The following is a 1,108,991-nucleotide window of genomic DNA, read 5'->3' on the forward strand; positions in this document are numbered from 1 at the left end:
CCTTTCCAAACTAGTACCTCCTTTTTCACAATATTTCCCCATATTCTTCTTAAATCTCTCTAATTATCTCTTTTGTTGTGCTTCTTTATTCTTTAAAAGTTGTCCTGGTTTTGATATTTGTGTTGACAAGAGGAGAAACATACAGAAACTTTATTAAGTGGTGAGATAGGAGTTAGATAATTGTAAAATTAGTTACAATGTTTCACACACTAAACATACACAATAATTGCCAGACTGTACATGGGCAATGACATTTTATTTCAATTGTTTAAAAAAATCTCAATATTTGGATTTTGTGCACAGAAATTACACAGCATAAAATGTCTGAGATTACAGATTATAAACACTGTGATGTTGGAGGATCTACAAAGTTTTGTTGTGAGGCAGTGTCTGCTCCACAACAACTGCAGAAGGCACCTAGTTTTTGTCAAAAAATTTGAATTTTGTGCATATGATACATTCCATGTGTCTGACACACACAGATTTATATTATTGAGTGCAATTTGTATCTTGCTAACGGTCTTGTAGTTACCCGAATGTCACAGCTACTGGCTAGAATCTGTCATTTGATCCATTTAAAACACTATCTTCCTTTCTAATGTTAGGAAAGGAATATTAAAACATTTTGGTTGTCTCCATAATTCAAAAATTGATTCAATCCAAGCCTCTCTTACACTGTAGACTGAAGAGATTAATAGATGTACCCAAATGCACCAAGAGGTTGAATAGAATTCATTGCACCGAACCAGATTCTGGACCCCTCAGGCCAGCTCCACCAGCTGATTGTGTGATACTCTCCTACCCCAGGTAAACAGGAATAATGAGATACACTAATGAATTTGTGCTGTTGCCAGGCATAGGAAAGAGACAGACATCACTAGGCAGCAGCATTGTTCGATGGCTAAAAGTTTAAATGAAGAAACCCAGATGAATGTCAGGGATGTCTCAGCAAGAGAAATAGCAGTGCGAATGAATAATCTGATGACACTAAATTTGAGTTTAAGAGCTTGTAGCTTCTGGAAGAAAGGAGGACAGACAGAAGTAAGGATCCCATCATTTGAATTATTGGTAAACAATAAGCTGAGTCCAAGCATGTACAGATAGGTTTACCGTCAACAATATTGCAGGACAGAAAAGAACAAATTCTGCTGGTCTGTATTTGTGTTGTTGTAGTACCACATACTCAATGGGATAGTACAGTCTCCAGATTTCACTGAATCAATTGCACAGAATACGTGCAAGTCATATAAAGCTTTCTCATACTCTTATCATAAAAATAATCCAATATGTAACATGCTGGGCTACAGAACAATGCAAGTCAAAATATGACACATTCATTATTTCAATGAACTCATTACTTCACTGAACTGACTGCTTATTTGTCCTTTCTAGTTCACTCAAGGTGCTGTCATTAACAAAACATTCTTCAGGTGTCCTTTGCCCATCCCTGGAACTGAATGTTCACCATAGTCCATCATGTTTACACAGATAATATAATGAGGCAAAGCAGAACATCTCCCTGCACCAATAAGTCCATCAAATGTCACTATTGGACAAAATCACTGTGGTCAGGATGGCTGTCAGGAGGTTAAATGCAGTTCGGGAAAATGTAATGTTTAGATACCAGAGGTCAGCCTCAGTCTTGCACACACCATGAGACAGGATCCTGCTTTCAGTCTTCAATTCTTCTCACCAATCCCTCACATTTGAAACAAGAAATGATCCCATGTTTGCGCCACTGAAATCAGTCCCTTCAGTATTCTTCTTTATTGGCCTCATCATCTGATACCCCAGCATCCTCTTCATTGGCTTCTTGGTGAATGCGTTCAGGATCTTCATGGTCATCCTCCATTTCCCCTCCATTGTCCTCCTATCCCAAGAAACAAAATAAGATGGAACAAATGCAATTGGAATAGTTTCAAGCCCAAGTCCATCCAATAGTAATGATGTGAATGTCAAAATCTGAATGAAATAAGGAACTCTTTTTGAACTGATCCTCTTCTCAAGGACTGCGTACTTTACACAAAAACACCTCTTATATTCAGATGCTTGCATTCTAGGTTTTACTCCAGTCCAGACTTTATAAATCAAAATGGATTTACCATGGAGGAGGTCATTTGTCCTGTCCCACCTGTGTTATTCATTACTAAAGCAATCAAATATTAATTCCAATATCCTCTGTACACCCCAGATACCTGTATCTTACTCTGCCTCAGCTCATCAGTTTTGCCAGAAAGAATGTCATGGTCTCTACCTTGAACACAGCACAGCAAAGCATTCCACACTTCTAACTGCTCTTTACAAAAATAACATTTCTCCTAGCTGTTTTCTGTGATAATTTTAAGTTGATGGTGGTTCGTCATTGATCTTTAATGACAGGAAGAAGTCTTTCTTTATTGAATTTACTAAAAATTTTTAACTTTATGAGCTGGATTGAACTTATTGTTAGCCTTCTATTCTCCAGTGAAAATAGATCCAATTATCTCACGTCTCCCTTTATAATTGTAAAATATCATCCCTGGCAGTGCCCAGTTCTTTACAGCTTTTAACCTACTTACACTTTGAGGGAATTATCTAGGCAAATTCCTATGCTTCACATTTTATCAATGTTCTTCAGGGTCTAAGTAAACTCCAAATCATAATTTTTCATCGTTCCATTTCTCTATCCTAAATTATTACTATTGTCTGGATTAGAGTGGAGCTGGAAAAGCACAGCAGTTCAGGCAGCATCCGAGGAGAAGGAAAATCAATGTTTCGGGCAAAAGCCCTTAATCAGGAATAGAGCATCCCTGATGAAGGGCTTTTGCCCGAAATGTCGATTTTCATACTCCTCGGATGCTGCCTGAACAGCTGTGCTTTTCCAGCACCACTCTAATCCAGAATCTGGTTTCCAGCATCTGCAGTCATTGTTTTTACCTAGTTGATTATTACCATTGTCAATTTTATCAACCTGTTTATTCTTAATTTTTTTAAACAATCTTTGTTGTTTGATAAATCCCTTTGTGTAACTTGTAAATTTTAATATTGTAGTCCTTGCATTGAAATCCAAACTAATGCATGCAGAGAGCAAAGCTGGACTCAAGCCAACACTGACTGCTGGTGTACACCACTTTCAATCCTTATTCATTCCAAGTCATTAGCAAAATAGAAATAGCAAGTGTTTAGAAAGAAAAATCAACAGGTCTGACAGCATCAGTGGAGAAAGAAACTGAGTTCACATTGAGTCTGCTATGACTCTTCTTTGAGTTTCAAAGAATACCTACTGAGTTTCTGCCGCTCTTGCTGTTTATACATCAGATACCCAGCATCTCCGGGATTTTATTTCTGACTCATTAAGAAAATCCAGGTTTCCTGTCAGTCAGCAACTCCATCCATGCATCTGCATTTCCTCATACCATGCATGACTCTTTATAATGCCTTATGCCAATCGATATATTTCTCATCTCAACTCCTGAGCTGATTCATGTTGCTGTCATTATTTCCCAAGTGTTCACGTATTCTGACACCTGTTACTGCTTGACTTCATTTTTCAGGACTAACTCAAGCACAAGGATCGAGGAAGTAGTTTTTAATGCATTCTAAACAGTGTCCACTATTTGGATCACCTTTATCACAGGCTATATTACTGTCCTATTTCTCGTCCATATCTCTCTGAAAGATCCATAGGTTCTCCACAAATCCCAAATCGCAACCATAGAGTCATATAGCACTGAAACAGACCCTTCGGTCCAACCAGTCCCTGTCAAACATAATCCCAAACTAAGGTAGTCTCACCTTCTGCTCCTGGCCCATAATACCTCCAAACCTTTCCTTTTCACATACTTACCCAAATGTCTTTTAAATGTTGTAATTGTACCCACATCTATCACTTTCTCAGGAAGTTCATTCCAGCTTCTGTGAAAAAAAATTGCCTCTCAAATCTTTTTTAAAATCGCTCTCTTCTCACCTTAAAAAAAAATTAACCCCTTAGTCTTGAAATTCCCCATCCTGGGAAAAGACAACTACCATTAACTGGATCTATACCCCTCATTATTTTATAAACTTTTCTAAGGTTGCCTTTCAACGTCCTACACTCCAGTGGAAAAAGTCCCAGTTTATCTTGTATTTCTTTATAACTCAAACCTTCCATACCCAGCAACATCCTGGTAAATCTCTTCTGAACCCTCTCCATCTTAATAATATCCTTCCTATAATTGAGTGACCAGAAATGGACAGAGTATTCCAGAAGAGGTATCACCAATGTCCTGTACAAACTCAACATGACTTCCCAACTCCTATACTCAAAGGACTGAGCAATGAAGGCAGCCTGTCTACATGTGACACAAACTTCAAAAAGCTATGTACCTGAACCCCTAGGTCACTCTGTTCTACACAAGGCCCTACCATTAATTATATCAGTCCTACCCTTGCCTTTTGTACCAAAATGTATCTCCAATTGTTGGAGAGTTTGTAATGCATACCAAGAACATACTGTTTTCCTGCTGAACCTTTTAAATCCCATGTTGTACTAATCCTAAATGTTCCATATTTTAATAATATTCCAATCCAATATCCCTGGCACAACTTTTATCTCCTGCATTATTCCTTTCTGTTTACCATGGGTCACTGGCTTATTAGCAACAATTGGTATTTTTCATTCCTGAAGTCTGTCCAGATTATCTAAATGCCTGTGTATGAATAACAGCACACATTTCTGGGACAAATCTTCTCATCAATCATCCATTTTAATCATTTCTTACTTCAGTTCAGCCAAACTCTTATTCACAGCATCACTTATCAATACCACGGTCCTCAGTCATTACAAATCATAATTGGTTTAAAATCACAACCAAACCATGTTGAGGGATTGGGAGTGACTGAGTTTCTTTTTCTCACTTATTTCAGAATTGGAATTTATTAATTGGATTTTAAACATTTCTGAACTCATCAATACAGAGGCAGTGTCCAGCAAATTAAAACAATAAAGAATTTCAGATACAAAATATCTCAAAGTGCTAAGCCATCTATTTATACCATACTAATTCACAAAATATGCTAATTGGATTTGAGCTGGACTGCATAAGGTTCAGGTGGGTGGATATTCAAATTAAAGGAATTTACTCCTAGATCTGCTAAAGATATACCCTTTTCCTGAGACTCATTTTGATCACAGTTGAAGCATTAGATTTAAGAAATGCAAAGAGCCAGATAAAAACAGTCCAACCACAATTAATTCTTTGTGAAGAATCCTTAATAAATATTATCTGTATTGGTTCGCCTGTTGAACGTGGAGTTCCAATGGCATGATCATGGGGTCTGACTATAGCCAAGGTCGTTCATGATTATTGCTGGTGCCTCCAGAGAAAGTCTACCTCAGCCAAACGAGCAAATCCCCTGTCAATTAATGTCACTAGCCTTTGACTGAAAAAAACCTCTAGGTATTGCTTACATTCTCTGTCTCCACATCTTCCTGATACTCGTCCACAGCCTCATCTCCTTCCTTACTTGCAACGTGAACCCCCTGGAGTTAGAAAAGGAAGATAAGAAATTTTAAAACATACTTCTCCACACTCACTAAACTGGAGCGATTTGTGATCTTCTGTATGCCAGGAGGAGCATTAACCTTTGCTTTTTCCACTGACTAGATCAACCACTGATATTAAAGTTGCAGAGAGAGGGTTGGCTTAATAGGCTTCATCGACAAAACGGTTTGGGGTGGGGGTGGTGTGAGAGTGTGAGAGTGTGAGAGTGTGAGAGTGTGAGAGTGTGAGAGTGTGAGAGTGTGAGAGTGTGAGAGTGTGAGAGTGTGAGAGTGTGAGAGTGTGAGAGTGTGAGAGTGTGTGAGTGTGTGAGTGTGTGAGTGTGTGAGTGTGTGAGTGTGTGTGTGAGTGTGTGAGTAGTATGGGATCTGGGAGAACTAGAGAGTGGCAACTGGCGAATACAAGCGAGGGAGGGAGTGAGGGTAGCAGCTAGAGAGAGTATATAGACAAGGAGCAGGGGGATGGGGGTTGGGGAGGTAGACAGGAAGACTCACAAACAAGCAAAGGGAAAAAGGATATGGCCACACGTTGATTACTCTTTTTTTCTCTCAACAATTTGTAGAAAATAAACCTCAGCATTGTGTATTTGTCACCATTTCCAGCACAGCTTTCTGAACAGATAATGAATCAATGGTGATGAACTGCTGCCTTGTCTCAGATCTAAGAAGATAAATGAATGAGACATTAGCATTCCATGCAGCTAGTGCCAGTCAAAGTGCACAGACCTGCTACGTGGGGCTCTGCATGCAGCTGTGTGCAATGTTTTCCACCTGCTCCCCTGCCTCCTGCATGCTGCAAAGGCTCCATCCTCACCAGATTACATTAGTGAAGACAGAAGCTCCCTCTGGGCAGGATCACACAGCTTCAGGCAAACCTAATCACTTCACCCAAACCTAAAGCAAACATGGCAGCGCCAGAGGCAGATATGACATGGAGGAAAAGGAGACATGCTGTACACAATTTCCTTTCGTGAGAAGTTAGGGATGGAGAATAAATTTAGGGTAGGCAACGTTCTAATAGTTTTATCGCCAGATTATTAAACTGATAGGCAAATCCCATCAGGTTCACTAATGTCCTTTAAGGAAGGGAAAACTGTCATCCTTTCTTAGTCCAGTCTAGATGTGACTCCAGACCCACAGCAATGTGGTTGATTCTTAACTGCCCTCTGGGCAATTCGGAACGGGCAATAAATGCAGGCCTGGTCAGTGACACCCACACCACATGAATGAATATAAATACAGACCTCCCCAATGATTCCCACAACCCCTGATGAATGAGTAAAAATACACAATGGTGAACATTGGCTTTGAAAATGTTTCTGCTCTAGGCTTTCACCTACCTTTGGAATGGATTTAATGAGGAGCTGCTGCTCCTTCAGTCCTGGCACCTTCCCTGCAAAATCTGGCCTCTCAAGTTCAGCTTCCTCAAACTCATCTTCTCCCTGGTTATTGGGATCCTGAGCTGGATCCTGATCGATATCTGGGATCTGAAGAGATGGCAGGTTAGAACTGCACTTAATGATCGAGAGCAGGAAAAGCAACGAGAGCTTTCTGGCAATATGTCTGTTGACAGCCCACTCTCCCAGAGATATTTGAAGAGGTTTCAGGAACATTGCTGCCTTGACACTAAAATCCAAGACATGTCTATTTTTCCTTATGGCTCTGTAAAATGAGATGCACCAATGCAAATGCTGTTGTTGCTGTGTGACAATCTTGAACTAGGTTGCAGAGGAATTGCAACCTGGTGAAAAGGCACAAAGATCTAAAAGGGTTAATAACGAGGTACACCTTATGTACTACCCACTATAATGCAAAAAAATACATCCTGTTTCATACACAAGCCTCTTATCTTTAGAATTCCAAGTGATATTTCTTGACCATCCAAATGCAAGCAGTCCCTTTAGATCCCTAACAGGATACAGGATAGTGGCAGTAAACCTACCAGATAGCTCACAGGACACGATGACAAGTGGTGAGGCTTCATCTCATAACAGGATGTTGTGGCTACTTTCAGTTGAAGGAATAAGAGAGGAGCTGGGTGTCTAAGTGGATCCCAGAGAAGATTCTCAGAGAGGAGAGAGAGGCATTAAAATTGGTGAGGGGCTGTACCACAGAGACACCACGTAACAATGGTCTGGACTTTCTTTGGTACAAAGTAAACTTCTCTCTGAGATTTGAGGTTACATCATGGTGTAAGTGAGTCTGTGACTGGTTCAGCAGATTCTCTGACTAACCAACCACAGAAGGCTCATTTCAAACATCTCATGTGATACCACCACAACAACATCAACCATTTACATAGCACTACCTTTGAGGCACTACAACATCTCCAGGTGTGGCAAACGACATGCTAGTGAGTCACGTTAGGAGATATGAGGAGGCTAGATGACCAAGACTTTCACAGGAGGCTTCAAAGAGGCGATTGAACTAATGGGCCAGAGGGGTTTAGAGGGGTAATTCCATTGCTTTAGGGCACTCGGAGATGAAGGCTTGGCCCTCAGAATGTGGACTGATATCAAAACAAAAATCAATGTGATCAGATTTAAACCAAAACTCAGCTACGGTAGACATAATAAGTAGCAGCAGAGAACTGCTTTTTAATATGAAAATACCTAATATTTTGGCAGTGAAATGGGTAGACAGTGCAGCATTTCAGATCCTTTCTGCCTTGTTCATTCTAGTTCCTGCAGTTTCTGTATTTCTGGCAACTTTAGCTCATTGTGGGTCTCAGGGGTGGCTTCTCGCCTAATTTACCTAAATGAGCTTCTGATGGGGAGTTCAGGAGAACAAACAGAGAACTGTTCCACAAATTGGTTTCGCTGCTGGATTCATCCTGTGTTTCACTTACACCTTCACAAAGATCTAAAGAACAGACCTTCTTTAAACTTAAAACAAACAAGAGAACTTTGTGAATAATGCATGAACAAGTGAATCTCTAACATATTTTCTGACAGTGATCTCTCCAAAATTCCTGCAGCTTTCCAATTCTGTTCACTTGCACAACCGCAACTTTAATCATGACCCATAGCCAGCCAAGTCCTACATTCTGGGAACTTCTCACGAAAACATTTCTCTCCTCCTTTCAGACTCTTCTGAACCTTCTTTGCAGGGGAGAGACAGGCCCAAAATAATTTAAGACGGTCCTGAGGAGAGATTTCTTCTTTCAGAGGGTCATTAATCTTTAGAATACTTTACCCTGAGAGTTGTACAGAGCGGGTCGTCGGATATATTTGGGGCTGAGTTAGATAGTTTTTATTTGATCTACAATGGGGTGGGGCAGCAGGCAGGAAAACGGAGCTTAGCAACAACTAGAGAAATCAAAGGAACGCAGCAAGCCGGTGGATAGTAGGCCATTTAGCCTTTTGAGCTTGCTCCGCCGTTCAACCAGGTCATGGATGATCTTCAACCTCAATGCAATTTCTCTGCACTGTCCCCTCTCCCCTAATATCCATGATCATATTGAAAGGAGAAGCAGGCTCGAGGGGCCAAATGGCTTACTCTTTCCCACTTCTGTTTCTCAAGTTCTTCAAAATCTTTTTCAACAAGTTTTCATTCACCTGTCCCGGTACCTTCTTATGTGGCTCGGTGTCAAATTTTGTTTGACAGTACTCTTAGTCCTTCATCCCGTAGTCCCAAAGCATGACGCCTTGGGACGCTTTACATTAAAGACACTAATTAAACACAAAGTTGCTGTTCCTGGTCTTTTATTACTGAAGTGTATTCCTGGTTCAAACTGACATAACTTCGCTGAAGTTCCATGGCAGCTGCTGCTGCCTCTGAGCTTGTGACCCCAAAATTTCAGCTCACCGTCCCACCCGAGGTCCCGACCCCCAATTTGGAAAGCCCTGGAACAGATTTTTAGCACAGTCAGGGTACTCACCAGTGGTTCCTGTGCAATCATCTTATTCCTAGAAGTCATGGTGTGCATTAAGAGCTTCTCAGCATCATTTTGATCTGCTGTATCCGACTCTTTGTCTAAAAATAAAGACCAAAACAGAAACAACCAGATTGCAAACCAACAAAAGCCCAGCAGGTGGCATTACAAGTGTATTCTAATGGAGCAGGCAAAGAGGGGAAGACAGAGGCCAGGATTAGGGATGAGAGATCTGGGCTTGTATAGGGGGAGGGGAACACATGGTGCTGGGTGTTTTAACCAGGAGTGGAAATTGAGACAGAGGCAGGGAAAAGAGCGAGGGAGACAGGAAGGGAAATGAGATGACAGAGTGGAGCAGAAAATAAGTGACTAGTTCAGAAAAAAAAGAGAGATGAGGGAGTGTTGAGTTTGTCATAAACATGAATTCAGTTTGAAGACATTCTTACTATTCCAATATGTTGGGAGAGACTGAAATGGCAAAGCTCTGTAGAAATTATGTACAGGCTGGACGGTTTACACCTGAACACAACTGGGACAGAGTTCCTATTTCCTCAGTTTCAATTCAAAGAGTAAGGTGCTAGAGCTGCTTCTTGGAATGAGGTGAACCAAATAGGCCAAGTGTCAATGGGGAGAACTTTTGGAGGGATAGTAATCACAATATCATAAGGCAATAGTGCACAACAATATCACAAATGGCACCAGCACAGATCCTGGATTTAGAAATCAGGCACTTTTTTTCTGTAAGAATGGATTATGAGCAGATAAAGGATTTTTTTAATATGGTGTTGCCCACTTCATGATTCCTGAAAGATAAAGATTGCAGTTGCTATATAGCATTCATAATAATACTTGGGGATAAATTTGATAAAAGAATCTAGTGAGAAGTTACCTTCAGTGGCCAATATTGATATACAAGACATTGTGAAACAGCATAGAATATGTCCAGCTATAGGAAAATTGCCACTAGAACTTTTGCGAATGTATAAATTACTAGCTAGAGTGTGGCAGAGGCATCAGATTGATTGCACAGAATTTGAAGGGCTGTTCATTGCGATTGATAGCCAAAGTGGTTGATGGATTTCTGATTAATAGAAAAGAACTTGCAAATTCCAGGTGTTTTGGACAGATTAATTACTGCTGAAGACTCCCAGATTACATTGTGTCCAACAGTGACCTCAAGTTTGTTTTAAAATCAAATTTCATGGAAATGCTACTAGGGTAGCAACATATCATTCAGCTTCAAATGAAGCAGTGGAGTGCAACGTGTAAATTGTTAAACTTGCATTTTGTTAAAACAATTGCTAGATACAAATTGAAACAATCTTCAGATGTCATTAAACAAAACATTTGCTCGTTTGAGATTAATTTATTGTAACACAACTTGCACCATGACTGGCTGAACGTCAGCAGAACTGTTTCTTAGAAGATAGCAGAGCACAATGTTTTTGTTCCTGAAGCCATATCTACAACAGTCAGTAGATGAAAAACAATCCCAACAGAAAGAATCATGACATGAAAGAAAGTATCTGAAGTTGAACTCAACTTAGTTAAATTGAAACATCAAATATGGGTGTAATGGCTACCAAGAAGAGTCATGAAAAAAATGTGATCCTCACACAATTTAGTCAAGATGCTTGGTAATGGAAAAAATTAGATTTGTACATTTTGATCAAAGTTTTATTTTGAAGAGGTTCATAAAGAAAAAGGCAATTGGGAAGAATCAAAGGAATATCATGGATAGTTGGGCTTTGAGAATCACCCTCATATGGTCACGTGTACACACCAGAATAAATTGTAGGGGTTTGAATTTCTATAGGCTGTACTTTGCCTTAGGTTTATTGTGCAAGGATATCATAGTGGCTGCCATTACTTAAGGGCATGCGATCAACAGAAAGGGGGTTCTTTTAAGTCAATTCAATAATTGATGGGGAAAAAAATAAGATGGGCAACTTCTCAAAGGAGATTAAAACTGAAAACTAGATATTCAGGGGTAAGTGACTTTTCAAAAGGACAGGCGGGAAAGAAAGGATGGTGGGGTAGCTCAGTTATTTTGGGATGGAGTAAGTACAATTATCTTGGATCTGAAGATGTAGAATTCTTACAGGTGGAGGAAAGAAGTAACAAAGGGAAGACAATATTAGTGGGAGTAGTCTCACACCGAACAGTAGCTATAGGATAGGCCAGAGAATAAATCAGGAGAGAACAAGGACATGTACAAAGGCAACACATTAATCACAGGTGACTTTTATCTTCACATAGACTGGGAAGGTCAGAAACACACATGCATATGATTCCAGAAACACTACATGATGTATCATTCAGATTTACACTGAAAGGAACTGCATGTGCACAGAAAAGAACATGACTGAAACAGTTCAGCAGGAGGTGGGTGGGTTGGTGTGAGTGAGGATGAAGAGGAAAGTGAGGATGGGGTCATAGTCAAAACCATATAGTCATACAGCACGGAAACAGACCCTTTGTCCCAACCAGTCCATGCTGAACATAATTCTAAACTGAACTATACCCATCTGCCTCCTCCTGGCCCATATCCTTCCAAACCTTTCCTATTCATACATCTGTCCAAATGTCTTTTGAATATTTTAATTGGACCCACAACCACCATTTCCTCAGGAAGTTCATTTCACATGTGAACCACCCTGTGCGTAAAACATTTGCCTCATAAGTCTTTTTAAAATTTCTCTCCTCTCACCTTAAAAATGTGCCGCCTTGTCTTGAAATCCCCCCATCCTAGGGAAAAGACAACTACCATTAATATCTCTCATTATTTTGTAAACGTTTATCAGGTAGCCTCTCAATCTCCTATGCTCCAGGGCAATGACTGGCGATGGGGCAGGCAAGCGATGGGCGATTATGTGGGAGAGAACTGTCCCCCCACCCACCTCCTTCCACAGTTCCCCTCCCCCAACAGCCACCCCCTGCCTCCCTCCTTTACTCCCTTTTACAGGCACTTCATTCCCTCATCCACAGCCCCAGCAAGCTTAAAGCTGAAGCACTTTAAGTGTGCGTGTTTGAATTTAAGCAGTGCATAGTGCACATGCGTGTGGTGGGCGTTTACTCCTTCTGTTTGTATAGAGTTTCAGATTTAAGTTTCTGATCTGGCATAAACAGCAGTCAAGATGTCCAGTCCTTAAACATTTTGAAGGTTTCACTGTGAGTTTTACATTCTAGATGATAAATTTTAAATGTCTAAGCAAGTCCCCTCTGGACAGTCTTTTCTGGAGATGGTAATCAATCTCAGTCATTGCTTATTCATTTGAGTGTTTCTGGCGGAAGGCGAACTCGAGGGATGGGACTGAAGGAGATTACAGAAGTAGAATTGAAGATTGCGACATGAAACGGACACTCTGGCTCCTATACATGGAATATAAGGATCCCATGGCACTAGTCAAAGAGGGCAAAGGAGTTTTCCTCAATGTCCTGGTCAACACCAAGGCTAATAATTTGGTCATTTGTCTCGATGCTGCACAAGGACTTTGTTTGTACACAAACTGAATTTCATGGCTTTACACAATGGTGACAACAGTATATCATTGTTTGGGAAATCCTTTGGGATCATTTTAGTTATATAATATATAATATAGAGTTTTACATTGAATTTCCAGCACTAAACAGGCCACTAGTCTGACTGGTTTCTTAAATCTTTTAACCTTCTGTGTATTCAGCTTCCCTTTAAATGGATCTATTCTATCTGCTGCAAATGTGGTAGATTGTTCCATAATTAAATCTCTCTCTCGGTAAAGACATTTCTCCTGAATTCTCTATTGGACTTTTAGTGATGATCTCTAGTTTAGTTTCCCCCCCCCCCCCCATTTACCTTAATGAATCCAATAAATAAATAATAAATAATAATAATAATAATAATAATAATAATAATAATAATAATAATAATAATAATAATAATAATGGACTCAATTATGTCATCCGTCGGTCCCCTATTTGCTTAGTAGTCAGTCACAGTGTCACGGTGATGTTTACATAAACAAACTCCATTATAAGAGTGGGAATCAATGGAGGTGGGAGAGGATGATGAATGATCAAAATGTTCCACGAAAGATAACACAGGAAGTCTAACATGAGATTCAAGATCTGCCAAGTATTAGAGGTAGATAGATGAGTCTGAAGCTACTGGTTATCACCACAGACAGCATTCAACTCAAAATGCACAAGCCATGAGGAAGTTGTGACTCATCTATACCAGATGTCAGTGAGTTGAATCTCCAACAAGTGTTCCCTTAAGCTGCACGGGTGAGCAGCCATGCAATCAGGAATATGCTGCACACAGGATACACAGGTTGCCCACAATAGTAACTCTTCATTTTAGATACTCATAAGTGTAGCTAAGCGTCGGCCTAAAAAGGGACCATGCAGTGCAGAGAACCAGCTACATACTGTAAACATCAGCTTCCATCCTGGGGAATAGATTGCCAAGTGGTTAGTTTCCAGGTTAGAACGTTGAAGGGACCAATATCAAACTGTTAGGACTCAGATGGGAAAAGGAAGAGTAGCTTTCTCTGAGGATGCACTAGCTACCTTGAAAGAGATGCAAGTGATGGCAGTCCCAATGTCAGAAGTATCCAGCTATGTGTGAAAGAGAGGGAGGTGGGGGAGAAAGAGAGAGAGAAAGAGAGGAGCAAGAGGAAACACAGAAAAAGGGACACACTGTCACCTTTTTTTTTGCCTGGGTTATTGTTAAACTTATCAGAGTGAATGCTGGCATGGATAGCAGCGGTCCCCTACCTGCCTCCTCCTCCTCCTCCTCCTCTTCCTCTTCCTCCTGCTCAGGCTCCTCTCCCACTTCACTCACACGGTCTGCATGCCGGTTGGTGTTTCCACGTCCTGGACTCCACTGCCTCCTGGTGACATGAGGTGAGACTGTTGGAGGTTCTCGATGATTCTGCACCGAGGGGATTCGGAATTGATCTGTCTGACCGCGCAGTTTAAAATCATTGCCCGTGTTCACATCATTAATAATCTCGTCCCACCTGCCAGTGAGATGGGAAGAAAGTGAATAAAATGGCAGTGACCCAGTTAAACAATGCATCAGGTCCTCAGAGATGCTGTACAGTACAGGTCACTTTTTTTCACGATCATGATGACAATATTGTGAAGGAAGAATTTGTTACCATTTCAACGTACCTATTTTTAAATTTGCCTCCAGCAATTCATTTTCTTATATCCTACTGCAAGGTACTGAATCATGCTGTGGACAAGTCCACCTTCTGGTACCACATCAAGGGGCTCATTATTCAAATGGGGGTCTCGACGGCAAATATCGAAAGGTGGCTTCACACTGGAATCCAAGCTTCTCCTGGAGTGCCACAAGGATTGGTGCTGGGTCCACTACTTTTCATCATTTATATAAATGATTTAGATGCGAGCCTAAAAGGTATAGTAAGTAAGTTTGCAGATGACACCAAAATTGGAGGTGTAGTGGACAGCAAAGAGGGTCACCTCAGATTACAACAGGATCTTGACCAGATGGGCCAATGGGCTGAGAAGTGGCAGATGGTGTTTAATTTCAGTAAGTGTGAGGTGCTGCATTTTGGAAAAGCAAATCTTAGCAGGTATACACTTAATGGTAAGGTCCTAGGGAGTGTTGGTGAACAAAGAGACCTTGGAGTGCAGGTCATAGCTTCTTGAAACCGAAAATGAATTGAAGGCAAATTTAAAAATAGGTACGTTGAAATGGTAACAAATTCTTCCTTCACAATATTGTCATCATGATCCTGGAAAAGAGTGACCGGTCATGTAGATAGGATAGTTAAGGCGGCATTTGGTATGCTTTCCTTTATTGGTCAGAGTATTGAGTACAGGAGTTGGGAGGTCATTTTGCGGCTGTACAGGATATTGGTTAAGCCACTGTTGGAATATTGCATGCAATTCTGGTCTCCTTCCTATCAGAAAGATGTTGTGAAACTTGAAAGGGTTCAGAAAATATTTACAAGGATTTACCAGGGTTGGAGGATTTGAACTTAAGGGAGAGGTTGAATTGGCTAGAGCTGTTTTCCCTGGAGCATCGGAGGCTGATGGGTGATCTTATAGAGGTTTATAAAATCACGAGGGGCATGAATAGGATAAAAGGACAAAGGATAAAGTCTTTTCCCTGGGGTCGGGGGGTCCAGAACTAGAGGGAATAGATTTAGGGTGAGAGGGGAAAGATATAAAAGAGACCGAAGGGGCAACATTTTCACACAGAGGGTGGTGCGTGTATGGAATGAGCTGCCACAGGAAGTGATGGAGGCTAGCACAATTACAACAATTAAAAGGCATTTGCATGAGTGTATAAATAGGAAGGGTTTGGAGGGATATGGGCAGGTGGGACTAGATTGGGTTGGGATATCTGGTCGGCATGGACGAGTCGGACCGAAGGATCTGTTTCCGTGCTGTATGACTCTATAACATCAACACATCCATGTGATCACAGTCTTTCTCTCTCCTTCTCCCAAATCAGAATCAGAGGATTCCAGCAATATTCCCCTTCTCCCAAAGCAAGTACCTTCCTGTCAGTGTAATATCAAGCATCGATCATTTATCACTGAGCCTGGGAGACAGGGATATTTATGGTTATTTATAGATTGTAAAAAAAACCCACACTCACATGGGCAAACACACATGGAAACAATGAGATCAGAACTATCAAAGCACAACATCATATCGAATGGAGATTTACTGTGTTTGAATAACTGCAGATTATAGTGTGTGCCAGTTAGGATAGAGTTGTGGCTCTATGTTTCAGAGGAGTTGCCAGTTAGTGATCAAGAATAGGTCCCTGTAGGGCCCCAGACATGGGCAGGGAGGGAGGGGGGGGGGGAAGAAATTAGAAGTCTTTCTGAAACAAAAACAGAAATTGCTGGAGAAGCTCAGCAAGTCTTTCTGAGGAAGAACTAGTTCCGAAATGGTTTCTCTCCACAGATGCTGCCAGAACTGCTGAGCTTTTCCAGCAATTCCTGTCTTTGTTTCTGATCTGCAGTTCTTTCGGTTTTTATTTAGAAGTCTTTGTGACTTGGGCTAAACTTCTGGCTGATCATCCCAGCCAGCTGCAATTGAAAACGTTATTGCCTGTTTAACGTACTCCCATATCAGGAACCACAGAACAGAGTCTTCAGGCAAATCAGGTCAGCCAAGGTTCTGAAAACATGACACTCTCAGCTTCCCGAACATGAACCCAGGAGCTTCCACTAAATCAAAACTACTTGTGAAAGGTGCTGCACCCAGCGAGAGCCCATGTTCATGAGACCCATTCCACAGGCAGGGTTAGTGTCAAAGGTGTTGTAATATCACTTTAAGAGAATATGCAAATAATCAAGGAACCTGGAATATAAAGTATCATGTGATCAGCAGCCAGTTTGTGGTGTGTTGGAGTACTATTGCTTGCTAAAACCCAACAGAATACCTGTTTGTTGAGGTCTTTGAGTAAATCAAACTTACTTATAGTTTACCAACCCTGCATGGGTGCATGATGAGTTTGGGTAAAGGAATCCAGCAAGGCAACAGATAGGACCTATATTCCAACAGGGGTCCGTGGAGGGGGCGGCTGTCTTTGGGGGAGGTACCTTTTCACCTTGGCCGGGCGGCTGATCAGATGATTCTCTGACTCTTGCTCATTGGTTGGAAGATGTTGTTGGTTTCCAGCAGCGGGCTCTCCCTCCAGAAATATGTGATCTTGTTCAACATGATGGGTTTGATCCACCCCATTGGCCGTTACCTTTGTATTCTGTGTCAACAAAGAGAAACACAAGATGCTCATAACCAGATCACTGGGAGTCTCCTGCTGCCCAGTATCTGGGAGTGAAGAAAACTATTGAGCACATTTCTGCAGATTACTGCACCTCAGTCAAAGGGTGGAATAGCCTCCCTCATGCAATCTCTCACCCAATTCTACTTCCCTCTCTCTCACAGTCTCTCACCTCTTGCGTCTTCTTGCTCACTCACACTGTCTGTCTCCTACCTTTTGCTCCTTCTCTCAAACTTTGGGACAACACAAATTGGAAAAAAACCTGCATGTGTTGAAAACCTGAGACAAAAAAAGTAAGTTGTTGAAACACCTTGGTGAATTGGTGGCAGAGAAGCAGTTAAACTAATCTTTGAGGTTAAGCGTCTACACCTTAAGCACAGATTCCTCTGATTTCCCTGACCTGCCCGAATTAACCAGTAATTCCCCAGACTGGCTCATTAAGAGGAAAATTAAATGTTTATTTAATTCCGATTAAAATGTTATTGTCCGTTCAGAAATTCATTGTAGGTAAATTGGTGGCTCATGAAAAGGTATATAAATGAATAAAAACATATATTAAAAAAAGTATGGCTCTGATTAAACAACGTAAGAAACTATAGTTCATTTTAAAATAAAGCATTTAGATTAATCAATGATGCAATGATATCTGTAAAAATTTGTTAAATTTCTGAAGATCCCTAGATTTGAAGCTGCCTAATCGTTACAGTTTAACATGCCTACACTATTCCAAAAAGGGAGTGCTGTGGACAGTAAAACAAGATTATGCTACAAAACTGATAATTTTCCAATCAAATCTCTCTATACCATCCACAGAGTCTCACACAGCATTTAACAACAGAAAGAATATTCAGACTGCATACACACTCACAAATAAGGTGCATGATCACCAGGAAGTCTCTTCTCTTTCAGCCGAACTGAGAGTATTATTTGCTCCAACAAGTGGCCTGACGTTCAAACAGCAGGGGTTCCAAAGACCCACACATACCCCAGTCACCAAGCACCCATTTCATCCCAAATCACCTTCACACCCTATATATCTTTCCAAAGAAAACAGATGGGATTGAATTAATTAGATCACGGGAGGCCTCCCCAGGTCAGCCAGAAGTGCCTGCTCCTCAGTTTCAGCAAACGATGACTTTCACTTGGCATTCTATCAGCTACACTGCGCTCACTCAAAGTTTGCAGTGACGTGCTTCCCTCAGAATTCCAACGGAGAGACTGGCATCACTTGGACTGGTGACCATTCAGAGAAGGTTCACCAGGTTGACTCCTGGGATAAGGGAGTTGACATATGAGGCAAAATGGAGTGGATCGGGTCTCTACATATTGAAATTTATGAGAATGTGTGGTGATCCTATTGAACTAAACTAGATTCTGAAGAGGTGCATGTTAATTTAATTTATTCTTTCATGGAATGTAAGCATCATGACCCAGCATTTTCACCCATCCTTGAATGGAGTTGCTTGCCAGGATGTTTAAAAGGCTGGTTACGAACCAACCACAGTGGGGTGGGAACCCGAGGGAGGAAATACAAGAGAGGGAAACAAAAATAAAGAAGTAGAAATCAGAAGTTGAAGCCAGGGGAGAAATAGGACAGCCCCAAAGACAGCCTTAGTACAGAAATGTGTAAAAATGCAAATCTAAAGTTACTGAGGTGCAAATACTCTGTTCTTTCGGATAAGCTAGATAAATTAACAATGCAGTAGTTATAAATGGGTACAACATGGTTGTAATTATGTAGTCATGGCTACAGAGTGACCAAAACATCTAACTGAACATCCAAAGGTTTTCTGAGATGTTGTTAGTGAAGATGAAATCAGTAAGAAAGGATTATGGTGCTGAAAATCTCGACGTGGAATCAGTCTGGGTGCTGTTAAGAAATGGAAAACAGGACAGATGACATAGGGAGGAGTTGTCCATAGGCCTCTAAACAGTAGTGGTAAAGTAGGGAATGGCATTAAACAGGAAATTGGAGGTGCATTCAACAAGGGTGGTACAATAATCATGGGTGACTTTAGTCTATGTGTAGACCATGCGAACCATACTAAAAGTAATACTGTGGCAGATGAAATCCTGGAATACGTAGTGGTTTTTGAGACCAGTAAATTGAGGAAACAATTAGGGAAAAGATTTGATATTGCACATTGAGAAAGGGCTAATTAAAGAATCTTGTTGTTCAGGGTTCTTTAGGGAAATGTGACTATAAAGACGATGGAATTTTTCATTGCGATAGAAAGTGGAGTAATCCAATCCAAAAGTAGGATTCTAAATCTAAACAGAGGAAACAACCAAGGCATTGAAACAACTCCACAGAGGCCAGTATCCCATCACCAAGTCACTCTTTATTTATATGTGGAGAGTTCCTGACGCTGATACAGCTCCCTCAGAGGTAGCTCTCAGAGTAAGTGTTGAGAGTGTGGTGCTGGAAAATTTGACGTTTCTGATTCCTGATGAAGGGCTTTTGCCCGAAATGTCGATTTTCCTGCTCCTCGGATGCTGCTTGACCTGCTGTGCTTTTCCAGCACCACACTCTCAACTCTAATCTCCAGCATCTGCAATGCTCACTTTCACCTCTCAGGGCAAGTGGTCCAACTATAGCTAATGAAATAAATTAAAGATAGCATTTGATCCAAAAAGGAGTCTTATAAGAAGCAAACCGGAGGATTGAGAGCAGTTTCCAATTCAGCGAAGAGATTGAGTAAGAGTGGTTACATTGCACAGGGACAAACTTGCAAGGTCCATTAGCTTCTCCGTGAATAAAGAAAAGAAGTGAAGAGGAATGTAGGTCCCTTACAGTCTGAAATGGGAGAGCTGATAAGGGAGAACAAATAGGTGACACAGCAATTCAACAAATATTTTACTTCTGTTAAGTATGTAAGTTAGCTCACTGAGCTGAAAGGTTTGTTTTCAGATGTCTCATCATCCTACTAGGTAACATCATCAGTGAATGTCTCCGGTGAAGTGCTGGTGGTACGTCCCACCTCTCTATTTACAGGTCTTCGTTTCTTGAGGTGGATAATGTCATTTCCGGTTCGTTTTTTCAAGGCGAGGTAGATAGGGTCTAAATTAATGTGTTTATTGGAGTTCTGGTTAGAAAGCCATGCCTCTAAGAACTCTTGTGCTTGTCTTTGTTTTGCCTGTCCAAGGATGTGTGTGTTGTCCCAGTCAAAGTGGTGTCCTTTTTTGTCTGTATGTATAGAAACTAGTGTTAGTGGGTTGTGTCTTCTGGTGGCCAGTTGGTGTTCATGTATCCTGGTGGCAAGTTTGTCCAAGATCATTTTTTTTTTTTTTACAGTTCTTGCGTGGTACCTTGTAAATGACATTAGTTTTGCTGGTGGTATCTAATAGATCCTTTAGGTTCATTAGTCGCTGTGTAAGTGTGTTAGTAGGTTTGTGAGCTACCATGATGCCATGGGGTCTGAGTAGTCTGGAAGTTATTTCTGATATGTCTTTGATGTAAGGGTAAGGTGGCTATAGTTGTGTCTGCTTGTTTGGGTTTGTTTCTGAGGAATCGGCGGATTGTGTTTATTGGGTATCCGTTTTTCTTGAAAACATTGTATAGATATTTTTCTTCTTTTTTTTGTAGTTCTTGGGTGCTGCAGTGTGATCTCAAAAATCATTAACATTTTACTTCTGTCTTCAGGGAAAAAGTCACAAATAACTTCTCAGAACTGTAAGGGAATCAAGCCTATAGTGAGAAGGAGTTATTGAAGGAAATTAATACTGGTTTTAAAAAGATACTGGATAAATTAAGCTGATAAATATCCATGATCTGATAATCTAATTTACAGGGTACAAAAGATGACATCCATGGAAATAGCAAATGCATTGTCAGCTCCCAAAATTCTGTGGATTGTAGGTTCTTGGAGGGTTGCAAATGTATTCCCACTGTTTCACAAAAGGAGAGAAGAAAAATATGAGTATTACAGTCCAGTTAGTCTAATATCAGGAATATGGAAAATGTTGGCTATATAAAGGATGTAATAATATCAACAGGATCAAAAGGCCAACATGAATTTAAGAAAGGGAAATCACATTTGCCAAATGCACTGTAGGCTTTTCTTTTGAGGATGTTATTAGTAGAACAGATAACAGAGAACCACCTGATGTGGTGTATTTAGATTTCCAGAAATTTATGGATAATGTTCCACTTAAGAGATTAGTGTGCAAGATAAAAGTACATGAAATTGGAAGGAATATACTGGCACAGGTTGAGAATTGGCTGCCAGATAGGATCTAATTCATAGTGGAAGGTGATGATGAGTGAGGTATTGCAGTGCTTGTGCTCCAGGTATTCACAAAACCTCAGCAATGAAGAAACAAAATATTTCCAATTCTGCACAGGACACAAAATCACTTGGAATTGTGAATGGTGCCTAGACTGTAATGAGGCTGCAGAGTGATTACACAAGCTGGGCAAGTAGGGATATACATGCCAGATGCAGTGTGACATGGATAATTGTAAAGTTATCCACTTCAGTAGAAAAACAGAATGCAGTAGCAGAGTATTATTTAAACGGTGAGAAATGTTGATGTTTAAAGAAAGTAGAATGTCCTTGTACACTTGTCACTGAAAGCATGCACGCACAGTAGGCAGTTAGGAAGGAAATGGCCTGTTGACCTTCATTGCAAGAGGGTTTGTGTATTGGAGCAAGGATGTCTTACTGCAGCTTAACAGAGCATTGGTGGGACAACATCTGGAATATTGTGTACAACTCTGGCCTCTTTGGCAAGATATACGTGCCATAAAGGGTGTTTTGTTTCATTCATTTATGGGGTGTGGACTAGGCTAGCATTTATTGCCATCTCTAATTGCCCAGAGGGCAGTTAAGTGTCAATCACATTCCTGAGAGTCTGGAATCACACATTGGCAGATTTCCTTCTCTAAAAGGGGATTAATGAACCAGACAGGTATTTCTGGCAATCAACAGTGGTTTCATGGTCACCATTAGACTCTTAATTCCAGATTTTTAAAAAGAATCGAATCCAAATTCCACCATCTGCCATGGCAGGATTTGAACCCTGATTCCCACCAGGTTTTCTGGATTAAATCAGCACCACAGTCTCAATCTCTCAATTTCTGGATTAGTAGTCTAGCAGTAATACCACTAGGCCATTACTTCCTCATAGTGCAGCAGAGGTTCATCAGACTGTTTCCTGGGTTGGCACATTTATTCATTGAGGAGAGATTGGGTTCACTGAGCCTGTATTCACTGGAGTTTAGGAGAATGAATGGGGAGATCATTGAAACATATAAAATTCTAACAGGATTGTACAGACTGTTTGCAGGAATGATGTCTCCTATGTCTAGGGACACTAGAATGGGGTCACGGTCTCAGGATGTGGGATAGGCCATTGAGGACTAAGATGCAAAGTAATTTCCTCACTCAAAGGATGGTAAACATGAGAACTTCCCGAACACAAAAGACAGCCAAGTCACTGAATATTTTTAAGTAGAAGATTTCTAGAGGCTAAAGGTATCAAAAGATTAGAGAGAAAAATATGGCATTACGAGGGATGGTCAGCTGTGATTACACTGATCGACACAGCTGGTTCGATGGACTGAATGCCCTATATTTCTTTGTTTTTAATATCGCTGTGGCTCTGGAGTTACATGTAGGCACGGCCAGGTAAAAATAGTAGATTTCCTTCCTTCGAGGATGTTAGTGAACCAGATTTATTTTTGAGACTATCAATGATAGTTTCATGATCACCATCACAGAGACAGATTTTAATTAAAAAGGGACAGACCCCTCCCCTCCCTGTCAGGTTTATCTTATTAGAAAGACCACTGTCTTCCCTCAAGATATGCTGTTCCCCACCCTATCATCCCTCTGTACAAAACTCCATTGCAAAATGACAACTTTAATCTTTCTGAAGGACCAGTTAGATCCACTCTCCCATTTATAAACTCGCTGCCACTCCACCCACTCAGTTCTTACATGCCCTTCACCCCTCCATTAACCACAGCTCTTGGACTAGTGACATTTACCCCAACTCGTTCCACTCCATCCAACTGCAGACTCTCCACTCCTGCTTGCATCAAGGTTTGAGCTCTCACCTGCCTGTCAGAGTGGAGACTATTCACTGTCCTGGTGAATCGCAGCACTCGATTGGCTCCCTCAATCTGCAGGCTGTTCGAATCCCAGGCTGGCACGTTCCCGAAGCCAGCATGACCCTGTGGCAGCTCTTTAAGCTGGTCCTTCACCACAGTTTCTTTTGCTTCTCGCCCACCATCATGCTGGGAGGTCAGCGTTTGTTCTCCCATGCTCACCAACCTGTCTCGCAACCACTGTTCCTATAACAGAGAAATTCAGCGAATGTTACAGTAAAATGGGAATAAATAGGAATTTCAATGTATATTATACACAGGCCTCCCAATTTTACTGGAGCATGGAATCTGATTCAACCTGAAGTCAGTTTACCTCAGTACAGCCTGTAGCTAAGAGATTAGGGGTTGAAGACCTGCTAAAGGATTTGGGTGTTCACTCAGACAGGGGACAGGGCTATCACAAGGAGTCGAGGTCCACATGCCAGCAGCATTTTCCCCAGACTTAAAGGCCAACGTGTAACCTTCTGCATGATGAACACCACTCACACCATCCCAGACAGCCAACACAGCAGGAGACTAGGACCCATGGACACAGCCTTAGAATTAGAGGGGGTCATTTCAGAACAGAAATGCGGAGACATTTCTTCAGCCAGAGAGTGGTGGGCCTGTGGAATTCATTGCCACGGAGTGCAGTGGAAGCCGGGACGCTAAATGTCTTCAAGGCCGAGATTGATAGATTCTTGTTGTCTAGAGGAATTAAGGGCTACGGGGAGAACGCTGGTAAGTGGAGCTGAAATGCGCATCAGCCATGATTGAATGGCGGAGTGGACTCGATGGGCCGAATGGCCTTACTTCCACTCCTATGTCTTATGGTCTTATGGTCTTATACACAGAAGTCTCAGTTTGAACCCTCTGCCAGTCAGAAAGTGGGAGCCAAGGAGAGGTGAACTAAAAGAGATGAACCAGTCAGTGAATAGGGAGTGGCATCACGGGAAAGTAATGGGATGAGCTGAACTTGGAACAAGCTGAAACAGCCATGTTTCCCACTTTTTGTCACCAATCATCCTGGAGTGAAAATCTTCCCAAGATCAAAAGAAGCAAATGATGGGACTGGGCATCCTCTGTCACCTTCAGATGTCAGTTTAATTCAGTTGTTAACTTATGGTCGATGGAGAGTTAAGCTAAGCTGACAATTCAGTGCAGTCCTGAGGACGTATTGTATTGTCAGATGTGTCACCCTTCAGATGGAATTAAGGCAAGTTGTGGTTCTGATGGATACTAGAGCACTGAAGGGGTCAGGGTTAGCAGATGTTACTCTGGGAGGAGAGATTGACAATGAGCCAAGGGCCCAACTATATCCAAACTGCCTGTGCAACCTGAAGACAGGACATCAGGAAGTAGAATCCCATTAAAAAAAATATACCCAGCTTCAGATGCCCCAGCATTTTACACCAAGTCACTGCAGAGCAAGGAGGCGAAAGGAAATGGAACAAGCAAACAGGGCAGAGAGTCAAATGTTCAGCCTTTGCCTAAAGGGTAGATTGATTCCTCATTGCAGAGGTCACTTGTACAATCGAGAGAAATATCCCAATTCTCTCAACACCAATAAAGGTGTGGAATAAGAAAGATGCCTAGCCTTGACTTCACTGCCTGGATCCGGGCCTGCAATCCTATTCCCTTCTTGTCGCTGACTCAGATACGTCTCCGGGGCGACACATCAAATCCAGGCCAATCCACCCCACATGGCAAACACCGAGCAAGACAAAGTTCTTGAAAATCAGAGAATTTATTTTGAAACAAAACAGCATTTGTCTGATTCTTCCTTCTGCTTGTTAACAATTTTACTAACATTACCGAAAAATATTTCATACAGTGCAGTTGCCAATTTTCAGGAACTTAGTCTTGACAATAGTAGGATTGCTCAGAGCTTTGATTTGTCATTAATATTTGTGTCACTCAGCAACCTTGAATTTTATGAAAGATTTTGTCTTAAGTTAGCTGTACCTTCTGTTCAGTGACCTGCGACTGGTTTCTGTCAGGACCTCGGGGATGTTCTTGTCGTGCCTGATTCTGTTTCTGCAGTGTGCCTGGATTCAGTCCAAGGTTTTTGAAGCTTGGCATTGCATGAAGAGCTTCCTTCAGCTGCCTGTACTCTTCCACCTGGCCCTGCAGGAGGAGTCAATCGCAAAAATACCTGACAAGGATCATTGAAAAAGGGGCTGAGGCAAAGGTTGGTACACAGCCGTGTTCAAGACCAGTATTCACCACTGGATAACAGCGGGGATCTGTGTGGAGTGAATCAGCTCAGGAACAGTCATGGTGGGATCTTCCCTTCAATGTAAGCCAGATTACCAGATCACCACAGACTGAACAAAACTAACAGAAAGGGACACCGGCTATTTCTTGACAACCAAACGGAGGCGCATGGCAGGCCTTTGCTGAACTGTTAGAAGTCAGCTCGTTAGCACATTTGTGCAAGTGGTAATAAGTTTTCAGATAGAAAATTGTCCTGTACACAAGGTTAATGACTGAAAGCCTTAATGTGTAGGTGTTGTTGGGATGTTGTTAAAGAGATGCTAAATTAAATACTTCTTGAGTGTCAACACTACAATGTAGATTTAAGAAGAAAAAAAAACACAGGAGTGAAACAGGATTGTAATTGGGACACATTTGCCTTCCATTATGTTCAGCATTATTAAGAAACAGAAGACAAACTGGGATAATGCTTGACTAGAAGAATGACCCAATGGCTGGATATCAGGTACAAGTTAAGACTGAGTCACTGTAAGGATGTCAGGAGCATACTTCTCATTGGTCAATTATAAATACTTCGGTAAAAAACGATTAGTTGTTGAGTGACAGGTGCACTCCCTGGGCCAAATGTTGGAGACACTTCCTGCAAAACTGAACAAAAAAGGACATCTGCCAGAGGTCTTTGCAATGGCCAAGGGGAGTTACTTGTCAAAAGGAATAGAACTTGTCAACAGCCACTAGCTAAGGGGCTCTCACCAGGACAAAGGCAAGGTATCAACAGTGGATCACCTACAAGGAACATTGCCAGTCAATCATTCATTGGCATTGGTTTGGGGGTTGCCATAAGAAATCTAGATCAGTCTAAGAATAGAGTGTTACAGCTAAAGACAATTGTCTTAAGAGAAAGTGAGCACATTTTATTTAAAAGTTGTTTTCAACAGAGAGCAATCAGCATCAGTTGTGAAGTTTACAGAGAGAGAGAGAGAGAGAGAGAGAGAGAGATAGAAGCACTTATCAAGTTCCTGAGAAATGTGCAGCTACAGTACTTAAGGAAGACTGGGAAATGAGAGTTGAAGCTACTAATTGATTTTATTTTTATGTTATAGTTAAGTTGATCAAGTTAAAATCTTGAAGGTGGTCTTGGGTCAAGAGAAGATCACAGAAGGCTCGAGATCCACAGAAGAAAGACAGACCAATCCATGTTGGATTTATGCATTAAACCATACCTCGATAGTAGAATGTTAAGTATTAAACTTTGTTGATGGGTAAATGTTGTTACTTACATTCTAAATTATTGATTGTCCTTTTTGCCAATAAAGTTGATCCTCCAATATTTCCTTACTCTGATGTTTTGTACAGAATCCAAATACCAACCCGTACTGCAACCCAGCACCAGAACCTCAGACCGAAACTGTGACAATGTTTCCTAACTGTAAGTCTGCATCCCAATACTGCACTGGAACTGCAACACTGAGCCAGAATTCTAGCCATGCAAGATTGCGTCGGGACCATAGCTCTGCATAAAAACACTGCACTGAATCCAAGCCATGCATCACAACAAGGAGCCAGAACTACAACATTGCATTGCAACACTGCGCCAGAACAATAGCCATGCATCACCTTCACCACACTGAAACCACAGCCATGCTTTGCAAAACTGCATCAGATTTAGAGTGATGCATTACAGCTCTGTACTGGAACCATAGGCATGCATTACAACAGCGAGCCACATCTACTGTCATGCATTGCAACACTGCATTGGAACCATAGCCATTGGAACACTGGAATGAAACTGCAATGACAAATCATAACATTTCACCAGAATAGTAAATCCTGTGCTGCAACACTGCTTCATACTGCAAACCTTTAATCACCAGAATGTATTGCACAAAGTTGTATTACAGACTCTAATCTGTAATATGATGGTGCTGTGGTGAGATGCGAGAGTCATGTAGAACTTAACCCTCCCCTTCCATTATCCTCTCTTCCATTGGTGTAAATTTAGGGCTGTTCAATTCATGGAACTGCAGCACAGGGGAACTACACAGAGCAGAGGAAAATTACCTATACCGTGTATTCAAAAAGAATGGGTACCCATCGAACACAGTCTGCCGATTTCTCAGCAACAAACCCAAACAAGCAGACAAAACACGTCCAGAAACCCTAAACACTCCCCTACATCAAAGACATCTCGGAAATGACTGCCAGACTACTGAGACCTTTTGGCATCATGGTAGCCCACAAACCCACCAACACACTAAAACAGCAGCTAATGAACTTGAAAGACCCTACACAGACAACAAGCAAAACTAATGTCATTTACAAAATACCTTGCAAGAACTGTAACAAACACTACATTGGACAAACAGGCAGAAAACTAGCCACCAGGATACATGAACATCAACTAGCCACAAAACGACATGACCCTCTCTCACAAGTATCCTTACACACAGATAAGGACGGACATCACTTTGACTGGGACAACACATCCACCCTAGGACGAGCCAAATAGAGACACACACAAGAATTCCTAGAAGCATGACATTCCAACTGGAATTCTATCAATAAACTCATCGAGTCAGACCCCATCTACCACCCCCTGAGAAAAAGAACATGAAATGACATCACCAACCCAAGAAACCCAAATATATAAATAGAAAGCAGGAATCATCAGTGCTTTACCCAGAGGCCCACTGAGGATGTTACCTAGTGGGGTAACAAAACATCTGGAAATGAACCTTCCAGCTCAGCGAGCAAACCTACACCTGAGCTACAAATCTTCTCAAATCTCGCTACAATCCTTTACCGTCAGAATGGTTTGAGGAGGCAGAGAGTCTGCAATACCAGATTGAATTATTGGAGGACATAGCCTTCAGGGTTGGCGGGGATGGGAGTAAGGGGTTAATGTTCAAAACTGGGAATTTTCAAAAAGCGGTGGGCAAGTGGCCAAGTGGAACACCATGAAAGAAATTCAATCTGGTAGGATAATGGAACAGGTATCAAGCTGGACGAGCAGCAGTTTCACAAGATTCAGCGTTGGGACAGCTGCCCGTGTTCATAAAACCATAAGACATAGAAGTGGAAGTAAGGCCATTTGGCCCATCGAGTCAACTCCGCCATTTAATCATGGCTGGTGGGCATTTCAACTCCACTTATCCGCACTCTCCCCGTAGCCCTTAACTCCTTGTGAGATCAAGAATTTATCAATCTCTGCCTTGAAGACATTTAACGTCTCGGCCTCCACTGTGCTCCATGGTAATGACTTCCAAAGTCCACCACTCTCTGGCTGAAGAAATTACTTTCATATTAGGCAGTCTGCCAATATTGGAGACAATCCTCCCAAGGAACTGAATGGGGGCATTGGAGGAATTTAGCACAGAGACCAAAACATGCTCAGGGTTAATAATTTAAATCAGTTCACAAGAGCGATGGTTAATTTAGCAAGGGGAGGGGCCAGATGTAGTTTCTGAGAAATTCTTCAAATCTGCTCCTGCTTTACCAAACTTGCAGCAAAGTAATGTGGGAGTGGATCCAAAGATGTTCCCAGCCAGGGAATCCTGAGAAATGAACAGGAGAAATTCACAAAAGGTCCTTAGGTGCATCTTCCGAGCCCATGGCCACTTCCACCTTGAAGGTGAAGATCCCCAGCAGGTTTCCCTCCAAGCCACTCACCATCCTGACTTGGAAATATACCATTGTTCCTATAGTGTCACTGGGGTCAAAATACTGGAAATCCCTCCCTAACAGCATTGTGGGTCTACCTACCAAACATGAACTGTGTGGTTCAAGAAGGCAGCTCACCACCCCCATCTTCAGGGAAATCACAAAGGGCCAATGAACGCTGGCCAGCCAGCGACGCCCACGTTGCATGGATGAATTTAAAAAGGTAGCAGAGTGGAACTGAGAAGACTGCTGACGTATTCTGGACTGCGGTAGCTATAATTGATCTGATGAGGGAGCAGCGCTCCAAAAGCTAGTGCTTCAAATAAAACTGCTGGACTATAACCTGTTGTGAGTTTTTTAACTTTACATCAAACTATAATTACATTGAATTATGCAACTGTGCTTATGAATCTACTTCCATGAGGTCCTTTCATAAAGTCAGAGTTGAGTTGTGGTGGGGGGTGGGGGGGGGGGGTGGAATGGACTTCTTCAGGGGAAATAATGTCACTTGTTCATCACCCCTTTACCTGTGCCTTGGCAAGCTGTTCATGCATGTCCTGATGGGCTCTCCGCAGTTGCTTGCTCTCATGTTTCAGCTTGTTGATGGCATCTGGGAGGTAAGGAAATAAAAGACTTGTCAATGAGGAAACAGTAGCAAGAAACCAAAAGACAGCAAAGAGAGAGAATGACCCAGGTAACAGTCAGAGTCTGATGACAGAAATTACAAGAGGCTGGTAGGCAGAGATGGAGGTGGCATGCGTTGGTATGAAAAAAAGAGAAAAATAAACAGAAAGCAAGTGAGCGAGAGAGGGAGAGAAACTCACATTCCCTCCTGCTGATTCACATTCTGGCTTTAAAAAAATGCCAATGACAAAAGTCACCCTCACATTCCAATAGCTCAAATACACTCTAGTTTCCTGCGCTGAGCTTTGCTGAACCAGTTCTGTTAAACACAACAAACAAATCATCTCCATTCAAGTTCAAACAGTGAAGCCAGTGCTCAATGCTTTTTTAGATTTTATTCTGAAATCAAAAACACAAAATCTTCATCAAACAATTTGTCCTCCTTTTGGAGCTTTTCTCCTGCTGCCTAGTTCCCAGAGGAAGATTCTAAAAATATACCATCGTCACAAGGTTCTGCCAAGTCCAGTCCCATGGAAGGTCACAGTCAGCATCACGTTCTCAGGTTTACAGCAGGTCACATGAAATTGCTTAAAAGGAGGACGTTTTCACAAATCAATTCACATTCTCTTCCAGCCGCTCCCACAGAAGGGTGCTTTAGTAAGTTTTTATACAAGTTATAAACCTGTTAATGATCAGTTTGCTGTATTAAAGATCCCCTACATGACTACAATCACAGAGAGAGGGAGAGAATTTGAAAGACAGCATGAAGAGGAATGAAAGAGAGAGAAGTCACACACTCAGACAGGCACATTATGTTGTAGTGCAATACGTTATTGGACAGATATACATACAGCTCCAAGGTCAGAGTGCCCCAAGAGCCGTGGTGAGTCAGACACTTTCCACACACCTTGTAAAGTGCCAATTTCTAGGTCTTTCTGCTGATGCAGCTGCAGGTAGCGCTGGTTGTGGGTCTCTGCTGCTTTCCTGTGTTCTAACCGAAGGCTGTTGTGCTGAAGCTGCAGATCCAGAAGCTGTTTTTTAATTTCATCGTGCTGGTTCTGTAAAAACAGCAGTCAGGGTCACATCCAGGATCAGTGTAAATATTTCACTCTAACAGCCTGAGCATCAACTGTAGCACCTCTGCCTTGATCTATCTGTCTTTCAGGGAAGGAAATCTGCTGTCCTCACCTGGTCAGGTAGGAGGCTGGAAGAACACGCAAGCCAGGCAGCATCAGGAGGTGGAGAAGTCAACGTTTCGGGTATAGCCCTTCTTCAGGACGGGGTGGTGGGTGTAAGGGGAGCTGCAAATAAAGGGGGTGGCGGGGCCAGGGTGGTAAAGCGGGAATAAGTGAAGACAGGCAGAGGGCACGACCTGGTTGGTCAATGGGAGGAATGAATCCAGTTGGTGGCAGGGAACAGTGGAAGGGATGGGGATAGGCTGGGAAGAGAGTCGGGGAAGGGAAGTTATTTGAAATTGGAGAATTCAATGTTGAGTCCTCCGGGCTCTAGGCTGCCCGGGCAGAAGATGAGTTGGTGTTCCTCCAGTTTGTGGTTTGGTTCGTTGTGGCAATGAAGGAGGCCAAGGTTGGAAAGGGAAATTAAAATAGGTGGTGACTGGGAGGTCCGGTCAGCCCCTGTAAGCCTCGCTGAGGTGCTCGGTGAACCAAGCCCCGACTTTTGGTCTTCCCGATGTACAGAAAACCACAGTGGGAGCACCTGATGCTGTAAACTGGGTTAGAAGAGAGGCATGTGAACCTGTCTCAGCTGGAAGGACTGTTTGGGGCCCTGGGTGGAGGTGAGGTGGGGTGGTTTACCAACAGGTTTTGCATCTTTTCCGGTTGCAGAAGAAGGTACCGGGGTGGTTTGGGGGAAAATGGGTCATTGGGGAGAGTGGCACAAACCAAGGATTGTCAGAGGGAATGGTCCTTGTGGAAGGCAGAGAGGGTTGAGGAGGGGAAGATGTTCTTGGTGGTGGGGTCTAGTGTGGAGTTGCTTGAAGTGTTTAAGGATGATGGTTGGATGCGGAGACTGGTGAGGTAGTACGTGAGGAGAAGGGGGATCTTTGTCTTTATTGTATTTGCAGGGGGGTTCAGAGCAGTGGAATGGGGAGTGGAGATGGTGTGGTGGAGGGGTGTCTGGATGACAGGGGGGAAAAGCACGTTGTTCAAAATAGATGGACAGTTGGAATGCTCACAAGTGGAATGTCTCCTCATCCGAACAGATGCAGTGGAGGTGGAGGAATTAGGAGAATGGGATGGAGTCCTTGCAGGATACTGGGTGGGAGAAGGTGTAGTCCAGGTAGTTATGGAGTCTGTAGATTTGTAGTGTCCAGATGGATGTTAACTGTCACCAGACATAGAAATGGAGACGTCAAGAAAGGGGAAGGAGGTGTCCTAGATGGACCAAGTGAATTTGAGGGAGGGGTGGAAGCTTTGGGCAAAGTCGAACGACTCCAGTTCAGCCTGGGTGCAGGACGCTGCACAGATGCAGTCATCGATGTAATGGCAGAAGAGTTGGGGCACAGTGCCGGTGATGGTAGGAAAGAAGGACTTTTCGATAAAGCCAAAGAGACATGCATAGTTGGGGCCTATCCGGGTGCCCATGGCCACTCACTTGATTTGGAGGAAATGGGAGGAGTTAAAGGAAAAGTTATTGAGGATGAGGATTAGTTTAGTGAGGAGTCGTTACCTAGTCTGGCCTATATGTGACTCCAGACCCACAGCAACGTGGCTGACTCTCAAATGCCCTGTGAAATGACCTAGCAAGCCACTCAGTTGTCTCAATCGCTACTAGGGATGGGCAATAAATGCTGGTCAGCCAGAGACATCCATACAAAAACCAACTTTACCACATCATAGCCCAGGTAACAGAACACTGAACCAGAAACTGGAATGAATGGACTGTGATGTGAGCAATCGCCAGCAGATATCTTGATCAGAACAGGAGGAAAGGGAAGATAATAATCAGAGAGAGATATTCAACTCCTGAAACAAGGTTCTAGTGACCTTTGCTGGACACTGAGGGCATGTGGGTGCTTGTGAGAAAAGGGCAAGGGTAATCCTGAATGGCCAAGCAGTCCAGAGCTTCACTATCTCATCTCATATACCATGAATGGACATTTGGATGAGGTTGTGTTGTAAGGAGTGAAGAGAAAGCTGTCCAAATAATGCTGGCTTTTGGATTATAATTTAAGATTTAGTTAATCTGGTATTCTTGGAGACTTTTAACAAAGCAAGTATTTTGTGAAGTTTAACAGTAGTAAGGGATCATTAATATCCATCTTTGAGAAGGTGCCATTTTATGATAACACTGCCAATCTGAAGCCATTTTATAACTCTTTACACACGGCTTATTATATAATTAGCAACCAGTCAGAAATGTATGGTTGATAAAGAAATGTAGCTCAATTAAACTTTAATTGAAGTGATATTAAAACATTTAAATTATTTTAAAAACTAAGGCTGGGTTACATTTTCAAATAGCTTTTAGATTAAAATGTGCTAATTTACTTCTGTAAGATTCTGCCATCTTGGAAGAACACCGAGTCAGATCAAACAAGCATAAAATAAGATATTCTAGTCTTAGTATCTCAATGATAAAACTGGACAATACTTGGTTGTGAAAATTCAGATGGCCAAAGGTGGAATGTAGACAATAAAAAGTCATCTAAAAGGACAATATATGTAAGCAGTCAGTCAATCTTCAACTAAAATGGTCAGGGGTCACAAGACATCAGGTTATAGTCCTATCAGTTTACCTGAAATCACAAGCTTTCAGAGCATTGCTCCTTCATCAGGTGAAATCTCCGAATGAAAGAGCAGTACTCCGAAAGCTTGTGATTTCAGATAAACTGATTGGACTATAATCTGGTGTTCTGTGACCTCTGACACCAGCACCTCCACATGGTTCATCTAAAATAAACTGATAATTACATCAACAAATTATAAAGTTTGCAGAAAAATGATCTGAGATGAAGTATTAATAATTTAAGGGATAAAAGTAAATGTTCCCCACAACATCCTTGCTAGCTGGTCACATGCTGGATGCTTCTAAAGGTAGAATCTGAGAGAATTGATGTCAATAAGGTAACTAGAGAAAACTACAATTTCATATCACCTGATCACATGACTAAAGCTGTACAAGACTGTTGATAAATTAACTTTTTATTTTAATAAAACTGAACAGCTTTGCTCCCCTTATCTGAGGGAAGATATCTGGCATTGAAGGCTGCCATTCAATGGCAGTGTCACTCGGCTGATACCAGGTACGAAAGGATCATCTTATGAGGGGAGGTTGAGTAGGCTGAATCTGTGCTCATTGGAGTTTAAGAATGAGAGGTGACCTTATTGAAACATACACAATTCCTGGGGGGGGGGCTTGACAGAGCAGATGCAGAAAGATGTTTCCCCTTGTGGGAGAGTTTAGGATGAGAGGGCAAAATCTCAGAATAAGGGGTCACACAATTAAAGCAGAAACTAGGAATTATTTCTCTCAGAAGAGTGTGAACCGGTGGAATTCTTTACCAGAGAGGGCTGTTGAGGCAGGGTCATTAAGATAGACAAGAGACAGCAACAACACAACAAGAAAAATGAGGAGCATGAAACAAAAAACCAAAACAGTCGAGTGAGATTCAGAACAGAAGGTTCTCAGATGGAAACAACAATCGGTGTTCAATTATCACTCTCAGCTACCTCCACGGGGTCATCCTGCTCCAGCTAACACTGACAGTGGGTAATGTGAAATAAATCAGTTGCAACTTGTATAATAAAAGGGCAGGTACTTTGAAAAGCACTGGCCCCAGGCAATTGCCACAGGACCCTCTGGAGTCCATGAAGGACCTTCTTTCTCAGCCACACACGATGTGTTGGGAATTAGGCTGGTATGATGCAGTTCCTAAATTCCACACGTTAATGCACTTTTCACAGAATCTGTAGTGTAGAAGCAGGCCATTCAGCCCATCAAGTCTACATTAACCCTCTGAAAAGCATCCCATCCAGACTCACCACTCTACCTTATCTCTGTAACCCTGCATTTCCCATGGTTAATCTACCAAGCCTGCACATCTTTAGACTGTGGGAGAAAACCAAATCACCTGGTAGAAACCCACACAGACACAGTCACCCAAGGCTGGAATCGAACCTGGGTCCCTAGCGCTGTGAGGTAGCAATGCTAACCACTGAGCCACCATGCTACCCATTTGAACCTTCAACAAACAGCCTCAGTACAACCAATCTTATTGACACAAGCTCATCCTCCAAAATCCCACAGGGTTTGCTGTTCGAGAAGAAATGCAGATTTGTCAATGGTTCCAGTAGTTAAGGTGTCACTCACCTTCAGTATCTTATGCTGGGAACTTAGCGCACCATACCGGTTCATGGCATCTTGCTGCAAGAGAATTGAACAACAACACCTTCAGAATCAGCAAATAATACAACACAGAAAGAGACCATTTGGTCTATCAAGTCTGTGGAAGGTTTCTGAAAAGCAATCTCGTTAGTTCCTGATGAAGGAACGGAACTCCGAAAGCTCACATTTTCAAATAAACCTGTTGGACTATATCCTGGCGACGTGCAATTTTTGACTTTGCCCAACCCAGTCCAACACCGGCACCTCCACAACATTTCATTGTCTTGATTTTCCTCCAACTATTTCCTCTTACGAGCTTCTTTGGAACCCCCGGCTTTCCCAGAGACAGCAGAAATAAGCACACGCCAAATGGTATACAGAGGCACGTCCTCCACAACCAATCTTTCAAATCTGGTCAATCTAGTCCTAAAATAAAACCAGTCATGATAATCATAGACTTGCCTGTGACAAATGGACTTTTGTCAGTTCGATTGCAGTGTGAATTGCATTTGTAGTTTGAATTGTGACCTTGGATTCTACCTTTTGTTGGTCTGCCACATGGATCTGGCTAGCATAAGATGAGTGTTTAATCTGCACTCTCGATGTTGCTCTATGATTTTTACACTAACTTTTCTCTGAGTCTGCTGCTTCTTTAACTCCACCTGATTCAACATTGACTAATGTCAAGATCTTAGAGGAGTTCCATCAAACTCCTATTTACATTCCACTGGAGAGAATACTGCAATTCTTCCATTGTTGTCTTCTCAGCGTCTCTGACCTCTGCCAAGGCCAGAGTTAAATCATTGTGTACTTTAATCATCATTAATATACGCATTTAATTTTCCTAACTAGTGGTATTGTATCAAACTTCTGAAAACTTATTTCTACAAAATCAACTTTGCTACTCAATCAAAATAATGATCAAATTCATCAAAAACAATCTGGACTTTAAATCATTATTGACTTTCATTTATTACTTTTTCAACAATTAGTTAATTTTCTTCAGAATTACTGCCTTCAACTGTTTTCTAAACATTTACATTAGGTTGAGTCTAATCCTCTTCCCCTTTCTCAGCAGCAGTGGTACACGGTTTACAATCCCATAGTCCTCTGGCACTAGCTCCATATCCAAGGAGGATTAGAGAATTGTGGCCAGAATCGCCACTATTTCTATCTGTACTGCCCTCAGACACCTTGAGTGCATCTGATCTGGACCACATGACTATTCTACTTGGACTACTGCCAATCTTCTAAGTAACTTCTCTTTTTTTTATATCCTTTCCAACATCATAAGTATCTTCTCTCTTGCTGCTACACCAGCAGCAGCCCTTTCAGATAGCTTGATGGATAGATAATTGGTTTATTAAAAAACCATCACGATGACAGGTGCAGAATTGTGAATACAATACGAATAAGTAAGTAGCAATTCAGGACAGTTACAATTATTAAAATAAATATAAAATAATAAAGGATAACACAATTATGATAATTTCAGTACATGAATAGTTACATTATGGCTTTCATTAATTTACAGGCTAGAAATGAACAGTTTATTTTGTAATAAAGTCCATTTATCATACATTGTCAGGTTGATTTCATTGAATCCTCAAATCATTTACAAACTGTTTACGAGCTTGACAGAGGAAATGTTTATTTATTTTGTGCTAATATACTATAAAAAGCTGCACTGAACATCATACAATGCCACCATGCACAGAGTCCTATGTATACAGTCACAGACAGTCACAGCCCCTGTTCCCCAGCCTTCCCTATGCACAGCTTCAGCTCAATCCAGATCTTCCTTGCAGCCTCACACTTTTTTTTGTGAACAAAGTACAGTTACACAGAAAGGGAAAGTGTCCTTGGTCAAAGGTATAAAGGTCACCAGTTCAGCTACTGTGTCATCACATGAACTCAACGGTTCCAAAATCTGCCCAAACAGAAGTTTATTTGAAGCCTCCCCATCTCCCTTGTCTGATCTCCAAACTGAATCCTTGAAGCTCGATCTATGGAAATCTGCAGTTAATTTTCAACTGGTAAAGACCGGAATATAATCTCAGATACAGTTGGTCACAATACCATTTGGGGTTTAAGTCCCATTCTGGAGTAATCATAAAGTCCAGATTGAGACAACAGTATAGGACTGATAGGTAGCATCTTCGAAAATGCATTCTTAGGAACAAGCATGGACTATTCTGTTCCATTGACCTGTTTTACTAGTCAGGGAACAGGAGATTCGACGTTTCGGGCACAGGCCCTTCTTCAGGAATGCCCGAAACGTCGAATCTCCTGTTCCTTGGATGCTGCCTGACCTGCTGTGCTGTTCCAGCAATAAAGTTTCAACTTTGATCTCCAGCATCTGCAGACCTCACTTTCTCCTGTTTTACTAGTCAACCAGATCACCACAAACAATCATTTCAACACAATCTACCCACTTTGATTCTTTATTTCTCAACAATAGTGCCAAAATAGTGATGAAATATGGACAATTAATTTCCAATTTTCATCATCTGCTTTTAATACCTGGGACTTTATAGACTGAAATGGTTTTGGAAATGTAAACCAATCACAGCTTGAGCCAAGCTCGAGGAAATCAATGGTGGAATAAACAATACAATATGAAGTGAAATTAACACTTATCAAAAATGACTGAAACAAGTCAGACAAGAAGAAACTCTCATCTCCTGTTTTCAATTGACACTTCTATGTTAAGGTTCATATGTTGGAGATGTAAGACTCACCTGCAATTGTCTTGATTGGATACAATGAATCTAGACATCAGAATATACTAATGAACTATTTCAAACAACTACTTTAGCAACACTTGGGAAATGGATATTTAACAGTAAAAGTGGAAGATGCTCTCTTTCTTTGCTCTTGGTCATGAGGACAAAGCACCACTGACACCACAATTTGGTTGAATATTCAAACATCAAGAACTCAAAGATTCACATCTGTTATATCATGCTAACCCACCATGGTCTCAGGTTAATGCCTCACATCTTCAGAACACCCTAACAACTTTCAACTGCATATTCTTTTATCTTCCCTTTCGAATTAGACACCAACCTCTTTTTAATTTTGTACTTATGTTTGTTTGTGCGTGTTTGATGTCAGTCTTTTTCCCCACGGTTAAAAAATAATAAATTTCCTTTCTCACTTGAGAAAAACCCTGTAATCAGCTCTTTAATATTTCTGGTGAACTACATTATTACCTTGAAAGTGGAGTCGCAGGTCGATAGGATAGTGAAGGCGGCATTTGGTATGCTTGCCTTTATTGGTCAGAACATCCAGTATAGGACTTGGGAGGTCATGTTGCGGCTGTACAGGACATCGGTTAGGCCACTTTTGGAATATTTTCTGCAATTGTGGTCTCCCTCGATTAGAAGGATATTGTGAAACTTGAAAGGGTTCAGAAAGGATTTATAAGGATGTTGCCAGGATGGTGGGATTTGAAATATAGGGAGAGACTGAAGAGGCTGGGGCTGTTTTCTCTGGAGCATTGGAGGCAGAGGGGTGACCTTATAGAGATTTATAAAATCATGAGGCGCATGGATAGGGTAAATAGACAAGGTCTTTTCCACAAGGTGGGCAAGTACAGAACTATAGGACATAGGTTTAAGGTGAGAGGGAAAAGACATAAAAGGGACCTAAGGGGCAGCTTTTTCACAGAGGGTTGTGCGTGTATGGAAGCAGCTGCCAGAGGAAGTGGTGGAGGCTAGTACAATTACAAAATTTAAAAGGCATCTGAATGGGTATATGAAAACGGTATGGTAATCCTAGAGAGCCAGGTTAGCCGCCTAGGGTCACAGGTTCAAATCCTGCTATGATTCAGGTGGAATGTACATTCAATTAATTAGTAACATCTGGAATTAAAAGCTAACCTCAGTCATGGTGGCCATGAAACTAGCTACAATTGTAGTAAAAATAAATCACCTGGGCTCACTCTTTGGAGAGGGAAACCTGGTCTCCTTACCTGGTCTGACTCAACACTTAACTGACCTCTGAAATAACTTAGACATTAAATTAAATAAAAACATTAGCTGATGAATAGCTCAAGCACCAATCAGAAAGTACTAATAGCAGCACAGGTGGGAGAATGTATGGGGCGGGGGGGGAGAGGGAAAGAGAGAGAGAGACACACACACACAGACAGGAAAAGAGAGAGAAAGGATGACTTGTATGATGATGGATGGAGACACAGAGAAAGAATGAAAAGAAGAGAAAAGCACATAGGCTGGATCCAAGAGGTTACTGGTTGTTGGTTCAATATCTCAGGTTACTGAGAGTCTCACAATGGAATCTATTTTAGGATAAAACAAATCCCAAACCCTTCTACCTAAACAGCACACCCAGAATTGGCAGTGAAACGGAGTAGAGACGTTGGCAGAGAAATGGAGAGAAACAGGGAGAGAAACAGGGAGAGCTAGAGGAACAGGCTACGGGAAGTGAGGGGTCAGTGCCATGCTCCAGAATCAGTCCTGTGCTCCCTTACATGTGGGAGACCTTGTGGCCAAAGGACTTGTCCTGACTTTCTCACAGGCTGCATTAAGCCCAGTATCAGTTCCTGATTGCTCTGGTTTGTGGTTACTCCTCAACCAACCACAAGATAATCTGTTAGAATCCCCAGGACATTTCCTCCCTTCGAAGGTCTGGATTTGATTCCTGTCACAGAGACTCTGTTGAACAGCTGTCAATTTTACAGTTTTGTTTCTGGGTGGACAGCCCAGGCAGCGCGTGTGTGCAGTCTCCCAAAAACCAGAATCTCCTTCAGTGTGAGGCAAAGGCCCAGTTCGCTAAAAAAAAAGAATGATTCAGGACCCCTTGAAGATTTATTCAGTTTGAGGGCATGCAGCTGCTCTGTGCACCACTAGGTGTCTGTTATGTAAATCTCTGGCTTAGCAGTGTGCTCATAGCCACTACTACACCATTGTTCAACGTTCAACCACACACACAGCCCCGTCAGAGAGAAATAATGATGGAATAAACTAAGCCTGAGCCAGAACAAGTTCAAAAGAAGCACAGCAATACCACAGATTTGAACTGCAGTTGAGCTGGACTTCAAATCACTGCTTAAATATACACCTCCCATTATACATTGCATCATTACAAAAGGAGCTGGGAATGAACAACAAACATTGGGCAGATGACAATACAGTGAAAGAATCCTCAGCTCACACACACCGGCATGAGCATTAGCTTAAAAAAAAATCAGCATTCACACTGTCTCGATGTGAATTCCAGAAGCAGTGCCAATCAAACTTGAAGGTTCTTTCATTTAATAACCAAAGCTCACTAAACCTACCAATGACCTATTTATAGTGAAGTCACATTACCTCAATGTCACTTCTGTGCCAGATATAAACCTCATGGGACATGTCTGAGTTTTTAAGGGCTTTTGAAGTGCAGTGATATGTCCCTGCCTCTGAACCAGGAGTTCAAGTCCTGTCTGCTCCAGAGGTGTGTCAATAACATCACTGAACAAATTGATGTGAAAATATCTACAACCAAACTGGAAAGGGTTTAGAAAAGATTTAGCAGAATGTTGCTGAGAATGGAGGGTTTGAATGATTAAAATAGGCTGGGACCTTTTCCACCGAAGCACAGAAAGTTGAGGATGGCCTTATAGGAGGTTTATAAAATCATGAGGAGCAGGGATAAGCTGAATAGCAAACATCCTTTTCCAAAGGCAGGCAAGTTCACAACTGGGGACAGATTTTTAAGATGAGGAGAAAGTTTTAAGGTGGACATGAAGGGCAATTTGTGGAATGAACTGCAAGAGGAAGTAATGAATGCAGGTACAGTTACAATATTTAAAAGACATTTGGTTAAGTATATGAATGGGAAAGGTCTGGAAGGATATGGGACACATGCAGGCAAGTGGGGCTAGTTTAGTTTGGGAATATGGTTGACGTGGACTCGTTGGACCGAAAGGTCTGTTTCCTTGCTACATGACTCTCTGACTCTATAACACAAGATACTGCTAAGAATAAAAACAGTAGGATAAAAGATCATGTGAATCAGATTATGGTGACTAGGCTTGTATTTTGAAAGCCCTTTAAATGGTAGAAATTTGAAGATAATCAAGATATCAGTTCTAGGATACTGTCATCACTGACCTTCTCCTTGTTCAATGACTCTTGAGCTTCCAACTTATAAACCAAAAAATCTGCAGAGAGGGAAGAGAAAATGAGGAAGAATTTACATTCAAACTGTCACAAGAAGATCATTTTAATATTCTAAATATTACACTGACAGTCACCAATATTCTGACACTAAATCATCATTCTGAAGAACTGGTGCAGAGGTTGAAATTAGATGGGAGTGGATAAACAGGAAGCTATTGCTCAAGCTGCTAACACTAAGCCTGCACCTCCCAGCACTCTCCCCACAATTCTATCACAATAACTTGTATTTATGTAGCATCTTTAACATAGTAAACCTGTGCAATTCTAACAAGACTAGGCAGGTGAGATGCAAGAAGCAAGAGTCCAGAACCAGGGGTCTTGATTAAGGATAAGGAGGGACATGAGGAGAAATGTCTTAACTCAGAGGGTAATGAGCCTGTGGAATTCATTGCCACAGAAAGTGCTTGAAGCCAGATAGTGTCTTTCTAAGAAGGAGGTAGATTTAGCTCTTGTTGTGGTTAAAGGGATATGGGGGTGGGTAGGATTTGGGTATTGAGCTCCATGATCAGCCATGATCATATCGAATGGCCAAGCAAACTTGAGGGATCGAATGGTGTACTCCTGCTCCTATCTTCTATGTCTTTATGTAAAGTGAACATGGAGCCTCACAGATGTACCTGTATTTTCAAACAGAAGTTGACATTGTGCGAAAGAGTGAAGTGTCAATACACGTAAACAAATTTTCATGTTCATCGAACTGATAGTCTACAGACAGAGAAGTGAAAATGAGGAGGAATTTAGATGGCCAGAGGCCGACTTTGAGGAGCAACTGAAAGGAGGAGACTGAAAGAGTGAGGTTTTGGGCAGGAATTCTGAAGGTTAGGGACCCAGGCAGCTGTTGGCACAGCCATTAATGGTGGGAAATCTCTTTAAAATGGAAGTCCTGATCTGATGAGGAGCCAACCAGCATTGTGTACAATAAACACCTTCATTCATCTGGGCTCATTAGCATTTTGGAGAGCTGGCACACAGCAGGGGTGGGGAGGTGCAAACTCACAAGGAAGGCAATTGCACAGAACAAGTGTAAGGCTGACACAAGAGACAGGCAACACAGTTCTCCGAGTGGTCAGTGTGAACGCAACAGTTCCCTAGAGATTAGCAGCCCCGAAACAGGCCAAGAAACCAAAAGAACCTACATCAGGGTTTATGTTAAACATTTACCTCCTCCCACCCTACATCACTGAATGTCATTAACATAACCTTCTGTCCTGTTCTCCCATATATTTATTGAGCATCCTCCCTCTTCCATACATCAACGGCCATTCCCTTCAATCGCTCCTTGTGGTTAAACAAAGTTACATATTCTTGTCACTCTCTGGGTAAAGAAGTATATTCTGACTTCCTTAGTGAATTCATTAGCAACTAACTTATATTTATAGCCTCAAATTAGAGGCGTTTACATTTCACTACAACGTGAAGCAGGGATCTCATAAGCATTGTAACCCATTTGCCTTTCAGATGGCACTGGGCTTTCTGTGAACCCCCCGAACATCCTGTAGCAAGAAGCAAAACTAACAGATCTTCCACCTGAACACTAAGAGACCTTCAAACTTGGCTTAACATGTTCAGAGAATTTCCTTTTCAAACTAATAAGGAAATGTGTACTTTATTAACAACACGTTGTGTCCTGTGCAATGTGGGACAACCAGGAAGGGCGGGCAATAATTTAACACACGTATTGGGACATAGAAAATAAATGGAAGGAAACATTGTGGAGTTTAAACTTTTATGTTTGCAGAACCTACCCTTCAAACACTAACATTGTACAGGAACTGCTGGCATGGGAAAGGAAAGGGTTATATTGCAACACTCACAACCTTTGGACATTGCAGAAAGCTCTTGAAAACTAATGAAGTAATGTTGTGGTGTGGTCACAGTCAGAAAACACCGCAGTCAGTTTAAACACAGCAAGAACCCTCAAGCAAGCAATCAGATAAAGGAGCAAATGGGTCTGTCTTTCAGTGACTTTGGTCGAAGGATAAACATCATTCAGAAAATCAAGAGAACTCCACTATTCTTCTTCAAATAGTGCCACGGGATGATTCTATATCCATCTGAGGGGGCAAATGGAGCTTCGATTCAAACTGTCAACCAGAAGATAGTACTTCCAATGTTACACCATTTCCACCATGACATGTCAACTTGGATACTGTGCTCAGGTATTCGGGGCGGGGTATGAACCCACAACCTTGTGGCTTGGAGGAAGCAGCTTTGCCAAGGAACCAAAACTGACCAGAGACCCATACAAAGATACTGTCACAGCCATGAGGATTCTCCACCCAAAAGGAGCTGTGTTGGACAAAGTCTGCTACTCATGGGAGATAAATTTAAGAGAGGAATTAAGACACAGAGAGATGAAACCAACTGAGATCGTGACGAGTAGTGTTCCTCATCTTTCCCAATAACTTGAACGAAGGAGTAAAGAATTTCAGATCCAAACTGGCAGACAACAGTAAAGTAGGAAATTACGGTAAATTGTGTTGTTAAGAATAGGATATGGATGAGAAAAAGAAACTGTCTCAAATGAAATTCAAGATAATTCAGTGAAAAATAATTCTAACAATTAAATTTGACAACAGCTCCTTGAAAGAGGTGTTAGGTTTTAAATTGATCTAATTTCTGAAGTTTCTTCATATCAAGCCTGCCAAAGAAACCGGAAATACAAAGGGCTACATTTAAAGTGTACCATAACCAGAGCTGGTGATGTGGCATAAATGTTTAAAAGCCGTTTAATTCTCTCTCACTGCAGAATGTCACACAAGATGATGTTTTTTTTAAAAAATTATACATTCAGAGAATGTGGCTGTTGCTGTATAAGCCAGCTTTTATTGCCCATTCCTAATTTCCTTTGAGAAGTGGGAAATGAGTTGCCACCTTGAGCTGCCGCAGTCCATGTGGTGGAGGAGGTATATCCAGGGGCTGGTTCCAATGCTTCCAGTAAGCTGCAAGGCTGCTCCACATATGCATGGCGATTGATGAACAGACACAGATCGCAGCAGTGACTCCTGGTTCCAGAGGTCATTATCTCACACAGATCAATTAGAGGTAATACTAGCTGGGACAGAAATCATGGGACTCTGTGCTGCTCCTAGTCTGGGGTCTGGACCCCCAAGCCAACCATCTCCACACAGCCTGGTCACTGGGCCCTGGTTACTGTTGGGAGGAAGTTCCAGGATTTTGTTGCAGTAGCAATATAAGAAAAACACAGTTTCAAGTCAAGATGTGTGGGGCTTGGAGGAACATTTACAGCTGAATAGTATCATGGGTGGCTCAGTGGTTAGCGCTGCTGCCTCACTGCACCAGGGATCCACGTTCAACTCAACCCTAGGGCAACCCTATCCAGGGATGTGCAGGGTAGGTGGTCTAGACATGGGAAATTCATGATTTCAGGGATAGGGTAGGCACTGAATGGTGGCAGGGTGGCTCAGCTGCTGCTTCACTGTGCTGGCAAACGTTGGTTCAATTCCAGCCTCAGCTGATTGTCTCTGTGGAGTTTGCATATTCTTCTTGTCTACGTGGGTTTCTCTGTGTGCTCCAGTTTCCTCCCACAGTTCAAAGATGTGTGGGTTAGGTGGATCGACAATGCTAAATTGCCCCACAGTGTCAAGGGATGTGCAGATTTGGGTCAGCCTTGGGAAATGCAGGGTTATAGGCATTGGGTTAGGGGGTGGATCTGGGTGGGATGCTTCTGGGAGGGTCAGTGTGGACTAGATGTGCCGAATGGCCTGCCTCACACTAAGGGTTCTATGATTCTCAGACATCTGCTGCCCCTGTCCTTCTGGTTGGAATATTTCCCAAAGTGAGGAGATACAGCCAATAAAAGTTTTGATTTGGAGATGCCAGTGTTGGACTGGGGTGTACAAAGTTAAAAATCACACAACACCGAGTTTATTTGGAAGCACTAGCTTTTGGAGCGCTGCTCCTTCATCAGGTAGTTGTGGAGTATAAGATCATAAGACACAGGTTTACAGTGTGATGTAACTGAAATTACGTATTGATAAAGATTTGGATTGTTTGTTAAGTTTCTCATCTTTTCGAATGAATATGTTGGTTTCAGTTCTTCCATATGTAAATTGCAGAACTTTTTTAAAGCTACGTTCTCAAGTGAACTTTAACAATTGGTGTCAAATAATGCATTGAAGATGTGGTGCCCTGTGTGAGACTGTCTGTGCCACAATGGTCAGACTGATTCTAATCTTACGTGGATTCATATAGTTTTTGAGCAAAATAAAATGTAATTCTGCAAGTGCAAATTCACCCCACAAACTTATATGTGCGTGTGCGTGAGTGTGAGAGTGTAAAGGGGTATACGTCTGAGAGGGTGCAGGAGACTGTGGGAGTACATGTATGAGCCTATAAGAGAGAGCTTGTGTATGAGAGAGGGTCTGCGTGAGTGCACGCGCGTATGTAGGACTGTGCGCACGTGTCTGTAGAAGTGTGCGCGTCTCTATGTGTGTAGTGCAGTGGGTCACCTGTAGTGTGACATGAACCCAAGGTCCTGGTTGAAACCATCCCCATTGGTACTGAACTTGGCTATCAGCCTCTGCTCGGCCACTTTGCGCTGTTGCCTGTCCCAAAGTCCGCTTTGGAGGATGGTCACACAAAGGTCCGAGGTCGAATGTCCTGGCAACGGATGAATGAACGCCGCACAACAATCAACAGACAGGAGTGTTCCCGCCCTGTCAGAGAACACATCAGCAGTCTGGGACATTCGAACTTGAACTTTTGGGTGACCGCCTTCCAAGACGGACTTTGGGACAAGCAACAAGCAAAGAGGCCGAGCAGAGGCTGATAGCCAAATTCAGTACCGATGGAGATGGCTTCAACCAGGACCTTGGGTTCATGTGACCCCAGATGACCCCACTGCACTACACACACAGATGCACACTCTCAGACAAACACAGACACTCTTACAGACCCAAACACTCACGCAGACCCTCTCTCATACACAAGCTCTCTCCCATACACTCTCACGCACCCTCTCACAGATTTATACCTCTTTACTCTCACAGACTCTCATAACACCACCCCCCAACACACACAAACACACACACAAATAAGTTGTGGGGTGAATTTGTACTTGCAGAATTACATTTTATTTTGCTCAAAAACTGCATGAATCCATGTAAGATTCTGTAAATCTGTTTTTTAGATTAGAATCAGTCTGAACACTGAGGCACAGACAGTCTCACAAAGGGCACCTCACACCTTAAATGCATTATCTGGGCCGACATGACACCGATTGTTAAAGTTCACTTGAGAATGTAACTTTAAAACGTTCTGCAATTTACGTATGAAAAATCTGAAACCAACACATTCATTCTAAAAGATGAGAGACTTAACAAACAATCCAGATCTTTTTCAATACATAATATCAGATACATCACACTATAAATCTTTGCTATAGATTCTGTGTCTTATGATCTTATATTTCCCAACCACCTGATGAAGGAGCAGCACTCAGAAAGCTAGTGCTTCCACATAAATCTGCTGGACTATAACCTGGCGTTGTGTGATTTTTAAATTAAAAAGATTTTGACGTCCTCTTGTTACAGTAATGTGTGTCCACCAGGTGGCTCCACTTTGCAGTGTCACACAATTCAATGGAATTGATCTGCAGCAGACCAAACAGCCAGAAGCCTGGGTGTTTACTTTGAACGCAGAAACCCAGGATCAGTCTTGCCTTTGTTCCCCATCCAAATATAGACATCACAAATGTCTCCAGTTCTGTATTATAATCCTATAATTAGCTGAATGTCAACAAAAATACATTCTGACTGCATCAAAAACCAAAACATGTCTCCTCTCATCCAGCAGACATGGATAATGGCAGCCTGGGTGATTTCTCTATCCTACAGCACTGACCAATTCCCAATAGGAAATACTTTACTGGGCCTCACCTTGGGGACTCTGTAGCCCAGGTAGAGATATTTCTGGGGAACCGGTGTTCCATTACAAAAAAGTGAGAGAGTCCAGTTTTAACAGCATTTCCCATTACCTCGAAACATTCCCAACAGGAGTTCAGGATAATAAATCAGGATAGTTTGCACCTTTGCTTCAGTTAACTGCGCATGGATCAGGAGTAGATCTGGAACCTTCTCTATGACTAAGCGCCACAGGGGCTAATGCAACTATCCCCATGCAGTCAGGCAGCCTACAGTTTTCTCAAAACATCTAAAAAATTGGAGCTTTCAGTGTGAGATGTTGAGCAGGCAACACACTCAGTTTTACTTCTTAAAGATAATAGAATCCCTATACAGTATGGATGTAGGCCATTTAGCCCAGAGTCCACATCAACCCTCCAACGAGCATCCTACCCAGACCCACTCCCCTTGCCTACCTCTGCAACCCGGTATTTCCCATTACTAACCCATCCCTGGACATTATGGGCAATTGAACATGGTCAATCCACCTAACCTGCACATCTCTGGACTGTGGAAGGGAACCAGAGCATATGCAGGAAACCCGCACAGATAATCGCCTGAGGGTGGAATCAAACCCAGGTCCCTAGTGCTGTGAAGCAGCAATGCTAACCACTGAGCCACTGTGGAGAATTGGTGAAGAGCTAATCTGATTGAACTGAGGAATGAGTGGGTTATTCCCAGGTGAGGAAGTCTAACCCAGGAAAGGAACACGATCCTGCAGGGAAATAAACAATAAACCCGATGGCGAGTCAAACCTTCTTTTGTCTTTTTGTGCTCCCCTCGTTCCTTCTGCAATGAACGCTCCAGCCTTGATCGGTGCTCGTACACCACTGCAAAAAGAAACAGATGTTACTGACCAATCACCACCATGTCAGCTCTCTAAACACCGCACTGTGCACTGAAGGCAACACCACCCCTCCAACTCCAATCACACAGAACCCTGCGCATTCAGTAACCCCACTGCTCGCAGCCTCTTCTCCTGAAAACTCAGGCTCATTCACTCCTGTGGAAGAGAGTGAAGACGATGGGCCGAATGGCCTCATCTCGACAATATGATTCCAGAAGGGAAGGAGCAGTGGGTGAGGGAGAGGGCAAAGAAAGACAGAGTCACTGGGAGGGACAAAGGTGTGGGTGGGGTGGAGATATGAGAAGGCAGGTAGGGAGAAGGGGAAAGGGGAAGGGATGGCGGGGAAAGGGGAAGAGGAAGGCAGACAGACATGGAGAGGAAAACAGGAAGAGGGTAAAGGGGAGGGCAGAGGGAGAGATGGGGTAGAAAGGACAGGAGGAAGCAAGAAGGTAGAGAGAATGAAGAAAGAGAGAAGGTTGAGAGAGGATGTGGAAAAGTTTGGAGACTGTATTGGTAGACAGCGAAGGAGCAAAAATGAAAAGAAGCAGCTTCCAGGGAGGGAAAGTGAATCAGAAGTAGAAGAAAAACAGGTGCATGAAAGGAGTGGAGGGAAAGTGGGAACAGCAGTATAGGTTGGTGTCGAGAGTAGAAAATTTGCATGGGGCTGAGTGGCTACCAATTCACTCAGCTCCCTGAGACAACACACGCTAATTTGTGACAGCAAAGTGCAAGACACCATTGTTTCAGAGTTTGAGCAATTTTCATTAATGCTGCAAGTTTTAGTTGAACTGAATCATTGAACAACATCACAAATCCTTGAACTGATTACATTTATATAGCACCTTCAAAACAGTGTAAGATGTTATTTAATGCCAGCCCCTACAAATGCCATTGTTTAACAAATAGATTCAATTAGAAGGCCCATGAGGTAAACAGGTTTGTGTTACACATCTGATAATAAATCCCAGCTGTAGGTTGACACACGAGGGTCAGACTTTGATCTAATTAAGGTTCGGCCCTAAATGTTGATGATTGCACTTGTTTTTGACCCCAATTCCTGGCACATTACAGTCTGGACCCAATTAAAACTAGGCTCAGAGTTATTACATGTCACAACTTGTTGCTTAATGGTTCAGAATGTGAACATTGCTGAAGAGAGTGACACATTCCCATGACAACATACATTCATACACAGCGACTGGTTCTGTGTAACCAATTGGAACATAGTCAAGCCTTGAACCTTCCTTGAATTACCTGGGAGTTTGGGAAAACTACAGCTCCCCATTGCTTTCCCAATGTCAACTGCTTGGCCATTCAGAGTGAATTTGCCAGTCAATCAGCACCTTTCTCTCCTGTGGCAGAAATGGTTGTGACCACTACTGATGTGGCATGCTTGCTTTCTTGGGCAACACAAGAAATGTTGACAACATTCTCCCTCCTGCTCACCGCATTGGTCCTCGTCTTCGAAGCAACTGTGAATTAAAGCATTGCAAATCACTGATCTGCCACTGCCAGGGAAGAACTGGTCCAGGAACAATTTAAATGGACCCAATATACACAATGCAGACACCAGAATGATTGACATCAGATTAAAGAGCAGCATAGAGCCAGGTGGAAAAGAGAATTTAAAAAGACAAAAGTGATGCCCAACATGAAATGTGAACAGTGATGGAGTTCCCCTTGTCCTCAATTCATACCCTTCTGCATTCAAAGGATCATCCTCAGCCATTCGTACCATCTCCAAACACACCTTTCCTCCACTCCACATTCCACAGGGAGTGTTCCCTCTCCAAACACACCCAGCTCATAGCACCTTGCGATGCAATTGCAGCAAATGTAACATTTGCCAATTCTCCTCACTGTCCAAAGTCCCAGACACACCTTCTGGGTGAAGCAGTGTTTTACTTTGAGCCATAGGGATTTACAGCACAGAAACAGACCCTTCGGTCCAATTTGTCCATGCCAACCAATATCCTAAATAAATCTAGTCCCATTTGCCCATAGCCCTCTAAACCCTTTCTATTCATATACCCATCCAGATGCCTTTTAAATATTATAATTGTACTAGCCTCCACCATTTCCTCTTGCAGCTCATTCCATACACACACCACCCTCTGCGTGAAAAAGTTGCCCCTTAGGTCCCTTTTATGTCTTTCCCCTCTCACTTTAAACCTATGCCCTCTAGTTTTGGACTGCCCCACCTGAGAGAAAAAACCTCATCAGTTTTTCCTATCCACACCCCTCATAATTGTATAAACCTCTATAAGGTCACTTCTCAGCCTCCAACGCTCCAGGGAAAACAGCCCCAGCCTGTTCAGCCTCTCCCTGTAGCTCAGATCCTCCAACCCTGGCAACATCCTTGTAAGTCTTTTCTGAACCCTTTCAAGTTTCACAGCATCTTTCCGATAGGAAGGAGACTAGAATTGCACTCAATATTCCAACAATGGCCTAACCAACGTCCTGTACAGCCACAGCATGACCTCCCAACTTCTATACTCATTGCACTAAACGATAAAGGAAAGCATACCAAATGCCTCCTTCACTATCCTATCTACCTGTAACTCCACTTTCAAGGAACTATGAACCTGCACTCAAAGGTCTCCTGATGAAAGGCTATTGCAGGAAACGCTGATTTTCCTGTTCCCCGGATGCTGCCTGATCTGCTGCGCTTTTCCAGCACCACTTTAATCTAGACTCTGATTTCCAGCATCTGCAGTCCTCACTTTTGCCTATACTTTTTTCAATCTAATCTACTTTGTCTGTGGCTTACAATGCAACGTCCTTTATATTTTTGACACCAAATGCAAACTGAGATCACTTTGCAGAACATTGTTTGGATAAATGGCCCCACCCCTTCCAGTTGTTTGCAATTTCAATAAACCATCTTGCTCACATGTCAGTGTTTAGCAACGTTCCAACAAAGCAGAACAAAACTTGAAGGAAGAGCACGCCAATTTCCAGCCAGGCACTTTACTACCTGTAAGACTCAACATTTCAGTTCAGCAACGTCACAGCAATTATCTCAGCCCTCCATTTTTGTTACAACATCCAATCTCCTTCCCCAATCAACCATGTCTTGTTGTCTTTGCTCTCAGCAGAGTAGACATTCCACACCTATCACTGACACATAATTTACATCACTGTCCTTTCCATCTCCTCTTCATTAGAACTCAGTGTCTTTTTCTCTGGGCACCCACACCATCCAATGCATGTTTTGAAAGTGCTCACATTTCCAAAGGACTTTCAAAGGGAAGCGAATCAGACTTCAGAACTAGAGTCTCAAGCATACTTTCTTTAACACCACACATACACAGGCTGGAAGTCAAGGCTTGGGTGCTGTTTGGCTGTGTTTTTTAAAATCATTCTGTGTTCTATCTAAGCCAAACGTGTCCAGTTTCCTCCCACAGTCCAAAAATGTGCAGGTCAAGTGGTTGTAGTCCAACAGGAGTTTTTGGACGCATTAGCTTTCAAAGGGCTGTTTCTTCACCAGGTAGTTGTGGAACAGAATCATACGATACAGAATTTATAGCAACAAGATTGCAGTGTCATTGGAATGCTCCACAACCACCTGATGAAGGAGCAGCACTCTGAAAGCTAGTGCCTCCAAATACACCTGTTGGACTATAACCTGGTGTTGTGTGATTTTTAATTTTGTACTCCCCAGTCCAACACTGGTACCTCCAAATCAGGTTGGTTGGATTGGCCATGCTAAGTTGCCCATAGTAACCATGTGCAGTCTAGGGCTATCAGCCATGAGAAATGCAAGTTATAGCATTAGAGTAAGGGAGTGGGTCTGGGTAGGATGTGCTTTGGAGGGTCAGTATCTCTTCAATGAGCTGAATAGCCTGCTCTCACACTGCAGCGATTCTATGATTCTAGGAAAAGAGTGGAAAGACAGCACCCACACTCCAGAAACCCTATCGGAATGCTCAAGTGTATTGTAAACAACAACAGAAATTGTTGGAAAGGCTCAGCAGGTCTGGCAGCATCTGTGGAGAGAAATTACAGTTAATGATTCAGGTCCAGTGACTCTTCCTCAGACCCGAAACATTAACTGATCTCTCTCCACTTTGCTGTCACATATCTGCTAAGATTTTCCATCAATTTCTATTTTTGTTTCTGATTTCCACCACCCGCAGTTCTTTCCGTTTTTAACCAAGTGCACTGTAAGGTAGTTTCATCTTCAATTCTTCTTCAATATAACCTGAGTGACACTAGCACTGGAACAGAATCTGTAGGACAGGAGAATGACAGACTTAAAGGATGAACACAGATACATGGACAATCCTGAGTTTACCAGCATATCAGCTACAGTATGGTCACAAACTTATTCTTACAGCTGTTTATCACATTCCCATTCTTAACTGACAAATCTGGATTCACATTTGTCCCAGCTTTCAGAGCAAGCCCTGGATATTAACTATCACAAACTCAAAACCATCAACTTCACGCACTTTATCTAAATCCAAAACTACCTTAATTCAGCTATAAATCATCCTTGAAGTATAAGTCAGAGAGGAACATTTGATCTTCACATGCTGGATGTTAATTGTGTTTAATTGTATACGGGTGGAGGGCATGAATTGGAGTTTCAATTAAGCAGATATAGAGACACTTACTGAAACTATGTAGGTGAGTTATGTGGTGCATGCATGTATTGTTTCACTGTAAATAAACATTAGACTGAGTAAAGATTGAGTCTGGTTTAATTTTTCACTGTTTAACTCTCTGGAATAAAACACTAATTTCCCTTCAGATTCTGTTAAGTGCCAGAAATGTGGTGTTGGAATGTTATTGTGCTGCTCCACACATCTCAAAACTGCAGTATGAGCTGAACAGCGTGAACGGAGATTGCTGCAGAGCATCTGGATCGCTGCATAAAACGCAGCACTTTTCCAACTGGGGCTGTCAGCCTGGAGTTTGGAACCCACTTCAAACAGAGCTCGTTCTTTCCCATTCCCGGCAAGGCAGTCAGCTGCTGGGAGGTTTTTCCAAGCTTTACGAAGGAGGAAAAATGAAATATCAAATTGAAAAAAAATATTTATTTGAATAATAACTATGGTGAGGAATCTTTAAAACGTAGATATAATCAAACACTTCAATAAACAGCATGAAGATTGTCTTATACTTCAGACAAACATCTGAAACATGTATTAGGTTTTATTTGTTTTATTAAGTGGACAAAGCTAATCTCAAGCAGAGTGAGTGAATGCAAACAGTTTGTTCGTAGAAGTGAATACAATCGACCTAGAGAACAGACCTAAAATAGTCATTTGGGATGTGAATGAATGCAAATTATACTAAAGTTAACATGTTCATGTCTTTGCCTATTCTACATTATTTTTGAGTTCAAAAATAACATGTTCATTCAAATATTTGCTACAGTATTTGGAAACAGTTTGTTTTAGCACTTCAGTTAAATATAACAAATTGTCACATGAATATGTTGGACACACAAGTGGCACAGTGGCTCAGTGATTAGCACTGCTGCCTCACAGTACCAGGGTCCCAGGTTCAATTCCAGCCTCGGGCAACTGTCTGTGTGGAGTTTGCACATTCTCCCCGTGTTTGCCTGGGTTTCTTCTGGGTGCTCTGGCTTCCTCCCACAGTCCAAAGATGTGCAGGTCAGGTGAATTGGCCATGCTAAATTGCTCGTAGCGTTAGGTGCATTAGTCAGAGGGAAGTGGGTCTGGTTGGACTGAAGGGCCTGTTTCCGCACTGTAGAGAATCGAATCTAAGTTTGTCAAATTATATTCAAAGCTCTAGTTTCAAAATGAATCGTTGCTGTGGTTCTGTTCGCCGAGCTGGAAGTTTTTGTTGCAAACGTTTCGTCCCCTGGCTAGGCGACATCATCAGGCGAATCATTGATAAGACATTAGCCAACCATAAAACAGTACAGGAACTACCAGTCAGTCTTATCACCTTTATTGACTTGACACTGTTTATTTGTTTCCTTATGGTTCAGATGTTATTCTGAGAATCTCAGAAGGGAGGAGGTGGTTTATTCAAGTTTACAGGTTGAAATACCAGTGGTTTGAGGGGAGGGACAATGCTACAGCATCTCTTTATAATTCTCCTAAAGCTTTATCATATCACAACTGTTCTTTTTTCATTCTTGCTCGTTTTTATACAATAAGCTCAATTTGAATTAATTCAAAACAAAAATGGAAACTTCTGGAAAAGCTCAGCAAGTCTGACAGCCCCTGTGGAAAGAAATCAGACTTAACATTTTGGGCCCAGTGTCTCTTCTGTGAGACCTACTGAGCTTTTCCAGCAATTTCTGTTTGTGCTTCTGATTTCCAACATCCACAGTTTTTCAGTTCTTATTCTGAGTTAATTAGATCTTAGTAACTTCTACTAAGTATAAAATGAAGGCTTTGCATTCTGTGGAGGAATGTGTAAAAGCTGAGATGATCCAAAAACATTAATCACATGGCAAGCTTGAACAAGACAATAAATGGGGAAAAATGAATTTATAAATCTGGAATCATTCAGCTCCTTGGCTGAGTTTGCCTACTCAGCTCAAGTTGAAACATTAGCTGCAGACGTAGGGTCAGCTTTGCTTAGAAGGTCGCACTCTCACCTCTAGAATGGGAAGGTCATGAGTTCACGACACAATCCAAAGACTGCAGCTAAAGAGTTAGACTCCAAGTATGGTGTGAAGGGAGTGCAAATCATGGGAGGTACTGTCGATCAAATGAGAGCTTAAACTGAGGCACCATCTTCCTGTCTGGTTATTGTAAAAACTCCAAATGGCACTATTTTGAAAACAGGGAAATATATGCTATTGACCTGGTCAGTTTTTATCCCTTTACAGATGTCATTCATGCTGTCTGTGCTATTTCTAAGACAGTGTGCAGAGAATAGCTGCTGAAGTCCCCTGCATTACAACAGTAACTAAATTCAGAAGTATATCATTAGCTGTTAAAAGAGATTGTAAAGGTGCTACATCACAGTCCTCCCCTTCTGCTCGTGTCAGTTATTCAAACAGTGATACAACTGCCCAAGCATAGAAGCTCAAAGACACCAGTTTCAAATTACTCTTTCAAACTAGTTACTCTAAACTAAGACTTCGCCAAATAAGGCTTCAGTAAGATGATTCTTTGCCCTCAATGAATAACTGAGAAAGGAGGAATACAAGGTAGTGCTGATAAACCTTAACTGCAGGACACCTCAATAAACGTCCCCTTTTCCAGGAATCACCCAACATTCCTGACTCATCACAAGGCACTGGCACCTCAACATACTCACCACCATGGACAGCACCAAACACCGAAACATCCTGTAAATATCAGCCCGATGTAAAATCACCTTCTTAGAAATTACTTCAGCCACTCCATTCACTCTGAAAAGATCAATCTTCAATCCTACATGCACTGAACAGTGGTCAGACTCCAAAGAACAAAGATCTAATCCATGATAAATGATAATGCAATTTGCTTCTCACTTGATTTTGTCAGTAAACAGTTGACTTTTTTTGTAACAAATGTGTACAATATTGTGGTCTTCTGCCAGAGGTGTGAAAGATACCCTGCCCGCTTAACATCCCCACTGCCGTTTTTTTTTCCCCACTGAAGATGCTTCATCTTTCTGATCTCTTGCTGCCTCCTTCAATCTTCTATCATGGGCCTGTTAAGCAGGTTTGTTCCTCTTGAAGACACTGACAGATCTGCTGTTTATTTCCAATTGTACTAATCTGCAAATTTCACCACAGCAATTTCTTCAGATTTGGTGCCATCCCTCCCTTATGTGACCCACAAGTCCTTTCTAATCCAGTGGATTTTGGTGCTTAATGGCAAGTTAAACAATACACAGAGACAAAGATAATAGCGAAGAACCCTTCATCCACATACCAGCTATTAGAATATAACATGTGCTGTCTCAAGAACCCTCCTCTCTTTGGTGGAAAGTAGGCTAAACAAACATACCATCCAAATTAAAAACAGACTGCAAGCAACAACCAATTAATTTATATAAAATATGAAAAAAAAATATAAAAGTAAAAAATTGTTTAATATCAATCATTGAGAGAAAACATTCCCTCAACATTCTGAAACCTTCACCATATTAACAGTTTTTTTACTACTGATTGGAAAATCTACACAAATCCGTGACTGGGAGAAATTCACTCCCGCTCCATTGAATCTGAGATGAATAGAATCCCTACAGTGTGGAAACAGGCCAACAAGTCCACAATGATGCTCTGAAGAGTAACCCACCCAGACCCATTTCCCTACCCTATTACCATATATTTACCCCGAACCTGAACACTATGGGCAATTTAGCATGGCCAATGCATCTAAACTGCATATCTTTGGACTGTGGGAGGAAACTGCAGCACCCAGAGGAAACTCACGCAAACACAGAGAGAATGTGCAAACTCTACACAGACAGTCACTCAAGGCAGGAATGGAACCCAGGTCCCTAGCATTGTGAGGCAGCAGTGCTAACCACTGTGCCATCAAGCAGAAAGCTATAATGACAGTATGCTTCAGTCAACCAATGGCCAGTTCCTATCTACAAAAAAAAGAGTCAAGGAAATTTGTAAGTGTCACAATTAAGTCTTCCATTTCACTTCAACATCAGATTAGATTAGATTCCCTACAGTGTGGAAGCAGGCCCTTCGGCCCAACCAGTCCACACCGACCCTCTGACGAGTAACCCACCCAGATCCACTACCCTCTGACTAATGCACCTATCACTATGGGCAATTTAGCGTGGCCAATTCACCTGACCTGCACATCTTTGGACTGCGGGAGGAAACCGGAGCACCCGGAGGAAACCCACGCAGACACGGGGAGAATGTGCAAACTCCACACAGAGTCGCCCGAGGCTCGAATTGAACCTGCAACCCTGGTGCTAATCACTGAGCCACCGTGCCGCCCTGTATCTGCCTGGTTAGGTCCTCTTCCCCTGCTGCACAAACTGCACTGCAATAACATCTTAGATCTCCAGGTGTAGCCATTGACCATTACTCACAATGGCACAAATTGCAAATAATAACTCTCCTTCCTATGACTGATCTTCCCTTTTGTTCTTTCAAACACTTTCCCTTCTTCTGTGCTTCTTTAAACCCCTTTCCATCTCTACCTTTCCATAGTTTTAAAATAAAATTAATTCTGTTCTCTTTCCACATGTTGGTAGGCATGCTGAATTTCTCCAGCACTTTCTGCATTTATTCCAAATTTCCAGCATCAGCCATCTTACTTTTGTATTGCTTTTCCAATTTTTTTTATGAAATATATTCCTTGACAGGAAATGCTACAAAATGATACACAGACCCCAAAACACAGGCTGCCATGATTTATAATGATGGTGTTCATGCTGGATTGACACTGAATGATAAACTGTTAAAAAGAAAAAGTCTTTTTGTTAACATTTTGTAAGGTTTGAAGTCAGGTCATTGTGTGCAAAATCAGCCAATGAGACATATTTTCAGAATGTGAAGGAAATTGTCTCATTAACTAAAAATGTCATTCATTATAGTTTGATTATACAAACTATAAATATTTCTAGTCTGTTTCTGGCAGGAATGAAAACACAACTCTGGAAATATGATCAAAGCTAATACTTTTACTCCAGACACAATCCCTCATGTGATTGAAACTGAGAGCAGAATTGACTAACATTGGAGTAATGCTGGCTGGTTTACATCCCCTCAGTACATACAGCACCCTACTCACATTGATTTAAACTTAAACATCCTTTCTTGAAAAGGGCAGAAAATGGATCTTAATCTTTACCCATATACAAAAGGTTCCCCCGACTGTCCAACTGCACAGAACCCCTCTCCTAGCTTTTCATGCATGTTTAAAACACAAATTAAATCAACCTATTCACATGCATTACGACACACCTTTGAAATAAGTGGGATTTGAACCCAGTACTTCTAGTTCAGAGATAGGAACGCTACTACTGCACCACACAAGCCGCCAATTTTTTTTGATACTTACAGAAAGGAGTCAAATACTTGTATTGAAGTCCAGTTTGACAGCACACTGAGGGTGGGTTTAGCCTGCACAAAAAGTACAAATCTGCCTTCTCTCCAGCTCATACCAAGGTCACATTCACACTTCTAGCGCCACTAAGTCTGCAGAGTCAACAGAACTGAGGAGGTAGGGGTTCAGAACCGCTCCGTGTACTCATCCACCAGTCAATGAGTCCAACAAAGAGCCAACGTTACCACCACCAAATGCTATTGATCAGGTCACTGACAAAGAACTTTTCTTCCCCAAAACTATCGCCGTTCCTTTCACCGAGGCTTTTGAATAACGAAAGTACTTAACCGGTTAGATTGGCAACTTTCAAAATTCTGAATAAGTCCACAAATTAGCTACAGCAAAAACTGCCTGGCCGCTGACTTTTGACTGGCGAAAGGATTAGGCCCACCCCAGGGTCTGAATCGAGCCGAGCACATTTGCCCACCACCCCCTCCTGAGGTGACAACTCACCGAGACCTGGGCTGGGGACTAAAACCAACTGAAACGTCTGTTGGTTGATCAAATAAATTCTCTAAAGCCACCCGCCACCTTCCAAACTAAAAGCATGAGGCTAATCTCAATCTCTAGAAAACAAATTAGAAGAGTTTTTCATCTTCTCAAACCACTCATGAAGATTCTGTATCGCTTTTCGGTTGGAGGTTTTGATGTAAATAGGGCAACTCTGAGGGTATAAGTCGATGTGAAATTTAACTTTACTGGAACTCAAAACTTCTCGCAATGAAAGAACAAGTAATGCGGCCCCCTTCCCCTTGTGTAAGAGACAAACTTTTCACCCTCATTCAATCAGATGCGAACAAAATACCTTCGCTCTTTCTGAATCAAAACAAAGTTACTCCGGTCCAAAATGTTACAATCACCGGATGCCTCTTAACCCCGCCCTCCATCATTCCGTTTATTCCGCTGTGGCCGCAATGTTACAAACTCCAGTGGAAAGCAGCTCTCCCAGCACACCCACCTTGTAACTGAGCTGAGACGGATTCGTGCTGTTGCTTGTATTTCTGGGCCAGCAGTTCGGCGCCCCTCACGTTCTCCTTCAGGTGGATGTAGGTGTAAAACCCGAACCCAAAACAAAGTGCAACTAGGACGCAGAATCCCGTCTGGAGCATTCCCTTCTGTCTCCTGGAACACATCCCATTGCCCATACTGGAAGAATTCAGCCCCTCTCAGATCCCTCTATGCAGCCACCATTAGTCTGGTGTGCTTCAGTAGCAGGGAGTTCCCCGTCCCCCTCTCTCTACAGATACTTGCCCCCCGCCCCGGCTGGACACTGAAATAGTGAGAAACAAACTCGCTGTAACCAAAGCGCCGAGACTCAGCTCCGATACATTGACTTGATACATTTAGGAAGTAGCGAGATTGACACAGAAACTAACCAATAGGCAACCCGCTGCTGACGTCGCGTACGCCCCAGCAACCAATCAGCTCGGGGCGTGGAGGCAAGCTTTCTCAAGAGAAGCGGGGCCTATTCGCCGTTTTCTTCAGTTCCGAGGATTTTGTCCTGTTTATGTTTCGTGCTGTTAACCAATGTTTTTAAAATTGCCATGCACTGTGCATCCCATCTGGCAGCCTCCAACAGTGTCGTGCTCACACTGAAACTTTGCACTTCAGTACAGTTAGTCATTTAAAACAGTGCAAGACCCGACATGCGTTCCCGACTCTTCGAATCCATGCGAGTAGCTTTATTTAGAAGCAGTTTCACCTGCTTCCCAAACCACTCGATGAATTGTGATAGTTTATATCAGAATGCGCGAAATGTTTGCAGTCATGCAGTCAGCAAATATTGGAAATGCACAGTTAGTAGGTCAGTAAGTGGTCACTGATCGTCAGGGTCAGATTGAGTAGTCAAGGCTGGACAAATGTTCGCTTTTCATCACTTCAATGTTACACTGAGAGAATTCTCCAAAAAAAGACTAGAATTAATGTAGTGCGTTTTGTGACCATAAGATGTTTCAAATAAGTACTTTTGGGGTGCTGCAGGAAACATGACAGCCAATTTGAATACCCCATAAACAGCCATGTGATAATGAACAGACAGTATGCTTTTTGATGTTGACCGACGGATCCACATCCAGGACATAACAAATGATTACCTTGCCCTTCATCAAAACTATGGGAGCCAGAAAACAAGGATGATAGGGGCTCAGTTCAACAGCTTTCCAAAAGGCAGTGCTTCCAACCCTGCAGTGCTCCCATTGTATGACACTGAATATTAGGCTTAATTATCTGAGCTCAAATCCTGGAATAGATAACCTGACAACATTTTACACTCAGAGACATGAGTAATACCATCTGAGTCATGTTTTCACACATATCAGAGTAAAGGTTAGGATTAGGATTTTATGTAAAACAGTTGGGAAAAGGTCATTCTCAAGGCCTGCACATTAAATAGAGACATTGTAAAGTGCATACATGGATTAGGCATTAGTTTAATGTAATTTGGTTAAGTTTTTTTGGGTATTTTTGTAATTTATAAATTTGTTCTGTGCTAGTACAATAGCTGTTTTGTTTGCAAAGATTGAGAGTGTGTGATTCATGCCTCTTGACATTTTGTAGACACATTGCAGTCTTTTGATAAAGAAATAGCAATGAGTTAAAGATTATTAGTTACAGGTGAGGCAGTCCATTTTATCTTGTCCCTTGGTAATATCCTCCAATTTCTCCAATTTTAGGATTTAGGAATCATTTATAGTGTAATATTTATGAAATATGTGTAAAGATGCCTTAATGAAGGTGCAAAGTCAATTTAACACTGATATCAGGAAATCTTTTACATAAAGTGTGATCACATGTAGAATGTGCTTCTTGATAGGGTAGTGAAGCTAAAGCTCAGGAATCAATGAAAAACAAATGGAACGTAATGAACCAAGTAGGAAGGCACATGACTAGAAGCTTATAAAATTTTCAGCTTTCCTCATCAAATTGTAGTTAGGATGAAATAATTTAATAGATCACATATCTACCCATAGCAAAAATGGGGTAATATTATTTATTTCTTTATACCATATATCTAATGCTGAGAGATATTGCATATTTTAAAGACTTGATTGAATACAATAAATAAAAGGTTTAACTGGCAAACTATATTTCATGCCTGAACAGACAGAGTCATCATTGGCTGTCCCTAAATTCAAGGATGATGTCTACTCAGAATTGTGTGTTTTTGCTATCAGCCTTCATGTGACTGAACAGGTGAGTTAGAGTCACAGAGTCAGAGACGTACAGCACGGAAACAGACCCTTCGGTCCAACTCGTTTATGCCAACCAGATATCCTAACCTAATCTAATCCCACTTGCCAGCACCTGGCCCATATCCCTCCAAACCTTTTCTATTCAAATAAGCATCCGGGTTCCTTTTAAATATTGCAATATTAACTGGAGTGAGTTTAGATGAATGAAGTGGATCCTGTAGAAACCGCGAAGATTCTAACAGGATTAAAAAGGGTAGATGCAGGAAGAATGTTCTTGATGACTGGAGAGTTCAGAACCAGGGATCACAGTCTAAAAGATAACAGACAAGTCTCTTAGGATAGAGGTAAGGAGGAATCTCTTCACCCAGAGTGGTGAACCTGTGAAATTGTGTCACAGTAAACCAATGAAGACGATCAAGAAAGATGTGGATATAACTCAGGACTAAAGACATCAAAAGGATACGGGGAGAAAGCAGAGTTGGAGGATCATTCATGATTTTAATGAATGATGGAGGAGGCTTGAGCAGCCAAATGACCTAAACCTAAGTTATGTTGGGGATAGCCTCCACTGCCTTGTGGGAAATCGCCATTGTACTGAAGGGATTAGGTTTTGAACAAATCTAGCAACACGTGACTAGGCACCCTGGGGTACTGTGGTTCATCAGCAGAATTATATTTAATTACAAATCTGCAATCCTGACTATCATTATCAAGCCAGGGTATCAACACTGGTTCAAAGCAGAGCTCAGGACAGATTGCTAGGAGCAACTGCAGGCATACCTAAAATTGAGGCATCAACCAGATTCTTGAAGATCTTTAGGAAAATGGGCAGGACATTCCTCAAGTGTGTTCCAGAATCCAGGATTTGCTTCCTTTCCTTTCCTCAGCTGCTGCTCTGCCTCAGAATTAGGGTGTTTGGACTCGAAGCATATTGCAGATTGCTGGACGTAATGTTGCCATTTTGAATGATTACAGCAAGCTGCTCCAGTCATTAAGTCAGTATTGCCAGGCTTCAAGTAGAGCTAATGTCCTTGTAGCATTTTTATTGTCTTCACCTGGAATGCTGACCTTTTGAGAGTTGAGGGAAAAAATGGACCTGGAGATGGATGTGATTTTTAGCCATTCCTTATTTTTAATTTGTCTATTTGCACCATTCAGTAACTGAATATTACCATTATTTCCAGTTTGCTTAACTTTTGGCAAGTAAATGGCCAATATCTGATGGTAAAGTCATGGCACTAAACAGAATGTTTAATTATTTCATATACACTGGTCAACTGGAGAGTAGTGGATTTCTCAACATCATGTGCTGATATCAGAATAAGGCAAGTTTATATTTATCAGCAATGGAGGTACCATCAAGAGTGTCAGAAATGCACATACAAAAACACAAAATGTTCTTGCAATTTCAAACATGGCTTAAGCAAATATTATACAGAATCTTTATTCATCTATTTACTTATTCACTCATGAATAACCAGTTTGGAGATATATTCATAAAATTCTTTATTATTATACAATTGCCACAAATTGATAGTTGAAAGTCTGCACAGAATCCTTAGAAATGTAAATGTCAGCAAATATAAAGAAATCAGTTTGTAAAAATGTGTCAGGATATAGCTCCGCAGTTTGATACCTCCCAGCTCGTCACTCTGTGTGCCATAGAAACATCTATGCTGCAACCTATTCAACATCTCTGCTTCCCAAATTGTCTCAACATTTCCTGTTGGTTTACAAATTTTATAAAAATGAAGTATGATCAGGATTGAATATATCACTTCAAAATAACAACTGAATAAAACTGTGCCTGTTCAAATTATTCCCTTAATCCCCAATTCGCTTGTAGGTTACATTTATTTATGATTCCTCATCTGCAATGCTATGAAAGGTTAATTGGAACTTAATAAATGAATTTTGCATTTCTAAACGAATTTAAGTTATTTCTGTATGTATGGTCTAAAATCCTTTCCCAAAAGTTAGGTCAGTAAGAGATTTTCCATTTTCTGGGTGAAATTTAATAGAAAAGTTCTCTAATGTTTAATGGATATACTTCCTATTGTCTCCATGAATATTCTTAGTACTTTGTTCCTTTGTACCTGCTGTCCAAATGCAACTTAAATATAAGAGGATTTCATGGCTGTGATAGAATCCTTTCAATATTCATCCTTCGGAGATGTCAAAAATCATTGAGTCTATAAAATTAAGTCATAAACTTAGCCTCAGCCATGTAATCTGGAGGAAACATTGGAGAACATCCATGGGCAACTCCATCAGGCCATTAAGTAGCATTAATGGGACTGTGAAGAGGTTGATTGTAAATCTGTGTCGGAGAGACAATATTGCACGATAGTACACAAACAGGTTGTGTACACGCAGTGTACGGTGTGAAACAGATGATCCCACGAGTTAATCAATCAGAAACTGGCAGCCATTTTCATTGCTCTGAGGTGTTCCATGGTTCCTATCAAAGTTAATCTCCAGAAGTTGTCAGGATAGCTTACTGTGCCACTGTTGCTTCCCATCCATGTTGTGATCCTGTCGATAATTCACCCGTAATAGATTGGTAATCAGTGACGTAATAGTTTTGTGAAAAGAAAATGTTAATATTTCTTCAATTAAAGAATTACATCTTTTTAAACTTTTAAAGTCCTTTAAATAAATTTGGTGAATTTCAAGTAAAGTTTGACAGTCATGCATGTAAAATTAGTGATTAATACTTGTAATTAGTTGTATTTAATAAAGCTGTGTATAACAACTGTAAATACAAGAAATGCTTTTCTTAACCCAAAAAAACTTGTATGTACTTTTCAACTAAACAGCTTATTTTTATGCGCTCAATGTCTTATGGCTTTGCTTAAACCACATCCACCACAATCTATACTCTCAATGTAAATTAAAAGCTTTCAGTATGTTACCTAGTTATCCTGTATGATGCAACTCAACAGTTTTGCTGCTTCCTAGTTGGGTAATGACATTGTGTAAAACAGGAAGGTCCCAGATTCAATCCCTTGTCTATGGAGAGTTAGCTAATATTAGCTGATGGGACACTAATATTAGCTTCAGTACTCCTGAGCTCAGAAAAAGACTTGCACTTATGTAATGATTTAGATGACCAGTGTTCTTAAGTGGTTTACAGCCAAATAAGTACTTTGGAAATATTGTCACTGCTGTACTATTTGGAAAATGACAATGTATTTTCACGTCCCACAAAGGGATAACACCGATCAAATGAACTTTACCGCTCTACTTCAAACATTGCCATAGGAACATTCACATTCACTTGAAGGGTTAGACAGGACCTCAGTTTAACATCTCAATCAAAAGACAACACCTCCAACTGTGCAGTATTTCCTGTGTTACACTGAAGTGTGAACCTCCATTTTGTACTCATGTCTCTGGAGTGGGGATTAAATGCACAAGTTTCTGATGTTCAATGTACTGAGTCACAGATGCCATTTGTGAAAAGGGAGTAAAATCAACCACATATTCGCCACTGCAGGTTTCCATCCAATAATTCAGAAACAGCATGTTTGCATGTGAATTGAGGCACCATCTGGATCCAAATGGTGCAGTCCCAGACTGGGTGTTGCATTTGTTCACCAGGGAGTTAGTTGCATCAGTTTGTGAGAAATAATTGAGCTCCAGAGAACAATGCAAACCAAATGGAAGTAATCCAGGCTACAAACAGTGTGTCTAATCAAGAGTTTATGTAAGTAAATATGAACCAAGTCAAATGGAAAAATCTTCTTTCGACAATAGTCCAATTCACTAGTCAGAGTTCTCATTAGAAATCAATCAACAAGCAATGTTTTGAATTGAACCAACTGTACAAAAGAGTTCCATTGCTGTTTACATACTGTGTTACAGAGAAGCTCTTCTAAAGAGGTCAATATGATATGCAGCAGCAAATGACTCGACACATGACTGGAAGCATCCATTCCTTCGAAATGGGAAAATTCAATTAGATTTTTCACAGTCACACCATCAATGTGCAAGTAGGACTTTCCTTTTAGTTTTTTGGCAGTAAAGAACTTGAGTACTGCCAAAATAAGACACATTTTGTCAAAGCTTTTGTTTTGTACTCATCAGGCCATAGGGACATAGGAACAGCCATTCAGCCCCTCAAACCTATTTTCCATTTAATGAGTTCATGGCTGATTTGCGGCCTAATTCCATATATCTGCTTTTGGCTCATATCACTTAATACCTTTGCTTTATCTATCTCAGATTTAAAATGAACAGCTGGTCCAGTATTGACTGCTGTTTGTGGAAGAGAGCTCCAAACCTCTACCATACCCGCCTGAATGGTCTGGGCCTAATTCTCAGACTATGCCCCCTAGTTTTGGATGTATATCTTTATCTACCCTGTCTTCTCTGGTTAATATGTTGGAAACTTTGATCACAACACCTTTAGCTTATGAAGTACTAGAGAAAGCAGGCCTGATTTGCATAATCTCGCCTCATAACTTAACGTTGAAGTCCAAGCACTGTTCTTGAAAACCTATGTTGCACCCCCTTCAAGGCCAATATATCCTTCCAAAGGTCTAGTGCCAACATCTGCTTAGAGTACTCCAAGGGCAATTGCAAGAATACCAATTTAAGAAGAAAACTAACATTTACATTACACGAGGGGAGAACGCTGATTGGTTGACACATAGACTCTAATTGGTAGAAGTGTTGCTAAGTCAATGATTTTCCCCTTTTCAGTTGCGGGCGAAGCAATGTTGCAAAAGTGACTCCTTCAATCAGCTTCTCTTCTATTCATTTCGTTTTAATAGTGACCATTCCCAGACTTTCCAATGTTGTCATCCTGGATTCCTTAAATTATTTGTTTACCTGGTAACACAAGCCATTATGCTGGCTTATTTTCATTTTTGGACCTATAATTTCATTGCTGCCCATTACAAAGATTAAAGTACTTCCCCCTACAGTAAATCTCTTGCTCTGAAAAAATGTTTCCCTTTGCCAAATTGTCCATTTATAGACATCTAACATGATTAGTGCAGCTTCTACTGTAATCTATAATGATCAAAGAAAGAAATTTATAACTTTAAAAATAGTAAACAATTTGTATCAATTTGGGCAGGAATCTATGTCCCCTGATCATTAAAATATTTACTCAAGTGGAGTGGCAGAAGGACCTGAAAGGAAAAATCTTGCATTTATCTAGCTACTTACAATTACATTCCAAAGCACTTTACAGCTAATTTTGAAGTGTGGTCATTGTTGTAATATAGGGACCAGAGCAGCCAAAGTGCACACGAGATCCCACAATCAACAGTATGAAATTAACTTGATCATTTTTCTTTGATGATGGTTAAGGTATTGGCATTCTCCAGGACCGAATACAAAGGAGACTTCAAATAGAGCCAGAAAATACTTCAAATAAAGCCATGAAACCTTTCATTCAAAATGCACCTCTTCCCACTAAACCGTTGGATATCAGCCTCAATTGCGTACTCAGTTCTCCAGAATGGGGCTTGACTTCATAACTATCTGACTCAGCGGCAGCAATTAATGAGCTATGTATGATATGGTTGAATTGTAGCATTTGTTATGTTCAATGTCTGGACAACATGATGGAGTTACAGAGCTAATAAGATCCTCAAATGTATAACCAGAACAATTAAAGTTTGCAAAATAATGCAGTCTCTCTAATGATGATTAAACACAATAAGTCATAACCGGTGCTGTTATGAGAGAGTTAGTAGTTTAATGAGAATAAGCATTTATTGGTAAGTTCAGATACCAGCAGAAAGGCCTTCAATATCAGAGTTGGATCATAGAGGGATTTGCTTTGATTGGACAGTTAGGGTACCAAAGGGATGAGCATCAGTAGAAATTAGAAGAAGGGTATGAAAGGAGAATAGGAGAACTAGAGGGACTAATGATGGCAGGAGGAATGAGTTTCAAAGAGAAACTTAGGAGGGAAATCCAGTTAAATTTGTAAAGAAATCGCCAACATCTATTAATTTTGTCAATGTGGACTTGCAGAAGACAATCGATAGAGTTCCACAAGAAAAGTCATGGTAAAACTTAGAGCTTATGGAACACGAGTTTTGACCTGCATTGAAAATTGTTCAGGAGATAAAAGATAGAGAGTGTGGACAAAACGCAGATACCCTGACAGGCAGCATGCAGCAAATGGTGCTTCCCTTGGATCTGCTTAGGTGGCTCAACTTGGAATAGATATTGTTGTATATCCAAGTTTGTAGATTAAACTAAGTTATGATGAACAGTAAATAGAGTTGTTGGGAGCACTAATTTTCAAAGGAACATAGATTGAGTGGGCAAGGCTTTGGCAAATGGAGTCAAGATGGGCATGTGTGCAATTACCACTTGGAAAATAAATTAGCATATGTTCTAAATGGTGAGAAAGTATGGGACTATAAGGGCCAAAGAGATTTGACAGTACAAAAGCTAATTGACAGACATAATAAAGAATCAAAAAGGCTCATGGAATATTGGCTTTTATTTTGAGGGAGTTGAAATACCAAGGGGATTATGTTTCATTTGTATTGAAGCTCAGTCAGACTGGGGATTCACGTGTCAGTAAAGATGTATTGGCCTTGGAAGGGGTGCAGTGCAAATTATATAGGAACATAAGAAATAAGAGCAGGAGTAGGCCATCTGGCCCATCAGGTCTGCTCCACCATTCAATAAGATCATGGCCTCAGCTCCACTTACTCACCCATTCACCATAAACCTTAATTCCTTTACTGTTAAAAAATGTCTTTGCCTTAAAAACATTCAACAAGGTAGCCTCAACTGCTTCACTGGGCAGGGAATTCCATTGATTCACAATCCCTGGGTGAAGGGGTTCCTCCCCAATTTAGTCCTAAATCTGCTCCCCCTTATTTTAAGGTTATGCCCTCTTGTTCTAGTTTCACCCGCCAGCAGAAACAACCTCCCTGTTAATATCATATCTATTCCCTTCATGATTCTACATGTTTTTATAAGATCACCGCCCCCCCCCCCCCATTTTTATACAATCAGTATAGTCCCAATCTACTCAATTTCTCCTCATAAGCCAACCCTCTCAATTCGAAAATCAACCTAGTGACCCTCCTCTGCACCCACTCCAGTGCCAGTACATCCTTTCTCAAGTAAGGAGACCAAAACTGTACACAGTACTCCAGGTGTGGCCTCACCAGCACCCTACAGCTGCAGCGTAACCTCACTGTTTTTAAATTCCATTCCTCCAACAATGAAAGACAATATTCCATTTGCCTTCTTAATTACCTGCTGTATCTACAAACCAACCTTTTGTGATTCATGCTTGAAACACCCAGGTCCCTCTACACTGCAGCATGCCGCAATTTTTCTCTATTTAAATAATGGTCCAATTTGCTATTAGTCCCACCAAAATGGATGACCCCATATTTACCAACATTGTACTCCATCTGCCGGATCCTTGCCCACTCACTTAACCTATTTATATCCCTCTGCATAATTATTCTGGATCTTAAAAGGATAAATTATGAGGACAAGTTGTAAAAGTCCACTCTGTGCAGTACAAAAGGTTGAGAGTTGATCTGATTAAACTGTTTCAAATATTGAAAGATTTGATTGGGTTTTTTGTTAAACCAAGGGAGATGGGTGTTGCTGGCTGGGCCAGCATTTATTATTAATGTTTCTGAGTTGCCTTTGTGAAGATGGAGGTGAGCTACCCTTTGGAATGTCTGCAGTACATTTCATGGAGGTAGACCGATAATGCCACTGAGTAGGGAATTCCAAGATTTTGATCCAATAACACTGAAGGAAGGGCAATATATTTCCAAGTCAGGATAGTGAGCGGCTTGGAAGGCAACTTGCAGGAAGTGGTGTTCCCATGGGTTCCCTCATCCTTTTAGATGGCAGTGGTTGTGGGTTTGGAAGGTAGTTTTTAAGGAGCATTTATTAGTGAATTTCTGCACTGCATCTGGTATATACTGATCATTGGTGATGGAGAGAATTCATGTTTGTAGGTGTCTGAGCTGCTTTGTCCTGGAAGGTGGAGACATTTCTTTGAAATCTGAGCTAGGCCATTCTGAGAGAAATCAACAAGTACTTTTTCAAAGGACAGTAAAGATCTGGAACTCTCTCCCAGGGATGCTGGAATAATTGAGGCTTTTGAGATAGATTTTTATTAGAGAAGGGGGTCAAGTGATATGAAGTATTGGTGAGAAAATAACATTGAGTTCAACCACGATCTAATTGAATAATGGAGCAGAAATGAGCTTGCACATGTTATCAATATTGCTACACTCCAAAAGAGATTTAATGAGAGTCGGTTAATAAAATAAGTTTTAAACTCCAGAATAATGCAATGGGAAAGGAGGTACTAGAACAATGAATTATAACAAAAGCATCAAGGTGGAGGAAGGGTGATGCTGATATACAGAAACCTGGACCATAGCTGCACACATTAGGTTGACTTGGCACCAGTCTGAAGAGCAACCCTCCACCATCTCTGTCTGTCTTCTATGTTTGAGCCAGTTCTGTATCCAAATGGCTAGTTCTCACTGTATTCTGTGTGATCTAACCTTGCTATACAGTCTACCATAAGGAACCTTGTCAAACACCTTACTGAAGTTCATATAAATCACGTTCATCGCTCTGCCCTCATCAATCCTCTTCATTACTTCTTCAAAAAACTCAATCAAGTTAGTGAGACATGTGCCAAGGAGTGGCAGATAGAGTTTAAATTAGGTAAATGTGAACTGCTGCATTTTGGAAAGACAAATCAGGGCAGGACTTATACACTTAATGTTCAGGTCCTGGGGAGCGTTACTGAACAATGAGACCTTGGAATACAGGTTCATAGTTCCTTGAAAGTGGAGTCTCAGGTAGCTAGGATAGTGTAGAAGCCATTTAGTATGTTTTCCTTTATTGGTCAGTGCATTGAGTGCAAAGTTGGGAGGTCATGTTGCCACTGTACGGGGCGTTTATTAGGCCACTTTTGGAATACTGCGTGTAATTCTGCTCTCCCTCCTATAGGAAGGATGTTGTGAAACTTGAAAGGGTTCAGAAAAAAAATTACAAGGATGTTACTAGGGTTGGAGGGTTTGACCTATAGGGAGAGGCTGAGTAGGCTGGGGCTATTTTCCCTGGAGTGTCAGAGGCTGAGGGATGATCTTATAGAGGTTTATAAAATCATGAGGGGCATTGATAGGGTAAATAGAAAATGTCTTTTCCCTGAGGTGGGGGAGCACAGAACGAGATGGCATAGGTTTAGGGTGAGAGGGGAAAGATTTAAAAGGGACCTAAGGGACAGTGTTTTCACACAAAGGGTGGTGCACACATGGAATGAGCTGCCAGAGGAAGTTGTGGAGGCTGGTACAATTACAACGTTTAAAAGGCATCTGGATGGGCATATGAATAGGAAGGATTAAGAGAGATATGGGCTAAGTGCTGGCAAATATGACTAGATTAATTTAGGATATCTGGTCAGCATGGGCGAGTTGGACCAAAGGGTCTGCTTTTACATCTTTATGACTGGTTCCAACACTAAAACAACAGCACTGGGAGGAATGAAATCTGACTGACAAGCATCCCCTTGGAAATCTCCCAAAGTCCGATTGCACCTGGAAAGGCATTTCAATGGGAGCTCATGGACAGTTATGGAAGTGTAAATCCATAATTTTGAATGCAGGCAGGGGAATACAGGGGAAATTTATAAAGCTATAACCACTTCATGTTGAATTTTGTAAAGTCTTGATATAAACTGGATGGACCACAACAATGAAACTATAAAACAAGATGTGTATTGTGCCAAGATATACATGAAAACAGACACTGAATGTCTGGAAAAAGTGTGCAGTTCCGCAACATTTGAATGTCTGTTTAATAGCTGGTTTGATTAATATACTGGTATTTGAGGTGTTTGCAATGTAGTGTCTCTGGCATTTTACATTCATCTCCCCAGTAGATCAATACCACACCTTGCCTGAAAGGAACTGGCAGCCAACTTCACAGTAGTGTGACATCTATGGGAAATTGTCTTTTGGAAGGAGCATTGCAATTTTTTCCAGTTTTCTGGGGTATGGCTAGGACATAAACCTGACAACACTCTCATTGTGCCAGAATAAGACATCTCACTATTGTGTAGTCCCCTCACCATTGTTTGAAGTCACAAGCGCAGCTATTAAAAGAATGCTCGATCCTTGGACCACTCGCCCCATTATTAAAGGATAAAATAAAAGCAGTGGTGAGAAAGGATCATTGCTGCTGACCTTATGAATTGGAATTGTCCAGATTGAGGTAAGAAGTAACAGAGCTATAAAACACTGGTACTGTTGTATTGTCTGCATTACAGTAATTGTGGTGTTGGACAGCATATAAATCAGCAAATAGAGAATAACAGAAGAGTAATGCAGTTATCTCAAGGGATGTGAATCTTTTACCATGCTGGATATACCAAACTGTTTGGGAAGCTCTATTCAAGAATGATCCGTAAGTTCTAGAAAGTAGTATGAGTAACTATTGTTAGGCTCGGAGAAAGAGACAAATGAGGGATCTGTGAGAACTGTCACACAGGGAAAATGCTAGACTCTGTTGTTAAAGACTTGACAAATCACAATATGATTATGCAGAGTCAACATGGTTTCATGAAAGGGAAATAAGGGTCAATGTTTCAAAATAACGTTCACCTGTTTGAGACAGAGATAAGCATTGTCTTTTCTCACAAAGGGTCATGAGCCCTTGACTGTGTTTAAGGCAGAGGTCAATGGTTTAAGTTATCAAGAGTAGGTAGGACTGGGGAATAATCAGATCAGCCATGATCTTATTAAATGGCAGAGCAGTGTCAAGGGGCCTGCTCCTACTTGGTATGTTTATACGTAAATAGAGTTTGACAGATCTGTTTGCGATTTTTCATGGTATATTTGTAGAGTGGAACAAGTATATTCAGACTTTTAGAAGGGAGTTGATAAAGTAATACACAATCGGTTTTAATACAGCATTAGAAATTCAGTTGATATTATAAATTGAGGATTGATTAATAGACAGAAGACAAAGAGTAAAACTAGAAAGGGTCATTTCCAGGATGGTACAGTATAACTGAACTGCTGAAAGGATCAGTGTTTGGGGTTCAGCCATTTACAATCTATATCAATGAATTAGTTAAGGGGTAACTGGGTGTGATATATCCAAATTATCTGCTAAAGATAAATAAGCTGTGAGGAGGATGTAAAACAGTTGCAAAGGAATATGGGACAGTTAATTCATTGGGTAAGCAAGTGAATAGCATATATAATATAGGGAGGTGTGAATTTTGTAGACATTTTTAACAGATTGCATTGAACCCAACTGTCTCTCGGCTGAGGAATGTTCAAAACCCATTTATATCAGACAATTAGTAGAAATGGCCTGTTCTATGGCAAACTGAATATGATGCTGTTCAAGGAGACATCTGCCAGCTGCAGTATTCTATCCTTTCAATCAAGGACAGTCTTAATGTGGAGCCTGGAGGCAGAGACAGCTAGATTCTATGGACAGAGAAATTCGACAAAATCTACAAAGTCACTTATGTGGCATTTGAACATCAATGATTATGCAATTTAACAAAATGTCCTTTTATTCAGCAACTTCTGAAAGAATTGGCAATTACAGCAGAGGCTGACTGAATGATTAATCTTTGGAATCAATGACACTAACATGTCTTTCTCTATTTATAGCATCTCTCTGACACATCTCTGTATTATCTGTAGCAGAGATAATTAGTATTTAGAGGATATACAGACTTTTGTAAAGTGAATCTTAGCACACATTCAGTGATGGTTAAGTCACTTTTCATCACAATGACTAGTGACAAACTGCTGATACTGTAGCTATTGATATGGTAACACATGCGGGTTGTATTGTAAAAGTGGATATTTCCAGGGTCTCTGCACTTCCTCCTTATCTTTTTATTTCCCCAAATTGTTTAAACTTAGGATATGCCTTGACATTAACACCTATTTTCTATTTCCTCTGGGTGTTTCCCAATGCACCAACTCAACTTCTGCAAAAGATCAGCAGAAACTCCGTTTGTGTGGCGCGTGTCCATTGAAATTATGGCTACCAACATTCAGAAACTAATATTATAGGCTCAGCATAGCACAGCATATGATAGTGGATTTGCTGAAATGTGCTGATGTTACAAAGACAATTGATTTCAGTGTATTAGTGGTATTCCTAGAGAATGTTGCAAGACATGCTGGGACAGTAATTGGGAAAGGGTTGGAATATCCGACATTGGAATCTGGTGAAGGGTTTCTAGCTACACTATTATTAATACCCTATTATTGCCATAGAACTGCTCAGCTCAGGTATTAAAGTTAGAACAAAAAGGTATGAGAAATATTTGTGAATCAGAAATGAAATATTCAGGAGAGGGGCAGTCAGGCTCAATTCTAACAGCTGCTTCTGAAGCAGCTATGTCAAACAAGTGCTTAATCTTATTTATACCACTTGGTACTCCAATGGGAAGGCCCTCCATCTAATTGGCAATGATGGGCAGAATCTTATAGGAGGGCTGAACAATGTAGGTTATGGTGAGATTTGGAAGAATCAGATGAGATTTTGGCAAGGCCCATCTGAGTGTCAAGATCATTTCATTCTATCTTTTATGTTTTTAGGAGAAGTTTGATGAGTTTCCTACGAGGGAGGGAGTGGTGAGTTGCCAACTGAGGGGAATTAATATTTGTTAAATGCCTTGTTGCTGACACAACTCACCTCATTAATATTCTACTTTTCAATCTTATCAAACAAGCTTGACATCAAGCTGAGTGACCAGAGTGGGTACCTGGCAGGGTCAGCTCACTGTTTGCTCTCATGGACCTCTGAATCAGACACCTGGTTCCAAAATCTCCAGGCATGCTCCATGGGCACCAGTCATGTACCCCGTGTCCACGGACATGGGTATTTAACATGTGCCAGCTTCTAAGAACCTTCATTGACACATTTACATGTCAATGCTGTACATCGGGCTGCAGAGGTAACTCTCATTATAATGCTGCAGTAAGGATATTGTATGCTTAGGAACACCCATCAGCTCTTGGTGTGGACTAGGCTGTATCGCCAACTTTTTACTCTCTGTCAGAGTGCTCAATTACTCTGATTCTGGATTAGTGGTGCTGGAAGAGCACAGCAGTTCAGGCAGCATCCAAGGAGCTTCAAAATCGACGTTTCGGGCAAAAGACCTTCATCAATTACTCTGAACCTAGCTGCATGTGTACAGCATTCCTGCCTTGCATTGCCTTGCAATTTGCACTTTGTCCCCTCAGCCAGAGATATGAGGCAAAGAAAGGAAGCTTGTTGTGGTTGTCAGCAGGTTTAATTCAAGTCAAGGGAGATAGCCTTTGCTCTGGGGTCCCAGCACAGTTAGGACCAAGGACAACCTCGCCGGGTACCACGCCGGGGCTCAGAAATGGACATGAAGCCAGACAGTTAGCCAGGGTTATCATCAGTCAGTGGGATGGACATGTTGCCGTGTGGTAATGTGCTATGTCAATCTCACACCTGCACCACATGCCAGCAGTGTAAACAGCAAGCACACTGTATGTGCATCAACCAAATGGTCAGGTGTGAAAGTCGAAGGGGAGCAGTCCTCAGTCCAAGTCTGGAGGCTGCTGTCAGTCAGGTGTCCCAGCTCAGTAAGTCAAAACCAGCATCCACTATTGATTCAGTACTTGAAGTGGTCAGTCAGCCACTTGGATCCATCAGGCTCAGGAGATCTGTATCCTGTGCAGACATTGGACGACAGTAATTTTGTAAGTCCAGTACAACTAGTCTGGGGATTCATGGTAAGTCAGGCACATCAGAGATATGATCAATCATCTGTTATGGATGTCTGTTGAAGTCAGTCAAGGAAGTGAATCATGGTCAATCCTGGAGTCTCTCCACTAAACCTCAAATGTAGGGGGAGGTGTTATCAGGAGTCATTGCTGTGGGAGGCAAGCTGGGAACTTAAATGTGGAGATTGAATGCTGGGATACAGAGGGCATAGCAATTGTGAATGGGGCAATTCAACATATAGAGATGGCAAATGATAAAACATAGGAGAGAAAGGGGTAATGCAGGAGGTGGGGTTTCAACAGTCAGCATTACTCTGGCTTCAATGGGAGACAATGCACTACAGTGTCTGGAGACATTATGTGATATGCCTGAAGTCCAGGGAGAAATGTGGGGAGATGAACAGTTAAATAAACAGACCATGTGGGAATGTTGGGAAGATCAAAGCAGATGGGGTTACACAGAGGGCAATAAAGAAGGGAAGTGAAGATTTAGTGGTAGGGGTATTGAGATGGGAAGGTTGATTCTATGATTCACTCCATGAAGCACAACCTATAGTTTCCTACCATCCTCATCCAAACTGCATTGGTGCTGAAAATGGCTGCCACCATACTCAGAGTAGGCGGAGATGGTGTTTCATTCTGAGAGGGAGGCGTGACATGAAGCCCTTTAAAATCTTCACATGGTGCAAGAGTTGCTCAGTTCACACCTTGGACCACAACACATCATATAGCAGTAACGAGCATTAAGATCTGTATTTCAATTTTGTTGTTGCAGCCAGGCAGTCATCCAATCATACAGCTGACAATGAAAAGTGAACATATATTTACAAATGTGAGAACCTGTCTATAATGAAATCCTATCTATGTGCCTTCTAAAGGTCTTCTTCTTTTTTGCACTTCTAGTATGTCTTGGTGCAGTCTCAGGCTCTACAGCTAATATAGAGATAACCTTCCTTAAAGTGCCTTGGAAGTTTTGGTTGTGTGACCCCAGGCATATTTGTGACTAGAAGGCCCAGACACACTGAGTGTATCTTGCCCAGAGGCAAGTTCACTTTCCCCACTTTAACTCTGAAGGGGTTGAGCATGGGAGGTAGGGTGGCAATGGAGGGCTGACCACCTTTGGAGTGTGATGAGAGGACCTTCTTATGGCACTGGTCCAAGTAGTAGCCTCAGATGAGGCTGGCAGGTTCTAGTGGCGTGATCTCCTCTCCTGGTCCTGAAGGAAGAGGATGAGCTTACTCTGCAACACTCCATCCACAAGGACCTCCTAAAGCCTGTTGGAAAATTAGGGTTCCAACTTGACTATTTTGGCCATATCTGGGGCAATTCTTCAGGAGGAGGAACTGTGCAAGGCAGCACAGGACTGACAACACTTGACTTGGTCTACTGCTGCATTCTAAAAATGTTGCTGTTGCTGAGATTCCAGGGAAGTCCCAACAGTGACGAGTATATCCACCTCTGGTGAGAGGGAAGATAGGAAAAACAGAATACCATAGATATGGGGTGGAATGATAGTAAGGCGATATTCAGAGAGAAATCTTATAAGGAGTCACGGAAGAAACTATCCACAAAGTTTACCAAAACTGGACACCTTGTCAATTTCTGGTAACATTCAACCTCATATCTTGCCTTAGATCGGCATTGATAAATTTCCAAGAGTAGGCCTCTTAGTCCGGAGCTGAAAACTGGAAAGTAACAGCGCTGAGCTAAACAAGACAGCAATAGTGGTCCTCCAGAGAGCTTTAGGAATGCTGACTCCTGGCATTGAGATGAGTGACTGGGCCAAATGAACTGTAAACAGGTTCTTTGGAAAGTTGGAAAGTGGTTAAAGAGTTGATGGACAGTTCAGGAGGCACTGAGAGAAAAACAGTAAAACTGTAATCTGCAAAACTCTTTCAAGCAGATAAGGTTGAAGGGGGACCTGACTGAGGTTATGAGGGGTATGAACAGGGTGGATAAGGATCCTCCTAGATGAAGTGTTAATACTGAGGGGCACAATTTTAAGGTGAAGGACAGAAAGATTAGAAGGGATTTGAGGAAATAACTTTCACCTCCAGGATGATGGGAATCTGGAATGCACTGCCTTGGGTAATAGAGACAGGAAACCTCATAATGTTTACAAATTACATGCATGAGCACATGTAATGTCATAAAATTCAAAACTATGGGCCAAATGAGAGAAAGTGGGACTAATGTAGATAGGTTGGCACAGATTCAATCGGCCAAAGGGACTCTGTGCTGTATGGCTCCATGACAAGCAAAAGTGATAAAGATTTGAAGAGATACATACACAAAGGTAACAAGAACATAGAGAAATAATAAAAATGTTGTAAATTCTTAAAGTTCACAGAACATTTTCTTTTGTGGGAAAAAGAACACCATACTTTATGCAAATTCCCCAGAAGACCTCTGTTCTGATTGATGATCTAAGTTAGAAACATCAGCTCACTTTCACTCCTTACTGGTTTTTGCATATCAGCTGTACACTGTCCACCATCTGACTTTCCAGCTGGAAATTCTTTTCCCTGACATTTGGTTCCCCACAGCATAGAGGAGATCACACCTCAGACAGAAAACATTAGATCGGAGGAAGTGTGTGTTAATTGCTCCCTCACATGGAAGGAATAGTGACTGAGGGAACGTTGCAACTCCTGTGGGAGAGAAACCAATGTCCAAGGAAGGCCAGTTGGAATTTGAAGTAGTGGAATATTGATAAAGTTTACTCAAGGGTGAAGAGTTGCTCCTGAGCTTGGAAGGTGAAGATGTGTTTGTCAATGGGATCATGTTGAATTTGTGGCAGAAAGAAGGGCAACTACTTAGGAAATGGGAAAGCTCCTGGAGCGAAAGGTGAAGACAAACACGTTTCAAAAGGAAGGAAAGCACGAGAGAGAAGTCATGAGGAATGGGCTAATCAAAAGCTGTGTTCCCCCACATGCAACATGAAATCTTTTGGGAGGAAAGGGAAAATTTTAGAAGAGCTTCTGTGAAAAGCATTCTCATCAAAGTAAACATGACCGTAGAGAAACAGGAAGAAATGGAGGCACAGCCCCTTTACAGGAAGCAACTGGGAAAAAGAGCAATTCAGACTGTCAAGAGCTTATAAAAGGGATCTGTGGAAAGCTTATCAGAAATAAATGGAGAAATGTCCAAATCAAGAATGGAAAAGTTGTAACTGAATTATGTAAAAGTGAGGAATGCATTGAAGTTGAAATGCATGTCTAGGGAATGACAGTATGGTCTTCAGAATTGGGGTTACAGTCATAGAGTCATAGAGATGTACAGCATGGAAACAGACCCTTTGGTCCAACCCATCCATGCCGACCAGATATCCCAACCCAAACTAGTCCCACCTACCAGCATCCAGCCCATATCCCCTCAAACCCTTTCTATTCATATACCCATCCAAATGCCTCTTAAATGTTGCAATTGTACCAGTCTCCACCTCATCCTCTGGCAGCTCATTCCATGTACGTACCACCCTCTGTGTGAAAAAGTTGCCCCTTAGGTCTCTTTTATATCTTTCCCCTCTCACCCTAAACCTATACCCCCTAGTTCTGGACTCTCCGACCCGAGGGAAAAGACTTTGTCTATTTATCCTATCCGTGCCCCTCATAGTTTCATAAACCTCTATAAAGTCACCCCTCAGCCTCCGACGCTTCAGGGAAAACAGTCCCAGCCTGTTCAGCCTCTCCCTGTAGCTCAGATCCTCCAACCCTGGCAACATCCTTGTAAATCTTTTCTGAACCCTTTCAAGTTTCACAACATCTTTCCGATAGGAAGAAGACCAGAATTGCACACAATATTCCAAAAGTGGCCTAACCAATGTCCTGTACAGTCGCAACATGACCTCCCAACTCCTGTACTCAATACTCTGACCAATAAAGGAAAGTATACCAAATGCCTTCTTCACTATCCTATCTACCTGCGACTCCACTTTCAAGGAGCTATGAACCTACACTCCAAGGTCTCTTTGTTCAGCAACACTCCCTAGTGTATAAGTCCTGCTAAGATTTGCTTTCCCAAAATGCGGCACCTCGCATTTATCTGAATTAAACTGCATCTGCCACTTCTCAGCCCATTGGCCCATCTGGTCCAGATCCTGTTGTAATCTGAGGTAACCTTCTTCACTGTCCACTACACCTCCAATTTTGGTGTCATCTGCAAACTTACTAACTGTACCTCTTACGCTCGCATCCAAATAATTTATGTAAATGACAAAAAGTAGAGGACCCAGCACCGATTCTTGTGGCACACGACTGGTTACAGGCCTCCAGTCTGAAAAACAACCCTCCACCACCACTCTCTGTCTTCTACCTTTGAGCCAGTTCTGTATCCAAATGGCTAGTTCTCCCTGTATTCCATAAGATCTAACCTTGCAAATAAGTCTCCCATGGGGAACCTTGTCAAAAGCCTTACTGAAGTCTATATAGATCACATCTACTGCTCTGCACTCATCAATCTTCTTTGTTACTTTTTCAAAAACTCAATCAAGTTTGTCAGACATGATTTCCCACGCACACAACCATGTTGACTATCCCTAATCAGTCCTTGCCTTTCCAAATACATGTACATCCTGTCCCTCAGGATTCCCTCCAACAACTTGCCCACCACTGAGGTCAGGCTCACCAGTCTATAGTTTCCGGGCTTGTCTTTACTGCCCTTCTTAAACAGTGGCACCACGTTTGCCAACCTCCAGTCTTCCGGCACCTCACCTGTGACAATCGATAATACAGATATCTCAGCAAGAGGTCCAGCAACCACTTCTCTAGCTTCCCACAGAGTTCTTGGGTACACCTGATCAGGTCCTGGGGATTTATCCACCTTTAACCGTTTCAAGGCATCCAGCACTTCCTCCTCTGTAATCTGGACATTTTTCAAGATGTCACCATCTATTTCCCTACAGTCTATATCTTCCATATCCTTTTCCACAGTAAATACTGATGTAAAATATTAATTTGATATCTCCCCCATTTTCTGTGGCTCCACACAAAAGCCACCTTGCTAATCTTTGAGGGGTCCTATTCTCTCCCTAGTTACCCTTTTGTCCTTAATATATTTGTAAAAACCCTTTGGATTCTCCTTAATTCTATTTGCCAAAGCTATCTCATGTCCTCTTAGTCCAAGAACTCCCCACCTACGTTCGGGACACCACCCATGCCCTCCACCTGCTCCATGATTTTTGCTTCCCCGGTCCCCAACGCCTTATTTTCACCATGGACATCCAGTCCCTGTACACCTCCATCCCCCATCACGAAGGACTCAAAGCCCTCCTCTTCTTTCTTTCCCGCCGTACCGACCAGTACCCTTCCACTGACACCCTCCTTCGACTGACTGAACTGGTCCTCACCCTGAACAACTTCTCTTTCCAATCCTCCCACTTCCTCCAAACGAAAGGAGTAGCCATGGGCACCCGCATGGGCCCCAGCTATGCCTGCCTCTTCGTAGGATATGTGGAACAATCCATCTTCCGCAACTACACTGGCCCCACCCCCCCCATCTTTTCCTCCGCTACATCGATGACTGTATCGGCGCCGCCTCGTGCTCCCACGAGAAGGTTGAACAGTTCATCCACTTCACCAACACCTTGCACCCCGACCTCAAATTAACCTGGACAGTCTCAGATTCCTCCCCCCCCCTTCCTCGACCTTTCTATTTCTATCTCAGGCGACCGAATCAACACGGACATCTTCTACAAACCGACCGACTCCCACAGCTACCTGGACTACACCTCCTCCCATCCTGCCCCCTGTAAAAATGCCATCCCATTCTCCCAATTCCTTCGACTCTGCCGCATCTGCTCCCAGGAGGACCAGTTCCAAAAACGCAAAACCCAGATGGCCTCCTTCTTCAAGGACCGCAATTTCCCCCCGACGTGGTCGACGATGCCCTCCACCGCATCTCTTCCACTTCCCGCTCCTCCGCCCTTGAACCCCGCCCCTCCAACCGCCACCAGGACAGAACCCCACTGGTCCTCACCTACCACCCCACCGATCTCCATGTACAGCGCATCATCCGCCGTCATTTCCGCTACCTCCAAACGGACCCCACCACCAAGGATATATTTCCCTCCCCTCCCCTATCAGCATTCTGTAAAGACCTCTCCCTCCATGACTCCCTCGTCAGATCCACAACCCCCACCAACCCAACCTCCACTCCCGGCACCTTCCCCTGCAACCGCAGGAGGTGCAAGACTTGCGCCCACACCTCCCCCCTCACCTCCCTCCAAGGCCCCAAAGGAAACTTCCATATCCGCCACAGATTCACCTGCACCTCCACACATATCATCTATTGCAACCTCTGCACCCGATGTGGCCTCGTCTATATTGGGGAGACAGGCCGGCTACTTGCGGAGCGTTTCAGAGAACACCTCTGGGACACCTGGACCAACCAACCCAACCACCCTGTGTCTCAACATTTCAATTCCCCCTCCCACTTCACCAAGGACATGCAGGTCTTTGGACTCCTCCATCGTCAGACCACAACAAAATGACGGTTGGAGGAAGAACGCCTCATCTTCTGGCTAGGAACCCTCCAACCACAAGGGATGAACTCGGATTTCACCAGTTTACTCATTTCCCCTCCCCCCACCCTGTCTCAGTCAAATCCATCAAATTCAGCACCGCCTTCCTAACCTGCAATCTTCTTCCCGACCTCTCCGCCCCCACCCCATTCTGACCTATCACCCTCACCTTGACCTCTTTCCACCTATCACATTTCCGACGCCCCTCCCCCAAGTCCCTCCTCCCTACCTTTTATCTTAACCTGCTGGACACACTTTCCTCATTCCTGAAGAAGGGCTTATGCCCGAAACGTCGATTCTCCTGTTCCCTGGATGCTGCCTGACCTGCTGCGCTTTTCTAGCAACACATTTCCATATCTCATGTCCCCGATTTGCCATCCTGATTTCCCACTTAAGTATATTCCTACTTTCTTTATTCTATTCTAAGGATTCACTCGATCTATCCTGTCCATACATGACATATGCTTCCTTTTTTTCTTAACCAAACCCTCAATTTCTTTAGTCATCCAGCATTCACTATACCTACCAGCCTTCCCTTTCACCCTGACAGGAATATACTTTCTCTGGATTCTTGTTATCTCATTTCTGAAGGCTTCTCATTTTCCAGCCATCCCTTTACCTGCAAACATCTGTCTCCAATCAGCTTTCAAAAAGTCTTGCCTAATAGCGTCAAAATTGGCCTTTCCCCAATTTAGAACTTCAACTATTTTAAAACGAATAGAATTATGGTCACTGGCTCCAAAGTGCTCCCCCACTGACACCTCAGTCACCTGCCTTGCCTTATTTCCCAAGAATAGGTCAAGTTTTGCACCTTCTCTAGTAGGTACATCCACATACAGAATCTGAAAATTGTCTTGTACACACTTAAGAAATTTCTCTCCATCTAAACCTTTAACACTATGGCAGTCCCAGTCGATGTTTGGAAAGTTAAAATCCTCTACCATAACTACCCTATTATTCTTACAGATAGCTGAGATCTCCTTACAAGTCTGAAAGGTTCAAACTTGAAATGTTTTTAAGATTTAGAGTTTTAGATTACTTACAGTGTGGAAACAGGCCCTTCGGCCCAACAAGTCCACACCGATCCACCGAAGAGCAATCCACCCAGACCCATTCCCTTACATTTACCCCTTCACCTAACACTACGGGCAACATAGCATGGCCAATTCACTTAACCAGCACATTTTTGGACTGTGGGAGGAAACCGGAGCACCCAGAGAAAACCCACGCAGGCACAGGGAGAATGTGCAAACTCCACACAGTCAGTTACCTGAGGCGGGAATTGAACCCGGGTCTGTAGCACTGTGAGGCAGCAGTGCTAACCACTGTGCCACCCACGTAACCTTGTCTTTTCGTAGGTGCTGAACAAACTGACGAACCTGGTTTGGACTTTCATCATTTACAGTTGTTCCTCTTTTTATGTGTTCATCACTATGATTTAAGGTCTGTACGATTATTTTGTTTTCAGCTAAAATCTTTTGGCTTCTCAGTGTTGAGGTTTAGGACAGTACCTTTACATTTAAGAAGTTATGTGACAAGTGCTGTCATCCAACTGTTAGTGAGCCTGAGTGGTTTAATTATTACAAATCAGAAGATGATTCAGATTGTTTTATTGAGAGGGAGATATAAGGTATGAACACCTGCAGACAGTGGCAGCTGGTTTTAGGTCTGTCACGAGTCTCGCTTGGTGCAGAAAGGTGTTATCATTGTAAAGCTGTAAATAATTGAGAGACTTTACTTCTAAGATTGTGATTAAAATAACTGATCTGCATTTCTACTCTACAAAGTTAAGGTGTTCCTCACTGCCAACAAGAGGATAAAATAAGCCATTTTGAGATCAAGTCACAAACGTCCTTATAAATCTTACTAATAACAAAGACAGAAAGACAGAAAAAGATCAAGAACTGTGGACGCTGTAAATCTGAAACAAAAACAAAATTTACTGGAGAAACTCAGCAGGTTTGTGAGTATCTATGGAGAGAAAGCAGAGTCAATGTTCCGGGTTCAATGACCCTTCATCAGAACTGGTTTTGAAGGAGGATTACTGGACCTGAAATGCTGACTCTACTTTCCACAGATTCTGCCAGATAGATCTTCAGCCTTTCTCCAGCAATTTCTGTTTTTCTTTCGGAAAGTTAGAATATTTTGTGTTGTCAACTGAGACGTAACAAGAAAAAGTTATTCAGGACTGCAGCTTAAGTAAATAAATTGCTGTATTTATTGTCCATTACATGAATGGGAGCCCACAGTAAATTGGAAGGCCAATTTAAAAAAGGCAAAAGATTTGACTCGCCTGAACCTAGAGGGAGAAACCTACAAACCTCATAGTGAGAGGCAACACTGAGTCTAGAAGTTACTCAGATGGGAAAGTAGAAACTAAAATAACCCCGTTAGGAGTTGCGAGTAACTGTGAACTCTTTAAAAAGTGTGATATGTGATAAGTAAAGTATTTTTGGATCCTAAAATATCAGTTGCCTAGACAAGAAAATGGCCTTTAGTCAATAGTGTTTGGTTTCAATCATTTTACACAGTGAAAGATTTTTTTCAAAATGTGAAATCTAAATATGTCATCCTTTCAGCTAATAAGTAGAAATTCAAATTTCTCTTTAAAAGTTATTGTCTCCACAGGCATTGCACCATCGCAGGTTTCTTTACTGCAGCGGATTAGCAGTGCATAAGAGTTTCTGTTGATTCAGTATTGTTGCTCTTGGTGGTGGTTTGTGGGTGACCACATCAAGCAGTCTCCATGGCTATATTTAATTTATTGGCTTAATAAAAAAAATAAAAAGAACCAGATGTGGTGTTCTATCTTCATCACACAGACAGTACTGGAATACTGTAGAACTGCATCATTTTGCAGGAATTTTGTCCTGAGTACGGTGTGGGGTAATATCAAAGAAGAACATTATTATTCAAGGTCAAGAAGGAATCTTTAAAACAATGTGGTTCTGCCAACCCATAACTTATATAATAAATTATAAGTTGTTTCCTTTTTCACAGCATAAGGATTTTAAATATTTTGGAACTGAAATAAAGACCACATATTTGTGAACTGAGCTATGACTGTGCTTTTAAATTGTTTTTCAGGATGAAGAATGTTAATGTTGGGAATATTATCATTTTTGGTACTTAGCCTCAACTGTTCTGAGATTACATCAACACAAACTGTATTCAAACTATCATTCCCACTATACTTTACTATAATTTTCCTAACACACCTGTACATGGTACTTAACAGTACTATACTAATTATGAATTGGAGACGTCGGTGTTGGACTGGGGTATACAAAGTTAAAAATCACACAACACCAGGTTATAGTCCAACAGGTTTATTCAGAAACACTTGCTTTCGGAGCGCTGCTCCTTCATCAGATGATTGATTACTAATTACACATGGAGAAAGTGAGGACTGCAGATGCTGGAGATCAGAGCTGAAAAATGTGTTGCTGGAAAAGCGCAGCAAGTCAGGCAGCATCCAAGGAGCAGGAGAATCGACGTTTCGGGCATGAGCCCTTCTTCAGGAATGAGGAAAGTGTGCCAAGCAGGCTAAGATAAAAGGTAGGGAGGAGGGACTTGGGGGAGGGGCTTTGGAAGTGCAATAGGTGGAAGGAGGTTAAGGTGAGGGTGATAAGATGAGGGTGATAGGCCGGAGTGGGGGTGGGGTGGAGAGATCAGGAAGAAGATTGCAGGTTAGGAAGGTGGTGCTGAGTTCAAGGGTTGGGACTGAGACAAGGTGGGGGGAGGGGAAATGAGGAAACTGGAGAAATCTGAGTTCATCCCTTGTGGTTGGAGGGTTCCTAGGCCTCTGGGACACCCGGACCAACCAACCCAACCACCCCGTGACTCAACACTTCAACTCCCCTCCCACTCCACCAAGGACATGCAGGTCCTTGGACTCCTCCATTGCCAGACCATAGCAACACGACGGCTGGAGGAAGAGCGCCTCATCTTGCGCCTAGGAACCCGCCAACCACAAGGGATGAACTCAGATTTCTCCAGTTTCCTCAATTCCCCTCCCCCCACCTTGTCTCAGTCCCAACCCTCGAACACAGCACCACCTTCCTAACCTGCAATCTTCTTCCTGACCTCTTCGCCCCCCACCCCCACTCCAGTCTATCACCCTCACCTTAACCTCCTTCCACCTATCGCATTTCCAATGCCCCTCCCCCAGGTCCCTCCTCCCTACCTTTTATCTTAGCCTGCTGGAGACACTTTCCTCATTCCTGAAGAAGGGCTCATGCCCGAAACATCGATTCTCCTGCTCCTTAGATGCTGCCTGACTTGCTGCGCTTTTCCAGCAACACATTTTTCAGTACTAATTACACATGTATAGCAAAGAAACAGGAAAATGTATTCTACATACTGTTGGTTTATGGTGGGATTGACGGGCACTTCACATTCTTTTTCTTCCTTTTTCCACTCTTCCCATTTTACCTGGATTTGCCACAATGCTCAATGTTCACCCCTCCTCCAACTCCTCCTGTAAGTCACCCATTGCATTTGTCTCTTGTGATGCAATCTTTCCATCTGAATTTCAATTTCCTGTTTCTCCTTTTCCCTGGCTGTCCTACTGACATTATCTGCCTGTCCACTTTTCCACGCTCTCTGGAACAGATGATTTCAATCTCTTCCAGCTACTTCAATGATACACCCAGAAGCTTCACTGACCCTCCTTGTTGTACTGGTTCTTAATTTTGTCCTTTCATTCAGCCTGGTATTTGCATCTCATCAGTATCCACTTGTCGCCCAAATTTCTGCACAATATAATAAGATCTATTTCACGACTGTCTTGTTTATTCTCTTCTGTTTCAGCAATGTTGTTCTCTCACATAACACTGAGCTGCACTTATTCTAATTAGTCCAACCAGGTCTAATCTATTTAATTTCCATAACTCCATCTTCTTTCTCTACTGACCCCAGGTACTTCAAATTACTCATTTTCTTCTCAGTCTTCACCCATAATCTTCACACTTGCACTCTAATCCTCCACTCTGGGCTCAAACTGACAGTCCATACTTGGGCTTTTGCTCTATTGATCTTCACACCAATCTCTTCCAGTGGTTTTCTCCAGTTCTCTACAAATCAATCATGTTTTCATCATCTCCATCACATAGCTCCATGTCATATCCAAACATCATTGACCATGGCCCTTCCTGTCTCAGTTGTTCAGTAAGAACTTCCATGACTATCAGGAAGAGGAAGAGGTCCCAATCCTTGGGGCAATTCAACTTTGGCTTCAAAACTATCACTCTCCCCAGCACTGTTTCTTACTGTTGTAGAATCATAGAATTCTACTATGTTAAAGAAACCCATCAAATTGGCCCAGTTGGCCCATCAATTCTGAATTGACCCTCCGAAGAGCATTCCATCCAGACCCAGATCCCTAGCCTATCGCTGTAACCCCACATTTTTACCATGGCTAATCCACCCAACCTGCACATTCCTAGACACGACTAACAATTTAGCATGGCCAATGCACCTGATCTGCACATTTTTAGACTTGTCCAATAATCCTTGCTCATTTCCTGTAATATCACACATACTTTAAAGGAACTCCATGAATTCTAACATATCCTCAGAAGACACTTATCATTTTTCCCATTCTTAAGCTTTCTCTAAAGCAATTAATGCAAACTTCGTGTTGTATTGACTTGCCCTATATCTCTCCATTAGTTGTCTCAAAACAACAGGGGCGGCACGGTGGCACAGTGGTTAGCACTGTTGCCTCACAGCGCCAGAGACCCGGGTTCAATTCCCACCTCAGGCAACTCTCTGTGTGGAGTTTGCACATTCTCCCTGTGTCTGCGTGGGTTTCCTCCCACAATCCAAAAAAATGTGCAGGTTAGGTGAATTGGCCATGCTAAATCCGTAGTGTTAGGTGGAGGGGTAAATGTAGGGGAATGGGTCTGGGTGGGTTGCACTTCAGCAGGTCGGTGTGGACTTGTTGGGCCGAAGGGCATGTTTCCATGCTGTAGGTAATCTAATCTAACAACAGGCATGAATCTGAACTGTTCTTAATTGTTTCCACTGATTTTCTCAGTCTCTGGTCCATGACTCTCTCCCATAACTGTAATCTATGTTCTTGGTGATTAAGTCCTTAGGAGGTTTTGTCAGCTTGGATGTCTCCCTTTCCTTTGAATCTCGATATCAAAATGTTTTGTCTCCGTGCCCTTTGGGATTTTTTCTCTTAAAATAGTACAATCGCAAAGCTTGTTCAGTACCAAATAGAGCATTTCATTGCTCTCTGAATTTGATTAGCTTTTTTCCAACTGAAAAGAGTTGAATAGTTTCAGTAATGGGGAGTGAATACATGTTGCTGAGTTACTAAAGGCGTGAACATTTTATACAACCTGTTCCTGTTATTGCCTAACAATAACAGAGCATGGGGAGGGGTGAGGGAATAGTTGGTGGCTGGGGATGGTTGATGGAATCTTTAAAAGCAGGAAATGTGATGGGTTAGGTAACATAATTAGGCAGCAATTTCGCTTTTCCAATGGCAGGTTCAAATTTAGAGAATAACTAAGAAATATCTTAATGGTGAGCTAAATCTCATACGTCCTCTGGTGACTTCCTACTAATACATTTGCATACCATGAATACAAATTGTATTAAAACCTTTTTATAATTATATCCTATCTTCATGATAAAGTCAGTGGCATGCAAAGACCTCATGGTACCTGATTCACATTTGTTTGAAGGCAGCATGCAAGGATTTCAGTGAGTCCCTCTCTCACTGCACCCCCCAGGTCATCTTAGCCTGCTTGGCACACCCTCCTCATTCCTGAAGAAGGGCTTATGCCCAAAACATCGATTCTCCTGCTCCTTGGATGCTGCCTGACCTGCTGCGCTTTTCCAGCAACACATTTTTCAGCTCTGATCTCCAGCATCTGCAGTCCTCACTTTCTCCTAGTCGATTTTAACCGCATGCAATAGTCAGCTTCGTGCTGTTATCTCTGACGTCAGCAGTTTTCCTTGTTTAACTCAAAGAAGGAAGCAGAAGGAATAGCAGCAAGAGCTCACCAGTGTTGACCAGAGTGAGTATGGGAGTGTGGAGTGGGCTCAGGGAAATGGAGGAATGAATTGGAAAGAGTCTCACATCCTGGGTGCAGTGAGTGGGTGATAGAAAGAGCCTGTCAAATAAGAGAATTAAAGCCTAAAGGGCAGTATGCTGTCCCCATGTCGGTCCATCTCATGATTTTGGCTGGTGGAGTCCTTACTGGACTTCAAGTTCACATACAATATTCTCAAGCACTGAGAATGATTTCTTACTGAACAACTGAGAATGATTTCTTACTGAACAACTGAGACAGGAAGGGCCATGGTCAATGATGTTTGGATATGACATGGAGCTATGTGATGGAAATGATGAAAACATGATTGATTTGTAGAGAACTGGAGAAAAGCACTGAGAATGATTTCAGGCAATGTCTTTTAAGATTAGATTAGATTAGGTTAGATTTATTGTCATGTGTACTGGATTATAGTGAAAAGTTCAAAGATTCACCACTCTCTTACACCATTTTAGATCTCTACATAAAAAGCAAGAAATTAAAACAAAAGATTTTGAATTTGTCCAGTTCTCTCCATCTAATGACTTTCTGTCTAAGGTGGTCTAAAAAAAGTGATGAAGATGCTTACATAAACAACATGAAACCAATGTAATGTGAAATATTTACAAGTGAAATTTAGATCTGAAAACCACTCGTGCCTTCGATTCTGCACTCAAGAAGTCTGAGGTTAATGGCATTGGAGTTAAGCAGGAAAGTTACAGCCATAATGAAGAGCCTCCCTGTTTCACCAAGGGCTCAGCTCCAACTTGCCTACTTGGCCGCATTCTCCCTGGGTCTCTATCCCAATGCTGAAAATCAGCCAGACCCTGAAATCTCCACAGCTGCAGCTTTGATCCCGTTGGCCATGTCTGAGATGAGTCCTGCACTGGGCCTGGCGGGGTCTTGAATCCGGGAACCTCACCCGTCACCGATGACACCTGCCTCCACTGCCACTCCTTCGAAACAGTTTCATTGTCTCCAATTTTAAAATCTCTGGCTGGAACCTGCATCTTGAAAAATATCAGAAACACCGGAGGCAGAGAAAAATCTCTGTCTTCAAATCTTCTAATTCCCTGTCTCACAATCTCCCTCCGCTGGCCACAATGCCCACTTCTCCTCAATCTATCTCCATCTCCGACACTGGTGCTTTGAAGGAAAGTTCAGCTGAGACTGCAAGTTCGGTTATGTCCTACAGAGTGGTGGATACAACACTGGATACGAAGATAAATATTCAATAAAGTATGAACATAAAAACACAACACTGCTTCTCACATAATGAAGACATAGAGTCATAGAGTCACAGAGATGTACAGCACGGAAACACACCCTTAGGTCCAACCCGTCCATGCCGACCAGATATCCCAACCCAATCTAGTCCCACCTGCCAGCAGCCGGCCCATATCCCTCTAAATGCCTTTTAAATGTTGCAATTGTACCAGCCTCCACCACTTACTCTGGCAGTTCATTCCATACATGTACCACTCTCTGCGTGAAAAAGTTGCCCCTTAGGTCTCTTTTATATCTTTCCCCTCTCTCATGTCCTTAATCCTTCTGTAACACGCATGTATGCCAATCATATACATAAAATAAAATATTTAGCTTTCTGTCTAAGCTAACCTAAACAAATAATGAAGATGCTTACATAAATAAAGTGAAACCAATGTAATGTGAAATATTTACAAGTGAAATTTAGATCTGAAAACTACTCATGCCTTCCATTCTGCACTCAATAAGTCTGTGGTTAATTGGAATGGAGTTAAGCAGGAAAGTTGCAGCCATAATGAAGAGCCTCCCTGTTTCATATAGGGTTTTTTTATAGCTCTTCCACAGCAGCCACACTGTCAACTGGCAGTGAGTTTCATCACTGAAAAGCTATCCCATTGCACAATCCCCATATGTCTCCCATTCACGCCATTGGTTGTTTATAATTTAATTGGAATCATGTGGAAGCCAGCAAAAAGCAAGAAAATGGATGTGGTACCCATCCCTGGTTGTGTATTGCAAATGGTGTACCACGGTTAAAATTCGACTCTTTGTATGTAGCTCCAATTCAGTTCTGAAGGGAGATGAACTGTCAAGTATTAAACATTAGCTGCTTAAAGATTCCATGGCACAGTTTTAAAGAAGAGCAAAGCATTTTCTTAGCTTCTATTAATCTCTCAGATTTTACAGTGCCTCAGTCATGAACACTTTGGTGGTCCTTACTGTGACCAAAATGCCACATGCATTTCTTACATCATAACAGTAACTTCAACATACTTAATTAGGTGTGAAGTGCTATTGGATGTCCTCAAGTCTCAAAAGGAGCTATGTGAGTGCAAGACTGTCTTTATTCTGATCTCTTAAATAAATATTCCTGACTGCGCATGTCATTGCATCAATCTTTTCATCGTTCTGTGATTTGCTTAAGGTATTACAAGGACATTGATGAAGAGTTCCCAATCGTTCAAGGGAGTTGGGTACCATGGAAAGAAGCCAAAAAGATTCTGCATCACATTGTAAACAATCAATAGATTCTGTGGAAGCAATCACTGCAAATCAATAAATCCAAAAGGGCAGTGTCTTAGGAGGAAAAGTATTACTTTTCACAAGTTGGGAAATGCGATGTTACTGAAGGTTTTTGCCATTTTTCCAGAGGATTTGGATAAGTATCATACTTAAATTCCATGTTTTAAAAGTAAGGAGTATTCACACAACTTAAAATAAATAAAAAGATGAAGGTAGATAAATGTCTAAGAAGCAAAGCTCCAAAAATGTTCGCCAAAAGGGCCAAAAACAATAAGTACTAAATAGCTTAGTTCACTCATTGATTAACACCTAACACTTACTGCATTGGGAAGGCTCTGGTCCCAAGGACATGGTAGGGACTGTGTGACATAAACATTCCCCTCTGATTGTGAAAAAAGGAGGCAGAATCAATAAGGACAAGTACACTCATGGTCGGGTTTTAAACAGAAAGCTGGTAGGAAAGGCTTTTGCTAGACTCAGTTGGTTAGAATGCTAAAAGGTTGTGTTATTCTGAAAAAACCTTAAGTTATCTTGGGGCAGTGACTTGAAAGAAATTCTGAGATTTTTAGGTACATATTAATTAATTGAAACCTGCACCTCCATTCTAACTGATTAAAGACTTAATAGCCACCTAGATTTGTTCAATATATTTGCATAAATGATCTTTTACTTATCAATTCTGTGTCCGAAGTATTCTCTCTCACTACTGCCTGGGGAAGGAGTTGGGGCTCAGAAAGCTTGTGGTTTCAAATAAACCTGTTGGACTATAATCCAGTGTCATGTGATTTTTGACTTTGTCCACCCCAGTCCAACACTGGCACCTCCATTTTGTAGCTTATTTTAAGTAAAGCAACGTGACGCACTAAAGCGGGACAACATAGAGTGCTCATCATTTTGTATTGGTATGCAAAGACACATAGTACTGACTGGATGAATTAAATCTGATTGTGATTGTTACACTATCTGGTTAATTTCTATCAGTTTAATAATTTATATATGAGCTAAGAGGAAATATCTGACAGTTCCAAGGCATTTAGCAACTTCCTGGAGTGTAAGGCCTGAATAACTGACAATTCTGTAAGGATCTTCAGTCTGATATTCTCCACTTGGATCATATTCTCTCACTTGATAATATTTCACACTACTAATTTAATGCTTGCACCCAAATTTGACTGTAAGCATGAAATAGTTTGATTTAAACTGTGATGCCGACCATCATACTATGCTAACACACAAAACCAGCTGAGCAGTTTTGATGAATATGTTTGCTCAAAAGTTCAGAGTACTGGGCCAGTAAACCTATTTGTTGTGTGTGGTTTGCTGTGTCAGTAATACTGACACATTAATTAATTGGTCTGACACGTATGCATTAATGCAATATAGAAGGGAGTCCCTCATGACCATTAATCTATTTGTACATAATTCTGAAATGTGTATCCTGATATTGCTCTCAACCTCCATCACAGAAGCACCGATCTCAGATTTCTGTACTTTCAACTACAACTATATTGTAAAGAGAAAAAGCACAGGTGAGAGTCATGTAGAGATAATAGAATGGCTTTAAATGCAACAAGTATATCTGATAGGATTGCACCATTAGTTATTCATGAACAAATGCGCATGACGTGCTTTTGGTTTTCTGACAATCTATCTTGAAAGTGGAAACAAACTGCTCGGTAAGGCAACAATATTGGCTTAAAACTCTGCGCAGAAAAACTTGTGAAATGACAGCTTGAAATTACTGTTGATGATATTACTGGATAAACATCTTTTACAGAATGTTCTTTTGATCTTTTACAAAGACTTATTTTAAAGAGATTTTAATGACTGTGAAATTGGCATAAAAAGAAACACAGACAAGCATGTTGAACATTTTTCCAGAAATTCACCAGTGGTGATTTCTGCTCTTAGAAAATCTACTGACGAGTGATGAAGTAAAAGCTTGACCAGAGGCAAAAGGTCTGATTTATTGATTCCCACTTTGACTTGGTGTCTTTTGCTGAGTAATTTCACCCATTAAATTCTGAAATCTGGAATCCTGTCAAACACCTCTGTTGCTTTCAGGTGTGCAATTTTGGAATGAAGGAATCTGGTGGGGAATTTTTTAAAAAGTCAAAGTTTTGACATTGGCAGCATATTTGGTAACTAAGTTTAGGCACAATATTTATTTTAGGCAGCACTGCTCTCTGCTGTAGTGAACTTGTGTGCAGTTGAGGAAATCCATTCAGAATGTCACATGAGATGGGCACTTTTTAAAAACTCATCCTCAGGACCTGGTGTCATTGGCAAGGCCAACATTTATTACCCATCCCTCATTGCTCTTGAGAAGATATTGGTGAGCCCCCATCTTTAGTATTATTGGCTTGGAATGCCACTCCAGAGGGCAGCTAAGAGTCAACTACATTTCTAGGGGTCTGGAATCACATACAGATCAGACCAGGGAAGGAAGACAGATAGGCAAAAGTGAGGCCTGCAGATGCTGGAAACCAGAGTTTAGATCAGAGTGGTGCTGGAAAAGCACAGCAGGTCAGGCAGCATCCAAGGTGCAGGAAAATCGATGTTTCGGGCAAAAGCCCTTCATCAGGAATGGAGGCAGAGAGCCTCCAGGGTGGAGAGATAATGGGGGGGGGGGGTCTTTCTTGGAAGGTCACCAGTAACCCAGATGAGTTTTCATAATCAATAACAATCAGTAGCTCCATAATCACCACTGCCTTTTAGTCCTGGTTTGTTTATTAATTGAAATTTAATTCCCCTCTGCCCATGATTAGATTTAAATCTCTGTTTCTGGATCACCATGGACACTTTGGTAATATGACAATTGTGCTATCATGCCCCTTGCAAATGATTGCAGGAGGGATCTACAATATAATGAAATCACAATAATTTGATATGAGGATATGAACCAGGGAATACATTCGCAAGAATATAGATTATTCTCAAGGGAAACAAATGGGAGAAAGAGATATTGTGGATCTTACAGATGCCCTTCAACTCTGAATGGTGTACAGTGCAGGATCAGGTTCAAAATGCATGGAATCCATTGATTCAGGAAAATAAAATGAAAACACTTGTTTTACTTTAGAAATTTGTTATGAGAATCTGTTCTGGAGAATCCATTATGTGAGTCTGTAAAATAACACGTTAGAGGGATTGTGTTCAATGAATCTGTTAACATTGTAGTACTCTATCTCCCAGTGTACACCAATCTGTCTTTCTGTACTCCTTCCTTATCCTTTCAATACCAGTCTTCCTGAAATTAACATCTTTTTATTTCTATCACAACTCTTACTTCAAACTTTACTTGATGTGTTCACTGTTAGCGAGTGGTTTTTCTGACAATGAATGAATCCATAATTTACAAGCCATTCATAAACGCAAGCCCTTTATTCTTTGTTTGCAGCAACTATAATTATTCTGAGTTATAAAAAATGCCTATAATTATTTCCATAAAAAAGTGATTCAATAGGGAACAAATGATGCAGAGTGAGAATCAGAGTTGCAATCAAACCATGTTATTGACTCCCTGCAGTCACAGACCCCTTGATGAGAACACTGAATCACAGAATTACAACCCACATAGCAATTTCCTTTACTTATTCTTAATAAAATCATCCTGCTTGTGTGGCAGTCCTTACATTAACAGCTTGCTAAGACTCACTGTGTTGGTTACTGTGAGTGGTTACTCAGGTGGGATACCAGGAGTGTCTTTGGAACTGGGGCCATCATCTATAGAATAGCAAGAAAGGAGAATATTAATGACATTGAACAGTGTTTTTCAAATAATGAAATCAATAAAATTCAAAGACTAATCAGGGAAAGTCAGAATGGAATATTTAGTGGCAATTTTGGAGGAAAAGGTTTTTGGTAAACATTACCACAGGGTAATGTGAAAGGAACTTAGACAGCTGTAGGAACACTATTTCCAACTCCTGTTCCCTGTCCAATTACCTGGCAATGAGATCATAATTCCCCTTTTCAACATACAGTTTCTCCTGACTTCTGTGCAGAATGGAAGAATCCAAAGACCATATCTAGAAGTAAAACACACTCATTGGCATGTACAGCTCTTCGTGTTCTTTCATTAGGAGAGTCCTTAAGAATTATTAGTCATCAAGACCATAATTATCTCATTTGTGGACTCACAATTTTGGGAAATGAGACAGCTGCAGCCTTAATAGAAATTAGGGACATGCTTTCAGAATTGTGCCTATTTGCCTAACAAAACCGATTACATACTTGCGAAGGAAGGTGGATTTTGCACTATAGTTAAAGGAAAATGCATTATGGGGGTCACTGATCTTATCGAAAACATTACTAGACATATTGGTAATATTCACACTTTTGTCAACCAAATGAATGAAGGTGCGGGATGGGGAGATTGGGGTTTTGGCTCATGGTACGACTGGCTAATTAATATGGCTATGAATGGTGCTATTGTTTTAATTTTTTTGTTGGCATTGGTATGATTAAGTGTATTATTGCTAAAATATTAACTTATATTGATAATATTGGTTCCACCCAGAAAATGCTTCTTCTCCACTTAAACGAAGACGAGGAAACCCCGTTGTCTGCCCTTGGTTCCCCTTCGGAGGAAGAGGTAGTATGGCAGTCTTTTGCTGCCATTGAATTGGAATAATTTGATCTGTGCCTTTATGGTGTGGTCACAGAATGACCAAAGGGGGGAATAAGGATCTAAAATTTGAATTTAGGCAACAAAAATATATAGATTTTTATTATAACAAAATGGTTTCTTAATTTAAAAGAATACTGTAAAATGGCCTGTGAACCATACTGCTGAACATATTGCTGATTTGCAGAATTAAGTTGCAGTTCAAAGATAAGAGGACAATAGAGTTTTCATAAGATGGATACTAACACATTAATTGACCATTTGAACTAACCTTGAACTGATACATGGCATGACAATTTACATAAATAAGATATCCTTCTTAAAAAAATACCATTGGATTAGCCTGTCTTCAATCATATCACCATATTACAGTTGATTGGACTTTTTTGTAATTAAGAACCTTTTCCCAGGAAGTATCATTGGATTAACTGTAAATCATATCACCTTATTAGGTGATTGGTCTTTCTTGTGATTAAGGTTGTACTATTACTAAAAAAACATATAAATAATGTGTAATTTTCAAATGTAGTTGCGCAACTTCACCACGGAACACAGAAGCTTCAATCTCTGTGATGCTGGATAGAATTGCGTCAAGGTACCTTAATTCAATAAACTAATGACCCTTGCTTTTTAAATAGACCGCATTTGTCGATTCTTTTGACCGATCTCGAACCAAGAGGCCCCTCTTGAGGGGTTTAGATTTTCAAATTCAGCATATGATAAATGTTGTATAAGGTAATGGCTTTGAAAGGGTTAATGCCAAAAGCTGCATCCAGATGTACTCAACATAATGTCATAAGAACTTAGGTGAGGAAAGCTAAAATAGCCTTTGGATCTTAAGGAAGACCATTATCTCAATCTCCTCTTGGTCTTCATAATAATGTCTATTTTATGAATGTAATGTGCATCTGATTGCTAACATGCAATATGCTACAACTTTTAAAGACAAGAGCCTTTACCCAGCAGTTTTGCTTTAACACACTTGTGCCCCTGTAGACTCAGGCAGAATAGGGGAATGATGGTTACAATCTACCCAACCACATCTTGGCAGTGGTTGGCACAGCATGCTAATATAACATGATAGGCAATGGTGTGGTCTGGAATTCAATTTAACTGTACAAATTACTGCAACCCAGAAAACATTTCAAATTTGCAGCTTTAGGAGCGACTTGGGCAGTCAGCAACACAGGAATTTGAACAATCAAGTAGCCTGCAGCACACAAACTTGTAGCAAGATTTTACAAGGCATAATTTGCAATCAAGGCTGAAAGAATTTCAAAAACTTTCAGGTAGGAGATGGCAACAGCTATTGTGAATTAGAAGCTCTCTGCAGCTGGTGCAGTAGCCACTCCAAGGTTGTTACAGATTGCATTGGATGGTGGTAGTCTGTGGGAGTGGTCCCAAGTTGGAGTTCAGTCAGTCATCAAACAGATTGGAGACTCTGTGAGTAAAGCTAAAATTTCTGGTGGGTAAGGGGAAACCTTTTAAAAAAATAAACGTTGCAGTTACAGACTGAAGACTGAGCATTGCCAACATACTGGGTCAACACCAAAAGGCACAGCTGCAGTAAGAGAAATCAAGGATCAAAGATGTAATTTAAATTAAGGCCCCAGCACTGACAACATTGCAAAGCCCCATTAAAATGATAAAAGAACAGCCCAGAAGCATAAGAAGGCAGAGTCTAACAGGGGAAGCAAGTAAGGAGATGATTGAGTCTGTAAAAAGAGTGAGACCCATAATTTGAGCAATGGTTAAGGCAGGAAGAATTTAGTAGGCCACAGAAACTGGGATTCAGAGAAGACGTTAAAGTGAAACTTTATTAAAATGATAAAGAAACAAGCATTACTGGAAGCACCGCAGACAATGTGAATCATCCAGAGAAAGCCAATAAGAAAATGGAATTCGTCTTTAAGGCTGCAGATAACAGGATTTATTCAGCAAAGTTGTAGAAAAGGAGGGGAATTGTTTATTTGTCACTGTGTAAATGCAGGAAACACCCACTCTGGCCACAGAAAGCAGGAAATCTCTAGTTAGCTACAGAAGTGTGGGAAAGCATTACAGGAACACAGCATTGCTATACTTCACAGTTATAAGCCTTTAAGACAAGGAAAAGAAAATAGCTTTGCTGTACAGCAAGACTAAACATCTTTCAAGCATATGAAACAAAACAGCATTCATGTACCGGAGGATTAAAAGTCTTCAAAGTAATGAAAATAAAACAGCACTAAGACACTGATGAATTAAAAAAGCTTTAACATAAGAAAAAATATTAGGAAGAAATGGCAGGAGAAATAGTATTGCAAGGAAGATTTCATTTCTAAGATGGGCTGAATGGAAAATAGAATTGTACATCTTTGGGCAAACAGTTCTTAAGGTATAGAATTCTGGAAGAGTGATTAACCTTCTAGACTGTCTTGGAGAGAAATGGGTAGTGGTAATGTAATTATATGCATGAATATATAAATATTAACTATGGTTAAAAGTCTTGTTGAGTGACATTGTTTAAGTATTGGGTTCTGAAAGTGTTGATGCTGAAGAATGCATTAATTTCCACCCAAAAAATAGCATAAGGACTTGGGTAGGGAAAGCAGAACAGCTGTAGATCTTGAGGAACACAACCAGCCATCTGATTGCTACAATGCAATGAACTACATATTGTGAGACTATTCATTGGTTTTCTTCTACCACACCCAGACCAAGTAGGTCATGCAAATGCAGTCAGAAAAATGGATGGTGGCAGCAAAAATCTACACAACCATGTTGGCAGTGGTTGGCATCTCATGCTTATACAACAGCAAGGGGAAAACATCAGCTTGAATCAAATTTAGTGAGCATCATTTCATACAAGTTCACTGAGAAGATAATAGTTAAGAGGTTAGTCATGAAGAAATCCTCAAAAACTGAGTGTGATGAAGGTTAAGAGAAAACCTATTAAAAGTTTTCCAAATTATATAAAGATTTTAAAAATGGTACAAAGGATGACAAATGATTTTCATAATTGTAAGAATCAGTAAGAAAGGGATATAAACTCAGAGTTATCATTAAAAGGGAAAAGTTAAAATATTTTGTTTTTGTTTTGATTTTGTTTCACGTCCATGATTTCCATGTAGGCCCCTCCCATTTATCTCTCCACCCCCTGGGCTCACAGCCTCATACCTGATGAAGGGCTTTTGCCTGCAACATCGATTCTCCTGCTCCCCCAATGCTGCCTGACTTGCTGTACTTTTCCAGCACCAACTCTTGACTCATGATTTCCATGTGCTGGATTTTGCTATTTTCCAGGATATTTGTTGAGGTGAGGTGATGTGATTGTTGATTTAATAGGGTGGATTAGTGAATAAGGTGAAGGTCTCCTCAATAAGAACACGATGAACAACTGAAAAATGTGGTTTAGCAATTTAATCTTCAGCTGCTTCAGTTCTTTACATTGCTTTCCTTCCCTGGGTGCTTCAAGATGATGTTATGATATCCTGCGAAAATGTAGCAAGTAGTTTCACATTAACTTGACTAGAGTATGTACCACTGTTACTTACCCCAGTCACATTTATGGTTTTACACTCCAATTGAACATATTTATAGGGTGTAGATGAAAATGAGAGCCAAGCATCACTGCCAATATTTCAAATCATCCCACACTGTTTTCAGATAAGAAGTGTTGGGGAATTGGGATCAAACTGTAAACTTTTTTGTTAGCTTTTAAAGGCAGATAGAGGAGGAGAGCGGTCATAGAGTCATACAGCATGGAAACAGACCCTTCGGTCCAACTAGTCCATGCCGACCATGTTTCCAAACTAACTAGTCCTGCTTGCCTGCATTTGGTCTTTCCTATTCATGTACTTATTCAAATGTTTTATAAATGTTGCACCTGTACTTGCATCCACCATGTCCTCGAGCAGTTCACTCCACATATGAACCACACTCTGTGGTTTAAGTTCTTTTATGTTCTTCCCCTTTATGTTCATTTGAAAATGTTCTCCTCTCACCTTAAAAATACACATCCTAGGCAAAAGACCCTTGCCATTCACCTTATCTATGCCCCTCATGATTTTATAAACCTCCATAAGGTCACCCAGAAGGGAGGGTGCAAGGGCTTATGATTGCTCAACACAATGGCATCAAAATGAACTGGAAGGAGTGTAGAGCAAGGCTAGAAGAAGTAATGATGTGAGTAGAGACATGAGAATGTGCAGGGATTTGCAAACAAGCTCATAGGTTTGAAAACCAATGGACTGGGGACAGGCAGCCAGTGCAATTTCATGATGACAAGCACAATCCTCAAGTGAACAGGTCTTCATGTAGGACATGAAATAGGAATCAGGCTTTACTCAGAATTTACTATTCAGAGAACAATAATAAAGAATAGTCAAAATAATCCTCAAATTGATTTGAGACTAAATCAGTTTTTTTAAGTGTTTGAATTTTAAAGATTTAATAGAATTACTTCCTTTCTGAGACTAATATATTTATTTTGTACAATGTCTGTTTTCTTTCAGTGATCTCCTTTAAATGCAGTTTTGATGTGACATGGCTGAACATCCTGTACAGGTTTTTGTATATGGTTTGCTTGTATCCTGTGGGATTTTTGGAAATGCTCTGGTTATCTGGATTGCTGCTGACTCCACTCGGGAAAACCGTTACCTCAACTCCTCTGACCTCATCCTGATGAACATTGCAGCTGCAAACCTGATGCTTTCTCTGACCAGGAACACGTTGCTTCTGACATTCGACGCTGGACAGTCTGTTTTTTTCTCTGACCCGGGCTGCAGATTGATGATGTTTATCTGGACCTGGCTGAGGTCAGCAAGTATCTGGGTCACCCTCAGTCTGAGCCTGTTCCACTTTATTACAATCAGAACAAGCCGGAGCATGTTGGAAAGGTTGCAAGAGAGGAGGAAGGTTGTGAATGCCCTGGTGATAGAGTGGGCTTTGAGCTTGCTCTACTCAAGTTTCGCCCTGCCATACTCATCCAACTCCAAGAACAACACTACCAATAACTTAATGGTGATCAGTAGCACAATCAGACCTTTACTTGGCTGTGTGTGGACATTTCCAAATGAAACTAGTGGTCTTGCATACGCAATGGTCTCTGTTGTAATACACGAAATAATCCCCATTGGTCTAATGATATTTGCCAACACTGCCACCTTGTTATTTCTCTACAAGCACTACAGGAAAACTCAGGATGTCCAATTCCCTAGTAGCCACATCAATTCTGAATGGAAAGCCGCTAAGACCATCCTATATCTCATTTTACTGTTCATTTTCTCTTGGGGAACCCATGTATTTTCAATAAATTATTATAATTTTAGGGGTAGCCCTTCGACACGCTACATGCTAGTTATCGCCAGGTTCTCAGCCTCGGGATTTGTGGGGTTCTACCCACTGGTGGTGGCAACTGGACACACCAAATTAAGGAAGAAAATAGGATTTATTCTGAAGTGTGGATGGCTGACTCCGACACAACATAAGTGAATTCCTTTTTCAGAAATAATCAAAATGCAAAGAAATACCTACTTAAAGTATATGAATTTCCAGAACCTTTTCCAAATGTTATGATTTTGGTGGCTATTGCTTTGGAATTGTGAGATAGTTTTGCTGACAGCCTATATCTTACATATAATGTCTACAATCAATATATGCTGAAAATGTGTTGCTGGAAAAGCGCAGCAGGTCAGGCAGCATCCAAGGAACAGGAGAATCGACATTTCGGGCATAAGCCCTTCTTCAGGAATGAGGAAAGTGTGTCCAGCAGGCTAAGATAAAAGGTAGGGAGGAGGGACTTGGGGGAGGGGCGTTGGAAATGCGATAGGTGGAAGGAGGTCAAGGTGAGGGTGATAGGCCGGAGTGGGGTGGGGGCGGAGAGGTCAGGAAGAAGATTGCAGGTTAGGAAGGCGGTGCTGAGTTCGAGGGATTTGACTGAGACAAGGTGGGGGGAGGGGAAATGAGGAAACTGGAGAAATCTGAGTTCATCCCTTGTGGTTGGAGGGTTCCTAGGCGGAAGATGAGGCGCTCTTCCCCCAACCGTCATGTTGCTATAGTCTGGCGATGGAGGAGTCCAAGGACCTGCATGTCCTTGGTGGAGTGGGAGGGGGAATTGAAGTGTTGAGCCATGGGGGGGTTGGGTTGGTTGGTCTGGGTGTCCCAGAGGTGTTGTCTGAAACATTCCGCAAGTAGGCGGCCTGTCTCCCCAATATAGAGGAGGCCACATCGGGTGCAGCGGATGCAATAGATGATGTGTGTGGAGGTGCAGGTGTGAATTTGTGGCGGATATGGAAGTATCCCTTGGGGCCTTGGAGGGAAGTAAGGGGGGAGGTGTGGGCGCAAGTTTTGCATTTCTTGCGGTTGCAGGGGAAGGTGCCGGGAGTGGAGGTTGGGTTGGTGGGGGGTGTGGACCTGACAAGGGAGTCACGGAGGGAGTGGTCTTTTCGGAGTCCCTCTGAAACATTGAAACATTCATTGTTTCTCCTGTTCCTCCATTCTCCTGTTCCTTGGATGCTGCCTGACCTGCTGCGCTTTTCCAGCAACACATTTTCAGCTCTGATCTCCAGCATCTGCAGTCCTCACTTTCTCCTACAATCAACATATGCCCTTGGATGTTTCTAAAAAGTATGGTCTGGATCACTAGGCCCCATCCTATAACTCTGTAAGGCGTTAAGAACCTAGCAATAAGAAGAAATCTTTCAGCCTCTTGAACTTGTGCTGTCATTCAATAATGGCTGATCTGTAGTTCAACCTCATCGCTCTATATCCCTTCCAACCCCAACATAACAAAAATGAACCAATCTCACTTCTGAAAGTTTTGACCAACCCAGCATCTCGATTTTTAAGAACTTCTCTGTATAACCAATTTCTACTCAGTGATAACCTTGAATTACATTAAACACCTCCATCAGATTTCCATTCAATACAAGCCAGGCTATTGCAACCCATCTTTTTTAGCTTTGCAATCATTTTGGTGAATATGTACTACAAGGCCTCCATAGCAATTGTATTCTTCGTGTAATGCAGCACTCAAAACTAAATGCTCTAGATAGGTTCTAACCAGGACTTTATACCACTATCGTAAAACCTCCTCGCCTTTGTATTCCAGCCACCTTGAGGAAAAAGACCAATATGCCACTAGTCCTCTGCATTGGTTTCAGTGACTATGTCCTAACCTTAAGTGGTGTGTGGATATGAATATACAGGTTTCTTATCTTCCCCAAATTTCTCAGGAAATACTTAATTTATCTATCTTTAGTCCACAGTGGACAAGCTCACACATATCCTGAATTTCATTTGCCATAATCCCATTCACTCATTTATCTATGTCCATTTATAATTTCCAATTCTCACCTACACTATTTATTCTACACTGCAACATAGTGTCATCTGCAAACTCTAATGTACACCTATTTCCTCATTCATATTGTTTATAACTATAGTGAAAAGCTGTAGCCCAATTGACAGCCAAGTCAAGATGGTGTGGCTTAGGGGAGGTCAGCATGAAAAAGGTAGTGGTTCCCAAGTGTTTTGTACTCTTGTTCTTGTGGATGGTACAGGTCAAGATTTGTACAGACTACTGCCACTGAGCATCAGTGGTGGAGGGGATAAATGTTTCAGGTGGTGTATAGGATGCTGGTCAACCAGAATCCTGATGGTGTTGAGTTCATTGTGTTGATGGACCTGCACACATTCAGGCAAGCACATAGCATTTCATCCCATTCCCGACTTGAACTTTGTAGATGATAGTCGAGCTTTGAGAAGTCAGGGGTGAGTTAGTTGCCACAGAATATATAATTTCTGAGTTGCTCTTGTAGCCATTGTAGCCATGGATGGTTCGATTTCTGGTCAATAGTAATCCCAGGTAGTTGATGGTACAATATTTTGCAATGGTAATGCCAACATCAAGGAGAGATGGTTTTCTTTTACCCCAGATGAGGCACGTAGTCCAAACCTGTTCACTCCATATTCCAATTTTTTTCAAGTAGCCATCTAACTGCCTTTTAAAAGTATTTCTGGATTCACCAGAAGAGTCTGTGCTCGACCTTTCTGTAAAGAAGGTTTTCATGCTAAGCTCCCTTTGAATGATGTTTGTGATAATTTGAAATATGTGTTCTTTCATGATAATCTCACAGACAGTCTCCCACTCTCTCATAACTCCTCATTACTATGCAGAGCTCTATCAAGTCCTCTATTAAGTTGTCTATTGGTGTGTTGATAGGGAACAATACAGTAAGTTAGAACAGAAATGGAGTTCTTCCCCAATCTCTGTTTTCATGAGCAAGTGGAGGGATGGATATTCTATGAGGGCAGTGTGAGACTAGGTTGTGCTGCCCATAGTGGAGTGGACAAACGCACATTAAGGGTATTTGGGCAAGGTATCAATGAGTAGATAGAGCCTAGGAAACATTTTCTCGTAAAGCCAATACTGTGAATGAAGCAAATCAAAAGGGAGGCTGGATAAAGAGAAATAGGTAAATAGAGGAACCAATTCTTTCAGTGGAACGTGGATATCACCGTAAACAGTTTCTTGTGTTAATCACTGAGTACAGTAGTTTGTGTGAATAGCTGTCTATATCTGATGTTTTAAAATCAGAAAACTTACCTATAAAATGATGTTGAATAACACAAGGATCTGAACCCTTCCACTATGCATTTGACATTTCTCTGTAGAGTGGAAAAGTACAATGTCATTCAAGCATATTAATTAATGATGTATCAATCTCTCCCTGAGACAGTTCTGTTGGACTACTTCATGACAAATCAAAAACAATGAATGTTTCAAAGCATTAGTAAAATAGTGAACGTGACCATGTGCTGAACACTTACAACTTGTCCCTATGCTTGATATGGGTGAGGCACCTCCTCTGTTTAGATATGTGCATGCTGTGGAACAGCTGTGATCTATAGCTGATTGTCTGTCGGTCTACGTCTCTCTGTGATAAATAGAATAAAGAACATCGTAGTCATTTGAAATCATATGTTATTTTGTGCTTTGTACATAGAGTCATAGAGATGTACAGCACGGAAACAGTCCCTTTGGTCTAACTCGTCCATGCCAACCAGATATCCCAACCCAATCTAGTCCCACCTGCCAGCACCCGGCCCATATCCCTCCAAACCCTTCCTATTCATATACCCATCCAAATGCCTTTTAAAGGTTGCAACTGTACCAGTCTCCACCACATCCTCTGGCGGCCCATTGCACACACACACCACCCTCTGCGTAAAAACATTGCCCCTTCGGTCTCTTTTATATCTTTCCCCTCTCACCCTAAACCTATGCCCTCTAGTCCCCTGCCCCAGGGAAAAGACCTTGTCTATTTTCCCTATCCATGCCCCTCATGATTTTATAAACCCCTAAAAGTCACTCCTCAGCCTCCGACACTCCAGGGAAAACAGCCCCAGCCTATTCAACCTCTCCCTATAGCTCAAATCCTCCAACCCTGGCAACATCCTTGTAAATCTTTTCTGAACCCTTTCAAGTTTCACAACATCTTTCCAATAGGAAGGAGACCAGAATTGCACGCAATATTTCATCAGTGGCCCAACCAATATCCTGTACAGCCGCAACATGACCTCCCACCTCCTGTACTCAATACTCTGACCAATAAAGGAAAGCATACCAAATGCCTCCTTCATTATTCTATCCATCTGTGACTCTACTTTCAAGGAGCTATGAACTTGCACTCCAAGGTCTCTTTGTTCAGCAACACTCCCTAGGATCTTACACATTAAGTGTATACGTCCTGCTAAGATTTACTTTCTCAAAATGCAGCACCTCGCATTTATCTAAATTAAAATCCATCTTACATGGTTGACATTTATTGAAATTGTGAGTTTCAATTTGGAGAAATATTAAATGTGTGTTCCTCAGAGACTTACTCCTTGACTTACCTTTGGTCAACAAACTGAAATTATGGGCAAATTGTAATAGCATTTGGGTTCAGGAAACATGATGAAATTATTGAAAAAATTGTGCTGTCATTGAGCATGCTATAAAAATATCATCAAACCAATAACTTATCATTAGTGCATGAAGAATTTAGGAAGTTAGAACCGTGAAAAGTAAGACAATGCCATTTCATTGGGCTGGATCTCATGGTCAGTAGAAAATCAACAGTACGCTTCACTGATCTTGAAGAATGTTGCCAAAAAGATCAAGTACATTCCCAACATCAGTTTGAGTCTGGCACCAATTCAAAGGAATTTCCTGGTGTCTGGCAGCAATGATGCACCATACAGAGTGAGAAGCCAATCACATCAAGGAATTCTCACTGATTAGAAATCAGGAAGTACAAAAGTCCTGTGAAAGTTCTGCCCGAAATGTCTATTCTCCTGCTCTTCTGATGCTGCTTGGCCTGCTGTACTTTTTCCAGCTCCACATTTTATTCGTACTGGCTTTTCAGCAGCTGCAGTCCTCAATTGCCAAGTACAAATTACTGAACCCGTTCATTTTAAACTTTTACAGTTGGTAAAATAAACAACTGGGACATACACACTACATTAAGAAAGGTTCTAAAATTCCAAAAGCAAAGTTTTGAGAGCGTGATTATTTTTAAATGATGTAAAAGCATTATGTACTTCTACTGGTTCCCTGGCCAAGTAGTCAGCATGTATATTTCTCCCTCCATAAACTTAAATTACATCCTTTCAGATTTCTGAGATTGAGCCAATATCTCATGGTTTTTGGAGTTTATTGTATTCCTGAACTGTTAGAATTGCTTAAGGATTTTAAATCTTGAATTATATTTTCACAGAGAAAATAATCACAACATTCAACTTCTCACAATTTAGATGCTTTGAGTTAGGTATCAGCTCAATTGCTGTCTCCAGTGTCTGGATATCTTGACTGGAGAAAGGTGTAGAGTGCTCCAAGTTGTCTGTGTTGGAGATGCAGATCTGTTTAAGATTAAGTGAGAATAACTCTACAGTTCACTTTGAGCAGATGATGCTTACATGGCACAGTGGTAGAGTCCCTATCTCTGGGATGGAAGACCTGGGGTCAAGTCCTACCCGTTCCTATTGTGCCATAACATACTCGAACAGGTTGATTAAAAAGATCTAAAGTTTCAAAGGGCTTATCTTGTACAGTTGTATTGCCCCTATCTCTGGACTATGAGGCCTGGGTTTAAGTCCCACCTGCTCTAGAGGAGTGTGGTGGCATTGCTGAACAGGTTGATTAGAAAGTTTGGAAAAAAAACAAGGATCTTGTGTAGAGGGCTCTTGTGGTACGATGGTAATGTCTTTTAACTCTGAAGCAAGAGATTGAGGTTTAAATTGAATCTGCTCCAGTTATGACCTTCCTGAGCAGGTTTATTTAAAATACTTGGGTGGTCCCCTTCCAACTCCATTTTAATTTAGCCCCCCTCCACCCTTCCTACTTCTCCCTCACCTTTGGTGGTCTGCATTGCCCTTAATAGGCTTTGCATATATATTAATCAATTGGAAAACACAGGGGATTTACTGGTGGTGGTTAACAGATGAAAATTACCATGGGTGATTTGGTGATGGGGAAAATACTATTCAGTTGTTTGTAAGAGTACTTCTGAATATAAAGCAAAGTTTAATAAAAAAAAACTCTGGTGGCGCCCAGAAATAGATCAACTGGGGGAGCAGTTGAACGAAGATTTAATGCTGGATTTTGGCAAAACAGAATACAGAAATCAGGAGAGGAATTTGTCAGGCAACCTAGTTGATATCATCCACACTTAACAATTGTCAAAAGTCAACACTGTTCCCCACCACCCCACCCCCCACTCCCCTTCCCCTTCCCCCCTCCCCATGGAGGTTACAACATTCCTACTCAATTTGTAGGGTTTTTTAAAAAAGAAACAAAAATTGAGTGCTTCCATACGTATTGTTCATGCCCCAGGTCTCCTTAGAGAGGGAGATACTCTTGATGTCTTTAGAGAGAGGTGGGTATTGTGGGAGGTGCAATACATTATTTCCTCCTCCAGCTCCATTTTGATTTAGTTCCCTCCCTCTCTCCACATCTTTCCCTCACTTTTTGGTGTCATTGCACTGCCCCTGACAGACTTTGCATGTAAATTGGTAATTTAACAGGAAAACTACAGTGATGGAAGATGAAGAGAAAAAGGGACATGGATGATTAAGTGTTAGGAAAGAGAACTGCTCCGTGTTGCAAGAAAGCACTTTGAGATTAAAAAAAAAGAAAAAAAAAAGTTAGATGCTTTGGAGGTGGGACTAAAAGTTCACTACATAAAAACGCATGAGGCAAAGAAGTTCAGTGGTAAGTTACGGCATCTCTGGATACAAATAAAAAAAGCTTTGTTGCCATTTAGAGAGAGGTGGGTACCAGGGGGATGGGGTGCATTATTTCTCATCTAATTCCATTTTGATTTAACTCCTCTGTCTTTCCCTACCTTTCTCTTTTGGTATTGTTGTACTGCCCCAAGTGGACATTGGTGCAATTTATTAATTATTTCAATTGTCAAATGAGTGATTGGGTGGTGGGCATCCAACAACAAAAGATCGAGGTGGCTTCAGGTTTTGTGATGAATTGTAGTGTCCTTACCTCTGAACCAGAAGATCTAGGTTCAAGTCCCAACTGCCCTGAGGTATGTCACAGTATGTCCAAACAAGTTGTTTTGAAAAAAAAGAGAGCTTAATTGTTCCTTCATGACAGGGGTTGGCTTCTGGACAGGGATAGGATCCTGAAGGGAAAGATGGAAACAATGTTTGTGCTAAATTACAGCTTTACAATAAAATCATTGAAATCTCTGCAGGGCTTCTGCTGTCTCATCAGTAAATGGATATTGGTCTGTTGCGGACATTGTAACTTGTACTGAACATATCATCTCTCAGGGTTCATGCCAACTGATAGTACAATATCAAGTTCGGTTTTCTTGTTGTTACCACACATTGCACTACTGGTTTGAAATGTGTCTCGCCCACTCACAGTTGTCATTAGAAACTGGTAGCAAACTGCCTTTTTCAAGCAATTGTTTTGGGGGCTTATTAGACATGGGCGGCACGGTGGCACAGTAGTTAGCACTGCTGCCTCACAGCGTCAGAGACCCAGGTTCAATTCCTGCCTCAGGCAACTGTTTGTGTGGAATTTGCACATTCTCCTCGTGTCTGCGTGGATTTCCTCCCCCAGTGCAGGTTAGGTGAATTGGCCATGCTAAATTGCTCGTAGTGTTAGGTGAAGGGGTAAATGTAGCGGAATGGGTCTGGGTGGGTTGCTCTTTGGAGGGTCAGTGTGGACTTGTTGGGTCGAAGGGCCTGTTTCCACACTGTAGGTAATCTAAAAAATCTAATCATTTCAGGGATGGAGAGTCAGTTCTGTCACGGAGGACTGAAATCCTGCGTAGACCAGATCCTGTGAGAATTTCAGATTTCCTTCCCAGAATCAGTTGTGCAAAGGGTTAACAATTCAGGTCAAAGACCTTGTTCTAAAGGAAGATCCTTGACTGAATCCTTGAAATGTTCACTGCGTTTTTCTCCACACACCTGCTGAGAGGCCTAGCGATTTTGGTTTTAATTTCAAATTTCTGGCATCTGTGTGATTTTGCTTTGGCTTTGGTGTTTTTATTACAGTTTGGTAATTTATCAGGCATTCTATGGTGTTAGCCACAATTTACTGGGTCCACTGACTTTTAATTCCAACTTGAAAATGCTGGAACATACACTTCTGGAAACTGATTTTAATTCCCTCCCCCCACCCACCAAGCAGAAACATTCAAGGGAGGAGTAAAATTGTTAATTATCATCCAGAGGCTGGCAGCATTCTTTTATCTTCAACTCTGAAGATGACCAAGTAGGTGAGGATCTCTTTTAAATGTAAACGTTCTGGTCTGGTGACGGGGATAATCCTTGCTGAGAATTGATTTTAATACAGAAGCAGGAAGCTCGTACTCAATGTGTCAGGAAGCCAAAGAATGGTCACTGGGTGCCATGGTGGCTCAGTGGTTGGCACTGCTGCCTCACAGTACCAGGGACCCAGGTTCGATTCCAGCCTCGGGAAATTATCTGTGTGGAGTTTTCACATTCTCCCTGTGACTGTGTGGGTTTCCTCCCACAGTCCAAACATGTGCAGGTTAAGTGGATTGGCCATGCTAAATTGTATTATACTGTCTAGGGATGTGCAGGCTAGGTGGTATAACCATGGAAAATGCAGGGTTATAGGGATTGGGTGGTGGGTCTGGATGTGATGTCTTCAGATGGTAGGTGTGTTCTCCAAATGACTTGCTTCCATACTATAGCGATTCTATGATTCAGATGAACTGCAATAGATTTCCCTTTGTTCTGCCATGAATTGCTTGGTCTCTCCGCAATTGGTCATTAACCTTGCTTCTCTCCACAGGCGCTGTTTGAGTATTCCCATCATCTTAATTTCACATTAACTTGTCCATTACTTTTCCAGCTGCAACTTCATCTGCAGTATATTTCTGTTGTTTTCTATTTACCCATCTGTCTTTGATTGTGTGTCAGTAATTGCATGCCTTGGTGTGTGAGACTAAGTGAATTCCAAAGAGTCATTATGACACAGAGGGATGTAGAGTAATGGGAGTAAGATCAGAAAAGTACATAATGATGACGTTAGAGTCTCATAATTAAGGAAAGAAGTTCTAAGTGCAAAGAATGTGTATATAGATCAAGCTGTAAATTTAGAGCAGGAAATTCTGTGGCCTGAAGCAACATAGAAAGTAAACAGTTAGATCCCAAACAAGGAAACAAAACAAGGAAAGGCTATTTTGGCACAATTGTAGTATTCCTATCTCTGAGACAGGAGACATGTGTTCAAGTCCTGCCTGCTCCAGAAGCTGTAATGATATTTCTGAACAGGTTGATTAGAAAGTATCTATAACACAGCAGGCCATTTGACATATTGAGTCTATGCCAGAATATGTCTGCAAGAACACACAGCTGCAGAGAAAATAAAAATATGTAGGATCGCCATGGGCTGAACAAAATTCCCGACATGGTAACAATTGATTGAACCAAATTTCATTGCATTCTTTTCATTAATAGTAATGCACACGTACAGAATGCCACAGATTTGTTGGCTGATAACTCATTATAAATGGTTTAGGATGAAATGATAAACTTGAAGTATTCAGACTATGAGTGACAGTAATTCATCCACCAATAGGTTTGCTAATTAGATCAGAGTGCAGTTTTGCTTCAGAATCATGTCAATCACTCAGGGAAATCAAACTTCATAGATCTTTATATTTGGTTGAAAAATCGATTCACATCCCATTGGATGATCTGAACCACATAGCCGAAGAATGAGATAATTTGCAGCAATTCAAGGGGATTTTTTTTGTTGTTGAGAAAAAGGAAGATTTTATTTTGGTTGATGTGAGGACTGTATACTAAAATATCAGGATAACTACTGACAATAACTGCAATATTTATCTACTGAACCAGACTGGGGATGACTTTATTTATTTTGGCGTTCTGTTGTTGGAGGCCCATATCAAATGAGAAGATGGAAGCTTTTTCCAGCTTAACAAATGTTGTTTGTGATTCTTCACAAGCAGCTTGCATTTACACAACTTTTATATGTAAAAGAAAATCCAGATACACTTCACAGAAGGACACTTTCTATCATATTTTTTCTTCCGATATTACATGGGTGACCACAATGTTGATTCATCACTCCTCCATACCAACCTCCATTTTTGGATTTAGTAGGTAGTTTTACAAACAGATGCCTCTCCTGCCACTAACCTTCTCCATTTATCTTGGCTGCGGACCAACATATACTGGGCAAAAGTGAGGACTGCAGATGCTGGAGATTAAAGTCGAGAGTGTGGTGTTAGAAAAGCACAGCAGGTCAGGCAGCATCCAAAGAGCAGGAAAATGGATGTTTCAGATATCTTGTTTCCTCATGAAGGGCTTATGCCCAAAACCTCGATTCTCCTGCTCCTTGGATGCTGCCTGACTTGCTGTGCTTTTTCAGCAACACACTCTCGACACTAACACAGGAACACTGAATGGGACTGAACCTTCTAACTGCGACTGCAGCATAGTGAAATATGTATATGAAGGAGAATGAAATATAAGTGTATGCTGATAAGTTTTGTTGAAGTAAATAGTAGGAGGATTGTGTGGGGAGCACACGCTAACAAAGTCAAGATTAGAGTGGTGCTGGAAAAGCACAGCAGGTCAGGCAGCATCCAAGGAGCAGGAAGATCGATGCTTCGGGCAGAAGCTGTTCATCATTTCTCCTCGACACTAACAAAAACCAGTTGCACCAAATTGCCCATTTCTGTTCTGCAAATTCCATGTAGTTTTATGTGAACAAACATGTGAATGAGCTTGGACCACTGCTGCTATTTAATTTCAAAATGTAGACAGTATTTTACTCAGTAGGTACTACATACAGAGGTAGGAAGGTATTGGGACCAGTGGCAGTAATAACATCAGGTAGATCAGCAATTTGTCATCACAGTTATTGGCCTTTGAACATAGAACATAGAACAGTAAAGCACAGTATAGGTCCTTTGGCCCTCAATGTTGTGCCGACCTTTTATCCTATTCTAAGATCAAACTAACCTACATACACTTCATTTTACCTATCATCCATGTGCCAATCCAAGAGTCACTTACATGTCTTACTATATCTGACTCTACTACCACTGCTGGCAGTGCATTCCACGTACCCACCACTCTCTGTGTAAAGAACCTACCTCTGACATCTCCTCTAAACCTTTCTCCATTCCCCTTAAAATTATGGCCCCTCTTGATAGCCATTTCTACCATGGGAAAAAGTCTCTGGCTAGCCACTCCATCTGTGCCTCTCATCATCTTGTACACCTCTATCAAGTCACCTCTCGTCCTTCTTCGCTCCAATGAGAAAAGCCCCAGCTCCTACAACCTTTTTCATAAGACATGCCCTTACATTCAGGCAGCATCCTGGTAAATCTCTTCTGCATCCTCTCTAAAGTTTCCACATCCTTCCTATGATGCGGTGACCAGAACTGAACACAAAATTCCAAGTGTGGTCTAACCAGGGCTTCAGAGAGCTGCAACATAACCTCGCAGTTCTTGAACTCAATCTCCTTGCTAATGACAGCCAATACACCATATGCCTTTTTACCAACCCTATTAACCTGGGTGGCAACTTTGAGAGATCTATGGACATGGACTCCAAGATTCTTTTGTTACCTCCACACTGCCAAGAATCCTGCCTTTAACTTTTACTTACTTATTGCTTCCTTTCTTCACAATTACAGAGATTTTTATTGCACAGAAATAAACCAGATTAACCTCCACCCATCTTACTTCATCTCACCTTATTAATATATCACAGAATTGTTATGACACAGAAGGAGGCCAGTCAGCCCATTGTGCCTTTATCAGTTCAATTAGCTAATGCAAATCTCCTGCCTTTTCTCCATATCCCTGCACACCATTTCTATCCAAATAATCATCAAATGTCCTCTTGAATGTCTCAATTGAACCTGCCTTCACCAGATTTCCAGGCCATACTTTTCATACCCTAACTACACATTGACTTTTTTAATCTCACATTACCCTAGCTTTGTTTGCATGTAACTTTAAATCTATGCCCTCTCATTCTTTTTTACTTTCACAAACAGGAACAATTCCCCCCCATCTACTCCATTTAGTATATATCCTTCCAGCCCTTTCTCAAGAAGGAATTTTCCCTTAAATACAGCTTTGATAATCTTCCCAACTATCCCATTTACAGGGTGTTTCATATTTTCATCATTTCAATGGTAAAAGCTTATCTGACTCTTCATCAAATTTATTAGAACAATCTTATTTTTACAGACCCTGATTTTGGACTCCCTCATAACAGTTACTTTGTTGAATCTCTGTAGTTTTAAAGACCTTTAGCAGTTCACCATCAGTCTTCCGTTTGCTGGATGAAAGAAGCACAACTGTTCAGTCTTAAAAAATAAATTAAAAAAAGAAAAACTAGAGGATTACGGCACTGCGGTCTACACTAAATTCCGTGTTCACGCAGACGGCAAAGAAGGAGCTGGTTTTTGCAAAGCAAAGGTTATAGGAGCATGGTGACAAGCCAGGCAAATACTTAGCATACCCTGCCAGAAAGAGAAGTGCCCCACAAACCATTACAGCGATTAGGGAAGGGTCTGGGAACCTAACATGTGATTCTAAAAAGATTAATGTGGCGTTCCAGAGATTCTACTCTAAATTATGTCAGTCTGAGAATTGTGAGGAGGGGCAGGCCAAAATGGAATCCTTTTTTAGAGATCTGAAGCTCCCCGGGTGTGACTCCCGAACAACAATCCTTTCTCAATGCCCCATTATCAGAGCAAGAAGTGCAGGAAGCTGTGAGGCAGCTTCAGAGTGGAAAGGCGTCTGGTCCTGATGGACTTCCCAGTGAATTCTATAAGGCATTTATAAGTATACTGTCAGGCCCGATGCTGAATATGTTTAATGATTCATACAGTCATGTTTGTCTCCCACCATCTCTGAGAGAGGCCAATATTTCACTTATCCTTAAAAAAGGGAAGGATCCGGAAGACTGTGCTTCATACAGGCCCATCTCGCTCTTAAATGTGGACTTTAAGATCCTCTCTAAGGCTCTTGCGTTAAGGCTGGAGACTGTGTTACCGTCTATTATTAAAGAGGATCAGACGGGCTTCATAAAGGGTCGTAGATCCTCCAGTAACATTAGGAGGCTGCTTAACATAATTCAAGCATGCTAACAGCAGTCAATACAAGGATTGGTGATTTCTTTAGATGCAGACAAGGCATTTGACTGAGTTGCGTGGCTGTACCTTTTCTATACTCTAGACTGGTTTGGTCTGGGCGAAGTTTTCATAAGATGGGTAAAGGTTCTCTACAGTGTACCTCTCGCTGCGGTCATTACCAACGGGGTACGATCAAGCAATTTTAATATTTCTAGGGGCAGCCGGCAGGGCTGTCCCCTTTCACCATTACTTTTTACGTTGGTTATTGAACCATTGACAGAGGCCATTCGTGGGGATCTCAATATATCAGCTCCAGAAGTGGGGTCAAAATTACATTAGATCTCGCTGTATGCAGATGATGTTCTAATTTTCTTGACAAATCCAGCAGTCTCAGTGCCTTGCCTGATACAATGCATTCACGCGTTTGGCGCTTTTTCAGGGTATCAGATTAATTTTGCTAAATCAGAGGCTGTGCCTATGGGTGGTCTTACGAAAGAGTTGGCTCTTGAGAATGACTATAGATTCCCATTTGGGTGGTCACAGGGGGTTTTGTGTATTTGGGCATATTCATTACTCCAGTTCTGGATTGGCTGTTCAAAGCCAATTTTACTCAATTATTTGAAAAAAATTAAACAAGATCTCCAAAGATGGGAGGCACTACCAGTCTCTCATGGTTGGGTTGGATAGCGCTTATTAAGATGAATATTCTCCCTCGTTTGCTATACCCTATACGGATGCTCCCCCTGATTTTCAATAAACAAACACTCAGGAGACTGAACAGTTGGTTCAGCTCCTTTATCTGGCACTGTAAACAGCCCCTCATTAAATTAGCCAAACTGCAGTTGCCTCACAGATTGGGGGGAGTCGACCTTCCGGACATTAAAAATTACCAATTAAGCTCGCTTTTGACCTACGTAAGTGATTGGGTTTGTGGGGACCCTCTTTCAATATGGCTAGATATTGAAGACTCCCAGGCAAGGTGCCCCCTTACCAGTTTGCTGTTTTTGGACAAGGTGAGGACAGTTAGGGAATATTGCCATAACCCAAAAGTCATCAATACTGTTAAAGCATGGAGGGCAATTTGGCAGAGGGAAAGTAATATTGGCAAAACATCTTTGTTTACACCTTTAGTGGGTATGCCGAGTTTTCAACCAGGTATGATAGATTCAGGATTTAAACATTGGGCAGCTAGGGGTATATCTTACATGGGTGATTTATTTGAAGGCGATGTAATGATGTCCTTCGATCAGTTAGTACGGAAGTACGAGTTACCTAATAGAGACCTCTTTCGTTTTTTTCAAGTTAGGGATTTTATTCAAAAAAAGACCACACTTTTGACTGATCCCTACAAATCTGACATAGAAAGAGGGGTACTAAGGGCTAAGAGTACACTGTCTGTCAGTACTCTATATCACCAGCTGGGGGGTGCCACCTCAGATGAGTCTGATCGACTTTGCAAGATTTGGGAAAGAGAGCTGGGTGTTGAAGTTTCTTCAGAGGCATGGGAGGATATTTGGGAGAATGCAAGGAAGATATCAATTTGCAATAGGACCCATGCTTTACAGTTGAAGATTCTCTACAGGGTCCACTTAGCCCCAGACCGTTTGTCAAAATTTAAACTAGGGGTATCTTCAGCATGTCCCAAGGGCAAGGTCTGTACGGGTACTCTTACCCATTGTCTTTGGTCTTGTGACAGGCTTCAAACATATTGGAGCACTGTGGTGGGTGCAATGGAGAGGATTTTAGGTGTAGGGGTGGAGAAGGACCCTATTTCGCTCCTTTTGGGCTTACCCATTTTATTTCCTGCAGACTCGCATAAGGCAAAACTTTTCAATATTCTTACATTCTGTGCAAGGAAGAATATCTTGCTAGGTTGGATATCAGAAAACCCCCCAGGCCTGTCGGGTTGGCGGAAGATTGTTATGGAGCATATTGCCCTGTATTTTCTCACAAATATGATACACCACAAAACTGAGAATTTTTACAAGACATGGCAACCCTTTTTGAAATACCTGGACACAGATTTATCTGCCACACTAACAAGGGCTTTTATATAGCCATAACGATTGTGTTTCATGAGTCCAATATCCAGGCAGGTGGAACTGTGAATGTATGAGTGTTTTGTTTGGCTGGGCTGAGTTATTACTATTTATTTGTTTGTTGTTAGGTATTTATTTAGTTAGTTAAAAAGCTAGTTTAGGTTTTTTTTAATTTTATAGTTCTCTATGTATGTTTATACATTTGTATAGGAGTGTGGTTGGGGAATTTTTTTCATTATTTGGGTTTAGTTTTGTACTGTTTTGAGTTGCATTGTTCTGTATTTGTTGTAATATTTCAAAATCTATTTTTTTCTTAATAAAAATATATTATAAAAAAAAAATTTAAAAAAGAAAAACTATATGAGAGTGCTTTCTTGAAGATCCAGTGGCTCCATGCAACCATTTAGAGCGCCTACTTTGAGTTGTTGTTCCTAATTTCAAACAGGGCAATAATAAGAGCATTACAATTTGTCTCAGTACCTACAAAACAAGGAGAAGATGATTAAATAAGCAAAGTGTGGTACATCAGATTTAAGACAAATGCATATTATTGAATGATGACACTCTTTAAGCTCTGTTTCACTAGCAAAGCTACAAGTCAGCAAGAAACAAGTGCAAACAAGCAGTTGGGTAAAAAATGTTGATTCCTCTTTCCGTCCGGAAGAAATAATTAACCTACAGGGAGCCCTTGTCATTTTATAGCTGATACTCACAGTGGCTGGCAGGAAGGAAGTGATGAGATTACAGTTCAAGGACTTGCTGACTTCATGTGTTTGTGACTAGAACACACAACAGAAGCCTCAGCCTAGAATTTAAATCCCAAGGAGATAGACAGCATTTGTATTGCTTTTCTTTCAACTCTTTGAACATACACACGCGGGTAGTTACACGCACATACATCGCTGTAAATGAAAACCATACTCTCAAGACTATTTTATCATAAATTATATACTTTGCAAAAAAGATGAAAACAAAGAACCTCAAAATTGGTTGCCAGAAGTTGAGGGCTTTTCTGACTGATTCACTGTGGCTAGAAAAAGCAAATAGGTATTGTGTTATCTCAGCATCAATCACAAAAGGAGACATTTAGAATTTGATCAACCCTTGAATAACTCAATAGGTCCTTCTAAAGGACAGAGAGCACCAAGATTCTGAGAATAAAATGGGAGACTAACAGAATCCCCACTGGCAGAATTCCAGTGTAATTGAATTTGCTTTATGGAACAAGATTCATCAGAAGTTTAATTGATGCCATCTTAAGTTTTGATCTGTAGAGGACAGACTGTGGGACACCACATTAAACAGAATACCATAAAAATCTTTGAGAGATACCATTAGAGAGAAAATAAGGGTTCCCAACAGAGATGGGAAAAAGACAAATCAATTAAGAAGTTCTACACTGAATCAAGTTATGAAAGGTGGCGACCTGCAGTGAACTAAAGCAGCGTTTACTTCTTCCGAAATCCCAGTCTGTTCAATTGGCCTATGGACACAATCTCCAACTATTCAACCATAGAAAACATTGCAGCTGCTGAATTCTGACTTCAACTTTTCAATTCCTTCATCTCAGAGAGAGAATCTTCAAGCAAGTAACAGGCCTGGAATATATAATAGACTGATTTTTATTTCCATCTTTATAAGGATTTTTATTCATTCTTACTTTTAATCATTGTGTTTAACTAATACCTGTGCTACTTTGTAATCTTAGTAACTTCCAGAAACAGTTGTGTAATAAACTAATCTTCATCTTATTTAAAATGAAAACTTTGCTAGGGCTTATTTTTAAAATGGAAAGCTTTAAATAAACTAAAAGGTCATGAAATGAGCTGTACAAATATATAGTTCACGGGTTACCTTGTTGGTGATATACCTGGTGTGTCTTTGACAGCTTCTGTGACTGCCATAGCAAATGTATGTGCCTTGTAGCTCTTCATGGAGTCCTCCAAAAGGATATTAGAATAGAATAGAATAATACTTTACTATTTCTTGTATTTATGAAAATACAGTGAAAAGTGTATAAGTCATCTTAATATGGTGCCATTTTAATTGCAAAAATTATAAAAAGAAATAATGAAACAAGGTTAAGACAAAGTTCATCTTTTGTTCTCTCCTTGCCTGTTGGGTTCCTAAAGTGGCTATGGGGTTCCACCACTGAAGCTGCCCTTGAGGCCAACAAAGCAAGGATTTCTTGACCAAACCCACACTTTGCCACTGTTGATGGTGACACCAAAGCCGCTGTATCGCCAGAGCAGGGCTTTGATGGATAACACTCCTGGTTACACTCCCAATGGCCCTGCCACCAACTCCCCTACTCCAGCCACGTGCTGGAACAGTGAAGGATAGAAAGGGTGAGGTGTTCAATGCCTGGTAGAGGGGCGATATTAGGAAATGTTTCCATTTTATGGGCATTAGCTCCTGTTCTAAGACAAGAGGTATGTCATAACAGGAAGACAGCTAACAAATGAACAGAAATGGCTAAAAAGGAATGTGAATATTCAGTTAGAATAGGAAGGAGGAGAAATAAAAGTAACCAGTAACTATAAAATGTTGAAATAGACAATGTAAGAATAGAAAAGATCAATCAAAAGGGATAAAGACAAAGTAGGAAAGAAGGGTGCAGAGAAAAATATCAGACTAGTTATAAGGAGTGGAAAACTCAAAATAAAGACATGAGTCATTAGCTATAACAAAAGTAATCAAGAGACCAGGAATAACATGAAATGCAATCCAAAAGGAAAAGGTATGTATGGCAATGATCAGAGAATGGGAGTAAATTGGGGAATTCAAAGCAATTGTGTCACATGAAGGGAAGATAGTGGTAATTCCTGGAAAACAATTGTTGAGTGGTAACATGTATCTGCTTTTCTGAAAGCTGGCTTCGATTGCAAGACATATTCTGGATACATCACAGACACCCAGACAAATGACCAGTTCTATAAATGCATCTCACTATTTTATTTCTGTTGCATCTGATTTTATTGTCTTCTTAAAGACCAAATATAGGAACAGCTGAAGTTATCTCTGAAAGCAACATGAGAAGAGCAGGCAGAGTGTAATATGTCTTCCAGGAGATTCCTGGAATATTCTGCTGTCATGCTACTCTATTTAGAAATGCATTTTCAAGAGCTAGTCGAAATTTTGGTTTTAAGATAATTCCTGAGTTTAAACCAATGAACATATTATAACAGAGAAAATCGAAAAGCTAAAATGGGTGTATGGGAGATAGAGATGGAAGAATATCAACCAGGAGAATCGCTGAAGTTAGTCAACCAGGAAACAACTAGCAAACAGAGAAAGAAATAACCAAGAATAAAGTCATTAAGGGAAGTAAAGACTGTGAAACTATTCTACAAGAGCATAATATTCTGGGACAGAACTACTGAGACTGGCAAAACTGGAAAGGAAAAGCCATACAAAGAAACAGATACATTCATGCCACAACACTGCATTATCACTATCAGTTTAAAGTAGCAGTGAATTGCTGGATGTTAACTTATTAAGTCACTAATACATTACACGCTCAGTGGATAGATCACAGGCACATATTAAATCACCCCCAACAGGAATAATCTAGGATCAAAATATGAATATTTAAATTAATTATAGCAAAAGTATAGCATTTGATATCATAAAAATGTAGAAAAAGTATTAAGATGAAAAATTTCCAAAAAATAACATCAAAGTCCATGTTATGCAATACTAATGAATGCAGCTAGTCTGTGAAAAGAAGTGAAAACTCTTTGTAAAATGTTCATCCAGTCATTAACCAATAGATTTGTTGCTAGGCACCAATTACCTAGTCAATGAAGTGAACATGTTTGCTTGGTCAGCAAAAACACCACTTTTAAAAATCAGACCAGAAATCTCAATTTGAAGTAGACACAAGATGCTCAGCCTTCCAAAGTAACCTGTCTCCTGCTCCAGTAAGGTAGGTGCTACCTTTAGGTTATGGTGTTCCTTCTTCCCCAAGTCAAATCCAATGTATGCTATCATTGGCATATAAATTACCCAACAATTGATGATGAGGATGCGAGACTGACGTGAATTGTAATTCGCCAGAAATTACTGGACAATTTTTACCATTTCATTGTGAGTAGTACAATAACTTCTATCCATTTCTGCCTCTTTCTCATTCTCTCTCTTGGTCAAATCTCCCTATTTTACATTCCCTAGACCTAATTTGACTCTAACTTGCCCGAATTCTTGCCTGTCATCTCTCTGTTTTGTTCCCTCTTCTTAAATTTTGGTGTTTGACGAGGATAGATTCTTGGTCCCATGGTTCACCAAAGTCCTCAATGTCCTGTTGACCTTGCCGTATTGAAAATAAGTTGCATTTCCCACAATTGCAGGATAAAACTTTTCTAATTTACGATTGAGAAAAAATCTAATAACTGGCAGATAGGGCTGCTATTTCCAGCCAAACTCTGTGTCAGTGTAGCCCCTTCCTAACAAATAAAACCACAGGTTACTCTGTGATTCTTTCTCTTTACTGTTTGTTTCCTATGTATTTGTACCTGTTGCAGTATGGACTCCATGCCTCTATCAAGTGTTCCCATGCCTCTATCAAGTGTTGATTCTTCATGTATGAATCTAGGTATTGACCTTTAACATGGGGATATGGTGGAAACTTTACTGCCAAGTCTCGTCTCATCTCATCTCTTCCTCATTATATATCTAAGCATGCTCACTGTCTAGCTGCTGTCAGTAGTTAGTGATCAGGAATGAACATCCAAGCTGATTTTTAAAAACTTTTCTTGAACCCAAGTACTATTGTGCCACCACTACTAATGCTCCATCTGAAATCAATTAATAGAACAGACTGGGCTGTTCTGAGCCATCAAAGCAGATGTCCATCATCTTCACCCACTAGATAATCATAGAGGCTTATTGTGCCTGGCTTTTCATTGGATGTTTGTGTTCGAGTGATATTACTATATCCCTGGTGTGTGAGCAGCATTGTTACTGCTCGATTGTTACTGTTTTATGTTTTGAAACCTAAAATAGGAAAGATATTTAAACATCCAACAGGTAAGGCAGGGCTGGTCAGTTCTAATTCAGACGTGCTTTGAGTTATATGGTGAAATTCCACTGAATCTGAAATTAGGATAAGCTTAGCCAGAAATTCCTAAGCAACGTGATTGCTAAATTTGAGCTTCAATATCCCTCACTTGCTGTGGTTCTGTTTGGGGAGTGGGAGGAACAGGATTTAGCAACCATAGATGCTTTATATCTTGTCAATTATTCATGCAGGAGTTTTAAACAAATTTGAATTTCTTGAGCATAGGAGGTTGAGAGATGATGTGATTGAAGTGTTTAAAATGTTATTGAATAGGACAGGTGTAGGAAACTATTTCCTCTGGAGGGGGGAATTAAGAACAAGAGGATGTCATCTTAAAATTAGAGCTAAGTTATTGAGAAGCAAAATCACAAAGCAATTTTTCACGCAAACGGTGTATAAATTTGGAACTTGCCCAAACACTCTCAGAAAATAGGAGCTTTCAAGACCAAGATGGATATCTTTTTGTTAGATAAGGACATAATGGCTTCATGGAGCAAAGGCAGATAAATAGAGCTCTGGTATCGATCAGCTGGGGTCTAACTGAACAGCAGAACCACCAGACGGACTGAGTGTCCTATTCCTACTGTTCCCTTGATGCTGAATTGAAGTAAATTATGGAGAAAAATTAGGTTTTAGACAGGTTTTCTCTTAAGAAATCAATTCCCACACAGCTTGAGCATAAAGAAGTGGAAAAATATTATGAAAGGGCAGGACTAAGTAAAAAGAGTGGGAAGAAGTTCATGCAGAGCATAAACACCAGAACAGACTTCTTGTGGTGAATGCCCTGCTTCTATATTGAAAATTATATATAATTCAGTGTATAGGTACAAATCATCCAGATCATGACCTCCATCATCCTGTACTGTACTTTAATATACCAACGACTTGCTAACTGTGTCTACAGATTGGCATCACCTATTTTTATACAAGCAAGAAGAAAGATATGTATTTTGAACTAAACAGCTGATAGATTAAAATCTGTGTTTGGGTTTTTGCATGTGCATCTTCAATTGGAATTTCTCAATATTATATTACATAATCTGCTCCCCAATGCTGCATTAGTAACTTCAATAATGAGTTGGGAAGATTTCTCGAGTCAGTATAAGTAACATTGTTAATATATTGTAAAGGAATATGTGTAAAGATTTCACCAGGTTGAGTCAACAGAACTCCTTTGAATGTTTACAATTCCATGAATGCACAGGAAAATCAATACCACATTCAATCAGATAAACATCAGGAAATACAATATTAAAAACAGAAAATAGTGAAAATATCCAAGAGATCAATCAGTAAAGACATTGAATTTGGAACTAAATCAGGACAAGGCTGATGGATGTTCTAGGATAAAAAAAAAGGCCAGTGGTATTGTACCTATTGGGTTGAAGTGGTAATCGGTTCAAGTCCCACCTTCTCTGTAATAACACTTTTGAACAGGTTGACTTGAAAAATATCCAGAATGTAGGCAGCACATGAATGAGCTTTGCATGGAGTGGAACTCCAGAGGCCAATGAAGGAAACATTGAGTGTAGAGATGATATAGATTTATAGTCACTGGGATAGAGCTAAATAACATGACAGAGGTAAAAGTAGTCCGTATGAGTAACAGACTGGGTTTGGGTTTGAAAGTCAGACTGGTTCCGCCAGAATAGTCTAAGAAGACAGTGAAGGATTTGCATGCAATCATTGGCTGTGACCCAGACTTCCTGTAATTCAACAGGACACCAACATCTTACAGGTGCTGCCTGAACTATTGTGCATTCTTCGTATATTCTGTTCTTATTTTATACTAGACATAGAAATTCCTAGTAACAAAAGAGTATTTTACTCAGTAAGTATGTCAGGATGATCACCCAAACAACAATATAAAATGAAGAATTAGTGAGTGTTTACACCAACAATCACTGACAGATGGGAATCGCATATTTAAGTTTATTCAAGGCTGACTTGTGATAGACTAGGGAGTCAGGAATTATAGGGTGCAACCAGGCAATTGGAGCTCAGACCATAACTTGATCAACCATGACCTTATTGAATGCTGTAATTGCCTGGCTGCTCCTAAGTCCTATGTTCATATCATATGTTCAGTAGACACTATGGTTGATAAGGTTCAGTCCATATCCATTACCGCAAATGTTCAAGTCTTGAACAGTGGCCCCAGGAGAAGGGCAGGTCCTGAGCAGCATACATGAATGAGCCATGCTGGTCCAACACTTCCAAGCAAGTGAATATCAAATTATGTAGTATGGGTCGCCATTCTGTCCCTTCAATTGAAGAAAGATAGCAGCCAACTGGACAGGAGAAAACCTGTAAAAATTGAGAAAACTAATTAAATGGCCTAAAATGAAGAACTAAAAGTCTTAAGTGAAACACAACTGCCTACACAGCAATTCCTTGGTGTCAAACTTCAAAAGTTATTTTCCTCTTGAGGCATTTTGTTTTATTTGTTCATGAGATGTGGGCACTGCTGGTGACACCAATATTTCTATCCCACCCATAAATGTCCTGGCAAAGGTGGTGGTGCACTATCTTCTAAAACCTCTGCAGTCCATGGAGTGTAGGAACGCACAGTGCTGTTACGAAGAGGATAAATGGTCCGTTAGAGACAAAATACTGAGGATGCTGAAAATCTGAAACAATTACAGTCACATCTGGGATTAGGTGTCCATGTTTGAAGAATAGTAGTCAACACAAATACTATCATATTAACGAAGGTCTATGCAGTGCTTTAGCACTCATTATAGATTATAATCATGACACTACTGTGCCCCCAGTAGACCACAACTAGATCTATCATGATCTTATAGACTGCTGGGATAGGCTGAAAGGATCCAATGGTCTATTCCTGCTCCTTTGTCCTATCAGACACAACTGGAGAATGCTGGAGAAGGTTGGCAGGTCTGGCAGCATCGGTGGAAAAAGAAACAGAATGAACTTTTCAGCTCCAGTATGACTCTTTAATTCTTCAGATTAGCATTCTCAAAGAATAAATGGTGAATGAGTAAAGATAAGAGTGGATTTTTTTTCAAATTCATTCATGTGATGTGGGCATCACTGGCTAGACCAGCATCTATTGCCCATAGGGCAATTAAGAGTCAACCACGTTGTGTGGAGATAAGGATGGCAGGTTTCATTAGTGAAGCAGATTTTTTCTCCCTCCCCCAACAATCAACTGTGGTTTCATGACCATCATTAGATTCTCAACTTCAGGTTATTTTATTTAATACAAATTCCACTATCTGCCATGACAGGTTTCAAACTCAGGTGCCCAGAACATTCCCTGAGTGTCTGGATTAATAATCTAGTATTGATACCTCTAGGTTATTGCCTCCCCATTCACACTTCAATGTCCTGAATGAGGGTGAAAACAGAAAATGGGAACAAGAAGTCACACAGATGATGGCAAGTATGAAAACCCATAAAAGTACTGACAGGCATCCAGTTCAATTTGTTTTCTTTTAATAAAAGACAACTTTGTGCCAATTTGTTTACATTTAATTTTTTTTCCAGGTTTCTATTCTGTTGGGTAAAGGTCTTAAGGAGCAAGAGATCAGACAATGGAAGTAGAAACAACAGCTCATCTCATTTTATATGGACTGCTGGTGTTTCTGGGTATTTTGGGAAATATTTTGGTCTTGGTAACAATATTAGCCACAACGGTGGAAAACCATGGACTTGCTGCTTCTGACATCATCCTCAGCAACCTGGCAGCCGTCAATCTGCTCCTATCAACCTTCCGGAACATCCTCCTCTTCATCACGGAGTCAGGGGTCAACATCTTGCTGACCCTCAACTGGTGCCGAATATTCATGTTCCTCTGGGTGTGGCTAAAGTCTGTGAGTGTGTGGGTTACCTTCTGCCTGAGTTGTTTCCATTTTCTCAAGATAAAACAACATGTCCATCTGAGCACCAAGAGGAAGGAGATTATATATGTGTTGGTGATATTGCTTGCCGTGTGGTTTGTTAATTTTCTGTACGCAGTCCCAGCTTTTGTTTACTCCCATGCTGTCAGTGGGAACGAAACAAAGATTCTGATGCTGGTCAGCACCACCACAGATCCTTTCCTGGGCTGTGTTTGGAGGTTCCCAACTCGAGAAAGTGGCATAATGTTTGCAGTCTTCACCCTTGTCCTTCATGAACTCATACCCATTTTACTGATGGTGGGCACCAATCTCAGCACTGTGTATTACCTCAGCAAACACATTAGAGCAATTGCAGACGAGCATTTGCACAGTGTGCAGGTCGAGAGGACAGCTGCCAAGCTGATCCTGGCTCTAGTAACATTGTTTGTCCTCTGTACGCTCACTCACATGTTAGCTGTGGGTTATTACAATCACAATGCGGGCCCATCCACTGCCTTTCTGCTGACTCTGGCGAGGTACTTTGCCTCACTGTTTATAGGCTTCAGTCCTCTGTTAATAGCTGCGGGACACAGCAAACTGCGAAATAAAGTTTGCAAGGTATTACACATCAAAATAGTTTAATTTTTATAATATAAAAATGGCATTAATGTTCTTAGCAAGTAGTGCTGAGATTTTATTCATTCACATGATGAGAGCGTCAATGACTAGGCAGCATTTATTGCCCATCCCTAATTGCCCAGAGGGCAATTACAACCACATTGTTGTGTGACTGGAGTCACATATAGGCCAGACCAGGTAAGGATAGTAGTTTGATTGCCTAAAGGACAGATGGGATTTTCCCGACAATCAACAATGGATTAAAGGTCATCATTAGATTATTAATTCCAGATATTTATTGAATTCAAATTCCACCATCTGCCATATCAGGATTCGAACCCAGGTTGCTAGAGTGTTATCTGGGTGTTAGGATTAACAGTCCAGTGTTAATACTACTAGGCCATCAGCTCTGCATTAGGACTGATAAATAAATTGTGAACCAGGTTCGACCTGTTACTCAGCCTTGGGTTTAGGCATCCATTCATTTGATGCATAGACCCTCCTCCAGAAGCTCCTGCTCCCGTCTCAGTTGGATTTGTCCCCTCTTCAATTCAATTAACTCTGTCTCCACTTTTTTCATACAAAGACTTGTATCTATGCCCACTTTCACAATTCAGTTTCAGGTCGCAGTAGTATGATTATAATGAGGTGAGCCAGGTTGACTTCATAGAATGAGTTCCCTGATGGGGCATGTAAATCTGGTCTAATCAGATCACCCTGGCTGACAGATAAAAACAATAGTGTCCCCTGCCCTCCCCTTCACTGTTTGATCACACAGCATTGCCCTTTTGTGAAGGGCACTGCTTGTCACTGGCCACTCGGGTGTTTTCCTATCTTCCTGGTGGTGGAAATTGAATAAAGATTCGTGACCTTGTGTCTCTCACTGTGTCTCACACCTGCACACACACACCATGGGTGCTGGGGAAAAAAATAAGTACTACCGCAGTTAGGCGGTAGTGTAGGGGTTAAAAAAAAAAGCAAAAAAAAAGAATGGAAGTGTGAGACATCTTGTTCACTCTAAAGGAAAAAAACAATAGTGTCAGGCATCCTGTTCACTCTGAGGGAGCTGGAGCAGTGTCAGGGACTCTCCATTTTGCCTCAGGGAGAGGACTAACTGAGCTGGCTGCCCACATCCAGTGTGTACCGCTAAAATTAAAAAAAAGAAAAAAAACAATAGTGTCAGCCATCCTGTTCACTCTGAGAGCTGGCTCTGAGGGAGCTGGAGCAGTGTCAGGGACTCTCCATATGTAAATAAAGGCTGACTTGGTGACAGGATACCAGCCTCTGTGGAGTTATTTGGCAACCTTCACATTTTCTAACCAAGTCCAATATGCTAAGCCATAACATTCAAGAAAGTCCCAAATCTGAATTCCCAAAGATTGTGCTGAGTTATTAGAATTATCTGGCCTGGAGGCAATCATTTAGAAGGTTGTGGGTTCAAATCCCGCTCCAGAAACTGGAGCACAAAATCTAGGCTGACATTCCAGTGCTGTACTGAGGGAGTGGTAGATTGCTGGAATCATAATCTACTAAATGACATTATACTGAGAATCCATCTTCACACTCAGACTGACAGAAATATTCCATAGCACTACATCAACGAAAGGTGGGGGAATTCTTGGGGTCTGGCCAATATTTATCCCTCATCTAATATCACTAAAACAGATGAACTGGCTGTTATCATATTGCTGTTTGTGGATCTTTGCCCTCCCAAACCAGTGACAGTGTCTTTTCCATTACATCAGTTACTGCTTTTCTCAATGCCAAGACCCTATACACAGTGGAGTCATTAGAATTTGGCAAAAGGGAAAGATTGCATGTGGTGTAAATAGAACCTCATCTCTGAGATTAAGGAGTGAATGGCTTCCCAGTATTGCTCTCAAGAACAGGGTTTTATCAGGAAGTGCTATCAACTTACTGAAAGAAGACAAACACGTCAAGTGGTGGCTTTTATTGCATGTTTAAGAAATGCAAAATCGTTTGAACATGGAATGATAGAATATCTACAGCACAGGAAGCAATTCAGCCCACAGTGATTGTGCTAGCTTTCTCCAAAATCAATTCACCTGGTTACAGTGCCCTCCTACCTTTTCCCTGCTACTTTCAAATATTTTCCCTTCAGATAATTGTCCAATTTTCTTTTGACAAATAGAGAACATGTACTGATATCAACATGTGCTGATATTGACAACCTGAGTTCGATTGGATGATATTTCATTCTCAGTGTGGTTTCACTGAACATTCAAGATACTCATAGTTCAATAGCTCCATCTTCTGTTTCATCCAGGTTTAACTGTTCTGTTATAGTGTGTTTTTACAGCTCTTTCCACAGCTCTCAAAATGATACAAAGTCAATTGTGAAAAATTAATATTGCAAAAACTAAATAATGTGTCAGTGATTGTAATGGAATAAGTTACAGTATTTATAGCCCATTACAAATGCATTACATATGATCACAAGGAACATATCAAATCACTGTGAAACAGTCTATGACAAAACACATAGAATGTTGTATTACATTACTAGATCAACTGAGTATAAGCTAGAAGATATTATATGAAAATTGTACTGTACACTGATTTCGATTTTGGTCATAAGGACATAAAGGTAACATTCGACTCATAAAACCCATAAAAACCAAGTATCACAAGATCAGTCCTTGGTGTTAGAGGATTGATTTTGAGTAAAGATTGGAGCGAGTGGGGCTTTTTAACCTACAATGAAAATGACAATGATGAAACATCACAGAGGTATACAATATATTAAATTTTACTTCAGGGAATGCAAATAGATATTAGAATAATGAGGTTTTATTAAATAATTAAGCATGAAAAGAAATTTGAACCCTTCAATAAACAATAACATTACAAACATACACAGAGAATGCTGGAGAAACTCAGCAGGTCTGGTAGCATCTGTGCAGAAAGATATAGAGTTAACATTTTGAATCCAGTATAAAGAGTCATAGGTGCTACCAAACATACATATATCATAGAAATCACAACAAAAGTCTGTATCCCTGTATTCCCTGCATAAAAGTAAGGTACAAAGCGACAAAGGCATGGACATCTCTTAAGTTTAATTCCTGATTAAACTAGATGATCTGACAGGGCACCAATAAAAATTCCTGCAAAATTCCAATCCTTCCTGCTGAGTTTCTTCACCATTCCCTGTGTTTGTTTCAGACTTTCAGCATCCATAGTATTTTGTTTTTATTCAATAAATTACAATCTGATGTGTGTTTTATTCAATCGATGAGCTTTTTTTTATTCTGATGTTTCCACCATCCATACTTGTGACTTCGCCTTTCTTACCGTGGTTAATTAAATCCCCATTTAATCCAAGGATGCTGCTCTTCATGTGCTTGCATTTACTGCAAGAGTTTTCATTGACATTCACTAGCTAAGCACTTGTGATATCTACATTAGGAACTGAATTTCTCACCATCTGGGAGATTGCCATTTAATCACTGACAGGTGATAAACCTCAATGTTGCCCCTAACTTTGAAACTGCTACACATATCCATCTTGTTTTAACACAACAGTGATTGTGAATGTTAGCAAACATCCCTGGAACTCATTAAATTTGGCATTCAATACTTTATCTAATTCACAATTTTACATCACTGAACATTGTGAAATATAATTTTCACTGTGGAAGATGTCTGATATTGACTGTTCCCTTGTTTCAAGTTGGTTTAGGGAATTCTACATAAGACCATAAGAGTAGGCTGTTCGGCCCCTTGAGCCTGCTCCACCATTCAATAGTATCATGGCTGATCTGATATTCTTCACATTTATTCTCCTGTCCTTTCTCTGTAACCCTTGATTCCCTTACTGATTGAGAATCTATCTCAGCCTTTTAAAACACACAATGTCTCTGGCCCCACAGTTCTCCATGACAAGGAGTTCCAAAGACTCTCAACCCTCTTAAAGGAGAAAGTCCTTTTCATTTCAGTATTAAATTGGTGCCCCTTTACTTTGATACTATGCCCTCTGCTCCTAGCCGCCCATGAGGGGAAACATCCTCTAGTGTGTACCCTGTCAAGCCCCTCAAGAATTCTATATGCTTCAATGAGATAACCTCTGTCTTCTGAATTCCAATGAGTCCCAAACTGTTTAGCATTTGCTCATAAGAAAATCTCTCCTTAACAGGGTCCACCTTAGTGAACTTCTTCTGAACTGCTTACAATGAAATGATAACGTTCCTTAAATAGGGGATCCAAACTGCTCATAGTACACCAGATGCGGTCACAAAAGTACCTTGTACATTTGCAGTAAGACTTCCCTACTCTTGTACTCCAATCTCCTTAATTTCACCAAATGGTATAATGGGATTTGAACCCATATTCCCAGAACATTAGCCTGGTTCTCAACATCTCTCCAAGAGTTGGAGGGTAATTTACTTAATTATCTTATTCAACCTGTTCAGGGATGTTGTGATACCCTGGAGTAGGTAGACCTTAAACCCAGGCCTCCTGTACAGACATAGGGGCACTATCACTGTACAACAAAAGCCCATGCACTAGCTTCTATTATGGAGATCAAGTTTTCAGTTTATTACATCAGAATGAAAGCCTGTGGTCTCTATCATAGCAGGGGCTTCTTCATTCAAGTAACCAAGTTTCAACGCAGGAACTCTTCAGAGGTGTCATTTGCAGAACAGAATTCAATACAAAACACACGGTTACTGTGGAGTAAAGTACTATACATGGAGAGGCAGAATACTAGTCCATGATGTGATTGCACACTCAGTGAATTCTTGAGAAGGTGAGTCATTGTGAGGAATTTGCCAAGTGGATAAGAGAATCTGTCATGCAAGGAGGAAAGAATGGTCAGATAATGACCTATTCTCAATTTTCAACAATTAATTATCATAACAATCCAAGTAAAATCTGTAAGTAAGGAACACAAAATGTAATTCACGACTGTTGAAAAATAGAGAGAATGTTGCTGGCTGGCTCTCAATATTCCAGGAACACAGAGGATTAACTATCCCATGTCCTTCCTTCCTGCACTTGGGAAATAATAAGAGATGGCCATTCAGCCCCGCAAGCCTCTTCTGGTATGTCTCCCTGCCTGCAGCGATCATTTTAAAAATGCCATAAGATAACCATTTGCCCACAAAATTCATGACTTCAAATTTAATGTGTATATATCATTGACCACCCACATAATGCGGTGAATTCATAGGCCACAGCAGTAATTCTCCTCACTGTGATATCTGTTGTGTAAGACGTGTATGGTTGGAAATTGGGAGTAAGACATGGACTCCACCAACAACTGGTCCATGGTTTCAAACCTATGGTCACCATCTTATACTCATACACATTCGAACATCCTCGAACAGGTGATGTTCTTATATTAATAACTAGTGGACTGTCCAAGTTTTGGCTGTCTAGAATGCACTGAAAAGAAGGAGGAAAATTTTAAGAAGACAATTTGCATTTTGTGCAAGATATTTTGTGTAGCAAAATGGAAAAACGTGCTTCACAGTCCATTGAGAAACAAAATTTGATACTAATCCACACAAGGAGATATTAAGACAGATGAGTAAAAGGGGTTGTTGTAACAAATGGTTTCAAGGAGGAAAGAGAGATGGGAATGTGAATGAGAATTTTAAAATTGAAGTATTGCTGGAGAGCTCAGTCAGTAAGCACAGAGGGAAAGGATGGATATGGCTTAGCACAAGTAAATATATAGATAGCAGAATTTGGATGAACTCACGATTATGAAAGATGGAAGACAAAAATCAGCCTGGAAAACATGGTACTATTCAAGCCTGGAGGTTACAAGGGCACAGATGTATATTAAATATATTTATTTTAAAAATCACTACTTTACCTTTCTTCCAATATATGGCTGATGTGTGCTGTGTGCAGTTCAAACACTTCTCATACTGAAGTACCTTAGCTAAATAGCAATGTTCTTCATGCTTTAACTTTGAAAAATTCAGCAGAATGTTTCGACTGATATGGGGGACAGTGAATTTCAATTTTACTTTCACAGAATATTCACAATTCTCACTTTCAGCATGGATTACTCAACAATGACCAAGATTTTGGTTTTCTTTTACTTTCAGCTAGCCTAGGGCAGTGCAATTGAGTGGAGTGCCTTGCCCTCTTCTTCCCCAAAAATAAGTTTATCAAATTTTGCAGTGACCAACTAATTCTGCACATGTTGGGATGAAACCAAGGTCACTTTGGGTCTGCATATTTTAGATCCATACTGCATAACATATTTAGACCCTGCAATAAGGTAAAAAGGAAAAAATAGTTGAAACCAAACTAAAAATCGATTTTATTTACTTCAAGAGCCAGAGAAACCTACTTTAATGTATGAGCACCAAATAAGAAATACATTTACTCACGAGGTAGTATAAAAGTTTAAAAGAGTGCTATAAATTGAGGAATAGACTGGCAAGGGTTTGGATTTCAATTAAAGCAGAATGAAGTAAAAGAGATTGGGATTGAATTAGGACAAAAATGGATTATGATTTGGACAGGCTGCGGTGATAGAGTGGATTTGGGCTGAAGGAGACTAGTTGAAGGACTGGGGCAAGTTAAAGTTGTTTTCTGGGGACAGTTTTAACTCCATCAGAGACTGAGGTTGAGAGTGGGGTTAAAGGTCTTGGCTGGAGTAGGTTCCAGAATAGACTGGTAGACAGTTAAAGTGGTTTGTTGAAGTTAGTCCCGGCGCTGTGGAAACCAGGGCGGAATGCCGCGGTTTCGCTGCTGCCGGCTTTTTAGGAGGAAGCTTCAGGCTGTGAGGGCTGTCTTTCTCTGTGAGTGAGCCGGCAGCTTCAGGCCCCTGGGACCCGCCTCCCCAGCCGCTCATCACCTCCGGCGGGTGGCGCCGGCACGCAAGCCCGAGGTTTCACACTTGGCTCTAGGCCCTGCTTGAAAAGAATAAAACCGGTAGCGGGTAGGTTTTGTTGCGTCAAAGGATATCACAATGTAGCAGGACTGAGCTCAGTCTGTCCGACTTCACTCGTTAACATCATGTAATACAGTTGCTCAGCTGACCTTCAGCGCTCAATAAATATCTTCTATTTTCTCCTTTTCTCTCTTTCTTTTGCTGTTTCAGAACTTTGGGGATTCCTCCTTCAACTCGAGGGCAAGACCAGAGTGAGGGCTTGGCTCTGGTTTCTTGCTCTCCACCCAGCTCTTGCATCTTCTCCTCCAGTTGGTTCTGTCACTATGGTGACACTCTGCCCTATGCCTATCTGATGATCCTGGTTCACCCTCTGCAGCTTTCATGTGGTCCTAGCTGGCCTGGGAGCCATGTCCAAGAAGCAAGCGGTCAAAACCAGGACTAATAAGAAACTGGATTTGGAGCGGAAAAGGGACGAGAAGGCTGTGAGACGAGCCCTGGCTAAGGAGAGGAAGAACAGAGCCCAGGACGGGTCAGAGGATGAAGAGTTTTTGAGCTTTGCCAACCAACTACTGGCCATGGGACTCAAACTCAGGGAAGTTCCTGGTGATGGGTAAGAAACATGTTATAACAGTCACTGCCTAATGATTCTGGAGCATATCACAGTTTGATAATATGTTAAGCCCAAAGCTGTTAGTGACTGATGCCATACAATGTTTTGGTTCTAAGTCAATAGTGAAATACATTGAATTTTCACTTTCACATTGAGGGAGGGGGTGGAGTTAAACATTTTTTTTGTAAGGCATCTGCTGAGCAGCACTGTATGTTGAGCTGTAACTCTGCTATTTCCCGAAAACTGTATTGCCACACTGAGAGTAAATTGATCACCAGTTTTGCTGTGTGAGAAAACCAAAATTATTCGGCAGTGAGGGATTGGCAGCTTTGAGTTTAAAAAACCTGTTGCTGAGGATGACAATTGCAAATTTCATCACATTTAACTTTGTTTAACACACTCAACTTGAATTGAAAAATTCTTTGCTTCAAGCCTGAAGTTGGTGTGTATGCACAAGCAATTCTTACAAATTTTATGTAGAATATAGACTGAGCGATCTTTCAGCCAGATACTTCCTACCTTGGAAACTTCTCACAAGCTGGAGTCATGGCCTCTACATTCTGACAAAGGATTACTGGATACGAAATGAAGTCTGGTTTTCTTGCCATGTTTTCTGCCAGACATGCTGAGTTTCTCCAGCACTTTGTTTTTGTTTCATGGTTTCTATTCCTAATTTTAGTAAAATGTGTTTAAAAATGTTGTCTGGGATGGAGATTCAAGATGGTGGCAGTCTGAAAAGTCTGCTGTGTTGGGCTGTGTGCCATACCGCAGGCAAGGTGGGCTCCTACTCCTCCGCCCAACCCCTCACCCACATCAGCCACCCCTGAGAAAAATTGTCAGTATAAAGCAGGCAGAACACCTACAACCTTTTTAAATTTGGATTTGGAGGTTTTGGAGTTGAGATGAAGACAAATAAAGGAAAAGGAGCTAGGGGAGTGCAGCAGGCAGGGCATTCCCGTACTGTGTCGGGCACACCTACAGCCGCTGCTTTGAATCTTGTGGTGGCGCCTTTGAGCTCAGTGGAACAGCAGCACCTGCTCGCGGAGTTTGCAAAACTCCATGATAAAATCGAAACAGTGCTGGAACCGATTACTGTCATGCCGACAAAACATGAGCAGGAGATTCAGGCACTGGGTCAATGCATGGAAGTGGTCGAGCAAAGGACCGTGGCGTCGGACTCTGTGATGGAGAACTCCGAGGGGCGGATCCAAACCTTGGAAGGCCAGGTTCGGGCCTTGCTGGAACAGGTCGACGACCTCACAGCTCGAGGTCAGAAAAAAAACTTGCGTGTAGTGGGTCTTCCAGGACATGAGGAGGGCGAGAACCTAGCTGAGTTCCTTGAGAGGTGGCTCCCGGAGTTGTTGGGGTTGGAGATCTAGTTGGGCCGGATAAGTGTGGAGTGGGCCCACCGACTCATGATGGGCAGGTCTGGGTGGGGTCGGCGCCCCCAAACCGCACCTAGTGCGACTCCAGCACTATAAAGAGAAGCAGTTAATAATAGAACCATCCAGAAGACTGGGAAGAGATCCACAGGCTCTGGTATACAAAGGTTTGAAAATAATGTTTTTTCAGGACCTTTCTTAAGAAGACAACTTTACAAAATCTAAAAACAATTCCTACAAATGCTACTAAAACTAATCAACTAACCACTACTCTTAACTTAAACAAATAAACATATAAACCACTAATCACAAGAGATCTCCCCCCCCCCCCACACCCATAGGGGGCATTCACTCCCAACCTTACAGTCATGGCCGTGCCCAAACCCAGGCAATGGGGAAAAAAAAGCCATGTTATTTACACTCATAAAAGTTAACAATGGACACCCCCACCCCCAACCTCCACATCTCAACCCCATACACCTTTATACCAAAGCAGTAACCACCCCTCACCCAGAAAAAAAGAACAGTAAAATAACAGTTAATTACCAAATAGATACAATATTAAGCAAACCAAATTTAGAACAAAGAAACGATTTTTGATGTTCAAAAATTGAGAGACTTGGATATTCAATATTCTGTGAGGCACCCAGCAATACTATGTCTTAATTATGGAGGATCTATCCATAATTTCAACTCGCCGGAAAAAGCTAAACAACTTGTGAACTCTCTGAAATAATTGACTTGGGCCGAAGGGGGAAAGAGGAATAGACGTTTGCAGACAATGGCAGAATACTTTCTTATCGTTTCTTTGTTCTAAATTTGGTTTGCTTAATATTGTATCTATTTGGTAATTAACTGTTATTTTACTGTTCTTTTTTTTTCTGGGTGAGGGGTGGTTACTGCTTTGGTATAAAGGTGTATGGGGTTGAGATGTGGAGGTTGGGGGTGGGGGTGTCCATTGTTAACTTTTATGAGTGTAAATAACATGGCTTTTTTTTCCCCATTGCCTGGGTTTGGGCACGGCCATGACTGTAAGGTTGGGAGTGAATGCCCCCTATGGGTGTGGGGGGGAGATCTTTTGTGATTAGTGGTTTATATGTTTATTTGTTTAAGTTAAGAGTAGTGGTTAGTTGATTAGTTTTAGTAGCATTTGTAGGAATTGTTTTTAGATTTTGTAAAGTTGTGTTTTTTCCACTTGCGCATTGAATGGGCTTCTTCCTCTCGGGGGAACCACAGCTATAGTGTGCAGTCATGGCTAGTGACCTATTCAGGTGATGCACCTGGAGTATAAAGTGGTGTCCTTCCCCCATTAAAAGGAAGAAGGTGCTCTCAAACCTTAAGCAAAGGGTTGACATTGATCTTCAGGAGACACATTTAGTGGATAGGGAACATCTGAAGTTACAGTCGGGGAGGGGTATGATAGGATATTCTTCTCCTTCAACCTGAAAAGCAGAGGGGCGGCCATGCTGGTACGAAGGAACCTTCCATTTCAGATGATGGATCAAATCAAGGATGGTTGGTTCATCATTCTCACGGCTCTAGTACAAAGAGAAGAATATGGCATCCTGAACGTTTACTGTCCCCCGGTGCATCCTGTCAATATTTTAGTTGACACAGTTTCTAAATTAATGGCTCTTGGCATGTGCTGCACGATTGTAGGAGGAGACTTTAATCATATCATGGATCCTAGGGTAGACAGGATGCCAAGGGGTCTGTTGGGTATACCTCAGCAGTCTCGACAGTTAGTGGACTTGTGTGAGGAGTTGGGGCTAGTGGGTATGTGGAGGTGTCTCCACCTGAATGGGAGGGATTTTACCTTTTACTCCAAACTGCACAAGTGTCACACAAGAATTGATATGGTCTTTATTCTGTTGGTTTATTTGGACTTGGTGTTGGCGTGCAGGATTGGGAACATAACTATTTCAGACCATGCGGAAGTGTACTTGAATGTTAAGACCAAGGGTAGTGGAGCAGACACATGGCATTGGCGCATGGATATGTTTCTGTCGAGGGATGTCAATTTTGTCCAAAACATTACAAGAGAATTCAGGGCCTTATGGGATCAATTGGAGTACAGCCAGTAGTCCATTGGTGCTTTGAGAGACCACCAAGGCATATTTAAGGGGTCTGATTATTTTGTATTCAAAACTAGAAGGAGGCTGAGAGGGGAACAGCAGCAGATGCTTGAGGCCCGGCTGAAAGCAACTGAATCGGTATATTATAACACACCATCTGTGGTTACGTTATGGCAGGTCACGGCTCCCTGGCCTTTGCTAGGTGGGTGGCAGTGTTTTATACAGTTCCCAATGTGGTGGTTATCATGAATGGTGTCAAATCAAATAATTTTAATGTGGGGAGAGGCAACTGACAGGAATGTCCTCTCTCGCCGCTGCTGTTCACCTTGGTACTTGAGCCTCTGGCGGATGCCATCCAGAAGAACCCTGAAATAGTGGCACCAAATGTGGGAATTGGGGAACACAGCATTACTCTTTATGCAGATGATGTCCTTCTATTTCTGGCTAACCTGGAAAAGTCCATACCCAGGCTAATATAAAAAATGTTAATTATTCGGCAGTTTTTCGAGATACAGGATAGATTTTACAAAGTCAGAAGTCATAGCTGTGGGAGGATTAGTGGAAATGCCAGAGCTGGACAGTGGAACACAGTTTCCTCTTCGGTGGTCACAGAAAGTTTTTCTTTACCTGGGAATTCTTATTACCCCTACCATACGTCAGCTGTACGGAGCTAACTTCGTGCAATTGTTTGAGAGGATAAAGCAGGATTTGCAGTGGTGTGGGGGGGTTACCAATATCATGGCTAGATTGCATAGCCCTGATTAAAATTAATGTCCTTCCTCGGCTATTCTATCCAATGAGGATACTTCCATTGCTGTTACCCAGACAGGTGCTGCGGAGGTTTACTGGCTATCTTGAATCTTTTAGGGGGTACCTATGGCACCAAATAATCAAATTTACCAAGCTGCAACTTCTGCAGGATATGGGGATGGTGAATCTCTCAGATCTGAAGAGATACAAAATAGGCGCCCTGCTGTCATATGTGGGTGACTGGGTGCGTAAGGACTTGAGGCCAACATGGCTTGGTGTTGAGGTCTCGCAGGCAAGGTGTTTCTTCGTCAATTTATTGTTTATGGATAAGATATGCTCCGTAGCTGAGCATTGTGAAAGTCCAATTATCTTCAATATGGTGAAATAAATGCAGATAATGCGGCAGAGTGAGGGCAATTTGCTTAAGACCTCGCCATTCACCCCATTAGTGGAACCCCCAGGATTTAGGCCGGGGTCAATGGACTCTGGCTTCAAAGCATGAGAGGGTAAGGGAATCTTCTGTTCTGGAGATTTATTCAAGGGAGAGAGGTCTTTCAACCAACTTAGTCAAAAATATGGAATTCCTAATAATAGGGGCCTTTTCCGATACTTCCAGGTTAGGGATTATATACAGAAGAAGACCACGCTCTTGGCGCAGTCCTACAAGTTGGACAAAGAAGAGTACTCTGATGTGGGGGAGCACTTTTGGTTAGTACCACATGCCATCTGCAGAGAGGGAGCGCCTTGGGGGATATGGAGAGACTCCATGGGGTCTGGAATCAGGAGCTAGGGGAAAAAGTTTCTTCAGAAACATGGGAGGAGATGTGGGAAAATGTAAAGAAAATTTCGATATGCAATAAAGATCATTCACAGGGCCTATATGGTACCGGGGAGGTTAGCAAAGTTTTTAAGAAAGGATCTTCTCCAGCAAATGTAAAATTAGGACAGGCACCCTTACACATTTGGTTTTGGGCCAGCGACAAGATTCGTGGATACTGGGGTGTCATACTGGAGAAGATCCTGGGAATTGAAGTTAAGATGTATCCAGTATCCTTTCTTTTAGGACTGCACGGGAAGAGGTTATTTAACATTCTTACACATTGTGTAAGGAAGCACATCCTAGTGAACTGGATATCAGTAAAAACCCCAGGCCTTATGGGGTGGCACAGACTTGTGATGGAGTACGTCCCCCAAGATTATCTGACAAGTATGGTCCAACATGGAATGGAACAATTTTATAAAACATGGTGGCCTTTTCTAAATTACATAGACATGTGGACCTATCAGTGATACTGATTAGGGCCTTTATGTAGCTGTGAGGGCTGTGTATGGTGGTCCGAAGATCCCAGGATAGGAGGCCTAGTTAATACAGATATAATAACTGTTGCCCCCTTGGACGGGAGCTTCGGTGGAGGTGTGGCAAATGGAGTAATGTAATGTAATTTAGCTTAATTCAGTTGTAATTTAATTCTATTTTATTTAATTCAAGTTTATTTTAACTTAAGTAAATGAGACGATTGTATCCTGTAGAGTGGTAGATAGTTTATTGTTAATATTACTGTAGTATAGTAGTGTGACATTTCTATTTTTCTGTATTTTTATAATTTTTTTCCCTTTTTTCAAAAGAATAAAATTTTTTCAATAAATATATATTTATTATAAAACAAGGAAAGAATGCCATGCCTCTAAAAAAGATGTTGTCTGGGTTATGAAATATTGAATGCACTGTTAGTTGGATGGACAGATTTCTATAACTTTTAGGATTTTCATTTCATGTTTTACTTTTCCTGAGCCAATAAATTGAACTGTGAATTATCAATTGAAAACTTTGTGTGCTCAGATTGAATTTGTCTGCCTTTCATTTTAGCTGACTAGTTAATCTGTTAGTAGTAGAGAGAAGAACATGAAATTGCAACAAGCAGCTTTGACTTCTGATTGCTCCGTGCGCTTGTGTGATATGCCTTGAATTTAAAGTAAGTATTTAGATGCTTCTGTTGAAATAGAACATTGAGAATTTCCCACAAGATCACATGGTCAGGGAGGGTCCCAGAGGACTGAAAAATCACTAATGTAACACCCCTGTTTATAAAGGGAGTAAGGCAAAAGATGGAAAAGTACAGACCGATTAGCCTAAACTTGGTCATGGTTACAATCCTGGAATCCATTGTGAAGGATGAGATTTCTAAATACTTGGAAGTGTATGGTAAAATAAGGCAAAGTCAGCATGGTTTCAGCAAGGGGCAGGTTATGCCTGACAAATCTGCTAGAATTCTTTGAGGAAGTAACAAGCGGGTTAGACCAAGGAGATCCAATGGATGTCATCTACCTGGACTTCAAGAAGGTTTTTGACAAGGTGCTGGACAGGAGGCTACTGAGTAAGGTAAGGGCCCTGGTGTTAGACACCAGGTGCTAGCATGGATAGAAGCCTGCCTGTCTGGCAGAAAGCAGAGAGTGGGATAAAAGGCCCTTCTCAGGATGGCAGCCGGTGACAATTGGTGTTCTGCAAAGCTCTGTGTTGGGACCACAACTTTTCACTTTATACATCAACAATCTAGATGAAGGAACTGAGGGCTTTCTGGCTAAGTTTGCAGACAATGCAAAGGTAGGTAAAGGGATAGGTAACACTGAGGAGGTGGGAAGCTGCAGAAGGATTTGGACAGGTTAGGAGAGTGGACAAAGAAGTGGTAGGTGGAGTACAATATGGGAAAGTGTGAGGTCATACAGCTTGGTAGGAAGAAAAGAGGCATGGACTATTTTCTAAATGGAGAGAAAATTCAGAATTCTAAGTGCAAAGAGGCTTGGAAGTTTTAGTCCACTATTCTCTGCAGGTTGAATCAGTAGTTAGGAAGGCAAATGCAATGATGGCATTTATTTTGAGAGGGCTTGAATATAAAAGCAGGGATGTACTTCGGAGGCTCTATATAAGGTTCTCGTCAGACCACATTTGGAGTATTGTGTGCAGTTTTGGGCCCTATATCTCAGGAAGGATGTATTGGCCCTGGACTGTGTTCAGAAGAGGTTCACGAGGGTGGTCCCAGGAATGAAAAGCTTAATACGTAAAGAACGTTTGAGGACTCTGGGATTATACTCAATGGAATTTAGAAGGGTGGGGGGTGGGGTTCTCACTGAAACTTAGAGAATACTGAATAGCCTGGACAGAGTGGATGTTGGGAAGATGTTTCCATTTCTATGACCTGAGGGCACAGCCTTAGAGCAAAGGGAAGACCTTTTAGAATGGAGATAAGGAGAAACTTCTTCAGCCAGAGTGGTGAATCTATTGAATTCATTACCGCAGAAGACCATGGAGGAAAAGGGTAATGAGTATATTTAGGTTTGAGATACATAAGTTTTGATCCCCTTGACAATCAAGAACCTATGGGGAGAAAGCAGGAGAATGGGGTTGAGAAACTTATCAGCCATGATGGAATGGCGGAGCAGACCCGATGGGGTGAATGGCCTAATTTCTGCTCCCATGTCTTATGGTCTTATGTGTTTGGTGACATCCTGCTGGCGATCAATAAAACGGCAGCTGTGATTCTTTGAATGCAGAGTCTAATAGAGTTTACCTTGTCCTTACTTTCTACCCTGTCATTGTTCTGGGAAACAGGGGAAAGGGTGAGAGTGGAAGTGTGGGGAAAGAGACTGACATGGCTGAGGACCCTGTCAGCCATTGGTCATGGGAGGAGTCACCAGTTGAGGAGAAAGGTGGTCATGTCTGAGGTACCCCAGTGGAAGGTGGCATCGGCACAATGGATGTGACAGAGATGGAGAAACTGGAAGAAATAAATAAATTCCCTTCCAGAATGTTTGAGAGGAAGTGTCGTCAAAGTAACTGTGGGAATTGGTGAGCTTGTAATGATGGTGGTGACAGCCTGTAAACTGAAGAGAGGGAAGAGTCAGATAAACCAAATGAAGATGAGCAAAGAATACAAATTGGAAGCAAAACTGACAAATGTTTCCAATTCCATTGAGACCAGGAAGAAGTACCAATGACGCAAATGATGTATCAGGGTAAGAGGTGTGGGTGGGGCTCTGAGTAAGAGTGGATCCGCAAATGTTCCACAGAGCCCACAAAGAGACTGGCATAGCTGGACCATTAGCCACACCCTTGTCTTGGAGAAAGTGAGAGGAAATAAAGGAGAAGTTGTTCGAAGTAAAAATGAACTCTGTCAACCAAAAGACAGTGGGGATGGATGGATTGTCAGGTGTTCTTCCAAGGAAAAGGCAGAGAGCCTTCAGACCATCCTGATGGTGGATGGGCATGGGGAGGGATTGCACATCCATGGTGAAGAGGGTGTAGCTAGGATCAGAAAGCTGGAAATTGTGCAACAATGGTAAAGCATCAGAAGAATCATGAATGTAAGTGTGGAGATCGTCCTCAGCGCTGTCACCCTGGGCAGGTACCAAGGCGGGCTGTCCTAGAGGTGGCCAGAAGGTGTGAAAGGCGGTTAGGGAAGTCAGAAGGTGGCTAGGTTGTCCTGACCGCTGTCGTCTTGGGGTCGGGGGTGTTGAGGAAGCAGGACATGCTGTCTTACAGGTAGTCTGAAGGTGTGTCAGGGTGAAAGGGGCATTGGGTGGACCGAGAGCCGGAGGGGGCGTAGGGGCGGACAGCCTTAGAGTTGTCGGAAGGTGGAAGGGACGGGGGGGCTTGCTGGGTTGCTGCGGGGTCTCCTATTGTATGTACTGTTTTATGTAATTGGACTGTCTTGCATATACAAATGTCATTATTACTGTTTTGTAATGATTTGGAACTGGGATTTGAGGTTTGTCCTCATTTCCTTGAAAACTGGTTGAACCGGTAGGGTTTGGGGCCTGGCTTTGCCATTCCCCCCTCTCCCTTGTAAAATTGCTGTTTCTCTGTATAAAGCAGTTAATGTTAATTGTTTTGTAAACTGTATTGTTTAATAAAAAAATGGGACGTTTCCTGTTCACTCTGAGAGCTGGCTCTCAGGAAACTGGATCAGTGTCAAGGACTCTCCATCTGTGTCAGGGCACTGACTCCAACCTGACTGGCCATAGCCAGTGTATACTGCTGTTGGTTTCTGGTTTTTTTTAGGGGGATACCTGATTCCTGAACTGGCTGATCTACACATCCAGTTTGTTAACTGGCATTCCTTTTTTACTGAGGACTGATTTCTGAACTAGCTGATTTACGCAGTCAATGTGTTACAGGTGCAATTCAGCTCTTTTTTCTCTTCTCTTTTTTACTTTGAGAAAAGGACATTGTAGAATTTGCAGCACGGCTTAGTCCTTGCATTCTGTTTTGTTTTTGGCATGTATTTTCACTTTTCTTTTGGTGTTTGGACTGAGTCTCTATGAGAATATGCACCTTTCCAGTTGAATTGTTCCTGTGTGGGTAGGCCTGGCTCTTTGTTGGAGACTAGGCCTCTGTAAAGACTGAACACCTGTGTATGTGCTGGAAGATGAGCATTTGCTGCCTGTTGGAGTGAATCATCTGTGAGCTAACTGCACCTTTTAGAATGAACTGTATTCCTGTGAGTCGGCCTGGTTCTCTGTGGAAAGACCAGGCTTCTATGAAGACTGAACATCTGTGTGTATGCTGTGGGCTATGCATTTTCTACCTTCAGGAGTGAACTCTTAATACCGGAGTAGATTCTACCTTTGGTTGTGGACTCTGTCTCTGACAATGCACTCTGCACACTAGAGTGGACTCTATTCCTGGGAATGGATTCTGCCTTCTGAAGGGAATTGTTTATGGTAATGGACTCTGTACCAGAAGGGAGTCTGTTGACAATTGACTCTGACTTAGTGCAGGTGATAAACCCAACAGGCAATGTCTTGTGTGTCCCTGGGTCTGGCAGGCCTCACTGTAAGCTGTGAAGTTCATAGGTCATCCTGAAAGCTGTCACCCCCAGAGCTGGACGGTGGGTAGGCTATCCTGTGAATCGGAAGGTGGGTAGGCCACCCTGATGCCAGTCACACTGAAAGGTGGATAGGCTGTTCTGAGCCCAGCCAAGAGCCAGAACATGAGTAGGGGCAGGCTGAGATCCAGATGGCTTGTGGGCTGCCCTGTGCGCCGTCATCTCAGGAAGGGGAACGGGCTGTCCTATATGTGGCTGGAAGGTGTGTCAGGGCAGTTCACAGGCCGAATGGCGTGTTGGGGTGGGCGAGAATCAGGTGGTACATAGGGGCAGACAGAGACCTGGAAGGCGGATTTACCGTCCTCCGCGCTGTCACTCCGGGCGGACGGTCCTAGAGGTGGCCGGAAGGTGCGAAGGCAGTTAGGGAAACCAGAAGGTGGGTAGGTGTCCTGATCGCTGTTGTCCTGCGGAGGGTGGGGAAGCAGGACAGGCTGTCCTAGAGGTAGCTGGAAGGTGTGTCAGGGTGGACCGAGGAGCCAGAAGGGGCATAGGGGCGAGCTGCCTTTAAATGGCCAAAAGGTAGAAAGGACAAGTGGCTTGTTGGGTTGCTTGGGTGGGGGGTTCTGTTTTCTATGCACTGTTTCTTATCTAATTTGGACTGTCTTGCATGTATTTGTTGCATTTAATTTTGTGATGACTGAAAATGGGATTTGAAGCTTGTCCTCATTTCTCTGAAAACTGTTTGAATGGTGAAGTTTGGGGCCTGGCCTTGCTGCTCCTGGTCCTTGTAAATTGTTGTTTCTCTGTAAACAGCTGTTAATGTTAATTATTTGTAAACTGTACTGTTTAATAATAAAAAAAAGGAAAAAAGAACAGGAGTGTCACACAACATGTTCACTCTGACAGCTGGATCAGTGTCAAGGCCACTCCACATATAAATAAAGAGTGACACCAGCCTCTGGCATTATTTCAAAGACAATGTCTGGTTTATGCCATTTTGGTCTCCCTCCTTGGACAAAGAACATTCAGTGATTGGGTGTGGTGTAAATAATTGCTTCGTGGTTGAGCTCCAAATGTGAAGCAGTACTGTACAAAGGAAGAGTGACAACCCTAACTCTTTCCTTTCTTGAATGTGATGACAGTGAAAGGTTTGGACAAGTTGACTCTCACGTAGGCTTTTCTGCAGCAGATGGAATTCAAGCACAAATCTCATAAACAAATTGAGGACAAAAAAAAATGCAGGAGAAACTTTTTCTCAACAAAACAGTTCCTTTGACTCCTCTCGCTTTCTTCAGGTCAGAGGAGTGGCCATAGGGCCCCAATTATGCCTGTCTCTTTTTGAGCTGCATGGAACCTTCATTGTTCCAAACCTACTCTGACCCCACCCACAGCTCTTTCTCCAGTACCATCAATGATATAATTGGTGTTGCTTCCCTTTCTCTCTCGCTGGAATTGTATAATTTTATTAGTTTAGCTTCCAATTTCCACCCTATCGTCACCTTCACCTGATCCATCTGTGATTCTTCCCATCTCTTACTTGACCATTTGTTTCCATTTTTGGAGATTAAGCTGTCTGCCAATATATGCTACAAACCCACCAACTCCCACAGTTACCTTAACTGTACATCCTTGTACCCTGCTTCCTGCAAGGACACCTTTTTCATCTCCATCACATCTGTTTTGATGATGCCACCTTCCACGGGGTGGCTTCAGAAATATTCACTTTTTTTTTCTCATTCAAGGATTCCCTGCTACCTGTAGTCAACAGGACCCTGAGCTGTGTACAACTCATCTCCTGCCCTCACTCTTTCCCTTCTCTCCCACACCAGTGATAAGGTCCTTCTGGTTGTCACTTATCACACCACCAGCCTTCACTTCCAAAGGATTATGTCACCATTTCTATCACCTTTTATAGGATGGCATGACCAGACACACATTTCCCTCCCCTGCCTTGTCAGCATACCTCAGGGACTGCCCCCTCCAGGACACTCTGGTACAGTCCTCCTCCATACCCAACACTTTCTCGCACTCCCACAGCACCTTCCCATGCAATCGCAGAAGGTGTAACACCAACCTATTTACTTCCTTCCTCCTCAACGTCCAACACCCCAGGCCTTCCAGGTGAAGTGGTGATTCACTTTATTTCATTCAGTCTAGTCTATCATATTCACTGTTCACAATGTATTTTCTACAAAAGTGAGGAGATGAAACATCAGACTGGATGACTGCTTTGCAGGATACCTACACTATGTCTGTAAAAATCACCCAAAGTTTTCAGTTATCTGTGATTTCAACACACCACTGCATTCACAGCCAACATTTCTGTCACAGGCCTCTAGCAAGCCTTTAATGCAGGCTCGAGAAACAACAACATATTTTCTCCTTGGAGAACTCAGCAGCCTCTAAGATTCCCATTAAGTTAATTACCTTAAGAGCCTGATTCCTAACCCCTTTTCCACCTCACCCACAATTCTGCTTCAATATAAATACAAGTGTTTCCTAGTGACCTCTGAAGAGTCATGGAACTGAAAATGTTAACTTTGCTTTCTTTCCACAGATGCTGACTGACCTGCTGGGTTTCTCCAGAAATTTCTATTTTTGTTTAAGGTAGTATGTGGAACAGATTATCAATATGAGTCGTGAAGAAAAAACTTTAATGAGTTTCAAGAAGAGACACTGTTTTTGTCAAAAAGAAAGTTCTGTGTTATTTAAAATGAACAAAGAGAATATTGTGGATTATTGGTCTATGTGGGCCAAAGGTCATTTCCAACCAGAAACTATTCTGTCACTTGTTTATGTAGCTGTAGAAATGTGACAATGAAGTGTGCTGTGTGCCATGGAATATTGTGCCCATCCCTTTTGCTACGGTTAGATTGTATCCTGAATTACTTTTGATAGTGAAACTTTGACCTTGTTTGTCATGGCTTAATCCATGACTGCCTAATGATTGAAATCCATCAGTAACTTCAAGGGCCTGTAATTGCACTTGTGAAGCTACCATCCTGAAGTTGCTGATTTTTACTTTGAATTTGCCACTCTAAATTAGAAACAATGAATTGTCTACTTTTTTTTGATAAGGAATTGTCTCTTTCGTGCTCTTGGAGATCAGCTTGAAGGTCATTCTCGAAACCACCTAAAGCACCGGAGGGAAACAGTGGACTTCATGATAAAACATCGTCAAGATTTTGAACCGTTTGTAGAGGATGATGTCCCTTTTGATCGATATGGTGAGTCTTAATGTGATTGTCTCATTAACTTAAAGTATGAGCAAAGAAAGAGAGAAATGATCGCAGGAGATTTATGTTGGCCACAGATGTAGTTTGGATGTGTGTGGCACATGCAGTGTTATTAACATTACTCTGGTTGGTACTCATTATTTGCCTGGGGGTCCTTAACCGCTTCCTTCATCTGAGGTTATCCTTACATTTGTCATAGAGAGATTGCAAGAATCCATTATTAAAGAGGCTATAGCAGACCAACATTTATAATGGAATCAGGAAATATCAATTGTGTTTACCTATTAGAGTCGTTTGAGGAAGTAACAAGCAAGGTGGATTTGGATTTCAAAATGGCATTTGAAGATAGGAACAGATGGTGTAGGCGAGTAATCTGTCGGCACTGATTAAGGTTTGGCTAGTTAACATGGCGCACAGACTAGGAATAAATGGGTCTTTTTCAGGTTGGCAAACTGTGACTGATGGAATGCTGCAGAAGTTAGTGGAGAGGTATCAACGATTTGCAGTCTATATCAAAGACATGGAAGAAGGGTTCAAATGTATGGTAGCTAAATTCATTGATGATATAAGATAGGTAGAAGTGTAAATTGTCAGGAAGAACTGAAGGGTCTGCTATAATAATAGGTAGTTTAAGTGAGTGGACAAACATTTGGCAAATGGTATAATGTGGGAAAATTTAAATTCATCCCCTTTAGCAACATACTATTTGAACAGAGAGAAATGTGCAGAACTCTGAGGTACACAGTGACCTGGGTGTTCTGATAACATGAATCACAAAAAGGTTAGTATGCAGATACAGCAAGTGATTAGGGAAGAAAATGGAATTTGTTGGATGTTGCAAGAGGATTGGGAAATTCGTGCAACTAGACAGAGCATTGGTGAGACCACAACTGCTGTACTATGTACAGTTTTAGTCTCCTTTATTTGAAAACAAGTTAAACTCTCATTGCAAGTAGTTCAGGATCTTATGAAAAAGGTTTGAACAATTTGGGCCTATACCCATTGGAGTTTAGAACAATGAGAAATGATCTTATTAAAGCATGTAAGATCCTGAGGGGACATGAAGGGCTGAATACTGGGCAGATGTTTCCTCATATTCTGGAGAATATAATTAGGGAACACAGTCTAAAAATAAGAATTCTCCCTTTTAAGATAGAAGTGAGGAGATTGCTTTCTTTCAGAAGGTGGAATTTTGTTCCAGAGAAAGCAGCAGAATCTGGGCTGTTGAATTTAAGTCAGTCTTGAATAAACAGACTTTTGATTTAAACCAAAGCTTTCTCTGCCCTCAGATGGCGAGCATGACTGTAAGTAAAGCAGGACAGGGAATTCTTCTGATGTTCTAGATAAACCATTCTTTTTATATAAAAGGAAATTACCTGTTTTTTTACTACATCATTGGTATTTATGTACAAATTGACTGCTGTATTTCTTTCTTTATAACAGTGAGAACTTTTCACAAGTATTTTATTGACCATAAAGCACTTAGGAATAACCTGATGCCACTGTGTAATTCTGAAAGCTGCATTATGTTAGCTGGGGTGTCCAGCTATTTTTGGTAGCATCTTCTGCATGCAGTTGTGCTTAATAAGATAATAATTGATGCAGGAAATGCTACCTCTTAATGCTGGATAATCTTTCACCTATAGTCAACAACAACTTGTATTTTTATAGTGCCTTTTAAAAAGATGTCTCAAAGGTGGTGATAGGCAGATAAACCAGCAATCAGAGTTACACGCCAGGGAATCGGGAGTAATTGCAGGTCAATGAGGACTAACGTGACGGGGAATTGTGAGGACTCATGAAATAAACTGGTTCCTATACTTACAAATCTCTAAACTGACAGAGTGTTGAGGCCACAGTATTACTCCTCCAACTGACTTCAAATGGGGATAACGTTTGCTATATATTATTACAATATTGTTTTGATATCTAATTTTCAGTTGCGAATCTGGAAAAGCCAGGCACATTTGTCGGCAACGATGCAATTGTCGCCTTCGCAAGGAACAACCAAGTGAATATTGTGATTCACCAGCTTAATGCCCCACTTTGGCAGGTAACCTACAGTGCTGCGTAACAAATCACACTGAAATGCCAAGCTAATGCAGTGTTTGGAAGATGTTGCATTGGAATATCTAACTCCTTTGCTGGAAGTGATTTGCACAGAATCTTTTCACATCATATTCTCTACTCCGCTTCCACTCTTCAATATTTTGCAGCATATTCTGTTAAAGACTTCAAATAAACATACATTATTATACTGGAATTCTGATGCAAAGTTTTAGATTTGCATCATACATGTGGTCTTTATACAAGAGTTTAATGTTTCCAGCCAGCAATGTTTCTGAAAGCTCATTATTACAAAATATGACATTACCAGTTGACAGAGCCTTTGTGTCAGATGTTTATTGTCATGTACAGGAGGGGTAGCCATTTGATGGGTGATTATTTTGTATCTGTTTTCACTACCTTGGCTGAGAACTATTATTTGCTAAAATGGCAACTCTTACATCACTGCTGGTGGCTCATAGGTATTTCATGATGGATGGTTAATCAGGCAGCTCTTGCATCCTTATGACATCACAACAAATCTAATTTCATAGAGATGTAATTATTTTACTGTCTGAGGTGTAACAATTGCAAAAACAATAGCAAGGGAGCTTGGATAGTGAAATAGGTAACAGTAGAACTCTAAATTAGAGTAATTAAGACAGAGCAGGATCATCACCACCACCGCATTGAATCAGGATTAGAGGGTACATGGAATTTAAAGAAACAATTGATAGAATGTAAAGTAAATGAAAGAAACTTTTCTGGGCTTCTTCCACTACTACATCCAAGAAGCAAGAACAAACTTGCAGACCTGGAGATGGGATTTTGGAAAGGGTATTCTGCTGGGCTAAGTCATTCCTGCTGACATTCATTGCCTGGCTTTGCAAGTTAAAGCATTAGGGAGTTACACAATTTCGTCACTTGTGCTACTAACAAAGAATAGCACTTTCAGAGAAAGAAGAAGAAGGATTTAGCCAGAAGAATTGAATATGTGGTGAAGATAAGTCAAGCATTTTCATGAAAGCTTGTGAAAAAGCACTCCTATGAAGCTAGGACTTCATTGTCAGTCAATGAGAAACCAATAGAGATTTGGTCTCTATTCCTGGGCTGTTGTTTCCAGAAAATCGTAACTGTGAAATAAATCATAACATCTCATGACTCTTAATAAGCCTGGTATTGGATGTATCCCTTTCCTTAACCCTGCAAGGCAGCAGACCAGAAAGAAATTTAAGCAATTTATCATGAATGAGTTTTTTCAATTAATTTGAGAGATGTGGGCATTCCTGGTTAAGCCAGCATCTATTGCTTAGCCCTAATTATCCTTGAGCAGCCTTTTGAATTCTGAAGTTCATCAGGTGCAGATGTATTATCCCAGAGTATTAGGGATTGAGTTCCTTCATTTTTACTGGGCCAAAAGCCAGGAACAGCAAAATATTCCCAAGTCAGGAATATTTATGACTTGGAAGTAATCTTGCAGGTTGTGGGTGTTTCCATGCATCTGCCCTTGTGGCAGAGGTCGTGGGTTTGGAAAGCTCTGTCTGGGAGCTCTGATGAGTTGTTGCAGTGCATCTTTTAGTTCGTACGCACACACATTGGCACACTGTGGCAATCATAAACAATGAATGATTAACTTTTGTAGCCATGTTTACTTGGAGTAAACTACAATGTCTGTGATTTTAAGTTTTGTATTTCACTGGTGGTTGTGCTCAAGAAGAGGAAAGATGTTAAGTAATGCAGGGTGATGGAAAATATTCTTGCTTTGGGCATTCCATGTTGGTCTCAAGCACTTCAGGTCAGGAGAACACAAGTTGGAACGGTGCATCACTTACTCAGCCATTGGATATATTTTCATGTTGACGTAGGACAAGGGATAATAAAGCATTTTATCTGTTTAACCAGTAGAAGTTGGGATTGGTTAGCTCAGCTGGCTGGATGACTGATTTGTGATACAGAGTGACGCCAACAGCACAGGTTCAATTCCCACACTGGCTGAGGTTGCCTTGAAGGTCCTGCCTTCTCGACTTTCTCTCTTCTTGCTCCTTGCCTGGTCACTTCATGGGTTAGACTCACTGCCTGCTTTGTCTCTGTTGTGAGAACAGCCCTATGGTCTTTTATATAAGAACATAATGACCTCTGGGACTCTGGTAACTACTTATGAGAACAAATAATGCTCCAAAGCTGCCATAAATAATATAGGATTAACTTCAGAAACTGGGCCCCTGATTTGTTTCAGATAACATGGTGTGACTTGTGGGGAAATTCAGTAAATTCAATCAATTCATTAAAATCTGAAATTGAAAGCTAGTCTCAGTAATCATGATGATTCTCTTTAAAACCCATCATTCCACTGATGTCCTTTTTAGGAAGGGAAATCTGCTGTCCTTACCTACACTGGCCCACATTTCACTACAGGCCCATAACAATGTGATTACTCTGATCTTCTCTGTGAAATGGCCTCAAGTCACCTGTTCAAGAGGGCAATTAAGATTGGGCAACAGATTCTGGTCTTGCCAGTGATAACCATGTCCCATGAAAGAATTCTATGAGACAGTCAACGAGAGATACTGGACTGCTTTTACGTGAGATCCCTGTGCAGCTCGAGTTTGAAGTCTGTACTGTACATTTTCAGGTTCTGCAATATTTATATGCAGTAAATACTCAGGGCTCTATCAGTATAAGTTAAATGTGGCCTGTCTGTGTGCATGCCATGTGTCCAGTGACTTTGCTGTAGGTAACTCTGTCTTTAGTTCACCTGCAGTGTCTTTATTGAATCTGGTTGAGGGAAAAAGTTTCCTCTGTTTATGATTCCATTGTACAAAACAAATCACCTGAAGAACATGCACAATGTAATGAAAACCTTGTCCTGTTATATCAAATGTCTCCTTTATGATCATACAAATAACACACTCTACTAAGTAATTATTATTAGAATAGTTTTTTTAAAATTCTGCAGGTTTTTGGAACCCGTAAGAGCAATCCTGTAGAGTTGCATATTGCCTACAGATATGGGGAGCACTATGACAGCGTACGCATGCTCAATGATAATTCAGAAGCACCTGCAAACCTAAAGACAGAGGTTAGTAGACGAATGTGTTTGTGGTCCTTAACCCTTTGGTATACTTCCTCTTTTCAGGTGTCATCTTTCTTCATGGGAATCATGCAATGTTAGCACCAAGTAGTTAAATTCATTGGAAGTGTCTGTAATCTGCATTTGAATTCTTAAACAAGAGGAAGAGACTGAATTGGATGTCATTAAGCTGCTTAGAAAACATATTGGTATGAGCTTGCTGGTAAACTAACTTGCGAAGTCTTGCTGACATGGAAGTTTAATTCTTCTAATGTTGATTGCTCAGGTTGTCTGAATATAATGATAATTCAGGACGACTAAAGACAAAGCATTGATCTGATTTTAACTTCAGTAGACTACAACCACCAGATACGTTGGTCCACTGTGAGTTGCAAGGCTAATTTAAAGTTCCCAAGAAATCTTGAGGCAATGTTCTGGAGAGTTGCTTCTTGTCTTGCAGTGTTTTTTGGGTATTTCTTTTGTTTCTGGTATTAATGCAGCACTGAATGTATTGTGAAAAGATTGGTGTATCACTGGATCCATAGGAATTCATGTTTAATTATGACACTCATAGATGCTTGTTAAAGATGATCCAAAGAAGAAAGATCGAAACAAAATGAGCCATTACCAGATGGAAGATATACGGGATTTTGAAAGTGAGGTGACCAAGACTGATTTGGATGATGCAATTCAGAAAGTACGCAATGCAACGGGGTGCATGGTAAGTAACTGAAAACTGATTGGCCAGCCTAGTTTCAACTAGCCTTGGCTAAACTTGCAGCAAAGCAAATAAAGTAAAAGTCCAACTACTGGGACCAGACTCTCAAACTTTACATTCTTATTTGGGAAGTGGACATCATTAGCAGGCCAGGATTTATTGCGTATTGAGAAGATGCTGGTGAGCTACCTTGTTGTCCTGATACAGTTCATGTACTCTAGGTACATTCACAGTGCTGTTAGAAAGTGAGATCCAAAATTTTGATGCAGCTATAGTGAATTAACAATATCAAGTAAAATCTATTTTAATTAATTGTAAAGATGTATCTGTCTACTCAAACAATTTTCATTTCTATCAGATTTCTATAAAACTGTAATGGTGCAGTACTCTGTTTAAATTAAAATTTGATTTTGAGATGTTTTATTTGAAAATTTCAAGCTCACTATGTGTCCATACTTTGTGTGTGGCTTCCATCCCTACTCTCAAGTCTTTACTTTCTGTGAATCTTTCCTTTGAAATTTATGATGCAGGATTTACATATTTAATTTTAGTTGTTGAGAAGAAAATTACATTTGTGGTTTATTAGCACTGTGCCTAATCAGGTACAGTTGTCCTCACTTAGATTTTAAGTGAAGCATTAATTCCCATAGGAATCCATGTTATACTGAAATTTGGTTCCTCAGCATATAAGTTGAAATTCAGAACCACCTCAGCCATAAGTGGCTAAATTCATACATTGATTTTTAAGAAGTACATTTAAAAACAAAAATATAACATGTACAGGACCCAGGGTAGCTGCTGCCCAGAGTAGGCAACTTCCCTGGGTAATTTGGAGCTAGCTGGATGGGGCCTCCCTGCATAGGCTGGGGCCTCCCTGCATGGGCTTCGGGAGCAGAGAGGCCAAGGGAGAGACTGCAAGTCAGATGCTGAGAACGATCTTCACTAGTGGTAAAATGATATGATCCAGGTAATGTACTGCAATAAACAATATTAAAACCGATCTCACACAACTCAGAGATTTCTGGCCCTGATAATATTAAAGTGAGATTACACTACAAGGATTATTGTTAAACATGGACTCCCTGCACCTAGTTCTGCAATGAACCACAGTAACCTAGACTACTTGATCCAATGTGGTACTCAGTTGTACTGACCAGGAGTCTGTTGGTCAAGTCAGCAGCACTAATGTTGCTACAGTTGACCATGATGCTATTTGATTCTGAAGTGGGGGAAAATCTTGCAGGATTGGTACTGCTGGCCACCCATCAGAAATATATACATATGTCTTTTTTGAGGACAAGATGGATTTTGGTTAGGATAGCAGCTGCAGCCTCACGAATAGCCAGGGGATTGAGTGTGAGAGGGATTGCAGTGCCCATGGAGCCCTTATATCAACAACAGCCAGTTCTCACACAAGATGACCCCAGAAAAACTGCGAAAGTGAAGAAGAGATTTTATTGTACAGTTACTGTTCTCCTCATTTTCCTGTAGGATACTGATATGATTATACAGAATCTGGAGGCTGAAAACTACAACATAGGGTCTGTAATATTCACCATTTTGCAGACCAATGAACTGAAGAATAGCAGTGAGTTCCACACCTAAACATTTACATTTATTCTGCGTACATGTTGTAAGTTCACTTCAGTTAGAGATTTTGAATTATAATGATTTTCTGACTGACATCCCATTTTTATTATTGCCTCTATCTAAGATTTTCCTTTTGATGCTCTGGATTCGATGCTGGTTTTCTATTTTAAATATCTGACTTGTCGAAGATCCTGAAAGTAGCATTTGCTGCAGAAGTGTAGGCTTCCATTTATAGCATTAAAGATATTTCTAAATTGTACTTGGGTGTGCACTTCGGTTTATACAAGTTTCCAGACGGTTCTAGTTTATATTTCTTTAAATAGTCCCAGCAAGTAGCCTAGCTCCAGCAAAATAAAAGATTACACCTTATAAGAGAAGAGATTTGACAAGTTCCAATTTGACAGCTTCTCTGTTGGTCGAAGAAGTAAACCTATTGTCTGCTGGATCAGAATTCGATTTATCTGAAAAATTTTTAAAATATAATATCTCATGTCTTTTACATGATGCAGTTGAGATTCAGTCATTCTGTATTCACTGGAGCATAACTGCTGTCTGTTGAATAACCCAGTTTCTGACCTACGTATGTTTCATAATTCAATTTTGTTTTATTTTTGATTTTAGATAGTGATGAAGATTCCAACAAAACCGGTTCTAATTGCAGCCCTCCGCACATGTCACCCCTCTGGATGGAGAATGGAACTGCTAACAGGATTTTTGGAAATCACACTGTCAATACTGAAGAGTTTGAAAACAATAAGCGGCCCAATGACGTAGAAGAAAACAAAAGAACCAGAAATAAGGTGTGTAGGATCTATGTTAGATGAAGTAACTGGGACAAACGAAAAGAGAGATATGCAAAGTGTCCTGTGTCTACAATGTATGCACCTGAATCACTTTTTGTGATTCTATAACTTGTGCCCTCGAGATTCTCAGTGACCTAGAATACTCCATGTTATAATGCAGAATGGATTCCACTGCACTATAGAGGTGATGACATATGGGTAACTTTGTCCATTCCTGAGTCTCTCAATTCATTGTTTGCAACATCATTTTTGGCTAGTATTCAAAGAATCCTAGAACCCCTACAGTGTGGAAGCAGCACACTGACCACTCCGTGTCCACTTCGAAGAGCATCCCACCTAGCCCCAGCCCCTACACTACCCTCTAATCCTGCATTTCCTATGGCTAATCCATCTGACCTCCATATCCCTGGACACTAAAGGCAATTTGGCATGGCCAATCCATGGCCATCTTTGAATTTGAAACATTCATTTCTGAATTAATTTTAATGAAACAATGGCAGATAACCACATCAACTATTTTCGGAGACACTAATTACCTCCCAACATCATCATCAAATTTAGTGCTGCTATCGACAGATCTGCAGTAAGTAACTGGAAATAATGTGACTTTATATATTTTGGCTTTGCTCCTCTCTCCTGAAAATATTGATTCCTTACTGAAGTTCAGTTCCCCAAGCAAAGGGTATTCTTTTCCCTCACCCAAGTATTTTGCTCAAGTGGCTAATATTCTCAAGTTATTCTCAACAATGAACATTGGCAATCTGTTTGACTGCAAGGGGCATTCCCAGTCTTGTCCTCTTTCAACTTATAAACACTTACACTTCTAGTGTAGTCACTAGATAGTAGTTAACAAAAAGTAACACGTGCCCTCTGCATTCCTGAACAAAGGAAAAGCAAATTATGGCATATAAGCTGTTGCCCCAGCTGAGATCAGTTTATTCAGCAAAGATGAGGGAGCAACATGGGATTTTTCTGGGTTCTGGTCCAGGAGAGACTTGGGGCTACCAGGAAGCTGCTAAAAGTGCAACTTCAACATCATCATCAACTACTCTCTGAAGAAACACTTAAGGAAGTATTTTACTTAATATAAAGATCATTTTTGAAATTTCCATTACAGAAAGCAGTGAAATGTTTATTAAGGATATTGGTTATTAAAGTGGGTAGTATTTATCAATGCAGCACCCTGATTCTGTTAGTCCATTTGCATTTTAAAATTATAGGTAACGAACAAGCAGCGAAAAGAACAGCAAAGGTTGGAAAAGAAGAAACGACAGGAGGAACGACACCGACAGAAGGTCCTAGAGAGCAGGAGCAATAATATGGAAGACAATGGGACCAATAGAGACTTTCAGGCACCAGTTACCTTAGTGAAAACATTTACAACTTTAAATATTTGATTTGTGGACAGCAACTGGCAATCATCTGACATTGAATGGTTACATAAGTCTCCTGAGTAGGAGATAACATGGGAAATGGAGAGGTTTTCTGATGCTGCTCTCGATTAAGAAAGTATTTGATTTCACATCTTTTGAAGAACTTGTTTTCTTTGCAAACATGAACATGGGCAAAGGGGAAGAAATGGCCTAAAGGTGGAAGCAGTGGATTACTTGCATTTTACAAATGCAGTAAATCTTCATAGAGTAACAAGTCAAAATTTAAATAAGTTTTGCAAAATGTATATGTGGATGAACTAGCAGTAAATGGATTTACAGACAAGAAAGCTCTTTAATAACTGCAAACATGGGTTACAGGCTGGCTGTATTATATTTTAAGTTATCACACTCTTTACATCTTTAATGATCAATACTGGAGATGAAATATGAGGCCCTTTCTTTAGAAACTACATTATATACTGGCTTTGGCATATTGAACATTTCTAAAAACATCATTGGTATCGTGTTCCGGAAACACTGTGTTTTCCAATGGGCATCAGGTGGGGTAGGGCCATAAACATTAATCGAAGTGAAGCTGTTCCTTTTTAATCCTTACCAGGACTTTACTCTTTCAGTAAAGAGTGCGAATATGCTGCTAACCACCAAAAATGAAGGTTCCTTTCCAAACAGAATGTGCTAAGAACTTTATCTGAGTAGGCTGAATGGCTGTTAATCTAGTATAAGACAAGTGGAAGAATTGCAACTTTTTATTAACACCAGATATTCCTGTATCTTATTCATTAAAGCTTTGTCAGAGATATTTTTAGAGGTGACTTAAGTTAATTAAATTCCTGAATTTATTTTTTGATTATCTACCTCGTGAGGTTTTTCCTTGCTTGAAAGTAGGGAACCATTTGATTGTGGAAAGTGGTTGAGAATAGCCACTAAATGTTCGAAACAGCAATTCTTATGGACAACAAAGTAAAACAACCGGCCATCCTATAATTGCTTGTGATACTCTATTTTTCCTCTGCATATAAAGTAACAAACATCTATTCACCCCATTGAGAAACTAAGCCTGTTAAACAATTTCTAAAGAAGTTGTATTTCTGTCATAATGATTCAGAATCAGTAAAACACCTTAAAAGTGGCAAGTTGTTATTTTCTTCAAATGCAAGCCAGTATGGATTGGCAGTTGATTTATACCTCATTAGTGGCTTATTTAATCTGTTAATAGGTTAGAAATTGTTACTAAAAGCTATGCTTTACAAATTTTTCTTTTGGGAAATAAAACTGTCTATTTGGGCATTTTGCTTCAACAGCCACAGCATCCTGATTTTACAAGCCTAGTATCTCTGGTTTGGTGGAGTTAATGATTGAAATAAGATTCTGGGAGATATTCTATTTTGAAAGACCATGCTATGGCCAACCAGTTGCTAACAATGGGTATGATATGCTTTTGCCAATTCATCTACTGCTGTCTGTTTATTAATATCCTCGGGGCAGTGAGAAAACTTTGTCGACGTGTGTCCCTATTCTTGTGCTACATGTTGGACTTTGATTGCCATGCAGGCAATTAGAGAAGGGAATACATTGTGGCAAAATAAATCTTTGCTCACGGTCTTTCAAAGAAATTTAATGCCAGACATCCCAAATTTTAACTTTGCAATCAGGAAAAGATTGAGTCAAAGGAATCTGTTTATTACAAGTTTTCATTCTAGTCTTTACGGAAGTGTTTTTTTAATGTTAAAATTCACTTCTCAAAAAGCCACAAGGGAGTTAAGACATGATAAATTTGGGACCTATATGATGTTTGAGGTGTTAATTATTTGCTGTTGGATGTAGTGTTGATTTAATACTAGAAATTATTGTTAGGATGTTGTTTTGAGGTTGACCTGAGCTTTAAGTCCACACCAGTCCATAAGCAACAGCCTACTAACTCTGCTTCTGTAAAAGGGATCAGAAATTGGGAGAAAAATTTGTCAGGAGAATGTATGCATGGTCCAAAACTGTGTGAGAGCAAGAGTGAAGTTTCCAGAGTGTGATTATATGGTAGACACAGCCCCTATCTGACACAACATCATAGCTCACTGCAAAGCAGCAGATCAGATTACCTGACATTACAACCCAGAATTTAAACTATTCTGAAACCCTAACTCTTGAAGACTGGGTTATAGATGATTAATCAAATTACCATTATTTTATTGTTTTCTTCTATAACTCACTACCATTCCTCTAATACTCTTAATGCCAGCTTTTCATTACCCTCAGACTCTCAACTCTCACCATGTAACAGAACCCTTTTTAAACCTGAAGCAAATATTTTTGTACTTTTAAACATGCAGCTAATTTACACTTCAATTACAATGGTGTACTAGTCAAAGTTAAGGTGCCAATTGGTCTCCCTGCTATAGGAACGATGTTGTGAAACTTGAAAGGGTTCAGATAAGAGTTACAAGGTTGTTGCCAGGGTTGGCGGATTTAAGCTATAGGGAGAGGCTGAATACGCTGGGGCTATTTTCCTTGGAGTGTTGGAGGCTGAGGGATGACCTCTTAGAGGTTTATAAAATCATGATAGTCATGGATAGGGTGAATAGCCAAGGTCTTTTCATAGTTTAAGGTGAGAGGGAAAAGATTCATAAGTGGCAATCTTTTTTTCACGCAGAGGATGGTGCGTGTATGGAATGAGCTGCCAGAAGAAGTGGAGATTGGTGTTTTACAACATTTAAAAGGCATCTAGATGATATCAATAGGAAGGGTTTAGAGGGATTTGGGCCAGATGCTGGCAAATGGGACGAGATTAATTTAGCATTTCTGCTTGGTATGGACAAGTTGGACCAGAGAGTCTGTTTTCCTTGTTGTACACCTCTCTGACTTTAATTATAAGGTTTCCTTGAGATCCCTTATCGTTGACAGTAACTAACTGTTTAGACTTTATTACCTTCTTTATTTGTACAACTTGTAGCTCCCCAATCTTATTGCCCAGTATAATGCACTGGAATAATTAATTGCAATTTATATCAATCCTGTGTGTGTGTGTGTGTATGTATGTATGTATGTATATAAATATATATATGTGTGTGTGCGCGCGCAGGACAGGAGATCCTGAAGGCCATTTCAGAGTTGTGTTTGTACATAGACTCTAAAGCTGCTTGGAGAAGGAGTTGCAATTTAAACCTTCAAGAGTTGTTTGCTAATGGTGGAAGGCCAAGTGTTTGGACCTTTAAGTGTTGGCTGTGCAGCTACTGCTCACAGTCGGAAGAGTTTCTTGCCCATGTTGACCTGCTGTAATTCTGAGGTAGCCTGAGCAGGTAATACAAAGAGCTAACTTGAAGGATGACAAGCCTACAGACTCACCTCCTGATGCCTGCTATAACTTTCAGAGATGAAGAAATAGGGCTTCAATTGCTTATCCTGGTGGGCTGCCCAGTGACTGCAGCCTAGATAGCATTTGTCACACACATCAGTACGTGTGTTTTCTCTTGCAATGGCTGCACTAGGGTCTCTTAATGAAACCCTTGTTATATGCCAAGCAATGAAGAACTGTCACCTCATTGAATATGCTGGTTAGCTTTAAGGCTGTAGCAGTATATGATGACATCTGCCAAGCCAGAAGGTGACTCACGGCTGTGACTGAATTTTGATAAACACTCAAGTTGAAGCCCTGATGTTGATCCCCTCGTTTTGAATTCAAGAATTGTTATCACTTCCTATCTCTCCAAATGCTCAAAAAGTAACTACACTCAGCAAGCATATTTATTTTATTTGTGGCTGTATTATTTTGGGGTGGCATGGTGGTTCAGTGGTTGGTACTGCTGTCTCACAGTGCCAGGGACCCGGGTTCAATTCCAGCCTTGGGAAACTTGTCTGTGTGGTGTTTGCACAGTCTCCCTGTGTCTGCATGGGTTTCCTCCGGATACTCAGGTTTCCTCTCACCGTCCGAAGATGTGCATGTTAGGTGAATTGGCCATGCTAAAATTGTACATAGTGTTCAGGGATGTGTAGGTTAGATGCATTAGTCAGGGGACACTGTAGAATAATAGGGTAGAGGAACGGGTCTGGGTGGGATATTCTTCGGAGGGTTGATGTGGACTTATTGGACCGAATGGCCTGTTTTTACACTGTAGAGATTCTATGATTTATTTAGTTGGCTAGGTGGCTGGCTTGTGATGCAGAGTGAAGCCAAAAGCTTGGGTTCAATTCCTGTACTGGCTGATGTTACCATGAAGGTTCCTCCTTCACAACCTCTCCCCTCACCTGAGGCTTGGTGACCCTCAGCTTAAATTCGTCATGAGAGAGTAGCCCTATGCTCCTTTTGAGACTGGTAACTTGACTTTTTACTGGAGAAGAAAATTTTAACAATTAAAGTTAAAACTTTAAGCAATCCACTACATTGTTTCCAGTACCTGACATCTATCTCAGCCAAATAATCAATTCAGTTTGGAGTGCTGAAGCTGGTATCTCTCCATCTGACAATGACTAGATCAAACTACATGTTGCAGAAAATATTGAATTATGTTGCAGCAGCAGGATGAAATGTCACATTCCAGGCAAACTGTTAGTTAGTCGTGCTGTGCTCCAAGGGAACCAGTCAGTAGCTTGATGCAACTGGTTTGTGTTCCAAATAAACATGGTCATAAATTACTTCTGGCTCTCTCATTTATATGGAAGACAGGGGATGTTAGGACCCAGAGGTATAAGAACACAGCCTATTAGGCAGGCTCCTCAAGCAATGTGCAAGTACCCAGGGGCTATTGCTTACTACTTATTGCAGCACATTCCCAAATTGAATTGAAAATTTAACCATAACTTCTAATCATTAGTATTTCATTCTGCACCTTCTTGGTACTGTTGCATTTATAATGTGCATTGTGTTATAGATAAAACTAAACTAGCCATAGTCTCACTATACCATCTCACTCATTAGAGAGAGATAAATGGTGGTGGCTTAACCTAAGGGCTACCAAACCTCTGGCAAGGGAAGGTGTTGAGAAGGAGAATCCATCCTGGTAACCTCAATTGATGTTGGAATTGAACCCACACTGTTAGCATCACTCTGCTTTGCAAACCAGCTGTCCAGCCAACTGAGCTAACCCACTCCCAAACTAAGCTAGTTGAATCATGTCTGTCCTATCATTGGCCAATCTTCTTAGCTTTACCTGGTCTTGAATATAGTAGCTGAAAATGTGCCGCTGGAAAAGCGCAGCAGGTCAGGCAGCATCCAAGGGCTCATACCCGAAACGTCGATTCTCCTGCACCTTGGATGCTGCCTGACCTGCTGCGCTTTTCCAGCAGCACATTTTCGGCTCTGAACTCAAGCATCTGCAGTCCTCACTTTGTCCTAGTTGATTTTAACTTACTGTGAATCCTCTTACAAGGATGCCTTCCTTGAAGAAGCTTTCTTTCTCCTTCTACAAGGATTTCAGTGGATTCCTGAAGAAGAGCTCATGCCCGAAACGTCAATTCTCCTGCTCCTTGGTTGCTGCCTGACCTGCTGCGCTTTTCCAGCGGCACATTTTTGGCTCTGATCTCCAGCATCTGCAGTCCTCACTTTCTCCTACTTGAATATAGTAGGCCTGCCTCATGACCATGAAAGGTGACATCCAGGATAATGGAGATACAAGATCCAATATACTATACTTTAACAGGCATAAGAGATACGTAAATTTCTGCACTCTGCCACAGACATTTCCTACAGTTTCCTGATTCATTTGTTATTATGCTAATGGTTCTATAAAACTGTCCCTTTATAACAGCTTGCCGTTTTTAGTTTGCCAACTCCATTTATAAGGTAAAACCAATGAATAATTAATGTATATGCTTAGAATATGTAGTAACCTCTGAGACATTAACTATCATCTCAAATATCCCAAGTGTTATGTCTTACAATTCTCCTCACAATCTTTTAACTACAACAACCATCTGTCACTCCACAACATCTGTTATACCTAAAACAGATTAAAGCTCAAAATAACCAAACAAATGATTTAAATTACAAAACTCAACCATTTTAAAATATGGCTTGAGTACAAAATAATTTTTCACATTTGTCAACCTAAATTTGTTCGCTTGAACCATTAAATTTTAAGACCATAAACCTTCCTTCTGATGTGGTCATATAATGTTTTTCCATTTGGAAACTGTTTAATTAACCACAATTTAGATAAAACACAAATTAATGACTGAAATAGAAATTGCTGTAGAAACTCAACAGATCTGGTAGCATCTGTGGGAAGAAAGCAGAGTTAATGGTGGGAGTGTGGTAACTCTTCATCAGAACTGTTGCTAGTGTGGAAAAAGTGGTATGTATACTTAAACCAAAGAGGGGGGGAGGGAGGAAGAGGTGAGCAGATCAGTGGAGACAGAGCAAGAGGGAGAGAGATATAAAAGGGGTAAGTAAACAAGGAGATTAAGGATAGCAGGCCAGAACAGAAGAAAAGCTGAAAAAGTGGTAAGAAGAGCTAGTTTATTATATAATCTAATTCCACACTTGTTTTATGTTAATCATTGAAAAATAATTCAAACTTACCTATTGGTTTGACAAAAAAGCTCACGTCACTTTCTCAAGGGCAAGTAGGAAGAGTAGCCTTGCAAGGGATGCATGTATTGCAAGAACAAATAAAAAATAACTGGGCTACTAGGACACGTAATATAGCAATTAGGAATTGGAAGCCAGGCTGCTTTTTCCTTAATCCAGAGCCACAGTAACCAAAGTCTGCTAATATCAGCTGCTTTTCTTTCCTTCATTATTGTGACTGAAAGTAGATGTGCACCTTGAAACTTTGGGTTGTCTGAAACAATGTTATCAAAGTTTAATTGGAGGAATTCTTGGCTCCTCCAGGCCCTGATATTTGACAAGCACATTGACAGTGCAGATAATCAGCACTTGCCTAACCCTAATAGTATCTTGCATTGTATACATATTTCCCAATTACAACCCTTACATTTATTTTTTAAATTATCCCTTAACTGCCCCAATAAACATGATTTATTTTATTTGTCTTGGGAAATCAATGTCATTGGCTAGGCTAGCATTTATTGCCCATCCCAAACTGGCACTGAGAAAGAGGTGGTGAGCTGGCCTCTTGAACTGTTACAGTCCATGACGTGTAGGTACACCCACAGTGCTGCTGGGGAGTTCCAGAATTATAACGCAGCGGCAGTGAAGGAACAGGGATATAGTTTGAGGTTAGGGTACTATAGGCTTGGAGGAAACTAAAGTGTTGTCATCTTCTGCTATTCTGCTAGGCATGTAAGCTTGGTGTTACCACCATATGTTTAAGTGTTAGGTTGACAAATACCAACAGTATTGCCTCCTTAAAAGCCTGTAAGTCCAATAATACGAGAGTGCTCCAATGTCACAGTCCTCTTTCAGGCCTCTGTCCACAGCATAGAGGCATAAGCTATGGTCAATCTGTTGCAATGGGCAGGGCACAGAGTCATGTTTGCCATAAGACATGTAAAGCTAGTTCTCTACTCGGGCTTTGTCAGAGCAAGCAGTTACCAGGAGGGCAGAGGAAATGCACCAAGGATGCTCCCAAAACATTTCTGAAAGAATGCAGCACCCCCACTGTCTCATGGGAACCTCTCTCCCAAGACCACCCAAACAGGAGAAGAAACATACATGAAGGTGCTATCCATTTTAAGTGTCTCTGACTGACCCAAATAGAGGTCAAACACAAACAGCAAAAGGAGTTTTTAAAGATTCTAAAGTACCAATCTTCTACCTCATCAAACATAATTCATTTCACCCATGTGCAGATCCAGCTGGACACAACTCCAGAAAAAATGTCATCCTCAGGCTTCAGGGACTGCCTAAGAGGAAGATACCATTGTATCATAGAAGATCTGTCCGTCCTTATTCAGAAATATTGGGTTTGATGGGCAGATGTTTTTTCTCATACCATGATTATAAGGTGCAAGTTGAGGTTGTAACTAAACTTCTGTTTTTATTTCCATTCCCCACATTCATTTCATCAGAATTTTCACTTACTTTGTTGGTGATTTTATGTCTGGTCCTCCAGTTCAGGAGAATATAAAATTGTAACTAATTACAAATGCAGCAAGGGATATCAGGTATCATGAACGCTTTGTCACTAAATGAATGATGCTGTCCTACCAACACCTTGGCACTCTCATCTCTGATAGCTCCCAGAGTGGTGTCCCTGCTTTCACACAAACTAATAGTAGCTTTTGAAATTAAGTGATGAATTCCAGCAACAAACATCCAGACGCAAAGTGTCCTTGCAGCAAAACCTGGAAATCAGCCTTTACTTAATAGAATCTTACCTGAACTTAAATGTTAACTGAACAATTTGCAAAATAGTTCTTTAGATTACTTAATTACAGTGTGGAAACAGGCCCTTCGGCCCAACAAGTCCACACCGACCCACACCATACCCAGACCCATTCCCCTACATTTACCCCTTCACCTAACACTACAGGCAATTTAGCATGGCCAATTCACCTAAACTGCACGTTTTTGGACTGTGGGAGGAAACCAGAGCACACCCACGCAGACACGAGGAGAATGTGCAAACTCCACACAGTCACCTGAGGTGGGAATTGAACCCAGGTCTCTGGCGCCGTGAGGCAGCAGTGCTAACCACCGTGCCACCCATTTTTCTAATACTTTGGAACAGATTGAAAGTTGGAGCAAGAGACACACCAAGGCTATCTAGGATACAGGATACTGCAATTCGAGAAAGTGACGCCGACAAGCAGAGAGAAAAGAAATCAAGCAGAGAGAGACAGACCAATGAGGGAAGAAGGAGCTACAAAAATGAGGATAATGACTGGTCTCGGATTCAAACGTGTTTATATTTTATGTGTAGATACTGACAAAGAAAGTGTTAAATACAGGAGGAAAAATATTTAAAACTAATGTTCAAAATGGAATCTCTGAAATTCATGGTAGCACCAAAATTGTTTAATATTTTTCTAATGCTGGGAAGTTGTAGCAGAGCTCCTGTCAGCTCCAGTATTAGTGCTGGTTTGAACCAGTAGGTATAATTACAAAATGTAATTGGATCAGCCACCATGAAGCCTGACTTGTATTAACTCTTATGCATAAGGTTACTTTCTTATTAAAAAGAGCTGATAAGGAAGGGATCATTTTCAGTCAAGAATTCATGTAATTTAATAGCTCCTTTCTATATAAAAAAATTAATGGGCATGTGAGTATCTTTGGCAAATCCAGCACTTTCATTACCCGTCCTTTTCAGAAGTGTTTGTGAATTATCTTCCTGATCTGCTGTAGTGAAGGTATGCCAATGGTACTGTAAGGGAGGGTTTTCTGAGATTTTATCCCCATTCTTTGATAACTTAACAGGAAGGAGTCAGTATCATGGCCATTGGGCAGGTGTGTCAGATCACTGCGTTCCATCGTTTTGCTGATTAGATTACTTACAGTGTGGAAACAAGCCCTTCGGCCCAACAAGTCCACACCGAGACACCAAAGCGTAACCCACCCAATCTCATTCTCCTACATTTACCCGTTCACCTATCACTACAGGCAATTTAGTATAGCCAATTCTCCTAACCTGCACATTTTTGGATTGTGGGAGGAAACCTACGCAGACACGGGGAGAATGTGCAAACTCCACACAGAGAGTCGCCTGAGGCGGGAATTGAACCCGGGTCTCTGGCGCTGTGAGGCAGCAGTGCCACCATGCCACCCAAACAAAAGATATTTCATCAGATCTCAATCTGTGCGCCAACAGTGAGTAACAACAAAAACTTGGTTTTATATGGCACCCTTTACATAAGTTTATCAAAGTTTGACATGTAAGGAGATAATAAGCCAGATAACCAAAAACTTGGCTAAACTTGGAAGGTGGGAGGATGTACAGAATAAAAGATGGAGAGCCAAAAGCAAGAAATTCCAGAGCTTTAGGAGAACAAATTAAGGCAGGATAGTGAACAAGGCGTTTAGTATGTTTGCTTTTATTGGTAGGTATATTGAGTGTAGGAGTTGGGAGGTCATGCTGTGGCTGTACAGAACATTGATCAGGCCACTTTTGGAATTCTGCATTCAATTCTGGTCTCCCTGCTATATGAAGGATGTTGCAAACCTAGATTCTGAGTCTTTTACTGCAGCATTATTTTGGCTGGCTTCAGTTTGATGAAAGACTGTTGATGTGAAAAGTGAATTCTGTTTTTCGCTCACAATAGATACGGACAGGCCCACTGAGTATATTCCAGCACTTTCCGTTTTTATTTAAGTCTGTATCATCTTGTTCCAGACACGACCATACGAAGTCCGGGGAGCTGAAAGTATGAGTCACACATTCTGAACTTCAGTCTTTCCTGGGCCAGGCAGCAGAACCAGTCAAGTCTGGATGAGAGTTTGTTGGGTGTGACCCTGGCTACAGACAGCTCCCCAGCAAAGGCCTATTCAGCTTGTGTCATTGACACAAAGCAATAACCGTGAAAGAATTTCAATTAGCAGCACCAACCGCTGCTGAACTGAGTCAGTTAGAACTTATCAAGTCAAGATATAAACTCAATAAACTAGTTACACATTACATGCACCATAACCCTCGGGCGAATTGTGCAATGAAACTTCTGAGCCAAAAGAAGCCGTGCGAATGACCTGCTGTAGAGCTATAAATATACCGACAGCCTCAGACAGAAGTCCTGAGGAACGTCGACTCTGTTTCTGTGTGTTGGGTTTGAGACAGTGCGCAAGGATGGACAAAGTGTTGGCTATAAACACCCCAGCAACAGAGCAAGACTGCCCCATCTGCTTTAACAAGTTCGATTCTTTCATTCGAAAACCCAAGCTCTTGGCTTGCCAGCACTGTTTCTGTGCAATCTGCCTGAAGATCATGGTGTCAGTCAAGGATGGCTCCTGGGTCGTTACTTGCCCTCTCTGCAGACGCTCCACGCTGGTGATGGAGGCACTCATCAGCAATCTTCCGGATAATCCACGCCTGATGGAAGTCCTGTCCAGGAGGATGTCCGCCTTCCCTGAATCTGTGCCCGAGGTGGTGCTGTCTCCACACCTCCTGCTGCAGACCCACACAAGCACTTGTACTCTGGTCAGCCAGAGCGCCAGTCACCCAGAGAACGAGAACGAGCAATTTCGGAATCGGGTAGCCGTATCGGCCATCAAACGCTTTCTGCTGACTATGCTCTTCTTCTTGATCCTTATATTTGCACTGCAGTATTTTTTCAAAAACTCGGCCCTGACCTGGATTCTGATCGTCCTGATTGTTCTCTGTGCGTTGGCGGGGCTGTTACTTCTGTATTTGGGTTGTCAGGGAGACAGGAGCAGGCCATTCACAGCATATTGCAACTGTCTGCCCTGAACGTCTCATCAAATGTAACAGCTTCATTGCTAACAATGTAACAGTTGGAAAGTAACACATGGGTGCTTTAAGAGATACCTTAATGCAGCAACAAATAGCAGTTTCATTGCGGACAAACACGACTGGAAACTGGGCCTGAAGTTCAATGTAATTTTGAGCTATATGTGAAGATTATTATTTGAACCAACTAGTATTATGTTGTCAGCCTGTTAGTTTTATTTGTGAACCCCACTATTCAAGCGGGTGTAATGTGCCTTTCGTTGATCTGCTGGGGCTTGCCAGTCGCTTGTCTCAGCAAAATGGGACAAGGAGAGTGTGTATTTGCTGTGCTGAGCTTCAGTTGAAAAAGAGACTTCAATCAAATACTTCATCCACAGTGAAATGAACAGGCAAACGTTGGTCATTCCTACAAGAGACTATTATGCGATAAACTGAAAATGTACTTAAACAAGCTGCCCCCCCCCAATCTATCCAACCCAAATTTTGGATCCGCTACATAGATGACACCTTTGTCAAAACAGAACAAATTAGAGGAAACATACACCATCAACAATATCCTGACAGGCATAAAATTCACAAAAGAGGAGGACTCCCATTCCTAGACGTGACAGTTGAACGTACAGTTAACAGAGAGCTTCAAACCAGTGTCTACAGAAAAACAGCACACACGGACCAAATACTTAACTTCAGAAGCAATCATCCCAATACCCACAAATGGAGCGGAATCAGGACATTATTTCAACGAGCTACATCACACTGCAGCACCCAAGAACTACAAAAAAGCAGAAGAAGAATATCTATAGAATGTTTTCAAGAAAAACAGGTACCCAATAAACATAATCTGCCGATTCCTCAGAAGTAAACCCAAACAAGCAGACACAACGCAACCAAAAACTATAGCCACGTTAGCTTACATCAAAGACATATTAGAAATTTCTTCCAGACTATTCAGAACCCTTGGCATCATGGTAGTCCACAAACCTACCAATACACTTAAATAGTGACTAATGAACCTAAAGGATCCAATAGATACCACCAGCAAAACTAACGTCATTTACAAGATACCATACAAGAATTGTAAAAAACACTACATCGGATAAACTAGCAGGAAACTTGCTACGAGGATACATGAACACCAACTGGCCACCAAAAGACACGACCCACCGTTACTAGTTTCCATACATACAGACAAAGAAGGATGTCACTTTGCCTCGGATAATACACACATCCTAAGACTGGTGAAACAAAGACATGTACGAGAATTCTTAGAGGCATGGCATTCTAACCAGAACTCCATCAATAAACACAATGATTTAGACCTTATCTACCTTCCCTTGAAAAAAAGAACAGGAAATGGCATCATCCACCTCAAGAAACCAAGACCTGTAAATAGAGAAGCAGAACACACCACCAGCGCTTCACCGAAGACTCTCACTGATCATGTTACCTAGTATGGTGACAAAATGTCTGAAAACAAACCTTTCAACCTCAGCAAGCTAACTTACATACTGAAAATGCACATTTATACGTAACAAAGGAAGTAAGCTGGATCAGTGGAAGTCTGCATTTGTGTGATTGTCTGTAACTTGGAACATTGCTACACTAAGAAATATCAAATAAATACATTTTTTTCTATCCATGTTTTTAATTTATTCATCACTCAGCTCAGGTATTTCCTAGAATCTGTCAAACAATCTAACTGGTCATGTAAGTGTATCTCATATTGTAAAAGTGCAATGGTTTAATGTTGATCTGTCCAAAATCTGCAGCCCAGGAATTGATAATTCAACCAAGCTGGTCTCTTTGTGCTTCATACTGTATCAGGTCTCCTTTCATCCTCCTACATCTACCACAATTAGCTTGGCCTTCTGTTCTTTCTTCTTTCTTGTGTGTATTGAGCAACCTGTTAAATGTACCTATGCTATTCCTCTTAGTTACTCCTTATGGTAGTGATTTCCACATTATTGCCAATATGCTTACTAAGTATATTGTAATTGCGGATGAAATGTTGTTACACAGCTCGAGCTACCTTAAGTTTAAAAATTCAAGTATTTTAAAACATTTTGATCTGTTGCTTCATGGATTATGTTTAGATCTAGGAGAAAGTGAGCACTATAGATGCTGGAGATCAGAGTCGAAGAGTGTGGTGCTGGAAAAGCACAGCCAGTCAGGCAGCATCTGAAGAGCAGGAGAATCGACGTTTTGGGCATTAGTCCTTCATCAGAAGGTTTAGATCTGTCTGTTTCATCAGTTCTACAAACCCTTTGCAAGTTGATGCAAAATCCAACAATTCCATTTCTTACGAGATTTCATGGATAAATTTGACCTATTTCCAAGTAAACATTGCACACTAAAACTCTTAATACAGCATGTTTTAAATCCCAGCCAATTTACAGATTGATTCACAATATTCTGAATTTTCTGCTGGATTACAATTTTTCTGATTTAAAAAATTGGATTAACTTTGCAGATATTTTGCATCTCTCAGCCAGTGTGTTGTTGAACATCTTCCTTGCCCATTCATTTATTACTTCCAGGCTTCAGTATTCCTGTCCTATCCAGCTGCTGGCTACCATCAATTTTCATCAACCAGCTCATTCAAAAGTCTGTTGTCCATGTTCCAACTTGCACTGAGACCTATTTGTCCACCATTCCTGTGCTCACTTACCTTCTGGTCTGCTCTGACAACACCTTGGTGTCAAATCTCATTTTTAAATCCCTCTGTGGTCTTATTCCCCCCTTTTTCTATAACTTCCTTCAGCCATACAATCTTCTTGCACTCTTGCAAATCTGACCTCTTATATATCTTATATTAATTGTTCCATCAGTGATGGCTGTGCCTTCAGGTATCTAGATCCTAAGCTCCAGAATTTCTCCCCGTATCCTCTGGACTTCTGATATGCTTTGTTTTGAGATGCTCTTCCAAACCTTCCTTTTTAGCTTAGCTTTTGACCACCTCTCCTAGTATCCTTATGTGGTTTGGTGATAAATTGTCTTAGATAACACTCCTGTGAAGTCCTTTCAGGTATCTGTTACATTAAAAGCACAAATGCAATTTGGTGCATTTGATGCCAATGAATGTTATTCTGGTTAATTTAACAGTGAAGATCCTGTTCTCTGAAATGCTTTTAGAGTAAAAAGCTCAGAAGAAGGCCCAGAATTTAAGTATCATCCAGGTTGAAATAGTAAAAACAGATATTGACGCAAATGAAGACGGACTCAATAGACAATGTCAAAATTTAGATTTTAAATGCCTCCAGATTGCAGGAACAAAAGGAGGAAGTGGCAAAGGAGTTTCACAATTTATCCTGTCAAAATGTTAGTTGGGAGAAGGTGACGAAGCATTAAGTCCTTATTTTAACAGAATGCATGAAAAGGCTGATGTACAGGACATAATTCTGAGCTTAGAAACAACTAGGGGAAATTCGATCTGGTTAGACTTAAGGGGAATGATTATAGTAATAGTGGCAAAGTGGATAAAAACAAAATAGAGAAGATAGGGTTCACACTGCAGCTCAGTGGTTAGCACAGCTGCCTCACAGCACCAGGGACCTGGATTTGGTTCCAGCCTTGAGCAACTGTCTGTCTGGAGTTTGCACATTCTCCTCGTGTCGGTGTTCTGGTTTCTGCCCACAGTCCAAAGATGTGAAGGTTAGGTAGATTCACCATGCTAATTGCTCATAGTGTCCAGGGATGAGCAGGGTAGGAGGATTAGCCACAGGAAATACAGGGTCTGGGTGGATGCTTTTTGGAGAAAAGGTGTAGACTGAGGGCTGAATGGCCTGTGTCCACAGTGTAGAGATTCTTTGAAGTTGGGGTTGGTTGTATCCTACTTAGGAGTGAGGGAGCTGGGAGATTCTTCTAGATAGAAATTTGGACCAAATGGGAGTAGCTCAGTTTAGGAAACTTGGTCGGCTTAGACTGGTTGAGATGAAGGTCTGTTTCAGTGCTGTTTGATTCCGCCTCTATACGGAATCAACATACAAGATTTAACCTCAAAGAGTTAGGAATTACTTAGCAGATAGGATATGCTTGATATTGAAGTGAAAGAGGAAATGTAACTTTTTTGGAAGCTTTCTTGCGATGGAGTTTTGACTGTGGTTAGAAGAGATTATGGCATCAGAAGTATTACGAGATTAAGGTCCAAGGGTCAAGCCATGGAAGGTCAGCGATGGAAATCGTTAGCTATTATTGTGACAACTTTTTACTACTTCATTGAAGGGTGTACGGAAATCAAGATGTAGCGATTTACCTGTTGTACAGATACTGTAAGAGGACTGCTGTCAGTGAAGACAGAGGATTTGAAATGTCAGTTTGATAAATATAGTGGATTTGGTTGGGTGATAAATGGATTCTATTCCCACTTGATGGCGCTGTTTACTAGTTAGTAAATCAGTAGCGGAGTAGTCATCCTGGCTCTTTTACTGTAGTTTATACAGTCAAAACAGCTTTTTAACTGATATTAATCATAATTAAAAATGCATTCTTCTACTCATCAGAGATGATGCCATATATGAACATTCTACCTACACATGATAAATGTTCTCTTCTTAATGATGTCTCTGCGTCTGAATCACTGACAGAGGTAGCTGTTGATGAATGGAGTCATTAAAAATATATGAAATACATGAATAGGGTCGATCAATCCTTGATCCAAGCAGCAGTATAATTTACATAAAAATATTTATATCCAGTTTCTATTATTTAAACTTGAAATCGCTACTTAACATTTTTTAATCCATTCTTGGAATTCAGTCAAAGCAAATTAACTGTTTGGTTCTGTAAGTTTACTCTGGATTTATAAGTTTTGTTTAGTGTTACACCTAATATGATTGCACACAGCTGCATTGAAATCTATCTTTATTCTCTCTGTAATGTCATTTAGTGACACAATTGTCTCAGATATCTGTGCTCTTCTTAAGCTTCACCAACTTCATAAATGTTCCACCCACTGGTAACGAGGTGTTCATTCACCCAATAGGTCTGGAATTCCCTTTCAAAACCCATTTGCTTCTGCCTTGCTTGCCTCATTTAAAAGCTACGTCTTTGGTCCAGCATTTGGTAATTTGATGCACTATCTCCCTGTCACTCAATTTTGTTTTTATGTTTTATAGTAGTTAATACCCTGTAATGCACCTTGTGTTATTTCATTGTATGAAAGGTGCAACATGAATGTACTTTGTTCCTGTTGTCTGAAGAGCACTTGTGAATTGCAGGTTCCTGTTCCCCCCATCTCTTGTGTTAACGGATATAAACCAATAAATAACCCAGGACCTAAATACGGAAAACTGAACCATCAGCTCGGCAGGGCAGAATGATTAAAAGATGTAGATAATCAGTTTCAGGTCATGCCCTGTTAGTCATGAAAACACAACTTTCCAGTCTGTATGTTTTCCTATTTCACAATAAAATGTGGAATTTACTATATTCAAAATTATTCATGGCATTCAAGTGCAAATTATTTGTTTAATAGGTCCAATTTATCCATCAAAGATTGATGGATGACTTCACTCAAGTTGATGAGGTGAATATCATATGTCATTCTTATCAGGAATGTCCTTAATTGGTCTCTGAAGATAGCAATTATTACTGTATTACTGAATACTGTAGGAATTGATGAATAAATATACATTTTGGGAATTGACGGTTAAAATAAATTCAGAAAAGGAATATGCCAGAATAACATTCCAAGGATATCAGCCTGGTTCATTTTAGCACTTGCTAAATCAGAAGTTTTAAGTCTTACTCGAAGGTGTGAGCACATATTCTACAGGCTGACACTAGTCACTCATAGTCACTTTTACTGATGCTAGCATTGACATTAAAAGTAATTTTAATATTAAATCAAATTCTCAAACTGTCAAGATGGGGTAATTAAATTTTGGAAAAGCTGTGTCGTGAATTAGTTGTGACTCAAAAGTCCTTTTCAATGAGACATCCAAAATTGCACATTATACTTAAACTAAAGCCCATCTCTGGTTTTGCATGAACTTAACATTGATACTGGTCCCCTGCAGGCTCTATTTACAAAATTTCAAGTGCTTACTGGCCTTTTAAAGATATTAGGAACCTACATTCACATTTTCAAAATAATGCATCCAAATCCCTGGTTCTCTTCATTCCTCAACCCTTCTGCTTCTCCCAATTGAAAATATATTTTTTTAAAAACTTGCATTTATATGGTGCCTTTAAAAACAATGTGATATATTCACCAACATTGCCTTTCTTCCCCAAATGCTTCTTCCTTGTATGCCACCCATCTTCAAATCCTGCTAAGCTGTCTACGTGCTCTTGAAATGTTTTACAGCTCTCCTTATTTTTGTCAACTCCGTATTTGTGGCATCACCTACTTTTTTTACTTTATTCTTCATGCCTAAGTCCAAATCACATAATATATAAATGAACGTGCACAAAAATACTCACCAATTTGATCACAGACAATGGAACATAAGAAAATGTCTAGAATTGAGAAATGTCAATTGTTCTAAGTTAATTCTCTCTTTTTGAACAGCAATGTAATATCGACTACCTTCTAGTGATAAAATATAATATAAATACATCTTCTTTTTATTCCCTTTCTTATGGAACTATCTTCCTCTGTTATTCAATTGAGTATGTTCTGACTAAGGGAATAAATGTGATCAGATTGCTATTTTGCGCATCTTCAAAAAATGCAACTGGCTCTTTAACATTCACCAAAGCCACCAGACAGGACGTTAGTTTAGCATCTCATTTGAAAGATGGCATCTGTGACAATGCAGCACTCTCTTAAGACTGGACTGGAGTGTTAGCTTGGAGTCCAAATCTTAGGGTAGGCTTTGAAACTATTAATGTTGATTCAGTTCTGACAACTGAGCCATGATAATGCATTGCAAAGGAATCTAAAAAGTATTGAAGCATTTACTGTAAGGGACACTGAAGTGCATTGGCTTGAGATTTAAAAAGTTTCTATCCATGATTTAGTTTGTATTATGCCTCCTAATGAGCCCTAAAGACCAGGAAAACCTAAGTATTTTATTTCTATTTCCTGTTGAGCTAGGCAAGCATATTGGGAATGATAAGTAGTAAGATTGGTTAAGAGAACCTTATTGGTAGATACAGTATTGGTCAGATAAGTATTTGGACTGAGTTCAGGGATTATTTTGTGGTCTGAGCCAATGTTACAGAGTACAGGTTATTTATTAATCCATCTCTCAACAGCATTGATGTCAAAAACACGAACGTCCAGAGACTTATGAAGAGATATGGATGATTTAAACTATCACTGATTGACTTTATATGGTCAGAATGTATGTTATCAGAAATAGAATGAGCTGCACTCTTATAAGCTCCAAATGTTACAATGTCCCCAGATAGACAGAAGTTCCAACAGTTTTGATTTGTCCAATGTGCCTTCTCCCCAGATAACAGCCACAGTGTTCACACTATGACCCTATATAGTATTCTCTATAGAAACATGTGCAAGATGTAATGATTTCCACTTTAATCATTAAACTGACTAACTGCACGTAACATAACTAACCCATGTGCTATAGATCACTTGACTGACAAAGTACAGTTTAAGGGCAATAAACTACACAGCCCAGAGTCCTGATGAAGGATCCTGACCCAAAATGTTGACTTTCCTGCTCCTCCAGTGCTGTCTGACCAGCTGTGCTTTTCCAGCTCCACATTTTATTGACTCTAACTTCCAGCATCTGCAGTTCTTACTGTGTCAAAGCCCCCAGAGTGTTAGCTTTCGAACAATGCTTTTGATTTGTAACTCACTTTGCTAGAGTCTCTTTATAAGATTCAATGGACACTGTTAAACAGCTCCTGATCGACAGACCAAAGCATCATTTGCTCTCTCTTCCAAAACATGTTTATTTATCTCTTAGTTCAAATAACACGTTTTAATCAACTCTATTCAGATACACCTGTATAGTAGAGGGAACAAGAACCAAGATCCTCTGGGCCCATATGGTGCTGCTGTTATTGCCTGGCCTAAAATAGAAACAATACGATGAGACTCACTGAAAGAGATAGTCTTACTTTGCTTTGCTTCTGAGTTAGTAGGATGTAAGATACCCAATTCACATGCTATAAGGTTAATGTTGATGCAAAGCTGAAATTTCTGCAATGATGCACCCAACTTGTCGAAAGCAAATCACAGGAAATCTGCTAACTAAACATAATGTGTCTGCTTTCACTTCCTGTCAACCTTTCAAAGATAAACTGTTATGTCCATATTGGTTAGATTCAGTAACTTTGAAAATTATTTTCAGTTTGTTTATGCGAGGAATTTGTGATCCAGGTCCTTTTGCTCTGGTGTTGGTTACTGTACAAGCAAGAACACCAAGTATTAGAAACGGGAGGTGTGATATTAATAATCCAAAACAATATACTAGATTTTTTGCTTGCTACTGGATTTAATTATGTCAACCTGCGACTGCAAAACTATTCACCATCTCCACTATGCCTGTTCTTGCAAACCACAATTTTGCATATTTTAGTGATTTTAAAAATGTTACACACCGCAGTATTTTTTTTACCGATTCAAGAATATAAACCTTTTTGAGAATCTTAAAAGAGCAAAACAGCAACGTAAGTTAGAAATTACTGTTCACATGAATATTCAAATATCTTTGTCATATCTCCATCTATGTTTTAAAGTAGTAGCACATCTATTTCTGGATGAAATCAAATTAGAACCATATTTGCCCATTTCAGTGACACTAAAGGCTCTTTGCATTATACAGAGGGATCTCTCCAAGTGCCTTTGCCAATGTGGCTTATACAACTAAAACTATTTAAAACAAATTAGCTGGAGTCTGAATTCTGAAGAAGGATTAATGGACTCTAAACATTAACTTGTTTTTTTCTCTCCACTGATACTGCCAGATATGCTGAGTTTCTCCAGCAATTTCTGTTGTTGATTTGTCCAGTTGCTGGTTGTGAAAGCTAATCTGATATTTTTTCCTACATAATAACCTCACATTATACATTAAATGTGCAGCATTTTGAGATGTTTCTGAGAGATGTAATAGTATATAACATTAAGTACCTTTTCTTTCTTGATCCCATATGCATTGTCCCAAAATAAAAAGCTGTTCAATATGCAAAGTTTTCTGAAATCATGTGATTTCTTCTTCTCATGAATTTTGTCTCTGTGTATCTTATTTCTGGTGTAATTTAGGGCTCCAGTCTCTGAGGATACCAGCCTCTCAGCTGGAAACACTGAATTCAAGTCTCAACACTCAATTTGCACCAAGAAAGGGGCATTTATTAAATGGTTGAGTATCAGATTGTAAATCCTTCCAGCACAACTCAGTGGAAGGTGTTAATAATGGAAGAGACTTCTACTCAGCCATGTGATCTAAAGTAACAAGAGTCTCTACGGTCACTATCTATATCTCCAAATCACAACATGCATGAAAATGCAAGTTACCATAGCAACTTGAACTCCCCCCACCCCCCAAAATGAATTGTAACACCATAACTCAATTTCAGATGGCCCAAAATTAGTCTGAACTAATGTAAATCTCCTTCTTCCAATAAGAGATGAGTCACTAATCCATTTGGAAATCTAAAGGGATTGGTTAAAGCAATCCCTTCAATCTAAATTATGCTTAAAATTCAGATTACAGTATACAGTTAATTCAAAAGTTGTTTTTGTACTAATTTGTTTTTAACTTATTCAATAATTTGAATGAGATACTCATGACAATGGTGGGTTGGTGGGAGCTGTTGACTTACTTCTTATTAATTCCTTTGAAATGTAGAATGTTCAATCAAACTGGGGGGTGACCATATAGAGGTTTATAAAATCGAGGGACATGAATAGGATAAACAGACAAGGTCTTTTCGTTGGGGTGGAGGAGTCCAGAACTAGAGGGCATAGATTCAGGGTGAGAGGGGGAAGACATAAAAGGGACCTAAGGGCAATTTTTTCATGCATGTAGAATGAGTTGCCAAAGGAAGTGCTGGATGCTGGTACAATTTCAGCATTTAAAAGACATCTGGATGGGTATATGAAGGGTTTAGAGGGATATGGACCAAGTGCTGGCAAATGGGACTAGATTAGGTTGGGATATCTGGTCCGCATGGACAAGTTGGACCAAAGGGTCTGCTTCTGTGCTGTACATCTCTATGACTCTAACTTAGCATGTGTGTTGGCATAACTTTGTCAAAGTGAGTGCATGTTCAAAAAAAGGGCTTAAATGTTAATGGTACTTAACCCAACTTTGATGGTTTATAGATGGCTACTTCTGAACTTTTATGATCTACAGAAAATTCTTTAAAGTGTACTTGGATGTAAGGTAGCAAAAGTACTTCTTTTGATGAAGAAAAGAGTAATTTGCATGGTCTTTGTAGTTTCTAAAAGACTGGAAAATTCATCAAATAAAAGATCAAAAATCTAATTTATCTGGGAGCACATATCCTCAAACTTTCCCAGAAATTAATCCTAGCACACACACTTGCATCCTCTTTCATGTTTCACGTATTTGAGAATGAAGGAATGCTTGGTTTACCCACATCTTAAATTACAAGCCTAAACACCACTACACTTTGAATTTAATTGCTCATTTTCACACCATGGCCCCTGTGGAGCTGCCAGCTGTTCTTGGGCTGTATCAGTTTTTTTGCTAGTTTTCTAAATTGGTACGTCAGAAGGACTAAGGCTAAGCAGGAAAAGGGTGAGATTGTGGGCAGGTCAAACATTGTATGGTAAGGGGTCAAAGATACCTGGGAACGGACATGAATCTCCTTTAACAAAGCCTTTAGCTACTGCACAAATTATACTGAACAGTAAGCAATTTCATGGGAGGTCTGCCTTCTTTAGAAATATTTACACATCTAGTAATCTTTTTGTGTTTTATGGGCACAAGTTATAGTAACTCTGTTCTAAATTTTTGTATGGTAGTATAGAACTTGAGTATCACTGAACAAAAACATATTTTGTTGATGATTTGGAGATGCCAGTGTTGGACTGGGGTGTACAAAGTTAAAAATCACACAACACCAGGTTATAGTCCAACAGGTTTAATTGGAAGCACACTAGTTTTCGGAGCAAAGCTCCTTCATCACCTGATGAAGGAGCGTCGCTCCAAAAGCTAGTGTGCTTCCAATTAAACCTGTTGGACTATAACCTGGTGTTGTGTGATTTTTAACTTTATATTTTGTTGAAGCTTTCTAAACTACATTTATCTGAATAATTTGCAAGATTAACAACGTGAAGGGGAACAAAATTTTTAATTTTGTATGAAAAGATCACGCCGATTGGTTGGCAAGTGGACTATGATCGGTAAAGGTGTTGCCATGAAAAAATCACTAGTTAGATGATGAATGACAGTTAACTTCCAAGTTTTGTTCAAACTTAAATCAGACAGGTTGACTCTGCTTGGTCAACAGCATTACTCTGAGGAATGAACTGAAGGCTGGCCATGACCTATTTCATTCAGTTGAAACAGACACAGTGCAAGCATTTTCCAGATGAGTTTGAGGTAAAAATATTCAACAAAATGTCTCCTTCTTCTGCAAATTACTCACTTGCTTACTTCACTGTCATTAAACAGGGAAGCACATTTGTTTACTTTCATTGACACCTTTGGAAATGGGTTAAGCAGGGGCAATTCAGCCAAGGTTTCTTCTTCTGTTCTCTATATTCATGATTGAAAGGTGCATTCATGAAAGAAGGTGGTGTAAGTGACATCTTAGGAAAGTTGGATCTGAAGAAAGATTTGAATGTGCTCCTCACAATTCAATATCTCACACATTGTAATTGTCCATCAGCCATAAGCTGAGATATGGAATGGTGGTCTATATGCCAACAGGAGCAATAAACATTGTGCCAAAAGTCTAACCAGGGTGGTCAAAGGAAAGTGGGGTAAATTGGGATGTTGGGGAGGTATAATTGAGGTACTTCAGGAGTTTCTTTAAAAATTAATACAGGGCATGTGAGCTTTATGCCCATTATTAGTTGCTCTTGAGAAGATGGCAGTGAATTGTCTTCTTGAACTGCTGCAGTCCATTTGGTGTAGGTACATCCACAGTGCTGTTAGGGAATTCCAAGATTTTGATCCAGTGACACTGAAAGAATGGTAAAATTTCTAAATGGGGGGGGGGGGGGGGGGTTTGGATTGTCTGCCTATGTATCTGCTGCCCTTGTCATTCTAGATGGAAGTGGCCGTGGGCTGGGAAGACTCTGTTTTATAAGCCTTGGTGAACTTCTACAATGCATCTTGTAAATGATACACATTACTGCCACTGAACATTGGCAGTTGTGCAGTGGTGGTGGTGGAAGCAAGTGCTTGTGGATGTGGTGCCAATCAATCTGGCTGCTTTGTCCTGGTGGTCAAGCTTCTTGAGTGTTGGGCCCATTCAGGTATGTGAGGATCCAATCAGATTCCTTCACTGACACCTTCCAGACAGTGGACAGACATTTAAGAAGCATCCGGATGAGTGTTTAAAATGTCAGGGCACTATAGGCTATGGATATAGAGCAAGTAAATGGGATTAGTGTAGTTTGGTGCTTGTTGGTCAGCACAGACATGGTGGGCTGAAGGGCCTGTTTTTGTGCAGCATGACTCTATGGCTTTGTGGAGACAAATGTTGAATTACTCACTGCAAGTTTCCTCAAAAGATGCTGAACTTTTATAAAATCACTTCATGTTGCATCATTGTGACCATTTCTGGGCACCGCAATTCAGGGAGGATTTCAATTGCAAGAGGTTCAGAAATTCTTCTTCAACCAACAGGCTCGTGCACTGGGTACTTGGCGTGCCAGCGCTCGTGCGCGCACCCGGCGGCCCTGAGCGTGCTCGCCCCCGCCCAGTGACCGGAAGCGGTGGCGGAAGCTGGGAAGCGGCCTTGTGCAGGTAATGGACCCTTCCCCAGCCCCCATTCGTTATCTTCGGTACCTGGACGCGCTTCTTCTGTCTTTCCCTCAACGCTCTGACCCTTAACATTTTCCTGCACCGGTGTAACTGTCTATCACATTAACTAAAGAACTACTGGTGTCGTCAGCTGTTAGTTAAGACAGATAAACTCCCAGGAATTAATGTCTTCATCAGGAAAACCACTTGCATGGTTAAATACAGAGGGTAACCTGCTTAATATCCACCTACCACAATTATAGATATATTTCCTGAGTTAATCTGCCTCTCAGCCAGAATAATAGCTGCCCTCAACTGGTTAGAACTGAGTAATGTTCACACCCCCTTGATAAATACATAAAGTAATCATACTTCCCAAAGGGAAAATACCTGACTGATGCCATTTCCTGCTGAACTGGTAAGCATTGAATCTAATCATGATTTGGGGGAAAAGACATTCTTTATACAGGTTCCAGATTCGGTGTACCAGAACTGACAGCCCCCTGAATTGCGATGCCCAGATTGGTCACATTGCAACAAATGAATTGTTTTTACAAAGGTTCACCTATCTTGACGAATCTTGAAGCAAGCAAGCTACTCAACTCCTGACCCCCCAAAGCCTGTCCACCAAGGCATTCATTCCATTCTCCAGATCAGTGTCTTGTTGAATCAAAAGTAGAGCACAGTCAATGAACATCAACCGAGATTCTGTGTTTTAGAAATTCCCTTGTGAAACTAATGAGTGCAATGAATCTTGTTAAAATTTCACCACTTGTATGTGGGTCTGAAAGGATTAATACTGAGGAGTGCATCATTCATGATGATGGCCTTGTGAATGGATTAGCTTATGATCTTGAAGTAGTGAGACCTAACATCTGGCACATCTCTAACAATGTACCAGTTACTAACATATAACAAACTATTTATTAACTGCAAGAGACTCTTGACCCTGAAGTGGTTTTCCTTTACCACACTAGACCAAGCAATCCCTGTTGTTTACTTGAAAAGGATGGTAGGGGCAACCTTCATTACGAGCAGCAACAGTTAGGGAGCTGACATGACTATATGAATGTAGCTCACTGACAAGTTGATATCTGCCTGCAAAATTGTTTCTTTAGACTTAGAAGTAAATTGACAATTTTACTTTGAAGCTATCATTTTGGGATAAAAATACTGGAGAAATCAGATCTCATTAGAGGGACAGAACATTGGAGCCTCTCATAAAAATAAACAATAAAATACTTAATTTTGAATGCTGTCCACTGATCTTGGCATAGCAGCCAGCATTCAAAGAGGACTGACCTCCACAGCAAGGCAAGCTTTGGAGTAGTCTGAGGCTGACAAGCATATGAAATTTTCTTGACTAGAGAAGAGTCTGAAACTCATTACCTGAAAGAGTGGTAGATGCAGAAATTCTCATTGTATTTAAAAATAAATATTTGTATATTCACTTGAAGTGGTATAATCCAGGCCAAGAGTCGGAAAGTGGAATTAGGCTGGATAACGCTTACAACATCGTATTGTAGATTTTCTGCACTTCTGTATGTAAAGGATTCCGAGTAGTGATAGATGTTTGAGTTCTTCATATGACTTGAAGCTTGGTCCTTATTTGAATGTGAAGCTAGTGAATTTCACATATATTTGTGAAAGCTCACCCCTGACCCTTATCTATAATTGATGTGATCAGGGGTCAGATTGGATAAGGAAGCATCAAAATTATAGCTGTAAAATGACACAGTAAGTTATACATAAGGGTAATAGTGACCTATTTCAGGACAGCTCTCTGTTGACATCTCGTGTCCTTGTCCTTTCCTCCTGTTGTTTGTAAGAGTCTCACATTTTCAAGTTCAGTGTGTATCATGACTAAAGGGAAAACGATAGAAGAAATGGTTTCCTATTGCCTTCTCCAAGTTTGCTCAAAGGAAATGCAAATTGTCTTCCCGAAAGATCCTCTGCTTGCAAGCAGCCATGGTCACATCAGATTCTTGTTCTTCCATCATCACTATTGGAAACCTGCTGTTCCACCCATGACCATGGCTCATAACCCTAACAATGCACTCTTATTTGAGCTTTCTTGGGACGACATGCAAAAGTGTGGAGATGACTTCCCTCTGAGATCTCAAATGAGCCTGCTACCCAAGTCACAATTGTAGATTAAATTTTATAAGTACACAATTAAGCATTTGTCAGAGCTGAAGAGTGCTGCCTTCTATATCTTTTTTCTGTGTAATTTGTTCACATTCTATTGCTTATTCCCGGTTGACTGAAACCATATCCTAATATTTGGCAAGTAATCTATTTAAGGGCTTCTACTCTGCTGCTTGGTTCATACCAATTAGTTTTAACAGTAAAGTAGCATCAGCTTATTTGAGATCTGGCAGGTCCAGTGTTACAATACTCAACTAAAAGGTGACAGCCTTGGCTCAGTAGGAGCCACTGACCTTTACATCAGAAAGTTGTGGATTCAAGTTCCACTCTGAAGACTTGAACCCAAAGTCTGATTTAGTGCTTCAGTGCAGGACTGAGGAATTTGTACACTCTTGGAGGTTTCATCTTTTAAATGAGATGTTAAACTGAGGCCCATTCTGACCTCTTGATTAGATCTGAATGATGATCAGGGAAATCCTCTGAGTATCATTATCCTCTTACTGCCTGTGAAACCTTGCTGTGTGCAAACTGTATGCAGCATTTTTACATTGCAGCAATGATATTTCAAAATTCTTTAATTGGCTGTAAAGTACTTTGGGATATTCTGAGGTTGTGAAGAGTGATATCTCAATACATATTTAATTTGGATATTTAACACTCAAGTTTGCAGTACTGAGTTAAGGACCAATCAGAATTACTGTTTTGAGTACAGTGTGACTTTTCTTTGGTTCTAAGGACTAATTAACTTTGTTTAAAATTGATGTGCAATACAGCACCACATAAAATTCACGCAGTCTCTTTGAACTCACTGTGAGATGCAGTGGTTGGTCATGTTGGAGATGGTAGCTCTGTGGATTCTGGATCATCAACTGTTTAACTGAATGCATTTTAACAATTGTGTGAAACTTGCCCTCAGTGATAAAGCCTGCTTCCTCATCTGAAGCTCATTTGAGTTAGTGTATCAAGTAAATATTCCCCCATTCTTTGTATTGGGGGCTGATGTGAGATTTTGGAATTTGCTCACTTGCCAATTGAGTAACACCGCAAATACAAAGGGAATCGTAGCAAACTCAGGTCTCTTAAGATTCAGCCATTAATGGAAATCTAGACCCCCAGAGTTTAGATGCTAAAGTGATGCAGTTCTCACCAAACAGTGGAGCTTATTTTGAGCATCCTTTTTTTTAACATTTGGATCATATTTCACAATTCTGTGCAGGGATTCTGTGATATTGAAGATCACAACCTATCTATATGGTTAGTGAACAACACTGCAAGTGGAATTTTTCACAATCCCAACTTTGAGGAATATTGTGAGAATTTCTTGTTTCCTCACTGAGATTTGCTAACCTGCAGCTGAGTATTGAAGTATGGGGCAATACGTACCAAGATCTCATTATAACCTCATGGTCTGTATCAGGAGTTCACATGGTGATTCAAGCTTCAAGAGAGATAGTTGAGTAATTGTGGATTAATTAATAGAACAGTAAAGTTCAATTTGAAAACACTACTGTATTTGATTTTTTTTCTGGTATAATGTAAATTTCATACAGCCTATTCTATTTAAATTCAGTTTACTGTTAACAATCATTTTCAACATGGGACCCCAAGGTGTAGTGAGACAAGAGAGAAGGTTGAGGCTGGGCCAGAAGCTGAAGAAAGCAAGTTAAAGAGCCAAGGCAGGCAAGAGCACAGCAGGGAAAGAGGGGAGACTGATAAATTAAACTGCATGTATTTCAATGCAAGAGGGCTGGCAGTTCAGGCAGATGAATTCAAGACGTGGGACTGGCATATCAAACATATTACAGAAACATGTCTATGAGGGGTCAGGACTAACAGCTCTAGGTATAGATGCTGTAGGAAGGTTAGAAAGGGAGGCAAGAGAGAAGGGGGAGCGGCATTTCTGATTAGGTAAAGCATCATAACAGTACTTAGGATATTCCTGAGGAATTGTCCAGTGAAGCTATACGGGGTGGAACTGAAAAATAAATAAGGATGATCATCTTATTGGTATTGTACAAAATGCTTCCCCCCCCCAACCAGTAGTCAGTGGGAAATTGAGAAGCAAATATGTAAGAAGATCACAGAAAGCTGTAAGAATAATAGGGTTATAAGAGTAAGGGATTTTAACTTTCCAAACTTAGACTGGGGCTGCCATTATGTTAAGGGCTTGGATGGGGAGAAATTGAATTGTGTTCAAGAAAACTTTCTCAATCAATATGTGCCTGCAAAAGAAGGAGCAAAACTCAACCTTTTGGAAAGTAAGGCATGCCAAGTGATTGAGGAGTTAGTGGGGAGCATGTTGGGATCAGTGACCATAATTCCACTAGTGTTAAAATAGTTATGGAAAAGAATAGGCCTGGTTCACAAGTTAATGTTTTAAATTGGGGCAAGGCCAATTTTGATGGTATTTGACAGGAACTTTGAAAAGTTGATTGAAGTAGACTGTTTGCAGGTTAAGGGATGTCTGGCAAGTGAGAGGCTTTCAAAAGTGAAAGTTCAAGGCCAACATGTTAGTGCAAAGGGCAAGGCTGGCAGGAATAGGGAATACTGGATGACTATTGAGGCTCTGATCAAGAAAATGAAGGAGGCATATGTCAGGTATACACAGCTGGGATCAAGTGAAGCCCATAAAAAGGGGATGAAGGATTGCACTTAAGAGAGAAATCAGGAGGGCAAAAAGGGGACATGAGATAGATTTGGCTGATGGGTTAAAGGAGAATCCAAAGAGATTCTACAAATATGTTAAGGGCAAAAGAGTAACTAAAGAGAAAGTAGGGCCCCTTAAAGATCAAAGAGGTCATCTATCAGTGGAGCCACAGAAGATGGGTGAGATCCTAAACAAATATTTTGCCTCAGTATTTACCATGGAGAAAGACATGGAAACGAGGGACCTTGGGGGGAAATGAATAGCGATGTCTTGAAAAGAGTCCACATTACAGAGGAGGAGGTGCTGGAGGCCTTAAAATGCATAAAAGTTAATTAAGTCCCCAGGACATGATCATGTGTACCCCAGGACATTGCAGGAAGCTAGGGAAGAAATTATGGGGCTACCAGTGGAGATAGTTGTATCATCGACAGCTATGGGAGAGGTGCTAGAAAACTAGAAGACAGCTAATGTGCCAATATTTGAGAAAGGCTGCAAGGAAAAGCCAGGGAACTATGGACTGGTGAGCCTAATGTCCATGGTGGGTAAGTTGTTGGAGGGTGAACCTAACTTTCATGGTGGAGGGTGTTCAGAGAGACAGAGTCTACATGCATTTCGAAAAGCAAGAACTGATTACGAATGATCAGCATGGCTTTGTGCGTTACAAGTTGTGTCTTACAAATTTAGTTGATGTTTTTGAAAAGGCAATCAAGATGATAGATGAAGGCAGAGTAGTTGATGTTGTCTAAGTGGATTTTAGCAAAATCTTGGACAAGATTCCACATGGAAGATTATTTCGTAAGGTTTAATCACATGGGATCCAGTGGGATCTAGCCAATTGAATACAAAATTGGCTTGGCAATGGGAGATAGAGGGTGATGGTTGTTGCTCAGACGGGAGGCCTGTGATCAGCAGCATGCCGCGAGGATCCACTTAAGTAGGAGTATACTTTAGAGGGAAATCAAGAGGGCAAAATGAGGACATGAGATAGCTTTGGCAAATAGAATTAAGGAGGATTCAAAGGGTTTTTACAAATATATTAAGGACAAAAGGGTAACTAGGGAGAGAATAGGGCCCCCTCAAAGCTCAGCAAGGCGGCCTTTGTGTGGAGCCATAGAAAATGGGGGAGATGCTAAATGAATATTTTTGAGTATTTACTGTGGAAAAGGATATGAAAGATATAGACTGTAGGGAAATAGATGGTGACATCTTGCAAAATGTCCAGATTACAGAGGAGGAAGTGCTGGATGTCTTGAAACGGTTACAGGTGGATAAATCCCCAGGACCTGATCAGGTGTACCCGAGAACTCTGTGGGAAGCTAGAGAAGTGATTGCTGGGCCTGTTGCTGAGATATTTGTATCATCGATCATCACAGGTGAGGTGCCGGAAGACTGGAGGTTGGCATATGTGGTGCCACTGTTTAAGAAGGGCAGTAAAGACAAGCCAGGGAACTATAGACCGGTGAGCCTGACCTCGGTGGTGGGCAAGTTGTTGGAGGGAATCCTGAGGGCCAGGGTGTACATTTATTTGGAAAGGCAAGGACTGATTCGGGATAGTCAACATGACTTTGTGCGTGGGAAATCATGTCTCACAAACTTGACTGAGTTTTTGAAGAAGTAACAAGATTGATGAGGGCAGAGCAGTAGATGTAATCTATATGGACTTCAGTAAGGCGTTCAACAAGGTTCCCCATGGGAGACGAATTAGCAAGGTTAGATCTCATGAATACAGGAAGAACTAGCCATTTGGATCCAGAACTGGCTCAAAGGTAGAAGACAGAGGGTGGTGGTGGAGGGTTGTTTGTCAGACTGGAGGTCTGTGACCAGTGGAGTGCCACAAGGATCGGTGCTGGGCCCTCTACTTTTTGTCATTTATATAAATGATTTGGATGCGAGCATAAGAGGTACAGTTAGTAAGTTTGTAGATGACACCAAAATTGGAGGTGTAGTGGACAGCAAAGAGGGTTACCTCAGATTACAACAGGATCTGGATCAGATGGGCCAATGGGCTAAGAAGTGGCAGATGGAGTTTAATTCAGATAAATGTGAGGTGCTGCATTTTGGGAAAGCAAATCTTAGCTGGACTTATACACTTAATGGTAAAGTCCTAGGGAGTGTTGCTGAACAAAGAAACCTTGGAGTGCAGGTTCATAGCTCCTTGAAAGTGGAGTCTCAGGTAGATAGGATAGTGAAGAAGGCATTTGGTATGCTTTCGTTTATTGGTCAGAGTATTGAGTACAGGAGTTGGAAGGTCATGTTGCAGCTGTACAGGACATTGGTTAGGCCACTGTTGGAATATTGTGTGCAATTCTGGTCTCCTTCCTATTGGAAAGATGTTGTGAAACTTGAAAGGGTTCAGAAAAGATTTACAAGGATGTTGCCAGGGTTGGAGGATCTGAGTTACAGGGAGAGGCTGAACAGGCTGGGGCTGTTTTCCCTGGAGCGTCGGAGGCTGAGGGGTGACCTTATAGAGGTTTACAAAATTATGAGGGGCATGGTTAGGATAAATAGACAAAGTCTTTTCCCTGGGGTGGGGGAGTCCAGAACTAGAGGGCATAGGTTTAGGGTGAGAGGGGAAAGATATAAAAGAGACCTAAGGGGCAACCTTTTCACGCAGAGGGTGGTACGTGTATGGAATGAGCTGCCAGAGGATATGGTGGAGGCTGGTACAATTGCAACATTTAAGAGGCATTTGGATGGGTATATGAATAGGAAGGGTTTGGAGTGATATTGGCCGGATGCTGGCAGGTGGGACTAGATTGGGTTGGGATATATAGTTGGCATGGAAGGGTTGGACCGAAGGGTCTGTTTCCATGCTGTATGACTCTATGACTGAGATAAATGATTTGGGTGAGATTGGATGAAAATACAGAGGCATGGTTAGTAAGTTTGCGGATGACACCAAAGTTAGTATACAGTGAAGATGGTTATCTAAGAGTACCACGGGGTCTTGATCAATTGGGCCAGTGGACCAAGGGAAGACACGGTAGTTCGGTTGTTAGCACTGCTGCCTCACAGCACCAGGGACCTGGTTAATTCCAGTCCGGGTGACTGTATGTAGTTTACACATTCTCCCCATATCTGCGTGGGTTTCTTCCATGTGCTCCAGTTTCTTCCAACAATCCAAAGATGTGCAGGTTAGGTGGATTGGCCATGCTAAATTGCCCGTAGAGTCCAAAGTGTGCAAGTTAGGTGGCTTAGCCATGGGAAATGTACTGTTACAGGGATGATGTGGGTCAGGGTAAGATGCTCTTTGGAGGGTCAATGTGGAATTGATGGGCCAAATGGCCTGATTTCTTATCTTGAGAAATGCTATGATTCTATTAATGGCTGATGGAGTTTTATGCAGCTAAATGCAAGGTATTGCATTTTGGTAAAACAACCAGGACAGGACTTCCACAGTTAATGGTAGAGTCACCTAACATAACATCAAATAGTTTGACCAGTAACATTGCATCTTGAACAGAGACAACTAGAAGGTGCAGGTACATAGTTCATTGAAATTAGCATTATAGGTACACAGAATGGTGAAGAAGGCATTTGGCACACTTGCCTTCATCGGTCAGAGTACTAACTGCAGCAGTTGGAACGTTATGTTATGGCTGTAGAAGACATTGAGAAAGCCACATTTGAAGTACTGTATACAGTTCTGGTTGCCCTGTGATAGGATGTTATTAAACTGGAAAGGTTGCAAAACAAGATTTACAGGGATGTTATTGAGACTGGAATATTTGAGTAATAAGGAGAGTTGGATCGTCTGGGACTTTTTCCCTGGAGCATAGGAGGCTTGTGGGGAGTGACCTTAAAGAGGTTAATAAAATCATAAGGGACATAGATAAGGTAAATTACCAAGGTCTTTTCTCTAGGGAAGGGGAGTCCAAAATGAGATGGCATAGGTTTAAGGTGACAGGGGAAAGATTTAAAAGGGACCCGATGGACAACCTTTTCAGATAGAAGGTGGTGCATATATGGAGCAAGCTGCCAGAGGTAGTGGTAGAGGCTACCACAGTTACAGCATTTAAAATATATTTGTAAAAGTACACAATGCAGTGACTTTTGTCCTGGTTTTTATTGAGAGGTTTTAAGCCAGAAGTACACCAGCAGTCTACCAAAGCCACTGGGGCAAATAGCTTGTGAGGCTTTTGAGTTTTTTTTTAAAGTTGAAACAATAGAAGCAACCTGGCTGGGTTCTCTCACAGACCAGGGATTTTCGTTTTTACTATTGTTAGCTTTAAAAAGTTCTGTTTTGGACTTGAAGAAGTGGAAGCTATTTTTCCCTCTCTATTACAGCCAAAAGCTGGGAGTTCTCTTCCTAGGCTGCTAGATTGCAGGTGAGACAAAATCTGTTTTTCTGAATTTGCCTTTTTGACAAGGAGTGTGCTTATGGGATGTTACTATATTGGAATAGTTAATTTGTAATAGTTACTGTATCTATTATTTGGTTGATTTTTCCATTACAATAAAGTTATTCTAAGTTCTTCCTTCTTTTGTTGTATTTTAGCTATTTTACTTAATTAAATTATGTTTTGCTTAACAACAAATAGTTTGACCAGTCACATTGCATCTTGAACATGACACTTTACATTTGCCTTAAAAATAAGAAAAAGTTAGGGTCTAAGCTAACTTCTTAAAATATTTTGAAGGGGCCCGGTCTGCTCTGTAACATATGGATAGGAAAGGTATAGAGAGGTATGGACTAAGCGTAGGAAAATGAGACTGGTTCAGTTTAGGAAACCTGGTGGGCATGGATGAGTTGAGCTGAAGAGCCTGTTTCCATGCTGTATTACTTTGTGACTCTATGGGTGTTGTGTTGTACATTGTCGATGTGCACAGATGAATTCATATGTGTACCACCAAGTTATTGCAGAATTATTGTTGCTTCATGTTTATACTTCTCATGTTTTTTTTATTCTCAATCAATTTTTTTGTTTTGTTTTATAGAAAATCTCCTTTTCTCTGATACCAGCTGAAGATGACCATGTGACAGGCCAAGATAGAACAGCTCACAGGCCTGTGACGATGGCCTGCTCAGATGAAGAAAAACTTGATTTGGTTGGTCGACTGCTGAGTGAACCAGGAAGGTTTGCATATGGCGGCCTGTGTGGTGTTACGCTGTCATTGTTGTTTTCAGAAGAGGAACACAGGTTGGTACTCATGTAAAACGCCAATACCAGGAGTTGATACTGAATGTTTAGTTTGGTTTCCACCCTACACACTTCCCTGAATGTTGAACCAAGAAGGGAAGCAGGCTTTTTTTCCTCTCTTTTCCCTCTCCTTAATTCTGGGGTACTAAGGTCCCTGCTGTGATTCTACCTGGATAACTTAATACAGGCCAGGGAAGGAAATTGAGACTTGGAGACTAGTAAGGACTGCAGATGCTGGAAGTCAGAGTCAATAGATGTGAAGATAGAAAAGCACAGCAGGTCAGACAGCATCCAAGGAGCAGGAAAGTCAACCTTTCACCCCAAAAAGTTGACTTTCCTGCTCCTCGGATGTTGCCTGATCTGTGCTTTTCCAGTTTCACATCTATTGAAGGAAACTGAGACTAGACCATATGGACAGCAGCAGATGCTGAATACATCAGGATCGTTTTTGAACTAATTTCCAATTTGTACATGTGTAGAGTTCAATCATCTGCTTGTAAGTAGCCAAAAATATTGGGAAATATTTCAGCAAGTTGTTCAAGAATTAATCAACAAATATATGTGTATGTATCTGTATATATATTTGTATGCATTGAGTGTTGGCTTTTCAACCCAGCTATTAAAATCTAATATGTAAAAGTTGTTTTTCTTGCTGGCACTGAAGCCATTAGTATTAACTAAGCAGATCATTTAGAACGCAAGACTAGGATTAGAGCCATAATAACTGAGTTGTAGAACTGAAACTAATTCATCAATGTTATTTACTTCCATTGGTTATCAGCTAAATTTGAGGCAGGAAAAATCTAGATTATGCATGCAATTATTGAGAATTTATCTCCCAAAGAAATTCCATATATTCTCAAGCCTCAAAAATGCAGTTTCTAAAAACCTTGTATTATCTTCAAAAGACACACCGAATTATACCCTGTTGTTGCCTTATGTGAAGCTTATTTTCTTTAATGCTGGTTGCGGCTGCTTTTTCGAAACATAGTAGATATTTCCTGGTGTGAAAGTAATAATGGCTTTACTTGATCACTTCATGCCACTAAATTTGTGAAATTGCCATGATTTGGAACAAAGTGGAATTAAAATGATTTGTTTTTCTTAAATTGAAAATAACGAGAAATGCTTTTAGGGCTTTGTGTAATTCCAAAATGGTATTCAATGCAACTGATCACTTACCAAATTACAAAATGTTTGTAAGTATGTGCCCAAATAAGATAATTCTCATGTCTTCAGAAGGCTCATCCTCCTGTAATTTCTAAGCACTGACTAATTGTGCTTTTATGTGCTGTGATAAATGTGATGCAGTTTAGATTATGAGAAACTTTTGTTCCACAGAACTATTGTTCTAACCCTCGTTTTCATGAACCAAAAGTCTAAATTCATGACTGTTTTCACAGAATCACAGAATTGTTACAGCACAGAAGGGGGCAGTTCAGCCCATTATCTGCAGAAACAGCTCATCAAGTACTACTCCACTGCTTTTTCCCTATAGCCTGCAATTTTTTACTCTTCAGATAATGAGCTGTCAGTGCACAAGTTTACACAGAGATGGGTAGGTTTAGTGTGACTACATATGTTCATATCCATTGGTCTGTAAAGTGTAGATGCTTGCATATGTTAAATACACATATGAATATATGCACTAGTCAGTTTTATTTACAAGATTTATTAAAGAAAGTTCATTAAATGCATTCCTTGGTTTTGTAGGCAATTCAGAATGAAATTTATTAAAGAGCTTGTACAATGGCTGCAGCTCTCAGAATCAGTTTTACCAGTCATGGAGGCTTTTGCTAATGGAATGGGAGTGGAAGGAACAGACACATTTGCAGACCTGCTGCTAAAAGAACAGGTTTTGGAGGGCAATCCAATCCTCATTACTCAGGTACATATTCTGTACGGCATCCTGCTGTGCTATTGTGTTTGATGTGCCTAATTGTATTGTTGATTTTTCTTTTGGGGTTTCATTGATGCTGCATATGTTTGTTTGAGAATTTCTGTGAAATGTTTTCTTTTAACATTGGCAGAACTCATATACAATCTAACTTCTGCTCTTCTGTTTTAGGATCTTGTTTCATTTTCACTGAAGGATGGTGAGTCCTGGATTCAGTAACGGTAAAAACAGAAAATGCTGGAAATACGTTATACTGTAACACCCCTTCCCCTTCTACCTATCAAATTGCTGAACCAGAGACCATTGTCCATTGCTTCCCAATCATTTTCCCTCATGAGACCTATCTTTCATGTTTGGAAATTAGCATGAGAAGAATCATATTGGATTTGAAAGTTTAGCTCTTCACAGATGCTATCAGAACTGTTTGGTTTCACCACCACTTTCTGTTTTGATTTAATATTCCATGTCCTGACCATATTCATCAAACACATTATGTGTATTGGCTGTCAACTCTATTGGTACTATAACAGTGATATCTAAGAGGCAGTTCATGAACTTCTTTGATCTGACCTGCAGACCTCTTGTGAAGTGTTTTAGGATGTTTTATCACACTTTTAACTTTGTCCACCCCAGTTCAACATTAAAGGTATTATATAAATGTAAGTTGTTGTTCCCCAATTAGCTTGTGTGGTGTAATTTCAGCACTCTCAACCCATTTAAAATTCTTGACCCTGCAAATTTCAGCTGCCATTTTGTGGAGCAGCCTCTCCAGCTCTTCATGCTACACCCTTTCTTTCCATTCTTGCATTTTGATCTTCCCTTACTTACAATGCTGTTATGTTATAGAGTCATACAACACAGAGGAGATCTAATAGAAACTTACAAGATAATACATGGCTTGGAGAGGGTGGACGCTAGGAAATTGTTTCTGTTAGGCGAGGAGACTAGGATCCGTGGACACAGCCTTAGAATTAGAGGGGGTAAATTCAGAACAGAAATGCGGAGACATTTCTTCAGCCAGAGAGTGGTGGGCCTGTGGAATTCATTGCCGCAGAGTGCAGTGGAGGCTGGGACGCTAAATGTCTTCAAGGCAGAGATTGATAAATTCTTGATGTCACAAGGAATTAAGGGCTACGGGGAGAATGCGGGTAAGTGGAGTTGAAATGCCCATCAGCCATGATTGAATGGCGTAGTGGACTCGATGGGCCGAATGGCCTTACTTCCGCTCCTATGTCTTATGGTCTTATGGAAACAGGCCCTTCAGCCCAACTTGCCCATACTGACCAGTTTTCTTAAAATGTACTAGTCCCATTTTCCTATGTTTGGCCCATATCCCTCGAAACCTTTCCTACCATGTACCTGACCAAATATCTTTTAAATGTTGTAATTGTACCTGACTCTACCATTTCCTCTGGCTGCTCGTTCCATATACGTGCCACCCCTGTGTGAAAAAACTGCCCATCAAGTCCCTTTTAAATCTTTCCCCTATCACTGTAAGCCTATGCCCTCTAGTTTTAGCTGTCCCTACCCTGGGGAAAAGACCTTTGCTATTCACTTTATCTATGCCCTTTGTGATTTTACAAAGCCTCTCTAAGGTCACCTCTCAGCCTCCTATGTTCCAGGGAAAATAAGTCCCAGCTTCTCTTTATAACTCAAACCTTCCATTCTTGGTAACATCCTTGTAAATCTTTTTTGTCCCCTTTCCAGTTTAATAGCATCCTTCCCATAGCAGGGTGACCAGAATTTGTTTGTTTGGTGCGTATCATCGCTAATTATGTAGGATTCAATATTATCTGTAAAATCAATCATTTTTGGAATCAACTGAAGGTCCTTATTGCTTTATTTGCAGCAAACATAATTATGATAATGACAAATTATTCCCAGAAATGTCTTATTATTGAAGGATTCAAAGATGTGGAACAGGTGGGCAGGTTGTTGGAAGGAATTCTGAGGAACAGGGTTTACATGTTTTTGGAAAGGCAAGGACTGATTAAGGATAGTCAGCATGGTTTTGTGTGTGGGAAATGGTGTCGCACTAACTTGACTACGTTGTTTGATGAAGTAACAAAGGATTGACGAGAGCAAAGCAGTGGATGTGATCTATATGGACTTCAGTGAGGTGTTCAACAAGGTTTCCCATGGTAGACTGGTTAGCAAGGTTAGATCACATGGAGTAGAAGAAGAACTAGCCATTTGGATACAGAACTGGCTTGAAGGTAAAAGACAGGGTGGTGATAGAGGGTTACTTTTCAGACTGGAGGCCTGTGATCAGCATTGTGCTACAAGGGTCGGTGCTGGATCCACTGCTTTTCATCATTTATATAAATGATTTGGATATGATCATAGGAGGTATGCCTAGTAAGTTTGCAGATGACACCAAAATTGGAGGTGTAGTGGACAGCGAAGAAGGTTACTGCAGAGTACACCTGGATCTTGACCAAGAGGGCTAGTGGGGCCGATGAGTGGAAGGTGGAGTTTAATTTAGATAAATTGAGGTACTGCAGCTTGGAAAAGCAAATCAGGGCACGACATATACACTTAATGGTAAGGTCCTGGGGAGTGTTGTTGAACAAAGAGATTGTGGAATGCAGATTCATAAGTTTCTTGAAAGTGGAATCGCAGGTAGATAGGATAGTAAAAAGGCATTTGGTATGCTTGCCTTTATTAGTCAGTGCATTGAGTTGGGAGGTCATTTTGCGGCTGTACAGGACATTGATTAGGCCATTATTGGAATACTGTATGCAGTTTTGATCTCCCTGCTATAGGAAGAAAGTTGTGAAACTTGAAAAGGTTCAGAAAAGATTTACAAGGATGTTGACTTTTAGGTTGGAGGGCTTGAGCTATAGGGAGAGGCTGAATAGACTGGGTCTATTTTTCCTGAAGCATCTGAGGTTGAGGAGCTGCCTTATAGAGGTTTGTAAAATGATGAGAAGCATGGATAGGCTAGACAGACAAGGTCTTTTACCTGGAGTGGGGGAGTCCAAAACTAGAGGGCATAGGTCTAAAATGAGAGGGGAAAGATTTAAAAGCAACCTATGGGGTGACATTTACACTCAGAGGGTGGTGTGTGTAGAGAGGAAGTGGTGGATACTGGTACAATTACAGCATTTAAAAGGCATCTGGATGGATATATGAATAGGAAGGGTTTAGAGGGATATGGACCAAATACTGGCAAATGAGACTAGGCTTATTTAGGATATCTGGTCTCATGGATGATTTAGACCAAAGGTTCTGTGCTGTATATCTCTGTGGATCTATGGGGGCAGAATGAGGGAATTTAGCAAACGCAACAAACCTAGTGTTGTAGCATTAAAATTTGCAGGTGAGTTGCTTATTATAGATTTATAAAATGCTGAATATTCAGATAATTATGTGAAGTTGAGTTGTATCTGAGGTATTGAATATCTGCCTGAATATTATAGAGTTGATTGTTATACCACCATTTTTGCAAAACATTCTGAGTCAAGTCATTATTATTCATAGAGGAACTTCCTAAACCTGGCTTTACATCAATAGCAGCTGCTGTGTGCCTGGCCTTGAATGATTTCTTAATGCAGAAAGTTCTGAAGATAGAAGTGTGGTTTGTAAATGATCAGTCTGATCACAGAGAAGCTTCAAAGTGATTGTGTTGATAAATGTATTGAGAAAGTTCCCAATTTGGGAGGAGCTGTACAAAGTTCAGGATTCCAAGATACTGAGTTCAACATGAGACTATGATTTAACTGACTCTGCAACGTCTCAAATTTTGATTTGTTGGTATTTAGTGGGTGGTTTTAAATGAACCACTGAATTCTCCAAATGTGATTTTGAAAATAACACTGTGGAGAGAAGGAAACAGTGGGATTCTGTAAATGTGAGAAACAAAAAAAAAAGCAAAGCATAGATGATCTGCACAAGAACAATGCACAAGAAAGATTTAATATTTGAGTCTTTGAGGAGGGGTTACCCAAAATGTCCGTGTGTCTTTTTATTGTGTCTAATTCATGCTGTGCCTAATCTCACTGTAGTGACAGTTGTTTGACACATGATGCCTGTGCCCTGGTGGTGCTTGATGCAAATACTGAACACCCAAAATAATTAGTCAAAATCACACGACACCGGGTTAAGAGTGAAAAAAGTTTATTTGAAGCCACAAGCTTTCAGAGCCCCCGCCCCTTCCTTAGGCTGCCAACAGGGGGTCTGAAAGCTTGCGATTTCAAATAAACTTGTTCAATAACTCGGTGTCATGTGACTTTTGACTTTGTCCTCCCCAATCCAACACTGGCACCTTCACAAAATAATGAATCTTCAAGGTGTGTCTTAAATTAGTGTCATAGAGTCATACAGCAAGGAAAACAGGCCCTTCAGCCCACCTTGTTCATACCAACCAGGTTTCCTAAACTGAACTAGTTCCATTTTCCTGTTTTTGGCCCATATCTCTCTGAACCTTTCATATCTATGTACCTGTCCAAGTGTCTTTGAAATGTTGTAATTGTATCCACCTCCACCACCTCCCCTGGCAGCTCGTTCCATATATGCACCAGTTTCAGTGTGAAACAGTTGTCCATCAGATTCCTTTTAAATCTTACCCCCTCACCTTAAACCTATGCCCTCTAGTTTTGGACTTCCCTACCAGAATTGTATGCAGTACTCTAAATGTGGACTTATCAATGTCTTGTACGCTGTAACATGACATCCCAAGTCCTGTACATGATACTCTGGCCAACAAAGGAATGCGTGCCAAATATCTTCTACACTCTGCTGTCTGTCTGTGACACCACTTTCAATGAACTATGTACTTGCACTCTTAGATCTGTCTGTTTGGGAATTCAGGAGAGCTAAGAAGTAACTAAGAATTTGATATATGTGCAACCAAGATGCTTGGCATCTGTGTAACTACAAGTCACCAAGGACCTGAAGGTTAAGAAGAAGATGGGAGAAAATCACCATGAAGGAAAAATAGAGGGGGAAAAAGGCCCAGGGCCTTTTCTGTTCTGTTTTATTACAATTTTCTGATTTATTACAATTTTCTGTTTTGTTACAAATATCCTTCACTAGCTTCCCACACCAAAACATGAGATAGCCAAATCAAGTAAGGAAGCCAATGACATTCTGTCCTTTTTAATAAATTTCTTGACTGATATTATGAAAATGATCCCCCACATTAACATATGGGCCACATTTTAGAATGTCTAAGCAGCACCATCTTCTATTCTATAGGAGAGAGGGCCATCATTTTCCAATCCTGTCATGGTACAGGTATAATGATGGAGGACAATGACCAATATATATTTGTTTAAAAAAAGAAGAAAGGAAAGAAAGTGATATTATGCATGTTAATATCTGAATAGTTTAAAATCCTCTACTATTATCGCCTTCTTATTTTTACATTTGTGTAAAATTTGTTTACATTTTCGATGCTCTATCTCTCCCTGACTGTTTTGGCACCAATCGTACTCACCCCACAGCATTTTTTGAAAAAGATTGTTCATGGGATGCAGGTGTTGCTGTCTCAGCCAACATTTATCACCCATTCCTAATTGCCCAGTTAAGAGTCAACCATATTGCTGTGGGTGTGCAGTCACATGTAAACAAGACCAGGTAAGGATGACAGATTTCCTTTCTTAAAGGGCATTAGTGAACCAGGTGAGGTTTTACAACAATCGACAGTGGTTACATGGTTGCCGTTAGGCTAGCTTCTTTTTCGACCTTTTTTATTGAATTCAGATTTCACCATCTGCCATGGTAGGATTTGAACTCATGTCCCCAAAACATTAGCGAACAGACTTTGTTAGGATCCCATTCCCTGGCCAATCTATTTTAAATCAACCCCAAGAGGATGCTGGTCCCATTCCTGTTCAGATGTAACCCATCCAACTAGTACAGGTTCCCAAAAATGGTCCGAATGCCTTACAAATCTAAAGACCTCCCTCCTGAACCATCAGTTGAGCTATGGATTAATCTGCTCTATGCTTCTATTTTCATACTCACTGCTGCGTGGCACCTGGAGTAAATTGGAGATGACTATCTTTGAAATCTTACTTTTCAATTTCCTGTCTAACTTCCTAAAGCCTGCTTGAGGATTTCCTTTCTCTTTTTCCTATGTCATCGATCCTAACATAGACCATGACCTCTCATAGTTCAACCTCCTCCTTCAAAATACTCTTAGAAAAGATTTATTTCTGTGAGAAAGAAAGGTTCTTCAAAAAGAATATATCAAACATGGCTAAATACGTAGTTTAGGCGTAGTATTAAATTGACTGTAGAAATCAACAAAGTGTATTGGTAGTTTAGAGATTGGACAGACTTTAAGAAGCAGCAGTGAATAATTAAGAAGGTCACAAAGAGGCAGAAAACAGAGAATGAGAGAAAACTATCTGGTAATGTTGAAACAGATAGTAAAGGTTATCTTAAGTATTTATTTGAATAGGCAAATAATAACCAAAGCAAGTGTTGGTCCTCGACAGAGACAGTATGGAGAATTTAATAGGCTTTGAACAAATACCTCATGTTTGTTTTTGTGGTAGAAGGCTTAGAAAAATTCCCAGTCATAGAGATGTACAGCATGGAAACAGACTCTTCGGTCCAACCCGTCCACACCAACCAGATATCCCAACCCAATCTAGTCCACCTGCCAGCACCCGGCCCATATCACTCCAAACCCTTCCTATTCATATACCCATCTAAATGCCTTTTAAATATTGCAATTGTACCAGCCTCCACCATTCCTCTGGCAGTCGTTCCATACACGTACCGCCCTCTGTGTGAAAAAGTTGCCTCTTAGGTCTCTTTTATATCTTTCCCCTCTCACCCTAAACCTATGCCCTCTAGTTCTGGACTCCCCCACCCCAGGGAAAAGACTTTGTCTATTTATCCTATCCATGGCCCTCATAATTTTGTAAATCTCTATAAGGTCACCCCTCAGCCTCCGGCACTCCAGGGAAAACAGCCCCAGCCTGTTCAGCCTCTCCTTATAGCTCAAATCCTCCAATCCTGGCAACATCCTTATAAATCTTTTCTATACCCTTTCAAGTTTCACAATATCTTTCCTATAGGAAGGAGACCAGAATTGCACACAATATTCCAACTGTAGCCTAACCAATGTCCTGTATAGCCGCAACATGATCTCCCAATTCCTGTACTCAGTACTCTGACCAATAAAGGAAAGCATACCAAACGCCTTCTTCACTATCCTATCTACTTGTGACTCCACTTTCAAGGAGCTATGAACCTGCACTCCAAGGTCTCTTTGTCCAGCAACACTTCCTAGGATCTTACCAGTAAGCATATAAGTCCTGCAAAGATTTGCTTTCCCAAAATGCAGCACCTCACATTTATCTGAATTAAACTCCATCTGCCACTTCTCAGCCCATTGGCCCATCTGATCAAGATCCTGTTGTAATCTGAGGTAACCCTCTTCGCTGTCCACCACACCTCCAATTTTGGTGTCATCTACAAACTTACTAACTATACCTCTTCTGCTTGCATCCAAATCATTTATATAAATGACAAAAAGTAGAGGACCCAGCACCGATCCTTGTGTTACTCCACTGGTCACAGGCCTCCAGTCTGAAAAACAACCCTCCACCACCACCCTCTGTCTTCTACCAGTTCTGGATCCAAATGGCTAGTTCTCCCTGTATTCCATGAGATCTAACCTTGCTAATTCGTCTCCCATGGGGAACCTTGTCGAACGCCTTACTGAAGTCTATATAGATCACATCTACCGTTCTGCCCTCATCAATCTTCTTTGTTACTTTTTCAAAAGACCCAATCAAGTTCGTGAGACATGATTTCCCATGCACAAAGCCCTGTTGACTATCCCTAATCAGTCCTTGCCTTTCCAAATACATGTACATCCTGTCCCTCAGGATTCCCTCCAACAACCAGTCACAATATAAATCCTGACGTGATAGGGAGGGTTGACTTAAAACAATCACCATCAGCAAGAAAAAAAGGCTAGTAAAACTATTGGCCTAAAATGTACTGTTTCCAAGAGTCTTAAAAATAAGTTGCAGCACTGATAATAGATGTATTGGTTATATTCTTTTAAAATTCCTGAGATTCTGGAAAGGTCAGAGCAGGTTAGAAAATGGCAATGTGACACATTTATTCAAGGAAGGAGGATGACAGAAAGCGGGAAACTATACTAACATCTATGACAGGAAAGATGCTCTAGAATTTTATTAAATAATTTATAGCAAATACTGGAAAATCACACTATGACCAAATTTTAGAGGACACCTTAAGAACTAGTGGTGTCATTTTGAGACAGTCATGAGATTTCTTATCACAAAAGGTCACCAGAGTGTGAACTTCTCTTCCTCAGAAGATAATGAAAACTGTAACTTTCAATTTTTTCAAGGGTGAGTTAGACATATGTTTGATAGAATAGGGTATCATTTGTTTTGGAGTGCAGAAAATAACCAAATCATTGGTTGGTGGAGCAGGCTTGAATATCCAAACAATCTACGTCTGCTCCCAAGTCAGATGTTCCTACATACACATCACGAATGCAGCAACCTGTGTACACTAAAGCACTAAGATTTAGAATGAGCTGTCTGGTGTCTACCAAACTATACCAAGAGTTTCGTATCCACTACAAAGCTCAGCTTCAGTAAGCAGTACTGTCACAGGTTTGGTTGCTGACCTTGGTTAGACAGCAGCTGGAGTTACGATTGGTGTTAATGATAATTGATTACAAAGGAGTTAAGATCAGTTGTGGATTTGGCTCCTGACCAATATATGGTCACCTCTGGTGGAAAGTGTGTGAACAGGATCAGACTTTACTTTGATATATTGTTGTGGTTAGATAGTCTGTTCAAGCTCACATAAAGAATACTGAACAACGTGAGGTATTGCAAGGCTGCCTGTCTCCCAGGAACTGAACCTAGGCAGACTCACACTTTTTGAAGAGAGAGAAAAAGTTGAAAAGTTGGCAAAATGCCCAGATGAAAACACATATTTCTCACATTGAAAGGCAAATCAAACCAGCTAAAACTAGGTAATCCTTATTTGCTGTTCCTTATTCAAGTTAAATATCAGTGAATATTAATTATTCAGTCCAATGCTCAAGGTGCTTGTTATTGATTTGATTGGTCATGGCCAATTTGTGTTGCATGAGCTGCAAAGTGCATACCTTTTCTAGAAGCTGAACCTGTTTATGGCAGTCTGTTATCTGTGTGTACAGAAGGAGCACTTTTGTTTAATGGAGCCAGGTAGTGTAGTCATTTCAATTTCCATTTTCACTTCTGGGATGTGTGTTGAAATCCACCCGAATTTAGCAGGGCAAAGCTGTTCATCTTTCCACAGTATTGAAATGTTTGGGTGAAATCATTTTCATTAGGGCTTTTCTATTAAAAGCTTTTGTTTCAAGGTCTGGAAAGTAAAATATGAAGCTTTAAATGATTTCTTATGTCATCCAAATTTAAGGTCATCTGAGCAACTGTTTGGTAAGGAATAGGTGGGATTGCAAAATATCTATCATTAATATATCGAGCTTGAGCTAAAGGGAGAGGGAGAACTGGCAGGGGCTGTTTTTCCTGGAATGTTGGAGGCTGAGGGGTGACTTTATAGAGGTTATAAAGTCATGAGGGGCATGGATAGGGTAAATAGACAAGGTCTTTTTTCCAGGGCGGAGGAGTCCAGAACTAGAGGGCATAGGTTTAGGGTGAAAGGGGAAAGATTTAAAAGGCACCTAAGGTGCAATATTTTCACGCAGAGGGTGGTGCGTGTATGGAATGAGCTGCCAGAGGAAGTGATGGAGGCTGGGATAATTACAACATTTAAAAGGCACTTGAATAGATATATGAATAGGAAGGGTTTAGACAGATATGGGCCAAGTGCTGGCAACTGGGATGAGAGTAATTTAGGATATCTGGTTGGCGTGGATGAGTTGGATCCAAGGGTCTGTTTCTGTGCTGTACATCTCTATGACTCTGCTGATTGGACCCCATATGGAATCAATTTGCCCAGTTTTGTGAGTTCCAAGCTGTGAAACTTTTTCTTGCAGTGCTGGCCCAAGGATTTTGCAACAATCACCCCTACCACACCACACTCCACCCTCCACTCACATACACAAAGGTGTGCACACAGTCAACAAAGAGAAAAAATTGAAGTCTGGAATTAAATTTTATCTTTATTTACTTGGCATTCACTTCCATCTAATTTGGCACCCCTGATGGGGTGCTGCTCAATTCATTTATATGGTTGGGATAGCCCTGGCAGAAACTATCAGCATTCAAAATGAACTTGGGCATGAGAATGAAGGAAAATTAGTTGAGGAGAAAATGTGGTTTGAACTATTTGCTTGCGTGAAGGATAATCACTGACATGAACTGCTTAGAGTTAATGGCCTGTTTCCATTCTGTATTTCTAGTTACAATCCAGTTCCCTGTGGGTATTGTTTCATGTTAATTAGCATTAACTAGATTTTTGACTGGTTAGAGTAGAATGAGGACTGTGGAATTCATGTGTGAAAGGCCATTCCTGAAATTAATGCATACTTTTGGGACTGCATGAGTTGAGCTTCACTTTGTAAATAACCAATACTGTTATTGAAAGAAAGTTTGATGGGATGGTATCCCAGCTGATACTAATCCTGAAAATGTTCCATTCCCCACCACAGAAATTCCTCACCTTGGTGAGCACCAATGTTTTTAACATTTGTTCACATAAATATTATGTTTAAAAATTCCTTTATGCACATTTTTGCCTGTTTTTGTCTTGTCTGCTTATGACAGCAATGTTCCACATTGAAAGTAGAGACTTTATCATGGTGCTGTCCACCATCTTGGTGACTGTTCAGTCATCCTGTGGATATACAGCCACATACAGCACAAGCTCGAGGAGAAACAACATTTAGTTAGGTAGATGTTCAGCTAAGGGCAAATTGCCCAGGATTAATCCTACATGACCTAACTGTAATGCTGTTAAAAAGGCTCGATAATTTATAAATGCATTGCCAACAACAACTCATCCTGTATCAACACATCCCCTCTAAATCATCAATAGCCAATCTTAACCCACGCACTGAAAATCTAGGGTGTAGGGTGTTAATGTCGGGTGTTAAAATGAATGCTCTGAGGTGGCTAGAGAGGAGATCAAACTGTCACCAGTGGCTGGTATTAATCTGGACAGTTGTGTTTGGGATAAGCCTTTACAGATCTAGTGAGTTCGAGGGATAAGCAAGTAATTCCCAGAGTAAAAAAAGACTTGATGTTCTATTGTATTTTTCACCACCACCAGATGGTTCAAAGCCAGTGTGTACTTTTAAAGTGTAATCACTTTTGTACTGGAGGAAATATGGCTACCAGTTTGCACACAGCAAATCTCTGTTCAGTGATGACCATAAAATCTGTGTGTATGTGTGTGTGTATCACGTACTGATTGAGGGTTAACTGTTGACTAATTTCCCGGTTCTTTCAAATAGCACCATGGGATCCTTTTCTCCAACCAAGCAGGTAGAATCATGGCTACTTGATAGATTAATTTTGTTTCTTTCTCTGCAGATGTTGCCACACATGCTGAGTGTCTCCAGCACTTTCTGTTTTATTTTGGGTAGATGGGGCTTTAGCTTAGCATCTCATCTGAAAGATCATGTCTCCAAACTTGCAGCATTTCCTTCATATTGCATGAATTTCTGTGGTCAAGCCCTGGAGTGTGACTTGAACCTGGAGCCTTGTGATTCAGAAGCAACTGAGTTTTGGTTGACATTTGCGGAAATATGTTGCAATGTCTTACCACGTTGTACTCCAAAATACATAATTAAATGTTTGCTTGTCCATTTTCTTGCTGTGTGGTTTGTTGGTGCGTCCTTTGTGGTGTAGGTTTTCAGAGAGTGAGTTAGATTGGCTATTGATCATTTAGAGGGGATGTGTCGATATAGGATGAGTTGCTGTTGATTCCAGTACGTATACTTTTAACACCTTCCCTTGACCTAATTTATTTTGTTAAATCAAAATATTAATTGATGCAATCATCAATATTCACTTTATTCTTAATTTGAAAAGTAGCATTTTGAGACTTTAGAGGTGTCTATGTTTGCTGGTAGCATATACTGGTTTGCACTGGTCAACACACTCAGAACCCCACCTGAGAGGACACTATGGGTCTGTATGGTTCAATCTTACACTGGGCATTACATTTCTGGTCTTAGCTTGGTACAAGAGTATTTGTCAGATCTATTTTTTAAACTTGAGACTACCTGATGTCATACACATTACTTATTAGCAAATCTGGTACATTTAAATAATGCAAATCAAACAAAATAAAAGTCGTAACTAGTCTAGAGTTTTCTAACTAGCATGCTTTGTTCCACCTTTGTGTTGCAGGATACTACGACGCACGTGCAAGGGTCCTCATCTGTCACATCACATGGCTCTTGCGAATTTCATTTGAAGAACTGGAGATCTTTGAGGAATCTTTGGTAAAAAGTCTGGAAGGATGTACAGAAACAGAGTCCAAGTAAGAAAAACATAGACATAGAAAACATTTCACAACTCTAGTGTGTTTTGTGCTTGGGAAATAACAGCCTGCATATTTAAACAAAGAAATACAAAGTGCTGAATCATCGTCTCTATTTTCAAACATCAATTTATGATTCATGAATTTTGACTTATTTTCTTTGGGAGGAAAATGGGGTGAGATTGCAATCTTGCAAATGTTTATGAAATGAAATATATGAAGAGTGAAAGCAAAGAAGAAAAGCCATCACGATAAAATGTATTCCTACTGTGACCTTGAACATTATATCTGCCTGGATCATTGGGAATTGAGTTCAGTTTGTTTGGCTCCCAGCAGCTGCTGTGCACATATTGTTTGACAAGGTTTTTGAAGGTGATTGGGTGAAATGAGATCACAAAGAGAACAAAGAACGAAGAACAAAGAAAATTTACAGCCCAGAAACAGGCCCTTCGGCCCTCCAAGCCTGAGCTGATCCAAATCTACTGTCTAAACCTGTCGCCCAGTTCCTAAGCATCTATATCCCTCTGCTGCCCATCTACTCATGCATCTGCCCAGACGCAACTTAAATGAATCTACCGTACCTGCCTCTACCACCTCTTCTGGCAACGCATTCCAGGCACCTACCACCCTCTGTGTAAAGTACTTGCCGTGTGTATCCCCCTTAAACTATCCACCTCTCACCTTGAAAGTGTGACCTTTCGTTATTGAATCCTTCACCCTGGGAAAAAGCTTGTCTCTATCCAACCTGTCTGTACCCTTCATGATTTTGTAAACCTCCTATCAGGTCCCCCCTCAATCTCCTTTTTTCTAATAAAAACAAACCTAACCTACCCAACCTCTCTTCATAGCTAGCACCTTCCATACCAGGCAACATCCTCGTAAACCTTCTCTGCACCCTCTCCAAAGCGTCCACATCCTTTAGGTAATGCGGCGACCAGAACTGTACACAGTATTCTAAATGCGGCCGAACCAATGTCTTGTACAATTTTAACATGACTTGCCAGCTCTTATACTCAATATCCCATCCACCTGTGCAGCATTCTTCAGGGTACAATGGACCTGCACTCCCAGATCTCTCTGCCCATCAACTTTTCCCAAGGCTCTTCCATTCATTGTATAATTTGCTCTAAAATTAGTCTTGCCTAAATGCATCACCTCACATTTGTGTGGATTGAAATCCATCTGCCACTTTTCCACCCAACTCTCCAGTCTATCTATATCCTCCTGTATTCTTTGACAGTCCCTTATGCTTTCTGCTACTCCACCAATCCTCATGTAATCTGCAAACTTGCTGATCAGACCAACAGTGCCCTCTTTCAGATCATTTATGTATATCACAAACAATAGTGGCCCCAACACTGACCCCTGTGGAACACCACTGGTCACCTTTCTCCATTCGAGAAACAACCTTCAACTACTACTACTCTGTCTCCTGTTGCTCAACCAGTTCTTTATCCACCTAGCTAGAACACCCTGCTCATCATGTGACTTCACTTTCTCCATTAGTCTACCATGGGGAACCTTATCAAACGCCTTACTAAAGTCCACGTATATGACATCAACAGCCCTTCCTTCATCTATCAACTTGGTCACTTCCTCAAAGAACTCTATTAATTGGTAAGGCATGATCTCCCCCACACAAAACCATGTTGCCTATCACTGATAAGCCCATTCTTTTCTAAATATAAATAGATCCTATCCCTCAGTAACCTCTCCAGCAACTTTCCCACCACCAATGTCAGGCTCACTGGTCTACAGTTACCCGGAATATCCCTACTACCCTTGTACACGGGGACAACATGAGCAAACTTCCAGTCCTCCAGCACCTCACCTGTATTTAACGATGCCACAAAGATATCTGTCAGGGCCCCAGATATTTCCACTCTCGCCTCCCTGAGTAACCTGGGATAGATCCCATCCAGTCCTGGGAATTTGTCCACCTTAATAACCTCTAGCCTACCCAACACATCTTCCTTACTTATGTCAACGTGATCCAGCCTAATCAGACTTCTATCTCTAATCTCAACATTCATCATGTACCTCTCCTCAGTGAACACTGATGCAAAGTAATCATTCAGAATCTCATCCATTCTCTCACGTTCAACACACAGCCTTCCTTCATTATCCTTTAGTGGACCAATCCTTAATCTAGTTACCTGCTTGTTTCTTGTATAAGAATAAAATGCTTTGGGATTCTCCTTAATTCTGCTCACTAAAGCTATTTCATGACTCCATTTAGCCCACTTGATTCCTCATTTAAGACTTGTCCTACTCTTTCGATATTCCTCCAGGGCCCATTCTGTTCTTAGCTGCCTAGACCTTATGTACGCTCCCCTTTTCTTCTTGGCTAGTCGTACAATTTCTCCTGTCATCCTTGGTTCACGAATCTTGCTCTTCCTATCCTTTGCCTTCAATGGGACATGCCTATCCTGCACTATCTTAAACCTATCTTTGAAAGCTTCCCACATATCAAATGTGGACTTCCCTTCAAATAGCTGTGTCCAATCCACATTTCCGAGCTCCTGCCTAATTTTGGTATAATTGGCCTTGGCCCAGTTTTGTGCTCTTCCCTTATGACCACTCTCATCTTTGTCTACGAGTATTCTAAAACTTACAGAATTGTGGTCACTGTTCCCAAAGAAATCCCCCACCGCAACTTCTACTACCTGTCCTGCTCGTTCCCTAGTAACAGGTCCAATATGGCCCCTTCCCTCATCGGACTATTGACATACTGCGCTAGAAAACTCTCCAGGATGCTTCTTGCCAAATCTACCCCATCCAGATCTCTGACGCTAAGTGTATCCCAGTCAATGTTGGGAAAGTTAAAATCTCACATCACCACTACCCAATTGTTTCTACGTCTTTCCATCACCACTACCCTATTGCTTCTGCAAGTTTCAGAGAACAACGAGGCAATTACATGCTTTGTCCAATCAAGAGGTTGAATGATGATTAAATTACTCTGGTTTTTACAGATGTATTTTATAACTCTCACATGGATTCTGAAACTACATTGCAGTTTAGAAGTCACTAGATTGTGTCTGTAGTTTCTTGTATTCTGCAAGAGCTCCATTGATTTTTCAGTTTATTACTTAGCATAACATACACTAAATATTTATTTGAATGTATATATTGTGTATATGTTACATATATTCCCATGATACTTTAAATCACACCCAAACAAATGGCTTCACTCAAAATTACAACATCAAAGATTTGAGAGTTGAAGAGGCCAGTTATATAGAATACATTTTACAACAGGCTTTTTAACCCAAATCATCTATACCAGTACTCGTGCTTCACATGAACCTCTTCCCATCTTACCTCGTTTCAATATATCTGCACATAAGTTAATGCATCTCTTATACTCTGACTTTCTCTTAAGCATCTATGTTATTTGCTTCAGCTGCATTATGTGGAAGCAGGTTCCATGTTATCACCACTCTCCAGGTAAATGTTTCTCCTGAATTCCTGTTTGATGTTTTGGTGGTCATCTTATAATTATGGCCCTTTGTTTTGGACTATGCACAATTGGAAAGTGCATCTCTGTGCCTGCACTGTCAAACCACTGCATCTCTGCAAAGCTCACCGCGAAGACATTAGGTCACTCCTCAGTTCTTTTTCCATTGTTAAAGAATACAGCCACAGCCTATTTCTTATTTCCTAATAGGTTATAAGTCTTCTCAGCACTGGTGTAACCTCTTTAATCTATTTTGCAATTTATTCAGTGTCTCCATATCCTTCTTATCATGTGAATACCATAACTATGTGCAGTGTGATTTTGTAAGTTTTTCTGTGTGACAGTTCAAAGTTCTGCCAAGTCCTATTAGATGCTTCCACTGATCTTGACATTTGTATTGTTCTCCAAGCTCCAAAAATGTTGGATGTCTCTAAGTTACACAATAGGATAATTTTCAGTTAAAGTTCATTGGCACTGAAACATGCTCAGGTCCAGTACTGTTAGATGTAGAGTAAGGTTCCCATTATGCAGGTTTACTGGTGCAACTTAGTTTGGATATAGATTACAGCTTGGCACGGTGACACGTTGGTTAGCACTGCTGCCTCAGAGCGCCAGAGACCCGGGTTCAATTCCCGCCTCAGGCAACTGTCTGCGTGGGTTTCCTCCGGGTGCTCCGGTTTCCTCCCACAGTCCAGAAATGTGCAGGTTAGGTGAATTGGCCATGCTAAATTGCCCGCAGTGTTAGAAGTAGGGGAATGTGTAATGTGTGGGTTGGTCTTCAGAGGGTCGGTGTGGGCTTGTTGGGCCGAAGGGCCTGTTTCCACACTGTAAGTAATCTAATCTAATCTAATATACTGTAGAAGAACATCCCTTGCGCATGAGTCAGAATTTTTCCTTTTATCACAGCAACCAACCCCATGTTTCTGAATGGTATGACAGTTGATCAGGTCTTTTTCAACAACTGCATGTATTCACTTGATATTTCCATTTGACAACAATCCTTCATATTTATACATTGGAAATGGAATATTGTTTTTAACTTGAATTGCTCAAGTCAGCATAAATCCGCTCTGACTAGCTTCTGTCAATAGTTCAAAGATTGACCTCTAGCGAACAGTAACACACATTACATGTTCTTTTTAAAATTAGTATATGAAAGAGTCACAGAATGGGTAGGGCACAGAGGATGTGATTTGGTTCATCATTCCTGGGTCAGTTCTATTACATGGTACTAATCTCATGTGCTTTCCCTTATTGCTGCACACCATTTTTATCCAAAAAAAGTCACCTAATGCCCTCTTGAATATCTCATTCGAACCTGCCCCCACTACATTTCCAGGCATTGCATTCCATATCCTGACTACTCCCTGTGTGAAAACTCATATCACTCTTGCTTCATTGTCACATCATTTTGAATTGATGCCTTCTAATTCCTTTTCCAGTTACCAGCAGCAACAGCTTCTTCCCATCTATTCTGTCCAGCCTGTCAGCCTCTATCAAATCTCCTCTCCATTTTCTTGTCTCCAAGGAGAGGACCAATTTACTTGCTATGTCCTCATAATTGAAGTTCCTCATTCTTGGAATCGTTCTTGTAAATTGCTTCTGCATTCTCTCCAGTATATTCGCATCTTCCTATAATGTGGCACCCAAAGCAGTATACAGTACTGATGTCAAACAAGTTAAACATCACTTTTTTGCTCTTGTGCTCTATGCCGCTATTAATAAAACTAAGAACACTATCTGCTTTATATGTAGCTCATTCAATCTATTCTTCTACATTCAATGATCTGTGCACATTTACGCCCATCTCCCTCTGCTCCTGAACCCCTTTCGAATTGTACCCACCATTTTATATTCTCTTTTAATGTCCTTCTGATCAAAGTGCATCAACTCTCACTTCTCTGCTATGAACCTCATCTACCATCTATCTGTCAATTTGTCAACGTCCTTTTGGAGTTCCATATTGTTCTCACAATTTATAGTTCTTCCAAATTTGTGTCATCTGCAAACTCTAAAATTGTGCTTTACACACCAAGATCCAGATCATTAATACATATCAGGAAAAGCAAAAGTTGCAATACCAATCCAGTATTACACCAACAGATCTTCATTAGCTGACCATTGCCCTCTATTTCCTGTCACTCAGCCAACTTTGTATCTGTGTTGCTGCTGTCCCTTTGATATCTTGGCCTATAGCTTTCCTGACAAGGTTGTTGTGTGGCAGTTTATCAAACACTTTCTGGGAATCTATATATACTAAAACAACAATTTTATGCACATCGACTCTTTGTATTATCTCTTCAAAAACCTCAGCAAGTTAGTTAAAATACAATTTCCCCTTTTGAAATCCATGCTAACTATGATTCAGAGAATAAATAACACAAGACCTTTCACACATTTTTACTTTTTGACCTGTATAAATTCTTCAATCACTGCACCACTTTAAGCTAAATGCTATGGCAAGAAAAGGACATTTTCAATATATTTATAACAATAAGCAATGTCTGCATATTTTTCAAAGCTGAGTCAGGTGGCTCTATCATGAGTATTAAATTCTTTTTTCAGTGACATTTTCAGTGAAAATAGTTAGCTAGATCTTAGCTCAAGGTCACCAGTGTCTTTCTCAAACAGAATGCTGCATTCTGATTCTTTTAATTGCAAAACTTACTTTATTCATGCAAAGTTCTTTCATCTGCATTCACAGATACTAAAGCAGTTCTGTAGTCTTTGCGTAGCAATAAAAACATTGAAATTTGACATTCCCTGCAGTTGCAAAAACCAAAGGCATTTCTTCTTCATGCAGGGGAAAGGCAATGAGAGGGTCTGATAATTTAACAGACCCTTGTTAAACTTTGGCAGAAAGATCTTAGATTTTTCCCCACTGTGCTTTGGTGGCAGCTGCCCCAAGCTTTTGTGCATCCCTCAGCATGTAGTCTTGGATATTGGAATGTACCAGTCTGCACTTGGTCAAGTCAACTGTTTACACTGGAAGACAAACAATGGTTCACATGATGCAGATGTAGAGTCAGCTGAGCTCTTTCCAAATGTCTCTCTTCTACATATTGTGAGTTTTCGCAGTCTCGACTCATTTCTCTGTGAATATGAATCTCAAGAACAAAACAATCAATAAATGGCAGTACAGAGAAAAACAAACATATTATGCAGTATCTGTGCTCTAGGATAGACTTGTTGTGTTCATGGGCCTCTCAGTTCATCTGTGAGTTTTGTTTTGCTTTGCATGTTTTGGAGAAAGTGAGGACTTCAGATGTTGGAGATCAGAGTCATAAGGTATGGTGCTGGAAAAGCACAGCAGGTCAGACAGCATCTGCGGAGCAGGAAAATCAACATTTCAGGCATGCCCTGGTGAAGGGTTTATGCCTGAAATGTCAATTCTCCTGCTCCTCAGATGCTGCCTGACCTGCTGTGTTTTTCCAGGGCCACACTTTTCGACTGCTTTGCATGTTATTCCAATGTTAATTCAGCTGTTTTTCTCTGATGCAGTCCACTTAATTTTCTGAACATGTATCAAATTTTAAGTAAGTAAGTGATATGAAGGGCTTGATAAGGACATGATTTCTCCAGCTGGTAAGTTTATGCTCGAGAATCATAGAGGGCCCTGAAACAGCAAACATGCTGTTCTATCCGAAACAGAACCAAATTATCCAATTCAGTATACAAATATTGTGACATTCAGTGGATCACCTGCGTGGTTGTTTATTTACTAACACCTTTTGATACATTAGGTAACCTGCTAATCAAAAATACACAGCATTGTGCAACAGTGGGCTGCGAGGGATTCAACTTGTAAATGAATTTGTGAAGATGTAATGCTTTATAATGCCTGTTTCATATATGATGTTAGCAACATAAAAATATATAAAGTGCTCCTTTTTTTTAATCTCATTTATTTCTCAGAAACTGCATTCTCTTATTGGGAAGGATATTCAATAAAATACGATCAAAAAATAACGTGACACTTGTATTTACGATTGCTTACTTATAGAAGTCAAAATGTTTTTACCCCTAATATAATCTTTTATACTGATGAAGAAATCAAGTTATAATGTACAGAATTGCATTTTTATAAAAATCATTTCAATTGAGCTTCTCATATGAACAGAGGGTATAGGCACATAGTATGTATTTTTCACATGCTGAAAGAAGTTCAGCCTTCTTCAATGAAGCTCTTGCTCATTCACTTCCTCAGTGGCCATCCCATTGTGAACATGAGCCTAATATTTGATTTGTCCTTGGCCTCAGAGCTGTTTTTGAAAACTCAGTGCTGCTTAATTTTGAAAAATAAGCACAAGTGATCTGAATGAAATACTTATGGCCATGAAAGAAACTGCCTAAACTGATTCAGAGCTGAAAATGTGTTGCTGGAAAAGCGCAGCAGGTCAGGCAGCATCCAGGGAACAGGAGAATCGACGTTTCAGGCATAAGTCGAAGGGCTTATGCCCGAAACGTCGATTCTCCTGTTCCCTGGATGCAGCCTGACCTGCTGCGCTTTTCCAGCAACACATTTTCAGCTCTGATCTCCAGCATCTGCAGACCTCACTTTCTCCTAAACTGATTCAGGCCAATTGTTCAATGTCATGAAGGAATTAAGTCACAGGAATGCAATTTAAAAATGAGGATGTTTGAAGTAAAAAGGAATAAGAACAGGATAATATTCAGTTATGGAATAAATCACAAGAATAGGAGAGCTGATCCATGGAATCAAAGGACAGTTAATCATATTTGTGAAGGAACTGAGGGATGCATTGAGAAGATAAGTAAGTTTAATTTAAAGAAAAAAAAACTTGTTGCTCTTAATGGCATCGGTTTTTAAAAGACAGCTTAGATCTGAAGTGAACTGAATATGACTAGCAAAATACTAAAATGTGATTTGTCTAGTATCTTCTTATCAATGATGAGAACCAAAATGCATCAGGACTTGGAATATCTTTGAGATGAGATGTCTACTAGTAATCTATTATAAACATGATAGTTTAGTAGGTGGAGAATAATGCTGATTCAATAATCTACCTGTAACCTCACATTATAAAAATGCCTGTAATTGAATTTGTACTGATGCCATTTTCCTTCTTAATTGCTGTTCAGTATGGATGGTGATCACTGTAAGTATTATTTACAACACGTATTTTAAATATTGAGAACTCCAAGTTTCACTGCTTCACTAATTTACTTCCTACATTGCACCTAACCCATTTCCAACCTCAACATTTCCAGAGAACTTGAACTTTCCTGGAAAACAAAAGATCGTAAAAAGAAACTAAAGAGATATTTTCTCATCGGACTTGCTACAGTAGGAGGTGGGACAGTGATAGGTAAGTTATAACTGACACCACCTTACGGTGTTGGGGATAGACTTAAGATAAAACTGGGTTTTTATTGGGGTATGAAGCTGCAATAGATGTATTAAAACAGAAATTAGTTACAGTTCTATAATAGGTGGAGGTGTAATAGATGCATGACAACTCGTATTACATTCAAAATTGCAGAGCTTTGTCTGCAAATTGAATTAGACTTGCAATAATTAATCTGAAGGCTTCTGCAAGTTAATGATAAGTGTCAGTCTGTATAATTAAAGTTACTATCTCCAACGGCATATCAGAGTTGGTTTCACATGGATACATTTCAACTGGGTTGACACATAAAAGACATAAATACTTTGAGAGCAGATGCAAATAGACATGACAAACTTTAAATGCTTAATCCTAAAACATTATACTCAAGAAGAGCAGAGGCTTCTTAAAATGATGCTGACATTTCTGAAAATTAGTGAAGTTGCCACAGTCCCAGAGGACTATAGGAGTGCTCTCTTGTTAGAGAGAGATGAGTGGTGGTGAGTTTAACCTGAAGTTCATCATGCCTCAGGCAAGGGGTGAAATTGAGAAGACAGGACCTTCATGATAACATCAGAGTGTGCAAGAATTGAACCTGCAACGTTGGTGTCACTTTGCATCGCAAACCAGCCACCCAGCCAACTAACCCCCTAAATGTTATACAGGAGCAAACAGGACATTTAGTTTTGTACTAATAGGTGTTAGGAGCAATGAATGGGCTATCACTTGAGTGGTTCAAGAATCTTCAGGGAAGAGTTTGAAGATCTATAACTGAGTAATTCATCACTTGCTTGGTAGGAGCCTCACCTATTATGCATTTAACTTGAACTGCCACATGTAATTTTTTATGGAAATTAATTTTGTTAGAAATATGAGTGACTATTTAATTATCCTGAGATAATTCACAGCAAATGCTATTCCCTTCCAAATATGCTCTCCACCCCACCACACTGGAACAAAATAACCAAAATGAGTGCGATCAGAATTTGTCAACTAATGCAAACCAATGACATGTAGTATCTAGAAATGCATATCTTTAACATTTAGTTGAATTTCTATGTGAATGTCAGCATTCTGATATGGTGCAATCAAACATGTAGTAGACGAATTATGCCTTTATTTTTATATCATCTGTGCATGTGTTGGTGAATCATCTTTGTTGTAATTAAAGTAGACATTTATGTATGAGATTTGATACTGCTACCCGTTCAGTCGTGATTCTTTTGTGATTCAATGAAAAATGCTACACCTTTGATCTCAGAAATGCAAATGAAATGAGTACTGTTCTTTGTGTGTGTTAACCTGTTAACAAATGTTCATTGTTCCCTGCAGGCCTCACTGGTGGCCTTGCTGCCCCCTTTGTGGCAGCAGGAGCCGCTGCCATTGTGGGGACGGCAGGAGCAGCTGCACTCGGTTCCACAGCAGGAATTGCCATAATGGCATCTTTATTTGGGGCAGCAGGCGCAGGACTGACAGGTAAGCATGTTTTAATTGTTTTTTGTGTTCATTCATTGTCGGCTATAACATGGCTGTGAAAGGACTGGCACAACTGTAATTTACTTTGCGATAAGATAGCATCCTAAAGTCCCATGTTAAGATTAAGCAAACCTGAGACCATTCAGCCCATCATATGTCTGTCATCTCTTTTGATGGAATAATCCAAAACTAATCCTATGGCCCTGTTTCCGAACTGTAGCTTTAAATCTTCCCCAAGGTGAGATTCACAATGTTAGTTTAAAAAATCATTCTGCCCATTGAAGCTCTTCCCTCCAGTCTGCAAGCTCATATGTCATATCCAACCTTTTGGTACTCTAAAATGTAATAAATAGTAGAAGACCACCACTCCCGAAAACCAGCCCAAGAAAGTCTGATATAATTTCAGGACAAAAGTGGAAGTTGCTCCCCGGTTCCCTAAGGCAGTCAGGCAAAACTCCCTGTGACTTATAATTCCTTCTGTTCCTAACTAACCTACAACTTACCTTTTATAACCATAACTGTCATCCTTTCTCAAAAATATGGTTTAGCATCCTCTTTGAAGGTTTGAGGGAATCAGTATGAATCATATACATTACTAATCTGTTCCAGAAGCTGATGGCTCTCTCACAAAGAAATGCTTCCTACCCTCTTTGCCTGAGGTTCTATATTCATATCCTCAAGTTGTAGGGACTGCGTACTTCTCAAATAACCTATCCAACTGGATGTAATCTGATCTCTTGAACATTTTAAATACCTTAAACATATCCAATTTAATTCTGAATTGCTGTAAATAGGCCTGACTCCTGAAGTCTACGCTGATTACTGCAAGCCTTATTTCTAGGTTTCATCCTCTGCACTGCTTCTCAACTCCCACTACATGGAGACTCAGAATATAACACAATGCTCCTGTGTCTCTGGCTGAATAATTATTGTATAACCAGAACAACTTTACATTAACCCTAAAACCTTATCTGGCTCCTAGTGATCTTTTGAAATGTTTTAAGCACCTTTTATTGGTTTATCAGTTATGTGTCGTGATCTTCATTTAGTTGGGCTATTTGTGTGATATGCCATGAACATGCCTAATGCTTCATGTGCCCTTTGAAGTATTGGTACATTAACTCACCAATTAAGACATCAGAGTAAATAGGGAGAAACCATTCCCACTCATTAAAGGATCAAGAACAAGAAGACACAGATATATAATAATTGGCAAAAGGAGCAAAGTCATGAGAGTAAGCTTTTCCATGCAATGAATCGTTCGAGTATAGATTTCACTGCCTGAGAATGTGTTGGGGCATGTTCAATTGATGGATTCAAAAGGGAATTAGATTGTTAATTGAAAAGGAAGAATGTACAGTGTTGTGGACAAAAGGCCAAAGGGCATTTTAAATTGCCCATTCAGTGAACTGGTGCAGACACAATGGGCCAAACACTCTTTTTCTCTAAAATGTAGTAATCCTGTGAACAGCTGTACTATTATTTTCCTTAATACAGGTATTCAAATTATTTTAAGTCCTTATTCCTCAAATGCTATTCTCATATCAATTTTGAATTTAATATTTTGTTCTTGCTCCGACTTTTCTCATTTAATTTGAAATAACAATGTAAGTTTATCTTATCAATACTATTAATATTAATGACAAAGTTCCCCTTTATCGGACAACTTTGTATTCTTGATTTAAGCTTTAATGATCTTTCTTCAGCACTGTTGCTTTTCTTTCCATTTGCTGCAATTCTGGTTGTAGTGCTACAAGGCTCTAAGTGATGTCTGTAAAGTGTCTGTGAAAATCAAGCTTTTTATGAAGACTTATACTGTTCTGACTGTATATCCCAGCTTTCCATTGAATTAGTAAGTGTTTCACCACATTGTGTAGACATTGAAAGCGATAAGGCTGTTGTTTCTCTCAGGCCTCTTTCTGAATCTCCTTACAGCTCAATCAAATGAATTGTATGTATATGGAAGTTGGGTTTTTTTTGCACAATACTTTGTATCAATCAGTGAGTTTAAGAGCCAGCCCCTCAGGAAATTTTTTATCCAAGAAAACATTCTAATTCATTTTTAAACAGCATCCCTTTTGCTCATCGTTGTCCTTTCACAATGAGATTTTCATCTTAGTACCAATTTCTCTTTTAAATATGGGCTGGTAATAATTAGGAACAGGAGCAAAGGCGACCCATAAAGGAGCAATTTGTGGAGCTTTGATTCTATCAGTCCAAACAGTGAAATAATGTGAGAATCCATAGCATCATATTGCACATTAGCATGCCTTGTATATAGACTGACAGCTTTCAAATTTGAGAGACTGGATCCAAAGCTGCTGGTGTTGCTTGGTTGAATTTAGTCATCCTAGTTCAGCCACAGGTGGCGTACCGTTTTGGAATGAGGAATGAGAGACAAGAAAGAAGAGAAAAATAAATGAGGGGTTAGAAATCAAAGTGCGCTGATCTCACTTTTTGCCTTGCTGAACAGAGAACAACTAGATGTAGAGGTGCCAGTGCTGGACTGGGATGGACAAAGTCAGAAGTCACACAACACCAGGTTATAGTCCAACAGGTTTATTTGAAATCACAAGCTTTTGGAACACTGCTTCTTCATGACCAGCGATCCAAAAGCTTGTGATTTCAAATAAACCAGTTGGACTATAACCTGATGTTGTGTGACTTCCGACAGAGAACAACGTGGGCAGCAGTAACAAAGACTGCTAATTTGGAGGAGCAATTTCAAAGGCATCCTTGAACATTTCAATTTCTGGGAATTTATTGCTAATTTAAAATGTAATTAAATTAAATTAAATATGATCTTAAGTAAATTTAACACTTAGTGTCTTATTGCAGACAAAAGTAGAAAAGGAAGCTGCTTCTGCCTTCCCTTATGTAAATATAGAATTGAAGAAAAGAGCTGCATCCTTATTAACAATGTTTATATTTTCATTCACTAAACGTTGACTTGCAGATTTTGGAAGGAAACAGAATCAGTTTCAATTATATGTGATTTTAATTGTAGTCTGAAAATGCTTGTATGTACATCTTGCACTTTTACATCTAAGTTTCATGTATTTCTAGATATTATTCAGTGCACAACAATCTCTCATCAAGTATATTCTATCACAAGATAATTTTTTTTATTTTTATAAGTTTTTGGGGGGAAAATATTCCATGCTTTCAACTTCTGTCAACATAGTTAAATCTGGTTTTCATTTCCTTTCAGGATACAAAATGAAAAAGAGAGTGGGAGCCATTGAAGAGTTTGAGTTTCTTCCATTGACTGATGGAAACCAACTGCACATCACAATAGCTGTTACTGGGTGGCTATGCACAGGAAAATATGGTATGGGGAATGTAAAAGCACAAACCAAGACCAAATACATTTTAAAAAAAAACTATTTGCTCTCGGGGCAAAGTTTGCCTCAGGATTTTGCTTGGCATTATAATTCAGCTTTCTCCATGAATTGTTACAAAAATATGTCCTTGCTGGAATTTTCCCTCCATAGCACATGGACCTTACAGCAGTTGTGGCCTGAGATGCTGCAGCATAAGTTGCAATCATTTAATTAAGCACAGCCAGTGTCCTTCATCATCTGCATGGCTCAATACAATTCCAGATGTCTTCTTTCCCTTTTGGAACTAACTACAAAGTTTCAAGTAAAAGTTTAAATAGTTGCATTCATCTATGCAATTGAAAATGATAATCATCTGAATGGAATGAAGCAAGTGACTGAAATTTTGCTTCAGTATTCTAACCTATCCTGTTTGGCTTATCTTTTTATTCTAAGAAACAAGTGAGGAATTAATGCAAAAAGCTGCACAGACTTATCACAGTGAGTTCTTTCCTCAAATTGCATTGCGACCCACACGGTATTAAAGGATCATTTCATTTAACATGGTATTTCCAATTGACAGGCTTTGGCAGGCAGAAATCAAATTTGGTTTGAAGAGATTGACAGTAATTTCAGATAAATGAATTTGTATGTGACAGGGTTACTAACTCTCTTTATTTCTGTACCTTGAGTTATTGTGCCTTAGCAAGTGTACTTGATGCTCTGGTTCACATTAGCCTTCACGGTGGGTCAAACTCAATTATGGATAATGTGCCACGCTTGCCTAGAAAGCTTTCAGATATAAAAATAGCTAACAAGGATTTTGTGTGCTACAGACAGCCATATACTAGAATCTTGGTTGCCAGGGAACTGCTATGCTTATTGGGATAGAGTTTTGGAAGTAGTAGTTAATTTATTCCCAACTCTAGAATAAATAAAGGAAATAAGAGCTTGAATTTCTAAAGCATCTTCTCACATCTGTCAGCATATCCTTTCGAATACAATGAATAAGTTAAAAATGCAGTCATTGTTGTTACCTCTTTTTATTCATTCACGGGATGAGGGCATTACTGGCTAGGCCAACATTTATTGCCCATCCGTAATTGCTCAGAGGGCAGTTAAGAGTCAACCACATTGCTGTGGGTGTGGAGCCACGTGTAAGGATCAGACCAGACCAGGTAAGAGTTTCCTTCCCTACAGGACATTAGTGAACTGAATAGTTTTTTTCTAGCAATTGACAATGTATTCATGGTCACCATTAGATTCTTAGTTCTGGATTTCTGTTGTATTCGAATTCCACCATCTGCCATGGTGGGCTTTGAACCTGAATCCCTGAGTCTCTGGATTAACAGTCCAGCGATAATACCATTAAGCTCTCACCACCCCTTAGGAAAATTGGGGTCACAGCTGGAACAAAACCAAGGTCTAAAAAGCTGCAATTTCACACTGAGTCAGTGCTGCAGCAAACTGTACTGATAGAATCACTTTAGCATAGAAACAAAAGTGCAAGCAAGATGCAACAACAAAATGGTGTTATAGCTCCTCAAGTAATAATGAGGTGATTTTAACATGGGCCGTAAAACTTCGCAAAGAGTGGTAGTAAGTTATATATCATTATGTGGCAGGTATGGCCCTTGAGATTGAATTGATAAATAGGGTATGAAAACCAGTCGTAAGTGGAAGTATTACTCAATTCTTTTTCTTCCCTAACTCAAGGATGTTTAGTAGTGTTTGGATGTTATTCTATAACATCAGGGTCACCTCTGATGCTTTCCATAGTATAGTCACTGTATGGACTTCCACACCAAAGACCTGTTGGTAAGTCATATTAATTCACCTAGTATCCAATAAACAACCTCAGCAACAGTCAGCATTTTCAGGTGGGGCAGTGAGACAATTGAACGAAAGCTGTAGCCAATGTTTGTATTTTCACTCTGTTTCAACAAAGTAATTGGCTAGCTTTCAGGTAAAAATCAGAGTTAGTAATGACTAAGAAGTCTCTATATGAGTTGTGTTTCATCGTCCGACTGCCTTTTACAAATGTTGAAATTACTTTAAATAGTGTATTTTCAGTTTGCAAATGCAATCTCATTTCAGTCTAAATATCAGGTGGTGAATGATTATTCAATTTGTGTTTAGCACCTGTGGCAACAGTCTCATCCAAATATGTGACCTCAAAGTTATTTCACGTTTGTGTATAAAAAAAAAAGTTGTTGCCTCAAGGAGAGGGGAGAGAATGGATCTGAGGGGATACAGTGCACGAGTCAAAAAGAGTGGAGCAAGCAAGCCCAAAGATGTGCATTGTGCTCCCTCACCTCACTGAGTTTCACGATCATCAAGAAGGTGGATTAAAAAAACAGTTAAAGTAGCAGCAGCAGGGGCTAATTGATGAGTGTTTTGTTTCTCCAAATTAAGGACAAGTTTGAAATTTATTTTTAGTAAGTGTGGACAGTAATGTAATAAATAAAGGCATAGCAGGGAACCATTGAATGGACATCTTATACCATGTGGGGACTTCAGGATTCCTTCCATGTCCTGAACAGCCACGATCAGGATGTGTTGTCAGCTAAGGCCTTGGAGCTTGAGCAGCAGCTGTAATGGAATCGAGAAGCTGAGAGCTAAATGGATAATGCATCTCAGGGGATGGTCATGCCATTTCTTAAGGGCATGCAAAGTGACAAGGACCAGTGGAGGTAGTATAGGAAAAGCTCAGCAGGTCTGGCAGCATCTGTGAAGAACAAACAGACTTAACATTTCAAGTCTGGTGACCCTTCCTCCAGAACTAAAATGTTAACTCTGATTTCTGATCACGGATGCTGCCAGAACTGCTGAGCTTTTCCCACAACTTAAGTTTACATTTCCATTTTGCAACATCTGCAGTTATTTCAATTTTTATCAAATAGTATAGGAGTACCCTGAGTGTATTTTGATCTTTAATGACTTCTGAACACTGGTGAAAATGATTCATTGGGAGAGTCAAAGCTTGAGAGAATCTATGGATGGCTTATCTATACAGGGGGAGAAGAAAGGACTGGAAATTAGTTGTGAATGGGAATTCAGTACTTCGTGGGGGAGATGGGTGTGGCCGTGGCTGTGATTTCAGGAAATATCCAAAATGAATTTAGTATGCACTAGGAGGCTGAAGACCAAGAGCTGTAAAGTGAGATTAGGCTGAGTAACCCTTTTTTGGTTGAAAGACACTGTGGACCACAGAGAACATATTGAATTTTGTTATTGGTATTTACACAGCCTGAACTATTAAAATGAAGTTGTAAATTAGCAGGACAGTATTTAAGTTTTGTCTTTTATTGCTGAGAGATTTGATGTTTCAAAGAGGTGATAAATTGTGAGCAGCATGAAAAGACTCATCAAAACCAAACTGCAGCACACATTTGTAGATCAGATCATACTTCATAGGATACAATGTACTCATAGATTCATAGTACTTTTGCAACAGGTGGAAATAAAGCAGATGGTTGATATAAATGCATGAGTTACCCATCACAGTATGAGACAGGCATGATAGATAAGCTGGCATGTTCTTGCCCTCCATTTTCAAGTTCACACATGAAAGGATGAGAGAAATTCACGAGTGATGTAAAGAATCAATGCAAAAGGGGACTTGGCATGTTAATCTGTTGCATCCCATTCAAACATTGCGTTTTGCTTTTCTGTTTTTATGTGAGGTATCGCAGAAAAGCAGAATCTAAGCTGCTTCACAGAATTCCTGCCTTAAAGACTCTGCATTCTAACCCCACTCCAGGACTTGAGTATGTAATCTAAGTGGACACTTTGATGCAGTGTTGAGGAAACACTGCACTTTTGGATAAGACATTAAACTGTTAAATTAGCTCCCTTAGGAGAGAGATTTCTCAGTACTATTTAAACAACAACAGGGGAGTTCATTTTTCTCATTACTGTCTGGAACGTGCACTGTGCAAAGTGGTTGTCCTGTTGTGCTACACTACAACAGTAACTGCACTTCAAAACTGCCTCATTAGCTTTAAAGTTTTTCGGATGCTCTGAGGTCATGATAGGTTGTATATAAATATAAGTTATTTTATGTTCTCCTTAAATCATGCATTAATCTCCATCAGGAAGTTTTGAGGCACCTTGGCGCTCTCTGCTGCAGTCCAAAGAACAGTACTGTCTAGCCTGGGAGTCAAAGTACTTGATGGAACTGGGTAATGCCCTTGAATCGCTGCTGAATGGCTTGGTCAATATTGTTGCACAGGAAGCACTAAAGTACACTGTACTGTCAGGTAAGGCAAAACGATGAGTATTGACTACAGTGACAGTTTCAGAAAAAAATTCAATTTACCAATAAGATATTTGGCATCGAAAAAGAATTGAAATTTTATAAAATAGATTGATTTTTTAAAAGATATTGTAGCTCTTTACAACTGGGCCAGAATTTATTTACTATTAATCTCCCTACGCTATTCTAATTTTCAATCTTTTTCTTTACAATATTTTAACGTTAATAATATTAGTGCAGTAGTCTAATTACTATTTGGTGGTATAGAACTTGAGTATTACTGAAAAAAGCTGAAAATGTGTTGCTGGAAAAGCGCAGCAGGTCAGGCAGCATCAGGAGAATCGACGTTTCGGGCATAAGCCCTTCTTCAGGAATGAGGAAAGTGTGTCCAGCAGGCTAAGATAAAAGGTAGAGAGGAGGGACTTGGGGGAGGGACGTTGGAAATGCGATAGGTGGAAGGAGGTCAAGGTGAGGGTGATAGGCCAGAGTGGGGTGGGGGCAGAGAGGTCAGGAAGAAGATTGCAGGTTAGGAAGGCAGTGCTGAGTTCGAGGGATTTGACTGAGACAAGGTGGGGGGAGGGGAAATGAGGAAACTGGAGAAATCTGAGTTCATCCTTTGTGGTTGGAGGGTTCCTAGGTGGAAGATGAGGCGGCTCTCATCTCCAGCATCTGCAGTCCTCACTTTCTCCTCGAAGATTATTACTGAAAAAAGAAACATTTCATCAAAGGTTTTTGTCTTGCACTCATCAGGATAATTCAAAGAAACCAATGGAAAAGGAAAACAAAATTTATATGGTGTGAGAGAAGAATGCAGATTGGTTGAAGTGGACAATGATAGTTAGATGCATTGCCATGGCGAATGCACCAGTCAAATGATGACTGACAGTTAACTCCCAATCTTTGATTGCATTTTAAGCCAGGCAGGTTGATTCTAATTAATCAAGGCATTGTCCTGAGGAATTGAACAGAAACTGGCAGTCATCTTCATAGCATCATAGAGAATTGTGACAATGAAAAAGGCCCTTTTGGCCCATTGTGTCCACATGGGTATCAAGCACGTGTCTTCCAATTCCAATTCTTGGCCCATAACCTGCAATGCTATGGCATTCCAACCTAAATATTGCTTCAGTGTTGTGATGCTCTCTGCCTCTACTTCCTCTCACTGACTTCCATGTACTTCACACAGTCTGGGTGACAACATCTCTCCTCTAAACCTTTCCCTAATCTTAAATCTATGTCCCTGGTAATTGACTCCTCTACTAAGGAAAGGTTTGTTCCATTTGGCCTTATCTATACTCCTCATAATCTTATAGACCTGAATCAGATCACCCCTCAGCCTTTTCAACTCCAAGAAAAACAATCCCAGCCTTTGTAATCTCTCTCCATAGCTGAAATGCTCCAACCAGTCAACATCCTGGTGAATCTTTTCTGTACCATCCCCAGTGCAATCACATTGTTCCTATAGTGTGCGAACCAGAAATGCAGACCATTCTCCAGCTGTGGCCTAATGAATATCTTATATAGTTCTATCATAACCTCCCAGTTCTTGTATTCAATGCCATAGGTGCTAAAGGCAAGTATCTCATATGTCTTCTTAACCATTCAATTCACTTCTCCTGGCACCTTTAATGATCCAGATACTTGCACACCAAGGTCCTGCTGATCCTCAGGAATCCTAGGGATCTGCCATTTGTCATGCACTCCCTTGCTTTAATTCTCCCAAAATGCATGACTTCACAATTTGCAGGATTAAACTCTATTTGCCATTGTTCTGTTTATCCGATCAGCCTGTCTATATCTTCCTATAGTTTATACTAGAATCTATATATGTATTAATACGCAGGGCAATCTTCTTTCGAGATGGAAAGGACATGTATGTACAGATTGCCTTGTTTCAACTCAACAAAATAGGTGACAGCCGTTCTCTGGTTCATTCCACAGGGTAATGCCTTGACAAATCAAAGTCAATTTGCCCAGTTTGAAATTTAAACAAAGCTGTACAGATGACTGTCATCAACTAACTGGGGGCGGCATGGTGGCACAGTGGTTAGCACTGCTGCCTCTCAGCGCCAGAGACCCAGGTTCAATTCCAGCCTCAGGCAACTGTCTGTGTGGAGTTTGTACATTCTCCCCGTGTCTGCGTGGGATTCCTCCGGGTGCTCCAGTTTCCTCCCACAATCCAAAGATGTGCAGGTCAGGTGAATTGGCCATGCTAAATTGCCCATAGTGTTAGGTGAAGGGGTAAATGTAGGGGAATGGGTCTGGGTGGGTTACTCTTCGGAGGGTCAGTGTGGACTTGTTGGACCGAAGGGCTTGTTTCTACACTAAGTAATCTAATTTTAAAAACTAGTGTATCTCCATGGCAACCCCGCTATCAATCAGAATTCACTCACTAATTAATCAGTACTTTACTCATATAGTATAAATACTTTTCCTTTATAATGGCATTCTTGTGAATTATCCTGAGAAGAGTAAGATGAAAAGCTTAGACAAAATGGGCCTTTTTCAACAAAATTCAGTATTCTATTTTTTATTGCAATAAGTTCTTTGTATTGTAATTTTTGATGAGCTTCAGCATTCTAATTTTAAATCTCACTGTAGAATTCTGATTACCTGTGGTACCCAGCAATGTTCTAATTAAGATTTGTTGTCTCAATATTCAATTCACAAACTTTAGCAAACTTGTGTGAAATCAGAATCTGATTGAGTTCTCAGTTTGCGATGTGATTGATGACTTGCATTAAAAATAATTTGGTGAAGGCCTTACGAATTATGATTCAAAGTTTGAAATTATTGAAAGTATCATGATACACTTAAATTTATAACAAAGTTTTATCTCTGAGTGGATTCCTTTACTTATATTTGTGATTAATAAATTCAGTTATTGCACTAAAGAAAGATCAGCTGTGTGGGATAAAATAATGAAATGTTTTGTTCCATTTTTGTTAAATAACTGGAAAGTTGTGATATATTGTGAATTCATTGCACTTTATGCAGTGACTAAAATTTAACCCGTTTGTATGGGGCCGAGGCAGGAGGGCAGTTAAAATTAAGTGGACATATCCTCTTCTTTTCCATCCTGATCTACTCATTGCAGTTTCAAATTGGAGCAGGTAAAGACACGCAACCTATGATGTCACTGTCCTTTTCACATACGTAAATGGTGTCCAGTTACATTGAGATCCATTTGTAATCTAAGCAGGGCCAATGATGCTATTCTGCCAGGAAAAGTCACAGTGGTGGATTTATCATTGAACTAGGAATCCAGAGGCCCAAGAGTGATGTACTAGGGACAATGTTCGAATTCTACCATGGCAGATGATGAAATTTGAATTAAATTGATGAAATCTGAAATTAAAGCCAGTCAAATAGTGACCATTGTTGAATGCCATAAAAACTCAGCTAGTTCACTCATGTCCTTTAAAGAGGGGATATCTGCCATCCTTACCTGGCCTGCATGTGACTCTCGATGCACAAAAGTATGGTTGACTGTTAACTGCCCATGAAATAGCCTCAAAAGACATTCAGTTTAAGGGCAATTAGAAATGGGCAACAAATGCTCATATCTTGTGGAAGAATAAAGGAAAAAGAAGACAAGCATATGAGGGAAACAGTATGGTTGATCACATAGAGGATAATGCATTTCAAGAGGAAAGATGGGAGGAGGATTGAATGGAGCATGTGCTGATTCTGCTGTAATGGCTTGTCTTTGCCTACCATCACTGATTTGTCACAACATCATATCTTTAATAACTTCATCTTTACACTCACCAGGTATTGTGACTGCACTGTCGTGGCCAGCCTCACTACTGACTGTTGCTAATGTCATAGATAATCCCTGGGGAGTCTGCCTTAATCGCTCAGCTGAAGTTGGAAAGCATCTGGCTCAGGTGTTACTGAGTAGACAGCAGGTAAAAGGCATATTTCAGGTCGGGTGGTGTCAGTGATTGATTGATTTATGAACGTGAGCAAATTCTTTAAATATACCAAAATACCAATTAGTTAAATCATTAACATAAAATGCATCCAGCATTCAATGAGAAAGAACCAGTTTTTTTTATTCATCACTTCTGCCTCCCTTCATCTGAGGTGATGATTTTCTTGTACAAGTACAGAACCACACCTTGCACCACGTACACCACTCACATGGCTATTATTTATGACTGAGTTCTTAAAGGTTATTCAACTGCCCAAGCCAGCCATAAGCACATACTTAATATCTGGATTACTTTATAGCTAACAAGCTGCAATAATGTAAAGCCTTTCATGTAATAAAAGTATTCCAAAGCTCTACACCAATGAGAAACAGAAACTCTGTAGTGAAGGATGAAGCATTATTGATGGCAACTGAAGATATAATAAAGAAAGATGTTTTTGAAGGAATGGAGAGAGTTGGCAAGGTGTAGAGAGATACTCCTTTTATGTCTGGCTTGGCCTCTCTCACCTGTCCATCTTCCTTCCCACCTATCGACTCAACCCTTCTCATGAATGTATCACAATCATCCCCCACCTGCATCTACCTATCGCCTTCCCAGCTACTCACCCCCCCCCCCCCCCCCGCCTACACACACCACCACCCCAGTTCCTGATGAATGGCTTATGCTCGGAATATTGATTTTCCTGCTGCCTGACCTGCTGTGCTTTTCCAGCACAACAGTTTTCAACTCAAAACAGTTAAAGGTCCTGTCATTAAGGTTAGAGCAGAGCGAGGGGAGAACGCAGAGTGTGAAGGGCGCACATCATGGATGTTTACCTGGGTAGACTAAGGAACTTGTAAATGGGCACAGATAGGTAACGTGGTTAAGAAGATTTCAGTAAATTTTAGATTTATGTAGATTCAAGGCCGAAGGGATACTTTACTTGCCTTTACTTGTTGGGGCATTGATTACAAGAGCAGGGAGATTATGATAGATCTGTATAAAATGTTAGTTAGGCCACGGCTGGAGTATTGTGTGTAGTTCTGGTCTCTATTGCAATCACATCCTTCCTTTGCTGAAGAGAAGATGCAGAGGAGAGTCACCAAAATGTTCCATGGACTGGAGTGTTGTAGCCATGGAGAGAGGCTGGGGTTGTTTGAATATGACAGATTAGGTGGTGGGGAGCCAAAGCAGATTGGCAAAGTTGAAAGTGAAATAGTACACTTTATGGGATCAGATGTGGGTGCTGTATATTTCAACGACTTATAGTTTATGCATGGTGGAACTCAAGAGTTTGGCAAAGCAAGCAATAAAAGTAACTGAGTCTCAAGTTCTAGAAACTAAGATGTAAACTTCATCATTAATAGGGAATAAGGTGAAGGCAGATGTAGAAATGGATATTCTTAGTGGTGGTTAGCATGTGACTTTTGAAGCTCAGCTGTGAATCCAATAGGATACTGAGGTTACACCTCTCAAGTGTATATAACAATAGATTCTTGTGCTTACAAATAATATTGTCATGGAAAAGAATGTAAACAAGGAAAATCTGGTAGCCAAGGTCATTTGATTTACTCGGCTTGTCTGTGCTGCTCTCCAGGGCGACACCATTACGTCTTTGCTCCTTGGACTCTATTTTGCTACTTAGTCAAATCAATAAGAGTAACGTTTAGTGCCATCGCCCATCTTTTGTTCGCTGCTGAGTCTCAGAACAATGCCTTGTGTTGTCAGCTTCTCACCCTGTTGCTGTTTTGAATACTGGATAAAGAACTTTTTTTTTTCTGGTCTGTCTCCACTGTTTCATTCCTGATGAAGGGCTTTTGCCCGAAACGTCGATTTTACTGCTCCTCGGATGCTGCCTGAACTGCTGTGCTCTTCCTGCACCACTAATCCAGAATCTGGTTTCCAGCATCTGCAGTCATTGTTTTTACCTCCACTGTTTCATTGTCCTCTAACCCACTTAATCCTTTTTCAAATAAAGGAGATTAAAACTATGCAGACTACTCCAGATATTACCTTGAACAGTTGCAGTTCATGAGCTGTGGACGATACTACACTTGGGGAAAAAGTTCCTGATTTTTGAACAAGAGACAGTGACAGAATTGCAATCTATTTACAGCTCTTGCACAAAAAAGTGATAGAGACAGGAACCATGAAGACTTTTTAAAACTATTTAGATAAGCACTTGAAATGCCATAGCATGCAACGCTATGAGCTAAGTGCTGGAAAATTGGAATAAAGGGAGGTTTATGACTGGTGCAGATATGATGTGCCAAAGGATCTTATTCCATGCTGTATAAACTCTGTGACTTAATTCAGAATGGTGTGAGATCTTGGCGGAAAACAAAGCAGGTAGTGGTGTTCTCGTGTGTTGCTGATTTAGGATGCAGCTTTTGTATCTTTGGAAGGTTTGATGAAAGAAACTTGGTGGGTTTCTAGAGTGCAGCTCAAAGATAAAGTTAAAGATCACACAACACCAGGTTATAGTCCAACAGGTTTAATTGGAAGCACTAGCTTTCGGAGCGCTGCTCCTTCATCAGGTGGTTGTGGAGGACACAATTGTAAGGCACAGAATTTATAGCAAAATTTTACAGTGTGATGTAACTGAAATTATACATTGAAACATACCTTGATTGTCTGTTGAGTCTTTCATCTGTTCGAATACCATGATAGATTTCATTTCTTTCAAGTGTAAATCACAAAACCTTTTTTTAAAAGTTGCATTCTCAGGTTAACTGTAACAATTGGTGTTAGCTAGACAATATGTTGAAAGTGGCTGAAAATGTGTTGCTGGAAAAGCGCAGCAGGTCAGGCAGCATCCAGGGAACAGGAGAATCGACGTTTCGGGCATAAGCCCTTTTTCATTCCTGAAAAAGGGCTTATGCCCGAAACGTCGATTCTCCTGTTCCCTGGATGCTGCCTGACCTGCTGCGCTTTTCCAGCAACACATTTTCAGCTCTGATCTCCAGCATCTGCAGACCTCACTTTCTCCTCAATATGTTGAAGGTGTTAGCCCCCTGTGTTCTCTGTCTATACCATGATGTTTAGATTGATTCTAATCTAAAAAGTGAGATAACAGAGTTTTACATGAATTCATGCAGTTTTTGAGCAAAGTACAATGTAACTCTAAGTACAAATTCACCCCACAAAATATATGTATATGTGTGCATATGGGTCTTTGTGTTTGTCTGTATGTGTGTTTGTCTATCTGGGTTGGGAGGGTTGTGAGTGTGAGAGAGTGTATATGTGTGTGTAGTGAGTGTAGAGTGTCTTAAGTCTGTGAGGGGGCATATGTGTGAATATGGGAATGCGTCTGGGGGTGGAGGGTTGTGAGTATCTGTGAGAGAGAGTGTATATGTGTGTGCGTGAGTGTAGAGTAGTCTAAGTCTCTGAGGGGATGCATGTGGGAGTGTGTGTGTATGTAAGGGTGTGTGGGTGTGTGGGTGTGTGTGTGTGTGTGTGTGTGTGTGTGTGTGTGTGTGTGTGTGGGTGTGTGTGTGTATACAGTGCAATGGTGGTCACCTGTAGTGTGACATAAACCCAAGGTCCCAGTTGAGGCCCTCCCTATGGGTATGGAACTTAGCTATCAGCCTCTGCTCGGCCACTTTTCGCTGCTGCCTGTCCCGAAGTCCATCTTGGAGGATGGTCACCCGAAGGTCCGAGGTCGAATGTCCTGGACCGCTGGATGATGCACACTTCAGACAATGTACATTGATAATAGAAGGAGTGAGTGTTTCTGGTAGTAGATAATATGCTTCTGAAGCAAGTTGTTTTGCCTTGGATGGTGTTGAGTTCTTGAGAGTTTTTCCAGCTATATTCACCCAAGCAAGTGGGGTGTATTACACTACACTCCTGACTTAAGCTTTTTAGATGGTGACCAGGTTTTAATAAGCGAGGAGATGAGTCACTCGTGGTGAAATTCCCAGTATCTGATCAATTCTTGCAACTTCTATACTAATCTTGCAGATCTGTTTCTGGTCAATGGTAATTCACAAAATGTTAATGTTGGGATATTCAGTTATGGGAATACAGGAAGGCAATGCATAGATCCTCACTTGGTGGAAATATTAAATGCCTGACTCTATGTATAACATTCCATCTATGTAGTATGGTTATGCTGGCACTGGGAGATTCCACACAGATGAATCAATGAGAAGACATTTTGGCTTCTGCTTTCGGAATGTTATTCATTGACCTTGGAGATTTGCACAGCAGAAAAGAATCATTAGAGGGAGCATTGCTCGTGAGGCAAGAACAGTACTTGCCACTTATCAGCCAAGCCTAGATGTTTTTCAGGTTTTGTTGCATGTATCCCTTTTAATATTGTACCATTTGGTTTATGTTGCCTCTCCTTGTTTTTTCTTCAAACATGAATCACTTTATACTACACTGCACTAAATTCCATCTGCCGTGTGTCTGCTTATTCCACCATGTGCCTGTCTATGTTTTCCTGTCACCTGCTACTATCTTCCTTGCTGTTTGCTACTTTTCCAAGCTTAGTGTCAGATGGAAACTTTGAAATCACATCCAGCATATCCAGGTCATTAATACATGTTAAAAAAAATTCTGTGATTTTCTTATTATCTGTTTACTTCTAGTTCACCACCACTCTCTACTTTTACTGTTAGTTAATTTTGTCTCCAGGCTTCCACTGCTCCTTCGTGCCATGGGCTTTCATTTCACTAATAAGTGTGTTATGTGACACTACTAAGTATCCTGTGACAAGCTATATACATGACTGTGCGGCCTTCATCAGCCTTCTCAGTTTTTATCATTAAAGAACTCAATCATACGTTCTTACATGTACTACGATGGAGTATACTGGATATACAGATGAAATAAGGAAATTAGGTGCCTTGGGCCGACTAAAAATAACTGGAATTAAATGCAAATGAATTGTGAACTGAAATAAAAAGGAATATTGATACAAATATTTATCAGCTCTGTCAGTAACAATAAACATCAGAAGGACTTACACCTAAAGCACAAATCTATCTTTTGTCTTTTCAAAAATAAAGCTGGATTATGTAAGAAATAAACTGCGTGGGCCACTAGGCATTTTCCTGTCTGCCATGACACATTAATGGCAGTTTCACAGTCCCAGCTGAGACTACTTGAGTTGTTAATATAGGGGATTAATTTTTTGTTTCTGGTGAAGAAAAGGTTGACATCTCATTTGTAGTAACATAAATTGCACATATCTGTGTTTGAGGCAGCCAGCACCCGCTGCTGACACTTCAGTTGCTATGTAACAAGAAGCAATATCTTTAACAGCAATGCAAGACGTGTTAGATCCACAAAGCTTCCCATTTATCTTAGCTCAACCCCATTATTGATCTCCTCTGAAACCTGTTGGGCCTTCTCTCCTGTGACTGCCTTTACTTTTTCAGCATTCAACTAATCACCTTCTGAACACATACATTTTGAAATTTCTTAGCTGGTTACATATTCCACAACTCTATTACCCTTTGGAGGTAAAGGTTTCCCATTACTTTCTTTATTCTAATCTTGCCTCATTTTTAACTGTGCCTGTTACAATTTGATCTCTTCATAGGAATGAACAATTTAGCCACATCAACTTTAAGTCACCTAGTGTTTCCAAGATTCTAACTATTTCTAGCTTTTTTCTACATCTTACCTTATTTAATTATTCAACACAAAACAGATTTACACTGTTCTAAAACTTTGTATGCTGAAAAGCTGAAGGCATTCAATGAATCGGTGAGAAGGTGCAATAGTGAAAAGGTGGAATTAAGGCAAATGGTAAGAAGTAAAAACAAAGTGCTGGAGAAATGTCTGGCAATGTCTGTGGAGAGAGAAACAAAGTTAAAGTTTTGAGTTTAGTCTGACTTCTTTGGAATAGAAAGGAGTTGGACATTCAGAGCAGTCTGAACTAGATCTTCCCATTCCTGTCACAAATGGGCTTTTTTTGTATGTAGTCTAATCAAAGACTTGTTGGCCTTTTCTGTTACAGCAATGTGAGCTTGTAATATATGAAGCACTTTTGTAGAATATAGTTTTACACTTAATGATTAGTGAGCAAATGTACTTTCTCAAATTTATTACCAGTGACAATTTTTCTCCTTTCATGTGGCAGTTCAGTCAAATTAATAGAAAATGTGTTTCATCTTGAGTGTACTCCAGGTGAACAGACTGCTGTATGTGCCCTGCTTTGTTCCTGTGCTCAATTACAGGTACTTGATGACTACAATGTGGCAAACCGATGAAAAATGTATTTCTCAGAGGTTGACAGTGCACCTTCAAAGGATTGATATAATAAGCAAACTTTCTCACTTTCCTCCTTTATTGATGTTTTCCACAGGGCAAGAGACCAGTCACTTTAGTTGGCTTTAGCCTTGGAGCACGGGTGATTTACTTTTGTCTTCGGGAGCTGGTTCAAGAGAAAGGTACACAATAATAGCTTCCTATATTGTATTCACTGTTGAAATGGAAAGAAGCATAAAATGCTGCAAATATCTGCAGTTAAATTGACAGCTGGAAGAGGAAGGAGCGTTTCCAATTTCAGATGGGATCATTCATCAGATTTACCCATCAGACTGGAAGTGTTCCTTCTATATGAAAATGAAGACATGTTAGATTAGAAATAGGAGATCGGTTTACTCTATAATGAATGTAGAGTGAATGTTTCTTCTTGTGAGAAAAGGCATATCAATATAAAATAATCACCAAGACACCTTAAAGGGAACTTTACCCAAAGAGTGAAGAAAATGTGGAACGTTCTATCACTCGGAGTCTTTGAAGTGATTTAAGAGAAAGTTAGACAAGGATGTTGGGTGAAGGGAATACAGGATTATGATGATACATTTAGATGGGAAAAGATAACATGAGGCTCTTTTGGAGCATAATGTTTGGTTGCATTGAATGGGCTGAATGGCCTGTTTCAGTGCCACGTCCATGTAATTCTGCGTAATTTATCCTGCTTAGTCCTGTGGATGAGTGTCCATAGCCTGATCAATGCCAGTCCTTATCAAAAGTCTCATTTGAAATGTTAATCAAGGTTACTGTTAACCTCTGTATTGTCCTTTTTTTTGTATTGTTCATTGTTCAGTGCTCAATGACATCTCTTTTTTTTCTGTACAAGTAAATAAATTGTTCTGAAGGCTACACTTCAGTAGCTGATGATAATTACCTTTCTAATGTGAGTTAATATCTTTGGGCTGGATTTTTGCCATAGAGTTGGGAAGCTTGAGTTGGGCAACCTCCTGCTTCAGCCCACTTTACTCCATGGAAGTGACCAGTGCACTCATGAATTGCAGAGTATCAGAACTGGGTATGAAGTGTTCCAGAAGCTATTCCGTACAATCTTTAACTATCTTAAACATTAGATGCAACCAGCTGACAGCAATTACCTGGACAAGTCTGCAGTCTCTTTTTAAAAGTTCTAATCACAAGTACCTGAGGGAATAAGGTATTTATGACAATTAACAGAACGTGAAGCAGTCATTGTAAGAGGGGAGAGGATATGTTCGAGTCAGGACACTGAACTCTTGAGGCAGACACAGGCGTGGTTGAATGCTAAGATGGACTGGTTAGAAAGTCCACTTCAGCTCTCTAAGACTTCAGCCTTGATTTATAAAAGGCTGTTATACTTTCTAGCTCTTATCCAACATTCACCCCCAAGGTCTCTCATTCCCAAAGCCAACCCACCCCACTTCATACAAATGATGCCATCTCAGTCAGTCCGACTACCCCCATTGCCACTTATCTAGTCCCCACTATGGGCAGACCACAGAATCATGGATGTGGAAAAATATAAACTAACATTCTCACAACATTATACTTTTATATCTTCAACAGCTTCATCTTTCTACTCACCAAGTATTGTGACTGCTCTGTCATGGCCAGCCTCACTATTGACTTGCTAATGTCATTGATAATCCCTGGGAGTGCTTATTCGTGCACATGTAATATAGAAAAGATTTTTTGTTCATGAAATCAGTTCAAAGGTATTAAACAAAAACAGAAAATACTGGAGAAACTCATTAACTCTGGCAGCATTCTGTGGAGAGAGAAAAACAGTGTTGATGTTTTGTGTATAACACCTGTTTCTCTCTCCACATATACAACCAGACCTGCTGAGTTTCCCCAGCATTTGGTGATTTTTGTTTCTGATTTCCTGCATCTGCAGTATTTTGCTTTTATTTCAAAGATTTTCTATCTTCTCAAGTGGTCAATTCACTGTTAAAACAAACTTGTGTTTAGTAACTACATGAAGGAGAGCTAATCCTTGAATTTGAATTCGGCAGTCCCTACTGAGATAAGTGGTGGACTTTTGAAACCCAGTCAGTTCATAATGGACTCTGCTTTAATAACAGCCCTCAGGGAGTGGTAACAATGAAGTCTATGAAACAGCAGAGATAGAGAGTAATGGGTTCTTTTCTAAGTTATACCAGATTGCCTATCAATCAATGTTCTCCTTCTTTTATCCTGTCAACTCCTGCTTGTTTTTCCCTTATTTAAGGAGATGAGGATTTAAAGAACTTCAGATCACAATACTTAAAAAAAACTTACCAGTCCTCCAAGAGTAATTAAATCTCCTTCATAAATTTGTGACTTCCACCTGGCAAGTTAAGGTCCTTGGAACAACTGAACTCAGAGTCAGTTCAAAGGACCTTACTGAACATGGTTTGTGGCCCCAAGATGATTTATGGCCTTCCTCCTTCCTCGATCAGCAAAAATGGGATCAGCTGGAAATGGGACCTCCACATGAAGGTTCATCCCTGTCATTTTTAACTGCCCCTGGAGTCACCATAACTGTGAAAATCCAGCCTTTTGTTTGTTTGTTTGTTTGTGTCATAGAGATGTACAGCATGGGAACAGACCCTTCGGTCCAACCCGTCCATGCCGACCAGATATCCCAACCGAATCTAGTCCCACCAGCCAGCACACGGCCCATATCACTCCAAACCCTTCCTATTCATATACCCATCCAAATGCCTTTTAAATGTTGCAATTGTACCAGCCTCCATCACTTCCTCTGGCAGCCTATTCCATACACGTACCACCCTCTGTGGGAAAACGTTGCCGCTTAGGTCTCTTTTATATCTTTCCCCTCTCACCCTAAACCCCTGCCCTCTAGTTCTGGACTCCCCCACCCCAGGGAAAGACTTTGTCTATTTATCCTATCCATGTCCCTCATGAGTAAACCTCTATAAAGTCACCCCTCAGCCTCCAACGCTCCAGGGAAAACAGCCCCAGCCTGTTCAGCCTCTCCCCATAAATCAAATCCTCCAACCCTCCTCTCATGTTCCTTCTGGTTCCAGTTCACATGCTTCAGAATTAATGCAAACCAGTAGCACTGACAACTCTAAATGGCATAAGCATTTACCTTTTGATAACTTGTGATGTTTCCTGTTCTGAGTATTTGCTACTTTTTTATTTCTCTTTTAAAGGCTGACATTTTTTCTCATCATTCTTTTATCTTTAAGTCATGATTATATTCACTCCCCAATTACTTCCTCTATTTATTAGTTTATACTTGTTTGTGCAGGGTCCTTCTTAACCAGTTCACTAAGACCCCTGTTGCACGCCAGTTTAGGTGTGGTCAGGAGTATCAATTCCTCCTGTCCCAATACTCAGGATAGCATACAAGACTACAAATCAAGTGCTGGAAAATTGAGTTAAAGTCGATAAGTGTTTGGTGACTGGTGTGGACATCTTGGGCCAAACGCCCTTTTTCCATGCTGTAAAAACCCTGTGACTGTATGGTGCCTAGTCCCATACCAGTGTCTCAGCCATGCATTTCCTTTTCTGATAGGTTTCTCCTTTTGGCTAAGATTGTACTCCAGCAGATGGCATGCTCAAGATCCTGTTTTTGATTTGGCTCCAGGTTTCTGAGACTCCCTGTTCAAGATCTCCACCCTGTTCTTTCTTACATTGTTTGTTACAACATAGATCATGGCAGTTGGTCTTTGCCTTCAAAGATCATTTCCTGGTGCTTCAAAATAGCCTTTGTTCTGAGCATCAAGGAAATAACTTGTTCTGGTGTCTCGAGTGTGACTGGTGTCTCGAATGTGACTGCTGTCAATCAGCTCTGGAGGATAGTCTTTCTATTCTGTTCTTGTGCCGCAAGCTCTTGTTGATTAACATTCTGGGCATACTCCTTACAAGCGTACTCTTTTGATACCTAGACAGTAAGTGCATTTGTCCTGTTAAATAGGTTTCTGCAATTCACTCTTCTGCTTCAGCTGGGTCCTCCCTACCCTTATTAGAGTCAGTTGCACACTCCTCTGTACCTTATCTTTCTATTGGTTTTGCAATGTGGGTTAACAATACAGATATTCTGAATCTTCTTTATGTGTCTCCAGCTCACGCTGCAGCTTAACAACTCTGCACCAGAGTGACTCATTGATATTCTTTATAGGTGTGGTCATCAAGAACAATCTTACTATGACGCACTGCCTATTCTGTTATCTGCTTCATTAGTTACACAGTTATTTATTTATCTATTTCTAACATACACTTTCAATACAACATTATACTTAGCTGATGGATTTAATTTAATTCCTGTATGTTCTTCTGTTACTCAATTTATATACTTAGCTTGACACTGTCTATTGCTAACTTTAGTTTTTATTTAGCCATATATTTACAGCTAAGAATGATACTTTTTACTAAATCTTCCTTTGCTTTGAATAAAATGATCCCTGAAACTACTTGTTAATGTTAAATATTAATGTGTGAATCAATAAATGCACACTTAGCTTTGGTTCTTTGGGCTCCAGTTTCAATGACAGAACATTTTCAAATGGTTCCCTCTGTTTTAGAGCTCTGATTATCCACTCTTATTTAAAATCCTCTCTGATTCTTTGTGGTGTTAGTGGTGAGGGGGTTTGGGGCCAGGTAGTTGAGCGAAACATTCCAGTAATGGATTATGGTGGCTTTACAACAATAAGTGTGAGTATTTGTAACTTGTAGTGACACGGCATACAAATGGGTAATTCTGAGTAATAAGGAAAAATCTCATCAATTCATCTGAATGAATAACCACATATGCAGCAGCAAGTTCAAAAGAAAATACCTGAATATCAGAAAGCTGCAATAAAACCATAACATGCTCGAAAGTACACGACAGGCATATAAGCTGCAGGAACATTTCAAATGTCAATTTCTTGAACTTTGAACATTATGGTTGCTTTTGTCTTTTAGTTGCTCGTTGGATTTTTTTTATCACTGCCATCATTTTCCCCATTCATTTCAGCACTCTTCTTGAATCTTCTCTCTTAACTTGAGAAAAAATAAAGTTAAAAAACACACAACACCTGATGAAGGAGCAGTGCTTCAAAAGTTAGTGCTTCCAAATAAGCCTGTTGGATTTTAACCTGGTGTTGTGTGATTTTTAACTTTGTACACCCCAGTCCAACACTGGCACCTCCAAATCATGAGAAAAAATAATTAGCCTACCTCTTAAGAATCTGAATTCATTGCACAGCAGCTAAAACTAAACTGTTTTATTTTATTTGCCAATTAGTAGTAAGGTAAGGAAGCACTAATTCAGGTTCCTCACAGACTTGATTAGTCCCAGTACATTGAGGGGGTGATAATTTAAGGGACTCAGCATGAATGTTTCTTGTTTTGTTCTGAAACTATTGTTTTCGCTGAGGTTATTGTCAAGCAGTTTAATCGCCGAGGTGTTAACTAAAATACCAGTAAATTTGGTTTTCTGAACATATTGTGATAGATGGTATCATATTGAGCTGTTTGCCTTGGAGCTACTAACACTGTGACCTTGAAAGTGATGTATTCCTGATAGTTCGAAGCAATTGTCCAGATCGCACTCAGTGAAGTGATATGTAGGAGAGTACAAGCAGTGTGAATTGAAATAATTATAAAGAAGCTTTCAATATTGTGGTCTCCACAGAGCTACTAATTAGAATGATAATTAATTAATAAGTAGTTTTGCACTTTCAATCATTATGTTCTGATCCTAATGGGGTTATTTCGATTTACATTTGTCTCAACTGTTGCAATAATGGACTTCGATTGCAGTGAAGCCACTTAATAGTGTCAGATAGGAGGTCACTTGATAACTAAAAGTGGTTCTTTTTTTTCCATTATAAATATCTGAAAGGAAATAGAATGAGAGTAAATAAAGCTTGCTTCATTACCAACCGCACATGATGGAATGAGGAAAGGAAACATTTGCTATATTGCAATACCAAATAATTGCAATACCAAATAATTGAGGGCCACTGTAACCTGGCATAATTGGACTTGATCTTGTGTTCATTCCTGCCAACTTTTCAGATGCATATGAGCTTAGATTCGCTCACACAGGCAGCAACCAATCCGTTCAGGAGACATATTTTCATTTGGTTGACCTTTGCTGACGGCTATGAAAGCCAATCATTGCGAGGCAGATTTTGCCACAAATGTTGCACATGAAGCTGCCAAGAGACACGGCAGGTCCTGATTTTCAACATTGTGCTGTTGTGAGACCTTTGTAACCATTAGTCTTTGTGGAAGTAGATTCCAGCCAACAGGAGGTAACTGAATTTCTTTCTATCACCAGCTAATGACTCCCATTTCTAGGAGAACGACTTTAAGGCCTCTGCGTCATGATTATAAACATTCTTGAAGCAAAGTCTTCAGTGTCCCACTGCACTCTGACTCTGGTGACCTCAATGATTGCTCACCATTGTACAGACACGTTTGAGCTTAATGGACAATGGAAGAGTGGACGCCATACATCATCCTGCTTGAGTATCCAGCCAATAGTGGAAGCATTTACCTGAAATAGACGGGAGCATCTTAAGTATTTGATCTTATTGCCTAAGTCATTAGGACATTCACAGTGTCACATCCTTCCTACACTCCCACAATCACATTAATTCTTGTTCTTGCCAAAGCAGAAGCTGAAATCAGGTGTTGCTTCTAAAGTGCAAACATTTATAGAACCCAGCAGCTGATCCAAGGTATTCAGATGTTTATCATTAAAGATATTCTATGTGTGAAGGGGATATGCAGGAGGAGCATTTCTGAACTCTGGAAATGCCAACGTGTTTGGCTTGCTTAGATGAGGAGGTGAAAAAAGGAAATAGGGTTGAGGATTATTTTTTGTCCCCTACTCTCAGCTGAGTGTTATAGGCCAAGGAGATCATTTCTGCAATCACTTTAATCGCAATGCATAATGATGCTATGTATCACTTTCTCTAAAAAGGTTTGCAACTCCAGGGCAAACAAAAACACTTACACTCAAGGTTGCTTTGGTCTTTACTACAGTAGTATTGGCTCCAGATTCTGACACATTGCCACATTGGTTTCATCAGCGATATCTGCCTATCAATGGTCAATGTAGGTCTCAAAGATGCCTTTAAGTCCTTTGAAATGAAATACCATAGTCAGCTTCCCATGGACATCCAGAAACAACATGATAGGGCTCAGAGATTTTCCCAGGTTGCAGAATTCCTCAAAGTCCATAATGTCATAGATTTCAAGCACAAGACCTTGCTTGTTATTTACTGTTATGACATGAATTGCAAGCAACTCTATTCAAGCGCAACCAATCTATATAATCTACAACAGTTGCTTTAGGTTCTGTTGACTTTCTCATAAGCCAGCTTGCCTTTATATTTCACAAAAACGGAAAATGCTAGAGAAACTTAGGTTCTGAAGAAGGGTCACTGGACCTGAAACATTGACTGTGATTTTTCTTTGAAGGTACTGCCTGAGTTGCTGATGTCCTCCAGCTATTTGAGTTTTTTTTTCCCCAAAGTTCCAGCATCCACAATTCTTTAATTTTGTCACCTATGTGTCCATGTCCATGCCCACCAATATAAATAGATTGAGTTTGAAGGGCAGGACTTGTACAGTTATTGGTAGGGCTCTGGTTAATATTGTCGAACAGGGAATCTAGTGGTTCAGGTACGCAGTTATTTGAAAGTTGCGTCACAGGTGGACAGCGTGGTTAAGAAAGTGATTAGCATGCTTGCCTTCATTGCTCAAACCATTGAGTATAGGAGTTGGGATGTCATGTTGAGGTTGTACAGGACACTGATGAAGCCACTTTTGGAGTACTGTGTACAGTTCTGTTTGTCCTGCTGTAGAAAGGATAGTGGAGAGGGTGCAGAAAAGATTTACCAGAATGTTGCTGAGACAAGAGGGTATGAGTTATAAGGAGGGGCTGGATAAGCTGGGACTTTTTTCACTGGATCATAGGAGGTTGAGGGGTGACTTTATATGGACCTATAAAATCCTGAGGGGCATAGATAAGACAAATAGCAAAAGTCTTTTCCCTAGGGTGGGAAAGTTTAAAAGTTTTATGGTGAGAGGAGGAAGATTTAAAAGGGACCTGAGCTGCAACCTTTTCATGCAAAGTGTGGTTCGTATAGAGTTGTAGAATTATACAGCATGGAAACAGACCCTTTGGTCCAATGTTGACCATAGTCCAACCTTTTCTAGTAAGACAACCCATCCATTTCAAGTGTCAGTTTAGCAAGCCTTCTCTGAACAGTTCCAACTTCATTTACATCTTCCTTTAAACGAGGTGACAGTCAAGGGAACTGCTAAAGGAAGTGGTGGATGGAGGTACAATTACAATGTTTAAAAGACATTTGGGCAGGTACATGATTAGGAAAGGTTTAGAGAGATATGGGCCAAACACAGGCAAGTAGAACTAGTTTAGTTTGGAGAAAACTTGCTTGGTGTGGACGAGTTGGACCAAAGTGCCTGTTTCCATGCTGTATGACCTTATGACCATTGGCTTCCAAGTGGAGTGGATGTTTCAAGCAGAGTGAATTTGGTGAATGGTGAATTAATAAGTGTCAGTATCTCTCTCAAAGTTACGTCTGTCATTAGAATTTAACTTTTTAGTGTGTAAGATTTAAAGTAAACTAAGAAAGGAAAGAAAGTATCAGCCAGCTTTTAGCAAGGTAAAGAAAATCTACTTGATTAGTCAAGTAAATAAACTAGTTCATTTTGGTATTTGCAGTGTAGCAAGAGTATAAATAAAGGGGTCATTGTTCAACTTGCAAGTGGAATGGAGAATTCAAGCAGAATTAAATTTGTGAATGGTGAGTTAGGTGAAGAGTTGAAGATGTACATTTTTTTCCTTTTTCATTGAATCCCTAGTGTGGAAACAGGTCATTTTGCCCATCAAGTCCACACCAACCTTCTGAAGAGCATCTCACCCAGACTATACCCCACTACCCGATCCTTGCATTTCCCATGGCTAATCCACCTAGCCTGCATATGGAACACAATGGGACAATTTTGCATGGCCAAGCCACCTAACCTGCACATCTTTGGACTATGGGAGGAAACCAGAGCACCGAAGGAAACCCATGTAGACATGGGGAGAATATGCAAACTGAACACAGACAATCGCCCAAGGCTGAAATTGAACCCGAGTCCCTGGTACTGTGAGGCAACAATGCTAACCACTGTGCTACCCTTTTTAAAAAAAAATATTTAGTTCACTGCCGAATAATTAACTGTTATCTCAATACTGAGGAAAGTGCTAGTTGATGATTACTTGTAGTACAGTCAAGTTAAAATATGCCAGGGCAGCTCAGTCGATTAAAATGTATAACCTGTGGAATGTGGGAGGTTATTGAAGCATCACATGTCAGAGACAATTGCATCTTTAGGAGCTGTCATTATCTGCACAAGTGTTACCTCTGAGTTTCAGAACCCATGCAGCAACTGGAGTATTTGCTATGCAACTGCAAGACAGAGAACTACATGAGTATCACATGTAGAGAGGTAGTCACAGCATAGTCTAGGGGTGTGCAGGCAAATAAGGAATGAATGGACCATTAGGCAGTCCATAAGACAGTGAATGCAAGATTGTTCTGAGACAATCTTGCTCACAAACTGGATACTGGTGAGGGCAATGGTTCCTGAAAGGAGTGCAACGAAGTCAAAGTCAGTGGCACCAAAAGTGGCTCAACTGTTCAGGAAGAAGAATAAAAGAGTAGTACTTATAGGGAGAGTCTTTATTTAGAAGAACAGACAGGTGTTTTCACAGCTGTAAATGAGAATGAAAGATGATATGTTGTATCTCTGTTGGTCAGAGTCAAGAACAACTGCAGAACACCATTCTGGGGGAGGGTGAGCAACTTGATCTTTGTAAAATCAGACTTTCCCCAGTTTGAGCTCAGCCCCATCCTTGTTCTTTTCTATAACAGCCTTGAATCTAACTGATTTATGATAGATATCAGCAAAATGCTCTCCTGATAATGGTTCAACCACTTGCCCGGCTTCATTGCTTAAAATCCAGGACTCCTCTGTGTACTGCCTTCTGTGTCCTTGGTAAAAAGTTCTCCTGGATACATTTTAAGAATTCTGCTCCCTCTAACCATTTTTCATTTTGTGAACACCGCAGTTAATGTTGGAAAATTGAAATCCCCTACTATCACAAACCCACTTTTCTTTTATACTTCTCCAAAATTTGCCTACATAACTGATCTTCCATTTCTTTTGGACGGTTAGGAAGCCTATAATACACTCCCAGCAATGCGATTGCTCCTTTTTGGGTTTTAAGTTCTGTCCAGTGGCTACATTTGAGGCGCTTTCTAAGGCATCAACTCCCCCCTTCTCTGGTCAATGTTGGGACATCTGTCCTCTTTTATTTCCTTCTCTGTCTCCCCTGAAATTGCTGTTTGCTTAAATATTGAGCTGCCAATTCTGGCCCCCTCTCCATCATGACTCAGTGACAGCATTGACATCATGCCCTTATGTTTTTATCAGTGCCCTCAACTCATCTGCCATGTTCACCAGACTCTTTGTATTCAAATAAATACCATCTAATCTTGCCAAATCTTTTCTGCTGAAATGTCCTATAATTTCTGTGTCATAGAGATGTACAGAATGGAAACAGACCCTTCGGTCAAACCCGTCCATGTCGACCAGATATCCCAACCCAATCTAGTCCCACCTATCCCCACCCGGCCCATATCCCTCCAAACCCTTCCTATTCATATACCCATCCAAATGCCTCTGATGTTGCAATTGTACCAGCCTCCACCATTTCCTCTTGCAGCTCATTCCATGCACGTACCACCCTCTGTGTGAAAAAGTTGCCCCTTAGGCCTTTTTTATATCTTTCCCCTCTTATCCTAAACCTACGCCCTCTAGTTCTGGACTCCCAACCCCAGGGAAAAGACTTTGCCTATTTACTCTATCCATGCCCCTTATAATTTTGTAAACCTCTATAAGGTCACCCCTCAGCCTCCGACGCTGCAAGGAAATCAACCCCAGCCTGTTCAGCCTCTCCCCATAGCTCAAATTCTCCAACCCTGGCAACATCCTTGTAAATCTTTTCTGAACTCTTTCAAGTTTCATAACATCTTTCCGATAGGAAGGAGACCATAATTGCACACAAAATTCCAACAGTGGCCTAACCAATGTCCTGTACAGCCGCAACATGACCTCACAACTCCTGTACTCAATACTTTGACCAATAAAGGAAAGCATACCAAACGCCTTGCTATCTCTTCTAATTTTGTTCACTCATCTCCCCCTTCTGAACATTGTCTCTGGGTCTCATCGCCCTACCCAACAGCACTAATAAACCTCCATGCAAGGATGCTGGTCCCATTCTGGCTCAAATGAATTGCAAGCAACTCTATTCAAGCGCAGCATATCTATATAATCTACAACAGTTGTTTTAGGTTCTGTTGCCTTTGGCTTCTGGCTCCACCTTGTACAGGTCCCATCCTTGCCAAAAATGGTCCCAGTGTCCCTGAAATCTAAAGCACTACCTCTTGCACCATCTCTCCAACTACACATTCATCTGGATTAAACTCATATTCCTGTACTTACTAGCATGTGGCATTGGAAGTAATCCTGAGATTACTTCTCCTTGGGTCCTGTTTTTGTTCTATTTTCTAGCTCCCTAGTTTCTGCTTGCAGAACTTTATCCCTTTTTCTAGCTTTGTCATTGATATCAATATATACCACAATCTCTGTCAGTTTGCGCTCTCCCTTCAGAATGCCCTGCAGCCGTTCAGTGACATCCCTAAGCTTGGCATCAGGGAGGCAACATACCATTACCTGATGCCATTTTGTACATGACTGAAGTAGTAATCTATTACTCTTGTGGTTCTACATTTTAAATATGCTCCGAGCTGCTCATAATTCCTCAGCAGACCCTTTTCCCTATTTTGTTTTTACCTATGTGGACCACAACAACTGGAAACTTCCTCTCCCACTCCAAATTCCTCTCCAACCCAGAAGAGATGTTCTTAACTTTGGCACGAGGGAGGCAACACAACGTGACTCTGACATGTATTTTTTCGATAAGCTCCCTCCATGTTTGTACCCATATAGACCTGGAAGTTCTATCTGTTAACCCTATTTTTCTCAGCATGGATGCTTCCAGATCTGCTGAGTTTTTCCTGGACTTTATTTTCATCTATCCCAACTGGACTTTTTGAGCTGAATGACCTGTTTGTAACTTCTACTGATTTCAGTGGTGAGATACAGTTGTTTATTCTAGTATCATATTCAGGCCTATTAGAGGACGTTCTTGTGGTCATGCAGATGAGTTATTATGTTAGACCTAAGTTTTGACTCAGTGTGAATAGAATTGCCAGAGTCATACTGGATGTATCTGGACCAAGGCAGACAAGCTGATAAAGCTGTGAAGAACATGAAGTTTATTTCTGTATGCTATTTGCAGATATTAATGTCTTTAAGACCAGCGGTACTTAAATTATGTTCTAATTGTCTAATTACAATTGTCTACTTACCAGTGTCTAAAATTATGATTGTACCATGCACTGTAACGAACATGATTTGTTATAAGATGCTGTTAAAAAAAGGATTATCTCAAATTGTGCTTTGAAAGTGGTTGTTAGTGAATGAATTTCAATTGCTATTTAATTGGGCAGCATGAATACTGATAAAGCTACCTGTGTCAATCCCATTACAGCAAAGATTCTGATCATAATTAACACTTGACCGCTCTATCAGATGAATAAAATTCCTTACAGTTTAAGTCTTTGAAGCATAAAGGTGCAGTTTATCATGGATAAAACCTGCAATTTAATACATCAAGGGGACTATTTTTGAAGTGTTCAATGTTCAAGAAGTTTAGATGTTTATGGAGCTGTAAACATATACGTGCATACAGTCCCACAGGGAATGCGCTATGTTTTGATGTCCAGAGTTTAAGCCTAACAACTAATTTCTATTTGTATGAAGGAAATTAAAGGTCAGTTTTGTATCTTTTTTTTTGCCTTTCGACATCCTCCCCAGATGCTGGGTTATGGATTCTCCAGCTGTTGACCACCCACCACCCGAGTTGCAATTCCTAATGTGAGAGACTGAGAGAGAGTATTAGTAGCTATGTAACAGCAGAGGTTCATTCAGTATCCACACACATGTTGATTTTCATTGAGTCATTGGACAGTGTTGAGGAGTAGGAAGCCCAGCTCATTTCCACTGTATAATCAAGAGCTGCGGATGTGAAATACACGTCTCGAACCCAGTGATTCTGGATAGTAGCTTTGTGTGGATACCAAGAGGATTAGGCTGGTTGCGATGATGTCCATCTTAACTGAACAGCTTGCCACCACTCACTGCTTGGTATTGCAAATGGGGGAGGCCCCTTGTCTGGACTTATAGAGGGCAACTGATCTCTCTGGAACCCATATCCCAGCCAGAATCCATACTATTTGGAAGAAAGATTCTTGGGAGGAGAAAATTAGATCATGAAAACAGTGAATATAGAATTGAAATGTTTTGTTAACTGTTCACTCTGTTATTTGCTTGAAATATTTCATTAGGTTTCTTGATATTATGAGGGATTGCTTTTCATATTGTTCAGCTTCATATAAAGCAGTACATTGGATTTCAATTGAGTTATGATGCTCAGTGATGTTAATTCCCACTGCAAGGATTTTAATCCCATTGTAAGAGGCGTAACAACTGTGCACAGACAAGATTATTGGTTCTTGTCTGCCCTAAGGCAAAGGAAGTTAAATTTACTAGCCAAGAAAATGCCTTACTTTGTTCTTTGACATTCAGTCCTGTATTCAGTTCATTCATTTGACCTCTGTAGTGTATATAGCAGTTTAATCCTAGAATCTGCTTCAGAGAGCTGTGAGTGGTGCACTGATCTATCTCTCGGTAAAGTGGAACCCGCAGTAATACCATAAAACATAAAAAGCTAAATGTTAAGATTTTAAATTTATTTTTAAGCATTTTATAAATTGGCCTTGAATCAAAATTTACAGAGAGCATGCATCAGAAACTTCAACTATACTTGAACTGCAGCTTCTCCAGCAGTGGGAATTTGCTTTGATGTTACATCAGTGAAGAAGTTGCTAAATCACTGGGTCAAATAACGAATCTCCCAGTGTTGCAACTTCAAATGACTGTTTATATTTCTAGTTTGTGGTTTCCTTGTTATCCTCTTTTGATCAGAGCAGTGGGATAATCCTGATTATAAACTTCCTATTCCCACCATCAATCTCTGAACATTGTTAGTCAAGAAAAGAAGTTTTGCTGGTGTGAGGTTGAACCCTTGAACTGTCTTTCTCTTTCCTTTCATCTGAAAAGAAATAACCCCCTTCAGCAAATTGACTGGGAGCCAGTAAAAGCCAATGAATTAGAGATGGTGGATTAGTAGAAACTGCTGCAGGGTAGGATACAGGCAACAGAAAATCTTTTGTAGTGCAGTAGTCATGTTGCTAGCTCTGGACAAGGTAACCAGGGTTCAAGTCCCACCTGGTCCAGAGGTGAACAGGTTGATTTTTTAAAAAAGTGTTGTGTAATGAGAAAGGCAGATGCAATGAGGTTTAATCTATACTACATTCCTACCATTAAAATTCTTAAAAGAAAGTCTGATTCTTGCCAGCAACAGATCCAGGCATCGGGCCATCGAGGGAGACTGCCTGTCTCTTTTCCATGGCTCCATTCGTGCCCAAGTGTCATTGGAGATGGAGCATGCAGTGTCCTCTAGTATCCTCAAGGCTATTAGGGAGAGATGGGCACTGTGAGAAATGGAGTGCATTAACTCCTCCTCTGAGACTATTTTGGTTCAGTCCCTTCCTTGTTTTTCCCACCTTTTTGTTTTGAGACATTGCCCAACAGAACCTGTGTTACAATGTTTGTTAATTGGCCTTTTGGTTAATTCAGTACACAAAAAAAAAGTTGGAAAGATTGTCTTCTGGATAGGGAAAGCTGGGAAGTTTTGTGTGCGTAACTACAGATTTGTAAACCTCTGACAGTATTTTGCTGCCTAATTCAACCTGTGGATGTTGTCCCATTAAACAGTTCTCAGTACACCTGGATTAATGCAACTGTAACACCAATTAACACTCAATCGAAGGCAGAAAAGACGTCCTACTCAATATCTGTCCTCCTAACACTACACTGCTTTTTATTTTATGCAAGAAACACTGCAGCAGCTCACCAAGCTTCAAAGCAGTAAGATCATGGAAACGCCATTACTTGCAATCTACCTTGGATGTATAACCACGATTCCTTCATCGTATTGAATCAAAATCATGAAATGCCTCACTCAGCACCGTTGTGGAAGTACCATCAGCATAAGAACTGCAGTGCTTCAAGAGATGACTTATAATCATCATCTCAGGGCAAAGAATGAAGAGTAATCAATGTGCCCTTGTCAGCATCACTCACATCATGAAGTCACTTAAGAAGAAGAGAGATTAACAGTGCAGAATCCCAGTTCTGATGACACCTTTCAGTCGTGAATAGAGTCCCAAAGACATGTGGGACAATGAGACTGCTGAAAGCTACAGGTCAAAGGCAGTGGTTGCAAGCAAGGCCTGACTCTAAGGTTGCAACTCCATATGTATAAAGAGCAAAAAACAAATCACAGCATTAGGTGTGTTTTACACTGGCGAATATATCATTCTGTGAAACATGGTCACTGTACAAAGGTTTGAGGGTCAGTTTGGCTCAGATGCCAACACATGGATTCAATTCCCACACCAGCTGAGGTTAACCCTGGAGGATTCTCCTTCTCAACCTCCCCTCGCCTTGCCTGAGGTGTGGTGACCCTCAGGTTAAACCACCATCAGTCATTTCTTTCTAATGACAGTCCAGCTTTCTGGTCTAGTCAGACTATGGTGACTTTATCTTACTAAAACAGAGGCATCAATGAAAGTCTATAATTTCTTTAATTAACAGGATTTGATAAAGGATGACTCCTCTGCAGTAGATTCCATGGCAGGTTAGAAGAAGGTGGGCAGTTCAGAGGACCGTTTTTAAATCTGTTGCTGGATTTGGCTAAGGTTGCTGTCAATGTGGCTGATTAGACATGGCTGATAGGATTAGTCGGTCCACCTGCCTTACCTCCCTTTCGTGGCTATGTCTCCACGCAGGTTGTTTCTGCACATGAAACTTTTAATGACTGAAGCACACCGGACGAACTGGAGGATATTGTGGAGAGGGGTGACAATATTCTTATTTAGTTTGATAAATTTACCATTTGGCTGCTTATTGTTTTGGGGAGGTTGCTTTTATTTGATGAATTTTGTTTTGATCAATGACAGTGGCACACCTTGCTGTCATCCTAATTAGCATTAAGTTTTGAATACATGCTGTTACAGCAGCTAATGCATTTGAAATCTTTTCCTAAACCACACTACCTTGCCACTTCTCTATCCTCCTTTAAGACCCTCTTAACAACTTAATCTTTAACCAAGCATGTAGTCACTTATCCTAAGGTATTTCTTTGCCTTGATGTTAAATTTTGTCTAATTATGTTACTGTGAAATGTATGGGATGCTTCCTTGTGTTAAAGGGGCTGTATAAATGCAACTTCTTATTTTCGAAGTTTCAAACATTCTGCTCTTTTATGAGTGGGATGTTCACAACCTCTGAATACAGTTGACTTGTTTATCCTATTAAGTATTCATAGTTTCCAGCTTTTAGCTAAAAATAAATGTATAATGGGTCCCAACACGCAGGCAGTCTTCCATATGCAGTCACCATCCTTCACTCAGCATTACGTCATGCACTGAAATATAGACTGTGGAAAATGGCATCAACTCAAATTGTCGGCTGATTTCTAAAAGGTGAGCCACTAAAATTGAATCACAGCGTTAATGATGCAGTGTAGAAACATTGTTCTAGGATGAAGAGCAAGTTATTTCTGTCTGTTGCCACAGCTCCTGCTTGAGCATTACAGTGTTTAGAAACCTCTGGATAAAGTGCAAATCTTATCATCTGCTGTAATAATTGTTTCCATTAAACCATCCAAATTAAAATGAAAAACACTCTAGGGCTTCTGTCCCAGTGCCATCCTCCCTGTCTTCCGTTGCTTCCTACTCTAATTGCCCCCCCACCCCTCTCCCCAGTGCTTTCTTATTTCTTTGTCCCCCTTTGGCCCAGTACCTTCCTGTCTCTTTCCTAGTGTTACAGCGCTTGCCTACTCATTCATTTAGCATCTTTGTTTTCCATTTTTATTAATTGCAAACTTATACTTTGATTCGGAAAAAAAATCTGTAAATACTGAATGCATTCGGAATACCCTTTGTGAAGATAAAAAAAAGCTACAAATGGCATATTGGAATTTAACATCCCACAGAGCTACAGTGCAATTGCAAAAAACAATGCAATTTTAACTTATGAAGCAAGAATATTTACATACGCTAAGCAGATCATTATCATATGTTTGGCAGAATGACCTTAGACAGTGCCTTTTCCCACTGCACATTGGGTGCAGGCTGCCCCAAGTTTTAATATGTCCCTCAGCACATAGTCCTGGACCTTTGAATGTCCCAGTCTACAACACCCCGTTGAAGTTAACTCTTTACACTGGAAGACCCACAGGTTTTGAGCAGACAAAATGGGGCATCTTTCAGAGTTGATCGTCTTCTGGGTGCAGTCCATGTTTGTCTCAGTGTGTGTTCCAGGAAACAGACCATAGAGCACAAAGTCCTGTGTGACGGAGCTGCTCGGGACAAACCTCAATAAAAACCATTGCATCTTTTTCCAGACCTTCTTTGCAAGGGTGCACTCCAGAGCAGGTGTGTGTCAGATGAGGAGGAAGATGGCCTGGGTGACTCCACGTTCTCCTCTCTTAATGCAATGTATAGGCAGAGTCCTTCACAATTACATTTGTCATGTCTTTTCTCAGCGAGTCGTGAGTTCATGGAATGCTCTGCCAGTAGCAGTGGTGGACTCTCCCTCATTATGGGCATTTAAGCGGGCATTGGATAGGCATATGGAGGATAGTGGGCTAGTGTAGGTTAGGTGGGCTTGGATCGGCGCAACATCGAGGGTCGAAGGGCCTGTACTGCGCTGTATTCTTCTATGTTCTAAGTTATGCTCAGTTCACTTCAGCTGACTGTTAGCTGTTGTGGGAAATGTACTCCTAAGGCATTTAAAAAGGCTTGTAAGGTGACTTAGAAGGATAGAACTTTCAGGTTTTAAATCATTCCCTCAGTAAAGTCAAATAAGCTTGAATCTGCAGCCAGGTCATAGCTTCCATGGAAACGTTTGCAGAAGCAGTTATTTACAATTTGCCATCATGTATAATAAGTTCTCTACCTGGTTTATGCAAATTTGGTTGTTAATTCAGCATCAAATTTGTAATTTGCCAGCATTCTAAAGGAAGTATCATGTTTTTTGCAAGACTTGTTTTCATTGCAGTAAAGTTGTTGTTTAAGTGAAACTGCTATGGATGAAGTCAAATGTAAAATGTTAAGTGAGCAGACTCTGCTGTATGATTGCCTACAGACATGTTACATGCTGTTTGCTTTATGATCTCTGTCCACAGCTGTACTATTTGGCTGAGTGCTCATAATTGTCACATCATAGACATTCAATAATCTGTATGTTTTTTTTGTTACTCTTGCCAACATCATCTGGAAGCACAAGGTTAGCTTCCATATGTGTACTGACAACTGTCAGCTCTGCTATCTTGTTAAATACAACATTTTCCCACTAAATACAACTAGTTCACTTTGCTAAGGTAACTATATCTCTAGCTAAATGACAACTGAACTGCTTCAGGAGATGGTAGACCACAAGAAGGCGAATCTTGTCTGAAGAAAAGATAGTGTGTAGAATTCCTGATGGAGGGCTTTAGACAGTAGATTTGGATCAGCTCAGGCTTGGAGGGCCGAAGGGCCTGTTCCTGAGCTGTAAATTTTCTTTGTTCTTTGGGGTTAGTGTGGCTCTTGGCACTGCCATAGACCTTGTCACACCCCTGTAAGATCTTGCTTTCAAAGTTGTGCTCCTGATAACTAAATCATTATGGAAAACCTAAATGAATAACCAATGGTGTTAACATTCTGCTTATAGTTGAGGTCTTTGATCATAGGTTGGAATGGCCTATGTGAACTTGATGAAGACATCCCTGAGTATGGGAATGTGTTCTGTCCTGTTACAGTGAGGTTAAGGGTGACAAAATCCATTGCACAGATCTCTAGATACCTCTTGGTGACTAGGCATTGCATGCTGCTTTGCCAAAGTGCACATCTCATACAATGTCAACAGTGGTCATAATCTCCCTGGGCCAATAACACAACTCTCTGGTCTTGGCTATCATCTTTCCTGTCTCTTGATGTCCTGCTTGATTGTGAATTGCTACCAACACTTGATACTTGATGTTGTCAGGAAGGATAAATTGTTTCACCTCCTTGTTGTGAACCAGCCAATAAAGGACTCCATCCTCCTCCCTGATCACCTTCTGCACCTTAACGGTTTCTGTGCCTGTTTTGACTCCTTCATCAGCTGATGGTGACTGTTATCTTTCCAGTAATAGTGTGGTCTTCTGCTGCCCGCATCAATCAGCTGAAGCTGTCTGAGGTCCTCTCTCAAGATAGATGACAAAGTTGAAGCTGCACCTGGCTCTAACTGACTGGACCTGGCTTGAATCTCACTCATAGGTGCATTAGTGACACATTAATCTGAGCATCATTGGGAATTGGGGTTGGAATACTGCCTTTGATTTGGGGATTGAACTTGATATCAGTCTAAAACCCTCCTTGCTGGGCAGGGGAAGGTTCCTTCTGTGGTAAAGTATCCAATTAAGAATATCACCATTTTGATTATTTTTGCTGGACCTTTTCCACAACTGGAATCGAGACTGGGCAAGTTCAGTGGCCCATTGTATCTCTGTCACTCTAGGCTTCACGAACGTTTGAAAGTAACTGAATAGGTTGTTGTCTGCATTATTCAAAGTGTTGTTGAATTTCTAGAAAATAGCCCACCTCAAAACTTGCAGTTTGAGTTTCATACTGGAGTTAGAATTAGAATTAGAATCCCTACAGTGTGAATACAGGCATTTCGTCCCAGCAAGTTTACACCGACCCTCCGAAGAGTAGCCCACCCAGATTCAGTCCCTCTACATTTAACCCCTGACTAATGCACCCAACCTACACATACCTGAACACAGTTTAGCACAGCCAATTCACCTAACCTGCGCATCTTTGGATGTTATTTTTCATATTCCTTTAATTCACCTCGAAACTGCTGGCATGAGCTGTCAAGAATGGTAAATGTGCAGGCAAATTTAAAAAAAAACAATTTTGTCCTCTTCAAATAGTTTTACAGCCCAGTCCCAGCTGGTACACCTTGAATGCACAGAGGAAGGTCAAAGAGCACTACGTCAAACCGATAATGTGCTGCTTGTAGCAATAGTAATATGCACTTTCCAAGAACACCCAGCAATGCCTTAATATATTTAACCATAATACCATGGATGTCCTCAACTGACTTCCTTAAACTGGAGTATTCATCGGGTCACAAACTATCAGAAGCCCCAGGTTGTGCAAAATGTGATTGAAGAAAGGTGGAGCTCAATGTAGCCCTGATAGGGAGCGTCCATCCCAAAGAGCATAGAGATGTACAGCACAGAAACAGTCCAACTCGTCCATGCCGACCAGATATCCCAACTACTACACCCGGCCCATATCCCTCCAAACCCTTCCTATTCATATACCCATCCCGATGCAATTTAAATGTTGCAATTGTACCAGCCTCCACCACTTCCTCTGGCAGCTCATTCCATACATGCAGCACCCTCTGAGTGAAAAAGTTGTCCCTTAGGTCTCTTTCATATCTTTCCCCACTCACCCTAAACCTATGCCCTCTAGTTCTGGACTCCCCCACCCCAGGGAAAAGACTTTGTCTCTTTATCCTATCCATGCCCCTCATGATTTTATAAGCCTCTATAAGGTCACCCTTCAGCCTCCGACACACCAGGGAAAACAGCCCCAGCCTATTCAACCTCTCCTTGTAGCTCAAATCCTCCAACCCTGGCAACATCCTTGTAAATCTTTTCTGAACCCTTTCAAGTCTCACAACATCTTTCCAATAGGATGGAGACCAGAATTGCATGCAGTATTCCAAAATTGGTCTAACCAATGTCCTGTACAGCCGCAACATGACCTCCCAGCTCCTGTACTCAATACTCTGACCAATAAAGGAAAGCATACCAAACACCTTCTTCACTATCCTATCCTGTGACTCTACTTTCAAGGAGTTCTGAACCTGCACTCCAAGGTCTCTTTGTTCAGCAACACTCCCTCGGGTCTTACCATTAAGTGTATAAGTCCTGCTAAGATTTGCTTTCCCAAAATGCAGCACCTCGCATTTATCTAAGTTAAACTCCATCTGCCACTTCTCAGCCCATTGACCCATCTCATCAAGATCCCAATGTAATCTGAGGTAACCTTCTTCGCTGTCCACTACACCTCCAATTTTAGTGTCATCTGCAAACCTATCGAACTCTACCTCTTATGCTCACATCCAAACCATTTGTATAAATGACAAAAGGTAGTGGACCCAGTACCAATCCTTGGGCACTCCACTGGTCACAGGCCTCTAGTCTGAAAAACAACCCTCCACCATCGCCCTCCTGTCTTTTGCCTTTGAGCCAGTTCTTTATCCAAATAGCTAGTTCTCCCTGTATTCCATGAGATCTAATCTTGCTAACCAGTCTCCCATGGGGAACCTTATTAAACGTCTTACTGAAGTCCATATAGATCGCGTCTACCTCTCTGCCCTCATCAATCCTATATGTTACTTCTACAAAAAACTCAATCAAGTTTGTGAGACATGATTTTCCATGCACAAAGCGATGTTAACTATCCCTAATCAGTCCTTTCCTTTCCAAATACATATACATCCTGTCCCTCAGGATTTCCTCCTACATCATGCCCACCACCAACATCAGGCTTACTGGTCTGTAGTTCCCTGGCTTGTCCTTACCACCTTTCTTAAACAATGACCAAGGTGAGGGACAGACCCCGAAGAGAGAAGAGACATCAATATGGGCAGCATGGTGGCAATGGGCGGCACTGTGGCACAGTGGTTAGCACTGCTGCCTTACAGCGCCAGAGACACGGGTTCAATTCCCGCCTCAGGCAACTGTCTGTGTGGAGTTTGCACAGTTTTCCTCCCACAGTCCAAAATTGTGCAGGTTAGATGAATTGGCCATGCTAAATTGCCCATAGTGTTAGGTGAAGGGGTAAGTGTAGGGGAATGGGTCTGAGTGGGTTGCTCTTCGGAGGGTCGGTGTGGACTTGGTAATCTAATCTAAGTAATCTAAGTAATTATCTCACGTAGCCACATGAGATTGTCATAGAAAAACTGGTCATTAACAGTTGACATCTTTGCTCATCTGTCACTTAGACACAATGCTTCTACCTTGCTAAATTTCAAGTTTACTGTCAGGCAAGTCTCTATCAATCTACATAAAACCGAGCCTCCCCAACTGACTCTGTGGGAGGCCTAACTAGTTTAACATCTGTAGAGAAGAAAAGGCTGTTGTTCTGGAAGAGATTTCTGTGCATGATGGCAGCAGTGGCTGTCTTTGTTGAGCATGGTCTCGTTTTAAGTAGCTAGCCTTGTCACAATTCCAACATCTCTTTGTTGTAAACAAAGAAAAATAGGACACATGTTGCCTTGAAGGACAAATAAACTGATTGGAGGGAATAGCTTTATGATCCTTTTAGCAATCTTTATGTTAAATATTTACAGTGAAACTTATTTGTACAACTCAACATGTGTAAATATTAGCATTATTCTGCAACTGCCATCTAGAGCAGAAGTCCCCTTTTTACTGTGATGCCAGGATACATATCAAGAGTTTGATGCATTTTGTTTTTCATCAGATCACAAGTTGAATGTTCATAACCGGTCATGGATAGAAATAAAGAAGGTACTCAAACAAGCAAGTTCCTGCATTTGATCCTGGTGTGTGTTGGACAAGTGTTACAGAAGATTCACATGCATATAGTATACTTCATCAAGTTGGACTTCTGCATGTGACTTTAAAATCATCACTGCCAAGTCTTGCCTGCTTTGCCTATTATGTAAACATACATTCCAGCAGGGATCCTTAGGCAGCTATGAGTTGGAACACCAACTGTAAATTAAAAGTCGTGCAGTTTCACTGTAGATAAAAGTGTGAATAATGTCAGGCACGCACATTGTATACTTCAGCAGCCTGATATAGTTTGTCAGCTTGGCTGTGTTAACAATGCCTCTTGGGTTGAATGGTTGCTGGTTTAATCAACATTCCAAAACTTGAACACACATCCCAGGGTAGAAGAATAGGTTGTACCACCAGCATCTGATCAACATTTTCCCTCAATTTACATTAAGAAAAATAAATTGACTGGACATTTTTAATCATTGCTGGTTGTTGGATCTTGCTGTGCATAGTGGCTGCTGCATTTGGTGATTTTTGCACATGTAAAAGCACCACATGGCTACAGGATCATACATGTACTAGAGAAATAAACAAAGTACACCCCGTACATAGTAACTGGAAACTAGCTCGGAGTTCAACAAAACCTAAGCTGAAAAGTGGTCAAAATAATTACCTATCCCTGGCTCTGAAGGTCCTAATGGTGCTGTGGTCGTGTCCCCACCTCTGGGCTAGGGGATTCAAGCCCCACCTGCTCCAGAGGTGTGAAATAACACGTTGAACATGTTGATTAGAAAATGTCTATCCCTGGTTGTATGCTTTGAGACGTTTGTGCCATGTTGGGATTCATGTTAACATTCTTGGGTATTGAGTTTGCAGGATAGGACTAATCTTTTCCCAAAACACACAAAGCTTCATCGTATCCTCTTTTCCTTTTGTTTTGCAGATTCTGCAGGAATTATTGAAGATGTTGTTTTGCTCGGAGCACCAGTAGAAGGTGGGGCTAAGCATTGGAAACCCCTCGCTAAAGTGGTTGCTGGGAAAATAATCAATGGTTACTGCAGGTACACACAAACATGTCCTATGCTTTGGGGGTAATATTGGTAATGGCCAGAACTTCTGGCTTTGCTAATACAACACAAGCAGATAAATAAAAAAATATATTGTTGGATTGGAATTGGGAGTACTAACCTGAATAGGAGTTTTAAACAAAGCACAATTTATGCTTATTAAGATCATTAATTATGAAAGGCATACTGCAGAGCACTGCTCAGTTAAGTTAAAAAGTTAGTATGATGTATTTTACAACAAGGTGGTTTAGGCACAATTAGGTACAGTGTTGGATTCCCAGTAGAGAAACCATATTAAAGCAAGATAGCTTGAAGCATGATGGCCAAAATCATTCAGCAATGAGAAATTATGAGGAGAGATTTGAGTTGCAAGTACTATTTCCATTGATATTACAGAGTCTGAAGCATTTTGTCATGCCTCTGAAGTCATGGAAGATGGCCCTGTGTGAATACATGTTAATATTTTCTATAAAAGGAAACATAATGCAGTTTGTAAAACTTGGTAGAATTCAAATAGTGAATTTCTCACAAAGATTCCTCTGATTTTGGAGACATTGATGAGGGATTATCGTTTTAAGTTGTGACTAAGAGAGCAATGAAAGCTTCTTATAGACTATCTCTTTGTACAAAAAGTTGTTGGAATTTGGTTACCTTACCTGCATGAGAAGTTAGACCAAAGGCTGTTATATTTTTAAGGGAGAAGTAGAGAAGCATAGGAAGCTACTTGTCAATGGATAAAAGTTACTGATTGAAATTAGTTTGAAATTGTTAATGGGGTAGTATAGCTACAGTGGACCAGTTGGCCCTCTTATATGTGAATTTTACAAGACACTAAAGTTAAACTGTTTTGTCAAGAGGAAGGTTTTGAAATATTTTTATCACACAAGTCAGGTTATAAAATGAGCTAGTTTTGATGGTATATTTACTTTCATGAGAAAATTTAGCATCCTTCATATACACCCTGAACAAGGTAAAGCCTAAGTCAATTTGTAGTTATAAATATAATTCTAATGTGCAGGGGAAATTATTTAATAAAAAATAAATGTATTGAAAATGTATTCCAAAGATGGGAATGAGCTCAAAGTAGATGCAAGGAGAAAGTGCAAATACTGGAGATTAGAGTCAAGATTAGAGTGGTACTGGAAAAGCTCAGCAGGTCAGGCAGCATCCGAGGAGCAGGAAGATCGATGTTTTGGGCAAAAGATTCCTGATGAATGTTGATTTTCCTGTTCCTCGGATGCTGCCTGATTTGCTGTGCTTTTTCAGCACCACTCTAATCTTGACTCAAAGTAGATGCAGTAGATTCTTATGAAGAAAATAAAGTATAGTTAGGGCTGAATGGTTTGAGGTTGTGCTGATATGTTATGCGAAAAACAATCAGTTTTTCACCAAATCTTTTCTGTAACGTGAATTATTTCTCCACCAACAGGGGAGACTGGCTTCTGAATTTTGTCTACCGTAGTTCTTCAGTACAACTGAATGTGGCAGGTCTACAGCCAATTGCCATGGATGATAGAAAAATGATTAATGTGGATCTTTCATCCATTGTGAGTGTTCCTTTTCACTGTTTTAAATCATCTTTCACAGAACCTCTGAAATATGTAGCAATGTTAGGCCTATTTGATTGTATTAAGGTGTCCCACCATAATGTGTGTGAATCTGGGCACAGATTCAGTTTCAAATTAGCTTGGTGAGGTTTTTTTGTAACATTTGAATTGAAGATTAATTTTCCTTTTCCATTATTTACAAAAAAGGTCTTAACATCAAACTCTAACCTTTACCTGATTAGATTAGATTAGATTAGATTATTTACAGTGTGGAAACAGGCCCTTCGGCCCAACAAGTCCACACCGACCCGCCGAAGCGTAACCCACACAGACCCATTCCGCTACATTTACCCCTTCACCTAACACTACGGGCAATTTAGCATGGCCAATTTGCCTAACCTGCACATTTTTTGGATTGTGGGAAGAAACCGGAGCACCCGGAGGAAACCCATGCAGACACGGGGAGAACGTGCAAACTCCATACAGTCAGTTGCCTGAGGCGGGAATTGAACCCGGGTCTCTGGCGCTGTGAGGCAACAGTGCTAACCACTGTGCCACCGTGCCACCTACAAATGATGATTTAATGTACTTCATTTTTGCTTGAACATAAGCCTTAAGTTAAAGTCTGTTGTGTTTTTAGATATTTTCTGCAGACAATAAAATGAAGAAAATTTTATCTCTAACTCATCAATGAGACGAATCTCTGGTATGCAGTAATGCCAGAAGCATGCTACTTTTAATATATTTACTGTATTTGAAACATTTCTATTGAAGCATTTCCTCACAGTGGAATAAGGATGGTCAGCACCTAATTAATATTTAAGGGAAAATGTTCAGATTTCAGAAAATATTAATATTTTGCCTGATTGGTGCCATTAGTCATACAGCATATCGTATTCTATATTTCTCCATATTATTTGCATTTGCTTTGTAAACACATTGCATTGCTAGAGACGTAGGCAAAACCAAATGGCAAATCCAGTCAGAACCAATCACAGTTAGAATATAGTTGCCTGCAGCTAACAGTGCCTGTGCTCATAAGACATCAGTACTATTATCTCCTACATGTGCAAGCCCCCAGGCATCTTTTACACTAGCTTTATGATGCTAAAATTTGGTTTACTTATTGCTTTGGAAAACACTCATGTAGAGCTCCTAATGCTTTCAGATGCAACATTAAACTGAGACCCTGTACATAATCTCAAGTAATGCCACTATTCAAAAAAAAGTAAAAGAATGCTCCTGAAATACTGATGAACATTTATCCCGCAACCAAATTCACCTGAATCAAATTATCTGACCATTTATCTCAATGCTTCTTGTGAGCACTTGCTGTGTGTAAAATAGTTCCTTACTTTATAGCTGTGACTGCATTTCAAAAAGTGCGTCATTGGCTGTTAACCTCAGGGCACCCCAATGTATTTTTGAAACGCACTGTGTAAATACATTTTTTTTCAGGATCCATGTTATGACAGTAGCTCTGATTGAGTACAGTTAATGTCCAGCTCCATCATGTTACACAGACATCATGCTAATGAAAATTTGACATTGTGACGAGCAAAGATAAAAGTAATTGCAGCTACCATTGATGGTTTATGCCATTTCAGACCACGGTTGCTTTGGGGAAAATAGACCTATAAACTTTATAGGAGTGTAATTTTTATCTTAAGGATGATAGGCAGCTGGAAATGAAATGTAATAATGCTACAGATAACGTATAGCACAATGTCAGGAATTCTGATGAAAGAGAATGGGTGGTGTGGTGATAATGTCACTGGGCTAGTAATCTAGACCACAGGCTAATATTCCAAGGACATTTGTTTGAATCCCACCATGGCAGAAAGTGAAATTTGTATTCAATAAAAATCTGGATCCATCAATTGTTAAAAACCCCATCTGATTCACTGATGTCCTGTCAGAGAGGAAATCTGCCATTCTTACCTTGTCTGACTTTGCTGTGTGATTTGGAGTTACATCTATGTGGTTGACTCTTAACTGTCCTTTGGGTAATTAGGGATTAATTCTAAATGCTGATCTACCCAGAAGTGATGCTCCCTACCTCCTCTCCCCCCCCCATACGCCCACCCCACCCCCAACCTCTCCTGAAAGAAAAGATAAACTGAAAAACAGCAGTAATATAGGTAGAGACAGCGAGGCAAACATGCAGAGAGAGAACAAGTAAAAAGAAATAGAGAATACTAGATAGTTTGAAAGATAAGCGCACCATTGGGATGATGAGAGGCAGTGTCTCTGAGATTATGGGGCATAAGAATAGAGAATGATTCTATTCCCACGAGGTAAGAAACAGTGACAATGATTGCCTGGCATAGTTGGGTTTTTCTGAAATTGTACTCTGTTTTAATCAGATTTTTTAGTCTGGTGTGTTAAATAACTCAGTAATTTGTAGCTACCTGCGATTCAGAGGAGAGTTCATACCTGCACAAAGAATAAATTATGCAAGCATTTTTTTCCAAAATGCAGAGGTCAGTATTGATTGTTGTGCTTCAAGCTGGTGTTATTGTGACTTCTATGAAGAAATTAGTCCAAAGAGACCAGATATGAGGGGTACTTTTTCACATCATAAAAATAAAATATCATAGATGCTAGAAATAAAAAACAAAAAGTGCTGGAGAGATTCAGTACGTCTTGTGGCGCCTATGGAGAGGGAAGCAAAGTTGACATACGATTCTTATTTTTTCATATCCTTTCATCTTCACTGCCATCCTTAATTGTCCATGAAAAGGCAGTGACTTGAACTATGGCAGACCATGTGGTGTTGGCATATGCACAGTTGTCAAGTGAGTTCCAATATTTTGACCCTATAACAGTGAAGGAACAGCATTGTAGTCCCAAGTCAGAGTGATGTGTAGTTTAGAGGGGAACTTGAAGAGGCAGTGCCTGTATGCATTTGCTGCCCTTGTTCTTTTAGGTGGTAGAGATCACAGGTTTAGAAGGTGGCGTCAGGAGACCTTTGGTGAGTTGGTGGAATGCATCTTCTATAACATACACACTGCTGTAGCTGTGTGCCAATGTTAGAGGGATTGAATGTTGAAGGTGATGTTCATGTTGTCAATCAAGTGTCCAGATCTTGTTAAGCATTGTTCGGTCTGCACTGGGAAGTATTCCTTCACCTTTGTGAAGTTCTGAGAGTCTTGAGGCATAATATTTACTACAGAATTCCCACCCTCTGACCTGTTCTGATAGACACAGTTTTTTTTTACTTGTCCAGTACATTTTCTGATCAATGGCTAGCCCTCAGGATATTGATAGTGCGGGGTGCAGTAACAGAATATCAAGAGATGATGTTAGGTTCATCTTGTTGGTGATTATCACAGTCCTGGCACTTGTGTGACATATAATTTTCATCAAAAGAAGTCAATCAGTAGCTACCTTGACTTCTCCAAAATCTAAACTTTGGTGTTCTGTCAGACATTATAACCATGTATTCAATTGTGAGTTCTTAAAAAACTGACTGGAAAATTCTAGAGTGTAACATATTTGAGATAAAAATAATTCCACAAGATGTAGCATTAATTATGGTGAATTACCAAATAACATTTTCTAATGTACCACACCATACTAACAATGCCATATTAGTAATGGCCATTTAATCCATCAATGTGCCATCTGTTTACTCTCCTGAGAGACTAGTTCCGGATAAGTATTTCTGAATTTCTAGTTATAATTAGCAAAATTCCAGAAAACCAACATCATATCTCCACTATTCAGCTCTAGCCTACTACCTTCCAGATAAGATATATCCTTCATATATTTTAAATGGATTTCTGTCCTTAGGTGTTGTCATCTTCCTTTTCAAAACCACCATTATCAGTCCCCTTCTCAAAACCATACTGATGACACCTCTGCCCTTCCATTATGTGGGCCAATTTCCAACATCTTTTTTCTCTCTAAATCCTTGACAGTGTTGTCACCTCCAAAATTTCTCCCTGTCTGTCTATGTTTGAATCTTTCCACCCCACCGCAGAAATGAAACAGTGATTATATTTTAATTGACTGTAACCATGGTACTTTTTCTCTTCTCATATTCATCTTTGAAGCAGTATTGTCCTCCTCCAACTCTTCAACTCTGCTCTCCAATTCTTATCGCCAGAGATCCCCAAAAGTCCATCCTTGATCTTTTCTTTTCCTCATCTATTGGTACCCCTTGCTGACATAATCCAAAGACACGTACTCAGCTTCCAGATGAGAATTGATAATAATTAGTTCTACTTTTCCAGCAGCTTTGAATCCCTCACAGTCTTTTTCTCTGGTTTTAGATGAGCCTGAATTTCCTCCATTTCAGCATTAGATGACCAATTGTGTTCAGGCCTAGCCAAAAACATAATACTCTTGCCTCCATCTAAGTCCCTTCCGCAAACATTGTCTCAGGTTGTACGAGACTGTTCACAGTTTTGCTGTTCTATTTAACATAAAAAATGTTATGGACTTCTACTCCATAAAATAAACCAACTTCATTCTTCTATTATGTCATGCACCTCACACTTAACTCACCCTATCCACAGCTGAACTCTCATTCATTCCAGATTGACTATTCTAATACTCCTTTGGCCAACTTCCCATCCCACAACAGTACATTTCAGCTCATCCAAAATCTAAATGTCTTTATGCTACCCCACATGAATTATTATTCTTGCGTCACTCTGACCATTGCTAAATTATTTGTCTTCAGGCCCCCAAGTGCTTTCAATTTAAAAGTCTCATCCTCACATTTGAATTATTTTATAAGCTTGACAATCTATATATTTAATTCCTGCCTTCCCATCATTTGCAGAACTCTCAGTTCCTTCAATGGAAGGGTATTAATTTAGTTATCCAGAACCCACTGTCTGAAATTCACAGGTGACCCACCCCACCATCCCAACCTTCCTCCTGGAAAGAACTCCCCCAGCTGGCTTCTCTCTAGCACTATTTCCACCTTCCCTGCAGCCCCGACTCCGGTGCCCCTCCGGCTCTGCTCCCCCACCATAGCACTTTAGCTTTGGCACATGATCAACATTTCATTATTATTCATAAAATATCTCCCATAGAATTCCCGGTGCAAATTTCATCAATATTCTGACACAAGCTCTTGATTTTCCTGACACATGCACTATTTCAGTACTCCTGACACTTGGTCTCTCTGCATTCTTAACATTTTTTTCTTCTTTATTATTGCCATGATCTCCGTCTATATTCCAGGCACACACTTCCTGCTATGAAGTGATCCATACACCTTCTGCATTCCAAACCCTCAGTCCTATTGCACTCTGGGCATATACTTGCTGTGGATTCTAGACTTGCTCACCTTCTGCATTCCTGATTCGTGTTTTGGAATTCCTTGCACTTGTGCGGATGTATGCCACCTCTGTGCTGCAGACTGTAATCTTTCTTTATTGTCGATTGTACTCTCTCAGTATTGATGACATTTCCCCTGTGTATATCTCAACTTGTTTCCTGGTTGTGTATTAACTTTGTCATTTTTATACTTCTGATGTTCCTCATTGTTCAAGACCCTGCAAGCTCTTTCTTTCAATATGCCTTCCTTGCTGTTACAGTGCCAAGTTCCCAAACTGTATTGCATGCAATTTTAAGACTTATGTGAACATACTGTGGCCATATTTGCAGATGACACAAAAATAGATGGGAGGGCAAGTGGTGAGAATGACACAAAGAGTCTGCACAGAGATATAGTCAGTGAGGAAAAAACTTTGCAGATGGAAATGACCTGTGGGAAAATATGATGTTATGCACTTTGCCAGGAAGAATAGAGGAGCATAATGCTATTTAAATGGAGAAAGACTGCAGAAGCTATAAAACAGAGTGATTTGGGAGTCTTCACCTGTAAATCACAAAAAGCTAGCATCAGAGTTCAGTGGATAATAGGAAAGACAAATAGAATGTTGCCCTTTATTTTAAAGGGAATGGAGTATGAAAGTAGGGAGGTTTGTATAAAACTATGCAAGGGGCTGGATACTGTGAACAGTTTGGGTTCCTTTCCTTACGAAAGTTATATTAGCATTTTCCGCTGCATGCTCCGGTTTCCTCCCACAATCCATAAATGTGCAGGTCAGGTGTATTGACCATGCTAACGTGCCCATAGTGTTAGGTACATTAGTCATGGGTAAATATAGGGTAGGGGAATGGCTCTAGGTGGGTTACTCTTCATAGGGTCAGTGTGGACTTGTTGGGCCGAAATGCCTATTTCCATACTGTAGGGAATCTAATTATATGAGGCGAACACCAGATGCAGAGGGGTTATCTTATGAGAAGAGCTGGGCCTGTGCTCGTTGAAACATAGAAGAATGAGAGGTAACCTTATTGAAACATGCAGGATTCTTAGGGAACTTAACAGGGTAAATGTGGAAAGGTAGTTTCCCATTGCGAGAGCCTAGGATCGGGGCACATCATGTTAAAATCAGATATACATTTCAAACAGAGATGAGGAGGAACTTCTTCTCTGAGGGCAGTGAATCCATGGAATTCTTTACCACAGAGAGCTGTTTAAATTGGATTGTGAAGTACATTCAAGACTGATATAAGCAGATTTGTTTTATTAGTGAAAGAATGAAAGGTTATGGGGAGTAAAGCAGGAAAGTGAAGTTGAGTATTATTAGATCTGCCATGATCTCATTGAATGCTGGAGCAGATTCAGTGGTCTGAATGGTCTGTTTCTGCTCTACATCTTGTGATATTATAGTCTTATCTCTATCTGTGTTACTCATCAGCCCTATCTGTTCCTAACTGTATAATTCTTCAACATTTTAACCTTTCACACTAATCTATGCAAAATAGTTTTTTCTAATGCAGCTTTTTTCTGGCTAATGCTCAATCACAAGTTCCTTGGCTTTGCAATGTCTGGAATCTGGGACATAAAGAAAATGTATTTTACAAGTGGAAATTACTTTTGTCTCCAACTGAGAATAAATAGAATGTCACGCATTTCAGTCCAGAAAGTTTTTACAATTTAGGAAGAAGTAGAAATATTCATCGAAATGTTATCTCGAAGCCAAGATTATTCAAGTTCTAACTACAATAGATAAAACAAGTGGCAGTCAAGGTGGAGTAATGCATGAACTCGGGCAGGACAGATAAACTGGCTGAGATGGAATTAACTGCCCAACTGGAGGGTTCCCCTTCAGTTCCCCTTAATCTAACCTAAATTGCCTGCTGGCAGCACGGTTGCATTAGGGAGATGTTAATCAGGAAGAAGCTCTATTCTTGATTCCAGTGATCAATGCTGGAAATTGCGTATGGATGGACATAAACAGGATCACGATCCATTGTCATACTCTATGCTGTTAGGAACCCTACAATACCTGCTGGCCATGCTTATCTTGCTGAATCAAGATTAGAGTGGTGCTGGAAAAACAAAGCTTGTCAGGCAGCGTCCGAGGTGCAGGGAAATCGACATTTCGGGCAAAAGCCCTCCATCAGGAATGAGGCTGGGAGCCTCGAGGGTGGCAAGATAAATGAGAAGGGCGTAGGGCTAGGGGGAAGGTAACTGAGAGTGCAGTAGGTGGATGGAGGTGGGGGTGAAGGTGATAGGTCGGAGAGGAGAGTGGAGTGGATAGGTTAGAAGGAAAATTGACAGGTGGGACAGGTCATGAGGTCAATGCTGAGCTGGAAGGTTGGAACTAGGGTAAGGTGAGGGAGGGGAAATGAGGAAACTGGTGAATGTTTACTGAGACTTGACCAAATCCATGAAACTGTGCATCCTGTAAATGCAGCCATTCAGGGTTAAGGTTGGAAAGAAGATTGGGAGAAAGAAAAAAACCCACAACATGGTTATCATTGTATCTCTTTATTTCAAGCATGTCACTGGATCAGCAATAATTAGAAATTGATTACACCAGATGCCAGATATCTTAATGTCCCAGGTGTGGCGCGTGCCTGTCGTGTCAAAGATTGACCAAGTGCAGAGAGAATATTTTATTGAAAGTCGGCCTTATCTTACCTGCCTTTCAGTGCAAGTCTACTTTGATGAGCTAGCAAATTATTGTTATCCACCTGTCCAGCCCTGTACTTATCAAACCACAATGAGAGAGAAAGCAAACCCAGGAGATAACTATTTGAGATATAACAGAGAAATACAAGTCAGGGTCAAAAGCTCCTTGAGCTGTGATTTTAGTGATTCGATGCAGTCCTTTTTTCCCTTCCACTCATTCTAAAATAATTTAAGAACATAGACTGTATGAAAATACATAGGAGCAGCATTAGGCTATTCAGCCTATCAAGTCTGGCTTGCCATTTGATTGTGGCTGATGTGTTTCGCAACCCTGTTTTCTTGACTTCTCCATTTGATCTCATTACCAATCAAGAACCTATCTCTGTCTTAAATATATTTGATGACTTAGCCTTCACAGCCTGTTGTGGCAAAGTGTTCCACAGATTCACCATGCTCTGGCTGAATAAATTTCTTCTCATCTCAGTTCTAAAGGGTCTCCCTTCTCTCTGAGGCTATGCCTATGGGTTCTTGTCTGTCCTAGTGGTGAAAACATCATCTCTGCATCCACTCTATCCAGGCCTCTCAGTATTCTGTAAGTTTCAATGAGATGTCCTCTCATCTTTCTAAACTCCATCAAAAGCGAGTGAATCCTTAGAAGAGTACAAAGAAAGTAGGAGTATACTTAAGAGGGAAATCAGGAGGGCAAAACGGGGACATGAGATAGCTTTGGCAAATAGAATTAAGGAGAATCCAAAGGGTTTTTACAAATATATTAAGGACAAAAGGGTAACTAGGGAGAGAATAGGGCCCCTCAAAGATCAGCAACGCGGCCTTTATGTGGAGCCACAGAAAATGGGGGAGATACAAAATGAATGTTTTGCATCAGTATTTACTGTGGAAAAGGATATGGAAGATATAGACTGTAGGGAATTAGATGGTGACATCTTGTAAAATGTCCAGATTACAGAGGAGGAAGTGCTGGATGTCTTGAAACAGTTAAAAGTGGATAAATCCCCAGGACCTGATCAGGTGTACCTGAGAACTCTGTGGGAAGCTAGAGAAGTGATTGCTGGGCCTATTGCTGAGATATTTGGATCATCGATAGTCACAGGTGAGGTGCCGGAAGACTGGAGGTTGACAAACATGGTGCCACTGTTTAAGAAGAGCGGTAAAGACAAGCCAGGGAACTATAGACCGGTGAGCCTGACCTCGGTGGTGGGCAAGTTGTTGGAGGGAATCCTGAGGGACAGGATGTACATGTATTTGGAAAGGCAAGGACTGATTAGGGATAGTCAACATGGCTTCGTGCGTGGGAAATAATGTCTCACAAACTTGATTGAGTTTTTTGAAGAAGTAACAAAGAAGATTGATGAGGGCAGAGCAGTAGGTGTGATCTATATGGACTTTAGTAAGGTGTTCGACAAGGTTCCCCATGGGATACTGATTAGCAAGGTTAGATCTCATGGAATACAGGGAGAACTAGCCATTTGGATACAGAACTGGCTCAAAGGTAGAAGACAGAGGGGTGGTGGTGGAGGGTTGTTTTTCAGACTGGAGGCCTGTGACCAGTGGAGTGCCACAAGGATCGGTGCTGGGCCCTCTACTTTTTGTCATTTACATTAATGATTTGGATGCGAGCATAAGAGGTACAGTTAGTAAGTTTGCAGATGACACCAAAATTGGAGGTATAGTGGACAACGAAGTGGGTTACCTCAGATTACAACAGGATCTGGACCAGATGGGCCAATAGACTGAGAAGTGGCAGATGGAGTTTAATTCAGATAAATGCGAGGTGCTGCATTTTGGGAAAGCAAATCTTAGCAGGACTTATACACTTAATGGTAAGGTCCTAGGGAGTGTTGCTGAACAAAGAAACCTTGGAGTGCAGGCTCATAGCTCCTTGAAAGTGGAGTCTCAGGTAGATAGGATAGTGAAGAAGGCATTTGGTATGCTTTCCTTTATTGGTCAGAGTATTGAGTACAGGAGTTGGGAGGTCATGTTGCGGCTGTACAGGACATTGGTTAGGCCACTGTTGGAATATTGCGTGTAATTCTGGTCACCTTCCTATTGGAAAGATGTTGTGAAACTTGAAAGGGTCCAGAAAAGATTTACAAGGATGTTGCCAGGGTTGGAGGATCTGAGTTACAGGGACGGGCTGAACAGGCTGGGACTGTTTTCCCTGGAGCGTCGGAGGCTGAGGGGTGACCTTATAGAGGTTTACAAAATTATGAGGGGCATGGATAGGATAAATAGGCAAAGTCTTTTCCCTGGGGTCGGGGAGTCCAGAACTAGAGGGCATAGGTTTAGGGTGAGAGGGGAAAGATATAAAAGAGACTTAAGGGGCAACTTTTTCACGCAGAGGGTAGTACGTGTAGGAGGGGATGTCGTGGAGGCTGGTACAATTGCAACATTTAAGAGGCATTTGGATATGTATATGAATAGGAAGGGTTTGGAGTGTTATGGGCCGGGTGCTGGCAGGTGGGACTAGATTGGGTTGGAATATCTGATCGGCATGGACGGGTTGGACCGAAGGGTCTGTTTCCATGCTGTACATCTCTATGACTCTATGACTCTCTAAGTAAGAATCCAGAATCTACACATGCAGTTCGACTGCTCCATCTCAAAAATTAATGTACTTCAATTTCATTGTCCTTCAACTATTAATCTATTCTCTATTTTGTGCCCTACTTCACATTCCAAATTGTGCCTTCACAATTTTTTGCCTCAAGTAGCTACATTTTAAAAACTATTTATAGCCACCTTTTTCTAAACTTGAGCCTGTAATTCCGATTCAAAAGTTTAAGACAGTTTCAAACACCTTGGTCCTTAATTTGTTGCACCGAGGTACCTCAGGACATGGCTCCCATTAATTAAACTCTTTCTCCTCAACCTGCAGCTTGAAAAATTATTTGCATTAAAATTGCTCCAAGTGGAAGCCGATAATAGGACATCTGGGACCTTGGTGAAAAACATGAATATTATGCAATCAGTTAGTTTTAAATATTCTGACACTGAGCAACAACAAAGGAGGAAATGGGATAAATAATAGTCAAATTAGTTGCAGAAAGAAACATAGATGAAATGTTAGAGAAGAATGAAATGTAAGAAAAACATTTTAAAAATTTTAGCTTCTAAAATTCTCTAACAGCATTTGATTGGATTGACAGGACTGAGATTTCACATTGTCGGATATATCTGAGAAGTTAAATGATATTTTAAGAACATAAATTTCAACATTAATCAGGTTCTTACATTGTTAGATATCAGGTTCAGTTTTCTGCTGCAAGTTTTACTTGCCAACTGATGCAAAACTGCAGCAGTGTTTCAGAACACCGTTTTCCTTTTTGTAGGTTCTAGATTATTACTATTGTCTAAGGGGAGGTGGTGGAGTAGTGGTATTATCACTGTTTTAATAATCTAGAACCCCAGGCAAATGTGGATTTGAATTCCAACATGGCGTATCATGAAATTTGAATTCAATGAAAATCTGAAATAAAATGCTTATCCCATGGCAACCGTGTAACCACTATCGATTGTCATAAAAACCCAGCTGGTTAACTAATGCTGTTTAGGTAAGGAAATCTGCTATCCTTATATTCTATAGCCAGCATGCCACTCTAAAACAAAAAGCAATGTGTTTGATCCCTAACTTCTCTCTGGGCAGTCAGGAATGGGCAGTAAATACTGGCCTAGCCAATTACACCCTCGTCACATGAATTTTTTTCTTAAAGTGTCACTAAAAATCAGAAAAAGACATTATATAAATTTTAAACCCGCTTGAAGGTAGGAGACAGAGGGTGGTGGTGGACGGTTGTTTTATGGAATGAATACCTGTGGCCAGTGATGTGCCACAAGGATTGATGCTGGATCCAATGCTTTTTGTAATTTATATAAATGACATGGATGTGAACATAGAAGGAATGATTAGCGAATTTGCAGATGACACCAAGATTGATGACATAGTGGACAGCGAATAAGGTTACTTCAGGGTACAAAGTGACTTTGATCAGATGGCCACAGTGCCAGATGGAGTTTAATTTAGATACATGTGAGGTGTTGTTCTTTGGAAAGGCAAATTAGGGCAGCACTTAATGGTAAGGTGCTGGGGAGTGTTGCCAAACAAAGTGACCTTGGGGTGTAGGTTCATAGTTCCTTCAAGATGGAGCTCCAGGTAGACAAGGTAGTGAAGAAGGCATTTGATATGCTTGCCTTTATTGGTCAGCACATTGAATATAGGAGTTGGGATGTCATGTTACAGCTGTACAGGATGTTGGTTAGGGATACTGTGTTCAATCCTGGTCTACCTGCTATAGGAAAGATGTTGTTAAACATGAAAGGGTGCAGAAAAGATTTACAAGTATGTTACCAGGGTTGGAGGGTTTCAGCTATAGGGAGAGACTGAATAAGCTAGAGCTATTTTCCCTGGAACATCAGAGGCTGAGGGTGACCTTAATTTATAAAATCATGAGAGGCATGGATAGAGTGAATACCTAAAGTCTTTTTCTCAGGATTAGGGAACCCAAAACTAGAGGACGCAGGTTGAAGGCGGCAAGAGAAAGATATAAAAGAGACCTAAGGGGCAATGCTTTCATGCAGAGGGTGTTGCATGTATGGAATGAACTATCAGAGGAGGTGGTGGAGACTGGTACAATTACAATATTTAAAAGGCATCTGGATAAGTACATGAATAAGAAGGGTTTAGAGTGACGTGGGCAAAATGCTGGCACATGGGACTAGATTAATTTAAAATATCTGATCAGCTTGGACAAGTTGGACTTAAGGGTCTGTTTCCAGGCTTTGCAACTCTATGCCTCTATGAATGGATGAGTCAATGTGCTGTTTCCAATTCTTCTAAATCAACTGGGGAATTTAATTTTTTTTAATCTTGAGAGTTACAGCTAACATTAGGTGGCAGGGTGGCAATCTATTAAGTAGAAGAATGTGGGAGGGTGGACTGAGCCATGATTCATCTTAGTGACCTGATCATCCTTAGTTACTTGGAATAAACAGTGGAGGAACCATGTTGAGTAGATGAATAGGCATGCAGCAATTCACTGATATATTTGTTGCAAAATGCCGTATGTGAAAATGATTCATTGGGTTCAGCTGTGTATTTCTGGTGATGTGACATGAAGTGCAAGAGCATATCTCAATGGCTTGTAAATGTAGCAGAACTGAATCACAATTGGTTTGGGGGAAGATGTTGGTGTAGTGGTAATATCTCTGTACTGGGCACTGGTTGAAATCCAACTATGACAACTGGTGAAATTTAAATTTGAATAACAAAAAGTTAGTCCTAGTAATGGTGACAATGACAACTATCATTAATTGCTATAAAAATATCAAGTTAACTACTTTCCTTCAGAGAAGGAAATCTACCATAATTACCTTGTCTAACCCACAGATACCCACCACTGTGTGTGCATATAGCATGAGTTAGTGTCTATGCCTACAATGTATGAAGGTCAGCATGTCCAAGCTACTGGTATATACCCAATGGATGTTTCCCCTTGTGGGGAGACTAAAACTAGAGAAGATATTTTGAGAAGAAACAATCTCCCTTTAAAAGCTGAGGTGAAGATGTTTTTTTCTTTTTCAGCAGGTCATTAGAGTGTAGAAACTCTCCTCCCCAGAAGATAGTCGATTTGGGTCTTTAAGTTTATTCAAGGCTGAATTAGGTAGACCTTTAATACATGATGAAGTCCAGGGTAATGGAGTACAGATAGGAAAGTAGAGTTGATGCTGCAACCACATCCAATCATGATCTTATTGATTGCCAAATCAAGCTCAAAGGGTCAAATGGCCTACTCTGGCTCATGTTCTTATATGTGTCCACATCAATGTTTGTGCTGTATATCACTACTTGCTAGTGTTGAGGCATTAAAATATTTGTTTGTACACCCAGCATGTGTTAATAAGCAGAGTGCTTATTGTAGCAGTGAGCTTAGCATCTCCATCAATCCACATAAGGAGGAGGAAAGGCAGGTTGTAAGCAAGCGGTCTATCAGATCCCTGCATGAAATAAAAACAGAAAAACGTTGCTCAGCATGCCTAGCAGCATCTAAGAGAAATGGAGTTAACATTTAAAATCGATGACCTTGCAATAGACCTGTAAATAGAAACATTTTAAGCAAGAGTCGAGGCAGGGAAAGAGGAAGGAACAAAAGGGAAGTTTGTAAGGCAGAAGGCACAAGAGATTAAATGACAAAAGGTGGTAAAGGCAAAAGATATGGTAATGGGACAAGAAAAAAAACCGTAATATGTATTGGATTAGATGTAAATGGGAAAATCAGACTCATCAACAAAATTGCCATCCAAAAAGAAGTCCATGTATGATTATTCGATGCAATTTAAATGCTGGTTTAAAGACTAATTATTTTGGAGCAAACTGAAGCCCAACAGATTGGCAGTGTATGGTAATTTCCAACAGATTCTGGTTAACATTCATTGTTTTGATGCCAAGGTTTCTGTCTGTACTGCTTTTGTTTCATATGCTTCCTGATCACTTTTGAACATCACAGTTTTCATTTCCGTCAATGCCACTTGCATTTCACTGCTGCATTTTGCCATAACAACAGTGAATGTTAAACTGTGTCTCCATTTGATGTAGTGGGAAGAATCTGTGATACTAGGGTCAGAGTTGCATTAGGTAACACAAAAAGAAAATCTGAGCAAGAAATAGTGTGGCACAGAGATAGTAGCACTGGTAATAGTCTTACCTGTTGGTTGTTCTGATTTTCATTATTGGAGCAAATTAATGCTGATCACAGAAGCAGGATTGTAGTTTATATGGTGTATTGGTTCAAATCACATATGGTAAACATTTTCACCTCGCTGTTTTTGTTACCTGCCTTCCGAAGAAGGCACAAGTCTTCCAGAACTTTCCCAAAGTAACCACTCTTCATGTTGACTCTAGGCAGCAAATATTGGGTTAGGTGGGAGTAATCATGGCTATTAATCAAACTATACAAATATATTCTATTAATATATTAAATCAAAATTTGAATAAAGCTGCTCCAAATTTGAATTTCTTTACTGTATGCTGCATTAAACATGTCCAGTAATCTTGGTAGAATTAGTGTTTTAAGATGTGGTTTTCTAGCAAAAGGTGTCTGTTTATTGATTCTGTCATTTAATGCCAAGATACAGTTGTTCTGTTTTGTTAGGCTGTATTTTAATTCTTAAAAAGGCTTGCATCCAAGCAACAGATATAACCTGCTTATTTGTAGAGAAGCAGAAGCTTTTGCTGGCTGTAGATGCGATATGTGAACCATCTGTTTGCAATGAAATGTGCAAAGATTTGGTTTAGCTCCTAGTTTCAGGTTTTTTTTTCTATTCGTAAGGAAGTGGTTTGTTCTCTGTCCTTCAACGCTCTCAAAAATAACTATTGGATTTGGTATTGGTTTTGAGTGTCCTGTTGTTGTGAGGTTAGTGTGTTGGCTTTAAGTGTCCTGTTGCCATGACACTGTGCATTGACTAGGAATGTCCTGTTACTGTGAAATTAGTGTGTTAGTTTTGGATGTTCTACTACTATGAGGTTCAGTGTGTTGACTTTAGTAGCTGCAAGTTAAGGTGTTAATGTTTAGTGTCCTATATTGCAGAGGTTAAAATGTAGGCTTCCAATAACTATCGACTCCGAATTGAATTGAATTACATTTATTATCACGTACGCACATGCGTACAGTGAAAAGTTTACAAATTACCACTTATAACACCATGAGAGGTCAGAGTTAACATTGCTCCTTATTTGTAGAAGCCAACACACCTATGTGCCAATCGTTAGCAACTGATAAGTTGGAACAGTTTAGACAAGTAGGTATCCATCCATATTTAGCAGCAAGGTGGCCCTTATTGCATGGTGCCAATGGAAAACTTGCCTCTCATTGAATAAATCCCAGAGCACAATCCACAGAACCGTGGAAATTTTTACACAGTTGGGCGAGGAACAAAATGCAGAAAGGGAAACGCCCTATACATAGACAAACATTCAGGGGTCAGAGAAAAAATGTATTAGAGTGCAGTTTTATTCCTTGTGGAGATGTTGAAGGCTGTTTCTCTGTACAGACATAGATTAATAAATAGGCTGAGGATGAGAATGTTTACCACTGATAAATTATGCCAATTAATTTTAAACATTTGATTTTGTGCTTTGTAAAGAGATGGGTGAAAGGCTGCAGATAGAGGGGGTTTTAATTTCCTGTTGGAATATTTTCAGTTTCATTGGCAACAAAGTGCAAACAAGAAATCCTTTCCAGTCCAATTTGGCTTTGAGAATGATTAAGTATCAGTAAGTCAACAAATAACAGAAAAGCAAAGTGCAGTGAACTGTTGGAGCTGCCTTACAGACCAACTTGGATCTTAGAATCCTGCAACACAAGGAGACCATTTGACCCATTGTGTCTCTGCAAACTCTTAGAACTATTCAACCAGTTGCACTTCCCTACCTTTTCTCCATAGGCTGCAATTTATTGCTTTTAAATAGATATCCTGTTCCCTTTAAAAGTTACTTTTGAATTGTTTGCCCCATTTTGAAGCCAGTGCATTACATGGAGTAATGTCACCATTAACTGGAAGTAGCAGGTGAAATGTAATGCCCTCCCCTGAAGCTGGTATAGTAACAGGAGCAATTTAATCAGAACCCTGTCATCATCCCACTTCCACTCCAATTCAGACTAAGATGGGGAGCTTCGTGGATGGTCTTCCCACACCAGCATCAGCTTGATGACTTTAAGTGGGCATTTAATACCCGCTTAATGGCCTCATCTGCTGCCCGATGGTCTTCACCCAACAGCAATTGAGACTTTACCTGTGGCAAGCTTGAAAAGTGAACCCTGTCCTGGTTGCTTTTTAAAATTTATTCATTCATGGGATGTGTGTGTCGTAGGCTGGGCCAGCATTTATTACCCATCCCAAATTACCCAGAGGGCAGTAAGTGATCACTACATTGCTGTGGGTCTGGGGTCACATGTAGGCCAGACTGGATAAGGATGTCACTTTCCGTCCCTAAAGGACAGGGTTGGAGGGTTTGAGCTACAGGGAGAGGCTGAATAGGCTGGGACTGTATTCCCTGGAGTGTCAGAGGCTGAGGGCTGACCTTCTAGAAGTTTATAAAATCATGAGATTGTAAATAGACAAGGTCATTGCCCTGGCTGTGGGAGTCCAGAGGGCATAGGCATGGGGTGAGGGGGAAAAAATTTAAAGGGACCCAAGGGGCAACTACTTCATGCAGAGGGTGGTGCATGTATGGAATGAGCTGTCAGAGGAAGTGGTGGAGGCTGGTGCAATGACAACATTTAAAAGGCATCCGGATGGGTATATGAATAGAAGGGTTTAGAGGGAAATGGGCCAAATGCTGGCAAATGGGACTAGATTAGTTTAGGATATCAGGACAAGCTGGACTGAAGGGCCTGTTTCAGTGCTGTACATCTCTATGACAGATGGGTGAACCAGATGGGTTCTTCTGACAATCAGCAATAGTTTCATGGTCATCATTAGACTCTTTAATTACACATTTTTATTGAATTCAAATCCTACCATCTGCTATGGCTAAATTCAAACCTGGGTTCCCAGAACATTACCTGGGTCTCTGGAATATCCGTCCAGCAATAATACTACTAGGCCATCACCTCCCCTGATTCTAGGCTTCCAGCACGGGGAAGGAGACCCCTTGTTGTCAGGCACTCAGTCCCTGATTGAGAGGACCTAGAAGCAGGAAGGATAGAGACTGTTGAAAGACATCCTTCTTCTCTTGATGCATTCTCTCCTTTCCCCATGATTCCCTTTCACACTATCAGTCACCTGTGACCTTGGTTCCTCAACAATCCCGGGCCATGACCGTCGCGTTTAACACCCTGAGAGGAAACATTACAAACGTATGAATATGCGTAAGTTAATGCTCTCGCTGATAGAGGGTTATTGTTTTGTCACACTGATCAATATTATTTATTTATTTATACGTATATGTACATGAGTGTAGTTGTGTTCTTTTTGTACTGTTTTTGGTTTAATGAATTTTAAAAATCCCTTTTTCATTAAAAATATCTTTTAAACAAAAACAATCCTGGGCCCCTGGTCAGTGCATTATTACTGGCAGCCACTGCCTATCCTGTTGCACGGTTCGAAAGGCTGGAAGCTGTTTTGTTGGGGACAGGGTTCCCAGCCCTGAGGCTCTTGATCCCACTACTGCCCAATTAAGTGCTTGATAGACTGTGGATTCAGTGGGCCTTCCTAAAAACAGGTACTGTAGGCTCTGGCTGGGTTTTCAGTTGGTGGATGAGTCCCCCATCACCTGTGTTAAGTCCAAATGGGATTGTGACAAAAAGTTCTTCAAAAGAACATTGCTGCAGTACATCTAAATATAGTTTGTAGCTGAATTATTTAATTTCCACCTGATTTTATTTTAATTAGATTTCTATGTGGTGAGAACAAATGCATAAATCTTTTTCAGAAAACGAAAGATTGACAGTACAGGAGTGTATTCACGCGATTGCGTCTATCCTAGTGCTTGCTCTTCAAATTAGTCAAAGTAAGCTTTTATGTTCTTCTTTTTCATATATTTCTCCAGTTACCATTTACATTCTGTTTACTCTCAGCCACAGCAACCATTTCCTATAAAGTATACCACGGATTACAGAATATTAGAAAAACTCTAACTTCCTTTGAGGATAATTATAGAGTCATAGAGATGTACAGCTCGGAAATAGACCCTTTGATCCAACTTGTCCATGCGAACCAGATATTCCCACCCAATCTAGTCCCACCTGCCAGCACCTGGCCCATATCCGTCCAAACCCTACCTATCCATATACCTATCTAAATGCCTTTTAAATGTTGCAATTGTACTAGCCTCCACCACTTCCTCTGGCAGCTCATTCCATACACATACCACCCTCTGTGTGAAAAAGTTGCCCCTTAGATTTTTTTTTATATCTTTCCCCTCTCCTAAACCTATGCCCTCTAGTTCTGGACTCTCCGACCCCAGGGAAAAGACTTTGTCTATTTATCCTAATCATGCCCCTCATGATTTTATAAACCTCTATAAGGCCACCCCTCAGCCTCCGATGCTCCAGGGAAAATAGCCCTAGCCTATTCAATCTCTCCCTGTAACTCAAATCCAACCCTGGCAACATCCTTGTAAATCTTTTCTGAACCCTTTCAAGTTCCACAACATCTTTCCGATAGGAAGGAGACCAGAATTGCATGCAATATTCCAACAGTGGCCTAACCAATGTCCTGTACAGCTGCAACATGACCGCCCAACTCCTGTACTCAATACTCTGACCAGTAAAGGAAAGCATACTAAATGCCTTCTTTCACTATCCCATAATCATGAGACTGCATTCTTTATTCATAAATTGACAACCTGTTACACCACTTTTTCATTTTTTTTTATCGCAATACTTTTATGTTATTATAGTTTTTAATTAGATCTCTTTATTCCAAAAAAAAAACTCAACTGTTTGGAGCAAGCAAGCATAGAGAATGCTGGAGAAATTCAGAACTGTTGTGAACTCAGGACATGTTTGGGAACATGGGATTGGGATGTCATAGCTATTACAGAAACGTGGCTGAGGGATGGATAGGACTGGCAGCTCAGTGTTCCAGGTTTTAGATGTTCTAGGAAGGATAGAAGGGGAGGCAAGAGAGGAGGAGGTGTGGTTATTTTGATTAAGGAAAATGTTACTATTGTAATTAGAGGAGCTATTTCTAAAATTTCATTATGAAAATATATGGGTTGAATTAGAAAAGGACTGATCACCTTGATGGGATTGTACTAAAGGCTCCCCAATAGTTAGAGGGAAATGAGGAACAAATATGTATAGAGATCTCAGATATATGTAAGAATAAAAAGGTTTTAATAGTAGATTATTTTAATTTTCCAAACATTGACTGGGACTAACATAGTGTTAAAGGCTTTGTAATGAAGAATTTGTTAAGTATGTTCAAGAAAATTTTCTTTATCAATATGTCAGTGTTCCAACTAGAGGGAGCAAGCCTGACCTTGTCTTGAGTAATAAAGCAGGACAAGTGACTGAAGTGATATTAGGGGAACACTTTGGTCCTAGTGATCATAATGCTATTAGTTTTGAAATAGTTATGGAAAAGAAGAAGCCTTCCATAAAAGTTCACGTTTTTAATTGGAGTAAAGCAAATTTTAATGGTCGGAGACAAGAACTTTCAAAAGTTGATCGGAGTAAGCTGTTCACAGGTAAAGGGAGGTCTGTTAGGTGGAAGGCTTTCAGAAGTGTAATAACAAGAGTTCAGAGTCATTATGTTCCTGTTGGAGTGAAAGGTAAGAGTAGTAGAAATAGGAACAATGGATAAATAAGATATTGAGTCAAGAATTTTTTAAAATATCATAGATATAGACAGCTGGCTTCAAATGAATCTCTTGAACAGTATAAAACGTGTCAGGGCATTCATAAGAGGGAGATCAGTAAGGCAAAGAGGGGATATGAAATAACCCTGGCAAATAAGGTTTAGGATAATCCAAAGAGATTCTACAAATACATTAAGAGAAAGAGAGCATCTAGAGAGTTGGGTCGCTTAAAGATCAAAGAGGTCATCTTTGTGTTGAACCTGAAGAGATGGAGAGATATTAAATGAATATTTCATGTCAGTTTTTATTGTGGAGAAAGAATTTGAGGCTAGAGAACTCAGTGAAATGAATATTGATGTTTTGAAAGCAGTTCACATGACAGAAGAGGTCTTGGGAAACATGAAAGTGGCTAACTCTTCAGGACCTGATCTAGTATAGCTCAGGACATTGTAGGAAGTTAGGGAGGAAATTGCAGGGTCCCTTGCAGAAATATTTGTGTCATGTGTTTCCACACTGTAAGAAATCTAATCTAATCTAATCTATAACTATGGGTGAAGTGCCAGATGACTGGAAAATAGCTAATGTTGTGTCTTTGTTTAAGAAGGATTGTGAAGAGAAGCCTGGGAACTATAGACCTACAAGTCTGAATTTGGTGGTGGTACATTGTTGTGGGCAGTTCTGAAAAATAGGATTTATATGCACTTGATTGAGATTTTTGAGGAAGTAACAAAGAAGATTGATGAGGGCAAAACAGTGGATTTTGTTTACTTGGACTTCAGTTGACAAGATTCCACATAGTAAACTAATTAGTAAAGATAGATTACATGGGATTCAGGGTGAGCTTGTCAGTTGAGTACAAAATTGGCTTGAGACAGAGGTTGATGGTGGAGGGTTGTTTTTCAGACTGGAGACTTGTTACCCATGGTGTTCCACAGGGATTGGTGCTGGGTCCACTTTTGTTTGCCATTTATATAAATGGTTTAGATGAGATTATAGAAGGCATTGTTAGTAAATTTGCAAGTGACAAAAATTGGTGATACAGTGGGCAGTGAAAAAGGATATCTAAGATTACAATGCGATCTTGATCAATTGGCTAAATGGGCTTAAAAGTATACATGGAGTTTAATTTGGAGATAAATGTGAGGTATCGCATTTTGTTAAAACAAACAAGGGCAGGCTTATTCAATTAAAAGTAGGGCCTTGGGTAGTGCTGTAGAACAGGGAGAACTAGGGGTTCATGTGCATAATTCTTTGAAGTTTGCGTCACATGTAGACTAGGTGGTAAAGAAGATGTTTAGCACACCTCTCTTCATTGCTGAGACCTTTGAATATAGGAGTTGGAATGCCATATTGAGGTTGTAGAGGATGTTAGTGAAGCCTCTTCTGGTATACTGTATTCAGTTCTGCTCATCCTGTTATAAGAAGGACAGTATTAAGCTAGAGAGGATTCAGAAGAGGTTTACCAGGATGTTGGTGGGAAAAAGGGTTTCAGTTATAAGGACAAGGTGGAACTTTTTTCACTGGGCCATGGAAGGTTGAGGGGTGACCTTATAAAGTCATGAGAGTAGAAATAAGGTGAATAGCAAAGATCTTTTCCCTAGGATTTCAAGACTACGGGGCATATTTTTAAGGTGAGAGGAGAAAGGTTTAAAAAGAATCTGATGGGCAACTTTTTTACACAACATGTGGTTCATATGTGGATTGAACTTTGAGAGGAAGTGGTAGATTTGGGTATAGTTACAACATTTAGAAAACATTTGGATAATTACATGAATAGGAAATGTTTGGTAGGATATCGACCAAGTACAGGCAAGTGGGACAACTTAGTTTGAGATTATGGTCAGTATGGACTGTTTGGATCGAAGGGTCCATTTCTGTGCTGGGTGACTCAATACCTCTATAGAGTCATAACATTAACTCTGTTTCTTTCTCACTTAGGCTGTTAGGCCTGCTGAGGTCCTCCAGCATTTTGTGTTTGTATCATATTTCAAGCATCCATAGCATTTTGCTTCTATTCAATTATATGAAGATTTTCTTAATATCATCTTATTTTTCTGGTATCATTCTGATGAGTCTTTGCTGTTCTCTTTCCATGTCCTGAATATCTTTCCTCCAATGGGTGCAAAGCTGCCTACATCAACCTTTAGCTATTATCTAAACAATGTCTTGCACAGATTCAGCAGCACCTGCTTGCCCCCACTCATAGTCAGAATTCAGTTTGCTTTCTTAATCTGCAAACTCATTTTTAAATAACTCTATTTTTGAACCCTGAAATCTCTCTCTACTTCCTCTCTGAAATGAGTTTTATCATTTACGGTACACTTGCTCTTCTTTCTAGTATTTACTTCATACTTTCCTGCATTGAGCTGCTATCTGCATAGTTAGCTGTGCCTGTTTAGAAAATAAATTTTCTTGGGTTTTCCAACCTTTATGTCATTTATTGACCTCGCTTTGATACCCAAAGCAAATGCAATGCTGCATGTTTCCTTACTGGACATGTAAAATTAGGACTAAGGAAACAGAGTTAGGTGCATTTGAAGAACCTCTCCTCCATTTTGATAGTCCCAGTCTATCTTAGGTTCCCTATAGTTCCAACCACAAATTAATCAGTAATTTACTCTGAGTATGTTAGCAGATTCCTTTCTATTCCCCAACTCTAACCAGATAGTAACAACCATCAATGCAAACTTTCCTGTAACAATAATTTTCTCTTTAATTAATAAAACTATTGATGTTCCCTTTTTTTTAATCATCATCATCATCTCTCCAGAAAATATTTAGCCCAGTTTCCATCAAGGCTTCATCATCATGGTCTTCCATCATAATCAGTGTCCATTAGTTTTACTCTAGTGATGTAGAGGGATAAGTGTGCACTGCAGGGCAAGAGTTATAGCTGGGGTCAGGGAAATTATGATGCGGTGAGGCACGACCTAGGATGCGTGGCTTGGAAAAGTAGGCTTCAAGGCATGGGCACAATTGATATGTGGAGCTTGTTCAAGGAGCAACTATTGAGTGTCCTTGATAAGTATGTACCTGTCAGGCAGGGAGGAAAGGGTCGTGTGAGGGAGCCGTGGTTTAATAAGGAATTGGAATCCCTTGTTAAATGGAAGAGGGCGGCTTATGTAAAGATGAGGCGTGAAGGTTCAATTGGGGCGATTGAGAGTTATAAGGTAGCCAGGAAGGATCTGAAGAGAGAGCTAAGAGCAGCAAGGAGGGGACATGAAAAGTCCTTAGTTGGTAGGATTAGGGAAAACCCTAAGGCTTTCTATAGGTATGTCAGCAATAAAAGAATGACTAGGGTAGGAATAGGTCCAGTCAAGGATAGTAGTGGGAAGTTGCGTGTGGAGGCTGAAGAGATTGGGGAGTCACTGAATGAATACTTTTCGTCAGCATTCACTCAGGAACAGGACATTGTTGCCGATGTGAATATTGAGTCACAATTAATTAGAATGGATGGCTTTGAGGTATGTAGGGAAGAGGTGTTGGAAATTCTGGAAAGGGTGAAAATAGATAAGTCCCCTGGGCCTGATGGCATTTATCCTAGGATTCTCCGGGAAGCAAGGGAGGAGATTGCAGAGCCATTGGCCTTGATTTTTATGTCCTCGTTGTCTACAGGAATAGTGCCAGTAGACTGGAGGATAGCAAATGTGGTTCTCTTGTTCAAGAAGGGGAGTAGGGATAACCCTACTAACTATAGGCCGGTGAGTCTCACTTCTGTTGTGGGCAAAGTCTTAGCGAGAATTGTAAAGGATAGGATTTATGAACATCTGGATAGGAATAATGTGATCAAAGATAGTCAGCATGGTTTTGTGAAGGGCAGGTCGTGCCTCACAAACCTTATTGAATTCTTTGAGAAGGTGACTAAGGAGGTAAACGAGGGTAAAGCGGTAGATGTGGTGTATATGGATTTTAGTAAGGCGTTTGATAAGGTTCCCCATGGTAGGCTACTGCAAAAAATACGGAGGTATGGCATTGAGGGTGAGTTGGAGGTTTGGATTAGGAATTGGCTGGCTGGAAGAAGACAGAGGGTAGTAGTTGATGGCAAAGGTTCATCTTGGAGTGCAGTTACTAGCGGTGTTCCACAAGGATCTGTTTTGGGACCATTGCTGTTTGTCATTTTTATAAATGACCTGGACGAGGGGCTAGAAGGTTGGGTGAGCAAGTTTGCAGATGATACGAAAGTCGGTGGAGTTGTTGACAGTGAGGAAGGATGTGTCAGGTTACAGCAGGATATAGATAAGTTGCAGAGCTGGGCAGAAAGGTGGCAAATGGAGTTCAATGTAGGTAAGTGTGAGGTGATTCACTTTGGTAAGAGTAACAAAAAGACGGGGTACTGAGCTAATGGTCGGATACTTGGTAGTGTGGATGAGCAGAGGGATCTTGGTGTCCATGTACACAGATCTCTGAAAGTTGCCACCCAGGTAAATAGTGCGGTGAAGAAGGCATATGGCGTACTGGCTTCTATCGGTAGAGGAATTGAGTTCCGGAGTCCTGAGGTCATGTTGCAGTTGTATAAGACTCTGGTGCGGCTGCATCTGGAGTATTGTGTGCAGTTTTGGTCGCCATACTATAGGAAGGATGTGGAGGCACTGGAACGGGTGCAGAGGAGGTTTACCAGGATGTTGCCTGGTATGGTAGGAAGATCGTATGAGGAAAGGCTGAGGCACTTGGGCCTGTTTTCATTGGAGAAAAGAAGGTTTAGGGGTGACTTGATAGAGGTGTACAAGATGATTAGGGGTTTAGATAGGGTTGACCATGAGAACCTTTTTCCACGTATGGAGTCAGCTATTACGAGGGGGCATAGCTTTAAATTAAGGAGTGGTAGGTATAGGACAGATGTTAGGGGTAGATTCTTTACTCAGCAAGTCGTGAGTTCATGGAATGCCCTGCCAGTAGCAGTGGTGGATTTTCCCTCTTTATGGGCATTTAAACGGGCATTGGATAGGCATATGGAGGATAGTGGGCTAGTGTAAGCTAGGTGGGCTTGGATCGGCGCAACATCGAGGGCCGAAGGGCCTGTACTGCGTTGTATTTTTCTATGTTCTATGTTTTCTATGTTCACTGTTCCCTCGCCTTATTTATAATGGCTTTCACATTCTTATATATTCTGAACACATTTACTTATTGCTCATAAATGTCTTCCTCCTATTATCTTCAGTCTTTAGCTGCTGTTCTCCTTAACCTCCCCATCCTAAAGCCCACATTTCTGTGGCATTCTGCCTGCAGTTGATTGATTGTCTATCTTGACAGTCAACCATACGTTGTAAAGTTTGAATCTCTCCTGTTTTCAATTGCCCCCCGCTCCCAGCTCCATATACAATTTAACCTTTACTAGTTAATTGCTGCTGGTTTAGGTGATCTCCACCCTTCTGTAAGATTGTGCCCTGTCTGAAATTCATGCAATTCCTTATAAATTTCAAGTCTCCCTTTCTACACTATTTATCAAACTACAATATGAAATAGCTAATTTGTTTCTCTCTGACTGCTCATTATGTGGCACTGGAGGTAACTCTGAGGTCACTGGCCTGGACATTCTGACTTTCAACCTAGAAAATCTTAATTCCTCAAATTCTGTTTTCAAGATTCCCATTATTTTATTTCAAGGTTTCGCAAACATAGTTAACTAATGTAGACAGTCAATTGGCAGATGTTATTTTCTGATAGCTTGTTGAGTTTGTTAAGGAGTAGAAGTTAATGTCAGATACATTAGTTAATTAAATAAAGCAAGTTATACAACCATGACAACCGGGGATGATTTATTGACACCAGGGGAGAAACAGGCTGTCAGCGCAGAGTGTGCTGGTATTATTTGAAGTTATGAGGCAGCATCCTGCTGCGTAGCTGATGTGTTAGGGATCTTTTCCCTTCATCTTCGTTCTTTTCTTCTGGCCTTTCTCCCACCTGCCAGATGGGGACCACTCAATGAAGACTGCTGTCTGGGGACTGCCCAATAAAATTGCTGCCTACTGGGTCTGTTGATGAGAGCTTTCCAGAAAGAACTCCACTTTGATTCTGAGCACTTATTGTTATATCATACTTCTAAGGATGGGTTATTTTCTCTGTATCAGTCAATTATCTGAACTCTTTGGCCATTGGCCTTGGGACTCATGATGTTAAGTAATCATTGTCCCATCTCCATTTGAAGGTTAGTTTGCATTCTCTCGAAGAACTAAACTTCCTTATTTTCAAAAACAATATAGACTGTTGTCTCCAGTTCAGTGTGCATCCTGACATTATCCTTCCCTTTCTTTTACCCATTCAAGAATTTTGAAGATATTAAATCTGTTAAATTAAATCCAATGCTACACAGTAAAAACAAGGAAAATTCAGCTATTAAGGAACACCCAATATACAGCACCAACCTGCTCTTCTATGTATGAAATTCAGTGCCAGTGTGCTTACCCTGCCTTTCCATCAGGTTAGGTGGCTTGGCCATAAGAAAATTCAGAGTTACAGGGATATGTTAGTGGGCAGTGAGTCTGGGTGGGGTGCTGTTCAGATGGTCGATGTGGACTCAATGGCTGAATCTTCCATTCTAGAGCAATTCTATGATTTCACTCACATGGTTATATCCTTCATGCTTGCACTTTGGAGGCTCCAAATAATGTTATCGATTTGTCTAACTATTGGATCTCCTCTAGCTACAATTTACCGTTTCTCAGCACTCCCTATTACCACACCATCCCTTGAGCCACTAACCTTATCTATCATAATATCCAACAAGACCTTGTTGTAGGCAATATCAAACACTTCCTGCAAGTTTGACATAACAATGGCTTTCAATGTGCTGCCATGATGAATGGATTGAAAGGATTGAACTCTATAACTTCATTTGGTTTCTAGCTTCAGGACTTATGACAATCTTCATGTGGGAATCATAAAACTAATTAACCTTTAAATGAAGAAAATACCAAAAGATTTCACTTTTTGAACATTTACTTTGATACCAGCCAGAATTAATGTAAATTAAGCCTGAGGAAAATTATGGTCAGTACAAACAATAAAGTACACTTACAATAGCAGATACAATATTTACTTCTTGCACAAATGTGCCACCATGTACAATTTCATCATCTTTACAACGTGGCCTCTGGCATATCATATCTCTTGTTTTTCTTATTCAATCAATTTGGCCTTCGAGTCAACTGCAACAATTGCTCCACTCTTTATCTGAAGCTAGTCAGCACCCAAGTGGTACACACTTACTGAACCTCCATGGCAAGATTTGCAACAGTCTTGTTAGCTCAGATTTGCCAGAGATTCCTTTACCTAACATGTTGAATAAACTTCATTAACCAACTGGTCAGCTCTGGCAAAACTGGAATTTAGCGATCACAATCTACGATCTAATCCTTTTCTCACCTGTCCTACATTGTGCGCACAGTCCTTTGTAAATGTGCCTTCTTTGCTCTTCTCCTGTTGTAGTGTCTTTTCTGTAGCCACATTTTCCATATTGTACTGTTTCTGGGTCAGAGGTCATCACAGACTGAGCCTTGGTTCAGGCTAGACTGTACTTAATCAGATTCCTTCTCATGGTTGACCCCTCACTTGCAATGAAGAAATAGAATCCACTTCGTATTGTAGCCTTGACAGGAGTAATCATGCTCTGTGGCTTGCTTCAGAAGACAAATTATTCAGGACATTTTTCTTGTTTTTTTTTATTTCTCTTTCCTCTTCTGAAAATCCTGCATTCAGTGAGGTACTGATTTCACAGGCACTAATCCTTGATTAGGTGTAGTTACAGAAGTGCCAGTCACCCTCAGGTAGCTTGTCCAAATGACCATTTTATGAAGGAACCTAGGCAGTGAAAATCAGAAGGTTGCTCAACAATAAAAGACAATCCTTTCTTCATCCATTGTCCATATGCATGAACTTGTATAGCTTGCTATACACTGTTGAAGAAGATGAATTTGAGTTGATTTTTTCCTTCTCAACCTAGTGTTGTGGAGAACAAATTTAATTGAGAAACCAGAGTGACGTTGTCAAACTGGCCATTGGCAATGGTAAGAATCTGTGCCCAAATTATAACCTATCAAGATAAAACCAAGACCTGCAGTACAGAGCACCAGAGAACTTCAAATAAGGTGAGGTAAATCAGAGCGTAATGGCACCAAGCTTTGGTTTTAGAAGTCTGTCAAGTGCAGGAGAAAGAAGGATTGAAGCAAGTTAGGATTTTCTCAATTTTTAATTCTTTGGGGAGAAATAGTTAAGGAGATGGTGAACTGATTCTGCATTTGAGTTCAATGAGAATGCAAAGAATTGGAAGAGCACGTAAGATTTAAAGGTTGGAAGGAATTTTTCTAGGAACATTAGCTCACATTATAGACTCCACGTAAAAGGCTGCCCACACAGTACAAGAGATCAGAAGAAGGACCAAAATCCACAAGTAAAACAGTGCTGGACACTATGTGAAAGGTCATGCCTCAGTAACATTGTGAAATCCGTGCTAGAAGATTACTTAGCTGCTCACAGTTTTGACTCCACTTTAAATTAACCAGAATTCATAAAACAATAATGTTTTTAAATTTTAACAACCAAATATGCTAAGATTAGTGCTAATAGCTTCTTGTCAATTATGCTGTCATGGACAATTGGTTAGTAATAGATCAAGCTGAGTCATGAAGCTGGAAAGAATATCTCGGTCACACGTGAGAAATTGCCATTTGAAAGAGTTTGGCAGGCTTTTGTGGCACTGCACCACAGCAACAATTGATAGCTCCAGGAAAAAATGAGAGAGAAGCATAAAGATTGAAAATAGAAATCAAAGACTTAATGTTTTTTGGTTTTCAGAAAGTGGTTGAGTGAGCAAAACATTCACCCTTTGCCGCTGGTCACTTCAACAGTGAGTAGCATCAAACCACAGTAGTGGCTTCTCATCATTACTTGAATCATATAAGATATGATTCTTTAATTTGGCTTGATGTGAGATATTAATGAATAGTTACATTAATTATTGAAGCTAAGTGTAATCTAATAAATATTTTTGGACACATGGAAGATTTAGGCACTTTCCATCCAGTTTGTTTGGCAAGTGAAATAATTAGTTAATGAAATGAATGTGGCAGCCTGGGGAAATAGGATTCAGTCTGTACATGGAACAGCTTGTCTGCATGCCTCACTGAAACTGTCATCATTTTCTTTCAGTCCCAGTGGCAATCTATAGTGCTTTTCCATAAAACAAATTATCGAATAGATATCTTCCTGAGAAAAGACCATTAGGCCCATCAAACCTTCTCCTTTCACAGCCCAAGTACTCAGTTAATCTCCCACCACAGCCCCTGGTAAAACTATGTTATTTTAGTCTGTGCTCCATAGTACAGTCTCTTTCTACAACCTAAGGAGAAGTTGCTTCTTCAGGGACAGGACCTGAACCATTTCATTTGTCCTATGTAATATAGACGATCTGCTCATTTATATTTATATCCTTAGAAAGTTGTGCATAAATATTTCCTGATTTCTAAGGACAACTAAACCAAAGTTCGGAATATTCATTTATCATTCTCTCTCATTTGGACCATTCAATCTTAGACCCCTACCCTTAGCAGGCAGAAATTCCAACAAAACAGAAACACTGTTAATTTTACATATTACCTTAAGAGTGTATGCAGCTTTATAACCTACATTCCAAACAGAGAGTATTTCAACTTCTGATTGTAAATACATGTACAAAACGTATAAATCAGGAGCAAGAGTAGCTATTCATCCCCTGAAGCCTGTTATGCCATTCATAAAGACCATGGCTAATCTCACTGTAATCTTGCATACACATTCATGCCCATCCCAATAATTTCTGAAACCCTTGCTTAACAAAAGTCTGTTTAACTCCACCTTAAAAAACATCCCAAGGAGTTTGCTACCACCAGCTTTCCAGGAAAAGAGTTCCAAAGGCTCACGATTCGCTGAGATAAAAAAAATATGTAATCACTGACTTAATTGGGCAGATCCTAACTTTTACACAGGGACCCCCAATTCTAAATTCTCCCCATTGACCTTGTCAAGATCACTCTGAACTTTATGCTTCAATCAAATTTCCTGTTACTCTGCTAAACTCCAGAGTATACAAGCCTCACGTGTCCAACCCTTCCTCATAAACAACCCTCCCATTGCAGATAATAGTCTTGTAAACTCTGAACTGCCTTCAATATATTTATGGGGAGAAAGTGAGGTCTGCAGATGCTGGAGATCAGAGCTGGAAATGTGTTGCTGGAAAAGTGCAGCAGGTCAGGCAGCATCCATGGAACAGGAGATTCGACGTTTCGGGCATAAGAAGGGCTTATGCCCGAAACGTCGATTCTCCTGTTCCCTGGATGCTGCCTGACCTGCTGTGCTTTTCCAGCAACACATTTCCAGCTTCAATATATTTATACCCTTTTTTCAATAAGGTGATGATAATGAGCACATTACTCCAGACGCAGCTCCACCAGTGCCCTGTATAACTGAAGCAAAACTTCCTTACTTTTTATTCAGTTCCCCAGCAATAAATTATAACTTTATATCTATTTTCCTAATTACGTGCTGCACCTCCGTAATAACCTTTTGCTATTAATGCATAAGGACCAACCAGATGCCTCTACTATCTGATCGTGATTAGTACAGCATTTCCTCTCATCATAGCCCAAGTCAGTGCTCCAACAAAATAAGCAGGTCAGGCAGCATCCAAGGAACAGGAGAATCGATGTTTCGGGCATAAGCCCGAAACGTCGATTCTCCTGTTCCTTGGATGCTGCCTGACCTGCTGCGCTTTTCCAGCAACACATTTTCAGCTCTGATCTCCAGCATCTGCAGTCCTCACTTTCTCCTCCAACAAAATAATTCAACACAATCACCAAAATACTAGAAAATGTTTATTGGAGATTTATAGTAACTTGAAATCACATTCATGTAAACGATCACAACAAGGCAAAGATTTATGCAACAAAATGTATTTTGAACATCATATTTATGTTATTAAATAACATTCTTTGGGCACCTTTATTCATAAAGTTATAATAAGATACACTTGTACATAGCTTCTCCTGGATTGTAATATTTGACACAGTTTGACATTGGCAGTATAAAGTACAAGAAACAATGCTCAGGTGTTGTTTCAATAAGTTGCATTTACAACTTTGTTTTTACCTACCACACAAGGTACTCTTCAGCATTATGTTTTTATTCAGCACATCTTTACTAACAGTATAAAGTTTAGAAATTCCCAGAGTTTTGAGACACTAGAAAAGTTGACAGGCAGCTGATTGAAATTTGTGTCTCATTGGCTCTTCCTTCAGAATTTCCATAGGGATTTGTGTGCCTGCTCCAGCATTGCTGAGGAAAATGTTTCCTGATCTCTGCATGGAGTCAGACAGCAGGCAGTACCATGCTCCAGTTAAGCTCATCCTTTTTTTTCAAAATTTTCTGTGTTGCATTTAATTATGGCTTGAAAGACGCCGCTATTTAATGTCATTCAGCAGAACTGGTGACTCAACACTACCACAAGTATTTTGTTGAATTGCCTATTGCAAACAGTTTAAATTAATAATGCACTCTGAACTTGGGCAAAATGTTGCATGATAAATAGAATCAGTTTCTAACATACATGTGTCCTTTAAACCCCTCTATTTCTCTCTGCCTTTAAAGTCACCTCCATTTTGACCACATCTTTCCTGGTCACCTTACTCAACACCCAGCTGTTTGTTTTCCTGTAAAACATACTGTTTTTTTTACATTATTGCTGCTTTATAATGATCAGTTGGTCTTACATACACCCACAGCAGCAATGTAAAAGAACTTATTTATGTTTTGAAGGAAATACAGCAGACTTTAACCTGAAATATTGTAGCATGGGATAATCAACCAGACGTAAGTCAATCTTAACCCATCATGACTATAATAAATCTGTGCTTTTACTGCACAGTCAGCACCAGAGTCATTTTGGTCAATGGCTACTAAAAGGGAAAATTTGGAAACACAGTGAGGAACAATTAGACTGCTGCATGGGTGGATGATTCAGAAAACACATTCTCTCCCTGGTGTGGTGGACTGATGTCCTTTTAGTTGAGAATCGGCTGGCAGTGATTAGCTGGACTCACATCTGTACATTAGCTACAGAGGCAAGGAGCACATCCCAGGATTAGTCATCAACAAAAAATACAGATGGTGCTGGAGAAACTCAGCAGGTCCGGCAGAGAGAAACAGAGTTAACATTTTGAGTTCAGTGACCAGTGAAAGGCTAATGGAATGCTGGTCTTTATGTAAATATATAGAGGACTGGAGTGTAAGGGCACAGAAATTATGCTGCAACTATACAAAACGCTGGTTGGACTTCACTTAGTAGACTGAGAGTATTATCTGGCCATCAGTCCTTAGGCAGGATATATTGATCTTGGTTTGCAAGAGTGTTATCTGCACTTCAGGGGTCAAGTTTTGAGGAGAGATTGTACAAATTAGGCCTGTTTTCTCTAGAATTTAGACAGTTTAAGGGTGATCTGGTTTAAGTCATCAAGATATTAATAGGAAAAGTCAGGATAGATAAACTATTTCCACTGGTTGGAGATAAAAGAACTTGGGGACATGGTCTAAAAATTAGGGCCAGACCATACAAGAGAGACATTAGGAAGCACTTCAACTACAAAGGCAGGTTGAGATTTGGAACTCTCTTCCAAAAATGGCAGTTGATACTAAATCTATTGTTAATTTTAAATTTGCAATGATAAATTTTTGTTCCTTAAAAGTATTAAGGACTACAGCTCAAAGGCAGGTATACAGAGTTAGGCCAGAGATCAGCCATAATCTCGTTGAATGACAGAACCAGCTAAAGGGCCTGAATGGCCTAATCCTGTTCCTATGTTGCTACCACCTTCCTGGAGCAAGAGCAGAAAATAGGGTCAGGTTAGGTTAAGCAATAAACAAGGCTACAAAATGACTGTTCAAGATGAAGTCAACTCTGTGAGTGGACCTCATAATATGATACCTGAATGCAGTTCTCCAGGCACTGTAGATGAATGACTGGCCTAGCTTGTTGAAGGAACCTGAAAACACGGACATGTGACTGTGGTATTGGAATTCTTCCCACTCATCTCCAGACTCCCCTGTAGGTCAACTGGACTAACAAATAGGGTATTCTAAGCTGTGCATGCCTGATTTTAAACCTTAGCAGCACCCCGCATATAGGTGGGGCTCTGCATCTTTCAACTTTAATAAGTGGTTCAGGTTCTCAGTGTGTGAAGTGAGTATATTTTCTGTAATCAGCGGTGTCAATAAGCAAAACTCTTTCACCTTTATAAAGTATTCTTTTTGTTTTGCAGGTAAATGGACATTTAGATTACATGAAGCAAATGGACACAATATTAAAGGTTGTGGGTGTAAAAACTAAGGATTGTCACTCAGAGGACAAATGGAATATTGGTCCCGTTTTTAACACTGGAGAGAATTGTACAGAAGAAGGAAAAGAAGGAACTAAAGATGACTTAAAAATAGATCCTGCCAGCAAGTCTGAGTCCTAAGCAGCCAATACTCAGTCCTAATTCCTTAATGGGAGATGATCTTTCAGAGACAGCAAGAGGAAATCAGCATTTCCCCCATCCAGAGGCTGCATCACTAGTTGTGCAACCTACATTTGGTCATGAAATACTGCTGTTGGGTTAGGATGTAAAGCCTTTGAGGTCCCTCAAGACAGATTGCAAATAATCTAACCATCCTGCGTCTGAAAAGAAATTTTCATTATATGTATTCAAATTTCAGTAAAATGGATGGATACGCCTTCAAATCATGGAGAATGGGAAACTGTTGCACACCACGTTTGCTGTCAAAAGAGATTAGACCAATAAGTGATTGTTGCTTATGTTCTGTAAAAATCTGAAGAGCTAATTAACTAATATAATTTAATATTGGTCAGAAATATTACTTAATAAAAAGCGTCTGTAACATCATTCTATTAGAAGTGAATTGTCAACAAAAAAGTGATCATGTTGTCTCTGATCCCTGTCTTGCTGGTACTCTCTGGGTTACAGAGTCACTTAGATCCCTAGATCTGTGCTGAGTAAGCTGGTCTCAGTTGGGATCCTGATTTGCCTTGATGCCCTAGAATAAGAAGCTGGTACAAATCAGGCAGGGTTCCTCATCAGTCACTAGTAACGTCTGGTGGAAATTGTGTTGCTTTGATGATTTGTTGTACTTGGTACTAAAAAGGACTCGGATGAGCAGTTGAAATGCCATACCGTTCAAGGCAATGGACCAAGTGTTGGAATGTGAGACTTTTGCAGATTTAGAATTGTTTTGTCAGTGCAAACTGACTCGGCTGAAGGGCCTCTTCGGTACTCTGAGATTTTATAATTCTATTATCTTTTAGCCAATACATGCATTTGCCTTATAATTCCCCTAGAGTGCAAACATTTCTAATAAGGGTTATGAACTTCACAGCAGTTGAGGGAAAGAATTACATGGAAGATTTCATGTTATTCATGGATTCATCCCAGAACTAGTTGTGTATGAAATAAGCCATTTAGGATTGACACAAGGAGAAATTTCTTCACTCAGAAGTGTATGGAATTCATTGCCACAGAAAGTGGTTGATGCCAATACATTGAATGTTTTTAAGAAGGAGTTAGATGTAGTTCTTCAGGTTGAATGGATTAAATGCTATGGGGAGAAATCAGGAACAGGGTATTGAGTTGCATGATCAGGCGTGATCATATTGAATGGTGAAACAGGCCAAAGGGGGCAATGGCATACACCTGCTACTATTACCTATATTTCCCTATGTTACTACCGTGTCCCAAATTGTGTTTGCACCAGTTATTGTAGAAGTGTGTTCTGTAAGGCAGTATGCCTGCTTGGAGACGTTTAGGCTTAACAGGATTGAACCTGACTCAAATACTCCCTTGCTTGAATGTCTGCTGTGATATTATGATCCCTCGGATAAGAAACTCATTATCATCTGGCTACATGCATCTTAAATTGGTGTTTCCAGAAGAGGAAAGGTGATGTTCTGAGCAAGGGTCATTGTATCTGAAACATTAACTCTGATTTCCCTTCACCGATGCTGTCAGACCTGCTGAGCATTCCCAGCAATTTCTGTTTGTTTCTGATTTACAGCATCTGCTGTTCTTTCAGTTTTTTTTAAGAGGAAAGGTGATGTTGGTACAATAGATCATTTGATATCACAAATACATTAGGAAATCAGAAAATATTTGTGTGAATTAACAGTTAAAATACACAGAAATCCAATAACAATTGAATGGGGTCAGGTGAGTAGGGTTTGATATCCAAGGAAGAGATTATCAGATTGCAAATAAAAATGAGGTCCAAAAATATGGGTGAGACCAAAGACGACTGAATATCATTTCAGAAAGGCAGAAGACAGATTGTGATGTACACTGTTTACAAAAGGTGGCAAATAAGTGCTTTGGCTTTTGATTTCAAAGGGAAAGCGATCAGCAATGCTCAGAGATTCTGTCAATTGCTTGTATTCATTCTGAGCTAGAGGGGAGAGTTTCAAACTATTTGCAAAGTTGGTTTGACCTTTGAAGGGCTCTTTGCACATTTATTAGAAGCAGTTTGTTTCACAGGAGTGTGGTACCTGTGGGAAGTCACAACTCAGCCATGCTTCCCACAGAGATACAAGGACTGCAGTGCTTGCAACAGTCAGGATGAAACTGAAGCAAATTCTTGCCATGATTCCCAAACAGTGCTTGCAGAAGTATTTGTGAAATTTGTAATGCATGAATGAGACAAATTCAAGTATGACCTGTTGTGCTGCTTAAATGTGAAATGTCTACACCAATTTGAACTATATAGATGGATAATTATGAATGTTTTCTGATGTGTAAGTTGACTTTTCCCCACCTATTTCTGAAACCTGAAAAATGGTCTTTGGTTCAGTCCGACTCTCATATGCAGAAGCTTGATGCAAAAAAAAATTAAATTGACAAATCCTAAGGAGCACTATTCCTTTCAAACATAAAACGTTTTCAAATATAACAGTGAATTAACCACCTCACCTCCGATAGGATATACACGGAATCCGTTCAGATGTGGCTTCAGAAAGCAGTAAATAAGATGCTCAAGGTGCTGAGGATGCTGTCACTGACAGGCCAATTGTAATGAGCCGATGATGTGCGTATCAGGGAGTCCTTTTGCAACCACAGAGTTATAAGATGACAAATGTTTAACACATTCACGTGACAGTCTCTTGTCTGATAATTTGACAGATTTTAAAGTAGCTGGGTTTAAAAAATACAAAATGAGATTCGTTATACTGAAATTGCAAAATTAATTGTAAGCTGTGAAAACACAATGGAACAGCGAAGGAAGAAATGTGAATTTACTATACTGGCCACGATTGTAGATTCGGTCGGCGTTACCTTCTCTCACTATATTCAGTATCAGAAATGACTGTGGACAGTGTTGGAAGTATACCAAGAAAGTCAGAGAAAAGGGCGTTTTCTGACCCTTTCTCAGCTTCTTCGGGATTCTGGACTTGCCCGAGCCATGGGTTGAATGGTGAATTGCTGGCTGTTAATGAAACATCAGACTGAAGCGGATAACTGGCAGTGTGTCCATTTGACATTGGTTTTATTTGGATCCGTTTGTGCTGAGCTATCAAATTTAATATATCCAAAACGAACCCAACTCAGAAATACTGGGACTTCAAGTACTAAGAAAGTGAAAGCGTTAGATGTGTTTAAGACTGCCACGAGAAACAAAACCACAAATCACCATCAGACTGTGACCCATGGTCCAATAACAATCCAGCTACTGAAGAGCGAAATCCCAGACAATAACGTGCCTTTTCTCTCTGACTTGCTGTGGCTCCGGTGCTCTGTTGCATTTCTATCCTGGTGGTTTTTGCATGAGGATACTTTTCCTTTGAAATCACGGAGATTTGAGGAGTTGGTAAATCGTGATATAATTTCTTTCCACATATGAACAGATTCACTGGGGGGCTCTCTCCAGTCCATTGGGGAGGGGGCTGTGTCTTCAGTCCATGGGGAAGGGGGGGCTGTCTATCCAGTCCATTGGAGGGGGGCTATGACTCCAGTCCATTGGAGAGGGGGCTGTCTCTCCAGTCCATTGAGGGGAGGAGAGGGGGGTTGTGTCCCCAGTCCATTGGGGCGGGGAGCAGCTTGCTGTGCATGGGAGGGGTCACTTTCTAACTCTCTGTCTGTCTCTCCAGTCCATGGGGGGAGAGGCTGTCTGTCGTCTCGAGGAGGGGGCTTCTCTCTCTCGCTCCAGTCCATGGGGAGGTGGGCGTTCGAGTCCTTTCTCCTGCTCACAGGGCGGGGGGATGGAGGAGCTAATGGGAGGCAGGTGCTGTCTCCCTGGGGTCCTGTTTCACTCAGCGGGCTGCCCTAGAGCTGTACCAGAGGTCTGAGGCGGCTCCCTTGTCTGGATTTCACTGACGGTCCGGTCTAGGGCAGGGCTGGCTAGTTCTGGATCGGGGTTGGTTGGGGGCTGGGGAGGAACGGACCCCATCACTGGGTGGTCTCTAAATGCGCCCCTAGACCATCGGTGTGTTCAGCGGGTTACCCTGGAATTCCTGGTCAGTGTGCTCCAACTCGAAGAGCTGCAGTGAATCCTCTCCGGTGGCCTCCATCTCCTTCTCCCCGGCCCCTTGCTGGTCCTTGCTGGCTGCCTGGAGGGTGTGTTCGTTCACCTGGATCACCGACTCGCCCGAACCCGTCTCTGGGGCCAGACCCAAACGGGGGCCGCTGTTGGAGTTTCTCATGGACAAGGAGACGACACTCGGCCGCCGCTCCCACCAGCGGCGGCAACAGGGCAAATACTTGGCCATGGCCCGCTTGAAATCCCGCATGAAGAGAGGGTAGATGATAGGGTTCATTGTACTGTTACAGTAACCGAGCCAGGTCAGGACATCAAAGAGAAGAGCAGGGATACACTCACACACCGCCTGGAGGCAAGACAAACACGGATCAGAGACAAAACGAAGCTCCCAGCTCCAGTCCTGACACAAAAACAGATATAGCTGAACTCCAAACGTTAACACTACTTCTGTCCCCACAGATGCTGCCAGACCTACTGAGTTTCTCCAGCCCTTTCAGTTTTTTTCATTCTGACTCCCTTAGTTTCAGTTCTTAGTTTCAATTTAGGTCCAGCCACTGTCAGGGGAACTGGGAAATTCCTGCACAATCCTAACACTGCAGCCCCGAGTCCACCTGCAAGAATGAAAATGGACAGACTTCCACCAATTACACACATAAAATCTGGCGATAGGAATGAGCTGTTCATTCATAGTCTGCCTTGTGTCTGTTGGGAGTTCAACGGTATTTTTCAAGCACAAAGACAGAAGCTTCGCCCGGAGGCCCACTGAAAATGTTCCCTAGTAGGGTGACGAAACGTTTGGAAATGAATCTCCCAGCTCAGCGAACAAACCTACATCCAAAACAAAGACAGAAATTACTGGGGAGACTCAACTCCGTTCTGAAGGAGGGTGACTGAATTTTAAAGGTTAACTCTGCTTTCTCTCCCCAGATGCTGCCAAAGCTGCCGAGTTTCTCCAGCAATTTCTGCTTTTGTTTCCAATTTCCGGCCTCCGCAATTCTTCGGGTTTTTTGTTTGGAGAGAGACTGATTTGCGAAGTTGGGGGTTGCTAGAATTTGAGGCTGTTCGAAAAATCTTTCCAGAATATTCGTGGATCTTTGCTGCAAGGAAGCTGGGACCCTGGAATCCTGTTTTGGGATTTCGGGGAGAAATTACTGTCTGCTTTCACGACTTGACATATCGTTTTGTAAAGTCTTGGGACCCGCTCCGCATCCATGACGGCTTTTGTACCGCGGTGGCAGTGTCCCTGCCTCTGAGCCAGGAGCTGCGGGTTCAAGTCCCGTTATAACAGGTTGATTTAAAATACATCTGCCGATTGTCCCTGGGCCACACCCCGTTTGGTGTCAGGGGACGCTGGCGACCAAGCAGTGATGGCTTTGTAAGTGAGAGACAGACAGATGTAGAGCAAGAGGGGGCCAAGTGTGCTCTCAACATAATAGCAGACTGAAAGTAAAACTCACAAGGTGCGAGACAGAAACACAGCGAGATTGGCATTTGCCAAACAGGGAACTGTGACAGTCAATGCCAAGGAATGGCATTATTCCCATTTGTGATGCCAGTTCTGTCTAAATGTATCCCAGTGCGTGAATGTAAAATTTACGATTGGCTTACCATCAGCCAACCCCCTTCTTATTGAGAACCCTGAATGAATTTGGCCAACTTACCTTCTCACCCCCTGGCTGGTGGTGCACTCTGGACCAGCAACCATCTTACTGCTGGGTGAGATATTCTTAAGCAACCGGTCCAGATGTGCTTGGACACACTTATGAACGTGAAATCGGACTTCTTGTCTCAGAGGTAGGGACACTACCCCTGCACCAAAAGAGACCCTAAACCAGACATTTAGTTTGCAACTAACCACATGGAAAGTAGCATTCTTCAAGATCAACCTTAGGGTCTGGGTTACTGTCGGTCTAGTTGATGTAATGCCAGAGCGTTCCCCTCTGACCAAGTCCTAGCGAAGGGTTATGGGATGGAGAGAACTGGATGCTAAGCAGATAAGGAGAGAACAACTTTGCAAGGAAGGTTCCCGTTTCGGTTACCGAGATGGAGAGGGATTCCAGCCGCTCACCTGCGTTACATTGGCCACAAAGAACGGCAGCCATGCCACAAAGAACATTCCCAGTAAGACCCCCAGGGTCAGGCTCGCCTTTAGAGCCCTCTTACTGTGTTTGGTGGTGAATTTTCTGCTGTCGCTGGTTCTGGCTGATGGATTCTGAGTTCCCCGGGGCTGGAAATGAGAACAGTGACAGAGTCTGAGCGAGAAATACTTTAGACATGGTTATTGCTGAAGGCAAATCATAGTCAGGTTTCAATACGTGAAACATTGTCTACTCTATACAAATCTCCAATCAAAGCCAGGATTAACATTTCAAATTAATTTCGGAATTTCGCAGATACAGCAAAAGAAAACAGATTTTTCAAGCACGTTTCGCACAATTAATGTGTGGGGGAATGGTCAGATCTGATTGTGGCAACAACTGGGAAACATCTGCCCAAATCCAGAGTGACCGGGACTGACATTGGCCAGAGCACTGAGGGTGACCTATGCTGAGAGAAAGCCGGTGCCGAAGCGGATCCTGATCCCGCTCCCAGTCCGCGCTGGGCGAGCTGCAGCTACCGGGATCTGTCGCTGTCCGAGGTGCTGAACCTCAAACCCAGTCTCTGCGGGCTAGCGCTACTGGGCAGACCCGAACTCCTGACGGCTGTTGTCTGAATGCCGTTACAGTTTGTGAGAACAACACTAACCCCATCTCCAACCCCCCCCCCCCCCCCCCCCACACACACCCCCACCACGAATGGCCGCTTCTGGGATCAGCTGCTGGTTGTGGAAGCAACTGGATTCCCAGGAAACCTGCTGGAAGACGGGAACTGATGGAGATCCCAAACAATCATCTCCTTCCAAGAAAGTCTGTGGCTTCCTGTCAAAGAGCTGGGAGCTCTGTCGGAAGCGATCAAACCCAACCTGGAGAGGTGCCCCACACTCTGTGGCTTATTGCCGGGACCGCGGAGTGGACAAAGAGGCGACTTTACCTGCGCTGGCTCATCAGAGGTGGTCGCCACATTAGTGGTGAGGGAAGCCACTTGCACCGCTTGCCTCTTGGCCGCCAGCAGGATCCGGCAGTAGGTGAAGGAGATGGCAACCGAAGGCAGGAAGAAGGTGAGGGACGAGGCGATGAGAGCGTAGGGCAGGCTGACCAGGAGGCGACACTGAGCCGCCCCCTCCCGCAGCTCTAGCGTGGAGTTGAGCGCCTGGGCATCAAAGTCCATCTCATGCCAACCCATCTCGATGGGCAGGAACGAAGCCAAGGCGGCCAGGGTCCAGGTGGTGAAAATGAGGACGAGGGCTCGGCAAGAGGTCATCCGTAGTTTGTATTTGAGAGGGGAGATGATGAGGAAGTATCTGTCCAGGCTGATCACACACAGGTTCAGGATGGAAGCACTACAACACATCACATCAAAGGAGTACCAGACCGAGCACAGCTCACCCTCCAGCACCCATCTCCCGTACAGTTCGTTCAACATAGCCGGAGGCATCACAACCAACCCCACCATCAAGTCAGACATGAAAAGGGAGACCAGGAAATAATTGGAAGTGTTGCGGAGAGAGCGCTGTGTGAAGATAAGGAGGATGAGGAGAGAGTTGCCCGCTGTGGTCAGGATGATGATAAGACAGAGACAGGCGGCGATCCACTGCCTGCCCTCGGGAGCCGCCTGCTCCTCCAGCCCGGGGCTCTTCCCCTCGGCCATGCGGAAAGGTGACCGGAGACTCTGAGGACCACAGCAGTAGCAGCCTGAGCAGCTGTCCTGGCCATCGGGCAAGAGGGCGAGGTAACATGCAACACTTCCAGCTGCCAAGGATGGCACATAAAGCTGCACAGCGTGTCCGCTTTCCAAAGGCAACTGCGGGCTCCGAAACCCGGAGACTGGAGAAAAGTAATGGTTGGCACACACACACACACACACACACACACACAACACAAGACGCCGGGGGTCTGAGCAGCGATGAACAGAAGCGATTCTATTTGGCTGCAATTCACAAATCCTTTGTCATTGTTTCAATTCCAATCCAACTACCTCAAGGCTTGAACTTGACATTGAGCATCTGATCTGTTAGAGAGAGAGAGAGAGAGAGCAACAGCCTTGACTGTTAGAGAGACATTCATTGGCCAAGATTGTCTTAAATAAGCAGCACCCCAAACTCGTTCACTCCGAGTCTCAGGAGAGAAAGTGGCGGTGGCAGGAATTGGCTCACAAGTACATGTATTTTTGTACAATCTTGGACTTCAGTGACACAACCATCTTCAGATATTCATTAATAATCCCCACCTAATTAAACAATCAGGAATGAAAATGAGTTTGTGACATTATCCCACTGAGACTCTGAGGGAGCGAAGTCCCAAATAATGGTCATCAAGGTCAAGAGGTGAGACCAATTCACCCTCTATCCCAGGACAACTCCACAACTAATTAATAAAAAGTCTAACACAGCAATTTAAATTAACCCAGCGGACAACGGAGTCCCGTTTTCTCTACTTGTCTGCTTCTAGGCTATTCTCTGAGAAAAAAAGATTAGCTAGTAAATGTGCAGCTGGTATATCGGACTCTGCACTTGTCCAGTCCTGAGATTGGCCTATACTGAGAGTGACCAGTCCTGAGAGTGGCCTGTACTGAGACTGACCAGTCCTGAGAGTTGCCTGTACTGACAGTGAACAGACCTGAGAGTGACCAGTCCTGAGAGTGGCCTGTACTGAGAGTGACCAGTCCTGAGAGTTGCCTGTACTGACAGTGAACAGTCCTGAGAGTGACCAGTCCTGAGAGTGGCCTGTACTGAGAGTGACCAGTCTGAGAGTTGCCTGTACTGACAGTGAACAGACCTGAGAGTGACCAGTCCTGAGAGTGGCCTGTATTGAGAGTGACCAGTCCTGAGAGTTGCCTGTACTGACAGTGAACAGTCCTGAGAGTGACCAGTCCTGAGAGTGGCCTGTACTGAGAGTGACCAGTCCTGAGAGTTGCCTGTACTGACAGTGAACAGTCCTGAGAGTGACCAGTCCTGAGAGTGGCCTGTACTGAGAGTGACCAGTCCTGAGAGTTGCCTGTACTGACAGTGAACAGACCTGAGAGTGACCAGTCCTGAGAGTGGCCTGTACTGAGAGTGACCAGTCCTGAGAGTTGCCTGTACTGACAGTGAACAGTCCTGAGAGTGACCAGTCCTGAGAGTGGCCTGTACTGAGAGTGACCAGTCTGAGAGTTGCCTGTACTGACAGTGAACAGACCTGAGAGTGACCAGTCCTGAGAGTGGCCTGTATTGAGAGTGACCAGTCCTGAGAGTTGCCTGTACTGACAGTGAACAGTCCTGAGAGTGACCAGTCCTGAGAGTGGCCTGTACTGAGAGTGACCAGTCCTGAGAGTTGCCTGTACTGACAGTGAACAGTCCTGAGAGTGACCAGTCCTGAGAGTGGCCTGTACTGAGAGTGACCAGTCCTGAGAGTTGCCTGTACTGACAGTGAACAGTCCTGAGAGTGACCAGTCCTGCGAGCGGTCGGTCCTGAGAGTGGCCTGTACTGAGACTGACTGGGGATGAGAATGATGAACCTGAAGCTAGTTTTCGACTGAACTTTCAGATAAAAAGTGCCGCAAATTCAGCAAAATGTTCACCCTCCCCGCGAGTGAACTCAGCTCCCCAATTTCATCCAGTAAGCTATCCTCTCCTGTCCTCCCTCTGGATTTGGCTGTTCGGTTTGTGAAGCACATCAGCATGCACTTGAGAGATTTAACTCTCAAGGAACGGACTCAGTGAAGAACTCTGACATGGGAGGAGAATAGGAATGAGGGGAATGTCACTCTCTGTGACACACTAGCAGAGAGAATTTATGATCCATTTAATTGGATCTCATCCTCTCCCTTTTCCCCTCTCGCTCCTTCCCTGAGGAGGGATTCATGTCAGGGGCAGTGATACCAACCTCCATCCAGTAGTTCACTGAAGACTTCATTGCCAGTGTTCAAACAGTAAGCGTCAGGAGCTTTCAACTTTAACAGAATCAGAGGATTGGTTTACTCTTCCTCCAAGTAACTCCCTCCCATAAGGGGACTGAGATAGATGTTGCCTATCAGCTGCCCCTGCCAAATTCCACTCTCCCCTTTGCCCAGAAAGCTAGGCTGCCCCCAAGGTGCCATCTTGTAATTGCAACAAACCCCTTTTTTTCTCGTTTCTCTCAGATCACAGTTCATGTATTTCCAATCTCAATTTATCCATGGGTCCCTCCACCTGCTTTCTCAAATCCAATTCCCACTAAACTAGTGATAACTTAATCTCTAACCACCATCCCTCCCCCCCCCCCCCCCCCCCCCACACACACACACACACCCATGCAAACTCCTTCTCTAAACCATTTCCTCTCCTCAAGTCCTGTCCCCTTCCCCAAACACTGGATGTTGGACAATTGTTTTCCCATACCAGGGTGAATATCTGGAATACATTGCTGGCTGCTGTGATAGGTGTTCTCTTTGTTTGTCTTCAAGAGGGATGTTTGACAACTCCAGCCTGGAGACAGGATTTACCATGGAGAAAGAATCCCTGTATAGGCAACACCTCATCCATCAGAATATGCTTCACATCCTAGCCAAACATTGACATCTATCTGACATTGTGGAAAATTGTCCAGGTATGTCCTCTCCAGAAAAAAGCAGGATAAATTGGATCTGGCTGTTTATCACCCCATTATTCTACTTTCAATCATCAATAAAATTATAGAAGGTGCTGTAGACAATGAAACAAGTGGTAATTGTACAGTGACAAACTATTTACTGAAACTCAGTTAGGTTCTGCTTTAGACCCTGTTACAGCTTGGTACAAAATGGGCTATATAGCTCAACCCCAGAGGGGAAGAATAACTATTCTTAACATCGAGGCAGCATTTGGCTGAGTTATGCATTAAGGAGCCCATCAAATTGAAATCAGTGAAATCTTCGCGTCTTAGAGTCACAACAACCACAAAGGATGATGGTTGTGGTTGTTGGAGGCCAATCATCTCGTGCCAGGACTTCAGTGACGCAACCATCTTCAGATATTCATTAATAATCCCCACCTAATTAAACAATCAGCAGTGGGGCTGTTTACTAATGGTTGTACAATGTTCAGAACTTATTCCCAACTCCTCAGCTATTGAAGCAGTCCATGCCTGCAGGCAGCTGGTCCCAGACAATAATCAGGCTTGAAGGTAAAAGCAAAGTACTGCACAAGCTGGAAAACTGAAATAAAACCAGAAAGTGGTGGAGAACCTCAACAGGTATGGCAACATCTTCTTCAGAACTATTTTACATGAATGTAAGTAGGAAAGACAAACAAGAGAGGAAAAATATAGTCCCGATAGGAAGAAATAAGTTCAGGGGGCAGGGTCAATCTGAGATTATGAGTTTGGCAGGGCAGTCCTGTTTGTGTATTCTGGAGGGAGGTAGATTTGGAGGGCAGCATGGTAGCACAATGGTTAACTCTGCCACAGTACTGCACTAGGGACCCAGGTTCAGTTCCAGCCTTGGTGACTATGTGAAGTTTGTATTTTCTCCCTGTGTCTGCATGAATTTTGCCAGCGCTCCAGTTTCCTCCCACAGTTCAAAGATGTACAGGCTAGATGAATTAGCCATGGTAATGTGGGATTATGGAGATAGGGTGAGAGATTCTAGCTGAGATGCTGTTGGGGGGTGGGGTGGGCGTTGGTCCAGATTCAATGGGCTGAATGGCCTCTATCTGCACTGTAGGGATTCTATGATTCTAGATTTTTGCAAGGTTTGTGAAGGTTTGTAGCTCAGGTTGAGGTTTAGGGTGTAGGTTTGCTCGCTGAGCTGTAGGTTTGATATCCAGACGTTTCATTACCTGGCTAGGTAACATCATCAGTGGCGACCTCCAAGTGAAGCGAATCTGTTGTCTCCTGCTTTCTATTTATATGTTTGTCCTGGATGGGGTTCCTGGGGTTTGTGGTGATGTCATTTCCTGTTCGTTTTCTGAGGGGTTGATAGATGGTATCTAGATCTATGTGTTTGTATATGGCGTTGTGGTTGGAGTGCCAGGCCTCTAGGAATTCTCTGGCATGTCTTTGCTTAGCCTGTCCCAGGATAGATGTGTTGTCTTAGTAGTCTGGCTGTCATTTCTGAAACTTCTTTGATGTATGGTAAGGTGGTTAGGGTTTTAGTAGCCAGACTACTAAGACCCCTCAGAATCCTAGTAGCACACAAACCCACCAACACTCTCAAACAAAAACTAACAAACTAAAAAGACCCAGTACAACCCATGGACAAAACCAATGTCATCTACAAAATTCCATGCAAGGACTGCCACAAACACTATGTAGGACAAACAGGAAGAAAGTTAGCCACCAGGATACACGAACACCAGCTAGCCACAAAAAGACACGACCCTCTCTCCCTTGTAGCCCTACACACGGATGAAAATAACCACCATTTTGACTGGGACAACACATCTATCCCGGGACAGGCTAAGCAAAGACATGCCAGAGAATTCCTAGAGGCCTGGCACTCCAACCACAACAGCTTCGCTTCACTTGGAGGTCGCCACTGATGATGTTACCTAGCCAGGTAATAAAACGTCTGGATATCAAACCTACAGCTCAGCGAGCAAACCTACACCCTAAATGATTCTAGATGTGAGCTGAGCAGGGTTGGAAGACTATGAGGTGGGAAGTTGTGGAGGGGAGATCTCCATAGAAGATTAAGTTAGTAGCAGTACTGGAAATCACAGCTTAATGTTCAGTGGTGAGTCATGATCCAGGAGGAGATAGGAGGAAGTGTCTGACAGTTGGCATTCAGCCTCTTCCAGGTAGAGGTTAGCATGCTAGATAATATCAGCACCATCAGATTCGACAACAAAGTCAGAGTTGGCCTGAGAGAACAGAATGCTACAGGTTCATAAGGTGACAAGTTAGAGAGCGCGAGGGAGCAGAGAAATGAAGTCAGCCAATGGTACACCAGCAGATCTTGATGAAGAGATCAAGAAAAAGTAAACGATTAGAGGGAGGGCTCCCGTTAGAGGGGAAGTATTGGAGAGGAGTGAAAGGGTCTGTGTGGCAGGAAGAGGAACCTTGCCCAAATAAATGGGCACAGGGTAAAAGGCAATGAACGTTATGCCAGAAACTTATTTAGCTAGGGACGATAAAGGGATAAAACGGAGTCCTTTGCTGAGCACAGATCATTCAGCATCAGAGATGGGAAGGTCAGAGATATAGCAAATACAACAGAAGAAGTGAGATTAGAAGACAGGACGAACTCAAAAGGAAGAGGAGGGGAGCATGGATTCAGAGGGGTGTCAGTAGCTATGAATTTATGGAGATTGAGTTTCTTAATACTTGAAAGAAAAAGAAGTTTGATTTTAAAGCATTAAGTAAGACGAGAAACACAATGGAGTTGGGAACTGGACCAGCTTTCAGATAAGGTGAGGTGCTGATGGACAGAAAGGTTCAGACTGCACATGTGGAGACACATAATGCTGAGTGTGAATCCCACAATGTGCAGAAGCAGCTATCTGAGGAATATGGTATGTCTCAGAGATAATGTAATCTTGTGGTGTGTTTGAAACATGAAGGATGGAACTTTAGTTGGAATCCATGCAGAGTAAGGCAGAGCTAGATACAGTCACTGAAGGAGGTGTGACTGTGAAAGCTGCAGCAATTCTGAAGAAGTCATATTAGACTCAAAATGTTGACTCTAATTCCATCTCAGCAGAAACTACCAGACCTGCAGACTTTCTCCAGCATTGTCTGTGCTGATTTTGAGCTAATAAGTGATAAGAAAGATTTCCACCACACAATTGGCAGACAGTAAACGAGAGTTTAGCCATCTTTTCCCAGATATTCAATTGCATTACCATCACTGAGTCTAGAGTTTGGGAATGCAGCCAGTGATTTCTCAAAACCTGTCCACTATCTACAACCACAAGTCAGGAAAGTGATGTAGCACTCTTCACCAAATCCCTCTACAGCTTCTATGTTGTCTGACTGGTTGTCCGATATCCAATAGGAGATAGGCTGAAATTTTCTCAACTGAAAATTAGAAAGTCAGAGGCCATTAACTTTGGCTCCCACAACAAACTGCTTCTTTGGTACCAAATTTTCCCCCTGCCTTGCCACTGTTTTGTCTTAAGCAGACTGCTATCAATTTTGGCATCCAGTTTGGACCGTGAACTGAGCTTCTCACTTTATATCCTGATCAACCCAAGTGCTAGTTAATTCCACTTTGGTGGAAGGTATTGATTGACTGGAAGCTAACTAGATCAACATAGAGTCATAGAGTCATAGGGATGTACAGCATGGAAACAGACCCTTCAGTCCAAGCCATCCATGCCGACCAGATACCTCAACCCCATCTAGTCCCACCTGCCAGCACCCGGCCCATATCCCTCCAAACCCTTCCTATTCATATACTCATCCAAATACCTCTTAAATGTTGCAATTGTACCAGCCTCCACCACATCCTCTGGCAGCTCATTCCATACACGTACCACCCTCTGTGTGAAAACGTTGCCCCTTAGGTCCCTTTTATATCTTTCCCCTCTCATCCTAAACCTATGCCCTCTCGTTCTGGACTCCCCGACCCCAGGGAAAAGACTTTGCCTATTTATCCTATCCATGCCCCTCGTAATTTTGTAAACCTCTATAAGGTCACCCCTCAGCCTCCAACGCTCCAGGGAAAACAGCCCCAGCCTGTACAGCCTCTCCCTGTAGTTCAGATCCTCCAACCCTGGCAACATCCTTGTAAATCTTTTCTGAACCCTTTCAAGTTTCACAATATCTTTCCGATAGGAAGGAGACCAGAATTACACGCAATATTCCAACAGTGGCCTAACCAATGTCCTGTACAGCTGCATCATGACCTCCCAACTCCTGTACTCAGTACTCTGACCAATAAAGCATACCAAACGCCTTCTTCACTATCCTATCTACCTGTGACTCCACTTTCAAGGAGCTATGAACCTGCACTCCAAGGTCTCTTTGTTCAGCAACACTCCCTAGGACCTCACCATTAAGTGTATAAGTCCTGCTAACTTTTGCTTTCCCAAAATGCAGCATCTCGCATTTATTTGAATTAAACTCCATCTGCCACTTCTCAGCCCATTGGCCCATCTGGTCCAGATCCTGTTGTAATCTGAGGTGACCCTCTGTGCTGTCCACTACACCTCCAATTTTGGTGTCATCTGCAAACTTACTAACTGTACCTCTTATGCTCGCATCCAAATCATTTATGTAAATGACAAAAAGTAGAGGGCCTAGCACCAATCCTTGTGGCACTCCACTGGTCACAAGCCTCCAGTCTGAAAAACAACCCTCCACCACCACCCTCAGTCTTCTACCTTTGAGCCAGTTCTGTATCCAAATGGCTGGTTCACCATGTATTCCATGAGATCTAACCTTGCTAATCAGTCTCCCATGGGGAACCTTGTTGAACGCCTTACTGAAGTCCATATAGATCACAACAGGAATGGAATGGATAGGTAAACAGAACTTGGTGCAAGTTAAGATACAGGCCAAAGAGCTTTGGATAAGTCCAAGTTTACAGAGGTCAGAGGGCAGCTAGGGGAGTTATGAAATAGTTTAGTTCCCAGCCATAGTTCAGAAGGCACAGCTTGTGGCATTAATGTAGTCACCAAGCCCTGTGGAATCATCAATAATTTCTCCAATTGTACCCAGTGTAAAAACACCAATTGATATACCTGTTGATGAGGATGTGAATAAAGATCCCACATTCAAAGTTTGTGAGAAGGTTTGTAGCTCGGGTGCTCGTTGTTGTGGTTCTGTTCGCTGAGCTGGGAATTTGTGTTGCAGACGTTTCGTCCCCTGTCTAGGTGACATCCTCAGTGTTTGGGACCCTCCTGTGAAGCTTCCTCCAGCATTTATAGTGGTTTGAATCTGCCGCTTCTGGTTGTCAGTTCCAGCTGTCTGCTGCAGTGGTCGGTATATTGGGTCCAGGTCATCACAGAAGCGCTTCACAGGAGGCTCCCAAGCACTGAGGATGTCACCTAGACAGGGGACGAAACGTCTGCAACACAAATTCCCAGCTCGATGAACAGAACCACAACAAAGATCCCACATACTTGAAATCATGAGAATATCCATTACTGATGGGCTGTAATTGAATGGTTATCCTCTTGTATTTTTTTGTTTAATTACATTGAAGCTGCACAGAGTTGTCAAAGACAACATTACTTGTCAAAGAATACTGAGCAACTGTTCCTTCCACGATAGCCATTATGAATGAGTGTAGTCAGAAAGTTTGTAAATAGGACATTGCTCTAAAAACAATCTGGCCTTCTGATACCTTATCAGCTTGTTATTTTTTATATTCAAGGCTGGCAGAGAACATTATCCGGCTATTGGTGCCTAGACATTAATTTTATTAATTCACAAGATGTGAGTTTCACTGGTGGAACCAGTATTTATTGCCCATCCTTAATTGCCTTTGAGAAAGTGATAGAGAGCTTCCTTCTTGAACTGCTGGGGTGGAGGCTTACTCACAGTGTTGTCAGGGAAGGCATTCAAAGTTATTGACTCAGTGTCAGTGAAAGAACAGCGATATATTTCCAAGTCAGGATGGTGAGTCACTTAGAGACATCTTGCAGTTGGTGGTGTTCCTATGTTTTTGATACCCCTGTCCTTCTGGATGGAAGTGGTTGCAGATTTGGAAGGTGAATTACTGCAGTGCATTTCTGTAGATTGTACACACTACTGCCACCGTGCATCAGTGATAAAAATAATGAATAAAAGGTGAAGATGGGTGCCAATCAAGTGGGCTGCTTGAACTGAGAAACATCAAGCTTCCTGAGTGTTGTTGGAACTGCATTCACCAAGGCAAGTGGGGGTATTCTGTCAAGTGCCTGACTTGAATTTTGTAGATGGTAGACAGAATTTGGGAAGTCAGAAGATGGGTTACTCACTGCAGAATCCCTAGCCTCTGACTTACTCTTGTTGCCACAGTATTTAAACAATTGGTCCAGTTTAGTTTTCTAGGTAATGGTTAACCCTAGAATATTGATATAATGGTGGAGTCTAACTCCATATTTCACCCACTGTCCGTTTTGCATTCATTCTGTGTGGATGTCCCAATTGGTTATCGTTTTCTTCGATAACCAAGTTACAATGTAAGACTCCCATCATTGCACTGGTTGAGATTGGTTAAATCGTACTTGTATTTTAGGAGCTGAGATTTTAATCTAGTCAGGAATGCAGATAAACTGGTGGCAGTGTCCATATGGGAGGTATGGCACAAAGACTTGACTGCAACTAACATGGCTCATCAGCATGGTGTTGACGAATATGGCCAGAAGGTTAGCTCATAAACTCAGGTAAACTGCTGCCAACAACAAAGAACAACACACACACACAAATGAAATTCTGAGTGAATTTCTGAGGTAGAAGGAATATAAGATTTCCCTATGGGACCTGCACAAATGCTTCTCTGTCTGACCTTGGTTCTATTTTCTGATCGTTGCTTTTGCTTAGCTTGATCATTTTTATCAGTTTCTCACATTTTGTTAAGTAGAAAATGGAATTTGTGACAACTGAAGCTTGTAATTAAACTGCCTCCACAAATCTAGAGAGAACACTGTATAAACATTTTACTTGATTAACTACTGATCCCTTTTTCAGAGCAGAGGTTAAAATGACACACAACGTCAATGGATCTGTATATTCAAAATAGCACTCAGCTAGGTTGGGGAAAGGAATTGGCAGTTTCCATGTTTCATTTAACTGCAAGGGAGAGAAATCTGACCTGTATTACCTCAAGTTTAGTTCTGTAGAATTATACAGGGCACCATATATGATCAATTTGAATGATTACAGAATTAATTAAAAGAAGAATACATAATATCATAAAACCAAATTTGAACATTTACCCTGTTTCCTGGTTACTCCTCCCCATTTCCTCCTTCCCTCTTCCATTTTCATCTTGTTGAAGGTAGTTACATGAGTATTGGTCACTCTCTTATATTTCATCGGGATAGGCACTCCTCCCAGGAACTGAACAGTGTATGTCAGCAGGCTTTCTGATCATGGGAGCATCACAACTGGGACAATTCTACTTTTACCTGTCATTCATACATGCAGTTTCCAACAGGAGACATTGAATACTGCTCAGAAATGGAAACCTTAATCACCTTTTTCTCCTTTCCCTGATTCAGATGCCATGGGCTCCCCACATCCGCCCAAACTAGGATCAGCGCAGCCACCACAAAATCATGACAAAGGCTGGAATATTTTAAATCTTCCCATACCACATATAAACTTTGCCCAACAAATCAGAAGTTCAGTGTCTCAGTCTGTTCCAAACTCAAATCACATTTTCGGTGCTCTTTACATATCAAAAATACACATTCATTATGCATATTATCTTGACAGTATTTGCATTTTCTTCTGAAATGATGAGTGGGTGTAGTGTTTTAATTTGTCTCTTTGCTTTTCTGTCCACGTCTGCCTTTTTGATCTACTTATGTTTCTGTCTGTGCATGTGTGGGTGTGTCTGCCAGTCTCCTTACCTCTCCATTTAAATGTGCCTTTTTCTTTCTCCGTGTTTTGCGCCACATTGCGCGCGCGCGTTTGTGTGGTGTGTGCGTGTGCATGTGAGTGCGCGCGCCTCTGTCTCTCTCTCTCTTTTTCAGTGTTGTCTCTTTTCTCTCCTACATTGCAATATCTTTAATGACCTGCAAATTAACTGAAAGGAGGATTTTGAAAAAAACGTTTGAAGATTTATAAACTGTAATTTTATATACAAACAGTTATAAGTATGAAATAGCTACACACAGGGATTTCTGCGGTACAAAAAACAGACTTGTTAATAACAGATATCGTGAATCGAACACTGATCACCAAATTCTAATTATACTTTGCTGGATCTTGATGAGCTATATATTAGTATTTGATTGGGGTTCCTGCTTAATTTCTATAACAAATGGCATATTTTAAAGACTTTCCCGTTAAATAAGTCTGCGAGGATTTTATTTTAGAAAATGTTATATTTTGATTTTTCTCTCTAAAGCTCAACAAATAAAACAAACATTTTATCCCACAATCTGCTTTTTTTCCCCTTGTGTTCAAGTCTACTCTTCCTCAGTGCCAGTTTTGAGAGCAACTTGCTCGTCATGGTGAACAATCTGAGGGGATCCAACTGTATCCATGGGAGAAGCTTCTTCCTCATTTAGAATTGCATTAAAAATTTGGGAATCTTGATGGTGTTCCTTTCCACATGCCTGGCAACTGCAGTGTACAATTTTCTCCACTAGTTTGTCCACTCTGGGCATTTCCTCATTGCCTGGACACTCCAACATGACCTGGAACACAAACCGTGAATATGTTTTAGGATTTTCTTCCTCAATTGCTATTTGGGAACCATGTTGAACAGCAGGAGAGGAGAAAGAGCAAATAAAGGAAATGGTTCAGCATGCAATGACTCAGTACTCTCAACCTTGGTTTTAAAAGGCTGTAGATTGCAGGAGAGTGGGAGGATTTCCACAGTTTTAAGTCCTGGGAAAGACTGATTTCCGGTAGCGTAATGATTCTTTATTTCAGGATAATGAAATTGCAGGAAAGAGAATGAGGGTCTTGAGTGATTAAAACATATTTTTTGTGGGACGTGGACACACCACCTATGCCGAAATTTATTGTCCATTTCTGCGCTTGAGAAGGTGATAGTGAGGTGCCTTCTTGAACCACTGCAGTTCTTGTGGTATTGTTAGGAAGAGACTTCCAGGATTTTGACCCATCAACTGTGAACGGTCGGCGATATACTTCAAAGCCAAGAGAGTGGGTAGTTTGGAAGCAAAAATGTAAATGGTACTGTGTCCATTTATCTATTATCTTTGTGTTGCTAGCTGGTAGGGGTCGTGGGTTTACATAAGAACTAGGAGCAGGAGTAGGCAGTCCAGCACTTTGAGCCTACTCCCGCCACACTGACTGACTTTTTTGTCGACTCAGATCCACTTACCCACACTCTCACTGTATCCCTTAATTCCTTTATTTTTCAAAACAATATCTACCTTAGCTTTAAAAATGTTTACTAAAGTAGTGTCAACTACTTCCCTGGGCAAGGAATTCCACAGATCAACAACATTCTGGGGTTGGAACATAGAGTCATAGAGATGTACAGCATGGAAACAGACCCTTCGGTCCAACCCGTCCATGCCGACCAGGTATCCCAACCCAATCTAGTCCCACCTGCCAGCACCCAGCCCATATCCCTCCAAATCCTTCCTATTCATATACCCATCCAGATGCCTCTGATGTTGCAATTGTACCAGCCTCCACCACATACCCACTACTGCAGCCTTTCTCTTGGACAGACTTAAAACAACAATTAACTTATTTGATTCTGTGCTGTGAACTTCGCCCAACAGTTCCTCCAAGATTAGTTGTGAATTTCACTGTTTGTTAATTTTCCCAGATGCACTCTGATGTCCAGCAATACATGAATTCAAACAGCAAAGGCAGTAACTGTGCAGGTTCTCTCTCTCTCTCTCCTGCTTCCTCACCATGTGCTTCCTTTGTCTGCATGCTGTCAAAAAAACCGTGATGTGCTGCTGCAGTGCAGCCTGCAGATGGTACGCAGCCGCTGGGGGGGTGGCACACAGCGCAGCCGCTGGGGGGGGTGGCACACAGCGCAGCCGCTGGGGGGGGTGGCACACAGCGCAGCCGCTGGGGGGGGTGGCACACAGCGCAGCCGCTGGGGGGGGTGGCACACAGCGCAGCCGCTGGGGGGGGTGGCACACAGTGCAGCCGCTGGGGGGGTGGCACACAGTGCAGCCGCTGGGGGGGTGGCACACAGTGCAGCCGCTGGGGGGGTGGAGGATGCAAATATTTAAAGTGGTGGATGAGATGACAATCAAGTTGCTGGGTCAAAATCCATTAATCCCCTCCTGAATGGCATTGTAGGTCAACCCACATCAAATGGATTGCAGTGATTCTAGAAGGCAGCTCAATATTACCACCTTCTCAAGAACAAATAGAGACAGGCAATAAATGCTGGACCAGCCAGTGATGCTCACATCCCTCGAATGAATAAAGAAAATCAAGAGGATTGCTTTGTCTTGGGTGATGTGGGCATCTTGAGAGTTATTCGAACCACACTCGAGTGGAGATCATTTTGGCAAGCTACTGATTTGTTCACTGTAGATGGTAGGCAGATTTTTGGAAATCAGAAGTTACTCACCATTGAATTCCCAGTCAGTGTATTGATATGGCTGATCCAATACAGCCTTGGATTGGGGTTGGGTACTTGGAGGAACAACAAGGGATAATAAGATGGGCAAGGACCAAAGTGATAGACAGAATGGGGAGACATAGGAAAGCATCTAATGCAGAAAATCTAACTGAAATTACTTTGTGATCGAGAGAAGAGACTAACAGGAAGGATGAATTGCATGTAATTAGACCAGGAGGCCGTATGAAATCAGATGGGTAGTCAAACAGTTACTTACAATTTCCCACATAGACTGTGCTGGCATGCAGGAGTCACAGTGAACAAGGGATTCAGTGGATTGCGGAAAAGTATTGGGTACGCTGTAGCTGAAACACTGGCCAAGGCATGCTCTGCGGGAGACAATGAAACAGAGCAGATTATTATATCACTGAAACTGTTCATATAAAGCAGATGTTTATTTTTTTTTGGCTGAAATAAAACTAGATCTAAAATGCTATCATCAGAGATTACCATTCAATTAAGCCTGGCATAAAGTTGATCACATTTTATTTGTTTCAACCCAACTGAACAACATTGGAAAGCTAATGAAAAATGTTATTTATAATATTTACTGAGTGAATGAGTCACTCACAGATGCTCAAAAAATGAATATAGACCACCAAATATCAGAATCCCACAGACAAATAAGAGCCACAAGTCTTGAAAAGAGCTCTGAGGCCCCTAAATTTGGTGTGATGTTCTAATTATGGTTCTTACACATTATAGTTCTGGGAAGACAGCAATTCACCATTGCATCACTGGGTACTGAAGTGCTCATTCACGCATGAAATAAGCCGGGAGAACAGAAAAATGGCCAGTGCTTGCTATGTGCCAGCCTGATGGAGGACAGATGTACCACATCCATCACCAGAGAAGCCATTGGAGATTCAGCTGCTATGTTAAACTTCCAAACAGCTCAGTAATCAACAACAGTGTTTAAATATTTTCCAGCCACTCACCCTTGCTGCCATCTGGCTGGGTAGTATCAAGTCACTGCAGGAACAGATGAGATCTTTTCATGGCAGATTGTGTTATTTTGTTGCAAACTGACTTGAGCAACAGTTTTAGGAACAATGTCAAACTCAACACCATCTTTCATCTATTTCCAAGTCTCCACTTATTGGAAGTTGAGATTAATCTCTGGATAATATACAGCCTTCAATCCTGACAGCAAACCAGTTCAAAGAATTTAATTTTCTATGTCGCTTTACAAAGACATATTTAAATAACAGTTTATAGGAACAACAGAAAGCTATTAAGCCCAACAAGCTTATCCCTTTTGTACTACCATCTTCTGTTTATATCCCTATATCTCTCCTCTGTAGAAAATTCTTTTTTTGGTGGCACAGTGGTTAGCACTGCTACCTCACAGCACCAGGGACCTGGGTTCGATTCCAGCCTTAGGTCACTGTCTGTGTGAAGTTTGCTCATTCTCCCCATGTCTGCATGGGTTTCCTCCCGTGGTCCAATAATGCACAGGTTAGGTGGACTTGCTATGCTAAAAAGAAGATTGCCCCGTAGTGTGCAGGGATATGCAGGTTAGGTGGGTTAGCCATGGTCAAGCCATGTTAGCCTGAAATTGCCAAATTCACAAAATCATACCATGATCAAACATTCACCATGCCCGGGATGTTCAAGTACAGCTGTAATTTACCTGGCAATGTGGAAACTTATTTAGATATGACCAGTCTTCTAAACGCAGAACAAATCGTATCTGGCCAATTACAGCTCCATCAATATAATCTTGATCATCAGCATTGTAATGAAAGGTATCACTGACAGGTATCAAGTGGCACTGATTGACTCTTCCTTTACTGATATTCAGTTTAGGTTTGGTCAGCTCCTGACGTCATTACAGTCAAACATGGACAAAAAGGCTGAACTCCAGAGGTGAGGTGAGAGTGACTACCACTGTCATCAGGGCAGCATTTATTTAACTGAGTGTAGCATTCAACAGCCCTAGCATAGCAGAAGTCAAAACAAATCGGGGGAGACCGCCCATTGGGCAGAGGTATAGCTAGCACAAAGGAAGATGGTGTGGTTGCTGAAAGTCAATCATTTCAGTCCCAGGACATCTCTGCAGGAGTGCCTCAGGAAAGTGTCCTAGGCCCAACCATCTTCAGCTCCTTCATCAATGACATTCTTTCCATCATAAAAAGTGAAAAGTGGGAATATGTACAGATGATTACACAATGTTCAGCACCACTCCTGACTCCTTGGGGACTGAAGCAGCCTATACCAATAGGCAGCTGATAAGTGGCTGGTAACACTTGTGCTACATAAGTACCAAGCATTGACCATCTCCAAACAATAACAATATAACCATCGCTACTTGTGGTTCAATGGCATTGTTATCACTGAATCTTCCAGAATCAACATCCTGAAGGTTACCAATGACCAGACACTTAATTAGACCAGTCAAATAAATACTGTTGCGACAAAGCATGTCAGAGGATAGGAGTCCTGCAATATTTGGCTCACTTCCAGATTTCTAGATGCCATCTAGAAGCACAAAGATAGCACATGCATTGGAATACCACTAGCTGCAAGTTGTCCTCCGAGGCAGACACCATCCTAACTTGGAACTATATCACCTTCACAGTTGTCCTGTCAAAATTCTGGAGTTTCATTCCTAATAGAATGGTAGGTAGAGCCACACCAAGTGGACTGCAAAAGTTCAAGAAGGTAGTTCACCACCACCTTCTCAAGAGAAATTAGGGATTGGTAATAAATTCCAGCACTGCGAATGGTGTTCACAATAACAACTGTTGTAGGATCAGATGGATGAGCAACTGGAGAAAAAGATTGATAGGGGAGGAAATGAGACAATTGTGGAGTATGATATTTTCTAGACATTGAGGATTATCCAGATGACTTCAATTGTCTTTGCAAGTCCACTATATTCTGATATTTCCATTTAACTTTAATACAAAAAAGGCCTGGAAAGCTACTTTAGCACTTGTTTTTATACCTACCTGTTCTGGATGGACTTCGACTCACATCCAGTGTGGCCAACTATCTGAGTGATGTTCTTTGCTTCACACCAGGCACTTTTATCAGGAAACAGTGCCAGTTTATTGATGGGAGGAGGTGCTGCAAAAACTAGAGTTGGAAGCAGAATGCCCAAAATGGACCAACACATCATCATCAACGGCTCCACCATAGTCCTAGAGAGAAAAAATGTCAATTGACAATGAGTTAACAACATCTCAATGCACAGATGCACCCACATAAAACAGGGGACTGGATAATGAGACATATGAAGCCTTCCCTAACAGTTTCATCCATGGGTTATGCCTTTTTTCTCTCTCTCTTTCCCTCTCTCTCTCTTCCCACTTCTTTTCTCCTTACTCAGTGGTTAGCACTGCTGCCACACAGCTCCAGTGTCCCAGGTTCGATTCCAGCCTCGGGCAACTGTCTGTGTGGATTCTGCACATTCTCCCCGTGTCTGCGTGGGTTTCCTTCAGGTACTCCAGTTTCCTCCCACAGTCCAAAGATGTGCAGGTCAGGTGAATTGGCCATGCTACATTGCCCATAGTGTTAGGTGCATTAGTCAGAGGGAAATGGGTCTGGGTGGGTTACTCTTCGGAGAGTCAGTGTGGACTGTTTCCACACTGTAGGGAATCTAATCTAATCTAATCTAAATCTACGAATTAGCCCTGATTTCTTCCATTTAGTTTTCAATGTCAGGGGCACAGCCATGAATAAACAGATTGTACATTCAGCAAGAATGAATTTCAGAGCGCAAACTTCAAGTAATTTCAGAAGCAGAGAGGCCAAAGTATTTGGTGTGATGAGGTACTTTCCCCAATATCACAAACTTCTGGACTAAGGGACGTGGGCTTGACCTGTTTTAGTGCATTTTCTGATTTGCAACAAACTCTTTACAATGAATATAGAAGTTGCTGATATCCCTCTAAATCAGCACATTACAGATGCCTGATTCAGTTGGAATTATGTTACTCGCATGACTCTTGAGTATAGAATATCGAATAGACCATTCATGCTGATGGAAACAAACCAGCAAAATCAGTCATGTAAAGACAATTGGAATGGGTTAAACATCTTCTGGACCTATAAATTTGGCAGATCCATTCTGGCTTTTGGGATTTAAAAAGAGTCACTGTGGAACACATCAGCCTCCCACCATCCAAGGGATATACTGCAGCAGCATTAGCATTTAAATTACACAGTAATAAAGCAGTAATCTCTTTTTTTCTCACTCTAATCCATTAAGAAAATGACTTTGATTTAAGCATTATTGGATAATTCCTCCTTAGTTTTCAAAGTTGTCAAAAACTCATTTAAAAATTATAATTTCTGATAATCCTTACTGAATTTTTACAAAGGGAAGGGAGGCATGGGGTAATGGAGGACTTTCCAAATCTGGCTAAGGCAGTTTTTTGACTGCTAGTTCTTCAATGTTCAATGGGTTTCATTATCACAAAATAAAGTGTTGTAAGAGGTTCTAATTTGCATGTTGTAAGAGGTTCTAATTTGCATGTTGTAATAGCACACCCTCATTAAGTTAGTTCCTAAGGCTGTTAGCTCACCATTCTACCCTATTCTCATTTTTGTACCTGGGTCTTTACAAGATAAATACAAATCAAAAAGGCATCAGCCCACCTCATCACTACATTCTCTGCCTCCTTTAAATTAATCCAGGCTTTTCTCTGAATGAGGAATGTTGATTATTATGATTATTGATGTTATTATCTGTCTATAATTTTCCAGTTTGAAACTGTTCATGTCTTGAGATTCCCTTCTTTTAGCATATAACCCAAGCATTTAGGGGTCCATATTTAGGAGTATTTAAATTAATTGTTAACTGAAAACTAGCTTCCCAGGGATTACATTCCCCTGAACATCAGCATGCTGGGAATGTAAAATTAGACATAATCAAAGACTCTATCCTTAATGGTGCTTCCTATGCACTAAATCAACTCAACTTTAACTCGTGGAGTGTCGTTGAAAACATTCCAGTAAACATTCATGTGTGATTTATGAAATGGTTGCATTTATGTGAAGTCAGACAAGATTGTTGTCTGCAATCTAAGCCAGAGGCGATATGGAATCAGGTTTAATTGGCAGGTCAATAGGGTTAATCCCCAAGCACAAAGAGCTGGGAGAGGGTCATAGGTCAAAACTTTGGCCTCCTGTCAGGCCAAGAAAGAAAACATTGGTTCTTCAAAGGTGTGAGTCAAACATAAGATATAGAGTGAGAGTTCTTTGCTTAAGGTACAGCAAGTTTCAGGAAATTACTAGTCTTAAAATTAGGGACAACATTGCATTTATCACTATTTTCTGTCGTACAGTACATTGCATAAAAGTTAAAATTCAGTGTAAAAATTTCTCCTGTTCCTATCTGTACACAAATTTTGATTTGTAACAAAACCCATCCTCCAAAAGTGATTCAGCCCCTATCAGATGTTAGCTCCAAACTTTGTTTGTGAGAAACACATGTATGCGAGGTTACAATAATTACAGAATATGGGATTTTGTTATTACCATCTCACAGATCATGCTCTTAAAAGGCTAGCCTTCAGCCAGTAAAGGTAAATTTTCAATGATAAAGAGTGTAAAGTCCACTTACTGATTGGAATTGATGCTGAACTTTGGTGAACAAATAACATTTAAACTGTCCACTGTCCAATTCTCATCATTTAGTTTGAATTAGGGCACTGACTCTCATCTGTATCCTTCTGTGCACCCTCCTACTCCCTTTAAATGGGCTGGCAGGTTAGTGAATTTCCAGAATGCTACACCATCCAATCTGTGCACTTTTGGTGTCAATGTTTCCAGATAATAGAATAGATTATAGGATTTCCATCACTTGTCTTTAATTAGACAAGCACAATTTATCAGAGTCTTCGCAAGCTTGCAAATGCTGATAGGGTGAATTTTGAAACCCCACCCCACTCACAATACAACCAAAACATGGTATAATTGGTAGCAGCCTTACACTAACCAGCTGTGTCTCTTGCTGGTCAAGCCCTGCACTCAGCAGATTATAAACAGCTGAACATGCAACAGAAAGAACAGCATATGGATGTGGAACATGACAGATCATGAATCACTGTTCATTTCTCTCTAGTGGTCCCATAGTTGAATCTGTTCAACATAACCAGTTAAGTAGCACTTTTTGTTAATCACTCTTCAACAAGAGAGGTAATGTTGACACCCTCAGAACCAAAACTAGACTTCAAATTATTTTCTTACGAAATATCCACAAAGCCTACATCTTTTTTCTGAAACTGTATTTCGCCAACAGTTGCACTTTGGATAGATATTTGCAGTGGCAAAGATTTAAAACAGTCAGTGTTAGCAATTATTATTCCATTGAAACCGACAGCAATTTTGTGAGTCTGCATATGCCCAGAATAACATGGAACTCTAGAAATTGCTGTCATGAGTCTACACATCTCCAAACGTGCACTGTTGAAGATCCCCCAAACTACAATCAACAGGAAATCACAAAGAACTTATACAAAACCTCTACTCTTATACTTATAGCCTCAACGTAAAAATCCTTAAAATAAATGTGTTTAATAGCATGTTTAACAGCTTTTAACTAAGTTTACTATTATTGCTAAACATTCTACTGGTCCTGAAAAGCTAACTTACATTTATGGAATGTCAATTTTTTTTCCCTTTCGATACAAAAAGTCCATATATTATAGAATGATGCTTTTTAAAGATTGTTTATGATATTTCATAATTTCTCTTTATCCAACCATAATTATTTATTGATTTGCCATCTATGAGAATGCTTCAATGTGATTGATTGCCTACCCTGCATGCTTAAATCCTGCTGACACTGAGGTTGACATGGCACCAGATTAAAGCAGCTGTCAGGAAAGAAGCAAATTGATGCCACAGAGGGACCTGGGTCCTTTTGGGCAGCTTTCTTCAAGATCAGTGGTGTGTGCTGTTGCTTTACTGCTGATGGCAAAATTCAATCCATTAAAGAAGATGGAAGGCAGTAGCGAACTGAGAAAAGTAGGTAAGTGTTTAGCAACAAAGTGGGGAAGAGACAACATGAAGAACCCATATAGAAGACCTAGTGGTTCCATTTGTGTTCAATGGTCAGGCAGCTCTTGAAAAGATGGAGGAACAAGGAAATACAATCAACTGAAACATCTTTATATCAAGAAGTAAGGATTATCTGTAGGGAAAGAGAGACCATAACCATCATCATGGCTAGAGAGAGGAAATCTGCCATCCTTATCCGGGCTTGGTAACATGTCACTCCAACCTCATAGAAATGTGGTTGATTCTTGAATGTCCGCTGAAATGGCCAAGCAAATCATTTAGCTCGGGGCAACAACAGCTGGGCAACAAATGGTCTTGCCAGCAATGATGATTTATCAGCCCCATCCTAAAGATTCTGCACTGAAACAATTCTATGCAATTCTTGAAAAATTAAAAAAAAACACAAATGAAGTATTGGAAAATGTTTATATTCCAAGATTAATGTACTACTGTAACTTCTAGTTATTCAAGTAGTGGGCCAGTTGATTTTTAAACTGTGTTAACTTTATATCATTGGAATCTAGTTCAATCAAGCTGATTAAATGCAGTTGTATGCATTGCAAACTGCAGCCAGACTGCTTCTTCAAGAGCTGCAGTGACCAGGGTCCTTTTCTAATCTTATTTTGTCACTGTGGGAAGGTGCCAATTGTCCGGAGTGAGGAAGCATCACTTTTGGATTTCAACACTAGAGACAACATCACCATCGGATGCACTCAATGACTGACTGAACATTGCCGCGGGTCTCACATAATATGGCAAGCATTGTCATGAGTCTCACATAACACAGAGTGAGCATCCCCATGGCTCTCACATAACATACAGTGAGCATCGCCATGGGTGTCACATAACATACAGTGAGCATCGCCATGGGTGTCACACAACAGATTGAGCATTGCCATGGGACTCACATAACACAGAGTGTGCATTGCCATTGGTGTCACATAACAGAGTGTGCATCACCATGTTTCTCACATAATATACAGTGAGCATTGCCATGAGTCTCACATAACACAGTGAGCATCCACATTGGACTCACATAACATAGTGAATGTTGCTATGGGTCTCACATAACACATAGTGAGCATCACCACAGGTCTCACATAACAGACAGTGAGCATTGCCACAGGTTTCACATAACAGACAGTGAGCATTGCCACAGGTTTCACAGAACAGACAGTGAGTATTGCCACAGGTTTCACATAATAGACAGTGAGTATTGCCATGGGTCACACAAAACACACTGTGAACATTGCCACAGATTTCACATAACACACTATGAGCATTGCTATTGATCTCACATAACACACAATGAGCATCACCATGGGTCTCACATCATATGCACTGAGCATCACCATGGGTCTCACATAATATAAGCATGGGTCTCATGTAAGTGTAAGTGAGCATTGCCATGAGTATGACACATTACACAATTCACCATCACAACCCATGTTAAAGGGAGAAGGGCACAGGACTCACCAATCCAGTTGATTAACTCCTTTCAGCAGGTTCCATAAGCAGCAATGGTATAAATAAGGAAGCTGCACCTTCCAGAAACTGCAGTGGGAAGCTGTTTCAGGCTATTTGCCCAGAACACAAGAATAAATCATGAAATTGAATAGTAATGCTTTACAAAAGATATGTGAACCATGGATAAACTTCCTTATTTAGACAGACAGTTATAAAATGCCACCTCCAATGCCAAATGCATAATGCAATATTATTCCCATGGAAATAACATAATAGATTTACAGATAGGGCTGTCCTGTCAGAATTGGCAGGGGGCTTAAAAGCTCAGCAATTAAATTTCATCACACAGAGAAACTTTATGTTTACTTAACTGGACTGGCACCGACAAAGGACCTTAACTCTCAAAGGCTGAACGTTGGCTCTCTACCAGTCACAGCTACATTCCTCATCAGCCAAATAGAGCAAAACAGCCTGGTGTTTATATAGCTTTCCAAAAAGGCCACAGTAATCAAAGTCAGAGCTTCAGTTGTGAAACCGTCAACAGACAAGTTATAATCTGCAATGGGTTGTTAAAACGTACAACATAGACTGTACCATCCCATGCAAAATGTCATAAAGCCCTAGAATTTATATTCCATGATATCTGTTTCCTTTTCAATAAACCAGCCCCTATACTCTCCTTAGAAACATCGTGTCTGCTACATATCAAATTCACCTATTTCCATCTTTGTGAGTTCTCTGCCAGAAGACAATCTGGCTCCGCACCATGTCTCCATCATGGGCAGAGTAAGGAGCCAGATCCCAAACTCACCCCAGCTGGAACACCGATCGAAATCTATGCCACTCACGCCAATCTGATCCACATCAGCCACCCAGCTGACTAATCCAACTAGTCCTCACAGAATCCAAGTTGCTGTGACAACCTACACTTTCATTGGCAAGTTGTAGTCTGGAACTATGGATATTGATGATAGAGTGTCCAAATTCTTCCCAGAACAGGGCTGACCAGGTATCTCTTCCACCTTTGCTGCCTTCATCAGTATAAGACAGTAACAAACGATACAAATTGAGTCACTAATACAAACGGCCTTCATCAGGAATGAAGGGCTTATGCCTGAAACATCGATTCTCCTACTCCTCAAATGCTGCCTGACCCACAGTTCTTTTGCAGCACCACACTCTCGGACTCTGATCTCCAGCATCTGCAGTCCTTGCTTTCTTCTCCCTAATACAAACACCAAATATTGCTGGAAATCTGAAATAAAAATAGAAAATGCTGGAAATACTCAGCTGACCAAGTCACATCTGCGAAAAGAGAAAAAAAAAATAATATTTCAATATCAAAGATTCTGATGGGAGGTCATTGATTTGAAATGTTAAGTGCGTTTTTCTCTCCTGTAACAGCAATGGGATGCTGGGCTATATTACACATACACCAATTTCGTAAATCCCAAGAACTGTGTTGAAGCCACAAAGCACTCTTGGGATCAGACACCCCAGTTGGTGTCTATGGTTCTAGTTGCTGAAACAATAACTCTGAGAAGCATTGCAATGATGTCAGAAGGATGAACTTGGCAGAATGATTTTATAAGGTACAGCTGTTCACTCTCAGAAGCTGTCATCTTGGAGGGGCCAGAATACAAGATGTTTAATGCAACAGAGAAAGCGAATACAGAGGCGTTCACATACATCAAACAATAGGACAAAATGAAACTGCATCAGGAGACAACCTGTGAATAAAGGCAAAAAGCTAGACCTACTTAAGAAGCATTTCAGTTCTATAATGAAGAGATGTTGTGCTTGTGTTAGAACATAGAACATAGAACAATACAGCGCAGTACAGGGCCTTTGGCCCTCGATGTTGTGTCGATCCAAGCTCACCTAACCTACACTAGCCCACTATCCTCCATATGCCTATCCAATGCCCGTTTAAATGCCCATAAAGAGAGAGAGTCCACCACTGCTACTGGCAGGGCATTCCATGAACTCACGACTCGCTGAGTAAAGAATCTACCCCTAACATCTGTCCTATACCTACCACCCCTTAATTTAAAGCTATGCCCCCTCGTAATAGCTGACTCCATACGTGGAAAAAGATTCTCATGGTCAACCCTATCTAAACCCCTAATCATCTTGTACACCTCTATCAAGTCACCCCTAAACCTTCTTTTCTCCAATGAAAACAGGCCCAAATGCCTCAGCCTTTCCTCATACGATCTTCCTACCATACCAGGCAACATCATGGTAAACCTCTCTGCACCCGTTCCAGTGCCTCCACATCCTTCCTATAGTATAGCGACCAAAACTGCACACAATACTCCAGATGTGGCCGCACCAGAGAAGTTATGGAAACTTGAGCTCAAATAGGTTTCTACTAATATTGTGATTTTACATGTACCAAGTACCACTCTCATCCAAAGAACAATGTTAATTTTTGAGCGTAAAAAAAGAAGCATTGAACTCCTGCCACTTAGATCAGTGTCCACCATTCAGCTTCACTGGCACATTAGGGTTGTAACATGCACAATATACTGAAGATGGTACAGCAGCCCATTAAGCGGATTTCAATGGACCCTCCCAGTTCAATAATTTCCATCATGAAGGATGGCATGGACAGCAAGATCATGGGAACATAATCCTGACCAAGCTCCTCAAATCACACACCATCCCAATTTGGACACCTATCTCCATCTCTCACCAGAATGTAACACTGGGAGCCCATCAGCATAAGGAGTGGAACAATTAAAGATGGGTAATACCTGCAGGATATCCATTAACCATTTTGCCTGTGAACAAAACATGAGTCTGATCAGTACAGACTGATCTTTTTCTCACTTGACATCTACTCAAACACAGGTCTCACTATATGGAAGGCTATCATGGAAACATCCTGTTGACTTCTTACTACCGAAAGCAAAAGCACTGATGCTAATTGCAGCACCATTACTGAGTCTCCATTTCAATCCCCAGCTAATGTAGTACATATCAAAATTCAAACATGGTCTCTTCAAATCTGTACCAATTCAGGTGGTATCTTTACCTGGCGATGTGGCCTCTCCATGAAGAACATAAATGCCAACATACTGAACCTGTCCAAAAAAAGTCTGGTTCTGTCTAATGGTACCTTACTCTGCCCATCAATACCCCACACAGTGAATGGTCTATAAACCATACAGAAACTGGGAACACTTCTGTTTAAAGCTTAAATTACTTGTTAATTGAAAGTTTACATACACGGTAAAGGCAGAATCAGGCCATTTGGAACTTCAGGGCCAAGTAAGCTGATGGCTGAAATTAGTGAAACTATCTCTGTCTCACTACAGACTGAAACTGGGCATCACAGTTTAGGAACGGTGTGATGACAGAGAAAAAGACATAGAAAAGATTTACTGGATGGTTCTGGGCATTACATGCTTCTTTACTTTGGTCAATTGTTGAAGCTGAGGCTGTTCTATCAAGGGAAGAGAATGTGCTCAAAATCATGTGGGGCCTGGACAGAATCAATAGGCAGATGCTGTTCCCTTGGCAGATGAGTCAAGAACCAAAGGATTCTGATTTAAGATATTTGGCAAAAGAACTAAATAGGACAGAAGGAAAAGCTTTCTTTCTCAGTGAGTGGTTAGGGTCTGGAATACATTGCCTGAGTTTTGTGGTCAAGGCAAATTCAATTGTAGCTTTCAAAAAGGAATTGGCTAATTATTAGCAGAGCAAAACTTTGCAAGGCTGTGGGGAAAAGGCAGGGAACAGTAGATAGACTGAGTAGGTTAATAGAGAGCCAATACAGACTTGATGGGATGAATGGCCATGGTGTGTACAATAACCATTCTATGGCTCTATAACTGAGTTATTTTATTCTGACAGATCCAGGCTAGTAGTTGATTGCTTTACATGGTTATTGCTCATTTAAAAATGCATTTCCTTTGATTATTTTGGCCTGTTTTGAAAGGTTATATAAACTCTGAGTTCTATTCAATCAACTTGATGGAGGCAGCAGATTTGGCTGCAAGACACAAATCTGAATTTTCCATTGTATGGCAACATTTTTCTTTCAGAAACATATGTTTTTTCCCACAAGGGAAATTCCTTTCTCAAAGTCTTAGTAGAAATTCTGCATTTGTGTGTGTATCTGTATGCCTGTATCTGTTTGTGTATCATGTATTGGTGTTTGTGTATATGTGTGTGTACATGTGTGTATGTATCTACGTGTGTGTCAGTGTTTTTCTGTATTTATCTGTGCGTCTATATCTATGTATATATCTGTTTGTATGTCTGAGTATCTGTGTGTCTATGTATCTGCACGTTTATCTGAGTGCATCTGTGTTTGTGTATCTGTGTATGTATATCAGCTTGTATATGTATCTGTATGTCTATGTCTGTCTGTATCTGCACATCTGCGCATGTATATCTGTGTGTGTGTGTGTGTGTGCGTGTAAATCGGTGTATGTGTGTGTGGTGTATAGCTCTGTATATGTATCTGTAGGTCTGTGTCTGTGTATAACTGTATATATCTGAGTGTTTAGCAGTAACATCCATCCTCCCTGGGACATACAAATCTGATAAAGAGCTTGACCATTCTAAATAAAGAACTGGGAAGAGGAAGGATGCTGTTTCTGCAATTTTTCAGCTCAACTGACACTAACACAGCAACAGTGAAACTTGACCTTTAACCAACATCTCAGGGACAAGACTTGCAAATGTCAGGGTTTTTGAATAAAGAACTACTTGAATATTTCCGCTCATTAAACGGCTTTAATGTTCATTCTAGTTTTATTTCCTGATCTCTCAAATACTGGCCAACATAATGCAATCAGAAGGTTTGATAAGCAGCAAGTAAGGTGCACCACATCCTCCATCAATACCGCTGTCTGAGCAGACACTGGATAAAAGGAGCTTGGGCTGAAATCTTCCTTTGCTTTTCTGTCCTCCTGATGACTCAGCAATATCTCAGATTGACAAAATCCAATACAGCCTATGTACAATCTGGCCTATTACGGATTCCATGATTGTTTCACTCCACCTCCAGACCTAATGTTCTCTATAAATACAGTACTTCCTAATTCCAAAGGAAAAACAAAAAAAAAGAGTATTCACATATCCTCAGAATCTTCTTCACAGGTGACCTGAAAAGCAGTCTTTACAGTTATAAAGATATTTGAGAGAATAGATGTGGAGATGTTTCCACTTGTTGGGAATTCCAAAACTAGGAGCCAAAGATAAATGATCATCACATATGAGTCCAAAAGGATTGAACAGAAACTTCTTGACTCAAACAATGGTGAGTGTTTTTCGTTCACTGTCAAATGAAAGTGAATAGCAAATAAACATTTAAGGATATAAAATAAAATTAGGAGTAGGTCATTCAGTAGCCTGGAGTGTAATTCAGTAAAGTCATGACTACCCTTTACCTCAGCTCCATCTTTCTACATTAACACCATATCCCCTGATGAGAAGATTGAAGGACAAACTGGATAAGTACAAGAGAAAGCAGAGAGATAGATGTGAGATGGTAAGAGGCCCATATGGAATATAAACACCATAGACCCATTGGGCTGAATAGTCTGTATCTGTGCTGTAAATTTAATGAGTATTCTGCACTGCTGGTCTTATACAAACATTTCCAAACCCACAAAAAGAAATGGAGCTACTAATGTTTTTGGTATGGATTATACACTTTTCACATTCCCAGATTTGTCCCAGATGTCTCCCATTTTTTTATAACCAGTCGCATTTGTCCTTTTTTTTTGTAGATTCATTGTATGCCTTGAAATACTGGGTCATCTTAGCTTGGCAGGTATAATATCACAGAGGAGCACCCATTCCATATCTGCATCTACACTCAATGCACTCCCTTCTATGTTCACCTAAGGTCTAGTTAGAAAAGACCTTGCACACAATCCTTCAAAAGACAGCATGTTGCAATGTGTCATTTAAGTATCTTTGGACTGGTTCTTTAAAAGAGCTAATTTCCTCATTATTTCCTACTCCACAAACAATGAGAGAGCTCTGTACAAATACCACTTCACCAAGGTTAACATGTATTACATGTCCTTGAGGGAAGGAAATCTGTCATCTTTACCCGTGCTGTTGTATGTGTGACTCCAGGCTCACAGTGATTGTGACTGAGCCTTAACTGTCCTCTGAAATGGCTTAGAGAACTCATCCATTCAAGGGGACATAGGGATGGGCAACAAAAAGCTGTGATAGAGAGAGAGAGAGAGAGAGAGAGAGAGAGACTTTGCGCAATTTCTATCCCATAGAAAGAGAACATGTTTGAATTAAAATGAAGGTGGTGAATTTACCATCTCATTCTGGTTGTGCCATCATTTTTTCTGCGGTCACCTAGGGGGGGCAGCGGAGGAGCATTTTGTGAGCGCTTCACTAATCTGCGTAAACAGGACCCTGAGGCCACTTTCACCACTGATGAGGCAAAGCACCCATTATGGACAATTTAATGAACAAAACCTGACAATGGAACAGGAGCCTAAAAAAAGCATTAAAGTTTGAGACCGGGTGGAGGGCTACACCTCTAAAATGAACCATATTGACCACTGGAAGTGCAGGTCCTCTTTCTCCATGTTCACTCCCCCTCCCACCTGTCCTTTTCCAGGATTGTGTTTGGACTGCCCAATATTTTACTGCAATGTCAGACTGCATCATGCCACCATCCAGATACAGATGTTGCTGATTATGCATTAATGAGACTCAGACCTTGGACTGAGTCGGGTTTTTGCTGGCACTATCATGCAGTCGTGCACTGGCAGTCAACCACCTAATGATTAAAATCCACAGCATTAGGTCTCAACAATGGCAATTCAAATGCGCAACGGGAATTCTTTCCAAGCATGTTAAGTCATTCAGTGGCAGTATTGACAAAAGTGCCATTCTGCAGCAGGGGAACAGCCACTTTTGTCAGCCCATTCACCCAACGACTTCAATTTGGAGCAACAATTCAAAAGTAATCTGGTACATGTAACCAAATCAGCTGGCTGGGAGTTCTGAAGTAGAGTTGAAGTATGGATCATGAATGGATTTACTGGTGGGGCAGACTCAAGAATGGCCTTGTTCTTCTCCTATGATTTGGGAAATAAAGCATTATTTCAAAAACCCAACAAATTACATTGGGAAATAATAAACAGGAGCTGATCCGCATCCTGCAGATTCAGTCACCCACAGGTCTAACTCCTCAGCTTACTTAGTAAACTTCAGTTGCTCCTGGGCTTCAAATAGTTCACCCAACAGAGAACCCAGTCCCTTTGAAGCCTCCTTGTGTTGCAGTCAAAGTATTTACTGTCTTCTACGTATTTTGCCATGTCGCAATATTGAGGAATCCTTCTTTTCCCTTCATTGTCCCTCCCTCATGCAGTTCACAGACTCTGTAAATTCAAGCTAGGAGTCAGCTAACACTGCTTCCTGAATATGCTTGACCTCACTCATTTTCAATCTTGACAAACGTCCTGCACTACAAATTTTAACCTTTTACCCAGTTTCACTAATGATGAGTATTGGATCCAGTTTCTAATAACATTGGAACAGAATTTAAATCATGCAGTGCATCATAGGAAAATGTCACCAATTTATTTACTCAGTTACTTGGGACTGAGATTGCCTCTCAGACAACCCATAAAGTAAATCATTAATGTTTTAGCAGGAATCCTATTCTATCAATTTATACTGAAGGGCGAGAAACTGGCGATGTGACTGCCCCCTTGGTCAGGACACGGGGCATGGGCTGAAGCACAGAATGGAGCAAAGAGTAAAGATGAAGTACATTGTGAGGATTGGGAAATCCCTTTTGGAGATTGGCTATAGGATCACAGTCATGATTTGAGATTCCATCAATCAGAGGTTATGCAAATCTTGTCACAAGGAATGAAGGGTTTTGTGAATCATCATAGCAAACTTTTATTTACTGAAGACAAAGAGTATTCATAGAAAAAACTTAGCTTCAAAAAAGCATGAGTAGTTTCCCCAAACTACTAGACTTTTAATAAAAAGCCAAGCTCTGTCACAATACTCTGTTGTCTGCCAGTTGCTGAGTACTGAAACGCTAAGACATGCATGTACAAACATCTCATCCAAACTCCAAACTGCAATCGCCCCCTTTCTCGTGCACCACCACTCCCCATACGACAGCACGAGATTGAGATTCACAGCACATTCAAACATCAGAGGCAGGTGGTCAAATTATTCCAATCCATTTGGAAGATCTTACTGGACATCTATTATAAACTGGGAGCTTCAATGGACATGAAAATGTACATCTTTGAGTTTGGAAAATGGTTGGAAAGACACAAAAGAGAAGAAAATCAAAAAGCACATTGAAAAAAAGGATATTAAAAATGTTGTTTCTGGGCATTCTGATTTGCTGTGCAATATGGGTCCAGTGATGTGTATGAGCAATAATTAAGACACTTAGAATGATCAATACTGAGAGTGAGACAGTAAAGACGGATAGTGCTGAGTGTGACATAGTACAGACCGTTTGTAGGTGCCGAAAATGGCAGAGTATGACACAATGCAAACAGAGGTTGGTGGGGTGGAAGGTAAGGCCCGGGGGCTAAGGTTCTGTCCTTGTTGTGGTTGGAGGGGTGGGGTACAAGGGTGTAGGTGCTATGGAGGGTGGCGGGGTGGAAAGTCATCATCTGCCATTTCTGCCACCAATAAACAGACCCCACCACCAGAGATATACGTCCCTCCCCACCCTTATCTGCGACTCTCTTGTCAGGTCCATGCCCCACCGTCCCCTCCGGGGACCTTCCCCTGTCACTGCAGGAATTGCAAAACCTGCGCCCACATCTCCCCTCTCACCTCCATCCAACGCCCCAAAGGAGCCTTCCACAACCCATCAAAATTTCACCTGCACTTCCACACATCACCTACTGTATCCGTTGCTCCTAATGCGGTCTCCTCTATATTGGGGAGACAGGACGCTTACTTGCACAGCGCTTCAAAGAACATCTCCAGGACACCCGCATCAATCAACCCCACTGTCCCGTGGCCGAAGACTTCAACTCCCCCTCCCACTCTGCCAAGGACATACAGGTCCTGGGCCTCCTTCAACACCACACCCAAACCACACGATGCGTGGAGGAAGAACACCTCTTCCGCTTTGGAACACTCCAACCAAATGGCATCAATGTGGATTTCACCAGTTTCCTCACTTCCCCTCCACTGAGTTTATCCCAAATCCAACTTTCAAACTTGGCAACACCCCCCATGACCTGTCCATCTTCCTTCCCATCTAACTGCTCCACCTTCCTCTCCGACCTACCAACATTACCCCCACGTCTATCTACTTATCGCACTCTAATCCCCACACCTACCCATTTCTCTGTCCATCCCCTCAGCTCACAAGTCTCATTCCTGATGAAGGGCTCTTGCCTGAAAAGTTGATTCTCCTACTTCTCGGATACAGCCTGACCTACTGTGCTTTTCCAGCAATACGCTCTCGACTCTGATCTGCAGTGTTCACTTTCTCCTAAGAATGAGACGGTACGGACTGATCAATACTGAGAGTGAGACAGTAGAGACTGATCAATACTGAGGGTGAGACAGTACAGACTAATCAATACGGAGTGAGACAGTACGGACTGATCAATACTGAGGGTGAGACAGTACAGACTGATCAATACTGAGGGTGAGACAGTACAGACTGATCAATACTGAGGGTGGGACAGTACAAACTGATCAATACTGACAGTGAGACAGTACCAACTGATCTATACTGACGATGAGACAGGAGAGACTGATCAATACTGAGGGTGAGACAGTATGGACTGATCAATACTGAGAGTGAGACAGTATAGATTGATCAATACTGAGGGTGAGACAGTAGAGACTGATCGATACTGACGGTGAGACAGTATGGACTGATCAATACTGAGAGTGAGACAGTATAGATTGATCAATACTGAGGGTGAGACAGTAGAGACTGATCAATACTGAGAGTGAGACAGTACAGAGTGATCAATACTGAGGGTGAGTCAGTACAGACTGATCAATACTGACAGTGAGACAGTACCGACTGATCTACACTGACGGTGAGACAGTATGGACTGATCAATACTGAGTGAGATGGTACAGACTGATCAATACTGAGGATGAGACAGTAGAAAATTATCAATACTGACGGTGAGACAGCACAGACTGATCAACACGGACAGTGAGACAGTATGGACTGATCAATACTGAGGATGAGACAGTAGAAAATTATCAATACTGAGGGTGAAACAGTAGAGACTGATCAATACTGAGTGAGACAGTAGAGAGTGATCAATACTGAGGGTGAGACAGTACAGACTGATCAATACTGAGGGTTAGATAGTATGGACTGATCAATACTGAGGGTGAGACAGAAGGGACTGATCAATACTGAGGGTGAGACAGTATGGACAGATCAATACTGAGTGAGGTAGTACAGACAGATCAATACTGAGGATGAGATAGTAGAAAATTATCAATACTGAGGGTGAAACAGTAGAGACTGATCAATACTGAGTGAGACAGTAGAGAGTGATCAATACTGAGGGTGAGACAGTATGGACTGATCAATACTGAGGGTGAGGCCGCACAGACTGATCAATACTGAGGGTGAGGCAGTACGGACTGATCAATACTGAGGGTGAGATAGTAGGGACTGATCAATACTGAGGGTGAGATAGTAGAGACTGATCAATACTGAGGGTGAGGCAGCACAGACTGATCAATACTGAGGGTGGGACAATATGGACTGATCAATACTGAGTGAGATGGTACAGACTGATCAATACTGAGGGTGAGACAGTACAGACCGATCAACACTGACGATGAGACAGTATGGACTGATCAATACTGAGGGTGAGACAGTAGGGACTGATCAATACTGAGGGTGAGGCAGTATGGACTGATCAATACTGAGGGTGAGACAGTAGGGACTGATCAATACTGAGGGTGAGACAGTAGGGACTGATCAATACTGAGAGTGAGACAGTCCAGACTGATCAATATTGAGGGTGAGACAGTACAGACTGATCAATATTGAGGGTGGGACAATATGGACTGATCAATACTGAGTGAGATGGTACTAACTGATCAATACTGAGGATGAGACAGTAGAAAATGATCAATACTGAGGGGAGTACTGAAGAAGGGCTTATGCCCGAAACGTTGATTCTCCTTCTCCTTTGATGCTGCCTGACCTGCTGCCCTTTTCCAGCAACACATTTTAAGCTCTGATCTCCAGCATCTGCTGTCCTCACTTTCTCCTAGGTGAGACAGAACTGACTGATCAATACTGAGGGTGAGACAGTAGAGAATGATCAATACTGAAGGTGAGGCAGTGCAGAGTGAACAATACTGAGGGTGAGACAGTACAGACTGATCAATACTGAGGGTGAGGCAGTATGGACTGATCAATACTGAGGGTGAGGCCGCACAGACTGATCAATACTGAGGGTGAGGCAGTACGGACTGAACAATACTGAGGGTGAGACAGTACAGACTGATCAATACTGAGGGTGAGGCAGTATGGACTGATCAATACTGAGGGTGAGGCCGCACAGACTGATCAATACTGAGGGTGAGATAGTAGAGACTGATCAATACTGAGGGTGAGGCAGCACAGACTGATCAATACTGAGGGTGGGACAATATGGACTGATCAACACTGAGTGAGATGGTACAGACTGATCAATACTGAGGGTGAGACAGTACAGACCGATCAACACTGACGATGAGACAGTATGGACTGATCAATACTGAGGGTGAGACAGTAGGGACTGATCAATACTGAGGGTGAGGCAGTATGGACTGATCAATACTGAGGGTGAGACAGTAGGGACTGATCAATACTGAGGGTGAGACAGTAGGGACTGATCAATACTGAGAGTGAGACAGTCCAGACTGATCAATATTGAGGGTGAGACAGTACAGACTGATCAATATTGAGGGTGGGACAATATGGACTGATCAATACTGAGTGAGATGGTACTAACTGATCAATACTGAGGATGAGACAGTAGAAAATGATCAATACTGAGGGGAGTACTGAAGAAGGGCTTATGCCCGAAACGTTGATTCTCCTTCTCCTTTGATGCTGCCTGACCTGCTGCGCTTTTCCAGCAACACATTTTTAAGCTCTGATCTCCAGCATCTGCTGTCCTCACTTTCTCCTAGGTGAGACAGAACTGACTGATCAATACTGAGGGTGAGACAGTACAAACTGATCAATACTGAAGGTGAGGCAGTGCAGAGTGAACAATACTGAGGGTGAGACAGTACAGACTGATCAATACTGAGGGTGAGGCAGTATGGACTGATCAATACTGAGTGAGGCAGTACAGACTGATCAATACTGAGGGTGGGACAGTACAGACTGATCAATACTGAGGGTGAGACAGTACAGACTGATCAATACTGAGGGTGGGACAGTACAAACTGATCAATACTGACAGTGAGACAGTACCAACTGATCTATACTGACGATGAGACAGGAGAGACTGATCAATACTGAGGGTGAGACAGTATGGACTGATCAATACTGAGAGTGAGACAGTATAGATTGATCAATACTGAGGGTGAGACAGTAGAGACTGATCGATACTGACGGTGAGACAGTATGGACTGATCAATACTGAGAGTGAGACAGTATAGATTGATCAATACTGAGGGTGAGACAGTACAGACTGATCAATACTGAGGGTGAGACAGTACAGAGTGATCAATACTGAGGGTGAGTCAGTACAGACTGATCAATACTGACAGTGAGACAGTACCGACTGATCTACACTGACGGTGAGACAGTATGGACTGATCAATACTGAGTGAGATGGTACAGACTGATCAATACTGAGGATGAGACAGTAGAAAATTATCAATACTGACGGTGAGACAGCACAGACTGATCAACACGGACAGTGAGACAGTATGGACTGATCAATACTGAGGATGAGACAGTAGAAAATTATCAATACTGAGGGTGAAACAGTAGAGACTGATCAATACTGAGTGAGACAGTAGAGAGTGATCAATACTGAGGGTGAGACAGTACAGACTGATCAATACTGAGGGTTAGATAGTATGGACTGATCAATACTGAGGGTGAGACAGAAGGGACTGATCAATACTGAGGGTGAGACAGTATGGACAGATCAATACTGAGTGAGGTAGTACAGACAGATCAATACTGAGGATGAGATAGTAGAAAATTATCAATACTGAGGGTGAAACAGTAGAGACTGATCAATACTGAGTGAGACAGTAGAGAGTGATCAATACTGAGGGTGAGACAGTATGGACTGATCAATACTGAGGGTGAGGCCGCACAGACTGATCAATACTGAGGGTGAGGCAGTACGGACTGATCAATACTGAGGGTGAGATAGTAGGGACTGATCAATACTGAGGGTGAGATAGTAGAGACTGATCAATACTGAGGGTGAGGCAGCACAGACTGATCAATACTGAGGGTGGGACAATATGGACTGATCAATACTGAGTGAGATGGTACAGACTGATCAATACTGAGGGTGAGACAGTACAGACCGATCAACACTGACGATGAGACAGTATGGACTGATCAATACTGAGGGTGAGACAGTAGGGACTGATCAATACTGAGGGTGAGGCAGTATGGACTGATCAATACTGAGGGTGAGACAGTAGGGACTGATCAATACTGAGGGTGAGACAGTAGGGACTGATCAATACTGAGAGTGAGACAGTCCAGACTGATCAATATTGAGGGTGAGACAGTACAGACTGATCAATATTGAGGGTGGGACAATATGGACTGATCAATACTGAGTGAGATGGTACTAACTGATCAATACTGAGGATGAGACAGTAGAAAATGATCAATACTGAGGGGAGTACTGAAGAAGGGCTTATGCCCGAAACGTTGATTCTCCTTCTCCTTTGATGCTGCCTGACCTGCTGCGCTTTTCCAGCAACACATTTTTAAGCTCTGATCTCCAGCATCTGCTGTCCTCACTTTCTCCTAGGTGAGACAGAACTGACTGATCAATACTGAGGGTGAGACAGTAGAGAATGATCAATACTGAAGGTGAGGCAGTGCAGAGTGAACAATACTGAGGGTGAGACAGTACAGACTGATCAATACTGAGGGTGAGGCAGTATGGACTAATCAATACTGAGTGAGGCAGTACAGACTGATCAATACTGAGGGTGGGACAGTACAGACTGATCAATACTGAGAGTGAGACAGTACAGACTGATCAATACTGAGAGTGAGACAGTACAGACTGATCAATACTGAGGGTGAGACAGTACAGAGTGATCAATACTGAGGGTGAGGCAGTATGGACTGACCAATACTGAGTGAGGTGGTACAGACTGATCAATACTGAGGATGAGAAAGTACAAAATTATCAATACTGAGTGAGACAGTAGAGAGTGATCAATACTGAGGGTGAGACAGTACAGACTGATCAATACTGAGTGAGACAGTACAGAGTGATCAATACTGAGGGTGAGACAGTATGGACTGATCAATACTGAGGGTGAGACAGTAGAGATTGATCAATACTGAGGGTGAGGCAGCACAGACTGATCAATACTGAGTGAGGTGGTACAGACTGATCAATACTGAGGGTGAGACAGTAGAAAATGATCAATACTGAGGGGAGTACTGAAGAAGGGCTTATGCCCGAAACGTTGATTCTCCTTCTCCTTTGATGCTGCCTGACCTGCTGCGCTTTTCCAGCAACACATTTTTAAGCTCCGATCTCCAGCATCTGCTGTCCTCACTTTCTCCTAGGTGAGACAGAACTGACTGATCAATACTGAGGGTGAGACAGTAGAGAATGATCAATACTGAAGGTGAGGCAGTGCAGAGTGATCAATACTGAGGGTGAGACAGTACAGACTGATCAATACTGAGGGTGAGACAGAATTGACTAATCAATACTGAGGGTGAGACAGTATGGACTGATCAATACTGAGGGTGAGACAGTACAGAGTGATCAATACTGAGGGTGAGACAGTACGGACTGATCAATACTGAGGGTGAGACAGTACAGACTGATCAATACTGAGGGTGAGACAGTACGGACTGATCAATACTGAGGGTGAGACAGTACAGACTGATCAATACTGAGTGAGACCGAACTGACTGATCAATACTGAGGGTGAGACAGTACAGAGTGATCAATACTGAGGGTGAGACAGTACAGACTGATCAATACTGAGGGTGAGACAGTACAGAGTGATCAATACTGAGGGTGAGGCAGTACAGACTGATCAATACTGAGAGTGAGACAGTACAGACTGATCAATACTGAGAGTGAGACAGTACAGACTGATCAATACTGAGAGTGAGACAGTACAGACTGATCAATACTGAGAGTGAGACAGTACAGACTGATCAATACTGAGGGTGAGACAGTACAGACTGATCAATACTGAGGGTGAGACAGTACAGACTGATCAATACTGAGAGTGAGACAGTACAGACTGATCAATACTGAGGGTGAGACAGTACAGACTGATCAATACTGAGAGTGAGACAGTACAGACTGATCAATACTGAGGGTGAGACAGTACAGACTGATCAATACTGAGGGTGAGACAGTACAGACTGATCAATACTGAGGGTGAGACAGTACAGACTGATCAATACTGAGGGTGGGACAGTACAGACTGATCAATACTGAGGGTGAGACAGTACAGACTGATCAATACTGATGGTGAGACAGTACAGACTGATCAATACTGAGGATGAGACAGTACAAACTGATCAATACTGAGGGTGAGGCAGTATGGACTGATCAATACTGAGGATGAGACAGTACAAACAGATCAATACTGAGGGTGAGGCAGTACAGACTGATCAATACTGAGGATGAGACAGTACAAACTGATCAATACTGAGGATGAGACAGTACAAACTGATCAATACTGAGGGTGAGGCAGTATGGACTGATCAATACTGAGGATGAGACAGTACAAACTGATCAATACTGAGGGTGAGGCAGTACAGACTGATCAATACTGAGGATGAGACAGTACAAACTGATCAATACTGAGGGTGAGGCAGTACAGACTGACCAATACTGAGGGTGAGACAGTACAGACTGATCAATACTGAGGGTGAGACAGTACAAACTGATCAATACTGAGGGTGAGACAGTACAGACTGATCAATACTGAGAGTGAGACAGTACAGACTGACCAATCATGAGTGAGACAGTACAGACTGACCAATCATGAGAGTGAGACAGTACAGACTGATCAATGCTGAGAGTGAGACAGTACAGACTGATCAATCATGAGAGTGAGACAGTACAGACTGACCAATCATGAGAGTGAGGCAGTACAGACTGACCAATACTGAGGGTGAGGCAGTACAGACTGATCAATACTGAGAGTGAGACAGTACAGACTGATCAATACTGAGGGTGAGACAGTACAGACTAATCAATACTGAGAGTGAGACAGTACAGACTGACCAATCATGAGAGTGAGACAGTACAGACTGACCAATCATGAGAGTGAGACAGTACAGACTGACCAATACTGAGGGTGAGACAGTACAGACTGATCAATGCTGAGGGTGAGGCAGTACAGACTGATCAATACTGAGGGTGAGACAGTACGGACTGATCAATACTGAGTGAGACCGAACTGACTGATCAATACTGAGGGTGAGACAGTACAGAGTGATCAATACTGAGAGTGAGACAGTACAGACTGATCAATACTGAGGGTGAGACAGAATTGACTAATCAATACTGAGGGTGAGACAGTATGGACTGATCAATACTGAGGGTGAGACAGTACAGAGTGATCAATACTGAGGGTGAGACAGTACGGACTGATCAATACTGAGGGTGAGACAGTACAGACTGATCAATACTGAGGGTGAGACAGTACGGACTGATCAATACTGAGGGTGAGACAGTACAGACTGATCAATACTGAGTGAGACCGAACTGACTGATCAATACTGAGGGTGAGACAGTACAGAGTGATCAATACTGAGGGTGAGACAGTACAGACTGATCAATACTGAGGGTGAGACAGTACAGAGTGATCAATACTGAGGGTGAGGCAGTACAGACTGATCAATACTGAGAGTGAGACAGTACAGACTGATCAATACTGAGAGTGAGACAGTACAGACTGATCAATACTGAGAGTGAGACAGTACAGACTGATCAATACTGAGAGTGAGACAGTACAGACTGATCAATACTGAGGGTGAGACAGTACAGACTGATCAATACTGAGGGTGAGACAGTACAGACTGATCAATACTGAGAGTGAGACAGTACAGACTGATCAATACTGAGGGTGAGACAGTACAGACTGATCAATACTGAGAGTGAGACAGTACAGACTGATCAATACTGAGGGTGAGACAGTACAGACTGATCAATACTGAGGGTGAGACAGTACAGACTGATCAATACTGAGGGTGAGACAGTACAGACTGATCAATACTGAGGGTGGGACAGTACAGACTGATCAATACTGAGGGTGAGACAGTACAGACTGATCAATACTGAGGGTGAGACAGTACAGACTGATCAATACTGAGGATGAGACAGTACAAACTGATCAATACTGAGGGTGAGGCAGTATGGACTGATCAATACTGAGGATGAGACAGTACAAACAGATCAATACTGAGGGTGAGGCAGTACAGACTGATCAATACTGAGGATGAGACAGTACAAACTGATCAATACTGAGGATGAGACAGTACAAACTGATCAGTACTGAGGGTGAGGCAGTATGGACTGATCAATACTGAGGATGAGACAGTACAAACTGATCAATACTGAGGGTGAGGCAGTACAGACTGATCAATACTGAGGATGAGACAGTACAAACTGATCAATACTGAGGGTGAGGCAGTACAGACTGACCAATACTGAGGGTGAGACAGTACAGACTGATCAATACTGAGGGTGAGACAGTACAAACTGATCAATACTGAGGGTGAGACAGTACAGACTGATCAATACTGAGAGTGAGACAGTACAGACTGACCAATCATGAGTGAGACAGTACAGACTGACCAATCATGAGAGTGAGACAGTACAGACTGATCAATGCTGAGAGTGAGACAGTACAGACTGATCAATCATGAGAGTGAGACAGTACAGACTGACCAATCATGAGAGTGAGGCAGTACAGACTGACCAATACTGAGGGTGAGGCAGTACAGACTGATCAATACTGAGAGTGAGACAGTACAGACTGATCAATACTGAGGGTGAGACAGTACAGACTAATCAATACTGAGAGTGAGACAGTACAGACTGACCAATCATGAGAGTGAGACAGTACAGACTGACCAATCATGAGAGTGAGACAGTACAGACTGACCAATACTGAGGGTGAGACAGTACAGACTGATCAATGCTGAGGGTGAGGCAGTACAGACTGATCAATACTGAGGGTGAGACAGTACGGACTGATCAATACTGAGTGAGACCGAACTGACTGATCAATACTGAGGGTGAGACAGTACAGAGTGATCAATACTGAGAGTGAGACAGTACAGACTGATCAATACTGAGGGTGAGACAGTACAGACTGATCAATACTGAGGGTGAGACAGTACAGACTGATCAATACTGAGGGTGAGGTAGTATAGACTGATCAATACTGAGTGTGAGACAGTACACACTGATCAATACTGAGTGTGAGACAGTACAGAGCTAACACTTTAGGCCAAACTCCAAGTGGAGATGGGAAAGGCCAAGCCTCAGTGTCCGGTTATCGCATTGAAATTTACCAAAAATCCAAACTAAAGCGAAGTTGAATACTTCCATATTGTAAATTAAAGGAAACTGCCTTTGATTATTTGAAATAAGCAATCTTGCAGTATCTTGTTGAGACATGTTGAAATAACTGACTTGAAAACACGTTGTACGAGCCAAATCCAGGATGACTGTGGGCCAATAATTATTCATGTCCTGGACTTGCACTGATTGAGGTTAAAAGAGTCAAACTTTCCAAACAATCTTCATGTTCGTTGCGGCTTCAGAAAAGGAAGGCATTTCCAGACAGCAGTGTGTCCACTCAGATAAATTCCTATATTTGGGAAGATTGCAGTGCGTGGAGAGCCATGAGAAATATTCAGCGTCTCCAGTGTCCCCGTTGTCTCATGTTACCGATTCCGAACCTGGCGCAGCAATTCTTGCTGAGGGCTGCTTGCTATTTGCAGCATTGTGCTGTCCGACTCCATGTGAACGGACCCCGTCTCATGACCCGAGGCAGTCTGCTGTTCAATTAGTTCCTTAATGCCCGAGTCTCCGAGTGCTGCCTGACCCCAGAACTCTGGTTAAATCAATGTTTTGAAAACAGGTATTAGACGAACACAACACCAGCTCCAAGCCCAGAACTGGGTTATAGCAGCGGAACAATATCAGACGGTGTAATTAGAGCCATTTACCAGTCTGTGGGATCCTTACCCGATTCATTTTGTTATAGTTTTGTGAATTTTATTAACATTTCATTTCCTCGACTGCATATTTTACCATAAATTAAGGTTCTGTCTGTTGCAAAATCAAATTAAAACAAAATGTCTCCACTGTGTTTACATTAAACATTTCAAATGCAAGATGGTTTTAATCGAGACTACTTGGTTCGAACCAATGCACACTGGGAACAAGCCTCAATCCATCTGCTATCAAATTTAGTTCCAGCACAGAAAGTCACCTAGCTCTATAGATAGTCATATCATCAACTAGTTAGATTCCCCTCCGAAGAGTAACCCACCCAGACCCATTTCCCTCTGACTAATGCACCTAACACTATGGGCAATTTAGCATGGCCAATTCACCTGACCTGCACATCTTTGTAACTGTGGGAGGAAACCCACGCAGACACGGGGAGAATGTGCAACTCCACACAGACAGTCACCCGAGGCTGGAATCGAACCTGGGACCCTGGTGCTGTGAGGCAGCAGTGCTAACCAATTAAACTGCAATTGTTTCATCCAAGCCCGTACAACACTGCATCCAAACATGTCGAAGGAGGAGGATCCAAACTGGAGGTGCTTTCTGAGTCCAAGTCCAACAGGCAACCACGTGTCAGTTGGATCTCCGCGAATTCACTTTCCAATGCAGCAATTAATCTTTCCACCCCCTTTTGGAGCGAGGACAGTGATTCCAGCTCCCACTGATAAACTTGTCATGTGTGTGAGATATTACCATCTGACTGCCCCAGGTTTTTTTTTGTTTGGTGTTAAGGGGTCGGTTGAGGCTGGAATGGATCGGGCAATCAGCGAGCTGGATCGTGAGTCACTCGCTTGGGGAGGTGACTCATACATGCAGCAGTTGCTCGGAGGCCAGAGTTTGGGAGCGGCTACACAACAGCAGCTCAGCTCTGAAGTTTAGGGCCAGTTTCGCACACAAAAACGAGGGAGGGTTTGTTTTCTCTCTCTCTCTCTTTCTACACCTGCAGACACTTCCTTATCTGCAGTCCAGCAGCTCTTCAAATTACAACTTGCAGGAATGGACTTTTTTATCTGAATTATTTCGTGGGCTGTAGGCCTGTGCTAACATTTGTCGCTCATTCCTATTTGCCTTGAACTAAAATCAAAGAACTGCGGGTGTTGGAAATCTGAAACACAAACAGAAATCGCTGGTGAAACTCAGCATCTGTGCAGAGAAAGCAGGGTTACTGATTCGAGTCCAGAGATCCTTATTCAGAATCAACCACATTGGTTTCAAGTCAAACCAGGTAATGATGACCAATTTTCTTCCATAAGGGACATGAGTGAACCAGATAGATTTTTTTTTTAGCATAGCTATGGTTGTCATACTCACCATGACAATTCCAGGCATATAATTGGAATTAAATTCAGACAGTTGGCAGAATGGGATTGGAACTCATACTGAACTGGCAAGAACAATGCTATGATTTTGGGGGGAGGGTGGAGTTGGGATTTCTGCTGTGTCCTTTCTATAGGAATATCTATTTCTTATAATCAACAGTGTAAACTGAGTGAAAGGAGGGCTGATTAAATCTCAACTAAGGATGGAGGCAACTTGGATTTCTATCGAGCCTTTGACATGGTAAAACATCCCAAGACATTTCACAGAAGACACACAAAATTCAACACTATTGCTGGACTAAGGAGTAGAAGTGGGGTCTCATTATAGAGGTTTTCCAAAGTAAACAGTGGTAAATGCCATATAGCAATTCCAAAGTAGAGTCATTGGAATCAAAACATTCACTCTGTTTCTGTCTTCACAGATGAAGCCAGACTGTTGACTTTCACTTGGATTTTCAGGTTTTTTTTATATTTCAGACCTCCACCATTGGCAGTATTTTGCTTTTATTCCAGTAGCCGATGCCATTCTGTCAGTCCACCCATCACAACACAACAGTCAATGATCTTAATAATGCATTTCTGCAATGTCTTTTACATGGAGAGCATGTCAAGATATGTAAACAGAATACAAAGTGATACTGAGCAGCTTTAGATGAGGTGATTAAAAGTTTTGTTGAAATGACAGGTTTTGAAAAGAAAGTTGGAGAAAGCAGGAGGAAAACGGGTTTAGGGAGACAATTCCAAAGAATGGAGGCTGTTGAAGGCTTTTTAAAAACATTCTGCCATGGGAGGCAGTTGTCATTGGCAGGATCAGAATTTGTCGCCCATCTCAATTACCATTGAATTGAATGACCTGTTAAGTCTAGAGACAGGTGCAGATCAGACCAGGTAAGGATGGTTAATTTCCTTGCTTGAGGACATTAGTGAACCAGGGAATTGGCTGTTTGTGCCAATCAATGGTCACCTTTTCTGAGATTAGATTTCAGTTCTAGATTTATTATTTAATTGCATTTAAAAGCCATCAGGTTGTTCTGTGGTGCTGAGGAGTCTGTGGACCATGTATATATTGGATGTGGGTGTTTGCACTCCCTTTTTGATTTTCTCAAAAACCTCCTCCTCTGCTTTTGGTTGCATTTCAGTCCCACGCTCCTGATCTTCGGGCACCCAGTACGGAGGAGGGAGGGCAGTTCTGAAGACCTCCTCGTGGGTCTGCTCCTGGGAATGGCCAAACTAACCATAAATAGGTCCATGCAGTGGACCGTGGAGGGGGACATTAGGGCCGACTGCCTGTCCCTCTTCCGCGGTTCCGTAGAGCCCAGGTGTCTCTGGAAAAGGAGCACGCGGTATCCACCGACACCCTGGAGTTGTTCAGGGAGAGATGGGCACCGCAGGGAGTGGAGTGCATTATTTCCCCCTCCAATTCTATTTTGATTTAATCCCTGCCCTCCCCTTCACTGTTTGATCACGCAGCATTGCCCTTTGATGTGAAGGGCACTGCTTGTCACTGGCCACTCGGGTGTTCCCTTTCTTCTTGGTGTTGGAAATTTGAATAAAGATTTGTGCACTGTGTGTCTTTCACTGTGTCTCACACCTGCACACACAACATGGGTGCTGGGGAAAAAAATAAGCACTAGCGCAGTTAGGCGGTAGTGCGGAGGAAAGAAAATATATATAAAAAAAACAAGAGTGCCAGAGCTTCAAAAAAAAAGAAAAATAGAGTGGCAGGGGCTCTTGGAGCTTAAAAAAAAGCCACCAGGCACCTGTATCTCTAGAACATTAACCTGGGACTCTGGATCACTAAACCACTGATATTACTACTATGCTACCTACAACCAACTGCTGCTGCACAAGGATTAGCTCAGCTCAGCTGGAGAACAAATGCATCATTCACAATGACAGCCCATATTGTTTCTCTTCTCCGTACTTTGGAGTGCAATGATTTCCATCTGCAGGCATTTCTTCCCAGACCTCATCCTGTCACTTAGGAGAGTTCATCTGGAGGGGGTGGGGGGGGGGGGAAGAGGTGCAAGTTGGAAAAGGTCCATGTACTTGTCTCCTCAATCACCCCTGTGCAGGTAGTCTACATTACCTCAATTCTCAGCAATTCTTCTCGTGGAACAGGGAGACGCTCTATGGTATTGCAGTTCAACTCAAACAGTGAATACAAACCATTGTTTTATTTGGAAGAATTAAGTTTAGCCTGACATGGATCATTATTGGAACACTTATTGTCAGTCATATTATAATAAACTCAGTCAAAGCTGTGTGTCAATACTTTCTAACCCTCTAGAGATAAATTTTTAAGTTGGATAGTGGTACAGGTTTGTATTATCACAGTTAACATGTACAATCAGTGCATCTTTAACACCATCACCATATTATTTCCTGTTTCATAATCCTTTCATTTTAGAACATTTCGTCAATTCCTGTTTGTTGCACATGTATATATCTTACGCTGAATTCACCAGCTTTGCTGACTGACCCTTATTTTGTCTCTTCAGTAACCATAACGCTGTATCAACACTTTGCCTGCTCAGAGCTAATGAAACCACTCAGTCCCTCCAGTTTGCAATGTTCTACAATTCACTTCAAACCCAATCTTTGTAAGCACCATCTAATCACCCTCTCCTGATTCTCACCTCTCCTGCTTTCTGCAAGTGTGTTAATACCCTGCACTCTGCACCTTCATCTCATTTCTCAATGAGAATATTTAACACCCTGTGTCACAAGAAGGAGGTCTAGGAAAAGACCAGCTGGACCATGGAGGCTATCTCATACAGTTGTGACACTCTGTACAGTACAATCCATACACTCCTTCCCTCAGCAAGAAATTCCCTGGAAATGCTAGAGAAACAGGGGCAGGACTAAGCTCATTGGGGGAAACATTCAGAATATTCCTATTAAACCTCAATAGGTGATCCAACTTATTCTAGGAGATCACTTGCGATCTATTTTTCTGTTTAATGTGATCTGTTTTTCACAGCAGGAGTAGTCCTTTGCCCCTCAATCTTTCACATTCTTTGGCCAATGCAGGCTTTTGGCCCTCAGAATTAACACAAACCTCTGCTAGGTCCTGCAGGAGGAAAAGCATTAGGAAGCAGAGGGAAAGTCAATTAATGACTCCATCGTCACTTCCTTGCAATTCATAAAATCTAAAGGCTGCAGATTTAAAACCATTGTCAAAAAAAGGGGTGAGGCAATGGAGGAGAATTGTTTTCACTCAGTGAGCTGTCCCAATCTTCAATGTTTTACTTGAAGAGGGTAGTGGAAGTTACTTTAAAAGTTTTAAAATTGAGTTGGATAGTTAGGTGCAAATGAGGAACGTATATGGTCATGGAACAAGGTGATGGGGTTGATACGAGTAGCGAGCCGAATAGGTACTCTCCAGCCAACAGCATTTGTTGGGAAGGCAGTTTCCTAACTCCAGATGTTTTAACTTATCCATCTTCTGTCAAATGGAAAGGAACGACCTCTCCACTCCTGCTGGCACCTGGAAATCATTGTCCACAAACACTCTGCCGAGGACATGCAGGTCCTGGGCCTCCTCCACCGCCGCCTGGAGGAAGTACGCCTCATCTTCCGCTTCGGAACACTTCAACCCCAGGGCATCAATGTGGACTTCACCAGTTTGCTCATTTCCCCTCCCCCCACTTTACCCCAGTTCCAGCTCAGCACTGTACTCATAAGCTGTCTTACCTGCCAATCTCCCTTCCCACCTATCCACTCCACCCTCCTCTCTGACCTATCACCTCCATCCCCACCCCCATTCACCTGTTTGTACTCTTTGCTACCTTCTCTCCAGCACCCCCTCCCCACTCCCACCCCCACCCCACCCCCATTTATCTCTCCACCCCGGAGGCTTCCTGTCTCTATTCCTGATGAAGGGCTTTTGCCCGAAACATCGATTTTCCTGCTCCTTGGATGCGGCCTGACCTGCTGTGCTTTTCCAGCATCACTCTAATCTGAACTCTGGTTTCCGGCATCTGCAGTCCTCACTTTTGCCTAAGGAATGAGGAAGGGACAGCGACAGAGAAGTTGTAGAGAACAATCAGCTGTGAAGACCTCCAATGGCTTGGCTGAAGCCGGATGATCGCAGTACTAACAGAATGGTTATCAATTGGTATTTCCTTGGGTCCAACGTGGTGCAACCATATTTTCCACGTATTACCCACTCGAGATATTACTATCAGGGACAAACTGGGCCTTGAAACTGGAGCAAGTCAGAAAGTGGGCAATAAAATCACAGACCAGCAGAGGGCCTCAGTCAGATTTTGGAGGAAGAAATATATCTCAAAATGAGCCTCTTATTGTCAGGCCTTGGTAAAGCTGAACTGCTTTCCAGTTTTAACTTGCCCTTAGACAGGAGAGGCTTAGATATTAAACAATTCCGCTGTTTGAAACGCAGATTAATACAAAATAACGCACATGATATTTAAAAGCAACGACATTGGAGAAAGGAAATTCTTAGAACAAGCTTCAAAAATTTAGTAAAGTAGTAGAGATCTAAAAGAGGTAGAGAAATTAGTTCAATTGCTGAGGTTCTTTGAGAATGTTTAGTTACTGATTAAAGAAAAAAGCCGGGGAAACCTAAACCAGGATGATATGTTCTAAGTGAACTAGTGAGCCAGATTATTGGAAATAATGAAAAATTACTGGATGACATTAAGAATCCAGTTCATAAAAAGCCTCCGTCCAAAGCGCTTCTTCCTGTTTAATGATTTTTTAAATACAAAAACTGAGGATTGAGTCTGTTAGAAGTATAGAGATTCTTGATAAACGTGAAAGAAGTTTTGAACTCAATTTTAAAAACTCTGCACTTTTTTTCCACGGGGCTCACGCATATAGCATGGGGGGGGGGGGGGGGGGGGGGTAGGGTTTTAAGTTCATCCAACCCGATTGTTGAAACAAAATAATGTGGATTTTGTCAGCTCCCTCTTCCAGTTAGAAACGGGCAAGGTAGTTAGGGGGAGAGGCACATAAGCGATTGTTAAAAGGGTGAGGAAGTGTAATCAGATTTGGAGTTGAGCTGTGGCTTCAGAATAATTTATTACATTTGGAGGAGGAGTGATACCGGGGGGGGGGGGGGGGGATCTGGGCCGAACTTAAATCAGGACTGCAGCATTCTCCAGCCTGCGTTCAAGGCAGGAGGTTGGGGGGGAGGGAGAGCAGTTTTGTTTTAAATCGCCGATGTGGAATCAGAACCTGAAGATTGAGTGAACCTTTAGGAAGCATCCTTGAATAATCAGTACAGCCCAGGGTCTCGGCCGGCACTGAACACTTTATAAAGAAAATTCCCCTCAGGGGTTGTGGGGGGGGAGGGGGTGGGGGGGGAGGGGGTGGGGGGGGGGGGTGAGGGGTTGTGGGGGGGTGTGAGGGGGTGTGAGGGGGTGTGAGGGGGTGTGGGGGGGTGTGGGGGGGTGTGAGGGGGTGTGGGGGGGTGTGGGGGGGTGTGAGGGGGTGTGGGGGGGTGTGAGGGGGTGTGGGGGGGGAGGGGGTGTGAGGGGGTGTGGGGGGGGAGGGGGTGAGGGGGTGTGGGGGGGGAGGGGGGGAGGGGGTGTGGGGGAGGGGGTGTGGGGGAGGGGGTGTGGGGGTGTGGGGGAGGGGGTGTGGGGGTGTGGGGGAGGGGGGGGAGGGGGTGTGGGGGGGGGAGGAGGGGGGTGTGGGGGGGGGAGGAGGGGGTGTGGGGGGGAGGGGGTGTGGGGGTGTGGGGGTGAGGGGGTGTGGGGGGGAGGGGGGTGTGGGGGGTGAGGGGGTGTGGGGGGTGGGGGGTGAGGGGGTGTGGGGGGGGGGGGTGAGGGGGTGTGGGGGGTGAGGGGGTGTGGGGGGGGGTGAGGGGGTGTGGGGGGTGAGGGGGTGTGGGGGGGGAGAGGGTGAGGGTGTGGGGGGGGAGAGGGTGAGGGGGTGGGGTGAGGGGGTGTGGGGGGTGAGGGGGTGTGGGGGGGGAGAGGGTGAGGGGGTGGGGGGGGAGGGGGTGTGGGGGGGGAGGGGGTGTGGGGGGGGAGGGGGTGTGGGGGGGGGGGAGGGGTTGTGGGGGGGAGGGGTTGTGGGGGGGGAGGGGGTGTGGGGGGGGTGAGGGGGTTGTGGGGGGGTGTGAGGGGGTGTGGGGGGGGAGGGGGTGTGAGGGGGTGTGGGGGGGGAGGGGGTGTGGGGGGGGAGGGGGTGTGGGGGGTGAGGGGGTGTTGGGGGGTGAGGGGGTGTGGGGGGTGAGGGGGTGTTGGGGGGTGAGGGAGTGTGGGGGGGGGAGCGGGTGAGGGGGTGTGTGGGGGGGGGAGGGGGGGAGGGGGTGAGGGGGTGTGGGGGGGGAGGGGGTGTGGGGGGGGAGGGGGTGAGGGGGTGTGGGGGGGGGGAGGGGGTGTGGGGGGGGTGAGGGGGGTGAGGGGGTGTGGGGGGGAGGGTGTGGGGGGGAGGAGCGGGTGAGGGGGTGTGGGGGGGGGGGAGGGGGGGGAGGGGGTGAGGGGGTGTGGGGGGGGAGGGGGTGAGGGGGGTGTGGGGGGGGGAGGGGGTGTGGGGGGGGGGGAGGGGGTGAGGGGGTGTGGGGGGGGGAGGGGGTGTGGGGGTGTGGGAGGGGGTGAGGGGGTGTGGGAGGGGGTGTGGGGGGGGGGAGGGGGGTGAGGGGGGTGAGGGGGTGTGGGAGGGGGGTGTGGGGGGGGGGAGGGGGTGAGGGGGGTGAGGGGGTGTGGGAGGGGGTGTGGGGGGGGGGAGGGGGTGAGGGGGGTAGGGGGTGTGGGAGGGGGTGTGGGGGGTAGGGGGTGTGGGAGGGGGTGTGGGGGGTAGGGGGTGTGGGAGGGGGTGTGGGGGGGAGGGGGTGTGGGGGGGGGGGGAGGGGGTGTGGGGGGGGGGGGGAGGGGGTGTGGGGGGGGGGGGGGGGGAGGGGGTGTGGGGGGGGGAGGGGGGGAGGGGGTGTGGGGGGTGAGGGGGTGTGGGGGGGGGAGGGGGTGTGGGGGGGGGGAGGGGGTGTGGGGGGGGGAGGGGGTGTGGGGGGGGGGAGGGGGTGTGGGGGGGGGTGGGGGTGAGGGGGGGTGAGGGGGTGTGGGGGGTGAGGGGGTGTGGGAGGGGGTGTGGGGGGGAGGGGGTGTGGGAGGGGGTGTGGGAGGGGGGTGGGGGGGGAGGGGGTGTGGGGGGGGAGGGGGTGTGGGGGGGGAGGGGGTGAGGGGGTGTGGGGGGGGAGGGGGTGTGGGGGGGGAGGGGGTGTGGGGGGGGAGGGGGTGTGGGGTGGGGGGGAGGGGGTGTGGGGGGGGAGGGGGTGTGGGGTGGGGGGGGAGGGGGTGTGGGGTGGGGGGGGAGGGGGTGTGGGGGGGTGGGGGGGGAGGGGGTGAGGGGGGTGTGGGGGAGGGGGTGTGGTGGGTGTGGGGGGGGAGGGGGTGTGGGGGGGGGGGAGGGGGTGAGGGTGTGTGGGGGGGAGGGGGTGAGGGTGTGTGGGGGGGAGGGTGAGTGGGGGGGAGGGGGGTGAGGGTGAGTGGGGGGGAGGGGGTGAGTGGGGGGGAGGGGGTGAGTGGGGGGGAGGGGGTGAGTGGGGGGGAGGGGGTGAGTGGGGGGGAGGGGGTGTGGGGGGGAGGGGGTGTGGGGGGGAGGGGGTGTGGGGGGGAGGGGGTGTGGGGGGGGAGGGGGTGTGGGGGGAGGGGGTGTGGGGGGGGAGGGGGTGAGGGGGTGTGGGGGGGTGGGGGTGTGGGGGGGGAGGGGGTGAGGGGGTGAGGGTGGGGAGGGGGTGAGGGTGGGGAGGGGTGAGGGGGTGAGGGGGGGGAGGGGGTGAGGGGGTGAGGGGGTGAGGGGTGTGGGGGGGGGAGGAGGGGGTGTGGGGGGGGGGGAGGGGGTGTGGGGGGGGGGAGGAGGGGGTGTGGGGGGGGGAGGAGGGGGTGTGGGGGGGGGAGGAGGGGGTGTGGGGGGGGAGGGGGTGAGGGGGTGTGGGGGGGAGGGGGTGTGGGGGGGGAGGGGGTGTGGGGGGGGGTGAGGGGTTGTGGGGGGGGTGAGGGGTGTGGGGGGGGTGAGGGTTGTGGGGGGGGGTGTGGGGGGGTGTGGGGGGGGTGTGAGGGGGTGTGGGGGTGAGGGGGTGTGGGGGGTGGGGGGGTGTGGGGGGGGAGGGGGTGTGGGGGGGGGGGGTGTGGGGGGGGGGAGGGGGTGTGGGGGGGGTGTGGGGGGGGGTGGGGGTGTGGGGGGGGGGTGGGGGGGGGAGGGGGGAGGGGGGTGAAGGGGTGTGGGGGGTGAGGGGGTGTGGGAGGGGGTGTGGGAGGGGGGGGGAGGGGGTGTGGGGGGGGGAGGGGTGTTGGGGGGTGAGGGGGTGTGGGGGGGGAGGGGGTGGGGGGGGCAGGGGGGGAGGGGGTGAGGGGGGTGTGGGGGGGGAGGGGTGAGGGGGGTGTGGGGGGGAGCGGGTGGGGGGGTGTGGGGGGGAGGGGGTGGGGGGGGAGGGGGTGTGGGGGGGGGAGGGGGTGTGGGGTGGGGGGGAGGGGGGTGTGGGGGGGGGTGTGGGGGGAGGGGGTGAGGGGGGTGTGGGGGGGGGAGGGGGTGTGGGGGGGGAGGGGGTGAGGGTGAGTGGGGGGGAGGGGGTGAGGGTGAGTGGGGGGGAGGGGGTGAGTGGGGGGGAGGGGGTGAGTGGGGGGGAGGGGGTGAGTGGGGGGGAGGGGGTGAGTGGGGGGAGGGGGTGTGTGGGGGGGAGGGGGTGGAGTGGGGGGGAGGGGGTGTGTGGGGGGGAGGGGGTGAGGGGGTGTGTGGGGGGGAGGGGGTGGGGGGGGTGTGGGGGGAGGGGGTGGGGGGGGGGTGTGGGGGGAGGGGGTGGGGGGGTGTGGGGGGGAGGGGGTGAGTGGGGGGGAGGGGGTGTGTGGGGGGAGGGGGTGTGTGGGGGGGAGGGGGGTGAGGGGGTGTGTGGGGGGGAGGGGGTGGGGGGGGGTGTGGGGGGAGGGGGTGGGGGGGGTGTGGGGGAGGGGGGTGGGGGGGTGTGGGGGGGAGCGGGTGGGGGGGGGGGTGTGGGGGGGAGGGGGTGGGGGGGGCGGGGGGGGAGGGGGTGTGGGGGGGGAGGGGGGTGTGGGGGGGGGGAGGGGGTGTGGGGGGGAGGGGGTGTGGGGGGGGGGGGGTGTGGGGGGGGGGGTGTGGGGGGGGAGGGGGTGTGGGGGGGGAGGGGGTGTGGGGGGGGGGGGGTGTGGGGGTGGGGGGGGGGTGGGGGGGGGTGGGGGGGAGGGGGGTGGGGGGTGTGGGGGGAGGGGGTGTGGGGGGGGGTGTGGGGGTGTGGGGGGTGTGGGGGGGGGGGGTGGGGGGGGGGGGGGGAGGGGGTGGGGGGGGGGGGGAGGGGGTGGGGGGGGGGGGTGGGGGGGGTGTGGGGGGGGGGTGGGGGGGGGGAAGGGGTGTGAGGTGGGGGGGAGGGGGTGTGGGGGGTGGGGGTGGGGGGGGTGTGGGGGGGGAAGGGGTGTGAGGTGGGGGGGAGGGGGTGTGGGGGGGTGTGGGGGGGAGGGGGTGGGGGGGTGGGGGGAGGGGTGGGGGGGAGGGGGGGTGGGGGGGTGTGGGGGGGGGGTGGGGGGGGTGTGTGGGGGGGGGTGGGTGTGGGGGGTGGGGGGGTGGGGGGGGTGGGTGTGGGGGGGGGGGGGGGGGGTGGGGGGGGGTGGGGGGTGGGGGGGGGGTGGGGGGTGGGGGGGGGGGGTGGGGGGGGGGGGGGGGGTGGGGGGGGTGGGGGGGGGGGGGGGGGGGTGGGGGGGGGAGGGGGGGGTGGGGGGGGGGTGGGGGGGGGGGGGGGGTGGGGGGGGTGGGGGGAGGGGGGGGGGGGGTGGGGGGGTGGGGGGGGGGGTGGGGGGGAGGGGGGGGTGGGGGGGGGGGTGGGGGGGAGGGGGGGGGGTGGGGGGGAGGGGGGGGGTGGGGGGGGGTGGGGGGGAGGGGGGGGGTGGGGGGGTGGGGGGGGGGGGGGGGGGGGGAGGGGGGGGGGTGGGGGGGGGGGGGGGGGGGGTGGGGTGGGGGGGGAGGGGGGGGGGGGTGGGGGGGGGGGGGGTGGGGGGTGGGGGGGGAGGGGGTGGGGGTGGGGGGGGTGGGGGGGAGGGGGTGTGGGGGGAGGGGGTGGGGGGGGAGGGGGTGTGGGGGGAGGGGGTGGGGGGTGGGCGGGGGGGGAGGGGGTGGGGGGGGCGGGGGGGGGGGGGGGTGGGGGGGGCGGGGGGGGAGGGGGTGGGGGGTGGGGGTGGGGGGAAGGGGTGTGAGGTGGGGGGGAGGGGGTGTGGGGGGGTGGGGGGGAGGGGGTGTGGGGGGGTGTGGGGGGGTAGGGTGGGGGGGAGGGGGGGAGGGGGTGTGGGGGGGGAGGGGGGTGTGGGGGGGTGTGGAGGGGGTGTGGGGGGGAGGGGGTGTGGGTGGGGGGGGGAAGAGGAGGGAGTGTGGGGGGGAAGAGGGGGGGGAAGAGGAGGGGGAAGAGGAGGGGGTAGTGGGGGGGAAGAGGGGGGGTGTGGGGGGGGAAGAGGGGGGGGGTGGAGAGGGGGGGGGTGTGGGGGGGGGGAGAGGGGGGGGTGTGGGGGGGGGGAGAGGAGGGGGTGTGGGGGGGGGAAGAGGGGGGGGTGTGGGGGGGGGAGAGGGGGGGGGTGTGGGGGGGGGAGAGGAGGGGGTGTGGGGGGGGAAGAGGAGGGGATGTGGGGGGGAAGAGGAGGGGATGTGGGGGGGGAAGAGGAGGGGATGTGGGGGGGGAAGAGGATGAGATGTGGGGGGGAAAGAGGAGGGCGTGTGGTGGGGAAAGAGGAGGGCGTGTGGTGGGGAAGAGGAGGGGGTGTGGGGGGGTGTGGGGGGGAGGGGGTGGGGGGGAGGGGGGTGGGGGGGTGGGGGGAGGGGTGGGGGGGGAGGGGGGGGTGTGGGGGGGGTGGGGGTGGGTGGGGGGGTGGGGGGGGAGGGGGTGTGGGGGTGGGGGGGGGAGGGGGTGTGGGGGTGGGTGGGGGGGGTGGGGGGGGTGGGGGGGGGGAGGGGTGTGGGGGGGGGGTGGGGGGGGTGGGGGTGGGGGGGAGGGGGTGGGGGGGGGTGGGGGGGAGGGGGTGTGGAGGGGGTGTGGGGGGGAGGGGGTGTGGAGGGGAGGGGGTGTGGGGGGGGGGGGGTGTGGGTGGGGGGGGAAGAGGAGGGGGTGTGGGGGGGGAGAGGGGGGGTGTGGGGGGGAGAGGGGGGGGTGTGGGGGGGGGAAGAGGGGGGGGTGTGGGGGGGGGGGAGAGGAGGGGGGTGTGGGGGGGGGGAGATGAGGGGGTGTGGGGGGGGGAGAGGAGGGGGGGGGGAGAGGAGGGGGTGTGGGGGGGGGGAGATGAGGGGGTGTGGGGGGGGGAAGAGGAGGGGTGGGGGGGGGGGAAGAGGAGGGGATGTGGGGGGGGAAGAGGAGGGGATGTGGGGGGGGAAGAGGAGGGGATGTGGGGGGGGAAAGAGGAGGGGATGTGGGGGGGGAAGAGGAGGAGATGTGGGGGGGAAAGAGGAGGGCGTGTGGTGGGGAAAGAGGAGGGGGTGTGGGGGGGAAGAGGAGGGGGAAGAGCAGGGGGTGTGGGGGGGGAAGAGGAGGGGGTGTGGGGGGGGAAGAGGAGGGGGTGTGGGGGGGGAAGAGGAGGGGGTGTGGGGGGGGAAGAGGAGGGGGTGTGGGGGGGGGAAGAGGAGGGGGTGTGGGGGGGGGAAGAGGAGGGGGTGTGGGGGGGGGGAAGAGGAGGGGGTGTGGGGGGGGAAGAGGAGGGGGTGTGGGGGGGGGAAGAGGAGGGGTGGGGGGGGGGAAGAGGAGGGGGTGGGGGGGGAAGAGGAGGGGGTGTGGGGGGGGGGAAGAGGAGGGGGTGTGGGGGGAAGAGGAGGGGGTGTGGGGGGGGGGAAGAGGAGGGGGAAGAGGAGGGGTGTGGGGGAGGAAGAGGAGGGGGTGTGGGGGGGAAGAGGAGGTGGTGTGGGGGGGGAAGAGGAGGGGTTGTGTGGGGGGTGTGGGAGGGGCGGGGGTGTGGGGGGGGTGTAGGAGGGGGTGTGGGAGTGGCGGGGGTGTGGGGGGTGAAGAGGAGGGGATGTGGGGGGGGAGGGGGTGTGGAATGGGAGGGGAGGGGGTGCGGGGAGGGGAGGGGGTGCGGGGGGAAGAGGAGGGGGTGGGGGGAAGAGGAGGGGGTGTGGGGGGGAAGAGGAGGGGGAAGAGCAGGGGGTGTGGGGGGGGAAGAGCAGGGGGTGTGGGGGGGGGAAGAGGAGGGGGTGTGGGGGGGGAAGAGGAGGGGGTGTGGGGGGGGAAGAGGAGGGGGTGTGGGGGGGGGAAGAGGAGGGGGTGTGGGGGGGGGGAAGAGGAGGGGGTGTGGGGGGGGGAAGAGGAGGGGGTGTGGGGGGGGAAGAGGAGGGGGTGTGGGGGGGGGAAGAGGAGGGGGTGTGGGGGGGAAGAGGAGGGGGTGTGGGGGGGGAAGAGGAGGGGGTGTGGGGGGGGGGAAGAGGAGGGGGTGTGGGGGGGGGGAAGAGGAGGGGGTGTGGGGGGGGGGAAGAGGAGGGGGTGTGGGGGGGGAAGAGGAGGGGGTGGGGGGGGGAAGAGGAGGGGGTGGGGGGGGGAAGAGGAGGGGGTGTGGGGGGGGGAAGAGGAGGGGGTGTGGGGGGGGGGGAAGAGGAGGGGGTGTGGGGGGGGGGGAAGAGGAGGGGGTGTGGGGGGGGGAAGAGGAGGGGGTGTGGGGGGGGGGAAGAGGAGGGGGAAGAGGAGGGGTGTGGGGGAGGAAGAGGAGGGGGTGTGGGGGGGAAGAGGAGGTGGTGTGGGGGGGAAGAGGAGGGGTTGTGTGGGGGGGGAAGAGGAGGGGTTGTGTGGGGGGTGTGGGAGGGGCGGGGGTGTGGGGGGGGGTGTAGGAGGGGGTGTGGGAGTGGCGGGGGTGTGGGGGGTGAAGAGGAGGGGATGTGGGGGGGCGGGGGTGTGGGGGGTGAAGAGGAGGGGATGTGGGGGGGGAGGGGGTGTGGGAGGGGATGTGGGGGGGGGGGTGTGGAATGGGAGGGGAGGGGAGGGGGTGCGGGGAGGGGGTGCGGGGAGGGGAGGGGGTGCGGGGGGAAGAGGAGGGGGTGGGGGGAAGAGGAGGGGGTGTGGGGGGGAAGAGGAGGGGGTGTGGGGGGGGAGGCAGCGGGGGTGTGGGGGGGGAGGCGGAGGGGGTGTGGGGGGGGAGGCGGAGGGGGTGTGTGGGGGGGAGCGGAGTGGGTGTGGGGGGGGGAAGAGGAGGGGGTGTGGGGGGGAAGAGGAGTGGGTGTGGGGGTGGGAAGAGGAGGGGGTGTGGGGGGGAAGAGGAGTGGGTGTGGGGGGGGGAGAGGAGGGGGTGTGGGGGGGAAGAGGAGTGGGTGTGGGGGGGGGGGAGAGGAGTGGGTGTGGGGGGGGGAGAGGAGTGGGTGTGGGGGGGGGAGAGGAGGGGGTGTGGGGGGGGAAGAGGACGGGGTGTGGGGGGGGAAGAGAAGGGGGTGTGGGGGGGGAAGAGAAGGGGGTGTGGGGGGGAAGAGGAGGGGGTGTGGGGGGGAGAGGGGGTGTGGGGGGGGAGAGGAGGGGGCGGGAGAGGGGGGGGTGTGGGAGGGAAGAGGAGGGGGTGTGGGAGGGAAGAGGAGGGGGTGTGGGAGGGAAGAGGAGGGGGTGTGGGGGGGGAGGCAGCGGGGGTGTGGGGGGGGAGGTGGAGGGGGTGTGGGGGGGGGAGGCGGAGGGGGTGTGTGGGGGGGAGCGGAGTGGGTGTGGGGGGGGGAAGAGGAGGGGGTGTGGGGGGGAAGAGGAGTGGGTGTGGGGGTGGGAAGAGGAGGGGGTGTGGGGGGGAAGAGGAGTGGGTGTGGGGGGGGAGAGGAGGGGGTGTGGGGGGAAGAGGAGTGGGTGTGGGGGGGGGAGAGGAGGGGGTGTGGGGGGGGAAGAGGACGGGGTGTGGGGGGGAAGAGAAGGGGGTGTGGGGGGGGAAGAGAAGGGGGTGTGGGGGGGAAGAGGAGGGGGTGTGGGGGGGAGAGGGGGTGTGGGGGGGGAGAGGAGGGGGCGGGAGAGGGGGGGGTGTGGGAGGGAAGAGGAGGGGGTGTGGGAGGGAAGAGGAGGGGGTGTGGGAGGGAAGAGGAGGGGCTGTGGGAGGGGAGGGGGTGTGGGGGGGAAGAGGAGGGGGTGTGGGGGGGAAGAGGAGGGGGTGTGGGGGGGAAGAGGAGGGGGTGTGGGGGGGAAGAGGAGGGGGTGTGGGGGGGAAGAGGAGGGGGTGTGGGGGGGGAAGAGGAGGAGGGGGTTTGGGGGGGCAGAAGAGGAGGGGGTTTGGGGGGAAGAGGAGGGGGGGAAGAGGAGGGGGTGTGGGGGGGGGAAGAGGAGGGGGTGTGGGGGGGGAAGAGGAGGGGGTGGGGGGGGAAGAGGAGGGGGTGTGGGGGGGAAGAGGAGGGGGTGTGGGGGGGGGAAAGAGGAGGGGGTGGGAGGGATGCGGAGGGGGTGTGGGGGGGAAGAGGAGGGGGTGTGGGGGGGAAAAGAGGAGGGGGTGTGGGGGGGAATAGAGGAGGGGGTGTGGGGGGAGAAAAGAGGAGGGGGTGTGGGGGGAGAAAAGAGGAGGGGATGTGGGGGGAGAAGAGGAGGGGATGTGGGGGGAGAAGAGGAGGGGGTGTGGGGGGAGAAGAGGAGGGGGTGTGGGGGGAGAAGAGGAGGGGGTGTGGGGGGAGAAGAGGAGGGGGTGTGGGGGGAGAAGAGGAGGGGGTGTGGGGGGAGAAGAGGAGGAGGTGTGGGGGGAGAAGAAGTGGAGGGGGTGTGGGGGGAGAAGTGGAGGGGGTGTGGGGGGAGAAGTGGAGGGGGTGTGGGCGGAGAAGTGGAGGGGGTGTGGGCGGAGAAGTGGAGGGGGTGTGGGCGGAGAAGTGGAGGGGGTGTGGGCGGAGAAGTGGAGGGGGTGTGGGGGGAGAAGTGGAGGGGGTGTGGGGGGAGAAGTGGAGGGGGTGTGGGGGGAGAAAAGAGGAGGGGGTGTGGGGGGAGAAGAGGAGGGGGTGTGGGGGGGAAGAGGAGGGGTGTGCGGGGGGAGGAGGAGGAGGAGACAGGAGGGGGTGTGAGCGAGACAGGAGGGCGTGCGGGGGGGGAGACAGGAGGGGGTGCGGGGGGGAGACAGGAGGGGGTGCGGGGGGGGAGACAGGAGGGGGTGCGGGGGGGGAGACAGGAGGGGGTGCGGGGGGGAGACAGGAGGGGGTGCGGGGGGGAGACAGGAGGGGGTGCGGGGGGAGACAGGAGGGGGTGCGGGGGAGGAGGGGGAGACGGGAGGGGGTGCGGGGGGGAGGAGGGGGAGACGGGAGGGAGTGTGGCGTGGAGGTGGAGGTGGAGGAGACGGGAGGGGCGTGGGGGGAGGTGGAGGAGACGGGAGAGCGTGTGGGGGGTGGAAGATGGGGGGTGACGGGATAGGAGGATGGGGGGTGAGGGGGGTAGGAGGGTGAGTGGGGTAGGAGGATGGGGGGGGTGAGGTGGGTAGGATGGGGGGTGAGGGGGGTAGGAGGATGGGGATGAGTGGGGAGGATGGGGGTTGAGGGGGGGAGGATGGGGGTTGAGGGTGGGAGGATGGGGGGTTGACGGGGGGAGGATGGGGGGTGAGGATGGGGGGTGAGGGGAGAGGATGCGGCGGAGGATGAGGGGACAGGATGCGGCGGAGGATGGGAGGTGAGGGGGGAGGATGGGGGAGAGGATGCGGGGGAGGCTGGGGGGAGGCTGGGGGGTGAGGGGGGAGGATGGGGTGTTGAGGGGGGAGGATGAGGGATGAGGGGGGGGAGGATGAGGGATGAGGGGGGGGAGGATGAGGGGTGAGGGGGGGAGGATGGGGGTGTGAGGGGGGGAGGATGGGGGGGTAGGATGGGGGGGGTGAGGGGGGTAGGAGGATGGGGGGTGAGGGGGGTAGAAGGATGGGGGGGTGAGGGGGGCAGAAGGATAGGGGGTGTGGGGTAGAAGGATAGGGGGTGAGTGGAGTAGAAGGATGGGGGTGAGTGGGGTAGGGGGGGTGAGTGGGGTAGAAGGATGGGGGGTGAGTGGGGTAGAAGGATGGGGGGTGAGTGGGGTAGAAGGATGGGGGGTGAGTGGGGTAGTAGAATGGGGGTGAGTGGGGTAGAAGGATGGGGGTGAGGGGGTCAGGAGGATGGGGGGGTGAGGGGGTCAGGAGGATGGGGGGTGAGGGGGTCAGGAGGATTGGGGGTGAGGGGGTCAGGAGGATGGGGGGTGAGGGGGGTAGAAGGATGGGGGTGAGGGGGGTAGAAAGATAGGGGGTGAGTGGGGTAGAAGGATGGGGGTGAGGGGGTCAGGAGGATGGGGTGTGAGGGGGTCAGGAGGATGGAGGGGTGAGGGGGTAAGGAGGATGGAGGGGTGAGGGGGTCAGGAGGATGGAGGGGTGAGGGGGTCAGGAGGTTGGGGGTGAGGGGGTTAGAAGGTTGGGGGGTGAGGGGGTTAGAAGGTTGGGGGGTGAGGGGGTTAGGAGGTTGGGGGGTGAGGGGGTTAGGAGGTTGGGGGCTGAGGGGGTTAGGCGGTTGGGGGGTGAGGGGGTTAGGCGGTTGGGGGGTGAGGGGGTTAGGCGGTTGGGGGGTGAGGGGGTTAGGCGGTTGGGGGGTGAGGGGGTTAGGCGGTTGGGGGGTGAGGGGGTTAGGCGGTTGGGGGGTGAGGGGGTTAGGAGGAGGGGGTGAGGGGGTCAGGAGGATGGGGGGTGAGGGGGGTAGGAGGATGGGGGTGAGGGGGGTAGGAGGATGGGGGGTGAGGGGGGTGGAGGATGGGGGGGTGAGGGGGTGGAGGATGGGGGGGTGAGGGGGGTGGAGGATGTGGGGTGAGGGGGTGGAGGATGTGGGGGTGGAGGATGTGGGGTGAGGGGGGTGGAGGATGTGGGGGTGAGGATGGGGGGGTGTGGATGGGGGGTGAGGGGGTGGAGGATGGGGGGTGAGGGGTTGGAGGATGGGGGGTGAGGGGTTGGAGGATGGGGGGGTGAGGATGGGGGGGTGAGTGGGTGGAGGATGGGAGTGAGGGGGTGGAGGATGGGGGGTGAGGGAGTGTGGAGGATGGGGGGGTGAGGGAGTGTGGAGGATGGGGGGTGAGGGGGTGTGGAGGATGGGGTGTGAGGGCATGTGGAGGATGGGGTGGTGAGGGGGTGGAGGATGGGGGGGATGAGGGGGTTGGAGGATGGGGGATGAGGGGGGTGGAGGATGGGGGTGAGGGGGGTGGAGGATGGGGGTGAGGGGGGTGGAGGATGGGGGTGAGGGGGGTGGAGGATGGGGGTGAGGGGGGTGGAGGATGGGGGTGAGGGCGGTGGAGGATAGGGGGTGAGGGGGGTGGAGGATGGGGGGTGAGGGGGGTGGAGGATGGGGGGTGAGGGGGGTGGAGGATGGGGGATGAGGGCATGTGGAGGATGGGGGGGTGAGGGAGTGTGGAGGATGGGGGGTGAGGGAGTGTGGAGGATGGGGGGGTGAGGGAGTGTGGAGGATGGGGGGGTGAGGGAGTGTGGAGGATGGGGGGGTGAGGGGGTGTGGAGGATGGGGGGATGAGGGGGTGTGGAGGATGGGGGGATGAGGGGGTGTGGAGGATGGGGGGGGTGTGGATGGGGGGGTGAGGGGGTGAGGGGGTGTGGAGGATGGGGGTGAGGGATTGTGGAGAATGAGGGGGTGAGGGGGCGTGGAGGATGGGGGCATGGAGGATGGGGGGTGGAGGATGGGTGAGTGAGGGGGTGGGGGTGAGGGGGATGGAGAATGGGGGTGAGGGGTATGGAGAATGGGGGTGAGGAGGGTGGAGGATGAAGGGGTGTGGAGAATGGGAGGGTGAAGGGGTGTGGATGGGTTTGGGAAGTGAGGACAAAACGATGACAACGATGGACAGGGGGGGCAACAGTATGTCCCTCATACAAGATGCACTCTACTAACCAACCAATGCTTCATCCAAACACGGCTACCATTCAGAAGGACGAGGCCAGTAGATACATGGGAACGTCACCACTGCAGATTCCCCTTCAAGTCACCACCATGACTTGGAAATATATCGCTGCTTCTTAAATATCGCTGGGTTAAAAGCTCCCTCCCTAACAGTATTCTGGGTGTACCTACACCACAAGGAATGTAATAGTTTAAGAAGGAATCTCGCCACCGCCTTCCCCAGGGATGGGCGATAAATGCTGGCTCGACCAGTGGTCCCCACAATTCGTGTACGAATTAAAACGTAACATGTAAACTCTCATTTTAGATTTTTGTACGAAAAGTTGTGAACTATTACGTTTATCAATGTGAGGCTTGCCAGTAACGGTGACTATAAATCACCTTGTACCATTAGGCATTCCCACAGGAAAGCTGGCCCACCTTCCACAGGTAAACCACAGTATGCCAGATGCAGAGTAAAGTGCCCTGTACACTGTCCCACCATTACTGGCGTGGCGATGCTTGCTTCCTACACTCGTCAACCGTGTCGGGTAGCCCGTTAATAACAAGCTCCCTTCATTTTGTGTTGTAGGTCTATGTTCACCAGGATTGGGTTGAGATAATGTATGTTTTGTAGGTTTAATTTTGTAAGTTTAAAGCCAAAATGTTTGACAATCAATTTCCCCCAGTGTAATGGATTTACTTTCACTGTTCACTAAATAATGAGGAGCGTTCCACCAGTCAGAATGAACGACCATACTTCAGTTACCAAATCTAAACATGAGATGGCAAAGAATGATTGCAACATTGAATATACACAATGTTACCTTAAACATGTAACATGAAATGTAACATGTACTGTTGCAAATTAGGCTGACAGGAAGCTGCAAAACAAGAGGGTACTTATGTAGAAGTCAAATGTAAAGTGAATTAATTTTATTCTAATTTCCCAAAATTAATACTAGAGTAAAACAGATATTTAACGGGAATTCAACCAGGATTTTTGTCCGTTGTTGAAGTTAGTGGTTTTGCTGTGAGCTGCTCTCTCTGGATCCTCGGCTTAGTGCACGTTGCGGGAGATGCTGTCCCGCCGCTACCCAACAGCAAGTTCTCACCGAGAACCGGGGAAGGAAGAGCCATTTTCAGTTTCCCCGTCTGACCACCTCGCTCTAAAATCCGCTCGGCTGGTCCCCCTAAACTAAACACCCCGGGGCAGGAATTAGAATTGCGGCTGAAACACTCATTAGGGGGAAATCTGTCCTCTCGGGGAATCTACGCGAGTTGGATCCTGATAGAGCCCACAATCATTTCTAACCCATTTCTCCCTGTAGAATCGATCGTCAGTTTTTGTTTTGTTTTCCACATCCCATTACCTTCTGGCACACTTGTTTGTTTGAAGCCCATCGACCTCTGCAGCGAGAAATGGCTCCGTTCAGCGTCCCGTACCCAGTCAGAATAAATACTTGCTTGCCTTTTTTTCCGCCTTTCTTCTAGAGTTGTGCTGTGGCTCCCTTGGAACTGCCCCAATAGATGCTAGCGCCAAGTCTGTGACATGTGAGCAGAAAAAAAGGATTAAGAGTTCTTGGAGCTCATGTACGTGGATCGACAATTCGCTCCGGGGTTTTTTTAAAAAAAAAAGAGATTTGGGGGGTGGGTGGGGGACCAGAAACGGCCACTAGAGGGTGAATCCTCGCGGGAACAATGTACAGGGAGCGGCCCGAGCACCGGGACCGGGAAAAAGTGCCCGGGATTGCAGCCCCATTGCCTGGAAAGATGCAGAGACCCTCGGTTCCCTGACACCCCAGCTGCCACCTCGGGGCCAGGAGGAAAGAGAGGCCGAGCGAAACAAGAAGCAAGCGGGCAATATGGGAACGTAAGGGACTTTTACCTTGGAATCTGGTTTGCAGATGACCTGAACCAAGCCGCCGACCGATCCCGTGCAGATTAGTACATTGTCTAATCCAGAACGACTGTTAACATATCGAAGACGGGCTCAGCAGTCTGATAGCGCCATGTCACAAGAAAATATTGTTACATTCTGCTACACTCCATCTGGCCTTGTTCCTTCAAACCTACTTGCAGTGGGTGGTGCTCAGAGTTACTTTGTGGCCGCTGGAACAAGGCTGGGAGAGTCCTTGGTTTTTTACCAATGCCTGACGTGATAACACTCCCCTCCCTCCTTCCTTCTCCAGGACTCTGTGCACAGTCGGAATGGATTTGTCAAAGGAGGGACGGTTTATTAAGAGAACTACATCTGCAAGGAACGGAAACGTGCTCTGGAGGAAATGCAAGGTCCGGGGAGCACTCCTGATCTTCGCCGTTGGAATGCGTACTCCAGCCGGTCGCTTTGATATTAGCTCCTGGTCTAATCTTTGCCGCCGCCCTAAATACAGCCTCGGTGTAGATGTCAGCCACAAATCAACTGTCAATGGCTTTAACATTTCTGAACTTGATCTTACAGGAAGACTCACTGTTTACCAACCACTGTGGTTTGTTACGTGTTCTCGTACAAAAAAAAAGTTACAACCACGTCTATTAGCTACACTTTAGCATTGCAAAAGCACCACGAAGAATATGAAATTTCTCTTTTTTAAATAAAGTTGTGTTTAACCAGAGGCGGCTTGTTAGTCATGGGTAATGAAAATAAGTTTTTGTTCAGTCATCCGGCAGAATCCTCAGAACAGGTAAGGCAGAAGTTAGATACATATTAAAGGCTGCCTCTGCACTCCCCTTCCAGCATCGAGGGACGATAAAGCAGGAGTTAGAGTAAAACTCCATCTACATTCCCCTATCAAAGAACGAAACCAGGAGTTAAAGCTTCTTCAACGACCCTCCATCACACATTTCAAAGTCAGGAATGTTGTCCCCATGATGCACAGACTGACCGACAGGCGAGATATTAAAAGCTCTATACTATTTTGAAGAGAAAACGTTCTCTCGTATGCCCTCATTCCAAAACCAAAACACAGTGATAGTTAACAAAACACCTCGCCTTTACCTCATCCCTTTAACATAGACAATGTCCGTCCTACAGACCATAAACAAATCAAGTTGGGCTTAAAGTGAGAGCTCAGAAGTGACCAATAGCTTCGTCAAATACATAGATCGTGATGTTTTGACAAAGGTAAAGGTGTAACAGGTGAAAAGATTGTGCTGCCAATAAAAGTTATTGAATGCTTTGCTACGAAGAGCTTAGGGAAAGGAAGACCCCGAGAATGCAGAGAAATCTGTGACTAGAGAAATAGATTCAGCGGCGGCGGGGAGAGAGAGAGAGAGAGAATTAAGGAATTGGAGGAGATTACAAAGATATGGAACAATGGAAATATATATTATTTCGGACAAGAAGTTTAAATACGATACATTAAGGAATACCTAATGCAGGGAAGAACAGTATAGTGCACACAAGAGATTACTGGTGGGACAAGTGCTATGTGGATAAATTTATAGATAGGAGATCTGTGATGGGTGCATTGTAGTTAAGCCTAGAGCTCACAAGAGGTCTCAGAAGTACAATGGCTGAGATGAGTAGTGAAGGCGAATATAAGCAGTCTTAATAATGTATAAATGCTGAATCTGAAATTCAAGACTGGGTTGAATAGGACACTATGAATGGAAAAAGTGAGGACTGCTGATGCTGGAGATCAGAGTCGAGAGTGTGGCATAATCAGGAATTCTGATGAAGGGCTTAAGGGCTTATGCCGGAAAGTTGATTCTCCTCCTCCTCTGAGGCTGCCTGACCTGCTGTGCTTTTCCAGCACCACATTCTCGACACATTATGAATGGTCTGGTTCAGCCTGAGAGAATGGTTAGTGAAGAGAATGGAGTTGGTGACAGACATTAAAGGAGCGTCTAACATTGAACTGGAGGAAGTTATTCAGTTGCCGCCAGACAGGAAGTGTGATATCATACAGATAAGTCATAGAGGTGTACAACACGGAAACAGACCCCTTCTCCGTGCTGAATAAAGGATCGAGAGATGGGAGGACGATATGGAGATATCTTCCAATATGCATGTGAAAACTGAACCAATGCGTGCAGATAAATCTACTGAAGGACAAAACAAAGAGATGGTCAGGGATTATCCTTGAGGGTTTTGAATAGTGACAACACAGCAAGTATCCACAGACAGTAATAAGTTTATAAAAAGTATGTTTTTCCCCACGTAACCGCTGTCACTGCACTCCAAATAATGCAACTGAAACACTGACATTTGAACAATTGGTAAAATACTGAAGTCTTATTCATGAAATATTTTAGATAAAACAAAGTATACAGCAGTTGAAAACAGAGAGCTCAGTCAAAAAGCGTACAAACTATTGGATGAGGGCAGATTCTGACTAAACTGTATCCACAACCACTCACAATTAAATGGGTTCCCAAATTTTAAAAAAGATAAGTTACTGGGCCAGTGTTCATGGAGTTCTAATCCAGCCCTCAGAAGAAAAGAAATTAAGAACATAAGAAATAGGAACATGCTTAAGTCATTTGGCCCTTTTAAGGATCACAGCTGATTTGATTATGGCCTCAACTCATGTTTCCTGCCTCTTTCCTTTCATGCAACTCCCCCATCAAGAAATCTCTCTACCTAACCTTGAATATACTCAATGACCCAACCTCCATTACTCTGTGGAAAATAATTCCAAATGTTGAGGGAAGAAACTACTCATTTTGATTTTAAATGGGAAAGCCCTTATTTTTATTAAACTTATGCCAATGAGCAAGGATATGTTCTGAAAATATTTCAGGTTTGTCAGTGTTACTTGAATGTTGGAAGAAAGTGATCAGTTATTGCCGAGATGCTATATTGAATCATATATCAAGAGTTTTGGCACTGCAAAGTGAATATTTCCGGTTCTCTTCTGCATACATTTTGTCACATCAACTTACTGGCCAACACCTACTAGAAGTCATTGCCCTCTCATGCAATGGATGTGGCCAGGCCCCTACAGCTGCCTTATGCTTAACAAGGCACTGATTAGGAGGTAGGTTAGCAGCAAAGTTGTTCTGAAAACAAACACCAGTACTAGGAGCTGGGAGATTCCTAAAGGTACAATTAAGTACATATTTATATCTTTACACCAGTACAGATGGTACCACATGCCTTCAAGTCATTGTGACTAGTTAAAAATATTGATTTTTTCTTCACTGATGACACACATGTTGGGTTTGCCATTCATGTAAAAATCTACAAACAACATTTATTGGTTGCTAAATGTGAAATGAGTTTCAAATGTTCATTTGCTCAAGATAAAACCCCAATACAGTACTAAAGTACTTTTGTTAGTGGTTTTAAAAATCAAATACTTCAAATTGATTATTAAAAATCAAGAATCTTGAGTATTACCTTGCCTGACCTGCTGTGCTTTTCCAAAGCCACACCTTTTGACTGTGTCAGGAATCAGTAGAGTTGAGAAAATGCTATTTCCAATCAGTTTATAAAGTCTGAAAATTCAATCATGGGATTAACCAGAAGATGCAAGTGGGACTTGAACCTGGGTCTCCTGGCTCATGAGGACACTACGACCACACCACAAGAGCACCTATATGGTGCTAAATCTAGGATCTGAGCCATTGTCCAATGACAGCTTAAAGGGTAATGACCATTTATTTCTCTTAAATACTGTGAATCTTCTAAGAGCTGCATAAATGTCTCTGTTTAACTCTTGAAATTCATATTTAAAATATTTTATAGCTTTCTTTAAATTCTGGGGGAATGGGTTGAACTGATTAGGAATTGTATAGTAGATGGATTAACATACAAAAATTAAGACAGAATCAAAAGATAATGAATTCAGGCATAATTCTAAGTAACCATTGATTTTGTTGCTAATTTTTCCTCTTCTTGAATTTGTGGGTCCAGTTTCATAAGAGACAATAGCCACCTGGTATTTCACTTTAATTGCCATTATTGCAATTATGATTCCAGACTAATCTTCTGGTAACATGTGCTCTTTGCCCACGGAATAAGTCATGGTAAGCTCAATTATTTTTCACTTCTTTACCCTGTTGTTGTACCTACAGTAATGAGAACAGCTGAGTCAACGCAAATAATTGGAATCTGGGAGCTTTAAGCAGATTTGATTATAACCCTCAGCAATTTGTTTAGTTTATCAAAAGGTATATTAATCTTGAGCTCTGTGATCATTACCAATATGATAAACCTAACCAGTAGAGGATTTTCTGGAACGTGGCATTTTCAAATTGACCCTCAAGCTGACCTATGTTTCCAGTTAACTCAACAACATTACTCCGACAAGCACAAGACTTTCCTGCAACACATCTCAAGAAGAAACTGACTCTGAAAGACAGGAAGATCTGAAACAGCAGTTCTTTAGCTTGAAAAGATCTTTTAACATTGATAATAAATAGCTGTGTATTAGGTATGGTGTAAAATGTACTCACAGATGAAGAGAATGCACCCTGAAAATACTTTACCCCTTTGTGCTTCACCTTCCTCCCTTTCCAACAGTTCTTGCTTTAAGTGCAGAACATCTCCTTTAACAGCTACACAATGTCAACTACAAGACCAATCTCAGGATAAAGCGATCTTTGGACAATTTAATTTAAGCCTATATGTCATCTAGGGTTTATTTCAATAGTGTTAACCAGCAAATCATACCTATTAATATACTGGTAATTTATAGTCTGTGAAATCTATATGCATGAGGACAGGACACTCAGCAAGAATTATTTGAAAAAACAGTCAACATCTGACTTATTATGGAGGTGACTATATAATTTCCCTGTAGTAAATCGGCAGTAAACCATTGCAATTTTGCTCTCTAGTGAAAAGCATTAATTGAGCTGATTTACTACTAGCCTGGACTGCATTTAACATCAATACATTATCACACCATAATTTATTGTTAGCTACATAATGATTCTAGATTCCAAAGATTGCACACAGGGAACATTCCTAACCAGGAGCATAGCTTATAGACTAACTATAAACACAGGAGCGATTTAAAATGCCCTCTGGGGGCGGGGGAAGGCTTTTGTGGAGAGTAGAGCTGTGTCTTGTACTGCTCCTGCTTCACAAGAAACCAGGAGCTAGTCTTTCTTTTAATGACTCCAGCTGTGGGCGTGTGCCCCTTCACTCAGCTCCTGTATTACAAATAAAAGGAAAGATTTCCTTAGAAATAAACTCCCAAAGCCAAAACAATGTCACAAGACAAATATGAATCTTCCAATAAATACCCATCAGGTTTAATGAAGCATTTGATAATTCAGTAGACTATTTTCAGGATTCCACCTCACTTGCTCAAGCCAGCAGTGACCATATATTACATGACTTTCCACAGATCCATCTGTTAGTCCTTAGTTCTAAACACTTCTCTTTCCATACACAAATGAATCAAGCTGCGCACAATAAATAGGAGTCATTAGCTCTTTTTGTTAATGACAATTTTAATGTACAACTTTCAGAAGTCAAATTAAATACAGCACAGCAATAAGAATTTCTATTACTTGCACACAGGCAGAATTGATCCACAACAGAACGGTACTGTACACGAAATATTGAGGCTGAGAAAATCATCCTAAGGAGACTGGTTCTGTGAAGAAATAATTTCAATAATTAGTTTAGAGTTTAATTTGGCATCATTAATTAAGTGATATTTTATTACAAGGGCAACATAGAAAATTGCATTATCAATACCCTCTCCCACCAAGAAAAACTGGTATACTTAAATAGCAGAAAAGATGGACACTAAACAGATATTTGCATGAGGGCACCAGCCTCAGGGTGGAGAGGGCAAGGATGAGAGGTTGTGAGAAGCGAGGAATGAGGCTAGAGTGGGACAGATGGAGTGTTTTGGGGTGGGAGGGTGCTGGAGGAGTTGAGAGGGGTGCAAGAGAGAAAACGCAGAGTAGAGGAAGACCTTCAAAAAGGCACAAAGCCTCTGGGCAGGGCACTGGTGATGGCAAGGGAAAGAATCTGGGAAAAGAATTCTATAATGGAATGGATTTGCACCTTTAAAGACTGTCAATTTTGTCTGTCTCTGTATTGGCAAATTCCCAGGAACAAGTCAGTTTCAGCATCAGTTGGAGAAATTCTTCATGTGTAAAGCAGAAAGAGAGGGGCTCAGGGAAGATTCTCATAGATATTGAATTTGTGAGGACTTTAGGTACTCTACTGGTTGTGAAAGCTATTCCTAGTTGAATCTTGACCATACATGACTGATTTAAATCAAAGTACATTCATAACATATACAATACAAGCTCAGGTTTAGCTCAAATAGCTCATTCACACAACTGAACTTCCTTTCCTATTTGTATACACATTGAGTCATAGCGCATGAAGACAGACCCCTCAGTCCAACTCCCTCATGCCGACTAGACCTTGGCCCATTTGCCAGCATTCCACCCATATCCATGTAAACCTTTCTATTCACATAACTATCCAGATGCCTAATTGTACCTGCTTCCACTACTTCTTTGGCAGCTTGTTCCATACATGCACCATCCTTTGTGTGAAAATGTTACCACTCAGGTCCTTTTTAAATCTTTCCCCTCTCACCCTAAACCTGTGCCCTCTTGTTTTAAACTCTGTCACCCTGAGAAAATGACCGTGGCTATTCACACTATCCATGTCTTTCATTATTTTCTAAACCTCTAAGATGACACCTCAGCTACTGAAGCTCCAGGGGAAAAAAACCCAGCCTACTCAGCCACTCTAATACTTTAACCCTCCCATCCCAGCAACATCCTTAAATCCTTTCTGCACTAGCTCAAGTTTTACAACATTATTTCTATAGAAGGACAACCAAAATTGAACGCAATATTCGAAAAGTGGCCTCACCAATGTCCTGTACAAATGCAACATGATGCCCCAACTCCTACATTCAATGTTCTGACCAATGAAGGTAAGTGTGCGACTCCACTTTCACTCGCCATTTAAACCTAAAGCAACTCAATTTCAGTAGTTTTGGTTCACTTTAAGTTTAGTGGTTTATAATCAAACAAAAGGGGCATGTTACATTTACAGCTTATCAAGTAAAGTTGTATTATGCTCCCTGACCAGAAAGCTCTGCAATTTCAAAGGCCTCGCTGCCTTTTCATACATCAAAGAGGTTGTTTTTCATATTGTTGACCAAATATTTACTACAGAAGGCATTATCGTAAAGTCCAATGTAGTTCTCATCTTATAATGGAGTTGTAACTGAAGATCATAAATAACTAACATCTAACCACCCTCACAAAGCAAGATTATACTTTACTGTAAACCTCAATATCCTCAACTCTGGATAAAAACAAACATGATCCAAATGTTGCACTTTAAAGTACAAACCACATTCTTTAATACTGTATAATGTGGTTGATTCTTAATTGCCATCTTAGCAATTAGGGATAGGGAATAAATACTGATCTGGTCAGCAATGCCCACACCCTATGAATAAATATAAAAAGTTGATTTGCAAAAAAAACCAACTATTCAATTTTTTAAAACCTGTCATAAACAGGCATTGAAACAGCTTAATCAACCTCACTTAACCAATTAGCTAAAAAAGTTAACCAACATCTACTAGGAAAACTTGTAAAATTAATAACATTTCAAATTTGCTGAATCTTTAAGAAAGAAACTCTGGTATTCCACTAGAGCATTTCGTTTAAAACTGAACTATACAAATAATGTTCTGTCCAGCTACAATTTCCAGCTCCATCCTGTAAATATATTGTGCAAACCTGAAGGACCTGGGAAACGGAGGAAACATACGTTCAAACAAACAAAAAGGAGAGATGGTGTGTACTGCAGGGATCATCCTTGAACAGAAACAAGGCGGCTGATCAATGCCCATGGCACAAACAGAAGTGCCATAAGAGGCACAAATGTTGTAGGCAAGTCAACCACTACAGCAAGACTCCCTAATGTAATTATCTCATTTCTCTGTCGATGACATGCAGTGGAAAATAGATTGAGGGAGCACTGTTGGGAGTGTTGGTTACTTTTCTCCCAGTATGAAGCTGTGGCACAGATGTGGTGGACTAGAAGGTCATATCCCCTTTGATCACAATTCCAGCTTGCGCATACATGACCTGGTAGCATCGGTCCTGTGACATTGACTACACTCTCTGAAAATTAGAATATAGTACCTGTACTCACTTTGACAAATTTTCCATGCATAAGGTATGGAGATTGCAAATCATTCTGGCAGTTAGCATAGGCCATTCCTATACCCATTCCTGCACCAAAACTAATAGGCCAAACACGCCCTATACAGAAGAAAAAAAAACATTAGATTAGACTCAAATTACAGAACTGGCATTTTTGTTTAATAGAGGCAGTTATTTGGCCCATTGAGTCTGCACTGGGTCCTTTGAAAAGTCAAGCAGTTCATCCCACACAACCCTGAAATTATTTCAAGTAATTATCCAACTAGTGAATTTGTATCTAGCAGTGTAAAGCTGTGCATTCCAAACCTACTTACTTTCTTCGTGTTCTGATACAAATTCACTCGCTGGATAATTACTTCAAGTAATTTCAGGGTTGTTGGGAAAGATTCAGGGTGTCAAATGAAGTGTTTGACTTTTCAAAGGAGCCATATTTGGGTACAGTTCCATAGTCACAGATTGCCTCAGATGACCATACTTTATCTACATTTAGGCAATGACAGTCTACACACTATCCAATCATGAAGGGGTAACAGTGGGATGTTTGGGGAGGGTAGAGAAGCAATAAACCCTAATATGTTTGCCTTACCCAGTATTAGCTTTCTAGCAGTGCTCAGAAGGTACAACACTAGTTGCACTGACACATCTATCATTAACCTGACAACAGCGAACTCAGTATAGACCAAGCACTGTAGCTAGGTTGAATGTCTGTTTAGCATAGTGATGGTTAATAGAGGTATTAGAGAAGAAAGAGCGTCAATTATTTTCATGAATGTGGCAAATCAGTTTTGCTTTTTTCTGAAGTTACATATTAAGAAGCACTCTACATCAGCCTGTAAGAGGTACAGTTAGTAAGTTTGCAGATGACACCAAAATTGGAGGTGTAGTGGACAGCGAAGAGGGTTACCTCAGATTACAACAGGATCTGGACCAGATGGGCCAATGGGTTGAGAAGTGGCAGATGGAGTTTAATTCAGATAAATGCGAGGTGCTGCATTTTGGGAAAGCAACTTTTAGCAAGACGTCTACACTTAATGGTAAGGTCCGAGGGAGTGTTGCTGAACAAAGAGACCTTGGAGTGCAGGTTCATAGCTCCTTGAAAGTCTTTATCCTTCCAGACTTCACTTCTCCGTTATGTCACTCAAATCATGTATTGATTCATATACACGTGATAAATACACAATAATACTTACGCTTAAAAGCAACAACAGAAAATACAATTCCTAAGCCAAGGCCAACACCTGAAAAGTAAAAACAGACATTTTTAAAAACTTGAAATTTAACCATCAAAAGCCATAAGCTAAAGCACATTAGTCTTGAAACCACTTAAGACTATTGGCATTGCAGCATCTAACATTTCTGTACTGTCATAGTTTGAAGAGTCACATGTCTTTTTTGTACTTATTTTCCAGAACCCAGCATCAACCCAATCAACACTGGACGAGTCTATCAACCTTTCCTCTCACGGACCTCAAAGATCATCAGGGTGGGGGGACGAGGTGGTATTAAGCAAATTTAGGCTTTTCATCTTGAAAGAGAATCTACCTCGGGGGCAAATAACACAATTATAACTTGGAGTCAAGTTATAGTGTTCAACAAATTGCAGGAACTACTGCAGGGGGAAAAAAACTTCCGCCTGCACAACTGTGAATTTCAGCTTGTCTGGTACTATTAGTCTTTACAGATTGATTGTATAAAGAAACAGACAGGTACCTACTAACAAACTAGTAAATGAATACACTTCAACTTGGTGCTAATTAGTTCCACATCAGAGACTTTATGACCAGACCCTCTCACTCCAAAAAAAGTCTACAGTTTTTTTTTGCATTGAAAGCTCCCTGATGGCTTCATGAGCTATATGGGGATATAGTTGGGACCTATAAATGAGGGAGGTCTTGGCTGAATTAGTTGATCTAGGGCAAAACTACTGAGAAAGGTAACTGAGGGGCAGGTTTTCCACTTGCAGTAGAAGGATATCTATAAAGTAAGCATGAGAAAGATTTAATAAAGGACCTGAGGGGTAGCGTTTTACACAAAGAATGTGGTGAGTGTATGGAACAAGCTGCCAGAGGTACTGGTGAAGTCGGGTACAATTACAACATTTAAAAGGCATCTGGATGGATACACGAAAAGGAAGGGTTTAGAGGGATATGGGCCAAATGCTGGCAAATGGGCCTAGATCAGACTGGGATGTCTGGTCAGTGCAAACGAGTTGGACCAAAGGGTCTGTTTCTGTGCTATGTCTTGCTTTGTGTGAACATGTGTGCCACTGTTTAAGAAGGGCAGTAAAGACAAGCACTAAAGACAAAACTATAGACCAGTGAGCCTTATCTCTGTGGTTGGCAAGTTGTTGGAGGGAATCCTGAGGGACAGAATGTACATGTATTTGGAAAGGCAAGGACTGATTCGGGATAGTCAACATGGCTTTATGAGTGGGAAATCATGTCTCACAAACTTGATTGAGTTTTTTGAAGAAGTAACAAAGAAGATTGATGAGGTCAGAGCAGTAGATATGATCTATGTGGACTTCGGTCAGGCATTTGACAAGGTTCCCCATGGGAGACTGATTAGCAAGGTTAGATCTCATGGAATACAGGGAGAACTAGCCATTTGGATACAGAACTGGCTCAAAGGTAGAAGACAGAGGGTGGTGGTGGAGGGTTGTTTTTCAAACTGGAGGCCTGTGACCAGTGGAGTGCCACAAGGATCAGTGCTGGGCCCTCTACTTTTTGTCATTTACATAAATGATTTGGATGTGAGCATAAGAGGTACAGTTAGTAAGTTTGCAGATGACACCAAAATTGGAGGTGTAGTGGACAGCGAAGAGGGTTACCTCAGATTACAACAGGATTTGGACCAGATGGGCCAATGGGTTGAGAAGTGGCAGATGGAGTTTAATTCAGATAAATGCGAGGTGCTGCATTTTGGGAAAGCAACTCTTAGCAAGACTTCTACACTTAATGGAGGAGAAAGTGAGGTCTGCAGACGCTGGAGATCAAAGCTGAAACTTTATTGCTGGAACAGCACAGCAGGTCAGGCAGCATCTAGGGAACAGAAGATTCGACGTTTCGGGCACATGCCCTTCTTCAGGAAGGATTCCTGAAGAAGGGCATGTGCCCGAAACGTCGAATCTTCTGTTCCCTAGATGCTGCCTGACCTGCTGTGCTGTTCCAGCAATAAAGTTTCAGCGTTCTACACTTAATGGTAAGGTCTGAGGGAGTGTTGCTGAACAAAGAGACCTTGGAGTGCAGGTTCATAGCTCCTTGGAAGTGGAGTCACAAGTAGATAGGATAGTGAAGAAGGCATTTGGTATGCTTTCCTTTATTGGTCAGAATATTGAGTACAGGAGTTGGGAGGTCATGTTGCGGCTGTACAGGACATTGGCTAGGCCACTGTTGGAATATTGCGTGCAATTCTGGTCTCCTTCCTATCGGAAAGATGTTGTGAAACTTGAAAGGGTTCAGAAAAGATTTATAAGGATGTTGCCAGGGTTGGAGGATCTGAGCTACTGGGAGAGGCTAAACAGGCTGTGGCTGTTTTCCCTGGAGAGTTGGAGGCTGAGGGGTGACCTTATAGAGGTTTATAAAATTATGAGGGGCATGGATAGGATAAATCGGCAAAGTCTTTTCTCTGGGGTCGGGGAGTGCAGAACTAGAGGGCATACGTTTCAGGTGAGAGGGGAAAGATATAAAAGAGACTCGGGGGGCAACTTTTTCACACAGAGAGTGGTACGTGTATGGAATGAGCTGCCAGAGGATGTGGTGGATACAATTGCAACATTTAAGGGGAATTTGGATGAGTATATGAATAGGAGGGGTTTGGAGGGATATGGGCCAGGTGCTGGCAGGTGGGATTAGATTGGGTTGGGATATCTGGTCGGCATGGACAAGTTGGACTGAAGGGGTCTGTTTCCAAGCTGTACATCTCTATGACTTGAAATGTCACAGCATACAAGAAAAACTGATTTAGCATAGATGGAAGTTTGATGACTAACGCTTACTTGATAGGTCAAAGAGTTTTTACAGCATGGAAAAAGGCTATGATTCAAATGAACTGGAAATTAAACTGCACATACAACAGCAATCTTACATCAGACTGTCACCACATTTAAGAGCATTGTGAAGAATTTTCTATCATAATTTGAAGATTAAATTAATAGAATTTTAGATCTTGAATCATGCTAAGAATTTAAGCTAAAATGTAAAATAAAAATTCAATATTCATGTAATCAGTACTAAATACGACCTTTCAATCTTCATAGGGTAGAACAGTAGTGTGAGAAGACTGGTTCATGTTCTACCATTATTCATGAATTAAGCCAGGAACCGCAGACCAGCAGCCTGACATTGGGGTGAGGAAGTTATTCGCAAACACAATTATGGATAAAATAAACTTAGATTTGGAAAGACATAAGTTAACCAAGAAGAACCAGCATGAATTTAATGATTAAAGGGCAAACATGTCAAAGGATTCAAACAAATTAGACATGATACAGTTTAGAGTGTAGGTTTGCTCACTGAGCTGTAGGTTTGATATCCAGACGTTTCATTACCTGGCTAGGTAACATCATCAGTGGCGACCTCCAAGTGAAGCGAAGCTGTTGTCTCCTGCTTTCTATTTATAGGTTTGTCCTGGATGGGGTTCCTGGGGTTTGTGGTGATGTCATTTCCTGTTCTTTTCTGAGGGGTTGATAGATGGCATCTAGATCTGTGTTTGTTTATGGCATTGTGGCTGGAGTGCGAGGCCTTTGGGAATTCTCTGGCATGTCTTTTCTTAGCCTGTCCCAGGATAGATGTGTTGTCCCAGTCGAAGGAGTTTCAGAAATGACAGCCAGACTACTAAGACCCCTCAGAATCCTAGTAGCACACAAACCCACCAACACTCTCAAACAAAAACTCACAAACTAAAAAGACCCAGTACAACCCACGGACAAAACCAACGTCATCTACAAAATTACATGCAAGGACTGCCACAAACACTACGTAGGACAAACAGGAAGAAAGTTAGCCACCAGGATACACGAACACCAGCTAGCCACAAAAAGACACGACCCTCTCTCCCTTGTAGCCCTACACACGGATGAAAATAACCACCATTTCGACTGGGACAACACATCTATCCTGGGACAGGCTATGCAAAGACATGCCAGAGAATTCTTAGAGGCCTGGCACTCCAACCACAACGCCATAAACACATAGATTGAGATACCATCTATCAACCCCTCAGAAAACGAACAGAAAATGACATCACCACAAACTCCCGGAACCCCATCCAGGACAAACATATAAATAGAAGGCAGGAGACAACAGCTTCACTTCACTTGGAGGTCGCCACTGATGATGTTACCTAGCCAGGTAATGAAACGTCTGGATATCAAACCTACAGCTCAGCGAGCAAACCTACACCCTAAACCTCAACCTGAGCTACAAACCTTCACAAACCTTGCAAAAACATGATACAGTGAAAGATCAAGTGGATATTGCATATAGAGTCATAGCCATAGAGATGTGCAGCATGGAAACAGACCCTTCAGTCCAATTCGTCCATGCCAACCAGTAGCCTTTCAGAAGGTATTCAACAAAGTATCACTTACGAAGCTTATTGAAGATCGCAGCTTGTGGAATTAAAATGAAAATAGCAGTGCAGATGCTACATTTAATTAGCAATGCAATGAAAAGCGTGGCAATGGTTTGCAATTCTTCAGGCTGGAAGATGGTTCTCAGTGGTGTTACCCAAGGACTAGTTTGGATCCTTTTTTGTACTTTTATATAAAAATGATCTTGACTTGGGTGCAGGGAGCAGCATTATGCAACGTCCAGATGATACAAAACTTGGCAAAGTAGGAGATAGTCTTAGGAATAGTTATAGATTTCAAAGCAACACAAATAGGGAAATGAACACAAGCTTAACAGATGAAGCTCATCGTAGAGGAGGTAACATCCTGATAAAATGAGAGGTTTTGATAGCGTATACAGAAAAAAAAAAATCCCTCTGATGTGAGTCAATAACTAGATGTCACAGATCCATAATACTGACAAGATAGGAAACCAGGAGAATTTTTTCTAATTCAGCAGTAAAGAATTGAAATCTCTCTGAAAAAGGAACCGGATTTTATAAATAAGAAGAGTTGAGCAGCTACTAGAGGATAAGGAGCTTGCACATTTGGACAGAAAACAGGGTGGTGCAAGTAAACATGCTTGAGCTTTGAAAAAGCCAACAAGGGCACAATGGGCCAAACAGCTTCCTGTGCTGCAAGTTTCTGTGGCTGAGTATTTAATTCCATTATAAACTTCATTAACAGCTTTAAACTTAATCTGCAGTAATGTCGCAATTACGAAAAAGTCAATTTAATCCCCTACTGAAGATTCTGACCATTAGATCAGCGTGAATTTGAGAACTTGTTTTGTTCCAAGCATTTTTGAACCTCAAAGCCCACTACAATTAACAATTTCCGAAAATACTATGCACAGAAATTATACCTAACTAGTACAAGTTAACCATCAACAAGAATGTACAAAATGGGGAATGATTTCGACCTTTCACCTTCATCTCTGCTGCACACCACCTGTCTCCCAGACAGAGATGCATTAAGGTCTTTTTCTGTTGCCCTTAACCCTAGGGCTGGGGCCCACTAGAAGGGACTTTACAAAGAGGTCAAGTCTGCCTTTTGCAACACATCTTTCGTCTTTTTAAGAAAAGAAAGAAAGAAAAAAAATCTCTGTTGGCAACAACTTTTCAACTATTTAAACTACATTATGAAATTTGTGAACTTTACAAAAATAAGCTCAGTACAAGGCATGATTTAATCAGGAGAAAAGCAGGCAGGCAGTCGGTCAATGCTACAGTTGACTATTTAGTGTTCACATTTCAATTGCAAAGCCATTTATGCGTAGGAGTATTGATCATATAGAACTGCATTTCAGTGGGTTGAACTTCAATACTGGCTGCTTGTATACGTTGCAAGACTACGACTTTATTTAACCTTAATGTAAAGAACACATTAAAACATGAATGCAGTTCTAAACAAATGAAACATGGTAGACAAAGATTCCAAGATACAACAAAACGTTAAGGGGCCTTAATATTGAAACATTCTAATCTGAATTAAAATCAAGTTTTAAGTTTCAATACTATCCAGGTGACATAACTACATTCATTAGCTCTAAACTGTTTTATTCTAATCCCACACAAGATTATACCCAGAGTAGTGCCAAAGGAGACTGATTGGATGCACAAATACACTGGATCCCAATCTGAACCTCTATAATATATGCAGCACAGATAAAAAGCTGGTAAGATCAGGAAAAAAAACTCCAAATTAATCACAAAGGACTAAAGTTGAAACATTGCAGAGGCTAGCCTTGTTAAGATTCAGTGTTCAGTAAACAATATGCTGTATATACTCAAGTAAAAGTCAGTCAATGTAAAAGACAACCCTCTATTTTTAGCCAAAAAAATCTGGAATTTTCCATACATCACGAGTAAACATAACCCTTGTTCTTCAAAGATAACATCAACATTTTTATTTCTTTATTCGTTTCGAGATCATTTGGGCTTCTGCTAATGATATGGTATTTTGGCCTGCAAGTCATGTGACAGACCCTCAAAAGTAGTATCAATTTAATAGTTGACTCCATAAATTTTATCAAAAACAAACAAAACAGTCTTAAAACATTCAACTTTTACACAAGTTTATACAGTATATAATTAAATATAAACTATTTGGACTGCAATCTTGTGTGACACTTGGAAACTTAATTTCTGTTTCAGAGATGACCTTTGAACCAAATTGCATCCTGAGCAATTCTTTGATTCTTCTGGCAGCAAAAATAAATGCCATTCAATCAGCTGAAGGCACAGTTAACTAAAGTGAATGAGAAATGGCCAGTTTGACTAGTGAGTGAAACCTTCAGAATATGTTTGCATCAGAGGTGAAAGAGTTCATAAAATGGTGTCAAAAATCTACTCAATTAAAATTGGATATGGATATGGATTTAGAGTATAGCCATGCCTTTCATTACCTCTGGTTGTCTAAAGCACTTTGCAGCTAAACTAATTACCAAATCTGATCACTACTGTACGGAGAAGGTTGGTTAGCTCAGTTGCCTGGATGGCCAGTTTGCAAAGTAACACCAACAGCATGGCTTCAATTGCCACACCGAGCTAAGGTTATCAACTCCAGGTGATACCATTATCCACTCTTACCCCATCTGAAAAACAACTGTTCAATGACATTATCTGCTTTCTGTCCTTCAGAGGATAAATGTTTATCCTCACAGCTAGTGCCTCTTTCATCCCACAGGCAGCAACTCTGCTAACAATTCTATTTTGTTGTATTTTCATCAAATGCTTTTTGGAAATTAGAATTGTACATTCCCTCAACAATCCATTCCATGACTTCATCCAGACACGTAGCAACAACCTACCCCAGAAAATGCTTCAGGGCAAACAGAATATAATTCTCCCAATTTTAGTACTTTACCCAAAAAGTCAGTAAAAAAGTGATGAACTGGAATTAGCATTTTCAGTTAGACGACTACACAAATCACCAGCAACAGACACTAGAAAAGGGAAATCAGGATGTGCATATCAGAGAAAGATTCGGGTAAACAAGATCAATGAATCAAAAAGCAGTTTTTGAGAATTCAGGAAATTGTCCAAGACTATGGATCATGGAAGTTAGGCAATTCCGTCCTTAATCACAACAGTCTTTGCAACCCACAAATGACGTTAATTTACTCCATAGGTAATTCAGGCATGTCCATGATTGTGGTTTTATCATCAGCCATCTAGCAAGTAAGTTTATAGGGTTCTTGTGGTGCACTGGTAGCATACCTACTTCTAGACTAGTAGACCTGGGTTCAAGACCTAGTCCAGGGGTGTTAAAGAACATCTCTGAACAGGTTGTTTAGAAAATACCTAAATTTCTCTTCTAAACCAAGATCAGGCAAGAAATGTTATTGCCACTGAGAGACGATACACAACAAAAACCTAGATAGTCACATAAAAGAGTACCTAAATAGCACCAAAGTGCAAAAAATCAGTAAGAAGAAACAACTGTTGCTTTATTCGTACATTTCAAAACAGTCACTTAGAGATAGGTATTAGGTTAACTGCAGCATTTGAAGAGTAAAAATATAACTGATCATTACAAGACTACTCTCAGCAATTTCTGAACTGATCAGTACCAGTTTCTACTTGGAAAATGGAAAACTATCAACTGTGCCTTACAGCTGAAAGAATCTGTGCAAGTCTCCAATTCAGTCTAACTGATAATTTAGTCGTCATAGAGACTAGTTTAAATAAGAAACATTTCTAAAATGCTTCTTTAGGTCAAATTTGTAAATGGTAAGAAAAGGAATGAGCATCAAGAGCTGTTAAACAAAAATTTTAAAAAGTATAAGATTTTCCTATTTTGCGATCTGTAGCATACAGCAGCAGTGCAGAAAGACTCAAAGGTAGATGAAAAATTGCAATCCATTTTCCCCACAACATCCAAACTAATGGTTTTATTTCTGGGCAACCACACTTAAGGAGAATTATTTTAGAACTGTCAGCAGATTGTAGAATTATCATGAGGGAAACATGGAAAAGTCTGTTTCAATTTTCCCCTTATTTATGAAAAAAAATAAACGTACTAGAAGGTCAGGCAGAAAATGAACTCATTAGCACCTCTAATTTTAACATTCTCAATTTCCATTTCAGGGCAACACATTTGGATAATAAACTTTTCACAGAAGCAAAATACCATTAATTAAGCCACTGTCTTTGTAAGATTTTACTGTGATGTTGCTGCCTACAGTCAGACAAAGTTTAAATTGGCATTAAAAATTAATTGCATTTTGTATGGAATTCTGACAGCATTTTGTATCATGTCTCTGTCAAAAGAAACACTGACATGAAGTGTGACTTAAAGATTTTAACTACTGAACATTTTGATCTCAAACGGTCCCCCAAAATCTGTAGCCACATCCTGTTTGAAAATAACATCTAAATTTTCAAAAATCCAAATAGACGTTTTCCAATTTGGCAGACTTTACTGAAATAAAATTCAGGAACATCCAAAGATTCAAATACGAAAGCATATGAAGACCAGCAGCAATGAGCTGTTGAAGTGGAGACTCCAATCATCATTTTATGGTCACATACCTAAATAAGCAGGGGTTAATCGAGCAATCCTAGGGATGCTATTGTCCTGGCATCAATGGTGGATGAAAGCTAATTAAAATCTCAGGGCAAACAAAACAAAAAGCACATTACCCTAAATATCACTGTCTCACACATCATAAGACACTGAGGAAGGTTAATCAATGTTTAATTCACTGAAGCTATTTGACTTAGAGGAAAAGCCTAGACTTTTCAAATGCTGTAAACAAAATGAAATAAAAAATGCACTTCGAGTTGACTTACTTAAACATAAATGAACAAACTCCCTTAACAGTTGACATTCTGTACTTCAATTCATGATATATAAATCAAAACCACACACTTTAAGTGACTGAACAAAGTCCATGTAGAGTGGCTATTTTCAAATTTTTCACCAAGTTGCAATTCTGTGGAATTATATGTTTCATGTTGTACTTCATTATACACAGTGCTCAGTGACCTTTTACATGTATATTTTGCAGAGTGCCCACAACCAGAAGAAATTGAATTATAGACAGAGGTGGAGGGCAGGGACAGCGAGAGCGAGAGAGGAAAACAAAAACAGGAAACAAATTGGAGCCTCCTTTAAAATTAAATTCTTTACGAACTCTATATTTAGTCTTTCCTATTTGCTAGAACTTATTTAACTATGTTACAGTAATAGTTTACCAACAGTGAAGAAATATCTAGCACATGAGAAACAAAAGAAATGTCATAAGAGTCACCAAGGTTATGATGTTGGATGTTCCATGTTCCAAATTTAATCAGGCCCACACTACTTTATTATCAATGCAGAATGGGGGAGAATTGGGTGTTTAGTTCTTTAAAGAAATGAAAGCTCACCTTCAAACGGAGGTGGGCAAGGAGGTAAGTCATCCTATTATCTTAAGTAGCTGTCACGGTCACTGGCCAAGAGGATACAGACAGGTGATTGGAACAGCACTAATCACCATCTCACAATTAAGGGATTTCAACTTGGTTAAGTGGGAAATGAGAGAGGTCATGACAATCCAGGAGAATGAGCCACCAGCTTCTTGGGAAAAGCTAGGAGTTCCCCTCTATCAGCTCAAGGGAAGAACAAAGATGGCAAAAAAAATCAGGGACAAAAAACTTCAAAACCTTATATGTTTTTGCCTGTTCCGTGATCCTACACGATCACTTTGAGATCAGGAAAGTATTTTCATCTGTCATGGGTGCATATTTCCTTTGTCTAATTAAATAACGTATTATCTAAACTGCTGCATCTTAAACTCAATAACCGATCTGAAAACTGCTCTCAGATGGCCAATTACCTTTCTCAGGTAACTGTGATAAGAACACCCAAAAATCTAACAGACACAAAATCAGTAATTGTGAGCGTTATTGGGAGAGATCTAATAGACAATGTAAACCCACAGCTCAAAACACATTGATTTGCATTTATATAGCACCTTTTGCATAATAAAACATTTATGGCACTTTATATTTCATCAAACAAAAATTCACAGCTTAAGGCAGACTGCAATAGAACAGTCTAATGCAGGAAAGGGCAGTGAAGAGGTGTCATATATACGAGGGAACTACCATTAAAAGCTTGACAGGGAAGGATAGAAGGTGGAGGACAGAAGACGTGAGGCAGATAATGTAGGTTTGTACAAGAGAAAAGAAAGAGATAGCAGAGTAAGGGCAACAGCTACAGCAGGATAAGGAAGAACAGCACAGAAGAAAGCAAAGCACAAGCGCAAGAGCAGCATCCGAGAAGACCAGATATAAGTAATGCAGTGGATAAAAAGAGATCGAAACAACCAAGAGGACAAGAGAACAACCATTGAGAGTGGGACTGAAGTCAGAGGAGACAAAAGGTGGAAGATGGCAATACGAATAAGGATCTGGAAAAGGGAAGACAGAACAAGAGCAAACAAGTGAAAGAGTTATGACTTCTTACTTATATTACTTCGTTAATTCATTTAACAGTCATTGACCTAGGAGTTCTCTGGAAACACAGGCTAACATGTTAAATAGAGCATGAAGAAGTTTTAAGCACTGAGTAAAAAGGCTGATGAGAGTATTAACCCCAATAAACCTTCATTCCTTTATGACACATTTTTGAAGTAAGACTACAGATGGATTGAGTTCAATTTCAACATACTCAGGTCCATCAAATTTACAAATGTAAACTTCAAATATAGCTAAAAATTGCAGCTACAGAAAAGTGTACGAAATAACAATACAGCTACCAAGTCAAGGAATTTTATTCAATCAAAATAATCAGCAAACTGTTTGAGATGAGCACTCTATTACTTTCCAATCATTTCGTTTATACTGTCATTGATGCATTTTTATTCATGTAATTAATCCGATTTCTTTCCTTCCTTCTGAAGATCAGCTGTCCTGAGAGAATGGGACTCAATATTACCTACAAGTTCCAGTCTGTTTCCTTATAAATGCAGATTTTGATTTCTGAACTTTACCTGCAATTTACTGATTTAACTAAAATTGATCAACGTGGTTTGAGTTATCAATCTGCCTCTGTGCCCTTCCAGCACAGGATATAAGCTGAACACGCTGACCATTATGATGCCTCAATGCCACAGATAGCGTGCAGCTCAAATAGTTAAGCCCATCTTGTACAATACTTCCGAAGCCAAGTTATTAGATTTGGGCTGTCATGGAAACTTTTGACCCATTTCACTAGACAAAGTTGCCAGATGACTCTTGGGATTTAAATTGTTTTTATAATTTGATACTGATTGATGGAAACAAGTATCACATTAAATTAAATAGTACATGAGCAATTAGCCTGGCCAATAGCCTTAAATGTAGAAGCGGCTTCAAACTGGAACAGAAGTCTTATTGTTCTCTGAAACATTAATATTCTGTTGAGTGTTCCCACAATATCTGTATTATTTATGAAGTGCACTAATGGTAGTTTGTGCTGTAGATCCAGTTCTACTGGGACTAGCTGGAGGATGCCAAAACTCATTTGAAGTGTGACCTTTATAACCCTTCAGTAAAAGGTGGGCTTCATTATCCATTTCCAAACTGAATTTGAGCTTACTGCTTCAGATCAACCTTGCATTTTATCCAAGTGTTTTAATGTCAATTTGAGTGTTCTGATTTAGGATTATAACAATCAAGCCTTAAAGACAAATTCTTTTTTAAAACAAATTTTATACCTGAATCTCTCAACTGCTGTGAAGACAGACACAATCTCATTGGTCTATTTAAAGACAAAAAACAATTTCTCTGAATAGAAAGGTTAATGGTTTAATAAGGGTAATCATGCTAAAAATCAATCCAGCAGTCCTTCTATACTCATATAGAGAGAGAGTACATTGTCATGCTGCATCTGCCTTTGTGTAGCAATTTGAAATGGTAATTTAGCTAATGGAGTTTTAGTAACTGAAAACAGATGGTCTTATTTCCATATTTATTTGTGCTTTTGTGATTTGTAAATGACATCTGTATAAAATTATGAGAAGTGCAGTGACCTATATAGAGTATGAGATTACACAAACATTACTGACTAGCTTCAGACAAAATGTCCTTTCTTCCCTTAGTTTCCACAAAATTTCCCCTACCTGATAGGTCTTCATGCACAGACTGGTAATGCCTTTTGTAATTAGACAGAGACCACAAACTTGCTGGCAAGGCTGTCCGCTTCTGCATCCCTTCCAGGGAGATGTTACAATCCATGCATTCAACATCACTCATGAGAGTCAGAATTACATCCATTCCCAATTCATGACATTCAGAAAGCTGTAGCACCAATTTTAAAGTTTTCTTTTTTTCTTGGCCCTGCTGCAGAATCAAATTGCTGACAGTTCTACGACTTAGCTATTACTAAACAAGAAACAAGGACCTACCTTGATTGTCCAAAATTCAGAAATACCTCACTAAAAGTTACATTTCAAAGCAATATATTTGACTGAGTTAAAAATATTATTTGAACATTTTGCTAAATGTTTTTCCTAAGAAGCCAGTCAGTTAATGAATTGACACTAAAATGAACAGGTTGGAAGTTGTTTTTCGTAAAAAGAGCTAACATTCAGTCTCAGCTAATGTGATATAACCTTTTGATAACTGAAGTGAGTTACATTCAGTTCCTCCCTCTTACAAAATAGGAGAAACAGGCTATTTGGCCCAGCAAGCCTCTCCGCCATTTAATAAGATCACGTTTGATCTCTTTAGGATTTCAATTCCACATCTGCACCTACTCCTCAACAACCTTTAAGTCTCTTGGCTAACAGTGAAGTTATGTGCATCAGCCTTTAAAATATTCTGTGATGCCACTTCTTTTGCTTTCTGAGGCAGAATTTCAAAGTTGCACAACCCTAAAAAAGAATTCTCAACTCAGATGACCATTAATTTTAAAAGAGTGTCCCCTAGTTCTGGACACACCCGAAGATGAAACATCTTTTTCTTTCTTTATGGAATTATGGGCTTGGTGGGCTGGCCCAACATTTATTGTCCACCCCTAATTGCTCAGGGAGCAGTAGTGTGTACTAAGATAGATTGCAGAGATTCATCTAAGATCCTCAGGCAGCACCATCCAAACCCATGACCACTTCAATCGAGAAGGACAAGGGCAGCAAATACATGGGATCACCACCAACTGCAAATTTTCCTCCAAGCCACTCGCAATCTTGAATTGAAAATATATCACCATTCCTTCACTGTTGCTGGGTCAAAATCCTGGAATTCCCATCCTAAGGGCATTATGGGTCAACTGGCAGCATTTGGACTACAGCGGTTCAAAGCAGCAGCCCACCACCACCTTCTCAAGGGCAACTAGGACAAGCAATAAAAATGTTGGGCAGCCAGCCTTGTCCACATCCCACAAGTTAATTTTAAAAAAGACAAACTCCAGTATTGCTTACCTTTGTCATACCTATTCTTGATTGTCACTGCATTTGTACCATGTCTTCCTGTACTTCTGACCCTCATTTCACACATTACTATTTTCTTCTTTTACCTTATATTTGCACTTTGATATGCCATATTTTTCCACATTTGACTCCATGCCCTCACTATTTTAATTTTAAATCTTCTCAGCTTTGCTAGATATGCTATTCGCAATAATACCAGCACAGTTCAAGTGTAGACAGCCCAGCAATGCAGTCCTCACTTTGTCCAATACTAGTTCCACTGCTCCCAATAAACCAGAATTCACATCTTCCCCACTAGTTTTTAAACCACATGTTCATCTCTCTAATTTTATGTACTCTGTGCCAATTTTCATGCAATTCCAGTAATAATTCAGAGAATTTCTGCCTTCTAATTTAGCTCATAGCTCCTCACAAACATTATACAAAACATCTTCCTAGTTCTAACTACATTATTGAGACCTATGGAGATTATCACCAGTGGATTCTCTCCCACCCACTACAACTTTCACTCCACTTATCTGCACGTGACAATAAACCTAACTTGCCTAATCTTGCACAAAGTACAAAATATTTAATTTTGCACAGTATGGACATGCATCCTGGAGCAATTACTAGGGAAAACAAAATTGAACAGTTTTGTTAATTGAAAAAACTTAACATGACAAGTTTATGTCTAATTGTTGTGTTATCAATTGAAAAGAATAAAATATTGTTACTAACATGAGTGGAACGAGGAGCTGGATCCTCAGTTTAAATGTTATCTAAAGACCAGCTTCAACAACAATACATTCCCACTGCACGCCAGGAGTGTGGCAACTGAGAGCCAAAATTTAAGTTGCAGTATGCAAGCCCACATTCTTTTGTTATGAGACAGCTATCAATTCTTTACTTAAAAAGCACAAACTCTATACAATTCAAACCATCTTGGAGCATTATCTTCACATGTGGCAAGTTGACAGAGATTAGCTTTGGCAGGAGCAGAAAGTATAGCATGCAATCTTACACAAGAAATAACAAAATGCATTTAATGGTGGAGTAACAAAATACTTCCAACTACAAGGAAAATAGAATGTAGGGAAACAAATACCAACTGGAATTATGGCAATGGTTCCAAAATGAAGGAGCATAATCTTAAAAGTTTAGAATTTTAAAATGACTCACATTTGTGGTTACTTATCAACTGTGTTATAACGAAAAGTGACATTTGGGGTGTCTGACATCACTCTGGGAACAATAAATTCCTTTTTACCTCTACATTGCAAATAATGACACATGTGGCTACTTTTTCTCCAAGCCCATTAACTTACTGTAACAAGTAGAATTATGCCTTGCATCCAGACATTACAGACTGTCAAATTAATATACTTCTAAGGCTTTCAGGAAAACAAATCTGTATTTAGTTCATAATACAAAGTTCAGTAAACTGGTGTTAAAAATTGGGATGCTGAGCCACAAAAGACTAAGGAATTTAATCAAAACAAATTCATAATATTAAAATGTATCAAGGAAATTCTTGTCTAATACAAGATCAACTGTCTTTTCCACTTTCTCCTTTTCCCCTTCATTTTTGTAAGGTATTTACTCTTGTTGAGACATGGTGCCACCAACACCAAACACTCTCCACTGCTTTATTCACATGGCACTACTGCGATACATGAATAAGTGACAAAGCTATTCAGCAACTAAGGTCAAAATTGTGAACACAATCCTATCACTGTAAAGCCATTAGGAACAAAGATTATTGTGACCACATGAATTAAAAGCACCTAGCAGTAAAGTGTAATACTAAATTTCATTGTTCCATAATTAGCTGCGAATGGAGACAGTATTTCAGAATCACAGCAAAATACATGTCTGAGCAATATGAATGATAAATTATTGAATGCATTAAAAGAAATGCATGGTTTTTCCTGAAATGTACTGTTATTGATACATTAAATAGTGTTAAAACTGGATCAATATACTCACAATAAAAACCAGAAGATCCTGAGCTTGACATATAGTTTGTGCAGTGAATTAAGTTCAGCAAGGATACTAAGGGAGTTACAGGGGTAGGCTGCAATTAGCCTTGGGTGACCATAAGATGTAGGAGCAGTATTAGGCCATTTAGTCCCTTGAGTCTGGTTCACCATAAGATCATGGCTGATGTATTTCTCAATTCCATTCACTTGTCTTCTCCCTGTAACATTTGACCCCCTTACTAATCAAAACCCCTTATCTATCTCTGTCTTAATACACTCAATGACTTGGCCTCCAGTGAAAGAATCACCACTAACAATTCTTACTTTCATTTACTTTGCAATCATCCATGCTGAGTGTTGGGCAAGGACAGGATCAAGTTTAATCATGGAGAGCAACACATCCAAAGATCACTCATACTTGGTTCACACATGAAGAATTATTATTTGGAGACAGCATCAGAGGATTACTCGCACCCCATTAATTCATGCTGGGGTACAGTTCATATCTTCAGGAGGGCAAAAGTGGAGAAAATTCATTTCAAAAAATTCTAATACTGTGTTGTAACATCACCGCCCAATAACTAACTACATGACCTAGAAATTGGTTTCCAAATCTGATGATTTTTGTGTCAGCTGTAAACCACATTGACAAACATAATTAACTAAAGTGGCATTTCTAAATGCCATTCAAAAAATTTGAAAGTAAAACAACAAGCTAACATAGCATTAATGCCGACACTGTAGCTCTCTGAAATTAGCAGGACTGCTACAGATGCATAGTATTTTGGTTACAGCTTTGCTCTCAGTGACACGCAACACACCCTGTTACTTAGCTCGATTTTAAAATGGGAAAACTGTTCTTACCTCCCATCATAGTTTACAATTACTATTCTCTATAAATATTTAATAACTTCTCTTGGCAAATCAAAGCATTGCATCAGAGCAGATTCATGCCGAGTAAGAAAATCCTTACTGAACATAGTACATTCATCAGCTGTCACAGACAGTCACAGTAATGATGGCAACTTCCTTCCTCCATTCCTGAAGGTGGATCACTGCAGAAGCTATTCTACACTTATCTTCCATTTTTTTTAAACCAAAGGGTCATTTACCCATGTGTGAGCCAAGTTAAGTACTGGCAAGCTAAAGATTAAGATCTTACACAATTCAGTTTCAAGCCTATCTAAAGTTCACACAACCACACATTCTAACACATAAAAAGGCAGATATCAGGGATGTTAAACTCTGTAGCTTGGAGTTACTGAAAACAATAGTTATCCCTGACTGAGATCAGCTACCTTAAAGGCCTAGGAGCCTATGCAGAAATTGCTTACATATGAATTAGGAGGAGGCGGCTGATTTGATTGCTCCACATTCCCACTTACTCCTAATAACCTTTCAAACTCATGCTTATCAAGAATGTGTTTACCACTGTCTTAAAAATATGCAAGGAGTCTTGAAAGGAGTTCCAAAATCTCAAAATGCCTTGTAAGAAAAACATTATCATCGCCATCTTAAATGAGTGAAGCCCTAATTTATAACATTGATCCCCTGGTTCGAGGTTCTTCTGAAAGAGGAAACATCCTTTCCACATGCAACATGTCAAGACTCCTTGAGATGTTACGTTTCAATTAAGTTACCTATTGCTCTTATAAACTCCAGAACAAAGAAGCTTATTTAACCATTCCCCATAGGAAAACTTTCCTTTTTCAGATATTCGTCTAATAAATCTTCTTTGAACTACTTCCAATACATATACATCCTTCCTTAAATAAGGTAACGAATATTGTACATAGTACTCCAAGTGTGGCCTCACCAATGCCCTGTATAAATAAAACAATCTCCCTACTTTTGTAGGTAATTATCCACACAAGAAATGCTAATATTCTATTAGCTTTTCTAATTACTTGCTATACCATCATACTGACGTTTTGCAATTTGTGCAATGACCAAATCCCTCTGCATCTTAAGAGCTCCGCAACCTCACTATTTAGATTGCACGGATTTAAGAAAAAAACCCTCTGCCAAAATACAGAATTTCACATTTCCCACATTATACTTAATTGCCAGATCTTTGGTTAAGAGATTGGGCAATCTATACACCTTTGTAGCCTCCTTAGGTTCTTGCACAACATAATTTTGATTTTTATAACACAAGTAGGAAAGTATTAAACTAAACATGGAAGCAGTTTGTCCAGCTAAGCCAGCTAACACTCACATTTCTCCTTCACATAAGGAGTTGTTTTGATCCCTTGTTTTAGTTCATGTGTCCTACTAACTGCTTCCCTTCTTCCCCAACTATCTAGTCTTTCCTTAACAGCTGGCCTCTATTTCAATTACTCTGCAAGTTCATTACACAACACTGCCTGGAAAGAGGACGTTTCTTCTGCTTCCTATCCTTTCTGCTTTCTTGCATTAAATGTTAAATCTAGATCATTTCATTCCTGACCCTTGATCACCAGAAAATTTATTGCACTGCTCCATCATTACAAATTTAAACACTGCTGTCATATTACCCCTTAATCTCTTCAGCTTTAAATGAAGAGAGACACAAGTTTCCAAGTCTTCCTTTATTTCAGGATGTAACCATGTTAATCTGCATTAATGAATCTCAACTACCCCAACATTCTTGGTGCAAAACTCAAAACTGCATTCACTATTCTGTTACTGAAGCTTTATATTATACACCATGAACTTTTATCATATTCTCCACCGATTGCCAAAATTCCTATTGTGTTAATTCCCTTATTCTACATATGTACTTTGCACCGTAATTCTCATTTACCCAACATCCTTACTGCAAAACTAAGTAATGTACACAATTAGCACTTTTACAAAGGCTTTGTATTAGTTCCCATTACCCAGTGGTGCATTCTCCAGATTGTCAAAATTCTCATTATGCTAACTCTACTAATAGCCTTAAGCTCCTGCTGCTTCTATGTGTTGTGCACTTGAATCCTCGCTACCATATCACTAAGCTTTTTGTCCAAAGTATAATTACTAATTTAACCGAATCATATTACTGACAGTGAATTCTATCCACCGCTAGTTTTCCCATTTCTCGCTCCCCTCAAGGTCCACTTTCAGTTTCCTGTAATTTTCAACATAATTCGTAATGCCACTTCTTTTAACATCTCTGAAAATCTGGATAGCACACTCTCGAACCCCAAATCCACATCACTGATGAAAAATAAACTCTACTGACTAGAATCTTATGGGGCATCACTATTCATTTCCAAACATTGAGAAAGTAGCTTTAATCATAGTTTGGTTTCTGATTTTCTAATGGATCTCATCCAATTATCTGCCTTCCCACTAGAATAGTGGAGCTGTACAGCACAAAAACAGATCCTTTGGTCCAACTCGTCCATGCCGAACAAATATTCTAAATAAATCTAGTCCCATTTATCAGCATTTGGCCCATATCCCTCTAAGCTCTTCAAACTCATGTACTCATCCAGATGCCAAATAAATGTTGTAATTGTACCCGCATCCATCGCTTCCTCTCACAGCTTGTTCCAAACATGCACAATCTGGTGCATGAAAACATTGCTCCTTAGGTCTCTTACAAAATCTTTCCCCTCTCACCTTAAACCTGTGCCCTCTAGTTTTGAATTCCCATACCGTGGCAAAAAGACCTTGGCTATTCCCCCCTATCCATGCCCTTCATAATAATTTTATGAACCACAATAAGGTCACCCCTCAGCCTCTGATGGTCCAGGGAAAATAGCCCGTCAGTTCAGCCTGTCCCTGTAGCTCAAACCCTTGAAGCCCAGCAACATCCTTATAAATCCTTTCTGAACCCTTTCAAGTTTCACAACATCCTTCCTATAATACGGAAACTAGAACTGAACACAGTATTGTACAAATGGCATAACCAATGACCTGTATAGCCGCAGTATGACATCTCAACTCCTATACTCAATGCACTGACTAATAAAGACAAGCATTCCAGTTTCATTGCCATGAATCTCTAACAGTTTCATGTGTGGTACCATCCTGAAACGCTATTATATCACAACTCCATTTACTACATGCAACATTCCTCAATCATCTTTGAGAATTTCATCCGGTCTGTTATGCAAAATCTTCCCAACTAATTATTTTCCCTTCATCTATACACAGATTTAGTACCTCACAGGGTAGTGTGTCCCCTCATTGCACAGCTTCATAATCTTTCTATGGACAGGGTGTGGGATGTGAGTCAGCTCGTCTGTTAGCAGCAGCAGCTCCTACCTATAAGCCTGGTGACATTTTCAAACCACACTCCTGAATCCCAGCACATACTATATAATCTCTGGGTCAGAAGGTCCAGGTTAAAATCACTCCTGCCCCATAGCTGTACCATAACATGTCCAAACAAATTGATTAAAATAGATATAATCTATCAACACATTTCAGCATAGTGCTACAAGACCATAAAACACAGGAATAGAAATACTATAAGCCTTTTGAGTCTGTTCTATTAAGTTGATGATTGTGAGAAATTGCTTTTAGATGTCATTAAGTAATGAAAGGGATGCATATAAATGCAAAACCTTTACACCTTACTAAACTTTACAAGGAATAAACCAAGTGCAAGTAGGGATAACATTTGACTCTAATAACCATCAAAAATCAAGTTTGCAGTTATTTTATCTGGAGAACCCCAGTCTTCACATCTGATTCACATCTGGCTGTCTTCTACTCTTCATGAAATAGCATCTTGAGAAGCCAGATGGTACAAGATTAAATATGAAATTATGATCTATTTTCTACACTACTTCAGCTAGTTTTCTCATAGTGTTATGTCTTTTTGGCATATTTCATGAAGGACACGAAGCAGGTTTCATTTACAATCTGGGTTTTGCTTGATTTACAAATCCTTTATCTAAATTCTGTGATACATGGGTAACAAATTGATCTAAAAGGCCCATGTCTCTATGACAAATAGCTGTCACATGCACAAGTGGTTAGTTTTATTCCCTGTGCAATGCCACAGATCAACTAGTTTTTTTTTCCCCCAATAGATTTGTCACTATAGCAAATCATGTACAAAGTTCACTCTAACTATTAGCAGCTTGCAGAGCTACTAATGTTGCATTTCTACAACTACTTAGCATTGCTTAAGAACTCTGCATAACAGAAAACAGAGCAACTTACATAAAAACATAAGTGCCCTAATCAACAGTTATACAACTACCACAATAACAAAGATTGTACTACGCAAAAATTGGTTGATGCATTTGCAAAGATACCCACACCGATAAGATGCAAAAGTAATTTATTTATTCACAGGATGTGGGCATCGGTGGCTAGTCCATTAGTTACTGCCCATTCTTAATGGCCCTCAAGAAGGCAGTGATAGCTGTCGTCTTCAACCACTGCAGTCCATCAGGGGTAGGTACACTCACAGGGCTATTAGAAAAGAAGTTCCAGGATTTTGACCCAGTGACAGTGAACAAATATTAACATACTTCAAAGGCAGGATGGTGTGTGACTTGTCAGTGTGATGCTCCCATGCATTGGCTACCTGTGTTTTTCTAGCCAATACAAGCATTGGGTATGGAAAGTGCTAACTAAGCATCCTTGGAGTTGTTGCAGTGCATCTTGAAGGTGGTGCACCAATGCTGCCACAGAGGGAGTGAATGCTCAAGGTGGGGGATGAGGTGCCAATCAAGTAGGATCCTTTGTCAGAGATAGCAGCAAGCTTTGAAAGTTGCTGGAGTTGGACTCATGCAGGCAAATCAGAGTATTTCATCATAAGGCTATGAAGTACTTTTGGGGGACCCTGAAAGCAAAAAGTAGTTGATACAATTGCAATAACTTGCATTTATTATTGCACCCTGAGAAGAGCACCAATGCATGGTACAGGACAGTAATCAGACAGAGATTAAGGCAGATTTATATTGGACCATTCAAAACAACCAGAAGTCCTGAAGTGCTTTACAGTCAGAGTACTTTGCAAGTGTTGTTATTAGAAATGTAGGAAAATGGCAGCCAATTTCCACGCAGTAGATTCCACAAACAATAATGTGGCTATTTAATAAACATTAGTCATGATAACAGAGATAACTCCCATGTTGTTCAAAATGACAGGGCCTCTTTTAATTTCAATCAAAAAGACAGCACCTTCCATCAATGCAGCACTCACTCAATTATACTGATGCCAGACTTGATTTTCATGATCAAGTTCTGGTGAAGCAAACATTAGCAAACGGGGGTAAGCCAAATTTCTTACAGGGGATAATGAAAGACAGAGAGAGAAAAAAAAAGTCTGCAAAGAGAATTCCAAAGCTTAAAATGCAAGTACAGTTACAAAGAATGGAGAAAGTCAGTAAAGATGGCAGGAGGTCACTGCTGGAGGAACAAAGTCATCAGAAGGTTATAAGGCAGAGGGAGGTTACAGAGAAGTGACCATACAGGAATTTGAACCGAAACATATACTAATTAAATTTCTTTCTTTACTGGACTGTCAAGGCATCACTGAGGTCTGATCTTATCCTTCCTGAAGGATAAAGTACTGCAGCTGTTAGAAATCAAAGTACAAAGTGACAGAGAAACACAGCACATCGTATATTGATCCGAAATGTTAACACGTATGCCTTCTCTCCAGGTATAAGCTTAATCGTGTTTCTCTAATATTTTCTGATCCTATTCCCATGTGACATCCAAACACCATCACACCTAACAAGAGCCGTTAATGACAGTGATCAGGAGCATAAGCTGTGTTGACTTTCCCTTTCCAAGGTCAAAGGGCCAATCAACATCTATTCTCAAGGCAAAGCATGAAGGAAGGATGGCTCATGCGGTGGGGATATAAAGCGGCTGATATCGGTTGGATCGCAGCTAAACCAGAGGCCGAGGCGAAGAAGCAGAACAGTTAGTGTGGAAAGCAAGCACAAAGGACGGCCAGCAAAAGCTTCAACTCCCTTGTTCTAGAACTGTCCGACTAAACACTAGAAGGGGTAAGGCGGCTGCTGGGTTGCTGCGTGTCACCATGAATCACAGCGGGTTGTAGCTGGGGCCGCCGGTTCACCCCGAGCAAATTGTACAAAGCCTGCCTACCGGGTAGGCCCCGGGATCGATTATTGCGAACAAGGACCAGCAAAATCAGTTGACAGCTCGGAGAGGAACCATCTAAGGCCTTCAACTGCCTCCGCGACAAGCAACTTTACCGAATTTCACCAGCGCGTCCGCCATACATCGCTCCACCTTCTTAGTCAATTCGGTCTCCGCCATCTTACACCGTCCCACAACTCTCGCGGGCTGGCTCTCGCGAGATCAGCGCCCCCCCGGATCGGACGGGGCGGGACCATGGCTCTAGTCACGTGGCTGGAAGGGTGTTGGCTAAACATCAAACGCCAGGTTACAGTCCGTAAGGCGAATTTGGAAGCACTCGCTTTTGAAACGCTGTTCCTTCATCAGGGGGCTGTAGAGTATAAGGCTTATTCTTGAAGGAGCAGCGCTCAGAAAGCTAGTGCTTCCAAATCAACCGGATGGACTATAACCTGGTGGTGTGTGATTTTTAACTTTGTACACCCCAGCCCAACACTGGCATCTCCAAATCAAAACCTCAAGCATGAAGAGACTTGCTGAAAATCTGTCAGCGAAGTTACAAGCGCCTCAATGATCCTATAAACTTTACCAGTGCCACTCTAAATTATCCACAACATTGCAAGCTCCTCTAACTCCATCACTCAATAATAGAAGGTTAACAGAAGGAGGCTATTCAGTCCATTGATTCCCTGCTGGTAGTCTTGTGCTGCTTCCACTCTCTGTAAAACATTTATAGAATTATACAGTTCTCGCTTGAAAGATTCAGACCTTTAACTCCGGACCCAAATGGTCAATTCAATCACAAGTTCCAGACCAGTAAACTGCATTTAGGCACTAGGGTTCCTGAGGATCATGATATTGCTGCATTTTCTTATATTCGCTTCAAAGGGTGTAATACCCTTTGAAAGGTCATAATTGACTCTGCCTCCGTCAACCTGACTGGTAGGCATTCCTATTCAATTCCCGCATTAAAAAGAGGTTTTCCTCGTCCTGCTTTTGATTCTTTTGCCTTAAATCTGAGTCCCTTCATTTTTAGCCCTTCCCTCAACGAAAGCAAGTTTCTCTCCCTGCTGTTTAGACTTTTTCTGATCTTGAACACGTCTGTCCGATTTCATCTCAAATTACTCTTCAGTAAGTTAATCAACTTTAGCTTCTCCAGTTTATCCATATATGTGAAGACCCACATCCCTAAAACTACTTTCATAAATCTTATCTAAAGCTTTACATCCTTTCTAAAATATGTCTAGAATTTGACATGATATTTCATTTGAGGCTGAAGTATCCTTTTTTAAATAAAGATTCCGTAAAATCTCCATGGTTTTACACCCCTCCCCTTCAAATTTATAAAGTTCAGAATCCTCAATTGTTTTGAACAACTTCCAAATTTTGTCCTTCCAACTTCAATGATTTCCAATCATATAACCTGTCTCTCACTTTTCTGCAGAATTGTATTCCTCAGGGTATTATGTCTCTCCTATAAAGAAAAACAGCAGTCACAGTTCTGAACCCAAGATCTCCATGTATACCAGCCTCAATTTAAAAACTAAATATTCACCACTATGATAATAAAAGGCAAATACCGCAGATGCTGGAAACCTGAAACAAACAGAGAATGCTGGAGAAACCCAGCAAGTCTGGCAGCATCTATGGAGAGAGAAACAAATTTAATGTATTGAGTGCGCTATGACTTCTTCAGAACTGCCTCCTTCAAAAGCCAATGACCTTCTGAACATTCCTGCACATGTTCCGATACCCAAAAGACTACATCAGTTCAAGAAGGCAACTCACCACACAGCCTTTGAAGGGCAATTATGGGCAATAAATCCTGGCTTAGCCAGCAACTTCCATATCCAATGAATAAATAAAAGATGTCACTCTACCATTGGTGTCCATGTCTTCAGCTGCAAAGAACCTAAATTCAGGAACCTTGAACAAGCACTTGCATTTGCATAGCATCTTCAATGTCAGTAAGTGTTATGATGTACTTCATAGGACAAAATATTGCACTGTGCAACAAAAGGAGATATTAGGGCAGACATTCAAAAAATGATTAGAGGCACCTTTAAAATACATCTTAAAAGAAGAAACAGAAGGTGGAGAGGCATGGATGATTGGGGAGAGAATTAAATTCAGGAAGTCTCTCCCCAATCATCTATGCCTCTCTACCTTCTGTGTCTTCTTTTAAAATGTATTTTAAAGGTGCCTCTAATCATTTTTTGAATGTCTGCCCTAATATTTCCTTTTGTTGCACAGTGCCAAATTTTGTCCTATGAAGTTCATCACAACACTTATTGACATTGAAGATGCTATGCAAATGCAAGTGCTTATTCAAGGTAACTGTAATTTTAAAAAATGATCAGAAATAATTAAGAGATTTAGTATGATAAGTATTGAAAAATAATTCTTCTGATGAGAGAATACAAAATAAAAAGATTCAAGGTTGGGTGTTTAGGGTCAAATTCTAGAAATGCCTTTCAAACAAGTGGAAGTTTGGAAAGCATGGCTGCAAAAGGGCTATAGGTCAAGTGAAATATTCTTTATCTAAACATTAGGTGAAATCACAAAAAAGACAGATAAAAGAAGCTTGGTTACAGATCAGCCACAAATGAACTGAATAATAAAACAAACTTGGAATGGCTGAGAGGATGAACCCTGTTCTTATGTCCCTATTGTAATGACACAGCAGTGAACCCTTCTGCTAATTAAATCAAACACCCAGAAAAGCTCACCTAACCTCTTAATCTGTTGAAATGTGAGTGACAGAGAACTCCCCAAATTCCACTATTTAAAGAAAAATATCAAGTTTTATTCTTTAACTCTAAAAGTGAACATTAAATCGCAACTATTTACAATTCTAAACCTCCTTTCTCATAAATGTTGTTATTTACCCCTCAGTCCATGACAATATACTAAACCAACAAAAGCCCCTATTAAAATTACATCAACTTAATTTTCAAAACCAAACAACAGCTGTCGTCGTCAGCATCTGTCTTCCTCTGGCTGTAGATTTCCCTGGGTTGTCTTTGGACTTTTGCTGCAAAAATATTTCATATGAAAAAGGTACTTTTGATTGAGAATGTTTTGAATGGCAGTTTACTCTGTCACTGGTTAACTCTCAAAATGCCAGTTTCTTTTATACCCCAAACATAGGATGGTCTCATTGGTTCAATTTTGTCAAAACAGTAAAATTCAAATTCAATTGAGTTTCAGTATCCTGGGGCATAATTTAAACTGATTGGTTAAATTCAAATGGTGGTCAAAACAACTGAGGTATCTAGCTTACAGCCAAATGTTACATATTTTCAATTTTGCAGTACACCATAGGACTGCTTTTCAGTCACATGACAGCTGCCTGCAAACTCTCACTACCAAAACAGCTTTCACTGCCTCTTAAAGGAACAGTGTACATCTTAAACTTCAAAACATGATCTTCCAATATAAAGGCCAACAATTATGAAATAACACATTGCTGTTTGTGGAACCATGTAATGCATAAATTAATTGCTATATTTGCTTTCAAAATGCAATTGGTTATACAGCTAAAGAAGTCTATTAACACGAGTGGTTGTTAACATCCTCCACAACCTAATGTCTTTGTGCATCCCTCCATCTGCTCATTTTTATTTGCATAAACATGTCAAGTCTACATAAGTTCTAAATTGGAGAAAGGCCAATTTTAACGGTACTAGGCAAGAACTTTCAAAAGCTGATTGGAGGCAGATGTTCGCAGGAAAAGGGATGGCTGGAAAATGGGAAGCCTTCAGAAATGAGATAACGAGAATCCAGAGAAAGTATATTCCTGTCAGGGTGAAAGGAAAGGCTGGTAGGTATAGGGAATGCTGGATGACTAAAGAAATTGAGGGTTTGGTTAAGAAAAAGAAGGAAGCATATGTAAGGTATAGACAGGATAGATCGAGTGAATCCTTAGAAGAGTATAAAGGAAGTAGGAGTGTACTTAAGAGGGAAATCAGGAGGGTAAAAAGGGGACATGAGATAGCTTTGGCAAATAGAATTAAGGAGAATCCAAAGAGCTTTTACAACTACATTAAGGACAAAAGGGTAACTAGGGAGAGAATAGGGCCCCTCAAAGGTCAGCAAGGCGGCCTTCATGTTGAGCTGCAGAAAATGGGGAGATACTAAATGAGTATTTTGTATCAGTGTTTACTGTGGAAAAGGATATGGAAGATATAGACTGTACGGAAATAGATAATGATATCTTGCAAAATGTCCATATTACAGAGGAGGAAATGCTGGATGTCTTGAAACAGTTAAAGGTGGATAAATCCCCAGGACCTGATCAGGTCAACCCGAGAACTCTGTGGGAAGCAAGAGAAGTGATTGCTGAGCCTATTGCTGAGATATTTGTATTATCGATAATCACAGGTGAGGTACCGGAAGACTGGAGGTTGGCTAACGTGGTGCCACTGTTTAAGAAGCATGTTAAGGACAAGCCAGTGAGCCTGACGTTGGTGGTGGGCAAGTTTTTGGAGGGAATCCTGAGGGACAGGATGTACATGTATTTGGAAAGGCAAGGATTGATTAGGGATAGTCAACATGGCTTTGTGCGTGGGAAATCATGTCTCACAAACTTGATTGACTTTTTTGAGGAAGTAACAAAGAGGATTGATGAGGGCAGAGTGGTAGATGTGATCTATATGGACTTTAGTAAGGCGTTTGACAAGGCTCCCTTGGGAGACTGATTAGCAAGGTTAGATCTCATGGAATTCAGGGAGAACTAGCCATTTGGATACAGAACTGGCTCAAAGGTAGAAGACAGAGGGTGGTGATGGAGGGTTGTTTTTCAGACTGGAGGCGTGTGGAGTGCCACAAGGATCGATGATGGGTCCTCTACTTTTTGTCATTTATGTAAATGATTTGGATGTGAGCATAAGTGGTATGGTTTGTAAGTTTGCAGATGACACCAAAATTGGAGGTGTAGTGGACAGCGGAGAGGATTACCTCAGATTACAACAGGATCTGGACCAGATGGGCCAATGGGTTGAGAAGTGGCAGATGGAGTTTAATTCAGATAAATGCCAGGTGCTGCATTTTGGGAAAGCAAATCTTAGCAGAACTTATACACTTAATGGTAAGGTCCGAGGGAGTGTTGATGAACAAAGAGACCTTGGAGTGCAGGTTCATAGCTCCTTAAAGGTGGAGTCACAGGCAGATAGGATAGTGAAGAAGGCGTTTGGTATGCTTTCCTTTATTGGTCAGAATATTGAGTACAGGAGTTGGGAGGTCATGTTGCGGCTGTACAGGACATTGGTTAGGCCACTGTTGGAATATTGTGTGCAATTCTGGTCTCCTTCCTATCAGAAAGATGTTGTGAAACTTGAAAGGGTTCAGAAAAGATTTACAAGGATGTTGCCAGGATTGGAGGATCTGAGCTATAGAAAGAGGCTGAACAGGTGGGCTGTTTTTCCTGGAGCGTCGGAGGCTGAGGGGTGACCTTGTAGAGGTTTACAAAATTATGAGGGGCATGGATAGGATAAATAGACAAAGTCTTTTCCCTGGGGTTGGGGAGTCCAGAACTAGAGGGCATAGGTTTAGGGTGAGAGGGGAAAGATATAAAAGAGACTGAAGCGGCAACATTTCCACTCAGAGGGTGGTACGTGTATGGAATGAGCTGCCAGAGGAAGTGGTGGAAGCTGGTACAATTGCAACATTTAAGAGGCTTTTGGATGGGTATATGAATAGGAAGGGTTTGGAGGGATATGAGCCAGGTGCTGTCAGGGTGGACTAGATTGGGTTGGGATATCTGGTCGGCATGGTCGGATTGGACCGAAGGGTCTGTTTCTCTATGACTCTAATTAAAATTCATCTCTCAGGTGTCACAGTTTTGGGTAAAAATGTCAAATACAAGCCAAGACCTCTGAGAGAGACTTAAAGAGTTAAGTAGGTTTTATGACACAGTGGTAATATTCCTGCCTCTGAGTCAAGACCTCTGGGTTTGCATCCCTTTCAAGGAGTTGATGTGCATGCAAGGTGCATCTGTAATGTAGCCAAACAGTGATTATTGGTTGATTATCCATACAAATCCTCCTGAAATGTCTATGGCAGGGAGTGACAGTGGGAACCTCATCAGCCATATTGAAAGACTTTTGGATGGATACATGAATAGGAAAGGTTAGGAGAAATGTGTGCCAGGAGCATACATATCGGACTAGTTTTGTTTAGGATGATGTTTAGCATGGACTGGTTGGACTGAAGGGTCTGTTTCCGTGCTGTATGATGCTATGACCAATGTGTTGAATGATGATGACCATATTTGATGTGTGATGTTTTCTCTCTGAGAAAAACTTAGCAATGGTAACAGATGTAAGCATGTGCACATTAGGCACTGCTTTGCAGAACACTTATGTTCCATCTGCAAAAATCATTCCGAGCTTCCAATTGCCTGCCACGTTAATACATCAATGTGTTCCTGTGCCAACATTTCTGTCTCGGGCCTGCTGCAGTGCTCCAGCAAGGCTGAGTGCTAGCTGGAAGTACAGTATCTCATTTTCTGCTTGGGGACCCTGCAGACTACAGGATTGGAGTTCAATCATTTCAACATAGCCAATCCATTGTAATTTACTTATTGACCCCATTATCAGCTTTTCTTTCTCCTGAACATTCATCCCTTGTCTCTCGAACTGTTGTTCACTCTCTTCAGGCTACATCTCCACACATCTGCTCAATCTTTCCCCACTCCTTGTCTTCAGAAAGCTACCACTTTTCCTAGCTACTGTCAGTTCTGAAAAAGGGTCAATGGTCTCAAAACATTGTCTACTTTCTCTTCGCAGATACTGCCAAATATGTTGAGTTCCTCAAGCAATTCCTACTTTGTCTGTCTTATGCGTCGCTCAGTCTGAGAAGAACCAGGCTTGAAAGAAAGCTGTTAATCAAAACATTTAAAGGCATAACAATGACAGTACATATTTAACCATGTTATTATGAAGGTGTAATTTCAGAAGTACTTTCACTTTATTTAAACCCTGATATTAAAAATTAGAAAATGCAGTTACCAAGGGAAAATGTCTCATCAAGAGTTTTCAGATGAATAATTTTCAAGGACAAATTTGAGTGATTTGTGCAAAATCCAATTGTCAAATAAGGAAAGTGGTAAACGTAGATAGGCAAAATACACTGTGATGATGGATATTGATATTTATGAGAGAAAATGTTGACACAAATGTATGACAGAAGAATGACAACAGAAAATCAACTGCTGACAGGAAATACAAGTATCCATAAAGTTTTTTAAAGTAAATAATTAATAAATCATAATTTGAAAGATTAAATTTAATTTTAAGATCAATTTTAGGTGTTTCCTTGAAATCTACATTGGCAACTCTAAACAATGGCTCTGAGGCCTGCCCTGAATCTAAATTTCTTTTTAACAACTGTTGACTTGTGTTATAACACCACTCTGGAGTAGATGGGACTTTAACATAATCTTCTGGTTCAGAAATAGTGACAGTATTGCTGTGCCACAAGAGCCCCCTGCTTTGAAGCTAACGTTTTTGTTCCTAAGTTAATCAACATGTAGATTATTTGAAGGAACGCAAGTAGTTTACAGTCAACCACTCAAGTGGGACCAAACCATCAGATATCAAAAATAAATAAACACTGTACTATCTGAAATGTTAACAAATGTGAATTGACAAACAGTTGAATCAATCAACTTAATTTCTCTGCATGCTGAACTATCAAAAATAAAAATGCTTGGTGGGACCCGATAATAATTAGTCAAGAACACCCCACTGTGTGAAATGTATATGCTGCTGGAATCCCAGTCTTGGCTGTTAACATAGAAGAAACAGCTATAGCAGGGAAACATTCACACCACATAAATCAAAGTGTAACCTATTCATATCTTTAGCACTGACTGGATATCTGAACTCTGTGTGTGCTAAAATTACATACTAAATAAGCACAACATTGCATCATGAAATGCAAAAACATTTCAAAATCCTTGCCCCTTGTAACTGCATTATAAGAAATGTGCTGTAAAATTCAGTTAAAAGAAAATCAGTTAGAAAACTACATTTTAAATACTCAGCAATCAATCAGGATCTGTGATAAAAAAATTTAACATTTTTGGCAAATCCTCTGTCATGAACACAAAGAAAAAAATAGCATATTAGTGCAACAAGTAGCCAAAGAGAAAAGGATCAGCACACAAATCAGGATTAGACTACTAATCTGTGAGAATTTCCCAAAATAACTATATCTGTCATATTAAAGTTCGTCAATACACAGTTACCACTCTGTAGGGAGCTGCTGCATTTAGTTACCAAAGCTATTTGAATTACAAGAAACTTGATTCTGCAAATGTCTGAATATTTGGACAATCTGAGGATTGCCACCTACCAGGTTCCAGCTGTAAGGCTGTCCTGATTAGATTTACCTAAGACAGATCATGTTCTTTGCTAGAACACACAAGTTGAATGATCTATTTGTTCACATTTGAAACTATTTGAATTGGAAATTGGAAATCTTTCACACTTCAGGAGATTACATGACATCTCACTGGTGCAAGAGAACTAATAAAGAATTGATTTAACTGTCTACAAAGGACAGAGAGTTCATAAATTTGCAATTATCCGCATTAAGCTCATCCTTACCAAGACCAATGAGTTCAGATTGGGATGTATCTCGCTCAAAAACTTGATAGTTCTGTCATTCTATCTTGGTAAACTGAAAGCCCATACTGTTAGCACTAATATGACCCACATTCCCTGTCCTGTCAACTGAACCAATCAGGCACTCATGGGGTCTGAATTTCTGTTGCATCATACATTTTCACTTGCAGGTTGTAGCTTGGAGCTATGCATAGCAATGGGGAAAGCTCAAATTTGTTTCCCTTACTTGGCTGACCAGGAATCCCTTTCACCCTTACTGCCTGGCATTGGCGTGTTTGGAAGATTGATGGTCATATTGTTTGGCTGCATTATGTATAAATCTTCCTTGGCAATTGAGTACTAGAGCGGACTAGAACCCAGAGCTTCTAGATTAGGGGCAGGAACATGTCTATCATTATATAAAGACTGGTAAAATATGGCAAAGTGGAGATACATTCTTTATGAGGCGATGCACTTGTGATGAATGTCATCACATTTTGGAAATCCTCTTATTTCTCACAGTACTGCATTGGTTCATGTTTGCATCATTTTGTAGAGCATAAAAAAGCCTCACTTGTAAGGCTGACTGTTCACAAACATATGTTATGTGTCATGAGTGTCATATTTTAGTGTTGTATGAAATATCTTGATTTTATTTAGTGATAGTTTAACAGAAGACTCTGCTAGCTACATTGTCATAGTTAATGGCTGAAAATCTTTTCTACGCTCTTGTTTAACTGAGCTTTTAGTAGGAAGGTCCCTGTGGGCAATCTCATAAGTACTCTTATTGTGGATGCAAACAGGAGTGGAATGAAGAGGAATTTAGAGAGGTATGCATGATAAGGCAGCACAACAGAGAAGAGCTTTTACCAGAACTTACACTATGTTGCTCCTTTTAGGATACGTCAGAAGGAGTCTGCTTAAATAGGCTATGGTTCAATAAGTTGGCCTTACCAGAGCAGATTGTAGGCAATTAAAGCTCAGATGATGTCCCAGGGAATATTGCTTCCATGCCATGGAATAAGCTGAGTGCTAAGAGTGGGGGGATTAGGGCTGAGAGTAGGATGAAGGAAGTCGACAAACTTGATGCAATTGAGAAATTTTGAAGCCTAAAGAAATTTATCAGCAGCTAGACAAAACTAGCTGTTTGATATAGGTTGACATTGTGCTCGTTATTAGATGCATGGGAGGAGTCTCAAGAATTCTAGGATTCTCTGTCTCTGGAGAAGAAATTGAACTACCAAAACATGAGCAGCATTTGACGCATTCTGAATTTGGGAGGCTTTAAGAATGTCCCAAGGTTAGATATCTGAAAATGAAGAAATGGAATCCCTTGTGAAAGAGACAGAGTTTTAATGAGATTTGAAAACCCACAATCTTAGCAACATCTTGGTGGGATCTGTCTTGGTTGCATTGGTTGCTTATAGTGCAATCTATGAGGTATTTGACCACAGTTTCTCAATAAATACATTTGTTAATATTGAATGCTGGCATCTAAATTGTAAATATAATGCATAATAATTATCTTACCTTTTCATTGTACCCCTTTTACTCACTAGTGCTTAGGTTTGTTCAACTTTGTATAATGAACATTTTTTGGTGTTGCAGTTCAATCCTGGAATCCTGCTGCTTTCTTTTGTGCCCTTGTTTCTGACATGCATTCTATTTTTTACAAGCTGTTAGTCAATCAAGCCAAATCACAATAATAATCTAGTTTGTCCAGTATTCTCATAACAGGGACCGAAAAATAGGTAATAGTAATCCCAAAGTATTGCCATTTTCCTTTTTAGTAATTGCAAATTAGAGAATTTCAATTCTCCTTTTGGTTATCTCTCAGTGTAACCCTCTGAAAATATTGAAATGCAAAACCCAACTTAAGATTGACATACTTATAAAAGCTGAACTTGATATCACCAAATGTTCTTAATGTGCACAGTTATATTTACAACAAATGCTTCCAGTTTCCTCATTCCTCAACATTCTATTCTTAAATCCATCTTATGATTACTGCCACAGAAAGTGTGTAAATAATAAGTGAGGACTGGATTAGGATGAGAATTAAAACATAACGTCATGCCAAAAAATAAACTGCTTTGCATGTTTAAGTGGGTTTGTAATGTATCTTAACCTTTTTGATGATTCATCAAATTTAGTTCTTATTTTGAATTTGCCTGAGTTTAACTTAGTTGCACAAAAACATTTTAAAAGCCATGTGGAAAAACCTATATACTGAAATAAAAGATTTAATGCAGTTTCAAGAATCATGCAGTGTAAATATACAGAATTTAAAACATAACTTATTCAGAGTGGTGAATTAAAGTGATTTCTTTAGCTCCTTCAATATTAAGAGTCCTTGAACCTCTATGGTCTGGCACATAGTCATGAAAAGGAAAACAAATTATAGAGTCCCTACAATGCAGAAAGTGGCCATCCAGCCCATCAAGTCTATACTGACCTTCCAAAGAGTATCCCACCCAGACCCACCCCATCCCCATCACCCTGCATTAGCTATTGCTAAGCTACCTAATGTGCAAATTTCTGGACACTACAGGGCAATTTATCATGGCCAATCCACCTAAATTGCACATCTTTGGACTGTGGGAGGAACTCCACGCAGACACTGGGAGAACATGCAAACTCCACACAGACAGTCACCAAAGGCTGGAATCAAACCTGAGTCCCTGGCACTGTGAAACAGCAGTGTTAATCACTGAGCCATTGTATCACCCAATTTGTTTCCTAATCGGCACTAAATTAATTTCCCAATAATAAATTTGTTCAAATTGTTCCAGTGCCTGAGAGAAGAACCTTGTCCATTAACAGCAAGTAATGAAGTTGTAGAAAGATAAAATACCATGTTCCTATCACCAAAAATGTAGTTTGTGCATACAGTATTGGTTAGTTCTGTTGGTGCTATCGCAGTGCTGGAATTCTGAAGGGAGAAATACTGTAAATAGTTCTATGAAAATGAAGATTAAATTTAAGTGGTGTACACACATTCAAGGACATTGGAGAAGGAATGTTTTATGAGTGAGGGGGGCGGTGAGTGGGTGTGAGTAGATATTGACGATATTGACAGTGAAGTGGGGTGTGTGCAGATACTGACAGTGCAGTGGGGAGTGTGCAAAGATTGACAGTCCCTTGGGGAGTGTGCCGATATTGACAGTGCAGCAGGGAGTGTGCAGATATTGAGGAAATTGACAGTGCATTGGGATGTTGCAGATATTGAAGATAGTCACAGTGCAGTAGGATTTGTACAGGTATTGGCAGTGCAGTGGAAAATGTACAGAAACTGAGGACATTGACAATGTAATGGGGACTGTACAGATATTGACAGTTGACAGTGCATTGGGGATTGTGCATATTTTGAGGATATTGGCAGTGCAGTGGGGACTGTACAGAAATTGAGGAGATTGACAGTGTACTGGGGGAGTGTGCAAAAGTTGAGGATGTTCACAGTGCAATGGGGATTGTGCAGAAATTGATAGTGCAGAGGGAGCACGCAGATATTAGCAATGCAGTGGGGAATGTGTAGATATGGACAGTACAGTGAGGAGTGTGTGGATATTTAGGATATTGACAATGCATTGAGGAGTATGCAGATATTGAGGTTTTGACAGTGTGGGGGCAAGTGTGCAGATATTGAGGACATTGACAGTGTAGTGGGGAATTTATAGACATTGTGCAGTGGGGATTGTGCAGATATTGACAGTATATTGGGGAGTGTTCAGGTAATAAGAATATTGTCAGTGCAGTGGTGAGTATGCAGATATTGAGATTTTGACACACTAGGGGAGTGTACAAATATTTACGACATTGACAGTGCAGTGGGGAGTGTGGAGACATTGAGAATATTGTTAGTGCAGTGGGGAGTGTGTATATATTGAGGATATTGAAAGTGTGGTGGGGTGTGGGCACATATTGAAGATATTGACTGCAGTGGCGAGTGTGAAGATAATAGTGCAATGGTGAGTGTGTAGATATTTTGACAGTGTAAGTAGTGGGGAAAGTGCAGACATTCATAACACAGTGGGTCGATATTGACAGTGCAGTGGGGAGTGTGGAGATACTGACAGTACAGTGCTGAGTGTGTACGGGGGAATTCTGCAGATATTAAGGATATTGACAGTAAAGCCGGGAGCGTACAGATATTGAGGACATTGACAATGTAGTGGGGAATGTGCAGACATTCATAACACAGTGGGTAGATATTGACAGTGCAGTGGGAAGTGTGTAGATACTGACAGTGCAGTGGTGAGTGTGTACGGGGGAATTCTGCAGATATTAAGGATATTGACAGGGCAGTGGGGAGTGTGTATATATTGAAGATATGGAAAGTGCAGTGAGGTATGTGCAGACATTGACACTGCATTGGGGAATATGGAGGTATTGAGAATATTGGCACTGCAGTGAGGAGTATGCAGATATTGAGTATGTTGACAGTGCAATGGGGAGTGTGGAGACACTGACAGTGCAGTAGTATGTGCAGATATTGATAGTTTGACAGTGTTGGGGGTATGTACAGATCTTGAAGACAGTGGCATGGTGGTTAGCACTGCTGCCTCACAGCGCCAGAGACCCGCGTTCAATTCCCGCCTCAGGCAACTGTCTGTGTGGAGTTTGCATATTCTCCCCGTGTCTGCGTGGGTTTCCTCCGGGTGCTCCAGTTTCCTCCCACAGTCCAAAAATATGCAGATTTAGGTGAATTGGCCATGCTAAATTGCCCGTAGTGTTAGGTGAAGGGGTAAACGTAGGGTTGCTCTTCGGAGGGTCAGTGTGGACGTTGGGCCGAAGGGCCTGTTTCCACACTATAAGTAATCTAAAAATTGACAATGTAGTGGGAAATGTGCAGACGTTGATATTGACAGCGCAGCAGGAAGTGTGCAGAAATTGAGGATATTGTAAGTGGAGCAGGGTGTGTGTAGATATTGACAGTGCACTTGTCAGTATGCAGATATTGAGGATATTGACACTGCAGTGGGGAGCGTGCATACATTGAGGATATTGAAAGTGCAATGGAGTGTGTGCAGATATTGACAGTGTATTGGGAAGTGCGCTGGTATTGGCAGTGCAATAGGGAGACTGCAGAAATTGAAGATATTGACAGTCTAGTGTGAGTGCACAGATATTGATTGCAGCTGGGAATGTGCAGATATTAAGATTGTGACAGTGCAGGTGGAGTGTACAGATATTGAGGATATTGAAAGTGCAGTGGGTATGTACAGATTTTCAAGACATTGATGGTACAATGGAGAGTGTGTGATATTGATAGTGCAGCAGCGCGTGTGTAGATTTTGAAGATACAATGCAGGGGCAGTGCGCAGATATTAACCGTACAATGGGGAGCGAGCAGATAATAAGGATATTGACTCTGCAGATATTAACCGTGAAATGGGGAGTGAGCAGATGAGGATATTAACAATGTAATGTGCAAATATTTACTGTGCCATCGGGAGTGTGCAGATATTAAGGATATTGACAATGATGGGGGAGGGTGGAGTACATCTCCTGAAACACTACTTCCGCATTGCGAGGCCCATACTTGGGCAAGCTGCAGCTTCGGCCGCTGATTGGTTGAGTGCGGGCTGTCTGCGTGACCCGGATGATCGCTCGGGCCCGACGAAGGAACCGTCCGCAAGAGTGCTGTCGCCAACCGTCACCACCACCGCCATCGCCATGGTGAGTGCCACCTGGCCCCGGGGCAAGCCCTGTCCATTCATACCACCACCTTCCCCCCCCCCCCCCCCCTCCGCTCACATCCCGATATAGGAACCTTCTTTCAGCTGGCCCTCACATGGAGGACACCGCGAGTTAGATCCAGCGGGGTGAGGTAGAGCGGAGAGCCGGGGCGGGAGGGCTGCCCGGCCGGGCCTTGTGTCTGCGCCGCCGCCGCCGCTGCTGGCATCCCGGTAACGGCTCCCAAGCCCCGTTGCCTTTCAGAGTCTCTTGTTGATTGCTCGGGGTTGCGATCAACTATCCTCCTCTCTCTGTCTCTCTCTCTCCCTCCACACTGCGCCTTGCTCTAAAGTGTAGGCAAACTTCCTGCCAAATACTGTTCCTCATTCAGACCATAGCTGACTGACTGACTGAGGCAGGGAGGATCAAGTGTGAGCTTTTAGTCTCCTGCACTGTCACAACCTCAACCTACGCCAGCATCCTAGTTGTGATAGTCCGCTCAAGTCTTGTGTTGCAGTTGTACATTTTTTTTTGTTGGTGTTATGTTCCTCTGACCATTCGATGGACGTTCACTGAAGGCAGTTGGGTTCCTTTATGATGTCGGGTGATTGTGAACTCAGGGTTCCCCATTGTGCATCTTAAAGGAAATGTGGCCCAACGCAGGACAAAGTTATTCAGCGCCCTTACAATGAAGCTGTCAGCAATTAAATGAAGTTTAGGTGGTTGTCATTGCACAATGGTGAGGATTGAGTGATTAATAAAATACATTTCTAGACCCAAAGATTAGTTTACAACTGGTAAATAACCAGACTGCTTACGGTAAGAAACCACGCGTTTTGGGTTTTTCTTTCAACCAGGCCAAACCAAATCTGTTCTCTAATCTTTTGTTATTATTTAATGGATCAGAGTGTATATTTGTGAACACTTGAATCATTTTAATTTTTCTATCTATAATACTAAAAATTACTTGGTCTCATTTCCGCTCCTGGATTTTTCAACATTGGTGGCACATCAGAGACATTCTACTGTAGAAATGAGGAAGTTATCTGTTTGACAGATTGTGTTCTTGATTCGTTGGGTTTAGACATGCATTGTAATTTTAAAGATTTTTTTGCAGGATCTATTTTCTGAAATGTTTGAATAGATTGCACTGGGAGAAATTGGTCCTTTATTCACTTATTTTAACTAGTCTAATTCTCAATATCAATTTGTCTCAATTTTATCAAATAACTGACTACAGCTCTATATTTGCCGATGAACCTTTTTCATAGTATCATAGAATCCTACAGCATGGAGACAGCCCCTTCAGCCCAAACTGGTCCATGCCAACCAAAGTGTCTATCCACACTAACCCCATTTCCTGGCACTCGGCCCATATCCTTCTAAACCTTTCCCATCCATGTATTTGTCCAAATGCCTTTTAAATGTTGTTTATGTACCCACCTCAACCACTTCCGCTGGCAGCTCCTTCCACATGCATACCACTCTCTGTGTAAAAAAAAAAAGGCCTCTCCGGTTCCCTTTTATTCTTTCCCCTCTAACCTTAAACTGATGCCCTCTAGTCCTCAATTTCCCAACTCTGGGAAAAAGACTGAGTGCATTCACCCTGTCCATGCCTCTTATCATATACACTTCTATAAGATCCACCTTCAGTCTCCTATGCTCTAAAGTTAAAAAGTCCTATCTTGTCCAACCTCTCTCTTTAACTCAGACTGTTGAGTCCTGGCTACATTCTTGAAAATTTCTTCTGCACTCTTTCCAGTTTAATAGCATCCTTTCAAAAGCAAGGTGACCAAAACTGAACACATTACTACAAGTTTGGCCTCCCCAGCAATCCTGTACAACTGCAACATAACTTCGATACTCAATGCCCTGACTGATAAAGGCCAGTGTGCCAAAAGCCTTCTTTACTGCCCGATCTATCTGTGACTCCACTTTGAGAACTGTGCATCTGAACTTCAAGGTCCCTCTGTTCTACTACACTCCTTAAGGCCCTGCCATTCAAGTTGATTGTGAATTAGTCTCCAGGCCTAATTCAGCCTACGCTATGATAGTTTTTTTTTATTTTTACATGATTTGAATACATGTCAGTTTAGTCAATAACAAACTTTTATTCCTCTTCTGCCTGGATATTTGGTATTGCCTGGTTCTCATTTCTGACGCTTCTAAAGAAACACTGAAATCTTTGAATTCAGATGATCCCTTGTTTTGTTTTAGAGTTTTTGCATAGGCTGACTGAAACTTGTGCTTTTGATAATCTTAATATTTCTGTTACAAGCAATAATTCAGTAAAATGTAACAGGCATGTGAAATGTTCAGACTGTTTGCACGTTAACTGTGAAAGACTGGTGAAAATACCGATTCTGTTTTCTTTCAAACTTGGATTATGTTGGAGGAATTTTGCATTTTATAACACTTGTTTAATGCACTGGTAGTCGTAGGTCTAAATTTGTCGTGGGAACAGTTTCTAATGATAAACAAGGACCTGCACAGTATTGAAGTCTGCACTGTTCTCTGAATATTGCAATAAAGTCTCATGACAACACCTCTTCAAGTAGATCCTTTTAACATTGATCTTGAGGCATGTGAGATGCTTTTTGTTTTCATCGTCATCTGATTGTATTTAACCTTGCTACAAAAATGATGCATATGAGCAAGCAATTTGCTTCTTGGCCTTTTAAAGTATCCTTCTGAAATTCTTCAGATGTGAGTTGACTTGGGACTGAATCTCCCTCTTGTTGCACCAACCGTTGATGTGCAGATCCAAGGATGTTATATATGCTATAGACTAAAATCAGTTACTCAGAGGCTGGAGGAAGCTATGCGTAGGTCATGTTGGATGTGGTATTTTGGGGGTTATTCATTGTCTGTCCTGCAGCCTTGTTTGCCTGGGTGGATCTGGAGAAGGAACATTTAATATATGCTTGAGATCTTTTGTCAGTGGTGGGCAATTCTGGGATTACAGAATAAAGTAGGTAACTGATTTGTTATTTAATTTCCTAAGCTATTTCCTTTTTAAATTCTTTATTCTGTTGGTCTTAAAAAGGGGCACTTGTACCTTTTTTTTTGATTCATGGCTCGAGAAAGAATTGGTGTCTCCTTATAGTTTTGTTTTAAGGTGTGTAGGTGTTGCTATTATTGGCTGACTGTCCAGACAGGCACTTGGATGCATTGACTTACCAAGTTTCTCCAGTTTGATCCTGCTTTGAATTGTTTGTTTAATAAGATTTGAGAGAGGAAGGATGGGCAAGAATAACATACTGTGAGTAGCCATTTTTCTTGAGCCTCCATGTTCCTGTTGCTTGACATTTTCCTGCAGCTGAAAGTAATATCTGATCTGCCATTAATTTATGAAATCACTGGAACCTGCATTATCTACACTCAAAAATTACTTGTTTTCTCCATTATGTACAATGGTTTACATAAACAAACAAAGCCTTGCATCACAACCTGCTGATGCAAACTTGCCACTGCCTTCGGTAAACCTTCCAGAAGAAGAAAGATGACACAATTTTGTACTATGCTGTCCTTTAGTTTCCATTATCCATTTGGATATAATTGCAGCATTTTTTCCACTGGATAGTTGTGACAAAGCAGGTACTTGTGAATATATCAAAGAAATTAATTTAATCGATTCTTAATTTACTTTAAAACTACTATGTGCTATTTCATCCTGTTTCTTGGATAGCATAATATTAGTTCCAGGACTTTAGTTTAAATGTGATACTGTTTATTACTTGTATCCTTAATTTTATTTTTCTGTACAATGTTCTTATTCTAAAATCAATATTGAAAATGAAGGACAGCACTTGGGCTCAGTAACTTAATTCTTGACTTAAATGATGAGTTTCCAGTCGGACGACTTTCCCCCCAGGGAAGGGCTTTGTCATGTGGGAAGAGAGGGAGAGGGGTGAAGAGGAGGAGTTCTGTGGATGCTTGATGATTCGTCCCCTTAAATGAGAACCAATCTCAAGTTTCAACTATTTTCTGATGACAGCTTGGAGTAATTCTAAACTTATGCTTTAGATTATAAACGTACCTGTTATTCTGCCATTCAGATTCTTTACTGGAAAGAATATTTAGATTCGTAATGAAAATGATTCCTACGCATTCTTGGACCTCATGCAATGCAAGATCATGCAATTTTCCACATGCTGAGTACCTGATTTTGCGTGTGCTATTGAAGGAAGGCAAGAGGGAGGGTTTGGTAGTTCACAAGTCAGTTAGTTGTTGCACCATGCTCCTGATATGTTTAGATCATTGTTTAATGTTTGTTCAAAAGCTGACTAATATAATTTCTTGTAGCCATTATGTCAATTAGAAAATATAAATTTCTTTACCGTGGAATGTAAATTTTCTTTCACACTTCAGTTTTTAGTTTGATCTATTAGCAATATATTTGGTTCGGACTGCATGCTGAATATTTGCAGTTGTGTAAGGTGAGTTTATATTTGAAGCAGCCAGATCTGATCCAAAGATTGAATTATTTTCAGTTCTGGGAGCACCACTAAATAGTATAATTGTTGCACTGCAGTTCCAAGAAAGTTATTTTATGTGTTTAATGCTAATAAACATAGCAATTAACATGGCATGCTTGTGACAATCCAATGATTGGCTAGTGTTTTAAAACTTTTGGAGATTCTTCTGTTGAAATCTGGGTCTGTTGTAGACCAGTTAGTAGAGACGAATGTTAAGAATTAGTCAGTGACTCCATTATTGTTGTGTTATTCAGTTGCTGAGTTGGTTAAGGGCAAACTAGGTGGACATCGGTTAGCATCATCAAGCAGTTTTTATGTTCTTATTGTTTCTAGGGCTTGAGCGCAAAAATCCAGGCTGTTAGTCTAATGCATACTCATGGACTATCCTGTCACATCTACTGTTTTCGAGATGAGATGTTAAAGACTCTACCTGGCTGTTCAGGTGGATGTTAAAGATTCCATTGTGATGATTCAAAGAAGAGCAGGGGAACTGCTCATACTCATTCCTGAATCACATCCCAGAGTAAACCATCTGGTCATTATGCCATTGTTTGCTGTGTACAAGTTTGTTGTTGCATTACCTGCATTATAACAGTGGTTGTGCTTGGAAACGTACTCCATTGCCTGGAAGGTACTTTTGAGACATCCAGTGGTTGTGAATTGTATGATGTAAATATGCCTTCCTTTTCATTATTTTCTTTTGGAGGAGGAAATTGATACAAGTGTCAAGTTAACTTCTGTGTTCTGTTGCTATTTAATACTAGAGCAGTGTCACAGTCGAGTTCACATGAAGTTGTATATAACCAGCTGTTTGGATGTGCTGATATAATTGGCCTTCACTTGGTGAATCTACTTATGAGGATGTAATGCTAGCAGTCAGCACTTGTCCTGGTGCTGTAAGAAGACCATGCAAAATTAGAGGGAGAATATGCTCTGAAGTGACAACTGTGTCTCTTTTCTTCCTGTTGTCCAAGGTTGTATATTGTTCCTGTACCATCACCAATGCTATTTTAATTTGTGGATGTTATTTTAATCTTTGAACTGCTCTGTTTGAAAGCAGAGGGATTTAGTGATTCAGTTAGCATTGTACATTTAGTAACTCAGCTAAAAATTACTGTGGAAAATGAAAAGACTGAGGCATATGGATTGGGTACCTATAGTATGTTCCCATGAAAAGGTATAAGGTTTGGATTTTCTTTTTCCCTGATTAGCATACTGTCTCCAGCTATTAGCAGTCTTAGTGTGCCTGCATTTAACATTCGGAAAAATATTTCACAAATGATTGTGATTTTTAAGGTTTTACCCAGCATTAACTGTTAACCATTTGCACTACTTTCATGTACATCTATATTGTATCATAAATTTAATTATTTAATCTGTTCATTGTTCCTGTGTAAATTATTTCAGTCAGTTGTTGCACCTTTTTGAGGTCAATACAATTCAATGTTCAAACTATCTTCTGGCCTAATTTGCTTAACCAGTTGACTCAGACTACAGACAATGCAGGAACTGATGTAGTTCTGTGTTTGAGTGAATCAATTTGTTAATGATTGCAATGACGGTTCTATCATGTTCTCTGCTGAATAAAAGTTCTCAAATTGTCTGAAATATTTGGCAGTTCCTCAAGCTGCAGTCTGTGCTGTGTGGCAATTCCAGGTGTACACCTTTCTGAGCTTGGAGCTATAATGGTACAATTAGAAATTTTGTAAACATTGTCTTTTGAAGGAAGTTGGTGTGCAAGATTTTTAAAAGGACTATACTTTCTAATCCATCTGTTGAGAGGTGTTATTACACCAGGAGGTGGGACTTGAGCCCGGGCCTCCTGGTTTGGAGGTAGGGGCGCTATCACTGCACCATCAGAGAGTCTTTCTACTTGAATGAGAAGTGTAACTGTACTGGCCAGGATGGAGTCCCCAGCCATGCCTTTGGATCCTGTGCAGACCGGCTGCTGGGAGTATTCACAGACATCTTTGATCTTTCCTAACTACAATCTGAAGTCCTCGTCTGCTTCAAGAAGACCACCATCACCCTGGTGCCAAAGAAAAATCACGCAGTGTGCCTTAATGACTACCGCCTGCTGACTCTGACCTCCATAATTATGAAGTGCTTCGAGAGATTAGTCATGGCTCGTATCAACTCCAGCCTACCAAATTGCTTTGAATCTTTTGCAATTTGCCCAGCGGCACAACAGGTCCATAGCAGATGTCATCTCCCTGGCCTTATACTCATCCCTGGAACATCTGGATAACAAGGATACCTATCTCAGGCACCTGCGCATTGACTCCAGATCTGCCTTCAACGCCATCATCTAAACTCTGAGACCTAGGCCATGGCTTCCCCCTCTGTGACTGGATCCTCAACTTGACCCAGAGACCACAATTAGTAAGAATAAGTGACAACACTTCCTTTGCCATAATTCTCAACATAGATGCCCCACAAGGCTGCATACTCAGCCCCATACTGTACTCTATACACACATGACGGTGTGGCCAAATTCCACCCCAACTCCATTTACAAATTTGCTGATGATGCTACCATTAAGGTCGGATCTCAAGCAATGATAAGACTGAATACAGGAAAGATATTGAATGCTTAGTGGCATGATGTAATGACAACAATCTCTCTTGAAAGTGGAGTTGCAGGTAGATAGGATAGTGAAGAAGGCATTTGGTATACTTTCCTTTATTGGTCAGAGTATTGAGTACAGGAGTTGGGAGGTCATGTTGCGGCTGTACAGGACATTGGTTAGGACATTGGAATATTGCATGCAATTCTGGTCTCCTGTCTATCGGAAAGATGTTGTGAAACTTGAAAGGGTTCAGAAAAGATTTACAAGGATGTTGCTAGGGTTGGAGGATCTGAGCTACAGGGAGAGGTTGAACAGGCTGGGGCTGTTTTCCCTGGAGCGTCGGAGGCTGAGGGGTGACCTTATAGAGGTTTACAAAATTATGAGGGGCATGGATAGGATAAATAGGCAAAGTCTTTTCCCTGGGGTCAGGGAGTCCAGAACTAGAGGGCATAGGTTTAAGGTGAGAGGGGAAAGATATAAAAGAGACCGAAGGGGCAACTTTTTCTCTGAGGGTGGTACGTGAATGGAATGAGCTGCCAGAGGATGTGGTGGAGGCTGGTACAATTGCAACATTTAAGAGGTATTTGGATGGGTATATGATTAGGAAGGGTTTGGAGGGATATGGGCCGGGTGCTGGCAGGTGGGACTAGATTGGGTTGGGATATCTGGTCGGCATGGACAGGTTGGACCGAAGGGTCTGTTTCCATGCTGTACGTCAGCAAGATGAAGGAACTAGTCATTGACTTCAGAAAGCAGAGTGGTGGGCACGCTTCCATCATTGGTGCTGAGGTGGAGATGGTCGAGTGCGTCAGGTTCCTGGGAGTGATGATCACCAACAATCTGTCCTCGTCCACCCATATTGACATGATGGTCAAGAATACACAAATATATCCCTACTTCCTCAGGAGGTTAAGGAAATGTCCACAAAGATACTTACCAATTTTTATAGATGCACCATAGAAAGCACCCTATCTGGATGCGTCTTAGCATGGTTTGGCAATTGATCTTCCCAAGACTGCAAGAAACTACAGAATCATGAACACAGCCCAGTCCATTATGCAAACCAGCCTTCCATCCATTCACTCCATCTATATTTCCCATTGTCTTGGGAAAGCAACCAACATAATGAAAGAACCCTTCCATCCTGGTTGTACTCTCTTCCACCCTGCTCCATTGGGCAGAAGATATAAAAGTTTGAATATACATATGAACAGATTCAAGAACAGCTTCTTCCCTGCTGTTATGAGACTTTTGAACTGACCTGTCAAATGTTAATTTTGATCTCATTCACACTCTGTGCGTGGCTCTCTTGCTCTCTCTCTCTGTGCCTCTCTCTCTCTTTGTCTCTCGCTCGCTCTCTCTCTCTTTTTCTCACCAACTAATCTGCAGAGGTTGAAAAATAAAGTCACTGCTAGGACTCCAAAGTTAACTCTTTTTGTCTCAAATCCAAACATTTTTGTTCTTTTCTCTCCATTGATGCTGTCAGACATGCTAAGTTTCTTCAGCACTTTCTGTTTTTACTTCAGCATCCACATTATTCTTTCATTTTACAGCCTTTTGGACTCAACATGGAGTTAAACAACTTCAAATTATGATTTCTGTCATTTCTTTTGATATACTGCTTTATCCCCTCTCTTCCCATTATCCATATCTTTGTTCCATGTTTTGCTTGCAATTAAAGTTGACCTCCATTCTACCATAAGGCTTCCTCTGGAGCTATATTTTGTCTTTTTTTTTGTGTTCTTCATTTTCATACCAGTCCCCTTTTTTGTTCTATGACACTTTTGATCTCTAGTCTCCCTCACCTCATTCTTTTAACTATTCTGTGATCTTCCTGTCTGTTCTACTTTCTGCTCTTTTTCAAAAGCTTAAAATTCATCACATTTCCACCTCTCATCTGTTCTAAGAATCTTATTCCACTTGAAACATTAACTCTGTTTCTGTCTCCACAAATAGCTGAGACCTGTTGAATTTTTCCAGCACTTTCTTTAGTTTATCTTCCTTGCTTTGATTTTACTAATAGAATATATAAGTTTAGTAACATTCATCTTCAGTGTGCATGTGTTCCCAATAGTTTAAAGGCATATCTATGTATTTTCAATGGTCTGTTTATAGTAAATGGACAAAATGAAGCGTTGTCACGGTGAGGAACTGCATCACAATTGTTGCAAGGGAATTTGAGGGAAATGGAAACTGAGGTAATTACCTTGAAAGGTTCTTTGTTCAATTTTTGTAAATTTTAACTGAGTAAACATGCTAGTCAAGCTAGGTGTTGATTTTACTTTATGTTTGAAAAAACATAATTTATTGGAACAGAAGTAGGTCATTTGGCCTTTTGAGTCTGCTGCAGCATCCCATAAGATCACGGTTTATCTAATAATCATCACTCTGCTTTCCTGCCTTTTCCCATAACCCTTGATTCCTGTACTGATTAAAAAGCTCTGTCCCAGCCTTGGGTATACTTAACAACCCAGCCTCTTCAACCCTCTGTGCTAAAGAATTCTACAGATCCACAACCCTTTTCGGAGAAGAAATTCCACGTTAATTGGATGACCCCTTTCTCTGAGAGTATGCCCTCTGGTCCGCAACTCTCCCATAAAGGGGAAAAAACCTCTCAACATCTACCCTGCCTTGAGCAACTTCAGAATTTTTTATCTTTCAATCAGGCCATCTCCCATTCTCCTAAATTCCCATGAATACAGGCCAGCTGGGATCAACCAAGTGAACCTAGTCTGGATTGCATGCAATGCCCAGGGATCAACTTAGTGAATATTGTCTGGATTGCCTCCAATGTTATTGTACTTTTTCTGAGATAACGGGACCAAAACTGTTCGCAGTATTCTTTTTGGTGTGGTCTAACTAGTGCCTTGTATAATTCTGACAAGAATTCCCTGCTTTTATCCTCAAATTATGGCTATAATTTGCATCCAGTAGATAGTACGTCCAATATCTTGTCTGTGTTTAAATTTTGATTTAAGTCATCTATGCAGTCTACATTTATTGCTATGACTTGTGGTAAGGAAATAATTCGTAAATAATTTACAACAAGTGCTGTAAAAAATCTTAATGTTTTGCTGATCTCTTTGGTTCCAAAATGAGTAAATGTTCTTCTAATCAGTAAAGTAAAAATGATAATTCTTCCTCATGCATGGGCTCAATGTATAGAAAATAACCCTCTGCAACAAAAATCAGGTAAAAATTTGGCTTTTCATGTGTGCCATTGATTGGAACCTTTTGTACTGTAAAATGAAGTTTTTCATGTATGCTTTGTGATTAAGTTTTGAATTTGGCTTTGGTCATGAACATGGTAGAATTTACAGAAAATCTGAAACAACAACAGTAACTGCTGGAACAACACAGCAAGCCAGTCAGCATTTGACAAGGCAAGTTCGTGTTTTTAAATGTGTTGTTCTTCAGCACATAAGTGCACGTCGAATTATAAGTTTATTTTTTCATGGATACTGACTGACCTGTGACTTCCAGCATTTCCCATTCTCTTTCATGAATAGTTATTTTGGGTCAGCTGTGAAATTAAAGCCATAACAACTTTGATTGAGGTGATTTTCACCAGCAATACCTAATTTACTGAATATACTTGTTATAACTTCAGTTTTATTTCCTTTTGAATCTTTGTCATTGCAGTGCAAATTTCAAAAGTCTTTCAGTCCTTTAATTTGCATCTTATTTTGTATTATTGATGCCTGGTCTTTGGGAACATTTCTTGCATGTTTACTACAGCTTTAACTTTTCCTTATTGAATTTTCCTTATTTAACTTTTCCTTATTGGAAGTGGTGAACCTCCTCTTGGAGTTTGTTCTTGATAGGGCAGCTGATTTTGGAATTGGTTGGTAAGACCTTCCATTTTCACACTACAGTTGGTAGACACCACAGGAAGTGCTTCCATTTTGGTGCTTCGGGTGTCAGCTTATGTGCAATTTCCCTACTTAAGTTGAGATGTGTTAACAAAGTGGTTGCCTTTAGTGGCAGCTTTTCTTGGATCCATAGTTGGCATCCCCTTTCAGGTAACTAGTTCATTTAGTTGAAGATTGAGTTCATTGTTAATGGGGAAACTGTAGCAAAAGGTAATTAAGGACTTGCCTTAAGTGTTCAACAAAAGGGTTATAACACCTGGTAGGAGGAAAGATTCAATCAGTGGTAGTACACTGATCTTGGGATTGCTCACCAACAAGGCATGCTCACGGAATCCAGAGATTGGATCTAATCAGATGCGACTAAAATGTTTTGGTTTCCAGTGTTGAGCGAGCTGTGTACTGTGTCATTTGTTCACCTGATGACTGCTTTGTTCAGAAAGCTGTTATGAAATATGCAGTTTGACTGTTGGTACACTATGAAGCATTTGTGAAACTTGATCTTTTGTACATGAAACCATCCTACATCCAGATAGCAACATCAAATTTCACAAATAATCTACAGGTTGTTCTCCTATAATGCGACAGTCATGTTCCCCTGCAACCTCACTCATGAGAAAATGGCAGTATGGGCAACTGCTAGAGTAATCGCGCTTAGAAGATTGCGCTACAGAAAACCTGGTATACCAGTTCAGTAGGTTATACAAAAAAATCCCCAATTCATCAATTGCATTATATCTAATTTGCACTGACAAAACGTATGTTATAGAAGAACTACCTGTATACAGTCCCAGCAATTCAAACTGGTAAGAGCATCACTTTGGCAACAATTAGCAACTTTTCAAATTTCTGGAGTTCATTTTGAAATTCACTTGGGTTGGTATCTCGGTAAACTCGAATGAGTACATCTGAAAATGGATTTGTCACAAGAAATTATATCCAAGTAAATGCCAGAATTTATGAATTATTTTGGGTCAATGAAGAAAATACAATTGGATCAAGCCTGTATGTATTCTTGTACTCTAAGTAATTAGTATAACTTATTAACCTTTCTCAAAGAACTGCAAACAGGCATAATTGATGTAAACTCTCAGTTGTAATGGGTTTGTGGATTTGGCCAGTCTTGTGGGTGGAATCATCTCCTAATACAGTTTTAAACCAGTGCAAAGTATTGTGGAATTTATGTTGCACTAAATATAATTTCCATTTAAACTTCAGTGATCTTTTGCATAAGTTGCACTGATTTCACGCATGTTGCATCAACAAAAATTGCACGACTGAGTGGAAACTGTTCCATATTCATTCATATTTAGTTTTAAGGGTATTTTTATCCCGTTACATTTATTTTGATTTACATTCATTTATATTCATTTACTACCAACATATGCAACTTGTCAGAAATCAAGCTAAATTGGCAAGCCATTTAAATAAACTAATAACAGAAGTTTACTTACCCTGTTTGTTGCACATGTTTGTACATGAAATGTAAAGGTTCTCCTTCAGGGAGGGACAGTGGAAACCTTGTATAATGCAGTCTTTCGTAAAAGTTGAAATATATTGCATAAGAATCAGATTTTGCAATTGTGTATCTCTAAAATGCTTTCCTTCTAGGTTTAAAATGTGCCTAAGCCTTCATAGTTATGCCAAATAAAAATATTTTCAATTTTAGTGTAATTGGACAATCAAAAAACATACTCGTCTTATGCTGGAATCTTGCTGTATTTCTTTGATGCAACCTTCAAGAGAGACGATAAAATTTGAAATCTATGTTGCTCTGGATCAGACTCATATTTAATGATCCTTTTAAAATCTTGTTTAACCTTAAAGCCAGTGGAACTTCAGACAGTTAAATTAGGAATTACAAACTCCAGAACAAGAGAAGCCCAAACAATTTACCACTCCATTCAGTATCTGTCTGCAATCATGTCTCCCTTCTGCCCAATGATTTTTGATCTTTTATTATATATAACAACTGGATTGTCCATGAAAGGTGCAAATTCTTCTTCATACATACTATTGCCCTCTAATTTAGCATGATGCATTTTAGTTACAAATTCTGGATACCAATGCTGTTATAGAAGTTCAGCTAAGGAAACCTTTGGGTACCGCAAACATTATTCAGCAAGAAAGGTGAAGTAATTTCAAAGCTGGATTTCAAATGAAAAATAAGATGACTGGATTAAAAGTGCAGTCCTGTGGCACTCTCCCCAACTCTTGTCTCTCTGTTTTTATCCCCAAGATAACCTGTGTTGGACTAACCTTTTGTGCTGAATGAATTCATACCACTGTGGACTTAATCCATCCTTCTTAAACTTGAGCTCATGAAACTCTGTCCAAATCCTAATTTATGCCAAGTCCTGTTCACCTCTTATTCCTATCTGAAAAGCCTCAACTTAAAAAAAAATTTCAAATCCTTCCATTGTTTCACTCCTTCCTAATCTGTAACTTGTTTTAGTCCTACAATCTTCTGAGAACTCTACTGTCAGCAAGTTATGGATGATGGAGTTTCAACAATTTAAAAACAATCACTATCTTTGGCTGTGCACCTGCCTAATTCCGAAAGTTCTAAAATTCCATCTTGAAGCCACTCTCTAACTTTTTACCTTTATTTTAAGAAGCTCTTAAAACCTACCTCTTGTACTAGGCTTTTGGTCATTTTTCTAAATCTCCTGTGACTTGGTGTCCAATGTTTGTTTGATTAGGCTGTTGTGAAATGCCTCAGGATAATTTGCTGCCTCCAAGGAGCTAAAGAAATGAATTTGAGGGCTGTTGTGGTGCAGTAGTTATGTTCGTATTTCTGTGCCAGAAGCCCTGGGTTCATGTACCACCTAGGAGAAAGTGAGGACTGCAGATGCTGGAGATCAGAGTGGAGAGTGTGGTGCCGAAAAAGCACAGCTGGTCAGGCAGCAACCGAGGAGGAGGAGAATGCTCATTCCTGATGAAAGGCTTATGCTTCTTGGATGCTGCCTGACCTGCTGTGCTTTTCCAGCACCAGACTCTTTACTTCATGTCCCACCTGTATGTCACAACTTGTCTGAGCAGATAGTAGGTAGATTAAGAATATCTATAATTGCAAGCTGTTGTTCATGGTGCACCAATTCCCTTGTAGTAGTGACTAAGTTAAATTTGGGTTTAGGCTAATTAGGTTCGTCACTTGGAATGCAACACTATGATTATCATGGTGCACTTTACCATCAAATCAATTAAATCTAATATTTTAATATCCAGCTTTTAAACCTTACAAATAATATGAATGTTGTTCTAAGTTGTGCCAATGGTATCATTTGAGGAAGTATTACTGACTATACAGTAGAAACTTGAGAATCATTTTAATCAAGTTTATTTAATTTTTCATCATTATTGTAATCCATAGCTGCACCAAACTGGTGTTCCTCTTGAGATTGTCAGGAGTACTTGTTCAAGCATTGTCATGGAAAAAGTTTGCTCCTTTCCAAATGTTATAATGAAGATAGTAGTTCACTGGAGGTGGACCTTACAGAACTTTGTAAAGTAATGACTACAGCCATGGTTTTAAAAGTTTGGTGCAGGTGTTTCAGGCTTTGCATTTAGCTGGCAGCAGTCCCTAGCAATTTCAGGCAATGGAGCAGGTAAATTTCAATTGAAGTCAATTTGATCTTTGGTTAGAATTTCACCTGAATGAAATCTGAAATTTTAGGTGGAATCCCTCGAATCTAGCACTGAGATGTTTTCGCGCAATGTCTTTCAAAATAAAATCATCTCAATGCAGAGTAATTCGAAGGTCAAGGTAAGCGCTCTTAAAAATCCATTCGGAGGTTGTCCTCCATTTCAGAATAGATACATTTCATGGTTTGATTCCAAGCTTTATAGATAAGAATTGTCAGTTCACATATCTGTTTGCACTAGCTAAATAATGTGAGGTTATAATACAACAGAATTAAAAGCCTTTTCTCTAGGGCATTTGTTTAACCAGGATGATTAGATTTGTCAAGCCCTGGGCCATGGAGCGGGGTCTCCTGAGTTAATACGGGTATGTATACAATGCTCCCGTTCCTTTGTTTGGGAGCCTTGCGCCGAGCATAGCTGTTCTGTATTTTGTGTTTTTTTTTGTTGTTTTTGCTTTTCTTTCTTTTTTTTTGGTGTTGCTTTGCACAGTGTTAGGGTTTGCTTTGTATTATAGAGTAGGATAGTAGTTGTATTGTAATTTGTGTTTTTTTTCTTTTTATTATACTGATATTGTGATTGCTTTTTTTTTCAATAATTTTATATGTTTGTAAAGTTTAAAAAAATTGCTAATAAATATATATACAAAAAAAAAGCCTTTTCTATACTTCAGGACTCAATGTGTTTCAAAGACTGCCATGTCATTTTATCCTCCTGCCGTCAACCTGCTGATGTGGTGTCAGTATTTAACATCAGCCTGACAAATATTACTTTGCATTTGTGGGACAGGTGTTCTGGAATCAAATACCAGTTCAGTGTATGATCCAGATAGCTTTTATGATGGCTTCTGATTTCTTAGAGTTTGTGGTTGAGCATGAACTCTGTGTGACAACTTGTTTAATTTAAATTCTTAGTCTGGTTAAGAAAACGCATTAGTCAGTTGGTACATTTCAAGGTCTCTTCCCACTGTAAAGTCTGTTCTGCTATAATGCGCTAGTATGACCTCGGGTTGTAGAAAGTCGTGTGATAGAAATAATGGGGCCAATGGGAAAAACAGGGTTGGGTGAACCATCAAAAATATCAGTTAAAAATCAGAACAAAAATAATAGTTAGCCTAACACAAATGATAGCACATTCTAAGTAAATGATAAAATAATTTAATGAAACAATAAGTTTGACACTTTAAGGAGTTTGAGTCTGCTGAGTTACAGTACTATGTTAAGATAGGGGCTGAGGGTCATCATCAGCATCATTATTACTTTCTGATGCAGTTCTGGGTGCAGGGTTATGACGAAAGAAAATATTTAGTCCAGATGTGGATGGCTGTGGTTCATTGTCCTTAGACAGTGTTTCTCGGATGTTGGCTTAAAATAGACATCTAGGTTTTGCTAGGTGCAGTCTTTCTTATTTCATGAAGAAGTTGCTCGTAGGTGCCAGATAAGACTTTATGTCACGGACTGCTATCTTGCTGCATTCTGTCTTGTAGTCATTGTCTTCTAAGAGTTGCAACTGCTTCTCAACTTCACTCAGGATAGAAGACCAAAAGAGAAGTGGAAAGTTCTCATGGTGTTGCATCCTAGACTTCATCGTCTTCATCTCCAGCCTCAATTTCCCCCGCAGCAAGAAGTTGTTGGAGATCAGTTTCCACTTCTTCAAATCCAACTTGCTTTGCAAGAGCAACAGACTTTTTATTATTGCTGGAAGCTCCTCTGACAGTTCAATGCCTTTAAAATTGTAAAGAAAATCTGAAAGAAGCTTCCACAAAACTGCGTGTGAGCAGTCCTTGCTGACATCGCCCCAGGCCTCCACAATGATGTCAATAGCATTTTTAATGTTAAAGCTGTTCCAAAATTGAAGAACACTGTCCTCATTATCCCCCTCAGTAGCTGCAATCAACTTCCTGAATGTGCACCTTAAATAATAAGCTTTTAAAGCTGTCATTCCTTGGGTTGAATGAGAGAGGTTGTGTTTGGAGGTAGAAATAGCACTTTGATGTTTCCAGAAAACTCAAACGGTGGGCTGCATTGTCCAGAATGAGGAGGATCTTGAAATCCACATGTTTTCTCCTGTAATAATTTCTAAAAGCATCCTTGAAAACATCAACAATAAGGTCAGAAAAAATTTGCCCCATCATCCAACATCTTTTGCTTGATCTGAAGTAAACACCTGGAGTGAACTTAAGGTAACTAGACCTGGAATCGCATAATAGCCAATCGGAGTTTGCATTGGTGAATTGGGGAATTGTTTTTTCCCAAATCGTGTTACAGCCAAATCACATTGACAAAACGTGTGTGATAGGAGAATGACCTGTAATACTAACTGCTGGGAGTTAGTGTAGCTTACTTTCTCATTTAACTTGGACGTTTACACAATTTATGGAGTGAATACAAATTAAAGTTGCATGTTTGCCTGAAAGTAAGGTAGTCATTTGTGTAACTTATTTGCTGCAAATCTTGTGTATACAGTAGAACCTCAGTTATCTGAACGAGAGGGGTGGGAAATATTTTATTTGGATAATTGATCATTTGGATAACCAGAAATTAGCGGTTATTCATGAGTGGTTATGAGTGGTAAATTATGATTGGTTATCCAAACATTTCTCAGTTATCTGGCAATGCGTGCCATAATGTCGTAGTTTATAACCGCTAACTGAATATGAGTTGTCAAATGCAGTTTTTACGGGAACTTGAGATCTTGTTCCGATAATCCAAAATTTAGACAATTGGTTGGATAATCTGTAACTTGTACTGTACATTTTTTGAGACAGAGCTTCATTGCTAGAAGGAAGCTTGGCTGTAACATATTTTGCTGCCCGGGCCTTCTAAAAGGTCTGTTAGTGAGAAGCAAACAGAATTCTGTGCTACACAAGTATTGCATTTATTATCATTCCGCCACATTGGCAATTTGGTTATTAAGTGCAAAGATGCTATATGATAAAGATTTGAATTTGGCCACAGATAATTTGTGGTGGAGCTGCAGAATATTTGTAGCTTATTCTGGGATAGCCAACCTTCAAAGGAACTAATAAAATGTGTCTGAGATCTCTCTCACTGGTAATTAGACTGTCAGAACTGCACACGTCTCAACTTGTATTTATGTTGTATCTTCATTTTTGTAGAAAGCCCTTCACAGGAGCTGACAGACAAAAATTGATGTGGAGCTGCTAATGTCTCTTACACAGATTAGCAAAAGCATGGTCAAAGATGAGTTTTTAAAAGCATCTTAAAGATAGATAGAGGTCTGGAGATGCAGGGAATTCTAGAGGTTATAGGGGAGACAGCTGAAGATACAGTTACAAACAAGGGGCAAAGGAAAGTTGGAGACCTGTCCAGAAGGATAGAAGTGGAGGAACACAGACCTCTTTAAGAGTTCCAGAGCTGGAGGAGGTCACGTAGAGGCCATACAACTATTAGGGCATATATACATAATGCATTTGGAACTAAATTTCTTGCTAAGTACATGGATTATGGCTAAACAGGACCTATTATAAGGTTGGATGTGGAAGCAAGGTTTTGGATGAGCTCAAATTTTGCTGAGAGTCCAATAAGATAACCATGTGAATTGTCAAGCTGAGGTGACAAAAGAATAGGTGAGGATATCAGCAGCCAACAGACTGAAAAAAGATTATGATGTTATGATATTGTAGTGAACTTATTTGATTGATAAGTGCATTTGTCAGTTTACTTCCTTTCCTCTCCTGGTGTTGCTGACTTGTATTGGGATACAGTTTCACAGCTAACAGTGACCCCTTGCTATTTTAAACAAGTGGCCCATTTTTGTGAGATCTTAACTGCCATGCAAGGATACACTGGGATGGTTGTGATACTGCAACTGAAGTGTTGGTCATTTTTTGGTTACTTTCCAGCAATAATCAGTGGAGAACCCACTCTCAGAAAAAACCTTTTGGCCAACTATTTCAATTGTTGTATATTTCCTTCTGAAAATCTGAATTTCCCATTTCAATTTCCAATGTGTCTAAATTAGTGAATTTGAATTTGGTTAGAAACTGAAGAAATACAAATTACATGTGGACAAGAAAATTTGTTGCTGCAAAAGTGTAGTTAAATATTAAAAACAAATGTGATGTCATGCTAAGATCGTGGTAGTCAATCTTATTCTAGATTTGCTAGGTTTTGCCGCAAAGCAATGTCTGGACTTGGCTAATGAGAATATCAGGTTTCAATTTAATTAATAAAATGCTGCATTGACAGTGAGCTTGAACCCAACAAATTTTAATTGTAATATTTTGAGCAGTTTCCTTCCAGATGAGTCATCCCTCATTCCAGAATTGAGTGCTAATGTCTTGCAGTCTATGTTCTTTTCTGGACGTTTGTGTCTCTGATGCTGGATTTAATGCCTCTGCACTTGTGTGGACTATTGGTTTAGTAACTTAACCACTGTATATCATTTGTTATTAAAAACCATATACAGCACACGGTCACGTAGAGAGGTTATGATTCTTGCTTTATGCTGAATGACTTGATCTCAGCCACAGCAGCAATTAAATGTTTGAATGTATTGCCTCCCGTCTGGGTTAGGTCTTGGTTCCAGTTTGGGGCAGGCATTCTACAGAAATCACAAGAGTAGGTGACTTCCAAGAAAATGAAAAGGGTAAAAGAATTTCTATAAAGAAAGAGAAAGAAAAAGAGAGTAATGAATATTTTGTGGTGGGACAGAAAATAATTGAGTAAAAGAATGACCTATAATTGTTCAATCCATTAGTAAATGGGAAGGCAGATTTGTTTCTCCCTGGTTTTTTACTTAAGAGAATTATTAAAATCCTGTTATAGGGCAGTAGACATAAAGCTATGCCCAATAAACATAATTGAGAATACCATATGTCATGTTCTGTGGTACTATCACAATGCTGAATGCGACAGACTTTGAAGAGATCTAGCAACTCAAGACTGGGCATCCGTGAGGTGCAGTGGGCCACCAACAGCAACAGAATTGTATACAGCACAACCTGCAAACTAATAGCCCAACATATCCCCCACTCAACCATTATCATCAAGCCAAGGGATCAACCTAGGTTCAATGGAGACTGCAGTAGGGCATGCCAGGAGCAGCACCAGGCATATCTAAAGACGATGTGTCATCTTGGTGAAGAACCAAACGGTATAATCAGCAAGTAATAGCCGGATGCAAGTGACCCCACAACCAACAGATCAAATATAAGCTCTACAATCCTGCCACATCCAGTTGTGAATGGCGGTGGACAATTAAGCAACTCCCTAGAGGACGGTGCACGACAACTATCCCCATCCTTATTGATGGAAAAGCTCAACACATCAGCGCATAAGACAAGGCTTCAGTCAGAAGTCCTGACTGGATGATTTATCTTGTCCTCCTTCAATGGTCCCCAGCATCACATATACCAGTCTTTAGCCAATTTGATTCACTCCACACGATACCAAGAAATAATGGAGGCACTGGATAGTGGAAAAACTATGGACCAAGCTCTTCTAGTACAGTTAGAGCATGGAATCTATTCAACAATTAGGAAAATTGGTCAAATACGTCCTGTACATAAACAGCAGGATAAATCCACCTTGGCTAAATATTGCCCCATCAATCTAGTCTCGATCATTGGTGAAGTGATGGAAGATGTCATCCCCTTCTCAGCAATAACCTGCTCAGTGACACCTATTTTAGGTTCTGCCAGGACCACTCAGCTTCTGACCTCATTACAGCCTTGGTTCAAACAGAAGAGTTAAATTCCAGAAGTGAGGTGAGAGTGACAACCCTTGATATCGAGGCTGCATTCGACTGAGTGTGGCATTAAGGAGCCCTTTCAAAACTGGAATCTGGGCGTAAACTCTCTCTACCCTTGGAGCCATACCTGGCACATGGGAAGATAGTTGTGGTTGTTGCAGCAGCAGTGTGTACTAGCTACAAAATGCATTGCACAAATTCACCAGTGGTCCTTAGACAGCACCTTCCCAAACCCATGACCATTTCCATTCTAGAAGGACAATGCAACAGATAAATGGGAACACCTCCACCTGCAAGTTCCCTCCAAGCTACCCGCCATCCTGACTTGGAAATATATTGCCCTTTCTTCATTGATGCTGAGTCAAAATCCTGGAAATTCTTTCCTCGGGGCATTGTGGGTCAACTCACAGCATGTGGACTGTTGCAGTTCAAGAAGACCACTCATTGCCACCTTGTCAAGGGCACATAGGGGCAGGTAATAAACATTGGCCAGCCAGCTCTGCCCACATCCCACATGAATTATTTTAAAAATTACTGGTTTGTATGCTGGCCTTGAAATGCAGTAAAATGCCATTTGAAATTTAACTTAAACTTTTCAAATTAGGCAGTAATATAAAGGTAGGAGGTACCTGAATTTGGGCATGAAAAAATATATTTTTATAGTTGATTGCAGATGAAACCATGTGAAATAATGAGCCCTACAATATGAGCTATAACCACTATGAGGGCCTATAGCTATGTTTCCTTTGAACTGTGTAGCTGCACAGGAACTCAAAAGTGTGTTAGTGCACTGGTCCCCTTTCCAATGTTATTACTAGTTTTGGTGAGTTTTATTCAAACAAGGTTAGGATTTTTAATTTTAATTTGGTAATTGTATTTTGCTGCAGCTAAATGTGTGGCTAAAATTCAATTTTAAAAATGCTTTTGGTCACCTACTGTAGCTTGACTCACGATTTTGAATTCCTTTGTGAATACTTTACCTCAAGTATATATTCAATTTCTGAGCAGATAATGAAGATATAAAGGTGGCTGAGGTGTTGCTCATATAGCTACGTATTTTGTTTCTATAAAGCATTGAACTGTAATCCTTTTCTGAAGAGCAGAATAAGTGCTTTTATTTTGCTCTTGATTATCTCAGGGTCGTGCATAACTTGGCGTATTGGCTTGTTTTAAAATGCTATTTATGCGTTGTTCAAATTTGGTTAAAATATAGAGTTTTCTGAATGCCTATTCAAACCTTACTGAATGTTTATCTAGATACTGTGGATATATGACAAACACCGCTTAGAATTCAAAACTCAGCTGTTTTTACAATCCACACTATCATCTGCATCTTGGAAAAGTAGTTAATCTAGACATATCTAAAATCTAAGTACAACTTTCAGACCTAATAATGGTAGAATGATTGCTCCAGTGCTGTGCTGTTTTTGTACTTAGATTTGTTCTGTGGAAAATGCCACTGCCATACATTTACATGAAGAGGATGTGAATTATTCTTGACTCAGAACAGGATGTACAGCAAGTCAGTGTCTCAAAATGGTTTTGGAAGTTTGCAAAAATAAGCAGAATTCAGTTGGTAGTTTTTGAAATACAGTTCGAGTACTGCATGCAAAACGGGTTGAGAAAAATGAACAGAATTAAACTTGATAAACTGTGCTTTAGAGTTGCATACACACGCAAAAGTAACTATGTACTTCCTCTGGCATGAATTTGGATTTAAGATTTCCTTTCAGATAGTTTGTCAGATAATGTGGTTTGTACTGCTTTCTAGCTGCAATCAGGCAACACTTGTGCAGGCTAGTGTAAATTTTGGAGTCCAATCTTTTGAAATAGTCAATTTAAACAGAAACAAAGTTTGTAGGTGGTTATTGGGTAGTTATAGACAAAGCGTCCAGAATTCAATATTTGCAGCAAGTATGTCACAATATTCTACAAGATTTCATGCTGGGACAATATATTCCACTGATTTGTATCAACTCATGGAAAACTATGAATCACTTAGGTGGAGCACATTTAATTGGAACACAAGCTTATAACCTTCCTTCCAGTTAGTTACATGATCAGTTTATTAATAACTTAATATTTGACATAATAGTTATATTTTGATATTAATATTTGATCATTTTTGAAACTTGTCACAATTCAGTTATAACTGTGAATGGATTCCTTTTCTTTTCTCCTCCCACTGATCACAACAAAGTTTGAATTTAAAAAGGGAAGAGATATTTGTTAATTTTACTTATATAGATTAGCTTGTAAATAGTGCAGTATTAGAAACAAGTCAACCTAGTTCCTTATTTAAAAATAAAGAACTATTTAATTGCAAATAAAATGTGTTCGGGGAACGGCTTAAAAAACGATTAACAAAAAGATTGAACAGTGCAAATGTATACAATTATCCTCTTGGAGAAAATAACACATGTACACATACTGTCAGCATACAAGTCTGTGAAAGAAATTTTAATGAAAACTAATGAAAAAGGAGTGTAAATTTTTAAAATTACTTTGGCCAAATAACTAGTCAGATTGTCTCAAATGTTAGCCTGTAGCCAGTGATCCTGCTCACCATCTGGAGATAGAATGATTTCCTGGGTCTGTCATGCTGCCTGATGATGCTTTCTCTGGAGACAGTAGCGTAGATTTAGAGCTCTTTTAAGAATTTACCACTTGCAGTGAGGAGCCTTCTAGTGGGTTTTCAACAATTGAACTTTGAATGTGGCTTCAGGGGAAGAGAGAAAGCAAAAGCTATTGCTTCAAGCGAGATATCTCTTGTATTCAAATCCAAAATTATTCTTATATCCAGAAACTGGGTTATGTGACCTCGCTCTGAAAGTGTTGCTGACTCAGTTCTAGTCAAGCTATGTTCTTTTAAACATAACATTTTCCCTGCTACAGCTGATCTTTTTCTTTCTGAAAAGTGCAATATATAGATAAATATCCAATCAGTGATATTGATTGAGAGAAATTAAAGGGCAATTAAAATGGCCAAAAAAATCAGCAGATCTAAGGATCGGCAGAAATTTAGATTTGGGAGCAAAGAAGGAGAAAGGGATTAGTTAAGAGGGGAGAAAATAAAGTATGAGAGTAAACTTGCAGGTCCCATTCAAACTAATTGAAAAAGCTTCTAATGGAGGAAAGGGTTAGTGGAGGTAAATATTGGTCCCTTGCAGTCAGAAACACGACCAGTTAGAATGAGGAAGAAATTGATGGTAGGCCAGTTAAGTACATATTTTGGTTCTGCTTTCACGAAGGAAGACACAAATTAAATCCAAAAAAATGTTGGGGAACACAAGTTCGTGAGAAGAAGGAACCGAAGGAAATCCATATTAGTAGAGAGATCCTGTTCGGGACAATTGATGGGATTTAAGGTCTATAGAATCATAGAGCCCCTATATTGTGGAAGCCGGCCATTTAGTCAATTGAATCCACACCAGCCCTCAGAGTATCTGACCCTGACTGCACCATCCTATCCCTGTAATCCTGAATTTCTCATGGCTAATCCCTCTAGGCTGCATGTTGCTGGACACCTATGAGCAATTTTTGCACAACCAATCCACCTAACCTGCACATGTTTAGACTGTGGAAGGAAACCAGAACACCCAAAGGAAACCCATGCAGATATTGGGGGGAAAACGTGCAAACTCCAACCAGGCTGTCTGCCCAAGGTTGGAATTGAACCCAGGTACCTAATCCTGTAAGGCAGCAGTGCTAACCACCAAGCCACCGTGCCATCCCAGGGACTGGTATTCTACATCCCAGAGAACTTAAAGAAATATTCCTCGAAATAGTGTATGCATTGGTGGTCATCTTTCAAAGTTCTAAATACACTGGAACAATACATATGGATTGGAGGGTTGCCAATGTAACCCCACTATTTTAACAAAGCGAAAGTAAACTGAATTATACACTAGTTCACCTGGTATTAGTAAGTGGTGAAAATGTTAGAGCATGTGGGAAACAGGATGGGACAGAGTCTGCATGGATTTATGAATCCATGCAGATTTTGACAAATCTGGAATTTTTCGAGGATGTAACTGGCAGAGTTATTTAGGGATGGCTTTCTTGAACTTTCAGAAGGCTTTCAATAAGGCTCCATATAAGAGGGGATGTAAAATTGAAGCATGTTGGATTTGGAGTATTGTACTAGCATGGATAGAGAACTGGTTTGCTGACAGGAAACAAAGAAGAATAGTAAAGAGTCTTTTCCAAGTGGCAGGCAAATTACTCGTGGGATTACCACTGGGATCATTGTTTGGACCTCAACTCTTGACGATATATGAGTGATTTGAATGAGGGAATTAAATGTTCTATCTCCAACCTTGCAATTGACACAATGCTATGTGGGATGTTGAGCTATGAGGAGGATGCAGAGATGCTTCAATATGAATTGGTCAAGTTGAGTGGGCAAAATGCATGGTAGATAAAATAGAAGGTGAAGAAATGTGAAATTATCCATTTTGGGAGCAAGAACAGGAAGGCAGGTTATTATCTGAATGGTAATAGATTGGGAAATGGGAGGTTAAGGAGTGACCTTGGTGTCATTCTACACCAGTTGCTGAAGCAGCTGCAAGTACAACAGGCAGAGAAGAAGGCAAATGGTGCGTTTGCTTTCATAGTGGGAAGATTCTAGTACAGTATTAGGGATGTTTTATTGCAAATACTCGAGTTCTTTGTAAGAATACCGCTGGAGTATTGTGTGCAGTTTCCTTATCTGAGAAAGGATGTTCTGGCTATGTGAAGATTTACCAGACTGATTCATGAGATGTTAGGACTGGTATATGAAGAGAGAGGATGTATTCACTAGAGTTTGGATCAATGAGGAGAGACCTCAAAATTTTAACAGGACCAGATAGATAAATGCAGAAGGATGCTTCTGATGACTGGGGAGTCCAGAGCCAATGACCACTGCCTAAGGATATAGGATGTAGGCGATTGAGGACTTGAGTGGTAGAGAAATGTCTTCAGTTAGACAGTGGTGAGTCTATGGAATTCTCTGCCACAAAAAACATTTGTGGTCAAAACATTGAAGGAATTGGATATAATTCTTTGGGCTAAAGGGTTCAAAGGGTATGAGGTGAAAGTGGGTACAGGGTAAACATAGAATATAGAACCGTACAGCACAGCACAGTACAATCCCTTCAGCCCTTGGTGTTGTGCTGGCCTTCTATCCTACTCTAGGATCAGACTAACCTACATAACTCTTCATACTACCATCTTCCATGTGCCTATCCAAGTGTCCCTAATGTACCTGACTCTACTGCTATTGCTGGCAGTGCATTCCACGCACCCACCACTCTGAGTAACGAACCTACCTCTGATATCTCCCTTAAATCTTCCTCTAATTTCCTTAAAATTATATTCCCTCATGACAGACATTTCCACCATGGGATAAAGTCTCTGGCTATCCACTCTATCTATGCCTCTCAACATCTTGTACACCTCTATCAAGTCATGTCTCATCCTCCTTTGCTCCAATGAGAAAAACCATAGGTCCCTCAACCTTTCTTCATACGACATGCTCTCCAGTCCAGGCAGCATCCTGGTAAATCTCCTCTTCACCCTCTCTAAAGCTTCCGCATCCTTCCTATAATGAGGCGACCAAACTGAACACAATATTCCAAGTGTGGTCTAACCACGACTCTGAGAGCTGCAGCATAACCTCGTGGCTCTAAAACTGAATCCCCCTGATAATGAAAGCCAACACATCATACACCTTCTTAACAACCCTGTCAACCTGGGTGGCAACTTTGAGGGATCAATGGACATGGACCCCAAGATCCCTCTGTTCCTGCCAAGAATCCTGCCTTTATTCTGTATTCTACAGTCAAATTCGACCTTCCAAAGTGAATGACTTCACATTTTTCCACTTTGAAGTCTATCTGCCACTTCTCAGCCCAGTTTTGTAGCCTGTCAATGTCTCATTGCGACCTACAACAGCCCTCCACACTATCCACAATTCTGCAAAACTTCACGTCATCAGCAAACATACTAACGCACCCTTCCTCTTCCTCCTCCAAGTCTTTTATAAAATTCACAAAGAGCAGAGGTCCCAGAACCAATCCTTGGAGAATACCATTGAGGTAGATGATCAGCCACGATCATAATGAATGGTAGAGCAGTCTCTGAGAACCAATTGGCATACTCGTGCTCCTATTGTCTATGTTATGGTGCTGCAGGGCTTATCCCCATATTTCCAGCAGTGAATTTCTCTTTCCCTGCTTCATTTGCATGGAGAAGTTGTCTGGGAAGGTAGGAAGTAAATGTATCAGGTTATTGGGAAGTTTAAACATTGTTGCTTGGTTTTTGTTTAATGCTCACAAGTCATTCTGCATTGGCACTTCTTCCTGATGAAGGATTCTGGTTAAAAGGAAAGGGAATAAAATGAGATTATGGATAAAAGTACTTTTGTGAGACAGGAAAAGGATTAGATAACCACAGCTATGTCTTGGGACAGTGATTATCCAGGGTTCTTTAAGTTGAACCCTGGACATTAATTCAATCCAGGGTTCAACTTAAAGAGCCACAATGTTGTAAATAATTGTTTATCTAAACCATCCTTCTTTTTTCCTGTTAAGGTCCATATTCAGTTGCACACCTGGAATAGATCATGCATATCTTTGCTGTAGTACATGCCTTGACATGTTTGGCGCTCCAGAGTTTGCATTAACTTCGCAATCAGTTTCAAGTTAATTTGGGGCTTCAGGTGCAAAGATTATTTGACAGACATCTTAATGTCACTTTATATAAGCTGAACTATTAGATCTATGACACTGATATTTCAATCCATCCCTGCAGCGTCCTGTTTGTCAGTGCTTCTTGGCAGGTGCTACTGGGAGGAATAGTCATTTTTTTTTTGAAGAATGTGTATAGAATTAACTATATATTCTTAAAATATGCACTGAAATAGTACAATTATTTCATAGTCATATATTAGTTATGGTACAAAAGGAGACCTTTTAGCCCATGGTTTCTACAGTAACTCTCTGATCATTTTATCTTGATGTTCATTTCCTGTGTTTTTTCTGTACCCCTGTGGGTCTTTTGTGGCACAGTATTTGGTGTCCCTAACTCTGAACCAGGAGGCCTGGGTTCACCTGCTCTGGAGATATGTGATAACTCCTTGGAACAGATTGCTTTCAAAATACCTTCCTGGTAACGTTACACATTGTTTCTATTAAATAATCATCCCATGCTATCTTGAATGCCTCAATTGATCCTGCCTCCATTTCTCTTCCAGGCAGTACATTCCAAAACCTGACTACTCACTATGTGAAAAGTATTTTCCTCACCTCACCTCACATTTGTTTCTTTTTGCAAAACACCTTCAAACTGAACACCTGGTTTTTGATTCTTTTGCAAATGGTAATAGCTTTTCCCTATCCATTCTGTCCAGATTCCTTATGATTTTGAACAGTTTTGTTAGGCCTTCCCTTGACCTTCTCATGTCCAAAGAAAACAGTCCCCCAATCTTTACTCATACCATTCTCTGAACCATGTCCAGTGCATTCACATATACCTGGAGTGTGGCACCCATGGTACTCCAGCTGAGGTCTAAACAGTGTAAGTTCTGTCTAAGTTAATCATATCCTCTGAGCTCTTGTATGCCCCTACTCATGAAGCCTTAAATACTGTGCTTTATTAATGGCGCTCGCTATCTGTCCTGCCATCTTTTAATGACATATGTACCTATACACCTCTCCGCCAGCAGACAATCTAGAAGAGTACCCTTTATTTTGTCTTACCATGTTCTTTGAACCATATACATCACCTCACACTTCTCCATTTTGAACTTCAGCTGCCACCTATTTGCCCATTTCGGGTCATGTGGTTCTGAGCCAGAATCTTAGATCATTTCAAATTCCTCTGACTCCTACCATAATAAAAATAATAGGAAATTAACTTTTCACAGAAGCGTCCTGCTTATTTTCTTTTTAAAATGTTATATAACTTGTTTGTATATTATAATTTGCCAGCCAGGTCCTTCAGTTAACCTTTTTTCATTCTCTTGGAGTCTTGACAGTACTCTTCAGTTTGCCAGATATTTTCGACCTGTGAGATTTTGGTGTTCAAGTCAGAGTTTGTACAGCAGGCAAAGAAGCTTTTTAGACTATTGTGTCCATGCTTATCCATCTATTATAATTTCAAAATTCGATCTTTTATAATTTCATTTTCCAACACTTTGCCTGTAGCTTTTTCGGCTTTGACATTTCAAGTGCTCGTCTAAATAGTTCTTCAATGTTTTGAGGGGACCAGTCTCTACTACCCTTTTTAGGCAGTGAGTTCCTGATGTTTTCAACCCTCTGGATGAAAACAACTTTCCTCAAATTCCCTCTAAACCTCCTGCTCCTTACCTTAAAACTGTGCCCACTGGTTTCAGTCCATCTACTAAAGGGAAACGTTTCCCCTATCTACCCTGTCTAAACCTCTCAGACTGTTGTATACCTCAGGTTCCCTTCCCCCTCAGCCTTCTCCGCCCTCAGGAAGACAACCACAGCCTACCTAGTCCCTTTTCGTAGCTAAATTGATTCAGCTCAGGGAACACCCTGGTGAATCTTTTCTTCATTCTCTCCAGTAAATTTATTTCCCTCTGATAGTGTGGCAACTAGAAATGCACACAGAATCCCAGCTGTGGCCTAACTAAAGTTGTATAAAGCTCCATCATAACCTCTTTTCTCTTGTACTCCGTGCCTTGACTAATGGTGTCCGAAGGTAACACCAGTTTATAGTCAACAGGTTTATTTGAAACCACAAACTTTTGGAGTGCTGCTCCTTCGTCAGATGAAATCACTTTATCTGTCAAAGGAGCAGTGCTCAGAAAGCTTGTGATTTAAAATAAATCTGTTGGACCATAACCTGGTGTTATGTGACTTCTGACCTAGTCCACCCCAGACCAACACTGGCACCTCTACATCTTGACTAATAATGACAGATTTCTTAAGTGCCACCTTAGACACCTGATCTCCCTGACTTGCCTTCAAGGATCTATAGACTTGAACACCAAGGTTCTGCAGATCCTCTATACTTCCTAGGATCTTGCCATTCAAGGTATATTAGCATGTTGTTCCCAAAAATGCATCAGCTTATGCTTTTCAGGATTCAACTCCATTTGCCACTCTTCATCTGACCAAACTGTCTATGTTGTCCTGAAGTCAAAGGCTTTTTCCTCACTATTTACCATGCCACCAATTTTTGTGGCAATTGCAAAATTACTTACAAACATACCTTCTACATTTGCGTCTAGATCATTAATATATACAACAAGCAGCAATGGACCTAGTGCCAAACCCTGTGGTATGTTACGGGACACCAGGCTTTCAGTCACAAACACACCCTTCAACCATCACCCCTTACCTCCTGCCACTAAGCCAATTTTGAATATAAATTGCCCTGGATCCCATGGGCTCTTAGCTTCTTAACCAGTCTGCCATGTGAGACCTTGATAAGAAAAAGCCTTGCTAAAGTCCATGGAGACTACCTCAACTGCATAAACCTTCTGAGGATAGTGACACATCACCACCACCTTGACAAATGCAGTTAAATTTGTTAGACAGGATCACCTCTTACCATGCTGACTATCCTTGATTAACCTTTGCCTCTCCAAGTGGATATAAATTCTATCCCACAGAAGTTTTCTAGTAGTTTGCCTATCACAGACGTTAGACTCACTGGCCTGTCATCTCCTGGTTTATTCTGATAACCCTCTTGAATAATATTATGACATTACCTATCCTCCAGTCTTCTAGCTCCCCTGCTGTGGTCAGAGAAGATTTGAAATTTAAAATCAGAGCCTCTGCAATCTCTTCCCTATCCTACAGCGGCCTTAGACAGATCTCTGTAGGCCTGGGTATTCAGTTTCAAGCCTGCTAAAACCACAAATACCTCCTTTTAATTATAATTTATTCAAGTATGCAGTCTCCCTGATTTCTAGACCTATGTAATTCTTCTCTATTGTGAAATCAGGTGTGAAGTACTCATTTAAAATCTCAGCAATATCTTCTGGCCCTGTGCACAGATTGCTGCTTTGATCTCTACTGGGCCCTACTCTTTCTGAGTTATTCTCTTGCCCCAATATGCACCTTTGGACTTTCCTTATTGTTACTTGCCAGTGATTTTTCATGAACCCTCTTTGATCTCCTAATTTAATTTTTGAGTAACGGCCCCACACTTCTGATAATCTTTTGAAGGTCTCTTCTGTTTTAACCTTCGGTATCTACTATAAGCTTCCTTCTTTTCTTCAGTCCTGTACATCCCTTAACATTCAGGGTTCTGTGCACTTGTTGGTCCTACCCTTCACGTTTATGGGAACATATTGGCCCTGCACTCTAACTATTACTCTTTTGAATGTATCCTCTGTTGTGATGTGGATTTTCCTGCAAATAGTTGCTCCCAGTCTGCTTTGGCTACTTTCTATCTTTTTAAAATCAGCCTTCCTCCTTTTTAGAACTTTTATTTTTGGTCCATCCTTGTCCTTACTCATGTTACCTCACATCTTACTGAATTACAGTCACTATCATTGAAATGCACCCCACTGCCACATCTACAACTTGATCAGCTTTGTTCCCTAAAATTAGGTCCAGCATGCCCTGTATTGTACAACTTTCTATTTAATGGCTTACAGAGCTCTCTTGGACGTACTTTTTTCTGCCTACCTAAGCCTTTCAGACTTCATTAATTCTCATCCAATATTGGAGAAGTTGCAGTTCTGACTATTATAACCCTATTATTTTTACCCTTCTCTGAGATTTGGCTACACATCCATCTTCCTATCTCTCCCTGGCTGTTTGTGAGTCTAGCGCACCCTCAGCAAAGACATTTTCTCCCTCTTTGTTTTTTGAGTTCTGTTTTGTTTTTTTTTTGCTTCCTGTGACCAATTTTGAATCATCTGTATGATTTTGAAACATAATAGACTTAATGCTTAGTTGAAATGTTTATCATTTCTGACTCTCCAAACTAAGTAACACCCAGTTTACAGTAACTCTGTCTTTCCTGTCAGTTACCATTTTATTCATGCTGTTGCATTTTGTAGGCTTCCTGTATGATATAACAATCCCTGAAGAGACTGATAACTTTGAAATATGAATTTTCCAGTCGCTGACTCAAGGATCACATGTCATGATTTCATATTAAGATGTTTACTGTAATCACACTAAAGTCAACATAGGCTTAAACATTGCTTGGTTTTCTGATCGTGCACTACAGAAAAAGCATTCCTCAGTAATTTACAAAAGCAAATTCCAAACTGAATTTATATATTGTACTACTCTACAGAGGTTTAGTCTTATGATTAAAGTTCAAAGCTCCTTCTAATTCTAACAGGGTCTTTTCTTTCCGCTTCACCAGCATGAATCCTCCAGTGTCCTTGTAAACAAAGTCATCTTCATGCAACCTTTTTGAACATAATTAAATGCAGTACCAGTTGCTAAGTTCCCTCTTGTGACTCTGTCCTTTAAGTCATCACTATCCTTGTTTCCTTGGACAGGGATTACATCCTCACCAGCCCACCACTTAGTGGTTAACTGAAAAGCTGTTCTGTTCTGCCAGACAGAGCAGCACTTGTTGTGGATGTTCTTCCTCGTATCTCTCTATTAAACAGTCTCGGAGAGTCAGAGTATCAGTAAGACCACTCCTTGTTATTGAGGCACTGAAACTTTAAACCTTGCTTTCAGTGACTTTTGATTGATTCCTGTCCATGTGGCCACCAGGTGACCTGGACTTGTTCATAGAAGTTCATAATTCATAGAATTCCTACAGTGTGGGAACAGGCCATTTGGCCTAACAAGTCCACACCGAAGAATAACCCACCCAGACCTATTCCCCAACCTATTGCTCTACATTTCCCCTGACTAATGTACCTAACCTACACATCCCTGAAACACTGGACAATTTAGCATGACCAATTCACCTAACCTGCACATCTTTGGGTTGTGGGAGGAAACTGGAGCTCCTGGAGGAAACCCGGGCCCCTGGAGCTGTGAGGCAGCAGTGGTAACCACTGAGCAACTGTGTGCTGCCCCATCTCTGGGAACACTCAGTATAAAGTCACAAGGACTTGTCTCTATGCCGTCCCATCTCCTTCTCATCTACTGTGTTTTACTTTGAATCAAAGGAGACTTTTGAATTAAAGGAACGTAACATGCTGGACTTTTTAACACTTTGTAACTGTCCCGACTCAACTTGAAATAGTGTGCTGCTAAGCGTGCCCCATTGTTAAACAAGCCATTGTAAAATATACAAAAACTCTGATTAGACCACCAAGGTAACTAATTTGCTTGACTGAATGCTCCTCAGGATAAAAGGAATTCCTACCAGGTTTTATCATTCGCAAGAAGTAACTACAGTATCATACTTGACTTTAAATGGAAGAGAAAAGAATGAATGTTATGCAAATTAAACAACACCCTTTTCTAAACCCCAAAGACACACTTACTCACTCTGGCTTAAGACAGAAAAGAGATTGATAGTTTGACACACATATGTATTGGGGGGATAAAAGCTCAGGGATAACAAAATTCTGAAGGTCAAAAGTACAGATCTCCAAGATGGGTTAAATTTGTCTCCAATGATTCCTCTTGATTTTTAACACGGAAGACATGCTTGTCTGTAAAGCAATGGTTACTCTTCACTTTGATAGTTGATCCAGTGGACCTAGTTTATTTTTCTTGTTAGAGTTTTTCTTTTAAGATTTTTCATCTACACACAGTGACAGAAGATGAGAAGGATGTTTTCACCTAGCTCTGGAGGTCCCTGGCTGTCCTGCATTTGCAACAAATCTGAGTGCTGGCAGTCGTTCCTTAACTCAAAGATTCTTGGTGCCACTCCATCTCAAAGTCCCTGCTCAAAGCAGCCTTGTGCTGCACAGCTAAAAATGTATCTGACTTGATGTTTCCAAATTACAAAACTCAACTGGCATTTCAGCTAGAAAACAGCCCAACTTCCATTTGGTTTTAGCCAAAAATGGAAAAATGTGATCCCTTACAGCAACAATGATATCTTACTGTTTCCTCTGAAAATATAACTACAGTTGTTTCGCATTTATCCTTGGATACAGAAGCTGCAAGCAAAACTAGCATTTATTCCATGCTCCTAGCTACCTTTTATTGCAACTGCACACACACACACACACGTACGACTGCAGTGATGTTCAGTTGTGTGTTCCCGGATTTTGACCTAGTCACCATGCAGGAACAGTTATACATGTTTGATTTTGGAGGAGAATTTCAAGATGCTGATGTTGCCATGTGCCAGTTGTGCTTATCCTCCGAGGTGGTAGATCTTACAGTTTTGGGGCCTACTGTGGTGATTTGCTCCAGTGTATTGTACATCATGTAGCTATGGCGCACCTTTGGTGGAGGGTGTGGACTTGGATTTTTCTGTTCTGCGTAGATTATTGATTAAGTGAACTGCTTTATTGTTGTAGGTTTTGACACTTCTGCATGCAGTTACCTATATCAATTCAGGCAATAAAAGATATGCCGTCATGTTTGGGTGGGCTTTGTGCATTATAGGTGGTAGAATGACTGGGGAGTCAGGAGTGTTGGATATTGAAGCACACTATTTGCTACATTGATTGCAATTCCTTTATTGGTATAACTTTTCCTTTTTTTTTTAGAAAAAGAATTACCTGTTAAACACTTTTTGTAGAACACAAATCCAAAGCAGCTAATTTAGCTCATTATACGCATCTGTAAATGCTCACCTTATGTTAAATCACTCTTTTGACAAGACTGCTCACATCTTACACTCCTCGCCTATAGTCATCCAATTTGATCTGGTCTGAGTAGTTTTTTTTTAAACTTCAGTCTTCAGATAATTGCAAATTGTCGACATTTCTAAAACCATAGCCACAGGCATGGCAAAAAGAAAAAAACATAGTTTAAGCATTAATGAATTCACTCTGTCTGTGAAGTAGAATTTGTAAATGTAATATAGAAATTCTATCAGTGCAGCTGTATGTTTGTGATTTTATTTAACATTTCATGGGATGTGAGCTGGCCAGCATATGTTGCCCATTTGTAATTGCCCTTGAGAGGACAATGGTCAATTGCGTGTTGATTCACTGTAGTCCATATTGTGTGTTTACACTGGCAGTGCTCTTAAGTAGGACATTCTAGGTTCATGATCCACTGGCAGTAAAAGAGTACTCTACTCATAAGTTGCATAGCAATAATTATAAGCATTTGATTGAATTGCAAGTTATCGGGAATACGTGATTAACAGGTCTTTATTGTGACTGCTGCCACAATGGATGATCTATTTGTGGAATACGATCACGGATTTATGGTTTGTTTGTAAGAGTAGAATCAAATCTTGAAATTTTACCTTTTAAGGTTCATGGAGGAATTTGGACCTCCATTTTTGAGTTTTACTTGTGATTTAATGCACCTCTTGGGTTGAACAGGATTCTGTGGTGTAAGCTGTTTGGGGTATAAATGTAGACTGCATTTTTAATAACGTTTTCTCATCCTTTTCCTAGACTGAACAACAACTGGACTGTGCCTTGGATTTAATGCGGCGTCTTCCTCCTCAGCAAATTGAGAAGAATCTCAGTGATCTGATTGATTTGGTAAGTACAGTTTGAAACTATTGACCACTTTGCACTTCGTGCCACAGTACTGTACTGCTTGTGGATCTTGCCCAACCACCAAGTTGTAAGCTTTTGGGGAAAAAAAAGCAAGGAGGATCTGCACATGCTGGTGATATAGAAACAGAAAATTCTAGAGATGCGCAACAGGTCTGTCAGAGATGCTTTGTCATGGGGGAGGGGAACAGAGGCAAGTCATAACAAGGAACGATATGCTTTGTTAAATTTTTAAGCATGCTTATCTGCATTTCTGTTTTTATCCCAAAGTAAACTTGCCAGAATTGCAGCCATAAGAAAAAAAAACTCTGCTTACCTTCTGGCAAGCTTAATCTTGTGTTCCAGTATTATTGTGTAGTTTCTTTTACTATATTAAAGCAACTTTATTGCAATACTTACTCAGCCTTTATACACCTGAAATAAGTGTACGTAGCTTTGGTATCATCATATTCATTGCAGTTCTTCTAAGTACAGGTACTGAACATTTTTTCAAACCCATATTAGAACATCTTGCTGTCTTTTGTCTAATTGCTGCACAGTGTCCAACTGCTTAATTTCTAAATATAATTTTGAGTCAAGGGTTCTGTTTTCACGCTTGACATAATCAGAAACCAGTTGCAGTACTGGAACTAGATGCCACAATTAATTGTTCAGTGGTACAGAAATAACTTTTCCTGTTTTGAGTCGTTGTCATTTTTAATTCCATTTTATTCTGCAGTGACTTTTTTTGGTTAATGTCACTCTGTTTTCATTTCAGAGTGCCTTTAAATATGTCTTTTGTCTGCTCTCCTCTGGATTGAATGTAGGCTATTATAGAAATGCATTTTATCATGGTATTGTTTATATGTAACAACTTTGCAAAGGTGTGATTTCATTTTTAAATATACATGACTTTACAACTTTGTTTCAAATTCTAACTCCAATATGAAATAACCAAAATAATTTTGATTTTTCATACCTAGGATAATTTGTCATTTCAGAAAAATCATCTCAAAATTAAATTGACCCTTGATGAATACTATGGTTTGTTTTTGTTGCAGTCTCAAACTCTCAGTACTCTCTTTCCTGTCATCAGTAGTTGTATGACTATTGTAGCATGGGTCCAATATTACTATAACTAATAATAAAACCAGTTTATGGAATGTTGCTCTTTATTGAAAGAGGGTTGGAATTTGAGAGTGAGGAAGTGATATGATGCAGAAACATCTCATGTAGTGTGTTCGCTTTGGGCAGCAAACATGTCAGAAAGGACATAGTGCAGGTGAACCAAAATGTTAACAGTGCATTAGAGTTAAATGTGAGTTAAATAGATAGGATACATAGGATGGGTTCCATCATCCAGTTTTCTGGTTTCTGGGGTTTAAAAGATTGAACATTGATGTGGTGGAAGAGTGAGGTACAGAGAAACCATTTCCTGCATTCTCAGTATCACAAAGTTGTTACTGTGTAGAAGGAGGCCATCCAGCTCGTTGTGATTGAGCATTTCACTCTGCCATTCTACTGCTTTCTCCCCAGAACCATGCACAGTTTTCCTTTTCAGTCAATCATCTAACTTTCTCTTGAATGCTTCAATTGAACTTGCATCCTGTAGGCACTTGGAGCATTTAAGTCCAGAAGTATCTTCTTATATTGCTTTTGTTTCTTTTGCCAATTACTTTAAATTGGTGTCCTCACATTCTTGATACTTTCAGTAAAGGGAACAGACTCTCCAATCTACTCTATTCAGACAGCCCATTGTTTTGAATACTTCTATCAAATCTCTTCTTGCCATTTTTCTCTCCAGTCTCACTTCCTCATTCCTAAAATCATCCTTGTGAATCGTTTATGCACTTCCAACTTGTTCACATCTTTCCTAAATCGGTAGTGTCCAGAATTGGTGATAGTAGTCGTGCTTCAGCACAACCATTATCCAATTCACGTTCAGCATAGCCTCCCTGTTCTTGTATTCTGTGCCCCTATTAATAAAAGATAGGATACTCTATGTTTTCGTAACTCTGCTCTCAACCTGTCCTCTCACCTTCAATGACTTACACACCTATACACTCTGATCCCTCTGCTTCTGCATCCTGTGGCAAATTGTCCTCTTTGGTTTATATTGTTAAATAGAGTAATACACATGATGATACATAGCCCTTAAATTAGAGCTCAATGATTTAGAGTCCTAGATATACAGCACGGAAACAGACTCTTCAGTCCAGTTTGTCCATGCCAACCAGATATCCTAAATAAATCTAGTTCCATATGCCAGCATTTGGCCCAAATCCCCCTCAACCCTTCCTATTCATATACCCATCAAGTGCCTTTCAAATTTTGTAATTGTACCAGCCTCCACCACTTCCTCTGGCATTTCTATACACGCACCTTCCTCTGTGTGGAAAAAGTTGTCCCTTAGGTCCCTTTTAAATCTTTCCCCCCTCACCTTAAACATATGCTCTCTAGTTTTGGACTCACCCTTTGATATTTATCCTCTCCATGTTCCTCATGATTTTATAAGCCTCTGTAAAACCACCCCTCAGCATCTGACACTGCAGGGAATACAGCACCAGCCTACTCAGCCTCTCCCCATAACTCAAACCCTCCAACCTTGGTAACATTCTTGTAAATCTTTTCTGAAGTCTTTCAAGTGTCACAACATCCTTCCTATAGCTGGGAGACCAGAATTGCACATAGTATTCTAAAAGTGGCCTAACCAGTCTCCTGTACAGGTGTAACATGACTTCCCAACGTCTATAGTGACCAATAAAGGCAGGTTTACCAAATGCTGCCTTTGCTGTCTTAGCTGTCTGTGGCTCTACTTCCAAAGAGCTATGAACCTAAACTCCCAAGGTCTCTTTTGTTAGGAACACTACCCAGAACCTTACAATTGAGTGTATAAGTCCTGTCCTGATTTGTCTTGCCAAAATGCAACACCTCACATTTATCTAAATTAAACTCCATCTGCCACTCCTCAGCCCATTGGACCATCTGATCAAGATCCCATTGTACTTTGAGGTAATCTCCTTCACTGTCCATGACGCCTCCAATTTTGGTGTCATTTATAAAAGTACAAACCATACCTCCTATGTTCACATCCAAATCATTTAGAAATGAGTCAGGAAATGTTAACATGTCTAGCATTCTAGAACTAGACTGAAAGAGCTCGGTCAAGAAGTGTGGTCAATAAATCTTGTTAGGTAGATTTATCATTTGGAACAAAGGTAAGTAATCAGTAACCGGTCTTCATTAACTTTGTGAAGATGGATGAAAGAACTTAACATGTTTATGCCACCTTTCGTGACCTTTGGACATCCCAAAGTGCCGAATGGTCTCATTTAAACAAATGTGGCATCGTGGAACCCTAGAAAGTCTGATGTTAATGTGCATCAGGATAAAAACATTGCTGATTAATGTCATGTCTGGCACAAAGCAAGATCATTGTGGTTGTTGAAAGTCGGTCATCTCAGCTCCAGAACATCTCTTTAGGAGTTTCTCAGGCTATATATTTTTTAATTAACCTCTTCAAATTTTTTATGTCACCTTTTGAAACAGGTGAGACTTGAACCTGTGCCTCTTGGCTTAGAGACAGGGATGCTACTACTGTATCCCAGGAGCCCTGAATTCCTCAGGATAGTGTCCTCGGCCCAACTATCCTCAGCTACTTCACCTTAACTCCATCAGGAGGGCAGAACTGAAGATTCTTGCTGATGTTTGCACAATTTTCAGAACTATTCATGACTCCTCAGGCACTGAACTAGTCTGTGTCCAAATGCAGCATGACACAGACAATATTCAGGTTTGGGCTGACAAGTGGCAAGTTGCATTTGTGCCACACAAATCCCAGGCAATGACCATCTCCAACAAGGGAGAGTGGAACCATTGTCCCTCGACATTCAATTATTTCATCACTGAATCCTCTATCAACATCTTTGGGGCTATCATTGACCAGAAACAGACTGGACTAGCTATATAAATATTGCAGTTACAACAACACGTCAGAGGCTACAAATCCTGCAGCAGACAGCTCAACCAAGAATCCAATCTACCACTTACAAGGCTTGTCAGGAATGGGGTGGACTATTCCCCATTTACCTGGATGAATGTAGCTTCACCAATACTGAAAAAGCTAGATACCATCCAGGACAAAGCAGCCACTTGTTTGGCACCACAATCACACATCTCCCCTACCCCACCACACACACCAGCATCAGTGTATGCCCATCTACAGGATGTGTGACGAATAAGTCTTCAAGGCTTCGTGGGTGGCACTTTGCAAATATACAGCCACTGCCATTGAGAAGGACAAAGGTAGATGGGAGCACCAGCACAAGCAAGTTCGCCTCCAGGCCACTCACTATTCTGACTTTGAAATATATTGCCATTCCTTCAATGTTGCTGGGTCAAAATCCTGGAAATCCCTGTTGGCAGATGTGGAAAAGCAGTACTTAAATTTGCTTTATTTGCATAATACAGCCAGCAACACTGACATCTCATTTTTTTTTTCTTTATTCCGTTGTACGATGTGGATATTGCTGGTAGGCCAGTGTTTATTGTCCATCCCTAGTTGCCCTTGAGAAGGTAGTGGTGAACTACCTTCTTAAACTGCTGCAGTCCACATGCTGTAGATGGACTCAAAATGCCATTAGAGAGGGAATTCCAAAATTTTGACCAGGAACTGTTATATATTTCTGAGTCAGGATGGTGAGTGGCATGGAGGGTAACTTGACGATGGTGGTATTCCCATGTATCTGTGGCCCTTGTCCTTCTAGATGGAAGTGGTCATGGGTTTGAAAGGTGCTGTCTAAGGATCTTGTAGATAGCACTCACTACTGCTGCTGCTACTGAGCATTGATGATAGAGAAAGTGCATGCTTGTGGATGTTGTGCCAATCAAGTGTGCTGCTTTACCTGGATGGTGTCAAGCTTCATGAGTGAATATAAAAAAAAAACTGAAATCAAAACTTCATTAAAGAGAAAAACTACAGTAATGGACTGTAGTGGTTTCAGAAAGCAGCTCATCACCATCTTTGTAATGACATGCATGACTGGGCAATAAATGCTAGTCCAGCAAGCAGCCCCCTCATCCCATGAGTGATTTAAAAAAAAAATTAGGTGGTCTGAATTTTTTGTTTAACCAAATCTGTTGTCAGAAAAGTCACTTAATATTCATTTTGTGCCATAATAATTCAGTAAGCAAAGTAAAAAGACAATGCATAAAATTACATATCTCAGTTCTGTTCAAATTAATTATTTCTTTAGGTAAATAACTTCATATCTGTATTTCTGCTGGGTACAAATTATGTGCAATTTCTTGCATGTAACTTACGTAAATTACGTTTTAAAAATCAGACTTTAGTTTTTCTCTTTAATATAGTCTTTGGCACCCAATAGTGGATATTGTGAAGGATATATACATGTCACATAAAATGTTTTTGAATTATGAGTTTATTCAAGGTGTTAGAAGGTGCCTACAATTGGAGGTTAATGGAACTGATATGGGAGGAAAGGAAGCAAATCGGCAGAGGAGGAGATAAGAAATCTGGAATTTATGGTTTAAGGAAGAGTATTCTTGGAGGGAAAAGAAGGAAGAGGAATGAAGCTGAATAAATGTTTACCGTCCTCATCTTTGTAGACTGCTCTAAGTTAGTATTTGGTGACGTTTCCATGATTGTGGATGTCACTCCACTGAAGAGACTCTGCCTAACTAAGCAGGTTACAATGATCGTTTTAATTTTAAAATTGTCTGTAGTTTGGCAGCAAGTTCACTCTTAACATTGAAATTAGTGTTGAATTTCTTTCATATAAACAAATTTAGTTTCTGAAACTTCAATTCTGGACAGAGATTTAAAATACTTGTACTGTCATTCTCCAGGGTATAGATCTGCAAGTTTTCATAACTGGTTGAATTTTATTCTCGTATGTTTATCAGTTACAGGAGGCCTTGTGGTGTTGTGGATAGTATACTTATCTTTGAGCCAGAAATTCTGGTTTGAGTCCCACCCATGAACTTGATGCCTAAAGAAGTTATGTTTATAATGTAGTCAAACAGGTTGATTTCAAACTAGCACATCTTTCAAATGCCCACAGATGGTCTGCAGTTGAGAGCAGGAAATAAATCTGGGCAGTTAGATGCTAGGAAGTTTGAGCCTCTCCATACACAATCCACAGCTCCTGACCTCATCATGTCTGGAAATGTGCATGTTGCCACAGCAGCTCTGACTCAGAGTGATCTGTAACACTCTTTCACAATATGTACGAGGCATGAGCTATCTGGAGCAAAAGAGAAAAATGAGAAATTTTACTTTATGGCATTTAACTGATATAGCATCATCTGAGCAGTTTATAGTGGGTAATACTGGAATTTGACACTGCAGCTATGATTTAATGAAATGATAATTGCTTGCCTTATAGCTGTTGAGTTTTGATTTGTTTTTAGAAATCAGCCACAGAATTACAGCAGACTACAGTGGCTTTACATGGGTACTCTATCTTGGGACTTACCAGTATACTTGTACACTACTGCCAGGGATATTTGGCAGACTGCACTATCTCTGACCCACGCAAAGTAGGACACCACATACCTGCACAAGAATTCTAGCTTGGAAAGGACAGCTGCTGTGATCAAATTGAGTCTCCAATAAAGGGACAAGGAACTCAGCCATATTACATTTAGAAATGTCAGGCAGTTGCCACTTGATCAGAAGGCTGTGTGCACTTTAGCAGAAATAGCTATGATCTTCTTCGCAAATTGATAGCCACCTAAAGCTGATTTAAAAACTTTTGAAAATTTGAATCTGTAAACTTGGATTGCCCCCAGAGGTGCAGCCAAATGGCTGGCAAATTTTGTTAATATCTTCTTCCTTCAGGGCTGCTCAGAGCAAGTGGGGTAGTGCTGTCAGCTAATGTATGTGCAGCACATTGACTCAAAATCAGTGTTGATCTGTGGGCAAATAGGGTATGAATCTAAATTCTCTGACCAATTATGTACCTTCTTAAATTAGTGCTTGAGTAGAGTTTGCAAAATGATCTTGTTCAATTTTAACTGTTGTCACCTGTGTCAATCCAGACTGATTTGATTGATTTTTAGCATCAAGTTTTTACAGAGGTCTGGATTGCTATTTAATTTTGCATAGCTTATAGAGTCCTTTGCTTAATGTTGCTTTTAAAACTACCATTTTGTCCAAGGACTGTAAATTATTTTCTGCATGAAAAGCATAGAAACATATAAAATAGGTGCAGGAGGAGGCCATTCATCCCTTGAAGTCAGTTCTGCCATCTAGTATGATCTTAGCTGATTGCTGAATAGCACCCTTGCCACCGCCCCCCGCCGCCGCCCCTCAGTTGCTTTCTGTGGTAGAGAGTTCTACAGGCTCACCACTCTTTGGGTGAAGAGTCCTAATGGCCTGCACCATATCCTTCCCCAGATATTGAGAACACCCCTTGTGTGTTTTCCTGTCTGGTCCTGTTAGAATTGTGTAGATTTCTCTAAGATCCCCATAATTCTTCTAAACTCTAGTGAATGTAGTCATTCTTCATACATCATTCCTGGTAAATCTTAATTGCCCCCCCATGGCCAGAACATCCTCCTTTAGATAAGGAGACTAAAATGGGGCACAGTGCTTCAGATGTGGTCTCACCAAAGTCCCGTACAATTGTTACAAGACATCTTCGCTCCTGTACTCAAATCCTCTTGGTATTGAGGACAACATCCCATTTGCTATCTTCACCTGCTGCACATTTCTAATTGAATATCAATCTAAAACTTCCAAGATGTGTATGGATGCAATTTGATTCCTGGTAAAAAGATTGGATTACAAGAAATGGTTCATGAGATATCTTATGGAAACAATTCCAACCTGCGGCTGCTTATATCTGGTCAAAGCCCATAATTGCTTATGTTAGCTCACTGAATTTCTCCAGTGTTTGGTTAGTTGTACATCCATTGGCTGGAAAATCATACCAGTGATTTTGAAAACTTCTCCCTGTCCAAGATTTTAAGAATTGCTGAAAAGATCCTTCCATTGCTGAGTCGGTGTTGGAACCACAACAATTCATATTGTACCTGAGCGATATGAACTGAGAGCATTGTTGCTAAGATTGCAGATGACACAAAGGTGAAGGGATGGCTAGTGTTGAGGAAGTGGGAAGGCTCCAGAAGGACTTGTACAGGCAAGAAGAGTGGGCAAAGAAGTGCTAGATGAATACAATCTGGGAAAGTGTGAAGTTATGCACTTTGGTAGGAAGAGTAAGTGCATAGACTATTTTCTAAACAGGGAAAGGCTTCAGAAATCTGAAGCACAAAGGGACTTAGGCATTCTAGTTCAGGATTCTCTTAAAGTTAACATGCAGTTGGCAATTAGGAAGTCAAATGCAGTATTGGCATTGTTTTAAGAGGGCCAGAATACAAGAGCAGAGACTTACTGTTGAGGCAAAGGCTGCATGAGGCTCTGATTAGACTATCTTTGGAATATTGTGAACAGTTTATGGGCCCTGTATCTCAGGAAGGATGTGCTAGCATTGAAGGAAGTTCAGAAGAGGTTTGCAAGAATGATCCCAGAGATGAAGGGCTTGCCATATGAGGAGGAGTTGAAGACTCTGGGTCTGTACTCTGTGGAATTTAGAAGGATGAGGAGGAATCTGAATTGAAGCTTATAGAATACTAAGAGTCCTGGATAGAATGGATGTGGAGAAGATGTTTCCGCTTGTAGGAGAGGCTCTGACCCAAGGGCACAGCCTCTGAATAAAGGGACGACTCTTTAGAACTGAAATGAGGAGGAATTTCTTCAGCCAGGGGCTCATTAATCTGTGGATCTCATGGCTGTGGAGACCGAATCATTGAGTGTACTTAAGACAGGCAGATTGGTTCTTGATTAGGAGATCAGGGGATATGGGGACAAGGCAGAAGAATGAAGTTGAGAAGTGAATATCTTAGTCATTTTTAATCTAAAAGCTCTGACATGACTAATTTGGCTATTGTATTGGATATTGGGGTCTAAAATTGACAATACTTCAAAAACTATTAATTTGTGGTATTGCCATCATTTTGGTTCCTCTGATTTGTGACCTGTTCACACTAGGTTATGTGATAATGCTGAAAGTTATCCATTTATGAATCATTTCTTGTAATCCATTGTTTTTGCCCCTCAATGAATTGCACTCATGTGAATCTTGGAAGTATTTAGATGGTGAGTCAGTCAGAAATTGTAAGAATTTGATCCTTCTGATTTCTTGCAGTACTTTGGCAAGTACATCCTCATAATTAGGAACAGCTGGTGTTTGCACACAGTGAACGAGTTTCCTGTGGCTGTCCAACGTGTTTAGTTCTCCAGGTGGTTTCTGGAAGCTTTGTTGACATTCTTGCTCTGTTCCTGTGAAGCCATAGATTATTTCTATTTGAAGTCTAGTGAAAAAATTAAAGGACTTGGCTGTAGTTTCAGCCGTGTTTCCGATTCTTTGCTTAAGCTCTGTAGGAGCTAATTCATTACATGATCATCTTCCATTCATGCAACATGTAGCCATTAAGAGCTATTTTTCTAAGTTAAAATTAATGACACATTGCAATACATAACTGCTTGCATTGTTGGGCTCTGATTAGTCACTAGTGTGAATGTGACTGCTGAAATATTTGAGAACTAAAAGGTAGCAATTATTTTTCCTACAAATAGTAAGTAGTGTGTACATTTTTTTTGTCTTTGTCATAGTCCATCACAAACACTCACTGTTTTCATTAAGTAGTTGATTTACAATCCAGGCTTTGGCACATCTGTTGCTGTTTTTCTATGACTGCAGCACCACCAATTATAGCTCATTAAAAATGTCAGGCTAGTGTGGTAAATGTACTTGAGGAAAATGTTTTCTACTTAAGCATTAGACTAATAATGTTCTGCAGTCCTATAGATTACTTTGCTTTTAATTTCAATATAGACGTGGAAAATGGAAATTGTATATTGTACAATCTTTCTTAAATTTGTTCTGAAATACTTCGATCTTACCAACTAAACTCAAACTTGTCAACTTAAAATGGATGCCTGTGTGCAATGCCATAAATAAATATTTGGTGTCTTTTTATGATTGCAGAAGTATGAAGTACTGGTGGCATTTTGTTTTTGACAGCTCTTGACATGAAATCATTGTTCCTGAACCAGAGAGAGAGATGTAAAGTATTTGGAGTGTTGACTTTCCAGAATGTCCCCCAAGCAGAGATTTCCGTATTCTTCAATTTACCCGCTGACTTTCTTTATGTTACATAATAGAAACCTTAAATTTGTACCATTCCTGTCACCTTTTTACTTTACAAACGTAGCCATAGAAATTTATAATGGAAACCATGTCAACTGTTCAGTGTATTTATGCCAGGGCTTCTGAAACTGGTGTCAGAATCCCAAGTGAGTGGTGAGCTGAAATTTTGGAATCTTGAACTGTAAGGCAGCAATGTGTTATGAACGAGGTCAGACCACTCAAAACATTTTTAAGCAGGCAGCCCAGACCATAACTTTGCAATTTGTTTAGGTAAGTGTACAGTGAAAATTACACTGAGGTAGCTAGGTTGACTACTAGATTTTAAACTAGACAGAAATCTATTCACAAAATTACACAATGAAACACAAAGAGCAGAATAAAGAACCCCTACAGAACTCAGTCTATCCAAGCTAGACTTAATTATGCTGTTCCACATACACACAACAGTCCCAATAAGCAAGCCCCCCCCCCCCCACCCCCCTAAAACACAGTTTAAAAAAAGGAACAGATGCTTACAGGTTGAAGTTAGGGCAGAAGAGGGGGTTGGGGTTTTCCATGCAGCTGAACACCTAACTAGTTCTGGCCTGAACTGCTCAGCTAGAGAGCTGACCACTCCCCTTCCACTATACACGTCACTTCTCAAACATGACCGCTTTGTCCTGAAGTCTCATCTGTTTACATATAAACAAAAGGGCCCTCAAAATCCTTTTCATCTCTGTACCTAACTAGTCTAATTGGAGCCCAGCCTGTTTATGACCCCTCTGAAAAAATTCAAGGATACAGTATATTTGAGAAAAGGGACCAGCTTTGTGACACCTCCCCCCTTAAAAAAACAATCCCAAAACATGGCTTTGTGTTTTTAAAATCCTTCAAAAACCTGGTTAGTAGCCCAAACGCACATGTACACTATACTAACTATAAACATGCAAACATGCGCAACCGCATGCAAATTTAAGCTGTGGTACACCCACCACCAAATGCCTTCATATCTCATTCGAGTCTTGATAACGCATCAGCAATCACATTTTCAGGACCTGCCACATGCACAGTTGTCAACTTGAATGGCTGAAATAACCAGCTCCTTCTAAACAGTCTGGCATTTTTGTCCTTAAGTCTTTCCACAAACATCAATTGGTTATGATCAGTATATATGATTGTCTCAGATGCATTGCTGGCAATATAAACATTGAAATGTTGTAATGCCAACACCAAGCTTTAAGTTTCTTTCTCCACCGTTGAATATTTCTGTTGATGAACATTCGACGTCCTGGAAAAGTACCTGATGGATCTTTCTATTCCCTCGTCATCCTCCTGCAGGCGCATCACACCAACACCCACATCACTGGCATCGCTAGCCACCTTGAAAGGCTTCATGTAATCCGGTGTGGCTAATACTGGGGCAGTGGTTAACACAGCTTTTGGGCTGTCAAAAGCCTTTTGACAGTCCGCTGTCCACTGAAACTTCTTGCCCTTTTTTAACAATTCGCTGAGTGGAGCAGCCACATTGCTAATATTCAGCACAAACTTTAGGTAAAATCCACTCAATCCCAGGAACCATAGTACTGCTTTTTTTTTTGTCGACTTTGTGGGAAATTCCCCAGTTTTCGTTTTCGCATTCTGTGTGGCCATTTGTCTGTGTCCAATAACATGGCCCAGGAAGGTGACTTGGGCGTTGGCAAATTCACTTTTGGGTGGTTTACCACCAAGCCTGCCTTCTGAAGTCAATCAAACAATTCCGATAAATGCTGTAAATGTTCCTTCCATGAGTGACTAAAAATCACCAGGTCATCAATATGCACCACACAGTTGGGTAATCCAGCAATGACCTTATTAGTCAGTCTCTGAAAAGTGGCTGGAGTGTTTTTCAAACCAAATGGCATGACTTTGAACTGATCTAGTTCATTTGGCGTTATGAAAGCTGAAATTGCCTTTGCTCTCTCTGATAGAGGTACTTGCCAGTAGCTTCTGAGCAAGTCCAACTTAGAAATGTAAGTTGCAAGTTCCTGTTTGTTGACAGAGTTCTCCGACTGTGGAATTGGATATGCATCAGTCTTTGTAATGGCGTTGACTTTGCGATAGTCCACATGTAACCATTGGGTACCATCTGGCTTTGGCACCATGACTATGGGTGAACTCCAGTCACTGTACCTCACTTCGACTATGTCCTCTTGGAGCATGTGCCAACTTTAAAGGGTTATGCCTATAAGGATGTTAATCGGAACAGCATCTCTTATATCTACATCGTGCACAATTAGGTTAGTACTTCCCAGTTTATTTCCGCATATCTCCCCATGTACTGGTAATAACTCTTTCGGGTCATTTTGATTTTCTTGTGGAAGGTAACTCAATTTATTCCAATTTTTGACAACTTCCTCATTGTCCAAGTTGATTTGAGGAATGTCCAATTCTGAATTCTCTGAACTTGGTTCTTCCTTCTGTGCTGTAATCATTAACACCTTCTCCTCTTGCTTTCCTTCCCTATCAAAATACCTTCTGAGCATATTCACATGATACACCCAGTGAGATTTTTTTTTTCTTGTCTGGAGTCCTTATCAAGTAGTTCACCTCACTCAATTTCCTCATACCTTGATAAGGTCCACTAAACCTGGCTTTTGAAACTTCACCTGTTACTGGAAGTAACACCTTATTCCCAATGGCAAAATTGCAAATTTGTGTTTCTTATCTGCTTCTTGTTTCATTGTATACTTTTCAATTTATCTATCCAACTCTCCACTCTATTTCATTGTTCTTTAAAATTTGACACAGACTCCAAATGGGTGGCTTACTGAATTCTAACTTATTAATTTCTCCTTAATCAATTTTAATGGTCCTCTTACTTCATGCCCAAGAATTAATTAAAATGGGCTAAATTTGGTCAATTCATTTGGTGCATCTCTGATTGCAAAAAGTACAAAAGGAATTGCCTTATCCCAATCATCTGGATAATCCTGACCATAAGCCCTCAGCATGGTCTTTAATGTTTGATACCATCTCTTTAGCCTCTCTGTGATTCCAAATGGCACGAAGTAGATTTGAATTGCTTTATTCCCAAGTTATCCATAGCCGCCTTGAATAGTTTGGATGTGAAGTTGGATCCTTGATCTGACTTGATCTGTATTGGTAGTCCGTATCTCATTTTTAAAAAATTGATTAATTCTTCGACAACCCTTTTAGGGTCATGTTGCCTCTGAAAATCTAGTCAACATATTCATTATTGTTAATAAATATTTATTCCCATTTTTTGTTTGAAGTAGGAGACGTAAACAATCAATCAAGATTCTTCTGAAAGGTTCATCAAATGCTGGAATAGGTATTGAAGATTGAGGTTTTATTTCTGCCTGTGGTTTTCCAATTAGCTGACATGTATGACATGTCTGGCAAAATTCAACTATATCCTTGTGTAGTCCAGGCCAGTAAAAATGTCTTTGTATTTTAGCCTGTGTTTTCCTCACCCTAAAATGACCTCCAAGTGGTAGCCCATGTGCCACTCACAGCACCACCTTTCTGTACCCTACTGGCAAAACAATTTGATGAATCTCTACCCATTCCTCATCTGCTTGAATGTGTGATGGTCTTCATTTCCTCAGTAAGACATCATTTGTTAAGTAATAACATACAGGGATGCATTCACTATCCTTTTCTGTAAATGCCTTTTGATACAACTGTTTGAATTACAGCAAAAAGATGAGAACTTAAATCAGCTTAGCAGAGCTAAAGATATTTGCATGTTTACCTACTTGCTCCTACTCTGTACCACTTATCTGATCAAAAAGCATCTCGGATAAAGCTCTGTCAGCTTCCTTTTCTGTGCCTTTTGATCTCTCTTGCTTCAACCTGTGCCTCTGTGATCTTGTGATCTCACAATTTGGGAAATTTGCTTGATAAATATCCTTCCCTTTTTCAGTTACCTGCGTCTTCACTGACTTTTCAACTGGAGTAGGCAGCACGCCTACAGGTGAATCAGCTATACCATTTGCAAGGACAAATTGTATTCTTAGAACTGAGAGTTTGTCCAGTACTCCTACTACAAATTCTCCACTCTTCTCTGGACTCTCTATCCTTCCTTTACATAACTGAGCACTTTTTGCCTCACCATGAATTCCTGTTACCAGTACCTTTTCTAGCAATAGTCCCTTTGGAGTACATATGTCCTCATCCTTCAGCATTATAGACTGAGAGGATCCTGTGTCTCTTAATATTGTAACCTCTTCACCTCCTACTCCTGGCCTATGTGAATAAACATTACCCTTGCATGTATATTTTTTAAGCAGATCTAGCACTTCCTTCTTAACCAACCTCTGATAATCTTGTACACTCTGACGCAGTTGTCTAACTTCCCTTGTGCTTTTCGTTACTACTCTAACAAAACTTCCAGGCTTGTCTGGTTTTCCTACATCTGGCTTTCTCCTAGCCCACCAGTAGTATGCGATTGTGTGTGGTCCACTTTATTACAGTGGAAGCACTGGAGCTTTTTAACTTATTTGTCCTCCTCAAGGGTTCCTTTTTTACCCTGTCATAAGATCTCCTTATGATCTTCACTGAGATCTACCTTTCCCTTTCCATGTGAGGATTTCTTTTTTGCCCCAATTTCGATCTCTCATGGACTGAAATTGATTCTGGAAACCAAACCATGTTTTATGGACCAGCTCATAATCATCAGCCACTTCAGCTGCTAACCTTACTGTTTTAACTCTCTGCTCTTCCTCACTAAGGTTACCTTCAGCCTTTTAAGCTGACTTTTCTTTTTAACTATCAGTTTCTGAAGTTCAAAAGCTCTCTCTTTTTCTTTCTCTGCCCTCTCTTTTGCCCTCTCTTCTGCTGCTCTTTCTTTTTCTCTGCATTCTGCTGCTGCTCTGTTTTTCCCTTTCTTTTGCTTTTAATCGTAACTCAAACTGATTCATTTCTGCTGCCCTTTCCTTATCTTGCCTCTAACTCAAGATGCTTCATTTGCAATCGAATTCTTGCCATCTCTATAGATTCTGATGGTTTCTCCAGTAAGTTTAAATGCTGAGCTACTGATGTAATTATCTCTCCTTTCCTCACAGAAGCAGTCAGTTTTAATTCCAGCTTGTCTGCTAATTCCTGCAGCTTGATCTTATTCACCTTTTGCAAAATTTCCAAAGTCACTGCATCCACTTTTGGCAACTGAAGCAGCGATTACTATCCCAGGCTTTGTCGACCCAACCAAACCAACATCTGAAATAAAGACACTAGCACCCACCACTCACTGCTTAAAATCCCGCAAAACACTTCAAATCTGTTATGGACTAGGCCAGACCACCCAAAACATTCTTAATCAGGTAGCCCAGACCATAACTTTGCAATTTGTTTCGGTAAATGTACAGTGAAAATTACCTGGAGTGAGGTAGCTAGGTTGACTACTAGATTTTAAAACTGATTCACAAAATTACATAATGAAACACAAAGAACATAATAAAGAATCCCTACAGAACTCAGTCTATCCTAACTAGACTTAATTACGCTGTTCCAAATATACACAACTGTCCCAATAAGCAGGCCCCACTTAAAACACAATGAAAAAAAGAACAGATGCTTACAGGTTGAAGTTAGAAGAGCAGAAGAGACAAAGAGAGGTTCCACAAGGCTGAACTCCTAACTAGTTCTGACTGAACAGCTCAGCTAGAGAGCTGACCACTGCCCTTCCATTATACAGATCACTTCTCAAACATGACCACTTTGGCCTGAAGTCTCATCTGTTTACATATAAGCAAATAGCTGTCAAAATCATTTTCATCTCTGTACCAAACTAATCTTTCTAATTGGACCCCAGCCCGTTTATGACAGGATGTACATGTATTTGGAAAGGCAAGGACTGATTAGGGATAGTCACCATGGCTTTGTGCGTGGGAAATCACGTCTCACAAACTTGATTGAGTTTTTTGAAGAAGTAACAAAGAGGATTGATGCGGGCAGAGCGATAGATGTGATCTGTATGGACTTCAGTAAGGCGTTCGACAAGGTTCCCTATGGAAGACTGATTAGCAAGGTTAGATCTCATGGAATACAGGGAGAACTAGCCATTTGGATACAGAACTGGCTCAAAGGTAGAAGACAGGGTGGTGGTGGAGTGTTGTTTTTCAGACTGGAGGCCTGTGTCTAGTGGAGTGCCACAAGGATCGGTGCTGGGTCCTCCACTTTTTGTCATTTACATAAATGATTTGGATGGGAGCAGAAGAGGTAGAGTTAGTAAGTTTGCAGCTGACACCAAAATTGGAGGTGTAGTGGATAGCAAAGAGGGTTACCTCCGATTACAACAGGATCTTGACCAGATGGGCCAATGGGCTGAGGAGTGGCAGATGGAGTTTGTTCAGATAAATGCGAGGTGCTGCATTTTGGGAAAGCAAATCTTAGCAGGATTTGTACAGTCCTGTATGGTAAGGTCCGAGGGAGTGTTGCTAAACAAAGAGACCTTGGAGTGCAGGTTCATAGCTCCTTGAACGTGGAGTCTCAGGTAGATAGGATAGTGAAGAAGGTGTTTGGTATGAATTCCTTTATTGGTCAGAGTATTGAATACAGGAGTTGAGAGGCCATGTTGCGGCTGTATATGACATTGGTTAGGCCACTGTTAAGAATATTGCGTGCAATTCTGGTCTCCTTCCTATCGGAAAGATGTTGTGAAACTTGAAAGAGTTCAGAAAAGATTTACAAGGATGTTGCCAGGATTGGAGGATTTGAGCTATAGGGAAAGGCTGAACAGGCAGGGGCTGTTTTCCTGGAGCGTCGGAGGCTGAGGGGTGACCTTATAGAGGTTTACAAAATTATGAGGGATGTGGATAGGGTAAATCGACAATGACTTTTCCCTGGGGTTGGGGAGTCCGTAACTAGAGAGCATAGGTTTAGGGTTAGAGGGGAAAGATATAAAAGAGTCTTGGGGGGGCAACTTTTTCACGCAGAGGGTGGTACGTGTATGGAATGAGCCGCCAGAGGAAGTGGTGGAGGCTGTTACAATTGCAACATTTAAGAGGCATTTGGATGGGTATATGAACAGGAAGGGTTTGGAGGGATATGGGCCGGGTGCTGGCAGGTGGGACCAGATGCGTTGGGATATCTGGTCGGCATAGACTGGTTGGACCGAAGGGTCTGTTTCCATGCTGTATATCTCTATGACTCTATGTATCCGGAATAAGGGTGATGAGCTCAGAGCATGGATCAGTACTTGGAATATTATGGCCATTACGGAGACTTGGATATCACAGTGGCAGGAATGGTTGTTGAATGTTGGGGGGTGGGGGGGGGGCGTGGGGCGGGAGGTAAAAGAGGTGTGGGAGTGGCGTTGCTAATTAGAGATAGTAAGATAGTATCACAGCTGCAGAAAGGGAGATCGTCGAGGAGGGTTTGTCGAGAATCAATATGGGTGGAATTCAGAAACCGGAAAGGAGCTGTCACTTTATTGGGAGTTTTCTATGGGCCACCCAATAGCAACAGAGACATGGAGTAGCAGATTGGGAGGCAGATTTTAGAAATTTTGTAGAAGTAACAGAGTTGTTGTCATGGGGACTTTAACTTTGTTAATGTTGATTGGGACCTACTTAGTTCGAATAGTTTGGATGGAGTAGTTTTTGTCAGGTGTGTCCAGGAAGGGTTCCTGATGCAATACGCAGATAGGCCGACTAGAGGGGAGGCCATATTGGATTTGGTACTTGGCAATGAACCATGCCAGGTATCAGATCTCTCTGTGGGAGAGCAGTTCAGTTATAGTGATGACAACTCCATGACCATTACTATACTCATGGAGAGGGATGGGAGCAGATGCTATGGGAAATATTTAATTGGGGGAGGGGGAATTACAATGCTATTAGGCAGGAAGTGGGGCACATATTGGGAGCAGATGTTCTCAGGGAAATGCACAACAGAAATGTTGAGGTTGTTAAGGAAGCCCCTGCTGATAGTGCTGGACAGGTTTGTCCCACTGAGGCATAGAAGGGATGGTAGGTTAATGAACCTTGGGTGACAAGGGATGTGGAACATCTTGTCAAGAGGAAGAAAGAAGCTTACTTAAGGTTAAGGAGGCAAGAATCAGACAGGGCTTTACAGATTCACAAGGTAGCCAGGAAGGAACTGAAGAAAGGATGAAGGAAAACCCTAAGGCGTCCTACGCTTATGTTATGAACAAGAGGATGGCCAGGGTGAGGGTAGGGCTGATAGTGGAGGGAACTTGCACCTGCAGTTGGAGGAAGTAGGGGAAGTTCTTAATGAATACTTTGCTTCAGTATTCACTACTGAGAGGGACCTTGACATTTCTGAGGACATCGTGAAACAGACTGATATGCTGGAACAGTTTGATGTTAGGAAGGAGGAAGTGCTGAAAATCTTTGAAAATCGTAAGAAAAGATACATGTGCTGGGCTGGACGGAATGTACCTTAGGTTTTTAAAAAAAGAGAAAAACGCTCAACTTTGACTATTAGTAGCTTTAAACTTGAACTTAAAAGCTACACAATGCAGCTTCCTTAATGATTCTGACTGGTATGACGAAGTCATAAGTTGAGGACCTTGAATATAATTTATTTTCTCCCTCTCTCCTGCAGAAGGATTACCTGTTTCACGATTACCAGTTGTACTGTACAATGCTTTTTTTAAAAGAAAAAATTCTCTTGAGCAATATTGATAGGCAGTGTTTCTAATAAAGGATCAACCTGACTAAAGTAGCAAGTTCACTATTGCTGGTATAGTTAGGCAAATATCAGGAAACATATGCTAATGTTATGCCAAGTAAGGCTGGTAAGCAACAAACGTTGCTTCTAGTTAATGAACAGACTTCATTTGTATTGAATAAATAGTTAACTTTTATAATGAAGGTTTTGCTTTAAAACATTGGAATGCTACTTTTGAAATCAGACTTTTTCCACCAAGAGTCTTTCAAAATTTAGTATGTTGTAGCCTATTTAAAATTATCCATCAGCCACTTCATGCTATTCACCTAAGTAAATATTGGAGCCTTAATCATCCATTTTACTGCTGTTTTGTTTTTCCTTGATCTCTCCGCAGCTCACTTCAGATGGTTTGGGCTCCCCACTGATTGTAGGACAGCCAAACCTAAAAGTGAATTTTCACTCAAGGTCCTCATTTTTTCATCACCTATCATGTACTGGATTACAACTGGGAATTGAACTCCTAGTTTATTTCCTCTTTTGTACTGCCTTCTAAATGCTCAGAATTGGATGGAGGAATAAAATATTTTCATCTTTTCAACTTAATGCCTTGAAATTTATGATCAATGAGGAAGAATGGTACTTACCACTCACTTCAGAAACAGCCCACACATTCCTGACAAGAGTTTTGAGTGGAAACATACTCTTATCAAGTGTCTGATACACGTTGGTACCCTCTACAGCAGGTTGTGTGAATGCAGCAAGGTTGTTCAACCAGTAAGATTGAAGGATGTTCACTTAGACATGAGGCCTAAACCAGGAAGTGTAAAGTAGAAAGCAAAGTAGTGTATATCAGGTTCATAAAAACCCAAAGATTATGAAGGAAAGAAATAAAAACAACTGACAAACAGGTTTAAAAAAACTATCGTTAATTAGCTTTTGATGGAATGAGATTCCACCTTTGGAAAATCAATTTTTTGGGTCAGAGAGATTGATGATTTAAGTTTAAGATATGAGTCAGTTGGTGGCCCTGTTGGCCAAGTCAAATGGTTCTGATTCTGTCCCATTTCAGAACTTGAGTATGTAAAATCAAGAGTGACACTTCAGCGCAGAAGTGATGGAATGCTAAAGTATCAGAAGGGCCATGTTTCGATTTAAACAGAGGCTCTGTCTTAGCCCTCAGGTGATCCTAAAAGATCCTATTGCACCATTTCTAAAAAGAACAGATGAGTTATCTCCAGTAACCTTGGCAAAACCTATACTTCAATTGCTATCTTAAAATCTGATTGGCCAGATCACTATTGCATTGCTGTTTATTGGAATGAGCTCTCTGCAAATTGACTGTTAGATTTTCTCCTCTCCAAGAGTCACTGTACCTCCGATATAATTCTTTGGCTGTGAAGTGTTTTGTCGTGCCCAGTGGTTACAAAGAGCATTATATAAAGAAAAGGTTTTTCTTTAGCCACCTTTCTAAACACTGTCATTTCTATGTGTATCAGCCCTAATTTGGCCTGGGTGTATTTAGAGAACAAGTACCATAAGTTCAAGCCATTGTATTAATTTAGGGCTAATACTTCAGTGTCAACTGTCACGCACCCTATTGAGGGACAAGTATTCTCTGTCCTGATTTCTATTTACCTGTGCGTTCTGGAAATCACTGCTTACTTTTGTGATAAAACTGAACACTGATAGCTTTGCTGATGTTATCGCATAATCCTGACCAATTAATTTTGTTACCATTTTTGTAAACAAAAAAGCTCTGTTTATTTTGAAAATGTTGACAGTAAAGTGTATATTACTAATAAGCTATGGCAAGGGTTTAGAAGCTTTTCTGGAAGATTTTTCAAGACTGAAAAATTTACAACTGTGTTTGGTTCTGTTCATCAGAAAAAAGGAAGTAGTGCAGAGTTTGTTAACGATCAGTTATATCTTTTGTCTTGATTATCTTCTCAATTTGCAAAACTCTGAGCAATTCTTTTGACATATTGCATTACTACATCTGCGTTCTTAAAAAAGAAACCCCTGCAGGACCAGTTGATTATAAGATGTTGAATCACTGCATCCTGTTGTAGTTCACTTTTGCTATTGGCTTTTGCCCTGAAAATACCTCCTAATTATGTTTGATCAGTACAGATGGAAAGCATATTTCGGCTTTTTGTATGTAGGGACCATGAATGTATTAAGAGTATAATTCCAACTTAATGTGTGCAAAGTTGCATTTTTTTTTGGAGTGGCAAACATTGTCATTTTTAGTGCGTGATGTATAAAGATTAATACTTTTTGTGTATCCATTTGTAAAAGGTGTAGGCTTTTTTTCCTGTGTGTATATTAGGCAAGGCAAAGGAGATAGAATATAGAATGCACCCTGCCAAGTAAAGGTAGTTAGTGTAAACCGCCTTTCATGTTTCAAGAAGTGTAGAGAGAAAAAAAACTTGTATCTGGTAAAGACACAAATATTCCAGTCAAGTTCTGCGACTGCTGTTAGCTTTGCAAATGTTGGGTAATTTTGTTTTTAGCAACAGCACTCCAACATTAGCTTTTGATAAACATGATTTAAAATATTAATGTAGCATTTATTTTTAATTTGAGGCATTTTTAGATTAGATTAGATTACTTACAGGCCCTTCGGCCCAACAAGTCCACACCGACCCAAAAAATCCAGACTGCGTTCAATAGTGACATTATTAGTAATTCCAGTAACTAATGACATCACTAATTACATTAGTGTTATATTGAATAGAACAAAGATTTTCATTTTCCAAAAGTTAGAGCACTGGGAATTAACGATGACATAAAATCTAATCATTACCGTGTAATTAAAATGCAGATTACATCTCTTCATTTCTCACAGCCAAGGTAATTGTTAAACATCGAAATAGCCTCTAATATCTTAATGGTTTGAAATGTGTCTTTGATTTGGCAAGTAGTGGTAAAGTTCTAAAGTGTCATGGTTGTCCAAGTGTTAGTTCTCACTCTTTGTTTCTTTTGTGTTTGGCTTGATTTTCATTACTTATTGCACACCAAATTCCCAACTGAAGTTGTAATAAAGAGCTGCGTCTAAAAAATTGGCTTTCATTTCTTTCCGAGGCTGACTGCTTTTTCTCATTAACACGTAATATTCATGTATTCTTAACTTTGTTAGGTAATCTGACTTTTTAAAAATCTTTTTAAAAAATGGCACATGATATCCCTCATCTGTGAACTAATATTTTAAAGGTCGACTTGAATGTGAACACATTAGTGAACACGTTAAGCACGTTTTAATATTTATGGCCAGTTGAACTTTTACGCAAGTATTTTACACAATATTCAAACTGCATTGATGGAAGTTTGGTCAATAGCTTTAGCAAGAGCTAATCCTGCTGGGTTGAAGCTTTTAAAGTTTGAGAATCCATGATGAAGATTTGATGAAATGCGAAAAGGAAATTTGTATAACCCCTGCTTCACTGCAGAGGTGAAATAAATCTGAGTGAAATATCCTGAGGTAGACTGTGTATCCAGCTGGTTGACAAGGCTGAAAGAATGGAGCTTTTGTTGGCTGGCCTTATTAATTGAACAAAGTTTTGTATTTCTGTTGGTTCTTTGTAATCGCTTTAACTATGAATGCAATTTGCTTTTTCTTTTGCGTAACAGAGAAGTGATGCTAAGACATAATTTTTTGGGAGTTTGAGTTGTGTGTGGAATAGTCAGCCTTGCAAAGCTTTCGTTATTCACTTCTGGTTCCAGATTACAGCATGATAATTTATCTGCTGCAATGTTTCATTTCTTTCTGATTTTTAACACCATTCATTAAGTTGAACTAATAAAGTAAGAATGTGAAAATGCTAAGATCTGCACCTGAATGAAATCATTGCTAATTTATAATACGTTAGATAACCAATTTTAGAAGTACTCTACTACTCCTGGCGCATATTATAGAGTCATAGAGATGTACAGTATATACAGATGTATAGAGATGTAGAGAAACAGACCCTTCGGTCCAACCCATCTATTCCTCCAAAGCTTTCCCATTCATGTACTTAAGAGAGGGTCTTTTAAACACTATAACTGTGCCGACATCCACCATTTCCTCAGGAAGTTCATTCCACATGTGAATTACTCTTTTAAAAAAAAATGCCCTTTATGCCTTTTTTTTATATATCTTCTCTTCTCACCTTAAAAATAAGTCCCCTAGTCTTGAAGTCTTCCATCCAAGGGAAAAGACACCTACCACTAACCCTATCTTTATCCCTCATGATTTTACAAACCTGTATTAGGTCACCATTCAACTTCCTACACTCCAGTGAAAGAAGTTCCAGCCTGCCTTAATAATTCAAACCTTCTGTGGTTCTGGCTGGATCAAGTGTAAAAACAGGTGGAAGGTAGATTTACCTATTAAAGAGGCCATGCGTTTCCTGATTATTTGCAATTATTGATGAATGACCTACCTTCTGGATATTTTCCGATCAATGTTATCTCACACCTCTGGAGCAGGTGGGACTTGAACCTGGGCCTCCTAGTTCAGAGGTATGAATATTATCACTGTGGCACAAGAGAACTACATGACTCACCTTTTATAGTTGTTGCAGGAAATGTTGAGTTATGTCACAGCAGAGATGCATGAATTTTCAAGTGAAGTTGGTTTACTTGATCTGCTAGTAGTACATTTAATTAAGCAGAAAAATAGTTGTTTCAGTATTTTCATGCATTTCTGTTTAGAACAGCTGGAGGATGGTGCAAGATTTAAACATTTGCCTGTGAGACCCTAGGTCTGCTTGTGTATCTGCTTTTTAATCTGCTTGTGTAAATTAATACTGAGGATTAAGGTATGTGCAGTGGAGAAATAGGTTAAGATGTGTCACCTGTTACTGACTGAAATGATGAATGCTGGCCTCCGTGATCTCTTATGCCTGCCTATTGAAAGTAGATAGCCTAAGTTGCCCTCAGAAGAGTCTCAAAGCTTTTGTACTGAATGGGAAGATAAGTGCCTCTGAGACATATCTTTTACAGGAAGGTCTGTAATGGAATGAATGTAGGTTGAATATTAAAGAGCAACATAGTGGTAGACATCAAATTGGAAGAGGTAGAATTTGTCAACCAAATGTTGGAAGAACATAATCTAGCCTTTGCAGAGAAATGTCAGTGATGCCATCCTCTCAGCAATCTTGAATCTGCCAGTAGAGAGGTGCTCATAATAAACTACAGATAGTCTGAAAGACCATTGCCATCTTTGGTGTGATATAATCTTCCCTTAAATTGCTGCAGAGAGAATTGGATGCTTCTCTTTACATTTAAGAAATTCACATGTTGATGCAAAGAGATTGTTCTCTTGTTTGCAAGGACGTAGGTTCTAAGAATGTTGAAGATTTCCAAACTCTCAGCCTTTTCCAGGTAAACTCTTTCCACATCCTACCTGCCCCTCTTCGTCATATACTCTAACCCATAGCCTCCAAATCACCATCTTGATGAGCAGGAAGAACAGCATAATAAATAAACCAGAAACAGATTTCTGTACTCCCATGGATGTGCATGTCCTTTTATATTTCAAACATTGCCTCTCCACAACCCAGCCAAAAACAGTCTTAGACTTTGCACACATTATATTTCGTTGGACTCAAAATCCAGGCAAGCAATCTGATAAGGTGACTCCAGTTCCCCAAAATAGCTGATGGCTGAGTCTTCCAAAATTTAAGCAATGGGCAGCTCAATTCTAAGTTGCAATTGCCTTGGTCAGAATTTCACTTCCCTCCTCCCACACAAAATCTTTGTCTTGGCATGGGTGATTTGCTAACGCCTCTTAGGAGCCCAGCCACATATGGCCCTCCTTCCCTTTTTATAGATTAGCGAAACAAATCTGTTCAGAGCTGTTATTACGCACCTCTGAAACAGCTGGGACTTGAACCCAGGCCTCTTGACCCAAAGGCAGGGGCATTGGTCACCTCACCAAGAACCTCTGCTCTTTTAATTGTTTTGTTTTGTTTTGTTGTAGCAGATTAAAACTGGTTTTGACTTTTTTTTAAATATGGCTTGTGCTGTCTAAGTTTGTAGTGTTTGGAATGCATTCATCTTCCTTGGTAGTTGGGTTTATGATGTTATGGAGTTCTGAAGAATAAATTCTTATTCGTTTTACTTGGGAGTTAATGTTGCTGTCATCAAATACCAGCAGGCTGCTTCTATACTGTCCTCCTTCTAAATGATCCTTATGGTTAATAGTGAAATCCATCATGTTTTAAATCACCACTGCAGGGAGGGGATGTATTTGTAAATTTTTTGGAGGTTGCTTGGTGGGTTAAGAATTTTATTTATATAGTGCCTTTCATGTCCCAAAGCACCTCACAGTCAACTAAGTATTTTTGAAGTGTAATTTTTGTCATAATGTCGCAAACACAGCAGCTTATTTATACACAGCATGCTCCCTCAGACAGCAATGTGACAGTTACCAGATTTCTGTTTTTGTGATGTTGATTGAGGAATGAATATTGGCCGGGACATCCTCTGATCTTCATAGTGATGCCATGGGATCCTTTTCATGTATCTGAGAGAGAAAAAAGAAGCCTCGTCTTCAACACTTCAGTAGAATATCAACCTTGAATTTTGTGTTCATGTCTTGGAACCGGACTTGAACTCTACAACTGACTGTCTCAGTGGTGAGAGTGCTATCAAATAAGCCACCGCAGACAATACAGTAATGGACATGGAAATTTGAGAGTTAAGATCGAGTGAATTATAAAACCAAGTACTTAGTGTATAGCTCTGTGAATGTCAAATGTTTTTTTTCCATAACACAATTGATGAAATAGTCATGCACATGTATTGCATGAAAACAGACCTTTCGGTCCAACTTGTCATTACAAACCAGATATCCCAAACTGATCTAGTGCAGCATTTGGCCCATATCCCTCTAAATCCTTCCTATTCATATACCCATCCAGATGCCTTTTAAGTATTGTAGTTGTATCTGCCTCTACCATTTCATCTGGCAGCTCATTGCATACACACACCACCCTTTGTGTGAAAAAGTTGCCCCTCAAGTCCCTTATAAATCTTTCCCTTCTAATCTGAAACCTATGCCCTCTAGTTTTGGACTCCTCTACCCTGGAAAAAGACTGTGGCTGTTCATCTTATCCATGTCACTCATGATCTTAAACCACTGCCTCCAGTGTTCCAGGGACAATAGTCCCAGCCTATTCAGCTGCTTATAGCTCAAACACTCCAAACCTGGGAACATCCTTGTAAATCCTTTCTGAACCCTTTCAAGTTTAACAACATTTCTCTGATAGAAGGGAGCCCAGAATTTAATACGGAATTCTAAAAGTGGCCTCATCTTGCTGCAACATGATGCATACCTGAACTCCTATACTCAGTGCACTAACTAATGAAGGCAAACAAGCCAAATGTCTCCTTCGCCACCCTATCTACCCCGTGACACTACTTCCAAGGAACAATGCACCTGCACCCCTAGGTCTCCTTGTTTGGCAACACTCCCTAGGGCCCTGTGATTAGGTGTATAAGTTTTGCCCTGATTTGCCTTATCAAAATGCAACACCTCACATTTAGCTAAATTAAACTCCAACTGCCACTCCTCAGCCCCATTGTACTCTGAGGTAACCTTCTTTACTATCCACTACACCACTAATTTTAGTGAGACCTGCAAACTTAGTAACCATACACCCTCTATTCACATCCAAATCATTGATATCAATGAAGAAAAGCAGTGGACCCAACATCAATCCTTGTGGCATACTGCAGGTCACAGGCCTCCAGTCTGGAAAAACAACCCTCCATCTCCTACATTCAAACCAATTTTGTATCCAATTGTCTATCTCCCCTGGATTCCATGTGATCTAACTTGCTAACCAATCTACCATGTGGAACCTTGTCGAATGCTTTGTGAAAGTCTATATAGACAACGTCCACTGCTCTGCCTTCATCAATCTTCTTCCTCACTTCTTCAAAAAACTCGATCACATTAGTGAGACTCTATTTCCTGCACAAAGCTACGTTGACTATCCCTAATCAGTCCTTACCTTTACAAATGCATGTAAATTCTGTCACTCAGAAGGCCCACCAACAACGTACCCACCACTGACGTCAGGCTCACTGGTTTATAGTTCCCTGGCTTTTCCTTACCGCCTTTCTTAAAATAATGGTACCACATTAACTACCCTCTGGTTTTCCAGCACCTTACCCATGGTTAACGATGATACAGATATCTCAGTAAGGGGCCCAGCAATTTCTTCCCTAGCTTCTCACAAAGTTCTGGGATACATTTGATCAGTCCTGGAAATTTATCCACCTTTATGCATTTTAAGAGGTCCAGCACTATCTCTTCTGTAATGTGGATACTTTTCAAGATATTACTATTTATTTCTCCAAAGTCTCTAGCTTCCATGTCCTTCTCCACAGTAAATACTGATGTGAAATACTCATTTAGTATCTCGTTCGTCTCCTGTGGTTCCACACATAGACAGCTTTGTTGATCTTTCAGAGGCCCTATTTTCTTCCTGGTTACTCTTTTGCCCTTAAAGTATTTGTAGAATTCCTTTGTATTCTCCTTAACCCTGTTTGCCAAAGCTATGTCATCTTGTTTTTTGCTCACCTGATTTCCCTCAAGTGTACTCCTACTGCCCTAATACTCCTGTAAGGATTTACTTGATCCCAGCTGTCGAAACCTGCCATATACCTCCTTTTTCTTGATCAGAGCCTCAAATTTCTCAAATTATCCAGCAATCCTTACACCTACCAACCATTCCCTTCTTGCTATCTAGAATATAATGTCCCTGAACTCTCATAATCTTATTTTTGAAGGCCTCCCACTTTCTAACTGTCCCTTTTACCTGCAAATAACCTCACTCAGTCAACTTTTGAAAGTTCCTGCCTAATACTGTCAAAATTGGCCTTTCCAATTAGATTTTAACTTTTAAATCAGGTTTATCCTTTTCCATAACTATTTGAAAACATTTAGAATTGAGCGCTAGCCTCAAAGTGCTCCCCCACTGACGCATTAGTCACTTGCCCTGCCTTATGTCCCAAGAGAAGGTCAGGTTTTGCTCCTTCTCAAGCAGGTACATCCATATGTTGAGTTAAACATTTTTTTGTACTGTTATGACACGGTAAACCCTTCTGCTAATTTAAACCAGACACACAGAAAAGCTCACCTCACCTTGTAATCTGTTAAAGTACAAATGACAAAGAATGACCAAATCCCACTGTTTAAAGAAAAAAATTAATAATTTATTCTTTAACTCAAGTAAAAAAAAATTAAACAACAACAATCTACACTGTAAACCCTTGATCAATTTATCTACGTCCCACTACACAACGTACTGATCCAATAAAACCACCCCGACTTAAGTTTAACAAAAATTTCAAATGTTAAAAACCTGTCAGCTTTTGTCTTCCCTTTGTATTTTCTTCTGTAGATTTTCCTGGGTCTTTGGTCTTCTGCTTCACAGATTTCATATGAACAGGTACCTTTCAGAGAGTGATTCTGCAGGCAGTCGGTTGGTGCTCTTTGCTGCTCTTACTAACTGTTCAAAATGTCCAATTTTATACCCCAAAACATTGTTTTGTCTCATTAGTTTGATGCCGTTAAAACATTAAAAATTCAAATTCGATTGGATTTTGGTATCTTGGGGCATAATTTAAACTGGGTAAATTTGAATTTGTTGTGTAACATAGCAACTCAGCTCAAGTTATTTGTTTCACAGCCAAATGTTACATTTTTAAATTGTTCAGCACACTCTGTGCTTGTTAAATCCTTGCCAGCTTTCACTCTCTCTTAAAGGTACAGTACACACCCACAACTTCATAACAGTACACACTTAACAAATTCCTCTCTGCACTATAGCAGGCCCAGTCTGTTTGGAATGTTATAATCCATTACAATCCTATTATTCTTGAAGGTATATGAGATCTCCTTACATATTTGCTACTCAATTTCCCACTGATCACTGGGGGTGAGGGAGGAGGTGTTAGTAGTACAATCTCTAAAAGGTGATCATCCCTTTCTTATTTCTCAGTTCCATCCATATAACTTCACTGGACATTCTCCCAGGAATATCCTCCCTAAGTACAGCCATTATGTTATCCTTAACCAAAAAAAGCCATTCACCCTTCACTCTTGCCCCCCCCCCTCCATTCTATCCTTCCTGTAAGCATCTATACCCTGGAACATTAAGCTGCCACTCCTGCCCCTCCCCTGAGGCACTGTAATACTTCTGTAATAGATATGATGTCCCATGTTCCCAGCCATGCTTTGAGTTCATCTGCCTTACCTGTCAGGGCTCTTGCATTGAAATAAAAGTAGTTTAATTTATCAGTCCTCCCTCATTTTATGCCTTGGTCTTGCCTGCCTTGACTATTTAACTTGCTCCTCTTCTCTTTGTAAGAGCCTCAAATTTATGTCTTTTCTCACTGTCTCTTTGGGTCCCACTGTTGAGTTCTTTTTCCTGAGATCCTTCTTATATACTTGATGCAACTGCAAATGCCAACTTCTGTGAACAACTAAATTTTATTAAGCACAGTACAATACAAGCTTTGGAGAAACTCTGAGCACACTTTGCCATGCTTGCGAGGTGTGTCCAGAGAAGCTCTCCCTGAGCAAAGGGAACAGTCCTTCCTTTATACAAAGTCTTTACATCATAGTCAGTAATGCTCACAAGACAGCCCCCCGTCACATGCCACTCAAGACACAATGCAGTGACCACATCATCTCCAAAAACAATGTTATGCAAATCATCCCTTAATGGCCAGATCTGGTGTAAATTGTGTTTCTTTTCAAACTACAGGGAGTAGTCAGAATTCCAACGCAAATATTATTATTGATTTCTGAATAGAGGATGAAAATGTAAATAGCTCTGAATGGCAAGGAAATGGCCATGTGAATGGCTTTGGATAATAGGAAATGAAAAGATAATTTCTTACAATTTATCTGCAAGTCAGAGACATCCCACCCTAGTCACGGGACATCCAATTTGCTGCAGGTCAGCCGGGCAAATTAACTCTTTAATATCACACCACCACCCCCTTACTAGTTTAATGCCTCCTGAGTAGCACTAGCAAATCTCCCCACCAGGATATTGGTCACCTTCAACTTAAGGTGCAACCCGTCCTCCTTATACAAGTCACTTCTCCCCCAAAAGAAATCCCAATGATCTAAAAATGTGAATCCCTGCTCCCCGCACCAGCTCCTCAGCCACGCATTCATTTGCCATGTCGTCCTATTCCTACTCTCTCTAGCACAGTGCACTGGGAGTAATCCTAATATTACTAACTTTGAGGGCGTACTTTTTAACCTCTTGCCTAATTTCCTATATTCTCTGTGCAGAACCTCATCCCTTTCGCTTCCTATGCCATTGGTGCCAACATATGTGGAAAAATGCTGGAATGGTGATGAATGCAGTGTAGGTTTCAATTATCCATCGTAACTGGAAATCCATACAGTCCTGTTTGCCCAGGACCATGGAGAAACCGTGGAAATGTGAGGATTGTGGGAAAGAATTCTATTATCCATTCCAGCTGGAAATCCTTAAGTGCAGTCACACTGGGGAGAAACCATTCACCTGCTCATATGTGAAAAGGGATTTTGTCTGCCTCTTTTTTTTTTTAAACAGTGGTGTCATATTTGCTGTTTTCCAATCTGCTGGAACTGCCCCAGGCTCCAGCAAATTTTGGAAAATGACCCCAAGTAAAAAGGAGGAGGTATGGCTCAGGTACAGGCAACTGGGATCAAGGGGGCTCCTGGAGATGTAAAGGGGATACAGGAGTTTACTGAAGAAGGACATCAGGAGGGCAAAAAGGGGGTACGAGAAAGCCTTGGTTAAGAAGATTGGGTTGAATTCAAGGAAAAATAATAACTGGAGAGCAAATAGGACGTGGAGTGGCATGGTGGCTCAGTGGTTAGCACTGCTGCCTCACAGTGCCAGGGAAGATTCAATTCCAACCTCAGGCAACTGTCTGTGTGAAATTTGCACATTCTCCCCATGTCTGTGTAGGTTTTCTCCGGGTGCTCCAGTTTCCTCGAACAATCCAAAGGGTAGGTAAATTTGCCATGCTAAATTGCCCATAGTGTTCAGGGATGTGTAGGTTAGGTGCAATGATCAGGAATAAGTATAGAATAATAGGGGAGGAGAATGGGCCTTGGTGGGTTACTCTTCGGAGGGTCGGTGTGGACTTGGGCCTTCACTGTAGGGATTCTGTGATTCTATATATAACAACCTGCTACACACTGACCACTTTGAGAATATTCTGCACCTCTTCGAGACATTCTTGACTCTGAAATCAGGAAAGCAACACACCATTTTCTGATGTCTCTCTGTCGGCAAGAGAAACGTCCGTCTGTGTCAGTGACTAGAGAGTTCTCTATCACACTCGATCACTTGGAACCTAACATATCCCCCAATACAGTAGAGCAATCCTGGTACTAGAGCTATATTCCCCTGAGAGGCTGAATGTATTGCTAAAATTGTTCTTAGATGAATCTTGAAATAAGGCATTCCTTTAATTATGTTTGATTTTTGACAAAATATTGTGTACTGTTTATGCAATAACTCTGTGATATTTCAATGTCTAGTGAACTATGAGGGGTTAGTTAAATTTGCATCTAATTTAAGCGCTGTAGAAACTGAAATTTCCTTGAGCAATTTGATGTGTTCCTGGGCTGTTATTATTTAGTTTCTCTTGATCACTGGTGTGCTCAACTGAAGAATCAGCTTTATATTTTTGAAGGACTTTAGTTGACATTGAGGATTTTCTACGTTTCAAACATACAATGAGAGAAATAGTGTCAGTGAGGAGCAGTCAGACTTTCACATGTTTATGAAATAGTTGAGCTTTTAATTCTGGTATGTTATTTACAAACCTGCACCCATTAAAAACAAGATGCTATTTATTCATATCACAAATCTGAAATAGTTTGGTACAGTCAGACTGCTGGCTACAAAGACTCATCAGCTGTTTAAAGAGTAAGTCTTAATTTGCAAAGTACTCAAAATTGCACCTACTCGTTTATTTATCTTTGGCTATTAGCTCATTTGCCAGTGACCAGCAGAAGCTAAAAGGGTCTGATTTTGTTATGCTGGTAGATAGATATTAACATGTATATAAGATCTAAAATACAGTACAGTAGTACTGAGCTTGACTTGCGCAAAGGTCGTCCTGTCACCAAGTATGATACTGGCCCAAAACAATGCATACAGGAGAGCAAGTACACCAAGGTGGTCAGAGATTTGATTTGTGATGTCTGTGATTTTGCTCCCTATGAAAATTGTTCAGTGGAATTACTGAAATTCTCTAAAGAGAAGTGTGCACTTAAATTAATCAGGAAGAGAGTTGGTATTCATATCCATGTGAAGAGGAAGAGAGAAGAATGCAGTAATGGCAACAATGAGAAATGCACCTACAAAAAAATTAAGTTCTTAAGTTATCTGCTTTTTCAAAAAAGCATAGTATCAGCAATGGATAATTTTAGCAGACCCTCTGGCATCATATATATGCCCTCTCCGATTTACGTTTTGCATATTCTGACATTATTAACTCGTGACATTGGCAGTTAGTTTACTTATGTACTTTAAGCAAATTGTTGCAGCCAGTATCCTAACTGTTCCCCTTTATCATTAATTTAGCTATAACCCTGCAGCACAATGTTAAATCAGACGCCAGAGATTAGCACTCCTTTCTTGATAAACCAGGTCAGTAAGGTGTAAGTTTCCCTATGTTGGTTTAAAAAATGATACAACAAGATCTGGCTGACATTTTTAACAACAATATCAGTCTTTCTCCAGGATAGAGAAAGAGTGCTTTTATTAAAAGCAATCTCCAATATTTGCCTTCCTCTTTAAATTTGGTGTACTCTTGAGATTACACCAAAATCAGGTGGTTAATAATAATTAACGTGGTATTATTAGGGTAACTAACTGCACTGAAGGGCTCTCTTACAGGCCAAATAATAGAAGCATTGTTCCAAACGTTTCTAAAGAGGATGGCTGTTTTCTTCTTTCCTTAGGGTTTTTCTTTATGCTTCTTATGTCATGTTGCTTTTTCCTTGATGAATGTGGCATTACCTTTCCCAGCTGTATACTTTGCAGCACTATTGGTGTACCACACAATTTGAACAGCTGAAATTTGCCCCGGAGAACCCTGGTTTGTTTTTTGTTGCAGTGTGGTCCGGACATAAAACAGCAGAGCAGGTCATCATATATTTCTGCTGGCTTTCAGCAGAGATAATCAGGTGAACAGCTACGGTGGGGTGGGGGGGGGGGGGGGAGCTTTACAAATGCAAATATGCTTGTCAGCTGTTCGCATAACTTTGTTACCTTTGCTCATTTAGAAGTAAATTTGATATTTGAAACCTGCTGTTCTTTAATTACAAAAGTGCTGTTGGATCAGATTTAACTACTTTTATGACTATTTGCTAAATCTGCTGGATTGAAAAGTTTTCATTTCCTTCTTGTCATACATCACTATTCTTGAATCCCTCCAAGTAATTTTCTTCCCTTTTCTCCCAACTCTGACCTTGTAGCATTCTTTATGCAGTACCCTCCATAGACCTTGGTGTGTCAAATATAGATGCACACCACCGGGGAGTGAGCTGTTGGATTAGATCAGGAGCATAGTTTGGAGAGCGTGATGAGTAATTGATTTGAGTTATGCAGTTTCTCACTGAATTGCACTAGATATTAAAAAATCTGAATCAATCTGAGCTATCTTGTCTCAACCCTAACCATGCTTTTTCTCACTAATGATGTGAGAATTAGCTAGTAAACAGGCAATCTGATAAAGTAACTATTATTGCATTTGGAAATTGATGTTTTATTTTAAGGCTGTCATCATACCTTCAAATTGCTATGGAAGAATGCATGCTCTGCTAATAAACTTCATAGTTTGTGCCTGTGCCCCAGATTCAGGAACACTTGCATGGAAAATGTTGAACATGTGACCCGACAGCACGAAGATATTGTCAGTTTGGCTAAGTGGGAGTTTTAGTTCGGCAATAAATGCTAAGCTGCCAGTGATGTCTACATCATGTGAATGAATTCTTCAAAACAATTTAACAGAATTATTTCACATTATTTTCCAACAAGGGATTTTCATTGCAAACAGCTATTAGAACAAGACTTAGGGCAGTAATATTCAGAGCTTACCCACATTTCATGGTAAACTGTACAAAAAAAGTAAACTGTACAAAAAAAAGGACATCATTGTTGAAGTGGAGTCTAGGAGATTGAGGGGTTGCCTTATAAAGGTTTATAAAATCGTGGGGGGGTATAGATAAGGTGAATGGCAGGTGTCTTTTCCCTAGAGTGGGGGAATTGGAGAGTAAGAGACACCTCTTTAAATTGAGAGGAGAAAGATTTTAAAAAGACATGAGGGGCAAATTTCTTTTTTACACAGTAGTTCACGTGTGGAATGAATATCCAGAGAAGCGGTGGATGCAGTTCGAGTTCCAACATTTAAGATTTTTGGACAAGTGCATGAATAAGAAATATTTGAAGAGCTATGGGCCTAGCGCAGGCAGGTGGCGCTAGTTTAGTTTGGGATTACGGTCAGCATGGACTGGTTGGACTGAAGGGTCAGTTTCTGTGCTAGTATGACTCTAAAATAGCATTTAGTGCAAATCCAATGATCTTAAGTACACTTATTGCAAGTGATAAATCCAATCCTAAATCTGTACAGATTTAATACAGTATGAACTTAAGTGCATTATATCAAGTACAAATTCTGTTTCTAAGTGCATACAGATTGCATGTAGTTCATGGTCTCTGATTCTAAATGCATACGCATTGTATACAATAAGACGTGTAGACCTGAATACGTAGATTGCATCCATTACAAATTTTGATCTTAAATGCTTTCCTTTGTTAACATTCCTTCTCAGCGTGACCCCAGCTTTATGACTCCATTCAGAAATCTGGAACACATACTCTAAATCCCCTAGGTGTATTTTAAATTGCTTTTCAAACAGCTCTGCATACTGTAGCAGCTCACGATCAGACCATTCAAGGGCGCAATAAAAAAAATATAGTGGGATAAATTTATAAAACACTCGTCCAAATGTCCGGTTCTACTTACTTCAGATATTAAAACTTCATGCAGCTGTTGTAGGTCCGCATTGAATCTGAAATGTGATGGTGTGTTGCTAGGTATTTTTTTTTTCTCTCTCAATCTTTCATGTATTATTAGAATGTCAGTCAACTTGTGTGCAGGGATGACAGTGGGGTACCAGTGGATGGTGGGGTAGGTTTGCTGCCAGTAGATTGTCCTCTCTCTTCACTGGAGTTAGTGTCCACTGTGAAAAGCAAGACTGATTTAGGCTAAATGTGAGAAATGTAACTGTGAAATGAACTATCATAAATTTTGTAATATAAGTTAGTCTATTCCTTTTGTTTCTTGTGCATTTGATGATACAAAGCTGGATAGGAATGTAAGCTGCAAAGAGAATAGAACAAATACAAGTGAATAGATGTAGGCAGGTTATGTGGGAACAAAGAGGCAGAAAAATAATGGAGAAATATGAGGTTATTCATTTTGGTAGTAAGTTCAGAATGCATTTTTTCCAAAAGGCTACAAACTTCAAAGTGTTGATGTTCATAGATACTTGGGTGTATTCAAACAAGGGCCACAAAGTTAACATATAGGTATGGCAAGTAAATATAAATGGTATGTTAGCCTTTGTTGCAAAGTGCTTTACAGCGCAAAGTTTATGATAGTTCATTTCACAATTGCATGTCTCACACAGCCACTTTCCACAGTGCAAGAATAAGGAAGTCTTGCTATATTTGTACAGGGCTTTGGTAAGACCATATCTGCAATAGTGTGTGCAGTTTTGGTTTCCATTTTTAAGGAAGAATGCATTTGCATTGGAGACAGTACATCACAGGTTCACTACATTGGTTCCAGGAATGGGAGGTTATCTATGATAAGGAACTGATGACAATTATCCTTTTGCTTTGGAGCTTAACCATTCTATCATATTTATACGTTCTGTTATAGAAAAGTGTTTCCGATTAACATATTTATAGTAAACGTACATTTGACAGTGAGATAATTGCTATCTTAGATTAGATTACTTACATTGTGGAAACAGGCCCTTCGGCCCAACAAGTCCACACCGACCCTCCGAAGAGCAACCCACCCAGACCCATTCCCCTACATTTACCCCTGCACCTAACACTGTGGGCAATTTAGCATGGCCAATTCACCTGGCCTGCAAATCTTTTGACTGTGGGAGGAAACAGGAGCACCCAGAGGAAACCCACACAGACATTGGGAGAATGTGCAAACTCTACACAGACAGTTGCCCCAAGCAGGAATTGAACCCGGGTCCCTGGCACTGAGAGGCAGCAGTGCTAACCACTGAGCCACCGTGCCACCCATCAGATAGTTGAGAAGAGGGACATCTGCTGAAGAGTTGTTGCAACTACAGAAATGTAGTACTTTGCAAATAAATCTTGTGAAATATCAAAGCATTAATACAATCTGACAAAATTTAATTGAAATTCAAGTGTTTTTGAACAGGGATTGCAGTATACTGAACATTGAAGGTTTAATTATTGTGCGCAATACTTGGCATTGACAAGTTCCTTGACTGATATCTTTTGCTGTTGATCCAACTCTTCTATCTACTCATTACATGATGTATTGAATTTTTTTAAAAATTACTATAGTTTCTGTTCCACACTTTTCCCTTTTTCCCAGAGCACTGGTCCGGCTATTTATTTATTTATTTCTTGTTAAGTGCCATTTCAGATTGTTCCTATTTAAATTAATATGCTGGAATTTTTTTCTCTTTTACATTCTGGCCTGCCTTATGTTGCTGCCTATCATTTCACTGCTTTGTCAAATTCTTACTAATGAATGTATTGAGCCAAAAAGATGGCAAGTAATAAAAATTGAATCCTGGAATCTTGGGCATACTCAAATAGAATACATGCCTGGAGCTTGTTACTTATAGACCATAAATCATGTGTACTGTGTTTTCTGCAACTGGGCAGTGTGGTTGGTAGTTGCTCAGGTTGGTTTTCCGCAAAGTATCAAGCCTGCTGTATATGTGGTACATAATCAGTATAGAGCAATTGGCAGTTCATGTCTACCTCAAGTTCAGGTCAGGTCAACCTTGTACAGCAAATATATTCGAATTTCATTCATCAGATTCTTCACAATTCATATGTAACATTGTTCTTAGTCAATCGACGTGGTTTTAGTTTTAAAGCACCAGTTGGGTACAATGATCTTTGGGTGCTGTGTCCATACGTGTTCTGACATGATGGTGATACTGGAAACTGAGTAAATCCATTACTGTTATAGTGAAAGTACCACATTTGGATGAGTAGTGAGGAGAGAGATAAAACAATAAGGGTTGAAAATGTCAACTTGAGTCAGGGTTTGAGATTTTCAGCAAAACGCATCTCTAATTTGAAACTTCAGTTAGTAAGGGTTATATGCAAATACAACAAATATAGCAAAACGTAGGCTGGAATGGAAGTTCAGACACTATTTAGTGTGCCAATGACTGAGACTTTATGGAGTCTCAAGTGTAATAAATTGTGAGGACAGATTAGAACTTCCTGAAGAAGGGCCTGTGCCCGAAACGTCGAATCTCCTGTTCCCTGGATGCTGCCTGACCTGCTGTGCTGTTCCAGCAATAAAGTTTCAACTTTGATCTCCAGCATCTGCAGACCTCACTTTCTCCTCGCAGATTAGAACTAACCTCAGGAAAGAAAATAACTTTGATAACATTTTACATCCTGATGCTGTCCCCATATATCATAGCCAATTCATTCCTTCAGGCTGATTATCACTGTCATGTAAAGAAATAAGGCAGCCAGGTAGCATACTGTAAACTCCCACCTGCAGAAAATGTGATGAATCACCAGTTAAACATTTTAATGATATTGATGACCTTTGACTGTTCTGCGACACTCCATTTGCGCTTTACTGAAATGCCATCCTGGATAGACGTCTCCATTCCTTGTCCACTGGCTGTCTGCAGATCAGATATTTCCATAATAATTACTACTCGCGGACACTGCATCTTGTTCAGGTGACCTCAAACTTTGAGAGCACCTCAATATCTGCTTGATTGTCATGCCAAACACATTCCTCCGTGTTTTCAGGAAAACTAATCATATATTAAAACTTGCTTAAGACATTTGAATGACATCCTTGTTATACTATGTAATAGTAACTGTGCTTTGTGAACAAAAAAAGTGTAGCAGAGAAAAGTTTGTTTCTTTGAATAGTGCATGTGGAACCTTTGGTGTGTCACTGTTATTTGCGTTGGCGTATATGGTGTGGAAAGAAATGTATTTTTCCAGCAGCATAGCTTTGATACATTCTGGTATCTAAGAAGAGTGTAAATGTAAATGTAAAATTAAATAAATAATTATTAGTCATGCGATTTTTCTGAAAGATTTTGAAACCTTTTCCACTCCAAGTCGTGATTTTACAGATGTTATCTGCAGAGCGGTACAGTATTTGAGTTATTTTAAGATTTGAAGAATACAATACATAAGATAATTTGAATGTTAACTGGAAAGTGATGCCTGTAAGATAATTTTAAATGAAGTTTGGCATTGTTTTAAACTTGGTTTTAATATATTATAACCCATATGAATTCTCCCAAAAAGTGACATTATTTTGTGTTCCATATGCAGTATTTCTGCTTGTGTGGTATTTGGTATTCCTCTTGTCCTGTACCTTTGGTAGTTACCATACACAAACCTGTCTGCACAACCCTGATTGTGTGATGTCTTAATTTATGAGGTTGCAAGTTTTTGCAGCTGAGCCTGAGACCCTGCTGTGATGTTTATTCAAATATGTGAACAAGATTTTTGTCTTAAGCATATGGTTGATTCCAATGAGATCATGGACTATTTAATATTTAGATTTATACCTTTTTGAGTATTGTTTCTCATTACTTATGATTGTAAGAGATTAGTTAATTTTTAAACTATCATAAATCCTATCAAGCTTATGAAATATAAAATGGAAAGTTCCAGATTAACATTGTTTCTGATGTGTTCTGCTCAACCTTTTTTGCAGGTTCCGACTCTCTGTGAAGACCTATTGTCATCTGTAGATCAGCCATTGAAGATCGCCAGGGATAAAGTAATTGGAAAGGATTACTTACTTTGTGACTATAATAGAGACGGTGACTCATACAGGTGAGACAACTAAACTAATAAAAACCATGAAGTACTTAACTAAAATACTTAGATGTGCACATGAGCAACTTGGGTTCAGTTGCTGAGTTGGAGTCTGAGTTACAGACATTGCTGAACTTTGGGGAGGGGAAGAGTTGTCTGGGCACTACTGAAGGAGGCAGCTGTGTCTCATAGGTTAAGTAGAACTTTTCATTTGGTTAATCGTCTGGAATGGGGTGACATGAAGGAATGGGAATTCAAGGTGTAATAATTGTGGGATTTCACACCTTGACTTTGAATAACAGGTGCAAGACACTTGAGACCTGTGTTGGTGATAAGAAGGATGGGAGAGCAAACAAGCTAAGGTGTATGGTGCAGCATGATGTTCAAATTGAAGTAGAGGGTGCAAAAAGAAATGTAGTTGTGCTGGGGGAGAGTATAATTAGATGGATAGAAGCTGCCCCAACTGGTAACTCCAAAGGTTGTGTTGCCTGGCAGTTGCCAGGATTAAGGATACCTTCTTTGCAAGAGGCACACTTGGAGAGGAGGAATCCAGCTATCATGTGTCACATGAATCAATAACAGAATTAATGTTCTGTCCAGAGAGTTTGAAGCGTTAGGGTCCAAATGATAAAACAACCACAATCTCTGGGTTGTTTTGTGAACCAATTGGCAAAGGGTCAAGAAGATTTGGAAATTTTACAAGTATAGGCATTGGATAGGCATATGGAGGATAGTGGGCCAGTGTAGGTTAGGTGGGCTTGGATCGGCGCAACATCGAGGGCCAAAGGGCCTGTACTGCGCTGTATTTTTTTATGTATATAAAAAGGAAAGTAGCTAAAATAAATGTTGATCCCCTATTATCTGTGGGTAGTTAGAACAGAAAATAATTTATTTCAAAAGGCAAGTAAGGCAGCACGGTGGCATAGTGGTTAGCACTGCTGCCTCAGTGCCAGGGACCCGGGTTCAATTCCCACCTCGGGCGACTGTCTGTGTGGATTTCCTCCGGGTACTCCGGTTTCCTCCCACACACCAAAGGTGTGCAGGTCAGGTAAGTTGGCCATTCTAAATTGCCCATAGTGTTAGGTGTATTAGTCAAAGGGAAATGGGTCTGGGTGGGTTCCTCTTCGGAGGGTCGGTGTGGATTGGTTGGGCCAAAGGGCCTGTTTCCACACTGTAAGGAATCTATCTAAGTCTAACTTGTCAATGTTGATGCTCAGAAGGACTTGGGTGTACTTGTATCTGTATAAAGAACATAATGTTAGCATGCAAGTACAAGAATCAATTTAAAAGGCAATTTTTAAAATTCATTCATGGAACATGGGCATCACTGGCTACCCAGCATTTATTGTCCATCCTTTTGTTGCCCTTGAGGAGGTTGTTGTGAGCTGCCTCTTTGAACCTCTGTAGTTGATATGCTGTGCGTTAACCCAAAATGCATTTAGGGAGGAAATTCCAGGATTTTGACCTAGCGACACAGAAGGAACAGCGATGTGTTTCCAAAGATTTATAGTTCCTTGAAAATAGAGTCACAGATGGACACGATAGTGAAGAAAGTGTTTAGTATACTTGCCTTTATTGGTCAGAGCATTGAGTATTGGAGTTGGGAAGTCATGTAGTTGTACAGCACATTGGTTAAGCTGCTTTTGGAATACTGCATTCACTTCTGGTTTCCCTGCTGCAGCAAGGATGTTGTGAAACTTGAAAGGATTCGGAAAGGATTTACAAAGATGTCACAAGGGTTGGAGGGTTTGAGTTTATGGAAAAAGGCTTAAAAGGCTGGGTGTGTTTCCCTGGAGCATCAGGCTGAGCAATGACCGTATAAAGGTTTATAAAATCATGAGGAGCATAGATAGATGAATAGACAAGGTTTTTTTCCCCAGGGTAGCAGAATCCAAATCTAGAGGAAATAGATTTAAGGTGAGAGGGGATAGATTTAAAAGGCATCTAAAGGGCAAATGTTTCACATGTGGTGTATGTATGGAATGAGCAGCCAGAGGAATGGTGGCGGCTGGTACAATTACCACATTTTAAAAGGCATCTGGTTGGGTTTATGAATACGAAGGGTTAGAAGGAGATGGGGCTAAATGCTGACAGATAGGATTAGATTAATTTAGGATATCTGGTCAGCATGGATGAATTGGCCCAATGGGTCTGTTTCAATGCAGTACAGCTCTGTGACTGTAAGTCAGTGTGGCTTAGATTGTGGTTGTGTTTCCAAGTATCAGTTGCCATCGTCCTTCTAGATGCAAATGTTTGTGGTTTTGAAAGGCATTGTCTAAGGATCTTTGGTGAATTTTTGCTGTGCATCTTGTAGATAGAACACACTGCTGCTGCTGATCATGAATGGTGGAGGAAAAGGATACTTGTGAATGTGGTGCCAGTCAACTGGGCTGTTCTGTCCTGGATGGTGTCAAGCTCCTTGAGTGTGGAACATCCAAGTGTGGAATATCCCGTCACACACCTGACTTGTGCTATGTGGAATTCTGACTTGTCGAGCTTTGGGGGAATTGGGAAGTGAGTTAAACGCTGCAGTATTCCTAGTCTCTGACCCATTCTTGTAGCCACTGTGTTTATGTGTGGCAAGTCCAGTTGAATTTCTGGTCAATGGAAACCCCCAGGATGTTGATAGCTGGGGATTTGGTGATGGTAACTGAGACTGAGTTTGTATGATTTGGAACAAAGATAAGAAATTTCTTCACCCAGGAAATGTGTGTCTTTGGGATTGTCTACCCTAGAGGACTGAGAATGCATCATCAAAAAAAAACACATTGATGATTGAGATGCAGTTTTTTGGCATCTGAGGGAATTGAATGATTTGAGGAATGAGTGGAAAAGTGAAGCTGGAACCAAACATCAGCCATGATTGGCTTGAATGGTGGAAGAAGGTCATTGGATCACACTGTCCTATTCCTGATGTTCTTCTATGACATATTTTGTAGACATATCCAGTTTTAAATTTCTGGTCTTCCGCTAAGTTTATAGTTAACATTCTTTATTGATCTTCCTTGGAAGGTATTTTTATCATTGATTATAAGTAACTTGTGATTAGGAATTTCTGATCTAGGAGGTAGTGAATTTCATTGTGACAGAACGAAAATCTCAACACTTTGTTTAAAATAGCAGCCCTGGGTACTGTTCTGCTGACAATAGAAGAAGACAATTATGCACAAAACAAATCTTGCTTTTTCCATTTAAACTTGTCACTGGGGTAACAGGTGGTTTAACTTGCATTTTTAATTAAACGGGTGTGCACTACTTTTAGTTTTCTGACAGCCTGGTCAGTATGTGGTGCATGGTAGTGCCCCTGCTTCTGAGCCACCTGCTCCAACATACATAATAACAGCTCCAAACAGGTTGGTTAGCCTGGTCACTTTCTAAATGTAGGTGAAACGTAAAGCACATTTCAGTTCTTTAAAAGCTTAAACTAGTTTTAATGACCTTTGAAAATGTTGCACTTTTTTAAACTTTTAATAAAAACTGTCAATGTTTGAACTGATGTGGATTGTACTGTAATGTGACACAAGATGACTAATTCAGGAATATTGAAATTAATCCTAGAAATACTAGAATGAATCCATATTGTGTTAAGAAGCAGTTGAATATTTTGCACTTCATTCATTAAATCACTGGCCAAATATTTCTTGTTATAATGTACATTGCTGTATATTAAAACCATCTTTCCTTAAATTATAATCATATTCACTATCTAGCATGACATCTATTAGGAGACTAGTCTCTGAATGAAATATACTTTAGGTTTTGGATTGCTCGTTTTTTTTCCTCAAATTTTAAACAAGCATTTTTTCCCTCAATTTCTCTGTTAAATCAAATCCTTATGGGGAAACTGGTGCCAGTCACACAGTTTGAAATCGTTAGCTTCAACAAAAAATGTTCTCTGTGAGAATAATGCATTTTCCTCATAGTCACGGTGACTAGGGCCATGTGGCTTTCTGTTGCACAAATAAAATGCACATTAACTTGTTAACCTAGTTTTTAATCCCTACAAGTTCGCTACATATAAAACGTTTATAAAATGTTTTCTTGAGGTTGAATAGTTCCAGATAGGATCCCAGGCTAAACTGAAGTTATATTCCCTGATTTAAAAAAAAATGTATGGTCACATTCCAGGATACAGGCATCTCATCTGTTGGCGGCAGCATCCCTGGAGTGATGGAGACCTGAAATGGTGTGTCACTGCACTGCCAATTAAATACACTTTTTAAAAGCCTCTTTGTACAACAGAAAGCAATATGCTCCAAAACACAATATTTTGAGGAAGGGAATCAGAATTTAATGTTCACAAATTTATTCTTCCCTTACAGACAAAGGTGAAAGCATTTGAATAAAACTAATTTGCCTCTCAGTTTTTGATCTCCTTCATGATTTGAATTTCATTTTAACGGATTGCAAATTGACAGGTTTAATTGCAAGTGTTTTTTTTCAAAAAGCTCAAACTAAAATTGCAACCATTTTGCAAATCATTAAAACTAGTTTAAAGAATTGAAATGTTTAGGTATATATTCTTTTAGTTTCACCCACACTTAAAAAGCTATCAAATTAAATTTGAATTTGTAATTTCTCTTTTTATACTAAGTTTTGTTAGAAATGAGACGCTAAGGTATTACTGTGACCTATCCCCTTCTGAATTGCCATCAAAATTTGAATACAGATTGCTTGGCATCAATTGTTACTGTGGCAATAACGGCTCTTGATGTATTTTGCAAACTAAAATGTGCAAGGTATGCATACATAATACAGTCGGACTCTAAAGATTGCATACTGTTAATCTGAAAGAACATTTGCCAGAATTTTAGTATCTATAAATGTTAATACTAACTGCAATTTGTGGTGTATAGAAGCATTAATGTTTGCCAAATGCCTTCAGTAGGAGTCATAATTTTCAAAGGAAAAATGTGCATTTGTTTGAAAATACTAAAAGGTAAAACTTGATTTTAGTTGAAAGCAGCTTTATTTCTGTTTTTATATCTCATATCTTCTGTACCACAGAAACTCTCCGGGGAGAGGCAACTGGTGAAGGGTTCTACTTCTCTAGTATTGTTCCATAACCACCTGCTCGGTGTGAATCTGAGCCAGGTTCTGTTGCCAGTTCTCCCCTTTGCCTTAATAAAATTTATCTTTTGAAGCTGTACTTTTGTTAAGAATTTAATAGAAATCTCTTTAAAGTGCTTCTGATGAGAATTGATTTCCCAACAAATTGACATCCTATATTTATCACCACATGGAGTGATTTACTTGTGCATATTTTCTTGACAATTTAAAATCTTTCTTATCAATATTATGTCAGTTGTTTGTTTATCTATGATTCGGAGATGCTGGTGTTGGACTGGGGTATACAAAGTTAAAAATCACTTAAACCTGTTGGACTATAACCTGGTGTTGTGTGATTTTTAAGTTTGTTTATCTATGCAGTGTCTATGAACACGGGGCTAACACCTTCAACATATTGTCTAGCTATCACCATTGTTAACAGCTAACCCGAGAATGCAACTTTTAAAAAAAAGGGTTTTGTGATTTACACATGAAAGAAGTGAAACTATCACTGTATTCTAACAGATGAAAGGCTTAACAGACAATCTGTTCTTCAATATATAATTTCAGTTACATCACACTGCAAATTTTTGCTATAAATTCTGTGTTACGATCGAGCCCTCCACAATCACCTGATGAAGGAGCGTTGCTCCGAAAGTTAGTGTGCTTCCAATTAAACCTGTTGGACTATAACCTGGTGTTGTGTGATTTTTAAGTTTGTTTATCTATGCAGTGGTCTTTGGGAAAGAAATGTAAAACTTCAAAATTAATACTCACTATTTTAGAACTTGTGTTGAAGACTAGATTTCTTCTGAGTAATACTTAACTACCCAATGAGAGTCACAAGAAGAGACCAAAGTTTTCAGTTTGGACCTTTACAAAAACTTTTCCCAGCTGTTCTTACACAATGAATCACTTTGAAGTGCAGTGACTGTAATGTCGGTAGCGAGAAGCAGCCTTCCAGTAATGGTGAGTTGAATGACCAATTAATGTTTTGATGTTTGTGAAGGGAGAAATGTAGTCCAGGACTTGGGCAGAATTCCTCCTACTCTTCAAGCAACTTTGAGGTTTATCAGAGATAGGTGTCTCAGATGTAAGCTGCCACCCTATGGATAGCAACTCTGTCACACTCCCAGGTGACCAAACAGGTGGATGAGGGTAAAGCAGTCGATGTGGTGTATATGGATTTCAGTAAAGCATTTGATAAATTTCCCCCCAGTAGGCTGTTGCAAAAAATAGAGGCATGGGATTGAGGGCGATTTAGCAGTTTCTGTCAGAAATTGACTAGCTGAAAGAAAACAAAGAGTGGTGGTTGATGGGAAATGTTCATCCTGGAGTTCAGTTACTAATGGTGTACCCCAAGGATCTGATTTGGGACAGCTGCTGATGTCATTTTTATAACTGACCTGGATGAGGGCGTAGAAGGATGGGTTAGTAAATTTGCGAATGACACTAAAGTCGGTGGAGTTGTGGATAGTACGGAAGGATCTTTCAGGTTACAGAGGGACATAAGTAAGCTGCAGAGCTTGGCTGAGAGGTAGCAGATGGACTTTAATGCGGAAAAGTGTGAGGTGATTCACTTTAGAAGGAGGAACAGGAAAACAGAGTACTGGGCTAAATGTAAGATTCTTGATGGTGCGGTTGAGCAGAGAGATCTTGGTGTACACGTGCATAGATCCATGAAAGTTGCCACCCAGGTTGATTGGCCTACAGTGTGTTAGGTTTTATTGGTAGAGGGATTGAGTTTCAGAACCATGAGGTCATGTTGCAGCAGTGCAAAACTCTGATGCAGCAGCACTTGGAGTACTGTGTACTGGTCTTATGAGGAAAGGCTGAGGGACTTGAGGCTGTTTTTGTTAGAAAGGAGGTTGAAAGGTGACTTAATAGAGACATACATGATCAAAGGAGAGTGAGAGCCTGTTTTCTTTGATAGTGATGGCTAGCATGAGGGGACATAGCTTTAAATTGAGGGTTGATAGGTATAGGACAGATGTCAGAGGTAGGTTCTTTACTCAGAGAGTAATAAGGGCATAGAATGTCCTGTCTGCAACAGTAGTAGACTCGCCAACATTAAGGGCATTTAAATGTTCATCGGATAAACATATGGATGATATTGGAATAGTGTAGTTTAAATGGGTTTCAGATTGGTTTCACAGGTTGGCACAACATTGAGGGCCAAAGGGCCTGTACTGTGCTGTAACGTTCTATGTTCTATGTCTTGTGCTGCAATTTCAGCTTAATCCTTGGAGTGGAATCTAAACCTGGAATTTCCTAATGTAGAAATGAGAGTGAGACTAACTAAGCTAACTGCTGGGCTTTTCTGGAAAGTTTTGCATTTTTAATCATATTGACATCCTGTTTTATTTGATTTGACAAATTCAGTAATTAATCCTGACTTGCTTGAGAGGATGCTTACAATTACTAATGATTTGGAGATGCCGGTGTTGGACTGGGGTGGACAAAGTTAAAAATCACACAACACCAGGTTATAGTCCAACAGGTTTAATTGGAAGTACACTAGCTTTCGGAGCGACGATCCTTCATCAGGTGATTGTGGAGGGCTCGATTGTAACACAGAATTTATAGCAAAAATTTGCAGTGTGATGTAACTGAAATTATATATTGAAAAATTGATCGTCTGTTAAGCCTTTCATCTGTTAGAATACAGTGATAGTTTCACTTCTTTCATGTGTAAATCACAAAACCCTTTTTTTAAAAGTTGCATTCTCGGGTTTGCTGTTAACAATGGTGATAGCTAGACAATATGTTGAAGGTGTTAGCCCCCTGTGTTCTCTGTCTATGACCTGATGTTTAGATTGATTCTAATCTAAAAAGTGAGATAACAGAGTTTTACATAAATTCATGCAGTTTTTGAGCTCAGAGTTCTACATGAATGTATGCAGTTTTTGAGCAAAGTGCAATGTTACTCTGCAAGTACAAATTCACCACACAAAATATACGTGTGCATGTGGGTCTTTGTCTGTGTGTGTGTCTCTGTCTGTCTGGGGTGGGGGTTGTGAGTGTGAGAAAGTGTGTGTGTGTGTGTGTGTGTGTGTAGTGAGTGCAGAGTGTCTTAAGTCTGTGGGAGTGTGTGTGTTTATAAGGGTGTGTGCACCTGCGTCTGTGTGTATGTGAGAGTGTGTGTGTGTGTAGGAATATCTGTGTTTGTGTGTGTGTGTAGTGCAATGGTGATCACCTGTAATGTGACATGAACCCAAGATCCCGGTTGAGGCCCTCCCTATGGGTACCGAACTTAACTATCAGCCTATGCTCGGCCACTTTCCTCTGCTGCCTGTCCCAAAGTCCACCTTGGAGGATGGTCACCCGAAGGTCCGAGGCTGAATGTCCTGGACCACTGAAGTGTTCCCCAACTGGGAGGAAACCCTCCTGTCTGTTGAAAAAAGGGTTTTGTGATTTACACATGAAAGAAGTGAAACTATCACTGTATTCTAACAGATGAAAGGCTTAACAGACAATCAATTCTTTAATGTATAATTTCAGTTACATCACATTGCAAATTTTTGCTAAAACTTCTGTGTTATGATCAAGCCCTCCACAATCACAAGGACCGTTGCTCCGAAAGCTAGTGTGCTTCCAATTAAACCTGTTGGACTATAACCTGGTGTTGTGTGATTTTTAACTTTGTACAATTACTAACATTGCAACTTTGGTAGCTAGAGAGTAAAGCAGATTTTCAGACTCATATAAGCAGTGTTGCATGTAGATGGAACTGTTTGGATGCAGTATTGAATTGTCTGAATAGCATAGTGACAGATAAAATAAAAATCAAATTCATTGAACCTTTGGTAAGGAAATCTCCAATTTCAGAGCACAAGTGTCTACCTTACTTTCAGCCTGCCCATTTTCATGATGGTACATCATTTTTCAAATAAATTTCGATGTTTAATGAATTGCATTCAACAATTTTACATTCTCGTCTCTGAAACAAATCTAATTTCTTCATTGGAACTTGACTGTGTATCTTTCTCAGCTGTTAATGGAAAAAAGAGTCCGCAGTGTTCCTGTTATTATGGAGTTTAATGTGTTAAGTTTACCAGGGCCTTCAACTTATGCTTGTGTGTTTTTTCTTGCTGTGCAAGCCTTTCACTCACTGCAGTTGGTAACATCTGTGTTTAATATTTTGTGTTCTTTTTGTTCTTTATAGTACAATCATATAAATAAACAAGCTTTATGCCACATAAATGTGGATGAAGTCTGCCAGTTGTTTTTACAACACAACGTTTTAATCATTCGTGTTTTTAAATCTATCTGCAAGAGTTCTTTAGAAAAAAAGTCTCATCTTAAGTGGTTTAATTGAATACTAAGTATTAGCTGAAAGTGGAAGGTTTGCTCCAATAGAATTTTGGTGGGAGAAATACCATGGTAGTACAAGTTTAGATATAAGTTTTGTTTTGAGAAATGAAATGCTTAGATGTTAACACTAACAGGGTGAGGGCACATCATTGTATAACGTAACAAAAGATAGTTTCAAATTTAAAATGCCCTGATGTAAGAAGTATGTTAGCAGTTGGAAAGTCAAATAATAAAACGAAAGGGTGTACAACCAGATTTGAGGAATATTTAAGCCCAAGGAAATGAAACTTATAGTTTATTAAGTAAGACCACCCATGGTGAACTATGCCCATGTTAAGGAAAGCGAGTGGAACCATTTAGAGTACTGCAATAAAGATGATTCTGTATTTAAAATTCTCCAGCATTGTTGAGGATGAAGATAATTAAATTCAAGAAGAAAAGGCTCAGGGATATGATATAAGTTGTTAAAGTTAAGACATTTAATAGGCTAATTGTAGATTGATGCAGAATGTAAATTCAGTACAGAGGATGCAAACATGGGAATAGAACCTTAAAACCATTGTTAGACTTGTAAGTAATAACTTACAACTCCTATTAGAGTAAGGAACTGGAGGTGCCAGTGTTAAACTGGAGTGTACAAAGTTAAAAATTGCACAACACCAGGTTATAGTCCAACAGGTTTAATTGGAAGCACTAGCTTTTGGAGTGCTGCTCATTCATCAGGTGACAATCACCCGATGAAGGAACAGTGCTCCGAAAGCTAGTGCTTCCAAATAAACATGTTAGTCTAAAACCTGATGTTATGTGATTTTTATCATAGTAAAGTACTTATTGTGGAAGAACATCTTCGATCAGAAACCTGAAAATATTCACAATGCCACATTACTTTGTATAGACTAAATGAAATAATAAACTGAAATAAGCCCATAGTTGAATTTCATATACTCCAATCAGTATGTTGCAATGGGAACAGTATTCATTTTCAGATCACATTGCTGTATTTGGTTAAAATACACAGTATGTGATTTTCCTTCTAAATTTCTAGCATCGGTTAGCTTCTAAATGTAAGATGATTCTTAAAAGCGCCCTTTAACCAGCTACTTGTGACAGATTTTGGAAAAATTGGTGGCAATTGCATAAGTGCTATTCAAGAACTCCTATACAACTTGAAACCAAACAGTTTGATGAATAGTGACTGAACATGGGGCAATTGGTGAGTTTATCAAGGTATTTTTCCCTTTGGATGTTTAAGCAGTTTCGACAGATTGGTGAAAATAATGAAATTCTAGTGCTCTTAATACCCGACGAGGGAATGGTTTGTAGTTTTTCTTTTATTCATTCATGAGATGTGGGCATCTCTGGCTAAGCCAGCATTTATTCTCCATCTATAATTGCGCAGAGGCAAACCTGTTTACAATCTGTTTATGCTGAGTTGGGCTAGCTGTTTCTGAGCAACCATTTAAATTTTCAGACAAGTATATGGATTCTTTTAAAACGCGAGATAAATATAATCTATCGAGAAAGGTATTTCTATCACATACACATCCAAGAAAACCAAGTTAGAGGAACGTTGCTCTATAGATGGGGAAGAAATAAAATCCTTGCCTGTAAAGTGATTTGTGAACTTCTTTTATTGAAGACAAACCTACACAAATTAGCCTGAAATGGGAGAATCTAATTTGTCAAAAAGCTGTCTACTTGTGATCTACCACTTCAGATCCCTCACTCAGATGACTTATTGGGTCAATTGTTGGATGTTGTTATTAATCTGATGAGATTAAACATCATTGTTTAAAAGTACTCAAAATTTGTTTATGATTACACTACTTCTTAAGTCAGTTTTGCTTGCAGTTATGGATGACACTGATTTTAACTTGAGGATAATTACATTCAGTTGGTTGTCAAACTTCCGTTCTGTCCTAGTAGATAGTTAAGCAGACAGCTGCTCTAAAACTTACTTGATACAAGTGAGAAATTGGTCCATAAGAAGTTGTCCATTCCACCATCATGTCTGCTCTGTCAATCAATGAAGTCATGACTAATCTGATGATCCTCAACTCTACGATGCTTTCTTTTACCCCTGTCTTTTGATTCACTTGCTAATTAAGAACATTCGAGGCTAAGACAGAGAGATTTTTAATGACTCAACTTGACAGCGCTCTGTAATAACAAATTTGCTCGGCTCTGAGAGAAGAAATTCTTCCTCATCTCTGTCTTAAATGGGTGAGCTCTTACTCTAAGATTATGCCTTCTGGTTGTAAACCCTCCTACAAGGGCAAACAAACCTATCCACATCTACTCTATCAAACCCTCTGTGAATCTTAAATGTTTCAATAGGGTCACTTCTCATTCTTCTAAACTTCAGGGAGTCCAGGCCCAAACTATTCAATCTCTCCTCGTAAAAAATATCCCTCTATATCCTGGATTAGCCCAGTGAACCTTCTCAGGACTGCCTTCAATGCCTGTATATCTTTCCTTTGATAAAGAGACCAAAGATTCTCACAGGATTCTGGCACTTCACTAGTTACAGGTTGTCATCCTGCAAATGCATCATTACAAATAATTTTTTAAAAACTCATTGTGGGTTGAGGGCATTGGTGGATGACCAGCATTTGCCCTTGAGAAAGTAGTACCTTTCTGAACCGCTGTGTTTATGTGGTGAGGCCAGTTGAGTTTCTGGTCAATGATAACACCCAGGGTATTGGTAGTAGAAGATTCAGTGATGGTAACACCAATGAACGTCAAGGGATAATGGTTTGACTGTCTCTTGTTGGCAATGGTCATAGCGAAGCATTTGTGTGGTTCAAATGTTACTTGCCACTTGTCAGCCCAAGCCTGGATATTGTCCAGATCTTGCTGCATTTGAGCATGCACTGCCTTAGTATCCAAGGCATTGCAAATGGTGCTGAACATTGTGCAATTATCAGAAAACATCCCCACTTCTGACCTTATGATGGAGAGAAGGTCATTGATGAAATAGTTGAAGATGATAGGGCCAAAGACAATACCCTGAGGAACTCCGACAGAGAAGTCCTGAAACTGCGATGACTGACCTCCAACAACCACGTCCATCTTCCCATGTGTCAGATATGACTCCAACCAATGGACAGTTTGCCACCGATACCCATTGATTCCAGTTTTGCTAGGACTTCTTGATGCCACACTTGATCGAATGCAACCTTGCTGTTGAGGGCAGTCACTCTCATCTCATTTCACCTCACCCCACCTCTGGAATTCAGCTCTTTTTGTCCATATTTAAATCGAGGCTATAATGAAGTCAAGAGCTGAGTGTCCCTGGTGGAACCCAAACTGGGCGTTGCTGAGCAGATACAGCTTGATGGTCCCTGTTGATGACACTTGCCATCACTTTACTAGACTGATAGGGTGATAATTGGCCAGGTTGGATTTAACCTGCTTTCTATGTACAGGACTTATATTATCTGTAATGATGCATTTGCAGGATGACAACCTGTAACTAGTGAAGCGCCAGTATGCACTTCGGCAAGAAGAGGAGGAGGCAAATGTTATTTACATGGAGATAGACTGCAGAACAGTCTGGTAGATGCTAGTTTTGTAAACAGACTGGAACAGTTTAGCTAGGGGTGCGGCAAGTTCTGGAAGACAATTCTTCAGTACTATTGCTGGAATGTTGCAGTATTCAGTGCTTTCAACTGTTTCTTGATATCACGTGGAGTGAATCAAATTGGCTAAAGACTGGTTTCTGTGTATTTACTGATTTATTGGATGATCTCAGGTTTTTGTTCTAAAGTAAACAAAGTGCTCATAATGCCAATGTTTCTAATTGTTGTACTTCTTTCTCTCTCAGGTCACCATGGAGTAATAAATATGATCCTCCCCTGGAGGATGGTGCCATGCCATCAGCTCGCTTGCGAAAACTGGAAGTTGAAGCCAACAAAGCATTTGATCAGTACCGAGATCTGTAAGTCTTCCGCTCAGTTAAGTTTAATAATATTTTTCCCACATTTAATCCAGTAGGTCTGAATTTAACCAGACATTTATCAATTGTTTTAAACATCATTTTCATTTGGTCCATCTGTTTAATCTTAGAATTATCTTCAAATTAGTACCTTTTAATTTGTGACATAAACTTCAAATGATTACCTGGAATGAAGCTGATTTTAGATTGTAGCTGCTGAATGGGAGAATTCTTAAAATGTTATCTGGAATTTCTTCTAAATTCTACAGTGGACTGTCCAATTGCATTGAACCTGGATACTGGTTATGTCCCCACAAGGCCCATATGAGTTCCTGATCGCAGTGTACAGCGATTCCATCTGTTTTTTCAAAACAGTTTATAATGTTAAAAACTGTCCAAAAGTTGCTTCAGATGACTGACTTGGCTGGAATAAAAGGGTGCCAATTATGATCTCAGCAGAGAAGCAAAAAGCATGAAAATATGGTTTGTTTGTTGTTTCAGTCATCTGTTGGGAATTGAGTTGTTCCCATCCTACTCCATTTGTTTTGCAATGAAAGTTGAAATCTTGCTTTCTTTATTTGTCCTTGGGAAATGGACTATCTACACTCCTTGAATCAATGCAGTCATTGTGGTGATAAGACCCCCATGACATTACAAGGTGGGAAATTCCACAATTTGGATCCAGTGCTGATAAAAGACTGGCAGTATGCTTCCAATTTTAAATGTGGTGTGACTTAAGTTGGAGATGATAGGGTTTCTCTAATATCTTGACCTCTTTGGTGGGAGAGACTGCAAGTCTTGAGATGTTCTTGAAGGAAGGTTGGTGACTTACTGCAATGTATGTGGTGTGCAGTATATACTGAGCCACTGTGCATTGGTGATAAGGTGATGAATATGAAATTCATGACGACAAGGACATTTGTCAGAAGCTGTTTTTATCAGCGATGGTGTTAGAGCCACACTAATGTGCAAGAAGCTATCTTGGAGTAAGTGAAGCATATCCCACCTGACTTAATTTGTAGGTGGTGAGTATGCTTTGAGGAATAAGCAATTCATTGTAGAGTACCTTGCCTCTGCCTGGCTATTACAGCGGATATGTTAGTATGGCTGCTCCAGAGAAATGTTTGGTCAGTAGTAACACCCAAGACATTGGTGGGAAATTTTATGATGATGTTGATTTCAAAGGTTGGAAGGCAGATGCTTATAGCTTTTCTGGTTGAAGATGGTTTAAATTCTAGAAAAATGACCAACACTTTAACCTGTCACTATAGATTACCGCATGCCACATTATTATCAAAGGGAGTGAGTGGAGTTGAAAATTATAAAATTGTCAGCAAACAGCCCTATTTATGACTTTGTGATAGAAAAGGAGCCTTGATTTAAAAACTCATCCAAAATACAATCACCTCCAGATAATAAAAAATTTGGATGCTTCATGGTCATGTGCTTGCGTCCTGGGGCATAAATGTTCACCCTTCTTATTTAAGCATACGAACTATGAAGTGAACCTTAGCACTTTAAGATTTCATGCACTCATTGAAAATCTAGTTGCTAACAAACTATTTTTTAAAAAAAATACAACAGCAATTGAAATTTAGATTGCTATCCAGGGGGTATTTGATTCAAACTAAACTGATTTGCAAGGAAACAGGGTTACAAAATAAGTAAAAACAGACTTTGAGTCATCCAGTACATGGTTTGCATATTTTACAAGGAACAAGGCTTGTCTATAAAAGCTGAAAATTGCTCTGCCCTCTGGTAGGCTTTTCGTATTCAAGTTAATTTTTTTGTTTAGTGGGGAGGGGTCTCCAAAATCTGGCATTTGACAAAGCACCATTATTATGTTATACAATACTATTATGCATTTAAGATGTGCTGTATCCTGCCAGTGTTCTCCCTAGAGTTTAATGCATAACAGATTTTTCCATCCCTGTAATGCTGCAATCTTTCCATAGCTTATTCCCCAGCAGCAGTTGTATAAAGTAAAACAATTTAAAAAGCTACTTAATCACGGGCTAATTATTTCATTTATTTTGCAATGGACTCGTGCATGGTCAACCATACAATAATAACAGCGACGTGTATGCAAGTGCCATTTTTTAAACTGGTGTAAAATAATTTACGTGGCTGGTGCTAGAGAGGCATATGCATATATCCGCTTCATTTTTATTTTTATTTTCTTGATGTGGGAGTCACTGTTAAGGTCAGTATTCATCATTATCCAACCTTCATTGCCCCTGTGAAGTCAGTGATAAATTACATTTTTGAACCGCTGCAGTCTGACAGATGAACTTACCCCCACAGTCCTGTTGGGCAGGGATTTCTAGAACTTTTGCCAAATAACAATGAAGAAACAGTGTATCTGTGTGTGAGAGAAGTGGTAGTGAGTTTGTAGTTGACTGTGTCTCCATAAATCTATACACTCGTGTACTTATACAATCCATGTCAAACCCAGATGCGTGGGTCTTGGCTCATTACAATGATTCCTTTAGGCCAGTAATACTAAGATGCATTCCATTATACCAGGAAGCAAAATCTTAAAGGATGGCCCTAAGTTAATTTTGAGAGTAAATGTTCGAGATGCATTTTGTTTATCAGTGGCCTATGGGTCATGCAAACAATGTTTCTTTAATCTCATAGCCTAAGTAGATCAATTCCAGACTTTCACATTGCTCAGCTGAGCCCTATTTTCCATGCCCCCTTGGTGCTTCTGTCTTGTATTGTGGAATTTAAAAATACTCAGTAAATTGAAGCTTCTTTCAAGAACTAATATACTGGCATGGAAATTTGCTAGAGCTGCTCGGGAGGATTTAAACTAGTAAGGTGGCGGGTGGTGTGTGTGTGTGTGTATGTGTGTGTGGGGTGGGTGGGGGGGGGACCCAGGGAGATAGTGAGGAAAGAGATCAATCTGAGACTGGTACAGTTGAGAACAGAAGTGAGTCAAACAGGCAGGGACAAGGTAGGACTAATAAACTGCATTTATTTCAATGCAAGGGGCCTAACGGGGAAGGCAGATGAACTCAGGGCATGGTTAGGAACATGGGACTCAGATATCATTGCAATTACAGAAACATGGCTCAGGGATGGGCAGGACTGGCAGCTTAATGTTCCAGGATACACATGCTACAGGAAGGATAGAAAAGGAGGAAAGAGAGGAGGGGGAGTGGTATTTTTGATAAGGGATAGCATTACAGCTGTGCTGAGGGAGGCTATTCCCAGAAATACATCCAGGGAAGTTATTTGGGTGGAACTGAGAAATAAAAAAAAAAGGATGATCACCTTATTGGGATTGTATTATAGACTCCCTAATAGTCAGAGGGAAATTGAGAAACAAACTTGTAAGGAAATCTCAGCTATCTGTAAGAATAATACGGTGGTTATGGTAGGGGATTTTAACTTTCCAAACATGGACTGGGACTGCCATTGTGTTAAAGGTTTAGATGGAGAGGAATTTGTTAAGTGCGTACAAGAAATTTTCTGATTCAGTACATGGATGTACTACTAGAGAAGGTGCAAAACTTGAGAAATCCCTGGGATATAAGGCAGAGCAGATGACTGAGGTGTCAGTGGGGGAGCACTTTGGGGCCAGCGACCATAATTCTATTAGATTTAAAATAGTGATGGAAAACGATAGACCAGATCTAAAAGATCGAGTGAATCCTTAGAAGAGTATAAAGGAAGTAGAAATATACTTGAGGGAAATCAGGAGGGCAAAAAGGAGACAGGAGATAGCTTTGGCAAATAGAATTAAGGAGAATCCAAAGGGTTTTTATAAATAGATTAAGGACAAAAGAGTAACTAGGGAGTGAGTAGGGCCCCTCAAAGATCAGCAAGGCGGCCTTTGTGTGGAGCCACAGAAAATGGAGGAGATACTAAATGAGTATTTTGCATCCGTATTTACTGTGGAAAAGGATATGGAAGATATAGACTAGGGAAATACTGGATGTTTTGAAATGGGTAAAGGTGGATAAATCGAATTAGGTGTACCCGAGAACTCTGTGGAAAACTAGAGAAGTAATTGCTGGGCCTCTTGCTGAGATATTTGTATCATCGATAGTCACAGGTGAGGTGCCAGAAGACTGGAGATTGGCAAACGTGGTGCCACTGTTTAAGAAGAGTGGTAAGGACAAGCCAGGGAACTATAGACCAGTGAGCCTGACCTCGGTGGTGGGCAAGTTGTTGGATGGAATCCTGAGGGACAGGATGTTACATGTTTTGGAAAGGCAAGGATTGATTAGGGATAGTCAACATGGCTTTGTGCGTGGGAAATCACGTCTCACAAACTTGATTGAGTTTTTTGAAGAAGTAACAAAGAGATTGATGCGGGCAGAGCGATAGATGTGATCTATATGGACTTCAGTAAGGCGATCGACAAGTATCCCCATGGGAGACTGATTAGCAAGGTTAGATCTCATGGAATACAGGGAGAACTAGCCATTTGGATACAGAACTGGCTCAAAGGTAGAAGACAGGGTGGTGGTGAAGTGTTGTTTTTCAGACTGGAGGCCTGTGTCTAGTGGAGTGCCACAAGGATCGGTGCTGGGTCCTCCACTTTTTGTCATTTACATAAATGATTTGGATGGGAGCAGAAGAGGTAGAGTTAGTAAGTTTGCAGCTGACACCAAAATTGGAGGTGTAGTGGATAGCAAAGAGGGTTACCTCCGATTACAACAGGATCTTGACCAGATGGGCCAATGGGCTGAGGAGTGGCAGATGGAGTTTGTTCAGATAAATGCGAGGTGCTGCATTTTGGGAAAGCAAATCTTAGCAGGTGTACGGTCCTGTATGGTAAGGTCCTAGGGCGTGTTGCTGAACAAAGAGACCTTGGAGTGCAGGTTCATAGCTCCTTGAAAGTGGAGTCGCAGGTAGATTGAATTGTGAAGAAAGTATTTGGTATGCTTGCTTTTATTGGTCAGAGTATTGAATACAGGAGTTGGGAGGTCATGTTGCGGCTGTACAGGACATTGGTTAGGCCACTGTTGGATTATTGCTTGCAATTCTGGTCTCCTTCCTATCGGAAAGATGTTGGGAAACTTGAAAGGGTTCAGAAAAGATTTATAAGAATGTTGCCAGGGTTGGAGGATTTGAGCTATAGGGAGAGGCTGAACAGGCTGGGGCTGTTTTCCCTGGAGCATTGGAGGCTGAGGGGTGACCTTAGAGGTTTACAAAATCATGAGGGGCATGGCTAGGGTACATAGACAAAGTCTTTTCCCTGGGGTCGGGGAGTCCAGAACTAGAGGGCATAGGTTTGGGGTCAGAAGGGAAAGATATAAAAGAGACCTAAGGGGCAACTTTTTCACATGGTACATGTATGGAATGAGCTGCCAGAGGATGTGGTGGAGGCTGTTACTACTGCAACATTTAAGAGGCATTTGGATGGGTATATGAATAGGAAGGGGTTGGAGGGATATGGGCCGGGTGCTGGCAGGTGGGACTAGATTGGGTTGAGATATCTGGTCGGCATGGACGGGTTGGACCGAAGGGTCTGTTTCCATGTTGTACATCTCTATGACTCTATAACTAGTTGGTTTGTTCTGTACATTTGTCCGTGCTGCTGTTAAGAAGTCACAAATTAATTAAAAAATTATACTTGCCTGAATAAGTTGTTTAATATTTAGTGAATTTGTTTTTAATTTCTGAACATTTTGCTTTCCAGTCCAAAAGCCACATTGATTCTTTGTCCAATGCTGCTGTTGATCCCATGATATTCAGAAATGGCGTTAAAATGTTGGTGCACAGTAACTTCATACTCTGAAGTTGCTATGGCTTCTCATTTAATTATGTTCATAGCATATTTAGCATCCTTTAGATTAGATTAGATACCTTGTGAAAATTGAGTGATCTCGTCACATGTCCAGAGCATATTAGTTATGGTTAACTTGGAAAAAGTGAAGTTGGAATTGCTGTCACTCCTAACAATCTATTAAGTTTTGTGGTTCTAAAATGGATTTTTCTCCTCTGGATGATTGTACGCCCATAAGCAGAATTTGTGTTTCCTATAAAGCAGAATATAGGAGCACTGGCCACACACTGGATTACACCTCATCATGTCCTATCCTGCACAAGGTGCAGAAAATACACTCAATCTGGCTGTGATTCTCCATACAAATAAAAGATACATTTACGTAACATTAGACAAGTAAATGAGCAACTCATTAGGACAAATACTTTCTCGCACTGTTTACAAACCTTGTTTTCTTGAAAATGGCATAGATGTTTCTACTTCACAAGCTTGTCAACATATTTGTTAACTTATATTTCCATGTGCCTGGCAGATATTTTGAAGGAGGAGTCTCTTCTGTTTACCTCTGGGACTTAGACCATGGTTTTGCTGGTGTGATACTCATCAAGAAAGCTGGTGATGGATCAAAAAAGATCAAAGGCTGCTGGGACTCCATACATGTGGTGGAAGTTCAGGTACACCCTGAAGGGAAACTAGTAGATTCTGTTTCAAGATAGTTAAGTTTGAAATTTTTTTTTGTTAATTCTTGAAATGTGACTGAATCTGGCAAGAATAGCATTTATTGTTCGACCCTAATTGCTAAGATGGTGGTAAACTACCTACAATTGAATGAAGCCATGTATTTGCCACACCAGGTAAGGATTGCAGATTTCCTGCCCTGAAGTAGTGAACAAGGTGGACTTTTCTGCCAATCCGATAAATTTATGATTATTTCATTTGAGAGATTTTTTTTTCATTAATTGGGTTGACATTTCTCAAGATATAATTTGACCTCTTGTATCCAGAGTATGAGTGAGAGCCTCTGGTTTATTATAAGTACAATGACATTATCAACATGCTACAGACCCCCTTGAAAACAATCTGCTGAAAACTCAGGAATTTCTATCCAGGTCAAAAGTTTGATTTTGAAATTTGTCAACTGTTAACTGTAATCTAAAGCTATTCTCTGCACCATGATGCATTTTCACATTGTCCTGTGTGTCACCAACAATAACTATGCAGTACCATAGCCAATGTAGCTTGTCTCCTGATAGCAGACCTAGAATGCTTTTTTCTATTGTCTTTTAAAATGGGAGGTTGGGAGCATGTACCATTAACTGCAGAATGAGGTTTGTAGGTCTTTCCTTGAATGCCACTCCACCAAGATTATGCACAGTTAATGTATTGTTTAAAACTTTTGTGAAAGATATTGAAAATTTCTGCCAGCTAATGTACTGTGAAGTAGTCCATTTTGCCAAACAGAAATATGGGCAACATGTTCAAAATTACAGACAAACAAAATTTTTAACAACTGTAGTGCAGGAAAAAAGTGATTCCCATGAAATCTTGTTACATAGGAACAGAAGAGAACTATTCAGTTCTTTGAGCCATTTCAAGCAAGGGGTGTTCCAGATAAGCTAAAACTTTTTTCTGTGGGAAAATGCTTCCTGATTTCACTACTAGCTGACTTAACTACAATTTTAGGGAACCAAAAGGACAATTTCCTATCAGAGGTATTATTTTCTATGTCTACCATATTGCATCTTCCTATTATTTTAAATACCTTGATTAGGTCACTTCTCAACCTTTAAAATTCTAGGCAATGCAAACCAGGTTTACACCACCTGAGTTCATAATCCTTTAAACCCCTATATCATTATGGTAATTCAACTAATGCCCTTCTAAGACCAACTTATTGTTCCCCAAGGTTTGGCATCCGTAATTGAATGAGAATTCAGATGAGGTCTGCCTAAGACTTCATATCACTTTCTCTTATTTATGATTAGATTAGATTACTTACATTGCGGAAACAGGCCCTTCGGCCCAACAAGTCCACACCGACCCGCCAAAGCGCACCCACCCTGACCCATTCCCCCACATTTTACCCCTGCACCTAACACTACGGGCAATTTAGCATGGCCAATTCACCTAACCTGCACATTTTTGGATTGTGGGAGGAAACCGGAGCACCCGGAGGAAACCCACACAGACACGGGGAGAATGTGGAAACTCCATATTCCAAGACCCTTGAGTTAAAGGCTTTTTTTGTATCAACTTTTAAAATTTTGTACAGGGATACCTGACCCTTAAGCTCCTCTTCATTTCCTAATGTTTCACCATGAGTAATTACTCTAACTTGACTTATTTGATCCAAACTGAATGGTTTCATGCCTTCCCCATATTGAACTGCATTTACTCAGTCACTTTGTAACACCCTGTTCCCATCTGCACAACTTACTATGCCTGTTAACTATCATTTACAGAGTTTGTACAACGTTCTGCTCTTCATGCAAGCTGATTATAAAGTATACATATTTCTGTAATTAGAAGAAGGGCTAATAATTGTCACCAAAGTACAGCGTTTTCATGGTCCTGGCAGAGTTATCAACTGCTTTATAAACAAATATATTTGCATTACACCTGGCGCACTCCTAATTTATAAATGTTATAATAATGATAGACTGTCAGATGTTTATAATACAAAAAGTGGCCATTTGAAAACTTGAATTGGAGCCCTTTGTTTCTATGTTTTTCTCTGTTTCAAATACTTATCCATTTTTCCCTTATATAATACACTTATTTGCATGTTGAATATTCCCTGTTACCAAGCATCCTTTACTTGGAAAGCAATAATATATTTGAAAAAGAAGTGTTTTATTTGTAATTGATATTTGATATCTAATTCAATTTCTAGGAGAAATCAAGTGGACGTACCGCTCATTACAAGCTGACCTCCACAGTTATGCTTTGGCTACAGACAAACAAGACTGGCTCTGGCACAATGAACCTCGGTGGCAGTCTGACCAGACAGGTAGACTATTGTGGCATGCTTCTGCCTCCTTGGGTTAATACTTTTAGAGTATACACACCTTTGCTTTTAATTTTCTCCTGCCTTCTCCACTTAAAAAAAGTTATTGTTAACCTTCTATTAAGAGGGGCTTGGTCAACTGAAATAAGATTCAGAAGTTGTTGTTTTATATCTTCTGAGAAAATTGGCAATACAGGATATGCCTGCAGCCAAGTTGTTAAGGTTTAGGTAGGTGAGGATTGATTTGTTTGGTGTGGGGTGGTAGTGTTACATAAAACACAATAGTTAAATTGTTTTGTTTACTTTTCTGTGACTTTGGGATTTAAATGGTTGGTTTAGGGCCACCACTGACAGTGTACTTATTAAGATAAATTTTTTGCACCCAATTTACCTCTAGAAAATAAAATAACATCTGATAGTTAACAATTCAGTGTGTTCTACTATGCCCATAGATGGGGATAAACTGTTCAGCCAACGTTGTATGTTCTGCGCTGAATACTACATTATGTCATATTAAGCTGTACTTGTACAGGCAGGCAATTGTAGTTAAACATATACAGGCAGACTAATTCAGTAATCACCATTTTCGATGCTTCTCATTTAACCCCACCTCATTGAGCCTCCACCACTTCCTCTGGCAGCTTATTCCATACACACACCACCCTCTGCATGGGAAAAAGTTGCCTCTTTGGTCCCTTTTAAATCGTACCCATCTCACCCTAAACCTATGCCCTCTAGTTTTGGATTCACCCACCCCAGGGAAATTTAGCCTATCCATGCCCCTCATGATTTTATAAACCTCTGTAAGGTCATCCTTCAGCCTCCGATGCTCCAGGGAAAACAGTTTCAGCCTCTCCCTGTAGCTCAAACCTGGCAACGTCCTTGTAAATCTTTTTTGAACCCTTTCAAGTTTCATGACATCCTTCCTGTAGGAGGGAGACCAGAATTGCACACTATTCTCAAAGTGGCCTAACCAGTGTTCTGTACAGCTGCAACATGACCTCCCAATTCCTATACTCCGTGCTCTCACCAATAATGGCAAGCATACTAAACATCATCTTCGCTATCTTGTCTACCTGCGACTCCACTTTTAAAGAACTGTGAACCTGTACTCCAAGGTCTTTTTGTTATCATCTGTTCTCATTTCCCCACTTGGCTGAAGTTCTTCAGCTCTGGTACTGTTCTGGTAAATCTCTTTGACATCCTTCATATATGGTGCCAGAATTGAACATGATACGCCATCAGAGCTCAAACCAGTAGGTTTGTGATAACTTCTTTGCTTTTCTACTCTTTGTCAAGGGTACTAAATGCTTTTTTCCTTTTGACAGCATTTTCTCTTTGAGTGTGTGGTGCTGGAAAAGCACAGCTGGTCAGACAGCATCCTAGGAACAGGAGAATCGATGTTTTGGGCACAAGCCCTTCATCAGGAATGAGCCCTCAGGATGCTGCCTGATTGGCTGTGTTTTACCAGCACCACACTCTCAACTCTGATCTCCAGCATCTGCAGTCCTCACGTTCTCTTAGCTTTTTCTATTTGGTCAAGCTAACTTCAAACATTTGTTCATGCATCACTTGAACCTCTTACTCTTGGAACAATTTTTGTTTGCTAAACGTATTACATTTTAGGTGTTGGTTCATATTCCATGTAACTTTTAATAACCTGTGTAATTAAAACTTAACTATTCCACATACTTTACACTTGTTACTTATGCCTTTAGAAGGCCAAAGAAGTTGTGGATGAAAATTCATCTTTGCACAGTTTTGAAATATTTGGGTGAAAGCATTTTTGGTAGAGCTATTCTATTGAAAGACTTTATTTCAAAGTCTGGAAAGTAAAATATGAAGCTTTAAATGCTTTTTTGTGTCATCCAAATTTAAAGTAACCTGAGCAATTGTTTGGAAAGGAATAGGTGAGATTACAAAACAGCTATCATTAATACATAGTTCAGGTAATATGAGTAAGCTCAATTAGCTGTTTCAATTTGAGTAATGGTCAAAATTAAATATTGAGTGATATCAAGGAAGTTGAAAAGTGATGTGATGCTATATAAGGGCAAGATTAAGCGCCAAACCTTTGCTGACGTGTTGCAAAATGAATTTGAATGGAAATTAGCACAGCCTTATTGAAGATGTTGGAGATAAAAAGTGCAGCTGTCAGAATGAGTGGTTTGAAAGGTTAATTCATAAAATGTACATTAAAATCTTGACTTACTAAATAGCTGGTTGCATTTTGGAAGAAAATGTGATGTAGTTCCTATATGGTTTACATGAACACTAAAATTTTGTTTTTGAATGTTTATAATATATCATGACTGGAATCAGGGCGAAAAATTGGTTGTAATTATCTATTGTATTGGAAAATGGCTTCTAATGTTCACTAAGATACATATCAAAAGATGAAAGAATGCTCATATTTACTGTTTAATAACATCTGGAAAATATCATCTGTTTATTGTAAAGTGGAAAACTACATTAAACATTTTTGAATCCTGAAGAGTTAAGTTATAAAGCTTTTAAAATGTCAGTGAAACCCTGTGTGGTGTAAATATTTTATAGAAGTGAAGCGTAAACACTCTAATTTCTCAAAGAAGAAAGCCAAGAATTACTGCTGAACTGTGGATCTTGCCAATAAAAACATTGTTCAGGGAAAATGGATGTTTTGTACTGCTTGCTGTCAGTTGTGTAAAGGATTAAATTCAATCTATTGTCCATTTAGGCACTTTTAACTTCTTGCTTTCAGTTACTGCACAAGATAACACATAATTGACATGAAAAATGTATTAAGATTGTATTTTAATATACCTGTGGAAGTTATGAAAGATTTTCATATAATACCAATATGACTGATCTCAATATTTATCAAGTTTCATTCCAGGGAGCCTGCGAAGAAATAATGTTTGGAGGGATATGGGTCAAACGCAGGCAGGTGGGATCAGTTTAGTTTGGGATTCTGTTTAGTTTGGTTGGACCAAAGGGTCTTTTTCCCTGCTGTATCGCTGAATCTATCTGCTCAGGAGCATATATAACAAATTTTGTGTTCAGTGGGACACACGTGTAAGGAGCATTGTATTAGAAGCAATAGATCAGATATGCTTCAGAAGTATACCTTAAGCGAAAGGTAATGGATAAGATTTATTTCAGTGATGAGAGGTATTGATGAGGTTCCACAGGTGTGAATGAATATAAATTATGGAGTTAATAGGAAAATATGAATTTGAATTGGAAGTGGGTTCAGTAATTGAAAACAAAAATAAAGTCTAAGAGACTGACTAGAAATCTGTCCTTAGTCCCTCCTCGAGAGCCATTTTGTAACATTAGGTTATATGGTCAGGTAACAAATATATGCAAAAGTAAGTTTTATAGGGAATTATAGCAGTTCTGGATGATATAACAAGTCATTGAAAATGTCAGAGCATGTACAGAGAGCAATTAATACAGATTTTCAAAGTGATTTGCGAAAAGTAGTAAATAAGATTTGAGAAAAAGCAACACCTAGATGGTTTAGTTCTGGCCTGCCTATGGTGTCAGCAGGGTCAATTGATGCATTCAAGAGTGCATTGAATAATTGGGGGAATAGTAAGAATGTGTAAAGTTGGAGAAAAAAACAGAAGAATGGCGCTAAGTTACGTTGCTAATTTGGACAGCCAGTGCTGATAGAGTTGGCTGAATGGTCTCCTTCTGCATCCTAACACTTGTGATTTTGTTATTCAGAGCAGAACTTAATTGTTCTTGAAATCTGAAAAATCTGCCTGAACTTGTCTAATCTAAAACATTGACACCTACATCAGTCCCTTGGACGTTAATGTCAGTTAATAAAATATATAGAAGTGAATACATTTAATGGATGTGTTGCAGAAGACTACAAATTAAAGCTTTGCATACTTTTAAATCATTCTATTTAATGTCAGTGATGAATTAAGAATCTTCCGTTATATAAACAAGCAAGTGCGATTTTCATGTCTAGAAAAGTTTTGTTTCTATCCAACTTTGCAGAGAGATTAGTGGTGTTTAATTTCTGTTTGACAGTGAACAGGACATTTGTAGACTGAAGCTTTGGAACATTTTATCATGTTAGTGGTATGATTATAAATGCAAATTATTGTTTGCCAATAGTATTCTTTAATTACAAGTTGGTAATTCAAAAGATCTGTTTAAGCATAGTAGTTATGTTACTCAGATATCAGTTGAGGTCTGAGCTAATAATAGGGAGACATGATTTCAAATGCCACCATGGCAGGTGAGGTATTTAAATTCAATTATTCTCATCAATCTGGATCAAAAATCTATTATTGTTATCTGTGACCATGAAGCTACTGAAAATGCCATTAGAGCCCACCTGGTTCACTGATATGCTTGAGGGGGTGAATGTGCTGTCCTTAGACATGCTGGCCTGTATCTGACTCCAGAATCAGCAATATGGTTGATTCTTAACTTCTGTCTGAAGTAGATGGAATTTTTGACATTTTGTTAAATGGCCCACCAGAGGCTGTCTGAATCTTTATTGGTATTTGAAAGAATAGCAAGTCAGTCAGATAGGTATTCAACTGGAAGCTCACCGTCTTTTTGAGGATAGTTATAGATGGGCATTGGATGTATGAGAATTCCTCCCTCAAGTCAGCACACTCAACAAATTTGTCTTTTTACAGATGGAGAAAGATGAGAATGTGAGTGAATCATCACCTCACATCGCTAATATTGGGAAGCTGGTAGAGGTAGGTGGAGCTATTCTCTATGTAAATATCAAAACCTTTCTAAGACCTAGCTGGAATTTCTCAATTGAATGGGCAAGTTGATTCTTGTTATAAACTAGTGTTCTGTAAAGAAATGTGATATAAATGTTGTTCCACATGTGGTCACTGTTTTTTGAACTTTGTAAATATTTTTCAGCATACATTTAGGATCCCTATACTTTGCCAAAGAATGTAGGGGGCTTTAACTTTATTTTCCATTAAATGTGATAAATACATCATAATCCTTGTTATTCCTAAGAGTTATTTTTACTTTAGTTACTTGTAGTATTTGTAATATTTGCAGAAATTTAGGTGATACCTTTAGGCTAATACATTAAATGAGATTGGACGTTTAGGAGATGCACATTTTGTTCTTCATTCTATATCTCCATAAAAATGATCTTCGATAGTTAAAACTTCACCAGAATCTAATGAATTATTGAAAGCATCTCCACAGTATGCAGTATGTATCAAAAATCTGCAATTGCCTGAGGGGTAAAACAATGTAACAGCAAGACTGCAGAATTCCTGTCTGACTTCTGGGGATTCAGCAGCTTCTCATAGATACCAGGATTGTTCCAAAGTCATCATCCCTATCTTTCCATTTTATTCAATTGAGCTATACCACAATTTAAAGGAAAAGTGTGGAATTTCTCTAGATTGAATATTTTATTGACCATGGAATGGTTCTCTTTAAAGAGGTGCTGTAGCACATATGCATTGTAACAATGAGAAATAAGAATTAGTCACTGTCTGACATGGGAGTTTATAATCCAGAAAATGAACAGATTGAAGAATATCAGTATGTCCCCATGTGATATAAATGACAGATTAGCGTGCACCACTGGCAGAGAGTGAGGCCCTTGTATCTCAATTGAGGGGCTTTTGTCTCTTAGTTAGAAAGCTGCATGGGAGTGAACAAATTATGCAAATTTAAATTCAGTTTAACCTTTTTTGTGCATGGATAGTATGATTGAATCATTGCAGGCCAAAAAGAAGCCATTTGGTCTGTTGAGACCCTATCAACTCTGTTAAAGTAGTCCATTTTCTTGTTTATTCCTGTAAGCCCGTAAAAACTTTCCCCTCCAGAGCTTATCCAAAGCCTTTTTGAAAGAGTGTGGATCTAAGTGGGATGCTGTTCAGAGGGGTTGGTACAGACTTAATGGGCCAAATGGCCTCTTTCAGCATTGCGGGGGTTCTATGATCCTAAGTGAAGTAAGCTACCTAATGTGATATCAACAATCCTCTGATTTTTCTGCCAATTCACAAGTAAAAAGTTTGCTCTTTCACCTTCACCTTCAATATTAACAGAGCCATATTTTAGTGAGAACAAAATTTATTCAGATGGAAAGGTTGTTTGGTAAATACTTCAGATGTATATATCAAGACTAGAGTTATTAGCATTTTTAAAAAAATACTGATGCTATTGAGGAAGGTAGGTTTCCAGGAGGTACAGGGGCCAGGCACTTATTTGCCAAAAATAATAGGGTACTTTTGTTTTGTCAGAACATTTGCTGTATGAGACTTTAATCTACTCCTAAACAAGTGAACAATATTGAGCCTTCTGGTCCTGTTTTAATTTGAGAATGCTTTGTGAGAGAATGTCTCACAATGTCTCAGGTACTCAACTCACCCTTGCCTTTGCATAACAGGTATTGAACTGCATGTGTTAGTGGTGGGTCCATATTTTCTTATTTGGCAGGTGGACACAGCATTTCACATAGCCCTTCTGCCATTTTGACTACAAATGTAATACTCCCTTTCACAATTTGGCAGACAATGATTATTTTTGTGAACCTTGAGTTATACTCAAAACAAAATTGCTAAACAACTTTGTGTCACTCAGTGAGATGTGTATTACAGTCTAACAGCACAATCCATGCATGCAGTTGTGATTTGTATGCTTCACTTGTGATAGTGTATTAAGTCAAACTAATTTCTTAATCATGCCAAGAAACCCTGTATTCTGGTATTTTGGTTTGGCTTTTGCCCGAAACGTCGATTTTCCTGCTCCTTGGATGCTGCCTGAGCTTATCCAGCACCACACTAATCTAGGATAAAAGTAAATTACTGCGGATGCTGGAATCTGAAACCAAAAGAGAAAATGCTGGAAAATCTCAGCAGGTCTGGCAGCATCTATAAGGAGAGAAAAGAGCTGACGTTTCGAGTCTAACTGACCCTTTGTCAAAGCTTAAAAAAAAGGGAGAAATAGGGAGGTATTTATACTGGGCTGAGAGAAGGTAACTCATGGCTCCAGAAGCAAAGGTAGCAATAAAGAGGTGATAATGACAGTGCACAGAGAGATTATAGAGAGATTAGGAGCTGTGAATGACCAAGGCTGAAGTCAGTGCTATGTGACAAAATATGTGGGGGATTGGTGAAGCAGAGGCAAAATGGAAAACCGGGGAGAAGGGTAGCAAAGGGGGAAGAGGAGAGGAAAAAGGTGCTGAGAGAGACAATCAGGAAATAAGAGGTACAGAACAGTGAAAAAAAATTTAAAAAATAAATTAGATAAAATTACGGAGCAGAATGAAAACAGAGGGATCGAAATGGGATAATCATCTGAAGTTGTTGAATTCAATATTGAGACGGGCAGGCTGTAACGTGCCTAGTCGGAAGATGAGATGCTGTTCCTCCAGTTTGCGTTGAGCTTCACTGGAACATTGCAGCAGGCCACATATTAAGAACACTGCTTTGGAAAGTGGCCTCATCAGAACAAATGCAGCGGAGGCGAAGGAGCCGAGAGAAAGGGATAGAGTCCTTCCAGGACGTAGGGTGAGAAGAGCTGTAGTCCAGATAGCTGTGGGAATTAGTGGATAGACTATTGCCGGAAATGGAGACGGAAAGGTCAAGGAAAGAAAGGCAAGTATCGGAGGTGGACCAGGTGAAGGTGATGGAGGGATGGAAACTGGAAGTGAAGTTTATGAATATTTCCAGGTCAGGACGAGAGCATGAAGCCGCACCGAAATAGTCATTGATGTACCGATAAAGCAGTTGTGGGAGGGGACCCGGGTAGGCCTGGAATAAGAAATGTTCTATATACCCCATGAAAAGGCAGGCATAGCTAGGACCCATGTGGGTACCCATTGCTACACCTTTGATTTGGAGAAAATGGGATGAGTTGAAGGAGAAGTTGTTGAGAGAGAGAACAAGTTCAGCCAGGCAGAGGAGAGTGGTGGTGGATGGAGATTGTTCGGGCTTCTTTTCAAGAAAGAAGCGAAGAGCTTTCAAGCTGTTTTGGTGTGGGATGGAGGTGTAAAGAGATTGCACATCCATGGTGAATAGAAGGTGGTTAGGGCCTGCGAATTGAAAGCTGTCAATGTGTCGCAGGACATCAGAGCAATCCCGGATGTAGGTATGGAGGGAGTGAACCAGAGGAGTAAGGATGGAGTCAAGGTAGGAGGAAATAAGTTCAGTGGGGCAGGAGCATGCTGACACAGAGTGGGCCTGGCGGGACAGTCCTTCTTGTGGATTTTGGGGAGTAGGTAGAAACGGGCTGTCTGGGGTTGGGAGACTACGAGGTTGGAAGCTGTGGGGGGGAGGCATCCGGCAGAAATGAGGTCCGTGGGAGACAATGGCTTGATGCTCAGTGCTGTGGTCATGCTCCGGGGGAGGTAGGAGGAGGAATCTGAGAGTTGATGCTCAGCCTCTGCGAGGTAGAGGTCAGTACGCCAGATGACAACAGCACCCACTTTGTCAGCAGGTTTGATGACAAGGTTGGGGTTGGACCTAAGGGAGCGAAGGGCAGAAAGTTTGGATGGAGAGAGGTTGGAATGGGTAAGAGGGGCAGAGAAATTAAAGTGGCCAATGTCCCGTCGACAATTGTCAATGAAAAGATCGAGGGCAGGAAATTGTCCTGGCGGGGGTGTCCAATTAGAGGTGGAATGTTGGAGGGATGTGAAAGGATCTGTGGAGCGGGGGGAGGACTCTTGCCCAAAGAAGTGAGCACGAAGGCGATGGAAGAAGAGCTCAGCATCATGTCGAGCCCGGAATTCATTGAGGTGGGGACGTAAGGGTACAAAGCTGAGTCCTTTGCTGAGAACAGCACGCTCAGCCTCAGAGAGGGGAAGGTCAGAGGGTATGGTGAACACACGGCAAGGGCTGGGGCTGGAAGAGATGGGGTTTGAGGGATTAGGACTGTTGGAAGAAGGAGGGTGGGCAGGGGTGTGGAGAAGTTGAAGCTTGCTTTCCTTAACATCTGCAAGAAACAGGAAAAGTTTGGAGTTAAGGAAGGAATGAGGAATCTAGAAGAAGGGATATAGCCTCAGAACAAGGAACAGGCCACTTAGGATTGGACAATAATACGAAGGATGAAATGAAACTGTGGACCAAGACAGCTTTGAGAGAGAGTAAGTCGGTGCTGTTGGAGAGAGGTGTGAGTGCTGTCATGTGGCAGCACATGGCCCTGAGTGTGGCTTTTAGGATGCGGCGAGAACAGCATCTCATTTCTAGCATCTGCAGTGTTCACTTTTGTCCAGCTAACATCTGTTAGTTTGTTGAATAAAACTACCATTTTCATGAATTGCATAGTTCATAAGAACCCAAATAAAAGAGCTGGAATTGGCCTTTTATCCCTTCAATCCTGCTCCACTATTCATTGAGATCATTGCCGATCTATTCCATGCCATTTTCATGCGCTATCCTTCTATCAATTAATGTTTTCAGTATTAGAGGTCAATTGATTCCATCCAGAACAGGCTCACTGACTGAGCCCTCTGGCAGATAATTCCAATAACAAACTAAACATTTCTCCTTGTCCTCAATCCTAAGTGGCCTGTTTCTTGTTCTGAGGCTATATCCCTTCTTCTAGGTTCCTCCTTCCTCTCCCCCTGCCAGTAGAAACATCCTTCCTTCAGCCACCCTGTCGATCCCTATGAGTTTTGAATGTCTGAAAACTCTCGTTCTTTGAAACACCTGAGAATTGTACACTCAGAGTTTCCTCATAGGATAGTGCCTTCATCCTAGGAATTAGTTTGGTAAACCTTATGCATTTCTTGTAAGACAAGTATATATTTCTGTGGGTAAGAAGAACAAAACTGCACAGTTTTCAGAATAGATCATTGCTTTTGGTACTGTGCAATAGAACAGTAAGCCTCAGGATTATGCCGATAATTGGTAATAAAAACTTCTGACTTGTGCTCGGATGATCACAAAGCAAATAGCAGCGCATCGTCAGAAAGAATGAATGTGAAGATGATCTCTGGCCATTTGTGAGAGAGACTTGAAGGCTAGCTAGTCAATATTTGGATGGGAAATATAAGTTAATTATTGGAAGAGATGTGTTTACAACTTGATCAATTCACCTTAAAAAAAAAATCAAAAAAATCGATTGCTTCCCCTGGACAGAACTGTTTTATTCTGCAATGGGAAAGAATTCATCTTGCAGCATCACAAATATTTTGTTGTACCTTGAGAATAACTTTGTTTGCCTTTATGGAGTGCATCCTGGGATGGATGATATCACTGGCTAGCCTGTTTTCTGTAGCTGCACTATAAAATTTTCCACAGAATTCTGGCTCATACACAAAACAGGTATTTAATATTTTAAGAGCAAGAATTCTTTGTAAAGTTCAATAGCGTAGTTACAGATTGCAAGTTGCATACAATTAATTTGACCTAACAAGAATGTTTTAAATACAAAGAGGGCTAATTGTGTCCCTGATGATGAAAAGAAATTGTAGCATGTATAACCTGAGAGTGGTAGTGGGGGGGGTCAGCTCGGTTGTCTGGATGGCTGGTTTATCATGCAGAGTAATGGCAACAGCTTGGGTTCAATTCCTGCACCAGCTGAGGTTATCATGAAGGACTTTCCTTTTCAACTTCTCAATATTCCTCTCACCTGAGACATGGTAACCCTCAGGTTAAACTACTACCAGTTGTGTGTCTGTAGTGGGAGAGCAGCCCTATGCTTCGGTAGGACTTTGGCAACTTTGCAGGCAAAGTGACACCTGTTCCATTTTCATAATTCCTTTGGGAGGTGATAATTAAAAGCAGGTTGTGGAATTCCTGGCAGTGTGTAGACTTTGGAGATTCAGGAAGCTCTTGATAAAATCTTATTAACTAAGTCTAATGAAAGTAAAAGCCACAGAACCACAGTCAAATTTTGAAAAAGAGATAACAGATGCATGGGTAAGAGTTTCACCAGCAGATGAATTGAGGCAAAGGCAGAGAGGAATCATTTGGAAATGGTAGATACACTGATGACAGAGATGTGATCAGAAGCTCATCTTGGAGTCACATATGGCTCAAAGGTTGGTCTGGTTTAATCTCAGTTGCCAACAAGAAGAATGGAATTGGTGGCTAAGTTTGTGAAGGGATTGCCAGCGATAACTTTTATCTTTCCAGCATATGTTTAGAGGAACGTTGTAGTCAACCATGCTGGCTGTGAGATAAATGGCCTGACAAGATTTAAACGGTGCAGTGGTCGAGGGAGATTGTAGTGATGTTGGCCTGATTGTAATAAACATGTTGTCACTGAGAAAACAGAGAAATCGAATTCTTGCGGGAACTCGGGTAACTGTGCAGGACTAGAAGAAGCTATTGCAAATAATTCACTAGCTATAATAAGATTGATAAGGATTAATCCAGGTAAGTGTAGCCCCACCATCTGGATGAAGGTGGAGAAGCATTCTTATGAATGATGTGATGACCTATGACACAGGAGGAGAGATAATCCAAAGTAGTAGAGTCTGAAAGTAATCCCTAATTAGCAAAAGTTTTTAATCAGTTTCTGTTTATTTTTAAACTTTGAAAACTCAAAATGGCATCAAAGTATGTTTATTTACTTAACCACAAATAATAAAATATTCTCATTGTCTGTATTCTCCAATTAAAAACCTTACTACTTGAGGTTTATTTTTAATATTTATTCAGGGGATCTGGGTGTCGCTGGCTGGCAAGCATCTATTGCCTGTACCTAATTGCCCTTGAGAAGGTGGTGGTGAGCTGCCTTCTTGCACCGCTGCCAACCATCTGCTGTAGGTTGATCTACAATGTCATTTGGGAGGGAATTCTAGGATCTTGGCCCAGTGACAGTAAAGGAATGGTAATATATTTCCAAGTCAGGGTGGTGAATTGCTTGGAGGGGAACTTGCAGGTGGTGATGTTCCCTTGTCCATCAAGATGGAAGTGGTCGTGGGGTTTGAAGTTGCTGTCTGAGGATCTTTGGTGAATTTCTTTGTGCATCTTGTAGATGGTGCACACTGTTGCTGTTGTGTTCTTATTTATCTCCCTTTATGTATGCAGGTCAACCCATGCGTACTGCTGAATGCAATTTACTTAATGTCACATGGACTTCCTGACATGCAGGAACGCATGATTCCAGACCTGGTGTGTGTGCTGTTACTGATGTGTTAATTATATTGTGAAGACACTAGTGAAGGCCATTGTTTAATTAAGTATCTAGAGCACTTAAGAGAGACAAATGGGACATTGGCATGGTAGATAGCAGGCAGACATGTGATGCTACATTTTGTTAATTAATCAATTGTCAAGGAAAGTGTTAGTATCTAATTTCATTCTTCACCATCTGACTTGGGATCCTGATTCTAGAATAGATCCACTTGTGCTAAAATCTGAATGAAAACCTTACTGCCTTCTTTTAGTTTGAATTGATACATTCTAACATTTCTCTTTCATAGGATATGGAAAACAAGATCAGAAGTACATTGAATGATATCTACTTTGGAAAAACAAAGGATATTGTTAATGGGCTAAGGTAACGTATGCAATTATTTCTGCTTAACTTTACGTAAAAGTGAGGGCTGTTTAAAGCAACAGTGAGTTTATCGTGCATCTTTATAGTAAAGAAAAAAGAATCCTTAGTGCTTCAGAAGTGCGATCAAAAAGTGTAATAAAAAACTGTGTTGAGTCAAAGGGACCAAAAGCATGGTTAGTAAAAGGGACCAAAAGCATGGTTGAAAAGGTGAAGTTTAAAGAGGGTCTTGAAAGAAAGAAAGAGGTCTGGGCATTTGAAGAAATTCTAAGAATAGGTTGAGGCGGCTCTAAAAACAGACAGCAAGGGCAAAGCAAAGAGCGGATCCAAAAGGACATATGTGTAGGGTTTTATGGACTTTGGGGAAATTAATGATAGGATCAGGAAGGATATTAATTGAAATTCAAAATGAATAAGTTTCTACATTTGAGACTTACTGGGAGACCAAGACACAATGTCGATCAGCAAGGACAAAAAGACTGCATCGACTGGGCTTGTACTCATTTGAATTTATAAGAATATGGGGGGAAATCTCATGAAATCATATAAAATTCTGATGGGACTGGATAGGCTAGATGTGAGAAGGACATTCCCGATATTGGGGAAGTCCAGAACTAGGGTTCACAGTTTAAGAATATGGGGAAGCCATTCAGGACTGAGATGAGGAAGAATTTCTTCACTCAGAGTTGTGACCCTGTGGAATCCACTCCCACAGAAAGCTGTTGGGGCCCGTTCGTTATATATATTCAAGAGGGAGCTGGACGTGGTCCTTGCAGCTGAAGAGAACAAGGGGTATGGGGTAAAAAAACAGGAGTAGGATACTGAAATTGCATGATCAGCATGATCATATTGAATGATGATGCAGGCTCGAAGAGGTGAATGGCCGACTCCTGCACCGAGTTTCTATGTTTCTATGGCAGCATGACCAGCAAGCGGTGTTTGGTATAGAATTGAAATTGGTGGCAGTGGTACAAAGTTTTGTGGTGGGGATCAAGGACAATGGCTTCCATCTTGCCTGGTGTTCAACTGAAAGAAGCTGTGATTTGTCTGAGGCTGGCTGTTGGACAAATGGTCTGACGAGACTAGCAGTTGAGAGGTAAAAAATGAAGCCAAGTCTAACCTGGAGATGGAGCTGGTATGATTGTGAAAAAGAATGGAAACAAATGAGGGCTATCATTAGATAATGAAGAAGAAATAGTGTTGGTGGAACTTCAAAGGTTGCAGATATAAGACCATAACACGTAGGAGCAGAAGTTAGGCCATTCGGCCCATCGAGTTGCTCTGCTATTCAATCATGGCTGATAACTTTCTCAACTCCATTCTCCCACTTTCTCCCCATAACTTTCGATCCTCTTGACAATCAAGAACCTATCTATCTCTGTCTTAAATATATTCAATGATCTGGCATCCACAACCTTCTATGGCAATGAATTCATAGATTCACCACTCTCTGGCTGAAGAAGCTGCTCTTCATCTCTGTTCTAAAGAGTCTTCCCTTTACTCTAAAACTGTGCCCTCAGGTCCTAGTCTCTCCTGCCAATGGAAACATCTTCCCAATCCTGATGAAAGGCTTTTGCCCGAAATGTCAATTTTCCTGCTCCTCGGATGCTGCCTGACCTGTTGTGCTTTTCCAGCACCACTCTAATCTAGACCCCCAACATCCACTCTGTCTTGGCCATTCAATATTCTGTAAGTTTCGATTAGCTCCCCCCACCCCCATCCTTCTAAATTCCATTGAGTATCAACCCAGAGCCCTTAAACATTCCCGGTATCATTCTTGTGAACCTCCTCTGGACCTGCTCCTGTACCATTACATCTTTCCTGAGGTATGGGGCCCAAAATTGCTCTCAATACTCTAAATGTGGTCTGACCAGAGCCATATAAAGTCTCAGAAGTACATCCCTGCTTTTATGTTCTAGTCCTCTCAAAATAAGCCCTGAAGAAGGGCTTATGCCCAAAACGTCGATTCTCCTGCTCCTTGGATGCTGCCTGACCTGCTGCACTTTTCCAGCAACACATTTTCAGCTCTGATCTCCAGCATCTGCAGCCCTCACTTTCTCCTCTCAAAATAAAAGCCAACATTGTATTTGCCTTCCTAACTACTGACTCAACCTGCAAGTTTACCTTGAGAGAATCCTAGACTAAGACTCCCAAGTCCCCTTGCACTTCAGATTTCTGAATTTTCTCCCCATTTAGAAAATAACCAATTCCTCTATTCTTCCTACCAAAGTGCATGACCTTACACTTCCCCATGTTGTATTCCATCTGTCACCTTTCTGCCCACTCTCTTAACTAAATCCTTCTGCAGCTTCCCCACTTCCTCCAATGCTTCCTGTCCCTCACACTCAGTTCCTTCATCTAGATAATTAATGTACAAAATGTAAAGTTGTGATCCCAACACTGACCATTGCGGAACACCACTAGTCATATGTTGAGCGATATGAACTACATGTACAGTTTAACATAGGAACACAAAAGCTAACCTTCTAACTCTTTCAGTAGCTTGGCTGCCAAGCATGATTTTGGGAATTTAGGCCAACAATGCTTCTGGTTTTTTTCAAACATTTAAACAATAAATTGTGCCCTGTGCACCTCCGATCTGTGGCCCCAGCCAGTAATGCTGCCAACTTGTAAGTGCAGCTTTAAAAGATTAAACCAGGAAATGGCTTTCTGTAAGTGGCTTTAGATTTCTAATTATCTGTATTAGATATGTTTCATAATTAATGTTTCATTTGAATCTTTGTAAACCTTGAACAGTGAATGCACTGCATGCTTCATCTAAAATTTATTAGTTTAACTCTTAATGAATGATTTGTTTTCAGATTTTACATATTATTCATATACTGTATATAAAACATACATCTAAGTGTTCAGTTATTTCATGTACTTGATGGTAAGGATTCTTTGCTAATAATTGTCTTCTGCATGAGTGATTTGGAGAAGGACTACAGAGAGATGTAGGTACTGGATTGATTTCAGGATGCTAGGAAAGGGCTGATATATTTTATATCAGATAGAGTAAGAAGAGCCAACAGGAAACTATTACCAGAAAGTGATTGTTGTTTCCAACAGTAATAACTTGCAACTTACTGTTATACATGCTAAGGCACATGGGTACAACTAAAAGGTCATGTCTGAACATTGTAATTCATTGGAAGCATACTTTGAAGTGGACAGTGTGTCCACTATTTGTTCATGAAAAACCCACTTAGCACATGTTCCAAGCAAACTAAGGTTTAAAACCCAGTTTTTGTCTAAGTCATGCTGCTGGTCTTCAGCTTTGACTTGGATGCAGACCAGTCCTGTTCAGGGACTAACTGGATATCCTTTCTGGCTGACGAATTTAAATTTTTGTAAAAGCCTCAAGTAATCTTTAGCTGATCCCACCCAAATTGTTGTTGTTTTCCTTCTTTCACCCCTTCCCTTCTTTCAAATTCTGACCAGATGCTGCTTAGAACCATTTTTTTACTGGCTCAGTTCTATCAGTGGAAGAGCTGAATTCATAGCTAAGGCCCTGAGTAACATGGAATGGCTGAGACCAAAGTGAGATCAGAGGGAATATTTGACTCTTTATGCTGCTGGGGTTCTTCAAGTTGCAATGACCTGAGTGACTATCTCATCTCCTGCAATACTGAGATTCCTGTTTGTGGACAAGGATTCGTTTAGGGAATTTACTTAGGTAATGGTGAAGACGATATCTACCATGGATACTTTTTTGGGGAATATCTACTTCTGCCAGGATAGCCGTCTTGTAACTCTGGTAAGGTATGTATGGAAACCATCATATGGAAAAAAACTCAATGGTTGAACTGTTCAAAATAACCAGACACACTGACAAAGTTCAATTTAAGTGCTTAACTTCTCATTTTTGAGGTGTTTTTTCAAAAGTAAAATGTGATTTAATTGAAATGCTTGTTGTATATGAAAGCTAACAGCATTCTTGAAGTTTTTACTTAGCTATCTCCACTTCTTAGTCTTAATTTTATTGTTCATTTTCTGGATTTCATCTTTTCTTTTCTCCTTGTTCTCGTAAAACTAAAACCTCTTTATAGATCAGTTGATGATTTACCAGACACCCAAAAGCTTAAGCAGTTGCAGAGGGAACTGTCTCAAGTACTGACCCAGCGCCAGATCTTCATCCAGCCTGATAATTAAGTGCCCAGGTATCTGCCTGTGAGGCTTAAAATGTGATTAACCACAATTTAACTAGGCTGAGGTGATCAGCCAATCTCCTTGCATGAGTTTTTAACTGTAACTCTTAACCCTTAACTCACTTCACCCAATGCAGCTGCTGCTTCTACTGCAGAGTGAACACAACACTTGCATACACAGTCTGTAAAAGTGCTTCAATAACTTTAGATCTTGACGTACATTAGTCATGTTGAACATTTGAGTGTAACTTCTTATGTATCCATCAAACCATTTTGTGTGGGCAGGTTCTGAGCTCTGAAGGACCATCCATTTGATGCATGTTCATATTCTGAAACTAATGAATTCCATGAGGAATTGTTTCATTGTCATTCATTGTCATGGACTAGTTTACTAATTAATATTTTTTTTTAATTTAAATTGTTTGAAATGTGGATATTATCAGTCTTATATCCCTAGTTCAATTGTTTTTCCTCAATTACTGTTTCTGTTGAACACATTATCCTGAGTGCAATCAAGATTTGTATTTCTATAGCACCTGAATATAGCTAAGTGTCCTTAAATCTTTCAGTTTATTGTCAAATCTAAGCAGAATTAAAGAGAAATACTATCAGTTAATTGTATAGAACAAATGACTGCTTGCATGCAAAGATGAGGTAGCTGTGTGTGATAAAGTCAAGTAATCCCACACTCAATGGATCAGATCAAAATTCTGCCACATCCATGGTAATGGTGGGCAATCAACAGCTCACTGAAGGAGATTTCACAAATATCCTCATTTTCAAGGGAAAATGGGGTCGTTCAAGGCCATCTTCAGTCAGAAGTGCTGAATGGAGGATCCAACTTTGATTGTTCTGAGGTTCTCAGCATCACCAATCACCAATTGAATCAACTAATTTGATTCAATCCACATTATATCAAGAAATGTTGGAAGACACTGGATACTGCTAAGACTATGGGCAGTAATGATATTTCATCAGAAGTACTTGGCCCCTAACTGTTTACCCAACAAAAAAAAAGCAGGATATATCGAATCCAGTCAGTTACCATCCCATCAGCCTCCTCTTAATCATCAGCAAAATGATGAAAAGAGTCATCGAGTATAGCTTACACAATAATAGATTGATCACTAGAGCTCAGTTTGGGTTCAAGGACTACTGAGCTCTTTACTTTATTGCAGTTTTGGTCCAAACATAGAAGAAAGAGTGGAACTCGAGAGGAGATCAGAGTGACTGCCGTGACATCAATGTGGCATCAAGGATCCCTGACAAAATGTAGCACAGTGGGAATCAGTGCAAAATTCTGCACTGGCTTGTGTCGTATCTTCCACAAAGGAAGATGGCTGTCGTTGTTTAAAGTGAATCATGTCAGTTCAGACAATTTATGGAGTTCTTTAAGTTAGTGTAGTAGGCCCAACAATCTTCAGCTGCTTCATCAATGACCTTCCTGAAGACAATTGTAAGGTCAAAAATGGGGAATGTTTGCTGATGATTTCACAATCAACACTATTTGCAGCAACTCATATTTGGGTGCAGTCCACGTCCACATGAAACCAGATCTGGACATCCTTCAGGCTTGGGGTGATAAGTGGCAAATAAATCACTTCCTCACTCTACAAAACTCCCATCCGCAAAGTAAAAGGTGTGATGGAATGCTCTCCATTTGCTGGATGAGTGCCCGTCTGCAACATCTAGATGCTTGATACTGTCAAATTCAAAGAGGCTATTATCTGCCCTTTCTCCCCCATTCACCAAATTAAATATTTGCTCCCTCCACCACTGGTGCACAGAGGCAGCAGTGTGGCTGCAGTGATGGACAGCCGCAACTCACCAACACTCCATTAACAGGGCCTTCCAATCTGTGGAAACAATCTAAGGTTGGTAACGTTGTCTTGTTCAAGTAGCTTTCTAACTGTCCATGGTATATGCTAACAAAGGGTGTTTGACCAAAGGTGGCAGTATCCAAGCTGTAGTCAAGGCTTTTAAGAGAAAAGTGTAAGGGGGGAAACATAATGTACTTTCTCTCATTGTGCCAGTTCTTCTGTGGGGATGCAGCTATATTTAAATGTTTGAATTAAATTGTGGATTTAAAAGGTTTGTCATGCTTCTCAGTGTTGGTAGGTTTTAGTGCAACACCCCTCCCTGCTTGTGCAGTTTCATGTAAGATGTGTCCATTTGAGGCCACAGGTAACATAATTTTAGTAAACGAGCTTTTGTAGGATGTCGACTTTGGACCTGTATTTAATACACTGAAATGGGGTTAAGGTCCTCTAGCAGCTAAGTCAAATGCATTTATGTAGTTTTTGTTAAAATTGATTTTAATTTTTGGTTCACGATTGAATCATTGAGTGTGCATTAATTTTGACACTGCTGAATGAATGCTTACAACTTGAGGTCATGACATAATGTAACAACCCATTCTGTGCTTCACAGAAGAATGACCTTGATATCTGCTGGCTGTTGCATGGCAAAAGTAAAAGGCTGCTGAAGGCAATGTTGCCAAATGGATGAGTCAGATCGTAAGAGATTAAGTCTTTACACATGAGCTTGTCAGTTTGGGAATCCCCAGCATGGTTTGTTGTGCATGTGGTGGAACTCAGTGGGCTCTGTAATTTGTGCACGTAGTTTGGCTTTGGAAGGAACCTAAAGGTGCAGCATAAATCAGTATGTGATGACTTTTCAATGACAGCTTTCAAGATTTTGAATGAATTTTCTTTTGTATTCGAAAGCAACTGATATTTGTGTAGTTGAGTCTCCTTTGAACTTAAACTAATCATATTCTGATGGGAGCCATATCAACAAAAATGTTTTTTGTTGGCTTTCAACTTTTGATTATTGCACACAAACACATGCAACTCAAGCTTTTCCATGCAATTTACACATCTGAAATTTACACATCTGAAATATATACATCATAATCTCTAAACACTTGTTCTGTTCACAGGCTTTCTGTCAACATTTGCACCAGCCTTGCACTTCTTTGGTTTTGCTGTTTAATGCAGTGTAAAGTTTGATCTAAATGTGTGTTTAAAGTATTAAAAAGCTGTAGTAGTTATGTTAGTATGAGGCCATTCTTGTCAGTTGCAGACATGTACAGCTGGTGTGTTCACTGCTCAGGCTCCAGGAACTTTTGCAAATTCTAACCGTTCTAGAGTCTGCACAGTATTCAGCTTTAAGTGGCAAAAGAATACAATTAGAAAGCAGGCTATAGAGGAAATTTCCAAGCGTAAGTCCAGCTTACTGTGCAATCAGACTTCAGCAACATTTTAAAAGGTGATAAATGGGAAAGTACAACAGGAAATGTTATTTCTTGTTTGGAAAGAACCGTAGTTCTCCAAAATATTAAACCTGTATTACATGGACCCAATACAATCTTTTATCTTCTATTCTATTTTGCATCTTCTGTCTAAGAAGATAGAAAGTAGAAGCAGGAGTAAATTATTAAGCATCTCAAGCCTGCTATACCATTTAAAAGATCATCACTGATCTGTTTGTGACTCAAATTCCACATTCCCATCTACTCCTAAAACCTTTGATTCTCCTGCTTAACAAGAACCTAGCTATCCACTTCTGTCTTAAAAATATTCATTTCTGAGACTGTGCAATCTTGTAACTCTAATTTTGAGAGAAGAAAATTTCTCCCATCTGTCTCCTGAAAGTGTGACCTAATTTTAAATTAGGTCACAGATTCTGGACTGACCAAGAAAGAACAACCTTTCTACGTTCAACTAATGAAGACCATTACACAGAATCCTTTACACATCATTGAAATCACCCCTTGTTCTTTGAAATTCTAGTGGAAATAGGCCCAACCTGTCCATCCTATCTTTCTAAAACAACTCAATCCAGGTATAAATCTAATGAGCTTCCTCTGGATTGCTTCCTTAAGGGCAGATTTGCATCACCCCTTAACAGGGTCCCAACTATGCTTTCCTAAAGTGCGTTGGGTTTACTAGAAACCTTCAGTGAAAGTGTAAGATCACTGATAAACAGGAGCTATTGTCTTGTTTCTTTTGGGTGGGATTCCTTTGGTTCCTTGCTGCAATTTCTCATAACCATAATAAAATATGAAAGATTACAATTATTTTCTGTGTAACAATGCTGTAGTGCTTCAGTAGCAAGTATTGAAAATGGGCAGAAATGAATGTAATATTTTTAAGTTCCTCTTTTCCAATCTTGAAGGATCAAACTGAAGGCTAGTGGGAGGCCAATCATACATGACCAGATTCTTGCTTTCTCCATTTGAAATGACACCCTGAATTAGATGAGGTTCTTGAAGCAATTTACTTTCGTCGAGGTCAGTGGGTGCAAAGTAAATAGATCTGGTGCACAAGAGTCTTGTGACAGTAGTAGTTCTGTAGCTGGAATCTGCTGTTTGGTGTAATGTTTCACATAACAATGCAACTCCCAGCATGATGGAATTAATTAACTTTTCAATCAATTTTCTACAAAACTTCACATTGCTTATCAACAGACCACAAGTTACCTACAGCTTTTCTTCCTGTCAATATGGTGGACGTGGTGGCCAGGGGTAACAGTGTATTGCGTGTTGTGTGAGCTAACAGATGATGATCAAAGGAATCTTATAGTATCTACGCCAGAGTTCATGACATTAACTTTAAATTTATCAAATTGTCACTCTTGACTTGCCTTCTACAATAACTTCCATCAGATTTCATATTTAGGCAATTTACCCAGTTTTTGCAGAATCTGTCTGAACACTGGATTTGCTGATCTGAAACTAGACAGGAATTATACATCCTGTTTTCCAATTCCCTCTCCATTAGCATTTCCCAGATTTAAACTTTCTTGCCAAACTTTCAAGCTTAATCTAGCACAGAACCTTAAATGGACAAATGAATGTTTTGCATTTTCTGTAGTGACTTTTTTAAAGAAAAAAATTCATATGATAGTTTAAGCATACGTTGTATTCTGTTATAATGGGCACAATATAATAGGTCAATCCAACATTGAAAAGACAGGAAGTTTCTCTGAAAGAAGTAGGAATGTATGCCTGAAGAATGTTTCAGTAGCCGTAGCAGCAAGTTGGAATTAAGGGAAAATGACGAACCTAAGCTGATGGCTACAGTAACTGGTGGTTGAGCCAAACATCTGCAGTGGTACCATCGTTAGTCGTATATTTAAAACCACTCTGTTATGATGCAGATTTGATTTTCATAACTGTTTATTGTGTAGTCCTTCACCAATCTAACTGTTCCTTTGGTTCACAGGTCTGTGGCATCACTTGCGGACAGATCAAGCCAGGAAGCTCTTCTAACTAATCTGGCTGAAGCTTTGAAGAAAAGACAGCAACCTTATTGATTCTTCGAGTTAACTGACGCAAGCAAAGCACTGTCAGTTTCAGTTACATTTGTTTTCTTATATTTCTTCAGTTTATTTTAATTTGTCCCATTAAAATTTGCCTAAACTACTCTACATGTTTAAAAGCCATTCTAACCTTGTCAAAATTGTATAAAATGCTGTTCTAGCTTGTAAACCTAGTTCATTCTACACAAAGGCTTATTTCACGAGGAAAATTTACTAAAAGGCATCTTTATACTTTCATTTTTATTGGTCCCAAATGGTTAAACACAATCCCAACCTGGAAACTTTTATTTGTTCAGACACTGGTTACATTTATGTAAAGCAAGGAGCTGAAATTGACCTGTAGACAACAATATGACAAAATGACTCACTAGAACAAAATGTAATGCCAGGTGATACCTTTTCATGGAACAAGGGTTGTATGTTCAGTATTGTACTATAGAAAAGATGTGATTATAAACTGTCCTGAAATTCAAGTTCTAACATATTTGCCTTTAAGGTTCTCCCGTGTCAATATTTTGAGGAATGCAAGGGTTTTTTTTTGTAAAGCTTAAAATTGAAATGTACATCTTGTACTTGAGCCTCCAAGCTAAAAAAAATAAATAGAACTAGTAACTCGTACCAAGCAGCAGTTGTGTGAATTCTGTATCTTTTCACAAATGTTTAAATTCTTTAAAAAGAAGCATGTGAAATTGAGCCTGCAATGCTATTCCAGTTGATCCTGGCTGATTTTATCTAAACTCCATTGCTTCCTTTAGGTTATATATCTGTCAAAGATTACATCAGTATTGAAAATTCCACTTGTCCCAACACCCACAGAACTTTAGAAAAAATGCAACTTGCGTTTTCTACAGTCCTTTAGGAGAAAAGGAGTTTTAAAGCTGTGAAGAGTCAATACGTCACTTAAAATCCCATATGCATTCTTCTGTGGTGAAGGGGATATTACAATTGGTCTGAGTATCTTTGGATAGAGGAGTAAACCATCCCTGCATCACCAGCTAAGGACTGCAGTGACGTGTGTGTGTGTGAGAGAGAGACAGGTTTGGCTGAGAACCCTTCCGTTTGTGGTCATCTGGCTTCAGTGAAAATTACTGTCTGCCATGTCCATTTGGATGAAGTGCTAATGTAGTTACTATCATTGAAAGAGTAAGCTCCTTCGGTAGGAGAAAATTGAAAAGACAAATAGTATGTCTTAAGCAGTTAAGGACTCAAAGCACAGAACTGTCACTGTTTAACCAAGGGATTATTTTAATTAGAATGCCTCAATTCCTGAAATATTTTACATTGGTTTGCCTAAATGTTCAGTCAACTCCCTGAAACCCCTTTTATGTTCCCTTTAATTCCGTATCTTTTAAAAACCATTGGTCCATTTATCCCCCTTTCCCAGATTTCTCTCTTCCTGAAGATCTTTGACTCTCTACAGGGATCATTTACACTCCAGTACTTGTGCAGCTATCTGTGTTGACAGATAATTTCTAATTGTCTGTAGCCAAAACAATATTTGAATGTTAGGTGTTTGTTACATGAGCATCAGCTGTTGTCTGTACATTTGAGTCCTAATGAGGTGTATTAATTTGGTGTAATAAATTATCTAAAAAGTTTAAAGGGGCAGCTCTAGACCGTTTACTGTTACCCTGGTAATGGCACGGTTGCTGTGTGAAGAGTTATTAACAAAAATAAAGCAACAGACTTCTCAACATTTTCAAGATCTTAGGACACCACTTATCTTCATGATTTGAAACACTTCATGGATTCTCATTTCCTGCTTCAAAATAGAATCCCTGCCATTTTGTTCAAGGCAGTCCAAGGGCTATTTTTCAATGCTGACTTTCGATCTAGAAAAAACTCAACCAGTAAACTATTTGCATATTTGTTATCCTGCATCTGATAATAATCCGCAAGTGATTTGTTTGCAATTCTATAGATTGTATGCAACAATGAGTTCAAAGTATGACTTCACTTGTTGCTGATTACTTATAGAGGAAGGCTATTCAGCCCACTGAATCCATGCCCTACTTTTCTGACATCAAATGCAAAGAAGAAATTTAATGCAAAACATTAATGATACAATTTAAGCAAATATCTGAGATAATTGAATGCTATTTTCACACCATGATTGGTGACTTTTATCATTTAAGTTCATGTGCTTCAATTTTCAATTTGCTTTCTGTCTACAAAAATAGAAATTACTGAGACTTTTACAGTGTCATTGAGAACAGCCTCAATTTTTCTACTGTACTCTCACTCTAATCTACTTCTCTCTCTGACAGTACAGTATCCTGTATTCTAAAGTGCAACTGACCTTAACCCTACTGATAAGTGGTACCCCATTGTCAAACAGACCTCTGTGCTCTCCTGATGGTTCAACATGCACTCTGATGCCTCCCATCATTGCCTGAACTATTGCCTGAACTATGACCCTTCACCCTCTTCCCAAAACCAAATCACTAATTGTCCTTTATTCCCTCTGGAGATCTTCAAGCATATAGTCCGACAACCCTGTTTCATTAACTTTTGTATTGCTCACTATTCCAATAACTCAGTAAGTTATTTAAGTTTGAAATTTAGGTTAATATTTAAAGCAGTGTCCAAACGCATTGCTCAACCCGAGTGTTTCCATCAGTTGGCCTTTAAATCTTTTTTTTATGAGATTTCCAGCGTGAACTGTTTCTTACTCCTTCTCAAAGTTCAAACAGAACTGTCAAGGTAGATCCGTTGTATGCTCATGCCTCTCAGAATTGATCTTTCCACCCAATCTTCTGGTTTCCCTCCTTTGTCCAGCTTTTTCTCATTTACATCTGCAATTTCTGATGCTTGATTAATTTGACAGTTTGCTGTTTTCTATCCCTAACCTTTTTTTTTACACCATTGATGGTGCCTCCTTTGTCCACCAGACCAATGAGATTTTTCTGTTTCTTCATTGAATTTCTTCGTTCACCACCTTTCTCCATCTGGCTGCGTTACTACTTACATTAAACAACTTTTCCTTGATTCCGGTCATTTCCTCTAAGTAGAATGTGGTGTCATTGCTTTGAGTATCTGTCTGGGATCTAACAGTGACTGTTTTTGTGGGAAACATAGAATATTTGCTCCAGTTTTATTTGGACCTGAACTCTCTCCTTTCTGGGTCACTGATGAATACAGCCTTTCCACCAACATTCTCTTTTCAGTACAATCTGAGGACCTTCTGTCAGACTGATCAAAAACCACAAAATTATTACAGTGCAGGATAAGGCCATCCAACCTGTTTTTCTGAGCATTTTAACTCTGTGCCATCTCCTGCCATTTCCCTGTAACCCCACAGATTGTTTCTGTTCAAATAATCATCCAATGCTCTCTGAAGCTACACTTCCATGTAGTTCATTCCCGATGCTAACTACTTGCTGTGTGAGAAAGTTATTTTCTCTTGCATTTTTTTTTTGTAAAACATTTTAAAACTACACTGTTGCTTTAGGTCTATTTACAAATGGAAACAGTTTCTCCCTTTCTATTCTGTCCAAGCCCCTCATGATTTTGAAAATGTCCTCACCAGGAAAACAGCCCCAACGTCTTGACACCTTATTCATAGCTGAAGTGCCTCACCTCTGAGCCATTCTCATAAACCTCTTTTGCAACCTCTCCAATGAATTTATAATGTTTCTATGGTATGGCATGCAGTACTGTACACAACACTCTAGCTGAGGTCTAATCAATGTCTTATAAGTTCTTCATAACTTGTACACTGTGAAATATTAATGAAACCTAGAATACTGTATCAAAAACAGAAGTTGCTGGAAAAGCTCAGCAGGTCTGGCAGCATCTGTGAAGAGAAATCTGACTTAACGTTTTGGGTCCAGTGACCTTTCCTCAGAATGTTAACTCTGATTTCTCTTCACAGATGTGCCAGACCTCCTGTGTTTTTCCAGCAAGTTCAGTTTTGATGCAGTATTCTGGGTTTCATTAATACATCAGTGTACACGACAAGGGAAGTTGCTTTTCCTGCAATTTCTGTTTTTGTTTCTGATTTACAGTACCCGCAGTTCTTTTGGTTTTTATGCAGAATACTGCATGTTTTATTAACATCTCTTATCTATTTAATTATATACATCAAAGTCTCTTTGTTCTTGCACACCCTTTAGAATAGTACTCTGTTGTATATTGTATTTCTAACTTATTTGTGCCAAAATGTACCACTTCTCACCTCTCCACATCAAACTTCATCTGCCACCTATTCGCCCACTCCACCATTTGTCAATGTCCTTTTAAAGTTCTACACAATCTTCACAGTTTACAGGTCTCCCAAGTTGAGTGTTGTCCACTGATTTTGAAATTTTCCCCTGCACACAAAGGTCTAGATCATATATATAAGGAAAAGCAAAGGTCCTAATACTGTCCCCTGGGGACCTCCGCTACGAACCTGCCAACCTGAAAAATACCCATTAGCCACAATTCTGTTTTTTATCCCTCAGCCAATTTTGTACTAATATTCTAAATTAGTTGTCAGTGTAATTGTATACACACTGGATTATCCAGAAAATGTTGTCCAGCTGCAGAATCACAGCTATTATTGGACACTATGTTGCAAGTTTTGCAAGCACAGGCTAGTTGAGTAATGTATTTGTTGCAACCAGTCAAAGGGATATGCTGTTCAATACAATCTTTCCATCTTTGGAATGTACAGCATAACATCAACACTGAAACATTACATATTTGTGAGATGGACAGAATGTCTTTTGGCTTGAATGGTAGCATCCTGCTGTTGGGAGGCATCACTCATGGCTACTGCACAGAAGCAGTATGCAACAACTAATTTCACCTGTTGTTCAAACTCTTTCAGGGTAATTTGAGATGGACTGGGCACTTTTCAGGATCAAGAGTGACAGTATTAAGGCCTTTCCTGAGTTTGCATGATATTGACTGAGAAATGATCTAATCAGTGTATTCATTACTTAAAAGGATGACTTTGCACCCTGTTTCAGCATCAAATGTGAACAAATGGTTGGAGGCCTATTTCCAAGGATGCTGGTGGTGCAAGTGACTATAGGAAATCTAGCATATGTACTGACGAGGAAAGGCAGGTTTGTGGTGGTTAGCAGTAAAGAACCCTATTGCCAACTTCACAACTAGGACATCAAGGAAAGGAAACTCATTTAATTATTCCATTTCAAATATGAATTTGAGCAGAGGATGGAGCCCATTAAGACATGTAAGGGCATTGTTATGTATAGCTATAGATCAAATATAGCAAATGTATCTTCTACATCACAGTCCAAAAGCCAACCAATCAGTACTCCTGTTTCTTGCAGTATAACTGTTGGTTTTCCCCTTGAATTGGTATTCTTGTAAATTGTCCTGATGACTACAAGATGAAAAGCTTTGTCAAAATGTGTTTTTTTTAGCAATATCACAAACTTTATTTCTGACAGTTACATCGCAAATGTTAGCAATGTATTTGGTGTGGTTCTTCCATCTCGATAAGATACTTACATTTTAACTTTTCGTTAATGTTGGATCTCAAAACTATAAACCAACTTGATTTGTGTTTCTATCATTCGCACTGTCTGATTTAAGATTTTCAACGTCATGCGATAGACCCTGTCGATGTGTTACAGCCTTTTGCATCTTGTCTATTGAGATCAATCCGTAATGTTTAAATAGTCCTCCAGCAGGGATCTGTGCTCCTACTCTGTGTAATAGGGAACAATTCAATAACACTGGACAGTTCCAGATAGTAAAAGGTTGATGAAAATCATCCATTTGTTTTTAATTTACATTTAGCATCATATCCCTATTTTCTTTTGTACTAGGTACCTTTGTCCAAAAGATGAATATCTTCTGAATGAGGATAATCAATATTTTGAGAGTTGTTCAGTTTATCTCTGATCGTGTTCAATACAATTGGGTCTGGGTTGCCATTGATCAGTGAAGCACCCTCCTTTGTATGAAAGGTAGAATGTAATATGCTTATACCCTTTAGTTCTATTTATGCTGACAGAAGACAGACAAGTGATGCACAGTGACTACAAAGCAGCAGGCTAAAGGATGACGGCAACTGCATATTTTTGTGAAAGTATTAGTCACTCAAGGCTCATCAGCGAACAAAGTCTTATTAAGTAGCTGCAGTGGGTGTTAAGACTTTGCTGTTCTCCTGTTCCGTATGTAAGATATTGGGAGCAAATGATGAAAGATTTCTGAAAGGCTGCTTGTAATGGAGATGCATGAACACTGTGCTCAAACTATGCTTTGCATTCCTCTTAACAAATGAGCCTTTTACCTGCACCCTCACTGACTCAACCATGCAGACACACACCATATCAGTAGCACCCATTCAGATAGTGTGCACTCCAGTCTTGTTAAGTGGCTCTGAGCATTTGCTACAAGATTGAATTCAATTATCAGAAAATGTCTCTTCGTGTCTCAGTATTAATGTTTTATAACCAACTGAAATCCATGCTGTTGGAGCAAGATTCATATCTCTTTAACATTAGTACAAAACTGATAGCTACAGTATGGTTTCTAGCCAGGTACGAAGTTGTTTACACTGTGCTGCTCTAACTTGTAATTCTGGCCAGAAAAAAAAGCTTTACATAGTTGTATCTATATTCTTGCAAGTCAGCCTTGTTTTCTATATGATTCAAAGTGCACTTTTCACTGCTGAACATCCGCTTACATGATTGTAACAGAAAAGAATGACTGCTGTAATATCCAGGCTGCAATCTGCATGCTCTTTATGATAAAGGTTTTTAATTTGGAACGGCACAGTTTTAAATAGATGGGTGGCACGGTGGCTAGAATGCCAGTGCCTGGGACCCAGGATTGATTCCACTCTCAGGCAGTTGTCTGTGTGGAGTTTGCACATTCTGCTCGTGTCTGTGTGAGTTTCCTTGGGGTGCTCCAGTTTCCTCCCACAGTCCAAAGATGTGCAGGTTAGGTGGATTGCTCATGCTAAATTGCCCATAGTGTCCAGGGATGTGCAGGTTAGGTGGGTTAGCCATGGGAAATGTGATATTTACAGGGGTGAATGGGATGCTCTTCGGAGGGTCACTGGTAACTCAATGGGCCGAAAGGCCTGCTTCCACAATGTAGGAATTCTATGAGACCACCGGTTTACAGAAAATAATGTGAATTCCTGACGCATCTTAGCCCACTCTTTGGTTCAATCATTCTGCTTGCAACCCTGCAGGCCTAATGGTATTATTGCTCGACTATTAATCCAGAAACTCAGCCAATTTTCTGGGGACTCAGATTCAATTCCCACCATGTCAGTTGGTGGAATTTGAATTCAGTAAAGAATCTTGAATTATGAATCTAATGATGACCATGAAACCATGTTGATTGTTGGGGAAAAACCCATCTGGTTCACTAATGTCTATTAGCAAAGGAAATCTATCATTCTTACCTGGTCTGGCCTATATGTGATTCTAGATCCACAGCAATGTGGTTGGCTCTAAGCTCCTACCCGCTGGACAATTCGGGATTGGCAATAAGTGCTGGCCTAGCCAGAAATGCCCACATCCTGTGAGTGAATTAAAAGAAATGTTATTTATGCAGCATCAGATCATATATTCTCTCCATCATAATATCACCCATCACCACTCTTGCATTGGCCTATCTGCTGCAAAAACTCTCATCTTTGCTTTTGTACGTCTTGACAATGCTCGAACATAAGTAAAATACAGCATGTACTAAAATTTGAAATAAGTATTAAAATGCTGACCAAAATCTCAGGTCAAGCAGTATCTTCACTAAAAAAGTTCAACATTATTCCAAAATAAAACTTTCAAAAAAGTTGAACTTATCAAATATCTCTTGCCCATTTGAAGCACTGTTCACCCTTCACCTGTGGGCTCATTGACCAACATTAGCTCACAATTCACCAACAGCTCCATTTTAGAACTTTCCGTAACATGACCAAATTGAATTTTGAAGATTGAGAGATGATCTCATTGAAACATCTGGATTCTTAAGGAGCTTGACAGGATAAACGCTGAGAGGATAGTTCCCCTCCTGGGAGAGTCTAGGACCAGGGGGTACAATCCCAGAATAAAGGGGCACCAAATTAAGACTGAGATGAGGAGGAATTCCCTGTCTCTGAAGGTCATGAGACTTTGGAACTCCTTGCCCTCTGACAGCTGTGGCGACAGAGTCCTTGTGTGTTTTTAAGACTGAGACAGATAGATTTTTGATCAGTCAGGGAGTTAAAGTGGACATGAGGAATGTCAGACCAACTATGAATGGAGGAGTACACTCAAGAGGCTGAAAAGTGTACATCTGTTTCTATTCCATGTGGTCTATGGTCTTTGCTAGGTCCATTGCTTTTCATCATTTATATAAATGATTTGGATGTGAAAGTTGGAAATGACACCAAAATTGGAGGTGTTTTGGAAAGCGAAGGTTACCTCAGACTACAATGGGATCTTGAGCAGATGGGCAAATTGGCCAAGGAGTGCCAGATGGAGTTTAACTTAGATAAATATGAGGTGCTGCATTTTGGAAAAGCAAATCAGGGCAGGACTTATACACTTAATGGTAAGATCCTGGGGAATGTTGCTGAACAAAGAGACCTTGGGGTGGAGGTTCATAACTCCTTGAAAGTGGAGTCATGAATAGACAGTATAGTGAAGGCAGCATTTGGTATGTTTGCCTTTGTTGGTCAGTGCATTGAGTATAGGAGTTGGGAGGTCATGTTGCCATTGTACAGGACATTGGTTAGGCCACATTTGAAATACTGCATGCAATTCTGGTCTGCCTGCTATAGGAAGGATGTTGTGAAACTTGAGAGTTCAGAACAGATTTGCAAGCATGTTACCAGGGTTGAAGGGTTTGAGCTATAGGCAGAGGCTGAATAGGCTGGGGCTATTTTCCCTGAAGCATTGGAGGCTGAGGTATATAAAATTATGAGGGGCATGGTTAGGGTGAATAGACAAGGTCTTTTCCCTCATGTGGGGGAGTCCAAAACCAGAGGGCATAGGTTTAAGGTGAGAGGGGATATTTAATTATTTCATGCAGAGAGTGATGCATGCATGGAATGAGCTGCCAGAGGAAGTAATGAAGGCTGGTACAATTAAAACATTTAAAATTACAACATTTACAGCATCAGGATGGGTATATAAATAGGAAAGGTTTAGGGAGATATGGGCCAAATGCTGACAAATGGGAATTAGGATAACTGGTTGTTCTGGGTGAGTTGGACCGAAGGGTCTGTTTCCATGCTGTACAGCTCCAAGACCCTTATGATCCATGGCTTCACCACTCTCTTCTATCCCATATTCCTCTCAGAATTCTATGTTCTCCAAACTCTGTGCATCCCCTACTTCCCTCACCCCAGCATTTGTGGTTGTGCCTTCAGCCAGTTAGCTCTAAGCTTTGGAATTCTCTTCCTAATCCTCTCTGTCACTGTTCCAAAGTCTTTAAAAACGCTTCTAAAAACCTATCTCCCTGACCACGTTCCTAATCTCCTGCTTAATGTCTGTCTCATGTAAATGTGTGTCTGATTGTACTCCTGTGCCTTGGGACATTTTCCTACAATAAGGATACAATATAAAAGCAAGTTGTTGGCAAATGCAAAAATTGACGTAACTTACATAAATATATGCTTCCCTCAAGCTAAACAAGCTGATTCAGGCCATTTTTTTAAACTATCGAAGCAACTCAATTTTTTGCCAGTTAGAAAACACTTTTTGTCTCTGGAGAGGGGAAAGAGAGACATCTCTGGTGTGTGAGTGTGTATATATACATATATATAGTCCCTCAGAATGAGAATGACACTTACAGCACATTGTGAGAATCGGGTGGGTGTGGGCAGGCTGTTGAGCTACAGGTACCAGACATTTATGGCTGACCAGGAAACTCTCCCTGTTTTACCACCATCATAGGCATAATGGAAGGATTTACAGATTGATAATCAACCTGTTTAGCCATGTTATGACAGCATTCTGCAGCCATAAGGTTTTTTGAGGTCAGCCTTGAACATAGAGCTTCTGGCCCCCAGAGATGGAGATGCCACACTCTGTGGCTTAAAACTTCCTTTTACCATTCATCTTGCTGCCGTGAGATGGGACAGGTGTACAGCTCAGTGAGCAGTCACTGAAACTCACGAACCTGACTGATCACAATTCCTTTGATGTGTGAATGTGAGGCATCCAAACACAGACAGTCCCCCACCAACTCCATTACGTCAATGGAATAAAATTACACCTGCCTTGATCAAGTTTCATTTTTAAAAAAGCTATTCACAATAGCCTGCGACTTTAGGGATTGTGCACAATGGTCTCCTCATTGAGTAGCTAATCAACACCTTAAATCCCCGTGAACCAGTTTGGGTTTCAGGCTATTAGCTTATTGTTGAAAAAGTGTTGAATTTAACAATAGAGAAATATTCCACCCTCTGTCGGACCAGCACAGGTGTAATCCCCAAATTGCTGAAGTTTTCTTTTTTATTCCTTTTATATCCTTTTCTAGTTTTTGACCTTATGAAGTTGTTTCATTTTCAATCTTATTTTTGCACTAACCCTTCTAATCATCTCAAAAAACCTGACCTATGACGTCCCCTTCACTTCTACACATTTAACCTGCACCTTATCCAACTCATATTTAATTACTTCCCACTGCTGCAGCTGAAATCAGTAAAATTCCAGTCACACAGTTGCATTTTTAACATTACATTAATTTGTCTATTTCAAGATGTTGTGAAACTTGAAAGGGTTCAGAAAAGATTTACAAGGATGTTGCCAGGGTTGGAGGATTTGACCTACAGGGAGAGGCTGAACAGGCTGGGGCTGTTTTCCTTGGAGTGTCAGAGGCTGAGGGGTGACCTTATGGAGGTTTACAAAATTATGAGGGGCATGGATAAGATAAATAGACAAAGTCTTTTCCCTGGGGTCGGGGAGTCCAGAACTAGAGGGCATAGGTTTAGGGTGAGAGGGAAAAGATATAAAAGAGACCTACAGGGCAACTTTTTCACGCAGAGGGTGGTACGTATATTGAATGAGCTGCCAGAGGAAGTGGTGGAGGCTGGTACAATTGCAACATTTAAGAGGCATTTGGATGGGTATATGAACAGGAAGGGTTTGGAGGGATATAGGCCGGGTGCTGGCAGGTGGGACTAGATTGGGTTGGGATATCTGGTCGGTATGGACGGGTTGGATTGAAGGATCCATTTCCATGCTGTACATCTCTATGATTGTATGACTCCAAATGGAACTGTTGTTTATATGTACAAATTGGTTCCTGTGTTTACAGACTTAAAGGGAAACACTGGCACAATGATATTATCAGTGCACGAGTATCCAGAGGTCCAGGGTAATGCTCTGAGGGCACAGATTCAAATCCCAAATTGGTACCTTGATTTAGTTTAAGTTCAATTAATAAAAAAGTTGGAATCTAAAAAGCTAGTCTCAGGAATGGTGGACCCACCTGGATCCTTTAAGGAAGGCCATACAGGTTAGGCTGTGTGTTGTGACCCCCAACAAGGTGGTTTACGCTTAACTACTTTAAGAAATGGCCTCACATGCCAATTCAGGACGGGCAACAAATGCTGACCTTGGCGGTGACACCCATAAAAGCATAAAGGAATAAGAAAGGTTCCACAAACAATAAGTGAACAAATGAGCAGGTTGGTTGTATGAAGGAAGAAAGTCAAACTCCTGTGAACGTGGAGGATGGGGTGAGTGTTCTGTCAGGCAGACGATGGTGGGGAGGTGATGGCCTAGTATTATTGCTAGACTATTAATCCAGGTAATGCTCTGGGAACCCAGGTTTAAATCCTGCCATGGCAGATGGTGGAATTTAAATTGGTGAGTGGTTCCAGTTTAAATGTCAACTTGCTTTTTGTGGTTCATTTTCTTCTCTAACGATGAGTATGAATCAATTTTGGAAAAACGTGTCTGCTTCAGCAATGCCCTTCAAGGAAGGGATTTATCCGAGAATTCTCTGGGAAGTTAGGAAGGAGGTGTTGGAGCCTTTGGCTTTGATCTTTGAGTCGTTATTATCTACAGGTTTAGTATCAGAGGGCTGAAGGATTGAAAATGTTGTGCCCTTGTTCAAGAAGGACAGTAAGGATGACCCAGGTAATGATAGACCAGTGAGCCTTACATCTATTGTAGGAAAGGTTTTGGAAAAGATTAGAGATAAGATTTATAATCATCTAGCAAACAACAATTTGGTTGCAGAAAGTCAACATGGTTTCCTCAAAGGCAGGTCATGTCTCACAAACCTCATTGAGTTTTTTGAGAAGGTGACCAAGCATGTTGATGAGGGTAGGGCAATTGACATGGTATACATGGATTCAATAAGGTTCCATATGGTAGGCTGTTGGAGAAAATACAGAGGCATGGGATTGAGGGTGCTTTTGCAGTTTGGATTAGAAACTGGCTTTCTGTAAGAAGGCAGCAACTGGTGGTTGATGGAAAATATTCAGCCTGGAGTCTGGTTAAGAGTGGTGTGCCACAAGGATCTGTTTTGGGACCACTGCTGTTTGTCATTTTTATAAATGACTTAGATGCAGCCATAGGTGGATGGGTTAGTAAGTTTGCAGATGACACTAAAGCCGGTGGAGTAGTGGACAGCGTGGAAGTATGTTACAGGTTGCAGGGGGACTTGGACAAACTGAGGAATTGAGATGAGAGGTAGCAAATGGAGTTCAATGCAGATAAATGTGAGGTGATTCACTTTGGGAAGAATAACAGGAAGGCAGAATACTGAGTCAATGGAAAGATTCTTGGTAGTTGGATGTGCAAAAGAATCTTGGAGTCCATCTATATAGATCCCTGAAGGTTGCCACCCAGGTTCAGAGTGCTGTTAAGAAGGCATATATGGTGTGTTAAGTTTTATTGGTGGAGGGATTGAGTTCCGGAGCCATAATGTCATGCTGCAACTATACAAAATGCTAGTGTGGCCGCACTTGGAATGTTGTGTACAGTTCTGTCAACCCCATTACAGGAAGGATGTGGAAGCATTAGAAAAGGTGCAGAGGAGATTTACCAGAAGGTTGCCTGATCTGGAGGGAAGGTCTTATGAGGAAAGGCTGAGAGACTTGATCTATTCTCATTGGAAAGAAAAAGGCTAAGAGGGGATTTGACAGACATACAAAGATGATCAGAGGATTAGATAGGGTAGACAGTGAAAGTCTTTGAGGAGAAAGTGAGGTCTGCAGATGCTGGAGATCAGAGATGGAAATGTGTTGCTGGAAAAGCGCAGCAGGTCAGGCAGCATCTAGGGAACAGGAGAATCGACGTTTCGGGCATTAGCCCTTCTTCAGGAAAGTCTTTTCCTTGGATCATGACATCGGCTTGTACAATGGGGCATAGCTACAACTTGAGGGGTGATAGATTTAAGATGGATGTCAGAGGCAGGTTCTTTACTCAGAGAGTGGTAAGGGCGTGAAATACCATGCCTGCCAATTCAGCCACATTAGGGATATTTAAACAATCCTTGGATAAGCTTATGGATGATGATGGGATAGTGTAGGGGGATGGGCTTAGATTAGTTCACAGGTTGGTGCAACATCGAGGGCCGAAGGGCTTATTTTGTGCTATATTGTTCTATGAAGGAAACAGCTATTCTTACCTGGTCTGGCCTATGTATGACTCCAGACCCACAGCAATGTAGTTGACTTTTAACAATTGGGGGAGGGTATGAAATGTTGGCCCAGCCAGTGACACCCACAATCCACAAATGATTTTTAAAAAAAGATTCAAAAAACTTAAACACACAAACCAACAGATTCAAGAACAGATTCTTCCCCGTTGTTATCAGACTTCTAAATGGACCTATCAAATCTTAAATTTAATGCTGAGCTCGCTCTTTGTGCATCATCTCTGCAGTTGTAATATTGTATTCCTCATTCTGTTGTACTGTGCACTTTGTATGGTATGATCTGCCTGTAGTGCACACAAAACAAGACTTTTAGAACAGAGAATGTTCCAGCGCAGTACAGGCCCTTCGGCCATCGATGTTGCGCTGACCTTTGAAATTAATCTGACGCCCATCTAACCTACACCATTCCATTATTATCCATCATTTGTATGTCCAATACCCATTTAAATACCCTGAACATTAACAAATCTACTACTGTTGCAGGCCATTCCACTACTCTGAGTAAAGATACTACCCCAATATGTCCTAAATCTGTCACCCCTCAATTTAAAGCCATGTCCCCTTGTGTTAGCCTTCACCATCTGAAGAAAAGGCTTTCATTGTCCACCCTATCTAACCCTCTGATTATGTTACTTGTCTCAATTAAAGTCACCTCTCAATCTTCTTCTCTCCAATGAAAACAGCCTCAGTTCCCTCAGCCTTTCTTCATAAGACCTTCCTTCCATACCAGGCAACATCTTAGTAAATCTCCTCTGAACCCTTTCCAAAGCTTCCACATCCTTCCTATAATGCCATGACCAGAAGTGTACTCAATACTCCAGTTCCGGCCTTACTAGTGTCTTGTACAGCTGCAGCATGACCTTGTGGCTCCGAAACTCAATCCCCCTACCAATAAATGCCAACATACCGTATGTCTTCTTAACAACCCTATCAACCTGGGTGGCAACTTTCAGGGATTTATGTACCTGGGTGCAGATCTTTCTGTTCATCTATATTGCCAAGGGTTTTACCATTAGCCTAGCATTCCTCTTACTTCTTCCTAAGTGAATGACCTCACACTCTCCGCATTAAACTCCATTTGCCACTTCTCAACCCAGCTCTGCATCTTATCTATGTCCCTCTAATCCACAACATCATTTGGCACTATCCACAACTCTGCCTACCTTTGTGTCATCCACAAATTTACTAACCCATCCTTTTACCCCACATTCAGATCATTTATAAAAATGACAAACAGCAATAGCCCCAAAATAGATCCTTGTGGCATACCAGTGGTAACTGAGCTCCAGGATAAACATTTCCCATCAACCACCACCCTGTCCTCTTTCAGCTAGCCAATTCCTGATCCAAACCGCTAATTCACCTTCAATCCCGAAACTCCATATTTTGTGTAATAGCCTACCGTGTGGAACCTTATCAAATGCCTTACTGAATTCCATATACACCACATCAACCGCTTTACCCTCATCCACCCTGTTTTGTCACCTTCTTGAAGAACTCATTAAGGTTAGTGAGGCACCCTTCACAAAACCACGTTGACTATCCCTAATCAAATTATTCCTTTCCAGATGATAAATCCTATCTCTTATAACCTTACCGACAATCGAAATAAGGCTCACTGACTATAATTACCAGGGCTGTCCCGACTCCCCTTCTTAAACAAGGTACATGTAACAATAATAAAATCAAATCAAAAGTTAGTAATACTATACTAAGCTGTTGGAGCCGCCATTCTCGTTTTGAGTCTAACAAGGAAGGGTGGGGGAGGGGAAAGTACAGGATGCTGGTGCGGGGTAATGATTGTGTTTCATTTCTTTCATTTTGCAGATAGAATCATTGTGGGTGAGGTTTCAAGGGTAGTGGCTAAAAATAAACCTTGCACTCTCATAAGTACCGTCTTATCTCTCAATCCTGTCTATCTTTCTCTGATTATCTTTGAACCCCATTCGACTGCCTGTTGCGATGGCCTGGTTGGTGAATTTAAATGTCAACTTGCTTTTTGTGGTTTATTCTCTTCTCAAGACTATAATCAGTTAACAGGGTGTAACCAAGTATAGTCCACAGATAAATCCCCAAGAATGAAAGCTGCTCAACAACAACATGCCTTTGAAATAATATTGGGATGGACAGAAATTTATTCAGCTACAAACTAACATGAAGGCAAAGTCGTAGACACATGAGGCCAGGTGACCGAGTGTTGGTCATGTTTGAGTTTAAAGGAACCACTTAAAAAAAGGGATGGGTTATGGGCAGTGCTTTAGGTTCCATGGTTGAATGTATAATGTTTTACAACTCACAATACCAGAGAAAATATCAGATAAACTCTCATGGAAACAATGACCTTGATAACCATCCATTAGAACTGCCCTAAGAAAACAGCTGAATTCCCCTTCACAGAAAGTCTGTCACAAAGAGGGATTTTGTAACGCAAGTGAAATATTCAACCTATTTTCTTATCCTGGTTCTCTACTTGAACCGGGGGAGGTTCTTTCACTAACAGAGATCTTGTTTTGTCCCACTGAACGAGACTCATTGTATCAACGTTCCAATTTGCAAACCCAACCAGTGGAACCATTGCTGTAAGAACTTTCTTTATTGTTTAAAACCTATTACATTCCTTGATCGCTCTCCTAGAAAATTAAATTCAGCCTGGGCATGTCCCAGCCGCTCTTTAAACAAATGTTCTTAGTTTCCTTAAATTTCACAAACGAGAAACTCAAGCCTCTTTGCAGCAGCCGTGAGCAGAAATTGCTTCAAATGGCCTATGTTCATACCCGCATTAAGTAACCTGGCTCCCAGAGAGAAACTTCTCATGTCGATAAAATGGATTGGTATGTTTTCAGATGGTTAGAGATTAAAAACTAACAACCTCCAAGAACAGACCGCACAAGAGTTGATCTCAGTTTACATTTAGAATGAATCTGGCAACTTTCCAGACTACTTTTGGAAACCTCAGCAAACTCTCTCTAACACTGTAGACCAGCCCTTTGGGGGAGTGTTGTTCTGACCTGACCAGCCATAATCTCTGAAGCAATCCTGGAGCTCATTTTCACCTTCATTTCATGCAGATTGTCTGCACTTACACAGCAACATTCAGGTGTTCCATAAGGGATTACAGCTAAACAAGCCCCAGCAATTCACATCCACTTCTTGTTTTTAAATCTCAATGGATTGATGGGGTCAAATAAACAGATGAATTTAACAAACACTAGATGTCTTGTTCAGGGTGGACCCCCTCTGTTTTCCCTCAGTCTCCTGAAATTTTGATGGTTAGTCTGACTATCACACAGAATCAGTCTCTGAACCAATTACTAACATACAAAATAAAAAGGAAAAGTAGACCATTCAGCCCCTTTTATTCCACCATTCAATAAGAACATGGCTGATTTGTTTAGAATTCCACATTGTCATCTCTTTCTAATAGCCCTTCACCACCACCCTGTTGTCTTTAAAGCATAAGCATTCAATGGTCCCACCTCTTTCGCTTTCTGGCATAGACAGTTCCAAAGTTGTACAATTCTCAGAGGGAAAAAAATCTTCTCTCCTCCCCCCCCCCCTCACCTGTCCTAAAAAGCCAGCTCCTAATTTTGAAACAGTGCCCCTATACTTTGGCCTCATCTACCCTATCCTTTCACTGTGGAGTTTGGGATTTGCACCATGCCCCCAATCCAACATAGCCATATATTCCATCACCATTCCCCCAAAAATACATTCATAGCCCATACCAAAACTTTGTATGTATGGCTCAGTACTTCATATAGTAAATTTCCTTAACTACAAGTGGTTAACTAACAGTTAATCTTTTCAGAAATAATTCCTGATTAACCAACTGCTCAGTCTTCATCAAGATACATAGGACTTACAGCCATTGCACTAAAAGTAATGCACAATGGGGGAACAGGTTGCTGTTGTAATGATAAAAGGTAGCGTAAGGAGCTCTTGTAGAGGTAGTGTCCCTACCTCTGGAGTCAGGGCACCTGGGTTCAAGCACTTTTTTCAGAACCGTTCTGAATAATCACTCGACTCAAAAACATTAATAATTCTGTTTCTCTCTTTCTGCACAGATGCAGTCAGAAGTATTGAGCTTCTCCAGCACCCACACAGTTCTTTGTTTTGTATTATCTGGGTGAGCTCAGAGCAGCTCCATAATGGGATTTCAGTGATTTCCATTAGGCTCTGGGATTGTGGGAAGGTTTCCAGTTCTGGCAGCAGAACAGTTCATGTGGAGTACAAAAGAAAGTGGTTCCCAGGATGGAATGCAAATTGGAAGAAGGCCCAAAATTTTCAGCCAGTTTCCGATAAAATGATTATAGGCTATAAGTGTAATATATACAGGACAGTGAGAATGACAAAACAAACTTAATTCAGGAATGAAAGAGACATCCTGCTTATTACTGAGTTACAAGGATTGGTCTTTATTAATTTTTTTGCCTCTTCTACTCAAATAAATCATTTTGTGTTTGATTCTTTAACTATGTCTTTTTTCTCACTGACAATTTGTTGCTGGATTGGGGTGAGATTGAATCCACATCGTGTCTTCATTGAATGAACCACAGCCACAGGCAGTAAAGCCAATTAAACTGGTTGTGGAGCTTCTGAGTTAGTTTCATTGCCTTTAACCCTGCACTTCAAGAAGATAAAGAGATTTGTGAATACTTACCAAAGTGATCATGTGGGAGCTGTCTGCTGCATCAATTGGAGCTTTATGCTAATTCTTTCCGTGACTAACATCTCAGTTTTGAGAGTGGCCTACTCTGAAAGGTGATCTGAAATTGCCAGAAGGCACGTGTTCTGTCATCCTCATTAGTCCATCACAGCTTTTATCACACACATCTTAATCCTGGGAGATCAGTGTTTCCATAACTTTGAGATGATCAGATTTTGAGTCAGGCTATCTCCTACCTCCTGGATTATAAAACCAAGTTGAAGGTTTAAATCATCAGATAAAAGAACTAAAACTTCTTTTTTCTAAAAACTTATTTTTAAAAAGTGTGCGTCAGGTGTTAATGAACTTAAACTCCAGCAATTTATGAATACTAACATCCCCAGGTCCTTCCACCATCCTGTCTTCCAATGTCATCGCTCACCTGATCAGTGACAATGAACAATTTCTGCTCAGCAAAGAATTCAGATTTATCCTTGTAACCCCACCTCAATGGATTTCAGGCACAACACAGTACTCCTGAACTTGAGTACACGTGATATTAAAACCTAATTCTAAACATAAGAATTATAAAAATAGTAGAAAAATAAGAATTCTAAACATTGAAATTCTCTTTTGTCACCTTCACCTCAATACCCATCTTTTTGAACTGCAATCCCTCTCCCCACTCAATGAACCCTTTCTCATGTCTCCTATATTGTCCCTCCACATAGATGCCTCTGACATCTTACCTACTTATAAATCTTAACACCAAGAACTGTCCCCATAGTATCAGCCACCTCAATTTCCCTCAGCCACTCTAACCCATCTTCCTTGGAATATGCCACACTGTTCTCTCAGGTTTCATTCTGTCCTTGTTATCAAGCCCATCAGTGGTGCTGCTGACATCTGGCATGCTAACGTCTACCAAAGAAATTAAACACCAATTCACAAAATCTTCTTTCTGGGCATATCCCCATCACTGAACATTAAGTCATTCTGTCCAGGACTGTCTCCTAGTCCCTCAACCTCACATGGGTTCCATCTAATTTCTTCCAAAAATCCACAAACAGGAATCCTAGCAGACTCATTATTTCAGCCTGTTCCTACCAGAGATTTGTTTTCCTTCCTATCTTGATTTCGTTTTGCTATTTAGCTTTTACCCAGTCTCTTCCCACTTACACCTGTGATCCTTCAGAGGTCAGATGTCATTTCAACGATTTTTAATTTCCTAGCCACCTCCACATAATGGAGTCTAATCCCTCTCTACATCGCAGTTCCAGATGGATATGGTCCAAGGGCTCTCCACTACTTTGAACAGATACCCAAACAGTTTCCATGTCTGATCATCCTCCCCTGTCCCTACTGGGGATCTTTCATCCCTCCCCACCCACTCATTGAACAATTTCTCCTTACACTTGTCTCACTTTCCCAAATACAAGGCATTGCGAAGAGTTCCCAATTTTGCCTGTTCAGAGGTTGTGGAACATTGACTAAAACAATCAGAGCTACTCCTGCCTCAACTTTTCCCCCAACACATTGCTGACTGGATAACTGCATCAATTTTACATCCAATTTCTACCCTTCTCTCACTTATGTCGCCCATTTCAAATTCTTCGCTTCCTTTTCTTGACACCTGTCTCCATTTCCAGGGATAAGCCACCCACTGAGCGATAAGCAGTTCATGATCCCCACAGCTACTTCAATCACACACCCTACTTCCTAGATAGACAAAAACTGAGAGAGTGGAATGGGGTCCATCACATCTGGTCTGATGATGTCACCTTCTACTGGCCTCCTTCCAATGCTTTCCTTTTGCCCAACTGAGGATTTCCACCCTCCAATGGGACCAAACCCATGCCGGACACTTCTGCCCTCCCCCTTTCCCCAAACCACAAGAGATATCCCACGTCCTCACTTACCACTCAGCAGCCTCCACATTCAAAGAATAATTTTCTGTCATTTCTAGCTGAATGTCACCACAATAGTCAGTGCCTCAAAAAAAAATCCTTTCCGTGATAGGGAGACTTCACAAGTATTTATCTCACTGTATAAGTGTAGTCTCACCAAGGTTCAATACACTGCTAACAAACTTTTCCACTTTTCAATTCTATTCTTCCAAAGATAACCTCATTGCTTTGTTTACATCTTTAAAAATGATCTTGTTAACATCTTAATGATATGAATCTGTACTGAGGATAAATTTAGGTGTGAGGAATTAATTTTCCAAAAATGCGATCTCATTATTCCTTTCATTATAGATAAGTGATTCTAATAAAATGTATTATTTATATGATCCTTCTGCCAGGTTTTTGACAGTAGTTGCTCAATGAAATAATTCACTCGCACTCCTTCCTGACCACATCCTTCAATCATCAACTCTAATTGACCAGAGATCAATCCTGGGTTTGTTTCCAGAACCAGGGGTCATAAGCCAAGGATACAGGGAAGGCCATTTCAGACTAAGAGGAGGAAAAATGTCTTCACCCAAAGAGTGGTGAGCCTATGGAATTCTCTGCCACAGAAAGCAGTTGAGGCCAAAACATGGAATGCTTTTGAGGAGTTAGATATAGATCTAAAGCAAAAAGGACAACGGATGTGGGGCAAAAGCAGCAACAGGGATGATCAGCCATGATCATGGAGACTGGCAGAGCAGGTGTGAATGGCCTAAATCTTGCTCCTATTTTCAATGTTTATCCTTTCCTGTTCAGTTCAGCTCAGCACAGTATTAAACTGCCAGGTGGAGAACCACCAGGAGTTCAAAATGTGAGATCAAGAGAAAAAAGGAATACAACAGCTTCCATTTTTACAATGCCCTTGACACAAGGCCACAGCACAAGAAAGTCATTCAGTCCCACTTAATGCATCACCGCACAAAAATCACTTCACTTGAACAGCTAAAACAAAAAAAATTTGAAAATGAAAACAATCCAGTACACAAATGTCAACATAATTTGTTTAATAAATTTAAAATTTGTATAGATTACACCAGTAATAAGAAATTAAATTTCATTTTAAAAATTGGTAACACTGATTTCTGCTAAGAATGGCTAAACTGCCTGAATGCAGGCTAATCCTGACGAGCACTGCAGGGGTCAGTGCAGTCAAATCGCCCATAATATGTAGAAAATAGTCCCTTCTCTGTACTGATGGGCAACAATAGATTCAGTCTACATCATTCTCAAAGCAATGTATGGAATCACTGGTTTTGAAAGAAAAAGTGTACATAAACAGCAAGAAAGTTAGCATATACTGGAATAACCTGTTAAGTTTATAATTAAACATCTAAAAAGCTAGAGTAGTCACTGTACTTAATCCTCCGACTGAAATTATTATTTTACAACTGGTGTAAGAAACAAACTTGCAATTTGGACACAACCTATCAATGTGACCACAGTGGCACCTACTGGGCAACAGCAGAAATTTAGTCTCATATCTGAAATAAAGTTTCCTGATTAGGTCTTTGCTGGAATCGTACATCCAGTTGAGTACACCAGACTTTAAAGGAGGTCAAGGTCTTCATCAAGTTGCTGAAGTAGTGGGCAGGGTGATTTGGACAGACTGGAGAAGCATGGACTTCTTAGAGCAGAAAGGTTAAGGGGGAAGATTGAATAATGCTCAAAAATCACCCCATCCACGTAGGAGGGGCAATCTCCACAAACACACGGGTTTGAGAGAATTTGCAAATGAAGCAGACAGAAATTCCCTTCTTGTACTAATACCTGGGAAGTAATGATCTAGAATGCCTTCAAAGTTAGCAAAAACAGATTAAGTTGTAATTTTCAAACCAGAATTAGAAATTGGAAACATGGCAGTTATTGAGTGGGGGGCGGGGCAAAAAACTGGATGACATCCTCAAAGTACTTCATGATGGGCTGAAAACCTCCTGCTTTTGCTGCACGATTCTATGAAGAGCTCCCTCTATCACGGACATGGCCAAGCTGCTTTTCCTTTCCATTTTAAAAAAAGCATTTCACAATTGGAAGTATAAATGTTATTTGCTTTATCAAAAATGGTTTTCAGTTTGCAAACATTCACTCCTATTTAAAACAAAAACATATTCAGGAAGAAACAAAACCCAAATATAAAAAAGACTGAACAAAAAAAATGTATACCCAGAAACTGTTTTAGTATATATCAGATAAAACAGCATTTATATTATAGTAATCTTGAATTCTGAAGAAAAACAGTTCAATATGCAAAGACTCAAACATTGTGAAACTGAAAATCTAACTAAATCATAAATTAGCAGTTTCTAGTCAGATTAAAAAATGTAATACAATAATAATTCATGAAACAGTTATCCTAAAATTTGGTGATTTACAATAGCAAATTTACAATAGCACCATTTATTTGAAAAATGAAATTCCCTCCAAATCAGATGTCCAAGACATATCAGTTAATTTGAACAAGCGAAGACTAGCTGCTAAAGCGAGAAGGGCTCATTCCTACAACTGATGTATCCCAGATATCTCTCAACATTGTTCTGGCAAAAAAGTCATGATCAAAATGAGGTTAATACCTAAAGTAGGAACTCCCAGTGGGTCTCCTGGGTAACATTAAGCTGCCTTCCCCGTTTCAGACACTGAAAGATCTGCTGTACATTTCCACAAAATTCTGTTCTTCCTTTGAATTGTGTAAATGTCAATAATTCTTCTGGCCAGAATCTACACATTACTCAACCATTTATAGTCCTAGTGACTCCCATGCTCTAAAGGCCAGCAGTTGAGGCACAGATTTCAGCTTAAATCCCTAACTACAAGATAATGCTTTTTGGCTGTAATACTTCATAGAATTTACCTGATGTTGTTTATAATAGTTCATCTTAGGCCTAACTTCTAGTCTTAAGCAACCTTCTCAAGTGGTTGGATTGTTTCCCTTCATGGTTTGCAAAACACTTAGAGTTCTTACCTCGAAGGCATTAGTGTAAACCTGGAACTTACTTTCCATTATCAGCAACCACCATTTCTACCCCCACCCCACCCCTCAAAAAAGCTGGTAAGCTGCTTTGAATAAATGATATCTACTTCCAAATCAAATCCAAAACTGACAAGGTTTTGTTATGCAAGGAATTAAAGAATATGGAACCAACTCAGGTCTGATATACAGTTGTTAACTATGAAGCAAAACATTTAAAATTGTTGTTCAGGTGGGTCAATCAGATCCCAATTTCAAATTATTTAACCACTGGTGGTCATAAATTTCTCTCAATTTGTGCAGAGCCAGGAGAGAGGTAGTGAGTGCAGCTGGCTACACAACTCAACCAGGTAGAAAACTGGATATGCTTTGTTATACAGCATATACAAGTCATTCTCAAAACAGCAAACAGTTACAAAGAGTGGATAAAAACCAGAAGCCCTTCTTTTAAAAAAAAGCAACAAAAATAAAAATGTTTAGTTGTACCTTTGGATAGAATGAGAAACTTAGTAAACTTTGACACAATTGATATAAAGTGCAAAGTGATCAACTGTGATACCATGTAAAATCATTTTTAATTTTGTAAACAATGACAAGGTAGAAGAGAATATTGTAAAAGGGTAAGAGAGAAAAGTTCAAGAGACCATATCAGATTTCTGTTTCTCTGTTAAAGTTTGCCCAAATGTAGGAGGAAAGGAAAACTAAAGGAAGTCACAGATCTGACTGAAAACTAGGTTAAAAATAGATTATTATTTGAATCTTGATTTCAATATAGGGAGGATACAGCAAGTGTGCTTAAGACAGGGAATTCAGAACTGTTGGATTCTATCAATGGAATACTGTTCAAATCAGTAACACATTAAAATTCAACCTTTTGGCATAACTAAGCCTTGCTGCTCCCTAAACGTTCAGGAGACAAAAATCTTTCACATTCTGAAATGGACCCTGATGGTTGAAAATCAAAATTTCAGAATCCTGGTAATTTAAAAAAAATTACAACCACATCCCTCAAACCTAAGAATAAAATCTCAATGACTCAGTTACGAATGCCCAACATACACAGTCGTGTATTTTGGTTCCAATTCACACCATCAATTTCAAACTGCAGCTGTACTTACAAGCAGCCCACAGCCGAGATGGTGAAAGCTTCTGAATCCTACCGTTTGATTCAACAGCAGATTTGAAGTTGGAGCCATGAGGAAATACACTGATTTTCTCCAGCGTGACAGTGATGAGTGGATGAGGTTGGAGCTAATGCTTAGTTTAGAAATAGCTTTTGCGCCAGGCCACCTCTATAGGGTGATCTGTGGCCATTCCCACCTGTGCATGTTGAAACTGTAAAACCTGTCTGGAGTGTTGCTCACCCAGTCTGTGACCAGCAACTATACTGGCTTCTGACACCTGAAGGTAGGCTGAAAAACTGTGGTTGGCCTCCTTTAATTGGGCAAATATGAACAAGCTAGATCAGTCCCCATGCTGCTTGGGTGTGAGACAGAGCCTGAAGAACAGCATATAAGCTACACCCTAGCATTTAGTGCCTGATTTCCTCTGAACTGGACTCCACTGAGGTTGGAGAAAAAAAAACCCCAAGCCCCAGAAACATGGAATCCCATTTCTCCCTCCCCCTCCTGGACATCAAATCCCTGCTGGGATACAGATCGGCACTTGTTGCTGCCTTGCTCAACTGGTCTTTTCCATTTGGGATCCTGGGCAGCAAGCACCAGCAGATTATTCAGCAACCATCGTACTCATCCTCAAGGTTTACAGACACTCAGCTGTTGGAGTCATTGGATAGCAATCAGAGACATGGTCCATTTCCTCCCCATCCTGAGAATGAGGTAGTGAAATCCGTACAGGATGGGAATCAAATCAAAGGTTGAGTATAATATCAGAGAGCAATACACTTTCAGATTGAAACCACTTCTTGGAAGTTGTGGCCCTTTATATTTAGTGTTCTGGATTTGATAAAATTCGAAAATGTAAACTATATCAAGCAGTGATGTCCATTGTTAAGACAGCTCTTTTTGCTATCCAGAGTTGCTATGGCTTTTCTGGATTGCAACAGATAATAATTAGAGCCATTTTGGATGCAACATTGTTCAAAGTGGGATGTGAGATTTCCAGTTACTCCTATGAGACACACATTCACACACACATTCACATCACTGATTGGATTAGTTTAGAAGCAGCTTGTCCCCAACGGACCAATAATGGCCTTCCTCACACATGGAAGGAATGAGGAATGACCTGATCCAGTTGCACAAAGCCAATTCAAAACCACTGGTCCTGAGTAATGATTGAGATGGTTTGATCAGATGCATTTGGCACCTGCTTCACCCTCGCATTTCTGGCAATGGCTTTTGTGTGTTGATTGATTTCCAAGGTCAAAGTATCAGGCACTAAACATTTATCTTCAGTCACAGTTGCAAACGTAATGATGCACAAAAAGGATTGTTCTTACAGTTGAGTTCTCTCTGGTGATTTTTAGTTGGAGAATTTTTCTAATAATTTCTTTACAGTAACAGCTTGAAATTCGGCAAAGGCCTGCGTAGGTCTAGCTTCAAAAACGCTTTTAAAAAATAAACCAGGTTTTCCTGTAGAGCGGTTACAGTTACTGGAAAGTACTGCCTCACTGCTAAAGAGCTCGATGTCCACTTGAATTAATCAATGGTCTACTTTCATCAGATTTTTGCTCTTGATAGATGAAGAACTGAAACAAAATCTGCAGTTTTTTTTTAAGAATTAAGGACAAACAAATGGTTTATCTTAAACGTATGCTCAAATTGAGTTGTATTCTTGGATAAAAGAACACAAATCAGGCAGCCCCAGGTTAGGTATAACCAGACCACAATTCACAGCAAACTTCCCTCTAGCCTGATTCGATACATCTCAAAACAAACTCCACCTCCTGCTCCTCCATTTTGCCCAGAAGATTCCTTCCAGACTAGCCATGCAGATAGCTCATTAATTAGCTAGTTTATGGTCAACCATTCCTCTCTCAAACAGCACCACTCTCTCCTTGTTGTTCCCTCGACAGTTACCCATTAATAAAAAAAACCATCATGAGTCATTTTGTAAGTCAGGGCTCACTGTTTGTTGAGTCTCCTTCACAAAATGTTTGCTGTGGTTTCTAACCAAATTCTCCTCTGCATTTCAAGGTATTTCACTATGTGAAACACACTTGAGAGATTCCCCAGAAATATGGCAGTAATAAAATATCAGAATGGACGAGTTGGACCAAAGGATGTTTCCTTGCTGTGTGACTCTATGAAACATTACTCTTGAACAATTTTGATGGCACAGCAGTAACCACTCACACATATTTGGATCTTTGAAATATTGTGACAGTGATGTACACTTCAAGCATACTTCTGTGGGCGAAAGGCTTTACAAAGACAAGTTTCTCTGTTTGAACCTAGCTAGCAAGGCAGCATTCAAGTACATATCCAGTTCTCACTGCTCCTGAACAGTCCAACAGCTTGTGCAGTAGGTACCAAAGGAAATGTCAGAATGGACGACTTGGACCAAAGGATCTGTTTCCTTACTGTGTGACTCTATAAAATATTACTCTTTAACAATTAACCTCAAAATAAATAGCCCCGTCCCTTCACCACCACACTACATTGCAGCTCACTAGTGCACAAGACTGCTCCAAAATATCCATCACTGCCTCTTTTCCTTGAATTGCACTACTGTTGACTAAAGTAGTAAATTCTCACAAGGAAAATATCCCCTTCATCCAGAGATGTTCAGTTCCAGAGGTGTATCATAGTAAATTTGTATAATCGATAGTCACAGGTGAGGTGCCGGAAGACTGGCTAATGTGGTACCACTGTTTAAGAAAGGTGGTACAAGCCAGGGAACTATAAACCAGTGAGCCTGACATCAGTGGTGGGCAAGTTGTTGGCGGGAATCCTGAGGGACAGAATGTACATGTATTTGGAAAGGCAAAGACTGATTAGAGATAGTCAACATGGCTTTGTGCATTGGAAATGAAGTCTCACAAACTTGATTGAGCTTTTTGAAGAAGTAACAAAGAGGATTGATGAGGGCAGAATGATGGATGTGAACTATATGCCTTACTGAAGTCCAACGACAAGGTTCCCCATGGGAGACTGGTTAGCAAGGTTAGACTTCATGGAATACAGGGAGAGCTAGCCATTTAGATACAGAACTGGCTCAAAAGGTAGAAGACAGAGGGTGGTGGTGGGAGGGTTGTGTTTCAGACTGGAGGCCTGTGACCAGTGGAGTGCCACAAGGATCGGTGCTGGGTCCACTACTTTTCATCATTTAGTTAAATGATTTGGATGTGAGCATAAGAGGTATAGTTAGTAAGTTTGCAGATTATACCAAAATTGGAGGTGTAGTGGACAGCAAAGGTTACTTCAGATTACAACAGGATCTTGATCAGATGGGCCAGTGGGCTGAGAAGTGGCAGATGGAGTTTAATTTAGATAAATGTGAGGTGCTGCATTTTGGGAAAGCAAACCTTAGCAGGACTTGTACACTTAATAATAAGGTCCTAGGGAGTGTTGCTGAACAAAGAGACCTTGGAGTGCAGGTTCATAGCTCCTTGAAAGTGGAGTCACAGGTACTTAGAATTGTGAAGTAGGCATTTGGTATGCTTTCCTTTAATGGTCAGAGTATGGAGGATAGGACATTGGTTAGGCCACTGTTGGAATATTGCGTGCAATTCTGATCTCCTTCCTATCAGAAAGATGTTGTGAAACTTGAAAGGGTTCAGAAAAAGATTTACAAGAATGTTTACAGAGTTGGAGGATTTCAGCTACAGGGAGTGATTGAACAGGCTGGGGCTGTTTTTCCTGGAGCATCAGAGGCTGAGGGGTGACCTTATCGAGGTTTACAAAATCATGACGGGCATGGCTAGGATATATAGACAAAGTCTTTTCCCTGGGGTGGGGGAGTCCAGAACTAGAGGGCATAGGTTTAGGGTGAGAAGGGAAAGATATAAAAGGCACCTAAGGGGCAACTTTTTTCCACACAGAGGGTGGTACCTGTATGGAATGAGCTGCCAGAGGAAGTGGTGGAGGCTTGTACAATTGCAACATTTAAAAGGCATCTGGATGGGTATATGAATAGGAAGGGTTTGGAGGGATATGGACCGGGTGCTGGCAGGTGGGACTAGATTGGGTTGGAATATCTCGTCAGCATGGACGGGTTGGACTGTAGGGTCTGTTTCCGTGTGTACATCTCTATGATTCTATGTCGGAACAGTTTGATGTCTGCAGTGGATTGTCATGAATATGATCACCAGCCTGGCACGCACTCAGGCCAACTACAGCAAAGTTTGCAATCTGACTGACGCCAGCAACTCAAACTATACATCAAGTGAGAGCCTTTCTGAACCATACAACACTATTCTGAGCTGGGTGGCATACTTATCTGCTGTCCATGGAACTGCCTGAAATGACCTTCATAACCCGCCATTCCAATGGGAACAGCCAGAAGTGTTGTAAAGGATACTGCCACGTCAAGTCCCATGGTTCCCAAACTACCGATCAACCAAGGAAGATGGTGCACAACATAGTTGCCCTCGCTTTGCCCTTGCCTTGGCTCTTTCAGCAGTACACTCAGACCATATGTTAGATTCCCCACAATCATCAGGGTGAAGAGGAAAGGGGAGATGCCTTCTGTAGATTTCCTTTTCCACTGGGAAGAAAAAAAGTACAAGAGAGAAAATACAACACATCAAGTATTCGCTATCCTCTTTCATGTGTGGCATGGTGACTCAGTGGTCAGCACTGCTGCCTCCCAGCACCAGGAACTCAGGTTTGATCTCAGCCTCTGGTGACTGCTTGTGTGGAGTTTACACATTCTCCCTGTGTCTGCATCCTCCAGATGCTCTGGTTTCCTCCCACAGTCCAAAGATGTGCAGGTTAGATGGATTGGCCTTGGGAAATGCAAAGTTACAGGGATATGGTGGGTGTGGGTAGGATGTTGTTCAGAGGGTTGTTGGGGACTTGAATGGCCAAAAGGCCTGCTTCCATACTGATGGGATTCTAAGTGTCATTGGGTTTTGGGTGCATCACAAGATTTCAGTACTGCATTATGGAACCGTCTGCTTGAAAGCCACAAACACTCACATTTCTGCATAGCTGTGGTAACCTAGATGTCAAGTAAAACACAGATGAGAAGGAGCCAATTGTAAATCCGATGATTTCTTGAGTAGTAAATTCCTGCATTTGGAACATTACAGATGAAATATTAACAGTTTAATACAAATAAAAAAAGGGAATCAACATACAAATGCTTGCTGAATGGCATCAGAACTTTTTTGCTTTCTGTAACTGGAAGCTTGTGAATTTGATTGAACTGTACTAATTCTGCTGAAATGGGAGGAAATGTTATGATCGAGCCTCCAAACCTATTATTCAAAGGGCTACTTTTGTACTAAACAATAAAAAAAAGAGGTGGAAAGATAAAACAGCAGGTTACTTGAATGAGTTTACGATAAAATCATGAACAGCGGAAGATACACAATATATTTAAGAATTAACAAAAGGAATTGAGGAGTTTTTCCAGATAAAAATTTAGAACAAGACTGAAAAGGTCAACTTTATATAGCTGGCCTGGACCAACACACACAAAGTCACTACAGATGACAAAATTATTGGCATTTCTGTCTTAAAAGATGGGAGTTGACATCAAAAAAGCTGCAGGGATTCAGTATCTTTTGCACAGAAGATGACAGTGAAGTTAGAACTGACCTGGTTAGCAAAGAAGTGTGGAAAAGCCAAAAGAGAACGCCTAGTAAACTTTGGTACGTCCTGAACTGGAGACCCCAAATGGTTTCCTGGGAACAAGGAGACCGTCGCTCCAAACATCACAAATACAACAATGGCATTGATTACAGTCCCATCTGAAAGAAACCACAGCTTTGAATTCTCTCACATCTGAAAGATTTATTTTTAAGACATTTGAAGCCTTTGTTCTGTGACAGTGGTTGATTAAAAAAAAAACTGAATTTTATGGGGAAAGAAAAGCAGTTTCAAGTTGATAATTTGTTTTTCCAGAACTGAAAGAATGTTAAGAGACTTAGTATTAGACAATAAGCAGGGAAAACGTGAGGAGGAAAGAACCAGAGGGAATAGGGTCAGTCGGTGAAAGGTAGGAGAAATTAACTGAAAAGGGATGATGATGCATGGAGACAGAGAAACAAAGCGGTTATTACCAGCACTAGATGTCATTTCAAACAATAGATTTAGTGGGTGAGATCTGATATTGTCGACCTTAAGATTGATTGTAAGGTTGCAAAATACCCAAATGTGAAATGAAGTCGTTTTCCTTGAGTTTCACTAAAACCGTGTAGGATTAGAGGGGGAGAGGGGAGCAGATTTAAGTGGAAAGCAACTGTTAGCACAGCAAAGGGCTCACCCATTCCACGTTTGATCGCCCAGTCTCAAAAAAAAAAACAGCCTCCCTTATTGCATTGTAGAAGCTCAACAGGAGCACAATGAACCACTCTTTTCAATCACTGGACAGATTGTCATTTGGAGGTGATGGAGAGTGGGAATGCAGGCAATTGGAAACCAGCTTGGATCCAGCATTCTAGCTTCCCTTTAGTTGGTGAAGCTTCCCCAAGTCCCACACCAGTCAGGGTGAAATTGAGAATGGAGATTAAGCCAGAGGCATGCAGCCACATTGTGAGCCTGCTCCTGGCAGTTGGCTGAAGAGACGTGGGACAGGCAATCTAAAACCAGAAGTGGGTGGATTGGAATTGGACAAAGGTTATTATATCCCACCAGACAAAATTTGGGGGAAATGTTCTGATCCTCCTCACTTCAACAGAGCCAAATTTGTCCAACAAATTTAACATTTTAGATACGTCTCCCAATCAACACTGAACCCTTGGATAGTGAGAGACAGCACATAGACATTTTAATCCTTCAAAAGTTGATAAGGAAAGCTCAAAAATAAAAATTACATTTGGATTCATCCATTTTCAGGCGATTAGGGTATCACTTACTCAACACTAACCTCAAATTATTCTTCTCTCCCCTCTTTACAAAATCAAACTACTCACTTTCCATCCAGGCATCACACCGCCTCTCCAACCATATTTGGATAGGAATTTTCACGTTTGCCTACAGCCATACTAGTCTGAAAACAGCCAATCCCGTCTGATCTCGGAAGCTAAGTAGACTCATGCCTGGTTAGTACTTGGATGAGAGACCGCCTAGGAATACCAGTTGCAGTAGGCTTGGGACGGCTTGGTGGCTCAGTGGTTAACACTGCTACCTCACAACACCATGGACCCGGGTTCAATCGCCACCTCGGGCGACTGTCCGTATGGAATTTGCACATTCTCCCCGAGTCTGCAAGGGTTTCCTATGGGTGCTCTGGTTTCCTCCCACAATCCAAAGATGTGCAGGTTAGGCGAACTGGCCATGCTAAACTGCCCAGTGTGTTAAGTACATTAGTCAGGGTTAAATGTAGAGAAATAGGTCTGGGTGGGTTGCTCTCAGAGGGTCGGTGTGAACTTGTTGGGCCGAAGGGCCTGTTTCCATACTGTAGGAAATCTAATCTAATCTAATCTAAAGCACAATCTTGAGAAAGCTTCGCTGACTAAAGGGAGATTAGGTTGCTGGATCCAGCAGGTGAAAAGAATATCTGACTGCCTACATTCCCAACACACCACTTCCAAACATGTCTCCTGAGCTTCAGAGCAACATGAGGCCAAAATTAGAGTGGGAGCACAGATCACAGTGAAGTCTCCTGTACCCAGAGACCAAAGCTGGTTTTGGTGAGTTTTTTTTATGAAAACCTGTGCTGCCAGTTGTTCTCCATTTACATGCTACTCCCCCTTCCTTCTCAGCCTTTCGCCTCCTACAGCTTTTAATGGAACTCAAGGAACAGCATTGCATCTTTTCAACTGAATAGTTTGCAGCAAAAATAAAAAGAACAACGAAGCTACTTAATTAAATTGTAATCTTGTCAACTGAAATAAAGATCCAAATTTACATCCAAAAGGGTTGTAATAAACAATGTGTCATATAACAATAGCTATTTATTTTGTGAAAACCAAAATGATTTAGTACTATATCTAGTGAGAGGGTGATGAAATACAGCCACCGAGCTGATCAGCTGAGTGGTCTCCTTTGGTTTTGTATGATGCGCTGATTCCAAGTAATGCACACACCTGACTATACCTGCAGTACAAACATACTTCCTAAGACAAGCATGAGATAAAAAAGGACAATCTGGCAGCGAACTGCAAAACAGTAAGGTAGGTTATTAAACAGTAGTTAAACAAAGTCACTCACCTGGTCTGGACCTGTTCTTTACTGCATAATAAATATATAGTGAGACCATTATCACATCCACCAAAACATAATATATAGCAGTGTAAATCTGGAAAAAGCAAACAACAGTAGAGATAGTTCAGATATTAATCATTAAGAATCCACTTCACGTACAGGAACATCAGCAAACATTCTTTAAATCAAGTTTGTACATGACCAAAGGCAGTGCTGATATCTGGTTAAAATGGAACAACTCCATGCATAAAATAATGGTAAAGAATTATTGAGCCACAGTGGCCAGGTTCCAGAGCTGGTTCTTGAGGAGGTAACTGATCTCAGTTTGCCATGCAGCATGGGTGGATGGGATTTGCAGTCAGGCTTCGACAGGGTTATGAAACAGGGAAGTAAGTTTTAATTTTTAAAATGAGTGACATTGATCTAGCTGGTTATCTTCCACGAGAGAGACTCAAAGACTCACCATTGGATCCCACAAATGGCACCCTTTGCAATTATATTCTATTTTGCCCCTCTCCATGATGGGAGATTTTAATTTTCCCAAAATTGACTGGGATACACTCAGGTTGGGATGGAGTAGAATTTGTAAGAAGCATCCAGAAGAGTTTTCTAGAGCAGTATGTCAATAGTCTGGGGAGGGAAGGGGCTATATTGGGCCTGGTATTGGGGAATGAGCCAGGCCAGGTGGTAGAAGTTGCTGTGGGAGATTTATTTGACAACAGTGACCACAATTCTGTAAATTTTAGAATACTCGTAAACAAAGAGGAGAGTGGTCATAAGGGAAGAGTATTAAACTGGGCCAAGGCCAATTATATCAAAATTAGGCAGGAATTGGGAAATGTGGATTGGACATAGCTATTTAAAGGGAAGTCCACATTTGAGATGTGGGAGGCTTTCAAAGATAGGTTAAAAATAGTGCAGGATAGGCATGTCCCACTGAAGGCAAAAGGATAGGAAGGGCAAGATTCGTGAACCAAGGATGACAGGAGAAATTGTACGACTAGCCAAGAGGAAAAGGGAAATGTACATAAAGTCTAAGCAGCTAAGAACAGAGTGGGCCCTGGAGGAATATCGGAAGAGTAGGACCAGTCTTAAACGAGGAATCAAGTGGGCTAAAAGGGATCACGAAATAGCTTTAGCGAGCAGAACTAAGGAGAACCCCAAAGCATTTTATTCTTATATAAGCAGCAAGCGGGTAACTAGAGAAAGAATTGGTCCACTAAAGGATAATGAAGGAAGGCTGTGTGTCGAACCAGAGAGAATGGATGAGATTCTGAATGATTACTTTGCATCAGTGTTCACTGAGGAGAGGAACATGATGAATGTTGAGATTAGAGATAGAAGTTTGATTAGGCTGGATCACATTGATGCAAGTAGGAAAGATGTGTTGGGTATGCTAGAGGTTAAAGGTGGACAAATTTGTGGGCGGCACGGTGGCACAGTGGTTAGCACTGCTGCCTCACAGCGCCTGAGACCCGGGTTCAATTCCTGCCTCAGGCGACTGACTGTGTGGAGTTTGCACGTTCTCCCCGTGTCTGCGTGGGTTTCCTCCGGGTTCTCCGGTTTCCTCCCACAGTCCAAAAGATGTGCAGGGTCAGGTGAATTGGCCATGCTAAATTGCCCGTAGTGTTAGGTAAGGGGTAAATGTAGGGGTATGGGTGGGTTTCGCTTCGGCGGGTCGGTGTGGACTTGTTGGGCCGAAGGGCCTGTTTCCACACTGTAATCTAATCTAATCTAATCTAAAATCCTCAGGACTGGATGGGATCTATCCCAGGTTGCTGAGGGAGGTGAGAGAGAGGAAATATCTGGGGCCCTGACAGATATCTTCCTCGTATCCTTAAACACAGGTGGTGTCGGAGGACTGGAAGTTTGCTGTACAAGGGTAGTAGGGATATTCCGGGTAACTATAGACCAGTGAGCCTGACATCAGTGGTGAGAAAGTTGCTGGAGAAGGTACTGAGGGATAGGATCTATTTATATTTAGAAAATAATGGGCTTATCAGTGATAGGCAACATGGTTTTGTGCGGGGGAAGATCGTGCCTTACCAATTAATAGAGTTCTTTGAGGAAGTGATCAAGTTGACAGATGAAGGAAGGACTGTTGATGTCATGTACATGGACTTTAGTAAGGCGTTTGATAAAGTTCCCCATGGTAGATTAATAGAGAAAGTGAAGTTCACATGGTGTGCAGGATGTTCTAGCTAGGTGTATAAGGAACTGGTTGAGCAAGAGGAGACAGAGTAGTTGAAGGGAGTTTCTCGAGATGGAGAAAGGTGACCAGTGGTGTTCCACAGGGATCAGTGCTGGGGCCGCTGTTGTTTGTGATATACATAAATGATCTGGAAGAGGGCACTGTTAGTATGATCAGCAAGTTTGCAGATGGCATGAAGATTGGAGTAGCAGAAAGCATAAGAGACTGTCAAAGAAAACAGGAGAATATAGACAGATTGGAGAGTTGGGTGGAGAAGTGGCAGATGGTTTTCAATCCAGACAAATGGGAGGTGATGCATTTTGGCACGTCTAATTCTAGAGCGAATTATCCAGTGAACGGAAGAGCCTTGGGAAAAGTTGATGAGCAGAGAGATCTGGGAGTGCAGGTCCATTGTACCCTGAAGGTTGCTGCACAGGTGGATAGAATGGTCAAGAAGGCATATGGTATGTTTGCCTTCATTGGATGGGGTATTGAATATAAGAGCTGGCAGGTCATGTTAAAATTGTACAAGACATTGGTTCGGCTGCATTTAGAATACTGTGTACAGTTCTGGTCGCCACATTACCAAAATGATGTGGATGCTTTGGAGACGGTGCAGAGGAAGTTTACGAGGATGTTGCCTGATATGGAAGGTGCTAGTTATGAAGAGAGATTGAGTAGGTTAAGTTTGTTTTCATTAGAAAAAAGGAGATTGAGGGGGGACCTGATTGAGGTTTTCAAAATCATGAAGGGTATAGACAGGGTAGATAGCGATAAGCTTTTCCCCCAGGGTGAAGGATCCATAATGAGAGGTCACCCTTTCAAGGTGAGAGGTGAAACATTTAAGGGGGAAACACAGGGCATGTACTTCACACAGAGGGTGGTGGGTGTCTGAAACACGCTGCTAGCAGAGGCAGACACAGTAGATTCATTTAAGATGCATCCGGACAGATGCCTGAGTAGGTGGGGAGCAGAGGGATGCAGACACTTAGGAACTGGGCGACAGGTTTAGCCAGTAGATTTAGATCAGCTCAGGCTTGGAGGGCCGATATGCCTGTTCCTGGGCTGTAAATTTTCTTTGTTCTTTATACCCATCTCAAGCAGGAATGCATTGTCTTTTAAAATTGTAATCTTTCAGGATCTAGGAAAAATCCCAGGCCAATATGCGAGAGAGATTTAATTGCACAAGGTAATTGCATATGATACAGATTCACAATGCCTAATAACAACTTGGGTCAGGTAATTTAATGGAGTTCCACTCTAGGCACCCAGTACAAATTAATCCAGAATGTAAAACTAAAATGTGGCAGGTCTTGTAATTCAAAAGGTTTGCAGTCATATTCAAATTGTTCTAATCTTCAACTGATTATTTAACTGGGCTATTAAAGTATTCATGCAGACATCATCTTATGATGTGAAAACTATTCACCTGTATTGGCAATTGCTGAGCTAGGAAAGCACCAATAGCATTGCATGAGTCACCAGCGAGCCAACCAATCAGGAACCAGATTGACACAGCTTGGTCCATATTTCCTTTCAGATAAGAACTATAACATTGCCTAAAATAAAATTGGTGAGTTATAAACCATTTTGCAAAATCTTAATAAAAAGACAGTTATAGAAATCTGTACACATCTTAACACTCCTTTCTAGGAATAGAGGAGGATGCTTGTAAACATGCTCCCCAAATCATTTTAACACAGAGATAATCCATTCAGGTTCACTTTTAACATGCCACCCTCCGCTCAGATGCAACATTTCCTCTATGGCTACTTCAAAAGACTCTTTGCTTCACACGTCATAGACAGACAATCATCTTTCCCATACTTACTGATAAGGACAGTCTACACCTTCGGAATCTGACAATGCCTGATCTCAGAAGTGAGGCAAGCTCAGGCTTGATTAGTGCTTGGATTTTACATTAGCTACAAAGATGATTAGAGATTGATTAAATATTTTAACAAGGACAACCTCTAATCTCCTTTGATACTACTTCTAGGTACAGCTAATTTAAAATGCATCTGTAAAACAATAGATGTAGGAGAGGGTGGATTAATTGTTTCTTTCTTATTCGTAGAGAACATAAAATATTTTTATTTGTCAGGTTTCGGATAATTTCTTCCCTTAGCTCTATTTCAAAAAGCAGCAGTGTCAGTAACAACGGAGCACAAGTTTGAGGTAAGTTGGCAAAAGGACCAGAGTGAAATGGGATACTTCCTAAGCAACGACTTTACAGTGTGAAGAGATGGTGGAAGCAGATTCAATGGTCAACTTTCAAAAGAGAATTGGTTGAATATGTTCTTGAAAAGAAAAAAAAGAGCATGACAACACAAACAGGAGAGTGAGACCTCTTGCATTGATAAAGATCTTCAACCAGTCAACATTGCAGTGATACAGTGTGCCACCAATTATGTTACAAATGGCAAGCTCAAAACTAGAGTTTGAGCAGAAATTGGGCACACTTTGCAAAGATATTCCAGCTTTAGTGGGTGACAATACTGGCTGCATTAAGAATCTGAAATGTTTTTGGTGTCTGTGTCTGACACTGATCCCAGTATGTATTTTTAAAATAAATTCCTGGAATTTGTTCATCACTAACAAGGATTGCATTTATTAACCATCTTTGGTTGTTCTGAGAACATGGGTCACCTTTGTGAACTACTGCACCATTTAGATACAAAGTGTTTTTTTAAAATCACTGCTGGGCAGGTAAAGGTCTGGTGCCATACAGGTCAGAGCACATAGCAATGGCAAATTGTAATGGCAAATGTCAAACCTCTGTCAAGTACACTCAGAGAACCAGAGTCCTTAACAATTTAACCAGTTTCGTGGCCACTGTTACTGACAGAAACTGTTCATTTTGCAGTCCTTTAAAGTGGTGTACATAACTTCATGGCTGTTCAGAGTCCTGTAAATTTGAAGAAAGAGCAAGGATTCATGCTTGTTTACTATGCAGTCAGCGCATCATCCGCCGTCATTTATGCCACCTCCAAACGGACCCCACCACCAAGGATATATTTCCCTCCCCTCCCCTATCAGCATTCCGTAAAGACCACTCCCTCCGTGACTCCCTCGTCAGGTCCACACCCCCCACCAACCCAACCTCCACTCCCGGCACCTTCCCCTGCAACCGCAGGAGGTGCAAGACTTGCGCCCACACCTCCCCCCTCACCTCCCTCCAAGGCCCCAAAGGAAACTTCCATATCCGCCACAGATTCACCTGCACCTCCACACACATCATCTATTGCATCCTCTGCACCCGATGTGGCCTCCTCTATATTGGGGAGACAGGCCGGCTACTTGCAGAGCGTTTCAGAGAACACCTCTGGGACACCCGGACCAACCAACCCAACCACCCTGTGGCTCAACATTTCAATTCCCCCTCCCACTCCACCAAGGATATGCAGGTCTTTGGACTCCTCCATCGCCAGACCACAACAAAACGACGGTTGGAGGAAGAGCGCCTCATCTTCCGCCTAGGAACCCTCCAACCACAAGGGATGAACTCGGATTTCACCAGTTTCCTCATTTCCCCTCCCCCCACCTTGTCTCAGTCTAATCCATCGAATTCAGCACCGCCTTCCTAACCTGCAATCTTCTTCCCGACCTCTCCGCCCCCACCCTAGTCTGACCTATCACCCTCACCTTGACCTCTTTCCACCTATCACATTTCCGACGCCCCTCCCCCAAGTCCCTCCTCCCTACCTTTTATCTTAGCCTGCTGGACAAACTTTCCTCATTCCTGAAGAAGGGCTTATGCCCAAAACGTCGATTCTCCTGTTCCCTGGATGCTGCCTGACCTGCTGCGCTTTTCCAGCAACACTTTTTCTACTATGCAGTCCATCCAAGCGATGGAGAGTGAATATCGGGCACAATTGTAATGAGGTTGAGTACACTATCTGGGACAGACATTTTTTATTCTTATATCCTCAATTACCCTAGAGCTAATTGAAAATTTTGCCTAGAGAGCTAGAGGAAAATAACAGACATTTACAAAATGAGGTTGTGTGCTGGAACTAAATGGTGCAAGTCAGCAGTCTCCAAGTGAACTGAAACTTAATACTGCTGCAAGTTAAAATGCATTTTAGTTCCATATTTGGATTAGTCACTACCCTTTGTTAAACTAGACACCCAAAAATGCTGAGGCAATGATTTAGATTTCTCCATTTTAAGAAGGTTCAAAGTAATTCTTGAGAATTATGAGATTGATCTACAATGAAAGATTCAATAGATCAGATATTATCCGAGTTTGGAAGATTGGGAGGTGATCTCTTTCAAAACAAAGTCTTTACAGGGATTGGTTAGATAAATGTGAGGTGCTACATTTGGTAGAGGCAAATCAAGGCAGGGCTTATACACTTAATGGTAAGGTCCTGCTGAACGAAGAGACCATCGCAGGGTAGATGCAGGTCCCCGGATTGTCTCAGAATAAGGGGTGGTAATTTAGCACTGGGAGGAGGAGGATTTTCTGGGGAGAAGAGTGATTGTTTAGAAGTATTTACAAGACAAATGGCAAGTGAAATAACTCCATATAGACAGGTATCCTGCCACTAAGTCATCCTTTATTTACACATACATAGTACATGACACTGACCCAGCGAGTTCAGAGCAGACTGAGATTGAACAGAACTCGACACTCCTGTTTATCTTTTTTCTCGACACTCCTGTTTATATTGGTCAGCCGGGACTTCCTGATTAGACCATGTTAACAGCCCCAATCAGGGAACTCATTCTGAGATCCAACTAACTGACCTCATTCTAAATCACTACATTAAGATTTCTTCTTAAGTAAAAGTATTAACCAGTACAGGAAAAGTAAAATGGTGTTGAACCATGTGCCACGCTGTCATAGAATGGGACTCGAAGGGGTGACCAGCTTCCTCCTGTTCAGAGTTATGCAGTACAAAATCAGCAGCTTTTGGTGGTGGTGGAAGCATGCATATGTGTAAGTCACTGAAAACGTTCACGCATATACACATTTTCAGACGCTCCTCGCCAATTGTGCGTTTCAGCTGACAGACTGAATTATGAACAGCAAATTGTACTTACGGGAAAGCAGCCATCATGAAACACAAGACGGAGAACAAGCCCAAAACAACACTCGCCAAATCTCTGCCATCTTCGGTGCACTCTTTCAGTATATTCCAGATAAAGAGAGATCCGTTCGGGCAATCGGTGGTGAAATTTCCCATCACTCACACCACACTGTTCGGAGGAGTTTTGCTTCAAAGACAACTTCCCCTAATAAGGGCCTGGGTGAAGCACAGAAACAAGAAACTGACCATGAAGCAGAGCAGAAACAGCCCAATACATTAACAAGACGGCAGCAGTTTCTGTAGGTAAGCGGTTGTGTAACGAGTCAGTTCTCAAATTCAGTGGGGAAACAATAATCCCCAGAGACAAGACAATCTGCTCCCAATTTACCTTCAGAATCTTGAAAAAGCAAGAACTTCACTGCACAGCAGAGGTACCAAGCAGATAGATCACATGATGAGTCATGTGATAAATCGGTCACATGATACTGACATCAAATGGTACAGTGCACTTCCAGGGGCGTTCATTCAGGTGCTCTTTGCTCTGTGTGTTTCAATGAGCTTGTACATTCCCTTTCCAAAGTACAGCCCCACTCAATTTCCTCACCTTCCCCCGTAAAATGTACCGCTTCAACAAAGTCTGGTTGCAAATCATTTACTAAACAGCCGTGGTCACCATTTATGCGAACGTTGTGCTGTTGTTTCTCAATCATGATGAAACTTGTGTCCTATTACTTTCAGTACAGAAATCACATCAAAATTTCTCTCCGCGATTTTTATTACTCGTAGTGTATTTGGTCCTTTTGCAAATCACTTTAAATCTATGCCCTCTGATTAAAAAAAAACTTGATTCTTACGAGCTGGAACAGATTCTCCCTATCTACTCACGAGTCATAGAGATGTATAACACGGAAACAGACCCTACGAACATGCCGACCAGATATCCCAACCCAATCTGATCCCATCTGCCAGCACCCGACCTATATCTCTCCCAAACCCTTCCCATTCATATACCCATCCAACTGTCTTTTAAATGTTGCAACTGCACTAGCCTCCACCACCTCCTCTGGCAGCTCATTCCATTACACATACCGCCCTCTGTGTGAAAAGGTTGCCCCTTAGGTCTCTTTTATATCTTTCCCCTCTCACTCTAAACCTATGCCCCCTAGTTCTGGACTCCGGCATCCCAGGGAAAACTCCTTGTCTATTTACTCTATCCATGTCCCTCATGATTTTAAAAACCTCCGTAAGGTCACCCCTCAGCATCCGATGCTCCAGGGAAAACACTCCCAGCCTATTCAGTCTCTCCCTATAGCTCATGATTGAGAAAAAGAAGCATACTGTACACGTATATGTTGACTCCTGCTTTTACATTTTAGAAGACTCGAAATCAGGTTTTGCTGTAGACCATAAGACATAGGAGCAGAAATTAAGCCATTCGGCCCATTGAGTCTGCTCTGCTATCAAATCATGGCTGATAAGTTTCTCAACCCATTCTCCCTGTAATCCTTGATCCCCTTGAAAATCAAGAACCTAGCTATCCCAGTATTAAATATACTCAATGACCTAGCCTTCACAGCCTTCTGTGGCAATGAATTCCATAGATTCACCACCCTTTGGCAGAAGAGGTTTCTCCTTGTTTACTTTCTAAAAGGTCGTCCCTTTACTCTAAGGCCCTTGGTTCCTAATCTCTCCTACCAATGGAAATGTCTACTCAGTCCAGGCCATTCAGTATTCTGTATGTTTCAATTTGTTTCCCCTTCCTCCTCCCAACTAATGCCTCTACTATCTCTTCAGCTATCTCCCTTATATCCTTGCGGTGTAGTCCATCTGGTCCAGGTTATTTATCCACCTTCAGGCCATTCAGTTTTTCCAGCACTTTTACCTTGATGATGGTCACCATACTCAGCTCTGCTCCCTCACTCTCTTGAATTTTTGGGATATTACTCATGTCTTCCACCATGAAAAGTGACACGAAGTAATTATTCAGTTTCTCAGCCATTTCCTTGTTTCCTACTATTATCTCTCCAGCATCATGTTCCAGCAGCCCAATGTCCACTTTTGCCTCTCATCTACCCTTATATATCTAAATAAACTCTTACAGTCTTCCTTTATATTACTGGCTAGCTTACATTCATATTTAATCTTCTCCCTCCTTATTTCTCTTTTTTTGTTGCCCTCTGTTGGTCTTTGTAATTTTCCCAATTCTCTGGTTTCCCACTGCCCTTCACCACATTATATGCTTTCTCTTTTGCTTTTATGTTATCCCTGACTTGCTTAATCAGCCACGGTTGCCTCATCCTCCTAGCATGCTTCAGTTTCCTCGGGATGAATCTCTGCTGTGTCTCCTGAATTACTCCTGCCATTGCTGTTCCACTGTCTTTCCTGTTAAGTTCCTCTCCCAGAAAATTATGTGCAGGTCCTCCTTCATGCCTCTGTAGTTGCCTTCATTCAGCTGTAATACTGTCACCTCTGATTCTATCTTCTCCCTCTCAAATTGCTGTCTTTTACATGGGATACTAAACTAATGGAATCATTTACCTGCTCTTATTTAGACTTAGTTCCATTTCAGGGCAATATGGAGTGAGACCATGCCAACTTCCCTGTTCTATATGCAGTTTCTTCAAATCCCTCTTTAAATCCATTTTGTCAGGTTTGGCCACTCTTTTTTTCCCCTTCCATCTGTTGGTGTCCATTTTCCACCTCCTGCCCATTGAGCATGTAAAAGATCCTCTGATATTATTTTGAGGAAAACAGAAGAAATATTCATGTTGTCCCAGCCAATATTATCCTTCAATCAACATCACAAAATGTGTGGTAATTATCATAGTCCGTTTGTGGGAATTTGCTATGCATAGGTTGGCTGCCATGTTTCCTACATCACAACAGTGACTATATTTCAAAGGTTTAGAAATTATACTTAATGCAAGGTCAACAACTATGAATTAATCTTTTGACTCAATATTTAATTCAACTATTTTGAATCATTCTGTCTCAATTGTATTTATTGTTTTCTGTAGAACTGCGGGGGGGTCACTGTTTAGAAATCAGGAGTCACCCATTTAAACCATCCCTTCGAGGGTCACAAGTCTTTAGAATTCTTTTTCTAAAAAAGTCATAGAAGCAAAATCCTTGAATATTTTTTAGGTAGAGGTAAAAAGATTCTAGTTAAGCAAGAGGGTTGAAAGGTTATCAGGGATTAGGTTGGAATATAGATTTAAGGTTAGAGATCAACCATATTGATCGGCAGATAGATTTGAGGTGCTGCATGACCTACTTCTGCTCCTTGTTCACTTCGCAGTTGTATGGCTACTGTTCAGTCAATTACTCTTCATCTGGGCACATCTTTATTTTCTTGACCTCCATCTTTTTGACATATATTTGTTTATGAGATATGGGTATCACTAGCAGGGGAGCATTTATTACTCATCTCTAATTGCCCTAGCAAAAGTAGTAGTAGACTGCCTTACAGATATTGAGATGTACAACATGAAAACAGTCCCTTTGATCCAACTTTTCCATGCTGATCAGATATCCTAAATTAATTTTATCTGATTTGCTGGCATTTGGTCTATATCCCTCTAAACCCTTCCTATTCGTATATCCGTTTAAATGTTGTAACTGTTCCTGCTTCCAACACTTATTCTGGCAACTCAATCCATACACACACCACCTTCTGTGTGAAAAAGTTGCCCCTTAGGTCCCTTTTAAATCTCTCCCTTCTCACTTTAAACCTATACCCTCTAATTTGGTCTCTTCTACACTGGGGAAAACACCTTGACTACTTACCCTATCCATACCCCTCATGATTTTATAAACTTCTACAAGGTCACCCCTCAGCCTCCAACGCTCCAGGGAAAATAGTCCCTGCCTATTCAGCCTCTCCCTATAGCTCAAACCCTCTAACCCTAGCAACATCCTTGTAAATCCTTTTGAGCCCTTTCAAGTTTTGCAACATCCGTCCTATAACAGGAAGGATAGAACTGAACACCATATTCCAAAAGTGACCTAACCAATGTTCTGTACAGCAGCAAAATGACTTCCGAACTCCTATACTCAATGCGCTGACCAATAAAGGCAAGTGTACCAAACACCTTCACTACCTTGTCTACATACAACTCTACTTTCAATGAACTATGAACCTGCACTCCAAGGTGTCTTTGTTCAGCAACACTCCCCAGCACCTTACCATTAAGGATATAAGTTCTACCCTGATTTGTCCTATCAAAATGTAGCACATTACATTTATCTAGATTAAACTCTGTCTGATACTCCTTGACCTATCTGGTCAAAGTCCCATTGTACACTGAACTAATCTTCTTTGCTGTTCATTACACCACCAATTTTGGTGTCATCTGCAAACTTACTAACCTATATTCACATCCAAATCATTTATATAAATGACAAAAAACAGTAGTCCCTGCAGTGATCCTCGTGGCACACTGCTGGTCACAGGCCTCCAGTTCAAAAAGCAACTCATTCACCACCACCCTCTGTCTCCTACCTTCAAGCCAATACTCTGTCCAATTTTGTAGCCTTCTTGAGAACTGCTGTAGTCCTTGGGTGTACTTACCATCATTTTCTCCAGGACACCTTTAGCCATTTAATTTCTCTTGCCCTCCTCAAGACCATTTCCTTGCTCAAAATTTATTATTTTTTCTCTCTTTCATCAGGGTTTGATAAAAGGACATAAACCTGAACAATAAACCTTTCTCTCTCCATGGATGCTTGCCTGACCTGCTGAATATTTTCAGCATTTTCTGTTTGTATTTTAAAAGTCGTCTTTTGTTTGTAACTTTAAGATAGCTTTAAGCATACATTCAACATTCACTTGTTTTGTAGGTGATTTTTGCAGCATAAATTTATGAAAGCCTACAGGACAGAGTTCATATAATCAAATGAAAATCTTAGTGCATACACCCACAGTTTTCAACCGGACATTCAAATTTTGGGTTGGGTTGTCCATTATTCTGAAAACAATGAATAATATTGGTTTTTCAAAGCTATGAGGTGGGGTTTAAGAGAACAAAATCTCAATACACAGTCAGTACCCAAAAGACAAAATAAATGTTCAGTTCTCTCATGCCACTGCAAATAGATTGAAATTACTTTGCATTCAATTTTTGACAATTATAAAACAGAAAATGTTGAAAGCACAGAGCAAGTTACACAGCATCAATGTACAGATAAGTACAGTTAACCTATCAGATCAATGATCACTTATTAGAATGAGAACAAGAGATCTAACAATTTATAAGCAAGTAAAAGGCCGGATTAAAAGGAGAGAGGTCCATGAGAGAGATAAGAAGAAAGTGAACAGTGAACCTGGGCTAAACAAAATATGGCAGCAAAACAAATGATGGAGAGTGTTAACAGGATTATTAAGAATTAAATATGGATCTAGAGGAAGTGTTCAACAATATTGGGTAGAGACACCAACTTTGTATGACCACATTATTATCACTAATATAACGGATATTACTGAATTGTGTGCTTTTATAGAAATTATGTCACTGTTTTTCATGTTGTTGATCATCTATTCTCACAATTTCCATTCTGTCCAACTTTTTTGTCACTGCTATTTCGTTGAATGCACTCTAGTACACTATTTTTCAAATAGTGGGTCGCTTTTCCCCAAATTTCAAGATTGGCTCTTTCTTTCAATTTTATGTCAGGGCTAATTTCATTTCTTGTGGACTTGAAATGGTCTTGAAAATAATATTCTCTCGTTTTATAGGCTGGGCTTCAGGCGAAAACAATAAAATCTGAAATACCTTGGAACAGGATGACGCTGTTCTCATGTTTTTGTGTTTATTGATCTTTGAGGGGTGGATCCTCAGCTGAAAATGAAGCTGGTGTTTGTTTGGTTTGACACTGTCAGGTTCTGAGGCGGTTTATGATGACTGTTGCTATGGTTACAGCGCTTGCTTTGAGGTGACAATCCCCGATCGGCAGCATTGAACACTACCTCTCGGTTCAAATCACAACCGTTCCCCCCCCCCCCCCTTTCAACGATGTTGAAAGACAAATCGGAGATTTAAACCTTTAAAATGTCGGTGCGACGATTCCTGGCCCACGGCCTGGAGCTCAGCCGCTCGGCTTTGCGCCTCGTCAGCCCCGCGGCCCGGGCCCGGGCCCGGGCTCAGGCAGGCGCGGTCTTCGTGCGACCTTGGGCCCAGCAACCGCTCCAAGCCGGCCTACCCGCCCGTTACCGCTATTTCCGCCTGTCTTTGGGCGGCCTAGCGACTCAGCTTCAGCGCCGGGGGTCTCGGCAGCTCCACGGGCCAGGCGGAGCTTTGCTGGCCTTCGGCCTGGGCCTGGGCTTCATCGAGCAGCAGGTGGAGGAGGTGAGGACGAGCATCGCTGCCTGCGAGGAGATCCAGGTACAGCCAGAAAATAAAGGCATTGTTTGAAAAGACAGATTAACGCCCCTGCGATAGGCTGCTTTCCCGTTTTGTTCTTCCAACTTAAATTGTTGTCTCATGACCACCTGATTTTCACCTACTTCATTATAGAAGATGGTATTGAAAACCAATCCAGGGGACAAAGTGAGGACTGCAGATCAGTCAAAAAGAGTGGTGCTCGAACCACACCTGCATCCACTCTTCCCTCCTCCCCCCATCCAAGGCCCCAAAGGATCCTTCCACATCTGGCAGAGGTTTTCCTGCACCTCCACACACATCACCTATTGTATCCATTGCTCCTGATGTGTTCTCCTCTACATTGGGAAGACAGGATGCCAACCTGCGTGACGTTTCAGAGAATATTTCTGGGAGAGTTACTAAACAACCACCTGTGGCCAAACACTTCAACTCCCCCTCCCACTCCACCAAGGACATGCAAGTTCTGGGACTCCTCCACGGCCAGATTCTAGCCACCCAACGTCTGGTGAAAGAATGCCCCATCTTCCGCCTTGGCACCATCCAACCATACAGGATCAATGTTAATTTTACCAGTTTCCTCATCTCCCTCTCCTCCTCCCCCCCCCCCCCCCATTATCCCAAATCTAATGCTCCAATTTGGCACCGGCCTTTTGAACTGTCCTACCTGTCCATCATCTTTCCCGCCCATCCACTCCACCCTCCACTCTGACCTAACACCACCACCCCCACCTTCATCTACTATTGCATTTCAGCTACCTTTCCCTCCAGCCCCACCACCCTCCCATTTATCTCTCAACCCCCTTGGGCTTCCCCCGCATTCCTGATGAAGAGCTTATTGCTCGAAACAAAGATTCTCCTGCTCCTCAGATACTGCCTGACCGGCTGTGCTTTTCCACCACCACACTATTTGACTTGAAAGCCTATCCCTCAATTTTAGACTCAAAGCACCAATGAGTCACAGAGATGTACAGCACTGAAACAGACCCTTCGGTCCAACCCGTCCATGCTGACCAGATATCCAACTCTAGTCTAGTTCCATTTGCCAGCACCTGGCCCATATCCCTTTAAACCCTTCCAATTCATATACCCATCCAGATGCCTTTTAAATGCTGTAATTGTACCAGCCTCCACCACTTCCTCTGGCAGCTCATTCCATACATGCACCACTCTGTGTGTGAAAAAGTTGCCCCTTGGGTCCCTTTTATTCAGCATGGAAACAGACCTTTTGGTCCAACCCGTTCATGCCGACCAGATACCCCAACGCAATGTAGTCCCACCTGCCAGCACCCGGCCCATATCCCTCCAAACCCTTCCTTATTCATATACCCATACAGATGCCTTTTAAATGTTGCAATTGTACCAGCCTCCACCACTTCCTCTGGCAGCTCATTCCATAAACGTACCATCCTTTGCGTGAAAAGTTGTCCCTTAGGTCTCTTTTATATCTTTTCCCCTCTCACCCTAAAGCCATATCCTTTAGTTCTGGGCTCCCCGAACCCAGGGAAAAAAACTGTCTATATATCCTAGCCATACCCCTCATGATTTTGTAAACCTCTATAAGGTCACCCCTCAGCCTCCGACACTCCAGGGGAAACATCCCCAGCCTGTTCAGCCTCTCCCTCCAGTCAAATTCTCCAACCCTGGCAACATCCTTGTAAATCTTTTTTGAACCCTTTCAAGTTTCCCAACATCTTTCCGATAGGAAGGAGACTAGAATTGCACGCAATATTCCAACAGTGGCCTAACCAATGTCCTGTACAGCCGCAACATGACCTCCCAACTCCAGTACTCAATACTCTGACCAATAAAGGAAAGCATACCAAATGACTTCTTCACTGTCCTATCTACCTGTGACTTCACTTTCAAGGAGCTCACCTGCACTCCAAGGTCTCTTTGTTCAGCAACACTCCCTAGGACCTTACCACCAAGTGTATAAGTCCTGCTAAGATTTGCTTTCCCAAAATGCAGCACCTCACATTTATCTAAATTAAAGTCCATCTGCCACTTCTCAGCCCATTGGCCCATCTGATCAAGATCCCATTGTAATCTGAGGTAACCGTCTTCGCTGTCCACTACACCTCCAATTTTGGTGTCATCTGCAAACTTACTAACTCTACCTCTTATGCTCGCATCCAAATCATTTACATAAATGATGAAAAATAGGGGACCCAGCACCGATCCTTGTAGGATTCCACTGGTCACAGGCCTCCAGTCTGAAAAATAACCCTCCACCACCACCCTCCGTCTTCTACCTTTGAGCCAATTCTGTATCCAAATGGTAGTTCTCCCTGTATTCCATGAGATCTAACCTTGCTGACCAGTCTCCCATGGGGAACCTTGTCAAATGCCTTACTGAATTTGACAATTCACATCTACCGCTCTGCCCTCATCAATCCTCTTTGTTATTTCTTCAAAAAACTCAGTCAAGTTTGTGAGACATGATTTCACACGCACAAAGCCATGTTGACTATCCCTAATCAGTCCTTGCCTTTCCAAATACATGTACATCCTGTCCCTCACTGACAATATGCCCACCACTGACGTCAGGCTCACTGATCTATAGTTCCCTGGCTTGTCCTTACCACCCTTCTTAAACAGTGGCACCATATTAGCCAACCTCCAGTCTTCCGGCACCTCACCTGTGACTATTAATGATACAAATATCTCAGTAAGAAGCCCTGCTATCACTTCTCTAACTTCCCACACAGTTCTAGGGTACACCTGATCAGGTCCTGGGGATTTATCCACTTTTATGCGTTTCAAGATATCCAGCACTTCCTCCTCTGTAATATGAACATTTTTCAAGATGTCACCATCTATTTCCCTACAGTCTATATCTTCCTTGTCCTTTTCCACAGTAAATACTGATGCAAAATACTCGTTTAGTATCTGCCCCATCTTCTGTGGCTCCCCACAAAGGCCGCCTTGCTGATCTTTGTGGGGCCCTATTCTCTCCCTCATTACCCTTTTGTCATTAATGTATTTGTAAAAACCCTTTGGATTCTCCTTAACTCTGTTTGCCAAAGCTATCTCATGTCCCCTTTTTGCCCTCCTGATTTCTGTCTTAAGTATATTCCTACTCTCTTTATACTGTTCAAAGGATTCACTCGATCTATCCTGTCTATACTTGACATATGCTTCCTTCTTCTTAACTAAACCCTCAATTTCTTTAGTTATCCAGCATTCCCTATACCTACTAGCCTTTCCTTTCACCCTAACAGGAATATACTTTCTCTGGACTTTTGTTATCTCATTTCTGAAGGCTCCCCATTTTCCAGCCATCTCTTTACCTGCGAACTTCTGTGCCTCTCTCACCCTAAAGCCATAGCTCTCTCGTTCTGGACTCTCTCACTGTCTATTTATCCTATCCATGCCCTTCATGACTTTATAAACCTCTGTAAGGTCACCCCTCAGCCTCTAATAGTCCAAGGAAAACAGTCCCAGTCTATTCAGCCTTTCCCTATACTCAAATCCTCCAACCCTAGCAACATTCTTGTAAATCTTTTCTGAACCCTTACCAGTTTCACAACATCCTTCCGATAGGAAGGAGATCAGAATTGTATGCAATATTCCAAAAGTCTCCTAACTGCAACATGACCTCCCCTACCCTTTTCTGACAAAACTTATTATGAACTCTAACAAACACCCTTCTCACTTTAAACCTAGTAGTTTAAAGTGTAGTTTACCTGATTAAACTCCCTATCAGTCTGGAAGTCACCAAATCTTGACATTGTCAGTTTTCATTTAAATTTTGATTGTCTAAGCTCTTTGGTCCATTATTAAATAGATGCTTGTATAACCATATCCCAATAATTACCCAGAAAAAAATAAAGTGTCAGCAGATAAGGACATAGGAATACATAGGAGCAGGGATAGGTAATTCAATCCCTTGAGCCTGCTCCACCATTTGATATGTTCATGGCTGATCTAATTTTGGCCTCAACTCTACTTTCCTGTCCCCTCTCCACAACCATTTAAATAATTACTATTTCCTACTTAAATTTACTCGATGTCCCAGCATCCGTTGGACACTGGGATAGTGAATTCCACAGATTCACAATCCTTTGAAAGAAGTAATTTCCCCAAATCTTTGTTTAAATCTGCTACCTCTTGTGCAACAGCTGTGATCCCTCGTTCTAGCCATACATTAGACTTAAAATAGCCTACAGACCTTCTGTGAGCTTTAATAATGAAAGTTTTGTGATGAGAAATGGACAACACAATCTCCTACAGAGAATTTGAGAACTGAAAGAACAGGAGAAGCACACAAAAGTTGACTTTTGTCAGGTTGAAGAATGAGACTTGCAAAGTTTGAACCAGGAAGTATAAGTTTTAATATTGAATTCACTGATTAGTTATATACAGAAAGTGAAAGATGACATTAAGATGCAGAGAGATGGCAAATACATGCGTTAAGATTTTTTTTAAAATTCAGCAAAATGTTTCCTTAGTTTAATATCAGATCTAATCTGTCATTATTTCTGATAGCCAATTGTAAATATGAACCGGTAGCTCAGCAGTGGACATACCTTTTGTAGAATTAAAGAACTGGGACAAAGTAAGATGCAATTGAGCAACAAAATCCACAAATAGCAAAGGTTCTGCTACATCAGTGAGCATTGATTTGATTTGCTTGCTATAATTAACTTTCTACCCTGGGGGAAGTCATACTAATAACATCACAGAATATGGGGATAGTATGGTATTTGTAGTAGATGGAGAAAGTGAGGTCTGCAGATGTTGGAGATCAGAGCTGAAAATGTGTTGCTGGAAAAGCGCAGCAGGTCAGGCAGCATCCAGGGAACAGGAGAATCGATGTTTCGGGCATAAGCCCTTCTTCGGGCATAAGCCCTTTGTTGTGTGAGCCATTCCTGAAGAAGGGCTTATGCCCGAAACGTCGATTCTCCTGTTCCCTGGATGCTGCCTGACCTGCTGCGCTTTTCCAGCAACACATTTTCAGATTTGTAGTAGATGATCAGCCATAATCTAAAATGAGCGCACAGATTTGAGGGACCTTATGTTTCCAAACATTGTACATTGTTATGAAATATAGGAATTTACTGCAATGTCAGTGTTTCTTCCTTCATTAGCTGACAACGAAGCCATGGTATCATCGCTTCCTACGCAAGTCCTGGTGAATAGCATTGTTCACTAGTGGTCAAGAATTTGGTGGATTTGTGCTAATGGCAGAGCTTTGTTTTTTGAACTAGTTCTACTCATTAAACATAATGGAGGTTTGGTTCATTCATTATAAATACATTTAATAAAAGTTCCAATTTTCATAAATGTGCACCTATTGGCATATATTTGGTTAGTTAATAAGAATTATTGTTGTATTATTTCCCTTTGCCAGACATTGTTTAAAAAGAAGAAAATAAAGTATGAAAATGCCATACCTTCATGCACCAGCGGCTATCGATTTGAAGATTACATGGTTGGATACAATATTGGAAAGGGGTGTAATGCAGCTGTGTACAAGGCCTTTATTCCTGAAGTGTCCACACCAAAAGCAAGTGATACGATCACAACAGAGGAGAAAGCTGAAGAAGTTAACAGGCAGGGGAAGAGTGCAGCCATAGTTCAGTATGATTCTGGTGAGGATCCAGAATTAAGAAAGAACATGCTGATTGCACAGGAAAACCCAAGTTTGAGTTTTGTGATTTTGAAGAAAGAAACATTATTTGACTCACTGAGTGCTTGTGAAGGAGACACCAGCAACCCCCTGACAGCTTCTGTGGAAGACAGCAGCTATCCGCTGCCGGCTTTCGAGGAAGACACCAACTACCACCTGAGGGCACCTGCAGTAGATACCAGCTATCCACTAGCTTTAAAAATGCTTTGGAACATAAATGTAAGTCAGACATTAAAATGCACAGTGAAACTTTGTTGTGTGAGCCAGATGAAAGCTAACTAGGGTATGTGGCATAGGACTTACAGTTTGAATTTCTTCTGCTTTCATTAATTTATGTGCAGTACTCTCACTTTAAAATACTTCTTGCTTCTCCTTACTGTAAAAAGAACATGCATTCTTTAACAATAAGTGTGCAACATCAGGATGAAACCAAAGCAAAACTATGTATCAAAATATTTACAGTAGATGAATGGAATCCCTGTATAGATCCTAAATAATAATACATAAAACAAGTGACCATCAGAACTAACTATGTCTGATGTGCAGCAAGTGGAGGACTTTAAGTTTACCAGTGCTATAGTGGTAACACTTCCCAAAATCATAGTCACATGGGTCATCGAGGGGTAATGGACTGTAGATGGTTGTGAAGATGTATTTAATTGTATTTCTCTATCGTGTTTAAGCCTCTCCATGCCTTAAACTGGTGAAGACCTTTGCAATTTCCTTTTGCATCAAAGTGTTGCTCAGCAGGAGAGGAGTACTAGAGATTAGTTTAGGAATGAGCATCTTGAATTTATTTGAATTTTGATCCAAAGGTTTTCTCGCCTAGAAAAGCTAGTACTGGCCATTTTCTGAACTACCACCAGCTAGCTATCAGTGCCAAATTTGAGACATTTCTGTATTTCTTGTTGATAGGTTTGACTCAATCACATTAGTTAACATTCAACACAGTTGTGAATGTGCTTTTGTCAGGTAAAATTACATGAACCAATCTGATATAATAGGAATGAATTGAAGAGAATTTTAAGGCTAACGTTTTGAGGATCCCTGAGTCAGCCATCACTTGTCTCCTCAAGTTTTAAGCTTAGCAGTTCTGCAATAAAGTGAAATATTAAAATACTTAAAATGGAAAACATTTGAAAGCTGGCACTAGTGTTTTGCATGTTAGCTTTTGCTGAATTCATTGCTTTGGTGCTTGAACTTTCTGTTGCAGGCAGGATCCTCCAGTGATGCAATACTAACATCGATGGTTAAAGAGCTGGTTCCAACCATCCCGAATGCATTAACCGGAGAGTTTGGTGGAATAAAAGGGTTAGTCATGTATTCTGCACTTATTTGCCTAAATAGTTTGAATATCATAGGATAAGTGATTTGCAGATATAGTACAATTAATTTCAATACATTTGCTTGTCAGTTTTGCTTAATTCTTGTCTATTGCGTCATCGTGTATTGTGCTGTGTCCTAAAGGGCAGATAGTTATTGTCCACATCAAGCTAAATGAAAAGGTTAATTCAATTGAAAGTAAAATAGAAACACTGCTGATAACAAAACCACACCAAGCAACAATAGGTTACTGAAAAACAGTTGGAGCTACAAAAGGAAGCTTGCAAGGGATCTTTATAACTAACAATATGTTTCTAATAAACATGCTGAAAAAGTATGGCTAAAGGGAATGTGAGTCTGTTAATTAAAGATGGCGAATACATTATATTGGATAACAAAGAAATACATGTTAAATTACTACTTTGTATTGTTTACTGTGACGATAGTATGGCTTTAAGAGATGTATTTTGATGAGTGGTCTACTTCAAGTTAATAAAGTAAATAGCTTGTGAGGCTTTGGTTTTTTTTAAGTTAGAACAATAGAAGCAGCCTGAATGGGTGGGGTCAGGCTCCCACAGAACCATGATTTCTAGTTTTCAGCAGTTGCTCAGGTTTTGAAGCTGGGTGTATTTCTTCTCCCTATTACAGCTAAAAGCTGGGCTTCTCTTCCTGCTGCTAGAATTGCATGTAAGACAATATAATTTATTGACTTTGCCTTTGCCAAAGGTGTGCTTATGGGATGTTACAATATTGGATCAGTTATGAGTAGTTTATTGTTTTAAACATTTTGACAGAGTGCCAATTCTTTTATATTATTTTTATTTTGTCTGTATTTTAACAATAACATATAAATCAAGCCTGGTAATTTGACCAATCGAATTGCATCCGGAATGCAATGCCTGGACTTGACTTTAAAATAAGGAAAAGTTCAGGTCAAGGCTATCTCCTTAAGATGTTTCGAGGAGGTTTAGTCTGGTCCATAACATTAAATGAAGGAAGCAAACAAAATATACAGAGTATAAGGAAACATAGTATTAATAGATTTGGCATATTTTTAAAAATAGCAGTGAAGAAAATAATGGGATTCAAGTTAGGCAGGTCCCAGAATCTGGTTTCCACAGCAGCATTTTGGCAGGAATAGTGAAGAAAACTGTATGCTCATCAATTTAACACCAATAGTGGCAAAGTTACTGGTTATATTGTCAGAAACAGGAGTGAGAAGGCATTTTTAATTAAATTAATTAAAGGGAGTTATAGAATCGTAGAATATGGGAGGCCATTCAGACCATCGATTGTGACCCTGCTTTTTGAAGAGTAATCCAAATAGTTCAACTCTTCTGATCATTCCCCATTTAGATAACCACATTCTCACACCACTGAAAGCTAACATAGAGAACAAAATAGTAATCGATAACACCAATGGCTTGTTGTTTGTTTCCTCCAGGGAAATTTCCAATTTTTTAAATTTAAAGATACTTGATCAAACCCAGTGAAATGTACTGTTTCGGTTTTGGGTACAGACCTTCGGAAATGATATGCTGACGTAATAGTACCAGGGCTTGACAGATTAGAGTGAGAACAAAGTTATATAAATATTGTTTGTATTCCCTTGAGTTTAGAAGGCTGATGGATGATTTAATCAAGGCCTTTCAATTATAATTGACTTACTGCAAACAATACAGCGCAGAATGAGGGCTTTGGGCCATTGCACTTGTGCTTTTAATGAGGTATTAACATAGTCCCAGTTTCATTCCCATCCCGAAAGCCCTACGAAACTTTCCCCTTCAAGTAATTGTTCAATTCTCCTTTGAAAATTACTACTGTATCTTCCTACATCACTGTAAGTGTCCAACAAGTCGATGTGATGCATCTAGTGAGTGGGGGAAGAGAGTTAGCTTGCTTTGAGCTTTGTGTTGGTTTAATTCTCATTTTCAGCCTCCAAGCAGATTAGCACCAATATAAAATAAAGAGCTAAATGAGGAAGCCTCTCAATTAGCAAGCTCTCAGCTATGTCACCTCATGGCGAGACATGGAAGCTGGCTCCCTTATGTGTCCAGGCTGGTGTCTGGGGCAAACCTACTCCAGGTTCCTCTGGCATGTATTGTGTACAGACCCAGCAGCGTGTGGATGTGCCCAGGTCTTCATATACCAGACTCCCAACTAAAGTTAAATGCCTTTTGTATACCTCAAAATATGAAGTGGAGCCTAAGGTAGACCTGGTGTCTAAACATTTTAGCAATTCCTGTAAATAAGCTTGTGCTAAAAGTAATGGTTTGCATTGCTTTGAAGGCAAGTGGAGAGTTCAAGAGAGGGATCCTTAAAATTTGGGCAGCTCAGGATGATATTCCAGTTTTGACCCTTTTATGCGATGAATTCCACATCTCCATTACAAGGGGTGGTGGAAATTTAAATACCCTTCCCCAAAATGATATAGAGTAAATTGTCATTTTCAAGACAATTGATAGATTCATGTTGATCAAGTATCCCGCGGAATATGTGTGGTGTAAAATTATGTCCCAATACATGTGTGAATCATAATGTAACACATGTATTGGGCCAAGCAGTGGAATGTGGTGAAACGGTTAAAAATTATGTCCCAATACATGTGTGAATCTAACCGGAATGGAGGTGTTGCTTAGTCCCGTGTGAATCTTATTACACACCTCCCCGTGTGAATCTTCTTATCTGTATGTAACCAGAATGGAATGTGTTTTTTAGCCTTGCTCTGCTGTTCACATGAATGTTTATATCTGGAAAAGAGTATATCAGCTGGAAAAGTCTCCAGTTCGGTGAGTCTGCTCCGGGGTTACGTTTAACCGCCGAGCGTGGGTTGTTGGCAACCGCTCTACGAGAACTGACGGCTCCCAGTTCCGGTAACATGTAGAGTGAGTATAAGCCAGACCCGGGAGTCTGCTCCGGGGTTACGTTTAACCGCCGAGCGTGGGTTATTGGCAACCGCTCTACGAGAACTGACGGCTCCCAGTTCCGGTAACATGTAGAGTGAGTATAAGCCAGACCCGTTGTAAGTATGAGACCTGGTTGTGGCGACGCTGCGGGGAATAAAATGCTCATATTCTAGCAGACTCGCCTCTTGGTCGTTTGTTCTGTGTCAGACTACTCTCCTACGAACCTGACCTTGAGAATTTTTTAAAACATTTGGCGCTGCGAGCAGGGTCAATCGCAATTGAGGAGAGATTTTGATACAGAACAATGTTTTGGAAAAAGACTAAGAAACCAGAAGAACAAACTGTGGAGGTCCCGACCGTCCCGGGATGGCATGGATGTGGGCATGTACGTGGCAGTTTGTTTGAGAAATGGTGGGGGGCGACCGGAGGAACCCCAGGGTCGCTGCTGTCCACCCTTGAGAGGATCCCAGTCCTGCCGAAGAACCCCTTGCCTGGGGTACAGCGGAGGATGTGGGCATGTCCAAAAAGCTGAAGCGGAGTTAACAGAATTGAATGGGATTGAACTGAACTGAACTGAGTGGAACTGAACTGAGTGGAACTGAAGTGAATCAAATTGAACGGAACAAAATGGAACTGAGCTAAATTGAATTGAAATGGACGGAACTGAATTGAACACAATTGAATTGAACTGAACAGACCTGAACTGAGCTGAATTGAACTACACTGAATTGACTGAACTGAAATTAACTGAAACGAATTGAACTGAATTAAGCATAATGTAACACATGTATTGGGCCAAGCAGTGGAATGTGGTGTAAAATTATGTCCCAATACATGTGTGAATCATAATGTAACACATGTATTGGGCCAAGCAGTGGAATGTGGTGAAACGGTTAAAAATTATGTCCCAATACATGTGTGAATCTAACCGGAATGGAGGTGTTGCTTAGTCCCGTGTGAATCTTATTACACACCTCCCCGTGTGAATCTTCTTATCTGTATGTAACCAGATTTTAGCCTTGCTCTGCTGTTATATCTGGAAAAGAGTATATCAGCTGGAAAAGTCTCCAGTTCGGTGAGTCTGCTCCGGGGTTACGTTTAACCGCCGAGCGTGGGTTGTTGGCAACCGCTCTACGAGAACTGATGGCTCCCAGTTCCGGTAACATGTAGAGTGAGTATAAGCCAGACCCGGGAGTCTGCTCCGGGGTTACGTTTAACCGCCGAGCGTGGGTTGTTGGCAACCGCTCTACGAGAACTGACGGCTCCCAGTTCCGGTAACATGTAGAGTGAGTATAAGCCAGACCCGTTGTAAGTATGAGACCTGGTTGTGGCGACGCTGCGGGGAATAAAATGCTCATATTCTAGCAGACTCGCCTCTTGGTCGTTTGTTCTGTGTCAGACTACTCTCCTACGAACCTGACCTTGAGAATTTTTTAAAACAATATGGAACAACCATGGATAAATGGAGGTGAGAAACAGATCGACCACGATTCAGTGAAATGATGAAACTGCTTAATGGGTTAAAATATCTGCACCAGTTCCTCTGTTTCCTATAATATGAAAGAGTGGCCTCTTATCTCAAGTTTACAGCTATGATAGAAATTCTGCACTGTCACAGTGAATCTGCTTCTTAATGCTGTGGCATAGCATGCTGATGTACCAGGTTATGCCAGTGTTGTAGCTGCACCACCGTATTGGAGTATAGCAATAATTTCAATTGAAATCATGTGATGTTTTCTTATAAACTGCATATAGTGAGGAAGACCATCAAATTGCATTAATTTTCCACTGAAGTGTTCTTTGCTTCATAATTTTTTCCCCACTACTTTTGACTGGATCCTATATTCTTAACAGAAAAAAGATAAAACCACATCCAAACATCATTCAGATTGTCCGGGCTTTTGTAGACAATGTTCCACTCTTGCCTGGAGCTTGGTTGGAGTACCCTGATGTGCTACCAACTAGACTGAATCCTCATGGCTTGGGACACAGCCGCACCCTCTTTCTGGTAATGAAGAGGTAAGCAGTTCAGGCACTGAAAGGTATGTATATTTAGGGGTTGCAAGCTGAAGAGCCAGAGCCGAATGGCCTACTCCTGCACCTATTATCTATCTGTCGTGCTTGTCGGGGGGGGGGGGGGGGGTTTGTGAGAGAGGTGTGAATTGAGAGAGGCACAGCTGTGAGCTACAGATGGTACCGTATATGCTCATTTAGACTACTTTTAAAGGTTCAATTTGTAGGGTCGACTGACACTAGTTTTGAGGGACTGACATTCATGCTGCTGTTCCAAAAACTGCAAAATCACACTGTTCAACCTAGTCATGGCCATATAATGGCACACTTAAAATGAAACATTTATTAAATTTTGAATGTATAAATGTCTTGAACTTTCCCACCAAATTCCTCTGATTGCCTCCCATTTACTCTTGTATGTAATGAACCTCAGCAATATTAACAAATCTGTCAAAGAATTAAAAATATATGTAGCTGATATATTTCATTTTTATTCAGATATAATGGCACAATTAAAATGATTACGTTTTTTAATGATATTAACTTTTGGATGTATAGTGAACAAATTGTGATTTGTAATTAGTAGCGGTCTGAATGAATGAATGTGCTGTAGTAAACCAATTGGGCCAAGTAGAGTTATGAATAAATGAATGAATAGAGACGCAATACGGTAAACAAAAAGCAATGAGTAGCCTTACTGGTATGAATGAAGGAATGTAATTTTGTTTAAGTGGTTTAATGGGAACATGTAGTTTATTTTGTTCGAGGTTTACAATGCAATATAATAGGGTTGACCTTCAGACGAGAAATGTGGAAAAATACAAGATTTTTTGGTCAAAAATAAGGGGTCGACTTTTAGTCATAGAGTCATAGAGATTTACAGCATGGAAACAGACCCTTCAGTCCAACTTGTCCATGCCGACCAGATATCTCAACTCCATCTAGTTCCACCTGCCAGCACCCGACCCATATCCCTCCAAATCTTTCCTATTCATGTACCCATCCAGATCCATTTTAAATGTTGCAATTGTACCCACCTCCACCACTTCCTCTGGCAGCTCATTCCATACACGTACCACCCTCTGTGTGAAAAAGTTGCCCCTTAGGTCTCTTTTACATCTTTCCCCTCTCACCCAAACCTCTGCCCTCTAGTTCTGGACTCCCCCATCCCAGGGAAAATACTTTGTCTATTTATCCTATCCATGCCCCTCATGATTTTATAAACCTCTATAAGGTCACCCCTCAGCCTCCAACGCTCCAGGGAAAATAGCCCCAGCCTGTTCAACCTCTCCCTAGAGCTCAAATCCTCCAACCCTGGCAACATCCTACATGAGATTGACTTTTACTGTAAATTAAAAGAATTACTGAATTATTAATATTTGATTTTAAAAAATCTTGGGGACAATTAATACCACAAATTTTGTTCTTGTGTGGAAATAAAGACCCCTCATGATCTTAAACATCTATGAAATCTCCTTTTAGCCACCTTCTGTCTAAGGAAGACAGTTCTAACCTCTCCAACTTTGCATCATAACTGATGTGCATTATCCCTGGAACCATTCTGCTCAACATTTTCTGCGCTGTTTCCAATGTTTTCACATGCGTCCTATAGGCCGCCCAGGACTGTACACAGTAGTGGAGCTGAGATCTAACCAGTCTCTTATTTAAGTTCATCATTGTACCCTGTGCGCCTATTTGTGAAGTCTGTAACATTTTACACTTTATTAATAGCTCTGTCTACCTGCCTGCCATCTTTAATTACATACACACACACACCCAGGTCTCTCTGTTCCTGCACATCTTTTAGTATAGCACCGTTTAGTTTATACTGTCTGTACATGTTGTTTGTACCAAAGGGTATTAACTTATGCTTCTCCATGTTAAACTTCATATGCTAATTATCTGCCCACTCAAACAACGGTTCTACACTACCCTCCCTACAGGTTATAATTCTCCCAAGATTTGTGTTTGTAAACTTCAAATTATCCCCGAGATCATTTTTATATGGGGAACTCTACTACAAACCTTCTTCCACCCTAAAACATTACACATCAATCAATACTGTCTGTTCTCTATTCCTCAGACAATTTTATATTCCTGTTACCACTGTTCCTTTTATTTCATAACCTATAAATTGCCTCACCGGCTTGGAGTGTGGTACTGTTTTGAATGCCCTTTAGAATCTAATGTGGAAAGGGTAGGGATGAGAAAAGACACCATTCCAGACAATGGCATTTGACCATGTGAGCCTTAGAATCACTTTTGCAAGTGTTGTTGCTTTTTTTTTAAAAAAGTGATGCATTGCATTTGAACATCTTTTTTGTCAGCTATTTAACCTCCCCTTTTTGGCAGGACAAAATGCAGGGCTAACAGTTGTGTGTTTTCTGCCTTAGCTATCCATGCACCTTGCAGCAGTACCTGCAGGTCTGTATCCCTAATAAACAATGTGCTACTGTGATGATTCTTCAGTTGCTGGAGGGAGTGGATCATTTGGTTCAACATGGGATTGCACACAGAGATCTGAAGTCTGATAATATTCTGGTGGAATTTGACTCAGGTGATTGTACAGATTGAGGGATGGGATGGCAAGGAAGAGCTTGCAAGCTGTAATTAATAATTAGATTTTTAAAAATGGATTGAACTGTGCATGCATAAATCACTTATTCAGATAGAAGTATTAGACATAATCTAGCAGAATGAAGTAAGTGAGGATTTGTGCAGAATTCAGTTTTAAGCTCCAGGATTCTTTGCAGAACAAAGTCCCAGGTCCGCATTTACACAATATATCATGTCTTTGCTTTTTCTAAAAATGTGCAATGGAATGGCTTGCAGACATAATTTCATGTAGGTCATGTTTCTGTGATACTCAGTACTATCTTTCTAATTTATTTGGTATTTATTTTTAACAAGTTTAATTGTATGATAAATACCTAATTTTCACTTTGTTGCATTGCTAGCCTCAATTGTAGAATTAAGACCTAATGATGAAACAAGTATAAATGTAATTTTATTTTTCTGCACTGTTTAGTTGGCTGCCCCCGTTTGGTGATCACTGATTTTGGTTGCTGTCTGGCCGAAGAATCTCTGGGATTGAAGCTTCCCTTTACCAGTAATGAGGTCAACCGGGGAGGAAATATCTGCCTAATGGCTCCTGAGGTAAGTGAACTTCAAAGAAAGGAAAGGCATGTGAAGCGATTACTTGTACACAGTTATATAAAACAAAGAACTGCAGATGCTGGAGATCTGAAACGATAATAGAAATTGTGGACAAAACTCAGCAGGTCTGGCAGCATCTGTGGAAAGAAAGCAGAGTCAACGTTTCAGGTCCAGTGTCTCTTCATTAGAACTTGTACACAGTTAATGTTTGCAGTGGGACATATTTATTTGTAATTAGACAATCAGACGTTTATGGTGACTAAACAAGACTGACTTGTTAGCGCACCATATCTTAAGTTTAATTGTTATTCCTGTACTTTCCAGATTTCTGCAGCAATCCCTGGACCCAGAGTCACAATTGATTACAGCAAATCAGATGCCTGGTCAGTGGGTACATTGGCCTATGAGATCCTGGGTCTTCGTAATCCATTTTATGGATGTGGAGTGGATTACCTGGAGAGCAGGAACTATCAAGAGGATAAGCTGCCACCTCTGTCAGGCTCCATTCACAGAGATGTGAGGCTGGTGGTGAAACTCCTGTTATGCAGAGATCCTAAGAGGGTGAGTGCAGCAGCAATAATTGAAACTGCTCATTGGCTTGAAATTAAAAGATTCTTTTGTAAACACCCTTGGAACATCACACGCGTCTTGTTTTTTGTATGTACAAAATTGTTAGGCAGGTGGTTCATCAAGCCCATCCCATGCTATTGTTGTGCAGAATTACTAATACCAGATATGTGCTCTCCATAACCCCCATCCCCACAACCTTCCAGGTGTGTAATCTCCTGGGAGAAAAATAATCCAGAGTAAATGAGAAAACAAAATTCTGAGAAATAACTCCCACTAGATCCCAGATCTGTAGCATGTTTAACCTTATAGCACATTATTTGCACAGCTGCTAAAGAGAGCATAAGTATTTACTTGAATTTGCTAATTTAAAATTAAGCAAAGGATTTGGCTTTATTCCTGCACCAATGCTAGTCACACATTAATATCCCTTTGCACCTTGTAGCAACCTGCATCTCTCCTATTTTGCAAGTTTTTCCACCTCCGCTCCTGAAAAAAAAATGACTTGCTGAAGCACAGGTTTAGAAACAGGTTACCTGTCTATTCATCGCTTGTGAGCCCTAAGCAGTGAATTTAACAAACCTATTTGAATAAACAATGTCATAGCCACCCCAAACCTGATCCTCTTGTTGCCTAATGTCTATACAGCAGAGGATACTGGCGTGGCTGATCTTGAGGCCAGTTGTGGTGCCCAAATTCCTACTCGGACTGAGGTAGCTGCTTTGGCATCAATAGGCAAGCTTTCTTCCAATATGGAAGATTGAGTCTGGTGATTAGATCAAAATTAATATGTTTGGCACATGTATTATACTGAAAGATTCTCGGGGATTTGAGGGAGACTGGGTGGAAAAGAGGAGTTGCAGCTCAGGATCAACTAATTATATTGACAGGTGGAGCAGGCTATATAGTGTTGACCTCTTATTTCTTGAGTTCTTGTTCTTGCCCATTGTTTCAATACTTAATGTTGTGTAGGTGTCTTCCACCCAGCAGGGCCTCACTCAATTGTCGCTGGAAGTGAAGATGAAATATTGAAATAAAAACAGAAAATATTGGAAACATTCAGCAGGTCAGGCAGTAACTGTGGATAGAGGTACATAGCTAGCATTTCAAGTTGTGATGAGATTTTAATTTCTGACTCTCTGCAGTAGACGGAATCGACACACCTTGTAGTGAAAGATTTTCTTCTCCTATGCTACATCTTATAAGAACTGTTGAAGACTTTTTCCTGTTTTTAGCATCTGATACTAAGGCTGAATATACTGTCCCATTCCCAACACAGCTAATATCAGCTAAAAGTGCAGATTTTATCAACTGTGAATCTGTACAAGATAGAAATGAGCATTTTGTTTTTCTTTCTACTCACAGCGTCTGTCAGCGAGAGTTGCTGCAGACATGCTTCATCTACACCTGTGGGGGCCAGAACTCCTTGCCTCATCGCAGATTACTGTGGAGAATGTTTTCAGTTGGCTTCGGTACCAGACTCTGTTAACCCTCCTGCAGGTTTCAATGAGTCAGAAATTACCTGTGGAGACCGAACTAAAGAGAAGCTTCTTGGCAAATCTCAACTTTGAAGAACTAAAGCTGGGACTGGATCTGCTGCTCCATGGGAAGACCTGAATGAGTTCACATCAATCAATAAAACACTCAGTTTGAAAACAGAATTTGGTGAAATCACTGCTACTAATTAGGGACTAGGAATAAAACTATGCACTTAGTTTGTAATTTAAGTAGATGAGTAAAATTCAAGGTGTTCGGGACATACCCTGACACAGCAGTTAATAAACGAATACGTAATACCATACTTCATCACACAGTACTTCACTGATAGTGAGGAGAAAGAAACAATTAGCTTTTCTGGATCTGAAACAGCTGATAAATAAATACATGAATATTGTGATTAATCTTGTATTTAATCTATAAATTTACTGACCATGCCAATTTGAAATGAAGGTCACCGGCCCATGACTTGTGTTTCTTGCATAATTCCGTACTTTGACATTTAACGCTGGAACTCAGCACTTATAGTGAACAGTAGAAACCCGGATGATAATTTGAGGTCCACAGTGCATGGCACCGAAGGTTGTAAAATGTATGAGGAGAATTAAAACAAATTATGTAGTGATAGGTTACACGAAGTGTAGGTTTTCAACACATGTAGATTGTCAGTGCAATGGGAGAAAGAGAGGGTGCAAAGACTTCTAGTTTTGAGATTTTTTGGGGGGAGAAATAAATTTGTGGATTTAGGAAATATTAATCCTGTGGGCAGGTTTTGTTTGTCATTGCAGGTTCCGTTTTGGGAAGATGTGTTGGAAATAATTGGAACATTTTTCAGTAGTTTGTGGTTATCTTGCAGTTATATTAGGTACTGAGCTAATTAACTAGCCATTCACATTGATGCACAGTTATGTTTTCAGTCTGCGTTTACAATATGGGTCTGTTTAAAGTTACTTAAATAAACAGTACCACTTGAAATTTGAACCTTTGATCTTTCTTCATTGACATCAACTCTTTCTTTTTGCTGTTCTATAAATCATTAATATCCAGCACTCTGATCTCTCATGAATCAACATCAGCAATTTAAAGTTTGAAAGAATCATATTGGATTCAAAATGTTAATTCTGTTTCTCTCTCCATAGATGTTAACAGACCTCCTGAGGTTCTCCAGCTCTTTGGTTTTTTTCAGCAATTCAAATATGTTTTCAGATGTGAAGTAAACTTCAAAAATACTGTCAGGATTGATTCTTCACAACATTGGAAGTTTGATATCTAATGTTCCAACAATAAGCTGAAACACACAAGATTCTGAAGGGACATTGTAGATACTGAGAGGCTGTTATCTCTGGCTGGGGAATCTAGAACATGGATACAATCTCAGGATGAGGAATTGATCACTTAGAACTGTGATGAGAAATTTCTTCACTCAATGGGTTGTGGATATCTGGAATTTTCAGCCTCCAAGAGTTGTGGATGCACCATCATTGTCTTTCTCAACTTTCATTAAGTTAAGATTTTTGGTTTCAGAATCAAGGGATTTAGGAAATAAGAGGGAAAGTAAGAGTTGCAGCTGGAAGTGAACTACAACCATATTGAATGATGAAGTGGACTTAAGCGCTTTAATGGTCTTCTGCTCTTACTTACTGATGAATGCACTATTTATTTAGCATTTATACTAACCACCCATCATTCAATTCCCTTTCAGACATTTCTCATTGTTTTTACTGCTTAGGTGGGCTTCTTTGACAACTGTTATATTTTCACCTTTAAAACTTCATACCCTATAATCTTATAACCTTCTTGTGTTCCATAGATCAGAGTTCAAACTTTTTAAGATTAGATTCCCTACATTATGGAAACAGGCCCTTCAACCCAACAAGTCCACACCAACCTTCTACAGAGTAACCCACCCAGACCCATTTCTCCTCCGACTAATGCACCTAACACTATGGTGTGTATTATACCAAATGGGCAATTTAAGCATGGCCAGTTCACCTGGCCTGCATGAGGACCCATACAGGCACCAGGACAATGTGCAAACTCCACAGAGACAGTTGCCTGAGGCTGGAAGTGAACCTGGGACCTTGGTGCTGTGAGGCAGTAGTGCTAATCACTGAGCCACCATGAAATTTTAAAATGTTTCTGTGACTTTCATATCTCCACAATGTCACTTCCCACGCTGCATTCATTTTCAAGATCCATCTCTTTAACCAGGTTTTTGCTTCATCCTTGTAAAGTGGTATGAGATATCAATGCGAAACAACTGTTTTTTCCCCTGTCTGCATACAGATAGTGGTTAATAGGATGTGAGATTCCTAAGTCACTGAGAGCCCTGATTCATCCATTTTCCCAATCAAATTCTCCATGGAGACCTCCAACTCAGCACCGCCCTCTTGAACTGTCCTACCTGTCCGTTTTCCTTCCTACCTACCCACTCCACCCTCCTCTCCGACCTATCACCATCACCCCCAACCTTCATCTACCTATTACATTCCTAGCTACCTTCCCCAGCCCCATCCCCCTCCCATTTGTCTCTCTGCTCTCTCGCCGGCCCCTCCTCACATTCCTGATGAAGAGCTTATGCTCGATACAACGACTCTTCTGCTCCTCAGATGCAGCCTGACTGGTTGTGCTTTTCCAGCGTCACACTTTTTGATCCATATGAAATGAGGTTTGGAAAATAATCATGGGGAAGCAGGATATGGTAAAGGAGATAAAATAAATACTTTGCACCAGTCTTCAGAATAGAAAACATTACAGTCTGTTCCTGGGTTGCCGATGGGTTTCATCTGGAACCATTCACAAGTCGATCAATAAACAGAACACAATGAAGGACGATGTAAAGTAGCTGTTCAAAAGTACGAGAAACAATGTTGGGTTGTTAAAATTATACCCCTGTATGAGATTGCGATCATAAGTATCAATGTTCATTAAGTATGGGACACCCTGTAATTGCATTCCAAGAATACTAAATACTCAAGAAAAAATAAATACAATAAGTGTCACTAGAGAAAAGGTGCTAGGTAAACTAATAGGGTTAAAGACTGATAAATCCTTTGAATTTGATAGGATGCATCCTGGGATATTAAAGTAAATAGCTACAGAGGTATTGGATGCATTGGTAGTAAGAATTCTTAGATTCTTGAAAAATTCCAGAAAATTTGAAAACTGCCAATATAGCAACTTTATCTGAAAAGGGGTGACAACAAAAGGTATCTATAGACCAGTTAGCTTAATGTCTGCTATTGAGCAAATGTTAACAGTTAAATGTTAACAGTCTCCAGCATCTGCAGACCTCACTTTCTCCTTAACAGTTTCTTGTAAAGGATGTAATTGCAGAGCATTTAAAAGCATGTGATATGATCAAGTAAAGTCAGAGTCATACAGCACAAATACAAACCCTTTTGACCAAATCATCTGTGCTGACCCGACATCCCAATCTGACCCAGTCACATTTGCCAACATTTGGACCATATCTCTTTAAACCCTTCTTATTTATATACCCATCCAGATGCCTTTTAAATGTTGTAATTGTTCTCACCTCCACCACTTCCTCCGGCGCTCATTCCATAGATGCACCACCCTCATTGTGAAAAAGTTACCCCTCAGGTCCTTTTGAAATATTTCCCCTCTCATGGTAAACCTATGCCCTCTAGTTTTAGACTCCCCTGACCTTGGCTATTCACCATATCCATGCCCCTCATGATTTAATAAACCTCTATAAGGTCACCCCTCAGCCTCTGACTCCCTGGGGAAAAAAGCCCCAGCTTGTTCGGCCTGTCCCTGTAACACAAACGATCTAGTACCAGCAACATCATTGTAAGTCTTTTCTGCACCCTCTTAACTTTAACAACATTCTTCCTATAGAGGGTCAGCATAGGGGAATAATGCCAAACAAATTTACTAGGATTCTTTGAGGAAATAATAGGTAGGATAAATAAAGGAAAAGCTGTTGCTGTTATATACTCGTGTAAAAGTTGAATTCTTTGACTTTTAAGGTTAATTTTATGGGGTCAACTATTACCATGGATACTACTTTTGAGGGGCTGAAAGTCATACTACAGTCCAAAATACCGTATAATTTCACTGTTCGATTCTCCAGCATGTTGAGAATAATAGACATTGCATACATATTTGCAATGCATGATAACTTGCAGCCTTCCTTCTGCCAATTTCTGATTACAAACTGGTGAAACTGTAATATCTTATCTTCTAGTTCAGCAGGCAGCTTTTGTGCAGTCTTAGTTCTCTGCCAAAGTGCTAAGTCATGCCTTCACATGAACCTTGTGTGCCTTAAAATCTGAAATTCCATCCTTCTTTGATTTGTTTTGTGCATGGATTCGGATGGCTTCATGACTAACATTTTCATTTTGATGATTTTTCAAATACCCACTCAGCAACTTTTTTCCTCCAATTGCAGCCACTTGCTAGGTTTATCTCTGTTGGCACACTTGCGTTTTGGCATTGTCTGAAGTTGGTTCCAGACCTTTCTCCAGTTTATCACAAGTTTCTCTGAAACACAAAATTCTCTTGCTACTCCACAGTTATTTGTCTTCTCTGCAATTTCAATAACTCTCAGTTTAAATACTGCTGCATTTTTTTTGTTTTTTCTGGAGGGAATTTTTACTCAAAATGATGAAGAACTTTCAAAACCTGAACTGGTACACGCCTGTATTCCATGAGTGCGACAGGGGCACTTATCTCAGCTGAGCTGCACACAAAGGGAAGTCATCACCTGACTGTGACCTGATGCATCTTAAACTTTCGCACCAAGTTGGTGTCAACTGTACATAAAAACACATAATAGCATGCAAAAAAAATTCATTTCCTCATCATAACATTTATGTACAGAATAATAATAACAATAATAAGGGGCGGCACAGTGGTTAGCACTGCTGCCTCACAGCACCAGGGACCCGGGTTCAATTCCCGTCTCAGGCGACTGTGTAGAGTTTGCACATTCTCCCCATGTCTGTGTGGGTTTCCTCCGGGTGCTCCGGTTTCCTCCCACAGTCCAAAAATGGGCAGGTTAGGTGAATTGGCCGAGCTAAATTGCCCGTAGTATTAGGTGAAGGGGTAAATGTAGGAGAATAGCGTCGGGGTGGGTTGCTCTGCGGAGGGTCGGTGTGGAGTTGTTGGGCTGAAGGGCCTGTTTCCACACTGTAATCTAAATACCTTGACTCATAAATGTTGATCTGGTTCACTTTTACATGAGATCGACTTTTACTTGAGTATATACAGTATTTGGAATTTCATCAAGGTGTTTGATATCTCATATTAGGCTACTTAATAAGGTAAGGGCCCGTGATGTTAGAGGTAGTTTATTATCATGGAAAGAGGATTGGCTAGCTAATATATGTCAGAGTTGGGATAAGGGGAGATTTTCAGATAATACCATATCAGGGATCAGTACTGCAGCCACAATTATTTGCAAAATACATTTTAATGACTTGGATGAAAAAAGTGAATGTTCTATAGGCAGCTTTGCGGATGACACAAAAATAAGTGGGAAGGCAAGTGGTGAAAATGACACAAGTAGTCTGCAGACAGGTATAAACAAGTTAAGCTAGTGGGCAAAAACTTGACAGAAGATAATATGAAATGTGAGGTTACACAAGAAGATAGAAGAGCTGAATTATTTAAACTGAGAAATCTGAAGAAAGCTACGGAACAGAGTGATTTTTAATCAAATAAAAGAAAGAACTGTGGATGTTGAAGATCTGAAACAAGAACACAGGTTGCTGGAGAAGCTCAGCAGATCAGACAGCAGCTGTAGGGGGAAAGCAGAATTAACTTTTCATATCTAGTGAGCCTTCAGATTCTTAATCAGTAAGGAATCAAAGGTTATGAGGAAAAAAAGGCAGGAAAGTGGAGTTGAAGAGTATCAGATCAGCAATGACCTTATTGAACGGCAGAGCAGATACAATGGGCTGACTGGCCAATTTCTGCTCCTTTGGCTTATGGTTTATAATTTGTGTATGCTGGATATTTGGCTGTGGTTTCTTTGGTCATCAAGTCCTGGAGAGAGATTTGAGGCTGGAACTTCTGGCTGAGAGGCGGGAATGCAATCCTTTGCATCATCAGACATTCTCTTCTACAATTATCCCTTGTAATTTTGTTTCACAGGGACAATGGAAGATAACCTGAAACAAAGATATGCATGAGAATTCCTAGAAGCATGGCATTCCAACGGGAACTCTATCAACAAACACATCGAGTTAGACCCCCATCTACCACCCCCTGAGAAAAGGAACAGGAAGTACTTCACCACAGGAAATAACATCACCACTGTTAATGACATCACCAACCCAAAGAAACCCAAACATATAAATAGAAAGCAGGAATTTTCAGCATTGCTTCACATGAGGTCCACTGAAGAAGTTACGTAGTAATGTAACGAAACATCTGGAAATGAACCTTTCAGCTCAGCGACCAAACCTACATCCAAAACCTTAACCTGAGCTACAAATTTTCTCAAAACTCTCTAAGATAACCAGAATCATTGAAACATAATTCAATTTATAAGGATTGTTCAAAGTTTTGCTTTCCTTATCCTGGAGTTAATTCTTCGCTTCAGTGGACAAATGCACTGCCCACCAAGCTGTACAGAGCGGGATAGTCAGGTTCAATCTTTTTTTTAATATAGGTATTTTAAAAAGTTTTAAGATATTTTACAAAATTACAAAAGTAATACAAACAAGTATAAGCACCAATATAAAATTAAATAAATAAGAGAAAAAAAACAAAAGGAAAAAACCCAACTGAGTACTAATCTATCTTACAAACAACCAAAACATAAAATAGGATATCATACAATACTAGCAGTAAACAACAAAATAATTAAATAACTTGATACATGCTCAAAACAGATTTACATCAAGACATAATAGAACCTGTATTTATACGGGATTCCTCCTCCACGGGGCCCCCGAACCAGCCAAAACCATTACCACAGCTAAACAAAAGCCCTGGACAGTATGGCCGAAATATCTGTGTCAATATAGTTCAAAAAGGGTTCCATGTTTTATAAAATAATTCTGTTTTTTGGTGCACCATATTTGTGAGGTAGTCAAGGGGGATATATTCCATGACTATCCTGCGCCAGTTCGAAAGCCCTGGGGGGGCCATCAGCTACCCAATTCACTCAAATATTTTTCCTTGCACAAAAGGAGAGAATGGCAAATAATTTCCTCAAGTACATATCCAGGGAGGGAAAATCTGAAGAGCCCAAATGTAGGGACACTGGATCAAATCTAATCTCTGTACCCAAGATCTCTGTCAAGGTATTCGCTATTCTATCCCAATACCTGTGGATCTTAAGGCATGTCCATAGACAATGCGTGAGAGTGCCAACTTCTATTTTACATTTAGGACACATTGGGGATGCTCCTGTCTTGAATTTTGCAAGTCGTTCAGGCACCATATGAGCCCTGTGGAGTATCTTTAATTAAATAGCCTGAGTTCTATTGCAAATAGAGATCTTTCTGGCATTTTCCCAGATGTGCTCCCTCATTTCTAAAGAGATTTCCAACCCTAATTCTTGATTCCAGGTTTTAAATAATCGTTCCATGTCCTTCGAAACCTTATTTTTTGAGTGATAAAGAGTACTGACCGAGGGCGGCCCCATTGGCCATAGCACTCTCCTTTCCCTATCCAATTTGTAGGGATTAACTATCAATGTTGTCTTCTTTTGTATAAGGTCTCGTATTTGGAAATACCAAAAGAGGTCCCTGTTAGGCAGTCCAAACCTCTGCTGCAACTGCTCAAAGGGCATCTTAACCTCCTTATCGAGCAGGTCTCCCAAGGAGGAGATACCTCTGGACTTCCAAGTTTTAAATGTAGCATCTATCAGCCCTGACTGAAATCCCGATGCTTCCACTATATGGGTATAAGGGGAGGTTTTTTGCAAATTACCCTAATCTTGGTGCATTATTCTCCAGGCTTTAATTGTATTTAATACAATAGGGTTTTTACAATAGTTCATAATAGCTCTCATCTTGTCCATAAATAAAAGATTGATGACAGAACATTTTGCTTGGAAGGTCTCAATATCTAACCAGATTGACTGTGGATCACAAGAGACCCACTCAGCTACATAAGATAATAAGGAGCTTAATTGGTACCTCCTGAAATCTGGCAAGTCCAGTCCTCCCTTTGCTTGTGGAAACTGCAGCTTTTCTAATTTGATAAGGAGCCGTCTGTGATTCCAAATAAAAGAGCTGAGCCAGCCGTAGAGCTTACGCAACACCAGTCTCAGCAGCATCAGGGGGAGCATTCTCATAGGATATAGAAGACGAGGTAGAATATTCATCTTAACTAAGGTCACTCTGCCTAACCAGGATATTGGGAGATCTCCCCAGCGTCGAAGGTCCTGCCTTATTTTCTCTAATAAGTGCACAAAATTAGCTTTATACAGTATTTGATAAATTACCAAATACTGGTATTATAAAAATACATAAGTATAGAAAACCTTCTAGTGACCACCGAAAGGGAAAGCAAGATCCGTCCGGTAAATTGGATACACGGGCAAGACCTCCCAACAGCATGGCCTCCGATTTCATAAAATTGATTTTATAGCTTGAGAACATACCAAATAGATTGACCACTTGAGTTAGGCGAGGCACGGATATCAAAGAATCACTTAAGAAGAGGAGGACATCATCTGCATAGAGAGTAGTGATTTTGTGCTTGCCCGATCCAACCCTTGGAGCCATTATGTTAGGGTCAGTAGTTCAATCACTAGCGTAAATAGTAATGGTGAAAGAGGACATCCCTGACGACAGCCCCTATCAACACTAAAACTATCTGTACCTAAACCATTGGTGATCACCGCTGCTTTGGGATCATTATATAATACTGAAACCTATTTAGTAAATACTTCTCTGATACCGAACCTTTCCAATGTATAAAAAAGATTTGGCCATTCTACCCGATCAAAAGCCTTCTCTGAGTCCAAGCAGACAACTAAAGCCAGTATTGTTCCCTGTTGGCAGGCTTGTATCATATTTAAGACCGTTATAATATTATTAGTTGACCTGCGACCCTTTATAAACCCCATCTGGTCCTCTTTTATGATGTATGGTAAGACGCCCTCCAGTCTTAATGCTAACAGTTTGGAAAGAATTTTGAAATCCACATTTAACAAGGATATGGGTCTATATCACGAGCAATCTTCTGGGGCCTTTCCCTTTTTAGGAATGAGAGAGATATTTGCTTCTCTCAACGAAGGCGGGAGGCAGCCCTGACTGTGTGAGTAATTATACACATTTATGAGTGGCTCGGCCAGTTCCCCTATAAATTCTTTATAGAACTCAACCTGGAATCCGTCTGGTCCAGGTGCTTTGCCACTCTGAAGCTGCCTAACCGTATCCAGTACTTCCTGGGTTGTTGGGGGGCATTCAAGATCGACACCTGCTCTGAGATTAAGCCCGGGAGGGCCGAACTTTTAAAGAAGGATTCCATCTTCCTAGTTCTATCCTCACAATCCTGCGATTTATACAGTTCAAAATATAACTTTCTAAAGGCTGTATTGATCCTTTTACGATCACAAGACAAGGTACCGGCACTTTCTCTAATGGACGTAATGGCTTGGGGATGCCTTTTTCTTTCTAGCAAGGTTTGCTAGATATCTGCCAGGCTTGTCGCCATATTCAAATAATCTCTGCTTTGCGAATAATGTTTCCCTCTTTGCTGTTTGTGTAAGTATAGTATCCGAGGCTGCCCTAAGGGCTGTGATGCTTTCTAGCTTAGTAATGGAGGGCCTGTTAACGTACGCTGTCTCAGCTGCCTTCAGGCGAGCCTCGAGCAGGCGCTGTTGCTCTCCCTTTTGGATTTTACGGGTTGCAGAATATGAGACGATCAAACCTCGCGCATTTACCTTAGTGGTCTCCCACATCATCGATGGGTTACTGGCCGTACCTGAATTAATTTCACAGAAGGTTTTGAATTCCTGCAAAATATACTTTATAAATTTGCTATCTTTCAATAAGAAGGGATCCATACGCCAATATTGGGGGCCTATCCCATCATCCCTAGTCTTGACTTCCATATTTACTGCGGCATGATCAGAAATAGCTATATTACCTACTTTACAAGATAGTATCGAATTCAAAAGGGTTGAGGGGGCAAAAGTCATATCAATTCTGGTATGGCACTTGTGTGGGTTAGAGTAGAAAGTAAAGTCTCTACCCTGGGGATGAAAGCACCTCCACACATCTCCTAGCCCTAGCTCCTTATTCAGATCGCCAGTTGTCTAGATCTCAGAGATATACCCACAGTGCTTCTAGGACAAAAAAACTTACAAATTGGGATTACTTTTTTAAAATTTTGTTTAAGGGATGGGGGTATGGCTGGCTAGGTTAGCAATTATTGCTCTGTAGAAGTGACTGGGTGTGTGAGTGTACACACGCTGTTGGGTGTGTGTACCTATGTGAGTGAGTGTGTGAGTGTGCACCTGCTAGTGGGTGTGTCTTCCTGTAAGAGTGTGTGTGTGTGTCAGTGTGCACGTGTTAGTTGATTAGTGTACCTGTGCAGCCTTCTTGGACTACTTCAAGAGATGTAGGTGCACCACAGTGCGTTTAGGGGGGGGGCTTGCAGAATTTATGACTCAATGACAGCAAAGGAAGGTTGACCGAGTTCCAAATCGAGATGGTGTGAGGACTGCAGTTCCAGAGGCAATTTTAGACAAAGTGTAATAAGGCAAAATCAACGTTTCGGGCAAAAGCCCTTCATCAGGAATAAAGGCAGAGAGCCTGAAGCGTGGAGAGATAAGCTAGAGGAGGGTGGGGGTGGGGATAGAGTAGCATAGAGTACAATAGGTCAGTGGGGGAGGAGATGAAGGTGATAGGTCAGGGAGGAGAGGGTGGAGTGGATAGGTGGAGTTTGTTTCATGTCCTGAAACAAACTCGCTCCAACCTGCCCAGCTCCTTTTCCACCTATCCACTCCACCCTCTCCTCCCTGACCTATCACCTTCATCTCCTCCCCCACTGACCTATTGTACTCTATGCTACTCCATCCCCACCCCCACCCTCTTCCAGCTTATCTCTCCACGCTTCAGGCTCTCTGCCTTTATTCCTGATGAAGGGCTTTTGCCTGAAACGTCGATTTTGCCTGTCCTCGGATGCTGCCTGAATTGCTGTGCTCTTCCAGCACCACTGATCCAGAATCTGGTTTCCAGCATCTGCAGTCATTGTTTTTACCAAAGTGTAATAAGGCACCTGTTGGAAAATATCTGAACAGATTCCAGAAGTCATACTGTGAAAGCCTTTGGACTGGGGTGTTACACAGTGAGGGATATGATCAGTTAACATTGTTAATAACGATTGTTGTAAGTACAGAGAAAAAAATTTTTTCAGTTAAGCTTTACACAAACAGATGTATTTAGGAGAGAGTGGGACAAGTAGCAGTTTTAGGGCGAGTTTGTAATTATTTCACCTATATGTAAGTCTGTTTTCCTGGGTCCTTGGGCAGAGTGTAGCAGGGCTGAAAATGTGTTGCTGAAAAAGCGCAGCAGGTCAGGCAGCATCCAGGGAACAGGAGAATCGACGTTTCGGGCATAAGCCCTTCTTCAGGGTTTTTGCCCGAAACGTCGATTCTCCTGTTCCCTGGATGCTGCCTGACCTGCTGCGCTTTTCCAGCAACACATTTTCAGCTCTGATCTCCAGCATCTGCAGACCTCAGAGTGTAGCGGGGTCAAGAAGAACGGGAGGGAGACAATTCAGACAGAACTGGGCTGCAAAAAGTTTCAGAGTGATGTTGGCAGGTGCATTGGGGGTTGGTCACTTGTTTCAGATTAGAATTGGGAAGTTTGTTGCTCCAAAAAAAAGAAACTTACTTTAAATAAACTCTGATGCCTAAGTGGAGTTGCTACAGAGACAAAACTGACCTATCTTAATGGTATCCGGTTGCTATAGTTTCTCGGCAGCTGTCCCACTTCCAAGGCACTGAGGGAGGCGTCAATGTGACTGGCTAATTCATCCGTGAAACTTTGCCCTGGGCAGAGTTCGCCTGTCCTTTTTTAAACCTCCCGAGGGATTTCCAACTTCATTGTCGAGAATGGAGCGGCTTCTCCTGCGCTGTTTGCCCTCTTTGCTGAGGCCAGCCTATCGCCACGTCCAGCTTTTGCAGACTGTGTCTCGCTGCAGCTCCTCCTCGTCTCGGTTTAACGTGCCACCAAGCGCCGCCGAGATCGCTCGGCCGGTGGGAATTTGTTCCATGATGCGCCTCCCGGTGCAGGACTCCTCAGAGGGCCTGGATGCTGCTTTTGTTGGGGTTCCTCTAGACATCGGCACCTCGAACCGGCCCGGTGCCAGGTAGGTCACAAGCTATTAATAAATGGACAATCAGTCGTTGTCACTAATCCTGGGTATGCCAAACGAAATAAATATGCTCAGGTTTAACGAACAGGTTATAGTGACAATGTGCATATGTTGTCTGAACAGCACAACCCTATTTGCGAGAGCAGTATTTATTTTTCTTCCACTGCCCTCACCTTTGACCTCCCTTGGAAGGTTGTGAAGTTGCTGTATCTATTGTGGGAGATATGAACTTAAAGCTTGGGAAAAGCAAGTTATATCACTTCATTTAAAATTACACAACGTATATTTGCAAGGGAGAGTTTTATCTAATGGCATAAAGAGACGTTTGACTGACCTATAAGGACAGAAATGACCATGTTAGGCTTCTTTTCGTTGGAGTTCAGACGAATGAGGGAGGGTCTCATAGAGAATAAGATAATTCTAACTGAACTAGATAGGGTGAGATGCAGGATGTTCCCGATGGTGGCTGTGTGCAGAACCACGGTCACAGTCTGAGGATTTAGGCTGGACCATTTAGGATGAAGATGAGGAGACATTTCTTCACCCATAGAGTGGTGAGCTTGTGGAATTCATTACCACAGGAAATAGTTGATACTAAAACATTGAATGTATTCCAGAGGCGGCTAGATATAGCACTTGTGTGAATGGGATCAAAGGTTATGGGGAGAAAGCAGGATTAGGCTATTGAGTTGGACAATCAGCCATGATTGTGATGAATGGCAGAGCAGACTCGAAGGGCTGAATGTCCTCCTCCTGCTCTTATCTTCTAGGTTTCTCTGTTAAATGTTTGTAGAATTCAACAGTTCTCTCAGCTGCCTTTAGATACTGTCCTACAGCAAATTAAAAAGAAAAACAAAATTGCCAATTGATAATATAGCTCATCTCCTGCCTACTTTTCAGATGAGGGATAGATGTAAATCAAAAATTCCAAGGCTTAAGCACTTAAGAATGACTCTTATCTGGAAGTCTTTGATGGTGATCAAGAGCCGCTGAGCAATATAATCTCAGGGTTTAAAGATCAAATCGGCAAAATCAAGTTCCAAGTTTTTACATTGTCTGAGGGATTCTGTTTTACAGCGTCATTATATGACAATGAGGGAAGGAAATTTTTCATTTCAGCTTTTACATTTAGGTTTGGACCCCGACATATCCGAGCTGAGTCGGCCATGGTCAGAGCCTACAATAGTGGCACCAGGGCAGCTCCTTTTGAATCTCTGATGGTGGCTGATATCGGTGACGTCAGTGTGAATCTTTATGACCTGAAGGACAGCTGCAAGATGATCAGGAAAGCTTTCAAGAAGATCGTGTCCACAGGCTGTATACCTTTGACATTGGGTATGATCTTACATATTGGCATCGGTCAACAGCTGTTAGGGAGGAATAGGAGACACAATGGAATAATATTCAGAAGAAAAGAGGAAAAGAGAATTTTAAATCTTTTTGTACTGCAGGTCAAATTGCTGATTATGTCTGTTTTGCCTAGGTGGTGATCACACGATAGCATATCCCATATTGCAGTCAGTGGCAGAAAAGTAAGTCTCATTTCATGTTGTTATTGAACATTTTGATAATAATTGCTGAATTCTATCAAAGGTGTGAGGCTCTTTATCCAAACTGTCTTGCACCTGTTCTGGAGAGCATCATGGGACAGGGTGGACGTCTTATTGCCTGAAACTCTGCCACTTGATCATTTGAATGGGCTAGGCTGTAAACATGTTCCACGTGGTGCTGGTGTGCCAAATCAAAATCAAAATTGTTGCCAAATTTGATTACTAGCAAAGTCTACATTTTAAAACAAATTCTGACAGAAAATGGGAAGAATTAGTTGAATTTTCAATATTATTTTGCCCTTCAATTTTCTCCCCTCCTCTCCTTTCCTGAATGTTCTAAGTCATAGAGGCCTACAGTGCAGAAAAAAACCCTTTGGCTCATCATATCCACGCTGGTCAAAAACAACCACCTACTTACTATTCGAATCCCATTTTCCAGCACTTAGCCCATAGCCATGTGTGCCTTGGCACCACAACTACACATCTAAATACTTATTGAATATTATGTGGGTTTTTGCTTCTGTCACCCTTGCATGCAGTGAGTTCCAGATGTCCATCACCCTATGGGTGAAAAACAAAAACCTCTCTCCCTCTCTCAGCCTTCTGCCTCTTATCTTAAATCTATGCCCCCGGTAATTGAACCCTGCACTAAAGGGACATGTTCCTTCCTATCTACCCTGCCTATGCCCCTCATAATTTTATACATCTCAATCATATTCACTCCCCTCAGTCTCAAGGAAAACAACTCTAGCCTGTCCAATTTCTCTTCATAACTAAAACATTCCAGCCAGACAATGTCTTGGTAAATCTCTTGTGCACTCTCTCCAATGCAATCACATACTTCCGATAATCTAGATTCCAGAACTGCATACAATGTTTCATACAGTTCCAGTAATAACCTCCCTCCCTTTAAACTCTATGCCTTGGCCAATAAAGACAAGTATCCCATATGCTTTCTTAAACCACTTTATCCACCTCTCCCACTACCTTAAGGGACAAACAGAGATGCACATCAAGGTCCCTCTTTTCCTCAGTGCTTCCCAGGGTCCTACCTTCTATCACATATTCTCTTGTCTTGTTTGTCCTGCCCAACCTTGCCTACCTCACACTTATCCAGATTGAATTCCATTTGACATTGATCAACCCATCTGACCAGCCTATCTATATCATCCTGTAATCTAAGGCTTTCCTCCTCACTATTTACCAGTAATTTTCATATAATCTGCAAACTACTGAACAATCCTCCTACATTCAAAATCATTTACATATACCACAGGTAGCATGTGCCCCCAATACTGATCCTTGTTGAACTCCACTGGACACGCTTCCAGTTACAGAAACATCCCTTAACCGTCATACTCTGTTTTCTGCCAAGCAGCCAATTCCAGATCTAATTAGCTGTGTTAGGGCTCATTTTGATAGCTATTGGCCTTTTACTATTTGATTTGTAGAATGGATGTTCTACCAGGAGGAGCATCACAGTTGACCTGATCCCCTGCGACATGTGCTTTCAACAATGGATAATAATGAGGATCATAAACTTTGTTTATTATGTGACCTTAGGCACTGAAGCCAATTGCATCACTATCACTGCTTTCCAAGTTGAATGGAGACCTTCTTGGATTTAGCTACTCACTAGGGCAGGTCACTGAACTGTTTTAAGAACTGGCCTGAAGTTAATGTTACCTTTCCAGGCATTTTCTTTAAGAAACAGATCAAAGAATAGAACACTTGTTTGGGAAAGTAAATACTAAAGAAACAACTGGCAGAGGAGGAGCTGGAATGAAGGCTTGTCAAAACATCAAAGTCTCATTGCTTGCTCTTTGCTCCAGTTGGTTGCAAGCTGTGTCTCATCATGATTTCTTGTTGTTCTGTTTTGATCAGATACGGTCCAGTAGGTTTGGTTCACGTTGATGCACACGCTGACACAAGTGATATTGCCCTAGGAGAGAAGATCTATCATGGAACTCCCTTCAGGCGCTGTGTGGATGAGGGACTGCTCGATTGTAAGCGTGTGGTACAGATTGGGCTCCGCGGTTCTACTTACGAACCAGATGGTTACCTTTGGAGCAAAGAACAAGTAATGAGATTTTTTATTCCTAAACTGAGGAGACTCTGAATCTCCTGATTTTTTTTTCTTTTTTACTGAGGACACTCTGAATCTCCTAGTGATATATATTTTGGGGTTTTTTCTTTTTTTATTACCCCCACACTACCGCCTAACTGCAGTAGTGCTTATTTAGTAATGAGATGTTGTTGTATTTAATGTTCTCTCCTCTAAAACTTCTTTCCACAGCTGGAGGGTTGGACAGGGTGAACTGGCTACTGGACTTTGCCAATCATGATTTTCCTATGTCCCTTCTCTCTTTTTCTTCATGTTCTGGGTTGTGTTTATGTAGATACCATCGTCCTTTTGTGTAGCTATACAGTGCAAGCTGGGAGGCCGTTTGACTACAGCTGAACTTCATCCTGTGCTTACCCAACAAGAACAAGAGCCTCTTGAAAACCATTAGGGACGCAGGCTAACTATCCCTCCCACCCCAGAGCTAGAGGGTCTCAGCTAAGATCAACCAAACTCTGAATAAATATTGAACCCAAGACTCCTCTTGTCTGTACAACAAGTGGTTCACTGACATAGATAATTATATAATTCAAAAGATTAATATTGATCTGTAACTACTGACATGTGCACTTACCTAGTATCCTTAACATCGTAAACCAGTCTATGGCACTTCAGAGGAATGTATTCAAATGAGCTAGACTCCATGCTACATGAGAAACTACTAAGACAGGTAACTAAAAGCTTGATCAAAGTGATAGAGTTATATAGATGTTCAGCATGGAAACAGACCCTTCAGTCCAATACGGACATGCCGACCAGATATCCCAACCCAATCTAGTCCCACCTGCCAGCACCCAGCCCACATCCCTCCAAACCCTTCCTATTCGTATACCCATCCAAATGCCTCTTAAATGTTGCAGCTGTATCATCCTGCACCACTTCCTCAAGCAGCTCATTCCATACACGTACCACCTTCACTGTGAAAAAGTTGCCTGTTAGTTCTCTTTTATATCTTTCCCCTCTCACCCTAAACCTATACCCTTTAGTTCTGGGCTCCAAAACCCCAGGGAAAAGACTTTACCTATTTACCCTTTCCAGGCCCCTCATAATTTTGTAAACCTCTATAAGGTCACCCCTCAGCCTCCAACACTCCAGGGAAAACAGCCCCAGCCTGTTCAGCCTCTCCTTATAACTCAAATCCTCCAACCCTGGCAACATCCTTGTAAATCTTTTTTGAACCCTTTCAAGTTTCACAACATCTTTCTGATAGGAAGGAGACCAGAATTGCATGCAATATTCCAACACTGGCCTAACCAATGTCCTGTACAGCCGCAACATGACCTCCCAACTCCTGTACTCAGTACTCTGACCAATAAACGAAAGCATACCAAACACCTTCTTCACTATCCTATCTACCTGCGACTCCACTTTCAAGAAGCTATGAACCTGCACTCCAAGGTTTCTTTGTTCAGCAACACTCCCTAGGACCTTACCATTAAGTGTATACATCCTGCTAAGATTTGCTTTCCCAAAATGCAGCACCTCGCATTTATTTGAATTAAACTCCATCTGCCACTTCTCAGCCCATTGGCCCATCTGGTCCAGATCCTGTTGTAATCTGAGGTAACCCTCTTCACTGTTCACTACATCTCCAATTTTGGTGTCATCTGCAAACTTACTAACTATACGTCTTATGCTCGCATCCAAATCATTTATGTAAATGACAAAAAGTAGAGGACCCAGCACCGATCCTTGTGGCACTCCACTGGTCAGAGGCCTCCAGTCTGAAAAACAACCCTCCACCACCATCCTCTGTCTTCTACCTTTGAGCCAGTTCTGTATCCAAATGGCTAGTTCTCCCAGTATTCCGTGAGATCTAACCTTATGTTTTAAAGAGCATCTTAAAAGAGAGAGATATAGAGAGATTAAGGGAAGAACTTTCTATTCACTCATGGGATGTGGGCATTGCTGACTGGGTCATATTCCCTATCCCTCATTGTCACTGAGCTGCTGACTTGAACCTCCACAATTGATGTGGTGTACCTACAAGTGTGACAGAGATAAATACACAGTGCCATTCGGAAAGGAGTTCCAGGATTTTAACAATGACCCTGAAGGACTGTCAACATATTTCCATGTCAGAATGCTGAGTGCTCAAGAGCTCAGGAATTTAGGCATCTGAAAACCATTCCCAATGCAAATGGGAATAGCTGAGGGTGAACCTCCCTTTTAGTCAGAAAGCAAAAGAGTTCAATTCACCTGACAACATTCCATCAAATGTTTTGAGAAAATTTGTAGCTCAGGCTGAGATTCTGGGTGTAGGTTTGCTCAGTGAGCTGGAAGGTTTGTTTTCAGACATTTTATCACCATACTAGGTAACGTCATCAATGAGCCTCCAGATGAAGCACTGGTGGTATGGCCCGCTTTTTATTTATGTGTTTAGGTTTGATTGGTCATAAAGTGAGCATTCCATCAAATGGTTGTTCCCTCATTGACAGGGAATATAGAATATCGACAAAGTGCAAGCATGAACTCTCAACTAAGAACCATGTTATAGGGGTGACTCAGCTCCAGCTCAATACACAAGTAAAACTGAATGCCATTTGTTTGAAAAATAGTCAACCTCTGCTATTAATTCAGGGTGTTTATTTCCACGGGAGGGCTTTCTCATTGCTGTGCACAAACACAAAACCCAAGAGACAGCTGACCAAATTGAGAAGGTGGAGATCTAAGAATCCTGATTTCCATCTTAGATCTTCATCTTGCATTGGAACAGTCAGTAGAGAAATTATTTTGATTCTGTTATTACTCAAGCAAAAACCTTCTTCATCAACACTTTTCATTTTAGTTTTTAATATTTCTAGGGTTTTCGGGTGGTTACTGGAGAGGATTGCTGGTTACAATCCCTTGCTCCCCTTATGAAGGAGGTGAGGCAGCAGATGGGGAATGGCCCTGTGTACATTAGTTTTGATATTGATGCCCTGGATCCCGCCTTTGCTCCTGGTACTGGAACTCCAGAGATTGCAGGTCTTCAACCCAGTCAGGTAAGTGAGCAGAACAAGAGTATCCCACTGTACAGAAACACAACTTAACAGAGAGAAGCTGCGATACTATGCTTTAATCACTTATTCAAGTACATCTGTAAATTCTACAGTCACAGGGTGTTCTGAGTTTTCTTCCTCTGCTTACATGGAATGTAGGTTTAACTGGAAAAGCCAGCATTTGTTACCTATCCTGAATTGCCTTTGGGGCAGTCAAGTGTCACTCACATTATTGTGGGTCTGGTGTCACATGTAGGCTAGGCTAAGTAAGGATGGCAGATTTCCTTCCCTAAAGGATATTAGTGAACCAGATGGGTTTTTGCAACAATCAATTGTAGTTTCATGGTTCCATTACCAAGACTAACTTTTAGATCTAAACTTTATTAATTTATTTTTAAATCTCACCGTGCCACTGGTAGAATTTAACTGTTACACCAAAGCACTTGCCTTACTTTTGTATTACTACAATAGTGGCATTACTACTATCTTATTGGCTGCTTATGTTCACATAACTGCTAAAATAAGATGAGCATATTAGCTTATTTTGAAATTCTATGTTTTAGAGGTGTGAGTAGAGCCTCGGTTTAGACAGCGCACGGTTTATCTGTTCAGGAACAAATTAATACAAAACAGATAATAACAAATAGAGAGAAAGCGGGAAGCAGAGACACCCCAAGAAAGGAGAGTAACAAGCCCAGGGACCATCAGTGCAAACAGAGAGGCAAGTATAATGGAGATATGCCCAGCAGGTAACCAGGCATTGAGTAACAGAGTAAAATGAGAAAGTAATAGAGAAAAACAGTGAAAAGATAAGTGAAAAACAGTGAAAAGATAAGCAACAGAGAAACAAAAAAAAAGTTTGAGGTAAGGACCACAGGAAGAGACAATTTTGTTGCCTTCATACACAACAGGATTGAAGTTATGTCTTACTTTGAAACTGTTAAAATAAACAAATTTTATAAATTAATTTTGTCTAAATATAAATGGAATTCCTGAGTGGTACTTCAAACTGTAAATCTATAATTAGAATTGAGAATGCACAAACACACTTAAAGATATTCTGACCATTTTTCTGCAGAAAGAATTTAACATGTTAAATCTCTCAATGAGCCTAACTTCTCACCTTGCATATGACTTACATGAAGATGTTCCCATCTGCTGATCTACCACAAAACTAGTCATTCAAGTATCTAAGGTTCACAGAATTGCAAAACTGTTGTGGGAACGGACTTTTAAAATTTAATAATGTGCAGTATTAAATAAAAGCAAGTTCTGCTTGTTCACAAAAAAAAACAATTATAAGAAAGAATTGAAAAATGACTGTCTTAACAGGCTTTGGAAATCATCCGGGGTTGTCGGGGAATGAAAGTAGTCGGTTGTGACTTGGTTGAGGTTTCACCAATATACGATACTTCTGGTAAGAAAATAAAGCTAAAATGTTGTATTGTTGTTACTGTGGGTTACTATCAACTACCACAAAAAAGTAGGTGTCGATGATAGCTTGATTAATTTGGTTGTACTGTCAGCACTAAATCAAAACATTGTAGTTTCAAACTCCACTTTGGGATTTTAGTGAATGATCGTGACTGGCATTCCATTGTGGAACGGAGGGAATGCAGCATTTTTTGGAGGAGCTGCCCTCTGAGTGAGGCACTGTCAAACAGTTTTGGCGAATATGTAAATTTAGGTAAGGTGGCATACAAGTGTTCTGTGAATTAAAAGTAATAATTGTGAATGGCATCCCTGTTGTTAGCATATTGGCAAGTTTGCCCGATAACACTAGCCATGAAAACTATCTTGCCTATATAACTTTGAGAAATAAGAAAGAACACTTTAATGCCACCATTAACAGAGGTAATGCTGATAAATATTAACATAGTATAAAAAGGAAAGTCTTAGGGAGAAGGGTATATAGTAATTTATTTCAACACGTTCACAAGTCTGTATCTTTCAGGTAACACGGCTTTGACAGCTGCCAATCTGCTCTTTGAGATGCTCTGTGTTCTACCCAACGTTAAGTATCACTAAGATTTGTATGGTGTTTAGGTTACATTGCTAATGTTAACTCACATTGATTATCACTTGTTCTAATAATTTGATAACTAACTGCTTTCTCACACAGTGCAACTATTATTGAAAAAGACTTAAATGTCTTCTATTAATTCAAACTTTAAAGGATTTGGAACGTGCAGTCTTTTACATGCAAAAACCTCAGTTACAACTGGATATACTGTGTGAGATAATTTGCAGACATCTATACATTGCAAGACATTTCTTGATTACAATGATATTGTCTTAATTGTTTTTATTAAAATTTGAAAAATCCATCTTAAATCAGCCTATTAAACTACAGCTGTTTCACAGCATTCATTGAGAAATATTTTGGGATCCACACTGCCAATTCCCTCCTTATTGTAACTTTTGACTTTCATAATATGAATAAACAGTGATGATTTGTTACTGGGATAGCTTGTAATCAAGTGACTCTGAAAATAAATTAATCTTTTTGGTCTTCACAGATCTCAAATGATTTGACGTTATTTATTAAAAGCTGGGATTCACTAAGACCCCAGGTGTGATCATAGCTTACAGTTCATAGTAACAAAGGTTGCGATTTTGAACAATGCCTTTAGATTAGAGTGGGATAGAAAGACAAGGATTCTTGCTACATCAAATCGCATCAGTGTCTCAGAGGAAAAGTGACTGGAAAGAAGTGAGAAACAAGTGAATTTCAACCTAAATTATGGAATCAACAAAAGATTAGGGATATGTCTGAAAAGAGAGAATTGTGTAAAGATAGGTGGATCTTTCTGTGGTTTGGGTCGTCACTCATTGCAGCATGGGATAGGGTAGATTTGATACTTGGCATTTACATTTAGATTTTTTAGATTTAGATTACTTAGTGTGGAAACAGGCCCTTCGGCCCAACAAGTCCACACCGACCCTCCGAAGAGTAACCCACCCAGACCCATTTACCGCTTCACCTAACACTACGGGCAATTTAGCATGGCTAATTAAACTAACCTGCACATGTTTGGACTGTGGGAGGAAACCGGAGCACCCGGAGGAAACCCACGCAGACACGGGGAGAATGTGCAAACTCTACACAGACAGTTGCCTGAGGCGGGAATTGAACCCGAGTCTCTGGCACTGTGAGGCAGCAGTGCTAACCACATTAGTACACAGATCGATCCTGGCTTCTTCACTGGGTATTGTTAGCTTAGCTGTAATTATTTGCAATACAAATCTGTACCTAGCAGGAAGTTATGGACCTTGAAGACACTAATATAGCTCATTTGCCCCCTGAAGATGCAATTACCCAGCACACGTTCACTGTCAAGTTATAAACAATTTCTAAACTTTTATCAAATTTCTCTCATGTTTGAATATTACAAACACAACTCTCAATGTGGTTGTGACATATACAATTAGCTAAAGCACACATTAAATCCTCACAGGTGTATAACGTACAGCTGTAAGGGCATCAGCTTTGCAACTTCTTGATTTATGTTAATGCTGAATGCAACTAAACATGTCTATGAATATAAATTTTATTCTAATTTAAAAATGCCTACAGGTTGCATGTTTAAAGTGACATTTAGTATCAGAAACATTCAGCAGTGCATACAATAAACTGACAGAAGTGGAAATCCCAATTTAACAGCATGTTGCAAAATTAATCAGCTTTTCCAAACTCATTTTGTACAGATTCAATCATTGGGTGAACAAGTAAACATACCAGCCAGCTTTTTCTTAACGACACACCAGATGGTCCTAGGTTACTACCCCTGTTCGATGCTGAGTTAGCAGATATTAGTCAGGGAAAAATGAGGGTCGTAACAATTGACTCAAGTCCTGAGATATAACAGGAAGAAAGAACATAGTCAGAGTTCCTATTCTTGGTCACCTATGAGTGACCATAGTTTAAGATGTTGAACAAGGACAGGATCAAATTTGTTCTTGCACAGAATGGTGGCAAAGTGTTGGAAGGCTTACAGAGCCTGGGGAAGCCTGACCCTAAGAAAAATGGAAGATAAGAAAATTGGAAATAACTGTTCCAAATGGCAAGTTCCGTGGCTTGACAAACACAATCTTGGTTAATGCCAATGCAATTAAATCTCCAATGAAAAGGTAATATTACACACAATCACACCCTAGTTTCACAGATGCATCTATCAGACATACATATAACACACAATCCAGGTCTGCACTGTACACAACCTCCTGTCATTAAAGGCAAAAAGAACCTTACAAACATTTTCTGTGACCTGATTAGCTGAGGCTTAACTTCAGGATTTTGATTTCATAAAATTACTCCAATTGAGTAAAATAATGTTTCCAGCAGCATTTACTTTAAGAGATATCACAAATATTGAGGATAATTTTGAAGAAATCTGGTTAGTATGAGTAACTGCACAGAGAATGGGTTAAATTGGGGATTTTAAAAAAAAACCTGCAAATCTTGGACATTTGAAGTAAATAAGATGCTCAAACTACACTTACAGCTGAAAAAAAGAACATGTTGATTTAGAAATAGGGGGCACAATCATCTCTGTGCAGACAACAGCACTGTATATTTTCCCCAGCAATGTGGGACTGGAGTCCATGGTAAGTTACTTACTTTCTTGGTTGGGCCTAGACATCTATGCCCTTGGTTTGGGTTTCCCAAACAGAGTTGGTTGGTCATGAGCTGCCTCAGGCCAAACCATTCTTGGTTGGATGATCTTAAATAGGTTATAGATTTCTTATTGCACAAAGTCAAGTCCTATCTGAGTACAGGGCGGCTCTCTCATTAGAGAGACAACTGGTGGTTGCTTAACCTGAGGGTCACTGTGCAGCTGGTGAGCAGAGAGGTTGAGAAGGACAGCCCTTCGTGTAACCTCAGGCAGTGTGGGAATTGAACCAACACACTATAGACCAGCTGTCCAACCAACTGAGCTAACTGACACCCTGAACAGATAAAAATCTGTTGGGGGTGGGGATGGCTTAAACATATTTGCTGCTTGTGCCCAACATGGCTGGCAGTGCACTTATAGCCATAATTGTGTATGCTTTCCAACCACCACAATGAAATCTTAACAGTACACCAGCATCCAAAAAGGGGAGTTGTGCATACTGACTTGTGGTCACTCTTACTTTCCCTTCCTTATCAGATGTTTATCAATATGCCATGCAATTTCAGTATTTTCTTCCTTTATTTCAGATTCCACTCTCTTGCTGTGACAGATTATACAGACAGCAAGTGAAGCCAACTATATACAAGTCTAAACTTCTAACATTTAATAAATACATTAAATAGTTTATATTAGTTGCATTAGGTACTTGTATAAGCAACCAAACACAGTTGTTTCAGAAAGGTGCAGAGTTTGTTATTTTGTCCACTGGTTAATATTTATGGTTCAAGTTTGCCGGCACCTCATCTAATCTAGGAGTCATTAACTGTGTCTGAACCCTGCTTTGTAGATATTCTTCAGCAATTTGTAACCCAGTGTCCTGCCATTCAGATTAGAAAAACAAGTTTTTTTTTTAAATTGCTGGCAAAGTGCTTCTCAGTACCTCAAATTTCGTCACCATAGTGTTGCACTAAGCCATGTGGATCTCAAAATTCAAACCCTGGTCTATCCTAATCTTATGTCAGACATTTCTGGTTGGGGGGGGGGGGGGGGGGGTGTTCAAGACAGCCTCACAAATGGCATCATTGCAAATGCTGTGAAGCATGAGAAAAGTTAAAATCCTTCCAGGCTTCCACTTTTGATCACTATCTATTCACTGCTCCTGGAAAGTAAGTGCACGTGCCTCTGGACATCAGATAAGGATAGCAGCTGTGATATCCCAATAATAACAACATATCAAATGTAAGTGATAACTCTGAGTACTGGAACCTGAGCAAATGTCATCATTCTGAGGAATTGACAGAGTAAACCAGAGCCAGAATACAGCTGAGAAATGCAACAGTCAGCAAAGTAAAATTTAGAATAAACTGTTGCACATAACTTCGCAAAGGTCAATTCCCAGTACTCAATTTTAACACGGAGGTCAGGTTTTCATTGCTGAGAAGGCAGAATGCTTGTGGTAGGAGAAGTCTGAAATCTATGTTTCTTCCCTTCCCCAAGGTATTTTGACAAAATATACATGCACAAGCAAATGAAGGAGTTCTGTACTGGAGGAAGGCAGGGCAAGGAAGGTCAGAGAAACAAAATCTGGAGCTACAATAATTCAAGTAGTATGCAATTTTGTGTGAAGTCAGTGACTCAAACTCCTTTGTTTCATTGCCAATATCCCATCTGAATTTAAATTCCACTTGTCTACCAACTCCTCACTTATTAACGTGCAAATTAAGAGAGATTTAAACTCTTTTTATCCAGGCAATTGAGATTTGTGTATACACAGTTTTCTAACTTGTTGATTCACCTGGTCCTTTTGTTTCATTTTACATCGGCTCTTTGAGATCTAAACAACAAGACTGAGAAAATATTCTGGAAAAATAATAGAGCTGTAAATTCCTGCTGTATCCACATTTGGCTCAGGTGCATTTCAGCAGAAAATTCTACCAGTGAAACTATAGAACATCAGTGAAGCTCAGGCCAACAGGGTACATAGTATCGTTGCAGAATCCCTTCAAGCAGTCTGTCCATCCAGAGGTTAAGTCCGTTGAGTAGTTGCTTAGTCCGTTTCACAGATAAATTGGAACTGGGTTTCGACTGATGTGGGCTGTCTGTTTCCTTTGCGTCATCTGGCCCTTTCCTGTCTTGTGTTGGTTCCAAGCCATTTAGGATGCTCCTATTCTCAGTTCCATTACAGAGTTCAGGTTTGAATAAGCAGAAGTACTTCCTGTGTCCGTTTAATGCCAACACATAGCCAATGTAGTTCTGGGTATGGTAACTTTCATCTTGTGGACTGGAAATCGGAGCGGGATCCTGGGCAAACTCTAACAAATCCACCAGCCACCCACGATGTTTTGATAAGTTTAAAAAGGAGAAGTGTAGTGATTTATTCCTACGGCAAAAATGTTTTGAAAATGTAGATTTTAATAAGTGCACAGAACTTGTACAGTCTATTTCATTAATACAAACATTACTTTCAAAACAAAGATAAAATCCAAAGTAAAAATATTAGAAATTTAAATTAGAAGCTATTGCATTTTGAACAAGGGTGTGCTACCACCTATGTTTCTTCTATCACTTACTAAAATAGATTAGATTACATTACAGTTTGGAAACAGGCCCTTCGGCCCAACAAGTCCACACCGACCCGCCGAAGCGAAACCCACCCATACCCCTACATTTACCCCTTACCTAACACTACGGGCAATTTAGCATGGCCAATTCACCTGGTCCTGCACATCTTTGTGACTGTGGGAGGAAACCGGAGCACCCGGAGGAAACCCACGCAGACACGGGGAGAACGTGCAAACTCCACACAGTCAGTCGCCTGAGGCAGGAATTGAACCCGGGTCTCTGGCGCTGTGAGGCAGCAGTGCTAACCACTGTGCCACCGTGCCGCCCACTAGTCCACACCGACCCGCCGAAGCGCAACCCACCCATACCCCTACATTTACCCCTTACCTAACACTACGGGCAATTTAGCATGGCCAATTCACCTGACCTGCACATCTTTGGACTATGGGAGGAAACCGGAGCACCCAGAGGAAACCCACGCAGACACGGGGAGAATGTGCAAACTCCACACAGTCAGTCGCCTGAGGCGGGAATTGAACCCGGGTCTCCGGCGCTGTGAGGCAGCAGTGCTAACCACTGTGCCACCGTGCCGTCCAACTGTGCCACCGTGCCGTCCCACTGTGCCACCGTGCCGTCCATCTTCCATCTTGCTGCATATTTCCATTATTTTCTTTTATTATAGATTTATATATGAATACACTTCACTTTTTCAATCAATAGTACTAACCAGAATCATTGCAACTAAATAGTTAATTATTATTAAAATTATGATTTTGTTTGTTTAAACAGAGAGAAAACTGACTTAGGATTCTTGATGAGAACCCAGAGATGCTTTCTGTGAAGTGTAAATGGTATACCTTCAGTATCACCTGCATCATGCTTAGTTTCCCTCTATCTGTAAATATCTAATGTAGCATAGAGTAAGAACTGCACTGGGATCTTCTAATTCACAATGTGCAACGTATGTCAGCTTTTCACAGCAAAGTCTCCATGTGATATCCTTCTACCCCATACGGTACTCACCAGGTAACAGGATATACTTCATGTGCAAACTTCTGAATTAAAGCATCCTTTGTAATATCAGTGACCACAACCAGTACATTGATGTTTCCAGGCATTAACCGCACAAGATTACTGTTATAGTTGATATAGGTCAATTCAGTCACTTCCACAAAATTCTGCTCTGGGGACCTACTGCATAAAGAAAGGATTCATTATCTATCTATCCAGTGAAATCTTCATTTCTTACATCTGACACATCCTTCTCATACAGCTTAAATAATCCCTGCCTGTCAGGTAGGTTTCTAGAATAAATGCCATGAATAATGGTGTCCCTTTGAGACTTCTGATATTCAATGTTACTAGGTCAAAATGCTTGCTCTCTTTCCCTAACATCTGAAAGGGAATAACTTCACCAGACAGACTACAGTACTTCAATTCAGCAACTCAACAATTTTTTCAAGAGCATTTAGGAAGTAGTAATAAATGCTAGCCATCTATAAAGGAATAAATTTACTAAATTGCCTTCCATACCATATATAAATTTATCTAGCAATTTTTGAGAAGATATGTAGCTCAGGTTGATGATATGTAAGTTAGATCGCTAAGCTGGAAGGCTTGTTTTCAGATATTTCGTCACCATGACTAGGTAACATCATCAGTGAGAGTCTGGACAAGGGATGTCAATACGTTAAACAGCTTGGGGAACGTTGAACACAAAAAACCTGGTTCTCTCCTTTTCCTGCATGAACCAATGAACTGCACTGCACATACATAGTATGTATGCCACCTTTCTTGTGAATACACAGGTAAACTTCAGGGCTTTGAAACAGACAGTCAGAGCACCTAACAGTGTGTGACTATAGATTGTGACTTAGATTATATTAAATGCATCTGACTCAGAGAGGCTGGTTGGATATAATGCAGGCCAATAGCCCCAGGGCTACATGTCAACAACAGACAGAAAAACATGCAAGTGAATTGTGGAGGTTGACAGCTGAAAGAGCCATACCTTAAGTTCCTGCTGGTGTTGATTTGTTGCTTTTTTGTTTCCTGAATCTTATCTGTTGCTGGTTCCTGTTCTTTCTCAGATTCAGACCTGCTCTCCAGGTCACTTGGTTCCCTGAAATTGTTGAAGGAAATTAAATTGATCTGCAGAAAACTTGCTCCTCCCTATCAGCAGGACGCTTCATCACTTCCCAGATTATACGATGTTCTGCTATTTATTCCCATCATCATTGGAGATCAATGACTTACTATATCCTGCATCAAGCACACTTGTCAAAACTCAATACGTCACATATTCATGTCACAATTTCAGCAGGTTGATTCAAAAATCATATTTAGCAATGAAATACACCTGAATAATCATAAAAAGATCAGCTTAATTTAAATAGTACCTTTAAAATATGCAATGATTCATAAATGATTCTAATGGCAGAGATGTGATCAGCCCTCAATGGGTGCTAAGCAAATTTTGGAGGTAACTGAAAGGGAGACCAAAAGCTTCTTCAAAATAGGTGAGTTTAAAGAAATTTTACAAAAGGAGGAGAAACAGGTACAAAATTTCCAAAAGTAAAATATTACAATATGGGGGGCTAGACAAGTCATGAACAGAAGACATGGTGCATAAGAGACTTTATTCAGAGAACGAGAACAGTAAAAGACAAACTGATCAATCAATGCTACCCCACCAACAGAATTTAGTCAAGTAAGCAGGATTAAAAGGTTATAGAACTTGGGAGCTCACAGCCACAAAAGATGGAACTTTAAATTGACAGAGTTGGGGGTACAGGATCCAATACATTCAGTGAAGACTGGGTTGAGGGGTTAAGAGGCCGAGCAGGAGAGCAAATCTATAGTAGAAATAGTTAAGACTGGTAAAGAGAGAATCCAGGATACAGATGGTCAAAAACACAAATGCAGACAGGTGATATTGGTAGCTTTTGTGATACAAAGGATACTCACAGCAATCAGCAATCACTCCTATGCAGCAATCACTCCTGTGCTCACTCACTTACAAAGTAAGGACCAGAAACATCGGGACCCTTGGAATTAACCCTAACAGTAACAAACCGAGTGCTCCACTGCCATCAGAGGTCGGGAATTCAAGCATTTTGACTCTATAGCTCTGCCCTGCAATTAAACTCAACCTTTCTTCAAGTACCCCTCCCCTCACATGCGGCAGAGTCTGCAGAATGTGCACTGGATTTATTAGTCATCTCTCAGCCTATCAAAGCAAGTCATCCTCCCCAAAAGATCATCTTCTTTTGTTCTCTCACTTCCCTTCTTGCGCTCTGCTTTCCCAAATCACTTAAAGGCCGAGGACAGAAATGAATAGAACAATGGGCATCTTTTGGAGATTTACCCACCATATATTTAACATACAGATTTGCATGAAGCTCCAATCCTATCTGAAAAAAGAACAGACAGTAGCAGCAAGTCCATCAGCATCATAAACAGAAAAGACAGGTTTGTGTTACAGGTGAGTTTCCTCAAAACTCCCATTCTTCATTCAAAACATGAAACATTTATTTTCTTTCAAATACTAGTAGACCAGCCCTGATCCTTTGTTCTTAAATCTATAAATCTCCACATTTCTTACCCAAAAGCTTGAATGATGAATGCTCCAAACAGAATGAAAACCACAGAGAAAAGCAGAGAAATCAAAGGCATCATTTCCTTCCTGAGGCAGAAAATGGAAGTTAATACAATGTAGTTATTTTCTGAGTCATAATAAAGATTCTTAACAGCAATGATCAGCTGGTGCAGAGAAACTTTAAAACAAACGATCACTAAGCACTTTGAGAGAGATACAAAAATCCAAAACCACAACATTCAACTTGATATGGACCAAACAATTTACAAGGATGTTGCCAGGGTTGGAGCGTTTGAGCTATAGGGAGAGGCTGAATAGGCTGGGGCTGTTTTCCTTGGAGCAGAGGCTGAGGGGTGACCGTACAGAGGTTTATAAAATCATGAGGGGTATAGATAAGGTCTTTTCCCCAGGATAGGGGAGTCCAAAACTAGAGGGCATAGGTTTAAGGTGAGAGGGGAAAGATTTAAAAGGGACCTAAGGGGCAACTTTTTCCATGCAGAGGGTGATGTGTATATGGAATGGACTGCCACAGGAAGTGGTGGAGGCTGGTACAATTATAACATTTAAAAGGCATCTGAATGGGTGAAGGAATAGGAAGGGTTTAGAAGGAGATGGGCAAAATGTTGGCAAAGGGACTAGATTAATTTAGGATATCTGGTTGGCATGGACAAATTGGATCAAAAGGTCTGTTTCCATGCTGTACATCTCTATGACTCTAAGTCCTTGGTGTGTGACAGCAGTGAATGTTTTGAGCAAGGCCAAAGGCAAGTTTCAACTCAAAGAAACAACAAATTCAAATCCACAACTTTGAATAATAGCAGCACCCAGCACCAAGGCAATGCAACAATGGACAACAGAACTGAACCCTAACCTTAAATCCATTTTCTTCCTTTAAAATGAAGCCAATTACTTTTTTTCTATTACCAAGGTTAAAAGTGGATAGTGTATTTGAAAAGAATATAGAAAAAGAATAAAAGAAGTCGTGATCAATTCGGGAATAACAGTCATGTTGAACCAAGCTCAGAATTTTAAACTGAAGAGAGCAATCTGGATGATGAATTATGAAATAGAGGAAGTTCAGTTTGACTCTCAAGAACATCTACCAATCAATCATTCTGTCCATTTCAGACAAAGAAGTGATGGCGTGTATATACAGGGCCAATTCGACAGGTTGTATTTTTGGTCTCAGCCATGATCCCTTTGAAGACTTTGATCTTTGGCATGGTACAATTCACACAGTCTGAATGCTGGGCCTAATTGTTTGCCTAATTCATGTGTGAACCTCCACAGTGAATATCATCAAATTGCTCAATGCTTTTTTCAGACTTCAAGTGGCAACAACAAATTGTAATTAAATAGCATTTTGAATGTATTAGAAGTTCCAAGGTGAGTCACTGGAGTATGTAAAGATAAATGAGGCACACAAGGAATATTAAGACAGAAAACCAGAAGCTCTCTCAAAAAGCAGGGTGACCAACTCCTGAGAAATCAAGGGGCACTTTTGCTTCCCTTTGGTGGTCTCTATTTGTGTGTGGGTATGCCTGCTGTCAACCTTAAAGGTCATTGGGGTGATTTGAGAAGTGGGCCATTGCGAAGACAACACAACGTGCACATGTGCGAGCCTGTATTACATGTGCACAAAATATGAAGTCTGGACGCAGACATCGTGGGACATGCATCTCGAATACAGGACAGTCCTATTAAATAGAGGATGGTTAGTTCTCCTGACAAAGAAATAGGCTTTGAGAAGCATATTAGAAGGAGGAGAGATAGAGTAGTTGTAGGGTTTTTAGGTAGAAAAATCCTGAGATTAGGGATTGGCACCAACTGTGAAGTGATGGAATTAGAGGAACACAGGTTTCTCAGAGGTATTGAAGGCAGGAGGCTCTTGAGGGATGTGAAAATATGGATGTAAATTTTAAAATCACAAAAGGTACCAGACTCTGAATGTAGATCAGCAAGCACAGGCTGGAGACATACATAACTTGGTGTAAATTATTGTACGGGAGGAGGGGGAGGACAAATTTTCCATCATCTCAGGTTCGTGGAGAGTAGAATGTAGGAGGCCAGCTAGGACTCTAATGGAATAGTGAATTCTAGACACAACAATAGCTCTAACAAAGACCTGCTGTGAACTTCCAGCAATTTCTGTATTTCAGATAACTAGAATGTGAGGATTTGCATCTTAGTTCTGCAATACTTTTCTCACAGCTCAGTGGCATGTATTCAATTTCTGACAACTTGGGTTTTCTACATGTCAGGGTACAAGAAGATATATTACTGATGAATGATATTGTCACCAGCTACAAACCAGTTCTGAGTGAACCCAGATGCCCAGATTTGAGACGCATAATCTATTATGGCATTCATCCAGCGAAGGAGGAACATCTGCAGAGAAAAAGCAATGAGTTCAAATTTTATATGGCATCTCAAAACGAACTAACACTGCAACTTCTTGCTGCACAGGCATTGCAAAAGTCATCCTGAAGTTGCAACAGTAAGTTATATTTAAAGATTTGTCAAACCTGAACATGCACACCAACTAAGTGAATTACAGGACAGTCAATTTATTGATAAGTCGGATTGAAAGAAGTCACAAACTGAACTTTGAGACACTCTGCAAGACACTAGACAAACCATGCATACAAAATTGTGAATAGTTTTCATCCCTCAGGAAAGATATACTGGCACTGCAAGTGGTTGGAGTAGATATCCTGGCATTGCAAGTGGTTGGAATAGATATACTGGCACTGCAAGTGGTCGGAGTAGATATCCTGGCATTGGAAGTGGTTGGAATAGACATACTGGCACTGCAAGTGGTTGGAGTAGATTCACTAGGTTAATTCTTGGTGTGGAGGGATTTTCTTGTAAGGAGAGATTGAGTAGATTGGGCCTGTACTCTGAGTTTAGAACAATGAGAGGAAAACTTAATGAAACATGCGAGATTCTCAGAGGGCTTGATAGGGTAATACAGAAACATCATTTCCTCTTGTGGGAAAGTCTAGGACTAGAGGGCATAATCTAAGAGTAAGAGGTTACCTATTTAAAACAGAGATGAGGAATTTCTTCTCTGACTGTCATAAATCTGTGAAATTATTTACTGCAGAGAAATGTCAAGGCAGGATCATTAAGAATTTTTAAGGGCGAGATGAACAGATTTTTAATCAGCCAGGGAAACAAAGAGTATTCAGAAAAGGCAGAACAGTAGATTTGAGGATCATCAAATCAGTCATGATCTTATTGAATGGCAGAGCAGTCTAAATTAGCTGAATGGCCTTCTTCTGTTCCTAAGACCATGAGACATAGGTAGTCTTAGGCTTGTTTTCGAACATTTATACATGTTTACATATTATTTAAGAAAATATATTATTCCATGGAGGCAGTTCAGAGACGGTTCGTTATGATGATTCCTAATATGGAGGGATTGTCCTATGAGCAAAGGCTGAACAGGTTATGACTCTATTCATTGGAACTTAGAAGAAGGAGAGGTAATCTAATTGAAACATATAGGATTCTTAAGGGCTTTACAAAGTAAATGCTAGAGGATGTTTCCTCCCACGAGAGTCCAGAACCAGAGAGCATAAGCTCAGAATTAAGGGGCAACAATTTAAGAGTCAGAAGATTAAGTGTCTTTTTGGAAATCCTTGCAACAGACAGAATCTTTGTGCATATTTAAGGTTGAGAAAGATAGGTTCTTGATCAGTTGGGGAATCAAGGGTTATGGGGAAAAGGGCAGGAAAGTGGACAGATCAGTTATGTCCTATTGAATGGTGGAGCAGGCTTTGGGGCCGACTCCTGCTCCTATTTCTTATAAGTGCTATGTCAACAGAAGTACAAATCCAAAAACTTGTATCATACAGAATGATGATTCTTCAAACAATATGATTCAAGATAAACCTAAACTTCTCAAACTATAGTTCAATAAACAAATGTTAATAAATTAAGTAAAACTATATCATGATTAGGTTGTATAGTTTGAGGTTTCGTGGGCGGCACGGTGGCCCAGTGGTTAGCACTGCTGCCTCACAGCGCCTGTAGACCCGGGTTCAATTCCCGACTCAGGCGACTGACTGTGTGGAGTTTGCACGTTCTCCCCGTGTCTGCGTGGGTTTCCTCCGGGTGCTCCGGTTTCCTCCCACAGTCCAAAAGATGTGCGGGTCAGGTGAATTGGCCATGCTAAATTGCCCGTAGTGTTAGGTTAAAGGGGTAAAGGTAGGGGTATGGGTGGGTTGCGCTTCGGCGGGTCGGTGTGGACTTGTTGGGCCGAAGGGCCTGTTTCCACACTGTAAGTAATCTAATGTCTGCCTCCTCCCCTCTTTCGACTGGTTTCTGTTTACAAGTCATCAGACACTGACACTTCAAAATTTGCAGCATTATTTTCTGTGTACATTTAATATTCCTGTTGCACACTTTTTAAACCCGACAGCCGCACATAACTAATTAGGATTACAATTGACAAAAAGTAATAATGAACCATTACAGCTTACCAGGAACCAAAGAGAAATAGAGTGAAGAACAGCTACTTATAAATTCTTTGAATTAACTGTAAACATCATCTGTTTTTATAAATTATGATTTAACTACTCAGATGACAAAAGTCATCTCATCACATTTTCCTGAGGGACTCTAAAAAAACTGTCTGGGCTAGAAAACTGCAACAATGGAGGAAAGATTGGGTAGAACATAGAACATTACAGCGCAGGACAGGCCCTTCGGCCCTCAATGCTGAACCTACCTGTGAAACCAATCTGAAGCCCATCTAACCTACACTACTCCATTTTCATCCAGATGCCTATCCCAATGGCCATTTAAATGCCATTAAAGTTGGCAAGTCTACTACTGTTGCAGACAAGCTGTTCCATGCCCCTACTACTCTCGGAGTAAAGAAACTACCTCTGAAATGTCCTATATCTATCACTCCTCAATTTAAAGCTATGTCCCCTCGTGCTAGCCATCACCATCCGAGGAAAAAGGCTCTCACTGTCCACCCTATCTAACCCTCTGATTATTTTATATGCCCCAATTAAGTCACCTCTCAACCTTCTTCTCTCTAACGAAAACAGACTCAAGTTCCTCAGCCTTTCCTTCATACCAGGCAACATCCTAGTAAATCTCCTCTGAACTATTTCCAAAGTTGGACTTGTTTACCTTAGATCAGAGAAGGCTGAGGGATGACTTAATTGACATGTACAAAATAATGATGGACTTGGACAGTGTAGACTGGGAAGGTCTGTCTCCATTAATGTAGATTTTGCAGTTATTGTTAGAAAGATTAGAAGGGAAATAAGGAAATAGCTTTTAAACCCAGAGGGTGGCAGTAACTGGAATGCACTGTCCAGTTTGGTGGTTAGAATAAAAGTCCTCAACCTGTTTAAAAGGAACCTGGATCTGTACCTGAAGTGCTATAACCTGCAAGGTTACGGAACAGCTGCTGATAAAAGGAATGACAATTGATGGCTAGTTCACTGAAGAGATTGTGAGCTGAATGGCCTCTTCCTATGCCATAACTTTTCTGTGGATCTAACTGAACACCTCCTCAGAACTCCATTTAAAGGCTCACTAGATTCAGTGCTATAGTTAGAATACTCCCAATTTGCCTGGAAGTCACTTGGATTAATATTGGAGATCCTGGACACCATGGCTGACAAGCTTGGAGAAAAGCATTCCAGTTCATGACAATGAATCCTCAACAGCCCAAACTTGGGATATATGTAAAATGTATTGCATGGTCATGTGACCACACTTTCAACAGGTAAGACAAAGGAAATCAGGGCTTGATGGGATCTATCCCAGGATATTAAAAGGAGGCAAAGGAAGGAGATTGCTGAAGGCTTCACAGAGACCTTTGCATCCTGTTTAACCACAGGCAAGGTCTCAGAAGATTGGAAATAGCCAATGTTGTTCCTTTGTTTAAGGAGAGCAATACAGAAAATTATACTTGCATACACGGTAGGGAAAAAATTCTTAGGGATAGAATTTAATTGCATTTGGAAAAGAATAGAGACTTATTAGGAATGGTCTGCATGGCGTTATGTAAAGAAAGTGCTGTCTCTCAAACTTGATTGAGTTTTCTGAGGAAGTAACAGAGATGATTGATGAAGGTAAGGTGGTGGATGTTGGGCTTTACTACAGCATTTAGGAAGGGTGTTGTTAAACTAGAAAGGGTGCAGAAAAAAAATTATAAGCCTTTTACCAGGGCTGGAAGGTGTGTGTTATAATTGTGAGAAGGGTTGTCAAAGGATACAGTGTGATATAGATAAGTTGGAAAGCGGGCAGAAAATGGTAGAGGGAGTTTAAATCAAGGCAAGTGAGAGATGATGCATTTTGGGAAGTCAAATGCAAAAGAAATTTACATTAAATGGCAGGACCCTTAGGAGCATCGTTACACAGAGGAATCTTGGGGATCAAGTCCATAGCTCCCTGAAAGTGGCAATACATGGATGTGGTGGTAAAGAAGGCATATGGCAAGCTTGACTTCATTGGTTGGGGCAATGGGTATACAAGTTGGCAAATCATGGTGCAGCTGTAGAGGAATGCGCAACGCCACATTGCAGTATCATGTGCAGTTCTGGCGCCACTCAAGATGAAAGGACGTGGAAGCTTTGGATAGGGTACAAAAAAGAGGTTTAACCAGGATGTTGATTGAATTGGAGTGTATTAGCTAAAAGGAGGTTGGACAAACTTGGACTATCTTCACCAGAATATCAGAGGCTAAGGGGCAACCTGATAGAAATATATAAAATTACGACAAGCATGATTTCCAAAAAGGTCGAAGTGTCAAACATTAGGAAGCATAGATTAATCTGAGGGGCAAAAAATTTAAAAAGATGTGCGAGGAAAGATTTAGTTTTTTGCACAAAGGGTGGCAGGTGCCTGGGATGCACTGCCAAAGTAGGTGATAAAAGCAGATACGATAGCATAATTTAACAGGCTTTTAGACTGACTATGAACTGACAGAGAATAGAGGGATGCAGGCAAATGGGATTGATTTAAAATGGCATCATGGTCAATACAGTCATGGTGGGCCGAAGATCCTGTTCCTATCCTGTTCTATTTGCAAACTGCACTGATTATCATGTGCCCAATTTGTCAACTGACAGAGCTCCAGGATTAGGTCCAACCAAGTTGGCAATCCTAGCTATAGTAGTTACCCAACATTATGAAATATTTAGTCATCACCAATTTCACCTGGCAGTAGATTCTGGCTGACTACCTCGACATTGCGTCATCAATTCTTAAGCTGAATTAAAGGTACTACATAAAACATAAGAACTAGGAGCAGGATTAGGCCATCTGGCCCTTCGAGTCCATTCTGCCATTCAATATGATCATGGCTGATCTTTTTGTGGCCTCAGTTCCACTTATCCGTCCTCTCACCCTTAATTCCTTCATTGTTCATTATCTTAGTTTTAAAAACATTGACTGAACTAGTGTCAACTATTTCACTGGGCAGGGAATTCCACAGATTTATAACCCTCTGGATGAAAAAGTTCCTTCTCAATTCAGACCTAAATCTTCTCCCCCTAATCTTGAGGCGATGCCCTCTTGTCCTAGTTTTACCTGCCAGTGGAAACTACCTATTCCCTTCATAATTTTACATGTTTCTATAAGATCTCCCATCATTCTTCTAAATTCCAATGAATATAATCCCAGTCTACTCAGTGTCTCCTCATAAGCAAACAACCTCAACTCCAGAATCAACCTAGTGAACCTCCTCTTACACCCCCTCCAGTGCCGATACATCCTTTCTCAAGTAAAGAGACCAAAATCGCACACAGTACCCCAGGTGTGGCCTCACCAGTACCCTATACAGCTGCAATATATTCTCCCCTCTTTTAAACTCAATCCCTTTAGCAATGAAGGATAAAATTCCATTTGATGTTCTAATTTCCTGTTGTACTTGCAGACCAACCTTTTGTGATTTATGCACAAGGACACCCAGAGCCCTCTGCATAGCAGCATGCTGCAACTTTTTAACCATTCAAGTAATAGTCCTTTTTACTGTTACTCCTATCAAAATGGATGACATCACATTTATTAAGATTGTATTCCACCTGCCAAACCTTTGCCCACTCACTTAAAGTATCTCTGTTCCTCTGCAAAGTTTCACATTCCTCTGCACACTTTGCTCTGCCACTCATCATAATGTCACCTGCAAATTTTGACACACTACATGTGGTCCCCAATTCCATATCATCTATGTAAATTGTGAATAATTGCGGTCCCAATACTGCTCCCTGAGGCACACCACTAGTTACTGATTGCCAACCAGAACAGCACTCATTTATCCCCACTGTTGCTTCCTGTTAGTCAACCAATCCTCAATCCATGTTAATACTTTATCCGTACTGCCGTGCATCTTTATCTTATGCAGCATCCTCTTGTGCGGCACCTTGTCAAAGGCCTTTTAGAAATCTAGATACGCCACATCCACTGGGTCCCTGTTGTCCACCATGTTCATAATGTCCTCATAGAATTCCAAAAGATTAGTAAGCACGACCTGCCCTTCATGAACCATGCTGTATCTGCCAATGAGACAATTTCTCCCTATATGCTTTGCTATTTCTTCCTTGATAATAGACTCAAGCATCTTTTTCATGACAGATACTGTTTCCTCGTTTTGCTCAGATTATTATTCCAACAGCAAATGATAAATACAAATAATGCAACAAAAATTAATCCAATCATTTGTGCAGGTAAAATACTCACTGGTGCAAATTCATCATTTAGCTGAGGTAACACAACATCATGAGGGAATATTGTGTGGCCTTCCATTCCAATTAATTGAGTCAGCTCATTAAATAATAGCATTTTGTCCTCTTCATTTCCATTCCATCCATTTTCAAGTAGTTTATAGATCACTTTACCATGAGTGCTACTTCGATGTAGGATCACAACCTGTTAAACAGAGTTTTGTTAAAAAAATGTGAGCTCTTAGAAAAAACACATGATCTGTAAAACTGAGAAAGCGAAATGCACAGAGTTCAATTAAAATTAGAGGTCCTTGATCAATGCTATTTTTAGAGCAAGCAGTTCTGTGACTGATCCACGGTAAAGTGATGAAAGATGTTTTCCTGTCCCTGTAATGTCTTCTATAATTTAATTTCATTGTGATCAGTATTGCTTAGAAGATATAAACCAGCAAACTTCATATTTGGCAAAGGTTTTGAGAGGAGCAATTACATGATACTACAGAACTTGTACTGGTAAAGAGGTCAAGCTTAGAAACTTCAGAAACCTCATTAGAAAATGGTGGCATAATTTCAGATACTTAAAAAGGGAAGAATTTTCTTGGAAACTAGAAAGATTCTAGACTGGATTAAAAGATAATTTCAAACCCAAGAAACAGGTGGCCAAATAGCTTCTCACATAGGAGCTGTGAACTGACGAGCAAAAATGCATAATACAAGTTATTTCAACAGTTTTCTTGCATGATTCCAAGATTGGAATAATTTACTTTGATACATTATAACAATGATAACATTTCAAAAGTGCTTCACAAACTGTGAAACACTTCAGGATATCCTAAGGATGCGACAGGTGCAAACAAGATATAAGTTCACTCATTCCTCGTCTGGGATAAAAAGAGTTTTGATTTTGCATAACATTATCAGAGATGAAATGCCTGAAGAAAAATGCTTAAGAAATTGGCTTGGTGTAGATTAAGCTATATGGCTTGAATGCTCTCTATTCATTCTTCGGAGATAATTTCTCCTGTTTGAATACTAATTTGTTTCATTCAATAAACACTCATGAAATAGTTCAACCTCTAGCAAACATGAACAAACATTTTAGCAATATGTGTCCAAACAAAAACCTGTGCAACTTGAAAAGAACCTTTATTTTCTGTAGTGAATATTCATCTTCAAATGCATGCTTAAGCAAAGTAATATCTTTCAATATGCCCATATCTCAATGCCCTTAGAGATGTGGGCATCTCTATGTAGGCCAGCATTTATCCCTGAATGCTCTCAAGAAATTAGTGGCAGCTGCCTTATTGAATCACTGTGGTCTATGCGGAGTAGGTATACCTACGGTGCTGTTTGCTAGAAAATTTCAGGACTGTGACACAACAAGAATGAATGAATGGAATATTGTTCCAATTCATAGACATACGTTTTGGATGTAAAGTTTGCTCGCTGAGCTGGAAGGTTCGTTTTCAGATGTTGTGTCACCATACTAGATCACATCATCAGTGAACCTCCAGTAAACGACATATGTGACTAAATATACTGATGGTGACAGTTTTGGACAAATATTTTAATATTTCTATGACAGTGTGTCATTCATTATTTTCATAATAGCTTATTTATTTTAAGCAAATCACATCTTTGTTCAAATAGCGAGCTGAGAAATCTCAGCCAAATGAATTATGTCCATTTATCATATCACCAATGATTGTTCAATTAATATCAAACATAGAAATGCGAACAGCTCTCCCATCACTGGATAGTTGGTTTTGTAACTGGAGTTGTGTATTCTGTTAAGGCTAGACGCTCATGCAGAAAGAAATGACAAATAGAGGCATGCAACAAGATATCCAGTTTAAAATTGGACACAGTTGTTCTACTCACATTTGGTACTGGACTGTTTTGCAGTGCTGGTGGAAGCAAGGCATTAACAAATGCTTGCTGATGTTCGGGATAAACGTAAACAAATTTCACAGACTCTTTCATATTTACAGATGCGAATGACACAAAGGAGTGATACGGAGCCTGCAACTCATCTTTCTTTTGAATGATTAGCATGACGCAATATCTGGAGAAAAAATTCAAGTCAAATCATGCATATATATTACCATACATTACAAGGCCAAAATAACATTGCCAAATGAAAATTTAACCAAGGTGATAAATAAACTAAAGAAGAATATATTTACTGAAACTTTCAAACAGATATGACAAATCATACAGTTATTTGCATCAATAAATCAATTAATGCAAAATACCGCTGATACTGAAAATCTGAAATAAAAACCAAAATCCTGGAGAAACTCAGCAAGTCTGGCAGCATCTGTGAAGAGAGAAATGGAGTTAAGGTTTTGCATCCAGAGGTTCTTCAGAAGTCAATTATCAATTTGAGATCCAATAACACTATAACAACAGAAAGATTCTCAAAATAGTCGCAGTTAGACAAAAAATTGAAGATACCTGATACCAGATGCCTTTGCCAAAAACATTAATCAATGCCACCATTGAATGCACTTTCCCACTGCAAGTGGAGAGGATGATTTTTTTTTTGGTCAAAAAGTCAAACCTCAAGTATCCGTGCTGCAGTGGCACAGTAAGTATACGATACTGATTTACATGCAGCATTCCAATCTCTCAATAGCATCTGTGGGGTCCCCGGATTCCTGGTTGTTCTTAATTTACTTGTGGGAATAGAAAATCAGTGCCTTGAACACAAAATCTAGGCTAACGCTCAGTTCATTAATGAAAGAGTGCTGCACTGAGATGTCATCTTTCAGAGGAAATGTTAAGTGCAGCTATACTTTCCCTTTCAACCGTACTTAACGAATCACATGGAACTATTTCAAAAGAAAAGCCATGCTCAATACTTGTCTCTCAATCAATATCATAAAAGCAAACTATCCAAACACGATCACATTGTTGCTTGAGGGGTTTTGTTGTAGTTTCCACATTTTGAAGTGCTTAGTTGGCTGTATAGGATATCCTGAAGCCTGCAAAATTTCTTTGTACAAGTCTTTCCTTCTTCTTTATCAAGTAGCATCAGGCAAATTTATTCAACTTACTTAATGGCCAGCATCGAAAGAAAGTTAACCAATCATTGCTGCAAGACCGATCACTTACCTTCTCTGACGACGGTACTGTTTCAGAGGGCACAGCTCCTCAAAGAGTTTCTGGCTTGTAAGACGAGGAACCAGTAGGAATTTGTTACCAGAAATGAAATCATCTATTATTTGTTTCTTCATTCCTTTAGGCTGTAAGAAATCATTCAAAACCATGAGTTTTTAATCCAGGCACAGGAACACAAATCCATTTAGAGTTTATTTTGATCGATTTCTCTTTATATTTCATAGTCACTTTGCGTTATGTAGCCATTATCCCTCTGCACAATAACAGAGAGTGTCAAAAGCTTACTCAACCAGAGAAGAAATGGATAGGGATTTCTTATAGATAAAGGATGGTCACATGGGTGTGATAGCAGTGGCAGCCAAGACTCATGGGGTTATATTTTGGTTTTTGTCAGTATTTCAGGAAAGACAAATAATGAAACGAAATGAGGGATTTGATTTGTGGCTATAATGTATTTTATAGAAGTGAAAGGCAACTCTTTAAAGACTAATTTCAAGATAATGTTTGGGATTATTCTTAACCTTTGCTCTGTAATCTCAGGAGGTTGCACCATTTCTCCGTCAACATCATTCCTCATCTTGAAAAGAAATTCAGAAACAAACAAAAAATACAGTACATACCTGGATGCTATCAGCTGCCTTGTCGACATTCTCCTTGAAAATCATTATGGTAGACGTGTAACCGCTTATGCTGTAATGAGTCAGTATTTCATCAGTCAGTTCTATCCCAGTCTGCACAGCTCCAAATTTTACATAATCTTTGAACTGGAAGGCAATCAGCTTTGGAAAGAAAAACATATGTCAAGAACAGCAACTTAATACTTTCCCATGTTTGTCTGCATTAACCAAAAACAATTAATTGCAGTAAAAACAAAGATCATACATTGTTGGCAAAATGCATTTAAGTGTTGAACAAAGGCAATTAAAATCCAGAACCTTCAACAGTAATTACAAAAATTTTTCTTGAATATTAAATAACTCTATGACATAACTAATTTCAAACAGCACTGCTCAGAGAAAAGAAGTGTATTTTAAAATTAAAATATGAAATGCTTTTTTATTTAAAAATGTGCTTTTAGGTTTACAGGGAGAATTTTTAAAGTCTAAAATCAGTTGTTAAAGTTGTAAATGGGTCATTAACAATTCTTGTGATTTGCGTTTACTAAAGTGGCTTGGATAACATTAGCGGTGGCTCAGTGGTTAGCACTATTGCCTCGCAGCACCAGGGACCCATGAGGGCGACTGTCTATGTGGGTTTCCTCCGGGTGCTCCAGTTTCCACCCACAATCCAAAGATGTGCAGGTTAGGTGAATTGGCCATGCTAAATTGCCCATAGTGTTCAGAGATGTGTAGGTTACGTGCATTAGTCTGGGGTAAACGTAAAGTCGCAGGGGTAGGGTCCGTGTGGGTTGGTCTTCAGAGGGTCAGTGTGGACTTGTTGGGCCGAAGGACTGTTTCCACACTGTATGAATTCTATTACTGCAACTTAATGTCATCTCCATCAAAAGTGCAAAGGCAATTCAGTGTGGTTGTGGTCTGTAGTTAAAAATGAACATAAAGGAAAGCTGATCCCATTAGATGACGGCGAAAAGAGAGTAGAGAGAGACAAACAGATTTTAGGTTTTAAGCCAAAGTTGCAGAGATGGAATAGGAGGAAGAACTTTTGTATGTAATGATCTAGAACTCACTGTTTGTGAGGTGATGGAAACAAAGACGATCAATGATTTTGAAAAGGAAATTGGAGGGCACTCAGGGGAAATAAACTTACAGGCATTTGAAAACAGGACTGCTCTCTGGAGAGCTAACATGACCTCAAAGAATGAATGGTCTCCTTCTATGCCTTAGTGAATATATTTTGAGATTTAACTCAAAAATAACAACAGTAAGACCATAAGGAAAAAAAGGATTTATCAAAACATTTCAGCATAATGTAGATTCTGGTAGACTCTCAGTAGAAAATAAAGCTATAACAACTTCAATTTCACCATCATACCCTGCAATTCACAATATAGGGCCCGAGATGCATTACCTTGTACAATAATGGCACCATAGACTTCTGGTGAAACATTAGTGCACGTGGCTTGTTGTCTTGCTCCCATGAAGACAGGAAATGTACATAATTATTGTTAGTTACCTTAAAAAAAAGTGACAATTGTTTTGTTAAATGATTAAATTCCAAGATATTGGATCCCTATTCTCCATTTCCGTTATTTCATTCTAGTTTGACAATTGTAAGCTAACATACCATCCATAACTAAAGTGCAAAAGGTGAGAATTCAAACCTTTAGGTTTGGGTACAACACTCTTGCCTCAGAGTTGCAAAGTTGTGAGTTAAAGCCCCATTCAGACAGCCAAGTTGTAACACAGTCTCAGTTTCTGTGAGTACTATTCAAGGTGCTTTGTTACAGATGAGAGGCCAAACCAAAACCCTGTCTCTCTGAGATAGATGTAGAAGCTCCCATGGCACAATGCAAAGAAAAGTAATCCTGAAAGAACTATAACAGACAACAGGCCTCATCATGAATACCGTGCTTTTCAGGGACATTGCTGTGCCATGTGTCCTATAACAGACACTATAACTTATTGTTTGCAAATAAAATCCTTGGGATATAAAAGATGTTATATAAATGCAAGTCAATTTTTTTTTATTTTCAAACACTACAAAGCTGATCTGAATAATTTTGGCACCTGCACCAACTGAACAAATCCCCGCTGTATTTTCAATTGGTTTTGTATCAGAGTAACTTTTTCAGTCGGGATTTTTTTAAACAGTTGGAGAGAATGTGCAAAGTCTCATATAGTTTGTGTAATTCTAACTATCTCTTAACGATTTGTCAGAATTTATTGACTGCTTCAGTACATTTTGTAACACGTAGGCAAATAGCCGATATTGCACTTTATTTGGTGGTATTTGTAATGAGATCAACCAGCTGGACCTCAGAGAATAGGAGTTTCTGATTGGTCTGTTAACCTGGTCCAATCAGGGAGCCATGGCTGACAGGTATAAACAAGAGTGTCAGAAGTTCTGCTCGCTCTGAAAGCTGGCTCTGAGGGAGCCAGACCAGTATCAAGTACTATGCATGTGTAAATAAAGGGTGACTTGCCTCTGTGGAGTTATTTCAATATTGCTTTTCTAGATCAAATCTCCAATGACTCATTATACATCCCTTATTTTTATAAATCAAAACGTAGGTGATTATGTAATTCAGCCTACAAGTGTACTAACTTGAGAGATGAGAAGATAAGAGAATTTTGTTTTTTGATGCCACACTAGTACAGGGTACTGCACAAAGATAAAATATTGCATATATAATTGGCCAAAGCATAATACCACAGGGTCTTGAGTTAAAGCTACAATACATATCAAAACAATTATTGCATTAGCCATAAGAAAAAAAAATACACATGCTCCGAGTCAAACAGTTGAGAAGCAATTTGACCATTCTGAACAGTACAATAGAAGCTGTACATTAATAGGCACAAGAAATCAGTGAGCCCTTGCTTTATCTAAACTTGCATGATTATTTGACCACATACCTGTTCCAAAAGCTTGTTTGGCAGAAGGTTGTCCACAAACCGCCTTAAGTTTTCTCGAACCACAGTGGTTTTAAAGAATGTTACTCGCCCATTGATGACTCCCACAATTGCTGGATGCTGATATACGCCAATGTGATTTAACAAACGACGCTCGTACCCGGAGTCTATGACTCCAATCCCAAGCCCTGAAAATAAACAAACAATTAGTTATTCATTCTCCACCACCCAGTGAACACTGTCATGCTTCATTAGTTTGCATTTCGTTTCCACATCATGCTCCTACCCTCCCACTGCCTCCAAATTCTGTTTTTCCTCCAGCAAACTTTATTCATTACTTGGGCACAGTTCCGCAAGCTCTGGTAATCCTCTAGCACTTTGTACAAGTACTTAGGCAAACTTAACTTGATCCTGGACAGAGATTGTTATTTATGATGGGGTCATTAGAGCAGTCTGTTCTGCCCCATTCAATGTCAACACAAACACTGATTCAAGTCCTCTATAGTCAAGAATCATGGAGGCTAACTTCAGTATTTAGCTGACACAAGTTAATTCAAGAGCGACCGCAAATTTGGATTGGCTACAATTGCTGATCACATGCCATGAAAGAAAAAGATGCATCAGGATTCTCTCTCATTTATACATGAGAACACATCAGTCAACACAATTGCATGCTGAACTCCTCTTTGGCTTTGAACAGATTTCCCCTCCAAACAGAAGCTTAGTAATAATTCATTATTCAGAGAGTAACGTACCCAGAGGTTCAAGCTCCTGTACCATTTCCTTCCAGATTGGTTCAATTTGAACACAGTTGAAACACCAGTCGGAGGTGACTTTGATGAGATACGGTTTGTTGTAACTGTCTGGCACAACCTCATTCACGTACTGTGAGAAATGTAGTAGATACTTATCATCAAAGGAGTCTCGGGCAGAATTAAACTGGAATTGAAAGAAAGAGTCATCGAAGAAGAAGCTGTCGTATTTATGGAAACTCCGGAAGTGCTGCTGTGGATGATGGAGATTCCCTGGTTGTCCATCAGGATTTCCATACCTATCAAAATTTGACCTCTTTTCTTCATTTGAAAGAATCTAAAGCAAAAAGAAAGGTAATCAGTAAGTACAGTGAGTTGAGCTTTCACCGGAACTTCATATGACAGATTGGTGTCATAGCCATAACCAAAAAATACAGATGACGGACTTTTTGTGCCATCATCTTCCCATTAAGTTGCTCAAAACGCTTGTGGTTTAATCTAGTTGAACTCAAGTTCTGGAAAGTTGCATAAAGATTGCAATGAAAATAAATTTTCTGTTAAAAAAGTGTATTGATGAATTGGCTACCAGGCACAGGATATAATTTCAAAGTTTGTCAATGACTGGAAACGCAGAAATGTAGCTAACAATGACGAGGATAGCAGCAGTCTTCAGGAGGGCACAAATAAATTGCTGAAATTGGTAGAAACTTGATAAATTAAATTTGATGAAGAAGCCTGAAGGGGAGCAGGATTAAAGACAAAGCCAGGAGAAATTTCATAGAAATTGACATCGGATTGGCAGGCTAACATGTTCCTGCCTCCAGTGACTTTCCTGCAGGAAGCGTCATCACCTGCAAATGTGGGTAGCCAATCGGTAAAATTAATTCCCTATCTATGGGCAGATTGTATACATTGTCACAGGTCCCCATTGAGTACACCAGCCAATGCCCTGAGGCAGCTTTCTGGCAGCTGGATGGAGACTCCCCCAAGACCTCCTACAATCACTGCCACACTGTCAGCTGTTTTAACCTTTAAATTCTAAGCACTTCAGAGGCATCATAACGAAGGAACCATTTGGTTTTGACAATGGTAGCACCCACCTCCAACAGTGTGAGATGCTCTTTATAAAGTTGCAGTCCTTTGATACTACAGCCTCAAGGACCCATCCATTGTTCTTAGTTGGATGGCAGATTAGGGAGGTCTCTTAAATTGTCAACTCCAGAACAATCTTCCAGGCAGGTGCACTGACAAAGTGTGATAAGGGCCAGGGGATTATCAATGCATGCTCACATTCTAAGAAAAGAAGTTTCCTCTTTATGATAGAAAATGTTGGCGTGAAGATAGAGGTTGACAGGGAAATCAATTAAGAACTTACACGAAACAAGTTACCGGCACACATAAATCCACTGCATTCTGGCTTGGAGGTAAATGTCACAGCAGACACACAAAAAGCAAGGCTTACATTCCAGCGCAGTACTGAAGGAGCACTGCACTATCAGAAATGCCATCTCTAGGGTGAGATGTTAAATCCTGGCCCTGCTTGCCCTGTTAGGTGGGTACGGAGATTATTTCAAACAGCAGGAAGTTATCCCCAGTGTCCTGGTCAATACCTTTCCTTCAATCAACAATACAATAACAGATTATCTGGTCATTGTCATATTGCTGTCTATGGAGGTGGCTGCTGTTGACAGAAGTGGTCATACTTCAAAAAAAGTACTTAGTTGGCTACAAAGTACTGTGGCATTTTTGATTATCCTAAAAGGCACTATATAAATGCCAGTCTTTCTTGTTAACCTTCAAATACAGGGAAGTACCACACCCCTGTAGTACATATATGAATATTATCCTGAATTATTTACACAGGTGGAAATTAAATAAGTATCCAATATCTTAGAACATATAGCGGCTCAACAGTTGTCAATAATGATTTTTGAGAAGATTTGTAGCTCAGGTTGATGATAAGTATGTAAGTTAGCTCGCTGAACTGGAAGGTTTGTTTTCAGACATTGTCACCACAACTAGGTAACATCTTCAGAATCTCTGGTGAAGTGCTGGTGGTATGTCCCGCCTCTCTATTTATAGGCCTTGCTTTCTTAAGGTGGGTGATATCATTTCCATTTTTTTCTCCAAGGGAAGGTGTAAGTCGATGCGTTTATTGATGGAGTTCTGGTTAGAATGCCATGCCTCTAGGAATTCTTGTGTGTGTCTTTGTTTCACATGTCCTAGGATGTGTCTGTTGTCCCAGTCAAAGTGGTAAATAGAAAGGTGGGACATACCGCCAGTGCTTCACTGGAGACTCTCACTGATGATGTTACCTAGTCATGGTGATGAAACATCTGAAAACAAACCTTCCAGCTCAGCCAGCTAATTTACATACTTAGTTGTCAATAATGGTCAGTAATAACATGTTAATCAATTTAGTTGCCTTGTAGACTATAAGAAAAAGGTATCTACTGCGTATAGATCCTTGAATGTGACCACAGTTGGAGCAAATCGAACTGCAACTTCTCCCAAAAGCAACAAGGAAATATGATGAAAAGTATAACATATAACCCACCTGATCAGACTTTTTTTTTGCTTTTTGGTTACCAACTGTTCAATGAACTGCTATGTTTGGAAAAATATTCTAGGTTCCATCTATATAAGCAATATATAGTGAATTACATTTTCTTAAAGGAAATATCAATGCAACAATGAGGAAAAAATATCCAGGTTTCAGAAAGACTTCACAAAACTCCAAACTGCAATGGGCTTCAGTTGTTACCCTTTGCAAGGGAAATCCATGAATAAATTATCACATAATTTCAATTCAATGTTTTGGTTACCTCATATGCTTTGCTAATCTGAATGAACTGTTCTTCAGCCTTTGGGTCCTTATTCTTATCAGGGTGCCTGAAAAATAAACCAAACCCTAACATGACCTTTCCCATAAGAATGCAAAATTTAAATATAGTCTCAACATATTCTGTAGCAAGATTAAAAATCTTGGCATAAAGGTCTTTAACCAGCTCACTGCACAGGATTTGAAGATTATGAGGACTGCAGATGCTGGAAATTCAGCGTCGATAAAGTATGGAGCTGGGAAAAGCACAGTAGGTCAAGCAGCATCAGAGGAGCAGAAGAGTCAATGTTTTATTTCGGGACCTTTCATCAGGACTGGGGAGGGGAAGAGGGCTGAGAAATAAATAGAGGGAAGGAGGGTGGAGCTGGGCAAAATGTAAGCAGGATGGTGATAGGCAGATTCTGGTAAATGATTGATTGGTCAATGGGAAGGTGGAGTGGATAGGCGGGACTGACTTACATACCACAAAAGAAAACCTTGTACTTTGTGCTTTTCTTTGTACTAATTTCCCTTACTCTTGTAAAAACACTAACTTTCATCAGGTACAATTTAACTGACCTTTCAGAAGACTTTAACGCAAACTGCTCATCCGTTATGTGTGACTCTAGTTTAAATGTCAGCACACCATTTTCTTGTAATGTTCACCATAGGTGACTTCCATTCTGATTATACGCACATTTTTCAACAGTACAGCGATCAGGATCAGGAACATTGATTCAATTTTTCTCTTCTGTAGCCGTAAGGTATAAAGATTAATTGCAGTGTCCCCATTGCAACTTGGATTGAAATTAGCATAGGCCCCCTGGGAATTTCAAGGAATCACAGAAATTTATGGCACAGAACAGAGAAGGTAGCCTTTTAGCTCATCAAGCCTGCACCAGTCAAAGCTATCCTGCTTAAAACTGCTTCCCAGTTCTTGGTACATTATCTTATAGGTAGCAACACATCAAGTATAGATCCAAGTATGTTTTAAATGCAGTGAGGGTTTCTATTCCCTGCTTCAAGCAGTCAGTTCTAAAAGCACACAAGCCTATGGGTAAAAATATTTCTCAACTTCCCTCTATTCCATCTACCAAATTTGTAGATCTTTTTCTTTTGGTTAGTGAACTTTCTGCTAAGAAAATAGACCCATGATCCACTCTGCTCAGACCCCTCAATTTTTTTTACCTCAATTTAATCTTTCAGCCTTTTCTGTTCCAAGGATAACCATCCCAGTTTATTCAACCTTTCTTCATAGCTAAAGTTCTCCAAACCTGGCAATATTCTTGTAAATCCTTCCTCCACCTATTATGGCTTATGTACATGCTTAATAATGCATTTATTCTCTAAGCAATTAGAGACCTCCAATAATATACAACTTGCACTGACTACCATGCTGGGAATATTTACAACTTATTTTAATACCATGTCATACCTTAGTTTAGCAGCTAGTATTACAAAGTCTATCACACAGTGAATAAAAAAAGCCTTGAAATGATTGTAAGAGTGTTTAGATTAAATCAAATTGTGATTGAAAATTTAACAAACTAACATTTTTTGTTTATAGCATTTATAGACCTTACTGTTTACAAACTTTCTAACAAGAGAGTTTCCTGGAGCTGGTATTTCCAACTAGATTTTATGCTTTGGCTCCATGTCACTGCCCTATATTTTGTATGGTTTGTCTCAGATGTCAGACTAAAGTTATAAAGAGGAATGAGGAGAAATACAGTTGCTGGACATATTGTCTATATTCATGTTGTTTAAATTAAAATACAGGCAGAAACTCACCACTCCCGGGCCAGTTGTTTGTAAGCTTTCTTTATTTCTGCTTGGGTTGCAGTTTGACTGACTCCCAATGATCTGTAAGGATCAAATTCTATTCCATGGTGGAGAGGAATGTTCAGCAGAAGGACAAAAAACACCAACAACCTTCCACAGGAAGCCAATTGTAAACCAGCCATTCTGAAAACGTGATTTAAATAATACTTATTATTAGTAATGATTCATAATATAATGAATTAGTGAAAAAAATCCTTCCTCAGTATTAATGCTGAGCCATGTTAAGAGAAGACTTCAGTATCTGTAGTAGTTCAAAATGACTTAGGGCCTCAAAATATTTTCATATGCTGGATTACAAAGCTGATTTGCCCACTTTCTACTGAAAACATCTATCAAAGTGACATTGGATGATAAATTAGGAAGAGCAGCTGACACATAGTATCGTCAGGATAACTAGTTGTACATGAAGAAACCTGGGAAGGTACTTTAAAGAACAAAAATGTAAAAGCAGCAACCTGGTCAAAACAAACTATCAACTTGAAAACTGCACACACAGCTTTCCATAATAATTTGAATTCTAAAGATAAACTGTCACTGCCAATTACAACCTTACACAAAAATTAATAAAGATTTTCCACCTTTAAAACTGACAATTGTTAAAGTAATTGGCCCTCAATGTAGATGCAGTGACATTAAAGGTTAGGAGGAACAGAAGGGTATAAAGCACAAATAAGGGATTCTCTTATTTCCTTCCCACTTCTTTTGATTATAAACCTGAGGCACTATGGTAGCATCCCTGCAACCAAGCCAAAAGCTGCTGGTTTGAGTTCATCTCCAGGACTTGATGGCCATGGGAACTGCATCCATAACTTGGTCAAACAGATTATCAACCTGTAAATTCTTCCAGTACACCTGTGGCAAACAGTCAAGACTGGGAGTGTATCCTGGTCAGCTATGATTGAAATGTATTGGTTCTTAAGGTATAGCCTCTGGTTTCAGGCTAGCAACCTGTTCCAGGAAAACTAGCTATGAAATCAGACATAACATCACGCTTTTTGTGCCTTGTGTGCCACGAGAAGACCATAAGACACGGGAGCAGAAGTAGACCATTCAGCCCATCAAGTCTTCTCTGTCATTCAAAGGGGTTGTGGCTGATCAGATAATCCTATCTTCAACCATAACCTTTGATCTCATTACAGATTAGAAATCTCAGCCTTGAATATACCTAATTTCCAAGCCTTAATAGCCCTCTGTAATAAGGAATGCCACAGATTCACAACCCTCTAAGATGTGCAATTTCAATGTGCGACCCCTTATTTCAAGATTATGCTCTCTGGTCCTAAACTGTGCTGCACAGAGAAATAATATTTCTGCAACTACACTGTTAAGTCTCTAAGGATCTTATGTACTTTGGGGAAAACTCTTCCATTGCAGATTATGGTTTCACATGTCTCAGGAGGTTTCCTATACAGGTGCAGTACCTTAATTTTGCCAACCTTGGAACCTGAGACTGTGCCAGAATGCAGGTGTTCCCGGATTTTAGATGTACCTCCAGTGACTGGATATAATAAAGACCCTCAAGAAAAATACTAAATTGGAATTCAGGTTAACCTTAAGGTAGGTACTCCTGTCAATGTTTGTTTGGGCCCAGAACTCTACTTCATCAGAAGCGAGCTGCAAAAGTAGAAGCAATGTGTCAAGTGCTGATCGTTAGCCCTGGACAGTGCTACAGATGTCAGTAGTGACCCCAAGGCTAGTGGAACAATATTTCATTCTCCAGCTGTCATGTATTTCTTTCACACCATCAACATCCATTCACCCAAATTTGAACCAAGAACACAGAAAGCCCAAGGAAAGGATTCCCTGAGAAGACTGAGAATGATTCTGTTCCACACTGACAAAAAAGTTGAAGCTCCTCTTATTGCAGGAGATAATTTGGACAAAGCCAAAATTAAGAAAGACAATGTTTTTTGGGGGGTGGGGGGTGGACTGAAGTGAAGGATAATCAATAATACTAACCATGAATGTAAATGACACCTTGATAGTGTCATTTCAAAAACATTTGGTTTTTTTGGACAACTCTGAGTTTTAAACTGCCAGATTACAGGTACTGTACCTGTAATTAACATCTGCATTTGGTCAGTCATCCAATGCATCACGTTATTCAACAACAGACCCATCAGTGCTATAGTTAAACCTACTTACGATCACACACTGATGCTTTCCAGCAATTTAGACAACTTGGTTGATTTTTCTATTCCTAGCCTAGGTTTGCCAAGTTTGACTGTAGCACCAACTGCTAGGTTTAACCAAATCAAAGACTGAGTGAGTTTCAAACTAGAGATCTTCCTGGTACAACGGCTCAGCTACTCAAGGATAAACACAGAAGTTGCCAGGATAGCTGGATGCAGATTCAATCTGCTCAGTTCTTGATCTGAATATGAAAAAGAGGCATCGTGTGCAAGGTGGGTATTTTCTTGCATAGGCAGGATACATTGCTTGGTAGTGTGGTAAGGGTATTTAATGCCCAATTTGCAAAACTTCTTTTCAAAATCATTCTAGGGGATGTGAGCATTGCTGCTAGGCCAACTTTATTGCCCATTCCTAATTACCCACAAGGAGGTGGTAGTGATCTTTGTTCTTGAACCACTACAGTCTTTGGGATATGTAGAGGAACCCCTACAATACTCTTTGAATGGGAATTCCAGGATCATGGTGATCATCTTAAGTCATCCAATATATTGAATATACTTAAAATTACAGCGGTTCAAATGCCAACAGTCAAGTACGATGATTAGCTGAAATACATATGCTATAAGATCCCAAGTTTCATTCCAGGCTCTGCTGTTAGGTTCGTAAATTCAATACAAGTGGTACAAGTGTACTGGGTTAATGAGGGAGAAGAACTGATTATCAGCAGCTCCTGCTAGAAAGTGCGTAGAGCTGAGAACAGCAATAGAGAAGTCAGCTGTTGTGCAATGAAAGGCTCTGTGAATACTCACAGTTTGGACTCACACACGATGAAAGGCCACATGGACACTGTGCCAGAGGACAACCAGCTGCCATTGATCCATACACCAACGCAGCCAAGAAGGGAGCAAAATCTGCAGGATAGTAAAGAAAAAGTGTGATTACTGAAGAGCCTAAGATTTTAAAACAGGGGCAAGTTATGTAACAGCTATCATTTTGCTGAATACAGAATCCCTGCTCCCCTTGATACGATCTTATTTTACTCGCTGCCTCCTGCTATACTCCTGGCCTGTCACCTGTCCTATTGTGTTCACATGAAGCAGCTCTGACTGAGACAAGCCGTCTTACCCCCGGCTCTTCCTCGTTAACAGTCACACGCACTAACCGCAGTCGACACACAAGGCGATCCTGGAATCGGTCACATTTTACATAAACGATACCACCAAGCCGCTAAAATTAAGGAAAATAAACACTCATGCCCTCGTTGACGCGAACTTCCGCTTTTGCGCGGTCGCCTCTCTGGTCCTGCTCCCCACGGGGGGTTGCTATGGTTTCGGGGCCTACGTCAAAATCGAACACAATTGAAGCCTCTGACTGTGAGGTTCATGTAACCCTAATCTGAACAAACATGTGAAGTGTCACTTATGTGTTATTATCTTAAGATGCAACTTTTTCTAATGTGACTCAGTTCTGGTTGAAATGAATTTACAAACGGTGTGACTTTTTAAAATTGCCAATTTTGAACGAGCTTGCAAGATTATTTTGAGTGATGAAAGCCACATTCAAACAATTTTGATTAATCCCACCCAGAGAGAAAAACATTAGTGTTCAGTTTATTTTCCCCATAAATGATTCTTTCATTCTTGAGGCACAGCTTATTCAGACACTAATTCCGAGTTCTAATGCTTAATAGGTCATCATTTGCAGACCATTTGACATTTTTATTTCCATGCTGTGATGAATTTCCTGACATGTTTCCTCAAACTGACATCTCAAATTTGAACATTGATCATCATCTTATTCTATAGTTTGATTTCAGGCAATTACATTTATAGAATATTGCACAACCCAGAAACAGGTCATTTGACTCAATCGTATTGACAAATAACCTTAATTCCTTCCTGTCTGTTGTTACTCTGGGGTTCTTAACATAGAATCATAGAATTTTACAGTTCAGAAGTTGGCCATTTGGCCCATTGTGTCTGTACCTGCTCCTGAAAGATCTAGCCAGCTAATCCCATTCTCCAGCCCTATTTCTGAAGCCCTCTAAATTTATCACTTTCAAATATATATCTGGTTCCCTTTTAAAACCTCCTATGAAATTCACTCCACCACTCTCCCAGAGAATGCCTTCCAAATCCAAGCGACTCTCTGAGTAAAGAAGTTACTACATTCTCTTTCCTAGCCCACTTCCTGACAATTTTGAAACTGTTATCCCCAGTTACTGTACTAACATACTAACAATTTTAACAGAATATCCTTTTTTAAATTAACCTGTTCAGAGATGTTATTAGTCTCCTCTGAAGTAGGTGGGACTTGAACCTGTGCCCTCTGGTCTGGGATACCATTACCGCTGCACTACAAGATAGATAAAAACCCAGGATTGAAACAGGGACCATTAGATATTCAGTCTAACATTTTTCCAACTAAACTACTTCAGCTGACAAAGCATTTGCCTGTCAAAATTGTCCATAATTTTGAACATCTCAATAAGATCATGTCTTAATCTTTCCTGTTCCAAGGAGAATAAATCCAAGTTCTCTAACCTTCCCTTGAATGTAAGCCCCCTCAGTTATGCTTTCATTACAATAAATCTCCTTTTCACTCTGTCCAGGGCTTTCTGGTTAGAACATCCATCCTTAAATAACATGCTCAGAACGAAACACAATGACCAAACATTTGTAGAGATCAGCACCACTTCCTTACATCTACACTCTGTGCCTGTATTTATAAACCCAAAGATCCTCTAAACATTCTTAATAATTGTTTCAGCATTTCCTCATCTGCTCCTTGCTGTTGTGAATGAGGACCTTGGGTTTATGTCACACTACAGGTGACCCCACTGCACCATACACACATACAGAGAGATACACACACACATACAGACACTCCTACACACACATACTCCTACACACACACTCCAACATACCCATACATTCATGCAGACCCTCTCTCAGACACAAGCTCTCTCTCTCTCATAAGCTCACACATACACTCACATGTACACACACACCCTCTCACAGACATAAACCCCTTTACACTCACACTCACATACATACACACAGTCTCTCACAGACACTTATAACACCCCCCCCCCCCCCACTCCTACACACCCACATGGAGACTCAAATACATTATAAATTTGTGGGGTGAATTTGTACTTGCAGAATTATATTTTATTTTGCTCAAAAACTGCTTCTCAAAAGCTTCTAACTATTTCATAGCTTCATTAGTGGTTCTGCATCATTTTATAATATGAAGATTAGAACTTTGCACAATATTTTAAGTACAGTATAGTCAACCAAGATTTGTTTCAGCTTTAAAACAATCAGTGGAAATTAATTTCCTTCCCTGTGGTGAATTTGGTGGTGGAGAACATTTAATCAAATGGGACCATGGAATGTTGGGACCCCAACTCATTTCTGCTTCATTGCTAATTAGGTTTGTGGTGAGAAAGCCTATGGACAGCCTGCCCATCCTGTCACCATCCCACTAATGTGGGCAGGAATGACTATATGTGGGGAACACAACCAGCAACTTGCACAAGTTTGCTTGCAGCTTCTTGGGGGAGACCCTCATCAGAGATGAGGGACCCAGTATAAGATATGGCTGACAACCCTCTTAGAATGGCTAATAGACTACCAGATTCACCTTCATACTCCAGTAAAAGCAAGTCAAGAAATTTTTGGATGACAGAATTTTTTAAGTGATTCCTGGTGACAATAGAATCCATAAGACCATAAGACATAGGCCCAGAAGTAGGCCATTAAGTCTGCACTGCCATTCAATGAAAACATTTTTGATCTGACAATCCTCAACTCCATTTTCCTGCCTTTCTTCATAATCCTTGATTTCCTTAGTGATTAAGAATGTCTATCTTAGCCTGAGTTTTCTTATCAAACTACTCTGTACAGCCCTTTGTGGTAAATAATTCCTGACATCTACCCTGTCAAGTCCTCTAGGAATTTTGTATGTTTCTCTAAAGTTGCCTTTTTTTTTAAACTCAGTAGGTACATGCCCAACATACTCAATCTCTCCTCATGAGAAAGTTCCTCCTTACCCAGGATCAATCAAGTGAACCTTCTGTGGACTGCCTTCAATGCCAATATATCTTTCCTCGATAAAGAAACCAAAACTGTTCACAGTACTCTAGCTGTAGTCTGACTAGTTGGTTAGGCCACTTTTGGAATATTGCGTGCAATTCTGACCTCCTTCCTATCAGAAGGATGTTGTGAAACTTGAAAGGGTTCAGAAAAGATTTACAAGGATGTTGCCAGGGTTGGAGGGTTTGAGCTATAGGCAGAGGCTGAATAGGCTTGGGCTGTTTTCCCTGGAGCATCAAAGGCTGAGAGGTGGCCTTATTGAGGTTTATAAAATCATGAGGGGCATGGATAAGATAAAAAGACTTTACCCTGGGTTGGGGGAGTCCAGAACTAGAGGGCACAGGTTCAGGGTGAGAGGGGAAAGATAAAAGGGACCTAAGGGGCAACTTTTTCACACAGAAGGTGGTAGCATTTAATAGACATCTGGATGGGTATATGAATAGGAAAAGTTTAGAGGGATAAGGGCCAAGTGCTGGCAAATGGGGACTAGATTAGGTTAGGATATCTGGTCAGCATGGATGAGTTGGACTGAAAGGTCTATTTCCATGCTGTACATCTCTATGACTCTAGTGCCATATATAGTTTTAGCAAGACCTTCCTATACGAAAACTCCATTCCTTTTGAAATAAAGGTCAATATTCCATTTGCGGTCCCTATTACCTTCTGAACTTGTTTGCTAGCTTTTTGTGATTTATACACAAGGATTCCCAAATTCCTTTGTACTGTACCTTTTTGCAGTTTTTCTCCAATTAAATAGTATTTGACCATTAAGTGATGGGTGATTTCATTCACAGGCACAGTAACTGTGTATATACAAAAGATATATAAAAGTATATTTTTGCAATTAAGAAAATCAGGAAAGAGGTTAGTAAAAACTGTCTGAGAACTACTCCTGCTCATGCTGATCACCCGACTCCCTCTACTTGTTGATGTATATTTTGATCCACAAATCCAGACAACACAAGTTTCTATACAATGGTAGATGCTTTATTATTGGACAGCCGGCGAGAGATTCTCAATGGCCCCAAAAGTATTCGTGTGTTTACTTGTGGTGACACTTCTCCATGAATGTCTGCCCTACATACAAAGACAGTATTTTTAATAGGGATTAAACAAAAGGTTTAACAGTCACATGTCGATTGTCATTACATAGTTTAAACTAGGCAATTATGAATTTACAAAGCCCGATGAATGTTGATGTCCTGTGGTACCGTGTGAATGGATTACAGGAACTGATTATCATATTAGATTATATTCGATTCCCTACAGTATGGAAACAGGCCCTTCAGCCCAACAAGTCCACACTGACCCCCTGAAGAGTATCCCATCCAGACCCATTCCCTATACTTACCCCTGACTAATGCACCTAACACTATGGACAATTTAGCATGGCCAATTCACCTAACCTGAACATCTTTGGATTGTGGGAGGAAACCGGAGCACCCGGAGGAAACCCACGCAGACACGGGGAGAATGTGCAAACTCCACACAGACAGTTGCCCGCGTTCTTCCAAGATTATATGTTGATGGGAAGAGATTAAGACAGAAGGCTTTTGCCTGCTCTAAATGGGGGATTCACATACCTATGCTAATATGGAGGGGAAGTAAGACAATGGGGACAGGAGGCAGTTTAACAGGGTTGTGGCCAAGGCTTATCAGTCTTGTCTGGGAAGGACAAATACCTCTGTCTGAGGCTACAGGGGAATCCACATGTGTGGCTCCACTAGGCTCCTCTTCTGGGATACAGTCAGCCTCCCCCCTACTGAAATGTTCTGGGTATATTGTAAGAGGACAGGCTTCCAATTGATCCTGCAGTGAGTCTTTTTGGCAGTGGAATGTTTAACCCTTGAGTCCTCGATGTGCCTTGAAGGAGAAGTAAAACATGGAACTGATCCCTTGTGGCTTTCTAATTTCCTCATACTCACCTCCCTTCTGACTCCCACCCTGCAAACCAATATCACTCACCAGTAGTCTGTGGTTCAGTGGTTAGATAAGGCCTTAGGTATGGGTTGAGTCGGCAGCAAATAGCACCTATTTGCTGCACTGTAGTAGATTTGCCAGCCCCTGATTAGCAGCTCATCCTGTGTTGTATGACTCTATGAACTAATCTGCTCCTGAGGTCCTCTATCTTGGGGTAAGCCCACCAACTGTTCAGCTAATGGCACTTAATATTGCAGGCTTTCCCAAAAAGTGGTAGCATGCAGCTCTTGTCAGCTGTTTGATCAGTGAGCAAGATTTCTATTGCACTGTGTCTCTCAAAGTCTGTCTCATAATTTCATCCCTCCTCAAATTAACTGCTATGCTTTATTTGCTTTTCTATAAACTTATATACTTGCATCAATACGTTTAGTGATCTGTGTTCGATTGCTGTGCTACTCCATATTATTTACCAAGAGTTTTTTTAATCTTTTTATATCTTTAATTATTTTATATACTTCTTTACCATCTCTTGCATGCCCAATTTCTAGAATGAGAAACCCAGAAAAATTGAACTTTCAACTCACTTTCTCCCCAATGCTATGTCCAAATTTATATCCTCCAATTTCCCATGTCACATTGAAGCCAGCACTTTTATCCTCCAACTCACCTCAAAGTGTTAAACCTAAATTTATTTTTAACTGGAATAATTTTTTCACCCCTCCTCAACCTGCCCCACTATAGGGTGTAGGTTTGCTCGCTGAGCTGTAGGTTTGATATCCAGACGTTTCATTACCTGGCTAGGTAACATCATCAGTTGAAACTTTATTGCTGGAGAGAGCACCTCTGGGCCACCCGGACGAACCAACCCAACCACTCTGTAGCACAGCATTTCAACTCCCCTCCCACTCCACCGAGGATATGCAGGTCATTGGACTCATCCACCGCCAAACCACAACAACGCGACGGTCGGAGGAGGAGCGTCTTATCTTCCGACTGGGAACCCTCCAACCACAGGGGATGAACTTGGACTTCACCAGTTTCTTCATCCCCCCTCCCCCCACCTTGTCACAGCCGAATCCCTCCAGCCCGGCACCGCCTTCCTGACCTGCAGTCTTCTTTTTGACCTCTCCGCCTCCATCCTACTCCGACCTATCACCCTCACCTTGACCTCTTTCCACCTATCACATTTCCAACGCCCCTCCTCCAAGTCCCTCCTCCCTACCTTTTATCTTCTCCTGCTGAACATTCTCTGCTCATTCCTGAAGAAGGGCCTGTGCCCGAAACGTCGAATCTCCTGTTCCCTGGATGCTGCCTGACCTGCTGTGCTGTTCCAGCAATAAAGTTTCAACTTTGATCTCCAGCATCTGCATACCTCACTTTCTCCTCGAAAACATCATCAGTGGCGACCTCCAAGTGAAGCGAAGCTGTTGTCCTGGATGGGGTTCCTGGGGTTTGTGGTGATGTCATTTATTGTTCGTTTTCTGAGGGGTTGATAGATGGTATCTAGATCTATGTGTTTGTTTATGGCGTTGTGGTTGGAGTGCCAGACCTCTAGGAATTCTCTGGCATGTCTTTGCTTAGCCTGTCCCAGGATAGATGTGTTGTCCCAGTCAAAATTGTGTTTTTTTTCATCCATGTGTATGGCTACGAGGGAGAGAGGGTCTAGTGGACCTGTGCCTCACCACCCACTTCAACAACATCATCTACAAACAAACCAACAGCACACCCATGGGATCTCCGCTACCAGGATTCATAGCAGAAGCGGTAATGCAAAGACTAGAACAAACAGCCCTACCAACCATCAAACCAAAAATTTGAGTCCGCTACGTAGATGACACCTTTGTCATTACAAAACGAAACAAGACAGAAGAGATATTTAACATCATCAACAACACTTTCACAGGCATAAAGTTCACCAAGGAGAAAGAAACCGACAACAAACTTGCATTCCTGGATGTCACAGTCGAAAGAAAGGACAACGGAGAACTACAAACCAGCGTATACAGAAAACCGACAAACACTGACCAAATACTTAACTACACCAGCAACCATCCCAACACACACAAACGAAGCTGTATCGGAACACTATTCCAATGAGTTCGCCAGCACAGACGAACTTCGGAAAGCAGAGGTCTGCAGATGCTGGAGACCAGAGTTGAAAAGTATGGTGCTGGAAAAGGAAGAAGATTATCAATATTAACTATAGTGGGGCAGCAAGGTTTGTGAAGGTAATACAACGTATTACTCAAAAAATACAGTGTGCAGATTCCTCAAGAACAAACCATGACAAGCAGACCAAACACAGCCAGAAACACTAACCAACTTACCATACATCAAAGAAGTTTCAGAAATGACAGCCAGACTACTAAGACCCCTCGGAATCCTAGTAGCACACAAACCCACCAACACTCTCAAACAAAAACTAACAAACTTAAAAGACCCAGTACAATCCATGGACAAAACCAACATCATCTTCAAAATTCCATGCAAGGACTGCCACAAACACTACGTGGGACAAACAGGAAGAAAATTAGCCGGCAGGATACACAAACACCAGCTAGCCACAAAAAGACACAACCCTCTCTCCCTCGTAGCCCTACACACGGATGAAAAAAAAACACTATTTCGACTGGGTCAACACATCTATCCTGGAGAAAGTGAGGTCTGCAGATGCTGGAGATCAGAGCTGAAAATGTGTTGCTGGAAAAGCGCAGCAGGTCAGGCAGCATCCAGGGAACAGGAGAATCGACGTTTCGGGCATAAGCCTTTCTTCAGTGGGACAGGCTAAGCAAAGACATGCCAGAGAATTCCTAGAGGCCTGGCACTCCAACCACAACACCATAAACAAACACAGAGATCTAGATACCATTTATCAACCTCTCAGAAAATGAACAGGAAATGACATCACCACAAACCCCAGGAACCCCATCCAGGACAAACATAAATAGAAAGCAGGAGACAACAGTTTCGCTTCACTTGGAGGTCGCCACTGATGATGTTACCTAGCCAAGTAATGAAACGTCTGGATATCAAACCTATAGCTCAGCGAGCAAACCTACACCCTAAACCTCAACCTGAGCTACAAACCTTCACAAACCTTGCTGCCCCACTATGGTTAATATTGGTAATCTTCTTCCTTTTCCAGCACCACACTTTTCAACTCTGGTCTCCAGCATCTGCAGACCTCACTTTCTCCTAGTTGATCTTAACCTACTGCGAATCGTCTTGCAAGAATGCCTACCTTGAAGAAGCTCTCCTCCTCCCTCTCCTCATTTCCCCACGCCCCAGCTTATCTCAGTCCCAATCCCCGGATTCAGCACCACCCTCTTGACCTGCAATCTTCTTCCCGACCTCTCCACCCCCCCACCCCCTCTCCGGCCTATCACCCTCACCCTCACCTCCTTCCACCTATTGCACTCCACGCCCCTTACCTTTTATCTCAGCCTGCTTGGCACACCAGCCTCATTCCTGAAGAAGGGCTTATGCCCGAAACGTCGATTCTCCTGCTCCTCGGATGGTGCCTGGCCTGCTGCACTTTTCTAGCACCACACTTTTCAACTCTGGTCTCCAGCACCTGCAGTCCTCATTTTCTCCTAGTTGATCTTAACCTACTGCGAATCCTCTTGCAAGGATGCCTACCTTGAAGAAGCTCCCCTCCCCCCACCTTATCTCAGTCCCAACCCCCGGATTCAGTACCGCCCTCTTGACCTGCAAACTTCTTCCCGACCTCTCCGCCCCCACCCCCTCTCCGGCCTATCACCCTCACCTCCTTCCACCTATCGTATTCCCAGCGCCCCTCCCCCAAATTCCCTGCGCCCCCCCCCACCCCCACCTTTTATCTCAGCCCGCTTGGCACACCAGCCTCATTCCTGAAGAAGGGCTTATGCCCGAAACGTCAATTCTCCTGCTCTTCAGTTGCTGCCTGGCCTGCTGCGCATTTCCAGCACCACACTTTTCAACTCTGGTCTCCAGCACCTGCAGTCCTCACTTTCTCCTAGTTGACCTTAACCTACTGCGAATCGTCTTGCAAGGATGCCTACCTTGAAGAAGCTCTCCTCCCTCTCCTCATTTCCCCATCCCCCACCTTATCTCAGTCCCAACCCCCGGATTCAGCACTGCCCTCTTGGCTTGCAATCTTCTTCCTGACCTCTCCGCCCCCACCCCCTCTCTGGCCTATCACCCTCACCTCCTTCCACCTATCGTATTCACCCCCCCTCCCCACCTTTTATCTCAGCCCGCTTGGCACACCAGCCTCATTCCTGAAGATGAGCTTATGCCCGAAACATCAATTCTCCTGCTCCTTGGATGCTGCCTGGCCTGCTGCGCTTTTCCAGCACCACACTTTTCAACTCTGGTCTCCAGCATCTGCAGTCCTCACTTTCTCCTAATCTTCTTCCATTCCCAATTCTAACAAATGTTCCCAGCTTATCCCACTCAGCTCCTACACTATTCCCTTTAGCCCTCCTCCATTATGATCCATTTTCCCTCTATCCTCAGTGCAAATGCTATCTAGGTCTTTTTGGAAACGATTCCAATGTCTGCATTTACAAGATAGGAATTCTGTTTCTTGAACTTACATCTCCCAGAAAATGCTGACTATCAGCATACCATCATGTGAAACCAGCATATTCTGTTCTAAGAATACATTGGTTTCGCAGCAGGGGAGGCTAAGATAGCCTTGATTTTTAGTCAGTGTTCCCTGACACACATTTCTCTCAGTTCAAAAATGAAGGAAATTGTAGCTGTTTTGGGATTAGGAGGCAAGGTAGTTACATTAAAAATATACAGGGTCTTTTAGTTTTTATAACTGTACTCAATACGAGAGTATCCAAAGTTTCAAAGTCAGTTCCTACACATTAATGATTCTATCTCTCCATCCTTTGTCTCAAACCAACAGCCTCTGCACTGTCAAACTTTTGTTCAATACCTGTATTTAGTTCTGGGTAAACAGCAACTTCCTGTAACTCAACATTAGAATCAATCAGCTTTGAGGCCCCAAGCTCAAATCCTGCCTGACACAATATGGAGATTTTTAACCCTCTGAACACACTGAGGATTTTTTAAAGTGCCAAATCTGAACTCAATCCACTTCAAACATATCGATTTTCATTTCTCCCAGGGCAACATGCAGGGAATTGGATTGGACAATCAGCTCACTTTCAGGACAAAATAAGGTTGCTTGTCTCACAAATGAACTGTTTTCTAGGTTTAGTCCAGTTTTCCTGCCTTTCCAGAAACATTTGAAGTTGAATATGAGCAAAGATGCTTCTCTTATGTCCACAAAGCAAAACAGCTTCCCTTTTTTCAGATTATGTATCCCTGTCCCCTTCTTAATTTCAGCTCCCACCATATCCCAGGATTGCTGACCTGCTCCTTCATTTCTGCTCTATTGACACATATTATCCCAACTTCCCACTGTGATGTTATCCATATCCAATGCGCAGGTTCCCTTGCTGTTCCTGTGCTGTAGCCTCCTTTGATGTGTTCTCCATGTAGAGGGGTCACCTGATCTGTCAATCAGACTGGCCTCTGGAATAGGACAGTAAGAGTGAAAATGTTACTGAACTAGTAATCTAGAGACTCAAGCTAGTAGGGAACACAATGGGGTAAGATCCCTCCATGATTGCAGACAGCATTTAAATTTAATAAATAATTCTAGAATTAAAAGCTAGTCTCAGTAATATTGATCATAAAACTATCATAAAAACCCATTTGGTTTGCTATCATCCTTGAAGGAAGGAAATCTGTCATCTTTAAAATAAAACAAAAAAAAATGTGGATGCTGGAAATCTGAAAGAAAAACAGAAATTGCTGGAGAAACTCAGCATGTCTGGCAACATCTGCGAAGAGAAACTTCAGGGTTAGCCCCTGAAGAAGGGTCACTGGACCAGAAATGTTAATTCTGCTTTCTCTCCACAGATGCTGCCAAAACTGCTGAGCTTCTCCGGCAATTTCCACTTTCAAATCTGACACCTTTACCAGGTCTTGTGTGATTCCAGATCCATAGCAATTTGGTTGACTCTTCACTGCAGAAAGCCACTCATTTGTAATCCATTGCAAAAACGTTAAATAAGAATATAATTGGATGGAACACCTGGCATCAACCAGGCCCCAAAAGCAATGTTCACCATGTAGTGCATGCAGTTCAGATGGAGTGTAGCTATTAAAAATGGATTTTTAAAAGGTGCACCAACATCTTTTTGAGAGCAATCAGAGATGAGTAGCAAATACTGGCACTATCAGCGATGCTCACATCCCATGAAAGAATGGAAAAAAAATCTGCTGAGAAAGAACAATGCATGACAGGGATAAAAATACCTTCTTACTTATTCAACCTTTGCCTCAGTCAAGGTCAAGGTAGACAAGCAGTAGGCTAAGAGAACACAGCAAGCTAGGAGGTAGAGAAGACAACATTTCAGGTGTAACCCTTCTTCGGGACTGGTGGTGGTTAAGGGGAGCTGGAGATGGCTGGGGTGGGGGTGAGGGAGGGATAGGTGAACACAGGTAGAGGATATGACCTGGTTAGTCGATGGGAGGAATTAATCTGTTGATAGCTGGAAGAGTTGATCAGAGGAATGGAAGAAAGAGGCTGAAAAGGGAGTCAGGGGATGGAAAGAGAGGTTATTTGAAATTGGAGAACTCAGTGCTCAGTCCTTCAGGCTGTAGGCTGCCCAGGCGGAAGATGAGGTGTTGTTCCTATAATTTGCGGTCTGATCACTGTGGCAATGGAGGTGGCAAAAAGTGGTCAGGTTGGAAAGTGAATGGGAAGGGGAATTAAAATGAGTGGTAACTGGGAGGTCAGGTCTGCCCCTGCGGGCCCAGCTGAGATGCTTGGCAAAACATGAAGGTCATAACTACTCTCTCCCAAAAATTCCTAACCAGTCAATCATACAGATTGCTTAATTCCACTTTCAAAATATTTCCTGCTGTATCCCTATGCCCCTGATGTCTTTATATTCAACATCATCAACTGACGAGGTATGACCTGAAGCCACAGATTTCTGGCTTAGGATGGGGATTGATTCTACGAAGACCAAAACTCAAGTTCTCCCTCTAAGTAGAATTTCTCTCAGCATTATTTAATGATAAGTTCCTAGGGAGTGTTCCTGAACAAAGAGGGCAGGTTCATAATTTCTTGAAAGTGGAATCGCAGGTAGATAGGATAGTGAAGAAGGCATTTGGTATGCTTGCCTTTATTGCATTAAGTATGGGGGGGGGGGGGGGGGGGGCAGGGAGATTATGTTGTGGTTCTACAGGAAATTGGTTAGGCCACTTTTGGAATACTGCATTTAGTTCTGATCTTCCCACTCTTGGAAGGATGTTGTGAAACTTGCAAGGGTTCAGAAAAGTTTTACAAGAATGTTGCCAAGTTTGGAGGGTTTGAGCTATAGGGAGAGGTTGAAACTATTTTCCCTGGAGCATTGGAGGCTGAGAGCTAACCTTATAGAAGTTTATAAAATTATGAGGGGCATGGATAGGGTCTTTTTCCTGGGGTGGAGGAGTCCAAAACTAGAGGGCATAGGTTTAAGGTGAGAGGGGAAAGATTTGAAAGGGACTAAGGGGGCATCTTTTTCACACAGAGGGTGGTGCATATATGGAATGGGTTGACGGAGGAAATGGTGGAGGCTGGTACAACATTTAAAAGGCATCTGGGTGGGTATATGAATAGGAAAGGTTTAGAGGAATATGAGCCAAATGCCAGTAGATTTATTTATATAATTTGCGGTCTGATCACTGTGGCAATGGAGGTGGCAAACAGTGGTAAGGTTGGAAAGTGAATGGAAAGGGGAATTAAAATGAGTGGTAACTGGGAGGTCAGGTCTGCCCCTGCGGGCCCAGCTGAGATGCTTGGCAAAACATGAAGGTCATAACTACTCTCTCCCAAAAAATCCCAACCAGTCAATCACACAGATTGCCTGTGTCTGTTTCCGTGCGATATAACTCTAACTCCTGTTGTGTACTCCCACAACAGCTTCTCAATAATTAATAAAATTACGAACTTCACTGTCTCTGTTTCCAAAGAGCTCATGCTGCAATATTCTTGTAGCTAGGATAACCTTTCAGCAAATGAATCAGTGTCATTGAGTATGTGTGCTGAATGCAATGATCGAATCTAGAGGGGTACAAGTGAAACTTATAAGTAAAATCTATTTTAAACAATAATATTTCCAGTTATGTGCTGTTGTACGACAGATACATCACGAGGCAAAAAGATGTTGCCATGAGGCCTGAGCTACAGGGTCAGTATTTACTATATAGGTGAAGGAACCATAAAAGATTTCAAACAAACATATAAACTGTGCTTGTGAGCGGTCAATGAATTGCAACATTATTGCATAAATCTTCAAGACATATTTTTATTTTGAAATAAAAATACACCATTCATGATTGCATTTGCGATAATGTAATAACAAACTTTTCAGGCTATGAAATACTAAATATTTTACAAGCCTGGGATTAAAATATCAGACAATTGTTACCAACAGTGATTTACTTTGGCATTGTGCCTTTCTCTCCCCCTCCTGAGGGCACTAACTCTATATTGACTACAGTTCCTTAGGACAGTTTCTTAGGTGCCAATCACATTCTGTTAACTTGTCCAGCTGACTTATTTAATGACTAATGTAGACAGCAAGCTATTCAAACATGAAAGGCATCACAAATAGCCCAATCATGTCGTCATTCAACTTCCGAGTAAGAACCATCATTAGAAATCAGAGATGGGAACATAAATACAGAGTTCCTACGTTCGCTCCTCAGGCTAATTCCAAAAGTAGCACCCTGCTACTCTAGCTACGATCAGCTAACTCAGACACATCTAAATGGTTTCTGTACAATTCCCAAATCTTGAATGGGACATAGTAGACAAAAGGTGCTAATTAAATGCAATTCTCTTCATTCATTATCCAACAGGATTAGAATAGGGCAAAATTTATCAAAAACCATAGCCTCATGCCACGGTCTTAAGTTGTCCCAGATGTTTTGAAGCAGAAATATTTGTTTATGTGAATTCAACTGTTCTCTCATCGATACAAGTAACTTTTAGATGTTGAAACCTATCTTGCTTTCTGTCACTCCCCAAAATAACAATTAAGATGTCTCGAAGATAATTTAAATATTCTTTCAAGCAGAGTGATTTGATCCAAAGCAAAGTTTTACATTGTATGTACGTTAGCACAAAGAACAGATTTTGTCAATGCTGGTTAGTACCTCAATTGTGCAATGTCATCCACACATAAATCAATCATTGAATGTTTGATATTAATTTCTACTCCTTTTCTTGCATTACACAAATCTGATACAAATTCTATTAGCTGTAATACAAATATACAACTAGAATGACAGCGATTGATCAGCACTCAGTGATAATTAATTCCTTTTCAAACCAGGGCACTGAGATAGTTGAGAATTTTCAAAGTGAATTCACTTGTTTATAATCCAAAAAAGTCACTGCTTCTCCTTGTTATAAAAGTAAAACTGTTTGCGAAGGAAGTTGAAGGAACCAGGAATCTGCTTGTACACACCTTTAGCTTCCTCATTTTCTGAAATGCTTCTTGTCACCTGAAAAATAGATACATCTGAAACGTTCCAAATTTCTCACAATTAAACCACATAATGATGCACAGGCCCAACTGCTTGCACCTATAAAATTTGGCAAGGTTATTCACCATCATGCCATATGGAAAAGAAATTGTAAAAAAAAACTTTGTAAAAATCCAAAATATATTTCCACAGCTCAAGGCTGGCTGAATACATCAGAATTGATCCCTGATTTCCCTGATTTCAACCCTGCTGGTGGTTACACCCTTACAATTCAGCTGGATTAATATAGGATGAACTGGTCCAAGCCCTCTCTTCTGAACTGCTTTTATTGACTTGTGCTTGGAATGCATTTATAAATACATAATTAGGCTTGACTGTGAGGGAAAAGACCTTGATAACATTCACTAACACAGCATCTTAAATGAGAAATGGCCAATCAAGGAGGGTGCCCAGTGCCTCCAAACCAAATTTGGATCAGTATCTTCAGAAAAAGAATAAGAAAATGTTACAAAAAAATCATTCTATTCAACCTGTTCGGTTGACGTTCCGAGTACTATGTATATTTCAAATGTTGCTGATAAAGTTTCAGAAAAACTTATCTAATGTCTATACTGTGTTCATTACAGCCATGAAAATAACTGGCTCATTTCAAATGAGTCAAATTTAGCTCATTTTGAGAGGTCAAATTAGTTGACTATATCAACCAGCATTGTAGTCTATCATGTGTAGTGGTAGTGATGGGAGCATTTAAAGGTATAAAGTATTTCTTTAGAATAAGATGTACTAAGAACAACTAAGAACAACTGCTTCTGATAATACATTGATAACAACAAACTAAGTACATCTGTGAGAATGTACACTCACTAATTCAGATACAGCTGCCCAGATTTCAATTGTTTACAGACTTCCAGCATTACACCCCTTTACAAATTGTTGTTTTGCTCAGGAGAAAAAAAAAACTTTAAAAATCTCATTCCATTAGTAAAGGTCTGACATAGGACTGGGATGTTATAACTTGTGATAGATATATGTGAAACTTTTAGATGGATCAAAATACAATAAAAACATCCCAAGATACTTAAATAACAGCAGTATCAACAAAACCATTTTTGACATTGACCTAAGGAAGGAGATGCCGGGAGGGATTTGATCATTAGGATAGATTTTAAGAAGCATTACAAAAGAGGAAAAAGGGACAGAGAAACATAGGGATTTAGGAAGGGAATTCCCAGGCTTAGGGCCAAAGCAACTAGAAGCACAGCAGCTGAAGGAATATGAAATTTAGATAAAATATGGAATGTGCAAAATGCCACAACTGCAGTAATGCAAAGATACTCAAGTATTGGAAGCAGTTAATTGAATTAAATTTAATTGAATTGAATTTATTGTCATGTGTACTGAATCACAGTGAAAAGCTTTGTCTTGCGAGCAATTAGGCAGATCACATTGTTAAATAGCAGAGATAAGTAAATAATAGATAAACAGCGGCAAAAACAAAAATACAGGTACAGGCGAATGCCAAGAATTTGAGAGTGCATTCAGTATTCTAACAACAGTAGGGTAGAAACTGTTTCAAATCCAGCTGGTGCATGTGTTCAGGCTTCTGTACCTCCTCCCCCATGGTAGAGATTGTAGAAAAATATTGCCAGGATGGGATGGATCTTTGAGAATGCTGGCAGCCTTTCCTTGACAGCAGGCCTGGTAGATGGATTCTATAGATGGGAGGTTGGTCTTTGTGATTGTCTGGGCAGAGCTCACCACTGTCTGTAACCGTCTCCGATCTTAAATGGTACAATTGGCATACCAGTTAGTGATACATGCAGACAGAATGCTCTTGATGGTGCACCTATAAAATTTGGCAAGGGTATTCACTGTCATGCTAAATTTTTTCAGCTGCCTGAGGAAGAAGAGACATTGTTGGGCCTTTGTTACCAGTGCGTCCAAGAAAGCTTGTTGTGGATGACCATTCCCAGGAGCTTGACACTCTCCACTCTGTGCTGTTAATGTTTAGGGGGGGGCATTAGTAACATCCCGCCAAAAGTCAATAATGAGTTCCTTGGTTTTGCTGGCATTGAGAGCTAGGTTGTTCTCAGTGTACCATTCTTTCAGGTCTTCCACTTCCTGTCTGTAGTCTGTTTTGTTGCCATGTGTGATTCCATCGACTATGGTGGTGTCATCAGCGAACTTGTAAATGGCATTAGTCTGGTATTTGGCGACAGAGTCATGGGTAAACAGTGAGTACAGTAGGGGGCTGAGTATGCAACCCTGGGGGGTTCCATTGTTGAGTGTTAATGAGTTACAGAGAATTTAAAGGGCAAAGCTGAGGAATTTAAGATTACGGCATTGTTGAACTGAGAGCAAGGTCAACATGCCCAGGACTGATGGTGAATGGGATTCAATGTGTGTTTAGCAGTGTGTAGAATTCTGGTTGAGCATGTTTATGCAGAGTGGAGGATGTAAGATGGACAGAAAAATATTGGAATCATCAGAACCTGTGCCAAGGTTTAGTGTATTGAAATCAAATCCAGAGTCTCAACGAATGGTATTATACTCAGAATAAAATAAAACAACTCACCCTCGTTAGAAGTGTTTGTAGATCATCTGAATGAGCATATTTACTGAATATATTCACCAGTGTTTTCATGTACCAAGATCCATCCTTTTTATCTCGCCATGACACATACCCTAAAGAAAAAAAAGTGTGTAAACATCTGAATAACCCTTTGTTGCTTGTCAGAATGAGAGAAATAAAATCTAGTCAGTAATTTGTTTATGCAGCCCAAATATTCTGTTAAACTAATTACAGGCCAGAATATTGTCACTGAGTAACTCAAAGCATGACTGCATATCAAAAACTGATTCAGTACAGGCCAATGGCTGGATGCAGCCATTGCTAGGACATCCACTGCTGTTCCCCAGAGTCTCAACAATTTCAAGCCGTTCATTAAGGTTCAATAATATACATGTTATGAATACAATATACAGTATTGCAACTAAAGAACATGCATAATAAGATAAGGAAAAATAATAGATTTAAATATATTTACAACCCTTGAGTTACATTATCTGCTAATGATCAGGAAAGAGCATTTTACTTTAAGAATCACCAGCAGGAATACAAGTTATTCAAATTGGCAGAAGGTGGGAACTGATGTTCTACAGGGATCTTTGCTGGGACCACTGCTGTTCACTATTTTCATAAACAATTTGAAGAGCAGTTCCATAAATGTAAATAGTGAACAACAGTGGTCCCAGCACTGCCAGAAATGGAAATACTTCATTTTCAAGCAATAATATTCACAATTTTTATAGGCATGAAAATCACCAGATGGGAATTGAGATTAATCAAGAAAAATGTTCTAAACTGATTAATACTATCTGCTTGAGCCGGGTGGCACGGTGGCTCAGTGGTTAGCATTGCTGCCTCACAGCTCCAGGGACCTGGGTTCAATTCCTGCCTCAGGCAACTATCTGTGTGGAGTTTGCATGTTCTCCCAGTGTCTGCACAGGTTTCCTCCAGGTGCTCTGGTTTCCTCCCACAGTCCAAAGATGTGCAGGTTAGGTGAGTTGGTCATGCTAAATTGCCCGTGGTGTTAGGTGCATTAGTCAGGGGTAAATGTAGGGGAATGGGGCTGGCTGGGTTGCTCTTCGGAGGGTCAGTGTGGACTTGTTGGGCTGAAGGGCCGGTTTCCACACTGTAGGGAATCTAATCTAATCTAAATGCAACAGTGCTGACATTCACTTGGAACTTCACTTTGGATCAAATCACTCTGCTTGAAAGGCAGTAACTGGGGCAGATGAAGGTACCTGGGAAAGTAGAATATGAAACCAAAATATCACTGGGAGTTGGTAAGCTGGATACTGCATCTGGTTCATCTTCTGCTGGACATGGAGTTGCATCAGTCTGCAAGCTAACAGAATCAAAGAGTATAGTAGGAATGCTAGCCACCTCCTCGGCTGTCTTGAATCCTTTATCCTTCAAATCTGTAAGAAACAAACATTCTACTGTGATACTACAAAAGTACAAACTCAACTTATTTGTCTTTCAGATGACCTGAGTGCTCTGTGATAGTGTACAAAGGTGATCCCCTCTCTGCAGAATCATTCTGGTCATATTACTGGTCTATTCCACTTGTGCTTTCTTTTGTCCTTTCTCTCCAGCTATGGTCTCTTATGGTGCTGTATTGATCACACTTTTCAAGCAATACAGTGTCTTTCACAAGGCAAGTGAAACCAATAAAAAAACAGTTTGAGAAAAAGCACGTAAGAAAAGAAACAATAAGACAGTAGATGCCTAAATTGGCTGGAAATACAGAGCAATAAAGAATTCCAAAGACTATTGAATAAATATTTGAAGAATATTAAAAAAAATGTAGGAAAAGGCAAGAACAATGGGGTCAGAGTAGAGAGAACTCAGTTGAACAGCTACCACTAACACAGGTGTGTTAGGTTTCTCCTGTCTTGAATTTCTGTGTTCCTGTGGAAAAAAGTAAATGGTAAATCAAATGCTAAAAACAAAAACTTTTTTTTTCCCTTGAATGCACACAACACAGAATAAATCAAATATGGAGACAAGACGGGGTTTTAATTGTTCAGTTCTTGTGCTTTTTTTTCTGCTCTCAGCATGCTTGCAGTGTGAAAGACTTATTGATAAGAATAAAAAGCAGGTGCTTAGATCCAAGAGGGGAACACTCATCCAATTAATCCACAAAGTAACTAATATTGGAACTGCATCAAGAGCTTTGTAAAGTCATAAATTGTCATGGGCCTTTGAAAAGATGAGCAACATGTCATCATACATTTTTAAAAATTCTACAGGGAGACTAAAGTATTTATTTGCAATCTCTGATTTCCCTCGAGAAGATGTAGCCCTCCTGAATTGCTGAGTCCATGGGAGTTATGTATGCCCATGATGCTGTTCGGGAGTTCTAGGATTTTGACCCAGTGACAAAGAAGAAATTACAACAGTTCCAATTAAGATGGTGATGGCTTGAAGGGGAACTTGCAGATGGTAATGTTCCATGCATCTGCTTTCCTTACCCTTCTAGTATTAGAGATCACGACTTTGGAGGGTGCTTACAAAGGTACTTTATTAAATCGCGGCAATGCATTGTAGATGGTCTACGTGGTGCCAATATTCTTTGCTGGTGAAAGAAGTTCATTTTTAAACTGATGGATAGGGTGCCATTTAAGTATGCTTGTTCTGAATAGTTTTGAGCTTCTTAAGTGTTGGTGGAGCTGCATTCATCCAAGCAGATGGAGAATATTTCATCACAATGCTTGTGGACAGGTTTTGGGGAGTCAAAAGGTGAGTTACTCCCCTCAGAATTTCCAACCTCTGACCAGATGTTAGTGAGGATGACTTTGATGAGTTAACTGGGCTGAGTGTACCTTTCTTGAATCCTGTCTTTTAAAAATGTTTTATTTATTCATCCATGCGATGTGAGCATTGCTGGCTGAGCCAGCAGTTATTGCTCATCTCTACTGCCCTTGAATTGTTTTGATTGCAGCTGAGTTTTTCTTTTGTTATTCTTTGCAGTGATTTGATAAATGGAGTACTTTTCTCCACCAGTTAACAATTGTGTTTCAAATACATATAGGCCAGACAGGAGAAAGATGGCAGACTTGCTTCTGAAAAGTAAGCAGTTGTTTTTTGGGACAATCTGAAAGCTTCATGGTCATATTTATTGATACCTTCATCCCCAAAGCCTGTTTTAAAACTGAATTTGAATTCTGAAATTTCCCTGTAGGTTTTAATTATTATTCAAGGCCACTAGATTACTAACTGGATTAGCAACATAACCATTATCCTGGAGTCTCTTGCTAGTAATTATTTTAACATTGATCAGACCACTGTTTCTAGCGTTGAGTTAAAGTACTAATCCATTCAAACTGTGCAATAAATAGTGCCCGCCAGAGATCAGGCACAAGGTAGAAAGATTCTGGTAACAGTTATTTAGCCGGGTATTTAAATTAATTCTTGAATATAGTCACTGGACCCCAATAGTAGCTACATTTACATTTTTTAATATTTCTAGCAGCTGATCTATTTATATATTTAGTAGAATCCCCACAGCTTGGAAACAGGCCATTTTGCGCAAAAGGTCCACATCAACTCTCCAAAAAGCATCCCACCTAGACCCATTCCCTCTACTCTATCCCTACAACCCTGCATTTCCCATATCTAATGCACCTAACCTACACATCCCTGAACACTATGGGTATTTTAGCACAGCCAATAGATCTAACTTACACATCTTTATTTACATAAGTCAGCAACAAATATAGCACCTACCACCACCACAGGCCTGAATGAAGAATAATTTGGGCTTTTCCCGCAAAGTTGGGCAGTGTGAACCATCAAAGTAACTAACAATATGCTGTACTGGCAGAGATTGGCCCCCATCCACTCCAAAAATTGCACCAGGAAATTGTCTATGCTGAGCCTGAGGAGAGAAACACATGTATAGAATTCAACATAATACCGTAGAATGCATTTACATACAGGAAATGTTGTGAATGTAGTTGCACACAGTGTACACCTATCCCTAGCTAACATTAATTACTGCAAAAGGTTTAGCTTACAAATACTTGTTTTATACTGACTTCTGTTTGGTAATATGATGGAATGAAAATCTTCTGTCTGATAACTACTGTAACTCACTTTGCTTAGAGAGCAGATAAGGGAGTTTGATATGAGAAATGTAGAATATCAGTGTTGTAGTAGCATATGCATTCTGAGGATGGAACTGAGGTACATTATTGGAAGGTACAAGATGGAAAACAGTTTATTCTGTATCCAAACTATGCTGTGGCAAAGAGATTGTGTTCAGGTGTAGTCACTCTTCACACACCAATTGAAGGGATTTGTCACATACTATGAATGTTCATTTCCCCGTCTCATCTGTTAGTGTGTGTGATTTTCCTGTTTGAAAGCATCCTGTACCATATAATATTTATTGAGTAAAGTGACAATGAAGCTTAAACCAGCTCCTTAACAAAAATACATAGGGATGTACTACCATGGAGAACTGACATCAGATTACATTGTATCACATTAAGCTAAAACTTATGACTTGGTCAAAGGTCTTCTTCATTCTCTCATCAACTCAGCAGAAATTTACAAATAGGCAAAAAGCAGCATGTTGTTCCAAAATAATTACTTTACATTCACATGTTCAAAGCATAGAATGTTTTACAATAAAAATGTTGGTGCATGGGATTGTAATAAACTCATTGTACATTATAGAAGGAAAAAAGTTTAGTGATATTTTCATGTAAACTCATTGATTATAATTTAACAACTTATGTTTGTCTAAAACATTTTGTGGTTGTCTCTTAAACACTTCCTATCACCCCGTGGACCATGACCCCATCACTGAACATCAAGCCTTTTTTCCTCACCAGGACTCTCAATGACATCATCTCCTCTAGAGATTTTCCTCTGTAGTGGAGTTATATTGAGGTTGCCTGGCAAGATTTTATGGTTGTAAATTCCAAGACAACAAGGACTGTCATGGAGCTTCAAACGAATGCCAACAGCTGAAAGCATCTTTTAAATCCTTGCAGCTTTTTTTTCCTAAGGCTTACTTGGCTCAGCCTTGATCACCATCATGTAAAACACAGCAGAAAAGCAGCATTATTTTGTTTAAAATCTCTGTAGATTAAACAGCTTCCTTCCAATCTGTTGCTCACACAGATTTCTCACCTATTCCCTATCACCCTGTGTATTTTCAGCATTTCTTGTATTTGTTTCAGTTTTTCAAAATGACTTTTCAAATGGTTAAAGCCATTGAACAATTTTTGCAGCAATACTACAGGAACGGGACCGACATGTTTTTTGGGAAACTCAACACTTCATGAGTATAGGTGCTCAAAGAATGTCTATAAACTTGGAAAATCCACCTAAGGGCAGCACACCACAGACAATAGTAACATTTGTACATTTACAATGGTTATTTCTATTATGGAAGAGTAATGATTCCAACTAAGATTCAGCAGGAACACAACTGGAAACATAGGGCAGATAATGTAGAAAAAAAAGTTGCTATGTGACAGAAGAAAAATAAAACAAAACAGACAGAAAGAACAAGAAAACTATACCTTTAATGTTAAATATTACTGACCCACCAGGTTAAATTATGCATTGCAGCTGCTGCGTTTATTGCTCAAGTTACTTGACTCACCTGACTACCATGTGAAAGAATAACAACAACGCAACTGTCAAAAGCTGTATGGTCCTTGAGAGCTAGACTTTGCAGCTCTTTTACCATCACCTGTTGGAGAAAATCACACAATAGAGTGAGGAAACACCATTATCCAACATATATCATAACTAAGACATGAATAAAATGACTCCCCATAGGCTGATATCCTTTCACCAACTCACCCTTTATTTACACATGGCGAGTTCTTGACATTGACCTACCTCCTGCAGAGCCAGCTCTCAGAGTGTACAGGATGTTCGACATCTTGTTCTTATCTATCAGCCAGGGTTCTCTGATTGGATCAGATTAACAGTCCCAATCGGGAACTCATGTTCTATGCTGTTCACCTGGCTGACCTTGTTACAATCACTACAATAGGGTGTTGTTCAATGTTACCAGAGCAAGTGAAAGGTGGCTGGGAGTCAGAGGAGAAAGAAAACGTGGGCAGGAGGTCTCTTTAAATGTTTGTATAATATACAGTTTCTGATACGGATTAAGTCATCAAATCTTCTGCTAAATTCAACTCCAACTACTGATTGGGCAGATCAGGACTAGGGTGTTTAGTGTCAACATTTCAGGAATGAAATGAGGAAACACTTCAAAAGCCGGTGTTAGTATGGAACTCTTCTGCAAATGACAATTGATGCCAGTTACATAACTATTAATCTTAAATCTGAGACTGATTTTTATCTTAAACAGATACTGAAGAATATGGCCAAAGGCAAGTATATGGTTGAAAATTAGCCATGATCTTATTGATTGGGTAGAACAGTTTTGAGGGGCCAAATGACCTACTCCTGTTCTTGTGCTCCAATTATGCAGGAGATTCTCGCAAAGGTTTACCTTGCAAAATGAAGATGACTGCTAAATTCTTACAGTAGACATTTTGATAATTCTTAAATTGGTGTGGTTGAAGTTAGTTCCAAGGAAAATTATGCAAAGACATTATGCAAATCTCTTGATGAATTCATATGGTTATCTAGAAAACTGTGTCATTAGATTGGAGAAAATCATACTTCGAGAAAATTCAATAGTTCCTTTTTTCTGGCTCTTTGGAACACTCTTGCTTGTTTCTGAAGCTACAGGTTCCATGCAGTGGGTACCTTTGCGAAGTATTTGAGACAAGTCTGTGCTGCATTCTACAGAAACATTGTACACAACCTGTAATGAATTATCAGAGGTTATAATTAGTGTTCTTGGAAATACTTACGTGCTTGGTCAGATTTCTTTTAACAATAACCTCAAACCGTAACTTCTTAAAGAGATTTTCAACATTTTCACAATCGATGTCAGAACCTGAGCGACATGTCAAACCACTACTTGGAAAGAAATCCACATTGTTGATGATCAAACATAAGCCACAAGGGTCAGCGTCCATTTTATAAATCTAGATGTAGGTAAAGGAGACATGAAGATTCACAGAAGCTGTAAATTATGATAATTAAAGAGCATAAATCGAGAAAAGATGAATGAGGTAAATGGGGTTCAGTAGGATGGTGATGACAAATATGTTTCCATTTATGCAGAGCATTTGTGGCATCTAAACTAGGGACCATAATTATAAGAGAGGGACAAATAAATTAAAAAGAAATTTCTTTCCTCAGAAAGAATGACTGATGAGAACATCATGGTTGAGGCAAACAGAATAGATATATTAACAGGAAATTAGATTAGTCTGTGCTGCAAGAAGGATTACAACGATGTGTCAATATGCAATTTTTAAGAAGATTTGTAGCTCAGGTTGATGATAAGTATGTAAGTTAACTCGCTGAACTTGATGGTTTGTTTTCAGATGTTTCGTCTCCATACTAGGAACATCATCAGTGAGAGTCTCCGATGAAGCGCTGGTGGTATATCCTGCCTCTCTATTGATTGGCCTTGGTTTCTTAAGGTGGGTGACTTTTACTGATGATGTTACCTAGTATGGTGCTGAAATGTCTGAAAGCAAACATTCAAGCTCAGCGAGCTAACTTATGTGTTGATATGGTTAGATGAAGTAAACTGAATGGATGGACGCTCATGTTAAATGTAAAAATTGAACAATGTACTTGTGATTTAAATTGACTATAAATGTAAATGATGGACAAACTGGTATTTGGTGGTTAAAAATCACAACCAGTTAAATTGAACACTTTTTGAAATCAACACACACGTAAACACTGAATTTTACTATTTTAAATATGCTTTCTCATTGACAGAAGCCACATTGATGTATATCAGTGACAGGAGACATTATTTGGAGATGCTGGTGTTGGACTGGGGTGTACAAGGTTAAAAATTACACAACATCAGATTATAGTCCAACAGGTTTAATTGGAAGCACTAGCTTTCGGAGCACCGCTCCTTCATCAGGAGATGATGCAACAGATACAGGGCAATAACTCTGTACTCTGATGATGTGTTAGAACTATGGCAACAAACAATCAGCACTTACTATATCAGTAAGAATTTTTCAACTTCCCATCACACTATATATCCATTTAATTATTTTTAAGAAGCAGCACTAATTCATAACCAAATAACAAACTTGTGTGCTGTAAACGTATGTATACTATGATTTGGATTGAGGTGAACCAATTTGTTCCATCCATGGTTCTTATAGACAGCAGCCAGACTTTTTCCACGAAATTAAAATCAATAAAATCATGTGTCCCTGAATAAAACAGTGTGATTATCAGCCAGTCCTCATTTTAAATCTAATTATCTTCTTGCCATGTTTGGTTGTCACATTGGGAAGCAATATAATAAGATGTAGGAGCAGAAGTAGGCCAGTCAACCCATTGAGGTCTGTTTCGCCCTCCAATGAGATCATGGCTGATCTGATAATCCTCAACTCCACCTTCCTGCAATTTCCCTAACATAAGAAATAAAAGTTGAAGTGGAGCCTATAAAACCTGACCTGCATTTGAATGCAATTACAACTGATCTTCTGCTGCAACTCCACTTTTCTGCCCAATCACCATTTCCCTTAAATATCAGAAACCAACAATGTACCTCAGCCTTAAACATTTTATTGATGGAGCTTCTACAATCCTCTGGAATTCAAAATATTCAGAATGCTTTGAGTTACAAAGCTTCTCAACCTAGTTCTAAATTATCAATCCCTTACTCTGAGACTGTACCATGTGCGAAATTCCCCAGCCAATGTAAACAACCACTCAGTGTTTATCCTTGTAAAGCTTGTTCAGAATCTTGCATGTTTTAATTAGATCGCCTCTCATTCTTCTAACCTCCAGACAGTACAGGTCCATTTGTACACCCTCTTATCATTGGCTAACCTTCATGCAGGCGCAGATGTGAAGACAGCAAATGATATATTAGCTTTGATAACAAAAAGATTCAAGTAGAAGAGCAGTTTTATCTTTCTGCAATTGTACGAGTCCTTGACGAGACACACTTGGAGTAGTGTGTGCAGTTTTAATCTCCTTATCTGAGGAAGGATGTTCTGGCTATGGAGGGAGTGCAGCAAAGGTTTACCAGACAGGATTGGTGCATGAAGAGACTGGATCGGTTAGGACTATGTTCACTGGAGTTTAGAAGAATGTGATGGGAATGAAACTCACAAAAACCTAATAAATTCTAACAGGACTAGACTCAGTAAATGCAGGAATGATGTTTTCAATAATCAGAGAATTTAGAACCTGGGGTTACAGTCTAAGGATATAAGGTAGGCCCATTTAGGAGTGAGAAGAGGGGAGATTCCTTCACCCAGACAGTGGTGAGCCTGTGGAATTCTCTATCACTGAAGGAGAATGAGGCTGAAACATCAAATGTTAGCAGGAAAGAATTAGGTACAGTTTTTAAGGACTAAAAGGATTAAAGGGGGAATCTATAGAAAACAGGAACATTGTATTGAATTGAATGATCAGCCATCATCATATTGAAAAGCTGCAGCAGGCTTTAAAGGCCAAATGGTCTATTCATGTTCCAATTTTCTATGTTTTTTTCAATTCAGGGAGCAATCTAGTGAATCTTTGCTACACCGTCTCCAATGCAAAAAGATCACTGCCCAATATGGAGATCAAACAGTATGATCTTTCCAAGGTTGTGATCTCAAAGCCCTGTACAATTGTAACAAGACTGTGTCATAGAGTCATAGGGATGTACAGCACAAAAACAGATCCTTCAGTCCAACCCGTCCATGCTGACCAGATATCCCAACCCAATCTAGTCCCATCTGCCAGCACCCGGCCCATATTCCTTCAAACCCTTCCTACTCATATACCCATCCAAATGCCTTTTAAATGTTGCAATTGTACCAGCCTCCACCACTTCCTCTGGCAGCTCATTCCATACACGTACCACCCTCTGCGTGAAAACATTGCCTCTTAGGTCTCTTTTATATCTTTCCTCTCTCACCCTAAACCTTTGCCCTCTAGTTCTGGACTCCCCAACCCCAGGGAAAAGACTTTGTATATTTACCCTATTCATGCACCTCATAATTTTGTAAACCTCGAAAAGGTCTCCCCTCAGCCTCCGACACTCCAGGGACAACAGCCCCAGTCTGTTCAGCGTCTCCCTATAGCTCAAATTCTCCAACCCTGGCAACATCCTTGTTAATCTTTTCTGAACACTTTCAAGTTTCACAACATCTTTTCAAAGGAAGGAGACCAGAATTGCATGCAATATTCCAACAGTGGTCTAACCAATGTCCTGTACAGCCACAACATGACCTCCCAACTCCTGTGTTCAATACTCTGACCGATAAAGGAAAGCATACCAAACGCCTTCTTCATTATCCTATCGACTTGCGACTCCACTTTCAAGGAGCTACAAACTTGCACTCCAAACTCTTTGTTCAGCAACACTCCCTAGGACCTTACCATTATGTGTATAAGTCCTGCTAAGATTTGCTTTCCCAAAATGCAGCACCTCGTATTTATTTGAATTAAACTCTATCTGCCATTCCCCAGCCCATTGGCCCATGATCAAGATCCTGTTGTAATCTGAGGTAACCTTCATTGCTGTCCACTACACCTCTACAAACTTACTAACTATACCTCTTTTGCTCACATCCAAATCATTTATATAAATGATGAAAAGTAGAGGACCCAGCACCGATCCTTGTGGCACTCCACTGGTCACAGGCCTCAAGTCTGAAAAACAACCCTCCAGCACCACCCTCTGTCTCCTACCTTTTAGCCAATTCTGTATCCAAATAGCTAGTTCTCCCTGTATTCCATGAGATTTAACCTTGCTAACCAGGATCCCATGGGTAACCTCGTCGGATGCCTTACTGAAGTCCATATAGATCACATCTACCACTCTGCCCTCATCAATCCTCTTTTTTACTTCTTCAAAAAACTCAATCAGATTTGTGAGACATGATTTCCCATGCACAAAGCCATGTTGACTATCCCTAATCAGTCCTTGCCTTTCCAAATACATGTACATCCTGTTCCTCAGGATTCCCTCCAACAACTTGCCCGCCACCAAAGTCAGGCTCACTGGTCTATAGTTCCTTGGCTTGTCCTTACCACCCTTCTTAAAAACATTGGCACCACGTTAGCCCACCTCCAGTCTTCCGGCACCTCACCTGTGACTATGGATGATACAAATATCTCAGCAAGAGGCCCAGCAAACACTTCCCTAGCTTCCCACAGAGTTCTAAGGTACACCTGATCAGGTCCTGGGGATTTATCCACCTTCATGCGTTTCAAGACATCCAGCACTTCCTCCTCTATAATGTGGACATTTTTCAAGATGTCACCATCTATTTCCCTACATTCTAGATCTTCCATGTCCTTTTCCACAGTAAATACTGATGCAAAATACTCATTTAGCATCTCCCCCATTTTCTGCGGCTCCACACAAAGGTGCCTTGCCGATTTTTGATGGGCCCTATTCGCTCCCTAGTTACCCTTTTGTCCTTAATGTATTTGTAAAAACCCTTTGGATTCTCCTTAATTCTATTTGCCAAAGCCATCTCATTCCCCCTTTTTGCCCTCCTGATTTCCCTCTTAAGTATACTCTGACTGCCTTTGTACTCTAAGGATTCACTCGATCTATCCTGTCTAATCCGGAGATAAGCTTCCTTCTTTCTCTTAATCAAATCCCCAATTTCATTAGTCATCCAGCATTCCAAATACCTACCAGCCTTTCCTTTCACCCTAACAGAAATATACTTTAGGGTGTAGGTTTGCTCGCTGAGCTGTAGCTTTGATATCCAGACGTTTCATTACCTGGCTAGGTAACATCATCAGTGGCGACCTCCAAGTGAAGCGAAGCTGTTGTCTCCTGCTTCCTATTTATATCTTTCTCCTGGATGGGGTTCCTGGGGTTTGTGGTGATGTCATTTCCTGTTCGTTTTTTGAGGGGTTGATAGATGGTATCTAAATCTGTGTGTTTGTTTATGGCGTTGTGGTTGGAGTGTCAGGCCTCTAGGAATTCTCTGGCATGTCTTTGCTTAGTTTGTCCCAGGATAGATGTGTTGTCCCAGTCAAAATGGTGGTTTTTTTCATCCGTGTGTAGGGCTACGAGGGAGAGAGGGTCCTTACTTTTTGTGGAGAAAGTGAGGACTGCAGATGCTGAAGATCAGAGCTGAAAATGTGTTGCTGAAAAAGCGCAGGTCAGGCAGCATCCAAGGAACAGGAGAATCGACGTTTCGGGCATAAGCCCTTCCTGTGGCTAGCTGGTGTTAGTGTATCCTGGCAACTAATTTTCTTCCTGTTTGTCCTACGTAGTGTTTGTGGCAGTCCTTGCATGGAATTTTGTAGATGACGATGATTTTGTCCATGGGTCTTTTAAGTTTGTTAGTTTTTGTTTGAGAGTGTTGGTGGGTTTGTGTGCTACTAGGATTCCGAGGGGTCTTAGTAGTCTGGCTGTCATTTCTGAAACTTCTTTGATGTATGGTAAGGTGGTTATGGTTTCTGGCTGAATATTTAAGAAACCAGGTACTGCCAAAATGTCTCCAATATAAAGAGCTGATAAAAACACCTCAAGCCAGAAGTTTAACAGAACAAAATGGCCGCAGAATGCTCCGAGAACTAATCAATGATGCCCACCACAGACTCCGAAAATACAACCGGGAAATTGCGTGCCAAAAACCGTTATTCAAACAAGCAACAAATCAAGAATGGACAGACGCAGTAGAACGAGCCATAAACACCAAACAACGACAAACACAGAAAGAAAAATCGGGACCTGAAGAAAAACTTGACAAACTCACAAAAGAAGACAAAACCGATAATACAGGGGCATGGATAAAAAACTTATCAGACTGAACCTGATCAGACACAGAAAAAGTGGTACTAGTAAAAGGATTAAATTTCAATTACCGAGACGCTGACAAGAAGGATTTCCTAGCGGCATTAGAAACCACATTGAAGGACAACAAACTCATGGAAGAAACACAGCAAACGATCAGACAGACAGTTGCACCTACTCTGAGCCGAAAGAGGGAAGGAAACAAAACTGAACATACAAGAAAAGAAAGCCCTAGAAAACCTCAAAAAAGACAAAAACATCGTTATATTACCTGCAGACAAAGGTCGGCTCAAAATCATCCTAAACAGATGGGACTACATAGAGAAAGCCAATGCACTACTCGCAGACACCAACACCTACCAACAGGTGGCGCTATACTCGACCCCACAACTAGGAAACAAAATTACATATCTCCTAAGAAAATTACACAGTTCCGGACAATTAAACAAGATGGAATTCCAAAAAGTGAAACCCGACGGGCCCAACACCCCACGATTCTACGGACTACCAAAAATCCATAAACCAGGAGCCCCCCTCAGACTTACAGTCTCACTACCCAGAACACCAACTTATAGACTGGCCAAAGAACTAGACGCAAGACTGAAATACCTAGTAGAAGAGTCACAGCACTCCATCTACTCCACCCAGGAATTCCTAAAAATCATCAAAAACACCAAAATGGAGGAAGACGAAGCAATGATCTCATTCGACGTAGCAGCACTGTTCACCTCCATCAACATCGATCTGGCAAAGGAAACACTTGCCACACTTTTAGAAGAGACCATCACACACACACCAACCACCATCAATCACATTACCAACGAAAACATCATGAAGCTAGTGAAAACATCATGAAGCTAGTGGACCTGCGCCTCACCACCCATTTCACTTTCAACAACATAGTCTACAAACAAACCAACGGCACACCCATGGGATCTCCACTACCAGGATTCATAGCAGAAGCAGTAATGCAAAGACTACAACAAACAGCCCTACCAACCATCAAACCAAAAATCCGGGCCCGCGACGTAGATGACACCTTTGTCATTACAAAACGAAACAAGATAGAAGAGACATTTAACATCATCATCAACAACACACTCACAGGCATAAAGTTCACCAAGGAGAAAGAAACCGACAACAAACTCGCAGTCCTGGACGTGACAGTCGAAAGAAAGGACAACGGAGAACTACAAACCAGCGTATACAGAAAACCGACAAACACTGACCAAATACTTAACTACACCAACAACCATCCCAACACAAACAACAAAACTGTATCAGAACACTATTCCAAACGAGCCACCACACACTGCAGCACAGACGAACTTCGGAAAACAGAGGAGAACCACCTATACAACGTATTCAAGAAGAACGGATACTCAAAAAAATACAGTGCGCAGATTCCTCAAGAACAAACCACGACAAGCAGACCAAACAGCCAGAAACCCTAACCACCTTACCATACATCAAAGAAGTTTCAGAAATGACAGCCAGACTACCTCAACCTGAGCAACAAATCTTCACAAACCTTGCAGAAATATGCTTTCTTTGGATTCTCCATATCTCATTTCTGAAGGCATCCCATTTTCCAGCCGTCCCTTTACCTGCAGACATTTGCCCCCAACCAACTTTTAAAAGTTCTTGTCTAAACTCCTTACAATAAAGGCCAACATGCTATTTGCCTTCCTGTTATTTTTTGCTGTATCTGTATGCTAACAATCTGTATTCGTTATGCAAAGACACCCAAGTCATAGAGTCACTCAGCACTGAAACAAACCCTTCAGTTCAAGCAGACCATGCCAACCATAATCCCAAACTAAATTAGTCCCACTTGCCTGCGCTTAGCCTATATCCCTCCAAACATTTCTTATTCATATACTTTTATAAATGGTTTTTAAATGTTGTAACTGTACCTGCATTCACCACTTCCTCTGGAAGTTCATTCCATTCGTGAACCACTCTCTGTGTAAAAAATTGTCCCTCATGATTTTTAACAATCTTTATCCTCTGACTTCAAAAATATGCCCATTCATCTTGAAATTCCACCCTTGGAAAAAGATACCTTATCTACATCCCTCATGATGTTGTAAACCTCTATAAGATCACCCCTTAACCTCTTGTGCTCCGGTGAAGAAATTCCCAGCCTATCCAGCATCTCCTTATAACACAAACCCTTCTTCTGAATGTCATAATTTAGAAATTAATATCTGCTTATTGTAAACACAGAACATCTGCATACAATTTCAATTTAGGACTGAATTATTCCCCACATAATACAACATCCTATACAAGACTCAACAAATAAACAGCGTGTAAAGACATTGACATAACACTCACCATATCATCTTGTAGTCTTTTTATAGTTGGCTTAGCAAGACCTATATCAGTGTCTGAACCTGAACACAAGGGCACAAAATCATGATCAGCACATATATAAGAGACATTTACAGCTACATGTCCAAATTCCCTCCTGCCCACACTTTGGTTTCTCATTCACCTGATTATTTCTCCACCTGACCAATTCCAAATTGACACTCTTTCCTCTCCACATTTCAATGTCCTTATCCCTAGTAATGTCTTATTCTCCCTCTTCTTAATCAGTCCCCTGGTTTAACCCCCCCCCCCCCCCCCCCCCCCCACCCCCCACTATCCCAGCTCTCTCAGGTCCTAGAGATGCAGATTTAAAAGAAATATGATGCTCAACTGGTTTAGGCAATATCGCCATGTCTTACTGGACTACTCAACTAAGTTGGATTTCATTTTTCTTGACCAAATATTCCTACCTACCTCCCCTGGAGAACTATGTAAACCTCAAGCAGCTTTCTTTAACTAACAACCATACCTTAAATCTCCTTCCCCATTGCTCTCCAGCCTTGAAATCATGGGACTTCATTGTTAATTCAGTTGATCTGTTCAGCTACTTTCCTTACCTTTGCCCATCAAGTCAAACCTCTCCTCTCTGCCTCCACCCCAATATTGATCCTGCTTTATTATCCACTTTGTGTCACATTTCCCCTAATGCTGTATCCAAGCTTACCTTGTCGATGAAGCCACCTCTGCTATTTCAACCATACTCCCACAAAATTGCTGACCATTTAACTGACTTTCTCTCCCCAGGTACCACTCCCTCCTCTTTCAAAACCAACTCAAAGAAAAACTCTCAATATTTGGGTTGTCATAAACTAGCATCCAAGCTCCAAACGCAATTTCCTTGAATATTTTGCTTCTGGTATTTGTGTCCATCTTTCTTGCAAATTTAAATCGTGCCTTCAGATTTCCACCCTGAAACCATCCAAGCCAGAATGACAAAATATGTGACTCTGGCCATGAGGTAGTTTCTTCTCAACCACTGCAGTCTTACATGGTATTCACAAGGTCTCCCTCTTTTGTGTCACTCCTTGGAACTGTCCTCTTCACTATCCATCTCACCAGCACAATGGGAGCAGAGCATCTTGGACAATAGTAATTCTTTTCATTTGTTCCATTGCAATTGTCTTGAAGCTATTGTTGACTCAGTTGTCCTCCGATCTACATCTAAATGTCACTCCTTAGCTCTACGAAGTCAGCTTCTACATGCCCAAATCTACCCTTTGATTATATCTCTTGACTTGTCCACTGCGTGTATTGTCAGACCACTTCACTGATATCTAGTCCCAGTTGAGTAGTGTTTTCCACATTAAATAATGGAAAACCATTTGCTCTCTGTGCTCACTACTTACACAAGCTCCTGGTTTAAAATTCTTTTCCTTGTTTTCACAGCTTTGTCTCTTCGTATCTCTGCAATATGTTCTCAGCCCCAGTGAACTAACTTACAACAAAAACAATACCCACATCTCATCAACTTTCCTTTACAGGGTATTGAGAACAAAAACCATCCAATCCCAGACTTCCTATCTTCCTTTCCTAATGCTTCTTCAACATATTCCAGATTCACTGTCTGTGAGTCTTCCTAGAATTCTGAACCACTCGCCAAGAGATTACTTCATTTATGCTGTACCATGTTTTGCCCCATTTAACCATCTTACCCATCAGTCTCCTTTTAATTCTGTTGATAAATGTTCAGAGGGCTGAAATGAAGGGAGAAGCAACTGTTTGACACCTACCGAAACACAATGGCTGGAGTTTTATGATCACAAGTTCAGTAACTACAAATGATCGTAAATTAGCCACTAAATAATCCAAATGGGATTCAAGTAAATCCATATTCCCAAACAATTAGTTTCTAAAAGCACAAGCAGATTCCGTACATACATTGAACTGGGTGAGAAATCTGGGTGTCCTGCTGAACAGGATTATATATTTTCATGGGTTGAACCGGTCTAACAAAGGTGGAGGGGTTATTTTGGATAGACAGCCCCTCTTGCAGTAGATCAAAGAGCTCATGTTGCTTGCTTTCTTTCAGACTTTCCAAAAAAGCATGAAATGCTCCTGTTCCACGTGTCTGCAGATCAGTTACTAACTGACGGGCTTGGTCCCTGCGTGTGCCTGATTTCTAAAGTCAAAAAAAATTCAGTCAACTCCATGTTGATGATCATCATTTAAATACTTTAATTTCAAATCTAAGCAGTATTCATATACAGTCACAATGTTAACTAGCATTTAGATTATTCAAATGGCTAATTTTCCAAAATAATGCTGTTGTGGTTCTGTTCGCCGAGCTGGAAGTTTTTGTTGCAAACGTTTTGTCCCCTGTCTAGATGACATCCTCAGTGCTTGGGAGCCTCCTGTGAAGCGCTTCTGTGGTGTTTCCTCCGGCATTTATAGTGGCCTGTCCCTGCCGCTTCCGGTTGTCAGTTTCAGTTGTCCGCTGTAGTGGCCGGTATATTGGGTCCAGGTCTATGTGTTTGTTGATGGAGTTTGTGGATGAGTGCCATGCTTCTAGGAATTCCCTGGCTGTTCTTTGTTTCGCTTGCCCTATAATGGTATTGTTGTCCCAGTCAAATTCATGTTGCTTGTCGTCTGCGTGTGTGGCTACTAGGGATAGATGGTCGTGTTGTTTTGTGGCTAGTTGATGTTCGTGGATGCGGATCGTTAGCTATCTTCCTGTTTGTCCTATAAAGTGTTTTGTGCAGTCCTTGCATGGGATTTTGTGCACTATTTTAGTTTTGCTCATGCTGGGTATCGGGTCCTTCGTTCTGGTGAGTTGTTGTCTGAGAGTGGCTGTTGGTTTGTGTGCTGTTATAAGTCCTAGTGGTTGCAGTAGTCAGGCTGTCATTTCAGAGATGTTCTTGATGTATGGTAGTGTGGCTAGTCCTTTGGATTGCGGCATGTCCTCGGTCTGTTGTCTTTCCCTTAGGCATCTGTTGATGAAATTGCGAGGATATCCGTTTTTGGCGAATACCTTGTATAGGTGTTCCTCTTCCTCTTTTTGCAGTTCTGGTGTGCTGCAGTGTGTTGTGGCCCTTTTGAATAGTGTCTTGATGCAACCTAGTTTGTGTGTATTGGGGTGGTTGCTTTCATAGTTCAGGACTTGGTCTGTGTGTGTGGCTTTCCTGTGTACCTTAGTGGTGAATTCTCTGTTTGGTGTTCTCTGTACCCTCACGTCTAGGAATGGGAGTTGGTTGTCCTTTTCTTCCTCTCTCGTGAATCGGATTCCTGTGAGTGTGGAGTTGATGATCCGGTGTGTATTCTCTATTTCCGTGTTTTTAATGATTACAAAGGTGTCATCAACGTGTCTGACCCAGAGTTTGGGTTGAATTTGTGGTAAGACTGTTTGTTCTAACCTTTACATTACTGCTTCTGCTATGAGTCCCGAGATCGAGCCACTACAGCGGACAGGTGAAACTGACAACCGGAAGCGGCAGGGACAGGCCACTATAAATGCCGGAGGAAACACTACAGAAGCGCTTCACAGGAGGCTCCCAAGCACTGAGGATGTCACCTAGGCAGGGGACGAAACGTTTGCAACAAAAGCTTCCAGCTCGGCGAACAGAACCACAGCAACGAGCACGCGAGCTACAAATCTTCTCACAAACTTTTCCAAAATAATACTAAAATCAAAAGACAGATTTCAGACAATAGGATACGTAACTCTTCAGGACGTATACAGTCCAGTTTGCAATAGTTGATGAAAACATTCAAACACTGCTATTCTTATCCCCAAGTGTGCTGAATAGGTCTCAAATATGATGTCTTTACAATGTCCCTTTTCAGACAACTCCTGTTTCAATACTGTCCTGTTTCTCAAACATACATTTATGACTGTGGACAACTGATTCACTCTTTGACAAGAATAAATGATATCTCTTTATTACTTTATTATCTCTTTATTATATTATTACTTACTGAAAACACAAAGCAAACGTATAAACTAGACCTTTGGAGGAGTTGCTTTCAGCTCAGTCCCACAACATTCATTGTATTTCCCCAATAAAACAGGTAAGCACTTAGGTTTTCCAAATATATAAATATGATTTGGAACCTATTTAATCATGTGGAGTTAGTTTCATTTAAACCATTGAACCCTCCACATGATCAAAGTTTTTGCACTAAAGGATTATAAAATTATCAACATTTAATAGCCTGTTTTGTATTATGGATTTAATTGTAAGAGAACAGACAGCAGTCCCACAGACAAAAGAAAATAGATTTGTTTAGGACTTAAGTAATAAGCTTAGATAAGAGATTGTGTAAGAAAAGGCAAGCAGACAGAAATTAGCAAAACATTTTATTCAAATTGACTTGATTTTGTTTTTTTGTTGCACATTAAGCATTGCAAATGGTAATGTATGATACACCACAGAAGCAGTCATTCTGAACATTTAACAGGAGGATAAACACAAGATCCAAATAAGAGCGTTACCAACTGATTGAATTGTGCAGCTGAATATCAAAACATAAACACATCTTAAAGTAACTCGTGCTATGTAAGTTTACACAAGTGACTGGGATTTAATTTGTAAATGTATAAATTACATAATGTGTGCATCCTGCTGACATGCTCAGGTTCCACAGATGATTATAGATACCTCAACCTGAGTACAAGAGACATTCAAATATGTGCAGCTTCAATTCCTCCCTGAACCAGCACCCATCCTGGCTTGCCATCGAGATTTGCCGCATTTGACCGCGAGAAGAGGCTTTTTTTAAAATAAAAAGAGAAAGAGGGAGGGAGAATAAAAGAGGAAACCTATCTGTTTCTATTTTTCGTTCGGCCCGTCGCTGACCCGCAATCCCTCTCACACCTTGACTTCCTCTATCATGTCGTCGGTGAAAACGCCTTTCTCCGTCAGAAAGTCGTAAATGAGCTCGGGCTGCAGTTTTTTCACCAGCTGTACGCGGTTTCTCTGCAGCAGGTTTCTATGATGCTGGTTCATCTTTTGTCAAGTCAGAAAGTCCCCACAGGAATGAGGAGGAACCGAACTAGCAACTCTCAGACTCTGACCTTCAACAAATGGCAGCCAGATAGTTCCGGGTGCGCTGGAGGCAATCACCCAAATAGGCCAGACTGTGGCAAGGGACAAATGGGAATGAGATGAGTGATAAATAACATTGATATACAAAAAGAAATTGCAAAGTATTTACCATTTATGAAATAACTCTGAATATAGACACTTGGCAGAATTCGTACTTACCAGTTAGAATATAACTCTTTTATATAAATATTTGACAGAGTTCAAATTATTTTTAATCATTTGTCTCTTTGGCCTGCAGCACCTGGTACTGTGTGGTTTATGAATTCTGCTAATTTGAGGGGCATGTTGCTAGTTTCTTTCCCCAGCTGTGTGCCCAAAACCAGCAGAGTCCATGATTCCTGACCTCTGGGAACAACTAGCCTAATTTTAGGAAATCTATCTCACTCCACATACTTTTCATTAAATCAGAGAATTATTATGTGACAGGAAGAGGCTAATTAGCCCATTCTGTCTGCACAGTTTTGTGACCTAGTGCCAACAATCTCTTGCATTTTCCCTATATCCCTGAACACTATTTCTATCCAATCATCCTATGCCCTCTTGAATGTCTCAATTGAAAATCGCTTGTAAATTATAGGATTCCACATACAACTCTGCTCCTAACTGTTTGAAGTGTTAATTGTGATGTATTTCACGCTGCATGACGAACTATCTTCTCGTATCAGTCCTAAAAAATAGACTTGCATAACTCATAGCCAATTTAGTATTTTTGACAAGTAATCATTGTTATGATATAAAAAGTGTGGCAGCATGTTTGCACTAAGCAAGTTCCCAGAAACAGTAATGTGTTGATGCCAACTAATTTTTATGCGTGATGTAGGTTGAGAGATATTTTGATGAAGACAACACCCTGTACATCTTTGAAGTAGTGCTGTGGGTTATTTTATGCCCACCTAAGAGGACAGATGGTTTAATAATTTATTTTAAAAACAATTCCAATATTTCTCATTGCTGAGCCCAGTGTCTCTTACATTATTTTACGGTTTCTGTCTCCAACAGGTGGACCATTGCAAGAGTTGATCTAATTTTGCCTGATACCTTCTAATAAAAGTATTAAACTTACCTTAAATTGTTTGTAACCTATGTCTCCTTATCTTCTTATCCTATGGTTTAAAGTTATGTATTAATCTTTTCCATACAATCTACTATCTTACACACATGGTGATTATAAAGTCTTTGTGAAATGTATGCTTTAATAACTTTGGATGTACAGTATGAGATAAAAACAGCATTCAGAAATGTAATTTTGATTTGTTGTTTGTTAATGATGTTGAAAATCCCTAAAATTTTGAAAGTGGGCAATAATTCAAATTTATTTGCAATAATTTACTGTGGTCTGCATTCATTTCATTTATGTTTTTGAGCTTCCTGATTTTAATTTGCTGTTCCTTTTACCATTGTTGTGGTTCTGTTCGCCGAGCTGGGAATTTGTGTTGCAAACGTTTCGTCCCCTGTTTAGGTGACATCCTCAGTGCTTGGGAGCCTCCTTTGAAGCGCTTCTGTGATCTTTCCTCAGGCATTTGTAGTGGTTTGAATCTGCTGCTTCCGGTTGTCAGTTCCAGCTGTCCGCTGCAATGGTCGGTATATTGGGTCCAGGTCGATGTGCTTATTGATTGAATCTGTGGATGAGTGCCATGCCTCTAGGAATTCCCTGGCTGTTCTCTGTTTGGCTTGTCCTATAATAGTAGTGTTATCCTAGTCGAACTCATGTTGCTTGTCATTTGCGTGTGTGGCTACTAAGGATAGCTGGTCGTGTCATTTCGTGGCTAGTTGGTGTTCATGGATGCGGATCGTTAGCTGTCTTCAAAAAGTAACAAAAAGATGGGGTACTGGGCTAATGGTCGGATACTTGGTAGTGTGGATGAGCAGAGGGATCTTGGTGTCCATGTACACAGATCTCTGAAAGTTGCCACCCAGGTAAATAGTGCGGTAATGAAGGCATATGGCGTACTGGCTTTTATTGGTAGAGGAATTGAGTTCCGGAGTCCTGAGGTCATGTTGCAGGTGTATAAGACTCTGGTGCGGCCGCATCTGGAGTATTGTGTGCAGTTTTGGTCGCCATACTATAGGAAGGATGTGGAGGCACTGGAACGGGTGCAGAGGAGGTTTACCAGGATGTTGCTTGGTATGGTAGGAAGATCGTATGAGGAAAGGCTGAGGCACTTGTGGCTGTTTTCATTGGAGAAAAGAAGGTTTAGGGGTGACTTGATAGAGGTGTACAAGATGATTAGGAGTTTAGATAGGGTTGACCGTGAGAACCTTTTTCCACGTATGGAGTCAGCTATTACGAGGGGGCATAGCTTTAAATTAAGGGGTGGTGGGTATAGGACAGATGTTAGGGGTAGATTCTTTACTCAGCGAGTCGTGAGTTCATGGAATGCCCTGCCAGTAGCAGTGGTGGACTCTTCCTCTTTATGGGCATTTAAACGGGCATTGGATAGGCATATGGAGGATAGTGGGCTAGAGTAGGTTAGGTGGGCTTGGATCAGCACAACATCGAGGGCCAAAGGTCCTGTACTGCGCTGTATTTTTCTATGTTCTATGTTCCTGTTTGTCCTATGTAGTGTTTTGTGCAGTCCTTGCATGGGATTTTGTACACTACATTGGTTTACACTACATTGATACCCCCGCAATTTCATCAACAGATGCCTAAGAGAAAGACAACGGAACAAGGACATGCCGCAACCCAAAGGACTAGCCACGTTACCATACATCAAGAGCATTTCCGAACTGACAGCCAGACTACTGCGACCACTAGGACTCATAACAGCACACAAACCAACAGCCACTCTCAGACAACAACTCACCAGAACGAAGGACCCAATACCCAGCATGAGCAGAACCAATGTAGTGTACAAAATCCCATGCAAGGACTGCACAAAACACGACATAGGACAAACAGGAAGACAGCTAACGATCTGCATCCATGAATACCAACTAGCCACGAAACGACACGACCAGCTATCCTTAGTAGCCACACACGCAGATGACAAGCAACATGAGTTCGACTGGGATAACATTACTATTATAGGACAAGCCAAACAGAGAACAGCCAGGGAATTCCTAGAGGCATGGCACTCATCTACAGAATCAATCAATAAGCACATCGACCTGGACCCAATATACCGACCACTGCAGCGGACAGCTGGAACTGACAACCGGAAGCGGCAGATTCAAACCACTACAAATGCAGGAGGAAAGATCACAGAAACACTTCACAGGAGGCTCCCAAGCACTGAGGATGTCACCTAGACAGGGGACGAAACGTCTGCAACACAAATTCCAGCTCGGCGAACAGAACCACAACAACGAGCACCCGAGCTAAAAATCTTCTCACAAACTTTGAGTTCCTTTTACCAATTTGTACAGAGGTTCTGAATCTAAATCATTAATACAACTTAGAAAACACACTGATCCCAACATAGTATTTCAGGGCACATCACTAGACCTTACCTCACCTAGATATTATGCTACAAACATTATGCCCTCAGCCATTTTTTTCTCCATATACACGTTTTCTCTGACTTACTGAGGTTAGAACTTAATTAATATTAATTCATGTGGAGTTTTTAGATTAGATTAGATTACTTACAGTGTGGAAACAGGCCCTTCGGCCCAACAAGTCCACACCGACCCGCCGAAGCACAACCCACCCATTCCCCTACATTTACCCCTTTACCTAACACTATGGGCAATTTAGCATGGCCAATTCACCTGACCTGCACATCTTTGGACTGTGGGAGGAAACCGGAGCATCCGGAGGAAACCCACGCAGACACGGGGAGAATATGCAAACTCCACACAGTCAGTCACCTGAGTCGGGAATTGAACCCGGGTCTCTGGCGCTGTGAGGCAGCAGTGCTAACCACTGTGCCACATGTGTTTTGAAACTTGAAGTATACCCATAATAAAGTATGTCATAATTTCAGAAAAATAAATAATCTGGCAGGATTCTTCATCTGAATGCATTACAACTGATTACTGAGTTGTTGTTTGACTAATAATCCTCACTTTTATTCTTAATAATTAATTCATTTTAATGGAATTGTAGACTATGAGTGATACCAGCATTGCTGTTTGATTCTAGTTTCTTGTACGTCCATGCTCTGGAATTTCCTTCTGGAACTCCTATCTCTTCTTTAGCACCCTCCTTAAATCTGTGAATAAACTTTTGGTCACTTCGAATATCGCCTTCTTTGCTTGACTGTACATCCCATGCTCCATCTCTTTAGTTGTACATTTTTAAAATATATATCCTCACTATAAGGTATTTTTGTCATTCTCCTTTCTATGTTTATGCAGTAAGTGTGTCTTTACGCCACCTAAAGACAGATCAATTATATATGATTTTGTAGAAACTTGTTGGTGAAATTTTGGCCTTAACACGTCTGATTTTGAACCTGACCAGCAATTGCTAAATGTAAATCTAATTCTAAGTTCCAAATGTTTAACACATTTTTTTACTACAGTGTACCTTATGATTATTTTTATTTCATCCGTGCAGAAAAGATGATGAAATAAATCATAGCAAATCCCCTCTTGCTATATATTGGGCATGAAAAGGAAGGCGGAAACCCAAGACCGTGCAAAGTTCTCGGGGGACCTCTCTCAGTGTTGCAGAAGCGTTAGTGACAAGTTGGCTGGTGTTGATTGGTTGGTTTGGAGAATTGGCGGCGGTTGATATTAATATTTGGAAGATTTTTTCATTTAAAACGTTTTGGGATTCGAGATAGAAAAATAAATAATAAATTCAATGATGGTGTAAATAATGAAGAAAGGGAGAGTACGTGGGGATGCAAGCGACTGGACTACGGTTGTCGGAGGGGCGGTGCAGTTTCCGGTTCCGGTCTCTGTGTGGTGTTGGACATGGCGGTGGGTCAGAGGAAGAAGCGAGGGGGGATGCAGCAGGTTTTAGGAACATCCGTACTTTTGCTCGTCTCTCTCCTTTCTGTGACGGAAGGGACTGGGCGAACGCTCGTGCTTCTGGAGAACATCAACATGAAAGAGACACATTCTATGTTCTTCAAAAGCCTGGCAGGTGGGAGCTGGTTGCAGATAGAGCAGAGTGACTTTTTCTCTGTGAAGGTGGAATGTAAAACCTTGAAGAGATTGTGAAAAAGCAGAATAAATTGCGCTTAGAAATTCATGGGCAAGAAACGACTACTTGATCCAGCAACTTTGTTCCATATCGTTATAAGACCAGAAGTAGCCAGTTGGACCTATCGAGACTGACTGTCATTGAATGAGATCATGGCAGAATTTATAAATCTCGACTCCACTTCCATAACATAAGACCGTGACATCCTAAATAGCGCAACCTTTGTCCTTTCAAGCCTGCCTGTGAGATCTTCCCGAGGCTGCAACTCCTCTTAATTCCTGCCTTATCCTCCAAGCCCTTGATTAATTATAAACATCTGTATATCTCAGCCTTGAATATGCTCAACAATCCAGCCTTCGCAGATTCACTATCTACGGAAGAAAATTTCATGTACATATCTTAAACAGATGATTCCACGCGCTGGGATTATGCTATCTGTTCCTCGACTTTCCCATAAGAGGAAACAATCCCTCTCCATTTATTCTTATCAAGCTCCCCTAAGCATATTGTATGTTTCAATAAATCTCTTATTCTTCTAAATGACAATCTGTGCAAGCCCAACTTACTTGACCTTTTCGTCTAGGAAAATCCCTTCACGTCTGGAATCAAACGAGTGAATCTTCACCGACTGCCCTCAAAACCAATATAACTTTCCTTATTCACTGTATTCTAAGTGTAGTTTTAGATTATTTTTATGCTCCATTGAAATGAAAGCCAACATTCCATTTGCTTTTCACTCTTATTTGCTGAACTTGGATACTAGCTTTTTGTGATTCATACACTAGGATCACTAAATCCGTGTTTACTGTAGCTTTCTACAGACTTTGTTTAAGTAATATTCAACTTTTCTCACCCTGCCAAAGTGCCAAACCTCCTATTTTCCCAAGCTATATTTCATCAATGAGGTTTTTTTTCTGCTCAATTAACCTACTTATATCATTCAGTAGACTCTTCATGTCATTGTCATTACTTGTCTTCTGACCTATTTTTGTATCGTCTGTAAATCTGTAATAGTGTGTTGATTTATGTCATCAGTACATTTTGTAAATAATAGTGGCTGGATCGTCATGGTTAAATACTTCTCTCCTGTGACCTAAACTGTGCAACCATGTAATAATATCCTGGGAGAGATTAAAAAGGAATGGTAAAAAGACCCAAAGCCAATGAAGGGGAAATGGCTGTGCAGAAATCCGTTCTGACAACTCCACTTCGCTCCCATCTCCTGTCTCTTCCCCTGTCCCATTAAAAAAAAAATTGAGACCAATGGCTCATTGTTTGCCTTTCATTATACTTTTCTAAAAGATGTAATCTGTATTCTTGTCAGAAGTTAGCTTAGTTCTTCCTGAATGCATGCAAGAGAGTCACAACCACTAGATCAGCTGGCAATATGGGTTATCACCTGGCAATATGGGTTACCACTGGTTACCTTCAGCACCAGAGGTCTTGGAATCCAGGGAGCAGGAATTGGAAGGATGGTGGGGTAGCTGATACAATCCCAAGTCAGTTTCAAAGATGGACTTGGATACAGAGAGTTTGTAATGATCATAATTGAGGCAATAAGTGACCCTAAAAGAACAACTTTCTACTGTATCATTAGGAGAATAGTACCAATACCACTTAATGATGTGTCTTGTAGTGATAATTACTGTCTTTTTGAATGTTTCTTGTCAGCTACTATACCTAACTAACCTGTGCCTTTGTTTTGACCTTTCCAATTAGATCTTGGATTTAACTTGACATTCAAGATTTCAGATGATCCTGGTTTATCTCTGATTAAATATGGAGAATTTCTATATGATCATCTTGTCATTTTTTCTCCATCAGTGGAAGGTAAAGATATTGGTTTTATTACAAAAAGGTTTTTCACTTGGAAATTGTAATTTGTTTTTGAATGCTTCTTGAGTTTTCCTGATTAAAGAAAATCACTGGTTATTTTGGCAACCTGCTTGGAAATGAATAGCCTGTATAGTGTGCCCTCTCAGTAAGGAAATTTGGAGAATTTGTAATATGGTGTGAAATCCTCAGAATTCAGTGATAGAATATGTTTTTGTTTTCTGTCAAATTTCTCCTCTCTTCTGACTCCCCAGTGCTTGAGCACTTGAATGGTGTCTTGTAGATGGTACAATAGAAGACTCTCCAAGTGCCAGGATGAGTGCAACTCTAACAACATTCACGTTATCCCAGACAAGGCTGCATGTTTGTTTGGCACATCTAATGCCTAGACCATTCACTTCCACCACCATTGATGTACAGTGGAGTGAGTACCATCAACAGAATGCACTACAGTAACTCACCACGGTTCCTTTGACAGCACCTTTCAAACTTGTGACCTCTATCATCTGAAGGACAAGGGCTTGGATTTCCCCTCCAGGATGTATTTTCCCCTCCAAGCCAACATTATCATGGCTTGGAATTCTATTGCTGTTCATTCACTGTAACTGGGACAAACTCCTGGACTTCCCCTTCTAACAGTAGTGGATTGCAGCCATTGAAGAATACAGATCACCACCACCTTGTGAGAAATTGGGTATGTACTAAATGCTGTCTTAGCCAGAAATGCTGACTTCCCACAAATGAATTAAAGAAATAAGATTGCTTTCTGCTGCCTGTAGTGCTGTTTGGCTAATGTAAAAGATTATGGAGCAGTCACTATACTTAGCACATGTGATTATTGTGCTTTATTAAGCAGCGAAAGAGAACTTCCAAATCACGTGCTGTGATTGTGACCCTAATTTACCCCAACCTGACCCCAAAAAAGCACATTAGATTGATGGAGATTAAAGTATTGCCCTTCCTAGAGCCAGGATCTGCACTGCTTGAGGATGTGGAGGGGTGAGAAAGAGACACAGCAGGCATTAATGAAAATTCGTTTCCTATTTCAGATTTTGGAGGCAATATCAATGTTGACACTATTACCACATTCATTGATGGAGGCGGAAATGTACTGGTTGCTGCAAGCTCAGACATTGGTAACATTAAGGAATGATTATTACATTTCTTTCTTTACTATTTATATAGCACTTTAAATTTTAATGTCCTAGAGTAGTTTACTGTAATTTAAGTAGTTGAAGACTTGTCACTGTTGTAATGTAGAGACTGTAGCAGCCATTTTCTTCCACAGCAGGGTCCCATTAACATTACGGAAGTAAGTGGCCAGTACTTTATTTTTGTGATGTTGATTGTGGGATAAAAGTTGGCCAGGACACCAGCGAACTCTGCTGTTCTTCAGCTAGTAGGTGCAGATGGTGTAATCTTTCTGAAACCACTTAAAGGAGAAGACAGAGCTTCACTTGTAACATTTGAACAAAAATAAATATTTCCAGTACAGTACCTGCTCAATACTACAGTTAAATTTCTTTTTATGTGTAGATAATATGCACAAGTCTCTGGAGTAGAGAGTGAACCCATATTTGTCTGATTGAGACATGACTGACACACCCGAAACCATTTATGGAGATGTAGACCCATTGATTATAATGTTTGAATTTTGATCAAAATTTTCTATTTGCAAATTAAGTTGTGATTTCTCAATTACTATGCTGTGAATTGCTGTTAAAACTTGTTCTCTCTTAACTGGGAACAAAACTATAGATGCAAGCTATCTCTGTGCCATAAGCCATTCCCAGCAGAATTTCTTTCTCCTGACAGTATTGTTATACGATTATGGTAGAAAACAAAAATAGTATATCATTCTTCTGTCCTTTTCAGGTTATGGATCTAGTGCCAGGCCTGTGCTTCCCTTTCGAACAGAAATGCAGACAACTGCCAGAGGAATGATATTTCCTTCCATATGAGCAGGCCTGCCTCACACCAAATTTTGCTGGCCTATTAAAAATAGTACTCAGGAAGCAATGTTTGTGGGCCAGTTATAATTATTTGGAAAATATTGTCACCTGCCAGATTTCCAGGTTCTCTTGTTTAAAAGGGACATATAATGGATTCAGAGTTCAGTGGGAAACCTGGTCCTTCTGAGTTGATTGATATTATTTCTTCATCTGAACTGTATTTCGTAGATGTGTTTTTCTTAAGTACATGTTGCTGTGTCAGAAAGTACATATCTTAAGATCATGCTACTTTGGTACCATTAAGGAACTGAGCATTCAATTCCTTGTGTTGGTCTCAGGCTGAAAATTAATTTATCTATGCTGAAAACCACCAACCTTGGGTTATAAATTCAATTAGGGACATATCTGTAAATGCTTTCAATTTCTCTCCCACTTGTCATTTTCCCATCCTGTTCCTGGGATTTCAACTTCAATCTTCATCATTACTGATAGTTATCTGTAATCTATATGCCACCTAAGTTTATTGTAAACCTTGAGTAAACAGTTTGTCTGCTTCTGTAAAACCAATTGCTGCTCCCCAGAAATTGAAGTTTAGAGGTATTTTGTTTTCAAACAAGACCTTAATTGCTAATGTCTCAAAATTACAAAGCAAACCCCGCCCCCCCAAACCCTCCCATCAAGAGCAGCGTTAATTGTGGGCCAAAGCTGCACCATTTAGGAGCCTTAGGTAGGGATGAGGAAGTTCAAAGGTTAGAAGAGGATAATGTTTACAAAGGTGAGAGGAGTTGAATCTTCAGATCCATGGGGGAAAATGTTTGAATGCGGTAGGGAAATGAGGTAAGGACTGATGCAGGGTGAATGCATCTAAGAGTTTCTAGTATTCCTGAAGGTGAGTTTAATTTTGATATGTTTATTTACAGGCGACCCTTTACGTGAGTTGGGTAGTGAATGTGGGATTGAATTTGATGAAGAGAAAACTGCTGTTATTGACCATCATAACTACGATGTTTCTGATCCTGGCCTGGTAAGGATATTGAAGGGATTAAAACAAAATCAGACAAAAAATAATAGTGTATTCTTCTCAAGGCAATCTGATTAATATGAAAGGTCTTTTAAAAGTAAAAAAGTTGAATGTTTATTGATTCTTATTTTTCCTACAACAACCCTCATCAAAGTAAAACCAGATGCCTTAGATCTTAGACATTAAGTTTTATTAATTTTGCATGTTAAAGTGAAAAATGTTAGCCCTGAGAAATGGAACCCATATCTGATTTTGCAATCTAGTGTGAGCATCAGACTCCATGTCAGTTATATGATTTGTTAACATTATTTAAATGTATTGGTAAATCAATGGAGAAATTGTCAAAACTGATTTTTTAAAAAACTTGAGCAAAGTTGATTAATATATGTCTCTTTGTTTTCAAAGCACACTCTGATCATTGCTGACAATGAACAACTGCTCAAGGCTCCCGCTGTTGTCGGGAAGCAGCCAAAGAATCCTCTTTTATATCAGGGAGTTGGGTAAGTGTTAAGGTTTTTCTTGCTTTGTATAGCAAACCTACAGCAGAACAAAATCAATGATTGACCACAAAATACATCACCATTTTGTAGTTCTAGGGCTTTACAAGTCCTTTTCACAGATATCTAAATTTGACATTTTAAGCGAAATTGAATGAGAAACAAACTGGTTTCATTGCTGATAACCGCAAACATGAGCAGTATAATGTTCTTGACATCATGCACTGTTATACTTTGCATAAGCTTTGGAGAGCAAAATGATTATTTTAGTTATTTTATTTTTCATTAAGTTTTGAAACTGCTGCATTCCTGAAAAATGGTAATTGCTTTGCAATGGCATATGTTACTTGTGATAAGGTCTTGGTGTATATAGGATCAGTACAAGAACAAGTGATAGATAAAGAGGTAGAAATGACAGCAAATTTGTTTGGGAATAACAAGGGGAAGGTCAGCAACATTCAGAAGCATTTATTCTTCTATACTGTTGTTAAATGGAATGATGAGATGTAACTGATGTAGGTAGTTTTAAGGTTAGACATATTGAAACTTGGAGTGAGAGAATAAGGACTATCAATGAGCAAAGATGGAGAAGGATGACCACCCCCCAAAGTATTTTGTCCTGTGAATATGAGCTACAAGGCTCATCAAATAATAGTATGTTTCTGAAGGGTATTTAACTATAAACTGAAACAAGATGTTAGACCCTTGTTGATTTTGGTGATGAAGCTATGCTAATGAAGGCAACTGATCAGGATTGGGATAGTTTCTATTCAATCTACGTAAGAAATTTTGTAATGAAATTAACTATTTTTAATACTTTATACAAGATGGTAGACATGTACTAACGGCATCCTTCTCTACTGTCAGGCCATTGAGAAACTATTCCCATTAAACCTACAAGGCAGCAAAACTTCTAAGGGGCTCCACCGTAGAAGCTCATACAAGAGTGGGAAAAGGATTGACGATAGTGCCTTAAGGCAAAGAAATGGGAAAGTTTGAGGAAACTTTAAGGGGTGTGGTGGAGCAGTGATGAACTGTGGCAAAACTGATGGAGAATTTAGTGTGTTCCAGAGACTGCAGGAGTGAATACTAATGGTCTAGCAACATTAATAAAATTATTTAAGTCAGAAGCATAATAGTGAAGACTTGGAGAATGGAGTTGAAGGAAATATAGAAATAATAAAATAGTCAAGCCAATAGACATAGAGATGATTTCATGCTCGAGCTGTGAAATAAGTGTAAAATGTTGAGGCTAACATATGTATTAATGTTATATTTCAGTATATTATGATAAATTTTCTGTGGAGACCAACTTTTTCATTTAAAAACTGAAATTTGGTTGATTTATCTTTGAATCTATCAGGCTAACCCTCAATGTTTGTTTTTGGTTCTTCCCTAGTATGGTGGCAGATCCTGATAACCCTCTTGTTCTGGATATTTTGACTGGAGCTTCTAGTTCTTACTCCTTCTTCCCAGACAAGCCTATTACACAAGTAAGTCTCATGTGTAATCTCCAGGTTATGAAATGATCCCCTTCCTCTCCTAGGGACATATACTGGGGTACAGTTAATTTAATCATTCACTTGATCTGGGTATTGCCGACTAGTTCAGTATTTATTGCAGTATTTATTCCTTAATTATCCTTGAGAAAGTGATAGTACCAATTCTTGAAACATTCATGGAGTAAAGTTCAAGAGCATAAGTTGTTGCATTCATCCTTTTCCCAGTTTAAGCACAATGAGGTGAACTGTGATTTCCCCCAATTGCTCCCTTGTCTCAGATCAGATAACTCAGCATAGACTGCAGATTAAATGAGGCTCTGGTACGTCTACATGTACATGTTTTCACTACTGGGTAATTTCACAGCTATATACTTGCCATTGAGCTTGAGTGAAAGTGATGAGTATGCTTTGTGCAACATGTAATGTGTGGATATTGGATGTTTGAGGAAAGCGTCATTACAGAGTGTATATAAATACATATTAGGCACTCATGTATATATGCTATGAATTCTGTAGGGCATACACTGGGCCATCTCTGCTTGTTCAGCACCTGACTATTTTCCTTTGAGTCCCTTTTCAATTAAAACTAATATATTGTGTTTTGAAATTAAACATGCTTCAGATATTACTGCATGTAGAACACGCCAGCCAAACATTCATCACAAATAGGTAAACACACATATGTAAAATAGGAATGAAATGGGTAATTAGATTTGTGACAAACTTCGGGATTTTCCTCAATCTACTAGTATCCGCATGGTGTGGGGAAGAACACGTTATTGATTGCTGGACTCCAAGCCCGGAACAATGCTCGTGTGGTCTTCAGTGGTTCTGTTGATTTCTTCAGCGATGCTTTCTTTAATTCTCCTGTGCAAAAGGCTACTCCAGGATCTGAAAGGTAAGATGTCAAAGGCCAAAGTTTCTTGGAAAACTATAAGATTTTTCAGCAATAGCCTAGGTTGCTACCTGATGGTTGTCATTATGTTGCCGAAAAAGATTGATAATTTTTGATTGTTTAGACAATGTCGACAAAGTTGCCAGTATTGTCCCCAAGAACATGTTGGTAGCTCAGTTTCTTGAACCATTGCTGTTTCTGTGCTTTCTCAATGGTCCTAGGTAGGGAAACCAGGATTGTGATACATTGGCAATGAAATAGTGATTTATGCCTGAGGTAAATAAACACTTGGAGCTGATAGCATTCCGAATGTATATCTGTATTAGAAGTATTTTCTTCTAATACTGGTTACAAATGAAGACAAATGCTTGACAACTTACTGCACTGGATCCTCCAGAGAGTACATACCACAACTTAGTGAAATTGTGGCTGTACCAAACAATGAGCAAGTATTCATTTCATCACATTTCTAACCTGAGCATTATGAGTATTGAAGAGGCTTTGAGGGGTCAGAAGTTGATAGATACTATTTGCAGAGTAACCAGCCTCTGTCCTGTTCTTGGACTTACATTGTTGAAGTGCTAGTCCAGTCTAACTTTGGTGTTTAGTGAATCCCAGGACACAACCACAGGTTTCTTTAAAGGCCATTGGGACCTTGAGATTTCTGATGATTGGCACTTGCCAGGCCAAGTCTGAATGACATGAGCTTTATTATTAGAAGTCAAGAATCGTCTTCATCTTAAAATTCTCATCCTTGTTTAAAAATCCTTACATTGTCTTTCCATTCCCTATCTGTGTAATCTACTGCACTCCTAAATTCCACCAACATTTTTATTGCTCCTCCTATTGTGATCTCTTATGTTTTTCTCATTTTAATCGCTGTGTTATTGGTGACCATCAGTTGTTTGGGCTCCTAACTCTGGAATATATTCCCTTCATCTCCCTGCCCAACTGTCATTTTTCTACCTTAAGACATTCTTTAAAATCTATTAATTTGGCCAAGCTTTTGGTCATCTGATCTGTTATTTTCGTATGTGTACTTTTGTTTTAGAAAGCTCTTGTGAAAGACACTGCAATGGTTCATTATGATAAAGGTGCTGTATTAAGTGTTAATTATTGCAGTATGGTTTTTTTAACAATATATTGTGGCAAGGCAAGCAAATTAATATTTTGCAACAGGAAATAACTTAATCAGTGGTAATGAATACAGATCGTTCTGTTATAACTTGAGTTTCGTTAATGCAAATTCGCTGTAATGCAATTGATGAATTGGAGACAGATTCTAAAGCACAAACTTTTAAAACTTGTGCTCGCTGTAATGTGATTACAGCACCAATACTTTAAGTGCTGTTTCTAAAGTGTGATTTTTTTCAATATTACAGGGTTGCACAAGAACGCAACCATCGCAGTAGAGCAGTGCTGAGATTCTTGGAATTTTGTAGCTGGATTCTTAATTTGAGTGTGTAATTTTTAACTGCAGAGTGGTTTTTATTCTAATTTCACACAAAAGCAAAATTTGCTTTGTAATGAACCTTCTACCTTCTACTGATTAGTCAATATCACGAAACTTTAATTCACCACTCCTTTAAAACATGACTGCAGAAAAGTGAAATTTTGGAAGTTATCTCTACGAACCAAAGGTGTTATGCAGACAGAAGCAGTTGTGCCCTTGATGTGCTGAATGATCAGTCTGATGTATATTGTCATTCAACACAATAAGCTGCTTCTCTGGGAGTAGTCACATTTTTGATAATCTCTGAAAATCTGGAGCTGAAATTGAGTATGCAGAGTTTTAGAAGCAAAGAAACTAGGGGCAAGAGTAAGCCATTCAGCCTTTCAAGCCTGGACCACCATTCAGTATGATCATAGCTGATCTTCTATCTCAATGCCTATATTCTAATTTTCTATCAAAACCTTCATTATCTAAAAAGTGTCAAATTCTTGAGTATACTGTAACCTGGCCTGTACAGCTTTTAGGAACAACCACCCTCTGAACAAATGTTTCCTCATTTCATTCCTAAATTGCATAGTCTGTGACCTGAGACTGATCTCTGGTTCTAGATTCCCAGATCAGCGATACATCCAAAAATGTGCAGGTTAGGTGAATTAGTCATGCTAAATTGCCCGTAGTGTTAGGTGGGTCTGGGTGGGTTGCGCTTCGGCGGGTCGGTGTGGACTTGTTGGGCCGAGGGGCATGTTTCCACACTGTAAGTAATCTAATACTCCTGGCACCTGATCTGTCCAGCTCAATCAGAATTTAATACAGTTCAATCAGATCCTTCTTGTTCTTTTAAACAGTAGTGAATACAGGTCTAGAGTTTATAATTATCACATTGAGTAGCCCCCTTTTAGATCTAGCATTCACAATTATAACGTGTAGCATTTGGACCAAGGTGTGTCGGTCACTGCATTAAACATTCTATGACACCACCCTTCTGAATCTCAAGTCGAAGCCTTGTTTTACATAGTGCCTTTTTGTGAATTTGGCATGGGGTAAAGATTGTGCTCAAGAGTTTAACGTAATATGGTAATCTTGAATTTAGATTCTCAAAAACTGGGAATTATGAACTGGCTGTGGCCCTGTCCCGCTGGGTATTCAAAGAAGAAGGAGTTCTCAGAGTTGGAAAGGTGTCCCACCATCGTGTTGGAGAAACCCAGCCACCAAATGCCTACACCATAACAGACCTAGTGGTAAGTATGAATGAAAGTAAAATTAATTGCTACCGGATTATTTTTCAGTGGCTATTTCAAGTGGGATTATGGATTAAAATTGTATGGTACGGACTTAACAACAGAGGACTCCAAGATGCTAACTGGGTGCAATTGGGAACTTGACTTGAAGTGGAACAAGTTGGAGGAGATTATGATTAGAAGTGTGAAGAGCTAAGCCTTGTGAAGACAAAGTAAGGAGAGATGAAGCAAAGCACAGAAGGTTAGGGAAAGAATTCTGAAGAGTAGGGTATTTTGACTGCCAGTGGTAGGCAACCTGCATGCTAGAGCTCACTCATAAGTGGAGAAGATGACATTGTTGAAGGAGGTGCAGAAATAGGGTAGAATGAAGTCGTGAAATGGTTTGTCGACCAGGAGTTTCAAATCACTCTGCTGGGTGTTAGATCCTTGCTTCCTCGTTCTTCTATGTGGAGATAAGGCCACCCCCTCATTTTAAAATTCACTTGTTGTTCGAAGAAAACGTGATTACAGCTACATCCTGGTTGTATTCACGGTGCAGGGGCAGAGATCATCTTAACCTTTTATCTCTTTAACTAGCTTAGATTTTGATTTTGTTTAATTATTTATATGACTTATTTTGTTTTATAAACTGTTGTCCAATTGTAAGCTATTAGGATCAGTCTGTTTTCTTTCTGTCAAGTCTTGTCCAATGTAAATATGAAGTGTTTAATATAATTAAAAAACTATGGTTTCTCTAACCTGGTCTGTTGGGACAGGACAATTGATACTTTTACTTAAGTTTACAGTGTTAGAGTGCTTAAAACTGTTCCTTTGTGTAGATGTTACGATATGGGGTAAACCCTCCTGCAAAACTTAAAGCCAGCAACACAGAAAAGATTTATCCCATGCAATAATGTGTAAATTTCAAGTGGCCAAGAACTATCTAAACCAAAAATTAACAACTTTTATTTCTTAAAGTATAACAGAGAATAATTAACTAACCACTATTTACAATTTCTTTCTCTAACCTATCTTTTACCTTCCTTTTTATAATACTACTCTGATAAAATTCCCAATTAAGATTTACAAAACCACACCAGGCAGCTTTCGTTCTTCTGTTTGGATCTTCCTGTGTTGTCTTCTCTTCTTAGGAATTTCTGCGTCATAGGTTACTGATCGAAAAAGTACTTTTAAGAGAGCTAATTTCAGGTAGTCTGTTTACATGCTGGGCTTGTCAGTTCTCCTCTCAACTGTTTAATTTTTCCTGGTCTTTTCCCCCCAAAGCATCAGACTTTTAAGAGTGTCAATATACTAAATTCAAACTGGATTGGAATCTGATATTTTTTTGAGGTATAATTTAAACTGATTGGCCGAATTCAAATTTGTTTTTGTCTCCAGGCAATGAGCTAATCGAGTTGTTCGGCCGTGTGTTACATTGATGCCTTGTTGAGTCCGGTAGTTCTGCTGCTTTTAACTCTCAAGATACACCCACATCTCAGTAACAGTAAAGCAATTTAAGAAAAGCCTTTAATAGTCTGATTTTCCTTTTTATTCATTTATGACATACTGTGCTGTTACACCTTTTATGAGCTGACGTGTTAGCTGCCCACTATTTTCCTGTAAGATGTCTATTGGCTACTTGGCAACCAGGTTACACTGGGTTTGTTTTCAGTTTTGCTGCAAATTTATTATCTATGAACAATGTGTCTGATATTCTTCTCTGTTGTTCAAGACTTAACATTCCCTCAGTGGGATGTTGGGTCCGGTTGGATATAATGTGGCTGTTCTTGCTTTTTGCTCGTTTTGCCAACCTCTTACCCCTTTCTCAGCTGAAAGAGAGTTAGTTCCATGCTGATCGACTTTGATTTTGCTGAATCTTTTGGCAGTGAGACGACTGTTTAACTTCGAGTGACCAAAAAGCGCAATCATTGACTTAATAGTTTGGATAAATTTCAATGGTTGAAAATCAATTTGTATGTATAGTTAAGCCTTTTTAGCTGGGGAGTGAATGGCCTTTTACTAAGAAGCAATATTATGCTTGATGTTGACACCGAAGAACACAACACACTCCAAGAATAATAAGAAGCAATATTATGTGATGAAATGCAATAGTTTATTTTTCAACAATATGCTGACTTTTTAACTTGCTGTCTGTGACATTCTTTATTCTTTGTTTATTCCAATGTAGATACCTTGGTTTGATGCTTTCAGGTCTGCTCATACTTCTGGCTATCTAACATCAAGCTATGATGCAGAAATAACTTTTTGGGATTGTTTTGTGATATTTGTAATATTCTGTCTTGGTGCAGGAGTACAGTGTTGTTATTGAGAAGCTCTCCAATGGGAAGTGGGTCCCATTCGATGGAGATGACATTCAACTGGAGTTTGTTAGAATTGACCCCTTTGTTAGAACTTACCTGAAGAGAAAAGGTGAGTAGAATCTGTACTACTCATGACATGTTTAGCTGCTTTTGGTCTAAAGAACAGGAATATAACAGTACTACCTGTATGGATATTTATACTCAATATTTAATGCTATACTGTAATTCTGACAGTCAGGTAATATTTTAATGTTATTCTCATAGGGAATATATAATTATTAAGTGGGAATGGGTAAAGGTTTGGTGCTTGGGTCTTGGAGAAATTAAGCTGTAAGTGTAAAATTTTGAATGCGTTTCCATGAGTATAGATTACATTGTTCTCAAAAAAGAACATCCTGGCATCTAAGGCCTTTACCACACTTTTAGAACCCCAAGACACAAATACAACCGACTGTGGGTTACCTCTCTGTCTTTCGTGAAAATACACATTCGTGGTTAAACATGTTTACAATGCTTTTGGAATTTGGTTATGTAGATCTGATGTGGGAAAGGATGTCATAAATTACATGGATGATGTTGAAGACAAAAGTGAAGAATCATAATCTGGGGAAAAAGTGAAAGAAATTGAAAATTAAGTAATTATAAGAAATGTTTATCCAAACAATGCAAAAGAAAATTTGTAAGAGCAATAACAGGCTTTAATCTTCATGTAGCCCTCAAGTCGGAACACCAGTGCTAGGAACTGTTCCCATTTTCGGTGTCAACATCATGCAACATCTTATTGCCACTCAATTTGTAGGGATCTCTGTCGGGCAGAAAATTTTTATTACATTAACCTAGATTAGGTGAAGGAATGCAAGAACAAAGAGATGAGAAATATACTGCTGGAAGTCAGAACCTGCCACATAAAGTACTTTGTTTCTCTTCCATTTATTTATTAGCTTATGTTTTTTTTGTATCCCTTACCATTACATTTTAGAATGAATTTTGTAGTATTGTTTGTAGAGTTTAATGAATAGTTCATCATGAGTGAAAATGTTCTCTAATCTATATATCTTTTGTTTTCTTAGATGGTAAATACAGCGTGCAATTCAAACTACCTGATGTTTATGGCGTGTTCCAGTTTAAAGTAGATTACAACAGGCTTGGATACACTCATCTTTACTCTTCCACCCAGGTATACAACACGCTGGCGCTTGAGCAGCAATATTGCTCGACATTGATTTAACTTTGTGTATTAGATGTCTTAAGAGGCTTGCAAGGTTAAAAAATATTCATCTGCCATCAATTCTCTGGTCTATGCTGTTTAATTTGGAGAAGCTTTCCGTCATTATTTTGAGAAAGTATGATTTCTGTTGCTTATCTAACCGTTAATCACTCCTATGAGAGAAATAAATAAGGAGAATGATACTGAATTAAGAGGGATAGGTGAGATTAGGAAGTTACAAAGTGACATAACCAGAATGAGTGAGTGGGAAAATCAAATGGAGTTCGAAGCCAGCAAGCGTGAAGTCATAAACTTTGGATTTCAGTCCCTTCAAATTATTTTAATCAACTTGCTCAGACATATTATGGCATGCCTCCAGTGAAGGTGGAACATGAACCCAGACCTTCTGGCCAAAAATAGGGACATTACAAGAGCACTTATTTAAAGATGTCATCAGATCAGCAGATTGAGTGGTGTTACATTTCACTTGGAGTGCGAGTTGCTTTCACAAAATGCATTTTGTAGCTTAGAACTATGGATAATGAAGGTAGATAATCAACTTCCAGGAATCTCCCTCTCTAACTGCCTGGCATTTGCTGTGTGTTGAAAAGATTTACAAGTTGATATTCGCTCTGTTTGGCCACATTACAAAGGCATCTTCCTTATTATCAAGTCCTAGGCTGACACTCGAACTTAGAGCTACTGGTTCAGATTACAGGGAGGCTACACAATATTCTGGTGCAGATCTGGTGACAATATCTTCGGTGGTCTTCTGTAGTGGAGGCATGGATTATTGGAACATGTTGGGATGTGCTATGTGTGATGTTTGGCTGAGTTTACAGAATTTTTTTCACAGGACAATTTAGAAACAAAAACAAAAATGATTGATTGCTTTATTAAAAATGTACATCTAATCAGATTTGTTTTTTTTTGTTCAAGGTGTCTGTTCGACCCCTCCAGCACACTCAGTATGAACGTTTTATCCCATCTGCCTACCCGTATTATGCCAGCACCTTCTCCATGATGGTTGGACTCTTCTTATTTTCAGTTGTCTTCTTGCACATGAGAGAAAAAGAGAAGGCAGAGTGAGCTCTGATTGCCGTGTGTTGTGTTCTTGGCCTCAGTAATGCTGAAAGTTTAAGTTGATGTTGAATTGGTGATAGTTGGGTGCAAATTCTAGTATTTGCTTTATTGACCACAGTAATTTCCCGAGCACATACATTCTAAGATGCAACAAGACAGAAAATGGCATTTATCATTGATCCCTCCATTGATCAGAGGTTATCTGTGTCCTGTGGGTTACTGAAAATGGGTGTAACCTTGTATTGATTATTTTTCTTGGAGATGAATAAACTTTGTGGAAAAAAGAAAATCTATTAAGGTTTTTTAGAACCACATCTTCTTCACTCACGATCAAGTCCATTGTTTCCTTGGCTGTGTCAGATGAAGGAAACTATTAGACCTCTATAGTGCTTCACTAAGTGACAGCTCCATACACACAAGAAAAACTGGAAGACTTTGCATTCATCTATCACTGGTTCAAATCAAAAGAGTCTGAGTATTAACCATTTGGTCACTCTTGAGAAAGATCTTGACCTTTGGCCAATAAGACGTTACTTTGAGCTGGGAGAAATTTATTTTCATCTATTGTTTAATTTAAAATGTTTCATTCCGGTTTCCCAATTACGGCATCCACATTGATGTAACTTCTCCTTAAAATTATTTTTCCACATCATTGGAAATAAAGTGTAACATTCCTTTTTTTTATTGTGGTTTCAATTTTTTGTAGCTCCCAATATATTGTGTGGTCAAGTTCAGTTGTATAAATTTCGTCTCACTTATCCTCAGTGTAGACTCATGGTATCTGGCAAAATGTGTTCCATTATTGGTAAATATGGAGTCTATCATATGCCAAAATTAGCTTTTGGGTAGAAAAAGGTGTATGGTAACTATTATGTACACACTTTTGCTTGAGTGCAAACCTCATGCTTCACCTGAATAAAAATCAAAAGAATTGTGGATATTGTAAATCAGAAATGAAATCAAATTGCAGGAAAAGCTCAGCAGGTTTGGCACACCTGAGAAATCAGTTAACTTTTCAGGTCAGGTGACCCTTCCCCTAACCCGAAACATTAATTCTGATTTCTGTTCACAGGTGCGGCCAGACCTGCTGAGCTTTTCCAACCACTTCTGTTTTGTTTCATACTTCATCCGTATGACCATTTGTCAAATGTCTGCCGGATGATGTGTCATCTGGCTGTTTTATCAGTGCTGAAGAAAACATCATCCTATCTAGGCTTCTTCTTGCCTGTCTTCTCCCTTGAGATGCTGAGACCAATCAAATAGCTTCTTGTCATCTTGGCTGAGGACTCTGATGAGAATCGAGCATGAAACTCTGCTTTTAATGTTTTGCTGCACAACATGATTTTCATTTTGATGTAACTTTCAAAAATATCAAATGCTGATGCATGAAAATTGTAATTACTAGGACTTATCCCAAACAAACTAATAAGTCAGGATCATGTAAGCATGTTACAAGGATGAACATTGATGATAATTTCATTTAAAACTAACAGTTGATGCTGTGGTCTCTTACTGCTGTTTCATTTTGCTTTCTGACGAACATGTCCTTCAGCAAAAACAACATTATCATGAAATAGATATGTCATAGTCTTCTATTAGTGATTTTAAAAGATGTCAAGAAAACAGAATTCTGTCCACCCAAAAATTCGAAACTAATTTATGTTTTGGAATGTGGGCTAATTTCTAAAAGAGAAGATGCATTTTCCTAAAGCCATCATCAGTGGACCTGGACTAATGCATTGTGGTAGTTATTACACAGTGAATACCTTATAAGGATTGGGGGTAGTAGGTAAAAGGTAATGAATTCATTTCCTCATCAAGATGGCAGAGAGACAGCGACATGTACACTTGCTCTGCGGCTCGTTTTGCGACAGTGGCGGGGCTGGTTTGCGGCAGTGCGGTTAGGTGGATTGTACAGCGCGGAGTTGGTGTGTGTGTGTGGAGTGTTTGGTGGAATTTCTGCTTTGGGCGATTGGGCCTCGGTCTAGTCGGCGATCGAGCGCCTGGCTTTTGGTGCTGGTTCCCCGGGCCAGTTGTGTCCCTGTGTCCGTGTTTCGGTGCTCGGCAGCCGGTTGTCGCCATGTTGCTCACCGTTTACTGCGTCCGGCGCGATTTGAGCGAGATCACCTTCACCCTGCAGGTGAATGGCGGCATGCAGTTGGAGACTTTTCGGGCTCTCTGTGAAATGGAGAGCAGTATCCCTGCGGCTGAGAGCCAGGTGAGAGAATGAGGGACATGTACAGGCTTAAGTACACCACCACACCCGGATATTACATCTACTCCAGAATATACATAGTAGCATCTAACATTTTTTTACAATTGATATCCATTCTATGAGTGTATACGTGTAATTCTGTATATAATCACACCCATACATACTATGATATGAAGCTCCGCATCTGATTGTCACTAGGGATACTTCTATTTGGTTGCATCTCTGATTCCGGGTACATTCACAAACAAATCAATACACATCTGCATGCTATATAACAATTCCAACCCCACCCCCCACGACCTCCCCAAGATTTAATATTATTCAATAATCCAGCTATCTACAATAGAGTAGATTGAACTCTGGGCTGTATATGGCTTTGAACAGAATTCAAAGTATGTAAACACATGGTAATGGTGTGTTACACTTCACTCTGGGAGGTTGAAGTTCTGTGGCAGCTTGCATCATGCATGTTGTAGTACAGAGCTAGGGATGGTGCTGTTAGAGGCTACAGCTGTCTTTCCATCACATGATTGACCAGAAGCCTCTCTTGCTCTTAGGATCTGCCATTGGCATGTGATGGAACGATTTGCAGGTTGATAGACTGTGTTATGACTGCACTTGATCCTCGAGTATTGGGGTGAGGCTTGACCCAAAGTTTCTGGCTGAGGTAGGGACATTGCAGTACAAGACCTCCTTAAACATAAGAAATGTGGTAAGTTTTCAGTTAATGTTGTACTTTTCAAGAACATAATTTTAAGTGAAATGATTTTAAATAAACCAGTTTTTCTCATGAAAACCAATGGAAAGGTCTAGTCAGATCTTTAGCAGTTTCATCAACTGGAGGATCATACCTTGGAAGTTGATATACTTTACGTTGCTAACTTCCCATATTGGTAAAGAGAATATCAAGAAGTGTTGAAATGATTGGGAAGTACACTAACTTAACTCCTTATTGTTTCTGCTGCTCGCTGTTTATAGAGTCATAGATATCTACAGCGCAGAAACAGATCTTTTGGTCCAGCTCGTCCTTGTGAACAGATATCCTAAATTAATCTGATTAGACTCCCTACAGTGTTTAAACAGGCCTTTTGGTCCAACCAGTCCACACCGACCCTCCGAAGAGTAACCCACCCAGACCCATTTCCCTCTGATTAATGCACCTGACACTATGGGCAATTTAGCATGGTCAATTCACCTGACCTGCACATCTTTGGACTGTGGGAGGAGACCGGAGCACCCGGAGGAAACCCGCGCAGGCACGGGGAGAATGTGCAAACTCCACACAGATAGTCGCCTGAGGCTAGAATTGAACCCGGGTCCCTGGTGCTGTAAGGCAGCAGTGCTAACCACTGAGCCACCATGCCACCCTAATCTAGTCCCATTTGCCAGAAATTGGCTTATATCTGTCTAAACCTTCCTATTCACATACCTATCCAGATGCCTTTTAAATGTTGTAATTGAAGCAGTCTTCACCACTTGCACTGTCATCTCATTCGATACACACATCACCCTCTGCATGAAAAAGTTGCCCCTTCAGTCCCTTTTAAATCTTTTCACTCTCACTGTAAACCTATGCCCTCTAGCTTTGGACTCCCCCTATCCTGAGAAAAAGACTTTGACTATTCACCCTGTCCATGCCCCTCATGAGTTTATAAACTTATAAACCTCTATAAAGTTACCCCTCAGATTCCAACACTCCAGGGAAAACACCTTCTTCCCTGTCCACCACACCACTATTGGTGTCATCTCCAACCTTACCAATGAACTTAGTACTGACTTACCAACAAAACGCAGTGGACCCAGCACCAACCCTTGTGGCATAACACTGATCACAGCCCTGCAGTCTGAAAAACTACTCTCCACCACCATCCTCTGTCTCCTACCTTCAAACGAATTTTGTATCCAAATGACTAGTTCTCCCTGGATTCCATGTGATATAACTATGGTAACCAGTCTGCCATGCAGAACTTTGTCGAATGCCTTACTGAAGTCCAGACACACACATCCACTCCTCTGCCTTCATTAGTCTTCTTTGACACTTCTTCAAAAAGCTCAATCTAGTTAGTGAGTTAATATTTCCGACACACAAAGCCATGCTGACTATCCCTAATCTGTCCTTGCCTTTCCAAATACATATAAATCCTGTCCCTCCGAATCACCTTTGACAATTTACCCACCACTGATGTCAGGCTAACCGGTCTATAATTCCCTGGCTTTTCCTTGCCACCTTTTTTAAATAATGGCACCACATTAACCACTCTCCAGTCTTCCGGCACCTCACATGTGGCTATTGATGATACAGATACCTCAGCAAAGGGCCCAGCAAACACTTCCCTAGCTTCCCACAAAGTTCTGGGATACACCTGATCAGGTCCTGGAATGTATCCACTATTATGAGTTTTAAAATGTCTAGTACATCCTCCTCTGTATATGTATTTCAAGATATCTATTTATTTCTCCAAGTTCTGCAGTTTCCAAATCCTTCTCCACATTAAATTCTGATGCAAAATACTTGTTTAGCATCTCACCCATCTCTTGCAGTTCCACATAAAGATGGCCTTACTGATTGTAAAGGGACCCTATTCTCTCCCGAGTTATTCTTTTGCCTTTCATGTATTTATAGAATCTCTTTGGATTCTCCTTAATTCTATCTATCAAAGCTATCTCTTGTGCTCTTTTAACCCTCCTGATTTCTCGCTTGAGTATACTCTACTACCATAGAGTTGTACAGCATGGAAACAGACCTTTCGGTCCAACTTGTCCATGCCAACCAGATATCCTAGGCCCATTTGCCAGCATGTGGCCCAAATTCCTGTAAACTCTATTTATGTACCCATCCAGATGCTTTTCAAACATTGTAATTGTACCAGCTTGCAAAACTTCCTCTGGCAGTTCATTCCATACACATACCACTTTCTGCATGAAAAAAATTGAGACTTAAGCCCCTTTTTAAAAAGATATTTTTATTGAAAGATAAATTTTTTTATAAAATTACAAAATTTTAACAACAATGAACCAACAAAAATACTATATAAATAATAAAAAAACAATCAAAACACAACTATACTCTTGTGCAAGATGAACAGATCAGTAAAGGCAACAAATAAATAAACTAGCTTAGCACAATGAAACAGTAGCTCCCAACCTCCGAGAGCATTGATATTACACATGAATTTATTCAAAATTCTTCCTTCAAGGGCATCAAGTTCAATAAATCAGATCGTCATGGCTACACAAAAGTCCAAATAAGATGTTAGATAATTCTATATCTAGATAGTGCAAAAAGGGTCACCATATCTTACAAAGATTTTCAGTTTTTTGGTGTAACATATTTGTAAGAACGTCCAAAGGAATATGTTCCATGATTAGCCTAAGCCAATCAAACAAACCCGGGGGTTTTTCAGAGACTGAATACATCAAAATATTTTTCCTTGCACAAAAAGTGAGAATATTAAAAAGTTCTTTTCCATGAGCGGCTAAATAAAATAAATTGGGTAGGCCCAGGAGAAGAAAGTTAGGGTCCGTCTTAACTTCGATTCTCAAAATGCTCTTTATTACACCTGCCACAGCATTCCAATATGTACGGAGCCTGCGGCAAGACCATAGACAATGAGTGAGAGTACCAATACTTAATTTACACTTGGGACGTAATGAAGGTCCGTAATGATTCGGAAAGATCACCCTCCAACATATGATAAAGAGTACTAACAGAGAGAGTACTTTTAGCATGAAGCACCCTCTTCTCTGTGACGGATCCGTAGGAGTCGGTCAAAAGCATGGTCACTTTTTGAATAAAATCCCTGACCTAAAAAAAATGAAAAAGGTCTCTGCTCGCTAGACCATACTTGCAGGTTATTTGGTCAAAGGACATCATTATTTCACCTTCAAATAAATCACCCAAGCAGGAGATTCTCCTAGCTGCCACAGTACTGATAATTATAGGATTACGACAATATTAAGAGTTACTTGGCCTATCGCTGAAGATCTTGCTTAATCCTGTCAAGCAAATGGCCAAAATTGGCCTTAAACAATTGATCAAAGGCAGGAGTAACAAAGATGCTAAATAAAGAACACCCCCCCCCCCCCCCAAACTGTGATTCACCTTCCACGTCAGATATTCTAAGACCTATAGGCATAGCCTCCAATTTTGAGAAATTAATCTTATAACCTGAAAAGGAACCAATTGAATTGATAAGTTGTGTTAAACAGTTGGCTTGGTTGTCTGTTTGCAAAGCAGTGTGATGCCAACAGCATGGGTTACCTCTCTTGGTGGCCCTCAACTTAAATCACCACCGCTTCTCTCTAATGAGGGAGCAGCACTATAGTCTGGTAAGACTATGATGACACAATACAAGCACCAAAATCATTGGCTTCGACAAAATGACAAGAATACCATCCGCATATGATGTGATCTTATGCGATTTTTATCCTACTTCCTGGGCTGCTGTATTAGGTTCCCTGCAGATAGCCTCTGCCAGTGGCTCAATAGCCAATATAAAAAGTAGTGGTGAGAGGGGACAGCCTTGCCAACTGCCCCTACAGATATTAAAATTACTAGTTCTCTCACCAATGGTGAGGACCACCACCAGAGGATCTCTACAGAGGACCCTTTCTCACCTAATAAAAACCTCCCCTAAACCAAATTGTTCAAGGGTATAAAAAGATATGGCCACTTGACCCAATCAAATGCCTTTTCTGCATCCAAGGAGATCACTAGTCTTTGAACCGACTGCTGTGAATACGCTTGAATCTTATTCAATAACCTCCTGACATTATTGGAGAATCTATAGCCTTTTATAAAACTAGTCTAGCAGTTCAGGCAGCATCCGAGGAGCAGGAAAATCGACGTTTTGGGCAAAAGCCCTTCATTCCTGATGAAGGGCTTTTGCCCGAAATGTTGATTTTCCTGCTCCTTGAATGCTGCCTGAACTGCTGTGCTTTTCCAGCACCACTCTAATCTAGAATCTGGTTTCCAGCATCTGCAGTCCTTGTTTTTACCTAAAACTAGTCTAGTCATCTTTAACAATGGAAGGCAGCACAGTTCTTGAGCTCCTTTTATTTCTTTCCCCTCTCACCTTAAACCTATGCCCTCTAGTATTGGACTTCCCTATCCTGAGAAAAAGACCTAGTCTATTTACGCTATTCATGCCTCTGGTGATTTTACAAACCCATTTAAGGTCGCCTCAACCTCCTACGCTCCAGGGAAAATAGCCCCAGCTGATTTCAGCCTCTCTCTATAGACAAATCCTCCGAAGCTGACTACATCCTTGTAAATCTTCTCTGCACCCTTTCAAAACTCTTCACGTTCATGGAAGGATTGAGAAACAGAGGCTATAACAGAACCTCAGAATTATTCCAGTGCAATTAAGGGGCGAAAGACAGCTCATCGAATGAGTACTTAGTGCTACTCTGAACCCTACACATTAATCCTTGCAAATAACAGTCTAATTCCCTGATGTATCCACTGATTAATACTGACTCCACCAAACTCACAGACAGTACACTTTGGAGACCACAGGCCATGAAATCTTGTTTCTTTTGTTACTCAGCTAATCATATATCCATGTTGCTAATGTCTCTTTTATTCTATGAGCTCACTATAACTTTACTTACAAATCTAATGTGATAGCTTATTATGTAAGAAATGCCTTGGAAGTCCACTTACGCTACATGAACACTGTTACTCTCATTGAAGAAATCTCCAGTGAATTGTTTAAAACTTTATACTCCTTAAAGGATTCACTTGATCTCAGCTGTCTCTACCTGCTATAGGCCTCCTTTTGTCATGCTCCATGTACCCTCACTTGCTATCAATCCTCCAGACCCTTCTGCCCACTTCCATGAACCTCCCAGAATCTTCCTTTTACTGAACCTTCTGCTGTTGAACTCTGTGCATGCCACTTTCTCCATAGCACTCGCTGTGAGTGATGGCTGTGGAAATGTGGCAGGAGGTAAGATGCAAGATAGACAATAGACAATAGGTGCAGGAGTAGGCCATTCTGCCCTTCGAGCCTGCACCACCCTTCAGTATGATCATCCTTAATCAGTATCTTGTTCCTGCCTTATCGCCATAACCCTTGATTCCACTATCCTTGAGAGCTCTATCCAACTCTTTCTTAAATGAATCCAGAGACTGGGCCTCCACTGCCCACTGGGGCAGAGCATTCCACACAGCCACCACTCTCTGGGTGAAGAAGTTTCTCCTCATCTCTGTCCTAAATGCTCTACCCCGTTTGTCCTCTGTGTCCTCTGGTCCTCTGTGTCCTCTGGTTCGGCACTCACCCATCAGCGGAAACATGTTTCCTGCCCCAAGAGTGCCCAATCCTTTAATAATCTTATACGTCTCAATCAGATCCCCTCTCAGTCTTCTAAACGCAAGGGTATACAAGCCCAGTTGCTCCTGTCTTTCAGCGTAAGGTAGTCCCGCCATTCCAGAAATTGACCTCGTGAACCTACGCTGCACTCCCTCAATAGCCAGAATGTCTTTCCTCAAATGTGGAGACCAGAACTGCACACAATACTCCAGGTGTGGTCTCACCAGGGCCTTGTACAGCTGCAGAAGAACCTCTTTGCTTTTATACTCAATCCCTCTTGTTATGAAGCCCAGCATATTATTAGCCTTCTTCACTACCTGCTGTACCTGCATGCTTACTTTCATTGACTGGTGTACAAGAACACCCAGATCTCTTTGTACTGCCCCTTTACCTAAATTGATTCCATTTAGATAGTAATCTGCCTTCCTGTTCTTGCCACCAAAGTGGATAACCATACATCTATCCACATTAAACTGCATCTGCCATGCATCTGACCACTCACCTAACCTGTCCAGATCACCCTGTAATCTCCTAACATCCTCCTCACATTTCACCCTGCCACCCAGCTTAGTATCATCAGCAAATTTGCTAATGTTATTACTAATACCATCTTCTATATCATTAATATATATTGTAAAAAGCTGCGGTCCCAGCACTGATCCCTGCGGTACCCCACTGGTCACTGCCTGCCATTCCGAAATGGAGCCGTTTATCACTACTCTTTGTTTCCTGTCAGCGAACCAACTTTCAATCCAAGTTAGTACTTTACCATCAATACCATGCGCCCTAATTTTGCTCACTAACCTCCTATGTGGGACTTTATCAAAAGCTTTCTGAAAGTCCAGGTACACTACATCTACTGGAACTCTCTCGTCCATTTTCAGAGTTACATCCTCAAAAAATTCCAGAAGATTAGTCAAGCATGATTTCCCCTTCATAAATCCATGCTGACTCTGACCTATCCTGTTACTACTATCCAGATGTGTCGTAATTTCATCCTGTATAATAAACTCCAGCATCTTTCCCACCACTGAGGTCAGACTAACTGGTCTATAATTTCCTGCTTTCTCTTTCCCACCTTTCTTAAAAAGTGGGACAACATTAGCCACCCTCCAATCCGCAGGAACTAATCCCGAATCTATCGAACTCTGGAAAATAATCACCAATGCATCCACGATTTCTCGAGCCACCTCCTTCAGTACCCTGGGATGTAGACCATCAGGCCCCGGGGACTTATCAACCTTCAACACCAATTCCTGGCAAATATAAATTCCCTTAAGTTCAGGTTCTTCAGCCACTGTTACCTCAGGGAGATTGCTTATGTCTTCCCCAGTGAACACAGATCTGAAGTACCAATTCAATTCTTCTGCCATTTCTTTGTTCCCCATAATATATTCCCTTGTTTCTGTCTTCAAGGGCCCAATTTTAGTCTTAACCATTTTTTTTGCCTTTCACATACCTAAAAAAAGCTTTTACTATCCTCCTTTATATTTTTGGCCAGTTTACCTTCGTACCTCATTTTTTCTCTGCGTATTTCCTTCTTAGTAATTCTCTGTTGTTCTTTAAAAGCTTCCCAGTCCTCCGTTTTCCCACTACCTTTTTTTTTGATTAGATTAGATTAGATTACAGTGTGGAAACAGGCCCTTCGGCCCAACAAGTCCACACCGACCCGCCGAAGCGAAACCCACCCATACCCCTACATTTACCCCTTACCTAACACTACAGGCAATTTAGTATGGCCAATTCACCTGACCCTTTGCTATGTTATACTTTTTCTCTGTTAACTTTATATGTTTCTTAACTTCTCTCATCAGCCACGGCCACCCATGCCTCCTCCTAGGATCTTTCTTCCTTTTTGGAATGAAGTGATCCTGCATCTTCTGCATTATACACAGAAAATATCAGCCATTGTTCCTCCACTGTCATCCCTGCTAAGGTATTGCACCATTGAACTTTGGCCAGCTCCTCCCTCATAGTTCCATAGTTCCCTTTATTTAACAGAAATATTGTTTGGAAAGGAGCAGTAGAAGCTTCGAAGTAGAGGGTTAGAGGTGGGAGAGAGGGTCAGGGATTGGAAGAGGCTGCAAATTGTCGGGCCACAGTGAGCAGGAAGGTTAGCGAGTGGCAGAGGCTGAGTGTTATTGGGGTGCAACAAGGGAGAGAAGCTACTCCAAATTGGTGCTGAATGGATGATACAGCTGTTCCTCAGATCTCGCACAAACTTTCTTAAGAACTATAATGCAAAATGAGAGTACGTTAACTGACCACAGTTAAAACAAAACAACTTTTAAAATTGAGCAACATAAAATGGGTACTTATAGACATTCAAATACACTGCAAGCTCCATCTGCCTACATCCATATTGGTCTCTGAATAAATACCAGCCAACCCAGATGTACACAGTTGGAACTACTTATATACATCCTTATCCTCAGCTACGGAGGAGTGATTTGCAGTGGTTGTACCTATTTTTAGCAATGAATTTATATTCACACATTCATCCGTACATCCCCGGATATATGTAACAGGAATTACACAGTCTCAAATACAACTGCACCTGTCTGTATATACATCCTCAGATATGTTTTTCACATTTTGAAAAGAGATACTCAAAGAAAACCATTTGACTCCTAATTGGCTTGAGGATTTGCTGAGTAATCAACATGTGATTGATTTCAAGAATGCTTATCAATTACTTTGTGGCTGTAAAATGAACTGCACTTCCATTTTTTAATCCTTGATGAGATTGATGACATCACTGATAAGAGCAGAATTTTCTGCCCATCCCTTATTGCCATTTCAGAGGGCAGTTGAAAGATGACCACATTGCCGTGGTTATGCATTATAAAGGCTGGGTTAGATAAAAATGGCAGATTTCTTTCCTCGAATAAATTTTTCCTAGAACAAGTGAATTGTTTTTAGCAATAGTTGATGAAAGTTCCATGGCCATTTGAATTTAAATTCCACCAGCTGCCATTGTAGGATTTGAACATCTGACCCAAATCCTTAATGCAGATATCTGGATTGTTAGTCCAATGACATTGCCACTATGTCAGCCTTTGTGGGCTCTTTGTCTAATAACAGAATGTAAGCATCCTCCAACATACTGACATACTCCAGAAATATGTTAAATTAATGGAAATGTTTGGAACTTGTTATATTTGCAAATGCTAGTAACAGTTGGCTCAGATGGCGTTTGAATTACAACAAATTTCAACTAACGAAGGCCTTTCATCAGATAACAATGAGGCAATGAATTAGAGACATTGTCAACTTTAAAATGAGATTTAATGATTTTAAAGGCAAAAATAATAACCTCAAGTATTGCAAAGTTTACTATATTATTCCATCCAATTATTATAACTTTTAAAATTTATTTACCTCAGTGAAAAAATAAAAAATACTTGTTCAGTTGAATGGTCACATGAAATATTGACAGTTGATTCAATTTTGAGTCAGATGTTCAAATACCACAATCTCTGCAATGTTCAAGTAGTCAGTTGAGGATGTGAGTCAGAAGGCTCTTTGCTTTGAGGCAAAGTTGTGTTATTATCAAGGTGATTTATGCTGTAAATAAAATATAACAGTGTTGTGACTTCACATTGCAATACGTTTCTGTTACTTAGTGTGTGTTTTTAACATTAATTGTGTGGACCTCAGGATTATCTGGGACATTTGATCAACTGGCACTCTCCTGGTGCCAATTTATAAAAAGTTTGTTGTAATATCTGTGTATTGTATAGTATAAAACGCCTGCATATCTGAAACAATGTATCATCCAGCCCACCGTAAGCAATTTGTTGAATTGCTGCAAATAATCAAAAATATATTAACAGGACTTTTGTGTTTCTTAATTTGATTTAATGGAATTAAATTTTTAGTGTCACTGTTTAGCAGTGACTGAATTAGTCAAATATTGTGTGTCAAATCACCGAAGTGCGGCAGGAATTAGGTTAATGTAGATAGGAAAGTGCATTGACATGCACAAGATTTTTACTATGAGTTATTTCCATCGAATTGATTATAATGTCAAATTTATCAACCAGCAATAAGTAACAATTGAATGTGCTGGTCTGATATCAATGATCAAGCAAGGATAAAAATCATTAATCATGTATTTTAAAAACAAACCTCAAATCAAAAATGGGCAATTAGTACTTTAGAAATTAAGACAAATCACATTGGAGTTCTGTACGGTAATTCCATTTTTATATTTTTTCAATTCACAACTGCATGCCTTAAAAATAATTATTGAACAGTGAGAAGCTGAATCAAATTGCTCCATGTACATTATGAAATTGAAACAGAAATTGCTGGAGAAATTCACCAGGTATGGCAGCATATGTGGAGCGAAAGCAGAGTTAACATTTGAAGGGATTCTATGATGAAGTCCAGTGACCCTTCAGTTCGAACCGTTAGCCTTGCTTTCCCTTCGCAGATGATGCCACACCTGAAATTCTTAAGCAATTTTTGTTTTTATTTCAGATTTCCAACATCCTCAGTATTTTTGTTTTATATTATAAAATTGGCTTGATTCACTAACTGAAAATTTATCATAAAAAGAAGTCTGGAAGAACTGAATTTTTTTGGCTGGTTTCTGGTAACAATATATAGATCTGTTTACATGTACAACTGTTTGTTTCAAAGCTTTTAGTAATAAATAAAACTGAAGTACATGAGAAAAAAACTGTACGTCAGACTAATAAAATATTGTAAGCAGTTCTTGAATACAGTAAACTATATTTGTTTATGAGCAAATGATGTAAGAAAGTTGTTATTCTTTGCCTTGCAAATACATAAGTGGGGGAGTAGTGAATAATTTCCTGGTTGCTTTAATAAACATACAAATCTTTTACGTAATTAATATCAAGGAAAAGTCCAAAATGTTCATGTTTTCCTCATATCTTTATACAGAGAAAAGTTATCTTGTAGGTTTCTAGTGAAATAAGAGTGGGTTTGTTTCAAATGGCAAACAGTGACATTCTTTGTGAATATTACTGAAACTCATGAAGATATAAATGTGGTTTGTGAAGAGAGGCTTGCTGTAGTTGATCTGGACATTAGCTACTGGGCAGAATAAAGAAATTTATCAATAAGCTAGCAAAACTCAACCCAAGAGTTGAAGTTCTAAGCAAGCAGTCCATATATTGAACTTTAGGCTTACATTACAGAACAAGACAACGTAAGACTTTCCTTATTCATTAGGCAAAAGTGAGGACTGCAGATGCTAGAAATCAGGCTCTAGATTAGAGTGGTGCTGGAAAAGCACAGCAGGTCAGGCAGCATCCAAGGAGCAGGAAAGTCGACGTTTTGGGCAAAGGCCCTTCATCAGGACTGGTCCTAATGAAGGGCCTTTGCCCGAAACGTCAATTTTCCTGCTCCTCGGATGCTGCCTGACCTGCTGTGCTTTTCCAGTACCACTCTAATCTTTCCTTTTTCATTGCCTATCCATTGCCATAAATGTTTAGCAAACAGTTTCTTGGAGATATGTCATTTGTATTTTACCAGAAACCAGTCAAAAATATTTGTTTCACAGCCTCTTACAGACATTTTGCTCTCAGATTGTCAGTGGCTCTTGCAAAGCTGCAGTGATTGCTGATTTTTGGTTGCCCTAAACATAGTGGGCTAGTGCCCCAAGTGGTCACTTGTGCAACTGACAAGCTTTCCCAATCTTCGCAACAACATTAAAACATGAGCATGTAAAGTGGGATTAAAATTGCAAAAAGAGCACATCCAGTAGATGGGCAGGTTGTGTACCCTGAAGGAATATTAAATACTATACTACTTGTCTTGTGGCTGATGAATAATTCCCACCATAGTCTTTGAGACTTACAAAGATGTGCCAATGGCAGAATCACTGAATGTGAGTCAAACCTGAGTGCTGTTTCTGTGTTAGATAATCTTTGCAGAGAGGCCATTGACTGATGATCGACTGACTCTGACAGCATATGGATTGAAGGATGGTGATGTACTGGTATTGCGACAGTTGGAACGACCTCCAGTGCAATCTAGTCTACCACTCCCAGGTGTATCAGGTGAGAGATCTTGTAAGAAAGGTTTGCCAATTGTTTCCATGAACTGATGGTGCCTAAAAATCACGTGTACACAATTTTAAAAATTCATCTTTGTAACCTCCTAAACACTGTTGTGACAACAGATGGAATATATGAGTGATTATTCTTTTAAGATGGTTTTTGTACAAGTGCTGCATAGCCAACTGCCGCCGCGATATACCTCTGCATAGCCAACTGCCGCCGCGATATACCTCTGCATAGCCAACTGCCGCCGCGATATTAACCGCCACCTGAACTCCCCCACCCCTCTCACCCACTCCAACCTCTCACCCTCGGAACGCGCAGCCCTCCACTCACTCCGTTGCAACCCCAACCTCACTATCAAACCAGCAGACAAGGGAGGCGCGGTAGTAGTTTGGCGCACCGACCTTTACACCGCTGAGGCCAAACGCCAGCTCGCAGATACCTCCTCCTACTGCCCCCTTGACCATGACCCCACCCTCCACCACCAAACCATCATCTCCCAGACCGTCCATAACCTCATCACCTCGGGGGATCTCCCATCCACCGCCTCCAACCTCATAGTCCCACAACCCCGCACCTCCCGCTTCTACCTCCTGCCCAAAATCCACAAACCTGACTGCCCCGGCCGACCCATTGTCTCCGCCTGCTCCTGCCCCACCGAACTCATCTCCGCATACCTTGACACCGTCCTGTCCCCCTTAGTCCAAGAACTCCCCACCTACGTTCAGGACACCACCCATGCCCTCCACCTGCTCCATGATTTTCGCTTCCCCGGTCCCCAACGCCTTATTTTCACCATGGACATCCAGTCCCTGTACACCTCCATCCCCCATCACGAAGGACTCAAAGCCCTCCGCTTCTTTCTTTCCCGCCGTACCGACCAGTACCCTTCCACAGACACCCTCCTTCGACTGACTGAACTGGTCCTCACCCTGAACAACTTCTCTTTCCAATCCTCCCACTTCCTCCAAACAAAAGGAGTAGCCATGGCACCCGCATGGGCCCCAGCTATGCCTGCCTCTTCGTAGGATATGTAGAACAATCCATCTTCCGCAACTACACTGGCCCCACCCCCCACCTTTTCCTCCGCTACATCGATGACTGTATCGGCGCCGCCTCGTGCTCCCACGAGGAGGTGGAACAGTTCATCCACTTCACCAACACCTTCCACCCCGACCTCAAATTCACCTGGACAGTCTCAGATTCCTCCCTCCCCTTCCTCGACCTTTCTATTTCTATCTCAGGCGACCGAATCAACACGGACATCTACTACAAACCAACCGACTCCCACAGCTACCTGGACTACACCTCCTCCCATCCTGCCCCCTGTAAAAACGCCATCCCATTCTCCCAATTCCTTCGACTCCGCCGCATCTGCTCCCAGGAGGACCAGTTCCAAAAACGCACATCCCAGATGGCCTCCTTCTTCAAGGACCGCAATTTCCCCCCCGACGTGGTCGACGATGCCCTCCACCGCATCTCTTCCACTTCCCGATCCTCCGCCCTTGAACCCTGCCCCTCCAACCGCCACCAGGACAGAACCCCACTGGTCCTCACCTACCACCCCACTAACCTCCATGTACAGCGCATCATCCGCCGCCATTTCCGCCACCTCCAAATGGACCCCACCACCAAGGATATATTTCCCTCCCCTCCCCTATCAGCATTCCGTAAAGACCACTCCCTCCGTGACTCCCTCGTCAGATCCACACCCCCCACCAACCCAACCTCCACTCCCGGCACCTTCCCCTGCAACCGCAGGAGGTGCAAGACTTGCGCCCACACCTCCCCCCTCACCTCCCTCCAAGGCCCCAAGGGAAACTTCCATATCCGCCACAGATTCACCTGTACCTCCACACATATCATCTATTGCATCCTTTGCACCCGATGTGGCCTCCTCTATATTGGGGAGACAGGCCACCTACTTGCGGAGCGTTTCAGAGAACACCTCTGGGACACACGGACCAACCAACCCAACCACCCTGTAGCTCAACATTTCAATTCCCCCTCCCACTCCACCAAGGAGTCTCATCTTCCGGCTAGGAACCCTCCAACCACAAGGGATGAACTCGGATTTCACCAGTTTCCTCATTTCCCCTCCCCCCAGCCTGTCTCAGTCAAATCCATCAAATTCAGCACCGCCTTCCTAACCTGCAATCTTCTTCCCGACCTCTCCGCCCCCACCCCAGTCTGACCTATCACCCTCACCTTGACCTCTTTCCACCTATCACATTTCCGACGCCCCTCCCCCAAGTCCCTCCTCCCTATCTTTTATCTTAGCCTGCTGGACCAACTTTCCTCATTCCTGAAGAAGGGCTAATGCCCGAAACGTCGATTCTCCTGTTCCCTAGATGCTGCCTGACCTGCTGCGCTTTTCCAGCAACACATTTCCATCTTTGTACAAGTGCTGCGTTATTAGTCATTCATTTCCTGTACCTGAAAATGAGTAGTGCAGATGCTGGAAATCAGAGTCTAGATTAGAGTGGTGCTGGAAAAACACAGCAGGTCAGGCAGCTTCCGTGGAGCAGGAAAATCGATGTTTCGAGCAAAATCCCTTAATCAGGAATGAGGCAGGGAGCCTCTGGTGTGGAAAGATAAATAGGAGGGGGGTGGGGCTGGGGAGAAAGTAGCTAAGAGTACAATAGGTGGATCGAGGTGCGGGTGAAGGTGTTAGGTCGGAGAGGAGGGTGAAGCGGATAGGTGGGAAGGAAGATTAGCAGATAGGACAGGTCATGAGGACAGTGCTGAGCTGGCAGGTTGGAACTGGGGTAAGGTGGGGAGAGGGGAAATGAGGAAGCTGGTGAAGGCCACATTGACGTCCTGGGGTTGAAGTGTTCTGAGGCAGAAGATGAGGCGTTCTTCCTCCAGGTGTCGGTGGTAAGGGAGTGGCGGTGGAGGAGGCCCAGGACCTGCATGTCCTCGGCAGAGTGGGAGGAGGAGTTAAAATGTTCGGCCACGGGGTGGTGGAGTTGATTGGTGCGGGTGTCCCAGAGATGTTCCCTAAAGCAAGTCTGGTGAGTTAGCATTAAAGGCATCACTCCTGGCTTTAGTAATCCTGGATTAGGGAGGTGAAAATCCGTCAAATTTCCTGCTCCTGATTGATATCATGTTGAAAACTATATGGGCAAGTGTGTGGATTTTGGACAGAACTGGGCTCGGATGATGTGTTCTCTTGTGCAATATTTTGTGGGATCATTATCCAAAGTCATGCATATTTAACAGTCATATGGATGGAGTAAAGGAGTGTTCAGTACTTATGGAACATGCTGTGCAGGGAATCAAATGCCTTCATTAGAGGAGAGTTTGTTTGCAAGAATTTGTAAGGGACAAAGATCTGTTGGGATGTTTCCTTAATTCTTTAAATGAGACTATGCTAAACATAATATCTGACCTGGAATGGTCTATACCCATGCAACAGTTGTTAGAGTTCATGCAGTGTGTGCAACTTAATCCTGTCTCAAATACAACAGAAAATACTGAAGAAGCTTAGCAGATCTATCAGCATATATGGAGAGAAATGGAGTTCATATTTCAAGTCCACTAACCCTTCTTTGTATCTCAGTTGGAAATATTTTTGAAAGCTTTTGTACAGGTCTAATGGAGCATCCAGTAGGTGGAATCATGCTATTAAATGCCATTAATGATGGCTCTATTGCCATATAATAGCACAGAAAGGGTCAATTCAACACAGTGCCTTTGCTGACTGTTTGAAAGAGCTGATCAATTAATCCTACTCCTGCTTTTTTTTCCCATGATGAAACAATTTTTAAAATTCATTCATGGGATGTGGATATCATTGATTGAATTGACATTGATTGCCCTCCTCTAATGGATTGCTCAGCCATTTCAGAGGGCAGTTAAAAGACCACCATAATGTGGTTCTGGAGTAACATGTACCCAGATTGGATAAAGACAGCAGATTTTCCTTCCTAACAGTCATTAGTGAACTATATAGATTTTTACAACAATTGACAATAGTCTCCTGGCTACCACTAACAGGCTTTTTTAAGTTCAAGATTTATTAATTGAATTCAAATATAACCATCTGCAAATGGGATGATTTGAATTCATGTAACCAGAGGATTTGCGTTGCTCTCTGGAGTATTAGTTCAGTGATATTACTGCTATCACTGCCTTCCCTTCCCTCTTTTTCGAGAGTATAATTCTCTCTTGAAAGTTACTGCTGAACTCCTTCCACAGTGTCTTTGGATAGTTCACTCCTGATCACAACAAGCAAAATCATTATCTTGCCTTTCTCGGAATACTTTCCAAAATTATCTGAGATCTGTCCCCTCTGGTTTTGAGCCAATGGAATCAGTTTCTCTCTATCTATGAAAGCCCTCTGTTGAATCTTCTTTAACCTTCTCTGCTTTAAGGATAACAGTGTCACTTTTCCAATCTCTCATCTAACTGAATATCTTCATCTCTGGTACCATTCTAATAAATCTCTGCGTGCTCTTCATGATCATGACATCATCTTAAGGTATTTCAGCTGATGCTTAACGAATAAAATCTAACACATAAATTTCTTGCTTTTACACTTTTAATCATAAAGCCAACAATCCAGTATTGATCCTATGAAGGACATTTAACTTTGATTGTTGCTCATGACTGTGGTATAGTTTTCACTTTTTGTTTAGCTTGCTAATAACCATGCTGTTTTAAAATATTATTCCGGCGGTTTGAGTAGTTTGTAAGTGTTCACATGATATGGGCACTATATAATATGAGGTTTACCTGTTGCCTTTCTATATTTTAGTTTGATATATCTTTCATCTCGTCCTTTAGGACTTCCCAGGATTGATTTCAGTGGTATCTCAGTGCCTGGGTCAGTAGGACACAGAATGCCTGCGTCTGGAGTAGCTAATCAGCAGCCACCAAAGCCACCTTCCAGTAGCTCTACTTCTCCACCCCCTGTTCCAGCTCCACACAGTTTGGAAAATAATCCCACTTTGTTGCGGGACATGCTTTTGGCCAATCCACATGAGCTATCGCTATTGAAGGAACGGAATCCTCCTTTAGCTGAGGCGCTTCTTAGCGGAGATCTTGGTAAATACAGAAATTCTGATTTGTCATTTATGTTGGTCTCCCTTATGGGTATGCTGCTGTTCTTTACAATTGTCTCGTGAGAATTTATCACAAGATAGAATTTGTTACAAGACTGCTGTATATTATTCAGCAGGCTGATAAAGGTTTCTCACTATGTAACTATGGACTTTTAATTGCTAAACATTAAATAATTAGAATGTTGGGAAATTGAATCTGGTAACTTTCTTCAATATAACGAGCTAACAAATATTCACTACCCAGTTAGAAAAAGACTTTCAGGCATAACTTTGCGATTGTAATCTGTATTAATTTCAGATCTTTTCTGTATTATAGTTGAGTCTTCTCAATATTGTAGTCCTATGGCTGCTAAAGGACACATTCTGTACAGGTTTTTCCTGGTTACAGAATGGTGAGGGATGTTTAAAAATCAGCAGAAGTGCTGTGCTACGTTTGGAAATATGAACAGGAAGGAGGTAAAGAGGATGAGTTTACAGATGTTTGTGACTTCTTATATTCTGTCTGAGAAGTTATGTTTTTGTGAGAATGGAGTGAAGAAGTGAGGCAGGTGTGGAACAATTTCTTTTTCTTGTAAAATGCAATGGGAAACTAGAAAGAGAGAAGTTTTCATGATTTATTTCTTCATTTTATTATTCACCAGTTAAAATAAAACACAGACCTTGAAAAGAAAATTGACAATTTTAAGAAGTTTGTCTTGGCTCCACTTTTGCCTCTGAATCAGAAAAAAATAGATTTGTGCCCAGCTCCTGAAATTTGAGCACATAATCTGAGCTGAAATTTCAGTACAGGACTGAATGGTGTCTTGGAAGTGCAGTCCTTCAGAAAAGGTGTCAAATCAAGACCTCTCCTTCCCTCTCAAATGGACTTACAAGCTCCCAGGATACTGTTCCAAGAGCAGACAGGTCTCTCAATGTTATTATCGATATTTATCACTGAAGGCACAAAGCAAGAACAGATGATCTGCTCAATAGACAATAGGTGCAGGAGTAGGCCATTCTACCCTTCGAGCCTGCACCACCATTCATTATGATCATGGCTGATCATCCTCAATCAGTATCCTGTTCCTGCCTTATCTCCATAACCCTTGATTCCACTATCCTTGAGAGCTCTATCCAACTCTTTCTTAAACGAATCCAGAGACTGGGCCTCCGCTGCCTTCTGGGACAGAGCATTCCACACAGCCACCACTCTCTGGGTGAAGAAGTTTCTCCTCATCTCTGTCCTAAATGGCCTACCCCGTATTTTTAAGCTGTGTCCTCTGGTTCGGGACTCACCTATCAGCGGAAACATGTTTCCTGCCTCCAGAGTGTCCAATCCTTTAATAATCTTAAAAGTCTCAATCAGATCCCCTCTCAGTCTTCTAAACGCAAGGGTATACAAGCCCAGTCGCTCCAGTCTTTCAACATAAGATGGTCACTTATCTCATTGCTGATTGTATGGTTTTGCTGTGCTCTAATTAATGGCTATTATTTCCCTTACAGCATCCATTATAGCAGCATCTAGATCTCAAGAAGTACTTGAGTGCCTGTAAAATATTTGCAGTATTCCAAGGATGTAAAAGACATGATATAAACTCTTTCTTCCGTGATCATGACGCACTCAAGAAGTTACATTATGACTCACAAATGACCACTTGGATGAATATCCAAAAGATAGAACTGTACCCTGATGACAGTTCAATTGCTTCAAATGTGGAGGGGATGATATTTGCATCTTAAGATTTTAGACTAATTCAAACAATATAGCATAGTGAAAAGTTACATTAACAGCTTTCCTCACATCTAATTAAATCGGGGCAGAAAAGCTTCATGTTATTGATTAATATTGAGCTAAAGCAATCAGTTGTTTGGCTATGATCATTACTAACCTGCAATCTTCTTCCCGACCTCTCCGCCCCCACCCCAGTCTGACCTATCACCCTCACCTTGACCTCTTTCCACCTATCACATTTCCGACGCCCCTCCCCCAAGTCCCTCTTCCCTATCTTTTATCTTAGCCTGCTGGACCAACTTTCCTCATTCCTGAAGAAGGGCGAATGCCCGAAACGTCGATTCTCCTGTTCCCTAGATGCTGCCTGACCTGCTGCGCTTTTCCAGCAACACATTTCCATCTATGATCATTACTGCTCATTCATTGTTGTATGCTCTGTACTGTCTCAATAGTTAAGCAGCTCTTTCCACTTTGTGCTATCTCTTTATATAGATAAGTTTACAAGAGTGCTACGAGAACAGCAATTGGAACGAGCACGGCGAGAACAGGAGAGGATCCGACTTCTGAATGCTGATCCCTTTGACCTGGAGGCACAAGCCAAAATTGAAGAAGACATCAGGTAAAGAGCTGTTGCTGAATTTTTCTACTTGACATTTTGTTATGAACATTTTATGTTCAGTTCTTGTACGAAACATTTAAGATATTTTGGTGCTGATAAAGTGCTCTGTGTTACAGGGATTTATTTTTCTTTACTCTTTCCTATTTTTCTTACACTTTGAGCATTTACAGTTATCTGAATTAAGTTGTTCCTGGCTGCTTATTTAAAAATTTTAGTCCCTACATGAGGATTGAGAAAATTGACTAGTATTCTGAGGAAGAACGAAATGTAGGAGGAGTGATAGTACTGATTAAAGAGAAATTGTGGTTCTGGAGAAAGAAGATATCCCAGAGTAGTCAAGGACATTGTCAGTTTAGCGAGAGCTAAGGAACAAAAAAAGGTGCATTACATTGCTCTGTTTATAGGACAACAGCTAGTGGGAAGTTATAGAGAAGTGCAAAATTATAGGGTAGTTTAAATGGGGGATTTTAATTATCCAAACATAGTAGTAGTGTAAAGGGCACGGGAGGGAGCATGAATTCCTGGAGTGTATTCGGCAGAATTTACTGCACCAGACTATCAATGAGAAAGGCGAGCAGGAAGGATGGTAGATGACCAATGGGCTACCTTCAAAGAATGGTTCAAACATGGTCAAGTTTTATTCTTTCAAAAGGGAAAGATGGCAAACAAATCTCAAGTTCCCTGAATGACAAAAAGAAGCATAAATTTTGACTAGTAAGAAACGGTGTTCTTGTGACAGATGTCAAGTAGAAAACTCAATTAAGAGCTAGGCTTGTATAGAAATTCATATTGATGTTGAAAGGCAAATGACAAAAACAAAGAGGGAAGGTGAAATAAGCTAATATAAAAAGGGAATTGAAAAATCTTCTATAAGCATACAAACAGTAAATGGGTAGTAAGAGGAGAAGTGGGGCTCATCAGGGGCCAAAAAGACGATTTATAGTTTATAAAATAGAGGCAGAGAAAATGGCAGGGTAATAGATGAATATTCTGTGTTTGTTTTTAACTGAACAGGCCATGGTGAAGGAGGGGAGAATTCAGTCACTAAAGAGTTTAAAATTGATACTGAGGAGTTAATGGATAGGCTTTTTGTAGTTAAGTTTGACAAGACACTGAGACTGAATGAGATGCTCACTGGTGGAAGTATGAATGGAAATTGCAGAGGCACTGGTAATCATTTTTCAATCTTCAGACTCACATGGTGCCCGAAGACTAGACAATTGCAAACATTATACCCTTCTTTAGTAGAAGATGCAAGGATAACTTAGCAACATAGATTTGTCAGTTTAACTTTGGTGATTAGAAAAAGAAACAATAATCTGCAACAAAATTAACAATCGCATAGGCGAACGCAGGTTAATTAAGAACTAGTGTGGATTTGTAAAGTGAAAAACATGTTTAATTAACTTACTAGAGTTTTTTGATGAGTTAACAGAACGTTTTGGTCAGGGCAGTGCTATTGATGTGAATTTCCAGAAGGCATTTGATACAGTGACATGCAACAGGCATGTGACTAAGCCCATACCTCATGGAATAAAAGGGATGTGCCAACATGAATATAAAATTGGTTGTGATAGGAAACAGTGTTGTTGATACTGGATGTTTTTATGCTTACAGTAAGATTTCTTGTAGCATTCATCAATGGTCAGTATTGGGAATCTTGTTTTTCCTAATATTAATTATCTGAACCTTGCGGTACAGGACACAATTTCAAAGTTTGTGGATGATGTGAAAGTTATAAGCTGTGAGGAGAATAGTGGAGAACTTCATAAGGGCATAGATAAATTGATGGAGTATCCTCGGCTTCTGTACTCGTAAGTGATTTGGACAGAGTTGAGTATCCTATATGGCATTCAGTACAAAATACAATGAAAAGTTGCTTGTATATAAGCACCATTCACAGAAGAAAATAAGGAAAGATAATTTAGAGAGTCCCAACTTTTCCTTCTCTGCTGCTATAGCATACTGCCGCAAGAGTCCCGCTCTGGGCTACACCAGCCCATGCCATGCGGCTGAAAGAGTGTCCCACTCCAGGCTTTTCAGCCCACACTATGTTGCCGAGAGAGTCCTGCTCCAGGCTACACCAGGCCATGCCATGCCGCCGAGAGTGTGTCCCACACTGAGCTTCCCAGCCCATGACACGCTGCCATCGGGGGCCTAACCCACGCAGAAACCAGAGTCCCTGTCCAGGCTTCACAGGTCGACTGTCTGACTCTGTAGCCATGCTGTCTCTGAAAACGCCACTGCCACTCCGGAGCTCGTCGAAGCCACCTCCTGCCAAAGGCTCTCTCTTTAAGGTAAATTTGAGGAAAAAAAGATTGGATAGAAGGAAGAAAAGGAGGACATGTCCAGGCACAGGAGCCAAAATGCTGCCTGCTCTGCTGCCACCACCTTGAGAGTAAATGAGGGTTAAGATGTTCCCACTTGAGAAAGGATCGAGAACAAGAGGAGACAGATTTTAAGTAATTAGTTGGAGAAACAAAAGTGATGTGGAGAAAATATATTCACACATTCAGTGGTTAAGGTCTGGGGTGTCTAACCTGAGAGTATGGTGAAGGCAGGTTCAATCAAGGCGTTAAGAAGAAAATTAAATGGTTGTTTGAAAAGGGCAAATGTGCAAGTTTACAGAGGGATGACAGGAGCATAACACTACATAAGATGCTTATTTGGAGAGCTGATGCAAACATAATGGGTCAAATTGCCTCTTCCTGCATTCCTACTCCTGAATGCCCCCTGCTGGCACATATGTTGACCTGTAGAAAATTAAACTTGATTGTGATGCACTATACAGTTGAATGGCCTGTCAACAGATTCTTGAGTTTGATAAGAATCATGGCTATTTGTGCAAGGTACCATTTTTTTGATGAGAGCCTGTGGAATCATATGTTTTCAGAATAGATGAGGAGAAGGTTACAAAGAAAAATATTTTTTAAGTCGTCTTGTGTTTGCAAATTGTTAGAGAAATATTATGTTGGTTCTGGAATTTAAGGAGTATTTTTATTACTTCTGCCACTGTACCTTTAGCAAGTTTTGCCACTGCAGTTGAGAAACAGCTGGAGAGTTTTGACCACGCACTGCTCAATTGTCCACACCAACTAGCCACAAAAAGACATGACCCTCTCTCACTAGTATCCTCACATATGAATGAGGCAGGACACCACTTCAACTGGGACAATGCATCCATCCTAGGACAAGCCAAACAAAGACATGCACGAGAATTCCTAGAAGCATGGCATTCCAACCGCAACTCTAACAACAAACACACCGAGTTAGACCCCATCTACCACTCCCTGAGAAAAGGAACTGGAAGTGACTTCACTACAGGAAATAACATCACCACAGGAAATGGCATCACCAACCCAAAGCAACCCAAACATATAAATAGAAAGCAGGAATTTTCAGCATTGCTTCGCATGAGGTCCATTAAAGATGTTACCTAGTAAGGTAATGAAACGTCTGGAAATGAACCTTTCAGCTCAGCAAGCAAACCTACATCCAAAACTGTTCAATTTTCCTAATGCGTCTGCAAATAGTCATCCGTTGTTTATAGATGTTAGTTTACCTGGGCAATGAAAATTGGAAACTGGGTCAGCTTTTCTTTCCGGTCCCATCTTTTCGCAATACATGTACTGATGTAATTGTTGCTTCTCAGTAGTATTCACCATATTCCCTGAGCTGTTGGAAATAAAAGTAGACACAGAAAAGGAGTGAAAAAGGGCAGCTTTGACAGTGCAGTCCTAACTGTAGACATCTTTACCTCATGTGATGTATGGCAGTGAATTTTGCCTGCTGACTGCATAGCTCTGACGTCTTGTGGTGCCTTATTCTGTTGTTCTGTTCATGGAAACTTTTGTATTTCAGACAGCAGAACATTGAGGAGAACATGACAATTGCAATGGAAGAATCGCCAGAGAGCTTTGGTCAGGTGGTAATGCTCTACATTAATTGCAAGGTTAATGGCATGCCAGTCAAAGCATTTGTAGATTCAGGTAGGTTCATATGTGCACACAGAGATAAATTACACATTGTTGCTGAGTTAGTTTGAAGCAGTCATTATAAAGTCCTGGCAGCAGTCGATCAGGCTGAGTTGAAAAGTAGAATGGGTAAATGTTTAGAGGAAAATATGTACTGGAACAATATCAAATGTACAAGATTCCTGTGTCTGCTGTGATGGTACAGAGGAACGAAACTTTGAAATACTATTTGTTGAATGATGTGAAGGAGCCGGTGTTTGACTGCGGTGGATAAAGTTTAAAAAGTGTGTGATTTTTAACTTACGTTTGTTGTACACATACGATGACTATTTTCAGTTATTCTCCATTCAGGGCATTAAATACACAATTGTTGCTTTGCTCATACATTCTCCACATGCACATTAGTACACAATTGTTAATCCTCATTACTTAATCACATGACTGCTCCTTTCATTTGTTCTCTAGATAATTAGGTCAGTTAGATCAGTTGGCTGGATGGCTGATTTGCAACAAGGAGTGCAACCAACACTTGGGGTTCAGTTTCCATACCAGCTGATGTCGCCATGAAGGTCCCACCTTCTCACTTAAGGCATGGTGACCCTCAGCTTAAACTCTCAACGGTTGTGCCTCTCTAATGAGAGAGCAGTCTTTTAGTCCTTTTACCACTCGAGATAAACACTCCAATTGTTGAAGGAAATCTTTAAATTGGACTGAACAAATTACCTTTAGGCATTTCAGCAAATGGGGCTGATCCTCTTTTAATTGGAGTTGTGAGCTAACAGCAAAGTTGTGCATCTGAATATATTGATAAGTCTATACTGTTGCTGATACAGGAGCACAGATGACAATCATGAGCCAAGCATGTGCTGAGAGGTGCAACATCATGCGCTTGGTTGACAGGCGGTGGGCAGGAATTGCTAAAGGTGTTGGAACACAAAAAATCATTGGCAGAGTTCACTTGGGTAAGTCATTTTGACATAATACCTGGCAGCCTTTTTTGTTTTTCTCCTGACAGCAGACTTTCATTACTACTGTTTTGGAAAGTAAAGCAGAATATCTGTTGTGCTATGAATTTTAAATGGTTGGAAGGATTTGTCTGCACATATAAATTACCATTATTGCACAGCTAACAGTGATGAATATGAAGTGGTGTTATGATTTTAAGGTTTTTTTTCCCTCGTTATCCTAAGATAGCTTATTGGCGAAGGTTTTATGTGGTACCTCGCTATTTCTGATCTATAGTTATCTGATGTCTCATTCAACCATTTATAGTGAATTGGTCTCCATTTATGCTGCCAAATATTGAAGGAAGGATCATAACGCTATTGAAAACATTACAGTGAAAACTAACCAAAAATAGTGTGCTTGCCCAAGATAAAAATACTGCCAGCATACAAGGACGAGGCACATAAGTAGGGCATTTGACCCTTTGAACCTGCTGTTCCATTCAAGACTAAATATGTATAAACCTCTATCTCACTTTACCTTCTTACACTATCCTGCTATCCTGTAATTCCCTTGGAACCCAAAAACCTAACAATCTGCATCTAGACTATGCTTAACAACTCTGCGTCCATGCCTTTCTTGGATAGCTAATCCCAAATATACACAAACCTTTGAGTGAAAATAAAATTCTGAATTTCAGCTCCAAATAGCTGATCCCTTATTCTGAGGTGGTGAGTCCAAGTTCTAGGTTTCTAAGCCAGGAAAAACATTCTTCCAGCTTTATTCATGACTCATGGTGCTGGATGTGTGCCACTTAGAAGTTTCTCTTTGTTCTGGTTGTAGAGTTGGAGTACCTTCCAGTAGTTTCAGAATAGTGTTATCAGCAACTGCAGAAAGAAAGGGCTCTGTGTCATTAGATGCAGAAAGGGAACTATGAGCTAAGTTACATAATTGTGCACATAAGTGTGTAAAAGCCACAGGGTATTGAGTAGTCACTTGGTGTTGGTGTTCAGTTCAGTTCAGCTGGTTTTAATTGATATATTGTTGTTACAGCCCAGGTACAGATTGAAGGTGATTTCCTCCCCTGCTCTTTCTCCCTCCTGGAAGACCAGCCAATGGATATGTTGCTTGGACTCGATATGCTCAAAAGGCACCAGGTAAGAGGCAAACAGCAATTCCAGATAGTGTAGCTAAACTCATTGAGGTGAGGGTAGCACAGTTCAAAATTGGGAGCTGATATTCCATGAACCATCAGTATTGTTTCTGATCTTGCTAGGCCATTAACCCATGTGTAGAACTTGCACTCTAGTATTGTAAATTGTTTCAAGACTTCTTCAAACAAATTTTATTTGTAACTCAAACTAAAAGAACTGTGGATGCTGGAAATCAGAAACAAAAACAGAAATCGCTGGAAAAGCTCAACAGAGCTTTTTGGGTGCATTGAGGAAGGGTTACTGAACCTGAAATGTTAACTCTGATTTATCTCTACAGATGCTGCCAGATCTGCTGAGCTCTTCCAGCAATTTCAGTTCTTTTTGTAATTCACTTGCTCCAGATATCAAAGGCACCACAGGTTCCTGCTTGTGCTTGCTATCAGAAACTTGCTGGGCAGTTTGGATGTACTCATCAAATTGTCTCATTCTTATCCTGCTGTTCTTTCAGCAAGAACATCATCTGAAAACTGGTGGGATCGAAAGAGCAACTGTGGATTTCTCACTTGACCAACCTAGCAGACCAAAAGAATCTGGGGCCAGTTTACTGTACTCCTATGGGTCCCACAAAGAAAGTTTAGGCATTTCCTGCCAAATCTTTCTTCTAGACCTCCTTATTCCAACTCCAATTCTGAGGTCCTCCGGTCCCTACCCTGTAAATGACATGAATCATGTTTTTTGGTTCTGGACTATGGTGACCTGCTGCTTCTCCTTGACATTGTGTTCCTACCCTCTGACCGCCAGTTTCAGGCAGGAGCCTGATTTGCCCATGAGGCAAGCCCCCATTGCTGAGGTTATGTTGATTTACCAACTGCCTTGGGACACATTGCCACGAGTCAAAATTAGAGCTTTGGAACCCAAGCTAATAGGCTTTGTGGGTACAAATTAGGAATAAAAAGAAGCAGTCAGATTGCTGGGACTGTATTACAGGCTGACATTCTTGATGAAGGGCTATGCCTGAAACATCGACTCTCCTCCTCCTTGGATGCAGCCTACCCTGCTGTGTTTTTCCAGTGCCACCCTTTTCAGCTCTGTATTACAGGCTCCCAAATAGTCAGCGAGCAATAGAGAAGCAGATATGTAGATAGCTCACTAAGGTATGTAAGAAGAATAGGGTATTAGGATTAAATCTAAGCTCTGCAGTCCTGCCACTTGTGATTAGTGGTGGAAACTAAGTAACTCACTCGAGGAGGGGGTTCCACAAATATCCCCATCATCGATAATGGGAGAGCCCAGCACATCAATGCAAAAGATGTGGTCGAAGTACTTGCAGCAGTCTTCAGCCAGAAGTGTCAACGAATGATTCATCTCGGCCTCCTCCAGTCATCCCAGGCATCACAGATACCAGTCTTCAGCCAATTCGATTCACTCCATGTGATATCAAGAATCTGTTGGAGGTACTGGATAGTGCAAAGGTTATGGGCAACATTCTGGCAATAGTACTGAAGACATGTGCTCCAGAACTTGCTCCTGCCTGAGCCAAGGCCTTCTAGTACAGTTATAACACTTGCAACTACCCGACAATGTGGAAAATTTCTCGGGTATATCGCATGACACAAAAAGCAGGACAAACCTAACCTGGACACTTATAACCCCAACAGTCTAGTCTTGATCATGAGTAAAGTGATGGAAGGTGTCATCAACAGTGCTATCAAGTAGCACCTATTCAGCACTAACCTGCTAATTGATATCCAGTTTGGGTTCTGCCAGGACAACTCAGCTCCTGACCACATTACAGTTTTGGTCAAAAAATGGACATGAGAGCTGAATTCCTATGGTGAGAGTGACAGCCCTTGACATCAAGTCTGCATTCAACTGAGTATGCCATCAAAGAGCCCTAGCAAAACTGGAATCAATAGGATCAGGGGTCAACCCCTCCACTGGTTGGAGTCATACCTGGCACATAGGAAGAAGGCAGTGGTTGTTTGAGTTCAGTCATCTCAGCTTCAGAAGATCTCTGCAGGAGTTCCTCAAGGTAGTGTCTTCGGCACAGCCATCAATGATCTTTCCATCATAAAGTCAGAAGTAGGAATGTTTGCCGATGATTTTACCATGTTCAGCACTATTTGCAACTCCTCAGATACTAAAGCAGTCTGTGTTCAAATGCAACTAAATTTGGAGAATACTCAGGCTTGGGCTGACAAATAGCAAATAACGTTCACACCACATAAACCCCAGGCAACAACCATCTCCAATAAGAGACAATTGAACCATTTCTCCTTGACATTCACTGGTGTTGCCATCTCTGAATCCTCAACTATCAACATCCTTGGGCTTACAATTGACCAGCAGCTCAACTGGGCATGCCACATAAACACACTGGTTATAAGAGCAAGTCAGAGGCTAGGAATACCACAGGGAGTAACTCACTTCCTCACTCCTTAGAGCCTGCCCATCATGTACAAGATACAAGTCAAGAGTGTGATGGAATACTCCCCACTTGCCTGGATGTGTGCAATGCCAACAACACTGGAAGCATGACATCATCTAGGACAAGTGTTTAGATCAGAGTGGTGCTGGAAAAGCATAACAGATCAGGCAGCATCCAAAGAGCAGGAAAATCAACGTTTCGGGCCAAAGCCCTTCATCAGGAATATCATCCAGGACTAAGCAGCCCACTTGATTGGCACCATATGCATAAAAATGCACTCCCTGACATTCAGTAGTAGCAGTGTGAATATATACAAGATGCACTGCAGAAATTTGCCAAAGATCCTTAGACAGAACCTTCCAAACCCAGGACCACTTCTATCTAGAAGGACAATGGCAACAGTTACACAGGAACACTACAACCTTTTTTTCATTCATTCACAGAATGAGGGTGTCACCAGCATTTATTGCCCATCCCTGATTGCCCAGAGGATCGTTAACAATCAACCACATTGCTGTGGCTCTGAGTGACATTTACGCCAGACCTGTTAAGGATGTTAGTGAACCAGATGGATTTTTCCTGACAATTGGCAATAGATTAATGATCATCATTCGATTCTTTAATTCTGGATTTTTATTGATTCAAATTCAACCATCTGTTGTGGTGGAATTTGAATCTGGGTCCTGGGATATTATCTGGATCTGTGGAATAACAGTCCAGCAATAACACCATTAGGTCATTGTCCACTACAAGTTTCCCTTCCAAGCCACTCAACATGCTGACTTCGAAATATATTGCCGTTCTTTCACTGTCTCTGGGTCAAAATCCTGGAATTCCCTCCCTAATAGCATTGTGGGTCAACCCACAGCATGTGAACTGCAACAGTTCAAGAAGGCCGCTCACCACCACCTTCTGAAGTGCAACTAGGCACAGGCAATAAATGATGGTCAGCCAGTGACGTTAGTGTTTAGAATGAATTTTTCACAAAAATGATATTAGTGAATTTCAACTTCCTAAGGATTAATTGGGATAGTCATAGTATAAAAGGTTGATAGGGGTGGATTTCATGAAATGAATTCAGGAGAGCTTTATATGTCAACATGGAACAGTGCAGTGTTGACCTAATTCTGAGAAACAAAGCTGGACAAGTGGTCAATTGATAATGACCACAATGCAGAATAACTTAAGTTTGTTAGATAAAAGGAAAATGATTGTCTGCAAAATAAGGTTTTCGATTGGGGAAAGGCAGATTTTATTAAAATAAGGCAGGTTCAGGCCAAAGTAGACTGCCAACAGTTACACTGGGGAAATCTACAACAGAACAGTGGGGAGCATTTTTTTTTTAAAAATCAGACAATAAGACATAGGAGTGGAAGTAAGGCCATTCAGCATATTGAGTCCACTCCACCATTCAATAATGGCTGATGGGCATTTCAACTCCACTTATCCGCACTCTCCCTGTAGCCCTTAATTCCTTGTGAGATCAAGAATTTATCAATCTCTGCCTTGAAGTCATTTAACGTCCCAGCCTCCACTGTGCTCCAAGGCAATGAATTCCACAAGCCCACCACTCTCTGGCTGAAGAAATGTCTCCTCATTTCCATTCTAAATTTACCAACTCCAATCCTAAGGTTGTGCCCATGGGTCCTAGTCTCCCCGCCTAACAGAAACAACATCCCAGCATCCATCCTTTCTAAGCCATGCATTATCTTCTAAGTTTCTAATAGATCTCCCCTCAACCTTCTAAACTCTGATGAATACAATCCCACAATTCTGAGCCATTCATTGTATGTTAGGCCTACTATTCCAGGGATCATCTGTGTGAATCTCCGCTGGGCACGCTCCAGTGTCGGTATGTCCTTTCTGAGGTGTGGGCCCAAAGTTGGATACAGTATTCTAAATGGAGCCTAACTAGGCCTTTACAAAGTCTCACAAGCTTATTGCTGCTTTATATTCCAACCCTCTTGAGATAAATGACATTACATTCGCTTTCTAAATCACGGACTCAACCTGCAAGTTAACATTTAGAGAATCCTTGTCTAGCACTCCCAGATCCCTTTGTACTTTGGCTTTATGAATTTTCTCACTGTGTAGAAAATAGTCCATGTCGGTATTCTTTTTTCCAAAGGTGCAAGACCTCACATTTGCTCATGTTGAATTTCATCAGCCATTTCCTGGTCCACTTTCCTAAACTGTCTAAATCTTTCTGCAGCCTCCCCACCTCCTCAGAACTACCAGCCTGTCCACCGAACTGCGTATCATCGCCAAACTTTGCCAGAATGCCCCCAGTCCTTTCATCTAGAACATTAATATATTAAGTGAACAGCTGCGGCCCCAATACTGAACCCTGCGGGATACCACTTGTCACCAGCTGCCATTCCGAAAAAGAACCTTTTATCCTAAGTCTCTGCCTTCTGTCAGACAGCCAATCCTCGATCCATGCCAGGAGCTCACCTCGAACACCATGGGCCGTCATCTTACTCAGCAACCTCCCATGAGGCACCTTATCAGAGGCCTTTTGGAAGTCTAGATAGATAACTTCCATTGGGTTTCTCTAGTCTAACCTACTTGTTACCTCTTCAAAGAATTCTAACATGTTTGTCAGGCATGACCCTGCCTTGCTAAATCCATGCTGACTTGTTCTAATCCGACCCTGCACTTCCAAGAATTTAGAAATCTCATCCTTAATCATGGATTTTAGAATTTTACCAACAACTGAGGTTAGGCTAAATGGCCTATAATTTTCCATCTTTTGTCTTGATCCTTTCTTGAACAAGGGGATTACAACAGCGATTTTCCAATCATCTGGGACTTTCCCTGATTCCAGTGATGTTTGAAAGATCACAACCAATGCCTTTGCTATTTCCTCAGCCACCTCCCTCAGAACACTAGGATGTAACCTATCGGGGCCAGGAGATATATCAAGTTTTAGACCTTTTAACTTTTGTAGTACTTTCTCTTTTGTAATGACTACCATACTCAACTCTGCCCCCTGACTCTGCTTAGTTGTTGGGATATTACTCACGTCTTCCACTGTGAAGACTGACGCAAAATACTCATTAATTTCTTCAACTATTTCCTTATCTCCCAGCACTAGCCTTCCTGCATCAATTTGGAGCAGTCCATGTCTACTTTTGTGTCTCGTTTGTTTCTTATATATTGAAAGAAACTTTTACTATCATTTCTAATATTACTGGCTAGCCTACCTTCATATTTGATCCTCTCCTTCCTTATTTCTCTCTTTGTTGTCCTCTGTTTGTTTTTGTAGTCTTCCTAGTTTTCTGATTTCCCAGTGCTCTTGGTCACTTTATAGGCTCTCTCTTGCGGAAACGTTGATTCTCCTGTTCCTTGGATGCTGCCTGACCTGCTGTGTTTTTCCAGCAACACATTTTCAGACCAAATCAATGGAGACTAGTGGAGTATAGAAAGTGCAGGGGGTATCTTAAGACAGCAAAGAGGGGGGGCATGAGAAAACACTGGTGGGTAAAATTTGGGAGAATGTATTCAATATGTTGAGGGAACGAGGATAGAATAGGAACCAAAGGAGCAATCTGTGGTGGAGCTGGAGGGTGTTGTTCGGGTGTTAAATGAGTCCTACATCAGTAGATCCATTTCGGGTGGAGGGTGGCAGAGATTCTGGAGCAGATTGACATAGGTATTGGCAGGCTTAAAAGTGGAGATATCCCCAAGGATGAGATGTATCCCAGGCTTCTGGGAGAGACGAAGGAGGAAGTTACAGCGGCCCAGACCCCAATTTTTACTTCTTCTCTGACCACAGCAGAGGTGTCAGAGGAGTAGATGATAGCTAATGTGGTTGCACTTTTCTAGAAAGCTGGTAGTGATAAATCTGGAACTTACAGAGTGTCGAGTCCACATCAATGGTTGAGAAACTATTGGAGAAAGTTCTGAAGGAGGGAATTAATTTCCAATTGGGGAAGCAGGATTTGACGGGGATAACATGATTTTGTCAGAGAGAGATCATGCCTAACAAATTTGATCAGGTGTGTAGATAAAGATAATGTGCTTAATGGATTTTAGCAAAGCCCTTGACACAGGTGAGAAAGAAGATAAAAGTGCACGGGACTCAGACTAACCCAGCCAGATGGGTCCAACATTGCCAAAGTGTTAAGAAGCCTTGGTGATTGTAGAAGGCTGTGTGACAGCAGGCGGGTGTTCAGGATCAGTGCTGGGTCCCTTATTGTTTGTAGTGTGTATAAATGATATCGAGGAGAATGTGAGGGAGCTGATAAGTATGTTTGTGGTCGACACCAAGATTGGCTGAGTGGTTAATAGTGAGGAATAAGGTGTTGGTTACAAGAAAATAGAGGTGGGTCATGTGGGCATGTCAGCGCCAGAAGGAAGTTGATCTGAAATGTGTGAGGTGATGCACTCAGAAGAAGTGACAAGCCAGTTGAATATTCAGTGAATGCAAGGACACTCGGAAGTTCAGAAGAACAAAGGGATCTTGGGGTGCTTGTCCACAAATCCCTCAAGGTGGCAGGACAGGTTAATAGGATGGTTTAGTAGGCTTCATCAGTTTTGGCATAGATTATAAGCAGGGAGGTTATGTTGGAACCATACAAAACATTGGTTCGGCCACACTCAATATGGCCACAGTTCGGCCCCACAACTGTGTGCAGTTCTGGTCACTTCATTGTCGGAAGGATGTGACTGCACAGTGGGGGTGTAGAGGAGATTCACCAGAATGCTTCTTGGGTTGGAACATTTTAGCTATGAAGAGAGGCTGGATAAGCTGAGTTTTGTTTAGAGCAGAGAAGGCTGATGACGGTTATAATGATTGAAGTTATAAGATTGAGGGGTGTGGACAGGGTGGATAGGAAACAGCTTGTTCCCCTTAGTTGAAGGGTCAAAAGGAGGGGACGTAAATTTAAGGTGAAGGGCAGGAGATTTAGAGGGGACTTGAGGAAGAGTGTTTCTACTCAGAGGGTAGTGGGTATCTGGAATACACTACCTGGGAGGTTTGTGAAGGCAGGAAACCTCACTACCTCCTGAAAGGTGCATGGATGAGCATTCAAAATGTTATAACGCTCAAGGCTAAGGGCCAAGTGCTGGAAACTGGGATTAGTGTAGATAGATTGGTGCAGCCATAGTGGGCCCAATGCTCTCTTCTGTGTTATAAAACTTTATGAAACTATGGCACTTTAGTGAAAAACTGGGGGTGCTTGTGCAGGAGTCAGTGCCTTCAGGGAAGGAGAGAAATTTAGTTAGAAAAACCCTTCAAGCTGTTATCTTAATTAGTGTACATGGTCTGCAGCAAACGCTACCTGATCAAAAGCTCTCCATATTAAGACTACTTTTTGTCTCATTTATTAAAAATTAAACTAATTATTAATGGTATTAGTTGTTCATTAGTTCATAGATTATTTTAGTTTACAGGTTTTAAGTGTCTTCGCTCTTCTTATTCTGTTTGAAGTGTTCAATTGACCTGAAACGCAATGTGCTAGTTATTGGCACGACAGGAACAGAGACACGCTTTTTATCTGAAGCAGAGCTTCCAGAGTGTGCCAGGTTGGCATATGGTGTTCCACGAGATGATCTTCGCCCTGAGGAGCTGGCAGACGCAGAGCTGGCTGAGGCACTACACCGATCGGCAGAGGAATCTGGTAATTTTGCAAAAGGTTTTTGCCTTTAACAGAATTATGTAAATATTGATTTTAAAATTGATGATGCCCAGTGGACTACATGGTTATTTTAAGGCAGAATGTTCCCTGACCCAGCCATCTAAATTCATGAATAGTTAGTCTATAATCAATATCTCACTTGATGGATGCTGAGTTTCACAATCATTTAGTAGCAAGAAGGTAAGTAGAAACATTTTCTTTTAGTCTTTTACACAGCTTACTCAAAATTTTGTGTTTCTCATTTTATTTTTGGCTTTATAATGGTTCTGCTGGGGTTTAATACCATGGACACCAGCAGACTCTGTTACCTCTCAAAATGACAAACTTGTTTCTGAGATTAGACAACATTAGCAGGCCCTTCAATTATGAAGGTGTTCTGAGCTGTGTCCACCCTTGCACTCATTCAAATGCTACATGCATGACATGACAAGATTCTCCTCAGAGGCAACTTTAATAGACCCTTCTTTGGCAGCAGATAAGAGCAAATTAACTCAGCGTGTCCTGGAGATTGGACTTGGCGCATTTTGCGCTGTGTGGCTCAGTGTTGTCAGACAGTTAAAACCATATGGATCTACACGACTAAGGGAAGTAAGGGCCTGTTATCTTCCCTATTCCATTTTGTTATATTTCAGTATGTCTGTATCATCATGTGTGTACTTCTGAATATCAATGTCTTGTTATTTTTTTTCCTGGTCAGTCCAATCCCCAGGCCAGCTTCAGAAGCTGGGAGTGCTAATGGAATGAATACTGTCTAATAATATCACTCATACATGTGTTGTGGTGTATGTGTGGAATGGTAGTCTGTTTGATGTCCATGGTGATTTGTAATACTACATGCATGCTGCATGCCTCAATTGGCTAATCAAGTTTGCTGTTTGGTTTGTTTTGGTTTTTCTTTTATTCTAACAGGACGCCGGCATCACTGATGCATGTTGCACTTTTGCTGTCCATGAAGATGATCATAGCCCAGGTATTTAATGTGCTTTTACTTTTAGATGACTAAGTGTTTGTTACGACAGCGAACCATCTTGTATGGAACTACGTGGCTTATTTCATAGTTTATCTTCTTATTTTCCTCATTATGTACTGAAGCTGAATCAGATCGTTTCATTGGTTTGATGTCATCCCAAACAGTAAAATTCAAATTTGATTGGATTTTGGTATCTTGGGGCATAATTTAAACTGATTGGCTGAATTTGCATTTGTTTTTGTACCATGGCAAAACCATCCAGCTATTTGTTTTGACCAAGTGTTACATTTGTACCTTGTTCAGGACACTCTGTGCTTTCAGTTAGTCCTTGCTAGCTTCCTGTCTCTCTCCCTCAAAGGTCAGTACATCTCTACACCTTCATAACACCCAATAATGGATAAAGTTCCAGCCATCTCTACAACAATACAGTGGGATTTTGTAATGCTGAGTACAAATGGAAAGGTTCTGCCTGAAATCACTAAGCCCTCCTCGAACATCCATATCATACAAGTATACGTTCAAGATATAACATCTAGATTCTATTACAATTCTTGTTGCTAAATGATCTTTCACTAGAAAATGCATGAATCAGGGCCAGAGTTCCTCAGTTAAAGGACTTGATGAGCTATTTAACACAAAATGATAGGGATATAATTCTGTGCCTATTTTATGTGCTCACCACTGTTAATCAATGACAAACTGTCAAAACAAATCTCCTTTTGAATAAATTGGTGCAGAATTTGGTGGTAAAATAATGACACATTCTGAGTGCAAGCTGTTATCAGTGCTTTTTTAAAAGAAATAACTATGTCAGCAGCAGTAATTGTGAATTTGACACGATGTCCATCACCTTTGTTCAAAAACATGCCCTTAGGGAAACACATTCTTTATCTATCATAACATAATTTTTTCCCTTTAATGCCCCATGTTTGCATAATCTGCCATTGTATCCTTTTTTGAGATTGAAGAGTCTAACTTGTCAGATGGGTGCCTCTATTGACCAGCTGTTCAGTAAGGGACCTAAAAAAATAACCCAACCCAATTCTTCACTTCCTAACTGTTCACTGTATAGTCTTCCTGATCAACCAATTGGATCCGAATGATTGTTTCATTTTTTCAGCCTTGCTAACTCAATTCAGGCATTCTGTATTCACAAGTTAACTGGCTATTCCCTACCAATCTGAATTTTCATTGAATTGTAAAGAATTATGGTGGCCATAATTGTTTATCTTTGGAAGATCAATCCAATTAGTCTCACTCCCCTGCCCTTTCTCCATATCCTATTTTGTTTCCTTTTTGAGTCTATATACAGATTCTTTTTGGAAATTATTATTGAATGTCCTTTTGAGGGATTGCACTCTAGGTGGGAAAGTAAATTGTGCTCAGCTGTCCTCTGATTCTTTTGCTGATTATCTCAAATCTGTGTCTTCCATCAAAGCTTTTCAAAATTTTGAGCCTCTATTAAATCTTCCTTTTGCATTTTCTGCTTCAGGGAGAATAATCCTGCTCACCGTTCTTGATTATTGTTAGCACAGATGCATAAAGTTAGCACAGAGTGGAAGCTTCAGATTTAATGTGTGATATGTGGCTCCTTTGCAAGTAACAAAATTGTGTAAATAACTTGTCAGATTTTAGACTACAGTAGTTGTTTGTAGTTGTGTGACACCATACTGACAAGCTGTTTACCTCTGACAGTAAGATTCCATAATGGAGTAAGATGTATTTCAAACTGCATTTAAGGTCCAGTGCAGCTTGAAGTCACCACATGACAATCAGTCTTCAGGGAATTTTGGTCTACAGCAAGTTGAAGCATTGTTGCTAATAACAAGTACCTACGATTCAAATAAGCACTTGATTTATAGCAGATTTCTGAACTCTGACATCTGATTTGGGTGTGAGTCTGAAGCCTAAATTTTGGGATAACACTCACTCATTGTGATTATCCCTGGAGCAGCCAGTTAATGGCCAAAGGGCATGCTCTTCATTCAATTAAGGACTGCAGTTGGGTTCTTAAAGCTGGAGGACTGGAAAAAGTTTATAAAGCTTATGAGAACAGATAAGTGAAGGTGAAAGTCAACTCCCCAGCTTTTCACAATTTAAACTGAGAAATGGCTTTTGTGGGTAGTCTGGAAGTGTTAAAATAGGAATATGGGGGAGTGTACAACTTCTGTACATTATGACCTTTGGTTGCTGCTGCACACAGGCAGGGAGGGTTCAGGTCTACCTGGAACCCTGACCTCTGCTATCCAGAAGCCATCTCCAGACAATAATTTTAACCCCCAGAGCCTGTGGAAAACTAGACCTCCTTTAAGTGGCTGGATAAGCGGCCCACCCCTTGCAAGCAGGTAGGCCTGCTGCACACCATTGCCACCTTTGTGGAAGTAGCCCAGGATGATTTGGAACTGGGGAAACCAGTAGGCCATATGGCAATTTTTTTTCCCAATTCTGGCCTTGCCTTGGGCCAAAAACCAAGCTTTGTCGGTTAAGTAGGGTAACTGTTTTTTGAGTTCTGAGCTCTGCAGTAACAATAATTGAGCTAGTGTTGTTTGGTGAAATGCTATACTGACATTTAGCCAAAGAAATTAAAGAGCCATCTATATAAAAGTGGTCATTAACATGTATGTGTGGTGCTAGTTTGGTAACAAATAGAGCAAGGTTTAACATTAGAACTGCTGGATTATTTAGTCGTATTGTGGTTTGGAATAAGATGTCTACATTGCTGTAATCTGAAACTTTTTTTTCTGTTTTTAGGAAAAGAAAATGGCAAAACTACCTCATTGGAAAGCCCTTCATTACCAGCACCTCACCATCTTCCTCTCCCACTTCCCATTACAAGAAGTGACCTATCTCAGGCCCCCAAACCCCAAAGTCATTTGGACCGTTCAATTTCCGTCCCTGCTAGCCTTCCTTCACAAAACCACAACAAATCAGAACTTACAGATGTAAAAAGCCTTCAGCTCACTCCTGAGTGCATGGAACCCCAGATAGAAAAGCAGGCACTGTCAGGATCATTGGACAATACGTTGACCCCTCTGTTTCCTTATAAACTGTCTGCTCCTTCTCAGGCATCAGTAGGGAAAAACCACATACCACAGGGTGAAAGCGTTCCTTGCAGCTCACAAAACGTTTTGAATTATCCAACTTCAGATACCAATGATGAGCCTCTGCCAAAACGTGTCTTGCCAAACACGAGTCTGTATGAGGTTGGCATGAAAAAGGGTGACACCACACATTTTACAACCAAAGCCTGGCAGGAAATCACAAACAAAGAAGGTTTAGAGGAACCTCCAACAAAAAAAATTGGAGAGATTTCTTCAGCTGTACAATCAAATAGTGATCTTGTGTCTGACCTGGGTTTAGTTAACAGACCAAGCCAACAAGCCTCACTTGAATTGGCTTTTGCTGCTGGTTCTAAAATAAATGAAGTGCAGCAGGGCACTGAGTCTGGAAAGGGGATTGATGATCCTGACAATCTCGTTGAGCCATTAGATATGGACTTGGAAATAGCTGAAAAAGATCCATGTAGCTGTCCAAAGAGATTTGAGACTGATGAAAGACCATTTGATTCTTTAACTGGAAACATTGAAATCGATGATGGTGAAATTGTAAACTCTACTCAGCAGCAGGTTGAGGAAATTAGTTATTCAGCATCAAAAAAGACAGGAAAAAGTGGACAAAAGGAGAGAAACGTCCCTGTTTCAGATCAGCAATTGGAGGATAGACATTTAAGTTCAAACTCCTCCATGGCTCAGGTGAACATGCCTGTTGAGTTACCCAGTGGCTGTGTGAGAGAAAAATCTGAACTTGCTCTTGTCATTGATAAAAAGCATGAAGAGGTACATCTACCGACTGAAATTAAACAGTCTTCCTCTGAGGAGGATCAGAAAACAGACTCTGATTCACACTTTTCTCCAGTGGCTGCTTTATTTGAACTGCATCAGAAGTTAGTCGCCTCCTGTCAGGACGTTTCTTTGAAGATGTCTGTCAGCTCAGAGGACAACCATCAGTCAGACACAACAAATCAGGAAGAAGATTTTCATCTAATGGAGGTATCTGAAGAATGTTCAGATAATAATTCCTTGAGTAGGGTGTGTGTCAGTGCAGAGGTGGATACTGTTGCTGTCGAAGAGGAAAAGAACCCTTTGTTCACGGCTAATTCCAAAATTTCTCTGAAAAGAGACAGAAGTGTGGAAAGCACCAGTGTATTTCCAGAAAATTCCACTTCAGGTGTGACACGAGTTAAATCTGATGAGACTTTTGTGCAAGAATCAATGGATAAGGCTGCAGCTTTTATTATTGTGTCTAAAGATCTAGCAAAGGAAATGGAAGTTTCCCCTACTGAGGAATCTTTGCAGACTCAAGAATTACCTGTAAACCCACCTGATTCTGCAGCTGCTGAAAGCGGCCAGAACTCTCAAAGTAATGGCGCACATTTGCAAGAAATGACAAATAATGTGGTCTGCTCTTTGGAGAACCCAGAGGTTTTAGCTACTTCCATGACATGTGAAGGGACTATGGAAGCCAACATGAATCATCCTAATAGACATTCTTTGGTTAGTCCTCTGGAAGTGCGCCCCCTAGCTTTCCCAGCTGCTAACGTTGCACGAATAAGACAATCAGGATTCACTCAGCAAGAAGCAGTGGAAGCCCTTGAACGTTTTCATGGCAATACAGACCTGGCGCTTCTGGTTCTCCTTGCAAGAAAAATTGTAGTTCCTATTTGAAGCTGTCAAATAAGAGTTTGTGAAACAGTAACATTTGGCGTACAATGGATACTTCGTTTGGTAAAAAGGAAACATGTTTCAATCGGAATCATTAATTTTGAATAGTGTTGGGAAAGACCTGTTTTAGCCGTTGGTGTCATCGGTATCATTTGTCACTGGCAAACTGGTTATTGTGGTCAAGTTGCAGCAACGTTAGTATTTGATTTCAGTGCCATCCTCGATACCACTTCGCTGAAATATTCACTGGTAGCCTATAAGCCATCAAACCTAGTCTATTCAATACTGGCCTTTATGCAGTTTAAACTGCCTATAATTTTAACTGAATGTTCTCCAAGCACAGGAGGATATAGCAAGAAGTTTGGCATGACAAGGAGAAGAAGAGACACCGGTTTGAATCCTTGGAAGATGATCTACGTGTACATGGGTATCCATGGTGGAATCATGTTAGATTTAAAATTTTTGCAAGGTCAGTTGTCGACATTGGATTTGGGATTTGCTTGAATGTTTGACTTAACCATTGTGAGAAGTGGAAAGTCTCTATCATGTTTCCTCCATAAAGATAAAAGTTCATGTTCTCACCTTCTGAGTACACAAATTTTTAGAATTCTTTTACTCTTTTATAGCCTTTGTTAAATCTGACACAGCAACACCACCTCTGCTGGACGTATGTCACATTTGAGGCACATTCAGTATTCACAGTTGGTTTTTAAAAATGTTTTATGAAGGTGTTTGTGCTGTTTTTTTTCTTAAATGACAGTAGTGCTGTTGCTGTAATCTTCAGTGGCTGCTCAGTGCAACCTATGGTCTTTGTTTTTCCTTTCTTAAAACCAAATAATTAAAAAAAAGTTATTGCCAAACAAAACATTGGTCATGTGTCAGCTGGTGCTAGTGGTTAAAATAGTATCTACATGAAGAACTATGAACTGTTTCTGTTTCTTGCTTTTCAAAGTTGATATCAGATAAAGGTGCAATGATGAAGTAGCAGGTTAAAGGTGTGAAGGAGGGCGGATGGGAGCAAACAGGAAGAAAATCTTGATTCTGTACTGAAATAAAAACCTATAAACTATTCAAGGCTGTAATCTGGACTTTCAGGGCTGAATCTTTAATTTCAGGAACTCATGGGTTGGGGTCATGACAGAAATTAAAATGTATAAACGTGGTAACAGTAACCAGGTCCATTGACTTCCAGTTTTAACAGAGGCAGGATGTGTGGTAGCAGAGAAAGGGTTTGCTTGTTGAGGCCATGTGCCTTTGTTTTCATACTATCTATTTTTAACCTTAGACAACTAGGTATCCCAGACCTTGGGAGATTCAGCAGCTTAAATAATATGAAAAAAAAGTGTCTTTACAACACAGCTTGTGGGTTAGGAGTGCCTCCTCCAGAGCCAAAAAAAACAGAGTAAATTGCAAACCTGCCCCCACCCCCAACTCCCACATGAGTTGTCTGCATCACTGAACAGTGTCAAACTCACCTGTGATTCCTTCTGTGATAAGGATTACTTCAAGCCATCTTGGAACTCTTCACGCTGCGGCAGCCTGAGACCCCTTGTGTTCTCTCATTGCTCTAAGTCTCAAAGTAATACACAAGTCTGGACATTTTCTCTTCAAAATATTTGCATTGCAGGGACATTAAACAAATACTTCTAATAAGCTTAAACCAAAATATCACTCCAAACAGAGAGAGTCTCTAGAAACTGAGCTTCTAATCAAATAATAACAGATTTGTCAAACAGCCATTCATAGGTTTTGGCTCTTTGAGTTCTTCCCAGCCAGGTGACCTGTGTGTGGGAAGGAGCCTCACTGATAACAGTTTGAGTTCTACACTCTGTCTTTACCAAACCTTGAACAAAATATACCCTGTCTCGTGGTCCCAGAATGGCATTTTAAATACTCAACAATGTTTCTTTGGTTGGATTATTTACATACAGTTCAGGATAAGCTGAGCTTCCTGACTGGGTGTCATGCATCACTATAAAGACATTTCTTGACACTGATTTTGTCAGGCATTCATGATAGCTAGTAGCTACCAAATGATACAGACAAGAGTGTTAGGGTTCAGTCACAGCTTGTGTTGAGTTTTGTTGATACTAACTGGGAGGGTAGGTGGGGTACTTCACCTGGCTTTAATAATCCTGATAGAATGAAGAAGAAATAAAAACAAAGTACTAGAGAAACTCAGCAGATCTGGCAACATCTTTGGAGAGAAAAACAAAGTTAACTTGTCAAGTCTGATATGACTATTCTTTGGAACTGAACTCCCATTTCAAAGAAGTCACACCAGACTTTGAAAATTAACTTTCTGTCTCTACTTTAGATCACCAGCATCTAAAGTATTTTACTTTAAACTTGGAAGGAGAAGTAGGGCTGCTGCTGTTTATCACTATCCACTGACCCTTGTTAGAATCTTTTGTCTAGGTGGACAGCAAAGCAGGATCATATCTATCTTTGACTGTCTTTACATATTCAGTAATTTACCAAAATTCACTCTTCAAATCATCATTGGGCTAATGGGTATCTAAATGTGATATCAGTGAGCTTCATTCTATCCCTTGGATGTACATCCTACCAACAGCTGACACTTAATGTTATATTTCTTCATTTGCTTCCTTCACATTCATTTGGATAAGCTGTTACAGATTATGCATTTAGAACATGACCAAAGATGATACAAGAATATAAAATATAATACAGGAAATAGTAAGAACTTGGTTAAGGTTAAAATAGTGCTGCTGCTTAGTGGAAGAAAAAGGCACAAATATAACAATAGAAAATGGTTGTAAGTCCAACAAAAGGAACTACTTCACACAAAGGTGAAAATTATTAGTACACTTGGTCCAGGAAAGAAATCTCTAAGGGGTTCAAATGTACCCAGATGCCAGGCTAGGACAGATAATTACTGGATATGTTAAGTTTTAGCTAGATGGTCATTTCCCATTCTTGGTAATTTCATTTTTGACTCTTGTATGTTCATACATAAAGGTGGATTCTTCATTGATAAACTATTGTATTTAGCTATTCTTGGAGTTTCCTGAAAACTACTTTGGAAACATTGGGTAGAACCCAGATGTCAACACCTCCTGAAATGAAAGTCAGCATAGTAGCCCTGTGACTCCAGTTGGTTTCTCTGACTCTCCATCAGTTACCAACATCTCAGGGCTTGCTGCATGGGTAGCAACTGCACACAACCCCTCAACAGCCAGAAATTCTGGATCCCTCGCAACAAATTGGAGTGTGAATTTGCTTCTGTCTGATATGTTTGAGGCAATTGACAGGAACCGTACAGGTTAGGGGTTACCAGTGGACAGTGGACTACCAGTGCTTGAACAAGTACAGGGCTGTGCTTTAAAAATGCTGCTAGTGCCAGGAATCCCAGGTGGCAGGTACTTCAGCCTGTGGCGAGTGGGAGAATACACCAGGTGGGATACCATAAGTCATTCTGTACTGCAAATGACGTGCATTTGGGGTGGTAACATGAGAAAACTCATTAGGGTGCATGGAAAGAAACCCTTCATGAAATATCCCAAAATTGACACAGCCAATTTCTGGTAAAATTCAGACCATTATCAATTCTTTAGGTTTCTAAAGTGAACAGAAGAAAACATAATCTGGAAGAAAACCATAATGGTTCCAAAAAGGAACGTTAAGAATACTCAATTGCTATGCTTTAATCTAAGTCTGAGGGATGGAAAGATGATCTGTGTCATGTGTTGGAGTCCCCCTGAAAGATTGTCGCAAAAGGTGGGATTAGCCTGCAGGAATTCAGTGAACAAGAATGAAACATTTTGGTTTACCATCTTAAAATTAAACAAAGCATTCTCCATACAGGAGTACTTTTTTGCATCGTGGTATCAGTCACTGCCAAGGTCAGCTTTCTGTCTCAAGTTGTTGGATATATGTTAGTTTCTACATAAAAGAACAATGAATGTTTCAGACTTCCTCAATTTCAATTGCAATTGTGAATTTAAGGTTCCATGAATGTCAAATGCAAATTGCAGTTGGTTCAATATCACCAAATTATTAGTACACTTGGCAATGCCTTTACTTAACCAAGACTCTTGGTTAACTCTTTGTTAATGCACATTCTTGATATTATGGTTATTGGTACAGTATAATAGTTATTGTGTTTGATCTGACGGGTTTGCTGTTGCAATTGACCTTGAATTCAGGATCTCCTGTTGATGTCTACAATTGTATTCAAACAAATCTATTCATTGGGCACCGTCGAAACACTTCCCAAGTCAGTTTCTGTGAGAACATAGCCAATGTGAGTCTGACTTCAGTTACAAGACAATTAGGGAAACAGGAAATGATTAATAGGCTGATTGGCATCTGAAAGAGAAAGATGGGTTAATATTTCAGATCCTACCTTATATCAGACATTGTGACCTGTCCCTCACCTTGCCCGACAAAAGTGGGATAGGAACAATAGTCACAGCTGAGTCTGATCGGGTCTTTGTCTGATAATAGATAATCATCATACATCCAGGCTATTTATAAAGTTTCTTATTTGTGGCTACAGTCGTTCATAGAGAAAGCTGCATGTTTATACCCATTAATCAGTAAAGCCAATCACAGAGTGCATAATACTCTTCGACCACTGAAGAGGAATTTCCTTAAACTGGTTACAGATTTTAGATTTTTTTGGCTTGATGTGTATGGTTTCTTAACCATATCACCCAATTCTTATTAATCGAACCTTGACCACCACTTTAACTATTCACACTGTCCATGTCCAGTACGATATGGTTGCAATGTGTACCAGCTATAGGAACTCACGAGTTTTCAACAGTACTTGAAGGACAAAATGCCATTGCTTACAAGCTTCCCTTAAAGTCACAGAACATTCTAACTTGAGGATATACCACCATTGCCTAATAGTCAGAGGGAAATTGAGAAACAACTTGTAAGGAGATCTCAGCTATCTGTAAGAATAATAGGGTGGTTATGGTAGGGGATTTTAACTTTACAAATATAGATTGGGACTGCCATAGTGTTAAGGGTTTAGATGGAGAGGACTTTGTTAAGTGTGTACAAGACAATTTTCTGATTCAATATGTGGATGTACCTCCTAGAGAAGGTGCAAAACTTGACCTACTCTTGGGAAATAAGGCAGGGCAGGTGAATGAGGAGTCAGTGGGGGAGCACTTTGGGGCCAGCGACCATAATTATATTAGATTTAAAATAGTGATGGAAAAAGATAGACCAGATCGAAAAGTTGAAGTTCTAAATTGGAGGAAGGCCAATTTTGACGGTATTAGGCAAGAACTTTCAAAAGCTGATTTGGAGCAGATGTTTGCAGATAAAGGGATGGCTGGAAAATGGGAAGTCTTCAGAAGTGAGATAATGAGAATCCAGAGAAAGTATATTCCTGTTAGGGTGAAAGGAAAGGCTGGTATAGGGAATGCTGGATGACTAAAAAAATTGAGGGTTTGGTTAAGAAAAAGAAGGAAGCATATGTTAGGTATAGACAGGATAGATCGAGTGAATCCTTAGAAGAGTATAAAGGAAGTAGGAGTGAGGGCAAAAAGGGGACATGAGATAGCTTTGGCAAATAGAATTAAGGAGAATCCAAAGGGTTTTTACAAATACTTTAAGGACAAAAGGGTAACGAGGGAGAGAATAGGGCCCCTCAAAGATCAGCAAGGCGGCCTTTGTGTGGAACCACAGAAAATGGGGAAAATACTAAATGAGTATTTTGCATCAGTATTTACTGTGGAAAAGGATATGGAAGATATAGACTTTAGGGAAATAGATGGTGACATCTTGCAAAATGTCCAGATTACAGAAGAGGAAGTGCTGGATGTATTGAAACGGGTAAAGGTGGATAAATCCCCAGGACCTGATCAGGTGTACCCGAGAACTGTGTGGGAAGTTAGAGAAGTGATTGCTGGGCCTCTTGCTGAGATATTTGTATCATCGATAGTCACAGGTGAGGTGCTGGAATACTGGAGGTTGGCAAACGTGGTGCCACTGTTTAAGAAGGGTGGTAAGGACAAGCCAGGGAACTATAGACTAGTGCGCCTGATGTTGGTGGTGGGCAAGTTGTTGGAGGGAATCCTGAGGGACAGGATGTACATGTATTTGGAAAGGCAAGGACTGATTAGGGATAGTCAACATGGCTTTGTGTGTGGGAAATCATGTCTCACAAACTTGATTGAGTTTTTTGAGGAAGTAAAAAATCAAGATTGATGAGGGCAGAGTGGTAGATGTGATGTATATGGACTTCAGTAAGGCGTTCAACAAGGTTCCCCATGGGAGACTGATTAGCAAGGTTAGATCTCACAGAATACAGGGAGAACTAGCCATTTGGATACAGAACTGGCTCAAAGGTAGAAGACAGAGGTGGTGGTGGAGGGTTGTTTTTCAGACTAGAGGCCTGTTACCAGTAGATTGCCACAAGGATCGGTGCTGAGTCCTCTACTTTTTGACATTTACATTAATGATTTGGATGCGAGCATAAGAGGTACAGTTAGTAAGTTTGCAGATGACACCAAAATTGGAGGTGTAATGGACAGCGAAGAGGGTTACCTAAGATTAGAACAGTATCTTGACCAGATGGGCCAATGGGCTGAGAAGTGGCAGATAGAGTTTAATTCAGATAAATGCAAGGTGCTGCATTTTGGGAAAGCAAATTTTAGCAGGACTTATACGCTTAATAGTAAGGTCCTAGGGAGTGTTGCTGAACAAAGAGACCTTGGAGTGCAAGTTCATAGCTCCTTGAAAGTGGATTTACAGGTAGATAGGATAGTGAAGAAAGCATTTGGTATGCTTTCCTTTATTGGTCAGAGTATTGAGTACAGGAGTTGGAAGGTCATGTTGCGGCTGTACAGGACATTGGTTAGGCCACTGTTGGAATATTGCGTGCAATTCTGGTCATCTTCCTATCGGAAAGATGTTGTGAAACTTGAAAGAGTTCAGAAAAGATTTACAAGGATGTTGCCAGGGTTGGAGGATTTGAGCTAAAGGGAGAGGCTGAACATGCTGGGACTGTTTTCCCTGGAGTGTCAGAGGCTGAGGGGTGACCTTATAGAGGTTTACAAAATTATGAGGGACACGGACAGGGTAAATAGGCAAAGTCTTTTCCCTGGGTCAGGAAGTCCAGAACTAGAGGGCATAGGTTTAGGGTGAGAGGGGAAAGATATCAAAGAGATCTATGGGGCAACCTTTTCACACAGAGGGCGGTATGTGTATGGAATGAGTTGGCAGAGGATGTGGTGGAGACTGGTACAATTGCAACATTTAAAAAGCATTTGGATGGGTATATGAATAGGAAGGGTTTGGAGGGATATGGGCCAGGTGCTGGCAGGCGTGACTACATTGGGTTGGGATATCTGGTCGGCGTGGATGGGTTAGACTGAAGGTTCTGTTTCCATTCTGTACATCTCTATGACTCTGTGCTGCACCCAAATCCTGAACTTCCTAACCATAGTGCTGCAGAAGAATCTTCACTATATGGACTGCAATAATTGAAGAGCAAGGTTCACCATTTTCTTGTGGCAAACTAGGATTAAGCAAGAAATGCTGATGCTCATATCCCGACTGAAATGTTAGAAATGAACCCATTGTGCAGAATGTTCTCCAATACCTGATAAATTATTGCTTTCATCTTGTTTGTTAGAACCCTCGCTAATTTTTCATTTCTCTTGATTTTTATTCTTTTATCAATTTTGGTTTGGAGCTGGAAACTGTGAGCGAAACAGAACTTTTAAACTATGGGTAATAGTTGTGTTAAAAGGAAATCAGACCAAACACTTTGTTTATTCATGAGCTAATTACAGTTTGGTTCATGATCGAACGGTTCTGCAGACACTTTTGTCACCAGAGAAGAGCAATATGTTTAAACAGAGCACAGAGGTTGGCTAATAATGAGGTTAGTACCTGGGAATTGGTTCCAGAAAGTCTGAAAAAAATGCTATTCACAAGCAAAAAGATGTTGAATGGTAACTGTGACCTTGTGGAAGAGACAGTCTGTCAGAGAGTGTTCAGAGTTTGAATTGGGGTTTGGACTGTGTTTTCTGTGAAAAGGAATATAGCAGTTGGTGCTTCAGTGTGAAGATTTGAAAGCTCCCTATCCGACTTTGCAAGAGCAGCTCTCAGGCAATAGAAAAATAAGTTATAAATATTACTGTCTTTCTCTGAGTGAACTGGGATGGAGGCCCTGATGAACATCTTCAGAAAGTCAACCACAAAACAGTCATTGTGTCAGTAAAACCCACTTGAGTAATCGGCCCAATTTTGTTATTTTCTTTTGTTTAACCCTTAACTGTTTGTCTGTCTTTTGTGTGAATGGAGGCTGAGAATACATTATGTTGGTTTTAAAACATAGACACTAACTAGATTACTTTGTTTAATTTTACTCTGCTGAAGTTACTACATTGTTAATAAACTGCTAAGTTTTGTTTAAGATACAAACTGATGTCTGGAATTTATTATTCAAAGAGTCTGAGATTGGTTATTCAAAAATGTGCTTAGGAAGTATGGGGTCAGTTCCGAGGGCCTTAATTTTACTGCGTTGCAAGTACAGAGGGTGAAAGGCTGATTCAATTCAGCTATCTGTCTCCATGTTGCAACATGTTGCACCCATTTGTTTCATCCATGCTAACAGCAAAAGACAGTTTCTTTAAGTCCTAAATCTCCAGTAGTGTTAAAGTTGTAATTTTATGCAAGACAGGAATGGAATCATAGCAGGACTAAGTTTATTTTTGGTCCCAATTTTTCACACTATTGACAATACAGGTTGCACAACATGCCTCTTGCCCACTCTGAAATATGGAAAACATCACATTATAAATTCATTTAGGAGAACAATAATATTGAAGCATTCATGAATTTAAATTGTCCAAATAATAGAGTTAAACTAATATGGAAAATAATCAGCAATACTTGACTTACACTCAGTCATGAAAATGGAACAGGAATAGATCATTTTGTCCATCAAGTGTACTTCACCATCCAATGGGATCGCAGTTGATCCAATTGTGGCTTTCACTTTTCTATATCCTCCACAACGTTTCACCCCTGTGTAGATCAAAAATCTGTTCAATAACCCAGCCTCTAGTACACTGTGAAAGAGATTCCAAATAATAATGAGAGGAAAATCCTCCTCATCCCAATCTTAAATGGAGACCTCTTATTATTACTTGTGCCCACTGGTGCTAGATTTTCCCAGAAAGGAAATATTCTATCAGCATCTATCTTGTCACGTCCCCTTCCAATCTTATGTTTTAAAGATTCAGATTATCTCTCATCCTTCTCAACTCTAATGAGTATGGGCTCAACCTTTCCGAATAAGACAACCCTTTCAATGCAGAATTAGCCTTATGAGCCTCTTCTGAAGTGTTTCCAATGCAAGCATGTGCCTTATAAGCATGGAGAGTAAAACAGTATTACATTGGATTGTACAGGCTTTACAACATAGAATCAAGCTATTCAGCCCAACCAGCCCATAATGGCATGTACTTGTGTACTGCACTCAAGTCAATTACTATCTTTCCTCTGCTAAAATGGTTCTTTGTAACTGTTGTTTTCTCCCTCATAAACTCTTCTAGCCTAACTAATTTGTTTGATCCACATTCTGCCACACTTTGGGAAAGAAGTTACTGAATTTCTCCCATTGGATTTCTTGGTGACCATCTTATATTAATGGCCTACTCTTCCACACAAGAGGAAACATTTTCTCTCTATCCAAACTAACAGAATCTTTCATAATTTTGAAGATCTCTATGAGGTATCCTTCAGTCATTCCTTAAGAAACCTGACCATAATACAAATTGAATTCTATCCATTTGTCAGTTCATCAGTTGAAACATTGAATCATCCAGTGAGGAGGCCAAACAAAATTACAGTTTGCAATCACAAATCACAAAGGTCTATTTGTGGTTCTCAAGAAACAGGGCTGCCTGGAAATGGGCTTCTTGGGCGATGGTCTTTAAAACAATGGTTTTAAGATTCTGCTCTAAGTTTGTGCAGTGCTCCTGGGTGGTTGACCCAATAATCAATTAATAAAGCAATCCAACCCTAGAGAAATGCCCATAAACGCTTATAATATCACATGTCGAGTTTTACCACACTTTGTCTTTGGTGCATAAACAACTTGTGTTTTTAAGTGTCTTTAACAAAGAAAATATTGCATGATAAGTTGCATAGGCCGGTCAAAGGTCAACAGAAACAGATGACCAAATAAATGCTGAGCCATTTCATGTAAATTAGGAGGGTTGCCAAATAGCTTGGCCAACATTATTGTTTTTGAGAAAGCTTTGAGGAGTCAAATGTGTTTAGGTAGAAGAGTTCAGTGTATGGTAAAGACAGCTAAAGACAATGCCCCTGAAGGTGAGACAATGAAATGGAATACACAGAAGACTAGAACTGGAGGACAGAGGGGAAATGAGACTGGACAATATTGCAAAAACAAAATGTAGAAAGGCCATGGAATATTTTGTAATGTAATGCATTGGAATACAGTGTGAATTAGCAATGATGATCATGACGTAGTCTGGGACAGCTTACAGACAACTGAATGTTGGGTAAATTGGAATTAGTGAAAGCATGCAGGATGACGCTGAAGAAGTGACAGAAACATGAATAAGTATTGCAGTGGCAGAGCAGCAGTGGTACAGAAGTGCTGGCAGGATCAGACTTGTGTTGAATAAGATTTGAAACTTAGCTCTGGTGAACATGATACCAAGGTTTCGCATGGTCCAATTTTGCTTAAACATGTGGCTGAGGAAGTGATTGAATCAATGGCAGAAGAGCTGAATATATGGCAAAGGTTACAAACAGTAGCTTTATTCCTGTAAAGGAAGTTGTAATTATTCATGACAATGTCAAGGAAATAGAGAACTAAGGGTAGGTCCTGGCAGGAGTCAGATAGTGATAGTGAAGTGAATGGGAAGAGAAGCATTGCATAACCCTAGTAACTATAGGCCGATGAGTCTCACTTCTGTTGTGGGCAAAGTCTTAGAGAGAATTGTAAGGGATAGGATTTATGAACATCTGGATAGGAATAATGTGATCAAGGATAGTCAGCATGGTTTTGTGAAGGGCAGGTCGTGCCTCATAAACCTTATTGAATTCTTTGAGAAGGTGACTAAAGAGGTGGACGAGGGGAAAGTGGTAGATGTGGTGTATATGGATTTTAGTAAGGCGCTTGATAAGGTTCCCCATGGTAGGCTACTTCAAAAAATACGGAGGTATGGCATTGAGGGTGAGTTGGAGGTTTGGATTAGGAATTGGCTGGCTGGAAGAAGACAGAGGGTAGTAGTTGATGGTAAAGGTTCATCTTAGAGTGCCGTTACTAGCGGTGTTCCGCAAGGATCTGTTTTGAGACCGTTGCTGTTTGTCATTTTGATAAATGACCTGGAGGAGGGGCTAGAAGGTTGGGTGAGCAAGTTTGCAGATGATACGAAAGTCGGAGGAGTTGTTGACAGTGAGGAAGGATGTGGCAGGTTACAGCGGGATATAGATAAGCTGCAGAACTGGGCAGAAAGGTGGCAAATGGAGTTCAATGTAGCTAAGTGTGAGGTGATTCACTTTGGTAAGAGTAACAGAAAGATGGAGTACTGGGCTAATGGTCGGATACTTGGTAGTGTGGATGAGCAGAGGGATCTTGGTGTCCATATACACAGATCTCTGAAAGTTGCCACCCAGGTAAATAGTGCGGTGAAGAAGGCATATGGCGTACTGGCTTTTATTGGTAGAGGAATTGAGTTCCGGAGTCCTGAGATCATGTTGCAGTTGTATAAGACTCTGGTGCGGCCGCATCTGGAGTATTGTGTGCAATTTTGGTCGCCATACTATAGGAAGGATGTGGAGGCACTGGAACGGGTGCAGAGGAGGTTTACCAGGATGTTGCCTGGTATGGTAGGAAGATCGTATGAGGAAAGGCTGAGACACTTGGTGTTGTTTTCATTGGAGAAAAGAAGGTTTAGGGGTGACTTGATAGAGGTGTACAAGATGATTAGGGGTTTAGATAGGGTTGACCGTGAGAACCTTTTTCTACGTATGGAGTCAGCTATTACGAGGGGGCATAGCTTTAAATTAAGGGGTGGTAGGTATAGGACAGATGTTAGGGGTAGGTTCTTTACTCAGCGAGTCGTGAGTTCATGGAATGCCCTGCCAGTAGCAGTGGTGGACACTCCCTCTATGGGCATTTAAGCGGGCATTGGATAGGCATATGGAGGATAGTGGGCTAGTGTAGGTTAGGTGGGCTTGGATCGGCACAACATCGAGGGCCAAAGGGCCTGTACTGCGCTGTATTCTTCTATGTTCTATGTTCTATGAAGCAACTATTTTAATCTCCAATAGGTAAGAATAAAGCAAACATGGTTAAGATAATGATAGACAAGTAAACTTGCATTTCATGGATCCCAATTTCATCCAAATGGATTTTACGGAACAGAGATGAGAAAATAATTGAATCTTGACAAATTCTAATTGCTTTATTCATCTACTGGAGACTTGCCACCGTGTCCAAAGAAATGACAGTCTCACTGAGCCAGCTGAATTTTCAATGTGACAGTGGAATAAACATTAAAGCTACTCAAATGACAGGAGTAGTAATATTACAATATTATGTCCAAAGTGAAAGACAAAAAGCTACTCCCAATTTTGTTTTATAACTCGCTCTGAATTCTCTTTCATTGATGACCCCACAGTAAAGTCATTCCCCAGGCTAGAAGGGCTACCCAATTTATTCATAAAAGGATTGCAACACTTAAGTTTTTGCTCAATTTCCCATCTCAATGATACTTATAAATCCGCATGGGAAGTGTGCCAAACAATTAATCATTATGCTAAAGTTTGATATACTAATTTTATATTGCAAATTCTGCCATAAATTTACACGTGAAATCCAGCATGGCGTACATCATCTGGCATTTTGCAGACGCTGAATACTCAAAAGTTTTTTTCTTTGAATTACTTTTGTTTCTTTCCTTGCCTTCATCAGCAACTTTTCTCTGTGGTCAATGTAATCAGCATACGCTCCTCTGAATTTTACTACCTAGGAATTTATTCTGCGTCACAGACATCTGGATAAATAAAGTCTAAAAATGTATTTAATTTACACTATTAGCCACAATCCCATCTTCACCCACATTTTTATTCATGCTCAAGATGTTTGTGCCATATTTGGACATTATAGATGCATTTCATAAAATCCACACTAAATCTATAACACCTGAAGTGATAATATAAAATATATAAATGATATTGTACAAATGTGCTCACAGTACACCATAATCCATGTAATCTATTCAAGTAACACAGTGAAGGATTGTTGCAGGCAGGAACTACGGATTGCTGCCATATGCCAAATGTAAACCAGCTGAACAAAATGGGATTTTAGCTCTTTTTCCCAGTTTCCTTTGCTGCTAAGGAAAATTAGATTACATTACAGTGTGGAAACAGGCCCTTCGGCCCAACAAGTCCACACCGAGCCGCCGAAGCATAACCCACCTATACCCCTACATTTACCCCTTCACCTAACACTACGGGCAATTTAGCATGGCCAATTCATCTGACCTGCACATCTTTGGACTGTGGGAGGAAACCGGAGCACCCGGAGTAAACCCACACAGACACGGGGAGAATGTGCAAACTCCACGCAGTCAGTCGCCTGAGGCGGGAATTGAACCCGGGTCTCTGGCGCTGTGAGGCAGCAGTGCTAACCACTGTGTCACCGTGCTGCCCACAAAAATTAAAGAGTGTAAAGTCAGGAGGCACAGAAAGGATACCGGCAGATCAGTGGTCTGTTAAACTTACTGTCCAATTTGCTTTCTTAGAGTCTTGGAGACGTACAGCACGGAAACAGACCCTTCAGTCCAACTTGTCCATGCTGACCAGATATCCCAACCCAATCTAGTCCCACCTGCCAGCACCTAGCCCATTTCCCTCCAAACCCTTCCTATTCATAATCCCATCCAGATGCCTTTTAAATGTTGCAATTGTACCAGCCTCCATCGCTTCCTCTGACAGCTTTCATGTTGTTTTCAAATATAGAACAATGTTTGAGTATGTAGTGGGTAGCTGTTTTGCTACAGCCCATTTCATACCCCTGCTGCAGTTGAATTTTGTATCAAATTTCCACCTTGGGAATTTCACTTAATGGTAAGATCCTAGGGAGCGTTGCTTTACAAATAGACCTTGGAGTGCGGGATTCATAGTTCCTTGAAAGTAGAGTCCCAGGTAGATAGGATCGTGAAGAAGGCGTTTGGTATGCTTTCTTTTATTTGTCAGAGCATTGAGTATAGGAGTTGTGAGGACATATTGCAGCTGTACAGGACATTAGTTAGGCCACTTTAGGAATATTGCATACAATTCTAGTCTTCTTTCTATTGGAAGGATGTTGTGAAACTTGAAAGGGTTCAGAAAAGATTTACAAGGATGTTGCCAGGTTTGGTGGATTTGAGCTATTGGCAGAGGCTGAATAGGCTGGGGCTGTTTTCCCTGGAGCTTCTGAGGCTGAGAGGTGACCTTATAGAGGTTTACAAAATCATGAGGGCATGGATAGGATAAACAGACAAGCTCTTTTCCCTGGGATGGGGGAGTCCAGAACTAGAGGGCATAGGTTCAGGGTGAGAGGGGAAAGTTATAAAAGGGACCTAAGGGACAACTTTTTCACGCAGAGGGTGGTGCGTGTATGGAATGAGCTGCCAGAGGATGTGGTGGAGGCGGGTACAATTACAGCAATGAAAAGACATCTGGATGGGTATATGAATAAGAAGGGTTTAGAGGAATATGGGCCAAGAGCTGGCAAATGGGACTAGGTTGGGTTGGAATATCTGGGTGGCATTGCACGAGTTGGAATGGAAGGTCTGCTTCTGTTCTGTGCTAAGTCTCAATGACTCTATTTAGTCCAAAACAGGATAGGTTGCAATCCTTTCTAATTAAAGTAGTTTTTGGGGCAATTTCCAAGTGCTGTCCCAAATAAACAGCAAAAGTGTCAGTATCAGGAACAGTTGAACACTTGCTATTAAAAGTTGATAGTTGTTGAATTTGAATCAGTTTTAAGAAGCTAAGTATTCTTGATAGATACGATTACTTTCAGTGGGAGAAGACATTAAACAAGATCTAAAGCAGGTCAGTTTAAGTCCTAGATTACATGGCTAACAAAGAAAGACTGCAGCTAAATTATCTCTATGTGTGGCATAGCTGATAATTTGAAACATAAACTAGGTAGGTTCAAACTATTTCAAGGTACTGTTTATTTACCAATTGCAGATTCATTAATGGAGTCTGGAGAGGTAGATCTGTCTCTATGGAATGGACTACTTCCCACCAACTGCTCCAGTTAACCATATTGGCCAGGGATTTAAAGGATCCCATAGTTTTCTATAAATCTGCACTCGCCTGCTCACTGATCTATAATGTTTCCCATGCAATGTACTGATTTTAAAATTCTCATCATTTTGTTTAAATTCCTCCATATCTCCATAACATCCACCATGCCCACAATCCTCCGAACAATTGAATTCTCATCTCTGAGGCATTATGCAATTCCTTTGTCTCAGCATTCTAGTAACATCATTTCGAACTAAGCTCTGGAACTTAGTCAACAGTGATCCCCAATAACAAAAAGGAAATTGCTGGTGAAAATTAGCAGGTCTGGTAGCAACTATGGGGAGAAAGCAAGGTTAAAGTTTTGAACCTGGTGACTTCTTCAGAACTGGTGATTCCCCCCAGTGTGCAGATAATTTGACAATGGCAATGACATTGATTACTAAGTGAAGGTGGTTAAACTCTCTCCTGTTAAAGGTAGTAATTGCAAGGTACTTGTTTAGCATGAATGCTAATTACCACTTATCAGTCCAAGTACGTATCTTGTACATGGCCCCTCTGCAGGAGTAGTTGCAAATGGAACTGGAAACTAGGCAAACATCAGGGAAACATCTTCACTTCTGATATGATGGCAGGAAGGTCATTGGATGAAACAACTGATTGGATTGAGTACAGTGTCCTGAGGAAATTCTGCAGTATTGTTTTAGGGATGGGATGATGAGCCTCTAACAACTACAACCACCTTCCTTCATGCTAAGTATGACTCCAACCAATGGAGAGTAGGATTCCATTTCTCTTGAGTTTTTCTAGAACATCTTGACACCTCACTTGGTCAAATGCTGCTTGATGCCAAGGGGAATCACTTTCGCCTCACTTCTGAAATGCAGCTCTTTTGTCCAAGTTCAGACCCATGCCATCATAAGGTCTGGAGCCGGTTACTTCTGGTAAAACTTAAACTAAGAATTTGTGGAAGGGTTATGGTGAGTACTTGACAGCTGTGTCAATGATCCCTTTATCATTTTAATCATTAGATGAGGCTGCTGGATGAGTACTTAGAGTCATTGAGTTGTACAGCATAAAAACAGACCCAATGGTCCAACCTGCCCATGCCAACCAGATATCCTAAATTAATCTAGTCCCATTTGCCAGCATTTGGCCTATATCCCTCTAAACCCTTCCTATTCATATACCCATCCAGATGCCTTTTAAATGTTTTAATTGCATCAATCTCTTCCGCTTCCTCTGGCAGCACATTCCATACACGCATCACCATCTGTGAGAAACATTTGCCCCTTAAGTCCCTTTTAAATCTTTCCCCTTTCGTGTTAAACATATGCCCTCTAGTTTTGGATTCCAGGGAAAAGATCTTGGCTATTCACCCCAGCCATGCCTCTTATGATTTTAGAAACCCCAAAAAGGTCACCCTTCAGCTTCTGACACTCCAGGGAAAATAGCTCCAGCCTGTTCAGCTTCTCCCCACACCTCAGACACCCTCCAACCTTAGCAAAATCATTGTAATTTTTTTCTAGACTCTTTCAAGTTTCACAACATTCTTTCGAAACCAGGGAGACCAGAATTTGTTGCTTTGTAACTATGTTTAATTTTTGAATTTTTTTATTGAGGCTATTTTTTCTAATCAACCTGTTCAGAGATGTTATTACACACACAGAATCATAGAATCCCCACAGTGTGGAAACAGACCACTCAGCCCAACAAGTCTATACCAACCATCCGAAGAGCAACCCACTCAGACCCATTCCCCAAACCTATTACTCTACATTTACTCCTGACTAATGCACCTAACCGCACATCCCTGAACACTATGGGCAATTTGGCATAGCCAATTCACCTAAACTGCACATTGTGGGAGGAAACCCAAGCACCTGGAGGAAACCCAATGCAGATATGGGGAGAATGTGCAAACTCCACACAGTTGCCCGAGGCTGGAATCGAACCTGGGTCCCTGGTGCTGTGAGGCAGCATTGCTAACCACTGAGTCACCACGCCGCCCCTCGAGAGTAGGTGGGAGTTGAATTCAGGCTCGTCAGTCCAGGGAGAGAAAACTGGACTGGAAGTAGGTAGATAATTTTCCATTTTGTTACATTAGTGCCATTAGAACAGCCTGGCTGGGAGGTGCAGCTAGATCTGGACCACCAGCCTTCAGTATTTCTGCTGGGATGTTGTCAAGACTCATAGTCCTTTTATATCCAGCGCACTCAATAGATGTGGTTTTTGGAGAGTAATCATCTCACCAATAGAACAACTCTACATGAACTCCCCAGGACACTGCACTGTTCTTTCACATGGAGTGCATTGAGTTATTTGAAGACTGATTTCTTCAACAATCAGGCCCTCAGAAAGAGGCCAGATAAATCAGCATTTCTTGTTGAAGATGGTTGCAAATTTTTCAGCCTTATCTTCTGCGCTGACATAATGCACAATGTTGACGACATCTTCCTCCATGTTATTTAGCACCACCACTATAGTAAGTGGGATAAATTCAGAAACTATCTGGCACTATGGGCTCCATCAGCTGCAGGAGAATTACATTCCATCCCAATATGAAACCTCATTGAAGATGGGGGAGTTGGTTGTGACAGCCCTGCAGTTCTTAGATCGAATCTGCAGGGGCTCTGGGATAGTTTAGTTCTGAGCAGAACATTCTGTTTCTGTATAATATTCCTGCATGATCAGTGTTTTATTTTTGATATGTCTGTGCTGCTATGGCATGCTCTTCCACACTCTTCATTGAACCAAGGTCTTTTACCTTGATGATAATGATGGAATGAGAAGTATGCCAGGCCATGAGGTTTCATATTGTGATAGAATGCAATTCTCCTGCTGCTGGTGGACCACAGTGCCAGATCTGTTCAGAATCTATCCCACTTAGTACAGTAGAGAGGAAGATGTTTGTTAACATTGTGATGAAACTTCATCTTCATAAAGATATTCAAATGAGTAATGTCTTGCATTGATATGTGCATCAGGCACAATTGGTCAGGATGAGGTCAGGCTTGGAGGAAATAGGATCAAGAGGAGACTATTCAACCTCTTGACCCTGTTCCACCATTTGATGAGACCGTGGTTGAACTATGACCTAACTCCAAACACCTACCTTTGGCCTTGCCTATATTCACTTACTTGGCCTTTGCAGCTGTCTGGGGCATAGAATTCCAAAAAACTAAAGACTGAGAGAAGAAATTCCTTCTCAATTCTGCCTCAAGTAGGTGTGATCTTTGTTTTGAAACCCTGCTCTACTGTAATAGATTCTCCCATGAGAGAAAAAAAGCCCTCAGTTTTAGGGCCAGTTGGGATTTTATCTACACTGGCTCTTTAATTCCAGATTTATTTAATGAACTGAGTTTAAATGCTCCAGTGAAATTTGAACTTGTGTCTCTTGATCATAATTCGAGGAATGTGGTTCATGATGAAACTTTGCTCTTGTTTCTATTTCATGGATATTTTTCAAACAACCTGCTCAGAGATGTTATCACACACAACCCCCTGGACTTGCACCCAGGCCTCCTGGCTCAGAGGTAGGGACACCAGCCACAAAGAGCCGCTTGTTTCCATTTTCATGTAGTGTGATATCCAGTCCAGACATTGACTGGGATGTGAGTGGACCCACTGGCAGCTCCAGGTCAGGTGGGTAGTAGAAGAGGGACACACACCAGCTCCTCTGTCCCAGGGCTCAGCAAGTGCTGAGGCTGCCGCAGCGTGACGCTGCCGCCAGGGGGGAGACGTGAGCAGCTGTGACGCCGCGAGTGCGTGCGCGCCGCCGCGGCGCTGTCGCTCCTGGCGGAAGATGGCGGATCGGAGCGGCTGAGAGCGGGAGGTGGTCAGAGCCACGGGCTTCGCTCAAGACAAGCGGCGGCGTTGAGCGCACAGCGAGCCGGCACGAGGCCGGGCGAGGGGAAGGGAGCCCGTCCGGTGAGTGTCTGAGGGTCCGCGGCGTGGCACGGCACGGCACAGCTGGCGGAGGGGGGAGAGCTGGGCCCCGGCAGTGGGCTGCCAGCACCCTCTTGTACAACCCCCTCCCCTCCCCTCCCCGCCAGGGGGTGGGGGCTGTGGGCCAGGGTGGTGCCCGACCTCAGGCTCAGCCCCATTCCTGAAGTAGGAATGGCGGAGCGCAGGCAAACGGTGGGGGCTCCGCAGGTTGCTCACCGTGAGCCCCTGGCCCTTTGGGGCCGGCATCCGGCCCTTTGTATTGGGAAACCTCCCTGGAGTCCAGCTGAATGGGAATTGGCCACACGCCAGTGGCAGCCTTGGAAGACCTGTGTCCAGGGTCAGGTGTAAAGTCGGAATACATCTTTATTAAGAGCCCCCCTGCTCCCAATAACTGTGAGGTGGAGCTGGATGGTGAATTAAAGTGTTATCCCAGCCTGTGTTATGATTAAAGAGAGGTGGCAAAGTCCTTTGAACTACATAATTTGGGTGCAGTAACTGTGTGGCCTTTATATCCTATCAAATGCAAGAGCACCAGTATGATCCTTGCTTGGCATACTTTCAGTAAGGAAGAGGAACAATATTGTACCTCAGTGCTCTGCTATGAATAAGGAATGCTAGCATGAGTTAAATGTGATGATGTTTATAATAGGAGTAAGGATGACTAATTTAAACCATTGTCCCCATACCTGCAATTTGGTTAAAGAAGGATGGAAAGATCCCTGACCTCATCGGGTTTGTATGCAAAGCTGTTAATGGGGGATCTTGACTGTAATTTGGTTCTTTTTAGTCTTTAAGTTGTTGAAGGAATGGGAGGAGTGATCCTTTCTGTTTCATCATAATTTGACTGCTTTGGATGAGTGATCAGATTTTGCAAGTTTTAACAATGAAACTGAATCTGTACTGTTCAACAGAAGCTTATTTTTATCTGGGAAAGGGATTTTTCAAATAAATGAGGACTGGAACTTTGTAAAAACTGCAGTTTGAAACACTTTTCAATTTACCTTGAGAAAATATTTCAAAATATTGTTTCAACTAAAAAAGAGAACCTCGTTGCCTGGTTGACTGGAATTGGCGATCAAGGAGCTGGTTTTCAATTAGCCAGCTCAGCATCTATACAATGTATCTTTGGAACATATAGTTATGATCACTGTTCATGTGTGGTTCTTGGAGCCAAGTCTTTACAGTAAGGTTACATCTTGAACTGTGTAATTGTTGTTGACAGTACAAAGGCTTCAGTAATCCTTGGTAGTGGGCATGTGAAATTTTCATTATGCCCATTTGAACTATAAAAAATGCCCAACTACACAATTCTAGTTTAAGACTTTCCAATTGTGGATTGAGTTTGTAATGTGCTTTTCAAGCTGTCTGACACTCGGCCGATATTGTTAAAGGTCTCCCCCTGGTGCTGGAAATAGTTTAATGTGATGAATTGAGCATTGAACAAGAAGCAGTGTGTGCTGTCCAGTATAGATCTTGTCTCTTGCCTTTTTGTTTTATACCATGTCAACTGTTTGACAACCTCCATTACTAAAAGGTACATGGGCAAAATGATCAAAAAGGCTAATGGAAAGTTGGCTTTTATTTCAAGGAAATTAGATTTTGGGAAATGAGTAAGTGATGCTTTTGTTATACAGTTTTAACCAGATTTTGTCTACACTGCTGCATTCAATATTAAATGGGAACCTTCAGGAAATGACCATTAATCTGTAATATACATTAGAAAGAACAAAGTGCAAATTCACCAGAATTACACTCTACCTCAAATTTGGAAGACACATTGCATGTAAACACAGCTCCTATTTGTTTGATTTTAGAGGATGATTATTTTGGAGTAGTGTATTTCTGTTCCTGTGTTCCAAATGCAGTTTGCTATTTTTTTTTTCAGGCACATCAGTCTCCAAACACAAGCAGAATGAAGTTGTTGAAAAATTAGAATACTATGAAAATTTCATTAAATAATGCTTTTTAAACGGTTGCTCATTTGAAGCAAAAAGGGCCTTAGACCAAAGAACCTCAAGAAATATTTTCCATATGGGAGAGACCAGAACTAGAGGGCACAGTTTAAAAATTACAAGTCTACACTTTAGAGAGGAGACGAGAAGAGTGTTTCCTCCAAGGATTGATGGTCTCTGGAATTGTTCCCCTTTATTTGAGGGCTGAGGTTGATCGCCTTGATTGACATGGGAGTCATAGGGTGTAGGGGTTAGACAGGAAAGTGGAATTTAGGCCATAAACAGATAAATTGTCATATCAAATGACAACACACACAAGGGGCCATAAGGCCAACTCCTCACAATTTATATGTTTGCATGTGATAAAACAAGGGAGAAACGTTTATTTTTTATCAATAAAACTTATAATAAAATTTATAGCTAGTTGACATTGCATCAGTCACAACTCTTGCCACAAGTTATTTGAGTGTCTCAGAGAGATGTGGAAAGTATAATCTAATATTAGTCGAAGTAATGGTTCCTTTGTTTTCTAGAAGGGAGAATGTCATCTGTGGAGCAGGCTTGGCCAGAACAGTGGGGATATTAAATGCTAACTCTAGAGTTTTATTTGATAATATATCCTGAGCAAAGGGTTTTACTTGTGGAAATAAAGAAAACTAAGTGCAGATTTTTGTTTTTAAACATGATTCTTTTAAAAATTCAAAACTGCTAACTGCAAAATGCAGAACAAAATGTGTTTCTTTCCTATGTTCCTAGGAGAACTGTTTTGCTGAGACTGGGCAAATAATTCAGTTCTTAAAAACAATATATGAACTCACATAGATTAGAAGCAGAGGCAGGACATCTGGACCTTCAAGCATGCCCTGTCATTCATTAACATCATGGCTGAACCTGTTTGCGTTCTGAATTCCATATTTCCATCTGCTTCTGATGACCTTTGATTCCATTGTCTAACAAGAATCTATCTACCTTTGCCTCAAAAATATTCAGTGATTCCACCTCCTCCAGCACCTTCTGAGGCAAAGGGTTCCAAAGTTTTACAACCCCCTGTCAGAACAGCAGAAATACCAATTCTGCCGCTGGGATTAGAACGGTTCAGTTCTTTTAAAGATGTTTAGGAATTCATCTAGTTTTTATGTAGTTTCCTACTGACACCATTTCATTCTTAAAGCAGATTACAAATATGCTTTTATGTAGGAATAGAGAAATTTCACACACAACCTCTTGACCTTGCTAAATTTGTAGCAGTATTGACTAAGCGTGGGAAGTGTTGCTGTTGCTTGTATGTAAATCTTCTAATGCAGCACTTGTTATGAAAACAGACACCAAGCATTCTCTGTTGAACAATGTTGAAATGTGAAAAGCATCCAGAGTGTATTGTAGATCTTGTCCTTCTAAACCAGAGCCGCATGGTAACAGTATTTTGAGCTGAATGACACACACAAATGTTATGATTCCAGCTGATGTTATTACTGGACAAGTCACATCCCAGACTGGCTTTATAAATCATATTTTGATTTTAGAGTCATAGAGTTGTACAGCATGGAGACAAACCCTTCGGTCCAACCCGTCCATGTTTGAATTTAACGAAGTTCTCTTTCACTGAAACACAAACACAACATTATAAATTAGATTTTAACTGGAAGATAAACACATAGTATTATTTATTTGATTTTAACAGATCAAACTTATTATGCAAAGGAAATGAAGAAAAATATTCAATAAACCAAACTACTGACATATAAGACAAGCTTAAAGATTTTGACAGTAAAATACAATCCCATTAATCCCAACAACATTTTTTTACAGTATTTGCACCTGAGAGAATTCCCTTTTCTATCACAGCATTAAGTAAGGTTGCTGTAGTCCCAGAGGAATATAGGACTGCTCTCATGACAGAAATTGGAGCAGGCCTTATACACGTAATGGTAAGGTGCTGGGAAATGTTGCTGAACAAAGAGATCTTGTCGTCAGGTTCATGGTTGCTTGAAAGTAGAATCACAGGTAGGTGGGTTAGTGAAGGTGATGTATGGAGTGCTTGCCTTTATTGGTCAGAGCATTGAATATAGGAGTTGTGAGGTCATGTTGCGGCTGTACAGGGCATTGGTTAGGTCACTTTTGGAATATTGTGTGCAGTTCTGGTCTCCTTCCTATCGGAATGATGTTGTGAAACTTGAAAGGGTTCAGAAAAGATTTACAAGGATGTTGCCAGGTTTGGAGGATTTGAGCTAAAGGCAGAAACTGAATAGGTTAGGGCTGTTTTCCCTGGTGTGTCAGAGGCTGAGGGGTGAGCTTAAAGAGGATTATAAAATCATGAAGGGCATGGATAGGATAAGCAGACAAAGTCTTTTCCCTTGGGTGGGGACATTGAGAATTAGAGGGCATAGGTTTAGGATGAGAGGGGAAAGATATAAAAGGGACCTAAGGGGCAACCTTTTACACAGAGGATGATACGTGTATGGAATGTGCTGCCAGAGGAAATGGTGGAGGCTGGTACAATTACAGCAATGAAAAGACATCTGGATGGGTATATGAATAGGAAGGGTTTGGAGGGATATGGGCCAAGTGCTGGCATATGGGACTAGATTAAGTTAGGATATCTGGTCAGCATGGACAAGTTGGACTGAAGGGTCTGTTTCCGTGCTGAACATCTCTATGACTCTGACTGATGGTGAATTAAACTGACAGTCATCACATCTCCAGCAAAGAGAGAAATTGAAAAGGTAGAGCCATCATGGTAACCTCAGTGAGTCCAAGAATTGAACCTGCACTGTTGGCATCACTCTGCATTGCAAATCAGTCATCCATCCAACTAGGCAAACCAACCCCATCATATTTGTAGGGCTAAACTGATGTTTTAATTCTCAGTCTTGAGAATTTGATAACCTCTTCCTTGAGTCTTCATACAACTGAGCTTAGATATTCTCAGCTTCAAAAACCCCTTCAGGATTTTAATCAAACGTTATTGGTCTGGAACTTTCTTGTAATTCCTTGCCCTGAGGTAACCTATTTATTAGCAGTTCTAAATGATTTTCTTTTGAAGGAGAAACTGTTTTACACATCCATGCTTCCTGCACACTGAAACCAAAAGGCTTTCTAAGTTATGGGTGTTTCCACAATCTCCAGAAAAGTTCTGGATCCTTCTAACTGAAGTCTATTAGATTACACTTTATTTTAGTTTCTTGTGAAAACAATTCTTCCATTGTAAGCAGATTTCCTTTAACCTCCAAGAAGCCTGTTAACTTTTTTTTTAACTTGATCTATGGTTAATCTTTAGACCCCTTCATAGACACAGACCAAAAACCACATGACAGTAGTTCAAAACACCAACTCTAAAATAAATTATGTTAAAATATTTATAAGTTATATACCTTAGATCAGGTGTAAAACTGGTGAGTTTTGTGATCGATATTAAGGATGGAAGCAATTTGACTTAAGAACCTTGAGAGAAGCTTTTTGTAAATTTGCTATGTGATTTTAAGTGTAGATTTTATTCTACCTACATTGTTGTCAGTACTTAAAATGTCTCATGACGTCATGAGTGAGATCTGTTTCTTACTGAATTGATTGAACTAATTAAGTTCTGGAACCTAAGAGAGTCCAAATCTAAATGCGGGACCACTTTCAAAGCTTTTGTAATGGGTCAAGAGTTTACAGTTCAGAACAGATAATTTTATGATGCTTTATTTGATTGAAAATCTGGATGAGTATGATTTGTAAACATTGACTTTTTGCTTTGTTTATCGGAAAGATATTGTGAAACTTGAAAGAGTTCAGAAAAGATTTACAAGGATGTTGCCAGGGTTGGAGGATTTGAGCTATAGAGGTAGGCTGAACAGGCTGGAGCTGTTTTTCTTGGAGCGTCGGAGGCTGAGGGGTGACCTTATAGAGGTTTATAAAATTTTGAGGGGCATGGAATAGGATAGATAGACAAAGTCTTTTCCCTTGGGGGGGCAAAACTAGAGGGCATAGGTTTAGGGTGAGAGGGGAAAGATATAAAAGAGACCTAAGGGTCAGCTTTTTTCACGTAGAGGGTGGTACGTGTATGGAATATGAACTGCCAGAGGGAGTGGTGGAGGCTGGTACAATTGCAACATTTAAGAGGCATTTGGATGGCTATATGAATAGGAACGTTTTGGAGGGATATAGGCCGGGTGCTGGCGGGTGGGACTAGATTGGGTTTGGCTTATCTGGTTGGCATGGATGGGTTGGACCGAAGGGTCTGTTTCCATGCTGTACATCTCTATGACTCTATATGCTGTTTTTTCAAAATAATATTTCCCTACCTAGCTGTGATTGCTATTATACCCGATTTCAGTCAATAGGAAAAACATGCATACTTCAAGTATCTGTGGTACATTAGAGATGCTCCTAAATCATGGGGTGCTGTTAATAAACCCACAAAGTCCCATCAGATTTCTATGGGACGTGTTTTAGTAATAAAACCAAGAATATCAGATAGAGAACCTTGTCGAGGTGTCTTCTGCATTTATGCAATTATTGATCTCTGTGCAAGGGATAGATTATGTTTTCATTCTCTCATATGCATGTGCAGTGAAATCCAAAGCTGTGTGAAGGAGGAGAAGAAAACAAGGCAACTGTGCCCCAGCATTCTAGTATTTGTCAACATGTCAACATCTGATTCATGGTATTTTTATGAACGTTGAGTTAATTTTTAAAATCTTTTGTTTCACACCTAATATAGCTGAGAATTGCCACACTTTCAACACAATTTTGAACAATTCTTTCTTATTTTTGATATATAGAGTGGCATGCAATGGCCAGCTCGTCAGACAGCGAGGATGACAGTTTCATTGCCATGGACACAGAAGAAGTGTTGGATGGGACCATGGAACAAGATGAAGAGCCTCATGTTGAATTGGAAGTTGAAGAAATGAGACATAACCGCTCAATGTTAGAGTTGCCTGAGGAAGTGCTGGAATACATCTTGTCTTTCTTGTCTCCATATCAGGAACACAAAACAGCTGCTCTTGTTTGTAAACAATGGTATCGACTCATTAAAGGTATGAATTGTGGTTCAAGGTAAAGTGTTTGGAGTTGAATAGAGGTCTGGAGCTATGACCAAAATTTTAATATTAATCATAGATATATCACAGCACAGAAAGAATTGAGATGTCCTTTTTGTCTGCACTGGATCTTTACAAGAACAACTCAGCTGATCCCACTCTCCTGCACTTTCCCTATTACCCTACAGTTTTCTTCTCTTCAGTGCTCATTATTTGTTTTAAAAGGCACAACTGAATGTATCTGTCAAAACCTCAAGTAGTGCATTCGTGATCCTAATCAGTTACTTGGGAAAAATAATTTTTCTTCTGTCGCTGTTGGTTCTTTGCTGCCATTCAACTTAAATCAGTATTCTTCTGTTCTTGACCATTCTGCCAATGAGAACTGTTTGTTTCCTAAGTCCAAAGCCCTCATGATGCGGAACACTTCAACCAAATTTCCTCTTAACTTTCTCTTCCCTAATGAAAGAACCTAGGATTTCTCAATCTCATTATGAAATTGAAGTCCTCCATCCTTCAGCCATTCTTATAAATCTTTCCCGTATCCTCTCCAAACATTTCAGGTCCTTCCTAAAGCTGTTTGCCCAAAATTGAATGCTGTACTTTATTTGAATTGATGTAGTGTAAAGGTTCACCACAATGTCTTTCTCTGCCTCTATTTGTGAAGCCCAAGATCTCATTTGCCTTTTAATTGCTTTCTCAATCTGTCCTACCACCATCAATAATTTGAACGCACATATAGAGTCATAGAGATGTACAGCACGGAAACTGACCCTTCGGTCCAACTCGTCCATGCCGACCAGATATCCCAACCCAATCAAGTCCCACCTGTCAACACCCAGCACATATCCCTCCTATTCATATACCCATCCAGATGCCTTTTAACTGTTGCATTTGTACTAGCCTCCACCATTTCCTGTGGCAACTCATTCCATACACGTACTACCCTCTGCGTGAAAACGTTGCCCTTTAGGTCTCTTTTATATCTTTCCCCTCTCACCCAAAACCTCTGCTCTCTCGTTCTGAACGCCTCCACACCAGGGAAGAGACTTTGTCTATTTATCCTATCCATGCCTCCCATGATTTTTAAGGTCATCCCTCAGTCTCCGATGTTCTAGGGAAAACAGCCCCAGCATATTCAACCTCTCCCAATAGCTCAAATCCTCCAACCCTGGCAACATCCTTTTAAATCTTTTATCTGCAGGTCTTTCTGTTCATGCACCCCCTTTAACACTAACCTCTTGTATTGCACCACCTTGCTCTTCCTACCAAAATGTCTCATTTCACACTTTTGTGTGTTAATTGTTTTGTCATGTGGGAGTGATACTCTTGAAGGAAGCTAGCACGGCAACAACATGCTGTAGGACATTCTGTGCTGTAGCTATTCTGTACCCTCTTGAAGTCTATTTCTATACTTCTCTCAGTTCACAATACTTTCAATTTTTGTGCTATTTCCAAATCTTGAAATTATATCCAGAGTCTATGACATTAACATTTGCAGTGAAAAGCAACTATTCAAGTACTGACCCCTGGGGAACTCCATTGTATATCATGCTCATCCTCACTATTACTCTGTTTCCTGTCCCACATCCGAATTTGTAACCATGCTAAACCTTTTATTGCACAGACCTCTGCTTGGCCGATAAGCCTATTAGGTGACACTTAGCAAATACCTTTTTGAAGTCCTTATCACCAATGTCAGCTGCATTACTGTCATCTACCTTCAACATAAGAACTAGGCTCCTCGACCCTGCAGCAACATTTAATACGATAATGACTGATTCGTCTAAGCATCGACTGCATTTTTCTCTCTATTCCCCATAATCCTTTAACTAATTAAAAATCTGTCTATCTGGTCAAAATTATTCAGTGTCTTGGCGTCCACCTCACTCTGAATTGTGAATTCCACAGATTCATTGAATTGAATTGAATTTATTGCCACGTGAACCGAGACACAGTGAAATACAGGCAGATCACAGTTAAGTAGCATAGATAAGTAAATAATAGGTAAACAGTGGTAAAAACAAAAACACAGGTACAGGCGAATGTTAAGAGTTTGTGAATCCATTTAGTATTTTAACAACAGTAGGGTAGAAACTATTTCGAAACCAACTGGTGCGTGTGTTCAGGCTTCTGTACCTTCTCCCCGATGGTGGAGATTATAGAAAAGCATTGCCAGGGTGGGATTGATCTTTGAGAATGCTGGCAGCCTTTCCCTGACAGTGGGCCTGGTAGATGGATTCTATCGATGGGAGATTGGCCTTTGAGATTGTCCAGCCGAGTTCACCACTCTCTGTAACTGTCTCCGATCCTGAATGGTACAGTTGCTATACCAGGTAGTGATACATCCAGAATGCTCTCGATGGTGCACCTATAAAAGTTGGCAAGGGTATTCACCGTCATACCAAATTTCCTCAGCTGCCTGAGGAAGAAGAGACTTTGTTGGGCCTTTGTAACCTGTGCGTCCACATGAAGAAAGCTTGTTATTGATGATGACTCCCAGGAGCTTAACACTCTCCACTTGTTCCACCTCTGTGCTGTTAATGTGTAGGGGTGCATGGGTAACATCCCTTAGAAAAGTCAATTTTGAGTTCCTTGGTTTTGCCAGCATTGAGAGCTAGGTTGTTCTCAGTGCACCATTTTTCAGGAATTCCACCTCCCGTCTGTAGTCTGTTTCATCACCATCTGAGGTTCGACCGACTATGGTGATGTCATCAGCGAACTTGTAAATGGCATTAGTCTGGTATTTGGCGATGCAGTCAAATTAGTATACAGTGAGTACAGTAGGGGGCTGAGTACAAGATGTTCTCGGGAGTAGTGAAGGGCTAGTGATATGGCACCTGACATGGATCTTTTGGTCCAAAAGGCAAATTGGAGTGGGTCAAGAGTAGTGGGGAGGCTAGAGTTGATTAATTCCATGACCAGCCTTTCAAAGCACTTGATGACCACCGAAGTTAGGGCCACTGGGCGGTAGTCATTGAGACATGCTGCATGAGCCACCTTAGACAAAGGGATGATGTTGGCTGTCTTGAAACAGGCAGGGAAATGGCCTGCTGCAGGGAGAGGTTGAAGATGTTCAAGAAGACCTCTGCCAGTTGATCTGCGCGTGCTCTGAGTGCATGGCCTGATACTGCGTCTGGTTCCATTGCTTTCCTTGGATTCACACGAAGGAAACTTGATCTGACCTCGGATGCAGTGACTGTTAGGATAGGTTTGTCAGAACTTGTCAGAATAGGTGTTACCTCTCCGCCGAAATTCTGCTCGAAGCGGGCATAGAAGGCTTTGAGACGATCTGGGAGGGGTATGCCATCATCTGCTATCTTGTGCTGTCTCTTTTTAGAACCTGCAATGTCATTCAGTCCTTGCCACGGTCACAGAGTGTCTGTCTGGGTCTCTAGTTTGGATCGGTGTTGGTCCTTGGCTGTCTTCATGGCTCTGCATAGATCAGGCTTGGATTCCTTATATTTGAGTGGGTCTCCTGATCTGAAGGCCTCACGCCTGGTTTTTTAGCAGGCTCTGTATGTCCTGATTCATCCAGGGTTTCCTGTTGGGGAATACCTGGATTGACTTCCTCGGTGTGCAGTCCTCTGTACACTTGCTGATAAAGTCTGTGATGGTGGTGACGTACTCATCCAAGGTGCCTGCAGACTGTTTGAACATGGCCCAATCAGCCGATTCCAGACAGCACCGAGTTGATCCTCTGCCTCCTCCGACCAGCACTGGACCTGTATCCGCGAGGGGCTCTTCTGCTTGAGCTATTGCCTGTCAGCCGGGAGAAGAAGCACAGCATTACAGCATTGTGGTCAGATTTCCTGAAATGAGGGTGGGGGATGGAGCGGTAGGCATCTTTCACAGTGGTGTAGCAGTGGTCTAAAATGTCTGGGCCCCTGGTGGGGCAGGTAATGTTCTGATGGTACTTGGGCAATACCTTCCTTAGATTGGCTTGATTGAAGTCACCAGTTACAATAAACAGGGTTTTGGGCTGTTCCGTCTCCAGGGTGTTAGTGGTGGAGTACAGCACACCCAGAGCTTCTGAAACCTTTGCTTGTGGTGGTATGTACACAGCAGTGGTAAATTCCCGTAGTAGACTCTTTGAGAGCAGTCATTCCTTTTCAACTCTGTTTTAAATCTGCCAGCCCTTAGCCTAAAACTGACTACTTGTTCTAGATTGCACCTCAAAAGGAAAAGTCAGTTTAATATTTACTTTGTCAATCCCCTTTAGCATCTTCTCTGTTAAAAAGTTAAAATAAGTTTATTAAACATAATTTTCCTTCTACAAATCTCTGCTGGTTTACCATAATTATTTTGCATCTGTCCATATGACTGTTAATTATTATAATTTCTAAAATAATTAAACTGACTGTTCTTTAGTTGCTTGTTGTACACTTGCTGCCATTTTTGTAGTAAGGGTATAACATTTACAATTCTTCAGTTCTCTGGCATCACCTGCATACCCAAGGAAAGTTGAAAGATTATGACCATAACTTTAATAATATCCTCCCTTACGTCCTTCAGCATTGTTGGATGCATTTCATCTAGATCTGCTGAATTATCAACTGTAAATTCAATGGCTTTCCCAACGTGTTCTTGTGATAAGTTTTAGCTCATTCATAATTTCAACGAACTCCTCTTTCACTGTGACTTTGGCAGCCTTAGCTTCTCTGGTAAAGACAGCTACAAAGCACTCATTTGGAACTTCAGCTGTAACCTCTGCTTCTACGTGCTCCTTTTTGGTTCAGTTTGGAGTTATGTCTCCTCTTCATATCCTTTTGCTACTTATATGCCTGTAGAAGACTCTTGGATTCTTTAAGGTAGCCAAATTCTTCTCAGATGCTGTCCTTCCCCCTCTCATTTTCTTTTTCAGTCTCTGCTGTACTTTCAAATCTCACCTAGTTTTCATTTGTATTATCACCCCTCATAGACACACTTGTTCTGCTTCAAATTACTTTCTTTCCTCATCCAGGCAGCTTTGGCTTTCATTTCCCTATCTTTGCTCCTTGCAGAAATTACTTCAACTGTACTTGAATCAGCTTATCCTCAAAGGCAGCCCATTGTCTGTTTCTGTGTTTTTCTGGCAGTGTTTGATTTCAATATATCTGGAACCAGATCTGTTCTCACCACAGTGAAATTAGACCTCCTCTACTTCGGCATTGCTATTCAAGATTACCCTTTTCATTACCACCCTAAACTTTTTGATACTATCAGCCATAATCTAATTGAATGGTGAAGCATGCTTTATAGGCTGATCAGCATTCTCCTATTTGGTGAGTTTTGAGAAGATTTGTAGCTCAGGTTGAGTTTCTGGATTTGGGTTTGCTCGCTGAGCTGGAAGGTTTGTTTTCAGACATTTTGTCACCATACTATGTAACATCATCAGCCCACTCAAGTTTCCACCCAAGGAAACCTACACACACAAATGGAAAGCAGGCCAAGACACCAGTGCTTCACTAATGATGTTACCTAGTATGGTGATGAAACATCTGAAAATGAACCTTCCAGCTCAGCGAGCAAACTTACATCCATTCTCCTATTTCTTTGTTCACTGTAACCTGCGTGTTTCTCTATTGACACTTAATCCACCTAACCTCCCAGAAGCAGGTCCAGCGATAGAATTGTAGAATCTCTACAGTTTGGAAACAGGCTATTTGGCCCATTGAGTTCACACTGACTCTCCAAAAACATTCCACCCAGACCTGTAATATAACTAGCAATGCACGGTCGTTCTATTGTTTCTTAATTATAACCAAATAGATTCTGTTGTTGACACCTTTAAGGTGCAGTTTCCCTTGAGCGCTATAATATGCTCCTTAATCAATACTGTCACCTCACCACTTTTTTCAGCCACTCTGATGAAGAGTCATCCAGACTCAAAACTTAGCTTGCTCTGTCTCCACAGATGTTGCCTGACCTGCTGTGATTTCCAGCATTTTTGTTTTCTCCACTTTTCTTCCAGGAATATTTGGCATTAAGACCTACATTTTTTGATCCACGTCTCATTATATGATATATTATTCCCTATATGTGCTTGCAGCTCACCAGCCTTATTTACCACATGTGGGGCATTTATATATGTACATTGTATCTTGACTTGGTCTGACTCCCCTTAGTACTTTGTTATTTCTTGCATTAGTGCCCTCTGTCTCTCCCAATTTTTTATGCACCTTGTTTTTCTTTTCCTTTCCTGTCCTGTTGTTAACTTTGATGCACATTATAATGTGAGTCACACAGCAAGGAAATGCTGATCATCTTAAGTCGACTTTAAGAAATAGAACATTTATGTGAATAGGAAAAAGCCTAGTACCATTCAATAGTTTTGAATAAAAACTTTTATCCATCCTTCCATCCTATTCATAACTTACCTTTAATTTCTGTCCTGGTGTTTGAACCATTCAGCGTACGGAATAGTGTACCCAAATCTGCTGTGTATCAAGTTGCTTCACTAGCTTGAAAACTTTAATGAAGTGAAAATCAAAAGGCCATAGGTGATTTTACATCATCTTAGCTGGCACGCATATTTGCCTTCAGTGAGGCAAGGTTCATGATATCCTCTAGTGTCACCACTGCATTTAACCACTAGTGCCAACTTGCTGCAGAGTGACTGTGTCATCCTCATCCTAAAGAAGCACTCGTAATTGATTCTTGATTTTGTAGATTTTTGTTGAACTCTTGGACAAAAGGTGTATGATGGCTCAGTTTCCTGGAATAGTAGTGATGAAAGGACCCCTCTTGAACTCATTTATGCTGATGTGATCATAGTTTTTGCTGTAATTTCTGCTACAACCTTACTGCCATTTTGGGTTTTCCTACATCCACTGAGTTTCTGATTTCAGTTGCCATATAAATATCAGGCAATGACCATCTCCAATAAGAGACAATCTACCCATTGCCTCTTGACAGTCAGTGGTGTTAGCGTCACTGAATCCTCCACTATCAACATCCCGAGGTTTACCACTGGACTTGTAATATAAATACAATAGCTATAAGAGCAGGCCAGAGGCTGGGAATACTGCACCAAACAACTCAGAAACCTGACTCCCCAAAGCCTGTCCATCATCTACAAGGCACAAGTTAAGAGAATAATGGAATACTCCCCACTTGCTTGAGTGGATGCATCTGAAACAACATTGAAATTTGACACCACCTAGGACAAAGCAGTCTTCCTGATTGGCACAACATCCATAAGGATCCATTCCCTCAACTTCTTTCATTCGGTAGCAGCAGTGTGTACTATCTACAAGGTGCAGTGCAGAATTTGCCAAAGATCCTGTGTCAGCTGCTTCTGAACCCTCGACTATTTACATCTAGAAGGGCAAGGGCTGCAGATACATGGGAACACCATCGCCTTCAAGTTCCCCTACAAGCTACTCTCAATCTTGACTTGGAAGTATGTTGCTGTTCTTTTACTGTTGCTGGATCAACATCTTGGAAATCTCTCCTTGACAACACTGTGGGTCTACCGACAGCAGCTCCAGACTGCAGCAATTCAAGAAGGCAGATCTCCTCAAGGACAACTAGGATTGGCCAATAAATGGTAGCTCAACCAGTGAATTCCATGTCCCAGGACAAAATCTTTTTAAAAGTTGTGTATGAAGGGAATGTACAGTCAAATTTAAAATTGCTGTATCAGTGCAATGTGTAACCTTGTAACTGGATGAAAGTGTTAATGCTAGAGTTTTGCAAGTTAGTTGTCTGCCTGAGGTAAATGTCATTTTGAGCCTATACTTGGAGCATTGGAGGCTGAGAAGTGACAAGGGACATGGATAGGGTAATTAGCCAAGGTCTTTTCTTCCCCCAGGGAAAGGGAATCCAAAACTAGAGGACATTATTTAAGGTGAGGGGGGGGGAAAGATTTAATAGGGACCCTGTGGGGGCAACTTGTTTACACAGGAAGGTGTGTGTATGGAATGAACTGCGAGAGGAACTGGTGGAGGTTGGTACAATTACAACACTTAAAAGACATCTAATGGGTTCATGTATAGGAAGGGTTTTGAGGGATATGGGCCAAAAGCTGGCAAATGGGACTAGATCAATTTAGGATATCTGGTCAGCGGGGACAAGTTGGACCAAAGGGTCTGTTTCTGTGCTGTATAACTCTGACTCTATGGGCTGAAAGTGGAGGGAAGGTGGGGGGGGGGGGGGGGGGGGGGTAGCATGGTAATGGGAATGCAGGAAATTCTTTCCTTTATTGAAAATGCCAATAAACCCTTGTATCTCTTTGACTCCAGGCGTGGCTCATCAGTGTTACCATGGTTTTATAAAAGCTGTTCAAGGAGGATACATTCAGTGGGAGAGCCGAACCTACCCCTATCCAGGGACTCCGATTACCCAACGCTTTTCACACAGTAAGTAGAATTTCCTGATGGTATTGTTTGGGCTAGTTAGTATGTTTATTAGCACAGTTACTGTACTGTAATGGTACAGCAGCCCTGTATGGGCTGTAACTGTAGTTTGCTAAAGCAGAAAACCCACAGGGACTGTGCTAATTTGCATGACTTGTTAAGTCATATTCTATTTTTAATATTGTGTTTTGGGGATTTATCATGAGCAGAGTGAAATATAGAGCACTGCTCACTGTGTTCTTCTACTTGTCAGTCTTTCTGTCCTCAAGCATTAGACTAGAAAAGTAAAGAAACCTTATTGCAATAGGATATTAGAGCTAGAGTGTTATTTGCAGTTTTGGCCACCTAACCTAAGGGAGGAGAATATATGTTTCTAGGAAGGACTGCAACAAAGTTCACTTAAGCTAAGTGAAGGCTGGGCTTAGCTAATTGTGATGTATAGGGCTTTGTTTTTATCCCCTCTTCAATGTTCACATTCAGTAGAACAAGAGCACGGCTGATAAATAAAAACCCACTTTGTTCAGTCATCATTACTACTGATTGTTGAGCCTTAACTTTTTCTTAGTGATCCTTATGCAGGAATATTTTCAAATCTGACCAGGATAACAGGACAATTCCTGTCCTCTATTTAGACCTCCACTGAACCATGTTTAAGGGATAGTGGTATGGCCCCTGATATCTCAGTTTTGGTTCTTTTAATTAGTCTGTTCAGATATGTTCTGACACATCTGGAGCAGGTGGGACTTGAACCTAGGTCTTCTGGCTCAGAAGTAGGGATGCTAGCCTTATGATGCAAGAGCTCCAGAATCTCACCTGCAGCTTGCATTTGGTAGCAGTATCATTAACATTAGGCAAATTTACATCTGATTACAAAAATGGCCTCACTGCAGTTCTCACCTTGAAACTTTCAAGTCATATTTAATGAGTTTTACTACCTTGAGGAGACAAAATATTCAACAGTAGTGCATTAAATCAGAATAGTGTTGCAATTCAGTTTTATTGTAGTGTAGCTCTTGGCCTCTGTACTCACATTCTCAAGTAAGGCTTTCTACTGTTCATCCCTTTAATTCCAGGTGCTTGTTACTATGATGCCAATCAGTCCATGTACGTCTTTGGGGGTTGTACTCAAAGCAGTTGTAATGCAGCATTCAATGACCTTTGGCGGCTTGACCTCAACAGCAAAGAATGGATCCGACCTCTGGCATCAGGTATGTCATAGAACAAAGATATGAAGTGTCAAAATACAACATTAATCAAAATAATAGAATCTGCCATTCTGCCAAAGGTATCAGATTGAAAGAGGAGAAAATGCTTGGAGTAGGTACATTTCTTGATATTTGTTGCTCAGTGAATGATTCTAGTTCAAAGTTAATGCCCTGCAAGGCTATGTTAATGCTTAACGGTGAACCATTACGCAAACAAAAGGTGTTAGTTAATAGTGCAATTGCAAAATAGATTCCACGATATTGCACCAATCTTCCTCAAAGGCCTAATGGAGAATGGAACAGACTGGATCCTTTTCAGCCACGCACAATGGAGCTGATCTCAGCCAGCAGTTCGAGTGCAACTATTTGTCCCAGCATCTCTTATGTTAGGGCTGTGAAAATTAACTAGAAGTCTTGATGCTAATCACTATTGATTGGAAATTGTGTGGTCACAGGTGAGAACAAATGGGATCATCTGTACTGCTTTCCACAGTTGAGTAGCATGCCATTAAAGCTCAAGTGCAAAGATTGGGCATTGCTGAAAGACAGCTAGACCATGGAAGCCATTCAGTAATATGTGTTGAGATGTTCAAGGGAATAAATAATAAAATTGACAAAAGAAGTATTACATATGAAGCATTCACATTATTGTGAATACTTTTGTTTCACTGGGACTTAAACTGCATCAAAGCTCAGAGTGGCTGTTAGCCTATAATGAGGAATTCCAGATGGAATTCATCTCCTTATGAATTCTTCCAGCTGTGCCCTGAATTTCAAAATCAAAGCTATACTTATTGAGTATTTCCCACGTGTAGAAGTAGTGAACTATAAATCTTTAACACTGAAGACATCGAGAGCAGAATCAAGCTCTCTCCTTTGCATGCAGGAATAAGAATCTTTATAAAATTAAACACTTGAATTAAAAAAAAAGTTTGGAACATTTCTCCTGATAATGTTAGTGTGCTCGTCCTTTACAAAAATACAAAACTAATCATAATGGAAAGAACAGTGCAGCATGTTGTTAGTTATATTGCTGTGCACATGAATTTTAAAAACCATTCTTGCACGTTTTCTTCCTCAGCAATGGTTCATGCTACAGTTCTGTGAATGTTTTGTGCCTTCTGGTAGCTTGCAAGTGACCATTCTGTATGTTTTGGCCTTGCTCATTGTTGGCAAGTTACTAAGCCATGTGGGTCAATCCTGTTCGTATCTGATGCTTGTGCACATGTTCTTTGATTGGAATTCACTGAAGGAAATTTAGAATGCGTGTAATGGTCACTTTTTCTTTTCTTGTCCCAGCTATAGTGGATTGTTTGTAGCGTCATGGCTCAGCTGAAGAAAGGAGGGCTAAAGCATATTAGTGTGACTTGAGCTCCCAAGCCAGTAGTTAAGAGTGCCCACTTGAGGGCTATGGGCATTGCTTGCTGGGAGACATTTATTACTTGTCCCTAGTTTCCCTTGAGAAGCTGGTTGTGAACTGCCTTCTTAAACCACTGCAGTTGATGAGCTGCAGGTAGACTGAGAGTACAGAAGAGGATGAATTCCAGGATTTTAACGCGACAGTGAAGGAATGATGATATACTTCCAAGTCAGGATGATGGGTGGATTTGAGAGGAACTTGTAGGAATTGGCTTTCATGTATCTAATGCCCTTGTAATGAGTGTCTAAGGGGCCTTGGGTGAAAGCAGTTACTAAAGTGTACAGTATCCTTGGCTTTATTAATTGTAGTATAGTGTACAAGAGCTAGGAAATGATATTGAACTTGTATAAGAAGTGGGTTAGACCTGTATTGTGTACAGTTTTGGGCATTACCTTATAGGAAGGATGTGAATGCATTGGAGTGAGTGCAGAAATAATTGAAGAATGGTTCCAGGAAAGAGAAATTTAAGTTATGAGGATAGATTGAATAAATCGGAACTATTCTTGAGGAAAAAAGGCGAAGAGGAATTCTAATTGAGGTTTTTAAAATCATGAGAGAGCTCGATAAAGAAGATAAGGAGAAAATGTTCCCCTTGTTAAAGGCTCAAGACCCAGAAAGCACAAGTTTAAATGATTTGCAAAAGAAGCAAGTGGAACGTGATTTTTGTTCCCCACACAGAGAGTAGTTATGGTATGGACTGTTCTGTTTAGAAGTATGATGGAAGGAGGTTCAATTGAGGCATTCAAGAGGACGTAGAGTCATAGAGCTGTACAGCACGGAAACAGACCATTCGGTCCAACTCGTCCATGCCAAAGAGATATCCCAACCTAATCTAGTCCCACTTGCCAGCACCCAGCCCATATCCCTTCAAACACTTCCAATTCATATACCCATCCGGAAGCCTTTTAAATGTTGAAATTATACTAGCCTCCACCAATTCCTCTGGCAGCTCATTCCATAAATGCGCCACCCTCTGCGTGAAAACATTGCCCCTTAGGTCTCTCTCTTATATCTTTCCCCCCTCACCCTAAACCTCGGCCCTCGCCCCACCCCAGGGAAAAGACTTTGTTTATCCTATCCACGTCCTTCGTGGTTTTATAAACCTCTATAAGGCACCCCTCAGCCTTCGACACTCCAGGGAAAACAGTCCCAGCATACTCAACCTCTCCCTATAGCTCAAATCTTCCAACCTTGACAGCATCCTTGTAAATCTTTTCTGAACCCTAGGACATGAAATGATTAATTTGAATAGAAATAACATGCAAAGATTTGGCAGGAAAAGGAGGAGACTGGCAGTAGGTAATCATCTTCATTTGAAGAATTTGTAGGCACAAAAGGCCAAATGGTTTATTTTGTGGCGTTATACTTTCTGACCCCAGAAGCAGTGGATGAATGGGACTTGGTGCAAGTTAAGGTACAGGCAAAGGTACTCTGTATGAGGTTAATTTTATTAAGGAAGAGAAGGTGAGTTACTAGCTGGGAAGAAATTTGGTACAATTGACTAACTTGGAATAGGGAGAAAGTGAACCTAGAACTACCCTTGTCTTAATGATTCAACCTTCACTGAACTCCTTAACTATCAAGAATGTCGTCTTTAGATAAATTGTGAATGGATTTAGGTGAACGTTGGATGAATTGAAAATTCATAAAATCTCTGATCATCAATTGAAATCTGTTATGCAGAAGAAAATCAGTCCCAGAATTGATCTTCAAACTGTTCGCTTGTGATTTTAAACTGTATATTTTGGTCCAGTATGAGTTGGTGATGCAACGTTTCATGCAATGTTTGGGAGACTGTCTTCAAAGGAAACTGAAGTGTTTGATATTATTGAGAGATGACCGGAAGCATGAATCCAGAATTAAAATATTACAAGGGAGAGTTATAACATTAATATCTTTTTGTAAATTTTTCCTAAAATCTCTTTTTTCCTTAATGTGAACAAATGCTTTTTTACATGCTGAAACGCATAAAAATGTAATCAGGTTAATTTAAATTGTGATTATAGAACGAGGATCAGAAATACAATATTTTGACATTACACTGACTTTTTCCCACTACAGTGCAGTATCTAATGTGGAGCAGACTCTGACCAAAATCAGCATTTGCTAAGTCCTAAAAAGGATCTGAATGAATATCTGGTTAAGGATGGAATCAATGGTTCTGAGAGTAAATGTAGGCTTAAATGGTCAAATACTGCAGGGAGTCAATGATTACAATCCTTTTGAAAGTGTGAAGATTTTACAAGGAATGTTGTTGCTGATAGTTTGAGAAATATAGATGCATGATTTATTTACTGAGGACAATGGGAGGGTAACAAAACATAGTATTTCGAGCCAATGTGACAAATATGTGGATCTGTGGGTAGTGGGTCAGTAGATGACGAGGACTGAATGTACTCCAGTTGAGGTTTATCTAAGGCCCTTTAAAATTGAAGTGAGGCTTCTTTTACTCTTATACTGCCATCTTTTTAAGAGACTAAATATAATATTTTCTTACTTGCTGCTGTACCTATAAGCTACGTTTCTGTGATTTGTAAACAAGGACCCAGTCCCTCCTTTTAAATAAAAATATATTTTTCTGCTTTGCTACCAAACTAGTTAACTTTGCATTTCTCCATCTTGTTCATGCTATCACTTAACATATCTGTTATATCCCTTTGCAGCCACTTTGTATCTTGCTATCAGCTTTCTTTCCTAGCTAGCTTTGTATCCCAAGATTACATACTTTGGGAATTTTCAATTATCATGTCGTTGACAAACGTTATAAATCGATGTGGCTCATGCACTGACCCTTTCACAAGTTATGGCATCCCAAGATGAAAATTAACCATTTATTCCTCCTGTTTGTAAACACATCTTCAATCCATGCTTAAATCTTACTCCAGTTGCATGAGTCCTTTTTTCTATAACAGCTTCTGGTGTAGCACCTTATTAAGTACTTCTTGAAAATAAAGTCCACTGCTATCAATGGTGGACCCTTATTTATTCTTCAACTTAGACTTTGATAAAGCTGATCAAATTTCTTTTTTTTATTCTTGGGATTTGAGTGTCATAGCATTTGTGCCCATCTTTCAACCATTTTTAGAAGGTAATGAGTGATCTTGAAGCACAGCAGTTCTGTAACCACACTTCTTTTTCAACTTTTCTGCAATTTGATATGGCTGACTGACTGACTTGTTTGAATGTTTTTGAGAGCAGTTAGAAGTTGACCATTGATAGGTATGGACCTGGAGTCATATGTATACCAGACAGAATGGCAGATTTTCTCCCTTGATGGGCATAATTGAACTAGATAGAATTTTAATAATAGCCTGCTAATTGTGTGACAATCATTACTCAGACTAGTCTTTGATTTCAGATTAATTGAATTTAGATTCCCACAACTGTCATAATGGGATTTGAATAGATGTCTCTGGAGGATTTGTCCCACTGTCTTGGTTGGGAGTATGTTGCTATCCTTTCATAATTCTGTTCTATGGACTATGTCCTGTTGTATTAGATTTTCCATTTGCCTTTGCCATGTCCCTATTAATAGATTCTAGCATTTTCCTTTTATCAAACTGTGACCTAAGTTCCTTGGATTTGTCTCGCCCTCTTTAGGGATCAGTAATAGCCTGCAGTGGCGTTACAGTAATTCTATGTTGTAATAGGTTTTTTTTACCGCATTAATTTGGTTCTGTGGTGTACTTTCTCATATTTCATTCTGGATGTGAATTTGTACTGCATGGTTTGGATTCTATTTTGCATTGTAAACAAAATTACCTTAAATGATTTTAGACTTTGTTTTACCTTGAAATAATGCATTCATTTTTAAATTATGTTGCATTTCATGCTTTGAGTTTATTATTTTGTACTAATTTGAATTATATTTTCTGAATGTTGTGTTTAGTTTGATTTTGCTTTTGGATTGAACTTTTGAGTTGTAGTCTTTTGCATTCAGTATTCATCAGAAATATATTGGGCTTTATATACAACAGAATGATGGGTTTTGCATTATAAGGTTTTTAGTTTTTAGGGCTTAAAAATGTGTTGCTGGAAAAGCGCAGCAGGTCAGGCAGCATCAAAGGAGAAGGAGAATCGACATTTCGGGCATAAGCCCTTCTTCAGGAATGAGGAGGGTGTGCCAAGCAGGCTAAGATAAAAGGTAGGGAGGAGGGATTTGGGGGAGGGGCATTGGGAATGCGATAGGTGGAAGGAGGTTAAGGTGAGGATGATAGGCTGGAGAGGGCGTGGGGGCGGAGAGGTCGGGAAGAAGATTGCAGGTCAAGAAGGCGGTGCTGAGTCTGAGGGTTGGGACTGAGGAAAGGTGGGGGGAGGGGAAATGAGGAAGCTGGAGAAATCTGCATTCATCCCTTGTGGTTGGAGGGTTCCTAGGCGGAAGATGAGTCGCTCTTCCTCCAGGCGTTGTGTTGCCATGGTCTGGCGATGGAGGAGGCCAAGGACCTGCATGTCCTTGGCGGAGTGGGAGGGGGAATTAAAGTGTTCAGCCACAGGGCGGTTGGGTTAGTTGGTGCGGATCCCCAGCATCTGCAGTCCTCACTTTCTCCTTTTAGTTTTTAGGTTATGCTTTTATGCCAACCTTCCACTTGTGTTCTACTATTTTGGGATTTACTTTGGATTTTTGGATATTTGTGCCATGCTGTGTGGGATTTAATGTTCCTTTTCTTATCCAAGTGCATTACACTTTTTATGGTGCATTGTATTGTTAGAATACTGTATGATATATTCATTTTTATTGACTTCCAGTTATACATTCTCACAACAAGTTTGAAATTTGATAAATGGAGCTTAAATAATTTGGGTGTTCCAATTTTTTTCTGTTAATTGTTTTGCACTTTTTAAGCTTATGAAAAGTCTTCACTTGACAGTTTAATTTGGGAGTCAGTAAATAATGTTACTTGTTGCTGTACTCTCCTCATGTTCAGCAGGTTGCATGTTTTAACATCCATGGGATGTGAGTGTCACTGACAAGCATAAGTATTGATACCCATTCCCATTCACCGTTGAGAAAGTTATGGTGAGGCACCATCTTAAATTGCTGCAGTCTATATGGTGTAGGTGAACCTTTGATGCTGAAAGGAAAGGAGTTCCACGCTTTTGACGCAGTGACAGTGAGGGAATGGCAGTTGTGGTCCAAGTCAGGATGAGGTGTGACTTGGAAGCAAATTTTGCTGCTGGTGGTGTTCATGTGCCCTTGTTTTTTCTAGATATGTTTTTATGTTTGGAAGATACTGTGAAGGCATGTTCAGGGCTGTTTGATACAGAATTTTCTCAGGTAATGTATATCTTGTTTGTAAGGAAATTGTTGGTTCTACATGTTGCGATGGTAAATTGTCAGTTCAGATGTTAATGCAGATTTGCTTGAGATAGTCATGAGGTGATTTCCTGACCTGTGATTTAGGCCACTGTCCAAGGACCACTAGTTTTAACCATCATTGTGGCTAATGTACATGGATAAATATGTTTCAAAATTCAGTTGCTGCTGCATGCATAACATAGGAAGGAGAGTTAACTGCTGCAATTGGAGGGTGTTCTTACATTTGCTTTAAGGGGATTGAAATTCAAAAGAGATGTAATGCTTTCTGACATCATCCTTGAATAGCCTAACCTTATCCTAACAGTTTTCCCTGTGTTCTGGACTGTTCGCCAAGAGGAAATAATTTCTTTCCTATCTACCCTATCAAATCCTTTAATCGTCTTAAACACTTTAATTAGATCACCCTTAATTGTCTATACTCAAGTGAATAGAAGCCCAGTCTACGAAACATAGTCTTACTATTTGAGCCTTGTAGTCCTGGTACCATTCTATAAATGTATGCTGAAACCCTTCCAAGGCCAGCATATTCTTTGTGAAGTGGGCAGAGCTCAATGTGGTACTGCAGATGGGGTCTAACCAGTGCTGTGTATAATCTGATTATTTCCATCCCTTTGTAATGCAACCCTGTTCAGATGAAGGCCAACGTTACATTAACCTTCTAAATTATTTTATTTGCACCTGTACACTGCCTTTTTACTTTCGTACTTGGACCTTCTTAGGTCTTAGTTACCCAACATTTAGAAAATTGTCTGATATTCTTTTAAATTTAAAGTGGTTGATTTCGGATCTATTCACATTGAACACTAGCTGCCATAGTTTTGTCCATTGTTCAAAAAGCTGCTCTTTTTAATCAGGAGTCATTCAATAGTGAAAAGAAGGAACAACTTAGCTGATATCCCCCATGGTCTGACGACAGCTGTAGTGTCAATAATTGTTATTCCTGTTAACATCATATTTGACAAAGAATAAAAATTGATTCAATGATTTTCTCTTTCTTTTATGATTGAGGTAGCTGACTGTTATAAAGCTGAATGTAGTTCAATTTGTTTTTTCTTTATCTGTTTCCTTGACCTCTCCTGGACTCTTCAGAGCACGGATCTTTAATTCCAGTGAGGGAACAATAACACCAGGCCTTTGTTTTCTCTGATAAACTCGTGTTTTATTATGACAGTGTGGGTTTGCTCCATTTGCAAAGACCAGAAACCCACTGTTTTGCATCTGTTGCCACCGCAAGCAGAGGTCTTTTTTGCATTTACAAGTGTGAACTTGGTTCTGTTCGGTTCCCCCATCCCTAACATAGCCCAGAAAAAAAAAATGCTTTGACAATGAATCAGTCTAAAAATCTGAGCTGAAATCAGAGTAGATCTTTCATTAATCACAAGTTTGCGTTTCTGAAAAAAATTTTTAAAATTTAGCTTGTCTGGGAATGTCAGATGGAAGGGGCAATGCCATTTTTAAAATTACTTAAATCTTCTGGGAGTTGCCTTGCTTACCTGTTTAAGAAATATTGTAAGAAAAATCTCTTCACTAGAAGTGCTTCAGCCCAAGACAAGTTTCTTGCTTCAAGAGAATGCAGATCAGGGCACTCTGCTGTCAGTCACTGAGCATTGATTTATTCACCAAACAACAACTGAGATCCAGTCTGTTGTCATGGCTGCCCATGTTTATTTAAAAGAATCCAACACTCCATTAAATATCCTTCTGTCTGTGTTTTAATGCTAGCTCTAGGATATAATTTAGATTCGTGTTTCAGTATTTGCAGAACAGCATCTTTATTGTGACACTGAGTTCTTGCCTTCTTGAAAACTAGTGAAATTTTACATTAGCACGTCCTGATTTTCATTTTTTAAGTGTTTACCAATGTGATCTTGCTAGTTTTGCTCCAAGATTTTCCCTGTGGTTTTGGTATGCTTTGTCTGCTTCTCAATGCTGTATATTAAGGGAGACAGTGGCACAGTGGGAATTTCAGTGGACAAAAATTTAAAGGCCCAGGTTCATCCACTGGGGCCACAGGTTCAGATCCCGTTGAGCTACCTGCTGGAATTGAAATTCAGTTAATAAATTTGGAGTAAACAGCTCGTCTCAGTAAAGGTGGCCGTGAAACTGACATTGATTTTCCAAAAATATGGTTCACTAATGTCTTTTAGGGAAGAAAAGTTATCATCCTTACCTGGGCTGGTCCACATTGACTTCAGATTGTCAGCAATGTGGTTGACTCTTGACTGTGTTTGGAAATGGCCCTACCAAGTCACTCAGTTTAAGAGACAATTAGAAACGGATAAAGCTGGCCTTTGCCCACATCCCTTGTGAAATAAAAAGGAAATGGACTTCTTGTTGCAGACATGAGCCTGGAAGTGACAATGTTAGTAATTTGATTGAAACTATTCTAATTTTTTTTTTACTGCATCTATTGCCTTAAGGAGCTAATCTTTATTCATTTGTATCTGGAAAAAATCAAATATTTGCACAAAACCAAAGTATTGCAGGTCTGAAAATCTGAACTAAACACAGAAAATGCTGGAGGAACCAGTAAGTCTGGCAATATTTTTCATGAGAGAAACAGTTAACATCATTGACCATATTGAACATGAAATGTCAACTTTGTTTCTCTCTTCACGTATACTGTCAGACTGGCTGAATTTTTCCAGCACTTTTTATTACCAAAACTATTTGTGTTGACACAAATCTTGTATAATTTTGACAGCAGAAGATAGGAATGAGATCATAGAACAATGTTCAAATACATGTTCACTAAAAATTGTCATGGATGATTATTGGCAACCATGAGTATTCTTAATGAGAAAGTGCTGGATTACATCATTTTCCAACTTCATTAGCATCAACCTCACTTGAAATTCTGTACTCAATATTTGTCTGTAACAATGTAAGATTTATTTACATGCGGTCGTTGTGACTTACCACAGAAGGTTTTCAAACCATCTTATGTGTATTCTCAAGATATTAATGCAAATCTGTTGGTAAACCTCTGGTGCCTGAAAACATTAATTAATTGTGTGCACTGGGGAGGAGATTTGGACTGTGCTACAACTCCCTTAAAATAGAATGTCCATTTTAGAAATTCTTTGTTAAAATTGCTTGTAGTTTGTAAAAGTGTCGTGATGCAATATACCTTAACTAGACTGTAATTTAGAGTCAAGAAACTAATGGTTGTTCCAAGTGCGCGAGTAGGTCATGCTGATTGTAATTTGCATGTTAAGTGTGGACATTTTTTGGAAATCATATATGTGAGATATGATGGAAATATGAGGGGCTATGTCATGTTTACAGGGTGCAAAATAGAAAATTGCTTTTAAATCCAATTTTGAGTTGGTTTATCCAAAGATCATCCAGTTTATCACCTGGTCAACCTTTTGATTTACTCATAACTTTAAAAGTTATTTGTACGTGATCAATATACTTTAAGTTTTTTATAATTTGGGCTGGCAAATTGCTGGCAATGTTTATGTCAGTTGTGTGCTAGGCTTTATCAAGCAAAAGAGGACCCAACTACTTCCCCCTCCTCTTCAAATGCCTATAATACCTTGCAGCAGGGGTTCCCATTAATCAGCAGCTTAACTGTGCATATCTTTGCCTCTTAAAGCGCAAAGTATAGATGGGTGCATCTGCAGCAACCCACATGAATCTCAGCACCAAGTAAAACAGTGCTACTATCCAGATTTGAGCTATCGGCTCGATTGATGCTTGGGTGCTGTACTTATTTTCTACAGGATGCACTTCAGTAGCTCATCAAAATTACTTTGACAGCACATCTCAAGCCTGCACCATCGAGCATCAAGAAGAGCAAGAGTTTTATTATAATGGGAGCACCATTATTTGCAAGTCCCAAAGCATTCTGACCTGAACATATGCCATTCGATCACTGTTGGTAGGTCATAATCCTTGTATCCACAAGTACCATCATGGATTGCCATAAAGACTGCAGGAGTTCAATCCCACTATCTGTCTCGGGGTTGAACTGGGCATATCAGCAATGGTCCATTTAATTTCTGTACACTATATGCAGCCAGATTGTTGCACTGCACTGCCCTTAAAATTACACACTGATGTAGCTTAATGGGATTATTCTCGCCGATGTCATCTACATCCAGGGAATGCATAAAAAGTATATTCAATTTAATCCATCTCAGTAATACTTTTACGCACAGACATAGTGCTTCAGTAATCATGTAGAATAGAAAGTATTTTTGAAATTATTTCCCTTACTAGATCAAGTTGCACAAGTAGTGTCAAACCTCAAACAGATGGTGACTTTTTTTAAATCAGCATACACAGTGAGTATAAGCATGTTTTGATATGGAGAATATAGTAGCATAGATGATCTTGTTCTTAATCAATATTAGTGCACACTAGACTTCCAGATGGACTCATTAAGTAGGATCTTGCTGATATTTTTGCATTATTTCTGTACTCGCCTTGTCACAAGTGTTATTTGCTACTCAAGCTAGTTGTAATAAGTGCCACTTGGTCCTGGAATTAACTAGCTAAGCACAGGCCAGACATTGAACTTAAATTTCTCTTCATTAGCTATAAAGAGAGATTGGATAAACTTGGATTCCTGAAATAAATGTTTATGTAGGTTTGTTCAGATGTTTTACATAGAAACATGATTTATTTTTCCCTCCCTACTGTTGGCAGGTTCCTATCCTTCTCCAAAGGCTGGAGCTACATTAGTTGTGTACAAAGACCTTCTGGTGTTGTTTGGAGGCTGGACCAGGCCAAGCCCATATCCTCTACATCAACCCGAGAGGTTTTTTGATGAAATACATACTTACTCACCCTCAAAGAACTGGTAAAGATTTCATTATTGTTTAAGATGCTAATGTATTAGTGAGGCACCTTAGAGCTGGAGCTTAATTAAACTACTTGTGTTACATATTGTTTTGAGAGACAACTGGTTTTACTGCTTTAGATGACTCTAGTAATCAGGTACCTACAGAAAAACCCTCTATCCTGTCTAAATTCAAGTTAGATCTACTTGTGTTATGGCACTGCTCCTTTTGACTTAGCTGGCAATTTTTTTTCCCTGCTTGCTTTTTAAAATCTATGTTGAAACACACTTCTAAGCTGAGGAAACATTAAAGCTAAACACAAGTTTATGGTGTCTCCCTGAAGTAGAAATAAATTGTTACACATCAGTGCAGCCGGTGAGTCTTTCTGGATGAACATAAATCAATATTGGCAAAAATGGAGCATCTCACGAGTGGAAAATTGAACAGGAGGTTTTTTTTGCTTTTGATTCCACGGTTACTTGATTGAAGTATAATTGGAAACTACATTATCCATTGAGAGAAATTTGTAAGTTGAAATGGAGAAAGGCTTTCTGTTAGGGAGTCCATGACTTTATTTCAGTTTGGTTCCTTTTTCAGAAGCACCACTTCCAGTAACTACAAATTGATCCTGGGGACCAAATTATTAGTGTCGCTTCCCAAGAAGGAGATATTATATTTTAATCTGGCAGCTGGTCATTGTGAGTAAAAGAAGGATAATATACCTCAGTCGCTAAGTGTTGCATCTTCTGTCTTCCAGTGATGGGACAGCTTTGGGTCATTTTTCAAGAAGGTCAGCCACCTTCCAGTTGTTTTAATAAGTGGCTATTCTTCATGTGTCAGGCTGAATGGTAAATATTACCACACTGGGTTCTGGAGTTCACAAGGAACCAGAAGTTAATCAACAATTAACACCAGGGTTCACTTAATGTATGGAACTAAACAGATTTTCTTACTAGCCTGGGTGTACTTAATGTTCTTGTATCCCTGGTTGAAATCAACTGGAGAAAATTGCTTTTAATATCCCCTTCCTGGCGTTTTGGATAATGCCTGAACATGTGGTTGGTTTATGAACATTTTCTGTTCAGTAAATGTCTTCTCTTTGTCTCTAGGTGGAACTGTATTGTAACAACTCATGGACCTCCTCCAATGGCTGGCCATTCATCCTCTGTAATTGGAGATAAAATGATTGTGTTTGGAGGATCATTAGGATCTCGACAAATGTATGTATAGTTAGAGAATTTGAGTAGAATTAGAAACTATTCAGTGCTGAGGTTTTGCAATGAGATCAGTATTTAAATTGGCCCACCCTTTAAATGTGTCTCTTCTCGTTCTTGGGGGTATTTTGGGGTCAATTTTGAGGACACCTACAATGGGTTATCTAGTTTGCATTCTGTGCATGTTGTTCCTTGATTTACAACGAAATGACTGCCAGAACTTTCCAAGAGCTGTGTGACATGATGCACCTGATTTTTGATCTCCACACACTTCTCTGTGGAGTTGCTGGGCTTCAGTCCCAATGGCATCACTAGGCTTGGATTGCCATTGTGTGAGGAACCGCAAGTATAATTGGTATCCAAGAGCTGCATATGAAGCATAAAATCATCAAAACATCAGCTGTTGAGAAGCCTTTTGCACAGCTAGGACTTCTGGTGAGCTTTTACAAGTTAATTTGTGCTGAGAGATCTGTTATCAACTTAAATTAATATAACTCAAGTGACCAGCTATCTCATTAATTAGAAATTGTGGCTGTAGGTGAAATCCGGGTTAAAGTTAAAGACACTTGCCGCCTCTCAGTGCATTTTCTTGTTGATTAGGTTCAGTTCAAATGCATCCTGTGATCACTTTTGTGTTATCTTGAAATTGTGCAGTAAACTGTGCATCACCGAAGCATTATACGTTGTGCACATTCTTTACAGTTTAAACTTCAATGAACTTGTTCATTGTTCTATTAATCTTGTTCTGTTTCACTATTATTTTATTTCTTCTTTGCTTCTTTTAACTAACTCGTTTGATTCAATTATTTTTTGTTCTTCCTCTTTTCATCTTTGTATTATCTGCTAACCTTTTTGTATTTCTGACCTGCCCTGTGCTGTTATAATTATTCAGGAGTAACGAGGTCTGGATCCTGGACATGGAACAATGGGCCTGGTCCAAGCCGGTGACGTCAGGTAGCATGCCCCATCCAAGAGGTGGGCAGTCCCAGGTAAGAGGAAGAGAGGGGCCCATTGGTGATATGCTTCTTTCAGTCATACACATCTACAGCACAGAAACAGACTCTTCGGTCCAACTCATCCATGCCGACCAGATATCCCAGCCTAATCTAGTCCCATTTGCCAGCCCATATCCCTCTAAGCGCAAGTGGGTACTGCAGATGCTGGAGATTAGAATCAAGATTAGAGTAGTGCTGGAAAAGCACAGCTGGTCAGGCAGCATTCAAGGAGCAGGAAAATCAATGTTTTAGGAAAAAGCCCTTCCTGCTGCTGACCTGCTGTGCTTTTCCAGCACTACTCTAACTTTGACCATATCCCTCTAAACTCTTCCTATTCATATACCCATCCAGATGCCCTTTAAATGTTGCAATTGTACTAGCCACCACACTTCCACTGGCAGCTCATTCCATACATGCACCACCCTCTGCGTGAAAAAGTTGCCCCATAGGTCTCTTTTTATTTCTTTCCCCTCCCACCCTAAACCCATGCCCTCCAGTTCTGGACCCCCTTACCCCCTACCCCTCACCCCACACCTCAGACTTGGTCTATTTATCCTATATTTATCCTATCCATGCCCCACATGATTTTATAAGCCTCTGGCAACATCCTTATAAATCTTTTCTGAACCTTTTCAAGTTTCACAACATCCTTCTGATAGGAAGGAGACCAGAACTGCATGCAATATTTCAAAAGTGGCCTAACCAACATCCTGTACAGCTGCAACATGATCTCCCAATTCCTATACTCAATAAAGGAATGCATATGAAACACCGCCTTCACTATCCAAGCTACCTGCGACTCTACTTTCAAGGAGCTATGAACCTGCACTCCAAGGTCTCTTTGTTCAACAACACTCCCTAGGACCTTACCATTAAGAAGAGGAAACAAAGCCTGATTAGGGATGTTGACTATCCCTAATCAGTCCTTACCTTTCCAAATACATGTAAATCCTGTTCCTCAGGATTCCCTCCAGCAACATGTCCACCACTTATGTCAGGCTCTCTGGTCTATAGTTCCCTGGCTTGTCCTTACCACTTTTCTTAAACAGTGGCACCACATTAGCCAACCTCCAGTCTTCTGGCACCTCACCTGTGACTAGCGATGATACAAATATCCCAGCAAGCGGCCCAGCAATCACTTCTCTAGCTTCTCACAGAGTTCTAGGATACCCCTGATCAGGTCCTGGGATTTATCGACCTTTATGCGTTTCAAGACATTCAGCACTTCCTCCTCTGTAATCTGAACATTTTTCAAGACGTCACCATTTATTTCCCTTAATTCTATATCTTCCATGTCCTTCTCCACAGTAAACACTGATGTAAAATACTTGTTTAATATCCCTCCTATCTCCTGCGACTCCACGCATAGGTTGTCTTGCTGATCTTTGAGGGTCCCTATTCTCTCCCTAGTTACCTTTTTGTCCTTCATGTATTTGTAAAAACCCTTTGGATTCTCCTTAACACTATTTGCTAAAGCTATCTCATGTCCCCTTTTTGCCCTCCTGATTTCCCTCTTAAGTGTGCTCCTACTGCATTTATACTCTTTAGGATTCTCTCGATCTGTCCTGTCTATACCTGACATATGCTTCCTTCGTTTTCTTAACCAAACCCTCAATTTCTCTAGTTATCCAGCATTTCCTACACCTGGCAGCCTTTCCTTTCAGGAGAAAGTGAGGTCTGCAGATGCTGGAGATCAGAGATGGAAATGTGTTGCTGGAAAAGCGCAGCAGGTCAGGCAGCATCTAGGGAACAGGAGAATCGACGTTTCGGGCATTAGCCCTTCTTCAGGAAGCCTTTCCTTTCACCCTAGCAGGAATATACTGTCTTTGGGTTCTCATTATCTAATTTCTGAAGACTTTCCATTTTCCAGCCATCCCTTTACCTGCGAACATCTGAGCCCAAACAGCTTTTGAAAGTTTTTGCCTAATACCATCAAAATTAGCCTTCCTCCAATTTAGAACTTCAATTTTCATATCTGCTGTATTCTTTTCCATCACTAAGTTAAACTCATAGAATTATGGTCACTGGTCCCAAAGTGCACCCCACTGACACCTCATTCACCTGCCTTGCCTTATTTCCCAAGAGTAGGTCAAGTTTTGCACCTTCTCTAGTAGATACATCCACATACTGAATCAGAACATTTTCTTCTACACACTTAACAAATTTGTCTCCATCTAAATCTTTAACACTATGGTTGTTGAGTGTGTGCTGCTTCTTTTTGTTAATGGTCTGAGAAATGTGCATTTGAGATGTGATCTTCATTGGTGTCATTCTAAATCAAATTTCTGTAATTGATAAGATATCCGGTTTTCTGAGGTTAAACATTTATCCAGCCAAAGGAGCTGTTTTATCTGGGTGCTGTATATCTAGGTTTATCTTTTATCCCAAGATATGGAGTACTGTCCTGTTTAGTTGTAAGATATTACTTTATCATCAGTCATGCAAGCTAAAGGTTTTTACCCATGATGACATGGCAAAAAATTTAAGGTATAGATGTATGTATATGACATGAGATGGCATTGTGAATCTACATGATATAACAGGGTGATTAAATGCTTATGTACAGGTAGCTTCATTCAGTCATATGGTATCAATTTATCAAGTTCTAAAATGACATGACCCACAGCCTACTTTCACTTCGTTCCATTTCAGTAAGAATATCAGAAACATATTTGTTCTTTGTGGCACTTCATTGCTTAATTTTGTTTCATTTATAGTTTTGTTTTAACTTTATTCCCTTATATTTACTTTTCTTCTATTCTACGTATTACCTTATCTCCTTTTCTCAACCTTACTTTTGATTCTCTTGTTCTTCCATGCCTCTTATTTTCTCACCCATATCGAATTATAGTCATTTTAAGGCACAGAATTATGTATACTAGTAATGTGCAGGTGATAGCATGCATGTTTGGTATGTGACATCTTGTCTCCTCTTTAAAAAAAAATTGAGTACCAATTATCATTATTTTGAGATGTTATTGATAAATGGATTGATGATTATTATCTCTCCTCACCTTGGCCATCCCAGTAAAGCAGACACAGTTTAATATCAGGGTGTGTCAGTTTTGGCTCCATGGCAACATTCTCATCTCTGAGCCAGAATGTTATGGATTCAGGTCAAGAGTGTGGTGCTGGAAAAGCACAGCCGGTCAGGCAGTATCCGAGGAGCAGGAGAATCAATGTTTCGAGCTTAAGCTTAAGCTCTCTATGTCAATTCTCCTGCTCCTCGAATGCTGCCTGAGCAGCTGTGCTTTTCCAGCATCACACTCTTGACTCTGATCTCCAGCATCTGCAGTCCTCACTTATTCCTGTTATGGATGTAAGTCTCATCTTGAGACTTGATTATAAAGTTTATGCTGTTACTTTGCTGCCATAATGAAGGAGGGCTGCATTCTAAAACATTCTGCTTTTTTGGGTGAGATGCTATCCTGGCCGATATTTTCCTTCAACAGAAGTTGTGGAAGAAAAATATCAAGTCATTGCGTTGTGTGATCTTGCTGTGCACCATAATTTGCTTCTTTCCCTACATTACAAAGTGACACATTTTGTAGAGATTTAAAATGGCTGCAGAGCACTTTGAAATATTCTTGGAGTTTGAAAGACAACATGAATTACAAATTGTTTCCCATGATTTTAAATATATATGCCAAATATTCTGTGCTTAGATCTCGGCAACGTAAGAGAACTTTAATGCAAGGTGTACAATAGGAATATACAAACTTGGAGTGGGAGTAGGTCACACTGCAGCTTGAGCCTCCTCTGCCATTCAGTAAGGTCACGGTTGATTTCTTTCTCCATATTGTCATCTAACCCCAAATAATCTTTCGTCCAATTTGCCTATCAAGAACCTATCACCTCTATCTTATAAATATTAAAAGATTCTACTTCTAACACCTTTTGAAGAGAAAACCTGTCTTCCCAACTCTGTCTTAAATGGTGACCTCTTATTTTTAAACAGTGATCCCTAGTTCTACGTTCTGTCTCAAGAATAAACCCTTTCCACATATACCCATTAAGATGCCTCAGGATCGTGTACATTTAAATTAAGTTTCCTCTTACTCTTCTAAACTCCAGCAGAACTAAGCGTGTCCTTTGCAACCTTTCCTCATAAAACAATTTGCCCATTCCAGGTATTAGTCTATGTAGTCTTCTCCAAACTGCTTCTGATCTATTTGCATCCTTCCTTAAATGTGCAGATTGATACTGTGTACAGTCCTCCAGATGTAGTCTCACCAATGTCCTGTATGACTGAAGCACAACCTCCTTACATTTATATTCAACACCCCTCACAATAAAATACAATATTGTTACCTTACCTAATTACTTGCTGTGCCTGCTTTTACTATTCATGTGTTAGGGTACCCAGGTCTCAGTGTATCTCGAGAGTTCTACAATCTCCCACAGTTTAGATATGCTTTTTTTAAAAATTCTCCTTGCCAAAATGGGCACATTTTCCCTATGTTCCATTTGCCACCTACATAACCTATTTATGACTCTTTGTAGCCATCTTTATGTCTTTATAACTCATTTTCTTACCTATCTTTGTGTAATTACCAAATTTAGCAAACATATATTTAGTCTTTTCATCTTAGCTATTTATAAAAATTGTAAATATTGAAGCTCCAGCACTGATCCCTGCAGCATACCATTTGTTACATCTTGCCAGTCAGAATTTGATGTATTTATACCTCTTTGCTGTTAGCTAGCCAGTCATCTATCCATGCCAATGTGGTACCCCTTTTACGAAGTGATCTTTGATGTGGTACTTTATTAAATGCCTGCTGGGATTACAAGTGCTGGACTTGCATAGGTTAATTTTGATCCACAGCAGGTGTTACTTAAAAGAGTTCCAAAAAAAGGTCAAACGTGATTTTCCTTTGCCTGATTACCTTGAATATTTCAAAATGCGCTTCTATAACGTCTTTAATATTTTCCCTTTGACAGATATTAAGTGGCTTGGAGTTTGCTGCTTTCTCTCTCTATTGTGAATGAAGTTACATTCACTATATTTCAATCTAATGGAACCGTCCCCAAGTTTAGGGAATTTGAATAAGTTAAAACCGATGCATCAATTATCTCACTCGCCTCTCTTACTATTCGAGGAGGAAGTCCATCCGAATCTAGGGGCTTGTCAAACTGCTCAACAGTTTGCTCAGTACCACTTCCCTGATGTTTGGAGTTTTCTTGAGTTCCTTCTTCTCTTCCATTACTGATTAACAGCTAATCTTGGAATGTTACTTGTATCCTATATAGTGAAAATAAGTACAAAACACCTGTTCAATTCATCTGACATCTTCTATTCTCCACATTTTCTGTCAGACTGATGCTCACTTAGTTAAAAAAGAGGTGACAGGCTATAGAAGTTCTTACTGTCCATGTTTTATATTTCTAGCTAGCTTTCTTTCTCAATTTACTTTTCCTCCCTTATTAATCTTTTGATCAGTCTTTGCTGTTTTCTATTTTCTGCCCAATCTTCCGACCACCCACCCATCAAGCACAATTTTATGCCTTTACATTTTGAAACTTAGTGAAAACAATATGATGTACAACCATTTTTATAATATTTTAGTTAACCATAGGTCATGGGTCCACTCCTTATAACTTTTGTTTCTCAATGGAATGTATCTAATCTGTGTATTTGAAATATCCCTTAAATATTTGCCACTGCACCTCCGTTGACTCCTGTTACTTGGATAACAATCCAGAAATCATTACCTTTTGAATTTCGACATTGTTTGCTGCCTAGCTCCTTATAGTGACAATGCAGAAGTTTCTTCATTCCCCTGTTTACGTTGTTGGTACATACATGGACCACAACGACTGGGTCCTCCCCTTTCCACCATAATTTCCTGTCAAGCCCTGAGCAGACGTTCTGAACCTTGGCAATGGGCAGACAATGAAGCCTTCCAGACACTCGCTCTTTTTCAGTAGAGATCAGTGTCAATTCTCCTTATCGAACTTATCCCTGATATCATAGTGTCAATTTTTTGCCCTCCCAATTAGGATACTTTTCTTTACAATAGTGCCATGGTCAGTTTGCTCATTTATCCTGCAACTCCTACATCTGGACAAGTTGATAAAAATACTCAAAATTGTTGGTCAGTTGCAAAGCTGTGGTTCCTATGCTCCTCTCCTGGTCTCCTTACTCTTCACTGCAGCCAAACTCCTCTGTTCCTGATAATTGAGCAAAACGAAAGATCCTATGCCTCCTGGTGCAAAACATCCAGATAATGATTCCCCTCCCTGTTGTGTTGCACCATCTGCAATATGGCCTCAAGCTTATTGAATCTGAGCTGAAGTTCCTTGAGCTGCAATCATTTATTGCAGATGTGCCTACCTGAACCTTGTTGACATCCAAGAAATTCCAACTTCTGTAGCCATGGCTCCTCACTGCTCCTGCCATCCTTACTGGATTATAATTTTTAAAAAAATTATTTATTAACAATTATGTCTTTCAAATATATGAAAAATGGTACTAACCTTTGTGACAGTGCCTTTGCTACACTTTGCACTTTAGAAATTTAGCTGATACTCGCCAAACAGCTAACTCCTTTTCCTTCTAGTAGAGGAAGAAGTAATTCTTAGAGTGAAAAAAATGGAAGAAGCAAAGAAGCACTTGCTTACCCTAACTCCCTTGCTCATCAGCTCCTAGACTGAGATACAAGTATTTATGTGTTCTGAGCTAGCTTAGCACCAGGTACAAAGAAACCAGTATAAGGTAATTTCTTAAATGAGCTAACTTCAGCTGCACACCCTTTGAGACTCTGAGATATTTCTGCTTAAGCCTGGATGAAATTTAGAATTTAAACATTAAATTTCAGTAGGAAATGATTAAGTGTACGAGTCCAACTCCTAATGTTCAGTCATGCTGTACCTTATTAATTTGCAATATTAATGTATGGTTGTACAGTGAACACAATTTTACCTTTGATTTAATGGGTCAGTTTGAGCACACTGAAATGTGTCCTATATTTTAACAGTAGTCTCAGAGGAGCTCTCAAGACCAAATAATTAATGTAACTTCTCTGTAGTTTAAAATGGACAATGGTGTTAATTTACTAAAGAAACATTTTCACTTTTATTCAGATTATTATTGATCATGAAACTATCCTGATCCTGGGAGGCTGTGGAGGACCCAATGCAGTGAGTACCTATATCCCTTTGCTGTATTGAGGCATTTTCTCTCTGCTTACCACCCCGAGAGCTTGGGCGAGGAATGTGATGAAGTTTACAAAGATTGCTATGTAAAAATTTGGAAAATAGCCTTTAAGAAAAGTGACTTAATCCTTTCAAATGTTTTCTGCTTTTAATATGCAGATAAGCAAATTCTGAATGGGTCAATACTACTTGAGTAATTGAGACATTGAGACTATAGCCACATAATTTAAAGTCATACTACTAATGCTGATTTTTAGTTTAGTTTTAAGATCAGCAGTATTTAAACCATATTTTAAAAATCGCATGAAAATAAATTTTGCCAAAAATAAACACCAGCGGAATGGAGGCAGTGATCCTAATAGTACTGTACATTTTGGAAGGCCGTCAACTAAATTATAAATCTAGTGGTCCCAGCATTGCACTTAATCATTTTCCAGTTCTACATTTCCTGCATTTAATGCATGACAATGTAAGAGCTTATTGATGGCTTAATTCAGGTTCTTATTCGGGCTTTTAATTCAGGCTTTGTAGGAAATTAGAAAATCAACATGTTTTGAATAAACTACTGTATTGTCCCCTATATAAGATTCATATATATAACTGTACGTGTTCAACTTTTGTATATGTAAGAGACACATCTCAGTTACATGAAAGAACAGTAGCCTATTTAAGATGTTACACTTCACTTCATGGAAATAAATCTCAATTTGGTAGACTTCTCCCAGCTATAGTAAATTGGGCTGAGGGTTGTTTGTGCTGTGTGTTAATTAATAGCTGATTGGGACCAGCCTGCTAAATAACCATGTCAGCATGCTTTCTCTGTATATATTAAAACTTGTTTAATTACTGTTCTGAAACAGCTGTTTAAGGATGCCTGGTTGCTACACATGAACAGCACACCTTGGACATGGCAACAGCTAAAAGTGGAGAATGAGGAGCATGGGGCACCAGAGCTATGGTGTCATCCAGCCTGTAGGGTAAGTCTTCACAAGTTTTGAAGTTAAACATGGAAATGTCGTGACTTAACTTGTTAATCTCATGACTAACTGAGAATAGACTAAAAACTTTCTGGGTTTGATGTATGTTGATTTCGCTGAATTTCGCTGGGCTGATTGATTGATTGGTACAGTTGACTGCCCTTCTGAAGTAAAAGAAGGGCACTTTAGCTAGTGTCTTTGCCTTTGATACCGTGCAGTAAACCCTACCAGAATGCACATATGCCAGTGTTGGTCATCTTGATGCAAGATGCATTTGTGGTTAAATAACACACAAACAGGCTCTTGGGTAATGTACTGAAGAATAACTGACATCTGCTGCTGTGCTACAGCCAGATATTAGCATCATAAGCAGAGGATGGAAATGTTGTGCATTAAAAAATGAAACAGAATAAAAAGGTTAGTATTTGAATTTCTGTTGGCTTGATTAGGGCCTTGTGGCTTAGTCCATGAAACCAATGTTTTTATTGGAGCCATTTACCGTCCAATCATCTGTGTGTAGAGAAAAGTCTTCTGACAAGTCTTGTTGAACCCGACATGTTAATTCTACTTTTCTCTGCGAGAATGCCACGTTTCTCAAAAGGGGAGGCACGATGGCTCAGTGGTTAGCACTGCTGCCTCACAGCGCCAGGGACCCACTTTTGATTCCCACCTTGGCTGACTATCTGTGTGGAGTTTGCACATTCTCCCTGTATCTGTTTGGGTTTCCTCTGGGTGCTCCAGTTTCCTCCCACATTCCAAAGATGCATGGATCAGGTGAATTGGCCATGCCAAATTGCCCATAGTATTAGATGCATTAGTCAAGGATAAATATAGGGTAGGGGAATGAGATGGGTGCGTTCTCTTCGGAGTGTCGGTGTGAACTTGTTGGGGCGAAGGACCTGTTTCCATACTGTAAGGAATCTAATCTAATCTAAAAAAAGCATAGAGTTTCTCTGGCTCTTATTTTTTATTTCAGATCTCATGCATCTACAGTATTTTGCTTTTACTTTACCCATCTATCTTTGTTCCTTTTAAGAGATTAGAGATTGACTTATCGCTCAATGAAAATCTCATCACATCTGACTGAGGTCAATCTCTATACACAAATTAATGCATCCAACAATTAAAATCATATTTTCTTTCCGTAAATAAAAGTCATTCTGATAGCTCTGGATTGAGTAGAGTCAGTACGTTTTACAGGTTGGTCAATTGGTTGTACTTCGCTATCCATTAAACCAGGGTACTAGTAAAACCACGGAAGATTGTTTCTTTATTTCCTCGGAGTAATTTGTTTTCTCTTGCATTGTTTCTTTTTATAATTCACGATTTGGTCCATGAGTTTGATATTAGAGAACTAGCTCTTTGCTGTTTGCTGTGCTGGTGATGCATTGGACACAGCTTTTATTGAATGAAATTCTTAAATCGTCAAGTGCTGAAGTACCAGTTGCAGTGTTGGAAGCTGGTGACATGATTCTAAGCTGAGGGAAATTGAACTAAAATAAAGTAACTACTCACAATTAGTGTTAAATTATATCCATTATAATGAATATGGATTCCTTTGAGAAGATTGCACTGATTAAAATAACATAAGGAATCAATTAAATACTTTCACCCAGCACAGTGAAAATTGATTTAATTGAATACACTACCACCCCGCACCAAACTGGCAGAGGACAGCAAGGTGCTTATACGAGAAAGGGATTCAGATAATTTTCAGAAAATTAAACTGATTCTCAGAAGAAATGGCCTTCCTCCAGCTTAATTGTTTTGTATAATCCTTCATTTCAGTAAGGCAGAGCAGGTTGTTATATTCATGTAAACAAAAATTTGTTTGATAGGTAGTCTTAAAGTACCACTAGTGATTGTGGTTAACTAAGCTTTCTGATTTAATTTCTAGGTTGGACAGTGTGTGGTAGTGTTCAGCCAAGCACCCAGTGGTCGAGCCCCTCTCAGTCCCAGCTTACATTCTCGCCCATCTCCTATCAGTGCCACACCACCAGCTCTTGGTGCAGAAATGAGAGAACATCGATCACAGTCCCCAGTACGGAGTACCGATGAAGTTCCATGCGTAAATGGACGCTGGGGTACATTGCGGCCAAGGACGCATAGGCCAACAACATCTGGTTCTCGGGAAGGCAGTCTATCTCCAGCCAAAGGAGAAAGGTCACCAGTTTTAAATGGTGGAACATTATCCCCAGGATCCTTAGCTGGCTCTTTGGACAGTCCAGTGCAGCCAGGATCCCCTGTCACATCAGCTGTGGTGGAGGGTTATGATCTTCGAGGACTTCCACATGTCACTAGGCAAAGCACACCAGTGGAACAGAAGGTAGATTCAGGATTAGATCCATATAGGTCTCAGGATTCTGTAAATTGGGACTCAAAAGCCTCTTCCAGCAGCAACCTTGGAGAGGATGGGAATAGGACAAGTCCAGGAACTGAGATTAATGTTGGGAATGCTCCAGAGCAGACAAATGGAATTCACACACCACCTCACGTGGCGAGCACTCCTCCAGGCCCAGTATCACCAGGAGCACTCCGAAGAGGGCTGGAGGCTGTGAAGGATTTCTTGCCACAAAGTTCAGCATCTGTTGTTTCAGCTAGCGGAAGTACAGCTCCTTTATCTGTAATGCCAGGAAACCCTGGTCAAAGTTCCAACAGTACTGATGTACCACTTCGCTCTGCACCTGCCCAGGCAGATGGACATACACTGCCACCAATTGCACGCCGGTTAGGCCACCACCCACCTCAGTCTCTCAATGTAGGAAAACCCTTGTACCAGAGCATGAACTGCAAACCAATGCAAATGTATGTGTTGGATATAAAGGATGCAAAAGAAAAGGGAAAAGTCAGTTGGAAAGTATTCAACAGTGGCTCAGTTGTAGGCCCACCAGAAACCAGCCTCCACACAGTGGTGCAAGGTCGGGGAGAGTTGATCATTTTTGGGGGGCTGATGGACAAGAAACAGAATGTGAAGTACTATCCAAAAACCAATGCATTGTATTTTGTGCGAGCTAAGAGATAATGCAACACCTCAAGGTATTTCACATTACCTGATGCACACCCGTAAGCTGTGAATTCAAAAAAAACATTTATCTGTAAAACTACTCTGGAAATGGCTTAAAGTTTGCTTGTCAAAAACACAAATTTTACTCCATTCCAGTGAGTTTGTTACATTCGGACTGATCTGTCTTAATTTGATTCTCGCTATGTTCTCAAAAGCTTCTGCTGCCTTCAATACTGACAGGAAAGGAAATAGCGTCTGAATATTTCCACCATTGCAGTAACTCGTATGTGGTATGCTACAGGTTAGCAAATGTGCTTTAGCTAGGTGAGATCTTACTATAAACAAATGCAAGTGCATTGATAATGGCACAATGGGTTTGCAGGAGTCTGCGATGCCTTGTTTGAAGTTGCAGCTTATCTATAGGAGCTAATGCCCACTTTGTTGAAATGGGGTATTTTGCGATTCAATATTTTGGTCGCAACCTTCACTCTGCTCAGTGATAAATTCTTTACCAGATCAGCTAACTGACATAAACCAAACACTCCAAGAATTGCACATGCTGACTCCAAAGCCAGTTGAGTTAAAGCATATGTTCTGGTCAATGAAAGGTACCATATAAAGTTTAACCTCTTTCTTTCTGCAGTTTATTAACTAATTTATTTTTAAAGAGAAACATAGCAGCTAATGTATTGAGAAAGAGAAATATAGGTGTGGAAAGAATTGGTACTGTTCACAGAACCTGTCCTATTGTGGATTGGGACTCACTGCTGGGGCATGCCTGAGCGGTTGTGGAATGGGGCACTCCTCCCTCAGCCCACTGCCCATCTGTAGTGGGGAGTGCTCAGTACATGTATCTCACTGCAGAAGGAGAATTTAAGAAATCAATGAACTTGTCATATTCTTGGTGGGGGGCAAGTAACCAAGGAATGTTGATGTTTCTAGAGTTGGTCTAATGGCTTAGTGTAGAGATGCTTGAGATACAAGCCCATAACTGCCTCAAGTCTTTGTTGCCCAGGTAGTAAAGTCAAATTGAATCAATCCAAATGAAGAGAACCTGTATGTTGATGCATACAGGCTAACTCTGGTAGTGATCAGTTGGATTGTATTTCAGCAACCTTGTGCTATATTAAATTCTGTCCCATGTCTGAATTGGAAATCTGACTCGCATTTTAGTCCAGTCACAGTTGGCAGCTGGTCTTAATTTATACTTTAATGGATATATCAAGGAGCTAGTTGATACAGCTGTCTCGATTTAATTAAGAATATCACACATCCCACTGACTTCAGTTATCTATTTTTTATGGCAAAGGGAATTTGTTAGGAGACATTTGAAGGTTTTCTCTTTATTTTCTGGTATTTTTGCTTTATGACATTGATTTTTTTTGCCTGTTCCAGCCAATTAAACTCATTTAATTGATGCCTTTGTTTGTCAATTACGTAGAGGTGTCCAGCGAACCATAAACATTTTAAATTAAATACATTTTCTTCACATTTCTTGTAATGACAAATTTATCATTTGACTTGGAGTTTATCCATGGTAGTTGTCTCACCTTGATTTCAAGGCTAAGATCAGAATGAAGTTGCTGAGAAAAATGGCTACCAAGCTGCAGTCTTGCAATTGAAAAATTTTCCTGAACTATTTATCTTGATGATCCATGATTTTTGTGCTCAGTTTTTTCAGTCTTGCAGAAGACAGTATAATTTGCTGATATTTTGTTGTGAGCGCCAGCTCCCTCCAGTGATGCCTTTGTGTTTACTCATCTCTGTTGTGCCAAGGGGAGGTGATGAGCTCTGCAGTTTCCTGCACCCTCAGATCCCTGTATCATATATGGTTCCCTGGGTAACTACCACGGACAGACTAATAAAGGGAAACAAAACCACAGGACAGAATGTTAATCGACATCTAAATTAATTTTTCAGTTATTTTGTGGCTGCCAAGATAGTCTTAGCTCAGAATATTTCTTTGTCCTGTTTCTCACTCGGCAGTAAGAAGAGAACTAATAGCATTGAACTCCAGCTTTGGCTATATTCAGCATTAAGCAGGCTGTGATTTAAGCTCATAGGCACAATGAGCAGGAGCTGTGGTTAATGCTGAAAGTTTAAGGGAAGCAGGTGTGAACAGATTCCACAAATTTTTGAGTGTCAGTGTCCTGGAAAATGGGACAACTTTGTGGTGTAATATGCTGCTTTGTACCATACATAAGTTACTTAATTGTTCACATCTAACAAATTGATGATTACAAAGAATGGAGAATTTGCAGAAATATAGCCCAAGTGCAGTCGAGAGGAAAATTTGCACCTTTCAAAACACATGGCAGTAGATACTGGTCCCAGACAATAGTTATCCTTGCCTTTCACCAACTTGTAACTATCAGATTGGAACTTAGGAAGTCATCCTGAATTTTGTTGGATGGTTGAATTTTTTTAAATCTACTAATATGTATCCATGTGGCCAATTAAAATTTACCTAAACACTGGAAAATAGAGGACCTACTTCTCTGGCAGTGATGGATATACATGGCAGTGAATGGGTGCAACAAATGTATTTAAACTGACTCCATCAGCTGTCTTTGTAAATGCAGTGGTTTGGACTTCTGCAATAAAATATATCTTTAATACATGTAACATTTTATATAATGTGATCACAGTCTGGCTGATTTTTATGCTGTTTTGGTTTCCCTACAGATGCTAGATCCTTAACAATGCAGCTTGGTGGGTTAAATTGTTGACCGTTGCCCCTCGAACCAGAGAAGAATGCATTCCTTGAGCACATATGGAAGTCACGCTGGAGCAAAATGAGTTTGTCATGGGGCTCTGAATGAATACTGTGATTTTGGACTCTTAGATTCAGTTGAGTGTATGCAGTGGTGCACTGCTACCTAGGGCTTACAAATGTGTTGAAGGCAGTAACGGGGCTTTAAGCTGCACACATATGGTCCCTTTGCCAGACCTGCTGCTTTGATCTATTTTCTACAGGTTTCAGTTAACATAAGGATGAACTAAAATGCTGCTCAAATTTTGAATCAAGTAAATGTAAGTGGTGAAAAGCGTTTTGATGTGCTCCAGGCATATGACGAGATTGTTGGGCATGTAGGTAATTATCTGGTGTATCCTTTTCCCACCACCGTTCATTGAATTCATGCCCTGATTTGATGAGGTTTGTGGTGCAGATGTATTTTGTATTTGTGATTTTTCTCCAAGTAAAACCACAGCTGTGGTGCTATTTATGTCAGCCTCTTTCCTTATCAATTAAGCGTACTATTGATTCACAAAATCACAGTGACATTAAATTCTATGCAATATTTTCATCCCCAAAACTTAGCTATTCAGATCTGGTTCCAGTTTATCCTTCCACTGTTCTTAAAGTTTTGTTTCTATCTACCTGGATTATTGCAGTCACTGTCAGTTTTCTGTCTAGTTTCCTGAGGGAAAAGGTAAGCATAGTCTCTTTGCATTTGACATTGCTCAAAAGATAATAAATCTGGTGGTGGGTGTTTAGAAGCAGTCAACCTTCTGTACCTGACTTGGTAATTTGATATCTAAAGCATCTCGATCCATCCTACTCAAGGATATTGTTGATTGACCAGCTAATCTCACTAAGTGACTTAATGGGGTGAATCTTTATGGAACTTTGGATTATTGCCACTGATGCTCAGCAAACTTAAATGGACAGAGTAAGTCTGAACAAAATAGTGGGAAGCTCACCAGTAATCCATATTTGAGAGTTGTGAGCTTTTAGCTGATTATGTACCAACAGGTATCTCTGTATACACTTGAAAGTCCTTAAAGCTTTTGCTCCGCCAATGTGTGCCTAAGTTCTTAATCAGTAGATGAAGTGTGTTTCTATGGGAAAAGTGTTTTGGTTAAATACAGTCATTCTACAGGTGTAACCTGCTTCAAAGTCTCAAATATAATATGTTTCTCTGTGGCAGACATCTGATTGTCCAGTACTTTTATTGGCATCCTTGTTACAGATACATGGCCATTCGTCTTTGTCCTAAAATGTCTGGATGGCCTGATTTCGAAATGGTAAAAATGCATGACTGTTGAACCAATTATATTTAACAGAATACCCACATTTTGGCTGTGTCTTCATCTTAGCTGCTATCATCAGATCTGATGATTTCACATATTCAGCTGTTGCAGAACTTATACAAAGAGTTTCAAACACAAAGGTGGGGGAAGTGTGACACATGAAGTCTGTAAACTCTTTGTTCATTGCTTATTTATAGTCTCAGCAAATATCCTGTCTATTGATTTATTTAAGAGAAATTAAGGGCAAGTTTGTTCCCTTCTGCCAGTTTCTGTCAGAGTATATTTTCACATGGTGTGGATTTATTTTACTGCAGTTTTTACTTTTCTGTCCCTTAGTCTTGTACTTAAAAGATGAAAAAGTGAACCAGTTTCTATACTGGCCATCTAGCTTACAGGTCATGTCAGTTCAAGCATCTCTATTTTCCTAGGATCAAAAGAATGTTAAATTTTCATTACTACATTCAGGATCTGGATTCTCTGGTGTTGTCAACTTCATTTATTTTTGTGTTGAGAGGTGCTTGCTTGGAATAGCTAAATCTATTTCATAAAAGGCTTTCACAGTCATCAGATTTTGGGAAGACTAACTTCATATTAAGTTTTAAGGTTGAAGTGATTGAGTGATACACAGGCTCAATCTTCCTCCACATTTATTGCAAAACGTACGGTTTAGTATTCAAAAAAAAAACAAATTGCACTTAAATTGCTCAGAATTTACTGTAAGACTTCATATCAGAAAAAAAATACTTTTGAAATTCAGTTGTAATGTAAGGAAAGATAATTTGCACAGAACAAAGTCCCATAATTTTGTAATTGAGCCAAGTCACCAATTACTTTTTGTGGTTATTCAGGGATGAATGTTGGTCTGAACACTGAGAAATGTCGCCTTGGAATAGTGCTGTGGAATCTTTACTATGCACCTAAAAAGGCAGACCTGGTCTTGCAGCCCTGTGCCACCATTGCTGCATACTGCTGCACGGTGGCACAGTGGTTAGCACTGTTGTCTCACAGCGCCAGAGACCCGGGTTCAATTCCCGCCTCAGGCGAGTCTCTGTGTGGAGTTTGCATATTCTCCCCGTGTCTGCGTGGGATTCCTCTGGGTGCTCCGGTTTCCTCCAACAATCCAAAAATGTGCAGGTTAGGTGAATTGGCCATACTAAATTGCCCGTAGTGTTAGGTGAAGACGTAAATGTAGTGGAATGGGTCTGGGTGGATTGCGCGTTGGTGGGTCGGTGTGGACTTGTTGGGCCAAAGGGCCTGTTTCCACACTGTAAGTAATCTAATCTAATCTCCCAAGTAAAAACTAAACCTATTTTATTATGCTTAAGTGACAGGCTTAGAATGTTCAGTGTGCTGGGATCTGAGACCGTGCATTTTGTTTATTGTTGTTATGTATTTTGTGCTTCAGAGGGGTTTATGCAGTGTTAGCAATGATAAAATTCTGGGGAATGGAAATATAATTTCAAAACATTCCTTCCTGTTTGTATTTATTTCTGGATTGCCAAACAGTTGGGTGGTTCCTGGTAGCAACAAGTTGTTAACTCTTCAGTATGAACGAAGGAAATTTGTTTTGCGTTCAATTTTCTCACACCCTTGGAGGCTTTTGTCTTGTCTATACTAAATGACTTTTTTTCTTGCTCAGAGCTGCAGCTGGCTATTTGAGTAGAAAGTCTGCACTTCCTATGGGCAAACTACTGCTTAATTTTCCTTGTAGAACGTATGTGTGTGTGAATTGTAAAATTAATCTGGAAGGAGGGAATCTGGGATTGCAGCAAACTGAGCCAGAGCAGGTTTCTGACAAAGCCAGGTCATGAGGCTTGATTCACAAACAGTCTGCTGCTACCACCTACAGAAATATAAAGATACAAACTTTTTTTTATGCAGCAGTGGGAAATCTTATACAATACCAGATTTTTTAACTGTACTACTGCTGCAATCAGCTGTAGGTCTCTGACTCTTTTTGTTTTCCTAGCTGCTTCATTTACATCTAGCAATATCTTCAATGCTGAAACAAGAGCAAGGCGCTCCAGATTCTGAAAATCTGAAATACAGTTATTGCTGGAAATGCTTGGCAAATCTACAGCATCTGTGGAGAGAAGCAGAATTAACTATTCAGGTTCATGACTTTTCATCATAATGCTGTCTAGTTTTTTTCCAGTAGTTTAATTAGTTTGCCGAGCTTGAGATTCCCTCTTCTTTGCCCCTTCCCCTCCCTCCACAACTCCACATATTGGCGGACACTAGAGCAAAGCCTAGGTAGAAGCCTGACACATGGATTATTTTTTACAAAATGGCATACATTTTAAAACAACAACTGATGTTGTATACTCTTGTATTAAGATTCCAAATTTGAAATCTGAGTTTTTTTCAGTGGAAGGAGAAAATTGAAAAATTATCTGAACAATTTATAACAACAATTTCATGAGAATCACTGGAGTTTTGTAGACCATGCTTTTATTCTGAAATTACTGTTGTCGTGAATGCAGATAATTGAACCAGTTTTGGGAAGTTGTACTTAAACCAGGTTTCTCCCCATAAGAATAACTTCTGTTTATATCAGAACCTTCTGCTCTAATTCAGTGGTCTTGTGTGAACTCTGCACAGCATTCCTACACAGATGCAACAATAGTTTGTTAATGGACTGAGCAGGTGTGTTGCCTGAGTCCATGATTTAGAGTGCAATGGAGGTGTTTTGTAAAACTGAACCAACCTTTAATAAAAAATACATTGTTTAAAGAAATAATGGAATTCTTATTGCTGCTGAGTAGAGTCCTGATGTGATTGTGTAGTCTTAATATTAATTGCATCTCAACTACAGGGATTCCAAGTTAAATTCTTCATCTATACTGTATGGAGTAATTCCTGACAGATTAGTTAATGACAATATCAGCAGTGATGTGAAAAGGGACATCCACCACAATTTTTACTGCTGTTGCTGTGCCATATCCTCTGTTGAAAAATGCAGAAGTCTGAATACCTTCAAATGACCTGCTAACACACACAATCTGGACTGACTCATGATTATTTGAGTGAGTTACTGAAGGATACATAGTTCTCATGGGTCTTGTACCCAGCAATGGTCAACACTGGAAAGAAGAGTGAGGAAAGAATCTGTGAAATTTAGCAGGAAAATGTGTATCTTGTGATTACCTGCCACAGATAGCTGAATAAAAAGGTGGATATAATGGCAGCTGGCTGGCTGAATATTATTGATGGATGTGGTCCTTCACCTCTCTCAAACTTTGTATATTTTGCATTCTACTCCAGTTTTTCCCCAGCTACCAAGTTGACCAAAGTGCATGTTGAAGCTTGAATAAAATAGTAAGTTGGCCTTACTTGTAGAGTGTAAGGAGTTTGAATCCCTTTTGTGTTGAGGCAAGTTGAGAAGCTGCTCAATGTTGCCCCAGCCATTAGATGGCATTCTGTATTTTACAGAATACACTTATGATTTTAAAAAATATGCATGGCTAAAATAACTGGAGCCTTTTCCCAGAGGTCAGGTTTTCTTGAGTTGATTGTCTTCTTTAATGAAATGCTCAACCCCACCAAAACTTTAAACAAGCAACAAGGTTTTGATAGTTCTAATCTGAGATTTCATCAATTGCTTCTTTATCATTGCAACCGTAAGGAGTGCTTTGGGGAGAAAATCTCAAATTTGTTGAATATTTATGGTTTTCTTTAATTAATGAAATAGGTGGAAAGATATCTAAAGCTGGAGAAATTATATTTTCATGGTTCTATGGAGAGGAGATGATCGCTGGAAGACTGGAGGTTAATGAATATAATAACCTATTTTCAAAACATTCAATAGAAGAAGCCCAGGCAACTAAATACCAGTTAACATGTGACAAGTAACATTTGGCGATCTTTAACAGAAATGAAATTGCTAATTGCTGCCTCCACTATTTCTTTGCCCACTTCTCCTGGGGTTCTTTGGTGCGTCCATCAGCTCTCAGCACCTTGATCAGGTTAACCAAATTCTCTAATATGTGCCTTATATTTTTGATAATAACATCTTTTAACCAATTCACTCTATTTCTATCTGAGTATTCTCTTATCATGGAAGGAAATTAGGTATAGCTACTAATCTCAATATTATCTTTACTAACAATTTGCCCCCTTAGGAATAGGAGAATAAGGCTGGGATAAGTAGGTTTTTGAACTTGGGAAATAAAGGGATTTGTGACAGAACATCATCTATAATGAAGCAGGCATGAAAGGTCATTTTGTCTATTCCAGTTCCTATTTCTAATGTTCTGTTCTTACATTTAAATGTCGTCACTGATAAACTTGTAGAATACTTTTTTTGAGATTCTCTTCTCATATTACTCTTGTTTTCTGAGTCCCTTTACCAAGAAAATAGACAGTGGCAGAAGTGTGAAGATAAGCAGGAATGCAATGATGTTGAACTGGAAGTCAGATATGAACATTTATCTTGATGTTCAGTTTTGTAGTCCAGCTTCCCAGGCTCATTTTTGAAATTAACAGAGTTGCTATAGTATATCCTGAATAATACTTATTGCAACAACAGTGGACCAGTAGTGAATGTCGAATTCAGTGGCTGGGACATTCCTCAAGGTAAGAGTTTTATCCTGGATGGTGTTGAGCTTTTTGAGTATTACCCATCCAGGTAAAGGTGTATTCCATTATACTCATTTTAAAACTGTGCATGTGAAGACACTTTGAAAGGGTCAGGAAGCGTTAACGAATTATCGAATATCCAGTATCTGCCCTTTAGCCATGGCCAATGCACTGGTCCATTTAATTTTCAAATGAGATATCTAAGTCCTGACAGCCAAATAATATAACTTGCTTCTAATTTGTTTGTTCTTTGGAGGTTAATCTTAAAGTCATGCCTTGAAGTTACTGACTCACCAACCGATGACTGAGTCCAACTTAGATTAGAGGTATTCAAAATTGGTGATTTAATATTAAATGATCTCATGTCAATATTTTATAGAAAAAATCCAAAACTTGTCCAGCCTCTAATCCTTTGTATCATAAATGTTTTCTGTATTCTTTTCATGATATTGTATAAGATATTCTAACTTTATTATTCAATCACGGGTTGTGGACGTCGCCACATTGAGTGGCATTTATTGCCCAAAACTAGTTGCTCTTGAGAAGATGGTGGGTCAGCTGCCTTCTTGAATCTCTACAATCCATGTGCTGTATGAACGTTGTTCAGGAGGGAATTCCAGGATTTTGTCAATATATTTCCAAATCAGGATGGTGAATTGTTTGGAGGTGAATTTGCAGGTAATAGTGTTCCCATATATTTGCTATTTTGTCCTTCGCGATGGAAGTAATCATTGGCTTGCAAGGTGCTGTCTCGGGATGTTTGAACTCTGCAGTGTACTTTGTAGATAGTACACTGCTACTGAACATTGGAGATGGAGTGAGTGGATGTTCCTAATCAAGTGTGCTTTGTCAAGCTTCTTGAGTGTTATTGGAGCTGCACCCAGGCAAGTGGGGAATATTCCATCACATTGCTAACTTGTGCCTTGTAGATGGTGCCTTGCAGATGGTGGACAAACTTTTGGGAGTCCGGAGTTGAGCTACTCTACAGTATTCCTACTGTTGTAGCTACTGTACTTATATAACGAGTGCATTTGGGTTTCTGGTCAACGGCAAAATCCATCCTCTTTCTCCTCTCTCCACCACCCCCGATGTTGATACTGGGGCGATTTAGTGATGGGAATGACAGTGAATGTGAAAGGGTGGTGGCTTGTCTCTTACCGGAGATGGTCATTACTTGGCATTTGTGTAGCAACTGAAATCAGAAACTCAACAGAAGCTGAAAAGCCAAATGGTATGGAGAGTCATAGCCAAAGTTACTACAAAGGCTACTAACACACCAGCATAAATGAGTTTGAGGGCTACTTTCATTACTGCTATTCCAGGGCGTAAAGCCATCTTTGCAAGAGATCAATGAAGATCTACAAAATCAAGAGTCAATTCCAAGTACATGTTTAGGAATTAGAAGGACACAGTCACTCTGCAGCAGGTTGACAGTGGTGGTTAAACACAGTGGCAATATTGGATGATACTATGAAACTTGCCTCACCAAAGGAAGGCAAATTCTTTCAGACAACTAAGAGAATGTAGAACTGTGTTTTAATCATCAGTATATTTGTTTATGAAAGCTTTTGAGCACTTTCTGATACTGACGGTTTTTACAAAATATTATAGAAGAAGAAGAAATAAAGGTATACATGTGGAAACAAAAAACAAAAAATGGCAGTATGTCTTAGCATTTGCTTAAATACAAAAAGGATTTGAGCTTACATTAAGCTGTGTGCTGCATTTTTTAAAAAATGATACTTCATTTCACATACATTTCTGCACAGGAAATATTGTCAAGTAGAAGTTTTACCCTATGATTTGTTGGTTAAATATATAACCTATGGATTGTCCAATTAATGCCACATAGATCAAAAATTTGCAGTTTTTCAATGCCTGGTCTCTCAGTTGCCAATTTAGCATAGATGATGTTGCAATGATAAGGAGGAAGCAATGCCTGTAGCCAGAATATTTCACTGCCATCTACTGGAAAGTGCTATTCATAACCTCAGTAATTTGTCACTACTCTCGACCCTTGTTATGTGAGGTATCAAAGGGGCAGGTCCCAACTGATCAGCAATGATTATAATGAATGGTGGATCAGGCTGATTATGTACCAAGAGGTATCTCTGTATACACTTGAAAGTCCTTAAAGCTTTTGCCCTACTCTTGCTTCCATCTTCTATGAAACTGGAGAAAACATAAAAACAGCAATAAATTGTGATGGGGTAAGTAATGGCATCTCATAACCAAGATTTCATTGGTCAGTGAGACATTAACAAGAAGCATAAGTTTTAAATAATTACAAAAAAGTTAGGGAGATGAGAAAAATGTCCTTTATGTAACTCTAGTCTTTTGCCATAAATAGCAATTAAAGCAAAGTCTGTAAACTTATTTCAGTGGGAATTATAGATACTTGGAAAAATAATATCAAAGTTATGAGAATTGGGCAAATTACTGATAGACTTAGATCAGGCAGGAAAAGTTTAGTGGAGACTTTTATTTGTTCAGAGGATGTGGATATCACTGGATTGGCAGCATTTATTGCCTATTTGTAATTGTCATTGAGGTGGTGATAATGAGCCAACTTTTTGAACTACAGTTCATGTGTTGGAGGTGCAACAATAGTACTGTCAGGACATTCTGGATTTTTGACCTAGCAACTGTGAAGGACTAACAGTGTAGTTCCACGTCAGGATGGTATGTTGCTTGGAAGGAAACTTGCAGGTGGTAGTGCACCCAGGTAGCAGTTGGATTTGTCCTTCTATGTGGTACAGGTTCAGATATGAAGATTGCATTGAAAGTGCCCTGGTGAGTTGCTGCAATGAATCTAGTAGATGGTGCTCATTGATTCCACTGTGCATCAGTGAAGGTTGAAGGTAGGGAATGGGGAGCCATCAAGTGGGTTGCTTTGTCCTGGAAGATTGAGCTTTGAGTATTGAAGCTGAGCTCATCCAAACAAGGGAGGATTATTTTCTCATATTCCTGATTTGTGCCTTGTGAACAGGCTTGGGGAATTAGGAGATAAGTTACTCATTATAGAATTTCTACCCTCTGACTTACTCTTGTAGTCACGTTGTACTCTGAGGTAACCTTCTTTGCTGTCCACTACACCTCCAATTTTGGTGTCATCTGCAAACTTACTAAGTATACCTCCTCTGTTCACATCCAAATAATTTATATTAATGACGAAAAGTAGTGGACCCAGTACTGATCCTTGTGGCACTCCACTGGTCACAGGCCTCCAGTCTGAAAAGCAACCCTCCACCCCCTTCTACTTTTGAGCCAGTTCTGTATCCAAATAACTAGTTCTCCCTGTATTTCATGAGATCTAACTTTGCTAACCAGTCTCCCATGAAGAACCTTTCAAACGCCTTGCTGAAGTCCATATAGATCACGTCCACCACTTTGCCCTCATCAATCTTCTTTGTTACTTCTTCTAAAAGCTCAATCAAATTTGTGAGACATGATTTCCCATGCACAAAGCCATGTTGACTATCCCTAATCAGTCCTTGCCTTTCCAAATACATGTAAATCCTGTCCCTCATGATTCCCTTCAACAACTTGCCCCCCACCATCACTGGTCTGTAGTTTCCTGGCTTTTCCTTACCACCTTTCTTAAATAGTGGTACCACATTAGCCAACCTCCTGTCTACCGATACTTCACCTGTGACTACTGATGATCCAAATATCTGAGCACGGGGCCCAGCAATCACTGCCTGCAGAGTTCTAGATCCTGGGGATTTATCCACTTTTATGCATTTCAAGGCATCCAGCACCTCTTCGTCTATAATATTGGTAATTTTCACCATCTATCTCCCCACATTCTATATCTTCCACCATGCAAGACACATCAGCTTGCTTAATTGGCATCACATTCACAAACGTTCACACTCTGTCACTAATGCATATAAGCAGATGTATGTACCATCTAGTGCAGAAATTCACCGGAGCTGCTCAGACAGCACTTTCCATTATGTTCCCCTTCAAATCACTCATCATCCTGACTTGGAAATATATTGTCATTCCTTCAATGTCGTAGCATCAAAATTGTGGAACGCTCTCCCTAATAACATTGTGGATGATCCTACACCAAATGGATTGTTGTTGAAGAAGCAGTTCAGAACCACTTTCTCAAGGGCATTGGAATAGGCAATAACTGCTGGCTCAGCCAGTGCGTCTGACATCACCGAATGAATTTTAAGAGGTATTTGGTGCCATCAGTTGTTTCTTGATATCATGTGGAGTGAATCAACTTGGTTGAAGATTGATGTGTGATGTTGGGAGACCTCCGTGGAGATTATGTGGCCTGTTGTGCAAAACCATTTTAATTGGTGATTGAAGAATGTAGTCTCTTCAGATATATAAACATAAAATGATTTTGAAATTTAATTGCAGGATTCAAAAAGAGTAAGAGAACAAAGCCATGGAAGGTGGAGACCTGTTTGTTCTAGGCCAGTTTCAATGTTCCAATGAAACATGATGCAAGCTGGAGCAACAGCACATAACTTCCCGCTTAGGCACTTTAGAATTTTCTGGGCTCAACGTTAAATTCAACAACTTCAGACTATTACCTGTGATCTCTACCTTTATTTCACCCCGTTCCCTCACCCCATTTTTGTTTGCATGCATTTCAGCTGGGCTGGCTTACTTGCTGACAGTAACACCTATCATTACACTGCATTGACATCTCTACTCCCATTAGAACTCCCTTTGCTTTGGGCTTTCTAACCATCTGTTCCGCCCATTCCTCGTCTCTCTGTATCAACAGCATAAAAGAGAGTTAGTAGTTTTATTTGTCATTTCTACCATACACGATTGATAGACAACGTTCCTCCAGGACCACGGTGCCACATGCACAACAATAACAAACTACAGTGTAATAATGAATGAACATTAATTTAAAAAAATTGTTTTAGCAGTAACTCGAAAAGTCTTGCAACAATGGATTAATGAAAACAAAATTTTCCAATCTCCTTCAGTCCTGATGAAGGGACAGTGGACTCGAAACGTTAACTCTGTTTCTCTCGCCACAGATGCTGCCCGACCTGCTGAGTTTCTCCAGCACTTTTGTGTTTCTCCCCTCATCCTTGTGCTACATCTTAAGGATTTGTGAGCCACTACCTAAATGCAAGTATCGTTCTGTTTTTTGCTGCTTGCATTCTCTAAATTTTTTTTTACTTCTAGTTGGTATGCAGTGACCTCAGGGTCACAATTAGCTGCAAACACCATTTTCAGGGAGAAAGCCGAAAGCGATCAGGGTCAGACGGTCTCCATGGAAACCGCGCATGTTCGGCGCAGCCGCTTGTGACACCAGGGATGGCGCGCTGACGTCAGACGCAATGTCTCCGGGGCGGTTACCATGGAGATGGCCAGCAGGCCGCGGATTCAGGGCAGGTTGTGGACCCCAAGGATCATCGACCAACAGTCATTCGGAAAACCTTCGTGAGTCCAACAGAGACTAACCTGGTGACTGCCATTGGGGCTTTATTAGAACTGGTTCAGGAAACAGAGACTGATTCTGGGGACGGGGACGGGGAGTTGATGGGACGGGGAGTTGATGGGACTGGTTCAGGGGCCGGGGGGGGGGGGGTGGTTGATGGGACTGGTTCAGGGGCCGGGGCGGGGGGGGGGGGGGTGGGTTGATGGGACTGGTTCAGGGGCCGGGGGGGGGGTTGATGGGACTGGTTCAGGGGCCGGGGAGGTTGATGGGTCTGGTTCAGGGGTGGGGAGGTTGATGAGACTGGTTCAGGGGACGGGGCGTTGATGGGACTGGTTCAGGGGACGGGGAGGTTGATGGGACTGGTTCAGGGGACGGGGAGGTTGATGGGACTGGTTCAGGGGACGGGGAGGTTGATGGGACTGGTTCAGGGGACGGGGAGGTTGATGGGACTGGTTCAGGGGACGGGGAGGTTGATGGGACTGGTTCAGGGGACGGGGAGGTTGATGGGACTTGTTCAGGGGACGGGGAGGTTGATGGGACTGGTTCAGGGGACGGGGAGGTTGATGGGACTGGTTCAGGGGACGGGGAGGTTGATGGGACTGGTTCAGGGGACGGGGAGGTTGATGGACCAGTTCAGGGGAAGCGGGGGGGGGGGGGGGTTGATAGAACTGGTTCACGGGAAGGGGGCAGTTTAATCGAACTGATTCTGGAGTTTGGGGATTTTGCTGAAGATGGAGCCTGCAGAAACACGTCTTAGGCAGAGGCTCAGGTCTCGGTTAGAGTTTTTAAAAGGCTAACACTGGGGCTTGAGTGTCACGTAAGCTGGTGCTAGGACATATGGGTAAGATAGCATTGTGAAGAGCTTAGCACTGAATAAGGTTGAATGTAAGCACTGACATGGGATGGCTCATATCTGTTTCCTCACACAAATAATAGTCACTCGCCCCTGACATTCCTGTGCAGTCCTGATGGAGTGCTTAACTGTCAGAATTGCTGTCTTTTGAATAAGATGTTAAGTGAAGGCTCTGCCTGCCACTTGGATTGTTGTAAAAAATTCCTTGTCGCAGTTTTGAAGAAATAAGGGGAATTATACCCAGTGTCCTGACCTCAATTAACATCATAGGAGCAAGAGTCAACCATTTGGCTGTCCAAGCCTGCTGTGCCATCATGACTGATCCTGCTTTACTCATACTTTTGAGGAGAAAGTGAGGACTGCAGATGCTGGAGATCAGAGTCGAAGAGTGTGATGCTGGAAAAGAAAAGCCGGTCAGGCAGCATCCGAGGATCGGGAGAATCGACATTTCGAGCTTAAGTTCTGCATCAGGAATGAGGTGCTCATTCCTGATGAATAGCTTATGCTCGAAACATCAACTCTCCTGCTTCTCGGAAGTTGCCTGACCGGCTGTGCTTTTCCAGCATCACACTCTCATACTCTTTAGCCAAAGTGCTGTACAGTATTCAACTCCTTCTTGAAATCGTACAACGGCTTTGGCCTTGCTTGCTTTCTGTGGTAGTGAATTCCACAGGCTCACCACTGTCTGGTTGAAGACATTTCTCCTCATCTCAGTCCCAAGTGGTTTACCCAATTTGTTTATACTGTGCTTCCTGGTTCATGACTCCCCCTCCATTGGGAGCGTTCTTCCTGTATCTACCCAGTCTAGTCCTGTCAAACTTTTAAGTCTCTGTCAGATATCACCTGGTAAATCTCTCTGCATGTGTTCTACCATCCCAAGAATCAGTCTGATAAATATTCATTGCAATCCCTCTATAGCAAGCACATCTTTTCTCAGATAAGGAGACTAAAAATGCATAAAATACTCAAGGTGTGTTAGTGAGTTTTGAGAAGATTTATAGCTCAGGTTGAGGTTCTGGATGTAGGTTTGCTTGCTGAGCTGCATCAGAACATTATTTCAACGAACCAATACACACTGCAGCATAGAGGAAAATCACCCATACCATGTATTCAAAAAGAATAGGTACCCAATGAACAGAGTCTGCAGATTTCTCAGCAACAAACCCAAACACGCAGACAAAACACGTCCAGAAACCCTAGCCACTCTCCCCTCCATCAAAGGCATCTTGGAAATGACTGCCAGACTATTCAGACCCCTTGGTATCATGGTAGCCCTCAAACCCACCAATACACTAAAACAGCAGCTAATGAACTTGAAAGACCCTATACATTCAACAAGCAAAACGAATATCATTTACAAAATACCGTGCAAGAACACTACATTGGACAAACAGGCAGAAAACTAGCCACCTGGATCTATGAACATTTACTAGCCACAAAACGACATGACCCCCTCTCACTAGTATCCTTACACACAGATAAGTAAGGACACCACTTCGACTGGGACAACACATCCACCCTAGGACAAGCCAAACAGAGACATGCACGAGAATTCCTAGAAGCACGGCACTCCAACCGGAACTCTATCAACAAACACATCGAGTTAGACCCCATCTACCACCCCTGAGAAAAAGTACAGGAAATGACATCACCACCAGAAATGACATCACCAACCCAAAGAAACCCAAATATATAAATAGAAAGCAGGAATCATCAGCAGTGCTTCGCCCGGAGGCCCACTAAAGATGTTACCTAGTAGGGTGACGAAATGTCTGGAACTGAACCTTCCAGCTCAGCGAGCAAACCTACATCCAGATGTGTTCTCACCAAGACAGTGTAAAATTGTAGCAAAACGTCCCTGCTTCTGAACTCAAATCCCTTTATCCCATAAGCACTAGAAAGGAAATTGAAGAACAGGTCCTTGAGGGTCATAATCTCTGGATTACTGCCCAGGCCACATGCTAATTGGTGTAGGGATAAGAAAATTAGGGAAGGAAGCATGCGGCTAAGAGATTGATGTGAGAAAGAGGGATTCCGTTTCATGGGACATTGGCATCAGTTTTGGAACTGGGGGAATCTGTGCCAATGGGGCGGATTCCACCTGAACCGATCTGGAATCAGTGTTCTAGCCAAAAGGATAAATAGGGTGGTCACTAGGACTTTAAACTTTTGAATTTGGAGGGAAAGGGAAAGCGACAAGGAGTATTGATTCAAGTAGAGAGATAAGCAGCAGGTTAGCATATGTGCAGGCAGACAAGGAATGAAGCAAAAAGGAAGGATAACTTAGGACATATCACTAGAGATGTTGGAAATCATGAGGATAAGAAAATTAGCATTAAGGTGCTTTACATGAATGCTCGTAGTCATAACAAAGTAGATGAATTAACAGCACAAATCATCATGAATGACTATGATGTGATAGGCATCATAGAGAGTGGTTGCAGGGGGTTCAGGATGTGTAGTTAAAAATCCAAGGATTTACAACTTATCAAAAAAAGACAGGGAAGTGGGTAGAGGGGCAGGGTTGCCTTGTTAGTTAAGAATGAAATTAAATCTATGGCACTGAATGACATAGGGTCAAAGGATGTGGAGTCTGTGTGGGTGGAGTTGAGGAACCACAAAGGCAAAAAAACCATAATGGGAGTTATGTACAGACCTCCTAACAGTGGTCAGGTCCAGGGGCACAAGACGTACTGGGAACTAGATAGGGCATGTCAGAAAGGCAAGGTCACGGTAATCATAGGATCTTCAATATGCAGGTGGACTGGATCCAAAGAAAGGGAATTCACGGAATGCTTTACAGGATGGTGTTTTGGAACAGCTTCTGATGGAGCCCACAAGGGAGCAGGCTATTCTGGACTTAGTGCTATGTAGTGAGCCAGACTTTATAAAAGATCTTTAAAGTAAGGGAACACTTAGGAGGCTGCAAGCATAATACGGTAGAGTTCAGGCTGCAATTTGAAAGAGAGAAAGCAAAATCAGATGTAATGGTGTTACAGTTAAATAAAGGTAATTACAGGGGCCTGAGAGAGGAACTGATGAAAATCGAGTGGAAGCAGAGCTTAGAGGGGAAGAGAGTGGCAGGAGTCTCTGGGTGTAATTGAGGACACAGTACAGAGGTTCATCCCAAAGAAAAGAAAGATTATCCTGGGGGGGGAATTAGACGGCCATGGCTGTCAAAGGAAGTCAGGAAATGTATCAAAGAAAAAGAGAGAGCCTATAATGTGGCCAAGAGCACTGTGAAATCAGAAGATTGGTAAGACTATAAAAACAGAGGACAACAAAGAGAGAAATAAGGAAGGTGAGGACCAAATATGAAGGTAGGCTAGCCAGTAATATTAGAAATGATAGTAAGAGTTTCTTTCAATGCGTAAGGAACAAACAAGAGGTAAAAGTAGACATTGGGCTACTCCAAATTGATGCAGGAAGGCTAGTGCTGGGAAATAAGGAAATAGTTGAAGAACGTAATAAGTATTTTGCATCAGTCTTCACTGTGGAAGATATAAGTAATATCCCAAAATTAAGGAGAGTTGGGGGCAGAGTTGAATATGGTAGCCATTACAAAAGAGAGTGCTAGAAAAGTTAAAAGGTCTAAAAATTGAGAAATGTCCTGGCCCGGATGGGTTTCATCCTAGTGTTCTGAGGGAGGTGGCTGAGGAATAGCAGAGGCATTGGTTGTGATCTTTCAAAAGTCACTGGAATCAGAGAAAGTCCCAGATGATTGGAAAATCGCTCTTGTAACTCTCTTGTTCAAGAAAGGATCAAGACAAAAAATGGAAAATTCAAGGCCAATTAGCCTAACCTCGGTTGTTGGTAAAATTCTAGAATCCATAGTTAAGGATGAGATTTCTAAATTCTTGGAAGTGCAGGGTCTGATTAGAACAAGTCAGCATGGATTTAGTAAGGGGGGTGGGGGTCATGCCTGACAAACCTGTTAGAATTCTTTGAAGAAGTGACAAGTAGGTTAGACCAGGGAAACCCAGTGGATGTTATCAATCTAGACTTCCAAAAGGCCTTTGATAAGGTGCCTCACGGGAGGCTGCTGAGTAAGGTGAGGGCCCATGGTGTTCGAGGTGAGCTCCTTGCATGGATTGAGGATTGGCTGTCTCACAGAAGGCAGATAATTGGGATAAATGATTCTTTTTTGGAATGGCAGCTGGTGACAAGCGGTGTCCCGAAGGGTTCAGTATTGGGACCCCAGCTGTTCACTTTATATATTAATGATCTGGATGAAGGGACTGGGGGCATTCTGGCAAAGTTTGCCAATGATACGCAATTAGGTGGACAGGCAGCTAGTACTGAGGAGGCTGCAGAAAGATTTAGACAGTTTAGGAGAGTGGTCCAGGAAATGGCTGATGAAATTCAACGTGAGCAAATTCGAGGCCTTGCACTTTGGAAAAAAGAACATAGGCATGGACTATTTTCTAAACGTTGAGAAAATTCATAAAGGCAAAATACAAAGGGATCTGGGAGCGCTAGGTCCGGATTCTCTCTATGTTAACTTGCAGGTTGAGTCTGTGATTAAGAAAGCAAATGTAATGTTGTCATTTATCTCAAGAGGGTTAGAATATAAAAGCAGCGATATGCTTCTGAGACTTTATAAAGCTCTCCTTAGGCCCCTTTTAGTATAGTGTCCAATTTTGGGCCCCAAACCTCAGTAAGGACATACTGGCACTGGACTGTGTCCAGGGAGATTCACACAGATGATCCTTGGAATGGTAGGCCTAACATACAATGAACGGCTGAGGATCCTGGGATTATATTCATTAGAGTTTGGAAGGTTGAGGGGAGATCTCATAGAAACTCACAAGATAATGCATGGCTTAGAAAGGGTGGACGCTAGGAAGTTGTTTCTGTTAGTTGGGGAGACTAGGACCCGTGGGCACAACCTTAGAGTTAGAGGGGGTCAATTTAGAACAAAAATTAGACATTTCTTCAGCCAGAGAGTGGTGGACATGTGGAATTTATTGCCACAGAGCGCAGTGGAGGCTGGGACATTAAATTTCTTCAAGGCAGAGATTGATAAATTCTTGATCACGCAAGGAATTAAGGGCTGTGGGGAGAGTGGGGGTAAGTGCAGTTGAAATGCCCATCATTCAAATCATTAATTTCTGCTATGAGTAGCTGGGATCATAGTGCTAATCCCTGCAGTAACTGACTAGTTACTGCCTATCGTTAAGGAAAAGGCCCATTTAATCCTGCTTTTTATTTCCTGTCTGCCAGCCAGTTTTCTATCCATCTCAATACACTATTCCCAAACCTGTGCGCTTTAATTTTACACTCTAATTCTTGCGTGAACCCTTTGTCAAAAGCCTTCTGGAGGTCCAAATAAAACGCATCTCTGGCTCCCTTTCATTGACTCTACTAGTTAGATCCCCAAAGAATTCCTGACTCTGTCTGAATCTGACACTATTTCCAAATGCTTAGCTATTAAATCCTTTATAACGGACTCTAGCATTTTCCGCACTACCAGTGTTCGGCTGGCTGGTCTATAATTCCTGGTTTTCTTTCTGCCCACTTCTTAAATAGAAGGGTTATATCACAAAAAGAGATAAGCTAGTCATTCTTTTGTTGTTGTTTGGAAATGCTTGCAGTAGCAGGTTGACTACCGCATTTCTGTCATTAGACCATGACTTATTTTTCTTCATTTCCATGCCCAAAGGCAGCTCCAACCCGAGCACTGCAGCCTCCATCACAAAGAGGAAGCATATTGCCGTCCACCTCAACCAGAACTAAGAATGGACCTTGTGCCGTTGGCACTAATCTGATTTACGTTGGTTGGCCAGCTGACCCTGCCCCATTAACCCTGCGCATCCTCTCTCCTTTGCATTCATTTCCTCCTCTTTTTATCCACTGCTGACTTTCAGTTTTATATTTCAAGCTCCTCCTCAGCTAGTCTCTCAGGCTTAGCCAGAACTTTCACAGCCTCAGCATCCTATTTGACCCCAGCTCATCTTCCAACTCTGTCAGCTCCATTAAAAAGGCTGACTGCTTCACTCTTTATAAAATGTTTGCTCTGGCTGATACATATTTTTGGCTTCTCCAGACTGCATGATTGTAACGTTCTCCAGGCTGGTAATTCTATAATGGGCAACACCTTTGATTTTGTCCTCATCTCCTGTTTGTACATGTTCCTCTTTCAACATAGGTCACTGAAGATTGATTTCCCTTCTTCCCTTTCCTCACTCCAGTGATGCGTGTCAAATGTTATCATTGCAGTTGCTGCACATTGAATGGTTGTTATATGTCAGAGGTCCAATCTGGGCCCTTCTGGTTTACTGTTATCAAGTTGTACATTTACTGAATAAGCTGTCATAAAAGCCCCAGCTTTTTGTTAGAGCTGACAGGAAATTCCAGTAGAAAGTGACAGAGTTTATTGCGGTAGATGTCTGAGGTCTCGGTGAAGTGTCTTAATTGCAACTTACCAGTATACCTAAAGGGAACGCTTTTGGGTAGAAAAGGTAAAAATGTAACTTGCAAATTGAACAATAAATCGGCTATCTTGAACAAATGGTAATATTCAATGAGAAGTCTTAGTGACCAGTAGAGAAAATCGCTATTGACATTGGAACCTTTGTTCATTCTTTTAATATTTGCAAGAATGTTTATAAATATTAAGTTGTTAAGGTGCTTGGGACAGATATAATTCAAAGAAATCTCCAATCCCTAGGGTCACTCTGGGATTGCTAATTGGTGCTGGGCAATGGGTAACTTTGTACTAATTACATTTGTTTTGCTTTGGCATGAATTCTGGTCAAAGAAATCCCAGCCATTGCACCATTTATTTACATTTTAGAGGTATACATCAAGAATTGCAATTTTAACAGTAATAGTTGTTTGATTTTTCAGGTTGTTTTCTGATGGAAATGCGATGTCCTTGAGCTGCACACCCAAGAAATGGCAGTTCTTGTGAAGTCAGGATCTCTAGTAACAGCTGATTGGCTCAACTCTGTGGATGGCCGGGAATATCTGGCCAGCATCTTGCGCAGAAACAAGAGGAAAGTATTTGGTAAGTATAAAAAGAATTGCCACGAAGTCAACTGAAAGGAAGGCCATGAAAAGACAAGCTGGTCTTTTAAAACTACATTATTTAGAATTTAACTTGTTTAATTCCTTTCCACAGCTTCCTTGATCCAGGGCATGTGGTGATTTCACACTTAGAGTTATAGAGATGTATAGCACGGAAACAGACCTTTCGATCCAACTCGTCCATGCTGACCAGATATCCAAACCTAATCTAGTCACATTTGCCAGTACTTGACTCAAATCACTCTCAACCCTTCGTATTCATATACCCATCCAGATCCCTTTTAAATGTTGCAATTGTACCAGCCTCCACCACTTCCTCTGGCAGCTCATTCCATACACGCATCACCCTCTGCGTGAAAAAGTTGCACCTTAAGCCCCTCTCACCCTAAACCTATGCCCCCTAGTTCTGGACTGTCCCACCTCAGAGAAAATACTTTGTCTGTTTACCCTATACATGCCCCTCATGATTTTATAAACCTCTGTAAAGTCACCACTCAGCCTTCGACACTCCAGAGAAAACATGCCCAGCCTATTCAGCCTCTCCCTATAGCTCAAATCCCCCAACTCTGGCAACATCCTTGTAAGGACCTTTCTTAACCCTTTCAAGTTTCACAACGTCCTTCCAATAGGGAGGACACCAGAATTGCATGCAATATTCCAAAAGTGGCCTAACCAACATCCTGTACAGCTGCAACTGCTGTATCCCTCAACTCCTATACTCAATGCTCTGACCAATAAAGCAAAGCATACCAAACGCCTTCTTCGCTTTCCTATCTACCTGCGATTCTACTTTCAAGGAGCTATGAACCTGCACTCCAAGGTCTCTTTGTTCAGCAACACTCAATAGGACCTGACCATTAAGTGTGTAAGTCCTGCTAAGATTTACTTTTCCAAAATGCAACACCTTGTATTTATCTAAATTAACTCCATCTGCCATTTCTCATTGGCCCATCTGATCAAGATCCTGTTGTAATCTGAGGTAACCTTCTTTGTTGTCCAATACACCTCCAATTTTGGTGTAATCTTCAAACTTACTAACGATACCTCTTTTGTTCACATCCAAATAATTTATATAAATGACGAAAAGTAGTGGAATCAGCACCGATCCTTGTGGCACTCCATTGGCCACAGCCTCCAGTATGAAAAACAACCCTTCAGCACCACCCTCTATCTTCTACCTTCGAGCCAGTTATGTGTCCAAATGGCTAGTTCTCCCTGTATTCCATGAGACCTAACCTTGCCAACCAGTCTCCCATGGGGAACCTTGTCGAATGCCTTACTGAAGTCCATATAGATCACATCCACCACTCTGCCTTCATCAATCCTCTTTGTTACTTCACTTAAAAACTCAATCAAATTTGTGAGACATGATTTCCCACACATAAAGCCATGTTGACTATCCCTAATCAGTCCTTACTTTTCCAAATATGTGTAAATCCTGTCCCTCAGAATTCCCTCCAACAACTTGCCCTGCACCAACGTCAGGCTCACTGGTCTATAGTTCCCTGGCTTGTCCTTACCACCTTTCTTAAATAATAGTACAACGTTAGCCAACCTCTAATCTTCTGACACCTTACCTGTAACTATTGATACAAATATCTCAGCAAGAGGCCCAGCAATCACTTCTCTAGCTTCCCACAGAGTTCTAGGGTACACCTGATCAGATCCTGGGGATTTATCCACCTTTGTGTTTCAAGACATCCAGCACTTCCTCCTCTGTAATGTGGACATTTTTCAAGATGTCACCATCTATTTCCCCACATTCTCTATCTTCCACGTCCTTCTCCACTGAAAACACTGATGAAAATTACTCCTTTAGTATCTCCCCCACCTCCTGCGGCTCCACACAAAGGCTGCCTTGCTGATCTTTGAGGGACCCTATTTGCTCCCGAGTTACCTTTTTGTCCTTACTATAGTTGTAAAAACCCTTTGGATTTTCCTTTACCCTATTTGCCAAAGCTATCTCATGTCCCCTGTTTGCCCTCCTGATTTCCCTCTTAAGTATACTCCTACTTTCTTTATATTCTTCTAAGGATTCACTCAATCTCTTCTGTCTATACCCGATATGTGCTTCCTTCACTTTGTTAACCCAACCCTCAATTTCTGTAGTTATCCAGCATTGCCTATACCTACCAGCCAGCTTTTCCTTTCACCCTAACAGGAATATGCTGTCTCTGGACTTATGTTATCTCATTTCTGGAGGCTTCCCATTTTCTAGCCGTCCCTTCCTTGGTGTGTGGTGTTATCACATTTTATCCTTCCTATATCTTCTCACTGCAGATTTTAGAGGCAAGAGGAGAAGGTGCCATACTTACAAATGCAGGGGGCATGAACACAGCACAATACACAAACAGCTAGTTTAGTCTAGTTTAGCTATGTTTTAGACAGGTTGCAGTCATCCAATCAGATTGTTTTTGGTGCATTTATCCTGAAATTCGTACCAACTCTTTAGTTCATTATTTGCATCATTGCTGTCTGTCGTGGTTAGAAACATTTTTACCAGAGCAACTGACCTTCTTACAATGGTTTGAGCTTGGGAGCATTTTGAATAACTGACGAAAGTTCTAATTTTTGGAAATGTGGATTGATGGAATCCAGACTAGCGCTACCTATTGCCAGGTCAACATGTTAGTGTCTGTTCCTCTTAATATTTGTTCTGGTAGCATTGATATGAGTGTGTTTACCTCCAGGATTACTTGAACGGCCGATGCTCCCTCCACAGATTGCACCTGACATTGCGAGTTACAAGATCTTTCTGTCGGGGAAGAGCGGAGTAGGAAAAACAGCAGCAATTGCAAAGTTTGCTGGTTTAGAAATTTCCAATGTTCATCATGAGACCACAGGTGACGCTCCAGCCTATTTCCATATATGTGTGTATGTATACTCCAGTGTGCATATTTTTCAATGCATATATGGATAACTATTTCCGTGCTAGCCACATGTAAATATGGATTCAATATTATTTTGTTCATATATGTGTACACAGTGTATTGGATTCAGTACATCTTGTGGGTTTTTAAACAGAGGTGTATTGACTTTGTGCATGTGCAGAGTACTGTGCTATACAGCAGATCTCTTTGAAATGGAAGTTAGGATCCTAAGCACGGTCATCAGCCAGAACCTCTGGGGTCCTGAGCTCTCAGACTGCAATGGTCAGCTGCCTTCCCTGCTGTTCAGAGTCTTGCCCCCATTCATAGCTCATTGAGAGGTTACGATGATTTTCAAGCCTTGAAATGTGGTCACAGTGGGCAAAGATTCTGGAAGCATTGTTGTACAGCGGTGTTTGTTGAAGCATCTTCAAGATGCTGTGCTCTGATTTTATTTTTCAATAAAATCCTAAAATTAGAAAAAAAAATCCCAAAATATTTGGGGTTCCATTGGAATATCTATCTTTGTTTTAATGATAAAGTCTCATGATTGTCTTAAATGCAGGAATTCAGACAAGGACAGTTTATTGGCCAGCAAAGCTGGTGGAGAGTGGTCGAGTGATCATGTTTCGCTTTCAGTTCTGGGACTGCGGTGAGGCCTCCCTGAAGAAATTTGACCACATTCTTGCAGTAAGAAAGCATCAAAACTATTAGATAAAGAAATATATAGATTGATTGTTGGAGGTGCATTCCTCATTTTATGCACAAATATGATAAGCAATTGGCAAACTCTAAACCAAAAGTATAATTTAGCATCTAAAAATGTAGTTTTGGAGGTCTGCTTTTTTCACCGTGTAAGACCCTGTTTCTTTTCTTTCAATGGTTGACTGTGCTAATGAACCTTGGTCATTGGCCAAGATTAGCTGTGTCTTGGAGGTGGCTGGTGCCCATGGAACCCATATTCTTATTAGGGTGAGCAGCTTTGAAAAGACAAAGGTTATTTTAGAAAGGAATAGCATTTTGTAATCCTTACTCAATGTTTCAGGAGATGTGCCTACTATTCCCTACATAGTACTTCTCTTCACACTGCTGGAATCAGCATGTTAGATACCAGCAGAACACAGCTGCTTTTACTTAATGGGAAGAAAAAAAATTAAAGGAGAGTCATCCCCAATCACTTCACCAGCTCTCTGATTTACTTGAAACTCATACACCACAGAAGGAGATCATTAAGTACCTTCTGTACCAGCTTTTAAAAGAGCCATGCAATTAGTTAAAAATCATACAACATCAGGTTATAGTCCAGCAGGTTTAATTAGAACCACTAGCTTTCGGAGCACTGCTCCTTCAGGTGGTTGTGGAGTACACAATTGTAAGACACAGAATTTATAGCAAAAGTTTAGAGTGTGATATAACTGAAATTATACATTGAAAAATACCTTGATTGTTTGTTGAGTGTCTCATCTGTTAGAATGACCATGTTAGTTTCACTTCTTTCATATGTAAATCACAAAACGTTTTTTAAAAAATTGGTACATTCTCAAGTGAACTTTAACAATTGGTGTCAGCCCAGATAATATATTGAGTATTAGCACCTCTGTGTGCTGCTGTCTGTGCCATAATGTTTAGACTGATTCTAATCTAAAAAATGAATTAACAGAATCTTACATGGATTCATGCAGTTTTTGAGCAAAGTATAATGTAACTTTGCAAGTACAAATTCACCCCAAAACCTTAAATATGCATGTGTGCATGTGGGTGTGTGTGTAAAGGGGTATAAGTCTGTGGGAGGGTGCATGTGTGTGTGTAGGAGTGTCTGTGTATAGTGCAATGGCGTCACCTGTAGTGCGACATGAACCCAAGGTCCAGGTTGAGGCCATCCCTATGGGTACCAAACTTGGCTATCAGCCTCTGCTTTTTAAAAAAAGTTTTGCGATTTACATATGAAAGAAGTGAAACTAACATGGTTATTCCAACATATGAGCGACTTATCAAACAATCAAGGTATTATTCACTGTATAATTTCAGTTACATCACATTGTAAACTTTTGATATAAATTCTGTGTCTTACAATCATCTACTCCACAATCACCTGATGAAGGAGCACCGCTCCAAAAGCTAGTGCTTCCAATTAAACCTGTTAGACTATAACCTTGTGTTGTGATTTTTAACTTTGTACACCTCAGTCCAACACCGGCATCTCCAAATTATGCAATTAGTGTTCCACTATCCAATTCTTTGTCCACAGTCCTGCACACTTTGAGTATTTATCAAATTCTCTTTGAAAGTCATTTCTGAAACTACTTCTCCATCATTTTTAGGCAGTATCTTCTAGATCTTCACAATTGATTAAGAAAATAATTATTCTTGAGTTTCTCCCTTGTCTTTTTTGCCAATGATCTTAAATCTGAATCTTTTGGGTTACCGACTCCCTTGCTGCCAGTGGAAAAGGTTTGTCCCTGTGTCTTTGTCATAACTCATCATAATTTTGAACATGTTAATGAAATCTTAATCTGTATTTCTCTTAAGCGCATAGTCATGGATTCTTTACACATACTATGTAACAGAAGTCCCTCAGCCATGGTACAATTTAGTAAATCTCATTTACATCTTCATGGTTTGATACACATACTAAAATATGGTGCCCAGAATTGAATGCAGTTCTTTAGGTTTGAGGCCTAACCAGTAATTTATAATGGGTTGAGCATAACTTCCTATATTTTGTACACTCAGCCTTTATTTATAACGTTCATGATCTCGTATTTTAAACTTTTTTTTGGTTTCAAAGATTTCTATAAATAAATCAAATTACTTAGTGCAGTGTATATTACTTCTCTATTTTCCTTCTAAAATTCCTTACTACACAGCATTATTTTAGCTGCTGTATGTCTGCCTTGTCTGTGTCCTCCTGATGTTTGCCACTGTCATCGTTGATACACTTCCAAGTTTTGTGTTAGCTGCAAACTTAGAATGATGCCCTCAGCACCAGCCTCTGAAATTAACATATAACAAAAAGTGCAATAGCTTTAATATCATTAACATGTTTCTTTGGAGGGTTAGTGTGGACTCAATGGACCAAATGACTTGCTTCCACATTGTAGGGATTCTGTATATCAAAACAATATAGTAATCCTAATACTGATCCCTGGGGATACTATTGCTTATACCTCCCAGTCTGATAAATAATTGTTCAGCACTACTCTCTTTTTTTCAGCCAATTTTGTATTCACATTGCAACTATGCATTTAACACCATAGGTTTCAGTTTTGTTAACAAGACTATTATGTGGTGTTTTATCAAGCACCTTAAAACTATGCATGCAACACGAATTAAATAACAGAGTTTTGATGATGGTATTGCAAATCGATGAAGCTTTGGTTGCACCTTGCTTATTTTGTATTCATTCGTGGGATGGGGTTTCGCTGGCTAGGCAAGTATTTATTGCCCATCTGTAATTGCTGGGAGTCTGGTATCAGGTGTAGGCCAGACCACGTAAGGATGGCACTTTCCTTCTCTAAAGGATATTAGTGAACCAGATGGGTTTTTCCAGAAAGCGACAATGGATTCATGGTTATCATCATCACTCTTAATTTCACATTTTTATTTCATTCAAATTCCACTGCCTGCCATGATGGGATTTGAACCCCAGAACACTACCTGGATCTGTAGATAATACCATTAGGCCACTGCCTCCCCCCAATTAAAAATCTTATCTGGCATTTCTTAGTTAATTCATCCAACTTGATCCATCAGCAACTTTTATGATATTATAAACAGCAGAGTGCTCCATATCATCTTTTGGTTTTGTAAGCAGTGGGTATCACAGCAAGCTTTCTATTCATTGGTGCCCCAAAAAGAACAAAGAAAGTCAGCTACACATGGATAAGCATATGGATGAAAGTAAAATGAAGGGTGTGGAGGTTAGTTTGATTTTAGAGTCAGATAAAAGGTCGGCACAACATTGAGGACCTTTGTTCTATGTACACTCTGATCCTGAATGACAACTGTTTACCCATAACTTGTGTGTGTCGTTAAATCCTTAAAAGCTTTGCAAATACAAGTGTTTTCTGAAAATCTGAGTGAAATGTTTATATCCAGTGGTAACCCTTATGCTTTAGTTTTAGTGCATCCCCTGAAAAACTTTGGACTGATATCCTGTATTTATGTGAAAATGTTAATGAGTTTCAACCAAGCAATGTTTTGTATTATATGATGCTCTGTAGAGAGGTAAGCAGTAATTAGATGAATAGTCCAAACCAGTAAACAGGTCAGAAGGGGCCTTTGTTTAATGCCATGCATATCCCTCAGCATTATACTAGGTTTTTGGCATGAGTGATACTTCAATCTACAATCTGCTGACTAAGAAACAGGAGTGCTGTTAATTGAGCTTAGCTGGTGTCTGGGCACTGAGCTTTGTCATAGCACTCAATTTGATGACTTTAGTACTTGAGGCATTTTGATTGAATCATATTTTTCTCTAATGTCTTCAGGTTGAAAGGCTGATTTGAATAATGTATTCAGCATCTGCTGCTTCTACTTTTGCCTAATTAAATCTGTATCCAATTTATACTTGAAAACCTAACTTTTTAACATTGTAACTTTAAACAATATGCTTTAGAAAAGCATAACCAAAAATTGTAGCAAAATGAAGTTTGCACTGTCTGAAAAATGTTTTAATAATAAAGTGCTTGACTTCCATAATGCTGCACAATGGGAATTGAGACCAGCTGTATTTTTCTGGTGAGGTTAGGGAATATAAGATAATTGGACCAGGTGGACTAATTTAATTAAGTCCCCATTTTGAAGTTGTCAAATTCTGCCCTTATCTTTACAAATTCATTTTAATTCCTGTGCCAACTTCATAATGAAAATTGCTGGATTGGCTCTTGGAATAAGAGTGCTATACTATGAGGAAAGACTAGGTAGAATGGGCTTGTACACACTGGAGTTTAGAAGAATAACAAGCAATCTCATTGAAACAAAAGATTCTTGAAAGGATTTGACAGGTAGATGCTGAGAGGCTGTTTCTCCTGGCTAGAGAGACTAGAAATAAGGGGCATAATCTCAGTGTAATGGATCAGCCATTTAGGACAGAGATGAAAAATTACCTCACTTATGGTTTGAAAACCTGTGGAATTCACTATGCCAGGGATCGATGGCTGTGTAGCTGTTCAGTATATTCCAGGCTGAGACTAATTCACTTTTCAACTTTGGAGGAACAAAGAATATGCATGTCGGGTAGTGGAGTGCAATTAAGGTCAAAGATAGCCTTGATGTAATTGAATGGTGTACTCTTCCCTTTTTCTCTCAGTTCAGATGAGGTGCTAAGCAAAATTACTGGAAATGGAAGGATGTAACCACATTAGCAGCCATGGAACAGGTTTGATGTACTGTTTCTGTTTCTATTTGGCAGTGATGCAGCAATAGCTCAACTTTGCTCTGCATTTTCAATTTGAAGATCTTGACTCTTCACTTGAGTTGCCCAGTTTTTTTACTCTTTTCTTTGTGTGCTGAACAGAGGTGACTGTGCATTTTGGTTATGATTTTACAGCCCTTGTCAACCATACAAGAGTGAGATGTTATGGTATTGGCTGAAATTGAAAACACCATTGAATGTACTGTTTATAGTGAGCAATCCTTGAATCATATATTTTCTTTCTCTCAGGCCTGTAAGGACAAGGCTGATGCCATCTTGTTTCTTTTCTCCTTCACTGATCGTTCATCATTCAACGATTTGCCTAGTCAAATCTCACGGATCGTGGATGATTCTGAGAAGATTGTTAAAATTGTGATTGGAACCAAGTATCCTTAATCATCAAAGCAGTTCAGATTATAATTCTTTCAACTAACAGCTGATATTTAAAAACCTTTAATGTGTCTCTGATTATGAAGCAAGTCACAGTTTTTATGCCACTGATTCTCGCTCCCAGAAATGACGAGACTATTACTGACTCTGCTAACACAACCCGGGAAGATAAATGCCCTAGAAGGTTAGGTTTTCAATCTAGAATTTGTTTAGAGGTGGGCCTGGTGACCCTAGAACAAAAGCCGAATCAATTGGCTGCAGGCACAGTCTGGCATTACAGGCACCTGCACAACAGTGCACTTTAATAAAAACTAAATGAAGCTAAAACATCTCCCCATCTGTTACCTTTCAACCCCTCCGACACATTCTTCATGTTGCATCCATGCCAATCCCATGCCCTTCTACCAACCTCCATGGCTCCTGATGTCCCCTATTATCCTTTTCCTTCCACCCATTGCCCTTGGTTCCTAACACATCCTATGCCAATTTATTGCCCTGCATTCAACATCTTGGCCATTTTATAAGCCCTATGCTAACTTGTGCCCACGCACCCAATGTCATACTTATTTCAGTCCTCACACCACCACTCCCCCCCCCATTTACTCACTCACACACACGTTCTTGCTCTCAAATGCGCGCGCACACAATCCCTTCTCGCTTCATGTAAACTTACCTGTATACACCATGGGCAAACCTCAAGAACCATGCTGATATAAAATTACATTGTGTCTACTGTTGACTTTACTATTTTTTTAAAGAAGTCCCTCCCACTGAGTTTTTAAAAACACGTTTGCTACAATGACATCCATTTAATTAATCACAAAAAGAAATATTTGAAGTCAAAGTTGTTTGTCAGTTTCAATGAGTGTATGCACTTTTTAAGCAATGTATTTTCTATTTCTTGTAAAGATCCCTTCGCTTAATGTGTCCCAGGGCCATATCCACAGTCATACCTCACATCTTCAAAGGGGTATTCTAGCTGTCCAAAGTAAATTCGCTGATTAGACATACTCTGATCTAGTTTGCTCTGCACATCTTGGACTGCAGACAACTGAGAAATTGAAATTAAATGAATACAGCTGGGTGGCACGGTGGCTCAGTGCTTAGCACCACTGCCTCACAGTGCCAGGGACCCAGGTTCGATTCCAGCCTCAGGTGACTGTGCACATTCTCCCCGTGTCTGCGTGAGTTTACTCTGGATGCTCTGGTTTCCTCCCACAATCCAAAAATGTGCAGGTTAAATGAATTGGTCATGCTAAATTGCCCATAGTGTTCAGGAATGTGTAGGTTAGGTGCATTAGTCAGGGGTAAATTTAGAGTAATATGGTAAGGGGAATGGGTCTGGGTGGGTTACTCTTTGGAGGGTCGGTGTGGACATGTTGGGCCGAAGGGCCTGTTTCTACACTGTAGGGATTCTGTGAAATTCTGTGTCGCAGCTGTTTCTGTGAACCATGCAGTGTTGAAGTCAGTCAAAATCGGAAAGGGCACATTTAGTGGGAGGGAATTCTGGTTTCCGGTGGTTTCTGCCACTCTCATGACAAAAATCTGGGCCGATGTATCAAAGTTTTATTGATTACTTTATTATCTTGACTTTGTGATAGTTTTTAGCCAAACTTGAATTTGTTGTATGCTCTCAATCAGCTGTTGAAGGATTTTGAAAGACATTTTGAATGATGATTTATTGATGCTTGTAGTCTACAATGGACAACATAGTAAAATACAGTGAAAAGCTTCAATTTTGCCAAATTTCAATTCTGTGTACTTTTGCCTATAATAGGAGGACATTTTCATTTTAAAATACTGGTTTTCTTTTTCAGTTCTAGCCCCCTCCCCACTTCTAAAATCTCCAGCTCCTGCCGGGAACCAACAACCTTGTTTACTTTGGTGATCATTTTTCATGTGAGCTTAATATCAACACACGGCTTGACCATGAAGACCTCACAGTTAAATCTAATCTTGTCCTAACCCAGTATTATATTTTTTCTTTTTTCAGCAAGAGACACTGAATACCATTCAACAAATGGGAATCTTAGTTGATTGTTTTTTTCTTTTTTCTTTAGCCTGAATGTATTGTAGTTTATTTGCAATGCCCCTCACTGCTACTGCTATAGACATTCAATGCCTTTTCTGTTTTTTCTTCTTCTCCTTGAGGGTAATTCATTGTTTTATAATAGTTTTGGAGTGACATCTTGACTGGAATGACATTACAAGCTTCACAGTTATTTGGAAGGATAAGTATAACTTTTGATAGTTTCTGTTGATGTGTATGCAAAAAAAACATTCAATGTCTACTAATTTTCCCTAACTGAATGTGAACAGATTTGACCAGTACATGCATACTGATGTCACTGACAGGGAACTTCGTGATTTCCAGCAGACATGGCACCTGCCTGTCTTCAAAATGAAGAGCATCAATGGCCCACGCTTGTCAGATGGAAAAACGCTTGATGGCAAAGCAGGGCTGCTGGAGGTAGAGCACATACTGAATGGAGTGGCTGAACATCTTTGGTATCAAGATCAAGTGACAGCAGGACTAGTCCCTGCACCACACCACCGTTGAGAACCTTACAGTACTTGCTGAGGTCGCTACAGCCTCTTCTCTGGAGCACTCTGTTCTTAACATATGTCTTGAAGGTAGTGATTTGTCAACACTGGGCCAAATGTGTTGGGTCACCACAACCATTGCAATATTCTGACTCCTGCAGTTCCATAATTGCAGCCAGTGTTCAAATGGGTGTGAAGGTTTTCTCCAATCCCTTAACTGGTAATAACTCAACAAGAAGTCTGGGCAAGAGAATTGTTAAAAGGTTGCTTAAGGCAACAAGATGACTTATCAGTTCAGCATGGATGAATGTTGACATTCTGGGTTGTCACTGACAGTCTTGCAACACTGAGTCAGCTATTAATTGCTGAATGAACTACAATGACTAGAAGATGGCTGTTCTTTATTCCTGTTCAGTTTTGCACCAAACTATAGAGGAACCTCGATTATAGAAGGAAACTGGCGGGGAGTTAGATTAGATTAGATTCCCTACAGTGTGGAAACAGGCCCTTCAGCCCAACAAGTCCACACCGACCCTCCGAGTATTTCATTCAGTTAATCAAATTCTGGATAATTGAATGCTGGATAACATAGTTTAGCTAAGCATCGGGAACTTGCAATCTTGCCAGATAATCTGATATTCGGATAATCGAATACCGGATAATTGAGATTCCTCTGTATATTTATTGGATGGGTTGAGTTCACTTGCAGTTGGATACCTGCATTGGCATGTGTCAGACCTGTGAAATCAAATTAATAAGTACAAGGTTTGACAGGAGCTGCGATTAAAAATCAGCCAGGAGTAGAGGTTGTAATCTGTGGAAAAGTTGGCAACCCTTACAATGTTAGCATGGAAATGTCACGTTTTTATAATGAGTTGGATCCCAAGCTGTATAATCTGACAGTATTCTGCTCTGGACTTTATGATCAGCATAAACAAGGAATGCATAGCAATTACTGGAGTTCTAAATGTATAATGAATTGCTGATCATGTCAAAATTACAAAACATTAGGATCCTTAGATTTTCTTTGTACCCTTTCACCTCTTTGCTCCTGAGGGAATGAAGTTTTGTTGGTGTATGATCGTACAGGAGCAAGGGGCTTATAAATAGCCAAATGGACCCTTCTTTCCTTAGGAACTTGACCGAGTGTTGGCAGGTTGCTCAACTATGGAGGGCATCATTGTCTGACTTGAAATTTTATTTGCTCAGTGTGGACAGATTGATATCACTGGATAGCAGTCAGGAGTGGAATTTATTTTTTTCCCCATCCTGTGAAAAAGGCCACTGTGTCCTGGCTTGGATCAGCTAACATAGACCAGAATCAGTCCTGAGATGATCTTGGTCTGTGCAGATGAATGTTACATTGATGTTTCATTTACCTATTAAGCAGTCGGGAAAGCTGGAATGTTACTGATTTTAACCCAAAGATTTGATTTCCATTGTCTAACATATTATGTTGTCACTGAAGTATTGCAGTTATGTGTCCTTTGTCAAAATATAGCAAAGTACTCCTAACCACGATAGTATGTGGAAATGACATGTTGCCAAGTAATGATCAGGATGGCATGTTAGTGGGACAATCTCTTTGGGACCTGATTCAGTGGAGTTGATAAATGTTTTCAATCTTTGCAGTACACGACTTAGTGGTCCCTGTTGCAATGGGTTCCTATATTAGTTCTTTTATCATCTGATTGCTGCCTTGCAACCTCATTGAAAATTGAATGCTGGCAATACATAGCACCAAAATAACTTTAAATGAATATTGTTAGAGAATAGCATATGTTAACAGAGATTTAATCTCATTATATTTCTGAAATGGAACCTGTTATGATCAATTTAATTTGCTTTACGAATATTTTGAGAAGAGATCAGTGTTCAAGTCACATTGCAGGAAACAGTGTCGAGTCTTGTTAAGCTACAGATGGGTTCTAAAGGATTATACTTTTTTAAAGAAAGGGTTAGATTAATAGTTAATATCCTAATGCAATGTTCATTTTGTACTGCCACCATGACTTGAATCTTTTTCCTTGACTTAATGCTTTATTCCTGGTTTTACTCATTAAATTACTTTGCTGAAATAAGCTGCTCAGTTCTCAACCCATCTTCTCACATTTCTTACTCTCCCAGACAGTGAAGTCTATAATCAAAGTGATTACAGAGTGCTACTAGCGTATAACCATGAAAATATGCCTATAATGGGCATCTTCAGCTGGGCTGGGCAAATATCCTGTCCCCCGTTTGGGTTAGAGATGAAAATCTGGCTGCAGAGAGTCAGAAGTAAAAGATTTCTGTGTTAAGATTTTACTTCCTTAACAAAATATTTAGGTTCATAGTTTTTTTGTTTAAATCTGACAGTGCTTCACTCTCTGGATTCCAAGTACTTTCTTCCATTTAAGAGTTCCACACAAGTGTCAGGTATGACCAGCTCCAACAAGTGAAGGTATAACCATCTCCTCTTGATATTCAGCACATTACCATCACTAAGTTCATCAATGTAGTGATGTAACGTGGTCAGCCAGGTGGACTCCATTGAACATGAATTCCCTGATTGGGGCTTTTAATCTGGTTGAATCAGGGAGCCCTGACTGGCAGATTAAAAACAGCAGTGTCAAAGAGCTGGCTTTGAGACATCTCGATCAGTGTCAAGGACTTTTTCACATGTAAATAAAGGGTGACTTGGTGATGGGATACAAGCCTCTGTGGAGTTATTTTAATGGTGATGAAAGTAAAGCATGCTCCTGAAGAAATTCCCTTGTAATAATCACCTTTGGGTTGGGGTAAGTATTTCTGGCATCATGCTGTTATTTGGGAAGCTTGACTCGTTTGATGCTACCGTTGAAGACTGGACCCAGTATGTGGAAAGTTTGTGTTATTTATTCCGGGTAAATAATATTGGGGCAAATGAAGAGCAGTGAGTAATTCTCTTGACAGCTTGTGGACCTACAGCTTTTTCGGTTATTAGGAGTCAAATGTTTCCTGAGGCCCAGATACTAAAACCTTTCAAGAGTTGACTAATTTAGTTAAAGAATATTACGATCCCAAGCAATCTTTAATTTTGAGAAGATATCTGTTTTATTCAGCAGTTCAAGAGCTAGGGGAATCTATATCGGGGTTTTTGACTCGGCTAAGACAACTGGCAGAGGCATGTGACTTTGGTTTAACCCAAAATGAGATGCTGAGAGATTGTTTAGTAGGTGGGATTAATGATGTAACCCCGCAAAACCTACTAGTTGAAGCCCAACTGGACCTCAACAGGCACTGCAACTGGCTTTATCATTGGAAAATGTGGCAAGTGGAGCATATAAATTGCAGACTATTCTGATGGAAGGGAACAGCCTTACCAGTCCAACTGAGCTTGTGAAGCACTGCTTGAGTGAAGGCAATTGCATGGTCTCACTCAGGACAAGTCAGCCAAAATAAAGCCAAGCCTCAGCCAAATGGTTAAAATGTTCTTCAGGATGCAGGCTAGCAAGCCGTTGTAGTTGCTGCTGGTATGCTGACTCAAGACAGCAAAGGAGTCCCACTAGGCCTGAAGTGAGTAAGAGAGCTCATAGGCTGGTCTCCAGGAGAGTGCACACTCTGGAAAGCCCACCGATATCTGGCTTGGAACAGTTAAATTGCTTCATAACATCTAAATGAGAATCAATCAAAACAAACATCTGGTTAAATGGTCATCTGGTTCTAATGGAGGTCGATATCAGTGCAGCTGTTTCAGTGATTGCAGAACCAGTCTTTAACAAAATTCACTCTGGACTCCAACCCATAAGTTTGTGCGAGATCTCAGCTAGCCTGAGAACCTATACCAGAAATCTTTCCAGATTAAGGATACAACATTGATTCTGGTCTGTTATGAAAAGCAGCTGGTTCAGTTAGGACTGACTGTAGTAAAAGGCTTGGGCCAAGATTGATGGGACAAAATCAGTTGAGAAAGATTCACCTAGATTCACTCAATACTTTTCAATTAGAATATGGCTGCCTGTGTGAACTCATAATTACATACCGAGAAGCTTTTCAGGAAGGTCAAGGGACTATCAAAGGAGCCAAGGCCACATTGCATGTTGACCAGGAAGAATTCTATGATTGTGCAAGGCCTACCCAATGCCATTTGCCTTATGGGCAAAAATAGAGGCAGAAATCAGACGCTGGAATGGAAAGGAATCTCCAAACCAGTCCAATTTGTGGAATGGACAGTACCAGCAGCCTATGGGTTGGTTTGACTTTGTGGGATTTTAAACAAGCATAAACTACTTTTCATAGCTAGGTAAACACCTAATTCCTTGCATATAGGATTTATACGCAAAGGTGGCAGGGAGGCTGTCCTTAATGAAGCTGGACATGAGCCATGATTGTGGTTAGATGAGGATTTCCAGAACTATTAACAGCCATAAGGGTTTATACCAACATACAAGACTGCCATGTGGGGTTTTATCAGCCTGTGCAATTTTTCAGCAGGCAATGAAGAACATTTTACAAGGTTTGCTCCAGGTCACCCTTTATCTAAATGACATACTAATAACAAGGAAGACTAATAAGCAGCACTTGAATATAGTCCTTAGACATTTCTCCCATGTGGGTGTGTGTACCTTAGAAGGGAAACAAAATGTAGGTTCCAGGCACCTCAAGTGACCTACTTGGACTACAGAGACGGCAAGACTGGGTTACGTTCTTTGGAAGATGAAATGAGGACGATCATAGATGCCTCAGCTCCCATGTCTCTATCAGAGCTTAGGTTTTACCTCGGGCTGGTGAATTATTAAGGGAAGTTCGTATGTAACCTGGCCTCCTTGCATCAACTCTTAAAAAAGGGGTCAGCCTTGGAAGTGATCACGAAGCCAAGCCATCACTTTCATAAAGTGAGGAAACAGCTATCATCCTCTAAGGTATTGGCACAATTATGATCCCAAGCGAGATATTGACATGCAATGATTCCCCTTATGGCATCAGGGTAGTATTAGCTCATAGATGGCCCAAGGGAGAGAGCATCCAGTCATGTATGCATCAGGACTTTGGCTAATGCAGAGCTAGAGAAGGAAGTTTTGGCTATATTCAGTCAGAAAGTTCCAACAATACCGATATAGATTTATTATAATAATAGACCACAAATGCCTGCTAGGTCTACTTAAAGAAGACAAGGCAGTGCCACCCATAACTTCAGACCAAATGGGCTGTAGTACTAAGTGCATGTAATTACAAGTTAGAACACCATCCAGGAGGCCAAGTAGTAAATGCGGACGCAGTGAGCTGCCTCCCAATGGCAGATACACCACTGATGGTACTGCCACAGGAGGAGTCTGTCACAGCTGACAATAACAGAATTTGGACACAGAAAGGTCCAGTCCTTGCAAAACTGAAATAGCTGGTAGTAATAGGGAAAACCAAAGGGCCATCACACCCAGAATTGAAAGCTTTTTGGATCTGGAGAGACCAGACCACAGTTGAAGATGGTATATTATTATGGGGAGCAAGAATGATTATCCCGAGCAAAGGTTGCTGCCAGATTCTGGCTGAACTCCCCCAGGTCATCCAAGGGTTTACAAAATAAAAATATTGGCAAGAGGTTATGTCTGGTGGCAGGATTGGATGCAGGCATAGCTGCGATGGTGGGGTCATGATCATAGTGCTAAGAACACACATTACTGCCAGCAGCTCCCCCACATTCATTGGAAAGGTGGGTAAACCCTGGACTTGGTTACACGTTGACTATGCAGGTCCTTTCATGGGCTCAATGTTCTTAATCATTGTGAACTCTCACTCAAAGTAGTTAGAGTGCATAAGAGTTCATCTGTCAAACACGGGGATGACAATAGAAAAACTGCACACATCTTATGCAATACAAGGATTCCTGAAAATGTTGATCACAGATAACAGTCCATGGTTTACCAGCAGGGAATTTGAGTATTTCCGAAAGTGGAATGGTATCCAACATATAAGGACGGCTCCATACCAGCTATCTTTGAGTGGTTTGGCAGAAAGGGAAGTCTAAACTTTGAAGGCAGGTTTGAAGAAATGTAAGAAGGCAGCTCACCACCACAACCACCATCTCAAAGCAGTGAGGGATAGGCAACACACAGGCCTTGTCAGTGACTTTTGGATTCTGTAAACGAATGTTTTCTCAAATGGGAAATGAAGTGATGAATATTCAAATTTATAAACATAGTCATGAATGTTCACTTATACATTTCTAAGAGGGGAGGAATATTATGAAAATCAGATTCTATATTCCCTTGCTGGCCGGCTGGTTATCTGGTAGCTGACAGTTGGCTTGTAGGAAGCAGTGATCAGAGAAGAATACCGGCTTGATGTTGGTGGACCTGATCGAGAATGTTCGGGATGGCAAACAGGAAATCATCTGCAACTTGGCTGACAGCCCCTACAAATTGTCCATCTGCATCAATTCCGGCCAGAATGACCAGCCTAGATGTTGTCAGCAGCAGTGAGAGCAGTGGGAAGTGTTTCTGTACATAACCTCTGCTGTGGGGAGATACCCCGCTCCGCCACCACCTTAACCTCAGAGATGGTGAAGTTGCCTCCTCGCAGCAGAATGCCCAGATCGGAGGAACAGCAATTGTTTACCCATGACCAAACTGGAAGCCCATGAGCACGCAAACTTTCCCATTTCCTGTAGTTGTAGCTGCTGAGGTGTGGTACATTGCAGAATTAGGAGGTCTGCTTTGACATTGGCCAGGTGAGTCAATGTGGAAATACATCGCATAGTACACTTAACATTACGCAATCTTAAAACGCATTTTGAGATTTTATAAAATTACCTGTGTACCCAATATCTGTTAACCCACGGTCATGCCATGCATACGTAAACATTTACATACAGAGATCAGAATTTATCATTTATATATACAGGTCTGTACGTTTATCAATCATATGTCCATATATTTAGCTGAGGCGCCAGCGGAGCCCAAATGACTGCGTGGGCCCCCTGTTCTTCTTTAGGCAGGCAGATGTTACACGGTGGTCTTTCCCCACCGCACCTTGGTGGCAGCTGCCCCAAGCTTCAGCACGTCCTTCAACACACACTCCTGGACCTTAGAATTTGCCAGTCTGCAACACTCAGTCGAGGTCAACTCCTTCAGCTGGAAGATCAACAGGTTTCTGACCGCCCAGAGGGTGTCCTTCACTGAGTTGATGATCCTCCAGGCACAGTTGATGTTCGTCTCGGTGTGCGTCCTGGGGAACAGACCATAGAGCACGGAGTCCCGCGTCATGGCGCTGCTCGGGACGAACCTCGACAAACGCCACTGCATTCCTCTCCAGACTTCTTCTGCATAGACACATTCCAGAAGGAGATGTGAGACAGTCTCGTCCCCCCCGCAGCCGCTTCGAGGGCAGTGTGCGGTGCGGCTGAGAGTCTGGGCGTGCATAAAGGATCTCACAGGCAGAGCCCTTCTCACCACCAGCCAAGCCATGTCTTGGTGCTTGTTGGAAAGTTCTGGTGATGCGGCATTCTGCTAAATGGCTTTGACAGTCTGCTCAGGGAACCGCTCGATAGGATCCGCCCTCTCCTTTTCCCGAAGGGTCTCAAGGACACTATGTACTGACCACTTCCTGATGGACTTGTGGTCAAAGGTGGTTTTCTCCATGAAGGACAGGTGATACAGGACGGTCCAACTACTCGGAGCGTTCTGCGGCAGCGAGGCCAGGCCCATCCTTCGCAACACCGGGGACAGGTAGAACCTCAGTTCCTAGTGACACTTTGTGTTTGCGTACCGGGGATCCACGCACAGCTTGATGCAACCACACACAAAGGTGGCCATCAGGGTGAGGATGGCATTGGGTGTATTTTTTCCCCTGTTGCCCAGATCTTTACACATCGAGTCCCTTCAGACCCGGTCCATCTTTGACCTCTATTAATTGGAAGATGGCCCGGGTGACTGCAGTGGCACAGGGGAATAGCCAGACCTGTGTCACGTCCAACAGCAATGACAGTGCCTCACACCTGATGACCAGGTTTTTTCCTGTGATGGAGAGCGACCGTAGCTTCCATCTGCCCAGTTTCTGCCTCACTTTGCTGATACGCTCCTCCCAAGACATGGCGCACGCCCCAGACCCCCCGAACCAAATACCCAGCACCTTCAGGCGGTCGGTCCTGACGGTGAGGGGGATCAAGGATCGGTTGGCCCAGTTCCCAAAGAGCATGGCCTCGGTTTACCTTGGCCCCCGAGGCCCGTTCGAACTGGTCACATATGCACATGAGTCTGCGCAGGGACAGCGGATCCAAGCAGAAATCGGCGACGTCATCCGTGTACAGGGAGGCCTTAACTTGCAAGCCCCCGCTGCCAGGAATAGTCACCCCTCTCAGGCTCGCATCCTTCCTGATGGACTCGGCAAATGGCTATATGCAGCACACAACCAAGGCAGGAGAGAGAGGGCAGCCATGTCTGACTCCAGATTTGATTGGGAAGCTATCTGATTCCCACCCATTGATTGAGACTGCACTGACAATGTTGGTGTAGAGCCGTCTGATCCAATTGCAGATTCCCTCCCCAAAGCCCATTTTGGAGAGAACATCTCTCATATACATGTGTGATATCCTGTCTAAGGCTTTCTCCTGGTCCAGGCTGATCAGGCAGGTGTCCAACCCTATGTCCTGCACATAGGCGATTGTATCCCTGAGGAGTGCGAGACTCTCAGCGATCTTTCTGCCCGGTACAGCACAGGTTTGATCAGGGTGAATCACTGACCCCAGAGCAGACCTGACTCGGTTGGCAATTACCTTTGACAGAATTTTGTAATGCGCATTCAACAGTGAGATTAGTCTCCAATTTTTGAGTTCCTCCCTCTCCCCCTTCTGCTTGTAGATGAGGGTGATGATGCCTTTCCTCATGGATTCACTCATGGTACCTGCCTGAAGCATGCTGACATACACCTTCAGCAGATCCTGGCCAATCAAGTCCCACAGAGCGGAATAGAGCTCGACCGGTAAGCCGTCGCTTCTGGGAGTTTTATTCTTTTCGAAGGACTCGAGGGCCTTCGTCAGCTCGTCCAGAGATAGCGGCTGGTCCAGCCTCTCCCGTGTTCTGTCATCTAAGACCTCCGTGATAGAGGACAGGAACGACTGGGAGGCCGCGCTGTTGGTCAGCTTCGCATCATACAGACTGGCATAGAAGGATTTACTGATCCTCATGAGGTCAGCCTGAGATGACGTTATCGAGCCATCTTCTTCCTTCAGGCTGCTGAGCACAGAGCTCTCTTTGTGCACCTTCTGGAAGAAGAAACGTGAGCACGTCTCGTCCTGCTCCACCGAGCGGACACTGGACCGGAAGATTATCTTGGAGGCCTCCGAGGCAAAGAGCAAGGCTTGTTGGCCCTTCACCACCTCGAAATCCTCCGTGACATCGACCCCATCGTCTGCAGCAGGAACAGGTTCTGCACACTTTCCTGGAGCTGGGACTGTTTTCCCCGCCCCTCTCTCGCCTTCTTGAACTCCTTTGAAGATGAAGAACCTCTTGATGTTCCCTTTTACTATTTCCCACCAGTCCACTGGGGACTCAGAGGGGCTTCATGATTCTCCAAACTGCATAGTCCCTCTTGAGCTCCTCAATGTGTCCCAGGGTCAACAGCTTTGTGTTCAGCTTCTACGTTCCCTTACCAGCCCGCTGCTCGTCCTGTAGTTGACAGTTGGCCAGCGGGAGGCAGTGGTCAGAGAAGAACACTGGCTTGATGTCGGTGGATCTGTCTGAGAGCACTCGGGACACAAACAGGTAATCTATCCTTGAGCAGGTAATCTACCCATCTGCCCGTGACTAGGTGTATCTACGCTGTGCTCCCTCTGCAGGGGTGCTGAAGACGTCATGCAGCTTGGCATGTCCATCAGGGCTCTGGACATGGCGTCCAGTTTACTGTTCCGCACCCCCCCCCCCCCCCGCCGGATTGTCCATCTGCATCAATGATACATTTGAAGTCTCCGGCCAGAATGACCGGCCTGGATGTAGCCAGCAACAGTGGAAGCTGCTGCAGGACGGCCAACCATTCATTCTTACCCACTGGGGCATACACATTAATCAGTCTCAGGGGAGCATTCCTGTACATGATGTCGGTGACGAGGAGGCGCCTGCCCAACCATCTCCTTAAACTTGGAGATGGTGAAGTTGCCTCCTCGCAACAGGATACCCAGGCCGGACCAAACCGACGGCTCGTGGGTCCACAAGCTTGACCACCTCCTGTAGCTACTGAGTTGCGGTATCTCACACTCCTGCAGAAACAGGACGTCGGCTTTAACATTGGCTAGGAAGGCCATCGTAGAAACACATCGCGTAGCCGATTTGATGCTATGCACATTGATGCTGGTAACTCTTATCCCCATTTTAACAGTTTACGAGGTTACCAGTGTCCATTTGCTGCTGGTCTTGCCTCTCTGGGGTAGCTGTGTGCATCCCCGTGGTGATGGCAAACTGCTGGACCCTCCCAGAGCTGAGGTAGCTGTCCGGCTCCACGCTGGGACCATTTCTCCACTCTGGTGTCTTTAGGTCGGGCTCAGGGTCCGCACAGTCCAGTTCTCCATCTGACAGCGGGGCTGTCATAGGACCGCTGCGCCCAGTTACTTGGGCAGAAAATATCTACTGTTTGGAAACCACATCAGTCCAAGAGTACTCTCCTCACAAAGAAGGTCCAGTTGACCAGTGATCCTTCCTCCACCCTTTTCACAGTCACCCTGACTGTATTGCAGACCCCCTGGCCTGGGGTGCAGACACTAGCAGAAGCCATAGTTCTAGTTGGCTGGTCACTGAATTGGCATTAGGCCGAAGCCAACATTAAAAGAAAATCCATCAACTGCGACTCGGCTCAACTGACAATCCTCCAAATTCTTTCCTTCGTCATGATCCAATGAAGATCTCAAGGTGAAGCTTCTCAGCTCAGACTCATTCTGGAAAAAACCATGACATGACCATGATATCCCCCATGCCAGGTAAGTTTGAGATGTGTAGCAGCATTCTTCAGCCGTGCCTCATGAAGCTAAGCCCAGTTCCAATTTTGTTCGTACTCAAGGTCCTTTAGTGTCTTTACCATTCAACAAGCAATGACACAAACCTTATTTCCAAGCAGCAATGTAGGAAAGTTGCTACTAAGGTGAAACTATATTGTACTGTTGTCTCTACTCCAAGTTTCTTTGATGCATTATAATATATTCTATTTACATTGATTTTTTTTTTCTTTTAATTATGCATATTGCAATATTGACACGCTAACATACATAATTTAATATAGAGACTGCCTCTTTGTCGGCCATGTCAAACAGTCCCTCTTCAGTACATACATATATATTGTTCCCTGACTCACTTGACATTACATCAAAGACTGCATCAGTGCTGCATCCTGCACCCAGGCTGAACTGGAGCAGTTCACCGACCTGCCAACAACTTTCACCCTGTCCTCAAATTCACTTGGTCTATCTTGGACACCTCCCATCCCTTCCTTGACCTCTCCATTTCCGTCTCCAGTGACAGTTTACAGACTGACATTTACTACAAATCACAGACTCCCATAACTATTTGAACTCCACCTCCTCCCACCCTGTATCCTGCAAAAAAAACTCCATCCCATTTTCCCAATTCCTCTGTGTTCGTTGCATCTGCTTTGACAAGGAGACGTTCCACTCTAAAGCATCCCAGATGTCCATCTAATTTAAACAATGTGAACCCCCCCCCCCACCCCCGTCATCCAGACAGCAGCACCTCCATTTCCCGCTCCAATGCTCTAAACCTTCCTCCCTCCAAACGTAATAAAGACAGGGTCCCCCTTGTCCTCACTTTCCACCCCACTAATCTGCGGATCCAACATATCATCCTTAAACACTTTTGTCAACTCTAACTGGACCCAACCACCAAGAGCATCTTTCCCTCCCCATGATTCTCTGCCTTCTGCAAGAACCATTCCTTTCACCACTCCTTGGTTCATGCTACCCTCACCACTTCCCAGCCCCCCCCCAACCACTACCACAACTACCAAAGCCTCTGGTACCTTCCCCTGCAACCACAAAAGATGGAAAAGGTGGCACACCACCTCCCTCACCTCCATCCAGGGCCCCAAACAATGTTTCAACCTAGTTTACTCTATCTGATGCTTCCAGTGTGGTCTTCTCAACATCACTGAGACCAAATGTAAACTGAGGGCATGTTTCGCCATACATCTCAGCTGGTCTGTAAGGGCCAGCCTGATCTCCCGGTCACCACCCATTTCAATTTCCCTTCCCACTCCCTCTCCAACATGTCTATCCTCGGTCTCCTCCATTGCCACAATTGCCACACTGTGGCTCAGTGGTTAGCACTGCTGCCTCACAGTGCCAGGGACCCAGGTTCAATTCCAGCCTCAAGTGACTGTCTGTGTTGAGTTAGCACATTCTCCCCGTGTCTGCGTGGGTTTCTCCAGGTGCTCTGGTTTCCTCCCACAGTCCAAACATGCACAGGTTAGGTGAATTTGTCAAGCTAATTTGTCCCTTAGTGTACAGGAATGTGTAGGTTAGGTGCGTTAGTAGGAAATGTATAATAATAGGGTAAAGGAATGGGTCTGGGTGGGATACTCTTTGGAGGGTCAATATGAACTTGTTGGGCCAAATAACCTGTGTCCACACTGTAGGGATTCTATGATCTATCTAATAAATCAGACCACAAGTTGGAGGAACACCTCATCTTCCGCCTGGGCAGCCTACAGCCCGGAGGACTCAACATTAAGTTCTCCAATTTTCAAATAGCCTTCCCACCCATCCCCTGACTCCCTTTCCAGGCCTGTCTCCTCCCTTCCATTCCTCTAACTGACCCTTCCCTCCGGCTACCCACGAGATTCATTCCTCTTATCGACCAACCAGCTCATACCCACCACTTATATTCACCTGTCACTACCTCATCACTCCGCCCCTTTCCCCACCCATAACCCTTTTGCAACCGTCCCCCCACTCCTCATCTGCAGCTTCACTTACTCCCACCTTCATTACTGAAAAAGGGTTATATCCAAAGCATTGACTTCTCCACCTCCTAATGTTGCCTAGCTTGCTGTGTTCTTCCACCCTCCTGCTTGTCTACATTAGAATGTATAAAAGGCTGCATCACCTCTGTAGAAACCATTACAACACAGTAATGTTTAGTCCCAACTTTATTGTCTCCTTGTCAAAGCACTAATTCAAGCCTGCATTTGTTTCTATTTTGTATAATTTTGTATAAATGCAAACTGCTTAAATAAATATAATAATTGATGTAATATTACAAAAATATAAACCATAAGACCATAGAAAGTATGAACAGGAGGAGGCCATCAGTTCCTTGAGCCTGCTCCACCATTCAATAAAATCATGGCTGATTCAACATTCCTCTCACCCACTTTCCTGCCCTTTCACCATTACCCTTGATTCCTTACTGATCAAAAATCTATCTATTTCAGCCTTAAACATACCCAAGGACTCTGCCCCAACAGCTCTGTGGCAAGGATTTCCAAAAGCTCTCAACCCTGTGAGAGAAAAAAATTCTCCTCATCTCAGCCTTGTATTGGTGCTCCTTTATTCTGATGCTCTCTGCTCTTAGAATCTTCTATGAGGGGGAATCATCATCTCAGCATTTTTTTACCCTTTCAAGCCCCTTAAGAATTGTATATGTTCCAATGAGATCACCCTTCAACATTCTAAACTTCAGTAAGCATGGTCCTAACCTGTTTAATCTTTGCTTATAAGACCAGGATCCTTCCATACCAGGATCATGTTGGTGAACCTTCTCTAAACTGCTTCGAATGAAATTATATTTTTCCTTAAATAATGGGATCAAAACTGCTCACAGTACATCAGATGTAGTCTCACCAGCGCCTTGTACTGTTGCAGTAAAACTTCCCGACTCTTATACTCCAACCACCTTGAAATAAGGGCCAACATACCATTAGTCTTCCTGATAATGTGCTGCACCTGAGTGCTAGCTTTCTGTGTTTTGTGTAGAAGTATCCCCAAATCCCTTTGGGTTGCAGCTTTCTGTAGTTTCTCTCCATTCACAGAATGTTATGTTCTTTTTTTTCTCCTTCCAAATTGAACAACTGCCCATTTTCCCACATTATACTCAATTTGCCAACTTTTTGTCTACTTGTGTAACCTGCCAATATCTCTATGTAAACTGACTGTATCCCTTAAACTATCTGCCTTTCTACCTATTTTAGTGCCGTCTACAAATTTAATCATTCCCTTCCTCCGAGTCAGTAATATATATTGTAAACATTTGCAATCCCAGTACTGATCCCTATGGAACCCCACTGGTTGTGGATCACTCATCTGAAAAAGAACTGCTTATCCCTACTTGCTATTTCTGTTCCTGAGCCAATTTTCTATCTATGCCAATATACTGCCGCCAATATCATTGGATCTTATGACTTAATCTTTTGTGAGGTATTTTGTTGAACACCTTCCAAAAGTCCAAATGCAACACATCTATTGGTTCTCCTCTATCCACTCTGGTTGAGACTTCCTCAAAAAACTTTTGTTTTAAAAGCTTAGACACAATTCCCCTTTCACAAAAAACATGCTGACTCTGCTTGACTAGATTATGACTTTCTAAATGTTTTTCTATTACTTCCTTAATAATTAATTCTAATACTTTTCCAACAATAGATGTTCGGCTGATCAGCCTATAGTTACTTCCTTATGCCTCCCTTTTGAATAGGGGAGTTACATTAGCAGTTTTCCAGTTCTCTTGTACGTCTCCAGAATCCAATGATTTTTGGAAAATTACAAGCAATGCATCCACTCTCTCTGTAGCTACCTCTTTTAGGATCTTGGGATACAAGCCATCAGGACCAGGAGACTTATCTGCCCCCCTTATCTGCTTTCAGACCCATTAGTTTGTCTAATGCTGCTACTTTAGTGATAGTGGTGGTGATGGTACTTAATTCCTACCTCAAATTCTCTCATATTGATGGAATAATTGAAGTGTCTTCCACCATAAAGACTGATGCAGAATATCTGTTTCAGTCCTGTGTTATTTCTTTGTTCCCCAAAACCATTTCTCCAGAGTCATTTTGTAAACGGCATTTGTTCACTTTGACATTCTCTTACTTATATATTTTAAATAAGCTCTTTTTGTCAGTTTTTATATTCCTCACTAATTTGCCATTATAGTTTATTTTCTCTGTCTTTATTTTGTTTAGTCCTCCTTTGTTGGGTTCTGAATTTATCCCAGTCTTTCGTCTGCTTTAAATGCTTTTTCTTCCAACTTAATACTCTTTAACTTCCTTGGTTAACCATAATTGGTTTATCCCTCTCTTAAAATCTTTCCTCCTTACTGGGATAAATTTTTGGTGAGAGTCTGGAATAACCTCTCTAAATGGCTGCCACTGCTTACTTACTGTCATTCCTGCTCATCTATCCACTCTGTTCACTTTAGCTAAATCTATTCTCATTTCATTGTAATTCCCTTTATTTAAATTAAACACAGTTTCCCAACTCAAGTTTCTCACTCTTGAATTGAATATTAATTTCTATCATGTTTCTATCACCATTTCCTCAGAGATCTTTTACTGAGAAGTAATTTATTAAACCTGCCTCATTACCCATTACCAGATCCAAAAAGACCTGCTCCCTGGTTAGCATCAAAACATATTGCTGTAGGAAACTGTCCCTAATGTATTCTATGAATTCGTTGTCATAGCTACCTTTTCCAATTTGACTAACCTAATCAATATGAAGATTAAAATCACCCATAATTTTTGCTCTATTCTTTTTACACGCTTCTATTATTTGTTGCTTTATAATTTTTTGCATAGCTTCTCTTGTACATTACTACCAATGTCCTCTTGCTGTTTTCTACCTCCATCCAAATGGACTGTAAATCATCCAAGCCTAGATCATCTCTCACAATTGTTCTCATTTCATTGCTTATTAACAGTCCTACCTTACCACCTTTTCCATTCCTCCAAAAGCTCAAGTATCCCTGAATGTTAAGTTTCCAGTGTTGATCTCTATGTAACCACATTTCTGTAATGGCTATGAGGTCATATTAATTTACCTAAATTTAAGCATCAGTTTGTCTACCTTATTCCAAATGCTTCATGCATTAAGATACAAAGCTTTTAAGTTTGTTTTGTTATCGCATTTCCCTACACTTTTATGGTTCCTTGGTTCAATATGTTGTTTACACATTCTGTCCTTTCCTTTATTTCATGGTAACAATCAGCCCCCTCAATAATCTGCAGTCTTAACTTCTCCTATACCTTTGATTTTCTAATTTTCCATGCAACTAAACCATCCCCCACACTGTTTAGTTTAGAGCCTTGTCTACCCATGTTAGTTATGCGATTCACCAGAATGCATAGATGAATTGTCATATCGGAAATAATATAGGTAAATTACACAGTAGGAAACAGATATCCAAGGGTAAGCTGTATTTGTATGAATGGATATCCAGAAATAAATTACACAGAGAATAATGGACATTTGGGGTAATTTACACATTTTCTAAATTCTTTCATGGAATGTGGGCATGACTGGTTAGGCCTGCATTTATTATCATTCCCTGATTACCCTTAAGAAGATGGTGGTGAACCACTTTCTTAATCAGCTGTCGGCATTCCCACAATGCTGTTAGAAATGGAATTCCAGGACTTTGGCCCAGGGATGGTAAATGAACAACAATATAGTTCCAGTTTAGGATGGTGTGTGGCTTGGAGGGAAAGTTTTGGGTTCCTGTGTTCTCATGTATCTGCTGCCCTTGTCCTTCAAGGTTGTAAATAATAGAGTGGATTACGCAGCAAAACGTACATTTACACAGGAGGGGTAATTCGAACAGTGTTAAACACTAGAGAATGAGTTCCACAGAGCATGATGGGCACATATGCATGAATTACTCAGAGTAATGAACCATGCTGGTAAGTTATACATGAAGTATTGGGTACTGAAGTATGTATTTTTATGTGACTGCTTTTTGTGTCTGCAGAAGTGTATCTGTCAAGATGCTCATAGGTGACAACAACAGAAGTGAAATCTGAATAGGTCTTTTACTGATGAAATGGCTGATAGATAATGCAACGTTGGGGATGTCAGTCTCATTTAATAAAGTGAAATACAATATTGCATCTGCCTCATGTTGATTCTTTGCAGAAGGCAGTCTTTCTTTAGCTCTATTGTGTCTCCTCCCCCACTGTATGCTGCATATTTACATTATGTTATTAATATTTAATTAGTGCCCAGGAAGCAGCTACCCTAGAATATTTTTTATTTTAAGTTGATTGAGGAGAGAAAGCAGCATTACAATTGCTAGATTTTAGAGACAGAACTGCATTAAAATCTAAAGGTGTTGAGAGCCCCAGAAGCTGTTTTTTTAAAATAAACAATTGAAACGGGAATGCTGAAGACTTAATGCAGTTCATTGCGCCTGTGCACTGCACATCTGTATGAGCAGCAAATGATTCCACTGTTGCATTGATTGTCAGAGCCAGATATGTGGCTGTAAAATGCTGATGTCTTTTTTCAATAAAAGAGCTAAAGTTCTCCTCACTGACTGGAGGCATTAGATAAGGTCTGCGTGCTACAGTGCTTTTCTCCCATGGCCATGTTTGATGTGCTGTGAGATTGGAAGATGCTGCAGAGTGAGAGCTATGAAACTCAGAAGAATCGTAATGTGCTAACGTATTTAGAAAAGGATGCATCTGGGGTTGTGATGGATACATATGGAAGTGTTCAGAATGGGGGCTACCGCTCTACTATCTATGTAAGTTGCCTTGTTTATTCTGGTAATAATTATAATGATGCTAACTGCCCTGTTTCTCAGCCTTTGAAATAGACCTCGTGCAGACACAACTTTTGAATTGAAAAAGGTTGAGTTTACCTTCTGTATAAAATCAGCTGTAGTTTCGTAAATTTATTTCAATGCAACAACTTTGATTGTTTGAGAGGAAACGTAACAGATTCCCTCCAGTGCTGCTGTTGCAGTAATGTATTCAGTATGGCTCAGAAAAAAATTAGTTACATTTTACAGCTGTGTTTATGCTATATGATACTGATTTAACGTTTCACATTTATGGTTTAAAAAAACAGCTTTTTTAAAAATTGCAGTTAATTATGAGGAGACTCTCACTCCCCCTTCCCTAGCTCCCTGTAATTAAATTAATCAGCTACATGTGCTACGTAGTCAGCAATTTTCCATTGTTGCATGTAAAATATGCCTCTTCCTTTTCAAACAATGGCAATATTTCTGGCTGAGGCAGGGTAGCAGTCCATCTTGTCTAACATCAACTCAAATGCTGGAGAGATCTTTTTCACTTGATCCTCAGTCACAAGAATGTGAGGGCCCTCTAGGCATATGGATCAGTAGTAGGCCTCTTGCTTAGAAGCTGCTAGATTCAACTCCAACTCTAGACAGTTGAACATGGATTCTAGATTGACATTCCTGTGTCATATCGAAAGACTGCTGCACGATTTTGAAAATGCTGTCTTTCAACTCGGACATTGAACTGAGGTCTTGTTTGTTCTTTTTGATGAGCACTAAATATCTTACTATTGAAGCTGGGTAGGGGAGATCTCTCTGATATCCTGGCCAGTTTCTATGCCCCAATCACCATCGCTAAAAGCAAATTATTGAGATGTTATCATTCCTCAGTTTATGGGACTGGCTGTGTAAAAATTGCTGCTATTGCTCCCTACCTAAGCACATTGACAATGCTGCTAATCTATTTCATTGGCTGCAATGTGCTTTGGGGTTTACTGAGATTAAGAAAGGTATATATGTATCCCAAGGTACCTTTTGGATATAATAAACGAACTATCCCATCTCTTATAACCCAGTTGAGAAGATGGGTATGTGTTTCAGTAAGAGTACCCAGCTGGAGAATTTTACAACCGTGTCCAGTCTCATTTTAACATGGCTTTAACATGTAGTTTGCAACAACGTGGCATTGATTAGCAATCAACACCAGGAACCCTGACTTGTTTTGCTCCCCACTTGCCCATAACCACGGACAAAGAGTGTGTTGTCCATAACCACCCTGGTTTATAGGTAACAACACAGATTTTTATGGAGTCTGCGGTAAATTTTGTTGCAAAATCTGAATCCATTGCTTTGAGAATAGGGAAGGACTATAACCAAATACAATATGTTAGAAGGGGACCTAGTCTCCTCCAACCTAGTTAAAAATCTCACAACACCAGGTAGCTGACAAAGGAGCAGCGTTCTGAAAGCTTGTAATTCCAAATAATCCTGTTGGACTACAACCTGGTGTTGTGTGATTTTTAACTTTGTCCACCCCTATCAAACACAGGCACCTCCACATCATGTCCTCCAACCTAGTTTACTGTATCTGATGCTTCCAATGTGGTCTTCTCTATATTGGGGAGACCAAGTGTAAACTAATGGAATGTTTTGCCAAGCATCTTAGCTGGGACCTTGGGCTGACCTGACCTCCCAGTCCCCGCCCATTTTAATTCCCTTTCCCACTCCCTTTCCGACATGACCATCCTTGGCTGCCTCCATTACCATAGCAAATCAGACTGCAAATTAGAAAAAACAACGCCTCATCTTTTGCCTGGGCAGCCTACAGCCTGAAGGACTCAACATTGAGTTCTTCGATTTTAAATAACCTCCCATCCCATCATCTGACTCCCTTCCCAGCCCCTCCCTCTCCCTTCCATTCCTCTTATCGAACCTTCCTTCTAGCCACCAACCGGATTCATTCCTCCCATCGGCCAACCAAGTCTGTGTTCCTCTATCTCCAACTCACTACCCTGCCCCTCCCAATTCTCCCTTATCTGCAGCTCCCCTTGCACCCACTCCCCCTGCCCCCGTCTTGAAAGGTCACACCCGAAACATTGACTTCTCCACCTCCTGATGCTGCCTGGCTTGTTGTATTCTTGCATCCTCCTGTCTGTCTACCTTGGATTCCAACATCTGCAGTTCTTTTGTCCCTAACCTAGATCAGTTTGTGGCAGACCATGGCATTCAAAAGACAGGTGGGTTTCGAAGTAATGTAAATTACAAATATTGTTTCCTGAGCTAGTTTAATTGTTTAAGTATTTTGGAGAATGATTTTCCATATTGTTTCTCCTAAACTTCCACTTTTTAAAAAAAACCTGCCAGGCTATTAGTGTGCTGGAGGATGTTGTGAATTATGATATCCAAGGCATTATAACTGTATGGGTCATATTAGCGTGCCAGCTGCTCTTTTCTTGTCCATCAATTGTTTATATATTTGTATGTAACCAGATCCTCGGCACTTAACCTGTCTGCAAATCGAAGCCAAATCTTGGTTGTCTGTGCATGTAAACCTCTGTAATTGCCCAGTGCCACTAAATCAGTGATCACAATAACCATGTTGTAGTGGGAATGTGGTAATGGTGGGTTTGTGGTGCATTTGTAAAATTAGCATTTTAGGTGCAGATGTATATTGCTTTTTGTGATTGTAATGATTGATATCTGTGTTCAATGACTAATGCCTCTGCTTGCCCATGCTCAATGGTAATAACTGCATTCACTGCTTAGTGTACTGGTTCGCTAATTAATACTGTTGCTTACCATTTAAATCATGCTTGTTATATCGTCAATGGTCACTGGGCAATGACATTCTCACTTGTTAATCCTCATACTTTACTTATTTCTGTGTTCACTGGTTTAATGGCCAACATTTACTAGTTAATGCAAGGTCTCTATTTTCACTGATATGTTTTTGAGTTCATGTCTGTGTTGGTTGCTGTGTTAAGTGAATAACTCCAGCTCTGCTGTTATATTGTAGGGGGATGAGGATGATGAGGACTTGTGTATTAACTCCAACAGTGGTTACAGCCCTGACTGCAGAGGGAATTATTTCAGTGATGGGATAACAAAAATCGGTGAGAACCTTATTTGTGTCCTGCTTGTTACTGTGTCTTGATTCATATGTTTCACTTTCACCTCATGATTTTTTTTCTTTAGTCTCTATGCTTTTTAATTCTTTACATTATTATCATGAAAGCAATAAAAAGGTGGTTAAATCTGTGCATTTTTGTATCTCGGACAGAAAGGTGCCGCTTTTTCGTATACCCTAGTCGGTGTGCATGCTTGAAGCAAATCATGATTTATGACAGAAGCTTCCATTCCAGGCAGCCTGTGTCGTTTTTTTCTGGAAAATAGGAATTTCTATAAAAAGGAGCTCTCTGTGACCAGCAGGGTGTGCTAATATAGAGTTAGTTACGTCAAGCAAATTAATATTCACAAATTCTATTGCCAGTCCCACTGCAACATGGGAGAGAGCTGTGGTAAGTCTGGGAAAATAGAGGGTAAGCAGGGTAACGCCTGCAGAAGTTCACCACACATTTAAAAAACAATTTTGGACTTGTCATCACATCTCAAAATGTTTTACATACAAAGGAATTGCAGACCAACATGAGTATGCTCCATGAAGCCGAGTCTACCTGCCTTGAAGCCCTGCTCCTGAAGAAGGTATGGCATTGAGGGTGAGTTGGAGGTTTGGATTAGGAATTGGCTGGCTGGAAGAAGACAGAGGGTAGTAGTTGATGGTAAAGGTTCATCTTGGAGTGCAGTTACTAGCGGTGTTCCGCAAGGATCTGTTTTGGGACCATTGCTGTTTGTCATTTTTATAAATGACCTGGAGGAGGGGCTAGAAGGTTGGGTGAGCAAGTTTGCGGATGATACGAAAGTCGGTGGAGTTGTTGACAGTGAGGAAGGATGTGTCAGGTTACAGCGGGATATAGATAAGTTGCAGAGCTGGGCAGAAAGGTGGCAAATGGAGTTCAATGTAGGTGTGAGGTGATTCACTTTGGTAAGAGTAACAAAAAGACAGGGTACTGGGCTAATGGTCGGATACTTGGTAGTGTGGATGAGCAGAGCGATCTTGGTGTCCATGTACACAGATCTCTGAAAGTTGCCACCCAGGTAAATAGTGCGGTGAAGAAGGCATATGGCGTACTGGCTTTTATTGGTAGAGGAATTGAGTTCCGGAGTCCTGAGATCATGTTGCAGTTGTATAAGACTCTGGTGTGGCCGCGTCTGGAGTATTGTGTGCAGGTTTGGTCACCATACTATAGGAAGGATGTGGAGGCACTGGAACGGGTGCAGAGGAAGTTTACCAGGATGTTGCCTGGTGTGGTAGGAAGATCGTATGAGGAAAGGCTGAGGCACTTGGGGCTGTTTTCATTGGAGAAAAGAAGGTTTAGGGGTGACTTGATAGAGGTGTACAAGATGATTAGGGGTTTAGATAGGGTTGATCATGAGAACCTTTTTCCACATATGGAGTCAGCTATTACGAGGGGGCATAGCTTTAAATTAAGGGGTGGTAGGTATAGGACAGATGTTAGGGGTAGATTCTTTACTCAGCGAGTCGTGAGTTCATGGAATGCCCTGCCAGTAGCAGTGGTGGACTCTCCCTCTTTATGGGCATTTAAACGGGCATTGGATAGGCATATGGAGGATAGTGGGCTAGTGTAGGTTAGGTGGGCTTGGATCAGCGCAACATCGAGGGCCAAAGGGCCTGTACTGCGCTGTATTTTTCTATGTTCTAACCAACTCTGATGGATGGGCCACTGTGTCCAAACCTACCTCTCACAGTAGGTTCTGCTTTCCCTGCTCTCGACTGGCAATACCAAATGAGTGGCTAAAGGAAAAGGTAAAGGGTACGTTCAAGGTCGCCTTAAAGCACAGAAGCACTGTCGCCCCTGATACGGCAGCACGGTGGCTCAGTGGTTAGTACTGCAAGATTAGATCTCATGGAATACAGGGACAACTAGCCATTTGGATACAGAACTGGCTCAAAGGTAGAAGACAGAGGGTGGTGGTGGAGGGTTGTTTTTCAGGCTGGAGGCCTGTGACCGGTGAAGTGCCACAAGGATCAATGCTGGGTTCACTACTTTTTGTCATTTACATAAATGATTTGGTTGCGAGCATAAGAGGTACAGTTAGTAAATTTGCAGTTGACACCAAAATTGGAGGTGTAGTGGACAGCGAAGAGGGTTACCTCAGATTACAACAGAATCTGGACCAGATGGGCCAATGGGCTGAGAAGTAGCAGATGGAGTTTAATTCAGATAATTGCGAGGTGCTGCATATTGGGAAAGCAAATCTTAGCAGGACTTCTACACTTAATGGTAAGGTCTTTGGGAGTGTTGGTGAACCAAGTGATTGTGGGCGGCACGGTGGCACAGTGGTTAGCACTGCTGCCTCACAGTGCCAGAGACCCGGGTTCAATTCCCGCCTCAGGCGACTGTGTGGAGTTTGCACGTTCTCCCTGTGTCGGCATGGGTTTCCTCCGGGTGCTCCGGTTTCATCCCACAGTCCAAAAGATGTGCAGGTCAGGTGAATTGGCCAGGGTAAATTGCCCGTAGTGTTAGGTAAGGGGTAAATGTAGGGGTATGAGTGGGTTGCGCTTCGGCGGGGCGGTGTGGATTTGTTGGGCCGAAGGGCCTGTTTCCACACTGTAATGTAATGTAAAAAAAGAGACCTTGGAGTGCAGGTTCATAGCTCCTTGAAAGTGGAATCGCAGGTAGGTAGGATAGTGAAGAAGGCGTTTGGTCTGCTTTCCTTTATTGGTTAGTGTATTGAGTACAGGAGTTGGGAGTTCATGTTGCAGCTGTACAGGGGATTGGTTAGGCCACTGTTGGAATAGTGCGTGCAATTCTGGTCTCCTTCCTATCGTAAAGATGTTGTGAAACTTGAAAGGGTTCAGAAAAGATTTACAAGCATGTTGCCAGGGTTGGAGGATTTGAGGTATAGGGAGAGGCTGAACAGGCTGGGGCTGTTTTCCCTGGACCGTTGGAGGTTGAGGGGTGACCTTATAGAGGTTTACAAAATTATATGGGGCATGGATAGGATAAATAGACAAAGTCTTTTCCTTGGGGTCAGGGAGTCCAGAACTAGAGGGCATAGGTTTAGGGTGAGAGGGGAAAGATATAAAAGAGACCTACGGGACAACTTTTTCACGCAGAGCGTGGTACTTGTATGGAATGAGCTGCCAGAGGAAGTGGTGGAGGCTGGTACAATTGCAACATTTAAGAGGCATTTGGATGGGTATATGAATAGGAAGGGTTTGGAGGGATATGGGCCAGGTGCTGGCAGGTGGGACTAGATTGGGTTGGGATATCTGGTTGGACCGAAGGGTCTGTTTCCATGCTGTACATCTCTATGACTCTATGCTGCCTCACAGCACCAGGGTCATAGGTTCAATTCCAGCCTCGGGCGACTGTGTGGAGTTTGCGCATTCTCCCCGTGTCTGCATGGGTTCCTCCCGGTGCTCTGGTTTCCTCCCACAATCCAAAGATGTGCAGGTCAGGTGAATTGGCCATGCTAAATTGCCCATAGTGTTAGGTGCATTAGTCAGAGGGAAATGGGTCTGGGTTGGTTACTCTTTGGAAGGTCGGTGTGGACTTGTTGGGCTGAAGGGCCTGTTTCCACACTGTAGGGACTCTCATCTCATCTAATCAGAAAGGTGCTGACTATTTGGTCTGGCACCTCCTGAACCATCATGGTTCAAGCCCCTTCAATTGAGACTCACTGAGTTGACTCCAAGGTGGAATGGCGAAGGAAAGAGAAGAAATCACCCTGAGCTGTGGCATCTACTTCCCCAAACAACAACATGCCCCACTACAGAATAACAAATGGATTCAAAGGTGGGATGCTTGGTCATCTGAACATTAGTCTAGCCTGATAGATATCATACTCAGTTTAGAGGGACCTCCACCAACAGAGATGGAGAGATCTTATTCGCTGAGCAAGAAGCAAAATTTAGAATAGAACAGCATAAAGCAATGTGTTTGAGTGGCCTTGTCTATATTCCATTGCCATCTTTACCCAGTAAATGTTTTTAATTCTGAAGGGTATGCTTTAAGTCTCACTGTGGGATCTGAGTGAAGTCTAACTGACACCGTTATGTTGCACTGAGGGGGTGCTGCATTTTCAGTCATGACCATCTTTAGATTAGACAGTTTCAGATGGATGTTAAACATTCTTCAGCACTATTCAAAGGAGAGCAGGGAGTTCTCCCAGTGTCCTGACTAACATTCCTCCCTTTAACACCATAATAGTGATTCAAATTATTGCTATTATGGGATCTTTTCATGTGCAAAATGACTGCCAATTTTATTTGAACAACACAAGTAAATTAGTGTATCTGAAGCTGCTTGAGGTATTTCTGACTGATCTGATACACATGAGGGAAAGTACATCATTGGCTCAGAGTATAGTCCAGTTTTATGGGATTCACATTTGATGTTTTCTGGATGTTTTCTTGTTTGGTCAAACTGGAGCTTTTGCCCATTCTTGTTACAAACCTAACAACAATATCTTATATTTTCATGGCTTACAAAACATCTCTCAATGCTCCCAAGTTCAGGCTGATCAGCCCAAGTGAGTTCAAGTGGGGATAACAGAACTCGGGTGGTTTGAGATGGTGGTGGAGTAGGACCCTTCAACCAGACCTTCTCCATCCTTTCTGTTTATTTCCCATTTCCTACTCTTTTATCCCCTTTTTCTCTTTCTTTTTCGCATTTTTAGTGCTTTCCCCTTCTTGGTGCTTGTCTCCACCGTGGCAGGTCTCTGCCTGGTCTCAGTAGGTCCCAGCCTGGTGTCTCAGCAGTTCATGGTGGGTCCCAGCTTGGTGTCTCAGAAGCTCATGGTGGGTCCTGGCCTGGTGTCTCAGCAGCTCATGGTGGGTCCCAGCTGGTGTCTCAACAGCTCGTGGTGGGTCCCGGCCTGGTGTCTCAGCAGCTCGTGGTGGGTCTCGGCCTGGTGTCTCAGCAGCTCATGGCAGGTCCTGGCCTGGTCTCTCAGCAGCTCGTGGTGGGTCCCGGCCTGGTGTCTCAGCAGCTAATTGTGGGTCCTGGCCTGGTCTCTCAGCAGCTCATGGTGGGTCCTGGCCTGATCTCTCGGTGGCTCATTGTGTGTCCTGACCTGGTCTATCTGCAGTCTGTGGGGTGGGTCCCAGACTGGTCTCTCAGCGGCTCGTGGTGGGTCTCGGTGGTTCGTGGGGTGGGTCCCAGCCTGGTGTCTCAGCGTTTCGTGGGATGGGTCCCAGCCTGGTCTCTCAGCAGTTTGTGGCGGGTCATGGCCAGTCTCTCATCAACTCAGTGTGTCCCAGACTGGTCTCCTGGTGGCTTGTGGCAGGCCCTGCTTTGTACCCAAGTTGTTTTGTACCTAGGTACCTTGGTATCTAAGATGGCGCCATGTGTGATGACATTATAGACTTTTCACTGTGCTCCTGTATGTCCGTACTTGAGTATATGTGACAATAAAATTTGAGGAGAAACCTTTTCACCCAGAGAGTGGTGAGTGTGTGGAATGCTCTGCCCCAGAAGGCTGTGGAGGCCAAGTCTCTGGATACTTTCAAGAAAGGGTTGGATAGAGCTCTTAAGGATAGTGGAATCAAGGGTTATGGGGATAAAGCAGGAACAGGATACTGATTGAGGATGATCAGCCATGATCATAATGAATGGTGGTGCTGGCTCGAAGGACAGAATGGCCTACTCCTGCACCTATTGTCTATTGTCTATAAAATCTGAAATTTAAATCTAGATGACAATGAAAGATGCATTGAAATAGATCAGTTAAAATGAGCTTGAAGGTGCAGTGAGATATTATATGAGAGACTGAGTTTTAGAGACATTTCCAATATATAGGGAAAAGATGGCTGAATGTGATGCCACTGATGTAGTTGAGGGAGCAGTAACTGCACAGTAAGCTAGAGATAGAATATTGGAGGGTGCAGGGAGAATATAGCAGTTGAGAAAGTTGTAATAGGGAGAAGACGGGATAAACCTGCAAGGAACTTTGAAGTTGAGGACTTTGAAGTCAGTATGATCAAGGCATGTGGAGCCAAAGGAGGTTAGCCAGTATAGAGTTGGTGGAATGCAGGACTTTGTGAAAGTGAAGCTCTGGATCAAAGAGAGTTAATGGAGGATAGAGCCGAGGAGGTTGGCAAAAAGGATTATGGAAGAGTTGACTCTATTGAGGACATAGGCTCAAGTGAGGGATTAAGTACTTTGGGGATGAGATGGGAAAGTGTGAAAGTCGAAGATCTTGTGATGGTCTGGATGTGGGGCCCAAGCATGCAAGTCAAAGAGTGTAGTGCTGGAAAAGTGCAGCCGGTCAGACAGCCTCTGAGAAGCAGGAGAGTCAACGTTTCGAGCATAAGCTCTTCATCAGGAATCTTCGACTCTGACCTTCAGCATCTGCAGTCCTCACTTTCTCCAAGCATGGAAGTGCCAAATAGCTACACGTCTTAAATTAGTTAAGTTCCAAAGATATGATTTATAAATCCCATGGGATGCTAATAAATCATCAAGAATACCATGGTAATACTGTTGGAGCATTGTCACCTGAGACTGATGGCTGGATTCTGAAAAGTACTGGCCAGATATTTCTTAGCAGTCAGTGTGGCCATGTGCCTAGTGCCTAACTTACATTAATCAGCTGATAAGGAGCACACATTAATATGTATCTCACTATGACTTCCTTCATTTGCAGATTTTGTGCTTGTTTGGGAAGTGAAAAAGAAAAAGTCAAAAAGGCAGAAAGTGAGGTCCACATATCAGGAAATGGAAAGAGAAGAGAAAGATACAGCAAAAATAAACTTATTCAACAAACATGAAAAATGGAGAAACAAATTTGTGAAGAATTTACAGAATGCAGGGCTCTTGATGGAGAAGGTGAGGGAATTCCTACCTGCAAGCAAAATTCTGTTCCCACAAAAGTAAATTGTATTCTGTCAGAAGATTAACAGCAATACTCTAATTCTGGGTTGTTCAGCCCAAGGGGCCAATCTAAATTACTTCCTGATTTCAAACTGCTGAAGGAGTACAAGCAACCACATTTAGAGTGGAAGGAGGCCATTCAGTCCTTTGAGTCTGCTCTGTTATTTGATTCGGCCATGGTTGATTTGATTACTGCATATTCCTGCCGACCCCCAATAGCATTTGACCTCCTTGCATATCAGGAATCTATCTATCTCTGCCCTTCGAAATGTTCAGAAAGTTGGTTTCCACCATCTTTTGAGCAAGCAAGTGCCAAAGATTCATGATCCCAAGTGACAACAAAAACACATCTTTAAGTTAAAGGGGTGACCCTTTATTTTTAACTAGTGACCCCTTGTCCTTGATTCTCCCACAAGGAAAGACATTCTTTCCAGGTGATTGCTGTCAAGACACCTCCAAATCTAATACTTTGAATATATTGAGTATCTAATACCCTGATACCTTCGAATTTATAAAAACCTTTTCTCAAAAGAATCCCAACAGCAGAACTATCTGATCTCTCAGTGATGAATAAAGTAAACTTATGACTGTGTCACCAAAATTCAGGACAGGGAATGCAGCATTGCCAAGAGTTGAAGATGCATGCAATCCCATTCTATGACCGACCAGATTGCTCTTAATTAAGGTTGCGAATCTAGTTCAAAAGATATCTATAGAGACTCAATTTGCAGTAACTTGTGCTAAATAAAACTTAATGCTTAGGATTTGTTGTACTTTGGGTTTTTATTTCTAGATAGATTATATGGACCATTTAATAAAAAGTGCAGTCATCTGGTAGGAGTTTAAGTAGGACACTCAAGCAAGTCCTTGATACTTTCTTCAGTAAGCTACTTGCAAATTATTGGATGAACTAAATCATCTCACATCCAGATGGGCTGAAGTGCTCAAAAAAGATGGGCTGGAAAAAATCCGATTCTCCATCCCACACTCTCCTGAAGTGATCAATAAGCACAGGTCAGAGGTTTAAAGTAAATGGTAAAGAACTAGAGGGAAAATGAAAAATACTTTCTCACACAGTTGGAAGCACAACGAATTGAAAATGTGGTTGAATCAGTAATTTTCAAAAGGCAAATAGATATGTTCATGAAGAGAACTAATTTACAAAAAAAAGAGAAAAGCTGAGTTATGGAACTAAATTGGATAGTTCTTTCAAAGATCCAACAGAGATATATGGTGCCAAATGGCTACCTCCTGTGCTGTCCAAGTCTAATATTCAGTTCAATAATTCTGAGCATAACTTCCATTGAAATGTAAATTGTCAACTTTACCCTTATATTATCCACATGCCTGGCCCAAGGTGTGTTACTGTGACAGGGTTTGATGTGTGCCACCCATCTGGAAACAGTTGTGAATGTTCTATGATGGGGTATCTGTGTGTGATATGTAAATATCTAAGGGAACATGATGCGTGGTGTTTTACATACCTGAGCTCCTATCCATGTGGTTAATACATTATTGGTATCTCAATGTAATTTTTTTCCCAGGATATAACGGTCAGTGAGAAGAAGAGTATTCATTATCTGAAACTGAGTGCATCCTGGGATGTGCTGGTGTATTACGCTGAAGAGTTGTCACTGAGGGCTCCCCTGCAGGTGTGTACGGTGACGTTTATATCCCAAAAGTACTTTTAATTGCCAACATTCACAGAGGCATTTTATAAGAACACAGTGGGATCTAGAAATGAATCATACAGACCAGAAAATTGCCAAATTTAACCATAGATGAAATTGAGTTTGTTGATCATGCAAAAGAAAGTCATTTATGAAAATCAATTAATATGCCTGCTAAAAACAGCAGATGGAGTTTTTTAATCTATTTTTTAAAATTTATCTATTCTCACCCAACTGTGTCAAATGCATTAGTTATAGTTCCCAAGCTGTATACTCTCCAAGTCTCTCGCCTCGAGAACCCCTTTCATTTCCATCACTTTGTGCCAGCTACCTCTGGCTTTTGTTTGGCACTCACTCTTCTGTTTGGCTTGTTTCCATTGTCCAGCTGCTGCATTATGTTTGCTTTCTGTGTGCATCTTGGCTGAGTCACCAGCTCAACCTTTTTTTATTATATTCACAGGCACAGCCCAACCCCTGCATGAATATGTCCGAGGCAATTCTGGGAAAGCTCAGTATCCCCAACATGATGACCGAGTATGTTCCCAACAGACCAGTGGATTACTACACCTGCCCCTTTCGTAAATCCAAACTGGACAAGTAAGTCATCAGCAACGCAGAGGGATGCTATGTGTTTGGGGGAATTACTATGTGTTGATGTCTGTGTACGTTGTGTAGCCTGAGGTGAAGAGGGAAACTGGAGGTGAGAGGTGGAATTCATTTATTGATTGCAGCAGCAAATAAGGTTTCTAAAGTCTTATCAGTCAAAGATTTATCAGTATAGCTCCACTTCCAGTGTCAAAGGAGAGTATTCTTGAGGTTATTACTTTGCTAGGTGTCCACTCTGTAATGCTACTATATTTCTCTTTGTAATGTACCTGTGACTCCCACAGGGTCGTAGATGGCTATAGAATTATCACCTGGATTTGAAACTTGGAATGAGCTGCTAATCTCAGACATGCTATTGTGGAGAGAAGCCAAGTGGAGTGTTACCACTTTTCTCCTAGAGATAGAGCCCATCCAAGTACACTCTTTGATATATCAGTGACTGGCTCTGGAGCAGCTTAGGTAAATTTTTAGCAATGGAATCAGCGTCATTTATGCACAACAGAGGCCATTCAGCTCATCGTGTCTGTGTATGCTGAATGAGATCCATCCAGCTTAATCCCAGTTTCCAGCTTTTGGTTTACAGCCCTGTTGGTTACACGTCTCAAATGTGTGTTCAAGTATTCTTTAAATGCGTCGTGTGTCTCTGCCTCAGTGAATTCCAGTCCTCCTGAGCTAACAAAAACTATCTCCTCAACTCTCTCTAACAATTACCTGAAATATAATCACCTGATTATATTCGCCCTGCAAAAGGAAATTGTTCCTGCTTTTTTACACTTTCTACATACCTTTCATTCACCTCAATGGAAGCGAGGCCGTAATAAGGACAAAAACATAGAGATTGACTTTCAACCTTTTACTGTTTAGGCCCGTTTTTATATTACATTTTGACAAAGAGAATGTCCTTTGGTAGTTTTGAAAAGTGTGCTCACTGACATCTATAGAATAGCAATTTATTGTTACGTATATTTTTACAAAAAACTGTGAAAAGTTTTATAAGTGACCATATCACAGTGCTTAAATTAATGACAGAAGTCATAAATAAGTAGGAAAAAAAGGTAAAAGTTCATCACAGTTCAATTGACAGCGCCTGGATTTGGCATACACTGGAAAACAGGGCTGAAACTGCCCTACCACACCAAGATGAGACCTCTATGCTGGGCCATTGGAAGACCTGGAAGCTGCCTTCAAAACCAAGATGAGACCTCCACCCCAGACATGACCTCCACGCTAGGGCTAGACTTTCATGCCAGGCTGTGGAATACCCAGAACCCGCCGAGAAATACCTGCATGCTGGGAAAAGACCACCAGACTGAGACTGCCCCTCCTGGACTAGACCTCCACACTGGGAGACCACCCCACCAGGCACTGGGCTGCCAGTAGCCACCTAGTCATTGGGCTTGGGCTGGAAGGAAGCACCTTCTCCCAAAGTTGTCAAAAGTAGGTTAGGTACGATAATAAATGGAAACATTAAAAATAGCATAGAAAGAAAGAAAAAGTAGTAGTCAAGCTCTGAGCTCCTGGGCTGAGGAACGTGCACATTGTGCTGTTATTTCACTGCCACGTTAGAGTACTATTTATGCACTGTATGGCATAAATTCTCTTCCCCAGAGAGATTCAAGACGATGTAGCAGAGTTATCCCCAAGTGAGAGGATAAAAAGGGAACCTGATTGATACTATCAGATGATTCTGCACATTTGAAGGCCACAAGAGCTGAGAAAACAGTTCTGGTCACTTTGGATGCTGTTGATGTTAATGACCATGTTCCATTTGAGTTTTAGGGAAGTATTGCATCCAGACACCAGCTCTCAGCCAATAGGCTGCAGGTCAATTCTGCAACCCACTCCCACCCTCACCCCTTTCCCCAAACCCCTCGCCACCCGCCACCACACATGGACATGGACACACACAGACACAGACACACACACACACCCATTTCTATACCTATGAAACAGAGAATGTCATGAACGCCAATTTGAATTAATGCTTTCCTCATGTATTGGTTTCAGTGTTCTGTTTTCAGACTTTGGTAACAGTTAGCACTTCAAGACAAACTTACCTTTTCTTTTTTGTTGCTATAGGTTTTTGGGAAGCAAAAATCATGAGACATACTTTACTAACACACAGAGGCACCGAATTGTAAGTCTCATTTTGAACTGTGTGAACATAGATTTACAAAGTACATATGTGAAAGGTGTGAGCAAGGACATTTTTAGGAAAATGTACAGCTCACTAGCCCCAATAATCTAACAGATGGGTGCTATCTTTTCACCACATTCTGCTATCCTTTTCTATCACATCAGTTATAGAGTCATAGAAATGTACAGCATCGAAATGGACCCTTTGATCTAACTTGCCCATGCCGACCAGATATCCTAAATTAATCTAGTCCCATTTGACAGCACTTGGCCCATATCCTTCTAAACCCTTCCTACTCATATGTCCATCCAGATGCCTTTTAAATGTAATTGTACCAGCCTCCACCATTTCCTCTGGCAGCTCATTCCATACACGCATCACCCTTTGCGTGAAAAAGTTGCCCCTTAGTTCCCTTTTAAACCTTTCCCCTCTCATCCTAAACTTATGCTCTCTAGTTCTAGACTCCCTCAGTCGAGGGAAAAGACCTTATCCATGTCCTCATGATTTGCAATTGAACAATTGTTCAATATAACATTTCAGTTGCATGACACTGTAATCTTTTGCTATAAATCCTGTGTCTTATGATCCTGCTCCACAGCTACCTGATGAAGGAGCAGTGCTCCGAAAGCTAGTACTTCCAAATAATCCTGTTGCACTATAACCTGGTGTTGTGTGGTTTTTAACTTTGCCCACCCCAGTACAATGCCAGTACATCTATATCATATATAAGACATGCACAAGTGCATAAATTATTGTATTTTGGTGTGAAATTCATTTCAGCTTGAGTTAGAATGACAAAAGATAAGGCTGATAATAGAGGCTGAACAATGAGTGGAATGTTTCAATGTATTACCGAGCTGGGGTAAAGGATAGGATAAAGGGATTTAATGTGCACATAAGGATGATTGGATGCATAAATAAAACATTGAGGTAATGATAAAGAGAATGGTCAGGTTCTCAACAGTTGGAAATGTGAGTACTGGCTGTAGGTGTTTGGTGTTGGGGATATTTTACCTGAGTAATAGTGTAGGATGACTGTTTTGGGATAGATACTAGATGGTATTCTTGGGTGGGATGCTTTCTGGAGGTGTTGAATGGGTTATCAGATAGGGTGGATTAGTTTAGAAGTAAATAGAGAGTTAAGAAGGGAGGCAATGTGTCTGTGGACATTTTGGCAGGAGTGTTTGAGAGGGTTACATTGAGAGGTCTGGGGGCGGGGGGTGTGTGGGTATTGTTCTGGGGTGTAATGTGAATGTAGGCTTTGTGAGTTTCTGTATCTTGCTGTTTTCAGGTTTATGAAATTCTAGCCACAACAGTGTATGGGAAAAGGAAAAGAACACACATTGGGATTGACCGCTTACTAAATGAAAACGTCTTTGCTTCTGCTTTCCCACTCCATGAGGTAACAGGCACTGGGATAATGAAAATGCATATTGTATAAAAATTAGACCTATGAAATTTTGTAGACACCAGCAAGTGATTCTCTTCTTTTATCTGTAATACTTATATACCTCACTATCTCTTTGTAATATCTATGTACTGACATTTTCTGGTGTATCTTGTGCTGTCTGTAGGGCTCCTATGAATTACCAGACTATGATGTACCTCCAGAAAATCTGAATCCAAGACAAAGTTTGTATAAGTACTGGGCTCGTTGGTCCAAGTGGTATAGATATCAACCACTTGATCACATCCGAGAGTACTTTGGAGAAAAGATTGCCATTTACTTTGCTTGGCTGGGTGAGTTCCTTGTTCAATGATTCCTTGTGTAAGGAATAATTAAGAAAGCTGAGAATTATGAATTTATAATAATGGGCTCAATTATGCTTTTCCTCTGTCATCTTAACAGAGTCAGGCCTGTGATGGATGACATTTTAATGATAAGTATATTCAGGCCTGGTTCAACAGGTGTCATTTTGTTTGGGTTAAGCAAGACAGTTAAAGTCAAGGTAATATTTCTGTAACCATTCACTACAATTGGTGTTGATTCTTTATGAAACTAAGCATCACCAAATCTGTCACCTATGTACATTCTCAAAGATCTCTGTCTGTCCCTGGCAGCAGCATTTCAATATTATTTGCATTTAGATAGACAGCAAAGTTGCAAATTAAGGTGAGAGTGAAGTGAAAGTCAAGTGGAACTTCTTCACTGAGGGGGAATGCCATTAAAATGGACATGAAATAGTAGAGACAGGTTTGGATAAAATGGACTAACGCATGTGATGAAAATTAATTCAGAGATTTGGTGAGAAGAGATTGAAGGATATGATCGCCCATATGTATCTACCTTGTGTTCTTTGTATCCGAGAGATTACGTGGACTATTTTAATCTCTGGAATCATTGTGACTTTTCCTGAAAGCATTGGCAAATTTCATATGTTGAAATAATGTAGAAGATGGTGCACCAAGAGTAAATGGGTGGATTTCCCTTGGCTATCATCACTTTGTAATGTCTTTGAGATTAAATAATAAGTTCTTGGTGAGTTCACTCAATTTTAAAATACACATCAAAGCTTTGCTTTCTTTGCAGGTTTTTACACAACTTGGCTTCTCCCTGCTGCTATAGTTGGGACATTAGTTTTCATCTCTGGACTAATGTCAATGAACACAAGCAAACCAGCGTAAGTCAATGAGTTGCAAGAACAACACAACTATTAAACTCTGTGTAGTTACCAGTCAAAACAGCCTCTCATTTATTGGAAAAGCACATATAAATTATTATTTGGTAGAGCTATAGGCTACAAGAGCCTTGAATTAAAACAAGTATCACTATTTGGATAGAAGACCCTGGATTTTTGAATTTGTTAATTGTACATGAAATGTGAAGGAAAATGTGGAAATCTTTAAGTGTCCAAGTGTTGAGAAGGGTTTTTCGAATGATTTTTTTTCCACAATATTTCTGACATAAGATCATTTTCCATATTCCAATACCCAGAGTCTTTGGTGAACTCTGTGAATTCATAAGAATGATTATTATTGAATAACAGCAGATAAAACCCAGACAAAAGAGCAGTCACGATACTGATGGAAATGTGTATCCCAGATAGTCGAGAGATGCAAATAGAGTAGACAGAGATTTAATATGAAAGTGGCAGAAGAAAGCAAATCTCATGCAAATTCTAAGGTCAAAAGCTAGGTACTGTAATTTACTTGTTAATTGGATAAATATTAGGATTGATTCTCATGGAGCAGATGGGCTGATTTGTTAAATTAGCTTGAAAACAAAGTTCTGGAGAAATTCAGCAGGTCAGACAGCAGCTGTGATCTGAAAAACAGATTTAATGTTTTGTTCTGAAGAAGAGTCATGTTGGAACTGCAACTCTGTTTTTCTTTCAGCAGATGCCACAAGGCTTGTTGTGTTTCTCCAGAATTTTGTGTTTTTTTTTATTTTCAGATCTCTAGTATTTTTACTTTAACTGAGTTGACTAGAATGAGATGAAGGATGATACCAATAGCATGGGTTCATCCTCATAACAATGTATTCATTGGGGGAGCCAGCCTCCTTGCCTTGCTCCTCACTTTATGTTGAGTAGTGCTCCTCAAGATGTATAATCAGTTGTCACATGTATTCCTACATATATGATTACTTATAATCTAGATATGTGGCTTGAATTGATGCATGATGATAGAATGGTGGATTTTGTGCATGAATGTTTTTAGAAAGCTTGTGATAAAATTCCTCAAAGCTTGATGCAATCCCATGGGATTGAGAAGGATATTAGATTTGGTAAAGGGGAGCTGGTTACCTCAGTTGGTTAGATGATTAACATGTGTTTAAGAATAATGCTAACAGCACAAAATTTGGCTCTACCCTGCCTGAGGTAAGCTTGGAACTGGCCTCATCGCTCTGCCCTGCAGAAATTCACAGGATTAGCCATGGTTTGTAACTTAGGTTGCTACCTGGAGAAGAAAAAGAAGAAATGTTATTAATTAACTAATGAATTGGAAAAAGAAAGCTGTTAACACAATCAGTATTTGTTATTGGGCATTAGAAAGCCAGGGGTCACGTGTGTGGTGCTGGAATTCCTGATGAAGGGTTTATGCTCGAAACATCGATTCTCCTGCTCCTCTGATACTGCCTGACCTCCTGTGCTTTTCCAGCACCACACTCTCGACTGTGATCTCCAGCATTTGCGTCCTCACTTTCTACCCATTGGAAAGTGAGGCATATTGACATGTAAAATGAACAAACATGATACAACCATAAAGATTGCTGAATTCAGTATAAAGCATCATGGATTCAGGTGTGCTGAACTAGATATTAAAAATGTTGCAACAATATCGGGTCATTAGAATAAGAATGAAAGAAAGCTGTGCCTGCCAACAAAGTGGACAAATGTGTTGCTTGGAATTGTCAAACATAACAAGAGAACTTAAAATCTGATTCTCAGTTTCTAAGTTAACCAGCTGCATTAAGAGCAGAAAAAAGGGATGTTACAATTGACCTAGGTAATGAATATTAAACCTGGTTCTGCTCCTGATCAAGTTGGAAAGTGTATGCATATAGATGGCAACTGAGGGTGGATTTGGATATGGTTGAATGTCCATATCGTCAAGAAACCCACAGTCCCTTTTGTAGTAATTATAATGAGGTTAACCAACTGGACATCATTGAATATGAGTTCCCTGATGGGGCTGTTAACCTGGTCCAACCAGTGAACCCTGGCTGACAGATAAAAGAGGAGTATCAGAGATTTCGACACTCATGTAACTGACTCAGGAGAGGTGGTATTAAAATCAAGGACTCTTCAAGCATAAATAAAAGGTGACTTGGTAATGGGATACTGACCTCTGTGCAGTTATTTTGCCTTTTTAATTTTGTGCATATCAATTGGTCATTTCAGTGAGGTTACTCTAAGTGGCTGCTTTGAAAGGATGCACAATGTTGATTTGTTGTCTCCAGGCAAGTTTGGAAGAAACCTTTGTGGGAGAATGGGAAGATGAGGCTTTCAACCCATTCACCAACTGCTGCTAATTAGAACCTGTGCCATGATGCATGCAGTGTGATAAACAGAGAATGCCCAGAGACCTGAACATTGATCAAATGTTTTATATCCTGCAGAGAAGAGATCTGTAATAGCAGCAACCAATATCTCATGTGCCCTCTCTGTGACACTTGTGACACCTGGAATATTTCAGAGATCTGTTCCATGGCCAAAGTAAGTTTTTTAAAACTGAAGTTATTATTTGGGTCTCATTTGCTTTTATATATTGGTAGCTGTTGTTGTGCTTTTTGTGCTCTCATTTGACCAATTGTATATAGATTTTTGAATCCAAAAACCTTTATTATTTTATTGATATACTGTAGGTTCTAGAACATTCCATTCAGTATCTGCATTGTAGAGGTTTGAAAAGGGCAGGTTGTTCCTTGAAGACAGTCTGGTGATGAATAAATTGCATCTTAGTTGCCCAGGTAGGATCAGCAATAGGCCAGATAGCCCCTGAACTTGCTCTGCCATTTAGTCTAATCATGGTTGATCTGTAACCAAACTTCCTATCTGTATAACAGTTCAGGAGCTGTAGTGATTGTAATGAGGTCAGCCAGGTGAATCTCATAGAATTCCTTGATTGGAGCTGTTAATCTGGTCTAATCAGAGAGCCCTGGCTGACAGATACAAACAGCAGTGTCAGGGGTTCTGTTCACTCTGAGAGCTGGCTCTAAGTGAACTGGATCAGTGTCAAGGACTTGCAAATAAAGGATGACTCGATGGTGGGGTACCAGTCTCTGTGGAGCTATTTCTGGATCCCTGTCCAAAGACTATTTAGGTGGATGTGCCAGCTGTTGCCTAACATTGGAGTTGTCTCTCTCTCTCTCTCTCTCTCACTCCATACCAGGGAGACAAAGTCAGAAGTCACACATCATCAGGTTATAGTCCAACAGGCTTATCTGAAATCTCTCAAACTTTCAGAGCACAGTCCCTTCACTTTGTCCACCCCACTCCAACATCGGCACCTCCACATCATGCATACCAGAGAGAATAAAGGTTAAAATGAAGGACGTGTGTCATTCACTCTTCAAAGTTCCCTTGTTTCATCAATACCGGTTATGAATCCATTGTAAGTTATTACAGAGAAATTACTGTATAAAATCAGACCATTCAGTCTGGTTATCTTTACTGGTGTTTATACTTCACATAAGCCTCATTCCACCCTGCCAACACACACTTCCCTTCCTTTCTATGTCATGTACATCTCTGGCTCCCCCTTAAATGTATGTATGTTATTTATCTCAGCTGCTGCTTCTCATGGTGAGTTCCATATTCTAATGACTCTCTGAGTAAAGACATTTCCCTACATTTCTTATGGATTAAATTAGTGACTGTCTGATCTTTGTGCCCCCTTGACTCCCTCAAATATCTACCCTATCCAGCCCATCTGTAATGTCAAAGATATTAGTTGATCTGTCATTTTTTTCTTTTTATAGGGATAGGAGACCCATCATGTTCAATCTTTCCTGATAGTTACAATTGCTATATTAATAGAACATAATTCATAATATACATTTCTTAAATAGTCTCTTATTTGTACTTTGTTTTCTCGTTACTGCTACTCTCTGCAGCTGGGTTACCTCTTTGACCATCCTGGCACAGTCTTCTTCAGCATCTTCATGTCTTTCTGGGCAGTGACCTTCTTGGAGTACTGGAAACGGAAGAATGCCACTCTGGCACATCACTGGGATTCCATAAACTTTGAGGAAGAGGAGGTGAGACTGGAAGTAAAGAAAAATGTGCCAATTGATTCAAACTCTAAGTTCAGTCCAGTCCTGCGTGGTTTAAGTCAAGATCCTTGGGGGCGGCACGGTGGCTCAGTGGTTAGCACTGCTGCCTCACAGTACCAAGGTCCCAGGTTCAATTCCAGCCTTGGGTGACTGTCTGTGTGGGTTTCCTCGGGTGCTCTGGTTTCCTCCCACAATCCAAAGATGTGCAGGTGAATTGGCCATGCTAAATTGCCCATAGTGTTAGATTAGATTAGATTACTTACAATGTGGAAACAGGCCCTTCAGCCCAACAAGTCCACACTGACCCTCTGAAGAGCAACCCACCTAGACCCATTCCCCTACATTTACCCCTTCACCTAACACTATGGGCAATTTAGCATGGCAAATTCACCTAACCTGCACATCTTGGATTGTGGGAGGAAACTGGAGCACCCAGAGGAAACCCATGCAGCCATGGGGAGAATGTGCAAACACCACACAGACAGTCGCCTGAGGCAGGAATTGAACCCGGGTCTCTGGCCCTGTGAGGCAGCAGTGCTAACCACTGTGCCACCATGCCACCCCACCAGTCCCCACAGGTGCATCAGTCAGAGGGAAATGGGTCTGTGTGGGTTACTCTTCAGAGGATTGGTGTGGACTTGTTGGGCCAAAGGGCCTGTTTCACACTGTAGGGAATGTAATCTAATCAAATCCTTGAAAGCTTAGTTTTCCCTTGACATACAAATAATGTGAAATTTCAACATTTTCACTGATGATAAATTCTCAATAACTTTTCATGTGTTCTAAGATGATTTGAGTGATGTGAAGCTGACATTAAACCATTCCAGTAGATGGATGGTGCACAATGCCTTGTGGATAGGCATTTGGATCATTCTGAATAAAAGCAATTTAAATAAAATTTTAAAAGTTATATAAAATTATAATAACCAGAAGGTGTGGATGACAATATAGTACTCAGGAAATAGTTTATTTTTTCAAAATCTATAAACAGCTAACATCCTTTGGCTCAGATTGACTCTGAGAATTGCATCCTGGAGCTGCTAACCCAACCTCCAAGTGTAATGAACGTGATCCCCAGATCCTCAGGGCCTTTCCAATCTAACCAAGCAGAAACTGCTCAATAATACTAAGAAAACAATGAGGACAAAGTGATCTGATTTATGAAATTTATCAATGTGTAATATGCCATGCAAGGAGAGGAAGTTACTCAACTGTGTCCAGAAGCTATGGTACTGATATATTGAGTGAGAATGAGAGGCTGTTGTTTGAGTGATTCAAATGCCAATGTTTTCAATGTACAAAAGGAGTGATGGGTGCTGGAGCTATCTCTCCCATATATTTGTACGAATCGATGGCACAGGAATAGGAAATTTGGCACTTTGAGCTTGCTCCACCTTTCAGTGATCATGCTCCCAACATCACCTGGTTCTTTCCTAACTGTAATAACCTTTTGACTCACTTATTTGTGATGTTCGTCAAAAATCTACACATCTTTGCCTAAAAATACTCAATGACCTAGCCTTCATACCGTTTGGGGAAGAGTGTTCAGTTAAACATTCCTCCTGAATTGGAAAGCAGATGCATGCTTTTGATTAGTTACTATCCGGCTTTGTTCTGTTCACAAAAGTTCTGCAATCAACTGTCAAGATATCGACAACTGTTAACACTTGCTAATGCCCGATACCAGTCGTTGAATTATTCTTTTTAACGTTTATATGCAGTAATAACACTTAAGTATTAATAGTGGTGGAAAGAAGATGTTGACACCAGACATCAGAGTTTAGGTCAGCACTCTGTAACAGTAACTCCTTTTCCTGTAGGAACGTCCCAGACCTGAGTTTGCTGCGAGGGCACCAATGATGGAACAGAATCCAGTCACTGGAATCAAAGAGCCATATTTCCCTGAGAAAGACCGTCTGTCTCGAATCATCACAGGATCAATGGTTATTATAATTATGGTGAGAGGACAAAAATTATCAGAAAGAATGGATTTTTCAGTGATCCTGACTGTTAGAACCTGGGCCCAGACTCAGATTCATGGGCGAAAGTGAGGGCTGCAGATGCTGGAGATCAGAGCTGAAAATGTGTTGCTGGAAAAGCGCAGCAGGTCAGATTCATGGGCAATTGTTTAAATTGTCTCAGCTGCTCCTGCCCCACTGAACTCATCTCTGCATATCTTGACACTGTCCTGTCCCCCTTAGTTCAAGAACTCCCCACCTACATTCGGGACACCACCCATGCCCTCCACCACCTCCATGATTTTCGCTTCCCCGGCCCCCAAAGCCTTATCTTCACGATGGACATCCAGTCCCTATACACTTCCATCCCCCATCACAAAGGTCTCCAAACCCTCCGCTTCTTCCCCTCCCACCGAACCAACCAGTACCCTTTCACTGATACCCTCCTTCGACTGACTGAACTGGTCCTCACTCTTAACAACTTCTCCTTCCAATCCTCCCACTTCCTCCAAACCAAAGGAGTAGCCATGGGCACCCACGTGGGCCCCAGCTATGTCTGCCTCTTCGTCGGATATGTGGAACAGTCCATCTTCCGCACCTACACTGGCACCACCCCCCACCTTTTCCTCCGCTGTATCGATAATTGTATTGGGGCTACCTCGTACTCCCACAAGGAGGTTGAACAGTTCATCTACTTTACTAACACCTTCCACCCCGACCTCAAATTTACCTGGACCGTCTCAGACTCCTCCCTCCCCTTCCTAGACCTCTCCATTTCTATCTCGGGCGACCGACTCAACACAGACATTTAGTACAAACCGACCGACTCCCACAGCTACCTAGATTACACCTCCTCCCACCCTGCCCCCTATAAAAACGCCATCCTGTATTCCCAATTCCTTCGCCTCCGCCGCATCTGCTCCCAGGAGGACCAATTCAAATGGCCTCCTTCTTCAAAGACCGCAATTTCCCCTCCGACGTGATCGACGATGCTCTCCACCGCATCTCATCCACTTCCTGCACCTCCGCCCTTGAACCCTGCCCCTCTAATCGCCACCAGGACAGAACCCCACTGGTCCTCACCTTCCACCCCACCAACCTCCGGATACATCGTATCATCCTCTGTCATTTCCACCACCTCCAAATAGACCCCACCACCAGGAATATATTTCCCTCCTCACCCCTATCAGCGTTCCGGAGAGACCACTTCCTCCGCGACTCCCTCGTCTGGTCCACACCCCCCACCAACCCAACCTCCACTCCCAGCACCTTCCCCTGCAACCGCAAGAAGTGCAAAACTTGCGCCCACACCTCCCTCCAAGGCCTCAATGGGTCCTTCCATATCCGTCACAAATTCACCTGCACCTCCACACACATCATTTACTGTATCCGTTGCACCCGATATGGTCTCCTCTACATTGGGGAGACAGGCCGCCTACTTGCGGAACATTTCAGGGAACACCTCTGGGACACCTGCACCAACCAACCCAACCGCCCCGTGGCTGAACACTTTAACTCCCCCTCCCACTCCGCCAAGGACATGCAGGTCCTTGGCCTCCTCCATCGCCAGACCCTGACCACACGATGCCTGGAGGAAGAGCGCCTCATCTTCCGCCTAGGAACCCTCCAAACACACGGGATGAATGTAGATTTCTCCAGCTTCCTCATTTCCCCTCCCCCCACCTTATCTCAGTCCCAACCCCCGGATTCAGCACGGCCCTCTTGACCTGCAATCTTCTTCCCGACCTCTCCGCCCCCACCCCCTCTCCGGCCTATCGCCCTCACCCCCTTCCACCTATCGTATTCCCAGTGCCCGTCTCCCAAATTCCCTCCCCCCTACCCTTTATCTCAGCCCGCTTGGCACACCAGCCTCATTCCTGAAGAAGGGCTTATGCCCGAAACATCGATTCTCCTGCTCCTCGGATGCTGCCTGGCCTGCTGTGTTTTTCCAGCATCACATTTTTCAACTCTGGTATCCAGCATCTGCAGTCTTCACTTTCTCCCAATTGTTTAAAAGCCAGGAATTATGACTTTCCTTTCAAACCACAGCCCTCCTTCAGTTACTGGGAGTGTCTACACAGAAACATGGACAGGAGAGCAAGCAATCAACTTGCAAAGAGAATAACTGGCTGTCCATATTGTCATTCCAAACATATTTCAATTGTTGGTCGAGCAGAGATGGATTTTCCTGAACTACGGCAGCCACATCACTTAACTCAAAGTTGGGAGTGGCAAAGCATTAGTATGTGAATTAAATGCCTCAAATGACACTTCATCTCAAAATACTAACAATACTGTGCTTGGAATGTGAAAATGGAAATTAGAGCAAATGTAAATATGCACTGAGTTGAAAGTTGAATTAGTTATCTTTTTATTTAGCACCACATTCGCTATTTTGCTGCACGTTGTGCCAGTTGCATTGTGATGGTTTCTAATATCCAGTGGACAGGGTCCTACACAAAAGATGAGTAATCTGACCTGTTCAGTGCTTGTCAAGTCGAAGACTATACTGAGCATAGGACAGATTTCATACTGTGTTTCTGCTTTTGGGAAAGAACATTCTTGATTTAAGGGAAGGGTAATGGGTTGCCTTTTTGGAGATGCTGAGTGATGTTGGTTTATGTTGATTTAAAAGGATTTTTAATTTTTTATTCTTTCATGGGTTGTGGGTATCATTGACAATGTTGCCCATGCCTAATTGCCCTTGAATTATCCAGCTTTCTGAGGGAAGTTAAGAAGCAGCCTTATTACCATATACCTGGAGATGTATGTAAGCCAGACTGGGTGAGGCTGATAGATATGTTTCCCTTCAGTGACCCAGATGATTTTTCACAACAGTCAACAATGGCTTCCTGGTCACTATTACTGAGACTAGCTTTTTATTCGAGAATTTATTGATTTTAATTTAAATATCACCAGTTCTCATAGCGTGATTTGGACTCATGACCCCAGAGTATTAGCGTTAATCTCTGGACTAGTTCAGTGAGATTGCCGTTACGTCACTCATTCTTATTGGTTTAATGGGAAGTGTTGTTGACATTTGCTTTTTAAATTGATCTGGTATTTATTGCTTTAATAATTTTGAGATTCTAATAGTTATTTCTGTTCTCTGTTTAAATCTTCCCTTTTCGGCTTTTCAATTCTCTTCTCCCCTCTTGTTTCTCATTTACTTTTGCATACTTCTTCCCTGCCTTTGTTCTTCTGTGTGGTGTCTCATTCTCTTTATTTTATGTAACCTCCTCTCCTCCAAGCCATTCTTTCTTCTTCCTCAATTCTGCCCTTGATGACCATTATTTCCATTTTGCATGTTTTCTGCCTGGCACAGCTGTTTGTAGTGATGATTTTCCTGGTGACTGTGATCATGTACCGTGGGATTATCAGTGTGATGATGTACCACACAGGCAACGCTATTCTAATGACCCAGGTGAGAAAAGGATAACCAACCCTGTGCATTAACTGTTGTGTGCTATGCAAACATTATCAGGGCCGGTATGCATGTTCAGCTTTCCATGCACACTAAGCTTTGCTGTAGATGTAATCATTTACCTTCTTGCATTGTCCTTAACCTAGTGACCATGGCTCCTGACAGCACTAATTATAGTCAGAGTCATAGAGATGTACAGCACGGAAACAGATCCTTCAGTCCAACCCGTCCATGCCGACCAAATATCCCAACCCAATCTAGTCCCATCTGCCACCACCCAGCCCACATCCCTCCAAACCTCATATACCCATCCAAATGCCTTTTAAATGTTGCAATTGTACCAGCCTTCAACACATCCTCTGGCAGTTCATTCCATACATGTACCACCCTCTGTGTGAAAAAGTTGCCCCTTAGGTCTCTTTTATATCTTTCAACTCTCACCCTAAACCTATGCCCTCTAGTTCTGGACTCCCCGACCCCAGGGAAAAGACTTTGCCTATTTACCCTATCCATGCCCCTCATAATTTTGTAAACCTCTGTAAGGTTGACTGAATCACTTGGGTAATATTGAGAGTGTTGGAAGATATTCTGTTTTAATCTTTTCACACTCTGGCAAAGACACATAATTGGATTAAACCACTGTGCATTTAAGGATGCTGCAAGTGTGCGGTAGGACAGTGTAAGAGGAGTTTCATTTTGATAGAAGATCAGAAAGAGAGCATAATTGTGTATCTAATTTGTGTACCTAATCGGAAAATGGCCAAGTGGGACACTGAAATTTAAAATAAAAAGTGCTGCACTAACAGCAGCAATAGTTTGTGCTCAGCACTTCAGATAAACAATATCTCATTCAGCAACTATTTTCATGATGCTAACTGAGTAGAAAATAAGGGATTTGGAAGGATGATTGATGAAATGGATTTTGAGTTTTTTTTTAAAATATGAAGTAGAAGACAAAATGTTATGGGGCAACTGAAGAACACCACCACCTTTGGCAAAGAGAGGGAAGATGCACACAAAGTCAGAAGAACAGTGCTCACAGTGAAACAGGATTACAGGAGATTTCACAGATAAAAATGGGGTAAGAGAGAGGCAATGAAGAGATTCACAAATTGAAAGATTCGGATAACAGAGGATATGAACCACCTTGAATGAGAAAGCTGTAAGGACAAGCCAGCAACTGGGGACACTAAGAATAGTCCTGCCTTTGCATGGCTCCAATATTAAACATGCAGATCAGTGGAGAACTAGCTGAAGATTAATCTATTTAAGTGGTCACCTAAGTTTAATTGAAATATATAACTACCCTGATGTGTATAAAATGGTTTGCAATCTGAATCATCCTTGCTAATAATAAATATCACTTTTGACATTTTCCCATCAATGGCAACTGGGGAAGCATTTCTTTGGTGCAGGGTGAGGGTGTCTTCAAATATTGCAGCTGAAATATGTGCTGCTTAATCCACTGCACAGCCCCTGATGTACAACATGGAAATCCAATGTTCTTCCTACCTCCCCTGAATTTTCTAACTGGTTTAGGAGAACAGTTCCACAGGTGGCAGCAGCCCTCTGGGTCTACATTCACCTGTCTGTTCCTCATCAATGGTTCTTATGTTACATATGTTCTAATTGTACTCAGTGTGTTGCAATTAATCCCTGACAGGCTGGAAACATAGCAAATATCAGCAGCTCCTTGGTGAACCTTATTCTCATCCTGCTCATGGGCCAGGTCTACACTTCGCTAGCAGAAAAACTCACCAGATGGGGTAAGGAAACTATCAGCACAGTGAATTCAGAGTCAGTTCCTGTTTAGTGTAAACATGTTGAAGCTCTACCCCTTTGGAAACAAAGAATTGTAATAAGTAGGAGTAAGCATTTGGCCCATCGAGTTCCCTCTGCCATTCAGTATGATTGTGGCTGATCCTTAATCTCAATAGTACAGCCATGCACTGCCACTGCTGCTGAGATTTTGTTTTAATAGGCAGATAATCTGCTACATTAGACTAACAAACTGTATTCAATTATAGCACTTGAATGCCAGGGTGTCACCATTTTGCAGGCTTTTGCTGTTTAGCGTGCATGGAATGCAATCCTGCCACATCTCGTTATAAATGGTCGGCAGTTAACTAACTAATGGATGGGGAGGCTTCATGTCCTCATGGGTGGGGGCACCCAGCATGGTGAGTGCAATGGACAGGGAGGTTTGCAACTGTTTCAACCAAGAATGCTGAGCGGATGGTCTATTTAGGCCCCCTACTCAGATCCCTGCTGTCCCAGAAGCCGATGTCACAAATGAATCCACAAAATGACTGAGCTCAATAAGCAAACACTATTGGCCACACAGTACCTTGGCTGTCGTGCTGAAAGCTTTGTCCTCCAGAGCTAACTGTACATCAAGCCAGGTTGTTTCATAACAACTAGAACACTGGCATCCATTGGTCAAAGTGGGAAAGTGCCCCTATATGTTCTGTCAGTAAAAAAGCAGGACAAGTCCATTTTGACTGGTTAATTTCTCATCAGTCTCCTCTTGACTATCAGCAAAATGATAGAGAAGTTGTCGTTGACAGTGCTATCAAGAGGTAATTACTGACCAATAACCACCTCACTGATGCTTGATTTATACGCTGCCAGCACAACTTAGCTTCAGGCCTCATTACAGCCTTGTAAAGGTAAATAAATGCTGAAACTTGATCAGGTGTATCCCAGAACTTTGTGGGAAACTAGGGAAGAGATATCCGGGCCCCTTGCTGAGGTATTTATATCATTGACAGCAACAGGTGAGATGCCAGAAGGCTGGAGGGTGGCTAATGTGGTGCCACTATTTAAGAAAGGTGGTAAGGAAAAGCCAGGGAACTTTAGATCAGTGAGCCTGATGTCAATAATGGATAAGTTTATTGGAGGTAATTCTGACGGATAGGATTTACATGCATTTGGAAAGGCAAAAAATAATTAGGGATAGTCAACATGACTTTGTATGTAGGAAATCGTGTCTCACAAACTTGATTGAGTGTTTGAAGACGTGACAACAATGATTGATGAAGGCAGAGTGGTAGATGCTGGACATATGGACTTCAAGGTGTTCAACAGGTACCACACGGTAGACTGGTTAGCAAAGTTAGATCACGTGGAGTCCAAGAGAAACTAGCCAATTGGATACAAAATTGGTTTGAAGGTAGGAGATGGTGGTAGAGGGTTGTTTTTCTGACAGGAGACCTGTGGCGAGCTGTGTGTCACAAGGATTGGTGTTGGGTCCACTGCTTTTCGTCTTTTATATAAGTGATTTGGATCTGAATATATGAGATATGATTAGTAAGTTTGCAGATGACAACAACATTGGTGGTGTCGTGGATGGTGAAGAAGGTTATCTCAGAGTACAACGGCTCCTTGATCAGATGAGCCAAGGGGCTGAGGAGGGGCAGATGGAATTTAATTTAGATAAATGTGAGGTCTTGCACTTGGTAAGGCAAACCAGGGTAGGTTAATGGTAGGACCCTGGGGAGTATTGCTGAATAAAGTGATTTTGAGGTGCAGATGTATAGTACCTTGAAAGTGGAGATGCTGGTAGACAGGATGGTGAAGAAGGCATTTGGCATGCTTGCCTTCATTGGTCAGTGCACTGAGATACAGAAGTTGGGACATCATGTTGCAGCTTTTCAGGACATTGGTGAGGTCACTTTTAGAGTAGTGTGTTCAATTCTGGTCTCCCTGGTATATATGTTGTTAAACTTGAAAGGGTTCAGAAAAGATTTACAAGGATGTTGCCAGGATTGGATAGTTTAAGCTATACGGAGAGACTGTATAGGTTGGGGCATTTTCCCTGGAGTGTTGGAGGCTGAGGGGTGACTTTATAGAGGTTTATAAAATCATGAGGGGTGTGGATAGGATGAATAGCAAAAGTCTTTTTCCCATACTAGGAGAGTCCAAAACTAGATGATATAGGTTTAAGATGAGAAGGGAAAGATTTGAAAAGGACCTGAGCGGCAACATTTTCACACGGAGGGTGATGTTTGTATGGAACAAGCTGCCAGAGGAGGTGGTGAAGGCAGGTACAATTACAGATGGATGTGTATATGAATGGTGAAAGGTTTAGAAGGATATGGGCCAAATGCAGGCAAATGGAACTAGAACAGTTTCGGATATCTGGCCAGTGCAGACGAGTTGGACTGAAGGGTTTATTTCCAGGCTATATGACTCTATGGTTCAAATGTGGCTAAAAGATCCGAATTCTAGAAGTAGTTGAGATTGACTGCATTTAGCATCAGGTCATTGAGGCAAGTGGGACATCAAGGAGACCTAGGGAAGTCAAACTGTTCCCCAGTTCCCAATGACCATCTTCTGATGAGAGCCATACCTAGCATAGAGGAGGATTGAACTGGTCATTGGAGACCAGTCATTTCAGGTCCAAGGCATTGTTGCCAAGAGCCCCAGAGAGCATTACCTTGGATGTGCCATCCTTAATTGTTTCAAAGGATTGTTAACAGTTAAGCAATATGAATTTCCCAGTGACCAAACTATCACACCATAGGATTTCACATCTTAAGGCTTCTATAATAACAAACAAACTACAATTACACATTACTACCAATTACACATTACATTGTTGACAACTAATATACTAGACTATGGAAAAGGTATTTTCCTGATTAACTAATTAATGTAAGCCAAAACCTTAGGCTGCATTTTTACATTATACCACACTTTCAGCAGATATGTTACCTTGTAGATAAAATTCCAAATGCCTCCTGGCTTTTGAACTGGATCCTTTCTCCTTGCCATACTAGACTGAATCTTCCATTGTCTTTTTAAAATTCCCATCACTCAGTCTCTGAAGCACAACTGAACAAACTTCCAGCAGCAAAGAACAGGAAATCCATTATCACTATTCTGTGTGGTTACCTCAAAACAGTCTTTCCCTTTGAATAGCAACAGTATTCAGTCTTCCTCTGCAGAAACTGATCTCAAAACATGAGTTTGTTTCTCTTTTGTCTCGAAGGGTGGAACTGGCCCTTGATTTCTATGGGTCTCCATGCCTTATTAACCAACTCACATGGGTCTCCTCTCGGCAGAATTCAGTATGATTTTAGGGTATTCTGTTTTATCTTCATTTAATAGCGATATTTTAAAACTTAGCCATTTTATAAATTCTGGAATTTATAACCATATGCAACAAGGCCTAGACAATATTCAGGCTTGGATTCATGAGTGACAAGTAACATTTGTGCCACACAAGTAACAAACAATGACCATCTCTGACAGGAGGGAAAAAAGTCACCTCCCTTTGACGTTCAATGGTAGTAGCATCACTGAAAGACCACCATTAAATAATGGGGTTTCCCATTGAGGAGGACCAGCAAATAAATACTGGGTCTACAAGAACAGATAGAAGTTGAGTGTTCGATAGAAAGATACTTCCTGACTTTTGAGAGCCACTTCCACCATTTACAAGGCACCCATCCAGAGTATGATGAAATACTCTTGAACTGGATGTCTGCAGTTCCAACATTTAAGAACGGCAACACCATCCAAAACAACAAAAAAACACTTAATTTACACTCCATTCATCTCCAATGTACAGTAAACACTGTCTGCACTACAAGTTGTGTAGGCTTCTTTGACAACATCTTTCAAACTTGCAAACTCTATCACTTGCAGAATCGTAGACCACCAAGTTCTCATTCAAGTCACACACTATCCTAACTTGGAGATATGTCATTGTTCCTTCATTGACACAAAATCCTGGGCATTCCAAAGTACCTTCACCACATAACTGCAGTAGAACAAGAAGGAAGGTGCTTGACCTTTTCCAGGTCAAATAGAGGTGTGCAATAAACACTGGCCTTGCCAGTGATGCCATCACCCCACAAACACATTTTTTACAAAACCTGTGTTTATTCTTGTGGTTAGACTACTTATTGTTACTTGCTTTTCTGTCTTCTGCAGAGATGCACCGCACACAGACACAGTTTGAAGATGCATTCACTTTTAAAGTGTTTGTGTTCCAGTTTGTTAACTTCTACTCCTCCCCATTCTATGTGGCATTTGTCAAAGGAAGGTGAGATACAGATGCAAATTATTGTAGGGTTAAAATGAGATGGCATAGATTGTTAAAGATAATTGCCGGCTCTTTTCCAGGGCTTCTATGTTCAAACAAAGTGAGAATGTCCCAGAATTGAAAGACATACCTAATAAAGATTTGAATATACTTGTTAGTGTCTGAAAACTTTAGGATGTAAGGAAGCTTTGATCACATTTTTGGTCCTCCTACACCCCATACACCCTGTCTTACATGTCTTTGCTTCATTCTTACTGCATTGAAATCAATATTAATCACACAATGTCTTACTCCATAGTGATTCACTATAAACCATACTGAAAATTGGTGGAATTCCTTATCTCACCCAGTCCTCACTTCTTCATATAACCTATGTAGTTTTGGAACCAAACTTGCTTTCACCAAATCGCTACTTCTGTCATCTTTCACCTTTGTTTCCTAATTCAAAAAAAGCACCTAAGTTCTCAACATTTTAATTTTAAGTCACATTATATAATGCTTTTGGATGTATAAGATGACATGGAGAGATTTTCCAGGTATTGGATGGCAGGTTTGAAGGCAAGCTGATGGGAAATTAGGGGTATTATTTTGAGATAGCTCCCTGATGCATTCTGACTTCTGGAGAAGTTTCCCAGGGGTGGGTTTGACTGACACAAAGTGAGCAGCCAATTTAAATAATTAAGGACCTTGGGTGCAACCTTGGCATCTTGTCAGCAGCTTGATTGATCCCTACTGCATGGAGTATCTGCCGCTTCAACAGAGATGGGCCTCCTTACAGCTCACTGGGTACCATTGGAGCTGGAGATTCCACACCCCAATGAGGGGTCCACAGCACCTTTACAATTTACCATCCTTTTGACTTTGCACAATTAGCGCTCATTTAATCATTTAATCTCTCCTGTCTTCTATCACCGACTTTGTTTTTAGTTTCTCTTCCCACCTTCCACTCTTTCACTTGGCTTGACTTCCAGCTCTAGCTTTTCAGATTTCTGATGAAAGGCTGAAATGTTAACTCTGTCTAATGTTGCATTACCTAAATATTTCCACCATTTTCTGTTTTTTATTTCAATTATGTCAATATTCCCCAGACCAGTCTCCCACCTTCCTTACAGCTCATTTCAAACTCTGCTGTTTATATTCTACATTTCGCAAAGTTCTGTTCACTAGACTTGCTAAAAATTATGCTGGCTAGAAACAAAAGGATGAGGATTTTAATCACTTCTCCAGCAAATGTCAAATTTAAATGCAAGTTGAGGTCAAATGTGGAATGTTTCTAAGAATTTCTCATTTGTTTTTGCTAAGGTTTGTGGGTTACCCAGGACACTATGGAAAACTGTTTGGGATGAGAAATGAGGATGTAAGTACCAGATCATCTGGAGAAGATCATTTGTTTTGGACAAGCTACCCCCTCTCCTTTTTGTGAGATAGTGACTGTGTGGATTATTATTATAGAGAAAGTGATACATTCCCCCTGTTGGACCTCTCAATTTTTTTTAACCCACTTTTTTTTTTGACTGTTTCTCATTCCATGAAGTTGATGGGCCATGTCAATGCTCCAAATTACTGGACTGAAGAGACTGTTCTCTTTTTAACTCCCTGATATGTGGTCATTCTTGACACATTTAGGTACCTTGACTTTATTAAAGAGACACATCTTTTCTATGTTTACTGCATTTTCTGCTTTCTATCCATGTTTTCAATCTTTTCCCTGCTACATTTCAGAGATGAGAATAGTTTGAAAGAGTAAAGGTGGTTAGAATAGGCCTGAATTCCTGATTGCACATTGGATTCCTTGATGATGAGAACAGTCCAGAGTAATTATGGATTATGAGTGCATCTCAGATTCTGAAGAAAACAAAGTGTAATGTGGATTGATGGGGTGGAGGGGGGACAATTTCACTGGAACATTGAGAGGGAGATTTGTATCTTTCCCAGAAACCTCTCTTTAGCATAATTGTAGCAAAACTTCCAGATGCAAATGTTTTTTGATCTTGATATTTATTTATACTTCTGCTGTTTACCCCTCTCGCTCTTACTGCTATCTGTCCATTGTAATACCGCATCATAAAAGTGACTGCGATATCTGTGAATTGACGTGTCCTTTTTGTTTCTCTCAGTGTGGCTCAGGAGGGTGTCTGATTGAACTTGCTCAGCAACTTTTCATAATCATGGTGGGGAAACAGATAATTGGCAATATTGAGGAGTTTGCCATCCCGTGAGTAGACTTTTCCAGCTCCTTATCATAGCCAGTGTCAAACCAGGGCTAACTTGATAGGGCATTGGGAGATTCTGTACCCTACATTTAAGCAGTCAAATTATCTCTGTAGTGTTAGTCATGGAAAAAAGGTAAAATTAGAATGTCGATGGAAAGGTGAGGGAAGGCTTGAAATGCAGCTAAAACAAAACTGAAATTTAGAAGGACCAGGGGACTGAAGAATGTTTAATTTATCTAAATGCTCATGATTGATGTACTTAATGCCCAGTACTGTATTCCGTGTGGATATTTGCCTTCATCTTTGGGTAATCCTTGGGTGATGTGAAAAACGGAAATAATGGAACAATTGCATCCGCTCTGAGGGTTATACAACAAAGTGTACATGCACTGAGACTGTACAGTACTTCTAATATCAAGACAAGTTCTGAAGAATTTTTTAATCTTGAGGAAGAAATATTGTCCAGCCTAGACATAGAGACTGCTGATAAACTACAATAACATATCTTCGCCTTAGATGCAGTAGGATGCCAGTATCTGGCTATGATTGTCTGAGGGTTGTTTGTAGGAGAAAGTAAGGTCTGCAGATGCTAAAGATCAGAGTCGAGAGAGTGTTGCTGGAAAAGCACAGCAGGTTAGGCAGCATCCAAGGAGCAAGAGAATCGACGTTTTGGGCCAGAGCACTTCATCAGGAATGAGGCTGGGAGCCTTGGGGGTGGAGAGATAAATGGGAGGGGCGTAGGATGAGGGGGAAGGTAGCTGAGAATGCAATAGGTGGATGGAGGTGGGGATGAAGGTGATAGGTCAGAGAGGAGGGTGGAGCAGATAGGTGGGAAGGAAGATCCACAGGTGGGACAGGTCATGAGGACAGTGCTGAGCTGGAAGGTTGGAACTGGGGTAAGGTGGGGGAAGGGGAAATGAGCAAACTGGTAAAGTCCATGTTGATGCCCTGGGTTTGAAGGGTCCCGAGGCAGAAGATGAGGCGTTCTTCCTCCAGGCGTGAATGGGAGGGAGAATTACAATGTTCATCCACGGGGCGGTGGGGTTGATTGGTGTGGGTGCCCTGGAGATGTTCTATAAAGCGCTCTGTGAGAAGGCGTCCAGTCACCCCAATGTAGAGGAGACCGCATCGGGAGCAACGGATACAATAAATGACATTGGTGGATGAGCAGTTGAAACTTTGATGGATGTGGAAGGCTCCTTTGGGGCCTTGGATGGAGGTGAGGGAGGAGGTGTGGGCGCAGATTTTGCAATTCCTGCGGTGGCAGGGGAAGGTGCCAGGAGGGGAGGGTGGGTTGTTAGGGGCCTTGGACCTGACCAGGTAGTCACGGAGGGAACGGTCTTTGCAGAAAGCGGATAGGGGTGGGGAGGGAAATATATCCCTGGTGGTGGGGTCCATTTGTAGGTAGCGGAAATGATGGAGGATGATACGATTAATGAGGAGATTGGTGGGGTGGAAGGTGAGGACCAGGGGCGTTCTGTCCTTGTTGCGGTTGGAGGGGTGGGGTTCAAGGGTGGAAGTGCAGGATGTGGATGAGATGCGTTGGAGGGCATCTTCAACCACGTGGGAGGGGAAATTTCAGTCTTTAAAGAAGGAGGCCATCTGGTGTGTTCTGTGGTGGAACTGGTCCTCCTGGGAGCAGATATGGCGGAGGCGGAGTAATTGGGAATACAAGCATAGCTGGGTCTTGCATGGGCCCCAGCTATACCTGTCTCTTCGTCAGTTATGTAGAACAGTCCATCTCCCGGAGTTACACTGGCACTACTCCCCACCTTCTTCCTCCGCTACATGGATGACTGCATCAGCGCCACTTGATGCTCCCACGAGGCGGTCAAACGGTTCATCAATTTCACAAACACATTTCAGCCCGACCTCAAATTCACCTGGACTATCTCTGACACCTCCCTCCACTTCCTGGAACTCTCCATCTCCATCCACAATGACCGACTCAACACCGACATTTTTTTACAAACTCCTCGACTCCCACAGCTACCTAGATTACACCTCCTCCCTCCTTCCTCCAGCAAAAATGCCATCCCATATTCCCAATTCCTCCACCTCCACCGCAGGTGAACTAGTTCCACCACAGAACACACTAGATGGCTCCTTCTTTAAAGAGCAAAATTTCCCTTCCCACGTGGTTGAAGATGCCCTCCAATGCATCTCATCCACATCCCGCACCTCCATCCTCGAACCCCACCCCTCCAACCATAACAAGCACAGAACCCCCTGGTCCTCACCTTCCACCCCACCAACTTACACATAAATCGCATCATCCGCCGACATTTCTGCCACCTACAAATGGACCCCACCACCAGGGATATATTTCCCTCCCCACCCCTATCCACTTTCTGCAAAGACCGTTCCCTCAGTGACTACCTGGTCAGGTCCATGCCCCCTAACAAGCCACCCTCCCCTCCTGGCACTGCAGGAATTGCAAGACCTGCGCCCACACCTCCCCCCTCACCTCCATCCAAGATCTCAAAAGGACCCTTCCACATCCATTAAAGTTTCACCTGCACCTCCACCAATGTCATTTATTGTATCCGTTGCTCTCGATATGGTCTCCTGTACACTGGGGAGACTGGACGCCTTCTTGCAGAGCGCTTTAGAGAACATTTCCGGGACACCCGCACCAATCAACCCCACTGGCCCATGGCCAAACATCTCAACTCCCCCTCCCACTCTGCCGAGGACATGCAGGTCCTGGGCCTCCTCCATTGCCACTCCCTCACCACCCCATCACCACCTGATGCCTGGAGGAAGAACACCTCATCTTCCGCCTCGGGACCCTTCAACCCCAGCACATCAATGTGAATTTCACCAGTTTCCTCATTTCCCCTCCCCTGATCTTACCCCAGTTCCAACCTTCCAGCTCACCTGTCCCACCTGTCAATTGTCCTTCCCACCCTCCTCTCCAACCTATCACCTTCACCCCACCACCATCCACCTACTGCATCCCCAGCCCCACCCCCCTCCCATTTATCTCTCCACCCCTGAGACTCCCAGCCTCATTCCTGATAAAGGCCTGTGGCCTGAAACATCGATTCTCCTGCTCCTTGGATGCTGCCTGACCTGCTGTGCTTTTCCAGCAACACACTCTCGACTTAGTGGCTTTTGTAGCCAATCCAAAGCAGTTGGTGATGGAGCATTGAGTAACCCACAATCATGAAAAGCTTTCATGCAGTTAAAAGCTGCAACACAGTTGATGACTTTCGTTTTATAGAGCAATTTATACCACAGTCCCCAGTCAGTCCCATTCCTTTGCAAATTCATTTCCTTTCAGTGCTCACACAATTTCTTTTTGAAATTATTTGGTTCTTTTTCTGCTTGCTGTTGGGTGCATTTATCAGGAAGCTAAAGGCCTGGAGGCAGAAACGAAAACTGGCCATTGTCAGGGGCTCTCAGATCTGTCAAGAGCCCAAGCGATGGGAGGATGACAATGAACTCATTCCATCTGAAGGCCTCTTTGATGAGTATCTAGAAATGGGTGAGTGAATGGAGCATTTTTAACCTCTGAGCATGTGTATCGTAATGAAATTCATAAATCCAGCAATAAATAGAAATAGAATTGCACAGGTTCATTCACCTTGTGTATTACAACCATGATTTTAATTTAGTGAGGAGTACCTTTAGAACAACATGGGATTGATAGCCAGAGGTGGGGGTGATAAATTGTGAAAGCTACAGCAATCTCTAACAGTAGTGATATTCAGTTCCTCTTAGTATTAAAGATATTCAGTAATTAACAGTCACAATGATAACCAACAATAGTTAGCGGTTTCCAGTCATATCTGATGGTCGCTAGTTCAGCTCAGTAATACCAAACGCATACAATGACAGACTAATAATGATAATCATTAAAGCAAATGATATCCAATAATAGGGCTAATAAAATATTCTGTGTTAATTCATACAATAAACAATTTGCCAGAATCACATTCTGTATCATTAACACAATGTGTTGCAATTTGCTGCCTGTATATTCCAACAACCCATGAAAAGATTCCGAGAGAATGAATATGTCCCTTTCAGAATGAATCTGAATGCTAGCAAATCAATTGATATCATAACCAGTGACAATACATGATGTTAAGCAGGATTTTCCTGGTATTAGGTGGTATATAGTAATGCACAGGGCAGAGATGACATTATCATGTGTGAGAATGATCATATTGATCTGAAGTATATTATGTCACTGTTTATGATACACTGTAAACAGGCAATATCTTTGTCATAATGATAATAACAGATTGGCTGTATAAATGACATATAATTAAATAAAAAGGTGGTGTTAAAATTTGTATTCACAACAGCATAGTGCACCATCTCAATGATATGCACAGTACGTCAGGGAGGTATAGCGGAGATTGCATTAACAAATAGGATTCTGAGGTTCCTGATACTATCCCTTCTCTCTTGCCAGTCCTACAGTTTGGTTTCATCACCATCTTTGTGGCTGCCTTCCCACTGGCTCCTCTTTTTGCTTTACTTAACAACTGGGTAGAGATTCGTCTAGATGCTCAGAAGTTTGTGTGTGAATACCGGAGGCCAGTGGCTGAGCGTGCTCAGGACATCGGAGTCTGGTTCAATATCCTTGAAGCACTGGCTCAGCTCTCGGTCATTATTAATGTGAGTATCAAAGAACTATATCAGTTAATATCAATATAGGGAATCCAGTGTATATCATTGATTCCCTATCTGCATCCTTTCTCTGTCAATTTTCTTCTGTTCTCTTCTGAAGGAAGGATTGTTGCTGGCGTGCAGTTTACTGACCCCAATACCTCCAGCTGTTGGACATTTTTAAAATGAATTTGGAGTGTCTTAGCAAGGGTTTCACTAATCCTGTCCACCCACAGTGTACCCACATAAGATTACATTGTTACAGTGCATTTCATGATTTCCAGGCATCCCATAGGATTTTACAGCTACTAAATGTTTTTGCAATGTAGCTAATATTGTAAGATAAGGAGAGCAGTAGCCATTTTGCAAATAGCAAGCTCCCACAAATATTAATCAGACACTCAGTTTCAGTAATGTTGGTTATGGACTAAATATTGGCCAGGATGCAACAGTGCTGTGGAATCTTTCCCCGTCTATCAGACAGACCAGGCAGGATCTTAGTTTAACATCCAAAGGATTACAATTCTGCCAGTTCAGCACTCTCTCAGTACTGCAGTGGAATGTCAGCCTAGACTTTATACTCCAGTTTCTGAAGGGGAACTTGAAATACAATCATCTGACTTGGATGGGAGTGCCACCAATGCATTGTAATCAGAAACAGGGACCAGAGTTAGTTTCTGCCTCCTTCATGACCTTGGATCATTCAGAACAATTGTAACAACTTTTCCATTGCCCTGGATGAGATCAGTTAATTCAGCACAGATCAAGGATCACTGCCAAAACAAGTAAGCTGTGAGGAGCATGATGAGTGAAACTGTAGACATTGTTGGTACTTGGCAATCTTAACACAAGTTTGTAGCGTGATCTTAAGTTTATTTATAACAAATATATTTTACATTTTTCCTAATCTTGTTAGTATACTTCTTAGCACAATTGAGTTTGTTTAGTAAGTGTTATCCAACAACAGCATCATGGGTAATGTTGGGCACAGTGTTGTGAGATTTGCATTTAGGAATATAGTGATTGTAACAAGGCCAGCCAGGTGGACAGCATAGAATATGAGTTCCCTGAGTGGGGCTGTTAACCTGGTTGGATAGGAGTATCAGACATCCTGTTCACTCTGAGAGCTGCCTCTGAGGGAATTCGATCAGTGCAAGTAAAGAATGACTTGGTGATAGGATACCAGCCTCTCTGGAGTAATATAAATTGTATTTTGTTTTGAAATTAGATATTGTTGCAATATTGTCCAGATGAGTACAAGACCAGCTTCAATAGCATGCCTTTTTTTCAGTAATTTTAGTAATGTAGGAAATTGTTTAGTGGAATTAGTCAGTCTTGAGCTGTAATATTCACACACTCTTGTTTATAAAAATATCTCTAAGATTGCCAACTTAAGAAGGAACAATTCAGGTACTTTGAAAAAAATCTATCTTTTACTGTTTCTGTACTCTGCATACCCAGCTTATGTTTGTAGTTGTATTTGAACCTGTCTTGTGTATGTGACATAATCCTCCTCTTCCATTGATTCCTGTCTAAGTTCCATTCTGCTTTCCTCTCCAGGCCTTCCTGATTGCATTTACATCTGAATTCTTGCCCCGCCTGCTCTATCAGTATGAATACAATGTTCACTTGGATGGATACATAAACTTTACATTAGCATATGCTCCCAATAGCTATGTGCAAAGTAATCATACCACATGCAGGTAAGACTAACGTAGGGTACCTAAGTGTTCCCCATCAGACCGATGGTGGGCTTCTTTCAAACTCCAATAATATTTGAGCTTTGACAGTTTTAAATGACCTATGTCTTTGGGACTAGGGATTGAATTACACTGAAGCCACACCAAGAGGGTCAGAGTGAGACCTCTGCCCAATGCCCCAATCCTGCCAAGACACCAGACTATTTTCCTGGATTAGAGGTAAATCCTGTATTTCGTGGTACTGGGAGGAACAGGAGTGCTCAGAGGATGGAATCTGGGGACAGGAAGTGACATGTTGGGGGATGTCATGGCTTGAGTGATGCAATCTGCACTTTGGAATCAAGCCAGGGAAGAGGGTGGCAAGTGGACACAGTTTCAGTAGTTTTGTGATACCAGATTTTTACGGCATACATCATAGACTTTGGTGGATCATATCAAACAGCATATCCCTTTGGTTGTCTGTAAAAGACAGGGTACTGGCTGAACTCAACCAGCCCTTACATCCAAATCTGCCATGGAGGCAGTTCTCAGGGGAAAGAGTACAGAAAGTAACTGGTTTAATTGACTTTTGTCATTTGATTGGTCAATGGAATTCTGGTTTACTAAAGCAAAAACTCAAGTTGAAAAGAACATTAAAGGAGAATATTGAATATTGAGATTACAAGTCAAATGTGATGATGATTCTTGGTAAGCCTGTATTGGAGTACACTACTATATGCAGTTACAGACTGCATAAAGAGGAAGGAAATTGAAGGCACTAGAGCAAAGTTTCATTCGGATGTTGCCCAGAATGAAGTAATACAAATATAAAAGGATTAGAGTCAAAGAGATATACAGCACGGAAACAGACCCTTTGGTCCAACCCGTCCACGCCGACCATATATCCCAACCCAATTTAGTCCCACCTGCCAGCACCCGGCCCATATCCCTCCAAACCCTTCCTATTCATATACCCATCCAAATGCCTCTTAAATGTTGCAACTGTATCAGCCTTCACCACATCCTCTGGCAGCTCATTCCATACACGTACCACCCTCTGCATGAAAACGTTGCCCCTTAGGTCTCTCTTATATCTTTCCCCTCTCACCCTAAACCTATGCCCTCTAGTTCTGGACTCCCCAACTCCAGGGAAAAGACTTTGCCTATTTATCCTATCCATGCCCCTCATAATTTTATAAACCTCTATAAGGTCACCCCTCAGCCTCCGACGCTCCAGGGAAAACAGCCCCAGCCTGTTCAGCCTCTCCCTGTAGCTCAGATCCTCCAACCCTGGCAACATCCTTGTAAATCTTTTCTGAACTCTTTCAAGTTTCACAACATCTTTCCGGTGGGAAGGAGACCAGAATTGCACGCGATATTCCAACAGTGGCCTAACCAATGTCCTGTACAGCCGCAACATGACCTCCCAACTCCTGTACTCAATACTCTGACCAATAAAGGAAAGCATACCAAACGCCCTTTTCACTATCCTATCTACCTGTGATTCCACTTTCAAGGAGCTATGCACCTGCACTTCAAGGTCTCTTTGTTCAGCAAAACTCCCTAGGACCTTACCATTAAGTGTATAAGTCCTGCTAAGATTTGCTTTCCCAAAATGCAGCACCTCACATTTATCTGAATTAAACTCCATCTGCCACTTCTCAGCCCATTGGCCCATCTGGCCTAGATCCTGTTGTAATCTTCGCTGTCCACTACACCTGCAATTTTGGTGTCATCTGCACACTTACTAACTGTACCTCTTATGCTCGCATCCAAATCATTTATATAAATGACAAAAAGTAGAGGGCCCAGCACCAATCTTTGGGGCACCCGACTGGTCACAGGCCTCCAGTCTGAAAAACACCCTCCACCACCACCCTTTGTCTTCTACCTTTGAGCCAGTTCTGTATCCAAATGGCTAGTTCTCCCTGTATACCACGAGATCTAACCTTGCTAATCAGTCTCCCATGGGGAACCTTGTTGAACGCTTTACTGAAGCCCATATAGATCACATCTACTGCTCTGCCTTCATTAATCTTCTTTGTTACTTCTTCAAAAAACTCAATCAAGTTTGTGTGACATGATTTCCCACGCACAAAGCCATGTTGACTATCCTGAATCAGTCCTTGCCTTTCGAAATACATGTACATCCTCTCCCTCAGGATTTCCTCCAACAACTTGCCCACCACCGAGGTCAGGCTCACTGGTCTATAGTTCCCTGGCTTGTCCTTACCACCCTTCTTAAACAGTGGCACCACGTTTGCCAACCTCCAGTCTTCCGGCACCTCACCTGTGACTATCGATGATACAAATATCTCAGCAAGAGGCCAAGCAATCACTTCGCTAGCTTCCCACAGCGTTCTCGGGTACACCTGATCAGGTCCTGGGGATTTATCCATCTTCAACCGTTTCAAGACATCCAGCACTTCCTCCTCTGTAATCTGGACATTTTGCAAGATGTCACCATCTATTTCCCAACAGTCCATATCTTCCATATCCTTTTCCACAGTAAATACTGATGCAAAATATTCATTACTATCTCCCCCATTTTCTGTGGCTCCACACAAAGGCCGCATTGCTGATCTTTGAGGGGCCCTATTCTCTCCCTAGTTACCCTTTTGTCCTTAATATATTTGTAAAACCCCTTTGGATTCTCCTTAATTCTATTTGTCAAAGCTATCTCATGTCCCCGTTTTGCCCTCCTGACTTCCCCCTTAAGTATACTCCTACTTTCTTTATATTCTTCTAAGGATTCGCTTGATCTATCCTGTCTGTACCTGACATATACTTCCTCCTTTTTCTTAACCAAACCCTCAATTTCTTTAGTCACCCAGCATTCCCTATCAGCCTTCCCTTTCACCCTGACAGGAATATGCTTTCTGTTACCACATTTCTGAAGGCTTCCCATTTTCCAACCGTCCCTTTACCTGCGAACATCTGCCTCCAATCATCTTTTTCTTTCAAGCAAAGGAGATTAAATAAAGATCTTTAAAGTTTTGAAGGGGTGAGACAGAGTAGATGCAAACAGGTGATTTCAATGACTGAAGGTCTGGAACATTGGGACATGGACTTCAGATGCAGTGTTTTAGCAGGACAGAGCAGGAGAAACCTATTAACATTGTGCATTCCACTATCAGCTATGTGCTATTTAGACCACGTTAAGAATAAGTTAGCTGGGTGGTTGAAGGAATGGGAGCAGTGGAGCGATGGAAAGCAGCTGATTGGTGAGTAAGATTGAGGAATATTTCTAGTCTTTAAACTAAAATAAGGCCTTCAGTTTGTGTTTAGGTATCTAGTCTTTGTCTTCTCTCCTTAAAGGTGGCTTGTCAAGTATACGATTTGTAAAAGTGATTTGTAAAAGAAATAATTGATCATAATAAAAGTGCAAAAAGTGACTATCCTTACTGATAGATATAAGATTCTTAGAAGGACATGTGAGGTGCAGTGGTAGTGCCCCTATCTCTGAATTAGGACTGGTTCAAGAACTATCTGCTCCAGAGGTGGTTTTAACGTCACTGAACCGGTTGATTAAAAATACCTATATGATACTCAGGGGAGTTGAGACCTGAAGGCATAACCTCAGAATTAGGGGTACACATTAAAGACTCAGATGAGAAGAAATTTCTCATCTCCCAAAGGATAGTGCACCTGTACAATTCTTTACTGGAGAGGCTGGGTCAATAAGTATATTCAAGGCTGAGATGAGACCTTTTTAATCAGTAAGGCAATGAATGATTGTGAAGAAAAGGTAGGAAAGTGGAGTTGAAGATTATCAGAAACAAAAACAGCAGTTGCTGGAAAAGCTCAGCAGGTCTGTCAGCATCTGTGCAGAGAAATAAAAGTTGGTGTTTTGGGTCCGGTGACCCTTCCTCGGATTTTTGAAGATGATCAGATTGGTCATAATCTCATTAAATGGTGATGCACACTTGATAGGCCAAATAGACTCCTTTGTTCCAATGTCTTTTGGGCTCATGAAGGCAAAGAATTGAATGTGATTTAGAACAGTGGGATTAAGATGACTGACAATGTAGAGCATAAACACAAGGGACAGCTTGTTTCTGTCTTGCAGTGCCACATGGTTTCTATCTCATGACAGGTACAAAGCATTCCGTGATCCAGATGGAAATCTCATGCTGTTCTACTGGAAGCTGCTGGCTGTTCGACTTGGATTCATCATTGCCTTTGAGGTAAAGCAGTGGCAAGAATCTTTGTAAAGGAATCATTTATTTTTGATTAGTAATCTTAATCCTGTCCTAATGCCCAGTGGATATGTTGGGTCCTTATATGTATGTCACAGTCAAGGTACAGGCATCTCGTTACAAATCAGTTACTTCTCTGAAATGCAATAACTTTACATGGATCTGCGTGTTCCTAGCAAACTTGAAAAAAACGTATGATTGTCAAGTGAAAACAAAATCTCACATGTATCGATCATATTCTGGTAACCTCCATTAGCTACAGCCCTTCTCTGTGGGATACTCTTCTGATGCTCTTCGCTTGAAGTTTCTGCTTGAGTGTTCCTCCACAGTATACTATTCTTCTGTTATCACCTGTTAGTTACTCTCTTCAAAGTCCCACTATACCCTATTGCTTCAAGTACAGATGGGTTTAGTTCATGCTACTGAGCTGCTGTTCTTTGGTTCTGCAGCATGTGGTGTTTTTTATTCTCCGTATTATTGACTGGATGGTACCGGATATTCCAGAATCCCTTGAAGTGAAAATGAAACGGGAACGGTATCTGGCGAAGCAGGCATTAGCAGATAACCAGGATGTTTATCTGTCGGTGAGTCTATATTTGGCTTATCCTGGTTAGTAAGGATAGAGCTGTTTGTCAGCTAGAGACAGCAAACTATTAAATAAAAGTGGTTGCCTCACATACATGACCATAATAACAGAGAATAAACAGTTGGATATGAATCAGAGTAAATCATAAAACATTTAGTTTGACCCCTCATGTTGGGTTTTTAAATCCTGGGGATTTCAGAGGAACGGTGGATATAGGAGGGGGATGTGGAATTAAATAGTATGAGATACAATAAAGGATAGGTATAATGCATTTTATTTCTGATGTGGTGTGAAGGCAGGGAAGAGAGAGTATGCAAAAGTGTTTTTTACAACTGGAAGGACAATAAAGGGCGTTTGGAGAGGCGATGATCATATTAATTTGGATAAAAGAAAACAGGGATAACAAACTGCTCACCTGCCAGGTTTATGATTGTTTGTAGCTCACTCTAATTTCACTAATTACACCTCTACAGGAAGTGGTATATCCGACCTGAAATACAGTCCACCAAGGTGTTCCCATGGCAATAGGTGATGCAGGGACGAAGTCACAGGATGATAGTATCGATTCACTTGGACAAGTCAATGCTTTTGGTTTGGTGTCTGCTACAGATGCAGCATGTTATACCCTAACCAGTTGCCTGTGCATGGCTGTGCAGCATCTCCATTTTAGCAATGGATTAAAGCATCAGGATTGACCCTTTCTGCACCCCACCCCCAAACTCCCAACACAGCTGAAGATTGAAAATACACCCTGTGTTGACTGATATTTCGCTTTTCCTGAAAACAGTGGCTGTCTCTCTTTACCGTCCTGGGCATATCCAGGTCCAGGCTGGTGTGCCGTTCCTTCATGTTCTCCTTGATGCGTGAGCAACGTCACCAGTTGACTGAACTTTTACTGAACTTTTATGGATGGCATAAAATACGCAACCTTTTGCCACTGCGTCCTTAAACTTATGAGGCCTGTGTGAGACTTAGAACTAGAATTGCTGTGGTCATGAATTCTGGAAAGCTCCTCAAGAATATATCAACCCTAATAATAAGGTGTTTAATCAGATTGTGTCAAGATGCAGTGTGGACGCAGGTCTACACTAAATCTACCAAAAGAGTCCAATTTGGAAATGCCCTGAATCTCCTGTTTAATCCAGAACAGACAGATGCAGACATTTAAAAGTTTAAACATGTTCTTGAACTGTACACAAATGCCTGTGAATGTGTTGCCAGTTGCTTGAATGGTGTAGGAACTTTTCTGTTCAAAAGTAAGCCTTATTTGAGCCTTGTAGGGCTGGTATCTACAAGTCGAGCAAGAAAGCGACACAGCTCTGCCCCACTTGGAAACATGACAACAGAAAGGAGACCAAACCATTTGAATATATATCACTGCTACTTTGCTTTCTTATTGTGCATCAATCACAAAAGTGAAAGAGTTGCTCAATAAAGAATGTAGATCCAAACAATACTGTATGAAATGTGTGATCTGAACCTGGTCCTCACATTTATTTTGGTAGAGATCTGTATTCTCAGTAACAATATGTAATCTAAAAGGTACATTTGTAAATCTTGTCATCTGGCTCCCCCACACTTCTACCCTTCATCTATTATCAACTTTTTTGTCTCTTTCACTCTTTCTATTTTATCAAAGCTGTGACATCCAATGCTCGCCTGAACTTGCCTATTTTGTTCCAAAACAAAAACAAAAAATACTGGAAAAGTGCAACAGGTCTGGCAGCAGCTGTGGAGAGAAATCAGTTAATGTTTCGGGTCAAGTGACCCTTCCTCAGAACTGTTCTGCTGCCGGACCTGCTGAGATTTTCCAGCAATTTCTGTTTTTGTTTTTGATTTGCAGCATCTGCAGTTCTTTAGGTTTTTATTTAGAATTCAACTCTCTGCCACATCTCTTTCATGTATTCCCACCTTGAAGTTATTGCCTATTTTGTTTCTCCCTAATTCCTCTTCACGGTGTTGACATTGGGGCATACTGCATCATCTTAGTTGCCAACTGAAAATTCAATGTTTTCACCATGCATCCAGGCATGTGTATTTATATACATTTAAGATCAACAACTTGTATTTATAATAGCACCGTTAATGTAATAAAACATCCCAAACTGCAGAACAAGAATGTCCTAAGGCAAAATTTAACTTTGGGTCACATGAGACAATATTGGTACAGATGCTGCAAGAGATTTTGAAGAGTGTCTCAAGGGAGGAAAGAAATGAGGAGAGACGGAAAGATTTTGGAAGGGAATTTAGCCCATCACAGCTGAAGGCACAGCCACAATTAAAATATCTTGTGGCTCGATGCCAAACTTTATTTGACAATTGATCATGTGAGGGCCTTGTAAGGCGATGGTGCTACATCGATGCAAGTTGTTGTTTCAGGGGTATGCAGGCTTTTACTTATCAGTTCCTAAGGACATGCCAAAACATTTTATAACTAATTACTTGATTTTGAAATGCAGTGATTATTGTAATATCGGCAAATGCAGCAGCCAATTCGTTCACAGCAAGGACCCACAAAGAACAAGTAAAATGGAGGCAGTTGATCTGCTTTGCTGGTGCTGATTGAAGGAGGAACATTGATGTGCACACCTGGAGCTTTGGTTGGGTTGTGAAATCTTTTACTCATATACGAACCACTGGCAGCTAGGAATTCCTTCATTGAACATCTCATCTAAAAGGTAGAATCTTGTCCTAACTCAGTACAGAGCTGGAGAATTGGGATAATCACGTACAAGTGCGATGTGAGTGTTACCAAATCAACCAAATGGTCACAGTCTCCTTCCAATGAGTGGGGTGAAGAGACACTGCTGATAGAAGGACAGATTGATACAATATCTTCATGGTTTAGGACGTGTTGTTGAACTAACTGGAATGATGGTTGTTCTGACAGAAAATTCTATTCTGGTTGAGGTGAAATGGCTCCAATCCCCGATGTAAACTAAGGACTTATAAAGAGCTGAAAATGTGTTGCTGGAAAAGCGCAGCAGGTCAGGCAGCATCCAAGGAACAGGAGAATCGACGTTTCGGGCATAAGCCCTTCTTCAGTAAGGGCTTATGCCCGAAACGTCGATTCTTCTGTTCCTTGGATGCTGCCTGACCTGCTGCGCTTTTCCAGCAACACATTTTCAGCTCTGATCTCCAGCATCTGCAGTCCTCACTTTCTCCTTAAGGACTTATAAATACTTGCTCCAATCCAGTACGTTGGTAAATGTTGGTATTGCAGCCTGCTTTATATTGAAAGAAGCAAACATATGTGCCCAGTGCTGTGAATGCCTCTGTTCTCTCCATAAGCTTCACCTGGGCTACTTTGTTTCCAAACCGTCACTCTCCATTCCAGCCCTGGCTTTACATCATCAGCCTCAACAACACATCACAAACCGCAACAATGACTTAAGGCTATTTTGCATGATTTATGCATCCTTTAAGGAAAAAAACAGAACTAATTATTAATACAGTTCCATTCAGACAGAAGCTAAAGACAAAGATTTTTCTTAAATCAAGTGAATCAATCATTCCCTGACTGTCCTGCGAAAGAGTCACAAAGATATTTAGGTGTGGTTCTGTTGCCTCTTTAATGTAGTTGTAATTGTTTGTGCCTTTTGTTCTGAAACTTGCATTCTAAACTGCTACAAATCACACTGTACGAAACACTTGCTAAACTGATTTGTACCTGCTGTATATTTGCATATATAGATTGCGGATAAGGTCTGACCTGGATACATACCAATTTATTTTGATGGAATAAACTGATTCATTTCACAGTTTATTTGAAACCTTGTTTAATGGAACTAAATTATTTCAGGTTTGTTGCTTACTTCTTCCACACTTGTCGTTCCTCTGGATCTTTGAGAAGAATTGAACCCGGTCTCAGGCGCTGTGAGGCAGCAGTGCTAACCACTGTGGTTAGCACTGCTGCCTCACAGCGCCTGAGACCGGGTTCAATTCCCGCCTCAGGCGACTGACTGTGTGGAGTTTGCACGTTCTCCCCGTGTCTGCGTGGGTTTCCTCCGGGTGCTCCGGTTTCCTCCCACAGTCCTAAAGATGTGCAGGGTCAGGTGAATTGGCCATGCTAAATTGCCCGTAGTGTTAGGTAAGGGGTAAATATAGGGGTATGGGTGGGTTTCGCTTCGGCGGGTCGGTGTGGACTTGTTGGGCCGAAGGGCCTGTTTCCACACTGTAATCTAATCTAAAAAAAAAAAGAATGAATCTTATGTTAAACCGAGTTTGTCAGGATTTAATAGAATAATTGTAATAGGAGACTCTCCTGTAACAGGCGCAGACAGGAGATTCTGCAGCAGTGAGTGTAAATCTAAGATAGTGTTTTGCTTTCTTGGTGCCAGGGTTAGGAGCGTCTCAAAACGTTAGAAGCATATTATTAAACGTGGGAGTGAGAAACCAAAAGTTGTACCCATTGGTAGGAAACTCATAGTTGGGGAAAGGGTTAATTAAAGTTTTGCGGAGTGAACATAAGTTAGGTAGAAGGTTAAAAAACAGAACATCAAAAGTGTAGTCTCTGGTTTATGTCTGGTGCCAAGTTCTAATCAGGGATGGAATAAAAGAATAGCGGAGATAAGCCAATGGCTGAAGAGGTGGTGCAGTGTGCAGGGATTCAGTTTCTTGGTTCATTGGGATCCCTCCTGGGATAGAAAAGATCTGTTCAAAAAGGATGGGTTTAACCTGAACTGGAAAAGGATCAATATCCTGGCAGGGAGATTTGCTAGTTCTGTTTTGGGAACCTGTAAACCTTTATTGGGGGTCTTCCCAAGTAACGGTGAAAATAGAAAGAAAAGTGAGGATCATTTTGAAACAAGAGCAAGTTAATTAGAAAAGATAGACAAGAATAAGTCAGAGAACAAAAGTAACTCTGAAGAATTAAACTGCATTAATTTCAATGCAAGGGTCTTTCAGGTAAGGTTGATGATCTCAGGGCGTGTACGGCAATGTAGGACTGTGATGTCATAGCTATTATAATAACTGGGCTGAGGGAATGACAGGACTGGGAGCTCAATGATCTGGGCTTTAGTTGCTAATTGAAAGAGAGGCAAGAGAGATGGGGCAGTGGCATTTTTGATTAAGGAAAACATTATTCTGTAATTAGAGAAGATATTTCTGAGGAATCGTTTAGCAAAAATGTGTAGATTGAAATTTGAAATAAGAAAGGGATGATCACTTTGGCATTGTCTTGATTTAATTTTTTAAATGAAGTAACTAAAAAGATTGATAAGGGCAGAGTAGTAGACATTGTTTACATGGACTTTAGTAAAGCCTTTGACAAGATTCTGCATGGTAGAATAATTAGTGAAGTTAGATCACACAGGATTCAGGTTGAGCTTGTTAACTGGATACAAAATTGGCTCTATGGTGGGAGACAGAGGGTGGTGGTGGAGAGTTGTTTTTCCAACTGGAGGCCAATGACCAGCGGTCAGTACTAGGTCCACCTTTTTTTGTTGTTTATATACATTGATTTAGATGAGAACATAGGAGTTACAGTTCGGCAGTTTGCAGATGACTCCAAAATTGGTGGTATCGTGGACAGTAAAGAAGGTAATCCAAGATTACAAAGAGATCTTGATCAATTGGGTCAATGGGCTGAGCAGTGGCAGATAGAGTTTAGTTTGGATAAACGTGAGGTATTGCGTTTTGTTAATACAAACAAGGATCGAACTCATACAATTAATTGTAGGGCCCTGGGTAATGTTGCAGAACAGTGAGATCTAGGGATTCAGGTACATAACTCTTGGAATCTGTGCCACAGGGAGACAGAGTGGTTAAGAAGGCACATAGCACACTTGCCTTTTGTGCTCAGACCATGGAGTATAGGAGTTGGGACGTCATGTTAAGGTTGTACAAGACATTGGTGAGGCCTCTTCTGGAATACCGTGTGCAGTTCTGGTCGCACTGTATAGGAAGGATATTATTAAACTGGGGAGATTTTGGAAAAGATTTACCAGGATGTTTCCAGGAATGGAAGGTTTGAGATATAAAAATCGATTGGAAAGACGAGGTTTTTCCACTGGAGCTTGGGAGGTTGAGGGGTGACCTTATTGAGGTTTATAAAATCATGAGAGGCATAGGTACGGTGAATGACAAAGGTCTTTTCCCTAAGATGGAGGAGTTCAAAGCCAGGGGGCATGTTTGTAAGGGGAGAGGAAAAGATTTAAAAAGGATATGATCGGCAACCTTTTTTCTACACAGAGTGGTTTATGTGTGAAATAAACAGATCAAGGAAATGGTGGATGCAGGTACAGTTACCACATTTAAAAGACATTTGGATAAGTTCTGCAGGAATATGGGCCAAGTACAGGCAAGTGGAACTAGTTTTGTTTGGGAACATGGTTGGCGTGGACTGATTGGACCGCAGGGTCTGTTTCCATGCTGTATGACTCTAGATATAACAAAATCACACAATATGCATTAAAATCACTACAGGTGAAACCACCAAGGGCCTGGCCACATATTCCTGCTAAGCTGAGCATTGGGGTGGCCAAGGAAGCCCCTGTGTAATCTGATTTGCCTACAAAAGTGCTGTATGTCAAAAGTAAGTGGAAACAGCGATACAGGTAAATATGTGAAAAATGTGTAAAGTTTTAAATTTATTCGCACTTTACAATGGCCTGACCTTGCACGGTAAAAGACATTGAAAAAATTGGGGGTTGGCTCTGGGAAAAATTCTGTAATCTTTTTTCTCCTTCACATGTTGTCTCTGGATATGTCCACCTGTTATCACTGTATGTTATCTGTGATGTTGTGTGAAGTCCCAGAAAATCTGAACAGTTGGTTCTGCAGGTAGTTCGTTCTCCCGCAATCCTGTGTTATTAGAAAATTGCATAATAGCAGCACCATTTAAACTAATGGAGCTAGAATCGCGTTGTAACCAATACATGCTTGAAAAGTTCGCACTTTATAAACAGTGTCCCCAATTTGTCAATTGCGTTATAGTGAATTCGCATTAATGAAAAGCGCATTATAGCCGACTGATCTGTACATTCTATGTGGCCTCAACTCAAGAAACTGGCAGGTAAGGGGGCCAGCATTCATTGGACACTTAAGTCTTCAGAGTGACAATCTTCCATTGATATAGTCTACTTTCCTGATCCACAGATCAAAAATGTTGGAGGTCTGTCAGGTGGCTTTGTTAGCCTCACACTGTAGGGATATGGTTCTGATGTTTGCAGAGTAATGAGCCACCTTGGATTCTCCTACCACAAGAAACAGCAGCTTTTCAAAGCCGTCCATGCCAGCACAGGCGATTAGTGCTGACACATTCTCACTTTGCTTCCACCATTATGTGTTTCATCTTTAAATATTGACAAATGATCTGGTAAAAGATGGCAAAATACACTGGTTTCATCTGCATTTACAATGCATCTAGTTCAGAATGTGACTGAGACTATTTTGCAGCCATCACAGCTGGAAGCTTTCCTGTGATTTCCCTCCGATTGGGTGATGTAGTCACATGACAGGTGTGCAAAAGCACCATTGTTCGGAGTTTCCACACCAGAACTCTCAGCTTATCACAGGCATCTTTCTATTGGATTTCCTATTCTTCAACTGCAGTTTCTGTCATCCAAGTTTGACTGATCCTGATTTCACTGTATTTACAATCATCGTTTTTTTTAGATTAGATTACTCACAATGTGGAAACAGGCTTCTCGGCTCAATAAGTCCACACCGACCCTCTGAAGAGCAACCCAGACCCATTCCCCTACATTTACTCCTTCACCTAACACTACAGTCAATTTAGCATGGCCAATTCATTTAACCTGCACAGCTTTGGACTGAGAGGAAATCAGAGGAAACCCACGCAGACACTGGGAGACTCCACATAGACAGTTGCCCGAGGCGGGAATTGAACCCGGGTCTCTGGTGCTGTGAGGCAGCAGTGCTGACCACTGTGCCACCGTGTCACAATTTTTCAAACTGATTTGTGTAAAATAATAAATGGTTCACTTAGTACAAAATGTGACTCTGTTATGGTTTATTCAAATCCTTTCTTCACTCACTCTGGTTTATCCTGGGAATGGTTCCTGTCCACAATATTACCTCAAAGGCTCCCAGTCAAACCCAATGCTTTGAGAAAAGCTGCCTTATAAATCTCCTTGAAACAAAATTTGGAGCAAAACAGAATTTTTTAAAATAGTTGTTCATGGGAAGTGTGCATCGTCAGTTAGGCTAGCAATTCTTGTTCATTTCATATTGCCTTTGAAACAGTGATAGTGAGCTGCCTTCTTGAATGAAGGGAGTACAAAGATGACAGTGAGAGTACCCAATGACAGTGAGAGTACCCAATGACAGTGAAAGAACAATACTGTGGTTACAAGTCAAGATGGTGTGTGACTTGGAAGGAAAGTTCTACCCATACACTTGCTGCTTTTAACCTTCCAGGTAGTGTAGGCCATCCCAAATTTACAACATCTGACTTAGGAGTACTTGTACTTATAAACATGATCCTGAATTAATATTTTTAAAAATCTAACATGCAAACATTTGCTTGTCCTTAAGAGTGGCTATTTTATATTGTGCAGGTACGCAATCCTTTATCCGAAATCCTTGGGGCCAATTGTTTTCAAATTCATTTCAGATTTCTGAATAAATTATATCTTCATAGTGAAATGTAAAAAAAACCTAAGAGCAGACTCATGTGTGAATAGTACGAGCGCTGAGACACAACTGACGCGTGCCAGTGCTGGGCCACACCGTCACATCACATCTGAGTGATGTGGTTCGAGTGGGTGTGGAGTTGGGTCACCTGTTTGCACGCCAAAATGACACTCCCCACTCCACAAAAACATTTCGGAGTTTTTCGGATTTAAGAATTTCAGATAAAGGATTGTGTACCTGTACTGCATTGTATTGTATTCCAACTTGTGTACAAAACCACTTCTGAACATACTCAAGAATGGAACATATTTATATAACTCAGGGACTGTCCAGTGGAGGTCAGAATTTTGGAAGGCACTGTTGAAGGAGCCTTGATGAGTTGTTGCAGGGAAGTTTGTAGAAGGTACACGCTCCTGCCACTCAGTATCTGTGGTGGAGGGAGGAAATATTGAGCTGGTGGATTGGGTGCTAGTCAACCAGTTTGCTTTGCCCTGACGATGTTGAGCTTCTTGTATTATTAGAGCTGCAGTCATTCAAGCAATGAAGAATATCACAGTGCACAGGTGGACAGGCTTTTGGGAGATGGAAGGTGAGTTACTTGTTGCTGAATTCTCAGCCTCTGACCTGCTCTTACAGCCATATATTTGTACAGTCGGTCCTGTTCAATTGCTGATCAATGAATTTCAATAATTATTAATAAGTTGAATAAATATGTTCAAAGAGGTTGAAATCAATAGTGCAGCATGTTGACATTTGAATTGAATGATTCAACCACTTCTAGTGAGCTGCTTGGTATCTAACTGAACAATGGAGGAGAAAGTGAGGTCTGCAGATGCTGGAGATCAAAGTTGAAACTTCAGGAAGAAGGGCCTGTGCCCGAAACGTCGAATCTCCTGTTCCCTGGATGCTGCCTGACCTGCTGTGCTGTTCCAGCAATAAAGTTTCAAATCTAACTGAACAATAGTTTGCAATATAGGATCAAGATAAAATTGGTCCACATGCTGGGCTTTTTTATAAACTTTAATGGATCATGTTACAATTTTTAAAATCCAAATATTAGACAAATGTTTTTGCCTTGTTTTGTCATGTGCCAAAACCGAGACCATCTTACTCTCATGCTGTCAAACCACTGACATGTCTAATCTTTAAAATGGAACCATTAGTAATGGCAAGGGTCCCTCATCCTCCCAATGGATATTAAATATTCATTAATAGTTGAGGGTTGCCAAACATCTATCTCTTGTGCAATGCAGCAGTACTTTTGACAATGGAATGAAGACAAGCACAATATAAGGAAGAAAATAAATATAGTTTAGGTTCATTTACTAAGAAAGGTCAAACAGGTAGCAAACCAAACTGTACAGAGATCATTGTAGCCAGCACATAAATTTCTACTTTTACACTGTACATTTTAAAATCACTTATTTAAAGTGAAGTGTGGGCTGTCTTTATTTAGTTCAGAGAAAAGAACATCTGAAAGTAAGAAGACAAATAATGTGTTCAGAAATAAATGAGATAAAATTATTTTGCTGGTAGAATATGCTTGAAATCTTAGTGGACAGACCCATGCTCAAGTCCCACCTGCTCCAGAGGACTGTAATAACATGTCTGAACAGGTTGATTAGAAAATACCTAAAGATTTTGACTAATTAACCTTTTTTGTTCATTTTGATCAAGCTGAGAATCAGTTAGGGGAAAGAGAGGAAAATATGCAAAATAAGCCAGCAAGTAGAAACCAGAATCATTAAAATTGTTTAGATTTTTTTTCCAAAGAAATTAAGTTTTATAGACTTGTGCATGTGGGTGTTTGCTGCTGCTGCAGGTAGCCTGGTCTCTGATTGTTTCGTGGTTTGTCTCGATACACTGTCACAATTTGTATCAAAAGACCATAGGCATTAGGAACCTGACTACTTCAGTCAAAGGAGCTGTCACTTGCCAAGAGATGATGAGATAAAACTTTCTGAAAAACTGCATTTGTACTTGTAGATGGAATCTCATTTTTTCTAAGTTTTCTGTTTTGTAGCGTTTTGTGCATTCACACATTGGCCCAAATAATATGTGATGGTGCACAGTAGATTTATTCCAAAGTGACAGGAAAAAGCTGAAAACTCTTATTTGTTAAAACAATGATCCACTGAAGTAGAAATGTATGTTAGTAGAATACAGCACAATTAATAAGTTGCATTATGCGGCGTTTTTTCAGTTGTACAATGAAGTCTATGTCTATCAGTCCTTCCTGGACAATGGTCTCTAATAGAACATGTTGCTCGTGGTGCTCTTTCCAACTTCCATATATTCTGCACAATTACAATGAACAGGAACTGAGAGGTTTTCTTTTTTGAAATGTAAGCAATTTCTTTGAAGATTGCATCACTAAACCGACATGCTTACACTGGGCATCGAAACAATACTGCTGTCTCACCACGATCCTGTATGTTTGTTTTACTGTTTCAAACCAAAATGTGTGTATAGCTGAACAGATGAAATGCAAATGACTAGTCAACCACATTCAGATAAAAGTGCAATTGGTGTGTACTTAAATTTTCAATATACCTTCAGTAAGGACTGTAATAGGAAATCTTCTTACAAATATTCAGGTGTATAATATAAAACAGGATGAAGCAAAGTGGATAGGAAATTTGTTGACTGACAAAAAGCAAAGAATCAGTATAAATAGATATCCTTAAATTGGCACTGGTGATGTGCATACTGGATAAAACCCCAGAACAACTTTTATTCTTCACATTTAAGTGCTATATGAGTGCACAGTTTGTTTCTAATGTTAGCCATTATGAGGCTCATAGCTTGTAGACTTTGATAAATGGCAGCATTGAGTACCAGAGGAAATAGCTCCAAACACATTTCTGTAGACTTTGGCCTTCCATTACTGAAGAAACGTCGAGCCGTAAAGTGCACACTGCATAGGTTCACTAATTGGTCCCAGAGATGAGTAACTCTAGTTATTAGGAGAGATGTGATTTACTCAAACTATTTCCATTGAAGCAGAGAATGCCAGGAGAAGTTTCAATAGGTTTTTTAAGATTATGACCAGTTTCGAAAGGGAAAGACTATTTCTCTTGCAGGCAAAATGATAGAGTTATTAATTTTAAATTGCCACAGAGAGAGTGAGTTAGAGTCCACTGCTCTATTTAATGGAAAACTAGATCACATTTGATGCAAACACATTCCTATTTGGGATTTGTAGCATTAAAATAATATTGAAAATCTAATATTCTTGTTCAAAGGTAGTGCTCAATGCAAAGCTCTAAAACAGTAAAACTATTTTCCATTATGCAGCAATTTCAAGAAATCATTTTTGGAGTGTCATTACCCTACATTTGAGGCCCTCACACACACACGGGCCAATTTTCCAAGTTTAGGCTACAGGCAAGAAGATACGTCCATTAGCGAGACAAATTGGGAACTTACAGAAAATTACAGCTCAAGATTTTTCACCCATTGCACAATTTCATCCAGAAGACAGCAGCTTTGCTCACTATCAAGTGTCAGGTTGCTGGTGAGAGATTGCTGGTGTGTCTTTGAATACACACATACTGTTTGAATAAACTGGTGAGCATTCCCAGTGAAGGTGTTTCACAATGTGCAGAGGTCCTGAAAAGTACTGCGTAGCAGTGGTTCACAAACCATTAGGCTGTAGAGCTTCTTTTCAAGCGGATTAATAATTATTAACACCCCATCTAAGGCGCATTTAATAGACATTATATTAAAGTATATTTTAATAATCCTTTCATGGAAAGAGGTATTTGCTTATACAATTAACAGTGAGATGGGTATGCCTGATTCTCATTGTCTATTCTTAATGTGAGGTTTTAGAATGACACTCATAAATCAGCATCACTTCCAGATATGAACCTTGGCATGTATTTTGGTACATTTTCTTTGAGTTAAAGTAGGGTGGGAGGTTCCAGGTGTATGTTATAGAGTGTGAGAGTGTCTGGGTGTGGCTTACAGTGTGTGAGGGTCCAGGTGTGTGTTGTACAGTGTGCAACATCTGGATAGTGTTGTACAATATGCGAGAATCCGGGTGTGTATTGTACAGTGTGTGAGGGTCTGGGTGTGAGGCGTACAGTGTGTGAGGGTCTGCGTGTGTTGTACAGTGCGTGAGGGTCTGGGTCAATCTTGTACAGTGTGCAAGAGATTGGGTGTGTGTTGAACAATGTGTGAGGATCCGGGTGTGTGTTGTAAAGTGTGTGAGGATCCGGGTGTGTGTTGTAAAGTGTGTGAGGATCCACATGTGTGTTGGACAGTGTGTATGAGTCTGGGTGTGTGTTGGACAGTGTGTATGGGTCTGGGTGAATATTGTACACAGTGAGGGTCCGGGTGTGTGTTGTACAGTGTGCAACATCTGGATGAGTGTTGTACAATATGTGAGGGTCCGGGTGTGTGTTGTACAGTGTGTGAGGGTCAGGGTGTATGTTCTACAGAGAGAGGTCTGGGTGAGTGTTGTACATTGTGCAAGGGTCCGGGTGTGTGTTGTACAGTGTGTGAGGGTCCGCGTGTGTGTTGTACAATGTGTGACTGTTGTACAGAGTGAGGGTCTGGGTGTGTGTTGTACAGTGTGTGAGGGTCAGGGTGTATGTTCTACAGAGTGAGGGTCTGGATGAGTGTTGTACAGTGTGCAAGGGTCCGGGTGTGTGTTGTACAGTGTGCAAGAGTCCGGGTGTGTGAGGGTCCACGTGTGTGTTGTACAGTGTGTGATGGTCCGCGTGTGTGTTGTACAATGTGTGAATGTTGTACAGAGTGAGGGTCTGGGTGTGCGTTGTACAGTGTGTGGGGGTCCGGGTGTGTGTTGTACAGTGTGCAACATCTGGATGACTGTTGTACAAAATGCGAGGGTCCGGGTGTGTGTTGTACAGTGTGTGAGGGTCAGGATGTATGTTCTACAGAGTGAGAGTCTGAGTGAGTGTTGTACAGTGTGCAAGGGTCTGGCTGTGTGAGGGTCCGCGTGTGTCTTGTACAATGTGTGACTGTTGTACAGAGTGAGGGTTTGCGTGTGTGTTGAACAGTGTGCAAGAGTCCGGGTGTGTGAGGGTCTGGGTGTGAGTTGTACAATGTGTGGATGTTGTACAGAGTGAGGGTTTGCGTGTGTGTTGAACAGTGTGCAAGAGTCCGGGTGTGTGAGGGTCTGGGTGTGAGTTGTACAATGTGTGGATGTTGTACAGAGTGAGGGTCTGGGTGTGTGTTGTACAGTGTGCAACATCTGGTTGAGTGTTGTACAATATGCGAGGGTCCAGGTGTGTGTTGTACAGTGTGTGAGGGTCAGGGTGTATGTTCTACAGAGTGAGAGTCTGGGTGAGTGTTGTACAGTGTGTGAGGGTCCGGGTGTGTGTTGTACAATGTGTGATTGTTGTACAGAGTGAGGATCTGAGCATGTGTTGTACAGTGTGTGGGGGTCAGGGTGTATGTTCTACAGAGTGAGGGTCTGGGTGAGTGTTGTACAGTGTGCAAGGGTCCGGGTGTGTGTTGTACAGTGTGCGAGAGTCCGGGTGTGTAAGGGTCCACATGTGTGTTGTACAGTGTGTGAATGTTGTACAGAGTGAGGGTCTGGGTGTGTGTTGTACAGTCTGTGACGGTCCGGGTGTGTGTTGTACAGTGTGCAACATCTGGATGACTGTTGTACAATATGCGAGGGTCCAGGTGTGTGTTGTACAGTGTGTGAGGGTCAGGGTGTATGTTCTACAGAGTGAGAGTCTGGTTGAGTGTTGTACAGTGTGTGATGGTCCGCGTGTGTGTTGTACAATGTGTGAATGTTGTACAGAGTGAGGGTCTGGGTGTGTGTTGTACAGCGTGCGGGGGGTCAGGGTGTATGTTCTACAGAGTGAGGGTCTAGGTGAGTGTTGTACAGTGTGCAAGGGTCTGGGTGTGTGTTGTACAGTGTGCGAGAGTCCGGGTGTGTGAGGGTCCACGTGTGTGTTGTACAGTGTGTGAGGGTCCGCGTGTGTGTTGTACAATGTGTGAATGTTGTACAGAGTGAGGGTCTGGGTGTGTGTTGTACAGTGTGTGGGGGTCCGGGTGTGTGTTGTACAGTGTGTGAGGGTCAGGATGTATGTTCTACAGAGTGAGAGTCTGGTTGAGTGTTGTACAGTGTGTGATGGTCCGCGTGTGTGTTGTACAATGTGTGAATGTTGTACAGAGTGAGGGTCTGGGTGTGTGTTGTACAGCGTGCGGGGGGTCAGGGTGTATGTTCTACAGAGTGAGGGTCTAGGTGAGTGTTGTACAGTGTGCAAGGGTCTGGGTGTGTGTTGTACAGTGTGCAAGGGTCCGGGTGTGTGTTGTACAGTGTGCGAGAGTCCGGGTGTGTGAGGGTCCACGTGTGTGTTGTACAGTGTGTGAGGGTCCGCGTGTGTGTTGTACAATGTGTGAATGTTGTACAGAGTGAGGGTCTGGGTGTGTGTTGTACAGTGTGTGGGGGTCCGGGTGTGTGTTGTACAGTGTGCAACATCTGGATGACTGTTGTACAAAATGCGAGGGTCCGGGTGTGTGTTGTACAGTGTGTGAGGGTCAGGATGTATGTTCTACAGAGTGAGAGTCTGGTTGAGTGTTGTACAGTGTGTGATGGTCCGCGTGTGTGTTGTACAATGTGTGAATGTTGTACAGAGTGAGGGTCTGGGTGTGTGTTGTACAGCGTGCGGGGGGTCAGGGTGTATGTTCTACAGAGTGAGGGTCTAGGTGAGTGTTGTACAGTGTGCAAGGGTCTGGGTGTGTGTTGTACAGTGTGCAAGGGTCCGGGTGTGTGTTGTACAGTGTGCGAGAGTCCGGGTGTGTGAGGGTCCACGTGTGTGTTGTACAGTGTGTGAGGGTCCGCGTGTGTGTTGTACAATGTGTGAATGTTGTACAGAGTGAGGGTCTGGGTGTGTGTTGTACAGTGTGTGAGGGTCCGCGTGTGTGTTGTACAATGTGTGAATGTTGTACAGAGTGAGGGTCTGGGTGTGTGTTGTACAGTGTGTGGGGGTCCGGGTGTGTGTTGTACAGTGTGCAACATCTGGATGACTGTTGTACAAAATGCGAGGGTCCGGGTGTGTGTTGTACAGTGTGTGAGGGTCAGGATGTATGTTCTACAGAGTGAGAGTCTGGTTGAGTGTTGTACAGTGTGCAAGGGTCCGGGTGTGTGTTGTACAGTGTGTGAGGGTCCGCGTGTGTGTTGTACAGAGTGAGGGTCTGGGTGTGTGTTGTACAGTGTGTGATGGTCCGCGTGTGTGTTGTACAATGTGTGACTGTTGTACAGAGTGAGGGTTTGCGTGTGTGTTGTACAGTGTGCAAGAGTCGGGGTGTGTGAGGGTCCACGTGTGTGTTGTACAATGTGTGAATGTTGTACAGAGTGAGGGTCCGGGTGTGTGTTGTACAGTGTGTGAGGATCAGGGTGTATGTTCTACAGAGTGAGAGTCTGGGTGAGTGTTGTACAGTGTGCAAGGGTCTGGGTGTGTGTTGTACAGTCTGTGAGGGTCCGGGTGTGTGTTGTACAGTGTGCAACATCTGGATGACTGTTGTACAATATGCGAGGGTCCGAGTGTGTGTTGTACAGTGTGTGAGGGTCAGGGTGTATGTTCTACAGAGTGAGGTCTGGGTGAGTGTTGTACAGTGTGCAAGGGTCTGGGTGTGTGTTGTACAGTCTGTGAGGGTCCACGTGTGTGTTGTACAATGTGTGACTGTTGTACAGAGTGAGGGTATGGGCGTGTGTTGTACAGTGTGTGAGGGTCAGGGTGTATGTTCTACAGAGTGAGGGTCTGGGTGAGTGTTGTACAGTGTGCAAGGGTCCGGGGGTGTGTTGTACAGTGTGCAAGAGTCCGGGTGTCTGAGGGTCCACGTGTGTGTTGTACAGTGTGTGAATGTTGTACAGAGTGAGGGTCTGGGTGTGTGTTGTACAGTCTGTGAGGGTCCAGGTGTGTGTTGTACAGTGTGCAACATCTGGATGAGTGTTGTACAATATGCAAGGGTCCGGGTGTGTGTTGTACAGCGTGCGGGGGGTCAGGGTGTATGTTCTACAGAGTGAGAGTCTGGGTGAGTGTAGTACAGTGTGCAAGGGTCCGGGTGTGTGTTGTACAGTGTGTGAGGGTCCGCGTGTGTGTTGTACAATGTGTGACTGTTGTACAGAGTGAGGGTCTGGGTGTGTGTTGTACAGTGTGCGGGGGTCCGGGTGTGTGTCGTACAATGTGCGGGGTCCGGGTGTGTGCCGTACAGTGTGTGAGGGTCTGCGTGTGATTTGTACAGTGTATGAGGGTCTGGGTGAATGTTGTACATAGTGAGGGTCCGGGTGTGTGTTGTACAGTCTGTGAGGGTCCGGGTGTGTGTTGTACAATGTGTGAATGTTATACAGAGTGAGGGTCTGCATGTGTGTTGTACAGTCTGTGAGGGTCTGGGTGTGTGTTGTACAATGTGTGAATGTTATACAGAGTGAGGGTCTGCATGTGTGTTGTACAGTCTGTGAGGGTCTGGGTGTGTGTTGTACAATGTGTGAATGTTATACAGAGTGAGGGTCTGCATGTGTGTTGTACAGTGTGAGAGGGTCAGGGTGTATGTTCTACAGAGTGAGAGTCTGGATGTGTGTTGTACAGTGTGTGAGGGTCCGCGTGTGTGTTGTACAATGTGTGACTGTTGTATAGAGTGAGGGTCTGCATGTGTGTCGTACAGTGTGCGGGGTTCCGGGTGTGTGTCGTACAGTGTGCGGGGTTCCGGGTGTGTGTCGTACAGTGTGCGGGGTTCCGGGTGTGTGTCGTACGGTGTGTGAGGGTCTGGGTGTGATTTGTACAGTGTGCGAGGGTCCGGGTGTGTGTTGTACAGAGTGAGGGTCTGGGTGTGTGTTGTATAGTGTATGAGGGTCTGGGTGTGTGTTGTATAGTGTATGAGGGTCTGGGTGAATGTTGTACACTGTGAGGGTCCGGTTGTGTGTTGTACAGTGTACAAGGGTCCGAGTGTGTGTTGTACAGTCTGTGAGGGTCCGGGTGTGTATTGTACAATGTGTGAATGTTATACAAAGTGAGGGTCTGCATGTGTGTTGTACAGTGTGCGGGGGTCAGGGTGTATGTTCTACAGAGTGAGTGTCTGGATGAGTGTTGTACAGTGTGCAAGGGTCCAGGTATGTGTTATACAGTGTGCAAGGGTCCGGGTGTGTGTTGTACAGTGTGTGAGCGTCCATGTGTGTGTTGTACAGTGTGTGAGGGTTTGGGTGTGCGTTGTACAGAGTGAGGGTCTGGGTGTGTGTTGTACTGTGTGTGAGGGTCCGAGTGTGTGTTGTACAGTCTGAGGGGGTCTGGGTGTGTGTTGTACAGTATGCAAGGGTCCGGGTGTGTGTTGTACAGTGTGTGAGGGTCAGGGTGTATGTGCTACAGAGTGAGGTCTGGGTGAGTGTTGTACAGTGTGCGAGGGTCTGGTTGTGAGTCGTACAGTGTGCGAAGGTCCGGGTGTGTGTTGTACAATGTGCGAGGGTCCAGGTGTGTGTTGTACAATGTGAGAGGTTCCAGGTGTGAGTCGTACAGTGTGTAAGGATCTGGGTATATGTTATACATATGTTATATATGTCTGGGTGAGTGTTGTACAGTGTGCGAGGGTCTGGTTGTGAGTCATACAGTGTGCGAGGGTCCGGGTGTGTGTTGTACAATGTGCGAGGGTCCGGTTGTGTGTTGTATAGTGTGTGAGGATCTAGGTGTGAGTCGTACAGTGTGCAAGGGTCTGGGTGTGAGTCGTATAGTGTGTGAGGGTCCGGGTGTGTGTTGTACAGTGTGTGAGGGTCCGGATGTGTGTTGTACAGTGTGAGAGGGTCTGGGTGTGTGTTGTACATTGTGTAAGGGTCCGGATGTGTGTTGTACAGAGTGAGGGTCTGGGTGTGTGTTGTACAGTGTGCAAGGGTCCGGATGTGTGTTGTACAGTGTGTGAGGGTCTGGATGTGTGTTGTACAGTGTGTGGGGGTCTGGATGTGTGTTGTACAGTGTGTGGGGGTCTGGATGTGTGTTGTACAGTGTGTGAGGGTCTGGATGTGTGTTGTACAGTGTGTGGCGTTCTGGATGTGTGTTGTACAGTGTGAGGGGGTCTGGATGTGTGTTCTATTTTGTGAGTGTCTGTGTGTATTTTATAGTGATCAAATGATCATCATTGGAACTGGATCCAGTCAGTAATACAGTCCATTGTCATAGCGTGTATCAGATTCTGATTGACTGTCTGGTAGTTCTACCTTTGCCCCTTTAGTATGGTGGGAATTGTTGAATCATCATTGATTCTAGGATGCTGGTATTTCTTGACAAGACGTAGAATAGAGAGGGAATGTGAGAAGTTTGTTTTGCAATCAATATTTTTGTTGCTGTCAGTCAGTTGGAAATCAGACTGTTTAACCAGTGCTCAGAACAAAATGGAGCAGGAGTGGCACATTCTGCCAGGAATGTGTTATGTCAGGTGTGGTGCAGCTGTCAGATTCACAGCCTATGTTTCAGGCAGGTCTGCACAAGCTCAGCCTCTCCACAGGAACAGAGCGCTGAAGGTCAAGCAATGCTCCCCAGTGGTTTGTTGAATTTTCTACCACATGGACTGATTCCCAGTGATACAGACTGACAGCACGCAGGTTAAATCCTTGCATGAGTTGAGCTCACTGTTCACCCTTGGGTTTGGGAGCAGGTTCCAGAATTGGCTTCATTGGCGATTTAAAAAAGGATCAGTTTTATTTCTCTTCACTGAGAACGGTGATTTCTGCAGCTGTTAAGTGTTGGATGATGATTGATTCGGGTGATGGTCCCTGTGGGATTTAATCCATACCCCACGACCAAATGAGATTTGAGATCAAGGACCTTTTTCGAAGCAGTGTGAAGATTAGAAACATCCTTGATACAATCATTTTACCATCTACAATCTGTTGATATTTTTCTCTAGCTTTCAGGTTTAAGTGAGATTATGCAGGATATAATGGCACAGACACAGAAATAGGCCATTCTGTCTAATCAGCCCATGACGGAGTTTATATTCCACCTGAATTCCCATCCCTCTATCCTCATTTGAAACTACCAACACATTCCTATCTATTCCTTTCTTTCTCAACTGTGTGTCTTCCTTCGCCTAAGATACATCTACAGTATTTGTTTCAACCATTCTCTGTGGGAGCAAGTTTCACATTCTCACCACCCATTGGGTAAAATGTTTCTTTTGAGTTTCCTGTTGAATTTCTTGCTGACTGTCTTACGTTGACGTATCTCCTCATGCTCTTCCCCTCACACACTGTACAACACTCACCCAGACATTCTCACACTGTGCAACACACACCCGGACCCTCGCATGCTGTACAACACACACCGAGACCCTCACTCTGTACAACACAAATTTTGGACCCTTGCACATCGTACAACACACACCCAGACCCTCACACATTGTACAATACTCACCCAGACCCTCGCACACTGTACAACACACACCCGGACCCTTGTACGCTGTACAATACACACCCAGACCCTCACACACTGTACAACATACACTTGGACCCATGTACATTGTAGAACACAGACCTGGATCCTCGCACATTGAACAACACACATCTGGACACTCACACACTGTATAACACAAACTTGGACACTCATACAATGTACAACGCACACCCGTACCCTCGCACACTGTACAACACTGACCCATACCCTCACACACTGTACAACGCACACCCGGACCCTTGCACACTGTACAACACTGACCCATACCCTCACACACTGTACAACGCACAACCAGACCCTCGCACACTGTACAACACTGACCTATACCCTCACACACAGTACAACACTCACCCAGACCCTCTCTCACAGTACAACACACACCCAAACCCTCACACATTGTACAACACACACCCGGACCCTCATACACTATACATCACACACCTGGACCCCCTCAGAGTGTACAACACACATCCAACCCTCACACGCTGTACAACACACACCCAGACCCGTGCACGCTGTACAACACAAGCCCAGATCCTTTCACACTTTATAACATACCCAGACCCTCACACATTGATCAACACACATCTGGACTCTCACACTGTACAACACACTCGAACCCTCACACACTGTGCAACACACACCCAGACCCTTGCACACTGTACAACACCCCCGGACGTTTGCACACTGTGCAACACACACCTGGACCCACGTACATTGTAGAACACAGACCTGGACCCTCGCACACTGTGCAATATACACCTGGACCCTCAAACACTGTACATTCTCTCTATATCCACACTTCCAAAATCTTTGTCTTCTGTTTTCCATGAGGAAAGCAGACCCAGGTGTGTGTTGTACAGCATCTCAGTCTGTCAGTCCTTTCCTGATATGGACGCCAATACCTTTCTGGTATTATCCTTGTAAATCACCTTTCTGACTTTTTCAATGTCCCATAATTTTTTCTTTAATATGTCAACCAGAACTACAAATGGGCTCACCAAGGCTCAATACAGGTTTAGCGTAACGCTCCTTCTTTCCAATTCGAGAACAAGTTTATTTTGGAGGATAGGTTTGCTTGTTTTAATACCTTGCTAATCTGTGCTCATTGATGATATAAGCGATGGTGAATGTTTCATTGTCCAGATTGTTGAAATGAGCTGCAACAAAACAAAATATTAAGTGCCTCAATAATTGTAAATTATTGTGGTCACAGTGGAGGCCATTAGCATTTAAACAAAAATGTGATGGAAAATTATTAATGGAAAGAGTGACATGACAACATTTCACATTCTATATAAAACACTCAACTATACAAGACAAAAAATTGCAATTACTACTAACTTATCACTTCATGTCATTAAAAAAGCCTTATTCTTTTAATCCAAAATTCTTAACAGAATGCTCCAATTCTGCATTTATTTCAATTCTATTTCCCTACATTTTATTGGAACTTGAGGGTTCCTTCTCTTCCCACTAGGACCAAACCAAGGTGTGTCACAGCTCTCATGAATTTACTTCGATTCTCTTAGGTGTTTTGGAAATTCTCTGGGGTATGATATATCTGTGGTCCTTCCACCAGCATCTGGCTGGGCCACCATTATAATTTGCTTAAGCGCCTCATGATTGCAGATACCTCAGCTCAAGCATGGGCCTTATTAAAATACCTTTGATTTCTGATAGTCATCTGCTACTGGTCTATATCTACTCATAAATTCTGTCTCTTTCTCTACCTCTGTTTGTCTCCAAGTTGGTTTTGAACTCCAACTGCCGAATCATTTGAGTACAGAATAAGCCAAAAATGATTTAAACACCTCCCCATCCCCACAGTGACATGCCACATTTAGGACACTAAATAGAGATTCAGACCAAAATCTTCAATTCCCAACCTGTCTGCTGATCTGAGAAGTATGTGGATACTTTGGTTAATTGTTGCTTGCTCCCGTTTGATTTGGGGAAATTACATGAATAATTGGTATCTCTGATGGGGATGACTACAAGCCTACCAGGCTCACTGGCTCCATTATAAAGCTAAGGAAGGGCCACCCTTGTTACTTATTGATTGCTTTAACTTTAATCCTTTAAGTAAATAGAAGCCATCTTTTGGTCACCTTTTGCAATTATCTTAGGTCTGTTCACTAGATTTCAAACTCTAGATTTCAAACACTAGATTTTGACCTTCATCTTGCATTTAAAAATTCTAATAACCAAGTTAAGATTTTGCTCCTCTAGTACATGAATCATGAAATCAGGCATTGTTGTAACAGAATGACCTTGCTCAGTCTGCCATAACCAGGAAAATAGTTGCTCAGCTCTTGTACTCACATTAATGCCATCACAGATTAATTAATGTGCAGCCAAATTGCCGCCTCTTCTATCACTAAGTTCAGTCATGTGTACAGGGTAAGTGTACAATAGTTTGGGTCAAGTCAATGTTAATCTACAGTTGCACAGAAAATAAGAGCATTGAAAGTTAACTCTTAATATAGGCACTACACTTTATATAAAGTGTATTTAGGAGGAGAAATGTATCCCTTGTGCTCAGTTGCCACCAAGCAGAGAGGAATTGCCACAGTAAGTTACTGATTGAGATGCATTCAATCTATATACTCATAGAGAAGTACAGCATGGAAACAGACCGTTCAGTCCAACTCGTCCATGCCGACCAGATATCCCAATGGAATCTAGTCCCGCTTGCCAGTACCCGGCCCATATCCCTCCAAGCCCTTCCTGTTCACATACCCATTGACTTGCAGCAACTGAAATACTAAGAGAAGAAAGCAAAATATTAGAAAATGAAAGCAAAATCTCTATAGGAATATGTAGTTAAGGCTATACACATGCACCAGTCATGGCTCAGTGCCCCTTTTGGTAGAGCATTTGTTGTCTGTCTCAGAAGGGACTAATGTAAAAATGGATTTGGAGTGAATGCAACGTCATTACTTACTCCAGTTCCTTATGGGATCTCTATTGCACTGGCCTTCATCAGACAGTCTTTGGAGGATAATGCTTTTTCTGGCTACTTAAAGAATCTTCTGGTATCCATGGAAATCTGAACCATCTAATCATTATGAGCATGAATAAACTGCAAAGGATGAGTACAATCTTCTTGTAAATTAGGGATTTAGAGTCGAAGAGCTATACAACATGGTCCAACTCATCCATGCCGACCAGATATCCTAAATTAATCTAGTTCCATTTGCCAGCACTTGGCCCATCTCCCTCTAAACCCTTCCTATTCATATTCCGATCCAGATATCTTTTAAATGTTGTAATTGTAGTAGCTTTCTCTGGCAACTCATTCCATACACATACTGCCCGCTGTGTGAAAGAACTTCCCTTGGGTCCCTTTTAAATCTTCCCTGCTCACTTTAAACCCATGCCCTCTAGTTTTAGACTCCGTTACCCTGGGGAAAAGACCTTGACTATTCCACCCTATCCACGTCCCTCATGATTTTTTATAAACCTCTATAAGGTCACTTCTCAGCCTCCAACACTGGGGGGAAAATAGCCTCTGCCTAGAACACAAACCCTCCAACCCTGGCAACATTCTTGTAAATTTTTTTTGCACCCTTTCAAGTTTAACAATATCTTTCCTGTAGCCGGGAGACCAAAATTGCATGCAATATTCCAAAAATGGCCTAATCAATGTCCTGTATAGTTGCAACATAAGATCATAAGACCTGGAGGCAGAAATTAGGTCATTCTGCCCAGCGAGTCACCTCTGTCATTCAATCATGGTTCCCGCTTTCTCCCCATAATCCTTGATCCCCATGATACTCAAACATGACCTTCTAACTCCTGTACTTGAGAACTGACTTTAGACAGACATTAACAAATATTGCCTTGTACAAAGTCAAACTTGTACTAGTTTCTCTGACTGTCTCGATAATCTGTGGGGCGACACTGAAAATAATTTGTGTTTATATAGCATCCTTAATGCAGGAAAGTATCTTGAAAAGATTATAGAGTCATAGAGATGTACAAGACAGAACCAGACCCTTCGGTCCAACCCGTCCATGCTGACCCGATATCCCAACCCAATCTAGTCCCACCTGCCCATATCCCTCCAAACCCTTCCTATTCATATACCCATGCAATGCCTTTTAAATGTTGCAATTGTACCAGCCTCCAACACTTCCTCTGGCATGTCATTCCATACACGTACCACCCTCTGTGTGAAAAGGTTGCCATTACCTAGAATGTATCCAGATATAACCTGACACCAAGCTAAAGCAGGAGGTATTAGACAACAGGTTAGTAAAAGCTTGAGCAAAGATGTGCAGTGAAATGTTATTGAGATATTGGGGGTCTCGTGGCTGAAATCACAAGGTACACATGGTGCCCCTCCCACCAAACCACACACCAAACAGGCAGCAGTGAGGCCACCAGTGGACTTTCCCCTGGAATCAAGAGCTTCCAGCCTGAGGAAGAGTTCCCGGTCAATCACAGCCTGGCAGCTCTTCCAATGGAGCCCAATGCCTCCTGCTGAAACAGCATCCCCAGATTGCCAGGATTGAGGAAGATCCAAGCAAAAGCAACGTGCTGTCGGTGGAGGGGTGAGGAGAGGGGTGGCAGTGGAAGCAAGGCTGGCTCCCAGTGGGCCTACCCCTTCCCACTGATCAGTTCTTTGATCAGGGACTGACTCCCTTTGATTGAGGGACACTTCCCCCAATGCACCAAGTGATGCAGAGCCCACGGGTTAGCAGCTATTGTGAACACTTCACAATGACAGGCTTATTTGTAGCTATGTTATTCCCAGTGATTACAGCCTGAAGCCGTAGATTGGCTTTCAATGGCCATGTAAGAGCGTCAATTGATAGCGAGTCAGGGACATCATTACAAGCTTTCCAACCCAGGATTGAATGCAGGGAAGGTAGGGAAGTGGTGAGGTTTGTCTATGCATCCAGTGAAGTGCCTTTCCCAAGTCCAATCTCAGCATCATGGAGAGAAGAGGATTCCACCATAGTCTGCAACGAAGATTTTAAAGAAACAGTGGATTGATGGGAACTGAAGGTGTAGCCGCCATTTATGTTGTGTCGGGTTTGGAGATGTGTAAGGCTCCAGAGCAATGCAGATCTTGGGCGGTTTGTAGGGCTGAAGGTTTCCACGGTTGGTAGGGAAGAGTTTTAAATATGACGATGAGGATTTTAATTCTCCCTGGCACTGGACCTAAATCAGGATTCTTCACACGTGAAGCCACATGGTAACTGTCAGGAGAACATATTATCAAATGGGATCACTCTGAGCCTGAGCCTGACCCTGGTCTCACCTGCTCTTTCCAGGAGCAGTCACCTTATAGTGAGCAGAAGTGGCTGGCCTGACTAATGTTCTCCCCATCTATGCAGTAACTATCACTCTATATCCAACTGACCACAGACCAGAGACTGAACTGCGAACTTTTCAACCTGTGTGGCTAGTACCATAGCCATTTGCCCATTGAACCAGAGAAGCCGAATGACAACCACTTTAAAATAAGCAGAGAATTACCGTCAGGTTGCAAGACTCCATCAGGCATCCCAGGGTTTTAGATGAATCCACAGTTTCTATCGCCCCAAGATCCAAACTCTTGCAACATTTAGAAAGCCAGAAACTGATAATGCACACAAGAAAATAAAATTTGTGCAAGTTTATTCTGTTTATTGTGTGCACAATAACAAAAATGATTTTCACCTTATTTAGCATCTTTAATGTAGCAAGGACCTTCACTGGAATGATATACCTGACTTTAAATTCTCAATGTAGCTGCACATCATTGGGACAAGCCTCTAGAATTACCTTTCAGAAGTTGTTGGAATTGGACTGGATGCTTGTGACTGTGGTCCCATCGGGAGTTCCTTGAAACTGGGACCTTCCATGAGAGTTCCCAGCTGCTCTGTGAAATCAGCCACATCCACATTGCCACTATCTGTTCTGACAGCTCTGCGTGGCTCTTCCTTTTTGTTATGCGGTGAGGTGAAGAGCTTGGCTTGTACCCAGACAACAGAAGGTAATCTGTTGTCTGCCTGTTGAGGCCTGTGTGAGGAGACAGACATCTCTCTGCTATTTAGTATCAACTCACAGGGATCAGAACAAATCCAGGCACTTGCACAAGTATGCTTTTAACCAGAACTTAGATGTTACTGTCAATAATGGGCACCTTTTTTAATGTCTACAAATATGGCTGAACTCAAATCAAACCTATTAATTTTCCTTTTAGATTTTCCCTGCAAAATGATGTACCCACAAATGGTCACATTGCATTTATTTGTTCACTACTCTCAATCCTGGAAGATGGGAAATTAAGAGAATTACTTCATTTGGATAATAACAAAATTTAATGTCCGTCCAATGGCAAACTTCTCCCTGCAGTTTAATACATAACAGGGGGGTCAATCAATGTCCTACAATGTTTCAGGAAGTTGGGGTGTTTGGGGAATTAGTCACTTTCACACCCTGTCAGTAAAAGGTTACTCAGAATTACTCAGTATCGCGATCAGCAGTGTGTTAGATAAGGATGAGTAGAATCATTGCAAAATATAGCATGTCACAAAGCAAAAACAACCCAAGATTTTAAGTCTGGTAGTGTGTGTTATAATTATCAAGGAGACTGTGAATGAGGTATGTAATCCATTGTCTGAGACTGTAGTCCTGAACCCACATCTCCACATCACATCCTAAAGCACAACAACTAAGACAGAATAGGACACATGGCTATAAAATCCTCCAGGGCAACAGCAGAGCCCCTTACTCGTGTAAACAGGACTAGTCAGATCAACTGCCTCATCGTCTCAATGCAACATGAATCAGTTAAAGGCGAAAACTCATCGACTTATTTACTATGACATTGCACCTCACCCTCCGGAATCATCAGTGCACTATGAGGGGCTGGTAACTTAGAGATCCTTTCAGGCTATTTGCTTGTAATGGAATGTACGTAATTAGTGTCATCTTTAGTCAATGTCACAATTTTGCATTTGGACTGAGGGAGCTAAGATTTTAAAGTGCTCAATTGTGGAAAATGGTATTTTATTGTATTTTCTGTAGTGTTCACTTTTAAATGTTTTTATAGATTATATATATTTGATGCACAGAATATATTTTTGTAAAAATGAAGGTCCAGAAGTGGAATGAATTTGATCCATGTAGTCGTGTGTTGTATGCACTTAATTTAGCCAATACCAAAAATCACATGAAAGTGAATAAAATTGTGAATGTAGAAATGTCACTCTGTCATTCTCTCTCATCCAATTTCTCACTCCATCACATTCCTCCCACTCACGCTCTCCCACCCTGTTTCATGATCTCTTAAATATTCAGATTGATAAATCTGCATTCACTCACACATTAACATTGTCTCACACTATCTACTACTATTCCTTTCTCATGTGCATTTAGGTATCCTTGCACACATGCTCACAATCTCACATATTCACTTACACACAGCTTGCACAATTCTCTCCTGCGCACATTTTCTCTCAAATAAACTTTCTGCCTCTCAAATGTGTTGTTCCCCTCTCTTTATCTGGAGGCCTGCATTGTTGAAAGTAAGTTAATCTTCCTCTGGACTTGCCTTCAAGAATGTGAAATTAAGTCGTGAAATGTAGGGTGAAGGTTCAGAAAAGCGCCACATTGAAAAGAATAAAGTAATAGGATGAGCTCTTCTTGGATTTTAAAATGGTCTGGATTGTAGAATCAAGGAAAGGAACAGTGAAGGATACAAGGAGCAAGAACAGTTTAAGAGCCTGGAAAAGAACATGTTAGGCTAACCTAATAACCTAATATGGGGCAGCACAGTGCCTCAGTGGTTAGCACTGCTACCTCACAGCACCAGGGTCCCAGGTTTGATTCCAGCGTCGGGTGACTGTCTGTGTGGAGTTTGCTCATTCTCCCCGTGTCTGTGTAGGTTTCCTCTGGGTGTTCCGGTTTCCTCTCATAGTCCAAAGATGTGCAGGTCAGGTGAATTGGCCATGCTAAATTGCCCATAGTGTTAGGTGCATTAGTCAGAGGGAAATGGGTCTGGGTGGGTTTCTCTTCGGAGGGTCAGTGTGGACTGGTTGGGCCGAAGGGCCTGTTTCCACACTGTAGGGAATATAATCTGAATCTAATCTCACAAGAGGTGAAGAAGGAAGTGAGCAGTTGCTTTGATCAGCACTTACCAAACAATCGTACCATTTTTCCTATAGTATAAATTATTGTGATTGTTTGAAATTTGGCAGTCTTGTGTTTGTTCTGATGAATGCAAGGTGAAAGGTTTCAGCAACATACCTCTGTCTTCAGCGCTGCTACAAGTAAGTAGCAGGAGAGCATTACCTATGTATTCCTTTCTCCCAGACACTTGCATCAGTCGCCCCTTGTCAGAAGACACTTGAACAGAGTCACCAATTGTTTGCTAGACCAGGATTACTGAAGCCTCCATTAATTAGGCGGTGGAAAATCTCCAAGTTGCATCTTGATACCCAAGCACAATTACTTCAAGAATTTGTGTGCGGCTAGCAACTGCCATGATCAAACATGTGAGAATTGGCCCTCAGCTAACTCCTGCTGCAGCTTGTTGTTACGGGACAGAATTCAACTCATATTCACACCTTTAAGACAGTGCCACTTAAGGTTGCAATGTTTTAACTTGGCTCATTCATTTGGTAATGTTCTGCCTCTGAGACAGAAAGTTGGGTTTCCCAACCTGACAGCAGCACCTGTGCACAATGTCCAGAGTCTATATCAGCCATGACTAAATGGTAGAGCAGACATGATGGGCTCAATGGCCAATTCTGCTTCTTTATGTTACAGTCTAGAATTTAGTGCAATACCAAGGGGATGCTGCATTGTCAAGAGGTGCAGTTATTTGGATGAGATGTTCAATTGGGACCCTGAATTGCTGCCTGGTCATTAGGATGTACAAAATCCCATTGGACTATTTAGGGAAGAGCAGGGTGTTTGGCTGTCTTTGTTAAACCAACACCATGAAACTCAAATTAACTGGTTGTTTGTGTTAACATAATCTTTGCACTTTAAAGTGATCAGTTATACGCAAAATGCTTTGATAAATATTGAAAGATACAATGGAATCTCTGAGGCCTACCTCTTGCTTGTCCAACTTCAGCAGCATTTCTGGAACTTTGAGGATGCCAACTGGAGACACTGGAAATTCAGTCCCAGCACTACATATTCCAGAAGATTCTTCAGATGTATCCCCCTCTGAATGATATGACAGACCAATGAGGCAAATTACTCCTCCAGGATTGACACACAGAGAGTCTGCCACCAAAACATGTGTTTTAAAGCTCATCTTTTCCACTCAACGAATTATGCCCTGGAGTTACAGCTCAACTGGACACAACTCTCTCTGATACCAACAGAAATAAATGCACAGTTCCTGTGAGAGAATCTATTATTTCCACAACAGTCTCAGAATAAATGAATGTCATTTTAAGAGTTAGACGAGGAGGCATTTTTTGTCTGAGTGTTGAGAGTCTTTGGAACTCTTTGCCACAGAGACCAGTGGGGGCAGAGTCCTTGTACTTATTGAGGGCTCAGATGCATGGATTCTTGATCAGTCGGGGAATCAAAGGTTATGGGGGAAGGGCAGGAAAATGGACATGAGGAAAGTTGCATCAGCCATAAATGTATTGAGTAACAGAGAAGGCTTCAGGGCCTTAATGGCTACTCCTATTGCTTATGGTCTTATGATTATATCTTGTTTTCCAGTTGTAGATGGGGACACCTTGTGTGTTTTCTAAGAGTCTAAATCACACTGCTTCCTAGCTCTGCTGGGCATTATCTGATTCATGTTCAAAGATGAAGTTACGCTTCAGTTATACAGTACATTGGTGACACCACATCTGGCGTACTGTGTACAGTATTGGTCACCTACTTACAGAAGGATTGTTGATGCATTGGAAGCAGTTTAGAGAAGATTTACTAGATTAATACCTGGAATGAGCAGGTTTCATTAAGAGGAAAGACTATACAAGACAGGCTTGTATCCTCTGGTGTTTAGAACAGTCAGAGGTGACTTAATTGAAACATGTAAGATTTGGATGTACAAAGTTAAAAATCACACAACACCAGGTTATCGTCCAACAGGTTTAATTGGAAGCACTAGCTTTCGGAGCACTGCCCCTTCATCGGGTGATTGTGGAGAATAAGATTGTAAGACACAGAATTTACAGCAAAAGTTTACAGTGTGATGTAACTGAAATTATATATTGAAAAAGACCCAGATTGTTTAAGTCTCTCATCTTTTAGAATGATCATGTTGTGTGATTTTTAACTTTGTACACCCCAGTCCAACACCGGTGTCTCCAAATCAAGATCTGGAGGGGATTTGACCAATGGATGTGGAAAGAATGTTTCCTCTTGTGGGAAAATCTAGCACAAGGTGTCAAAGTTTTAAAAATAAAGGGTCATCTTCTAAAACAGAGATGGGGAACCTTTTTTCCCCTCTCAGACGACTGTAAATCTTTGGAATTCCTTTCCTTAAAAGGCACAGAATCTTTAAATATTTTTAAGGCAGAGGTAGATTCTCGATTATCAAGGGGATGAAAGATTATTGGGAATATCCAGGAGTGTAGAATTGAGGTTAAAATCAGATCAGCCATGATCTTATTGAATGGTGGAGTGGTCTAAAAGGGCTGAATAGCCTTTAGTTGTCCCTTACTCATAAGCTTGATGAGATTTGACATTCAATTCCATTGAGGTTTTTGGCTTTACTTCATTGAAAGAGGTCGCAGTTGATTACGTTCAAATTTGGTATGTAACAGGCCTTGAGGATATAGAAGAAACAGGGCCAGTTGAAGAGCTAGCACCAGCCATGAGGTTGAATGGGCTCCTTCTATGCCAGTTTTATAACATCTTTGTACTGTCAACCTTTTTGTTTCTAGGGAATTTGACGTGGCAACCAAATAGAATCAGGAGTGGATGTGAAGTTGTGTTTAGTTTAAGTTATTTAATGAAATGATTTGTCGGTCACAGCAGATATTATTCACCAGTTATATTAAGGCAGAACCAAGCTTGTAGCTTTGTTACTTATTTGGACAAGATCATGTATGTTATTTACACAATGCCATGAATTGACTTTTAATTAGTACAGAATGTTACTTAGAGTGTTGTATGTGTTAACAACTCCTCTCCCTTTTTCTCCCCCTCTCATTCTGTGCCTGTATAGCTCCAACACCAGTAGAACCTGTTTCAAACGCTTCAGTGGGAGGTTACTAGACATGTTAGCACAACACTCTGACAAGGTCTCTTGTCGTGTGCGGAACTCAGAGAGTGAGAAACGGCTCTTCAAGCAGAGCCCGGGACTGCCTCAGGCAGAGAGAACCTCCTGTTGCAGGGGGGGCGGCAGGTGCTGGGAACACAGATCTTGTTACTCTGTAGATAAGGAATGTCAGAGTGTCTGCCGAGAAGCGGTCAAGCTGTTTGTTTTGGACTTCAGTCTCGCTGTTTATCGGGAGAGTGCTAAAAGCTACAGGCACGACGAATGTGGAATTTTAGGGAGCAGGGGGACAACTGCTGATGGGCGATCACCGCTTCAGAAGCCAGACGATCAGATGGACTTGGAGCATAGAAGGATCAGGCAAGGGAGGAAACGACAGCGTCTAAAAGGTGAGAGAACTCTCTGAACATTAGTGACTTCGCCCTCCGAAAGATGAACATTCCTTTGAACAGATCTAGTCCTGTCACATTAACTAACCATCCCAATTCCATTTTCTGAGGCAGACGGGGCCATGTCGATCATTTCTTGCCTCTAGCTTTGCGTGTTCTTGGCTCTGTCACTCCACCCCAGTCAGAGATTGTGGCCTGACTTCAGTCAGGGAGCAGGATATGACTGACCTCCTGCCCTGGGACTTGGTCATCTCCAACAGGGGGCGGATGGCGGAGGGCAAGACACTTTTGTCTGGGCTGGAGACAGTTTCCGTCATTTGTGACCCAGACATGTCAGATAACTATTCAACTACTAAACAAAAAAAAGTAAACTAACCAGATTTGAAGTGAGCAGTAACAGTTGCGACTTGGGAAGATAGCTGTGTACACACCACAGAGGCAAGATCTGACAGGTAACCTCTCCCCTGAATAAACAGAGCTTGTGTTATACAGTCAGCCTGGTGGAATTTAACTTCAATATATAGAATCTCGAATTGAGAGTTTAGTCTCAGTAACTATGGTAGTAAAAACTGATCTAGTTCACTAAATGTCAAGCAGAGTCTTCCTGGGGGAGGGGAGGGGTCAGGGTCAAGGGGTATCTGGAGCCCAGGCCTGAAGTCTTACTACATCCTCCCAAAGGGCAGCAGCTCAAATCACACACTGAATCAGGCAATGGTAAGGCAACTAAAGGGGCCTTCACCTACCCTCCTTGGGGAGTGAGGGGCACTATTCCAGTTCAGAGCTATCAGCCAATCAGAGCCTCTTGAGAGCATCCTGGAGGATGCCATGGGGCTTCTGAAGGAAGAGCCATCTCAGAGAGCTGGGATCATGAAGGATGCAAGACCCAGGTAAGTAATGGGGGGGATGGGGGTTGGAATGGCAGAAGCAAGGGCAGGACTTCCCCTTCACCCCGTTCTCCCCCTTCACAATGTCCTCCCCCTTCACCCCATCCTCCCCGTTCTCTTCACCCTCTCCTCCCTCCTATTCTCCCGCTTCTTCCCCTTTTCCCTATTCTCCCCATTCTCCTCCTTCTTTTCCTTCTCCCCCTTCTCTCCCCCCCCCCTTCTCGTCTGCTGTCAAGTGACAGCATCCTTCTGGATCTGGTATGTTTCAATTAAGTTACCTCTGACTCTTCTCATCTCTGTAGGATACAGGCCTAGCCTATCAAGCCTTTCCTCATAAGGCAACTTGCTGATTCCAGGTATAGTCTACTAAACTTTGCTGATTGTTCAAAGTGTGATGTGACCTGAATCACATTGCAGTGACAGCTGGCTCAAGCTGCACAGTTTCACAGCCTGACTATCCATTCAAATGTCAGTTAAAAACCAACCATCTCCTGGATGATTGGGAATGCCATGAAAACCCTTTTATCACCAAGTCTTTTGTCTCCTTGTTCAGCAATACTCTCCTCTCTCCTGTTTCTTCCTGTCATAGAACTTTGTGAACCTACTTCTCATCTCGTTTGAGGGTCAGGAGGTGAAATCTCGTCCACCAAGTGAAGTTGGCGAAACCCTGCAATCTTTGTCACCGATGTTATCTTGGTTTCTTACAGCTTATTTCATTCCACAATCAATTCCCAGTGAATATTGCATGAATCAATTCAACAGCTTCAACCAACTGTGTGAGCAGTTTTACCTATCCTAGTCTCAAGCATACTCCACTGTCGGCTTAGCCTTTAGCTTCAGTTGGTAGTACCCTTATGCTCAATGTCACAATGTGCTAGGTTCAAGGGCCTATTCCAGTGGTGCTTGGCTCCAAAAATTGAAGTTGACACTCCAGTGCAGTACTGAAAGAGTGCTGCACTGTCGAGGGTGTTGTCTTTAGGGTGACACTGAGGCCCCATCAGCTGGGTTTTTACATACCACAGCTGCTGGCATGTTGTAGCTTCTGGGTTACCAACCACGGGTGGCTTGTGGCTGAAACAGTTCACAGCTACCAATCCTCCTGTCTGTGCTGAGTCTAAGGGCCTATCAGTGGTAGAGGATAGGTTACTGGAGTCTTAACATAAAGAGTCACTTATATAACATGATAGCAATTAACATTCACTAGTTAGGCATAATTACAATGACTAGGAGATAAGTATGTCTCATCTTTGGGACCTTGTACAATACAACCAGGTTCTTCATCCAAAGATATCATCAAAGTAGATGGAGCTAATGCAAATTCAACATGAACTCTTTCAGAACTATTATGATATATAACACTATTTGTCTGCTCAGATGTGTGTAAAAGATGCCAGAGTACTATTTTGAGAAGAGCAGGAGAGTTACGTCTGAACCTTTGGACCATTTTTATCTCTCAACCTGCATCTCAAAGAAACAGATTACCCGTTCATTATCTAGCAGTGTGCAATTCAACTGCTGCATTTCCTACATTACAACAGTGACTCTCCAAAAAGCCTCCATTAGCATTGAGATGTCTGTTAGTAATGAAAATCATTTTATAAATGGAAGTGTTTACATTTTTCCCTTTTATTTGGTTATTTGTGGGTGATGGTAGCGAGCATCCTCTGCTTTAATGATTTGGAGTCCCTGGTGGTATGTTTAGATTAGATTAGATTCCCTACAGTGTGGAAACAGGCCCTTCGGCCCAACAAGTCCACACCGACCCTCTGAAGAGTAACCCACCCAGACCCATTTCCCTCTGACTAATGCACCTAACACAACGGGCAATTTAGCATGGCCAATTCACCTGAATTTTGGACTGTGGGAGGAAACCGGAGCACTCGTGTTTGCATGGGGAGAACGTGCAAACTCCACACAGTCACCCAAGGCTGGGATCGAACCTGGGACCCTGGTGTTGTGAGGCAGCAGTGCTAACCACAGAGCCACCCTTCCTAGTGCCAGCTTGAAGGATATCCCGTATCACGATAGGGATCTGAACAGAGAGATTAAAGATGTGTTGTGGTCCATGTCAAGAGGAGACATAGGGACAGGAATAAGCCACTCAGCATTCAAGTTGATAAAATGTGGTGCTAGAAAAAGCACAGCAGGTCAGGCAGCATCTGAGAAGCAAGATAGTCGATGGTTTGGGCAGGACCCTGATGAACAACGATTCTCATGCTCCTCAGATGCTGCCTGACCTGCTGTGCTTTTTCCAGTCCCACACTTCATTGACTCTGACTCACCAGCATCTGCAGTCCTCACTATCTCCTCGTTGCCTCCATCCTCGAGCCTGCTTCACTACTTCAGATCATGGCTGATCATGAACCCCAATGCCATATTCCCAGCCATCTCCATATTCCTTGATATCATTAGTAACTAAAAATTGATCAATCTTACTTTTGAATTTTCTTCATGACTGAGCTCCCACAGCCCTTTGGGATAAAGAGTATCGAAGATTCACCCCAATGATTGAAGAACTTTCTCCTCATTTCAGTCCTAATTGACTTGCCTTTTATTCTGACACAGTGTTTCCCAGTTATAAAGATACTATATTCAGGAAAAACATTTTGTATGTTTCTACAAGATCGCCTCTCATTCTTCTAAGGTCCAGAAAATACAGGCCCAATCTCCTCAAATTCTCTTCACAGAATGGCCTCACCATCCTAGGCATCAGTCTAGTGGACCTCTGCTGCACTGCCTTTATGACAGTTATATCCTTAATGTTCTGTACTATTGTAGCAAACCATTGTTGCTCCTGCGTTCAAATCTTCTTGCGATAGAGACTAAATATTGTTTGTCATCTGAATTGCTTCCTGCAGCTGCATGCTAACTTTCAGTGACTTATGAACAAGAATATATAGGTCCCTTTGGAGAAAAACACTTTCCAATCTTTCGTAATTTAAGAAATATTCTGTACCTTTGTTCTTCCTGCCAAAATGAATAACCGTATATTCTATTCCATCTGCCATATTCTTGACTACTTACTCAGCCTGCCTATATCACCTTTAAGCTGCTTTGCAGCCTCCTCGGAATTCTCATCCCCACCAAGTTTTGTGTCATATACTCATCAGGACATTTGCAAGAGTACCATTATAAAGAGGAACAACATTTTAAAACATTTTTATATACTCCTGATGAGTGCAAGATGAAAATCTTGTCTTTTTGCGGTATTACTACACATTTAGAAAAGTGCACTATGTTTTGAGTCCCTCTACTCCCAGGGTTTCCACAACAGTTAATGATTTAATCAAAGAATGCAAATTTGTCAGTTTACCTGACCAATGAAATCGGGTCAATAGGAAACACTGACCAGGTTCTTGTACTTAAGAAGAACACTTTTTACTACAAATAAAAAGTTCTAGCCACAGGCAAACAACAATGAAATATGAACATGTAACTCTATTCATTGAAACTATAAACCCCCTTTAAACTGCGACAAACACTTAACTGACAGAGACAAACTAGCCAAAAAAGAGTGTTTATTGGTTGATTCAGTAAAACTAGGAAAATGCAGTTCAGTTGGACCAGTGCACATGATTTGCTGAGGTGTTGTTTTTGCTTCCCAAGACCTTCTGATCCCCCTTGTCCAAGTTACTTGATTTCTTTGCAGGAGGCGCAGGGCAACTGGTACTATAATTACAAAGTCTCTTAGTTTATGGTTAAAGGCAATAATTCATTACAACTGGTGGGAGAATCAAGGGCTGGGAAAAGGCACAAAACCTCAGTGTGAGTTGTCGTTCAGTCTCCTGATAGCAGCGATAAAGTAACTTAATACAAAAATACAGGTATCCAAATGAAGCTTGTTGCAAAAGTCAATTGATTATAATGGAAAATTTACACTTGTACATTGTCTGAGAGAAATGAAATAGTTCGGAGCTTGATAGCAGAAAATTTCTTGAGTGTTTTTGAGACAGTTTGCTGAAACAATATGTTCTTGAACCAGTGAAAATGACAGGTCAGATTAGATGAGGTGCTGAGTAACATGTCAGAATTAGTCAACAATCTAATGGTTAAATGAACACCTAACTAACAGTTACCATAACATGATTGAATTCAGTGATAGGTTTGAGAGGGATATAGAAGACTCACCTACTATTCAAAGTTTCAAGTTGAGGTCATGCTGAATTTGGAAGAAATTGGTTATTGCCAACTGAGCAGGCAGAGAAAATTGCAGATGTTACATTAAACTTGTTTTGAACCTTGGTTTGGTCACACTGAACAGCTCTGACCATTACATTATCCATTGCCAGGGGATGAGTTGGCGGACTGGATCGAACATTATTCATTCATTTCTTTTGACCTATTGGGCACAGGGCTTCTCTTGATGACAGGGCTGCTCTTTTGCAATTATAACCAAAATATTTTTCAGTAGAAATGGAATTTGTACTTTGGGTCAACTGTCACAGTTCCTTAACTGTGGTGTTTCCCGTTTTCATTTCAGATTTTCAACACACAATTGTTTTTATCTGTGGAATAATTTCAGATGATTACAACTCAGTTTGTAGTGGACAAATACTGAGAGTACAACATTTGATTGCAACTGCATTTTACTCAGCACGTTTTATGCAGCACATAGTTTCTGCTGTGTTTAACCTGCTCCCCTGATACTGCAGCGAAACTAACCAACTTGACAGGGCAGTGAAAAGGGTGTCTTACTCTGTGTCTTAGCCATGCTGAATTTAAACTGAGTGTAATTGATCGGGCAATGAATGGGATATTTATTTGTATCTGTCCATGTTGCGTTTAGCAATGCTGATGGGGTATTTTTCAAATCATAGATTCAACACAATATGTCCTCAAGCCTTGTCGCGGTCCCCTTTTTTTAAACTTTTCAAATACTTACTCACTTCCTGTTTAAAAACCATTGCTTACACCAGTTTCTGTTTCTGTTTAGGCAGTGCATGTTGGAACAACCAAAATATGTAAAAATAAGTCAATCTCTCCTTTTAATCTTTTGGTAATGACAATAAATTTATGTTCATTAGATTCCCATTTATCCAGACAAAAATCCATTACAAATGTGAACAACTTTATCTTATCTCCATTTATCCCACTCTGCTCTGGTGAAAAGTGATCCACATTTTTCTTGTTTATACTTGGCAACTTCCTGATAAATCCAATTCATATTCTCTCCTTGGCTTTGAAATCATTTCTGGAGTGGGACAATCTGTCTGTAATGTTTTAACAGCAGCTTAACATTGGTTTAACAGCACCTCTTTGATTTGCTGCTATTTTTTAAATCTGCTAAATGTTTCTTGAAGCATTTTTGTGTTTCTGAACCACTAAGGTTTCCCAACATTTCCAATCCTGAAACTTTATTGTTGGATATTCATGCATTTATGTCGCTCTTTCTGAAGGTAGGTCTTTGGCTTGTTGTCCACTGATGCCTCATCCTGAGCTATTTCCCTGGTGGTTTCCTTTTGGCAAGTGGCTGTTTGCCATTACCATACAGTCTCAGGGCTTGGAGGCAGGTACCAAGTCAGTTCTGAAGAAGGGCCACTGGATCCAAAACGTTAACTCTAATTTCTCTCCACAGAATCTGCGAGAACTGCTGAGTTTTTCCAGAAATCTCTGCTTTTGTTTCCAAGTCATCCTTGGCAGGAATCAATCCCATGATGCTGATGTTATTCCGAATTGCACACTAGCCATCCAATCAACTGAGTTAACCAGTTTCCACTGTTAAATATAGTTTCTTTCTGATGTTTCCCTCAATATCAACTCATGATTTTCTGAATTAATTTTACTCTAAGGTTTATCTGCCAATCTACGAACCTATCTAAGCTCTTTTGATTTGCAGCCTAAAAGTAGCTATTTCCCCTTTTTGTGCAATATGTGCATTTTATTTTTTTGGTGCTTTAATTAAAACATATATTGGAAAATGCTAAAAACCTAAAACTAACTCCAAAAGGCAACACTTTCTGCATTCCTTCAGTATATGAAACATATTTTTATTTATTCATATTGGATCATGTTGCCCAACATTTATTGCCCATCTCTTATTGGCCCTTAAAAAGGTAATGGTGGGCCACCACCTTGAACTGCTGCAGTCCAATGTCTCTGATCTTCCCTCTAAATATCAATTCATTGTTTTCTGAATTAATTTAACTCAAACATATATCTGCCAATTCACAAACCTATCTAAGTTCTCTTGATTTGCAGCCTAAAGGTTGTTGCAATATATTTCCAAGTTAGGATGGTAAGTGGCTCGGAGGGGAACTTGTAGGTGGTGATATTCCCATGTATCTGCTGACCTTGTCTTTCTAGACGATGATGTCTGAGGATCTCTGGTGAATTTCTGCAGTGCAACTTGTAGATAGTACACACTGCTGCTGCTGAGTGACAGTGGAGGGGGGAGTGGATGCTTGGGAATGTAATGCCAATAAAGTGGGCTGCTTTGTTCTGGATGCTGCTTGTGTGTTGTGGAGCAGCACTCATCCAGACAAGTGGAGCATGTTCCATTGCACTCCTGATGTGTTTTTGAATGGTGGACAGACTTTGGGGAGTCAGGAGGTGAATTATTCACTACAGTAATCCTATCCTCTCTCCTGTTCTTTTAGCCAGTGTGTTTATTTGGTGAGACACCAGTTGAGTGTTTGATCAATGGAACCTTCAGGACATTGATAATTGAGGTTCAGTGATGGTAATAATATTGAATATCAAAGGACAGTGGTTAGATTATCTCTTATTGGCAATGCTCATTGTTTGGCAATTGGGTGGCGAAAATGTTACTTGCCATTTCTCAGCCCAGGCGAGAGAATTCCAGATCCTAGATCTACCTAAAGACAGTGCCACCAGTGAGAGTAGCAATGAAAATTGTAAGTGCAGCATTGGAGGAGTGCAGAGATCTTGGAAGGCTTTATGGTGGGAGAAGGCTGCAGAGGTAGGGAGGGATGAGGCATTAAGAGGGATTTGAAAACAAGGAAATTAAAGTCGAGGCATAGCTGGATTGGGGGCCAGTGTAGGTCAGCAAGGTCTATTGCAATTCCTTTATGAATATATTCAATATTTCTTCAAAGAGCTGCAGTATATAAAATTAATCAGACATGACTTCCCTTTTACTAATATGGACTGGCTGTTCTTAACTCCTGTCTTTTTATGCTGAATATCAGTGTTGTCCCATATTATCATTTTGGAAATTTACCAATATTAGGCTGATCAATAATTACCTGCTTTTTTGAATAGAGATTTTCCTTTGGAAATACCATCCGCTCAAGGATCCTTTCAAGATTGTGTTTAAAATTCCTCAGTATTCTGGATTACAAGCCTTCAGAATTTGTGCTTTTCTGCTTTGAATTCCAATCATGTTTGCTGAATTATTTCCTTATTGAGTGTCATCCTATCTAATTATTTCACCTATTTCTTTTAATTCACTTGCGGGACATAGGTGTTGCTGGTTGGCCAACATTTGTTGCCCGTCCCTAGCTACCCTGTAGTGCCTCTTCATTTCAATTCCCACACACTTCTGAGGCAAGGTATTAATTTAATATCTCGGCCATATTTTAACCCTTAACCGCCACCAACAACCCACCCTCCCCTCCTGGCACCTTCCCCTGCCACCGCAGGAATTGCAAAACCTGGGCCCACACCTTCCCCCTCACCTCCATCCAAGGCCCCAAAGGAGCCTTCCACATCCATCAAAGTTACACCTGCACTTTCATAAATGTCATTTACTGTATCCGTTGCTCCCAGTGCGGTCTCCTTTACATTGGGAAGACTGGATGCCTTTTTGCAGAGTGCTTCAGGGAACACCTCTGGGACACCCGCACCAACCAACCCCACCACCCAGTGGCTGAACATTTCAACTCCCCCTCCCACTCTACCGAGGACATGCAGGTCCTGGGCCTCCTCCATCACCACTCCCTCACCACCCGACACCTGGAGGAAGAATGCCTCATCTTCCGCCTTGGGACCCTTCAACCCCATGGCATTAATGTGGACTTCACCAGTTTCCTCATTTCCTCTCCCCCCTCCCCCACCTTACCCCAGTTCCAAACTTTCAGCTCAGCACCATCCTCATGACCTGTCCCACCTGTCAATCTTCCTTCCCACCTATCCGCTCCACCCTCCTCTCTGACCTATCACCTTTACCCCCTTCCTCCATCCACTTACTGCACTCTCAACTACCTTCTCCCCAGCCCCACCCCCTCTCATTTATCTCTCCACTCCTGAGGCTTCCAGCCTCATTCCTGATGAAGGGCTCCTGTCCGAAATTGTTGATCTTCCTGCTTCTCGGATGTTGCCTGACCTGCTGTGCTTTTCCAGCACCGCTCTAATCTTGACTCATATTTTAACCTTGATGAGATTCCAATTTTTGTCACTGATTAACCCTATTCTTTAATTTTTGAAAACTCTTTTGATGTTTGTATAAAATCTATCATTGCTCTTATCTTTTCTGACCAATCTCTCTTCATTCTTTCATTTAGTCTTTCTGAAAAATTTCAGGTTAACACTCCAGTGCGGGACTGAGGATATGCTGCACTATGGCGGTAAGCCTTTCAGAAAAGCTGGCCTTGTCTGATCATCAAAGCAGAACTAAACAGTGTCATAGATTTTGATTTTGAAGATTGAGCAAAGTTTTGTAAAAGAAGAGAGATTTAGCCATGGTGTGTTGGCCAATATTTATTCCTTCAGTTTCTCTGTCTTCATGTAGAATCCTCAGTTGTCCAAGGCTTACCGATGCTGGCTCTCCACACATCTTTGGAATTACTTCAGCCCCCTAACATCTCTATTACTCTTGCCCCATTATATCACAATCGGGAAATTAGAATAGGCAATGTACAAAGCCACCTCTGCCTGTATCGTGACTGAACCAACACTGTCAGCGTTCTTAAACACTCTTAACACAGTGGTTCCCAACCTGTTCAGTAACACCGCACACTTCAATGAGACAAACAATGCCATGGCATGCCCACTTTTTTCAGGTAAATTGATTGCTCATCAAGGTAATATTTATTGTACTTACTGTAGTAATGGTCTTACTAGTAAGGTTGGTAAAAACAATGACTGCAGATGCTGGAAACCAGATTCTGGATTAGTGGTGCTGGAAGAGCACAGCAGTTCAGGCAGCATCCAAGGAGCTTCGAAATCGACATTTTGGGCAAAAGCCCTTCATCAGGAATAAAGGCAGTGAGCCTGAAGCGTGGAGAGATAAGCTACAGGAGGGTGGGGGTGGGGAGAAAGTAGCATAGAGTACAATGGGTGAGTGGGGAAGGGGATGAAGGTGATAGGTCAGGGAGGAGAGGGTGGAGTGGATAGGTGGAAAAGGAGATAGGCAGTAAGGTTTGCAATATATTGCATGCAACAAGCTAAAGAAGAATCAAATGCATTAACATTTCAAATCCACAGGGAAAATTACACCGTCTTCAACTGCAAGTATTTTCAAACTCTACTTTGTTAGATTATTTCTAACTATTCATGGCCCTATATTTGTTCCATGCATTGCATTTGGTTCAGCAATCTCAATTCTGCAGGGGAGGTGCTGGCCTCGTGGTATTACTGCTAATCCAGAGATCCTGATAATGGCCTGGACACCCAGGTTCAAATCTAACCATGGCAGATGGTGGAGTTTGCAATTCAGTAAAGATCTGTAGTTAAGAACATAATGACGACTGTGAAATTGTTGTTGATTGGGGAAAAACCCATTTGGTTCACTAATGTCCTTTTGGAAAGGAATCTAGTCTACATCTGACTGCAGACCCACAGTATTGTGGGTTCACACTTAACACCCTTTGGGCAATTAGGGATGGTCAATAAATTCTGGATTATCCAGCAACCCAGATGCTGTAAATGCATTTTAGAAAGATGACTTTTCGTGTTTCTAATAATATTTTTAAAAGTATAATTTTTGTGAAATAGCTGAAATGATACATAATTGAAGTTCAATGGATTTGGGCAAAACACATTAATAGAATAATTTGCAATTTACCAGGTTACTGCGAAACCTGGACCTGCTGATATTCTTGCTATTTTTCCTTTGAATTCAGATGTTCTACCATTGACTGAATTAGTGGATGAATTGCCCCTTAATCGTTTTTCTTCCCCTGTTCTAAAAAGAACAGATTTCACAAAGAAATATGGATCCGGGCAATTTAGCTGCACAGGCTAATATTAGTTTGTTTGTTTCCTTTTACTATCAACAAAACAAAGTACACCAATGCTCTTGCTTGGTTTCTGTGGTAAAAATGATCACGTCAACTGCCCTAGGGCCTGTGCATGGAAAATTGAGAAACCAATACCTCGCGTTTGATGATCAATTTTTTTGAGTTGTAATTTTGGCTGGATAGAATATTGGTTAAATTGAAACAATGTTTGTTTTACATTGATTTTCATTACCCTTGTACAAAATTTCACAGCAAATTCGGATAGTTTTTGTGGCACACTGGTTGAAAACCACTGCTCTAACACCTGAGCTGGTCATCCCTACCACTCAATCAACATCATTAAAAAAAAACACAGATTATCTGGCGGATTATCTCTTTGTGAGAGTTTGCACAAACTGGCTACCAGGCTTCCTACATTACAGAAGTAATTGCACTTTAATGACCAATAAATCTGTTTTAATGGTGTTGATAAATATTCATCAAGATTCGAGTGGTGCTTGAAAAGCACAGCAGGTCAGGCAGCATCCGAGGAGCAGGAAATCAACGTTTCAGGCAAAAGCCCTTAATCAGGAATGACTAATTGATTGATAAATATTGGTCAAGACATCAGGGCTGACTCCCCCCAACTTCAAAATAATGCCATGGAATCTTTTGCATCCACCAGAGCCAGCAGATAGAGCCTCAGTTTAATATCTTGAGTATAGTGCTCCCTCAGTGCTGCATTGGAGAGTTACTCCTTATTTTCATGGGGCCCAGATTAGAATGGTGCTGGAAAAGCACAGCAATTCAGGCAGCTTCTGAGGAGCAGTAAAATCGATGTTTCAGGCAAAAGCCCTTCATCAGGAATACTGTATTCCTGATGAAAGGCTTTTGCCCAAAACATCAATTTTACTGCTCCTCGGATGCTGTCTGAACTGCTGTGCTTTTCCAGCACCATTCTAATCTGGACTCTGGTTTCCAGCATCTGCAGTCATTGTTTTTACCTCCTTATTTTCATGCCGTAGGCCTAGCATAAGACTTGAACTGACAGACCAGAATGTTAATAAGTAACTTTAGCAAATGCTCAAATAGGCTGATCTAGAAACCACCTTTTTATGGTGAAGTTCCTCCACTTCTTTATCACTTAGATTAAAGCAATCATTCATATCATAGCCCCTTCTTATTCCCAAATATATTTCTAATTTGCTGTCCCATTAAATCATTCTCACTGTTTGTGGTCTACGGTAATGTATCAGTCCCTTCTTATTCCTTTACTCTAAAATCAAATCGGTTCAGCTACTGTATCATCCCTGAAAACAATTCCACATCCCATCACTCTATTAGAATCATCAGTTAATATTGCTGTTCCTTCCTTTCGCGGATACTCAGATTCTTCGGAATATTTGTGACCAGGAATGTGCATTTTCCAGCTCCTGCTCAAGCATTGTCTCTGTCAGTTGAATTATACAAAATTTCTATTAAAGCTGCACACATACATGGTTATGCAGTAACTTAGAAGGTATCACGCAAGGTATATGCTGTGTTAAATGTTATCTGAGAATTTAAAGGTATCAGTTGTGAAAAAGCTGTCTGTGTACAACAGATCATTACTGGGCACATTACCATTATGCTATACTTCCCATCATTAATTCAATCCTTTTCACACAGTTACACATATTTTACACAGTTACATACTCACACTCAAAGCAGCTGCTGTCCATTTGACAATCTTACTCATTCAACTGTTCTTTTTGACCTAATCGTTATTATCTTCCTGACTTTCTTTCTATTTAATCGTATCACTTGCTGACCACTCCGGGACCTTGTGATGTTTGCCACCTCTACCAGTATGTGGCACCAGGTAAAAGTTATTTGAGGTAGTTTGCTGTCACTAGTCCTCCTTTTTCTTCTCTTTGTTGTGGGTTTATCCAGTAATTTGTGGCAGAGGATACACCAGTGTGAAGTATCTACAGACGAGGCACTGTTCTTAAATAACAATAAGATTTGAGCAATAAGTTCAATTACATTTACATAGACTAGGACTTTCTTTCAGTAGGATGCAGGAGGTTAAGGGGTGACCTTATGGAGGCTTATAAAATCATGAGGGGGATAGATAAGGTGAAAGGCAGGGTGGGGAATTTCAAGACTGGAGCCATATTTTTAAGGTAAGAGGAGGAGGATTATACAAAGACATGAGGGGTAACATTTTGACACAGAGAATAGTTTGTATCTGGAATGAACTTCCTGAAAAGGTGGTGGATGTGGGTACAGTTACAATGTTTAAAAGACATTTGGATAAGTACATGAATAAGAAATGTTTGGAGGGATATGGGCCAAGCGCAGGCAGATGGGACTAGTTTAGTTTGGGATTTTGGTTGGTATGGACTGATTGGACGGAAGGGTCTGTTTCTGTACTATGTGACTCCAGCAGCTGGTATACTTACATCTGCTCCCTCCAAAGACTAGAGGGGACTAGAATCTTGATTCCTCAGTTGTCCAAGGCTTACCGATGCTGGCTCTCCACACATCTTTGGAATTACTTCAGCCCCCTAACATCTCTATCACATCTCTATTACTCTTGACCCATTATATCACAATCGGGAAATTAGAATAGGCAATGTACAAAGCCACCTCTGCCTGTATCTTGACTGAACCAACACTGTCAGCGTTCTTAAACACTCTTAACACAGTGGTTCCTAACCTGTTCAGTAACACGGCACACTTCAATGAGACAAATAATGCCATGGCATGCCCACTTTTTTCAGATAAATTGATTGCTCATAAAGGTAATATTTATTGTACTTACTGTAGTAATGGTCTTACTAGTAAGGTTTGCAATATATTGCATGCAACAAGCTAAAGAAGAATCAAATGCATTAACATTTCAAATCAAAAACTCCAAAAACATGTCTCCATACACAGACTGTGTGTGACATCAGTAGAATGGATGGGGCCAATGTCACATGAACATTAGCCCTTTCAGAGCCATTATTTATACAGCACACACCATTTCCTCATCTTGCCTCCACTGCTATGGCTCTTACAACCCCCACACTCTCCCATTGTAGTGTAAATCTTCACAACATAAGACATTGTTGATTGAGGACTTTCTCCCCAGTCCTGATCAACTGAAGTCACTCCTTTCCTGGTAGTGCTCTCAGTGTTTCAATAATCTGACTCATTCCCTCCTACACACACCCTTGTTTCATTTTTGATTTATGTTTGACATCTGGAAGCTCTATTTCTTAATTTTTCTCTCAAATTCCGAGACTCTCATCAATTGTTTCCTGAGTCAATGTACACCATGAACAAAAACAGAAATTCCTGGAAAAACTCAGCGGGTGAGGCAACATCTGTGGAGAGAAATCAGAGCTAATGTTTCAGGTCCAGTGAGCCTCCTTCAGAACTGATGGTAGCTAGGAAAGGATTGGTAATACAAACCATGACTCCTGTCATTTCATTTACCCCTGCAAAATCATTTATACCTGCTCTCCGCTACGCCCCATGCTCAGATCCCAGGAGGTTACAGGTAGTTTTTCTATAACGTGATGGTTGCTTTCTCGTGCAACGTCTTTCTTGTGAAACAGCACTTAAGGTGTTGGCGATGTAATCATGTTACAGCCAACACACATTTTAAAAGTTTGCGCTTTAGGAACAATGTCCCAATTCATCAATTGTGTTACAGCGAATTCACATTAATGAAACATGTGCTATAGCAGAACGATCTGTACATTGCATTCACATCCCCCTACATTGCAATGTGCTTATGACCTGAGAGTGCTTCTTAAATTAAGTGATAGATGCAGGTACAGTTACAACACTTAAAAGACATTTGAACAGGTACATGAATAGGAAAGGTTCAGAGGGACTTGGGCCAAATGCAGGCAAATGGGGAGTCCAAAATTAGAGGGCATGGGTTTAAGGTGAGAGGGGAAAGAACTAAAAGGAACCTATGGGGCAACTTTATCACATGGAGGTTGGTGCATGTATGGAATGAGCTGCCAGAGGAAGTGGTGAGGCTGGTACAATTACAGCATTTAAAAGGCATTTGGATGGGTATATGAATAGGAAGGGTTTAGAGAGATTTGTACCAAACAAAGGCAAGTGGGACTAGTTTAGTTTGGGAAACTTGGTTGGCATGGACAAGTTGGGCCAAAGGGTCTGTTTCCGTGCTATATGACTCGATACCTCCTAGTGTGGGATCAGAGGCTAATCCTTTTCTTGTAAATAGATTTATTTTCAGAATGCAATGTCACATATCTCTGCCTCTTCTCTACCAATACCCAATGTCTCAGAAGTCTTTCTTTACTCTCCTTTGAAAAAAAATAGATATTGTTCCTGGGATGGCAGGATTCTCCTACAAAGAGGGTTTGGGCAAACTGGACTTGTATTCTATAGATTTTTGGATCATGAGAGGTGGTCTCACTGAAACTTACAAAATACTCAAAGGAATACACACGGGAGGTGAAAATAGGGACATCACTTAAAAATAAAGAAATGGCATGTAGGCTTGAGATACAGAAAACTTCTTTTACTCCATGAGTGGTGAATCTTTGGAATTCTGTACTTCAGATGGCTGTGTAACCTCAGTATGTGAGCATATTTTAAAGCAGAAGTTGAGAAAAATATGGATTATTAATGGTGGAAAGGGTTATGAGGATAGTGTGGGCAAAAGGCATTGTGTTAAACAACCACAACTATATTAAATGGTGGAATGGGCTTACTCTTGATTTCATGTTCTTACTTAAACAAATAAGCTAATTAAAGGTATTGTGAATCATACTTAAGTCAAACGTCTTTTCCATTAGGCCATGTAAACATGGCAAGTCTTTCTTTATATGTGCGCAAAGTACTTAGATATTTTCTGAGTTGAAGGATGTTATGACACAGCTCTGGAATAGATGGGGCTTGAACCCAGGCATCCTGGCTCAGAGTGGGGACACTACCAGTGCACCACAGGAGCCCTGTCAAAGTAATTATCCACCTAAGTGAGTGCCCTTCACTTGTGCGTCCTTAATCTTGGTAATACAGTTAACAAAGCATTAATAGTGCTTCAGTTGAAGAAGTAAGTATCAAATTTGAGTTGATTCTTCACCAGTGTTCCTTATAAGCCCAATTATGCAGCAATCTGGAATGTACCAGAAGGTGCAATACACAGGCTACACAGATCAAAGAATAATGAGAGAGAAATCTAACTTTAAACAGTCTTCCCTCTAAGAAGTGCAACTGTTCAATAGCCTGACGTTATAGTGTAGGCTGAGCACAAGTCAAGCCCTTCAAGTTACTGCATCAATTTAAATGGTCCATGTACTTCGAGTGTTACTTAGAGGGCATCCTGATCTTAACTGCCAAGGGATGCAAGTAAGATGGTTAAACCTCACAAATCTCCATCATAGCACAGCTTCTGACCAAAGCCCAGGAGAAGCAGTGGTACCAAACCCATTCCCAGCAGACAGATTGACCAACAAGTTACTTTAATGATTTAAACTGCATCACTCTGGCTGGATGCATTTCCTGGGCCTCAGGAATCCCAGCAGCTGAAGGGAGGTAAGGGCAGGTTTTTGGGGAAGGTAAGAGCTTGTTCTTGTGCTCCCTCAAGCTTCTCCTCCCATCTTAACTGGACCTTCTCTCCAACTGTTACTGAAGGTGGGGCTTGGACTCTTCTGCTACCAGCCCATGCTTCCACTAGCAACAGGAGGCAGCTTACCTCCGGTGTGACCTCCTCTGGAGTGCTCCCTTCCTGATGGAGAGCCAGGCTGCCAGTTTGACCTCTGGGCAGGGTCCAGTCAAAGCAAAACTGCACATACTATGGAGTCAAAAAGCCATAGTAAGCTGGGGAAGCCGTCCCAATAGAAACACTGCCCACCCACTTAGGCACTGCTCCTCTGCCAAGATTCAGTCTCGAATCACTTTGGGGAGATGGTGGTGTCATGGTAATATCACTGGACTAGTAATCCTGAAGCCCAGATGAACGCTCTGGGGACTTGGGTTCAATTCCCACCATGGCAGCTGGTGGAATTTAAAAACTCGATTAATAGGGCATCACATGGCTCAGTGGTTAGCACTGCTGCCTCACAGCACCAGGGATCTGGGTTCGATTCCACCCTCGGGCAACTGCCTGTGTGGAGTTTGTACATTCTCCCAAGTGTCTGCGTGGGTTTCCTCCGGGTGCTCCGGTTGCCTCCCACAGTCCAAAGATGTGCAGGTTAGGTGGATTGGCCATGGGAAATGGGGTAAGGAGATGATTCTGGGTGGGATGCTGTTCAGAGGGGCATTGTGGATTTGAGGTGCAAAATGGCCTGCTTCTACATTACAGGGATTCTATGATTCAGAGTCTGGATGTATTGCCCAGGCTTGTGCTATTTGTTCAGGATTCTGAGAGTATGAACAACACTTTACAGAACCAGATATACTAAAGCCCCTAACAGCACCCTCAAAACATATCAATCTCAAAACACTAAAGCTGGTGACTCAAGAGTGGCCTGAGTCTCTGAGCAGTGAAAACCAACAGTTCTACAGAGTTTAGAACTTAAATTGTTGTTACCTTCAACATTGAGGATACTCTCGATTATCAAATCAGCCATGTTCTCATTGAAAAGTGCAGCATATGTGATAGACTGAATGGCCTACTTCCATACTGACATCTTATGGTCATATTCCTTCAGTACCTTTGGAAGAGATAGGATATAAACACAGGTGAGAGAGCAAATAAGAGAAATGAAGAGGGATTATGATAAAAGATTGGCATCTAACATACAGGGAGATCTCCCAGTCTTCTAAAGGCACATAAATATTAAAAAAAAACATGGAAGCAGGAGTTGGGCCAACTGAGGATAACAAAGGAAATTTACACTTTGAGGCAATGGTCATGGCTGTGGTGTTAAATTAATACTTTGCAGTGGTCTTTTTTATTGGGCAGATACTGCCCAGACCATGGTGACAGAGGAGAAACAATGTCACTAGAAAGATTTAAAATTGGTCAGGAGCTGATACTGGATAAGCTGTCAAATTTAAAGATAAAAATCACACAACACCAGGTTATAGTCTAAGAGGTTTATTTGGAAGCACTAGCTTTCAGAGCATTGCTCCTTCATCAGGTAACTCGACTAATTACCTGATGAAGGAAGAGTGCTCTGAAAGCTAGTACTTTCAAATAAATCTGTTGGACTATATCCTGGTGTTGTGTAATTTTTAACTTGGTCCACTCCAGTCCAATACTGGTACCTCCACATCATGTTTAAGGATGTTAAGGCCAGAACCAGAAACCAGCAGAGATGCGTCCAAGGATATTGAAGGAAGTGAGAGTGGAAATTACAAAGGCACGGGCAATAATCTTTCAATTTCCCTGGACTTGGGGCAGGTGTCTGTGGACTGGAGAATTGCAAACATTCGGCACTAAGATAGACCCAGCAATTATAGTCAATTTAACTCTGTGAAACCTCTAGAAGCAATATTTTGGATAGAATTCATAGTTTTGTGGAAAAATGTATTAATTTGGAAGAGCCGGTGTGAATTTGTTAAGAGAAAATTGTATTTACTTAGAGGCTTTCTTTGAAGAGGTAATGAAGAATGTTGTTACGGGAAAATTTAATGCGGTGTACATGGACTTCTAAAAGACGTTTGACTTTGAGGAAACTTACAGCTTATTGAATAAAAGGAACAATAAAAACATGGAAACAAAATTTGCTGAGGGATAGGCAACACAGAATAATGGTTAATAGATATTTTTGAGGCTGGAATAAGATTTGTGGTGGGCTTCCTCAGGGATTGATTATTGGGACTCTTGCTTTTTCTGATCTATAAATGATCCAGATCTTGGTGTACAGGGGACAGTTTCAAAGTTTGTAGATGATATAAAACTTAGAAGCATTGAACTGTGAGGAAGATAGTGTAGAACTTCCAAAGGGCATTGAGAAGTTGGTGGGAAGGGTGGATAGGTAGCAGATGATGTTCAAGTTGGAGAAGCGATGAGGTGATATGTTCTGGTGCAAAGAACATGGAGAGACAGTAGAAAATAAAGATAATTTTCTAAGGAATGTTCAGGAGCAAAGGGACCTGGATGAGTACATGCATTAGGCTTCATAAACTGGGTACAAGAGCAGGAAGGTTATGCTGAACCTATATAAGTCAATAAGTTAGATGTCAGCTGGAGTATCATCTACTGTTCTTTTAGGAAGGATGTGGATGCATTGGAGAGAGTGCAGACTGGGTATATGATAATCATTCGTGGGATGAGAAACTTCAGTTCTGAGGAATGATTGTTTTCCACAGATAGGAGAAGATAAGTGAAGTTGGTTAGTGGTTTTTAAAGTCATGAGTTGTCGGCACAGAATAGATACGGAGAAAGTGTCTCACACATAAGAGGATTGAGAACCAGAGGGCAGTGCTTTGCAAAAAGAAGTAATGCAAGGTGAGAAAAAAATTTTCAACAGTGAGTGGTAGAGGTCTAGAATGCATCCCTGAATGTGCGGCTCAAGAAGGCTTTAGATGGTTGTTTAAATGGAAACAACACGCAGGGTTATGGGAAAAATTCATGAGATTGGAATTAATTTAAATTGCTTAGAAATAGTACAGTCATAATGGGATGAATGTCCTCCTGTAACAATTCTGTGAATTATTTGTACATTAAACATTATACTTTGTGACAATTTAATATTTGAGTGAACGAATTGAATTTATTGTCAGGCTTACCAAGGCACAGTGAAAAGCTATTTCACAATACAAAGACTGAAAAAGAAGGCAAGAACTGTTTCTTCAGCATTTAAAACAGATCATCACTTTCCAAAATTACTTCATCAATTGCTTTCCCACGTTTAATTTCTCAATCTCTGTTTAGAGAGACAGTCGGCCCATTCTGATTTAAATCGCCCAGGTTTAGGATTAAACCCAACTCCCAGCATTTTCACTGAGTCCCTTCTTCCATCCTTTACAATTCATATCCACCATTTTGTCCTGTCCTTCCACCCACTTATACATCTTTCTTCAACCTGATAAGCCCTTTGTCCTCCAAACTGAGACTTTACTCCACAGCCCACCCAATGTGGAATCCTTCTTCCCACCCCCAGTTGAAGCTGACAGGATTTCCTGTTCATAATTCATTACTTCAAGCTGCTCCTCTTTCAACTCACTCCCAGTTTGTGCTGGCAATGTGCTCCGCAAATTCAGGCTGGCATCTCCCACTCTGCATTTCACCCCCAACTCCACAATATGGGTGCTGTTCACACCCCAGCCTTCCCAACTATTCAGGGCCCAACAATTGGTCTCGTTAGCCCTCAGGCTGAGGAAGGATTTTTTTTCTGCTCAGAGAAGCTATCACATCTCTGGATGGGCTGGGGATAAATAAGCTGTGACTCAGTTTGTAGCAGATGCTTGCCTTTAAATTACCAGGTTCTGGGTTGAAGTCTTGCCTCAGGCCTTGAGCACAAAAATCAAGCATGACACGCAAGTGCAGCTCTGAGGGAGCACTGTATCTGTAGGAGATGCTGTCTTGCAGATGAGATACGAAACCGAGGCCCCCTTCTCTCTGCTTAGGTAGATTTAAAAGATGTCCCATGATACTATTTTGGCAAAGACCAGTGAGGTGTTATCTCTGGTGTCTTTTATACATCAATCAACTTCACCAAAAAAATGCAGATTTTCTGATCCTTATCACATTGCTCCTCATGGGAGTTTAGGACCAAATGACTTAGGAGGTAGCTATTTGGCCCTTCAAGCCTACTCCCCATTCATTAAAGTTATAGCTATTTTGATTGTGGATCTCTGTTCCACTTTCCTGTCTGAACACCAAAACTCTTGACTCCCTTGTCCATCAAAACTATTTCTAGCGCAGCATTGAATCAATTCAATGACTCTGTTTCGTATGTTTTCTGCTGAAGAAAATTCCACAGATTAATGGCCCTCTGAGAGAAATAAATTCTCCTCATCTCTGTCTCAAAAGTGAATATTCTTCTTCTTGAACTGTGTCCCCCTTTTCTAATCTTCCCTATAAGAGGAACCATCCTCCTGGCATCAACCTTATCAAGTCCTCTCAGGATCTGTACGTTTCAATTTACCAAGTGGTCTCCTTCCTATCTGAAGGATGTTGTGAAACTTGAAAGGGTTCAGAAAAGATTTACAAGGATGTTGCCAGGGTTGAAGGGTTTGAGCTACAGGGAGAGCCTGAATAGGTCGGGGCTGTTTTTTCCCTGGAGCATTGGACGCTGAGAGGTGACCTTATAGAGATTTATAAAATCATGAGGGGCATGGATAGGATAATTAGACCTCTAATTATCCTATCCAGAACTAGAGGACATAGGTGTAGGGTGAGAGGGGGCAACTTTTTCACACAGAGGATGGTATGTGTATGGAATGAACTGCCAGAAGAAGTGGTGGAGGCTGGTACAATTACAACATTTAAAAGGTATCTGGGTGGGTATATGAATAAGAAGGGTTTAGAGGGCTATGGGCCAAATACTTGTAAATGAGACTAGATTAGGTTAGGATATCTGGTTGGCATGAATGAGTTGGACTGATGGGTCTGTTTCCGTGCTGTACATCTCTATGACTCGAAGTGCATATAGGCACTTGGAAACATCTGGTGTTGGTGAAAGGTGCTACGTAAATACACGTCTTTCCTTTTTTCCAAGCTGCTACTCCTCACAGCTTTTGAATAACTGCGGTATGGACTTGGGGTGAACACAGGATTGGAGTCAGTAACCATACCAACCTTTATAGGTTGCTCTGCATTATCTAAAGCTCTTGCTTGCTCTCTCTCTCTCCTACTTGTAGTAACCTGTCCTACGGTTCCTACACACCCTGATCTTTGCAGTGTCTTCCTGGCAACACCCAACAAGATGTCTAACAGCATTACAATAACAAGTTTCATTTATATAGCACCTTTAACATAGCAAAATTAGCGAATGTTCTTACATTAGCGAATGTAAGGACAGTTGATCAAAAGCTTAGTCAAAGCGGTACATTTTAAAGAACCTTTTAGAGGAGACAGAGAAACAAACGGGGTAAGCAAGGTAAATCCAGAGTTTAGGGTGTAAACACAGGGGAGTGATTTGAAAATGAAGGTGCAGAAAAGACTGGAATTGGAGGAACACAGAGTTTGTAGAGGGTTGTAGGGTTGGAAGATGGAATGTTTGGCACAATGGAGTGATTTGAAAATGAGGGTGAGAATTGTTAATTTGAGGCATTGGTGGCCCAGAAGTCAGTCTAGATCAGCAAGAAGAGTCATAGAGATGTACAGCATGGAAACAGACCCTTCGGAAGAGAGGGCGTGATGGGTCATTGTTTAATGTGAGTTTGACTGTGAGCAACAAAGTTTTGGGTTGGTGAGGGTTGGAATTGTCAACATGGAGATAACAACAGCATGGATAAGGATTGTCGTAGCAAATGGACTGAGGCAGCAGCAGAAATGAATGATAATATTGTGGTGGGAGCAAACAGAAAGGATCTAAGGTTAAAGAGTAGGGCAGTGAACAGTCTGTGTTTCTTGTGTCACAAACTCTTTCTCCTTGGCTACCTCTCTCCTCTCCTTCAAAAAATTGTTATTCTGACTAAACATTTTGTCATGCATTTCCTTTGGTAACTTGTGGTGATGCCTGTTGCTATAGTAACCTCAGTGGGCCACTCTCACAATTTGTTTCACTCACAACAACAATTTAGAAAATTCCAATTCATAAAACAATTTTCCTTGAATCATAGGAGTTTTCTGGAGAGTGAAACATTTTGATGTTCTCTGAGTTGACAACATCAGGAATTTGTGCCAATCCAGGTCAAAGGGCCACATATACATCATGGTAGGGTGTTGTGTTGCTTACCTCATCAAGGGATTAATCTCACCCATTAGTATAACACTTGTATGAGTTTCAAAATATTACACATCATAGGTTGAGTCAAACAGCTACAGATTATGGCATTGCAACATGTTGAACTTCTCAAAATGTGTTCTGAAAAGAAATCATTAATAATCAGCATCGGCAAGATGTTGTATGATTAAGTTTGCTAAAGTCATGGTGCGGTGAAATATGATTATTCTCTTAGAGACCAGGAGTGAATCAGATGAACCAACATCATGTATCACTTACCTGATGACCAAAGGTAAGCTCTGCCTATGTATCAGGCCCCATCTCTGAAAGTTGCTTCTCTTTTTATATGGATATCAGAACATGGCTTTGATGTTGCTAGAGTGACGTGCACTGTCTTTCAGCACCAAAGGAAGGTATGGATTTATGCTTAACATTGGAAAACATTGATAGACCCATAGAGCCCGAAATTCTAGAATTCCGACTCCACTTCAACAAGTGCAGTGTAGCTCTTGGAAACATTGCAGCAGCGAGGGACTGCTTTCCCTGACAGTGCTAAGGACAGATAGTGGCTCAGATAAAACTTGCTACATTGTGCAGCACTAGGCTCAGTATTGCTGGGTAGGTGACAATTGGGTCATTTAAGTCATTAGAGCATGGTCCAAACTGATAGAGATTATTCAGAGGGTGTCTGCCTGGGTTGATAGACATCCTGAGGCCTAGGAAGAAGTAAAATGAAATTGTTTTCTTCAGCAGTGATATAATCAATCAGTTATACTGCAGTGCAAGGTTTGACTATCCTTCCTTGATCACATCTGACATCCTTGCGCATTTTTCCAGCAAGGTCATTCAACTTATCCCTTCCTAACCAAATGGTGATCAGGCAGTTATTTAGTCTCCCCCACTGCATCACTACTGGTCTGGAGAAGAAACAAGCAAAACCTGCAGTTGAATGCAAATTCCTCTTCTCCTTGTCAGTATTCACCTTTCTCACCCTCCCCAGTTCCAGGTATTCTGCCTGCGTACAATTTACACCAAAAGTGGGGGATTATTCAACCCATTATTTCTGCAGCAGCACTTGAACTTCAGCTGGAGTCTGCAGATTTCCAGTCTCACCAAGAGATAAGACTGCCAAGTGTGATCCAGCATATTCCTGGAGATTTCATCACATGACTTCCCCCACACAGGAGCCACTAGTTGACCAACACATTCATCCCTGTGACGCAGTGTTCCCTAGTCGAAATGGAAAGCCAAAGCATTGCTCAGTTGGATGATGCTTAACCATCAGTCTTTTCGCCTTCCATTTTGAACATTTTTATATCTGTTAAAAAGAAATGTTCAAAGGAAATGACAAAATCACCACAATCTTTTCTTTTATTCCCGTGATTGACACAGCAGTGTCTTTGAGACTGATTTTGCAATCCTGGAGACTCCAAGACAGCTAACAAACCTATCTGGAGATGTGAGTACAAACTTCAGACTGATACTCTAGTGCAGTACTGAGGACTGGTGGAAGATCCATCTTTCAAGATACGACATTAAACTGAGATCCCATTTGCCCCTCAGGTGGATGCATAAGATGCCAAGACAACTGTTTCAAAAGACCAGAGGAGATCTCTCCATTGTCTTGGCCAATATTTATCCTTCAATGAACATGCCTAATACTGGCTATCTAACCACTATTCCCACTGTTTGTGGGAACTTGCTTTAAATTTGTTGCCACATTACATACATTACAACGATGCCAACACATCAACATTAATTTTAAAGCACTTTAGGGTACTTTAAGGTCATGGAAGAAACAATATAAATCCAAAATGTTCTCTCTGTTTTGTAGATATCAATACTAGTTCCATTTACCTATTGGTCCCAGCATGAAGTATTTTATATTCTTTTTATGTCTTTTTCCAATTCCTTTTCAAACAATAATGTAATGTTTGATTCAACAGTCATGTAAAACATCTTGTTCAACTGACTAAAACTCATCTAAATTCATTTTTATGTAAGGTTTGTGGCATATGGATGTTGGACTATGTTTATGAAGAAGCTTAAGGATTAACTAAGTCAGTCTTTATGGAACTATAACTTAAAATCAGTCTGGGTCAGAGAGTAGTTTGCAAATCTCCCAGAGTGTTCATGGAAATTTGTTTTAATTAGTGACGGGATCGGTTTCTCTTTTCAAGAAGCTGGTATGAGGCGGTTTTACATATAAGATGGCCATGTTGCCTCAGAGCCAGATGCTCATTGCGTGTATAAATGATCCAGCTACTGCTCTATCTACGTCCTGAAGAATATTTTGTTGGATAAACTTCAAGATCAGTCTTCAACATGGTCCTCTGAAAGCAACCCCCCTCCCTCAGTACTTGAGAGGCCTGAATAGGCCAAAGCATCACTTTTGGCAAGTATGAAAGACTAGCCAACAACACATGACCTATCAAGCCAGAGTTTACTCTAAGCTCTGACATCTCCAGTAGTAACCTCTATGGATTATAACACCACTAATGTCAAGCCCTGGGTTGTTTTACAGCTGGCAGGGAATGAGATAATTACAATTTCAGATTTTATGTTTGAAAGAAAATGAAGAGAGGGAAGGCTGAAGATTAGACTAGATTCCCTACAGTGTAGGGACAGGCCCTTCAGCCCAACAAGTCCACACCGATCCTCCAAAGAGCAACCCACCCAGAGCCATTCCCCTATATTTACCCCTGACCAATGCACCTAACACTACAGGCAATTTTAACATGGCCAATTCACCTAACCTGCACATCTTTGGACTATGGGAGGAAACTGGAGCATCTGGAGGAAACCCACACAAACACGGCGAGAATGTGCAAACTCCACACAGACAGATGCCAGAGGCTGGAATCAAACCTGGGACCCTGGTGCTATGAGGCAGCAGTACTAACCACTGAGCCACTGTGCCACCCTTAAGAGATGGAGTTGAAGGATGTGGTGAGAAGCTGTGAGATGGGAAAGTGGATAGCGAAAAAGGTTATCTCAGATTACAACAGGATCTGGACCAGATGGGCCAATGGGCTCAGAAGTGGCAGATGGAGTTTAATTCAGATAAATGTGAGGTGCTGCATTTTGGGAAAGCAAATCTTAGCAGGACTTATACACTTAATGGTAAAGTCCTAGGGAGTGTTGCTGAACAAAGAGACCTTGGAGTGCAGGTTCATAGCTCCTTGAAAGTGGAATCGCAGGTAGATAGGATAGTGAAGAAGGCATTTGGTATGTTTTCCTTTATTGGTCAGAGTATTGAGTACAGGAGTTGGGACGTCATGTTGCAGCTGTACAGGACATTGGCTAGGCCACTGTTGGAATATTGCGTGCAATTCTGGTCTCCTTCCTATCGGGAAGATGTTGTGAAACTTGAAAGGGTTCAGAAAAGATTTACAGGGATGTTGCCAGGGTTGGAGGATCTGAGCTATAGAGAGAGGCTGAACAGGCTGGGGCTGTTTTCCCTGGAGCGTCGAAGGGTGAGGGGTGACCTTATAGAGGTTTTCAAAATTATGTGGGGCATGGATAGGATAAATAGACAAAGTCTTTTCCCTGGGGTCAGGGAGTCCAGAACTAGAGGGCATAGGTTTAGGGTGAGAGGGGAAAGATATAAAAGAGACCTTAGGGGCAACCTTTCCACGCAGAGAGTGATACGTATATGGAATGAGCTGCCAGAGGAAGTGGTAGAGGCTGGTACAAGTGCAACATTTAAGAGGCATTTGGATGGGTATATGAATAGGAAGGGTTTGGAGGGATATGGGCCGGGTGCTGGCAGGTGGGACTAGATTGGGTTGGGATATTTAGTCAACATGGACGGGTTGGACCGAAGGGTCTGTTTCCATGCTGTACATCTCTATGACTCCAATAGATAATTAACAAACTTAAGTGAAGACAGATAGAGGTTAAATAGAGGAAGTGTATTTCTGCTGTTTGGAGTTTAATCCAAAGCATGAGGCTGATCTTTTATCAGGGATCTCAGAAAATCCTTCAAAACACAAAGACTGGTAAATGTTTGGTAACTTCTTCTAAAAATGGCAATTTATGCCAGACCTTTTGTTAATTTTAAATCTGACATGGTTGGATTTTGTTCCTGAAGGTGAAGTCACCATAGTTTTACCAAAGGAGAAAGTGAGGACCGCAGATGCTGGAGATCAGTTGAAATGTGTGGCGTTGGAAAAGCACAACAGGTCAGGCAGCATCCGGGAGCAGGAGAATCGACGTTTCGGTAATAAGTCCAAAGTACTGCTTAAGAGAAGGCAAATCCTTCATGATAACTTTACCTGGAGTAGGAATTAAACCTATGCTGTTGTTGTCACTCTATGATAAACCAGCAATCCAGCCAATGGAGCTAATCAACCCCACAACCAAAGGTATAAGGAATTTGGGGATAAATAGAGTTAGGTCATTGATCAGCCATGATCTCACTGAATTGTAAAATAGCCTAGAGGGCTGAATGACTTAAGGCAGACCCTATCCTCATTGGTAGATGCTAGAAGTGGAGAGCATCAGTCCCCAGCTCTGCTCTGAGTATTCGTTGTTCCCGATGGATTATTTTAGTGCAGCCTATGGGCTTTAAAACCCTTAAGTCCTGAAATGAATCAGCAGTACAGCCACTGAAACTCAGCCGGACTCCATTTCTATTGGTGCCTGTATTTTTTATTTTGTATTTGTTCACTTGTTCCTGAGTCTGGAAGTTTGCAAAGGGTTCTCTGAATGCTGGTTGAGGAATTCATCCAAAATTGGAATAGTGGAGTCAGTTACTGTCAATAGTCAAGAAGTTGGGGGAATCAGCCAGGCATTTTTGTGGTAGTGAATGTGACTCCAGAATGGTGTGTTGCCTAGGAGAAGGTGAGGACTGCAGATGCTAGGGATCAGAAAAGCACAGCAGGTCAGCCAGCAGCCTCCCTGGTGCCAGAGTCCAGGATACCACAGATTGGCTGCAGAATATCCTTCAGGGCGAGAGCGAACAGCTAGACGGGGTGGTCCACAATGTGCGAATGACATGGGTAGGAAGAAGGATGAGGTGCTGCGAGCAGAATTTCAGGGAGTTGTGAAGGAAATTTAAAAAACAGGGCCTCGGGAATAGTAATCTCAAGTACTAATGAACCTAGAAGTAGAAGGATTTATCAATTAAATGGCTGGGGAATTGGTGGGGGAGGGAGGATACCAGATTTCAGAGGCACTGGACGTGGACAAGCTGAAAGGGTTATACCTCAGTAGGATCGAGACTGGTACTTTCTCAGGAAGATTTCTTTCTACTTTATCCAGGAGATGAGAACAAGGTAAAACTGGTAACAGGAAGTAGAAAAGTGGTAAGTGGAATTAGAAGGCAAGTGAAAGAAAGATTAACAACACATCTTAGAATCATGTTAAAAATGCAAAGTTAATGGCATGCTAACTGAATGCACACAGCATTTACAACAATGTAGATTATTTAAAAGGACAAGTAGAGGTAAAGGGTACAATCTGATTGCCTATTAGGAAACATGGCTGCAGGGTGACCAATATTTAACTAAATATTCCAGGATGCTTGGAATTTAAGGACAGGAAGAAAGTAAAAGGTGGTGGTGTTGTACCTGATAATAAGGGATGAAAATAATAAGGTAGTAAGGGAGGATCTCAGATGAAAAGAACAAAATCTGTTTGGATGGAGTTAAGAAACAGCAAACATTGGAAGCAGTTATTTAGGAGCCACCAAACACTAGTGTTAATATGGAGAATAATACTTATCAGGATATTGGAGAAATATGTGATGTGGGTCATACAGTAATCATGGATAATTTCAAGCTGCATTGTAAACCAAATGTACACTAATGCTGTGAAGAATGAGCTCCTGAAGTGTATTGGGGATGGTTTCCTAGAACAGTTTATTAAGAAACTTACTAGAGAATAGTATTATATAATGAAAAAGGCTAATTAATAACATTATTGCAAAATAACCTTTAGGGATGAGTGACCATAGTATGATAGAATTTGCATCATTTTTTATTGTGAAGTAGTTCAATCTGAAGCCCTGATGTTAAATTTGAACAAAGGAAAATATGAAGGATTGAGGGGAAAACTGGCTGAGGTAGATTGGAAAAATACATTAAAATGTATGTGAAATACATTAAAAGGATGCAGCACGGTGTCTCAGTCGTTCAAGTCGTTAGCATTGCTGCCTCACAGTGCCAGAGACTCAGGTTTGATTCCAGCCTTGAGCGACTCTCTGTGTGGAGTTTGCACATTCTCCTCATGTCTGCATGGGTTTCCTCCCACAATCCAAAGATGTGCAGGTTAGGTGGGTTGGCCGTGCTAAATTGTCTGTGGTGTCCAGGAATGTGCAGGCTACGTGGATTGGCCATGGGAAATGCAGGGCTACAGGGATAGGTTGGGGAGGGGGGGCGTGGGTGTGTTTGGAATACTGTCTGTGTTGGTGTGGACTCGATGGGCTGAGTGGCCTGCTTCCACACTGTAGGGATTCTGTGTTATATTTAGACATTGGTTAGTCTTTAAAGAATTTAAAGAATTTAAGGCACAATAAAGCAAAGAAAATCAGTCAATCTTGGCAAACAAAGGAAGTTAAGGATTGCGTAAGGTTAAAAGAAATGGCCTAAAAAGTTGCCAGAAATAGTAACAAATGTGAGGATTAGGATGATTTTACAATATAGCAAAAGGATAGAAAGAAAAATCTAGCAAAAAGGATAAAATCAGATTGTAAAGTCTTCTACAGTTTTGTAAATAGGATGCGTTTGGTTAAGGTTACAGGCAGTGTCAGGCGAGTTTATAATGGGGAATAGAAAAATGGCTGAGAAGTTAAATGATTGATTACTTTATGTCTGTCTTCAATGAGAAATATACAAGAAATCTCATAAAATTAGAATCCAAGGGACTAAGGAGAATGTCTATTTTGTCTATTATTTTGAATTTTTGGGGCTGCATGGTGGCTCAGTGGTTAGCACTGCTGCCTCACAGCGCCAGGAATCTGGGTTCAATTCCCGCCTCGGGCAACTGTCTGTGTGGAGTTTGCACATTCTCCCCGTGTGTGCGTGCGTTTCCTTCGGGTGCTCCAGTTTCCTCCCACAGTCCAAAGATGTGCAGTTTAGGTGAATTGGCCATGCTAAATTGCCCATAGTGTTAGGTGCATTAGTCAGGGGTGAATATAGGGCAATGGATCTGGATGGGTTGCTCTTCGGAGGGTTGGTGTGGACTGGTTGGGCCAAAGGGCCTGTTTCCACTCTGTAGGTAATCTAATCTAATGAGGAATTCAAGGGAATCAGCATTTGTAAGAAGATTGGGTTGGAGAAGTTAATGTGACTGAAGGATGTTAAGTCCTATATCCTGATATTCTATATCCCAGAGTGTTGAAAGAGATAAGTGTAGAGATATTGGTTGCATTGCTGATTATCTTTGAAAATTCTCATGATTCTGGAATGGTTTCTGTAGATTCAAAGGGAGTAAATAGCATTCCACAATTTGAGAAACGAGGGAGAGAGTGATTATGGGGAGTGACCGACCTATTGGTCCTATATCATTGGGAGGGAAAATATGAGCCTTTATTATAGAGGCTATGATAATTGGGTTAATAGTGATCTGTTTGGGCATAGTCAGCATCAATGGGAAATTGTGTTGGTAAAACTGTTGGTGTTTTTTGAGGATGTTATTAACAGAATTGTTAAAGAAAAATCAGTGGGTTTACTACACTTGGATTTTCAGAAAGTTTTCATAAAGCCCCCCCCCCCCCCCCCCCCCCACACACACACACACACACACACCCCCCACATGAGGTTGGTTAGTGAAATAAAAGTGCACAGAATGGGGTAATGTACTGGCTTGGTTTAAGAATTGGCTAACAGGCAGAAAGCACAGAGTAGGAATAAGTGGGTCATTCTCATGTTGGTAGGAACAATACTGGGCCCCAGCAGTTCATTATATACAACAATTATTGAATTTGGGGATCAAATGTAATATTTACAAGTTCACAAAGCTAGATGGAAATGTGTGTCGTGAGGAATATGCAAAGCAGCCTAAGGACAGTTTGCACAGACGAAGTGGGTAAGAACACAACAGATGGGAAATTATACAGAAAATTGTGAGGTTATTCACTTTGGTAAGATGAACAGATGTGCAGACACAGAATTCCTTTAATGGTAAGAAGTTAAATGGTATAAATGTACAAAGGGACTGGGTGTCCTTGACAATAAGTCACCAAAAGCTAACATGCTAGTGCAGCATGCAGTTTGGAGGGTCTATAGGATGGTAATCTTTACCACAAGAGGATTTGAGTACAGGAATAGCAATCCCTTGTTTCCATTGGACAGGAGTTTGGTTACACTGCACACAGAGTACTGCATGCAGTTTTTGTCTCTTCTCTAAGGAAAGACACTATTGCTGTGGAAGAAATGGAATTAAGGTTCACTTAACTTATTCCTGAGATGGCAGGATAGTAAAATGGAGACAGATTGGGAAAACATGACTTGTATTCTCTAGAGTTCTGAAGAATGAGAGATGACCTCATTGCAAACTACAAACTACGCAAGAGGGAGAGACAGGCCAAATATTTCATGTTTCCTCTGGTCTAAAACTGAGGGCACAGGCTTACAAATAAGAGGGAAGTCACTGAGGATTGAGATGAGGATAATTGATTTTATTCAGAGGATTGTAGTTCTTTGGGATTCTCTATTCCAGAGGACTATGTAAGCTCAGTCATTTAGAATGTTTGAAATTGAAATTGACAGATTTCCGAGCAGCAGTATTGTAAAGGGATATGGGAATAGTATGGGGGGGGCGCTGAAGGGAATGATCAGCCATGATTGTATTAAACGGTGGAGCAAACCCAATGGGCTGGGTGGCCTATTCCTGCTCCCATTTTGCAATGATTTAAAATGCATGCAAATTAATGGGGACCTCCATGTAATCTCTATAAATAGCTGTACATCTAAGCAGTGAATGAAAACAAAGATCATGGAATCATAGAATTTTATAGTACAGAAAGAGGCCATTCGACCCTTTGTGTCTGTACCAGCTCCGAAAACAGCTACCCAGCTAGACCCACTCTCTAACCCTATCTCTGACTTAATCACTTTGAAGGTCTTGGGACATGGCTAGTCTATCATGATTGGTATTAATGATACACATGGGTCACACTGATCTCATATGTATTTGTATGTAAATAGTTGAACCTTTCTTTCCATGACTTGTGGTTCAGTCATGAAAATAAGAGGCAAAAGAGGCAGGACGGATCGGGAGTGGGAAGTCAGTGATTTTCAGCAGGGTGATAGATCACAATGATTGAGAGGTGGTGGGTGACTGTGAGATGCAACCCAAAGAGTTGTCAAAGCCACAGTGTGAATGGGGAACGCTGTAAATCCTCTGTTCTTAGTGAAAACTGAAACACAGTCATGAAAATAAAACCCGTCACAATCTCACGGCCTGATTTCACCAGTATGAGTGCAGCTATCAGATTGGCTGAAACATCAGACACGGTGTACCTTATGCCGAGCAAGTGCTTCAGACATGTGTGGGCAGATAGTTTTTCAACTAACTAATTTTGCACAATTTCTGATCACGCTTGAACGCACAAAGCAGGTGATGTCTGCAATAAGCTGGAATGTACCTTCCCAAACAACAAGTCTCTGATCTCCAAAAACAAATTACTTTAGCATGCTTACGTCACTGGATAAGGCATTTTCCCTCTTCAGTACACTGAAAAATCCCGCTCAATTCTCTCCCTGTCAGAGAGGGGAGGTCTCTGTTGTTTCCATCTGGGTAGGGGTTGTGTTTTGCCCACATGCAGATGGACAGAGGTTTGCTTTTCCTTTAGAAAGTTGGAACGAAGCACGAGGGCTGGACCAGGAGTGCAGTCACTAACCACACATTACTGTGAGCAGAAAGGGTTCTGTGGCACGATGCCATTTGCCTGGAGAATATCCACCACACCCCGTCAAGTCACAGCAAGCTACCCTGTGACGCGTACTAACAAGCCCGTGTTCAGGAGCTGCAGCACAGAAAGCCAGCCTCTCCAGATAGTTCCTGGAAGAGAGTCTCTCACTCAGAGTGCAAACGCACCAGCCGACAAACATAAGGCGTGGGAGTCAGACAGATCAGAAACCTGTCTGAACTTATAAAAGGATGTTTCACCACTGAATGAGACGATTTAAAGCGGGGTTGTGTTTTTTTTAATGGAACTTTTTGCCTTTTTTTCCCTTAAGCTTCCAGATCCTTATGATAAATTGTTTGAACTTCTATTAAACCGAACTCTCACTCCAAGGTGACTATTTTCTTTGAATAATGAAAATAGTTTTAACAACCGCCACATTGTGTTAACACAGTGTGAGCGAAATGAACGATTCCCAAAATGGGTTACGTGTTATCCTGGGGGGTGGAATATGGCAAGTGTCTCCGGTTGGGTACTTCAGTCATAATCGGTTAATGGTGGATTTGTCCCAGGGATCGGGAGGTGAGGTCACTGAGGGAGGGAGTAATTGAGTGAGTGGGGGGAGACATGTCTGAAAGTGGAACTGTTGAATAAGTGAGGCTGTCGAGGAGGGAAGGGGGTGGGGTGCCCACATTGATATATTTCTCTGAACTCCACGTGATAATGCTGTAACAAGCAAGTTGTAAATTACATGAATAGTTAGTTTAAAAAATTATCATAATGTTTCCTTTCATGTGTGATTGCAATGATTCACAAAATATGGGATCATGAGCGGGATAGTTAGACATGAAGCTGCCTGGAAGATTACACGATAACTTGGTCAATCTAAGGAGGGATACATGAGCAGAGTTACATTGTAGTTTGCTCAAAAACTGCATGAATTCGTTTAAGACTCTGTTATCTCACATTTTAGATTAGAATCAGTCGAAGCATTATCGCACAGACAGAGAACACAGGGGGCTAACACCTTCAACAATTAGAGTCCAAGAATCACAGAGATGTACAGCATGGAAACAGACTCTTCGGTCCAACCCGTCCATGCCGACCAGATATTCCAACCCAATCTAGTCCCACCTGCCAGCACCCGGCCCATATCTCTCCAAACCCTTCCTATTCATATACCCATCCAAATGCCTCTTAAATGTTGCAATTGTACCAGCCTCCACTACATCCTCTGGCAGCTCATTCCATACACGTACCACCCTCTGCGTGAAAACGTTGCCCCTTAGGTCTCTTTTATATCTTTCCCCTCTCACTCTAAACCTATGCCCTCTAGTTCTGGATTCCCCAACCCCAGGGAAAAGACTTTATCTATTTATCCTATCCATGCCCCTCATAATTTTGTAAACCTCTATAAGGTCACCTCTCAACCTCCAACGATCCAGGGAAAACAGCCCCAGCCTGTTCAGCCTCTCCCTGTAGCTCAGATCCTCCAACCCTGGCAACATCCTTGTAAATCTTTTCTGAACCCTTTCAAGTTTCACAACATCTTTCCGATAGGAAGGAGACCAGAATTGCACACAATATTCCAACAGTGGCCTAACCAATGTCCTGTACAGCTGCAACATGACCTCCCAACTCCTGTACTCAATACCCTGACCAATAAAGGAAAGCATACCAAACACCTTCTTCACTATCCTATCTACCTGTGACTCCACTTTCAAGGAGCTATGAACTTGCACTCCAAGGTCTCTTTGTTCAGCAACACTCCCTAGGACCTTACCATTAAGTGTGTAAGTCCTGCTAAGTTTTGTTTTCCCAAAATGCAACACCTCACATTTATCTGAATTAAACTCCATTTGCCACTTCTGAGCCCATTGGCCCATCTGGTCCAGATCCTGTTGTAATCTGAGGTAACCCTCTTCACTGTCCACTACACCTCCAATTTTGGTGTCATCTGCAAACCTACTAACTGTACCTCTTATGCTCGCATCCAAATCATTTATGTAAATTACAAAAAGTAGAGGGCCCAGCACCGATCCTTGTGGCACTCCACTGGTCACAGGCCTCCAATCTGAAAAACAACCCTCTATCATCAAGCTTCTTTGTTACTTCTTAAAAAAACTCAGTCAAGTTTGTGAGACATGATTTCCCATGCACAAAGCCATTGTTACAGTTAACTTAAGAATGCAACTTTTAAAAAAAGTTTTGTGATTTACACATAAAAGAAGTGAAGCTATCATGGTATTCGAACAGATGAAAGACTCAACAGACATTCAAGGTATTTTTCAATGTATAATTTCAGTTACATCACACTGTAAACTTTTGCTATAAATTCTGTGCCTTACAATTGTGTCCTCCACAATCCCCTGATGAAGGAGCGGCGCTCCGAAAGCTAGTGCTTCCAATTAAACGTGTTGGATTATAACCTGGTGTTGTGTGATTTTTAACTTTGACCAAAATAGTTTGAGAATTGCTTGTTTAGGGTCCAACAACATGTGAGCTAAACTAAAGCTCCCAAGTTCACAGCAATGATAAACAGTGTCATTTTCAAACTCACCTTTCTCAGCCTTTCACTCATTAAATCCAGTTATTTAAAAGACATTTGATCAGAAAGGATACACCTTCTTCAGCTCTTTCATCATTTAAATTGAAGGCACTGACTGCTCACTGAGGTGCCTTATATCTGGGAAACTCTGTACGGCTTCACCCATTTGACCATTCTTCCCATGTGGCTATGAGCACGATATGTTGCATTGGCAGGCATTGCCTCTGAGTCGGATTCTGTTCTCCTCCATCACTCACAGATTGCAGCAGGAATCAAAATGAGGAGCTCTTCCCTTCAACTCTCTACATCTGTGGCCAAGGCACAGGTGCTATTTGTAACACCCGCTGTTGTCAACCCAACTGAGGGCAGATAACACAACTTGCGTTTCACAGAGTATCTTTGAAGAAAAGAAGGACTTGCATTTTATGTGATACTTTTTGTGACTATCAAACATCTCAAAGTCTTTTATTGAAGATGAAGTACTTTTTGAAATGCAGTTGCAATGTAGGCAATGCAGAAGCCAATATGTTCACTACAAACTCTCACTATAAATGCTGCAATGTAATAATGATCCATTGTAAATCTGAGGATAAATAAATTGGCCAGGACTGCAGGGATAACTGAACTGATCTTCAAAACCAAGATGGTGCTGGAGAGTAGTGACTTTGTATGCTTTTCACTATACTCCTGTATTCCTATATTTGAGTACATGTGACAATAAAATCTAATTGGTGCCAGGGAATGTTTTCCAACCTCCTGAGCAAGCAGAGTGTCCCTTGATGTAACATTTCATCCAAGAAGATGGCATCTTGAACAATGCAACCTTCTTTCAGTGCTGCACTGGAGCTGAGTATCAGCTTTGATCATTGTGCTCAAACTCTGAAAGGGATTAAATCTAGAAGTGACAGTGCTAACAGCATCTTTAAATCTGCCCAAGGTGCTTCACACGAGTGCTATCAACTAAAATTTGACATTGAGTCACACGAAGAGCTATTGAACCTGATGACAAACGTTTGGTCAAAGACGTAAGTTTGAAGTGGAGGAAATAGAGATGCAGAGTGGTTAAAGGAGGGTGTTACGGAGTGGAGGTTGCCCCGCCCCCGAGCTAAAAACGTAAACATCCCAAAGGGGCACCTCGCTTGTAATCCGTTATAAAACAGAAGGTTAAATGAAATGAAATCCTTTCACTCACTCCACAATCCACGAGTAACAATTTATTTATCTAACTCTAACTGGTCTTATGAAGAAAGGTTGAGGGAGCTTGGATTTTCTCATTGGAATGAAGAAGGATGAGAAGTGACCTGATAGAGGTGTACAAGATGTTGAGAGGCATAGATAGAGTGGATCCTGGCTGTAATTTTGACTTTTTCCCATGATGGAAATGTCTATCATGAGGAAACATAATTTTAAGATAACTGGAGGAAGGTTTAGGGGATATGTCAGAGGTAGGTTCCTTACTCAGAGAGTGGTGGGTTCGTAGAATGCACTGCCGGCAGTGGTAGTAGACATTAGGGACATTTAAGCGACTCTTGGATAGGCACGTGGAAGTTAGTATAATGAAGAGTATTTAGGTTAGTCTGATCTTAGAGTAAGATAAAAGGCCAACACAACATCGTGGACTGAAGGGCCTGTACGGTGCTGTACTGTTCTATGTTCTGCATTCTAACAGTGAACAATTTAACAGAACTACTAAGAAACAGACCAATTCCCCTCCAACTACTAAATATTCCCTAATAAAACAAAACCCTAATGGTATGGTGTTTCAATAAATACAAGTCCCACTTATATAACAAAACAATAGAATTTAGTGTCTCAAAATTACAGCTAGGATATGTCTTCTGGAATGTTCCTCACCCTCTCCATTGATCCTCACCAGGAACACCTTTCTTAATCAAATTCTGGGGTCTGAAACACTTCTCCCTGTTGAATTCCTGTCTCAGGAATATTAGTTAAGAGTGCCTTTTAGGTGGTGATTAATCAGAGAGCAAAAAGATTTCTGTGAGAGCTAGATATTTGCTCTTCAGGTGATTTGCTCTCACTGATTTTCCATATCTTTTATACCCTTGATAACCTATTCATTTCTTTACAGTCAGGTGGCTTTAGGTGGTCAAAACCATCAGATTTAAATTTAATTCAGTTTTGGTATCTCGGGCCTGGTTTAAATTAACTGGTTTAAGCTGGTTGCCTAAACATCAAAACAAGTCTAGGTGGCCAATTGATACAGAACTGATACAGAATTGTTTCAGAACTGTCTGTGCTACTTGTTTTATTTAAATCTCCAAGCTTTGAAAAACACATAATCTCTTAAAGGGACCAGACACTCTGTCCCCCCCATCATTTTTACAAACAAATTCTAACTTCCAGGCTTCTAATTCACAAATACTCTACACAAATTCAGAGCGTTTAAAAATGGAATTGTGGAGGGACTCACAACACTGGGGAAGCACAGGGACCTTGAATTGTGGGCTGGACATGAGGTCATGGAGGGATTTGAAAACTTTAAAACTGAGGTGCTGGTCAGTGGGTACAGGGGTGACGGGTAAATGGGGCATGGTGTGAGTTAGGATACACATTTTGGATGTATGGCAAAGTGCCCAGGTGAGTATTGGAATAGCCAAGTGTCAAGGTAAGAAAGACATGGATGAGGGGTTCTGCAGCAGATGAGCTGAGACAGGGGCACAATCAGGTGACGTTCCAGAGATGGAGACAGGTGGATATGGGAGTGAAGCTGGCTAATTATGGGAGGCATAAAAAGCTGCAGATCAGGAAAGGGTAGGCAGGGGAGAGGAAGAAACTATAAAAAGACCAGATTTGAAGAAATTTTGTTTCATTTTGTTTTAAATGCTTGTGGCCAGGAGATTGATTTGATGTGACTCATAGATGAACATTTATGGCAGGTAACTATTTTGAGCTGTTTATGTCTGGTTACAGCAAATAAAGCACTGAGGTATCATGCTGTCCTCTGCTGATGCTCCCAGGGTCATCCTGGAAGGAATAACTTGTCGCCAGCTCCTCTTTGCTTTAAGCTAATGGTTCCCTCTCCTTAAGTAATGTCCTCCCCTCAAAAAATCCACCCTTGAACTTTCTTTTCTTGCAAGCCATTGCCCCAAATCCGGCTGAATGTTCAAAGTCTCGGGACATATTGTCCCATTATAAATCCTGCCATGCTACACTTGAATCCAGTCCATGAGATTTCCACATTATCCTGTCAAAATTACAAATGACCCTCAAAGTTACTGTGGTGAATGATCTGTGTGCTGCTTAGTCATAGAGATGTACAGCATGCTGACCAGATATCCCAACCCAATCAGGTCCCACCTGCTAGCGCCCGGCCCATATTCCTCCAAACCTTCCCGATTCATACACCCATCCAGATGCCTTTTAAATATTGCAATTGTACTAGCCTCCACCACTTCCTCTAGCAGCCTATTCCACACACACACCACCCTCTGGGTGAAAAAGCTGCCCTTTATATCTTTCCCCTCTCACCCTAAACCTAAACCCTCTAGTTCTGGACTTCACACCCCAGGGAAAATACCTTGTCTATTTACCCTATCCATCTTGGACATGGTGTGCCATACCATCTACACACCAATGTCACTCCTCTGAAAGAGAGAAATGTAGCAGGTAGGAGCAGGAGTAGGCTATTCATTGTGATTATAGTCGGAAGTCACAACAAGCGCTGATCGGAAAGCTTGTGATTTCAAATAAACCATTTGGACTATAATTTGGTGTCGTATGACTTCTGAATTTGTTCACCCCAGTCCAACATTATGTCTCTACTTCATTGTGATCGTAACTGATTGTCAAGCTCAATACCCCACTCTCCCTTTCCCCCCATATACCTTAATCCTTTTAGACTCGAGAGCTCTATCTACCACAAAGTTCACTGGCCTCAACCACTTTCTGTGGCAGTAAATTCCACAGGCTTGCCACTCTCTGGGTGAAGAAATTTCTCCTCATCCCAGTCCTGAATGGTTTATCCCTTATCCTTAAACTATGACCCTTGATTCTGGACTCCCCCAACAACAAGGACATCTTTCCTGCAACTGACCTGTCCAATCCTGTTGGAATTTTGAAGGATTACTTTGAGAGAACCTCCACTCCCTTTCCCGTTCTTCCACATTCCGCTGAATACAGTCCTAACTGACTCAATCTCTCCTCGTACTGTCAGTCCTGCCATCCCAGGAATCAATTTGGAAACCCTCCACTGCACTCCGTCTACAGCCAGAACAGACCAAAACTGCACACAGCTATCGATTTGGCTGGGCCTACTCGTGCCTGGTTTCATTCCTAGTTATCAAGAAGGGACCTCTCCCCGACACAGGGTTACCTCCCCATTGCATTGCTATCTTAGGAGTCACTCTTTCATTGGTCCTCTCCTACTTTCACTTTCAACAGCATCATCTCTAATCTAATCTAATCTAAATCTGACGCCATGTCAGATTTGCATGTACTCTAATGTCCCCAGCTTTATCTCACCCCCCACTTCTCTCAACTCTCCACCTCTGATCTGTCACATCAGATGCTTGTCTGATATCAGGACTGGATGAACAGAAATTTTCTCTGAGTAAATATTGAGAAGGCCAAAGCCGTTGACCATTCATTCCCACAATCGTGATTCTCTAGCCACTAACTCCATCCCTCTGTTGGCCGATGTCGCCACTAAATGAGACTGTCCACAACCTTGGTGTCCTATCTGATCCAGATATGATCTTCTGACTCCATATCCTCTCTCTCACAAAGAACATTCACCTCTGCCTTGTTAATATGGCTTGTCTCTGCCCCTGTCTCTGTTGATCTGCTGCTGAAATCTTCATCTAATGGATTTGGCTATGACGGTGCTCTCCTTGCGTTCTTGGCTTCCAATCACCATAAACTCAAGCTCATCCAAATCTCTGCTGCAAGTATCATAACATGTATTGTCCCTGTCTCCCATCACTGCTGTGATCACTGGCTAGCAGTGCCCACCGAATGGAAATACCTCCATTTTACAATTCCCATCCTTGTTTCTAAATCCTACAATGCTGTTCCTCCTCTCTATTGCTGTAACCTCTTCCTACCTACACCCCTCTGAGATCTCAGGGCTCCATCAATTCCAGCCTCTTTCACAGGCCTGATTTTAATCACTCTATACGTGGCATTTCTATCTTTAACTGTCTGAGCGCAGAGTTCTGGATTTCCCTTCCTAAACCTCTCCATTTCTCTATCATGCATTAAGACCCTTCTTAAAATCTAAATCTTTGACCAAATATTTGCTCAGCTTTCTGAATATCTCCTGTGTGTCTCAGTGTTAAATTTTGTTTGATTATTCTCCTGTAAAATGTCTTGGAAGACTTTATCAAGTTTTAGACACCACATGAAATACAAGTAATTGTTGTTGTAATTGGATAAAGGTGGCCAGATACTATTTTGCCTCTTGAAGCAAATATGGTTAACTTTACCTCACTGGCAAATGCTTTCTTTACCAACAAGAGGTTTATATAATGAGGCTGACTCTGGAGGTCGGTGATTTATTTGGAATTAAATGCTCCTTTGACTTTAAGCCAAAGTGATAAAGGTTGTTGTGCATTTCTTCGGTTTACACACTAGGCCCGCTTGTAGAGTTCTGGTAGCCAACACACTGACACCAGTCACATCTAATTGAAGATTTGCCCAATCTCACTGATTACTATTGTTATGTTCATTTGCACTGGAGTACCATTGCATTGAAATGCATGCGTACCCTGTATGGTCAGTGCAGGGGGCTATTTGACTGCACTTGATGCCTACACTTACATACCACTGACCAATACAGGGTACCTGGGAAATCAGGAGCAGAGTTCCCCATCAGATTTTGTCTGTCCCAATTGTGATGGGCCCAGATTGTTGGGAGCAGCAAGCCTGGGATCTCCTGCAGTGTAGTGTTCAGCTCCACATGGGGCTGCCTCTGTAGTGACTGAGGTATGAGGACAGTTTAATAAGGGTTGGAATTACAATATTAGTCAGCCTCAGTGCATTTGTCAGGCTGTCTGATCTGACACTGTTGCTGGCTTGTGTTCTGTTCCTGAATCTCTGCTTGCTCTGAATAAATTTCCCCATTGTTGTCCTGCAGAGATGCATATTTCCAATGGCGAGGAGATGGAATCGCTCAAGGACAGTCTAAAGGACAGCCCTTGCTTGAAGAACCACATTGCCATCTGCAAGGAGGAGAGTGTCTCCTTTAATGTGCGGCCAGACTGTATACAAAATGGTCAAAAGCGGGTTAACACCTCACTCAGTTCCGATGCGGCAGAGACCCCAAATGGTGAGGAGTTGGAAGCAAAGGACATACCAGATTCAGATGCACAGAGGGAGTCAGCGGCCATTCTTTACGGGCAGCAAGTTCTAAGATCCAAAGCTGAACTCCGGAGACAGCTCGCCTTGCCAGTCACCGAGTGGAACACTGACAGCGAAACCCAAGTGCGATTCAGGACTTCGCAGGCAAAAGCCATTGCAGGGCAAGGTTCGGCAGACAGCTTGCCTCTGTACTGTGCCAGTGATGACCATGGGCCTGTCGCAGGGACTCCAGCAGGTATCTGTGCACTGTCTGGCCGGCAGGTCGTGGGCAAGGCTGACAGCTGGCCACACCAGAGCCTGGCCACCGAAAGCAATTTCACAGTCACCTCCAAAAGTGACTTCTCCCTCAATACGCTGCTGGCGGAGTCTGAGAGGGGTGAGTCCAGTGGTCTACAGAGGCGGCCCTCACAAGGATCAGACCTGGAGAAAACAACAAGTAAATATTTCGGATCACTTAATAAAAACCGAAAGAGCTGCAGATGCTATAAGTCAGAAACAAAGATAGAACTTGCTGGAAAAGCTCAGCAGGTCTGGCAGCATCTGTGGGGAGAAATCAGAGTTAATGTTTCAGGTTGAGTGACCCTTCCTCAGAAGACCAGACCTCAAACATTAACTCTGATTTCTCCCCACAGGTGCTGCCAAACCTGCTGAGCTTTTCCAGCAAATTCTATTTTTGTTTCTGATCATTTACTACTTCTTACTCTTCTTTGTCCTGTCCAGTAATTCTAACGTGAACCTTTACAATAAAGCGCATTATTGCTTTTTGGGGAAGTAGTAACATATTGCTCATGACACTGGAATGGTAATCCAGCACATGGGTTCAAATCATATTGTGGTACATGGTGAAACCTAACTTCAATTGACAAAACACCTGGAATATAAAGCTAGCCTCAAAATGAGGACCTGAGACAATGATCATTTATTATTGTAAAAACTCAGCTGGGTAATTTGTATCCTTTAGGGAAGGAAATCTACCATCCTTTTCAAATCTCCACAACCAATTTGATTTGATTTATTTGATTTCTGATTTGATTTATTGTAGTCACATGTACCTAAGTACAGTGAAAAGTTTTGTTTTGCCTGCAGTACAGGCAGATCATAGCAAAAGAGGAGATAGGGTGCTTAGACAGAGCGAGGCCTACAAGGTTATGGCTGCACAGGAGGTTCACAAAGCAAGGTCAACATTATGTGAAGTTAGAGAGGTCCATTCAGGATGCTAGTAACGGCAGGGAAGAAGCTGTTTTTGAACCTGTTGGTGCACTGTTCAAGCTGATGGGAGAGGTTGTAGGAGAGCATGGGATGGGTCTTTGATGATCTTAGCAGCCTTTTTACAGCAGGAAGCAGTGTAAATGTAGTCCCTGGATGGGAGGTTGGCTTCCATGATGGTCTGGGCTGTGCACATCACTTTTTGTGGCTTCCGGGCAGAGCAGCTATACCAGGCTATTATGCACCCGGATTGTACACTTTCTATGGTGCAACTGTAAAAGTTGGTGAGGGTCCTTATGGACATGCCGAATTTCCTTAGCAGCCTGGGGAAGAAGACCCATTTAGTTAACTCACACTTCAACCCCAGGGCATCAATGTGGACTTCAACAGTTTCGTCATTTCCCCTTCCCCCACCTCACCCCAGTTCCAAACTTCCAGCTCAGCACTGTCCCCATGACTTGTCCTACCTGCCTATCTTCTTTTCCACCTATCCACTCCACCCTCCTCCCTGACCTATCACCTTCATCCCCTCCCCCACTCGCCTATTGTACTCTATGCTACTTTCTCCCCACCCCCACCTTCCTCTCACTTATCTCTCCACCCTTCAGGCTCTCTGCCTTTATTCCTGATGAAGGGCTTTTGCCTGAAACGTCGATTTTACTGCTCCTCGGATGCTGCCTGAACTGCTGTGCTCTTCCAGCACCACTGATCCAGAATCTGTGTGAAATGGCAAGGAAAACCACTCAGTTCAAGGACAGGGAGGATGGGCAATCCACGGTGGGTCAGCAATATTTGTGGAGAAACACTCATTCTGTTTCGCCATACACAGATGTTGCCAGACCTGCTGAGGATTTCCAGACGTTTCATTCAGACTTAAACAACTACAGTATTTTGCTTTTGGATGAAGCTGTTTCATTCTTTATTTGCTTTTAACCTCATCAAGCTGTTTACATTTATTGAAAAAACACTTTGATATTTTATAAAGATATTTGAAGAGTCTACACTAACCCTTAATCTACTCTGCAATATCTCAAAGCTTTCAATGTGGGCAGTTCAGAGAAGGTTCACTCAGTTGATTCCTACAATTAAGTTGTAGTCTTATGAGGATAATCAAGAAGTGTGGTGCTGGAAAAGCACAGCAGGTCAGGCAGCATTCGAGGAGCAGGAAAATCGACATTTCAGGCATAAGCCCTTCTGCCTGACCTGCTGTGCTTTTCCAGCTCCACACTTTTTTACTCTGATCGCCAGTATCTGCAGTCCTCACTTTCTCCTAGTCTTATGAGGATAGATGAGCAACTTGGGCCTTTACACAATGTGTTTTAGGAAGGCGGGAGATGATCTTATTGATTTTGAGGGGCTTGGCAGGGTCACTGCTGATTTCCCTTCATGTGGGAATCTAGAACCAGGGGCTGGGGGTACCACAGCTTTAAAGTAAAGGCTAGCCCCATTTACACAGAAATGAGGAGGAATTCCTTCTCTCACATCTTTAAAATTCTCCTCCCCAGCAAATCTTGGAGGCTGGTCAGTCAAAATATTCAAGGCTGAGTGAGGCAGATCTTCAATCCACGAGGGAGTGTAGGGATATAGCTGGTCAGGAAAGGTGGAGTTAATTCCACTGTGAGATCAACTATAATCTTAGCGAAAGGCAGAGCAGGCTAACGGGCCTATTCTCACCTGTGACTGGGAGTGGAACAAGTGGAATCTTGGTTTTCTCCTCAGTCTCTTCATCCCTCTGGGTGAGCAGGAGTATCCCCTGGCCCACAGAGAGAGGTGCTGATTTCAACCAATCCAACCTTGGACAGGACACATTGATGGGCCACTGACACACATTCACTATTTTTCCCAACCCTTTCTTTCCTGAACATTAAAGCAATGCCTCCCCCAACAGAAACTCAGCTTGTCCCTTAGTCAGCTGCATTGGATGGGAGGGCTGTGCTGCTTCGAACCTTCCATTGCTATGCCTGCATCGGGAGTTCAATAGAAAGAGCTACTGTTAAACTATGGAGCAGAGCACTACTGTGAACAATTTTAACAACTACTGGGCTTTTACAAATGGCTATGTGAATTCATTAGTGTATTCCTGTTAACTGATCTCAGAGAGCTACAGTTTCAGTCAGGTCCTCATTAGGAGCTAGAGAGCTGGTCTCATCACTCTATGGCCCCTCCAGTTGCTCAGTTGTGTTGGTCTATGGATATCAGGCAGGAGTGGAACTGATTCATTTGTTATACTCTCAATACTTACCCTAGCACGTTAAATATTTCCACTTAGGCAAGTAGATACCTGTGGTCCATAAAGAAAGAAGTAAAGATTGAAACAGACTGATCAAACCCACTCCTCTCATGGCCCTTTGACTGTTGTATACAGCTGTAAGAGTCTATAAAAGTTAATACTGTGGTGTGCCTTAAGCACCACCCATTATTATGATCTTATATGGACCATAGGCAGAATAGCTTAGGATCTGAGACCTAACATTCAGGTTCTGCTCGTAGTCTCTGTAACAACGTCAATCAAATCAATGTAACCTGTTAGGGTAAAAATGATGACTGCAGATGCTGGAAACCAGATTCTGGATTAGTGGTGCTGGAAGAGCACAGCAGTTCAGGCAGCATCCAAGGAGCAGCGAAATCGACGTTTCAGGCAAAAGCCCTTCATCAGAATATGTCTAGTTGCTGACGTGCAATTAATAATTTCTTGTTTAATACAGGAGCACATTCTAAGTATACTAGTAAATAGTTTTCCTCTACCACACTAGACAAAACAGGCATTTTAGATCTCTACTGAGGGTGGTACTATCAAACCTAACCCATGGTGAAGTGCAGACCTGGTTTAACTTAAACATACATACCACATGCTGGCAGCAATGGAGGTTTGAAGGTTTAGACTCAGTTTGAAGCAGCCAACTCCTGAAGGCAGTCAGCAGCAGGGAAGAGCTGAACAATTAAGAGCCTTACGGAGGAAACCCTTGTGACAAGATTCAACAAGGTCGAAACTACAGTCAATGGTGAAAGAATTTCAGACCTAACAGCCACACTGCAAAATGCACACTGAACCTCCTATTAATGGAGAATTAGTTACTCAAGAGACAGCCTGCATGGTGTGGCAGGGGTCTGGAGGAGCAGTCCTGATTCAGGGTTTATCCAGAGAATAAGCAAATATCAGAGGTTCCGTGAATAAAGCTAAAATTGTTGATGGACAAGGGACAAGTTCAAAATCAGCACTAAATTAAGACCAGAAAAGTGAGAAGTATATACAACTCAGATTAAGCATTGCTGCCTCATGGGTGGGCATCGTGAGGATAGCTACAGCGAGGGAAGTCAAAAGTCACAGAACAAGTTAAACGAAGTTCATGGACCTGGGCATGTTGCTCAGCCAGAATTGAAGCAACAGGGGGAATAAAGAATAGAAGCCTAAGCAGCCGTGGTCTAATGGAAGAAGGAAGTTAGTGGACTTTTTTTCAGGCTGTAGGAAAGGCAGGAGGGATGCTTCAAAATTGTGGTAAAAGTGTGAAGCATTTATTTTATCTGTGGGAGCGTGAATAATCTGGGAACAAATTGTAAAAGACACAGGGAGAAGTGGGATTCATGCCCCGAACAACCGGATTAATCCAGTGAAGTCACAGAAAAGGTGGGAACCATCCATTTTGGTTGGAACAAGGTAGAAGTCCTCAATTTTGACCCTAATGTGTTGCAGTTTTATGGAACTGCCGTAACAGTCCTGATCAGTACTGTGAAGGAAAGAAGCCTCACCTAGCCTAGGTATGCTAGCTGTCAAATAAGAATCTGCACAAAGAGGTGAATGAGGTGGAACAGTCTTTTACAGAAGAAAAGATATGAGTGTATCATAGGAGATAGATTATCCAGCCATTGCTTTGTGGCAAAAGGATATTTATGTCAATGATCATTTCAAGTCAGACACTGAGGCATGTAACATTATATTATCAGATAGTGAACCACAGTTGAAAGAAAACACTGTCTGTCGCCTACAGCAATACAATTACAGGTACATGGCCCTTCAGGAAAGCACTTATGTCGAAAGGTATACCAGAAGCATTTCTCCAATTTAGCAGAATACATACAGTAGAAGACCTGCTGTGTACTGTATAATTGTGAATTCTCACTTTGGAGCAACATTTCCTCTGAGTCATCCTGTGCAGCTGCATGTGTAGCCATTAGTGTCAGCTTGCCGTTTAATTTCCAATTCCTGGAGGCTCACACAGCCAGAAAGGAAATTAGAGGGAATGCTGCTGTTGAGTATGAAGATGTACCTTGGTTGCAATTTTCCTCAGATGATGAAAGGAGTAAAACCAGCTAAAGGCAAGGAACAACTGCTCAAAAGGCAACTGGTAGAAGATTTCAAGGAACTCCCTAGACTCATGTCAGAATCGAAACATAAAGCAGAATGCACTGAGACTTTCTACCTTAGTATAAGAAATTGTTTCATACCATCAACAAGAAGGCCATCTTTAACTATATTGGTTTGGCAGGAATGTTTTCACTGAAGACAGATGGCAAATTTTAGCAAAGTTTGTGAGGACACACAAGAAATGAGATAATCATAGACCTGTCCAGAGCTAACGTGATAAACCTATTACTGATGTAATTCAGAATGGGACACAGCTTGGAGAAAAAATAGTAATGATAAATCCAAGTCTGAGGTGACTTAGAAGAGAAAAGTTCCAGCAGGGAATTTTATTATCCTCCCCTTCCCAGGAAGCATCCTTAGTATCAGTGATGCATGTCATGGCAGACATGAAACAATCCTCAAATGGCAGAATTGAGAAAGGGAACATGCTGCTTTTACTGGGGGTAAAAGTTGAGGTAAACAATGTACCTGTTTCAGAACAGTAGATTGAGAATTAAAAATCTGCTGACATAAATTGCAGATATGGTGTAAACTGCTCCATAGAAGCCACCAGTGAGAAAGAACAATCAATGACTAAACATTCACAAAGCTTCAAAGACAAAAGTACTGTTTCAACAGCGCAGTCCCTCTCTGCAAAAGAAATCCAGGAGATTAAAGGCCCTTTAGTTGAATGATGGTGCAGTTAGTGTCAGGGTGCTGGGGATGACAGAATTAGATAATTGCAGATATCTTGAACTCTCCTTTAAATGTAAAGCCACAACATACAAGGAAAATATCCATTTACTAGATACCACAGTTTTTAAATTAGAAAAAGACAACAGACAAAAGTTTGTGACAAGTTTTTACAAACTAATTGACAGATACTTCTACCTAGAAAAAGCCGTCATCCTAAACAAACCTTCTGCAGACTAATGACATCACAACTGATCTATTTCTGTCACAAGTGCACAAAGCTAGAAAATTTTACCCGGGGCTGTTACTATCCTTTTTACTACATCTCGAATCTCAGTCTCAATTTACATTTAATCATTGACTCAGTGTTCATTAAATTTTCTCCATTTATAGCTTCTGAACATATGGAGCCTTAAGCTAGAGATTCCACATTTATTTGCAAACAATTTGTTAGCACAGTAATTTCAAAATTATCTGCCATCTGGTTCATTGAGAATACATTTGTTGACAGCTTTAAACTGTTCTCTATCCTTTGCAATCTTATTCTCAACCACATTAAAGCTTCTATCTTCTCCCCTCCACCTGGTAGCCTCATTCCAAACCCTTTCAACATCCTCATTTCAACTGTACTTCTAGCCTCTTCCTTTCCCTCCCTTTGCAGTCTCCTCCTTCAGGACAGCCTTGTCCTACCTATGTTTTGCAGTCTCCTCCTTTTCACCCTCCTTCATCCCACTTTCAGCAACAGACAACATCCCCAGGACACAAATAACAGCAGTTCTTGACTCCAGGCAACCCATAATGCCCAAATCTGGCAGAAAACCTCTAAGGCCCAGCTCATGGTGGCAATCCCAAAGGCCAGGGCCAGATTCCAGGCAGCAAACCCTAAAGACTAAGATCAGTTGCCAGTGGCAATCCCCAAGGATTCAGCCATTTCTAACAGCAATCCCTAAACACTGGGCTAAGTTGCTGATAATAATCGCTGAGGCCTGAGCCCAGTTTCTGATGGAAACTCCTGAGCATTGGGCCTGGTTGCTGATTCCAATTTGGATCTGGTTCCTGATGGCAATCCGTGAGGACTGGGCCCTGTTCCTGATGCTAATCCCTGAGGGCTGGGCCCAGTTCCTGATTGCAATCCCTGAGGATTGGGCCCTGATCCTGATAGCAATCCGTGAGGACTGGGCCCTGATCCTGATGGCAATCCCTGAGGACTGGGCCCCATTCCCTGATAGCAATCCCTGAGGCCTGGGCCCCATTTCCTGATAGCAATCCCTGAGGAGTGGGCCCTGATTCTGATGGCAATCCCTGAGGATTGGGCCCCATTTCCTGATAGCAATCCCTGAGGAGTGGGCCCTGATTCTGATGGCAATCCCTGAGGACTGGGCCCAGATCCTGCTGGCAAACCATGAAGACTATGCCCCATTCCTGATGTCCAAACCTAAGGAGTGGTCCCAGATTCAGATGGTAATCCCCAAGGATTGGCCCAGGTCAACACTAATCCTGGTGACTTGATCACCACAAGTACTTACCTTCCCAGTCGCTCCTCAGTCATATGTTTGCTTACTCCTGGATTTGTGATAGGTCAAACCGATTTAAATAGAATTTCTAATTGGAGGAGCAGTCCCTTGCAGAATCTGCCCCTCTACTGTTAAGGACTGTTAGTGCTCCAGTTGGTTGCTGAGAAGGGTGTTGCTGCTCAGGTCTAGATCCCCCTAAGGTCATGGGCCCTGATGATTCACATTGCCCCTCTCCTGGGCCTTGTTGGTAAGAGTGGCAGTAGTAGAAGTCCTGAGGCAGGTTATAATTGGCCAGTGATGTAGAGATGGAATTAGATGTGATCTTATTAAGACTGTGGATATGTAATTGGAAGTATAATAGCATATGCCCATTCATAATGGATCACTATGTGGTTTACCAGTGTAAATGTACATGCTTACCATTGCACCAGTGTGTTATCTGGGCCAGTGTGTACGTACCAGCGCTTGACAACGCCCGTGTGCAGGACAAATTTGTAAGTCCACATATACACACATGCCTATGAGGACATGTATCTACAAGCACAGATATGTGTGTGTGTGTGTGTGGCACCTTGGTGCGCAGATGCTTCATTCTCAGTTCAGACTAACAAATGTACAATTTGTAATAGTCTTCTGAGTCACATTGTGTATAAGGAGGTGCATGCATAGAATTGTTTACATGAGTTAAAATTTCTGTGTACACATCCTAGTTTACATATGCAAATGTGAAAAATCATTTAGGGTATGAGGATGTGTGAGAGCATATGCATGTGTGACTGAGTACACAAGGACTGAGCATATGTGTGAGAAATTGTGTCTGGGCAGTCTCTGTGTAAAATCTTGGGATGTGATTATTGATGTGTGTATAAGGCCTGTGGTTGTCACTTGGTGTGTAAGAGTGTACGTGTGTTTACAAGAAGATCAAAGAACTATGGGGCAGTGGTACTTGTGTGCATCTCTACTTTCAATCGTATTCAACAGCTATTATTTATTGTTGTTAAAGATTTTTCATGTTGTTCCACTAGACACCAGACATGACTTAATGACAGTTGCTATAGAAACAGAAGTTTTTGGAGACACACACTCTTATTTACTTACATTTTGAACATTTCCTGAGTTAACAATCTTTGGCATGAAAACAGGATAATAACCGTCCAAGCTTTTAGAGATTATGTGGAGATCTTTCTGTGCAAGATCGAACTGACTTCTATTATATGTTAAACCTTCCAACTTCCCTCATTATCCATCCCTCACTATATTTCCCCCAGTTGCCTCTGGTCTAGATACGTGTTTCAGTCAAAGATGACCTGATAATGAGTGATGTTGAGGATCTTTAAGCTCTCTCTACCTCAAGGATAGCAAGGCAACATCCTGGGCTTTGATGTCATAGAGTCATAGAGATGTACAGCATGGAAACAGACCCTTCGGTCCAACCAGTCCATGCCAACCAGATATCCCAACCCAATCTTGTCCCACCTGCCAGCTCCCGGCCCATATCCCTCCAAACCCTTCCTATTCATATACCCATCCAAATGCCTCTTAAATGTTGCAATTGTACCAGTCTCTACCACTTCCTCTGGCAGCTCATTCCATACCCGTACCACCCTCTGTGTGAAAAAGTTGCCCCTTAGGTCTCTTTTATATCTTTCCCCTCTCACCCTAAACCTATGCCCTCTAGTTCTGGACTCCCAACTCCAGGGAAAATACTTTGCCTATTTACCCTTTTCATGCCCCTCCTAATTTTGTAAACCTCTATAAGGTCACTCCTCAGCCTCCAACACTCCAGGGAAAACAGCCCCAGGCTGTTCAGCCTCTCCCTATAGCTCAAATCCTCCAACCCTGGCAACATCCTTGTTGCCTTGCTATTCTGAACCCTTTCAAGTTTCACAACATCTTTCCGATAGGAAGGAGACCAGAATTGCACGCAATATTCCAACAGTGGCCTAACCAATGTCCTGTACAGCTGCAACATGACCTCCCAACTCCTGTACTCAATACTCTGACCAATAAAGGAAAGCATACCAAACGCCTTCTTCACTATCCTATCTACCTGCAACTCCACTTTCATGGAGCTATGTGTCAATAGCAAAGCAATTGACTTTGAATAAAACATTATTGTGAGATCTCATGATCTCTCTGAGAAAAGCTGTAACTCTCCTGACATGGAATTGATTTTCGGGTTCTTTAATGAGGATTCCCAGGCTAGAGCTGCAGTATTATCATCACACTTTTTTCAGCAACCAATCACATTAAAGAATTATCACAAACAGTGAAGCAGGCTAGGGACATGGTTATAGTTCAACATCAAGGTTAACAATCATTCAGTGTCTTCAGTTGATGCAAAGTGAATGGTTGTGATAGCCCCAGGAAAGGATATCTTGGGGCAGGAATACAGTATGTGGCTGATGATCTGACTTGAATGGCCAAATTCAGAATTTGAGCTGTTCTTCATGGTCCAATAGTGGAGCAGGTGACCACATCTCCTCCAGGCCATCCTTAAACAGTTGAGGGATGTCCAGATTTACTGCGGACATACATCCAATAGTGGACCTCTTGGGTCATGTAGTCAGTGTTTAGTGCAGATAGTATGCTCCTTGGGTGGTGTATTGAGGGATAGTGAAGAAAAGGAGCAAACAGGTACTTAGGTGACAACATCACTGACAGAGAACATTCTCCAGTGAGGTTTTGTCCATTGTTTGAAGCTGGACCCTTTACAAATCACACAGATTTTTGTTGTTACTTTCCCTTCACTAAATAGTTGCCTAATGTCTCTGGAGTTGACTTGTAAATGGGCTGGACAGAGTTTAAAAATGAAGGGATCTTCAGAGCTAGGTTGAGACAGTAGAAGACAAGTTAAGGCAAATCAAGCATTTACGATTGGGTGAGATCTGGCTCAAGTCGGCGTAACATCAAGGGCCGAAGGGCCTGTACTGTTCTGTAATGTTCTAAATTGCATCAAGTTATGTTCTACAGGGAAATAGAGAGACCAAACTCTGAGCAATTGTGTTGGATGGAAAGAAATGAATGAGAGTACGATACTGTGAGATGACTCGAGTTTCCAACATGTTGAAGACGAGTTGGTGTAAACTGTGAAGGTGGCAGGTTTAGAGCTGAAAGCACAAGAAAGGCAAGATGCCGAGAGCTAGTACAATAGTGACAAAACATAAAAGGGTGTGATAGAGGAGATGAGAGGTTGTCGTCCAGTGTAAGAGATGCTTTACTTTCTACAATGTCCATGTATGTGAGGTGAAGAGCTGACCCTCCCAGATATGGAATTCACAACTCCTCGCATGATTGGTTTAACATTCCTTGAGTACACTGAGCACCTGGGTGAAGCTGGCATCTTGTGATTTTTACTGACAACACCTTGTTTTTCTTTTCCAGGGAGAAAAGTGCGAGTTTATTCTACAGATTCTCCAAGTGACGAGTCCTTCAGCAGTGGGAGTCTAGACTGCGAGTCCATGTTTACAGGGACCCTATTTGACAATGACTTGAAAGACAATGCTTTCTTAAGCAACAACTTCTCACTGGAGGATGACGTTGTCCCTCTGGATGATTCTGCCTCCGACGAGCTCACATCGGAATCCCTGCCTGGACTGGGGCCAGAGATTCAGTGTCGTTTAGCGGCCACGGGCAACTTGGGTGAGATGCCATCCATTGCCAGCTGCATGGAGCAGGAGAAACGGCGTTTTTCAGCCTCCGAACTGATAAACAGACTGCACCTCTCTCAGAAGAAAGTAGCACAAGCTTTGAAACTGAACAAGTCCCTGCCAGGAAGGTCTACACCTAGAGAGAAAACTCCCGCTTTCTCCCTTGAAGGTAAGGTTTAACTGTGAAGCAGAAGAAAGTCTACCCTTTTCTGCACCAGACGTTGGAATAGAGAGAGATAGCCTACATTTCAAAAGCATAAAGTCATAGAAATATACAGCATGGAAACAGACCCTTCAGTCCAACTCGTCTATGCTGACCAGATCCTAAATTAATCCATTTGCCAGCATTTGGGCCATATCCCTCTAAACCCTTCCTTTTCCTACATGCAAGGTGCTTTTTAAATGTTATAATTGTACCAGCCTCTACCACTTCTTCTGGCAGCTCAGTCAATACACGCACCACCCTCTGCATGAAAAAGTTGCCCCTTAGGTCCCTTTTAAATCTTTCCCCTCTCACCTCCTGTCACTTCTGCAGGAGTTTGGTTAGCTTAGTTGGCTGGAAGGCTAGTTTCCAATGCAGAGTGATGCCAACAGCATGGGTTTACTTCCCACTCTGGCTGAGGTTACTATGAATTTCTCAATTTCTCCCCTCACCTGAGGCATGGTGACCCTCGGGTTAAATCACCACCAATTGTCTCTCTCTAATGAGAGTACAGCCCTGTGGTGACTTTATCTTTGTATCACCACTGTCCACACATTCCCTAGGCATGAATTGCTGTTTGAAATGTGGGAAAGTATCTGTCATTTTGCAAGGTTCCACAAACTGTAAATGATAAATTAACATGTGTTTTGGAGATACTGATAGAAAGTGACTACAGCCCCAGAAGACCATAGGCTTCTTTCCTATTAGAGAGAGGCAACTGGTGGTGGTGGTTTAACCTCAGGCAAGGGACGTGATTGAGAAGGCAGCATCTTTCATGGTGACCTTAATCAGCGCAGGAACTGTACCCATTACTGTTACTATTACTCTGCCTCACAAACCAGCCACCCAGCCAACTGAGCTAACCATCAGATTGTACTTAAGTGCTGGTAAGAGCATGTCCTGTGCTGTCCTTCTTTATGATTGTAAATATTGACCTAGATAATGCAGAGTCTTGAACTCAGTAGTTTGTGGCTTTGAGACCAGAATGCTTCCAACTGACAATAGATTAGGATTTACAGAAGAATAGGGCAGAAGAGAGGAGACAACTATAGTTTTGACCACAATTTTGCAGTGTGTCCTGGATGGGCAGATTATTCTGTGAGCTGGAGGATGGACAGCGTAACAACGTCTTTGGTTTAAGAAGAGATTGAAACTGGTTAGGCATCAGTCAACACAAAATCACTTGTGTTGCGCTTTTATCAAAGGCATTTTGAAAGTCTAACTTGATGGTATTGTTGAACTTCCATCATCCACCAAATTTCCACAAAACTATTCAGCCGGTTTAGTACAACAGGATCTGCCCAATGTTGAGGGTAGTGGGTTTCTGCTGTGGAGTCTTCATATCAGTGAATCGGATGAGTCTTAACCCTCAGGTTTTTGGGCTGATGGGGCAGGATGAGGAGTAAGGTACAGGAAGAACTCCATTTTCTTTTGTCCTCTACCACTGCACTGCCTCATCTTTAAGACGTTGAAATTCAAAGCAGGAGCCACGTTGATGGACAATTTGCTGCCATTTTGAATGATTGAATGAAAAAACACTAGGTGCCTTTCTTGAAGCCACCTCTACAAACATTCAGGCAAAAGTCTTGCAAAAGTCAACTGTGGTGGACTGGCCACGGCATTGATGCACCTCCCATTGAATCCACAGAATGCAGCAAAAGCAACACTGATGGAACTTCTCCAATACTGCAAAGTGTCACTGATACACAGTCCAGGTCTCACTGCAGGATAGGACTGTGGGGACAACAGCTGTGCTGTACACGAGAGGCATAATGGGTTGCAATATTTCTTCAAAAGTGTGAGAGCAAGCATGTGACACCACTGACAGAACTCACCCAATCACCTGCCAGTCAGCTCAATTATAGCCTGCAGGCAGAACAAAGGTAAATATCTCGACCTATTACAGGCCTCGATACTGGCAACTCCAATCACCCAGAAACTATCGGCAATTCAGAGGCTGGTGGTTTCTGGATCCTAAAGTCTGCCATACCTTGGGGAATTCAACAGTGGGAAGGTACATTGTTTCTATTTTCTTGATGTGTTCTGGGGGTCTAGGGGCCAGAGGCAAGGATTAGGCGTGGCTTTTCTCAGATTGGGGGCAATTGCAGGCCCCTAACCCCACGGGCAGGTCATTATGGTTTTCCACTCAGGAAACTAGCTACATTTCTCACCCGCTGGGACAGCAGGTGATCAGGCAAAGTAACAAGTTTGAATCCCTTGACTGACCATTAATTGACCATTTAGGGTCTTAATTGCTGGTGAGTCGAGAAATTTCCATTATGGACCTTCCCACCCAGCACTCAGTTGCTGAGGTAGCAAGAGGTCAGTTCTTCTTCAGGGCTATCTCACCCCATTATTACCTCTTCTCGACATTTGTCACCACCATGGAGGGGAAAATGTCACCCTAGGATTTTTGCTGACATCTGGAGGTCTTTGTTGTCAAACACTCACTGTCCTAATGTGCAGAAGGCTGATCCTCGTCAATGGTGGCCTTTTGAAACAGGTTGCTGGCAAAATTTGGGAAGTGCTCAACATGTTCCAGAGTCTCTCCTTCAACATTTATGGGAGATGAAATATTTGGCTGAGAAAGTGATTGAAGTTCAATGAATAATATACAGATTTTATTTCGGCAACATTCACTCAGTTTCTTGTTGGTAGAATTGGAGAAAGTGGCTTAAAAAGCTGGTGCACAGGGAACAAGGTCACTCCAGTCATCTGGGTACTGTTGGTCATCTACGTGGTAACTTTGTTTTTGGAAGTGGGGCAAAAAAACACAAAGATTAAAGAGTTTACCATTTCGGCTGTTTGATGTTCAATGAGGTGAATAACCACTGTCAGTTGGACATAAAAGTCTTCCAAACTCCATTGAATAAGGGCACAACCTCCAGGATCATTAGAATAAATCTCACTATGGTGGCTGGGGGGGATTAAAATTCAAATAATTGACAGATGTGGAACAGAATGATCAAGTTTCCTCCTGCACTTGAGGGCTTCTGTGACCAGTGCACACTGTAGGGGCTGGAGGATCTCCTCAGCCCTTGGACTAATAATTTGAACTAAATTTATAAGTTTCCTTTGATGATTTGATTTTGGCAGCAGTCCCACTTTAAGGGGATGTCAGCCATTTATGTGTTTATTTGTTTTATTGGTTTTCATGGGTTTTCAAATGGTACGAAATGATCGGATTGTTATGAAAAACCCATTTGCTGTGCAAATGCCTTCAGGGAAAGGAATAGGTGCCATCCTTCCCCAGTCTGGTTTACATACAACTCCACATCCATTGCATTGTGGTTGATTCTTAACTAAATGATGTAACAAACCACTCAGTTGTATCAAACTATGACGGAAAAGAAAGCATAGTGAGTGAACCTGCATCATGTGGATTGCAGCGATTCAGGAAGGCAGCTCACCACCACCTTATCCAGGGCGATTAGACATGAGCGTTTAATGTTACGCTTGTTGACAGACACTCATATCCTAAACTAAACTTTGAAAAAAATTCCTGAGGATGTGCATGAGCAGGCAGATAAACCCAGACAGAAAGCTGGCTGATTACTTTGGGTTTATAAATAAGGGAGTAAAGGATCTCTATGACACTATGACAAGAACAAAGAGGTAATGATAGATTTGGATGAGGCAGTGGTTAGGCCACATTTTGTGTGATTTTGAGCCTCTCATTAAACCCCCTGGTAGATTTACCGGGATAATGCCAACACTGGCAAGTTATTGCCACAGAATTGTTTCCACAGAAACAGGAAAAGGGAAAGTGAGATTGTAAAAGCTTAAGACGAATGAAGAATTCATACAGTGATGAGTCTGGCTGGGATGTCAGTGACAAGAAATCGTCAAATTAAAACTTTCAGTAAGCATCCATGATTCTGTACGGGGTGGGAACAGCTCCCTGTCTGTAGTCAGTGAGTAATTTATGTGCAGTGTCTCAGACACAGAGTACAGCTATTTCCATCTGGCCTCGTGTCACACTTTGACTCCCGTGCCACAAGAATGGCTTGACTGAAATGTCTGCTGTCCTCCATAGCTGGCATCCATGGGTTCAGTACAAAGATCAGGAACAGTCACTAAGTATTTTCTCTTTATGAAACTGATGTACCCCTGTACTTGTTTCCAATTTATATTTCAGATTTCTGCTATGTGTGATGCTAATTTTTTATCTTGAGACATTCACTCTTGTTGAATGTTTCAGAACTGCTGCACATTTGGTCTCACTCAGTATGAGAGTTTCATTCAAACACATATACCTCACTAAAAGCTTTAACACTTTGTCTTTTCTATCTCACTTTCCACCTGAAAGCCTGCCTTTTCAACTATGTAAATGCATGTTGTTGTTGTAAAATGGATTACAGGGTTACCTTTGCCCTGTAAAGTCACAGGAACCTCCCTCACACTCAAGGCTGGTCTTGTAGGAGAGTCCAGGATCACAGAACATAATCTTAGAATAAAGCATGACAGGTTTAGGACAGAGACGAGGAGGAATTTCTTCCCCCTGAAGGTGGGGAATCAGTTGAATTCTTTACCACAGTGGGCAGTCAAGGCTATATCATTCAGTATATTCAAGGCTGAGATAGACAGATTTTTAAACAGTAAGGGAATCAAAAGAAGTGGGGAAAAGGTAGTAAAATGGAGTTGAGGAACATCAGATCACCCAGGATCTCATTGAATGGTGGAGCAGACTCGATGGGCTGAATGGCTTATTTCTGCTCTACATTTTATGATCTTCTGGCTACAGTGTTTCTGGAACACCACCTAATCATCTCAGGTATCTGGTCTTGAACAACATGTCAGAGTCTGATCCTTGCTGCTGGGTGTTCACATGCACTGTCTCTGCTTAGTTTCTCCTGCACTGTGCATCGGTGATGCCAGATATTTGACTGTGAGGCAGGGCTTTTGGATGTCCGGAGTATCTCACTGTTTCCCTTCTTATATCTTGTTCTCAGGCAGATGGAGTGCAAAAAAAAAGAGCAAGTCTCTCATCTCGATCAACAGCAATGTGTCTCCAAAGCCACAAAGGAGTGGTCTCATCTTTGACAGTCCTCCACCTAACTTGTGGAAGCCAAGCACCATTCCAAGGTAACATTTAGGTCTGGTCTACAAACCAGCTATTGGAATTGGCGTCCACAAACCACAGTAACTGGTGAAATTTAAATTCAATTAATAAAACCTTGAATTAAAAGCTAGTCTCAATGATGGTGACCAGGAATCCATCTTCTATTGGTGTAAAAACCCATCTGGTTCAATGACGTCCTTTAGGGAAGAAAATCTGCTGCCCTTACTTGGTCTGGCCTCTTTATGGGTGGGCAACATGTGCTGGCATTGCCCAGTGATGCCCAAGACCCATGAGAGAATAAAGAAAAAAAATACACCAACTGTTGCAATCAGATTTAACAATTTTTCTTGAGACTGTGATATGGAGTGATCACTCTGATAAACATATGTGGTAACACACACACACTCATACACATTCACACACACATAACAAATCCACTTTCATATACAGACACGCACCCTCAGTTACACACATACACTCCTTAACACAAGCACACATACTCATATGTATATACAGACACACACAGACACACACATGTGCGCAAATGTGCACAGACACACATGCACACACTCTCAGACACTTAGGTACACAATCATACATAATCACACAACCATCCATTCACCATACAAACTCTTATACTTTCATAAACACGCTTGCACTCATGCAGACACAAATCCAGCAACTCAACCATTTGTCAACATTAACATCAACAATTGAAATGCCAATTCTATTGGTTCACAGCAATCCTTGTAAAACTCAGACAGTCAGTACTTCATAGTTGCACTCTGGGTGTTAGAAGATGATGTTAAACGTAACGTGGAATTGTTTCTGCTTCTTTGTTCAGGAGAGTGGGGTCAGAAGGGGAACTGAATGAAAAACAGCTGCGAGAAAGGAGGCATTCCAGGTTTCTACTGAACTGTGAGTAAAACTGAATTCACTCCCTCCCCATGGGTATGTTCAGAATCGGGCTGTGTTAACATCCCATCCGTACTAGGGGAGTTCAGTGCCTTATCCAGTTCTCATTCTCTCCTCTTTAAAAGGTGCTGATCCTCATTGTGCTTTGCTTCCACTGATGCCCCATGCCATCCATTAACTGAGCCAGTCTGATCAACCATAGTCTCGACTGTTCAACTGGTAGCACTCTTGCCTCCAAGTCAAAATTTGTAGGTTTAGCCAAGGAAGTGCTGGTGTTCTGGCAATGCCACTGGACTAGTAATCCAGAATAATGTTCTAGGGTCATGGGTTCAAGTCAGATGGTGAAATTTGAATTCAGTAAAAAGCTAGCCTAATGGTGACTGTGTGATCACAGTCAATTGTTATAAAAACCCATGTGGTCAACTAATTTACATGTTCTGGCCTACATGTGATTCCACTGCTGACTCTTGGGCAATTAGGGAAGGGCAATAAATGCTGGTCTAGCCAATAATACCCTCACTCCACCAACGGCATTATCTGAAAACAGATTCCCTGTTCACAATCTTAATGCTGACTTTGGGAGGTGCTGTAGTTCCTTCGTTACCCATGGTCAATTGCTTCAACAGTACTTCATTGGCTGTAAGAGCATTCAAAATGGTCCTGTAGTTATGGGAGATGCTATGTAAATGCAAATCTTCCTTTCCTTTCTGTGGAAAGTGGAGAACCAAGTCCCATTATGTCCTCCCCTATGTTGTTCACATACCCATGTTCCAACAGCAGCCCTCGACCCTCCCTAACTCTGAGATACTGAGGCCCACTTGGACTTCACTATCAACCTGACTAAGCTAACAGAGTTTTAGCCATAAAACAAACTGGGTCTTTGTTGCTCGCTTTGCGGAGACGTTGGGTTGGGGGGGTTGAATTTTTAGCATTATTCAGAGGTTAATCAAGGAACCATGAGTTGGTGCAAAGAGGTTGACGCAATTCAGAGGAACATCTGCAGCCTTCTGACAGGACTGGATCAAACCCTGGGGCCGGATTTCCCAAAGAGAGGGGGAATTGGACAGCAAGTGGAGTCACGAGCTCTGAATTGGATAGGATTGCTGTGTCAAGGAGTTCTCCCTCTTTTCCTGGTCTCACAAGCCTGCTCTGCCCGGCCCCCCTCTCCCTTCACCCTCTTCTCACAGGGACTGTGAGAAACTTTGAGCCTTGAAAATAGGCTTACAGTGGGGACAATGTTTGGGAAGTGCTGTTCTGGGGCGCTGAACATTAGCTAGCTGTCCCTGCACCTTCTTCTGGAGGGACTTTGCCTGCTCAGCTGTGGTTTCTGGTTCGGGTTGATGTTCTCAGCGCAGTGCACTGAGGATTTACTCCTGTACCGGTTTGTATTATAGCGATCCTGTACCAGGAGTACAGCAACGTGGCGAGTGACCGGGAAATCCAAAGACAGAAACGGGCTGACACAGTCATTGAGGAAGATGATGCGATCCTGGTCAGCAAATACAGGTCATTGCCAAAGAACTCAAGCTGGTCCCACAGATCCGTCCGAGGGAACGCATTTGCTCTTTGGCAGGACATCCCGGATGTGCGGAGAAGTGGGTTACTGGATCGAATGGGCAATGAGCAACGGAAGCTGCAGGAGGTGCGTGAACCCTCTGTGTTAAACATTGTTTAGGCCTTGTACAGGAACCCAGCAATGGGACACATTTGCCCTGCTGTCCCAAGGTCAATCTCAGCGCCCAGAGAAAGCCTAACCATTCAGTAATATTTCAGTCCCCTTGTTTTTTAACATTATTCATTTCATATCTTATCCAATCTTTTGCATCTCCCTTCCTGTTTCTCTGATTGTGAAACAGCCGAGGTAGAGGGGTATCAACAAGCTGCGAGAAGCTGTCTAGGCCCAGGCCAGGGTCACCTGCTTTCATTCTGCCCAAAGTATTTAGCCTCTCCCTGGCACCTGCCCAGTGCATAGCTGGACTGAAGAACTAGGGGATGATTTGTGCCCCTGTAATCTTGAAACTTATTACATGAACCGCTGGGAAACTAGTGCCGGGTCAAACCTCCAAAACCGCCGCAGAGGAAGGATGTTTATTTCCCATTCCAATCAGCCTGTTCAGGTGATATGTTATGGCACACCTCTGAGCATGTGAGTCTTGAACCTGGGCCTCCTGGCCAAGAGGTAGGCCCAATAATAGCCTTTATTACTGTTAAAAGAATCTGACTTATCCACTAGATTCCCTCAGCCATGATCAAGTTTGATAGCATTTACCATATCTCGTCCTGTTAGAAATTCCTGGGACCAGGAATCTTATTTTAAGGATAAGGGATCAACCTTTTAGGACTGAGATGAGGAGAAATATTTTCATCCAGAGCGTGGCAAGCCTATGGAATTCACTGCCACAGAATGTGGTTGAGGCTGAAACATTGTGTTTTCTAAAAGGAGGCAAATGGAGCTCTTGTGGCTAAAGGGACGAAGGGATATGAGGGGAGGATGGGATTAGGGTATGAGCTCGGTGATCAACTATGATCATATTGAATGGCTTCCTGCTGCTCCTCTCTCCTATGTCTATTGGTTTCAATGAGTTCCCTGTCATTCATCTAAACTCCAGTGAATATAGTCCTAACTGGTCTAGTCTCTCTTCATACATCATTGAAACCTATATCCTCAGAGCATTAACTTGGATTGCCCAGTCGTCAGGCTGGGAATCCCTTTAGATTCAGACTATCCTCCTCTGCTGTTACTGACAACACTGTCCCCAGCTGATTCCTGCTAAGGGATATTCTCGTCCATTTTACAATCCAACTCATGTGCGTTCTTCCAGCGTTGTTCTGCCTTTTGCCCGGGTGCTTGTGACCCTGGGTTGAGTTTGAGTTGCTGTGTAAATGTGTGTCGACATTCTACCTCAGCTGCATCTCTGTGTCCAACAGGCTAAATTTGAACTGGTCACTTCGGAAGGCTCTTACCTTCGGAGTCTCACCATTGCCGTCGAACATTTCAATAACTCCAGGGAGCTCCAGGGATGTCTCAACATTCAGGAAAAACAATGGCTATTCTCTAAACTGCCTGATGTCAAAGAAGTCAGTGAAAAGTAAGTCTTGCAGCGATCATTGAAAAGAACTTGACCAATTTGACCATCTCCATAGATAATAGGATTAAGATCAGGAACAGCCTATTCCTCTAATAACACAGTTACTAAAATCTTTTCTGCACGTGGAACTGAGCCATAGAAACCAGTAGGAGGCACTGCAACTGACAGGAGAAGGGAGAGAAACAAGTCAGCCAGTGTTTCTATTAGGAGGGAACGGATTATGTTCGACTGTGATGCTGTTTGGAACCAAATAGCTTGCTGATGTTCAACACCTCGCTTTTGGAATTGAGTGGGTTCCAAATGAAGCTGCTCATTGAATCCTGTGCCAATCCATTTCCAGGTGCAAGGAGACCCCTGCAGGAGTTGAGCTGAACTGAGTGATCCAGTCAGCTTTCAGAGGGCAATTGAGAATCAATCACATTGCTTTAGTCATGTGTGGTGTAAAGATTTCCTCCCACAAAGGGCATTAGTGAGCCATTCTGATATAAAACAAAATCAGTGCTAATTCCATAGCTTTATATTCCAAATTTGTTTAATTCCATCAGCTGCCTGGTTGGATTGGAATCCATTTACCCCAATCATCAACCTGAGTGTTTGGCACTCAGTGACCTTAACCGTGTCTGATAATAATCTCCTGCAGTCAGTTAAATGCAACAGCTTTAACTAAAACTGTACAAGGCACTAGTCTGTACACAGAATACAGTAAACAGTTTTGGACTTTCCTTATCTAAGGAAAGATCTACTGTCATTGGAGGGAGTCCAGAGCTGATTGACTAGGCTGATACTGGATGTGGAGAGACTCTCTTCTGAGGAGAGGTTGAGTAAAGTGGGCCTGTAGTCATTGGAATATAGAAGAATGAGAAGCCATCTTCTTGAACCACTCAAGATTTGACATCATAGATACGGAAAGGTTGTTTCCCCTTGTAGGAGAGTCTAGGACCAGAGGGCATCATCCCAGGGTTTAAGACAGAGATCAAGGGGGATTTCTTCTCTCAGAGTGTTGTGAATCTGTGGGATTCTTTCTCACAGAGGGCCGTTGAGGCTCGGACATTAAGGATATTCAAGGCTGAAACAGATTTTTAATCAGGAAGCGAATCAAAGGTTATGGGGAAGGCAGGGAAGCAGAGTTGAGGATTATCAGATCACCCACGATCTCACGGATTCAATGGACCGAATGGCCTACTCTGTTCCTACATTTTATGTTGTATGGTACTATTGCAGCCAGAAATAATCCAGAGTAGTTTTGCCTGTAATATTTCCCTCTCTGTTTATAGACTGAAGCTGATGTGCCGAGTTGACTATAAAAAATTAATTTAGATAAATTATGTTGACCACACATTTGATGAAAGCTCTCATCAGCACTTGAAATAAGTACTTGCAACAAAATGTTCTATGTGATGTGTTTATTGTATCAGCTCAGTGAGTCTGGTGGGCAATTAGATGAATATTATCAGTGGAGGAGTGGATGATATGGGAATGCAGATGCCTCAAGCTTCCTAATATTGCAGCTGAGGCAGAAGAATGGCATGTAGCCGCTGGATAAAGTGCCAGACACCAGGGTGCTGTGTGCTGCCATCTCAGTGCAGAGCAGTCTGCATCCTGTCTGTGATTCAGGGAGAGCCAAGACTTACAGAGAATATCCCAAACTGCCTTACTGAGGCACCTATGGAAGCGATTGTGAATTCTTGTCTGACCACCCCCAGGCCATTGCAGACCAACCCCAGTATCAGTTCATCCAATCAAAAAAATGGGAACGAGAGGTGAATCCTCTCTTAACAGATAATTGGGTGTGGATTAACTTACTGAAGGAGAGCAATGATGTCAGCAGTTTAACAAGGGACTATATTTGCTGTTTCTCGAGACAGATAGATTTAAAGGTGAGACTGAGAATATGGGGATGTAGATCTGAAGGAAATGGAAAAGAAGGTGGACGTGTGGGATCAGAGGTTGAGAACTGGTGGGGGTTGGCCATACTTTTTGAGTCTCATGCCACGTTTCTATAGATACTTATGTTCCATATATCTCTTGGTTGTCACTCCCTTTGTAAATATAGTTATTGTTAGCTGTTCTGTTCCTTGTTGGTAACTAGGGGCCTGGCTCTGTCTTGTCTACTCTGTTGTTCTCAGGTTCCTGCAGGAGCTGGAAGAGAGGCTGGAGAAGGACATCTTGAACTTTGATGTGTGTGACATTGTGTTGGCTCACTGCCCCGCCTTCCGGAGAGTGTATGTGCCTTACGTGACCAACCAGGCTTATCAGGAACAGACCTACCAGCGGCTGCTGTACGTGCAAACGTTTTTTTCATGCAACAAGAGAGCAGATGAGTCTTCGGTTTTGCATGATCAACTTGCACAAAGTAATGGGAGGTTGGGACGGCTCAGTGATTCAATGCCCCACCAGTTGTGACCCTGAAAGGAGAAACCAGGAGGAACCAAGTATAATCTCCTGTCTGCACTATTGTCTTAGTGGCCCAGGGCAAGAAGGGGGAAAATCATTGAGCATCCCTGGTCTTAAACACAGTCCACCGAGTCCACCTGCAAAGTGGACACATGGTTTGAAGTCTTGCTTTAAAAGAAGCAAAACTAACATTTGAATAGAGCTTCTCATAAGTAATAGATGCGCAAAAGGGCTTTACAGTCACTGCACCACTTTTTGAAGTGTGTTCATTGTTGAAATGTATAAACCCCAGCAGCCAACATACACACAGCCAGCTCCTACAGGCTGAAATGTGCTTTGACCGGATAATATCATTTTTTCTGATCTTGACTGGGCCAGGATGCAGGGGAGAGCAGATCTGTTCTTCAGAGTAGTGCCCTGGGATCTTTTATAACTTTTAAACCAGTAGAGCATGCCTCAGTTTAACGTCTCATCTAAATTCCGACACCCCTGGCAGTGGACTGGAGTGTCCAAACATGGCCTGGAAAGGGGCTTGAACTGAGAACCCCGTGACTCAGAATCCAAGTGTGATTTGCACTGGGCTCTCGATAACACACAGACACAGCCAGGAAATGTAGTAACTGAATTATTCTCTGGATCACCTCTGCAGGCAGGAGAATTCCAGGTTTTCCAGTGTGTTGGCCAAGCTGGAGGAGGATCAGATTTGCCAACGACTGCCCCTCACCTCATTTCTAATCCTGCCTTTCCAAAGGATAATGAGGCTGAAGATGCTGGTGGAGGTAAAATGCCAATATTATAAATCTTCATAACAGAAAAGATGAAATACAATAAAATACTAAGCTGTAAACCATAGAATCTTTTGGCCCACTGTAATTGTGCTGACTCTTTGAAACAGCAATCCCAAGACAAGTTCAATGTTTTCTTCACAGTCCTGTAAATCTCTCCTCTAATGTACATATTTAATTCCCTTTTGCAAGTTAATATTGAATCTAACCACTGCCCTTTCGTGTAGCCCATTCTAAACTGTAACAACTCATTGTGTACATTTAAGTTCAGCTCATCCTCACATAAGTTCTCTCATTGTTTTGAACATCTCTATTAAATTTCCCCTTTCATTCTGTGCTCCAAAGTAAACAGATCTCGCTCCTTTTGTCTCTTGGATTAACTGAACGATGAACCCTCTGTGTTACAGAATATATTGAAACGGACCAAACAGGGCTCCCAGGAGGAGGAGACAGCCACAAAGGCCTTCGACAAACTCAAAAAGGTGAAAGGCTCTGAATTTAAACCTGAAGTAGACACAGAACAGGAAGTAGAGAGTTGGAGAGTACATTGAAACCCGGGTGAGATCCAGGCCAGGCTTGCTACAACGGTAAAAGGCATTGGTGAGACTGCACCTGGAGTACTGTGCACAGTTTAGGACACTATACTTATGAATGGGTACCCATTGGAAGCAGGTCAAAGAAGGCTCAGTGGATTGATTCATGGTTAAAGGCACTGTCTTTTGAAAGTTGAATGAGTTGGCCCTGAGTCATTGAAGATGAGAAGAATGAGTGGTGTTGAAACTTTATTGCTGGAACAGCACAGCAGGTCAGGCAGCATCCAGGGAACAGGAGATTCGACGTTTCGGGCACAGGCCCTTCTTCCTGAAGAAGGGCCTGTGCCCGAAACGTCGAATCTCCTGTTCCCTGGATGCTGCCTGACCTGCTGTGCTGTTCCAGCAATAAAGTTTCAACTTTGATCTCCAGCATCTGCAGACCTCACTTTCTCCTCAAAGAATGAGTGGTGACCTCACTGAAACATGTAGAATTCTGAGGGGCCTTGACAGGGTAGATGCTGACAGGCCATTTCCCTAGAATTAAGAAACACAGTTTCAAATATTGGATCTTCCATGTAAGATGGAGAAAGGCCTTCTCTTAGAGGGTCATCAGTCTTTGGAATTCTCTTCTCCAGAAAATGTTGGGGCTGCGTTATTGAACACGTGTGAAATTAGTGAACCCAGACAGGTTTTGACGTTAATGGTTGCCACTAGCTTGATTTTTTTCAAATTTCCACCTTCCTTTTATTGAATTCACCATCTTCTGTGGTGGGATTTGAACCATGTCCTCAGAACATTAACCTGGGTTCTAGATTGCTAGTGCGGTGACATTACTACCTCTCCATCCGCGTGCAGATATCGAGGAGTTCAAGCTACCTGATGTTATCAAGAAGGGGTTGAAAATTCAGGCCAGGATTGGATGAGGATGAATTCAATCTTTGTGCAATCTGGAACCTATACATTTAATCATAGTTCAAGCCAACGAAGAATAGGGCAAGTGTACTGACTGTAACTTCTTTCTCTATCAGCTCACACAGGAGTGTAATTCTAATGTACAGTCAATGAAGAGGACAGAGGAACTCATTCACCTGAACAATAAAATCCATTTTGAAAGTAAGGTAAGCTGCTGTGTACAAAGGACACTGATTCTGGTTCAAGTCAGAGATGCCTTTGGTTTGTTTGGATAGAGTCAAATTCCAGTGTTTGTTTCCTTGATATGTTACTGTAGAAAGCCGAACTGTGTTTGTGACTAGGCACATATATAAAGATATTTTTTATGAATAAAGTGTATTTTTGAAATAAAAAACACTTCCGTTGCAAGAGGGGCTCAGACCGATTTGGATAAGGTTGTCTGAGCGATCTGTAATCAGAGACAGGAGGGTGAGATTGCGAGTGAAGCAGGCATGACGATCGAGATGTTAGACAGGGAGAATGCTCAGCTCTTAGAGTTGTCCAATCGATTCAACTTCCTTGCAGTAACCTTGTGGATGGACAGGGTGGGTGCAGTGAGGATAAGTTGAGAGGACCATGTTACAGGACGTGGTGTGTATGTGTGTGTGTGCGATAGTACAGACTGGTATAGTCAGGAGAGAGCAACAGTTCTCTGGAGCAGGGGTCCACACAACAGTGTTGCCTGCCCAGTGTCAGAATGTAGGACATCTGTTGTAAGTTGATAAGGAACTCGCAGTCAGAAGGGAAGGATCCAATTGTTATGGTGCACGTAGGGTCTATGACACAGGTAAGATTGGAAGCAGGTGCTGGCTTAGAAAGTATGAGCAGATAATAGCTGAATTAAAATGCAAAACCTCAATAAAAAATGAAAGAACTGCAGATGCTGTAAATCAGTAACAAAAGCAGAAATTGCTAGAAAAGCTCGGCAGGTCCGGCAGCATCTGTGGAGAGAAATTAGAGTTAACGTTTCAGCTCTGAGCTTTTCCATCAACTTCTGTTTTTGTTGCAGAACCTTAATCTCTGGATTCTTATCTCACCCACAAGCAAATTGGTGTCAGGTAAATAATATCAGCGGGTCAGATGTGGGGCTCAAGGATTGTTGCAGGTCAAATTGATTTTGATTCACAGGCATTGGCACCAAAGGGAGTGGTATCAGTGAGACATTTTTCACCTGAATTATGCTGGGCCAGTATCCTGGAAAGTGGTGTTACCAGGCTGGTAGAGACAGCTTTCATTAAATAGTGGGGGCCAGGAATCAAGTCAAAGAAGATGTGATAAATTCAATGAAAGACAGCAAAGTAGCCATAAGGGAATTGATCACTTGAGCGTGGCAGGAAGGGACAAACCATACAAACTCAACAGTGAGCAAACAGATTGCAAAAATAATGACAACATGGAATGGAAGTCACTGTATTTGAATGCACACAGCTTTGGCAAAAGGATAGATGAATTGACAACACAAATGTAAATAAACAAGTGGGATCTTAAAGACATTATGGGAGTCTATCTGTCTGCAAGGTGACTGAGATTGGGAACTAATTGTTCAAAGGTGTGCCACATTTAGGAAGATGAGGCAAGAAGGAAATGGAGGTGAGGGAGCATTGTTAATAAAGGACTAGGTCAGTGTATTGGTGGGAGAGGAGCTTACTGGGAAGATCAGGTTTCTTGGAATTTAGAAACTGCAAGGGGCAGGAAACATTGATAGAGATTGCTTCCAGGCCACCAAACAACAGTGGTAATGTAGAATATGGTGTAAATCAGGAAATCAGAGGAGTATGTAACACAGGTAGTAATGATGATGCACTTAACCTATATATAAACTGGATAAATCTTGTAAACACATTTTCTGTGGAGGAAAAATTCCTGGAATGTATACGAGATGGTTTTCTAGAAACAGTGTGTTGAACCAGCTAGAGATTGAGCAATTTTGGGTCTAGTGTTGTGCAATGATAAGCTGCTGGATAACAATATTGTTGTAATGGAAGAGTGATCATTTTACATTAAATTTGGAAGTGACATGGTTCAATCTAAAATTAAGATGTTAAATTTAAACAAGAGAAACTGTGGAAGTAGGAGAGATAAAATTGGTCATAGGGAATTGGAAAATTACATTAAAAGATACAATGATAGACAGAGAATAGTTAGCAATTAAAGAATTAATATACATTTACAACAAATTGACATTACTTTAAGGTTCAAAAACCAAATAGGATAAGTGATCGATATTAGCTAACAAGTTAAACTTTGTATTCAATCAAAGGAAATAGCTATAAACTTGTCAAAAAAATAGTTAACCTGAAGATTTGCAATAAGTACTGTGTATATTTTTAGGAAGGATGTTATTCAATTGGAAAGGATGCAAAAAAGATTTACAAGGATGTTACCAAGATTGGAAGGTTTGAGTTAATTGAAGAGTCTGAATACACTGGGACTTCTTTCTGTGGAGCATAGGAGATTGAGGCGTGACCTTATAGGGGTTTATAAACTCATGAGGGGCATGGTTAAGGTAAGTAGCCTAGGTCTTTTCCCCAGGGTAGGACAGTCCAAAACTGGAGGGTATAGGTTTAAGGTGAGAGGGGAAAGATATAAAAGAGACCTGAGGGGCACCTCTTCCACACAGAGGGTGGTGCATGAATGGAATGAAGTGCAAGAGGAGGTGGTGCTGGCTGGTACAGTTGCAGCATTTAGAGTGATAGAGCTGTACAGCACAGAAACAAACTCTTCATCCAACTCGTCCATGCTGACCAGATATCCTAACCTAATCTAGTCCCATTTGCCAGCATTTGGCCCATATTGCTCTAAACCCTTCCTATTCATATATACATCCAGATGCATTTTAAATGCTGTAATTGTATCAGCCTCCACCACTTCCTCTTGCACTTCATTCCATACACGCACCATCCTCTCTGTGAAAAGTTGTCCCTTTGGTTCCTTGTAAATCTTAAACCTTAAATCTCACCTTAAACCTATTCCCTCTAGTTTTAGACTCCGCTACCCTGGGCAAAAGATCTTGGCTATTCACCCTAACCATGCGCCTCATGATTTTATAAACTTCGAAGGTCACCCCTCAGCTTCTGATGCTCCAGGGAACAAAGCCCCAGCCCATTCAGCCTCTCTCTACAGCTCAAACCCTCCAACCCTGGCCACGTCCTTGTAAATCTTTTCCAAACCCTTTCAAATTTCACAACATCCTTCCTATAGGAGGGAGACCAGAATTGAATGCAGTATTCCAAAAGTGGCCTAACCAATGTCCTGTAAAGCCGCAACATGACATCCCAACTGCTATACTCAATGCACCAACCGATAAAGGCAATTGTCTCAAACGCCTTCTTCATTAACCTGTCTACCTGCGACTCCACTTGCAAGGAGCTATGAACCTGCACTCCAAGGTCTCTTTGTTCAGAAACACTCCCCAGGACCTTACCATCAAGTGTATAAGTCCTGCCCTAATTTGCTTTCCCAAAATGCAGCACCTTACATTTATCTAAAGTAAATTCCATCTGCCACTCCTCAGCCCACCAGGGCAACTGATCAAGACCCTGAAGACATTTGGATAGGGGTGTGTATAGGAAAGGTTTAGAGGAATGTGGGCATGCTGGATGACTATCCTGGCATGGATTGAGAATTGGTTAATGGACAGAAAGCAGAGTAGGAATAAACAGGTTGGCAGATTGTAAACAGTGGGATATCAGAAGAATCTGTGCTTACGCCTCAGCTATTCACAACCTATATCAATGCTTTGGATGTGGAGCCAAAATGTTAATATTTACAAGTTTGCTGATAACACAAAACCTGGCGTGAATGTGAATTGTGAGGAGATGCAAAGAGCTTTTGCGAGGATTTTGACAGGCTGAGCTAGTGGCAACAATATTGTGGATAGAATAAAGTTTGGAAAAATAGGAAGTTGTCCCCATTAGCAGGAAGAATAAAAATTGAAAGTATTTTTTTTAACAGTGAGAAACTGGGAAGTGTTGATGTCCAGCAGGACCTGGGAGGCCTTCTGTATAGGTTAGTATTCCCATAATGTTGGAAAGCAATTAGATAATCCCTTGGAGTGGTGGCCTTTATTATAAGTGGATTTGAGTACAGCAGTGAAGTTGCCTTGCTGCTATTGTATAGAACCTTGCCTAGACTTCACTTATATATTGTGTACAGTTTTGGTGTCCTTACCTAAGGAAAGATATACTTTCCATAGACAGTGTGCAATAAATGTCTCTCAGACTGACCTCTGGATTGTCCTCTTCAGGGAAACCAGGTCAATATTGTCTAGAACTTAGAAGGGGATCTCATTGAAACATCTGAAATTCTTACAGAACTTGACAGGGTAGATAAGGGAGAATTATGTCCTCTGACTAGAAAAGGTACAATGGCAGAATTAGGGATAAGCCATTTCAGACTGTGGTGAGGAGGAATTTCTTCACTCAGTGGGTGGTGAATCTTTGAAATTCTCGAGCCCAGGCAGCAATGGACCTTCACACCGTGAGTTTTTTAAGACAGAGGTCAAAATGTTTCTGGATATTAAGGATAATAAAGGATATAGGGACACTCCAGGAGAATGGGAATTGAGGTGGAAGATCAGCCTTGATATTATGAGTGGTAGAGTGAGCTTGAGGGACCAAATAGCCTACTCCTGTGTTCCTTTGTGCTGTGGTTCCCCACTGTAGCCATGCTATTTGGGGAGTGCTCACAGGGAGACTGAGAATAATCAGGTTCCACTCCCCATGCCAGGTGAGAGAGGGGAGGCTGAGTTGTTGCTCAAGGGGCTGCCAGGGGCCAGACCCAAGGGAAATCACAAGAAGAGGAACTCCAAGTGCATGTCCATGTGCTTGTTCACCGCTGGTGCTGAGGCACAGCCTGTCAGCTGAGCTGTGAGAGACACTAACATTGAGCACTCCGAGTACCTAATGGGGAGATGAATGATGCCGAGTGAAACCTGCTCCTGAAATGCAGCTCAACTTCAGAAGATGGCCCTCTGCTCCCCAGACTTCCATCTGATACCAGTCAATTTAACCAGACTATAGCAGGCTGGTTAGCTCAGTTGGCAGGTTGGTTGGTTTGTGATGCAGCCTGGTGCCAACAGAGTAAGTTTAATTAGGAAGTCACCTTGCCTTCTTGGGACTGCTCCTCACCATCACTTATGTCTCTCTCTCTCTAATGAGAGAACAGTCCTCTGGGACCATGGTGACTTTACCTTTACTATAAGTGATGATGCAGAAGGGCTCAGAGATTTGAACCAGTCTCCTCTCATATGCTGAGTCAGTGAGAGCTCCTAAAGTAAGAATTATACCCCTATTCCAATAGGCTGCCCAGCCAACCTTTCTGAGTGAGCTGCTAATTTTGGGAGTGAATTAAGGGGTGGTTTTAGTTGTTGGTAGAGCATCTGCTAACATGGCATTGAAATTGCTGAGCTGTTTGCAGCCTTACAACTGAATGATAGAGAAAAATCCAGCTCATCAGTTTTGAGTTGATTCAGACTCAGGTTCCCAAAGTGAAAAGAAAAATATCCTGCCCACTGCACATTTCCTGGAAAATTTCTCATTTCCGACAAACTCGCTGTCATTTTGGGGAGCAGAGCGAAAAATGATTTTACTTCCACTTTGTGGATGAACCCAGTGGATGGCAGGAAATGGTTAAGGATCTTATTCACAGCTTTCAGTCATGAATTTCTGAGTTTGGCGTTCTCTCTCTTTGCAGATTTTCCCACTGATCTCTCAGTCCCGCTGGCTGGTGAAGCATGGGGAACTGACTGAAGTGGATTCCCAGGTCAACAACACCACGGGGTCGAAGTTCAAGCTCTCCACGAGGCCCATTTACCTGCATCTCTTCAATGACTGCCTCCTGCTTTCCCGAAAAAAGGAGTAAGTTTGCCCTCCATCATCAGACACTCCCGTTTGGTAATAACCACAGCTGCCTCTTCTGTCCTGACCTCCTCCTTGACTTTTCTCTTTCCCATTGTTTTTGAACCGTCCCCCTCCTCTTTGCATCAGGTCATTAACGAACATTGATTCATTCTAACCTGACAGGAGGCAGTTCTCACTTGACGTCACCAGATGGCAGCACACATTTTAAAATCTCAATGGTTTTCGAGAATGGAAGAGATGATGTTACAGAAGACGAATCGAGCAGCGAGGGTTTTGCCAAAGAAAGCAATGACATGAGGAAGAATTTTTAAATAAAAAAACACAACAAGGGGGTTAGAATCTGGAATGTCAACCCTCTGAGAGAGTATGGAGGCAGGTCCACACTCAGACACACACTCGCACACCTACCATCCCCACTCGCACAACCATGAGCAGGCATGTATTGCTGAGGCTACATTAGGCTCTGGTCAGACCACATTTGGAATATTGTGAGCAGTTTTGGGCCCTGTATCTCAGGAAGGATGCGCTGGCATTGGAGAGGGGCCAGAGGAGGTTTACAAGGGGATGAAGGGCTTGTTATATGAGGAGCAGTTGAAGACTCTGGGTCTGTACTCGATGGAGTTTAGAAGGATAAAGGGGGACATCATTGAAACTTACAGAATATGGAGAGGCCTAGATAGAGTGGAGATGGCAAAGATGTTTCCCGAGTAGGAGAGACTAGGACTCGACGGCATAGCCTCAGAGTGAAGGGACAATCTTTTAGAACTGAGATGAGGAGGAATTTCCTCAGCCAGGTGGTGGTGACACTGTGGAGCTCATCGCTACAGAAGGCTGTGGAGGACAAGTCATTGAGTGTATTTAAGTCAGAAATAGATGGGTTGTTGATTGGGAAGGTGATCAAGAGTTACAGGGAGAAGGCAGGAGAACGGGGTTGAGAAACAGATCAGCCATGGATGAATGGCAGAGCAGACTCGATGGGCTGAATGGCCTAATTCTGCTCCTATATTTTATAGTGTACGAGTGGACACAGCACGCGCCCACACTCACACAAGCCACACACAGACTCAGTAACACACACACACGCAAATACATTCAGGCCACCAAAACTGACAAAGAAAAGGAATTTACAGGTCTGTGCCTTCAACACAGACTGTGTTGTTGGGAACACTGCTCATCCTGATCCAAAATCTGTCAATGCTACTCCACCCCCCCGGTTTCTCTACAGACCCTTCAGTGTTGAAAGGTCATATCGGACTCAAAATATGAACTCTGCTTTCACTCCACAAATGCTGCCAGACCTGATGAGTTTCTTCAGAAATTCTGTGTTTGATTTAGACCTCCAGCATTTGCAATATTATATCCTTTTCTTGGTGGCTCAGTTTTTTCAGAAGACAGCGTTGCATGGGTCTGACACATGTCTGCCACGTCCCAGTGTCCTGAGCAGTTCCTCTTTACACCCCTTTTGAAGGAATGGTAAACAATTAAACATCCCTGTTAAAGAGATGCATCCATGTTATTGTTATAAAGACCACAAACATCAAAGCCACTCAATAAAATGCCAGGGCAGCAAAGCAATATTCTAAAAATATTGTCAGAAACTGCATCCCACAAAGTTGCAGATCCGAGTGGGGGCACCTTCAATCCTCCCCCACTTCAGCATGTGTAGTGCCACATTCTGGGGTTCTGCAGAACACCCATTGAATCCCAGGATACACGTGTACTTATCTCAGTCATGTACTGTTGGACACTCACTCACTGCATCAGGGACATGAGGAGCCGGAGAGATCCTGAATTCCAACAGAGAAAGCTAAAAATCACACAACACCAGGTTATAGTCCAACAGGTTTATTTGGAAACACTAGCTTTCGGAGCGTCGCTTCTTCATCAGATAGTTAATGGAGTGGCTATTTTAATCTGTTTTGTTCAAAAAGCTTTGTCCAGCCCAGTTCAACACCAGCACCTCCCCAACAAAGAAAACCAGAGAGAACAAAAATAGCTGAAGCAAAACAAGGGCTGCCAGTGCTGATTTGTATAAAAGTACTCTTGACAGCTGGATTGAAATCAAGTCCTTGAGTAATACACAGACCCACCACAGTCACGAACTGAACATCAGGAATTGAAATTATTTGCAGAGGTTAAAGGAGGTTGAGTGTATTTACTGGAAAAGAGAGGTTGCAAGGTCACTTAATTGAAATTTTCCAGAGTTAGAACTTCAGGGAATTGACCAAGTTAGTTCGGGAACAACATTTTCAGTAAGACGGGGTTTAAATCCCAGCAGAGGAGTAGGAAAGGAGAAGAAATGGAATTTTATTGTCAGAAGTTAGGAGAAAAGGACGTCAAAATGGCCGGTATAAATTAGTGTTATCTAATTGTATTGTTAAGGATTAAAAATTGGAGTTAAGTCATTAAGTATTGAACATACATAAAGGAGAACTGCAATCAGCAGCAAATTTTAATTTAATAAGTTGTTTTGATGGTTCTGGTTTTGATAGCAGTAACAAGGATGCATCCCTTTAATGGGGATGTTTCATTGTTTATCATTCCTTCAAAAGAGATATAAAGAAGAACTGTTCAGGACACTGGATCTATTGGACATGAGGTAAAAATAATGACTGCAGATGCTGGAAACCAGATTCTGGATTAGTGGTGCTGGAAGAGCACAGCAGTTCAGGCAGCATCCAAGGAGCTTCGAAATTGACTTTTCGGGCTGAAGGGCTTTTGCCCGAAACGTCGATTCGAAGCTTCTTGGATGCTGCCTGACCTATTGGACATGAGGCTGACCCATGTAACACTGTCTTCTGAGAGAAAAAAAAATAACCATCAAGAAAAGGATATAATACTACAAATGCTGGAGGTCTAAAACAAACAAAGACAATTCCTGGAGAAACTCAGCAGGTCTGGCAGCATTTGTGAAGAGAGAAGCAGAGACACTTTGAGTCAGATATGACTTTTCAAAACTGAAGGGTCTGGAGAATTGATGGCTTGTATTCTGTAGAGAAAATGGGGGTTGGAGTGGCAAGTGGGGAAGATGTCGCACAGCGCAGGAAATGCTAATGACAGTAGAGAAGAGTTAGAGATGCAGGTTAAATGTTAATGGTGGGTGTTATAGCAGAAAATAGATTAGTTCTACTTTGAACAAACCCATGCAAGCAAGTTTCCATGTGACGGATGGGATGGATGGAAGGAAGGTGCGTAATCAAAGTGGAGGAGAGTGTTCATGCTCTGAAGTGGTCCATGTTGAGTCCTGAAGGCTGTAAAGTGTTGAAGTGGATGATGAAGTGCAGTTCTTCCAGTTTGTGTTGGGATTGACTGGAACACTGCAGCAGGTCTAGGACAGGAATATTAACATGGGAGCAAGATGTATGGGCTGAGGTTAGAAATGGGAAAGGAGGTCACCCTGTTGGGAGTTTTCTATAGGCCTCCAAAGAGTTCGAGATGTAGAAAGGATAGCTATGATAATTCTGGATAGGAGCAAGAATAACAGGGTAGTTATTATGGGGTCTTTAACTTTCCAAATATTGACTGGAAATGCTATAGTTCGAGTACTTCAGATTGGTCAGTTTTTGTCCAATGTGTGGCAGATGGTTTCCTGACACAGTATGTAGACAAGTCAACAAGGGGCGAGGCCACATTGGATCTGGCAATGGGTAATGAACCTGGCCAGGTGTTAGATTTGGAGGTTGGTGAGCACTTTGGTGATAGTGACCACAATTCTTTAGATTAGATTAGATCTATGGTAGGCTATTGCATAACATACAGAGGCATGGGATTGAGGTAATTTAGCAGTTTGGATTAGAAATTGGCTAGCTGAAAGAAGACAGAGGATGGTGGTTGGTGGGAAATGTTCATCCTAGAGTTCAGTTACTAGTGGCATACCGCAAGGATCTGTTTTGGGGTCACTGCTGTTTGTCATTTTTATAAATGACCTGGATGAGGGCATAGAAGGATGGGTTAGTAAATTTGTGGATGACACTAAGGTTGGTGAAGTTGTGGATAATGCTGAATGATGTTGCAGGTTACAGAGGGATGTAGATAACCTGCAGAGCTGGGCTGAGAGGTGACAAATGGAGTTTAATGTAGAAAAGTGTGAGGTGATTCACTTTGGAAGGACTAACAGGAATAAGGAGTACTGGTAAGCTTCTTGGTAGTGTAGATGAGCAGAGAGAGCTCAGTGTCCATGTACATAGATCCCTGAAAGTTGCCCCTCAGGTTAATAAGGTTGTTAAAAAGGCACGCTGTGTGTTAGCTTCTCTTGGTAGAAGGATTGAGTTTCAGAGCCATGAGATTGCATTGCAGCTGTACAAAGCTCTGATGCGGAGTATTGCATACAGTTCTGGTCACTACATTATAGGAAGGATGCAGAAGCTTTGGAAAGGATGAAAAGGAGATTTACTAGAATGTTGCCTGGTATGGAGGCAAGGTCTTATGAGGAAAGGCTGAGAGAGTTGAGGCTGTTTTTGTTAGAGAGAACGTTGGGAGGTGACTTAATTGAGACATATAAGATAATCAGAGGGTTAGATTGGTTGGACAGTGAGAGCCTTTTTACTTGAATGATGATGGCTAGCACGAGGGGACATAGCCTTAAATTGAGAGGTGATAGATATAGGACAGATATCAGGGGTAGTTTCTTTACTCAGCGTAGTAGGGGCGTGGAATGGTCTGCCTGCAACAGTAGTAGACTCACCGACGTTAAGGACATTTAAATAGTCATTGGATAAATATATGGATGAAATTGGAATACTGTAGGATAGATAGGCTTCAGATTGATTCCACAGGTCAGCGCAACATCGAAGGCTGAAGGGCCTGTACTGCGCTGTAATGTTTTATGTTCTAGATGGCAACTGACTGCCAGGTCGGGTACATTCCTACAGACAGGGTAGGGGTGTCCCACAAAGTTATCCCTTACGCAGTGTTTGGTGGGAGTGATAGAAGAGGGAAACAGGCCCCTGCAGAATGCTGACGGGATAAGATTTGTTTGTTGGTGTCCTGCTGAAAGTGGCAGAAATGGCAGATGATGATCCTTTGAATGCAGAGGCTAGGGGATGAAAAGTGAAGTCAAGGGCAGCCCTGTCAGTGTTCTGAGGGGGACAAGAAAAGGTGAGTGCGGGAGTACAGGGAGTAGGTCGGACACGGCTGAGGGCTTTGTCACCCACAGAGGGTGTGGAATCAGAACAAACATGAAGGAGAGGAAGAAACGGGGGAACAGAATGGAGTCCATGTTGGAAGCAGGTTGTGAGGTAGTGTAGTCGAGATGACTGTGGGGGTCGATGGGTGTGTGATGAATATTGCTGGACCAAAAATGAAAATTTCCTCAGAAATGGAAACAGGGAAGTTGAGGAATAGAAAACAATAAGAGTCACAGGGGGATGAGGTGAAGGTGAGAGAAGGATAGAACTTAGGAGCACAATATCTGAGGAGGAATTTTGAACAACAAAGAGTCGGAATGTTTCTTGTTTCAGTCATTTTGGGCCCCCTCTTCCAAAACTTTGTTCACTAGTACTTCACTGACTACATCATGTCCTGCTCTTGTCTGGAATGGAGAAAAACAACTAATTTGTGCTCCACCGTCCTCGAATGGTGGAGAGGGTCATTTTAATGATCTTGGCAACTTAAATAGATGAGTATATTATGGCTGCTGACTGAAACTTTGTCTCCCTCAGTACAGGGAAATTCGCTGTCTTTGTACATGCCAAGAGCCAGGAGCTGAGGGCGAAGGACCTAAACATGAAGGTGCACGGGATCCCAGGCCACGTCTTCCACTTGCAGCTCCTGGAGAAGGGTCACGTGAAGCAGCAGATCTTGTTGCGAGCCCGCACTGAGTGAGTAAGCCAGTACTGGGGCGAGATAGCAGTAACGGCCATTGCAGAGTGATTCCAGCACTGAATCGATGTTGGTATGGGCCCTGGGAGCACAGACTCCTAATTAAACTGCCCTTTTAATCCATTCATTTCCCAAACAGGGCACCTTTTCTATCAAGGTGAATAAAAAGACATGACACCAAAGTCAAAAAGTGTCGTGCTGGAAAAGCACAGCCGGTCAGGCAGCATCCAAGGAGCAGGACAGTCAATGTTTTGAGCACAAGCTCTTCATCAAGAATATGTTCCTGATGAAAAGCTTATGCTTGAATTGTCGACTCTCCTGCTCCTCAGATGCTGCCTGACCTGCTGTGCTTTTCCAGCATGACATTTTTTGACTTAGATCTCCAGCATCTGCAATGTTCGCTTTCTCCTAGATGACACCACCAAAGTAAAACAAACTAAAAGCACCGCAGATGCCGACAGCTTGCAACAAAAGCAGAAAATTGCTGGTGAAACTCAGCAGATCTGCAGAGAGAAAGCAGAGTTCATGTTTCAAGTCTGGTAACTGCTAGTTCTGACGAAGGGTCACTGGACCCAAAACATTAACTCTGTTTTTCTTCACTGCCGCTGCCAGACCTGTTGGGTTTCTCCAGCAATTTCAGTTTTTGCTTATGAACTGATGTAGATCCAGTCGACCAACTTGCTCATGATCAATAACCAACCAGTCATAATTTGTTCCAGTATCTGACAAATCCGCTGGGACCCAGAGAATGATTCCCGTTTTACTGTTACATTTTTCTTAACTCACTGAAACCTTCAGACCTGTAGCATGTTTGAGCCCCTGTCCAAATTCACTGCACAACCACAGTGACAAGGCAAAGACTCTCACTGGGTTCACACCTGGATGGGAGGGACAGTGTGATAAAACTAAATTATTTCTCCAGAGCTTGGCGAATACATACGTTAGCAGGAAAACACTCAGGGATGGAGACCCAGATGTGAAAATCCAGCTGCTGGCTCCTGGGGACAAGTATCAGAGGCCAGTCAGTGCCATCCAGCCAGAGATTAAGACCTGAATTAACAAGGTGGCCTTCAGTGAGTTAGACTTTGGGAGCATGGGCTGAGAGTTTAAGCAAGTTATCAGCTCGTAAATCTAGCTCCTGAGTCCTCTCATGGTCCCAGTTGATTTTTACGCCCAGTTTCTATTTTTACACACTTTTTTTTGGGAATGGGAATGGATGATCTCCCCAGGGCGTATCTAGCTCTGACCTGGCACAGAAGACTTGGCTGAGGATCTGGTGAGATTTGGGCAAGGCATATGCCCAGTAAACCAGCAGGTGGCACCAAACTCCAAACATCCATAACAGAAACAGAAATTGCTGGGAAAACTCAGCAGGTCTGGCAGAATTAACTGAAGAAGTTCTGAAAAAGGGTCACTGGACCCTAAACATTAACTCTGCTTTCTCCCCATTGATGCTGCCAGACCTTGCTGAGTTTTCCCAGCGATTTCTGCTTCTATTTCTGATTTCCAGTATCTGCAGTTCTTTGTTTTACCTAAAGTCTGTTGCAGGAGAAGGAAAATTAACGTTCAGGATATAACCCCTTTGTTTGAATTAACTGGGGAAGGCAGCACAACTTCGGTCTCAAAGGGAAAACTTTAAAAAGACTTACTAACTTGCAAATTACTGCATAGAAAACTGTTCTAACCCCATGACAAAACATCTCACCGGGGCAAAAGGAATTGTGTGAGTATTTAATGGGATAAAGTGAAGAGAAAAAAAAAAGGTTTGAAATGGAAAGAGATGATAATAGACAATAGACAATAGGTGCAGGAGTAGGCCATTCTGCCCTTCGAGCCTGCACCACCATTCATTATGATCACGGCTGATCATCCTCAATCAGTATCCTGTTCCTGCCTTATCTCCATAACCCTTGATTCCACTATCCTTGAGAGCTCTATCCAACTCTTTCTTAAACGAATCCAGAGACTGGGCCTCCACTGCCTTCTGGGGCAGAGCATTCCACACACCCACCACTCTCTGATGATGGGAGGGGGGGTTGATAAGTTTGTCAGCTCCACAAGAGGAAAACCAAACAGCATCATCAGTTCAGATATAAAAACATAAATTGCATGAAAAACTCAGTAGGTCCGGCAGCATCTGTGTAGAGAAAGCACAATGAGTGTTTCAGAGTCACTGGATCCTGCCAGAGCTGCTGAGTATTTCCAGCAATTTCTGTTTTTGTCTCTGGTTTCCAGCATCCACAATTTGTGGGTTCTTTTTCCCCTTTAGTTCAGATGCTTCCCTCCTGTCAGATCCAACCTTCCAACTTGGCACCGCCCTCATGACCTGTCCCACCTGTCCATCTTCCTTCCCACCTATCCGCTCCACCCTCCTCTCTGACCTATCACCATCACCCCCACCTCCACCCACCTATCACATTCTCTGCTACCTTCCCCCCCCAGCCCCACTCCCCCTCCCATTTATCTCTCCACCCCCTCAGCTCACGAGCCTCACTCCTGATGAAGGGCTCTTACCCGAAATGTCGATTTTCCTGATCCTCGGATGCTGCCTGACCTGCTGTGCTTTTCCAGCACCGCACTCTCGACTCTGATGTCCAGTAAACCTGACAGGTCAATAAAAATTAACATTGCCTTGGAAACCACATTGCATCATCAGCAGCATCTCATGCTGTGGGGTCCAGGAAGGATACAGCTTGGGTCAGAAGTTTGAAAGTTAATAGTCAGAACAGAGGGCAGCAAAGAAGCCAGCGGAATATTTTTATTTACTATATTAGACCTACTGAGAACAGTGTTTGAGACCAAAGTGGGAATGGGAGAGTTCAAGGGGCAGGGTTCAGCAAAGTCGAAGTGTATACACTGAGGAACCAGGTCTCCTGATTGAGGGTGGAGATGGTGCATATCGGATTGGTGGGGGTGAGTGCACAGTTGTTATTTTCCAAGCAGCGTCTGAGGCTTTGGACAACTGCGTGGGAAAAGGTTAATAGAGAAATGGCGCTGACCTACCTGGAGATGAATAAGCTGCAAGCTGGAGGGGTGGACACTAGAATTAAGGTATACAGCAGTCAGAGACTGTAAAAATGTACCCAATCCTGCTCACATACAGACCCATGTACCCAATCCTGCTCACATACAGACCCATGTACCCAATCCGGCTCACATATAGACCCATGTACCCAATCCGGCTCACATACAGACCCATGTACCCAATCCTGTTCACATACAGACCCATGTACCCAATCCTGCTCACATATAGACCCATGTACCCAATCCTGCTCACTTACAAAATCCATTGTATTTTTCTCACCTCTACTTGCAGGAGTGAGAAGCAGCGTTGGATAACGGCCATGCTCCTCGCAGACAAAGGGATCGACACAGAATATGTCGGACTGGAGAAGGATGGTGAGATTCATGCACAGTGCACACAGGATGGTGTTTTTGAGCTTGCACCAAATGGTAGATGCCATGTTGGTTCCCTGTCGGTGTTGAAATATCCATTGTACACTGCTAGTGTTTAATGCAAGGGAAGTCGTGGCTGGTGAGAGTGCCTGTCCTTGGCTGAGGTTACTTACTGGAAGCTCAATTGCAATAACAACTTGCACTTATATAGCATCTTCAACATAATAAAAAGGAAATGTTTCGTCTTAAAACAAGTGGTTTAATTAACCCTGAACTTTCCTGTTCTGTTGGGTAATCTAGGGACTGAATCAGCCTATAGATGCACACATTACACAATTAACATCAGATGGTCTTACATTCCTAACCCCCCTTTAACGTAGGCAAAATCTCTGAAGATGCTCCAAAGAAATGAGGAAAACCGATATTGGGAAAATTCCCAATTGGGTTCACTCGTGCCTCTGAGTCAGATCTTCCATGGTGCAGGTCCCATTCCTGAGACTTGGGCACAATGTTCAGGCCAATGCTGCAGTGTGGCACTAAGGGAGTGCTGTCCTGCTACAGGCACCTTTCAGGTGAGATGTTAAACCGAGGCCCCGCCAGCACTATCAAGGCTGGAAACAAAACACGGGAGTTCTTCATGGTGGCTGGCCAACATTTGCCTGTCAACCAACATAACCAGAACAGATCATCTGATCATTTACCGATTCCGGTGCTTGGGATCTTGCTGTACACAGGTCAGCTGCCATCTTTCTGACATGATAGCAGAGGCAACTACAATAGTACTTTATTACCAGTAGTGCAAAGTGGAGCATCCTGAGGTCATCGAGGAGAAAGTGAGGACTGCAGATGCTGGAGATCAGAGCTGAAAATGTGTTGCTGGAAAAGCGCAGCAGCTCAGGCAGCATCCAAGGAGCAGGAGAATTGACGTTTAGGGCATGAGCTGAAGAAGGGCTCATGCCCGAAACGTCGATTCTCCTGCTCCTTGGATGCTGCCTGACCTGCTGTGCTTTTCCAGCAACACATTTTCATCCTGAGGTCATGCAAGATGCTATATAAATGCAACATTTTTGTTGTGGCATAGGATTGATGACTGTGGCTGATTCTCTCCCCCATTAAACTGAATAGCATGTGGCTTTGTGTTACATTTCAGCTGTTGCCATATATAGGCCACACAGACCGGGATACTAACGTTTTACCTTTCAACCCAGACATTCCTCAGGTCCAGTGCATCAAGACGTACAAAGCCCAGGAAGCAGATGAGCTGGCACTGGAGAAGGCCGATGTCCTTGAGGTGAAAACAAGAACCAAAGACGGTGAGAGAAACCGCACTCTCCTCACGGGTCAGAGCATGTCTAGGGAATGCAGGAAACATGAGCGCTGGAATAGGTGGCCATTCAGTCCCTCGGGAATACTCCTACATTCAGTACAGATCCTGGCTGACCTGTAGCTCTATTGTCTCCTCTTTACTCACCCTTTGATACCTTCACCAACCAACAGTTTACCTCAGTCTTGAATACTCCAACTCACCTTTCAGGAGGGAGGTTCCAAATTTCCTTTACTCTTTGAGAGGAAGTGCTTCCAGATTCTGTCTGCTCAGAAAAAAAAGTAATTAATATTAAACTAATAAATAAAAAAATGAGGAAATAATCTCTATGTGCCCAATTTTTCTAACATTTTAAATGCCTCAAATCACCCCTCAGTTGCTAAAATATAAGAGAATTCAATACAAAGTTATGAGACAGCTTAATGCTCGAGAATTTTAATTCCTGAAAATTTCTGTGGCCCCTGAGCTCTGAGAGCAGTGGAGGACATTAGAGGGTGAGAAAGGTGGGTGAGAGATTGAGCAGATTGTGGTGGGAGCTGCGGAGTTTTTAAAAAGTAAACAGCGGCTCCTTTTACACTGCATTTTCCAGCAAAGTTGCCAGGCTCTGGTGATCCCCCCAGTTAGATTTAAAAGGGGTCTCCCAGCTCTCAGCTGCCCACCATAAACATATCACTTTGTAAGACAGGATCCTGGAAGTGCAAGATTATAGGGAATAGGTGCAAGATTTGCCCAGTTGCCCGGTATTCTGCCATTTGACACAATCATAGAATCCCTACAGTGTGGAAACAGGCCCTTCGGCCCAACAAGCCCATACCAACCCTCCAAAGAGTATCCCACTGAAACTTATTCCCCTACCCTATTGCTCTACACATACCCCTGACTAATGCACGTAACCTACACATCCCTGAAAACAATGGGACAATTTAACATGGCCGATTCACCTAAGCTGACATTTTTGGACTGTGGGAGGAAACCGGGGCACCCGGAGGAAACTCACGCAGACACGGGGAGTATGTGCAAACTCCACACACAGACAGTTGCTCAAGGCTGGAATCGAACCTGGGGCCCTGGTGCTGTGAGGCTGCAGTGCTAAGCATTGTGGCACTGTGCTGCCCTCAGCTTCAACTCCACTTTCCCACCCACTCCCAGGTCTATAAGAGGAACTGAGGGACCAAAGATCAGTCTAATTCAGGCTTAACCAAGAGTCTCCCCATACCCTTCTGGGACAGAGAATTCCAAAGATTCACAACCTTTTGGAAGAGGTTTCTCCACGTCTCAGTCCTAGAATATTGGCCCCTTTACCTGAGGACCTGCCCCCCAACCCCATCCCATCACCACCTCAAGGAACAGACGAACTGAAATGGTAGAGTCTACATGACACATTGGGTAGGATCAGGCTGTGTTAAACCTTTGCCAATCAGATGCTGTTCCACCCTCCTCACTGGCACTGCTTCCCCAATCTGATTCCAGGCTGGATCGAGGGGATTCGGTTATCTGATGGAGAGAGAGGATGGTTTCCAAAGCAATATGTGGAAGAGATAACAAACCGGAATGCTCGGATACGAAACCTACGGGAAAAGAATCGCATTAAACACGCAACCAGGAAACTCCAGGAAGAATGCCAGTAACAGGAGGCCAGGCTGTGTTGGAGATGCCATGTGGAGCATGGATATCGAACTCATCCCGAATCTTGTGGGGAAACAGCTGACATTGTAGGGCCTGAGCTGTGAAGTCTCTGAGAGACAATTACTGTGCTCCACAGTGAATGACCTTAATTTCTAGTCCATTTGGGTATACTAGTCCATCCTGTGGTATGACACAACTTAGATTGTCCCTTACTCTCCAGCTTTCAAGGAGACACAAACGCTTCTACAGTGGGGGCTCAGAGAACTTTGGGTTCATACTTACAGGGGCTGCATCGGAGTGGTTGCTGCAGTTGCCAAGAATTCACTGCCTAAAAAGGATTAGAAGCCCAGGGTTGGGAGAAACTATGTGAGCGGGGAATGGGGGTGGAGGGGGAGAGATTAAACAGCAGATGTTATGGGGATGTGCTGCAAAATTTGGATGCAGTTAAACCCTCATTTTTACCGTTGATGTGCCCAGACAGGGTAGACCCAGCATTGATCCATTTCCGACTTATTGGCAACTCGAAACTAAGCAAAAATAGTTATCCTCAGAGTTGAAAGGGAAAGTTGTCTTTGTGTCTAGCCCGTGATTTGCCCTACGCAGGCTGCCCACTCCTCTCCATTCCCACCCCCCACCACAAGGACTAGGGGGGAGGGGGGGTTCTATTTCGTTTGGCAGGAGGATAAGGAAACCAAGAGATGGCTAGTGGGTTCTTCACATTTCTGGTCGGTCTGACTGATCTCACCCTCTTGCCTTTGATGATGCTGGGGCTTTTGGTGCACCTCAGTGCCACACCTCTTCAGGTCTGCTGAATAATAAACCTTCAAACAGCCCAATATAGCCAGGCAGAGACTGGATTAGCAGCTCAGAGTCAGTGGGGAAGGGTGAGCATAGTCACTCCGATTGAAGAGCAGATCAAATTGCCGCAACTTGGTACCAAAGCCTTGTGTACCTCTAATTCCCTTCCTGACACAGCAGTCAAATTCTCTGACACAAGCTCAACCCCATCGAAAGCAGTGTCTGTTTCAGTCACCAACAGTCATCTTCTGTGGGAGAGACAAAAAATCCTGATCATTTACGAACCACGAGACAGTGACACCACAGCCACCTCTGCCTGGTTTTGACGTGGGCAGATCTCTCCCACCTCCTTTGCCAATTTACAGATGCCAACCACCCTCAGGCACCTTGCTGTATCACTGAAGCTTAGACCAGGGCTCAGAACAGAGCGGAAGGGCTCATGCCCGAAACGTCGATTCTCCTGTTCCTTGGATGCTGCCTGACCTGCTGTGCTTTTCCAGCAACACATTTTCAGCTCAGAACAGAGCGGCATAATAGGGCCCAGGGCTTGCCATACTCAAGATTGTTTCAAATTTCAGTCCCAGTCCCTGGCTGAGGTTATGGATGACATGAGAATTCTCATCCTGCTCCCAGTAATTCAGACATCATTTCCCACACGGCAAAACAGGAGTGAATTTAAATAAACCTGGCATTGGGAATTATGTCGCCAAGACCTGTTAAATTATCAGGGAAATGATTACGCAAAGTCAGGAGAGGCAATGGCCTAATTGCCTTACCACAAGACTAATAATCCAGAGACCCAGGTAACATTCTGGATTCAAGTCCCAGCACGTTATTCAATAGAAATCTGAAACTAAGGATCTAATGACAAAACCATGGTCAATTGTCAGGAAAACCCCATCTTGTTCACTAATGTCCTTTAGGGAAGGGAAATCTGCTGTCCTTCCTGATCTGACCTACATGTAAATCCAGACCCACAGCAAGATTAACTGCTATCTGGGATGGGAGATAAATGCTGGCCCAGCCAGTGATGCCCACATCCCATGAATGAATAGATCTGATTGCTTGACTTGATTTCCCCAGAATTGGTCAACTGGCACCAACCACTGAGGATGACCAATGGTGAACGCTACATGTCCCCTTGTTCAGATTGCAACACTAACAGATAAAAGGTGACTCTACAAATTGAGTGTCTGCTCATGATAATATTCCAACAGCCCCAGAACCTGCTCAGTGTATCATCATCACAGCAGCCCAACTGCCTGCTGTATCTTGTCTGTTCTGCCTATTCATGCACAGTGTCCATTAAAACCAGGTGAGTTGTGTACACCCACTGCTAGTAACTGTAGTTACACTGCCATTTCTGCTAAGGTGCTAACTTATTGTTCTAAAATTCCATGTTTTCACAGCTGTTCATTTTTATAAATAGTCTTTGATTTTACATCTGAAATTACTCCTGCTCAGTGTACATTTCGTTAGGAGAATGTATATATTTTCTAATCAGTCTATTCAAGAGATGTTATTACACACCTCTGACTTGAGCCTGGGTCTCCTGGCTCAGAGGTAGAGGCACTACCACTGCACCACAAGAATGTAAGTTTACATTAATTGGTGGTAGGTAGTGAGGAATCACCTTTGGTGTTCAAGTTCGAATGAGCCCTGAATGGGGTGCAGGGGTTATTTTGTTAGACAATAGTATTCAAGTTTGTATATGTCGGAGAAGAAAAGAGAGGCCACACGATATGACCCAGTTTGCCTGGTGCAGATTGTACTGAGGTGGGAGGTGCTCAGAGAGCAACTCCTCTCCATTTGAATGTGGTCCAGCTACGGAGCCTCCAAGACTATGACTTGGTGTGAAATCAAAATGGTTGGATGACCAAGGAACATTCTTTACCTTCAAGTATTGCTACAACCTGTATCAAAACCCAGAGTGTCATTCATGAAACATGGCATCTGTTGACAGCAATTTATTGCATTATTGCAAAAGTTCCTCAGTGACCGTTGCCATGTTTTACACACACACAGCGTTTCACCACTGCCATCTTATGCTGGCATGCCCACCAAGGGAACACTTGTAAAGGCACTTTGTACATATTCAAGAGATAGTTGATCACATTCAATGTGCGCAGCATCTTTAGAGAATTCCTGAGCACAGAGGTTTGATGCTCATTATTAACAATTGATTTAGACCTTGGAAAAATTCAAGAGTTTCCAGATAACCGTTGATGTTTGTACACCATTAAAATTCACTGTTGGAACTTTTCTACTGTCGTGTAATAATTAAAGTTATCCACGTGCTGTCATGTGATCAGTTTTGAAGAGCAAAATGATTTGTTTTACTCATTTTTTTCCTCTTTTTCTAACCCCACTCAACCCATAGTACTGCAGATGTACACAAAAAACTGCCACCTTCCAGCAAGTCACTTGCACGCGTCAACCTAGACCAAGAGTGGTGACAAGCTAAAGGATGATAACATTCAATGAAAACAAGACCAATACTTCCCTCACCCAGCTCCCATGTATACTTTTCAGCAAGCTACACTCCACAACAATGGAGGGCAGCAACCCAGGCTAATCTATACCCTGTCACCCCAACTTCAACATATAGTCACAGACACCAATTGTAGCACAGTGAGACCACCCACAATGCACATAGGCAAAGAAGCAACCCTGGAATCTCTGGGGTTGCCACCACACTGGGTAAACACGATGTCAAATCTCAATGGGTAAGTGCCCATCTCATCAACGCTGTTCCTTCACTTTGGTTTTGGGGAGGGGGGGGGGGGGGGGGATGTCAGTTTGGAAATTGGAAATGGACTAAGCATTTTGAAGCAGCTATCAGCTAAATTATGATCAGCTTTGCTTCTGGATTAAACGTGAGGGGTATTCAACAACTTGTATTGATAGAGAACCTTAAAATGTAGTTGAATGTCACAAGGTACTATTAAAAGCATTCACAAGCATTATTAAAAATAAGGACAACCAAATGACACAAAGAGGCGTTAGGTGGTCAAAACTTTGGTAGAATTTAAGAAGGAATTTATTGGTAGAGAAGGATCACAGAATTGGTACAGGTGAGCGGAGGCCATTTGTCCATTGTATCTATACTGGCTCTCCAAATGAGTATCTCACCAAGTGCCATAATGCCCCCTTTTCCCTGTAATCTTGCACATAGTTATTTGAAAACAAACAATCTTATTCCCTTTAAAACACCTCAGTTGAACCTGTCTCTACCACAGTCTCAATCAGTGCATCCAGATCCAAACCACTCACTACATACAAAGGATTTTCCTCATTTCTCTGATACTTCTTTCACTTATTACTTCAATCTTTTCATGAACAGGAATAGTTTCTCTCTATTACCATCCAGACTTATTCAGATTAAGGAGGGAATTCCAAAATTTGGGGCCTGTTAGCATAGATTGAACCACAAGTTGCCTTCAGGAGTCTTCAGAACTTCTGGGAAGCTGGAATACAAGTTTCAGCAACTAATCAGATGTTTAAGGGTCTGAGTCTTTGCACTGCTAATGGGACCTTTCATTTCATGTTGTTACTTCATGCAATCAATAATCTCCCCAGCCTCACTGTCCAGTTAAGCAGCACATAGCGTGTATTTTGGTCAAATCAGAAAGAGTCCAAAAGTATGGCACTGGAAAAGCACAGCAGGTCAGGCAGCATCTGAGGAGCAGGAAACACTCACAACAAACAACCCCACTGCCCTGTGGCTGACCACTTCAACTCCCCCACCCACTCCATCAAGGACATGCAAGTCTGGGATCTCCTCCATGCCAAATCCAAGCCATCCGATGCCTGGAGGAAGAACCCCTCATCTTCTGCCTTGGGACCATCCAACCACATGGCATCAACGTCAACTTCACTTGTCTCCAAATCTACCCTCCCTCCATCTCATCCCAGACCCAATCCTCCAATTGAGCACTGTCCTATCTGTCCACCTTCCTTCTCACCTATCCGCTCCACCCTTTCACAATCAACCCCCACCTGCAGCCACCTATCGCCTTCCTAGCTACCTTCCATATGCACCCCTCCCACCCACTCCACACATTCCTGACGAAGGGCTAAGGCCCAAAACATTGACTCTCCTGCTCCTCGGATACTGTCTGACCAGCTGTGCTTTTCTAGTGCCATACATTTTGACTCTGACTCTCCAGCATATGCAGCCTTTACTTTCTCTCAAAACAGAAAGAATGCAGTTCAATCCCTGACCTGCCTAGATGGTCAGTGAGGGGGGAGTAGTGTGATGGATTAATTAACTCTCTGGGCGAGCAACAAACATCAGCTAGAATTACCTGCTTGACCAAATGGCTTCTTTCTGTGGCAGTGATCCCCATAGGAAAGGGTATCGTTTTAGATCAGAATTCTGCGCCTTTTAAAAAATTCATTGATGGGATGTGGGCATCTCTGGCTGAACCAGTAGTTATTGCCCATCCCTATTATCCCCTGGAGGAGATCATGGTGAGCTGCATTCTTAAACCATACTCCATTGTTCATGCAGACACAAGTGAATGCTGGGAATAAAAAAGATAAAAATAATAAAGATAAGCTTTAATTATCCCTGTGGCAATTACAACAGCCCTGGAATCAACTGATAAACCTCAACTTTAAAAATCCCATGGTGCACTAAACAAGCTCCTTAAAGTCCTTAAGGAGCTATTAATTTCCGAGAAATCACAGTCAACATTTTGGGTCCAGTGACCCTTCCTCAGTTCTGGGGAAAGGTCACTGGACCTAAAACGTTAACTGTGATTTCTCTCCACAGATGCTGCCAGACTTGCTGAGCTTTTCCAGCAATTTCTGTTTCCAGTTTCCAACATCCGCAGTTTTTTTTTGTTTGGTTTTTATTAATGTTTGAGATTGAGAATCAGTTAGGGCATAAAAGTAGGCCATTTCACCCATCCAGTCAATGATGGATCCTTGTAGAATAATTCAACCAGTTCCACATCATTCTTTTTCTACCCTGAAGTGTTATCACACACAACTGAGCACCTTCTCACCACTAAAATCACTAACTTTTCCTTTCTTAAAAAAAACTAGTAACCACCATCAGTAAAAATGCCCATGTATCCAATTGCATATCTATAAGCAAAGCCTATTATGGGAAATGCAAACCGTCAATGGTGAGGGGGTGAGGATTTAGGGAGAGTTGGAAGGAACTAAATCAAAACGGATTTGGGGGGGGGTTGGAATAAACCACTCCATTCCCCTTGGTGCCCACCTCTTATGCCCACAATGTCAACTCTCCTGCTTCTCAGATGCTGCCTGATCTGCTGTGCTTTTCTAGCACCACACGTTTTGACTCTTGTCCACCTCTCTCGGTCCCAATTCATCATCCTGGGACGTATATTTCCTTCGGGTGCTTTCATTGGTAGTTTACATCAGAATTTGTACTTCCTAAAATGACTTTCATGGTAAGGTATTCCCTGGAGATGCCTTCCACCATAGCCAAAGTTCGGTGAATCTCTCACGCCTATTCACCTCCTCGATCTTTTGCAAATTGCAAACTATTCTGGAGGCAGAGAAATCCCAACGCAACCACCTACAACCACACTTTTAAAATCCAACTCATTAAACTTACTGTTTCTCATTAATTGTAAACCTTAAAATGGTCAAAGCTTGTGTGCACTTGTGTTACCTTGTCAAGGAGTCACTGAAGGCTAACATGCAGATGCAACAGTCACTAGAAAGGCTAACAGTAAAGGCAAAATTGCCATAGTCTTACCCTACCAGACTCTCATTAGAAAGACACAGCTAGTGGTGGTTTAACCTGAGGCAAGGGATGAGATTGAAAAGGAGAGTCCTTCATAGTCCCCTCAGCTAGTTTGAGAATTGAGCACATGTTGTTGGTATCACTCTGCATTGCAAACCAACCCCAAGGCTAATGGATTGAATCAGAAGAGGATTTGAGTACTGGGGTAGTGAAATCTTGCTCCAATTGTATGGAAGCTTGGTTAGACTGTCATCTTAGTCACTTTATCTCAGGAAAATGTTTGTGTCATAGAGGGAGTGTAACAAAGATTCACTAGACTTGTTCTAGGGATGTTGGGATTGTCTTATGAAGAAAGATAAGGCAAATTAGACCTGTATTCTATCAAGTTACCAAGAATGGAAGGTGATTCCGTTGAAACTTACAAAATACTTAAAGGGATAGACAGGTGGATACTGTTAAGATGATCCCGGATTAGGAAATCTTGAACCGGGGGGCATAATTTAAAAAGTAAAAGGGCACACCACTTAGGACTGAGATGAGGAGAAATGTCTGCGAGCCCCTGCTCAGAGTAAAGGAACAATAAGGTTTTAGAGTGTGACATTGTGGCAAGGGTTTCTGGACGTTTGTCAAAACGTTAAACAGAAAACTTGAATCTTCAAAAGAATATCATCAATTTATGCATGGTACAATTGGAAGGTGAGGTGCACATAAATGAGTACAGTACAAGATATTATTCCTCACACTCAGCTTTGAATATCAACCTTTGACGTATCTGCACACAGTAGAAGGGAGAGCTACAAACAGCACAAAAGGAACCCAACCGCATGACACTCCTTTTATTTACTGTTAAAGGAAGTCGGAACAATGAAAGGTGCAGCCACACTGGTTTATAACTCATACCACTCAACATGAATTTCTGATTTCAGGCATCTTATTCAGATACAGCACACAGTGATGGGAAAGTCAAATATTGCTGGGTGAATTGTGAAAGACAGGAAGATAACCTTAGGTTAGACCTTCAGGTGCACCTTAATACAGTACAGTAGTCAGGGAATCTCAGCACAATGTAGACCCTATTGTTTAGGTCTTTTATGTATGGTTTAAAAATTGTGACAAAGCATGCATATTTATACACAAATCATTTAGGTTTGAACTAAATACCTCCTCCACTGAAGTAAGCAAGTGTCACAACTCACTGGGGTAATGCACTGAAAATCAAGCCTCATCATTTCTGATAAGGGAAAAGGCAGCAAAGTCATATTGAGAATTATTGAATCAGACAGTCTCTCATCTAATGACACCGTGTATAGATGGACTGAATGGCCTACTTCTGAACCTATGTTTTATGGTCTGAGTTGCTATAAATGAAAATTTAGTGAAACTACCAAAATCCCAATATGCTTCTAATTACAGTCTAGCCCTCGCCAGGTTACTTCACATATTAAATAAGTTATTTTAACAATGTTTAGAACAGGATTTCTAATTTATGGTAATTAAACTTTACCCCTTTCAAAAAATTCCCACACACAGACAAAAGAAAAAAGAAAACAGGCAAGACAAATATTGAGTGGATAGAAAATGAACACAGCTATGCATCACCAGTCCAACAATTACAAAAATAGGTTGGTTAGTTCCAACAATCAACAATTCCTCAGTGATACCTCAGCGTAGTGATAATCAATCTTTAATTAGTTATTTGGGTTGGGCTTGAGATCTTTCTGGTGATCTTTGGGTTTTAGAATTATTTATTTTGGTGTTTCCAAATGAGCCTTTTCTGATTTTTTCCCCAACAGAAAACAAACATAGCAAATTTAGAGAGAAGGGAGAGCAAGAGAGAGAGAAAAAAATTGACTCACGCCAACTTCTGGAAGTTGTCTTGAACTACAATCTGACCAATTATAGGCTTGTTGCTATGCTGAGCTCTTCTGAACCCATGAATAATGGTGTCTCTTTGCCTGAACTCAATGTTCCCAAACAAAATGACTCTGATGCACATTTGCCAGGTAGCATCACTACTTTGCAGCTTTGGAAAAACAATGCCAGATACCTTATTTTTAAAATCAGTATCATTTTTCTCATTTTTAACCCATAATTCAAGTAAGTAAATTGTCTCTTACAACGGGTGCTTGCTTTAAGCAACCATCAACCTGAGTAGTAAACAGGCTAGTCCCAGTAACTCTAAACCCCACATTCCAACCCCACTCATCTTTCAAGAGGCACTTCTAGTATCCAGAGGTGATTACTTTGATACAAATGCTCCAGTTGAGAAATCCTCTCCATTTTATGTCTTTGAATCAAAAGCCATGTTGAACCTGTTCACGGGATACAAAGTTCATTCCAGGCTGCAGCAGCATGAAACACTGTCATTTATATAAGTAATTTGGATGTGAACATAGGTGGTATAGTTTGTATGTTTGCAGATGACACCAAAATTGGAGGTGTAGTGGACAGGGAAGGAGGTTACCTCAGAGTATAATGGGATCTTAATCAGATGGGCCAAAGGGCTGAGGATTCGCAGATGGAGTTTAATTACAATAAATGTGAGGTGCTGCATTTTGGAAAGACAAATCACAGCAGGACTTATACACAATGGGGAAGGTCTGGAGACTGTTGCTGAACAAAGAAACCATGGAATGCAGGTTCATGGCTCCTTGAAAGTAGAGTCTCAGGTAAATTGGATAGCGAAGGCAGCATTTGGTATGGTTTTCTTTATTGGTCAGAGCATTGAGTTGGGAGGTCATATTAAGGCGGCATAGGACACTGGTTAGGCCATTTTTGGACTATTGTGTGCAGTTCTGGTCTCCCTCTTATCAGAAGGATGTTGTGAAACTTGAAAGGGTCCAGAAAAGATTTACAAGGATGTTGCCAGGGTTGGAGGATTTGAGCTATAATGAGAGGCTGAGTAGGCGAGGGCTTTTTTCCCTGGAGCATTGGAGGCTGAGGGGTGACCTTATAGAGGTTTGTAAAATCATGAGGGGCATGGATAGGGTAAATAGACAAGGTTTTTTCCCTTCTAGGGTGAGGGAGTCCTGAACTAGAGGACATGTGTTTAGGGCGAGAGGAGAAAAATTTAAAAAGGGACCTAAGGGGAAACTTTTTCATGCAAAGGGTGATAAGTGTATGGAATGAGCTGCCAGAGGAAATGGTGGAGGCTGATACAATTGCAACATTTAAAAGGCATTTTGATGGGTATATGAATAGGAAAGGTTTAAAACGTTTTGGGCCAAGTGCTGGCAAATGGGACTAGATAAGGTTAGGATATCTGGTAGGCATGGACGAGTTGGACTGAAAGGCCTGATTCTGTCCTGTACCTCTCTATGACGCTAATCAGTTATACTCTGAAGAGTGAAGAGACTTTGAAAATTGAAGGATGCTTGGAGAAAGTGGAGTAAACATAAAATCTTTATTAGTTCTCTGCAAACAGGAACAAAATGCATCATTACTGCAGTCAATGACAAATTTTACACCCTCTAAAACAAGGCCCCATGTATGTTCCATAAGAACAGGCTCCAACTAATTCAACATAAAACAGGTCATCCCTTGCCCTGTAAAAGGTGCTAGTGAGAAAATAGGAGGCGCTTTGTATTGGAGCAACACAGACCATCTCATTCATTGCGATTGCCCAAACATTAAGAATTCATATTGTCTAAGAATGAAGGGGTTAAACACCAATGGCTACAAATTGACTTCTTGGTCTGTTAGTCACATGACGACACCTCCACATCTTTAATTGTGGATCATCCCAAAATCAAGTATGCACAGACTCCTTCACATTGTTATTTAAAAGAAGTTTACATTGATTCCTCTACATTAGTTTTTAAATGCAAGAACTTCAAGAGGTCATTTAATCAGTCCTTAGTTTTCAATGAACTTTTCAGATCTGTTCTTTTCAAATTCCAAGTTGATGTACAATTTTTAAGTAGAATCTTGCTTGTTCACCTTTGGGAGACTGAAGCAGCAACTCAGCACAAATCAATGATGCCGTCAGCCCATTGGAACAGTTGAGGTGACCATTGCTAGAGGTAATTTCAATCTTGCAAAAAACTCAAGCCACCATGATTTCACAGGTTGTCAATAGAATGAGATAACAGTAAAGAGCTGCTAAAGTCACCAGGTCTCACCAGTGAGAAGATTCATCAGTAAACACCATAATTGAATGGTCAACAGAGGGACTGACAGCTCAACACTCTGCTTCATCCTTTTCAGGTAATGGCAGTCCACTGCTCTGCATTTCCTACAAAAAACCAGAGTACAGTAAACGTTACACTCAAGATTAATAATTACAAAGAGGGCAACTAGGATTAAGGAATAACTGCAGACTTGATAGAATCATCCACTGATCCAAGCACAAATGTATATTAGACTTTAAAAATCTAAAATCTTACAGGGATCAATTCACACCCAACCTTCCCAGAGAACCAAAATCTCAGCAAAACTAGTTGGTGCCAAGTCATTTAGCTCTTACGGCAAACAAATAGGACACTATTTAGTAAAAGGAAGATTGAACATAGAACAGTACAGGGCTTTTGGTCCTCGATGTTGTGCCAACCTTTTATCCTACATTTTACTATCATCCATATCCCTAACCGAGAGTTGCTTAAAATGTTCCTAATGTATCTGACTTTACTGCCACTATTGGCAGTGAGTTCCACACAGTCAGCACCCTGTGTAAAGAGCCTACATCTCCCCTAACCCTTCCTCCTAAAGAGCAGCTTTGGAGATTGTTGAACTAGTTTAGATGCCAGTAGAGACACAAGTGTGGATAACAAATGTCGGGCTTTTTTCTGCTTTACTCTCGGAGATGAGGCATACTGGTTTTGAACATTCATTTCAATTAAATAAATGGAATGGAGTCCATAATAGAGGGAATATTGCAGCTACATAGATGGAACTCTTAACCATAAAGAAATTGATTTAAAACAAAATTCATGGATGTGGGCATCACAGATTATACTGCCATTTATTGCCTCTTAAGTGCCCTCTGGGCAATTAGGTATGGGCAATCACATTGCCATGTGTCTGGAGTCACATGTAACAAGACTAGGTAAGAATGGCAGATTTCTTTAGGGAAAGAATATTATTGAATGGATCAGTTTTTATGACAATCAACAGTAGTTATATGGTCACTATTGAATAGCTAGATTATTATAAAATTCAAATTTCACCATCTAGGATTCAATACCATGTCCACAGAACATTCGCCTCAGGTTCTGGGTTACCAGTCCAGTGACATTACCACTTATTCTACTGGGAAAATTGACTGAGTCATCTGGAAAGAAATGGAAGCAGTGACTGAGTGCCATTAAATGCACAGGGTTGTATCAATGGTATTCAGGAAAAGTGGGTTTGATGACTGTATACGGTCCATGGCTGATAGAACAGACTATTTCTCCCAGGTGCTGCTGCAACTCTACTCACTGATGCTTGGTGGTTCAGTTCCAGATCACTGTAATGTAGAAATGGCTGCAACCCACTCCTGTATTTCATACCTGCACAATCCAAGCATAGATGAGATATAGTAAAAGGGGAAGGTCACAATTCATCCCACTCAGATTAGCATACACCTACCACAAAAAAAAACTGGATTAATGAAATCAATATAGAAACAGGATGCCCTAAATCACTGACATGTTGTCTGATCAAGAGATTGACCCTGAATTTCCTTGAGAGCACACAGAAGTTGTGCAGATGGGACGATAGGGGAGTAAGTGAGAAAACAGTGAATGAGCGTAAGAGAAAGGCCACAAAAGAGGAAAGGGAGAATGCAAAAGTATGATAAATCTGTCAACATTTGATTGACAAAGCACTTAGTTTTAATGTCAACCTGCCCTTCATACACTCTCTAACCTGTTGTGAGTTCCAAGTACTTTGATCTTTGGGATCTTTATCTGTATTGTTTACCCATAAACACTTACTCATTTCCTGCTCCAACGATAAAATTCCTGTTGGTTCCTTTGTGATTCTCAACAAGGCAGAGAGCAAAAACCAGTGACTTTGCCTCAAAGCAATGAGCCCTCACCTTCCAGATCCTAGCATAGTCCAGTACAGAAAACCTACCGTTACTGGGAGAAGGGAAGGGAGAGAAAAAAAAAGTCCCAAGTTACAAAAGCAGAGGAGCTGGAGGCTAGAAATCCAGTAGTTTTTCCAACTTCAGTTTACATTTTTTTTAAAAAATGGACTATTGTTAATAGGATCAACTCCAACTAGGTTTTACAAAAAAAGCAGCAAGGCACGAGTTGGCCTCTCAGGCGGTGTGGGTTTGCAACTTACCAATTGCCATCTTCAGTTTCCTGCACCACCGCCCGATAATGAGACTGGCTTTTTTTAAAAATCTATTCATTTACCATTTTAGACAGGGGCCTTTGCAGCTTCCCTGCTAGAACCAACATCAGGATTGTCAGGATGTAGATTGCTGAGTGTAATTCAAAATTCCAGCATAGCTATGTCCCTTTTCTTATTCATTCATGGGATGAGCGCATCACTGACCAACCCAGCATTGATTGCCCATCACTAATTGCCCAGAGAATAGACACATTGCCATGGGTCTGGAGTCACATACAGGCCTGACCAGGTAAGGATCCCAAAAAGGAAACAATTGGGGAAAAAAATACAATATTGGAAACTAAAACTGTTTGTACTGGAGCTCCATGTTGGGGGATACAAGCGGAATTAGACCAGAGTATCTCATTCACCAGTTTTACTGATTTTTCCTTCAGTATCACAATTCCCTGAAGTTCTCTTTTTAGGTCACTGACTTTTATTGTTTTTTTCCTGGAGATGTCAAAACTGCAGTGCTTCATCCTTCGGACTGTACAAATCCCACTGCCTCCCTCAGCTGCTACCCGGGAAGCATTCACTCCACCTCAGCCTACAGAAACATTGGACCATCGCCCCACTCCTGGATGATACATCAGCTGGAGGGGAGCCAGCGATTCCAACAGGTGAGGTGGGTCATAAGCAAGTCTAGAGGAGTGGGTTCAGTACTGCATTCCAGCCAATTTAATCACATTTCTGAACCGGCTGTGCCCTTACTACAAATGGTTCTGAGGCCTGCATGGTATTGTTCATCAGATCCCACAATCGTTGGGATCACCAAGCAGTCTGGACAGGTAAAACCAGTAATCAGAAGTTTAAACTTCACACCAGGAAATGTGTATATGCATACGTCAGGACTTTATCAGATCCAGAGGCAGACCATTGACAATTTTAATTGGAGGCCCCTTCCCTTAAATCAGACAATTTGGATCTATACATTAAACTTTCTGATTCTCTAAGCATTTTGATGCTGCAAAGAAAATAGAAACCCTGGCTCTTTGGTTAATAGGATCAATGGTAAAATAAATAGAAATTAGATGCTTACTCTTTCCTGGACAGCAACAGGAGATCATTAAATAGATGAAGATATACAGGTCTGGTTGGACTTCCAGTTGTGTGTCCGGACTCAAACCCAGAAATCTCATCCAGTTCACCTTCTTTGACCAGGAAGCGTGTTTGAGAGATAAGAGGAAAAGACTGCAAGAGCAGAAAGGAGATTTACTCATTACCACCAATGGTATGCAAATCAGAATAAAATCCGAAAAACTAAATTGCTCAATTCTCAAAATTCTCCAGCCCCTAATTTCATCATGGTCAGGACTGTTCAGACTAAGTTCCAGAAAGATATTTATTTGTCACTATTAGTGACATCTGGTAATTTCAATATTGAAAACAATTCTTGATTAATCTATATTCTTGACAGGTAACCCTGTAAAATGTGCTCAACACCTTTGCGAACATTTGACAGCCTTTATACTGACAAAGAGAAACCAAATTAAAATCAAGTCACCCATTTCCCACAGCTGGGAATTGTGTAACACCCACTGTAAAAGATCTGGATGATAAGATGTAGAATTTGAAGTGTGGTTTGGCAAGTTTTCATTAGCTGAATTTAAATTTCCTGTATTCATCATTGTCTTGCCCCAGTGGTTGAGAATGGGGGCGCTTTTCCACTCAAATGTATACTGAATCTGCAATAAAAGTACACAAGGGAGGAAACCAAAGACAGGTTATGGTAAATGAGAATGACCTGGATGTTCATTTGTTTTCACACATATGCAGTCAGTTAGCTCAGTTGGTTGGACTGCTGGTTTGCGATTCAAAGTGACGCCAACAGCATGGGTTTGATTCCCACGTCAGCTGAGGTTACCATGAAAGTCCTACCTGCTTATCCTTGCCCCTCAGTTAAACCAACACCAGTCATCTCTCCAATGAGAGCATCCCCTAGCCACCATAGACTATAGTGAGTCTACCTTCGCTACATCTAACCTGTGTTTTGGATTAAATACTCTTCCTTCCCCCCTCCCCCCCACCACCTCAAGGTTTTAAAAAGAGTCACCCTTTCCTTGCTGTGAAGAGTCGAAGTATTTTGTAAATAAATACACACCCTAAGGAAGCCCATGTCTACAAGGCTGGTTGACAGAGCTTTGCAGAAAAAACAATAAGGAAAACTGAGCAAATCCCTCATTGCAGTGACACACTGCACTTTATCAATGCACACCTTGGTCCTGGAAAATTCCATTTGCTTCTCCAGGGAGACGAGCTCCTCAATCTGTCTCATCCTCTTTACATTTTCATTACATTCATGGATGATCTGCAGGAGGAACAGCAAAAGAGTGTTATGTCCCACCAATCCTCAACCCCAGCCACACCATCAACTCACAGGTTGGAGCCCCCTCCTTAAGACATGGGAACAGAAGGAGGCCATTCAGCCCATTGAGTCTGCTCCATCATTCAATGAGATCATGGCTGATCTGATCATCCTCAACTTCACTTTCCTGTTCTTCCTCTTAATCTTACCAAGCCCCTCACCAAATAAATACTAATCTCTCAGTCCCAGCCTCAACTGCCCAATGGAAAACAAAATTCCACATGTTCACTGCCCTCGAACAGGAAATTCCTCATGTCATCATAAATGGATCACAGCTTAATGGAGATGATAACCTCTGATACTAGACTGTCCCACTACAAGAAATATGCTTTCCATATCTTCCACTGTCAATTCTCATAAGAATCTTGTAAGTAATTTCTCATTCTTCTAAACTCTGAGGAGTATAGGCCCAAACTATACTCACTGGAATTTAGACAAATGATGGGTTAGTTTATTGAAACTCAAAGATACAAGAGCCACGTTGCTCTCCTGTCAGAACCTGAAAAACAGGTCTTAGCCCCCCTCCAATAAACATCGCAACATCTAGAAATATAACAACATGAAAGATTCAATCTAGTTTGCTCTATATTCCAACACTGCCTTCTGGTCTTATGCAACATCGGATGCTTTCCATATCTGCCAACAAGATCACGTCAAATTTTATCACTTTTTAAAATTGGTTCATGGGGTACTGGCATCACTGGTGGCATTTATTGCTCTTACTTAATAGCCCAGAGAGCATTTAAGAGTCAACCACATTGGGTGTGAAGAAATAGGTCAGCAGATTGTGGGGCAGTGGGGTGGCGTGGTGGCTCAATCATTAGCACTGCTGCCTCAGTGTCAGGGACCCGGGTTCAGTTCCACCCTTGGGAACTGTGTGTGGAGTTTGCACATACTCCTTGTGTCTGAGGAGTTTTCCTCTCACTGTCTGAAGATGTGCAGGCTAGGTGAATTAGCCATGGGAAACGCAGGGTTACAGGGATTGAGTGGGAAGGTCAATGTGGTCTTGTTGGGCCAAGTGGCCTGCTTTCACACTGTAGGGATCCTGTGGTTTATTCCAAGATTTCCTTCCCTGAAATGACATTAATAAACCAATTGGGTGTTTAAGTCAATTGCCTGTAGTCACCATTAAGTTTTCCGTTTCCAGATTTTTAATTACCTCAAATTTCAAGTATGCTGAGATTCAAACTCATGTCCCCAGAACATCCTCCAGAAATTCTGCATTACTACTCCAGTGACATTACAACTAAGTCATTGCCTCACCTGAAACAGCCAGCTGTAAATGGTTTCAGGAAGTGGGATGCTACAGTGATGAATAACTGGGTTTTTCATTGCCTGTAGCAAGTGCTGGGGGATTTCAGGATAGCATGCCCAAACATCTTGGTGCAAAGCTTTGCCACACGACATGGACATTTCTTCAAGCCAGTCCCTTGGGCAGAACCTACAAAAAGCTGATCGAAGAATACTGATACACAGTTCACAACTGTTAATGTGGGGAAGTAGTATTATATGATATGGAGGGATACAGAGGTGGGAGGTCCATACCTTAAACTATTGGCAATCACGGCCAGTGACAGTATGATTAGTAATCCCATGATTATGTACTCCAAGTACATTATCATCTTCACTAAGGCACATGCCTACCCAGTTAATAGTGAGACTATGTACATAATCTCCTCTTCAAATAAATAACTCAATATTTTACTAATCTGTATGATTGGTTTATGATGATTAGAATAGCATAACAAACAGCGCACGTACATTCCTCCCCCAAGTCCCTATATGTAATGAGGGAGCGGCAAATCAGACAGACAGGCATAGTCCTTGGGTGACAGGGATCTCCGCACAAAAAGCAAGTGAGCCTCACCTCCCCGATTGCTTCCACAGCTTTCTGAACAGAATCTGCCACCGGACTCTCTGGTGGATTTAGCATCAGGATATTCTGAAGGAGCCCCGAAAAGAAATAATACATCAACAGATGACTGATCAGCCAACACAACAAGGCTCTGTACAGTGGCCAAAGAGAGAAAGCAAGAGAAAAAGACTCAACTTCATTAAGGAAAATGAGAAATTTCCCCACATCTGATCATAATGGCAAAGTCTTCCAGAAACTATAATTTAAAACACTGGAGCAAAGACACAGAATGCAGTTCAAGTCCAATACTTTTGAGATGGGGGAGGGGGTGTTTGATGACTTATGATTTTGAAATGTTTTCTGGAAGCATCCATTAAAATAAATTCCACTCCAACCTCAAAACATTACCAAGAGAAGAGAGCAAATAAATCCTAATCTTGCAATACAAATCAAGTTTCTTCTCCTCCCCCCTCCCCCTCCCCATCCCAACACTTTATTTTAAATCCACCACCATAATTTTGCGTCACGGAAGAGAAGGAGACACCCAGTTAGTTACCAAAGCAGGAAGCCTCCTCTCTTCCTGGATGGCTGTAACTGGAGCGAGTGTCAAAACCAGGTGGGTGCAAGTTATCAGCCCAACAGGTCACCTGCCCTCACTGTAGCCAAAGTGTTCAGGGGAGGAACAGGAAAGGACAGAGAGATAACCCTGTGAAGAAATGGATCAAAATTCACATGGCAATACTGAAGGCTGTTACCTCAAGCATGATCTTCAGCCGAGTGATGCGTTGGAATGGTAGGATTAGGAAGGATTTTAGCAGCTGCCGCTGGCAGATTGGATGTGCCTCCAGTTTCTTTAGGACCTGCACAAATTCTTCACTGAGCCTGGGAGACAACAGAGCAAAGACACAAGGCAAGGATTACACTCTATCTCCTTCGGCTCACTCTGTATCAGAATACAGCAGGGTCCCAATCTATAATGTTGCCTCTTGCTACTGGACCCGTTAGCCTTCCCAGGGTGGCTTATTCACTTGCCAATTCCTTACATCGCATTGTTAAACTGAAACCTCCTCCATTCAGTGCAAAGTCCATGTGATCTTGCGACAGATGGAACAGAACTGTCTTTTGGACAGTCAGTCACACAGCACTAAAATATGAAGGTGTTAGATGAGGGAATGCAAAAAGGATTTACAAGAGCAATTCTTGGGATGTGTGTTCATTATGTAGGTAGATCGAATAGATGGATCTTGTTTCCTTACAGGAGAGAAATTTGAGAGGTGAATAGATCTGGGTATTCAAAAATCACGAGGACTCTCAATGGCGAGAGGGTATAGATCCAAAGTGACTAGCAAAAGAAGCCATCTCGGCACAGGAAAAAGGCTTTGCAAACCAGGCAGCATGGTGGCTCTGTGGTTAGCATTGCTATGTCACAGCAACCAGGGATCTGGGTTCGATCCCAGCCTCGGGTAATCATGTGTGAAGTTTGTACATTCTCCCCATGTCTGCATGGGTTTCCTCGGGATGCTCCAACTTCCTCCCACAGTCCAAAGATATGTAGTTTTAGGTGGCTTGACCATACTAAATTGCCCATAGTGTGCAGGCTACATGGGCTAGCCATAGGAAATGCAGGTTATGGGATAGGGTAGGGGGATGGATCTGGGTGGGATGCTCTTCAGAGGGTCAGTGTGGACTCGATGGGCCAGATGACCTGCTTCCACACTGTAGGGATTCTGCGAGTGGTCAAGATCTGGAATGTAGGCAAAAAAAAGGTGAGGACTGCAGATGCTGGAAACCAGAGTTTAGATCAGAGTGGTGCTGGAAAAAGCACAGCAGGTCAGGCAGCATCCGAGGAGCAGGAAAATCGATGTTTCGGGCAAAAGCCCTTCAGGAATAGAAGCAGGGAGCCTCCAGGGTAGAGAGATTAAAATTTTATGAAGGGCTTTTGCCCGAAACATTGATTTTCCTGTTCCTGGGATGCTGCCTGACCTGCTGTGCTTTTCCAAGACCTGGAATGTGCTGCCTGAGAATGATAGAGGCAGGTTCAATTGCAGTATTCATAGAGGAACTAGATTACGACCTTTCAAAAGGAAGGATCGCAGGGTTATGAGAACGTAGTGAAATGGCACCAGATGCACTGTTCATTTGGAAAGCTGGCACATATACAATGGGCTGAATGGCCTTCTCTTGTGCTGTGAAAGAGAGATGGAGGGAGGAGAGGGGGGTGTGATGCAATAGCATAGACTTCCATGACTTACCAGTTTGTTAAAAGTCACAATACCAGGTTTACAAGTATTAGCTTCTGGAGCCCTGCTCCTTCATCAGGTAACTAGTGGGGCTGGTTCGTAAAACAATTTATAGCAAAAGATCATAGTGTCATGCAACTGATACAATATATTGAACAAATCTTGATTGCTATTAAGTCTTTCATCTTTTAGAATGGGTTGCAGGTTTCAATTCATTGATATGTAAATCCCAGAACTTCTTTCAAGTCACATTCCTGAGATAACTTTAAGGTTTCATTTAAAAAAGGGTGACATTTTAGCTCTGACAATGTATCAAAAGGTGTGAGGTCAGAGTCTGTGTGTATTCCAATCTTGAGTCAGACTGGTTTGACTTCATCTCCTGATGCTTCCTACCTGTTTATTTTGGTTCTAATTCCAAAGCGAGAATTTATAAAATGTCACATGGATTGATTGTCTGAGATTGTGCGCTTTTTGAACAAAATAGAATGTATTGGCAAATACAATTGCAAATATTTTATAAATTCCTGTTTTGGAGATAGAACCAGTCTCAGTTGCATTACACTATGATCTTTTGCTATAAATTCTGCATCTTATGATCTTGCCCCACTGGTTACTTGATGGAGCAGCACTCTGAAAGCTAGAACTTCCAAATAAACCTGTTGACCTATAACCTGGAATTGCGTGATTTTTAACTTTGTCTACCCCAGTCCAACTCTGGCTTCACCACATCATGGTTGTCTGTGTGTATTTAAGGCATGTATGGATCATACAGCAGTGACTCGGTTGTGGAGAATAATGAACACACAGGTTCTTTAGCTTACAACATTTAAGAGGCATTTGGATGGGTATATGAATAGGAAGGGTTTGGAGGGATATTGGGCCAGGTGCTGGCAGTTGGGACATCTGGTCGGCATGGACGGGTTGGACCGAAGGGTCTGTTTCCGTGCTGTACATCTGACTCCTACAGTGCTCATTGGGATCGGTTCTCAGTTACTGCATTAGCATAAACCAACCTAAAAGTCAGGAGAACATCACACTCACACAAGCTGCTGAATCATCTTCTCCTGGTACATCTGATTGGTGACATATGGGATATAGACTCTGCGAAAATCAGCACAGTGCCACAGAACAATGTCACTGATGTCAGTGAGCAAGAGATTCTCGCCCAGACGTTCCTCCAGGTCCAACAGAAACCTGTGTAATAAGAAAACACCTAATCAGCAGCAGGTGTGTGCAGATCTACATGCAGAGGAGCACACTACAGGCATTCACAGTATGAATAAGGGAACCTACACATTCCTCAGCAATGGTTCATGAAGACCTTGCTCATGACCAAAATAAATTGGGTCAGGCCAGTCAAGCTCCATCTCACTTCTCCAAACAGAATTAATTCTTGTTTTCGCCCAGGACCAGGTTTTAGGACCTAACATAGGTGACCATTGACACTGGAATCTAAAGATATGACCACCAGCAAACCCATTCAAAATATCAGGGGTATCAAAACAAAACCTGGCATGTACTCCCCTTCACACGGGCTTCTCGTGGACAGGATAGAGACCACTGCAGTGAATTATGGAAGCCTCACCACTGTCCAGCTATTTCTGTACAGCACAGGGGCTAGACTGGGGAGCCAATGGTCTGCATGGTACAACATTACACTCTAATAATGCCTTTAGACAGAGCAATCTGCTTTTACACAAGTTAAGCAGGTCTTATTTTGCCAGGATGCCTTTGCACTCATTGAGAAATCATTTGCAGAATTCATGTCTGGGAGAAGAATAATGGATTTAGTAACTGCTTTCTCTGCGTGCCTACCTTTCACTTGTGTCCTTCACTTCCTGCAAGTTGGAGAACAGTGTGTGCCTCTCTGTGAGCGTTAGCATGTCCAACATCTCTGGACACTTACTGAAATGACTGACAGCTATCGTCAAACTCTGCAAGTAAGATGCCTCCGATGTAATAACTTCGAACATTGCCTGAAGGGAGGAAATAACTACACTGCATTTAGTCAAGTTTTGTCAGCCTAAGCTCCCACTTACATTTCAAGCTACTCATGTTGCAAAGACAATCTATATTTTCTTGGATTTAGTTTGACCTAGGGAGAGTTTGGACTGTTAGCTGAGTGAAGGCAGATTTAACTGTTAAAGTTTATTGTCACCTCCATTGAAAACAAAGTACTCATGATCGGAAAACTGCTTCTCTGTTTCGGTTGTTTAAGCCTCTGATTAATAATTGACTTCAAACAGTTGATTGTTAACTAGAGAATATCTAGGATGCCACATCTCTCATCAATCAGGCTGAAACTACAAAACCATTACTGTGGTAACATACGTTCCATAAATCCTTACCTGGCCAAAATCCAGGTATTCAGTTCAACTCGTAGATCACCCTGACCTTTATTTGCCCCAGCTCAAACACTCAAGATTTAAAATGTTCCACCTTTAATCATGCATCAATTTTACAACTGCTCCCAGTTCTAGATTACTATCCTATATTCCCAATTCCTTAGTCTCCGCCACATCTGCTCCCAGGAGGACCAGTTCCAATACCAAACAACCCAGATGGTCTCCTTCTTCAAAGACCGCAATTTCCCCCCAGACGTGATCGACAATGCCCTCCACCGCATCTCCTCCACTTCCCGCTCCTCCGCCCTTGAGCCCCACCCCTCCAATCGCCACCAGGACAGAACCCCACTGGTCCTCACCTACCACCTCACCATATCATCCATTGTCATTTCCGCCACCTCCAAACGGACCCCACCACCAGGGATATATTCCCCTCTGTTCCCCTATCAGCATTCCGAAAAGACCACTCCCTCCGTGACTCCCTCGTCAGGTCCACACGCCCCACCAACCCAACCTCCACTCCCGGCACCTTCCCCTGCAATCGCAAGAAATGCAAAACTTGCGCGCACACCTCTCCCCTTACTTCCCTCCAAAGCCCCAAGGGATCCTTCCATATCCGCCACAAATTCACCTGCACCTCCACGCACATCATTTACTGCATCCGCTGCACCCGATGTGGCCTCCTCTATATTGGGGAGAAAGGCCGCCTACTTGCAGAACTTTTCAGAGAACATCTCTGGGACACCCAGACCAACCAACCCAACCACCCTGTGGCTCAACACTTCAACTCCCCCTCCCACTCCACCAAGGACATGCAGGTCCTTGGACTCCTCCATCGCCAGACCATAGCAACACGACGGCTGGAGGAAGAGCGCCTTATCTTCCGCCTCGGAATCCTCCAACCACAAGGAATGAACTCACATTTCTCCAGTTTCCTTATTTCCCCTCCACCCACCTTGTCTCAGTCCCAACCCTCGAACTCAGCACCACCTTCCTAACCTGCAATCTTCTTCCTGACCTCTCTGCCCCACCCCCACTCCGGCCTATTACCCTCACCTTAACCTCCTTCCACCTGTCGCATTTCCAGCGCCCCTCCCCCAAGTCCCTCCTCCCTACCTTTTATCTTAGCCTGCTTGGCACACTCTCCTCATTCCTGAAGGGCTCATGCCCGAAACGTCGATTCTCCTGCTCCTTGGATGCTGCCTGACCTCCTGCGCTTTTCCAGCAACACATTTTCCGCTACTATCCTTCTTTAACCTGTACACTGTTCCTCTCATCATCCCTTCTTTCAAAGTAGACATCCCAGGGCTTTTGCTCCTGCTCCTTGGATGCTGCCTGACCTATTGTGATTTTCCAGCACCACTCTAATCTTGATCCCTCCTTTCAAACCCTATTCACGATAGGATCTTCAACCTCTCAATCCTACTCGTAGAATTCCCTTCCCAAATGCTTTTCACCAACTTTAAAAGCTTCCTTAAGACTTTGTTCTTTCAACTTGTCATTTGCCCCCACCTTTCCTTTTCTATGAACTTTGGGTTTTTTAAAAACACTGAATAAAACTGGCAATGATCATGGTAGTTGCATTTGATTCAGGCTACAAACACTTGGTCAATGTATGTTTGTAGATAGATCGAGAAGCCTGAGAACCAAATGCACACTATGTGAGAACATATGAATTAAGAACAAGAGTAGGAGCAGCTCATTGGCCCATCAAGCCATTGATCATTCAACAAGATCAAGATTGATCTGATTATTCCAAATTATCTTTCCATAAGACTAAAAGATAAAGAAGCAGAAGAAATTCAAAGATCCTTAGACGGCACCTTCCAAACTCCCAACCACAGAGTCCCTACAGTGCAGAAAGAGGTCATTCAGCCCATCAAATCTGCAATGAGCATCCCACTCAGAGCGAGCCCTGACCTTATCCCCATAACCCCACATTTCCTGTGGGATATCCACCTTGACCCCACGTCCCTGGGGCATTACAGGGTAATTTAGCATGGCCAATCCACCTAACCTGCACATCTTTGGAATGTGGAAGGAAACTGGAGCACCTGGAGGAAACCCACACAGATACAGGAAGAATGCATGTGTGGAGTTTGCACAGTCACCCAAGGTGGGAAGTGAACCCCGCTGCAGTGAGGGAGAAGTGCCAACCACTGAGCCACCATGCCACCCTACCGCTAGCATCTATCAGGACAATCAGAATACCACCAACCTTAAATTCCCCTCCAAACCACACATCAATTTTGACTTGGAAATACATATCCATTTCTTGGGTAACTGGGTCAAAATCCTGGAACTCCCTCCCAATGGTATTGTGGGCCTACCTACAGCACATAGTCTGCATCAGGTTAAGAACGTAGCTCAGCATTATCTTCTCAAGGGCAACCAGGGACCAGCAACAGATGCTAGGATGCCCACATCTCACATGATAAATAACAAAAAAAGGTAGGCAATTTGGTTCAGCAAGTCTGCACCACTATTCAATGAAGTTATTGTTAACCTGATTATCAACTCCACTTTTCCCTGTAAACTTTGATGCCCTTACTGATTAAAAATCTACCTCAGACTTAAATGTACTTAATGACACAGCCTCTAAAGGAACGACTGCCACAGATTCACTGTCTTTAAAAAAGAAATTCCTCATTTCTGTCCCACTGGGCAATTCCTTCTTCTGACACGATGCCCTCTGTTCCTAGACTCTCCTACAAGGGGAAATAACCTTGCCGCTTCTAATCCGGTCAAACCCCAAACAAATCTAACTGCTTCAATGAGATACCTTCTCATTCTTGCCCAAACTACACGACCAGTCCTCAGAACACAATCTCTCCATACTTGGAATTAATTTAGTAATCTTCTCTGGACTGCCTTCAATCCTAGCTGATCTTTCCTTAGATAACGGAATCAAAATTTCTCATAGTATTCCAGCTGTGGTCTGATCCATGCCTTGAATAGATTTAATCAGGACAGACTTGCTTTTATATTCCATTCCCTGTGAAATAAAGACCAACATTTCATTTGCCGTCCCAATTACCTGATGAATTTGGATGCTAGCTTTGTGTGATTTATGCACAAGGACTCTCCAACTCTCAGTGGTGCAGTTTTCTGCAGTCTTTCTCCATTCAAATAATAGCCAGCTCCTCTAGTCTTTCGGCCATAGTTATAACCTGTGTAGCCCATTTGCCAAGCTTTTGCCCACTCACTTAACCCAACTATACCCTTATGCAGATTCTATCACCCTCACCTTCTTGCCCTCCCTTCTATTGTTAGGTTATTCTGCAAACTTGGTGATTTTACATTCACATCCATAATCCAAGTTAATATACATTGTAAATAACTGTAGCTGAAAATGTGTTGCTGGAAAAGCACAGCAGGTCAGGCAGCATCCAAGGAGCAGGAGAATCGACATTTCGGGCATAATCCCTTCATCAGGAAGAAGGGCTTATGCCCAAAACGTCGATTCTCCTGTTCCTTGGATGCTGCCTGACCTGCTGCGTTTTTCCAGCAACACATTTTCAGCTCTGATCTCCAGCATCTGCAGTCCTCACTTTCTCCTTAAATAACTGTAGCCCCAGCATTGATTCCAGTGGCACTTCTCTGGTTACAGGTTGTCACCTTTATCCCAACTCTAAAAAGGTTGGTTTAGCTCTGTTGGCTGGACTGTGATGCCAACAGCTTGGATTTAATTCCAACATAAAGGAAGGTTCCTGTGAACGTTACGCCTTCTCAACCTCTCTCCTTGCATTTGGACTGCTAGGTTAAACCAGCATCAGCCATCTCTCTAATGAGTGAGCAGCCCTATTGTTTGGTAAGACTATAGCGATTGTATCTTACCATGCTAATATACTGCTCTAACACCTTGAGCTCTTGTCTTAAGTAGCCAAATGTGTGATACTTCAGCTCTAGTAATTTATAATACTCAGCATTATACAAAGAGGCAACATAACCCCAGTCAAATGCTGAGCTAATTAAATCCCTTCCAGATCAGGTCTGGGCAATGCACTTGTCGTCAGTAACTGGGACTGATTTCACACATTTACCCTTCGCTCCTGGCTGGGGGAACAGTGCTGCTATTCTAGTGTGAGACACTATTGCAATTTGGTCATGCATTCAAGTCCCATCTCTGCCTCTAACTCATTATTGGCTGATGCAATCATTCAATTTGATTTGAGTTATTAGTCACCTCTACCAAGGTAATGTGAAAAGTGTTGTCTTACATGCTTTACAGGCAGATTGTACTATACAAGTGCATCAGGTTACAGAACACAGTGCAGGATAATGTTACAGTTACCGAGAAGATACAGAGAGAGATCAACATTGAAGAGTCAAAAGTCCGATAACAGCAGCGAAGAAGCTGCTCTTTAACTGGTTTATACACGTATAAGAACACTTATATCTTCTGCCTGACTGAAAAGGGTGGAAGAGTGTATAACCGGGGTTGGTGGGGGAGGAAATCTTTGAATACATTGGTTGCTTTTCTGAAGCAGCAGGAAGTAAAGATGAGACCAATGGATGGGAAACTGGTTTGCATGATGGACTGGGTTATGTTCAAAACACTCTAGTTTCTTACAGTCTTGGGAAAGCAATTGCCATACCATGCTGTGACGGATTCAGATAGGTTGCTATCAACGGCACATCTATAAAAGATTTGGAAGCATCTTTATGGACATGAAGAATTTCCTTAGCCTCCAACTCAACTTGACTTCACTCAAATTTAAAAGAAGCCCCTTTGCAGTTTCTCAAATAAAAGCAAAGTACTGCAGAAGCTGGAAATCTGAAACAACATGGATAATCCTGGAGAAACTCAGCAGGTCTGGTAACATCTGTGGGGAGAGAAACAGAGTTATCATTGAGTCTGATAAAACTCTTAACTTCAGACTCAAAATGTTAACTCTAACATTTTGAGTCTGAAAGTGAGGTTATGAAGAAGTCATATCAGACTCAACATTAACTCTCTCTCTCCCCACAGATGTTGCCAAACCTGCTGAGTGGGCAGCACTGCTGCCACACAGTGCTAGGGACCCAAGATCAATTCCAGCCTCGGCAACTATCTGTGTGTAGTTTGCACACTTTCCTCGTGTCTACAGGAGTTTCCTCTGGGTGCCCCAGTTTCTCCCACAGCACAAAGCTGTGCAGGTTAGATAAATTGGCCATGCTAAATTGCCCATAGTGTTCAGGGATGCATAAGCCAGGTGCATTAGTCAGGCGAAATGTAGAGTAATAGAGTAGGGGAATGGGTCTGGGTGGGATACCCTTTGAAGAATCAGGGTGGACTTGTTGGGCCAAATGGCCTGTTTCCACACTGTAGGGAGTCTATAATTCTTAACAAAGGTCTGGTAAAGTAGGGAAGACAGGAAGCAGGCACCGTCACAACAGTTGCATATTTTGCATGGTTTTGAAGCAATTTGGCTTTGCTGTATAATGCAAAGCATATACAGTGAATACCCTGAGACTAATAGCTGTTGGGGTTCACCCTTCTGATGTGAAACCAATCAAAGGAGGTTTCCTCTGTGCCACTAAAAGATTACATATAACTACAATGCAAAATAAATGTTTTCAGGTGATCCCCTGGATCACCCTAAACTTTGAAACGAGTGTGAACAGGTTAACTGGTGTCATAACACAAATTGCTCGCATTCTGTGCATGTGGGTGTGGTGGCAAAAGTAACCAGTTCTAAAAGGAGCATTTCAATGTAGCCTTATACAGTACACTGTAAATGCTGGAGACATTCAGCAAGTCAGGCAGCATCTGTGAAGAAAAAAAAAGTTAATGTTGCAGCTCAGTGGCCTTTTGTTTGAGGTAAATTAGTTAATTTTCATAACATTAGGTCTTAATCATCGTTCCCTTTTATTCCAGCTGGCAGGCACTACTAAAGATTCTGTCATTGCCATTTACAGCTTTTCTAATGCATCTGTTGTTTCTTTAATTGACTCATTACCATCTCTTTTTGCTTTGTACTATCTTGGCTTTTTGTCATTTAATCATTTCTACCTTTGGCCTTATCAGACCTTCCTGTGTGCCTCTTCTTTCCCAGTCTCTACCTACTTGGAAACTATTACATCTCCAACTTCTTGCAGTTGTGCAAGAGTTTATCAACCTGAAAGATTAACAGTCTGTCGCCGGTGCTGCAATGGATGGGGCTCACCTTGGCGCCATCGAACAGTCCAATTACTTGGAGTTAGGTGGTGGTGGTAGAAGTGGAGGCGGTGTAAAGATTGTCACACATCTCCTTCTGGAATGTGCCTTTGCAAAGGAAGTCTGGGAAAAGATGCAGTGGGTTTTGTCAAGGTTCATCCCAAGCAGCCCCGTGATGCAGGACTCTGTGCTCTACGATCTGTTCCCAGAGACAAGCATAGACTGCGCATGGGGGAAGCATCAACTCAGTGAAAGATACTCTTTGGTCTGCCTGAAACTTGTTGATCCTCCAGAACAAGGAGTTGACCTTGACTGAGTGTGGCAGACTGGCACATTCGAGAGTCCAGGATTACGTGCTGAGGGATGAACTAAAGCTTGGGGCAACTGTTGCCAAGTGGTAGTGGGGAATGACCACTATCTGAGGTCTTTTTGCCCAAGTATATTGGGAGTCTGTACAGTTATTGAACCCTCCTGGTGCCTCAAATAGTATCCTGCCTAAGTAATAACTGTCAAGAAGAACAAACTCTGAAAGGTTGTTTGCTCTCAATGTGCGAAGACATACAGAATCGAACTGCTTCAGTGACTATGTTTGTACATAAAGATAATGAATAAAGTATATTTTTGAAATAAGAAAGTTTTCTCCCTCGCTCCACTCAGACATTACTGTGTACTTTTTAATTTAAGACTTCCTGCAGATTTGGTATTTTGTAGTGCGATAATTCTCAGATGTTTGATCATCCCTTCTTTCATTGCACCCATACCCACCTGACATATACATCCCCCTCACTCTCACTCACCTCCTGCAGTTTATACTCCCGGATGCTAATTAGATCCAAAAGGCCACTCTCCTTCACTTCAGGGATCGTGTGCCAAGAGATGAAGCTGGAGTCTTTGGGAGAAAACTGAGAGGAAGAAGAGTTCATTACAGAAGACACGACAACTCCAGCAAGGGACAGTGTCATATCCACCACCGAAGAGGTTTTTCCAGGCCTTGTTGGGTCTCCATGCATGGACTGGAACCAATAGTTCTGGTACAATGGCTCTGAAAGGATCAATTACACACACACACACATAAGAACCTTTTCACACTAAAGGTATCCCAAAAAACTACCCGTGGGGAATCCATGTATTGCACCAGATTTCGTCCTCCATGCCTGTGCCAAGGTAATCTAAAAATAATCTCTCTGCTCCGCTATCCCCTCACACATTTCTAATATCCTCTGGTTCAAGAATTCATTGCTGTTTTCTTCAAAGCTAACAGCCTAGCCTTTATGTTGTAAAAGTATTCTCTCCTACATTCCTGTTTACAACTCCTTCCATAGGTGTGGCTTTTCCATCTCTTTAACCATCTCGCATCGGCTCCACCAATGATGGCCATGCCTTTAGTTGGCCCCGTCCCAAGCCCTGGAATTCGCTCTCTGCATCTCTCCAGATACCCAATTCACATTCCTCCTCCTCCTCAGGCACTGAAAGCCACCACTTTGATCACCTGATCAAAGCATCATCTGACCCAATATGTCGCCTTATACGCTCGGAGCAAATTACTTCAGATGGTGGCATCTATACTGAAAACAAGTAGTACTGAAGCTCATTCACGGATGCTGCTTGACTCACTATGATTGCCAGTGTTTTTTTGTTTTCACTTTCTCCTCATAGAGAGTCATAGAGATGTACAGCATGGAAACAGACCCTTCGGTCCAACCTGTCCATGCCGACCAGATATCCCAACCCAATTTAGTCCCACCTGCCAGCACCCGGCCCATATCCCTCCAAACCCTTCCTATTCATATACCCATCTAAATGCCTCAAATGTTGCAATTGTACCAGCCTCCACCACTTCCTCTGGCAGCTCATTCCATACACGTACCACCCTCTGTGTGAAAAAGGTGCCCCTTCGGTCTCTTTTATATCTTTCCCCTCTCACCCTAAACCTATGCCCTCTAGTTCAGGACTCCCCGACTCCAGGGGAAAGACTTTGTCTATTTATCCTATCCATGCCCCTCAATTTGTAAACCTCTATAAGGTCACCCCTCAGACTCCGACGCTCCAGGGAAAACAGCCCCAGCCTGTTCAGCCTCTCCCTGTAGCTCAGATCCTCCAACCCTGGCAACTTCCTTGTAAATCTTTTCTGAACTCTTTCAAGTTTCACAACATCTTTCCGATAGGAAGGAGACCAGAATTTCACGCAATATTCCAACAGTGGCCTAACCAATGTCCTGTACAGCCGCAACATGACCTCCCAACTCCTGTACTCAATACTCTGACCAATAAAGGAAAGCATACCAAATGCCTTCTTCACTATCCTATCTACCTGCGACCCCACTTTTAAGGAGCTATGAACCTGCTCTCCAAGGTCTCTTTGTTCAGCAACACTCCCTAGGACTTTACCATTAAGTGTATAAGTCCTGCTAAGTTTTGCTTTACCAAAGTTCAGCACCTCGCGTTTATCTGAATTAAACTCCATCTGCCAATTCTCAGCCCATTGGCCTATCTGGTCCAGATCCTGTTGTAATCTGAGGTAACCCTCTTCGCTGTCCACTACACCTCCAATTTTGGTGTCATCTGCAAACTTACTAACTGTAACTCTTATGCTCGCAAGCAAATCAATTATGTAAATGACAAAAAGTAGAGGACCCAGCACCGATCCTTGTGGCACTCCACTGGTCACAGGCCTCCAGTCTGAAAAACAACCCTCCACCACCACCCTCTGTCTTCTACCTTTGAGCCAGTTCTGTATCCAAATGGCTAGTTCTCCCTGTATTCCATGAGATCTAATCTTGCTAATCAGTCTCCCATGGGGAACCTTGTTGAATGCCTTACTGAAGTCCATATAGATCACATCTACTGCTCTACCTTCAATCTTCTTTGTTACTTCTTCACAAAACTCAATCAAGTTTGAGAGACAAGATTTCCCACCACAAAACCATGTTGACTATCCCGAATCAGTCCTTGCCTATCCAAATCATGTACATCCTGTCCCTCAGGATTCCCTATAACAATTTACCCACCACCGAGGTCAGGCTCACCAGTCTATAGTTCCCAGGCTTGTCTTTACCACCCTTCTTAAACAGTGCCAACCTCCAGTCTTCCGGCACCTCACGTGTGACTATCGATGATACAAATATCTCAGCAAGATGCCCAGCAATCACTTCTCGAGCTTTCCACAGAGTTCTTGGGTACACCTGATCAGGTCCTAGGAATTTATCCACTTTTAACCGTTTCATGATATCCAGCACTTCCTCCTCTGTAATCTGGACATTTTGCAAGATGTCACCATCTATTTCCCTACAGTCTATATATTCCATATCCTTTTCGACAGTAAATACGGATGCAAAATATTCATTTAGTATCTCCCCCATTTTCTGTGGCTCCACGCAAAGGCCGCCTTGCTGATCTTTGAGGGGTCCTATTCTCTCCCTAGTTACCCTTTTGTCCTTAATATATTTGTAAAAACTCTTTGGATTCTCCTTAATTCTATATGCCAAAGCTATCTCATGTCCCCTTTTTGCCCTCCTGATTTCCCTTAAGTATACTCCTACTTTCTTTATACTCTAAGGATTCACTCGATCTATCCTGTCTATACCTGACATATGCTTCCTTCTTTTTCTGAACCAAACCCTCAATTTCTTTAGTCATCCAGCATTCCCTATACCTCCCAGCATTCCCTTTCACCCTGACAGGAATATACTTTCTCTGGATTCTTGTTATCTCATTTCTGAAGGCTTCCCATTTTCCAGCCATCCCTTTTCCTGCGAACACCTGTCTCCAATCAGCTTTCGAAAGTTCTTGGCTAATACCGTCAAAATTGGCCTTTTTCCAATTTAGAACTTCAACTTTTAGATCTGGTTTATCCTTTTCCATCACGATTTTAAAACGAATAGAATTTTGGTCACTGGCCCCAAAGTGCTCCCCCACTGACACCTCAGTCACCTGCCATGCCTTATTTCCCAAGAGTAGGTCAAGTTTTGCACCTTCTCTAGTAGGTATATCCACATACTGAATCAGAAAATTGTCTTGTACACACTTAAATTCCTCTCCATCTAAACCTTTAACACTATGGCAGTCCCTTCGATGTTTGGAAAGTTAAAATCCCCTACCATAACTACACTATTATTCTTACAAATAGCTGTGATCTCCTTACAAGTTTGTTTCTCAATTTCCCTCTGACTATTGGGGGGTCTATAATACAATCCCAATAAGGTGATCATCCCTTTCTTATTTCTCAGTTCCACCCAAATAACTTCCCTGGATGTATTTCCAGGAATATCCTTCCCCAGCACAGCTGTAATGTTATCCCTTATCAAAAATATGGTTTGGTAATATACACCATTTTATATTGCTTCCATAAACACCTTGGGTCACTTCACCATGTTAATGAATACTATATAAAAGTTGTTGCACTCTTTCCTAACATCATCTTGTTGGTGAGGATTTGAAATTGATCAGCTGATATCAACAACTTCCCTTCCATAAGATAATTCATAAGTTTAACAACCAATAAATCACCTCTTTCCTCCACTTGCCAGCGAGACACCAATTAAAAATCCACATTGTATACAGCTTTCCAGCTATTTTTGATGTGTAGTCAATTTGCACTAAGTAAATTCCAACAAACTGATACATTAATGTATGGGATATATCTTAAGTATTCACTAATGGATAAATAGTCCCCAAAAGACCAGTTGACTATTCATCAGCATTTCTTTAAAAAATACAGCCTTTAAATCCACCCATGGGGTCAAATGGGGTTTTCAATGTAACTTTTCTTTGGAAAGACAACATCTTCGATAGTGCAGCACTCCCTCAGTACTCTGCTGGAGTGTCAACTGACGTTTTTGTGGTTAAGGCTCTATTGTAGGACCTGAAGCCTGAACCTTGACTCCCAGGAAAGGTCCACTTACGTGTCTGGACATACTTGGATTCTCTTTTCTTCAGTTGCTCAATCCTTTCAGACATTTCCCTTATTCTGACTGGCACCTTCTGGGTTCTGTAAAACACAAGAGACTATGAACAGAGCTATCTGTTCCAAGCTGAGAATTAAACACCAACTTAAAGCCTTCGGTGAGTGAGCTAGCAGACTGGACTGGAGTGAAGAAAGGGTCACCTTCACCAAAAACGATGGAGAGAAAGTAGAGACAAGATTTGCAGGAAGAGTCCCTAATATGTACTTTTTAAAAACATATCTGGGGGGAAAGGGAAAGCTCAAATTATTTCCAATGAGTGTATTTGGATTCCAACTGGAGCTTGAAAACACACACAGCTCCATCTAATACCTAAACCCAATCGCTGATTAATCGTTGCAGCCCCAGATGCTGTGAATTCTCCAAGATTAAAAGATTCCAACGTCGACCCGTTTCGTATGAGGAGGAGGAGGGAGGGTCCAATCAACTGCCCGAACAACGTAGTTGTAATTGTATATTGAAACAAACCAATAAATAATATTGCCTCATAAACATTCCACTGCCAGAGAGGCTTGAATGTAACCTCCTGCCCCGGGCAGATTAAGCACTAACCCCCGTCTCTTAAATTCCCCAAAAACATTTTATGAACAAGACCCGACGCAATTGACAGGAGCAATATATGACACAAATAATCAGCTTCATAGCCTGATAGTGCGAATGACACTCTGTTTTCTGATCAATAACATTTCATCGAATGAATGCAGACAATTAATTAATTAATTCTTCCTACAGTTTGAGGCTTCGGAATTCACCAACTCTTGTCTTTTTTTTAACCTCGTTGTCTCTTTTAGTTTTTCCATCGTCACTGGCTATCCTTGCCTTTCTGTGGCATTTTTTTTTAAATTTCAGGATAAAAATTCACCCACAACAGAGGAATTGATGTTGTACAGTGGGGCCAGTTTGTAGCAGATAGTTACCACATTAGCAGCAAATTCCATCAGCATGACACCATCAGAATCATATGCTGGCTCAGTTTGAATGTCCAGATTGTTCCAGAATGCAAGGCCCCCAAGTGACTAGTGGTTACCATGGTTACCAGTGAAAGGAAGATGTCCTCTCATATTCTGTGTTTCTATTGCCTTCATTATCACTGGAATGATTTTTCCATAACAGCACAGTGGTTAGTACTGCTGCCTCACAGCGCTAGAGACCCAGGTTCAATTCCTGTCTCAGGCGACTCTCTGTGCGGAGTTTGCACATTCTCCCTGTGTCTGCGTGGGTTTCCTCCGGGTGCTCCGGTTTCCTCCCACAGTCCACAGTGCAGGTTAGGTGAATTGGCCATGCTAAATTGCCCGTAGTGTTAGACCATAAGACATAGAAGTGGAAGTAAGGCTATTCAGCCCATCTAGTCCACTCCGCCATTTAACCATGGCTGATGGGCATTTCAACTCCACTTACCCGCATTCTCCCCGTAGCCCTTAATTCCTTGTGACATCAAGAATTTATCAATCTCTGCCTTGAAGACATTTAGCGTCCTGGCCTCCACTGCACTCCGCAGCAATGAATTCCACAGGCCCACCACTCTCTGGCTGAAGAAATGTCTCCGCATTTCTGTTCTGAATTTACCCCCTCTAATTCTAAGGCTGTGCCCACGGGTCCTAGTCTCCTCGCCTAATGGAAACAATTTCTTAGCGTCCACCCTTTCCAAGCCATATATTATCTTGTAAGTTTCTATTCGATCTCCCCTTAGCCTTCTAAACTCCAATGAATACAATCCCAGGATCCTGAGCCGTTCCTCGTATGTTAGACCTGCCATTCCAGGGATCATCCGTGTGAATCTTCACTGGACACGCTGCAGTGCCAGTATGTCCCTCCTAAGGTGTGGGGCCCAAAACTGGACACAGTACTCCAAATGGGGCCTAACCAGAGCTTTATAAAGGCTCAGTAGCACATCGCTGCTTTTATATTCCAACCCTCTTGAGATAAGTGACAACATTGCATTCGCTTTCTTAATCACGGATTCAACCTGCATGTTTACCTTTAGAGAATCCTTGACTAGCACTCCCAGATCCCTTTGTACTTTGGCTTTATGAATTTTCTCACCTTTTAGAAAGTAGTCCATGCTTGTATTCTTTTTTCCAAAGTGCAAGACCTCGCATTTGCTCATGTTGAATTTCATCAGCCATTTCCTGGACCACTCTCCCAAACTGTCTGGATCCTTCTGCAGCCTCCCCACTTCCTCAGTACTACCTTCGTATCATCAGCAAACTTCGCTAGAATGCCCCCAGTCCCTTCATCCAGATCATTAATATATAACGTGAACAGCTGCAGCCCCAACACTGAACCCTGTGGGACACCGCTTGTCACCTTGCGCCCTCACCTTACTCAGCAGCCTCCCATGTGGCACCTTATCAAAGGCCTTTTGGAAGTCTAGATAGACCACATCCACTGGGCTTCCCTGGTCTAACCTACTTGTCACCTCTTCAAAGAATTCTAACTGGTTTGTCAGGCACGACCTCCCCTTACTAAATCCATGTTGACTTATTCTAATCCGACCCTGCTCTTCCAAGAATTTAGAAACCTCATCCTTAACGAAGGATTCTAGAATTTTACCAACAACCGAGGTTAGGCTAATTTTCCATCTTTTGTCTTGATCCTTTCTTGAACAAGGGGGTTACGACAGCGAGCTTCCAATCATCCGAGACTTTCCCTGACTCCAGTGACTTTTGAAAGATCTCAACCAACGCCTCTGCTATTTCCTCAGCCACCTCCCTCAGAACTCTAGGATGTAGCCCATCGGGGCCAGGAGATTTGTCAATTTTAAGACCTTTTAGCTTTTCTAGCACTATCTCTTTTGTAATGGCAACCATACTCAACTCAGCCCCCTGACTCCCTTTAATTGTTGGGATATTACTCATGTCTTCCACTGTGAAGACTGACGCAAAGCACTTATTAAGTTCTCCAGCTATTTCCTTATCTCCCATCACTAGGCTTCCAGCATCAGTTTGAAGTGGCCCAATGTCTACGTTTGCCTGTCATTTGTTTCTTATGTATTGAAAGAAACTTCTACTATCATTTCTAATATTACTGGCTACCATACCTTCATATTTGATCCTCTCCTTCCTTATTTCTCTCTTTGTTATCCTCTGTTTGTTTTTGTAGCCTTCCCAATCTTCTGATTTCCCAGTGCTCTTGGCCACTTTATAGGATCTCTCTTTTTCTTTGATACATTTCCTGACTTCCTTTGTCAGCCATGGTTGTTTCATCCCTCCCCGGACAATCTTTCTTTTCTTGGGGATGAACCTCTGTACAGTGTCCTCAATTATACCTACAAACTCCTGCCATTTTTGTTCTACTGTCTTCCCCGCTAGGCTCTGCTTCTAGTCGATTTTCGTCAGTTCCTCTCTCATGCCCTCAACTCTAACACCATTACATCCGATTTTGCCTTCTCTCTTTCAAACTGCAGACTGAACTCTACCATATTATGATCGCTGCTTCCTAAGTGTTCCCTTACTTTAAGATCTTTTATAAAGTCTGGTTTATTACATAGCACTAGGTCCAGAATAGCCTGCTCCCTTGTGGGCTCTATGACAAGCTATTTCAAAAAGCCATCCTGTAAGCATTCCAAGAATTCCTTTTCTTTGGATCCACTGGCTACATTATTTACCCAGTCCACCTGCATATTGAAGTCCCCCATCATCACAGTGACCTTGCCTTTCTGACATGCCTTTTCTATTTCCCGGTACATGTTGCGCCCTGGTCCTGACCACTGTTAGGAGGTCTGTACATAATTCCCATTATGGTTTTTTTTCCTTTGTGGTTCCTCAATTCCACTCACACAGACTCCACATCAACCGACCCTATGTCGTTCAGTGCCATGGATTTAATTTTGTTCTTAACTAACAAGGCCACCCCGCCCCCTCTGCCCACCTCCCTGTCTTTTCGATAAGTTGTAAATCCTTGGATGTTTAACTGCCAGTCCTGAACTCCCTGCAGCCATGTCTCTGTGATGCCTACCACATCATAATCATTCACGATGATCTGTGCCATTAGTTCATCTACTTTGTTACGAATGCTACGAGCATTCAGGTAAAGTGCCTTAATGCTAACTTTCTTATCATTAGAGATATTGGAAGTCATAAGATGTCCTAAGTTATCCTTCCTTTTTGTTGCATTCCTAGTCTGCCTCAAGTTTAAATCCACCTGCACACATGCTATCCTCCTGCTTATCTTTCCATTAAACTCCATACTCCCTGTCGCTTTCACTTTCCCTTCTCCCCAACTCAGAAGTTTAAAGTCCTACTGACCACCCTATTTATCCTCTTCGCTAGAACATTGGTATCAGATCGGTTCAGGTGGAGACCGTCCCAACGGTACAGATCCCCCCGGTTCCAAAACTGATGCCAATACCCCATGAAGTGGAATCCCTCTTTCCAACACCAATCCCTTAGCCACATGTTTACTTCCACGTGTTAGGTAAAGGGGTAAATGTAGGGGAATGGGTCTGGGTGGGTTGCGCTTCAGCGGGTCGGTGTGGACTTGTTTGGGCCGAAGGGCCTGTTTCCACACTGTAAGTAATCTAATCTAACCTAATCTAATCTAAAGAACAGAAAATGCTGGAGAAACTCAACAGGTCTGCAAAGTTAACGTTTCGAGTCCAGTATATGTCTTCTTCAGATTTTAGGCCTCTTCCCCTTACCTTAGTAACTGCTTTCTGCAAAATGTCTGATCACCTGGCTAATCCATTAGACATGGAGAGGGCTGGGGGAGGCAAGGAGATAAATTTACAGAACCTCTACCTCTCATTGCTAACCAGCCATCCCTGTTGGCAATGTCTGGCTGTGTGTGTGTGTATGGATAGAAGTGTGGATTCACCACCTGTTGGTGAGAGAATTAGAGACTTTTCAACAATATTTGGGAATTCAATACAGCATCTGTCCCTCCCCAAGGCGCAGGATTTAAGGGTGAATCCAGGCAACAGAATTCAATTACAATATATCAGGATTTCTTTCAACAATTGTGTGATAGGTGGGTTTTTTTGTGAATTTAACAATTCAAATGTGATGCTGATTGACTTTCTTAGAGTTATTTTCAGATGGGGGAAATTGTATTTTGTGAAGAGACTTGGTAAGACTGGATTGCGTTTATCAATGGTGAGAATAGGAAGGGAAGTGTTATAGGAGACTTTTATGCAATGCCAGCAGCAAAGTATGCTATTTTATTATTTAATAAATCTAGTGATGGTGAAGGTTCAAATCAAGTTCGAATGTGATGTGAATCTGCCACCTTCACAAAACAAGGAAGATTATGTGAAAGATTAGACGAGAACCAGGAGCTGAAACGTTTGTTTTATATTTTGAATTTATTTGGATATTGCATTTAAATTCAGTACATTCAACAAAATGTATCACAAAAAGCTAGTATTAGTAATCATGACTGTCCAACTACCAGATTGCTGTAAAAAGAACCTGGTTCATTAATGTACTTTGGAAATTTGTCCCTGATCTGGGCTGCATCTGGGACTTCACAATATGGTGGACACTGTCATGTTGCCCTCTGAAATGGCCCTGGTGAGGGAGTCAGTAATAAACAAGGGGCCTCAACATAAATTCTCAAAGTCACTTGGAGATGACCCATGCTAGCCTTGTCAGTGATGTTCAAATCCCATGAATTTATAAAAAGAAGCAAACTCAGGATATCCCAATGTGCAACTGGTTATTTTTTGAAAGTTGTTATGGAGCTTATTTATATCCACCAAGGTCTTTAAAACAAACTAATAAATTAAATAATCCCACAAGTCTCTGTTTTGGCAGTATTGGTTTAGGGTTTTATCTTACTGTCTATGAACTTTTGTTTCAAACCCAAAGGGGAGGTCAACGCTAGACATAAGTTAACATTTTTGTAAAATCAACAATACTTTATTAGTTCTGCAAATTATTCCAAAAATATTTACTATCTTAGAGGAGAGTCTGTAAAATATCTAAATTGAAGGGTTTATCGCTTCTTTGTTTGACAGCAACTTTGACCTTGTTATTCTTCTTCAACAGTGGACTCCTTCATTCTCATTGACTGCAGCTATTTATTCCTTCTTCCTTTAACAAAGTTAAACATTCCTTCGTTATACCCCGGCTGCTGGCAAAGCAAACTTCTCAGTAACTTTCCATCCTCCCTCTCTATTTCAGACTCAAGAGCTGTTTTCTAATGTTCCCACAGTCTCTCAAGATTCAGCTGGTCAGCTGTTTTATTCAAGCTCATCCCTATAATCTCCGTACAAGTACACCATCTTATTTATCCCTTAGGTTAGTAATTCTCTGGTCTATCCTTTGTGTAAATTCTTCTCCTCAAATTCTGCGTCTTCACAATTCAGGGCTTCTTTATGAATTTTATTAAAATTGGTAGTTAAAAGTTCTAATCAAAACTGTGTTGATTATAATGATGAAATAACTCCACAAAGGCCAGTATCCCATTAGTAAGTCACCCTTTATTTAAATGTGGAGAGTCCTTGACACAGAGCTAGCTCTCAGAGTGAACAGAATCTCTGACATTCCTGTTTCTCTCTATCAGCCAGGGCTCCCTGATTGGAACAGATTAACAGCCCTAATTAGGAAACTTATATTCGATGATGTCCACCTGGCTGACCTTGTTACCATCATTACAAACGAACTTCCATTCTCATATATCATTTTCACCCATTGACCTGGGCTATTCTGTATACCATCTTCATACAGTTACAATTTAAGCAAAGTGAAAGCCATACCATTCATAGCAGCTTTATTTATTGCACAGAAATGTAGTACTTGTAGATTTCCATGCCCTCTCAGGTTGCTTCACATAATTACTAAATTCTTTATGGCCCTTTATAACCTTGTACCTTTTCAAATTCAATTAATCCATAATTAATTTTATGTCAAATGTTTCTCAATGGACAGTCTATTCCCCATTCTACTTGTTGGTCAATGAAGTCCTTTCTGAAATTCTACGCTCATGGCACACTTTGCAGTGATTGTGTTTTGGGGTTACCAACTCATTTTACTGCATGCTAACCTGATCTTCTGTGATAATTTTATAGATTTGGCTATAAAATTTGGAGTAGGTTAGAAGCCTGCCGTCAGAAATCTTTCTTGTTTACCATAATACTGACCTTCTTGATCAGTTGTCTCAACTTTCCAGTTATTTTCATTGTGGAAATAAATAGAGAAGAACCTCGATTATCTGAATAACAATATCCGAATTTCAGATTATCTGAAGAAGACACATTACCCAAAAGAGGTGTTTCAAACACTGATCACGTCGTTTGTTTAGAATGATTAAATATGAACTCGGCTTACTGAAATGCTGTCAAGAACATTTGCTGTCCAGTCCTGGACATCGATGGGAGTACAGGCACTGTCTCCAAATGACTGACTGCCCGCGCTCTCTCTCTCCCCACACTTTCCCTAGAGTTCTACACAGGGGTGTACCCTGAACTCCTCTTCCCCAGATAATCTCTCCAACATAGTCCTGTACAGGGCAAAGGTGGAACTTGTCAAAAAGTTGCAATGAAAAGTTGTGTGTGTGTCTGTGTACGTGGGTGTGTTTGGCTATATATGTATATGTGTATGTGTGTGTGAGTGTGTGTGTGGGGCTGTGCGCGTGTGTGTATGGCTGTGCGTGTGGTGTGTGTGTGTGTATATATATGTGTGTGGGTGTGTATGTGCTATTTTGAGACTCAATCCCCAAAGGCAGCAGCAGTCTTACTGTTGGTGTCCAGTCCGGCTGCCCTGGACATGAAGATGGAATTGGGGGGGGTGAACGGGGGGCTCATGAGGGCTGATGGGGGTGGGGGCACATCGGGGGGAGCAGTGGGGCGGGGTTGGACAGGATGGGGGTGGGGTTGGTTGGGGTTGGAGGGGCAGGCGGGGCAGGGTTGGGGGCGGGGTTGGACGGGGTTGGGGGATGGACCAGGGTGGGTTTGGATGAGGTTCGGGTGGCAGATGGGGGTGGGGGCTCGCACGCAGTGTGCTACTGCCCAGCCACCCAAACGGGGAGCAGACTTAGCAAGCGCTCACTGTGTCAATCCCATTGAAGTGATTGGGCTGGGGGAGGAGGAGGCTTCAGCAATGCTGCAGCAGATCCCTTACACGCAAGTGTGTGTCTGCTCAGAAACAAACCCTGAGACAGAGAGAGGGAGCAAGGCAGGTAGAGCGAGGAAAAAGGAAACTTCAGAAAACTCCACGACCCAGAGGAGAGGCATTGAATTAATTAACCGAATAATCAATTATCTGAATGAAATAGTGTCCGCCCATCCTGTTTGGATAATCAAGGTTCCTCTGTATTTGATTCTATTTGTAAATCAGGTCTACACTCTGTCCATTGACAACCCTTTTAACAGTTGTCCCACAGCCTCATCATAAGGATTCACTACCTCTCAGTTTCATGCTGAGGTTTCAATAATGGCATTTACACCTATTTACTTACCAAATCCTCTCCTGTCCCTCCTATGTGGAAGGTTATTGCTAATACCATTGGTAGCAACTCGCAAAGGGTCCATTTTCTTGTTCCTCCTCTGAACAGTCCATTCTCGGTGGCCATTCCAAACCAGGTACTTCAGGCATCAGCATAATCTCTTTTACACTTGATAGATCAAAACACACTGGAATGATTACCAATTTTAGGCATCATCATGTATTGGGTAAAAACAATGATTGCAGATGCTGGAAACCAGATTCTGGATCAGTGGAGCTGGAAGAGCACAGCAATTCAGGCAGCATCCGAGGACAGGCAAAATCGACGTTTCGGGCAAAAGCCCTTCATCAGGAATAAAGGCAGAGAGCCTGAAGCGTGGAGAGATAAGTTAGAGGAGGGTGGGGGTGGGGATAGAGTAGCATAGAGTACAATAGGTCAGTGGGGGAGGAGATGAAGGTGATAGGTCAGGGAGGAGAGGGTGGAGTGGATAGGTGGAAACGGAGCTGGGCAGGTCGGACAAGTCCGGACAAGTCAAGGGGATCGTGTTGCTGGAGGCTAGAAACTAGGATGAGGTGGGGGAAGGGGAAATGAGGAAGCTGTTGAAATCCACATTGATGCCCTGGGGTTGAAGTGTTCTGAGGCGGAAGATGAGGCGTTCTTCTTCCATGCGTCTGGTGGTGAGGGAGCGGCGGTGGAGGAGGCCCAGCACCTCCATATCCTCGGCAGAGTGGGAAGGGGAGTTGAAATGTTGAGCCACGGGGCGGTTTGGTTGATTGGTGTGGGTGTCTCGGAGATGTTCCCTAAAGCGCTCTGCTAGGAGGCGCCCAGTCTCCCCAATGTAGAGGAGACCGCATCGGGAGCAACGGATACAATAAATGGTATTGATGGATGTGGAAGGCTCCTTTAGGGCCTTGGATGGAGGTGAGGGAGGAGGTGTGGGCACAGGTTTTACAGTTCCTGCGGTGGCAGGGGAAAGTGCCAGGATGGGAGGGTGGGTCGTAGGGATGCATGGACCTGACCAGGTAGTCACGGAGGGAACGGTCTTTGCGGAAGGAGGAGAGGGGTGGGGAGGGAAATATATCCTCACCCCCACCCTCCTCTAGCTTATCTCTCCACGCTTCAGGCTCTCTGCCTTTATTCCTGATGAAGGGCTTTTGCCCGAAACGTCGATTTTGCCTGTCCTCGGATGCTGCCTGAATTGCTGTGCTCTTCCAGCACCACTGATCCAGAATCATCATGTATTGCTTCATTTACTACATAATTATTGGGGCCACCTCCTTAACCTCGTATCAGCTAGAGCCAGCTTCATGGCTGTGCAGTTTCAGCTTTTGTTTGCTCTGTACCAATCACCAAACAAGTTCTTCCATGCACAATCTGTACAATGGTCTCCATCACATTCCTGAAAAAGGGCTTATGCCCGAAACATTGACTTTCCTGCTTCTCGGATGCTGCCTGACCTGCTATGCTTTTCCAATGTCACACCTTTTGACTCTGACTCTCCAGCATCTGCAGTCCTCATTTTCTCCTCGTCTCCAATGGTATGGTACCTTGCCTCCTGGCTTGCAACCGTACTGACTTGTACATCCTGGTGGCTAATTCAAGGTTCATACGTTCTAACCATTCAGGTTTGTCTCCCATATCAGGTTCTTATCTTTCTCACTGCCTTGTATGAGCTACCTCCACACTATTATATAGCTTTCAGATTCTTCTTATGGATACACTGGTAAGCGATGTGCTGTACCTCAATTCTATAATCTTCTTATGCAATAGACAGAGTTGCGACATTGCCTTTTCACTTAGAGAATTCTAATATAATATTATTAGTTATGCTCTAAGATGCAGCTCTAATTAGCAAAGGAGGAATACTTCTTATTCATAGAACCCCTGCAGTGTTGAAACAGGCCCTCAGCCCAACAAGTCCACACTGACCCTCCAAAGAGTAACCCACCCAGACCCATTCCCCTTCCTTATTACCTGACATTTACCCCTGATGAATGCACCTAACCTGCAGATCTCTGAACACTACGGGCAATTTTGCATGGCCAATCCATCGAACCTGCATATCTTTGGACTGTGGGAGGAAACTGGAGCACCCAGAGGAAACCCACGCAGACACGGGGAGAAACCCACACAGACAGTTGCCCGAGGCTGGAATCGAACCCGGTCCCTGGCACTGTGAGGCAGCAGTGCTAATCACTGAGCTACCATGCCCCCCTTTCTGTGGTAAATATCTTAAGAACAGCAAAAAAAACTTGCTACTTTGTTAACATCTATTTAATGTGTTAATTAATGCAATTGTTCTTCTTTCTCTCTGTTTCCCGGTGCCGAAGTTGTCTTTACCTGCTCTTTTAATTTAACATTAAATCCTTTATTATCCTTTATGTTTCCTGCCAGTCTTTCTTCATAATTCCTCTAATCTTTTCTGTTTCCCCTTTCTATATTTTCCTTGTTTCACTTGATTTTTGTTTTGTTTTTTTAGCCCTAGGACTGTCGGATCTTTCTTTCCTAAGTGTAATTTTAATTTCTCTACTTGTTCACAGAATGTTTATGTTTGCTGCATAATCTTTACTTCATACAGATAGTGTCTAGTCTGTACCCTAATCATCTCCTGTTTGAATCTTGCCCATTGTTTGTGCACTGTCTATTCTGCTACTTGTTTCCTCTTAACTACTTTAAAAATTGGCTATTTTCCAGTCAATCTTTGAGCATTCCCTCAGCACTGCTTTTGGAGAGCATTTTTACTCAATGAAGATCCCTTAGGAAGGGTAAAAGTGAACTTCAGAACATGGAAGTGTGAGTTAAGCAGAGCCACCCAGCTGTTAAAGCAACTTACTCAAATTTATTAGAAAGGAGTCTAGATTAGAGTGGTGCTGGAAAAGCACAGCAGGTCAGGCAGCATCCGAGGAGCAGGAAAATCGATGTTCCGGGCAAAAGCCCTTCATCAGGATTGAGGAGTCTGTCTCACGTTATTGAAGCAGCACTTTGTTTGCTCATCTTTGTTTACCGTTTCCTTCAGCTGCCTGTTCAGTGTGCATGCTCACCCTTTGGGATCAGAATCCTGGTATCGTAACCATTTCCAGGTCCCATCCCCAATCCTGGGGCAAACAGAGACAAGTTCTGATTTTCTCAAAGTTGGCTGTGATTGGTGGGAGCCAATAAGTAGCAATGGGCATGGGAGGCTGTAGGTGGGGCCCGATATAATGGCAGCCAGTGGTATGGCAGCCATCATGAAACCCAAAGGCGGGCAGAGGTCAGTCAGAGAAGAAGCCAGGCGCGTGTGGCTGAGCTGACACAACGTTTAGCGATGCCATCCTTGTGGTCTTGTTGAAAGCTGTAGGAGAAAGAAGAGGGGTCTTGTTCGTAGAAGCTGGCAGGACAAAACCACTCAGTCAACCCACGTAGGTCTGGCTGGAAGTGAAAGAGCATTTGTTCAGCCACAATGTCTGTAAGAGCATCTGGGGATAATTCTGACAAATATTTGCTGACTTTCTGGGATGACTGGCCTCTGGGCTGTAGGCATCAGCTTAAGGACCCATGGAGCATCTGAGTGCTCCATATGGCAGACATGAGCACCTAAGGGAGTCACTGATCTATCAGCAAGGCCAGAAGCCGTAAGCACCTCTAAAGAGCCAGCAGCAATAATCAAAGCTGCATCTTATTTAAAGGGGACAATGATATTGGTGAGAATTAGGCTGGCATTCCCTTATCGCTCTCTACCTCTCTTGTCCTCACAGGACAAAAGGGGTCAGAATGCCATGGAGAGTGTGGGCACAGGAGGAGGAGTGCCCAAGCTCGACATCCTCATTGCAACTGAGGAGAACATTCAACTACCTCCTGAGGAAGTCAGTGATGGAGAGATAGAAATAGCTATGGATTAGAGTGCAAACATATTGAGTTCCATAGATGAAGGGAATGGAGTGTACTCCTTCTGGCACAATGGCCTCTGCTTTCAGAAGCAGGTTTTCACATCTTCTGCTTTGTATTTCCGACAGGGCCAATTCGGTGGGTGAAAATACCAGTGTAACAGCACCATGATTGAAGTCCCCTCAGATTAATGTGAAAGCTGCAGACCCATCACCATCACATCATTAAAGGACACCTTCCACCAGCAAAGATCCGTGTGCCTCAGTGGGTTGATATGTGAGGTTAGTGTGGGACTCACTGAAGAACACATCACAAGTGCTGGCAGAGGTGAGAGAGACTATGGCAGCATTGCCAGTCCATGTCTGAGGATGGGACACACACACACACCACCCCGTCAGCCAGAAATCACTAATAAGGAAGCTCCACTTTGATCGGCTGTTTGAGATGAGTGGGCATGTGTTGGAGATCCCGAAAACAGTCCAAAACTGGGGCTGATTACATTCACTCTTGTGCACCACTGAGATTCAGGGTTCTGAGCCCATGAGCTTCTCCATTAACTGTGTGACTAACCTCACAGAGAGCCATATGCACCAGAACCCCAGATGGATGCAGGAACAACACACTGACCTGCACAGAATTGACCAGTAAATGCAGCTGAAAGCACAAAGATATATGGAACAGTTGCCAGATGTGCTGCTGCTAGTGGTCTACTCTAATATTCAAGAATGCCATCAAAAGGGCTGGCCCAGTCACTGACCAGGGTGCCGTCATCATTATCACATCGTCTTTTTCCCAGGGTACAGGAGTACAGATTTAGAGGGCATAGGTTTAAGGTGAGAGCGGAAAGATATAAAAGGGGCTTAAAGGGCAGCTTTCTCATGCAGAGGGTGTTACATTTGTGGAATGAGCTGCTAGAGGAAGTGGTGGAGGTTGGTACAATTACAACATTTTAAAAGGCATCTGGATGGGTGCATGAATAGGAAGGGTTTAGAGGAATATGGGCCAAGTGCCGACAAGTGGAACAAGATTAGTTTAGGATATCTGTTCGGCATCTACAAGTTGGACCGAAGGGTCTGTTTCTGTGCTGTACATCTCTATGACTCTATAATCACCCAGCTCCACATTGAGGGAGCATCTTGGGAGCATGGCCAAGTGAGGGCAGCATTGCCACTGATTTTGCTTAAAAATGTGTTACTGGAAAAGCGCAGCAGGTCAGGCAGTATCCAAGGAGCAGGAGAATCGACGTTTCGGGCATAAGCCCTTCTTCAGATGCCCTTCTTCTGGACTTGTCACCAGTGACCCCCACCACGGGCATCTTAACCACAAGTGGAATAAGAAAGTGGGTGAAAGTGAGGACTGCAGCCACTGGAGATCAGAGCCAAAACATGTGGTGCTGGCAAAGCACAACCGTCCAGGCAGCGTCCGATGAGCAGGAGCATTGATGAGTATAAGCTCTTTATCAGGAAAGTGAGCTACCTCCACTTCATCTGAGGTCACCAGGAGAGCACCACTGAAAAAGTATTGGTTGTTGTACTCAGCTGTTCAATTGGGTGACATTTCTTTGTGCTTGAATGAACTGTTCATTTTTAATTACGTTGGAGATGATGAGCCATGATCTGACAGCTCCAGAGCCACACCAGTAGCTCTTGTGATCAGGAAATAATTACAGATAACGGCAGGCTTTTTTTTGTGAATTTATTCAGGCAGACCATAAAGTACCTTCATTAAATACAGCATTGAATTGTTTCTCAGGCGATACCAATGTTTTTTCTCCATTGCTTGATTTTACGGTGAAGTGATTACTCTTTGTGTGAAGAATGTTCTGGAATCAGCCCTAACTTTGCCTTGTATTAACTTGGATTGTGCTTTTGTACAATGTCATGATTTAATTCAAGCTGATATTTCACTTTGGAAAAAGTGAGGACTGCAGATGCTGGAGATCAGAGCTGAAAAATGGGTTGCTGGAAAAGCGCAGCAGGTCAGGCAGCATCCAAGGAGCAGGAGAATCATCCTTTGATGCTGCCTGACCTGCTGTGCTTTTCCAGCAACACATTTTTCAGCTCTGATATATCACTTTGTACATTTCCATGTTCATAGAATACTTACAGTGTGGAAACAGGCCCTTCGGCCCAACAAGTCCACACCAACCCTCAGAACACCCAAATCCATTCTTCTACATTTATCCCTGACTAATGTACCTAACCTACACATCCCTGAACACTATGGGCAATTTAGCATGGACAATTTACCTAACCTGCACTCTTTGGATTGTGGGAGGAAACCCAAGCAAAATGTGCAAATTCCACACAGACAGTTGCCCAAGGCTGGAATTGAACCCAGGACCTTGGTACTGTGAGGCAGCAGTGCTAACCACTGAGCCACCATACTGCCATGTTGTTTGTTCTAAACTCAGATTACCCCTTACAAGTGTCAAAATGCCACAGCTTCTCTCTAGTCTTTCCTCAAAGATTATAATGCTGATGCTAATGATTATCCTCCTGGCTCTTCTATGAATGATTCAATGTGAGACCCTGTCGTAGTGACCAGAATGTGACCTGATGATGAAGGGCGTTCGACAAGGTTCCGCATCGTAGGCTGGTTAGCAAGGTTAGATATATAGCATCCAGAGAGAGCTAGCCATTTGGATACGAAATTGGCTTGATGGTAAGAGACAGAGGGTAATGGTGGAGAGTTGGTTTTTGAACTGGAGGCCCATGACCAGCAGTGTGCTGCCAGGAACAGTGCTGAGTCCACTGTTGTCATTTATATAAATGATTTGGATTTGAATGTAAGAGGAATGGTTAGTGAATTTGCAGATGGCACCAAAATTGGTGGTGAAGTGAACAGTGAAGGAGTTTATCTCAGAGTACAATGGGACTCTGGTCAGTTGGGCTGTGGGTGGCACATGGACCTTAATTTTGATAAGTGTGAGGTGTTGCATTTTGGAAAGGCAAACAAGAGCAGGACTTATACACTTAATGATGGGGTCCTAGGATGTGTTGCCAAACAAATAGACCTTGGGGTGCAGGTTCACAGTTCCTTGAAGGTGGAGTCGCAGCTAAACAGGATAGTGAAGAAAGTGTTTACTACACCTGTGTTTATTGATCAGTGCATTGAGTATAGGAGTTGGGATGTCATGTTGCAGCTGTACAGGACATTGGTTAGGCACTTATGGAATACTGCATTCAATTCTGATCTCCCTCCTGTCAGAAAGATGTTCTTAAATTTGAAAGGGTTCAGAAAAGATTTACAGAGATGTTGTCAGGGTTGGACAATTTGAGCTATAGGGAGAGATTGGATAAGCTGCGCTGTTTTTCCTGGAACATCGGAGGCTGAGGGGTGACCTTATAGAAGTTTATAAAATCATGAGGGGCATGGATAGGGTGAATGGCCAAAGTATTTTTCTCAGGGTAAGAGAGTCCAAAACAAGGGGGCATGGGTTTTGAGATGAGAGGGGAAAGATTGAAAAGGGAAATAGGGATTAGGAAATAGGAAAACTTTTCACGCAGAAGATGGTGTGTATGGAATGAGCTGCCAGAAGAAGTGTGTAGGTTGGTACAATTACAACATTTAAAAGGTATCTGGATGAATATATGAACAGGAAGGGTTTAGAGCAATATGGGCCAAGTGCTGGCAATTTGGACTGGATTAATGTAGGATATCTGGTCGGCAGGGGTGAATTGGACCAAAGGTTTATTTCTGTGCTGTACAGTTCTATCATTCTGGCCAGAACGCTATACCAATATCATAGTTGGAGTTAAATCTTTCTATTTCTGATTTAGAAGCTCTTTGCAGTGGATAAATCTGGAAGAAGGACATGTTTAAAAAGCTGGTGCAGCCAACCAAACAGCAGAGTAAGTGCTACATGCTAGGATTATGTGGCACAGTCATCGAGTCCTTGTCTCCAGGCCAGAAGATCTGGATTCAAGTCCCACCTACCCTGAAGGTGTGTCATAGCATGTCTGAACAAGTTGATTAAAACAACTAACTGCTACGTGCTACACTTGATCCCTGGTCTGGAGTCTGGGTATATTAGATCATCCTTAATCTCTGTTTGAAAAAATAAATTACTATGGCGAAAAAGTAGGTAAACATTGGGTGAGAATAGGTTCAGGCTCAATTGTCCACAACCACAAACAAAAACAAAAATTGCTGGAAAATTTCAGACAGTCTGGCAGCATCTGTGGAGAGAAATCAGAGGTAATGTATCAAGTCGAGTGATCCTTCCTCAGAACTCAGTTCTGAGAAATAGTCATTTTATCTGAAACATTAAACTGTGATTTCTCTCAGTCAGAAGTCACATGACACCAGGTTATAGTCCAGGTTCTGGATTAGTGGTGCTGGAAGAGCACAGCAATTCAGGCAGCATCCGAGGACAGGCAAAATCGACGTTTCGGGCAAAAGCCCTTCATCAGGAATAAAGGCAGAGAGTTATTCCTGATGAAGGGCTTTTGCCCGAAACGTCGATTTTGCCTGTCCTCGGATGCTGCCTGAATTGCTGTGCTCTTCCAGCACCACTAATCCAGAATCTGGTTTCCAGCATCTGCAGTCATTGTTTTTACCTCTATAGTCCAGGTTCACCTGACAAAGAAATAACACTCCCAAAGCTTGTGATTTCAAATAAACCTATTGGACTATAACCTGATGTAATATGACTTCTAACTTGTTCCACCCTAGTCCAACACCAGGACCTCCACTTCCTGATTTCTCTCCACAGTTGCTGCCAGACTTCCTGAGCTTTTCCAGCAATTTCTGTTTTTGTTTCTGATTTACAGCATTTGCACATCTTTTGGTTTTAACTAGGCTCAATTATGTTATGTCCCCTGCTGAGTTAGCCTATGGCTCATGTTGAAAATGGTTACCTGAGGAGAGCTGAATTTTAAGCCAGCCACCAGCACCTTCAGGTAAAAGAGAAGAATGGAACAAAAATGAATCCCAGTGTATCAGATAACACATTTGTTTAAACAATGTCCATGAATCCACCATGCAGATCAGCTCATTGTTTAAACAGCACTCACACTCAATCAGTCCCACACTGGGGAATGGAAGACATCAATTAACAATTACTGAATACCACAGCAAATGCTGTGAGCCAATCAGCATTGCCAAATGGTGCAGAGGTCATGTTGAAACATTAAGGCAGACTAATTGTCAAGACATGTGTACTCAAGAAATAACAGTCATTATTTCTTCATGATGAGAAACACCCTCCATTCAGTATGAGGAGCTCGGCAGACCTTACGGTAATTGCAACTTTACCTCAGCAGCAATGATGCCACAATGTCTCTGTAATAATGATATGCTTTAGTTCCAACAGAAAGGCTTTGTTACCTAAGTGGACTCATAACAATTATATCCAATCAAATAATGGATGTGATCATTGTAACAAAATGATCTTTGTTATCCACTACTCACTACGGTGCCTCTCTCACCTGATAAATTCCTGGGTCTGAAATGGATAATTAATTCAAAGGTTTAGTACATAATTCCAAGAATTAAAATCCTGAGGTAATCTGACAAGACAAAGTACTTATGGTTATGCCTTATTACCTTTAATCACAGAAGAATCGTCCTGAATAAACAATAGCCTCCTTAATTTTAATCTCAATTGTTGATGCAGCAAATCTTTCACAAGAAGACATGAATGAAGGGCTCGAACTGATTTCAGCTGTTAGCGCAGGTATTCATCAAGATTGCTTAGATCCTCTGAAATAGTGCCCAGATATAACTCCTGCTGGAGGTTTTGTGATGCAGTGCCAGTGTATGTACCTCTGAGCCAGAAGGTCTGCATTTAAGTTCCTCCTCCTCCTCCTCCTGAGGTAGTTCAGAGCATGTCTGAACAGATTGATTAGAAAATATATCCACACAGAAGAAGACCATTCAGCCCACAATGCTAGTGTATGCTGATTGAAAGAGCTATTCAATTAGTTCTACTCCTGTCTCTTACGAGAAGGTGTAGTGATGGTGTAGTGGGAATGTCTCGGGACTAATAATGTTCTGGGGACAATGGTTTGCATCTCACATGGCAATTAACAAAAGGGAAAAAATAAATCCTGTCACTGGAGCTAAATCAATAAGGTCATGTTTCACTCTTTATCATTGTCCTCAGAACCATTCCAGAATAATTCACTTGGTTAATTGTTTTGAAGTTCACTGATTTTTAGTGTTTAAACAAACAAAGCTATTTTGTGCACAAATTCTGAGGTAAAGACGCATCTTTTTATTTTTCCAGGCTGAAATGGGAAAAGAATAGTTTTTAAAAACAAGAATCGTTGAAGGATTATACCATTTTATAAAAGCAAGTAACCTGACTCATTGTAAGCACTCTTTACACAGCTGCTGGTTCAAGCAGTGGCAATTGGCTAGAGCCAAGGACTGTGTTCGAATAGAGGTTCAGCTAGCAACAAGTTATTGGTCTGTGGACTAGTGACTAGTTATCAATGACAAAGGCCCTCTGCTACCGGCAACTATGTGTTTGGTTCCCATGTGGTTGAACAGCTGGGGCTAGGAGTGAGATAGTGACAAGTCATCAACCTCCATAAGTTCAGAAGCTATCAGAGAAAAAAACATGTGAAGCCTGGAGAAAACCAATTCATTGTTCCTTCTGTGGTTGTCATAAGTTGTGACTTTTCATTAAAATGTCAGAGACCTTTATAAGTATGAACAAGCTACCTTTTGCCTCCAGCAAGCACGTAAAAAACATCTGCAGAAGATAGATCAAGAAACAACATTATGATCACGACATGAATCTCAGCAAATCATCTCACCAGTCCTTCCCACCATCCATAACACTTGTTTTTGTGTGTGTGTGTAGAGGGAGAGTTTATAAAGAGGTTAGACATTTAATCAGTTGCGTTATATGCTGATAATTCATAATTGCTCGCCTGTAACTAGATTCTATTTATTTATGGATATTTCCTAATCAATCTTTTCAGAAATATTATTGCAGGTGGAGCAGGTGGGACTTGAACTTGGGTCTCATGGCTCATTGGTAAGGACTCTACCACTGCACCACAAGACCCCAAAAAAATGGAGTTGGGGGTTTTGATTTTTTTTAATGTCACATGTACTCAAGTACAAAAGTACAGGAGTACAGTGAAAAGTGTATAATGTTGCCACACAAGGTGCCAACCGAGATACAGGTACCTAGTGTACAGAATCCTAAGAACAAGGGAGAAAGAACACAATTAAAAGTTAAACATTGCTGTAATTATAGTATAGCTTCAAACATGCGAAATAAGGTTACAAGTTACATATAACAGACTTGCTTAATTTTAAATAAAAAATAAAGAAATAAAGCTAAAAGTTCAAACATTACAGGCTTTCTTAAGTGCTGGGACCACACTTTGAGAAATCACCTCGAGACCAGAAGCCCAGGCTGAGGTCATGCTGGGCCGAGATACCACCACGTACTACTGAAAGACCACCATGCTGGGCCGAGAGACCGCAGCTCTGAGCCACTGAGAGATCGCCATGCTGGGCCGAGAGCCTGCCACTCCAGGCCAGGAAGTCACACCATCAGGCTGGGAGGCCACTTTGCCGAGTCTGCGCTGAGTCCGGAGGCTGGGAATCCATGGCTGGGAGAGAGGAAGGAAATGGACAGAACGGCTGAGCTCTGTCTGGAGAGCTCTACTCCCCTGCCATTGTGAAATTATATTTGAATTAAAACAGATTGCAAATGTTAGCAAAGTGCGAAGGTTGGGAATCAAACTGTTTGGAGGACAACTATGCTCACCACTACACCACCACCTCTTTATTTATTTATAATCAATAGCAATTTCTGTTAAGTACAGAAACCTGGTCCACGCTTTCTGTCATCCTGGGACTAGAAGACAGGGAAATTGGGGAATTCTGTATTCCTTTAAAAATCTAACCTGATGAAGGAGTGTTGCTCCGAAAGCTAGTGTGCTTCCAATTAAACCTGTTGGACTATAACCTGGTGTTGTGTGATTTTTAACTTTAAAAATCTAACGGTTGTGATGACCCTGGGGACTGATTTCCAGTGTGCTACCCCAGTGAGGTGTAACACTGAGATGAAGATGAGATAATCTATGTTGGAGGAGGAGGGAGTTGTCAACTGGGACACAGAGAGGTCCGTTTTTTAACTGGTGCCGTAAGATCATGAGCACCCCCAGAACAAGAGAAACTGTCAGATGGGGACCATGACATTCACCTGGGGAGCAGAATTCTAATTGTTTACATTATTTACCTCCAGTCGTAAGTGGAAAGGTTCCATGTAAGAACTAATAGCAGCTTTATTGACAATTAATTTCAGTATGTGACAAGACAATATCAGGTAAAACAGCCCGGACAGAAACTAAACCCTTTGGGCTGGATTCTAATGAAGGATCTGTTCAGGGCTGATATCAAGAAATGTGCACCACAAAGAGTGATTAAAAGCTAGAATAGTCTCGGCTGGAAACTCTGCAGTACTGTTAAAGTATTGTTTCTGATACAGGGTAGTGGGTCTACCTGAGGCTAAGGTAGATGGGAATCAATTACCACCTTGTAGTGGTTCTGCTGAATATTGCGATTTTCCACAAGTTCGCCATTCGCTACTGATGTGGAACTTCCAGTTCAGTTATTGCTGATTCTGAATGAGCAACCAGCGGCCTGACTATCTCTCTCGTTAGTAAGGAAAGTGTTAAAGTTCAGTGTTGGAAATGTTTCACTAGAACATTCCTGTCTAGGCCCTGCACTCTCATTGGTGGCAGTGTAATCCGGAGCCACGCTGAGCCAGCGATTTCTCTATAACCATCTTGTTTGTTTCATAGTGCAAAGCTCTATCTCCCTGAAATTGTATTTTCCATAGCACAAACAGGAAGTTCAAAGGTCGGATAATGAATGGGCTCTTGAACACTGTACACCTGAAATGAAATGCTCCTACTATTCCCTTTCTATCCTCTGGCTACATCTTCATTTATATGTATCTTGCCCCTTTAGCTGTGTGTCCTCTCTGTTTCCAAACTGCTGTCAGCGATGTTCCTTGTCTGCATGTCAAACAGACAACATTTCACTCTTTGTTAAAGAAAAGATCCAGGTGTAATCTCAGCCACGTCTACAGTGGATCAAATGAAAATATTATCTGGTAGCCAAAACCTGAGCACACCCCACTTTGTGCTGTTCCGCTGATCTTATTTCAGTCTGTTCCTGGAAAGAGTGCGAGCTTATACGTGGACCCCCTTCGAAATGCAGGGCACATTCAAAACCCTGCCACTATTCCGATCAAAGACTTACTCACATCCTGGACCCATTCTTCAGCATGGTGGCTCAGTGGTTAGCTCGGCTGCCTCGCAGCACCAGGAACCTGGATTCAATTCCATCCTTGGGTGACTGTCTGTGTGGAGTTTGTAAATTATCCCTGTGTCTGCATGGGCTTCCTCCCAAGATGTACAGGTTAGGTGGATTGACCATGCTAAGTTGCCCATAATGTCCAGGGATGTGCAGCCTAGGTGGATTAGCCATGGGGAAGGCAGGGATAGAGTTGGGAGGTGTGTCTGGGTGGGATGCTCTTGGGAGGGACAGTGTGGACTTGACGGACCTAATGGCCTGCTATAGGGATTCTATAAACAGTAGTTCCTTCTAGAATCCCCATTCTAAACCAATTGATTCCAAATTAGGGCCTTATTTAAAACTCTAGTTCAAAACCCTTCACTCTATTTTAAAGTTTGTCCAATTCTAATCCATCAGCTAAAACTTGGAGAATGAATATACAGGTCATACTAGAATTTTATGCATCATTAGCCAGTTTTACTGCTTTTCTTATTTTGGGACATTGTAAATCCATTCTTAGTTTGGGCACCATTTTATAGGAGAAAGTGAGGACTGCAGATGCTGGGGATCAGAGCACCATTTTATACCCTGGTCACTCTAATGTTTGGCCCTCTTATAGCTCCATTCCGCTATCTCACAAATCATCCCTGGTGTACATTTTCAACTTGGCATTTGCAAATCAAGTTGCTTCTTTGTGCTTTCTCTATTTCTCTAGTCTTTTTAAATAACAGCTCAGATTTTGCTTTACTTGCTTGCCTGTCATCCACTATTTCCGAATTGCTTTTTTCCTGGTTGGGATTCTTTGCAATAGGTGAAAGTGAGGACTGCAGATGCTGGAGATTAAAGTTGAGAGTGTGGTGCTGGAAAAGCACAGCAGATCAGGCAGCATCTGAGGAGCAGGAGAATCGACGTTTCAGGCAAAAGCTCTTCATCAGGATTCCTGATGAAGGGCTTTTGCCTGAAACGTCAATTTTCCCGTTCCTAGGTGATGGAGTTGATTTTTAAATCTGGGTGTGTCATTTAACTGGAAGAATTGCTGTTAATTACTGAGAGTAAAAATGTCAACAATTGAATGTGAGTTGGAATGGCAACCACTGTTCTTAATGTATTGCAGAGTTGCTGGGCGGTTACCAAACTCAGTCATAGAGTCCCTACAGTGTGGAAGCAGGCCATTCAGCCCATCAAGTCAACACTGAGTCTCCAAAGAGCATCAACCCAGACCCACTGCCCTTTCCCCCCACCTCTGCCATGGCTAATCCACCTAGCCTGCACACTATGTTGAGAGATTGGACACTATGGGCAAGTTATCATGGCCAGTCCATCTAACCTGCACATCTTTGGACTGAGGGAGGAAACTGGAGCATGCCAATGCAGACACAGGGGAGAATGTACAAACTCCACACAGACAGTCACCTGAGGGTGGAATTGAACCCAGGTCCCTGGAGCTGTGAGGCAGCAGTGTTATCTACTGAACCATCGTTCCATTCCAGTCATGCTATCATCTTTGAAAACTGGGTTCCAAGCCATCAGAGTCCAGTTATAAACAATCCGTTCTACCACAACTAAAATGATCTTGCAGAGTTGTTCAAAAGTATGTGAGCACAGAATTGAAAACTTCCCATAGTTTATCACTAACTGGCTACCTCGCTCAGGCTACAATGATGGCTGGTGTAACACATGGGGTGGGGTCACTAGTCACAGGAAATCACATACCAGACATTCCAAAGTTGATCTGGAATCGTAACATGAGCAAGGAAATGGAAAAGCCCTTCCTCACTGGAGGCGTCAGACTACTGTTTCCTGAACGTGAGTCTCCTGAAAATTGAGCGAAGTTTGCACGAAAGATTTGTGGAACACTGAACAACTGGTCAAGAGCAGATAAGATCCAGATTCACCTAGTATGATTTCACATGTTATCAATAGCTGTTGGGACAGTGTCTCACTTAGTTGGTGTTGTGTGGCTGATTATTTGGGTAGTTAGTGAATGTCTTATAGCCTCAACGGGAGAAATCCAGTTGAGGTGATATAGAGTTAAAAATAAATCTCTCAGTTAATAATAAATCCAGCAACATCATGTTTTCATGGAACCTTTGCCGATCTTTCAAAGTATAAGTTGTTAGGTTTTAATTACAGCTATGAAATCAAAAGTAAACACTGCTGTGAGGGCGGTGGATGAGAAATATAAAAGACTTTTGTCGCAAGGAAAGGTAAGCCCTTCTTTCTCAAATGATACAGCAAAACTCGTTACTGTATTAAAGGACAAAATTAAAAATGACACTACACTGGGTTATAGTCCAACAGGTTTATTAAAAAGTGCAAGCTTTTGGAGCACTGCTCCTTCATCAGAGAGTCATAGAGTCATAGAGATGTACAGCATGGAAACAGACACTTCGGTCCAACCCGTCCATGCTGACCAGATATCCCAACTCAATCTAGTCCCACCTGCCAGCACCCGACCCATATCCCTCCAAACCCTTCCTATTCATATACCCATCCAAATGCCTCTTAAATGTTGCAATTGTACCACTTCCTCTGGCAGCTCATTCTATACACGTACCACCCTCTGTGTGAAAAAGTTTCCCCTTAGGTCTCTTTTATATCTTTTCCCTCGCATCCTAAACCTATGCCCTTTAGTTCTGGACTCCACCACCCCAGGGAAAAGACTTTGCCTGTTAACCCTCATAATTTTATAAACCTCTATAAAGGTCACCCCTCAGCGTCCGATGCTCCAGGGAGAACAGCCCCATCCTGTTCAGCCTCTCCCTATAGGTCAAGTCCTCCAACCCTGGCAACATCCTTGTAAATCTTTTCTGAACCCTTTCAAGTTTCAGGTAGCTAATCAGGCTGGATAAATATGAAACAGAATTTATATGTAAAAGATCAAAGTGTCATACAACTGATGCAATTTATTAGATGAGCCTAGATTGATGTTAAGTCTTTAATCACTTAGAATGGGGATGCAGGTTTGGATTGATTAATATGTAAATCCCAGAATTTCTTTTAAGTCACAGCCCTGAGATAGCTTCAGGTTTTATCATCTCCACATCATGTATTAAAGGATTCAGAGTTTCTCAAATTCTTTAGCTGGAAAAGAATGTCCCCTCGAGAGAATTCATTAAAAGCCAAAATTTTAATAAGTGAAATAAATACAGTATGTTCCAACTCCTGAAAGCGCATGTTTTGATAAGGACATAAGGAATCTGCAAAGGGATACTGATAAATTGAGCATGGGCAAAATCTTATCAGATAGAGTTCAATGTGGGAAAGTGTGAGGTAGGAGGAAGCACAAGGCAGATTATCATTTAAATGAAGACAGATTCTGAAAAGGTGCAGCACAGAGGGGTCAGGGTGTTCTTGTGCATGCAACACAAAATATTTGCATGTAGGTGCAGCAAGTAACTCGGAAGGCAAATGGCATTTTGGTCTTTATTGCTGAGGGGTTGGTGTTTAAAAATAGGGAAGTCTTGTTACAACTGTACAGTGTGTTGGGGAGGCCTTACCTGGAATGTTGAATACAGTTTTGATTTCTGTATTTTAAAAAAAGTACTGGCATTGGAGGCTATTTAAATGAGATTCACTAAGCTGATTTCTGCGATGAAGGAATTGATTTATCAAAAACAGCTGAAAAGGTTAGGCCTTAATTCATTAGAATTTAAAAGAATTAGCAGTGGCATGGTGGTTTAGTGGTTAGCACTGCTGCCTGAGGGTGCCAGGGATCTGGAAGTGATTCCACTGTCAGGTGACTGTGTGGAGTTTGCATGTTCTCCCCATGTCTGCGTGGGTTTCCTCCAGGTGCTCCAGTTTCCTCCCACAGTCCAAAGATGTGCAAGTTAGATGAATTGGCCATGCTACATTGGTAATGTCCAGGAATGCGCAGGGTAGGTGGATTGGTCATGGGGAATGTGGGGTTATGGGGATAGGGTGACGGGGCAGGTCTGGGTCAGATGTTCTTCGATAAGTAGATGTGGACTTGATAGGCCAAATGTCCTGCTTCCACACTGTAGGGATTCTTTGATCTTATTGAAACATACAAAATTCTGAAAGGGCTTGACAGGATAGATGTCTAAATCACCTATAATCACAGAAAGTCTGAGTGAGGTTAAAGAGATGGAACAGTTGCAGGAACAAGCTTCAGGTATTTTTCCATTTAGGGTGGTGACCAGAGCAATGGCTGATCAAAGTCCATCACCGGAAGTCCAAATAATAAGTCGATGTCAGAGTAAATGAAACTGTCTTTAGGTCTGGGGATAGTTAAGAGGAGAGTTTAATATGTCTTTAGTTAAGACTCAGAAAGCAGATGAAGTGTAAGGTAAATTAACATAAACTGAGGCTGAAAGAATATTGGAGTAGTATTATGTTAAAAATGTAGTTGCGATAAGGAAGTGGAAATATGCTCACAGACCTGGAGGTCTGTGAATGATGGCTGTTCATCGGGTAATGGTACTGCTGACATGTCGTAAGGAAGTATTGCAGGTAGGGACACAAAATTCCTATGGCAGGAAATGTAGGAATATAGAAAATTCAAATATCAATGAATAGGCATTTTAACTAGCCAAAACATCACAAAAATATAGTACAACTCTGATAGTGTGGAAATCTCAAATATTTCAGGAAATTGTAAGTAATTTGGATATAAAACAATGAAGTCTACCATTAATTAGCCACAAACATGGGGAGCTTTGGAAAGATCTCTTCAGACTCTGAAGACAAAGGTTGATTTTGTCTTGTTATTTGATATCACCGTTCCTCAAATGAATTTACTGGGTTTAGTCCATTTGAATTGATCTATGCTCATGAGACAGAAGATCTGTTAAAATTGATCAAGGACATGTTTTTAGGACAAAAAGAGAAATCCTCATTGTTAGACTATGACAGATTAGAACTCCAAAGTACTAGGACATTTTAAACTTCGAATTCCCAAATGTTTTATCTAAAAGTGGACTGCTAAAGATAACAACCAAAAAAAATCAGAAGTAAGTTTAGTTCTGTTTGACAAAGTCCTGTGAGGGAACCCAGGAATGCTGCATGTGTAGAACATCAGGGGAGAAAGTGAGGTCTGCAGATGCTGGAGATCAAAGTTGAAACTTTATTGCTGGAACAGCACAGCAGGTCAGGCAGCATCCAGGGAACAGGAGATTCGACGTTTCGGGCACAGGCCCTTCTTCAGGAATGAGCAGAGAGTGTTCAGCAGGAGAATTCTCCTGCTGAACACTCTCTGCTCATTCCTGAAGAAGGGCCTGTGCCCGAAACGTCGAATCTCCTGTTCCCTGGATGCTGCCTGACCTGCTGTGCTGTTCCAGCAATAAACTAGAACATCAAGGGAACCAGAGAGAAATCTAATAGAAAAGAACAATAAGTGAGTTGGTATTTCCCTCTGTCAATAGAAAGCCTCCTCTTGCAGAGATGTTTTCTGTTTTACTATTCCAGGAATGTACAAAAAATGGGGTTGAAAACTACCGCAAACCTGGTCTATATATGTTAGTTGGAGTAGGTGAGCAAGTAGAGAAGCTGTGGTAGAGAATTGAGATTCATGTATATTAATCTGGGTTTGAGTGCTGGTATGTAGCAAACATTACAGTTGAGAGATCACCCCTGCATTGCAGATAAAAGTAATCTTTCACTCTGCATGCTAGGAGCTAATCAGCCAGCAAGCCAGTTAGAAGGAGAATGGGAAGAGGGACCATCAAGCTCTGAGCACAAGCAAGTAACCATTGTTAAAAGGAAATGGAACAAAAGAATTTCAAATGACTGAAAAGCCAAAGTTCCTAATATCAACTGTTCATTGCACAGTCTACTCTTCATGAACAATCCCGTGAGACTGATCCAATCATCTTTGATTGTTTTGGACTCACTTGTTTCTAATCTGCCTATATATTTGTTGGCATGTTAATATTTCCTTTTGCATTAGCTAATAAACTCACCATTTTGTTAACTTAAATAAATCTGGTTAAACTGGCTCCATTTAAAACATAAATTTGTTTGGTCTGGGAGAAAAGCATCTACAAGGGAGGGATCCTTCTTAAATTTAACTTGCTGCAACCAAGCAAGGGGTCGGGTGAATAAAGAACGGGAGGCAGTTGTTCCCTCCTCACCAGGAGCTTAACTGTTTGCAGTACGCAGGGGAAATGAGAATACCTTGGAGAACCTCTGATCTGGGAATTAACAATTATACATCAATATTCTAGAGAGACTCATAGGAGCACGTAAAATAGCACAGGAGCATGAAAAAATAATCACAGGCAACAAAGGAAAATGGGTAAAAACAAGGGCTGCAGATGTTGGAAACCAGATTCAAGATTAGAGTGGTGCTGGAAAAGCACAGCAGTTCAGGCAGCATCCGAGGAGCAGGAAAATTGACAGTTCAGGCAAGAGCCCTTCATCAGGAAAAATGGGCCGACAAACATGCTATAACTGGAATATTTCAAACCGGATTGAAGTCTTAGTGTTATTACCTTTACGAGGCAAATCTGTGAAGGTGAGATTTGGTGATCCATACAAGGTAATTTAAAAGATTAGTAAAGTGTTTTACCTGTACTCCAGAGGAATTGAAATCAGTATTATCAAATTTATGTTATTGTAAAGAGGAAGATATGAAAGAGAAAGTATGTCAGGTTGTAGTAGAGACTGTGAGAATGAGTAGCAGAAGGGGTAGATAGTTCACAAAGTGAACCTCCTGTAATCTGACTAGCCATTACAGAAATACTGAGACAACTGGCCATTCTACTTTTGTACTAGTAGAAGGACAATAGGAAGATCTAGTACAATTTAAATACCCCTCCAAGCCACTCAGAATCCTAACTTGGAAATATATCACTGTTCCTTCACTGTCACTAGGTCAAAATCTTGGAATTCCCTTCGTAATGGCACTGTGGGTCAACCCACAGCAGGTGGATTGCAGTGGTTCAAGAAGGCAGCTCACCACCACCTTCTCAAGGGCAACTAGGGATGGGCAATAAATGCGGGCCCAGCCAGCGATGCCCACATCCCACAAATTAATGGAAAAACCTTGAAAATTAATGGAAATCTGCAGAGAAACAACAGATATATAGGTATGATGTTAATGTAGGGAAATCAGTACCAATAAAACAACAAGTTTATAAGACCATAAGACCATAAGACATAGGAGCGGAAGTAAGGCGATTCGGCCCATCGAGTCCACTCCGCCATTCAATCATGGCTGATGGGCATTTCAACTCCACTTACCCGCATTCTCCCCGTAGCCCTTAATTCCTTGTGACATCAAGAATTTATCAATTTCTGCCTTGAAGACATTTAGCGTCCCAGCCTCCACTGCACTCTGTGGCAATGAATTCCACAGGCCCACCACTCTCTGGCTGAAGAAATGTCTCCGCATTTCTGTTCTGAATTTACCCCCTCTAATTCTAAGGCTGTGTCCCCGGGTCCTAGTCTCCTCGCCTAACGGAAACAATTTCCTAGCGTCCACCCTCTCCAAGCCATGTATTATCTTGTAAGTTTCTATTAGATCTCCCCTTAATCTTCTAAACTCCAATGAATACAATCCCAGGATCCTCAGCCGTTCCTTATAATTTAAACTCAGAGAAAAAACAAGTTCATGTGAAATGGAGATTCAATACATTGTTAGAAAATCATTTGACTGAATTGAGCCAAAGCTGCTGAAGTTCACCTGAGGTGTTTATTCGCAGATCAGATTAGATTAGATTAGATTAGATTACTTACAGTGTGGAGACAGGCCCTTCAGTCCAACAAGTCCACACTGACCCGCCGAAGTGCAACCCACCCAGACCCATTCCCCTACATTTACCCCTGCACCTAACACTGTGGGCAATTTAGTATGGCCAATTCACTTAACCTGCACATTTTGGACTGTGGGAGGAAACCGGAGCACCCGGAGGAAACCCACGCAGACACGGGGAAAATGTGCAAACTCCATGGAGGGACTAGATTCTGAATAGATGACAAGAAAGCAAACACAACAACAAAAACAATTTCATGTTCAATTCTGCGATTAAAAGATTGTATTAAAAGATTGTGCTTTGTAAGTTACTATGATTCATCTATTAACTACAAGATTACAAGATGGCAGCCACAGCAGGAAATGAAATGTTTGAGCTCTGTGCCCATATGCTTCTGATCAGAGGGGTCCAACAGAGATCATTGCTGGGACTGCAATTGTTTACAAATTACATTAGAGACTGGGAGGAAGGGAGCAAATGTATCATAGCTAAATTTGTAAACAACACAAAAAGAGGTGGAAAGGCAAATTGTGAAGGAGATGCAGACAGATTAAAGCAAGATAGCGATATGTTACATAAGTGGACAAAAGAATTGGCAAATGAGTGTAATGTGGAAAGGACAATAAAAGATCAGAGTACTCTCTAAATGGAGAAAAACTGCAGAAAGCTGCAACACAAAGGGACATTGAGATACTGTGCTTGAAACACAGAAAACTAGTGCGCAAATGCAACAGGTAATCAGGAAGGCTAATGGAATGTTAGCCTTTATTTCAAGGGGGTTGGAGTTTAAGAGTAAGGAAGTCTGACTGCAACTGTATGAGATGCTGGTGAGATCACAGCTGGTTTACTGTGAGCAGTTTTGGTCCCCTTATGGAAGGAAAGATATTGTTTCATCCGAGGCAGTTCAGAAAAGGTTCACTGGGATGATCCCCTGTATGGAAGGATTGTCTTTTGAGCAAATGTTGAACAGACTGGGGGGTCTCCTCACTGGGGTTTAGAAGAATGAGAGGTAATCTCATTGAGATATATAGCATTCTTAAGGTTTTAGCAGGGTAAATGCTGAGAGGATGTTTCCCCTCATGGGGAGAGTCTCGGACCAGAGGACATTGTCTCAGAATAAAGGAGGAACCAATTTAAGACTGAGATGAGGAGGAATTTCTTCCCTTAGAGGATTGAGATTCTCTGGAACTCCTTACCACAGAGAGCTGCTAGTCAGAGACCTAGCATATGTTTAAGACTTAAAAAGATAGATTATTGATCAGTCAAGGGTAATGGCAAAAGGGCAGGATAGTGGCCGTGAGAAATGTTGGATCAACAAAGGTCCTATTGAATGTTGGAGTAGGCTGAAGGGGCTTTTCCAGTTGCTATTTCTTATGGCCTGAGATAGACAGATTTCTAATTATTAAAGGAATAATTGATTATGGGAACATGGCAGGAAAATGGATTTGTGGATGATCAGATTAGCCATATTGTAATTGAATGGCCTGGACTCAATAGGCTGAATGGCCTACTTCTGTTCCAATGTCTTATGGGCTTGTTCCCATCAGAATCCTGGCAACTTCTAGTTCTGATTCCAATCTGTTGGTTATTTTAGCCTCTTGCTAACTCTGATGCCAATATTTATGTGTTTACATAAGCAGCAAAAATATCAAGTACAAAGCACTTCCCTGGACTCAGATGTTTTGCCATTTAATGGCAGATTTCCAAAGTTGTTTAGAGATAGCATTTACCTAGCAACAAAAAAGCCGTTCAGTGAGATATTTAATAAACGCCCTATAGGGGCAGAGGAATTTGAACTTATTGGAAACCTCTCTGCCTGTGTTTTGAGTGATTCACCCCACCTAGAGATAAAGCTGTTGACTGAGAAACGCGGTCTATTAAAAGATCAATTAAACTAAACGTTTGAGCTTTTCAAAGAAGTCAGAAGCTTGCGGGAATTGGAGCTGCCTATAAACCGGAGGCTCTGCTGCTTCTGTCTTAACTCACAGCAAGTCTTACTCCCCTATAAACCATTGTAATCACTGACCTATGTTAGCTCCCAGTCAGAAACACCTTGATTTTAAGCATGTTAGCATTGCTTTCAAATTTCTCTATGGGATTAATCCTCTCTATGTCTGTAATCTCCTCCAGCACACAATCTTCTGAGATAGCAGCATTCTTACAATTACAGCCTCTTGTGAGGTCGTGCCTATAGCCTCCAAACTCTGGAACTCCTCCCTACACCTCTCTGCATCTGTAACTCAATTTCCTCCTTTGTGTAAGGGGCTCCTTAACCTACAGAATCATAGAATTGTTATCATATAGGAGGGATTCTGCAGCCCATTGTGACTGCACCTGCTTTCTGAGCATTTTTACTTAGTGCCAATCTCCTCCTTGTAACCATGCACGTTGTTTCTGTTTAAGTAATATCTAAAGCCCTCTTGGATATCTCAGTAGAACCTGCCACCACCACACTTCTAGGCAGTGCATTCCAGAGCTAACTACTCACTGTGTGAAAAAGGATTCTTTCTCATTGCACATTTGCTTGTTTTGCAAAATATTTTAAACTGCATCCTCTAATGCTTGATCCTTCATGACTGCTCCCTGTCTACATTGTCCAGACCCTTCATAATTTTGAAAACCTCTACCAAATCTGCTCTTAGCCAACTCCTCTCCAAGGAAAACAGTCTTGATTTTCCCAATGCATCCACACCTTCCCATGATGTGGTGTCCTGAACTGCACCTCTGTGAGCGAACTCTTGTCATCAGATACGGTATCTTCTTATGGGAAATAAAAACAGATTTGAAATTCCGTGTCCAATTTGACTCTCTTTCAGGGTGCAACTTCTGAATCTACGGAACTTTGCTTTTAGATCTCCTGGGCAATGTGGGTCTGGGGAGTAGTGAGGCCTTGTAAAAGTTGAAGGAGGAGGTGTCTGATGGCAGTGGCATCAATGCCAGGACGAGGTGGATGTGGCTTCACCGCAGCCCGAGCTCTCCCGGCCAGTGAGGAGCCGGTCCCAAGCTTCATGCCCCTGTCCAGACCCACAGGCTAAGCTGAGGCTCCAGGATTGCAGCTAGGCCCGGCTACCAGACGGCAGCAAGTTTGGTATCGACAGTGGTTGCTGCATCTGTGAGGTCGGCCCAGTGTGAATCCATGGCACCAGAGAGTGGTGACATTTTGTTCCAGCACAGTTATAGCAGTGCCATCAATGTGGCCACATGGATTCAAGGCATCGTGGTGAAGGAGCCTGGACCCAGGCCCATGGCTGGCCTAGAAGTGGGACCTATTGCAAAGACCCGCCTCACTTTATTGAGATAAAGCTATAAGATGACCTTTATTGTTTTATTTTTCTGGCTTTGTACTCTGTTTTTTGGTTTATTTTCTGTCTTTTAAAATGACGCCGGAGACTGGCGACACTAAACAATACTTCACTGTATTTATAGTAAATACACATGACAATAAATGAACGAAATAATGTAACTTGGGACCATACTTTGTTTTGTATTGCTCTTGTGAAGCACCTTGGGATGTTTCATGACATTACATGCACAATATAAATGTAAGTTGATGCAATGTCACGTATTTGAAAAAATAATTTCTGAAAAGTGGGGAACAAATTCAAAATAGGTGACAGCATATTGAGGCAATCCTCAGTTTAAATAAGACTTCCAGGAGATATTTATACCCTGGTCAGGCAGATATATGAGGAGCTGCGGAGTTACCCCCTGGGCTTGGGATAATATTTATCCCTCAGTCAACAGTCTTAAAAGACAGATTGTTTGGATATTAGCAAGTAGTTGTTTGTCCAAGGTGTAGTCCAGTTAGTGATCACGGTTCCTACATTACAAACAGTGATTACACTTCAAAAAAACTTCATGGGCTGTCAAAACCTGTGTCTAACAGTCATGCAAATTACCAAGTAAAGGCAAATATTTATTTCTTCCTGTATTGACCATGAACATTGTTTCAGAAACTCACATGTTTGGCAAAGCATGTCCTTTTGCAACTGCATTATGCTTTCCTTAAAAAAATATACTTGCTCTTCTTCCAATGTTATCCTTTCCTGAAAGGATTGAATCATGGTGGTTGTATAGATTCATTAACCCAGTTGTCTTTTAGTGTACAGGAGAGTCAATGCATTTTATAATGTGGCCCTGATCTGATGACCTGGCATTTGGTGCAAGCCACATTCATCAGATACTAATAAACAGAAAAAGGATGATAAATTGTATGGGAGCTCCATATAGTTAGACATATTGGACTATACACAAATAATTAAATCACCAGTAAATCCAATAGGAAATTCAAGTGGAATATCTGTATGCAAGGATCGTTTAGAATGTGGAACTCACTACCAAGTCGTGGTCTGACTTTCTTTTGTACTAAAAAACAACTAGTGTTGGTGAAACTGTAGCACCACCTGGATTCAGTACTCTTAGGAAAGGATAATATTGGAGGAAAACACACATATTTATATTTTTAAGAAAAGCAGAGTGTAGTTGCAAATAGACAGGGAGCAGTCAAAATAAGGAGATACATTGAGAAGGCAACAGATAGGGGAATATAAAACTAGAGGGCATACGTTTAAGGTGAGAGGGGTCCAGAGGGCAATTTTTTCACGCAGAGGTTGGTGAGCTTCTGGAACGAGCTACCAGTGGTAATGGTGGAGGCGAGTGCAATTTTGTCATTTAAGAAACTTTTGAACAGGTACATGGATGGGATAGATATGGAGATTTATGAACCAAACACAGGCACATGGGACTAGTTGAATTGTGAAAACTGGGCAGCATGGACAATTTGGGTCGAAGGGCCTGTTTTCATGCTGTAAACCTCTATGACTCTATGACGTGAGGAAGAGAGAATCAAGGGTTATACTGATAAGGGTGAGATGAAGAAAGGAGAGGGGATGCTCACTCATGGCTTGACCACTGGCATGGACTAAATGGGTTAAATGACCCTTTGCTGTTAATTTTATGTAATTATATATAAATTCGATCAATGGACACATTTCCATGATACCAATTGGTTTTAAATGGTCTTCTGAAGATTGATTTTCTAACTCTGACGCCAAACTCCTTACATACACCAAAGCCTTGTTTACATATCTTCCCCATACTCACTGACCTACCCAGTTTGTCAGTTAAATAGCACCTGGATATTTAATACTTTTATCCTTCTTTCAAATCATCCACGCCCTCACCCTACCCTATCTATTCTTGTCAGCGCCATAACACTCCAAGATATCTGTGAACATTGAATTCTGATCCTTTTAGCATTTCCAATAAGAATCACTCTGCCATATGTGGCTGTGCCTTCTGCTACCCACACTCCTAAACTCTGGAATTCTTTTCTGGATAGCATGGTGCCACAGTGTTTAGCACTGCTGCCTCACAGTGCCAGAGACCTAGGTTCAATTCCTGCCTCAGGTGACTGACTGTGTGGAGTTTGCACATTCTCCCTGGGTTTGCTCTGGTTTCCTCCCACAGTTCCAAAAAATGTGCAGGTTAGGTGAATTGGCCATGCTCAATTGCCCGTGGTGTTAGGTGTAGGGGATTGGGACAGGGTGGGTTGTGGGTCGGTGTGGACTTGTTGGGCCGAAGAGCCTGTTTCCACACTGTAAGGAACCTAATCTTAACTCCCTTATTTTCCTTTAATATGCTGGTTAAAGCCCACCACTTTGCCCCAGCCTTTGTTGTTGTTGTTGTTATCATTATATGCATTCAGTACATTCAACACACAGACATATCAGATTAAAAAAAAACAGGTTCAGTTTCTGTTGATGGACACTCTCACAGAAGTCTAAATATGCCAATTGTTATGATACTTCTTTGGCAGACGATTAATTATGTCATTCTGTTCTCACCAGCACAGATATTGGAATGTAACCTTTGGGCGGTTTTAAGGATTGATCTTGCATTGGAGAAATTCACAACACTTGGGTCTTGACAACAATCTGGGTGCCCTGGGCTTCTCTGGTTCCAACATAAATAGTGGCAAAGTAAACCAAAGAAATCAGTGACTCTTTCTGACTGCATTCAGCCTCGAAGCCAGGCTGTGGGGTCAGCGTGAGCAGCTTGATCTCATCCTGGCACCTCTACCTTTCTCCCCACAGTGTTCTGATTGTTAAAGCTTTGGTCACCAGGATGAAGCCTCACCAAACCCAACTTTAAGCAGGATCCCTGTCTGTACAGGCTGGGTGAAAATGTTCTGCCCATCATCCAGGTGACATCCCTGCTCTACTGCCTCACTCAACTGGCACATCTTCATGGTTAAGTCTGACAATCCCAGTAGATAGCCAAAGAGTGTGGTGCTGGAAAAGCACAGCAAGTCAGACAGCATCTAAGGAGTAGGAGAAGTGACATTCCAGGCATAAGACCATCATCATTCCTGATGAACGCCTTATGCCCGAAACGTCGCCTCTCCTGCTCCACGGACGCTGCCTGACCTGCTGTGCTTTTCCAGCACCACACTTTTTGACTCTGATCCCCAGCATCTGCAGTGCTCACTTTCTCCTAGTCTCAGTAAATAGTTGTTTATGCCAAGGTAGCACTGCTCTCTTCATTAATCTACCTACGTTACAATGCAAGATGCCTCCACTATCAGCAGCTACCATCAGAAAGATAACATCTGTGTTAATTGTGCTGAGTTTGAACGCATTCTCTGGCATGTGTGTTTCAAATTACAGCGGCTTGTCTTTTTTTGTAGTGATCTCCATGGTTACCATGCAAATGTACCTGCTTTAATCTGTGCGTGGGCACCCCATCATCAGCCAGTATTGGTATATCTTCCAGTTACTTTTCATTACTGCTTTCAGCAAATGTCTAAGGGTGCACACAGATATCCAATTGCAAATGTATTACATCAGCTGCAATTGATCAGTACAGCACCTCGGGCTGGGGCAGAGTCATTCAGGATTGCTGCCACTAATTCCTCTCTCTCATGGGAAATGAATGTGTACAAATGACAGGTGAGGGCAGGGTCAGTCCTGGCTGAGGGTCAACCAGCAAAACATCGATCTCTGCCTGACCTCACCCAAGATAAACCGCACTTTAATGGAATCTTACCTCAGAACTGTTTGTCCTGCAGTGACATAGAGAGAAAAAAAAACAACAGAAAGTTGACGGGAAGAGAAATATAAATATGATTTTTTATCTGTGCTCCTCTAGTGTCCTGTGCACCCATCACTGTTGGGATTCGTAGCAGTGTGTCTGGAATTGCTTCCTTTAATCTCTCCACCTCTCCCTCTCTTTCCTCCTTTAAGGCACTCCCTAAAGCTTCTCCTATTTGGCCAAATGTTTGATCCTCTGACCAAATTTAGCTTTGTAATGTTCCTGTGAAGCACCTTGGGATGTTTTATTTTGGTTAAAGGTGTAATATATTTAATGTTGCTATTTTTAAGATAAATTTGAATAGAACCTTGAAACTAAATTGTACACGTTTGCAGCCCCTGACTTTGGTTGTTGGAGAATGGAGGCTGTGCACTACACATAAAGAGAGAAGCGAATCAGAGAATGATTTAGCTCCTGTTCCCTTGGAGACCAGTTTCAGCAGCTGAAGCACACACTTTGAAAGAGAATGTGTTCCTCTCCCTGGTTAGAGATTAATGCCCATTTTCGAAGGGCCAAGTTGAGGGTCTTGTCCCTGACCATCTCTCCTGGAGTTTTGCTCCAGCCTTTGGTCCAACCTGAGAGGATTTGGAAACAAAATCTGGATCATGTTGAGAGACTGCAAATTAGGCTTGAGATTCAGCTTCTGAGAGAAACTTAACAGAGCAGATTTGCGTATTTTACCAAACACGTTAAGGAACAGTATACAGTAGAACCCCTGTATCCACAGATTCAGTTATCTGCAGTTTACCACGGCCTAAAAATATTACATGGAATATGCCAGAAGTAATTCCGGGAGGCTGTTGGAGAGGTAGATTTCCCATTCAAATGATAAGGTTTGCTACTATTTGTGGTTTCGGGCATCTGTGGTAGGCCTTGGAACATATCACCCGCGGATACGGGAGTGGGGTGGTTGGTGGGGGACACGTGTATTCATATCTCTGCTGCTAAAAGGGCAGCGTACAGGTATATAAGGGACGGTATATAATCTACCCATTCAATTGAATGGACAAGATAACTAATAACTGTGTTGTTGAAGAGGCACTATAAGTTGTACTACACTGTACTATTATTAAATACTTCCTGATGTCACTGAAAAATGCAATTAATAATTTTTTTTTTAAAACGTAAAATACAATCAACTCCTGAGCAAGAGTCAGTCTCCCACAAGCCTTCAGGGATATCTGCTCATAATACTGGCAAACAGTTGATGCATTGGACAGTGACTGATATATGAGGACTAGTTGGCTTTGGTACAAAAACAATGTTTCTACTGGCTCGGAAAAGGAATGGAAGTTGGTCAATCTGCAATACAATGAATGAGTCGATTAGTTCCTGCAAAATATAGTTCTTAACCTCAAAGTGAAACTGGCCAACAGTGACTCCTGCAGCATGTATAATAGATGTCAAGATGGTTTTGTTTTGTTACATTCACTGCTCCCACCCATTGGTTGTCCAAGAAAATTTGCCATACTTTAGAAAGTTTACTTGGCAACACATTACCAGGCTTGTTTGTTTTTCATGAAAATATATGATAAAAATACAAATTACAATCATCTAGTAATTGTCATACAATGTCTTACAATGTTGGTCTTTCAACGTGAATAGGTTTTGCAAACCCTGTCTGAACCTGACCTGATTTAAAGTGAACCCGCCCCCTCAGTGTTTGAGTTCTGAGGTGTGCAGTATTGCAGCCTGCAGGTATCTTTTGAACTTTGCCATAAAGGGAGATGATCGTTCCCTCTCTGTATTTACCTTGAGGTATTGAGCAAGGTCGAGGAACTGACACTGATAACCAAGACACGATCAGATCTGAGTCAGCACATTGATGAGACTACTGATGCATTGAGTCAGCGTGGCCTTAAAATTTTTGCTTCTAAGCCAGTCCCAACAAGACCATTCTTCACCTGGAAAGTCCTGAAATCATTATCTCTCAAATTACTGGAACCTCCCAGTTATTTTTTGCTGAGTCAGTTCGCACCTTCCTGCATTCCTTCCCTTCTGTGGACTTTAAAAGGATTGGGATGGAAAAAGAGCAGATTTCCAGCAGAAGGATGAAATGGCTCCATCCTCACTCTGTCTTCATCGTGGAGGTGGGTTCAGGAGGTCCAACTCTTTGCCATCCTGCCTCCCAGGCCCCAGTTGATTTTCTCAACTGAATGATTCCTTCTGCTGGCTTTAGGCTGGGATTCTGTTGGTCTTGCCCCATTGCCCAATAGACAGGGTCCAGGCTGGGGAGAACAACACAGGGTATTCCAGTTCCTCACCTGCTCCTTTAATAAATATGTTCAGAAGGAACTTGCACTGAAAGCCGTGAATAGATTCAGCCTGGGGAGATTGTTCTATTATTAAGACAACACATTACTGTACATCTTCCACTTGATATGGTAAACAAAACCTTCACACTTGCATTACTCTCTGTATTTTATCCCCACCTTTGCTGATGTTTGGGTTCCACGGTCCCAGCCCCACTCAGATATTTCACCCAAGAGTCCATTTGCCAAGTGTGCAGCCAGGCAATGAGGTTCTACATAGAAAGTTTCATTTGGAAATCAGGTTAAGGAATAGCTTGGCTCTGGAGATATGGCATTAAACCCAGTCTTTTCCTCACCCACCATCCAAAGCTTGTGCTGTCAAGAATGTGATGGAGCTTCACTTTAAGAGGTTACTTTGTCCTCGTGGTTTTATTTAAAGAGAGAGATTGAAGGAGAGGTGACAAGCTGGTTAGTTTAAGATCACTTGAGTGAACAGCTTCGGAGGCCTTGGGGATTTTTTAACAACCTGGATGGATGTGGCCAGGTCTCATAGACCAGGATTTCTGAGTTTTAGTATTTCAGTAGCATCAGAAGCTATTGAGGGTCTCAACAGAGTTGGAAGCCTCAGTGAATGTCTTCTTGCTGCTACACTCACTGAATTTTCTCTTGATGTTTTTTCCCTTGTGGATTGGAGAACTACATATGAGAATCAGTGTCTGAATTTTACTTTTTATGGGATGTTACTATATTGGACAGTTAATTAGTAATAGTTATGATATTCATTATTCTGTTAAGTTTTCCAATAGTGTTAAGTTATTCTAAATTTCTCTTTCTTTGGCTGTGTTTTAACTACAGGTCATTCTGCTGTAATGTGTGTTTTGTTAATGCGAATGCACTATAACGCAATTGACAAATTGTGGACATTGTTTCTATAGCGCAAACTTTTAAAGCATGTATTGGTTATAATGCGATTCTGGCCCCATTCGTTTAAATGCTGCTGCTATTACATAATTTTCTTGGAACATGGGATTGCACGAAAATGGAACAATCGCGTTACCGCAGAACTGACTGTATGGTGTTCAATTAATTTACATTTTGTTTCATGTTCAGTACTTTGACCAGTTGCATTGCATCTGGAACAGACACATTTTCCTTTAAAATAAAACAAATTAGGGTCTAGGCTATCTCCTAAAATATTTTGAGAGGATTTGGTCTGGTCCAAAACAAGCAGGGAACTTTGATAAAGGTCAGGGCCAAAACTCCTAGCTGAACTTTCCCACTCTTTCCAAATGAAAAGATACTGAAACCAACTTAGGGCCTGAGTGAAATCAAGTAGTTCAGCAAAGAATCTGTGGATTTTGAACTCAGTGGCTTCTACAACACTATTTCCCAAACTCACTGCCTGGAGCAGCAGGTACAAGATAACACATCACCTCTGGGTTTCACATCACTCAGCTTGGACATATATCACTGTGGCTACATGGTAACTGTGTCAAAATTCTGAACTTTTTATCTAATGGCACTGTGGGAGTCCTCCACCACAAGACTGCAGTAGTTCATGAAACAAGCTGCGCACCACTTTCTCAGGGACAATAAGGGATGGGATGGGATGGGCAATGAATGTTGAGTTTTCAAAAAACACAGATCCCTAGAATGATTTATTTTTGGAAAATAATTAGTATTACCATATTAAAGGTGATTTATTAATGTGTTACCTTTTATTAAATTCTTGAAATCTCAGTTTAGTACGTGCACCTTAGTGGGGGATAGTTAGCTCAGATGACTAGCTTGTAATGCAGAGAGATAATGACAGCATGGTTTAAACTCCACCCCCCGCTGAGATTACAGTGAAAGCGCGCCCCCCCCCCCCCCCCCCCCCCCCCCCTCCTCAAGCTCTTCCCAAGCTTGAGGCATGGAGACACTCAGGTGAGATGCCAGAAGACTGGAGGGTGGGCAACGTGGTGCCACTATTTAAGAAAGGTAGTAAGGAAAAGCCAGGGCATTATAGACCAATGAGCCTGACATTGGTGGGGTGGGCAATGGTTGGAGGGAATCCTGAAGGACAGGATTTACATGTATTTGGAAAGGCAAGGACTGATTAGGCATAGTCAACATGGCTTTGTGCTTGGGAATTCATGTCTCACTAACTTGATTGAGTTTTTTGAAGAAGTAACAAAGAGGATTGATGAGGACAAAGCAGGGAACGTGATCTATATGGAATTCAGTAAGGCATTTCACAAGTTTCCTCATGCTACAATAGACTGGTTAGCAAGGTTAGATCTCATGGAATACACAGAGAACTAGCCATGTAGATAAAGAACTGGCCTGAAGTTAGAAGACAGAGGGTGGTGGTAGCGGATTGCTTTTCAGACCGGAGGCCTGGGACCAGTGGTGTGCCACAAGGATTAGTACTGTGTCCATTGCTTTTCATCATTTATATAAATGATTTAGATTTGAACATAGAAGGTATAGTTAATACGTTTGCAGATGACACCAAAATTGGAGGTATGAGGACAGAAAAGAAGGTTACCTCAGATTACAACGGGATCTTGTTCAGATGGGCCAATGAGCCGAGGAGTGGCAGATGGAGTTTAATTTAGATAAATGCGAACTGCTGCATTTTGGGAAAGCAAATCTTAACAGGACTTATACACTTAATGGTAAGGTCCTAGGGAGTGTTGCTGAACAAAGAGACCTTGGAGTGCAGGTTCATAGCTCCTTGAAAATAGAGTCACAGGTAGATAGGATAGTGAAAAAGGCATTTGGTATGCTTTCCTTTATTGGTCAAGAGTATTGAGTACAGGAGTTGGGAGGTCATGTTGCAGCTGTACAGGACATTGGTTAGGCCACTGTTAGAATATTGCATGCAATTCTGGTCTCCCTTCTATAGGAAGGATGTTGTAAAACTTGAAAGGGTTCAGAAAAGATTTTCAAGGATGTTTCCAGAGTTGGAGGATTTGAGCTATAGGGAGAGGCTGAATAGGCTGGCGCTGTTTTCACTGGAAACTGAGTGGCTGAGTGGTGACCTTATAGAGGTTTATAAAATTATGAGGGGCATGGATAGGGTAAATTGATAAGGTCTTTTCCTGGGGTGGGGGAGTCCAGAACTAGAGGGCATATGTTTAGGATGAGAGGGGAAAGATATAAAAGAGAGCTAAGAGGCAACTTTTTTACATAGAGGGTAGTGTGTGTATGGAATGAGCTGCCAGAAGAAGTGATGGAAGCTGGTACAATTACAACATTTAAAAGTCTATCTGGGATTATATGAATAGGAAGAGTTTAGAGGGATATGGGCTAAATGCTCGCAAATGGGACTAGATTAGGTTAGGATATCTGGTCAGCATGGATGAGTTGGAGAGAAAGGTCTGTTTCCATGCTGTACATCTCTATGACTCTATGACTGTCTGACCTGCACCTTGTCTAAGGCAGGTAGCCTGTCCATTAGCTAAGGTGTCTGACCTTGTTAATTTGTCCATTTCTAACTCATTACTCTTGTTCACAGGTTTGTTTATAGTTTTACGTTGTGCCACTCCAGACGGATTGTCCCAACAACATCTGAAGAGGCTTTTGAAATGTGTTTTAGTACACCAAACTGTTCTTTACAGCATTGTTATCACCTTGCAAATCCTGCCATTTTGCAACAGTCCCTTTTATACAAAGTGCCCTAAAATATGAAAATAAGGCCAACAGACCACCACTTATATCACAGTTGTGTATCATTATCTGTAGTGGTATGTGGTTCTACCTTGTAACACCCTTATACCATCCCACTAGGAATTATGGTTTATCTCCATGAGGGCTGAGGAGGGTCAAGAAAAAACTGTAATCTGAAAGCCATGGAAGATCTTTGTAAATTCCTTGGTGGGTAAATCCACTGTCCTACATGCAAATAGGGCCACTCAGATATGAGGTACAGAGTTAGTTGCTGAGCAGTGCTGTGTTACCTATTCTCATTGTCCTCTGTGGACCTGAGCTTAAATGTAAAATTCAGCTGGGCCTCCTGCTCCTAACCTGTACCAAGTAAGCCTTGTTGGAAAGCACCTACCTCACAACATTTGGTGATAACAGGTTCTCGGTGGCTGCCAGGTGCCCAGGAGCAAGACTTTCCTGCCAACATTCACTTACTAAGTTCACACAGGAAAAGCAATAATTTGGAAGAAATAACCAAAGATGGAACATACTCCCATCTCCTGAGCTGCCCTCCCTCCCTCTGCTGTGTTAGTCAGTGCCCTCAGTAGCGAGGGAAGAACATTAGAACTGGGTATTGTGCATCAAACAGGTGTTCTGGTTGTAGGTTCAGAGAACTGAACGTCAAAGCAATGAAACTGAGGAGGAAATCTGAGCGCCAAGATAAATTTTAAACCCTGACTCATTTCTGTTTGAAGATCTGTGGTCAATGATTAATCTCTTTGATCTTTCCTGAAGACATTTTAAGGAAGGTGTGGGTAGATAATATTTCCTAAACCAGCATTTCATCACAAGCGCAAGGTTTGCAATCAGTTCATTCAATAATTTCTACTGAATCCAGACTGCCATTTCAGATGGGCGTAAAGGATCTCTTGAGGTGGACTGAACAGCTTCTCCTAATGACATGACCAATACGTATCCATCGTTTAACCAGTTTACTTAGACATGTCTCCTCTTCGCGGTTTTGAGCCCCAGCTGTGCACATAACAGCAATGCCAGTGCCAGTTGCTTGATCATTAATTTGGGATTGCGCTGAAGTGATAAAAACCATTCTTCCTGAGAAGGTGAGTCTGTCTATAGCACAATGACAAATTCATCAAAGAGCCCTCAGGCGGTTCCTTGTGAAGGTTAACTCACACTACTCAAAAGGAGAGCCTCCCATTCAGAAACTGCCTGATCCCTCCCCTCGTTGCAGTGAAGTGAATGTTCATGGACTGGAAGCAAAGGAGCAACTTTAACCTTTTTTCCAGAACACAGCAATCCTCCCTGACCAACTACAAAGCAACTGAACATGGCTACTCCATGACTAAAATGCTGACGCAAAAAGCTGAAGTACTGCAGGGGGAGGGAACCTGAAATGCAAACAGTAACACTGAAAAAACATTCAATAGGAGAGGCAACATTTTAAAAAATTAATTCACAGGATACAAGTATCTTGGGCCACCATTTATTGCCCATCCCTAATTGCCCAGAGGGCAGTTCAGACTCAATCACATTGCTGTGGGTCTAGAGTCACAGGTAGACCAGACTGGGTAAGGATGGTACTTTCCTTGCCTCAAGGACATTAGTGAACCAGGTAGGTTTTTCTGACCATTGACTGTGGATTCACCTTCATCATTAGACTCTTAATTCCAGATTTTTTCATTATTCAGTTCATATTTGACCATCTGCCATGGTGGGATTTGAACCTGAGATCTCTAGAACATCATCTAATTATCTGGATGAACAGTCCAGCGATAATATCAGTAGACTGTTGCCTCCTCAACTCACCTCTGTGGTGAGATAGAAAAACCCATCCAACGTTCAATCTATCAACCACACTTACAACAATGGTTGAGTACCTCTCCTTCAGATTAGCAGCGACAGTGACCCCCTCCTACAGATGATCTCAAGTCCCTCTGACAAAAGTCAGTCAATGGAAGTCCATTGGACATACGACAATTGAAAGCCTCCCCTGTGGTTGATTGATAGTAAATTAAATAACTAAAAGTCTTAAATCAATAAAAACCAATAAATTCAAGACTCATAGTATTGTTAAATAAAACTCGGTTCATTTATCTTTGCCTTTTAATTACAAGGATTTATCTTCATCTTTAACACAATCGGATTTGTTGCTTAATTGTTAAAAAAAAGTATTAGGTTATTCCAGTACAACTGGATGCTCAGTAAAAGAAGATGGAGTGAGAGGAATGCGCTTCAGGCTTTCCCTTTATTTCATTATTGATCCCTTAGGGTTATTGGCTGTTGTCTCTGCAGAACTGATGCTTGACTTTGTGTTGACATTTTGCATAGTCTGATAATTGGCACTCGCACCAATCCCAGCAGTGTATCCTGCTGTCAGTAACTCACACAGCCACACTCCTGTACTTTAGCCAAGTGGCTTTTTTTTTGTGTATGCGTCGGCAGTCTGTGGCTGGGTCCAAGATACTGTTACATGAGGAATCTAATGACAGTTAGAAAATTGAGTTGGGATACTGGTCTAATCATGATTTGGAGGTGCCAGTGTTGGACTGGGGTGTACAAAATTAAAAATCTCACAACACCAGGTTATAGTCCAACAGATTTATTTGGAAACACTAGCTTTCGGAGCGCTGCTCCTTCATCAGGGGGTTGTGGAGTACACAGTTGTAAGACTTAAAATTGTGTACTCCACAACCACGTGATGAAGGAGCAGCGCTCCGAAAGCTAGTGTTTCCAAATAAACCTGTTGGACTATAACCTGGTGTTGTGTGTGATTTTTAACTTGGTCTAATCATGTCAGTGTACTTCAGACACTGTTAACGTGATCCTGTCAGAATGTAAAGTTCCAAGAATCTCACAAAACAGCTAAATTTGTGCAGATTCGGGGAGGCAATGGTCTAGTTTTATGATCACTAGGCTATTGACACAGAGATCACCAGGCAATGTTCTGGGGGCAAGGGTTCAAATCGCTGCCATGGAAGATGGTGGAATTTTAATTAAATGTTTTTAAAAACTGCTTAAAAACCTAATGATGGCAATGAAATTGTTGGGGAAAAGCCACCTTGTTCACTACTGCCCTTTAGGGAAGGGAAATTGCTGTCCTTCCCTGGCCTGGTTTACATGTGACTCCAATTGACAGTATGTGGGTCTGAATAGCCCTCTGACAATTAGGAATGGCCAATAAATGCTGGCCTAACCAGTGACTCCTTCATCCTGTGAATGAATTTATAAAACAACTGTCACTCTAAGACGGTGTCCACATTTATTTCTAGATGGTGGTTGAGGATGAGTTTGTAGGTTTTAGAGTGAACAGATTGATAATTTAGAATGAAGAAGCGGTGTGCTTAAAATAGGTTGGTGATGGTGGGGTAGGCCTTTGCAGAGGGTTGTGTAGAAGGTTTGGAATGAGCTGGTGGGTTGAGGGCAGATGGAAGACAAGGTTTATTAGCTATTTCCCTGGTGATAAATTTAAAACAAATGGAGCCACAGTTTCAAGTTGTGTAGACAGTGTAATTGGTTCAATTATACCAATTAATCCTATTAAATATGACAGTGTATTATATCACTGTTAATTATTCACTCAATCAAGTTTTGGAAAATAAATTCTGACAATTAATTAAAACAGGTTAGATCCAAATCCAGCCTAGGGTCATTTCCACAGTAATAAATAACCAACACAAAGTTTGTTTGGTCAGTCATCCTTGACACATTATTGAACTAAGTTGTTAGGGCTTGAAAATTGTGTCTATGAGGAAAGATTAGATAACCCAGGATTGTTTCCTTAGAACAAATGAGTGACTTAATTAAGGTGTATAAAATTACGAGGGATTAAGACATGGTGGCTCAGTGGTTAGCACTGCTGCTTCACAGTGCCAGGATCCCGGGGTCAATTCTATCCTCGGGCGACTGTCTGTGTAGAGTTTGCACATTCTCCCTGTGTCTGCATGGGTTTCCTCTGGGTGCTCCGGTTTCCTCCAACAGTCCAAAGATGTGCAGGTTGGGTGAACTGGCCATGCTAAATTGCCCATAGTGCCCATCCAGGGATGTGTGGGTTAGGTGCATTAGTCAGGGGAAATGCAGAGTAATAGGGTAGGGGGAATTGGTCTGGGTGTGTTACTCTTTGAAGGGTCGGTGTAGACTTGTTGGGCCAACTAGTCTGTTTCCACACTGTAGGGATTCTAAGATTGAATAAACTGGGAAGATCTGTTTCCCCAAGCAGAAATGATGTGAAAGTGCCTACGTTGGATTGGGATGGACAAAGTCAGAGTTCAGATGACACCAGGTTATAGCCCAGCAGGTTTATTTGAAATCACAAGCTTTCAGAGTGTATCCCCAACTTCAACTGACGAAGGAGCAGCGCTCTGAAAGCTTGTGATTTCAACTAAAACAGTTGGACTGTAACCTGGTGTCATGTGACTTCTGACTTCATCCAAGCAGAGAGGTCAATTAGTGCAGACACAGATTTCAGGTGGTTAGGAGAAGGACTAGAGAGGACATAAGGAAAACCTTTTCATTCAGTGGGTAATGGGTCTCTGGAATTCACTGCCTAGATTGGTGATGCAAACAGAAACCCTCAGCCCATTGAAAAAGAACCTGGACCTACAACTGAAATGCTATAACCTGCAAGGGTATTGACCAGGAGTTGGATGGTGATTTTAGGATAAGCATTTCTTGCTTTCTGTTGGTATAGATGTGATGGACTGAATGGTCTTGTTCTTGTGCTGTACCTTTTCAATGATTCAATCAACATGAGTGAAGGAGTCACCAAAACCTTACCAGACATAGGGCTAATGTCTCGTTAGACCTGTTTGTTTGACCTGAGGGTCACCATGCCTCAGGCAAATAGAGAGGTTGAGAAGGAGACTCCTTCATGGTAACCTCAGCCAGTACAGAAACTGAATGCATGCTGTTGGTGCCACTCTGCAAGAGCAAACCAACCGTCCAGCCAACTGAGCTAACCAAACCCCATGTGAAGGAATAGACTGTTGGAATTTTGAAAATTTGTAAATCAAATATAAAGTGCAGACTTTTAATGAAATGGGATCAGAGGGTGGGGTATAATTGGACCATGGTTAGCAGATATAATTTAGTCCCTGTTTTAAAATTATACATTCAGACCTTACTATTGCATAACACTTTGATTCATATTATTTATAATTAACTTACAAATCTTACAAAAGGGGTGGTAGGAAGTGGAGTTGAATAGTTGAAACCTTGAGGTTTCACTGTTTACTGACTGGAGAAATGGAGACACAAAACTGAGGTCTTTGTGTATGGCAGGATGCCATAATTATGACAGAACATATTTACAAAGAAAGTTTTATCTGCAAATTAATTTAAGGGGATATTTCAGAACAGATAGAATAGCTACATTCTAAGACAGAAACATTCCACCATCTGTGGTTAATTAATACAGTTCAAGGTAGTATCAAATTAAAGAAAAAGCATATAATTAGAAAAACTTGAAGTGACAAGTCAGAGGATTGGGCAGAATATTTAAAAAATAGCAAAAAAAAGACTAAAATATTAATAAGGAGGGAAAATTTAGAGTATGAGAGAATGCTAGATAGAAATATTACAAAAGTAAGAGTTTCTATAGATATTTTAAAAAGAAAAGAGTTAATTTGAGCATTGGTCCTACAGAAAGTGAGTCTGAGGAATTATTAATGGGAAATGGGAGATTAATTGAACAGGTAGTTTGTGATAGTCTTCACCACAAGCAATATCCCAGAAATAACTGGAATTCCAAAAATGGGAAGGAAGGAGGAATCCAAGAAGATTGTAATCACTATGGAAGTGGTACTAAGTAATTTGCGAGCTATGGGCTGGCAGACCACCAGATCCTGACGGACTTTATCCTCGGGTCATAAAAAAACTATGGTTTTAATGTTCCATAGTTCCCGACATTTGGGAAGAATTTAGTTAGATTAGAAAATAGCAAGTATATATGCTTTATTAAAATGAAAGGCAGCAAACAACAGGGCTGTTAGATTAATATTTGTCACAGGGAAGATGTTAGAAGCTATTGTTAAAAGATATGGGGTGACCTTATCGAGGTTTATAAAATCATGAGGGGCATGGGTAGGATAAATAGACAAAGTTTCTTCCCTGGGGTGGGGGAGTCCAGAACTACAGGGCATAGGTTTAGGGTGAGAGGGGAAATATATAAAAGAGACCTAAGAGGCAACTTCTTCACGCAGAGGGTGGTACGTGTATGGAATGAGCTGCCAGAGGAAGTGGTGGAGGCTGGTACAATTGCAACATTTAAAAGGTATCTGAATGGGTATATGAATAGGAAGGGTTTGGAGGGATATGGGCCGGGTGTTGGCAGGTGGGACTAGATTGGGTTGGGATAACTGGTCGGCATGAACAAGTTGGACCGCAGGGTCTGTTTCCATGCTGTTCACCTCTATGACTCTATGTTACAGGAAAGCACTTTAAAAATAATAAAAGTAATCAGGCAGAGTCAATGTGGTTTTGTGAAGGGAAAATTCTCTGTAACCAATTTTTTGGAGTTTTTTAAGGAAGTAACATGCTAAACGGGAACCATTGGATGTAATTAGATTTTCAGAGGACATTTGATAAGGTGCCACGTCAAAGATGATTGTGGAAAATAAAACACTAATGCTGTATGGGATAGCATATTGGGCATGGATAGAAGACTAACTTGTAAACAGGAAATGAAGAGTAAGCATAAAAGGGTAATTTTCTGTATGGTTAGATGTAATGAACATTGTGACACAGGGATCAGTGCGGACGTCTCAAATTTTTACAATTATTTATTTAACTGAATTGGATTAAAGAACTGAAAGTTGCAGTTGCTAAATTTGCTGATGACACAAAGGTAAGTAGGTAACTAAGTAGTTTGTGAAGAGGACATAAGGAGGCTAGAAAGGGGTATATCCAGATTAAGTGGGTGAACAAAGATCTGGCAAATGGAATACATTATGGGAAAATGGGAAATTGTCTATTTTGAAAGAAATGATAAAGAAGCAGCCTATTATATACATGGTGACGGATTGCAGAGCTATGAGCAATCTGGATGCCCTAAGTGCAAGAATCGCAAAAGGTTATTATGTAGATATAACAATAATCAGGAAAACTAGGAGAATGTTTTTGTATATTGCAAGGTGAGTTGAATACAAAAGTAGAAAGTTAAAAATCACACAACACCAGGTTATAGTACTTCCAATTAAACCTGTTGGACTATAACCTGGTGTTGTGTGATTTTTAACTTTGTTCATCCCAGTCCAACACTGGTATTTCTAAGTCATGGCAAAAATAGCAAGGCTATGCTTCAAAAATACAGGGAGAAAGTGAGGTCTGCAGATGCTGGAGATCAAAGTTGAAACTTTATTGCTGGAACAGCACAGCAGGTCAGGCAGCATCCAGGGAACAGGAGATTCGACGTTTCGGGCACAGGCCTTCCTGAAGAAGGGCCTGTGCCCGAAACGTCGAATCTCCTGTTCCCTGGATGCTGCCTGACCTGCTGTGCTGTTCCAGCAATAAAGTTTCAACTTCAAAAATACAGGGCATTGGTGTGACCACGTCTGGACTACTGTGTGCTTCCTTATTTAAGGAAGAATGTAAATGTTTTCAGAGCAGATCAGATACTTCAAAACAGATACTAGACCAATACTTCAAAATGACAGGCTGTCTTATGAAGGAAAGTTGGACAAACTGTACTTGTATCCATTGCAGTTTGGAAGAGTAAGAGATAGTTTAATTTAAACGTATCAGATCCCAAGGGGTCTTGACAGAGTACATGTGGGAAGGATGTTGTCTCTTGTGAGAGAATCTATAACTAGGACCACTGTTTAAAAAATATGGGCTAGGCAAAAGTGAGGACTGCAGATGCTGGAAACCAGAGTTTAGATCAGAGTGGTGCTGGAAAAGCACAGCAGGTCAGGCAGCATCCCAGGAGCAGGAAAATTGACATTTCGGGCAAAAGGAATATGGGTTGCCCATTTAAGATAGAGATGAGGAACTTTTTTTTGGAAGGCTCTTTTTCTAAAGGCTGTGGAAATAGAATCTTTGAAGACTTTGAAGATGGACATAGATTGAGGAAGGAGGTGAAAAGTTATGTAGGAAGGAAAATGGTGTAATCAGATCAACCATGAGGGAGCAAGTGGCCTACTCATGATCCTAATCTGTATGTTTACATATATATATGAAATGTAGACATTATCATTTGTAACAGAAAAGTTGGCAGAATAATGTAGCAGAAACATAAAGAATGAAGCGTTTACTTCACTGGAAATACATGCAGATTTAAGATATTTAATATATTAGAAATTATATATAAGTTGATGATCTGTTTCTTTGTGGACTCAATTCACTGAACTAATCATTAAAATGAGGTCAGATGTTTTGCTACTCTATAATTATCAAAAGCGGCAGAAACTCTATCGGGGTCCATGATAAACTGATGATTGATGTCGTTAAAAATAATCACGTTTGTTCTGTTTATTGTTATTACTGAAAGATTATCTGGAGATCAATGCTGGTGAAGACATTGTCAAAGGCACAAGGATAACACATAAGGGCTCATCTAACAGATGAATCTAAAATTTGGAAGGCAAATTATCTATTGTAAGCACAATAGAAAATACTCAGCTTTGCAACTCTTGATTTGAGTTTACTGGGTTTTGTCAGATGGTAAATTGAGATAGAGCTTGATATCACAGTCTGTATCTGTTTCAGATCTGAATGTAGCATTCATCATTTATTTATTTTTTCAAAAATCAACCTGTTCAAAGATGTAATTGCACGTCCCTGGGGCAGCTGGGATTTGAAGGTAGGTTTCCTGGATTTCACAGGTAGGGACACTACCATTGTGGTGCAACAATTACTATTTACACTTTCACAGATAATTGCTTCCTTTAACAAGAACCTAACTGGGAAGATAAATTGCTAAAACATGGGCAATGAATTGGGATAGATTGGTAATAGGAGAAAGCAGAGATAAGTTGCTACAGGTTTAAGAATGTTTGTTTGGTAGTGGCAGAGGGATTAGTTTAAAATGAAAGAACTGCCGATGCTGTAAATTAGAAACAAAAACTGAAATTGCTGGAAAATCTCAACAGGTCTGGCAGAGAAATCAGAGTTAACATCTCAGAACAAGAGAAAAGGTCACTCGACCTGACACATTAGCTCTGATTTCTCTCCATGTATGCTGCCAGACCTGCAAAGCTTTTCCAGCAATTTCTGTCTTTGTCGCAGAGGAATTAGTTCCTGATCTTAGCTTTGATCTCAGATGAAGTGATATTTGACACAAAAATTTGTTGCAGCCCATTTCGGAGCTTAGAACTGATGCCATGCTTCCATCTGATCCAGTAAGCTCAACACACCGCCCCAAATTGGGCCTCAGCTTGTTGTAATGGCCTATGTTCAGATACAATTTGCTGGTGTACCAGAAAGTGAGGTCTGCAGATGCTGGAGATCAAAGTTGAAACTTTATTGCTGGAACAGCACAGCAGGTCAGGCAGCATCCAGGGAACAGGAGATTCGACGTTTCGGGCACAGGCCCTTCCTCAGGAATGAGCAGAGAGTGTTCAGCAGGAGAAGATAAAAGGTAGGGAGGAGGGACTTGGAGGAGGGGAGTTGGAAATGTGATAGGTGGAAAGAGGTCAAGGTGAGGGTGATAGGTCGGAGTAGGGTGGAGGCGGAGAGGTCAAGAAGAAGACTGCAGGTCAGGAAGGCGGTGCCGGGCTGGAAGGATCCGGCTGAGACAAGGTGGGGGGAGGGGGGATGAAGAAACTGGTGAAGTCCAAGTTCATCCCCTGCGGTTGGAGGGTTCCCAGTCGGAAGATAAGACGCTCCTCCTCCGACCGTCGGGTTGTTGTGGTTTGGCGGTGGATGAGTCCAATGACCTGCATATCCTCGGTGGAGTGGGAGGGGGAGTTGAAATGCTGTGCCACAGGTTGGTTGGGTTGGTTCGTCCGGGTGGCCCAGAGGTGCTCCCTGAATCGCTCCGCAAGTAGGCGGCCTGTCTCCCCAATATAGAGGAGGCCACACCGGCTGCAGCGGATGCAGTAGATGATGTGGGTGGAGGTGCAGGTGAATCTGTGGCGGATATGGAAGTTTCCCTTGGGGCCTTGGAGAGAAGTGAGGGGGGAGGTGTGGGCGCAAGTGTTGCACCTCCTGCGGTTGCAAGGGAAGGTGCCGGGAGTGGTGGTTGGGTCGGTGGGGGGTGTGGATCTGACAAGGGAGTCGCGGAGGGAGTGGTCTCTACGGAAAGCTGATAGGGGAGGGGAGGGAAATATATCCTTGGTGCTGGGGTCTGTTTGGAGGTGGCGGAAGTGACGGCGGATGATGCGCTGTACATGGAGATTGGTGGGGTGGTAGGTGAGGACCAGTGGGGTTCTGTCCTGGTGGCGGTTGGAGGGGCGGGGCTCAAGGGCGGAGGAGCGGGAAGTGGAGGAGATGCGGTGGAGGGCACCGTCGACCACGTCGGGGGGGAAATTGCGGTCCTTGAAGAAGGAGGCCATCTGTGTTGTACGTATTTTGAACTGGTCCTCCTGGGAGCAGATGCGGCGGAGACGAAGGAATTGGGAGAATGGGATGGCGTTTTTACAGGGGGCAGGATGGGAGGAGGTGTAGTCCAGGTAGCTGTGGGAGTCGGTAGGTTTGTAGTAGATGTCCGTGTTGATTCGGTCGCCTGAGATAGAAACAGAAAGGTCTAGGAAGGGGAGGGAGGAGTCCGAGACTGTCCAGGTGAATTTGAGGTCGGGGTGGAAGGTGTTGGTGTAGTGGATAAACTGTTCAACCTCCTCGTGGGAGCACGAGGTAGCGCCGATACAGTCATCAATGTAGCGAAGAAAAAGATGGGGGGTGGGGCCAGTGTAGTTGCGGAAGATGGATTGTTCCACATACCCTACGAAGAGGCAGGCATAGCTGGGGCCCATGCGGGTGCCCATGGCTACTCCTTTTGTTTGGAGAAAGTGGGAGGATTGGAAAGAAAAGTTGTTCAGGGTGAGGACCAGTTCGGTCAGTCGAAGGAGAGTTTCAGGGTGAGGACCAGTTCGGTCAGTCAAAGGAGAGTATTCAGGGTGAGGACCAGTTCTCCTTCGACTGACCGAACTGGTCCTCACCCTGAACAACTTTTCTTTCCAATCCTCCCACTTTCTCCAAACAAAAGGAGTAGCCATGGGCACCCGCATGGGCCCCAGCTATGCCTGCCTCTTCGTAGGGTATGTGGAACAATCCATCTTCCGCAACTACACTGGCCCCACCCCCCATCTTTTTCTTCGCTACATTGATGACTGTATCGGCGCTACCTCGTGCTCCCACGAGGAGGTTGAACAGTTTATCCACTACACCAACACCTTCCACCCCGACCTCAAATTCACCTGGACAGTCTCGGACTCCTCCCTCCCCTTCCTAGACCTTTCTGTTTCTATCTCAGGCGACCGAATCAACACGGACATCTACTACAAACCTACCGACTCCCACAGCTACCTGGACTACACCTCCTCCCATCCTGCCCCCTGTAAAAACGCCATCCCATTCTCCCAATTCCTTCGTCTCCGCCGCATCTGCTCCCAGGAGGACCAGTTCAAAATACGTACAACACAGATGGCCTCCTTCTTCAAGGACCGCAATTTCCCCCCCGACGTGGTCGACGGTGCCCTCCACCGCATCTCCTCCACTTCCCGCTCCTCCGCCCTTGAGCCCCGCCCCTCCAACCGCCACCAGGACAGAACCCCACTGGTCCTCACCTACCACCCCACCAATCTCCATGTACAGCGCATCATCCGCCGTCACTTCCGCCACCTCCAAACAGACCCCAGCACCAAGGATATATTTCCCTCCCCTCCCCTATCAGCTTTCCGTAGAGACCACTCCCTCCGCGACTCCCTTGTCAGATCCACACCCCCCACCGACCCAACCACCACTCCCGGCACCTTCCCTTGCAACCGCAGGAGGTGCAACACTTGCGCCCACACCTCCCCCCTCACTTCTCTCCAAGGCCCCAAGGGAAACTTCCATATCCGCCACAGATTCACCTGCACCTCCACCCACATCATCTACTGCATCCGCTGCAGCCGGTGTGGCCTCCTCTATATTGGGGAGACAGGCCGCCTACTTGCGGAGCGATTCAGGGAGCACCTCTGGGCCACCCGGACGAACCAACCCAACCAACCTGTGGCACAGCATTTCAACTCCCCCTCCCACTCCACCGAGGATATGCAGGTCATTGGACTCATCCACCGCCAAACCACAACAACCCGACGGTCGGAGGAGGAGCGTCTTATCTTCCGACTGGGAACCCTCCAACCGCAGGGGATGAACTTGGACTTCACCAGTTTCTTCATCCCCCCTCCCCCCACCTTGTCTCAGCCGGATCCTTCCAGCCCGGCACCGCCTTCCTGACCTGCAGTCTTCTTCTTGACCTCTCCGCCTCCACCCTACTCCGACCTATCACCCTCACCTTGACCTCTTTCCACCTATCACATTTCCAACTCCCCTCCTCCAAGTCCCTCCTCCCTACCTTTTATCTTCTCCTGCTGAACACTCTCTGCTCATTCCTGAGGAAGGGCCTGTGCCCGAAACGTCGAATCTCCTGTTCCCTGGATGCTGCCTGACCTGCTGTGCTGTTCCAGCAATAAAGTTTCAACTGGTGTACCAGAAGCCAATTTGACCCATTTGCTTCACTGGCAGCAGCCATCGGGTAATGTCCTGAAGCCAGCAAAGGAAGAACCAATGAGCAGAAGGCGGCAAACAATGGAACCACACTGCAGATCGGATCATATCATTGAGGGAAAATGTTCCTCCAGTTGCAATGATGTGGAGGTGCCAGTGTTGGACAGAGGTGGACAAAGTTAAAAATCACACAACACCAACCTGATTAATGTGATTTTTAACTTTGTCCAATTGCAATAAAAGCTTATGTAAATGGCACTGTAATTATTTTAGGTGTAGCTTGTGTTGTCATCAGTAGCAGAGGAGTCCTGATTGCCTCCTTGGCCCCAGACACTTATGGCTATTGAGGTAATTCAGTTTCAGTGTTTGATCAGTAAATAAAGCTTGTTTGGGAATTTGACTCTGTACTTTTACAGAGTCTCTCCATAGACACAGAGGAAGCTTTGATCTCAGTGGGGGAGGGGATGGAGGTGGGAAGAATTCAAGCAAGAAGTGTTGAGGTAGTTAAAATGTGTTAACAAAGGAAGCAGAACACACTGATCAGAAGATGCGAGGCCTGGTTCCTGACAAAATGCTCTGGTCAATCAATTGCAACCTGGATATAAGTGGAGCAGTATAACTGACCCTGATTTCAGGTGACGAAAAACAAACCAGTCAGGATTTGTGCTCCAGATCTCTTTGTATACCCCTGGAAGCCCCAACATGAATACAAGATAAAGGCAGGGTTTAACTATCTCCTGTTGGCATGTTAAAATGTTATACACACTGGCACAGACATGGTGGCCCTCAGGGTCTGTTCCTACGCTGAACTGTTCCACGTCCTTTGAGTGTAATAAATGTGGTGCAGGTGGGTCAAGACATATGTCTAAGGATTTGAGAAAGACAAGTTAAATTGTGGAATCATAAAATGTTTATAGCACAGTAGACCATTCAGCCCATTCTTTTTATGCTGCAACCCCCTATCATAAGATGAAATGATACAGGAGAAGTAGGTCATTCAGCCCATTGAATTTGCTCTGCCATTCAATGAGATCATGGCTGATTTGATAATGCTTAACTCCACCTTCCTGCGTTTTTCCCACAACTGCTGACTCCCCTTACTGATTAAACTTTAACCCTTAGCCCTGCAATCGTTTACCCCTTCAGATAATTCTTCACTATATTTTTGAAAGCTATAGTTGAAACTCTCACATTCACAGGAGACGCATTTCAGATGTAAGCACAGTATTAAATATGTTTTTTTCTCATGTTGCCTTTGGTCCTTTTGTCATTTCACTTTAAATCATTGTTCTTTGGTTCTGGACCTTTACCCCCAGTTAGAACAATTTCTTCTTATCTAGGCTGTCCAGACCCATTATAATTACAAACACCTTTATCAAATTCTTCTCCACGTCTCTTCTTAAAGAAGAAAACCTCATCTTCTTCAATCTGTTCATACAACTGAAGTCCCCCATTCATGGAACCATTCTGAGAAATCTTTCCAGATCACCCAGGTGATTCCAGAATCAAATCATTTAGCCATCTAAAGAAGTATAGCAGATGATCTCAACCGACTAGCCCCTGGTTCGAGAAAGCTTTGTGGGGTCGTGGTAGTGTCCCTACCTCCAGGCCAGTGAGGCCCAGGTTAAAATCCCTACCTGCTCCAGAGCTGTGTCATAACATCTCTGCGCAAGTTGATGTAGGGAAAATATCTTTGAAGGCAAACCTCTCAAAGGTGACCAAATGAATTACTTCAGAAACGTTAGGAAATGTAGGTTGTAGCATTAGACATAATACTGAAGCCGAACTAGTATTTTATAAAGGTTTACTATAACATTTTTTAGTTAACTATTTTACTATAACTTTCTTACTTTTCCTTCCCTATTCCAAAACCTTTTGGACTATAACCTGGTGTTGTGTGCTTTTGTCCAGGTTAGGTGGATTGGCCATGCTAAACTGTCCCCTCGTGTTCAGGGATGTGCAGGCGGGGTGGATTAGCCTTGGAAAATACAGGGTTACGGGAATGAGGGAAGGGGATGGGTAAGATGCTCTTCAGAGGGGCAGTGAAACTTGATGGGCCAAATGGCCTGCTTCCACACTTTAGAGATTCTATGAGCACTTTCTCAACCTGCCCTGTCACTTTCAAGTATGTGTGTCCATGTACCTGAGTCCCTGCACCAGCTTTGCAAAAGTTCCATATTGCCTGCCCAGCTTCATCCTTTTAGAAATGTTTCACTTGACAATTCTCTCACTAGGAGTGGGAATTAAAGGTGAAGTCGCCACAGTTCCATAGAGCTGCTCTCTCATTACAGATAGATAGAGACAAGTGGTGGTGGTTTCACCTGAGGGTCACCACGCCTTAGGAGAGGTTGAGAAGGAGATCCCTTCATAGTAATCTCAGCCCAAAGTGGGAACTTGAATACTGTCGAGGTGAGCTTTTAACCAAGAACTTCAGATAGAGTCATAGAGATGTATAGCATGGAAACAGACCCTTTGGTCCAACTTGTCCATGTTGACTAGATTAATCTAGTCCCGTTTGCCAGCACTTGACCCATATCCTTCTAAACCCTTCCTATTCATATACCCATCCAGATGCCTTTTAAATGCTGCAATTGTACCAGCCTCCACCACTTCCTCTGGCAGCTCATTCCATACACGCACCACCTTCTATGTGAAAACGTTACCCCTTAGATCCCTTTTATATCTTTCCCCTCTCACCCTAAACGTCGATTCTCCTGTTCCCTGGATGCTGTTTGACCTGCTGCGCTTTTCCAGCAACACATTTTCAGCTCTGATCTCCAGCATCTGCAGTCCTCACTTTCTCCCCACCCTAAACCTATGCCCTCTAGTTCTGGACACCCCCACCCGAGGGAAAAGACTTTGTCTATTTATCCTATCCATGCCCCTCATGACTTTATCAGGTCACCAACCTGCAGGGAAAACAGCCCCCGCTTATTCAGCCTCTCCCTATAGCTCAAACCCTCCAACCCTGGTAACATCCTTATCAATCTTTTCTGAACCCTTTCAAGTTTCACAACATTGTTTCGATAGGAAGGAGACCAGAATTGCATGCAATATTCCAAAAGTGGAACGTCCTGTACAGCCGCAACATGACTTCTCAACTCCTATACTCAATATTCTGACCAATAAAGGAAAGCATACCAAATGCTTCCTTCACTATCCTATCTACCTGTGACTCTACTTTCAAGGAACTATGAACCTGCACTCCAAGGTCTTTTTGTTCAGCAACAGTCCCTAGGACCTTACCATTAAGTGTATAAGTCCTGCTAAGATTTGCTTTTCCAAAATGCAGCACCTCACATTTATCTAAATTAAACTCCATCTACCACTTCTCAGCCAATTGGCCCATCTGATCAAAATCCCGTTGTAATCTGAGGTAACCTTCTTCGATGTCCACTACACTTCCAATTTTGGTGTCATCTGAAATTTACCAACTCTACATCCTATGTTCACATCCAAATAATTTATATAAATGAAAAGTAGTGGACCCAGCACTGATCCTTGAGGCACTCCACTGGTCACAGGGCTCCAGTCTGAAAAGCAACCCTCCACCACCACCCTCTATCTTCTACCTTTGAGCCAGTTTTGTATCCAAATGGCAAGTTCTCCCTGTATTCCGCGAGATCTAACCTTGCTAATCAGTCTCCCATGGGAACCTTGTCAAACCCCATACTGAAGTCCATATAGATCACATCTACCGCTCTGCCCTCATCAGTCTTCTTTGTTACTTCTTCAAAAAACTCAATCAAGTTTGTGAGACATGATTTCCCACACACAATGTCATGCTGATTCTCCCTAATCAGTCTTTGCCTTTCCAAATACATGTACATCCTGTCCCTCAGGATTCCCTCCAACAAATTGCCCACCACCGACATCAGGCTCACTGGTCTATAGTTCCCTGGCTTTCTTAAATATGGTACCATGTTAGCCAACCTCCAGTCTTCCGCCACCTCACCTGTGACTATCAACGATCCAAATATCTCAGCAAGAGGCCCAGCAATCATTTCCCTAGCTTCTCACAGAGTTCTAGGGGTACACCTGATCAGGCCCTGGGGATTTATCCACTTTTATCCATTTCAAGACATTCAGCACTTCCTCCTCTGTAATATGGACATTTTTCAAAATGTCGCCATCTATTTCCCCACATTCCATACCTTCCACCTCCTTCTCCACAGTAAACACTGATGCAAAATACTCAATTAGTATCTCCCCAATCTCCTGCGGCTCCATACGTAGGCTGCCATGCTGATCTTTGAGAGGCCCTATTCGCTCCCTAGCTACCCTTTTGTCCTTAATGTATTTATAAAAATGCTTTGAATTATCCATAACAGTATTTGCCAAAGCTATCTCATGTCCCCTTTTTGCCCTCCTGATTTCCCTAAGTATACACCTACTGCCTTTATACTCTTCTAAGGATCCTCTCGATCTCTCCTGTCTATACCTGACATATGCTTCCTTCTTTTCCTTAACCAAAACCTCAATTTCTCTAGTCATCCAGCATTCCCTATAGCTACCAGCCTTTCCTTTCACCCTGACAGGAATATACTGTCTCTGGATTCTTGTTATCTCATTTTTGAAGGCTTCCCATTTTCCAGCCATCCCTTTACCTGCGAACATCTGCCCTCAATCAGCTTTTGAAAGTTCTGGCCTAATACCGTCAAAATTAGCCTTCCTCCAATTTAGAACCTTAACTTTTAGATCCGGTCTATCCTTTTCCACCACTATGTTAAAACTAATAGAACTAAGGTCACAGGCCCAAAGTGCTCCCCCACTGACATCTCAGTCACCTGCCCTGTCTTATTTCCCCAAGAGTAGGTCAAGTTTTGCACCTTCTCTATTGGTACATCCACAAACTGAATCAGAAAATTGTCTTGTACACATTTAACAGATTCCTCTCCATCTAAACCCTTAACACTATGGCAGTCCCAGTTTAAAAGTTAAAATCTCTTACCATAACCACCCTATTACTCTTACAGATAGCTGAGATCTCCTTACAAGTTTGTTTCTCAATTTGCCTCTGACTATTAGGGGGTCTGTAAAACAATCCCAGTAAGGTGATCATCCCTTTCTTATTTATCAGTTCTACCCAAGTAACCTCCTGGATGTATGCCCAGGAATATCCTCCCTACGTACAGCTGTAATGCTATCCCT

At 41.5% G+C, this 1,108,991-nt stretch overlaps 21 protein-coding genes, 3 long non-coding RNA genes and 1 pseudogene across 56 annotated transcripts; 15 read left to right on the forward strand and 10 right to left on the reverse strand.

Moving 5' to 3' along the window:
• Positions 1-239: 239 nt before the first annotated feature.
• LOC122540296 (uncharacterized) lies at positions 240-59,328 on the reverse strand. 2 transcript variants are annotated; one of them, XM_043675792.2, is made up of 14 exons: positions 59,002-59,326; positions 47,954-48,028; positions 41,206-41,255; positions 35,072-35,125; positions 30,648-30,798; positions 29,644-29,726; positions 25,205-25,366; positions 23,210-23,446; positions 16,967-17,127; positions 14,151-14,395; positions 9,399-9,493; positions 6,859-7,005; positions 5,429-5,500; positions 240-1,870 (listed from the first exon to the last, which is right to left on the reverse strand). In XM_043675792.2, the coding sequence occupies exons 1-14, from the start codon at positions 59,186-59,188 to the stop codon at positions 1,754-1,756; spliced, it is 1,836 nt and encodes a 611-aa protein (XP_043531727.2). In that variant the 5' UTR covers positions 59,189-59,326; the 3' UTR covers positions 240-1,753. The 2 variants fall into 2 exon arrangements, with proteins under 2 accessions (XP_043531727.2, XP_043531732.2); XM_043675797.2 differs by lacking the exon at positions 25,205-25,366 and having other exon boundaries at positions 59,002-59,328.
• On the forward strand, positions 25,313-27,197 carry LOC148139781 (uncharacterized). The gene is made up of 3 exons (XR_015753462.1): positions 25,313-25,430; positions 26,560-26,693; positions 26,813-27,197. It is a non-coding gene; the product is annotated as an uncharacterized LOC148139781 (long non-coding RNA).
• A 22,391-nt stretch (positions 59,329-81,719) lies between the features above and the next one.
• LOC148139782 (uncharacterized) lies at positions 81,720-601,336 on the reverse strand. The gene is made up of 3 exons (XR_015753463.1): positions 601,229-601,336; positions 229,397-229,462; positions 81,720-81,835 (listed from the first exon to the last, which is right to left on the reverse strand). It is a non-coding gene; the product is annotated as an uncharacterized LOC148139782 (long non-coding RNA).
• Positions 132,613-157,070, forward strand: otud3 (OTU deubiquitinase 3). Of its 4 annotated transcripts, none has more exons than XM_087980469.1 (9): positions 132,613-132,825; positions 132,988-133,387; positions 146,495-146,643; positions 148,593-148,705; positions 151,655-151,777; positions 152,343-152,489; positions 153,978-154,071; positions 154,698-154,876; positions 156,100-157,070. In XM_087980469.1, exons 2-9 carry the CDS (start codon positions 133,185-133,187, stop codon positions 156,274-156,276), a joined length of 1,185 nt encoding a protein of 394 aa, XP_087836595.1. In that variant the 5' UTR covers positions 132,613-132,825; positions 132,988-133,184; the 3' UTR covers positions 156,277-157,070. The 4 variants fall into 4 exon arrangements, with proteins under 4 accessions (XP_087836595.1, XP_087836593.1, XP_043531725.1 ...); XM_087980467.1 differs by having other exon boundaries at positions 132,615-132,825; positions 153,978-154,074; XM_043675790.2 differs by lacking the exon at positions 132,613-132,825 and having other exon boundaries at positions 132,976-133,387; positions 153,978-154,074.
• Positions 166,807-168,967, forward strand: LOC122540135 (E3 ubiquitin-protein ligase RNF186-like). The gene has a single exon (XM_043675439.2). It carries the CDS (start codon positions 166,842-166,844, stop codon positions 167,562-167,564), a length of 723 nt encoding a protein of 240 aa, XP_043531374.1. The 5' UTR covers positions 166,807-166,841; the 3' UTR covers positions 167,565-168,967.
• Positions 180,459-292,363, forward strand: tmco4 (transmembrane and coiled-coil domains 4). The gene is made up of 14 exons (XM_043675786.2): positions 180,459-180,836; positions 190,152-190,354; positions 192,068-192,242; positions 192,423-192,450; positions 204,563-204,695; positions 213,388-213,485; positions 214,836-214,979; positions 218,191-218,310; positions 222,397-222,561; positions 226,332-226,468; positions 232,794-232,878; positions 256,522-256,639; positions 258,075-258,192; positions 291,740-292,363. Exons 1-14 carry the CDS (start codon positions 180,816-180,818, stop codon positions 291,935-291,937), a joined length of 1,743 nt encoding a protein of 580 aa, XP_043531721.1. The 5' UTR covers positions 180,459-180,815; the 3' UTR covers positions 291,938-292,363.
• Positions 294,384-300,717, reverse strand: htr6 (5-hydroxytryptamine (serotonin) receptor 6). Its single transcript, XM_043675789.2, has 3 exons — positions 299,028-300,717; positions 298,066-298,224; positions 294,384-296,343 (listed from the first exon to the last, which is right to left on the reverse strand). Exons 1-3 carry the CDS (start codon positions 299,742-299,744, stop codon positions 295,933-295,935), a joined length of 1,287 nt encoding a protein of 428 aa, XP_043531724.2. The 5' UTR covers positions 299,745-300,717; the 3' UTR covers positions 294,384-295,932.
• nbl1 (NBL1, DAN family BMP antagonist) lies at positions 310,736-362,464 on the reverse strand. Of its 5 annotated transcripts, XM_087980470.1 has the most exons (6): positions 362,156-362,464; positions 361,641-361,812; positions 321,738-321,838; positions 316,205-316,396; positions 313,468-313,579; positions 310,736-311,325 (listed from the first exon to the last, which is right to left on the reverse strand). In XM_087980470.1, exons 4-6 carry the CDS (start codon positions 316,390-316,392, stop codon positions 311,095-311,097), a joined length of 531 nt encoding a protein of 176 aa, XP_087836596.1. In that variant the 5' UTR covers positions 316,393-316,396; positions 321,738-321,838; positions 361,641-361,812; positions 362,156-362,464; the 3' UTR covers positions 310,736-311,094. The 5 variants fall into 5 exon arrangements, with proteins under 5 accessions (XP_087836596.1, XP_043531716.1, XP_043531715.1 ...); XM_043675781.2 differs by lacking the exon at positions 321,738-321,838 and having other exon boundaries at positions 361,739-361,812; XM_043675780.2 differs by lacking the exon at positions 321,738-321,838.
• Positions 361,910-362,649, forward strand: LOC122540292 (uncharacterized). The gene is made up of 2 exons (XR_006309262.2): positions 361,910-362,140; positions 362,460-362,649. It is a non-coding gene; the product is annotated as an uncharacterized LOC122540292 (long non-coding RNA).
• micos10 (mitochondrial contact site and cristae organizing system subunit 10) lies at positions 367,655-394,614 on the reverse strand. Its single transcript, XM_043675783.2, has 4 exons — positions 394,510-394,614; positions 371,571-371,618; positions 370,370-370,479; positions 367,655-367,820 (listed from the first exon to the last, which is right to left on the reverse strand). Exons 1-4 carry the CDS (start codon positions 394,571-394,573, stop codon positions 367,806-367,808), a joined length of 237 nt encoding a protein of 78 aa, XP_043531718.1. The 5' UTR covers positions 394,574-394,614; the 3' UTR covers positions 367,655-367,805.
• On the forward strand, positions 408,454-527,064 carry capzb (capping actin protein of muscle Z-line subunit beta). 2 transcript variants are annotated; one of them, XM_043675773.2, is made up of 10 exons: positions 408,454-408,678; positions 443,422-443,511; positions 482,373-482,494; positions 495,666-495,779; positions 502,052-502,193; positions 504,413-504,529; positions 509,173-509,238; positions 516,897-516,973; positions 521,023-521,133; positions 526,350-527,064. In XM_043675773.2, the coding sequence occupies exons 1-9, from the start codon at positions 408,481-408,483 to the stop codon at positions 521,123-521,125; spliced, it is 1,029 nt and encodes a 342-aa protein (XP_043531708.1). In that variant the 5' UTR covers positions 408,454-408,480; the 3' UTR covers positions 521,126-521,133; positions 526,350-527,064. The 2 variants fall into 2 exon arrangements, with proteins under 2 accessions (XP_043531708.1, XP_043531709.1); XM_043675774.2 differs by lacking the exon at positions 521,023-521,133.
• slc66a1 (solute carrier family 66 member 1) lies at positions 547,605-566,535 on the reverse strand. The gene is made up of 8 exons (XM_043675771.2): positions 566,471-566,535; positions 566,096-566,298; positions 562,476-562,605; positions 558,862-558,949; positions 556,306-556,457; positions 555,682-555,774; positions 555,062-555,247; positions 547,605-552,299 (listed from the first exon to the last, which is right to left on the reverse strand). Exons 2-8 carry the CDS (start codon positions 566,236-566,238, stop codon positions 552,213-552,215), a joined length of 879 nt encoding a protein of 292 aa, XP_043531706.1. The 5' UTR covers positions 566,239-566,298; positions 566,471-566,535; the 3' UTR covers positions 547,605-552,212.
• Positions 557,681-557,799, forward strand: LOC122540499 (5S ribosomal RNA; annotated as a pseudogene).
• pink1 (PTEN induced kinase 1) lies at positions 572,054-590,537 on the forward strand. The gene is made up of 8 exons (XM_043675767.2): positions 572,054-572,462; positions 577,816-578,313; positions 579,308-579,405; positions 584,178-584,342; positions 586,730-586,893; positions 587,365-587,492; positions 587,817-588,053; positions 589,425-590,537. Exons 1-8 carry the CDS (start codon positions 572,130-572,132, stop codon positions 589,674-589,676), a joined length of 1,875 nt encoding a protein of 624 aa, XP_043531702.2. The 5' UTR covers positions 572,054-572,129; the 3' UTR covers positions 589,677-590,537.
• agmat (agmatinase (putative)) lies at positions 600,655-611,044 on the forward strand. Its single transcript, XM_043675769.2, has 8 exons — positions 600,655-600,880; positions 601,467-601,865; positions 603,004-603,206; positions 603,355-603,403; positions 605,306-605,501; positions 608,348-608,527; positions 609,857-609,941; positions 610,479-611,044. Exons 2-8 carry the CDS (start codon positions 601,609-601,611, stop codon positions 610,550-610,552), a joined length of 1,044 nt encoding a protein of 347 aa, XP_043531704.1. The 5' UTR covers positions 600,655-600,880; positions 601,467-601,608; the 3' UTR covers positions 610,553-611,044.
• dnajc16 (DnaJ (Hsp40) homolog, subfamily C, member 16) lies at positions 610,427-653,608 on the reverse strand. 5 transcript variants are annotated; one of them, XM_087980474.1, is made up of 16 exons: positions 653,585-653,608; positions 643,007-643,108; positions 640,014-640,187; positions 638,227-638,293; positions 635,405-635,738; positions 634,653-634,837; positions 633,145-633,249; positions 631,737-631,895; positions 631,111-631,241; positions 629,875-630,058; positions 628,010-628,198; positions 621,612-621,688; positions 619,307-619,387; positions 617,714-617,824; positions 616,726-616,896; positions 610,427-615,520 (listed from the first exon to the last, which is right to left on the reverse strand). In XM_087980474.1, exons 2-16 carry the CDS (start codon positions 643,036-643,038, stop codon positions 615,094-615,096), a joined length of 2,427 nt encoding a protein of 808 aa, XP_087836600.1. In that variant the 5' UTR covers positions 643,039-643,108; positions 653,585-653,608; the 3' UTR covers positions 610,427-615,093. The 5 variants fall into 5 exon arrangements, with proteins under 5 accessions (XP_087836600.1, XP_043531696.2, XP_043531693.2 ...); XM_043675761.2 differs by lacking the exon at positions 653,585-653,608 and adding an exon at positions 643,360-643,483 and having other exon boundaries at positions 616,726-616,893; XM_043675758.2 differs by lacking the exon at positions 653,585-653,608 and adding an exon at positions 643,360-643,483.
• Positions 653,609-656,558: 2,950 nt separating this feature from the next.
• On the reverse strand, positions 656,559-685,106 carry casp9 (caspase 9, apoptosis-related cysteine peptidase). 5 transcript variants are annotated; one of them, XM_043675763.2, is made up of 10 exons: positions 685,066-685,084; positions 680,361-680,623; positions 677,428-677,668; positions 675,514-675,572; positions 667,178-667,354; positions 665,947-666,036; positions 664,056-664,206; positions 661,568-661,744; positions 660,336-660,445; positions 656,559-657,778 (listed from the first exon to the last, which is right to left on the reverse strand). In XM_043675763.2, the coding sequence occupies exons 2-10, from the start codon at positions 680,490-680,492 to the stop codon at positions 657,665-657,667; spliced, it is 1,251 nt and encodes a 416-aa protein (XP_043531698.2). In that variant the 5' UTR covers positions 680,493-680,623; positions 685,066-685,084; the 3' UTR covers positions 656,559-657,664. The 5 variants fall into 5 exon arrangements, with proteins under 5 accessions (XP_043531698.2, XP_087836603.1, XP_043531699.1 ...); XM_087980477.1 differs by having other exon boundaries at positions 657,760-657,795; positions 685,066-685,100; XM_043675764.2 differs by lacking the exon at positions 656,559-657,778 and adding an exon at positions 657,803-659,541 and having other exon boundaries at positions 685,066-685,100.
• Positions 685,107-685,442: 336 nt separating this feature from the next.
• On the forward strand, positions 685,443-701,349 carry ddost (dolichyl-diphosphooligosaccharide--protein glycosyltransferase subunit (non-catalytic)). The gene is made up of 11 exons (XM_043675766.2): positions 685,443-685,629; positions 687,409-687,519; positions 688,572-688,658; positions 690,395-690,498; positions 690,901-690,995; positions 692,392-692,485; positions 693,244-693,392; positions 695,933-696,080; positions 698,369-698,489; positions 699,451-699,557; positions 700,527-701,349. The coding sequence occupies exons 1-11, from the start codon at positions 685,458-685,460 to the stop codon at positions 700,674-700,676; spliced, it is 1,338 nt and encodes a 445-aa protein (XP_043531701.1). The 5' UTR covers positions 685,443-685,457; the 3' UTR covers positions 700,677-701,349.
• A 1,181-nt stretch (positions 701,350-702,530) lies between these two features.
• ddi2 (DNA-damage inducible protein 2) lies at positions 702,531-750,882 on the forward strand. 2 transcript variants are annotated; one of them, XM_087980473.1, is made up of 10 exons: positions 702,764-702,888; positions 703,443-703,597; positions 715,096-715,234; positions 720,026-720,286; positions 722,507-722,633; positions 726,495-726,622; positions 727,441-727,569; positions 728,606-728,709; positions 736,569-736,758; positions 740,498-750,882. In XM_087980473.1, the coding sequence occupies exons 4-10, from the start codon at positions 720,082-720,084 to the stop codon at positions 742,468-742,470; spliced, it is 2,856 nt and encodes a 951-aa protein (XP_087836599.1). In that variant the 5' UTR covers positions 702,764-702,888; positions 703,443-703,597; positions 715,096-715,234; positions 720,026-720,081; the 3' UTR covers positions 742,471-750,882. The 2 variants fall into 2 exon arrangements, with proteins under 2 accessions (XP_043531690.2, XP_087836599.1); XM_043675755.2 differs by lacking the exon at positions 703,443-703,597 and having other exon boundaries at positions 702,531-702,888.
• A 10,660-nt stretch (positions 750,883-761,542) lies between these two features.
• On the forward strand, positions 761,543-809,864 carry fbxo42 (F-box protein 42). 2 transcript variants are annotated; one of them, XM_043675752.2, is made up of 11 exons: positions 761,543-761,676; positions 768,413-768,670; positions 776,896-777,012; positions 778,083-778,217; positions 789,608-789,761; positions 790,851-790,961; positions 791,848-791,944; positions 799,037-799,093; positions 799,969-800,085; positions 801,983-803,121; positions 805,775-809,864. In XM_043675752.2, exons 2-10 carry the CDS (start codon positions 768,424-768,426, stop codon positions 803,105-803,107), a joined length of 2,160 nt encoding a protein of 719 aa, XP_043531687.2. In that variant the 5' UTR covers positions 761,543-761,676; positions 768,413-768,423; the 3' UTR covers positions 803,108-803,121; positions 805,775-809,864. The 2 variants fall into 2 exon arrangements, with proteins under 2 accessions (XP_043531687.2, XP_043531686.2); XM_043675751.2 differs by having other exon boundaries at positions 801,983-809,864.
• Positions 809,865-816,899: 7,035 nt separating this feature from the next.
• Positions 816,900-838,920, forward strand: cplane2 (ciliogenesis and planar polarity effector 2). 2 transcript variants are annotated; one of them, XM_087980482.1, is made up of 6 exons: positions 816,900-817,153; positions 824,830-824,989; positions 827,700-827,852; positions 828,442-828,566; positions 833,542-833,678; positions 836,002-838,920. In XM_087980482.1, exons 2-6 carry the CDS (start codon positions 824,878-824,880, stop codon positions 836,240-836,242), a joined length of 768 nt encoding a protein of 255 aa, XP_087836608.1. In that variant the 5' UTR covers positions 816,900-817,153; positions 824,830-824,877; the 3' UTR covers positions 836,243-838,920. The 2 variants fall into 2 exon arrangements, with proteins under 2 accessions (XP_087836608.1, XP_043531689.1); XM_043675754.2 differs by having other exon boundaries at positions 816,909-817,129.
• A 14,657-nt stretch (positions 838,921-853,577) lies between these two features.
• Positions 853,578-902,699, forward strand: ano11 (anoctamin 11). 3 transcript variants are annotated; one of them, XM_043675747.2, is made up of 23 exons: positions 853,578-853,910; positions 856,924-857,020; positions 863,640-863,821; positions 865,411-865,518; positions 865,997-866,133; positions 868,222-868,279; positions 869,571-869,681; positions 869,854-870,019; positions 870,810-870,900; positions 873,342-873,438; positions 874,839-874,982; positions 876,818-876,955; positions 880,281-880,379; positions 882,043-882,145; positions 886,320-886,431; positions 887,734-887,788; positions 888,549-888,646; positions 891,998-892,134; positions 893,071-893,276; positions 894,828-894,970; positions 899,043-899,133; positions 899,595-899,729; positions 900,205-902,699. In XM_043675747.2, the coding sequence occupies exons 1-23, from the start codon at positions 853,779-853,781 to the stop codon at positions 900,223-900,225; spliced, it is 2,661 nt and encodes an 886-aa protein (XP_043531682.1). In that variant the 5' UTR covers positions 853,578-853,778; the 3' UTR covers positions 900,226-902,699. The 3 variants fall into 3 exon arrangements, with proteins under 3 accessions (XP_043531682.1, XP_087836606.1, XP_087836607.1); XM_087980480.1 differs by lacking the exon at positions 869,571-869,681; XM_087980481.1 differs by lacking the exons at positions 853,578-853,910; positions 856,924-857,020 and adding an exon at positions 857,471-857,609.
• On the reverse strand, positions 870,955-963,995 carry LOC148139783 (uncharacterized). Of its 3 annotated transcripts, XM_087980484.1 has the most exons (7): positions 963,783-963,995; positions 948,885-949,008; positions 928,814-928,929; positions 925,531-925,757; positions 925,243-925,345; positions 920,843-920,912; positions 909,374-910,629 (listed from the first exon to the last, which is right to left on the reverse strand). In XM_087980484.1, the coding sequence occupies exons 2-6, from the start codon at positions 948,922-948,924 to the stop codon at positions 920,847-920,849; spliced, it is 552 nt and encodes a 183-aa protein (XP_087836610.1). In that variant the 5' UTR covers positions 948,925-949,008; positions 963,783-963,995; the 3' UTR covers positions 909,374-910,629; positions 920,843-920,846. The 3 variants fall into 3 exon arrangements, 2 of the variants coding, with proteins under 2 accessions (XP_087836610.1, XP_087836609.1); XM_087980483.1 differs by lacking the exon at positions 909,374-910,629 and having other exon boundaries at positions 920,719-920,912; positions 963,783-963,993; XR_015753465.1 differs by lacking the exons at positions 909,374-910,629; positions 920,843-920,912; positions 925,243-925,345; positions 925,531-925,757; positions 928,814-928,929 and adding exons at positions 870,955-872,179; positions 874,848-874,988 and having other exon boundaries at positions 963,783-963,986.
• On the forward strand, positions 931,007-1,019,327 carry arhgef19 (Rho guanine nucleotide exchange factor 19). 2 transcript variants are annotated; one of them, XM_087980479.1, is made up of 17 exons: positions 931,007-931,338; positions 940,704-940,747; positions 972,631-973,290; positions 983,994-984,428; positions 989,414-989,546; positions 990,368-990,441; positions 991,833-992,080; positions 993,367-993,527; positions 995,654-995,806; positions 996,571-996,700; positions 997,114-997,188; positions 998,268-998,357; positions 1,003,885-1,004,048; positions 1,009,712-1,009,870; positions 1,013,188-1,013,270; positions 1,014,476-1,014,580; positions 1,016,062-1,019,327. In XM_087980479.1, exons 2-17 carry the CDS (start codon positions 940,732-940,734, stop codon positions 1,016,217-1,016,219), a joined length of 2,844 nt encoding a protein of 947 aa, XP_087836605.1. In that variant the 5' UTR covers positions 931,007-931,338; positions 940,704-940,731; the 3' UTR covers positions 1,016,220-1,019,327. The 2 variants fall into 2 exon arrangements, with proteins under 2 accessions (XP_087836605.1, XP_043531680.2); XM_043675745.2 differs by lacking the exon at positions 940,704-940,747.
• A 6,803-nt stretch (positions 1,019,328-1,026,130) lies between these two features.
• LOC122540274 (rho guanine nucleotide exchange factor 19) lies at positions 1,026,131-1,049,913 on the reverse strand. 8 transcript variants are annotated; one of them, XM_087980709.1, is made up of 12 exons: positions 1,049,697-1,049,863; positions 1,048,907-1,048,992; positions 1,044,803-1,045,047; positions 1,037,337-1,037,497; positions 1,036,563-1,036,715; positions 1,034,037-1,034,163; positions 1,033,294-1,033,368; positions 1,031,277-1,031,369; positions 1,030,101-1,030,252; positions 1,028,656-1,028,802; positions 1,028,159-1,028,229; positions 1,026,836-1,026,974 (listed from the first exon to the last, which is right to left on the reverse strand). In XM_087980709.1, the coding sequence occupies exons 2-11, from the start codon at positions 1,048,959-1,048,961 to the stop codon at positions 1,028,184-1,028,186; spliced, it is 1,254 nt and encodes a 417-aa protein (XP_087836835.1). In that variant the 5' UTR covers positions 1,048,962-1,048,992; positions 1,049,697-1,049,863; the 3' UTR covers positions 1,026,836-1,026,974; positions 1,028,159-1,028,183. The 8 variants fall into 8 exon arrangements, with proteins under 8 accessions (XP_043531672.2, XP_043531674.2, XP_043531671.2 ...); XM_043675737.2 differs by lacking the exons at positions 1,028,159-1,028,229; positions 1,049,697-1,049,863 and adding an exon at positions 1,049,884-1,049,913 and having other exon boundaries at positions 1,026,131-1,026,974; XM_043675739.2 differs by lacking the exon at positions 1,028,159-1,028,229 and having other exon boundaries at positions 1,026,131-1,026,974.
• Between the last annotated feature and the right edge of the window lie 59,078 nt (positions 1,049,914-1,108,991).

The sequence above is a fragment of the Chiloscyllium plagiosum genome, unplaced genomic scaffold (assembly GCF_037043375.1).
Source record: "Chiloscyllium plagiosum isolate Xiang-an unplaced genomic scaffold, Cpla_swu_hap1 HiC_scaffold_37, whole genome shotgun sequence".
In the NCBI taxonomy this organism is placed as follows: Eukaryota; Metazoa; Chordata; class Chondrichthyes; order Orectolobiformes; family Hemiscylliidae; genus Chiloscyllium; species Chiloscyllium plagiosum.

Coding starts and splice junctions, on each gene's coding strand:
- LOC122540296 (XM_043675792.2), bottom strand. CDS start 59,188: ATGGGCAATGGGATGTGTTCCAGGAGACAGAAGGGAATGCTCCAGACG. Junction 23,447..25,204: donor CGCAGGTCACTGAACAGAAG/GTACAGCTAACT, acceptor TCTCTGTTATAG/GAACAGTGGTTGCGAGACAG. Junction 1,871..5,428: donor AAGATGTGGAGACAGAGAAT/GTAAGCAATACC, acceptor TTCTTGGGATAG/GAGGACAATGGAGGGGAAAT.
- otud3 (XM_087980467.1), top strand. CDS start 133,185: ATGTCCAAGAAGCAAGCGGTCAAAACCAGGACTAATAAGAAACTGGAT. Junction 133,388..146,494: donor AGGGAAGTTCCTGGTGATGG/GTAAGAAACATG, acceptor TTTTTTGATAAG/GAATTGTCTCTTTCGTGCTC. Junction 154,877..156,099: donor ACAAAAGAACCAGAAATAAG/GTGTGTAGGATC, acceptor TTAAAATTATAG/GTAACGAACAAGCAGCGAAA.
- LOC122540135 (XM_043675439.2), top strand. CDS start 166,842: ATGACCTGCTGTAGAGCTATAAATATACCGACAGCCTCAGACAGAAGT.
- tmco4 (XM_043675786.2), top strand. CDS start 180,816: ATGCCATTTCCTGCTGAACTG. Junction 218,311..222,396: donor GCTATGCACAGGAAAATATG/GTATGGGGAATG, acceptor AATCTCCATCAG/GAAGTTTTGAGGCACCTTGG. Junction 222,562..226,331: donor AAAGTACACTGTACTGTCAG/GTAAGGCAAAAC, acceptor TACACTCACCAG/GTATTGTGACTGCACTGTCG.
- htr6 (XM_043675789.2), bottom strand. CDS start 299,744: ATGGCCGAGGGGAAGAGCCCCGGGCTGGAGGAGCAGGCGGCTCCCGAG. Junction 298,225..299,027: donor CCTCTGATGAGCCAGCGCAG/GTAAAGTCGCCT, acceptor TCTCATTTCCAG/CCCCGGGGAACTCAGAATCC. Junction 296,344..298,065: donor TTGTGGCCAATGTAACGCAG/GTGAGCGGCTGG, acceptor TCTTGCCTCCAG/GCGGTGTGTGAGTGTATCCC.
- nbl1 (XM_087980471.1), bottom strand. CDS start 316,392: ATGGTGGAGCCGTTGATGATGATGTGTTGGTCCATTTTGGGCATTCTG. Junction 313,580..316,204: donor TCGAAGTCCATCCAGAACAG/GTAGGTATAAAA, acceptor TGTCTCCCGCAG/AGCATGCCTTGGCCAGTGTT. Junction 311,326..313,467: donor CACAGTCTATGTGGGAAATT/GTAAGTAACTGT, acceptor TTTGTGTTCCAG/GTCATGTTGGAGTGTCCAGG.
- micos10 (XM_043675783.2), bottom strand. CDS start 394,573: ATGGCGGAGACCGAATTGACTAAGAAGGTGGAGCGATGTATGGCGGAC. Junction 371,619..394,509: donor GGACGCGCTGGTGAAATTCG/GTAAAGTTGCTT, acceptor TTTACTTTTCAG/GTGTTGGCCTTGGCTTAGGA. Junction 370,480..371,570: donor TTCTGTTGTTGCTTTTAAGC/GTAAGTATTATT, acceptor TCTTCTGTATAG/GGCGTGTTTGGCCTATTAGT.
- capzb (XM_043675773.2), top strand. CDS start 408,481: ATGATGGGGGAGGGTGGAGTACATCTCCTGAAACACTACTTCCGCATT. Junction 482,495..495,665: donor AGAGACGGTGACTCATACAG/GTGAGACAACTA, acceptor TTTCTCTCTCAG/GTCACCATGGAGTAATAAAT. Junction 495,780..502,051: donor TTTGATCAGTACCGAGATCT/GTAAGTCTTCCG, acceptor TGTGCCTGGCAG/ATATTTTGAAGGAGGAGTCT.
- slc66a1 (XM_043675771.2), bottom strand. CDS start 566,238: ATGGGAAATTTCACCACCGATTGCCCGAACGGATCTCTCTTTATCTGG. Junction 556,458..558,861: donor AAAGAACAGGTCCAGACCAG/GTGAGTGACTTT, acceptor GGTTTCTTTCAG/ATGGGACTGTAATCAATGCC. Junction 552,300..555,061: donor CCATGGGACTTGACGTGGCA/GTATCCTTTACA, acceptor AAAAAACTGCAG/ATTTTGTTTCAGTTCTTCAT.
- pink1 (XM_043675767.2), top strand. CDS start 572,130: ATGTCGGTGCGACGATTCCTGGCCCACGGCCTGGAGCTCAGCCGCTCG. Junction 579,406..584,177: donor GAGTTTGGTGGAATAAAAGG/GTTAGTCATGTA, acceptor TATTCTTAACAG/AAAAAAGATAAAACCACATC. Junction 587,493..587,816: donor TCTGCCTAATGGCTCCTGAG/GTAAGTGAACTT, acceptor TGTACTTTCCAG/ATTTCTGCAGCAATCCCTGG.
- agmat (XM_043675769.2), top strand. CDS start 601,609: ATGGAGCGGCTTCTCCTGCGCTGTTTGCCCTCTTTGCTGAGGCCAGCC. Junction 603,207..603,354: donor CTGTATACCTTTGACATTGG/GTATGATCTTAC, acceptor TGTTTTGCCTAG/GTGGTGATCACACGATAGCA. Junction 605,502..608,347: donor ACCTTTGGAGCAAAGAACAA/GTAATGAGATTT, acceptor TAATATTTCTAG/GGTTTTCGGGTGGTTACTGG.
- dnajc16 (XM_087980474.1), bottom strand. CDS start 643,038: ATGTGGCCTTTCATCGTGTGTGAGTCCAAACT. Junction 635,739..638,226: donor AGATTAGCAAAGCATATGAG/GTAACCAAAACA, acceptor TTTTTGCTTTAG/ATTCTTTCAAATGAAGAAAA. Junction 616,897..617,713: donor AACACCAGCAGGAACTTAAG/GTATGGCTCTTT, acceptor TTCTTTATGCAG/TAGGTCCCCAGAGCAGAATT.
- casp9 (XM_087980476.1), bottom strand. CDS start 680,492: ATGAACCAGCATCATAGAAACCTGCTGCAGAGAAACCGCGTACAGCTG. Junction 667,355..675,513: donor AAAGACTACAAGATGATATG/GTGAGTGTTATG, acceptor ACCTACATCTAG/ATTTATAAAATGGACGCTGA. Junction 666,037..667,177: donor AAAGAAATCTGACCAAGCAC/GTAAGTATTTCC, acceptor TTTCTCCAACAG/GTGATGGTAAAAGAGCTGCA.
- ddost (XM_043675766.2), top strand. CDS start 685,458: ATGGCGGTGGGTCAGAGGAAGAAGCGAGGGGGGATGCAGCAGGTTTTA. Junction 685,630..687,408: donor GTTCTTCAAAAGCCTGGCAG/GTGGGAGCTGGT, acceptor CTTTCCAATTAG/ATCTTGGATTTAACTTGACA. Junction 699,558..700,526: donor ATCTTTACTCTTCCACCCAG/GTATACAACACG, acceptor TTTTTGTTCAAG/GTGTCTGTTCGACCCCTCCA.
- ddi2 (XM_043675755.2), top strand. CDS start 702,751: ATGTTGCTCACCGTTTACTGCGTCCGGCGCGATTTGAGCGAGATCACC. Junction 715,235..720,025: donor ACCACTCCCAGGTGTATCAG/GTGAGAGATCTT, acceptor CTCGTCCTTTAG/GACTTCCCAGGATTGATTTC. Junction 722,634..726,494: donor AAAATTGAAGAAGACATCAG/GTAAAGAGCTGT, acceptor TTTGTATTTCAG/ACAGCAGAACATTGAGGAGA.
- fbxo42 (XM_043675751.2), top strand. CDS start 768,424: ATGGCCAGCTCGTCAGACAGCGAGGATGACAGTTTCATTGCCATGGAC. Junction 799,094..799,968: donor GCTGTGGAGGACCCAATGCA/GTGAGTACCTAT, acceptor GTTCTGAAACAG/CTGTTTAAGGATGCCTGGTT. Junction 800,086..801,982: donor GGTGTCATCCAGCCTGTAGG/GTAAGTCTTCAC, acceptor TTTAATTTCTAG/GTTGGACAGTGTGTGGTAGT.
- cplane2 (XM_087980482.1), top strand. CDS start 824,878: ATGGCAGTTCTTGTGAAGTCAGGATCTCTAGTAACAGCTGATTGGCTC. Junction 827,853..828,441: donor TGTTCATCATGAGACCACAG/GTGACGCTCCAG, acceptor TCTTAAATGCAG/GAATTCAGACAAGGACAGTT. Junction 828,567..833,541: donor AATTTGACCACATTCTTGCA/GTAAGAAAGCAT, acceptor TCTTTCTCTCAG/GCCTGTAAGGACAAGGCTGA.
- ano11 (XM_043675747.2), top strand. CDS start 853,779: ATGCTGCAGAGTGAGAGCTATGAAACTCAGAAGAATCGTAATGTGCTA. Junction 868,280..869,570: donor ACACACAGAGGCACCGAATT/GTAAGTCTCATT, acceptor TGCTGTTTTCAG/GTTTATGAAATTCTAGCCAC. Junction 873,439..874,838: donor AGATCTGTTCCATGGCCAAA/GTAAGTTTTTTA, acceptor TACTCTCTGCAG/CTGGGTTACCTCTTTGACCA.
- arhgef19 (XM_043675745.2), top strand. CDS start 931,284: ATGGACTTGGAGCATAGAAGGATCAGGCAAGGGAGGAAACGACAGCGT. Junction 984,429..989,413: donor TCCCGCTTTCTCCCTTGAAG/GTAAGGTTTAAC, acceptor TCTTGTTCTCAG/GCAGATGGAGTGCAAAAAAA. Junction 993,528..995,653: donor GTCAAAGAAGTCAGTGAAAA/GTAAGTCTTGCA, acceptor TGTTGTTCTCAG/GTTCCTGCAGGAGCTGGAAG.
- LOC148139783 (XM_087980484.1), bottom strand. CDS start 948,924: ATGGCTGATTTGATAATCGAGAGTATCCTCAATGTTGAAG. Junction 925,346..925,530: donor ATTCCAACAACTTCTGAAAG/GTAATTCTAGAG, acceptor GTGCATTATCAG/TTTCTGGCTTTCTAAATGTT. Junction 920,913..925,242: donor TGGAGTCTTGCAACCTGACG/GTAATTCTCTGC, acceptor GTTTTGTTGCAG/CTCATTTCAACAATCTGGAC.
- LOC122540274 (XM_043675737.2), bottom strand. CDS start 1,048,961: ATGTCTGAAAGGATTGAGCAACTGAAGAAAAGAGAATCCAAGTATGTC. Junction 1,034,164..1,036,562: donor AAGATGATTCAGCAGCTTGT/GTGAGTGTGATG, acceptor GTTGTCTCCCAG/GCTCAGTGAAGAATTTGTGC. Junction 1,031,370..1,033,293: donor CTGTGGAAGCAATCGGGGAG/GTGAGGCTCACT, acceptor TTCCTCCTGCAG/ATCATCCATGAATGTAATGA.